Source organism: Loxodonta africana, chromosome 23, assembly GCF_030014295.1.
Source record: "Loxodonta africana isolate mLoxAfr1 chromosome 23, mLoxAfr1.hap2, whole genome shotgun sequence".
NCBI lineage: Eukaryota > Metazoa > Chordata > Mammalia > Proboscidea > Elephantidae > Loxodonta > Loxodonta africana.
This window is the reverse complement of record NC_087364.1, coordinates 4,902,132-6,055,564: the sequence shown is the minus strand read 5'-3', so window position 1 is coordinate 6,055,564 and position 1,153,433 is coordinate 4,902,132. Positions and strand designations below refer to the sequence as shown.

The 1,153,433-nt window shown below is 39.3% G+C and overlaps 4 protein-coding genes and 1 non-coding gene across 6 annotated transcripts; 3 read left to right on the top strand and 2 right to left on the bottom strand.

The window, feature by feature from the left end:
* Nucleotides 1–39,248: 39,248 nt before the first annotated feature.
* LIG4 (DNA ligase 4) lies at nucleotides 39,249–56,261 on the bottom strand. Of its 2 annotated transcripts, XM_010594010.3 has the most exons (3): nucleotides 56,120–56,261; nucleotides 53,205–53,321; nucleotides 39,249–51,379 (listed from the first exon to the last, which is right to left on the bottom strand). In XM_010594010.3, the coding sequence occupies exon 3, from the start codon at nucleotides 51,358–51,360 to the stop codon at nucleotides 48,610–48,612; it is 2,751 nt and encodes a 916-aa protein (XP_010592312.1). In that variant the 5' UTR covers nucleotides 51,361–51,379; nucleotides 53,205–53,321; nucleotides 56,120–56,261; the 3' UTR covers nucleotides 39,249–48,609. The 2 variants fall into 2 exon arrangements, with proteins under 2 accessions (XP_010592312.1, XP_003414085.1); XM_003414037.4 differs by lacking the exon at nucleotides 53,205–53,321.
* A 4,139-nt stretch (nucleotides 56,262–60,400) lies between these two features.
* ABHD13 (abhydrolase domain containing 13) lies at nucleotides 60,401–78,989 on the top strand. Its single transcript, XM_003413976.4, has 2 exons — nucleotides 60,401–60,658; nucleotides 72,086–78,989. Exon 2 carries the CDS (start codon nucleotides 72,121–72,123, stop codon nucleotides 73,132–73,134), a length of 1,014 nt encoding a protein of 337 aa, XP_003414024.1. The 5' UTR covers nucleotides 60,401–60,658; nucleotides 72,086–72,120; the 3' UTR covers nucleotides 73,135–78,989.
* Nucleotides 78,990–106,343: 27,354 nt separating this feature from the next.
* Nucleotides 106,344–141,398, top strand: TNFSF13B (TNF superfamily member 13b). Its single transcript, XM_023553191.2, has 6 exons — nucleotides 106,344–106,990; nucleotides 107,089–107,176; nucleotides 127,079–127,135; nucleotides 137,660–137,772; nucleotides 137,861–138,011; nucleotides 140,795–141,398. Exons 1-6 carry the CDS (start codon nucleotides 106,640–106,642, stop codon nucleotides 140,905–140,907), a joined length of 873 nt encoding a protein of 290 aa, XP_023408959.1. The 5' UTR covers nucleotides 106,344–106,639; the 3' UTR covers nucleotides 140,908–141,398.
* A 379,510-nt stretch (nucleotides 141,399–520,908) lies between these two features.
* MYO16 (myosin XVI) lies at nucleotides 520,909–1,082,233 on the top strand. Its single transcript, XM_023553192.2, has 34 exons — nucleotides 520,909–521,149; nucleotides 567,670–567,740; nucleotides 583,378–583,521; nucleotides 620,682–620,790; nucleotides 629,510–629,634; nucleotides 638,986–639,111; nucleotides 654,691–654,766; nucleotides 658,059–658,206; nucleotides 681,746–681,896; nucleotides 684,493–684,603; nucleotides 697,604–697,669; nucleotides 705,827–705,954; nucleotides 713,676–713,781; nucleotides 723,719–723,836; nucleotides 736,928–737,075; nucleotides 797,460–797,571; nucleotides 801,664–801,781; nucleotides 802,759–802,830; nucleotides 805,460–805,601; nucleotides 841,058–841,130; nucleotides 864,374–864,526; nucleotides 868,855–869,055; nucleotides 885,340–885,415; nucleotides 893,225–893,400; nucleotides 895,969–896,049; nucleotides 896,360–896,565; nucleotides 957,928–958,030; nucleotides 980,493–980,589; nucleotides 986,688–986,934; nucleotides 988,826–989,097; nucleotides 999,963–1,001,141; nucleotides 1,031,825–1,031,983; nucleotides 1,047,954–1,048,045; nucleotides 1,081,551–1,082,233. Exons 1-34 carry the CDS (start codon nucleotides 520,924–520,926, stop codon nucleotides 1,081,776–1,081,778), a joined length of 5,640 nt encoding a protein of 1,879 aa, XP_023408960.2. The 5' UTR covers nucleotides 520,909–520,923; the 3' UTR covers nucleotides 1,081,779–1,082,233.
* On the bottom strand, nucleotides 745,194–745,300 carry LOC111751701 (U6 spliceosomal RNA). Its single transcript, XR_002786799.2, has one exon. It is a non-coding gene; the product is annotated as a U6 spliceosomal RNA (small nuclear RNA).
* Nucleotides 1,082,234–1,153,433: the final 71,200 nt, after the last annotated feature.

Sequence of the window (1,153,433 nt, the reverse complement as noted above, 5' to 3'; positions counted from 1 at the left end):
AGCCCTAAAATGCCACGAATGTCTCTAGTTCTATGGAGTGCAAAGGACTGTGATATACACGAGTTCTATGCCTCCTGCGCGTCACCTCCTTGCAGTGCAGCAGAGCAAAAACAGCATGGCCCTTAAAGTCAGAGACCTTGGGCTTGGGTAGGAGCAAGCAGAGCAATCAACCCTGCAGAGTCACGTGAGAACTCATTGAGACAACGCCTGAAAGTCCCCTGTGTACTACACAGCACACCGTAGGAATTCAACCGAAGTATTTCTTTCCTCTGCAAATTATCTGTCCTTTGCAAAGCCTCTCTTGGTTCTGGTGTTGCCAAGCCAAAGGGTGTCAGCCTGCCTTGCATGTTCTTTGGCTTCACACTCAAGGTTTGCACAATGATACATCCCCTGCTTGCTCTTTAGTCTGTATAATTATGCTTATTATGGGATGCCAAATCAGTGTTTACAGACTAGACTAGAGGCTAAGGGAAAGTTTCCTTAGTTTGAAATTTCAGGGTTTTATTCCTTGATTCATCATCTCTGAGGTAGACTCTAAGCTGGGTTGTTCATAAAGTAGCAGTCTTGCCTTGACTTTTTTAATAAAACCTCTCTAAATTCAGAATTAATAGTACACAATGAAGCTGTGGTCTCCACATATGTAACTATATTCCTTTGTATTTTTCTCCTGTTTCTTCCTTTTTTATATGTGTTAGCTACCCTTCTACAGTCTCATGTCCAAGTAGATAAGCAGAAAAGGGTTAGAGTAAATTAGCAGTTAATAGTCTCGAAAAAATCCTGACCGTCTTACCATGGCTTTCATGATATTAATATTGGGTACATATCATTTGATGGTAAGACATCCAATTCCACTTTACGTAAGAGTAGCACCACAAACTTCCATTTGAGAAAGTTCGATCTTTTTTAAAATTTATCACTGAATATCCCGTTGAGCACATCTTTAGATAGATTTTTCATTAGATAACAATTCTTTAGGTAGTCATTGGAATGTCCATGAACTCTCAGAAATTATGCAAGTTAGACAGCTGATTTCACCCATGTAAAATGACATCTTGGTAGATCCTCAAAGTCTAGTATGAAACATAGCAAACAAATGTTTAGATAGCGTAGTTATGAGGCTAACAGAAGAAACATAGTAATAAAATAAATCGCACTGAAGGTAAAGAATGTCATACCTGTGCACTCCTTTTATTCACTTGTATTACTTCTATTGGCTAGCGTGGGAAAGAAACTCCACAGACATGGCCATAGCCTTCTTAAATGTCCTGGTGAAAGTCTAATCATTAATCTATAAACTATCAATTGCCTCCTTCTTCTGTACCATCTGTCCTCTAGTTTCCAATTTATAACATACTTCCAAGTATTTTTAAACTAATTTTTATATTTTTTCCATTCATTGCAATTATTTTAATTTTATTGCTTAATAAAAATACCCTCAGTTATAAAAGTATTTATTAATCCTAAGCACTACAATTTGAAAGTTAGTGAATCACCCCACAGCACCTACCAGCAGAATCACTGTCGTGTCTAAGCTTTCTCAGAATTCCAAACATTTTCCTATTCTACCAGGTGCTCTGTTATAGCCCTTATCCCATTCTATTGTGATAATGTGTTTTACCCTGTCTCTCCTCTTTCCTTAACTTCTTTGGCCAAACCTTTGTTATAAGGTTCTTCTGGGCAAGGAGCTGGTCTTATTCTTTTTGGTATTCCCCTCTATGCCTAGCATGTATTGGTACATAGCATTGTGCTACTGAGTAAAAGGATAAATTAGTAAATTTATTGGCCATTTACATTTTGGACAAAAAATTGACAAAATGTGAAAACTGAACACTATACCATATTACTCACTGATGCTGAGGGCCAGCCTCAGGTGAGTGTGTGAGTTAGGGAGAGCCCACCTGTGTTGTCCTCACTTGCATCTTGCTCCATCGAGTAGTGTGCCTCCGCAGCAGTGCTTTCATTCCTTTCCAGTTTATTCTATTTTAATTAAGATAGGCTAAACTGAAAGAATAAATAGTTCCAAAAGCACAAAGACCTAATTATTTCCCACTCTGAATTTCTTCTTGAATCCATGTGTTTTCAGTAATGGGAAGCATGCTAAAATCAATGAAAAATAATTTTGAGGAATATGAATTTTGATACATTACCTGGGACACATGTGTACCAAGTTGGATGGGCTTCATTCCATCCAACATAATATCATATTTCTCTCTATCTCCATACTTCCCAAATCTGCCCTGGAAAGCTCATTTTTTAATGGTAGTTTATTGGGTAAGAACAGGACTATGGAGCTGGAGAGATCTGGGTGTGTATCTCAGTATCACTAGCATTTACTGAGCAAGCTTGCTCAAGTTACTTAACTCTTTCTAAGCCTCAGATTTCCCATATGATTGGTGGGATGAGGCCTGTTTATTCAGATTTAGGCAGTTAAACAGGTTCCTACCAGGTGGCAGCACACACTAAAAGTGGGAAATGAGCTTCCCAAGAAACCTCCCAAGGCAAAAAATGGTTGTTGGTTTATGTCCCACAGCACATGAAAGGGTTAACCAAGATGGGTGTTCCCAGTCAGTAGGCATCCTTCCTTCTTGGGGTAATTCCGGACCCAGGCTCTTCCCATTCTGAGGCTCCTCTAGATAGCAGAAGGGAAAAGGTGGTAAAGAGAGAGTGTCTGCTTCTAAAATGTCTTGGTCCAGAAATTCTACACATCACTTCTGCTCACTGTCATTGGACAAGCAGCCACCTGGCCACACCTTCATAGAAAGGGACTGAGAAGTGTAGACCACGGGTAGGCGGCAGCCTTCCAGCTACAACACTCAACTCTGAAAGGGGGGCACGAACTGTCGTACAGCTAGCCATTTCTGCCACACCGTCCACACTTGCTGTTGAGGAAAAGAATAATCCCAGAAACCAGGAAGCTACAAATGATTCCTAAAGCTTTCTGCTTTGCCAGCATACTGGTAGTTTTATTTTTTGTCTGAAACCAGAACTTGGACCCAAAAATTCCTGATGACAGAATTAAATGTATTACCATGCAGGTAGGAAAGAGTGGTCATTGGGAATGTCAGGAAACTCTCTGAAATTATGCAAGAAAGGAAGCTGATTTCCTGTTACGCATCAAGTCATCTTGGTTGAAATACTAGATTCTTAATCTTTGTATGAAGCATTACAAACAGATGTGTACCCTAGAGAGTGAGCATGCTAATAAAACCTACTATGGTTTGCCATCTCAATAATTCTCTATCATAGATTTGCTTTAGTTTCCTACATGAACAACTATTTTATCCACAATATAATACTAACAGAGTATTAACACAGACATGTCAGGTACCAGAGAAAATATCCCCTTTATTACAGCTATGGCTCAGTTCTAACGAGCATGTAATTTCCTGTGATGCCAGTGGGAGGCGAGTGCCATTGCAAGGCTTGAATGTAAAACAAATGTAGCCCTTAGGTTATTTCAGCAGTCAGAACCATGTGCAAATAGCCCAGTTCTGGGGATCAAAGCATCCTGGCCTATATTAAAAAAAAAAGGCAACAGAATAACGGTCTCACTGAAACATTCCCCTTTGAAGTTAATAACAAAAAAAGAACACATTTCATTTGCTTTTGTGTATGTTTTACTTACTTCAATTTGTTGACACGTAAGACAGCAGATGTGGTGATTTAATAGAAATGGAAATTTTTTAAAACACTGACTTTTCCCAATTTGAGTCTAGCATCTGCACGTTATGAAACTCTGTGATTAAAACCTTAAAAAGCCAGGCACACTGTGAATTTGAATGGCCATCACAGCCTTCTCTGATTTTTATATGAATATCTGCAAGTTCTAAAGACCAAGTGGATATTCAAAAGCCTAAAATATTTATCACATGAAAGAACACATGTACTCATGCAATGTATCTGCCTAGAAATATTTTAGAATTTTCTCATCCGCTTGCAACATATCCTTGACATTACATTTTAATGACAATTTAAATGTTTTCAGAAATAAAACTGGACTGTTTTCTAATATTTTACGTAACATTTTAGCTCCAATTACTTCTGTGAGAAAGACAGGTTTATTGGCATATGAATAATAATGTAGAAACTAGCAGGTATCAGAGCTTTCCCTAATCATTAGTGGGCAAACACGGTCACACATCAGGGTTACAGGACAACTTTTCAAAAATACAGAGTTCTAGGTTCTATATCCGGTTTCTCGCTCAGTGTGTCTACTGTGGAGCCTGGTAATGTGCACCTTATTTAATCAGTACATCAGGCCATTCTGGTACAACCGGGTCATAGGTTTGTAAATCACTGACAAGGCTTTTGAAAGACTTAGAACAGTGCTTCTCAAACTTTTATGTGCATGCAAACCACTCGTGATCTTGCTGCAAGGAAGGTTCTCATTCAGAAGCTCTGAGGTGGGGCCTGAGGTTCTGCATTTTTAATAGATCCCAGGTTATGCCAGGGCAATTGGTCTGTGGATCACACTTAGAGTACCAAGGATTGGAATTACTTAAGAAAACAGGGTATGTTTACGTGGTCACGAGTGTTAAAACAATGGTTTCAAGACAAGAACCACTGTGCTATGGTATGTTTGGACATCAGTAAAAAGGTCCCAAACTCTAAATCACCATTTTTTGAGAACTGTTTGTTGGAGGAACTACAGGTATTCCATTAGCAAAGAGCTCTCTCGGCTAACCTACATCTCATCCTTTTGCCACAAATCTTGCAGAAACTCCCAGGATGGACTTGGGGAGAAGCAGATGCTCACTGTTCTATAAAATTAAGGGAAAACTTCCTATCTTGCTTTCCTTAGACTGATTTCACTCCATCCAACACAATATCATATTTCTCTCCATCTCCATACTTCCCAAATCTGTCTTGGAAAGCTTATTTTTTAATGGTAGTTTACTGGGTAAGAACAGGACTATGGAGCTAGAGAGATCTGGGTGTGTATCTCAGTATCACTAGCATTTACTGAGTGAACTTGCTCAAGTTGCTTAACTCTAAGCCTCAGGTTTCCCATCTGAAACATGAAAATAGCATGTACATCAAAGGATTGCTATGAAAATCCAATGAGAACACTCATTACCTTGCTCAATAAACATTACCTATTGCCACCGTGTCTATTCTGACTCAAAGCGACCCTACAGGACAGAGCAGGACTGCCCGCAGGGTTTCCAAGACTGTAAATCTTTACAGAAGCAGATTGCCAGGTCTTTCTCCCATGGAACCACTAGGTGGGTTTGAACAGTCAACCTTTCGGTTAGCTGCCAAGAACTTAACCACTGTACCATCTGCCCTCCTTCCAACAAACATTAAATATTAGTATTTTCAATAAAGTTCAAAGAATTAGAAAAAAAAAATTTTGTCAACAATAATGGTAATTAAAAAAAAAAGTGCTAATGATGGGGGGAAATGCAAATGAATGAAAAGACAGATGGAACTGGAAACCATGGCTTCAAGATCCTAGGATCTGTCCATTTCAATCTCTGAGAGACGGAGAGCAAATCAGGTAAACCTGTTATTGGTGCCATACAGAGTGGTCTCTATCCTTAAAAAAAGGAGAAACAAAAACCTGTTACTTTCCAGTAGATTCCAACTCATGTTGTTGTTGTTGTTAGGTGCCAAAGAGTCAGTTCCAACTCACAGCGACTTCATGCACAACAGAAAGAATCACGGCCTGGTCCTGCGCCATCCTTACAATCATTTCTACGTTTGAGCCCACAGTTTCAGCCACTGTGTCAATCCATCTCGTGAGGGTCTACCTCTTTTTTGCTGACCCTCTACTTCACCAAGCATGATGTCCTTCTCCAGGGACTGGTCCCTCCTGATCTATCCTTACACCTTTCCAAAGTATTCTTCATACTGGAGCCAGGTCAAATTTTCTCACGTGATGATCTGAACGTATCACTCTTCTTTAAAAAACCCTCAATGAATGGACACTGCCCTTAGGGTAAAAATACAAATCCCTTGACTTTATCTGCTAATGCTGAGTCATTCTCTAACATCCTGGGGCCCTCTTTCTCCACCGCAAATCCCATCCTCCTTCCTGCTCACTAATTACCATTTCCCAACTTAAGTATTTCCTCTGAGAAGCCTTTTTCCAACTCCTGCATTTCCCCAATCCAAATATTTCATGTTTTATTGCAATTTCTTTGTTTGTTTTTCTCTGTTCTCTACTAGCCTATAAGCACAATGAAGACAAGCACTCTCTTCTGTCTTGATCACTATTTAATCTCCAGCAGCTACACAGTGCCTGGCACAGCAGGTGCCTGATAAATACTTGTAGAACGTATTTTGTTCACCTTTTATTAACTCTTGTGCAGGAAACCTCTTTTCTGAAACTATCTCCCTTGTGTGTGTCCTACAGATCTTAACACCGCTTAATCCATAGATCAATACCCAGATTTATATAATGTATTTAGGCCACGTGTCTTAGTGCTGCTTTGCTTTCACAGAAACACTACAAGCAGATGGCTTTAACAAACACAAGTTTATTGTCTCACAGTTTTGGAGGCTAGAAGTCAGAATTCAGGGTGCCAGCTCCAGGGGAAGGCTTTTTCTCTCTGTCGGCTCTGGGGAAAGGACATTGTCATCAATCTTCCCTTGGTCTAGGAGCATCTCAGCACAGAAACCTTGGGTCCAAAGGACACGCTGTGCTCCCAGCATTGCTTTCTTGGTGGTATGAGGTCTTCCTGTCTCTCTGCTAGCTTCTCTCTTTTATATCTCAAAAGAAATTGACTTAAGACACAACCTAATATTGTAGATTGAGTCCTGCCTCATTAACATTACTGCCTGTAATCCCACCTCATTAACAGCATAGAGGTAGGGTTTACAGCACATAGGAGAATCACGTCAGTGACAAAACGGTGGACAATCACATAATACTGGGAATCATGGCCCAGCCCAACTGACACATTTTGGGGGGACACAATTCAATCCATAACACCGGGATTTTACAGACTTTAATTATTTTTGTTCTCTGAGTTTCTTTTTACATACAAATGAGAACAGATTATTTCAGCCATCAAAACATGGACGTAGGACAAATGGTAAAGTCCACTCCTTATAAATTAGTGTGTACTCAAAGAGAGAGTAGGCACCAAAGCTGGGCTTAAAAAAGAGATAAAATATAAGAATTCATTTTGTGTGAATACAGATGTCCTTAGAAACAATAACATGCTGCATAACATGATAGAAGCAAAAGTTGGATTGTAACTTGGGCTTTCTCAAGCCATAGCAGCCCTAGAAGAACACCAAAAGAGGGCAAAGCAAATACTATCTCTTCATACCTACTCTCCATGCCCTCAGAAAACAAGCCGAGATGGCTAGTAAACTCCTGATTTCAGCAATTAACATTCTCCTTTCCTCTTTGTGGGCGCCAGTCTCCTCCACTTAGCCTTCAACAGCTTCCTTGTTCCAACGTTGTTCCTGGAGCTAGTGCTGCTCCTGCCTTTGGCCCTGACTTTATTACTAGTCTGTGATGTTGCTCCAGGTTTCAATTTCTTTATTGTTCAGTGAGTCATATTCCTCCTGTCTGTCAGTCAATCACTAAATATTTGGTGCACAGCTAGCTCTCTGTGCCAGTCACAAGGCTGGCTACTGGGAATACAGCGTGTACAAAGTAAGCATGCCCCTTGTTCTCATGGAACCTAGAATGTAGCAGGGATAACATGCTGCTGTCATTGAGGTAGGAATAGACAATATTACAAATCTGTTATTGGTGCCATAGAAAGTGGTCTTAATTATCATCTTTCCTATAGTCCCTTCTCATAAAGAGTTTTCAGCCACCTGGAGCTGGATCAGAAGACCTTCCCGTGGGCCTAACAGAACCATCTCCCCATAGCTAAAGACCAAACTATATTCCAGGGCTTATCCCAGCTTTATTGACTCTCCCCTTCCTCCCACATGGGGAACTTACTGTCCACCGGGAAACTGCATGCAAGACTCTGGGTTGTTTTCATCCTTGGTTCTGGTCAAGATATTTAACCCTGGGGTCTGGCTGTTATTTCTCATGGGTCTCATCATTTTCTATCAAGTCCACTGAACACTCACACAAAAGAAAATGGTGATCTCCACTAAAATATGAGTGTTGCTACCTGGGTGTGTAGATAAGGCAATTCTTCTCAAACCCTCATGACCAGGACTTCAAACCATATAGTAGTATTCAGAATAAACAACTGACCTCCACAGAGAAAACTAATTTCAGGCATTTGTTTTTGTTAGGTGCCATCAAGTTGGTTCCGACTCACAGCGACCCTATGTACAACAGAACAAAACACTGCCAGGTCCTGTGCCATCCTCACAACTATTGTTATACTTGAGCCCATTGTTGCAGCCACTGCGCCAATCCATCTCCTTGAGGGTCTTCCTCTTTTTCAACGATCGTCTACCTCACCAAGCATGATGTCCTTAAGGCAGAGTTTCTAGTAATTCCCCACCTACCCACCTTATTCCCTAAGTCTGAATTTGAATGAGCATAAACTCTCAAAGTTTTAATAAACTCATTTCCAAATGAGAGAAACAACATTGGGTAAACAGGAACGTTCATTCATACCTTAACTACTTTCTGGTGATTAGAAAAGGGTCCAAAAAGTAAAGGCGGCTTCCTCCTTATAATCAGTAGTTCACCCAGGAACCAACAGTAACCCAATAAAATATAAGGTGGGATCAAAGCAAGAAAGATATATGAGTGCTTTAAACAGGCTGACAAGTACTAGGTAAAGTGTATTCTGCAGCTACACGGAGAAGTTGGTGAGCTGTGATAGGACGGGAAAACATGAGGAAATTGGGAGGTATGTAGAGAATGCACGAGTTAGGAACTGAAATAAAAAAAATTAAAACTATTTCTGAACTACAAGGTCTATATCAAGCAATGTGTCATACTTTTTTTAAAAAATAATATCCCAGGGCTAATAGGGTAGGGATATATTTTTTACACTTAATATTACAGAATATATGGGGCAATGCATTACTATTTGTAAACAATAAAGAGGTTCACCCCTTTAAATAAAATACCTGTTACACTAAAAGTTACCCTTGAACAGCTGAGTAAAATATAATGGGCCCAGCAAAGAAAAGGACTGATTGAGGAATTACCCAGACAATGTCCAGAGAAATGGGATACCCAGAAATCTGATAACCTGAAGGAATCTGAGATGAACATTGAGCCTGTGTACAGAGGTGGGAAAGAGAGTGAAAAATACAGCAAAACCAAGGCCTGTTTTCCAAAGACCTGACCTAGAAGAGGAGGCAGCTGGTTTGACAGTAGTAAAGCAGGGAAGGCTGGCCAAAGGAACTAAGGCATCAACCCTGATGAACGTTTCAGCTAGGATTTACTAATCTGCTCAAATACTCTTATACAGTGTGGGAAAACTAGTGGGCATACCTTTAAACTGCTGACCATTTGTGCTCTGAGCCCAGGAAGAATACTATTAAATAAGGTTAAAGTTTAACTTTTTTAAAATCACTTATTACTGACCAGGCACTGTTCTAAGTTCTTTACTTATACTTTCTTTACTCTTCCTCCCAAAAACCCCATGAGGTAGGTATTCCTAATATTCCAATAGTACCAGTGAGCAAACCAAGTCCAAGAGAGGCTAAGCCATTTCCCCCAAAGTACAAAGTGGTTGTCATGGCCTGGTTTTGTCTTTCTTTTCAACAAATCTATGCCCTTTTAGAGTCAAGGAACACATCTTATAGTTGTTCTATCACTCTCGTATAAAACCCACTGCCATCAAGTCAATTCTGACTCATACAGACTCTACAGGGCAGAGTAGAACTGACCCACAGGGTTTCCAAAAAGCAGCTAGTGAATTCGAGCTACTGACCTTTTGGTTAGCAGCCAAGCTCTTAACCACTGCACCACCAGGGCTCCACCTCTCATACGAAAGGCCCTTCATGTGTATTTAATGGAACCCTGGGTGGCACGAACAGTTTGCACTTGTAGCGTTACAGAAGACAGTCCTGGTGAAGTACTTCTGTAAGATTTCTGTTGTTAGTTGTCATTGAGCCAATACTGACTCACGACGACCCCAGGCATGCAGAGTAGGATTTTCAAGGCTGTGGCCTTTGAGAAGCTGATTGCCAGTCTTGTCTTCCATGGCACCCCTGGGTGGGTTCAAACCACCAACCTTTTGGCTAGCAGTCAATCACTTAACCATTGGTGACACCTAGGGATTCCTTCCAAAGACAACAGCCATTTAAATCCCTGAGGAGTATAGTTCTACTCTGCACACGTGGGCCTGCCATGAGTTGGAACTGACTCAATGGCAATGGGATTGGTTTTGGTTTAATATGTACTTACTAAATTATTCCGAGAAAATCACATAAGTCAGCAAAGATTAAAACAGCAAGGCCAGGAGAAGAAATTTTATTCTTAATCACTACGTGGCGACAGTAGAAAGGTGTCAAGGGAATGACCTTTGGGAACCCAGTAACTTTGGTATTGGGAATGCAGCTGGGCGACCAGTTTGGCCAGGGGAAGTCACCTGTTGTATTGATAAATGTAGTCGTTCTTCTCTAAATGTCTTCCAGTTTTGCTACACCTTTTCCAGTGTCACAAACCAGAACTAGTTTAATTTTTCCACATGTAACAATCCTTCTGTTGGGTCTATTTTCCCACTTGCCTAACTTAAAAAATTTATGTTCAAAGAACTGATACACAGGTTTATATATTTTACTCATCTCATTAAGCTATAATTGAAATACGTATATAATACATGCCCAGGTTTGAAAGTCTATTTTCCTATGCTTAAACACGTTTGGCTTGGATAAATTCAGCCTGTAACTACTTGATATTAAAGGAAAACAAAGCTACCCAAAAGTAGAAATCACTACAGGGCAAGGGAGAACAAAATAAATGCTGACAATTTCCCATTTGGATTTAACCACAGACCAAAACATTCTAAAAGAAGGAGCACTTCACAATGAAATGACGAATGTTCCTCCCACATTTATTTACATATTCCCACTCTTTCTAATAAAACTATCCAGACTAGTGCTTCTCAGTAATTACAGGGCACACGCATCACCCGGGGATCTTGTTAAAACGTAGGTCTGATTCAGTGTGCCTGTCATGGGGCCGGAGATCCTGCTTTTCTTGCCAGCTCCCAGGGTAGGCCGATGATGCTGGGCCCTGGGTCGCAATTTTAGCGTCAAGGACTAGAGTACAACTAGTTTCAGGGCATTAAGTATAAGAATAGCCTGTGCGTGTATGAGTTAACAGGAGAATGGTGGCCTCTGCTTGAAAACGAAGGGTATGAGCACTTCTTAATTTTTAGTTTGAATTATTTTTAATATAGTTAGTTTGTTTAATATAGTTAGTATAATTATTTTTAATATAGTTAGATGAGTTTTGTTAAAAACAGTCATTTCCTGAAATTAATGTTACATCTTTTCCTAAATTAACAGAAAGTATTTTTTTTATATAGTGTTTCAGTTACCTGCTGTTCCATACACACTTTCCAAAACTTTGTGACTTTAAACAACAATAGTTTTATTATATCCCACAATTTTGTCAGCCAGGAATTCAGGCAGGGCATTGAGGTAAGTCATCCAGTGGTAGCCAACTAGCAGCTGGACTAATCTAGGGTTCAAGGTGGCTTCATTTAGAGGTCTTGTGCCTTTAAAGCAATAACTGGAAGGCCGAGCCCATTGGGGTCCCTCTGCCACTCCACGCAGTTTTAGAGCCTCTCTAGATGGCCTCTCTTCAGCAGGCCAGTTGACATGTTACATGAAGGTTCAGGCTCCTGGAGACCAAGATGGAAGCTACCAGTCCTCTTCAAGGCTAGGCGTGGAAATGGCATGGTGTTACTTCTGCCATACGCTATAGTCAAAGCCATCACAGGTCAGCCAAGATTCCAGGGCAGGAGAGGGACTGTGCAGCCATTTTAATCAACTAGAGTTGTTAATATTAGAGATTAAATCAACTTTACGGAATTAGTGTATATATGTGCAGTTATGTGGAGGAATAGGAAGAACTGGAATTTTTATATCGACTCCTTTTCCTTTCTACCATCGGTCATATATTCAAAAGCATCCATGAATTTGATTGCCTCTCTCTTAGTTCCGCTTGCCCGTGGTGCTCAGAAGACGGAACACGTTCAGCTTTGTCAATATGTTGTTACTATTAGTAACATGGAAGCAGCAGTCAAGAAACCAAGCAGTCTATTGCCGTTGGCAAATCTGCTGCAAAAGACCTCTTCAAAGTATTAAAAGCAAAGATGTCACTTTGAGGACTAAGGCGCACGTGACCCAAGCCACAGTATTTTCAATTGCCTCATATGCATATGAAAGCTGGACAATGAATAAGGAAGACTGAAGAAGAACTGATGCCTTCGAATTGTGGTGTTGGTGAAGAATATTCCTTGGACTGCCAGAAGAACGAACAAATCTATCTTGGAAGAAATACGGCCAGAATGTTCATTAGAAGCAAGGGTGGAGAGACTTCGTCTCACATACTTTGGACATGTTATCAGGAGGGATCAGTCCCTGGAGAAGGACATAATGCCTGGTAAAGTAGAGGGTCAGGGAAAAAGAGGAAGACCCTCAACAAGATGGATTGACACAGTGGCTGCAACAACGGACTCAAACATAGCAACAATTATGAAGATGGCACAGGACTGGGCAGTGTTTGGTTCTGTGGAACACAGAGTCGTTATGAGTCGGAACCGACTTGAGGGCACCTAACAACAATAACAACAACATATCATCTCTCTAGACCTCAGTTTTCTTATTTATTAAATAAAGTGTGAGAATTCACATGATCGTTGAGCCTCCTTAGAATTCCATGATTCTAAGATATTTAATCTATCCTGTTATCTCATGCATTATATACTTGCAATTTTTTAAAAATATTTAGTACATTTAAAGTCTCAAAAGCATACCAAGTGAAACAAAAAAGTATATATATCATCATCTATTTATACCCTAACTCCCTGTCTCGTCTTTATTTCTGGCAAGTTCTTCAAGAGCTTCTGCATAATTTAGCTACCGCTTATTTAAAGATTTACCACTTTAATTACAGACATTCTCCCTCTCTGAAAATCCTTTAGATGTTTAGGGAAATCTTACAGCTCATTCAAGCCTGTATAATTTATTCATATAACATAATTTTTAAGATTAACTAAAACATTCCTCAGTTCAAATTATTATTGACTGTTTCATATTCTTCCACTTTTTTATGCTCCCTATAAAACATTTTCTTATAGCTATAATTTCCTACAACATAAAACATTTTCTTATAGCTATAATTTCCTACAACATAGGGCATAAGAAAATACTACTCACTATGACCTCTAGCCAACCTAAAAACAGCTGATAGTGAATCTTTGGATTGGAGACCAAGGCCTAGGGTAAAACAGACAAAGGAAGGTGGACAATATCATAAAAACGTAATGGAAATTTTTAGAAGTCTCTTTAGAACTACTGGTACATCTTGACTTTTAAAGGAATAAAAAAGATCTGGTTGCCATTAGCTTGTAGAGATCTCAAAAATGAGAGGGTTTGGATTAGGAGAAAAGAACACCTTCAGATGCATTAGATACAGGCAATACCAAGTGAGCACAAAATACAAAAACGAGAGAGGAGAGGACAAAGAGATAAAAGGCCCAGATGCAAGAGGAAAGGAAAGGAAAAAACATGCAGGTCTGAAGGCTGGAGGGTGAGCAGCCTATATCAGGCAGAGGCTGCAGGTGGCTTCAAGGAAACGTTAAAGCAGGGACTTGCAACTCAATTAAGATTTCACACAGTTAAAACTCCTAAAAGTATTGTCCTTCCCTTTTTTTAATGTAAGATGAAATACTACTTAAGATAGTTCTTAAAAATACATGGTTTAATCCCAAAATTCGAAGTACCCTGGTATAATGCAAAGATCATGAGTCTGAATCCCAATTGCACCATATACTAGCTATGTTCCCTAAGGCAGAAATTTTAAAATAAACTTCTTATTTTAGAATAGTTTTAGTTTTACAGAAAAGGTGTAAAGATAGCCAAGAGAGGTCCCATAAATCTCACACTCAATTTTCCTATCAAAATCTTACATTAGTATGGTATACTCATCACAATTAATGGCCCAGTATTGATGCAGTACTATTAACTAAATTCTATGCTTTGGAGTTCCATGGTTGTGTTGCTGTTGTTTTTGCTTTTGTTTTGTTTACTGGATACCTAATATCACTTTTATGTTCCACGGTCCCATTCAGGATGTCATGTTACATCTAGTTATCACTTCTCCTTAGGTTCCACTGGGCTGTGACAATTTTTCAGATTTCCCCCTTTTTTTTTTTTGATGACCTTGATAGTTTTGAGTACTGGCTAGGCATTTTTGAGAATGTCCATCTTGGGGTTTGTCAGATGCTTTTCTCATGGCTAGATTGGAGCTGTGGGTCTTTAGGAAGTGGTAAAGTGCCATTCTCCTCACATCACATTCAGTAAGTACACTTGCTATCAGCATGACATGCCACTGTTGATGGTACCTTGATCAGCAGGCTGAGGAAGTTATTGTCAGGCTACTCCACTTGTAAAACTACTCTTTGTCCCCTTTCCATACAGTAAGGCAAGATTTTAACTTCTCTGAACCTCAGTTTCTTCTCAGAAAATACGGATAATAACTACCTGAAATCGTTTTGGGAGTAATTCTAGGAAATGTTTTTCTTACACTGATGGCCCTCCAGCAGCATCTGTTCTTGTCCTGCATCTATCTTGAAACAGGTCTCAGTGATTTACCATAAAAAAAGAAACAAAGAAGGAAGGAAGGAGGGAGGGAAGGAGGGAAGGAAAAGGAAGGAAGGAGAGAAAAAGGAAAGGAAAAGGAAGGAAGGAGGGAAGGAAAAGGAAGGAAGGAGGGAAGAAAGGAAGGAATGAGGGAAGAAAGGAAGGAAGGAAAATGACCTATCTACAAAAAAAAACCTCACATGATGATGCAATCAAAGAATTTACAGCCAAAAATGTGGAGAAAAGTGTTAGGGAGGTGTGATGGGCATGTAACAATGTAAAGTGCCATTTTTCTACATTTTGTAATGCTTGTGGTATTTGTCATTTCTCTAAATTTTTAATTTCTTGTGACTTTTTAAATTTTTTGTTGTCATTTCTCAATTTAAATAATATTCACATTGATGTTATTTTCTAACTAAAGCCAAAAAATCTTAGCCTCTGGCAAAGTTGAATTCCAACACATGATTCCTGTGGGGCACTTCTGAAAACAAAATGGATTGAGATATAATTCACAAACAATAAAACTCACTTTCAAAGTGAAGAATTCAGCAGTTTTTGGTATTTTCCCCAAGTTGTGCAAACATCACCAGTATCTAATTCCAGAGTAGTTTCTTCACCCCAGAAGAACCCTTGTGTTCGTTAGCAATCATTCCTCATTATCCCCTTCCACATTGCCTGGCAACCAGGAACCTACTTTCTATCTCTATGGATTTGCTTATTCTGAACATTTCATATTAATGGAATCATACAGTATGTGGTCTATTGCCTAGATTTTTTTCACCTAGCAAAATATACTCAAGATTCATCAATATTGTAGCATATATCAATGCTGCCTTTTTTGGCTGAATAATATTCCATTTTAGGTATATACCACATTTTGTTTATTCATTTATCAGTTGGACATTCGAGTTGTTTCCATTTTTTAGCAATTATGAATATTGCTGTTATGAACGTTTAAGTACAGATTTTTTTTAGATACATGTTTTCAGTTCTCTTGGGTATTAGAATTAGGAGTAGAATTGCAGAGTCACAAGTAACCTATGTTTAACTTTTTAAGGAACTCCAAAATTGTTCTGCAAAACAGCTGCACCATTTTACCTTCACACCAGCAATGTACGATGGCTCCAATTTCTCCACATTCTTGCAACAATTGCTGGGTTTTTTGTTTTTTTATCTTTTTTTTATTATAGCCACCCTAGTGGATGTGAAGTGGTACATAATTGTGGTTTTATTTGCAAAATAAATAAGATACTAATGACTAATGATGTTGAGCATCTTTTCATGTGCTACCTGTGTATTTTCTTTGGAGTAGTGCTTATTCAAATACCTTTACCAATCTTTAAAATTGGGTTATTTGCCTTTTTATTGTTGGGTTGTAAAAGCACTTTATATATTCTGGCTACTAGTCCATTATATACATATATGATTTGGAAATGTTTTCTACTATCTTGTGGGTTGTCTTTTCACTTTCTTGACAGCTTCCTTTGAAGAATAAAAGTTTTCAATTTTGATGAAGTCCAAGTTATCTACTTTGTTGCTGTTGCTTGGGCTTTTGTTGTCATATCTAAGGAAATATTGTCTAAGATCACAAAGACTTATGCCTATGTTTCTATCTAAGAGTTTTATACTTTTACCTCTTACATTTAGGTCTTTGCTCCGTTTTGTGCTAATTTTTACATACAGTGTGCGGTAGGGGACCAGTTCTATTACTTTACATGTGCACATTCATTTGTTGAAAGACTGTTCTTTCCCACTGAACTGACCTGGCACCCTGTGGAACATCAATTGACTGCGAATGTAAAGGGTTATTTCTGGACTTCCAATTCTGTGCCGATGATCTGTATGTCTTTCCTTACGCAAGTACCTCACTGTCTTGATTGTGGTACCTTTGTAGTTCATTTGGAAATCAGGAACTGTGACTCTCCTGAATTTGGTCTCTGTCTCTCGTATTTCCGTACAACTTTTAGGATCAGCTTGTCAATTGCTGCAAAAGAAGTGAACGAGGATATTCATAGGGATTGCAGTGAATCTGCAGATGAACGGAGGGAGTACTGCAGTTTTCACTATGTCAAGTCTTCTGAAACATGAACATGGGATGTCTCTTCATTTCTTCAGGTCTTCTTTAATTTCTTTAAACAATGTTCACAAGTGTTGCTTTTTTTCTTTTTTTCGTCACATTTATCCTAAGTATTTTATTCTATTTGATGCTATTGTAAATAGAATTATTTTCTTAATATCACTTTTTGATTGTTAATTGCAAATATAATAGAATTCAATTGATCTTGTATCTTGCAACATTACCAAACTCCTTTATTATCTCTAATACTTTTTTTGTGGTTCCTTAGGTATAAAAGGTCATGTCATCTGAAAGTAGAGATAGTTTTACTTCTTTCTTTCTAATGTGGATGCCTTTTGTTTCATTTTCTTAACTAACTGCAGTGCCTAGGTCCTTCAGTACAATGTGGAATTGAAATGATAAGAGGGGACACCCTTGTCTTGTTCTTTAACTTAATGGGGAAGTTTTCAGTCTTTCACAATTAAGTAGGATGTTAGCTCTAGATTTTCCACCGATGTCTTTAATCGGATTGAAGAAGTCCAGCTATTCTTAGTTTGTTTAATGTTTTTATCATAAAAGCATGTTGGATTTTGACAGAAGCTTTTTTGGAGGTTATTAAGTCGATTATGTGTTTTTAGTCCTTTATTCTCTAGTAAGATGAGTAATGAATATCTGATTACAATGGGGTGAAATTAGAATTCAATAGCAAAAACAAAGTAGGAAAATTCACAAACATGTGGAAATTAAACAACACATTCCTAAATAATCAATAGGTGAAAGAAGAAATCACAAGGAAAATTAGAAAATACTTTGAGATCAAAAAAAAAAAAAAAGCAAAAATGCAAGACACCAAAACTTATGGAATGCAAACAAACTGATCAGGTAAATTTATAGCTGTTGATTGACTTATTTTGATACATGAAACCTCATTACAGTTGGATAACATACGTTGCATGCTTTTAATTCGTTTTAAATTTATTGAAACGAGTTTAACGGCCTAAAATATGTTCTCTCCTAGACGATGTTCCATGTGCACTTGAGAAGAATGTGTGTTCTGCTGTTATTGTATGCAGCGTTGTGTAGCTTGCTGTTAATCTTATAAAAAAAAGTGCTGTTCAAGTCTTCCGTTTCCTTATTTCTCTCCTGCCTCATCTTTCTAGTCATTAGTGACAGTAGAGTCTTGACGTGTCCAATATTATTGTTCAATCGTCTATTTCTTCCTTTGATTTTGTCAGTTGCTGTTTTGTGCGTTTTGAAGCTCTTTTATTAGGTGTACCTGTGTTTACAATAGTTATATCTTCTAGATGGATTGACGTTTTTATTATAAAACATTGTTTTTTGTCTCTAGTAACAATTTTTGTCTTAGACTCTGTTTTGTTTGATATTAGTATAATCACTCAATTCTTTTGTTGTTTATTGTTTGCATGGTATGTATTTTTCCATTATTTACTTTCAACCTATTCATGTCTTTAACTTAAAGTGTGTCTCCTATAGACATCATAGAGTTGAATCATTTTTATCTTTTAATTATGTTAATGTATTGTTTGATTGGAGGGTTTAATTCATTTACATTTAATGTAATTACTAAGTTAGATTTATAGCTGCCATTTTGCTACTTGTTTTCAATATATTTTATGTCTTTTTTGTGCCTGTATTCCTTCATGACTGCTTTTTTGTGTTAAATGGATACTTTCTATTGTACCATTTAATTCCCTTGTCAATTCTTCTACTATATATTCTTTAGTTGTTTTCTTACTGGTTACCCTGAGAATTCAATTAATACCTAATTTTTTTTTTATAATGACATAGTTTTTATTAACAGTTACTAAATTTTGATATTTATTCTGTCTCCCCTTCTTTGTGCTGCTATTGTAATATAAATTACATTTTTGTACATTGTATGCCTATCAAAACAATTGACAATTATTGTTATTGCCATAATTATTGCTTTATACAACAGTCCTCACATTGGATAGGAGAAAATAAGATTTTCACAAAAAAATACATTTATACTGCTTTTTATATTTATTTATGTAAGTTATGGAGCCCTGGTAGTGTAGTGGTTAACAGGCTTGGCTGCTAACCCAAAGGTCAGCAGTTGGAATCCACCAGCTGCTTCTTGGAAACTCTATGGAGCAGTTCTACTCTGTCCTACAGGGTTGCTATGAGTCAGAATCAACTCGATGGCAAAGGGTTTGGTTATGTAAGTTACATTTACTGGTGCTCTTTCTTTCCTTATGTGGACTCAAGTGACTGTGTCATGTGGATTTGAGGGTCCTTTCATTTCAGCCTGAATGACTCTCTTTAGTATTTCTTGTAGGACAGGTTTGCTAACAAAAAAGTTTTCTTTATTTGTGATTATATGCGAATACCTTAAGGTGTCCTTCATTTCTGAAAGACGCTATTACGAATATAGAATTGTTTGACAATCTTTTTCTTTCAGTGCTTTGAATATGTCATCCCACTGCCTTCTTGCTTTCATGGCTACTGATGAGAAATCAGCGGTTAATCTTATTGAGGACCTCTTTTACGTAACACGTTGCTTCTATCTCTCTGTTTTCAAGATTCTATGACTTTGGCTTTTGATACTTTTATTATGACATGTCAAGTTGTATATTTTGTGTATCTCTTGTAGTTAATTCTACTTGAATTTTATTGAGCATCTTAGATGTGTACATTAAAGTTTTTCATCAAATTTTGGAAATTTTCAGCCATTATTTTTTTCAAACAATCTTTCTGCCCAGTTTCCTCTCTCTTCTCTTTCTGGGATTCCATTATCCATATGATGGTAAGCTAGATGGCATCACACAGTTCTCTGCAGCTCTGTTCATCTTTCTTCATTCTGCTTCTCAGACTTCAGATCACTGATTCTTTCTTCTGACTGCTGACAACAGCCATTAATCTCCTGCAGGAAACTTTTAATTTCACTTATTTTACTTGTCAACTATAGATTATCTATTTTTTTTCCCTAATTTCTATCTGTTTGTTGAGATTCTGTATTCATTGAGACATTGTTTTCGTACTTTCTTTTAGATGTTCAGATATGGACTCTTTTAGTTCTCTGAAAATATTTCATATAAGTGATTTAAAATATTTTTTCTAATAAGTTCAACATCTATGCTTCCTTGGGATAGTTTCAATTGGCTGCCTTTTTCCCCCTGATATTAGATCATACTTCCTTGGTTTTTTGCATGTCTTGTAATTTTGTTGTTGTTTAAAACTGTACATATATAATGTAATATGGCAGCTCTGAAAATGAAATCACCCCTTCATACCGAGTTTGTCGTTGCTCTTTGTTGTTATTCTTGCTTCTGTTGCTGCTGCTTGTTGGTTTAGTGACTGTTGTGAACTAATTCTATAAAGTCTGTATTCTTTGTCATGTGTGCCCACTGAAGTCTCTGTTCAGTCACTTTTGGGGTGAGCTAGTAGTGATTTGCCAGATTTCCTTAAATTCCTTGAAGTGATACATCTCCCAGTCTTTGCCAAGGGGCTTTATGTGCATTTTGGGACACATCTTCAATATTCAGACAGTTTCTAACACTGCCTTAGCCTCACCTATTACCTGTGTAGACCCTTAAAGTCAGCTAGAAGTTAGAACTTCTCAGGTCTTTCCTGAGCATGCACACAGTCCTGGGTACAGACATGGTTTTCTAGGTTCCCACTAATTTTTTGGAGTTTTTCAAAATCTATGGACATATAATTCTGATTTTCCTTTATGTTTTTGGTTGGCTTGATTCTTTGCCCCAACTCTTATCTGTGGCTCAGAGAGCAAGTGATGTTAAACAATTGCCACTGATTATTTTTGACCAATACACCCAGGAAAAAGGCTGCTTGCCCAAGTCAAACTCTGAGTCTAGTAAAATAAAGACTAAACTTAAATTTGGGGTTTTCAGGGGATATTTAGACAGGTAAAATAATGACAACTCATTGAGAATGGGGCTTTGAAAGGCTTCAAACCTGTTCTGACCCATCTAGTAGCTGCTAGGCTGCTGGTCTTCACTGTTATTGCAGGCTGTTTTCACAGCTATCATGACATTAGGGGGAGGGGAATGAGAATAGGGTAAGTTAAAAAACCATAAATCATAAAGTTCCGACCAAAATTCAGTCATCTTTCTTTAACAAATGTACCCTGGAGTATTGCAAACCTTGACCCACTACCAGGGTTCTGAAAAAAATTACCACTTTTTTTGTTGTTGTTGTTGCCAGTGTTCTCGTTGCTTTTAAGGAGGAGAGGATCTTTCAGGTTTTTACTCCACCTTTCCTGATGAAATCACCTGATATTATATCTATTTTTGGATTCTTTTTTTTTTTTTTTTTCCAGTGGAAAGGCCCAAAATTTTTATAAGCTACAGGGCTCCTGGTGACAAGCAGTTATTTTAAGTACTTTACAGGTATTAACTCATTTAATATTCACAGTAACTCCATAAATGAGGTTCTATGGCTTCTCAGTCCCCAGCCTTTTTTTTTTTTTTTTTTTTCCAAATTTATTTCTCCATCTTCTGGTTTGTATTTGTTATCCTTAACAGGCACAGTCTGTGAGCAAGATTTATGACTTACACAGGAGTTAGGAATGCAAAACTATACCTGGTCATTAAGTTCATCCTCAAGGTTCCTGAGAGAACTGAAGAGACCAAGGATCATAATTCTATTACAATCCCTTTGATACATGTTGCTAGCTTCATAATTTACAGTTTCTGTCATTTACCAAAGGACAGTTGGTGAATTTTTACTTCTTATCTTACTTTATACTCATATATTGTGCTATAATATCAGTTTTTGGTTCAAAGGAAATAGGAGAGAAAATATGTGCGTTTGTTCTCATAGAATTCTATTCAGTAGATGGTGCCTACTCATCGGGGTGACATTAGACTTGATAGCATGAAGGACTGAGTGTAGTCCTACGATGTTCCTATTTCTATTCAGCGTCAGCAAGGCTATCAGTGAATTAGAACTAGATTATACTTAACGATTTGTAATTACATTAATGGATAACTTTTGTTTTCTCATTAATAAAAACTTGAAATAAATGAAGAAGGCATCAGAAATAAGCAGATATCTGAAAAAATGAAATTAGTCAAGATGGAAATAGCTTATAAATTCCATTTGAAGAGAAAAATAAGATCTCTTATTTCACTATTCAATTAAATGAAGTACAGTCTCATTTTTAAATTTATACCAATTCCACTTTACCTGAACCTTTCCCTTCAGTACAGAAGCACTGGAAAAACTCAGAAATACACAAAAAGAGCATCCATAATTTCACTTAGATATAATTGGTGTTCACAATTTCATATATGTCCCACAAGGTTTTACTTTATTGCATGCACATGAAACATGCTTTTAAAAAATTGTACTTTATATACCATACTGTATATATCACGTCACTAAATCTTCTTCCTCAATAGTTTAATGGCTGTCTACCAAATGACTGAATGACGTACTCTATTTTATGTAACCATTTAGATTGTTCTCAGCTTATCCCTATTACAAATAATACTGTGATGAACATCCTTGCACATATTTCTTTCCACACTCATAAGGAATTTCATTTTAAAGAAGGATGCTAACTAAGAACTGGATGAGAAAAACTGTAAATCTCTCGTTCTCATTATGTTCAAGAAATGAATATAATTTAAATTATACATCTCATCACCACCTCTCCCATCAGGTATTTGATGATAACTGATAATTAGCAACTGCTCCTACAGTGATCTCATTTACACTAATTAACAAAATCAAATAAGGTTGAAATTTATTGTCCTGTTCAGTGAATCATGAGTGTGGCAGCTGTTACTACCAATGCAGGCACTTGTTCCTGGCTGTTAACAGACTGTCTGAAAAGCATTTTGCTGTTTATCATCTAATAAACTTATTCTTAGGAGACAATATTCTAAGAAACCTATCACTAAATTTGTCTGTTAAAAAAAAGTTCAAATTGATTGAGTTTCCCATAAAAAAAGGGGAACTACTTCCTTTAAGAAGTTTATATCAAAGAAAACCAGGATACTTTGGAGAACATTCATTTTGAGGTAGACTATAGAGGAGGAAAGGAGTCCTGGTTGTGCAATGGTTAAAGTGCTCAGCTGCTAACCAAAAGGTCAGTGATTCGAACCCACCAGCTACTCTGCTCTGTGTGAGAAAGATGTGGTAGTCTGCTTCCATAAAGATTACAGCCTTGGAAACCCTATGGGGCAGTTCTACGCTGTCCTATAGGGTTACTATGAGTCATAATGGACTCAATGGCAATGAATTTGGTTTTTGTATAGAGGAGGAAACTGTATCTCCCCCCACCCCTTCCCAAACGTTTCCTCTGGAAAATGAATCAATTTGTCAATCCTTCTACTCTTTAGTGGAGCCCTGGTGTACAGTGGTTAAGAGCTCGGCTGCTAATCAAAAGGTCAGCAGGTCGAATCCACCAGCCACTCCTCGGAAACCCTATGGGGCAGTCCTATCCTGTCCTATAGGGTTGCTATGAGTTGGAATCAACTCAAGGGCAACAGGTTTGTGCTCTTGAATTTTCTATCCAATCATTAATCTAGAGTATCCACTTTGGACATGTCAGTTCTTACATTTTTACCTGCACTGTCAACACAACGATGAATATTCAAATGTGTTCACTGCCAGCACAATAATAACAAGGAGCCAATACTTAAAAGTATTCTAGTGTTAGATATTCACAAAGTATGAGGTCGCTTTTAGACTGAGTTCTGAGAATTATTCTTTATTCTTGAAAAAGAAACACAGAAAATATTTTGGATTTAGCTTCGCTCTCATGCCAAACATGAATGTCAGGTAAATTTGATCATTATAAAAATCTTTAAAAAAAAATAGTTGAGGCTTTTTAATCTAGGCTATTTCAGTTCAGATGGTGATGTCCCTTAGCTCCAACACAGTTGTTCTGTGATTAAAATGGTATTGTTGTTCACTTGTTTTGTTCTTAATAAATGAAAACATTTTACTTAAAAATATTTTTCATTTCTATTTTTTTCTTATGTATTGAATAATAAAATTTGATGCATTTTTTTCAATCCCAAAATGTACTCAAAAATAACGTTTAAACTTTTCTGCCAGTAAGATGGCCATTCCACAATCACACAAAACCAAAAACCAAACCTATTGCCATCAAGTTGATTCTAACTCTTAGTGACCCTATAGAACAAAGTAGGGTTTCCAAGGAGTGGTGGATTTGACCTGTCAACCTTTTGGTTAGCAGTCTGAGCTCTTAACCACTGTGCTACAATCATGCAGGTACAGGGCAATAACACATCCCTCAGGAGGCAGCATGCCATAAGTATTGGAAAGTGCTAAGGACTGTAGTGAACATGATTTTTATTATAAACAGGTACTTCATTCGTTAATCCTCCCTTCATTTCAACAGAATATACATAAATATGGTGCAAAATTTTAAAGTTACAAATGAGTGTAAAGAAGAGCAGTAAATATCTTCCTCACCCTTATTTAATAGCCCTTCAGCTTCCTTCTCCAGAAGAATCGCTGTGACATTTCCTTATAAATCTGAAGAGACACAATAGATGTACAAGTCCACCAGTATACACCTCCCTTTAAAAAAACACAAGAGGCAGAAGAATCTACACAGTGTGCTGTGCCTCCCTTCCTTTGTTTTGTTCTTCTGTTTAATACATCTAAAAGATAGTTCTATATTGGCATGCATAGAAAATGCCTTGTTCATCTCTGTATGTAGTTGTAGGTGTTATTGATAATCTAACTGATAACCAAAAAAAAAAAACCAACCCGTTGCTGTTGAGTCGATTCTGACTCATAGCAACCCTATAGGACAGCGTAGAACTGCCCCATAGGGTTTCCAAGGAGCGCCTGGTGGATTTGAACTGCCGACCTGCTATGGTTAGCAGCCACAGCTCTTAACCACAGGGCCACCAGGGTTTCCGTGGGAAAGAAGGGACGTAGCAAATACAGTGTTAGAACTATTCTGATGTTCAGAGGCAAAATAAACCTCCCTTTCTTCTGTAATCCCTGCTGTTTAGCTCAAAATATGATTACAATGTCATAAGATGAGGCGGTTATATTTTCCATATTCTGTATTTCAACATTATAAATTAGCAATATGTTAATGGATTTAATATACTTAAAATTCTTTCCTAGGAAACACTTTTTCTGTTGGCTTTAATTAGAGAAAAAATAAATCCATCTTCTCAACCTGTCCAGCACTGGTGTTATCAGGAAAAAAAAAATCTAATAATCTAGCAAATACGACAATTGCCAAACAAGGAGTAAGATCCATATACGGTAATAATGTCTAAAATCACACGTGTGATTCATGCCAAACCATCAATTACCATTGCGGTGGTAGGCACTAAAATATTGACAAAAATAGGGAGAAAGTCCAGGAAGCCAGATTATATCACCCACCTCACTTCTAGATCTGTTACAAACAAAGAACTAATGTGTAATTGACATTCCTGAAATGCTACAGTATTTCTGAGGGCAAGATTTTGTAAACAAAACCTAAGATGACATCCCATCAATATTGCTGTAATTATTAAAAAAAATCTCCATCTTAGAAATTGATCTCATACAGCATAATTATGAGCCTCTATGATGGCACAGTGGTTAAGAGCTCAGGCTGCTAACCAAAAGGTCGGCAGTTCAAATCCACCAGGCGCTCCTTGCAAACCCTATGGGGAAGTTCTACTCTGTCCTATAGGGTCGCTATGAGTCGGAATTGACTCGACAACAATGGGCTTGGTTTTTGTGTGTGTGTATGGCACAAATGGTTAACGTGCTTGCCTGATAACCAAAAGGTCAGAGGTTCAAGGCCACCCAAAGGCACGTCAGAAGAAAGGCCTGGTGATACAAAGTCAGCCATTGAAAATCCTACAAAGCACGGTTCTACTGTGACACACATGGGGTCACCACGAGCTGGAATCAACTCAAAGGCAACTGGTTGGTTAGATACCGTTTAAACTTAGCACTTTGCTAACTATTTGAGAAAGAACAGAAAAAGGTTATTTCTTAAAACATTTTGGAAATATAAGACCAATCTTCCTTTTTCTAGGAAATGGTGAATTTCCAACTCAAGAATAAAACTTTCTTTAATTTAGAAACATTAGAGAACTAATCTGTCAACAGCAAGAATACGAAAGTCTCTCCTGGAAAGTCAAGATGGAAGCAAGTACAGAAAACGTGTGGTTTTAAAACCTTGTCTTCCTTCCTCATGAAGCAGATGGAGTAACTAGGACAGCTAATAAAACAGACAGCAACATGCTCCACAAAACTAGGGAAAACCTATCCCTGTAGACCCCAGAACGCGAGCAGACAGGGTTAAACCAATCACAGTGGTAAGAACTGAGTGGAAATGGCAGCCGTGGTGGACAAAGAGAAGGAAGAAAGGAAGACTTCTGCTGGTCTTAGTAACATGGGAACCCAAAATTACCAACAATTACTAACCTCCAAAAAGAGAAGGACCCACTGAGAGTGTTGTATCTGAAAATGTTTTAAATTGGAAGAAGGCTTTGAAAGCTTCAATTTCTGTGGAGTGCAAGGGGACTGGGCTATAGAAGGCCAGGCCATTAGGGATCTCTGAAATGCCAGTAAAGGACAGAGAAGAGTCTGTGGGAATACAACCTACATTTATCAGGGCAGGAATGGTGGCAGTAATGGAAAAAGAGAGTTCGGATATTATTTTTGGAAGGGACAAGGGGAAGCAGATAGCATAAAGTACTGAAAAGTTGGCTACGTGAAAAAGACAATTTTTAGTACTTTGCAGGAACAACAAAAGATCAAACTCCAGAATTATAAAGCTAACAAAGTTAATCCTAGTTCATCCCCAGCCCTAAATAAGAAATTTTCCTTAAACATACAGGAAATCTATTTTACTTAAATACTAGCAACATAGAAGGGTTTCAGTTAAAAACCCAAAGAAATATAAGAAAAATTGCACCAAAAATCTGAATAACATTTTACAGAAAATGAAGGTACACCTAAAACATATGGCCACAAAAGAGAAAAACCATCATCTAATATTTCAAATCATGGTATAGTAAATTAAGAAAAAATACAGAATCTATTGGGAAAAGCAGTTTACAAAAAAAATTGGAAAACATCAGTATTGGGAGGACTAAACAACAGAAGAATATAAAGAGAGAGCTGAGCATGCTCAGAAAAGAATTTGAAATAAAAGCAAGTGTTATTTTGGAAATTGAGCCTAAACTAAACGAAACGTAAGAGTGAATAGAAAGCATGGAAATTATTTTTAAGAGAATAGAGGACAGATAGGAATATTCCGGAGAAAAAAAATAAACAAAAAGATAGACAGGATTCAAGAAAAAGTAGGAAAAACGACAAAAAATAGCAAACATACATATACATAAAAGGAATCTTGACAAAGTAAACTAAAGCAATGTAACAGAAGTACTTCTATTATATAATCCAAAAGGCGTTTCAGGTAATAAAAGGTTTGAACTGACATTTTGAAAGGACACACTGTACGTGTGAAAGAACTAACTCAGAATGCTCAACACCTGGAATGTTTTTAAAAATGATTCCCTTTGTCATCCAGGCAAAGTCGCTTACGAGTGAAGTATAATGGCCACCAGGCTTTTTGACAGCAGTATTTTATGCCAGAGCAATGGGATAATATTTTTAATATACTTCAGAAAGAAAATGAGAGCCTAGGGTTTTACTTCTACTTAACTAACTAAACTTAGGAGGCCCGGTGATACAGTGGTTAAAGCGCTCAGGTGCTAACTGAAAGGTTGGCGTTTTGAAATCACGATCGGCCCCTCGAGAGAAAGATGCAGCAGTCTGCTTCTGTAAAGACTGACAGCCTTGGAAACCCTACGGGGCAGTCCTACTCTGTCCTATAGCGTCACTGTGAGTCAGAATTGACTAGACGGCAGTGGGTTTTTAAGTAAACTTTATATGTAAAGGTCACAGGAAGCTATTATAAAAGTGAAGGAATTTGGGAATATTATTTCCATAAGTCCTACCTCAAGAATCATGAGGTAACAAGTTTCAAGTCACCAAGAAATGATTGTAGGAGTTTGGCACAATAATGATCATTGAAGCATTACATATTGGTAGATATAATTGAAAGATTAAAAAATGGGAGGAGACAGAGAAGAATATATGGAAAATATAATACGTTCCCTTATTGCTTTTTTGCACAAATGGTTAAGCACTTGACTACCAGCCGAAAGGCTGGCTGTGTGAACCCACCCAGAGGCTCCTTGGGAGACAGGCCTGGCGATGTGCTTCTGAGAGGTGACAGCCTTGAAAACCCTATGAGCAGTTCTACTTTGCACACATGGGGTCACCACGAGTAAGAATTGACTCAATGGCAACAAGATAAAATACCATATCAAAATACAAACTCCAGGAGAGAACATGGTACGGTGGTTGCTAATTTCAATTATCTACAGTAGAGAACAAAATAAATAGTACTTTTGAAGAGAGACAGAACTAAGGGTATTAGGTTCAGTTGTTATATAAACTTAACCATTAGAACAAAAAGTACTGATTTCCCAAATACTAATTTTTTTTTTTTATTTTTTGCGAGGAAGTGAGGATATGCAAAGAAAAAATGAATCATTCTCTATTAGGCTTATATCAACCCTGATGAAAATTTTGAGATGCTCCGACATTGTGGCAAGAGGCTTTTCTCTGGTCTTGTCAAACCAAAACCCATTGCCGTCGAGTCAATTCTGACTCACAGCAACCCTATAGGGCAGAGTAGAACTGCCCACTAAGGTTTCCAAGGAGCAGCTGGTGGATTCGAACTGCTGACCTTTTCGTTAGCAGCCCAACGCTTAACCACTATGGCACCAAGGCTCCCTTCCTTATCAATTCCTCTCTCTATTCAAGGTACTAATTCAAATGCTACTTCCTTCTCTAAAGCATCTCAGTTAGGAACTATCTCTTCGAAATATGAACACTCGTCACATTTTATATTACTCTGATTAGTTTAATATACTACCTACTACTGTAATTGTATTTTTCTTACTAAATTATAGGCATCTTATAGTTCGGAACTTCCCATGTAACCCCCATCGCACTAAGCATCTTGCTTGTGCACACAGAAGGCGTCTAATAAATCTGTGCTGGATTAACACGTGAATGAAAGAGAAATTGCACTGGAACAGTGAAACCATGCGAACAAGCTAAAACCTCACGACTCACTGTCACTGAGTGGACTCCGACCCATAGCGACCCTAGAGGACAGAGTTGACCTGCCCCATACGGTTTCCAAGGCTGTAACCTTTACAGAACCCAAGTTTCATATCTTAAGCCTGCAGAGCAGCTGGTGGGTTTGAACCCTTCGGTTAGCAGCCGAGTGCTTTAGCCACTGAGCCACCAGGGCTCCTTGCAAAGAAGCTAAGGTGATATAATAAAGAACCTGTCAGGGGATCACGGAATTCGCAATTTAAAAAGATTCTACGGTAAGACTCTTATCTTTGGCATGTCAAGAAAATTTGGTTTAATTTTGGATGTGCTAAGAGGGAGTAAAAGAAATCACTGGCCAACTCAACTATAATAGTAAAAATCTCATAGACAGACGTGACCTTAAAGGCCATATGTTCCAACCTCTCATTAATTGCTGACATTCTACAGAATCGAGCACAAATGGTCACCCTTGCTAGGCTTTCAATACAACACAGAACTCAGCTTCGAAGGTAGCTCGTTCCATACTTAGGGTGCTCCTCCTTTCTCCTACTGAGGAGCAATCGGTCACTTTCAAATTCCAGTAATCATATTCTTACCTAAAGCCACGAGGAGAGAACCTTACTACCCCTGTCATGTCAGTTCTTCACAATTTGAAGAGAATTGTCACGCACTCAGGATTTTTTGGTCAAGTTTCAAATCTTCCCTGGTACCTCTTGCCTACCTGCTTTCTATTTCTAAATTTCTCTTTCAAAATAAGGTACCCAGGAGCAACTGTAGTCAGTATGGATGTGACGCTGATTCATAGACGTAGATGTGTTCCCAAGTAATTTGCCAAAGCAAATCACACATCTCTGACTACACCTCAACCAGGATACCCCATCCAGGTTCACCCCAGCATGTCGCCAACAAATAATTTCTCCTAGTAGATGCTGAGGTAAAGGTAGCACTACAGGCATTTTAGCAGAACGCAACTTAATTGTTATATAAATCTTGAAGCTAGACATAAATAGGAAAATGTCACATTAAATAAGATCAAGAGCTATGCTGAAATCTAAGGACATTTATACTGTCAAAGTGTAAAATTACATTCACATGACATGATTTATACTTTGTGTCCAGAGAAAAAAACATATCATTAAGCCCAGTATTGTGTGCTCTCCAAGGTGTTTGCAAATCATTTGTTTTTATCATATGAAACGCAGTCCAAATAACACAGTGACTCACTGGCCAGAGAAAAACAGTTTATAAATATCAATAACAGAAATGTATATTCTATGAATTATTTTTGTTTCTTCATAATTATTTACAGTTGTATTATATATTCCCGCTTCCACCCTTCCATACACGTAGCGTAGTAAAACTGGAAGAAATTTACTTGTATGTAGCACAATATTCCAAAGCAAAATCTATAGTTTCCTTGATCCTAATGAGCCAATTTATGTACAGTCAGATTCCAGTTATCTAAAATTGGCTTGGGTCCCTTGATGCCTATCTTTCTCATTATAAACATTCCAAGTTGTCAAAAATAATTCAGCATCACCACGGTTATTGAGGCTTGGCTCTGCTAGTGAACAACTGGGATCACAACACAGGTCTTCCAGAACAGTAATTAATAATAAATAGCATTTACATAGGACTTTACATCTTCAAAGAGCTTTGTAAACACCAATTAGCCCACATACTAACCTTTTTAATGGAAGCGAGCAGGTAATTAGCATTTGTTTTATGGCTGAAAAAGCTGACTTGCGATAAACCTGTGATTATGCATGATTTGAAGTGGTTACTCAGAAATAATAGTGTTTTTCTTATTACATTTCAGATGGTTCTAGAACAGGTGTACTCAGTCTCAGCAGTATTGACATTTTGGACAGGAAACTACTTTTTGAGAGGGTCTGTTTTGTGCAGTGGTTAAGCACTACGGCTGCTAACCAAAAAGCTGGCAGTTCAAATCCTCCAGACGCTCCTCGGAAACCCTACGGGGCAGTTCCACTCTGTCCGACAGGGTTGCCACGAGCTGCAGTCGACTCAGCAGCAGTGGGTGCGGTTTGACGGGCTTTGGTTCTGGGCATGATGAAATACTTAGCAGCACCCCCAGAGAGTAGTAGTGTCACCCCAGACTTGACAATCAACAAGCCTACAGACATGTCCAAAGGCCCCCCGGGGGGTAAAATTCACTTGCAGTTGTAAACCAATCTCTGAAACAATGAACAAAGAAAGATCAGGAATGCTTGTTGTAAGGTTTTTCTCTGCAAATGCACTTTTTTCCTCCAGTTTACATTCCATTAGTACTGTACATTACAACACTCTGCATCTATTATGTTTTCCTTCTCGAAGCACGTGCAAAATTAGTAACGTGCACGATACACCATTCTAAGCACTCTCTCTCTATATATATTCATATCTATATTCATACATATGTATATACACACACACACACGTATACATATACTAAACCAAAACCAAACCCAGTGCAGTCGAGTCGATTCCGACTCATAGCGACCCTACAGGACAGAGTAGAACTGCCCCATAGAGTTTCCAAGAAGCATCTGGCGGATTTGAACTGCTGACCTTTTGGTTAGCAGGTGTAGCACTTAACCACTACGCCACCAGGGTTTCCATCTATACATAGATATATATATACCGAAAAAAAAAATCAATTCCGACTCATGGTGACCCCATGTGTGTCAGAGTAGAACTGTGCTCCATTAGGGTTTTCAATGGCTAATTTTTTGGAAGTAGATTGCCAGGATTTTTTTCCAAGGTGCCTCTGGGTGGGCTCAAAACACCAACCTTTCTGTTAGCAGCCAAGTGCATTATCCATTTGTCCCACCTAGGGATTATCTATATGTATCTGTATCTACATTGATATCATCTATCTAGATCCATACACTCATTTATATATGCATATACTCTCTCTCTCTCTCTCTATATATATATAAACCCAGTGCCGTTGAGTCGATTCCGACTCACAGCGACCCTACAGGACAGAGTAGAACTGCCCCATAGGGTTTCCAAGGAGCGCCTGGCAAATTCGAACTGCTTTTGACCGCTGAGCTATAAATGTAGAGGATTTTTTTGTTTGTTTCTGCAGAGAGACTTTCAGGTAGAGAAGCAGAGTTGACTTTTCTAATTCCATATGTCCTGATACTAGGTCTCCAAAAAGCAACAGTGGAGCTATGCTTAAAGAAAGAAGAAAATTTTCAAAAACAAAAGGGTTGAGGCACACTTGTTGTTAGGTGCTGTTGAGTTGGTTCTGACTCATAGCAACCCTAGGTACAACAGAACGAAACACTGCCCGGTCCTGAGCCACCCTTACAATTGTTATGCTTGAGCTCATTGTTGCAGCCACTATGTCAATCCACCTCATTAAGGGTCTTCCTCTTTTCCACTGACCCTGTACTTTGCCAAGCGTGATATCCTTCTCCAGAGACTGATCCCTCCTGACAACATGTCCAAAGTATGTAAGACGCAGTCTCGCCATCCTTGCTTCTAAGGAGCATTCTGGTTGTACTTTTTCCAAGACAGGTTTGTTCGTTCTGGCAGTCCATGGTATAGTCAATATTCTTCGCCAACACCACAATTCAAAGGCATCAATTCTTCTTCGGTTTTTCTTATTCATTGTCCAGCTTTCACATGCATATGATGCAATTGAAAATACCATGGCTTGGGTCAGGCGCACTGTATACTCTAAATATATTCATGAAACACTCATTGAACACAGACACCAAAACTAAAACCCAACCAGTTGCTGTCGAGTCAATTCCGACTCATAGCGACCGTATAAGACAGAGTAGAACTGCCGCACAGAGTTTCCAGGGAGCGCCTGGTGGATTCATTCTGCTGACCTTTTGGTTAGCAGCTGTAGCACTTAACCACTACGCCACCAGGGTTTCCGAACACAGACACAGTGAAGGATAAAACGTTCACATAGCACTCTTCGTATCCTCAAAGAGCTAAACTAAAAAATAATCCCAGATAAACAGATTATGAGACAGAAAATCTTAAGAAGCACAAAATAATAAATCTAAACTCCTGAGCGGTAAGGAGAAGTGGATTCATTATCTATAGGGAATTGGGATAGTCCTCATGGCTAAAGACACCATATAGTCTGTGACTTTAGAAGTACCTTCAGGATTTGGAAATTTGGAGATTCGCCCAGCAGATCCCAAAAGAGGCCATTTCAAATAGAGGACAGTTATGGAGTTTGGAAACCCTGGTGGCATAGTGGTTAAGAGCTATGTCTGCTAACCAAAAGGTCAGCAGTTTGAATCCACCAGGTGCTCCTTGGAAACTTAGTGGGGCAGTTCTATTCTGTCCCATGGGGTCACTATAGGCAGAATCAACTCGATGACTACAGGTTATAGGTTTTTTTTTTTTTATTTGTATGGAGGTAGAAAGGCTGAAGCAAGTCATTTCAGCTGGGGTTGGCTAAGGAGAGAGAAAAAAATTAGTTTGAGGTCAAGTTAGAAATGAATGACAATCAATCTCAATTTTTTCCGGTAGGACTTATAGAGCATATGAGAGGGAGAAGGAAGAAATGTTTCAGTGTGTTTTGTACACTTAACACTGCTGAGCACTTTGACAAACATTACCCTCTTTAATCCTTGAAAGGTTTCAGAAAGAGAAGACCATAATTAGAGGTGTGTGTTTGTCATCGACTGCTGAGCTCTCATCTGTAAGCTTACCTGGGAAAACATACACTTCCCTGCTTTCATGGTAGCTGGCAGCATCCAGTTATTTGAGGATACAAGATCCATGACAACTTGCTTACAATAAAACCTACAGACAGAGAGAGAGACTAAGGCAAGTCTGCTAGTAAGACGGAGTTTTATATAATGCAATGTAATCATGGATGTGACGTTCCATCACCTTTGTCATACTGTATTGATAACAAACAAATTACAGGTCCTTCCCACGATCAGGTGGAAGAGATTCTAAACGGGAATGAAAACCAAGAGGTAGAGATCGCAAGGGCCACCTTAAAATCTACCCAACATACTCCCATCCTTGGGCCCCTAGTGATTCATTTCTCTCCCACTTGCAAAATATTTCTGCCCCCTCCCAAGGTTCCCAAGAGTCCCACCCCATTATAAACCAAAAAAAAAAGGCATTGCTGTCGAGTCAGCTCTGACTCATAGTGACCCTATAGGACACAGTAGAACTGCCCCGTAGGGTTTCCAGGGAGTGGCTGATGGATTCAAACTGCCGATCTTTTGGTTAGCAGCAGGTCTCTTAACACCTACACTACCAAAGTACAAAACTCATCATCTAAAGATTCAAGTGAATATGAAGCTCTGGGATGTAAACTGTTGAGTACAGGTGTCCATCTATAGAACTGTGAAACTGATGACAAGATATTTCAACCCAACACATCCAACACACAATGGTGGAACATAGGACAACTGTTATAGACATTCCCCTTCAATAGTTGGCAGTAGAGACGGAAGGTAAAAAGGAGCCTTTGTTTCATAAAACATAGCAGTATTGAAATCCAGTCATCCAAATATTGCAAGTTCCTTACTTAGCTTTCAAAGCTTGGCGATAATTCTCTGTGGCTCTTGGGTCCACCCTCTGGACTCTCAGTTCTACCCTCGGTGTCATTCTTCCTTTTTCACGAAAGCTAGCACATGTTTGCAACTGAGTAGTTTTATGAGTCTGCTTCCCGCCAGCAGAATTTTGGCAGTCCAGCAGCTTCTTACATTCTGTACTCTCTCTGTCTATCCCTTTCAGTCCAAGCTGGCAGCATTTCTGCTGAAATAATTTTCCCAGGATCATTACAGATCTCATGAGGCTTTCAGTGGGGTTGACCTCATTATGTAAAAGCCACACCAACAGGTCTTTGAAAGATAAGACCTTCTCTAGTGTCCTGCTGAGATGGATCAGGAACTACACTCTTAACCTTCCTACAGGCTCTATAGTTCGAGATCTGTGAGGTATATCCTTAATCGTTTGAAAGGACTCTTTGCGAGATTGAATACTTTGATCTGGTATTTCCAAGGCTGGAGCAAATGGCTGCGTGATCACTCCCTCAATCTTTTATCTATGCCATGCTGTTGGAAGACTGCTTAATTTCAGCAGTTCTTGCTATCTGGATAGGCTGAGGGTTTTTGTAATTACCAAGTCATATTTTTTGTTTGTTTAAAAACCAGATTTTGTTTAAATCCTCTCAAATTTTTTATAAGCAGCAAGAAACCAGGTGGTACCATAAACACTTTGCTTGGAAATCTCCTTGGCTACTGTCTTAGTCATCTAATGCTGCTATAACAGAAATACAAGCAGATGGCTTTAACAAAGAGAAATTTATTTCTTCACCGTAAAGCAGGCTAAAAGTCCAAATTCAGGGTATCAGCTCCAGGGCAAGGTTTCTCTCTGTCAGCCTTCTTCTCTATTTTCCTCCAGACTAGGAGCTTCTCTGCACAGGAACCCCAGGCCCAAAGGAGACGCTCTGCTCCCGGCACTGCTCCCAGCACTGCTTTCTTGGTAGTGTAAGGTCCCCTACTGTCTGCTTGCTTCCCTTACCTTTTATCTCTTGTAAAATAAATGATGGTGCAAGCCACACCCCAGGGAAACTCCCTTTATATTGGATCAGGGATGTGGCCTAGTAAGGGTGTTAAAATCCCACCTTAATCCTCATTGACATAAAATTACAATCGCAAAAAGGAGGACAACCACACAAGACTGGGAGTCATGGCCCAGCCAAATTGATACGCACATTTTCGGGGGGACATAATTCAATCCATGAGAGCTATATTTACATAATTATACATATACCCATGGCCGTTGAGTCAATTTCAACTCAATTTTGCAAAGCTTTTTGCTACTACTTAACAAGGGTTCCTTTTCCTTCAGCTTCCAATAATGTTCTTCGGCGGCACAAATGTTCAAGCACTTGACCACTATCAGGTAGGTTGGTTGTTCAAACCCATCCAGAGGTGCCTCAGAAGACAGGCCGGCAAAGGTCACAGCCTTGGAAACCCTATGAAGCACAGGTCTGCTATGACAAACATGGAATCGCCATGAGTCAGAATCAGTTTGAAGGCAACTAACAACAACAACATTTTCTTTTGAGCTCTCACTGGCAGTGTCCTTAGAGTACTGATTTCTGTTAACAGTCTGCTCAAGATGATTTAGGCTTTCTTCATCATGTTCCTCAAATGCTTCCACCCTCTGCCCACTGAAAATTTCCAAAACCACTTTTTAGGTATTTGTTACAGCAGCATCCCACTTCTGATACCAAAATCTCTATTAGTTATGTATTACTATTTTCTCACTTAAGGATTATGTGAGGAACCACCTCTTCCCCATTCCCGTGGTTGTTGGGCAGCATCATCTCCTTGCAGCTGTCGGATCAATGACAGATTACTTCTACAAAGCCAACAAGAGCAGCTAGAGTGAATACAGCAAATCTTCCAGCAAGATGGCATCTTAGATGATGTAACAAATTGCTTACTTAGGTCATATTCTATTTGCTAAAAGCAAGTGACAAGTCTTGACCATGGGGAAGGGGTTATATTATACAAGGGGATGAACACCAGAAGGTGAGGATTATAAGGAACACCTTAAAATCTGTCCACCACAAGAAACAAATTGGGAATTTTGTTTTTTCTTATGTTAGTGTTTAAATACAGTAGGAGGGCAAGAGATCAAAAGCAAGAGTCTATTATAATAATCCATAAGACAGGTAAGGGGGTCTTGTGTGAAGATTTTATACACAGGAATAGATAAGATGCAGGTTAAAAAATCAGAAAGAGCCTAAAGTGACTGATGTAATACAATAAAATAAGAAAAGGTTGAACGTAACTAAAGATTGAAGTCTGGATCTTCATGAAAATGATCCTTGGGAAGAATAGTCATTAATAATGGTCAAGAGAAAGGACAGATTTGGAGAACTGAGGACAAATTGAAGTTCAGTTGTGAATATATTGATATGGAGAATATGTTTTCAAGGAAATATAACTAACTTGAAGGACAAGGAATTGACAATGGGTAGGTAATTCAAGAACAATGGTTCCTGAAAAAAGATATCAATTTGATTACACATATATTTTCCAGAGAACCATATCAGTCAGAATGGGAGAATATAAATTAGATTTCACTTTGTGGAAATGAAAGGGGTTCATAAAATATATACTACAATACCGTTCAAAAAGTATGTTAATGAAATAATCCAAGGACTGGTAGTGGCAGGATGAAGAGTAGGTATAATTGTTTCTGACATGAAAAGCTTGTACCTGGATTGCACAGGTTATTCTATTAAGTCACATAAGGGGAAAAAATGGGAATTTTGCTATTTAGTTCAAGGATTCAAGATATGGATAAAAGCCAAATCTTGAAGTCTTTCTATTTTTTCTATTGCTGCTATTGGAAGAAAGCCTTTTACACACAAGGGTCCACATGTCAGTGATGCTTAATGGTCCTTGTCAAGATGGACAGCAAAAACACGACACAAGGAACGTAATTCATGTCACTGAATTATGCATGCAGAAGAGGTTGAAATGGCAAATGTTTGGTTATATATATACTTGCTGTTAGTTGCTGGCAAGTTGATTCCGACTCATGACGACTCCATGTGTTACACAGTAAAACTGCTCCAGAGGGTTTTCTTGGCTATAATCCTTAGGGATAGATGGCTAGACCTTTTTTTCCCTAGTACTGCCGGGTGGGTTCTAACCGCCAAACTTTGGGTTAGCTGTCGAGGGCAAAACGTTGTGTCACTTAACCACACAAAAATATAAATAAAAAACCCTGTTCCCCTAAAAAAGCCAACTTAAATCTCTAAGTCAGCATTCCTTGACTTATTAATCTCTTCTAATACATAATTTCATGAGTGAATCTAAGACATGTTGAAATGAGTTGTAATAAAGAATAGACGATAAACAAAAAGTTTTATAAATTGCTTTATTCAAATATTAACAATATTTGTAGGAAATTTTTTCCAAGATGGCTGCAACAGTATTATATAAAAATATACTTTCATTTCCTGATTTTTAAGTTTTGCATTTTGTACTTCAAAAATAAAGTGGATTATTCTTTTTTAATGTTTTTTGTTTGTTTGTTTCTTTGTTTCTAAGTGGCTAGAGAAAGAAAATGCTTGGAGTTGCTATTTGCAAGTACCTCTCTACAAATAAATACATTGAGGATGAGACTAGTGCTCTATTACCAATCAATAAAAAGGCGAACTGGATGTGATTGCCAATACAGTTTCTCTTTTGTTCAACAACGTTCTAAGAGATGCTAGAAATACGATATATATGAATTTTGATCAGATGACTATAACTTATTAATCTGGCGATAGTCATCTCAATATGTATTTGTAATATTACTTAAGTGCTCTTCGTTAACAGATTTTAGTTAATGTACCTTATTTTTCCTGCTTTAAGTAATGGCCTATCATGAGAAAAAATTATATTCTATGTGGCTAAAGGATGAAAACAATTTAAAATTGAATAATGGCCTTACCCTCCGTATCAGCAAGTGGTGTTCAGCTGACTGATCGTACGATTCAGTACTGAGTCACACGGCCACTTCGCAGACTCAACTATTACAAGTGCTCACTTAAATTTGTTCTCAGAGGTTTTGAAATTACTCCATCTTAAAGGAAACATTAATTATCTTATTTATCAATTCCTATAAAAGCAATTTTTTTTTTATAAAAGCAAAGATATTAAAACCATTACTAATTTTAGACGGAAACATCTTTGTAGACCCTTGAGGCCCTCAAACTGTCGGTTGAAAAATGATGCTCTCCCTTCATTTAAACACACTACAAATTGCCTGTGTCACTTAGGACTAAATTAAATGACTCACAGCCCCCTCTACGGCTATTAACAATGCTGAATTTCTGGCTGAAAGGAAGTAATTTACAGAATGAAATGGAGGAAGGAAAAATAGCACCATGACTCGTACTTTCCTACTGGGACCTCAGTTTCAGAGCCTGTCCCAAAATTTGCTACAGTAATTGTATAAACCTTTGCTAAAGGATGTAACTTGGCCACTTAAATACATAAAACAGAAAATGTAGGGAAAGCACAGTGCTAAATACTATGATACGCATTTTGTAAGAACTGAAGGGCTGCATTAGTCGCTGATTTCAATTTGCTTTTGTTCCTTGAAAGGGTATGTTATGCTTTAAATTTAGCAAGAACTGCCTGTTATCTTTTCGTTAAGAACCAAGTCGATGGCACCTAACAACAACGATCAGCAAGTAGAAAAATATAAGAAATAATAGTGCTATTCATTAAGACAATCGGGACCTTTGGCAATTTTAGCACCATTAGTTAAACCTTAAAAAAAAAAAAAAAAAAGACTTCAAGGAATTAAGATTTTCATGAATTCATGTGTTTTGGTTAATTTATCTGCCTTATCCCGTAACAAAAAGACATACTAACGCTGATAATAATAAAAGTAGGAGCTTCTATTATTTGAGCACCAGCCCTACGCCAGGGTTAGGTTAAGCTTCTGTTACGAATTGCCGTGCTAGGATGATTTCAATAGGAGACGGTGGAATTCCAGTGGCTGCTCCTGAGTTTCTACGCAGCAATTCCTTCACAGGAGGGGTCACAGGGAAGGCAATCTAGAAGTTTGTGTTGTAAGGAAAGGCCAAGAGGATTTATCGTGAAAGCGTATTGGTATAATAAGCAGTTTGTTCACACTTATATTGATGTTAAAGATCAATAAAAATCTCAAAGCTATGCAAGGTAGTTTTATTTATGTAAGATTAAAAAAGCTCATATATCCAAACCAAAAGGTTGATGGAATGAGAAGCTATTCCTTGGAAAAGCCAGTGCTGCATTCATAATTCATGATCTCCTCATCTCCTCCAAGGCCTTCCAACAGCTGCCCATCCAGTCCCATCTACTAACAAAATCACTGATACTAGCCAAAGAACTCACAATAAAAACAAAACACACACTACTGGACAAACTGCAGCCTAGTGGTCAATGGTTCTTGGATGCACCACGATGTGAAAGTAGGAAAGAACCTTCATGACCAGTTATGTCCTCCTGAATGATCGAGGTGCAGGGTGGTTACGTGACCTTTTAGGTCCGGGACTAGCATGCAGGTTTTCCTACTGAATCCACACAATTTCACACAATGTACATGCTGCTGCTCTTTTTTTCCCCCACCCTCTTCATTTTTCCCTGTTCTATTCCGGTTTTCTTTTCCACACTTCATTTCTCTTATGTTCTCAACCAATCACTGCTTGCAGGTTTCCTTGTTCTTATCTGCCCCTCAAATCTTCTGCGCCTTCATCGTACTGGCTGGATGTAGAGGGGTTTAATTGACCTTCATTAACCTTGCCATTGTGGCAGTATTAGATACAGGTACAATGAACAGAAAGTTACAGTAGCATTGCAGGTTAATGGAATCTGACAGCCATGGTGGTGGCTATAGAAGTACAGATACAATCCTCATTGAATAATAACAACTCACACTTATATAGGGCCTACCATGGGCCAGATCCTTTATGCATTTTAACACATTTATTCCCTCTAAAACAATTTACAAAGACAATGTCTCCATCTTACAAATGAGAGAATTAAGGACCTTGCCCTCAACTAGGGCTTCACACTCTGGCAGTTTTGCTCCAGAAATCTTGCTGTTAGATACCATGCTATAATTCAGAAGTAAACTCAAAAGGACTTGGTAAGAGTCTTAGGCTGGGTTCTCTGGAGAAGCAAAACCAGTAAAGCCTACCAATATATACATAGATTTATATCAAGGAAACGGCTCATGAAATTGTAGAGGCTGGAATGTCCCAAGTCCATGTATCAGGATAGAAGCTTCTCCTGATTCACGCAGCTACAAGCGCTGGAGAACCCAAGATTGGCAGGTCGGTAAGCAGGGCTCTTGTTCACAGGCAGTGGAGATCAATGAATTCCAAGATCGGCAGGTAAGCTGCTAGCTCAAGTTTCAAGGACTGGAGGTCAGACGAACAGGAGGCAGCTGCAGGATTTAGAGCAGGCAAAAGCCAGAACATCCACTGTCCTCATATATTCAGATACAGTCCACACATCCAACGAAACTCCCTTTCAACTGATTGGCTACTCACAGCAGATCCCAGCATGTGGGTGATCACACATAAACACTGGGAATCATGGCCCAGCCAAGTTGACACATAATCTTAACCATCACATAATAAAACATAAAGATAACAAAATCAAATTTTTTGTAGCACCTGGGTAGGCAGTGTTATTGACTGAATTAGGGAATATAAAAGATAGCCTGGTTTCAGGGATTCATATTTTTTAATTAATGGGCCATTTTGTTTTTAAAAAAAAAAGGCTAAGGCTTTCTCAGAAAAATGTAATTTTACACATACATGAAATATTGCATTCAACTTCTCAGAGTTCAGAGACATCTTGGATCTCTGGGAGTCTGTGGATCCCACATTAAGAGCTTGTGGTATAGAAGTATATGAAGCTGGAAGAGTGGATGGAATGTTGAGGAAAGGGAGAGCAGCATGACAAAGACTGAGAATAAAACAACATTTAAGCGATAGAACGATACAAGTATTAAAAAGGAGCAACAAAAGTAAAAGAAGGAAGTCAATGACAGAGTGACGATATAAGGAGGCTATCAAAGTGAAAAGACAAGCTATGGATTGGGAGAAAATTGGGGGGAACCATATATCCAATAAGGGTCTAATATCCAAAATGTATTTAAAAAGTCCACAGCTTAACAACAAAAAGACAAATAACCCGATCAAAAAATGGGCAAAGACTTAACAGATGCTTGACCAAAAAAGCTATTGAAATGGCCAACAAGCACACGCAAAAATGCTCAACATCATTAGTCATTACAAAAAACCCAAACCCACTACCGTCAAGTCAATTCCGACTCATAGAGACCCCATAGGGTTTCTAAGGCTGTAAATCTTTTTTTTTTTTTTTAATTGTGCTTTAAGGGAAAGATTACAAATCGAGTCAGCCTCTCATATAAAATTTTATATATACCTTGCTATGTACTCCTAGTTGCTCTCCCCCAATCAGACAGCACACTCCTTCTCTCCACCCCATATTCCCCATGTCCGTTCAGCCAGCTTCTGTCCCCCTCTGCCTTCTCATCTCCCCTCCAGAGAGGAGCTGCCCACATAGTCTCATGTGTCTGCTTGATCCAAGAAGCTCACTCCTCACCAGCATTATTTGCTATCTTATAGTCCAGTCCAATCCCTGTCTGAAGAGTTGGCACTGGTAATGGTACCAGTCTTGGGCTAACAGAAGGTCTGGGGACCATGACCTCTGGGGCCCTTCTAGTCTCAGTCAGACCATTAAGTCTGGTCTTTTTACGAGAATTTGAAGTCTCCATCCCAATGCTCTCTTGCTCCATACGGATTCTCTGTTGTGTTCCCTGTCAGGGCAGTCATCAGTTGTAGCTGGGCACCATCTAGTTCTTCTGGTCTCAGGCTGATGTAGCCTCTGGTTTATGTGGCCCTTTCTGTCTCTTGGGCTCATAATTACCTTGTGTCTTTTATGGTCTTCATTCTCCTTTGCTCTAGGTGGGTTGAGACCAATTGATGCATCTTAGACGGCCACTTGCTAGTGTTTAAGATCCCAGATGCCACTCACTAAAGTGGGATGCAGAATGTTTTCTTAATACATTTTATTATGCCAATTGACTTAGATGTCCTCTGAAACCATGGTCCCCAAACCCCCAATCCCTGCTACTCTGGCTTTTGAAGCATTCAGTTTATTCAGGAAACATCTTTGCTTTTGGTTTAGTCCAGTTTTGCTGACCGCTCCTGTACTTTGTGTTGTCTTTCCCTTACCTAAAATAGTTCTTGTCTACTATCTAATTAATGAATACCCCTCTCCCTGCCTCCCTCCCTCCCCCCTCATAACCATCAAAGAATATTTTCTTCTGAATTTAAACTATTTCTTGAGTTCTTATAATAGTGGTCTTATACAATATTTGTCCTTTTGCAACTAATTTCCCTCAGCATAATGCCTTCCAGATTCCTCCATGTTATGAAATGTTTCGCGGATCCATCATTGTTCTTTATCGATGCATAGTATTCCATTCTGTGAATATACCATAATTTATGTATCCATTCATCCGTTGATGGGCACCTTGGTTGCTTCCATCTTTTTGCTATTGTGAACAGTGCTGCAATAAACATGGGTGTGCATATATCTATTCTTGTAAAGGCTCTTATTTCCCTAGGATATATTCCAAGGAGTGGGATTGCTGGATCGTATGGTAGTTCTATTTCTAGCTTTTGAAGGAAGTGCCAAATCGATTTCCAAAGTGGTTGTACCATGTTACATCCCCACCAGCAGTGTATAAGTGTTCCAGTCTATGACCTCTCCAACACTTATTATTCTGTGTTTTTTGGATTAATGCCAGCCTTGTTGGAGTGAGATGGAACCTCGTTGTAGTTTTGATTTGCATTTCTCTAATGGCTAATGATCGTGAGGATTTCCTCATGTATCTGTTAGCTACCTGAATGTCATCTTTAGTAAAGTGTCTGTTCATATCCTTTGCCCATTTTTTAATTGGGTTATTTGTCTTGTTGTTGAGTTTTTGTAGTGCCATGTAGATTTTAGAGATCAGATGCTGATCAGAAATGTCATACCAAGGCTGTAAATCTTTACAGAAGCAGACCACCACATCTTTCTCCTGCGGAGTGGCTGGTGGGTTAGAACTGCTGACCTTTTGGTTAGCAGCCAATCTCTTTAACTACTGTACCAGCTGGGCTCCTTCATTAGTCATTAGGGAGATTCAAATCAAAACCACGATGAGATACTGTTTCACCCCCATTAGAAAGGCCAATGATCCAAAAAAAGGGAAAACAACAGGCGCTGGTGAGGTTGTGGAAAAACTGGAACCCTCATCCATTGCTGTTGGGAATGTAAAATGAGTATAGCTACCATGGAAGACAGTTTGGTGGTTCCTCAAAAAGCTGAACCTAGAACTACCATATGACCCAGCAATCCCAATCTTAGGATATACACAGAGTGAAAGCAGGAATGCAAACAGAAACCTGTCACTGCAGCACTTTTCACAATAGCCAAAACGTGGAAACAACCAAACTGCCCATCATCAGATGAATAAACAAAACGTGGTATCTAAATACAATGGAATATTATAAAGCCATAAAGAGATGAAGTTCTGATACATGATATATCATGGATAAACCTTGAGAATTTTATGCTGAGTGAAATAAGTTAGACATAAAAGGACAAATACTGTATGATCTCACTTACATGAAATAAACAAATGTATAAAAACCAAAGATTATTAGTGGTTACCAGAAGTGGGAGGGAAGGAAAGGGAGGAGATTTTGTTTAGGGGCATCGAGTTTGTTAATGCTGATAAAATACTTTGGATAAGGTCATTCAACATGAAGAATGTAATCAGTGTCAATGAATTATACACATAGAAATTGTTGAAACGGTAAACGTGCTTATTTTCACCACAATGAAAAAAATTAAAATCAGTAAGAAATGGCTCCTGGACACCCTTTGGACTCAGTACTGAAGTCACTCCTGAGGTTCATCCTTCAGCCAAAGATTAGACAGGTCTACAGGATCACCAGGAGTTGGAGTCAGCTCCACAGTAACGGGTTTGGTTTGGTTTGGTACAGGAGCCCTGGTGGCACAGTGGTGAAGAGCGTGGCTCCTAACCAAAACGTTGGCCATTCAAATCCACCAGTCACTCCTTAGAAATCTTATGGGGCAGTTCTACTCTGTTCTATAGGATCACTATGAGTGGGAATCGACTCAACAGTAACGGGTTCGGATTTGGGTTTTTTATAGGGCCAACAATAACACACATGAGGGACGTGCTACATAGTCATAGTTCAATCACGTATATATGAGACTAACGGGCATACCAGCCCAAAAGCAAAGACAGGAGCGACAGGAAAACTGGCCGAATGGGAACAGGGAAACTTAGGTGGAGAAAGGGAGAGTGTTGACACATCATGGTATTGACAATCAATGTCACAAAACAATTTGTGTATTAACTGTTTAATAAGAAACTAATTTACTCTATAAAATTTCACCTAAATTACAATAAAAAAACAAACAAAAATATTTAAGAAGACATAAAGGCGGTGTTTCCTGACCATCCCTGTTTCAGTTAGCTGCCTGTCTTTTGCTGACAGAGATTTAATATTTTATGTAGCTTGATGTACCAATTACTTCTATGACTTATGTTTCTAGTCACACACAGAGAAGGTTCTCTCAATTGCAAGATTATGAAAATACTACTTATTTTCTTCCAGGGCTTTTAGTTGTACTTTTGAGATTTAGATCTTCGATCTTTAATTATTTGTAGTTTCTTTTCTGGAATGATAGACAGCAGGGAACTATGTTATATACACATACATTTTTCCATCCTAATAGGACAGCCAATTTTCCCAAAATTATTTACCAATTAACTTTCCCCAGCTGATTTAAAATGCAACCTTTTCATATTAAATAAACATATACAAATAGATCTGTCTCTAGGCCTCTCCAGCTCATTAATCAATTTGTCCCCACCTGGAGGAATCACTTTCCTTTTTGTCACTTTCGAACACATCCTTACGTTTGTGAGAGCACATAACCCCACATTATTCCTCTTTTTCAATTGTTCAGGGCTATTTGTCTTCGCTTACTTTCACCTGAATTGTTTTTCTTGCGTTACAGCACTAAATACAACCTTGAGAAAAATAATTACAGTGCTGAAAGAAAGCAGCCTTCCAATTTGTACCTTTATTGGGATTAATATTTTCACGATTTTACTTGGCTATCCTCTAACCGGAGGCCTAGTGTCACAGTGGTTAAGTGCTCGGCTGCTAACCAAAAGGTCAGCGGTCCCAACCCACAAGGCATTCTGCTGGAGAAAGATGTGGCTGTCTACTTGCATAAAGATTACCGCCTTGGAAACCCTGTGGGGCAGTTCTACTCTGTCCTATAGGGTCACTATGAGTAGGAGTTAGCTCAACGGCAATGGGTTTTGTTTTGTTTTGTATTGTGTAACCACTTTATTGTAAAAATTAAAAATAACCCATATATTTAAAATAACACAAAACATATATATATTATGTATGTACGTAAGGACACACACACACATATATATTAATGAATTATTGTATGGCAAACACGTTTGAGGTCAAGAAATAGAAATTTGTGATCCACCTCAGAAGCTCCTTCACGTGCCCCATGGCAATTACAAAATCCTTTCTTCCCCTCAGAAGAAACCACCACTTTGTCATAGTACTCACTTCCTTGAATTTCATTGTAGTTTTATCACCCGAATATATGTACCTTGACAATCTAGTTCTGGCTGTTTTAAAATGCTTTTTATGTCTCTTTTATCTACAGATTCTTCCCCCATCTCTGTTCTCCTTATAACTTTCCTGCTGCAGAACCAGGGCAGTTTGAGCTGTATAGCTTCCCAGCATCTGGCGCAAATCAACACGATCATATATCCTCTGTATTTCCTGCAAATCGGTATCTAACACAGACTTGATCTGAGGCATGGATGATTCTTTCTTAAAGACTATCGCAGTGTGTTCTGTCATCTTTTCTGTGATGTCAGTATAGATACATTAACCACTGGGGGTTGCAAAATGTTGATATTCTAATCCCACAGAGTCTTTTCATTTAGTAATTATACTACTTGTATATTTATTCCTTCTCCCCAACTATTTGATTAGCCCAACGGTACTGCTTACATGGGAGTCACGTGAAATGCAGGATAAACGCTTGAAACTTTATCCCTTTATCTACTAGCTTTCAGAAAAAACAATGGTTCTCTATCTTCCTATGAGAGTCCCTAGGTGGCACAAATGGTTACGTGCTCAGCTGCTAACTCAAAGTTCGGCTGTTCGAGCCCACCCATAGGTACCTGGGGAGAAAGGCCTGGCGATCTACTTCTGAAAAAATCAGCCACTGAAAACCCAGTGGAGCACAGTTCTACTCTGACACACGTCGAGGTCGCCATGTGTCAGAACTAACTGGAGGGCAACTGGTTATCTTCCCAGGAAGGTTAAAATTTTGTTGTTTAGTATCATTATGAAATCATAGATTTAAACATCTGATAGCTTTCAATCAATTGCAATTATTGTCATTTTCAAAGCTCAAACATTCCCATATTGTTTTGACAGTAGGAACCTCTTCAAATTGGTTCCTGGGTACCTCTGTCCTAAACCTACTAGAGTTGATAGCTTCCTTGCTATCAGTTAAGACCAAAAGTTCCAAGTGGATCTTATACAGCTCTTGCTCCCGAACAGAATCAGCATCTTCCAAGGAGTCCTAGTTCTCTTTTGGGGCTTTGAAAGTTAAGTTTTTTTTTCAGACCTTGGAAAGTAAGAGAATTGGGAATTCGGTGATTTTGACTAGGGGAATAACGTGATGTGAATTCTATCTGTAAAAATAATAATAATTTTGTTCTGGAGAACTGAAAGTAGTGAAAGAAGAGTACACGGAGGAAGACTAGTTAGGAGGCTATAAAGTAATCCAGTGACCATTAGTTGCCTACAGTTGCTGGCCAGAGTGGTGAGAGGTCACATTCTGACTTATTTTGAAGCTCTATCCAACAAAATTTGCTGTATGTTAGAGGTTACGAGAACAAGTGGAGTCAAGGATAATTCCAGGGTTTTTAGTCTGAGCTTGCAGGAAGAGATTAGTGAGAACACTGGAAGGCAATGTAAGTCTGTTTGAGAAATCCAAAGTTCTCTTTGTGTAATATTTCCAAATGAAACATGAGTTAAGATTTACTTTAAAATAATCCAGGGGCTATGTAAATATGTAACAAGATTGGTCACCAATAATTGTAGAAACTGGGTGACTGTGCCTCCACCAGCCTGAGCCCAGAAGAACTAGATGGTGCCTGGCTTCCACCACTGACTGCTCTCACAAATATCACAATGTAGGGTCCCAGACGGAGCAGGAGAAAAATGCAGAATTCAAATTCACACACACCCACAAAAAAAAGACTAGACTACCTGGTCCAACAGAGGATGGAGGAACCACCAAGACTATGGCCCCCGGACACACTGTTAACTCAGAACCAAAGCCACTCTTGAAGTCCACCTTTCAACTAAAGATTAGACAGGACTATGAAACAAACAGTAAGACAGGTGAGGAATGTGCTTCTTAGTTCAGTCAACACTTGCCCAAAAACAAAGAGGAGAGGGGAGGAAGGCACAGGAAATCTGGACAAACAGACACGGGGAACCCGGGTGGAAAGGGAAAGAGTGCTGACACATAGGAGGGAATTGCAACCAATGTCACAAAACAGTTCATGTATGAATTTCTGAATGAGAAACTGATTTGCGCTGTAAACTTTTACCTAAATCATGATAGAAAAAAATACATAATATACAAGTTTAAAATTTTTAACAAAGTTCATTCAGCAGTATGATATACAAAGACTTTTAAGGAATCTGACTTAAAGCAATCAAAAATTACATTGATACAGTAACATCAAGCTGAATTTATATAACTTACAAGTTATTTTAAAAATACAGCAATCATAAGGAATTACTTTATTAGTGTATTAAATATTTTATTAAGAAGTGTAATAAAATCCTTGGCTTTGTGCCCTTGACTGTCTCTACAATCTCAACATTTAAAATTGTTTTCCTATATCTAATGATGCTATATAAATATAATGCTAAAAGAATACAAACAAAATATGGTTTAATAATTTATGATTACTACCTACTGCAGAGTCTACCAGACAATAGAGGCTTTTCCCCACTAGGAAGGCTAACTTTAAATCAAATATTGATTTTCCTCCTGTAATTCACACCTGTCTATTGAGTCAGTTACCCAAGCTTCTTGTAGGATCTTAAACTTTCTTTTAAGGGTTCTCCGAAAAGCTTTAAAATCCGCAACGTGACTATGATCCTCCCCAACGATTACATGAGAAACTCCCTCAGCTAAACAAGAAACTACTTTTGCTCCATGAAACCGAAGCTCCAACGCTTTAGTAGCTAATCTTGCTCCCTCAATTTTGGTACTCAAGTCATTAATAACAGCATACAGGTCCAAATAAACCGTGTGGTGTCGAAACATACTGAGAGGAGAGCTGTCCCAGGAATATCGGTATTCTAGATCAGCAATCGCAGAGGCCATTTCTTCAGGAGTCTGTTCGTTAGAATGTTTAATTACTGAGAACACTTCCCTGAGTTGGTTCAAATCTGTATCAACAAAATAACTATCACCATAGCAGTCGTATTCAAGAGCAAAGTGTTGTTTTGTTGATGGACACATATGAATCATAAAGCGAGGCTGCCACGGCACACAGCTTTTGGTCTTAAAACACTCTAAAAGCCAGTCAGGCTTCACGACATCATGTTTATTTGAAGAAATTATGTTTCTCACTCTGATGTTCTCAGACCCTGCAATTATGCAGGCCGTGTCTGGGCCCGGATTTTGCACTATATAACCACCAAATTCTGCAATTCTGTTTTCCAGATCAGGCTTTGAATGGCCTTCTATTCCATTCATAACACAAAACTCCACATCTTCAAATATATTAGAAACTTTGTTTATGTTAGAAAGATTAGGTGCTTTGAAGTGTTCGATAATTCCAACAGCTTTCTTCAACTTTGGGACAGCAGCTTTCCGCTTTTTTTCTTGCGGTTCATCGTCATCGTCATCTACATGAAGGTGTCTGGATGCGAGCTTTCCAGAGGCTTTCCCCCTAAGCTGCTCTAACTCATCCAGAGTCATGCATTCATGCCACTCTTTGTCTTCTCTTATCTTCTCAATTCGTGGGAAACGCAAAGTGCAATCAGTTTTATACATATCACTGGGGACAATCTCTGCTGCCTTAATCTGAACAATGACAGAACTACAAGGCTCAATGTATACTTCTGGCTTCTCTGTTCCACATAAAATGCTACTGGGGGGAGCTTTTCTATTAAAAGGCTTCCAATGGTTGGCCAATTTCAAACCCAGGTCATATAGTTCTTTCATGGTGTAACCTGAGCCCACGCGACAGACAGTGTGAAACACAGATGGCTTTTCACCGGTAGGTGGCTTCTCTGCCACGGCACACAGAAAATGAGACATCATCCCACCCCGTAAACCTTTACCCCAATAGCCTCCAACAATTAAGATGTCCAGTTCATCCATTAGACCATTCACATACTCGGGCTTAATTTTTAACCATCCTTCACCTCTTTTGCCTGGCTTGTAAATGGACAAAGGGTATTTTATCATGATTCCCTCTTCTCTTTTATCTATCGCTTCGTTCAAAGCATCAATTACTTCTTTCTTAGTATGTGCTTGTGTTTTCTGCACTATTTCTATTCTCCCTGGTATTGGTGTAAAAATACCACTAAGAATTTCATACCTCTTTCTCAGGGTCTCATGTCCTAGCTTTTTATTATTAACCATCAGTACATCAAAAACACAGTAACAAGTTTGCAGATCGGAATCCTCTACCATTCTTTTAATATCAAACTTATTTCCCTTTTGCATAAAACTCTGAGTATTAGGATCGTAGGCCATCATTTCACCATCCAGGATACAGTTTTGCGTATTTGTTTGGAAAGCACCATGAATGAAAGGCGTCAGGGACCCCTGCTGTGAAGAGTCACCAAACTGATCAGTATAGTCATATCCATTTCGGGAGAAGAATTTGTACACATCCCCATCTCGGTGCATTTGCATACGCTCGCCATCTAGCTTGGTCTCAATGTAGAAACTCTGGTGCTTCATGTCCCTCTCAACGTGCCGAATGTCTGCTATAGCAGCTAGCATTGGTCGAAAGGCAGAAAATAAGGTGATGGAGATATCGCTGAGTCCTACTGAAGGGTCATGCAGTTGCCTGCAGACTTTTTCCATATCTGTGGTGACACTATACAACTCAGCAGCATCGTCGTGAAAAAGAGAAAATACAACTTGCTGACTAACACCAAGCTTTAAGTCCTTTAAAATCATTCGTATGAGCCATTTTTGTTCAAGTGCTGAACTCTGAGCTATAAACTGAAGAAGACTCTTCTTTACTAGGTTCTTTTTTTTGGCAGAATTATTGCTGGCAACTGAATCCAAAATGTCATTTACTTGCTGTATGGTTAAGCTTCCTTTCTGTAAACACCTTGGCTTCAACACAAAGTACGCAATCATTGCAAAGTCTCCAGTATCTCCACGAGTTCCCGTGGGTGTTCTGTAATTTAAAAGTTTAAGGGCATCTTTTCCTTCTCTGGGCAAATTAAGCAATTCGATATAAAGCTTAGCAAGCATAGTTTCTTTGATTCCATATGCCATTCTCTCTCTTTCTAGCTGAGGAAGAATGAGTCTCATTGCTGGATAAAAAGAGTCTGTGACATCTTTTTGGTTCTTATGAAGGGCATCGTGGAATTTTCTCCAAGAATCTAAAAACTCCTGGAAGTGTTTGATTTTCTCTGCACGTCCTCTGCTTCTCTGTATTCGTTCTAAAGTTGAACATAAATCTGCAAAAGGAACATGTGACGCAACAGCTGGTGAAGTTTGGGAGGCAGCCACTGAAGCCATGGTGAATCCTCTGGTTTAACTAATAAAGCAAAAGAGAATAACTTTAAGTAAAAAAGAAAATTCAAGCATTTAATATAAAGCCTTAAAGAACAGCACTTGGTTCATAGTACCCAAATCACCAAACCCACTGCTGTTGATTCCAACTCATAGCAACCCTACAGGACAGAGCAGAACTGCCCTATAGGGCTTCCAAGGCTGTAAATCTTCATGGGAGCAGACCGCCACATCTTCACCTCACAGAACAGCTGTCGGGTTTGAACCGCTGACCTCTGGGTTATCAGCCCACGGCTTAACCCCTGTGCCACCAAGGCTCCTCTGGGTTCATAATAAATGCTTATTAATGCTTGCTAAGGGAAAACAGATCAATACTATAAATGTCTCTTTTCAACCTCTACGTTTTATGATAATTAACTATTTCAAGTCTAATCAGTAATTATTATCAAAAGTATCACTGGCCCCACTTCCTATAGTCACAATCCTGAAATTAATTATTTTAATTACCTTTCTCCCTGAATCCCAACGTCCACTGAATTAATCATTCCATCGCAAAATTATTTAGCATATAATGCAAATGCATACTGGTAAAAACGACAGAAAACCAAACTATGTTCAGCTGAGCTCACTTCTGGGCCTCAGGCAAGGTTCCTCCTGCCTGTACATCTCTTCTCTTTCTGTCACTCCACCACACAGCACCAGACACAAACTTATTAGAATGGGCTTTTTTAAAAATCAAATCTCTCTCCCAGTCACTGAATTTAGATTTGGCTTCATAGGAAGACTGAACTTCTCAGCCTAGGGTCCTTCACCAAAAAAAAAAAAAAAAAAAAACCCAAACCTGTTGCCATCAAGTTAATTCCAACTCACAGGGACCCTACAAGACAGGGTAGAAATGTCCCACAGGGTTTCCAAGGAGCAGCTGGTGGATTCGAACTACAAACCTTTTGGTTACCAGCTGAGCTCTTAACCATTGTACCACCAGGGCTCCCCCCCCTAAAAAAAAGTATCCTCTTTTTGTTAGTTTTTAGGAAAAACTCTGTCCCAGCCAGCCAAAGCCTTTGTCTTCATTCCAGTCTCTACTGTTAACTATGCTAAACCCCCACATTCAAAGTCCAACCCAAGATGTTGTTGTTGTTGGCTGCCTTCAAGTTGACTCCAATGCATGAGGACCACAAGTGTTCGGAGTACACAGAACAGAACTGCTCCACAGGGTGTTCAAGGCTATGACCTTCCGAAATGGACTGCCAGGCCTGTCTCCCAAGGCGCCTCTGGGTGGATTCCAACGGCCAACCTTTCAGCTGACAGTAGACCACTTAACCATTTGCATTACCCAGCAACTTCTCCAACTCAAAATACCCTCCCCATAAAATCCTAACTGCACCTACCTCTTTTAACTCTTTTACAGTAGTTTCTTACAGCTTGATAAATTTAAATTCATCAGTATAATTTTTTTTTGTTCATATTCCTATGCCAGTTATTGCTAAGTACCCACTGACTACATAGGAGCCCGGAGCTGTGCTATAGGCAAGTACGATGTTTCTGCCATCAGAGCGTACAGTCTTGTAAGAAAAAGGGACATTTTAAGAACAGATTGTAGTAAAATGCTAAGTGCAGTAACAAAAATAAGGCCAAAGTAAAACATCCCGAGACAGAGCCTTTTCAGTGTATCCTAAAGTCATGGAGGAAATAATGGGTAACTTGCTAGGCTAGCATCTAAAAAATTTCCTAAGGAGGTCACACAGATGTAAAATTTCTTTGAGATTTTAAATATTTGTGTAAGTTTTATTACAATCTATAATATATCGGAGTTATTTTAATACAGTTTAAACTACGTAACATTAACTTACCTTTCCAAAAAACACCTCAAGTAAAATATGGCCTCCAGTGGGTTCAGACAGCTCCTGACACACCACCATGTACCCCAGGCAGCAGAGAGTCAGCGAAGCTTCATGGTGGAAGATCCTCTAATATAGTACAGATACTATGAGATTCCCCGTCTGCCAAGCTCCCATCACAGTAAACAAAACAGAAACACACACACACACACACAATCAGTCCAAAGCTACATTATCTAGTATCTAGCAAAAATGTAATGGCTAACTGGAATACCGCATTTACCAAACTATCAGTCTCTACAAGTCAGTAATCAGGTTGTAATGTATGCCTCTAGTGCCTGACACACGCTGGCTTTGTTTCCTGAATGAATTACTGGATACCTAAAGTTGAGTTCCTGGAATAGCATGCTAGGGAAGGCCACAGACTAGTTACACACAAACACACCAACATGGCTGGTGGGATTCAATTTGGTTAAGAATATTAAGCAGCTCTGACTGTGTTAGCAATGGTTCACAACAGCCATGTGGTGGCCTACGGGAGAAGGTTGAAATTCTCAGGCTAATTCCTGATAAAGGACTCCCAAGACTGAGCCAGTCAGACTAACGGATAAACCATGGGACTATCCTCTTTAATTTTTATTTTTGAATATAGTAATTGCTTCTCCTGTGTCTGGCTTATATGACTGACCACAAATCACCCTGGTTATGCACGAACAATATCTTACCTCTAAAAACACACTTCCTCAATTGGGTGCATGTTTACATTTACTATTTACAATGCAGATAAAATGAAATACGCTACGAAATACTTCTCTGAAAGTCTCAGTATTGGAATACAGTTTCTGATCCATCTATAGATTCTATGTGGTCTCAAAGTCAAAGTTTCCCTCAGCAAGTTCCAGGCAGAGACTCGAAGTATTTGACAAAGAGTGCTGAAATTTAGGTAATGGTGTGGATACACACACATCCTGAAATTGTTATACAGGTATCAAGGATTCCAAAATTAACATAAAGTTAATAGATCTAAATGTTTTTACTTGTTACAATTGCATAAAAAATCCAAGATTAGGGTTTCCATTGTTTTTTGCATGCACTCTAATATTATTTCTTTGAAGTCTGCAGTATTGGGCTAATATTTTCCATTTGTGAAAAGACAAAGCAAAAGAGTCAGATGATTAAGGGAATACAAAAAATCTGAGTTCAAATAAGAACTCAAACATTTCATAGCTGGGTGATTGGGTCAATTACTTAATTTCTCTAACCTTCAGTTTCCTTATGTGTAAAATGGGGTTGACAACTATCTAGAAATTGGAGTGAGGTTGAGAGTTCCTGGTGCTTAACACAGTACCTCGCATTTACTAAATCCTTAACAAACATTACTACTATGATGCTTGATAATCCAAGCAACCTTTAAAATACAGACATTAAAAAATATTACAAATATCAAATGAGGGGCAGGACACTCCAGCTTTTGACAATGTTAGGCAAAGCTTCCACAGGAATGAACACAAGTAATTAGGGCATAACGATTTATCATCCATTCAGATGCTGGTTATACTGTCCTGAAGTGACAAAAAAAACAAAGCACCCAGTTTTATTCCATAAATGTGGGAGAAGATTCAGGGTTATTTAATGGGGAGAAAGGGAAGTTTCATTCGTGTGGCCCTTAATGAGATGAGGGGTCTTTCTATGAGACAAAGGGCTTACAGGAGCCTGCCTTCTACAATCAATAAAATCAACAGAAGCAGCAGACGAGAAATCAAACGGTGTATTACATTGGGCAAATCTGCTGCAAAAGACCTCTTTAAAGTGTTGAAAAGCAAAGACATCACTTTGAGGACGAAGGTGCATCTGAACCAAGCCATGGTATTTTCAATCACCTCATACGCATGTGAAAGTTGGACAAGGAATTATGGTATTGGTGAAGAATATCGAACATAGCATGGATTGCCAAAAGAATTAACAAATCTGTCTTGGAAGAAATGCAGCCAGAGTGCTCCTTAGAAGTGAGGACAGCGAGACTTCCTCTCACGTACTTTGCACATGTTATCAGGAGACACCAGTCCTTGGAGAAGGCCATCATGCCTGTTAAAGCAGAGGGTCAACGAAAAATAGGAAGGCCCTCAAGATGGACTGACATAGTGGCTGCAACAATGGGCTCAAACACAGCAACGATTGTGAGGATGGCACAGGACGGAACAGTGTCTCATTCTGTTGCACATGGGGTCACTATGAGTCAGAACCGACTGGATGGCACCTGACAACAACAACAACTTTCCACATGACAAAGTATAATCAGAGAAATAATGTAATTTCCTCCAAACAAGTTCTTCCACTCCAATGCTACCTTCGCTCTGAGGCAAAATCACACCTCTGAGGTGTACCTATAACTCCTCTACTTACCCCTTCCCCAACCCTCTGGAGATTCCGAATAAATACCTCTCCGCGAACAAATTACGTTATCTCTTTGAGCCTGAGGATTATTTGTGAAATGCAATCATAATTTTTTTTTTGAGAGACTGTCGTGAGAATCAATGTAGGCAATTACAGCACCTAACGGTTTTTGACAGAAAAAAAAATAGGACAAATTATTGTTCCCTCGTCCTCACGTGCCACCCAGCGCGGGTTGGTAAAGACCCCTGAATCAACGATCGCCAACGGCGATGTAAACCTGGCAGCTCCCTAATAACCCGGAGATCCATAGCCCTCGTCTGTCAAGTCGGCTGAGGCGGATGCACTGAAGAATTTTTTAACATCCCAACCAGAAGTAAGAGAAAGAATTTAACTTAGACAAGGCTATGTCCTAGCTCGTCTCTCCCTCACCTCTCACTGTCCACAAACACCTGCTGAACAGGGACGAGAGAGGCAGGAGACGACCACGTCCTGCCTCCGTCACGCTTGCCCAGCCTCCACCTGCCCAACATTACCTTTTGCTTGCTCCGTTGACCAGGAGGCCACTTCTGTCCACACCCCGGACAACATTCGCCGCACAAACGGCTCCCATAACACGAAGCCAGAGGCGACACCACCAAACCGGAACCCAAAGAAGCCGGTTCCGCCAGCTGTTCGCCGCGCAGGCGCAGACGGGACGGCCGGCCTCGGCGGCGTCTGTGACGTCACGGGGGAGAGGTGTGCGCACGCGCGATGACGCCTAAAGGGCGCGCCGGAGTCCCTCCCGCCGGGGTCCCTCCCGCCGGGCTTTGGGCGTCCCCGCGGGAGCGCAGGCTGGCAGGGGCGGGGAGGAGTCGTTTATATTTGATCTTAGCAGATGGCAGTTGTGATTACAGAGACAGCTTCCTCTGGTCTCGGCACCAGGTGCTGTTTGCACAACGGTTGACCCACATGAGTGGGTTTCGTCGTTACGTGAACCCGGTGATAGTGTTGTGGGCTGAATTACTTGGAAATTGACTTTCAAACCCCTAGCTTGAGCCCTCCGCTCGACCTGCTGTTAAGTGACTTAGCCTCTCAGAGTTCCTTTTCCTTTTATGAGAACAGTGATAACAAGTTATTTCGCTGGACTTTTTTTTGTGAGAGCGCCCAGGACAGGACACCCTCTCACAACCTGTGTGGTTTCATTTAGGTTGAAAACCACGCTTTTGCAAAATTATCTTAAGTCTGTGTTTTCCTGTTTGTTTTTCATGATTGTGTGATACAAAAATAAACAATTGCATACCCAGAAATCAACTATGAACTTTCCAATATCTGTTCGAGGATTAAAAACAGTTATTCAGCAAACCTTTATTGAGCACCTACTATAACATGGTAATTGTGTTAAGTACTCAGGATTGAGAAATTGAAAAACACAGTCCCTTGGTTACATAAGCTGTCAATTTCTAACATTTTGTTATGGGCTGCTTTAGTTTCTTGGGGCTGCCATAACAAAATACCACAAAGTAGGCGTTCGAAAGAAGAGAAATTCATTGTCACACAGTTCTGGAGTCTAGAAATCCAAATTCAGGGCTTCAGCAGGGCTATGCTTGCTCTCTGTTGGCTCTAGAGAAGTAGTCTTCTTATGTCTGTCAGTTTCAGGTAGCTCCAGGCGTTCCTTGGCCTTGGGCTTATGGGCAGGTCCTCACATCGTGTCTTCCCTGTGTGCCTGACTCTGTTTCAATGTCTGTTCTTTTTATAAAACACCACTCAGGAGGGATTAGGATGAGGGCCCAGCATACTCCAGTATGATTTAAATACCTTCATAAATCCATTAAAACCAAACCCATCGCTTTCAAGTGGATTCCCAGTCCTAGGGACCCTATAGGACAGAGTAGGACAGCCCTGTAGGGTTTCCAAGGCTGAAATCTTTCTCCTGAGGAGTGGCTAGTAGGTCCAAACAGCCTATCTTTCCGTTAGCAGCCAAATGCTTTACCCACTGCGCCATCAGGGCTCCTCAATAAAAACCAACCAAGCCCATTGACATCAAGCTGATTTCAACTCATAGCAATTCTATAGAACAGAGTAGGACTGCCCCATAGGGTTTCCATAGCGGCTGGTGGATTTGAACTGCCAATCTTTTGGTTAGGAACCATAAGCTCTTAACCACCGCACCACCAGGGCTTGTTACTAGAAAGACTCTAATTTCCCAAACAAGGTCACATGCATAGGTACAGGGGTTAGGACTTCAACATATCTTCTGGGAGAAAAAAATTCAATCCATAATATGGGTGTCCTACCATGGAGAATTGAGAAATCATACATAAAGCTTGTGGGAAACAACTTTTTAGAATTATTTCCTTTTAATTTAAAATATTGTTGCCTTAAGATGAAAGTGAAATTTTGCTGCAGTGGTCTCTGAGTGAACATTTTTGAGCTGTTAACCAAAAAAAAAAAAAAGAAAACAAACTCATTGCCATCAAGTTGATGCTGACTCATGGTGACCCCGTATGTTTCAGATTAGAACTGTGTCTCTTTGGCTTTTCATGCTTATAATCTTGAAGCAGGTTGCCAAGTCTTTCTTCCATAGTACTCGGTGAGCAGGTTTGAACCTCCAACCTTTAGATTAGTAGTCAAGTGCAAACAATTTGCACAACCTAGGGAACTTTTAGAGCCCTGGTGGTACAGTAATTAAGAGCTCAGCTGCTAACCAAAAGGTCAGCAGTTCAAATCCACCAGCTGCTCCTTGGAAACGCTATGGGACAGTTTTACTCTGTCCTACAGGGTCGGAGCCCTGGTGGCACAATGCTTAAGCATTTGCCTGCTAACTGAAAAGTCTGTGGTTCAAACCTACCAGCCACTCCGTGGAAGAAAGACCAGGTGATCTGCTTCTGTAAAGATTTCAGCCTACGAAACCCTATGAGGCAGTTCTACTGTGTCCTATAGGGTTGCTATGAGTCAGAATGGACTCAACAACGATAGAGACCTGATAAGGGCCCTTAACCAAAACAGAAACCAAACCAAACCCGCTGCTGTCCAGTCAAGTCCAACTAATAGTGACCCTACAGGACAGAGTAAAACTGCCAAACAGGATTTCCAAGGAGCAGCTGGTAGCTGACCTTTTGGTTTGCCGCCAAGCTCTTAACCACTGTGCCACCAGAGCCCACAGGGGTTGTCTAAGGTACAAAAACTTTATTTTTCAAAACTTACACTTAGATTCACATCTTGTAGTAGAACTAGTAATAGGGCTCCTTACTTCTAGCCCAACAATCTTCTATGAATTTCTTCATATGTCTAATTCACCTAAATTACCAGAATATTTCTCTGAAATCATCTGTGATGGTATAAAGTCAGATGATACTGTTTTGTGGGTAATTTCTCTACTTATTATTCAATTTAATTATCACTTAATTCACTTTTAAGGATCGTCCAACACAGCGTTAATTAGAGGCTCCTTCACATGCGCACTTTATGAGAGAGCACTTGCTTGTGTAGTCATGCCTTCATTCAACATCTGAGCCTCTTCGCTATGTCAGAGACTACACTATGCTTAACAAGACAAACATGGATTAATGAATCCAACCTCCCATTTACCATGTCACTTTAGCTTAATACTTCAAAGAAAATCAGCGAATCTCACTAAGTATCTTCTAGAGTTCCTGATCCTTTTTTTTTTTTAATGAAAACCATCCACCTTAGTGCCTGACATATAGGAGACATCAACTAGGGGAAACTATTATTGAGAGCCTCTCTTGAACCTCCTGGTGCTCCCAGTGTGGAAGCAGGGTACATATGCATCTAAGTTTGCCCTTTCTTTCTGTGCCTGTGATGTTCTCTGCATATACAGAGTACACAGGGTAAGGAATAACGAAGGGGGGGTGGTCAGACACCTGTAAACAAAATACTCTGTACACTTCAGTATAGTGCACAGGAAGTCCACTACCCAAACCCATTGCCGTCGAGTCGATTCTGACTCATAGCGACCCTATAGGACAGAGTAGAACTGCCCCATAGAGTTTCCAAGGAGCACATGGTGGATTCGAACTGCTGACCTTTTGGTTAGCAGCCGTAGTACTTAGCCACGACGCCATCTGTAAACAAAAAACTGTCTACCATTTGGTGCGCAGGGGGTACTGATAGTAAAACCAAGGAAGCTCAAGCTTCAGGGCCCCATTTTTTTAGTTACTTCCAAGATCCTGGGAGGTGCCCTGGCAATGGGTTCACACGTTGTGCTTCTGTAAAATTTTCAGAACTAAGCAAATTCTGTATTCTCTTCTTTACAAGCACACTCCGAATTGTGCAACGTTCAGGTCCCCGAAAGCCTGCATCTGCCTGTGATAGAGGACTCTGATAGAAGGCTCTCTGATACAGTCTGGGTTGGGAGAAGATAAGAAGGGAAGTATAGTTACAAAGACCTTTAAAGACTGTTATCACTCTGGTTCCCCGAAAAGCCCTACCAGCTCGACACAGCTCCTATAAACGCTGCGTCGCAGCTCGCTCCGGCCAGCTCCCCAAGGTCACCCCGCTCCCGGGTCGTCCCTGCCCCGGATTCGGCTCCTCCTCCGCGCCGGAGTCCAGCGCGGGGCGGGAGGTCGTCCCGAGGGCCCCGGGGACTGCGTGCGGCCGAGAGCAGCACGTCGCGGGGCAGTACCTGTCCCACTGCGAGGACAACCTGACCCGGCCCGGGGGGGCGCAGAGCGTCTCCGACGCTCAGCTGGCCCCCCGCGTTCCCGTTTCCGGGGACGCCGCGGTGTCTTGTCCCTCCGAGCCACCGTCGCGCAGCGGCCCGGACACGCCCCTCGGCCGCGGCTTCTGCGCATGCCCGGGAGGGCAGGCTGGCTTCCACTGCGGGCGGGGAGACGGAGATCCGGTTATGAGGGAGCCGGCGGTGGCGTTTGCCCGAGACACCTGCCCGCGGGCCGGAAGTGGAGGAGCCGAGAGCGGCGGCGCCGGAGCTCCGGAGTAGACGGTGGCGACGGCGGCAGCCCCTCTGCGGGAGAAGGAGGATGAAGAGCGACCGAAGAGGCGCGGGTGGACACTGCTGCGTGGTTCCCGGGTTCGTGCTCGTAGCCGACTGCGCAGCGTACGAGCAAGTCTAAGTAAGTGGGAGTCCCCGGGACGCCGGAGCCCGCGGGGCCGGGCCGGCCGAGGTCTGCGTCCTCACGGGTGTGCGGGGCGGGCGTTCTCCCAGGTGTGCCGGGCGGGCGTCCTCCCAGGTGTGCCGGAGGTACTCCCAGGTGTGCCGGGGTCCTCCCAGGTGTGCCAGGTGTGCGTTCTACCGGGCGCGCCGGGTGGGCGTCCTCCCAGGTGTGCCGGAGGTCCTCCCACGTGTGCCAGAGGTCCTTCCCGGTGTGCCGGGCCGGCGTCCTCCCAGGTGTGCCGGGCGGGCGATCTTCTATGTGTGCCGGAGGTCCTCCCAGGTGTGCCGGGCGGGCGTCCTCCCGGGTGCGCCGGGGTCCTCCCAGGTGTGGCTGGGGTCCTCTCAGGTGTGCCAGGTGGGCGTTCTCCCGGGCGCGCCGGGTGGGCGTTCTCCCAGGTGTGCCGGGGTTCTTCCGGGTGTGCCAGGTGGGCGTCCTCCCGGGTGTGCCAAGGGTCCTCCTGGGTGTGCCGGGCGTTCTCCCAGGTGTGCCTGGGGTCCTCTCAGGTGTGCCAGGTGGGCGTTCTCCCAGGTGCGCCGGGCGGGCGTTCTCCCGGTTGTGCCGAGGGTCCTCCCGGGTGTGCCGGGCGTCCTCCCAGGTGTGCCGGGCGGGCGTCCTCCCAGGTGTTCCAGGCATCCTCACAGGTGTGTCGGGCGGGCGTTCTCCCAGGTGTTCCGGGCATTCTCCCAGGTGTGCCGGGCGGGCGTCCTCCAGGTGTTTCGGGCATCCTCACAGGTGTGCCGGGCGGACGTCCTCCCAGGTGTTCCGGGCATCCTCACAGGTGTGCCGGCCGCACCTGCGCAGCCGGCCGCCTCTCTCCCGCCCCAGAGAGCGGCGCAGTTTTCCCAGAGCGGCAGGGCGACGGGATCCCAAATAGAGGAAGTCAACACACACTGCGCCTTCAGTGTGGAAAGGAGTTCAGTGTCTTGGTGCTTTGGGCGCGACCGTAGAAGCCTGACCAGAACCCTGGCTCCCGGTGCCCCACGTCTTCCAGGGCAGCTGCCTGTGTCACTCCAGAAAGTGTTAGTTCTGTAACCTCGCAGGCAGGAAAAAAAAGAAATAAATAAACACGTATTTGGAAAGTAAGATGTGCTTATTACCTGCTCATGGGTCCTCTGTTGTCATTTTGTAGTCGGAACCTAGAGCAAATTTTAGCATTATATGTCAGGTGCACTTCCAGCGATGTATACAAAACCAGTACTCAGATATCACCCCTTTCCATCCCGATCCCCCTCCCCACACATGCACACAAAAAGCAAAATAGGAAATATCAGCTACTGGGTTTGACGATAGACTAGTTGTGACCTGTTCCTGTAAGTCATAGGTTTAGACCTACTGATATCATGGTAGGAAGTTTGATGTTTTTCTTTTTGAGGAATAGATACCCATACAACAAAGTTGCTTGTAGATACTTTTGTCAAAGTTCATCTTATGCAAAATGCATTACTAGTATTATTGCCTGAAGTGTCATGATCAAAACTAAGTTTTTTATTTCACAGACCTGTCTTAATGTGTGTCTTCTGTGTAATAGTAACCAAATGGAAAAAAACCAAAACCAAACCCGCTGCCGTCAAGTCGATTCCGACTCATAGCCACCGTATTGGACAGAGTAGAACTGCCCCGTAGAGTTTCCAAGGAGCGCCTGGTGGATCTGAACTGCCGACCTTTTGGCTAGCAGCCGTAGCTCTTAACTACTATGCTACCAGGGTTTCCACCAAATGGAACGGCGCGTGTATATTGGCCTTAAGGTTTGATGTTTCAGTCTCTCTGATCCTCCCTTGGTTTCATTTGGCAGGGATGTCATACTTACTTGGGTGCATGTTAATCACCCACTTTTGCTAAATATTAAATTTTCTCCTACTCAGTATGAATTCATGACTGTCTGTCTAGCCTTATGTCATAATTTTCCCTCCTGAGACATGAACTGCACAATTCAGTTATCATTAATAGAGGCCTGCTGTGTGCAAAAAAAAAAAAAAAACTAGTGCCGTGTGCAAGGCACTGCTATATACCAGAAACGCAGAGTTGAATAGGTTGAAGCCACCGCCACCAAGAACTTGTAGTTTAGGTAGGGGAGATAGGCATGTAAGTAGATAAGTTACAGTATACTGAGGGCCACCACGCAAGTTTTTACAAGGTACAGAATAAGGAATGATTGACAGTAGGAGTCACGAAGACTTCCTGGAGAAGCCGTCACCTGAGCTGGGTTTTGAAGGGAAAATAAGGCACTGACCTCATTATTTCCCATGTCCAAATAGTCAAGGTAGCCTCCAGTGAGTCTTGTTGGTTATTTCAGCCAAGCCTAACAGAACTGGTTGTACTTCCTTTCGCTTGCTCTGCTCTAGAAGGTAATAAAGCACGTTAAATTCTGCCTCGTGGAAGTAGCTGCATTTATCAGCACATTATTGGTTGGTCTCTGTATTACATTTGATTTCAGCAGTTTTTCAATTACGCTTTCCATCTTCCTTTTACATATGAGAAAATACGTATCTAGAGAGGCAAAGCAAGTTGGCAAAAACTACCTAGCTCTTAACTGACCTAACCAGAAAACACCGCCCCGTTTTATACTCCATGGAACGGCCTCCCCACTGATAGTTGATTTGGAATGATGACAGCAAACCAGCTTATGAACATTTGTATATTCAGGTGACTGTTGGCACACTGTCTCCATTCTCAGGCACACCGCAGGCCTCTCTGCTGTCAGAATGGTAGGCTTTACTAACCAGGCTGTCCTGAGCCAACGACAGGACGTAGTGGTGGGCACAAGAAACGTTGGACCTAACATTTTTCTCTCCTTCCTGGTCACTTATCTCAGGAGAGTCTATTTCTCTGTTTTCATTGATTAAGAACTCATTTAATTATTACTCCCAGATTCTAAAGCGTTTCTAATTCTTGTTGCATTGCCTCAGGGAAAAAGCCTAAGGCTTAAATTCCCTTTTTAGAGTGGACCTAAAAAAAGCTCTAATTCTTTTAATTCTTCTAATTAAGTTTGTTGTTTCCTCAAATGACAGACTTCATTGAAGGTATCAGTGTGTTTTCTGCTGGTTTAACATAGCTCTTAGCTCCTACAGTTGTACCTTCTACTGGAATCCCTTACAGAGGTATGGTGTTTCCAGGAGGTGAAGTATACGCATTTATGAGCTAGCCTGGGACTCTCACTACTTCTGCAACTCATTCTGTAAGAAAATAAATCCCAAGTTTCATTCACCAATTTATAGATACAGTTTTAGAACATTACCCCTTCTCAAGTTGAAACCTTCCTGAATTTTATCATCAGCCTCAATTCTAACATTACCATTTACATGTTTAGTCTTGTGAATCCTTTTTTCTGCCCCTCTGTTTTCTTTCTTACAGATATTTATAATCTCAGAACAAATTCTGATTGGCTTCCATAGTGACATTAATCTGTTACCTTCCTTCTGTCAGCATTGACTATTTGCCATGTTATCTAATGTTTCAAGTGAGGGGGAAAGTATAAAAATGCAGCTGTGTTGCTGCCTACTGTAATCTGTTTGAGGTATTTGCTTAAGCAGGTTTAAATCCTAGTGTAAAATGCTCTTGGAACTGTCCCATGCCTCCATAGGCAGTTGCTGTTCATGTCTCCCATGGGACTATCAATACACATTTTCTTCTTTATTGATGACGTGCGGGTAAACCATCAGGGAAATGGATAATTCATTCTGTGGTGTCTCCAACACGCTGATAGGAACTATGTGTGTTTCCTTTTCAACGATGCATCTGGCGTGGTTTCTTCCCAGTGCTTAACAGAAGAAGATAAGATATTGATGGGAGAATGTTCAATCTGAGTTTTATACAACTTGAAATGTGATTGGAGAGAGAAGCATTTGGAAGCTGTGAACTCCCTCAGAGGAATTGACGAGCACCGTGGGGCACTCGTTCTCCTGTGATACCAGTGTTAATGATGTATGAACCTGCCTTCGCCTGTCCACAGCCTTCACGTGAACACAGACACCGTTACTCGTGCCTGTGTTTTAAAATGTATGAGCAGTTTTTATTTTTAAACAAGCTGTTCCTAAAATTATCAAATTAAGATACACTCAAGAACCTTTAGAAAATATACCTACTCCTCACTTACTATCTCTGTCCAACATTTCACATTTAAAACAATGGTGAAAAAGCTACCGTCTGACAATTTCATGCATTAACGACACACATCTGGCAGTAATGAACACGGAGGTGTGAGGTGAGAGTAACGCTGGCAGTGATGGCTAGGGTTATGTGTCAGCTTGGCTAGGCCATGATTTTCAGTGGTTTGGCAATTATGTAATGATGTAATCATTCTCCATTTTGTCATCTGATACGTGGACATCCTTCATTTTTGCATAATACTGGCTATTGCATAGCGACCTGGTCTTTGGAACCTAACCACATCAGTAAGTGAGGAGTGGGTGTGATAGCACATTTACGGCTTCAGACTTTTCTTTAAAATTGTATTTATGATTGTATGGCCTTTGGCCAAATTGTTTCTGGTTAATTCATATTTATTCACATGTAAGTAAAACAGCTTAAGTTTTCAAAGATCTTTTACTCTTGACAGAATCAGTAAATCAATATACAGTGTGCAATACAGTGTAAACTTTTGCACTTAAAAACAATGTGAATAATTCAAGCATTTAATTTTTTATGGGGGCACTTCCCACATTTATTGAAAAAGAATTTTATTTATAATCGAAGGAAGAGTAGATTTGTCTCATTATTGGGATTATTATTTGCTGGTTATTGGGGCAGTGATAATTAAAATGTATCCACTCCCGTAGTTTGAGTTTATTCTTATGTTCAGGTTATTCGTTATTTAATTTTTTGGATAAAATGTTGCTGAGTAAAGAACTGAGCCGCACAGGTTACCAACTTCAGTGGAAGACCAGTATTCTTCGGCAGAGGAAGGGGTTGAGGATGGTTGTTTTTCCAGACTTGGAGTTAATCTTGAATGCATTGTTTGCCATCATTTCCCTTACTTTTTACTAGAGTGAATAAACCCAGAGCTCCATTACCAAAGCAGAAAAACTGCAGAGCTCATAGAAACTCATGACAGTTGCCTGTATATTTATTTCCCTGCTTTTCCTCCTTCCGGTATATAATTACTCCTGAAACATACTGTGTCTGTTTTTCTGTGTAAAGATTGTTTGGCCAAAGGCATTTTCAACAATTTTAACTACGTACACCTTAAAAATGTACTGCCTTGATGGTAGTGGTCTGGTAAGGAAACTGAAAATGTATGAAGAATAAAATACTTAACAAATCTTAACTGAAATGCACATCACTACATATGTGCACACCTGAGACTTCTGGAGGTCTGTTTTTAATATGTGCTTACTTGCCTCTCTTACTAACTTTTCAATTACGTATAACAATTGTATAACCAGGACTGCCAACCTTCTACTTTACTAGTTAGGAAACACAATATTATTTATAATCTAGTATCTGTTTTCCAACTCTACCTTTTATTTTTCTGTATCACCTATAAAATGGAGTTTGTGAGACCTTAGGGATTATTCAGTTGACTGATTTCGTTCTACAAATGTGGTAACTCAGACCCAAAGTAAAGGCGTATGCAAGGATGCCCGTTCCTACTGGGTGTATATGAAAACTTGGCTGGTAATGGGAGGCTGTGCCAGGCAACACTAACTGGGCAGAAGTTTTACTCAGGAGCTCTGTCATTCCGCCCTCATCTTGTGGAAGGTACAGAGCCCTAGCCCAAGCTGAACTGTCACCTCTGCAATGCTGCTGTTTGTATTTGTGATTTCTTATGTGACAGTGGAAACCATGGTGACGTAGTGGTTAAGTGCTACGGCCGCTAACCAAAGGGTCGGCAGTTTGAATCCACCAGGCGCTCCTTGGAAACTCTGTGGGGCAGTTCTACTCTGTCCTATAGGGTCGCTATGAGTCGGAATCGACTTGACAGCGCTGGGTTTTGCTTTTTGTGTCACAGTGGCTAAGAGCTTGGCTGCTAACCAAAAGGTCAGCAGTTTGAATCCACCAGCCGTTCCTTGGAAACCCTGTGGGTTTCTGTCCTGGAAACCCTGGTAGCATAGTGGTTAAGTGCTGTGGCTTCTAACCAAAAGATCGGCAGTTCAAACCCACTAGGTGCTCCTTGGAAACTCTATGGGGCAGTTCTACTCTGTCCTATAGGGTCACTATGAGTTGGGATCAACTCAGTGGCAGTGGGTTTGGTTTTTTTTTAATAAGGTCGCTATGAGTTGGAATCGACATGAGTCCAGCGGGTTTGGTTTTTGTTTTTCTTTTTTCATGGCACAAGTGGTTGAGGACTTGGCTGCTAACCAAAAGGCCGGCAGTTCGAGTCAACTAGCCGCTCCTTGGAAACCTTATGAGGCAGTTCTGCTCTGTCGTGTAAGGTCACTATGAGTCGGAATGGACTCAGTGGCGACTGGCTATGGGAACCTGAAAAATGTTAGGTGTGTTTGTTAAAGGTGTTTTCCTTCCAGCATCTAGCAGGCTGTAATTGTATGTATTATAATGCACAAATAATTTAAGTAAACTTAGTACATGACTCTTACTTTGAAGGAAGCAAGTCTGTGGGAAGAAAGGCAATGAAGTGGTGTAGTTAGATGGTGTAGAACAGTGGCTCTCAAACTTTGTGGTCGCAAGACTCCTTCAGACTTCTCAACATCATGGAGGACCCCAGAGAGTTTTTGTGTATGTAGGTTATGTCTATAGATGTTTACCTTATTAGAAATTAAAACTGGGAAGTTTAAAAATATTTAATTAATTAAAAATAATACTAAACCCATTACATATTGACAGAAATGCAATACAGCTACTGTATTTAATGAAAAAAAGTAATGAAAAGTATGACATTAACATTTTCATAAGTATCTTTAATGTCTGCTTAGCAGAAGACAAGGGGATTATCCCATGTGTCTCTGCATTCACTCTTAGGATATGTTGTTCTAGGTATGTAAAGGAAATCAGACCTCACGCAAATTCGTAGTTGGAAAGGGAGGAGTAGTTTAATAATTTTTTCAAATGAGAATATTATCTGATACTACTCCAGCATTCAACAGGTGGTAGTTTCTTAAAGGTTAAATACGTTGTGGAATCTGATATCATTATCAAGGAACTTTCCTTCTCTGTTACATTAAAAACATTGGTTTATCTCGTCCTTTTAATGGATCTTTTGCCCGTGCCTAATCTTGTGCCGTCATTCATTGGTCACTTGGAAAATAATCGGTTTACCGAGTTTTGCAGACCTGTTCAAATGTTGACACATCCCACAGATTATTATGAAAATTCACATTCGTTAATAGAACCACCACCACGATATCATCAGAAAAGTCCCTTAATATGGGGAAGTCCTTCACCATGGCCGCTGCACTTCATTCATTTTGCAGAAAATGTCTGCCAAACACCAGAGTCTGAGTAACCACAGTTCATCATTTGTGCTTTTATGTAAAAATAGTGTCACATGAAAAAAATGGCTAGTTCAGCTCACAACTCAAATGTATTTCAGTACACAGAAGTGTTTTATGGGTACATCCCATTTTGTTACACAAAATATAAAAAAGATACATACTAGGTAGTGGAGACTTTTTTTTTTTTTTTAGTTTCGTTGTTAAGAATATACTCAGCAAAATATACACCAATTCAGTGAAGCATCACACTGTGGGAATCAAAATAAAAGTCAGCTTGCTTTGAAGAATATCAAATGGAAGTCAATTTTAAGAATATGTTATATTGCCTGGGCGGGGAGGGGGGGGCGGTGTGTGTACATGTGTGTCTTATTTTCAGTATGTCCTGGCGTACCGGTGGTTTAGAAAACTGCGAATTTAATCATTATTCCTACCCAGTGATGGGTTCAAACAAATACCAACTTTTCTGATGTTCAATGCTGAACATACATGCCTATCGTTCAGAATATACATAGATTTTTTTTTCTTTTAGAAATCTAATAATTCAGGTACATTACTGGATTATTCATTCAAAAAGCATTTGAGCTTTGAGTATGTGCAGAGTGCTCCAGTAAAGAGTACAGCCCAGAAAACCCTCTGGGGAAGCTCTGCTCTGTCACATGGGGTCGCTATGAGTTGAAATGGACGCCACGGCACCCAACAACATGCTTCCCACTAGGGACGCTGCAGTGAAAGGGAGAAACACACTTCCCGACCTTCTAGATTTGAATTCCGTATTGTGTGCTGAAATTAGAAACTGAGACTACTAGGGAAAAAAGATAACTTCTCAAAGTCTAAATAGTTACACATTTTAACCGTATAGATTTAATCTATACAAATGTTAATATAAGGTTGGAATTTCAAAGTATGCTTTATCCAGGTAGTAGGAGCTTTATACTTTATCTGGTGTTACAATAGTTCTTTATAAGAAGTTTATTTGTTTGATTTGAAAATTGAGTCAGGTAAACCCTGATTATCCAGCTATAGGAATTCTTTGCCATGTCCTTATCAAATTTCTAGGTTTTTTTTTTTTTGTCTTATAAGTGATTGGTAAATTTTTATATTAATTAGAGCTGAACACAATTAAGAAAGTAGTAGTACAATCAGGAATAAACCCAGTGCTGTCAAGTCGATCTCAACTCATAGCGACCCTATAGGACAGTAGAACTGCCCCGTAGAGTTTTCAAGGGGCGCCAATCAGGAATACAGATCACAAAAGCAAATAAAGAAGCGTATCTATGTTGTTAGATGCCACCGAGCGACCCTGTATACAACAGAACGAAACACTGCCCGGTCCTGCGGCACTCGCACAATTGTTATGCTTGAGCCCGTTTGTGCAGCCACTGTGTCATTCCATCTCATCAAGGGTCTTCCTCTTTTTGCTGACCCTGTACCTTTACCAAGCATGATATCCTTCTCCAGGGACGGGTCCCTCCTGAAAAATGTCCAAAGTATGTGAGATGAAGTCTCACCATCCTAGCTCCCAAGGAGCACTCTGGCTGTACTTCTTCCAAGACAGATTTGTTCGTTCTTCTGGCGGTCCGTGGTATATTCGATATTCTTCGCCAACACCATAATTCAAAGGCATCAGTTCTTAGGTCTTCTTATTCATTATCCAGCTTTCACATGCATATGAGGTGATGGAAAATATCATGACTTGGGCCAGGTGCACCTTAGTCCTTCTATATGGCATTTGTAAATCATTTTTTTAAAATTAACTTCACATGGTACAGATAACCAATCTTACAGGAAAATATTTTTTAATTCTCATCATACTGAAAAAGAACTTCAGACTGGAAATAAGTGATAGACCCAAGGTTATTTAATAAGTAAGTGATACAGATAAGATTTGCAGGGTAATGGGATTTTTGAGCGTTGTTTGTAATACATTGCCAAATAAATGAAATTTGAATTACTCATCTCCCTGATATCACTGTTTGTCATAAATGATTGGATTGACTATGACAAAACAGTAAAATTTTGATATTTTTTTCCTGAAAATAAATGGACTCTTATTTACCAAATACTGCAGCTCTCTGGTTATAAAATGTGTGTGTTTTTAGATAACCCACACCTAGTTAATCCTAATGATTATACAAAAACCATTTTATTTTGATGTGTAAAGTTAATACCAATGTGTTTTCAAAAATGCTTAATACGTCTTTGTAGTTCAAACCAAAAGAATTCAGGTATCACTTGTATTTTTTTAAAAATTAAGTAAACGGGAGCTGAGACCCAGTATGTTGTTGGGAATATAAATTAGCCCTATCTTTTAATGCAAAGCTGTTGACAAATAAACACGGCAGACCAGAGAAATCGCTTATTTATGTCAGGTTATCGACCTGAAGCAGTGTAGTATATAATAGACTTACTATTTGCATCCTATAATATAACATTTTTTTTTTTTGTAGTCTACATTTTAGCCAGATTTACACCTACAGGGTTTAGGCATTAGCTATCCAGGTTTTCCAACTTTGGTTTGCGTTTTACCTTACATACATGCCTTTCTTTAGATTGCGTATCGTACTCATTGTAATAAAACTTGCTACAACTGGGTGGCAGTGTTGATTTCTAAGAAACGTCATAAAAAATGCTATACTGTTGGTTTATGTTCAAAGAAAGTCATTTGAACAAGAATTTAAATACGAAAGTATCTTTGTATATAATAGAGAAAAACCAGATTTACTTAAGTCATTCAGCTCATCTTTATAACCAATCTAACTTGATTTTATAATGAATTTGTTGGTGTTTAAATCCGATTTATATATGTTATGTGTCACATTTATTAGTTTATGGCATATAGTAAAATTTTGAAAATCAGCCACTAACAATTATTAAACCATGTCTGCAGTTAAGAATAGCATTTCTTTATGGTGGTTTTATCAGTGAATAAAACAGAATATAGTTTGGTTTTTAACTTAGGCAAATAAGCAGGTAAACACTATGTTAAAAAAAGTTGTAACATATCTCCTTTTTGCCTTTTTAAGACAACACACAAACTTTTTGATTTGATTCATTTTTTAAAATAAAGAAAATTGACTGTGGATAGTTCCCCCCCCCCCGTTTTCTTTATATTAGTTGTATTTTTTAGTTATTTTGTTTTTTTTTAAGTTTTTCTTCAATTTTTTTATTTGTCTCTGGTTCTAAAATACAATAATTCTTTTTCCCACTTATTCTCCGCGTACTTACCCCCTTATTACATCGTAACAACCTGTGTTGACCCCACAGCATGAAACCTGTAAAAAGATTACATGAAAAGTGTTGTGTAGTTCATGACATTAGCAATCTGAAATTTCTTTTTAATCAGATGTGAGAGACATCATTACACTTTTTCTTAAAAGGATGCTAAAATCTGGCAGTTAATTTAAATTATTCTTTAAGTTTAGATGTGAAAACCTCCAGATGGAGGAGGGGACTTTCTTCCTCCTCCTTATCCCAGTGTAATTAGAAAATTTTTCCATAATATAAAAGGAAAAATAACTACATTATATTGCATTGCACTTGATAGGTTAGAATCTGTTATCTACTTTTTTAAGAACAAAATTTGGCCTGAATATACATACTTTAGCAGTAGTGCACTATCAGCTTTGGAATCATGCTTGTTTCCCCCCGGTTCTGCTACCTGCAGACCTGGGACCTTGGCCGATTCACTTATGCCCTTAAATATTAAAAAACTAGGAAATTACCGACTTAATTTTTCTGTCAAATCAGTAAGATCATGTGCAGGAAAGTACCTGGCAGCGAGTAAGCACTCTATAAAAAGAAGAATCTGGCAATGGAGGATACAGGAGAAAGGATACCTTTGTGGACAGAAAGGGGAAGGAGGATTATAGCAACTATATTGTACATAGATTGATGTTGGCTTCTAGGAATTCCCTGTTACCGTCGTTTATTATATCATGGATCTTTTAAACTAGTAGACAAATGTTGAGTCACTGATAACGTCTCTTTCTCTCTTTAGGACACTTATGGAATAATAGTTCACGGAGAGCTACAATGGAAAAGCCATGGATGCTGTGGAACTTTCTGGAAAGATGGCTCATAGCCTTAGCCTCATGGTCTTGGGCTCTCTGCCGTATTTCTCTTTTACCTTTAATAGTGACTTTTCATCTGTATGGAGGCATTATCTTACTTTTGTTAATATTTATATCAATAGCAGGTATTCTATATAAATTTCAAGATGTATTGCTTTATTTTCCAGAACAGCCGTCATCCTCACGCCTTTATGTTCCCATGCCCACTGGTATTCCACATGAAAACATTTTCATCAGAACCAAAGATGGAGTCTGTCTAAATCTTATTTTGATAAGGTACACTGGAGACAATTCACCCTATTCCCCAACTATAATTTATTTTCATGGCAATGCAGGCAACATAGGCCACAGGTTACCAAATGCATTGCTTATGTTGGTTAACCTCAAAGTTAACCTTTTGCTTGTTGATTATCGAGGGTACGGAAAAAGTGAAGGAGAACCGAGTGAAGAAGGACTCTACCTGGATTCTGAAGCCGTGCTAGACTATATGATGACTAGACCTGACCTCGATAAAACAAAAATTTTTCTCTTTGGTCGCTCCTTGGGAGGAGCGGTGGCTATTCATTTGGCTTCTGAGAATTCACACAGGATATCAGCCATTATGGTGGAGAACACGTTTTTAAGCATACCACATATGGCCAGCACTTTATTTTCATTCTTTCCAATGCGTTACCTTCCTTTGTGGTGCTATAAAAATAAGTTTTTGTCCTATAGAAAAATCTCTCAGTGCAGAATGCCTTCTCTCTTCATCTCTGGTCTCTCTGACCAATTAATTCCACCAGTAATGATGAAGCAACTTTATGAGCTTTCCCCATCTCGGACTAAGAGATTGGCCATCTTTCCAGATGGAACTCACAACGACACGTGGCAGTGCCAAGGCTATTTCACCGCACTTGAACAGTTCATCAAAGAAGTAATAAAGAGTCATTCTCCAGAAGAAATGGCAAAAACTTCATCTAATGTAACAATTATATAATGTATCCTTTTTTTTTTGATTAATGCACTGTATTTTAATTTGTGCAGAATGAAAAGAATGTTCCTTTCTAGAAGTGTGTTATATCTGTACTTGTCTAAAGAGTGATATTAAACTTTGAAAGGACTTCAGTACTGCTTTATGATGATCCAAACAGTTTTTTACATTTGAAGAACCATAATTCTTGGGATTATTTCATACATTTTCATCAGAATTTTCAATGCGGTTATGTATCCATGTCTTTAGTTTAATACGCTGATACAGACTACTCAGAAGTTTCTTGTTGCTAAAAAAGGTGTGAGCTGTGCTACGCTTAGACTCGTGACTGGGAGTGGAAGAAGGTAGATAAGAAGCTCTGGGTATTATCGCTTAGGTGAATGTTGGGACAATCATGGAGAGCAAACTTAGTTCTGTAATTGCATTTTTCACATTAAAACTTAATATGAAATGCATGATGGTATTTTCCTTGAATTATGCAATGCAACATTTTTAATGTAAATAGCACTGGTCATATACTGGTGTATATGGTTACCTGGCTTATGTCTATTTTTATGTAAACAGTTTTGTTTTTGGCAAGAAGTGAGATTGAGGCCTGTGTGCAGGCTGCCATTGAATTTTGCTCTGGTGAATGCTGACACCCGGCTTTTTGTTACAAATAAATGGGACCCAATTTTCCAGTATAAATGTACCGTGTTTTTGTTAGGTACAATCTGGACCATGGCATGTGAAAAATAGAAATTTAGAATTTTAGTGCAGCTTTGATGTGCATATTTGAACTTTTTAACATTTGTAATTTTGGTGGCAACGAGAATTTTAGCTTATGTCAATTTTGTAAGTCTATAGCTGAACCAGTAGTAGCAGCCATAGTGAGGATTAGAACTCGTTTAATATTTAAATTAGGAATTCTTATGATTACATGACTGTACATACTATTTTACAAAAATTCCCACATTTGATTTTTAAGTCCCAATACCTAGGTATATGTAACCCATCAAAGCCAAGATATTTATCGGGGTTAGTGAAAATAAAAGTTAAAATAACAAAAACAAAACACAAAAACAGTTTTTTGGTTTAATGTCTTATTTGCTGTGAAATAGAAGAACTCTTGGACCAAAAAGACGGATTGTCTGTAAGAAGTCTTATTTTCTTACATGTAGGAATGTAGAAATGAAGGTAACTTAGAGATTTCTAACACAGAACCTGTTACCACATTTAACTGTTAAATGGCTGTAATTGGTAAACAGCATTTCAATATATAGAAGAATAAGAAAAACCTTACTTAGAAAAAAAAAATTAGCCCCTTAAAAGTTGCAGGATTTACCTTAATAAAAATAAAAGCTGTGAGGCATAATTGTGCTATGTTGTGTCAAGTGATCCTCAAAAATTACATGGAACTGAGCTCTGTACGTTGTGACGTATGCTTTATAGTATATTCTGAATATTTTAGCTATATTTATTGGCTTTTTGCAAGTAGCTAGAGCAGAAAAATAATGAGTCAATAATCTTGACCTTAATTTAAAGCTCTTTCCAAGGAGATAGGGCTGGAAATACTTTTGCCAGATGACATTCTTACTATTCATTTCATGTCAGTATTTAGAAAAAAAAAAGTATAATTTCTAAAGAATATTGTTTTTCTATAAATGATTAATTGTAAAAAGTCTTGCTTTTTTAAGAAAGAGTAACATAGAAGGTGTATTTTGTATGTATAAATTCTCCAAAATTAAAGGCTACTTTTCATCTTGTCAAATCATTGTTACATAGAATGACTATCTTAAATAATAACATATTAAAGAATAATAATACAACACAATGTAGTATATTTAGAAATGAGTTTATCTAGCACACCTTATATCTGTAACATTCTTTGAAGTTTACAAGGTTCCACCTTATCTTTTCCTGTGATCATTTAGTCTACTGCTCAGTGGAAGAATTCAGCAACGTTATTTGTTAATACTATGCTGATGATGCGTAGATCCTTCATCAGCGTTTTGTTTCTACGCTCTTTTGTTTTCTGGGATATGCCAGGTTTAGAAACCATCTTTTTTCCTTTTTCCGCTGGGAGTGAAGTTGTAGAGTTGTTGTGTACGTCCCCGACCTTCAGTCTCACTGAACGGTTAAAGAGCCTTTCTGCAGCAGAGGGAGAAGGCTCTGTCTCCAGTTGTGTTACATCTTTCTGTAGTAGCGTCTGCTTGAGACTCTTTCCATGGATGAAAAGGGGAAGGAAAAGAACCTTCTTACCAGAGGTCCGTGAAGCCCATGGTATCCTTCTTTCAAAGAATTTCTAGTTTCATGACCGAGGCAATTGGTCAAAACCTGAATCCTTCATGAGTCGCTACTTGGTTTGGACCCATCTCTTAGTGATGATGGGAGTGTGGTCATCTCGTGAATTAATTTCTGGCCTGTTCATGCAATAACAGCTGTAGGAGTTTATATATGAATTTTATGTCACTAAACTTCTGTAATGGATTCCTGGTGGCGCAGTGGTTAGTAGCTACCAAAAGGTCAGCAGTTCGAATCCACCAGCTGCTCCTTGGAAACACTGTGGGGCAGTTCTACTCTGTCCTATAGGGTTGCTATGAGTTGGAAGTGACTCAACGGCAATGGGTTTGGTTTGGTTTTTTTGGTTTTACACATTTTTTGGTTTTAAGCTTCTGTAAATTTGGCAAAGAAAGACCTAAGTGCAGCAAGATGCAATTCATTTAGAATGAAATCCAAAATCCATTTTTTAAAGGGGATTGTTGAAAACTTGTGATTTCCCATAAAAAGCATATTGAAAAGATACGGGAAGAAATAACCTGTGACAGGCAAAGGGTAATCATTAGGACTGAAACAACCTAGAAAAGAAAATGTGAGGTGGTTCTTAAATTTAGGTGGAGGAAATGATGAGATGGGTACGAAGGAAACTTAACAGTGCAAAACATTTGTAAAGCACTTCTAGCGGAGTGGCTGGGATATTTCAGTGCAACGATCCCATTTTGCAAATACTTTTACTGTAAAATTGGTATTTGTCATTAAAATGATATTCTAAATCTTGTTAGGAATCCCTGGGTGGTACAGACAGCTCAGTGCTCTACTACTAGGTAAAACGTTGGCCGTCGGAACTCAGCCAGAGGTACCTCAGAAGACCAGCCTGGTGATGTGCTTCCCAGAGGTCACAGCTCTGAAAACCCTGTGAAGCGGTTCCACTGTGAACACGTGGGATCTCCATGAGTCGCAACCAGCTTGATGGCAACTAACAACAACTTTGGTACAGGACGGCTCAGACCAATTTTATCTTGATAAGCTATAGACACTCGAAAATTACACACGTCCCAGCTTCAGTAATCTTTTACTGGAGTAATTACACTGTATTATTTCTTGTTGAGAATTTGTGCCATCTGATGCTTATGTGGACATTTCTTACGTTTGTAAAATTTTGTTCGAGGTGAAATCAAAGAATAAAGGCCATATTCAATTTTATACAAATTACCTTGCAAACTCTGACAGCTTGAGTATAATTTATATTCTTGAGCCACCTCCATCCTTGTGGTCAGGGGTTTAAACTTCGAAGGATGTAATGCAAGTCACTTTGTCATTTAGGCCATGATTGACATACGTGGACATCCTCCACTGATCCCTCTTCCTTTTTCGTATTATGTTCGACAATTATTTAAAAAAACAAAAATGGAAAAATTAGTCATAAATGATGCTTTCAGAGTTATCTGCTTGAAGCTAGGTATTTCCATATCACTCAGGTAAAGTTGAAACGACAGAGCACAGACATCTATTTTTTAAATCAATGGAGTAAAATATATGAAGCACTTGTGTTTATTCATATTACCTTATATATGCACATCAGTGTTTTAGCTAAATCAGAAATAATGTGTGGTGAAGTAGATGCCAACAGTCATCCTAAGTAGTAGTGAACACATTTTTGCCAAATGGCACAAATATACCTCCATTTATATTTTGTATCTTAAAAATGTAGATTTAAAAATAGGACTATGTATAAGAGACTTTTTTTTTTTTTTTTTTACAAAAGTGCCATATATACATACATAACAGGGATGAGTGTGTGTTGTTTAACATAATTTATAAAAATTTCTGTCAGTACAGCATATACTGAAAATTCAAGTTGTTTTCAACATATTCAAATACGTTCGGGGTAAAATAATTCAATTTCAATAAATCATATTTTTGTTATTTGCCATATTTTGTTTGAAGCAGTAATTTTATAACTCAAATGTTATATAGTAAATTATGTGCTAACCATGGCAAGCATTTATGTTTTTTTCTTTTTTACAATTTCTTTTAAAATATATTTTTCTGTACTGACATATGCAATAAATTGATACATTAAAACTTTGAATAATGTCTTAAGATAGTTTGTATTTAGTCTCTTTTCCTTATTCTCTGTTAAATTGTATGGAAGGCATGTCAGTTTCTTTAATGGTTAAATAAAGTCCTGAATTTGTAGTGAAATTAGTAAATGTTTACTCTAGTAAAGGTGTGGATAAAAAGTAGAAACCTGGGTTTATATTCCCTTCCCCCAAGAATATTGTTCTCTTACATACATTAAATTCAGCTATTATTAAAAATACAATTTTTGTATATGAACTGCTGGTAGATGACTTGGCCCCAAAACATATGGTTAGTTAAATGAATCTAGATATGAAAAGAATTTAACTCTTCGTGGTCATGTTACCTCCACATTTCATAAAATGCCTTCTTAAGAAAATCTCAGTTACATTTTTCTGCCACTGGTGTTTACATCAGGGTTATTGTAAAGTTAAATAACAGCCCGATAACCCTCAACCTTCAGGAGCTATAAACCTAACTTCCCCTGTCGAGAAACTTGCCATGCTTGAGTAGTGTCAGAACCAGTTGGCTGGTAGGAAGTATATGACAAACCTTAAATGGTCCACTGGGTGTGGAGATGAATATTCACTTATCAGGGAACATCTATTCATGGGTAGATCTGGTGGGAAATGGGGTCTCGCAAACACTTCCCTGGATAATGGCCAACCTGATTCTCAAGAAGCAGTTTTTACATCACCATTTCTTTCAAAAGAATTTTTCCACATTGCCGTTTCACTTCCCACCTCTTCCTTTACATTCTGTTGTGTCCTAAAGATCATGAGCAGCTGGATCTGGTTGGAGAACATTGTCCTAACTTATTGGGGGTGGGGGGAGCAGGAGGGAGAAGACATTACAAGTATAAGGCCTAGATATTGCACGTGTAATTTCACCGAAACCTCCCAACAAACCTGAGTAATAGTAATGCCATTTTATAGGTAAAGAAACAGTCTCAGAGTGGTTCAGTATCTGGCTCAATATTTCAGAGAATGGAGCAGGGATTTGAATTCAGTCCTCCGATCCTGAATCCATGACAACTTAATTCATGTTGGAATACATTTGAAAGGTTAAAATGGAATTACAAGTAAACAAAGGGGATCACTCCTGAAGAGCTGGCTATGAACTGGGATACCTAGTTAGACAAATCAGATGGTGGTGTTAGGTGCCATGGAGTTGGTTCCCACTTACAGCGACCCTATGCACAACAGAATGAAATACTACCTGGCCCTGCGCTATTCACTGTTACGCTTAAACCTATTGTTGCAGCCACTGTGTCAATCCATCTCCTTGAGGGTCTTCTTTTTCGATGACCTTCTACCAAGCCTGGCGTCTTTCTCCAGGGGCCAGTCTCTCCTGATAAAATGTCCAAAGTATGTGAGACATTGTCTCACATCCCCTGGTTCTGTTCAAATAACTGCTTCTTGATGTATGCACAGGTTCCTCATGAGCACAATTCAGTGTCTGGAATTCCCATTCTTTGGAATGTTATCCATAATTTGTTATGATCCACACAGTCAAATGCCTTTGCATACTCAATAAAACACAGATAAACATCTTTCTGGTATTCTCTGTGTTCAGCCAGGATCCATCTGACATGAGCAATGATACCCCTGGTTCTATGTCCTCTTCTGAATCTGGGTTGAATTCCTGGCAGTTACCTGTCAATATGCTGCTGCAGTCACTTTTGAATGATCTTCAGCAAAATTTTACTTGTGTGTGATACTAATGAAATTGTACAATAATTTTCGCATTTGGTTGGATCACCTTTCTTGGGAATAAGCGTAAATATGGATCTCTTCCAGCCTGTTGACCTGGTAGCTGTCTTCCAAATTTCTTGGCATAGATGAGTGAGTGCTTCCAGCGCTCGACTCTTTGTTGAAATATCTCAATTGGTATTCTGTTGATTCCTGGATAGTTGGTTTTCGCCAACCCCTTCAGTGCAGCTGCACTTCTTTCTTCATTACCGTTGGTTCCCGATCATATGCTACGTCCTGAAATGGTTGAATGGCGACCAGTTCTTTTTGGTACAGGGACTCTGTGTGTTCCTTCCATCTTCTTTTGATGCTTCCTGTGTTGTTTAATATATATTCCCCATAGAACCCTTCAATATTGCAACTTGAGGTTTGAATTTTTCTACAGTTCTTTCAGCTTGAGAAATGCTGAGCATTTTATCTTCCCTTTAGGTTTTCTATATCCACGTCTTTGCACATGTTATTTTAATACTTTGTCTTCTCGACCCACCCTTTGAAATCTTCTGTTCAGCTCTTTTACTTCATTTCTTCCTTTTGCTTTAGCTGTTCGACATTCAAGAGCAAGTTTCAGAGTCTCTTCTGACATCCATTTTGGTCTTTTCTTTCTATCCTGTCCTGACCTCTTGCTTTCTTCACGTATTATGTATGCCTTTGATGTCATTCCACAGCTAATCTGGTCTTCGGTCATTAGTGTTCAACGCGTCAAATCTATTCTTAAGATTAGGACTGTTACGCAATAAATTACATTTTCTTCCAAGTAGTTACATGTGAGTGCCTGCAAGAAAATCTAGAAATTAAGATTCACATAAGACTTCTTAACCTCCTTTCTCAGCCTCTTATAGATAACCAAGGTTCAAAAAATCTGGGAGTCATCTTCCTCCTAAAGCAATTCCTGATACTGTTGAAACTGATCTTGCTATTTCTTTCCAATAAAATTTGCTTTCTCAGCATTTCCACTGCCATCGTACTTGTCCCTGAAAGTATTTTATAATATCTAATCTTTGCCGAGTGCTTATAATGTACTTTTTTTTAATAATGTACCAGTATGGTTCTGACTCTTGTATGTTATTTATTTTTGATAACTGAATAGTATACAAACTAGATCCTAACTTCACTGATCTACCCCTCAAATATCACCTTCATTCTAACTTTACAGAAAAATTGTGATGTCTTTCCCTACCAAAGGGTGTTCAGTGACTGAATTTCTCATTAGATCAAAGCCAGACTTCTCAGTATAGGGTCCGTTACAAACGAAACTTAACCTAGCTGTAAAAGGTACTTGTTCTTTTCTTCCTTGAACCAAGCTAACTTCTCTGCATTTAATCAATGTCCTATGTTTTAAAATAACCCCTGGGTATAATGTCACACGCTCTCTACCTCAGACTCCACCCAATACGTATCCCTGGCCTATCTGTGTTCCCTATCCCAGTGCCTTTGCAGCCCACCCAGGACCTGCTCTGCGGTATCTCTAACAATAGTTGTCTCCCCTTTCTGAACACCCATTGCACTCATTGCATTTTGTGTATTGATACTTAATGATACTCAATTCTTTATAATAGAAGGATCTAGCATAAAAAGCTGAGCAAAGGAAAGAGACAAAGGTAAAAATAAGCCAAGGAAATAGAGGAGCAAAGAACCCAGATGGTGGATATGAAACAGGAGATTAGGTGAGATCAATAAGCCAAACTGTAATTAATAGAAGTGGTCAGATAAGATAAGAAGAACCATAGACCTTCAGGAGAGGTATCAGTGGAAGCCAAAGAACCATTTCCATGGACCTGCTACTCTGGCTGATAGGATTGTGCCTTATCTTTAACTCCTTGCACCAGGTACCTGTGGTTCCTTTTTTAAAAAATCATCATTATGCTTATTTTTTTAAAAACAAATGAGATATGACCAGCACTTGGATTAATGTTACACACTGGCATTTTTCTTGACCTTCATTTCCAGAACATATTCCTTGAAGTGTAAATGAGTTGAGCATTCCTCTATGTCAATGATCATGCAAGTCTCTAAACATAGATTAGGTTAGGAGATGTTGTTAGGTACGTTGGAGTCAATTCTAACTCATAGCAACCTTATGTATAACAGAATAAAATGTTGCCCGTTTCTGCCCCGTCCTTACAATCAAGGATGTTTGAGCCCATTGTTACAGCTACTGTGTCAATCCATCTAATTGAGGGTCTCCCTCTTTTGGCTGACCCTCTACTTTACCAAGAATGATGTCTTTCCCCAGCAATTGGTCTCTCCTGATGACGTGTCCAAAGTAAGCGGGACCAAGTCTCACCACCCTTGCTTCTAAGAAGCATTCTGGCTGTACTTCCTCCAGGACTGACTTGTTCATTCTTCAGGCAGTCTATGGCATACTCAATATTCTTTGCCAACACCGCAGTTCAAAGGCATCCATTCTTCTTCAGCTTCCTTTTTCATTGTGCACTTTTCCTATGTATATAAGGTGATGAAAAAGACCCTGGTCAGGTCCACCTTAGTTACCAAAGTAAGGCATTTGCTTTTTAACGCTTTAAAGAGGTCTTTTGCAGATTTACTCAATGCAATATGGCATTTGATTTCTTGACTACTGCTTCCATGGGCATTGAATGTTGCTGATCCAAGAAAAATGAAATCCTTGATGACTTCAATTTCTTCACATTTATCATGATGTTATTTATTGGTCCAGTGGTGAGGATTTTTATTTTCTTTGTGTTCAGATGTAATCCATACTAAAAGCTGTAGTCTTTTACCTGAAACTTGCTCTTGAATGTAGAGTAGCTAAAGAGAACAGAAGAAATGATGAAGAAAAAGATCTGAACAGATTTCAAAGGGTGGCTCAAGAAGACAAGGTAAAATATTATAATGAATTGTACAAAGACCTAGAGTTAGAAAACCAAAATGGATAAATGCAATTGGCATTTCTCAAGCTGAAAGAACTGAAGAGAAAATTCAAGCCTCGAGTTGCAATATTGAAGAATTCCATGGGCAAACATTTGAATGATGCAGAAAGCATCAGAAGATGGAAGGAATACAGTGTCACTGTACCAAGAAGAATGGGTCAACATTCAACTACTTCAGGAGGTAGCATATGAACAAGAACCACCGGTACTGAAGGAAGAAGTACAAGTCACACTGAAGGGAATGATGATAAACAAGGCTCCGGGAATTGATGGAATACCAAGAAAGATGCTTCAACAGACAGATTCAACTCTGGAGCATTTACGTATCTATTTCAAGAAATTTGGAAGATAGCTATTTGGCCAACCAACTGGAAGAGATCCATATTTGTGCCCAATTCAAAGAAAAGTGACCAAACAGAATGTGGAAATTATTGAATAATATCATTATCATATGCAAGCAAAATTTTGCTGAAGATAATTTAAAAATGACTGCAGTCATACATCGACGGGGAATAGTCAGAAGTTCAAGCAAGATAGTGAGGCAGAACAGAGTATATTAAAAAGAACCTGTGTCCTTGATGTCAACATGATTCACTGTCAACAATGAGTCCTGGCAATTCCCCACTTCAGGAGTTCTTATTAAGTAGTAACTCTTTTATTGTTTGGTCTGCTTTAACTTGAGCCTAAATATCGTATATAAAATAAGCATAATTGTGCTAATCAATTTGCTGCAATTGGCTAACAGATGGATTTGTTTTTTTTTAAAACTGTTAGCAAGACTTCTCCTTTTCAAGACAAAGGGTCTGAGAAAGCTTAATTAAAATGGTACCAGAGTACCAGATTGGTAATGGAGTGAAAATGTTGGGTGGACTTGTTAGTGCAATGAGTTTTCCTGGATATATTTCTGGTCATTAACTTTATAATAACTAAAACATAACTCCTCTTTCTCATTACTCATCCTACTTTAACATTTCGTAGAGACCCTACACCTATAGTTAATCCAGTGACCATATATGACTATCACTGGACAATTTTGTCAAGGGTCCCTACTTCTTTGGTCTCATAAAAGGAAGACAAGCAAAGTATTAAGTTAGATTTCTGACATCAAGAACTATAACTCAGGTTCTGAAATTAAATAATCCTCAGTGTAATCTCTGTTGTTTCACCTGTAAACTCAGAAATTTCAAAAGACAATTTTTTTAAACTTATAAGTATTTTTACTTTATAAGTATTTTTATCCATATTTATTAGTTACTTAATATAATGATGCAATTTATAATTTGAATTCAGTCTATATAAAATATTTCTTTTTCTTTTTTTGCCTACAAATGTGGTTATATTTCTATCAAGAATCACAGTTTCCTCCTAAAAATATATCATTTTATTCAATCATCTTTAAAATATATGTGAGCTGCTATTGAAAATGATTCTTTATTCCACAGTTTAAGGAGTTCTGTGATCTTGGTATGACTTTTCACCTTTCTGGGTCTTGGTTTCCTCATCTTCAAAACGGAGGGGGCGGGAGGTAGACTAGTTGATCTCAAAGTTCTCTTCCACCAAAACTGTTCCATGATTCTAAGTACATAGAAATCTAAAGCCATTGTAAACTTCCATAACGCTGTCCAAAGTACGGAGTACCTTTTTGTAAATATTTTGAATATGAATGCTCATAATTATATTTATGTAAGTTATGGAAAAATGAAAATTCAGCTCCTTTTTCCCCACTATTCTTTATTTGGATCCTGGTGGTGCAGTGGTTAAGAGCTCAACTGCTAACCAAAAGGTTGACAGTGTGAATCCACCAGCCTCTCCTTGGAAACCCTGTGGGGCAGTTCTACTCTGTCCTATAGGGTTGCTATGAGTTGGAATTGACTCAACGGCAAGGGGCTTGGTTTTTCAGTTCTTTATTCAGTCTAACCTACTAGACTGTGAGAGAATAAATTTCTTGTTGTTAAAGCCATCCACTTGTGGTATTTCTGTTATAGCAGCACTAGATGACCAAGACACTGTGGATATCTATTTATACTTTGGCTGAGAGAAACATTTTCCTTGTCACTCTTCTTCTACCTGTGTGACAACTAAGTGTGTGACTACCACTAATCATTTGCTTGTGGAGTCAACTCCATCCAAGTCTTGACGACCTCATGTGTGTCAGGGTAGAGCTGTGCTCCATGGGGTTTTCAATGCCTGGCTTTTCAGAAACAGATCCCCAGAGCTTTCTTCTCTGGCTCTTTTGGGTGGACTCCAACCTTCTGGTTAGCAGCCAAGTGCATTCATTCCTTTATTTCTGCCTTTACTACTTGGATGGTTAGAAGAAAATATAAAAAGCAGGTTTTAAGAAGAGAAAGATCAGGAGTTCAATTTATGTTCATAACAAGTTTGAAGTACTTATGAAACAATGTATCAGGTATTTTTCATTCTTTTAGGCTGCCCAGCACTTGAACCCTCTTCTTTTGCTTAGGCAACTCTCCATCTCATGAGGCAGAGGCCATCTTCCTCTATGGGATGAATGCGAGTTCTATAAGGGATCAGGACTCTGTCAAGGGACACCTTTGCTCCCGACTTTGGAGCTGGTGACGTGGAAAAGCTAGGCCACAAAACATCTCATGTTAACGCAGGTGTCAGCAGTGAGCAACAGCAGCGGATGCATCCAGGGTCCAGGGCCTCCAGAAGCTGTGTTTGTTAGCAGTAAGATCCCAGGTACACTGTTGCAAATGGCAGCCCAAGTGGAAGCATCTAAGTCCAGTGGTAGCAGCAATGGTATCTTTATGGTCCCAATTCTGCATTGTGATTTGGGGAGTTTTTTTCATACTTACGTAGCCTCCAAGCTTGATCCTCCAATCTTTCCCAGAAACTCTGGTTGTTACCCAAAATATTTTTAATAAAATAATCTTCTATTTAAATTAGCCAAAGATGGCTTCTGCTGCTTGCATCTAAGAGAAACTTGAATGATATAATATCCAGTAGGAAATGTTGAATAGGCCATTAGATTTTGGAAGAGATCTCTGGGCTCCAGTAGGCATTTGAGCAGTCATCAATGATACCACAAGAGTGGATGGGAATCTCTAGGGGAAAGCCTAGAAGGAAAAGACAGCCTGAGACCTAGCTTGAGGAATTTGAATATTTAAGAGATAAGAGAACTAGTAGAAGAAATTCCTAAAGGAGAATGAAAATGAAATGTTTTATTCAGCTCTTAGCACAGTAACTGGCAGTTGACAGTTTGATTCAAAGTTTGTAGCTTTGTTCTAAAGTTGAATGAATACATGAGCCTAATTCCGAGCTAGAGAAGTTGCTGAGTTTGTTCAGTTTTAATTGCTTAAGTAATTACACTTGGTTGTAAAATTCGGTACATATTAGCATGGTGAAAAAGATTAGCAACTGGTGTCAAGGCAAAGAACTGCCTCCTTTTATTGGGGCGTGGAGTCCACAGGAAGGGAGGGTGGGGCTTGCTCTCAGCCCAGTTCTTATATACTTTGTATAGAAGAAGCCATTGGACATTTTCTAAAAACAATTTTCTTAAAAGTCTTAACCTTATAATCATGATTCTGACATACACTTTAATCAGATTGTTTCTCAAGTCAGATTTATTTATGCATTTGGGTCACGTTCTGCAGCTATAATCAACAACGTCCATCATTATTGGATAACCTCACCTTTATTTATTTAATAATGTCACCTCCTCCAGGTTAACAATGCAAATAGTGACAAAGTCAATTCTAATATTTCCTTCTTCTCTTTCGCTTGAAACTTAGGGATAATGAAAGTGAACATATTTACATGCAGATAAAGAGGAAAAGGAGATGATGGGATTTACATTTACTTAGATGTTCTGTTACATGGAAAATTCCAGGTTTGGAATTTTAACTATTTAACTATTTTAACCATTCATTGGCCAAGAGTAGAAGGACAAAATAGATTATTAGAGTTAATTTTTCCATCAACTTCATGAAATTTTTCAATCGTTATTTCCTTAAGTATTTTTTCTGCTCTATTCTTCTCTCCTCTCCTTTTGTAATTCCAATTACAAATATGTTGGGCTATTGATATAGCCCAGGAGTCACTGATGTTCTTTTCATTTCTTTTATTCAATTTTTTCCCTCTCTGTGCTTTAGTTTGGATGATTACTATCGAACCTTTCTTCTGATGTTAAACCCAGCCAATTTTTTTTAATTTCACATATCAGCTCTCACATTTTCATCCTGCTATTTCTCAGACTTTCTTTTTCTCTCCTAACATGCTCCCTCTCTCCACTCATTCTACCCATCTTTTTTTGTGAATTCTTTTACATACATATTTATAATATTTATTTTTAAGTTATTTGCTATTTTAATATACAGGTTATCTGTGGTCTGCTTGTTTTGACTTTTTCCTCTTGATTATGGGCTACAATTTTTGCTTTTTTTATGTCTAATAATTTTTATATACATTTTTAATCTTTTTAATGTATAATTTTGTTGATGATGTTGGGAATATACACAGAAAATTTACACAGATTCAACAGTTTCTACATGTACCATTTAGTGGCATTGATTACATTCTTTGAGTTGTATAACCATTCTCATCCTCCTTTTCTGGGTTGTTCCTCCCCAATAAAATAAACTCACCGCCCCCTAAAGATCCTATCTAATCTTTCGAGTTGCTGTTGTCAATTTGATCCCATATAGATAGTTCTTAAATGAACATAATGCTCGAGGCAGACATTCTTTACTTGTTAAGGTAAACTATTCTATGGTTTCAAGAAGACCTCGGGGAATATTTTTGGTTTAAGGTTTAAGGATTATCTCAGGGCGATAGGTTCAGGGGTTCATGCAAAATTAATGGCTCCAGGAAGTCTGGAATCCATGAGTATTTGAAATTCTGTTCTATATTTCCTCCTTTTGATCAGGATTCTTCGATAAAATCTTTGATGAAAATGTTCAGTAATGGTAGCTGGGCACCATCCAGTTTCTTCTTCAAAGGAGGCAGTTGTTCATGGAGGCAATTAGCACTCATTCCATATCCTCCTCCCATTCCTGACACTCCTTCTTTCTCTGTTGTACCAGGTAAATAGAGACCAGTTGTTTTCACGTGGGTGGCCACTTGCAAGCTTTTAAGACCCCAGGTGCTATGCATCAAACTGGATGGTAGAACAGAGGCACTAAGCATGTTATTAGGCCAATTAACTGGGATGTCCCATGAAACCGTGACCCTAAACCTCCAAACCAAGAAACCAAATCCCACGAGGTGTTTGGTTGTACATAATCAGACTTTGCAGCTACTCTTTTTTTTTTTTTTTGGGTCATTGTTGTAAATATATCTATCACACAACTTTTGCCAATTCAACATTTTACAGATATTACAATAATCAGCTGTGCAACCCTATCCTTAATCAATGTAATATTTTCATCACTGTTAACCCTCCATTTCTCCCTCTCTCCCACCCCTGGTAACTACTAATAAACTTTGTTCTCTATACATTTGTCTTTTTTATATAAGTGAGATTGCACAATATTTGTCCTTTTGTAATTGATTTATTTCACTCAGTATAATGTCTTCCATCTCCATCCATATTGTAGCATGCATGAAGACTTTATTTTTCCTATGGGCTGAGTAGTATTCCATTGTCTGTATGTACCACTTTTTGTTCATCCATTCATTGTTGAAGGGCATTTAGGTTATTTCCACTTTCTGGCTATTGCGAATAGTGCTGCAATGAACATTGGTGTTCAGGGCTCTGTTTGAGTCTCTGCTTTCAAGTCTTTTAGGTATATACGGAGGAACGGAATTGCTGGGTCATATGATAGTTCTATTTTTAGTTTTTTCAGGAACCGTCACACTGTTTTCCACAATGGCTGTACCATTTTGCATTCCTGCCACCAATTGGCAAGAGTTTCAATTTCCCCACACGCTTGCCAACATTTGTGGCAGATGTTATATAAAAAGGAAGAGTTGAGATTGAAAGACACACATACATATATACATAGAGAGAATGTTTTTTTCTTGTCTACGGAGGTTAAAATGGGTCAGTTTCCACCAACTCCACATTTCCTGCTGCTGCTGCTGCTACTGTTGCTGCAACTGCGGATTTAATTTTTTTTTTAAATCTTGTCAGGATTTGTCCTAGAAAGTGGTTGGACTCCATCAGGACATTGCCCAAATCTACTTTAACTAATTTGCTTTCCAGTTTCTTCTCCACAGCTGCTTGCTCTGTACGTGTGTGTGCTTGTATGTGTTGAATTGTCAGGTTGGAAAATGGTGGTAGTAGTAGTAATGGTATTGTTAGAACCTCTCGAACTTCAGGGGGAATAAGGAGAATCAAGATGAGCCCAAAGCTGATCCCTATGAGGTAGAGGTCAGACATACCTCTACCCTCCAAACTTTTAACCAATTCTGACACCAGCCATTCCTCCCACAGCACTCTGTACTTCTCTTCTGGGTTCCATAATCCATTGCAATGGCCACACAGAACTCACAGTCCATACTTAAATGATTTATTAAGGAAGCAACAGGGTACAACTTGGGATCAGGATCAGTGTCAGCAAGCATGCAGGCAGTCTTCCTCTTTCAGTGTAGGACAGCTCTCTCGGCTACTTACAGGCAGGCCTTCCCTTGACCCCCTGAGGACAGGCCTTCCTTTGGCCACCTGAGGACAAGCTCCTCTCAGGCCTTGAGGACAGCCTCCTCTTGGCCCTACCATCTGTTGCCACCAGCTCTGCCACTGGGCCCCTTCTGGTCCTCTCACTGTTTTCAGTGTTACAGCCCTTCACCCATGTTACAGCTCTTTTAGGAGGTTCTTTGCCTGTTCTCCCTCTGTTCCTTCTCTCTTCTTTCTTCCTTCTGATTCTTCCTGCTTCTTTCCCTCTGAAAAACCTATGTGGGGTTCGCAGAATATGTATACAACTCCTTGTCAATTTCAAGGCATGGCCCCTCCCAAAAGAGTCACAAATTGACCAATCCCCTCTAGGTAGACCACAGATACTTCATTTGCATAGTAAGCTATAGTCACCTCATTTGCATTGTCTATTGCCCAATCACTGCAAGGTGCATAGCAATCATACGGCAGGCTGCAGCCCAGGACCAGACATAAAGTATGAAACAACGATTATTCACAGCTTACCCAGGAAATATCCATCAACCTGGACAAATGTAACAAATGCTCTGGTGTAAAAACTAAGCTCAGAGTTTAGGGGGAAAATTTCTCAAGCTGTTTTTCCAAAGAATCAAGGCAAAAAACTCATTTTGCCACAGGTTTAAGATTAATTTTTGCTTTTTGGACTCTCCTGGGTCCTAATATATTTTGCCATATGATGTTTTCACTGCTCGCCTGAATGTTCCTTGCTTCTACAAAGGCTTTCTGTGCTTGGTATGCCCCATCCATACACTGATGAAGTACCACACCCCATATACAGAAGCTGGCACACTCTGGGGGCCTGAGGACAGGCTCCTTTAGGAGACATATGGGTATATGTGTGTATATGTATGTGTGTTTACGGTATGTGGGTATATATATATGTATATGGTGTAACGTTTAAGTGCTTAGCTGCTAATCGAAAGGTTGGGTGATTTGAACTGACCACTGGCTCCACGGGACAAAAGATTTGGCGATCTGCTCCTGTAAAGATTACAGCCTAGGAAACCCTAACAGGGCAGTTCTACTTGTCCCATAGGGTCACTGTGAGTCAGAATCAACTCCATGGCATACAGCAACAACTATATATATATATATATGTATATATATATATATATATGTATATTATAAAGTGAAAACTCTGGAGGTGTACTGATTAAGAGCTATGGCTGCTAATCAAAAAGTTGGCAGTTAGAATCCACCAGGCGCTCCTTGGAAATCCTATGGGGCAGTTCTACTCTGTCCTATAAGGTCACTATGAGTCAGAATCGACTTGATGGCAACAGGTTTGGTTTGTTTTTTTTTATATAGAAAAACATACAGACGGAGACAGAGAGAGAGAGGTGGTACCTTGTTTGTATAGAATTTGTATATTATCTGATTGTATATACAGTATATATATATATATATATAAAAAACAAAAAAAAAAACAAAAAACAAAAAAAAACCCATTGTTGTCTAGTCAGTTCTGACTCATAGCAACCCTATGGGACAGAGTAGAACTGCCCCATAGAGTTTCCAAGGAGTGCCTGGTACATTCAAACTGCCGACCTTTTGGTCAGCAGCCATAGCTCTTAACCACTACGGTACCAGGGTTTCATTAAACTCTTGATATTTAGTAACCGGGGGGAAGAGATTGCCACAGGAAGGAAAGATCATTAGCTGGTATACAACTCAACATTGTTCGACTTGTCACAATTAGCACGTATTTTATTGAACTAAAGTATAAGAGGAATAATTTTTTAATAGAAAGGAGCTTTGGACAATATTGTGGGTTTTATTGTACTTAACATTAAAAAAAATTTACTTGCAGAGTTCCTTTTTTGTATATGATTTTAAAAATATTTTTCTTCTCTTCTACTTGACTGCAGAAATCTTTTCTGATGATATGGTGTTAGAAGTCCACGTGTAAATTTGCTTGAAATAAGGAAAATGTATCTAAAATATTTCAGTTGTAAAGAAGCAGACTGAAAGGGCAGCCTGCTTAGAAAATAAGTCTCTTCCTTTCTTTTCTTTCTCTCTTTCATCCATATCCCCACTGACCCCCTTCTTAGATAAATGGTAGCATACTATGCACAACTTTCTCCACCATACATTTTACACTTAATATGTTCAGGAATATTTTAAAAGTGCATTTTATTGAATTGTAAGGATCTGAACTTGATTGAAAAACAAGAAAAATAACATTGAGTTTTACATCACAAGCCCTCAACGAGACTATGATATCTCTTTGCTAGAATGATAGCTGTAGCAAATATCTGTTTATTTTTGTGAGTATCTATATCCTCTGATGATGGAGTTAGAAGAAGACTTTGACACCTACCCTCTCCATCTAACTACCAGGTGGTAGGTTACAAGAAGAGCGAGTCTTAGATAAGGCTCCTCCAATAGCATAGACGTTAGCAATAGTTGTAATAATTTTCTACTGGTGGGAGAAGCCTTTTTCTCTGCCCTAGGGTGCACCTCACCCCTTGTATCAATGGGTCACCCCAATGTGTATTTGATAATTCTTGTCATAATATCAGCATTCTCTGTGGGGCTGTTCAGACAGCAGGATTCCTCTGGAATGAAGAGAGATGAGTTTAACAGGATCCAAACCTGAGGGCTGCACCATGGACTCCTGGCTTGGCCACCTTCTCCTCCTTGTATACGCAAAGACAGCGGATCTGTTTTATCAGTGCCCACTAAGCACATATCCTGAAGTCCCTGATGTTGCTAATTGGGGATCATTTCTGACAGCTTTTATGCTTCTAATACAATCTAAGATATAATACAGACAAGGTAACTGTACAGAATAATTAGCTAACTCCAACTGATTAATTCTGATTAATTAATTCAGGTGCATCACACTTGCCACACTGCATCATAATTAATTAAATTACCATAAGTGCTACATAATAGCAACCTAAGACACGCTGATAAGATTTTGGTACAGAAGGATGCTGAAATAGTGGGAAATGTGAGAAATGACTCTAAACTGTTGTGTGTATAGCTATAAATGGGTAAATGCATATTTAGATAAAGCAGCCTAAATTCTTTTTTATTAAAAAAAATTTTTTTTAGATCAACTAGCCTAAATTCTTGATTTTATATCAGACACGCACATACACACACACACACACAAGTAACACGTAATGGATATTGCATTGATTCGTTCAGTGAATTGAACATCTGTAATACGTCTGGTGGAGCCCTGGTGGTGCAGTGGTTAAGAGACTGGCTGCTAACCAAGACGATAGAAACTGTGGGGTAGTTCTAGTCTGTCCTGTAGGGTTGCTATGAGTTGGAATCTACTCGACACTCGACGGCATTGGGTTTTTTCGGATAACACGTCTAGTACTGTGCTATATTTTAGGTATTCAGGAGTTAAACAGACACAGCTTCTGCTCTCATGGAATTTGGGAAGATGTGGGAAGAAGGACAATAACAAATAAGCAAATAATGCACATGTAATACAAGTAGAAAAAAGCAGTGGCCTAATTGGAAAGAACAGATTGCTATGAAAGAGTTATTCTATTCGCTCAAGAGCAGGACACATCGAGTTTTCTTATTTTTCTAAATCACATTAAATCTGGCTCAGCCCTCACTTACCTGTCTGGCTGGATATTCAGTCTCAGCGATTAGCTGAAGGGTGGTGGTGATCTTGGGCACCCTTATCTTCTTCTGGGATGGCTCAAAAATCATGTGACCTATGCAATGTAAGAAAATTGAAACAGGGCCTCTGCTTTTCAACGTATCATGATAACTGCTGAAGTGCTTGCTATTTAAGTCTTCATTGGGTCATTCTAAAATGGAGTTTATTCTAAGGCAGTAATTACTTCTTCCATACCAGGCTCAGCCATGAGTGTATTTTCCATGGCTTCTGAGCTCAAGGCATTTAACATTTAGACCCTGCGATCCCCACAGACACCTCTATCAGAGGTCCCAGGGTGCTTGATCTAGGTCTTTCCTATTTGAACATAAACCACTCCTTTTGTCTTCTAGTCTCATTGCCGAGTGCCTTTCTGATGGGAAACTGACAGATACTATGTGATTTTAAAAATCCGATATAGACAGAGCATGTGATGGACATAGGCTGTGAAGGAGTACGAGTTGAACATAGCTGGTCTGTCCTCTCTGAGAAAGAGCAGAAGCAAGAAGCAGCATAAAAGCTGGTACAGTTGTTTAGCTAGGTTAGTTTTACACCGTAAGCTCAATTGCAAGTATGGAGCTATAAACGAGAGATAATGTCTAACTCAAAAAGCTACTTTTGAGCCCAATTTTACATCATCATTTTTATTTTTTAGGAAAAGGATGAGATTGTAATGTACATGGACTAAGAGTGAAGATCCATTCTTCAATCTGGGCTTTCTACAAGAACTTGTAGATAGGAAAAGGTGACTGAGCTTTTGTTCCTTTTTTTGGTTATAAAATTTTCCAAGCATATAGAAAAGTTGAAGTAATAGTAAAATGAATAACCGTTTACCCATAGCTTAGATTCAGCATTTGTTTATGTGTTTGTTTGTTTGTTTTCAATATTTGTCTCAACTACATGTCTATCAAACAGTTGTATCTATCTATTCCTTTTCTGTTGGACTATTTCAAAGTAAGTTGCAGGTGTGATGACACTTTATCCCTAAATTGTTCAGCATGTGTTGCCTAAGAAAAAGAACATCCTCCTATGTAATACAATATTATTATTACACTAAGATGACTAACAATAAAAATCGTTGTTGGTTGCTATTGAGCCAGCTCCAGCTCGTGTCAACCTTATGTGTAACAGAGTGAAACATTGCCCAGTCCTGCACCGGCTTCATGATTTTTGTTATGTTTGAGCCCATTGTTGTGGTATTGTGTCAATCCATTACATTGAGGGTTTTCCTCATTTTTGTTGACCCTCTACTTTACCAAACATGATGTTCTTTTCTATGGATTGGCCTTTCCTGATAACTTAGTTACATAGGGCTGCTGTAATAGAACTACCACAAGTGGATGGCTTTAACAAACAGAAATTTATTCTCTCAGAGTCTAGGAGGCTAGAAGTCTGAATTCAGGGTGCAAGTTCCAGGGGAAGGCTTTCTCTCTCTGTCGACTTTGGGGGAAGGTTCTTGTCATCAATCTTCCCCGGTTAAGGAGATTCTCAGTGCAGGGATTCCAAGTCCAAAGAACGTGCTATTCTCCTGGCTCTTGTTTCTTGGTGGTATAGGTTCCCCCTGTCTCTCTGGTCACTTTTCTCTTTTATATCTCAAAAGAGGTTGGCTCAAGATATAACCGAATCTTGTAGATTGAGTCCTGGCTCACTAACATAACTGCTACTAATACCATCTCATCAACATCATAGAGGTAAGATTTTCAACACATAGGAAAATCACATCAGATGACAAAACGGTAGACAATCACACGATACTTGGAATCATGACCCAGCCAAGTTGACAGATATTTTGGGGGGACACAGTTTCAATCCATGAAACCTGATGATAAACCCAGTGCCGTCGAGTCAATTCCGACTCATCTAAAGTAAGCAAGACAAAATTTCATCATCCTTGCTTCTAAGGAGCATTCTGGTTTTATTTCTTCTAAAACTGATTTGTTTGTTCTTCCGGCAGTCTATTCAACAACAATAAAATATCCAATTCATATTAAGCTTTTCATAATCATCCCCCAAAATTCTTTTAAAGCTATTAAAACCCGGATCTTCATCTGCATCCTACATTGCACTTGAGTTTTGTATTTTATATTATAAAACAAAGTATAATGGGTTAAAAGTATGTTTCAGTTAGAGAGATTGGTCAGTAACAGGCCATTAGAAAATGGAGGTCAGGTTGTCGGTAAGTTTCCAGCACGTCCAAGGAAGGGGGTATCCTAGAGAGTATGACTGTCATGGGCAGGCCTGTGATGAAGTGGGTAAGAACCTGGCTACTGTCATGGATTGAATTGTTTCCCCCCAAAATACGCGTCACCTCGGTTAGGCCATGGTTCTCAGTATTGCGTAGTTGTCCTCCATTTTATGATTTTCCTGTGTTATAAATCATAATCTCTGTCTGTAGTTAAAGAGGATTAGGGTGGGATGCAATACCCTTGCTCAGGTTACATCCCTAATCCAATGTAAAGGGAGTTTCCATGGGGTGTCACCTGCACCACCTTTTATCATAGAAGTGATTAAAGGAAAGGGAAGTAAGCAGAGATTTGGGGACCTCATACCACCAAGAAAGCAGTACTGGGAGCAGATCGTGTCCTTTGGACCTGGTGTTCCTGCGTGAAGAAGATCCTAGTCCAGGAGAAGATTGATGAGAAGGACATTCCTCCAGAGCTGACAGAGAGAGAAAGCCTTCCCCTACAGCTGATGCCCCGAATTTGGACTTCCGACCTACTAGACTGCAAGAAAATAAATTTATCTTTGTTAAAGCCATTCACTTGTGGTATTTCTGGGGTAGCAATACCAGATGACTAAGACAGCTGCTAACCAAAAGGTCAGCAGTTTGAATCCACCAGCTGCTCCTTAGAAACCTTATGGGGCAATTCTACTCTGTCCTATAGGGTCACTGTCTTAGGCTGGGTTCTCAAGAGAAGCAAGACCAGTTAAGTGTATAAATACATGTATATATAGAGACATTTATATCAAGGAAACAGCTCATGTGATTGTAGAAGCTGGAACGTCCTAAATCCACGGATTAGGATAGAGACCTCTCCCAATTCACACAGCTACAGGGGCTGGCGAACCCAGGATCACAGCCTGTCAAGGTCAATGGATCCCAAGACTGGCAGGCAAGTCTGAAAGGCTCCTCCTGATTCATGTAGCTGCAGGGGCTGGTGAACTCAAGATCGGCAAGCCAGAGAGGAGGACTCTTTTTCACAGGCTGTCAAGATTGACAAATCCCATTATTGTTCGGTAAGCTGCTAGCTCAAGTCCCAAGAACCAGAGGTCAGACAACAAGAGGCCCCTGTAGGGTCGAGAACCAGCCAAAGGCCTTGGTAAGATGAGCAGGAAGGAAGCAGGCAGTGGAGGGCAGAGAGATGAAGGCTGAGGGGGCAATGAGCCACCACAGGCCCCAGCCCCCGCATATACCACTCAGCAGATTCCATCATGGGGGTGATCACATATCAAATTTCAACAGGGAAGTGATCACAACGTTATACAACTGCCAAAACACTGAGAATCATGGCCTAGCCAAACTGACACACAATCTTAACCATCACACTCACTGTGAGTCAGAATCGACTCGATGGCAACGGGCTTGGATTTTTTTTTTGGTTTACCCTGGTGGACAATGTAGGCTATGTTTCTAGCATGTGTTGATAACAATAACTATTTAATTAATTCAACTAAATACCCTGGTCAAACTTGGCAACTTTGTGCTTCTAATTGTACTTCATTAGTAAATGTGCACGTGGGTCAGTGTATTTTAAAAGAATTTGCTGACCAGTGAATCAGATCTGTATCTATCAATGGCTTTAACATTACAAATAAGAGAACTTTAAAACACAGCTTTGGTTAATGATTTAAGTATAGTATTATGAAATGATGAAGAATTTTAACAGTAGCTAATAGAGTTTATACTTTATTTGATTTGCCTTGTTACCCTTGGTTAATTATTTCTAGTAGACAAGTGATAATGAGAATTTCACATGAATTTTGCACTTTGTCATGATTGTGTCTTCTGTGTGTGGACATATCAATACAGGTCTGGAGTGTGTTACATTTTTTTAATTGCTGGAAGCTCATTATTCAGTTTAAAGTATGTAAATAGCTGTACCCAGGAGATAACAGATTGTGTTATTGGTTAAAATTCTGGAAATCACCTTCTCTTTTTTTTTTAATGGTAATGTTTGAACAAAGAGGCTTACATTCACAGGAACAGACCACACAAATCAGCAAGTTTATTTCGAAGTCAGTAAGTTCAGAAGCACTTCACAGTGAGTTTAATTTATGAATTCCTACTACCTCCTTTATTAGGCACGTTTTAGGACTGCCTAGAATTACCTAACACAAATCAAACCAAACCCACTGCCATGGAGTGGATTCTAACTCATAGAGACCCTACAGGACAAAGTAGAACTGCCCCATAGGGTTTCCAAGGCTGTAAATCTTTAAGGAAGCCCACTGCCACATCTTCCTCCCTTGGAACCGCTGGTGGGTTTGAACTGCTGACACATCAGTAAGCAGCCTAGCACTTTAACCATTGTGCCACCAAGGCTCCTCTACCTAACACAGTTTTTACAAATTTTCAAATAAAATTTATATTTCGGCTGAATAATGAGATTCCATAATAAAACAAATTAAAAACACGGAAGCCCTTAGTTGTATAACCTGAGTAACAAGAAAACCCAAGAAGAGAAGTTTTTCCTTGGAGAGGGCTAAACCTAATGAAATTTAATTTTACTTGAACCTTAACTAAAACAACTAGCAAATATCTCTTGAGCAGCTTTTGAGTCAAAGTGGAAATCCAGAAATATATTAATAATTCATTTCAGAGAATGTTAATAATAAAAACATTACATATAAAATATGGTTGGATACCTCTAAACAGTGCTCACAGTAAACTTAATAGCCTATACGTTTATAGCAACAACTAAGAAAGTAGCTGAATGATTAAGCATTCAACTGAGTAAGTAAGAATCAAGAACAACAAGATAAACTTAAGTGCAGAATAAGGCAAATAATAAAGACAATAAATAAAAATCACGCAATGATTATTTAAACAACAATCCTAGAACAGATACCTTAGCTCTCTTTTCAAGACATAAAGGGAGAAATCAGAAAATCAGAAATAAATGTATACTTTTTTTAAAGAAGAGAAATAACCACGGATGCAAAAGAATTTAAAAACCTGATAAACTATTTTGTGTAAGTCTGTGAAATTAACGTTAAAATTGTTTTAAATAACCATATACAATAGAATTTAAGCTTCATGAATCAGGGGTTTTCAACTTTTTGTTTGTTTTTTTAAAGCACCGGCACCTAGTACATTATTGAAGGAGCGAATGGCAAATGCCATTCTTGCTTTTCCTGTCTTATTGTTTTGTTTTTCTGTGCGTAAGTAAAGTGTGTAAATACTCTTATTTTTCCCTATTTTTGCTGTACAGATTTGTTCATAATATGTTATCATTTTGTTATCTTTAATAGCTCCATTAATGTCCTATTTTTCATCTCTGTTACTGTACATTTGTACCTTCTCTTTTATTGAAATCTGTCTTCCTACAAATTGCTAATTTTATTTGTCATTTCAAATAACCAATTTTTTTATCCTGTGTTGAATTTTTGTTATCTAGTTCTTTAAATTCTTCTTTTCTTTTTCTGTTCCTTATTTCTATCTTTAAGCCTAATTTATTTTTATAATTTTTTTCAACTTTGTGAGCTATAGGCTCAGCTCATTGATTTTTCTTTTCTGAGACACTCAAATTAAAGATACTGTTGTCCTTGTAGAAAGAGCTTTAAGAGAACCTCACGTGTTTTGATAAGCTTTATTTTCAATACAATGCACAAGTTGTGGCCTGTTCAGAAATTTCAATAGGACCTGCCTAATCTGTTTTTCCTCTCAGCATTTCAACCCGAAACTTGTTGAGCAGTGAGTAGAATTTTAGGTCTTTCTTAGATTAAGATTTTTTTTTCTTCCACAAGTTTTTAAATCATTCCTTCTCTTCAGCTCATACCTTTTATTCCCTTTTACACCTCCGCTATGTTTTCAGGTGTTGCTTGCACTTGAGCCTGCAGACCAGGAATTCAGAGCTCATCAATTCATCTATTAGATTACTATATATATACCTATTCTTTCCTGCAATTGAATCATCTTAAGTCTTTTGTTAATTTTTTAAACTCAAGTTGGTATCTGTCTCCTTTATTTTCTGGGGGATGTATTCTGTTTCTTCTTTCTTTCTATACCTTCTTAGTTCCCTTAAGCAGGTTATTACTTTTCTTTAGTGGATCATTCCGGTGCAGGTCTAGTCCCTGGTGGGAGAAAATCAGGTGATCTTTAACCCTGTGAGACCCCATTGAACAAACAGGATAACTTCCTGTCTTTGATGAGGCTTTTGAGGGAGGCTTTCATTTGCTCTGATCTTATAGTCTCCCAACCTCAAAGATAACAATGTTTTACCCTGCCCACTTATTTCCCTGTGGACTCTCCGGGGTCAAGGGAACTTGGCATGATCACTTGGGGTTGATATTGACCACTGCTGGGAGCCCACAGATTTCTGCTCACCCATTCTTCCCAAGATCCACTGAGACTCAGGTCTCAGATGCAGTTCTGAAGAGTCTTACTTTTGGGGAAAAAACCTCACATCATTTTTCTCTATGTCCAAGGCCTCATTAGCATCCAGTTGGTTCTAGGCACCACTGAAGTTTGCCTCTGAAGAGGTAGATGGTTTAATGTTCCTAGTGAGAGAGAAAAAAAGGGCATTCCCATGCATTTTCCCTAGAATTCCCTGGGCCGGCCCTGGTTCTTCTTTAGTTTGAGATGATTCCTATCTTACATGGAGGTGCACAAGCCTGGTTTCACATGTTCCTTTCTGAAAGATGTGACAATTTATTCTGGTTCCTGTGGAAAGGACAGATTCATTAGCAATATCTCAGTTTCACTGATATTTTTTTCTTTAGTTTCCTAACACTATTAAATCAACTTAAGTTATAAAAAAAACTTTAAAACATAACAGTAGAACTGGAAATAAGACACATCTTGATAAATGAATTTGTTTTTCTAGCCTATGAACACTGGCCATGTCTCCTTACATCATAGTTTTATAGGTGTGGACAAATGGAAAAATTCTGAAAGAGCATTGAAAATGGTTTTAGGCAAAGCTCTTTGGCTGTAGGAATATAAATCTCCTCAAACTAGCAAAATTAGTTAGGTTGTCTTTGCCTCAGTTAGCATTCAACCTTACGTCAAAATGACTTAAATAATAAAGAAAACATATTACCTAATATAACCCACTCCGGTTAGCCAGTTGTAGCAGAGTCCATTCTGACTCATGGCAACCTCATGTGCGTCAGAGCAGAGCTGCTCCACAGTTTTCAATGAGTGATTTTTCGGAATAGATTTCCAAGTCCTTCTTCTGACGTGACTCTGGATAGACTTGAACTTCTAACCTTTTGGTTAGCAATTGAGTACATTAACCATTTGTATCACCCAGAACAACTCCACCTAATATAACAAAAAGTCCCCAAAAAGGGAACATGAAGAATTGACTAATTCAGGAGTGTAACAGTGTCACCGAAGACACATATTTCTTCTATGAGTCTGCCGTCCCCTTCTTTACATTTCAGCTTGGGCATCAACAGAGTTGCAAGATGGCAGCTACAGTTCTAGCCTGTCACGTGCAGGTGTTTCATGTCCAGTGGCAGAAGAAGATTGTCTCTTCCTTATGCTTCTCTTTAAAAGCAAGGAACTCTTTCTTAGAAGCGTCCCAAGAGACCACCTCTGACATTTGATCATAAAAAACATTCTGTCATAAGCCCACTCTCAGCAATCAGTCTCAATGTGGATGGAGTCACTGTGGCAGGCTTGCAAAAACTGGGGTTTCCCTTAAGTGTGCAATTAGGTCCACATCCCAGAAAAATAGAGAGTTAAACAGAATCAGTCCAGATTTGGGGCAGGAAAGGATTTGTTAAGATAGTAAAGCAGAATTGGAGATACTGACATGTCTGACTCCAGAGCCCACACTCAAGAGAGGACATGCGGCCCTGGGACCCTCAACACCTACCCGTAACTCTTAATAAGCAAAATTATCATATAAATCATTTAAAAGTTTGTAAACACTGCTTTATTGGTTTTTAAAAACAATGTCATATGTAACATTTCCTTAATGGGTAGAATTAATATTTTATTATTATTATTTTAGGTAAATGAATCCGAGAAGGTGTTATGGGAGTGTTCTGTGTGCCAATGTGTATTCTGTGAGTTTGTGAACACAAAAGAAAAAAAATTCATCCATGTATATTGAATCTCGGAGCCCTGGTTGGCACAGTGGTAAGAGCTCAGGCTGCTAACCAAAAGGTCGGCAGTTCAGATCCGCCAGCTGCTCTTTGGAAACCCTGTGGGGCAGTTCTACTCTGTCTTATGGGGTAGCTATGAGTCAGAATCGACTCCATGGCAACTTTTTTGGGGGAAGAGGAGAATACCAAACAGGTAAATGAGAACATTGACTAACCTGTATTCATCTTAAAATTAATGAAAATATTCTTGGAAGTACTGTAAAGTTAAAGAATAGCAAACTAAATTGCACTATAATTAAAAGGAGAATTGCGGAAAGGTTGGCGGTTCGAGCCCACCAGCCGCTCTGCAGGAAAAAAGATGTGTGCGTCTGCTTCCATAAAGATCACAGCCTTGGAAACTCTATGGGACAGTTCTACTCTCTCCTATATGGTCACTATGAGTCAGAATCCACTCAAAGGCAACTGGCTTGGTTTTTTGGTTTATCGAAGTAGACAAAAATTTCTTAAATTCACACCCTTAACCACTGTGATTTAAGATCATTAAATCTGTAAGTAGTTGAAGAACGAACTGAGAATATATTCACAAATGAAACTGATATGCAAATTATTTGGTTTGGAGTTATTAGAAAAGTGGGTTCCCCCCAACAGTGAAAAAAATTAAGCCTCAGCAAATACACGCACACTTCTCTTGTTGATATAGCTATTAAGAAATATAAGTCAGTATCACAGGTCACCCGATGATTCTCTTGTACAAGAAATGATCAGAGTTGTCTAGTCTTAATAACATATCATTGTTGCACGTGTAAATTATAGAGAACGATTACATTTAACCTTCCAAATGAAGTTTTACCGTAACTAATAATAGTGACTGACTGCATATATACTCCTACGAGAAAACAACATGAGTTTTCTGAAATGTAACAATTATTTGTGTTGAATTATTTTATATGCCCTGAGCTCTCCGGGATGCTTGTTTTACCTAGGTATACTTTTAAGGCGTATCTGCATATCTAGAAGAGCTGCTGTTTCCATACACGAATGGTTCAAATCCTTCCGAAAGGTAACTCTTTCCTCAAAGAAAGGGACGTAGGAGAGGTCCCCCAAGACTGCTAATTTCTCATACTACTATGAAGTCAGAAATAATTAAGTTTCTGAACACTTTTGTGGTTGTCTATGTAAGAAACGGAAACCCTGGTGGCATAATGGTTAAGAGCTACGGCTGCTAACCAAGAGGTCAGCCATTCGAATTCGCCAGGTGCTCCTTGGAAACTTTATGGGGCAATTCCACTCTGTGTTATAGGGTCGCTATAAGTCGGAATCGACTCGACGGCAGTGGGGTTCTTTGGTATGTAAGAAACAAGTACTCCAATAGTTGATGTTTATTTTTTGCTGTGTTCTGTCCCTTGGATAAACTCATAACTGATATTCTTTTTAAATATATTGTTGTTGTTAGGTGCCATTGAGTTGATTCCGACTCATAGTGAACCTATATGACAGAATAGAGCTGCTCCATAGGGTTTCCCAGGCTTAACCTGTATGGGAGGAGATGGCCAGGTCTTTCTCCCACAGATTGGCTGGGTGGGTGTGAACTGCCAAGAGCTTAACCACTACGAAGTGGGACCATCCTTTTCAAATGTACCCTCTAGTTATCCTATCTACCTACTCTTGAGTAGATGGGACAAGCTTGACAATCCTAAGAAGTACAGTATCTTCAATGTGTTTCTTAGATTTGGCACACATATATTACAGGAGAATGCTTACAATTGAGTTGAGAAAAAGAAATATGTAAACAGTAGCTAATTACTGAGAGCAAACCCTGAATATATATATATATATTTTACTCTAAAATATGTAGCTCAGGTATAGTAGCCTTTTCTCTGAGAATAAACTTGCGGTGTGTTATTCAATGAATATGAATATACTGTTGGTTTAACAGAATTTCAGTTAAATTATTATCAAACCATTTCCCCTACAGGAAGCGGTTCCTTGATTCAGGGAGTAATAGCTTCCTTTCGTTTGTCTAATGAGAAATTTAAGAGAGCATGAATGCCCCCTTAGTTTTCTGTCTGCTTTTAGAGAAAATTTAATGGCGTGATCTTTGTAGAGGACATGCAAACTGTAGGGCGAGCTTGCCAGTGTCTGCTTCAGGGGGGAGCTTCACAGCCGTCTTCCCATCAGAGGAGCACTGGCCTATTCTTTGAGCAGAACTGCCCACTGCTTGAACCAAGCACTTGTTTTAAAATGGCCTGAACATACGCCGGCCAATGGCCCTCTCTTGAGTTGGTTTCACAGGAAGATATTTGCCAAATTGAGCAAAAGAGGGCAACATAGTTTTCCAATACAATTAAATTAATTCACTTTCCTTCAGAATTTTACTGGAGAGGATTGGCCAGGCAGAAGTGGGAGAGCACCCACTCACAGAGAAAAACAATGGCTCAATGGCTTATGAGTGGAAAGTAGAGAGTAACTGGTTTCTGTTACTGCCTTGAATCCTGAATTCATTTCTAGTTTTGGTTCTATATGTATCCATCTATATGCGTGTGGATATATATACATACATATATATATATATGTAAATCCAAATCCGTTGCTGTCGAGTCAATTCCAACTCATAGCAAGCTTATAGGACAGTGTAGAACCACCCCATAGAGTTTCCAAGGAGCAGCTGGTGGATCTGAGCTGCTGACCTTTTGGTTAACAGCTAAGTTCTTAACCGCTGTGCCACCAGGGCTTCCGTATGTATATATGTGTATGTGTATATATATATACACACACGTATATATATATACATATATATATATGCATTTATACATATATGGAAAACCCGATAGCGTAGCGGTTAAGAGCTACAACTGCTAACCAAAAGGTCAGCAGTTCAAATCTACCAGGCACTCCTTGGAAACTCTATGGGGCAATTCAACTCCGTCCTATAGGGTCGCCATAAGTCAGAATCCACTAGACGGCAATGAGTTTTATAAATACAACCTGAATGAGTGTCAAGTCAGAAGTGTGTAATAAAATGCTCAAATGAATTCTATTTTTTAATTACAATGTTATCCAATATGCCTCACCCTGATTAACCTAGAAACAAGAACTGTGACAAAAGAATTGTTTTATGTGATGTCTGACTCCAAAAAGTTTACATACTGATAAAAGAAGACTTCCACCTGAACAATTAGAGAACAGCTTATTTGGGGCACCAAGTTAGTAACAAGATCTCTGGAACTTGTGGAAGCCAAGGGAATAAGTAACAATGCCAATAGACAGGTAAAAACTAATAAGTCTGATGACATCGTGCAAGAGTAGGGTAGCTAGGAAATGGGAAAACATTGGAGGGTAACTTGGAGAAAATTGGTAAGACTGAAAGTGTGCTTACCCCACCTGAACCTGACCAAACCCATTGTCGTCCAGTAGTTTCTGACTCATAGGGACCCTATAGGACAGAGTAGAATTGCCCCGTAGGATTTCCAAGGCTGTAATTTTTTTTTTTTATCGTACTTTAGATGAAGGTTTACAGAACAAACTAGTTTCTCATTAAACAGGTAGTACACACATTGTTTTATGACATTGGTTAACAACCCCATGACCTGTCAACACTCTCCCTTCTCAACGTTGGGTTCCCTATTACCAGCTTTTCTGTTCTTTCCTGCCTTCTAGCTCTTGCCTCTGGACTGGTGTGCCCCTTTAGTCTCCTTTTATTTTATGGGCCTGCCCAATCTTTGGCTGAAGGGTGAACCTCAGGAGTGACTTCATTACTGAGCTGAAAGAGTGCCTGGGGACCATACTCTCAGGGCTTCTCCAGTCTCTGTCAGGCCAGCAAGTCTGGTCTTTTCTTACCGAGTTAGAATTTTGTTCTGGATTTTTCTCCACCTCTGTCTGTGACCCTCTATTGTGATCCCCATTAGAGCAGTCAGTGGTGGTAGCCAGGCACCCATCTCGTTGCACTGGACTCAATCTGGTGGAGGCCGTGGTAGATATATGTGGCCCATTAGTCCTTTGGACTAATCTTTCCCTTGTATCTTTAGTTTTCTTCATTATTCCTTGCTCTCGAAGAGGTGAGACCATTGGAGTATCCTAGGTGGCCACACACAGGCTTTTAAGACCCCAGACGCCACTCACCAAGGCAGAATGTAGAACATTTTCTTTATAAACGATGCCATGCCAATTGAGCTAGATGTTCCCTGAGACCATGGTCCCCACGGCCAAGGCTGTAATCTTTATGGGAGCAGACTGACACAACTGTCTCCCACAAAGCAACTGGTGGGCTCAAACCACCAACATTTCAATCAGCAGCTGAGTGCTTTACCACTGCACCACCGGTGCCCTTGTTTCCCCTACATCAGGATTTATTTTGGAAATTCTTTCAAATGTTACAAGGAGACATATATAAAAATGCCTGTTACAGCAGTATTTGTAATAAAAATATTACATTTATATTTTGAAAGTAAGAAGTAAAAATGAATGAAAAGGTTTTTGCATCCTCAATGCTGTCCGTGCCTAAGTTACAATCCCAAGAGAGAGTGACCATTATTATCTGATTTTACAGATGAGGAAGCTTAATCACAAAAAAGTTTAATTTGCCTAAGGTGAATAAGTGGTAGAGCCAAGATTAGAACCCTGGATTCAGGGATCCGAATCCTTCGCTACATTAATTTTCTTTTCTTCACAACAGCATAGAAATGCGAATGAGATAGAGTTAAGGCTTAGCGGTCTTAGCATACAGGGGGGTAGTGCCTACCCCAGGGCTTGGTAAGGGCTCAATGATATTTGTTGAGTGATGAATCAATATTAGGTGCTGAGGGCAGAACAGCCAGAAACTGGGAAATGGACAGGGAACAGAGATCAAGACAAGGCAGGACTGGAATGGGCGCAATAGTCTTGGGCAGCGTCACCATGTCTGACAATAAGGTGAGTTTGAAAGGGAAGTGTCTCTTGTTTGAGTCGGGACCGTTTTCATGTGCTTTAGATTGGGACAGAGTCAATACGACGTGTACCTAGTAGATAATGAGTCGGAATGTGCTCGACAGCAATGGGTTTGGTTTGAGTGTTTTTTTTAGTAGCTAATTTTTTTAGTGTACTTTAAGGAAAGAATTGTAAGGGTGGCATTGAGCTACTGGGAATTGGAGATAAGGCCAGCTTCATCTTAAAACAGTATCAGACTGAGCTGGGACTTGAAACTTGCGAAGCAGAGGTGGAAGGAGACCTATCAGGAGGTCAGATTGCATGGATCATTGATTACCTAGCCAGGGAGCCTTAGAAGGAAAAAATATATATATATATATGTAGGTTTCCTTTAAAAATGCATTCCCCCTCACATCTAATCTAAATCGGTTTCTAAAATTTGTTAGTCACATTCTTTGGATTACATTGTTATAATAAGAAGAACAGAACAATACCCAGCTGGTTTTCTTTCCTCTTTCAAGGGTCCTTCATTTTACTTCGTAGTGGACAACTGTTAATAAATCCATAACCCCATGTAAGGACAAGCCACTGCTCAAGCACTTAGCTTATCTGACCTTCACATTAATTGCTTTTATTACGCCAGCAGGAACAGTTTATGATATTTTTCCTCTTCCTTCCAAAGCCACATGGCCCCAACCAACACAGTTCTCTCATAACGCCCGGGGTGAGCTTCTTAAGCATGTGTATAATCTGACAAGTTATCTCTTGCATATCCCAATCCAAACTCAAAGTTTAGCTGGTAGATTTAGGGGCCCGTTTGTGTATGAGTGTTCTGAGATGCCAATAAAATTCTTACAAAAACTGAAACTGAAATGAGGAAGACTGATTGAGCAATCCATTAGAAGGGTGAATGCCAGTAAAACCTATTGTACCGTAGGGGCAGAGATGCAGAAGGGAAGAAAGAAGAAAACTCAGGAGAACTCTCCTGCTTGGGGGAGTCAAGCTCTGTGATGTGTTAAATGTAGGACATCAACAAACACAGATAACAGGAAATGATCCATTCCCTGTGGTCACTTACTCTGAAGGCCCTAACCTTCAAAGCTCAAGGAGCGAAATGGATGACTCCACAGAGAGGGAGCAGTTACTCCTTTCTTCTTGCCTTGCGAAAAGAGAAGAAATGAAACTTAAGGAGTGTGTTCCCATCCTCCCTCACAAGGAAAGCCCCTCTGCTTGGTTCTCTAAAGACGGAAAGCTCCTGTCAGTGACCTTGCTGCTGACCCTGCTCTCCTCCTGCCTGACAGTGGTGTCTTTCTACCGAGTGGCCACCCTGCAAGCAGAGCTGCTGAGCCTCCGGGCGAAACTGCAGTTCTACCAAGCTGAGCAACTGCCAGCACCCCCCAAAGCAGAAGCAGGAGCCCCCACGGCAGCTTTGAGGGAAACTCCAGCTGACACCCCCGGACTGCAAGTGAGTTACCAGCAGCTGCAGCCCCAAATCTTCCTACACAGCTGCCTCTCCCTGACCTCAGACGTCTTTTCAATAACTTGGGGTTTTTCTGTCAATAGGAGATCTTTGCACCAGCAGCCCCAGGAGACAGCAACTCCAGTCAAAGCAGCAGGAGCAAGCGTGCTGTTCAGACTCCAGAAGAAACAGGTAGGTTTTGGGGACAGATGCGTTTACTGGTTTAGGTGTTAACATCAGATTTGGGGGTACAGGGGTGTGCTTAATCTCTCCAAGCCTCTTAAATAGAGACTATGCAATTTCTGTTAAAACCAGACTCGGCTTGATAGCAAAGCCCTAGCAAGGGCAGATTTAATAGGGTGCACGGCGTGTTCTGTCTTCCGATGAGCAGATTTTTGTCTACAGAAGTATTTATCCGAGCTGTACTTGAAGCACAGAGGAGAAAACAAGGAACGCAGAGTTTCCTCAAACGGACACTACACCCCTATGCCAGAAGCATCGCCCATCCCTCCAAAAATAAAATCTCTCCACTTCATGTCACTTTAGAATTATGTTTTGTTTACCTGAGTCATTCTGTTAAAGGCAAACATTTCCTGAGAGGTACTATTTGAAAGCAGGTGAAGGTTATACAGTGGGGGGCCGTGGATGTCTGTGCTTTAATTTTGTTTCTCATTTTTAAAACATTTATATATATACATGTATACATATTTTTTTATACATATACATTATATGTACCTATATATTGTGTGTGTGGGTATATATATAAACCCACTGCTGTCGAGTCGATTCCAACTCATAGAGACCCTATAGGACAGAGTAGACCTGCTCCATAGAGTTTCCAAGGAGTGCTTGGTGGATTCGAACTGCTGACCTCTTGGTTAGTAGCCATAGCACTTAACCACTATGCCACCAGGGCTTCCATATATGTATATATACACTGATTTTAAAACGTTTTGTTAAGGTATGCCCTTCCGAGAGCATACATTTATACTTTTCTTGTGATAGTTCTTTTGTGATTTTTGTCTTTCTTTATGTTCCACAGGATTTATAGATTTATAAAATCTCAGAGTCAGGAGGGAGTACTAAAGTGATCAGTCCTAGTTCCTTTACTTCCTAGGTTAAGGAAGAGTACTGGATTGTATTAATATTACAATTTAGGAAGTTAACAAATCCTTGATATTACCTCTCTTTGATGTTGAAAGAACGTTTTTTGCGTGTGTGTGTTTGTGTGTGTGTGCACCTAGAATGTGCAGGCATTAGAAGAGGTGTTTTCACCCATACTATTTCATTTAACCCTCGCAGTGACTGTGTGGGGTAAACAAAACACATGTAATTATTTATTTACTTTTTTTTCTTGTGAGGAAATGTGTGTGAGAGACCTAGTCAGTGGTAGACTAGGGAAGGACTCTTTATTACATAGCCATCCACCCACTCACCCACCCACCCACACACACACACACCCACACACCCACACATACACACAGTGCTTTGACTATAAATCTATTTCTTCTTTTACTCTATGACTTGCTCATGAAAAAATTTCTCCCTTATTTTATAAAATCAAAACATTATGTACCTAATTATCATACCTTTGTGCCAATTATTAGTTAACATTTGGATTTAAGCACTTTTAAACTAGGAAACACAGACATTGTTGTGACTTTAACAGGTCAATTATTTTCATATTTTACATTTTATCGTCTATATTTTCTACAAAGTTAAAAATAATAATGTATATATACTGTTTTATGTTTTTTGTTTTCACTTACCATCATACAATAGGACTTTTCCCTATGTCTAAGTGATTCTCATACACGTACATTAATTTATTTTTTATTCTACTATTACTATGGTTGTTTTTATTTTTATTTTTTTAGAGTCAGAATCGACTTAACAGCAGTGGTTTTTTTTTTTTGGTTGTTGTTATGCTGGTTGTTTTTATTTTTTTATTATGACAGAACATGTTAAAATTTTTATGCAGATATATCATGCTTCTGAGAATTATATGTTCAATATAAATTCGGTACCGTGGAATTTCTGAGCTGCAGGGAATGAAGATCTTTATCACCCTTGCAATCTATTGCCACATTGCTTTCAAAAAGAGTCGTAAATGCAAGTAACAGCAAAATAATCCACCGCTTTCTGTACATGCTTTCTAGATTTTTATCTTTTAAAAGTTATTTTCTCTGGTTTAGTGGTTGTACGACAGTATCTGAAATTTGTTTTAACTTGTTTGCTTACTAACAAAAATGAACTTCCTTCCACATATTTTAATTACTTCAAATTTTGTCTTCTGCAGATTTTATAACTTCCCCCATTTGTCTGGCTTAATGTTTTACAGTTTTGAATGAACTATTTATATATTAGACGTATTGTTTATCAAAAATTTGGTGTAAATATTTCCTCTGAGACATTAAAGCTAAAAATATTCTTTTGTGATCTCTTAAATAGTCTGTCCTACTAATATTTTCTCCTCTGGCTTTTTTATTATTTGATTTTTAACTCATTAGCCCTTCTGGCATTTATTTTGGAGTGTCATGCCATTCTGGCTGTTAACTTCTGCATTTCTTCTTTTTACTCCCCCTAAACTGCTGATAAATATCTCAATGAACTCACTCCTCCTAAACTGCTGATAAATATCTCAATGAACTTAATAACTAATTCTTTTTAACCAATTTGTGTTGGAAAGCTTACTGTATTTTATTAAGTTTCTCTTATAAATCAATTCTATTTCCAGACTCTGTGTTTTATTGATTTGTTATTCTGTTTATCTGCATTAATTCTTCTAAGTAATTTCATATTATAATGAGATTCAATATTTTGTAGAGTCAGGGCTCCTCAATCTTCTTCAAACTTCCTGTCTCTAAATATTGGTTTTAAAAATAAATCTTGCCTTGACCTTTCTAAAGGGGATCTAAGGTCCTTATAAGAAGTCTAGAAGAAATCTGCTATAGCATATTGAAGAAGAAAGAATAATAGAGTAAGAAATCAAAAACTTCCAGAGTGTCACCTACCAAAAATATCCTGTTAATATTTTTTAAGTTTTTTCCAATATTTTTGCTGTGCATATTTTATTTACTTATGTTTTGTGGCATGTAAAAATTGCATGCTGATGAAAAATTTTCCCAAAATAATTTTCAGTGTATAGAAAGCTTGGAGAATGACAAAAAATTCTACCAGGAAAAAGGAAATTGTACTCAGATTTGCATAACACAGATGTAACCACAATTGTGATTTTTAAGGTTTACCTTAGATTTTTTTATGAAGCTTTTATGTATTCTCTACATATAAATTAAAGCTAACAATATACTCCTTCATGGTGTTTTTAATAGTCTACTCTATTTTCTGCTTTGGCTTTTTAATTGTTTAGTGTGTTACTTTACTATTTAACTCATTGCCCCTTTTGGCTTTTTTTTTTTTTTTTTTTGGTGCATTGTACCATACACCAAAGCTTTTTATATACTGTATATACACACACCCACACATATATACACATGTGTAAATTTTTATGTACTTTATGTATATATTTGATTTTTGCATTCTTAAGTCCAAGATGGAAGGTTTGAGGATGAGAATCTTAGTGACAGGTAATACCTGTCATGCCCTGTCAATCAAAATGGCTTGAGTGCTAGGCTAGACACTTTCTTTTTGTAGAGCAAAAAATGTGTTTTGTTACTTCTCCAAAATTAATGTTTATGTATTATGTAGTTTGTCTGACCTGTCTGAATTTTGTCTGAAACTTTTTTTTCTGCTTAGTGGGTTTTTTTTTTTTCCTTTGATGATGGGAATTTTTTTTTTTTTTTTTGCCGTTTTCTTTGATTTTTGCTTTCATTCCAATTGTTCTAATTTATGCTTTGTAAGACTCAAAAACCTTTTCCTTTCAAAATGTTCAGCTAATTTATTAATTTTCCAAATATGTTTTAGAGCCATTGGGATTTTCCCTGGAATTGGATAAAAACCAAAAAACCAAACCCTTTGCACTTGAGTTGATTCTGCCTCATAGCCACCTTATAGGACTGAGTAGAACTGCCCCATAGGGTTTCCAAGAGAGGCTGGTGGGGTCAAACCTCGAACCCTTCAGTTAACAGTCAAGCACTGTAACCGCTGCACCACCAGAGCTCCATAAATTGACTCCAAACTAAACAGTGTTTAGTTTACATAACCGGGAATGTGTTTAATAATGTCTCTATTAAATCTGAGTTTAAAATCCCCGATAAGATATTGTCGTTTTCTTCATATAGTTCTCACTATTCTCTCATAATTCATTTAAAAATATTTTAGTTTGGGTTGCTGTTATGGAATCTTACCATTTTCAAATAGCTGCTGAAGTTGCTGAAATAATTTGCAAAGTTTTAAATAAATGATATAACATTTGGTATCAGGCTTATTTTAAAGCCATGTCAACTCATTTAGTGGATTTATACTTAACAGAATAATGATATTATCATAGACTATTTTTTTCTGAAATACCATCCTTTCTACATTTAATCCCCAGTGTCAATATGCCATCAGCTTAGCGCTGTTGTTTGTAGGAACCGTCGGGTCCTGTGCCATCCTCGCAATCGTTGCAGGCACTGCATCAGCCCATCTCACTGAGGGTCTTTCTCTTTTTAGCTGAAACTCTATAAAGCATTATGTCCTTCTCCAGGCACTGGTCTCTCCTGATAATATGTCCAAAGTATGTGAGGTAAAGTCTCGCCATCCTCGCTTTTCTAAGGAGTATTCTATTCTGGTTGTACTTGGTCCAAGACAGATTTGCTTGGCCTGCTGGCAACCCATGGTATATTCAATATTTTTTGCCAACACCATAATTCAAAAACATCAGTTCTTCTTCAGTCTTCATTTATTGTCCAGTTTTCAAATGCAAATGAGGCAATTGAAAACACCATGGCTTGAGTCAGGTGCACCTCGATCCTCAAATTGACGTCTTTGTTTTTTTAACACTTCAAAGAAGTCTTTTGGAACAGATTTGCTCAATGCAATAACATGTTGTTTGATTTCTTCACTGCTGCTTCCATGGCTGTTGATTGTGGATCCAAGTAAAATGAAATCCTTGACAACTTCAATCTTTTCTCCATTTATCATGATGTGGCTTATTGATCCAGTTGTGAGGATTTTTTTCTTTATGTTGAGGTGTAATCCATACTGAAAGCTGTGGTCTTTGATCTTCATCAGTAAGTGCTTCAAGTCCTCTTCACTTTCAGCAAGCAAGGTTGTGTCATCTGCATATGGCAAGTTATTACTATGTCAAAAATAAGCATTTGGTACTTATTAAATACAGTATACTTAGGAAGGTTGTTATCTTTTCATTTGTTTAAGTCCTATCTGTACAACTAAATGTTAGACATTTCCTTTGCTCTGGGTCCTGTTTCTTCTATTATATTCTTCATGGCATCTGTACACTGTTGGTAGCCTACAAATGTCTGTTGATCATATCTGGATTCAGTATGAAGTAAATTAGAATGGTTTGGGGATGATTTGGCACCATTTTTATTCTGAATTTTCCCATATTTCTTCATTTGCCTGGTTTTGATCACAGGCCATCTTATGAAATATTTTCACTTGGTATTTAGAACAACCAGTAAGTCAAAGAATGAGCTCAACCTTACCCAGAGTTTCAGGAAGGCAGGAGAGTTGAGGGGGCAGTGAGCAGTTGTAGGACACCTTCCCTCAGGCCCCCTTGTTTCACCAGGTTGAGGCACGACTTGGGCTCCCTGAAAAGTCATGCAGATGCTTCCATATGCAGAAACCTCTTTAACTTTCTTTCATGGTTTTCTCATTTTATTTAATATTTTAAATTTTAATCAAAGCATTATTTGTATATGGTAAAGTGCACATAGGAACTCTGGTCGTACAATGGTTAAAGCCCTCAGCTGCCAACCAAAAATTTGGCAGTTTGAACTCACCAGCCGCTCTGTGGGAGAAAGATGTGGTAGTCTGCTTTGGTAAAGATTACAGCCTTGGAAATGCTGTGAGGCAGGTCTACTTGGTCCTATAGGGTCCCTATGAGTCACCGTTGACTCAAGAGCAATGGGTTTGGGGTTTTTTTTTTTTTGGTATAAAGAGCACGTGTCTTCAGTGTACAGTTTGATCAGGAGCCACAAACTGAACAGCTGATGATGAAGAGATGATGAAGTAGCGGGTATTACTCTCAGTCCGCATGCCCCCTTCTTACTCCATCCCAGTCCCAATCATCCCAAGGGTAAACATCGCTTTTATTTGAATTTTAAGATTTAGTGCTTTGGCTCCAGTTTTGTTTTTCTTAATTTGTGTTTCAAATTAAATCTTATTAAACTTAATGTAATTCATAAGGTCATTTTTGATTATAATATAACAAACAGAAATTCGGGGAAATCCAGGATCAAAGAATTGCCAAAGAGGCCATATTAGCTAAAACTACTTTTAAGCTCGTAAGTTTGCTTGGCGGTATTACCCAATTTTTAAGAGCAACTAAGGCAATATGACTTCTTAAAAATTACATATTAAAATTTCTTTACAAATGAAATCATGATCATTTATCTTTTAAACACTCACCTAAACATAATTTTATTCATTTTAAGAGTCTAAAGATAAACAATTTAGAGTCTATCGATAGTTAACTCTTTCAAATGGGCTCTACTGAGCAAAAACTGTTTATTAATAAAATCATGTGACTTTTTTTTTTAAATTGTGCTTTAGATGAAGGTTTATAGAGCAAATTACTTTCTCATTAAACAATTTATACACATATTGTTTTGTGACATTGGTTTCCACTCCCATGGCATGTCAACACTCTCCCTTCCCGACCTTGGGCTCTCCATTACCAGCTTTCCTGTCCCCTCCTGCTTTTTCATCCTTGCCCCTGGGCTGGTGTCCCCCTTTAGTCTCGTTTTGTTTTATGGGCCTGTCTAATCCTTGGCTGATGGGTGAACCTCAAGAGTGACTTCAGTACTGAGTTAAAAGGGTGCCTGGGGGCCATACTCTTGGGGTTTCTCCAGTCTCTGTCAGACCAGTAAGTATGGTCTTTAAAATCATGCGACTTTTTATATTTTGTGTAATGCTACTTAATGGGGAATGTAAAAGCTACCTAAAGTCTGTATTTTCTAGTATTTAGGAAGACAAAATTTATTTTTTTGATAATGGTTTTTATGTATGTCTCGATTGTAACAGTAAAACAATGACAAAAATATAAACAATTCAAAGAAATATAAAAAAGGAGTGAAAAGTTGCCCTTATTTTATCTTCCTAATAATTATTGTAAAGATGTTGACCAATCTTCTTCATTTTTCTCCATTATTTTAAATGAATGGTTTATTTTGGAATAATTTCAGAATTACAGGAAAATTACAAAAACAATACAGAGTTCCCGTACACCCCTTCCCCAGTTGCACTTACTATTAGCATCTTCAATTGCCATGATTATATTGTCACGACCAAGAAACCAACCCTGGGGTGTGGCTGTTAACTAAACTCCAGATTTTATTTAGATTTCATCAGTTTTTCTGCTAATGTGCTTTGTCTGTTCCATCCATCTAGGATAACACGTTGCATTTAGCATTTCTTTATTTAGTCATGATTTTGAATTAAAAAAAAAGCCACCCAAACCCATTGCTGTCAAGTGGATTCTGACTCATAGGGACCCTATAAGAGAGAGTAGAAGTTCCCCACAGGGTTTCCAAGGAGCAGCTGGTGGATTCGAACTGCCAACCTTTTGGTTAGCAGCCAAGCTCTTAACCACTGTGCCACCAGGGGCCCATTTTTTTTTTTAATATAGTAGACAGAAATTATCACCTCATAGGATAACACAGTATTTCTCTGAGGTAAACTTTTTTTAAATTCTTAAAAGTAAAAACATCAATACCATTTTTGAGTCTCATTTCTTGAAATCCAGAGTCTAACTCCTTTGCAAGGCAAGATGGGATGTCTGAAAAGAGTGTGGCATCCAAACTTTGCTTCACTGGAATTTTTGGTTCATCTGGGACGTACAAGGCTGTAAAACGAGTGTTGACAGTGTGCAATGTGAACTCAACCACCCAATTTGTATCAAAATTAGGCTTATTTGAGCTTCTTATCCAGTAAGGGTGTGTTCCTTCCTGGAACAGAAATAGCTGGCTTCTGTCATGGTAACCTTTGACCAGAATCTTTCCTGAATGCTATTTTTCCTTTTCCCTACATCACTAGTGGGGAACTCTTGTCAGTGTTGCAAGAGCTGGCTTCTGTTCAATTTTCAATAAAGTATTTAAAGTTGAAGATAATGACCTGGCAATGAAATATTTGAACACTGTTTTTGTTAAGCTTGAAGTTTTGGGAAACTGAACTGCTAGGAAATTAATCAGTCAGTATGGCCCAAAGTGATATTGGGTCTCTTTCATGGCTTCAACAAATTTTTAATGAGCACCTACTGGATTCTAGACATTTTTCTTATTGTTCGGTATTCATCAAAGGACAAAAAAAAAATAAAAATGTCCTGCCCATTCAGAGACTACAGTGTATTTTAGTGAGGTAGGGAGACGCTATGAGTCAGAATCGACTTGAGGGCAACGAGTGTGTGTGGTGTGAGAACCCAGTGGTGTGAGAGAGATGCAGAAAATAAACAATAAACATAATTTAAAAGTAAACTGGTAAATAATTTGAAAAAGTGTAATGTTAGGACAGAGTTAAGACTACCAGGAGCGTGAAGAGTGAGAAATGGAGAAGGACATGGATTTCAATTTTAAATAGGGTGGCAGTTAAGCCTATCTATTCCTTGAATGGATGATAATTATACTTTCAGCTGCTTTCTTTAATTTGCATACATGGGTAGGTAGATAAAAAACAAATTCATAATGTTGGAGAATGTATTGTTCTTATTAATAATTCCCTGTGAGAGGGTAATACAGTATTAATGTTTAATTAGTCTTCTCACAACTCAACTTGTACTTAAAAGAACTGCACTGAGAGTTGGATTTTTGTTGTCATGAAATTTTCTTTCAAAGGGCATTCTCATTTCTGAAGAGTTAAAGAAGAAACAGGGTTTCCATCAAAATAAATTTAACCCCTCTGCATAAAGACCTGTATCACACACAGGGAAGAGGAGAGAGAAACGAACAGTTGTCAGGCTCAGTACCAGCCCTGTGTTAGACCCTGTGGATTTATAATTTTACCTACCCTCTCAACAATCCTTTTAGCTTGGTATTATTATTTCCATTTTAGCTGAGAATTTTGAGGACCAGACATAATTGGTGCCTGTTCTCAACATGTTAAAAATTTAATTGGAGAAATTAAACAATATTGTACAAATTCATAGATTTTTAGACCCTGGTGGCACAGTGATTACGAGCTCGGCTGCTAACCAAAAGGTTGGCAGTTTGAATCCACCAGCGGTTCCTTGGAAACCATGTGGGGTATTCGTACTCTGTTCTACAGAGTTGCTAGGAGTTGGAATTGACTCGGCTGAAACTAGGTGTTTTTTTTTTGCTTTATACAAATTTTATTAACAATCAAATAACATTTCCATAACTCCCAACATTTTACAAAAACTAAACCCGTTGCCTTGGAGTTGATTCCAACTCATAGCGACCCTATAGGGCAGAGGAGAACTGCCCCATAGGGTTTCCAAGGAGCGACTGGCGTATTTGAACTGCTGACCTTTTGGCTAGTAGCCATAGCTCTTAACCGCTGCTTCACCAGGGCTGTAAATTATGACTTCGATTGACACTCACAAGAACCCTATGAAGTAGCTATTGTTATTTCCATTATACAAATAAGAAAATTATTTTGAAATAAAGTGGCAATCTCATGGTTACACAGCTAATTGATGGAAAAACTAAGGTTTGAATTCATTATCCATTGACTATAAATGGTGATTTTTTTTTTCAATTATGCAACTTGTACATGCTTAATTTTCAAGTTAGACTTGATTTGAGAAAAAGTAGTGGGTCATGGACAGGTTCACAGTATTATTATATATAATTATTATTTCCAATGAGTGGGACATCAAGTTATGGCATCACAGAATGTTAGTGGAGATCACAGACTGAAAGATTACCTAGACCATGGCTGAGAAGAGCTGAGCTAGATTTTGAAGAATGAGACCAATTTGGGTAAGAGATTACAGGAACAGCAGTGTAACAGGAAGTGGAAAAATGCATGAAGTGGCCTTGTGTTAGCAGGCGGTAGAACGTGCAAACACCTTTACGTTATCCCTTTAAATTTCTAGATTCACGGATTTTGGCCAGTGCTGTTCGGTTGGAGAGTTTTTCTCAGGGCAGACTTTCCCCTCCTCCTTTTCCTCTTCTTCCCTCTTACGACTGGGCTGAGATAGACAGGGGTTGCATCTGGCAGTAGCAACGAAGCCTCTTGTGTTAGCGCCCAGCCTTTTTCTCTTTTCCCATCTGCTGCACTAAAGTGTCTTCTGGGATTACAGAGTAAGGATTTTAGGGAAATATTACACAACCATTTACTTTAAAAAATGTTATGGAGTATTACAGTTACATGAATGACACTTCAAAAACTTACTAAGGATTATCTGTTATGGAAAATATGTTCTATATATCCATAGGCTCAAAGCTTTATTGTTTGAAGGTCCACAAATCATGGCAATAGTTTTATTTTGTGGAACCACTTCACCCTAAAGCGTTAATTTAATTTGATTTAACGTGTACCACAAAGTTCGATGTAAGGATTGAGGGATTGAGATTTTAAGAATTGTTTGAATAAGTTGAACACTGTTATGATGTCTATTTTCTTTCCTAAATTGTTCCACGAATAAATATTTTTAAGCCAGAATCTATGAAAATTCCTAAATGATGATCCTTAGTGTTAAGTGACTCATAGACGAGGGAGGGAGGCAGTTATATAAACATTTACTGTGTGTTGTGAAATGTATTGGGATAGATGTATGTACAAAGCGTAATGGTTTGAATATTTAGCTAGGGGGCACTGGAAAGAAGTGATAATCTGAGCCCTGAAGGATGAATTGAGCTCCACCAGGTGGAAAGGTGAAGCGTATTTAGCCAGAAGGAATGCAAAATACAAAGTTCTCAAAGCTTAAAGGACATCTCTTGTTCTGAAGTGAGTTTGAATATAATTGGGGGAGGGTGTGTGTGTGGGTAGAGTGTTTGAGTCTTTGAAGGTAGGCAGGAACCAGTGCTTGAAGGATTTTTATTTTTTTTTTTTGCACAAGGGAAACCCATTGAAAGGATTATAGACACTAGAATGAGGCAATCCCATTTGGGTTTTAGGAAGATAATCGTGGGGAAAATACAAATAATGGGCTAGGAACTGTAAAAAGGAGAAGATGGACACCTAGCAGCCTAATGTAATTGTCAAGAACAGTGGAGGTAAAGATCAGAGCTTAGGTCCTCATCTCAACATACTCTGTCCATCTGTCTGCCTCTCCCCTCTCTCCCCTTCCAAAATATTTCTTTTTCCCCATACATGTTGTTATCCCTCTTAGATTTCCAGTTGCCGCTCAGTCAGTTCTAACTAGTGAAGACCCCACTTGTGTCAGAGTGGAACCACTCCTTTCGGACATTTCAGAAGCAGATACCCAGGCCCCTGTTTTGAGGCACTTCTGGGTGGGTTTGAACCACCAACTTCCCAGTTAGTAGTTGAGTGCTCAACAGTTTGTGCCATCCAGGGACATATATACTGATAAGCTGTTAATTTTGTCTGGAATGTTCTTCTCTCCCTTCTGCCTTCTAATTCTAGTTCAGGTGTCAACTTGCAGGGAAGCCTTCCTGATTAGATCAAATGTCTTGTCTAGACTGGCACTCTATCTTTTCCACTGTTGCCATTTTAATTCTTTGTTTTGAGATAGTTGACTAACATCTATTTCTCCTTCTCATTTACAAGCACTGTGGGGGAGGGATTGTGTCTGCCTTGATTGGTATCCCTAGCGCAACATTTCATATAAAGCACATTTGTTGAACGAGACGAATGACGGATGGATCTAAATAGAACAAATTTTTTAAAAAATTCAAATCATTAGAGCTCAGTTATTAGTTGAATTTCAGTATCGAGGAGGAAGAAATTTGGCATGGTTTTAAGGCTCTGGAGCCCTGGTGGCGCAGTAGTTAAGAGCTTGGCTGTTAACCAAATGGAGGCAGTTCGAATCTACCAGCCTCTGGTTGGAAACCCTGTGGGACAGTTCTACTCTGTCCTGTAGGGTGGAGATGAGTCAGAATCGACTCAACGGCAACGGGTTTGGGTTTTTAGGTTTAAGGCTCTAATTTGGGCAACTTATAGTTATACTTCAGCTAAGACAAAATATAGAAGGAGGGGAAGAGTGGTGTATGTAGGGACACACAGAATTAGATTTGGGACTTGTTGAGTTTGAGATATCATCATGGCAATAAGATAGATATGTCCAAGAGGAAGTTCCATATGTAACAGCCAATTGTATGATTTATTTGTAGCTTTCTATAAACATTTAGGTGTACTTTTATTTTGCCTTTACCTTTCCTTGTCTCCAGGGAGGTTTGCATGGGGTGTCATGAAGCTAATGTTCTTCAATAAAGTTATTGATATTCACAAGTGCTTTCTGAGTATATACTATTAATAAATAGAAAGATTCTAAAATAGTGCAACAAAGTCATGGCAAAAAAAAAAAAAAAACCTATCCCTTGAAAATGATGTCTCAATATAAAATTAACAGTTTTAAATTAAAGTATTTGGTTAATGTTGCCATTGTTAGGTGCCGTCGAGTTGGTTTCAACTCATAGCAACCCTGTGTACAACAGGACGAAACACTGCCCAGTCCTGCTCTATCCTCATGATCGTGGCTATGCCTGGGCCCATTGCAGCCACTGTGTCAGTCTGTCCCATTGTGGGTCTTCCTCATTTTAGCTGACACTCTACTTTCCCAAGCATGATGTCCTTCTCCAGGGACTGATCCTATTAATAGTGAAGTGAAGCAAAATTAAGTGAAGATGACACTCTTGTTACTGTTTGTATCTATGAAGCTACGCAAAAGGATATCATTTTATATCTTGTACATTTTCTTAGGTACAGAGCATGACTAATATATTATGGCAGGATACATGAGAATGTCCAATTAATGCTTAAGAATTTTTCTCTATGCCTACACCTACACACACACACACAAAGTCTATAGGACATTTGCATTTCAAAGTTGTTTATTCATATGGGCTATAGTTATTGCTATTTATGTTATCATCATCTAATCTCTGACTCCACCCAGAAAAAACCTAGCGTGCTTTTCCTACTTCCTCATTGCTGTTGTAGTGCTACCATCTTTCTGAATTCCCCAGAATTGAAAACTCATTTTTATTATTACTTTTGAGCTCTCTTTTAGACACATATATTCATCAGTCACAAACTTTTGGATGTTTCTTCACAATTTATCCTTGGGTAATTCAACTCTATTTGGGATCAAACCATTCTTATATTGAGTACCAGCCAAGAGCTGAGATCTTTGCTTCCATTCTTGCCCCGCTGCAACTCGTTCTACACACAGACAGGTGTACAATCTTCCTCACAACATACATCACCAGGCCCCTCTTGAGATCAAGAATCCCTATTTTATTTGTTTTTCTATTTCCTAGTACAGGTATTCTCTGGTTTTCAGAATTCGCTGTACCCCACTTCACTTTTTCAAAAGGCCTACGTTAGTACCTGTGTTCGCTAACCGAAAGAAATCTGAAGAGGATTTTTACTTTTATGAAACAAGCTGCAAGGCAGAAATAGCGTTCCGAGTTTGTTTGCAGCAAGCCTTTAAAGAGGCAGTGCTCACTCGGAGCATTGAGAGTGGCCTCACCAAGCTCCTTCCTTGGAAACTACGCTGAACATTTCTGCTTTTGCTCGATGTTACTGTTATTTTAGGTTTTATGGGTTATTTGGTATGATTTGGTAGATTATTTTTTGGATCTAGGAATGCTCAGAAAAATTTCCCATGTAAATTAAAGGTAATTGCATCTTCGCTTTATACCATTTCAGCTTATGAAAGTTTCATACGAACTCTACTTTTGGATAGCAGGGGGTGGGGGTTGAGGGGTTGGGAGGGAACCTGTAGGCCATATACATGCGTCTCAATCTAGCTGTCTAGAAATTCATTTAAAACTCCAGCCCTCAACTTTTATTGCTTCCATTTGAAACCACTCAAGGCAACCTGCTTATCAAAGATCAAATAAAACTTTTTAAGCCTGGTGGCATAGTGGTTAAGTGCTAGGGCTGCTAACCAAAACGTTGGTAGTTCGAATCCACCTGGCGCTCCTTGGAAACTCTATGGCGCAGTCCTACTCTGTTCTGTAGGATCACTATGACTTGGAATCGACTCGAGGGCAATGGATTTTGGTTTATAGTCCCATTTTAGTGGAAATGCTTATCCTAACTCTAGGCTTTCCCCATTCTTTTCATAAATCTACATCTAGCATTCAGTCAATGTTATGGATTGAGTAGTGTCCCCCAGAAATGTTTGTCAACTTGGCTAGACCACGTTTCTGAGTATAGTGTTACTGTGTACCATTTTGTCATCTGATGTGATTTTCCTATGTGTTATAAATCCTACCTCTATGATATTAATAAGGCAGAATTAAAGGCAGTTATGTTAATGAGACAGGACTCAATCTACAAGAATAGGTTGCATTTTGAGTCAAACTCTTTTGAGATATAAAACAGAGAAGTGAGCAGAGAGATAAGGAACCTCCTACCACCAGGAATGAAGAACTAGGAGGGGAGTATGTCTTTTGGACCCGGGGTCCTTGTGCTGAGAAGCTCCTAGACCAGGGGAAGATTGATGACAAGGACCTTCCCCTAGACCTGACAGAAAGAGAAAGCCTTCCCCTGAAGCTGGCAACCTGAATTTGCATTTCTAGCCTGCTAGATGATGACAGAATAAATTTTTCTTTATTAAAGCCATCCACTTGAGCTATTTCTGTTATGGTAGCACTATAACTAAGACAGTCAATATTTAGATCTTTAAGTGATTTCTCCTAATTAAACCTATCCAGAAGCTTTCATTTATTCAAAACCAGTTCAACAAAAATCAAACTCCTACAATGTGTCATGACTTCCACATACCAAATGATAAAGCATACAGAAATAAAAGTCATTGTCTTCAAAGAAAACCCAGTCTTTGGAAATATGTGGTGTAATAAGTTAGGTGACAGAAGTAAGAACAAAGATATAAGGAAAATACAGGAAGGACATCTCATCCAGACTGAAGCACTTGAAAGAATCTTCACGGATGAGATGAGTGAGAACACTAAGAATCAGTAACTCATTGCCATCAAGTTGATTTTAACTCATAGCGACCCTATAGGACAGAGTAGAACTGCTCAAAGTGTGTCTTCTGAGGCTATAAGTCTTGACAGATGCAGATTGCTACATCTTTCTGCCTCAGAGTGGCTGGTGGGTTCAAACCTCCCACCTTTAGGTTAGTAGCCAAGTGCTTAACCACTTCACCCCCAGGCTCTACTATGAGAACCTGTATGTGCAGGTGATGTGGTTAGGGTAAACGTAATGGATAATCTTTGTGTTTTATGTTTTTCATTGGAGCCATGCATAACCCACAATAATTGCATGATCTATGATAATTAGATTTACCTTTCTTGAAAGTGTGTAATGAACCAGATTCCAATTTGTATTGTTGCAAATAGACAAAAAATACAAAAGGTACGCACCATCTCAAATTTCCACATCTCCATTTCTGATTAAGAAGTATTTGGCTTTTACATTTCAACAGGTGATGACTTTTCAAACTAAAAATAAGTTTTCTGTACGGAAAATAGGAGCCTTTGTGGAGCAGTGGTTAAGAACTTGGCTGCTAACCAAAAGGCTGGCAGTTCAAACCCACCAGCCGCTCCTTGGAAACCCGATGGGGCAATTCTGCTCTGTCCTATGGAGTCAGTATGAGTTGGAATAGACTTGATGGCAACAGGTTTGCTTTTGGTTTACTCTAATTGCAAAATGTGTTGAATTTTCTTATGCCAAATATTGAAGAATAGCAAATTAATGTTGCCATCAAAATTCTTATTTGGGGAGTTCTCTTTTGCAAATTATTTTTATCATCTATTTAATGTTTTGTTTTTAAGAACTATTTTTAACAAAAATCAGTATCATGAGTAAAATTCTTAAACTGTAAAAATATATGTTACTAAGACTAAACGGAGCCCTGGTTATGCAGTGCTTAAGAGCTCAGGCGGCTAATCAAAATGTTGGCCATTCGAATCCACCAGCCACTCCTTGGAAATCCTATAGTCTTCAGAAATATATTCAGAAATTCAAACTCAGGAAGATCTTAATGTATGCTATCACTTTGCTTAGTTAAAAAAATAAGCTATTCTCAACCTCTTGTATAATTCCCTTCAACTGTAGTGGAAGGAAAGATGTGTGAATGACAAAGAAAGCCAAACACAATGAATGAATATTTTTGCAAATGTCATAAATATTGTGCTTCTTACATTAGACTACACATTTTTAAAATGCTTATGGTTGGATAGCTATGCTATTGGAAGATCTTAAAATATAATGTTACCTTGATTTGATCTACACTTTTTGGAGTAGCTCTTTGGCTGAGCAAATATCTGTAACCTAAGGTCAGCTCTATGTTGAATGAGAATGAGATTCTTCAAAGAATGAATCAGAGGAAAGTTGGTAATAAATATCAAATTTCTTAAAAGGAGGAGTTGAAATGTGAAGAAGTAGATAACGCTGACGAGACCTAAGCAGCATTTAAGGAGTAATTGGAAAGTCCTGTTCTTATTTCTGACAGAAACTCTGGAAAGTCCAGTGGCTTTCTCTTGAATGCCTGGGATAAGGGTAATGAATAGCGCAAGCTTCACTGAGTATGATCCAAACCCTATTGCTGAATTTTCATTTTGATATACCATTTTCTTTTCTGAAGAGCAATTTGGGGGTGTTGTTTTCTCTCCCTAGCACATTTTCTTTCAAACGTTAGATTTCTGCTACTCTATGATACGGTGTAGTGGTTAAGAGCTTGGCTGCTAACCAAAAGGTCAGCAGTTTGAATCTACCAGCCTCTTCTTGGAAACCCTACAGGGTAGTTCTACTCTGTCCTGTAGGGTCACTATGAATCGGAATCAACTCGACAGTAACAGATTTGGTCTTTGTTTTTATGATAGAGTAGACCAATGTTCTTCCATGTGTAGTTTCCAGCCATCCTTCAATTGAACTGCAGAGATTAAAATTCAGATATTTTCAAATCAGCTTGGTCGTGACAAATCATCACTCATTAGGTAAACCTTTTTCAATTTAAAAAGACAACTACCAAGGAACACCTACAGGAGTTTTGGGGGAACAGGGAAAGAGTTAATTGAAATAGTAAACAATGTGCTCTAGTGGTGGTGTAGTGGATAAGTACTGGGCTGCTAACCAAAAGAACAGCAGTTCAAACCTGCCGGCCAGCTCTGTGGGAGAAAGATATTGCAGTCTGCTTCCGAAAAGATTCCCAAACCAAACCAAACCCACTGCTGTCCTGTCGATTTTGACTCATATCGACCCCATAGGGTTTCCAAGGCTGTAAACCTCTGCCACATCTTTCTCCTGCAGAGAGGCTGGTGGTTTCAAACAGCTGACTTTTCAGTGAGCAGTTGATTGCTTTAACCACTGTGCCACCAGGGCTCCTTTTCTGGATTTACAGCCTTAGAAGCCTTATGGGGCAGTTCTGCTCTGTCTTATAAGGGTCACTATGAGTCAGACTCCACTCACCAGCAATGGGTTTCGTTTTTGGTTTAGTGTTTATTTGGTGTCTTTATCAGCTTTGGTGATACTCATGCCTTCTCGGCCTGCTTCCATTATGTTTTCCCAGTTTATTTGGCTTGATAATATTAACAACAGTAATGGTAACACTTTAACTATTAGCAATAATGACCAAAATTTATCTTGCAATTATTACGTATCAGATCTGAGTTAGAATCGACTCAACAGCAATGTGCATTGTTTTGTCTTTTTATTTATTTGGTATAGTGTTAAATATTTCATATGTATTATCGCATTTACTCTTTATATACAGGTAAATGGTAACAAAGGAAAAATGGAAAGTCTGTAAAATGGACTCTGAATTTCATCAGCTTCATGTGCTCTGATTAACTTTTTTATCCCTCGCAGAATTTGTTATGGTGCCTTGCGAATAGTAGTTGCTTAGTAAGTGTTCATTGAACAAATAGGAACACATTTTAGAAACAATAGTTTAATATGTCTAATCTAGATACTATGCACTTGGCACCTTAGCTTCTTTGTATATTTTGATATTGTTTTCTTACAAGCTGTCCTTATTCACAACTCTTCTGTCTGTTAGGATTCTTTTCCTCATTTGGTGCTCAGGCAAGAGCACTTCTGAATCCTATCTTCCCTATAGCACAGATGCTGTCTGTGGCCGTTCCCTGTGGCTACTGCCGTCTCATAAGGTCAGTAAGGGAATCCACAATGCGAACGACATGTTAGAAAAGTTTCATGGTCATAAAGAAATTGCACGTTTTTAATGTTATATTTCCATCTTTAAATACCAAGGGAAATTTAACAGATTTTCTTATGTGATCACTCCTTTAAAAGTAGTCTCTTTAAGCCTATGCATTTGCACAGCCTCAGAATATCATTTAGTTATGACTTCTATCATTGCAAGCTTTAAATATTAGTCATATTTCAGTAAACATTAGTCATACTTCAGTGAATTCCTTTGTTCAGTTGGGAGTTTACTACTGTGTCAGTATCTTAAAACATGTTCATTGAGAAACACTTTTTGAAGTATTACATTAACTGTGAACAAAATACTTCTAGACAATAAACAATCTAAATTTTTGTGTAATTTAAAGCATGCCAGCTTAGCTTTATATTTCATTATTTTTCACAGATATTTACACCTTTTTTCTTCCTTCAGATCCAGAAGAAGGTGTACTTACTTTGTTTTACCTGAAGGCATTTGTCTTTATTGAATGCAATTGTTATTTCCTCTCTGGAATAGTCTTTGAAATATTCTACACGTAAAATGTGATGTGAGTTAGCGATGATTCCCAGAAGCTGTACTGATTATGCAGGCTCACTGAAATTTTCCATGTTCTTTTTAAAAGATGCTCTGTCTTTCTTTCTCTCTTTGGTACAAAATACTTTACTGAAAGGTCTGACTTTGGTTCCAGAGTAAAAGAGGGTTGGTTTAAATTTTGCATCTGTCACTCTGTAGCTCTGCGACCCTGAACAAGTTATTTACCTTTTATAAGTCTTAGTTCCCAATGGAGCCCTGGTGGCGTAATGGTTAAGAGCTTGGCTGTTAGCCAGAGGGTTGGCAGTTTGAATCTACCAGCTGCTCCTTGGAAACCCTGTAGGGCAGTTCTACTCTGTCCTATAGAATCCCTATGAGTCAGAATCAACTCTATGGCAACGGGCTTGGCTCGGGTTTCCAATACCAAATATTTATAAATTGTGTGAGGATAAAATGAGATAATGCATACTAAGCCTTAGTCCATTGTCTGGATTTACATCTGCTCGCTAAATGTTAGCAATTATTTTTATTCTCAGTACTGTTTGCAATAGTATTTTCAGTAGTGATGAATCATTATTTAATGCTAGAAATTTTTTAAACAGAAGATTATTTTAAAATTATCTGATAGTTTAATAATTGTCCCATGTACTTGATAGACTTAAAAATAAATGACTAAACTTGCTTTCTATACATGTGTAACATTTTAAATCAAATTAGGTTAAACCGTAAGGCGCCCTGGTGGCACAGTGGTTAAAGTGCTTGGCTGCTAACTGAAAGGTCGGTGGTTCGAAACCACCAGCCGCTCCACCGGGGGAAAGATGTGGCAGTCTGCTCTGTGAAAATTACAACCTTGAAAACCCTGTGGGCAGTTCTACTCTGTCCTATAGGGTCACTATGAGTCAGAATCGCCTCGATGGCAACGAGTGTAGGTTAAACTGTAAGATGACATACTTACTGTTTTACAATAGCATATGGAGTTATTCTTAAAGTATGATGAATTTCAAGTTCATCGTATATTAACGTTTGTGGATACATGTCATAAAGAAACTTTAAGAACGATATCGTGCAAGTATTTTCAAAAGTATAATTAATGCAGTGTTTCAGGAAGAATTGGTATATGGACATCTTAGTTCCCTTATTATATATACTCAAATAACTAAAATATTTTTGCTTTTTAGTCACTCAAGACTGCTTGCAACTGATTGCTGATAATGACACTCCTACTATACGGAAAGGTAAGAAAATGGCCCCAGTCCTTACCCACAGAGGACTCAGTCCAAATACTTGTAAGTATCAAGTCTAAAGACTACATTTGTACTACATTTAAAATCAACTCTCTGCCTCAAAATTTCTTATAATCAAATAGAAATTAGTAAGCTTAAATGTATTCAGAATGATTGGGGAATAAATATTTAGGCTAAAATAATATCCCCATGATCAGGATTCCTGTAGTGATACCATATTACATTTAGAAATTTTCAAATAACTAGAACATGATAAACCACAATACGAAACCCAATTTCATTTTTAATTATTAAAAAATCATTCTGGCTTCTATGGTGACTCAGGATCATCTTCACAAATATTAATTCTTTCATTACATTAAGGAAACCCTGGTGGCGCAGAGATGGCGTAGTGGCTAAGTGCTACGGCAGCTAACCAAGAGGTTGGCAGTTCTGATCCGCCAGGCGCTTCTTGGAAACTCTATGGGGCTGTTCTACTCTGTCCTATAGGGTCGCTGTGAGTCGGAATTGACTCGATGGCAGTGGGTATTATATTAAGCTTTAGAAATGTAGAATTGTATGGAAATGTCAATTTATTTCTTTATAATGTCAAACTACTTCTGTATAATTTACCATTTTTCTCACAGAGAGAATGTTTGAAATTGCTTTGACTATCTGAAGTTTTTGTTAGCTTGGATTCTAGACAGCAGTTTTCTAAATGGCCCAAAACCAGGCCCACGGAGAATAACATTAGCATCATCTCCCAAAACATTTCACGCAGAATGTTAATCCAGAGAAATGGCCCCTGAAGTAGCCTTTTATTGTCAAACAAGTTGGAAACACAATATCCTATGCATTTTTAAGTGTCACAAGTCATATTACATATTGTTGAATCGGAGAAGTCCTACTGTAAAAAAAAAAAAAAAAAAAACTTGTTTAACTTTATTTAATCCAGCTTTTTGCAAATTCATTGGACCGTGCCTCTGTAACAGCTATCAACATCATCTTGGAAGCAAGATACTCTTTGAAATGGCTGCTTGATGGCAGCTACTGCTTATACAAGACAGCTAGCAAAAACCTCCTAGGAAAAGACCAATTCGTTGATTCACTCACACATTGATTTGTTCATTTATGTTACGTATGTTGGTTTGGAACGTACAGTTTTCCAGTTACTGTGTAGGCACTGGGGGATAGCAGTGAATAAGAGAAGCATATTTCCCTACTTTCAATAAGCACACCTTCTGATGAAGGGAAAACAGGAGAAAAAATATCCCGCAAATGGACATGTAAAATACAGAATGGAAGATAGTGATAGATGCTAGAGAAAAATTAAGCAGGGAGGAGAGGAAGGAATTTCTGTGTCGTGAACCACATAGTGGGTTCAGGAGTATCAGGAGGTTAAGCTAGGGAGCCAAGAATGGGGAGACAAGAACCAGTAGAAGGAATGAATTTGAATCAGCCTTTGTAATGGTAACCCTCGGGTGCTCTTTTGCGCCTGTTTCCCAAGTCTTAAGTTGGGTTTCTCTGTCTGACTTTAATTATCCTAAATGCAACACATGTACTAAATTATTTGAAAATCTATCTTATTTATCACTGCATTTTCTAAAAACACATGTTTGCCACTTTTAATAGACAGCAAATTGTTTCCCGAGAGCTCAAACAAAGCCGCAAGAATACCCTAAGGACAAAAGATGAAATAACACAAAACAAAATTTATTTGGAAAAGGTTTGCATTACACATTTGGCAAAAAGGAAAGAAAAAAATGGAGTAAATCACAGAAACAGATAGAGCTGCTGCTTCTTCGTGAGTGAGAACTGTACACAGCGTTATTACCTTCTTTGAGTAGTGCCTGCATTGTGCTGATTCCGGAGGTCTTACCTGAGGCACTTTGATCCTTTGGACCCATGGATTGTCTTTGTGATACCAGCACCCCCCAGGAAACAGTATATAAATGCTGAGCATGGGCATTTTAGGAAACCCTGGCGGCACAGTGATTAAGAGCTAAGGCTTCTAACCAAAAGGTCGGCAGTTCGAACCCACCAGGTGCTCCTTGGAAACTCTATAGGGCAGTTCTACTCTGTCCTATAGGGTCACTATGAGTCAGAATTAACTTTACAGCAACAGGTTTCATTTTTATATAGACTGTAAGAGTTCCTTTATGCAAACATAAATACGTTATAGTTCTGATTTCCTTCCTTCTTATACTAGATAAAAATACCACACATGTGGTACACACAATTTGAAAGTAAGATTATAGATTATAGCTTACTTTCTTAACAACGCATATTGCAGGTATTTCGATGTCTGTACATGGCATCCTCATGATTTTAAATAGCTGCAGAATATTCCACTGTATGGATTTACCATAATTTATTTAACTAACCCCCATCAGTAGACTTGCAGGTGACAATCTTCTGCTACGGCAGGGCCGCTGAGAATAATTCTGTGCATTCTTTATTTCACATATGTCAGCCTATCTGTGGTATCAACAGCCAGAAGATGAATTTTGACAGATATTGCCACGTGGCCTGTATAAACCCAAATACACTAAACCTGTTGCCATTGAGTCCATTAAAAAAAAAAACAAAAAACAAAAAACCAAGCCCGTTGTGGTCAAGTCGATTCCAACTTATAGCAACCCTATAGGTCGGAGTAGAACTGCCCCATAGAGTTTCCAAGGAGCACCTGGTGGATTTGAACTGCTGACCTTTTGGTTAGCAGCCATAGCACTTAACCACTGCGCCACCAGGGTTTCCCATTGAGCCCATAGGTGTTCTAAAACTTTGTACAGTCACTGACAGTGTAAAAGAAGGACCGTGTACGGCTTTGTCAGCAATCAGTGTTGTCAAAATTTGGGGTTTTATCCAATCTGGTGTGTTAAAAATAGTATCTTATTATAACTTAATTTACTTTTCTTTTAATATGAAATTTATTGACTATCTTTTCGTGTGTTTTAAGAATCATTTGTATTTCTGTGAACTGTTTTTACATTCTCCCAATTTTTCTTTTCTATATTTCATTTTCTCTGAGCTGTGTTTAGGTCTGTTCACATCTTTTCTCATTTTTTAGTTAGGTTATTGGTCTTTTTCACATTGATTTCTGTGAGATCTTTATATGTTAAGGACATTAGTTCTTTGTTTTATAAATTGCAAATATTTTCTCCCATATCGTCAGTTGTCTTTTCAATTTTGTTTAAGATTTTTTTTTTAAACTCAGCTTTATCAGTATCTTTTTATGGTTTCTGGATTTTAAGTTGTGGTTAGAAAGGTCTTCAGTACTGTGACGTTATAAAGGAATGCTCCCAAGTTTCTTCTGAGATTTTATGGTTATTTAAGTATTTTATCTGCCCTCTCACATCACTGTGGCCAAGGGCAGGTTGCTCAGTGTCTCTGCTGATGGAATGGGGGTAACCTCAGGCCCACCTTCCCAGAGTTGTCGGGAAAATATTGGGAGATATGGCCAGTCAAAGCCAATAAATAGTAACCTAATAAAAAAAAAGGAAGAGCCCTAGTGGTGCAGTGGTTAAGAACACAGGCTGCTAACTGAAATGTCAGCAGTTCAAATCCACCATCCATTCCTTGGAAACTCTATTCTGGCATAAAATGTGAGCTATAGAATCAACTTACTTCTTTTTCCAGAGGCCTACCCGTTACCCCAACATGTATATCCAACGGACCGTTTTCCCCTCCACTGCTTGGAGAGGCTACCTTTAACAAATGTTAAACTTCTGTATTTATTTGTGTCAGTTTCTTACTTTTCTTCTGTTACATTGATTTGTCTCTTTAATCATATACCCAAAGCATGCCATTTTAGTTATTAAGACTTTACAACATTTTATTATCTGGTAAGCCTTATTTCCCCCCCTTTTTTTTTTCATTTCCATGGTTTTCCTGAGTTTTACTGTTTGTTTATTTTTCCCCTTAGGAACTGTAGAATCAACTTGTCTAGTCAAAAAAAAAAAAAAACTGGGAATCTCACTGGATTCCTGCTATATTTATAAATTCACGTAAAATATCCTCATGATATTGTGTTCCAATTCAATTCAATTCAAAAGCACATGATATATATTTTTACATGTTCAATCTTCTTTTCTGTCTTTTAGTGTGTATTGAAATTTTCTTCATAAAGGTCTTCCATATTTTTTATTAATTTTAATATGAAGTATATTATCATTTCTGGTACTGTAATAAACAAAGATATCTTTTTTCATCGGATCTTCTGGCTGGTTATTGTCCTTCTATGCAAAATTCTTCAATTCCATGGTGTGTCTTCTCCGTATTAAAGTTGAAAAACTTTCTCTCTCTTGGTTTGTATTTGCCTAATATGTTTTGCCCAACATTTTATTTTTAACCTCCCTGAAGTGATTCCTTTTAAGGAATTTACATCTATATGGCGTATTGTTGGGCTTTGATTTTGATCTTATCTTAAAATCATTTTCGTTTATTGCATGATTTAATCACATTTACATTTATTTACTTCAGAGATATGATTGACCTATATTCTATCATATAATGTGCTCTGTTTTACACTTTACTGACATTCGTTCCCTTTTACATTTTTAAAGAAGTGGCTTACTGTATAGACTGTACTTTGCTTTCTATGTGTGTGCATAGCTCCAATATTTGCCTTTATAGTTAAAGCCTCAGACAGTATCTCTTCACTCCCTTCTTGGTCTATGATAAAATTCGTGTTATTCTTCTCTCTTCTCATTATCCTTCCTCTCTCCTACCTTCTAATCTTTAAAAAATTTTTTTTGTTGTACTTTAGATGAAGGTTGACAGAACAAACTAGTTTCTCATTAAACAGCACACACACTACTGTATGACATTGGTTGGCAACCCCATGACCTGTCAACACTGTCCCTTCTCGACCTTGGGTTCCCCATTGTCAGCTTTCCTGTCCCGTCCTGCCTTCTAGTCCTTGCCCCTGGGCTGGTACGCCCCTTTAGTCTTGTTTTGTTCCATGGGCCTGTCCAATCTTTGACTGAAGGGTGAACCTCAGGAGTGACTCCATTACTGAGCTGAAGGGGTGTCCAGGGGCCATACTCTCAGGGTTTTCTCCAGACTCTGTCAGGCCAGTAAATCTGGTCTTTCTTGAGTTAGAATTTTGTTCTACATTTTTCTCCAGCTCTGTCCAGGACCCTCTATTGTAATCCCTGTCAGAGCAGTCAGTGGTGGTAGCCAGGCACCATCTAGTTGGTCTGGACTTCGTCTGGTAGAGGCCGTGGTACATGTGGTCCATTAGTCCTTTGGACTAATCTTTCCCTTGTATGTTTAGTTTTCTTCATTCTTCCTTGCTCCCAAAGGGGTGAGATCAGTGAGCTATCCTAGATGGCCACTCACACCACCTTCTAATTTTTGATCAGTGGCATTGTATTCATTAATGTTTCTCTACATACTGTTAAAATGTTTATATTTCTACTATTTGATAATGTGAACTTTAAATACTTCTTGAGCCTCAGCTGCTACAAATGAGCCAACTGATGAGTTTACTTTAACCCCAGTATTTTATCCCTTCTACCATTGTATGTATTTAGTAAACATTACTGACAATAAGATGTAAAAATAAATAAATAAGTAACAGACTGCCTTAAGCGTGGTTCATCGTAACTCAAATACATCATAAGTCAGGGACTACCTGTATTTCTGCATATTTATTGTGGGTAGTTAAAGTGTTAGGTTCTGGGGAAAAGGTGGTGAACCAAACATAGCCAGTCCTTGACCTCAGAGACTTAGAGTCTGAGATGTGTATTATTTGAAGAAAAAAAGAAAAGGAAAGGAAAAAGAAAACTTTCATCCTTCTTTGATTATGGCATCACATGAGAATAATTAGTATCATGAAAGTAATCACCTTCAATGTTATCAGTTTATATTTTACAACCATGGTAATCATATTAATTCTTCCTTTCAATTTTTTCAACACTCTTGAGTCAAAAAGGTGCTCTGCATGTATGACCTAATTTAAACAGAACTTTAAAATATGTTATCATTTTTTCACTGAAATTATATCACATAAAAAAAAGTGATGGTAATTTTCCTTATGTGATTTGTGATTGAGGTTCACTATTATTACCCAAGACAGTAAAGTAGAGGGTCAGTGAAAAAAAAGAAGACCCTCAACTAGATGGGTTGACACAGTGGCTGCAAGAATGGGCTCAAACGTAGCAAAAACCATGATGGCGCAGGACCGGGCAATGTTTCGCTCTGTTGTACATAGCGTCGCTGTGAGTCACAACCAACTCAACGGTACCTGACAACAACTACATGGCACTGGGAGGTTTTTCATTTAAAAAGAAAAACAATTCCCAGAGCCCTTCTTTGGGTACAAGTAATTGGAGTGACCAGCCTTGCCCCATTTTAGGGGGACATTAACTGTCAGTGAGAGACAATCACTGGGGTAATTCTTGAGAGCATTTAAGAGCAACAGACAAGAGCAGGTGCTAAGGAAAACCTGTGAAGACTCTCCATCCATCCTTGCTCCCATTTTTTTTTCTTCTCTCCTTTCTATCATCCCTCCCTCCTTTCTCTCTAACCTCCTGCACACCATCCCCTCCTCTGTCTGTGGGAGTATTAACTTCAAAAACTGCCTTAAGGAATTGTTCATTTTAACTTGCATCCACAGTGTGATTTCTTTGGTCTTATCACCTAGGTTTCTTAAATTCTTAGAGGTGTTCAGAAAATACAAGGTTCTGGTTTTATATTCTTCTCTCAAATCCTGTTTGGGAAAAAATAAATAAAACATGGTTGATTTGCCTTGGGGCACTCTATGCAGTAGATATGTATACTTATCAATTGTATTTATAAAATGTGGAATACGTTGTCTACCATCACTTCGTACTGTGACACTTTATGACAACCCACAGGAGACATTTTTTTTCTCATCTCGATTCTAGGAAAAGTTGTTTTTCTCTTCAGCTAATGCTATGTTATCTCTTGTGGACCCTGTAAATCTTTTTAATCCTTTTTTTTTTATTGAACTTTACATGAAGGTTTACAGGATAATCTAGTTTCTCGTCAAACAATTACTGCACACATTGTTCTATGACATTGGTTAACAACCCCATGACATGTCAACACACCCCCTTCTCAACCCTGGGTTCCCTGTTACCAGCTTTCCTGTTCCCTCCTGCCTTCCAGTCCCTGCCCCAGGGCTGGTGTGCCCCTTTAGTCTTGTTTTGTTCCATGGAACTGTTCAGTCTTCGGCTGAAGTGTGAACCTCAGGAGTGACCTCATTACTGAGCTGAAAGGGTGGCTGGGGACCATAATCTCAGGGTTTCTTCAGTTTCTGTCAGGCGAGCAAATCTGATCTTTCTTTTTGAGTTAGAATTTTGTTCTACATTTTTCTCCAGCTCTGTCTGGGACCCTCTGTTGTGATCCCTGTCAGAGCAAACAGTGGTGGTAGTCAGGCACCATCTAGATGTACTGGACTCAGTCTGGAGGAGGCCATGGTAGATGTGGTCACACTTTACTTCAATATTCACATAACCTACAGGTGAGACTCCGGTGTGCTTACAATGTGAATTCATGATACATTATCCCGAAGGGTATTGAGGTGCCTGGGTGGTAGAGTGGTTTGCGATCAGCTAGTAATTGTAAGGTAGGCAGTTCAAACCCACCCAGTGACTCTATGGAAGAAAGTCCTGATAAGCTGCTTCTGTGAAGAGAAGAGCCAAGAAAACCCTATGGAGCAGTTCTACTCCATAACACATGCGGTCACCATGAGTCAGGAGATAACTCAACAGCAGCTAACAACAATGGCTTTTGAGAAGTCTCTGTGTGGTGCAAACAGTTACTGTATTTTTAGGCAAATAACACACGCATTACATGTTTTTCAAACCACAAAATCCCCTGTGCATTATTTTCATAAGTGCACTATAGCAATATATTTTCACATATTCTTGACTTCAATTTCATTTTTTTTTTTTGCCTTCTGTCCAACGTATTTAATGTTACCGGGATAAAACTGATCTCATGGAAACTTCATTTAAGGTAGGTATTTTCCCAAACCAAATTCAACCAGTGGTGAACTGAATGGGCTCATTATGGAAATGGGACACCATGTTGAAACCAAAGAGTATGGATGCACAAAGAGCTAGAAATGATTAAGTAAGAAATGATCCTAGGCCTAAAACTACAAAAACAAGATGTTGTTTATATTTTAATGCTTTCATAAGTCTTAAACTGAAACAATTTTTGATAATCGATGTCTTTGAAGTCAACAAATCAAAGTCACCAGAAGAAATTGAGTTTTCTTCTTAAAATAGGCCATTTTAGTTCATTCATTCATCATCAGTGGTTCTCATTCTCATGGAAAGGCTATTCCGTTTCATGAATTTAAAAATCTGGGTGAAAGCCACCTTGAAATCTGAGATTCCTCTTTCATTTGCTAGACACTTGACTTTGATCTGAATTTCGACAGAACAGACAGCTTCATTTTGTTCTTTTTGAGAAATAATTCACTCTTTGAAGTCATTCTCCAACTCAGGCCATTTCACTTTGGGCCCACAATGTGTGCGTTTTCACGGATTTATTTTCCCAGCTCCTTTTTGTCTTTTCTGGATTCGCGAATGCAACCTCCAAGTCTCTCGCTGCGCTCTGTTACTTGTTTCTTCTGCCCTCACAAAGACTTTCAGTTTGAAGTTGGCTGTGTAGGACTTGCATTTACTTCCCCCCAAGATCCTACAGACTTCTAAGATTTAGATTTATAAACTGAAAAAATGTGTACATTGTAAATCAATAACTGGTGAGTTCTAGTAAAGTGATGACAAAATCCAAATGTGAGGTGTGCAAGAAGCAAGGGTCTTTATATATGCTACAAGCATATGACTCAGGTGACTTATTTATGATCATTGATCAAAGACGTTGGCGCTACCAAGACATGATTAGACTATGAAATAAGTAGACCTAGGGAAACCCTGGTGGCGTAGTGGTTAAGTGCTATGGCTGCTAACCAAGAGATCGGCAGTTTGAATCTACCAGGCGCTCCTTGGAAACTCAATTGGGCAGTTCTACTCTGTCCTATAGGGTCGCTATGAGTCGGAATCGACTCGACGGCAGTGGGTTTGGTTTTTTTGGTTTAATGTAGCTTAATGGTTTCATTTAGGATGATCTGACAAGGCTTTCACCTTCAACTGTTGAAACAAGATAAGATTATCTTATATCAGTTTTGCTTTGTTTACACCTACAATTAAAAGCCAGATTTGGAATGTCAATGCAGGTTGAATCGAGATCCCTAATGATAGCTACTCAATACATTTACGCCAGTGCAGGCTTCGCTTTGTTTACGCTTCCAATCCATAGCACATGATTTATGGACAGCCTTCAGTAGGTTCAAGGTTCCAACTGATGACTCAAAAGTGACAGGGATATAATTGTCAAATTAATAGAAACAAATGAAGTTTCAACTGTTTATTTTCCAATTGCTGGGATACTACTAAACTAGACCAATGACTTCTTGACCACAGCTTAGACCTTTAATATACAAACATGACCAAAAGTAACATTTTTGGACTACTGAATGAGGTTGAATAAGGCAGAAATACACTTTTGTCATGGGACATGTGTGGTCTATGAGTGAAAAAAAGCCAGAAATTTTGTTACATAATTTCGTCATTTTCACACATTATATGTGTGCATGTGTTTGTATGTGGACGCACTATTTGTGAAAAAATCCAGTAAGTCACTTGGCTTATTAACCCAAAAGTTGGAGATTCACATTCACCCAGAGCTGCCTCAGAAGAAAGGGCTGGAAATCTACTTCCAAAAAGATCAGGGACCCAATCCTACCTCAATTATTTGATTTTCTTCTTGCCTGCCCACTTCTACCAGCCACTGCCTTCTTTCTGCTCCATGTCATCCTATCCTTGGGCATAGTTGTTTTCATGTGACTTCCCAAGTGAAGTTTAAGAGGTAAACCCATTGCCATGGAGTTAATTCCAACTCGTAGCAACCCTACGAGTCGTAGTAGAACTGTCCCATAGCATTTCCAAAGACCAGCTGGTAGATTCAGACTGCTGACCTTTTGGTTAGCAGCTGAACGCTTAACCACTGTGCCACCAGGGCTCCTTGAGGGATAAAAAAAAAATAAAAAAATTTTTTTTTTTTTAGTGGAGGAGAATTAAACTACTGAAGAGAAAATCTCTTAAACTTGAGTATCACAGAGGCTGTTACAAAGTTCCTTGATTATTTCCTACCAAATACTATGTTTTAGTAACTTTCATTCTCCTTAGGCCCTGCTGCCAAGTTGAGGGGTGGTGGAAGGGTTGCTTCCATCTACATGAGGCCTTATTAAGAAAAGAGCTGAAATAAAAAGGAAGAAACCCAGTCATTCAAATGAAGGATTTGACTCAAGTTCCTGATTCCAGTAGTTGCCTGGGTTAACATGCAAACAATGGCTGAGATGTGATTTGCTTTCTTTTTATTTTCTTTGTCATATGCAATTCTCCTCTAAGCTTCGGATTTAGTTTGGCAACTAAATGGAGGCGAAGAATTGCTTTTCTCCGTTTCTTTTCTTATAAGTCATTCTCTTAATTGTAGGATCTTTCACATTTGTTCCCTGGCTTCTCAGCTTTAAGAGAGGAAGAGCTCTGGAGGAAAAAGAAAATAAAATATTGGTCAAAGAAACCGGTTACTTCTTTATATACGGTCAGGTATGTTCAAATCTGAATTCAGCTTTCACTGTAGAATGCTCCCCTTTTTGTACTCACTTCTGACAAAGCTTTTTGTTTCATTATTCAGGTTTTATACACGGATAATACCTTTGCAATGGGACACTTAATACAGAGGAAAAAAGTCCACGTGTTTGGAGATGAATTGAGTCTGGTCACTTTGTTCCGGTGTATTCAAAACATGCCTGAAACACTACCCAATAATTCCTGTTATTCAGCTGGTAAATAATACATTTCAGACCTGCTTCTTGTGAAATGAAGATGCGCTGTGCTCTTAATCCAAGCTCCCCAATACGAGAGGAAAGGATGGTATACTAAAGGATAAATAGATGAGAAGACATTCCTCCACACTTTTTTTTTTTGAAGGATAAGCTAGCCCCTTTTCATTGAGGCCAATAAAACCATTCCTAATGGTTTTGTTATTAAGCACTTGGCTACTAACAAAAAGGCTGGAGATTTGAGTCCACCCAGAGGTGCCTTGGAAGAAAACCCAGTGATCTACTCTTGAAAAATCAGGCATTAAAAACCAACATAATTCTACCATGACACACATGAGGTTCCCATCAGTCTGAGTTGACTTGATAGCACCTGGTTTGTTTTTTTATTCTTGATTTTAATTTGGGGGTGGGGAGTTAATTTCAAATTAACCAAAGTTGGTCTTAGAAAAACAACAACAAAAAAATCACCTTAAACACATATATTCCTCTGGTGATTTTTACCAAATCTGTCTGGAACCCTGGGGAATGTCTTCGGATCTGGACAGTTATCATGAACAGCAGTGTGAAACACAGGATGGGTGATTTGTCATCTATATCAAGGGTTTTTACAAACAAATGCAGAATAAATTGCTTAGAAAGGAAAGAAAATAGTTCATAAAAATTGAGATGATATCATTTGTGGATCTGCAGTCAAAACAATAGTTTTGAGTGAGTGATGAGGAAGTTTATTGAAGTGAAACTCCCTAATTTACATAAAGAAATGTTTCCCTGGGTCCAGTGGTGACCAGTATTTCAGCACTTCATAATACTTAAACATGGTGAGGCTGGTCCAATATATTATTTATATTCATTACTGCTTAGTGCTTTACAACCAGCTCGTGTTAAAATTGTCTGATGGTCTGTCCCCCTCCCATCTTTGCCTTCTATTAGAGTACCCTGCCAGGTTTCTTAGGTGCTTGCAATTTAAGAATCATTAGCTTGGTTTCAAAGATATTTCTCAATGCTAATAAATGAGCATTATTGATAAGAAGCATTCTCTAGAAAGTTTCCAGTTCTTAATTTTAATTTTTTCTAGGGTGAAATTGTTTAACACCATTTAATTGTACACATTAGTGTATTTGTGCATAAAATACTTCCCTATTAATCTGAAAAAAAAAAAATAATCACGACCATCTTAGGAAACTCAGTATTTTACCAAGGAACCAAGGCAGAATCTTTTTCACTACTTAATTAATAAATCGAATATAACTTTTGTCGGAAAACATATAGCTGACTGCTGCAGTCTGCAAGAATTCAAATACCTGAACGATAATATTATTTAAAGCTCTGTGATCTATATAGCCTTTACCAATATATAAGATCACTTTCAATCACTATGATAGTGATTGGAGCCCTGGTGGCATAGTGGTTAAGAGCTACAGCTGCTAACCAGAAGGTCGGCAGTTCGAATCCACCAGCCACTCCTTGGAAACTTTGTAGGGCAGTTCTGCTCTATCCTACAGGGTTGCTAGGAGTTGGAATTGACTCAATGGCAATGGGTTTTGGGTTTTTATGATAGTGACTAATCTATTCAACAAATTTCAGTCTTTTCTTGCTATTTAAGGTAATTATCAAATGCTTTCACAATTCTTGAAAGTATATGTACAACTGGTAACAATACCTAAAAATACTTTCATTTGCTGCCCGGCTTTGCCCATGAAAAAATAAAACAAAACCTTTGGGGACAGAAACTTTTGCCATTTTTGAGCACTGATCTACCAGTGTTTAGAAGGGTGTTTGGCACATAGTCAAGGGTTCAATAAATAAACACTGACCGGCTGTGGATCAAGGAAATCTGGCTGCTTTAGTTTTGAGGATAGAATAGCTGTTAACATAGATGCGTGTATTCGTGAGAATAAATTTACGAAGTTTGTTAACAAAACCATACAACAATGTTTCAAAATGTCAGAAGTGTTGGTAATTCTGTTACTAGTTTATTGTTAATTTCTTCTTCTCTCCATTCTTCTCTTTCTTCCCCTGCATATTTTTCTTTTAAAATGGGGCCAGGAATTACCTGATATACCATGTATGGTTCCGGAAATTGTATTTTATATTCTGGATTCACTGACTACCTCGCCGTATTCAGGCACAGGCAGATTTATTGGTTATTTCTGAGGACTTAATTACTTTTTACCTATGATTACAAAGACAAACTTAGTCATTTAAGGAAACATAAATATAGAAGGCTATAAAAAAAAATCCAAACGGCTCCTTTTTTCTGTCTGGACTCTAGAGAAAAAGTATATTAAAAAATGTGTTGTGTTAACAATGGTGTTTTGGTTTTTACTTTTTTATATTAGAATATATGCACATTTAAAATTATAACTGGAACTATGCATTACGAGTACTTGTGTGTTTGCATTTTATTTGATATTATTATTAAAAGCTTTCCTTGTCAATAAAATTAAGCCAAAACTGCCTTTAACTCTGTGATATTCCACTAAAGAATGTGTTATGATTTACTTAACTATTTTTTCTTAAAGTTGGGCATCTGAGTTCTTTCCAGATCCTTCATTTTATAAACAGTAGGTGATAAATACATTCACATGTTATAACTCGTTATGCTTATTTCTTGTTATTTTTAGGCTAGGAGAACAGAACTCGTTTGGAAGTTCACTGAATTATTTTGAAGTGTGAATGCCTATGTCTTCTCAGTGTCATTTTTCCAAAACTAAACAGTTTACTTTTTTTTTTTTCCTTTTTCATTCTATAACTGTTTAAAGTTCTCGCGAATCATTCTTTTCCAGGCATTGCAAAGCTGGAAGAAGGAGATGAACTTCAACTGGCAATCCCACGAGAAAATGCTCAAATATCCCAGGATGGAGATGGCACATTTTTTGGTGCATTGAAGCTGCTATGACCTACTTACACCATGTCTGTGGTTATTTTTCTCCCTTTCTCTGTGCCTCTAAGGAGAAAATACTTAACTGGAAATGCCAAAGGAAAAGAAAAAAGAGTACTCATCACAGCCTTTCCTGTGAGCTATTTGGTTTGGTTTTCTGAAGCTAGACCAAAACAGGAAATTTAACAGACAACCACAGCCAGAGTGTCATGTGAATTACAAGAAATAGGACACATTTAAGGAAAGATAGCATTAGAAAAACTTTTCGCTTTGATGACATATTGAACAGTTGAGTCATAGCCTCTTGTCTTGGAAGAAGCAATTGAAATGGGGCAATAACGATTTCTTCAAAAGTGGTAGTCCGTAATTTACTGTACAAGTGCCCACGTCTATAGGATATGAGGACGTTTTTGTAAAATCGCAGTGTTTTCTTCTATTTTTACGTTAGCTACATCCTTGCATTTTTCAGTTAAAATTGTGGAAAGTAAAAAAAAAAAAAAAAAAAAAAATTCTAGAATCTTGCATTAGATGTAAGAAGTAACTAAAAATTTAAATATAAAACTATTGAACCAAAAATAGGATACAAGTGCTATTTAAGTCTTTTAGGTTTATTTCAAATTCACAGTTTTTCTGTCTAATATTATATGTTCCTGATGGGCTTTTCCCAAATACTTTTCACAGGAAGAAAAGAATCACCCTTACGTGTACACATACTCATGTGTGTTTTTATAGTTAATTTCAGTTACTTCGGAAACTTTTCACGTAGGACAATGGCAACTCATACATATATAAAGCAGTAATTGAAAAAAACAACTGTAATTGTTCATATAAAATAAAAATTTCCAATAGAAGTTAAGAGAGACATTTATAATAATGTAATGTTATTTTCTGTTATTTTGTTTCAAACTGCTGCTATTGTAGTTCACATATTCCAGCTTTAAAAAAATACTTATGTTATTAGCTTTACAGAAGTTGAAGCTTAATTAAAGTTCCTGAAACCCTGAACTCTGTTATATGCCACGTGCTGATTATAAAGACTATGGTTTATCAGAAGGTATCGTCTTAGTTTTCACTTTATAAAGAGTTAAACTTGGGAATGCTGTAGTACTTATCTTTTATAACATCAGTTTCCTCTTATTTTGCTTGGCCTTTTTTTTTTTTTTTTTAACTCCATGAATTTAAACAGTAAATGAGAGAATAGTTCCCCCGTCTATATTAAAATATTTTTAAGATGCACTTTTCTAAGCAAACTAAGAAAATGATTTAGATTTTATATCTAAAATAAAACTTGCTTAAAACTTTGATTCCTATTAATCTTTTTTTTTTTTTAAGGAAACATTTGCCATTTATTTTGTCTTATAATTAAAAAAGAAGAAGTGATAGGGCTGGAGGGGGAGTTCAGATACTAGGAGGAGTGGTTAGCGATTTGCTAGGGTGGCTGCTAATTTGAATCGACCAATAAAAAGTCCAGTGCCTTTGCATCATTGCCTGGGTGCATTTGCCTAACTTCACTCATCTTTTTTTTTTTTTTTTTTTAATGTGTAACTAAATGTCAGGTGCATATTTGTGAAACATTACAAAGTAATATGTGTTAGAGTATGACAATAAAATATCAGAGAACATGGATATTTTCCATGCTTAAAAAAGATTTAATATAATTCAACACTATGTAAAGCTATAAATTGAATGCTACTTCTTAGAACATAAGGTAAAAAAAAAATACTGCATTATAATAGTCTCACACACTAAGCTACTGTGATCTGTAGCTTACACTTTTAAATGACAGCATATTTTGTCAGAAGATGTACAATGCAACAACAGAAAATATTCTTAAATCTTAGTTTACTTTCAATTTAAACTAGAATTGCAGTGAGTATCCTATTTTCCTTGTATGTGAAACTGTGAGGAAAATTAGTCTTTGGTTAAGCAAAAGTTCATTTAAATATCAGCAATTAGAATTAAGATTAATTTTTTTTTTTTTTATTAATTTAGAATGAAGATTAGTGGTCAGATATGGCAATCTCCATTGCAGCAGTAGTTGCCAGAGTTCCTTCTCCTTTACCCAATTTATTTTGGGGGAAAAAAAACTGTTATATTGGGATTTCCTACAACAGAACATTTTCTAAGGTTTAAGTGTATGGCCTCAGCTCAGATAATATTTGGTCCTAAATCTCAGATCGAGCACCGTGATTACAGATAACTACTTTTCGCTATTAAATTGTTCACTTGCGGGGGAACTCAATGAGTTGGCAGACCAAATGTGAACTGATATGTGATCCTGCGTGGCTCCTGGAGAAATAAGCTATAGTGTAAAAGTCGTCATGAAAAGAGATTATCTTCAAAGTGTCATTTGTAATGAATATAGCAGTTTACTGTTAGAAGAATTGATCAGTTCCTTTTTTTTTTTTTTGTAATCTGAATTATGAATCATGAAATACTACTCCAAAGACTTCCCTGGCCCAGGAGAGATGTTACAAACCTGTGAACAATCGACCAACTCAGGCAGCGGATACATATATTTTTTATGTTACTTTAAAATTTTTTTGGATTGGTTTCTAACAAAAAAGTCTAGACTCATCACATAAAATAGAACTTTTTAACTTCTTTCAAAAAATATTTTACTTTAAAACATTGAAGAAAAGCATATAATATATCCATATAATAAAATGCAAAATCTTAAGGGTACAGCTTAGTACATTTTTACAAAGTGAACATACTCATGTAATGACCACCCAAATCTAAATACAGAACACTGACAGCATCCAGAAAGGTTCTCCCCAATTTCAACTCCCTGTCTCCCCACCAAAATTTGCATCTGACATCTATCATCAAGGAGTCACTTTGCCCTTTTTTGAACTTTATGTAAATGGTGTCATTTAGGATGCATTCTTTTGTACCTATGCTGTCTGCCTTCCTTTGCTCTCCATTCCGTCTGAGAAATTCTCCATGTTGTTGTGTGGAGTGGAGGTTGATTCTCCCTCATGCTGGCTGGAATTTCATCCTGTCAATACATCACACTGTTTCTACCTACTCTACTCTTGAAGGGCCTTGGCAGTATTTCCAGTGTGTCGCTAGTATGAATAATGCTTCTATGACTAGTCTTTTAAAATACATTGGGGAGAAGGCAGAGCCAAGAGGGCGGAATAGACAGACGCTTCTGGTGAGCCCTCTTTACAACAAAGACCTGAAAAAACAAGTGAAACGAGTATATTTGTGACCAACTGGGAGCCCTGAGCTTCAAAGGCAAGCTTAGAACTGAGGGAAGAGGGAGGAAGAGACTGTTCAGAAGCAGAGAGGAGTTACCGGACCTGAATCACGGGAAGCCCTCAGGCACCATTCCCGGGGTGGCGGCAGCGGGCTGGTACTAGTGATCCAGAAAAGAACGATGCTTTCGGCAAAAGCTGAATACTTGCGTATATTTTAACGAGTCCCCCACCCTCAAGCTGGCTTCAGCGGCTGAGTTCCCTGGGCCCGAGATAGGCACTGTTGAGCACCTAGAGCCATCCTCCTAGTCTTGGGAAAGGAAAAAATTTGCAACTGAGGGAAAAGATAATTTGCTAGCTCCATTAACGGGGGGAACTCAGGACAGAAGCTGCTCCTGCCAAGGCATAAACCATCTGTGGACTTTGAGCACACTTCCCTTCTGCATGGACCTGTGTGGGCCTATTTTGGGAGAATAGGCCCTTGTTGGCAGACTCCAACCGTTTCAGCTGTGTGGTGGAGAGGTGGCTGTTTGAAGTTTGACATTGTTTTGCCTATTAAACAAGGTCCTCACCTACCCACATCAGGGACCTAAGGACTGGCAGCTCCACTCAGGTCACCCAGCCACCCGCAATAGGGGTCCAAAGATAACTGGTACCTCCCAGTCCTTACGACCAAAAACTTTGGGTGCCCATGGTCCATCTGCAGAACCCACCCACCTGTCCGTTCTAAGGAACAGGGACGAACTTTCCTCAGAGGCACTTGGGGGTCAGTTATCCGCCCCCTTCCTTGTTCAGAGTGTGACCCCCTGCTGCAATCAGATACCGGTATACACACCAATCACCCCTGTCCCTCTAAGACTATAGGACAGAGCCTGTAGCACACATTTGATGATCAGCTACCTGGAAACCTGAGCTGAATTCATACAAGAAAACTGAATGGACTCCTAGACTGATATACCTGATTACAGCTCTAGCCAGCTGAGGACAGGACACCAGAGCTCCAAAGGCGAAAATAATCAAGCTAGCTCACTCGAGCAACCCATACGGGTATACCAAAACAAAAAAAGCAAGCAGCTACGACACAGTAAGCAAGCATAAAATAATACGATAACTTATAGATGGCTCAGAGACAACAGTCAATATGAAGTCACATAAAGAAACAGACCATAATCACCTCAACAGGCTCCCATAACAAAGAATCCAGGGATCTTCTAGATGAAAGTGTATTCCTGGAATTACCAGAGCCAGAATACAAAAGTTTAATATACAGAACCCTTCAAGACATCAGAAAGGAAATTAGGGAATATGCAGAACAAGCCAAGGAACACACAGATAAAGCAATTGAGGAAATCAGAAAGATTATTCAGGAACAAAATGAAAAGTTTAAAAAGCTGGAAAAATCCACAGACAGACAGCAATCAGAAATTCAGAAGATTAACAATAAAATTACAGAAGTAGACAACTCAATAGAAAGTCAGAGGAGCAGAATTGAGCAAGTAGAAGCCAGAATTTCCGAACTTGAAGAAAAATCACTTGCCACTAATATATTTGAAGAAAAATCAGATAAAAGAATTTAAAAAAATGAAGAAACCTTAAGACTCACGTGGGACTCTATCAAGAGAAATAACCTACGAGTGATTGGAGTACCACAACAGGGAGGGATAACAGAAAATACAGAGAAAATTGTTGAAGATTTATTGGCAGAAAACTTCCCTGATATCGTGGAAGATGAGATGACATCCATCCAAGATGCTCATCGAACTATACATAAAAAAAAAACACATAAGGCAGATCTAAAAAGAAAGTCACCAAGACATGTTATAATCTCACTTGCCAAAACCAAAGATAAACAGAGAATTATAAGTGCAGCAAGGGATAAATGAAAACTCACCTACAAAGGAGAGCCAATGAGAATAAGCTTGGACTACTCAGCAGAAACCATGCAGGCAAGAAGGCAATGGGATAACATATTTAAAAAATTGAAAGAAAAAAATTGCCTGCCAAGCAAGAATCATATATCCAGCAAAACTATCTCTTAAATATGAAAGTGAAATAAAGACATATCCAGATAAACACAAGTTTAGGGAATTCATAAAAACCAAACCAAAACTACAAGAAATTCTAAAGGGAGTTCTTTGGTTAGAAAATCAATAATATCAGGTATCGACCCAAGACTAGAATACTGGTTAGAGCAACCAGAAGTCAACCCAGACAGGCAAATCCAAAAAAACAAAGCAAGATTATATTTATATATATATATATATATATATATATATATATTAAAAAAAGCCCAAAACAGGGTAACAGTGATGTTATTATATAAGAGAAGACAACATTAAAATAATAAAGAGATACTAAGAAATGTAATCATACACCCTCCATATGGAGAGGAAGATACGGCGACACAAAGAAATAAAAGTTAGTCTTAAATTTAGAAAAACAGGGGTAAAAAAGTAACTACAAAGGAGACAAACTGTCCTACTTATCAAAATAAAATACAAACGAAAAATACAGACTCAGCAGAAACAAAATCAACAACAACAAATATGAGGAAACGACAATATATAAAGATAATCTACTCAGCACATAAAATTAAGCGGGAAGAGAGGCGGGGCCAAGATGGTGGACTAGGGAGATGCTCCCTCGGATCCCTCTTGCAACAAAGACTCGGAAAAACAAGTGAATCGATCAAGTACATAATAATCTACGAACCCTGAACAACAAACACAGATTTAGAGATGGAAAACGAACAAATACGGGGAAGCAGCGATTGTTTTTGGAGCCTGGAGCCAGCGTCCCAGTCAGCGGATTTTCTGGAAAAACTAGTTTCCCAGTGATGGCTTGGAGACAGCAGTCCATATCAAACCACATAAAGAAGCAGACCATGACAGCTTCTACAACCCCCCAAACAAAAGAATCAAAATCTTTCCCAAATGAAGATACAATCCTGGAATTATCAGATACAGAATATAAAAAACTAATTTACAGAATGCTTCAAGACATCACAAACGAAATAAGGCAAACTGCAGAAAAAGCCAAGGAACACACTGATAAAACTGTTGAAGAACTCAAAAAGATTATTCAAGAACGTAGTGGAAAAATTAATAAGTTGCAAGAATCCATAGAGAGACAGCATGTAGAAATCCAAAAGATTAACAATAAAATTACAGAATTAGACAACACAATAGGAAGTCAGAGGAGCAGACTCGAGCAATTAGAATGCAGACGGGGACATCTGGAGGACCAGGGAATTAACACCAACATAGCTGAAAAAAAATCAGATAAAAGAATTAAAAAAAAATGAAGAAACCCTAAGAATCATGTGGGACTCTATCAAGAAGGATAACTTGCGTGTGATTGGAGTCCCAGAACAGGGAAGGAAGACAGAAAACACAGAGAAAATAGTTGAAGAACTCCTGACAGAAAACTTCTCTGACATCATCAAAGACAAAAGGATATCTATCCAAGATGCTCATCGAACCCCATTTAAGATTGATCCAAAAAGAAAAACATCAAGACATATTATCACCAAACTCGCCAAAACCAAAGATAAACAGAAAATTTTAAAAGCAGCCAGGGAGAAAAGAAAGGTTTCCTTCAAGGGAGAATCAATAAGAATACGTTCAGACTACTCAGCAGAAACCATGCAGGCAAGAAGGGAATGGGATGACATATACAGAGCACTGAAGGAGAAAAACTGCCAGCCAAGGATTATATATCCAGCAAAACTCTCTCTGAAATATGAAGGTGAAATTAAGATATTTACAGATAAACACAAGTTTAGAGAATTTGCAAAAACCAAACCAAAGCTACAAGAAATACTAAAGGATATTGTTTGGTCAGAAAACCAATAATATCAGATATCAGCACAACACAAGGTCACAAAACAGAACATCCTGATATCAACTCAAATAGGGAAATCACAAAAACAAATTAAGATTAATTAAAAAAAAATACTCATAACAGGGAATCATTGAAGTCAATATGTAAAAGATCACAATAATCAAAAAGAGGGACTAAATACAGAAGGCATAGCACTGCCATATGGAGAGTGATACAAGGCAATATAGAACAATACAAGTTAGGTTTTTACTTATAAAAATAGGGGTAAATAATAAGGTAACCACAAAGAGGTATAACAACTCCATAACTCAAGATAAAAGCCAAGAAAAACGTAACGACTCAACAAACATAAAGTCAAACACTACGAAAATGAGGATCTCACAATTTACTAAGAAAAACGTCTCAGCACAAAAAAGTATGTGGAAAAATGAAATTGTCAACAACACACATAAAAAGCCATCAAAATGACAACACTAAACACTTATTTATCTATAATTACGCTGAATGTAAATGGACTAAATACACCAATTAAGAGACAGAGAGTCTCAGACTGGATAAAGAAACACGATCCGTCTATATGCTGCCTACAAGAGACACACCTTAGACTTAGAGACACAAACAAACTAAAACTCAAAGGATGGAAAAAAATATATCAAGCAAACAATAAGCAAAAAAGAAGAGGAGTAGCAATATTAATTTCTGACAAAATAGACTTTAGACTTAAATCCACCACAAAGGATAAAGAAGGACACTATATAATGATAAAAGGGACAATTGACCAGGAAGACATAACCATATTAAATATTTATGCACTCAATGACAGGGCTGCAAGATACATAAATCAAATTTTAACAGAATTGAAAAGTGAGATAGACACCTCCACAATTATAGTAGGAGACTTCAACACACCACTTTCGGAGAAGGACAGGACATCCAGTAAGAAACTCAATAGAGACACGGAAGACCTACTTACAACAATCAACCAACTTGACCTCATTGACTTATACAGAACTCTCCACCCAACTGCTGCAAAGTATACTTTTTTTTCTAGTGCACATGGAACATTTTCTAGAATAGACCACATATTAGGTCATAAAACAAATCTTTGCAGAGTCCAAAACATCGAAATATTACAAAGCATCTTCTCAGACCACAAGGCAATAAAACTAGAAATCAATAACAGAAAAACTAGGGAAAAAAAATCAAATACTTGGAAAATGAACAATACCCTCCTGAAAAAAGACTGGGTTATAGAATACATCAAGGAGGGAATAAGGAAATTCATAGAATGCAATGAGAATGAAAATACTTCCTATCAAAACCTCTAGGACACAGCAAAAGCAGTGCTCAGAGGCCAATTTATATTGATAAATGCACACATACAAAAGGAAGAAAGAGCCAAAAGCAGAGAACTGTCCCTACAACCTGAACAAATAGAAAGTGAGCAACAAAAGAACACATCAGGCACCAGAAGAAAACAAATAATAAAAATTAGAGCTGAACTAAATGAATTAGAGAACAGAAAAACAATTGAAAGAATTAACAAAGCCAAAAGCTGGTTCTTTGAAAAAATTAACAAAATTGATAAACCATTGGCTACACTGACTAAAGAAATACAGGAAAGGAAACAAATAATCTGAATAAGAAACGAGAAGGACCACATCACAACAGACCCAACTGAAATTAAAAGAATCATGTCAGATTATTACGAAAAATTGTACTCTAACAAATTTGCAAACCTAGAAGAAATGGATGAATTCCTGGAAAAACACTACCTACCTAAACTAACACATTCAGAAGTAGAACAACTAAATAGACCCATAACAAAAAAAGAGATTGAAAAGGTAAACAAAAAACTCCCAACAAAAAAAAAGCCCTGGCCTGGACAGCTTCACTGCAGAGTTCTACCAAACTTTCAGAGAAGAGTTAACACCACTACTACTGAAGGTATTTCAAAGCCTAGAAAATGACGGAATACTACCCAACTCATTCTATGAAGCCACCATCTCCCTGATACCAAAACCAGGTAAAGACATTACAAAAAAGAAAATTACAGACCTATATCCCTCATGAACATAGATGCAAAAATCCTCAACAAAATTCTAGCCAATAGAATACAACAACATATCAAAAAAATAATTCACCCTGATCAAGTGGGATTTATACCAGGTATGCAAGGCTGGTTTAATATCAGAAAAACCATTAATGTAATCCATCACATGAATAAAACAAAAGATAAAAACCACATGATCTTATCAATTGATGCCGAAAAGGCATTTGACAAAGTCCAACACCCATTTATGATAAAAACTCTCACCAAAATAGGAATTGAAGGAAAATTCCTCAACATAATAAAGGGCATCTATGCAAAGCCAACAGCCAATATCACTCTAAATGGAGAGAACCTGAAAGCATTTCCCTTGAGAACGGGAACCAGACAAGGATGCCCTTTATCACCGCTCTTATTCAACATCGTGCTAGAAGTCCTAGCCAGGGCAATTAGGCTAGACAAAGAAATAAAAGGCATCCGGATTGGCAAGGAGGAAGTAAAATTATCTCTATTTGCAGATGACATGATCTTATACACAGAAAACCCTAAGGACCTCCAGAAAACTACTGAAACTAATAGAAGAGTTTGGAAGAGTCTCAGGTTATAAAATAAACATACAAAAATCACTTGGATTCCTCTACATCAACAAAAAGAACACCGAAGAGGAAATAACCAAATCAATACCATTCACAGTAGCCCCCAAGAAGATAAAATACTTAGGAATAAATCTTACCAAGGATGTAAAAGACCTATACAAAGAAAACTACAAAGCTCTACTACAAGAAATTCAAAAGGACATACTTAAGTGGAAAAACATACTTTGCTCATGGATAGGAAGACTTAACATAGTAAAAATGTCTATTCTACCAAAAGCCATCTATACATTTAACTCACTTCCGATCCAAATTCCAATGTCATTTTTTAAGGTGATAGAGAAACAAATCACCAACTTCATATGGAAGGGAAAGAAGCCTCGGATAAGCAAAGCATTACTGAAAAAGAAGAAGAAAGTGGGAGGCCTCACTCTACCTGATTTCAGAAGCTATTATACAGCCACAGTAGTCAAAACAGCCTGGTACTGGTACAACAACAGGCACATAGACCAATGGAACAGAATTGAGAATCCAGATATAAATCCATCCACGTATGAGCAGCTGATATTTGACAAAGGCCCAGTGTCAGTTAATTGGGGAAAAGATAGCCTTTTTAACAAATGGTGCTGGCATAACTGGATATCCATTTGCAAAAAAATGAAACAGGACCCATACCTCACACCATGCACAAAAACTAACTCCAAGTGGATCAAAGACCTAAACATAAAGACTAAAACGATAAAGATCATGGAAGAAAAAATAGGGACAACTCTAGGAGCCCTAATACAAGGCATAAACAGAATACAAAACATTGCCAAAAACGATGAAGAGAAACCCGATAACTGGGAGCTCCTAAAAATCAAACACCTATGCTCATCTAAGGACTTCACCAAAAGAGTAAAAAGACCACCTACACACTGGGAAAGAATTTTCAGCTATGATATCTCCAACCAGCGCCTGATCTCTAAAATCTACATGATTCTGTCAAAACTCAACCACGAAAAGACAAACAACCCAATCAAGAAGTGGGCAAAGGATATGAACACACACTTCACTAAAGAAGAAATTCAGGCAGCTAACAGATACATGAGAAAATGCTCTCAATCATTAGCCATTAGAGAAATGCAAATTAAAACTACGATGAGATTCCATCTCACTCCAACAAGGCTGGCATTAATCCAAAAAACACAAAACAATAAATGTTGGAGAGGCTGCGGAGAGATTGGAACTCTTATACACTGCTGGTGGGAATGTAAAATGGTACAACCACTTTGGAAATCTATCTGGCGTTATCTTAAACAGTTAGAAATAGAACTACCCTACAACCCAGAAATCCCACTCCTCGGAATATAACCCTAGAGAAACAAGAGCCTTCACACAAACAGATATATGCACACCCATGTTTATTGCAGCTCTGTTTACAATAGCAAAAAGCTGGAAGCAACCAAGGTGTCCGTCAACGGATGAATGGGTAAATAAATTGTGGTATATTCACACAATGGAATACTACGCATCGATAAAGAACAGTGACGAATCTCTGAAACATTTCATAACATGGAGGAACCTGGAAGGCATTATGCTGAGCGAAATCAGTCAGAGGCAAAAGGACAAATATTGTATAAGACCACTATTATAAGATCTTGAGAAATAGTAAAAACTGAGAAGAACAAATACTTTTGTGGTTACGAGGGGGGGAGGTAGGGAGGGAGGGAGAGGGTTTTTTATTGATTAATTAGTAGATAAGAACTGCTTTAGGTGAAGGGAAAGACAACACTCAATACATGGAAGGTCAGCTCAATTGGACTGGACCAAAAGCAAAGAAGTTTCCGGGATAAAATGAATGCTTCAAAGGTCAGCAGAACAAGGGCGGGGGTTTGGGGACCATGGTTTAAGGGGACTTCTAAGTCAATTGGCAAAATAATTCTATTATGAAAACATTCTGCATCCCACTTTGAAATGTGGCGTCTGGGGTCTTAAATGCTAACAAGCAGCCATCTAAGATGCATCAATTGGTCTCAACCCACCTGGAGCAAAGGACAATAAAGAACACCAAGGTCACACGATAACTAAGAGCCCAAGAGATAGAAAGGGCCACATGAACCAGAGACCTACATCATCCTGAGACCAGAAGAACTAGTTGGTGCCCGGCCACAATCGATGACTGCCCTGACAGGGAGCACAACAGAGAACCCCTGAGGGAGCAGGAGATCAGTGGGATGCAGACCCCAAATTCTCATAAAAAGACCATACTTAATGGTCTGACTGAGACTAGAGGAATCCTGGCGGCCATGGTCCCCAGACCTTCTGTTGGCACAGGACAGGAACCATCCCTGGAGACAACTCATCAGACATGAAAGGAACTGGACAGTGGGTGGGAGAGAGATGCTGATGAAGAGTGAGCTAATTATATCAGGTGGACACTTGAGATTGTGTTGGCATCTCCTGTCTGGAGGGGGGATGGGAGGATAGAGAGAGTGGGAAGCTGGCAAAATTGTCCCGAACGGAGAAACTGGAAGGACTGACTCATTAGGGGGAGAGCAAGTGGGAGTACGGAGTAAGATGTATGTAAACTTATATGTGACAGACTGACTTGATTTGTAAACGTTCACTTGAAGCTCAATAAAAAAAAAATTAAGTGGGAAAAAGAAACTGTCAACAACACACAAAAAAAGACATTAAAATGATAGCACTAAATTCATACCTATCCACAACTACCCTGAATGTAAATGGACTAAACGCACCAATAAAGAGACAGAGGGTGGCAGAATGGATTAAAAAACAAGATCCCTCTATATGCTGCTACGAGAGACACACCTTAGACTTAGATACACAAACTAAAACTCAAAGGATGGAAAAAAATATATCAAGCAAAGAACAATCAAAAAAGAGCAGGAGTGGCAATATTAATTTCTGACAAAACAGGCTTTAAAGTTAAATCCATCAGAAAGGATAAGGAAGGGCACTATATAATGATTAAAGGGACAATACACTAAGAAGATATAACCATATTAAATATTTATGCAACCAATGACAGGGCTGCAAGAGACATAAAACAAACTCTATCAGCATTGAAAAGTGAGATAGCTCCACAATCATAGTAGGAGACTTCAACACACCACTTTTGGTGAAGGACGGGACATCCAGAAAGAAGCTCAATAAAGACACGGAAGATCTGAATGCCACATTCAACGAACTTGGCCTCATAGACATATACAGAACACTCCACCCAACAGCAACCAACTATATTTTCTTTTCCGGTGCATATGGAACATTCTCTAGAATAGACCACATATTAGGTCATAAAGCAAGCCTTAGCAGAACCCAAAACATTGAAATATTACAAAGCATCTTCTCTGACCATTAGGCCATAACAGTGGAAATCAATAACAGGAAAAGCAGGGAAAAGAAATCAAACACCTGGAAACTGAACAATACTCTGCTCAAAAAAGACTGGATTATAGAAGACATTAAGGATGGAATGAAGAAATTCATAGAATCCAATGAGAATGAAGACACTTCCTATCAGAAACTTTGGGATACAGCAAAAGCAGTGCTCAGAGGCCAATTTATACCAATAAATGCACACATCCAAAAAGAAGAAAGGGCCAAAATCAAAGAATTATCCCTACAGCTTGAACAAATAGAAAGACAGCAACAAAAGAAACCCACAGGCACCAGAAGAAAACTAATAAAAATTAGAACTGAACTAAATGAAATAGAAAACAGAAAAACAATTGAAAGAATTAACAAGACCCAAAACTGTTTTTTTTAAAATATCAACAAAATTGATAAACCACTGGCCAAACTGACAAAAGAAAAACAGGAGAGGAAGCAAATAACCTGAATAAGAAATGAGATGGGCAATATTACAACAGACCCAACTGAAATTAAAAGAATCATATCAGATTACTATGAAAAATTGTACTCTAGCAAATTTGAAAACCTAGAAGAAATGGATGAATTTCTAGAAATGCACTACCTACCTAAACTAACACAAACAGAGGTAGAACAACTAAATAGACCCATAACAAAAGAAGAGATTAAAAGGTAATCAAAAAACTCCCACTGAAAAAAAGCCCTGGTCCGGACAGCTTCATGGCAGAGTTCTACCAGAGTTAACACCACTACTCCTAAAGGTATTTTGGAGCATAGAAAAGGACAGAATACTACCAAACTCATTCTATGAAGCCACCATCTCCCTGATAGCAAAACCAGGTAAAGACACCACAAGAAAAGAAAATTATGGACCTATATCCCTCATGAATGTAGATGCAAAAATCATCAACAAAATTCTAACCAATAGAATTCAACAACATATCAAAAAAATAATTCACCATGACCAAGTGGGATTCATACCAGGTATGCAGGGATGGTTCAACATCAGAAAAACAATTAACGTAATCCACCACATAAATAAAATAAAAGACAAGAATCACATGATTTTATCAATTGATGCAGAAAAGGCATTTGACAAAGTTCAACACCCATTCATGATAAAAACTCTCAGCAAAATAGGAATTGAAGGTAAATTCCTCAACATAATAAAGGGCATTTATACAAAGCCAACAGCCAACATCATCCTAAATGGAGAGAGCCTGAAAGCATTTCCCTTGAGATCGGGAACCAGACAAGGATGCCCTTTATCACCGCTCTTATTCAACATTGTGTTGGAGGTCCTATCCAGAGCAATTAGGCTCAATAAAGAAATAAAAGGCATCCAGAGCGGCAAGGAAGAAGTAATATTATCTCTATTTGCAGATGACATGATCTATACACAGAAAATCCTAAGGAATCCTCCAGAAAACTACTGAAACTAATAGAAGAGTTCAGCAAAGTATTGGGATGAAAGATAAACATACAAAACTCAGTTGGATTCCTCTACACCAACAAAAAGAACATCAAAGAAGAAATCACCAAATCGATGCCTTTTACAGTAGCCCCCAGGAAGACAAAATACTTAGAAATAAATCTTACCAGAGATGCAAAAGATTTATACAAAGAAAACTACAGTACACTTCTGCACGAAACCAAAAGAGACTTACATAAGTGGAAGAACATACCTTGCTCATGGATAGGAAGACTTAACATTATAAAAATGTCTATTCTACCAAAAGTTATCTATACATTTAATGCAATTCCGATCCAAATCCCAGCTACATTCTTTAATGAAACAGAGAAACAAATCACCAACTTCATATGGAAGGGAAAGACGCCCTGGACAAATAAGGCATTACTGAAAAAGAAGAACAAAGTGGGAGGCCTTACTTTACCTGATTTTAGAACCTTTTGTATATACCGCCACAGTAGTTAAAACAGCCTGGTGCTGGTACAACAACAGATACATAGACCAATGGAACAGAATTGAGAATCCAGACATAAATCCATCCACATATGAGCAGTTGATATTTGACAAAGGCCCCAAAACAGTTAAATGGGGAAAAGACAGTCTTTTTAACAAATGGTGCTGGCATCACTGGATACCCATCTGCAAAAAAATGAAACAAGACCCATACCTCACTCCATGCACAAAAACGAGCTCAAAATGGATCAAAGACCTAAATAGAAAATCTAAAACGATAAAGATCATGGAAGAAAAAATAGGGACAAAGTTAGCAGCCCTAATACATGGCATAAACAGTATACAAAACATTATTAAGAATGCAGAAGAAAAACTAGGTAGCTGGGAGCTCCTAAAAATCAAACACCTATGCTCATCCAAAGACTTCACCCAAAAAGTAAAAAGATTACCTACAGATTGGGAAAAAGTTTTTAGCTATGACATTTCCGATCAGCGCCTGATCTCTAAAATCTACATGATACTGCAAAAACTCACCTGCAAAAAGACAAATAACCCAATTAAAAAATGGGCAAAAGATATGAATAGAGCTTCACTAAAGAAGACATTCAGGTAGCTAACAGATATATGAGGAAATGTTCACGATCATTAGCCATTAGAGAAATGCAGATCAAAACTACAATGAGATTTCCTCTCACTCCAACAAGGCTGGCATTAATCCAAAAAACACAAAATAATAAATGTTGGAGAGGCTGTGGAGAGATTGGAACACTTATACACTGCTGGTGGGAATGTTAAATGGTACAACCACTCTGGAAATCAATTTGGCGCTTCCTTCAAAAGTTAGAAATAGAACTACCATATGATACAGCAATCCCACTCCTCTGAATATATCCTAGAGAAATAAGAGCCTTTACACGAACAGATATGTGCACACCCATGTTTATTGTAGCACTCTTTACAATAGCAAAAAGATGGAAGCAACCAAGGTGTCCATCAGTGGATGAATGGTTAAATAAATTATGGTATAGTCACACAATGGAGTACTGCGCATCGATAAAGTACAGTGAAGAATCTGTGAAACATTTCATAACATGGAGGAACCTGGAAGGCATTATGCTGAGTGAAATTAGTCAGTTGCAAAAGGACAAATATTGTATAAGACCACTATTATAAGAACTTGAGAAATAGTTTAAACTGAGAAGAAAACATTCTTTTGTGGTTACGAGGCGGGGAGGGAGGTAGGGTGGGAGAGGGGTATTCACTAATTAAATAGTAGATAAGGACTACTTTAGGTGAAGGGAAAGACAACACACAATACAGGAGTGGTCAGCACAACCAGACTAAACCAAAACCTAAGAAGTTACCTGAATAAACTGAATGCTTCGAAGTCCAATGTAGCAGGGGCAGGGGTTTCGGGACCATGGTTTCAGGGGACATCTACGTCAATTGGCATAATAAAGTCTATTAAGAAAACATTCTGCATCCCACTTTGAAGAGTGGTGTCTGGGGTCTTAAATGCTAGCAAGCAGCCATCTAAGACGCATCAATTGGTCTCAACCCACCTGGATCAAAGGACAATGAAGAACACCAAGGACACAAGGTAATTACAAGCCCAAGAGACAGAAAGGGCCACATGAACCAGAGACTACATCATCCTGAGACCAGAACTAGATGGTGCCCAGCTACAACTGATGACTGCCCTGACAGGGAACACAACTGAGAACCCCTGAGGGAGCAGGAGATCAGTGGGATGCAGACCCCAAATTCTCATAAAAAGACCAGACTTAATGGTCTGACTGAGACTGGAAGGACCCTGGTGGTCATGGCTCCCAGACCTTTTGTTGGCCCAGGACAGGAACCATTCCCAAAGCCAACTCTTCAGACAGGGATTGGACTGGACAATGGGTTGGAGAGGGATGCTGGTGAGGAGTGAGCTTCTTGGATCAGGTGGACACTTGAGACTATGTTGGCATCTCCTGTCTAGAGGGGAGATGAGAGGGTAGAGGGAGTTAGAAGCTGGCAAAATGGACATGAAAAGAGAGAGTGGAGGGAGAGAGCGGGCTGTGTCATTAGGGAGAGAGTAATTGGGAGTATGTAGTAAGGTGTATATAAGTTTTTGTGTGAGAGACTGACTTGATTTGTAAACTTTCACTTAAAGCACAATAAAAATTATAAAATATATATATATATTGGGGAACCTATGGGGCACAGTGATTAAGAGCCTGGCTGCTAACCATAAAGTTTGGCAGCTCTAATCTACCAGCCGCTCCTTGGAAACCCTGTGGGGCAGTTCTACTTTGTCATATAGAGTTGGCATGAGTCAAAACGGACTAGTCAGCAAAGGGTTTAACAGGTTTTATGCACCTGTTTCTATTAGATCTATACCTAGGAGGGGAAGTGTTGGGTTACAGAAAATGTGTATTTCAGCTTTAGTAGATACTGGCAAAAAGTTTTCCAAATTGTAAACAATTTACAGAAAATACAACAGAGGTGGATCATTCAAAGCAAAGATTGACTGGGCTAACTACTGGCTGTCCACTCCAGTTGGGCAACAGTTCACACCTTTGCTGCAGACCCCCTTGACTGTCTTTGTCCATCTGTGTTACTTGTGTGGTCCCTGTGCTAGCACCTCCTGAGATTAAAAAATACAATTTACTTCTGAATATCTGTGGAAATATTAACTTTTTATAAATTAATCAAGGGTAAAAAAAAAAAACAATTACAAGCCCTCTAGCCTTGCTTATAACAGAGCAGTTTCTCCTTTTGGACTTCTCTTCTCTAGGCAAAGCATTGGAATGAAGCTGTCATGGAGCAGTCAGCAACTCTAAACACAGAGGAAATCCCTGCTAATTCATTTCCAGGAAATTGAGAATTAAATATAAGTTTTGTTTAAGCTTATTTTGAGCTAAATCATGTTTATCTTTGCTTTCCTTACTTTCACCATTCTTATTAACCAAGTAGACAAAGCCTTTCATTATTTAAAAAAAAATGAAAAAATAAAATGAGATTTAAGATTATTTTTAAAGTAAAAATAATATAGTAGTATATTAACAATACAAAATTATTACAGATGTCTTGTTTATTTAAATTTATTTTATAATCTTATGTGAGTGTAGCCCTTATAAATACTTAAGATGATATATTTATAAGGTACAGTATTTTTTCTTCATACTTTATGCTGTACGCTTGAAAAGGCTTTTGGCATATGTTTTGTTTTGTCTTGTTTTCTGGGTCCTGAGTCAATCACACACTGTATTTAAAACTAACCCCAAAGATGGGAACTAGGGGTGAAAACAGAGTGGGTAGGTCTGTGATGAATATTGTTTGATATGGTTTTAAAATATCTGTGATATTATTCAACGGCTAGTAAATTTGTCTAGTTAAAATCAGAAAAGGCGTAAGTCAGGGTTGTATCCTTTCACCATACTTATTCAATCTGTGTGCTGAGCAAATAAGCCAAGAAGCTGGACTATGTGAAGAAAAACATGGCATCAGGATTGGAGGAAGCCTCACAAACAACCTGCGTTATCCAGATGACACAACCTTGCTTGCTGAAGGTGAGGAGGACTTGAAGCACTTACTGATGAAGATCAAAGGTACAGCCTTTGTATGGATTACGCCTCAACATAAAGAAAACAAAAATCCTCACAAATGGACCAAAAACAACATCATGGCAAACAGAGAAAAGATTGAAGTTGTCAAGGATTTTATTTTACTTAGATCCACAACCAATGCCCATAGAAGCAACAATCGAGAAATCAAAGGATGTATTGCATTGGACAGATCTGCTGTGGAAAACCTCTTTAAAGTGTTAAGAAGCGAAGATGTCATTTTAAGGACCAAGGTGCACCTGACCCAGACCATGGTATTTTCAATGGTCTCATATGCAACGTTTTCCATAATTTCTTACGACCCACATAGTTGAATGCCTTTGCATAGTCAATAAAACACAGGTAAACACCTTCCTGGTGTTCTCTGCTTTCAGCCAGGATCCATCTGACATCAGCAATGGTGTCTGTGGTTCCAGGTCCTCTTCTGAAGCCGGCCTTAATTTCTGGCAGTTCCCCGTCAATATACCGCGGCAGCAACTTTTGAATGATCTTCAGCAAAATTTTACTTCTGTGTGATATTAATGATATTGTTCAGTAACAATCCTTTTGATATGTTTCCATCATTTTTTGCCTTGAACACTCCCTTACAACATGGTACCTCACAATGTTGTAGGTTCATATTGTACATTTCTTGCCCAAGCCCTGGAGACAACCATTCTCCAAAGCCCCAGCAACTTTTATGGGAAAATTAGATTCAGAAGCCAAGATTTAGGTGCTAGATGTGCCCCTTTCTACCGGGGCATCATTGTTTCTGGACAATCTCAGCAAACAGAGCTATTAAAATATGAGTCAATATCACACATGTATTTTTTTCTGTGTCATCTATCCACATACATATTTATAACATGAGTTTATACTGATACCTCCCTTAACATGGGTTTAATTGTCAGAATTATACATAAATGTATTCTCAGAGAGCCCTCCCAAACTTAAATGTGCTTTATTGAACACAAAAATCTAAACAGTAGAATAGCACATTCATCGTGAAATTCTGTACTCATAAATTTTAAGGAAAATATTAGGTTATTGGTAGATAAAAAAAGTACTAAAAGTTTAAAAAATAATCCAAGAAGCTGGACTATGTGAAGAAGCACGTGGCATCAGGATTGGAGGAAGATTCATGAACAACCTGTGTTATGCAGATGACACAACCTTGCTTGCTGAAGGAAGAGGACTTGAAGGACTTACTGATGAAGATCAAAGGTACAGCCTTCGGTATGGATTACGCCTCAACATAAAGAAAACAAAAATCCTCATAACTGGACCAATAAGCAACACCATGGCAAACGGAGAAAAGATTGAAGTTGTCAAGAATTTCATCTTACTTGGATCCACAACCAATGGCCATAGACGCAACAGTCAAGGTATATACCTACTCTTTTTTTTTTTTAGCTATGTGGATATTATTTTTGCAATTATTGGTTATGTCAACTGCTGACCTTTTGGTAGCAGCCAAGCTCTTAACCACTGCACCACCAGGGCTCCTTTTCAAACAATAGCCTAAGCATATTGATTTTATATATCTATAAAACTTTATATACACATATATTTTTCAATACACCTAAACTTTTCCTAACATAATATTTCTTCTCCCCTTCTGTATAATTATCATTGAGCATATCAACAGTAGAGTCACTAAGCATGCTTACAATAGGAAAAAAATGAGAACCAGAAGGACACAAAAATATGAAATTATCAGCTAATGAAAAGTAAAATAGAAAAGTAGTGAAAAGTTAATGACTCTGGCCCAAATGCAGTCATATTTAAAAGTCCTAACCAAACCAAGAACCAAACCTACTGCCATCAAGTCGATTCTGACTCGTAGTGACCCTATAGGATGGAGTAAAACTGCCCCATAGAGTTTCCAAGGAGCGCCTGGCAGATTTGAACTGCTTACCTCTTGGTTAGCAACCGGAACACTTAACTACTACACCACCAGGGTTTCCTTAAAAGTCCTAAACCAAAAAAAACCAAACCCACTGCTGTCGAGTCAATTCCAACTCATAGCAACCCTACAGTACAGAGTAGAACTGCCCCATAGAGTTTCCAAGGATCGCCTGGCAGATTCGAACTGCTGACCTCTTGGGTAGCAGCCATAGCACTTAACCACTACGGCACCAGGGTTTCCTTAAAAGTCCTAGGAGGCAGTAAATAGTTCTTAGTTTTGCATTAATGTAACAAAAATTGGCATACAAATATACAATTACATTTTAAAGGAAAAGAAGCAATCAGATGACCTGACAGACTAAGAGCTATTCCAGGAATCTCCTTGTTGGAGGATCAGGCCAAAGCCATTCTCAAATGCTTGGGAGGTCCAAAGCAGGTCACACAAAGTCATTCCATCCTTCTTTCTCAAACCTCCCTCAGGTACACTTCTATAAAGGTAAAGTCTTTTAACAATACTCCTTCTTCATGGTGGGGAAAGTTACGAAAACAATCTTGGGTATTTGGAATTGGGGTCACTTGGCTTTGTTAATGGTGAGAGTGATGATAATCAAAATCCACTGCTATAGCCATTTCTGACTTATGGTGGCTCTACAGGGATGACTATGGAATACAGAGCTTTTGTTTGTTTCACTATTTGTTGATTTTAGCACAAGATTATTTCTACCACCTCTGTGTCATCCCACCTTCACATGTCCGGTGACCTCTGGTATAAAATGTGACATTTAAGACAGTTCCCTTACTTATCACAATTCTGTTTTTTTTTTTTTTTTTTAAGTGATGGTACCTGAGCTTTGGGATAATTCGGATGTAGAAAAGATGATTGTTAAGGGAGATTATAGGATTCCTCAAGCCTTATTTCTTTGATGTAGACATTGAACATCCATAATTAATTTACATGCAGTTAGCATTATTAAAACAGTAAACACAATATAATTTAACTGAAAAAATGTAGAAATAGGTTAATAGAATAAAATCCAGTTGTATACTGTTTTCAAAAGACTCATATTAAACATAAGGACACCAAAGATTGAAAGTAAAAGGATGGTTAAAAAAAAAAAAAGAAAAAAACTAGGCAAATACAGAACAGAAAAGTTGGGTAGCTGTATTAATGTCATACGAAATGGACAAAGGCAAATGGCATGACTGGATACACAGAGCCTCATTACATAATGATAGAAAGTTCAGTTCAGCAGGCTGGTACAAGTAATTCTAAACATGTTCGTTTACTAACACAGCTGCAAAATAGAAAAAGCAAAAAAATTGATAGAACTGCCAGAAATAGACAAATCCATGATTATTGTAAAAATATTTTAGTACATGTCTTTCAATATTGATAGATCAAGCTGACAGAAAATTACTAAGGAAATATAATTAACAAACTTGATTTAACAGACATATATGAAACTGTACCCAACAACTAGAGAATATACTTCTTTTATCAAACATAAACAAAACATTTATGAAAACTGGCCACATGCTGTCATAAAACAAGGTTCAAGAAATTTTAAATAATTGACATCATGCTAATTGTAGTCTCTTCATTATATTCTTTAATAAGAGAAACCAGTAATAAAAATGCAAAAAAAAGCCTACACACGTATATTTGGAAATTAAAGTGGAAAGCTAATGTCTAAATAAATTATGGGTTAAATAAAATACATATGGAAACTAGAAAATGTGATAATACCAAAACAAACAAAACAAAAAGCTTTTGAGGTATGTAAAATCAGTACTTGGATGAAAATTTATAAATTTCAATGTTTGTGTTAGAAAAGAAAAATGGCCAAAAATTATGAACAAAACATCCATAGCAAGAAAAAACAAACACAAAATAAAGAAAGGGAAAGAAACAACAATGTTAAAAAAGTAATTAAAAATAGAAAATGAAGGTAAAATACAGATGATCAACAAAGTCACAGATTGTTTCTCCACAGACAAGTTAATATGATAAAACATTGGCAAGATTTATCAACCAAAAATATAGGAGGGCAACATAGAAAATATTAGAACAGGAATGTGGACAAAACTATAGATGCAAAAGAGATAAAATGACCTAGGAAACTGTTATGAAGAAATTTATGTTAATACGTTTGAAAAATCAGGCAATATAAAGTCTTTAGATTGCCCATTGCTGTTAATTTTCTTTTCTTATCAAGTAACCTGATTTTATCTTGTATCTCACCTGCTTGTCTGAGCTTTGACCTCATTTCGTGCTATCCTTGGACTCTGTGTTCTGTTGACAAGACTCTACTTGATCTGCCCATGCCCTGCACTGTGAATGAGCCAAGTTGCCCATTCTAAACCTTCTCAACATGCCTCACCCTGGGATAGGTGTGAGGATGGTGCTCCCACCTTCTCTCCCCAACCCTTTGACTGCCTCAATAGTCACACATACACACACTCACACACAATATACAATCCCTGAGCTTGTAAAGGAGTATTTGAAGATGGCAAAAACTGCTTGCCATCGGCTGCTAACCTAAGGGTTGGCAGTTGGAACCTACCCAGTAACACCACCAAAGAAAGGCCTGGAATCTGCTTCCTTAAAAATTACAGCCAAGAAAGCCCTACAGCGTGGTCCTTCTCTGCAACATATGGGGTCGCCACGAGATGGAATCGACTCGATGGCAATGGGTTTGGATTTGTGTTTTTTGTTTTTATTTGAAGCTGGAGTTAGCTTCTTGGGCATGCAACCTGTGTAGTTGCTCAAGGTCCCACACCCAGAAGGGCCCTGTGCTTAGTTTAATACTCTGCAGTCTCCATCTTGAAATTCTTAATAATTTTTTAACAAGATGCCCCATGTTTTTGTTTTTCATTGAACCCTGCAAATTACGTAGTAGTGCTGTATGGAAACTCTGAAGATAAGGAGTAGAGGATGGTACTTGAAGAACATTTCTCTAGAACTGTCCCCTTTGCATTCAAAGCCTAGTGCTGTTTTTTACTAGTTTTATAATTTCAGGTATGGGAATAATAAAAAAATAATAATAATAATTTTTTTTTTACCACTAAATTCCTGGAGCTGTTGAGAAGAATAAATAAGTTAATACATATAAAAGCACTGTTATGTGTTGATTTGTGTCCCCCAAAACATCATGTTCAAGTCCTAGTCCCCAGTGCCTGTAAATGTGACCTTGTTTTTTGCAGATGAGGTCAGATTAGAGAAGGGTGAGCCTTAATCCAACATGACTACTGTTATGAAGCTAGAAAAGACTATCCTTTAAAGCCCTTCAGAAGGAACCAACCTTATTGACACTTTGATTTCGGACTTCTGGCCTCCAGTACTTTGAGAGAATAAATTTCTGTTGTATTAAGCTACTCAGTTGGAGGTACTTTGTTAAGGCAGCCTTAGGGAACTAATGCAAACACCTAGAATAATGCCTGGAACGTTGTAAGTGCTAAATGCTTTGGCTTAAAAGACACCTAACAAGAGGGACCAGACCCTGGAGAAGGACATCATGCTTGGTAAAGTAGACGGTCAGCAAAAAAAGAGGAAGACCCTCAACTAGATGTATTGACACAGTGGCTGCAACAATGGGCTCAAACACAGCAATGATTGTGAGAATGGCGCAGGACTGGGGAGTGTTTTGTTCTGTTGTATGTAGGGTCACTATGAATTGGAACTGACTTGACAGCACCTAACAACAGCAAAGGAAACCCTGGCAGCCTAGTGGTTAAGTGCTACAGCTGCTAACCAAAGGGTCGGCAGTTCAAATCCACCAGGCACTCCTTGGAAACTCTATGGGGCAGTTCTACTCTGTCCTACAGGGTTGCTATGAGTCGGAATCGACTCGATGGCACTGGGTTTGGTTTTTTTGGTTAACAAAAACAAAAGACATACATACACAGAATTAATGGGATTTAAGTTGGAATTCAAAAGAAGGAAAGAGGCATACCCTGTTTGGTTCTATTTTAGCATAAGATTTGTTATATACTGAATTGTGTGCCCAAAAATGATTTTAATTACCTGTGAATGTAATTTTGTTTGGAAATAGGGTTTTGTTTTTGTTATGTTAATAAAGTCATACCCACTTAAGGCTGATCCTAAACCTAATCACTCTAAGTTATAAAAAGACCAGAATAGACACAGAGACACAGATGAGGGAAGACAGATGCCGTGTGAGAATCGTCAATAAGCCAAGGGATGCCAAGGAAGCAAGGAATGCCAGGGATACCAGCAACAAAGGAATCAACACAGCCAAGAACCTGTTTGAAGTTTTAGCCTCCAAAACTGTGAGAAAATAAACTTCTGTTCTTTAAAGCCACTCGCTTGTGGTATTTGTGTTATAGCAGCGCTAGGCCACTAAGACAAGATCTAAAAGTTTGTCAGCAAACTGAGGATTAGCTGATTCTTTAATTTGTTTTGATTTAATATATTTTGTCTAGACCAGAAAATGAAAAAGAAAGGAATCCCCTGGAATTGGGGACACCAATCTGGTCTCTTATTCAGATCTAAGGCTGACTCCTCCCTCTTTGCAGCAACACAAACGGAAACTAAATAGATAAATAAAGCTATGATTACGTTCCACCTTAACCAAACCAAACAAAATCCGTTGCCATGGAGTCAATTCTGACCTATAGCAACCCTTTAGGACACAGGGTTGGAAACCATAGGGTTTCCAAGGAGCTTTTGGTGGGTTCAAACTGCTGACCTTTTGGTTAGCAGCCAAGCTCTTAACCACTGACCTTAGAGGTTAAATATTTCCAAGATTTAAGTGGGAGGTAGAGAAGAACTTCAACCTATGAAAGGTTGCTCTGAATTTAATCTAGTAATAGTTCTGGGAAACCAGGATTCAGAAGACCTTACGGCAGCTGCAAGAAAGCATTTAGAATAAGGGCAAATTTGATGAGAAAGAAATTGTCCAGGGGACAGAGTCTTCCTGGGGTGAAAGCATGTCCTTATGGGACTGCTCGGTAAGTGTGGGATGGAGACAATTAAGGTAGACACAGTTGCTTTGTGTGAACGCCTCACCACAGCCTCCTCACAAAAGAAAACAAAAAACCTCATTGTCGTTAAGTCTATTCAACTCTTTCTTGGTGACCCCTCTTTCTAAATAATGAGAAATTGATTGATCCTTCTATGGGGTTTCCACGGGGAAGGAGCATATGATTGGGGTTTCTGATCACCCACAGAAATAGAGTCCACGCTCAGCATGACCAGCAGTGTGTAGATAGAGATGGTACAGAGAGGCGTGTGGGAATGAAAATACAGCCATGTTTTTATTTGCATTTCACATGAGTCTACTGCACAATACACGGAAATTTGATTCTCTTGGAAGGAATTTTTTCTTAAGTGTAAATCTAGAGTTGACATAGCTGCCAGATTAGAGTCCAAAAGCCATAGTATAAATGAATAATCTGTTTCTAAAACATTTTCTTACGTGTTATGGATTGAATTATATCCCCCCAAAAGATATGGTGAAGTTCTAATCCCTGTACCTGTGAATGTGACCTTGATTAGGGAAATAGTCTCTCTTTGAAGGTATTATCAGTTAAGTCATAGAGGAGAAGAGTCGGTGTTAGTCCTAATCCCTTCTCAGTGCTGTTTTATAAAAGGGAAGAACAGACATAGAGAAAGGGAGAGAGAGAAAGGGTAAGAAACCATGTTAAGATATAGCTACAAGCAGACATGGCCCCTGGAATCTCTGTTAGCCCAAAACTAAAACCATTCCCGAAGCCAACTCTTCAGACAAAGATTAGACTGGCCTATAAGACATAAAATGATACTCATGAAGAGTGTGCATCTTAGTTCAAGTACGCACTTGAGACTAAATGGGCAGCTCCTGTCTGCAGGCGAGATGAGAAGGCAGAGAGGGACAGGAGCTGGAATGGACACAGGAAATCCGGGGTTGCAAAAGGGAGTGTGCGGTCACATTATAGAGAGAGCAACTGGGGTCACAGAACAATGTGCGTATAAATTTTTGTATGAGAAACTAACTTGAACTATAAACTTTTACAATTAAAAAAAAAAAAAGCTATAGTTACAAGCAGTGAAGAAATGCGAAGGATTGCCAGCAGCCACTAGAAGCTAGGAGAGAGATAAGGAACAATTCCTCTCTCTGAATCCTCAGGAGGAATTGAAACAATCCATACCCTGGTTTGAACTTCTCCAAACCCATTGCCATGGAGTTGATTCCGACTCATAGTAACCCTAAAGGACAGATAAAACTGCCCTATAGGGTTTCCAAGAGGCACCTAGTGGATTTGAACTGCTGACCTTTGGGTTAGCAGCCTTAGTTCTTAACCACTGCGCCACGGGGATTTCCAAATTCTAGCTGTGGCTTGAGTGCTAATTCTGGGAATGGGTAGTCTACATCTCTCTGAAGTAAGATAGTTGGTCCACCTTTGCATGTGTGCATGATAGAAATTATGAGTTTTCTAGTATGTCAAGGTGCTAGACTTGGTGAAAAAGTGAATTCAACAAATACTTGTTGATCAGCTCCTCTATTTCAAGAAGACTCTGCTCTGTTGAACACAGATGATAGTGATAAATATGAGAAGGTTCCTGCATCCCAAATCCTGCCTGTTCCAGTGAGTATCTGTTCCCCTGTATCATCCATTCATTTAAGCCACTTCTTCCGGCCTTCCTGTTCTCCTACTCTTTTCCAGTCCCTCAGCAAACACCCGAGTCTACCCCTGAAGTGGATTTTTCCCTTTATATAGACAAATTACAGAATTATGGAAGCAATCTAAACACATAGGTGTTGAATAATTTATGCTAGTTTTGTCAAGGTATCAGAACTAAAGTTTAGACAATGATTTTAAAAATTCTATTTAAAAGTAGACAACCAGAATGCTCCTTAGCAAGGATGGCAAGACTTCGTCAAACATAATTTGGACATATTGTGAGGAGGGACCAGTCCTTGGAGAGGCACATCATGCTTGGTAAAGTAGATGGTCAGTGAAAAAGAGCAAAACCTTCAACAAGATGAATTGACACAGTGGCTGCGACGATGGGCTGAAACATAACAATAATTGTGAGGATGGCGCGGGACCAGGCAGGGTTTCATTCTGTTGTAGATAGTGTTGCCATGAGTCAGAACGAACTCCATGGCATCTAACAACAACAACAAACAGAAGTAGACAGTGAATTTTAGATTATAGGAAGACAATTCTTCCTTAATTATGGGCAGAGTGATTCATTTAACATATTGAGGGAAAACAAGCTAAATGTTTGAGATTAGGGTGTTTGTCTTTCTGTTGAATAATACATATATGTGTGTGTGTGTGTATACACACACACATAGATATATATACACATAAATTTTTTTTTTTTTTAATAAAGAGAGAGAGAGACTCTGGGTGGTGAAATGGTTAACGGTCTAGGTTGCTAACTGAAAGGTTGGAAGATCAAATCCACCTAAAGATTCTTCAGAAGATAGGCCTAGAAATCTGCTTCCAAAAAAATCAACCATTGAAAACCTTATGGAGCACTGCCACTACCCTGACACACATGAAGTCTTCAAGAGTCGGGCCAGTTTCCGGCAACTGGTATATGTACATGAATGTATATGTATACGTAGATAGATAGATAAATAGAAAGAGAGGAAGAAAGAAAGAAAAGTTCTAGACATTAAAGCCATGGGTTTAAAACCTATAAATTAGTTTTTTTTTTCTTTTCAGTATTTTGAAGTGAAAATCTCATCCAAATCCTTAATTTTTAAAAATAATGTAATAAGTGAACGTTACAATTTTGAGCCTAAAGGTTAGGCTCACCCGTCCCTATTATATTTCTCCTTCAATTTCTAGCACTGTATTACAGAGAAGGATCAAAATTTTTCTTCCATATTACAAACTTTTATATTCTATAACTGCTGTTACAGAACTTGAAAATAGGACTTTTGGTTTAGAACCAATCAACACATCGCATTCACTCTGAGTTACACAGAGTGTTTCGGAAACTGGGACATGTCGAAGATATAATGACCTGATAGCAAAAAAGATGGCAACTGTCCAACAATGAAGCATTAAGGAACTAGAAATTTCTAAAGAACACCCAAGAGTGGAGCATGTCCTTTGGACCTGAGATCTCTGCACTGAGAAGCTCCTGGAAGTAGGAGGCAGACAGAGAGAGAGAAAGCTATAATACCAAAGATGCTAAGAACCAGCAGCACAGAAACGGCAGTAGCAGAGGCAGGAGACCGGCAGGAGATGATGCAGTGGGCTTCCCAGCCCACGGAGCAAGAAAGCTGAGTACCTTAGGGCAGGAGGCTTGCTGATGGAATAGGGAGCCTCCAGGCCGAGGGGCCGAGGGGCCGAGGGCCAGAGAGAGATCTGCCCGCTGGTACAACTGGGAAAGGGCTGTCCTGATGGAAGAACTGTATCCTGAGTGTTCCCAAGCCTGAATTGTAACTGTTACTTCCCTAATAAACCCCACAACTGTGAGTATAGTCTGTGAGTTCTGTGTGGCCATTGCGATGAATTATCGAACCCAGCAGAGAAGTAGAGAGTGCCATGGGAGGGATGGTTGGTGTCAGAATTGGTAAAAATATTGAAGAGGGGAGTTATGTCTGACCTCCACCTCATAGGAATCAGACCCGGGCAGTTGATCTTGGTTCTCCTTCCCCCTTGTGAAGTTAGAGGAGGTCAGTCATCTCCCCCGTGCCATTTTTACAGTTCTACTCTGCAACCAGGGGCTACCATGAGTTGGAATCTACTTGATGACGTTTTGTTGTTGCTGTCTTATTTCATAATAATTCTAGATTTACAAAAAAGTTACAAAGACTGTTCTGCGTCCCCTGGTCTAGTTTCCCTATTGTTGACATCTTATATCACTGCTGACCTTTGTCACAACTAAGAAACTCACATGGGTGCATTGCTATTAGTTAAACTTCACACTTGATTAAGCCTTTATTAGTTTTCCTCTTCCAGAATCCCGTGCAGCATACCTCATTGCATTTAGTCCTTATGTCTCCTGGCCTATGATTCTCTCTCAGTCTTTCCTTGTTCTTCATGGTTTTGACAGCTATAAGGAGGACTGGTCAAACGTTTTGTAGAATTTCCCTCAGTTTCTGTCTGTCTGATATTTTTCTTGTGGTTAGATTGGGGTTATGAATTTTGGGGAAGAATACCATAAAGGTGAAGTACACTTCTTATCACATCAAATCACGGACATGATCACCTTGTGTCTTAGGCTGGGTTCTCTGGAGAAGCAAGACCAATGAAGCGTATACATATATAAACCAAAACCAAACCAACGCAGTCAAGTCGATTCTTACCCATAGCCACCCTATAGAGAAGAGTAGCACTGCCCCATATGGTTTCCAAGGAGTGGCTGGTGTATTTGAACTGCCAACCTTTTGGTTAGCAGCTGAGTTCTTAACCACTGTGCCACCAGGGCCTCATATATATATATGGGTATATACACACACACACACAGAGAGAGAGAGAGAGAGACAGAGAGATTTATCTCAAGGCAATGACTCGCATTGTGGTGCTGGTGAAGAATATTGAATATACCATGGACAGCCAAAAGAGTGAAAAAATCTGTCTTGGAAGAAGTGCGGCCAGAATGCTCCTTAGAGGCAAGGACGGCGAGACTGCGTCTTATAGATTGGACACGTCATCAGGAGGGATCTGCCCCTGGAGAAGGACATCATGTCTGGCAGAGTAGAGGGTCAGCGGAAAAGAGGAAGACCCTCAACGAGGTGGATTGACACAACAATGAGCTCAAGCATAACAACAATTGTAAGGATGGATCAGGACCGGGCAGTGTTTCGTTCTGTTGTGCATAGGTCGCTATGAGTAGGAACCGACTCGACGGCACCTAACAACAACAATGACTCACGTGGTTGTAGAGACTGGTAAGTCCCAAGTCCATGGGCCAGGCATCAGGCTGGAGGCTTCTCCTGACTCCTATAGCTGCAGAGCTGACGAACCCATGATTGGTATGTCAGACAGCAGGCTGCTGGCTCTGCAGGCTGTGGAGGCTGACGAATCCCGAGAAAGGCAGGCAGTACTTCAGGTTGCTGGTTCAGGTTCCAAGAAGTGGAGATTATATGTTGGTGAACCAGATGCAGGATCCAGAGTGAGTAAAAGGCAGAGAACTTTGCCAAAACCTCCATATGTATTGGATGCAGGCCACACCCCCAAGGAAACCCCCCTTGCAACTGATTGGCTGATCATATCAGATCACATCATGCAGGTGATTACATTATACCACAAAATGGAGGATAATTACATTATTACATAATTGCCAAGTTATATCATTACATAACTGCCAAACCACTGAGCCATCGCAACTGGCAAGGTAGTGTTTGCCAAGTTCCCAAGAAATAATTTTTAAATTCGTATTTTCCTGTAGTCATGAAACTACTTAAAAATACAGGCTACACTAATTCCGAATCAACACAAAATGCTCCTTTGGGCAATGCAGCAGTTTTCTTCCTTCCCCTTGTTGATCGGCTGTATACCTACATAACCACTAGAGGGAAGCACTACAACAACTAAAGTGAACGGCCTGGTGTTAGCAATGCAATCGATGGATATTGAAATACAAAAATTATAAAACCATGCCTTGGAAGGATGTTAGAAGTCCAAATAGAACCTTTTAGTGTTTCCTCAAACAATATTCAACTCATAGTGAAAGTTGGCGATATCAGAGTTTCTACTCTTCGTATTAAATGGAAATTTTGATTCAGTTGAGTTTCACTAAATTAGCTGTGTACCTAGGAACGTGGACATATTTATATTCCCCAAAGCTTCCCAAAACCTGTTGCTGTCGAGGCAGTTCTGACTCTTAGCAACCCTGTAGGACTGAGTAGAACTGCCCCACAGGGTTTCCAAGGCTGTAAATCTTTTCAGAAGCATACTGCCACATCTTTCTCCCACAGGGCAGCTGGTGGGTTTGAACTGCTGACCTTTCTGTTAGCAGCCAAGTGCTTTAACTACTGCGCCACCAAAGCGCCTTCCCCAAAACTTGGGAGCAATGTAAAGAAATGGTCATCAGGTAATGACTGGAGAGGGGACGGCTGGAGGACAAACTCTGTGGTAAGTTCGTCCTGGTATTGAAGGAATGGCATTCCATCTCTGACTTTAAACAGCTCTTGCTCACAACTTGCCTCCGTTTACCAGGAGATGGTTAGGGGGATATTTTCTTGTTCTGACATAGTTTTTCTGGTTCTTCAGTGTCTAGCCTTCCTCATCCGTCTCGATGTGATTCATCCTTTCTTATCTTCGCCCAAAAACATGCATTCCCTTATCAATGTTCAATGAAATATATACCTGACCTTTCATTATCGTGTTTAATGATATATCCTAATATCTATACACAGTGCCTAGTTGTCTACTGCTTATTTTTTTACTATTCATATGTCTACACTAAGCCAATTTACACAATCACCTAATTTAATTTTTGCAGCTACTCAGTGTGGCCCGTATTATTATTAGTTCTAGTTTATAGATGAAGACAAGGAGCCATAACCCAAGAAACCAAACCCACTGCTGTTGAGTCCATTCTGACTCATAGTGACCCTACAGGACAGAGTAGAACTGCCCCATGGAGTTTCCAAGGAGCGCCTGGTGGATTCGAACTGCCGATCCTTTGGTTAGCAGCAGTAGCACTTAACCACTATGCCACCAGAGTTTCCATGAAGAGCCATAGAGAAGTTATATATTTGCCCACGGTCTCAAAACTACTACATGGTGGATCTGAACGTGAACGTTAGCAATCTGAGTTCTCAGTCTGTTGTGCTTACCACTTCTTCACACCTGAGGAGTGTTTTAAAACTGTCAAATGCTAGTCAGATGGAAATTATTATTACATTGGTTCTCAAAAAGTATATTACAAAATAAATACCAAGTAACCATGTTTCAGTGAGACGAACAGCAGCCAGTTCTACAAGTGCTTTTTAACTCTCCATTTTCATCTAATATACCAAACGAGGCACTCATATTGAGAACTGCTAAGAATTTTTGTCCTGCCTACACTATGAGTTATTTAAAATAGGGAGTATTTTTCATGTTGGACTATAGTAGTGGGGTCAGGAATAGAAGAGATATTTGCCAAAGAAATGCGTAACTGGACACAGGAGTATGGGAACATAGAAACAGCAGCTTCTGCACGTCTGGCTCTTTTTTTTTCTTCTCCATAAATCCCTCTGCTTGGCTTCTCCATTGCTTGTCCTTGTTTCTCTGCCAAGTTTCACAGTTTGCTCTGAAGCTTTACCCTTACTACGAGTTCATCTAATTCTTTAACCATTCATCAAGTTGTTTTTAGAACAGCCCTGGTAAGTAAAGCATTTGAGCTAGAGGACATAAAGATGATAAAAACAAGGTCTCCAACTCCAAATATTTGAATGGCAATGTTATGGATTTGAAAAGTGTTCCCCTGTAAAAGATATGTCAAATTCCTAAGCCCTGAATTTGTGAATGTGACTTTGTTTAAAAATGTTTTTGTTGTTGTTCGGTGCCATTGAGTTGGTTCTGACTCATAGCGACCCTATGTACAACAGAACGAAACACTGCCCGCTCCTGCACCATCCTCACAATCATTGTTATGCTTGAGCCCATCATTGCAGCCACTGTGTCAATCCATCTCATTGAGGTTCTTCCTCTTTTTCACTGACCGTCTACTTTACCCAGCATAATGTCCTTCTCCAGGGAGTGGTCCTTTCTGATAACATATCCAAAATATATGAGACAAAGTCTCGCCATCCTCGCTTCTAAGGAGCGCTCTGGCTGTACTTCTTCCAAGGCAGACTTCTTCATTCTTCTGGCAGTCCATGGTATAACCAATATTCTTCACCATCACCATGATTCGAAGGCATCAATTCTTCTTTGATCTTCCTTATTCATTATCTAGCTTTTGCATGCATATGAGGTGATTGAAAATATCATGGATTGGGTCAGGTGCACCAAAATCCTCAAAGTGACATCTTTGCTTTTTGACACTTTAAAACAGTCTTTTACAGCAGATTTAAAAATAGTTTTTTTTCCCCCCTCCCCCGGGTTATCAGTCAAGTCAAGTGAGGTCAAATCAGAGTAAGGCATGTCCCAATCTTAATCCCTTCTCAGTGGCGTCTTGTGAAAAGGGAGTCACACAGAGAGGCATGACAGACCCCCTGTGAGTATACATCTACAAGCAAAAAATACCAAAGATTAGAGGTAGCCACCAGAAGGTGGGAGAGAGGCACTGAAGGGTCCCTCTCTCAAAACCCTCCCCAAAATCGACAAAGTCGATAACTTCATTTGAACATTTATTCTCAAAAGCTGTGAGAAAATTAATTTCTCCCCTTTAAAGCCGCTCATTTTGTGGCGTTTTGCTATGATAGCTCTAGGAAGCTAAGACAGATGTTTCTCACTCACTCTTTGTCTTCTCAATTCTCATTGCAGCAGAAAACTCAATGGAAAGTCATCCTTTCCCCGGGGTTTCCTTCTCCTCCTCCCACTATTTAGACCAACGGGGAAACTTGGGGCCAGAACCTAATGAAACTTCACCTTTAGAAAGATTCATTTGCAGCTTACTACTGAACCTGGTGGCACAGTGATTAAGAGTTCGGCTGCTAACCAAAAGGTCAGCAGTTCGAATCCACCAGCCGATCCTTGGAAACCCTATGGAGCAGTTCTACTCTGTCCTGTAGGGCCACTATGAGTCAGAATAGACTTGGTAGCAATGTTTTTGTTTTGTTTTGTTTTGATTTTTCCTGATGTGTGAGCTCTATCCTAGGAGACCTGTTTTTTTTTTTTTTTTTTAATCAATCCATAATAAGCTCAATTAAAAAAAAAATGCTTTCGTCACAACCATACTTATTGCCTTGGTTATCCCCACTGTGGTGAGTTGTTTTGTGAATGTCAGTTGATAAGAATGTCTTGTTTTTGTGCCCTCTCATATATGATAGATTCATACAGATCTGTGCCCTATGCACCCTAGTGTTCTATTTCTGCCCAGGGGTTTGCTCCCATCACCATGATTTTATTTAGTGACCCATTATGGATTTGGAGCCCTGGTGGTGCAGTGGTTAAGAGCTACACTGCTAACCAAAAATGTCGGTAGTTTGAATCCACCAGCCATTCCTTGGAAACCCTATGGGACAGCTCTACCCTATCCTGTAGGGTCCCCACGAGTTGAAGTCAAAATTGACTCAGTGGCAACAGGTTTGGTTTTGGTTATTATGGATCTGAGAAACCAAACTTGTTGCCATCAAGTGGATTCTGAGTCATGGAAACCCCATATGTTACAGAGTAGAGCTGTTTCATGGAGTTTTCTTGGTGATAATCTTCATGGAAGTGATTGCCAAGCCTTTCTTCTATGGCGGCCCTGGATGGGTTTAAACCACCAATCTTTAGGTTGGTAGTCGAACACAAACTGTTTGCACCACCCCAGGACCTCATTATGATTCTCGTACCCATTAAAACTTTTAATTATTTGAAGATCTTTATATTTTCAGTGAGTGTTTTCTCTTGGGTATTAAGTATGATATATTGGCTTTTTTTCTAAAGGTGATGATTAGGACATTGCGGGATATAAGCCTAAATGCTAGACTAAGATGCTAATTAGTTTGAGAAATTTTAGTCCCCCCCCAAAAAGAGAAAATAAGAAGAAGACTTGGGATGCAGACTAGGAAAGGTCTTGTGGAGGGAGGTATGAGTTACCTTCAAATATTTGAAGTGATGTCTTTAAGAAACAATGTTAGGTTTTTGTCTTTTGGAACTCCAGAAAGTACAACTAGGTCCAATCTGGGGCTTATTTTAATCTCCACCCATGAGATAATTTTTTTCCTAGGTAATTTTTTTTCTAGGAATCAATGCTGCCCCGAAGTGGAATACGCCACCATACTCTCAGCAGAGTTATTCTGGCCAGGTCAGTATTTCCCCAGGATAAATATGCTGCAGAGCAGTAACTATCTAATTTCTCAGCATCAATAGCCAGCAATGAGGAGAGGAGAGAGATGGAAGGGAAGAGCTACCAGCAACCACACTAAGAGTGAAGAAAGAAGTAAGCATAAAAAGGGAGAAAGTTATGAGTGTGGAGTTAGAAGTCAATTTGTAATGAGCTGAGTCACGGGTGAGTTGAGGAAAATAGAAGGCATGTTATTTCAAAAGGTTTGACAGTAAAAGGAAATTTTTTTTTTCAACAGTTTAATAATGAAAGAAATGAGAATGCAGTAGCTTGAAGGGTCTCCCCAAGGCATGAAGGCATGGATCCAAAGAAGCGTAGTTTGAAGACAGAGAAGAAAGAGATAACGAGGATACCAGAAAAAGTGGAAGAGTATAGGATTTGCTATAAATATGGACACAGTGTCTGCAACAATGTGCTCGAAGATAGCAATGATGGTGAGGATGGCGCAGGACTGGGCAGTACTCTGTTCTGTCATACGTAGTAGGGTCACCCTGAGTCAGACAACATCATAAATGTAGAGAGATAGTTTTAGATACCTCCTTCTATTAGGCAAATTAGAATAATCTAAAGATAGGTGATGGAGCAGGCAAGCAGAGAGAAGAAAATGAACATTATGTCTAAGGGACTTTATTTTCTTTGTAAGGTAAGAGATAAGTTTACTGATTGCACAAAGGGGTGCTGAATACAAGCCTAAGGGCACTCATCCTCTTCTGGCCTCTTTGTCATAAAAATTTGCCATCAGATCCCTGTCTCACTCTCAGAACAACACACCCCATGCACCCCCCACTTTCTGTTGTTCCTCTCTGTGCTCTCCATTTCCATTCTCCCATCAGCAACACAGACAGGCCGGGGGTCCATCACTCTGTGTGTCAGGGTAAAACTGTTCTCCACAGGGCCTTCAATGGCTGTGATCTTTCAGAAGTAGATTACCAGGCCTTTCTTCCAAGGTGTCCCTGGGTGGAATCAAACCTCCAACTTTTCAATTAGAAGCCAAGAGTGTCAACCGTTTACACCACCTAGGGACTCTATTCTACTAATAAATAGTGGTAAGTTAAACCAGCACATGGAATATTGGTAGAGGCTCAGTGGAGAAATTCAAGCTAATTTATCCATTGCTGACTATGTGTTGTGTGCCAGACACGCATTTAGTTATCAGGTTTAGGCTGGCAACAAAAACAGACCCGAGTCCTTCCCTTTTGACTCTTAGAATGTGGGCACTTTTATGAATGCTATATTTTTTAATATAGTCTAGGTGAGGGGCAGGGTTTGAATTCTTGTTGCCTTTCCTCTCAGCCCACTTCTCTCGGGAGATCTTCGTGAAAATTCACAGCCCCAGTGACCCTCTTTGCTAATGGCATTAGTGATTGTATTTTTCAAACAGTTTGATAAAAGCAACAATAGATGATACGCCATCTTAAGAAATGATTTAATGAACTGTTTTCAAAAGTGAGCTGAAGAAATTGTGGGATGGCATGTAGACCCTTTCCCCAATTCTCCCCAGACACCCCCAATCTCCCGACTCCCAATCAGCATGCTAGTTTTGAAGACATGGGGTTTTTAGTGCCTCCCTTTTTTCCCCTTGAGGTGGTGACAAAACATTGTCTTTAAGTTGAATACTTGTAGAGCTTATTGAAATTCTCAAATTCGAAGCGCCCTTCTAGCTTAAATTATCATAACGTCCACAGATTCTTAGACCAAACTGCTTTAACTCGTCTCAGAATACATCGGCATCCTTTTTCCCTGTTATTTCTAATTAGCATTTGCGTTTAATAATGAATTAAGTTTAATAGGCCCTGAGCCCAGGAGGCAGCTTTATTGAATTTCACTTGCTTTTGTTTGAACTGGCCTGGCCATGCATCACTGGCAATAAACCGATTCATCTTTATTGCAAATTGTATTAATAATATGCTGTAAAAAGTAGAATTTTAATGATTGTGTTATTAATATCTAGAAATATGATTTCAGTGATTGTGTTATTCATATTCATCTTGAAGTTTAAATTGCCTCTTTTTTTTTTTTCAGTAAGTGCAGCAGACCAAAGAGAATGTGACAATGCAGGGAGTATTGGGTATTTCATGGGCCATACACATTTCACTCTTTAAGAGAAGCCTTCTGAAAATCTTCACCCACACACACACAAGCTATAAATTAATAACTGTGGAAGATCAGGAACACGTCTAAAATGGCAGCTGGTGTGGAATCATGTCTATCTAACTTTAATTCCAGTTGGATACCAGTATGTCTGTCTAGGAACTTTCTTTCTTTGTCATGAAGATTTTGCAGGGCTCTCCATTTGGAATTGCTTAAGCTTTTTTTTTAAATCCTCACAGACCTTTACTTTTACCTATGTGATGACTCTTACAACATGACCCTGAAGAGCAGTAGAGAACAGTGAAATACTTGTAGACCTTATTGAGATCCTCGAATTTCAGGAACACAGGACCTGGAGTCCTACAGAATTGGCTTGAATTCTATCTGTGTCAAAGACAAGCATGCACTCTTGAGCAAGGCTCTTAAATTCCCTGGGTCCAATTTCCTGCTGTGTAAAACAGAGCTACTCATATAAACAGGGTTGCTATGAGAATTAGAGATAAGCTTATATACATGCAGCCTGATATCTGCCCACAGCAGCAGGTAGGACCGTTATCTGTGTCATCACACGTAACGTTGCCACTAGACTGATACTGATGGAGGGTAAATTAGTCAGAGTTCTCCAGAGAAACAGAGCCAATGCGATATGCAACTACCACTTGCCACTGAGTAGACTCCAACTTGCGGTGACTCCATGTGTGTCAGGATAGAACTGCACTCCAGAAGGTTTTCAATGGCTGCTTTTTCAGACATAGATTGCTAGGCCTTTCTTCCAAGACATCTGTGGGTGGACTCAAACCTCCAACCTTTCAGTTAGCAGCCAAGTGGTTTAACAGTTTCATGACATAGGGACTCCACAGGATATGGAGATGGATGGATGGATGGATGGATGGATGGATGGATGGATGGATGGATGGATGGATGGATGGATGGATGGATGGATGGATGGATGGAGGGGTGGGTGGGTGGGTGGGTGAATGGATGGATGGATGGATGGACAGATGGATAGACAGATTTTAGGAATTGACTTAAGCAATTGTGGGGCCCAGCAAATCCAAAATCTGTAGGTGAGGCAGTAAGCTGGAAATTCTGGTGGAATGCCCATTCACAGTTTTGGGGCAGAATCCTTCTTCCCGGGAAAAACTCAATTTTTGCTCTTAAGTTCAACTGATTGGCTGAGGCTCACCCACATTATGGAAGGTAACCTTTTTTTCTTAAAGTCAACATTTTGTAAATGTTAACCCATGAAAATACCTTCTTAGCAACTTTTAGCCTAGTGTTTCACCAAACACCTGGGCACCGTGGCCAAGTTGGCACATGAAATTAACCATCACAGAGGGCAAAGGATGTCTGTATCTTATCCACTTTTCTAGCCCCATTGCTTAGCATGGTGTTTTACATGTAAAATTTATTAGTTAATGTTTATTGATTGAGGAAATTAATTACTAAAGGAATACCACTGAGTCGATTCCAACTCATTGTGACCCCGTGTATGTCAAAGAACTGTACTCTCTAGGGTTTTTCAATGCCTGTGACGTCTCAGAAGTAGGTCACCAGGGCTGTCTTCCAGGCCTTTCTTCCAAGGTGCCACTGGGTGGATTTGAACAGGCAATCTTTGAGTTAGTTGTTCCACCCAGAGACTGCTGAAATCCCCGTTAGAAATTCTAACTTAAAAAAATTGGAAGCTGTGCGATTTCCACTTTCTGGCTCCACATCAATTTATTTCTATATTTTCGGCCAGTTTGTAAGGAAACAGGCTCTTTCTTCAGACGTTATCTAAAGTCTCATCTGGAGGCATAAAAAAAATATTTTTTCCTCTAAAGTAAATAGAAAGGGCTGAAATGACAACAAAGAAAAAAAATTTTTTTAAGTATTCTGTGTCAAGTTTCTTGTACACACAGATTCCAGTGTGTCAACACAGCAGTTAAATGGCACTTGCTGTCAACAGGCTTAGTCATAAAAATGACTCCAGGTAGGTCATAACTCACATAATACAGATTTGATGTAAAGGTGGTAATTTTTACTTCTTATGAACAAATACTCTTGTATTAATACTGCTAATACTGCTGTGAGAAATGATTTCTATTTAAAAACTATTGTGTTTATTTTCCAATATTATGCCTACATAAATTTACTAATGAGAAATATTTATCCAATAAACCATTGCTGCACTTGGATTAAAGAACCGTAGGAAAAGGCTAACTGATAAAATAATGACTGTCCTATGTCTCTGTAATGAAGATATTTAGGGTATATACGCTTTTATTTTTCTATTTGCAGTGTGTCTTAGTTATCTAGTGCCACTATAACAGAAATACCACAAATGGGTGGCTTTAACTAACAGAAATTTATTCTCTCACAGTTTAGGAGGCTAGAAGTCAGAATTCAGGGCACCAGCTCCAGGGCAAGCCTTTCTCTCTCTGTCGGTTCTGGGGAAATGTCCTTGTCATCAATCTTCCCCTGGTCTAGGAGCCACTCAGTGCAGGGACTCTGAGTCCAAAGGACAGGCTCTGCTCCTGGCTCCGCTTGCTTGGTGGTAATGAGTTCCCCCTCCCCTCTCTCTTTTATATCTCAAAAGAGATTGATTCAAGATACAACCTAATACTTTAGATTGTGTCCTGCCTTATTAACATAACTGCCTCTAATTCTGCCTCATTAACATCATAGAGATTAGGATTTACAGTACATAGGTAATTACATCATCAGAGTCCTGGTGGCTCAGTGGTTAAGAGCTCAGCTGCTAAACAAAATGTTGGCAGTTTGAATCCACCAGTTGCTCCTTGGAAACCCTGTGGAGCAGTTCTATTCTGTCCTATCGGGTCACTATGAATTGGAATTGACTTGATGGCAATGGGTTTGGTTTGCCTTTTTTTTTTTTTTTTAGGTAATTACATCAGATCACAAAATGAAAGACAACCACACAATACTGGGAATCATGACCTAACCAAGTTGACACACATTTTTGGGGGACACAATTCAATCCGTAACACAGTATTTATGTTACCTTCTGTGGAGATTTGTAATAAGGATGAGAACGGCCTGTTAAGATGTGACTTGGAGAAGTGCTGCTTACGGAAGTCTGTTCTGAGATGGACTAAGTCTGTGCTGGACAAAACCCCATGAGAAAACATTTAGAAACCCTGGACATATACAAAAGCAACTACCTGAAGGTACTGGAGGGTGAAGAGAAGAAACGTACAAATGTTTGCTTGATGGAGGGGATGTGGGTGCTATATAAGTAATTTTCCCTTGAGGGTCATGGGGCACATGTGGAAATACCCAGAATGTTTTTTCTCTAGGGGACCAGAAAACCACTGAGAAAGTACGAATGTTGAGGAGACCAGGAAATAACAGAAGAGAATGAGCCCAACAATGGATGTCCAAGGCTTAACTACCCTCATCTTTGACTGACCTCCAAAACATGCATGCAAAAAACAGACTCAAAGCACATAAACTAAGGACAAATATCTTAATTAAGGCCAGAACACCTTCCCAAGAAATAGAGTTTGCACTTCAAATCTAGTTTATAACAAAACTGCCTGCTAAAACAAAGGAAATAACACTCATGAGAGAATTTATCAAAGAAAAAATATTGGGAAGAAAAAAAAAAGACTTTCAGAGACGTGTCAGATGATATCATATTGTCCAACACACATGTGGTTGGAATATCAGAATGAGAGAGGAGAGAATATGGAGCGGAAAGAACATTTGAAGAAACAATGGCTGACGTGTTTCCAGATTCAATGAAGGACAGACATTTTCTAATGTAAGATGCTAAACAAACATCAAACAGAATAAGCACAATGAAGCTCAGACTTAGGCAAATCAGTCTGGAGGAAGCCAATGGCAAATCTTAAAAGCAGAAAGAGACAAATGACATTAAATAAAGGAAAGCAATAAATTTAATCAGTAATTTTGATAATGGCTGACCTTGCATCAGAAATCATGGAGGCCAAAAGTGAGTGGAACAACATTCTTAAATTTAAGTGCTCACAGAACACTCAAACCTGTCAACCCAGAATTTTACGTCTAGGGAAAGTATCCTTTAAGAATAACTCAAAATAAAAACATTTTTTAGTTGGAAAAAAAAAGAAAACAGAAAATCCCAGATGATGTTTTTACCAACAGATTTCACTATAAGAAATGTGAAAAATATATATATATATATCATGGAAAACCGAATCATTGAAACAGAATGGAAAACATCAGAAATAATATCTGAACAAAGACAACAGAATGTAATTTTTATGGCATAAAGGATGGAACTAGGCGATAGGACTGATGGCAACCCCCCGTGTGCAGGTTTTCAAGGCTGTAAAAACAGCTTGGGGGAGGTGTCTGACCTCCTCCAACCCCACAAGGAGGAAGGAGAACCAAGATCAAGGGCTCAAGGCTGACTCCCATGAGGCAGAGTTCAAACATGTCTCCTTTCTCTGACATCTTCACCAAGTCTGATGCCAACTGTCTCTCGCGCAGCACTCTTTACTTCTCTGCTGGGTTCGATAATTCATTGCAATGGCGGCATGAACTCACAGACCATTCTCATGATTATGGGGTTTATTAGGGAAGTAACAGTTACAATTCAGGCTCAGGAATGCTCAGGACACAGTTCTTCCATCAAGACAGCCTCCTCCCAACCGTGCTTGAAGGCATGTCTCTCCCTGACCCTGGGCCTCTCCCCAAAGGCACTCGGCTTACTGTCCTTGAGCTGGGAAGCCCACTGCTGCCAGGTCTCTCCTGCCACCGCTTCTCACCGTCTTTGGGGCTACAGCTTGCTCTGGAAACGGGGAATTGGCGTGTGGCAGGGGAGAGTGTTGACACATGGAGAGGATTGCAACCAATGTCACAAAACAATTTGTGTATAAATTGTTGAATGAGAAACTAATCTGCTCTGTAAACTGTCACCGAAAGCATTGTAGTTTGGAAGCAGATGGCTTGTATTCTAGATGTCACAGATGAGAACTTTTTGGATTTTGGACTTGGAGTTACCTTAAGACTTTTGCTGTGATATCCTGGGGTCAATGCGTTTTACATGTGGCAAGGACATGAAATTTGGGGGTCCAAAGTGTGGACTGTCATGAATTGAATTGTGTCCCCCCAAAATATGCACTCACTTGGCTAGGCCATGATTCCCAGCACTGTGTGATTATCCACCATTTTGTCAACTGATATGATTTTCCTGTGTTGTAAATCCTGCCTCTATGATGTTAATGAGGCAAGATTAGAAGCAGTTATATTAGAGATGCAGGGCTCAATCTACAAGATTAGGTCGTGTCTTAAATCAATCTCTTTTGAGATATAAAAGAGAGAAGTGTGCAGAGAGACATGGGGGACCTCATACCACCAAGAAAGAAGAGCCAGGAGAATAGCTCGTCCTTTGGACTCAGGGTCCCTGGGCTGAAAAGCTCCTAGACCAGGGGAAGATTGATGACAAAGACCCTCCCCCAGAGCAGACAGAGAGAAATCCTTTCCCTGGAGCTGGCACCCTGAATTTGGACTTCAGCCTCCTAAACTGTGAGAGAATAAACTTCTGTTTGTTAAAGCCACCCACTTGTGGTATTTCTGTTATAGCAGCAGTAGGAAACTAAGACATTACCTTAATAAACAAGAAACAGTGCTGTTAAATGAGTGACCTAACACCGTAATTTAAGTATAACTGAGAATTTTATTTATTTTGTGGGCTAAGCTATTTTTAATTAATTTTTTTTAAATAAACAGCTTTAAAAGAAAAATTTCCTATCAATTTGTTTTTTTTAGATTTTTATTGCAGTTGTTTGAAGATTCAAAATCTGTGAAACTATCTTGATTTTTATCTGTAGACCAAAAACAAACTAAGCCCTTTGCTGATGAGTGAATTCCAACTCAGGGACACTGTAGAACAGAGTAGAACTGCCCCATACGGTTTCCAAGGAGCACCTGGTGAATTTGAACTGCCCACCTTTTGGTTAGCAGCTGTAGCACTTAACCACTATACCCCCAGGGTTTCCCCTGTGCCACCAGGGGTCCTTTATTTATGTATCTTTATGCTTTTCATTTGTTTGTTATTACTATACTTCTGGAACACATTTAAGCTTTACTTTTTTTTTTTTACCTTCTTAGTTTTCATTGCCTTTGCTGTCCTGTATTGGCATATCTAATTATTAATCTCATGATTTAATGAATTCAACTTTTTTGAAACAGATATATACCTCTTAGAAACTGAAAAAAGTTAATTTATTTGTTCACAATTATAATTTCTTTTTCAGTCCACATCAGTATTTTCCAACAATTAGAGGTAGGCAAAAACTGTAAGAGGGAGTCTCCCCACCACAGCATTTGTCTACCAGGAGGTATGTTGAAAAACCCAATTCCAACTTATAGTGACCTTATAGGACAGTGTAGAACTGACCCATAAGGTTTCAAGGCTGTAAATCTTTACAGAAGCAGACTGCCACATCTTTCTCCTGGAGTGGATAGTGGATTCAAACCACCAACCTTTTGGTTAGCAGCAGAGTGCTTAACTGTTGCCCCACTAGAGCTCCCTGGAGATATGTTACAAAGTGTAAAAGAGTATTGTATCCTGCTGTTATGTCATACAGTCAGTTCTCTGTTGTTAGGTGCCTTGAAGTTGGTTCCAACTCATAGCAACCCCATGAGTAACAGAATGAAAACGTTGCCTGGTCCTGTGCCATCCTTACAATAATAGGTACCTTGAGCCCATTGTTGCAGCCACCATGTCAATCTGTCTTGTCCAGGGTCGTGCTCTTTTTCTCTGACCCTGTACTTTACCAAGCATGATGTTTTTTAGGTGCTGGTGGTGCAGTGGTTCAGAATCAGGCTGCTAACCAAAAGGTCAGCAGTTCGAATCCACCAGCCGCTCCTTGGAAACCCTGTGGAGCAGTTCTACCTCTGTACTATAGGGTCACTATGAGTCAGAACTGGCTCGATGGCAATACGTATAGCAGTTATCTGAGCCTTAATTGCACAGTGGTTAAGAGCTATGGCTGCTAACCAAAAGGTCAGCAGTCCAAGTCCACCAGCTATTCCTTGGAAACCATATGAGGCAGTTCTGCTCTGTTCTATAGGGTTGCGATGAGTCAGAATCAGCTGGATGGCCCCAGGTTTGGTTTTTCGGTTTTGTACATCCGCATGCACCTTTCTGTCTAAATTGAATTATTTAAGAAGAATTTGCAGATAACATAATAGCATCATGAAGTGAAATGGGAGAACAGAAAATTTAAAGGATTTCAAATTTTGTAGAGGCCTGGCAAGGGGCCTTGGTGGTGCAATGGTCAAACACTTGGCTGCTAACTGAAAGGACAGTGGTTCGAACATACCAGGGGTTCTATGGGAGAAAAGATCCGGTGATTTGCTCCTGTAAAGATTACAGCCTAGGAAACCCTCTGGGACAGTTCTGCTCTGTCCTATAGGGTCACTACGGGTTTGAGTCAACTCCATGGCACACAACAAGAGAAGCCTGGCAGCTTGTTTCCAGAGCAATTGAAGAAGAAGAGATGAGGTGACAAGAAAGAACCAAGTGGTAAAGAAGTAATATTGAAAACACAGCTCTCAGGTGAGGAAAAATACCACCAGTGCTGACGAGGCACCGGGGTTGAAGACAGAATGCTGGCAGAGGTCACGGTCCCGCCTTGAGTACAAGTACAAAATGGAGCTAAAGCCCAGCAGTGCTTCTTCATGATTCCTTTGTTATTTTTCTTGTGGAATGAAGACAAGACAGGATCTTAGGACATTTTCTCTTTGTTAATAGAACTATTATTCATTTTCTAGTTGGCGATCATATTGACCCCTCGCCTCTGATAGCATATTGTAATCTCTGCCCCTTTCAATGACTGTTGACATCCCTGATCAATCTTATTTTCTCCCTAGCTGAGCCCTGTGGCTTTTCCAATCCATCTCAATGTGCCCATTGGTGATTCGATCAATAATGTTTAGCCAAGTGTAAACTGCACCCCAGAACAATTTAGTCAAAATGATAATGTGATAATAATTACCATACACATGTGTTTTTTGAACGGCGATACTTGCGTTGCATTGGGATGTTTACAACACTTCATGTGTTTTTGAATATTTTTATCCGATTTTCAGATTTTTTCAGTATCTTTCATTTCCTTTTTAAAATTTTCTAATCGATTTAACTCTGTTTAATAGAGTGAAATAAAAAAAATAAAAAAAAAAGAATAATCCTCCACCCCTTCCAAAGAACACTTACAATCTGAACTACCCGGGGAAAATCTACAAATGCTTCTCCGTTCTCACTGTTTGGGCATTTTTTTGTTTGTTTGTTTTTCCCCTGAGTTTTTGCTACTCCAACGAGAGCAAAGCAGTTGTTGTTGTTAGGTGCCTTTGAGTCGGTTCTGACTCATAGCGACACTATGTACCACAAAACGAAACACTGCCAGATCCTGCACCATCCTCACAATCATTGCTGTGCTTGAGCCCATTGTTGCAGCCACTGTGTCAATCCATCTTGTTGAGGGTCTCCCTCTTTTCTGCTGACCCTATACTTTGCCAAGCATGATGTCCTTTTCCAGGGACTGTTCCTACCTGACAACATGCCCAAAGTATGTAAGGCGCAGTCTCGCCATCCTTCTAAGGAGCATTCTGGCTGTACTTCTTCCAAGACAGATTTGTTCATTCTTTTGGCAGTCCGTGGTATAGTCAATATTCTTTGACAACACCACAATTCTTCTTCAGTCTTCCTTATTCATAAAATTAAAAAAAAGAAATTAAGAGAATAAAGTGGAAATTCTCCCCTTCCCACACAAAAAATATTTAAACAGCTTTTGGCCATTAAAATAAATAAATAAACATCTTAAGAAGCACCTTACATAAAAAACAAGAACATTACAGGAAAAATATTCACTTCAACCAGGCTTTTGTGTTGAACGTCTTACTTTCAGCTCAATTGTAATCAACCAAATAGCTTTGCCTGAATTACTCCCAGCCTAATCATATGCTATCTTTTGACCCATTGCTTTGAGGAGCTGCTACCAATTAACTGGAGTAATCTTAAAGGGTTCTTTTTCATTAGACAGGTTGTTTTCAGGGATAAATCAATGATTTGCTTGGAGCTTAGGAGAAAACAATTGTGGTTGATTTTGAAGTTGCACTACTTTTCCAGGTATCGTGCTGCTCGTTTAAAAGTTGCAAGTATTTAACAACACCTGAAGCTGTTCCACGGCAGAAAGATGTGGCAGTCTGCTTCCAGAGAGATTTACAGCCTTGGAAATCCTGTGGGGTCGCTATGAGTCCGAGTTGATTCAAGGCAGTGGGTTTTAAACCATGGACCATTTGTATGAACACTGGTGATAATAAAAGGTTTAAAAAAAACAAACCAAACCCAGTGCCATCGCGAGGATTCCAATTCATAGCAACCCTGTAGGACAGAGTAGAGCTGCCCCACAGGGTTTTCAAGGCTGTAATCTTTAAGAAAGAAAACTGCCACATCTTTCTCCCCAGGAGCTGCTGGTGGATTGGAACCACCCACCTTCTGTTGAGCAGCCAAGCGCTTTAACCACTGTGCCACCAGGACTCCTCTAATGAAAGGTTACCAACCGGAAAAATCTGACTTCCAATATTAGAAAATATTGAAAAATACATCTTCTGAGAAGAGGAAAAAAAGGTTCAGTGAAAGGAAAGAGGTTGCTGATTTAAGCTAACTGTGCATTTTTAAAAATCTTTCATCTGGTTTTAATATTAGAAGAATTACTTTTCTTCATTAAGTATCACTCTCAAATTTTATTGGCAAATGCTCTTATGGCTTGAAAGGAAATTTTTTTTTTTTTCCAAGTGGCTTAACTTATAACAACAACAACAAAAATCCTGTTGCCTCTAGTCGATTCCTACCCATAGCGACCCTATAGCCGGGAACAGTTAAAGGCATGAGAAAATATGGCTACAATCCCATCTTAGTTATTATTTTTCAACACAAAAGACTGCCTTGTTCCTTCCTAGTGATTACCACTAGATGGGGTAGGACGACAATGGCTGCTTCTCCCAACTATTAAGTGCCTATAGAATAGAAAGCTTTTCTTCTCAGGAACTGCAAAAATTCATGTAATTTATAAATTGTCTCTTTACGATGAGAAATGGATCATTTCATTGGAATTGAGTCTAACCTCGTATTTTCTCTGCTCTGTGTTTTTGGAGACTCCCTGGCTATGTCCCTACACCATCCTTCACTGCGTTGTTTCCTTCTAACAGCCTGGGGGGATGCCTACATGCTGAAATAATGAGGAATGGCATAACATCCGTTAACGGAGAAATGCTGGCAATTTCGGAAATCGAGCAGGGGGGCCCACCCCCTATATCCACCAAAAACCCACTGCCGTCGAGTTGGTTCCAACTCAGTGCGACCCTATAGGACAAAGTAGAACCGTCCCATAGAGTTTCCAAGGAGCGCCTGGCAGATTCAAATTGCTGGCCCATTGGTTAGTAGCCTAGCACTTAACCACTATGCCACCAGGGCTTCAGGAAATCTGGAAAGACCTGTAAACCAATCATTGACAAGACATCCAAAAATCAGAATATTCTGTGGAGATATTTGTATGTTGATGTCAATACCCCGCCATAGACTACTCCTCCTTCCGTTCATGGACCAAACGTCCATACTCCAGTGTCACGGATTGAGCTGTGTGGGAACTCTAACCTCTATACCTACGGATGTAATCCCTTTTGGGAATAGGGGTTTCTTTGTTATGTCTACTCTGTCCTGTAAGGTCGCTATGAGTCGGAATCCACTCAATGGCAGTGGTTTTGGGTTTGTTATGTTAAGGAGGCCTTATTAGTGTAGGGTGTGTCATGAACCTAATGACTTTTGAGATATAAAAAGAGCAGATTAGACACCGAAGCAGGCAAGATGGATGGGGGAAAGACAGGGGCCATGTGGAGACCTCCAAGCAAGGCTGAGAAGAATGCTAGAAAGAAGCTGAGCAGGGATTTTCCTCCAGAGCAGACAGAGCCTTCTGCTACAGCTGGTGCCCTGAATTCGGACTTGTAGTCTCCTAAACTGTGGGAAAATAAATTTCTGTTTGCTAAAACCGCCCACTTGTGGTATTTGTGTTACAGCAGCACTAAAAAATGAAAATGTCCACTGTTTTCACACACCATCAAACTGCGTGCAGCCTGGGTTGTGCACATGCAAACACGTGAAACTTATTTCTGTACCCTTTCCACTTCCATTTCTGTGCTTCCTTCTTATTATGGTGACCCCAGCTTCAAGGCTTCTGTCACTCTGGGACATCTGACCCTGGTCTCTACTTCCAAGGTAAAAATTTTACTTCCTCCCAGCACCAAAATAAAAATTTTAATTCCCTAGTGCCTACAAAAGGTAGCTGTCACCTTGAAGGAAAAAAAAAGAACAAAGAAGGATCTCATTGGATCTAATGTATCAGATTAATGTGCTAGTCATGCCCAAAGCCCGGTGTAAACCAAAAACCCATTGCCACTGAGGCAATTCCAACTCATAGCAATCCTATAGGAGAGCAGAACTGCCTCATAGAGCTTCCATGGAGCAGCTGGTGTATTTGAACTGCCAACCTTTTTGTTAGCAGTCAAGCTATTAATCACCATGGGACATATTTTACATTAACCATTGTTTTACATTAATTATTGTAGGACTTTTTTTTTTTTTTTTTTAAGAGGATTGGAGTTGGTGTTTGGATTTAAGGGATGTCAAGAAAGCAAGACTATTCTAAAATATTTCCTGCACTTCCTTGTTATGAAGGTTAATGTTATGTGTCAACTTGGCTAGCCCATGATTCTCAGTGGTTTGGCAGGTATTATATAATTGTCCTCCAATTTGAGATGTGATGTGAATAGCCAATCAGTTGAAAGGGGACTTTCTTGGGAGGTGTGGCCTGAGTCCAATATATATGGATATTCTGGCAAAGCTCCCTATCTCTTGTTCCTGCACTCATCTTGTGGTCTGACCTCCAGTTCTTGCAGAAGCCTTCAGCCAGCCACCTGACTTGCAGATTTTGGGTTCGTCAGCCCCAGTAACTACTGGACTCAGGAGAAGCCTCCAGCCTGATGCCTGACCCATTAAATTTGGATGTTTCCAGCCTCTGCAATTGTGTGAGCCATTTCCTTGAAATAAACCTCTCTCTCTCTATGTTTTTCTATATGCTTCACTGGTTTTGCTCATCTAGAAAACCTAGCCTGTAACAGTTGGTACCAAGAGTGGTTCTAGAGGAACAAAATCTTAAGGATCAGTTTTCTCAATTGGTTCTCAAGTCTGACTAGTCTTAAAGGCAGCGATGACTTTGTCTCCAGTCATCAAAAGGGTATTCTTTACTTTCCATAGCCTGAGGTAGAAATAGAAATATGCAAAATCTAGGTGGTCCAGTTCCTTTTAAAGTCTGATTCCCTTAAACGTCATTGTTTTCTTTTCTAATAATACAGTTTCTTTTCTTTCCTAAATGGTTCCTCTAACAACATTTTAACATACACACTACATACGAAGGTGTTTGATAAAAAATATATATCTTGCATTCAGAAATAGCACTGAGATCTTCATGTAATACACAGGTTAGGTAGTTTTTTCACTCACCTATTTAGGCAACATCTCCTCTAAGTCTTCTCATTAGTACTTCCAAAAAAAGACACCACAGTCTATAAATCTAATATTTTCAGCGTGATATATTTTGCTAGCCAACCTCCATATCCATTCTCCCCTTCTCTTACAATAACAGAAGTTTTCACTGGGTTAATTGCATCTCAGAATAGAGGTTACATTTCTCAGCATCCCACACAAGAGATAGATGTGGTCATTTAACTCTGCTGTGCCAATAGCCGCTGAGTCGGAATTGACTGCAAAGCAGTGGGTTTGGTTTGGTTTTGGGGGAAGCTTCTTTAAAAAAAACCTTGTTCTCTTTGCTTCTTTCTTGTCTGTTATCACTTCCTGCTACCTCAAATACAGTTATTATATCTGGTGGTAAAACAATAATTTTGGTTCATGAGAAGAAGTAGGAAAAGACAACCATGTCTTGCCAAGAAATAAGAGTTTGCATCCATCCCTGAGGATGTTGTCAACAATAAACCAGCAGTAGACTATTCTTGGATTATATGAGAAAGGAATCAATGACTATCTCGTATAAGTCACTGTCATTTTGGTTCCCAGCATCAACGATGGTCTTAACATGAAAACGGAGCTCACCCTAAGTGTTTAGAATTGGAAAGGATTTGATAGAGACAACTGAGGCTTGTGAAAACTGTTAGAATATCTGCAAGAGTAAATATGGGAAAAAAAAAAAAAAAGATTTTTTTTTCCTGAAATGCTAAATTAAGGAAGTCCAAATCACAGGAATTACAAGAAAACATGACTGGATCTCAGCTGCCTGCAGGACCACATCAGGTGATTTACAGGAAAATACTGCAGCTTCCAAAACCCCACGTCTGTTGACTGTTGAAGCTTACAAATCAATGAGGGCTTGTGGTGTGATAGATTGCTTTTGTGCGCCCTTTCTCACCACTTTTTTTTTTTTTTTTCTCACCATGGTCTTGTAACTCCCACCCAAGTGATTAGGTGGGACTGTGCAAATACAGTAATTGCGACCCACCAAGAGGGTTGGTCAGTTTTGACATCCTGCTAGGCTTAAAAGAAAGGCAATTTTAAAGCAGAAAGAGGATTTCACCACCACCAAGGAAGAAGAGCCAGGAGCAGAGTGCGTCCTTTGGACCCAGGATCAGTGCACTGAGGAGCTCCTGGAACAGGAGACTGAGAGAGAGAAAGAGAGAGAGAGAGCTGTAGCATTGAAGATGGCAAGAAGTGGTGGCAGGGAAACAGCAGCAGGAGTCCGTGCAGTGGGGTCCTGGCCCATGAAATGAGAAAGCTGAGCACCCTCGGGCAGGAGGCTTGCTGGAGGAATGGGGTGCCTTGGAACACTACCGGCAGAGGTAAAAGAGCTTTGAAACACTTGCCCAGGCAGAGCAAAGTCCGAGGCCAGAGACAGATGTGCCTGCAAGCACAGCTGGGAAGAAGCTGTTCTGAGGAAAGAACTGTATCCTGAGCATTCCTGAACCTTAACAGTAACCTGTTACTTCCCTAATAAACACCATAATCATGAATATTGCCTGTGAGTTCTGTGTGGCCATTGCAATGAATCATCAGACTCAGCAGGGAAGTAGAGAGTGCCGTGGGAAGGGTGACTGATGTCAGAATTGGTAAAAATGGTGGAGAGAGGAGACATGCCTGACCTCTGCCCCGTAGGAACCACTGCCCGTGGGCTGTTGGCCTTGATTCTCCTTCCCCCTTGTGAAGTTAGAGGAGGTCAGATGCTGCCCCCACTCCACTTTTACAGGGCTTCTACTTATCATCCTGCTTTCGAATCTTGTGTGAGTGCCTCTTAGTAGTAAAATCTAAGTCAATAGGTTGACGACCCAGGAAACGCAGTTTTCAGACTTCCAGTCCCTGTTATACAAAGGAGAATATGGAAGTGTGCAGGGATGTTTCTGTGATAGTAACCGTATATCCAGCACAGTTTCTATTAATTGCAATTAAAATTAATAAAACTTAATCCACATATTATATCTACTTAAAAATTGAGTGTTTTCTTCCTTACCATGTGTCCTTTTAGCAGTATTTACAAAGCATACAAAGTCAATTTCAATAACCCAGTGCCAATAGTGTGCCACATATTCTTCTATTCAAGGGCAGGCTTTGTAATCCACCAAGTTTGGGCTTGACTACCAGATCCTCTGCTACCTAGGTGGATGACTTGAGGAGTTTACAAATCTTATCTGTCTGCTACCACATCTGTAAAATGCCACTAATAACAATATATACCTTAAAGAGCTGTGAGGATTGAATAAAAGATGTAAAATACCTTACAGCTTGGCTCATACATAAATATACAGATACTATTGCTGCTACTTATTTCATTACCTTGAATTAAAATTAGTTACTTATATATCAGTCTCTCCAGTGAGAATGTCATAAGCTCCTTAGGGTCAGGTCTTATGTTATTTATCTTTGTAAGCTCAGTGAGCAGCATGGTGTCTAACACATACTCAATACTCGATAAATACTATTGTTGTTGAGTTTGTTCTTACAAATTGAAATCTCTAATTCTAAACGTTTCTGAGAGGTCTTAAATTTATTCAACCCACATTGCATTTAATAAATTTAAGGTTAAAACCCACATCTAAACATCTATAATTGACTTGAGCATCAAATTCTGGTATATTTATATTCTTGTATGCAAAGAGCTTTACAGTACAATATGGTGAGATTTTATAAAAAGGATTAAGCGTTGGAATGGGGAGGGGAGCATCAGGTAAGAGGAGTGAGAAGACAAGGACTTTTTAAAAAAAATTTATTGTGCTTTAAATGAAAGTTTACAAATCAAGTCAGTCTCTCATATAAAAATTTGTACACACCTTGCTACATACTCCTGAACACTCCTTCCCTCAACTGTCTATTTTCATGTCCATTCAGCCAGCTTCTGACCCCCTCTGCCCTCTCATCTCCCCTCCAGACAAGAGCTACCCAAATAGTCTCATGTGTCTACTTGATCCAAGAAGCCCACTCTTCACCAGTATCATTTGCTATCTTATACTCCAGTCTAACCCCTGTCTGAAGAGTTGGCTTTGGGAATGGTTCCTGTCTTGGGCTAACAGAAGGTCTGGGGACCAGATCTCCGGGATCCTTCTAGTCTCAGTCAGACCATTAAGTCTGGTCTTTTTATGAGAATTTGAGGTCTGCATCCCACTGCTTTCCTGCTCCCTCAGGGATTCTCTGTTGTGTTCCCTGTCAGAGTAGTCATTGGTTATAGCTGGGCACCATCAGTTCTTCCGTCTCAGGCTGATGTAGTCTCTGGTTTATGTGGCCCTTTCTCTCTCTTGGGCTCTTGTGACAAGGACATTTTTACAGCCTAGGGGTCTTCATGTGACGTATTAAGGAGTTTAACATTCATCTCGGAGGCAATGAGAATTAAATGAATGATTTACTTTTAACAACGAAGTGATATTAGTTTTACTTGTAAGATTACATTGGTGGCAACGTGGTAGATGGTTTAAGGGGGTGAGAATAAAAACAAACAAAAAAAAATAGGTAGAAGGGTCTGAATTTTGCACTCAGGGAGAGAAAGGAGAAGAGCGGATGGACAGAAAATATTCTTAGAAGGTAGAACTGATAGGAATAATATTAATATGAACAATACATTATACGAATATGAATAGTAGGTTACAGCATTCCTTGCCTCAGCTCATCCTATACATATATGTGAAAAGGTAGCAAGTCCTTATTTTGGTTTCTCCGGCTCATGCGGGCTATATTGACCACCAAACTCTACACGTCCCCATGAAGACCTTGAACTTGTTTATATTCTTTTCACAGCTCATTTGCCGGTTCTGTAGGAAAATCAATGAAAACAACCTCACTTCAAGTCTGAGTTGTCAAAAATTGAACCCTGACTGATTCTTGTGGCTTGCTGACAAGCGCTCCATATCATAACATGATTGACTAAGGTAAGCACAGACATTTTCCAACACAAAGGTCATAGGTGATCATGGTGAGAGCAGTTTTAATACCATAGGCTAGAAGCCCTGGTAGCACAGTGGTTAAATGCTCGGCTGCTAACCATAAGGGATGGTGGTTCAAAGCCACCAACCATCCGTGGGAGAAAGATGTGGCAGTCTGGTCCTGTAAAGACTACAGCCTTGGAAACTCTATGGGGCAGTTCTACTCTGTCATATAGGGTCGTTATAGTTTAGCATAATGGTTGAACATAATGCAGATTGCCGTGGATCAAGGAATGGATGAAAGTAAGGAAGTAGGGACATGAGTGTATTCTGTTTCATTCAACAAGCTTGTCTGTGAAAGGAAGGAGGACTTAAGGCAGCAGAGGCAAGAAGACATGCCTTTTCATTTCTTAAATTGAAGTGCCTTTATATATTCAGTTAGATGGCTGGCACTTTATTTTAATGCTTTGCTGTAAAAGTCATTGACGACATGATTACGTACAGAATGCCAGTAAAAATGGCCTTCGATCTGTTGTTTTTAATCATCGAATGGCTCCACAGCCATCAATAATCGTAAGTCTGTACACACCAACAATAACCCAGACCCACACCAACAATATCAGAACATTAATGTAGGCTGTGACCTCTCATGAGCCAGCCCTTTTAAGTAAATGAACAGTTATGTGGTGTGTTCTGAAGTGGTTACTTCAAAATACACCCTATACCTCATCAACCCCGGGTCAAAAAAACTCCCCAAAACAACAAGAAGAAGGAAGCAACTAAAAACCCCAGGTATACAGCAAATCCTGAAAAAACACCTCAATGGAAAATGAGCAATACCACAATGGAATCTGAACACTTCAGTAACTCCAACTGAACTGTTTTTTTTTTTCTTTTTTTGTTTAATAGGCATATTTTTGGAATAGATTTAGATTTAAAGAGAATTTGAGAAGATAGTTCAGAGAGTTCTCATATATACCTTGCACAACTTGGTACAATAAATGAACCAGTATTGACACATTGTTATTAATTAATGTCCATATTTTACTTATATTTTCTTAATTTTTATCTACAGGTAGTCCTTGATTTATGACGGGGTTCTGTTCTCACCACTCCGAGGTAAGTCGGTTCTGACACTAAGTTGAATTCCTCATTTTTTTTTTTAGTTTTCACTACTATTGTCTTTTATTATCAGTATCTTTATAAACCCAAACTTTTTTTGTTTTGGAGGGTTGGCATGAGAATGATAACATCAGCAAATTATACGGTACAACATTGTATGTAGTACGTATTACTAAGGATAAGATAAAAAAAAATGGATGGTCATAAGTGTGGTTTGTCATAACTTGAATACTAGTAAGTCAGGGGCTACCTGTAATGTCCTTTTCCTGTTCCAGGACCCCATCCAAGATACCACATGATGTTTAGTTGTCAACGTCTCCTTAGGCTTCTCTTGGTTTCAGCAGTTTCTCAGACTTTTCTTGTTTTCGATGACCTGTTGAGAAGCTTTGGGAAGTTCTGATCAGGTATTTTATAGGATGCCTGTTATTGGGGATTGTCGGATATTTTTCTCATGATAAGACCGGGGTTGTGGGTTATTAGGAGGAAGAACAAAAAGGTGGAGTGTCATTTTCATCAAGTCATATCAAGAGTACACACTATCAGCATGATTTATGGCTGTTGACGTTGGCCTTCATCACTTGGGTGAGGTAGTGCTTGTCGTGCTTCTCTGCTGTAAAGTCTGTTTTTATTATTATTATTTTTTAACCCTCTCCGTACTCTACACTTTGGAAGCAAGCCACTATGCTTAGCCTGTACCTAAGGAGTAAAGAGTTATACCCCCACTCTTTGAGAGTGGAGTATCTATTCAAATTATTTTGGTATTCTTCTGCAAAGGAGATTTGTCTCTTCTCCACTGATTATTAATTTATTCAATCATTTATTTATATCTGTATGGACTCCTGGATATTTATTTTATATTTTCGGTTATAACACAAAAAAACCAAACCAAACCTAGTGCTTTGACCACTGAGAGCTCTTTCAGGTAGCTCCTATACTTTTTTGACATATCCTCATCAGTGTGAGTTTTTGTTTCTTTGTTTATTTTTTAGGGGGCACTTCCTTAAATTCTTCTCACTGAGTTTTTCTTACAGGTGGAAAGAAGTGCCTGGTTAAGGGCAGGAGATCTGACTAGACTTGCACTTGTTTTCTGGCAAAAGTGAAGGGGTGAAGACATCCTATCTGAAAAAGAAGTATATTTTCAGAAAACATGACCTTGTATATAGAAAATCCTAAGAAATCTACTAAAATGTAATTAGAACTAATAAATAAGTTCATCAAGGTTGCATGATACAAGATCAACATAAAGAAATCAATTGTGTTACTCTACAGTAAGAATGAGCAAATGGAAAATGAAATTAAGAAAACAATTCCATTTACAATAGCATCAAAAAGAAGAAAAATGCACACAAACAGATTCAACTAAAGAAACGTCAAACTTACACTGTGAAAATTGTAAAACATTGTTGAAAGAAATTAGAAAAGACATAAATAAATGGAAGGACACCCTGTGTTAATGGATCAGAAGAGTTACCTTGTTAAGAGGACAATACCCCCAAAACGGATATACAGATTTAATGTAATCCCCATCAAAATGATAAAAATTTATTTCCTAGCAGAAATTGATGGGCTGCTTCTAAAATTCATATGGAAAAGCAAAAGACCCAAAACAATTTTGAAAAAGAACAAAGTTGGACTTCCTGATTTTAAAACTTACTATATGAATTTAAAGTAGTCAACAAAGTGTTGTACTATCACAAAGATATATATATATATATATATATATATATATATATGTCAAGGGACTAGAATTCGAAGTTCATAATTAAACCCATACATTTATGGTTAATTGGTTTTTGACAAAGGTGCCAAGACAATTTAGTCTTTCCAACAAATTTAGTATTTGCAACTAGTGGCTATGTGTCAACTTGATATTCATATGTGAAAAAATAAAGTTGGACCCTGACCGCACACCATATACAAAAATAACTCAAGATGGATAAAAAGCCAAATGTAAACTACAAAACTCTTAAACGAAAATGCAGGTGGACATCACTGTGACCCTCTATTGGCTAATGATATCTTAGATATGACACCAAAAGTACAAACAACAAAAGAAAATCGGATAAACAGGACCTCATCTAAATAAAAAACTTTTGTACTTTCAAAGGATTTTGTCAAGAAAGTGATTTTTGCAAATTATATATCTGATAAGGGGCTTATATCTAAATACACAAAGAACTTCCATAACTCAATGTAAAAAGACAAATGACATAAATTTTAAAAAATGGGCAGAGGATATGACAAAATATTTCTCCAAAGAAGATACACAAACAGCCAAAGAGCACGTGAGAAAATGCTCAACATCATTAGCCATTAGGGAAATGCAATAAAAAACCACAACGAGGTACACTTCCCACCTATCAGGATCACTGTATTAAATATATATATATATAATAACAAGAGTTAGCAAGGATTTGGAAGCATTGAGATTGGCATACATTATTGGTGGGAATGTTAAATGGCAAAGCTGTATTAGAAAACACTTCGGTAGTTCTTCAAAAGATTTAAACCTAGAGTGAGTTACTATCTGACCCAGAAATTCCTTTCCTAGGTATATACACGAGATAAGTGAAAACATACGTCCACAAAAAAATGTGTGAGTGAATGTTCACGGCAGCATTATCAATAACGGTTAAAAAGTGAAAACAATTCAAATGCGTATCAACTGATAAATGGATAAAGAAAATGTGGCATATCATAGAATGGAGTCTTATTTGGCAATAAATGAAATGCTGGTACACACTACAAGGATGACCCTTGAAAACACTATGCTAAATGAAAAAAGCCAATCACAGAAGTCAACATGTTGTATCATTCTATTTACATGAAATGTCCAGAATACGTAAATCCATGGAGACAGAAAGTAGGTGGGTAGTTGCCAGGTTCTGGGGAAGGGGACAATAAGGAGCGACTGCTAATGGGTACAGGATTTTGGGGGAAGGATGATGAAAATGTTCTAGAGCTGTGTCTGGTGATAGTTGCATAACTGTGTGAATACACTAAACAACTTTGAACTGTACACTTTAAAGAGGTGAATTGTATGGTATGTGAATTATCTCAATAAAGTTGATACTTTGAAAAAGAGGAGGGGTGATCGCAGGTAATATTTCTATTTAGTGAAGTTTGCTTTGGGGCCTGTTGACATGCAACACAGCCATTTCATTTCTAGACACTTTTTCACTGTGAAAATGAATAAAGACCACACAAACGGGAAAAAGCAAAGGCTATGTATTAGGAATTTCCTATAGCTAGAGTGTAGCCGCCATCGCTTGTGCTTGGCAGAGCCCCAAGGCAACCAGGTAGCTGGGAAAGTTCTAGAGTAAAAAAAAGGGGGGCGGGAGGGGAGCTTTTCAGGCTTCTAATGTACACTCTGATTACAGATTGTTAGAACAGCGACACTGGAGGCAGGTCAACTAGAAGCAGGCATCCTGTGTGATGGGCTTAGGAACATACTTGGCATTCTCTAGTTGCTCCTGAGTTGGAAACAAAGGCAAATAATAGGACGCTCTTAGTTATCGATCACTCTGGGCTGATTGCTGAAGAGGTGGTGACTTGGCTTCCAAGGCTGACTGCTGCAGAAGGTGTGGGTCAGAGTTTTATTGTCAGATATAGTCTGACCACTGTCCATTTAGATAGTCAGTCTCCGGAATAAAACAAGGATATTTACTATCACTGCTATTGTTTTCTGGAGGCTTTAGCCAATGCAATTAGAAAAGAGAAATCAATTCGAGGCATACAAATTGGAAAAAAAAATAATAAGTAGAACTCTTTGTATTTGCAAATGATTTAATAGTATATGTGGCCATAGGGACTCCATCAATAAAAAAAAAAAAATTCAGTAAGAAAAGAGGTTATAGAATTTGCATACAGAAATCAATAGCCTGCATATATACAAATAATATCCAGGTAGGGATATAGATATTGTAAGATCTACATTATAGATTATGTAGTGTAGATCTTCCATAGCCTTCCTTATTTTTTGTCCACTTGATAACTCTGGTGCTAAGAATGTATTCCTATCTACCTTGTATTTTCCATAGTTTCTGCCTTATGAAAGGGCTGATGTGTTATTTGGTACATAATTACACACAACTTTATATTTTTATATAAAATATTAAAAAAATACTAGTGATGTTCTAATTTGTCCCATTTAATGTTTCTCCTTTGTCTGCTCTTAGGATGACCACCCTACTTTCTCATTGTTTCCACTTGCATGATAGCTTTTACATAACCCTTTAATTTCAGCCTTTCAGACTCACCTTGTTTTAGGCGTGTCTCTCGTACACCATATAGTTTCATTGATTCTTGCTTTGTGAGTCAAATTCAGAAAGTTGATATGACTGTTACATTATTCTTGTTGAACTTGTTGCGTTTCCCATCTTTTAGTGTTGTTGAAGGAATAGTATTCACGTGGTTGTGGTGCAGTGGGTCACTTTTATATGGCCTTTCTAGCCATGGTTTTGTATCTCCACAAAATGATTGGCTGGGACTATGCAATTGAGTGGCTTACGGTCTACTAAGGAAATTGGTCAGTTCCGTGGTCCTGGTGGAAGGACTGCGCCTTGAAATTGACCAAGGGTTTTCTTACATAAGGGCTAATCCCACAGAAGTTGTGGAGACCTCAGCACCACCAGCGTCTGGAGTGGGCTGCATCCGTATCCTCTGGACCAAGGACCCAGGAAGTTTGTGCTGAGAACCTCCTAGACCCAGAAGAAAAAGCAAACACTTGAGAGGGGAGAGGCGGTGTGAGCCGGCTCAGAGAAAGGCAGCAGCAGTCAGAGCGCGGGAGCCCGGAGACCGCAGGGAGCCGGCCTTAGCGCTTTGCTGCCCCGGGCGCAGAGGGCTGAGCAGTTGGGCAGGAGGCTTGCCGGCCGGGCCTACAGAGCCATAGCGCTGATTTGGGCAGGCAGGGGCCTGAGTGCACCCTTGCAGGGGCTGCCTCGGAGAGTCCTGGGCAGGGTCTTCCCGCTGCGGGGCGGAGCGGACACCTCAGGGCAGGAGGCTGGCAGCGGAGCTGGGAGAGCTGGAGCACTTGGCGGCGCCGGCAGAGGCCTGAGGTGCCCTTGCAGGCGCTGCAGCCTCCTCACCTGGGCTGCAGGGGCCAGGCAGCATGGCAGCAGGAAACCCTGCAGGCCCCGGGGCGCAGTGGGAGCCGGCGTGGAGCCTTAGAAGCGCCTAGAAGCAGAGGCTAGAACTCCTGTGCCGGCGTCTTCCGGGGCGAGGCCCAGCTGCACAGGAGAAGCCGCAGGTATGGTGCTGGTAGCCATTGGCAGCGACAACATGAACACAGCGTTTGTCCTGAACCAGGCACCCCTGCCAGCAACGGAAGAGCCTGGACACGGATTATTTGGGGGAAGGTAAGTGTTATCCCTTTGGAAATCTGTTGTTGTTGTTCAGGGACGGATTAACCAGTAAGCATCGCATAGTACGCACCGGCTTGCACTGAAGTACGCAGGGGCTTAACTGTGTTTACTCGCTAATTTGTGGGGAGCAGTTTCACCGGAGCTTCACCACGTCTTCGACAGGGTGGGGGACAGGTGAAACTGCACCCTAGAGTGGAGAAAGGCACAAGTGGGCCCGGGTGTGCCTTGCTTATTGGGTAATGCGGCCCTGTATGTATTGTTTACTGTTTGCCACCTGTGAATGACAGTTAATGGTTTTCACTTTGCCTACTCTGTGTAAGCGCCTCCTGTGTCTGATGAATGAAGCACCCAAAGAACGGTTGCTGCCTGGGAACGTCCAGGCCTTATTCCTAGCACTCCTAGGGCTGCCTGGAGGTTTGAGGCCCAGCCTGTCTGCCTGTGCAATGCAGATAGACCTAGGCACACAGTGGTTTTGTTTGTCCTCCTTGGTGCCATATATAGTGTTTTGGAGGATGTGTAGAGGGATTCAGGTTACAGTGGCTGCCACTCCCTTAGCTACCCAGAAGTTTCTCAGGAATACTTCCTTTTAACATTTTTCTTTTCTGGCTCTGAAAAAAGCTGTAAAAGGCAAATAGCTTTGGGATATACAAAATGGCCGCTATCATTAGTCACGTCCTTTTTGCAAAAGATTCAATAAGGCATTTAATAAATAAAATAAAATATATCTGACATTTTCAAAAAAGCCAGTCATAATGAAGATCATTATGTATACCTCAAGAGTTGATTGTCTCATATCACTATGCAAATTTAATGATATTAAAATTCCAGTAGGATTTATCCATTTTGGAATTGGATGAAATCATCTTAATATTCATATGCAAATGCGAATATTTGGGAATAGCCAAGAAAATTACTTTTAAAACCTATTTACCAGATGTCAGTAAACACTATAAAGCCAGTACAATCAACTCAATATGGTGTTGGCAAAGGGATAGACCAATACATTAGTTTAACCAAATAGATAATCCTGAAATAGAGCCCAATATGCATGAGATTAAATATTACAGAAATGTGGTATTTTAGTTCAATGGGAAAAGGGAGGCTTATTTAACAAATGGTCCTGGCACAACTGCCTGTCCACGTGAAAGAGAATATTTCAAAACACAGGAGCTCAGTGTTACGTGTCTCATCATTGGCCCCATGAGACTGGACGGATATGGCAACAAGGGAATAGTAGGCGACAAGGCTGCCAACTTAGAGGGTTTTTAGGTTGTGAACGTCTTTGCATGTCATGTTCAGGGGTGTAAACTCAACCTTGTAGGGAAAATGGGAAACCGTTTTTCACTATACTGAAGACAGTCATATACACGTTTCAGAAAAGGTGGCAGAAATGTGGAGGATTTATTGGTGGCAGAAATGTGGAGGATTTATTGGAGAGGAGAAAATTAACTTTTGCATGGTAACTAGACTCAGGGGATTTGGGGAGGTAAAAAGTGAAAGACAAGGATTTCAAGAGCCCTGCAAGACGAGGAAGCGAATACCTACGTCCGTTTTGTCCTGCTTGATCATTTTGCCTGAAGCCATTCTCTTCCCCTGGCGTATTCATTTCACGTGTATTCCTGCTCTCTTGGTCTTTTCTCTCCTGGTCCGCAGTTAGAGTGAGCTAAGAAGCGTGGAGTTTGTGTTCGTGCCACCAGCATTTTCTCTTACAGCACCATAATGATGCTCTTTTCAGTCCCTAGAACCAGTTTTTCTTATACTAAACCACCGCCTTCATTGTCGTAACCTGGCTGATAGCTGTCAGCTCTTCAGTAAAGAACTGAAGAGTGGCTGAGAACCTTGTAGCTCAAAACCCAACCCAGAGTGTCACCAAGCAAAAGACTTCCCTAACTGCTTTATATCAACAACTGGCGCCAGTTGGTGGAACTGTGCTTCTTTCTGCAACATGTGCCTTTATCTGTTGATTGTCACAAGTGCCAGGTGAGACACAGCATACTTACAGTTGTTTGACTACGGTGGCCAAGGTATAAATCTTTTTAACATCAAAGGCTAGACTAGATTTAAAGTCTATTCAAACTGCGTGGTGCAAAGTATCACTCCCAGGAAGTGACTTTTAACCCTAGTGTATGTGACTCCAAAGACCGTACTTTTCCCAAGCATTGTATGTCCTCCCTATTAGGTCAAAGCAAGTAATTTAAATAGGATAACATCAAAATCATGTTGGTGATGCAGCCCCAAATAGCCTTTGTGCCTGTAATCTTAATTTAATTGATTGAATCCACCATTTTGACGTGAGCACGGAGTAAGGCTCGGGTGTGATACATTTTCAGCATTCTTCCATGTACCCTCACTGGCCAGCTTTAGAATCATTCGATTATCATTGGATAGTTACTGAGTACATATTACTTCAATTTCATAAACCTCAGTTTACTCGTCTATAAAATGAGTTGTTTCACAGAAGAAATACAAATAGATGTAAACATACCTAGCAAATGATGTCTATTAAACAACTGATAGTTTCCTTTCTTCACTTCATCTTTCCTCCCTCGGATCTATCATGTCCGTAGATCCCCTAGAACTTTGTACTTTATCTTTTAAACAAAGCTTTTTGGGGGATCATATTTAAACTATGGATAAATATCTAGTACCAGAATTGAAGTACTGTGGAAATCAAAGGAGAAAAAAAATTCTGAATGTTAAGGTCTTTAGACATCCTCAGGTATCAGCACATCGGTGTCTATTTCTTTAAAAAGTGCTGCATAAATATAAGTTTTGGTTAGTATTCATTGATATGGCTAGGCATTGCAAAGAAGGAAAAAAGGGTCTGGGAGTAAAAGAATAAGACAGGCGCAGAGAGATGTTAAGACAATTAAAATGTGTGAAATGAAAACATACAAAAATTGGTCAGAAAATGGTGAAAAATTAATGAGAGAAGTCATCAAATAAGCCATCCTGATAGGAAGCTTTGTGTATTGTCAGTATTTAATAGTCATTTTATTCTCTTGAGGTCATCATGTTAGTAATAGCTTTTAAGATCCATTTTATTTGGCTCGAATCCTGTAGTCATTGTGGATTATCTAAGCCAGAGAAGCAAAAGCTGGAGTGAAAATAAATAATGACCTTCAGTACTAAAGCATAGAAGCTGGTGGCTGGCTTCTTTCGCTGTTAAAAGACAAGAGAGCAAGAAGAGGTTCAGAGAATGCAATACTCAGGTTCTATTTTTTCCTCAAAGTGACAGTTGTGCAAGGTGCTTTCCAGCCAAGGGCAACTGTGCAATTCTTTCTCTTGAGATTTTGGCATGGCTCTGCCAGAAAACAATGAATTACCCTACTATCACAGCACCTCTTCTTGCCCTTTGGGGATATAATTCTTTACTTAAGAGCCCACGTTTTCTTTGGTTATTTTTCAAAGAATCTCAAATTCTATGACTACCATAGGAGACAGAACGTCATTGTGCTTCTACAGCTCGTTAGCCTAAAAATAAAACTCAAAGTCTTTGTCAAGTGCACCTCTTTCTTAGATAATCTTCTGAGGGACATTATATTTAAAGTCAAAATGTGGCAATGAATCGATTTAACCTCTCACTGGTGACTCTAAGAGGTCTCTCAACTGAGTGAAGTATGTCCAAAGTGGTGTGCGTAGATGTTCAAAACTATGTAACATCAAAGAAGACGAATTGTTGAAAGTGTTTGACATATTTTGAAATATGATGTACAGGAAACAGAGTGGTAAAAAAAAAAAAGTCCTGTCATTGAAATTAGGTAGTGGAAGGATCACTGAGTTGAAGCCTGAACAGAAAGAAAGACAGGAAGATAAATTTAACTTTTCTCTTCATCAGTATGATACTGACAGAGTAACTAACAACCTAGTTCTTGGATGAAAAGTTGTAAGTAGGGCTGACAGATATACCTGTGAGAAGGTTCACTTGTTTTTTTGCAATAGATTTACTCTGGAGACAAATCAGCTTTTATTTAAAATATAAATGGAAAGTTGGGGTGCAATAATTTATTCTAAAAGCTGAAAGTGTCTCATTCCATCAATAACCATCTCTGGAGTATATACAGTGTATATGTCAGACTCACTGGTAGTCAAAGATGGAAAAGACATGAGTCCTTTCCTTAAAGAACACTAGCTCCTTGGGGTTGTTAGGGTGCTTCATTACAGAATAGGATTTGGTAGGCATTCTGCAATTTCTGCAGTGCTATTTAACTCCCCCACAAGTTTATATTAGATTATGTTGTTCTGCTACAGACGAAACCACGGGAGAGGTCATGTAGACAGGAATATTCATCCAAGGGCGACGTGATGACTCCTTGTTCAGGCAATCAGCTATTCATTGTTAGTATTTAACACATCTCCCGAGCAACGGGCAGTGTAATGTTCACCGGGGAGGCACCAATCACTTTGTTTGGTCATAGCTTTGGGCTCTCAGTAGTGAGGAAGGCCACTGTGCTTTTTATTTGATAAAGACGCCATGTTAGCAGTTAGTCATCAGAGTTGTTGCTGCATGTTCTTACAGCCAGTCTCCATGTGAGGGAGGGTGCTAAGTGTTTTGGCTTCTCTGACCAACCAAATAATTTTGAAGAAACACTCATGGATGGGAAGGAGACTTGGGATACCCTTATACAAGCAAACACATATAGTACTTTGCTCCAGAGACTTTTGATGTAAAACGAGTAACATGACTCTGACGTGAAAAAGGGCACATAACCTATGTCTCCATAGGCTATTGAGTTAATTGAAGTGGATTCATTTATAGGCATCAACTTTTTATTCATTCATGTAAGTGACTGTACTGTCTTGCCTTGGTGTTTTGCTGTTGCATGTATAAAGCCACAATCCTCTGCCTTGCTGCCTAGGCCGTAACCCTTGAAGACTCAGCCCCAAAGCACTGTATGGGAGAATAAAACACATTTTCATTGACAGCATATTATGTGTCAGTGACTTCTAGTTTTGTTAGCCAGACACAAATCTCTGCTCAGGGAACTTGCATTCCAGAGGAGGAGACAGACAATAAACTAGTTGACTAAATAAAGGATGCAGTGTAGTTAATAGTTGTGAGGTGTGGAATCACCTTGCAGAAAGCAATTTGGCATTTGTTCTTGACTCTTTCGAGCTGGACTACACATGAAGCTAATGAATAAGGGGCTGACCAAACCAAAAGGGACCACCTGGGGCCTAATGTTGACTAAGCCTCAGGAGGCGTGATGTACTACTCTGTCATGGACATGCGGGGAGACTGAAAAGAGCCCTGAACCCTAAGATTCAGATGAGCTTCCTGATTGGTGACTGTGCATGGTAGAGGGTAGCACATTCCTCTTTGGGACATGGAAGCTCTGGGCTAGGACTCGTCCTATATGTCTCACCTATGCATCTCTTTGTTTGCATCCTTTTTGGTTGTAATAAATCTGTAACTGCAAGTATGGCACAATCTCTGTGAGATTCTGTGAATAGTTCCAGTGAATTATAGAACGAACCCACAGGGGCATTTAGAGCCAGCTGGGGGTGGTGTCTGCCTATTTGGCGGTCTGAAGGACAGCGTCCTGTTAACTTGCGAGCTCTGACCTGGCTGTGGATGGTGTCTGCCTATTTGGCAGTCTGAAGGACAGTGTCCTGTTAACTTGGGAGCTCTGACCTGGCTGTGGGTGGTGGCTGCCTATTTGGGAGTCTGAAGGACAGTGTCCTGTTAACTTGCGAGCTCTGACCTGGCTGTGGGTGGCAAGGATTAGAGAAATGCTACATGGGGTCAGCTGGTGTGAAAGAAGGTATCCTTCTAACTTGGTAGCTCTGACCCAGCTCTGGGTGGCTAGAGTCAGAGGGAGAGTGCCACTAGGGCAGCTGGCCACACGGATGAAGTAGTGGGAAGGTGAAGGCTGGATCCATCACTAAGCTTTGGGGGTTGGATTCATGCTGATAGGACGCAGTTAGCAATGCAGGTGAGACTTACCCCCTTAGCTCCTTATTTAGTGCAATGGTGATAAGTTCTTAGGAGAAAATATGAAAGCGAGAATGGACATATGACATGTCAGGGTAGGGGGTAAAAAAGAAAAAGGGGGTGAGTGCTGAAATTTTAGATGGTGTGGTCAGAGGAAACCTTACAGAGAGAGTGACTTTTGAAATAAGACTGAAGGAAGAGAGCAAAGTAGTTATATGATTAGAGGAGGAAGAGCAGCACAGGGAGCAGCACAAAGTGAAAAGGAGTTTGAGCAGGATATTGCCCATTGTGTTTGACCAATGGGAAAGAGGCCAGGGCACCTGGAGTGGAGAGAATGAGGAGGGGTTTGAGGGCATAGTGTCAGAGAGGCAATGTGGAGCTAGTTAACGTAGGGTCTTGCAGGTCTACTTTGAGTAAGTTCTATTACTCAGAGATGGGACTCTATGGTAAGTATTGAACAAAGCAGTGAAAAGATATGGCTTACATTTAACAGGTTTATTCTGACTGTTGTTTTGAGAATATACCACATGGAAGCTGTGGCAGAAACGGAGAGAGTTAGAAGGCCTGAGCAATAATTGTGACAAGAGTTGATAACGGTTTTGGCCAGGGAAGTAGTCATGAGGGTAGAAATAAAAGACAACATGGTTTACTGTTGGAAGGAATGTGGGGCATGAGAGGAATGGTCTTTTGAGTATTCCGGAATGAAGGTTGCCATTACCTGAGATTGAGAAGGCTGCAGGAAGAAATAGTGTTGGATAGACATTTGCCTTTGGACATTTTACGTTTTTAATGACTGGCATGATTCCAAATACAAGAGCCAATAGGTAGGTGGACATAGGGTTTCTGGAGTTTGGGGGAAACTCTGAGCTGCAGATATATATTTGGCATTCATCAACAAATAGCATTTGAAACTATGAAACTGAATAATAGCAACTAGCCACATTAGGACAGGCAAGAAGGGAGGAATTAGATAGGTAGATTTTTAAAAGTGATAATATTTTAGATTTATTCTTATATTGAGAAGTTTATGCTATGATGATATTTGACTTTGGTGGAATATTGGTTTTAAGACTTGCCCATTAGGAATTGGACAAAATATAGTTTTGGTGTCTTTTTGTCTCTGTATTATTATTATTATTTTTTGTATAAATTGTCTTTCTGTCTCTGTGTCTATCTTTCAAGCAAATCAAATCTTCTGAACATAACGAGATATCCATCAGCATTCTGGTAACTCACTGATGGACCCATGCCCCACTTGCTTTTAACCCCCAACTCCTAGTTTTCTTATTTTTCCTCATTTCATTTTGTTCTTATTTTATTCATTGTATTCAATATCACTAGTTAGATTGTAAACTGGTTATAGAGAAAGGGTCTTCTTTTCCACAATTTTTTTGCACAAATCATAATGTTAGATGCATAGCAAGCACTCAATATATACTTTGAAGAGATAGTAACTTTATTATCAAACAGTGGAAACAATATAGCATTAATCTTGAAGGTGGCACAGGACGGGGCAACATTGCGTTCTGTTGTACGTAAGGTCTGACGAATCACAGCTGACTCGATGGCAACTAACGACAATAGCAACAATTTTATCATCAGGTTGTCTTTATGCCAGGTATAGACATGACCCTAATTTTACACTATTCTTATAGATTTGAGGAGGGATGGCATTATTGAAGGTACATTCCTAATTCTCATCTTCCAAAATGTGCCTTTGTGATTATTTATTAACTCAACCATAAAAATACTCTTAGTCACTCTATTAGGATTTGCTTATTTGCAGGAAACAAAATAAAAGGATACAAGGGCAAGAAAAAAAGAAAGGAAGGGAGGGAGGGAGAAAGAGAAAAAAAGAATGAGGAAGAGAGAAACCTAACTCCAATTCTGTTCCCAAACTGTATCTACATCGTAATATTACATTTTAACTATATTTTGACTTATGCTTGCTGTATTTAGAGAGTGCAATGCTAAAAATACCATCTGGGACAGCTGGGTTGTAGATTACAGAAACTACAGCTGTTCTGGGGTAAACTTTTGATCAATCTCATCAGAGTACCAGTTGTTAATTACTACCATAGCAGAGGCTTCCTTTCTTTCTTTTTTTTTCTGTTAAAAAACTGAAACGAAAGCCATGACATTAGGCCCTTTATGCTGTGTGGAATACCTTTAGAAACTTGTACAAGGACTGTAATATAATATAATAAAGTATACAAATTTATGTGTATGTACAGAGTACCACTAGGAAAAATGACAGCGGAAAGCCAAATGTATGTAGCATAATTGCATAAACTACTACTTATAGTTAGGAAATCAGTAAAACAGGACACAATCTTGAGTAGACTTATAAATCTCATTTATAATAGGTGGCTGGGTGGTACAGATGGTTAGGTGGTCAACTACCTTGAAAATCCTGTGAAGCAGTTCTACTCTGCACACATGGGGACCCCATGAGTTGGAATTGACTTGACAACAACAACAAAATACATATAGCCAACTGAAATGCCAGTCCTCCCCACCTGTCCTTACTGAATTGAACAGGGTCTTAACTAAGTGCTTTCAAATAACGTTTATTGAACACCTCTCATGGTCCAGGTGTTGTGCTAGGTTCTTTCCTTCACATACTCAGTATTCTTTCACATACATGATCTCAATTACTTCTTGTAACAACTGTTGGGATATTTAATTGTTTCCATATTTTATAGATAATGGGAGTAATACAAAAGACGAAAGACAAATTACTTGCCTCAGATCACCTGTTGGCTCTTGTAGATTCAGAATATAAAATTCAGAGTTGCAATTTAAAAATTGAGTTATGAACGTGAACTAAACAAGGACAAAAGGAAGCCAAGGACATTGACGTAGAGTGATCAGCAAATCTATCCACACTAATGGAGGAGGCTTTCAGGGCATGGCTTCCTAATTGTAGGTCAGTGATGTCATCTTCATACCAGAAAGATAGCACATTAAAATGAAAAGATCATAATTTTAGAATCACAAATGGACTGACACTACTATTTTTGACCTCCCAATGGAGGTGGCAATGACATGCTATGGTACACATCATTAGGAACTGTTTTTGTAAGAGTAAAAGTAGATACTTAGAAGGTATTTCAACAAAAAAAATTAAGAACAATCATAGACTGTCAAAATATATTTGCTCTGAATTAATTCCTGCTCATGCTACTTTGCTGAAATGTTAATGTATTCAGCTAAGGTAGAGCTGAGATGTAGAATAACAGGTGGCAAGGATTTTCTCTGAGAGTTCTCTTACTTCTTTCTCATTGTCCCTAACTTTAATGGCCCTAGTGCTAATGATGACAAACATGAAGAAAAATAAAAGCAAAAACCCACAAAACTGGGTCTTAAACTGAAAAACGAAGCTCATCACTTATATGTAATAGGCAGCTGACCTATAATTAAGGCTGGGTAGATAAGGCCTCCCTTGTTGTCACCCTCCCATACATAGAGCAAGGGGGACATGGTAGGAAATGCAATAAACCTTAGTCCTAAAGACTTGAATTACAGCCCTGCTTTGTACTTATTAGCTGTGTAACTTTGAACTCTCTCAAAGTCTATGCCTGAGTTTCCTACTCTTTTAAAAGGAAGGTAAGATGGCTTGTCATGATTGCTTCTCAAGGTTATTGAGAAAATCAAATGAAGGAGTAAGTGTGTGGAAAGAACTCAGCCAAGTCCCAGTACATGGTATGAGAAGCAGAGGTTCTCCACCTTGGGTGCACCTGGCTGGGGCTATTTTAAATCCCTATGCCCAGTCTATGAGTCAGAATCGACTCGACAACACTGGGTTTGGTTGGTTTTGTATGCCCAGTCTACACTGCACACCAACTCAGTCAGAAACTTTGAGAGTGGGTTCCAAATATTAATGCATTCATACTTTTTTTAAAGCATCCCCAAGGGATTCCAATTTGTAGCCAAATCTGAGAACCACGGGGTTAGCGGATGTCATTCAGAAATGCCTGCCACAGTGACTGACGGCAATCTGTTGAGCCAAAAAAGGCACAGGGTAGACCGGCTCATTACTTCCAGCCAGTGCTGTAGCACCCCCTCTAACAGATTGGCACAGATGAGAAATTATATAAACACTGGACAATTTGAGAGCTGAGGAAATGAGATACTTGACAAGTTTCTCACTCAGGGAGTCTTAGCATGATGTCTTACAGATATTTCACAATTTTTTCCTGGTGGCCAGTTCAAAATACAAATATATGAAGAATACAATGTTTTTTAATCCATGGTTGAAATAGCCTTTATTCAATTGTGTCAAGATTTGATTTTTTAATATGGAGGGTGTTTTTAAAAGATATTCCTAAATTTAGTGAGCAAAGATAATTGTGACATAAATTAACGTGTAGAATTCAGAACTAATATGAATTTACTGATTGTGTGTGTCTTTACACAAGGTAAGTACGTCATTTTTGGATGGACATGGCATGCTATCTTCATTGCGCTAGTGCCTCTAAAATTTTCTGGAAAAAAGCGTTTGTTCACCTAATCCTTTAGGGTCCATATAACGCAAGAAGCTTTTAAAGTCATACCTGAAAGAGATCAATTTATTTCCGTGGAGTCAGCCAGCAGCTACTTACTCATCAATGGAGCAATTAACAGTTACCAGGCACATTTTACATCACGGGCGTTTTAACAATACTATTTCATGGGCCATCTAAATCACCAGGAAAAGTAATTTCAATTCAGATTTGCTTTTCCCCCTGACAGGGTCCATCCATTACAGCAATGATATCCATAGAAAGTATATACACAGCATAAATGTGACCAAAGAACTTTGTCAGTTTTAGGATATGAATCTGGTGGGGTCTATAATTAATCTTTGGTTCTTATTTTTGTGAAGTGCAAATAGCACAGCAATCATGGTAGCAAATGCTGAGTGCCTGAGACTTGTCTTTTGCATATGCCCTATAAAAAAGGCAACGCAGACTTAAAAGTTATTATAAACCTGTCATACGTCTTACACCTACTTTGCATTCACATGGCTGAGAATTCTTCTTTGCCTGGGAATAATGAGATGAAAATACACTAGAAAATTTTTTAGATAATCCAGATTCCCATAATTAAAGAAGACTGCTGAATAGTCCTGAACTTTGTTTATTGTTTATCATCTTCACTGTGAGTAACCTAGCCCTATATAGCATTGACCTTATAGCTTCCAGGCAAGCCCAGAAAAATGAATGCATTGGAATTTCTAGCTTCTCTATATCCTATAGAGCCCTGGTGGTGCAGTGGTTAACAGCTATGGCAGCTAACCAAAAGGTCAGCAGTTCAAATCCACCAGCCGCTCCTTGGAAACCCTATGGGGCAGTTCTACTCTGTCTTGTAGGGTCGCTATAGTTGGAATGTACTAGATGGCACGGGTTTGTTTTGTCTTTATATATCCTATCACGGAGGGGAGGAAGAGTATTGGAGTTTTCTTTAGGAATGAGTTCGAAAATACAAAGTGGATAGAATTTTGGGTTCGGTAATAAAACGATCAGCCACCAAAGTGGGCAAAAATAAAGGCAGAGAAAATCTGAAATAGAGTGAAGGAGACTCCAAGCAGGATCAGAAGCCAGTGATGATGTGGAGACGGAGGCAGGTGGGGAGGCCAGCTGAGAACACATGCAAACTCCCAGAAGCAAGCGTGGGAGTGACTAGGTCAGAGGGTTTGAAGTGTGTAGCGGCTCTGGCACCTGCCAAGCTCACTGTGGGAGACCACACCAGTTGCCTAGGATTAGGGGTGGAAAAGGGCAGGGTAGTGAGTACGAACAAATGCAGGATTGCCCATGACAAGGCTGCGGCAAACAAATGGGTCTGTGGTTTGAACCATCACAAGGCGTCTTTTGTCCTGTTTTGATATACAGGGCACAGCAGGGAATCCAAACTATTTTTTTCTTATTCACTTTACTTCTGTATCCATTGTACTAAAATATTTCCATAAAATGGACTAATGTTTATACACCGATGAATATTTTAGACTATACGCAGTGTTTCATTCTGTTGTGCATAGGGTCGCTATGAGTCGGAACTGACCCGACGGCACCTAACAACAACAACAACATATGCTGATACAACACTAAAATTCCAAAAAGTCCAGAAAAAGGTTTAGTTGAGTAGTCACGTGTCACTGTATTTGGGGTGTCTCAGCTGAAATCCTTGCACTGTCACTTCCCACATGTATGACACATTCCTAAACCCTTCTGTACCTCAGTTTCTTCAGGTGGACAATGCAGATTATGCTACTTCATGGGGTTGTTGTGGTAACTACCTCATAGGGTTGTTATGAGGACTAAATAAACTGTGTTTTCAAAAAAAAAAAAAAAGCAGTGACACAAAACTTAAGGCAGAACAAAGAAAACATAAAAGCAGCTATTATTTCTCATATTATTTTCTTTGAATAAAGTAGATGAAGCATATAGCATCAAGAAATCACTGAATCATTAAGGTTTTTCATTCTAACTGGCTTCATCAGATAAATTTTCTTAGGACCAGAGGTAAGAGCCCTGGTGGCACAATGGTTAAACTCTTGTCTGCTAATCGAAAGGTCTTTGGTTCGAACCTACTGGCAGCTTCATGGAAGAAAAGACCTGGTAATCTGTTTCTGTAAAGACTGTCGTTGCTGGGAACCATCAGGTCAGTTCCTGCTCATACTGCCCTGTGTCTGCAGAATGAAATGCTGCCCGGTCCTGTGCCGTCCTCACAACTGCTGCAGTGTTTGAACGCATAGCTGCAGCCACTGTGTCAATCCATCTTGTTGAAGGTCTTCTTCTTTTTCGCTGACCCTCTAGTTTATCAAGCATGATGTCCTTTTCCAGGGACTGATCCTTCTGATAACATGTCTAAAGTATGTGAGATGAAGTCTTGCCATCCTTGCTTCTAAGGAGCATTCTGGTTGTACTTCTTCTAAGACAGATTTGTTCATTCTTCTGGCAGCCCATCGTATATTCAATATTATCTGCCAACACCGTAATTCAGGGGCATCAATGTTTCTTCAGTCTTCCTTATTCGTTGTGCAGCTTTTTCATGCATATGAGACAATTGAAAATGCCATGGCTTGGGTCAGGGACACCTTAGTTCTCAAAGTGACATCTTTGCTTTTTAACACTTGAAAGAGGTCTTTTGCAGCAGATTTCCCCAATGCAATGTTGTTGCTTGATTTCTGGACTGTTGTTTCCATAGGTGTTGATGGTGGATACAAGTAAAATGAAATCCTCGACAACTTCAGTCTTTTCTCTGTTTATCATGATGTTGGTTATTGCTCCAGTTGCATCCTAGGAAACCCCTGAGGCAGCTCTGCCTTGTCACATCGGGTCGCTGTGAGTTGGAATAGACTGTATGGCACCCAACAACAGCAGGGCCAGAGGTAAGGCTTTCAGAGAAAACTTCAATTAATAGATTGCATCTATCCCGTTACCAGGAATATAGCAGAGGTTTAAAAACCTAAAGTTATTTTTTTTAATATAATTGAGAGAATGGGAAACATCTGTTACATAGGTTTAAGAAACCAAGTTGTGCAGAAGCACTTGAGATAAAAAGAAATAATCTCCCGTCCAAGGTCCGATACAGTAACCCTTGGATACATGTGATTATCTAGTTACAATGTGTCCAATGTGACTGAGGAACTAAATTTTAAATGTTACTTAATTTAAATAAAAAAAACTCATAATCAATACAGTTGTTGGACAACTTTTAAGTATGCTTGGAACAACTTCAATATGTGAATCTACTTTTCTTCTAAAATTTTATAAAATCTAAATATAGATCAAGAATTCCCATTGGCAAATTAGCATCTGAATTCAGGTGGGCTGTAAGCGTAAAATACACAATGATTGCAAAAATTTAGTATAAAAAAATGTAAAATATCTCATTACAAATTTTCATACTGATTTCATGCTGGGTTAAATAAAATATATTGGAATAAAGTATGTCATTGCTTATTTTTACTTTTTTAAAAATGTGGTTACTAAAATTTTTAAATTACATATGTCCCTCTCAGTATTTTTATTTTACACAGTGCTGATCTGGAATGTGATGCCTGCCTTGTGCCCTGTCTTGGTCACCTAGTGCTGCTATAACAGAAATACCACAAGTGGGTGGCTTTAACAAAGAGAAATTTATTTCTTCACAGTAGAGTAGGCTAAAAGTCCAAATTCAGGGTTTCAGCTCTAGGGAAGGCTTTCTCTCTCTGTCGCCCTTCTCATCAACCTTCCTCCTGACTAGGAGCTTCTCCGTGCAGGGACCCCGGGTCCAAAGGATGCGCTGTGCTCCGGGCACAGTACTGCTTTCTTTGTGGTAGGAGGTCCCCCGTCTCGCTTGCTTCCCTTTCCTTTTTATCTCTTGAAAGATAAAAAGTGGTGTAGGCCACGCCCCAGGGAAACTCCCTTTATGTTGGATCAGGGATGTGACCCGGGTAAGAGTGTTATAATCCCACCCTAATCCTCTTTAACATAAAATTACAATCACAAAATGGAGGACAACCACACAATATTGGGAATCATGGCCTAACCAAGTTGACACATATTTTTGGGGGACACAATTCAATCCATGACATACCCTACCCAGCCAGTAAAAACAAACAAACAAAACCTGTTGCCTTCTGGTCAATTCTGACTCATAGTCACCCTATAGGAGAGAACAGAACTGTCCCATAGGGTTTCCAAGGAGCTGCTGGAAAATTCGAACTGCCGACCTTTTGCCTAGCAGCCGAGCTCTTAACCGCTGCGCTGTCAGTAGTAGAAGACTGTTCTCTTTATTGCTGTTTCATATTCCATTGTATGAAAACACCAACACTTATTTATTTATCCATTCTGCTGCGAATGGTCTTTAGATTATTTCCACTTTTTTGTCTTATTTTCTGCTATTTGGTTGTAGAAGCAGTCAGCTTCTCCAACCCTTTATGACCCCAATTTCCTGCACTTTCTCTATTCCTATCATTTCTGCTTGCAGACTGTCCTCTAATTCTTGAGCTCTTTTCTTTCCCGTAAAGTGGTTACATGAAGTTCACAGCAACCAATACACGCTGGAAAACACATTCTGTTTCCCAGCTTTTCCCCAGCTTCCTGGCATCACAGGCAGTACTCTTAAAAATGTTTTGCTACTGTATCCCGTGAACTTCTTGCAGTCCCCCCTGCTAAATGGTTTCCTCACCAGCACCGTCCTAACGCAATGCCAATGCCACATATTTTAGATTTTTATTAGAGCAGCAGCTCAAGCCATGGTACCATATTCTGTTTTAGTCAGAGTTTGTTAGCTGTTGAAATAAAGTCCCCAAATCTCAGCAACTTAGCCTAACAAAGATTTATTTTTTTCTTCACCTTACAACTAATTGGCATTGGCTTAGAAGTGGATGCCACCTTCCTATACGAATACTCCCACCTTTCAACTTTGGAAGCTGTGTCGAATCATTTCTTTAATAACTTAATAGTTTATTTCTCCCCTGCCTTTTTTTTTTCTTTTAGCAGTTGCTGTAAATTGTATGTTGGAGCTCCTTTATTGATATCCTGTGCCTTCTTTTTTTTCCTCATATTTTCATATTCTTTTCTTGAATTTCTGTGCACCTACTATAGTTTTCTTCTTTTAAATGTTAATTTCTGTTCCTTGAGTTGTTGTCCTTTGCCAACACCATAATTCCACCACCACTCGTCTGTCAGTTTGTCATACTGTGATGGCTTGCATGTCGCTGCAATGCTCGAAGCTCTGCCAACATTTTTTCAAATACCGCCAGAGTCACCCATGGTGGACAGATTTTAGCGGAGCTTCTTTTTTTTTTTTTTTCCAGACTAAGACAGACTAGGAAGAAGGACCTGGTGCTCTACTTTTTTTTTTTTAATTGTACTTTAGATGAAGGTTTACAGAACAAACTAGTTTCTCATCAAACTGTTAGTACACACATTGTTCTATGATGTTGGTTAACAACCCCACGACATGTCAACATTCTCCCTTCTCAACCCTGGGTTCTCTGTTACCAGCTTTCCTGTTCCCTCCTGCCTTCTAGTCTCTGCCTCAGGGATGGTGCACCCTTTTAGTCTTGTTTTGTTCCATGGGCATGTTCAATCTTTGGGTGAAGAGTGAACCTCAGGAGTGACCTTGTTACTGAGCTGAAATGGTGTCTGAAGGCCGTACTCTCAGGATTTCTCCAGTCTCTGTCAGGCCAGCACGTCTGTTCTTTCTTTTTGAATTAGAATTTTGTTCTACATTTTTCCCCTGCTCTGTCTGGGACTGCCTATTGTGATCCCTGTCAGAGCAGTCAGTAGTGGTAGCTGGGCACCATCTAGTTGTACTGGGCTCAGTCTGGTGGAGGCCATGGTAGATGTGGTCCATTAGTCCTCTGGACTAATCTTTCCCTTGTATCTTTAGTTTTCTTCATTATTCCTTGCTCCCAAAGGGATGAGACCAGTAGAGTATCCTAGATGGCCACTCACAGGCTTTTAAGACTCTAGGCGCTAATCACCAAAGTAGAATGTAGAACATTTTCTTTATAAACTGTGTTATGCCAGTTGAGGTAGATGTTCCCTGAGACCATGGTACCCACAGTCCTCAGCCCAGCAATTCGGTCCCTCAAGGTGTTTGGATGTGTCTATGAAGCTACTGTGACCTTGCCTTGTACAGGTTGTGGTGGCTTCCCCAGTATCGTGTACTGTCTTACCCTTCACCAAAGTTAACCGCTTGTCTATTGTCTATTAAGTGTTTTTCCATCTCTACCCCTCCCCTCCCTTGTAACCATCAAAGATTGTTTCTTTTTGTATGTAAACCTTTTCATGATTTTTTACATTAGTGGTCTCATACAATATTTGTCCTTTTGTGATTGACTTATTTCACTCAACGTGATGCCCTCCAGATTCGTCCATGTTTTGAGATGCTTCATAGGTTCATCATTGTTCTGAAAAAATTAGCCAGTGAATCCTTATGAATAGCCATGGAACATTACATGATATAGTGCTGGAAGATGAGCCTCTCAGGTTGGAAGCCACTGAATACAATTGGGGAAGAGCTGCCTCCTCAAAATAGAGTCGACCTTAATGACATAGATGGAGTAAAGCTTTCAGGACCTAGATTTGCTAATGTGGCACAACTCAAAATGAGAAGAAACAGCTGTAAACATCCATTAATAATCAGAACATGGAAGTATGAATCTAGGAAAATTGAAATGGAACACATAAGCATTGATACCCTAGGCATTAGTGAGCTGAAATGGACTGATACTGGCCATTTGGAGTCAGAAAATCATTTGGTCTACTATGCTGGGAATGGCAAATTTAAGAGGAATGGCATTGTGCTTATTGTCAAAAAGAACATTTCAAGATCTATCCTCCAGTACAATGCTGTCAGTGACAGGATAATGTCTATATGCCTACAAGGAAGACAGAAACCCTGGTGGCATCGTGGTTAAGAGCTATGGCTGCTAACAAAAAGGTCAGCAGTTCGAATCCATCAGGCACTCCTTGGAAACCCTATGGGGCAGTTCTCCTCTGTCCTGTAGGGTCGCTATGAGTCCAAATGGACTCAACGGCAGCAGGGTTTACAAGGAGTTAATATGACTGTTGTTCAAATTTATGCACCAACCACTAAGGCCAAAGTTGAAGAAGTAAAAGATTTTTAATGACTTCTACAGTCTGAAATTGCTCAAACATGCAATCAGGATGCATTGATAATTACTGGTGATAGAAATTCGAAAGTTGGAAATGAAGAGGAATCAGTAGGTGGAAAATATGGCATTGGTGATAGAAAAGATGCCAGAGATCACATAATAAAATTTTGCAAGACCAACGACTTCTTCACTGCAAATAGTGTTTTTCAACAACATAAATGGTGATTATATATGTGGACCTCACCAGATGGAAAACACTGGAATCAAATTGATCACATCTGTGGAAAAAGGTGATGGAGAAGCTCAATATCATCAGCCAGAACAAGGCCAGGGGCCGACTTCAGAACAGACCATCAATTACTCATTGGCAAGTTCAAGTTGAAACTGAAGAAAATTCGAACAAGTCCACGAGAGCCAAAGTACAACCTTGAGTATATCCCACCTGAATTTAGAGACTATCTCAAGAATAGACTTGACACACTGAATGCTAATGACTGAAGACCAGATGAGTTGTGGAATGCCATCAAGGACATCATACGACTCCGATTTATAGACGATAAAATCCAGTATTGGAGAGGTTAAGTTATTTGGCTAATGTTCCACGGCTAAACAAAAAAACCAAACTCATTGCTGTTGAGTTGTTTCCGACTCAGTGACTCTATAGGACAGAGTAGAACTGCCCCATAGGGTTTCCAAGGAGCAGCTGGTGGATTCCAACTGCTGACCTTTTGGTTAGTGGCCAAGCTCTTTAAAGCCAGGATCTAAAAACAGGAATTCTGACACAACATCCTCATACTCTACTACCATTTGGGCTTTCCTCAGCTTCGGTCATTCCATGCCATCATTCTGATTTCTGCCATATCCAGATCCACCCAATACCACCTCCATGACCTTTTGCCATATTTATGTACACAAGTTTTAGTGCTTACTTCTTGTTGTTGGGTGCCGTTGAGTCGGCTTCTACTCCTAACGACCCTATGTACAGGAGAACGAAACACTGCCCTGTTCTACACCATCCTCACCATCGTTGCTTACTTACCATTTGTCTTTTTTTTTTTTTTTTTTTATAATAACTTTTATTAAGCTTCAAGTGAACGTTTACAAATCCAATCAGTCTGTCACATATAAGTTTACATACATCTCACTCCCTACTCCCACTTACTCTCCCCGTCTTGAGTCAGCCCTTTCAGTCTCTCCTTTCTTGACAATTTTGCCGGCTTCCCTCTCTCTCTATCCTCCCATCCCCCCTCCAGACAAGAGTTGCCAACACAATCTCAAGTGTCCACCTGATATAATTAGCTCACTCTTCATCAGCATCTCTCTCCCACCCGCTGACCAGTCCCTTTCATTTCTGATGAGTTGTCTTCGGGGATGGTTCCTGTCCTGTGTCAACTGAAGGTCTGGGGAGCATGGCCGCCGGGATTCCTCTAGTCTCAGTCAGACCATTAAGTTTGGTCTTCTTATGAGAATTTGGGGTCTGCATCCCACTGATCTCCTGCTCCCTCAGGGGTTCTCTGCTGAGCTCCCTGTCAGGGCAGTCATCAATTGTGGCCGGGCACCAACTAGTTCTTCTGGTCTCAGGATGATGTAGGTCTCTGGTTCATGCGGCCCTTTCTGTCTCTTGGGCTCTTAGTTGTCATGTGGGCTTGGTGTTCTTCATTTTTCTTTGCTCCAGGTGGGTTGAGACCAATTGCTGCATCTTAGATGGCTGCTTGTTAGCATTTAAGACCCCAGACGCCACATTTCAAAGTGGGATGCAGAATGATTTCATAATAGAATTATTTTGCCAATTGACTTAGAAGTCCCCGCAAACCATGCTCCCCAGACCCCCGCGCTTGCTCCGCTGACCTTTGAAGCATTCATTTTATCCCGGAAACTTCTTTGCTTTTGGTCCAGTCCAATTGAGCTGACCTTCCATGTATTGAGTGTTGTCTTTCCCTTCACCTAAAGCAGTTCTTATCTACTGATTAATCAATAAAAAAACCCTCTCCCACCCTCCCTCCCTCCCCCCCTCGTAACCACCAAAGTATGTGTTCTTCTCAGGTTTACTGTTTCTCAAGATCTTATAATAGTGGTCTTATACAATATTTGTCCTTTTGCCTCTGACTAATTTCGCTCAGCATAATGCCTTCCAGGTTCCTCCATGTTATGAAATGTTTCAGAGACTCGTCACTGTTCTTTATCGATGCGTAGTATTCCATTGTGTGAATATACCACAATTTATTTAACCATTCATCCATTGATGGACACCTTGGTTGCTTCCAACTTTTTGCTATTGTAAACAGAGCTGCAATAAACATGGGTGTGCATATATCTGTTTGTATGAAGGCTCTTGTATCTCTAGGGTATATTCCTAGGAGTGGGATTTCTGGGTTGTATGGTAGTTCTATTTCTAACTGTTTAAGATAACGCCAGATAGATTTCCAAAGTGGTTGTACCATTTTACATTCCCACCAGCAGTGTATGAGAGTTCCAATCTCTCCGCAGCCTCTCCAACATTTATTATTTTGTGTTTTTGGGATTAATGCCAGCCTTGCTGGTGTGAGATGGAATCTCATCGTGGTTTTAATTTGCATTTCTCTAATGGCTAATGATCGAGAGCATTTTCTCATGTATCTGTTGGCTGCCTGAATATCTTCTTTAGAGAAATGTGTGTTCATATCCTTTGCCCACTTCTTGATTGGGTGGTTTGTCTTTTTGTGGTTGAGTTTTGACAGAATCATGTAGATTTTAGAGATCAGGCGCTGGTCGGAGATGTCATAGCTGAAAATTCTTTCCCAATCTGTAGGTGGTCTTTTTACTCTTTTGGTGAAGTCTTTAGATGAGCATAGGTGTTTGATTTTTAGGAGCTCCCAGTTATCGGGTTTCTCTTCATCATTTTTGGTAATGTTTTGTATTCTGTTTATACCTTGTATTAGGGCTTCTAGGGTTGTCCCAATTTTTTCTTCCATGATCTTTATCGTTTTAGTCTTTATGTTTAGGTCTTTGATCCACTTGGAGTTAGTTTTTGTGCATGGTGTGAGGTATGGGTCCTGTTTCATTTTTTTGCAAATGGATATCCAGTTATGCCAGCACCATTTGTTAAAAAGGCTGTCTTTTCCCCAGTTAATTGACACAGGTCCTTTGTCAAATATCAGCTGCTCATACGTGGATGGATCTATGTCTGGGTTCTCAATTCTGTTCCATTGGTCTATGTGTCTGTTGTTGTACCAATACCAGGCTGTTTTGACTACTGTGGCTGTATAATAGGTTCTGAAGTCAGGTAAGGTGAGGCCTCCCACTTTCTTCTTCTTTTTCAGTAGTGCTTTGCTTATCCGGGGCTTCTTTCCCTTCCATATGAAATTGGTGATTTGTTTCTCTATCCCCTTAAAATATGACATTGGAATTTGGATTGGAAGTGCGTTAAATGTATAGATGGCTTTTGGTAGAATAGACATTTTTACTATGTTAAGTCTTCCTATCCATGAGCAAGGTATGTTTTTCCACTTAAGTATGTCCTTTTGAATTTCTTGTAGTAGAGCTTTGTAGTTTTCTTTGTATAGGTCTTTTACATCCTTGGTAAGATTTATTCCTAAGTGTCTTATCTTCTTGGGGGCTACTGTGAATGGTATTGATTTGGTTATTTCCTCTTCGGTGTTCTTTTTGTTGATGTAGAGGAATCCAAGTGATTTTTGTATGTTTATTTTATAACCTGAGACTCTGCCAAACTCTTCTATTAGTTTCAGTAGTTTTCTGGAGGATTCCTTAGGGTTTTCTGTGTATATAATCATGTCATCTGCAAATAGTGATAACTTTACTTCTTCCTTGCCAATCCGGATACCTTTTATTTCTTTGTCTAGCCTGATTGCCCTGGCTAAGACTTCCAACACGATGTTGAATAAGAGTGGTGATAAAGGGCATCCTTGTCTGGTTCCCGTTCTCAAGGGAAATGCTTTCAGGTTCTCTCCATTTAGAGTGATATTGGCTGTTGGCTTTGCATAGATGCCCTTTATTATGTTGAGGAATTTTCCTTCAATTCCTATTTTGGTAAGAGTTTTTATCATGAATGGGTGTTGGACTTTGTCAAATGCCTTTTCTGCATCAATTGATAAGATCATGTGGTTTTTGTCTTTTGTTTTATTTATGTGATGGATTACATTAATGGTTTTTCTGATATTAAACCAGCCTTGCATACCTGGTATAAATCCCACTTGATCAGGGTGAATTATTTTTTTGATGTGTCGTTGGATTCTATTGGCTAGAATTTTGTTGAGGATTTTTGCATCAATGTTCATGAGGGATATAGGTCTATAATTTTCTTTTTTTGTAATGTCTTTACCTGGTTTTGGTATCAGGGAGATGGTGGCTTCATAGAATGAGTTGGGTAGTATTCCGTCATTTTCTATGCTTTGGAATACCTTTAGTAGTAGTGGTGTTAACTCTTCTCTGAAAATTTGGTAGAACTCTGCAGTGAAGCCGTCCGGGCCAGGACTTTTTTTTGTTGGGAGTTTTTTGATTACCGTTTCAATCTCTTTTTTTGTTATGGGTCTATTTAGTTGTTCTACTTCTGAATGTGTTAGTTTAGGTAGGTAGTGTTTTTCCAGGAATTCATCCATTTCTTCTAGGTTTTCAAATTTGTTAGAGTACAATTTTTCATAATAATCTGATATGATTCTTTTAATTTCATTTGGTTCTGTTGTGATGTGGTCCTTCTCATTTCTTATTTGGGTTATTTGTTTCCTTTCCTGTATTTCTTTAGTCAGTGTAGCCAATGGTTTATCAATTTTGTTAATTTTTTCAAAGAACCAGCTTTTGGCTTTGTTAATTCTTTCGATTGTTTTTCTGTTCTCTAATTCATTTAGTTCAGCTCTAATTTTTATTATTTGTTTTCTTCTGGAGCCTGATGGATTCTTTTGTTGCTCACTTTCTATTTGTTCAAGTTGTAGGGACAGTTCTCTGATTTTGGCTCTTTCTTCTTTTTGTATGTGTGCATTTATTGATATAAATTGGCCTCTGAGCACTGCTTTTGCTGTGTCCCAGAGGTTTTGATAGGAAGTATTTTCATTCTCGTTGCTTTCTATGAATTTCCTTATTCCCTCCTTGATGTCTTCTATAACCCAGTCTTTTTTCAGGAGGGTATTGTTCATTTTCCAAGTATTTGATTTCTTTTCCCTCGTTTTTCTGTTATTGATCTCTAGTTTTATTGCCTTGTGCTCTGAGAAGATGCTTTGTAATATTTCGATGTTTTGGACTCTGCAAAGGTTTGTTTTATGACCTAATATGTGGTCTATTCTAGAGAATGTTCCATGTGCGCTGGAAGAAAAAGTATATTTTGCAGCAGTTGGGTGGAGAGTTCTGTATAAGTCAATGAGGTCAAGTTGGTTGATTGTTGTAATTAGATCTTCCGTGTCTCTGTTGAGCTTCTTACTGGATGTCCTGTCCTTCTCCGAAAGTGGTGTGTTGAAGTCTCCTACTATAATTGTGGAGGTATCTATCTCGCTTTTCAGTTCTGTTAAAATTTGATTTATGTATCTTGCAGCCCTGTCATTGGGTGCGTAAATATTTAATATGGTTATGTCTTCCTGATCAATTGTCCCTTTTATCATTATATAGTGTCCTTCTTTATCCTTTGTGGTGGATTTAAGTCTAAAGTCTATTTTGTCAGAAATTAATATTGCTGCTCCTCTTCTTTTTTGCTTATTGTTTGCTTGATATACTTTTTTCCATCCTTTGAGTTTTAGTTTGTTTGTGTCTCTAAGTCTAAGGTGTGTCTCTTGTAGGCAGCATATAGATGGATCGTGTTTCTTTATCCAGTCTGTGACTCTCTGTCTCTTTATTGGTGCATTTAGTCCATTTACATTCAGGGTAATTATAGATAAATAAGTTTTTAGTGCAGTCATTTTGATGCCTTTTTATGTGTGTTGTTGACAATTTCATTTTTCCACACACTTTTTTGTGCTGAGGCGTTTTTCTTAGTAAATTGTGAGATCCTCATTTTCATAGTGTTTGACTTTATGTTAGTTGAGTCGTTACGTTTTTCTTGGTTTCTGTCTTGAGTTATAGAGTTGTTATGCCTTTTTGTGGTTACCTCATTATATACCCCTATTTTTCTAAGTAAAAACCTAACTTGTATTGTTCTATATCGCCTTGTATCACTCTCCATATGGCAGTTCAATGCCTCCTGTATTTAGTCCCTCTTTTTATTATTGTGATCTTTTACCTATTGACTTCCATAATTCCCTGTTATGTGTATTTTTTTTTTTAATTAATCTTAATTTGTTTGTTTTTGTGATTTCCCTATTTGAGTTGATATCAGGACGTTCTGTTTTGTGACCTTGTGTTGTGCTGATATCTGATATTATTGGTTCTGTGACCAAACAATATCCTTTAGTATTTCTTGTAGCTTTGGTTTGGTTTTTGCAAATTCTCTAAACTTGTGTTTGTCTGTAAATATCTCAATTTCGCCTTCATATTTCAGAGAGAGTTTTGCTGGATATATGATCCTTGGTTGGCAGTTTTTCTCCTTCAGTGTTCTGTATATGTCGTCCCATTCCCTTCTTGCCTGCATGGTTTCTGCTGAGTAGTCAGAACATATTCTTATTGATTCTCCCTTGAAGGAAACCTTTCTTTTCTCCCTGGCTGCTTTTAAAATTTTCTGTTTATCTTTGGTTTTGGTGAGTTTGATGATAATATGTCTTGGTGTTTTTCTTTTTGTATCAATCTTAAATGGGGTTCGATGAGCATCTTGGATAGATATCCTTTCGTCTTTCATGATGTCAGGGAAGTTTTCTGTCAGAAGTTCTTCAACTATTTTCTCTGTGTTTTCTGTCCCCCCTCCCTGTTCTGGGACTCCAATCACCCGCAGGTTATCCTTCTTGATAGAGTCCCACATAATTCTTAGGGTTTCTTCATTTTTTTTAATTCTTTTATCTGATTTTTTTTCAGCTATGTTGGTGTTGATTCCCTGGTCCTCCAGATGTCCCAGTCTGCATTCTAATTGCTCGAGTCTGCTCCTCTGACTTCCTAGTGTGTTGTCTAATTCTGTTATTTTATTGTTAATCTTTTGGATTTCTACATGTTGTCTCTCTATGGATTCTTGCAACTTATTAATTTTTCCAGTATGTTCTTGAATAATCTTTTTGAGTTCTTCAACAGTTTTATCAGTGTGTTCCTTGGCTTTTTCTGCAGATATCCTAATTTCATTTGTGATATCATTAAGCATTCTGTAAATTAGTTTTTTATATTCTGTATCTGATAATTCCAAAATTGTATCTTCATTTGGGAAAGATTTTGATTCTTTTGTTTGGGGGGTTGGAGAAGCTGTCACGGTCTGCTTCTTTAAGTGGTTTGATATGGATTGTTGTCTCCGAGCCATCACTGGGAAACTAGTTTTTCCAGAAAATCCGCTAAAAAAAAAACTGCAGTCAGATCCCTATCAGAGTTCTCCCTCTGGCTCAGGCTATTCAGATGTTAATGAAGCCGCCTGGAGAGGGTGGGGGAGGGAACAGAGAGATAGGAGAGTAGCACCTCAGAATATAGCCAGAGTTGCTTGTCTTGCTTGGAATGACTGTTATAGCTGAGATTCCCGCGGGCGCGTCGCCTATGTGTGCTGGCTGTGTGGAGATTGCCCCCAGGGGGTCTGGCCCGCTGGAGTCACGGTCAGATCCTCCGCTTCCAGCCCCACGCCCAGCGTCAAGGCTCCCCTACTGGGACGGTGCACTCTCAACTCCAAAATCAGTCGCTGCCTCCCGGGGACTTCTTGTCCCTCCAGCCGCGTGGCCGTGCCGCCTCCATGAACCAGGTGGGCCCCCTCCCGGGGTTAGTTCAGATGGGTGGAGTAGCTCCCCGTGCTTGTGCCGCGACCAAGTGTCCCGGCTGGAACGCTGTTCTCCCCACTCCAATGCCAGTCGCTGCCTCCCGGGGACTTCTCCTACCGGCTGCGTCCCACGCCGCCCACGCGACCCGGCTGGGCCCCTTCCCGGGGTTAGTTCAAGGGGTGGAGCAACTCTCCGTGTTTATGGCGTACCTGCGAGCAGTCCAAATCCCTGCGGGACGGTTCCCCGGCTCGGATGCTGCTCTTTCTGCTCCAAGATCAGTCACTGCCTCCCGGGGACTTCTCCTACCGGCTGTGTCCCACACCGCCCGTGGAACCGGCTGGTCCCCCTCCCGGGGTTAGTTCGGGGGGGTGGAGCAGGTCTCTGTGCTTGTGCCGTACCTGACTGGTACGCTGGCTCCAGGCTCTGGAAACTATCGCTGCTTCCCCGTATTAGTTCGTTCTCCGTCTCTAAATCCGTGTTTGTTGTTCAGGGTTCGTAGATTGTTATGTATGTGATCGATTCACTTGTTTTTCCGTGTCTTTGTTGTAAGAGGGATCCGAGGTAACGTCTGCCTAGTCCGCCATCTTGGCTCCGCCCCCCACCATTTGTCTTTTAATGGATTCACTTTTCTATTTTACTTACATGCATTTATTTAAAAAATAAACTGTGAAAGGAAAGCCGTCGTTGTTTGCCATGTTGTTACCAGGGTGACGATTGGTGTGACTGACAGAAAGACACTGAGAGACACACTGAAAGGGCTAAAATCTTGTTTGTTGGCCAAGGATTTGGAAAGGTGTGCAGGGCGTTAAGCAAAGCAAAAGACAGCTGCTCAGCGTATTCACCGATAGACAGGTATGGGCTTGCCCGGTCTCATGAAATTTCCCACGGGGCACTCAGCTGCTTTTGAGAATTCTGTCAGATGGGAGAGGCTCAGATATTCTATCCTGAAGGATTCTTATTATTTTTAAATACCATCCTGGTTAGTCCAACTACAACTGTTCTGAAGACCATAAATATATTCCTTCCGGCACATCAGCTGCAAATAACTTGTACGAGAAAACTCAGTGCATGCCAGGTGTTTACTGTGTGAGCGGGTGAACTCAAGGTGAGCTTCCAGGTATCATCTGTTGGCAAACCCAAGCTTCAGGCTTGCCTGCAGCCGCTTCCCACACACATGATAAGCTGAAGACAATCACACAGGAAGTGCTTACTCGATCTTAACTGGGTGCTGTCACCAAGCATGCTGCTCCCTCTCTTTTACAGAAAAGGAGATTAGGATTCTAAAAAATTCTAATATCCAATTTAGGTGTAGTCCTTGACAATATTTCATGATTTTAAAGAGAGCTGAAATGAGGGGTAGAAAAAAAAACCGTTTTCACTGTGTAATTCAATGCTATTGACTGCCTCATTTGGATATCGCTTAAAATGAGCCACAGTCCGGTCTGTCTTTCATGTCTTTTACACCAAGAAACTCTGCTCAGATATCCTGCCCCCCAGATCAGCCAAGCCATTGGCCCATGCAGTGAGATACTCTGGCAGACTGATTTATTTACCAAGTGCTTCTTTTTAAAATTTATTTATTTGTATAAAGTACAATTAACTTATTTTGTGTGTCCAATTCTGTGTTAACACACATGTACATTTGTGTAACCACCATCACAATCAGGATATAAAACAGTTTCCTCTGTAGACAAACTTTTTTCCCTACCCATAATGCATGGGGAAACCCTGGCGGCACAGTGGTTAAGAGTTCGGCTGCTGACCAAAAGGTCAGCAGTTTGAATCCACCAGCCACTCCTTGGAAACCCTATGGGGCAGTTCTGCTCTGTACAATAGGGTTGCTATGAGTTGGAATCCACTCAATGGCAAAGGTTTTTTGGTTTTTTTGGTATAGGACACCACTCAGATTGGATCAGGACCCACCCTACTCCAGTGTGACCTTAACTGGTAACATCTTCAAAGACTCTGTTTCCAAAGAAGGCCACGTTCACAGGTTCCGGGGGTTAGAACTTAAACATACATTTTGGGGGGACACAATTCAATTCATAGCAGCTACTTTAGTTCCTTGGCCTTTTTTGTATGAATTTTAGAATCACCATGTCAGTACCTACAAACTTGACTCAAGAGTGTAGGTCTTCGTTCTTGTTTTGACCTGCAATGATTTTTTTCTCAACACCAACCATCTTATTATCTTGAGTTCCCAAATGGTTATTATCTTGAGTTCCCAGATGGAGAGTTCAGCTTAAATTACTATCCTGCTTTGGTTTTATCTTGCTGTCCTTTATGTTGCACTGAAAAATCTCTAATTCTTTTCCCCTAGAAATATCTTAATGACTATATTGTAGCAAGTTCTGTCCGAGAAGAGAGACAGTCTCCAAAAGTCACTCCGTGTTTGTCATCCACGTATCAGAGTACGGCTCTTCAACTTTAGGTCTGTTTGTTTTCTAAAAGGTTTAGAGAGAGAGGGAGTTGAAACTATTAGTATAAATCAAGTCTTAAATTTACTGTGGATTTTAGTTATCTATGGTATCGATATCTAGCTTAAAACCAAAAGCCAAACCCATTGCTTTCGACACATAGCGACCCTATAGGACAGAGTAGAACTGCCCCATAGGGTTTCTAAGGAGTGGCTTGTGGATTCAAACTGCTGAGCTTTTGGTTAGCAGCCGTAGCTCTTAACCACTACACACCCAGGGTTTCCACTGCACCAACAGGGCTCCATATCTAGTTTACCAAAAAAGAAACCCATTGCGGTTGAATTGATTCTGACTCATAGTGACCCTATAGGGCAGAGTAGAACTGCCCCACAGGGTTTCCAAGGAGTGGCTGGTGGATCCAAACTGCCAACCTTTCAGTTGGCAGCCTGAGCTCTTAACCACTGTACCACCAGGGCTCCATATCTAGCTTAAAAAAACCCAAAACCAAACCTGCACTTGGTAATTATTAGTTAATCATTGAGTCATTAATAAATTCATTAAGTTAAAATATCAATGTTGAGGCCTTTTGTGGGTTTTCAAATTTGTTTGTTTTTGGAAAAGGCGGGGTGAGGTAGCTATCATTGACACACATCAAAGATGGGAAATGGATATTTTGACCAGGAATGTCATTCATGCTTGTAGGTATGGGAGTTAGAATTTCAACAAGCAATGTAACCTTATTTAAAGAAATAAAATATGATGTATATGTTTTCCATGTATAATTTTTTGTTTGTTTTGGCTTTTTTGTGCATTGATCAGCTTTGATGGTTAATAAGTCCCTCTGTGTTTTAATTTTAGTACATACTCTACATTTACAACACATACGTGATGGAAAAAAATTATTAACATGATAACCAAAATTTGTAAATATGTCATATTCACACACTCTAAAGTAGGCTGGAGAACATGTGGACCTCTGTTTTCAGTTAAACAGATTAGTGCACCAAAGACTATTGTCAAATGCTCCAGCATTTCTGAAAAGCTCCACAGTTTAGAAAATCCACATGGATCCACTACGTCTCACATACTTCGGATATACTACGAGGAGGGATCAGTCCCTGGAGAAGGACATCATGCTTAGCAGAGGGTCAACGAAAAAGAGGAAGACCCTCAGCGAGAAGGACTGACACAGTGGCTGCAACAATGGGCTCAAGCATAACAATGATTGTGAGGATGGCAAGAACAGGGAGTGTTTCATTCTGTTGTACGTAGGGTTGCTATGAGTCAGAACTGATTCAACAGCACCTAACAACAACAACATGGATAATATGGCTGCCCTATTCTTCAAGCTTGAATACAGAACCACATTTGCTTAGAAAAAGTAAAGCCAATACCGGAATCACTTGTCTGTGGATCTCCTCTGAAGCTAGCCTCTTCAAGGCTCTGGGGTGTGATACCTCCTGGGCTGAGTTGCTAAGGTTAAAAGCAAAAGTGTCCTTTTCTGTTGTTCAGCTAAATTGTTCCTACAATAATTGCTTTAATGGGAGAAGAATTTTACTTCTTGTGAACTGCAAAGGCTAGATAATAACCAGTCAGAGAATTGGAGGTAAAATGCATACAATTTTATTTCCCAACTTGTATCCTCCTCTAAAATTTTCTCCCTTGAAATCTTTACAGTCTAATTTGCTAAGGCGTTTAGAGACTATTTTAAGTAAGTCTTAGACTATTAGGTATTTAGAGAACTAGTTTGTATTTTAAGGATTTAGTATTGCAATCCAGTTAGATCAGGGTTTCTCAGCCATTAACATTTTGGGCCGGTAATTCATTGTTGTGGAGGCTGTCCCCTGCAGACACGGCTTGACTGTTGTGGAGGCTGTCCCATGTTGTGGAGGCTGTCCCCTGCAGACACAGCTTCGCTGTGGTGGAGGCTGTCCCATGTTGTGGAAGCTTTCCCGGGCAGATGCGGCTGCATTGTTGTGGATGCTGTCCCCTGCAGACACGGCTTGACTGTTGTGGAGGCTGTCCCATGTTGTGGAGGCTGTCCCCTGCAGACACAGCTTCGCTGTTGTGGAGGCTGTCCCCTGCAGACACGGCTTGACTGTTGTGGAGGCTGTCCTGTATGTTGTAGGATGCTTTAGCAACATCCCTGGTATGCCACTACCATCCTCCACCTCCAAGTCACGACCATCAAAAATGTCTCCAAACGTTCCTAAATGTCCTTTGGAGTGCGGGTCAACATCACGCCCAGTAGAGACTCACTAAGTTACATAATGATAGAACTATGTAGTTACCTTCTGTATTTGTACAGTATTAATTACTTTGATTTAGGAATAAAGTTAGTTAAACCAAAACAAACATACTAAAATCAGTACAATGAAGGTTAGTTAAAATGCATTCACATTTGTATGAAATGATGTCTTGAAATATTCCAATGGCATATACTGCATCTCCCAATATCTCTTTACAAGCATAGATTACATATATCCCAAGGTTCACATAAATGTCAAATTTATTGATTTCTGTGGTTTATTTTGCCATAAAATATTGACTTTTCCTGCATAGACAAGTTTATTCTTCCAGTCGTTGGATATTTTTATTTTATGCTGAACTCAATAGGCTATTATAGAGTAAGTATTCGTGGAACTGGGTGAAAACGTTTGAGTTATTTTATTTTAGAATCACACATGTTCGTAGTTGGTGTTGCAATTTTATGCAATTCGTTTATGAAATGAATCCATTCTTCTGGTTATTTTAAACTCACTTATTTTCTTCTAAATACATGAGCAGGAGGTCTTTACTAATTGTAGTATTCTGTTTATCTGTTTTACCTTGTCCATTTTTCTACCAGGAACTAGTGTCTAGTAATTTAATTCTACACCTTCCTCTCTGCTGTGCATTATGAGAAGTTAGACTGGATTTCATTAGACTTTAAAATGGGAATAGAATTATTTGCTTGAGACAGTAACTCAGAAAATGCTTCATTGATATTGGAGCTATTTAAAATTCAGGGGTGTAATTTTATAATATGCACTAGGATGACTTATTTCACGATAATATTTTGATTAGGAGGTAAAACATTTTCAACAATATCATTTAAATTACATATTTTAATATTTCACTCCCAGATAAATCCTGTAATAGGGAATGTTTTTGTAATTTCAAAGAGTGTTCACCATTGCAGTACACTTCAATTGTACTCCAAATTTAAAGATTTAATCAGTCCTTTTTAAAAACAGACCATTGAAACAGTATGGGAGATCTGGTCTTAAAACATTTAGTATACTGAGTCTCCAGCTTAAAATGCTTACTTCCTCCCTTTAGAAATCGCTGTTAACAGAATTGTAGATAATAGCGGCCTGAAATAGCCTTTGTCACTGGGAAAATAATTCATCTTCTCCCCTGTCTTTGTGAGGGTGACTTTCTCCACCTTCTTAAAGTAACTTGCCAGCGACCACAAACAATTGTACTAAATAGTTTCCAGATTTTTAAACCAAAACAAAGCAAGTATCCAAGAAAAGAATATCATTGCTAGTTCCTCTTTAGCTTAAAACCCTCCAAAAAGCCCAACCAGTTGTCATCAAGACTATTCCGACCATGGCAACCCCATGTGTCTCAGAGTAGAACTGTATTTTATAGAGTTTTCAATAACTGATTTTTCAGAAGTAGATCACTAGACTTTTCTTCCAAGGTGCCTCTGGGTGGGTTTGAAGCGCCAACCTTTTGGTTAATAGTGTAGTGTGTTAACTACTTGCACCAGGGACTCCCATTCTGGCATAAAAGAGTAATGCTAATTTTATTATTTCTTTATGGGTAGAAAACTCACCAAAGGAGTTTGTATTAGCGCCTAGGAATGATGATATGTTATGGTCAGACTGCTAAACTTTGAAACCAGTGGCCCAGGGGAAGTATAAAACCACACGGAGGTTATGAATCAGATGTTTTTTTGCAAAGCATCGTGGTGCGGTGGAAGCCACTTATGCCTGGAAGTAGGAGGGGTCTGGCTGCCCCAATGCTTCTATGTATTTTGGCACACTTTGAAATACTGCACATTTTGGTGGTATATCTAAAGGGATAAACAGACTTGAACGAAACTAAACTAGTCCCAGTGTTGACAACATGTTCATTGACAATAACAATAGACCCTTCTCTGTTTTGCCTTCCAGCGCTTATTACCCATTTATGTAGAACTGTTACTGGCCTCCCAGTCTCTCCCATGTATGCTTAAGGCAAAATGCATACCTGTTCCAGGAAACAGGAGACCTTTCTTTGCAGATAGCCAGGCACTGCACAATGCTTCCTGCCCCTTAGTGCACAGCCAGTTGTATTTAACTCTGTATATGTATGAATTAATCAGTGAAATAGTCTGACATTTTCCTGGACTCCGTGTAACCGGTAAAATGTGTATTGTGATTACATTAAGCAGCACACGTGTGAAGGAGTTATGGCATACCACTGGGCCATGTTAAAAGACTACGGCCTCCTCATCTTACCAAAGACTAGTGGACATGTCAGAGCCATCCCTTCTCCCTCCCTCACACATGGCAGACTCTACCAATCAATCACAGCACGCGTGTCCTGTGGGCAGTCAGACTCAGGGTCCTTCATGGAACAGCCTCTCATGCAGCCATTGCTAATCGAGAGTAGAGTTGAAACTGCTGTCATCTTTATTCTAATTCTCTCTCTACTACTGACAAGTCGTGTGACCTTGAGCCACGGTGCTTCTCAGTCTTGACTTCTTCATCGATAAAATTAGAAAGGGCTCATTTTTCAGTTCCACCGTCACTGGACTGACTGGAGGAAGGAAGGTGGAATATATAGAAATCTGAGATTTCTTCCAATTCATAATTTTATCTTGAAAAAATATAGTATTAGATTTTCCGTAAGAATTTGAATGAATCATTTGCTTATTATGACTTATACGTGAGCAGATTACATTAATTCAGAGTGTTATAGCTCTTGAAAAGCATTTATAACAATTCTGTTTATAAAGCAAAACTTGTTGATTCCAACTCATAGCGACCCCAAAGGACAGAGAACTGCCCTGTAGGGTCTCCAGGGAGCAGCTAGTGGACTTGAACTGCTGATCTTTTGGTTAGCAGTGGAGCTCTTAACCACTGTGCCACCAGGGCTCCAAACTTAGATTCTTACAGAGAAATTATTCGTGCTGCTCATTAGGAATTCTGTGTGTTAAAGCTACAGTAGCTAATTAGGAATTCTGTGTGTTAAAGCTACAGTAGCTAACAATTAACATAGTGTCTTTTTTAAAGAACACAACATTTTCCCAGCATCCCTTTCTACAGATTTTCAAGTCTTGGTAATTAATTCAAGGTTCCAGTTGCACTGTTTTTAGCAATTGATGTTCATGTGAGAGCAAATTCTATTGAAATTCGCTTAACACATGGAGCTGCAGCTGTTACATAAAAATGAACTAGAGAATGCTTTCCTGTCAGCTCAGAAGTCCCAGGTACAATAACTAAAACACCAAATGAAGGGATGCAGGCAGTTTTCAGTTACCCAGTATTAAAAAAAAAAAAATACCATTGCTAGGACTTTAATTACTTGATACACACCTTCTTTAGTGATTGCTAGACTTGGGCAGAGATGGACAGAACTGGAGTTTTGGGGTCTGATGGCATGGTGGTGGATATACAATGTCTGGAATCACACCCCTTGGTGCAGGGGCAGTTCTGCCACGGGTTTGTGTGACCGTGGGCAAGTTGTGAAACACATTTGTGCCTTGATTTCCACAATGCGAAATAGGATTAATAGCACTTATCGCTTAGGGCTTTTGAGTGGTGAACTTGGGTAATATATGTACAATATTTACAACATTGTCAACCAGTAATCATCTAATAAGCATTGGTAATTACTTATTAACAAAGAAAAATGTTCCAGGTTGTTAGGTGTCCCCTGCTGTGGGACCAGAGCCGTAGACCATTGTATAATTTTATAGCTTCAGGTTTCTCCAATGTCACCTATTAAATTTTGACATCCACTTCAGTGAGCTCAGGCTGTGCACATGTGGATTATTTCAGGGGCCCATGAAGCAACCTCAGGATTCAGAGCTTTTACCTATAGGATACTGTGATGCCTTAAGCCAGCTGGTCAACAGCTACCACAGAGTCAGCCTGGTAGGCTGTGTTGTTGGAGATCCTGACTTGGAGATCAGCAGGTCAATGCTGAGAAATGCCATGGATGGACTATTTCCCTTGTGGATGTTAAGCTCTCGGTTGCAGCAGATATCACAGGGCTCATAATGAGGAGCTGAAGAGATGCCCTCTTCCTGAGACCTGCTCCAGCTGCTTCCTGGGCTCTTTCCGGTGAGGCCACCTCTTCTGCCCCCACCAATTAGGAGCGCTGCGCAATGACCCTATCCTGTCTTTACACAATAGGACTAAAGACCTTCTCCAAAAGAACCACTGTGTTCTGATTCACTATTATTAGGCACAACACAGGAGTGTTTAAATAACGTCTGGTCTCTGGGTAAAGTTCTTAACTGTTGCGGTTGTCTTCAAGGGTCAGGCCTGCTTTCATTCTGGATCATGGTGAGAAGAGAGAAAACCTCAATTTACAAACAGTGGATCGGAACCTTTTCTCCCAATATTCAGACTGGACACTAGACTAATTAAAACCAGAATTTATGGGAATAAACCAGGGCGTGGGGATTAGTTTAACTCCTCCAGGTGTATCCCATGAGCACAGTTTAAACTCTTGTTGCTCCAAACGTGTTGCTGGCAGCACCTGTCACCTGGGAGCTTGTTAGAAATGCAAGTTCTCAGGCCTGCCCAAGTTCTACTGAGTCAGAATCTGCATTTTAATGAGGGCCCCTGGTGATTCCTACTTGTATTAGGGTTTGTGAAGCTCTGGTTTGGAAACTGTACTATAATTTAGCAGTTGTCACCTTGCCCTCATGTTAAATCACTTAAAAACCAAACAAACCCGTTGCTGTCGAGTTGGTTACAACTCACAGCAACCCTATAGGGCAGAGTAGAACTGCCCCATAGGGTTTCCAAGGCTGTAAATCTTTACAGAAGCAGACTGCCACATCCTTCTCCCACAGAACGGGTGGTGGATTCGAACTGCTGACCTTTTGGTTAGCAGCCAAGCGCTTAACCTCTGCACCACCAGAGTTCCTTGTTAAATTATGTATACAGCATTAAAATTGCAAATTTCTGGCTTTTTCACAGCATTTCTGATTTAATGGTTCTTGAGGAGGTACAAGGAGCCTATAAATAAACCGTGCTGCATTTTTTTTTATTATTTTACACATCATTATGAACAGTTGCTATTAGAAAGGTTGAATTTAGAAATTCAGCAGGTTGTAAAAGAAACTTTAAAAACACCAAGAAACAGCATTTTCCCTCCTTGAACTTCAGTCAAGCGCTCAATTCCAAGCCTTTCAGTTTTCCCTCCTAAAATTCTAAAGGCAATTAAACAACTATTTCACTCAGCAATTTCTGTGAGATAATAATTAATAATAATTAGTTTTGCCCTTTAGGCACAATATTTTTAGTAAAAAGTATCATAACGAAAGAGAAGGAGAACCAAGAATAACAGCCTAAGGCTGATTCTTATGAGGCAGAGGTCAGACACGCCTCCTCTCTCTGCCATCTTTACTAATTCAGACACCAACCGTCCCTCACGCAGCACTCTCTACTTCTCTGCTGGGTTCCATAATTCATTGCAATGGCCGCACAGAACTCACAGACCATACTCACAATTACGGGGTTTATTACGGGAGTTAACGGGTTACAGTTTAGGCTCAGGAACACTCAAGGATACAGTTCTTCCATCAGGACAGCCACTTCCCAGCTATGCTTGCAGGCACACCTCTCCCTAGCCCTAGGCCTCTGCTCAAAGGCACTCAGCTTTCTCTCTCTCCGGGCTGGGAAGCCCACCATACTATCTTCTGCTGCTGGGTCTCTCCTTTGACTCCTTCTCACCATCTTCAGGGTTAGAGCTTGCTCTCTCTCTGTCTGCTGGTACCAGGAGCCTCCCAGTACAGGGATCCCAGGTCCAAGGGATGTGCAGACTCCTGGCTGTTCTTCCCTGGCGGTGGTAGGATTCTCCTCCCTGCTCTGGAATTGGCTCTCTTTTAAGGCAAACCTGACCAATCCCCTTCGTGGGCCACAATTACTCTATCACACGGTCCCGCCCAATCACCTGGATGGGAGTTATAAGACCACGGCTAGAAAGGCCACACACAAAAGTCATTAATTGAACCACAGCGACCTTGTAGGACAGAGTAGAACTACTCCATAGGGTTTCCAAGGCTGTAATCTTTATGGAAGCAGACTGTCACATCTTTCTCCTGCAGAGTGATTGGTGGTTTTGAACCCGCTGACATTTCAGTTAGTAGGTGAGCCTTAAGCACTGCACAGCCAGGGCTGGTCCAGGGACTCCTAGAGGGCATTAAATAAAAAACCAAACCCATTGCTATGGACTGGATTTTGACTCGTAACGACCGCATGCGTTACCGAGTAGCAATTGAATCCTATAGGATTTTCTTGGCTATAATCTTTACAAAAGAAGATCTCCAGGCCTTTCTGCCATGGTGCTGCTGGGTGGTTTCCAAATACCAACCTTTTGATTAGTAGTTGAATGCAAATTGTTCGTGCCACCCATGGAAATATTATGGGATATTAGCAAAGCTGTATTCTGCAGACAGTAAATAGAATAGTCTGACTAAAAGTAGGCAAGTAATGAGACATGAGAATTAAAAAGCTGGTTGCATCCAGATTGCTTATAACCTTGAAGGTATTTGGCCTTTATTAGGAGAGACAGTGACTAGAGATAGAGACTGATCTAATGAGACCAAAACTTGAGGAGGGTTAAGGTTCTAAAGAGAATTGGGACACAGAGTCCTCAAACTAAGGTTACGTCTTCTGTTGTCACAAATGTTGAACCAACCTGTCTTTTGTCATCCACTGTCAAGCATCCTGACTACAGACAAACCTGGGATCCACTTCCAAGGGGGAAGGTGCCCTGACCTCCTTCTATAACCTTCCCATTGCAAAGGCGAAGACGGTGATGACATCCTATTCTAACCTTCCACTTCTCATTCAAGCCACTGAGAGGATTTTTCTCTTCTAATAGAAACTGTAAAAAGTGGCAAGCAAGTACAATTTACTTTCCATTTTCCAGCTTACTCCCCACACCTGTCTTACAGATCAAAATGTATAGAACACTCCAAGCTTCCATTTTCAGCCCTCATTGCAACATGTATATATTATCTCTTGGATGGAATAGAGCCTTATAGTGCTATGCTCAGTAAACACCAGGGACAGTATGTCAAATTCATTTCTTCTTAGAAGATGGAAGAATTGCCCCATGGGCAATGGTTAAAAAAAAAAAAATTGGCCTATGTGATGCTTAATATTATGTGTCAACTTGGCTAGACCATGGTTCCCAGTATTGTGTAACTGTCCTCCATTTTGTGGTATTGTGTAATTATGTGTTGTAAACCCTAATCCTCCATATGTTAATGAGGTTGGATTAGTGTGGGGTGTATCTTGAGCCATGCCCTTACTCAACTCACATCCTACTCAAGTCACCACCTTGCTCAAGAAAGAGGAGTATCCTTGAGCGTGTGGCCTTCGTCCAATATATGATTGATCTGGCAAAGCTCTCTCTTACTCTGAACCCAGCCTCAGGCAGTTTACAAGCAGAGCTTTGCCAAGGTCACCTGAAATAGAGGGATCGATTGAGCACACAGGTGAAGAAATTAGGTTTCTCATGGAGAAAGACCACTTCATTTTCTAAGACATGGGGGAAAAAAAAAGAAAATGGATAAAAATATGATTTAGGTAATTTTTGTTTGATTACTTTAATCGCCTAAAGTAGATCGAGTTTATTTGAAAATGAAGGATTTCAGATTGGTTTTGAGGACTTAAAAACAGTCGAAGATATTTTAACTTAAAAAGAAACTCACAAGAAAGGAAAGAATTGCTAGACAGCATGATTTTCAGGTAGAGATATTTACCTGTCTGTCCAGCCACACTCCCTTCTTGCTGAAGCAAACTGATGGCGGGACTGGTCTGGAGTTAGCATGGAATTAACAAGGATCAGCATGACTTCATTCCAACATCTCTTTCTTCTGCCATAGCTGCTCATGTACCACACCTGATCTCCTGCTTCTTGACCTTTCTATAGTCTCTGAGGTTATCAGCCTTCTGGCTTCACTTCTTTCTTCATTCCTGACCCCATGGGTGCATCACCACATTCTCATCCACCCTCTGGCCAAAGCTCCCTGATTACTTTAGACCGCTGTCCTTCTAACAGACATTCGTTAAAATCCCAAACGTGGATTAATTCAAATATTCACATCCTGTCTTCCTTCATGAAACCTGATAATCTCTAAAGGAAGAAAATCTTCTGTTTTAAGCTCGCCTGGGTTGAGAAGTCAGTCTCCAGGACACTGAATTGTGGCACTAGTCACTAGTAGTTGGGCTTGGTGTAGGTGAAAATGTCATGCCTGTGTGAGTGGATTGGTCTTTCAGCATTTTTTTGGTGGTGGTTGTTGTTGCTGTTGAATCAGTAAGGAATCAGGTCTAGGGCTTCAGTCTCCACAGTAGATTTGGCATCCTTCTTGTCTTTGTCTTCTTTTTCACAAGAGAACTCATGGGAATCCTTGGCTCTTTGGTACTTTGGTGACAGGCTGAATATAAAGTTCAGATTGGGTTTAGCAGACAGAAGAGACTGTGCAGGTCTTAAAAGTAAATCACATCTTCCACTTTATTTATATTCAGTCTAAGTATGAGGAACTTGCTTAATGAATATTAAAGAGGGACTTTGATTTCCCATTTTTCTTTTTGTGTGTATCTCTTATTGATATCTTTCTTCACAGAAAAAAAGATGATTCTTAGGAAGGAACTCTCACATTGCTGGCCATAAATCTATTATTTAATAACTCAAATACTACATTTACTACTTAACAAACACTACCAAGAAAAATCTCATCATCACGCCTAATGATGTCACTAAGATCTTATTGTATCTTTTCTCAGCTGCACTCTTGATGCTGCTTTAAAATAGGGTTGTGTGTTGTGAGTCAGTTGTGCATCTCATTCCTCCAGTTCCCAAACCCTGAAATATCTTCTCTATTTCCTTCCATCTCAAAACAACTCTTTGATTAGAGAACCTTGTTTCGTCTTTTTCAAAGTAATTCATGCTAATGTTCGTTGACACAACTGCCTGTTTTCATACCCACACATTTATCTTCATTTGTAATTCAGAGTATTTCCATTCTTCATCTCCTCACCAGCAGCACACTGGGAATAAGAGGAGACTCTCACGTCTCTCCAGAGAAATTCATTTGCTTTTGCTCTGAATCATTTCTTTTTTCTCATCCATAGACACTTATAATTTATTAATTAAAAAAAATAGTTGCTGTCAAGCCATCAACTCGTAGAGACCCCATGCGTCTTAGCGCAGAACTGTGCTCCACAGGGTTTTCAGTGGCTGATTTTTCAGAAGTAGATCATTGGGCCTTTCTTCTGAGGCACCTCTGGGTGGACTTGAACCATCTATTTTTTTGGTTACAACTGAGCATATTAACTGTTTGCACCACCCGAGGGCTTCAATTTATTAATTAGTCCTTTAGTGTTCTATGACTTTGATGGCTCACTCTCCGTTGGATAATTCTTTTGTGCAGACAGGATGTTTCTCCAGTTTTAAAACCAAGACAAACAAACTCCAAAGAACCTCCCCTCTGCGCTCCCGACGTTAGTTCTTCCATTCTGTATCTCTTTCTCAGACAAGCTTCTGAGAAGAGGCTGCACTCACTGTGGCCGATTCCTTACTTAACCTCATTCATGCTTCAGCTCATTGAAACCTGGCTTCTCCGTCATTGTCTGCTAACTTTTCTTGCTAAGGACGCCGTGACTTTTGTTTAAAATATTTAATCATAATTATCAGTGACTTTACTTCACTTACTGGGACTTGATACTGTTGAACAGCCTGCTACTCCTTGTCTATATTTTAATGAATCATCCACACAGCTTCAAGGATGGTCCCAAGCTGATTTAAAGGCTTCATCTTTAAAACTTTATAGCAATTTCTACGTACCTCTATTTAAGTAAATGCCTTATGTGATGGTTAAGGTTGTGTGTCAACTTGGCTGGGCCATGATTCTCAGTGGTTTGGCAGTTTGGCAGTTATGATGTAGTTTGGCAGTCATATGATGATGTGATCACTTCCATGATGAGATTTGATATAATGTGATCACCTCCATGATGGGATCTGCTGTGAGTAGTCGATCAGTTGAAAGGCAGTTTCCTTGAGCGTATGGCCTCATCCCATATAAGTGGACATTCTGGCAAGTCTCGTGGGCTTTTGCTTGCTCTGGATCCTGCAGCTGGCTCCTGTTCACCTGATCTCTGGTTCTTGGGACTTGAACTAACAGCTTACCTGTGGTCTTGCCTGTCGATCTTGGGATTCGTCGATCTTTGCAGCCTGTGAGCAAGAGCTTTGCTGCCTGACTGGGTGATCTTGGGTTCTCCAGCACGTGTGGGTACGTGAATCTGAAGAAGCCTCAAGCCTGACCCACAGACTTGGAACATTTCAGCTTCTATACCTGAGTGAGCCATTTGCTGGTTTTTCTTCTCTAGAGAACGCAGCCTAAGACACCTTACTATATGATAACTTTTTTTTTTATCTTTTCCCACTCTTTTAGACCTTAGGCCCCCAGTGAACATGGTTGGTATTCATATGTCTCTCTATTTCTAGTAGCTGAGACAAAACAGAACTCAATAAATATTTGTTAAGTGAGTGCATGAATCCTTCCTTGCTTTGATTGACAGGTTTAATTTAAGATGTATCCATCTTCCAAAATGTCACTGAGATATTCATTATGATGTTTCTAATGTTTCTTGTCTGCTCTGAAAATTATTTGAAAGTTTATGAAAATGAATAATCTCTTGTGCTTAAAATAAAAACTTACTGCTGATAAAAAATTGAATAAAATATTGTAATTCAGATCATCTTATGTGTTCTAGATTCTTAAGTCCTATAAATCAATAAGAAGCTGATTAAATCATTTTCCACAGGTGTTTGATTGGAAAGGGTGAAAACTATTTCCTTTAGAGTTCCCATTTTTCATTTAACTTGAAGATTTTTATATAGACTGTATAAACCAAAATACTAGTAGGCTGGCAAGAGTTCGCAATACAAATGTTGAGAGTTAAATAAAAAATAAATAGCTCAACAGTAGTTATGCAAATTACCTTAAAAAGATAAAGTGATTTTCACTATGGATGAAAAATGTCATAGCACATAAATGTAAATGTCTACTTAGTGACATAGAGTGGAGATGATATAGTGCCTTATCATAGCATGATGACTGTGTTAGTTACCTAATGCTACTGTAACAAAAAATACAAGTGGGTGGCTTTAAAAACCAGAAATTTATTTTCTCATAGTTCAGGGGGCTAAAAGTCCAAATCAGGGTCTCAGCTGTGTTGATTAGTTCCTTGCCAGTAGCCCCAGTTATTCCTTGGTTCCTTGGCTTGTATCTGATCCTTAGGTGGCATCTGTCTTGCCCCGTGTGTGGGTGTCTTTGTTTATTCTGATCTTTTTATAACTCAGAAGTGATTAGGATCTACTCTACAATGGTGTGACTACATTAGCATAAAAAAAGGGAAAACTCCTATTTCCAATCAAGGCTGTCTTTATGGGTATCCATAACCCATTGCCACTGAGTCAATTCGGATTCATAGGAACCCTATACGACAGAGTAGAACTGCCCACAGAGTTTCCTAGGAGCACCTGGTGAATTCTAACTGCCGACTTTTTGGTTAGCAGCCATAGTAGCACTTAAGCACTACGCTACTAAGGTTTCCTTTATGGGTACAGGCAGTAGGATTTCAACACATATTTGGGAGAGGGTAAGTCAATCCATGACAATGGTCAAGGCCAATAAGATCATCAAATAACTCCTTTTGCTGAATTTGGCCGCCACAAGGTCTCATCAAAGGGGAAAGACTGTGCTAATTGGAGAATACAAGTATCTCATCCACTTGGTAGAGATGTTTTTTATGTAAGTTAAAAGAATGAGAATTTCAGTGATGTCTGATATGGGAACATGATAACATCTGGGTGCACTAACAATCAAATTTCTGAGCCTACAAAAAAGGGAACCAGACCTGGAATTTGGTGACCGTGCTAAGGTAATACCATCCTGAGTCCCTTCCTTTCTGTGTAACCCACAAAGGTGTCACACATGAAGATTATTATCATAATCGGTAATTAAAAATAAATATAAATGTAATGCCTACTTTTTTTTTAAGCATTCAAGTAATTTCTTGCAGGATGTGTCTGAGTGAAAATCAATTTGCTACATTCTTATATGAGAGTAATTTAATATAGACTTAAAATTATTGGAGAATGTTATTTGAAAAAAAAGAATCAACTTCTTTGAGGACAGGGGCACATGTATATTTTTGAAAGATGCTAGGTTGACAAGACTTCATGAAATTTTGTTTAATGGAAGAGCTTATTAAGTGCGTATACTATATGTCTAACACACACACACACATCGTGTGTTACATCAAATCCAATAAAGAAAGTTGAGTAGATGGTGCTAAGTTTTGAATAATTAGAATAGTCAATGATCTGAAAAATTAGAGTAGATCGTTGTTAGCTGTGCTAGACGTTTTCGCTTGCATGCAAGTGAAAAGAAAATCTGGGAAAAAATGGCTCTCGAAATATCCTGGGAGTGGATTTTGGGAGCTTGGTGTTCTGAATTAGATGGAGGAGTTATTAAAATAGCAAAAAAAATTTTAAATTGCTACCCAAATTTTCAAAAGGAAAAGAGAAAGTGGGTAATTGTAAACTAAGCATAATATATATATTTTTTATTGTGACTTAGGTGAAAGCTTACAAAGCAAGTTAGTTTCTCATTAAACAGTTAATACACAAATTGTTTTTGCGACATTGGCTGCCAACCCCACAATGTGTCAACGTTCTCGTCTTCTCCATCCCAGGTTCCGTTTCCATTCATCCAGTTTTCCTGTCCCTTCCTGCCTTCTCATCTTTGCTTTTGGGCTGGTGTGCCCATCGTCTCATATACATGATTGAACCATAAATCATGATCCTCATGTGTGTTATTGTTGGCCCCATAGACCTGTTTAATCTTTGGCTGAATGGTGAGCCTCAGGAGTGACTTCAGTACTGAGTTAAAATGGTGTCTGGGGGCCGTACTCTTGGGGTTTCTCCAGTCTCTGTCAGACTAGCAAGCCTAGTCTTTTTTTTTTTTTTGATGAATTTGAATTGTTCTACATTTTTCTCCCACTCTTCCCAGGACTATCTATTGTGATCCCTGCCAGTGTAGTCGATGGTGGTAACTGGGCACCATCTAGTTGTCCTGGGCTCAGTCGAGTGGAGGTTGTGGTAGTTGTGGTCAAACCATTAGTCATTTGAACTTATCTTTCCCTTGTGTCTTTGGTCTTCTTCATTCTCCTTTGCTCCAGCCAGGATGGGACCAGTAGATGTATCTCAGATGGCCACTCTCAGGCTTTTAATACCCCTTACCACAGTCAGATGTAGAACATTTTCTTTACAGACTATGTTATGCCAATTGAGCTAGATGTCCCCCAAGACCGTAAACATAAGATTTATTCCTTCATATCTCTGTGGCTTTTACCAAGTTCTTTAACTATTCTGAATCAATTTCTTCATCTTCAAAATGGGGTAACCAAACTTCAACACCTGAAAGAGACATTTCTCTCACGGGAGCCCTCCTTAACCCCTAAAGATAGAAAAAATTCCTCTATCTTGTGCTGTATAAGTTGAAGATTTCTATTGTTGCCCTTAAGTTTCATTAAAGGATTTGTTACCTTATCTATCCTGCATGAACACTTGTACATACACGTGTACGCACACACACACACACACACACACAAAGAAATAAAGTGTTTTGAGGGAAAAGTAAATACTTTATTGCATTCCCTGCATTAAACAAAGAGACTCGATGTGTTTTTAATACGTGGAATTAAATGAAAAATACTGGTTCCTCAGAGAAGTTATGTGAATTAAATAAAATCGTTAATGCGAATGCATACAGTATGCTTGACATTATCGCATTATCCAACATTTAGCATTTACGACGATAGTAAAAAATCTATATGACTATTTTGCAAATTAACGATGTACGTCTGACAGTAACGATCCCCTAGGTGCAAGGTGAGAGTAATGTTGTCTGTGATGGTTAAGGTTATGTGTCAACTTGGCTGGGCCATGATTCTCAGTGGTTTGGCAGTTATGTAAAGATGTAATTTGGCAGTTTTATATAATAATGTAGTCAGCCTCCATTTTGTGATCAGATGTGGTCATCTTCAATTTTCGAATAATACTGATTTTTTAAAAAATAATTTTTATTGTGCTTTAAGTGAAAGTTTACAAATCAAGTCAGTCTCTCACACAAAAACCCATATACACCTTGCTAAAATACTCCCAATTACTCTCCCCCTAATGAGACAGCCCGCTCCCTCCCTCCATTCTCTCTTTTTGTGTCCATTTCATCAGCTTCTAACCCCTTATACCCTCTCATCTCTGCTCCAGGCAGGAGATGCCAACATAGTCTCAAGTGTCCACCTGATCCAAGAAGCTCACTCCTCACCAGCATCCCTCTCCAACCCATTGTCCAGTCCAATCCCTGTCTGAAGAGTTGGCTTCGGGAATGGTTCCTGTTCTGCGCCAACAGAAGGTCTGGGGGCCATGACCACCGGGGTCCTTCTAGTCTCAGTCAGACCATTAAGTCTGGTCTTTTTACGAGAATTTGGGGTCTACATCCAACTGCTCTCCTGCTGCCTCAGGGGTTCTCCGATGTGTTCCCTGTCAGGGCAGTCATCGGTTGTAGCCAGGCACCATCTAGTTCTTCTGGTCTCAGGATGATGTAGTCTCTGGTTCATGTGGCCCTTTCTGTCTCTTGGGCTTGTAATTACCTTGTGTCCTTGGTGTTCTTCGTTCTCCTTTGATCCAGGTGGGTTGAGACCAATTGATGCATCTTAGATGGCTGCTTGCTAGCATTTAAGACCTCAGATGCCACTCTACAAAGGAATAACGCTGATTTTTGCATAACGACTTGGTCTTTGGAACCTGAACATGTCAATAAGTGAGGAGCAGGAGAGTTATGAACATCATCACCACCGTCACCACTACCCTCATCATCCTCACTTTTGTGTGGTCTGTAAGTTCTTCCAACTTGCCAATAATTATTTATGAGAGACAGAAAAAGTAAATATATATATATATATATATACAGAAAGAGAGACAGAGAGAGAGATATCTATGTCTGTATTTATGTATATATTACCATTGAGAACTGAAGGTGACTATCAACTCAGTGACAGGATTTGGGAAGAACTAATTCTAATTCTAAGGTATATGGTGGGGAATTGAGAAAAGCCTACTCAGCTCATGTAAGATTTTGGCTTCTCTTCAGGAAACAGAGAAAACCTGAGAAAAAGTAGGAAGGTACTTCCTGTTATTTCCAACATCTCATCTATGACTCAGAGACCTGACTCATTGTCCATTCCAAGAAATAATTAAGTTCTACTCAGGCCCAGCCTCTGAGTCAGTGATAATGTAAATCTTTAAAAACAGATGCATAGAAAATAGAGTTAAATGCACAGCAGTGCGGTGTATTCCGAGGGGTCAGGTATATACAAGTAAACAACACTTGTAAGGGGCAGAGAGGCAGAAACCCGGTAGCGCGCAGGGAAAGCTGTAAATCTGCTTGCTTTTTGTGCTGCAATCTGTTTTCAGTGCCAGAAATGGTGGGGTGGAGCTTGGGGGGCTTGCTGGGTCTCTGCGGGTGGTGGAGCAAGAAGAAACAAATATAGAAAATCAAAGCCACTCCCTGTTGGATCTGTGAAGTAGCCTGAGAAGTTTACACACTGTCGTGGTTAGAATTGTGTCCCCCCCAAAATATCTGTCAACTTGGCTAGGTCATGATTCCCAGTATTGTATGATCGTCTACCATTTTGTCATCTGATGTGATTTCCCTACGTGTTGTAAATACTATCACTATGAGGTAATGAGATGGATTGAGGGCAGTTATATTGATGAGGTCTACAAGGTTAGTGTCTTAAGCCAATCTCTTTTGAGATATAAAAGAGAGAAGTGAGCAGAGAGACATGGGGACCTGACAGCACCAAGAAAGCAGCACTGGGGGTGGAGTACATCCTTGGGACCTGGGGTCCCTGTGCTGAGAAGCTCCTTGACCTGGGGAAGATTGATGACAAGGACCTTCCTCCAGAGCTTGACAGAGAGAGCCTTCCGTTGGAGCTGATGTCCTAAATTTGGACTTGTCGCCTACTAGACTGTGAGAAAATAAATTTCTCTTTGTTAAAACCATCCACTTGTGTTTCTGTTATAGCAGCACTAGATGACTAGGACACACACCTACCAATCTGGTTTCCAGAAGCAGATTTGTGACCATTCAACTATGTCTGGATACAGACAGGGCCAAAAACCGATCTTTTGTCTTAACATGAGCCAAACACTGTACCTTGTTCAAGGATGAGTAAAGAAAAAAGACACAGACACACACCCCGAGCAAATAGGATCTAACAAGAAGTACAGTATAGTATATAAGGACAGGCAAGATAGAAGGGTAAATTGACAAGAAAGATATGTGTTCTATTACTCCAGAGATGACAAACTCAGATCTGCAGGGGTTAGGAAGATAACATCAATGAATGAATCAGGGAAGTGGTATGAAGATCAGAAGTAGAGGAGATTGTAGCAAACTGGGGCTCACATGACTTGTCCCAAAGGCAAACTAGAAACCAGCCCCGGCTAACTACAGGTGGCTGGGGAGTGAGCCCACCGTCACCCCAGTCCGATTTTTCAAGTGAAGCTGAATCTCCAAGTTTTTATGTAAGTTGTCCCAATGCTCATAGCATTGTGTGTGCTGAACAAGGCTTGTCTGTTGGCCCTAAGTGACCCAGGAGAACCAATATGTAACCTTTCTCCTGCAATGAATAATAATGAATTAAATATTTAAATCTGAAAAGGTTAAATGTTTTCAAATTAGGAAACCACGCCCGCCCTAAGCCTACCATCTGTCCCCCACCTCCTCTCCTGTCTCTACCTCCATGCTTGAAAAACCTGAGATCTGATGACCCGTAAACCCATTACTCATGGAGATCCTATAGGACAGAGTCAAACTGCCCCTTAGGGTTTTCAAGGAGCAGCTAGTGGATTCAAACTGCTGACCTTTTGGTTAGCAGCCAAGCATTTAACCAATGCATCACCATATTCCTACTTTGAGGCAGTAGGCTGGGATCCAGTGAGCCACACGGCAGCCATAGGCCACGGTAAAGGCCTGTGTTCTCCAGCTTGTTATCACTTTCACTCCCTTTGGCCTGTTACCGAGCCCATGCCACTGATTAATATGACTTGCTTTGTAATACCTTTTTTGTTTGTCCTTAAGAGAAAGTACTATAAATTCATATCGTGAGTACTAAAGACACATTTGTTGGAAACCCTGGTGGCGTAGTGGTTAAGTGCTACAGCTGCTAACCAAAGGGTCGGCAGTTCGAATCCACCAGGCGCCCCTTGGAAACTCTATGGGGCAGTTCTACTCCATCCTATAGGGCCACTATGAGTCGGAATCGACTTGAGGGCACTGGGTAAAGACACATTTATCTGAAGTTCAATAACTTCTTTAGTTTAACGTGTTTCTTTTTCTTCTGTTAAATCCAAGTTATATTAAATTTTTTAACTTTTAATAAGAAAACATTGTTATTAATGAATTTATTAATAAAAATCCTAATTGAGTAAATTTGGATTTTGAATTCCACAACGGAGGAATTTTTATGTAGAAATGTTACTTACAACTTCATAATGTCATTCAATTTACTCAGCGCTTTCATGTCACATGGTTTATTTCTAAAGTTAACGTAGGTAGCTGTCATCAGCCAGAAGGCATGAGACTCAATTACAGAATGTGAGCAGCAAGATACTTTTTGACTAAAAAGAGAAAGTGATTGGTTTTTCTTTGGTTTTATATTAATTATCTTTCCAGATGATGGAAAAGTGTAGTCCATCACGTACCTGTTTGATTTTCATGACGTCCTCATATGAGACCCATTTTTTTTTTTCCCTCTGGCTTTTCTCCTGGATAGATCAGTGGATAAAGCAGTGTGAAAACACAAGCTTCTGGATCATGGTATTCATAAAACTTCAGTCATATAATGAAGACCAAAAAACCAAACCTATTGCCTTCAAGAGGATTCCAGCTTACAGCGACCCTAGAGGACAGAGTAGAACTGTCCCGTAGGGTTCCAAGGAGTGGCTGGCGGGTTTGAACTGCCGACCTTTTGGTTAGCAGCCAAATGCTTAACCACTGCACCACCAGGGCTCCATATAATGAAAAGTCTTGTTTTAAAATATTGGTTACTACTTTGATTAATCTTACATAACAGAAATGCAGACCATCGGCTTGGTTAGTTCAACAGACAATGGCAGATCTGACTTCAAACAAAATCACATAGTTAGATTGCTTGGCATTGTGAGGAGGAAAAACGCAATTGTTTTACTGATTTTCTAGTTTTAAATTTGTTACATTAATGTCATCTTTTCTCAGTTATAGGAAAATTTTGCATTGATTGAACTCTACATTTAGAATGTATTGATAAGATGAAGAGTTATGATACTTCAGAGATCTTCAATACAAATTTTAATAACTAAGGAGTTGAGCTTTTTAATAATCAAAATGCACAAGGTGAAATTTATCCAACTGGTAACCATTTATTCACACTTGTGAAAAATTTGGAGATATAAATTGCTGTGCATTAAAGCCAAGGAGAAATTAAGGCTAAGATAAATGATAATAACCAGCTATGCTCCTTACCTCTCTCTTCCTGGTTTATTTTATCTGAAAGAGTTGTAGGCAGAAACACTGAATATTAAACTCCATTTAAGTAAATGATCCTTTCCCCTAAGGAAGAGTGACTGAGGTGTAAAAAGTGGAAGTTAGGAGTAAAATAATATATATGTGTGTGTGTGTGTCGATTGCAGAAATGAACAGAATTCCACATCTTTTGTAAATGCAGCTGATGTCAATCTCAATCTACAGACTCAAGTCATCAAAATATATTAATTTTTAAAAAAAAAGTTTCTTTAAACCAGTAGTTTGGCCTTCAGTCCTCCAGAGAAGTCAACTTCATTTATTTTCAGACCCCAGAGTGGTGAAAACATGCAGGATTTTATTTAACATCAAAGGAATGGGGAAGCCTTTCTGCTCATCTGTCCGACCGAGCCATGCCAACACACACCTCATCCTGGCCCGTATGATCGCAGTGGGTCTGCTTGGTGTTGCTGGGAACCGAGACTCCTACCTCTGTAGGTATCAGGACACGATTTCCCATCTGAGTCTTGCCAGCTGCAGGGGCTTCAAGCAAGCAGACCATGGAAGCAGCATAGCCACTTGGCCAGGAGCCCCTGCCCGCAGAACCCATAGACCTTGCTGCCCTTCTGGGTCTAAGGGTATCTCCTTGCCCCACCCTTGGCTGGTTCCAAAGGCATTCTGTCAGCCCAGAACACTCCAGAAAACTCAGAATATTTCTTCAATGGGTTTACGTTTTTACAAAAGACAGGAAGAGACAGACTACCTTTCCTTCCTTCCCAGCTAAGATCCATGGGGTAAGGATTTATAAAAGAATTACAAATCCTGTCTACTTGCTTGAAATGAGGAGAAAGAGAAAATTACAGCAAGTAGAAAAACAATTTACTATTTCAATAACTTATCCTGCCACATAAAGAAAGAAGATTAAAGCATGTCAAATTGAACCCACAGTGAAAATGCTAATGGAAAGAAAGAATTGGGGAAAACAGAGACACTTGTTGTCTAATTTAAAAGAAAAGTTTAAGTAAAATCATAACATCAAATTGAAAGAGAAAGGCAAACAAGCCTTCTTGCAGTGAGGACAACAACTAGCATAGACAATTTAAACCTGCAGTTGAGCAATGTTACTACTTCGAACAGAGGTGTCTGACACGTGATCCTGGTTCTGAAGGGTCTGGCCATAAAGCATCTTCCATGCCCTGCTTGGGAAATGAAACCTCCAAAAAAGGAATATGGCTCAAGGCTGCAGTCTGTGCTCATTTGACGCTGGGAGAATTTGTTCTAGTTGCAAATAGAGATGTCCTTGCTCTCAGACTGAGGCCATTTGCCCAAGAACATGAAGTTCACCGAGATACTGCTGCCTGCAAATAGATACCGTTCCCTTCAGGATCCTGCAAACATGGAGAGCAGGTGTTGCTAGTTATCGCCTCCTCAATCAAGTTAATTTTCAAGAAGGGCAATCACGTTTATCCTCGTATTTTCCTCACATTGCAAAATGTCAACTGGAATAAATAAGATGACTTTCTTTAACATTTCACCCTCCTGATTCAAAATGAAGGTAAACAAGCACACACATATACACATACACGCACACACACACACACACAAAACTCATAAATACATTATTGGTGATAGTGAATGTCAAATGTTCCCAGGGGTTTTGCTGTAAGGAGAGGCAGAAAACTGGGGAGGGAGTTGAGAGTCATAAGACAGACAAATAGAGGGATTTTTATTTGTTTTGCTTTTGCCCCATTAATAACCAAAAAACACAACCCATTGCCAGTGAGTGGATTCCAACTCATATAGGGCAGAGTAGAACTGCCCCATAAGGTTTGCAAGGAACAGCTGGTGGGTTTGAACTGCCGACCTTTTGATTAGCAACCGAGCTGTTAACCACTGTGCTACCTGGGCTCCTTTACGCTAGTAGGAGAATTAAAAGCACATTGGCTCAATGCCATAAAGGGGGATAACTGATGACGTGGAAGAGGGAGGAAAGAATTACTAGGGTGGTATTTTTGAGAAGGTGAAAGGGAATGATTTCTGGTACACTAGTGGAGTAGCTAAGGAGACCTGGTGGCACAGCGGTTAAAGTGATTGGCTGCTAACCAGAAGGGAGAAAGATGTGGCAGTCTGCTTCCATAGAGATTTACAACCTTGGAAACCCTATGGAGTTGCTATGAGTTGGAATCGACTCAGTGGCAGTGGATTTGGTTTTTCGGGTTTAGTGGAGTAATTGGTCTTAGCTAGAATCATGGTCGTTTCGTCCTTGGTAACAAGAGGCTACAGACATACTCACACTAATGCCAGGCACTGAGAGCTGTGGTGATGGGAGCTTGAGGAAGGTCTCTTCCAGCTATTTCTCTTTTCTCTGTGAAACGGGAAGTGAGGGCAGCAGATGCAAATAAGAAAGTGAGAGCTATAAACTTACCAGCAGTTCCTTAGATGCTGCGAGCCTCCTATGTCCTATGGACCTTGATCCCTTCAAAGACTCCTCTTTCCCCTACATGTTTGTGATGTTTAATCTTGACTGTCAACTTGACTAGGCTGTGGTACTCAGCTGTTTCCTCAAAAACTAGTCTAGATGTGATTGTGAGGGTATTATGCAGATGGGATTGAAATTTATTATCAGCTGACTTTAAGTAAAGGAGATTATCCTTGATAATCTGGGTGGACCTCATACAATCCCTTGGAGGTCTTAGAGCAAAAACTGAGGTTTCCCAAAGAAGAAGGAATTATGCCTCAAGACTGTAACAGAGATCTTGCCTGAGTTTCCATCCTGCCAGCCTGCCATCCCCCAAAGTCTTGGGAGCCAATACTTTAAAATAAATCCGTCTCTTTCTCTCTTTCCTTCAAATAGCCTATTTTGTTTCTCTGGAGAAACCCTCGCTAACACAGTCCTTAACCACTTCTTCTCCATTGACTCCTCCTTTTTTTATATTATGGCATGTTTGCTTCTTAAACAACAACAACAGTTCTCCAAATTATACCCACTCTGGCTACTATCCTTCAACAGCTGCTCTTTGCCAGATTCCAAGGTTTTCTAAGGATTTGCAGAAACACATGCTTCTCTTTCTTGGGGACATTTACCATCCAGTAAGCAATTTTCTTCATGGATGAGCATCATGGGATAATTCTTTACATTTATGGTCTCCACTTCCTCATTTCCAATTCTCTCTTCCCCTCACTGCAATTTGTCTCCTGCATGCAACCATTTACTGAAATTCGCCTTGCTAATGGGTCCAGTGATCTCCTAATGACGAATTAATCCACTGGGTCCTTTTCAGGCCTAATTGAATGTTGTGGACAGACCCTAAGGAAATCCTCAATAATTCCTGTCTCCGGGTTTTCATGCCTTGGAGTAATCCCCTCCCCTTGAATGTGGACAGCACCTGTGACTTGCTTCCAACCAGTAGAATATGGGAAAGGCGATGCGATGTCACTTCTGTGATTATATAACAGCATGTAATAATCAGTTTTAGCAAACCAGAGTGAGAGATTCTGGCTTAATGAAGTAAGCAGCCACATGGCAAGGAATAGTGGGTAGCCTTTATGAACTGCAGGTGACTTCAAGACCCTGAGAGTGGCTTCCAGACAAAAGCCAACAAAAGAAAATAAAAATAAAGATAAAAAAGCCCCTGAATCATATTGGCACCAGGAAATAAAATTTGCCAACAACCAAATGAACTTGGAAGTGGATCCTTCTCCAGCCAAATCTCCAGATAGCTAGATAGCCTGGCTGATCCCTTGATTGCAGCTTTGTGAGATCCTAGGCAGGGAGCCCAGCCAGGCTGTGCCCAAACTCCTGACCCACAAAAACTGGGAGATAATAAATGTAAGTCGTTTTAAGCTGCTGTATTTGTGATAATTTGTTATTCATCAGTAGACTACCAAGGCCTTATACATGCATTAAGGAACACTGGTGACTGTTTACTATTTTCTCCTTGAGATTTTCTCCATCCTTTTCTCCTGTGACACTATTCCTTCCTGGTTTTCCCACTACTTCTGCAAAAAAATCACTCTTAGTCTGGTGTGCCAGCTACTCTCCTCTTCAAGACCACCACACCCATTGCATCAAGTGGATTCCGACTCATAGAGACGGTATAAAACAGAGTAGAACTGCCCCATAGGGTTTCCAAGGAGTGGCTGATGGATTTGAACTGTTGACCTTTTGGTTAGCGGCCAAGCTCTTAATCACTGCACCACTGGGCCACCACTGCTCCTCTTACACTCCCCTTGATGTTTGTAATCCTTAGGGTTCCATCCCCTTCCTGCCCTCTCCATGTATGATGGCAGCTTTCACATGTGTATGTCTAACTCTGATCTTTTGCAAGCCAAAGAGCCGTATTTGTGATTTCTTACTAAGCCTTGTAAATCCGCCTGATCCAGACCCTGATATCCCTCCTGTAAAACCTATCTCAAAATTTGGCACCATCAACTTGTCCATTCTCCAAGCCAAAATTCCATAAGCAACCTTTTCGATCACTTCCTCTCTCTAGCAAATCTCATGCAGAACATCTGATTGGCCGTGTGCTAGTTGATTCTGAGTCATAAGTATCTCCCTATCCTTCCTTCCTCTCTATTCCCACTGTCGATGCTTTGGTTTGGAAAGTCATCATCACTTGTCACTCCACTCTAGATTTGTTTCCATTCGTTGATTAACAAAACACTTCTCTAGCACCTACCATGTGGTGCGTTTTGCGTAGAGTAGGATACAGAATACCAACTGAGCAAGACACCACTGATGATGTCTTTATGGAACTCATTTACATATCATTCAGAGAGCTTGTTGCTCAGATGGGGAATTGTAGCCTAACTTCTAAACAGTGCTACCCAAGTGTCAGCCTATAAAGAGATAAAGAGCTTGAGCCAGAATGTAAATCAATGCATTGCTTTCTTCATCAAGGAAGTCTTTCAAAAAAAAAAAAAAGTAAGCTGAATTAAATAGTGCACTTAATAGAATTGTTGATTTATATACTGGAGCAAGGTTCTTATCATGTCTTGAATCACTTCACAGACTGACAACCAATAGGCAGAAACACCTAGGGTAGGATTGTTCTACTGGATCCTTCTCACAGTAGTTTCTGTAAGGGCAAACCAGATTGTAATGCCTTTCGCTATAAACTCGCTGCTGTCAAGTCAATTCCGACTCATAGCGACCCTACAGGACACAGTAGAACTGCCCTAAGGGTTTCCAAAGCTGTAATCTTTATGGAAGCAGATCGCCACATTTTTCTCCCAAGGAGTGCCTGGTGGGCTCAAACTGCCGACCTTTGGGTTAGCAGCCGAATGCGTAACCATTGCACCACTTGGACTCCTCTTTTCTCTATAAATTACTCCAATGGTTTTCTTTTGCTTATTAGATAATCTACAAACTCCTTTGGTTAGGATAAAGAAAAAATGACCGTAATGAACTAGCCCTCGCCTGCCTCTATTCTCAGTTTTCAGCATGCTGAAAATTTTGTATTTCTCTGATCTTGGTGTTTTCACTCTGTTCCATTGTGATTCCCTGTATCTAGAAAGTAGTTCACATTCTTGTCTCCTTGCTAAATGCTAACTCATTTCACTCAGGACCTGTTGTCACCATACCTACGAATTTAACTAAGCCCCTGTACCATCACTTGTCTGTCAGTTTGTTGTACTGTGGGGGTTTGGGTGTTGTTGAATTACTGGAAGTTATACCACCGGTATTCAAATACCAGTAGGGTTACCTACCCATAGCAATCAGGTTTCAGCAAAGCTTCCAGTCTAAGACAGACCAGGAAGAAGGACCTGGCAGTCTACTTCTAAAAAAAATTGGCCAATGAAACTTTGTGAATAGCAGCAGAACATTGCCTGATACAGTGCTGGAAGATAAGCCCCTCGGTTTGGAAGGCATTCAAAATATGACTGGGGGAGTGCAGCCTCTGCAAAGTAGAGTCAACTTTAATGATGTAGATGGAGTCAAGCTTTTGGGACCTTCATTTACTAATGTGGCATGACTCAAAATGAGAAGAAGCAGCTGTAAACATTCACTAATAATCAGAATATGAAATATACCAAGTATGAATCAAGAAAAATTGCAAGTTGTCAAAAATGAAATTGAATGCATAAAGATCGATATTCTAAACACTAGTGAGCTGAAATGGACTGGTACTGGCCATTCTGAATTGGACAATAATCTGATCTACTATTCCGAGAATGACAAAGTGAAGAGGAATGACGTTGCATTCATTGTCAAAAAGAACATATTCAAGATCTATCCTAAAGTACAATGCTGCCAGTGATAGGATAATATCCATACGCTTACAAGGAAGACCAGTTAATACGGTTATTATTCAAATTTACACACCAGTCACTAGGGCCAAAGATAAAGATAATGAAGATTTTTACCAATTTCTGCAGTCTGAAATTGATCAAACATACAATCAAGATGGAATGCAAAAGTTGGAAACAAAGAAGAAGGAAGGACCAGCAGTTGGAAAATATGGCCTCGGTGATAGAAACGATGCCGGAGATCGCATGATAGAATTTTGCAAAACTTATTCATTGCAAATACATTTTTTCAACAACATAAACAGTAACTATACTTGTGGGCTTCACGGATAGATTATACAGGAATCAAAACAACTACATCTGTGGAAAGAGAAGATAGAAAAGCTGAATATCAGTCAGAACAAGGCCAAGGGCTGACTATGGAACAGACCATAGATTGCTCTATACAAGTTCAAGTTGATACTTGAGAAAACTAAAACAAGCTCACAAGAGCCAAAGTAAGACCTTGAGTATATGTCACATGAATTTAGAGACCATTTCACGAATAGATTTGACACACTGAATACTAATGACTGAAGAAGACCAGATAAGTTTTGGGCCGACATCAAGGGCCTCATACATGAAGAAAGGAAAAGGTCATTAAAAAGACAAGAAAGAAAGAAAAGACCAAAATGAATGTCAGAAGAAATTCTGAAACTTGCTCTTGAACATAGATTAGGTAAAGAAAAGTAAGAAATGATAATGTAAAAGAGATGAACAGAAGATTTCAAAGGGCAGCTCAAGAAGACAAAGTAAAGTATTATAATGAAATATGCAAAAAGAAGTAGAGTTAGAAAACCAAAAGGGAAGAACACACTTGGCATTTCTCAAGCTGAAAGAAGTGTAGAAAAAATCTGAGCCTCTAGTTGCAATATTGAAGGATTCTTTGGGCAAAATATTAAATGAAGCAGGAAACATCAAAGGAAGATGGAAGGAATAGAGTTACTGTACCAAAAAAGAATCAGCTGACATTCAACCATTTCTGAAGGTAGCATACAAGAACCGATGGTACTGAAGGAAGAAGTCCGAGCTGCACTGAAGGCACTGGCAAAAAACAAGGCTTCAGGAATTGATGGAATACCAATTGAGATGTTTCAACAAACACTGGAAGTGCTCTCTTAGCTATACTAAGAAATTTGGAAGACAGCTTACCTCATCAACAGACTGGAAGGGATCCATATTTGTGCCCATTCCAAAGAAAGGTGATCCAACAGAATGTGGAAGTTATTGAACAATATCATTAAGATCACACACAAGTAAAATTTTGCTAAAGATAATTCAAAGAGTTGCAGCAGTATATCGACAGGGAACTGCCAGAAATTCAAGCCAGATTCAGAGGAGGCATGGAACAATGGATATCATTGCTGATGTCAGATGGATCTTGACTGAAAAGTAGAGAATACCAGAAAGATTTTTGTCTGTGTTTTATTGACTATGCAAAGACACTCAACTGTGTGGATCATAACAAATAATGGATAACATTGTGAAGAATGGGAATTCCAGAACACTTAATTGTGCTCATGGGGGACATGTACATAAACTGAGAGACAGTTGTTTGAACTGAGCAAGGTGATGCTGTGTGGTTTAAAAGCAGGAAAGGTGTGCATTATGGTTGTATCCTTTTACCATATTTATTCAGTCTGTATACTAAGCAAATAATCTGAGAAGCTGGACTATATGAAAAAGAACATGGCATTAGGGTTGGAGGAAGACTCATTAACAGCTTGTGATATGCAGATAACACAGGCTTGCTTGCTGAAAGAGAAGAGGATTTGAAGCCCTTCCTGACGAAGATCAAAGACTACAGCCTTCAGTATGGATTACAACCTCAACATAAAGAAAACAAAAATCCTCAAAACTGGACCAATAAGCAACATCATGATAAACGGAGAGAAGATTGAAGTTATCAAGGATTTCATTTTACTTGCAATCCACAATCAACACCCATGGAAGCAGCAGTCAAGAAATCAAATGACGTATTGCATTGGGCACATCTGCTGCAAAGGACCTCTTTAAAGTGTTAAAAAGTGAAGATGTGACGTTGAGGACTAAGATGCATCTAACCCAAGCCATGGTATTTTCTATTGCCTCATGTACACATAAGAGGTGGACAATGAATAAGGAAGATCTAAGAATTGATGCTTTTGAATTATGGTGTTGGCGAAGAATGTTGAATATACCATGGACTGCCAGAAGAACAAACAAATCTGTCTTGGAAGAAGTACAGACAAGAATGCTCCTTAGAAGGGAAGGGGACAAAGCTTCATCTCATGTACTTTGTACATGTGATCAGAAGGGATCAAATTTGGAGAAAGACATCATGCTTAGTAAAGCAGAGGGTCAGAGGAAAAAAAAAGACCCCCAAGGAGACGGTTTGACACTGTGGCTGCAACAGTGCACTCAAACATACCAATGATCGTGAGGATGGCATGGGACCGGGCCATGTTTCGTTCTGTTGTACCTAGGGTTGCTGTGAGTTGGAACCGACTTGATGGCACCTAACAACAACAACAAACCCTTGTAATATTTTGTATATATCTGTATTTTATATTTTGTACTTTTGGGGTGGGGGGGTAGGGTGAGGTGGTGTGTGTAATTGTCACCATTCCCTAAATCAAGTTGTTCGAAGGCAATGGTTTTTTCTTAGTTATCTCTGTATGTCCAGAGCAAAGCACAATTTCTGAAATTGAAATATGTGTGTGAAACAAGTTAAATTAGTCTTCATACATTGATATCGTTGCTCTTGGGTCTGTCCTTCTTTCTAGGCATCCAGTGCTCTTACAAAGCATCCCACTTAAATCTGTTTTGAGTGATTTATTTGTCTTATAGAGCAGCAATACATTAATGTTCTAAAAAAGCTAACGATGGAAATTCAGCAAACGGTTAAGTACTTGACTACTAGCCCAAAGGTTGGTGGTTCAAACCCACCCAGATGTGCCTGGGAAGATGAGCCTTGTGATCTGCTTCCGATAGGTCATAGCCTTGAAAACACTGTGGAGTAGTTCTGCCCTACAAACACAGTCACCATGAGTTGGAAATGACTCAAAAGCTACTAACAAGAACAAGCATACAGCTAAGATAGACGTCTTTGCAGTTGGTAGAATCTCGTAAATAACTGAAGCCGCTGACTTAAACCTACTCTGCCCACCTTGACTGTAGGGTAAAGTTTACTTAGTGCTAGAAAGGGTGAAGAAAAGAGAAAGAGAGGGACTGAGGCAGACATGAAGACTCATTTGTTTCTCTAGTTTTTTTATTGTAATTTACTTATCTTTTTTTCTGCAAGAGACACTACTTTTGTGTTCTGTTTATGTCAGTAGGTTCTAGGTTGAAGAGTCTGAACTTTCCCAGACAGTGTAGACAACACTTCTGGTGAGGAGATAATTCTCTAGAGGAAGGTATTTGTTCCCACCTTTATTACAGAGGACTACCGCTACCCGGGATTTTTTTTTTTTTTTAATCAATACCATACTAAACTCTATGGCACTTCCTATGACCGGATGTCTTTTGTTCTCCGGATTAGTCTAACATTTTGCAATAACTGCTGTTCATATCGTTGTCTAATTCTCCTCTTTGTACTGAGAGATTTTCATTGTTCTTGTATATAATCCTCCCACTGTACCAGATAGAAGAAATTACTTTCTTCTAATAGTTGGTCCTCGTGAAGACAGGATGCATTGCAGGCTAGTATTTGTTAGGGATTTTCTTTTAGTGATTTTTGATTACCTAGGCATTCTATGTGAATCAATCAATTTGATGGGAAAAAAATTAGTTAACTTAATTTTTATTTGACCTTGATTCACTAGTACTGCGATTGCATGGCTTTTGATTACTTAGTTTTAAAAGAAAGGAATGAAATAAGAGGGCCGATGTGTGTCCAGATAGCCTTTTCCTTATATGAAATGTAAAAGACTGCCGCCATCCCGATGTCTGCTTGTAGCCGATTGATCCAAACGTCTCGTATTGACACACTAATATATAACGTAAAATTTTAAAAGAAAAATATTACTGTGGAAGTTAATCAAAGCAAAATGGTACTATTCCTCTACTCGGAATTAAGTCTGCATGAAAATATAAAATCCGCAGCGTCCTTTCAGGGACCGTAATGGCTACACAGGTGTATGGAGCTCACAATCTTGAAGGATTTAATAGATGGGAAAATATTTAAACTGCAGTGCAGTTCAAGAAAAATGTCAGGATTTTTACCAACTCTATCTTGAACATTTAATATTATTGCCATTTTTGGATTTCTTATATTCATAAACCCACCTTTTAAGAGAATTATGATTTGCCTAACAAAACAATGAGGTGATGGGAGTCATAACCCAGAAAACAGAAGTGTTTTTAGTAGTCTTCTAATGGTTTTATTTGCGGAAATATCCGTCACCTCCTATACCTTCAGCTGTCACTTGGAAAGAGCCTGTATCTAAAAAGAATGTGAAATAGACTTGCTTGATTTTGATTCAGTTTTTTTTTTTTTTAATTTCTGGAGTGAGAGTTATTAGAGTAGAATTTCATTTTTAATGCAAGAACAATAGTGAACGTTAATTTTCATTTAAAATGCTTTAAACCAAACCTATGTTGTAAAATGTGTGGTTAAGAATTCTGTCTCTTTTTCATATTTCAAAAGAGATTGACTGAAGACAAAGCCTAATCTTATAGATTGAGTCCTGCCTCATTAACATAGCTGCCGCTAATCCCACCTCATTAACATCATAGAGGTAGGATTTACAACGCAGGGGAAAATCACATCCGATGACAAAATAGTGGATAATCACGCAATGCTGGGAATCATGGACTAGCCAAGTTGACAGATATTTTGGGGGGACACAATTCAATGCATAAGAGATGAGATAGATAGGTAGGTAGATAGTAAGGAAATGGTCATTGTGTCTCTGCAGAATAATTTTTCTTTCAATTCAGAGAAAGTCATAAGGAGAATAAAGGAGTAAATCTGTGCACAAATATAAAAGAGTGTTTAATGTTTACTAACAATATCATTGGTGTTAACACTGAAATAAATGTAAAGGTTCTTGAATAAAGAAGGTGTGTATTTTAGAATTTTTACAGATTTAGGATGCTACGTGTGCTTTTCTTTCTTAAGAGTTAAGCTAAAATTAGCTTCCTCCCCACGCGGAATCTGAACACATTATAAAAATAGAAGAATAATCTTTCATGGGATAAATCAAATTTATGTTTCTTTTTACTTTCTTTTCTTTTCTAATCAGACAAGAAAATATATGCTACGTTCTGGATCTAGCTTTATAAAAAAAATGAACTATAGCCAGTACAAAGATGAAGATAAGCTCCTCTCTTTTTTTTTTTTTTCCTGCAGCTCATACAGTGCTTAACAAAAATTGAATTCTCGTAAGACAGCGGAACAGCCAATTTTGGCAGAAGCCTTATCGGTCTCTGTATAAAAGGGAGCTGATTTTGTGGCAGCAGTTAGATCTTGATGTGTGAATGTCTTATACACATTTTAGAGCTTCTGTTTGTTTAAATCCAAATGAACAGGAAACCAGAAATACCTAGTAGTGGAAACATGCCTGTTTTTAAAGTGCCTCTCTCTTTCCTTTTTTTAAAAGATTATTTTTAGTGAATATTTCAAATATCTTACTTGTTACAGGACTTAAATGTGAGAATTATGCAATTTTTGGTGCCATGTTCTCTAAATAGTTTATAATCAAGATATGTATTAATAACAGTCAAAACAAGCTCCTTGATTCTTTTTATTTTGCTTTCCGGATCTCTGAGGAACGCAAAGGTGCCCATGAACACGTGCCTCTTACTCTTTCTCAACACCATCCACTTGTACGAACCTGCTGGACTTGAGTCTCTGTTCTGGAGTCTACTCCCTGGTCACTCACCACACGTTTTGGTAGACTGATTTCAAAAAAGAGCCAATAAGTACGGATAAATCCCTGTTAAATATCGTTTTAAAGAAAACGTCGAAATCATAGTTCAAGAGTAGTTCATTGATCTGAAAAAATGCTAAAAATGGGTGAGTTGTGTAGTTAGTTTGGGCTTGAAATTCTTTGCACAGCATAAAAATGCTCCTTATTTCCAGTATATACGCCATGTGAGAAGGCTTCCTTTACATTAGGATGAAGAGTTTACGTGATGTAGATGGTAAATCATGCAAAAACAGCACAATAAAAACAATGCCGAAAGTTATTTTATTTTTTAATTTATTTAACTGTTGTTAAGACTGAGGAAAGTTGTTTGACAGCGGATTTGTGGACTACGGAAGGAGCGGTAGGCTCTGAATAAGCAGTAGGTGAAATACCAGAGGCGCACCATCGCTTTAGATAAGCACCCACAAACGAGGTAAGTCATAGGCTCAGATTACCTTCCAAAGAGTGGAAGTTTTTATGAGGGTTCGTTACTGTCTGTCTCATCTACCACAGCAGCCTCAGTGCCTAAAAAAGCCGTGGAACATATTGTATGTTCAGTAAATAGTTGCTGAATGAGTACCTATTTGGGCAAGCTAGATTTAAAAAATGATTAGAATTATTTTTGGCTTTCTGTAATGGAATCATAGAATCATTTGATAGAGAACTGCTATGCACATTCCCTGTGCTGGAATTGTTGACCGAGACTCTGCTTTTCTTTATGAGCTCTCTTTTCTTAATCATTGAAAACTATTCATCATTCTTTGCGTGGTTTAAAAATTGCTAAAACTCTCAAGAAAAAGCAGTTGTCTCATGTGTCCACCATTTTTCTTGGGTTCAGGGCCGTTGTTACTGAAATTGGGTTGTTTTGAGATGTTCTCAACCTAGTCATTAAAAAGAAAAACAAACTCCAGGTGTACCAATACCTAGTTTTATTTGTGTCCATGAGAAGTAAAAAGGAAATCAAAACCCCTTCTGCGCCAGTATATCTTTTTGCATTTTGGAACACTGAATAAAATTTTTCTACTCATTTAAAAATAAACAGATGACTAACACTGTAGAAGATAAATCTGATTGCAGAAACACATTAAAGATGTATGTTGTTGTTAGGTGCCATCAAGTCGGTTTTGACTCATATCGACTGTATGTACCATAGAACGAAACACTGCCCAGTCCTGCGCCTTCCTCACAATCATTGTTATACTTGAGCCCATTGCTGCAGCCACTGTGCTAATCTGACTTGTTGAGGGTCTTCCTCTTTTTCTCTGATCCTCCACTATACTAAGCATGACATCCTTCTCTAGGGAATGGTTCCTCCTGATCACATGCCCAAATTATATGAGACTTAGTCTCACCATCCTTGCATCTAAGGAGCTTTCTGGTTATACGTCTTCCAAGACAGATTTGTTCATTCTTTTGGCAGTCCATGGTATATTCAGTATTCTTTGCCAACACCACAATTCAAAGGCGTCGATTATCCTTCGGTGTTCCTTATTCTTTGTCCAGCTTTTGAGCGCATGTAAGGAGACTGAAAACACCATGATTGCTTGGGTCAGGTGTGCCTTAGTCTTCAAGGTGACATCCTTTGCAGCAGATTTGCCCAATTCAATGTGTCTTTTGATTTCTTGACTACTGCTGCGATGGGTGCTGACCGTGGAGCCAAGTAAAAGGCAATCTTTGACAACTTCAATCTTTTCTCCCTTTATCACGATATTCCTTCTTGGTCCAGTTGTGAGGATTTTTGTTTTCTTTATATTGAGGTGTAATCCATACTGAAGGCTGTGGTCTTTGATCTTCATTAGTGAGTGCTTCAAGTCCTCTTCACTTTCAGCAAGTGAAGTCGTGTCATCTGCATAGCGCAGGTTGTTAATGAGTCATCTGCAATCCTGACGCCCCATTCTTCTTCATATAGTCCAGCTTCTCAGATTATTTGCTCAGCGTACAGATTGAATAGGTATGGTGAAAGAATACAACCCTGATGCACCCCTTTCCTGACTTTAAACCACTCAGTATCCCCTTGCTCTGTTCGAATGACTACCTCTTGATGTATGCACAGGTTCTTCATGAGCACAATTAAGTGTTGGGTAATCCCCATTCTTGCTGATGTTATCCATAGCTTGTTATGATTCACACAGTCCAATGCTTTTGCATAGTCAATAAAACACAGGTAAACATCTTCCTGTTATTCCCTGCTTTCAGCCAGGCTCCATCAGACATCAGCAATGATATCCCTGGTTCCACGTCCTGTTCTGAATCTGGCTAGAATTTCCAGCAGTTCCCTGTTGATATATTGCTACAGCCTCTTTGAATGATCTTCAGCAAAATTTTACTTGCGTATGATATTAATGATGTTGTTTGATAATTTCCACATTTGGTTGGATTACTTTTCTTGGGAATAGGCATAAATATGGACCCCTTCCAGTCAGTTGGCCAGGTAGCTGTCTTCCAAATTTCGTGGCATAGATGAGTGAGCACTTCCAGCGCTGCATCCATTTGTTGAAACATCTCAATTGTTATTCTGTCAATTCCTGTAGCCTTGTTTTTTTGCCAATGCCTTCAGTGCAGCTTGGACTTCTTCCTTCAGTACCATTGGTTCCTGATCATATGCTACCTCCTGAAATGGTTGAACATCGACCAATTCTTTTAGGTATAGTTATTCTCTGTATTCCTTCCATCTTCTTTGGATGCTTCCTGCATTGTTTAATATTTTTCCCATAGAATCCTTTAATATTACAACTCAAGGCTTAATTTTTTTCTTCAGTGCTTTCAGCTTGAGAAATGCTGAACGTGCTCTTCCCTTCTGTCTTTCTATCTCCAGGTCTGTGCACGTGTCATTATAACACTTTACTTGTTTTCTTGAGCTGCCCTTTGAAATCTTCTGTTCAGTTCTTTTACTTCATCATTTCTTCCTTATGCTTTAGCTACTTGACGTTCAAGAGCAAGTTTCAGAGTCTCTTCTGACATCCATTTTGGTCTTTTCTTTTTTTTCCTGTCTTTTTAATGACCCTTGCTTTCTTCATGGATGATGTCCTTGATGTCATTCCACAACTCACCTGGTCTTCGGTCATTAGTGTTCAATGGGCCAAATTTATTCAACCAAATAAATTTAGGTGGGATATACTCAGGGTCATACTATGGCTTTTGTGGATTTTAAAAAAATTTTCTTAAGCTTCAACTTGATCTTGTGTATGAGCAATTAATGATGTGTTCTGCAGTCAACCCCTGGCCTTGTTCTGACTGATGATATTGGTCTTTTCCATGGTTTCTTTCCACAGATGTAGTCGATTTGCTTCCTGTGTATTCCCTCTGGCAAGGTCCACGTGCATAATCACAGTTTATGTTGTGAAAAAAATGTATTTGCAATGAAGGAGTCTTTGGTCTTGCAGAATGCTGTCATGTGTACAGCTTGATATATTTAATACTAGTTACATTCAAATGGCCGTTCCATTTTTGGAAATGAATATTTTGTTTTTGGTTTTTTTTAACAGTGCTGACTTTTAGTATTTCCTAATTCAGCTTTAGTGCAAGCCTTGAGTACATCTAGTTGATGGAACCAAATTAACATGCAGGACATAGCTGCAGGAGATTCTCAAAAATGTGATTTTAGCTTTCTAACCTTTATAAGTATAAAAAGTTTGGAATGGGGTTCCTGAGAGTCAATCCAGGTATCAAACACATTTGCAATTGTTGATTGAAAGATGGCTACTTCCAATTCAAGGCATCACATTTATATCCAAGGCAAGATGAAAGGGCAAGGGCCAGTCAAGACTTGTTTGTCTTTTATTCCCAGAACTAAAGCTTTTCCTAATACCACAACGCTCCTCTCAGCAATGTGTTGCTTACACCTCGTTGTTCATAGAAGTGTCACAGGGCCATATCTGGCTGTAATGGAGGCGAAGAGCTCTCAAACACTTTGATAAACCGATCATAGTATCTGCTACATCTGCTGAAGTGTCATTCCAGAATAAGAGCAATAAAACATGCTTCAAATATTCATGCATTTAGGGACTATTCACTCTTCTTACAAGAAAAACTTGAAAAAAAAAATCATCCAACCAAGAGAGGAATGAAGAATCGTTAAAAAGGAAATTAAAAAAAAAATATATATATATATATGAAAGTTGACAAAACTGAGATTAAACTTGCCTGTCATACAAGTAAACATAGATGGGGTAAGACAACCTGATTAAAGGAAAATTCTGTCCAATGGAATCAAAAAGAGAACTGAACTCTGAGTACACAGAGAAATGCATTTTAAAAGATACTTCCAAAGAAATGTTGGGCATAAAAGGAAAAGAAAAGGATTGCCAGAGAAATGTACACAAAAACAAACAACAACAAAAAACCCTCGAGGATCATTAGATTGTATTACCAAGATTGATTCAAGGCAAAACATAGAAAGACATACACAGCCACTCGATGATGATATAGGATAAAGGTCTAGAACCATCATGGATCCAAGGCCATTACATACAGTGTATATTGAACATTGTGCTCCAGGCAAATGACTGATTCATCCAAGAGCTGTGCCATGTCCTCTTATATATGTGATATTTCATTTTGATGACTACATAGAATGAGGGAGATGGAGCCAGGAGATGGAGCCAGGAGAGGTAGCCTAGCAGCCATCCTGGGTGGGAAGTCTAATAGGAAACCTCTTCATAAAGATGACTCCAAAGGGTTACTCTCCTCACTGTAAAAGAAAACAAAAAATAGATATTCTGCCCCAAAGGGATAGGAAGAAAACTTGGTTGACATAACCTTAGTATTGGGTAACCACGTAAGTTGTCTTCCCCACTGGAACACTTTTTATAAGTAGGCTACATCGGCAGGTTTTTACTGGGATCTGTAGTCACTATGAGTTGGAATCGACTCAACTTCATGGCGACTAACAACAACAACATAGTTGTCTTCGTGGTTGCATGTGTTACAGAGTAGAACTGTTCCATAAGGTCTTCTTGGCAGTAAACTTTACAGAAGCAGATTGCCAGGCCTTTCTTCCATGATGCCACCGGATGGATTCGAACCATCAACCTTTAGGTTAGTAGTCTAGCACAAACTCTTTGGGCCACCCAAGAATGTCATGAATCAGAAATCAACTAGATGGCATGAGTTTGTTCTGCTTTGTTTTTTGGGGTTTTTTAAAAATATTTATATTGGAGTCCCTGGGTGGTGAAAAGGATTAACACACTCGTCTGTCAACCTAAAGATTGAAGGCTCTAGTCTACCTAGGGGCACCTCGGAAGAAAGGGCTGGTGATCTACTTAAAAAGCAGCCTTTGAAAACCCTATTGTGCACAGTTCTACTCTGACACACATGGGGTCACCAGGAACTGGAGTCGACGTGACAGGCAACTGACTTTTTATAGTTACCTTAGGTGGAAGGGAACAGAAATTCCCTGAGACTTTGTAACCACAGTCCGGTTCTTAAACAAGTTTTCAGCATGAACTCACCTACCTGTTGGACTGTAAAAGAACCCTGGCAAATGGTTAAACTTGAAGCAGTCTCGGGGTGGCAGTGACTCCAAGAGCCTGTCGAAAAACAAATACAATTAATTGTTCTTTGGAGGAATATCACTTTAAATCAGGTCCCAAATAATTTTCACAGATAAAATGGAATATAGGCTTAAGGGCAAACATCACGAGACACACAAGGAGTAAAGGAACTTTGAATGAAAGCCAGCAGAAACAACCAACTCGAATAATTTTTTAAAATTCTCTTTTTTAAAGCAAGACAAGGAGAAAAAAAAAAAATCAATTAATTACACCAGAAATTCTATAACTAATGTATGTGTTCAAGAATTGGCCATTTGCATAAAAGCAATGAACTAATTAGCTTAATCAAGGAAAAGAGACAAAATAACATAAAAATAAGAAGGAAGATACAAAACAAATGAGCTATGTATGATTACAGTGCTAAATTCGAGGATAATAAGTTAAAAATTCGATTAAGTTATGATTTTCTATTAAAAAAATGAAATATTTAAGGCTGATCTCAGAAAATATTTAAAATTTTAGTAAGAAATTACCAAGAAAAATTTGGCAAATAGCTTCATATTAGAAATAAATGCATTATAACATTAATGTCTCAAAGGAGAAAGAAGCACAAATCTAGTAGATAAAATTCTGTATCATTCCCTATAAAAGCTAGTAAACTAGGAATTTACCAGTCTATATCTGAAATCAAAATCTGACATGAATATTAATGCTAAAATACAAGAAGCTTTTTTTTTTAAGTCAGAAAAACGTCAAGCACACCACTACCACCATTGTTCTTTATTGTAGTTTGGGAGAACTAGCTAAAGCCATCTATTCAAAAGGATGAAAAGAAGTGCAATAATATTTTAAAGCAGGAAGCACACAGTATCGTGTGCAAATGGTAGGAGGAAATTCAAGAGAACGAACTGAATGTATTTGATGAAACAATAAGATAAGAAAACTCATTGAGCTGAATGGTTGGAAAATTAATACGTAAGATCTATAGGCTAATATTTGAAAACAGCATCCATTTAGAAAATCTAATGGGTTGAAGGCTTGATCTCCAAAAACAATATTAAAAATAGAAGAACAGGAAAGCAGCAGTTCTCCTTTTTAGTCAGTGTTGGGCAGATAAGTAAGTTTAACAGCCTCTCAGACAACAGAAATACGCAGCTGAAGGACTGATCACGGTGTAGAATCTCTCATCTCTATCACGCCAGAGACAAAATCTGCCCATTAATAGGGCTTTGGGGAGGAAATGAGTGCGTGTGTCTATTGAAACAATGTGTAAAAACATTCACTGCTGGAAGGAACCCAAGCGTGCACGGACAGGAGAGTGGATAAGTGGATAAAAATCGTGGGAGTTCACACAATGTATATGACACAGTGACTAAAAGAAAGTAACAACTGCTGCACGTAACGTAAATGGATCTCACCGAGGTAATGAAGAGAGCGGAGCTAGACATAAAAGAGGGAATACTATAAAATTCCATTTATAGGAAGTTCAGGATCAGGCAAAACCAATGTATAGTGATGGAAATTGGAAGAGTGATTGCCCCTAAGGTCTAGGTATTAGCTAGGAAGGAGTATAAGGGAGTCTTCTGGGTTCTGGAAATGATTTATATCTTGATTTGGGCGGTGGACAAATAAATATGAATATCTACATATAATCCATGCCCTTGGATTATAGTGTTGGTGAAGAATATTGAATGTACCAGAGACTGCCAGAAGAATGAACAAATCTCTCTTGGAAGAAGTACAGCCAGAATGCCCCTTAGAAGCAAGGATGGCAAGACTGGCTCACATTCTTTGGACATGTTATCAGGAGGGACCAGTCCCTGGAGGACATCATGCTTGCTGAGAATTAGGGCCTGAGAAAAAGAGGAAGACCCTCAATGAGATGGATCGACACAGTGGCTGCAACAGTGGGCTCGAGTATAACAACAATTGTGAGGATGGCACGGGACTGGGCACTGTTTCGTTCGGTTGCACATAGGGTTGCTGTGAGTTGGAACCAATTCGACAACACCTAACAATGACAATATATATCTACATATGTGTATATGCATGTATACACACACATATACACACACATATTAAGCTGAACATTTAAGGGTCCCTGTTTGGCTGCCAAACTCCCTTGCCTCTTTAACCCATATCTGGTCTAAATAAGCTCCCACAATTTGCCCTCGGACCCATTCCCCCTGGGCTGCAAATAAATGACTTTGTGTTTTTGAACTCCTAATATTGGAGCGTATACCTTGCAAGCTTCTCCTGAAATCTGCGTCTTGATAGTTCTCCTTGCTGCCTCTTGAACCTCGGCTTGTTCAATGTCCGCTGTTTTGGGTAACAGTGAGGCTTTATTTTATTTACTTGTTTGTTTATTTGTCTTTGTGTGTGTGTATTTACTTATTTATTTTTCTATGCCTGGAGATTTCAGCTAGCTCATTGCTTAGCTAAAGATGAAACTTTTATTTCTGCTTTGTGATTCAAAAGCAAAAGGGGAAAATGTCAGGGTGGCACAGCCAGTCACCGTATCGGAATGTACTCTAAGATAGGAAAGTGTCATTTTAAATCAGTGGGGAAGATATGGATTACTCAATAAAATGAGATAAAAATGAAGCTGGACCTTTACCTGACCTCTTGCTCCAAAATAAATTGAAAATGGATCACACTCTTAGGGTACAAGCTAAATCCTTAGGGCACTGGATGAAACGTGAACAATTACAAAAATTATTTGAAAAGAAAATCCTTTTTTGAAAGCAGAATCAAGCATCAGAATTTATAAAGAACAATCCTGATAAATTTTACTACGTGAAACTTAAAAGAATATGAATATCACAAGCACCCATTAAAGTAAAAAAAAAAAATACATGTTTACCTCAGTAAAATATCCGCAGCATGAACGACAATGGATTAATTCCTTTAATATAAAATTAGTTCTTATAAATCAGTAAGAAAAAGACCAACAAACCAAGAGAAATTGGTATAGTCCATGAAAAACTTCTCACAGAAAAAAATAAGTGTCCTAAAAACCACAAGACTTAAAAACATTTGCACATATTCTCAATAAAACTTATAATTAGTGACATGCAAATTAAAACAAGTGTTTTAACAGTTTCCAACTATCATAATTCATAGTGATGGCAAAATTGAGTGAAAGAGACAATTTTGCAACTTTTTGGAGCGGAGCCATGCAATATTTATCAAAATTTAAAATGCACATGCTCTCAATTTCACCTTTAGAAATTTGGCCTCAAATATAATCACATATGTATAAAAAATTCTATGCACAAGGATATTCATTACGTCATTGTTTGTAATTACGAAAGTTGCTGTCGCAACCTTACGTGCCTATCACTGAAGAAACAAAATATATAAATTATTGTGCAGCCACGCAACAGAATAGCATGTTAAACAAAACAAACAAACAAACAAACCCAGTGGCATCGAGTCGATTCTGACTCATAGTGACCCTATAGGACAGAGTAGAACTGCCCCATTGAGTTTCCAACGAGCACCTGGCGGATTCAAACTGCCGACACTTTGGTTAGCAGCCGTAGTGCTTAACCACTACGCCACCAGGGTTTCCAAATAGCATGTAGGTTGTTTAAAAAAAAAAAAAAGAGGTTTGTGCTGACATGAAGAGTTTTCCCAGATGGGTTGTAAAAGCAAGGCACAGGTTATAGTGCATGTAGTATGGTATGCATAGTACCATTTATGACAATAAAAATGTGCCATTTTAAAAGTCATATTAATGCTTGTATATGAGGTATATTTGCATGTGTGTGTGTAAAATATCTGAAATGACGGTTTCAGGGGATTGGAATGGAATTGGGGCTCCAGTGAGATTTCACTTTTTTTTTAAGTCTCCTGGCTGTACCTGCTTTGGGAAACCCTGCTACCTAGTCTGGATTTTCTCTCATGAGCACCACTGCTGGAGTGCATCCCTGAGAGCTGACATGCGGAGGGACATTCTTCTCATGTTCCCATCATTATTTAAGCTCTTATCATCCCCCCCCCCGCCCCCGCCAATTCTTCTCACCAGCTGGCCTCTGGGCTGGGACGACTGGCCTTATATCATCACACAATCTTTCCTCTTACTGTCTGTACCATAGCATATATGGTTTTTATCTTCCAGGTCCTGGTTCCCTAAAACCTACGAATTATTTTCTTCATTAACAGTCACGTAGCTTCCGAATCAGAAGTGTTCTGACGTTCAAGATTATCTTATATATCTATATTTCGTCAGCATACATTTTGAATTTCAAAGTCAAGAATTTGTTATCCCTAAGAGCTCGGCTGCTAACCACAAGGTCGGCAGTTCGAATCCACCAGCCACTCCTTGGAAACCCTGTGGGGGCAGTTCTACTCTGTCCTGCAGGGTTGCTATGAGTCAGAATCGACTCAATGGCAATGAGTTTTTGTGTGTGTATGTGTGTGTCTGAGAAACCCTCAAGTTATCTAAATGGCCGGGGTGGTGGAGGGAGGTGAAAAACTGAGAAGGTACACTGAAAATTATAAAAAATGTACATATATACATTGCTGTGAAAAAGTAATTATTTTGTGATACTTTTAAAAATAAGTCAAAGGGTGGATCCAAGTTCTTTATTTACAGATTAAACCCTTAAATTACCAGAAGAAAAAATGAGAGCAAGTATAAAACATGGTTCGAAGGAAAAGTTGTCTTTAGATTCTGCCTTGATGTCCTTTAAGGAATATGTTTCCATGGGTGTGTTTGGTAAACTCGGAAAGTTTCAGCTTATGTTTTCTCATAAACAGGCAAAATCGCTTCCGTGACTTTTTCTTTTACTCATAAAAGCGCTCACAACACAACAAAACAACATTGTCATCGTTGATGAGACTGAAGATTGTGATTCTTCTGATCTTAATTTTAACCACACATTTGAATAGCACCTAAGTACTTTGTGTCTTTTAAACTGAATTTTACTTTAAAGCTTTGCGAATGAGTAGAATTTTATGAAGAGTTACTATGCAGTTTAACCATATATCACTCCTTTTATTGTAATCACACCTCTAAAATGTTAAAAAATGCTCAGTGTGTGATTTACTATGTCCATGGTGGAGACATGCATATACATAATATCAAATGGTACAGTGTATACGTACATACTAAGAAAGGAATCCTTTCATATTTGGCTTTGACTTTTTTTGTCTTTCACTGATCTTTAGATATGTTTTTAGGCCATTAAAAAAAAAAAACTCTTAAAGAATTAGAAACTTGTTTGTGCCATATATTTTCCATTTACTCCTGCAGGCCCTCTTTGCCCCTTCTCCACCCTGCCCTGTGCCCTAGGAGGTCAATGCGTATGGACTGAATTAACAAGTTTTCTCAGAGCCCTGGTGGCACAGTGCTTAAGAGCTTGGATGCTAACCAAAAAATGGTAGTTCGAATCCACCAGCTGTTCCTTGGAAACCCTGTGGGGTAGTTCTTCTCTCAGTTGGAATTGACGCAATGGCAACAGGTTTGGTTTTTTTGTTCTCGTTCTCAGGCTTGCAATTGGCTTAGGCCAATAGGTCTTAATATCATGAGAATGGAGAGAGGGACGAAAGTAAGGTTATACTATTTATTCTGCAGGCTTTTCCCTCCTTGCTAGTTGCTGCAGGTCGGTGTATTACTCTACCCAAGACATGACTCTTGTCCACTGGGACTCTCCAGACAGCCCACCTCTCAGGATTCCAGTAGCTGCTCCTTCCACTTACTCCTTCAGGCCAAGAAATAACCCCTACCCAGTGGTGCTAACCCTAGCTTCCTGAACCATCATCCTTTGTTGGTTTTCTTATATCTTGTACACACCTTTGTAAATAGCTCCAACTAAACTTTCCTCAGTTACTCAACTTGAGAGTACCGTCTGTTTCCTTCTGGAACCCTAAACGATACACTGTCAAAAATGCATATGCAAAGATTTTAATTGTATGTCGAAATCAGTTTTAAAGGATTGCTCTATTGATGTAGTTAGTAGTATTTCTTAAGCTGGGTGAGTAATAAGAGTTGGTGGTAGTGCACATGAACAAAAAGAAAATAATTTGTCATAAAAATATCTTCTTTGGAATTAGCCTCCATAGATAGACGGGTAACAATCGAATCTAATGTTCCTGACAGTTATAATCACTTGATGGTCATCTGAATGACGTGGTAATATACAACATGCTGTATACAGAATATACACCGAGCCTGACCTCACTAAGTGGAACTTGAAAGAATTTGACTTCAGAAACACAGGAACTCAGCATTAAGCCAACTGTGCCACTTTTCCTGCTCTGATTTTGAATCTGGACTTCTTGACTTATTCGTATACCCTGCATCTCTTGCCCTACCCCCAGTCTCCAACGTTGTTTCCTCTTTCCTGGGCTTTAGTGTTTTCCAGGTGGGAGATGATATGCTCAAACCAGTTTTCCCTAATATGGCTAATAAAATCACATTTGTACCTGTGGTCATCCAGGCAGCCTATTCACTAGTACACACATTTAATATTTTCTGAGTGTCTGTGCTAGGCATCATCCTGATGCAATAGTGATATAATAATGAAGAAGATAGGATGTCTACCCATGATAAACTTACAAGAAAATGAGAAAGACAGCTAAGTATGTAACTAAAATGTAGTAGAATAAATCTTATAAAGAGAGAAATGGAGGGATTATATGGGAGAGTGCAGGGGGAGAGTTAGGGAGAATGGAAGAAGAGTTCCTAAATTTCTTGGTCTCTAGGATGAGACATGAAGAACCTAAAGGATGAGTACAATTTAGCTAGGACAAAAGGAATGGGGATAGAGTGTTTACAGAGTCTTCCAGACAAAGGGAAAAGCAGGGGTAAGGATAGAGAAGGAGTATCAGATTGGGGAACTGATGACAGCTAACAAAACAGAGTAGAGGGCTGTCGGCAAGGAGTAGAGAAAAAAAGTTAAATATAAAAAAAAAATAGGGGCTTGTAATTCAGGCCGGTTTCAGAAGGGGACGTGGAAGCAGGGATATCATTGCTGATGTGAGATGGATCCTGGCTGAAAGCAGAGAATACCAGAAGGATGTTTACCTGTGTTTTATTGACTATGCAAAGGCATTCGACTTTCATAACAAACTATGGATAACACTGCGAAGAATGGGAATTCCAGAACACTTAATTGTGCTCATGAGGAACCTTTACATAGATCAAGAGGCAATGGTTTGGACAGAACAAGGGGCACTGATTGGTTTAAAGTCAGGAAAGGTGTGCGTCAGGGTTGTATTCTTCCACCATACCTATTTAATCTGTATGCTGAACAAATAATACAAGAAGCTGGACTATATGAAGAAGAACGGGGCATCAGGACTGGAGGAAGACTCATTAACAACCTGTGTTGTGCAGATGACACAACCTTGCTTGCTGAAAATGAAGAGGACTTAAAGCACTTACTAATGAAGATCAAAGACCACAACCTTTGGTGTGGATTACACATCAACATAAAGAAAACAAAAATCCTCACAACTGGACCAATGGGCAACATCATGATAAACAGAGAAAAGATTGAAGTTGTCAAGGATTTCATTTTACTTGGATCCACAATCAACAGCCATGGAAGCAGCAGTCAAGAAATCAAAAGACGCATTGCATTGGGCAAATCTGCTGCAAAGGACCTCTTCAAAGTGTTGAAAAGCAAAGATGTCACCCTGAAGACTAAGGTGTGCCTGACCTAAGCCATGGTATTTTCAATCACATCATACGTATGTGAAAGCTGGACAATGAATAAAGAAGACTGAAGAAGAGTTGACACCCTTGGATTGTGGTGTTGGGGAAGAATATTGAATATACCAGGGACTGCCAAAAGAACGAACAAATCTGTCTTGGAAGAAGTGCGGCCAGAATGCTCCTTCAAGGCAAGGATGGCGAGACCGTGTCTTACATACTTTGGACATTGTTGTCAGGAGGGATCAGTCCCTGGAGAAGGACATGATGCTTGGCAGAGTACAGGGTCAGTGGAAAAGAGGAAGACCCTCAATGAGGTGGATTGGCACAGTGGCTGCAACAATGAGCTCAAGTATAACAACGATTGTAAGGATGGCACAGGACCGGGCATTGTTTTGTTCTGTTGCGCATAGGGTCACTATGAGTCGGAACCGACTCGACGGCACCTAACAACAACAACAACAAGGGACCTTCGAAGGCAATTTTTAAAGCTTAGATTTTATTCTGGGATCGTTGTTGTTAGGTATCATCGAATCGGTTCAGACTCATAGCAACCCTGTGTACAACAGAACGAAACACTGACTGGTCCTGCACCATCCTCACAATCGTCGTTATGCTTGAGCCTATTGTGGTCACCCTGTCAATACATCTCACTGAGGGTCTACCTCTTTTTCACTGACTCTCTACCTTACCAAGCATCATATTCTGGGATTAGGAAGCCAAGAAAGTGATTTTTTTTTTTTTTGATCTTGTCAGTTTTTAACGGTGCTTTTGTTAGGTGCCACCGAGTTGCTTTTCAACTCACAGTGACGCATATGACAAAGTAGAACTGCCCCATAGGGTTTTCTAGGCTGTAAGCTTTAAGGAAGCAGATCATCAGGTTTTGCTCCCATGGACCCACTGGATGGATTAGAACTATCAACTTTTAGGTTAGCAGCCAAGTGCTTGATTGTTGTGCCACCAGGCTACTATTATTAATAATCCCTTTGCCTTCGAGTCAATTCTAAGTCATAGGGATCCTACAGGACAGAGTAGAACTGCCCCATAGGGTTTCCAAGGAGCCCCTGGTGGATTTGGACTACCGACCTTTTTGGTTAGCAGCCGTAGCTTTTAAGCACTATGCCACCAGGATTCCCCCTATTATTACAATAGAGTAATTTAACCATGTGTACGTGTGTGTTGGGGGGTGGGGGTAGTGACTGTGGTTGAATATATAACGATGGTCTGCAATAGCGCATTTGTAGTGGAGATTAGAGAGCATTGGATGGTTCTGAAAGATGATTAAATGTTAAAACAGTAGAACTTGGTGACCATTTGGTTATAGGGGGTTGAGGTAAAAGAGAAATCAGGAATGATATGGAGCTTCCTGGTATAGACAACAATGTTGATGGCAGTACCATTCATTGAGACAGAAACACAAGAGTTGGAAGAGTTTTCGTGGAAGAGATGTTGGATTTTGTTTGAGGCTTTCAGATTTTAAAGTTGTTATGGGATGTTCAAGTGGAGAAACAGAATATTTAGATCTGGAACTGAGGGGATAAAATCACTCCACAAATCATTTGGCAACTATTCTTTTAAGAGCCTACAGTGTGCTGGACTTTGTTCTCGGAACTGGCAATGGATAAGAGAATATATAAGAGAGATGAGCTGGATATAGAAATTTTGATGCTCTCAACTTATAAATGGTAATTAATGCAATGGGAATGTATGAGATTGTCTAGAAAGAGAATATAGAGGAAGAAGAAAAGAAAGATTTGAACAGTATCTCAGAGAAACCCAGCTGTAGGGATTGGGTAAAAAAAAAAAATATATATGATTGACATTAAATTGATAGGATGACATCAACAATACTGGGAGTATTTACGCCACAGAAATTGACAAACACAGCCAAGCAGGGCTTGCCTCCTCCCAAGAGCCAGCTTTAAACATTTATCAGCCAACAATTTTTCTCTACTCTTCCCAGTCTGTTGTCTCTTGTCCCCAAGAGAGCACACCCTCTAATAAAATGCTACCCAAGCCCCAAAACCAAACCCTTTGCCATCGAGTCAGTTTGAACTCATAGCAACCCTATAGAGTTCATAAAAATCTTAAACAGCAGCAAATTAGGGAGGAAGGCTGAAAAGTGGTCAGAGATATAAGGAAAATTAAACAGCGAATAAAGTCAAGAGAAAACAGTATTTTTAAAAGGAGGGCATGACTACGAGTCCAGTGGTACAGAAAGCATGGGAAAGAATCCATTGAATTTAATGACCAGGTCGTAATAGGGAACCTCACTGAGGGATGAAAGGCAGAAGCCAAGAATCCTGTATATTATTCGTTTTCGTATCCCCAGTCCTTGGAACACTGTAGGCAATCAATACGTTTGTTGAATTAAGGAATGTGTATTGGCAAACGAATCAATCTGAGCAGAGAGAAAGATTGAGACAGATTAACTTATTAAACAAAATTATTGAGAGGCCCTCTATGTGGTAGGCACTATCCTAGGCGCTGTTGTTGTAGCAGTGAAGGCAAGAGAAAAAGTTCCTCCTCTCAGGGAACCCAGTTCTAATGGTGGGAAGTCAGACGATAAATAGCTATGTGATACGTCTGGGAGGGGGAAATACTATCAAGTTGAGGAGGGAGAGGGAGTCTTGGAGATATAGATATTTTATATAAACGTCCAGGGGAGGACTCTCTGATAAAATATCATTTGAGCAGAAAATAAAAAAGTGAGGGTGTGATCCATGCAGATGACTGGGGAAATAACATTCTAGGCAGCAGAAACTGCAAGGCAAAGGCCAGGAGATGAGAGACGAGACTGACTGGAGTGTTTGAAGAACAGGAAGTAAGGCAAGAACTAGCGCAAAGTTGATGAGGAAGAGAACGTGGCAGGCAAATAGGCAGGTATCCCGATAATAAAAAGCCTTGAGGATCATGGTAATCGTGTCTCCCAGAAGCAGAGGTTCTAGAGGTGTAGTAGAAAGGCTTTGGGGAAGGACAGGAACTATGCAAACTTGCGCTAGGAGACATGTAGCTCAGTAATGTTGTTGTTGTGTGCTGTCCAGTTGATCCCAACTCGTAACGACCCTGTAGGACAGAGTAGAAGTGCCCCATAGGATTTCCAAAGAGCAGATGGTAGATTCTAACTGCCTCTTTGGAGCAGACCCAAGGAATCTAGGTTGATTTAACACAGCTCAACTGTCCAAGATGGAGTCACAGGAATTAAGTTTAGGAGTCCCTGCTGGGTGGAGGAGGTGATGGTTTATTGAATCAGAAGGAACATGCCGCAGCAGAAGGGATGGACAGCTTCTGAGCGAGATCTGGGCAAGATGAACAGGCTGGTGATGGATCATTTGATTCTTCGGACTTGCAGTCTCTGATGCCTGGAACATGCAGAAAAAAAAAAAAAAAATTGGCATAGCGATGTTTGTGAAAATACCTTGTGGGGTGTGGACACGATTGGCAAACAGACGTTGAAGGCACACATTAAGTAAAAATACGGTATTTCTCTTGGTTCCACGGAGAACTTTGTTCCTGAAACTTCAGAATTTTGGTTTCCCTTGATCAGCTCTGAGTCCTTCTCTTCATTCATTACTTGCTGATACATGCTGGTATTCAGTGATGACTTTTTTTTTTTTTAAATCTAGAATTAAGATGATTATTTTATTTTACTCCTTCTCCTCCCAGTGCCTGTCCAACTACCTGAATACAGCCAGTTCTGCCATAGTGTGACGTACGCAATCCTGAGAAACATTGCTCTCTGCAAAATTGAGCAGTAAAAACCACAGGGCTATGGAAAAATGAGGCTAGGGGCACAAACCCCAAACATTTTGTTGGTGACACGTGAGAAATAACCTAATAAAAATGGTAGCACTCTTTCCACATACTAAATTGCTAGAAAATATAAAATACTACAACAAAGATGGAACTTAACTTTGAGTAAAGACCCAAAGTTTGTTTGTGGAAGTATGTGTGGAGAGCCTTGCAGCTTGTGAGTTACAGTGACGTAGTGGTAGGAAGGTTATTTGAAATTGGAGGAGAAGTTGTATCACAGCTGTGGCTAGGTGTGTCTCAGGTGAGTGAATGGAGGTAGCTGGTTGATGTTTGCAGTGCCTGTTGTATATTCCCACCTGGCTCGATTCCTTTGGTTGCAGTTTTCCACGTTCTTCCAACAAAATCACACATACACAAAACATAAAATTCACGTTACTCTCAAATTGTTCTCTAACATATCAATTCTGTTGGAACAAATTTGAGTTTTCAAAATGTGTTATAACAGAACTGGTTGTATTTAATCAGCTTTGCATATCTTTGCATATATATTGCATGCATTTATTTAGTCTGGTGGCTCTCTCTACCTGTATATCATAATCACTGAGGGACCTTAAAAAAATAAAAATCAATGACTGGGTCTCATTCCAGATGAATTAAAGTTGTTTCTCCACGTGTAAGTCTGGGTACTTTGTTTTGCATCTGGATGATTTTAATGTGTGACCAGGTTTGAGAACTGCTGACTTAGATACTGTGTAAGCTAGACGAATACATACAGTTACATGTGTTTATATTTATAATTTACCTCAACAGTTTTGCACTATAAATTTCATTGTGTTTTTTTCCCTTCCATTATATACTTTTGAGGGCTTCCCAGGCTAGCATCTGTGGATCTAGGTAATTACTCATGAATGTTTTATTTATAGTATTCCGTTATATGTATTTCCTGCATTTTACTTATCCATTCCCTTATTTATCTTGAGTAAGGGTCACTCCTCTTTATTCTCGTCAAGTCTCTGGGATATAACCCCAGGACTGAGGTTCCTGGATCACATAGAATAGAAACTCAATCTCACAAAGTGTTTTAGATCATACTGGAGGAAGGCTGTACTAGTTTACACGCCTACGTATTAAAAAATGCCCAAAGTGTGGCTTCACCTATGGGATCAGTTTAGGACTTCGGTATCTCGTCTCCTTTTTATTTTTTCACCTCTGGAGATTTTAATCACTTTCTTTGGAGCCTAGTTCTGTATTTAAAAGACAGCTTATTTCAATATATCCAGCATTTACAGTTAGATAGATTGATATTTAGGATATCCAGATTGTCATCTTGCTGGCATTAACATTTAGAAACATTGCGTTCAGTTCCTTTGAAACTTTTGCTGGGATTTGTTCTGCATTGACAGCAATTAATTTTGAGACGAGTGGCTTCTTTACAATGCAAGCCATCCCAACTGTGAAGCTGGAAATTTCTTCGTATGTTCAGCTTTTATTTTATGTCCTTTAGTATAATTTTAGGGTCGTATTCATAGAGGACTTCATCAGTCTTTGAAAGATTAATTCCTAGACATTTTCAAGTTTCTGAAGTTATTGTAAATATGATTTTACTTCCTGTTTTATTTCCCGAATGGTTATTGCTGCTTAGTGCAAGGCACTTGATTTTGAATGTTGCTCACGCACCCAGCAGTCTTGCTAAAGCCTGTTAATATTCCCAGAGGTTTGTTCACTAATGCACCTGGATGTTCCAGGTAAATATTTGTATAATACTATTTGCATACACGAAGACAATTTAATCTCTTTCCTTCAAGGGCTTCAACCTCCTCCTTTCCTTCCCAGTAGCTGGTTGGACACTGTTCATTTGCAGAAGGAGTTATTTGCCTTTTCTTCTACCACAGAGGACTCTTTATCCAGTTTTTCCATTCAATATGATAGATGTTTGCTTTACATTTTAAAAATCTTTATATAGCCTTAACCAAGTTCAGAAAGAGTACTCATATATCTGACATTCTAAAATACTTTATTTTCCACTATAATTATGAAGGAAAGATTATCAAATGCCCCTTCGGCAACGTTAAGATGAGACAAAGCGTGACTACCCACTGCCAACAAGGCGATTCTGACTCTTAGCGACCCCAGGGGGTTTCTAAGGCTCTAAATCTTTACAGAAGCAGACTGTCGCGGAGCTACTGGTGGTTTCAAACTGCCAACCTTCCAGTTAGCAGTCAAGCACCTTAACCACTGTGCCACCAGGGCTCCTTATAGTATGGTTAGGCTACCATATTAGTAGTCATATTCACCCAAGCAAAATAATTTTCTAGAGAAAATTTTATGATGCCATCAAGTATACTGATAATGTTGAATTTTACCTGAAACCGGTGATACTAAAAAACAGTGATGGTTAGAGAAATATCACCATTCTCTGTTTTCAGGAAAACAGCTTACTACGAATTACCACTCTTCCCATGTGACTTTACATAAGACTCAAGGATGCTCCCCAGTTCACCTATGCTAAGGCCAAACACAGATTCTCCAAATTCCTGTTCCTTGCCTCACAAATGAGTAACTGAATTAATTATCCTTATTGATCAATTGGAAACCCTGGTGGCGTAGTGGTAAAGACCTACAGTTGCTAATGAAAAGGTCGGCACTTTGAATCCGCCAGGCATACCTTGGAAACCCTACTGGGCAGTTCTACTCTGTCCTGTAGGGTTGCTATGAGTTGGAATCAACTTGATGGCAACGCGTTTGGTTTTTTTGGTTTACTAATCAATTGGAGGCCTGGTTCCCAGTGGTTATAACACTTGTTCACCAAATTTGGTTTAAGCTTTTCTCCTTCCTCCAAGTCCTTGGACTTTGGTCCACCCTCAGCATGACCAACATAGTTCCTCTCTTTAAAGGCCCCTCCCAGAGACTAGGCTGGCTTCAGCAGAAAGCATCCTGTGATTTACTGTTGGATGATGTCACCCTTTCATCCCACTTCCCCACACCTGGGTATTTTTTAGCTTTTTTTTTTTGCTCTTTTTCTTTATTTAAAAAAAATAAGACAAACAACAACAACAACAAAAAAAAAACACCTTTTCCCTAACTCCTGAGACATTTGCTGATTGTATCATCAGGGTGGTCCACCTATTGTAGGAGCCTGCTCCCCCCACTATTGCAAAGGCCCCTATCGCTTTCCCTCTTTTCTTTGAATAAGGTCTCTCCCTATCAAAGTCTGTACTTGGTGTTGCAAATGGTTAAAGTGCTCGGCTGCTAACCATAACACTGGAGATTCAAGTCCACCCAGAGGCACCGTGGAAGAACGGCCTGCGATCTACTTCTGGGGAGGAAATAAGGTCAGCTACTGAAAACCCTGAGGAGCACAGTTCTGCTCTGACACAGATGGGTCTCCGTGAGACAGACTCAGCGAAACAGCAACAGGTTTTATCAGAGTCTGGATTTTTTTTTTTAATTTGACAGTGTATTCTATAATGCCACATTTAGTCAACAATTAAACTGATTCCTACAGTTAAGGGATTGTTCTAACTCGGCGATTTACAGGTCATTTCATTTCCCTTTGATTTAAAAAAATATATATTATATTTTTTGATTTCGGGTCATTTTGTTTCCCTTTGATTTCAGTTAAAGGACATTTTGCAGATGAGTTTCCTAACTTACCAATAATTGTCTTGTTTTTATATCAGCTTATCTTTAATGTACTATTTCATAGACCAGATTAAAAATAAAAACAGAATAAACAATGTTAGGTACTAAGCAAAATTCTAATTGTGAACTTTGGTTGGTAATCTTAACGTTGCAAGTTAAATCTATTGAATTACTACTTTTCTGATGACTTTTTTGCCATTTTTGATTCACTTGATCATCCTTTGGTTAAATGATGAAATATCGTGTGTGTTCATGTACGTTAGGCATTGCCACGGTTAGGATACCCATCATCTAGGTTGTTGTCTAACTAACTCCCAGCTGGAAGGGACATTCAATGGATAACATCAACAGGATGTCCTGAGACCTTCTAAGAAAAGTCATAAAAGCATTACATATGATTATGATTGTTCCCAAAGAAGTTTAAAAAGCCAGCATCTTTAAAACTCTATGAAAATACTTAAAACAAACATGCAAGCAAACAAGAAAGGTGAAGACAAGTCAAACGAACAGAAGAGGCAGCCTGAAGGGGTTCCTACTGGCCAAATATAGGATTGGATCCTTTGCTGAAGGAAAAAAAAAAAAAATGAAGAAGAAGAATGTCTTAGTTATCTAGTGCTGCTATAACAGAAATACCATAAGTGAATGGTTTTAGCAAAGAGAAATTTATTTTCTCACAATCTAGTAGGCTACAAGTCCAAATTCAGGGCATCAGCTCCAGGGGAAGGCTTTCTCTCTCTGTTGGCACTGGAGGAAAGTCCTTCTCATCAGTCTTCCCCTGGACTAGGAGTTTCTCTGCACAGGAACCCCGGGTCCAAAGGAGGCACTCTGCTCCTGCACTGCTTTCTTGGTGGTATGAGGTCCCCCTGTCTCTTTGCTTGCTTCCCTTTCTTTTATATCTCCAGAGATTGCCTCAAGACACAATCCAATCTTGGAGATTGAGCCCTGCCTCACTAACACAACTTCAGCCCATCCTCCTTCATTAACATCATGGAGGATTTACAGCCTACAGGAAAATCACAGGATACCCAGACGCATGGCCCACCCAAATTGATGCACACATTTTTGGGGGACTAAGTAATTCAACCCATGACAAAGAAGAAAAGGAAAGATTCTCTGAAGGACATTATTGCAATGTCTGACAAATTTGGAATAGGATGGTGAATTGGATGAAGGTATTGCTTCAAAGTTAACTTTCCTGTATTTGGTAACTGGATTGTGTTTACATAAGAGAGTGTCCTGTTCTTAGCAAATACATATCAAAGTATTAACTAGCATGATCTCTGTATGCAACTACTCTGGAGTAGCACTGAAATGAAATAATTTGTAGCAAAGTTTAAAAATTGGTGAATCACGGCACTGGGTATCTGGGGTAAATATTATCTGAGAGTTCTTTACAGTGTTCTCCCATATGTCTAAACGCCTGAGATTATTTCAAAATAAAAACTAGAGGAAGAATCTCTTTGCCTTCTTTTTCCGTGCTATGGAAAGAAATTACAGAATCCCCACTTCTGGAGCCGAATTCACAGTTTGCTGAGTCAACCTGTGAGTTTCCCGAACATAAACACATTTGTCCTTGCACAGGAGGAGAGAGAGAGAAGTTGGGAAGTGGCAACTGCTGCAGATGTGGAGGTAAGCTTTCTTTATGCTCTATGTAGTATTTTACCGGAGTCACATTGTTCTGCTGACAGACACAACCTTTCTTTAGTTCTTGCATGTCTACTGAAATTGATCAAAAAGCCTGTATGTTTTAAATCAAGGAGAGTTAAAATAGTGTATAGCTCCAGTACACAAAAAGTGTGTAAAATGCTGTTTCTCTCTCTTTCCTGGTGAGCACTTGCTGAATGTTCACTTAAACTTCTGAACATTTCACTTGCTGTCATGGATTGAATCACGTCGCCCCAAAAATGTGTGTATCGGCTTGGTTAGACCATGATTCCCAGTATTCTGTGGTTTCCCTCCATTTTGTGATTGTAATTTTATGTTAACAGGATTAGGGTTGGATTTTAACACCACCCGTACCCAGGTCACATCCCTGATCCAAGGTAAAGGGAGTTTCCCTGGGGTGTGGCCTGCACCACCTTTTATCTCATGAGAGGAAAGGGAAGCCAGCAGAGTGTTGGGGACCTCGTACCACCAAGAAAGAAGCACCGGGAGCAGAGCGCGTCTTTTAGTCCTGGGGTTCCTGCACAGAGAACTCCTAGTCCAGGGGAAGATTGACAAGAAAGACCTTCCTCCAGAGGCGACAGAGAGACAGAAAGCCTTCCCCTCAAGCTGACGCCCTGAATTTGGACTTGTAGCCTACTTTACTGGGAGAAAATAAACTTCTTTTTGTTAAAACCATCCACTTGTATTTCTGTTATAGTGGCACTAGATGACTAAGACACTTGACCTGATTAACAGTCAATGATCACCTGATGGCAGCTAACCAGAGATAAAGACAGTAATGAAAGGAGTTTAATCAACCTCTGTAGTACCTCCAGACAGATGCTAACCCTCCAGCTATCACAGATAGGCCACAATGAGTTCTCAGACCAAGCATTTTGTTTTGAGCCATTAGCCCCTAACTCTCTGTTTCTATCCCCGGTTAGGATACTTGGAACAGGATGTTTCAAGGTTTTGGCATAGATTCTGAAGTCCAAGCATAATACAACAAGAACAGTCCCCAGAACACAAACATCCTAACAGCAATGCTTAGGGTTATAAAACTTTTCTGCCAGCCCATCACCCACCTTGTAGATAAGAAGTTTGTTTTAGTCTGGATTCTCTAGAGGAGTAAAACCAGTGAAATGTATGTGTGAATATACGCAGAGATTTACTTCAAGAAAATGGCCACACAGTTGTAGGGAAATGGCTCATGCAATTGTAGGGGCTGACGAGCCCCAAATCCATGGGTCACGTGTAGGCTAGAGACCTCTTCTGGTTCACAGGGGTTCAGGGGCTGATGAATCCCAAATCTGCAGGTCAAGCAGCAGGCTGGAGACTTCAGAAGACTTAGGTCCTAAGAACCAGGAGATGAGAAGAGTGCAGGGTTGAAAGAGAGAGCACAGCATCCACTTGTGTACTGGAGACAGACCACCCCCCGCCCAGTGAAACTCCCCTTTCAACTGATTGGCTCATCACATCAGGTCACGTCGTGGAAGGTAATTACGTTGTATTACATTGTGGAAGAACACCCAGTCCAGTGTCTGCCAAACCTCTCAGAATCACAGCCTAGTCAAGCTGACACATAACATCAACAATCATAGAGTTGCTGTTTGTTGAATAGATGAATGTAAGATGAATGATTTTACTAAAGCAGTAAATTATTAAGCTCAGTAATGCTTTGTAGTTTGCCAAGTGTTTTCATACACAGTACCCTTTTTTCCACCTTACTTTATCTTGTACAAAAGGAGAAAAGTTAAGAGAGTTTAAAGAACTTTCCCAAGTTATGAAGGAGTTCTGGTGATGTAAACAGTTAAGTGCTCAGCTGCTAACAGAAATGTTGGCTGTTTGAACGCACCCAGCAGTTCCAGAAAGACCTGGCAGTCTGCTTCCATAGAGATTACAGCCACGAAAATCCTATGAGGCAATTCCACTCTGTCACATGGGGTTACTAGGAGTTGAAATTGACTCGATGGCACCTAATGATTACTTGAGTGTTTAAACAAAAAACAAAGCAATTCATAGCCATCAAAATCAGGAGATTAATACTGACATATCAAACTCAAAAACCCATTGCTTTCGAGTCGATACCGACTCACAAAGACCTTATAGAACAAAGTAGAACTGCCCCATAGGATTTCCAATGCTGTAATCTTTAAGGAAGCAGACTGCCACGTCTTTCTACTGCAGAGTGGCTGGTGGGTTCAAACTGCTGATCTTTTGGTTAGCAGCTGAGTGCTTAGCCACTGCGCCACCAGGGCTCCTTATTGATACATTACTACCTTATAATCTTAGAACCCATGCAAGTTTTGCCAATTATACCAATAATGTCATTCATAACAAAAGGTTTAGAAGCATGTGCTGCAGCTGGTTGTCATGTCTCTTTAGTCTTCTTCAGTCTGAAAGAGTTCCTCACTGTGTGGAAATCAAATCCCACTTCTCTGATACCAAACAGTAAACATCCGTGCAATCTATTCTACTCCATTTGGATTCAATTCTGCTCCACTTCCGATATAACTGTACATACAGTACTTCTTCCTTTGACCCTGATCACCTGGAGCTAGGTCAGACTTCATAAGGTAAAGGACACAGTCCTCCAGAGATGCTAAGTCTGCCCAAGACCTCAGATGCCAGTCACAATGTTGAGTCCCTACAAGCATCCTCACTTTTGACCTGCTGGCTACAAATTTGGAGGTTTCCCACTACCCCTCAGGATGTGGGCTATAAGCTCAGGTGTCTCCAGGGCCCCTTACTGTCATGTCCCAAGAACAGATACACTACCCTTCTGTGTACATCAGTGCCTTTCACCAACCAGGAAGCCCATGAAGCTTCCATGTCCAGAACCTTTATTGGGGCATCATTTTTTTAGGCATGATTGCTTGAACTGAACCTTCAGCCCCTTCCCTTGAGGTTGAGCTGATAAGTAGTGGGTCTTTCTGGTCTGGCCAGCCCCCACCTAAGAGGCACCTCATTACAGTAAACCCTCAGATGTGGTCTGGAGCCCTTATTAAAGGCACTTCAATTCCAAGATTTTAGAGGTTATCTGTCAGGAACCAAGGACAAAGACCAAATTCTTTGGGTAGAGTTAAATTCCTTACCCCACTCTCTGTCTTCCCTTGACGTTCATGACCATGATGTTTTTCAGGATTACAGACTGGTAGAATGTTTCTCTACTTGGATGTGTCCAGTGCTCCTCATGATTCAGTGCAGGCTATGAGCCTTGGGCAGGAATGTCACAGAAGTGACGCTGTGTTCTTCTCATTGCATCCTTCAAGATGCTGGTTTGTCCACTACTGATGATGTCCACTTTGAGCATGGGGTTAGAGTGGTATCTTGCAGGATTTTTCACTCTTTTGGAGCCTCGGTCGTGCAGTGGTTAAGAGCTACAGCTGCTCACCAAAAGGTTGGCAGTTCAAATTTACCAGATGCTCCTTGGAAACCCAATGAGCAGTTATACTCTATCCTTTAGGGTCATTATGGGCTGGAATTAACTCAGTGGCAAATAGGTCTTTTTTTTGGTTTAAGTTACTCTTTTATCCTTTAAAATTAATATGAATTTTTGTAAGGATATGCTTTGAAAATATATATATATATTCGGTTCCTCATCAAACTTTCAAATTATTAATTAACTTGTTTTTATCTGTATGAGCTTAGAGTTTTATTCAACGGGTTATAATCTGCCTCTCTCATTATTTATTTTGATGTTCAAATTGTCCTTGAACTGGCCAGTATAGCCCCCTCAAACTGGCTTCTGTATCCTTATGGCACATTTTCATCATACTTTGAGCACTTCTTTGACTTCTGGTAGAACAAGATTTTCCGGGCCCAACGTGTAGTTTTTCTCTTCCAGCTATGAGATCAACAATTTCTCCAAAGACCCCTGACTCTTTTTTGAGGACAATGGTGTTTGAAAAGCCAAGACCTGAGCACACAGTGTGCCATTCCTCTTGGGGTGTCACTACTTGCAGTTGCTCTCTGTGAAGAGAACTAGGAAAAACACACACAAGCATTTCCGTCAATTTCTGTATCTATTTATATCAATTGAAAACCATGAGTTTACAGCAAAACACCCGATCCCAATCCAACACCACAAGAGGTTTATTCTAGTCTTCTCCCTTAACATTTTTGTAACGCCTTTCTCTGGCAATAAAAAACCTATCTAATCATCCTTAAGATATTTACTTTTTTTTTATCACTCCCCTGATACAAGCAATTTCCTATCCCCACTGCCTCCCTCTCCACTGAACACCCTTCTCAACCTGCTTAGGCTTCAATGCCCCAGGCCAGCCCCAGTCCATCTCAGTGTTGACACTATCCTCACACTGCTTGGGCCCTGACAGTCTATGCCAAACATCTCCCTCCCATTCGAACCGTGTGTCTCACCGTACTCCAGCTCTGACACCCCTCTCTTCTCCTGTTGGTACAGATGCTCCTCTTGCTTTAACCAACATAATGGCATTAGACTGAAATTGTTCGGAATGGGAAGGGAAAGAAGTAAGAAAAGGAAGAGGAAGATAAATAGTAATTAAGCAGTTTTAAGTATCAGAATAAGTAAAAAAATGCAGGGCTTTCAGTCTTAATTTGATTGCCCTTTGTGATGGCTAAGGTTATGTGTCATCTTAGCTTGGCCATGATACTCAGAGGTTTGGCAGTTATGTAATGATGCAGTTTGGCAATTATGTAATACTGTAGTTTGGCAGTTATGGAATGATGTAGTTACCCCATTTCATGATATAATCACCTCCATGATGTGATCTGATGTGATCAGCCAATCAGTTGTAAAAGGAGTTACCTTGGGGGTGTGGCCTCCATACAATATATAGATGTTCTGGCAAAGCTTGCTGGCATTTGCTCTGATTCGTCATCATTTGACCTTTGGTTCTTGGGACTGGAGCCAGCAGTCTGCTTTTTTGCCTGCAGATCTTGGGATTTATTGACATCTACAGCCCACGAGCCAGGGGCCTGTCGTCTGACCTGCTGATCTTAAGTTTGTCAGCCTCTGCAGCTCTGTGAGTCCGGAACAGCCTCCAGCCTTTCACCTGACACAAGGACTTGGGACTTGACAGCTTCTTCAGCTGTGTGAGCCATTTTCTGGAGCTAAATCTCTCTCTTTCTCCCCCTCCCTCCCTCCTTTCCTCTCTCTGCCTATATATACACATTTATATATATACATATATTTTTTAATATATATATATAAACAGTTTTATATATATATAAAATGCTTCACTGGTTTTGCTTCTCTAGAGGACCCATCCTAAGAAACCCTTCAAACAACTCCCTGGTATTTCTGCTTTTTATAGAAGCTAACGGGTCTCAGTTGGCTTAACCTAGTGAAGCATGAAATAGCCGTATGCCTTAATGGCTTTAATGGCTAATTTCAAGAGCGACAAAATACTATTTAGGTTTTTCTTAAAGGGGTGTTCAAATATAAGAGAATCAAAGCATTAGTTACTTAAGTTGTTTCCAATTTTTTTTCATGTTGAGTAATGCCTCAACAGACATTCTTGTAAGAACATCCTGATAATTTCCCTAGGATAAACGTCTAGAAATGAAATAAACTGCTTGCTCAAAGATTGAACATTTTTAAAGATTCATAAACATGTATTTTATTACCATAAAAATAAACTAGTCATACTGCAGAATACGTAGGAGAACAAACTGAAGCAAGTTAAGAAAATAGAGGAGAATCATATACCTCTGTATCTACTTAATTTATGATCTCTGTATGAGTAGGGGAAACCCTGGTGGCGTAGTGGTTAAGTGCTACCGCTGCTAACCAAAGGGTCGGCAGTTCAAATCCGCCAGGCGCTCCTTGGAAGCTCTGTGGTGCAGTTGTACTCTGTCCTATAGAGTCATTATGAGTTGGAATCGACTCTGTGGCACTGGGTTTGGTTTTTGGTTTATATGAGTAGGTTTCAATTCATAGCAACCCCGTATACAACAGAATGAAACTGCCCGGTCCTGAGTCATCCTCAATCATTGGTATGTTTGAGCACATTGTTGCCCAAAAGCTTTACTCCATCCACATCATTAAGATCAGCTCTACCTTGAGGAGGCAGCTCTTCCCCAGCCACATTTTGATTGCCTTCTAGCCTGAGGGGCTCATCTTGCAGCACTATATTCGACAATATTCCACTGCTATCCATAAGGCTTTCACTGGTCAATTTTTTTTTCAGAAGTAGATTTCCAGGTCCTTCTTCCCAGTCTGCCTTAGTCTAGAAGCTCCACTGAAACTTGTGCACCAGAAGTAACCCTGCTGGTATTTGAAATACTGGAGGCATAGCTTCCAGCATCATAGCAACACGCAAGCCACCAGAGTACAACAAATTGATAGACAAGTGGTGGCTATATATCGTACTTAAATATATTTACTCAGAACATCTGGAAATATACCTGACAAAGAGTAGGCTACCTATACATTCTTTGATCAGTGTTTTCACATGTAACACATTATATATGTGTATATATATATATACATATACACATATTTTATATACATCACATATGAATTATATATCAATAAATATATACTCAAATATACATAAAAAAAGATTATACATAAAGAAATCAAAATCCTCACAATTGGACCAATAAACAACATCATGATAAATGGAGAAAATATTGAAGTTGTCAAGGATTTCATTTTACTTGGATCCACAATCAACAACCATGGAAGCAGCAGTCAAGAAATCAAAGGACATATTGCATTGGACAAATCTGCTGCAAAAGACCTCTTTCAAGTGTTAAAAAGCAACAATATCACTTTGAGGACGAAGATGTGCACCTGACCCAAGTCACGGCATTTTCAATTGCCTCTTACGCATGTAAAAGCTGGACAATAAAGGAGGAAGATGAAAGAAGAATTGATGCCTTTGAACTATGGTGTTGGCAAAGAATACTGAATATACCATGGACCACCAGAAGAATGAACAAATCTGTCTTGCAAGAAATACTGTCAGAAAACTCCTTAGAAGTGAGGAAGGCAAGACATTGATTCACATACTTTGGACTTGAGGAGGGAGCAGTCCCTGGAGAAGGACATCATGCTTGGTAAAGTAAGGAGTCAGTAAAAGAGAGGAAGACCCTCAGTGGGATGGATTGACACAGTGGCTGCAACAATAGGATCAAACAGCAATGATGGCGTGGATGGTGCAAGACCAGGTAGTGTTCCATTTTGTTGTGTATAGGGTCGTGATGAGTTGGAACTGACTTGATGGCATCTAACAACAACAACAACAACATGTATTGCTTTACAGACTCTTTTAATGTTTGATCCATCATGGCCAAGGATCTCTTTGCTGTTTTTTTTTTTTGCTTATTGGCTCACAATGTACCTTTAATGCCAACAGCAAGCATCTTCTTTCTGCAATAGGACTGCTCTCAAGATACTAAAATCCACTCACTTGTATGCAAGGAAGACACAAGTGCCTGTAGATTAACAGTCCACCTCAATACAGCCTTTAATTAATGATTGATGGGAGCAGAGGTATAAATATCCCAACTTCCTTATCTCCCAACTGTGACAACTCTGAGGCAATTTGCTTTGTCTCTAGAACTCCTCTGCCAGATTGACCTAAAGTTACCTTCTGGGATCCTTTGCTTTATAAAGCACCCTTGGCTGGCCTTCTTCCCTTCCCAGCCCCAATTCTTCACCTACTACTGTTTTTTCCTTGGGAACACTTCCTAAAAAGTCACTGTCACATAAATCTTTTTTTTTTTTTTTTAATTGTGCTTTAAGTGAAAGTTTACAAATCAAGTCAGTCTCTCATATAAAAATTTATATACAGCTTGCTATGTACTCCTAGTTACTCTTAATGAGACAGCCTGTATTCCCCTTGTCCATGCACCCAGCTCCTGTCCCCCTCTGCCTTCTCATCTTGCCTCCAGACAGGAGCTACCCACAGTCTCATGTGTCTACTTGACCCAGGAAGCTCACTCCTCATCAGTATCATTTTCTGTCTTACAGTCCAGTCCAATCCCTGTCTGAAGAGTTGTCCTTGGGAATGGTTCCAGTTTTGGGCTAACAGAAGGAAGGCCCAGGGACCGTGACCTCTGTGGTCCTTCTAGTCTCAGTCAGACCATTAAGTCTGATCTTTTTACAAGAATTTGAGGTCTGCATCCCACTGTTCTGCTGCTCCATCAGGGATTCTCTGTTGTGTTCCCTGTCAGAGCAGTCATCGGTTGTAGCTGGGCACCATCTAGTTCTTCTGGTCTCAGGCTGATATAGTCTCTGGTTTATGTGCCCCTTTCTGTCTCTTGGGCTCATAATTACCTTATGTCTTTGGCATTCTTCTTTCTTTTTTGCTCCAGGTGGGTTGAGACCAATTGATGCATCTTAGATGGTGGCTTCCTAGCGTTCAAGACCCCAGACACCACTCACCAAACTGGAATGCAGAACTTTCACATAAGTCTTTATCTCAGTCTGCTTGCATGGGATTTGTTATAAGACTGCCTAGATATATCTAGTTTTTCCCCATAGACAGATTATTAAGAATGTTCACTTGCAAATATACAAAGATACTATTTTAACGCTACTAACTATCCTATCATGGGAATGTAACGTATCCTAAATTTCCCAATTATTAGTCATTAATTTTATTTCTATTTTTTTAACCTTTACAAGCAAAGTTTGAAGTGAACATCCTTATAGCCAGACCTTTGTGGACAGGTTTTATTATTTCTTTAGCATACCTTCCTAGAAACGGAATTTTGAAGCAATGGAGCATACTACTCAATTATTTTTTATGTATATTGTCTTGCATTAATATAATACTAAATTTCCAGCTTTGTGTAAGGATACCAGTTTCTTCACACTGTCATGACAATTAGTGCTCTTATATTTTAAAATATTCACATTTTGTGAGTATGAAATAGCACCTTATTATTAGACTTTGATTATGAGAGATTTTATTATTTTTTTCTATTTACCTGTTTTCCTCAGGTAATTGGCTATTCATAATTGTTGCTCATCTTGTATCTTTTTTAGTTGATTGGAAATAGCTTTAAACATATTAAAGGTATTCATTCATTGTCTCTATGTGTGGTGTGGAGCCTTGGTGGTGCGGTGGTTAAGAGCTCAGCTGCTCACCAAAGGGGGGCACTTCAGACCTACCAGCCACTCTTTGGAAACGCTAAGGGGCAGGTCTGCTCTATCCTATAGGGTTGCTATGGGTAGGAATCAACTCAATGGCAACAGGTTTGGTTTTTCTTTTTTTTGTATATATATGGTGTGAATGTTTTTTATTTGATTCTTAATGTTTTGTTTTGCAATGAGAGACATATGTAAATGAGTTTGAATTTTGAAGTCTTAAAGTCTGTCCACCTTGGGTGATGTTCAGTGGTACATAGGCTGTCCTTTTCCCACTAAAGCGGTATATAAATATTTCTGTATCTATTTTTCAGAGGCTTTTACAATGAAATAATTTCTCTATCTGGAATTTCTTTTGGAATGTTCATGATGCAGATATCTTATTTTCCCCCCAAAGTGACAGTTTTTCCAACAGTGTTTATAAACAAGCCATTCTTTACTTACTGGTTTGAAATAACACTTTTATATACTATATATACTAAATTCTTAAATATACTTAACACTGTTTCTAAATTTCTTCTCTGTTCCAGTAATCCAGTGTTTTACCTACTTCAGATTTTTATTTCTATCTTTATAACATCTTGTAGGACTTGCGTCTTTTTCTCATTTTCCTTTGGAGGAACTTTAGAATCATATCACACACACGCATACCCAATATCACACACACATACAGATACACATTTATTTTTTTATCTCGCTGGTAATTTTATTGGAATTGAGGGTAAGCATGAGGGGGAATGGATGCCTTTATATATTTAATATTCTTCTTTTATGCTACTAAATAAATCCTCCTACTGGAAAAACTTGTCATGCAATGTCAGACTTAAACATTTTTATGTTAAAATTATTTCTAGTTCATTTTCATTTTTGTTCTGCTTTAAGTTAGACACTTGGGGAGACTATTTTATGCATATTTTTGACTTGTAGAAAAAGAATTGATTTTATGTGTATGAGTTTGTAACCAGTCCCCTTACTGAACTCAAACATTATTTGTAATGGTTTTTAATTTGATTCACTTGGGTTTTGCGTGTATCAGTTATTTCTACATGAAATGTAACTTTGTCTCTGTCTTTCACATATTATACCTTGAGGTAACCACTGCTGGTAGACTGGTTACTATCCATTCCCTTCCTCACTTCCTTTAGGAGTGCAACACTCATGGTTTGTTAGGGACAAGTCTAAAACGTTCAGGTCCCGAGCATGCCTTTGAGCTAGGGGTGGCTAAGTTACACAGTTTTGGAAAATCAAATACAAAGGCATTTTCTGGTGACCGCATTGGCTTTATTAACCCAGAAAAACCAAGTGCCGTCGAGTCAATTCCAACTCATAGAGACCCTACAGGACAGAATAGAACTGTCCCATAGAGTTTCCAAGGAGCGCCTGGCGAATTCGAACTGTTCCAAGGAGCGCCTGGCGAATTCGAACTGCCGACCCTTTGGTTAGCAGCCGTAGCACTTAACCACTTCGCCTATTAGTGACGGGAAATTTAGCCAGTAGCTAACAATTCCTGAGGAATGCCTAGGGGCATCAGATGTATCATAAAAGCCAAAAAAGGAGCCACAGAGAACCTGGTCTTAGGCAGGTGCCTTCTTTTAGGAAGACAGAAGGGATTTAAAGAGAGAGAATGCTTGTCAGTTCTAACAGTGCAACGCTTGACGTGTAGCTCTGTGTTTGTCACCTCATAATGAGGTTTTGTGAGGCAGAGGTTTGAGGAGGTGTTTGTTTACTATCAAAACAACTCTTAAGAACTAGAGGTGTTCTGTAATGGGGCTGGCTGCTGCCTAAACTAAAAAAAAAAATCACCTGAAACCTTGGTAGAGTTCAAACTGGAGCTTCTGAGGAGATGCTATGCTAAAGGTTTCTACATCAGTGAGTAAATAAAAAAGCGACCTCTAAGTCAGAAGGGTTGGTCCTGCTTCTTAATATATGCCTACTTGCACTTCAAATTATAACTTTATGCATTTCATTATTGACAAAATATAAAAACTATGTATATAGGAACATAGAAACAGACATTTTTAACCAACATAACTGCAACAAAAATGGGAAATTTGGCCTAGACGTAGATGGATCGTACCATTTGATGTTCAAAATAAACCAAGTAAAGGGCCTAACAACACTAAAATGTATGCTTAGGTTTTTGCCATTGCTCAAACTGACAGTTCGGCTCAGTTGTAGCTGAGTGACTATGATATTTTTCTTACAACACATGAAGAGCAAAGTATATAATTTAAACAGTGTGCACTCTATCTGGATAAGCATCTCTCAATACCTTCTGTTGAAAGACAGAGTCAACTCCTGAAATAATATTCCCCTTTCTATCTCACCCACCCCCCTGCATTGTGTAGCTTCTCAAAACAACAAAATGTCCACATTTGAATTATCAGGAAAATGCGTGCGTTTCTATGGCGCCTTAAGCCAAAGTAGAGCAGATGCATGAAATTTAAGAATATAATAAGTGCCAATAAATACTGATATGAATTTAGAAAAGCTAAGCTGGAACTAAATTAATAAGGGTTTATCTCGATCAGGCTGTTTTATGATTGGAAATGGGATATTTACTTACCTTGAACTTCTGCCATTGGTAGAGAAAACTGGGATCTTTTGAAGTAGAATTGTTTTGACTTGGGCCTAAATTGCCCCTGAATAAATTGTCTGCAAGTGGATTCAGTTCCTGTCATCATTCTGAAGCTTTGATGGGCTACACTCATTTATCAGTGTATGAGTGACTTGTTCTATTCAACTTTCAGCTGTATCACGAGTCTCTCTATACCCCTTGTATATGCTATCTACTCTATATTTTTTGTCAAGTTTCTACTTTTTTCTTTACTCAGAGCATTTTATTTTGTGAATATAACTCTGTGTTATATAGATCTTGTTAATTATTAATTTCTGTCATTCTGTATTGGAATCAGAGATGGAAGAAGAAGCCACGGGCCTAGAAATAGGTGCCTTTCAGGATAGACCAGCTCCTTGCTGACATTTCTATTAAAACCAAATAAGATTAAGCCCACATTGAATTTGTATTTAGATAACCTTGTCTCTTTTCATTACCTAATTCTACAACAGTTAGGAGTAAGTGAAAGCTCCCGCTATCCTTACTCAGATTATACCAGTGCCAGGGAAATAAACAGCCCCGAGGCTCAATCGTGCAATTATCACATTGCCTTAAGCGGTTACAGATTCTGTTAAAAGAAGGTTGATAAGGTATTCTCAGATTTTCTGTGGGATCAAAAATTACCCTCGAGGTCTCTTTGGTGTCTTACGGTTCCACTCCTCTAGCTCATCTGGGCTTTGCAAATTTGAAATTTCAATTCTCCCGATTTAGACTGTGCTTTTTTGTTAACTGCACAGCTCAGGTGCTTGCAGTCAATTCACAGCTTGTAGGAGGCAGTTGGAAGACAGACAGGAATAATATTCATTTAGGCTGTAAATGAAAGGCTAAAGCTGATAGCATAGTTACAGACCCGAAAGGAGCCATAGAAATGTCAAACCTGCCCATTACACAGAAAGAGAGAATAAGCTTCCAAAGAAGTTCAATGATCTGCCCAGACTTAATGGAAAGTCAAGACATGAACTGAATTTTTCTTTGTTTGTTTTTTTAAATAAAGCCGATGTCCTTGCAGACTGTAACTGATCGTACAAGAGCAATTAAAACAGCCATTCACAGCCATCTTCATTAAGCCCTGTGGATATGCCCTGTATAAATCACATTTCCAGTAGCACACACAATGAATATCATAGTCACCACAAATATTAACTCTGAATACTGGTAATGTCCTATTATATCCAAAAAAAGTATTTAAAAATAGACAGCTGTTTCCTAACATATCAAATCAGGAGTCAGCAAACTATAGCCACAAGCCAAATCCCAGTGGCTGTTTTTGCATGGCCTGCAAGCTATGAATGGATTTTACCTTTTTAAATAGTTGGAAAAAGTCAAAAGAAGGAGAATATTTTGTGAGACAAGAAAATGATATGGAATTCCAATTTAACTATCCATATCTAAAGTTTTTCTGTCACACTGCCATGCTCATTCATTCAAGTCTTGCCTGTGGTTGCTTTCAGGCTGCGGAGGCAGAGCTGAGTAGTTGCTAAAGAGACCTAAGGGCTCCCAAAGCTGAAGACACTTGCTATCCCACCTTTCACAGAAAAAGCTTGCCAACAGTTGAACTAGATTATCACAGGCCCAGACTAGGTAACCGAATAAGTCTAAACATCGAATAAACTCTCTGAGGTTGTCCTTCTCTGTGCTTGGCCAAAAGGCGTGTCTCACAGGCATTGTTTTTGTGTCTCCTTGATGAATTGAGCTCCAGGCACGCTCCAGCTGGGTGGCTAATTAATTACAAGGGTCCCATTGTGTTCTGACAACTTGGAAAATGTCACCAGGTGCTCCCACCCGCATGACCCACACATCCATCACATGTCCCTCAGAGGGATCCAGCTCAGTAGGGTAGGAGTTCGAAGTGGCTCTCAGGATCAGAAGCTGTCTTTAAACGCTTTTTCTTAAAGGCACATCATTTCTTTTTTTTTAATGATCTGATGAACCGTATATAAAATCAAAATCCAAATTCACGTCTTTAGAAAGTAGTTATACCTGACTCATTAATCTTTTTTTAGAGTTGTAAATATGTTATAAGCATACATCTGCACCAAGCCCATTGCTGTCAAGTCGATTCCGACTCACAGTGACCCTATAGGACACAGTAGAACTGCTCCATAGGGTTTCCAAGGAACGGCTGGTGGGTTCAAACTGCCGACCCTTTGGTTAGAAACCGAGCTCTTAACCCCTGCGCCACCAAGGCCTCATACATCTGCACAGTCTTGTATAATTTGCACTACCCTACCTACTCCTTGGTGGTGCAGTGGTTAAGTGTTCTGCTACATTATATTGTATAAGCATTTACACCCAAGCTAAGCGTCGCCATTTCACTCAGCTCTTCCTTGTACGGCACCATTTTCAGAGCCTTTGGCAGCCTGACTACCCTCCTTTGGGCACATTTCCAAACCTGTCGAGTCAATTCTGACTCATAGTGTGACCCTATAGGGCAGAGTAGAACTGCCCCATAGGCTTTCCGAGGCTGTAAATCTTTACCAAAGCGGACTGCCACCTCTTTCTCCCCAAGAGTGGCTGGTGGGTTTGAACCGCCAGCCTTCCGGTTAGCAGCCAAGAGCTTAGCAACCGCACTACCAGGGCTCCTTTTCGACATATTACAGCTTGTCAGATTTAGTGTGAAATAGTTCATATCAGAAATCCCTTTTATAATCCTTATGCTAGGACTTGTTAGATAGACCAAAGAGTAATTTGCTTAATTGTGCTCCTTCTCAGCACCTGTTTTCCTGGCAAACCACTCAACAGCGTAAAGAGGAATCAAGTCGGTGCCTTCTTGGCACAGAACTCATGAACTCTTAATTTATGGAGGAATTTATAAACACATTCAAATCACTATCGCACTATTTTACAAAAACATGGTGGAAACTACAGTTCAAGGGGAAAAATATTTTCAAAATACCTCATCAATGTGTGGCATAGTATGAAATTAAGAAAATAGGTTAAAGAAATGAAATTACCTCGCAGTTACTTAGTATCGAAGAGTCAGAAAACTGAAAAATTCAACTCAATTATGATGTACTACTGATTTCATGCTAAGTTACTTTTGAAGGCCTACGGGGACTAACATGAAACTGAATTTATGATGCCTCTCTATTTTTGGCTTGGAAAATGAGGACAAACAGCAATTCTTTAGTTATTTTGGAACTGGTCCCTCCTTGAAAAGTGTTGCAAATACCACCAAGGAAAGGAACATAGTATCTAAAAACGGAACAAGAAAAGTTAAAAATACACTTGGGAAATAACAAGGCAACGTTAGCCTGAATATTTCATGTTGATAGGTCTAGGGAGTAGTAATCCAGACCACAGTCAGTCCCGCAGGGGAAATGCTTAGAAAGCCATGAGGATAAATGCTAGAAAAGACCTTTAGATTGTAAAATAGATCAGAGTTTGCAATTGGAGAGTAGACAAATCCAGTGTGACTTCAGCTATAACCAGGGAGTCATTGTAGCCTGAGGTATAATCCTTCCATCTGACATTCCAATGAAGCTAGAGAATTCTAAGTAGACAGAATAAACTCCATGCCTTTCAGTGTACCTCAGTGACATAAAAAGAAAAGTAAAATTTGGTGGGGTACAGGAAAGTGAATATCAGAGGAAGAGAAGAATGAACTTAGAAAACACTTCTAAAGGGAGTCTGCGTGAATTACTCCAGTCTCATGCTTTATGTGTGATGGCAGAAATATTGACGATGTTTTTCAGGAAATGTTTTTCCGAGGGCATAATCGTATGTTAGTTATTTAGTTGCATGCAGACCGTAGAGTCAGTCAGACTCGGAGCATATGCAGTTTCAGTTCCTATCACTAGATGAGAGGTTTGCACTTGAAAATCTTGGAAAGACATAAACGTGAAGGAACAAGATGAGTTGATTCTAAGGCCGTGCGACTGAATCAGAGCCTGAAATTCAAAAATGGCATCATATTGAGAATGTCTGTGTTTCAAGATAAGTGCTTTACACGTTTCGCCTTATTTCAAATATATAGCAGCTTGTCCCTGTTTCTTTTAATATCAATGGGAGCATTGTGTGGGAAGACAGATGGCCTTCATGGCCTGCAATGCCAGTATTCGAAAGTCCCTGCCCAACTGTAACAGTAATGCCCTTTCAGATTTTAATAACACCTGTCACCCAAGGGACTCATGACCCGCCTCAAATTTCATTATATACAGCATTTCTGTTAGGTTGGTTGTCTGTTTTGTTATCCTCTTCCAGGGAAGAATCAAATGACGGTTGTGCAAATTGCCTGTTATTATGATTCCAGTTGGTTAAAAATTTAAAAAAAAAAAAAATCTTGTGTAATAATTGGACTCACAATTGCCTACATGTTGGTTCATAATGTATCTAATTACGTTATGAATTTTCACTGAACTGCACCTTGGCAATTAATGAGTTTAAAGAAGGTCCACTCAAAATGTGGTTTACTCTTCAAACATAAGCAAAAAGTCGTGTCTTTTGAATGTACACTTATCTCTGTGAAATTGAGAGTCAACAGACACAGGGCTACCCAGATTACTCTCAGGTGAAAAAAACTAATGGGATAGTTGGTCCAAGGATTCATTGAACTAGAAGATTAAGAACAAAAGGATACAGATGGTAATCTCTTTTTCACACTCCCATATGTCATGTATGTCATTTACCAGTTGTTCTATTTCTATATCCCTGTCACCTCCTCTTGCCTACCTCACCCTTACTCCAAAGACCACAGTGTTTGTTCCTTCATATCTTCGGGATAGCCTCTAATTGGATAATGACTATATTATTAAATGATTAGTATTTGGTTTGAACAGAACAAACAGCTATCTGCATTTTACTGGTATGACTAATTTTAAGTTCTGACTGCCTTAAGGATTCATGTGTATATATATATATAATTTATCTAAGAGGTATTTAACCAATTGGACGAATCAGTCATTTGAGTAAAAATTAAAAAAGTGACCTCAAGTCTTTCATTGATTGATTTTGCTACTTTTAAGCATAATTGTTGGTTACAGGCATGTTGGCAACCTTGACTGGAATATTTTTTCTTAGTGATTCAACATCAGCAACAACAAGCTGACATTTACAGGAGGCTTACCATGTTCCAGGCACTATGATAAGTGCTCTGCGTATATCAGTTTATGGGGCTTCTATGAAGTAGGTCCTAGCATTATTCCCACTTGGAAGGTGATGAGACAGAAGCACAGAGAGGTTCAGGAACTTGCTCAAGACACCGAGGCGCTAAGTGGCGGAGACAGTGGAGCCCTTAACATTTATGTCGCGTCAGCCATCGAAAAAATATTAACCCAGGGTCTTGTCCTTATTTTATCACAAAGTAGGGAAAGAGCTTTAACAAATCACTCAATCCCGATAAGCAGAACTGGCTGCATAATTTGCAGGGCCCAGTACGACATGAAAATGAGAGACCCCTTGTTCGAAAGTTATTAAGAACTTCACGACAGTGACAACAGTGCATTAAACCAAAAAAGTAGGGCCCATTTAAGTTTGTGTCCCTTTGCAGCCTCTCGGGCCACACACACCACTATGAAGACCACCTGCCTATAAGCCTCAGTTTCCACAGCAGAATATCAAAGTGTTGACCTTGAGCAAGGTCCCCTTACATTCCTGGGTCTGTGATGGAAAGCACTCTCTTACTCCATCTGCATTTCTGTCATTAACAGAGGGGAAAGGAGCATCTGAATTTCCTAAATCATTAAGTACTTGACTGGTTTTATTCATTCTGATAAAATTTGGCTTCAGATTCCGGGATATCCTGTATGTCTATGCAACCCTGAAATTGCATTGGTTGATATTTCATTGCACGCACGCACGTTTTTTTCTTGAATGCATACTGCCGTGACTACAGCGGGTCTGAGGCTTCTTCCCCTAAGAATGGAGATTTGCGTGATTGTAAAGCAGACAGCACTAACGTGTCACCCACGCTGGTAGATAATTTATGAGAGCTTACTTTTTTTTTTTTTTTACAAATCATTTGTGCTGGGGCCTCCAACAGTTTATTTTTTTCAGGAACACTGGTGACAGAGAACGGATGGTTTTATGTTCATATTTATTTCTTAATTTTCACAAATCAGAAAAAAACTTTAGATTTCTTCTGTCCTAGTTTTATATAATTCGAGAAATGTAGTTTATAGTTTTTCTCATGGAAATATTCAGTTTCTTTATATTGGATAGTGCTGTTTGTGCCTAATATCCAATTCAGATAACACATCCAAGAAGTTAAAAGTGACAATTGCTCCAGTTCCTTGCTTTCCACTTCATTTCACAGAATCATGAATCCTCCATCTGTCTGCTTCAACGAAGATTTCAGGACACCTCCTACCAGTATAACCCCAAACACTTACTGTTCAGTGTAATTGCTCGTGTCCTCACGGATAGAAATAATACATTCACTTGCATTACAAGGAGTGTTTTTTTATGCTTAAATTTCCGTAGACGTTTTGTCTAGTTTGTGTGCTAAATAGTACTTAGAGAATGTTTTATATCTTAATTTATTAAAGTAGAAAATTATTAACTATTTTATTAATACTTTCTTCATCTGCCCCTACCCTAATAGAATGCTAAACTGAATTCTCTTCTATTTATGATTTTAATCCCTGTGTCTATGCGAATCTACTTTTCATACTTATTCTATACTTGAAACTTAGAGAATAATAAAAGTAGCTAATTGTGGTTGATGAACTTCAAGATAATGCAAATGCTTGAATTAAAATTAATTCCACAAAAGAAGCTGTTTAAATCACAAAGCAAAACTTCAAAATGACTTTAAACTTGAGTTATTTTTATAATGAAAAGAAACAGGTGAAAAGTCTTTTCACTTTGATAATATAAAGGACGTTTTGATGTAGTATTGATGAAAGCTAGTATTTTTTTTTTTTTTTTTTAAAGCAATGTAAAGTTCATCCAGTGAGGAAGGAGTAGTCTCTTTAAAAAATGGTTCCAGACAACTGGATCTCCACATGCAGAAGAAAGAAGGTGGACCCATACGTTACACAATACACCAAAATTAACTCAAAAGGGATCAAAGAACGAAAACCGTAAAACTCTTAGAACAAAACATGAGTCATGCTTCATAGTTTTCAACAATTAATTTTTACATATTACATCAAAAGCATGAGCAGCAAAAGACAAAAATAGATAAGTCATCAAAATTGAAAAATTTGGGGCATCAAATGACTTTGTCAATAAAATTAAGAGACAACCTATGGAATGGGATAAAATATTTGGTAATCATATATCTGATAAGGGTTTAATATCCTGAATATATTTTTAAAAAACTCATATAATTCAACAACAAAAAGACCCAATCAAAAAATGGGCAAAGGACTTGAGTAGACATTTCACCAAAGAAGATATACAGGTGGTCAATAAGCAAATGAAGGAGGCTCAACATCACTAGTCATTATGGAAATTCGAATCAAAACCACAGTGAGATACAACTTCAGCCCATTGGGATGGCTTTTATCAGAAAAATGTAAATAACAGATATGACAAGGTTGTGGAGAAATTGGAACCTGCTAATAATCCCCTAAGCCTTACTGTCCCCCTCCAGAGCGAAGGGCAGGTATTCTTCCTGTTCCCTGAGGAACCGAAATGCTGGGCTGAGCGCTGTGAGGATCATGGTCTTGGGAAATATTTAGCTCAATTGGCGTAACATAGTTTATAAAGAAAATGTTCTACATTCTACTTTGGTGAGTAGTGTCTGGGGTCCTAAAAATCTGTGAACGGCCATCTGGGACACTCTACTGGTCTTACCCCTTTTAGCTCAGTATTGAAGTCACTTCTGAGGTCCACCCTTCAGCTAAGATTAGACAGGCCTGTAAAACAAAATGAGATTAAAGGGGCACACCAGCCTAGTGCTGGGTTACCAGCCTAGAATCAAGGACTAGAGGGCAGGAGGGAACAGGAAGGCTGGTGATTGGGAACCCAAAGTCAAGAAAGTACAACATATGTACCACTTTTTTAATGAGAGACTAGTTTGTTCTGTAAACCTTCATCTAAAGTACAATAATAAAGAAAATACCATGGCTTGAGGTCAAGTGCACCTTTGTCTTCAAGGTGACATCTTTACTTTTCAACACTTTAAAGAGGTCTTTTGAAGCAGATTTGCCCAATGCAGTGTGTCTTTTGATATCTTGACTGTTGCTGCCATGGGTGTTGATTGTGGAAACAGGAAATTTTTAAGGAAATCTTTGCCACAAAGGTATTCTCAGTTGTGTCAATTACCTATGCCATAATGATGCTGAGTAATAGTGACTTAATAAGCACGCATTTAGCTCATTATACTGCATGTTGGTGATTTAATCTGGCCTCAGCTGGGTGGTTGCTCTCATCTTACGCTTACCTGTCTGGAGCCAAATGGCTGTGCCTGATCCAGGATGGCTTTAGCTGGATCAACCCTGTTCGGCTCCACATCTCTTTTATCCTCCAGTGGGCTAGCCTTGCCATATTCTCATGATGGTGGCAGAAGACCCAGTGCCCAGAAGCTTGCTTCCATTTGTTAAACACCATTCCCCGGAGCAAATCACATGGCCAAACCAAGATATAGAGTGGAAGGGTGCTACAAATTTTACAGCAAAGGGCTGAATTATGAAAGCCATTAAAACAATCAAATACTGCACCACGCTAAACCAAACCCATCGCCTTGTAGTCAAATTCTGATCCTGGCGACGCTATAGGTCAGAGTAGAACTGGGTCATAAGGTTTCCAAGGCTGTAATCTTTATGGAAGCTGCTCCCGCTGAGCAGCTGGTGGGTTCAAACCGCCAACCTTTCGGCTAGCAGCTGAATGCCTTAACCACTGTGCCACAGGGCTCATAGCCACACCACTCTAGTGGAAAACAAACAGTCCAAAATCATGTTTCTCTCATAAAATCATAGAGAGGATTGTCATTCATATTATCAGTGAATACGGTATTTTTCTAATATCCCAACAAAATAGGCGCAAACCTAGGAAGTTGGCGTGTTCACATTTTATTCAGGGGAATCTAGGGTGTATCTTTTAAACTGTAACAACTCCCTAAGAATCTAGTGTTTTGTGCTGATTTCCTCTTTGCCACACACACCCTTCCCCCAACATTGGACTTGCCACTCAGCTGCACACCATATCAGAATGAGCTTGTATCGTGCAGGAGCGGGTGGGGACCATGGGCAGCTGGGGTCTGCCACAGCTCCCAGGATGCTCCCTTCACTGACGCATGCTATAGAGTCTTCAGATCAGGCATAGTAGTGATAAGACACAGATCCTCTGCTAACCTGGGAAAATGTAACAAAATGACAAGCACTTCTCTGTAACCAAGAAAAGAACACTGCCATGACAACCCCAAACTAAATGGGATTCCTAGAATCGAAGGAGCCCCTTGGATTTCTGTCTGAAGAGACCTAATTAGCTCAAAGGAGATAGAAAATGAGGGGTTTTAAGAATTCATCAGAATAGCAGATGAGTCTTTTGTCATACAGGGAGAGGTTAAGCAGCCTAATTATCTCTAAAGAGAGAGAAAAGGTAACTCCGTGCTCCCTACTAGAATCAAAACCACTTCAGTGAAAGGAAATAAGGATTTCAAAGAATGTTACAACTATTCAGTAGGTATAATTTTCCATCTAAGAAGCATTACATATTTGGGATCCCTGAGAGGAATTTAGTTTTGTTTCACAGAGCTAACTATCCAGCACAGATCTTTTGTCTATCTATCTGCCTGCCTGTCTGTCTGTCCATCTATCCATCCATCCATCCATCATCTATTTACCTATCTACTTATCCATCCATCTGTTTATCTACCTACTTATCTATATTCAGTCAGATTAAAAACATCTTTTGATACTTGGGTATAATAAACTGAACTGAAGTACCTGAAGAAAAATACAAGTTTTGTTTTATTGTGTTTTTTGCTTGTTTATTTTGTTTAAGAAGTTAGTGCAATCAAGAAATTATATAACCGCCAAGTATGGCCCCCAAGCACCCTTTTAGCTCAGTAATGAAGTCACTCCTGAGGTTCACCTTCAGCCAAAGATTAGACAGGCCCATAAAACAAAATGAGACTAAAGGGGTCCACCTGCCCAGGGGCAAGAACTAGAAGTCAGGAGGGGAAAGGAAAGCTGGTAATAGGGAACCCAAGATCAAGAAGGGAGAGTGTAGACATGTCGCGGGGTTGTTAACCAATGTCATAAAACTGTATGTGTACTAACTGTTTAATGAGAAGCTAGTTTATTCCACAAACCTTGTAAAGTGCAATTAAAAAAAAGATAAAAAATAAACTATATAACTGCCATAAGTACATAGCATAGTGGTTAAGATCACACCATTTATCAGTTTTATAGACTTTGGCAAGTTACTTCTGCAATCCTCAAGTGAGGATCTACAAAATGATATCACTTATAATTATCATATGGTTGTTGCAAGAATTAAATGAGTTAACGCATGTAAAATACTTACCCGGTTCTGAGACATTGCAAGCAGTCAAGAAAAGCACTGTTATAATTAAGAATTTATTAACTCAGTGGTTTTGAGGTTGACAGCACCAATATTTAATTTAAATAACATTCATTAAGCATCTATTCTGTGTAAATAATCCTATCAGACTATGAGGAGTATAAAAAGCCCTGGTGGCACAGTGGTTGAGAGCTCAGCTGCTAACTCAAAGGTTGCTGGTTCAAATCCAGCAGCCGCTCCACTTGAGAAAGATGTGGGAGTCTGCTTCTGTGAAGATTTACAGCCTTAGAAACCCCATGGAGCAGTTCTACTCTGTCCTACAGGACTGCTGTGAGTCGGAATCAACTCGACAGCAACTAGAGAGAGAACACAGAGAGTTTGCCATTATATATATGAAAAAAATATATATATAATGACATAAAAGTTAGGGGGGAAAGACAAAATTTATGGATCCAGAAAGAAAGGAGACTACTTCTAACTACAGAAATTCAGGTAGACATCAAAGAGAAAGTGAAACTTTAGGGTTCCCTGTAGGGAAGGAGGAATTCTGAATAGTAACAAGGAAGAGAGAATTCCAGGCAGAGAAAGACGCTGAGCAAATTTGAGGTAGGTGGAAAACTCAGGACATCTTTATGTTTCAATAAAACAACAAAAAAAAACATTGCTGTTGAGTGGACAGAGTAGACCTGCTCTGTGTGGCTTCCAAGAAGTAGCTGGTAAATTCGAACTGCCGACGTTTTGGTTAGCAGCCAACCTCTTTATCATTGTGCCACCAAGGCTCAGATAATTAAAAAAAAAAAAATTTTTTTAATAGCCCCACTAAAATGTCAGAAAAATGAGCTGTATGACTTTATTATAATTTGCAACAAAGATTATTTACAGAATTATCAAGCACTTCTAAGATTGCATATTTTATTTAATAATCTTGAATATTTATAGGAGTAATTGAGTCCCCCAAATTATTCATCCATTTATCATTTATTAATTCAGGGGACATACGTGTTGTACCTACCAGGTACCAGCCACTGTGAAGGGAAGACACACAATTTATTCTGAAGAAGTATGCAGTGCAGCAAGAAAGAGAGAGACAAGTTAACAGTCTATTACAATGCATTGAGATAAGTCCTATAGTATTGGGATGCTGGGACAACTCACAGGTGGGCAGGGTAGCTCAGACACATGGACAAGGAAACATGGAAGGCAGAAAAGAGTTTCTGGAAGAGGGGCCCCAGGGGCCTAATTTTGCAAAATAATCAGGAATTAGGAAGGAGGGGATACTTCTAGCAGACAGTAGAACGTGCGAATTGAGAGGTATGAGAATGGCCAGTCCAGGGTCTTTTAAATCGTTCTGGACAATGTATGTACAGAATCACTGGCTGGCAAGACTTAAGGCTAAGTAGATAAGCAATCAACAGATAGTTTAGGACCTTATTCACTGTGCTAAGAAGTTAGAATTTTGTCCTAAAGGCATGGGAAGTGAACAAGTGATTTAGAGAACATGGAGGAAAATTTGCATTTAGAAAGACCTGTTTCACTGCTGCATGGAACCTGTTTGGCAGGTCAACTCTAGAGGTGGAATGGCAGGGTGTTTACAGTGAAGAGGAACCCTGGTAGCTTAGTGGATAAGTGCTACAGCTGCTAACCAAAAGGTCAGCAGTTTGAATCCATCAGGTGCTCCTTGGAAATTCTATGGGGTAGTTCTACTCCGTTCTAAAGCGTCACTATGAGTTGGAATTGACTCGGTGGCAGTGGGTTTGGGTTTTTTGTTGTTGTTGTTGCACAGTAATGAGACAAAGAATTAACAATTGCTTGAGCTGGAGGGAGCTTTGGGGATGAAGGGCAGTAAAGGACTCAATACTAATTGGGTATGGTGGTAAGTGGAGAAGTTGAGGGTGGCTCTCAGCTTCTTTTTAGCTTGGTGTTTGTACTATTCAAGGGAATTAGCCAAAGCTTCTGTAAGAAACAAATCCAAGAGCAGGGTGGTCAATGAATAACATTTTATTTAGCACTCCTCTGATTAACACACTGTCTAGTCTGAGTGGAGCAAGTCTCCACCTATCAGTGCCTTTTACCTTGCAGTGAGCCCTTATATGGTTCTCTGGCTCTGTGGAAAAGAGTGTGAGAGAAGTGGAAGGCCTTAGGATCACACGTGCAAGGGACCTACGAAACTGTTACCTACGTCCTGGGGCTAGAATTCTCCTAGCTGGAGAATATGGTATCTGTGAAGTAAATGAAATGGTTTAACACATAGCATCGTCTACACCGCGGCATTGTTTATTGAGATAGGAACCACTGGAGGGGGAGCAAGCTTGGGCATTAAACTTAAGTTCACTTTAAGCGTTGGAGGAGGAAGCTAGATTTCAGTAATGGAGGAAGGACTGGACGGTAAAGGAGTAGGAAGACTGAGAGTAGACCAATCTTCCAAGTTTACCTGCTGTGTAGACTGGGAAGCAGGAGGACTAAAGAGGAACTTTTTTTATGTTTTTCTTGTAAGATAAAGTTGTTGTTGTTGTTAGTTGCCTGTGAGTCAGTTCCTACTAATGATGACTTTGTGTGTGCAGAGAAGAGCTACTCCATAGGGTTTTCAGGGCTGCGACCTTTCAGAAGCAGATCCAGGCCTGTCTTCCTTGGTGCCTGTGGGTGGGTTTGAACCACCAACCTTTTGGCTAGTAGTCAAGCGCTTAACCATTTGCACACACAGGATCTGTTTTTATCACCCCTCCCCCGCCTTTATAATTTCCATGTTCTAATTTACTACTTTTCATTTTTATATCTACTGCTTATTTCCCTATGTTCTCTTTTGTTTTATTTTGATACACATTTACTAAATTATCAAGGGGTGAGTGCCTTCCAACCTGAGGGGCTCACCTTCCTGCACTACATCAGACAATGTTCCGCTGCTATTCATAAGGTTTTCACTGGCTAAGTCTTTTCAGAGGTAGGCCACTGGGTCCTTCTTCCTAGTCCATCTTAGCCTGGAAGCTCAGCTGAAACCTGTCCTCCATGGGTGACCCTGCTGATATTCAAGTACCAGTGGCATAGATTCCAGCATCACAGCAACACGCAGACTGACAGATGCATGGGGGCTGGACTGTCTTAGTGAAATCTTCAAATTTTTGCAATATAGCCAAATATATCTAGATCTTTATCGCCATCCATAAATACGGAATGTCTTTCAAATTTCAGTATATTAAAACCAACTCCTGGAAGAAGACATGATGGCAAGTGTTTTCATTTCATGCCAGCGGAAGTGTGAGTTAGTACAACCCTCTTTGAAAAATATGCCTGTACAAATAGAATGCAATAAAAAAGACGTATTTTAATTCAATAACTAAATTTCCAATTTACATTAAGGGTATCATTGTAGTTGTGTGATAACGAGTCGATTCCGACCCATTGCGACCTTATATGACCGGGTAGAACTGCCTATATTGGGTTTCCTAGGCTGTAATCCTCGTGGGAGCAGATCACCAGGTCTTTTCTCCCACAGAGCGTCTGGTGGGTTTAAACCCCTGACCTTTTGGTTCACAGTCAAGTGCTTAACCATTGTGCCACCAGGGTTCCTAAGGGGATCATTAGAGATACATGATGAGCTTCATGGACAAGGATGTCAATCTGAGTTTTATGAACAAAATTTGGAAATTACAAAAATGTTAAATAATAGGTTCATGGTTAAATATAAGTGGTGGTACATTTATGCAAGGGAATATTCTTCAGCCAAGTTTTCCCTCTAAAAATATATGTTAAACCCACTGCTGTCGAGTCAGTTCAGACTCAGTAGTGGCTCTGTAAGACAGGGTAGAACTGCCCCATAGAGTTTCCAAGGAGTGCCTGTTGGATTTGAACTGCTGACGTTTTGGTTAGCAGCCGTAGCTCTCAACCACTATACCACCAGGGTTTATGTTAAGCCATTAAAAATTATTTCCTCGTAGAATATTTAAAGGCATCAGAAAATTATCATGATATGTTTTAAAGTGAAGAAAATGTAGGTGCCATATGTATCCACTTTTGTGAGAATAATTTGCAAAATACATGCCAATACATTTATAATGGTAATTCCAGGTAGTGGAGATATAGGTAATTTGTATTTTAAGCTCTCTCTCTCTCTTTTTTTCTTTTCCCAAAATCTTCCACATTATCCATGCATAGCTTTTGTGACCATACAGAAAAAGTAATAAATATTTTCTTATAGTATGTTTTTTTTTTTTTTTTTATGTAAGGGATAAATAGATCCAGTTTAGACACAACCTCAACATGGATCTTGCCATACAAACATGCCTGGAAAACAGCCTGGTGCTACATTTTTTTTCTAGAACAGAAAAGCTTTGTATCTTCTGGATCTCCAACAGAGTTCAAATATTTAATGTCAGAATTATTCCTGAACATGCACATTTAATTATTAACTGAGAGAGAATATGCCAAATAAATAGAAGCTTTTGGACTCAAGTTTTAAAAGATCTACTCAAAGACTGTGTGTTCTCTTAGCTAAGTTCTGTAACATAGCCACCGGTACGGAGGAGGGGGAGCCCTGGTGGTGCAGTGGTTAAGAACTCGGCTGCTAACCACAAGATCAGCAGTTCGATTTCACCAGTCACTCCTTGAAAACCCTATGGGGCAGTTCTACTCTGTCGTATGGGGTCACTGTAAGTGGGGATCAGCTCCACCGCAACAGGTTTGGTTTTGGCTTTGGAAGGGGGAGGGAAATATAAGAAAGAAAGAACAGATACATATGTTTAGGATTAGGAAAAATGGAGCTACCATTCCTACTTTGTCACTAATGTTTTCAAGTTTCTCTAAAATATTTATAGACACCTTTCAGAGAACCGAATCACTGATACTTAAAGTTAAATTATTTGGCCTAAATTAAGAGAAAGACACTCTTCATTAGGTAGAAAATTGTGATCACCAGTTTTGTTTTTGTTGTTAGGTGCCCTTGAGTTGGTTTGGACCATAGTGACCCTGTGTACAACAGAATGAAACACTGCCCGGTCCTGCATCATCCTTACAATCGTTGTTAACGCTTGAGCCCATTGTTGCAGCTACTGTGTCAATTCATCACGTTGAGGGTCTTCCTCTTTTCTGCCAACCCTGTACTTTACCAAGCATGATGCCCTTCTCCAGGGCTTGATCCCTCCTGACAACATGTCCAAAGTATGTGAGACGAAGTCTTGCCATCCTGGCTTCTAAGGAGCATTCTGGTTGTACTTCTTCCAAGACAGATTTGTTTGCTCTTTTGGCAATCCATGGTATATTCAATATTCTTCGCCAACACCAGAATTCAAAGGCATCAATTCTTCTTCAGTCTTCCTTATTCATTGTTCAGCTTTCACATGCATATGGTGCGACTGAAAACACCATGACTTGGGTCAGGCGCACCATAGTCTTCAAGGTGACATTTTTTCTTTTCAACGCTTTAAAGAGGTCCTTTCCAACAGGTTGCAAACCCTGGTGGCGTAGTGGTTAAGTGCTACAGCTGCTAACCAAAAGGTCAGCAGTTCAAATCCACCAAGCACTCCTTGGAAACTCTATGGGGCAGTTCTACTCTGTCCTATAGGGTTGCTATGAGTCGGAGTCGGCTCAATGGCACTGGTGGGTTGCAACAGGTTTGCCCAATGCAATACATCTTTTGATTTCTTGACTGCTGCTTTCGTGGGTGTTGATTGTGGATCCAAATAAAATGAAACTCTTGACAACTTCAATCTTTTCTCCATTTATCATGATGTTGCTCATTGGTCCAGTTGTGAGGATTTTTGTTTTCTTTATGTTGAGATGCAATCCATACTGAAGGCTGTAGTCCTTGCTCTTCATTGGTAAGTGCTTCAAGTCCTCTTCACTTTCAGTAAGCAAGGTTGTGTCATCTGCATAATGAGTCTTCCTCCAATCCTGATACCCCATTCTTCTCAGATTATTTGCTCAGCATACAGATTGAATAGGTACGGTAAAAGGATACAACCCTGGTGCACACCTTTCCTGACTTTAAACCAATCAGTATCCCCTTGTTCTGTCTGAACAACTTCCTCTTGATCTATGTAAAGGTTCCTCATGAGCACAATTGAGTGTTCTGGAATTCCCATTCTTCGCAGTGTTGTCCATAATTTGTTATGATCCTCACAGTCGAATGCCTTTGCACAGTCAATAAAACACAGGTAAACAACCCTCTGGTATTCTCTGCTTTCAGCCAGGATCCATCTGACATCAGCAATGATATCCCTGGTTCCACATCCTCTTCTGAAACCAGCCTGAATTTCTGGCAGTTTCCTGTCGATATACTGCTACAGCCGCTTTTGAATGGTCTTCAACAAAATTTTGCTTGTGTGTGATATTAATGATATTGCTCTACAGTTTCTGGATTTGGTTGGATCACCTTTCTTGGGAATAGGCATAAATGTGGATCTCTTCCAGTCAGTTGACCAAGAAGCTGTCTTCCATAGTTCTTGGCGTAGATGAGTGAGTACTTCCAGCTCTGCATCCATTTGTTGAAACATCTCAATTGATATTCCATCAATTCTTGGAGCCTTGTTTTTTGCCAATCCCGTCAGTGCAGCTTGGACTTTTTCCTTCAGTACCATTGGTTCCTGATCATATGCTACCTCTGGAAATGGTTGAACGTCGACCAATTTTTTTGGGTATAATGACTCCGTGTATTCCTTCCATCTTCTTTTGATGCCCCGTGCGTTGTTTAATATTTTCCCCATAGAATCCTTTGCTATTGCAACTTGAGGCTTGAATTTTTTCTTCAGTTCTGTAAACTTGAGAAACACCAAGCTTGCTCTTCCCTTTTGGTTTTCTATCTCCAGCTCTTTGCACATGTTATTATAATACTTTACTTTGTCTTCTCGAGCTGCCCTTTGAAATCTTCTGTTCCGTTCTTTTACTTCATTGTTTCTTCCTTTTGCTTTAGCTGCTTGACATTCGAGAACAAGTTTTAGAGTCTCCTCTGACATCCATCTTGGTCTTTTCTTTCCTGTCTTTTCAATGACCTCTTGCTTTCTTCATGTATGATGTCCTTGATGTCATTCCACAACTCCTGGTCTTCGGCCAAATCTACTCTTGAGATGGTCTCTAAATTCAGGTGGGATATGCTAAAGGTTGTATTTTGGCTCCTGTGGTCTTGCTCTGATTCTCTTCAGTTTCAGCTTGAACTTGTGTATGAGTAGTTGATGGTCTGTTCCACAGTCGGCCCCTGGCCTTGTTCTGACTGATGATATTGAGCTTTTCCATTATCTCTTTCCACAGATGTAGTCAATTTGATTGCTGTGTATTCCATCTGGTGAGGTCCATGTGATAGTCGCTGTTTATTTTGGTGAAAAAAGGTATTTGCAATGAAGAAGTCGTTGGTCTTGCAAAATTCTATCGTTTGATCTCCAGCATTGTTTCTATCACTAAGGCCATGTTTTCCAACTACTGATCCTTCTTTGTTTCCAACTTTTGCATTCCAGTCACCAGTGATTATCAATGCATCTTGATTGCATGTTAGATGAATTTCAGGCTGCAGAAGCTGATAAAAATCTTCCATTTCTTCGTCTTTGGACCTAGTGGTTGGTGTGTAAATTTGAAAAATAGTCGTATTAACTGGTCTTCCTTGTAGGCGTATGGATATTATCCTATCGCTGACAGCGTTGTACTTCAGGATAGATCTTGAAATGTTCTTTTTGATGATGAATGCAATACCATTCCTCTTCAAATTGTCATTCCTGGCATAGTAGACTATATATATGATTGCCCAATTCAAAATGGCCAATACCAGTCCATTTGAGCTCACTAATGCCTAGGATATCAATGTTTATGTGCTCCATTTCATTTTTGAAGATTTCCAATTTTCCTAGATTCATACTACATACATTGCAGGTTCTGATTATTAATGGATGTTTGCAGCTGTTTCTTCTCATTTTGAGTTGTACCACATCAGCAAATGAAGGTCCCGAAAGCTTTACTCTATCCATGTCATTAAGGCTGACTCTACTTTGAGGAGGCAGCTCTTCCCCAGTCATCTTTTGAGTGCCTTCCAAACTAGGGGGCTCATCTTCCATCACTATATCAGACAATGTTCCCCTGTTATTCATAAGATTTTCACTGGCTCATTCTTTTCAGAAGTAGACTGCCGGGTCCTTCTTCCTAATCTGTCTTAGCCTGGAAGCTCAGCTGAAACCATGGGTGACCCTGCTGGTTTCTGAATACTGGTGGCATAGCTCCCAGAATCACAGCAACATGCAAGCCCCCACAGTATGACAAACTGACAGACACGTGGGGAATTACCAGTTTTAGGTTGTCATATTTTTATTTTCAAACCCCAGTTCAAAATATTTTTAAAAAGTTTTATTCAAAGAAAAGAGGCCAGAGAAGTTTTTAAAGTTGAACCAAAGCTGTTTTCGTAAATACTATGCACAGCACACCACCAAAGAAGAGTAAGCTAGTGCTTCTTTAGTATCTGACTGAGTGGATAGGTTTTCTTTCAGAATGCTTGTAATGAACAATTCTGAGCAGAAAAGGCCAAACAAAAAGCATATTTTAGAGTTTGTTGGAATGCTATATTTAGAGATAATCTGGAAATTATTGATGTTTGGAAAGTATTTTTATAAATTAAAATCAAACACGTGAACGAAATTTCTTATTTTTTTTCGTTGAGAAACACGAACATTATTCCACAATCCGATTCACAAGTAGAGGTGGCCTCCTGTAACCCACCTGTCCAGAGTAGTTCTGTGTAGACAATCTCTATCGCCAGCTGACTAGCTACTGTCTAGTCAATTCCTGCTCATGGCAACCCAGGTGTCAGAGTAGAACTGTGCTCCACAGTTTGCAGTGGCTGGTTTTTCAGAAGCAGATTGCCAGGCCTTTCTTTTGACGTGCCGCTGGGTGGATTCGAGCCAGCAAGCTTTCAGTTAGCAGCCAACCATGTTAACCATTTGGCCCACCCTGAGACTTCAGCCTCTCTCACAGCGACCTTTTTTTTTTTCCACAGCCCTAACAAAGATGTCAACGTTCTTATTTATTTATTTATTTATATTATTTCTTTTCTACAACAATATTTGTTAAGTCAAAGTAGGTTGTTTATCTCGTAGGCACTCACTATATATTTAAAGAACTAAGAATTGAATGAATAATAATGTTATTCAGTTAGTGATATTTAAAATCTTTTCATAGGTGTAACTGGATTTTTTAGCTTTCTTAATGAAAAATTAATTTCAATAACAAGAAAATGGAAACTGATTTCAAAGACGATAATTTGGACAGTATAAACTGTATTTCATTTTCGCCACTGTGGAAATAGTCTGATGCAAAAGAACTTGTATTCATCTGTTAGTAAAATTATGAATTAAGTCCTTGGAGATTGTTTGTGAGCCAGAAATTAACACCTTCTCATAGGCTACTGAAAGTAATAATAATTTTTATAATATATTTTAAGAATGATAGTTATAGAGAGTACAAAGCAGTGTAAAAATTGTATTATTCTTGTTTTAAAACATAAAGTCCGTTATGAATTTCTCTGATAGTAACTTTTGTCTCTTTTTATGAAATAAGAACTAAAGTATGGCGGTAAAGGAATTGCTTCTAAATAAGACTAAGATACTTTTAAATCATATCTTGATTAGAAGGGTAAGTAATGTTTACAGAAACACTGTAGTTTTTTTTTTTTTTTTTCAGTGACTCTAGGATTTCTGTGCCTCTCGATTCCAGGTAATTACTGGGAATCAGGTTTAAGAACATGGGCTTGATGTCTGACTCCTTGAGTTTGAAGCTGTGTGACCTTGGGCAAGTGACATCTTTGTGTTTCAGCTTTTATTATGAAATGCAATGGCAATAGTGCCGACTAGTGTGAGGAGGAGCCCTGGTTGCAGAGTGGCTAAAAGTTCAGCTGCTAACCAAAAGGTAGGCAGTTCGAATCCACCAGCTGCTCCTTGGAAACCCTATGGGGCAGTTCTACTCTGTCCTTTAGGGTCGCTATGAGTCAGAATCGACTCGAAGGCACCGCGTCAAAGGGTAGTGTGAGAAGTCAACGTGAAGTTCACTTGTCTGCTACTGTAGAACGGTATGTGGAACAGGGAAATGCTGCTGCTGCCATGGTTCCTGTTCTTATTTAATAGTTTTGGAAATCTGTCATTGACCTTAGTTGTTAACAAGATGACTAAGGAGCAGATGAACTGAGGTACTTTTGTGGGCATTTGTACAAATAACTTCAACTCTAAGAATCATCACAAAGGCTGTCATGAATTGAACTCCTGGAGCTGGTGGCCTGAGTTTGCACTTCCAGCCTACTAGACTGTGAGAAAATAAATTTCTCTTTGTAAAGCCATCCACTTGTGGTATTTCCATTATAGCAGCGCTAGATGCCTAAGACAAAGCCAGTTCCTATGTGGTAGAGGTCAAAAGTATCCCAGAGTTCCGTATTCTCCAAGCTGCAGCACCACTGGCCACGCCCTCTCCCCTCAGCATTCTTCCCTCCCCTGTTTGGGTTTGGCAATTCGCTGCAACGTCTCACAAAATTTATGAACTGTACTTACAGTTAAGTGGTTTATTAAGGAAGTAAAAATGTACAACTTGGGATCAGGATCCACAGGCTACAACTCTCAGGATCAGGATCAGGATGAGGAAGCATGTAGGCAAAGTTTTCCCTCTCCAGTGAAGGGTAGTCCTCCCATCTCCTCTTGAGTGTGCAGGGCTTCTCTCAGCTCCCTCAGAACAGCCTCCTCTCAGCCCCCTCAGTTCAGGCTCCTCTCGGCCCTGCTGCCTGTCACTACCAGCTCTGCTGCTGGGCACCTTCTTGTCTCTGACTGTCTTCAGTGTTACAGCTCTTTTAGGAGATCCCTCGCTTCCTCTCCCTCTCTGCTTCTTCTGTCTTCTTTCTGGTTCTTCTTGCTGCTTCTGTTCCTGCTTTCTCTCTGAAAAGACGCTGTGGGGCTAGCTGCTTATATACATACCTTCTTGTCATTTCAAAGCATGGCCCCTCCCGGGGGGTAGGGGACACAAACTGACTGATCCCCTCTTGTTAGGCCACAGATACTTCATTTGCATAGTAGGATATAGTCATGTAATTTGCATACTCCATAGTCACGTAATTTGCATACTCCATAGTCACTTCATTTGCATGAGTATATTGACCAATCCCTGCAAGGTATATACCAATGACAGTGCAGCCTGCAGCACAGGTCCAGGCAAAAAATCAGGTTGTTCACAGCTTACCCAGGAAATGTCAGTCAACCTGGGGTAGAAAACTAAGGCAAAGGTAACTTCTCAGGATTTAGGGGGGGAATCTCTCAAGTGGTTTTTCCAAAGCACCAAGCCGAAAGCCATGTAAAGGAACTCATTTCACCAAGCATTCCTTAGCACTCTGCTTTCAGGAGTTCCCATCTCATTTCTGGTTTCCATCCTCTCACTTCACAAAGTTCCCAAACCTCACCTACCCAGGAATTTAAGTCTTCTACCAGTGGAGACTGCAGCAGCCAGGAGTCATAGTAAAGAAATCACACAGTCTTTTTTAATCTAGAGTACATTTTAGAAAGGAAGACCTAATAAAAGTAACACTTCTCTAGTGAACATAAAAAAAAATTTCGGTAACCAATAAATGGGTATAAGTGGAATTTAACCTGAATTTATAGAGGCCAAGGGATCATTTTATAGAGTCCAGGTATCCTGCAGTGATCATGATACACAACGATAGATTAACCAGTAAGCATTGTACCCACCATTGACAGTAACCAAGGCACACATGGGCTTGATTGTGTTGACTAATCTTTGATGTTTAAAAAAAAAAAAACAGGTGAAATTGTGATCAACAAATTAATAGAAACAAGCACACAGTTTCAATTGTTTATTTTCTAATTACTGGGACTACCAAACTCGACCCACGACTTCTTTAGCATGGCTCATACCTTTATTATACGATTATGATCAAAAGTAACGTTTTACAGCTGATTTTATACACACAAGGAGGAGATTAAAGAAAACGAGCAGAACAATACGATTTACCTGTGATATGGGAGGATGGGTGGATGGGGCCAAAATTCACTTCTGGAAACGTCATGAGGCAAGTGCAATATATGCATGGGCACCCTCTGCCAGATGTGTTTTACTTAATTTCATCATTTCTGCACGTTCTCTGTGTAGGTGCGTTATTTAAGTGGTCGCTTTTTTTGCGGAAAATGCAGTATAGTATAAAATGAAAGTAACCAGAGCCAAATTTGTGTTGTTGTTCTTGTCAGCCCTTGAACTAATATTATACCTTTGCTCTGATATTAACGGATATTAAACCTTTGGTTTGGCCTTGCTCAGGGGCACTGCTACCTATTTTTACTCTCAGTGAATATAGTTAAGTGTCTGAAACAAACAAAAAAGGGGTGTGCCTTTAATATAAATTATTGATCATATCTTTAAAATATTAATCTACATTTGCTTTTGTCTTTAAGTAAAATAAATTTCAAATTCACAAATTGATGTCTGCATGTGAATGTGGGATATCATTGTGAAATTAAATTACAAACATCATTGTGAATATTATGTGAAATTAAAATCATAGACATTGGCTTATGGGATACCAAGGCTCTCTTACATTGTTCCACATTAAAGTTAAATGATTAATAAAAGTAGAACCTAAGCTGTGCGTGTATCAACCAGAGAGAAGGAGCCTGACTATGTAGCCAGGTGCTTCAATACTTTCAAAGTCATCACATTTTGGTACAAAAAAATTTTTGATAAGTTCAAATACACAATTGTATGAACCCTTATATGAAATTTATTTGTGTGTGTGTGTGTGTGTGTGTGTGTGTGTGTGTGTGTGACTGAAACCCAAAGTCTATGGTCCTTCTTCATCCCTGGTAAAAAATGTTTAAATTGGTTAATTGCAAACTAAAATTTCTAAGACAAAAATTGATTGCTGTGGCCTCATCTAATCCAATTCTACCTCAATAGGAATATTTCCAAGTCTGCTCAGCAGTGTTCATTTTGGTGTTTTCTAGATTCATCTCCTTTACTAAATTCATTAGCTAGAGTGTGGTAGGAAAACCAAATAATTTATGTCCTCCCAGGTTTTCAATAATTGCCAACTTCAAAGAAGTGAGATGGGGTATTTAATGACGTATTTATGGCAGACACCTGAGCATTTGAGAATAATTGGTAAATCCTGGAATATCTGGCTCTCAAGACCTGCCTGTCTGAAGCCCTCTGTCAAGTATTGGCAGGTATGATAGCCAGGTATTTCTAGTATCACCAGGCATTATCGATTTCTTAGTCCTCTTACTGGAGATCCAGTAAGAAATATGTTCACTAGACCTCCCAAAACTTTGCTTCTTCCTGCTGTAAATGTTACAGAGCTAGAAATTTGTACCAGTGTTAGCATTTCTACCCAGATAGGACACTGTTCTCGAGGTGTCTTATCCACAAAAATAATGGGAGATTAGTAATGTTTCACTTAACATCAAAATACACTGTGGGGTTTTGGGCTGCATTGTCAGTATAAATAATATCACTAAGAGAGGAGATAATGTCAGTTTGGCATACCTTGGTTTCAGAGATCTTGTTTTGGCTTTGGTTCCTGATTCTCTTAGTCGTCTCGTGCTGCTCTACAACAAATGAGTGGCTTTAGCAAACAGAGATTTATTCTCTCACAGTTAAGGAGGCTAAAATTCTGAATACAGAGCGCCAGGTCCAGGGGAAGACTTTCTTTCTCTTTTACCTCTGGAGGAAAGTCCTTGTCATCAATCTTCTCCTGGGTCTAGCAGTCTCTCTGCACGGGGACCTTGGGTCCAAAGGACATACTTCACTTCCAGTTCTCCTTTCTTGGTAGTGGGAGGTCCCTCTTCTCTCTGCTCACTTCTCTCTTTTATATGTCAGAAGAGACTGACTCAAGACACAACCTAATCCTATAGATTGAGTTCTGTCTCATTAATGTAACTCCTCTAATCCTGCCTCATTAGTATCATAGAGGTTAGGATTTACAATATGTAGGATAATCACATCAGAACACAAAATGGTAGACAACTGCACAATACTGGTAATCGTGGCCTAGCCAAGTTGACACACATTTCTGGGGTACACAATTCAATCCACTACACTGATGATTACTTCCTTTTTCAAATAACCCACCTGTTCTCATTTGGAAGGACTTGATCTTTTTCTACATATTGAAATAAAGTGTATACCTCACTATATGAGACCAGATTCGTCACTGTATTTATAATAGTCTTTCTTTCTGTTTTGTCTTTTTTTTTTTCTTTCTTTTTTACAGCTTTTTAAAAACAGAGGAATTTAAGAGTAATTAATAGGAGTCAGGAAGTTAAAATCTTAAGGAAATATGTTCAGAAAGTGGCAATGTAATAAAATACAGTGCTAGGAAAGGCCAAATAACAACAACAATACAAACCAATTTCTAAATGAGTAGAAAGAAAAAACGCTGCTGATTTTGCAGTGAAAAGTGGAGTTGAGCCCAAGGAGAGAACTTTCACTTTGGAATTTGGATTAGAATCTCTGTGAACCTGCTGAAAATATGGGTTCCAAGAAATAAAGAATGAAAGAAAAAAAAAACCCACAGAAAAACTAGACTCTGAAAATGAGTGTTACCACTTTTGTAAATCTGCCAAGGTTCTCAATTCAGCTGCCAAAGTTTTGATGTTCAGAAAAACACAGCGGAATCACTAACATGCGTGCTGCATAAATGACTATTCATTAAGTGAATGCTGTAGCTTATATGTGACTGCTTTCTTTGGCTGACTAATATATCAAGCGTGGTACTTGTTTTGTGCTCTGAAAAACTTTCTCCATTACCATAGTAACCTCTTACATGTTGGCGGAAGCTGATGTCATTCAAGGTATTATTCATTCCTAGTGAATTGATACTCAGAGTGCTAACACGTCTCAGGAAGATAGAAAGAACTAAGTATACATACTGGTTAAACATTACTTAACCCTTTCACCCCACACAGCCCTCAAATAACCACTAAGGATATTACTGAGGAAAGTTTAGAATGCCATCTGAACTCAGCATGATTAAACAGCAAGGATCATCTTTAAATTCTAGCTTACTTTGCTCAGTGGGTTTATATTGTCCCAATTCTGTCAGCTTGTCGTACTATGAGGTCTTGCATGTTGCTATGATATTGGAAGCTAAGCCATTGGTATTCAAACACCAGCAGGGTCACTCATGGAGGACAGGTTTCAGCTTACTTTCCAGACTGACACAGACTAGGAAGAAGGACCCACAGTCTACTTCTGAAAAGACTTAGCCAGTGAAAACCTTGTGAATAGCAGCAGAACATCGTCTGATATAGTGCTGGGAGATGAGCCCCTCAGGTTGGAAGGTGCTCAAAATACGACTGGGGAAGAGCTGCCTCCTCAAAGTAGAGTCAACCCTGATGACATGAATGGAGTCAAGCTTTCAGGACCTTCATTTGCTGATGTGGCATGACTCAAAATGAAAAGAAACAGCTGCAAACATCCATTAATAATTGCAATGTGGAATGTACAAAGTATGAATCTAGGAAAACTGGAAATCATCAAAAATGAAATGGAAGGGATAAACATTGATATCTTAGGCATTAGTGAGCTGAAATGGTCTGGTATTGGCCATTTTGAATTGGACAATCATATGGTCTATTATGCCAAGAATGACAACTTGAAGAGGAATGGTGTTGCATTTATTGTCAAAAAATAACATTTGTTCAAAAAGAACATTGGTGAAAAGCAAGTCTCCAGGAATTGATGGAATACCAATTGAAATGTTTCAACAAATGGATGCAGTGCTGGAAGTACTCACAAGTCTATGCCAAGAAATTTGTAAGACAGCTGACTGACCAACCAACTGGAGGAGAGCCATATTTATGCCTATTCCCAAGAAAGGTGATCCAAATGAATGTTGAAATTATTGAACAAGATCATTAATATCACAGGCAAGTAAAATTTTGCTGAAGATCATTCAAAAAGCGGCTGCAGCAGTACATTGACAGGGAACTGCCAGAAATACAATTCGGATTCAGAAGAGGATGTGCAAAAAGGGCTATCATTGCTGATGTCAGGTGGATCCCGGCTGAAAGCAGAGAATACCAGAAGGATGTTTACCTGTGTTTTATTGACTATGCAAAGGTATTTGACTGTGTGGATCATAACAAACTGTGGATAACATTGCAAAGAATGGGAATTCCAGAACACTTAATTGTGCCCATGAGGAGCCTGTATGTAGATCAAGAGACAGTCGTTCGAACAGAACAAGTAGATACTGTGTGGTTTAAAGTCAGGAACAGTGTTAGTCAGGGTTGTATCCTTTCACCATTCTTATTCAGTCTGTATGCTGAGCAAATAATACAAGAAGCTGGAGTCTGTGAAGAAGAATGGGGCATCAGGATTGGGGGAAGACTTATTAACAACCTGCATCATGCAGATGACACAACCTTGCATGATGAAAGTGAAGAGATTTGAAGCACTTACTGATGAAGACCAAAGACCACAGCCTTCAGTATGGATTACACCTCAACACTGAGAAAACAAAAATCCTTGCACCTGGACCAATAAGCAACACCATGATAAACAGAGAAAAGATTGAAGTTGTCAAGGATTTCATTTTACTTGGATCCACAATCAACACCTATGGAAGCAGCAGTCAAGAAATCAAAAGACACGTTGCTTTGGGCAAATCTGTTTCAAAAAACCTCTTTAAAGTGTTGAAAAGTGGAGATGTTACGTTGAAGGCTAGGGTGTGCCTGACCCAAGCTGTAGTGTTTTCAGTCACCTCATATACATGCAAAAGCTGGATGATGAGTAAGGAAGAGCAAAGAAGAATTGATGCTTTTGAATTATGGTGTTTGTGAAGAATATTGGATATGCCATGAACTGCCAAGAGAACAAACAAATCTGTCTTGGGAAAAGTACAGCCAGAAGGCTCCTTAGAAGCAATGGTATCGAGACTGTGTCTCACATACTTTGGACGTGTTATGAGGAGCGATCAGTCCCCGGAGAAGGACATCATGCTTGGTAAAGTAGAGGGTCAGCAAAAAAGAGGAAGACTCTTAATGAGATGGAGTGACATAGTGGCTGCAATAATGGGTTCAAGCATAACAAGGATTGTGAACGGCACAGGATGTGGCAGTATTTCGTTGTGTTGTACACAGAGTCACTATGAGTCAGAATCGACTGGACAGCACCTAAGAACAATTCTTATATTCTTATATGTCCAAAAATAACAACCTAAAGACTAAATTTCCAGTATGGCTTTAATTCTATTGTTTAATCAGAAAAACAAGACTCATGCATAATGTTAGTATCTATTTTAAACATCTATGCATGCAGATATAATTGTGCATATGTAAACAACAGCTTGGGTTAAATTTATTGGAATGTAGTTGAATTATAAGAGCAAAAGGAAAGATTAAATTATATTTTGTTTTCTCTAGTAATGTACATTCAAACGTTCTCCTGTATGAGTATCAACTTAATTTTACACTTGAATTTGTCTTCATATTAGACATGTTCATTGTAGTTTTCACAGGAACTCTAGTAGTCAGAAGCTGAATTATATCTCCACTAAGAATGAACAAAACCCATATAACTTAGGTGATGGAGACTTGTCCCTAAAGTATGCAATGGCAGGGTGTGAAGTAATCAGTAATATGCAACCATAGTGATTCCTCACTTCACTGAGTCATTTAACATACATTTATTAAGTAGGACCCAGCTATCTTGCAATGACTTTCTAAGAAGAGGAAGAGCATATGTGAAAAAAAGAGGTAATAATTAGGGTTGTATTTTAGGAATAGCAAGAAAAGAACAAGCTTTAGAGATAAATGGAAAACAAGGCCAGTGAGGCTGGCAGGAATGAGAACTAAAAGGCTTCGTATGATAAAATAGAAGCTTGACAATTACCTAGATCAGGAAGTCAACATATGAAGAGTTTTATGTTGATCGGTGTGGCATGATAAAATTTTATTTAAGAAAAATAACTATGACTGAAGGTTAAAGGTCCTTTGCCCTTTTTCTTCTACTTTTCTTCATCTGGCTGATCCCGTCATGCTATTTAGAGCTTACCTTAAATAGCATCTTCTAGGGAGGCTTTCCTTCACCATCCATTCTAAAGTAGTCTCCCTATCACATCACCCTTTTTTATCTCTATTTAATTCTTTCAACCAAACTTTACCTGTTGGTTGTTAATTTTTTTTTTTTTTTGGTTTGTTTTGTGGTCTCCCTACTAAAATTAAACTTCCATGAAAGCTGGAACTATGTCACTGAGAATGAAGTTTGGCACATACTAGGCAGGCATAAATTTCTGTTGAATGAAGGAATGCATGAATATGGGCAAGACTGGAGCCAGATCAATTAAAAGCTTTTGCCATAATCTAAACAAAGTGAAAAGAAGTTTGAATTAAGTTGATACAAAAACAAACAAACAAACAAACAAACGAAACCTACTGACTTCAAGTCAATTCTGACTCACAGTGACCTATAGGATGGAATAGAACTGCCCCATAGGGTTTCCAAGGAGTGGCTGGTGGATTTGAACTGCCGACCTTTTGGTTAGAAGCTGAAATCTTAATCACTGCGCCACCTGGGCTCCAAGTTAGTATTAGGGAAGGTTGGTTGAAACAGATTGTAAAGATTTGAGAACCATTTAAGATACAAAATCAACTGGATTTGTGGGTTTGAATACCAATTAAGTACAGTGACCCTTGAGAGATGGTAAATGAGGTGAACCCTATGACTGTTACAGCCTCTACCTTGAGAGAGAATTTCCAAGCTGTTGGGCAGGGAGGAGGAGCTAGGCAGAGTTCTATTGGCTAGGTAGGAGGAGCTGGGCAGAGCCTGGAAGACTCCTTGAGATAGTGAGACAGAGTTGAGAGTCAGGGTTAATGAAGGCATCTAGAGCTGTCAGGGGAGAGTGCTACAGAAGAGAAGAGCAAATGGAGAGTTTTGGAAATATTTAGATGGTTCCAGTCAAATATTTCAAATATTCAGAAAAGTACTGAAAAGCACATGAGTGTCAGGAAACTACCAGGCTAGGGAAAGAACTAAAAGCATTAGTGGGAACAGTACTTGAACCTTACAAGGGCTGGGAATAGTGCCTACTCCCATGAGTCAGACTAGACAATCTCATTATTCGTGGGGCATTGAGTAGAATACTCAGTAATGGAGAATATCAAGCTCTAGACTAAATGTTGCTCTGTCTTCAGCCAACAAATGTTAAAAGTAAGACTAAAAGAATCAAACCGTTTCTAAGTAACACCACTGCATCCTAGAACAAATATTAAGAATATTTATAGGTATACAAAAATATCCAGCAAGCAAAAAGGTAGAATTCACAATATCTGGTATTTAATCAAAAATCACTATGTATGCAAAGAAATAGAAAAGCTCTACCCATAACAAGGAGAAAAACCTATCATTGATACCAACCGAGGATGGACACAGATGTTAAAATTAGAAAACAGGATTGTTCAAAGAATTATTATAACTGCATTCTATGTGTTCAAGAAATTGTAGAGAAGACTGGACATGTGAAGTAGAAACATGGACAATATTAAAAAAAAAAAAATACAACCTAAGCTTCCATAATGAAAACTGCAATGTCTGACATGAAAAATATACCAAGTGGCTTTAACAACAGATTAGGAATTACAGGAGAAAAGATGATTGAAGTTGCAGATAGAATAATAGAAACAATCTAAAATAAAATACGGAGAGAGAAAAAAAAAAGACTCAGAACAATGAAGAACGGATCAGTGAACTGTGAGACAATGTCAAATGGCCTTTTGTTGTCAGTGGCCATTGAGTTGACTCTTACTCATGGTGACCTTATGTATAATAGAACAAAACATTTCCTGGTCCTGTGCCATCTTCATAAACCTTGGTATGCTTAAGTCCATCGTTGTAGCTTTGTGTTAACCCATCTCATTGAAGGTTTCTCTTGTTTTCACTAACCCTCCGTTTTACCAAACATGATGTCCTTTTCTAGCAATGGGTCTTTCCTGATGACGTTTCCAAAGTAAGCAATATTAAGTTTTACCATTCTCGCTTATAAGGAGCATCCTGGTTGTATATCTTCAAAGACTGATTTGTTAATTCTCTGGCTGTCCAGGGTATATTCCCTATTCTTTGCCAATGCCACAATTTGAATGCATCGATTTTTCTTTTGTTTTCCTTTTTCATTATCCAGCTTTTGCATGCGTATGAGGCCATTTGGAAACCCTGGTGGCATAGTGGTTAAGTGCTACAGCTGCTAACCAAGAGGTTGGCAGTTCAAATCCACCAGGCGCTCCTTGGAAACTCTATGGGGCAGTTCTACGCTGTCCTATAGTGTCTCTATGAGTCGGAATCGACTCGATGGCAGTGAGTTTGGTTTTGGTTTGGGTTTATGAGGCCATTGAAAAGGCCATGGCCTGGGTCAGATGTAACTAGTCACCAAGCTTTTATGGACTTTGCGTTCTTTCTATTCAAGGGAGATGGAAAGCCAAGAAGTTAATACGGAATGTGCCAGGTGAGGATACTCACCTTGAAAAAATGAGGCAGGGGAAGAGGAGAAAGACTGAACATGGCATGTTATTTTGTTTAGTGCCTGCAGGGAATGACTCTCAGTTAAGGTAACATTTGAAAGGGGACCCGAAGGAAGTGCGAAGATGAGTCATATGTATATGGGACATGAACAGAGGAAAGAGTGTGTGCAAAATCTAGGGACAGGAGCATGCTTGAAGTTCTCAGGGGATAGGAAGGAGGCCAGTGTCTGGAGTAAAGTAAAAGGGAGGAAGAGTGGTAGGAGATGAGAATAAAGAGGTATAGCAACATTCATTTAGGACTTCGAAATGGAGGGGAAGCCTTTGGAGGGTTTGAGCACAGGAGACACAAGACCTGACTTGGATGTTAAAAAAAAAAGTCGTAGCTATGGTGTGGAGAACAGAGCATGATGAGGGTAAAAGTAGCAGAGATCAGAAGGCTGATCCGATAGCCCAAGCCAGAGGTGATGATGGCTTGAATGAGCATGGTGGCAATGGAAATGAGGAAAAGTGATTGGCTTCTGGCCATAATTTGAAGATAAATCTGACAGAATTTCCTCTTGGATTGTATGTGCAAAAAAAAAGAGAAAGCTCACAGATGACTGTATGTTTTTTGGCTGAGGCAAGTAGAAAAATAGATTTGCTCTGTACTTTGATAGGTAAGACTAGAGGACAGTGTAAACAAGCCTTGGACAAATGCGTAGATTCGAGACAATTACCACCAAAGAAAAAATAGACTTATGATATTTTAATTCTTTTGGAAAAAATACTAGTCCATTTTGGCCCTTATTAAACATAGTATCAGATTACCCAGGGAATTCTCTTTACAGCATTGGGTCACAGAGATCATTGAACAGAGCCAAGTCCTAAAGAATTCCTAACCCCTTCTTTTTTTTTTTTTCACTATGGCTTTAAATTACCTTTCACAGGAAAAAAAAAAAAAAAATTCCAACACAGTTTGAACCAAGCTTGAGTATACACTTAAATTTAAATTAAACCCTCCAACTTTGGGTTTGAACAGCTTTGTAAGAATTAGTTTTAAATGGAAGAGGGGAGTCTTGTCATATGCCTAAGATACCTGACTGTTCTTGCTTTAACCTTTTCACCTGCCCTGTACTGATTGCTTCCTTCGGGAGTCCCTGGACAGCACAAATGGTTAACACCTGGCTACTTACTGAAAGGTTGTTGGTTCAGGTCAGCTCAGAGGCACGTCAAATTATCAGCTGTTGAAAACCCTGTGGAGCACAGTTCTACTCTGACTCAGGGGGCTGCAGCGAGTCTGGATCAACTCCATGGCCAACTCGTTTTTACACTGCTTACCTTATTCCCTTCTGTTGAGAGCAATAAATCACTTAAACAAGGATCCCTAGTTTCTGGGAAACCTGACCTAAGACACACACAGTCTTACCAAGGGTTCATACATCTGATGGCCGTAGAAAGAAACTCCTGCATTTTTTTTTATTTTATAAAATGCCGATGAATAAATAAGAAAAATCACCTCTAACCCCCCATAGCTCACAGATATCCACTATGAACATTTTTATATGTACTCTAAGTATCCTTTTCTCCATAAAATGTGATTTGATTAAATTTCAATGATATCTAAGCTATTCTTCCCTTGCTTGTTCACTAAACAATTTAAGCTTGAGCGTGCTTCTCCGTCATTTCACGTTCCTCTAAAGCTTATTTATAATGGCTCTGTAGAATTCTGTGATTTGGACAATCCAAATAGCTGTTGGGGTCAAACTACTTCCTAAGCTAGAGATAGATAAGATTAGCTCAAAATCCCCGTCTAATAGATTGTGGAAAGTTCAATGCCCTCTCCAGGATTTCTGTGAATTACCAAGGGTGTTACTTTCTCACGATCAGCCCTGGCTCTATGTAAGACTTCCATTAAATTATTTCTCTCATAGAATCTTCTTCCTGCCTCACATAAGATTTCCTTGTCTGTACCTCAGTGACCCAGATATGAATGTCATGTATTTTCTTGAATGGAAAAAAAAAAAAAAAATCACAGGAGGCATGTATATGTGTGACTAATTGAAGTTTTGGGGAAAATGGATGGCTTCATGCAGCTGCAATGTGAATGCCCTAAAAACTCACGTTAGACATTACTGTTCTTAATACATTTCTAAGTTGAGGGATTTTATTTAAGGCTCCAGTTTCACACTTCGTTTTTCAGCTTTATCTCTCTTGCCTTCTCATTTCTTCTCCTTTATTGCATGTTCACACACTTTTCTGCCCCTTCTCCAGAGGAAAACAGAATTTCTCCCTTTTTTTTTGGAAAACAGTTCAGTTCTTGATGGTGTCTAGCCATGAGCTAAATACTGGCCTTTTTTTTTTTTTTTTTGGCATATTCTCTGACTTAAAGGAGAATCTTTCTGTTTTTACTTCTTATTTAGATGCCATGGGGTGGGAGGTATAGAAATACCATTTTTTTTTTTTCATTTACAGGGGAATCTTTGGCGTCCTGATGGTGCAGTGGTTAAGAACTCAGCTGCTAACCAAAAGGTTGGCAGTTTGAATCCACCAGCCACTCCCTGGAAACCCTATGGGGCAATTGTGTTCTGTCCTGTAGGGTCGCTATGAGTGGGAATCGATTCAGCAATAGGTTTGGCTTTTTTTTTTTTTTAATACTGTAATTCTACTAATGATAGATTTAAAATTATTTTTCTACTTCTATGCCTATGATACAATGTCTTTGTCACTAAGTCTGCGTGTATGTTTTCTTATTCTAAATGCCTAGAATGAGAATTTCTATATATAGTACATGAAAATTTTTTAAAAGCTTGCCACACTTACTGACAACTTGCTTTCTAGAAAAGCTATACCAATGCATACTCCCTTTAGCGATGGATGTGAGGATTCAGATCCCTGACCTGTTTTCTCAGGATATTACAATTCCTTTCAATTTTAGTGTCATCTCACTTTTCATTTTGTATTTAATTGCTTGTATGGTTGAATTTGGAAACCCTGGTGGGGTAGTGGCTAAGTGCTATGGCTGCTAACCAAAGGGTCGGCAGCTTGAATTCACCAGGTGCTCCTTGGAAACTCTATGGGGCAGTTCTACTCTGTCCTATAGGGTCGCTATGAGTCGGGATCGACTTGATGGCACTGGGTTTGGTTTGGTTTTATGGTTGAATGTTTTTTTTTTTTTTCCATCTGCTTGGTGGAAATGCAAATTTCTTTCTTTGCCTCCTAAGTTGTTTTCATTTTACTTTTTTTCTTATTGATTTTTAAGAGCTCTTTGCGTAATTGGAGCCCTGGTGGTGCAGTGGTTAAGAGATCAGCTGCTAACCAAAAGGTCGGCTGTTCGAATCCACCAGCTGCCTCTTGGAAACCCCATGGAGCAGTTCTACTCTGTCTTAAAGGGTCTTTATGAGCTGGAATTAACAGCAATGAGTTTTTGCATAATTAGACCACTAATACATTATTTATAAAATGTTCTATTTTTTAAAGCGTATTGTGTGTCTTACATTTTTCAAGCTTCCAGATTTTTAACAGTTTTAGATAGTATTTGACCAGTCATCTTTTCCTTTATGCTTTCTGCCTTTGTGGTGGGTTTGGCAGCTTCTAAGATGGTTCCGGTGATCCCTGCTTCCTGGTGCTTTTGTAGCCAACTCCCCTTGAGTGTGGACTGGGCTTCTTGACTCATTTCTAATGCGTAGAATATCGCACAAGCGAGGGGCTCTCATTTCCAAGATTACGTTAGAAGACTTGAGATGGCTTCTGTCTTGAGGTCTCTCTTACTCTTAAAAAAAAACTCTGTCGTAATTTGTCCACTCTGCGGGGCAACCAGAAGGCAGCTCTGTGGGAGGACCCACTGTGAGTGAAACTGGAAGCTTATTTTCCTCAGTCTTGAGATGAATGAAGCCTCAGTTGATTCCTGGATTGCAAATTCCTGAGATATTATGAGTCAGAACCACCAAGGCAAGCCACTCTCAGATTCCCGATCCACGGAAATTGAAATAATTTGTCACACAGCAATAGATAACTAAGGCAACAGTTATCCTAAGAGGTCCCCAAACCAAATGTTAAATAAATGTTATTGTATGCTATCGAGTCAATTCCTACTCATAAACCAAAAAAAAAAAAAAGCAAACCCTTTGCCGTCATGTCAATTTCAACTCATAGCGGCCCTATAGGACAGAGAAGAACTGCCCTATAGGGTTTCCAAGGAGCATCTGGTGAATTAGAACTGCCAACCTTTTGGTTAGCAGCCAAGCTCTTAACCACCGTGCCACCAGGGCTCCAACAGTGACTCTATAAAACAAAGTAGAACTGTCCGTAGGGTTTCCTAAGCTGTAATCTTTACGGGAGCATTACACCACCAGGGCTCCTTATTGTGTGAATAACCAAAACCAAACCCATTGCTGTCGAGTCAATTCCGGTCCATAACAACCTGATAGCACAGAGTAGAACTGCCCCACAAGATTTCCAGGGAGTGCCTGGTGGATTGGAACTGCCAACCTTTTGGTTAGCAGCCATAGCTCTTAACCACTATGCCACCAGGGTTTCCATTATATATGAATACTCACCTATATTTTCTCTTAATTATGTTATGACTTCATTTAAATAGTTAAATGTTTAATCAGCCCATCTGCCATGTATTTTTGACCAGGGGGATTATATCTTAAAGAACAGTAGATTATATTTCTTCTGTAAAATGAGGATAACACTCTACATTCATTGGAGGATTTTGTGTAAATTGAGGGAGAAACTATATGTGGAAATGTTTTATAAGTAGTATGTAACATTTTTTATTGTGGTCATATATGATGAAATACAGAATGTCTTACAGAAGTGTTTTATTTTGTTGTATATATTTGTGTAAGTATTTGTATACACACATACACATGTAATGTATACAGTTGATCTTACTTTTAATAGAGTTACTCTGTTACTCTGAGGAATTGTATCATTTTATTGTATCCTCAGTGTCAGTTGTACCAACAGATTGGATGAACAAACTGTTGTTGTTAGGTGCCCTTGAATCAGTTCCGACCCTTCGTGACCCTATGCACAACAGAACAAAATGGCCCGGTCCTGCGCCATCCTCATAATCATTGCTGTTTGAGCCCCTTGTTGCAGCCACTGTGTCAGTCCATATCGTTGAGGGTCTTTCTCTACTTTGCTGACCCTCTACTTTAAGAAGCATGATGCCCCTCTTGATAACATGTCCAAAGTATGTGAGATGAAGTCTTGCCGTCCTTGCTTCTAATGAGCATTCTGGCTGGAAAAAAAAAAAAAAAAAGACAATTTTGTAGTATACAGTATTACCTTCTCTGTCTTCTTTGGTGACAACAGACCTCATCTGTAAATTGTATTTCTTTTAATCACATTGCTATGGACTTCAAAAGACACCAGATTCACAGTGTGGACATTCAAGAAGAGACTTCCTACTTTTGACTGGAGTACCACCTTAGTATAATTAAACACCATCGCAGTTTTTCTCACTGAGATTTATAGTATTTCTTCACTAGCAGTTGCTAGTCACAATGTTTAGTTCACCGTGAAATGATACATTCACAATCATTACCATCATTCAACATTTATGGACTGTGCAGTGTTTAAATATGCCTTAGGTATAGACCTTGGTTCAAAAGAGTACATCAGCCAGATAAAATGATGAGGGCAATTTCCTAAGAAAATAACTTAGGTGGTAAAATCTAAAATAGGAGAATAAAAACACACAAAAAAGCCTAACATATTAGATTTTTTCTCTAAAAGCACATAAGAATTTATAAATTTTTGTCCACTTTGCTATCCACACAGGAAATTCTCCTCTTATACATTGTTATCCATTGTTGTTGTTAGGTGCTGCCAAGTCGGTTCTGACCCATGGTGACAAAACACTGCCCGGTCCTGCGCCATCCTCACAGTTGTTGTCATGCTTGAGCCCACTGTTGCAGCCACTGTGTCAATCCATCTCGTTGAGGGTCTTCCTCTTTTTCCATAATTCTTTACTTTATTCAGCATGATGCCCTTCTCGAAGGACTGATCCTCCTGATAACATGTCCAAAGTACGTGAGATGAGGTCTCGCCATCCTTGCTTCCAAGGAGCATTCTGGCTGTACTTCTACCAAGACAGATTTGTTTCTTCTTCTGGCAGTCCATGGTATATTCAATATTCTTTACCCACACCGTAATTCAAAGGCATCAATTCTTCTTCAGTCTTCCTTATTTGTTGCCTAGCTTCTCTTAGTGGTTTTACATAAAGGCAAAAGGGAGGTGAAATCAAAGTTAGATAAGAGATAACAAAGGCCTGAGATTATATTTAAATGATGGTGAGGAAAGAGATGATGTTGAACAAAGGCTAATGAAGAGTGACAGAAGAGAGAAATGAAAGCGATAAATTGGAGCCAATGCTCAGGGCATAGACTGGAAAGTGAGTTAGGAGCAATGAGGGGGAATGTATCTGTCAGTCAGTACAATTCTATTCAAGTCTTGGCTCAGAGGGGAGATGAAAATGCAATCAAGTGGTAGCTTTGCAGGATAGTCGTGTAAGTGGACGGAAACAGGAGCTTCTGCAGAAGAGGCATGGCAGCTCTCAGAGTTTCTGGGCTCAAGCTCTGCACAGCTTTGCCAGTGACTAAATTTGCTGCTTTTTGGTGTCCTAGTATGAAGTATCACAGTACTTTTTCTGAGGCTTTGGTGCCATGGTAGAAAGAGCTTTGGAATCAGAAAACCAGCTTTCATCATGACTTTATAATTGAATTTTTAGCCAGCTGAATGGTTTTGAGCACCCAGTGACCTCTTGGAAGGACTCAATTTTATTGGTAAAATAAGATCGATAATAGCAATTCATATCCTGCACATTAAACAAGGTGGTTGTGAAATCATCAAAGGAGACACTTTGTACTACAGCCTGTAAGTGGATAAGAACCACACACACCTGGAGAAAGGAGCTCCAGAGACTTGCTGGCATGATGGAAAATGCTGGTGGTAGAGCCTCAGGCAGGCATTTTTCAGCTGTGTGTACCTACACGTGCCATTTAACTTTGCTGAGGTCTGGGGTCTTCCTGGGTAAAGCGGCTCTAGAATAACCTAATGTGTAGGTTTTTTTTCTTTTTTTGAAGATTGAAAATAAGATCATTGCTTTCTTGGATACTCAGAGTGTGGTCTGCTGGCCAGCAGCATCGTCAACTGAGAACTTGTTAGAAATTCAGAATCGCTGACCCCACCCTAAATCTACTTACTCAGAACCTGCGTTTTGTCAAAGTTACCAACTGATTTAATATGCACAGTAAAGTTTGAGAAACACTTACATCGCCTTGGCAGATAGCACTCAACTTACTTTTCAAACGTAAGAGAATTTCTTGATAAGTGTTATTGCTAATGAAATTCGTTTTAATGCCTTAAGACATTTTTACCTCTGATCAAAATTCAAAGTTAAAATTTTTTGATGTAAGCTAAAAATATAAATTATAAGTTGAGAATAAAAAGTATAACTTTTGGCTTCACATTTCCAAAGAGGTAAATGAAAACACCCTAAAATTTGGAATCACGGAACCTGGCTTGGGGCCCTAAATCTTTACCTCACTCAGTTAGGTAAATTGTTTGAAAGCTCTGAGCTCAGTTCTCTCATATACAAAATGAGTGTAATTATAATCATTACTTCGTAAGCATGTTAAAATGAGAAGAGCTACTACGCAGAAGTGATTTGTAAACTACATAGAGTTAGACAAATGCCAGTTGTTATTTGCATTGCTCCTGCCTTGAAAAGCTTCACATGTTTCAAACCTGCGTATCACGATGGGTAGGACCAGCTGTAATCATTCCTGCAACACTGCCTCTTAGGTAACCTGTTGTTATGTTTCTGATGTGTTCCCATGAATAAAACGTCCCAGGGGAGACATTTTTCTCAGACCAAAACAACATGAAAAGAAGGCTTGGTTTCTCTGTAGCAACGAGGTCTTTCGCTCTCCTGTGAAAGAAACAAATGTTGAGATAGGTCACGTTTACATCCACTTTTACTGTTTAGACTCTCAGAACCAACTTTCAGGTCCAATTTTAGTTGCCATTCATGTTCACTGTGTTATGAGTCTATTATTTATTACAGATTTCTTAGTCAAATTATCTTATTAATTGGTTGATGCCTTAGAGATGCCATTTCTCACAGACGTTGTTGTGTACCAGTTGCTTCATTTTTCTCCTCTTACAGCTCTACCTCTGGTTGCCTTCTGACTTTATTGCAAATCTGTTTGTCTCTTTCTAAATTATTGTATTTCTCCTTGTAAGATGTCTTAGTGTCCTTTTGGAAATAGAAAAATAAATAGAAATTCACGTTGCTGTTGTTAGGTGGCCCTGGTGGTACAGTGGTTGAGAACTCGGCTGCTAACCAAAAGGTCAGCAATTCAAATCTACCAGCTGCTCTTTGGAAACCCTATGGGGCAGTTCTCCTCTGTCCTGTAGTGTCACTATGAGTCGCAATCAACTGGAGAGCAACGGGTCAACGGGTCAGTTGTTGTTAGGTGCTGTGGAGCCAATTTCGACTCATAGCAACTCCAGGTGACAGAGTAGAACTGCCTCATGGGGTTTTCCAGGCTGTAATCTTTACCAAAGCATATTGCTGGACCTTTCTCCTGTGGGGCTGTTGGGTGTATTCAAAGCTTTAACCATTGCACCACTAGGGCTCCTTAAAAAATACATAGATGCCCCAAAATATTGTTCATAAGCAAATTATCTTCAACACAGGTGTATCTCAATACATTATATAGACTTGAAAATGGATTTTTATGATGGAACCACTCTTAAGAATGGTGAGTTAACTAATAATCACACATCGCAATTATACTTTGTATTGTTAAAAAGACAAAATATAATTGCTAAAATGCAAGTTTTGAACATTGTGCTTTAAAAGACCTGTAATATTTTAACTTCTCTTCTTAACAATTTTCTATTAACACAAGAATAAAAAACAACATGAAAATCTAGTGGGTAACTACTATGATCTCTAGAAATTTTTTTGAGACGATTACTCATTTTTGCTGGAAAATGTATTCGGCTACAAAGAAATTTCTAAAATGCCCAGAGGTGATAGCATTTAGACAGTTGATTTGAAACAAAGCAAAAAGATTGATTACAGAGATTTCAACATGGAAACAAATGGGTTCTCCATGGCAAACTGGCATCCACATTTAAGATTTAAGCACAGTTAAGAGAGGCCTGACCTTGCTAGGGAATCAAGCTGACCTCTGGCGTATCAGACCTCAGGCAGGAGATGCTTTTCTGAGAGTCAAGGGTATGTGAAGTGCTTTTACAAGGAGCTTGTATCTGCCCTGTTTTGTTGCTTAAGAAGAAACAGGTAAATTAGAATTAGGAAACCTAGCTTTGGGAATCTCCAGTCTTCCTTTAGCTTCCGTATCCTTCAGTGGCATGCTTTCTCTTCCACCTTTCCTTAAGGACATCTCATGAATTTCTAACATATAAAAAGGACACCGTGTCACCATTTTCACTGAAGAAAAATGCACTCCCTGTGTGTCACGTCAGCTCCAGCCCTCTCACACATTTTTTTGCAAAATATTTTCTCTTTATTTTTTGAAGGAGATATTTTGTTGCTGAGAAATTTCTGCTACTGTAAAAGATTCTTTTTCTAGTAGGAGGAGGACTGTATTCTTATTGGAGATTGTATCATACTTAAGACCAGGTCTGGCGCTGAACCTACTACTTATTTTCATGGCTCCATATAAACAGGAGGGAGGAGGGCAGGGTGACAAAGATGAGCAAATTAAGCAACCAAGACAGTCTGATTGCTTCTTTTTACTTTTCCTTCTTTTTCTACTTTCTGAATATAATCCCCCGTCTCACTTTTCCACATCTCCACCTAGAGATATTTAAATGCAGAGCTAATTCTTAGAATGGTCTCGCCTCTAGCTGGTGCCTTTGCTTTCTATTGCTGTGAAGTAGTAATTATACTGTCATTCCCGGACATGCAGCTCCTACCATCTGAGCTTCAGCCATTTCGAGGATAGTGCTTGGCACAACCACAGAAAGCACAAACGATAGTTAAGTGCCTGACTAGTGGGCATTTGGGGGACCTGGAAGACGCTGGGATACACACTCGTGGATGAGCTTTAGGCATCTGACTCAGTGATCATGCTAAATTATTGGAGAACCCAAGATGTTGCTGAGCAAATATCTAAAACATTTGTCTTTTGAAGTCCAGAAAAGAAAATTTTAAATCTAAGATAGCAACTCTCAACTATATGCGATGTACACTAATGAACCCAGTTATAATGCTGTAAGATTAAAAAAAAAAAGTACAAGAGAAACATTAAAAACTGCTTTGGCTATTAGAAAGTAATATTAATTACAGCAATTTAAAAAAAATAGCTAACCTTCCTTGTCCAGTTAGCATGAAGCATAATAATAATTATTTAAATCATTATCTAGGTCAGATTTAGCTGCTGAAAGTGTTTATTGTAATAATAAAGCCAAGAAACACACATCGATCTTCAAGTGTTGTTGATATTGTAATAGGGTCATCTGCTCAGTCAACCTGGTCATCTAATCTTGTCTTTAAAAATATGTAGATAACACTAATGAGAAATGGAAAAGAGCAATGCCAGTTACTATGAATTAGCAATATAATTAAAAGCAAAATAATAGTGTCAGGGCAGAAATCAATCACATGGTTATAATTTAAGCAGACTGCATAAAGTCGGAGACAGAATGAATTTCAACATAACAGCATTGATCTAGAAATGAAATTTTACTACAAATGAAGACAAGAATCAGAGTCTTAGGTTTGGGGAATACATTTCATTTCAGGTCAGGGTGTAAAAATCCTATTTATATGAAAAGATAGGGGTAACTTGGGGCGTAATTAAACTGGAATCAGAACGCTAAAGCCATAAAGCCTGAGTGGGATGAAGCCTAAGGTAATAAGACCCAGGAGACTAGTATGTAGGGCAAAAAAGGATCCTGGGAGGAAAAAGAGCCAGTGTGTTGCTTTATGAGACGTATCCTAACTTCAGAGCTCATGTAATAAAATACACTCCTGGTGTATCACAGCTCTAAAAGTGTGATGTCCACACTAGAAGACAAACTTACGTTTGTTAGATTATGTGAAAAGTTGCTCATTCTTGTTGTTAGGCACTGTCGAGCCTATTTTGACTCACGCAACCCCATGTGTTACAGGATAGGTTTCCCATGAGCAGCCGGTGGATTCCAGCTGCCGACTTTTTGGTTAGCAGCTGACCTCTTAACCACTGTGCCACCAGGGCTCCACTGTGGGACAGTCCTATTCTTTATGCGTTTCATTCTATTCTGTAAGATACGAGACATAACGTCAGAGCTCGTGTATCATGAGCTCGGAATCAACTCGACGGCCGTGGGTTAATCTTTACAAGGGCAGAACCACTCGTGTAGAACCACTGAGTGGGTTCAAACTATCCAAGCTTAAGTTAGTAGCCGAGTGCTTAACCCTTGCACCATCAGGGGTCCTTTGCTCATTCTTAGAGCCTTTGATGTTATTGAAAGAGTTTTGGTGTAAACTGTACTGTGTACTCTGTCGCACTGCTGAACATTCCGGCAGTAGGAGAATTTAGCAGGGCTGCCTTTCTGTCTTCTTCACCTGAGAAGTTTTCAGAACCATTGGCCATCATTCCGTGCTCACTGCTGGGAGCTGAAGGGAGTGAGGAGACGATCACTGGTAGTTACAAATTAAAAAATTAAATATTAAACACAATTATGCTCTAGAAATTAATAACATTAAAAAAATAAAAATCAAGAGTGTTTTTATGTTTATGGAATTGTAAATACTTTCATGAACAACTGATAGATTTGTAAATAAATATCACACCGCATATATGGTCTTGATATCCTCTATAGAAAATTGGAAGTTTTCTAAACCACATCTTACGGGTCCATAAACTCTGCATATACGTATGTAACATTCATGTTTCCATGGTAACTAATGTACATGCATGGCAAAAGAGGTAAGTAGTTTAAAATGAGAATGAAATTGAAGTGGTAGAAAGGTGTACCTAGCTATAAAGCTTTCTGTACAGTTGTACCCAGTACCTTTTGGGGAGAAAACCGAAGTAAATTCTTAATTTAAGGACAGTTGAAAGCTTTTGAATCGTGAAGGTCAGATACCACTTCACTTTCATCTTTGGGAGCCAATGCATCTAGTCTTAACAGTTACGAGGTAGATATGCTGAGGAAAGTAGTCTTCACACTACAACAAATGTAGATGAATTCAGTAGCTGCTTGGTCTTAAGAAACTTTGGTATCCAGTGTTGTTTCCAGCACACCAACTGTGGAAAATCCAACAGTCTATAATTCTATTGACTGACTGTTGTACAGGAGCCCTGGTTGTGCAGTGGTTAAAGCACTCAGCTGCTAACCAAAAGGTCAGCGGTTCATACCCACCAGCTGTTCCTCAGGGGAAAGATGTGGCAGTCTGCTTCCGTAAAGATTTACAGCCCTGGAAACCCTGAGGGGCAGCTCTACTCTGTTCTATAGGGTCTCTATAAGTTGGAATCAACTCCACAGCAATGGGCTTAGCTTGGTCTTTTGATTGTTGTACATAGCCAGTCGCTAAAAAACTGCTAAACATAAAATTATATAGTAAATGTTCTCCACACTGGAAATCTCCTACCTTTAAGCACTCTTTCTTACTGGAAAATAACAACAACAAAAAGAAAACCCGGTGCCATCAAGTCGATTCCAACTCAGAGTGAGCCTATAGGACAGGGTAGAACTGCCCCACAGAGTTTCCAAGGAGTGTCTGATGGATTTGAACTGCTGACCCTTTGGCTAGCAGCCATAGCACTTAATCACTGCTCCACCAGGGTTTTACTGGAAAATACCTGATACTAATTTTGTTAGCCACTGAATTTGGCCACTTAGTATAGGGCTTAAGAAAACTTGAATAAAGAAGCAAGTCTGGAAATTCTGCTTTTATATTTTTACAATTCTCTAAGGATCATGGTAAAATACAAAATGAATAACAAATGTTACTGCTTCCTGGCAGGCCAATACATGTGAATTTTTTGCCAATTTGTTTAACCCCTATGGCCCTCAGCCTCTTCAATGAAAGAGTTTACCTTTAAGATCCCTTTCAGAACTATTATTCCGTATTTTCTTTACAAATGAAAAAGTTTCACGAGATGTAAAATTAAAACCTTCGTAATTTGAAGCTCAAAGTTAAAATATATGCCCTCTTATCACAGAAATAAAGAAGTATATTTGGATGTAAGCTTCGAAATGGTGTTTTTAAACATTGGTAAGATTTTCAGGGCTCTAAATGTTTTGTTTTTGTATTATTTTCACCTCAAAGTTGTATAAGTTCACTTTATTCTAGAATATAAGTATTGGACAGCTTAGACAGGCTCCGTTACAGCCCTAAAGATGCATAGAGGCGTCAGGAACACTCTGCTGCAGGTAACTTTTAAAACTTTTAGGAATGGGGAAGGGCCACTGTCTATGCACATCTGGGGTAAATGTGCAGAACCATACTTGCGGCACAGACATTTCAAAGTAAGAGCTGCTGTAGGTCTACGCAGGTGAAAGATCTGTTTTTTTTTTTATCCCATATACCTTTATGCTTTGACTATCTGTGTCCTCATATTTCATGCAGAAAACCCAAGCAAAGTTGGATTTCATTTTGCAGATTGATACGCATTGGCATTCCAATTACTAATTTAAAATACGTAAAATATTTAATATCTAGTCCTGGTTTAAAAAAAAAACTGGGCTTTTATACTGTGGCATTTGTAATTTTAAAAACGTATCTCACTGAGTTTCTCTTGATGAAAATGAGCAAACTGTTAGACAGGTAACGAGTGTTTTCTGGACTTTAAAGCTAAAATAAATATACTGCCACAGTGTAGCTAGAATCTTTCCGTGGGTGTGTGAATCTTTAATCTTTTAGTACTTTATAAACAGTGTTGACAAGGAGAATCTGGCTTCTTATGCTAGCAGCTCTCTTTGTGAGAACTTTGTCCTGTGATTTGTTGAACTCATAGCCTTTGCCTTTGGCTTATGCTTGCTTTTTTTTTTTTTTGGTAGTAAGATGTATGTAATATAAATTTTGCCATTTTATCCATGTTTAAATGTCCAATACAGTCACATTATTTATATTCACAATATTGTGCAACCGTGGCTAATAGTTATTTCCAAAACTTTTTCATCACCCCAAACAGAAACTCCATACCCCTTAATTATGCTTGCTTTTTTTAGCTAGTAGAATTTTAACTTACCTCCTTATTATATTTGACTCATTTGTATAACTTTTATACTGTGTACGATATTGTCTAACCAAATACCTAACCAAAGTTAAATTTAAAATAAGAGGTAATGAATTTTAAGCGTATGAACCATTAGCATTTGTCACGTGTATACGGGTGTTTAGTTAAAAAAAGAATGTTAAATGAAAAGTTACAGTAAGCGTATGTTCAAGACTGATTATTTTAATCACTTATGTTTCTTTACTGGAGAAAGGTTGGCTTTTTTAACACCTTATTCTTAACATTATAGTGATTGGTACCTCGAAGTGTTTCTCCTAATGACAAAGCAGTATTTAAAGTGAAGATTGTTTGAATGTACATACTTGCACCTATTTATTATTCTCAAGTGTTGGATTTCCTTACTTAGTTTACTTAGCAGTCTCTGCTGTTCTAGTCCAGGAGGTACATATGAGCCTATGTTTCTAACAACTGGCTTAACTATTCACAAAGGAGGGTGACATTTCTATGCCAAGGGCTTTATTTAAGTAAACATTATTTAAATGAATTGTGTCCCTGAAAAAGATGCTGAAGTTATATGCCCCCCCCCCATACCTGTAAATGGACCTTGTTTGGAAATAGGGTCTTTGAAGATGTGATCAGTAACTTAACACGAGATCATCATACTGGAGGAGAATGAGTCCAGTCTTATTTGACTGGTGTCCTTACAGAAGAGAAGAGACAAGAAGCAGCAGTACCTATTACCTTGTGAAGACACACCTGCAAGCTGAGGAGTGCCTTGGGCTACCAGAAGCTGAGAGAAACCAGAAAGGATCTTCTCCCAGAGCCTTCAGAGAGAACATGGTCCTGTTGACACTCTGAATTTGTACTCATAGCCTCTGGAGCCATAAGACAATAAATTTCTCTTTTTATAAGCCGCCCAGTTGGTATTTTGTTACAGCAGTTCTAGGGAACTAGTAAAATAACCAAGTGAACAAACAAATAAATATTTCCACTTTGAGAATTGGTTCCCATCATTTTCTGCCATTTGTACACTAATCATCAATCACGTTTATCTTTGTGAAAGTGTTTGATGACTTAAAGATGCCATTGAGAAATTTCTATGGCTTTGATATTATTAGATAGATGGACTGAAGCAAATAAAAGTCCATTTAGCAACTTGATTAAAATTTTTTTCTAAGGAAAGACCCTTTTATGTAGCAATGGTACAATTCTTTGAGAAAGTCAGTAAAATTGATAAAGTTCTACCCAGACTGTTCAGATCAGAGAGAGAGGAAAAAAAAAGAACATGCAAATCCCCAATATTGGGAATGAGAGCGGTCATATCACAACAGATACTAAAGAAGTTAAAAGAGTGAGGATAGGAATATTCTGAACAACTTTAGGACAGCAGATTCTGTTTCGTAGACAAAATGTATAACTTCCTTGAAGAACACAAACAAACCACCAAAGCGCTTCCACAAAGAAGTAGGTAACCTGAATAGCCCTCTGCAGTGCAATGGTTTCTCTTTATATATGGCCTTCCTGGCCCTGGATTTGTAGTCCTGCCAAGATGATTTGCTAGATCACAGTCTTGCAAAGGGATTGGACAGCTTACTATGCAAATCAGGTGACTGTGGCCTATGGAGGGGATTGGTCAGTCTGTGCTCTTGGTGGAAGGAGTAGGCTTATAAAGGAGCCAGTCCCACAGAGGTTGACAGGGACCTCACTGCCGTCAAGTAGAAGAACCTGGAGCTGAGTGCGTCCTTTGGACACAGAATCCCTGACTGGAGAATCTCCTAGACCCAGGAGAGAGAGAGCTGTGACACAAGAGACTGAGTAGCCATGGCTGAGCAACTGCAGCACCAGACTGCTGCAGTGGCCTTCCCAGCCCACAAAGTGAGGTGGCTGTGGAGCTAGACTTGCCGACCCATAGAGAGAGAGCTGAGCATCTTTGAGCAGGAGGGTTGCTGGTGAAGTGGGATGCCTCTGGGCACTTGTTGGCAGAGCTAAAAGAGCTGTAACACCTTGTTGAAGCATGGCAGAGGCCAGGCCGAGTGGGGCCCAGAGGCAGTGGCCCGAGCACAGCGTGCCGCGTAGCATGGTCAAGAAGGAGCGGAGAGCTGTCCTGGTTGGAAGCTGTCCTGATTGACAAACTGTATCCTAAGTTATATCCTGTAAGCTCCAAGTTGATCCCGATCCCAACTCATAGCCTGTTACTTCCTGAATAAACCACATAATTGAGTATGATCTGCTGGTGTCAGAATTGGTAAAAAAGTTGGAGAGTGGAGGTAGGTCTGACCTCCACCTCAAGGGAATCAACTTTGGGCTAATGCTGACTCTCATGCCCCCTCCTGACTCTGAGAACATTTTGGGCTACTAGCTTACACCCTCTGCCTATTAAAATAAATTCAAGTCATAGTAAAAATTTCACTCAAAGGAAACTTTAGTCCAACTTGATGAATTCTACCAAACATTTAAAGAAGTAGTTCCAATTCTATACAAATTACTACAGAAAATTGAAGAAAAGGGAATACTTTCCAATGTTTTATTTGAGGCCATCTTACTCTGATACCAAAACCAGACAAAGCCATGAGAGTAAAAGACAAGTGTTGTCTGATACTCTCGTGAACATACATGCAATAACTCTTTATAAAATTTAAGAGAGTTGAAGTCAACAATGCATAAGAAGGATAATAGGATCAAATGGGGTTTAGAACCAGAATCCAAGGTTGGTTTAATATTCAAAAATTAATCAGTGTAGTTCACCATATTAACAGACCAAAATAAAATAAAATAAAATAACATAGACCATGCGGTCATCTCAATAGATGCGAAAAGATATTTGACAAAATCCAGCATCAATTATAAAAACTCTCAGCAAATTAGATATAGGATAAAACATCCTCGGCCTCATAAAAGGCGCCTACAGAAAAGCTACAGTTAACATCAAACTTAATGGCGAAAGGTTGGATGCTTTCCCTTTAAGATCAAGAACATGGAAGAATGTTTACTCCCACCGGTGTATTCAGTATATTCTAAAGGTTCTAAATAGTGCACATGGCCAGGAAAAGAAAGAAAATGCACTTGGATTGGAAAGAAAGAGGGAAAACTTTCTTTATTTGCAGACATAATCCTTTATGTAAACCAAAAAAAATCCTACAGAATGTACAAAAAAAAAAAAAAAAACTACTAGCAATAATAATTTAGTTTACCAAGTGTGCAGATTATAAGATCTATGTGAAAAATATATATTAGCAGTAAACATTCAGAAATGGAAATTTAGAAAAGAATATCATTTAAAATAGCATAAAAAATGTGAACTACGTAGATACAAATATCACAAAAGATGTAATAACGGTATGCTAATAACTAAAGCACATTACTGAAAGAAATTAAAGTAGACCTGAATAAATGGAGATATATACTTTATTCAGGAATTGGAAGATTCAATAATGTTAAGATGACATTATGCACACATGGATCTATAGATTCAATGTAATTTCATTCAAAATATCAGCAGGCATTTTTAAAGAAATCAAAAAGCTAATTCTAAAGTTCATATGGAAATGCAAGGAACCAAGGATAGCAAAAAACAATTTTGAAAAAGCAAAACAATACTGGAAGACTTATACTACCCAACTTTAAAATTTGCTATAAAACTACAGTAAATTGGGCAGTATATTATTGGTGTAAATATAGACAAGAAGATCAGTGGAATAGAATGTAGAGTTCAGAAATAGACCCACACAGATATGATCAATTTATTTTTAAAAATGGTAAAGCAATTCAATACAGAAAGAGACAATTGGATTCCCATATTTCATAAACAATGAACTTCAATCAGTACCTCATACCACATATAAAATTAACTCTAAATGAACCATAGATCTAAAAGTAAAACCTAAAACTATAAAACTTCTAGAAGAAAATATAGGAGAAAACCTTTGAAACATTGGTTACAGAAAGATTTCTGAGATACGGCACCAAAAGCACAAACATTAAAAAAAAAAATGGATAAGTTTGATTTCATCAAAATTAAGAACTGCTCTTTGAAATCTACTGTTCAAAGCATAGAAAAGATATGCTACAGATTGGGAGAAGATATTTTTAAATTTCTTTTCCAGTAAAGGATTTGTATCCACAATATATAAAGAACTCTCAAAACTCAATAATAAGAAATCAAACTACGCAATACAAAGTCGGTAGTAGATTTGAATAGTAACTTAATAAAAGAATATATATGAATGAAAATTAAGCATATGAATATTTGGTCAACGTCATTCCTCATGAGTAAAATATGAATTAAAAGTAAAATGGATGCCACTATACATTTATTAGAATTTCTAATATTCTAAAGACTTTACATACCAAGCTTTGGCAAGGGTGTGTAGAAACTAGAATTTTCATGCGCTGCTGGTGGGGATGTGAAATGGTTCTACTATTTTGGAAAACTGACAGTGACTTAGATTATTAAACATATTTATGTTATCTGACATAGCCATTCTACTCCTAGGTATTTACGCAAGAGATATGAAAGTACACGTCCTTGCAGAATTGTGTATACGAATGTTGAGAGTAGCTTTGTTTATTTCTAATAGCTGAAGAAACGACTCAAACATTCATCAACAGGAGAATGGATAAACAGTTGTAAGCTATCGCACAGTGGCCTGTGCCTGTCAGCCAGCAGTTTATCTTCTCTGGTGTAGCCATTTTTGGATAGTGACTTTTGTGCAGTTATTTGGCTATTTTAAACAAAAACAAACAAAAATTAAATGTATGTACAAGTGATAAGAAATGTGCCTTTAAAATGCATTTCTTAGTTTCTAGTGCAGCTATAACACAAATACCACAGGTGGATGGCTTTAACAAACACAAATTTATTTTCTCAGTTAAAAAAACCCACTGCCGTCGCGTCGATTCCAACTCATAGCGACGCTGTAGGACAGTTAAGGAGGCTAAAAATCTGAATTCCGAGCACTGGCTCTTTGGTAAGGCTTTCCCTCTCTGTTGGCTTTGGAGGAAGATCCATGTCTCTTCAGCTTCTGCTTCCTGGTTCCTTGGAGATTTCCATGGGTCTTGGTATCTATCTTACCCCATCTCCCCTCTGCTGGCTTATTTAATTTCTCTTATATCTCATAAGAGCTTGCTTCATGATACACCCTACACCAATCCTGCCTCATTAACGTAAGAAAGACAACTCATTCCCAAATGGAATTATAACCACGGGCATATCCGTTGCTGTCCAGTCGATTCCGACTCATAGCGACCCTAGAAATTAGGATTTACAACACATATTTTTGGGGTCACAGTTCAATCTATAACACATATAGTCAAGACAAAGTGAGAAAGTATTTGATATGCAAAAAATGGTATGTTCCTTACTTAAGCCAATAATCGGGTCATTCAGTTATAATGGAAAACAGCAAATTAAAAACAGGTCAAAATCCTTGAAATCATATAAGAAATGTTTGCATCAGAAAAAGATAGGCACATTAAGATTTAATAACTTTACATAATTCTCTAGAAATAGAAAATCTTTAAATATTGAATCCTACAGTTCTTTTTTTAACATTGAGCTTTCACACAGGATTTCAATGATGGCTCCAGTAGTAGGCCAAAATGTCAAAATATTTGCTCTATTGAATTTAACTCCCACTTATTTAGCCCCATTTATAACTCTGCTTTTACTCTATATATAAAGGGGTATAAAACCGAGACTATGTCTTCAAGAGACTTAAAATCGAATTGGAGAAACTAGACTTTTATACAAATTGTGATGTAGAACTTATAACCATACAGATGAAAAATGACATTTTCTTGTAAAAAATAGACTTGAAATAAATGCTCCCTTTTGTGGCACATGCCAATACTTTCAAAACCAAAAGAACCCACTGCCATCAATTCCAACTCATAACAACCCTACAGGACAGAGTAGAACAGCCCCATAGGGTTTCCAAGGAGTGGCTGGTGGATTCGAACTGCTGACGTTTTGGTTAGCAACGGAGCTCTTAACCACTGTGCCCCAGGGCTCCAATCTAGGTGCAGTGTTTTATGGAGTAGTGAATGACTCTTTCCCAGTAACTCTAAGGAATTAGGAAATTGTTTTATTACCATGTTTAAATTGCCAGTCCATTTGAGAAAGAAAAAAAAAATGAGAAAGATACGTGATAAAGAGGTGCAGTGGATTGTGAATATAATGTAAAGAGTTAACTTTAAACACATTATTATAAGACGACGCTAATAATTTCTGTTCTGAAAAGTGACACAAACTTTAATTCAGAACTTAGGAGCCATGGTCTTTGGGGACTCTATTTAAGGTATCTTTTACTACCGTGTACCGCATGCTTTAATTACCTCATGGGGCAACCAAAGCTGGATAATGCATGCTTCTGTGCTAGGAAGAGAATTACTATTTCTGAATGGGGTGTCTGTATGTACACAGAATTATCACCCATGGCAAGCTAGCTTTGATATCCTACTTTAAAGAGAAAAATTACCTTTGGGAACTGAACCAATATTGACACTCTTAGTAATACATTGTGTATATGTTTGATAGCATAATCTTTTTTTTAAACCTTATCAAACCACTGTGGTTACTACAAGGAGCCCTGGTGGCACAGTGGTTATAGCACTCAGCTGTTAACAGAAGGGTGCACGAATTGAACCCACCAGCCGCTCCGCAGCAGAAAGACGTGCAGTCTGCTTCCGTAAAGATTCATAGCCTTGGAAACCCTGCGGGGCGGAAACCCTGTGGGGCAGAAACCCTGTGGGGCAGAAACCCTGTGGGGCATTTCTGCTCTGTCCTGTAGGGTCGCTAGGAGTTGGAATTGACTCAGTGGCAGTGTTGGTGGTTACTAATGTTATAGATTGATTCAGGTCCCCCCAAAATACGTATTGTAAATCCCAACCCTATACCAGTAATTATAATCTCATTTGGGAATGGGTTTTCTTTGTTAGGTTAATGGTACAGGATTAGAAAATCAGTCCCTTCTGAGATCTAAAAAAGAGCAGATTAAGTGAGGAAGCAAGGGCACGGAGATGGGGGAAGACGGATGCCATACCACACGAAGGTCACCAAGAGAGAAGGAACAGAAGCTGAAGGGACAAGGACCTTCCCCTAGAGCTGGCACCCTGATTTCGGACTTCTAGCCTCCTAAGCTGTGAGAAAATAAATTTGTTTGTTAAAGCCACTCCCTCGTGGTATTTGTTATAGCAGCACGGGGTAACCAAGATACTTCGTAATCAGAATGCCATGGGAACAGTAAGAATCCAAACATGATATGTATTTATGGTTAATTATTATTATTTTTTTATATAGGCTTCGTGGCAAAATGTGGACAGCAAAATATATTTATAAAGCCAGACATGTAGAAAATTGTCGGCGGGGGTGGGGGTGGGAGACTTCTATTTTGTTACGGTGAATACATTACAAGTCTGAAAACTGAAACAGAGAGCAGAGTTCCATAGAGAAAGGCTTCTCCTAGCAAATGTTCCGCTAGCCCAAACCTAAATTCCTATTTTGGAGTGGGTTTCAGGACTCTGAAAGACTCTCGAATACTAAAAAGGACTATTATTGGCCTCTGTATCGGGTTTTTGGGTTATCTTTAATAAGGGCCGCTTCATCATCTCATCTGGTGACAAGTGCCACAGTCCCCGCAATGGCCTTTGTTCTGGCTGGTCTGCTTAGGGGCACCCCCGGTTCCAGGTCCCAGCTTTCAGGGCACTGCGCGGGGGACTGCGCCTCCGGCCCACCCTCTTCCCGGTCAGGCTCCCTCCTTTCTTGGTGAAGTCAGGAAGTAAAAGTTTGAAGAGTGAGCCCGGCTCGTGGATTCTCAGCAGAGCGTGAAGCGGATGAATCGGCAAGACCCAGGCTCTCGTACTAGAGGACGCGTGAGAGAGTGGGAGAGAGGGAGGAGGCAGGGCACGTGGAGGGGCGAGCGAAGCGCGAATAAAAAGAAAGACGGATTTAGCCCCCTGGGCGAGGCAGGAAAGTAAAACCCGGAGCAGCGGAAGGCGAGGGCGAGGGGCTACCACGGGAGCCCCAGCACAGCCGGCGAGCGCAGCGGCGGCCGGGCGGGAGCTGCGGGCGCCTCGCGAGGGCTGTGCGCCGAGAGGGGGCGAGGCGGGGCCGCGCGCACGCCCACCCAGCCAGCCAGCCCCCCACCCACCCAGCCGGGAGCCGCGGCGGCTGCGGTCCGGAGGCGAGGGAGCGCGCAGCAGCCGACCGAGGTGGCCGAGCCGCGGTCGTTCGTCTCCAGCCGGCGCAGCCTGCGCGCCCCCGCTCCGTGCGCCACGGCCGGGCGCACAGGGACTCCGCCCGCTTGGCCGCGCGGCTTTGGGGTCTGATCGGAGCCGAGGGATCCGGCGCGTGGTCTGCCCCGGGACTGCCTCGGACCCTTCCCAAGCAGGTAGGGGCGTCCGCCGCGGCGGGAGCGCCTGGCGAGCTTCCATGGCGCGGGGGACCTTGGCCGAGCAGCCTTGTCCTGGTCTGGAGGTTGGCAGGGCGTAGATGCTTCTCTGCCCGGGGAGCTGGCGACTCAGAGTGTGAGTGCTTGGACCTGTTTCGCTGGCTTCCCAGCAGGATGTCCAGCACAGTGGGTGCTGAACACGCCTAGGTGGCATTGAGAGTAGGTTTCCTACGTAGTCCCTTCCGCGGAAAGGGCCAGCGGGAACCCTGTAACCTTAGGGATCTGTGAAGGGGAAGTGAGGGCAGAAACCCTCAGAACTCTGGATCTAGTCCAGAGACGAGGCGAAACAGGCAGTTTGGAGAGAGGTGAAAGCCTCTTGTTGCTAAGGTTACCGGATGGGATAAGCAAAGCGAACACCTATACTACCACTCCTGGAGGCGGGCGGCGGGGGGTGGGAGCGGTGTTCGTCCTGTTTGCCTTTTTCTTTGGGAATGAAAAAGAGCGACTTCTTCAGAGAACAAAGATGTGGGGGTGCGAGAGAGCTTCCTGGCTGTTGCCTCTTCCGCTGATTTACTGACCCCCCTCACCGCGACCCCCCTGGGGAGTGTCAGCTTCATTGTCTTAGAGGCACGACAACTAAGTGACGGGCAAACTCGCCGCGGTGGTACCGCAGGCACAAAGCCTCAGCTCTTCATTCGTCGCCCCCCACCCCACCCTGGCACCCTCGCCCCATCTTCCCAGCTGTGTGAAATCAAGTAGGTCAATGGAAGTGCTTGGTTTAATTAGTACCTTGTATGCCCCCAAAGGTAATGCGGCCAATTTTCATTAAGTTCTCTTAGTATATCCGTCATTTATGTTAAAAAAAAAAAAAATACCAGTACTCATTTGTGGCATTTGATCTGTTTTTGGGGTACGAGAGCATAAATTTAAATTATGTATTTATCTTCCACCACCTGGAGGAATTATTTAGCGCGTGAGGAGGAGGGGTTGTCTTTTGCTAAACGGGGCTAAGTAAAACTTAGCTGCTCAGAAACTGGCCAGAGCAGTGAGTGAGCAGAAAGGCACGAGTGACCGGCATTCTTTATCCTCCCAAGTGCAGTGGTTCCTAAGCTCTTTTAGGTCGTGGCTTTCTTTAAGAATCTCATGGAATCTTTGGACTCTGTTCCAATGAAGGTTGAAACATTCATGCACACGTTTGCCATGCGTTCTTGGGGATATTTATGAAGCCCCTGGAGCCTATCCGTGCGTACCTTAGTGTTTTTCCCTTAAAATCAAGAGGGAGAACAAGAACCCCAAAGTCATGGAATGAGATCCTGAATGTAAAGCCACATGGCTGGGAAGGGAGCAGCCACACACCCACCTGGACCACCAAGCTTTGTCCTTGAGGAGTTATTGCACAGCTGACAGAATAAAATAAATTTTGCTGTTGGTATTTTTTAAAAAATTGAAGGTAATTTGTCATCTTTAGGTTTAGAGTGTTTTAAAGCACAGATTTTTTGGTCTGGTTGACGTTGTTTTAGTTTAAATACGAATGTATGTGTTCTCTGTATACTTAACATGAACAGATAAAGTCCCTTATCAGATGTCATCAACCTGTGTGAGTATGTGGGGTTTATGTTTGATGGCCTTTTGGGAAACCAGATATATGGCATTTCTTCAGAGACAGTATTAATATGCCCAAGAGACCATAGTACTTGCTATCATGTATCATTTAAAGAGTGTGATATTTACTTACTAGAGGAAAAATTAGTTTAATCAATAGAATTTCATCTAGAGGGAGTAGTGTGATGGTTGAGTTGAGTCGTGATGATGAGAATTGGGGGAGAGGGGCTTAATAAAGTCAAATAGTTTGTTCACTAAACACTAAAATTGTGAAAGTATTTTGTATATGCAGATACTACTTTAAATGCCCCCCCCCCACCATATTGGTCTGGGGCTGCTTGAATATACAAGCTCCAGTAGGCACTGTGCCAAGCTTTTGATAGGAACTGCCGGTAAGTCGGTACTCCTTCAGTTAAAGGAAAATGTCTGCTAACTATTAGCCTATTGCAGAACCTGGCTGTTCTTGAATTAGATTAAATAAAAATAGAAATGTTTTCGCCATAAAAAAAAATCAATAAATAAGATCTGTTGGATAAAACCATAATCATCATACATGTGATATATATGGACTCATAAATGTGCATATGTATATATATATATTGATATATATAAACAGACATATATATGTATGTATCTATACCTATCTGTAATTTGCAGATAGTTAAATGTGTCAAAGCATTTGCATAAGAGGAAAAATACTGCCTTGGTACTGGAATCCTGGAAAATAATACTTCTTTGTATTTGAATCTGTGGTAAGCTGAACACCTCAAAAGTGTGGCTGTCTTTTTGAGATCTTATTGTCAAAGCAAATCTGGGACATTGACAATGCATGTTCATGGAATTACAACATATCAGAGTAGAAGTAAACTTTAAGCTTCATTTGCTTCATCTCCCAAGTACTACAAATGAAGTAAATGAAGCCCAGATGACTTAGGTAATTGTTTCCAATCACACAGCAAGATATTGACACAAGGTTACTGGGTCTTGCTTTTTCCACCAAACTGGAGTGTTAGGTGTGTGGGAAGGTATGATGGCTTCATTACTTTATCCTGAGAGAAGGGTAGACCAGTGAAACAGTTCATAGGTAGCACGTTTTTTTCTCTCTTCTCTCCCTCTACCCTTTTGGGCGTGGCTCTCCTTTGCTGTGGCCAACCTCTCTTCTGGTCCCTCCTTTGTTCTAAATTCTACTCCACTTGGATGGTGTACTCTAAATAACACATCTTTGTTAAGAAAGATTGCCAGAGAGCAAAGACGAGCATGTCAAGAGAACAAGGACACTTTATAGTAAAAACTACTTATTTAGATTAAAAATGCATATAATTTACTTATGTTTTTTTAAAAAAAATAACCAGGCAACGAAGAAGATGGTTTTCTTTGGAAGTGTATTGCAGTGAGGATGCGGTCATAGAGACCTAGAAACTAATGGTAAGGACACTTTACCATTTAGGAAGTAGTTTTTTAAATCTGATAACTCATTTGATCCTCACAACTGCCGTGTTAGAGATGAAAGGCAGGAGATACGGTCATTCCTTCCATGGTTGCCATTCCTTCTCCCTCTAGAGACACATCCAGGCAAAATTAGGTGCTCTTCCCAGGCTCTAACCGCATGTGGGCAGTTACCACATTGCCTGTTGTCTGTCCTCAAGTCGATTTTCACCTTCATACCCATTGGCCTGCACTGGATGTGGCACTTTGTAAAAACTCAGTATCGTTGGAATGTAATGAACTCATAGGTTATTTTAAATCAAGCACTGATACTCAATTTGTCTCTTTTAAGCATGGATTTTTTTTTTTCCAAGGGAACAAGCCAAACAACTTTTAAACAGTGTGAAGTGACAACAAAATATTAACAGTTCTGCCCTGACATTTCTTGAAATTGGGCAGTCATTCAAAGTGCACTGTAACTTGACTTTGAAAAGAAGATTCTAGCTCTCTAAGGACTAAGGCAGTATTTCTCAAAGTATCCTCTCCTGACTGCCAACTCTAGCATGCCTGGAGGTGCCTAATGACAAGATGATTTGCGCAACCCATGACAGGTCTCCAGAATCAGAGTTTAAGGTTGGCACACAGGTATCTGCCTTGAATAAGCCCCCAGGGTGACTTTCAGGAACACTGAATTTGAGAACTACAGTACTGCGGCCATTTAAGAACGAACATTTAGCTCACTCAGTCTAACTAGAATTGCCTCTCTTTTCTATCTTGTATAAAACCAAAACCAAACCCCTTGCCACAGACTCAATTTTAACTCATAGCAACCCTATAGGATAGAGTAGAACTGCCCCATAGGGTTTCCATGGAGCGGCTGGTGGATTCAAACTGCCAGTCCTTGGTTAACTCTTAACCACTGCGCCACCGGGACTCCTATCTTATATAACAAAAAAAAAAAACCAAACCCATTGCTCTGGAGTCGATTATGACTCAAAGCAACCCTATAGGACAGAGGAGAACTGCCACATATGGTTTCCAAGGAGCGCCTGGTGGATTTGAACCGCTGACCTTTTGGTTAGCAGCCATGGCTCTTAACTGCTACGCCACCAGGGTAAAGATCTGTAAAAAACTTCTTACTTGGTTATTCTTATCTTTAAGTAACTAGACAAACTTGGCAACAAACCAGACCATTAACCCTGAGGAGGTTTAGATTCACGTTATCTAACTATTGCCTTATGAGTGTACATTGACAAAACGTTGGTATCTTCAAATAGATTGTAAACTTTAAGTAGGCAGAACCATATCAACTGATTTCTTTTGTATTCCATACAAGATTATAATACTTTGTACACAATGGTTTTAAAAAGCTATTCTAAATGACCTTGTTTTTATAATTTCTATAATGTGTTTATTTCTGTCGATATGAAAGAATCTGGGGCAGCACTGTCTACATTTACTCTGTCCGCTTTCTTCAAGTACTTAGAAGATGCTTGTGAGACTGGTTTTTCTTAAGATCACCAGTTTGCCTCTCCTCACTAAATTTTATGGGAACTCTGCCTTTTTTACTAAGCAGCATTTGACATCAGACGCCTTGCTTTTTAGCTCCTCTTTGTTCCTCTTTGACTCCTTCTTTGGCTTTGCTCCCTTTGTGCAGCTCCCCTAGTTTGTCTTCACTCTCTGCTCTTCCTACGTTACATATCACACTTGGTTCCTCCTGCGCTCTTCTGCTCTCAGCTCTCACAGGAGGTAGCCGCGTTCCAAATCTGCATCTCCAGGCCTGACTTCTTGTACGTTTACATTTGTATCGGGCTGTCGTACCTACACGTTCCATACCGTGTTCCACTTCATGTGTCTAAACTGGAATTTATAACGTCTCATCTTCTTTCCAGAGCCCTTGTGGCACAACGGTTAAGGTCTCAGCTGCTAAACGAAAGGTCTGCACTTCAAATCTACCAGCCGCTCCTTGGAAACCCTCTGGGGCAGTTCGGCTCGATGGCAGTGGGCTTAGTTTTTGGTGTAATCCTCTTTCCAAGTTTGCCTCTGTTATTTCTGTTTTGGTTTGCTTGTTTGTTGTTTCCTGTCTTAGTGGTGGAAGAGTGGTCCATCGTCTCCTAATTCATTCACTCTTCCCTTTCTCTCCCTCAGGTTCCATTTTTAATCAGTCATCAAGTCTTTACAATTTATCTTATAAATAGTGCTCAGATTAGGCTTCCCTGACCTTTTAAGACTGCTTTTGATCAAACATTCATCCTCTTCCACCAGGACTAAGGGACAGGTTCTAATTCATCTTCCTACTCTAATCGGTCCCCCCCAGATTCATTCTCACAGTTGCCAGAGTGATTTATCTGAAATGCAAATTTGACCATAGGTCTTCCTGCTTAAAAAAAACTTCAGAGGTTTCCTGTTAGCCACAGCATACAGCATGTGTTCAGCGTGACGTGCATTGCCGACCTTGACCTCATCTTGCCCACCCTCCAGGCTCATCTTTCGACTCTCACATCCTCTAGCTTTCACAACGCTGCGTCACTTGTGTCTCTCCACTCAGAACTTACCATTTCTCAGTGTGTCGACTTGATTCATTGTTCCTGTGTCCTGGGAATTTGGTTCTTCTTACTCTGTTTGGCTGGAATCAAATCCAGAACATCTTTTCCTAAACTCCTCACACCCTCGTAGAAGCCCTTCTTTTGAACACTTATTAAAAAAACCAAACCTGTTGCCCTCGAGTCAATTCCAACTGCATGCATATTGTTGTGCCTAGCTCTGAGCATTGTTAAGTCTGTTTAAGTGTGTGACTTTCCCCCTGTAGTGCTATTACTACTTTCTTATTCATCTCTGTGTAGTTGCCTAGATTTAGTAGGTGTTGAAGATGGCACAGTACTGGACAACATTTTCTTTCTGTTATAGGTAAGGTCACCATGAGTCAGAGTTGACTGGATGACTCAATAGCAAATAACAACAACATATGAATGGTTACCAGAATCCCAAGAGGCTAAGGGAAAGCACTTGGTAAAGTACAGCGTCAACAAAAAAGAAGAAGACCCTCAACGAGGTGGATTGACACAGTGGCTGCAACAATGGGCTCAAGCATAGCAATGATTGTGGGCATGGCACAGGACCAGGCAGTGTTTCATTCTGTTGTACACAGGGTCACCATGAATCAGAACCAACTTGAAGGCACCTAACAACAACAAAGGGAAAGGAGCCTTAGCAGCCTAAAAATGTCCTTTGGAGGAGAAAGAATGTCCTTTGGAGATCCTAGCTCCCATAGCTCTCTACCCCCTGACCACACGAAGCTCCTGGCTCACTGTCATTGCATCTCTCCTCCCCCACATTCGTCTCGCATCCCACCCTGTTGATGCCTCTGACACCGTGTCCATGTCCTTCCCCCTTCCATGAAACTTCTCTTCCTCAGCCAGTTTTCTTCCACCTTGCGTACCGAATCCACTGGTATTTATGTTCTTTGGTTAATTCAATCACCTCTGTGGCTGCCTTTCCAGGCAGAAGAACCCAAGCCACCAAGTATCAAAAACGCTATTTTATAGCATTTGAACAGCATCTTACACATTCACTAGAATGCATTTCTTAAAGAATACAGTGATCAACTAAAATAATAGTGGTACACTATGAGGTGGTGTTCTCCAAAGAAACTGGAAGGTTTGTGGTTTCTCTCTCAACTTTTTGCATTTTACTAAGGTTAATTGCTATCAGAATAGCCCTCAATAGTGGAGAAAAACCTGGTCCGTAATCATGTTTATTATGTGCTAGAAATTTTCACATACAACTTAATCACAAAGCAAAGCCAGAAGGTAGGAAATAGCCTGCTCATTTTACAGATAAGGAAAACGAAAGCTCAGAGAGAGTGAGTAATTTATTAAAAGTGATACTGCTCACTCGTGGAAGATTAGGACTGGAATCCAGATCCAATTATTAATCTCGTGCTCTTCTCACTAAGCAAAAATCCAGCTTCTTTCTAAGAGAAAAAGACAATGGTGTTACTTCAACAAACACTACCTGGGAAACTGTCAGCAGCAGTGGGCAATAAACTATAGCCAGGCACCACATCTGGCCTGTGACCTGCTTCTGTGCAGCCCTTGAGCTAAGAATGTTGTTTATGTATATATATGGGCTTTAGGTGAAAGCTTAGGAAACCCTGGTGGTGTAGTGGTTAAGTGCTACAGCTGCTAACCAAAGGGTTGGCAGTTCAAATCCGCCAGGCGCTCCTTGGTAACTCTATGGAACAGTTCTACTCTATCCTAAAGGAGTCGGAATCAACTCAATGGCACTGGGTAGGTGAAAGTTTACAGCTCAAGTTAGTTTCTCGTATAAAAATTTATACACACATTGTTACGTGACCCTAGTTGCTCTCTCTGTAATGTGACAGCACACTCCCCCCTTTCTTTCCTGGATTTCCCGTATCCATTCAAACAGCTCCTGTCCCTTTCTGCCTTCTTATCTTGCCTCTGGACAGGAGCTGCCCATTTAGTCCCATGTATCTACTTGAACTAAGAAGCACACTCTTCACGAGTATCATTTTATGTCTTACAGTCCAATCTAATCTTTGTCTCAAGAGTTGACTTCAGGAATGGTTTCAGTTCTGGGTTAACAGGGGGTCTGGGGGCCATGTCCTCTGAGGTTCCTCTAATCTCCATCAGACCATTAAGTCTGGTCTTTTTATGCGAATTGGAGTTCTGCATCCCAGTTTTCTCCTGCTCTGTCAGGGACTCTCTGCTGTGTTCCCTGTCAGGGTGGTCACTGGTGTTAGCTGGGCACCATCTAGTTCTTCTGGTCTCAGGCGGATGAGTCTCTGGTTGATGTGGCCCTTGTGTCTTTAGTGTCCTTTAGAATGTTGTTTACATTTTTAAGTGTTAAAAACTGAACAGACAAAAAAAAAGAAGAATATGTGACTGAGATGCTATGGCCACTACAGTCTAAAATATTTACTCTCTGACCTTTTACAGGAAATGCTTACTGGCCTCTAATCTATAAGAGGAGCTCTGGTGGTGCAGTGGTTAAGCACTTGGCTGCTAACCAAAAGGTTGGCAGTTACATCCACTGGCTGCAACTTGGAAATACTTTGGGGAAGTTCTGTTCTGTCCTATAGGGTGGCTATGAGTTGGAATTGAGCTGATGGAAGTGGGTTTGGTTTTTTTGGTTTTAATCTATAAGAACCATATGACCTTAAGGTCATGTTTAGGGTAATTTATGTGGGTAATTGACTTTGGTTAATAAAATATATATATATGTATACACACACACACACACACACACGACATGTGAAAAATAAGTTGAAGATTTATAGAATTTTAACTAAAAAAAATGAAGGCATAACCATGTTGATATGGTTGATGATTTATCCACAAATAATTACTATGATAGACATCTTTGTTTTTAGTTGTGTAAGTCCTCATAGAAAGCATTCTGAGCATTTTTGGTTAAAAAATATGCTTTAAGGTATGGGTGATGATGAGTTCATGTTCAAATTTTCGTAAGCTGAATTGTGCACAAAATTGACATTTGAATATCTTTTTGTTTTAAAACAAAAATGTTGAATGCATTATTTTTTCCCTTTTATTCCTGGAAATGGTGTTTTAAAAATAAATTTGGGGTATTAAAACCCCTAACATGTGATCCTTACACGTCTTTGATGAACAAATGTGAAGTATTAAATAATCTCTTTAAGAATGATAAAGTATTATTCAGGTTTGCTCATTTTCTTTCTAATTTAGATTCTTGGTTATAAGCGGCTCAGTAATATGTGGTTTGGGAATCTCTGGGTAGAAATCATTTCATGAACTCCCAAACCTTCTTTTGAAAAGCCTATTAATATGCCTTTTATCTTTATTATATAGAACAGTAAGCCATTAACTTTACGTTTATTTCAGTGATTTGAAACTAAATGCAGAAGTAAAAAAAAAAAATTTTGGCTTAGGAAATAAAGACAATAGAGTAGAATACTGAGAAGATCCTTTTATAAAGCTCGTAGCTTATTATTTTTACTTTGTGTGGAGACTGGTAACATTTTTTGGAATGAACCTAAAATATGTTATTTCTCAAGCGGGGTTGCTGAAGCTACAGATACCTAAGGAGTCAGAGAAGGATGATAAATGGGGTTTTCCTAACATAGATTGTGAGACAGGGACTGAGGCAGGTGATTGGGGTCTAGTATAATACAGTCATTAATAGGATGAACTTGAGGACAAGCTTTGGTGGGAGTCCCCATTCTGCCTCTTACTGCTTAAAATAGAGACCATAAAAACATGAAATTATGTCTTAGGTCTCATCAGTGTCGTGGGGGTACTCAGAGTTACCTGTCTTGTAAGGTGAAATGTAAGATCAAATGATACTCGTTTTTCTGTATCTGTTCAGCCCAGGGATTATCAGTGAATAGGAGCGCTGTAAACTTCAGTTATTGTGTCCTGCAGTGACAGCAGAAGACTTCAGTGTACTGAGACTTTCACTGAACGCTTTATTCTGCAAGAGCCTGGACCACCTAAAAAACTTTGAGTTGCTTTCTAACAAGCTTGTCACTGAAACTGAAAAATCAAAAATAACGAGAGGAAATGCTATGCTGGGCTTAATTCCAGTCAATAAATAAGAACTTGTTGGTGACTTATATGCATATATGTGATTAAAAAAAAAAAATTTGAAAAACAGTGACCCTGCTTTCTTAGTTTGTATCACGTTGAAACAGTCTGGCATGGAGTAGGTCACAGGAGAGTGGATTTTCAAAGTTAGGAGAAAAGAGAAGTGTAACCCAGTGGACATAAATTGTAAAATCAGATCCGGTATGGAAAAAAAAAGAAAAGAATGGGAGACTCTAAAAAGGAAAACAATGGCTTTGCAGTCACTTATTTTGAAGAAACAAAAGAAGAAGGCACATAAAAATGTTGTGCCCTTTCCTTGGTCCACTTGTGAGATGACATTTGACCAGGGCATGCAGGTAAGGTGCTTACTGGGACATGTGCTCAACCAAAAAAAAAAAAAAAGTGGGGGGGGCGGTGATACGAACCCATAAGAAGAATCTCAGGACTAACTCTTATTATGACTGGAGATTTGGAAAAAAAAAAAAAATGCTGCAATCAATAAGCTACCTAATTTTTGTAATGGTTAGAGTAAGAACAGCAAGGCAGTAATCAAGTTCTACTTGGGTTTGTAAATATAAAGATAAAAGATGATAAAAAAGTGAAATTATTGGTCACATTTTGGGCTCCCATTCTCTTTCATCAAAAAGTATGAGATTAGAAAAGGAAAAAATAAATGAGACTCTTGGATTCAATTCCAAAATAGGTAAGGAAATTAAAAACCATGTCATCAACAACAACAAACCATCTAGCTCTCTTAAATGAATTAAAATTTCTAGGCTCATGTTAATGCTGTGCCAGAATACTGAAAACTCTGTAAATGTGATTTGAGAGTGCCCTTGATAATCTTTGGGACATCCTGGAGAATAGTAGAAATGCCAGAGAACTGGGGAAAGGGCAGTGTTCATAAACAGTGGCCTCAGAAGGTATACATTGGTAAGTTCCTTCATATGGATCTCCATCAAAAAGTAAGTTATATATCTTATGTACACAAACACACACAAACACACGACTAATGATTTTTAAAACTGTAGAATAACAAGAGGAGTGAAAATAGTTCACAACAGTATATCTTTGAAAATTAACCTACTTATTCAAATAAAGCTATCGAAATTTAATGCTACAGTTTCCTCTTTTACAAAACTAGGTATCTAGGGTAAGTAATTTCTAAGGTATGTGTGAATGCTAACATTCTAAGAATCTACCGTAGAGTTTATTTTGATTTCAACAAGACGTTCAACAAACTTTCTTGGATTTGCCAGCAGTCACTATTGCCTTCGTCAGCTGTGATATGGCAAAGGTTTAGTCCAGCCAGGCCGTGGTTGCTTTAGAAAAAAATATTTAATGGACTAGTGTCAGGCTTAGACAATCAACGATCAATTTTATAAGGATGCAATTGACCAAAAAAACATAGAGATATGAGAATTGTAGGAAAGAATATCGGTAGAGGTTGGTTGCAAAGGACCAACAGAGACTGAAATAGAATCCCAGGTGAAGATTAAGATGGGTAAGATACACACACACACACAGAGTAGAAGTCACACTCATGCAGAAACTAGAGGAAGGGTAAGTGGTTATTAGAGAAACATACGAGAGTACAGCTAAACCAAAAGAAAAAATAATTCATAATCCCACCACTCTATGAATGTGTCTACTCTTTGAACTTTGGTGTATGACCACTATAACATTGTCCGTATGTGTAGGTGTGAATGAGTATGTATACGTGTGTGTGCACGTGAATGTATACAGATCTCCCCCATTCATCTCACTATTTTATCCACTACATAGTAACCAAATGCTTTGGGTAAAATTTTCTCAATTTAAGTTCCGGGAGTGGACCATGATTGGTTTAAATTGATCAGCATAATAGCATCCTGCCAGCTCTGGTGATTTTTCAGGGTTAAGAATGTGACCCAACCAAGTGTGGCCCAGGAGTTTTCTTCCATTATTAGGGCACCCGAAGCATTTACTCTGTCTCTGTCTGTCCCTCTCTGAGCACTGTCCTGTTGCAGCCATGTTGCTAACATGACAGATGCCAGCCTTAGAATAAAGCTATCACAAGGTAGAGCAGAAGTTGAGTGAGAAAGGAAAGGGGCAAAGACCTTGATCAGACAGTACCTGAAACCCTGTATCACCTCTGAACTGGAATATTTGTGGATTACAGAAGAATTGTCATGATGACTAATTCTTTTAATTTACTCTTAATCTTTGTATTGCAAACTGTAACACCCAGAGAGGTAAATGCATGTAAGTGCACACCGAACAAATAATTATAAAGTAAACAGCTGTGTGAACAGCACTCAGATCAAGAAAATATTGTGAGCAAATCCCTCCCCCGACCCCATCCTTACTTTTATGGTATTTATTTTACTGCTTCTCCTTAGAGTTTTATCATCTAAGTATGCATCCCTGAACAGTATGGTTTTCAGCCTGTGTGAACTTCATGTAAATAGAATCATCCATATTGTTGTATAAAGCCATAAGTTATTCAGGTTCATTGCTTTATATATGTCTTTTTGTCAGTATGTTGTTTTGTGCTATTGAGTAGATTCTGACTCATATCAACCATATAGGACAAAATAGAATTGCCCCATGAGGTTTCCTAGGCTGTAATCTTTATGGGAGCAGATTGCCAGGTTTTTTCTCTCGAAGAGCCACTGGGGAGGGTTTGAACCACCGACTTTTTAGTTCACAGACAAGTGTTTAACTGTTGCGCCCCCAGGGATCCTTCTTGTAGTATGCCAGGACGTATTTATCCATTCTGTAATATTTAGGGTTGTTTCCAGTTTGGGTGCTTCTCTGTAGAATCCTGTCTTGTCTGCTGGCTTCAAATACATATGTTTATCTCTAAGGTGAATACCAAGGAAGGGAAGGGCCAGGTCATGTTAAGGAATACTTTTGATGATGAATCAGCATTTAAATGGATCTTGACAGGTTGACCCTTCAGCACTAGGATAAGAAGAGGGAATTTATTGGACAGAAATGTAAACCTGTTGGTGATCTCAAAGTATCAGTTGCGTGAGTTCAGAATGGGAAAGATCTGCCTGGACAACAGAACACTTGAAGTGAATTATATGGGTGTTAGTTGACTAATGCTCAACAAATCAAGTCCAGAGGCACCAGGATGTAGAAATACTACTGAGCCCGAAGCAGAGTGTCTGTTATCCTTAGCTGGTGAGTTCACATTTAGACTAGCACATTCATTTTGGGGATCATTTATGTAATTAAGGATTTGGTAAACTGGAATAGAGACAGAAGAAATAAAGTAGAATGGTTAAATCCCAGAAAGAGCAATGTGGGGAGTTCATCCTGGGCAGGTCTATCCTGGAAAAGGGTCGAGAGGAGGCGATATCTTCCATGTAGAAAAAAACTGTCATGTCTGTTTTGTTATCTTTATGTAGTCAACCTAGGGCCGGCCGATGGGTGGGATGAAAGACAGTTATAGCAGGGTGTACTTACTCTGCCTCATAATATAATATAGACATGGGCTCTAATAAGTCCATAGAAAGGAAAAGGAGATCTAACAATGTAGGGAGCTCACTGTCAAAGAAGGGTTCAATCAGAAACAACAACAGCATTGGCCCGATATGTTTAGGCTATGCTGAGTTTAGGTAATGACTTCTCAGTATATCACTTTCAGGAGAGGCAGAAAGGACTCACAGCCCAAACGGGGGAAATTCGACGGGACTGTTAATGTATCCCACTCAAAGCATTCTCCATTTCCTGAGCAGAGAAGTATTTTTTAGTCCTAAATTATAGCGTGCATTCGTCATGTGTCATGTAAATTAGACACCTGTTTTCCGTACTAGTAATTACTACTTGAAAAAGGAGTAAAATCAAAGCAAAGGAAACAGAAGCCCCAAAGGACAGATACTTAAAAAAAAAAAAAAAAAGTTGGGCAAGAAACATGCCGTAAACAATATGTGTATCAATTTCTGAATGAGAAATTTACTTGAGCTGTAAACTTTCAGCGAAAGCACAATAAGAAACCAAAACAAACAACAACAACAAAAACATGCCGTAGTGAGTAACCCTTAATGTGGCCTACTTTATTGATCTAGATTATGCTACGTTCAGAATAAATTTGATTGATAGAAGCAGGAAATACAGGGGTAGGGGGATTCTTAGTGAGAAAAAAAATTGAATTCAAGATGCTTTAGAAAGGCAATACTTACTTTGAGTTTCTAAGACAATGTTATAGAATTAAAAATCTCTATCAGGCCAAAGACTGCAGATAAATTTAGGGACATGACCTCACAGTGATACACTTCAAAACAAAACAAAACAGGCCTAAACCAAACTCAGATCTGTTGCTGTCAAGTAGCCTCCAACTCATAGCGACCCTATAAAAAAAAAAATAGGACAGAGTAAAACTGCCCCATAGAGTTTCCAGAGAGTGGCTGGTGGATTCGAACTGCCGACCTTTTGGTTAGCAGCCGAAGTCTTAACCACTGTGCCGCAGGGCTCCAGAACAGGCCTAAGCATCTTAAAATAAATGCTGTTTTAAAAGTGTAGAAGAAAAAACACCTACTCTTTGGATATTTTCAAGAGATTGTTAGCATAATACATTTCTTAAATCTGTGTCATGGTCATTTTCCCAGAGGCAAGAAGTCCAGATTTCACACAGGTGAGCACAGAGTAGTTTAATCCTGTGTAGCAGATGGCTGCAGGTTAGTGGCCAATAACGATTTGTAACATGCCAATAACAATGTAAGGAAGCCAGCTCTCTCCACAGAGTGCAACCTGGTTTATAAAGATGAAACAGGCTGGTGACTTTCTCCGTAAGATAGAATTGCTTCTTTCTTTCCCTCCCCTCACCCTCTAACCAGCTATGGATTTAGCTGCATTTAGTAGTTGTTCTCTTGCTTGAATCAAAGTAGTGCTAGTACACCTACTCTTTAATCATCGACTCTCGTTATCTGACGTTTCGCATTATGACAATAGCAAAAAATCCACTGTCCAACTATTTTGCACATTAGCAACATACATCTGGCAGTAATGAACACGAAGATGTGAGCCGAAAGTAACGCTGGCTGTGATGGTTAAGACCGTGTCAGTTTGGCTGGGCCGGGATTCTCAGTGGTTTGGCAGTTATGTAATAATGTAATTTGGCAGTTTTGTAGTGATGTAGTCATCCTCCATTTTGTGATCTGATGTGGTCATCCTCCATTTTCATGTAATGCTGATTTTTACATAATGACCTGGTCTTTGGAACCTAACCGTGTCGATAAGCAAGGAGTGGGTGTATAAGCAAATTGGGCACCCAAATGGGTATCCTATATTTGGGTGTTTGAATTTGAACAATGTAAATATGAGCAATATAAATAGTGGAAAAAGATTATTTGGCCAAAATAAATGATATGCAGAAAATCACGCATAAATATATTTAAAAATCAGATTGTTACCAAAGGTCAAACATTTTCTTAAGAGTTTACAAAAGCAATCTTATAAACTGACATTATATAAAAATAACAATGAGTGGAAAAAATTTGTGGGATTCAAAGTAAAATGCCAGGGAGTAGTTATTTTATCTTCCATTTAACCTTAAAAGAAGGAACCAAAGTTACTGACATTATGTAAATGAACTTTAGAAAACACAAGTTTTGAAAGTTGAGCACATGCTTGTACATTTTAATACTGTGTCTGTTTTAATGAAGAGTTTGAGTTAATAACCACATCGAAAGGAAGCCTGCTTTTTTACCTTGAGAGTGTAACTTTGGCACCGTAAGTTTACAAGATAGCAACATACTAGAATTTCAAATATATTGTCACTGAGGAAATAAGAAAACTGAGGATAAAACTTTTAACATATTCATTTTCTCTAAATTTACATTATTTTCTCCTTTCTTCTTTCCTTTTCTCCTCTTCCCTTTGTGTGACCTGGGACAAGTCGTTTAATGTCATGTGTCACAATGTTCTAACTTATAAGGCATGTATCATTAAAATCCACCTTGTTTTCCTCAGTTTTAGTGACAATCAAGTGATGCATGTAAAAATCGTTTATAAAACGTTGATATGCACGGTATATGCACCCACACATTACTATTATATACTGTCAGTAAAAACATATAGTTACAACCATAATGAAACCACAAGTCATTTTACAGGGAAAAAAAAATCCAATTTGTTTATCTGAATGAAGATATAATCAGATTATATCTGTTATCCATATATTAGGGATTTTTTTTTACATCTGTGTTGTGAATTTGTTTTTTTATATATTTTTTGAAGCACCTTGGAAATAACTACTCATTGAGGGGGGGAGCCGATTATTTTGATTACATGAATAATCAAATATGACACATTGAATAAAACTGGTATTTGTCAAGGAAAGGGTTGGCTAATAAAATTTCTATTGATAACCTGATACAGTTCTATAATTAATGAAGTTACACATTGAAATTCTCTTCAGTCTTAGATGCATTTAAGAGAACAAACTTTTAACATACTCTATATATGTAGTCAAGGAGCCCTGGTGGTGCAGTGGTTAAATGCTCGGCTGCTAACTGATAGGTTGGGTGTTCGAACACACCAGCCACTCCTTGGAAACCCTCTGGGGCAGTTCTACTCTGACCTATAGTTCGATGGCAATGGGCTGTATATGGGGTGGCCATGAATCAGAACAACAACAGTAATATAGTATAAAGGAGTCTGTGGGTGTTATAGACAGTCAAGTGCTTGACTGCTAATCCAAAGGTGGCAGCTGGAACTCACCCAAAGCAACCTTTGAAGAGAGTTCCGGTGACCTGCTTCCAAAAGGTCTCACACGGCCTTGAAAACCCTATGCAACGTAGTTCTACCATGAGTCAGAACTGGATGACAACTGGTTTTATAGCAGTGATACACATGATGGGAAGACCAGTGAGATTTCAACAGAATCGAAGTGTGAATTATCAGAAGTGACGATATTGCAGTGATTATGTTGAGCAAAATTACATGTTTGGTAATTTAATAGTAGACAGTAGAAGAATTTGGGCCAGTGGACTCAGATTACAAATGGGTAATTGCCATCTTGCATATGTTTCTGCAGCCCATCCCTCCTGTTCTTCCTTCTTCCTTTCCTTCCTCTATTTTCTTTCCCTTCTTCTTTTTATCCAAAGTGTATATGGTTCTCTTGTGTTAGAGGTTAGATAGAAGCAACATGAGATACATTCTCTGACCTTCTGGAATTCACAACGTAAATGAAGAGAAGAGAAATGAATGTATGAAACAGATAAAGCAGAGTGCAAACCAATGAATGATGAAATGTTCAAGTGAGAGTAGAATTGACAGTGTTAGAGAAATTCAGAAAAAGGGGCAGATTAATGCAGGCTAGAGTAAAAAAAAAAAAAATATGGATCACTTCCAGTCAGTTGGCGAGGTGAGTGAGCATTTCCAGGGCTGCACTGGTTGGTTGAAACTTCTCAATTGGTATTCTGTCAATTCCTGGAGCCTTGTTTTTCACCAGTATCTTCAGTGCAGTTTGGACTTCTTCCTTCAGTACCATCGGTTCCTGATCATACGCTACCTCCTGAAATGGTTGACAGTTGACCAATTCTTTCTGGTGCAGTGACTCTGTATATTCCTTCTAAGAATAGATAGGGGAAACCAGAGAGCTCTTGTCTTAAGAGATGCGTAAAGGATAGATGTAATTAAGCTATACAAATAATAAAGATTATATGATAAGATTTTATTGTTTTTTATTAACTATTTTTTTGCAAGTCAGTTTTGAGTGGCATGTAGAGAAAACAATTGAAAATTTTAAAGAAGGATTCCAACTCGTTTAAGTTATCTACAAAGTCTATTCCTAATCCAGATATCTGATAGGGAAGGCCAGTTGTATTTTGATTTATTCTGACTCATAGTGACTCTACAGGACAGAGTAGAACTGCCCCATATGGTTTTCAAGGAGCACCTGGTGGTTTCAAACTGCCGACCTTTTGTTTAGCAGCCGAACTCTTAACCACTACGCCATCAGGGTTTCCTCAAACATAGTAGACTGTAATATAAATGTAATAGGTGTCTGTGTGTTAGTCCTGCCACCTTTTGTGCAGCTGCCTGGTAAATAGCTCCATTCAAACAGATAACTGTCCTCTTTGTGTCTGATAATATGCCTCTGAGCTTGGCATTTGAGACCTTCAGTAGTTTTGCTTGTAGGTGTAATTATATTTAATGATCTGCTTTGTAAATACGATGGCTTTTCCTTTGTGAGGGTAGTGAGCTGAATCTGAATATGGAAAATAAATTAAAAAATGTGAGCATTATCCATTGCAGAAAATTTTCCCATTACTATGTCTGTTTTACACTTTGTTCCATATTTACACTGAGTGCAATTTCATTATTATTAATCTGAAGCAATAGAAATTTGAGTTATATTTATGTAAACCACTCCTTGGAAATACTGAATCTTTTTACTTTGCAGTTATCCCAGTCATCGTTCTCCTCCTCAATAGACCCTTTCCAGTGTTGCATACTAAGGATACTCAGTATATAGTTATTATTTTACGTAGATAAAAGCAAAATCAAAGTCATGTAGAAAAAACAAACCTAAGTACAGTGACTACTTTGCATACCACTGATGATACATTTGTAGTTGTTAGGTGCTGTCAAGTCAGTTCCGACTCATAGCAACACTATGTACAACAAAAAGAAGCACTGCCCAGTCCTGCGCCATCCTCACAATCGTTGTTATGCTTAAGCCCACTTTTGGCAGCCACTGTGTCAGTCCATCTCATTGAGGGTCTTCCTCTTTTTTCACTGACCCTCTGCTTTACCAAGCATGACATCCTTCTCCAGGGACTGGTCCCTCCTGATAATATGTCAAAATATGTGAGATGAAGTCTTGGCATCCTTGCTTCTAAGGAGCATTCTGGTTGTACTTCTTCCAAGACAGATTTGTTTGTTCTTTTGGCAGTCCATGATATATTCAACATTCTCCGTCAACAGATGATGTACTAGAAAGGATAAAACCAAATAACCAAACCCGTTGCTGTCCAGTTGATTCTGACTCATAGTAACCCTATAGGACAGAGTAGAACTGCCCCATAGGGTTTCCAGGGAACAACTGGTGGATTGAAACTGCTGACCTTTTGGTTAGAAGCCGAGTTCTTAACCACTATGTCACCAGGGCTCCATACTAGAGAAGATAGTCTTTTTAGTATGTGCTTATGTAGTCCAGAACTGGGTCAGAATTTTGGAGACCCTTAAATGCATTCCTATTCAGAAAATAATGACTTCTGTAGATTGTGTGGTCCAAATAATGTGCTAGAAAACGAGATAAAAGTGTCTCCCTTTTTTTTCACTGAATAAACAAACAAATGAATATATAAATGAATACATTTAATATGTTACTTCTTTTCCTTATGGATTTGAAAATGTGTTTCAGGAAACGGTCTAGGTTTTGAATCTTATAATCTCTAAGTACATATTAGTATCAAAGTTTTCATGAATGTCAAAAAAAGTGTCAAAGAAAGTGGGGCCCTGGTGGCTCAGTGGTTAAAGAGCCTGGCTGCTAACCAAAAGGTCGGCCATTTGAACCCACCAGTTGCTCCTTGAAAACCCTATGGTGCAGTTCTGCTCTGTCCTAGAGGGTTGCTGTGAGTCAGAATTGATGCGACGGCGATGGGTTTGGTGATGGTTTTTGATCAAAGAAAAGTGCCAACCCGTTCTTCTCAGGAATTAACTAGACAGAACAGTATGTTATATAAGGAACATGGGACAACAGAGGTATAATAAGATGAATACTGGAATGAAAAGAGGTCTTAAGTGCAGTGGTGGTAAAGACAAAGACGCCATCAAGTCTGACTGAGGCAAACCAGGGAAGTCTTCATAGAGGAGATAGTTTCCGAGTTGAAGAATGTGTAGGAATTTGTCCCGTGAACAGGAACCTTCAATTCAACGTATCTAAAAGCAAACTCAGAATTCTAACTAAACGTGTAACTTTTCCCGAATTCTGTAATTACTCTGAGGGAGCCCATTGAATCTGAATCATCCATCTCCTCTCTCCTCCTTTAAGTCCAGGAAGACTATGAATCTCATCTATTCTCTCATCACAGAATCACACCTTCTTTTCCTCTTACGCATTTTCACAGCCAATGTCACGTTTCAGGTCCTAACTCTATGCCAATGTGTATGGAGGTTAGCCTCCTGTGATATCCCCGGATTTGTCATTGTCCTTTCATAATCATGGAAACCCTAGTGGCGTAGTGGTTAAGAGCTACAGCTGTTAACCAAAAGGACGGCAGTTTGAATCCACCAGGTGCTCCTTGGAAACCCTATGGGGCAGCTCTGTTCCGTCCTTTAGGTTTGCTATAGGTTGGAATCGACTTGACGGCAACAGGTTTGTTTTGTTTTTTTTTTCCATCATCCACCCTCCATATCACTAACGCGATTCATTTTCTAATGGCACCAATTTGGTCATTACCCTGCAAACCAAAACTTTTCAATATCTTCCTAAACCAAACCAAACCTATTGCCGTCAAGTCGATTCCAATTTATAGCAACCCTATAGGACAGAGAAGAATCGTCCCATAGGGTTTCCAAGGATTGTCTGGTGGATTCAAACTGCTGACCTTTTGGTTAGTAGCCAAGCTCTTAACCACTGTGCCTTCAGGGTTCCTCCCCCCACAAAAAAAAAACAAACCAAACCTGGTGCCGTCAAGTCAATTCTGACTCACAGCGACCCTATAGGACAGGGTAGAACTGCCCCCGTAGGGTTTCCAAGGAGCGCTTGGTGGATTCGAACTACTGACCTTTTGGTTAGCAGCCGTAGCTCTTAACCACTACGCCACCAGGGTTTCCTCAGGGTTCCTACTACCTACCAAATTTATTCAAGCTCTTTACCCCAGTAATCGTATCTTTTCACGATGTGACCTCAGTCTGCTGCTCCCGTGTAAATGTTCAGTAGGGTTAAAGAATCTCAGCTTTGGAAATGACTGTAGAGGTCATCTGGCTTAACTCTCCACCATATGCGTGAACCCTTTACCGACACCCAACTGTGTGGGCGTGTCTTACTCCTGTCCACAGTTCCAGGGACCGCACCTGGTTGCACAGCTGACCTGGCTTCATGACCATTTCAAGTACATGAACGTGCTTTCTAACGTCTGTGTATTCGGTTATTATTTCTGCACCATTGTCTTCTTCTGAGCTGAGCCGCCCTCCCACTTGCCCACATTGTCGAGTTGCTCTTACTCCACCAGTTAAGACTCAGCTCAAATGCTACTTCCGCAATTAAAAAATGATTTTAGCCCTCAGATTATAACATCTGCACCAAGGCTTTTGCTGGCATGACAGGGATAAATGACAAATATGAGAAAAGGTGTGAAATAAAAAGTGAGATAGTAATCAAATATGGGAGAAAAAAATGTAAGTGGAATTCTGATGTACAGATTTTTGTTGAAGGGGTAATGGCTATTTTGCAGAATCTGTTTTTGAAAAACGGACGATTTTAAAAATCAGCTTAACTAAAGAATGTTATTTTTGATCTCTGGTTAAATGATTTTCCTGTAGTTTGTATGGAGCCCCGGCGACTCAGTGGCTAAGAGCTGTGGCTGCTAACCAGAAGGCTGGCAGTTCTGATGCACCAGGGTTTCTTAACCTCGTTACTATTGACGTCTTGGGCCAAGTAATTCTTTCTTAAGGCGAGGCCTTTCCTGTGCATTGTAGGATGTTAGCATCCTGGTCTCTACCCACTAGATCCCAGTAGCACTCCCAGCTGTGACAAGTAAAAATGTCTCTCGTCATTGCCAAGTGTCCTCCCTCCCCCTTGGAGCAGGGGTGAGGGGTGCAAATTTGCCCCAGCTCAACACCAGCGATCTGGATGTCAGCACCAGCATCATAATCATGTTTTTCATCACACTGAGAGGCCAAATACATTGTGGAGAACACCTACTCAATTTATCATTGCTTGATTGCTTAGCATGGCGTATAGACTGATTAACGTGTTAAAGTCTTTAATGAGAATTCTCATAATAAAATCCATAAATTTATGATTCCTTTAATGAGTGTATTTCACGTAAATGATCTAAAAGTAACTACTTATTACTCATTTTACGTGTTTTCATTTATTGCTTGAGCAAATGCTGCCAACTGTTTTTTTTTTTTTTCCTTCTTTTTTAAAGTCTGCCAACAGCCACAGCTCTTCATCTCCCTAGATTGGATTTTTTTTTTCTTTTTTTGTGGAGGATGGCTGAAGTGACACCAGCTGGTGAATGCAGAATTAATTAGATTGTTTCCTTAAAAAAACACATACAAGGATAACCAACCCCTAATGATTTTGGCAGCTGTTCCTTCCCTTTTAAGATTACCAGTAACTGGACAGATATTTTTCTTGGAAGCATATGTTGCAATTTTGGGGGAGATTTGGAGACTAGAAGCTTTGTTACACTTCCCACATCTGATAAAAATTTCAAATTTCAGAGTATACGTACTAAAAAAAAAAAATCTGATAAAAATTTCAGAGTTTACATACTATTGTCTTGGAAATCCATTATAAAGTTTACTAACTTTTTGTAGCACTTGATATTTGTTAAGTACAAATGAATAAATAAATTTCCGAAAGTCATAGCTTAGAATTAAAGCATATACAAAAAAAAATTCAATAGGCAAAGAATAATCTTCATATATTGAATTTTAAAAAAGAATGATCTCAACAATATGTCATCAAGTAATCCTTACAAATATACTGTGTTCATGGCAGCAGCTTTGTTGGGTTACCTTCTTAAAGCCCAGAGTCTGAAATGCTCATGGTTTGATTGCATTGAGATAGAGCCTTTCAAAAAATGAAGGTGGGTAAAACAAATAGCATCATTGCTGAATAATATTCCTATATTAATAATTTTTATAAATGAAATAATTTTAATTTAAACTATAGTGTTGAAAGGATCTTCAGTAATCTTAAAAAGTGCAGTCTATGTATTGTTTCCAGTTTCTCACTCCCCATTTACTCCTCAACCCACTAAATTTTAACCTAACTGGCCTAGTCGTTGTTGTTAGGTGCCATTGAGTCAGTTCTGACTCATAGCACCTGTGTGTACAATAGAACGAAACATTGCCCTGTCCTGCACCATCCTCATAATTGTTGTTATGTTTATGCCCATTGTTGCAGCCACTGTGTCAATCCATCTAGTTGAGGGTCTTCCTCATTTTCACTCACCCTCTACCAAGCATGATGTCCTACTCCAGGGACTGATCTCTCCTGGCAACATGTCCAAAGCATGTGCGACATAGTCTCGCCATTCTTGATTCTGAGGAGCATTCTGGTTGTACTTCCTCCAAGACAGATTAGTTTGTTCTTTTGGCAGTCCATGGTATAGTCAGTAGTCTTCTCCAGCACCACAGTTCAGATACATCAGTTACATCAGTTCTTCTTCTGTCTTTTTTGTTCATCGTCCTGCTTTCACACGCATAGGTTGTTGTTGCTGTTAGGTGTCCTTGAGTTGGTTCCAACTCATAGCAACCCTATGCACAACAAAACGAAACACTGCCTGGTCATGCGCCATCCTTAGAATCATTGTTATGCTTGAGCTCATTGTTGAAACGTCGAAAACATGCATAGGAGGCAATTGAAAACATCATGGCTTGGGGCAGGCACGCCTTAGTTTTCAAGGTGATGTCTTTGCTTTTCAACACTTTAAAGAGGGCTTTCGCAGCAGATTTGCCCAATGCAATGTGTCTTTTGATTTCTTGACTGCTGCTTTCATGGCTGTTGATTGTGGATCCAAGTAAAATGAAATCCTTGACAACTTCAATCTTTTCTCTGTTTATCATGATGTTGCTCATTGGTCCAGTTGTGAGGATTTTTGTTTCTTTATTTTTTTTTATGTTGAGGTGTTATCCATACTGAAGGCTGTGGTCTTTGATCTTCATTAGTAAGTGCTTCAAGTCCTCTTCACTTTCAGCAAGCAAGGTTGTGTCATCTGCATAACACAGGTCGTTAATGAGTCTTCCTCCAGTTCTCATGCCCTGTTCTTCTTCATATAGTCCAGCTTCTTGGATTATTTGCTCATCATACAGATTGAATAGGTATGGTGAAAGGACACAACCCTGATGCACACCTTTCCTGACTTTAAACCATGCAGTATCCCCTTGTTCTATCCAAACAACTGCCTCTTGATGTACAGGTTCCTCACGAGCACCATTAAGTGTTTTGGAATTCCCGCTTTGCAATATTATCCATAATTTGTTATGAATCCACACAGTCTGATACCTTTGCATAGTCAATAAAACACAGGTAAACGTCTTTCTGGCATTCTCTGGTTTCAGTCAGAATCCATCTGAAATCAGCAATGAGATCCCTGGTTCCAGGTCCTCTTGTGCGTCCAGCTTGAATTTGTGGCAGTTCCCTGTTGATATACTACTGCAGCTGCTTTTGAATGATCTTCAGCAAAATTTTACTTGTGTGTGATATTAATGATATTGTTTGATAATTTCCGAATTTGGTGGGATCACCTTACTTGGGAACACGCATAAATATAGACCTCTTCCAGCCATTTGGCCGGGTAGCTGTCTGCCAAATTTCTTGGCATAAAGGAGTATTTCCAGTGCTGCATCTGTTTGTTGAAACATCTCAATTTATATTCCATCAATTCCTGGAGCCTTGTTTTTCCCCGGAGCCTTGTTTTTCCCCAGTGCCTCAGTGCAGCTTGGACTTCCTTCAGTACCGTTGGTTCCTGCTCATATGGTACCTCCTGAAATGTTTGAACATTGACCAATTTTTGGTATAGTGACTCTGTGTATTCCTTCCAATTTCTTTTGATGCTTCCTGAGTTGTTTAGTATTTTCCCCTTAGACTCCTTCAATATTGCAACTGGAGGCTTGAATTTTTTCTTCAGTTCCTTCAGCTTGAGAAGTGCAGAGAGCGTTCTTCCCTTTTGGTTATCCACGTCCAGGTCTTTGCACATATCATTATAATACTTTACTTTGTCTTCTCGAGCCACCCTTTGAAATCTTTGGTTCAGCTCTTTTACTTCACCATTTCTTTGTTTTGCTTTAGCTACTTGACGTTCAAGAGCAACTTTCAGAGTCTCTTCTGACTTCCATTTAGGTCTTTCCTTTTTTTCCTGTCTTTTTAATGACCTCTTGCTTTCTTCGTTATGATATCCTTGATGTCATTCCACAATTCGTCTGGTCTTCAGTCATTAGCGTTCAGTGCATCAAATCTGCTCTTGAGATGGTCTCTAAATTCAGGTGGGATATACTCAAGGTCATGCTTTGGTTCTTATAGACTTGTTCTAATTTTCTTCACTTTCAACTTGAACTTGCATATGAGTGATTGATGGTCTGTTCTGCAGTCCGCCCCTGGCCTAGTTCTGACTGATGATATAGAGCTTTTCCATAGTCTCTTTCCACAGATGTAGTCAATTTGATTCCTGTGTATTCCATCTGGCGAGGCTCATGTATATAGTCACCATTTATGTTGGGGAAAAAAGGTATTTGCAAAAAAAAAAAAAAAAAAAATCATTGGTCTTGCAAAATTCTATCATGCGATGTCCAGCATCGTTTCTATCAAGGACGTATTTTCTAACTACTGATCCTTCTTCTTTGTTTCTAACTTTTGTGTTCCAATCTCCAGTATCAATTTCAGATTGCAGAAGTTAGTAAAAACCTTCAATTTCTTCATTTTTGGCCTTAGTGGTTGGTGCATAAATTTGAATAAGGGTTGTATTAACTGGTCTTCCTTTTAGGGGTATGGATATTATTCTATCACTGACAGCGTTGTACTTCAGGATAGATCTTGAAATGTTCTTTTTGACGATGAATGCAACACCATTTCTCTTCAAGTTGTCATTCCCAGCATAGTAGACCATATGATTGTCTAATTCAAGCCCCACAGTACGACAAACTGACAGATACGTGGAGATAACTGGTCTAAATCTCTCTTTAATTAGTCTATTGGATATGTCTGTGAATATTCCTGTGGGTATTCTGTTTCCTTCACAGTCACCAAATGCTCCTGACTCTATTACTAAAATTCCTCTCTAATATATCATTTCCGCCTTACGTAAAGACAGTGCAGTATAGGGGTTAAAAGGACAGACTCAGGGTCAAATTGCCTGTGTTCAAATCTTCGTTCAGCAATAGGTCAATCTTAAGAAAAACCCCATATAAGCTGTCTCCTTGTTCCCTAACACCTGAGGTCAAGTCATTATAATTTGGACGAAGTTATAAAATACTGTGAGATTACACATGGTGAGTTAATTATCATGAGGTTGGTGGATAAAGTCACCCTTCTGTGACAAAATGGCTCATAACTTTAAGTGAGCAAGCACAGCTTTCTAAGAAAAATTTCTAACAAATGTAGTTTCTTATAACAAGCAATGATAAACAGTTGTTGTGACTCATATTATTAAAACAGATCTTTCAATATTTATAGAAACTTTTTTTTTTTCTCCTTAGCAAAAAAACTGAGTTTCTCTAAAAACTTAAGATTTATTGACAGGATACAAATTAAGTGTAGAGTCAACTTAAGTTTGTTGGTAACTCATAAGTAAATACTTGCTAAATTTTCCTTATTTTCTAAAAGATGTAATGGGTGGGTACTTGCTTTGATTCATCAAATTCCTTACGTTACTAGTCTCCCAGTTCTTTTCACACTTCCTTATTAAGCTGTCAGTTAAGGCTTGCAGCCTTTGGCTTCAGTGAAGGATACGTCAAAGCATATTTTATATTTCTACACACACGCATTAGAACAGTCATTTAGCACAGATTCCAGTAGATGTTCTGGAGTGTTTGCCGATTTGAGTTACATGGATGTCTTATTGATGAGACTGTGCAGAGTGGCCGTTGTCACATCTCTTTGGAAATCACGTGTGCCAATAAAACGATTCTTTGGAAGCGAGACGTTTATTTTATAAGTTACTTGTTTCATTTGTGAGGATCATTAATACAGGAATTTTTGTTCAGTGATAATGCTCTGTGCTTTGCCTACCTTCGCTTTAAAATCCTCTTTTTTCACTTGACCTTTTTTACATCTCTGTGTTAGATGCCAATGAAAAGATTCTCTGAAAGTGAGGGTGTTTCTCACGTACTCATGGGTTCCCAAAACATGCTCCCTGTTTTATGATCCCCTAGTTTCTGTGTGTCTCTGCAGTAAGCAGCTCACTGCCAGACTTGTTGGCTAAAAACAAAAATATTCTTGACCATATCCTGTTTTAGACAGCCCACCTAAAACACTTCCTGGGACTTGATTCCATCAAGTTTGACACATGGGAAATTGATCGCTGTAGGATCAGCGCTGGGTTTTTTTAGGATGCCTAAACATCTACTAAAAGGTGAGCAAGTGAGATTCCAGTAAAGAAGACAAGTAGGAAAAAAAGGGTAAGTATGTACAAAAAAAAGATTTAGGTAAGTAATTGGAAGAGATGCTTCATGGAAATAAATTAGCATACCTGTTTACCATATCTGACAGTTTTTTACTTATATGGTACTTTATTTTAATTGTGAATAAGTTGAAGGGCAAATCCCATAAAGGGACAGATCCTACATAGCAGTTAAACTTTGGCCAGGTGACACAGCTTGAGGCTACTTATTAAGGTCAGAGAATAGAATTTGGGACAAGAAATACTAAATCCAATGCCAGCAATGAGACAAGTATCTAAGATATGAAGAAGACATGGCATTACCTCATTTGAATGGCTATAAAAGCCAGCTGCCATTGAGCCTCCTCTAACTCATGGTGGCCCCACGTGTGTCACAGTGGAACTGTGCTCCATTGGGTTTTCAGTGGCTGACTTTTTGGAAGTAGGTCATCAGGCCTTTCTTCCGAGGTTCCTCTGAGTGAGTGTAAACCTCTAATTCTTAACTACAGGTGGTCCCAGACTTACAGCGGGGTACCTTCCCAACGACCGTGTCTCTAAGTCGGTTCTGACATTAAGTCAAATACCTCATTTTGTCTGTTCGCCCTGTAAGTAATAGTTTAGGAACTGACGTATCTTGGTGATGAACTGTACTTTTTATCATTGTGTAGTAATCCTCTCCATCTCTAATAATTTTTTGTTAGTCTGTTTTATCTAATATTAATACAGCTATGCAAGCTTTCTTTTAAAGAGCCCTGGTGGTGCAGTGGGTAAGTGCTCAGCTGATAACCAAAAGGTCGGTGCTTCAAATCTACCAGCTGCTCCTTGGAAGAAAGATGCAGCAGTCTGTTTCCATGAAGGCTACTCATATCCCTGGAGTGGATTCTGGCTCATAGCAACCCTACAGGACAGAGTAGAACTGCCCCATAGGCTTTCCAAGGCTATAGTCTTTAAAAAAAAAAAAAATTTTTTTTTTTTTTTTTTACTATAGATAAAAACCAAAAACCCGTTGCCCTTGAGTCATTTCCAACTCACAGTGACTCCATAGGACAAAGTAGAACTGCACCACAGGGTTTCTGAGCAGCAGCTGGTGGATTCGAACTGCTGACTTTTTGATTAGCAGCCAAATTCTTAGTTATAAGATGTACCAAAAAAAAAAAAAAAAAAGCAAAACATACGTTCTTAAGTGGGGTTCAGTGTAACTCAAATATGTTGTAAGTTGGGAACTACCTGTACTAATTGTTTGCACCACCCAGGGACTCTTAAATAACTGTAGCAAGATTTCAATTTCAAATTCTTGTGCTAACTAGAAATATTCATTCCCTAAATTATACTCCAAAGCTGGAAGGGGGGGAGCTGAATGCGTATGGGAGTCAAAGAAGAAGTTAGGTTTTAGAGACAGTATAGATTCTTTCCTTTCTCCCTCTTTCTCTTCCGTCTCCTTTTTTAGTTTGGTTTCATTTCATTCTGTTTTGTTTCATTTCTCTTCTGTTCTCACCCCTTCTCTTTCTTCCATTTCTTCTCTACAACCACCCCCAACCCTGCCCCCGCCTTTTGTTTTTATTTAAGCTAATGAAGTTTTCAGCTTCTGGCTTTCTACTAAGAGGAGGTTAGCGGAAAAGAAACCTATAAATAACTTAATCAAAGAAAAAGTGAGAAATAGCCAAGTCAAGTCTCTTTCCATAGTAGGGTGCAAGAATATTCTGAGACCAGTCAGAAGATTAGCAGAGCAGAAGTAGAGAATTGCCAGTTAGACACGGGCTAGGCCAGCCTTCCTTTGGAGTATCGTGGTGGAATGGAGAAAGCGTTTGTCTGGAGGTCAGACTTTAATTCCACATGGGTACTAGCTGTGCAAGCAATGCTTTTGCCTTCTCTCCGTTGATTTTTTCTTAATTAAAAAACAACGTGTTGGACTAATTCAGTAAGCCACAGTTAGTTGAATGTGCTCCATATATGTAAGCTGCTGTATACAAATTTTTGTTTTTATAATTCTCAAGGAGGCTGCCATATTTTTTAATCTCCTTACATTTTTCTCTGGCTTTCTGAATCCTTCAAAATATAACTTAGATTATCAGTTTCTTTAGAAAGCCTTTCTTACTTATCCACCTTTTCTTGAAATAATCTCCCAAATTCCAAACCCCAATACCAATCACCAGTTGTCCATAAAATATGACTGTCAATACATATTGCATTGTATTCCCTTTATTGTTATCATAAATATTTTGTCCTGGTGTTTGATTCTCATCTAACTTGATCACCAGGGTTACTAGGGTGTTTAGAACAGGCAGAGGCTTATGTACCTTTTTATCATTGCAGCACCTAGCATGATCTTTGAAGAGAGTATGTTATCAATTAAACACTTTGCTTTCTTCATTTATTGAGCTGTCAGTCTGGAAATTGTATCCGTTTCCACTTTAAACCTATTTTTACAACTTTATTAAAGTGCCGTCTTCTGCGAACACATAGATGGCCAAGTGGGAGACGAAAAATAATGGCACTGGGTTTTATATTTATTCTGGATTTATATTTCATTTATTCACACCCCCCGGGGCTCAGCTCCTTGCTGCACTAGAGTCAGCAATGTTCTCTGTGCACATGGGCTAGAGGTGCTGGGTAAAACCAGAAGGATCCTCTCATCTAGAACAGATCCGGCATCCCAGTCAGGGTCATCTTCAAGGTCTCTTATCCTTGAACCTGACTCTTACTGTGGGATGCGTACCTAGATTGGCAGAGTCAGTTACAATTCTGAGGAAAAAAATCACATCCTCGTCTTGAATAATGTTTATTTAATTAATGCTGATTTGATTCACTGCGTAGGTTCCCGTTTATAACTGCGGGAATACCAAACACCTCTTTTGATTGTCCCCGATACAACAGGACTAGTCTTACTAATATTCTAGCTAAGCTGAGCATTCTCGTAACCCACTTACGGCTCAGCTTGTATCTCCTCAGGTCCCTTGGGTTAGAGCACAGCGACAGAGCCGTAACTTTCATTGGAGCATATTCCTTTGCTTTATCTCTCAGCAGGATTTCCTGAAACCCCAGAATCTTTCCCAGAATTTTTCTGGTGTCCCAAGTTGGTCTCCTAACTGGCTGCGTGGGATCCATACTCCCAGTTGCCCGTTGCTCCCAAAGTAAGCTCGGTGAGTGGGTCTCTTCATTTCCTGCAGCGCATCCCCAGGTACGGCTGCACATTCTTCTCTCAGTGCTGATTCCAAGCCACTTCCCCGTTTTGGAGAGGGAGATATCCTAGAGAGAAAGGAGCCAGGAGAAGAACTCGCACTTACAGAGGCGTGAGTAGGAGGGAAAACGGCCAGGGAAGGAAAGAAAAACAGAGAAGTAGCATGAATGGAGCTGAAGAAAGGATATTTAAAAGGAAAGTGAGTGATAGTACTACAAGCTGCAGAGAGGAACAAGGCAAAGAGTATTTAACTGGATGGTGTGATGCGCTTGTGGGACCAGGTCCTTGTTTGTAGCATTATGTTTTTAAGAGACAGTAGATTTGAAGTGAGCAAATTTCTGGCTGTGTTAGTTACTTTAATAATAGGTCCCTGTTTTAAAAAAGTTGACTTTTGGGCTCATTCATGTTGTGAACATATTAATTATACATGGTTTCTGGTTTCATAGGTCTCTGCTTTGCTAGAATTTAGATTCTCTGGAGGGAAGGATTTATATTTATCTTGACGACTTGCAGTATTCTCAACATTTAACTAAGTCTGGCACATGGTAAAAACTTCAGTTTTAGTATCCTGAGGTAATTATCAAAAAATGCATCATATATATTTGTTATATTGCATCTCTAGTTGGTAATGAGGCTCCACATTTTCAATGGGTGTTAATCATTATATTTTCAGTGGGTGTTAATCATTGTATTTTTAATGGGTATTAATCATTATATTTTCAATGGGTATTAATCATTATAAATGGATGAACTTATCTTTATCCATTTGTAATCTGAGATCTTAACATTTTTATTGATTCACAGCATGCCATTAAATGTCGGGAATCCTTGGGTGGTACAAATGGCTAAGCACTCGACCACTAACTGAAAGGTTGGTGGTTCAGGTCCACGCAGAGTCACCTCAGAAGGAAGGCCTGGTGATACACTTACGAAAAATCAGCCATTGGAAACCCCAGGGAACAGGATTCTACTCGGACACACCCGTGAGGCCTCCATGAGTTGGAATCTATTCAGTGGCAACTGGTTTGGTGTTTTTTTGTTGTTGTTGTTGTTATTTTTGTCTTTTTTTTTTTTTTTTTTTTAATTTTGTACCTATGGGAAACCCTGGTGGTGTAGTGGTTAAGAGTTCGGCTGCTAACCAAGAGGTCAGCAGTTCGAATCCACTAGGTGTTCCTTGGAAACACTACGAGGCAGTTCTACTCTGTCTGATAGGGTTGTAATGAGTCGGAATTGACTTGATGGGAATGGGTTTGGTGGTTTGTGTTTACCTCTGAGAAGTTTTGTCCATATTTTCCAGGTTTTTGTTATTTTTGTTTATGCTGCCTTTTTGAAATAGAGAAATTTAAATTTGATTGCTTTCATAGTTAGGGGTCTTCTTTAGTGATCTTTTTCACTGCATTGAGAGTTAGAAAGTGCCTGGACATACAGAACTCAATCTTGCTGGCAGAGGGAATAGCATTTGTACAGACCTGGAGTGGGTCCCGTGAGAAGCTTTTGGAGATGTGAAAGAAAGCCAGTGAGACTGAAATTTAGAGGGAGGGAGGAGAGAGGATAGTCTAAGATGAAGTTAGAAACAGTGAGAGGCCATTTGAGGCTGTACTAAGGACCTGTGTCTTTGTCCTGAGAGAAATGTGTGGCCATTGAAGGATTTTAAACAGGGGAATGATACGATCAATTTAAAGATCATGCTGAAGGCAGTAAGGAGAATGTTGGAAGGAGGCAGAAGGGCAAGTACAGTAGGTAGTTGGGATGTTCTTAGTAGCTAAGCAAAACATGAGATTTCCTTGGACCCTTGTGGCAGAAATGGAGAGAAGTGGAAGGAAGCGATAAGATAATTGATAACAGATTTGAAGCAGGGTTTGGAGGAAGAGGAAGACATGAGGGAAGATGATGGTGTCTGACCTGAGCAACTGGTGGATGGAGGCCCTGCTTCTTGAGATGGGAACCATGAAAGAAACAGCAGATCAATTTGACTCATGTTTATTTTAAGATGCATGCGAGATATGTAAGTGAAAATGTGAGTCAGACAGTAGATATTTGCTTCATGTTGTTTGGAGCAGCTGTTGAGTTGAACACTGATTCATGGCGACTTTATGTACAACAGAACGAAACGTTGCCCAATCTTGCATCATCTTCTCAATTGCCAGCCTGTCCGAGTCCATAGTTGCAGCTATTATGCCAATCCATCTCACTGAGAGTCTCTCAGGCCCTGATTGGCCTTGGACTTCACCAAACATGATGTGCTCCTCTAGTAACTGATCCCGCCTCATGGCATGTCCAAAGCAAGTGAGTTGGACAGTGTTCTGTTATGATCCATAAGGTTGTCATTGGCTAATTTTCAGAAAAAAGATTGCCAGGCATTTCTTCCTAGTCTTATTTCTGGAAGCTCTGATGAAACGTGTCCGACGCAAATGACCCTGCTGGTATCTGAAATACTGGTGGCATAGCTTCCAACATCACAGCAGCACACAACCCACCACAGTATGACAAACTGGCATGCAAGTAGTGCATATGCTACATAAAGGTCACAAAAGAGGCTTGGTGGGAGATAAAATATTAGAAATCGTTGGCTAATAATTAGTTAATATTGGTGTGATTGAGCTCACTTAGGTATAGAGAAGATTGACAACAAAAAGGCTGGTTCTAGACTTTGAGGAACTCTTACATTTAGAAATTGGGCCGAGAAGTTTTAAGCCAGAGAAAGAAAATTTTAAAGAGTGTAGGGTCATCAAAACTCAAAGAAGGAATTATTTCAAAAAAGGGAAATAATGAAAATGGTATAAAATCCTGCTAAGTTGTCAAGTGGGGACTAGCATTAATGATCTTCAGCAGAGCTGCTTGGTGATAGCAAGATAAAGACTGGAATATATCGGAGAGTGATGGGAAGTGAGAAAGTAGGAAGTCAGTGTTTGCTTGTGAGAAGAGAGAAAGTGGCAACTGAAAGAGAAGGGGGAAATGATTGTTTCCAAAACAAAAGCTTCTAGAGCATATTTGGATGCAAGGAGAAGGATCCAATGGGAAGCAATAGATGGAAGATGCAAAAGAGAGAATATAGTTTAGAAAGTGGCGTCCCTGGAAGAATGGAAGAAAATGACATCCAGAGCAGTAGATAACAGCAGGTTTTGATATGAGAGGAGATATTTTCTTCATTATAACTGGAAGGGAAAGGAAGAAAACGGGTACCAATGCAAGTTGGTTTGCAGATTTGTTGGTGGAAAGGTGAGGAGATTCCATGTGATGGCTTCCATTCTCCTTTTAAATCATGAAGCATGGGTATCTGCTACAAATGATTAGGAGTGGTGGTGAGAGGGAAATCAAGTTGTGTAGTGGAGAAGCCATTCACATCAGGCTAAGAGGGTTTACTAGTTGCCTCTGAGTTGGCTCCAACTCATGGTAATCCCATGTACAAAAGAACAAAACGTTGCCTGCTCCTGTACATCCTTATGGTCCTTGATATGCTTGAGTTCATTGTGTAGCCACTGTGAATTCTGAGTGCCCTCCAACCTAGGGGGCTCATTTTCCAGCACTATAGTGGACTATATTCTGTTGTTATCCATAGGATTTTCATTGACTGACTTTTGGAAGTAGGTTGCTTGGCCTTTCTTCCTAGTCTGTCTCAGTCTGGAAGCTCCACTGAAACCTGTCCACCATGAGTGTCCATCTTGCAATTTGAAATATCAGTGGTACAACTTCCAATATCATAGCAATATGCATGGAAGCCACCACAGCCTGACAAACTGACAGATGGTTGGTGGATTTAGATATTAGAAATCCAGTAGATATTTTGGGATATTTCAGCTTGACATGACATTAGCTATGCCTTGAGAAATAGTGATGGCAGTCATGTGTAAGGTGAATGGTGGGGTCTGGAGATTACTGGAATCAAGGACAATGGGTACACCGCTATTACAATGGTTCCCTCATTGTGCTACTTGTGTAGTATGAGTGGCAATAAAAAAGAGGGATCCAGATATAGATTTCAGAGACAACACTGACAAAGCTTAAGAACTGATTTTTCCACTGTGGTTTGTGATTTATATTTTATTTCAAGAATACCTGAGGCAGAAAGCAAACTGCCATCAGTAACAGCAGCTCACTTCTAAAATGATTATCGTGTGTCTGTCAGAGTCAAGAGTGAGGTGGGAATGGTGGCAGGGTGCGGGTGTGCAGTCATGTGCATCGGAATAGCTAGGAGGTAGGGTATCCATGGACAAAGCCCAATAAGGTATCCATGGACAAAGCCCAATAAGGTATCCATGGACAAAGCCCAATAGGTGATGCTTATTTGCCTTCCTAGGGAGATGTGTCTCTCTCTCCCATAATATTGAAAGCAAGTGGTTTAGGAAACAATTTCAGTAAACAGAATTTATATGAAAGAAAACTTTCTGTGATATAAGACTCTGATAAATGAAACAGCCATCTAAGCAGATGTTTCTCTTATGTAGGTACAAAGCCTCTTGAATGCAGTCACAGGCAACCTCATCTAGCCTTGAGGTCTTTGCCGTGGTTGATGGTTGTATAGATGAGCATACAGCCCATGACCAAAAACTACATTTTCTGCCGAATAGCAATTAATCTGAAAACGCAAAGATTTCCATTTGGGGTGATGCACTATTTCCCGTAGAAATGAGTCCATATTGCCTTGAATTAAAAGATGCCTAGAATAAAAAATGCAGTTGTTCTTTTGCAGTGATGTTAACTGCAGATCTTCAGTTGAATATATATAAAAATCAAACCCAGTGCCGTCGAGTCGGTTCCGACTCATAGCGACCCTGTATGTAGTACCCCACAAATGACTGTCTTGAGTTTACTGCTGTGGCTTTGCTCCTTGTTGGAGATTTCACGTGACTTTCCTCCACCCCCTTATTTCTATACAGTTTTGGAAATAGGTTTTATTTGTATTTGCTCAGATAGGCTGGATGTAACTGAAAGTGTTAGAACTGAAACTAATTACTATAATCATTGTGCAAGAATTGAAAATGCTGCTTTTTCTGATTTTCTGATTTTAAGGGGTCAGTTAGTTTTTGCCTTTAAGTCCTAATTTTGCATTTCAGTTGTTCACAGATTGTACTCGTGTCTCATAATGGTACTTATTGATTCAAGGGCGCTAATGGGAAATTCAAGAGAGAGCCTTCAAGCAAGAATACTATTTTGGTGTAACCTGTAGGGTCATTGCCAGCAACATTTATCTCCCTTAGGCCCCCGTTTCTAAATACTTTGATTGAAATAGAAGGCTTCACCTTGACTACTCTAAAGTTTCTGAAGAAAGAGATCTCTGTTGTGAATGTGAAGAAGGATACCTTTCTTGGTAGGCCATCTTAGTCTGGAAGCTCTACTGAAACTTGTTCAGCATCACAGCAATACGCACCCTCTACTGACAGTTGGGTGGTGGCTGCATGTGGGGTGCATTGGGCGCGATTTGAACCTAGGTCTCTTGCGTGGAAGGTGAGAATTCTACCGTTGAACCACCAATGCTCCATGATAGTTCTTAACCTTCCCCAATTTCTTTAGCAAAGAGGGAAGGGGATGAGTGAGAAAAGAGCTCTTCCAAGCATCAACAGATCTCAGTTCCCTTCATTTGTGTTAGTTTTATGTTTAGACTTGGCTAAGGTGGCAGAAACGTCCAAAATAATAGCGGTTTAAGTAATTTAGATTTTTATCTATGTTGCTGTCTCAGAGCTGCAGTAACAAAATACCACATAGTCAAAAAAAAAAAAAAAGTAGTAGGTGGCTTTAAAGAACAGGAATTTATATTCTCACAGTTCTGGAGGCTGGAAGTCTGAATTCAGGAGGTCAGCAAGGATGTCTTCCTTCCTTCCTTCCTTCCCTCCTTCCCTCCTTCCCTCCTTCCCTCCTTCCCTCCTTCCCTCCTTCCCTCCTTCCCTCCTTCCCTCCTTCCCTCCTTCCCTCCCTCCCTCCCTCCCTCCCTCCCTCCCTCCCTCCCTCCCTCCCTCCCTCCCTCCCTCCCTCTCTCTTTCTCGGTTGCTTGCTCTCTTGCTCACTATTGGCTCTATGGGAAAACCTTTCCTTGTCTCTTTCAGCTCTGGCAGCTCCAGGCCTTTCTTGACCTTCCATGGCTTGCAGACAGATCCTCACATGGTATTAGGCTCCTCGGACTCTGTCTTCTTTTATAAGACACCAGTCAAGTAGGATTAGGACCCACCCTACTCTGGTATGACCTAACTAAGAATATCTTCAAAGAGAGCCCTTATTTCTCCAAACAAGGTCACATTCACAGGTACAGGGGTTAGGATTTCTATGTATCTTTTGGGGGCACAATTCAGTCCATAACCCTTGCCTATTAATTTGTGCAGCTTGCAGCTGCCATGGGCTAGGATCCTTCTATCTGGTTGCTTCCCATCGTCCAAGATGGTAGCTACATCTCACATTTTAGCTGTAAAGTCAGGGGAGAAGGACAGGAAAAGTGCACACCACTTGTCTTTCAGGGCGTTTCCTGAAAATTGCATTCACCACCGTCCCTTATGTCCCACTGGGTGGAATCTGGTCTGTGGCTTCACTTCAGTATGTAAAGATGCCAGGATATATAGTCTCGTTCTAGGTGACCACGTGCCACGCCAATATTTAAGAGTTGTATTACTTCATTAGAATTTTGGTTTTTGTAGACTAGTACCATACCTGCCTTATGCTTTCTCCACGTGTCCCGTTACTCCTAACGGAATACTATGTACACTCTCTGATATTACTTAATGCTGGAATAATTGATAAATTTTCTGTGGTACCCTTCCTCCAGAAAAATTGAAATAGAAATCTTTTTAGAGATGAAACTGATGTAAGAAAGCTTCCCTTTTGTGGAACTCAGCATGTTTATTGTGTATGTGTGTGTGTGGGTGTGTGCATGTGGGTGTGGGTATACTTACTTTTGTTGAGTACAGGAACATTGGTAGAAGCAGGAATTTTTAAGAACCAAAGGCATCAGAATATATGGTGTAGGTCAAGCGAGAATAGCCATTTTTTAAGTTCTTAGCAATCCACTTCAGCTCAGCCTCAACAGGGTCACCAGGAGAGAAACAATTTCAGTCTTAAAGTAATCTCTCCGGGACCAGTAATCAAAAATTACGGGTTTACAACTAACTTGTTATAGCTCAGGGATTTAGTTTTTCAGCTTCCACACTGGACTTTCACAGCAGTTTGGATTTATTAAATTATTGAGGCTGGTGAGGAGACAGGTTTTGCAAATAATGTTCTGAGAGACAGTAGAAAGCTTAGACTATAAAATTTTTGTTGAGTCCCTTTGTTTCTGGAAGCTGCTTCACATGAATTCTGGAGTTGAGGTAGAGCTTGAATCTCAACAGTAACAGTAAGAAGCTGTGTAACCTTGAACAAACTGTGTGACCTCTAGACCTTAGTTTTCTCATCCATGTGTGGGAATGATGAGTGTGTTATACAGGGCCTTGGCTTTTAATGAAGGTCTGGGATACACATCATCTAATTTTGCTAGCTGGCAATAACCTTGGAAGAGATGTTAGTGAAGGGAAATCTAAAAATTTTAATATGAACTTGATTTTGGGACTTTCTTAATTCTCATTTTTTTTTTTTCTGCCATGTTTGTCAATGATTGAATGTCTTAATGCAGAATATAAGAACTTAACGAAGTAACAAATACTTAATATCTAAACCTGTCATTTTACTGATAAGGAAACTGAGAGGGATTGAGTTGAATGGGACTCCAGATAAATTCAACCCTAAGACCATAATCATATTATTGTTGAGAGACTTGGAACTAAAACCCAGGGTTTCTGATATTAGGTCTTATGCCTTTTCTCTTTCCAACAGCTCAAAATACCATTATATTTAGGAGATAATTTAATCCATCAAGGTAGTTAGATTAATATAGGGAGCACCACAGAAAAAAAGGGTCAAGGTAGGACCAGAAGAAATTACAATATTTAAAATGTGTAGAGAGTAAAAACTGATAAGGATGGTAAGTACTCAAAAGATAAAGAACCAGGTAAGTATAGTATTGTGGGACAACCAATCAGTGTAAACATTGATAAATCATGCTTGATGAGAGGCAAACGTGATCCTTTAACAAGTAATCGATTATTGGTGACTTTCACAAGAGACAGTTCAGTGATGGTGTGTATTGGTGCAGGATGAGGAAGGGGGTCAAGTCAGAACATAGTAGATCAAAGGGCAAATGCCGGAGTAATAAAGTGGAGACAGCAAATACTGATTATTCTTCACCAAAGCTTAGCTATGAATGAAAGAAAATGTTAGGAGCTAAAAGAGAGTGAGGTGATTTTTCTCCAGGGAAACCGAACATTCTGGGTTTGAGAGTTAGCTAGATAGCTGTTAAGATTGGTCCAGATTGGTGTACTTGCCTGTCTACTCTGAGATCTTAAAAGATAGGTGCTCCTTTTTATTTATCTCTTTGTCGCTGGTGTGTAGCACAGTGACAAGAATACTCAAAATATATTTGTGGAATGAATAAAAAGGCCTTGGATGGCACTCCAATATAAAACTGATTTTTGTTTTGCCCCAGGAACCAGTCAAAAAACATACTTCTGGCCATCTAGTATCTTTAAGAATATTTGTCTAGATCCCAGAAAGAATGGAGGTAAGTTTTAAGTTGACATTTATTAGTTCTCTCAACTGAAAAGTGCATGCTATTGTCAAATGCACTTTTCTTGCCCATACCCTGCACTACCCTGCCTTTACCCTGGTGGCTTCCCGGCATACATGCATCACCTTCAGTACCCTTGCTACGCTCAGATTAAAACTTATACTGGACCAGAGTTGCCATTTATCAGGGAAATTGCTTTCCAGTGTTTCATGTTCTGTACTTAAGAGAAATTGATGTCATTGCTACTTGTCAGAGACTCGGTCTTTCTAAGACAAATTAAGAAAAGCCTTCTTAATATTAATAATTTCACATGGAACACAGACAAGTAATATTCAGTACCTGTTTTGCAGAAGAGGAAGCTATTTTTTCAAGCTCTCACCAATGCTCCAGTGCATGACAGGACCCGTGGTTCACTGACGTTGGTCAAATAGCAATCAGCATGGACCCATTCCCTTTCACTTTTAGTTCTTAGAGAGCTGGCATTTTATCCTTTGAGCAAATGAGTGATAAAAACCAAAAAAAAAAAAAACACATCCAACTTCATGGTTTGTCCAGGAAACGAGGTCAGGGGATTATAAACTGATGATCTGTGTCCCCGTGGGTCAAATAACTTACGATCTGTCAAATAGTCAATGAAATACTGTGGTTAAGAAAGAATATTACAGTAAAAAAAGAAAAAAAATTTTTTTTTTTTTTAAGCACAGGTGTTTCTTACGTTGAAGAATGGGTTTATGAGTGGTATGCATATGAAGAAACTTCTAATCTGGGATTCTCTTACCGTATTTAATTAACCAGTCAACCGTTAAATATCCATGAAGCTGTGGTCTAGAAGTGAGCGATAATCAGTTTTGGGGTTCTTTCTGTCCACAGCTAAGAAGAGGGTGGTTGCAAACCTCAGAAATCTCGGTTAAAAGGGTAGATCAATATTTCATTTTGTCTTTAGTCACCGAGAACCTAGGGGAAGGAAGTGCACCTGTGTTCTACTGGCTTTTACTTTGGCCCCACGCTTGCATACTTCTCGAGGGATGAAGAGGAAGTGCAGTGTGGAAATGGCATTAGATCATGTGTGTCATTATAAGGTTATAGTTACATGCCAAGACTATACAACCAGTGTGTATCAATAAAGCCCAAAGGCATGGCACTGGAACAGGGGAAATATTTGTCATCAGCAGAGTCTTCTTAGGAAAAAGATTCAAGAATTTAGGGAAAACAATAAATTATGATTTCTGTAATTATCTGACTAGCCCGCCCTCTTTTCTGATGCAACTTTTAAATGAGATCCTAAACAAACTATATTTTAATTCAGGACACAAGGGGAGAATATTTGATATCATATTCATATATGCATAGTCCTACAGTGGTCAACATAAATGATTAAAATACCAAGGAGTATGGAAACCCTGGTGGCATAGTGGTTAAGAGCTACAGCTGCTAACCAAAAGATCGGTGGTTTGAATTACTAGGTGCTCCTTGGAAACCTTATGGGGCAGTTCTACTCTGTTCTTTAGGGTTACTTTGAGTCGGAATCGACTCGATGGCAGTGAGTTGTTTTTTTTTTTTTTTTTGATGCAGTATGAATTTTGAGTGACTTTTTTAAAATGGGTTTTACTCTGGGGCAAAGTTAGTATTTTGGAAAATAATAAAAGAAGCTCTTGTATAAAATGAGACTGAAAAATTATTTTTGATCTGTTTGGAAAAAAACTTTTACCAAAAAAAAAATAAATAATTTTTTTTTTTTTTTTTTAACTAAAAGTGGGACTTAAAAATGCCATCCAAAAGAACCTAAAGTGGCATGACTCGGGAACACCTTGAAGGATCCATGTGTGTGATATAACTGATAGTTCATCTCCACAGGAAAAATTTCAGTCTTTAGAACTTTTGTGGTTCTGAACAGTTATTTTCAAAGTTTCAGTTCTGTTAAAGTTTTTGCCACTCAGAAAAAAAACAAAACAAAAAACCAAATATATAATAATTTTGTGTTGGAGTGTAATGTCTTCAGGTAGGAATATACCATCCGTTAATCTTCACCTGTCTCCATATTCTCTGTAACAGAAATGCTGTTAGGGTCTTTTTCAAGGAGCCACTCTTAGAAAGTAAAGTGAAAATAGGTTAGTTGGATCAGAAGTTGAAAGCTTAGTGTTTTTCCATAAGCAGAACTATTCCAAAACAATAATCTAAAAGTCAATTAGCCAAGAAAGGGAAGGCCCTGACTTACTCACAAAGCTGTAGCAAAATGATTTAGTTTTCCACGTTAAAAAGTTGTAAGCTTAATTATATTAATCAGGATACAGAGTCTAAGTGAAAACTGAAAAATTATGAAAGAACTTTCAGTGAGATCAATATGGCGATAGAGTCAATGCTTGTTCCCATTGACGTGGCCTGAGATTTTACTTGCCAGGAAGACCACAAGGTTTCCAAAGCAGAGTTGGCTGTTACTGAATACCTGTTACTCAAAATTCACAATAGCCTTGGATGACCCCTTAGCATTGGCTCTCTGGCACAATGTGGCTAATCAAAACTGGGAGACTGAAATACAAATTTACACATTTTCTACAAGTGACTTTAAAGACCGTTATGCTATGTATGTATATACAGTATAATCTATACATTGATATATGTGCATAACTATAAACCCACTGCCGTTGAGTCGATTCCGACTCATAGCGACCCTTTAGGACAGAGTAGAACTGCCCCGTAGAGTTTCCAAGGAGCGCCTGGCAGATTTGTACTGCCAACCTCTTGGTTAGCAGCCGTAGCACTTAACCACTACACCACTAGGGTTTCCCTTGCATAACTATAAAAAGTAAATATATGTGTATACAAAATATTCTATATGGAATATTCCTTTGAATGTGCTGTAATATTCGATAGACAGTTGATTTAGTGACCAGGCTTTTTTTGTTGTTGTTGTCGTTGTTGCACACTTTAGAAAAGGCTAAATCACATCCTTGTTAATTCCACAGGAGATGTAAGATTGCGTTGGGAATGTGAACGTGGGAGTTAATGCGCGTGTGTTTGTGTATGTATGTGTGTACACGCTTACACACATACACGTTATCAACAATGATTCGATTCATTTAGGAGAAAATGGTAAAGAGGGTCATCAATCAAAATAACCGTTCGGCCATGGCAGTACATCCAATGCCAAGTCCACCCCTTAACAGAAACCAAGGTTTTGAATGGTTGTTTTTGTGGGCTGGGAATGGAGAAGAATATCTGTCTTCTTTCAAAGATTAAATGATAAGGTATGATGATTACTTATTGGTTCCAATTTATTTTCTGTCAGCTGGTTTTTGTTTGGCCAGAGTTTACATTCCCCTCACGCAGATCTGCAGTTTGCTGGTGGAGTCAGAGCTCATTTTGAGAGACGAGTATTGCCAGACATATATGGTTGTAATTCTGATCTGTGTTTCTGGGGCCATGTTTCAACCGGAAATTCTATAGCTATGAACAAGAAAGTAAGTGCTATATATTCTAATTAAGAATTTTAGCTCATCTGCTTAGCTTAAAAATATTTAGTATGCAAAGAAACACTTCCCTTGACCTAGAAGACCTCAGCTTTTAAGGTTCCTTAATTTTATTTTGAGCCATAAGATACCTCATGGTGAATATATTTTGTGTAGTACAATTTTTCAGTATAATATTATTTTATCTTCTAGCACATAATTTAGAATATATATGTAAGCCTATACTTTTATGCTTATTTAAATATCATTTTACTACTATGGAGAGTTTATGGTACTAAAATTCCCAGAACATGGTGTACATTTCCATTTGCTTAAGTTTACTTCTGTATCTCAAGAATGTTTTACAGTTTCCCTCATACAGCTTTTGGAAATTTATAGTTAGGTTTCAACATATTCATCTTCACACCTTTGTGAAAGATTTTTTTTTTCTGTAACACTGAAGCATAATACATCTATTTGTCTGTTGTTATCTCCATAAAATTTTTAATTCTGAGTACCATAGTGGAGCCCTAGTGGTGAAGTGGTTAACACCTTGGCTGCTAACCAGAAGGTCGACAGCTGGAATTCACCAGTCACTCCTTGGAAACCCTATGGGGCAGTCCTGCTCTGTCGTCTAAGGTCGCTATGAGTCAGAATCAACTCGAGGGCAACAGGTTTGGGTTTTTGTTATTTGTCTATATATTTGCCAATTACATTATCATCTCTATTTGTCAGAAAAAGCACAAAACAAAAACAAGAAAAACCAAACCCAGATTGACTTCTAGAGCCTATATATACCCTTTATATACTGTTGTTCTTGTTAAGTGCCGTCCAGTCGGTTCTGACTCATAGCAGCCCTGTGTAAAAACGCTGTCCAGTCCTGGGCCATCCTCACAATCATGCTATGTTTTAGCCCATTGTTGCAGCCACTGTGTCAGTCCATCTCATTGAGGGTTTTCATCTTTTTTGATGACCTTATACTTTACCAAGCATGATGTCTTTCCCCAGGGACTGGTTCCTACTGATAACATGTCCAGAGTATGTGAGATGAAGTCTCACCCTACTCGCTTCTAAGGGGCATTCTGGCTGTACTTCTTCCAAGACAGATTTGTTTGTCCTTCTGGCAGTCCATGGTATATTCGATATTCTTTGCCAACACCTTAATTCAAAGGCATCGATTTCTCTTTGGTCTTCTTTATTCACTGTCCAGCTTTCGCATTCATATGAGATGATTGAAGATACCATGGCTTGGATCAGGGACACACCTTAGTCCTCAAAGTGACATCTCTGCTTTTTAACACTTTAAAGAGGTCTTTTGCAGCAGATTTTCCCAATGCAATATGTCGCTTGATTTCCTGAGGATTTTTGTTTTCTTTTTTGTTGAGGTGTAACCAAACTGAAAGCTATGGTCTTTGATCTTCATCAGTAAGTGCTTCAAGTCCTCTTCACTTTCAGCAAGCAAGGTTGTGTCATCTGCATATTGCAGGTTGCTAATGAGTCTTCCTCCAATCCTGATGCCGCGTTCTTTTTCTTGTAGTACAGCTTCTCAGATTATTTGCTCAGCATAGATACCCTAGTAGTTTAACATTTAATTTAGTGCAGAAATGTCATTACTTATAAAATTAGTGCAATTTCTTACCCTCTAAAATCCTTGTAGTTGAAGGCTAGAATATTATTAATCCTATAAATATTCATTTCTTTTGGCCCCTTTTATTCTTAGAACCCATCTCAGCTCTATGTTGTATCCACTCAATAGAGAGTTATTGGTACTAATACTATGACAGGAGTGGCAGATTTGTGAAGTATTTTAATTCTGGAAAAGGCAATAAATTAGAGTAAATATGTGGGTCAGATCTTGATTAAGTTGTTAATTACATGGAACCTTTTGAGAAACAAGAATTGTATGAACATAGAGAAGATGCAGCCACAACCTTCGCGGAAAAACGAGGAGAGACAGTTTGATTTTCTTGCATCAGCTTAATCTAGTTTCTTTTAAGAATCTAGCCTTCAAAAAAAGAGTCTGGTAAATTTCTCATGAAGTCAGATCTTGTCTTGGTATCCAGGATAAGGGACTCGGAGTGCAAATGGATTTTGAATTGTGTGGAAGCATCTATGAACTTGGGAGCAGAGAGTCCCAGTGAGGGCCATGCATTTAGCGCTGCAGAATAGAAGCCAGAGAGTCAGGGGATATTCATAAAATATCTTTTTAAAGCAAGTATCATTGTCTTTAATTGTTTGCTACCAGCTTAGTCTTCTTGCTATTGACTGATGTAATGGCATGATTTCTACAAGTTATTCACACTCAAATGTTAGAAATCCCACTCATTAACTTCTACCTTGGACCACCTTCCACTCTTGTATACTCTTGCTTATTACTAGACTTGTGACGGTTAACATTTCATGTCGGATTAATTAGGGGTCTCTTAAGTGGCCAAACACTAGTCTAGACTCTGTTATAAAATACATGTGATTAAATCTGTTGACCTTAAGTAAAGCAGATTCCTCTCCATAATGTGGGTGGGCCTCATCTAGTCAGTTGAAGGTCTCAAAAACAAAGAGTTTTCTCTAGGGTGTGTTCTACTTCAAACTATAAATGAACACTTTGCCAGAACTACCTCACTCTTTGCTCTTCCTGCCATATGATCTATGAATTTGGGGGCATAAGACTGCAGGAATCTTCACCTAATCTAACCTACAGATTTTGGACTGGCAGCCCACACAGTCACAAGTCAGTTCTTTAAAACAATTCTCTCTCTCTCTCTCGATAGGTAGAGGTATAGGTTCCTATGAGTTGAAGTCAACCCAATGGCACCCAACAACAACAGCATAGACAGAGATATGACACTGGTTCTGTTTCTCTAAAATGCCATGATTAAGGTGACACTTAATAGCAAAAAATTATCAAATGTGACTCTTTCATTTTTTCCTCTATGTCTAGTCCCCATGTGAAGCCTTTTTTAAAAAATATACCTAGACACAGCAAGTTTGCCAACTAGTTTTTCTCTCTAGTTTCAAATCCATAAACTATTTAGCTGTCATAGCAATTTATTTTAAAGGAAAACCACTCACCTGATTTAAAGCCTGCCATAACTCTGTTTCCTAAAAAATAAATCTCAGATTACTTAGTGAGCACTGAGAAGAACCAGCATCTAGGCACTGCCCAGACTTCTCTCCGGCTTCTCTTCACCACATGCTGTGTATACCATCAAGCATGAACTGCTTCTAGTTACCCAAACCAACCCTTGGACCTACAGCTCATCCCTTCCCCCTACCCTTTATGCAATTCATTCTTGTTCATCCATCGAGAATCAAATCTTTTGTTTTTTATCTCATCATCCAGTAAGATCTGCCCACTGTACCTGCCAGCACTCTTTCCAACTTGGATTATGTGTTTAATTTCATGATTCTTAGGAACCCCAACTTCCTCTGTGTATGTGTGTGTGAAACAGCACTGTTGTATAATTGGGTTTCATTGCCTATTTCCCAACTGGACTGCCAAATTACTGAGGGCAGGAATTTGAATTTGCTTTATTGATTTTTAGATTCTCTTGTATGGTAGAAAAATAATGGCTTCACAAAGATGTCCATGTCCCAAGTCCTGGAAATTTCCAACTATGCAGCTTTACGTGGCAGAAGGGACTTTGCATAAATGATTAAGTTAAGGATCTTGAGATGGGGAGAGTATCTTGGTTTATCCAGGTGGGCCCAGTGTAATCACAGGGATTCTTATAAAGAGGCAGGAATGTCAGGGTTAGAGAGAGAGAGATTGGAAGAAACTACACTGCTAGCTTTGAAGCTGGAGGAAGGGGCCATAAGTTAAGGATGCACCAAAAAACCCCCAAACCCATTGCCGTTGAGTCGATTCCAACTCATAGTGACCCTGTAGGACAATGTAGAACTGCCCCATATGGTTTCCAAGGAGCGCCTGGTAGATTAAATTGCCGACCTTTTGGTTAGCAGCCGTAGCTCTTAACCACTCACTATGTCACCAAGGTTTCCAAGCTAAGGATGTAAGTGGCCTTAAAAGTTGGAAAAGGGGAGGGGATTGATTCTCTGAGAGAGCCCACAGAAGGAATACAGCCCTAAGGACACCTTGATTTTAGCTCAGAAAACCTACTTAGGGTTTCTGACCTGTGGAACCGTAACATAATAAATTTATGTTCTTTTTAGGCATTAAGTTTTTGGTAGCTTGTCACAGCAGCAATAGGAAACATATACATCATATATAAAGAAGACTTGCAGTGTAAGTAAGTGAATGATTTGTTGTTGTAAGTTGACATCCAGTCAGTTCCACCTCATGGCGACCCCGTGTGTGCAGAGTCAAATAGTGCTCCATAGGGTTTTCGAGGCAGATCACTGGGCCTATTTTCTGACAAGCCTCTGGGTGGGTTTGAACCACCCACCTTTTGGCTAGTTGCCAAGCACTTAATCATTTGTGCCACCCAGGACCTTGTAAATGAATGATAGGATCGAGTATAATAGATTTTATATTAAATGCAAGAGTGAAAGTTAGTCCTTAGGGAATAGAAGAAAGAAAATGATATTTGGTGGGGTGATGGGTGTGTGGAAAGAGGGAGGAGGACTGGTGCTGATAGAAGTCAGAGACTGAGAACTTCCAGAATATGTAAATAATATAATGTAAAAAATGGCAAAAAAAAACACAAACAATTCTCGCTCTACTAAAAGACATTAGAAAATGATTAAAGGTAAACCATTTCTAACAGATTTGACTTAAAATAGAAGCTATTTTCGGCCATAGTACAAAGGTGACGGGAATAATCCGGAGCCCAGATTTCCTGATGTGAACTTTGGTGCAGACTCTGCGGCCCCTCCGTGGGTGAGATACCTTGAATTTCTGTCTTAGATCATCTCCTGTGTAACTGGAACAGAGTCTACCTCTGTTTCGTCTCTGTAATGTTGATCAGGCCAGCTGGCTAGCAGATCATCTAACTGCCTTTGTGGGCCCACAGCCTAGATTGCTGGTGGGCCAGAAGAAATGAAACATCTGAGCAATTGGGAGAGACAGTGGGCCTTGGAGACGCATCCAGCCACTGGCGACACTATTCCTCACCCCATCAGCCATTTGACATAGCTGCTAGTGGTGCCCCTTCCCGCTGTGTCAGCCTTTTGGCAGCTGTGCACAGGGTCTTGGAAAGAACCACTGTATTTGCAACTGCCTGGTAGTCCAAGCCACTGCATACTCTTGGACTTTAAGCTAGAGTGTCACTCATGGATAAAGACACAGAGCATATGCTCAAAGAACATAATAAAATTATCCCAAGATGATGTTGATGCTTCGGTTAGGTATAACACCTTGATCTGAAACTAGAGTCTTTTGTTCTTTCCAGAAAGTATTAAAATAGTTTTTCTTTCACTTGCTAGCGTACGAACAAAATTAAAAATAGAAAAGCAAGCTGGTGATGTTAGATCTGTCGTTTGTATCTGTCGTTTAAGCTAAGGCAAATAATACCGAATTATTTATAGCACATTGAGATTTATATGTTGTATTGTCTATGGGTGGGTAATAGAATAAACTATACTGAAAGAGGAAAGCAGTGATTACCATTTGTCTTTATTTTTGCTGTGCTTACCAAAGCTATTCCCCTCTTTTAAATTTGCTTTTTCTCAATTAAACGATGCTTCGAAAATGAGTTATTGCATTTGAGAGAAAAGCATTGCATTGTTTTTCTTGGCCAGAAATGTGAACTTGCTCTTGAGAGTGACCTTAAGGAGAAGTATTTTATCCACGGGAATAACACGTGATTAAAAATGCACCTAATATTTTGTGCATTTCATAAATATCTGCATCAGGATATCTGTGATTTGTAGCCCTTGGCATTGACCCTCTTGGCTGTTTTGTTGAATATCTCCCTTGAGTTTGGTAATACCATAAAAAAATTGTTACCTGGTGTCTTAGTTCCTAAGTGCTGCTGTAACAGAAATACCACAAGTGGGTGGCTTTAATGAACAGAATTTTACTTCCTCTTAGTTGAGGAGGCTAGAAATCTGAATTCAGGGCACTGGCTCTAGGGGGAGGTTTTCTCTCTGCTGCCTCTGGGCAAGGTCTTTTATCTCTTTTCAGCTTTTGTTCCTTGAAGATCTTCATGAGGCATGGTGTGTATCTTTCCCCCTTAGTGCTTATTTGCTTCCATGCCTAATATGTTCTTTTTTTTTTTTTTTTAATAATACTTAATTGTGTTTTCAATGAGAGTTTACACAACAAAATAGGCTCCTATTTAACAATTTCTACACAGATTATTCAATGACATTGATTACATTTTTTACAATGTGTCAACATTCTTCCTAATTTCGTTCTGGTTGTCACACGGGTTCTTTTTCTCTTTCTAGATTTTATTTATTTTGTTGTTGCTGTTGAAAATATACACAGCAAAACATAACCAATTCTATAGTTTCTACATGTATGTTTAGTGACATTGGTTACATTCTTTGAGTTGTGCAAACATTCTCACCCTCTTTTTCTGAGTTATTCCTCCCGCATTAACATAAGCTCGCTGCCTCCCAAGGTTCCTATCTGATCTTTTGAGTTCCTGTTGTCAGTTTGATCCCACATAGATAGTTCTTAAAAAAGTATAATGCTCAAGAGAGGATTTTTTTTTTTTTTACTGATTAAGCTAACCTATTTTTTATTATTTAGTTTTAAGTTGACTTCAGGGGATATTTTTGGTTGAAGGTTTAAAGATATTCGCAGGACAGTAGTTTCGGGAGTTGATCCACCCTCCATGGCTTCAGAAAGTCTAGAATCTGTAAGAATTTGAAATTCTGTTCTGCATTTTCCCCCTTTTGATCAGGATTCCGCTATGTGATCAGAATGTCCTGTAATGGTAGTCGGGCACCATCCAGTTCTTCTGGTCTCATGGCAAAGGAGGCAGCTGTTCATGGAGGCAATTAGCTACACATTCTGTGTCCTCCTTGTCTTCCTGACCCTCCTTCTACCTCTGTTGTTCCAGGTGAATAGAGACCAAGTGTTGTGCCTTGGATGGCCGCTTGCAAGCTTTTAAGACTCCAGATACTATGCAACAAAATAGGAAGTAGAATGGAAGCACTAAACATGTTATTAAGCCAATTAAGTGGGATGTCCCACGAAACCATGACCCTAAACTTACAAGTGAAGGAACCAAACCCCACGAAGGGTTTGGTTGTACCTAAGCAGCCCCAACAGCTACTCCTAATATGTTCTATTTCAAAACTGATTTTTTGGGGGGTTTTATTTCAAAACTGATTAGCTTAAAACACACCCTACAATGATAATGGCCTTATTAACATAACAAAGAAAAATCTATACCCAAATGGAATTGTATCCACAGGTGTTTTGTTGTGTGCCATCCAGTTGATTCTGATTCACAGTGACCCTATAGGACAGAGTAGATGTAGAGTTTCATAGGCTGTAATCTTTATGGGAGCAGATCGCCAGGTCTTTTCTCCAGAGGAGCGACTGATGGGTTCGATACTTCGATCCTCTGACCTTTATGTTAGTAGTCAAGCCCTGAACCGCTACGCCACCAGGGCTCCTTCCCACAAGTATAGGGGTTAGGATTTACTACACATATTTTTTGGAGGTCACAATTCAAACCATAATACCTGGTTTATAGCAGCGCCTCGTTTTCCTCCGTGTATTCATTTTTTATCCATACTTTTTTAAAATTTGGAGTTCTAAGAACCCCATCAGCTCCATCCACATCTATTTTCATACTACGTAATATCCTTGGGTAATTCCATCTATTCCTTTGGCATCATCTTGTAACAGAGCCTGAAAACTTTCTTATCTGCATCTTCAGTTCAGATCTGTCTCCTGAGTTTCAGACTCGTAGAACCAGTAGCCAGTGGACATCTTCATGTGGACATCTCACAAGTACTTCTGATTTGCTCCAGGTCTGAAATGGAACTCATCATGTACTCCCTGTTATTGCTGTTAGGTGCCTTCGAGCCCAATAACAACTCATGGAATCCTGTGTGCCAAAGTAGAACTATCTCATAGGGTTTCCTAGGCTGTAATCTTTACGGGAGAAGATTGTCGGGTCTTTTTCACTTAGGGCTGCTGGGTGGGTTTGAAGCACTGACTTTATGGTTAGCAGATGAGTCCTGATCTGTTGCTCCACCAGGGCTCTTGGGTAGATGCTCTACCTTCTAGCACCCCCAATATGCTCCTGCTTCTTTGTTCCACATAGGAGTGACTGGTGCTGCCTATCACTTTTTTTTTTAACTTTTAAAAATTTGTTATTGAAAATATACAGAGCAAAGCATATACCAATTTAACAAGTTCATCATGTACAATTCAGTGACATTGATTACTTCTTCAAGTTGTACAGCCATTCCCACCCTCCTTTTCCAAATTGTTCTTCCTCCATTAACATAAACTTACTGCCCACTAAGCTTACTCTCTGACCTTCTGAGTTGGTGCTGTCATTCTGATCCAATATAGATAGTTCTTTAGAAGAGCACAGTGCTCAAGGCAGGCATTCTTTACTAGCTAAGCTAAACTAAAGAAGACTTCAGTGGGGTGTATTTTTGGTTTAAGATTTAAAGATTATCTCAGGGCAGTAGTTCTGGGGTTCATCCAACCTCCATTGCCCCAAGTCTGGATTCCAAGAGAACGTAAAATTCTGTTCCAGGTTTCTCCCCTTTTGATCAAGATTCTACTATACATCGTTTGTTCAAAATGTTCAGTAATGCTAGCCAGGCATCGTCCAGTTCTTCTGGTCTCATGACAAGGGAGGCAGTTGTTCATGGAGGCAATTAACCGTGCATTCCATTTCCTTCTATTCTTGACTCTCCTTCCTCTGTTGCTCCAGGTGAATAGAGACCAATTAATGTACCTTGGATGGCTGCATATAGGCTTTTAAGACCCCAAATGCTATGAACTAGGAGGTGTAACAGAAACACTAAAACCAACTATTAGGCCAGTTAACTGGGATGTCCTATGAAACCATGGCTGTTACTCTTAATACCTCATTCTTAATGTTTCACTTTACTTTGTCTTACTCCCTCGACAGCTCTTGAATCTGTTTCCTTCTCTATAGTCCCACAGTTTAGACTCTCTCTTAGTCTTTGTTGTCTCTTACTGGAATTGTGGGGTTCCATCTCAACTGTCCTTTCTATCTCCAGTTGTCTTAGTTATCTAGTGCTGCTATAACAAAAGTACCACAAGTGGATGGCTTTAATAAAGAGAAATGTATTTTCTCACAGTGTAGTAGAGTAGAAGTCCAAATTCAGAGTGTCGGCTCCAAGGGAAGACTTTCTCTGTCAGCTCTGATGGAAGGTCCTTGTCATCAATCTCCCCCTGGAGTAGGAGCTTCTCCTTGCAGGAACCCTGGGTCCAAAGGATGCACTCTGCTCCCAGCACTGCATTCTTGGTGGTGTCTCTCTGCTCACCTCTTTCTTTTATATTCCAAGAGAAATTGGCTGAGGACACAATCCAGTCCTGTAGGTTGAATCCTGCTTCATCAACACAACTGCCACCCATCCCCCCTCATTAACATCATAGAGGCAGGATTTACAACACATAGGAAAATGACATCAGATGACAAAATGATGGATGATCACACAATACTGGGAATCATGGTGTAGCCAAACTGGTACACATATTTTTGGGGGACACTATTCAATCCATGACACCAGTCTTGTTCATCTCCAGTTCTTTCTCCACAATCATTCTAGAACTATTCCAAACATTATCATCCTTTAATAATTAAAAGATTAACCTGTAAATCTTTTAATAATTCTTTATTTCTTAGGGGATAAATTCTTTACTCCTAAGGCAACTCTCAGCTGCTAACCAAGAGGTTGGCAGTTCAAATCTGCCAGGCGCTCCTTAGAAACTCTGTGGGGCAGTTCTACTCTGTCCTGTAGGGTCACTATGAGTAGGAATCGACTCGACAGCAGTGGGTTTGGTTTTGGTTTTTTTTTTTTAAGGCAACTCTGAGTAGTGCAAACAGTTAAATGCTCAACTACTAACTGAAAGGTTGGTGGTTTGAAACCACCCAGAGGCTCCTCAGAAGACAGGCGATCTGGTGATCTGTTTCTGAAAGGCCACAGCCTTGAAAACCCCGTAGAGCAGTTCTACTCTGCACACTTGGAGTCACCATGAGTTGGAATTGACTCGATGGCAACTAACAACAATAAGCTTTGTAGGGAAAGGCCTTTTATGATTTGATTCCTCTCTATTTTTCTTATCACTCCACAAACCCTGGTGGCACAGTGGTTAAGCGCTTGGTTGCTAACCGAGAGGTTGGTGGTTTGAACCCACCGGTGGCTCAGTGCTAGAAAGATGAGGTGGTCTGCTTCCCTAAAGATGACAGCTTTGGACACCTTACGGGGCAGTTCTCCTCTGTCCTGTAGGACCGCTATGAGTTGGATTCGACTCCACCGCAGCGGGTTTGGTTTTTGGTTTGTGTGAAAATAGGTAAATATTGTATTCAAAATAAAGAAGTGGAAATGCTTACTGAATCAGCACCAGCTCTTCTAATGGCAAAAGTGGTTATGCAGACAAAAATGTGAGTACTACACGGGAATTTTATTTCTAATTTAACTTAATGTTGTTGTGACCTGGCAATAAAAAAACAAAAAAAAGCATACATATAACTATAAACATAAATATATAAAAATAGTGTTATGTATGCTTTCTATATGCTCTCAAATCACATCTGATTTTGTAATGTTCTTAAAAAATACACATGTGTAAGTCACTATTATGTATGTTTCCACAATACTTTTTACGCTGTTACAATTTTTTAAAATATTTTTTATTTTTATAATGCTTTTACACATCTATGTATGAATTGGAAATCCTGGTGGCGTAGTGGTTAAGTGCTGTGGCTGCTAACCAAAAAGCTCGGCAGTTCAAATCCACCAGACACTCCTTGGAAACTCTATGGGGCAGTTTTACCCTGTGATATATAGGGCGAGTTCTACTCTGTCCTATAGGGTTGGTATGAGTCGGAATCGACTCGACGGCACTGGATTGTTTTTTTTTTTTTTTTTATAGGGTCACTATGAGTCAGAATCAACTCGATGGCAACGGTTATGTGTAAATCACTTATAATGTTATAATGTGATGGATCATTTTTATATGGCCTTTCTTGCCATGATCTTATAACTTCCACCAAATGATTGGGTGGGCCTATGCAAATAAGGTGCTTGTGACCCTCCAAGAGAATTGGACAGCTTGCCAATAATGTAGATAAGGGGCATGGCATCTTTGTGGGAGTGGGGCCATGCATTTCAGATGTAAAGAATGCTAATGAGGGAATTGGTCAGTTTTACCATCCCGCTGTGCTTAAAATGAGCCATCCAGAGGCAGAAAGTGGGGACCTCACTGCCATCAAGAAGAAGAGCTGGGAGTGGAGTGTCTCCTTTGGACCTGGGGTCCCTGCACTGAGAGTCTCCTAGACCCAGGAGACAGAGAGAGAGCTGTAACACTGGATAAGGCGCCAGATGGCCAGAAGTGGTTGCAGAAAAATGGTGGCAGCAGAACCAGGAGACCAGAGCCAGACAGTGCAGTGGGCTTTCTGGCTCACAGAGCGAGGCGGTTACAGTGGGTGTGCCAACCCATGGAGCAGTGAGAGAGCCTAGCGCTTTCAGGCAGGAGGCCTCATGATGGAGTGTGGTGCCCCTGGGCACATGTTGACAGAGCTAAAGAGTTTTATAAAGGCTTGCCCAAGCAGAGCAGAGGCTGGGCTGGCCCAAGAGGCTCAAGGTGCTGAGGGCCAAGGGCCCAGAGGCTGAGGGCCAGGGAGAGGCCTGCCTGTCCGCATGGCTGAGATGCTGTCCCGGCCGAAGAACTGTATCCTGAGCATTCCTGAGCCTGAATTGTAACCTGTTAGTTTCCTAACACACCCCATAATGGTGAGCATGGTCTGTGAGTTCTGCGTGGCCATTGCAATGAATTATCGAACCCAGCAGAGAAGCAGAGCATGCCATGGGGAGGATGGTTGGTGTCAGAATCGGGAAAGGTTGGAGAGAGGAGTTACGTCTGACCTCTACCTCTTAGGAATCAGTCTTGGGCTGTTGATTTTGATCCTCCTTCCACTTTGTGAAGTAGAGTAGGTAACACGCCCCCACTACGCCATTTTTACAAATGTGAAGTTTCTAAATAGAGAACTTCTGAACTTAGAAACATGTATATTCCTATAATGCTCTTTAACCATTAACTATAAGTCATTGGAAAGTTGTTCTAACTTTGAAAATGAGATAACAGAAGTATGTGAAGTGGGCTGTAAATAACTTCCCTACATTGAGCTGTAAACCTGCATTCTGTAATAATGGAATGTAACTGTTATGGACTAAATTGTGTCCCTCAAAAATGTGCGTCAACTTGGCTAAGCTGTGATTCCCAGTATTGTGTGGTTGTCTACCATTTTGTCATCTGATGTAATTTTCCTATGTGTTGTAAATCCTAACCTTTGTGATGTTGATAGGAAACCCTGATGGCATAGTGGTTATGAGTTTGGCTGCAGATTAGAGGCAGTTATGTTAATGAGGAAGGACTTAATCTATAGGATTAGGTTGCATTTTGAGGCAATCTCTTTTGAGATGTAAAGGAGAGAAGTGAGCAGAGAGGAGAGGGACCTCATACCACCAAGAAAGAAGCGCTGGGAGCAGAGTGTGGCCTTTTGACCTGGGGACCCTGCACTGAGAATCTCCCAGACCATGGGAAGATTGATGACAAGGACTTTCCCCCAGAACTGACACAGAGAGAAAGCCTTTCCCTGGACTTGGCACCCTGAATTCAGACTTCAAGCCTCCTAGACTGTGAGAGAATAAACTCCTGTTTGTTAAAGCCATCTACTTGTGGTAGTTCTGTTATAGCAGCACTAGATACCTAAAACAGTAGGATTAAGCAAATCTCTATAAATTAATGAAACATACATATATCACTAAACAATTCCCATAATTTTTCATTAATTGACTTTGCCTTGAAGCATGTAGTAAACAAGAATAAAAATATGTCAGACAGCAATTCCCTAACTGGCAATAAATTATAGTATAAATTAAGAAAACACAAATATGTCATGACAATTCTACTCTGTCCTGTAGGGTCGCTATGAGTCGGAACTGACTTGATGGCAGCAGGTTTGGTTTTTGGTTTTGGTCATGCAATAATCCCTTACCTAGTAATAAAACATACCAGTTACAGTTGAACATGACAACATACAGGTGTATAAATCCACGGATTTCAGTTCATTTTTGGAGAAGAAGACAGAAGCAAAAGGTCTCCCTGGCCCTCTGTCTAAAGACTGAGAAGCTTGCTGAGATACTGCTCACCACGGCCCACCTCGGACCCTAGCTACAGGAGACCTCCTTGGAGTTCGAGGGGTGGTCAAGTCTTATCCCCAAGACCACTCATTAAAAGCAAAAGCCTGACTTCTAAAGATCTGGACTCTGATACTTAAACTCCTGTTGTAGTTGGTAATTGATTGCAATGCTAAGTGAATGTCTTGAGGTCCTATTGCATGTCTCATGGTGACTACCTTACGATATACTGAACAAGTTTATGCATGACAACCTTGAACATTTCTTTATTCTTAAGATAAAATCCTCCAGGAGAGATAATCGATCCCTAGATACCCACACACATACACACATATATGTTATCACATAGTGGGGCTATCTGATAAATAATTGGATTGAGTCAAGTAACCAAGATTATGCAGCCCTGGAGAATAATTAAAGTACTCTTTTATTAAAAGTTTATTTTCGGTTTTCTAAAAGAAGGAATCCAAACATTTAGCAGGCTTGCAGTAAAATGAAAAAATTAATATTTAGATTTCGATTTTCCACAAACAGAGCTTGAATTATTCTCCTAGCAAAGATAATTATGCCAGTTTCATATGCATGCGGATCCTTTCCTTTCTTAGACAGTGTTCGCTGTGCAAAGTTCACGTCTTTTAAGTTTAGGTTAAATTGGCTTTGGTGATTCCTGCTGGTTTCCTGACTCTTTCCCATTGAATTTTGGCTAAGAAAAAGTCTCCCCATTCTTGGCCCTCTCACGTGAGGAAGGTGAGTGAGCACGTGCGGAGACACCATCTTTGTTAAGCTTCCTTTTTCCACTGGGAACAAAGAACACACCTGTTTATTGATCTTTGAGGATCCTGAGGTGTGGAAACCTCAACAGGATCTTTTCACAGGAGATTTGCAGCTTTGGGGAGAAAAAATATAGTGGAGGCCTCTATAAATTGTCCGCAGATGAAGTCCGTTCAAAATGGAATGGTCGCAAGCACGCTGAGGGAAGGAAAAAGGAGAGAGGGGCATTGTCATCCAGCAGGGAGGGTATCCCTCCACTCTGCCCCACTTCCAATGATTGATTATAAAGCCTCATAGTGGTTAAGTGCTACGGCTGCTAACCAGAAAGGTCAGCAGTTCAAATCCATTAGGAGCTCTGTGGAAACTCTGTGGGGCAGTTTTACTCTGTCTACAGGGTCTCTGTGAGTCGGAATCAACTTGACAGCAACGGGTTTGGTTTTATAAGTCCCTTAGGAAGATTTTTTTAACACTTGCTTGGAAAGGTGCCACTTCTTTTTGCTCCACACGTGTGGACCAGCTACAGAAGACCCGGGGTTATAACCGTGCATACATGATCTAGCAGACAGCAACATTCTAACTCCAAGACATATTTAATATCCTGTCCCAGGATGAGTACAAAAATCCTTCCTTTTTTTCACGTGTTGGTGTATTAGTGAGCACGTTTAGTACTTGTGGCTGCCCCTCCTTGCAGATGAATGAAACAGTTAACTGGTGAGATGTTTGATGGTTTTCCAGTCTGTATTAACCTTTCCTCAGTAGCACATAATTGCTATACCAGTGGAGCCCTGGTGGCTCAGTGGTTAAGAGCTAGGCTGCTACTCAAAAGGTCTGCAGTTCAAATCCACCAGTCGCACCTTGGAAACCCTATGGGGCCAGTTCTACTCTGTGTCGTACAGTCACTATGAGTCAGAATTGACTCCACAGCAGCAGATGTCTTTTTTTTTGTTTTTTTTTTAACTACACCGGTAAGATTATAAAAAAAAAAACAAGGTGCAGTACCACCAACATTTCTGTGATTAGCAATCATAAGCTTTAATTTTACAGAACTGCCTTTTATTTGAAAGTATAATTTTGTGGCCAGATAGCCTACCTGGAAATTAAAAATATGTTAAGTTCAGCTGAAGGCCCTCGAATGCTTACAGTAATGGTAATATAATTTAACTCATGTTCTTTTCATTAAGTCTTCCAGAAAATTTTAGATATGCACCTGTAATGTACTCTCCAACATAACTGAATTATCATTAGTTGGAAATTAAAATATTAACCCTAAAACATCAGACTTAGAGCATAAAAAAACACCAGTGTCTATGAAGGCAGCGGGCTGTGTGTTCACATGGCAGCTGTTCACCACGTACTGGGGCATGAACAGCGGAGCTTGGCTGGCGGGTTACTATGCTGCACAGTTGCTATGGCAATATCAAACCAATGAATGGACCACCTCCGAGAGACGGGGAGGTGAGTGAGTGTGAAATTGATTCCGTTGTACACAGGCATACGTTCAAGCCAAATTTGTCAGGATAACATTTCTGGTAGGAAACTGCATTTTTAATTACATAGATGCAATGAATATGATATTATGTATTTATGTTAGGTATTCTAGTAAAATGGTGCTTTAAAATTAAGTGTATTATGCTAATTTTATGCTTTTTTATGTAATATAACTTTATACTTATTTCAAGTAACAGATTTTGTTTCTATGCATTTAAATTTAGAGAGCTAAAGGATAATTTTAAATTTAAGATTAACATTTTCAGCTATGTATCTTTGAAGTTGTACTGCTTTTGTTTGCTTATTTTAGATTAATGTGCTTAGAGAAATGACTTTTAGGGAATATAAGTGAAAGTTGTAATGTACTGAATAGCATTCTTGCAAGGTCCGACCGTATATACATCCGTGGTCCCATAGAGCATAATAAAAAAAAAATATATAGAGTTCAGAAATCCTGATAGGAGGATAGGATGGGATGTAGGGGACATAACTTCAAAAACAAAGGAAAAATTTTCCAAGCCGTTAAAGGGTCACACAAAAGCAATCCGTTTCAGCACGGGCCTAAGAACGGAAAATAGCACCCAGGGCAATTAGTGTTAAATTGCTGAACAGTCTCTAGAGCTGGTGATGGAAACTGCAACGGCCCACAGACACTGCTCACTTGGTACCCCACCTCACACGGTGCCCAGGGCACGCACGCAGTGCCCAGGTATGGCATCCTGTCTGCCACCTCCCTCTCCCCCGGTTAGGCCTCTGCCTCCCAGCAGGTTGATGATCCCTGCTAAGGCAGGAAGCTTGTTGGAGATGCTGAAAGAGGTGGGTTTGCCTGTGCAGAAGTGAAGGCAGCAGCAGAATTTTTTGAAACTTTAGATAAACTAGGTGTTCGCACAACGTCCGAATCACTTAGCGTCCAGAACTTATTGTGGACGTTAAGCGAGGCATGAGAAAACATTTGGAGATTACCTTTTGTCCTGAATACTATAAAATAACGTAAGTAATCCAAATCAGTCAAAAATCCAAGTTTAAATATTTTTGTGTTTAAGGACCCTACGGCCAGACTTTATAAAAATAATTTATGCACATGGTATATTATTTAATTGTGATTAATTATTTAAATGAGTTTAGAACTCATTTGCAGTCACTTATTCTACAAAGGGGAAACCCTGGTGGCGTAGTGGTTAAGCGCTAAGGCTACAGAAGTTTATCTTGATCTTGCTCAGTGCGTCCTTTATGATAAGTTGATTATTTTGAGGAATCTGATAAAATGGATGTAGATTGTTTCTTTTCTTCCTCATAAATATATTGTAGGACTTTGCCTACACCGTAAGTTTTCTGAAAATACTACAGAACAAGGAAAGATCTATCGGCGATGTGTTAATTACGGGAATGCATTTATCTGATATCAAGTACGGTTCATACTAAGGGAATATATTTATCAGGGATAATCGGTTTGAAATTAGAACATGTCCAGTCATGAGGGACCGTACATACTGAGGACTGTCTACTTTCCTATTTGATCAACTTGTAGACCAGAAGAGCATGACTTGTTTACATAACAGAAACCAATATTTGCTCTCTTTTATTCCTTTGGCATAGACTTCCAAGGGCAGTGTTTGCCAGATTCTGGCAAAACCCTTGCTGACAATGCATTTCTATTTGGACAATAAAATGAAACTCTCTAAATGAAAACAGTGCTGCCTGAATATTTTCAAGACTTCCTAGTAGTTACGTGTGAAACCCTTGAAAAGGCACATTTGTTTGCAACTAAAACTGAGGTGAAATGTTGTAAAATGTTTTTCCTTTTGTTTCATGGCCCAGAACTGTGGATTGTATACTGGTATTTATTTGAAGGCATTAGCACGTTAAAATAATGCTGTCTACTGTTTTGTGCTTTGTACTGAATCATGCAGGAATCCATTTGTATGTGAGTGCTATTATCTGTGTCTCATATGCACACCCATTTGGAGCTTTCAATACCTATACTTAGGGAAAATGCGTATTCAAAATACTAAACAAGACATGCTGCTCAAGTGAGTAAATAAAATAAACCCTCTTGTTGCAAATTTACTTTTGGAATAATGCTGTATTTTCTACTAGGAACTTAGGAAGACAATTCAAAATGGAATCCCTGGAGACAAAGAAAATATTTCTAAATACAGCAACACTCCATCAATACCTTTGTGACGTTTCTAGGTTAGGTTTATTCTGGACTCTAATCACCTGTTGTTGTTGTTGTTGTTAGGTGCTGTTGAGTTGGTTCCAACTCATAGTGACCCTATGCACAACAGAACGAAACACTGCCCGGTCCTGAGCCATCCTTACAATTCTTGTTATGCTTGAGCTCATTGTTGCAGCCACTGTGTCAATCCACCTCATGGAGGGTCTTCCTCTTTTCCGCTGACCCTGTACTCTGCCAAGCATGATGTCCTTCTCCAGGGACTGATCCCTCCTGACAACATGTCCAAAGTATGTAAGACGCAGTCTTGCCATCCTTGCCTTGAAGGAGCATTCTGGCCGCACTTCTTCCAAGACAGATTTGTTGATTCTTTTGGCAGTCCATGGTGTATTAAATATTCTTCACCAACACCACAATTCAAAGGCGTCAACTCTTCTTCGGTCTTCCTTATGCACTGTCCAGCTTTCACATGCATATGATGCGATTGAAAATACCATGGCTTTGGTCAGGCGCACCTTAGCCTTCAGGGTGACATCTTTGCTCTTCAACACTCTGAATAGGTCCTTTGCAGCAGATTTGCCCAATGCAATGCGTCTTTTGATTTCTTGACTGCTGCTTCCATGGCTGTTGATTGTGGATCCAAGTAAAATGAAATCCTTGACAACTTCAATCTTTTCTCCATTTATCATGATGTTTGTTGCTCATTGGTCCAGTTGTGAGGATTTTTGTTTTCTTTATGTTGAGGTGTTATCCATACTGAAGGCTGTGGTCTTTGATCTTCATCAGTAAGTGCTTCAAGTCCTCTTCACTTTCAGCAAGCAAGGTTGTGTCATCTGCATAACGCAGGTTGTTAATGAGTCTTCCTCTGATCCTGATGCCCCGTTCTTCTTCACATAGTCCAGCTTCTCATCTTATTTGTTCAGCATACAGATTAAATAGGTATGGTGAAAGGATACAACCCTGCCACACACCTTTCCTGACTTTAAACCAGTCTGTATCCCCTTGTTCTGTCCGAACAACTGCCTCTTGATCTATGTAAAGGTTCCTCATGAGCACAATTAAGTGTCCTGGAATTCCCATTCTTCGCAGTGTTATCCATAGTTTGTTATGATCCACACAGTCGAATGCCTTTGCATAGTCAATAAAACACAGGTAAACATCCTTCTGGTATTCTCTGCTTTCAGCCAGGATCCATCTGACATCAGCAATGATATCTCTGGTTCCACATCCTCTTCTGAAACCAGCCTGAATTTCTGGCAGTTGCCTGTCGATATGCTGCTGCAGCCGTTTTTGAATGATCTTCAGCAAAATTTTGCTTGTATGTGATATTAATGATATTGTTCTAAAATTTCCACATTCACTTGGATCACCTTTCTTGGGAATAGGCATAGATACGGATCTCTTCCAGTCAGTTGACCAGGAAGCTGTCTTCCATATGTCTTGGCATAGACAAGTGAGTACCTCCAGTGCTGCATCTGTTTGTTGAAACATCTCAATTGATATTCCATCAATTCCTGGAGCCCTGTTTTTTACCAATACCTTCAGAGCAGCTTGGACTTCTTCCTTCAGTACCATCAGTTCCTGATCATATGCCACCTCTTAAAATGGTTGAACATCGAGAGGCGGGGCCAAGATGGCGGACTAGGGGGACGCTACCGCGGATCCCTCTTGCAACAAAGACTTGGAAAAACAAGTGAATCGATCACATACATAACAATCTACGAACCCTGAACAACAAACACAGATTTAGAGACGGAAAATGAACAAATACGGAGAGGCAGCGATTGTTTTCAGAGCCTGGAGCCAGCGTACCAGTCAGCGGATTTTCTGGAAAAACTAGTTTCCCAGTGATGGCTCGGAGACAGCAATCCATATCAAACCACATAAAGAAGCAGACCATGACAGCTTCTCCAACCCCCCAAATAAAAGAATCAAAATCTTTCCCAAATGAAGATACAATCCTGGAATTATCAGATACAGAATATAAAAAACTAATTTACAGAATGCTTCAAGACATCACAAACGAAATAAGGCAAACTGCAGAAAAAGCCAAGGAACACACTGATAAAACTGTTGAAGAACTCAAAAAGATTATTCAAGAACATAGTGGAAAAATTAATAAGTTGCAAGAATCCATAGAGAGACAGCATGTAGAAATCCAAAAGATTAACAATAAAATTACAGAATTAGACAACGCAATAGGAAGTCAGAGGAGCAGACTCGAGCAATTATAATGTAGACTGGGACATCTGGAGGACCAGGGAATCAACACCAACATAGCTGAAAAAAAATCAGATAAAAGAATTTAAAAAAATGAAGAAACCCTAAAAATCATGTGGAACTCTATCAAGAAGGATAACTTGCGAGTGATTGGAGTCCCAGAACAGGGAGGGGGGACAGAAAACACAGAGAAAATAGTTGAAGAACTCCTGACACAAAACTTCCCTGACATCATCAAAGACGAAAGGATATCTATCCAAGATGCTCATCGAACCCCATTTAAGATTGATCCAAAAAGAAAAACACCAAGACATATTATCATCAAACTCGCCCAAACCAAAGATAAACAGAAAATTTTAAAAGCAGCCAGGGAGAAAAGAAAGGTTTCCTTCAAGGGAGAATCAATAAGAATAAGTTCAGACTACTCAGCAGAAACCATGCAGGCAAGAAGGGAATGGGACGACGTATACAGAGCACTGAAAGAGAAAAACTGCCAACCAAGGATCATATATCCAGCAAAACTCTCTCTGAAATATGAAGGCAAAATTAAGATATTTACAGATAAACACAAGTTTAGAGAATTTGCAAAAACCAAACCAAAGCTACAAGAAATACTAAAGGATATTGTTTGGTCAGAAAACCAATAATATCAGATACCAGCACAATACAAGGTCACAAAACAGAATGTCCTGATATCAACTCAAATAGGGAAATCACAAAAGCAAACAAATTAAGATTAATTAAAAAATAATAACAATACACATAACAGGGAATCATGGAAGTCAATAGGTAAAAGATCACAATAATCAAAAAGAGGGACTAAATACAGGAGGCATTGAACTGCCAGATGGAGAGTGATACAAGGCGATATAGAACGATACAAGTTAGGTTTTTACTTAGAAAAATAGGGGTAAATAATAAGGTAACCACAAAAAGGTATAACAACTCCATAACTCAAGAAAAACGTTAACGACTCAACTAACATAAAGTCAAACACTATGAAAATGAGGATCTCAAAATTTACTAAGAAAAACATCTCAGCACAAAAAAGTATGTGGAAAAAGGAAATTGCCAACAACACACATAAAAAGGCATCAAAATGACAACACTAAAAACTTATTTATCTATAATTACGCTGAATGTAAATGGACTAAATGCACCAATAAAGAGACAGAGAGTCACGGACTGGATAAAGAAACACGATCCATCTATATGCTGCCTACAAGAGACACACCTTAGACTTAGAGACACAAACAAACTAAAACTCAAAGGATGGAAAAAAATATATCAAGCAAACAATAAACAAAAAAGAAGAGTAGCAATATTAATTTCTGACAAAATAGACTTTAGACTTAAATCCACCACAAAGGATAAAGAAGGACACTATATAATGATAAAAGGGACAATTGATCAGGAAGACATAACCATATTAAATATTTATGCACCCAATGACAGGGCTGCAAGATACATAAATCAAATTTTAACAGAATTGAAAAGTGAGATAGACACCTCCACAATTATAGTAGGAGACTTCAACACACCACTTTCGGAGAAGGACAGGACATCCAGTAAGAAGCTCAATAGAGACACGGAAGACCTACTTACAACAGTCAACCTACTTGACCTCATTGACTTATACAGAACTCTCCACCCAACTGCTGCAAAGTATACTTTTTTCTCTAGCGCACATGGAACATTCTCTAGAATAGACCACATATTAGGTCATAAAACAAACCTTTGCAGAGTCCAAAACATCGAAATATTACAAAGCATCTTCTCAGACCACAAGGCAAGAAAACTAGAAATCAATAACAGAAAAACTAGGGAAAAGAAATCGAATACTTGGAAACTGAACAATACCCTCCTGAAAAAAGACTGGGTTATAGAAGACATCAAGGAGGGAATAAGGAAATTCATGGAATGCAACGAGAATGAAAATACTTCCTATCAAAACCTCTGGGACACAGCAAAAGCAGTGCTTGGAGGCCAATTTATATCGATAAATGCACACATACAAAAAGAAGAAAGAGCCAAAATCAGAGAACTGTCCCTACAACCTGAACAAATAGAAAGTGAGCAACAAAAGAACCCATCAGGCACCAGAGGAAAACAAATAATAAAAATTAGAGCTGAACTAAATGAATTAGAGAACAGAAAAACAATTGAAAGAATTAACAAAGCCAAAAGCTGGTTCTTTGGAAAAATTAATAAAATTGATAAACCATTGGCTAGACTGACTAAAGAAATACAGGAAAGGAAACAAATAACCCGAATAAGAAACGAGAAGGACCACATCACAACAGAGCCAAATGAAATTAAAAGAATCATTTCAGATTACTGCGAAAAATTGTACTCTAACAAATTTGAAAACCTAGAAGAAATGGATGAATTCTTGGAAAAACACTACCTACCTAAACTAACACATTCAGAAGTAGAACAACTAAATAGACCCATAACAAAAAAAGAGATTGAAACGGTAATCAAAAAACTCCCAAGAAAAAAAAGCCCTGGCCCGGACGGCTTCACTGCAGAGTTCTACCAAACTTTCAGAGAAGAGTTAACACCACTACTACTGAAGGTATTTCAAAGCATAGAAAAGGACGGAATACTACCTAACTCATTCTATGAAGCCACCATCTCCCTGATACCAAAACCAGGTAAAGACATTACAAAAAAAGAAAATTACAGACCTATATCCCTCATGAACATGGATGCAAAAATCCTCAAGAAAATTCTAGCCAATAGAATCCAACAACACATCAAAAAAATAATTCACCCTGATCAAGTGGGATTTATACCAGGTATGCAAGGCTGGTTTAATATCAGAAAAACCATTAATGTAATCCATCACATAAATAAAACAAAAGATAAAAACCACATGATCTTATCAATTGATGCAGAAAAGGCATTTGACAAAGTCCAACATCCATTTGTGATAAAAACTCTTACCAAAATAGGAATTGAAGGAAAATTCCTCAACATAATAAAGGGCATCTATGCAAAGCCAACAGCCAATATCACTCTAAATGGAGAGAACCTGAAAGCATTTCCCTTGAGAACGGGAACCAGACAAGGATGCCCTTTATCACCGCCCTTATTCAACATCGTACTTGAAGTCCTAGCCAGGGCAATTAGGCTAGACAAAGACTTAAAGGGTATCCGGATTGGCAAGGAGGAAGTAAAGTTATCAGTATTTGCAGATGACATGATCTTATACACAGAAAACCCTAAGGAATCCTCCAGAAAACTACTGAAACTAATAGAAGAGTTTGGCAGAGTCTCAGGTTATAAAATAAACATACAAAAATCACTTGGATTCCTCTACATCAACAAAAAGAACATCGAAGAGGAAATAACCAAATCAATACCATTCACAGTAGCCCCCAAGAAGATAAAATACTTAGGAATAAATCTTATCAACGATGTAAAAGACCTATACAAAGAAAACTACAAAGCTCTACTACAAGAAATTCAAAAGGACATACTTAAGTGGAAAAACATAGCTTGCTCATGGATAGGAAGACTTAACATAGTAAAAATGTCTATTCTACCAAAAGCCATCTATACATGTAACGCACTTCCGATCCAAATTCCAATGTCATATTTTAAGGGGATAGAGAAACAAATCACCAATTTCATATGGAAGGGAAAGAAGCCCCAGATAAGCAAAACATTACTGAAAAAGAAGAAGAAAGTGGGAGGCCTCACTCTACCTGATTTCAGAAGTTATTATACAGCCACAGTAGTCAAAACAGCCTGGTACTGGTACAACAACAGGCACATAGACCAATGGAACAGAATTGAGAATCCAGATATAAATCCATCCACGTATGAGCAGCTGATATTTGACAAAGGACCAGTGTCAGTAAATTGGGGAAAAGATAGTCTTTTTAACAAATGGTGCTGGCATAACTGGATATCCATTTGCAAAAAAATGAAACAGGCCCATACCTCACACCATGCACAAAAACTAACTCCAAGTGGATCAAAGACCTAAACATAAAGACTAAAACGATAAAGATCATGGAAGAAAAAATAGGGACAACCCTAGGAGCCCTAATACAGGGCATAAACAGAATACAAAACATTACCAAAAATGATGAAGAGAAACCCGATAACTGGGAGCTCCTAAAAATCAAACACCTATGCTCATCTAAAGACTTCACCGAAAGAGTAAAAAGACCACCTACAGACTGGGAAAGAATTTTCAACTATGACATCTCAGACCAGCGCCTGATCTCTAAAATCTACATGATTCTGTCAAAATGCAACCACAAAAAGACAAACAACCCAATCAAGAAGTGGGCAAAGGATATGAACACACATTTCACTAAAGAAGATATTCAGGCAGCCAACAGATACATGAGAAAATGCTCTTTATCATTAGCCATTAGAGAAATGCAAATTAAAACTACGATGAGATTCCATCTCACACCAGCAAGGCTGGCATTAATCCAAAAAACACAAAACAATGAATGTTGGAGAGGCTGCGAAGAGATTGGAACTCTTATACACTGCTGGTGGGAATGTAAAATGGTACAACCACTTTGGAAATCTATCTGGCATTATCTTAAACAGAAATAGAACTACCATACAACCCAGAAATCCCACTCCTCGGAATATACCCTAGAGATACAAGAGCCTTCACACAAACAGATATATGCACACCCATGTTTATTGCAGCTCTGTTTACAATAGCAAAAAGCTGGAAGCAACCAAGGTGTCCGTCAATGGATGAATGGGTAAATAAATTGTGGTATATTCACACAATGGAATACTACGCATCGATAAAGAACAGTGACGAATCTCTGAAACATTTCATAACATGGAGGAACCTGTAAGACATTATGCTGAGCGAAATGAGTCAGAGGCAAAAGGACAAATTTTGTATAAGACCACTATTATAAGATCTTGAGAAATAGTAAAAACTGAGAAGAACACATACTTTTGTGGTTACGAAGGGGGGAGGGAGGGAGGGAGGGAGGGAGAGGGTTTTTCATTGATTAATCAGTAGATAAGAACTGCTTTGGGTGAAGGGAAAGACAACACTCAATACATGGAAGGTCAGCTCAATTGGACTGGACCAAAAGCAAAGAAGTTTCCGGGATAAAATGAATGCTTCAAAGGTCAGCGGAGCAGGGGTGGGGGTCTGGGGAACATGGTTTGAGGGGACTTCTAAGTGAATTGGCAAAATAATTCTATTATGAAAACATTCTGCATCCCACTTTGAAATGTGGCGTCTGGGGTCTTAAATGCTAACAAGCGGCCATCTAAGATGCATCAATTGGTCTCAACCCACCTGGAGCAAAGGAAAATGAAGAACACCAAGATCACACGACAACTAAGAGCCCAAGAGACAGAAAGGGCCACATGAACCAGAGACCTACATCATCCTGAGACCAGAAGAACTAGTTGGTGCCCGGCCACAATCGATGACTGCCCTGTCAGGGAGCACAACAGAGAACCCCTGACGGAGCAGGAGATCAGTGGGATGCAGACCCCAAATTCTCATAAAAAGACCATACTTAATGGTTTGACTGAGACTAGAGGAATCCCGGGGCCATGCTCCCCAGAACTTCTGTCGGCACAGGACAGGAGCCATCCCCGAAGACAACTCATCAGACATGAAAGGGACTGGTCAGCGGGTGGGAGAGAGATGCTGATGAAGAGTGAGCTAATTATATCAGGTGGACACTTGAGAGTGTGTTGAAAATTGTCACGAAAGGAGAGACTGAAAGGGCTGACTCAATAGGGGAAGAGCAGGTGGGAGTGCGGAGTAAGATGTATGTAAACTTGTATGTGACAGACTGATTGGATTTGTAAACGTTCACTTGAAGCTTAATAAAAGTTAATTAAAAAAAAAAGAAAATGTAGGGGCAGAATTGCCTGCCCTCTAATGCCAGAATTATCAATCATGAATAAGGTAATAGAAAATGGACAGAAACGTTGAAAACTGAAATCCTTAAACAAATTCCAGATTTTTTTTTTAGCTGTACTTTAAAATTGTATATAATGATCACATCTTATTCAGCAATCAACAGTGAAATACAAAATGAAAAAGCCTGCAGAGTTAAATATCAAAACAGGTATTCTCAAATACTTGAGTGTCTGTGTAGATGATGGACTTAATGAAACACCTGCACACATATGTGTGTCTGTGTGTATAATTCTCAATAATAACTGGCTTAAAGACAAAAAAAAAAAGGTTGAACATTGACTAATTCTTTTTAGTATAATGACTCTGTGTATTCCTTCCATCTTCTTTTCATGCTTCCTGCATCGTTTAATATTTTCCCCATGGAATCCTTCGCTATTGCAGCTCAAGGCTTGAATTTTTTCTTCAGTTCTTTCAGCTTGAGAAATGCTGAGGGAGTTTTACCTTTTTGGTTTTCCATCTCCAGCTCTTTGCACATGTCGTTATAATACTTTACTTTGTCTTCTCGAGAGGCCCTTTGAAATCTTCTGTTCAGTTCTTTTACTTCATCAGTTCTTCCTTTTGGTTTAGCTGCTCGACGTTCGAGAGCAAGTTTCAGAGTCTCCTCTGACATCCATCTTGGTCTTTTCTTTCTTTCCTGTCTTTTCAATGACCTCTTGCTTTCTTCATGGATTATGTCCTTGATGTCATTCTACAACTCATCTGGTCTTCGGTCACCAGTGTTCAATGTGTAAAATCTATTCTTGAGATGGTCTCTAAATTCAGATGTGATATAAAAAAAAAAAAAACTCAAAGTCATATTTTGGCTCTTGTGGACTTGCTCTGATTTTCTTCAGTTTCAGCTTGAACTTGCATATAAGCAAGTGATGGTCTGTTCCACAGTCGGCCCCTGGCCTTGTTCTGACTGATGATATTGAGCTTTTCCATCGTCTCTTTCCACAGGTGTAGTCAATTTGATTTCACACAGAAATCTAATCACCTAGACCTTCTAATTTTAGTTGCTCAGGTAAGCTTTTTCACAGAAGGTGTTCCAACTCTAGTAGAGCGTTAGGGAAGATAGGAAGAGTAGAAAAAGGGGTTATTCATTTTAAAATCGTTGTCATAATACACACTGGCATTTCATTTGACACAGATTACAAGGGTGTCACAATTTATTAGTGATGAGCTCCATTTCTAGGACGCTTACTATGCAAACTACTTAGGCTATTTGCGTTTGAAATGGCTTTGTACAATTTGATAGTATTTTGGTTTACTTACAAGGATGGGTGCCTATCCCTGAATTGGTGTTCGTTCTCTGTGATAAGGACAGGCATTGGTGGTATGTATTTAGAAATATTTACACCAATGCAGCATTGCTGTAACAACTGACTTCTTGATCAGTGGACTAGTTTCATTAAAGAGGATATTGGACATGTTGGGTGTTGTCAGGCGTGTCTGATGAGTTTCAAGTGCTGTGATCTGCATACTACTCATAATTGTTTTTGTGAGCTGCCATGATGGGCCCCAACTCATGGTAACACCATGCACAACAGAACATGATGCTGCCTGGCCCTCATGATTAGGAAGACAGAGGAGAACTGTGCAGAGTGCCACATCTTTCTCCCTTGGAGTAACTGGTGGGTTTGAGCCGCCGACTTTCCGCTTAGCAGCCTCGCACTTAACCATCGCACCACCAGGGCTCCTTTTCATGTATTAGTAATGAAATGAAAATAAACACAAACCTCTTCACACAGCTCGAGAAGCGTTTTAGACAAGGGCTTATTTCTGTCAGAAGATTCAATGTCTTAATTTTATAGATAAGGACTGTACCATATTTAATCCCAAATGTTTATATTTAGGATATATATTATTATTTAGATAATAATTCTGATTCTGATGATCATGATAACAACAATAACAAAAAATAACTGCGACCTTTTGTAGTACCAAGTATATTTGGGGTTCTCCGCTGGGTTCTTCACCTACATTATGTTATTTAGTTCTTAAAACAACCCTATAAAGTAGGTGATATTTTGCCATTTTAGAATGAGGAAATAAAAATTTTGTAGCTTCCAAGACAGAACCATAGTACTAATATATGGTGGGTCTGGGGTTCAGGCATTAATCCAAATCTTATGCGCTTGTCGCTGTGCTGGTAAGAAATCAATATGTGTGTAGATGTTTAAACTGAGATAAAATGGATGGGTGGAGACAAAGAAAGAGGAACTTTCGAGTGGAAGCTAAATGTTATCTATAGATATGGGGTTGGGAGACCTTAGATGTGTTTCAGGATTGGGAGTACAGCAAATTTGACTAGCGTAGAAACTAATTCATAGTGACCGTATAGGGCAGAGTAGGACTGACCCATAGGGTTGCCGTTGAGCGGCTGGTGGATTCGAACTGCTGACATTTTAGTTAGCAGCCAAGCGCTTAATCACTGTGCCACCAGGGATCCAGAGACTAATGAGTGTGGAGTACTAGAAAATAATACAGGAAAAGGTAGAGATGTGGCCATATATGGAGATCTTTAAATGCCAGAGAATTTGAACTTAACCTAATAGACAATAGGAACTGTTGAATGGTTTAGAGTTGAAAATTTCCACAGAGAAAGACAGATATCAGGAATTTATCTTTTATTTTATTTTAGTGTGAGATGAAGTGAGAAAGAGTAATGGGGAAAACTGGAGGCAGGGGAATAGGTAAGAAGGATACAGAAATAAACTAGACTTGATGTAACTAAGTATCGGGACAATGAAGTAGAAATAGAAAAAGAAGGGCAGATAAGAGAGGTATCAAAAGACTTGACAAGACTGATGACTGGGTACGAAGGGAGAGGAAAATATAGCATTGACTTCAGAGTTTCAAGCTTGTAACTGAGCAGAAAAAAAGAATTCCTTGACTTATAATGGGATTTGATTAGGGATAGCAACTTGAACAGCTAAGGTGAGAAGGTGGATTTGTTGCCTGCATTGAGATACAGCAAAAGCTGCAGATGAAAATGGACAGTAGACACTGGAAAACATGAAGATAAAATCTGGGAGTGGGAAAGGCTATAAAGATATTTTGTGATTACCTGTAAACTACCAAGCGAAACACAGAGAAAGGAGAACTACATCATAGAGATTTATGTAGTAAGTGTATTTCAGGACGGGTAAGTACAGCATTTGACTCCCATAGAAGCTAATGGGCAAAAAATTGAATGACTCAGGAAGCGTCAAAAGAAGATGGAAGGAATACACAGTCATTGTGTGGCACCATGATTAAACCTTTGAGGGCTAACCAAAAGGCCAGTGGTTTGAATCCACCAACTACTCGTTGGAAACCCTATAGGGCAGTTCTGCTTTCTCCTGTAGGGTTGCTATGAGTCAGAATCAATTCTAGGGCAATGAGTTTGGATTTTTGGTTTTGGTACCAAAAAGAATCGATCGGCATTCAACCATTTCAGGAGGTAGCATGTGATCAAGAACTGATGGTACTGAAGGAAGGAATCCAAGCTGCACTAAAGGCACTGGTGAAAAGCAGGGCTTCAGGAATTGATGCAATATCAATTGAGATATTTAAACAAACAGATGTAACTCTAGAAGCGCTTACCTGTCTATGCCAAGAAATTTGGAAGATAGCTACCTAGGCAACCGACTGGAAGAGATCCATATACATGCCTATCCCAAAAAAAGGTGATACAACGTGATGCGGAAATTATAGGAACAATGTTGTTAGTATCACATGCAAATAAAAATTTGCTGAAGATAATTAAAAAATGGCTGCAGTAGTATATTAACAGGGGACTTCCAGAAATACAAGCTTGGTTCAGAAGAGGATGTGAAATGAAGAGTATCATTGCTAATGCCAAATGAATCTTGGCTGAAAGCAGAGAATACCAGCAGGATGTTTTCCTGTGTGTTATTGACTACGCAAAACATTCAGCTGTGTAGGTCGTAACAAATTATGGAAAAAGAGATGTTGACAGCTTTATGTGATAAAATGAAGGGAAATTGGTGAATGAAATAATGTTTTCAAAATTATATCATGGAGGATATTAGAACATGAATGCATATGGTTAAATCAACGTTTAAAAAATCTTTATTGAGGTATAATTCACAAACGATAAAACTCACCCATGTAAAAGGAATAATTTAATGGTTATAGTATATTCGCAGAGTTTTGTAATAATCACCACCATCTAAGTTTAGAATATTTTCATCACTTCCCCAAAAAGAAGCCCTAGTCCCGTAGCAGTCACTTTCCAAACCACCCTTCCAACCACCGCCCTCCTCCCCCTGCCCTAGGCAACCAGGAATCTACTTTTTGTTGCTAGAGATTTGCCTGTTCTATGCATTTCATGGAAACCCAGGTGGCATAGTGGTTAAGAGCTACACCTGTTAACTAAAAAGTCTGCAGTTCGAATCTACCAGGTGCTTCTTGGAAACCCTATGGGGCAATTCCACTCTGTCCTGTAGGGTTGCTATGAGTTGGAATCGACTTGATGGCAACGGGTTTGGTTTTTTGGTTTGCTCCCTTCTAAGGAAAGGAGCTGCTAACCAAAAGGTCAATGGTTCAAACCCACCAGCCACTCCTAGGGGACAAGGAGCTGCTAACCAAAAGGTCGGTGGTTCAAACCCACCAGCCACTACTAGGAAAAAGTTGACCTGCTTCCTTAAAGATTTACAGCCTTGGAAACCCAAAGCGGGTAGTTCTACTCTGTCCTATAGGATCACTATGAGTTGGAATTGACTAGATGGCTTTTTTTTTTTTTTTTTTTAAACGGGTCCCTCCTTAACTCTTCTTTAAATATTTGATGTAATTCACTAGTGAATCCATCTGGGCTTGGGAATTTGCTAACTCTGGGCGTAAAAAAACCCCCAAACCTGTTGCTGTCGAGTCAATTCCGATTCATAGCAACCCTATAGGACAGAGTAGAACTGCCCCGTAGTTTCCAAGGAGCACCTGGTGCATTGAAACTGCCGACCTTTTCGTTAGCACCCATAGCTCTTAACCACCATGCTGCCAGGGTTTCCGACTCTGGGCATAAGAGTCTTAAATATTCGGTAGGTTCCAACAAGCCCATGTATATATCTAAGATAAAACGTGGAGGGTGTCTTTAACTCTAGACTCTACAAAATTAAAAAAAAGAAAATAGATTAAGCCTAACCGAACTAATTTATGCTTCTAAGTGACATGGCTGTAGCTAAGAGCTTGCCTCTTTATTGTCAGAACTCCTGTTACTTTGTTTTCCACCTCATGCTCTTGAGTGAGTGTGTACTGAGATTAGTGCTTCCTTTGAGAGGGCCGTTCTTCTGAATTAAAACATCTCTTGGGTTTTTTAAGCCGTTGCTGAAAATTAGCTTTAAGAACCAAGTATTTATCAAAAGCATTCTAAATGGGTCTAAGATGGCGTGCTGGCAGGCTACGGTAATTTGGGGATTAGTAAATTTCAGTAAATCTAGACCATTATTTATTTTTGTTTTACTAATTACCAGATGCTCCCCTTCACCCCACCAGACCCCTTAAAAAAAATAAAAAAGCAAATAGTTTGTATTGCATTTTCTTTTATTTTCTTCTTCTGGCTCTGAGAAAATACTACTTTGATGACTGCATCTCTGTGAATCCTGGAAGTCTAAGAATTGGTTCACTGGTCAAGGATAAGAAGAGCAAGTGAGGATGAAAGGGAAGGGGTTAGAGGATGGCTGAGATTGAGGACTAGCCTTGGGAACCAAGAAAAGACAAAATTGGGCAAGATTTTTGAACTGTTGAGGGTAGAAAAAATAAAAAAAAAAAGTGGTGCCAAAGCCGGAAGCTCTGAAAGTGTTTATATTCCAACATTGAAACTGATTTTAATAATTTCTGAAGTAACGATAGACTAGTTTTAAGTGTTGAGGAGGAATTGTAATTTACATTTTCATTAGCTGGATACTGGGAACATTTCTAAAATACTCTAACAATATTCCTAAAAGCATCAAACCTGCAGGACATGGAAGAATGAATGGAGGTTCACCGTTTGTAAGTTCGTGGCTTTGATTTTTGTTTGTGCACCTGTGTGTTTGTGTGTTTGTATGTGCACGTGTGTATGCTCATACTTCACAACAAAACCAAGTAGTGAATCTAATGAGGATGATTTTTTTATGTTCTGGAAATCAGATTTGACTAATGGCTAGCTCCTCTGTGTATTCTGTACATAAATCTTCATGGAATTGAGTGGACTAGAGAGAAGTTTGAGTAGAAAGCGTCAAGGACACAAGTCCTTAGGTATTTTTCCACCTTTTCCTTCATGCTGACTCTGAGCTTCCTGAACAGAGAAGTTTCTCTATCTCCATAGTATACTCTCGTTCCTTGCCGTTCATGAATGAACCCCAGCAATATCATTCTTGAAAAGTGGTCATCGAGCCCCAATTTGAACACTTCATTTAGGTAGATCACTATCTAATGAGACCTCATATTATATTTCTGCAGTTCTAGTTGTACATTTTTCTGTTATTGCCCTCAAATACTCCTGTAACCTCTGTTTGTCATCGTTCTGCTTTCTGGAGCAGTAGTGACCCCCCCATTATTTTGCGGTGAGTAAGTGGAAGAACCAGAGTTTGAACCCAGACAGTCCGACGGTACAGTGCATGCTGTTCCCCTAGACCCTTGCCCTAGTGTCCCCTCACCCCTCCACACATCACCATCACCAGTACCAAGTTCCTTTATATTCTTTTTATGATAGTTTCTGAAAAGTCAGGCCCAATGACTTTTCTCTTATTAGTAAGAATTACATTCCTCAAGATTTGAATTTGCCATCTTCTACTTCAACTGTGTGCATTAAATATCAGAACTAAAATTACATTTGAAACAATGTTAAGTGAAATTGAGAGTGAGAGGGCTGGAAGGATGTTAATAAGGGTTTATTAGCCAGATTTTGCTGTGACAACAAACACTACCAAACCTTGTGTTTGAACACAACAAATCTTTATTTCTTGATCATATTACATGAGGGTTGTGGGTGTCTATTACAGGTCAACTGAGCTCGCTTCAGTTCCGTGAGCCTTTAATTCTGAGACCCAGACTGAAGAATCAGTCACTTTCTGGAGCTGGCTCTTCTCCTGACATGAAGCTTAAGCCAGCAGGCAGCAACTCTTAAGGCTTCTCAAGTCGTATGACTGTAACTGACATGCTGTCACTTTGCCCACATTCCATCTGGAGCAGCAGTTTATATGATCCAGCTCAGAGTGCCCCTGCCTCCTGGGAATACTATGGATGCCTGTGGGAAGGGATGTGGATGGGTACTCCTGTTACTGGGAGGGAGCAACTGTTGGGAGATTACATCCCCTCTACCACAGTGGTTATCTTGAAGTAGAATTATGGATGCATTTTGTTTTCTCACTTTTCTAACCATTTTTCTTGTAATAAATATGTGTTACTTTAATAGTTGCAAAAGAATATATTTTTAAATTAACCTTTAAACCTTAAGACAGATTTTAATACACTTATTCTAAAGCTCAGAAACTCATTCATGTATTTTTTAAATGTTTAATTGAGGTGTAATTCGCATATGTGACATTTATACTATATTTTTATAGCTTATTTTACCTATCAAGGTTATCATGGTAATACCTGGAAGCCAAAAGACCAGAGTCAACTGGTGATAGATTCTGAACAAGAAGTAAATAGATCAAGATGGTCAAAATGTCTTAATTGCTATTGTGCAAAACGAGGAGGTTGGAGGTGAAATTAAGAAGGATTTTGTTCTCTACATCCCACTTCAAGGGCTCAGAGGTAGAGTAGCAGCCCCTCATATTTTCATATTCTGTTCTTCATGCAAACTCATTATTTTTCCATTAAAAAAAAAAATCAAACTAAATACAGAGTCACCAACGGTCTTGGAAGGTCAGATTCTATAGTTCTCATGTTGTTGTTAGGTGCCATCGAGTTGGTTCCGATTCATAGTGACCCTGTGGACAACAGAATGAAACACTGCCCTGTCCTGTACCATCCTCACAATAGTTGTTATGATTGAACCCATTGTTGCAGCCACTGTGTTAGTCCATCTCCTTGAGGGTCTTCCTCTTTTTTGCTGACTATCTACTTTACCAAGCATGATGTCCTTCTCCGGGGAGTGGTCCCTCCTGATAACATGTACAAAATGTGTGAGATGAAGTCTCACCATCCTTGCTTCTAAGGAGCATTCTGGCTGTACTTCTTCCAAGACAGATTTGTTCGTTCTTTTGGCAGTCCGTGGTATATTCAATATTCTTTGTCAACACCACAATTCGAAGGCATCAGTTCTTCAGGCTTCCTTATTCATTGCCCAGCTTTCACATGCATATGAGGCAATTGAAAACACCATGGCTTGGGTCAGGCGCACCTTAGTCTTCAAGGTGACATCTTTGCTTTTCAACACTTTAAAGAGGTCTTTTGTAGCAGATTTTCCCAATGCAATATGTCCTTTCATTTCTTGCCTGCTGCTTCCATGAGTATTGATTGTGGAGCCAAGTAAAATGAAATCAAATGATTTCATGGGCCCTGTCAATCTACTGTGACCACTGTGGATGGCTTGTGTTTCTGCTTGGGTTTCTTATGTCTGGATTTCTTCTGAACATGTCAGTAGCTCAGCTTGTTAAAGATCCCTCCGTGGCTTGTGTTTTTGTTCGACAACTGACTTCTCTGTAGTCCCAGGGGAACTCAGGAAACTCTTGAAACTCCGTGATTAGAGGAAAAGAGGAAATTCTCAGTAAACTGGAGAATTTTCTAGCTGTAAAAGCTGAATATCCGTATAGTATCTGGTGTCTATTGTGTGTCCAGGCTCCTTGATGGAAATCATAAACTTATGCTCAGTGAAGACAGTGTTTGCTCTGCCACTTGAAAATTCCAGTAGGCCCCTTGAATTTTCTGCTAACTCTTAAGTAACAGAAAGTCCTACTGTATCACTTGAATTCTCACTACAGTTTTAGTTCAGCAACTTAAAATGTCCAGCATCAGAGAATCATCAATATTTCTAAGCTGATTGAAAGTTAAAGTATTCTTTCTTCCTATAGTTGGGCTCTGGTAAATGTTGTCCACTTATTGTGAGTGTGTGTGTGAGAGAGAGAAGCAAGATTCTGATTCTTTTCCTGTCAGGCATTTCTCTTCCCCCAGTTGTTGACCACCACGTGTCTGTCAGTTTGTCATACTGTAGTGGCTTTGTGTTGCTATGATGCTGAAAGCTATGCCACCGGTATTTCAAATATCAGCAGGTTCACCTGTGATGGACAGGTTTCAGTGGAGCTTCTAGACTCAGAGTAGTAAGAAGAACCTGGCGGTCTACTTCTGAAAAAAATTGACCAGTGAAAACCTTATGAATAGCAGCGGAACATTGTCTGATGTCGTGCCGGAAGATGAGCCCCCCAGGTTGGATGGCATTCAAAATATGAATTGGTAAGAGCTGCTGCCTGAAAGTAGGGTGTATGTGTGAGAGAGAAGCAAGATTCTGATGCTTTCTTTTCCTATTAAGTGTTTCTTCTTCCTAAAGATAGTCTTTAGTCACGACAGATTTAAAGTGGAATTGGAAAAAAAAGAAAGAAAGAGGATAGAAAAGTTCCCAGTTGACTAATTTTATCATAAGGTGTATTCACACACACCTGTGCTTAGAGCTAATTCTGTCACATAGGAAATGCTCATGAGCTCATCAGACACTATCTACTCTGCCTGAGGTGGTCTCTCACCTTCAGAATCCTTTATTTGGGTGAAGAACCTGTGTTCCAGGGGTCACTTCTGCAGCTCCCAAGAATCTGGTCATCCATTTCTAGCTTCTCATCTACTCAGTTTGTTACCTCTCTAGAGCAACACGATTGAGTGAGAAATGAGATGACCCGCTTACCAGCTGTCTCTCCTACACGACCCACGTTTGGTCGTGGACAGCACCAGAGATTCTTTGCCCGCACAATCCAGCAGTGCAGACAGACCTTAGTGCGGTGCCATTTCCGCTCTCCTTTGCTGCCCATGCAACTAACCAGCCTTTTCTCACCCTCTACATGCCTGAGGGAACAAATGCAAACCCACAGCACCCCCGTAACTGCAGAGCATATACCAAGCTCTCTAAGTGGTCCTAGAAGCCCCTGGAACCTTTCTCCGTTGAGAGAGGGAGGCACAGACACAGAACACACCAGTAGGTCTCTCCAAAACAATGCTCTTCTGACGTCATCTCTCCTCCTTGCCATCCTGGGACTGTTCATGCCTTTGATGTGGATTTTAGAATTATCTAAAATTAGCTATTAGCCATCCTGCCTTCACATCTGGTTAAAAAATAAAATAACCATTGACGTGGAATCGATTCCAACTCATAGTGACCCTGTGGGACAGCGTAGAACTGCCCCATAGGGTTGCCGAGGAGTGGCTGGTGGGTTCCAACTGCTGACTTTTTGGTTAGCAGCCGAGGTCTTAACCACTGCTCCGCATCTTCTTACAAATGTATAAAATGAGATCACTAGTATAGACTTTTTCCTTTCTCCGTCCACTCTTTCTGGCCATGGAGGTGTGTTCCCTCTGCTTTGCTTGATTCGTTTTTTTCCAGCAGTGCACCCAGAAAGGCTCACAGTACTGTTGGAAGTGTAGGCATTGCAAACAGATTGCCATCCTCCTTTCCAGCAACTGAGTTGCCTTAAATCCTTCAAGCCAAAATCTTTCGAGTCCCAGGAACTAAGGGCCTGTACGATAATATCTATCACCCAACCCCAACTGGGGCTACCTGGGTAGAAGGAGGCAAGGTCAAAAAGTGATTGTCCAGTGGTTCTTGCTAGTATAGAGAAGAGACAAGTCTGGATATTGCATTTGAACCCACAGGTCAGAGTTCAGAGAAGTGGATAAATCCGGGTGCCAAACTTCGGGAAGGAGATAAGCAGATTGGAGTGGAGGATGATGAAGAAGGTATCAGCTGTAGCACTACAAATAGATCAGGACATGCAGGTGGTATAGATTGTTTCTGGAATGAACGCTGGGTCCTAGAATGTGAATTCTCATTTTAGCCACTGCATTCTTTTTAATGTAGCTTGATATGTCCCTTCAAGGATGGGGTGGAACCTGCAAGTATAAGGTTCCCCTGAAGAGTAGCCACAGTAATAATGAGGGACATAGCTAGTCAGTATCATTCTGTTGTTATACCATAAACTCTCACATCTGCGAGAATAAGATGAGGGCTGGAAAACGATAGTAAATTTATAAAGAAGCACTGCCTTTTATTAGACTAGTGAAATGAAAGACTCAATCCGGTCTGAATGATAGCTTATTCTGTAGCCGTTGTTCTTAATTTACAAAATGATTACCCTCAGATATAAGAGATTTTTCAATGGTGTTATAATATTCAAAGAATCAAAATTGAATTTTAAATATACAAAGTTATTACCTTCTTGGCAAAACTGATTATAACTTATATTTTAATTTTAGGAGCACTTAACTTTTAATTGGAGCCCTGGTGGCACAGTGGCTAAGAGCTCAGCTGCTAACCAAAAGGTCAGCAGTTCTAATCCACAGGCCACTCCACGGAAACCCTTTGGGGCAGTTCTACTCTGTCCTGTAGGGTCACTATGTCAGAATCAACGTGACAGCAATGGGTTTGGGTTGGCATAACTTTTAATTAAAATTTCCAGTGAGCTTGGCAATATTCTTTCATTTGAATCAGGTTTTCTCAAAGCTGCTGATCGTGTAATTTTCTAGAACTATCCTTCCTACCCAGGCTTTTTGTTATTTTTTTGGTTCATTGTGATGAAAAATCCCACTGCCTCTTGAAAAAACCCGAAACCCACTGCTGTTGAGTTGATTCTGATTCACAGCAACCCCATGGGGTTTCCAAGGCCGTAAATCTCTAGGGAAGCAGACTGCCACGTCTTTATCCCGTGGAGCCACTGGTGGATTCGAACCACCAACCTTGTGGTTAGCAGTCGATAACTTTAACCACTGTGCCACCAGGGCTCTTTGAAGTCTATACAAAAATAAAAAATTCCATTTTGGCAAAGATCACCCATTCCTTGACGTCTCCCTCAGTCAGAGTAGTGGGATTAGGAGAGGGAGTGGTTAATGGTTGGGGTCTGGAGGCAGAAGCAAGGATTCAAAGCTGGACCCTACATCTGGTTAGACTTGGGTCATTGTCACGTCACTTAAACTGTCTATGCCCCCATTTTCTCATATGTAGGATGGGGATAATAACAGAGCCTCCCTCACAGCATTGCTGTGAAAATTAAATGAGGTGATTTGTGTAAAGCTCTCAGACAACAGCTGGTGCAGGGTGCTGGCTCCTCAGTGCAGTCTAGTTTATTGTCCACCCACCTTCATGCCTTTAATTGCTGCAGCTTCTCCAATTTAGAACGTCTTTGTGTGTGTGTGTGTGTGTGTGTGTGCTTTAGGTGAAAGCTTATAGAGCAAATGAGTTCCTCACTAAACAGTTTATACACAAATTGTTTTGTGACATTGGTTTCCCACCCCATGATGTAGAACGTCATTTCTGACTCTTCCTCCTGTGTAAATCCTGGGCCATTCTTCAAGGTCTTACTCATGCCCCATTTACTCTGGGAACCTGCGAACCGACTATATGCTATTGGCACCCTTATAACACTTGTTCCTAAAATATGATTTTCTCTTCATCATGAACAGGTGGTGCTAGAGGTTGTTAGATATCTTTAATCTGCTGTTAAACTACCTGTAATCCTGCCTCATTAACATCACAGAGCTGAAGATTTACAACACATAGGATAATCACATTGGATCACAAAATGGTGGGCAGCCACACAATACTGGGAATCATGGCCTAGCCAAGTTGACACACATTTTTGGGGCACACAATTCAAGCCATAACAAAGGGTGTAGTCTTATTTTCCTTGGACTCTTCCTTGGTACAAATGACTGACCCAGAGATGGTATGTAACAAATAATAAAACCAGGATCTGAAAAAAACCAAAACCAAACCTGTTATTGAGTTGATTCCCACTCATAGCAACCATATAGGGCAGAGTAGAACAGCCCCATAGAGTTTCTTCATGTATGATGCTTTCTTCATGTATGATGTCCTTCCAAAACTTGTCTTGGTTATTAATGTTCAGTGTGTCAAATCTGTTCTTGAGATGGTCACTAAATTCAGGTGGGATATATTCAAGACCGTACTTGGTCTGTCATGGACTTGTCTTGAATTTCTTCGATTTCAGGAGTGATGACTTAGAACTGGCCAAAAGAAGGATGCGAGTGTGTACGGTGGAGGTGAGGGACATGGGGTGGAGATGAAGATCCTTTCATACAAAAGGAAGACAAAGATATACCCCAGGCAATATTACTGTGTATGTGGTCATTGTGAGCAGTGTGGATTTTTTTGGACCTAAAAGTTTATAAATGACCCTTGCCAGTGGAGAATGGTGAAAATTTTTCTTCTCTGCTGATCTCCCAAGGTTAGGAGGTTATCTATCCCACATGGGGTTATGTATAGAAAACCATTTTGGAAAACACAAAATTGTAATATTATAATATTCATCTTCAAAATCTGTATTCCCCCTGGATATATCCTGTTTTATTCCTTTTGATTTTTTTTATTGTACTTTAGATGAAGGTTTACAGAGAAAACTAGTTTCTTATTAGACAGTTAATACATGTATTGTTTTGTGACATTGGTTGACAACCCTGCTACACGTCAGCACTCCCCCCTTCTCAACCTTGAGTTCCCCATAACCAGCTTTCCTGTTCCTTCTTGCCTCCTCGTTCCTGCCTCTGGGCTGGTGTGCCAATTTAATCTCATTTGGTTTTATGGGCCTGTTTAATATTTGGCTGAAGGGTGAACTTCAGGAGTGACACCGTTACTGAGCTATAAGGATATCCAGGGGCCATAGTCTCAGGGTTTCTCCAGTCTCTTCCAGAACAGTAAGTCTGGTCTTTTTTGTGTGTGTGTGTGAGTTAGAGTTTTGTTCTACATTTTTCTCAAGCTCTGTTTGGGGCTTCTGTTGTGATCCCTAACGTCGGTATTTTAGATTAAGTAAATGCTGTAGTCCAAGTTTAAAAGTAAGTATTGGAATATTAATGAATACATCCAGAGAAAAATAATATTTGAAGATTTATAAAATTAAATGGCATTTGAGTGTTAACATATTAAATAAAATGATGGGTGCAATGGTGATTTTCTTATTTCCTTTCTGTTTATTTTCAAGACTGTGTATAGTAGTTTTCTCTTCTACGCATTTGTTTTCTTCATACTTTGGATAAAGGAAAGTACATCAGGATGTAATACGAGACTTACCTTTTGGAGCACATCTGTAAATCATCCCGGTGGTGGAAAAAAGGCCCATGTGTCAAGTTGACAGTAGCATTTAGTAGGAATCCCTGTGTTGGGATGTGAAGGGTTCTGTGAGAAAGTTTCCTTAGTCAGAAATGTTTCCCTGATATGTGATTACAAAACTATTTTGGGCTGCTGCAAATTTTTTTAAATTTTAGTCCATTTCAGATTTAATTCTCGTATTTTAGAGTATCAATGCCGTAAGCATGCATGTTGGACTTAAAATATGGAAGTCTGATGATATGTCATTACTTTTCTTAGTAGCTTGGAAAGTGGGAAATTTTACTTTTGTACAGAGAGTAATTTTATAATTACTCTATATAAAATGACACCCTGCATTATTTCATTTACATGGATGAATATGTAAATATGATGAAATGAAAATGGATCATTTGACAAAGTTGTGTATATTCTTTGACAAAGCTATAGAATGAGGATTGATAATTTACTCATTTTCAGATTTTGTATTTCTCTAATTTTTTAAAAATTATAAAACTGATACTGGCACATTGTAATACATTTGGAAAACAAAGATAAGAAAAATAAAGGAATTAAAACCAACTTCTTTTCAGTATACCATGCAGAAGATAATAGCGGCTAAGGTTTGTTGCCTATGCATCTGGTCTTTACAAAAAAAAAAAAAAAATCATGTATAAAGAAAATACAATATTTTATGTAAAAATGGAATCACAGTTTTTGGTAACTTGGCTTTTACTTCATTTACTGTACTGTTTGTATTTTAATTAAAAAAAATTAAAAACTCTATTGAGAAAACACTTTCAAAGGATTAAAAATTAAGGATTCAGAGTAAGGAATAAATATTTGAGACTTACTCTCCATAAAAATTATTTTTGATCTAATAATAATATATTCAATTGGTTAAAGCTCTTTCTATTTTTTATTTTTATGATCAAATATTATTTGAAATTGGACATGTTTATTAGAACAATTGGACAATTTTTTTTGTTGCAAGTATAACAATTATAACCATTACTTATGACTTACATTTAACCTTTTTGAAGTTATAGTTTTAAAAATTAATAATAAATTGAATTCTGATTTTAGAGTTTTCCCAGTAGGGATATAGTTTAACAGTATAATCAAGGGGATATCTGTAGATTCAAGGGTTTTCCCCACCTTGAACCCATAACAAATTTTTTATTTATTTAATGTGTAAGAACATAATAATTTTCTCTTGTAGTTTATGTCTGAACTGAGGCTAATAGCGAGACATCAGGAAGATTTTACAATGGTAGTCATTAGTTTGGTTTATTTGAGCTTAGATTTATATTTAAACAAAAAAATCTGAATAACTATATTCTAAAATTGTACTAAAGTAAAAGATGAAACAGTAATTCATCTGTTATTTACAGTAATGCTAATCTTTAACAAATTATCTCATCTCCCTGAGGCAGCTTATACACTGAGATTGATAGACTGTTTGAGGATTCAATAGTAAATATACGAAATGTTTTTTAGAATTCATCCTGGCACAAAGTAAGCACTCAAGTAGTGCTAATTATTTTAAATAATATTATATTTATAAAATGTAAGATGTTACCTACTTATATAATGTAAGAAGGTGTATATATATATATATATAAATGTAAAACACACATACACCATAAAACTAACTTACAATAGATAAATACAAGATCGATGCATACATTTAGACTAAGTTAAAATTAACAAAAAGAAAAAAGTTTATAAATGAATTTTACACTGAATGTGAAGAAATAAACTTTTATTTTGAAATCTCCTTCCTTAGCTTTTTTTCTTTACATTTCTCTTTAGAAAATATTACTGTCCTTATAATGTTAAAAAATAATACGTTTTTGAAATGGGCTCAGTACTTTAATAGATCTATTTAGAAATGCTGAGGATCAGAGAGATGAAGTAATTTACCAAACAAAACACAGTTAGCAAGTAGAGATTTGGATTCATGCGATTTGTTTCTTAGTACCCTCTCCCCTAGAAATGAATGCAAAATTATAAACATTCTTTCTTTTTTTTTATTGTTGTAAACATACAGATAACAGTACATTTGCTAATTCTTTGTTTTTCACATGTAGAATTCAGTCAGACCAACTACAGCAATCATGTTGTGTAACACAATATTCTGTTCTAATAGAGCAGTAGTGGTCACAGACACCATCCAGTTCTTCTGCTCTCGTGGGCAAGGAGGCAGTAATTCATGGAGGCAATTACCCCTGCAGCCAGGTTTCTTCTCCGATTCTGGGTCTGCTTCCTCCTCTGCTGCTCCAGGCAAATAGAGACCAGTTGTATCTTGGATGGACTGACAAGCTTTTAAGACCACAGACCTCACCAGACTAGGGATTGGAACAGTAACACTAAAAACAGCATTAGGCCAGTTGACTGGACAGTCCCACAGATCCGTGGCTCTGAACCTTGAATCCAGCAGAAGTAATTCCATGAGGTATTTCAGTGTTCTTAAGTAATCTCAGCAACTTTAGCATCTTTGTTGTTGTTGTTGTAACATTATATATAACAGAGTATTTGCCATTTTGCCCTTTTTCTGGTGTACAATTTAGTGATAACAGTTACACTCATCGAGTTGTGCAATCTTTACCCTAAAACATAAACCCATTACTTTCCATTTGGCTATAATCTTAACAGAAGTAGATCAACAGGCCTTTTCTTCTGCTGAACCACAAAGTGGGTCCTGCTTAAGGCTTTCCATGTTGTCAGGGCGTATATGATGTTTTACCACCTTAAATTAGCATATAATGTTATGTTATAAAGGCTACAAATGTTTTAAAATATTACACGTTTTGATCGAACAGCAGGTTTCGCAGCGTCTTTAGATACTATATTCTGTAGATTAGGAATAAGGTCTTAATTAAGATTTAAAATGTGTCCTTCATGAAGGAGTATCAAATGAGGTTAAAAAGAAAAAGTTAGCATTTGCTAATTTTTTGCTACCACTGAGAACAATGGTTTGTAAGTAATCTTTGTCCACCACGCAATGCCCTACATCTATCACCAATATTTCATATTAATATTCTCTTTAAAAATGGGAATGACCTCCCACCTCTCCAAACTCCACTTTCAACACACTAGCTCACTATCGCAATACCATCAAATGGTGGTGTAAAAACAGCCAAAAGCTGTAACGTACCTGTGAACCGAGATTAACATCTGGACCATTGGTCAGCCTTCTCAGAGAAAGACGATTACATCTGAATATTGCCAGATTCTGAAGCACTCAATTCCTTTTTCTCTAAAATAACATTTTATGTCTGTTTATAAATGTAATCCAAGTCTATTGCAGAGTAACTGGAAAACAACGAAAATATCCAAAGAAGGGAATACTTTTTAAAAATGACCTGTGTATTAGGCTGGGCTCTCTAGAGGAGCAAAACCTGTGGAATATATATATATATGTACATACACACACACACACACATATACATATACGTACACACATACATACATACATACAACGGGAGAGATTTAATTCAAGGAAATGGCTCACGCAGTTATGGAGGCTGGCAAGTCCCAAATCCATGGGTCAGACATCGGGAGGCTTCTCCTGACTCATGTTGTTGCAGGGGCTGGGGCTGATGAAGCCGAAATTGGCAGGTCAGATGGCAGACTGCTGGCTCATGTCCCAAGAACTGGAGGTCAGATGATGATGAGTTGGATGCAGGATCCAGAGGAAGCTTTGCCAGAACATTCCTGTATATTGGGTTCCAGCCGCACCACCAGTGAAACTGATTGGCTCTCAACTGATGGGCCTTTCAAGTAATGGGCTGCTCACATCGAATCACAAAATGGAGGATGATTACATACTATCTGCCACACCACTGAGAATCATGGACTGTCCAAGTTGACATATAACCATCACAGCCTGCATTGCTATCACTCAGGAATAATAAACTTTAAAATGTTAGTGTATTCTCATCTTTCTTCAGAGCTGAGATGTTATACACATATATTTACTCAGTAGGGCTCATCATATGTATGGAACTTTTCATGTGCCCTCTGCCTCTCAGAAAATTAAATGCAAACTACTCAAATCCCCATGACTTGAAAGGAGCACTGACTTGTGTGTGGCCTTTGCAGGAAAGAGAAGTTTTCCTTATTCATACTTTGACAAATTTGACTTGTTTTCAAGGCTCTGCTCATCACAGAGACTGTGCGACAGCATGCATCACTGTTTGCTAAATGTTAAGAAGAAGAAGTAGCACAGAAAATGGCAAAGTCAAATATGATTATACAGCATTTTGTAGCAGGAGCAAAACTTACATCCTGTTTTTAGAAAGTTATCTAAACAATACAAAGCAAGACAAAAATCAGAGAGGGAAAAAAAACATATGGAAGAACAAAGAAAAAGATAGACTGCACCACTTAAAACAAACCAAACAAGAAAAGTCTTTATAACGAGAGCAAAGCTCAAGAAGACATTGAGTTACAATGATATTTTTACAGTAGTCATTAATTGTATTTGCAGATATTTCCACTTGACCCCATTCCAGACACAAGGTAAAATTGCACTTCCTGCTTCCTCTGTGGTTGGGTTGTGCCATGTGATTAATTCCTGCCAATGACACGTGAGAGCAAAGGCTATATGTCGTTCGAAGGGCATGGCACCTCATTGTAGGTGCGGGACCTCTGATACCCCTGCTTTTTCCTCTCGCACTGTGACCATCAGCGTTCAAAGCTGTGATGGACTGGGGCCTGTTGCTCAGTTGTGGTTGACATGTCACGTGAGAGACAAATGTTTGTTGTTTTCAGCCACTGAGTTATTTTTTATTTTTGTATTTGTTTGACCACAGGGTAATTTCACCTATTCTTACTGATGGAATGATTTCGTGTTAATAGGTTTTATGTTACAAAACATTGGAATAGTTATTGAGGAAATACTTTCATTTTCCATCACGGGAGATACTTTAGGAAGGCTTTTCAAGAGCTCAGGCAGGAACACAGGCAAAGTTGAGCCAAAAACAGGAGAGTGGAAAAAAACCAGAATCACCATACATCTTAGTTTTAGAGTTGGTCCCTCTTGATAGCTGTCGTCGTTTTATAGTTATTAATACTGTCTTCCCTCCCTCTCAAAGGTCCTGGTTTGATTGATAAATTTTATCAAATTTCCACTTAACCACATGTTGACTTCTTTATTCTTACCTTTTCCTACTTGACAGGTTTTATGATTTGTTTATTATTATTAACCTGATTAATAAGTTTTAGTATATTACCATACTAGTATCTTACTTTCCACATTTTATTATGCTATAATCCTCAATTTATTATCTCCTGTTGTTTTCATTAATGCTCTGTTTGTTTTCCTCTGTGTTATAATATACCAGTATTTCTTTAGCGTCTTTATGCCATTTTGTAATAAACACATTGAAATTAATTATAAATTTTATTTTCGAAAACTGTAATTACTGTTTAAAAAAAAGACAAATGCAGTAAAACCTGTGAAAGCCAGAACCTGTGTATGGTGGAAACCTGTCAGAGAAGGAAAACTCAAATATTTTCTGCAAATCGAGAACAATAGAAAAGTGGTAAGAGTGCACCCTATCAAAGGCAGAAAACTGGCGAGACCTGGAAAAACAAGGCAATCCCGTTGAGCTCTCCTTTCACGGATTTCACTGTACAGATACGGAATTATGTTTACTAACAAAAGTGATGCCTAATATTGCTCATTTAACCTTTTTTTCTAAGATATCGTAAACCTTCCTTTTAAAATCTTTCTTTCTGAAGTGTTTTCTAAGTATCCAGGCCTGACTGTGTACATTGGATACCTGCGTCTTGTCTTTTTTCTTTCTTTCTCCCTCCTTCCTTTTTTTTTTTTAACAATATTTCCCTACCAAGCAATTACATTTCTCTGTTTGAAAAAATTAAGAAACATTCTCCAGTTTTTTTTTTTTTTAAATCATGACTGTGGAAAATTGGGGACATTCTGAGAAAATAGTCCCTGAAACAGTCCTAGATTCTGGACCCTATGGAGCGAGATTAGAGAGACAACAACACCATGAGCGAGCGAGACTGGAAAAAGTTGTTGAGATATCATGAATTTATTCAGATAACTTTGCTAGTTTAATTTCTTTAGTTTTATTTTCTCTTATGCCCTTTCTTCCTTAATCCATGACATTTGTTAATTTTAAATGTTTATAAATTATATAGGTGCAAATATTTCATAATCCGTATATGCCTATTTCTTTTTAATTATTAAATACTTAGAGTCAAACAGATGAGAAACTTTTGAGTTCTTGAAGGCCATTACCAAAAGGTCAATTTTCTAAACAGCACGTTTTCAGTATAGACTGCATTATCAGCATAATATTTTTCCCAATCCATTAAAAAAAAAAAAATCCATAGTAACTAAAAAAATACAAACATGCTGTTTAAAAATATTACACTTTTTCACCAAGATTCCTGTAACATTTGAATTCTATGCTGTGGTTCTCAGTCTTTGCTATGCTCTAGAATTACCTAAGAAGCTTTCAAAGGATAGTGAGAATCTGATTTGATTAGTCTGGTTGGAGCCTAGAATTGGTGCAGTTTTGAAGGTTTTCTATGTGATGTCAGACGGATCATGGCTGAAAGCAAAGAATACCAGAAAGATGTTTACCTGTGTAACTATTGACTATGCAAAGGCATTTAACTGTGTGAATCATAATAAATTATGGATAACACTGTGAGAAATGGGAATTCCAGAAGACTTAATTGTGCTTATGAGGAACCTGTACATAGATCAGGAGGCAGTCGTTTGAACAGAACAAGGGGATACTGCGTGGCTTAAAGTCAGGAAAGGTTGCATGAGGGTTGTATCCTTTCACCATACCTATTCAATCTGTGTGCTGAGCAAAGAATCCGAGAATCTGGACCATATGAAGAATGGGGCACTGGGATTGGAGAAAGACTCATTAACAACCTGCAGTATGGAAATGACACAACCTTGCATACTGAAGGTGAAGAGGACTTGAAGCACTTATTGATGAAGATCAAAGACTACAGCCTTCAGTATGGATTACGCCTCAAGAAAACAAAAATCCTTACAACTGAACCAATAAGCAACTACATCATGATAAACGGAGAAAAGGTAGAAGTTGTCAAGGATTTCCTTTTACTTGTATCCACAATCAACACCCATGGAAGCAGCAGCGAAGAAATCAAAGAATGCCTTGCACTGGGCAAGAGATCTCTTTAAAGTGTTAAAAAACAAAGCTGTCATCTTGAAGACTAAGGTGCACCTAACTCAAGCCATGGTGTTTTCAATTGCCTCATATGCATGGGAAAGCTGGACGGTGAATAAGGAAGACCGAAGAAGAATTGATGCCTTTGAGTTATGGTATTGACAAAGAATGTTGAAGATACCATAGACTGCCAGAAGAACCAACAAATCTGTCTTGGAAGAAGTACAAACAGCCAGAATGCTCCTTAGAAGCAAGGGTGGTGAGACTACGTCTCACATACTGTGTGCGTGTTATCAGGAGGGATTAGTCCCTGGAGAAGGACATTACGCTTGGTAAGGTGGAGAGTCATCGAAAAAGAGAAAGACCCTTGGCAGGATGGATTGACACAGTGGCCGAAACAATGGGCATAACAACGGTCATGAGGAAGGTGCGGGACCTGGCAGTATTTTGTTCTGTTGTACATAGGGTGGCTCTGAGTCGAAAGTGACTAGGTGGCACCTAACAATAACAACCATGTGATTCTAATGTTCAACTAGTGTGGAGAACCACTGCCTAAATAGATGCCAGACAGTGGTGTGCATCATGGTTGTTTGATGACTTTGTTAAATATAAGGAGGCTCCATTCCTACTACGCACATAATCACACCTCTGGGTATGGGTCATAAGTTGCTGAATTTTGCTTAGCTCTCTAGGATTTTGCAATCCAAGGGCCAGCAGCATTGGCATCACCTGGGAACTTGTCAGAAAAGCGGAGTCTTAGGTCCTGCCTCAGATCTCCTGAAGCTGAAGCTGAATTTGAGCAAGGTCCCTAAGTGATCCCTGTGCAAATTAGGGTTTTAGAAACCCTTCTCTACGGGACAGTGAGGCACACCAAAGCTTGAGCTTTGCAGCCGTAGCCAAGAAGATAATTTTTAAGATGAATAAGGAGCTTCAGCCTTCCAGAAAATGGAGGTTGTTTTTAGTAACAGAAGTCTGTCCTCAACATAAAGGGACGGCAGCATATACAGTGTTTCTTTGGAAACATGATTGAACATTGAGTTCAACAGAAAATAGTAATGTGCTTTTTTTTTTTTTTGTAGTTGGTGTTTGTTTATTTGTTTTTAATTATCTGGTTTTCAGGTTCATAAGCGGTTAATGTCTCAGTCCTTTCATTTTCAGTGCTAGGCTTCCCCCCCCCCCCACTTTTCTATAACAGTCAATGGCCTTTAAACATAACAAAAACCCATTTCATGACTTATTTTTCCCGACAATACTAAACAATGTGGTTTAGAAACAAAAAAAGAGTGTTTTGATGTGGCCTTTACTGTTGAACCTTCGTTTTTAACGTTAACTGCTTTCTCTTTCTTATTCCTTGTCCTTTTCATGGTGTAAATGACCTACTTTGAAGTTTCCAATAAAAAGAAGTTAAATAGGCTTTTATTTTGGCTCTTGATTCTGTCTTTTTCTAGCAAATTTGGATAAGGTCCTGACTGAGTATAACACGGCTGAGAGTAGAGAATAAAAGAAAGGGCTTATCCTGTCTTCTAACTTTTTCTGGTTACTCACTGGAACGTTTGTAGTTCTCAGGGAAAGCAATGAGCCTGCCAGTATTTGTGCTCTGTAAATACACACATTTGAGTAAAGAAATGAAAATAAAAAGATGTTTACCCAGTATTTAAGACATAGGAGAAGACATTTTTATGGGAGCACACTGTGTGTGTGTGTTGTTGTTGTTGCTAGGTGCCATTGAGGTGGTTCCAACTCATAGCGACCCCACGTACAACTGAACGAATCACTGCCCGGACCTGCGCCATCCTCACAATTGTTGCTGTGCTTGAGCCCATACCTAAGGGGTCACCTTCCGGCACTATATCAGACTATGTTCTGCTGCCAGTCATAATGTTTTCACCGGCCGATGATTTTTTAGAAGTAGATTGCCAAGTTCTTCTTTCTAGTCTGTCTTAGTCCAGAAGCTCTGCTGGAACCTGTCCACTATGGGTGACTCTGCTGGTATTTGAAATACCCATGGCATAGCTTCCAGCATCACAGCAACACACAAGTCACCGTGATATGACAGACTGACAGACGAGCGGGGTGTGTGTGTGTGTGTGTGTACTATATGCATAATTACCTAAGATTCCTAGCTATCTTGGATGTCTCAGTACCAGGGTGGGGTCATTCTCACAGGATTTGAGAGCAAAAGGTTGCTTCCTAATAAAGAAGTAAATTATACTGATTAAAACCAAAAAACAACCTGTTACCGTCGGGTCAATTCCGAACTCGTAGTGACCCTATAGGACAGAGTAGAGCTGCCCCCCAGGGTTTCCAAGGAGCAGCTGGTGGATTTGAACTGCCGACCTTTTGGTTAACAACTATGGCTCTCAACCACTGCACCACCAGGGCTCCATGCTGATAATACAAAGGACATTTCTATGTAATTATTGTTCTTGGAATTTGTAGGCTGTAGTACTCTTTTCTCTTGAAGACAATAAGCATAGTTTTTTTGTTTTAATGAAATATCCCTCTGTCCATACACCTATGCTTACACTAAACAAGTTTGATGATACCTTTGTTGTTAGTTTCATTGGGTGAAGATGGGGATAAAATATAACATCTTTCACCTTATAAAGAAGTTTACACTTAACGCTATCAATTTAATATTTTTTAAGAAGGTTATATTTTTTCTCTTGTAACCTATGAGCAATGAAGGCTCATTCAGTAGAGGCGGAATGAATTGACAGCTCCTCATGGTGTTTTTTTTCATGGTGAGGAAAAATTTGTTTGCAGATATTTGATATGAACATCACTGTCTTAGTCTGGGTTCTCTAGAGGAGCAAAACCAGTGAAACGTATATATAAATATACATAGAGAGATTTACTTCAGGGAAATGGCTCACCCAAGTCCCAAATCCATGGGTCTGGTGGCAGGCTGGGGACCCCTGCTGGCTTACAGGGTTGCAGAGGCTGGAGAATCCAAGATCTGTCTGTCAGGCAACAGGCTTAAGACTTCTGTAGACTTATATCTCATGAACTGGAGGTCAGGTGACTAGGAGACTGCAGGGCTGATAGAGATACCAAGTGTTGTGGGAACATCCATTTATATACTAGAAGGAGGCTATACCCCCAAGGAAACTCCCCTTTCAAATGCTTGGCAGCTCTCATCAGATCACAAAACCGAAGGTAATTACATTATGGAAGAGCACTTGCCAAACCGCAAAAAATCATAGCCTAGTCAAGTTGGCATACAACATGATGCCCTCCAGTTGATTCCAACTCATAGTGACCCTATGTACAACAGAACAAAACATTTCTTGGTCCCAGGTCATCCTTACAATTGTTGCTGTGTTTGAGCCCATTTTTGCAGCCACTGTGTCAGTCCGTCCTGTTGAGAGCCTTTCTTTTTTTTGCTGACTCTCTAATTTACCAAGCATGATGTCCTTCTCCGGGGTCTGGTCACTCCTGTTAACGTGTCCAAATTACATGAGACGAAGACTTGTCATCCTCACTTCTAAGGAGCATTCTGACTGTACTTCCAAAACAGATTTGTTTGTTCTTCTGGAAGTCCATGGTATATTCAATATTTTTTTTGTTAACACCATAATTCAAAGGCATCAATTCTTCTTCAGTCTTCCTTATTCATTGTCCTGCTTTCACATTCATATGAGGTGATTGAAAATACTATGGCTTGGGTTAGGTGCACCTTAGTCCTCAAACTGACATCTTTGCTTTTTAACTTTTTAAGGAGGTCTTTGCAGTAGATGTGCCCAGTGCAATGTGTCCTTTGATTTCTTGACTTCTACTTCTATGGGTGTTGATTGTGAAGCCAAATAAAATGAAATCCTTGACAACTTCAGTCTTTTCACTGTTTATCATGATGTTGATTATTGGTCCAGTTGTGAGGATTTTTGTTTTGCTTATTTTGAGGTGTAATCCGTACTGAAGCCTGTAGTCTCTGATCTTCATCACTGAGTGATTCAAGTCCTCTTAGCTTTCAGCAAGCAAGGTTGTGTCATTTGCATATTGTAGGTTGTCAATGAGTCTTCCTCTAATCCTGATGCCATGTTGTTCTTCATTTAGTCTAGTTTATCAGATTAGTTGCTCAGCATACTGATTGAATAAGTATGGTGAAAGGACACAACCCTGACACACACCTTTCCTGGTTTTAAACCACACTTGTGCTTTTTGAACGACTGCCTCTTGGCCTGTGTACAGGTTCCACACAAGCACAATTAAATGTTCTGGAATTCCCATTCTTTGCAATGTCATCTGTAATTTGTTGTGATCCACAGTCAAATGGCTCTCTTAGAGGCATTAAAATGAACCAAAATACTCAAAGAATATTTCTAGAGGCATTTATGATCTAATTGTGGGTTTCGGCACTCATCTGATTAAAACTTTATAAAATGTGCAGGAATGCTGGAGTTTTTTTTTTTGTTTTTTTTTTTTAAGAAGAGAGAGTTCTAGCAAAGGATTCTGGGAATAAATGACCTGGTTGACAGCAGCAGGGGAGGGCACTATGCTGTTACTGAGACTGCAGAACTCCCTTGACCTGATGTACCCTAAACCAAAAAACCATTGCCATCGAGTTGATTCCAACTCACAGCAATCCTATAGGACTGAGTAGAAATGTCCTATAGGGTTTTCAAAGAGCAGCTAGTGAAGTTGAACTGCCAACCTTTTGGTTAGTAGTTGGGCTCTTAACCTCTGTGCCACCAGAGCTCCTGGCTGCACTGTAAAACCCGTAAACCCCTTGCCATTGAGTCAATTACGACTCACAGCAACCCTGTAGGACAGAGTAGAACTGCCCCATAGGGTTTCCCAGTAGTGGCTGAGGAATTCAAACTGCTGACCTTTTGGTTAGTAGCTGAACTGTTAGCCACTGCACCCCCAGGACTCCTGGAGTCACTCTAGATAATCTGTTCTTTACAAAGAGATCTCTGGGTGGCGCAGTCTGTACTCGACTGCTATCCTAAAGGTTAGTGGTTAGAACCCATCCAGCAGTAACACAGAAGAAAAGGCCTGGTGATCTGCTTCTGTTAAGATTACAGCCAAGAAAATCCTATGGTGCAGTTCTGCTCTGTAATACACGGGGTCACCATGAGTCAGAGGCTGAATCAACAGCAGCTAACAACGACAACATTCTTTGCAATGGGCAGCCTTGCAGAAAAATACTTTTCCTGTGCATTTCAGTAGTCAGGAATTAAGATCATGGATTACCTAGAGGCTTTTTGACTTATAATTCTAAAAAGTTGTTATATAAAACTGGATAACAGTGGACTTTAGTTGCTAGTGAGAAAGTTGAGAAGTCTGGCCCCAACTCTTTGCTCGCTTCGCTTTCCTTTCATCTCTTGTAAGATAAAAGGTGGTGCAGGCCACACCCCAGGGAAACACCGGTTACATTGAATCAGGGATGTGACCTTAGTAAGGGTGTTACAATCCCACCGTAATCCTCTTTAAAATAAAATTATAATCACAAAACGGAGAATAACCACACAATACTGGGAATCATGGCCTAGCCAAGTTGACACATATTTTTTGGGGACACAATTCAATCCATGACACCATGCAAGGAGGCACTATCCCAAACTTGTTCAACTTCAGGAGTCCCTGAGTGGTGTAAACAGTTTATGTGCTCGGCTTTAACGAACAGGCTGGAGATCTGAGTCTACTCAGTAGCACCTCGGATGAAAGACCTAGCAATCTACTTCAAAAAATCAGCCATTGAGAACCCTGTGGGCACAGTTCTACTCTGACATGCATGGGGTTGCCATGACTCAGAGTTGACTCAGCTGCAGCTGGTCAACGGGTCCAACTTCAGGTGTGTACCTGACTGTCTGTTGGGGGACTGGGTTCAACTTATCTATACTTGAATTCCCTGTTACCTGTCCTCCTGATAGGACATCCTGGCATTGAATACTTTCTAACAGGATTCTGGAACCCCAAGCTGGGAGAACTTAGTTGCACCCTTTGGAGAAATTTCTGCAGCTGTATTAGCTCTCTGAGGACCCACCAGCCCTGTGTGGCTGAGCAAATATGTACCAAAGCCTCTCTGATGTGTGACAGATGTGAGCTCTGTAGAAATTTTCAGGCATAGGCTGTATAGAATTCCTGTTTTGGGGCAAAAGTTGAACCCGGAGTTAGTGAGCACTGTTCGAAAATGAAATTTCTGTGATGTTTTGATTCACAGCAGTTGAGAGAGAATTCTTTCTCACTTCTTTAAGGTCAGCTGTGGACTGCTTTTGCTGAAGGGTAAGCCACAGTGATTCTGGGATGTATATATGAAAAAAATTAATTTATTCCTTTCCTGACTTTGAACTCTTTGAAGTATATTCAATCTTTATATTTCATGGGTATTTGACAGCCTGAATAATTCCAAACTAAAAATGTTGAAATGTTGATTTTCCTTGGGAATCTGTCCTTCCTTTACATTTCACTTCTGTTTTTTAAAATAGCTCTAATTATTTTGCACATGGGTATTTTTTTATTTATTACCCTCAGAGACCAGATCTAAAATTCATAGCCCGCATTTTTTTGTTTTGTTTTGCTTTGACTCCTGTTTTTGATAGTAGCATTACTACTTCTTCTACTCATTGCCATTGACTCGATTTTGACTTATAGTGGCCCTGTAAGACAGAGTAGAATGGCCCCATAGGGTTTCCAAGGCAGTACATTGACAGGGAACTGCCAGAAATTCAAGCTGGATTTAGAAGAGGACGAGGAACAAAGGATATCATTGCTGATATCAGATGGATCTTGGCTGAAAGCAGAAAAAATGTTTGCCTGTGTTTTACTGACTATGCAAAGGCATTCGACTGTGTGGATCATAACAAGTATGGATAATATTGCAAAGAATGGGAATCCCAGAATACTTAACTGTGCTCATGAGGAACCTTTACATAGATCAAGAGGCAGTTGTTCGGACAGAACAAGGGGATACTTGGTGGTTTAAAGTCAGGAAAGGTGTGCATCAGGGTTGTTTCCTTTCACCATACTTAAGTCTATATGAAGACAAAGGTGGCATCAGGATTGGATGAAGACTCATTAACAACCTGTGATATGCAGATGACACAACCTTGCTTGCTGGAAGTGAAGAGGACTTGAAGCACTTACTAATGAAGATCAAGGACCACAGCCTTCAGCATGATTACACTTCAAGATAACGAAAACAAAAACTTTCACAACTGGACCAATAAACCAGATAGCACCTAACAACATCAGTCTTTTTACAGAAGCTGACCTCCACATCTTTCTAGCATGAAGCAGATAGTATGTTCAAAGTATTGACCTTTCAGTTAGCAGCCGAGCCCTTAACCACTGCGCCACCAGAGTTCCTTATAGTAGTATTGTTGTTAGATGCCTTTGAGTTAGTTCCAACTCATACCAACTCTATATACAATTGAACGAAGCACTGCCTGGTCCTGCGCCATCCTCACAATTGTTGCTGTGTTTGAGCTCATTTTTGCAGCCACTGTGTCAGTCCGTCTTGTCGAGAGTCTTCCTCTTTTTTTGCTGATCCTCCACTTTACTAAGCATGATGTCTTTCTCCAGGGACTGGTGTCTTCTAGTAACATGTCCAAAGTACTTGAGATGAAGTCTCGCCATCCTTGCTTATAAGGAGCATTCTGACTGTACTTCTGCCAAGACATACTTGGTTCTTCTGGCAGTCCATGGTATATTCATATTCTTTGCCAACACCATAACTCAAATTGATGCATTTGAATAGTAGTGTTAACTTTATTAATTCACTCAACAGAACTGATTGAATTAGTGGAATCAGGTCAAATCACCCCACCCCCACCATGACTCTGAAAAAGTCTGAATCTGATTATGTGTGATAAGGAGCCTAACTCAGAGCTTTCTCTTGAGTTTAAAAAAAGAGAAGATTTCTTCAAAAACAGTTTAGAATATTATATATGTTTACATTCCTGACCAATTAACATAAGAAATGCAGTTGGGGTGGTGATATTGTTTTAGTAGAAGGCTAATCCTGGCTCTAATAGCCCCAAGTGGCTGCTCCCTTGCAGCTGCTCAACCAGCCTCCCAGGCCCTCTAATCACTGTGCCTTCAAACCCCCTCTCCACCTGCTGGGGGATGTTTTGACACAAAACAGGGATTTGGCCCTAAGCAGCCTCTAACTCCTCAAATAAATAAAGCTGCTGATTGTCACACCTCCTCCCTCCTCCCCTCCCATCCGCGTTTATGTTGTATGGCATCGCTGACTTCCTGGTAAACTTTTAACTTTATTTATTGTATTGATTTTGATGTTCATCACCCTGGCCGCGTGGAGTGTTCCAGAGAGAAAAAGTAGCTCACTAGTCAGTTCTTAACAAATTCAAGTCTTTCATTTTTCCCTCATCTTCAGACTTCCCTTCTTGCTAACTAAAGATCTCAAATACAGTCACAAAGGAACAGTGACCAACTGCTGGGTAGCTGAATTTGGGGCTGCCTTCAGGTCAACCTGAGCTGCTTTGCTTTCTGGAGTGACTTTTTTTTTTTATAAAGCCAGCCTTTGACTTACAGGAATTGGCCCCCATCAGCTGTGTGTGCTGGGGGTGGCAGTGGGGTGGGGAGGGGGGGAGACGTGGAAGACCTTCTCAGGCTACCAGATCTGCATGCCAGAGACTTGCCGGAAAAGCCGGAGGAGAAATTTCCAAAGGTTGTATTTCCCTTCTGGTCGGATCCTCTCATCCACTTTGTGGTAAGTGGGTCAGCTCCAGTTCAGGCTTTCTCTGAGAACAGGAAGGAAAACCTGAGCAGAATTAACCCTGTGTTTTTTTTTTATTCCCTAGTTTTTTTTTTTTTATTCCCCAAGGGAGTTTTAATTTCCCTATTTCAGCTTTAAAATGTACATATTTCAGTAGAAAATGTTTTTCTTTCTTGGAGTTTTTTTTTCCTTTTTTGGCTTTTCGATTATTAGATTCAGCATTCTCTTTAAATAAAATGTTATTTCCCAGTAGAGCTAAAAAAATCTGAATTCTGAAATTCTTCTGAGTAAATAGTATATTTAAAAAAAGGACAAAGAGGGTGATTTTCTAAGTTGTAATACTTTAGCAAATTCTTGCGTTAAAAGTCAAAACTCACAGTGGAAAATAGTTTTTTTTTTTCTGTAGCGCATAAACATACGTTTTTTTTATGCCTCTGCAGTGAATATAATCCAGTTCGAGACCACAAACGTTTTTCTTTGTTTTCATGCAACACGATGCATTTTTATAGGATCAGTATATCTATGAAAATCTTTTTGAAAAGTAGATTGCCCAGACTTCTCCACCTTAACAATGACTTAAAGTAATACAGAAACCCATTGCTGTTGAGTTGATTCCGACTTGTTAACACCTCCTATATGCTAGATGGAAAACCTGGTGGCATAGTGGCTAAGAGCTGTGGCTACTAACCAAAAGTTCGGCAGTTCAAATCTACCAGCCACTCCTTGGAAACCTTCTGGGGCAGTTCTACTCTGGTATATAGTGTTATGGGTAGGAATCAACGGGAAGACAATGTGTTTGTTTGTTTGTTTGTGGTATATGCTAGACACTATGTTAGTCCTTTATATACAATAAATATCTCATTAGATACTTAATATAAACTCATGAATCAGGCATTTTTGTTACATTTATATCAAAGTGATACATAAACATGGTTCAAATCAAATGGTTCTGAAGGCTTCATAATGAAAACCTACAAGCCTTTGCCCCAGGGCTGTCCGCCCTAGCTTTGTACCCCAGACACAACCATATTTAATTATGTTCTTGTTTGGTTACTTTGGGAGTCACCTCCATCCCTAAATAATACGCTCGTATTGCAATCAGTGGAAACCCTGGTGGCATAGTGGTTAAGTGCTACGGCTGCTAACCGAAGGGTCAGTAGTTCGAATCCACCAGGTGCTCCTTGGAAACTCTATGGGGCAGTTCTGCTCTGTCCTACAGGGTCGCTATGAGTCGGAATCAACTCGATGGCACTGGTTTTTTGTTTGTTTGTTTGTTTGTTTATTGCAGTTATTTAGTTCGGGCATTGCCTGTTGGTATCCTGCCACGGTGGGTGAGGATTTACTTCATCCTGCACCTTCGTTTACGCCACCCTCATCTCCCTTTCACCTCTTCATATGGACATACGTGTGTTGTTATTTGTAGTTTCTCTACTGGTCAGTCACTGCTATAACTTCAAAAAGTATTCTTGAGTCTCCATTTCTTGTTGATCCAACCACAAACGGTATTTCTTAACTCTTCATTTTGTAAAACACAGTTGTTATTTCTGTCACCCTTTCCTGCCCTGTCGTTTCCCCCCTCTACCTTCCAAACTCTATCACCTATACCTTTATTTTAATTAAGTTCGGGTAGATAAAATGTTTGATTATTTTGACCAACAGCACTGGTAGTTTCATATGGTTATGATCGAGGTTGATAATATTACACTGTATCACATAAACGTTAAGCTTCCATGTCTGTGGGTTGGTTTTTACAATGGAAAACCAATCAATGTTATTCATATTCTTCCATCTGTGTAAATGGGAACAGGGTCACAGTGAAAAAGATTACTTCTTCTTTACTACTGTTCCATCACAAACTAGAAGTCACCTTAGAATGGATTCTCCTTTTGAACAGATCACAATTTCCTTTATCCGGGGACAGAGCTTCTCCGATTTTCTTTTTTTTTTAATAATTTTTATTGTGCCTTAAGTGAAAGTTTACAAATCAAGTCAGTCTCTCACATATAAACTTATATACACCTTACTACATACTCCCACTTACTCTCCCCCTAATGAATCAGTCCTCTCCCTCCTTCCAGTCTCTCCTTTCGTGACCGTTTTGCCAGCTTCTAACCCCCTCTACCCTTCCATCTCCCCTCCAGACAGGAGACGCCAACATAGTCTCAAGTGTCCACCTGATGTAGGTAGAGCTCCTCCGATTTTGAAAGACCATACATTTATTAATACTGCTTTAGTACTGGCAAGGCAAGTTTTTAGAACTTTGGAGATAGCTGTGTAGTGAGAAAAAGGAAGAAAGTGGACAGTTATCAAAATGCAAGTATTTATTGAGCAACAATCATGAACACCTATCATGTGCTAGGAGCCCTGGTGGCACAGTGGTTAAGGGCTCAGCTGCTCGCCAAAAGGTCGGTGGTTTGAATCCACCAACTGTTCTTGGAAACCCTGTGGGACAGTCCCACTCTGTGCCGGACACTGTATGATTGTGTAAAGAATAAATCAGACAAAAATCCTTGTCTTAAAGAGCTGATATTCTATTGGCATATTGTGTGGCTCGTCCGAAAATAAACATCGGAGTAACTGTGTGTCTGTGTGTATTAAAGTCAGACTGGATTCTGCCCACATTCACTGACATTTTAGAGCTATTGATAGCCTCCTGTGAACGTTGACATTTTTTACTGAATGCCGATAAAATGTAAATAACTTTGTTTCTCATCTCTAACACAAGAACAATAATATTCCTATCTGTTACTTGGTGTGAAAAGATTAGTTATGTATACTTCTGGCAATTCCCCAAAATTTTTATTAAATTCCAATTTTATGTAACAGCCCAAAAGTAAATTATCTTTCCAAGGTTGGAAAATTTTTTTCTTCTTACTTTTTTTAGGTCGCCATTTAAGTGTTAGTTTGACAGCTTTTTTAATATTATTTGGTGTTTAGCTGCCACTCCCACATGTGAGGTCAAAGTGTCAACCTTGCGTTGCTAGGTTTGCAGTTTCTTAGGGAGAGAATGGGTTTAAAGGTGAAATAAGTGAGAATAGACAAGCCACATGGTGATTTTCTTCCATGACTTCAAGACACACTGTGTCAACACACACTGGTGTTACCCATTGGAACATAAAACAATGTTGCTTGCTTGATTTACGTGCAGATTTGAGATTGAGTGCTGAAAATCAGTGTATGTGGCCAAATGGAAACTTGAACAAAATTTTCGGTCGTTTATTTGCTCCTCCTGTAGGAGTTTCCTTTTCATAAAATGCCTTGGGAATACAAGGGTTTTGCTCACTTAAGGCTTATTTATTTGTAACCCAAGTGTCAGCTGGAAGCCATAATCCAAGGGGGAAAAAAAAACTGTTGCCATTAAGTCAATTCCGACTCATACTGACCCTATAGGATAGAGCAGAACTGCCCCACTGGGTTTCCAAGGCTGTAATCGTTACAAAAGCAAACTGCCATATCTTTCTCCTGTGGAGCAGCTGGTGGGTTCCGATTGCCGGCCTTTTGGTTAGCAGCTGAGCACTTCACCACTGAGCCACCTAGGTTCCTTTTGAATGCCGCAGTGCCCCTTATCGCTAAGATGTCGGTATTAACCTCTAGAAGATTGTCTCACACGTAGTCAATACTCAGTAAACATGTTTGGACTCAGCGGATGAACAAAATTAACTCAAGCTCACTCATGACATAAAAAAAATAAATCAAATGCCTTTGAAATTTATGTGAATTATCTCTGGGGCTAAAATGTCTGGTTCTAGACTATTCCTTCCAGGGATTAGTGCCAAGTTACTGACTGTATCCCAAAGCACCCATGCCTCCAGGTTCGTATTAGGAGATTTCAGAGGTGAAATGAGGCCCTTTCTTTTATTTTCAAACGCTCTTACCCACTTGAAAATAAAAAAAAAAAAGAAAAGCCATTCAAACAACGCATTGGTGATAGAAGCAGACCTTATTCAAAATTGGAAGAAATTTTATTAATTTTTATGCACCGGAAGTTGGCCATCCATTTGCATAGTCTTCTCGATCTAGACAGACTCCTGGAAGCTTTTTTACAAACAAAATAATTCAACTGAACAAAGTCAGCGGCTTTCTCACCACACCTGTTTACTCTCATTCTTGACTTTTTAAGATTTTATTTTATTTTGCTCTGATTCTGATGCAGGTGTGTTTTAGCAACATTGCCATAGAAGAGTATGGAGTGGGGAAAATTGATGAACAGATGTTGTTCAAGGGCTGGTTATCATGTCAGTCAGAGTGGCTATTGTATTTGCCTCTGATATTTACTGATGGTTGGAATTGCTGAATTTACTGATCCTCTTTAAACTTTAGCCTCCTTATCATGAAATATGATCAATTGTAATATATCATGTACCTCTTAGAGTTGTGAACATCAAATAACATAATGCCTTTAAAATTCATAGAATAGTGTCTAGCACCTAGTTTGGTGACAAAAGGTTTCTTTTGTCAATATGGTGTTATTATTAGAACTACTAGTGACCCTTATGCTTTCAGAAGACTTTGTGATTGTTGACATCCCATCGGTCATCTTCAGAAATTTTGCTCCTATAGAATTTACTGCATTTAGAAGACGTTCTCTCGGAGGGAATTAAGTAGCAGAACTGAAAAAGCTGAACGTGCATGGTGGAGAAAAATGGTACATTAAACATGGTGTCAGGACTAAACTATTTGATTCTCCCTTAGAAATTCTAGTGCTTTGAAGTGGAAATACTTTGAAATTTAGCAACCACAGTACCAGTTGTGACACCTTAAAAAAATTTTTTTTTTTTTAATTTTATGTTCTAGTTGCTTTGGGTAATTTAGTGGTATCAGTCTTACATTAAAATCTGATCACTTATTTAATTTTGCTTTTTTTTTTAAATAAGTAAACTAGCTTTCTCAAATTTCTATTCTCTAGCAGGTCTTTTTATAAAAGAATAGGTATTTTTTGATGGCTGGGAAGCTATCTGTGACACATTTTCACCATGACATTTTTTTTTCTGCTTTACAGAAAGAAATATGGAGAGGGGAAAAAAAGGAAAAAGGCCCTTTTTACTTGAGTGGTTCTTGTATGACTTTGAACTCAGTGTGTCGGGTGGTTTGACCCATATAAAACCTTACAAAAAGGAACGACTTTTCTGGCAGTCAGGTCAGTGATAACTGTAAATGTGAGCTTCTATTCAACGCATCTTTTCCCTTTGGAAGTGTGTATCCCATGGAGTGCTGCAACTGAGTTATAACTTTTTAAAAATTGGGCTGTGTTGTGAGAGAGTAGAAAATCAGCTCCCTAAAGCCAAGCTTAGAGACATTTCTGCTGTTTATTGTAGCTATATACCATGGTAAGAGAAAATTATTTAAACTTAAAAAGGCCCCACTGAGATGGCCTTTTTTTTTTTTTAATTATAAGAGACAAAGTATTTTGTCACATAGAGGGAAATTACTTGGAATAGGAAACAAAAGGGAAAAATAAACAATCCATCCCTATTAAGAGAACTGTAAATCTTATTGTTGTTGTTAGGTGCCATGAAGTCAGTTCCAACTCACAGCGACCCTATGTACAAGAGAACGAAGCACTGTCTGGTTCTGTACCATCTTCACAGTCATTGTTATGCTTGAGCCCATTCCCATTGTTGCAGCCACTGTGTCAATCCATCTCGTTGAGGGTCTTCTTCCTTTTTGATGATCCTCTACCTTCCCAAGCATGATGTTCTTCTCCAGGAGCTGACTGGTCTCTCCTGTTAACACGTCCAAAGAACGTGAGACGAGATCTCTCCATCCTTGCTTCCAAGGAGCCCTCTAGCTGTACTTCTTCCAAGACAGATTTGTTCATTCTTCTGGCAGTCGATGTTATCTTCAGTGTCCTTTGCCAACACCATAATTCAAAGGCATCAGCTCTCTTCGGTCTTCCTTAATTCATTGTTCAGCTTTTGCACGCATATGAGGCAGTTGAAAACACCATGGCTTGGGGCAGGCGCACCTTAGTCCTCAAGGTGACATCCTTGCTTTTCCACATTTTAAAGAGGCCTTCTGCAGCAGATTGGCCTATTTCTTGATGGCTGCTTGCTTGCACTGATTGTGGATCCAAGTAAAATGAAATCCTTGACAACTTCAGTCTTTTCTCACTGCATTAGTTTTCTGTGGCTACATAACAAATTACTGGAAATCTAGTGGCTTAAAATAACACACACTTATTTTCTCAAAATTGCTGTGAATCAGGAATCTGGGTCTGACTAAGCTGGGCTCTCTGCTGAGGAGGCTGCAGTCAAGGTGTGTTCTCTGGAGCACAGTATCCTCTTCTCAGATCATGTGGTTGCTGGCAGAATTCAGGTGCTTGCGGTTGTAGGACTGAGTTCCCTGCTGCGTGGCCTTCTCCATGGGCAGCTCACGTCACAGTAGTGAATGCTAACAGGGTGGAGCCAAATACATATGTATGTATGTGTGTGCATACACGTGTGTAACACACACATGTTTATAAAATCTTGTATCATCTCAAGAATGACATCCCATCCTGGTTACCATATTCTTTTGGTTAAAAGGAGTCACAGGTCTTTGTACATTCGAGGAGCGAAGATTTTACAAGGGTATGAACGTGGTCTCCTAGGGTCTGTCTGCCATAGGCGCCGAGTTGGGTAAGTGAACTATAATGCATTTATGGAACCATAACCTATAAAATCTTGTAGACTAATGAGCACTGTCTTCGTTATCTAGTACTACCGTAACAAAAAAATACCAAAGTGGGTGTCTTAAAAGAGCAGGAATTTATTTTCTTATTGTTGTGAATTCCAAAAGCCCAAATCAGGGTCTCGTCTGTGGCGGTTCTTTCTGAGAGCCTTTTTCCTAGTTTCTGGTGTCTACTGGCAGCCCTCGAGATTCCTTTGTTTGTAGCTGGGTTCTCACATGGTATCTGTCTTCCTCCTGTGTGTGTGTCTTTGTGTGTGTGTGTCTGGGCTCCTCTTTATCAGTCATCATGCAGAAATTAAGTTTAGGACCCACCATGATACTCAGGTCCAACCTAATTAACATAACAAAAGAAACCCCTATTTCTAAACAAGGTCATATTTATAGGTGTAGGGATTAGGGCTTCCCCATTTCTTCTAAACCAAACACAAAAAGTAAACTCACTGCCGTCAAGTCAATTTTGACTCATAACAACCCTACAGAAGAGAACTGCCCCATAGGGTTTTCAAGGAGCAGCTGGTGGATCGAACTGCTGACCTTTTGGTTAGTAACTGTAACTTTTAGCCACTGTGCCACCAAGGCTCTTCATTTCTTCCAAGGGGGGACACAATCCAGTTCATAACAGACTCTGAGTACTTGTCATCTGGGGAAAAAAAAAATATATATATATCTATCTCTCTTTCTATACATATCTGTGTCCATGTCTGGATCTACTTTCTCCTGCATCCCAGCACATTCTTCTCTCCCCCTGCCCTGCCCTGGTTCTCTTATTTTGTATTTCTCACACCATTTACAGTAATGCAAAGTAGGTGTTTTTGTTAGTTACCCTCTAGTTCATTGAGTTCTAAATAAGTGTTTGGTGACTTGGCCTTTAAATCATTTTTAGGCAATTTACCAAAAGCTTCACTAGTCCCTAATATTTTATCAGGCCTCTCACATTTGGGCAAGTGTGATCTTTTAATTAGTGGTCTTGATACTTCCTACCCACCCAACAGAGCCCTGGTGGCGCAGTGGTTATTAGCTCAGCTGCGAACCAAAAGGTCTCCAGTTCGAATCCACTAGTCGCTCCTTGGAAACCCTATGGGGGTGGTTCTGCTCTGTCCTATAGGGTTGCAATGAGTCGGAGTCAACTCGATGACACCTACAACAACTAACAGTAACAACCCACACGAGCATAAAACATTCTGTCAGTGTCATTAAGATATCTAAATACCCTTTGGTTCTTTCTAACTTATTTATCTTTTCACTAACTCTCACTGTTTTGATGTGTTTTTTGATGCTCATTTTATCCATAATTGCAATCTTGAAACAATATTCAGATTTTAGGATATTTGCATAAGTTTTGAATGTGTTTTGGAAAAAATTGAAGTTCTCTAAACCAAGAGCATTTTTTGAAAATTAAAATAGTCACTACACATGTCACTGATTGAAACATTAAAATTATAAATATGACATCAAATATGGGAAAAAATATATGTTATATTATTACCTAGACCTAGAGTCTAGCTGTTGAAAAATTCTTCTTTCCTGGTTTTGAAATACTAAGTGAAGGCCAAGTAATAAATGGGTTATTTAGTGCTATAATATTCTGGAAATACTGAAGGATATGTATTCCAGGAAATTATTCAGTATTTTTAGAAAATCTTTCTTTGTTAAACCACTAATCGAACCCAGTTTCCACTGCTGCTCCTGCAGTCTTCTTTTACTGACTAAGATGTCTTATCTGAATTTGGAGGCAAACCTAGAGAGAATTTATCACTTGGTGCTAGGTGTCATGTGAGAGCCGGACAATGAGTAATAAGACAGAAGAAGAATTGATGCCTTTGAAGTACGATGCTGGTGAAGAATACTGAATATACCATGGATTTCCATAAGAACAAACAAATCTGTCTTGGAAGAAGTACAGTCAGAATGATCCTTGGAAGCAAGGATAGCAATACTTCGTCTTATGTACTTTGGACATGTTATCAGGAGGTACCAGCCCCTGGAGGAGGACGTCGTGCTTGGAGAAGGACATCATGCTTGGTAAAGTACAGAGTCAGTGAAAAAGAGGAAGACCCCCAATGGGACGGATTGACACAGTGGCTGCAATAATGGGCTCAAGCATACAACCATTGTGAGGCTGGTGCAGGACCAGGCAGTGTTTCATTCTGTTGTCCACAGGGTCACAATGACTTGGAATCGACTCAGTGACACCTAACAACAATACTAGGTGGGGGTACTGGGTGTAGGAAAACATATCCCCAATTGAGGGAACAGTGCTAGAGAAGCAACCTGGAATAATCTCCAGTTTATATATTTTTCTGCATTCCAAACGGCAAGTAAAGGCACTTGCTTTGAAAGTGAAAATCAGTTGGAGTGGACTTCCCGTGTGTGTCAGAGTAGAACTGAGCTTCATATGGTTTTTTGGAAGTGGATTATCAGGGCTTTCTTCCAAGTTTCCTCTGGGTGGATTGGAACCTCCAGCCTTCTGGTTAGCGGTGGAGTGTGTCAGCCGCACCCGCCAGGGATTAATTTGAAAATGAAGGAAAGCCCCTATTAGGAAGCATCTGTAAATAACCATTTAGGCTAAGGATCTAAAATAATTTACAAAGATTTTGCTGTTGATTTTGCAAGATATATTCTAAAAGGATACTGTGAAATATCATAAAACACTTATCCTCCGTTATAATAGAAAATCTGATGCGGTGTGTCATGACTGTGCTGGTGTGAAGGGGTGAGGGGAGCAGCCAGTTTTGCTGATTATAGAAAGTCCTGGACATACTTACATCATCTGAAAATGTTGCAAACATTCTGTGAAGGATTAAATCCTTTTCTAAAAGGGGTCGCACATATTTTTGAATTGCTAATTGGCTCCGAGATTTGTTATACTGTTACTTTTCTATTTAACACACAACTTTTGGGGTGGTTTTTCATGATTTCTCACGCTGAGTCTTTGATTTAAAAAATTCCAATTATCTGGCTGTTGCAACTTCTATTGATATGTTAAAAATTGAACCAGCTTATCATTCCTCAGTTTTAAATCATTCCATTAACTTCTTCGGATTAATTAATTTCCCTACTGCCAGTTCATTTAAATGGCTAATTTGTCCCTGTAAATGGCTGGGTTGAGCTATATTTAGCGTTTCACTATGATTTTACCATGTTAAAGAGACAAAAGCAGTTACCAACCACTAGATTAAATTTAACATATGTGCTTATGTTATTTTCTTATCTTTAAGCCAAACATTAATAGAGTCCCCTTTTGCAATTTTTAAAAAAGTCAGTAGTGATCCTTGATTGGTACAACAAGTACTGTCCATGAATGAGCCGAGCGCCTACGCTGTGTGTAGCCTTATGCTGGTTACTAGGGATATTTGGTGAAAAACATAGTCCTGTTCAAGGAGCTAAAACTCTGAGGTCCCTCCAGATTTTTGTTTGTTTTTGACCAGGGAAGGATTAAAATAATAACTTGTAACATTTAGGGGAAGACTCCAGTAATAAGACTGAGGAAATGAAGATAACATTTAGAGAAATACAGACAAATAAAACGGGAAGTGTACAGCAACATTCAGTGGGGTGGTCATAGCACAAAAGATGGACTAGGAGAATAAGGAGACTAAAGCTGAGCTCCTGCTCCGAGTAGAGTTGGCACTGCTGGCCCAAATACTAGTATAATATAGACTCATGAGCATTTGAATTATTGAAGCCGGCTTTAGTTTTAACATATGAATTTTGGTCCAGAATTCCTAAGTTTTATTCTAGAAATTTTTGCTTAATGGCTGGATTTCACTGATATGTGATGCCTCTCCCATTAATTGAATCTTTTTTTTTTATTGTAAGATTTTAAATAAGCACTTACTATACCAAACCCATGGGCACCGAACTGATGTCAACTCATAGTGACCCTATAGGACAGAGTAGCACTGCCCCATAGGGTTTCCAGGGAGCAGCTGGTGGATTCGAACTGCAGACCTTTTGATTGGCAGTGGAGCTCTTAACTAAACTGTAATTGTGTTTCAGTCTTCCTTACTGCATGGTCACGCTCTGAGGGCAGGTACAATATCTGCTTTCCACTTCTTACGTCTTAGCCCACAGCGCCTGGCAGCTATACGGTATTAGCGAATAAATGGATGGATGGATTGGTTGATGTCTAGAGGGATGAATAGATTAGGAATGTCCCAACGGGACCATGCCCTTTTTAAAATCCTTATTCTAGTGATATGCATACAATAAAACATACAGTGTTTCCTCAGTTTCTACATGTACTCCTCGGTGTCATTGATTACATTCTTCAAGTTGTGTGACTTTTCTTGCTATCTTTTCGAAATTGCCTCAACACCATTAACATATGCTCAATGCATTCTAAGCAAAAATTTCCACTTTCCACTTCCTTCCAGCCCCTGGCAACCACTAATTACTTAGGGTTTCTATATATTTTTATATTTCATATAAACATATGAAATCTTTATTTCATGTAAGTTTTTGCCCTTACGTGTCTGACTTATTTCGCTCGGCGTAATGTCCTCTAGGTTTGTTCCTGTTGTGGTATGCATCAAGACTTTCTTCCTCTTCCTAGCTGAGTAATATTCCATGGTAGGTACGTATATACCACATATTGCCTAACCATTCATGTTGATGGGCATTTCGGTTGTTTCCATCTTTTGGCTATGGTGAATAGTGCTGCAGTCAATGAACACTGTGTACTTAAGACATAAGTCTTAAACAGACAGTTTGTCTCGCTGCTTTCAGGTCCTTTGGGTTCTATTCTTAAAAGGGGAACTAATGACATTTTGGTTAGCAGCCGAGCACTTATTCCTGTGCCATCAGGACTATCTTCTAATAATACTCCAGGATGTTCTAATACCTGTGTGATGGAGGGCAGGTCCCCAGACTCTGAGAGGGGTGATGTTAGTGTGGAAAGAAGGGGATACTCTACCCCCATCCACCATGAAACATTCAGAAATGAATTCACTGTGCTTAATCTCTCTACAAAGCCAGGTGATTAAGGCCACGTTACTGCACACCTTGTTACCATCCTCTTCTGTTCTTCATGTGCTCTGTGCTCCTGCCAGACTTCAACCACTTGCTCTTCTCTATGGGTTTCACCTTTTCTTCCCACCCAGGCCTTTCCCCACACTTCCCTGATCTTGAAGTGCTCTTCTTCAGCTCAATCTCGGAATGTCTAGAGACTACTCATTTTTTTAGATAGCCAGTGTAAACACCGTCAGGATTTCTTTGATTTTCTCAGTGAGTTGAACTCTCTTTCCCATGGCCCTTAGTAATTCTAACGAGCTATAATTATCACGTTCAGTTTTGCAGATTACTGGGAACTCTGATTTTTGTTTCCATCACTGGTTTGAAAAGTTAACATTAACATTTTCGACATGTAAGGTAGCCTGGGGCAGTGTTTAAATGTTACTTTGCCTTTACTGAAATATGTTAGAAACCTAGTATCTAGTTGTTTATAGTTCCTGCGTGATTTGGCCTCTTTACCCTTACCCTATCCCTGCACTCACGCTCACCACTGCAGCCACATTGGTGTTTTGTCAACTCAACCATTAACAATTTGCCAGTAGCCTTCCTACCTCTTGGACACGATCAGCCCATGCTGTATGCTCTACCTAGGAATTCTTCCCCTGGCTAACTCCCATTCGTCATACACATAGCATCTTAAATTCTGCTTCTGCATCATAACCTAGCCAAACCAAACCAAACCTATGGCCATTGAGACAATTCCAACTCATAGCGATCCTATGTGACAGAGTAGAACTGCCCTGTAGGGTTTCCAAGGAACTGCTGGTGCAGTCGAACTGCTGATCTTTTGGTTAGCGGCTGAGTTCTTAACCACTGTGTCACCAGGGCTCCTTCACCCTAGCCAAAACCCCTAATTAAGTTACGCCTTTCTTGTTTTTCTCCTTCATATCATCTTATTCTTGACTTTCATACTATTTTCTACGAATTTTGTCTATACACATACTTGTGTGTTAATGTGTTAAAGAAATCTCATGTCCTGTTTGCCTACTTTATGCAAGGAATGACCTTAAAATGTTACACACTTGTCACAAAAATCAGTTGAAAAGGAATTCTTTATCTCCATTCATTGAAGAACACTGTAAGATGTCTAGTTCATAACCTAAGGCGATCCTTACTGTCTTTTCCTTACTGCCTTCTCGTTCCACAAAGCAGGGGATCACCTCTTGCTTGGAATGGCCCAGTCCGCAGAGCATTGCAGTATCTCTGCCTCCACAGTTCTTAAATATAAACTAAATTGCCTTTCAGGTTTTTATTTCATTTTCTTCTCCTTTGCTTTGCCTAGCCTACTGGAATTTCCCCCAGCAAAGGGCTCGGGAACCTCTCAGAAAGGCTTCTTCTTCCTCGTGTGTGTCCTGGTCCAGGTGCTTTGGGACTTGTTCTCTCTGCTCATGCTTCAGATTCTGCAGCAAATCCAGCTGGGGCCATGGGCTCCGAAAGACTTTTACTGGAGAGGAAGTGCCATAGATGGGATGCAGAGACAGACAGGGGTGGCAGACAAACGAAGATGGCTGGCACGCTTTCAGGTCATTCCCGATTCCTTAATTGCCAATCATTGCCGCTACACTGTGATCTCCACGAGGCAGGGAACATGTCTGTTTTGTTCTCCAGTACATACCTTAGTGGAGCCTTGGTGGCACAGTGGTTAAGAGCTCAGCTGCTAACCAGAAAGTCAGTAGTTCGAATCCACTGGCCATTCCTTGGAAACCCTATGGGGTAGTTCTGCTCTGTCCTGTAGGGTTGCTATGAGTCGGAATCGACTCAGTGGCAATGGGTTTAGTGTTTTTTTCTTTTTTATATACCCTAGCACAGTGCTTGGCTCATAGTAGGTGCTCAGTGTTCTCCGTTGAGTGAATAAAGGAAAGAATAATCCTGAAGAGTGCCTGATGACCAAGTGTAGTACTAAACTGAAGACACTAGAGGGAGATCGGAGAAGGACTAACAAAAATCAGGAATCGGCTGTTTTCTAGGATGGAAGTTAAATTTTACTTCTCTCTCTCTCGTCTTAAATTAAAAATATACATGTCATGTGAAACCTGAATTGAATCTGACACAAAAGCTTTCTCTGTTTTTAATGTAGGTCGTGACGGTGCCTACCGTCGGCCGAAAAATGGGTAAGACTTGATAGACGTTCTAAGAAGATACATATCTATTTGGCAAGAAAGCTCCTGAAATTTCCCTACATCATTAATCGGATTGGATAGAATTAACACTGCTAATAGTAATCTGAAATGGCAAATGATAGGTAGAGGAAGGAAGGCTGGAAGAAAAACATTTTGTTTGAAAGAAATTGTAGAGCATGTAAGAAAGTGGTGTATATTCAATGAAAGTTTCCATGTGTGTGTTCTTTCAAATAGTCATGAATTTAGTTTATGACATCTGTAGGAGAAGTAAGAGATTATTCATTTATAAGCAGAATGAAGTTAAAAGTGAAGCTCTGGGACAGACTGCTTATGCCGGAAACCAGATATCCAGGGCTTACTATCCGCTTGACCTTGAACAATAACCTCTCTAGGCCTTGCTGTGCCATCTGTAAAATGGGAATAATAATAGCATGTATGGCATTGGAGTTTGGTGAGGATTAAATGAAAGAATGCATATAAAATACCTAACTCAGGGACTGGCACGTACACAGTAAGAATTCAACGCGCATGTTAGTTCTGACGTGAATTAGGTAAAGGTGTGTATGTTAATATGCCCAGGTTACTAACATTTGCTTGCTTTAGCCATTTCCTCTTTTTGGGCTCCCTTTTTATGAATGTTATGCTAGAAATTTTTTCTTAGGTTGTTACTCAAAATATTTGAGGCCTTGAGTGTTTTCTGTGGAGGAGAGCTCTTCTGTTATTTAAGTCATCCCACAGGGAGCTGGTTCACCTGGTGAAATAGAAAGATAAGGCTCCAGCAGTGGTTTATAGAGCAGCCCTGGACTGAGAATTATTTCAAATTTGTATGGAAAGATGCTGATGGAAGTGCTCTGTATTGAAAGTGTCCGAGCATTTTAAGTTTCAGCTGCGTTCACACTGCAGTTCTTAGCAAATCCTTTTTTATGTTGGCTTTTTTTTTTTTTTAACTCTTGGCTTCAGTATTGTGGGATCTGGCAGAGGCTGTGATAAGCAAATGGCCAGGAGCTATCCTGACAGAGCCTGATGACCTTGAGCCAGAAGTAAGGAAAAAGCTGAGAGAACAAGTTACACAGGATTGGAGGACGGCTTAAAAAAAAAGAAAAGCTTTTTCTTTTTTTTCTCACCTTGCCTGAATTAGAGTATTCTCTTTCCTCCAGATAAATAGAGGACTGCTGGAAGTGCATTTTCAGACGCCGGAATAAAAAATTAGGTTGACTCTTATAAAAGATGATAGGAAAGTCCTCAGTGGGCACAAAAGCCTTAATGTTTTAAAAAATGAATTCTTATATGAACTTTAAAAATTAAAGATATCCATTAGATATGCATATATCATTTTGAAAAGAATGTCATGTTTTCTGTCTAAATTTGAAAAGAAGTATTACTTCAAAGATCGAGGAATCCATATAGTAATTAAGAGTAAGTCAGCCTAGAAATAGACTCTAGTGCCTTAACAGGAGCCCTGGTGGTCCAGTGGTTAAGTGATACGGCTGCTAACCAAAAGGTCAGCAGTTCTAATCCACCAGCCACTCCTTGGAAACCCCGTGGGGCAGTTTTACTCTGTCCTATAGGGTCACTATAAGTCAGAATAGGCTCAAAGGCAGCGGGTTTGTTTTTGGTTTCAGTGCCTTAATGTCTTCTAACCTAGCTACAAAGAACACGGTGATGGACCTTGTCTATTGTTTCCACTTACATTAAATCACAGTAAAGAAAAAAAAAAAAAAGGACCTACAAAAGCACCTATTCAATGAATCAAATTAATCATTTAACAATTTCTAAGTTGGAAGTCACGCTGAAACAAATGAGAAAGGAATTAATTTGGAACTACTAGAAAAATGACATGTAGCCAGTATTGGATTCAGTCCAATTTAAAATCAGAACAACTTTTATGTTACACCATCTGCCTCACAAAGAGTCTTAAAGAACTTGAATACAACAGTCTTTAGAGATTCATAAATGAGGAAAGCTGTTTAATTATGTTGGTTCTTATCCAGGGATAGAATTAGTAGTTAGTAATTGTTGAAAAGATAAATGTGCCATGTTATGTACTCAAGTTTATCCATCTAAACTGCTCTCCTCTACAGAATTTCACAGTAGCCCTGCAACTTGTCTTTTATGCCCGTTTAATAGATGAGCAAATTGAGGCTCAGAGAACACAAGCAACTGGGCCATACTCATACTCATCCAATAAAAAGAACGGAGCTGGGGTTGAAACCCATGATTCTCAACTGTTGATTTTAGGTATCACATCACCTTAACAAACAGAATAGGTAAGAAACATGAAACAGAAATAATCCCGGTGTGCCAAATTTTCATATTCCGCTTACAAGTTAAGGTGAGGGAGATATAAGGTAGATAACATACCCTGATGAAAGTGGCTCATACATGTACAGTCATCTTTGTAGAGTTTCTAACCTTTTTTTTTTTTAGTTTACGGATAAGATATGCACATTTTCATATTTTAATTGTCCATTCACTTTATTCTTCTGAAGCTCCTCTGTTTACAGACTGTAACTTATTCATCTTGGTAGACCCAGGTCTTACACACTGCCTACTCAATGAATGAATGATTTACCTAAGGGGGAAAAAGGAATCTTTAAAGAGAAAACAAATTTAAAAAAAAAAAAGAAGCCAAGGCCCTGGTGCCAGAAAAATAGTAGCGATATACTTGCATAAAGATTTTATTGGAGCTGATCATTTTAAGAAAAAAGAAGGTTCTACAAGAGATGGCATAGTTCAGTGATAAGACATTATTGAGATATATCTAGCTGTTGGCTGCATAATCTTGAGGGATGAAAACCTTCACTTTGTAGAACATTCATTAATTTGTTAACTCTTTAACATGTGCAAAACACTATGACTGGTGTAAAATGCCAAATTAGACATCATCCTTGATGGTATGAGGCTACAGGAGACACCCAAGCAGATGAATGAATGAATACAAGTATTAAGTGTTAAGGTAACCTTTACACTAGGTACAGAAGGAGCACAATCTATCATGGGCTAGCCAGTGGCTTGACTGGTTTCCGGGGGTAGGGGTAGGGCAATGGAAAGAATAAGGATTGGAGCTGATCTCTCCTATATCCTCAATTCTTCCATTCAACTGTGAGACAAGTAGCCTAGATTGTCAAAAATGATAGCTGTTTCATGTTTTTGTTCTGCTGTTAGTATTCTCTGTCTCTACTTCTGAATAAGAAAAGAAGCCATGAAAAGTTAGTTCCTATATGCACTGTTGTTAGGTGCCATTGAGTCAGTTCTGACTTCTAGCAACCCTACGTACAACGGAATGAAACACTGCCTGGTCCTGCGCCATCCTCACAATCATTGCTATGTTTGAGCCCATTGTTGTAGCCACTGTGTCAGTCTATCTCGTTGAGGGTTTTCCTCTTTTTTGCTGACCCTCTAGTTGACCAAGCATGATGTCCTTCTCCAGGGACTGGTCCCTCCTGATAACGTGTCTAAAGTATGTGAGATGAAGTCTTGCCATCTTTGCTTCTAAGGAGCACTATGGCTGTACTTCTTCCAAGTCAGGTTTGTTCATTCTTCTGGCATAATATGAACTACCCTGTAATATAAACTAGGTCTTGAAATTAAGCCAGCATGTAGCTTGTAGAAAAGCATCTAAAGGGAGGGAAGGGGATCATTCTGAGACAAAGAATCAGAAGCAAGAAAGAACACTACACATTTGAAGGAGATGTAGTACTTAGTAGAGCTGAGATGAAAGGGACAACAGGTAAACCCGATTGAAGTTGTGAAATAATGTTTATGGCTTGCAAGGGTGGGCTTGATTTTTACATGCTCTTAATGGTCAAGATGGCGATTAGGACGCATTTTAGGAAATTGCTAATATTTGAATTTGGTAAAAATGTGAAAATAATTGTTTTCAGCTTATTCTGAATATAGCAGAGCACATTTGTATGTCTGGATAAATCTGCATACTCTTTCTGGATTTGACATTTTGCTTGTAAAAACATTGAAATCTATGTAAATGAGTGATCACATCAAAATGTGCTCTCACTTCTGGATATGCTTGAGACATTCTAAAATTCGCCTTCAGTTTTTTCTCTTTCTTTTACTCTTGACACTCAATTTGTTAACAACCCTGCAGATCATGCTTGTACAAGTTCGTGAGGAAACGATCTTCAAAACGTGGCATAATAGAGGAGGAAATACTTCCCAGCTCATTCTAAAACGCCGGTATTTGCTGAAACCAAAGTCAGACAAAGGCATTGCAAGAAAAGTAATCTAAAATCTAACATCTCTTATGAATATACACATTAAAATATTCAACAAAATACTAGCAAACCAAATCCAGAAACATATAAAAAGGATTGTATACCATGACCAAGTGGGGTTTCTCCCAGTGATGAAAAGTTGGTTCCACAAATGAAAATAAATTAATATTATGCATCATATTATTTGAATAAATTGAATTAATAGAATAGAATAATAGAATTAATGCAGAGAAGATATTTAACAAAATCCAACACCCTTTTGTGATAAAAACTCTTAACAAACTAGGAAGAGAAGGGATCTTCCTCAACATGATAAAGGGCATCTATGAAAAACCCACAGAAAACATTATATTTCGTGGTGAAATACAGAAAACTTTCAAGGTCAAGAACAAGGCAAGGATATATACTCTCACCACTTCTCTTCAACATTGCTCTTGAGGTTGTACCCAGGGCAATTAGGCAAGAAAATGTAATAAAAGGCTTTGTTATTAGAAATAAAAAAGTAAAACTATCTCTATTCTCAGATGACAGTTATCTTGTATATAGAAATTTCTGCAGGACACATACACACACATATACACACAAAGACATAGAACTAATAAATAGATTCAGAAAATTTATGGGATACGAGATTAGGATGCAAAAATCAATGGCATTTCTCTAAACTACCAATGAACAATCCAAAAATAAATGTAAGAGAACAATTACATTCACAGTAGTGTCAAAAAGAAAATAATCAGGCGTAGATTTAACAAAAGAAATCTGAGATCTGTACACTGAAACTACCAACAATGATTGAAAGAAATTTAAGACCTACATGTATAGAAAAAATATTAATGGATTGTAAGACTTAATATTGTTTAAGTTGGGAATCCTCTTTATAGAGGATTATAGATACAAGGCAACTGGTATCTAAATGCCAGATGACTTTTCTGCATAGATTGACAAAATGATTCTAAAATTCATACGATTTCTCAAAGGACCTAAAATAGCCGAAACAATCTTGAAAAAGAATAAAATTGGAGTACTCATACTTACAGTTTCAAAATTACTGCAAAGTTAATCAAGAGAGCCTAGGCCTGGCATTAGTGTAGACATATGGATCTACAGAATGGAATTGAGAGTACAGAAATAAACCCTTACAATAACGGTCAATGTTTTTTCAGCAAGGGTGCCAAGACAATGAGGAAACAATAGTGTTTTCAACAAGTGGTCCTGGGAAAAATAAATATCAACATGCAAAAAAGTGAAGTTGGACCTATGCCTCCTTCCGTACACAAAAATTAACTCAAAACGGATCATGGACCTAAATGTAACATCTAAAATGTTAAAGCTCTTAGAGGAAAATGTAGAAGTAAACCTTCATCACCTTGAATAGGTAATGGTCTTTAGATATAAGACCAAGATCACAAGTGACAAAAGAAGAAGTAGATAAACTGTACTACATCCAAATTAAAAGCTGTGCTTCAAAGGACGTCATCAAGAAAGTGAAAAGACAGCGCACAGAATGGAAGACAATATTTGCAAGTCATCTATTTAATAAAGAACTCTTCTCCAGAATATATTAAGTATTCTTACAACTGGACAAGAAGAAGGCATACCTTTATTTATAAAATAAGCAAAGGGGTTGAATGGACAGTTCTCCAAAGAAACTATACAAATGGCGTATAAGCACGTTGAAGATGCTCATCGTCATTACTCATTAAGGAAATGCAAATCAAAACTACAACAAGATACCACCTTACACCCACTGTTGTTGTTTTGGAACCCTGGTGGAGCAGTGGAGAAGAACTCAGCTGCTAACCAAAAGGTCAGCAGTTAAATTCACCAGCCGCTCCTTGGAAACTCAGCAGCAGTTCTACTCTGTCCTACAGAGCTGCCGTGCATCGGAACTGACTTGAGGGAACCTAACAACAACAATGCTGTCGTTGTTAGGTGCTGTTGAGTCAGTTCCGATTCACAGCGATTCTGCACACAACAGATGGAAACACTATCTGGACCTGCGATATCCTCACAAATATTAGACCCACTAAAACAAAACAAAACAAAACAAAACAAAAAAACCCAAACATGTTGTCGTAGATCCTGACCCATAGTGACCCAATAGAACAGAGTAGAACTGTCCCATAGGGCTTCCAAGGAGCAGCTGGTGGATTCAAACTGCTGACCTCTTGGTTAGCAGCCATAGCTCTTAGCCACTGCACCACCAAAGCTCCGTTAAAGGCTAAAATCAAAAAGTCAGGGAAGGTTCAATCATAAAAAGAAATGGAGTTCTGACAGATGCCCTGAGAAGAATGACCCTTGAAAACATGCTGAGTGAAATAATTTAGACACAGAAGGACAAACATTGTATAATCCCACTTACGTGAAATATCTAGGATAAGTAAATGCATACAGACAAATGTTTATTAGTAGTTTGCAGGAACTGAGGGAAGGAAGAAATGAGGAGTTATGGCTTAAGGGATCTGAGTTTCCGTTCGAGGTGATGAAAAACATCTGGAAATGGATAGTGGCGATGGTTCTACGTACAACACGGTGAGCATAGTTAATGTCACTGAATTAGGTACCTCAAAATGGTTGAAACAGCAAATGTTTTGTCATTATGTCTTACCCCGATATTTCTTATATCAATAACAACTGTTTGCAAGAATACTGAGGAATTGGAGACCTCATATGTTGCTAAGGAGCCCTGGTGGCACAGGGGTTTAAGCACTGGCTGCCAACCAAAAGATCTGCGGTTAGAACCTACCAGGTGCTCCATGGGAGAAAGATTTGGCAGCCAGGTAAAGATTATAGTCTTGGAAACCCTATGGGGCAGCTCTCCTCTGTCCTATAGGGTCGCTATGAATTGGAATTGACTCGAAGGCCTACCATTGCTGGTGGAAATTGGAAAATAGTTCAGCCACTTTAGAAAACAGGTTAGGAGCTCCTCAAAAAATTAAACATGTCATTACTACCACTCTTCTCCTAAGTATTTAGCCAAGACAATTGAAAAGACATGCCCACACAAAAATCTTGATACGTTCATAGCAGCATATTTATAATAGCTAAAAATACCAATTGAGATGTTTCAACAAACAGATTCAGTGCTGGAAGTGCTCACTTGTCTATGCCAAAAAATTTGGAAGACGGCTGCATGGCCAACCGACTGGAAGAGATCCATGTTTATGCCTATTCCAAAGAAAGGTGATCTAACTGAATGCATAAATTATCAGGCAATATCATTGATATCACATGCAAGTAAACTTTTGCTGAAGATCATTCAAAAGCAGGTGCAGCAATACATAGGGAACTGCAGAAATTCAAGCTGGATTCAGAAAAGGATTTGGAACCAGGGATATCATTGCTGATGTCAGATGGATCCTCGCTGAAAGCAGAGAATACCAGAAAGATGTCTACCTGTGTTTTATTGACTATGCAAAGGCATTCGACTGTGTGGATCATAACAAATTATGGATAACACTGTGAAGAATGGGAATTCCAGAACATTTAATTATGCTCACGAGGAGTCTACATAGATCAAGAGGCAGTTGTTTGAACGGAACAAGGGAATACTGTGTGGTTTAAAGTCAGGGAAGATGTGTGTCAGGGTTGTATCCTTTCACCATACTTATTCAGTCTGTATGCTGAACAAATAATCTGAGAAGCTGCACTATATGAAGAAGAACGGGGCATCAGGATTGGAGGAAGACTCATTAACAGCCTGCGATATGGAGATGACACAACCTTGGTTGCTGAAAGTGAAGGGGACTTGAAGAACTTACTGATGAAGGTCGAAGACCACAGCCTTCAGTATGGATTACACCGCAACATAAAGAGAACAAAAATCCTCACAACTGGACCAATGAGCAACATCATGCTAAATGGAGAAAAGATTGAAGTTGTCAAGGATTTCATATTACTTGGGTCCACAGTCACACCCATGGAAGCAGCAGACAGGAAATCAACAGATGCATTGCACTGGCAAATCTGCTGCAAGAGACTTCTTTAAAGTGTTCAAAAGCAAAGATGTTACCTTGAGGACTAAGGTGCGCCTGACCCAAGCCATGGTGTTTTTAATTGCCTCATACGCATGTGAAAGCTGGAGAATGAATAGGGAACACTGAAGCAGAATTGATGCCTTTGAATTTTGGTGCTAGTGAAGAATATCGACTATACCATGGACTGCCAAAGGATTGAGGAAATCTATCTTCTGGAAGAAGTATGGCCAGAATGTGTCTTAGAAGTGAGGATGACAAGATTTCGTCTCACATGCTTTGGGCGTGTTATCAAGAGAGACCAGTCCCTGGAGAAGGACATCATGCTTGGCAAAGCAGAGGGTCCCGTGAAAATGAGGAAGCCCCTCCATGAGATGGATTAACACAGTGGCTGCAGTAATGGACTCAAGCATAACAATGTTTATGAAGATGGCGCTGGACTGGGCAGTGTTTCATTCTGTTGTACATAGAGTTGCTATGAGTCGGAACCGACCTGACGGCACCTAACAACAGCAGCAACAGAAAGGGAATCACACAGCAGTCCATGGTCTGATGAATCGATAAACAAGATGTAATTTATAAGCACAATGGAATGTTATTTGGCCGTTAAAAGGAATGAAGTATGGCTAAGTTCTGCAACATAGATGGATCGTGGAAACATTATGCGAAGTGAGAGAAGGCAGACACCTGCATGATTCCACGTGTATGAAATGTCCGGAATAGGCAAAGTCACTGAGAATAAAGTACATCAGCGGTTCGACTTGACGGTATTGGTTTTTCTTGGGTGGTTGCTGGAGGCATTCAGATTGTCCAGGGTTTCCAGACAACTTCATCTACCACTATTTGCTTCCATACTGAACAATCTATCATTTTAAAAATAAAACATGTACTTTTCCTCTTTTCTGACCGGTTTATAACGTTCTACAGTTTGTCCTCCCTTATCCATGTCCCTTGCTCAATTCAAAGATAGTCCTTTATATTTCTAATTTGGTTGAATTGCACCATCTTTAGTGCTCCCCTAGCACTACGTAAAGATCCCTGGTGGTGCAACGGTTAAGCCCTCGGCCGCTAACTGAAAGGTTGGCAGTTCGAACTCACCAGCAGCTCTGTGGGAGAAAGATTTGGCGTTCTGCTTCCATAAAGATTACAGCCAAGAAAACCTTATGAGTCAGTTCTACTCTGTCACATGGGGCTGAAATGAGTTGAAATTAACTCGGCGGCACCTAACAACAACGTCATGAACAGTTGTGTTTTGTATTTAGCGGATGGTTTTCGTGTTTGTCTCACTTCCCCCAGGAAAGTGTAAGTTACCTGAAGGTGAGATCCATGCCTTTTTACTCTTTTTCCTATTCAGGTTATCCTTTAAAAAAGGTCCTGCCCAGAGCTACGGCTGCTAACCAAAAGGTCGGCAGTTCAAATCCACCAGGCGTTCCTTGGAAACTCTATGGGGCAGTTCTCTGTCCTAGAGTTTCGCTATGAGTCGAACTCGACACGACAGCAATGAGTTGGTTTTTGGTTTTTTATTAAATTGAGTATTTGAGTAGTAACATTTTCTTTTCTTTTTTAGATGAAGGTTTACAGGGTGAACTAGCTTCTCACTAAACAATTAGTACACATATTGTTTTGTCACATTGGTTACCAACCCTATAACATGTCAACGCTCTCCCTTCTTGACCTTGGGTTACCTACTACCAGCATTCCTGTCCCCTATCTACCTTCTAGTCCCTGCCTCTGGGCTGGTGTGCCCCTTTAGTCTCGTTTTGTTTTATGGGCCTGTCTAATCTTTGCCTGAAGGGTGAGCCTCAGGAGTGACTTCATTACTGAGCTAAAAGGGTGTCCGGGGCCATACTCTTGGGGTTTCTCCAGTTTTGAATAGTAACGTTTTCAAGTAAACATTGAATGTGGAATAGACGTTAAGAAGAAAACCTGTACACTTTGTCAACATTTTATGTCGAAGGAACAAAATGAGGCAGCAGTCATTCAGAAACAACGTGGAAGGTTGTGAAGTAGGTGCAGCCAGCCTTTGTCATGAAGATTCTCATTTCCTGACTCTTACAACGTAAGCTTTTTATACTTGGAAAAGCAGTGCGTGGCATCACCTTCATTTTCTCTTTGAACCCAGTCTTAGGCATTTGGTGATGGGTCATGTAATGGCTTAGAACATGAAGCTTGGGTAGCTCTCCCTTTTTCCATTGTTCTTCCATCAACCAGCCTCTCAGTAAGTTAAACTGGAGATTTTCCTCAGGGCCTCTGCAGCTCTGTGTAGCTCCAGGGAGCTATGAAGTTCCCTGTGTGGGGTTTGAATTCCTTCCTTACTACTCTAGGCAGATTAATTGTTGTATTATTTTGGGAATTATTTATTGTTTTGAGAGGATTATCAGAATCCACCAGTAACACAATGCAAGGAAAAATGGAGAAAGAAAGAGCCGTTAGGACCTAGTCATTTGTTACCTTACACCGTAATAGGATACGGAAGGACAAGAAAATGTCAGCATAAAGATGAAGTATTATTTTAAAGTGAGTTTATTATTGATAGAAACGTTACTACTGTTGTATCTTAATTGTACATAATATATAAACAATTTTATCAATGTGTTGATTAGATAACCATGTGCTAGGCATGAGGATTCAAAGATAAATAAGACTAAACATGTGCTCATAGTTTGTAGTTCAGTGGAGTTAAGAAATCTAAAACTTGCAATACACAAAAGGGATATTACAATACAATGTAATAGACTGAATTAATTGAGTGCGCACGCACACACACACACACACACACAAAACTAAACCCATTGCCGTTGAGTGGATTCTGAATTATAGCGACCCTATAGGACACAGTAGAACTGCCCCATAGGGTTTCGAAGGTGTGGCTGGTAGACTCAAGCTGCTGACCTTTTTGGTTTGCAGTCAAATTCTTAGCCATTGCGAAGTCTTATCTCCCTCTTTCAAACTTTCTTGGCGTATATTTTTTTTCTTCCTTTGCGTACATGTGGTACCTTCGCTTTTAGGATTTAGGTCTAGGGCACTGTTTCTCTGATTGGCACACCATTCATCATGCCCTTATTCACACCCATGGTTAATATCTTTAAATTATTGATTCCAGATGTCCATTGTCAATTCAGATGTCCCTTCTAAGAGCTACATGAATCCAAATAACCCACTGCCTACTGGAACACTTCCATGAAAGTTCAAGAGACAACTAAAACTGACCACCTCTGAAAATGAGCACATCCTGATGTCAGCAGCCCTTTATCAGTTTCCCAAATTGTACAAGGCAGACGATGCATTCTTGTCTTTTTCAGTCCCTCGAGCCCACCCACAGCCCCAATAAATCAATTCAAATTTTTTTTTAATATCCATCTCCTAAATAGATTATGAAACTACCTAATTTTCTCCTTTTTATTTTATTTATTAAATTTGAAATAGAACACATACATAAAAGTGTAAAGTTTAGTTTTCTCTTGAAATTCTTATTAATTTTTATTACATTAATGTGCTCTTCTTTGTGTTGTCTTTCATTATTACATTTTTGAGATTTATCCATTATTGTGTAGCTCCATTTCACTAACTTTTATTGTTGAACAGTATACATTTGCTTAACATATCAGAATGTAGCCATTCCACTTGCAGGGGGCATTTGTGTTGTTTCCCACTTGAAGTTATTACAAAAATGACACTTACGAACATTCTTTTATAGATGTTCTGATCTCTTTAGGCATACATTTCTCTGAAGCAGAATTTCTGGATCAGAAGTTCTGCATATTTTCAGCTTTAATGGTAATTTCAAACCGACGTTATCTAATTTTTTCATCCCAGTGTTGCACCCAGGATATCATCTTTTGTCCACAAGATTATTGCTACAACCCTCCTCTTAAGTGGTCTTCCTATCTCCAGTGTGCTTTCCTCTGCCATATATTCTTCACACCACGGCCAGTGCCATCTGTCTAAAATGTAATTCTCTTCATTAAGTACCGATGCTTAATACCTGCGAATGGCTTCCCATCATCCCCCAAACAAAATACAAATTTCTACAAGTCATTTCATGATCTAGCTTCTGACTGTATTTTCAGCCTCATCTTTTATCAGTGCACTCACCCCATACTCTGCTAAACTCTGCTACTGCCGTTCCTCAGTTTCTTCATTTATTGGAAGGAAACCCGTCTTATGTTCTCTCTTACAACACTTCGAGTGTGCTATTGATCTTTTGTTCTCTATTTGCCCAGTGCAGTGGTTCATCAGACTCACATGTGGGCCTGTTAGAATGCAGCTTGCTGGACCCACTTCCAAAGTGTTTGATTCAGCGGACCTGGGTGAGGATGGAGAATTTGCATTTCTTACTAGTTCCCAGGGATGCTGATGCTGTTGGTTCAGAGGCCACATATGGAGAACCACTGGGCTGAATCATTTTTTTCTACCCTTTCATGCCCTCATTAAGCTCAGATTTCAGCTTAGATGACTCTTTTCAGCATCTTCTCTGACCTCTAATTGTTCCGAAGCCTTTCATGTGTGCACCTACGAACTTCCTGCACCTCCCCACTGAAATACTTCCAGCTATCTTTGTAAATACCCAAACACCCTCAAGTAAACTGTAAGCACTCATGGTCATGGACTGTTGCCTGTTTTAGTTTGTATTAAGAGCCTAGCACCCAGCCTGCTAGCAGAGATATCATAAAAGTAGTTATTAAGGGTTAAATAAAGGAAGAAACGAATGGAGACTAGAATCCAGAATCTATGTCTGATTCAGCCTGTGTTCTCTACAGCACCTAGCACAGTGCCTGTGCATAGCAAAAACCCTGTAAATATTTGTTGAATTAACAAATGACAGTTTTACAGGAATTCGAGGGCAAGATTTTTAATGTGACTACTGTGGGTTCTCTTTCCTTTTCTTCTCTCTTACTGCATCTCACTTCCCAATCCTGCCAATCCCAGAGTCGTTACTTTCTAAGAACGTATCCAGTCTGCTCCATCCCCACTACCACGACTCTTCCAAGCCCTCATCATCTCCAGCTTGGACTGTCACAGGAGTTTTAAATTGATTTCCCTGCTTACCGTCTTGTCTCCCTCAAATCTGTCCTTCACACGGTCTCAAGATTTAATTCCCCTGTTTAAAGCCCGCTAACCACTCCCCATTTGCCACAGCACAGGTCTTAATTTCTTAATTTGTTGGGTCAGGGGCCCCTTTGAAAAGCTATGGACCCTTTCCCAAGAGTCAGTAGGGGAGAGGGGGCTGTGGGATTACAAATTAAGTAAACCTGGCCAAGGCAATAAACTGTTTTAATACCATATACAGTGTTCCTTGTAATTTGCTCCTGTCTGTCTCTATGTATTCTTCTGTAGCCACCTCCTATCTGCAGCACAAATGTTCCAGAATACCCAAAGCCTTATGGCAGCAGTAAACACAGGATGCCTTTGTTGGAGGTGTCCCCTGCTGGAAGCAGTCTTTTTCTGCTCTTTGCAGTCACTCTTCTTCTGTACGATTACACGCACCTCTTCTATGCTCCCATGATGCCCTGTTTCTAGCTTAGCTTGAATTTACCATATTGAACAGGGAAATCAATTTAAAACTCTTGTAATTGCCTATTTACCATGCTGGAGAATCACTTGAAGTACAGCGACTGCTCCGTAGTTATATGTATGCACTTGCGTAACTATAGTAGCCTGTCGGTTACTGGTTGTTGAATGAATAAATATAGAAGAACCTTAATTTTGTACATTTGGAAATCTTTCTTTTGCTATATCTTTTGCTGCGTTAGGGACTATGTCACTTTTTACAACACTGAAAAAATTAGATAAAATTTGCATATGGTAAAATGTACACATCTTAAGAGTGCAACTCAACACATTTTTACGTATTTTTTTATATAAATATATGTATTTATATATCTATATATACCTGTGTAACCACAACCCAGATAAAATATCAAGCATTTCCATTCTTTAAGAAAGTACCCTTGAGCTTCATTTCTATCAGTCGTCAACTTTTTTTGATTTCTACCATTATAAACTCGTTTTACCTGTTCCTACACTTCATGTAAATGAACAGAATCATATATTTTGACACCCACAAAAAAATCCCTCAGTAAGTTTATGTGAGGATTTTATTTCGTTTTTTTTTTTTTTTTTTTTAATGCTTGTGTTGTTTGTAGTTGCTGTCAGTCGATTCTAACTCACGGCAACCCCATGTGTACGGAGTAGAACTGCTCCATGGGGTTTCCTAGGCTTCAGCCTTTCAGAAGCAGATTGCCAGGCCCGTCTTCCAAGGTGCCTCTGCATGGATTGGAACTGCCAACCTTTCAGGTAGGAGTTGATCACATAACCGTTTGCGCCATGATTATCACCTCCTTACTGGGGTCTGTGGAGTCCTGGTGGCGTAGTGGTTAAATGTTTGGCTGCTAACCAAAAGGTCAGCAGTTTGAATCCACCAGCCACTCCTTGGAAGCCGTAGGGGGCAGTTCTACTCTGTCCTATAGAGTTACTATGAGTTGGAACTGACTTGACAGTGAAGGATTTTGGTTTACTGGGGTCTAGATGTCACCATCCTCTGTGCTCTGGGATTAATTTTGTTAATAATGTTAACAGTTTAGGTATGATTGCTAGTAAGATTTTGTTAAAAATTGAAAAAAATATTAAAATTGCTATAGTTACTTCCTGAGAATCTACAGTCTCATTCTTGTCTACCCCCTTAGATCTCAGAGATAAAAATGTATCCCTCTTCCATCTGTAAAATCTTACTTCCCATCTGTAAATCTTTAACACTTTTTATGTCTTTTAACACTAATTATGTTAATTAATTAGTAGTGTCTTTTAACACTAATTATGTCTCCCCAAAAATGTGTATATCAATTTCGCTGGGCGATGATTCCCAGTATTGTGGGTTTGTCCTCCATTTTGTGATTGTAATTTTATGTTAAAGAGCATTAGAATGGGATTGTAATACCCTTACTAAGGTCACATCCCTGATCTAATGTAAAGGGAGTTTCCCTGGGATGTGGCTTACACCGCCTTACGTGTCCTAAGAGATAACAGGAAAGGGAAGCAAGCAGAGAGTTGGGGACCTCATACCACCAAGGAAGCAGCACTGGGAGCAGAGAGCATCCTTTGGACCTGGGATCCCTGCACCCGGTCCAAAGCTCCTCAGCCAGGAGAAGATTGAGGACAAGGACCTTCCTCTAGGGCTGACAGGGAGAGAAAGTCTTCCCCTGGAGCCAACTGAATTTAGACTTTTAGCCTACTTTACTGGGAGGAAATACATTTCTCTTTGTTAAAGCCATCGACTTGTGATATTTCTGTTATAGCAGCACTAGATGACTAAGACAACTCCCCTTCTCTTTACATTTATGGTTTCAGGCTCTGCATGTTGCAGTGTCTGCCATGATGGATACTTTTGGGTGTAAAAGTAAACATCATTGTATTAGCATCATATTAGCATTTTGAGAGAAAGCCCACCTAAAACATAAATAAACCATAATAGGGTGCAGAATCAGGAGATGTCATAAAAATAAATCAGTGCAGCTAAAGTTAAAACCATACTAAACAAATAAGAAAGGGAGAGAAGGATGGGGGCTAGAGAAAGGGAGGCCGTTCACCCACCCTTGACTGTTAATTTTTATTTCCCTGCCTTGCTTTTAGCACCCTTTTACCTTCTTCATCTTTTCCTCTTGGAGTAATCTTTTTTGTAGCTGCATTCACCGTTTTTCTCTCTGTATATAGACGTACTGTGTAGGGTTGAAAGTCATCAGGCAAAGGAGGTTGGTGGCGGGTGAAGAAGGCAGTAAAGAATGTTTCAGAGGGAGGAAAAGGAAAAAACATGGGCTGAGTCCCAAAGGTAACGTGGTGTGCTGGAATATTTAAATAAAACAAAAAGAGGAAGTACCTTGGCTGTGGAACAGGAGTCAGAGATGCCCCGTGATTAAGAAGGTGGACTCTGGCCTGAATGACTTGGTATCAATCAAGTCTTGTTCGTTTATGTCTTGTGATCTTGGACCTTCTACTTAATCTGTGTGCCTCACTTTTCTTATCTGTTAGAAAAAGACAATAGTACCTCCTGCACAGATCTGTGATGGGGATTAAACGAGCTGCTGTAAACTGATTAGAATAGAGTCGGGCACTTAAGCACTTCTGAATTGTTTGCGATTGTTTGCTCGAGCTTTAAGAAAAAAATAGAAATCACTTCCTAGATCTATTCATTTAGAAGCTTGGTCATTTTCTCATTTTTTTTATAACGTACCTGGATATTTATCCTGGAAGTGCTAAAGGGAACGACACTACTTACGTCTGTTTTTGACCACCTGAGTTACAGGGATGGTCTGATGTTTGGAGGTGAAGTCACACCGAGGAGGAGATGGAGTGATGAAAAATACCAATGCAGATTCCTGTGAATTACTTTTTCTGACATCTCAGACTCGTTTTTTGGATGCGATTCTATGGGGGGAACTTTCGGAGACTGGGCTTCTAGGGGTGAGCTATTTCAAGGATTGGTGGCTTTTTATACATTTAAAAAGCACCGTGTTAGCTCAGACCAAGTCCACCCTCGTGAGGACATTGTGGAAAAGGTTGAGTGGAAGATCTGAAGAGAGAGGCATCTGAAGAAGACAGAGACAAAGGGAGGGTATTTTAAAGATAGTTAATAGAAAACCAAAAAAAAAAAAAAGCCAAACCCATTGCTGTCGAGTCAATTCTGATTCCCAGCGACCCTGTAGGACAGAGAAGAACTTCCCTGTAGGGTTTCCAAGAAGCAGCTGGTGAATTTGAACTCTGCTGACCTTTCGGCTAGCAGCCGTAGCTCTTAACCATTGTGCCACCAGGGCTCCATAGTTAATAGAGGAACTTATATTTTGCTTGAAGATAGGGGATGGTATCTGCACTCCCCACTTACATTATTTTAATCATGTTGTCATTTTAAAGAAGCTTTTGTTGAGAATATTAGAAAGCCAAATAAACGGAGCCTACCTGTATTAAAATACATACCCACCTGAAAAAGGAGTTATCTTGCTTTCTGTCTCTCTTCTCTTCTCCTTCTCCCCAAGTAGAGTGAATTCTGTTTTCCCCCGTGTTCAGTAATCCTGCCTTTAATAAGATAGTTCTCTAACCATTCTGCGTTAGTCCCAGTAAGATGCTGTACAACTGCTCTGATTCTCTGCCTCTTCATTTGTTGATTCTTGAGTATCCACTGATGTTTTCAGTTTCATAGGCCACAGGAAAAGTAAAAAGGACTAATTACTTAACTAGAAAGAGGTTTTACACATGATACAGTTAGATAAAAATACAAAGTATTGCCTTATCCAATGCTGGATAGACTGGTACATGGAAAAGTGAATATAGGGTTCAGTGACTAATTTAAGCCAACATAAATGTAGAGGAGTTTGTTGGTTAAATGGCCTTGAAGTGAAATATGAAGAATGCAAAAAAGTTGAATAAATTAGTGTGTATGCATATAAGGGATTGGGCTGTTCAATTATAAATCAGGACATAATTCAACTAAAGAGGCATTTTTTCAAAAAAGGAGATTATGTCAGTTGGGGAATGATGAAAGAGAGGCTCTACATTTAATTGTCTGAAAATTTTCACCCCTTCCAGGAAAATTCAGGTAGCCTTTTAGATTATGAAAATGACTTTGGATATTGTCTTCCAGGTGACAATTGAGTGTGTCTCAACTCTGCTTCATAGTTAGGCCATCACTGATCACTGTACTTACCTTCAGCGTCAATGAAAGTTTATTTGCCCATCTCACTAGCTGTTTACTGCCTCAAGTTGGTTGAAGAGTAAGACAGCTAATCCTTAAACGTATGCACACGTATGTCCATAATACGCACACACACAAACCTAGGTTCAATCTTACACACCTGAACAAACACTGTCCATTTCTTCTTCACGGGAAAGATATGCGAACTCTTGTTCAAGGTCAAACTTTGGCAAACTGAAAATGGGAAATCCTCCCACATAGTTGTGACATATATTCTGGAGAGATTCCCAAGTGAATGTTAACATTCAAGTGAAAAAATTTACAAATGCCTTGCAAATTCTCTTTTCTAGACACCCAATTTAGTTGGTATTCAACATATATCATTTCAATCAGGGAAAAACATTGCAAGGGGAATATGGATAACCAGATGTCCTTAGGAACAAACAGCCAGAACATCCCATATAGCGTGTGTGCTTATATATAGATCCGTGTATCCATATCAAACCACATATATGCTTATGTTGTTATATTACTCTATATTGCATTACAGAAACAGTAATTTTCAGTCTTCTGTGGGGCAGTTTTAATAAGGATGTCCTTTATATTGGAGCCCTCGTGACATAGCGGTTAAGAGTTCAGCCCCTAATCAAAAGGTTGGCAGTTCAGATCCACCAGCCACTCCTTGGGAACCTTATGGGGCAATTGTGCTCTGTCCTATAGAGTCTCTATGAGTCGGAATCCATTCAACAGCAATGGGTTTTACAGGTCACCTTATATTGCTCTTCTGTGGAACCATTAATATAAATGAGGATGTATATCTCCACACTCTCATCTTAGATTTCATATCTGGGGACTAAGGTATTGCCCGGGTGGCACCCTCACTACACTGTTGTCTCAGACAGGAGGGTCCACATTAGTCACTACCCTGTGTCCACCCATGCATTATATGTTCCCGTTTGCCCCAGGATTAAAGTTGCCGTGAAGTCTAGTGTAACTGACGGTAACCCCATGTGTGACAGAGTAGAACTGTGCTCCATAGGGTTTTCAATGGCTGATTTCTCAGAAGTAGACAGCCAGGCCTTTCTTCCAAAGTGCCTCTGGGTGGACTTGAACATCAAACCTTCAGTTAGCAGCCAAGTGTATTAATTGTGTGCAACTCCCAGGGACTCTGCCCCACAATCACTCACATCTGTTCTATTAAGTGGAGAGCCCTGGTGGCACAGTGGTTGAGAGCTATGGCCGCTAATCAAAAGGTCGGCAGTTTGAATCCACCAGCCACTCCTTGGAAACCCCGTGGAGCAGTTCTATTCTGTCCTGTTGGGTTTCTATGAGTCAGAATCATCTTGAGGGCAACGAGTACTATATTAAGCGTCCATTTGGTCTCAGGAGACTTCTAAAGCTGGTTAAAGGCACAGGGAAAGCCGAGGTCCTGGAAGTCCTGGAGCTAGGAGCCAGTGGTTTATCAGGCTGGACCTTTTAATCAAGATCTGCCTCCAGTGTACGCAGGCTGAGGAATAAAATTAGATCAGAGAGACAAGGATCTATCAGTCAGGCCAGGCAGGCTTGATCCTGGTCTTAGGGGCACCTCAGATATGACCAGTTGAAATAATTTTATAGGCAGGAGCTGAGGTTATTAATGCCTTTTCCTTCTTGACAACTCAGAATTTTCCTGATCTGAAGCCTTCAAAAAATGAATGCTTAAGCCTTGTTTTTGTTATTAGCTGCCACTGAGGCACCCTTGACGTGCCAAGCCCATGCACAACAGGATAAGACTATTGTGATCTATAAGGTTTTTATTGGTTGATTTTTCAGAAATATATCACCAGGCCTTTCTTCCTAGTTTGTCATAGCCTGGAAGTGTTGTTGAAATCTGTTCAGCATCGTAGAAACGTACCACCCTCACTGACAGACAGGTGGTGGCTGAGCTTGAAGTGTATTGGCTGAGAATCAAACCCGGGTCTCCTTCCTGGAAGGTGAGGATTCTACCACTGAACTTCCTCTGCCCCCACCGTAAGCCTTAAACTGCCCTGAATTATTAGAAAAGAACCTTGTCCCGAGAGAAATTTTGACACCGCCTGTCCAGAAGCATTCAGTGTTTGCAACTGGTTCTAATGTAAATTTTGTTCCCAGATATTGGGTGTTGGTCACCTGTTGTTTGAGGTGTGTGATTTACTCCATCAAAGTCTAATATTTATGAGCCCCAGCCTATTCCCAGAGCAGAGGCAAGGATGTCCTTGACACAAATCTTGAATCTGCACTACGAAATGTTTGGGGTGTGATTTATATCCTAGTTTGGAATTATCATCCTAACCTACTATAAATATGCACCCTACCTAATCTGGTGGTGTTGGAAATTTTGAGTTTTAATTCTGTCATTTAATAAAGTGTGAAGAAAATGTGGGTTCTGTTAGATCTAGGAATTACCTATGAAGAACCTGCCATGAAAGACCTGTGGGCTGTACACTCTCCAAATAGGAGCCTAATGGATCTTTGAAGAAGTATCTCACCTGGACCGTTTCACTGGAATGACTCTTTTGAGGCTGTGTGTCACATTTTAAAAGGTGTTTAGTACGAGGCAAGGCTGTCATTTATAAATGCATGCCTTTCACTAGCACCATTACAGGTTCGTATTATTTTTGTTGGCTGGGAAATAAGTTAGCCTTCTTTTTAAAAATCTGGTGTATAATGATGTTAACATTTCAAAGAGAAGAATCATGGGTTTTTATCAGAAATTGTGTGAATAGTGAGCAGCTGTTTGGTGTTTAAAAGAGAAAAAGAAGTTTCTTCGTTATTCAGTATTGCTTTCAGGATACTGTGTGTGTCACATATTCAGTAAGACAATAGTTCATTGTAGCAATTCTGAAAAATAATGAAGGACGTGTGCTTTATTAGTATGTAAGCTTTCCAGCAATGACAAGCAACCCCTTCTTCCAAGCATGTGGATTTAATGATCATATATTGCAAAATGAATAAATTGCTACCAATATATATAAAATGTATATATAAAAATATATATATATAAATGGAAACCCTGGTGGTGTAGTGGTTAAGTGCTACGGCTGCTAACCAAAGGGTCGGCAGTTCAAATCTGCCAGGCGCTCCTTGGAAGCTCTATGGGGCAGTTCTACTCTGTCCTATAGGGTCTGGGTTTTAATATATATAATCCATTCTAGGTCTTTGCTTACATCTCTCATGACCAACTCTGGATGTTATATTTAGCATGTAAGATTGAAAACTCATTGCTGTTGATTTCGACTCATAGCAATCCTATAAAAAAAATATAGGACAGAGTAAAACTGTTCCACAGGGTTTCCAAGGAGCAGCTGGTAGATTCGAACTGCAGACCTTTTGGTTAGCAGCCGAGCTCTTAACCACTGTGCTGCCAGGGCTCCTATAAGATTGAAAGGACTACAAAATGATTGACATCCTGAGCCACGTGATGCCATAACACTAAGTTGATTTTTTTAGCGACAGCCATAGATTGAGAAATTTTAATCAATTCTAAGAACCATTTTCCCCCTATTTTATAAAAGGGCAAAGCCAATGGAGCTAATGGAGCTGAAATTATTTTCCCTAAATATTAATGCCTGAATTAGAAATTAATTTTTGTTTGATAATGATGAGAAGGGAAACCCTGGTGGCGTAGTGGTTAAGTGCAACGGCTGCTAACCAAAGGGTCGGCAGTTCAAGTCCACCAGGCGCTCCTTGGAAACTCTATGGGGCAGTTCTACTCTGTCCTATAGGGTCGCTATGAGTCGGAATCGACTCTATGGCGCTGGGTTTGGTTTTTGGTTTTTTTAATGATGAGAAGTATAACGATGTATTTCCATGTTGTTAAATATAGTTTTACCAGTGTTGTGAGCACAGATGTATGTGGTATCCTTAGAAGAAAAGTTGGGAGGGCCTCATAATGTGGTAGGGAAAATTATATGTACATATACCTCATGCATATGAAGAAGGTTCTAAATCTTTTAATAACGCTGTTTTGATCATCTAATGCTGCTATAACAGACATACCACAAATGGGTGGCTTTAACAAAGAGAAGTTTATTTCTTCACAGTAGAGTAGGCAAAAAGTCCAAATACAGGGTATTTCAGCTCCAAGGGAAGGCCTTCTCTTTCTGTAGGCCTTTTCATCAGTGTTCCCCCAGACTAGGAGCTTCTCTGTGTAGGGAACCTGGGTCCGAAGGACGCGCTGTGCTCCCAGCACTGCTTTCTTGGTGGTATGAGGTCCCCAACTCTCTGCTTGTTTCCCTTTCCTTTATATCTCAAGAGATTGCCTCAAGACACAATCCAATCCTGTAGACTGAGTCCTGCCTCACTAACACAACTGCCGCCCATCCTCCCTCATTAACTTCATGGAGGCAGGATTTACAACATATAGGAAAATCATACAATACCAGGAATCATGGCCCAGCCAAACTGATACACACATTTTTGGGGGGACATAATTCAGTCCATGACAAAAGCTAATTATTTTTCAGGATCGCATTTTTTCAACCTTTAAACTTGGTTAGGTGTTGTTCCTAAATGCTGTTTTTAGAGGTCTACGTCTTTCCTGCCTTGTAATTCTTAGCACATCACACGTGTTAACTTCATTAATCATCCACATTTCACCAGATTATAAGCACTTTGAGGACAGGGATGAAGTCATACTTCCCATTTTATCCTTAGAAATACAAAACAATGACTTACCAGATAGGTACAGAATAAAAGAGTAGATGAATGATAAACAGATTTGATAATGAGCCCCTAGAGTATAGGGAAATATATTAGTTCTCACAGTAAACTTTGGTAAGGGTTTTTATAAGAGATAAGCGTAAATTATTTAATAAAAACAGGACTGGAATCAATAGTATTTTTAACAACATGTTTTCCTTGTCAAATTCCCACTGTAGTTCTCTGAGTCTTACCCATTTTACTTTTCTTTTCTAAGAGTGAATGATGTTGTTAAACTCAATTGTCGTCTTAAGATTTTTGTTGAGTCTGTACTTTGCATAGGCATAAAATTTGCACAAAAACTAAGAAATTCAGATATTTAGTGAAAGTACACAGACAGCATGCCCTTTATCTGCCATCATGTTAAGAGGAGTGGGTGGATATAGCTTGATGGATAGTGCTTTCCCAAATAGACCCTGGACAACATACATAAACCCATAATTACGGAGTGCATATATGAAGAATTTTGTTGAGGGTGTGAGAGCCTTGCTCTCTACTGGGTAATAGATATAGATAGTTGTCTCTTAACAGTTTTATTGGAATATTACAAAACAAACAAGGAAAGCTTAAATAATAGACTATGTATTCCTTATATATAAAGCCTGTAACTTAAATATATTTTTATTCCAGAGAGCACTTAAAACAGTGACTTGCATGACAGTAGTTCTCAATAAATAATTGTGCAACAGATGAATGAGTGAAAAACCAGTATTCCTACTGAAGGTGCAAATTCTCATTCTAATTCTTAGGAAAACAAGTATTTACAGCAATCATTTGATATATAGGTATATATATATTTTTTTCCTTGTTAATGCTAATGGCTACTTTTTTTTATCACCTAAAATATAAACTAGAATTTTTGTACAAATATTTTAAAATATTAAAATATATATTTAGTGATGAATCAATTTATAAATGTATACATTTTCAGAGATAACGTATATAAACTGAGGCTCTGGCAGGTGAAATGACTTGCTCCAGTTAGCACTGTGGCAACTGGTGGAACCTGGATTTGAACTTAGACGAGTTTGATGCAGACTTTGAACTTGCTCTCTTACGTCACACTACTAAAATGGCTAGTGATTATTCAGCGAAAATTTGAGAGTCATGACCCTTTGTTGCATAGATTTGAGTTTTGTAATCTTGTCCAGCAAAAGCGCCACTCTTAGAAATTTTACTTGGCCAGGGAATCCAAGACCCAGGCTTCCCCAGTACACGGATGTGCACGTTTCAATCTTTGTTCGTGCCTGCCTTTCCAGGGCCCTCGAAATCTGAAACGCAAATTCTAGACTGAAAAAACAAAAAAACAAAACCCGTTGCCACCGAGTAGATTCCGACTCATAGTGACCCTACAGGACGGAGTAGAACTGCCCAGGGTTTCCAAGGAGCGGCTGGTGGATTCGAACTGCCAACCTTTCGGTTAGCAGCTGAGCTCTTAACCACTGCTCCTCAACTCGATATCAAGAAAAGATCATCATCAAAAAGTATCAATTAGAAAAAAAAATACCAATTAGCGTTTGCAAGTGACTTAAATATGTCCTTTTTCTTTGGCTCACGTGGCTATTGCTTTCAGAGTATGATACACATTTTTATTGCAATAAACCCTTACCGACCATATATTTCTTTTCGATTCCATGTCACTAGGACTTCCTTCACACAGTTTTACAGCTGAATTAATTGCAGTCTGCAGAGACAGATTTCTAAATTTGTAAAACTGCACAAACCAAAGGCTTTTTGTGGATAATTTCACATCACAGTCTGCATAGAAAACCAAAGAAATATGAAGCCTGATATAACATAATTTCTTCATTAATAGAGGCAGATCAAACAATCTCTGATGTCAAAAGGTGGTTATTTTGAGCTTCTCCTGTCAATTTCCTGTTCACACACAGCAACTGGTGGCAACTAAAAATAATCAGCTTTACCATGGGCGAAGAATATGGTCACATTTGGCTCATGGACAATGTGCACAAAAAGATTTAGGATCCCTTGTGCAGTTTCTTTCCTCCAGCCCACTTCTCAGCTTAGTTTGCTGCCGTTTGGAAGCTATCGAAAAGCTATTTATTAACAGGCAGAAGCCCGGAGCCGCAGTGCAGCACACCTCAGCGGTGCCGGTGCCGGCAGAACGTGGCTGCAAGTGCACACCAATTAGATCTTACTGTTGCCGGGACTGTGGCATTAGCAACCCTGTCAATCAAGGGTGCTACAATAGCACGTGCGGCAGTGGGTGGCTCAGGACCCACGGAGAGGTCTCTCTGCACTCCAGCTGCTGAATGAAAATGAGTTTGAGGCTTTTTGCAAGATCGTGGAATAGAAGCTCGGTTCAGTAATGCATCCCAAGGTTAACTGTTACCTGAGCCAGGACTGTAAATAATGCATTTCCTGGAGACAACCTTTGTAGAAGAAGAGAATGCTGGAACCGGTAGGAAGACTCCTGTCTGAGATGGAAAGATGTCTCACTATCATTTTATCAAGTGCTGTAAGTAAGCTTGATATTTTGCTCATGCGGTTATCTTTCTTGCCGAAATAGTATTCTATGCAGATGCCAAAATTCAGGCAGGTCTTGTAGCATGCCACATCTAGGTGAGTGACACAGACCGGTGACTTTGATGTTTCATATGCTGAATGTATTTCCTGCTAATTTCAGGCTCTGAAGTAATTCCATGGTGATCCAAACGCTTATAGTAAAGAAATCATCCAAACTTTAGCATCCTGAAGAAAAGGTACATAGACAAAAAAAAAAAAAAAAAAACGCAGCTTGTAGAAAGGAATTTCCTAAGGGTACATCTGAGTGAGTGTATCAGCTCGTATTAATAAAATATTAACATACAAAGTAGTTAATTGGTATATAGGTGAGGTTGTTCAGTTACTGTGTTAGTATTCAATTTTACTGCTTAATCCACCATTCAGGGCTTACCTTGCAAGCTTGGTCTTTAGGGTTATCCTTGACTGTAAACTTTTGTCCTTGCGTCGTTCACCTTGAAGTGTTAAGGGACTCAAGTGACATTAGTACCAAATGCTCTACACTGATGCTCATATGGCTTTTCTCGTGGGTTCATCAAGGATTTCTTTAATGTCAAATATTCTGAGCTCAGTAACGGTTGTATGTAAACCTTCTCTGGTTGGTAATAACGAAGAGGAAGACATTATTTATAGCAAAAATGGCTTGCCTGGACATCCATTTCTCTCCTGTAGCACTTCTGAAAACTTCTGTACATTTATGGCAGGGTCTTAAGGCGACAGAGGACATTTGTTGAAAATGGTTTATTCTGAAGATTAGGGTTGTGTTAGCCAAGGACATCACCGTACTAAATTTAAGGAAAATATTGTTGAGGGAACATGTGTTTTGAATGGATCTTGAGTTTTGCACTTCAACGGACTGAAAAAATAATGCTAATTTAGAAGGCTGCAATATTTACCTTTCTTTTGTCTTTGAGAAAGTGTGTAGGAGTTACAACTCCAGGATTAATGAAAATTAAAATGCTTTACTCGTCAGTGTCCTCAGAGGAGCCATGCTTTTAGCATGCAGAACAGTTTTAACTCCTAAATGAGTCCACTGATCAGCTTGTAAGCTTGAAACCTAGCTCTTGAATAAATAAAAATTGGGGGTCTGCAGCATATTTAAGAATGATGGGAATAGTCTTTTGTTAACCCCTTAAGTCTCAGGGCTATTATCTTGGTAAGATGTACATGGGACAATACTCTGGGTTGGACTCGTATTGCCCCTGATGCTTTACTGGGCTAGCAGAATGTCATTATTTTCTCCTGTCCGTGCCTCTGCAGAGGAAATTCCGGAAACCCTCTGCACCACTCCTACCGGGAACCTGGGTGCTCCTTAAGCAGAGTGAGCTCACCTGGTACAAGGCAGGCAGGGAGCCTGAGCCAAAGCAAAAAGGTGCCGGTGACATTGACTTTGGATATTCAGTGAGCAGCTGGTTGTCAAATATAACATGAGGCTGCCCTTCCACACCTATGTTTTATCTAAATTCTTTACTCTTTTATCTAAACTCTTTCCTTTGAATTTAGAATTCTGGAAAATTAAATTCAAAGAAGGGGTACCGTCTAAGAAATGGAAGCATCTAAATAAGTCTTATAATCCACCAGCATAAGAGATGGGATCTAAAAGGAATGAATAGTGAAACGTTCCAACAACATCCCTGAGCAGTGGCTCAATGTAGTTAGCAAATACACATTAATGATCTGACTGCGTTCTAAGCTCTGCGTCTGAAGATGTGTATAAAATGGAGAGGAAGCATGGATACTATTAGATGTTAACTTCTGTGGCAAGATGGTATGATGTGATAGAAGAGTCTGAAATTATATTTCATTGATTCTGTGCTGAACTAGTCAAGGGATGTTTCATAGAAAGAATAGGCCTGGAGTTGGATCTTGAGGGATGAAAAGAATTCTGAAGGATAAATGAGGATACTTATTGTATCACAGGAGCCCTGGTTGCACAGTGGTTAAAAGCTCGGCTGTTAACCAAAAAGTTGGCAGTTTGAATCCACCAGCTGCCCCTTGAAAACCTTATGGGGCAGCTATACTCTGTCCTATTGGGTCACTATGAGCTAGAATCAACTTGACAGTAACTGGTTTGGTTTTGGTATGGTATCACAAGGTTTATTGATAAGGTCGTAATTCATAGTTGTTCCTGGTAGATAAGATTTTCCCATATTTTGGTGCCTTGTCTCTTATTCTGTAGTCATCTATTGGTAAGGTTAATTGACCCATGTTCTTCTCACCTCATTCCTTTCTCTCGGAGGCTCAGTGGTGAGCTTCATTTCTAGCACATGCCCATCTTTTCATTCTGACACTAGCTTATCACCATACCATGAAGACTTCCAAGCCGAGCAACAATGCAGGAATTGATTAAATCCCAGGGCAGGAGTGAGCGCTTCTGAAAATATGCAACATGTGTTTGAAATCATGAATTACAGATGATCCTGGTGAGACTGAGGAAGCTCTGTGGTGAAATGTTGGGTGGCCAATAAGTAATACAAGAAACTTTTAGTCACCTGGGGAATATTCATGATTTAATGATAAAGAGCAGGTGACTAACCTGTGCATTCGGTGCAACTCGAATTATGTGTGTGGTGTATGTACTGGAAAGCCTAAACCCAAATTCAGCAGACAATTTCATAGGCCAAAATCTCTGGTTTATAGGATGATCAGTTACTTTTCTTCTGTTTTATAAGCCATTCTGTATTTTCAAAATTGTCTACAATGGGTATGCTTTACTTTTATAATCAGAAAGACAAACAAACAAAAACAAACATTTAAGGCAGTGTAGGAGGATATGCAGAGAAAAGAAAAGCTTAGCTGCGTATCTTCGGGCAGATTAACCAGTAAGCACGGTATGCACTGGCTTGCAGTAAGTGAGTACACACAGGCATCATTGTACTTGCATACTAATCTGTAGTGCACATTTTCACCTGGGTTTCATTAGTAAGTAAATGCAATTAACCCCCTGCGTACTTTGCTTATTGGGTAATCTGTCTCTGTCCTATCACCACATTCCTTCCTGACCCCATGGTCACTGAACTAATTCTGGATGCTCCATATATTTTCTATAGAAATGTTAAAAACCAGTGTATAAAAATTTATTGTGGATAAAGGAAAGTGTAGTAATACCACAAAGAAAAGTGCTGATGTTTCAATTATCTTTGCAATCACCAAGTCCCTTTGAATGGATCTGTAGTAAGGTTCTCTCTCTGATCCCTGTGCCTGGTAAGAGGTATTATGGAATTTGGCCAGATGCCATTAATGAGGTGCAAACAGAAGGAGAAATGGAGCCTGGAGGAGTCATGGGCTCACAGACTTTTAGTGCTATGTGAGACTTGGCACTATAGACTTGCTTTGCCCTTATCAACCTGGAGCAGGAGCATAAGACTTGCCCTGTCAGGTTTTCTTTGCTCAGTCTCCTGTAATCAAAGTCTTGCTATTTCCACTCTTGGACTGTTCTCCTTCTCAGTCAGCCCGTCTCTAAGCATTGGGATTGGGACAGGAGTTTGCGGTAGGAAGAAGGTCAAAGTTATTAAAGTGAGTACTCTCCAAAACTGCAGTTCATTTTAACTAAGAATGAATTATACCGCAAATCCTGCTATTTTACCTATTAAACCATGTTTAAAATACCAGGAAGCCCTGGTGATACAGTGGTTAAGCGCCCAGCTACTAACCAAAAGGTTGGCAGTTCTAATCTACCAGCCATTCCTTGGAAACGCAATGGGGCAGTTCTACTCTGTCCTATGGGGCCACTATGAGTCGGAATCAACTCAACGGCAATGGGTTTGGTTTTGGGTTTTGGTACAATACAAAGGTCATCTGTCGTTTTTGTTTTCGTCAGTCTACTCTTTCTCATAATGCTACCTCCATCAGAATGCCTTCCCCAATCTACCACTTATTGCATGTTGTTCACTTGCTCGAGAATCCCCGTGGCAGAAATTCTACAAAAGCCATTGCAACTTTAACACATTGATCCCATCATTGTCTCATTTGCCATTAACTTCCGTTTTTTTTCCCCAATCTGCATTCCATAGTCAGTAATTGTAACCAGTCCCTGAAAAAGATTCTCAGCATCTTCATCCTACTTCCCTGCTGCTCCACTCACCTGGCAGATGCCTAAACCAGTTTGAACTTAACTTTCCAACTTGTCCATCTTTGCATCAGAGCAGTCAGATGATCACTGAAGGAAAACATCAGCCTAAATCAGACTATAATTCATTTTCATTTCATGATCATAAGCCTCAACCAGACAATACTCTCCCATGCTCCTACCATGTTTCTCAAGTGGGCACAATTTTTCATACCTAGACACCTCCGTTGCTTTCCTTAACCCTTTAATCATCATTGTATATACAGTAGCCCACCCACATTTTCCACCTCTCAGGTTTCTTGGAAGGCTACATTTTCCGGGAAAAGTATTTGCTGCCCTCCAGTCGGGACTTGTGTAGCAGTGAAAGATGAAAGAAACACTCATTGGCACAAAATAGCTTGGGTAGAGGGCTTACGTATGAGGCAGTGGATCCAGGAAGTGTGTTTGGGTCAAACTTTTGTCTCTTTTGGCTTTTGTACAGCTGGATAAGCTTCGTAAGCATGTTTGTGGTTTCCTGTATGATAGTTAGGGAGCCTGGTGGCCTTGGTTTTTATTTTTTGTGTGTTATATTTGGAAAACCAGTGGCTCCGAATGTAATAGAATGGGAGGCACCCACAATAAATTGTGCCTCCCAGGATCATTGGGACAAGTTTAGTACAACAAATCATGATGCCATAGTGCCACCAGGAACCGATGGGAACATGTATTCCCACATAATATTTCTCAATATTCATATTACTGACCAAAAAATTTAAAAACAGTTCATTAATCTGCATGCATTCCACTACTGAAAACAGAAAATTCACAACACTAAGAAATTCAGTTATGATTAAATATCCCACACAGAAAACAGTTGCCATTAGGTATAGACTCCTTCATTTTCCTACCAGTAAATCTGCAAAGGTATCTGCATCTCAATCCATCTTTTCACAGTTCTGTTTTGTACTAATAAATCGTCCCTGTTTGTATCCAAAGCCAGTGTCCTCCAGATTCTACCCCTTTTGCCTCCTCAAAAGCTTCACTCTTTCAATTATCCTCTTTCTCTCCTGTTTAATCATTCTCTTTGACAATGCAGCATGTCTATCAGTGCAAGTATATAGCCTGATAAACACATTTTCAAATGATCAAATAGTTTCCCTTGTCCTCATATTCTGGCCACCACCAAATTTCTTTGCTCTTCATGGTCACCCTTCTTGAAATAATTGTCTGTAGACAGAGTCTCTGACCTTCATCTCCCTTCTTACTCTTCACATTGCTCCGTTCTACTTCTCCTTTCACCACTCCACTTTAGTTAAACCGTGCTTGTGTGGCAAAATTCAATGGACACAAGTCCTTCGTCATGTCAGTTTAAATTCTCACTTGCCTGCTTTATAGCTCTTTGGGTTTTTCTCCTACTTTTGTGGCAGCTTTTCCTCAGCCTCTGTTGCTAGCTTCTTCTCTTTAGCGATTTTACAAAATCTCTGGGTGACTTCATCCATTCCTATGGTTTTAAACATCATCTGTATTTTCCCAAATATTTTTGCCATTAGCCCAGATGCCCCTTTGTACATCGCTACCTTTTCTGTCTTAACAACATGGACACATCATTCCTGGGAAGTACAGAGATGTCTAAGTTATTTTTTTCTTAACAAGCAGTATCTCATAGCACTTAGTAAATTTGTTTAACTTTCCTTTAAAAGGCATTAAAACACTACGTTTAAGTATTTTGGCTTTTATTTCTAGAGTACTGATTCACAAAAGCAGTACACCCACTCTTCAGTTATCAACCTGGTTAAGTTCCAAAGACCAGATCATTATGCAAAAACTGGGATTATGTGAAAATAGAGGATGACCAAATCAGATCACAAAATGGAAGATGACTGCATCGTTACCATCTTAGTCATCTAGTGCTGCTATAACAGAAATACCACAAGTGGATGCCTTAACAAAGAGAAGTTTATTTCCTCACAGTAAAGTAGGCTATAAGTCCAAATTCAGGGGGTCAGCTTCAGGGGAAGGCTTTCTCTCTCTGTTGGACTTCTTGTCAATGTTCTCCAGACTAGGAGCTTCTCTGCATAGGACCCCTGGGTCCAAAGGATGTGCTCTGCTCCCGGCACTGCTTTCTTGGTTGTATGAGGTCCTTCTGTCTCTCTGCTCGCTTCTCTCTTTTGTATCTCAAGAGATTGCCTCAAGACACAGGTTGAGTCCTACCTCACTAACACAGCCGTCACCCATCCTCCCTCATTAACATCACAGAGGCAGGATTTACAACATATAGGAAAATCAGGCAATACCGGGAATCATGGCCCAGCCCAATTGATATACACATTTTTGGGGGGACATAATTCAATCCATGACAATTACATAACTGCCAAATTACATCATTACATAACTGCCAAAGCACTGAGAATCATGGCCCAGCCCAGTTGACACATAACCTTAACCATCACAACTAGCATTAGTCTCACTTTGGCATTCATTACTGCCTGACATTATGTCGTTAATTTGCAAAATAGTTGGATAGTAGACTTTTTACTATTGTCATAAGTGCAAAATGCTGGATAACGAGATAGTCGATAAGTTAAAAGTAGGTGTGTTGCTGAATCGAACAGCATGTGTAGGTTTAGATTTTGTAGAAGTTTCCGGATTCCTTTCCAAAAAGCTGGAGTGATCAATTCCCACCACCAGCAAGGACTGCATACCCCCTACATCTTTGCCAGCCTGGGATGCTGTCTCTCTTTTCAAATGTTGCCAGGTTGGTAGTTGAAATATAGTTTTTTGCTGGTCTTTTATTTTTATTTTGCTAACAGATAAGTATGTTTTTTTTCCTATTTTTAAGTTGGTTCTATCTGTTCTCATTTTTTTCTATTAGATTGCCATTTTTGTACCATTTTGTAATAGGAAATATTAATGTTTCTCTGCATATTAACAGCATTTCCTAGTCTATTTTTACCTTTGGATTTTGTTTTGGATGTTTGTTGGCATCTAGTTTTATGTTAATTGTGAAGAAAACTATGCCCTTTTTCCTTTTGTGGATCTTGCTTGTATTCATTCCTCTGAATGGTCTGTTTTTCCTAATGCTAAATGATTAGTCTTTTACATCTTATTCTAAACCCTATTTTTACATTTTAAATGCTGATCCTTATAAAATTGAAGTGTATCTATGATGTGAGTTGGGGGTCACTTTTTCCCTCCTTCCTATTCTACATACAAGATTTCCACTAAATTGAGATTTAGCTTTATTTACATTTTAAAGTCTCATGTGTACTTTGATCTATTTCAGGTTTCTGTTAAGTTACACTTCTCCATATGTCTAGCCCAGGACCATATTGTTTTGATTACTGTGTTTTTATAGTAAGCTTTATTATGTGATAAGGCTAATCCCCTTTGATTAATATTTTCTTAGATAGCCTGAAACTCCTGTCCATTTAATATTAAAATTATTTCAACTAGTTTTAAATGAAAAAAACCACAAATACATTTTTTAAAGAATTTACCGAAAAATTTAAATTTTAACAGTATAGTAGAGTACTGTCCTTAGTACCTATATTCTACAAAATAAATTAGCAATAATACATAGCAGAACTGCACCAAATTGATATTTATCTTGATAACAGTGCATCTACAATTTTAGGAATATTTTATTCTCTTATCATCACTATTTTATTGAATATTATTAAGATAAGACGAAATAAACGAAGCTGTCATACCAGTGGTAAGTCTAGGACTCAAGAAAAAAGATATGTCACTGTGTATGCTGCTAAAGATAAATCTTTCATCTCAGATATCTGTGTATACATCTATAGCCATATCCATACCCAAATCTGTACCTATTTGTATAACTGTATTTACATATATTTTATACCTATATATTTATACCGATGTCTGTATCACTTATGATTTTATCTATACCTATGTCCTTCTGTCAACCATTGTGAAGTAAAAGAACAGAATGGAAGAATATATATGAAATGATAAAATTATACATATTATTCATATACGTATTCCATATAAAGACATTGTCTTCGAGTCAATTCCAACTCATAGCAACCCTATAGATCAGAATAGAACTGCCTCAGGGAGTTTCCAGGGAGCTGCTGGTGTATTTGAACTGCTGACCTTTTGGTTAGCAGCCAAGTTCTTAACCACTGTACCACCAGGGCTCCCTATTACATATAATACATGTCTGTTGTTAAGCTTTCCTACACTTGGCTTTTGTCCAGACTTTCAGGAAAGCCATGGACCACTTAGGTCCTGTTGGTCTAACGAGGGAGCTTTGTATACTGCCCCAGTGTTAGCATTGCATTATTAAAGACTCTGAAGGGCTTCACATCCCTGTCCTTACTTGACAGCTGTTATTCTGATGTACTATGGGATACCCTGTCTTTCTGCAGGTTGTATGGTGAATAAAACGGGACTCCTTATGTTTCCAATGGTTGGCTTACACTCAGTGTCACTGTAGGAACAACAACCACAAAATGCCATGATAACTTAGCCAAGCTGAATAGATTACGTGACTTTAATTTTACTTTATTTCATGTGCTCATGTATTTATTCATCATTTTAAGAAATATTATTGAGCTTCTATTCGTTTTTAAGTACTGGGCTGAAGGCTAGGGATGCAAGGATAAATTATGCCTGTAAAAGTTCCTGCCCTCTTGAAATTTCCTTGCAAATGGGGGGTGACAATGAGTCAACAGGTAAACGAGCTGGTTGGTAGTTGATAGCACTAAGTCCTGTGAAGAAATATAAAGGAGGTCTAAGAGCTAATATTAGAGTGACCTGGGAGCTGAATGGCATAAGGGGCAATTTTAAATAGTTTGTTAAGAAGTGGCCTCTGAGTGTTGGAAGTAAGTGCAGGGGCCAGCTATGAGGATCTGCGGGAAGCGTGTGCCAAGTAGATGGAACAACAAGTGCAAAGTCCCCAGGACAGAGATGAAGAGGTTTCAAATTGTTAATTCAACGAATATCGGCTCTTTTTCTTGTTTAGTATTTAATATTTCTCACACTGATGGCTAAAATGCTGCTTGTTTTCTTTTCAATTTTCTTAGCTACTCATGCAAATATCCCATAGCCCTACTTACCTTTACTTACAAATGTCTCTGAAAAGTAGCCTATGCACGCTCTCTCAAATGCCTTAGCACACAATGACGGGCACGTTACCTCCCAGCCCCAGTAGTCCACAAAGATCAAAAGCTCTTTGCTGTTCCCCACTCTCCTCAGATTATTTACACTGTCTGACTCAGCAATCATGTCTAACTTCTTAGCCGCCCCCCTTGTCCCCGAAAAAGTGTCCTGTTAACTTTGACTCCAACTACACTTCTAGACACCTGTTTCAGTCTTCTCGCCTAAACGTGGTTTCAAAAGTTTCAGTTATTCACTCAAGCCAGGCATTCTGCTCTGCACTAAGTTTATACGATCAATGAATAGATTTCTTTTGCAGAAGAAACTCATAGTGTAGAGGGGAGGTTGAACAGCAAATAGCAATTTCAATACATTCCCCCGTATGCCAGTGTTAGGAGGCAGAGGAAGGTGCCCGATTCTGCCATATGGCAGGTCTGAGAGGAGGCAGACCAGCCTTCTCAGCGTGAGTGGGAAGGCATTGGAGGAGGAAGAGGCATTTACTGATGATCCATGGGTCCATGGGCGAAGAACCCAGGGAGAGGAGAAGACGTGTATGAAACAACCGTACTGCAAGTGCGTGGTGAGTTTGAAGAACAAACAAAAAGAATTCCGTGTGGTGGAGAATGGGGTACAAATGCACAGTTTTTGGAGAGGTATGATAAGCTTCGTATTTGATTATGTGAAGCAGTTCACTGAGTGATTTTAAAGAATGAGGGATGTGGTTAAATTTGTGCTTTCATTCTGTTAACACTCTGGAGGATGGATTAAAGAAGATGGAGACTGGAAAGGGGAGCAACCAGTAAAATAGTTCCGATGACAGCTTAAATCCAGATGGTGGCCATGGGGACCATGGGGCATGGTCAGATTTGGGAGATATTTATAAAGTAGAACTAACAATTTATTGTCTTATCAGGGAGAAATTCCGTGCTTTGCTCCCTTTTCCTTCTGCATATCCTATTTAGATTAATTATTTCACCTCCAACATCTTTGTGGGCAGATTCCAGGAAAATATCTCTGGCCATGTTCTTTGTCAAAATCTCTAGATACACATTATCAAAACCTGAGTGGACAAGTATATCCTATCAATCTTTCGAACTTGAAATGTACAAACTGAATCTATGTTCTTTCTCCCTAAACTCGAATTTCCAGATCAATAAGGTTTTCATGTGCAGTGTAGATTTGGGGGAGCCTTGTCATAAAGAAACATTTGGTTTTCCCTAATTGTCATAAATTAATCAATGCTATACTATAACATAGAGCCCTAGTGGTGCAGTGGTTAAGAGCTTGGCTGCTAACCAAAAGGTCAGCAGTTCGAATCCACTAGCTGCTCCTTAGAAAACTTACGGGACAATTCTACTTTGTCCTATAGGGTTGTTATGAGTCAGAATTGGGTTTAGACTGGGACATATCATGCTTTAAGAGTGATTGTTTTATAGAATAACTCTTTTTGTGCCTTGCTGTGAAAACTCTTTCTCCAAACTACAATTGAATTATGTTTTCTTTCTGAGCACAAAGCATTATATATGAGGGGACACCATTTAAATGATTCTTAAGCTGTTGAGTTTTTAATTGACGTGTTCACTCAGAAAACTATCTACAGGTCATTGTGTACCATTCAATGAATAGGTTATCCCCTCACATAGTTGTGGTTTAAAGAAAGAAAAGCTAATTAGAAGCTGTTCTACCCTTTAAAACAAGGTAATAAAACGAACAAGGAAAATTATGATGACCTGATATTAATCACTCGTGCATTCTAAGTACTGTGCCCAGTTTTCACTTCAGGAAAGATATTTCGCTAATAGAAGGTGGTTGAGGGAAGGATAACTAAAAGGCAAAAAGCTTCAGGGTCTTGTGAATAAGGAAATGTTAAAGAGGTTTGGATTATTTATTATCCGGAAATAGGATTGACAGGAGAGACAGATACAAATTAATGAATGGTTTATGGACATCAATTGGCCATTCTTCATTCAGGCTCTTAACAAAAGAAGAGGAAGACACTCGTCGAAGTGGACGGACAGCAAATATGAGATTGATGAAGGATTTGCCTCTCAGTGCCTCATATTTTAAGAATGTAAAAGTTATTGCTATGGAGTATCTCTGAGGGAAGAAAAGTCCTTCAAAGGTTGAATCGTTTCAGACTTTCTAGTTCATTATTCTTTACTCTGAACAACTGTATTACGATTTGCTGTGGAGGACTGAGTTTAAACCTTTTCCACAGTGAGCTCGTGGACTGAATCTGTATAGGACCACACACTGCTTTACATTTTATATTCTTAAGGATCCTAAACGAGTCTGAATACCTCCTTTTCCATCTCACCGGTGATCCTTAAAATACATTACAGCTACACAACAAATCCAGTTTGAGATATGCCTAGGCAGGTGGGACATGGTATTCTTTACCTATGGGAGCTCTGGTTATACACATAGTCAGTGCAATTGGTGGAGGCCAGTACAAGCTCTCCGCAATCACTTGGGAAGCCTCACCTCTTGCTTCTGGTAACACTGGGGCTAATTCTAGGGTGTCTCAGCAAGTTTCTAGTATTGTGCTATTAAGTGTATCACTTAATTCCTCTAGGGCTTGGTACTCGATTTCCTTCCTTGAAAAATGTGGCTAAAAATACCACTCCTACCCCCTTCATGAATGTTTGTGAAGGTTAGTCAGTCTATTAAGTGTTCCGCTCTCCCTCCATTCCTCCCTCTCTCTTTTCCTATTTCCCTTCATTCCTTTATCCATCACCCATCTGTCATTCATCTATCCAAAAACCCGTCGCCGTTAAGTCAGTTGTGACTCACAGCTACTCTGTGCCGTGGTGTTTCCAAGGCTGTAAATCTTTATGGAAGCCAACTGCCACATCTGCCTCCCATTCATTCATCTATGCAGACAGTATGATACAGTACAATACTTTCTGACAGTGTAATACAGTCAGTACTTTTTGAGCCACTGCTACATACAGCTCCAGTGCAGGCAGGCACTGCCCTGGGTACTGAGAATTTCTCTCATCTATCTTGCTATCTGAAGTTTTCTAACCCATGTGCAAAAATAATACAGTTTATTACTTTTTTGCTCTCTTATCACAATGAAAAGGCTTTCCTGTTTAAATAATTAGTAGAGATGTTTATTTTAATGGAAAATCCATAGTATAATTATAATTCAAACTCTATAAAAATAGATTTGTAATGAAATATCAAACTCCTATTTAGAGTCAACGTTCACATACATGGAAACCCTGGTGATGTAAAGGTTAAGTGCGATGGCTGCTAACCAAAAGATCAGCAGTTCGAATCTGCCAGCCGCTCCTTGGAAACCCTGTGGGGCAGTCCTACACTGTCCCGTAGGGTCGCTATGAGTCAGAATTGACTCTATGGCAATGGGTTTTATACATCTGTCTATATCTCTGTCTGTCTGTCTGTCTCTATCTTATCTACCTACCTACCTGTCTATCAGTCAATCAAACCCACTGCTGTTGAGTTGATTCTGACTTATAATGACCCCATAGGACAGAGCAGAACTGCCCCATAGGGTTTCCAAGGAGCTGCTGGTTGATCCAGACTGCTGACCTTTTGATTAGCAGCTGAGCTCTTAACCACTGCGCAACCAGGGCTAAATATATCACACTTACTGTCCTTCTTTTCCATCTTTTTTTTGGCGTGGTGTTAGTTCTGCCTTCATCTGTTTATTCTGGCACAGATGAAATTTTTGGAAGTATGTCATAATTATGGATTTTCAGTACAACCGTTATAGTTATAGCAAGAGAAATCTGTGCATCACACTCTAAAAGAAATTGTTAGTTTAAAAATTTGTCTGTAGTTCAGTTTTGTAAAAACTTTTTCAGGGTGTTTGGTTAATAATTTTTAATGGAGTTGATAGCAGAAGTTTTAGTCCAAGATTTTAAATATAATAATAAAAATATTAGTAGCATTTTTACCAGTTGTCTGATACTTTAGGAGTTTCCAAGTATTGTTTTGGTCTACAGTTTCAAAGTAGTTTTGTGAACTCTCTCCATAGTCCCCAGAAGATGGAAAGCATAAGGAGACCAGTATTAATTAAAGCACACTTTTAATTGTGAAACTAATTATACAGTGAGATAACTGCTTCACATAGACTAATCAGACACACCCAAATGAAAAAATTAAAATGCAAAAATTGGGTCCAATAGACTCTACTGGTCTAATGAGGGTTAAGTTGAAATTTCGTATTCCAGGAACGTTATTTCTGGTCTTTACACAGCTTTGGCACTCTCTGAGAATGGTCCGTGATACTGGCATATGCCAGTTTGAAAAATACAGAATACTAACTTTTGTTGCATCTTAACTTTTTCTTATGTGTGTGAATTCTCAACCCTATGATTATATCTTTAAACCAGGGACTTCTAGCTTTCTGTATTTTAGGGCATAGCCATGTACCCATCAGGCATTTAAGGAATATTTGATTTACTAAGAACTGAGTGACTGCAGGGCTTTTTTGTTCCCTGTGTAAAGCGCAGCATATATGAAATACATACTATGAAGCTTTCTGAAATCTGAAAATGTATTACTTAAAAATAAATACTGTATAATAAATATTAAAAATAATATAAAATTTAAACTTTTGCTCTACTTGTAACAATAAGCTGTACATTCATAGCAAAATAGAACAGAACTAGATGTCATAAAGGAATGTATTCTTTAGGAGGAAAAAGGAAAAAGCCATCATGGATTTTTGATTATATGAGTCCCTTGGTTGCCATTGATGGAAAATCGACTCATAATGGTTTAACCACAAAAGGAAATTCATTGACTCTCATACCTGGGAAAATGGCCCTTATATGTAGAAAGCCTGCATTTGTTTTGGCTTCAGATGCTACTGAACCAGGGATTTAACTCATCGCTCTCTCTTTCTCTGTCTCCAAAGAGATGGGTCTTGATAGCACATGTCTACATCCTAAAGGCTTGATACTAAACAGGAGAGTGGGCCTTGTTTACCTCCCAGTGCCCAATTATCAGATCTCGTGGATGAATCTTTAATTGTCCACAGTAGGATCTATCCCCTGAGTAGGCCAGTCACTGATTCTTGGTATTACAGGCAGTATGATGGATTCAGCCTAGGTTGTATTTCCATTCCTTCAGGCGGTTGAGTTGAGCAGACATTTTAATAGCCTTACTAGGACGATGTGGAGTGAAAGAGCAGTGCTAGTTCTGTAGGAGATGGTGCTTCCAGAAAAAATAATGGGTTCACTCTAGGTAATTAATAAAAATGACAGATTTCCTAAAATGGAGTAGCAGGAAGCTAGGCATGAAGAATGAGGTTGCAAAGGGCTGGTTTGCTTGTGAGGGGCACTAATTATTGATAATCTTCAATAAGCAAGGTGGACCCTATTGAATGGTAGACACTCAAATTTCAACCAGTTTTACTTGTTATGCTATTATTCCGGGTTAGTAGAAAGACAATGTATTTTTGAAACATCGATCTAGTAGTGTTTTGAAAAACATACCCCTCTATGTTTATCTACCTATCTAATGTTTAATAAAATCTATCTGTGTTTTAGGAAACCCTGGTGGCGTAGTGGTTAAATGCTACAACTGCTAATCAAAGGGTTGGCAGTTCGAATCCACCACGCACTCCTTGGAAACTCTGTGGGGCAGTTCTACTCTGCCCTATAGGGTCGCTATGAGTCGGAATCGACTAGGTGGCACTGGACTTGGTTTGTTTTTAATCAGTGTTTAATCTATCTACCTATGCTTAGTGACAAATAAGGAAGACCGAAGAAGAACTGATGCCTTCGAATTATGGTGTTGGTGAAGAATATTGAATATACCATGGACTGCCAAAAGAACAAACATCTGGGGGCGGGCCCAAGATGGCGGACTAGGTGGATGCTACCGCAGATCCCTCTTGCAACAAAGACTCAGAAAAACAAGTGAATCGATCACATACATAACAATCTACGAACTCTGAACAACAAACACAGATTTAGAGACGGAGAACGAACAAATACGGGGAGACAGCGATTGTTTTCAGAGCCAGGAGCCAGCGTACCAGTCAGGTGACCTTCAGAGCCCGATTTGGGGCAGAGCCCAGGGGGGCAGACGGCACAGAAAAGGGGCCCAGCCCTAGCCCCCGAACTCATCCCGGGAGGGAGCCCAGCAGGTTGGCGCAGGCGGCGTGGCGGCGCAGCTGGTGGGAGAAGTCCCCGGGAGGCAGTGACTGGTCTTGGAGCAGGGAGAGCAGCGTCCCAGCCGGGGAGCCGTCCCGCCGAGATTTTGGCGGGGAACGGGCATGGCGCGAGCACAGGGACAAGCTACATTCCCCTGAATTGACCCCGGGGGGGCCCAGCCATTTGCATGGGCAGCGCCCACCCAGTTAGCGCGAGCGGTGCGGCGCGCTGGAGGGAGAAGTCCCTGGGAGGCAGTGACTGGTCTTGGAGCGGGGAGAGCAGCGTCCTAGCCGGGGAGCCATCCCGCCGGGATTTTGGCGGGCGCGGGCGGGGCGTGAGCACGGGGTGCAGCTCCATCCCCCTGAATTGACCCCGGGGCGGTCCCAACCAGTTCGCGCGGGCCCAGCCGGTTTGCGCGGGCGGCGTGGCAGTGCAGCCGGTGGAAGAAGTCCCCGGGAGGCAGTGGCTGGCCTTGGGGCGGGGAGAGCGGCATCCCAGCCGGGACGCACAGTCGCAGCTCAGGCGCGGGGAGCTGCTCCGCTCTCCTGAGCTGACCCTGGGGGGAGGAGCCCACCTGGTTCGCGGGAGCGGCACGCGACGTGGCTGGCGGGATGGGGAGTCCCCGGGAGGCAGCAACTGATTTTGGAGTCGGGAGTGCACCGTCCCAGTAGGGGAGCCTTAACCTTGGGGGTGGGGCTGAAAGTGGAGGATCTGACCGTGACGCCAGCAGGCCAGACCCCCCGGGGGACAATCTCCACCCAGCCAGTACGTATAGGTGACGCGCCCTGCGGAAGTCTCAGATATAAGAGTCATTCCAAGTAAGACAAACAACTCTGGCTATACCCTGAGGTGCTACACTCCTAGCTCTCTGATCCCTCCCCCACCCTCCCCAGGCGGCTCCATTAACATCCGAATAGTCTGAGCCAGAGGAAGAACTCTTAATAGCGATCTGACTGCATTTTTTTTTTTAGCGGATTTTCTGGAAAAACTAGCTTCCCAGTGATGGCTTGGAGACAGCAGTCCATATCAAACCACATAAAGAAGCAGACCATGACAGCTTCTCCAACCCCCCAAACAAAAGAATCAAAATCTTTCCCAAATGAAGATACAATCCTGGAATTATCAGATACAGAATATAAAAAACTAATTTACAGAATGCTTCAAGACATCACAAACGAAATAAAGCAAACTGCAGAAAAAGCCAAGGAACACACTGATAAAACTGTTGAAGAACTCAAAAAGATTATTCAAGAACATAGTGGAAAAATTAATAAGTTGCAAGAATCCATAGAGAGACCGCATGTAGAAATCCAAAAGATTAACAATAAAATTACAGAATTAGACAACGCAATAGGAAGTTAGAGGAGCAGACTCGAGCAATTAGAATGCAGACGGGGACATCTGGAGGACCAGGGAATCAACACCAACATAGCTGAAAAAAAAATCAGATAAAAGAATTAAAAAAAATGAAGAAACCCTAAGAATCATGTGGGACTCTATCAAGAAGGATAACCTGCGGGTGATTGGAGTCCCAGAACAGGGAGGGGGGACAGAAAACACAGAGAAAATAGTTGAAGAACTCCTGACACAAAACTTCCCTGACATCATGAAAGACGAAAGGATATCTATCCAAGATGCTCATCGAACCCCATTTAAGATTGATCCAAAAAGAAAAACACCAAGACATATTATCATCAAACTCGCCAAAACCAAAGATAAACAGAAAATTTTAAAAGCAGGCAGGGAGAAAAGAAAGGTTTCCTTCAAGGGAGAATCAATAAGAATAAGTTCAGACTACTCAGCAGAAACCATGCAGGCAAGAAGGGAATGGGACGACGTATACAGAGCACTGAAGGAGAAAAACTGCCAACCAAGGATCATATATCCAGCAAAACTCTCTCTGAAATATGAAGGCGAAATTAAGATATTTACAGATAAACACAAGTTTAGAGAATTTGCAAAAACCAAACCAAGGCTACAAGAAATGCTAAAGGGGATTGTTTGGTCAGATGACCAATAATATCAGGTACCAGCACAATACAAGGTCACAAAACAGAACGTCCTGATATCAACTCAAATAGGGAAAGCACAAAAACAAACAAATTAAGATTAATTCTAAATAAATAAATAAAATAATACACATAACAGGGAATCATGGAAATCAATAGGTAAAAGATCACAATAATCAAAAAGAGGGACTAAATATAGGAGGCATTGAACTGCCAGATGGAGAGTGATACAAGGCAATATAGAACGATACAAGTTAGGTTTTTACTTAGAAAAATAGGGGTAAATAATAAGGTAACCACAAAAAGGTATAACAACTCCATAACTCAAGAAAAACGTTAACGACTCAACTAACATAAAGTCAAACACTATGAAAATGAGGATCTCAAAATTTACTAAGAAAAACATCTCAGCACAAAAAAGTATGTGGAAAAATGAAATTGCCAACAACACACATAAAAAGGCATCAAAATGACAACACTAAAAACTTATTTATCTATAATTACGCTGAATGTAAATGGACTAAATGCACCAATAAAGAGACAGAGAGTCACGGACTGGATAAAGAAACACGATCCATCTATATGCTGCCTACAAGAGACACACCTTAGACTTAGAGACACAAACAAACTAAAACTCAAAGGATGGAAAAAAATATATCAAGCAAACAATAAGCAAAAAAGAAGAGGAGTAGCAATATTAATTTCTGACAAAATAGACTTTAGACTTAAATCCACCAAAAAGGATAAAGAAGGACACTATATAATGATAAAAGGGACAATTGATCAGGAAGATATAACCATATTAAATATTTATGCACCCAATGACAGGGCTGCAAGATACATAAATCAAATTTTAACAGAATTGAAAAGTGAGATAGACACCTCCACATTTATAGTAGGGGACTTCAACACACCACTTTCGGAGAAGGACACGACATCCAGTAAGAAGCTCAATAGAGACACGGAAGACCTACTTACAACAATCAACCAACTTGACCTCATTGACTTATACAGAACTCTCCACCCAACTGCTGCAAAGTGTACTTTTTTTTTCTAGTGCACATGGAACATTCTCTAGAATAGACCACATATTAGGTCATAAAACAAATCTTTGCAGAGTCCAAAACATCGAAATATTAACAAAGCATCTTCTCAGACCACAAGGCAATGAAACTAGAAATCAATAACAGAAAAACTAGGGAAAAGAAATCAAATTCTTGGAAACTGAACAATACCCTCCTGAAAAAGGACTGGGTTATAGAAGACATCAAGGAGGGAATAAGGAAATTCATAGAATGCAATGAGAATGAAAATACTTCCTATCAAAATCTCTGGGACACAGCAAAAGCAGTGCTCGGAGGCCAATTTATATCGATAAATGCACACATACAAAAAGAAGAAAGAGCCAAAATCAGAGAACTGTCCCTACAACCTGAACAAATAGAAAGTGAGCAACCAAAGAATCCATCAGGCACCAGAAGAAAACAAATAATAAAAATTAGAGCTGAACTAAATGAATTAGAGAACAGAAAAACAATTGAAAGAATTAACAAAGCCAAAAGCTGGTTCTTTGAAAAAATTAACAAAATTGATAAACCATTGGCTAGACTGACTAAAGAAAAACAGGAAAGGAAACAAATAACCCGAATAAGAAACGAGAGGGACCACATCACAACAGAACCAAATGAAATTAAAAGAATCATTTCAGATTACTATGAAAAATTGTACTCTAACAAATTTGAAAACCTAGAAGAAATGGATAAATTCTTGGAAAAACACTACCTACCTAAACTAACACATTCAGAAGTAGAACAACTAAATAGACCCATAACAAAAAAAGAGATTGAAACGGTAATCAAAAAACTCCCAACAAAAAAAAGCCCTGGCCCGGACGGCTTCACTGCAGAGTTCTACCAAACCTTCAGAGAAGACTTAACACCACTACTACTGAAGGTATTTCAAAGCATAGAAAATGACGGAATACTACCCAACTCATTCTATGAAGCTACCATCTCTCTGATACCAAAACCAGGTAAAGACATTACAAAAAAAAGAAAATTATAGACCTATATCCCTCATGAACATAGATGCAAAAATCCTCAACAAAATTCTAGCCAATAGAATCCAACAATACATCAAAAAAATAATTCACCCTGATCAAGTGGGATTTATACCAGGTATGCAAGACTGGTTTAATATCAGAAAAACCATTAATGTAATCCATCACATAAATAAAACAAAAGATAAAAACCACATGATCTTATCAATAGATGCAGAAAAGGCATTTGACACAGTTCGACACCCATTTGTGATAAAAACTCTCACCAAAATAGGAATTGAAGGAAAATTCCTCAACATAATAAAGGGCATCTATGCAAAGCCAACAGCCAATATCACTCTAAATGGAGAGAACCTGAAAGCATTTCCCTTGAGAACGGGAACCAGACAAGGATGCCCTTTATCACTGCTCTTATTCAACATCATACTTGAAGTCCTAGCCAGGGCAATTAGGCTAGACAAAGAAATAAAGGGTATCCGGATTGGCAAGGAGGAAGTAAAGCTATCACTGTTTGTAGATGACAGGATCGTATACATGGAAAACCCTAAGGAATCCTCCAGAAAACTACTGAAACTAATAGAAGAGTTTGGCAGAGTCTCAGGTTATAAAATAAACATACAAAAATCACTTGGATTCCTCTACATGAACAAAAAGAACATCGAAGAGGAAATAACCAAATCAATACCATTCACAGTAGCCCCCAAGAAGATAAAATACTTAGGAATAAATCTTGCGAAGGATGTAAAAGACCTATACAAAGAAAACTACAAAGCTCTACTACAAGAAATTCAAAAGGACATACTTAAGTGGAAAAACATACTTTGCTCATGGATAGGAAGACTTAACATAGTAAAAATGTCTATTCTACCAAAAGTCATCTATATATATAACGCACTTCCGATCCAAATTCCAATGTCATATTTTAAGGGGATAGAGAAACAAATCACCAATTTCATATGGAAGGGAAAGAACCCCCGGATAAGCAAAGCACTACTGAAAAAGAAGAGGAAAGTGGGAGGCCTCACTCTACCTGATTTCAGAACCTATTTTACAGCTACGGTAGTCAAAACAGCCTGGTACTGGTACAACAACAGGCACATAGACCAATGGAACAGAATTGAGAATCCAGATATAAATCCATCCACGTATGAGCAGCTGATATTTGACAAAGGCCCAGTGTCAGTTAATTGGGGAAAAGATAGTCTTTTTAACAAATGGTGCTGGCATAACTGGATATCCATTTGCAAAAGAATGAAACAGGACCCATACCTCACACCATGCACAAAAACTAACTCCAAGTGGATCAAAGACCTAAACATAAAGACTAAAATGATAAAGATCATGGAAGAAAAAATAGGGACAACCCTAGGAGCCCTAATACAGGGCATAAACAGAATACAAAACATTACCAAAAATGATGAAGAGAAACCCGATAACTGGTAGCTCCTAAAAATCAAACACCTATGCTGATCTAAAGACTTCACCAAAAGAGTAAAAAGACCACCTACAGACTGGGAAAGAATTTTCAGCTATGACATCTCCGACCAGCGCCTGATCTCTAAAATCTACATGATTCTGTCAAAACTCAACCACAAAAAGACAAACAACCCAATCAAGAAGTGGGCAAAGGATATGAACACACATTTCACTAAAGAAGATATTCAGGCAGCCAATAGATACATGATAAAATGCTCCCGATCATTAGCCATTAGAGAAATGCAAATTAAAACTACGATGAGATTCCATCTCACACCAACTAGACTGGCATTCATCCAAAAAACACAAAATAATAAATGTTGGAGAGGCTGCAGAGAGATTGGAACTCTCATACACTGCTGGTGGGAATGTAAAATGGTACAACCACTTTGGAAATCCATCTGGCGTTACCTTAAACAGTTAGAAATAGAACTACCCTACAACCCAGAAATCCCACTCCTCGGAATATACCCTAGAGAGATACAAGAGCCTTCACACAAACAGATATATGCACACCCATGTTTATTGCAGCTCTGTTCACAATAGCAAAAAGCTGGAAGCAACCAAGGTGTCTGTCAACGGATGAATGGTTAAATAAATTGTGGTATATTCACACAATGGAATACTACGCATCGATAAAGAACAGTGACGAATCTCTGAAACATTTCATAACATGGAGGAATCTGGAAGGCATTATGCTGAGCGAAATGAGTCAGAGGCAAAAGGACAAATATTGTATAAGACCACTATTATAAGATCTTGAGAAATAGAAAAAACGGAGAAGAGCACATACTTTTGTGGTTACGAAGTGGGGAGGGAGGGAGGGAGGGAGAGCGTGTTTTATTGATCAATCAGTAGATAAGAACTGCTTTGGGTGAAGGGAAAGACAACACTCAATACAAGGAAGGTCAGCCCAATTGGACTGGACTAAAAGCAAAGAGGTTTCTGGGATAAAATGAATGCTTCAAAGGTCAGCGGAGCAGGGGCGGGGGTCTGGGGAACATGGTTTGAGGGGACTTCTAAGTCAATTGGCAAAATAATTCTATTATGGAAACATTCTGCATCCCACTTTGAAATGTGGCGTCTGGGGTCCTAAATGCTAACAAGCGGCCATCTAAGATGCATCAATTGGTCTCAACCCACCTGGAGCAAAGGAAAATGAAGAACACCAAGGTCACACGACAACTAAGAACCCAAGAGACAGAAAGGGCCACATGAACCAGAGACCTACATCATCCTGAGACCAGGAGAACTAGTTGGTGCCCGGCCACAGTCGATGACTGCCCTGTAAGGGAGCACAACAGAGAACTCCTGAGGGAGCAGGAGATCAGTGGGATGCAGACCCCAAATTCTCATAAAAAGACCATACTTAATGGTCTGACTGCGACTTGAGGAATCCCGGCGGCCATGGTCCCCCAGACCTTCTGTTGGCACAGGACAGGAACCATCCCTGAAGACAACTCATCAGACATGAAAGGGACTGGTCAGCGGGGGGGAGAGAGATGCTGATGAAGAGTGAGCTAATTAAATCAGATGGACACTGGAGAGTGTGTTGGCAACTCTTGACTGGAGGGGGGATGGGAAGATAGAGAGGGAAGATGGCAAAATTGGCACGAAACGAGAGACTGAAAGGGCTGACTCAGTGGGGAGAGCAAGTGGGAGAAGGGAGTAAGATGTATGTAAACTTACATGTGACAGACTGATTGGACTTGTAAAGGTTCACTTGAAGCTTAATAAAAGTTAATTAAAAAAAAAAAAAAAGAACAAACATCTGTCTTAGAAGAAGTTCAACCAGAATGCTTCTTAGAAGCAAAGATGGCAGGACTGTGTTTCACGTACTTTGCACATGTTATCAGGAGGGATCAGTCCCTGGAGAAGGACATCATGTTTGGTAGATTGGAGGGGTTGGCGAAAAAGGGGAAGACCCTCAACGAGATGGATTGACACAGTGGCTGCAACAGCGGGCTTAAGCATAACAATGATTGTAAGGATGGCGCAGGACTGGGCACTGTTTCATTCTGTTGTCATAGTGTCCCTGTGAGTATGAACTGACTCAACAGCACCTAACAACAACAACAATAACGTTTAATGCAATGGTCAAGACATGAGCTATGGAGGGTCAGTTGGACTTTTATGTTGGGCATAAGGATAAAAAAGGATGCATGCCTATAAATTAAACTCTTTGTTCTAAGGAGCCCTGGTGGTGCAGTGGTTAAGCGCTTGGCTGCTAACCAAAAGGTTGGCAGATTCAACCCACCAGCTGCTCCATGGGAGAAAGAAGTGGCAGTCTGCTTCTGTGAAGATTACAGCCTTGGAAACCCTATGGGGCAGTTCTGCTCTGTCTATAGGGTTGCCATGAGTTGGAATCACTCAAAGGCAATGGGGTGGAGAGGAGATCTTTATGGAAGCAGACTGCCACATCTTTCTCCCTGGGAGAAGCTGATGGGGTGGGACCCCCAACCTTCTGGTTAGCAGCTGAGCATTTAACTGCTGTACGATCAGAACTCCTTCATCACACATTCAGGCTTTAGGATTTAAAAAAAAAGGGGTGGGGGAGTGATTAGAGAACAGTTATGATCCCTGGGTGGTGCAGGTGTTTATGCTTGACTACTAACCTAAAGTTTGGTAGGTGGAACACATCCAGTAGCATTGTGGAAGAAAGGCCTGGCAATATGCTTCCATAAAGATTACAGGCAAGAAGACCCTATGGAGCAGTTCTTCTCGGTAGCACGTGGTGTCCCCATGAGTAGGAATTGATTCCGTGTTAACTTTTTTTAAAGAAAAGAGCTGGTAACGTAAAGCATATGTTAGTTGGTCTTGTGCTTGGATAACCAATGTTTTACAACTTTCCTTCAGAACTCAGGCTATTGGCATCTAGGAAACTGCATGACTGGTGAACCTGGACCAGTGTTTTGAACCTGGTAGATTTCTTCTGAGACAATCTAAACATGAGGGAACTTGTGTATTAAAGTCCTTCTTGGGTAGGAATAGAAGGAGCTGATTCTCCTCCAACCAGAATTGAAGACAGTAACTAAGGATGACTAAGGATGATGTATGTAGATTTGGATTCATAGTAGAAGATTATTTAAAGTTTGAGGGATCAGAAATGTATATTTGAGGTAGAGGGCCCAAATTTGTTTTATTGCATGTGAACCCCAAGAGAATTTCTCTCTCGAGCTACAGACATGTTGCAGATGGGAATCAAAGCTTGTTTGAGACTTGGGTGGGATGGGGCAGCAATCCACAATTCAAATCTTGAAGACACCAGTAGTGGAAGCATGGTGTTTAGAAAGACAGGGACCTTTAGGAAGAGGCAGGAATCTGATGTCAGCGATACGGTGTGCGATCTGAAGACACCTGAGAACCACCAACAGTAGAGAGTTTTGATTTTAAAGGGGCTGGACTTCCCCAGTGTAGACCTCACCGCATGTATATCTGATAAAAGAATAGGTAAGGAAGGTGTGCCAGACCCTCTACTGAGCACTTCGCATACACTTTATCATTTGATGCTTCCTGTAAGGTAGATATGAGGCCCAGAGAGGAAGAGTCATGCAGTCAGAAGTTGAGTGAGGGCTTGGCACCATGCCGTTGGTGTGCGGAGGAGGTGCTCCGGACCACCAGGTTGTATGGCTCTGGATGTATCTGGGTTGACTCTGGGAACCTAGTCAGTCGGTGTTACCGATATCAGGGCATGTCATTACACTGTGGCAATAAGGTACCGTTGTTCTGGAAACACCCATGACAAGGGCAGAGCACTCAGGGCATTCAATACAAAGAATTGCGGAGTCCCTAGGTGGAGCCCTAGTGGCATAGTGGTTAAGGCTTGGCTGCTAACCAAAAGCTTGGCAGTTCAAATCTACTGGCTGATCCTTGGAAACCCTGTGGGACAGTTGTGCTCTGTCCTGTAGGTCGTTATGAATCGGAATTGACTTGATGGCAATGGATTGTTTTTAGGTGGTGCGAATGGTTAAGCACTTGGCTACTAACAGAAAGGTTGGTGGTTTGAACCCACTCAGAGGTGCCTCGGAAGAAAAGCCCTGGTGATCTGCTTCTGAGAAGTCACAGCAATGAAAACCCTATGGAGAAGTTCTACTTTGCACATATGGGATCTCCATGAGTTGGAATCGAGTTGACATCAACTGGTTGCCCTGGTTGAGCACAGATTCTGTTAGACATCTGAGTCCGTGGGATAATGAACTAGGAACGTCACCTCATGGTGATTCCTCGGTTTCATGGTTACCTTGAAACAAATTCTGGAAGAAACTGTGCTTTTGTCCTCATCAAATTACTTGTTTTGAAAGAAATTAAAAAAAAAAAAAAAGCATTGTTGAATTGATTGCAATTCACAGCAACCTACAAGGAAAAGAACAAATATACCAAAGCATAGATTGCTGTGTTGAAAAATAAATATACTTCAGAGTGTGCAGTAATATATTTATATCATGTGTATTTATTTTATTTATATTTTAATATGCATAGAAAATACTTCTTACATTCCCTCACCAGAATAACATGCTCTAATAATTGGATTAAAAAAAAAATTTTTTTATAGAAACCAAGAAATGGCCTCTTCTTGTTACAAAAATAATTAAAAAAAAATGGGTAAAGTAATGAGATGAAACAAATATTGTGGATTTTCTTGAGAGGAATTTAAATGATTTAAGTTTATTTAAATTCCTTAAGGTTATTTCTCCATCTTTCAGAGAAGTTTCTCCACGTACGATTGCATGAGATTGGCATTGTATACCTAAACCCTAAAATGTTGTAGTGTATGGCACCTGTGTCTTGCCTAAATATAATTTCTTTGTATTATTTTTTTCACTGTAGAATGGGAGATCAGCCTACAGATTGAATTACGAGAATGTTAAAATCGAGCTCCTTTTAAAGATTATAATGCTTAAGGACTTTTTTTTACGTCTCTGGGGGAGTAGCTTGAAATTGATTATTCAGTTTGAAAATCTTTGTTGTTCCTTTGTTTCATTGCTATTGTCATGCAGTAAAAGTATCTCAGGGAGCACGTTGTAATAATTGATCCTGAGAATAAAAGTTCCGCTAGGAGAGAGGTTGAGTACGTAGATGTAAATGTGTGTGTGTAGTGTGTGTGTGTTCACAACACATGTGTGTAAACATTCTAACTTCCCTCCTGGACAACTATATTCTCGGCTCTCAGAGTTTATACCAGGTATTTTTAATAAAATGGGATAACAATAGGCTTTCCACTATATTTTTTGTGAAATACCTAAGTTATAAATATATGTTTACAAAAACCTGTGATGCAGCCCCTTGTGTCTCATTGTATTATTTCTTGTGCTGTTTCATTATTACATTCCATTTTAGAAAAATCTACGTCATTCTGTCTATTCAGTCTACAAAGATTTTGCACTTAGAAAAAAATTTCATGCCCTTGGTGCAAACCATGGAAAGTAGTAGCAGATTGAAGTGTGTGTGTTTATATATGTCTTAATCTTATACATCTTAGATTATCTTCCCTAGAAGCAGAGTTTGGGAAGGGGATGCCAGTGCACGTGGTAATACATTGAGGGAGTGAGGAAAGCAGGGTGTAGAATGGGTAACAGCAGATGAAACCAAGTAGTCTTGGTAAAGTCTAGAACTGATCCAGTTCACTTTGTTCTGGCCTGTGAATTACACCACTGAGTTTTCTCCCCTTGAGTCATGCTTGAGCCCGCTGTTGCAACCACTGTGTCAATCCATCTCATCGAGGGTCTTCCTCTTTTTCACTGACCCTCTACTCTATGAAACATGATGTCCTTCTCCAGGGACTGATCCCTCCTGATAACATGTCCAAACTATGTCAAGGGGACATGTTCCTGGACTTCTGTGCTGCTTGGTCCTTGGTTATGGGATTATGCAGGAGCAGTTTTACAGCGTAGGCTGGATTTAGGAGTGTGTCCAGGATACACGGCATCTGGGTATCCTGGCCTTATGTTCCCATTCACCAATTTCTGTTTCTTCAACTTGAGAGAGAAATATCTCTATGACGATGATGATGACGATGATGATGTGGTGTTTTATCCGATTAGAGAGGAACTTGTCTGCAGTTTCTTAGGCATCTCTGTTTTTATTTAGAGAGTGAAGGTGGCAAAATATGGAAGAGAATTGTCTGTTTTTACTTTTATTTTGAAATGATTATAGATTCATGAGAGGTTGCAAAAACAGTTCAGAGAGGTCCCAGATTCTCTTAGTGGTTGCGTCTTACATAAATATAGTACAATATCAAAACCGGGAAATTGACATTAGTACAAGGTGTGTGTGCTTTTCTGTCATTTTATGAGATGTGGAGGTTTGTGTAACCACCACCGTCAACAAGATGCAGACCGTTGCATCACTGTAGAAAATCTCCATTGTACTACCCCTTTACGGTCACACCCACCCTTTTCCCCTCCATCACCCCTAACTTCTGGCAATCATTAATCTGTTTTCCACATCTACAGTTTTGTTGTTCTGAAATGTTATGCAAATAGAATCAAATACTCATAGCCATCGAGTTGATTAGACTCATAGTGACCCTACAGGACAGCGTAGAAGTGCCTCGTGGGGTTTCCAAGGCTGTAAGTCATTACAGAAGCAGACTGCCACATCTTTCTCCTGTGGAAGGGCCGGGGAGTTTGAAACGCTGACCTTTTGGTTCCCAGCTGAGCGCTTAATTTCTGCACCACCAGGACTCCTCAGAATCATACAGCGCATGATATTTTGAGATTGGCTTTTTTCTTTCGGTATAGTGGTTAAGATCTCAGCTGCTAACCAAAAAGTCAGCAGTTTGAATTCACTAGCCAGTCCTTGAAATCCCTGTGGGGCAGTTCTGTGTAATATAGATAGGGTCGCTATGAGTTGGAATTGACTCGAAGGCAATGGGTTTGGTTTTGATTTGGTATAATACTCTTGAGATCCGTCCAAGGTGTTGTGTCTGCCAATAGTTTCCTCCTTGTTAATGCTCATTAGTATTTCATCATACAGATGCACCATAATGTGCTTAGCCATTCCCTTATTATTATTTTATTATTAGGTTCCCTCAAGTCAGTTCCGACTCATAGCCACCCTACCTGTGTACAACAGAAAGAAACCCTGGCCAATCCTGCGCCATCCTCACAATCTTTGTTATGCTTGAGCCCGCTGTTGCAGCCACTGTGTCAATCCATCTCATCGAGGGTCTTCCTCTTTTTCACTGACCCTCTACTCTATGAAACATGATGTCCTTCTCCAGGGACTGATCCCTCCTGATAACATGTCCAAACTATGTAAGACATAACCATTCACTTAACGAGGGACAATTTTGTTTCTTTCCAGTTTGGGACTATTACCAAAAAAAAAAAAAAAATCGCTGTCAAGTCAATTCCGACTCATAGCGACGCTATAGGAGAGTAGAACTGCCCCCTAGGGTTTCCAAGGAGCGGCTGGTGGATTCTAACTGCTGACCTTTTGGTTAGCAGCCATAGCTCTTAAAGCTACTATGAAAACTGTGTATAGGTTTCTATGTGGACATAGGTTTTCATTTCTCAGAGATAAATGTCCAGGAGTGCAATTGCTGGGTCAAATGGTAAATGTTAAAAAAAAATGCCTGTGTAATTTCAGTTCTTCGGTATTTGCTGAGATTTGCTCTGCTTTGTGGTTGAGGACATAATCAGTTTAACAAATCGCACATGCATTCTGGGAAAAAATGTTCATTTTTTGGACATTAATGGCTAGGTACTATAAATATCCTTTAGGTCAAATTATCTATGCCCTTACTAATTTTTTTGCCTGTTGAGCTAGCAGTCATGGAGAGATCTGTGCACAGATCTCCCATGTTGTGCCACGGCTACAGGAAGATTTTGTGTGTGATTGAGATTCAGGCATTCCTGGTAGGTGGATAGAAGAATCACTTCAGGAGTTTGCTTTGCTAGTTCTCTTTATTTTTATATATCTGGTTCACTACAGCGTAAAATTCTCATAGCCTGACACAATACATTGGGTTCGCCAAACCAAGGAGCAGGGCCATTTTATTTTTTAGGCTGGATGTCACATTTTTATTTCTGAATATAGACTTTTGCTTTTCCCGTTCTGTGTTTCACTTGCTGGCTTTCAGTTGTTCTCACACAGAGGTGTGGATTTGTTGAACAGGAACTTCTGGCCGTGGTAAGCCAAAAACCAAACCCGTTGCCGTCGAGTCAATTCCAACTCATAGTGACCCTATAGGACAGAGTAGAACTGCCCCATAGGGTTTCCAAGGAGCGACTGGTGGATTCTAACTGCTGACCTTTTGGTTGGCAGCCGAGCTGTTAACGACTGTGCCACTAGTCTTGGTAGATACATAAAAATGTCTGTACGTTTTTATCTGGAACACACACACAAAGTAGCCTGCCTCTGTGGACTTTGCATTCTGGTGGGTGAGATGGATAAATAAAAAGATATGGTATAAGTGTTATAGTAAACAGCATTGCTATATGTGTAATAAATGGTATAAGAATAGTAATTGACATAGTAGATGGATAAGTCAGGGTGATAAATACCAAGGAGAATAATAAAGCAGAGATTGGGACTGAGAAATATTGTCAGGGAACATTTGCAAATATAGATAAAGTGGCCTGTGAGAACTTCATTCAGAAAGGGATTTTGAGTAAAGACCTGGAGGAAAAGAGGATGCTTGTTGCACAGACTTCAGCTCTCCAAGGGGTGACCATTCCAGACAGAGGAAATAGCCAGGGAATTTGTGGCTGGACCGTCCCTGGCACATCAGAGAGCCAAAAAAAAAGAAAAAACAATGATGGTTTTCTTGATAAATTCCCTACGTTACTATGCAATAATTGGAATGCACAGATCTTCAAAATATGTTTCTGATAATAAAATCAGTTGCCATCGAGTTGATTCCAACTCATGGCGACCCAATGTGTGTCACAGTTGACGTGTACTCCGTAGGGTTCTCAATGGCTGATTTTTCAGAAGTAGATTGCCAGGCCTTTCTTCCAAGGAGCCTCTGGATGGACTCGAACTTGCAACCTTTCTTTTAGTAGCTGAGCACCTTAGCCATTTACACCAGCCAGGGACACCTTCTATAGGTTGTTGTTGTTAGCTGACTCTGACTCATAGTGACCTTATGTACAAGAGAATAAAACGTTGTCTAGTCCTGCATCATCCTCACAATTGCCAACAATTATGTTCAAGTCCATCATTACGGCTATTGTGTCAGTCCATCTCTGAGCATCTGCCTTGCCCTCGATGGTGCTCAACTCCACCCAACATGATGTCTTCTTCTAGCAGTTGATCCCTCCTGAGGACGTGTCCAAAGCAAGAAAGTTGAACAGTGTTCTATTGTGAGTCATAGGGTTTTCAGTGGCTGATTTTCAGATGTAGATTGCCAGGCCTTTCTTCCTAGTCTTAGTCTGGAATCTCTGCTGAAACCTGCTCACCATGGGTGACTCTGCTGTTATATGAAGTACCAGTGGCATAGCTTCCAGCATCATAGCAGCATGCAAGCCCCCTCAATGCAACAAACTGACAGATGGGTTGTGGTCACCTATAATTCACACCAAACCAGTTACCGCGGAATTGACTGTGACTCATGATGAACCCTCTATGGGCAGGTTTCCGTTAATTGTTTCAACAAAAGAAACTCAAAACATCAGTGGCTATAGACAATGGAAGTTAATTTCTTTGCTCAGATAAAGTTATAACAAGGGCTGATTCATCGCTGGCTGTTACCCAAGCAGTGACTGAAAAACAGAGGCTCCATCCATTGTGTGGCTATCATGGTAGCTTCCAAAGCCGCCCTTCTTGTCCACATCAAACTGGCAGAAGGGGAAGGAGCGTGGTGAAACACACATGGATGGTTTTTATGAGCCAGGCCCGGGAAGCTGGAAAATACTATCTGCTTAAGTGTCTAGGAAGAGAAAACAGGTTTCCTGGACAGCTAAGTCAGTTTCTGTCACAACAATGGAAATATGGTCCGTTTTGCTATAATGTGTGCTTTGATAATACCAGTTAACTCATAGATGGTTGTGAGATTGTTAAGTAAGTTAATATGTGTTCTTTTCCTAGATGAAATGCCAGAAGACTGATAGTAGAAACATAATCTGTTTCAGGAAAAGAAAGATCCCACAGTTTGGGTGCTGGACAGGTGGCACCCTTTTAACTCCATCATAAGACAATTAGAACGAAGTACCTGTTCCAGGACCTTCCTTCCCAGTGAGGTGCATACAACCTTGCTTGGCTCCAGGCTCCTCTCCTTCCTCTTGTGGCCACCTTAACTGCCTGCCTGAGCCACTCATATATCTGCTGAGGTATTAATTATGGTTATTTTCAGTGCACTGTTCACAAGTTTCCATTGGTTTTAAATAAGCTGCCCTGAACCCGTTTTTCCCTTAGTTCTATTATTTTTCATGTATATTATAGAATGACGGAGGCACGTATGCATGACACCTGTAATTAAACAAAAGGAAAATCACAATACCCAATAATTTTTCAGACTACAAAGTAAATCAACTTTTAGACCACTTAATGTCAAAGCATAGAGAGTTGTTGAACAAGGAAATACATTTTTTAAAAATCAATATTTTATACACATATGGATTTGAATTTTAACAGCCTTGGCCTTTGGATTTTCCAAATCATAAAAGGTAATCAGGAAATTAATTTATGAACAACTCCCTGTTTGACAGGCAGAGAGAGATTGCTCAATGAATCATAAGCTGTCACAGCAGACTCCTTGATAGTTAATTGAAAATTTCACCATGAGATCCTTCTTAAGAGTTAGAAGCTGGAGGACTGCTGTGTTTATTAGATTATCCTCACCCTTCAACTGCATACTAATCAGCACATAACACTCTATTACTTATTTATTTCTTATTTCTTTGGGTTTTTCAATGGCCCTGATGATTCCCTGGGCACCTACTGACAAGTCAGAAAGTCGAGGGAGTCAAAGTGTCCTGAGCGTCGAAGTCAATACATCAAACCTGGTGCAGGTTTCCAAACAGACTTGCAAGCAGAAGCTATTTCCTGCTCATTATTAATGAGCTTTCTCAGACAATCTGTTTGTGGCCGTGACCATGGCCTTTATCCAAGGCACAGACTCCATAGCAATTTGTCGTTATTTCAGAACCATTGATGTCGCTTTGTGTCTGGCTCAATGGAAAGGGAAGGCTTCACGTGCAGCTATTTGATATATCTCACATCACAAATACTTAAGGATAGTTTTATGCAAAAATATGATCCTAAAAGGTTGTTAAATGCAAACAAGCAACCAAGACAAAATTCACCAACCCTGCTTACCTTCCCTTTTTCTCTTTTACGTAAAAGTATTTGTATATTAAATATGTGGCGTAAGAGAATCACTGTTTTTGTTTATTCTTGAGCTTTTGTGAAGCATTTATGAGGCTGTCATATCATCATGTCTTCCGTCTCAGACGGGGGCGGATGAGCCAGTAAGCACAGTATGCACTGCCTTGCCTTAAGCACGGTATGCACTGGCTTGCCTTAAGCAAGGTGGCCGTGGGCTTAATTGTATTTACTTGCTAGTCTGTGGTGAGCAATTTCACATGGGTTTGACCACATTTTTGACATGGTGGGGGACCAGTGAAACTGTGCACTGCATGCATATTGGTGGGAAGATACAGCTGGGCCCCTGAGTACCTTGCTTGTTGGGAAATGGGGCCTTGGTTTTAGACAAGTCGCAGCCTCTCTCAACTTAGTTTTCTTCACTTGCAGACCAGGATTGGCCGTGTCTGTGAATCAGGTGGTTGTGAGAATAAGGCTTTGCAAAGTGTCAAGTGCATTAGAAGTGGAAATACCATTGTTATGACGTGTTGTCCTTTCAAAGGAATAGCACACCTATTCAAAGATGAAGTAGACCTCCACTGTGTGATCTTCCCAAACATGGCATATGATCAGCCATATTTGGTGCACACATAGTTACTTGTTACTTCCTTGGGTCTTATAAACATCTAAGGCAAAGAACATGTAACATTTATCGGAATCTGTATTTATGGGCCAGACTCTAGAATTTTCATTGATTTAACATTTGTTTTTCTGAAAATGGTAAAATTTTAACCTAGCAGTAGATAGAGAAGTTTGTAAAATTCTACTACAGGTGTTTTGAGTGGTCTTTTTTTTTTTTTTTTTTATAGGCATTAGCATCTTAAAAGAAAGTGAGTTTTCATTTCCAGGCCCAAGAACTCAAGTTTATTAGTCAATATATTAATGAGACAAAGACCACAAATACAAGGATGTCAGCCTTCATTCGCAGTTGAGTTGCTGAAAGAAAAAAAAAATTCTGTTTTGTCTCTTTATCCTTAACCATGTTGTCGTTGTTATAGTTAGGTGCCGTCAAGTTGGTTCCGACTCATAGCGACACTGTGTACAACAGAACGAAACACCGCCTGGGCTTGCGCCATTCTCACAATTGTTGTTACGCCTGAGCCCATTGTTGCAGCCACTGTGTCAGTCGCTCTTGTTGAGGGCCTTCCTCTTTTTCGCTGATCCTCTACTTTACCAAGTACGGTGTCTTTCTCCAGGGGCTGATCCCTCCTGATAACATGTCTAAAGTACATGAGACGAAGTCTTGCTATCCTTGCTTCTGAGGAGCATTCTGGCTGCACTTCTTCCAAGACAGATTTGTTCATTCTTACGGTCCATGGTGTATTCAGTATTTCTTCGTCAACACCATTAATTCAAAGGCATCAATTCTTCGGTCTTCTTTATTCATTATCCGACTTTCACATGCATATGAGGCTGTTGAAAATTCTTAGCTATATTTAGGTCCAAGTTGATTCCAACTCATAGCGACCCTGGAGAAAGACATCATGCTTGGTAAGGTAGAGGATTAGTGAAAAAGAGGAAGACCATCAGTGAGACAGATTGACACAGTGGCTGCAACAATGGCAATGGGCTCAAACATAACAATTGTGAGGATGGTGCAGGACGGGGAAGTGTTTTTGTTCTGATGTACACAGGGTCACTGTGAGTCAGAAGCAACCGAATAGTGCCTAAGAGCAATAATAGTTAGGTCTCTCAGAAATGCATGTCATCGATCATCAGGAAAAGGGTTCAGCAATAAATTAATCATTGTATCATACAAAGAGTTGCAAGGATGTTTTCTTACCTTAGATTGGCAGAGTCATCATGGTATGTAAAACCAACTTTATTAGGGTCTTCTCAAGACTGGAGTGGCTTTCTGCCAAACTCAACATAGGAAGTTTACTCAGCATTATTCAGTTATATGAAGGAGCTAAGCATAGTGGTAAAACATTTAGGCTTGGGGCAGTTCTCTTCTGTCTTATAGGGTCGTGATAAAATAGACTTGTTGGCAACGGGTTTGGTTTATGTGTGTGTGGATTTAAAGAAATAGAAAGGATGCATTGTTCATAATTGTGTTGAGCAATACTACGTATCTAAGTCTCTTATTCATTTTATTACCATGTAATCGTGAATAAGATATCAACTCTCTGCTTTTCACAGTCTGTAAAATGGGCTTTGTACTTCCATATCACGCACAGAGAGGATGGAATGATTTTATGACTTGTGTAATATTATAATCGTGTAATAGGTAATCTAAAATCAAGTGTGATTTCTAGGACTATATGATATTCGTTGTAATAAAAGGTGTAATGATATTTCCTGTTGCTTTTCTTTTAGGTTGCTTTCAGCTATGTAATATTTTTCGATCTCATGAAATGGAAATTGACCAGTGCTTGCTGGAGTCCCTTCCCCTAGGCCAGCGGCAGCGACTGGTGAAGCGCATGCGCTGTGAACAAGTCAAAGCCTACTATGAGCGGGAGAAGGCTTTTCAGAAGCAGGAAGGGTTCTTCAAGAGGCTGAAGCATGGAAAGAATCAGAAAGTTCATTTTAACCTTGCTGACATGCTGCAGGATGCAATTATCCATCACAATGACAAAGAAGGTACTTGACAGAAAAGTAAAAAAAATGTTAGAAGGTGGTTTTCCATGCTTTTTTGTTTGTTCTTTGTTGAGAAGGAGGTGGGCGATAAAATTTCTTTTAAATACTGGAAGCTGCTTGCTTTTAACTGTCTGAAACATTCAAGAAAAGAAAATATTCTACCCAATTAACATTGTTAAAAAGATTGGGTTGCAAAATTCGTTAATCGTTGACTCATGTTGTTAGCTACTGCTGAGTCAGTTCTGAATCATAGTGACCCATATGAGCAGAGTAGAACTGCTCCATAGGGTTTTTAAGGTGTGAACTTTTGGAAGCAGATTGCCAGGCCTGTTTTCCAAGGTGCATCTGAGTAGTTTTGAACTGCCAGTCTTTTGGCTAATAGTCAGTTGCTTAACTTTTTGTGCTACCCAGGGGCTCATTAACTCATACATGGCTAGATATAGTAGTAAAGTCAGTTCTCCCCAAAACTCAGTACAGAAGAGTGAATTTGTTTATCCATTAAAGTACGTTGGTTTACAGTATCAAATTTTTCTAAGCACCTGAAATCCAAATCTTAATTTTCTTCACAAGACTATTAAGCATCTCGTGTTTCATGTATTCTTGTTCACGGATATTTTTGCTGTTGTTTTTGGAATCTGTTTTAGGATTTACTTTCCAAAGTTCTACCAAGAGAAACACTTCCCAGCTATAGGTATATATGTAGAACCAGTGGTTGAATTTATCAGAAAAAAGCATGCTAATAAAACAGGTTCACTATCCCTTGATCACAATTCAAAGTCCAAAAAGCTCAGAATACAAAAAAAAGTTTTTTTTTTTTTTTTTTTTTGGTAACTCATTAGGTGATAAAACCTTCCCTGACTTAGTTGTATATTTTAACTTGTTAAATCGTAAAAATCCTAAATTTAGTAACATGGTTGGCTCCAAGGTTTTCAAACCAGGCTTATGAATCTGTATATGGGAAAAATGACAGCACATTATGTAAAATAGTAGCTATAATAAGAAGACGAAAGTAGTTCTTTTGATGGCTTTGTGTGGGCTTGCTAAACTGGAATATTCTGAGACGTTTTCAGGTTCTCTTGCAATGACGGTGACAGAATCTCTGCGTGGAAAAGTACCTGAGAGATCATCTAATCCACCCTCTTTATTCTACGTGTGTAGCATCTGAGATTCAACAATGTATCACATTCTCTGGCAAGCAATCCCATAGTACTCTTTACTTCCCTTTTTTTTTTTTTTTAATAATTTTTATTGTGCTTTAAGTGAAAGTTTACAAATCAAGTCAGTCTGTCACATATAAGCTTATATACACCTTACTCCATACTCCCACTTACTCTCCCCCTAATGAGTCAGCCCGCTCCCTCCTTCCAGCCTCTCCTTTCATGACGGTTTTGCCAGTATCTAGCCCTCTCTAACCTCCCATCTCCCCTCCAGACAGGAGATGCCAACACAACCTCAAGTGTCCACCTGATACAAGTAGCTCACTCTTCATTAGCATCTCTCTCCAACCCATTGTCCAGTCCCTTCCATGTCTGATGAGTTGTCTTTGGGAATGGTTCCTGTCCTGGGCCAACAGAAGATTTGGGGACTGTGACCGCCAGGATTCTTCTAGTCTCAGTCAGACCATTAAGTCTGGTCTTTTTATGAGAATTTGGGTTCTGTATCCCACTATTCTCCTGCTCCCTCAGGGATTCTCTGTTGTGCTCCCTGTCAGGGCAGTCATCGGTTATGGCCGGGCACCATCTAGTTCTTCTGGTCTCAGGATGATGTAAGTCTCTGGTTCATGTGGCCCTTTCTGTCTCTCGGGCTCATAGTTATCGTGTGACCTTGGTGTTCTTCATTCTCCTTTGCTCCAGGTGGGTTGAGACCAATTGATGAATCTTAGATGGCTGCTTATTATCATTTAAGACCCTAGACGCCACACTTTAAAGTGGGATGCAGAATGTTTTCATAATAGAATTATTTTGCCAATTGACTTAGAAGTCCCCTTAAGTCATAAGGGAATTGACACCAATATAGCTGAAAAAAAATCAGATAAAAGAATTAAAAAAAGTGAAGAAACCCTAAGAATCATGTGGGACTCTATCAAGAAGAATAACTTGCGTGTGATTGGAGTTCCAGAACAGGGAGGGATAACAGAAAATACAGAGAGAATAGTTGAAGATCCGTTGGCAGAAAACTTCCCTGACATCATGAAAGATGAAGGGATATCTATCCAAGGTGCTTATCGAACTCCGTATAAGATTGACCCAAAAAGAAAATCACCAAGACATATTATCATCATACTTCCTATTTTATTATTCTCTCTCACTTGTCGTGGCACAGTGGTTAAACGCTTGGATGCAAACCAAAAGGTCGACAGTTTAAATCCACTAGCCACTCCTTGGAAACCCAATGGGGTAGTTCTATTCTGTCCTACAGGATTGCTATCGAGTCAAAATCGACTCGACAGCAACAATTTGGTTTTTTTCTTACTTGCAGCAGTGTACTTAATGGAGGTCTTCTCTGTGAATCTCGAAGTGCAAGAGACATTGTCTATCACGTTACTGGTTCCCTCTGCCCATCTCAGCACCCTCCAGTGCTGTTGATGAGACTGAGGCTATTTGTCCTAGTTCACCAGGCAGTAGTTGTCAGAGCAAACCTAAAGTAGAATGCAGGCCTTTAAATTTATGCTGTATATTGATTTAAAAGTAATGACAAGAAAACATGTATTTGCATATCTATAAAGTCTATTGTTCCTCAAAAGATTGGAGATGATAGGTAAAATATCTACAGTACAAAATAAGACCTAAGTCAGGGCTAAAAAGAAATTAAAAGTAGCAAAATATTAAACCCAGAGACCAAGCAGCAATTATCGTTATTATAAAGTTTTGGAAAAAAGTCATACAATCCAGATTAAAAATTTCTGAGCGCTTGCTGTAGACATGGAGCTATATTGAACTGTGGAAATCAGAGAGCAGGAAAAAATAGGGATCCATTCCTCAAAAATGTCCGCTCTAAGTAAAGAGAAAAAAAAAAAAAAAACTCATAAATAAGATAGAAAGCAATTAATGAATAAAGGTGAAGTCTGGTAGAGCTGGAATAGTTGAGCAAAGTTTCTTGGAGAACAGGATTTTTGAGAGACTCTGAACTTGCAGGTTGCTTAGAGCTTAGATATTTGCAGGAAAGAAAGGAGAACAGTGTACATATGGCCAACATCTTGGGTAAACTGTTACACAGGAAGTGGAGTCCCCAGACATGGAATCTATGGGACAGGAGCCAAAATCAAGGAGAGTGGCAGCTGAATTGGTTTTAAGTAAAATAAGAGTAAGACACTTAAAGGTCTGGTCTTGAAGCAGAAAGCAGTGGGGGACATTGTTATTTCCTAAGAAGGAAAATGATGTGCTATGTCTTAGTCATCTAGTGCTGCTATAACAGAAATACCACAAGTGGATGGCTTTAACAAAGAGAAGTTTATTCTTTCACAGTCCCCTAGGCTAAAAGTCCGAATTCAGGGTGCCAGCTCCAGGGGAAGGCTTTCTCTCTGTTGGCTCTGGTGGAAGGTCACAGTGATGTATCAGTCTTCCCTTGGTCTGGGAACATCTCAGTGCAGGAACCTCAGGACCAAAGGTCGTGCTTTGCTCCCGGCACTGCTTTCTTGGTGGTATGAGGTCCCCTGTGTCTCTCTGCTCACATTTTTCTTTTATATCTCAAAAGAGATTGGCTTAAGACACCATCTAATCTTGTAGCTCGCATCTATATAACTGCCGCTAATCCATCTTATTACCTCATAGTGATAGGATTTACAACACATAGGGAAATCACATCAGACGAAAAAATGGAAGACAATCAATCATACAAGGGAATCATGACCTAGCCAAGTTGACAGATATTTTGAGGGGACACAGTTCAATCCATGACACGCTATAAAGGTTTTCTTTTTAGCAAAGATTAATCAGGGATATTTACCTGTAGAATGAATTGAAGCGTGAGAATAAGAGCTGGGAGCAGTGATACAAAGAACTTGTTGACTTAATTTCAGTGTATGTAGATGGAACTGGACTGGGATAGCTGCAGTGAGAGTAGGAACAAAATAACAAACCTGAGAGGCACATTCCGTGGAAACTGGATTAATTCATGAGATATTTATTGATTCTGTATTATGTGCCAGATAGCTATGAAATAAACAGACAAAATCTCTCCCTCTATGATGCCCAACTGTCTCTTAAGAATGACCATCAATACCAAAATAAACCAAACCAAATCCAATGCCATCGAGTCGATTCCAACTCATAGCGACCCTATAGCACAGAGTGGAACTGCCCCACAGGGTTTCCAAGGAGTGCCTGGTGGATTCAAACAGCTGGCCTTTTGGTTAGCAGCCGTAGCTCTTAACCACTATGCCACCAGGGTTTCCATATAGTAAGATAGATGATACATGTTGAGAGGAAAGCCTCCTGAAAGAAGTGAGGAGTTGATGTACGGATACCTGGGGAGTGAGCATTGCAGGAGAAGAAATGGTGGATACAGAGTGCTTAGGGGAGAGCATCCAGCCAGTCAGAGGAACATCAAGGCAACCAGCATGGCGGGACAGAGTGAATACATGAGAAGAGTAGAAGGAGACAAGGCTGGAGAATATGAACGGCCAGATGATGTGATGTCTGAGAGGGCCAGGGAACGGGCTTTGGCTGTCATGCTGAGTGAGCTTGGAAGGCATTAGAGGGCTTTGAGGAGAAGGGAGACCTGGTATCACTGGTAAGGTAACAGGATCAGCCTAACTGCTCTGCTCTGAATTAACTGGAGAACTGTAAGCATTGAAGCAGGGAAACAAGTGAGGAGACTGGTAAGCTGGGCAAGAGATGCTGGTGGCTTGGACCAAAGTGGAAAAAGGGTATGGTGAGAAACAGTCAAACGGATATAATTTTGGGATTAAGCTGATAGGAAATGCTGATGAACTGGCTATAGAGAATATATTCCTTTTATATTGCTGCTTTAAAAAATGACCACAAATGTAGTGGTTTAAAACAACGCAGTTTTTTAAATCTTACATTTCTCTAGGTTAGAAGTCCAATATGGGCTTCACAGGGCTAAAATTAAGATGTCAGTAGACCGCATTCCTTTTAGGCTCTAGAGGAGAGTCCATTTCCTTGTCTTTTTCATTTTCTAGAGGCCTTCTGGAAACGCTGGTGGTGTAGTGGTTAAGTGCTACTGCTGCTAACCAAAGGGTCGACAGTTTGAATCTGCCATGCGCTACTTGGAAACTCTGTGGGGCAGTTCTACTCTGTCCTATAGGGTCGCTGTGAGTCAAAATCGACTCGATGGCAGTGGGTTTGGTTAGAGGCCTTCTACATCCCTGGCTCCTGGCCTCCTTCCTCCATCTTCAAAGCTAGCAACTGTGGGCCACGTCCCTCTCCGGCTTCAGATTTATCCAACCTCTTCTTTCATCCTTGCAGCTCTCTGGTAGACTCTTTTCCTTCTTCTTCCACTTTTAAGGGTCCATATGATTACACTGAGCCCAGCTGAGTAATCTAGGATAATTTTCCTACTTTAATGCTAGCTGATTAGCAACCTTAATTCATCTGCAGTCTGAATTTCTGTGGTGTGGTGTAGTGGATTTTTCTTTTTTCTTCTTTTTTTAATCTGGCTGTTGTAGGCCTGGATTTGTAATTCTCCCAAAATGATTGATTGAGCTACAGTTTGTCAGGTGATTGGTTGGTTTGCTAGCTGCCTTAAAGGCTTTTAATCCTCCCACTAGGATTGAGCGGTTTATGAACTACCTAGAGAATCGACTTGATGGCACTGGGTTGGGTTAGAGGATTGGTTGGTTTATGAAATCATGCTTTGAAATTGACAGGTTTTCCTATAAGAGCAGCCAATCTTATGAGATTTTATGGGGACTTCCTGATCTACAAGAGAGGAGAGGAGCACATCCTTTGGACTTGGGTTCCCTGTGCTGGGGACCTCCTAGACTCAAAAAAAGAGCAGTAACATGAGTCAGCCCTGACTGAGCTATTAATGAAGACCAAGAGAATGGCAGTGGCAAGAGGTCCAGAAGGGGCTAGCAGCAGTGAGAGAGGGTAGTCAGGGTGATGACGGTGAGCAGGGTTGGCCCACGGACCAGATGGTAGCCTGGGTGGGCCAGCCTACCTTTGATGACAGCAGGCCCCTGAGTAGAGCAAGAATCAGTGCAAGACCGCACTTTTGGCAGCAGCAGGTACCCTGGCTAGTTGAGAGCTGTAGCCCTAAGGGTAGAGAGGGGGCTGGTTTTGAGCAGGGGTTGCCAGCAGAGAATCGGAAAAGCCTGCGCAGGGGTCTTCCTATAGCAGGGCAGAACTGGTAACAGGAAGCCCAGAGGCAGAGCAGAGGGTGGCGGGAGCTGTGGGTAGACCGGGCAGTGAGCAACGTCAGTACCTGAACCCCGAGCACGTGCTGACATCTGGACCACATCATGCCTGCCCAGTGACATAAGAATGGACACCAGTTTTTGGGGAAGGGTAGGCGGGTCCTCTTTGAAATGTAAGCGGGTCCCTGTCTTACAAAGTGGGTCACGTGTAGTGGGACAGGACCGGTTCACCATAAGTGATCTGTTCCTGTTGTTTACCATTTGTTTTCTGTAAATAATAATAATGGTTTTCATTTTGTCAACACTGTGTCCATGTCTCCTGTGTAGGGCTTGATCATATGAATGAACATAGAAGTCGTGGAGTGGTTGATGCTGCTGGGCAAAGTCTTATCCCTAGTAGTCTTATTCCTGCTTGTAGTATGAAATGTATTCACAAACATAACACCAGGGGCAAAGACAGGGCTGGGTTAAAGCCACTCTCTTACTTGTGCATTTGTTATTTATGGGGTCTGCAGATGTGACTATTTCAGATTTTGAAATAGTTGCACTCTCTACACCATTATTAATTTTTTTTTACTACAGCAAGGGATGGATGCAGAATTTGGAACAAATTCTGTTACATTCGTAATGCTTTTAGTAATTTAAGCACTAGCAATACTAGTACAATGATTTGCACCCATTAAACAGAGGAAGTCTCTTCCAATTTAGTACATTTTAAAAAGAAGGTTAATTTTGGATTTGTCTTTAGTGATTCACAAATCCTTTTTATGAGCTTTAGTTTTTGTGCTCTGCTTAGTTGTAGCCATTTCGTTTTACCTGGGTATAAAATTATATCACTTTTTAAATTTGGTTCTACCCTAGCAACATGGAGCCCTGGTGGTGTAGTGGTTCAGAGCTACAGCTGCTAATCAAAAGGTGGGTGGGTTGAATCCAGCGGCCACTCCTTGAAAACCCTATTGGGCAGTTCTACTATGTCCCATCGGGTTGCTATGGGAGGTAACTGAGTGTCTACCTTAGCAGATAAATTGGAGTAATTGAAAATAAATAAAATTTATGAAACCAGTAAAATTTATAAAATAAAATTTACATTCAAATTTAGACATTAGCAGAAAAATTTATATTTGAAAATCAGTAACTAAAAGAAATTGATTTGGAACATGTAATTTTGTTCTTCCAGCCTGAGACAGTCAAAAGAAATAGTACTTAAAAGGCAGTTAGAAGTAATCTCATGCGTTTGTTGTATGATGTTTGTTGGTGGGCCCTTTCTGGATCTCTAGGAGTGTTTTTGTCTTGAAATACTATTTAAAAACTTGCAACTCACTTTCTGTCCTTTGATGCTGAGTCTTCACAGTTCATTGGACTACTGCTGATACCTGACGGGGGTGAGAGCAATCGCAAAGAGTGTGTTACAAATACAAATACAAGGGAATGCTCAATCTGGAGGTGTGTTTTCATTCACTTTGTGCAGGACAGGGCCAGATTCCTCACGAATCGTGATTATAGTGCTGCTGGCGTGTTCTTAAGTGGTCGATGAGAGAGAACTGAATGAGAGGTTATACCCAATTGATCCAAAATAAAAAAAAAAGGTATAATTATTATCATATGCAAAACTCCAGTGTTCAGAGATACGTACATAATTGGTGTAACAACACCTCTTCTCAAAGAGCAAGTTTGTTTTCTGAGTCATAATAATATCAATTTCTTAAAAGAAAGTCTGAAGGGAAATGGAAAATAAAATACATTCACATATTTTTTATTTGCTAAATATTCATTTCCTCCAGGAATGGTTCAATTTCCTTACATGGAAATGCGTAAATATTCTGATCAAATATAAATGTATTGTTCTGATAAATGTCGTTAGTGACTTTTTTGGAAGCTGAATTTAGAAACACACTCATTGCCGCAAAGCAGAAACATACTTTGAACGGTAAATAAATATTAAATTTTGTGTCCTCTTAATGTACCTAATGCCTTGTTAGCATAGATACAGTAATCTCAAATGCTGTGCCCTAAGCAACACACAATAAAAAATGAAACTCACTTGATATGTAAATTAAAACTTTTCCTGTAAGATAAATATTAATATTTCTATTATCTTTTGGATGTTTGCTATGTTAGTATTATATTAAATTATTACCCATGTTATCATTATATTAAATATATGCTAGGTTGCATCCGTGTGTATGCCAAACATATTTTAAAGTTCAAGTTATAAACATTATTGGTTACAAAACTTAGGACGTAGCTCTGTATTTAAATGCTATGCAGCTGAAAAGTAACTTGACTGAATTCATTGCATTGGTCAACTTACTTGAGTTGCCTCGCTTTTGTGTGTCATCTGGGACTGGAGTTCCCATTGGTTGTTTACCAGGATGTGTATAAGAGCATACCTTTGTGTTTGTATCATGGCAAAGAGCATTGCAGGCCCTCCTGGCTGGAGTTACTGGGTCAGCATATGTGGATGTCCAAGATGGTTCTCTCAGATGGATCAGAGACCTGTTATCTATTAATATAATCTGTCCTTTCTCAGTAACTACTCATGTTGGATCCAGTTGCGTACTGAGTGAATGTAGCAAGACTTAGATCCAACAGCCCACCCCTACCTCTTGTTTATTAGAAAGAAATGGAATATTCCTGAGAGACCCAACAAAGTAAGGAGCTTCAATGAGATGGGAAGGGACTGTAGGAGACGGGTGTCAACGAAGGTGTTGAAGTGGTAGGGGCCTCATAGCTTCAACAACCTTGCACTTGGGTGCCCTGGTGACCCTGTGTGAACTTTATTTCCAGCTGGCACATTCTCATGCATTGGAGTATCAGTTTCATTTAGTGCCCTGCCAGTTCATTTCCACTGTGGTGCTCACTTTCCTTGTGTCCTGTGTGCTTGGTATCTATGAGTCTTCACTTTGGACGGCTGTTACCCCTATTTTGTTGATGCCCTAATCATGTGCTTACCTTGCTTATTGGATAATCCATCCCTGGACAAAAACCATGGGGGCCAGAATTCTGTCTACCACAAGAAATGAGAGAAAGATTCAATAACATCAAGTTTTGTGGCTGAACAAGTAGAATGACATGTCATTAACTGAGTTAGGGACACATCTAGAAGGAGTCAATTTAGGGGTAAAGGTGAGGACAAACAAGGGAGTATTTTGCTTGTGGGAGATATAAATTTGAGGCTCATGGGCATATAGATGGTAACTATACATACCCACTGCCCTAGAGTCAATTCCCACTCATAGCAACACTATAGCACAGAGTAGAACTGCCCCATATGGCTTCCAAGGAGTGCCTGGTGGATTTGAACTGCTGACCTTTTGGTTAGCACCCATGGCTTTTAACCACTACACCACCAGGGTTTCTATATACGTGGTATCAAAAGCTCAAAAACTGGATGAGATCGCTTAGGGAATGAGGTAGAAAAATCTTAGGACTGATACCTGAGGAATCCCAATATTAAGAGTTCAGAAAAATGAGGTAGAATAGCCAGCAACAACCAGGAATGAGAGAGGAAAATGAGGGGAGTGTGCTCTCTTCAAGGAGGAGAGAGTGATCAACTATGCAAAATGCTCCACTGGGTCTAGAAGGTGGAATTGCATTAAAAATATGCATGTTATTAGTTTTGGTGAATCACTGGAGCAAAGTCCCTGAGAGTGCAGAAGGGAATGAGACCTGGTGCCCAAGGGGAGAGTTTGGCTTTACCTAGGAGTGTCTATAGCAGTAGTTCCCAACTCTGCCTGCACCCTAGGACCACCTGGGAAGACCTTTTTTTTTTTCCTTTAATTCCAATATCTAGGCCCTGTCAATAGAGATTCTGATTTAGTCTCTCTGAAGTGGCACCAGAATATTTTTCAAAGATCCATAGGAGATTGTAATGTACGGGGAGGTTTGAAAATACTCAATCTAGAGTAACAGGAGAGAAAATGAAATTAAGTGGGTATGTGTGGTGAAGGCAGCTTATGGTAGATATCTTAATGTGTTAACATACTTATTGACATTAGAACTATGGCTGTCAGCTAAGAGTGAGGATGGGGAAGAGGGATTGCAGATTAAGGACAGAGGAGAAGGTTTGAGAGTGGGAAAATGAACAGTTCAGAGAAGCACAAAAAACAGTATGAAAAAAATAATGGGAATTACAGGGAAAATAAGAAATAAAAGAAAAAGCTCAAATACGACTCAACGTTTTCAGAAATACGTTGGCATGTCATCTCTACTTTTTTGTTCTTTTTCTTAACTATTTGATTTCCTGTTCAAAAATTTTCTGTAATTTTGAATCCTCAGTTTGCCTTCACAGAAATTATTTCACATGTATACTCAGATAACATTTTAGTTGAATATATTACAATGTTATAGATTAAAAAAAATAAATACCCATACCAATTGCCATTGAGTTGATTCTGACTCATGGAGACCTTATAGAGCGGAGTACAACTGCTCCATAGGATTTCCAAGGAGCAGCTGGTAGATTTGAACTGTTGACCTTTTGGTTAGCACTCAGTATTTCTTGCCTAATGAAAATATTTCTATAACCACCAATGCCTGGCAAATACTAGTTTTTTCATGTGTATTCTAAGTGTATTAAATGCATAAGCCTGATGGATAGCAGGTTGTTCATGCATAAATGTTAATGTAAAGACACTGAAATCTAAGCAAGTAGACTTGTTTTTTCGATTCAAAAGAAGCAAGAAGAATATTTTGTTTGAATAATCCATGATAACATTGGATGGGATTTTATTGAAGAAATTATTGTCTATGGGTTTGTGTGTGTGTGTTTCAGATGGCTATGGTGAGAAAGAACTGGATAATAAATCACCACAATTTGCTTATTGTAGTGGCTAAGCCTAGGTATTCAAAGTAATAGGAATTATGAGAAGCAGAAAAAAAATAACTCACAAACGTACAATGTTTATTGCATGCATGCTATGTACAACAAACTGAAGTGAATTCTTCTGTACAGCATCTTGTTGATTCCTCACAACAGAGATACAACAAAAGAAATGTCTCAAGTGTGGTGAAGGAGAATATCTGCAGAAAGTAAAACCATGTAAGTTTATGACTCTTGGGAAATAGTTTCTATTGCTAATAGAAGACAAGATGATGGAAGATAAATAAGGCCAGCATTACATCAGACGCTGAAAAAAGAGCTGAATGACTCTTAGACGTCAACAAGAGAATTTAAATTTCTAATCAGGTATTGACATTTTAGATATATTTTTCTATGAAGAATCAAAATACTCAGCTACAGAGGATATTTGGAGCTGATCCAAGTATAAAATAATGATTATATCTATTGCTTCTTTTGAGAGTCTCATCTACCTTGAATAACCCCACTTAAGTATCTGTCTGGAGGCAAACCATGAATTTCTTGCAAATTCAAGAAAATAAATTACGTCACAAAGGCAAGCATTGTCTTCTGAGGCGTTATAATTTCCCTTGCGATATTTTACTTCTCTCAGGAAGGTACCCAGAAAAAAGTTTTCATTGTATTCATGGCAGTGATATTTTCATTTAACTTTAAGATACTAAAGTATTCAAACGTACGCTTTTGTGCCATTGAAAAAGTAAAAAAATACTTCCCTGAGGAAAAATCTTTCCTATTTAAATTATTGTTTAAAACTACAGATTGTGTGTGTATTTGCATTTTATGTTTTATCTAAGAGTTACAAGTACCTTTATGGGCTTTAAGAAAAAAAAAAAAAATTTTCCTGTTGACTCATAGCAACTCATCGCATAGGACAGAGCAGACCTGCTCCATAGGGTTTCCAAGGCTTCTGTCTTTATGGAAGCAGACTGTCATATCTTTGTCCTGCGGAGGAGCTGGTGAGTTCCAACTGCTAACTTTTTGTTACCAGCTAGCACTTTAACCACAGTGCCATCAGGGCTCCTTTTTACTGGCTTACTGAATATAAAGAATCATATACACCTTTTTAAAGAAAAACGTGCCTATGGTCTTACTTATACTAAGATTTGTAGCATGTCATTTAAAAGCAATTCAGGATTTTCATTTGACTTTTAAAAGTTGCATTTTTCTAAGCATAAATTTAGTGTCTTTGATGTTTTAATGTTCTCCTCTGGTAGTTGGTGACATTTTAGTGAGTAATTTTTCATTTTAATATACTGTACTGTTGTAAAATGTAGTTTAACAACTTTTTTCCTTCTAAAAGGAAACTTTGTTGTAAATTTTCTTTTTAGAGCTTTAATTACACCACACAAAAGAAAGAGGCAGAGAGATAGAGGAAAAATTTGTGTGTGTAGGAAAAATTTAAGTGGAAATGTATTTTGCTACACTAGGGTTGATAATCTCAAATCTTAGTCAGTTTTTACTAATCAGTCCACAATGTTTTTTTCTAAAAGTAATGGTAATGTTATTGTTTGGCAAGTAGTGAGCATATTCAGCATTATCAGAGCTTTAAACGACTTTACTCACTTAATTCGCCTAGTAACAATATACGGTAGGTGCTCCCATTTTACTGGTGAAGAAAGTGAGCCTTAGAAGAAAAATAACTCTCAGGTCTGAGTATAGAGAACACGCTTTTGTCTGCAACACTGTTGTCTCTCAAGCTGATTTCTGATGGTAAAAGTGAGCTAAACCAGTAACCCCACAGGTTGATTTGCTTCCATTGCTATCTGGAATCACTTCCTCTGGTCAGCTAGTGGAGCTTTTTACCCACTGACAAGGGAATGGCCAAAGGCAAGAACAAGTTTTCTTTATACTCTGGGGTTTTACCCCTTCTTTTCCTGATCAACCTTGCGAATTATTTACTTCCTTCTCCTTTTTTTTTTTTTAAAATAAGTTAAGAAGATTTATTTATGAATTTATAATTATTGGAGCCCCTTTTTATTCCAGTTGCACAAAGAGCTTGTAGGTGTAGTTACAGATGTGTAATTTCACACTTCATTTATGCCTCTATTTTAACACAAAAATCTAAACTTTTAGACCAAAAAGGAAAATATAAAATTATAGAAGTATGATAACACTGTTTCCCGGCCTTCCTCCTATCTCTCAGGATCTTTGTCCCCAGTTTTATTGGCGGGTTCTTCTTCCTTCTGCCCATTGTCTAAGGCTCTGATCCTAACTCTTTTCTTTTTCTACTTTTTTTTTCCTGAATGGCTTCACTTATGCCCATTGCATCCGCCACTCACTCTAATGATTCCCAAGTCGGTATCTAGATCTGTTTCCTGAGCTCCAGACTCATATTTCTGACGGCCTTAGATTTCTAACTTAGCATGTTCAAAATTGAACTCTACCCCCATCTCTACCCCAAACCAAGTTTTCTTCTTCTATTTTCAATTTTAATGAATATTGCCATCATTCCCCCAGTCTTCTAAGCCAGAATTCTTGAGGTCACTTTAGATTTCTTCAGATGCAAATTTTTAAAATGTGGATGGTTTCACTTCCTCTGAATAACTTATAACTGGGCTTATGTTATTCAGGGTCCTCTAAGAATGTGCCTAGAATATAAAAAACTCATTGCCGTCGAGTCGATTCCGACTCATAACGACCCAATAAGACAAAGTAGAACTGCTTTGTAGAGTTTCAAAGGAGTGGTTGGTGGATTTGAACTCCCAACCTTTTGGTTGACAGCTGAGCTCTTAACCACTGTGCCACCAAACCCATTGCTGGGTTTCCAAGAAGCGGCTGGTGGATTTCAGCCGCCGACCCCATGGTTAACCACCATACCACCAAGGTTCTACTGTGCCACCAGGGTTCCCTTTTTAGTGTAGGTGTAGAAAATTAAGAGCCAATTTTTTTTTTTTTTTCCACCACTGTTATTTAATGAATGCTGTCTGTAGGAAGGAAACCCTGGTGGCATAGTGGTTAAGAGCTATGGCTGCTAACCAAAAGGCCGGTGGTTTGAGTCCACCAGATTCTCCTTGGAAACCCTATGGGGCAGTTCTACTCTATCATGAATTGGAATCAACTCCATGGCAATGGGCTTGCGCTTGTCTGTATGAAGATGACGCATGGGCACTGGCATTCTTTCCTTGGTGGTGACACGGATTTATACTGAATGCAGCCAGGTTCTCTCTCCCTGGCCTCCCTGTGGGATCTCAGGGTGGCATAAACCATTGAGCTCTCAAGTACAAGTTGAAAGGTTGGTGGTTCGGACCTACCCAGGGGCGCCGTGGAAGACAGGCCTGTTGACCTGCTTCGGAAAGGTCACAGCCTTGAAAAGCTTATGGAGCACAGTTCTACTCTGACACACATGGGGTCACCATGAGTTAGAATTGACTCCATAGCAGCAACAACGATAAGAAAAATCTCCCTATAACCAGCTTTGCAAATGGGGCATTTAGTGAATGTGGCGGTCACTAAGTACATTAAAGGTGGCCTCACAGAGGCACAGTGGTTAAGAGCTCAGCTCCTAACCAAAAGGTTAGCAGTTTGAATCCACCAGGCACTCCTTGGAAACCTTACAGGGTAGTTCTGTTCTGTCCTATGGGTCGCTATGAGTTGGAATAGACTCGACAGCAACACGGTTTTCACAGGTGTTGAAACCATGGCCCTGCCACCTCTAAAATGGTAGCCAAATTGACTGAATGGGTAACCAACTCTAGTGTCATCTATGCATTTATTATGAATATAATTGTGTATGATGTGAGTTAAGTACTTAAAAAGACAAATATTTCTGGAAGTCAAAATGAAACACCCCTTCCACTGGCATTGGTTTTCAGAGGAGGCATTGAATGTTATGAGGGTCTTGAGATTAGGAGGGTGTGAGAGAGGGACTATTGGTCTGACTCAAAGTTTTTCAGTTATAGGGAGATGAGCATTTTGGATATTTATGAATCTGCACATTTACAATATGTGAACATTGTCACGCCCTTTCCTCCCTAGCCAATCACTATGGCAACCAAACCAAAAACCAAACCTGTTGCCGTCGAGTCGATTCTGACTCATAGAGACCCTGTAGGACAGAGTAGAACTGCCCCACAGAGTTTCCAAGGAGTGCCTGGTGGATTTCAACTGCCAACCTTTTGTTTAGCAGCCGTAGCACTTAACCACTCTGCCACCAGGGTTTCCATCCCTATGGCACCTTCTAGTTATATCAGAAGTAATAACCATGTGGAGGCAATGATGCAAAGGTAGAAAATACCGTTTTAGGTGCCATTCCTTGCTCTCGTCTCAATTTTGTTACATTTATGGGCATGAGAAAAGTATGGAAAGGCGACATTGGATTGGAAAGTAGCTTTTCATTTGTTTGTTTAAAATCTTATATCCAGTAGTTTTATTATTTTAGGAAAAGGGAAAGGAGGTAGTGAGATCTGGTATGTACAATAAAATATTGTCTTATTATTTTTGTTACACTTCTCTGTGTCAGTTCTTGTTCAATATATTACTTCTTAAAGTTGTTCCCTTTGAATAAAGTACACGTCTAATATGAATTAACAACAGAACACAAATTGTACAATTTCTAAGTCTGCGCACACTCAGGCTTTGATTAAATTGAAACTCAAAAAAAATCAAACATTTTTGTTCCCTGAATTAATGCTGCAGCTAAGTTCTGTGATCCATCAAATTCCAGACAGTATTGCCATTGCTGACATGAACCAAGAGTTCTCTGATTCCTTGTGCTCACAACAGTCTGAAAAAAAGAAAAAAAAAAAATGACTTGTAATTTTCCCAGGAAAAAGGAACAATCTGTCAGTCTTAGAATGCTGTTTAGTGCGTAAGTTCAGCAGCAGAATAACCTGTGTATCATCCTTGCCTTTGACAGTAAGCTGTAGTACACTTCGAAGTAAAATGTTGTACAGGGAAAATGTAGATGTACGATTTATAAAATGAATGCATGCAAGGACGGACCGAACAGAATGTATTATCAGACTTTGTTCTGAGCTTTTTCCATACTCAAAGAATTTCTAGGAAATGTCGTTGTTGTTATGTTGTTAGGTGCTGTTGAGTTGGTTCCGGCTCATAGTGACTCTGTGTACAGCAGAAGGAAGCACTGCCTGGTGCTGCGCCATCTTCACAATCATTGTTATGCTTGAGCCCATTGTTGCAGCCACTGTGTCAGTCCATCTCGTTGGGGCTCTTCCTCTTTCTCGCTGACCCTCTACTTTACCAGACATGACATCCTTCTCCAGGGACTGGTCCTTCTTGATACCATGTCCAAAGTATGTGAGACGTAGTCTTGCCGTCTTTGCTTCTGACAAGCATTCTGGTTGTACTTCTTCCAAAACAGGTTTGTCCGTTCTTATGGCAGTCCACGGTATACTCAATATTCTCGGGAATAGAAGTTTATAAAAGCTGCTTTGTAAGGCGGCATATTGGCAACACCGTGAAACTCACCCCCTGGTTCCCAATCTCTAAGGCCTTCGCGAAGTTGTTATTTTTCCAGTTGGTCCCTCATAATCCACAGCACGGGATCATTTCCACGGCATAAAAATGTGCTGAAATATTTTTCAAAGTAAAACTAGCTTGTCTTCCAAACAATTGCCTCCAATTCTACTGAGGCTTGTTGAGTTCCTCAAACGTCTCATACTCCCTCGTATCTGGAACTTAATATGTTTCTAGTTCCAACGTTTTCCCCAGCCCTTTCTGTCTGCACAATTCCTATTCATCCAGTAGGTCTTTGCTTCCCTCTAAGATTGGAGCCTCGGATCATTTTTTCAGAGAAGCCTTCTCTACTTCTCAGGTTGGCTCCCATAATATCTCAAATGGCTCCTATCACTGCGAACGTCACAGCGAAGTGTTACTGCACGTTTACTTTCTAGATCCAGAACTCACGGTAAGTTCAGTGAAAATGTTGCTGGGTTCTCAGTGCGTAACACAGAGTAAACCCAGAGCCAAACCAAACTTGTTGCCCATCAGTCGATTCTGACTCATAGTAACCCTACAGGACAGAGTAGAACTCCCCCATAGGGTTTCCAAGGAGCGGCTGGTAGATTTGAACTGTTGACCTTTTGTTTAGCAGCAGAGCTCTTAACCACTGTGCCACCAGCCCTCCTAGCACAGAGTTGTTGTTGTTAGGTGTCATCAAGTCAGTTCTGACTCATAGCTACCCTGTGTTCAACAGAACAAAACACTGTCAGGTCCTGGCCATTCCCACGATTGTTGCTATGTTTGAGCCCATTGTTGCAGGCGCTGTGTCAGTTCATCTTACCAAGGGTCTTCCTCTTTTTCATTGACCCTCTATTTTACCACGCATGATGCCCTTCTCCAGGGATTGATCCCTCCTAACAATATGTCCAGAGTATGTGAGATGTAGTCTTACCATCCTCACTTCTAAGGAGCACTCTGGCTGTACTTCCAAGACAGATTTGTCCCTTCTTTTGGCAGTCCATGGTATATTCAGTATTCTTTGCCAGCACCATAATTCAAAGGCATCAATATTTCTTTGGTCTTCCTTATTCATTGTCCAGCTTTCACATGCATATGAGGTGATTGAAAACACCATGGCGTGAGTGAGTTGTACCTTATTCCTCAACCCAGAGTAGTTGTGCAGCTACTATGAATGATTGAATCACATACCCATGTTATTGTTTTGCGTACTTATTTTGCAAATTAACTTGTCATCTCCAGACAGATATAACTTGTTTCTGCAATGCAAAGGAATCGGTCTTTTCTACTCATCTTATTGAGTATTAAGTTGTCGTCTGTCTAGCCTCATTATTTGCTCAAATAGCCAAGATCAATATCTGGTTTCTGGATTGTTGTTTTTGTTGTTAGGTGCCATCGAGTCAATTCTGACTCATAGTAACCCTATGCAGAATGGAACAAAACACTGCCCGGTCCTACACAATCCTCATAATTGTTATACTTGAGCCCATTGTTGTAGCCATTGTGTCTTATCTGTCTCGTTGAGGGTCTTCGTCTTTTTCACTGACCCTCTACTTCACCTGGATTAGCCTCTCCAAAATTTTTGAATTCAGGCTGTGCAGAAAGTTTGACATTGTTTTTGTTTTATCATGGGAGCCCAGAAAAACCAAAATTAGCTGTTATGAGCAGAATCAAAATTACAATTTTTTTTCTTTTATACTTTGAAGCTCTAAATCCAACTCTTATATTTCCAGTTTCTATACACATATAGGGTATTTGGTGTCACTGTGCTGACACATGAGGAGAAGCCATATGTTGAGGGAAAAAAAACAAAACGCCTCCGTTATGCCTCTCCTGCCCACCATCGTGGATCTCCAGTGGATTCACCCTACAGGCGGTAATTTGAATGATTGCCTGGGCAAGTTCACAACTTCCTAGACTTTAGGTATGAACAGTGGTGTTGTAGCATAATTTTGTAATTATGTAGCGCTATGCTTACAGAGGTTTCACCGAAATATCCAAGGCTGTTGCCAGATTGTAACGGGAAGAGTATTTGTCAGTGTGACTTTTGATACAAACATGTCAGGTCTCTGACTTTGGGTCTGTTTCTTGGGGACAGTTTTTATATTTGTCTTCCCAAATGCTGACCACTACCGTGATTTTTTTGCCCTTGGCATTTTAAATAAAAAGTCCCCTAATCACTAAAAACTACTTATGCTTAAAGCTAACCTCTTTTTCTACGCCTTCACTCTATTTTCCATACAGACATTTACTTCTCCCCATCTGTGCATTTTGTCAATAATATGGTCCTTTTTTTTCCCCCACACACTCCATCTTGAAGCCTTGAAACCTGCATCTTTGATAATTTCTGTCTAAAGCAACCAGGAGACTTTAATGGCTTCCTTCTGGCTCAACCACAGTTTCAGTAGAAGGCTCTGTACCTCGACCTGAAAATTGTTTGGTTGCCTGAAAAAATATTTAAAACTTCTACACCTCTTGCTCCTTCCTTGTCTGCTTTTTCAAGTCTGATATTGTATTCTCATTCATTCATTCCTCCATGAAATATATTGTTTTCAGTGCATTTGTGCTCCCAGGATATGCTAGGAATGTAATAACGAGCAGGCGCAGGTGAGACCCTGGACCTCACGGAGCTGTAGTCCACAGACTCCCTTGGTCTTGACTTTAAATCGTTCTCAGCTTTCTCCTTTGCTTTCACCAAAAATGAGAACATGAGCTTGTGGTTATTCCTGTACTGCTAAAGGTAATGCTGTTCCATAGTAAAAGGACATAGTTTTTTTCCTCCTTATAAGAGAATTCCTAAAGCTGTTTAGCTGTTTTATGTTTCTTTCTCTTTAAGTCTTGAATGTCATGGGAGAAATGTAGTTTGGTATTTGACTTCACACTACGTTGCCATTCATGACCCTCCGTAATTTTATTATTCCAGCATTACTTTCCATGTCTCTGTTTTGTGTATGGTAGACAGTGTTGCTCAGAGTGGTCCTCAGACCCACAGCCTCACACTTACCTGGGGACTTGTAAATGCAAATTAAGGGGCTCCCCCCCAGACCTACGGAATCCGGGGGTCGGGCCAGGAATCTGTTTTTACAAGTCATTCCAGGTGGTTCTGATGCTCACAGAAGTTTGAGTTAGACACCAGTGGTTCTCAGTTGGGCATGTTTGTCACAGTGACCATTGGGTCCACTAGAATTCTCTCAACAGGGCATCCCACTAAACCCACTGCCATTAGGTTGATCCCAACTCATAAGGACGCTGTAGGTAAAAGTAGAACTGCCATATAGGGTTGCCAAGGCTGTAAATCATTACAGAAGCAGCCGGCTACATCTTTCTCCCACAGAGTGGCGGATGGGCTCAAACTGCCGAACTTTCGGTTAGCAGCTGAGTGCATAACCACTGCTGTATCGGGGCTCCTGGACAGGGGATATGGGTGCTAAATGTACTACAGTCTATGGAACTTTGGCACATGCAAGTAATTGTCCTGTGCCAAATGCCCAAACTCTCTCTCTTTTGAACCGTGATGAATCTGGTCTAATGGAAATGTTGCCATTCCTTGAATTTAGTGGTTGATTTCTTGTCTCTGTGTGTTTCCTCACTATGCCTCTTAGCCTTCTTTCCATCTCAAAATAAATCTAAATTCTACTCACATTTCAAGGTCTGAATTAAATATTACTTCCTTCAGGAATCTTCCCCGATTTCCTCAGCTGAAAGAGTAATATTTATACCTCTTACTCTCACAGGTATTTTACCCACAGATCTAGAGTTCACTTATTTATATCTGTTTTATAATACAATTCTTCCTATAGATGTTTTATTTTCTCTGCTCTAAGCAGGATTACGTATATCTTCAATCACTTTCTGTCCCAAGCGGAGTTGCTGGCTGTGATAGCCTTGTAATAAACCAAACTCAAACCTGTTGCTGTCGAGTTGATTCCGGTTCATAGCAACCCTATAGGACAGAGTAGAACTGCCCCATAAGGTTTCCAAGGAGTGGCTGGTGGATTCGAACTACCTACCTTTTGGTTAGCAGCCGAACTTTTAACCACTGCGCCACCAGGGCTCCAGCCTCATAATAGGGGCCTCCTTTTCCTGCTTTCCCCTTGCACTACAGTAGCCCTTGAGCACAAGAGACACAGAGTACTCCTGATTGGTTTAGCAATTTGTGGAGACAAGAAAGTAACAAAAAAGGAAATACCCGCACAGTGAGAATCCATGACCAGCCTCTCACAGGAAGCATCTATGAGCCAGAAATCTGTGTCTGATAAATGAGCCACTTCTTATGGAATTGGCACATGATATAAGAAGCATTTTTTATAAAAAGCTGTAATTCCAGCTAACTACAGCTGTATAGCTCTGGAAGCCATTTTTTAATACCCGAGGGCAACGTAGACTTGCAATTTCCTCTGTTTCCTTCTCAATTGAAAATGATTTTATAAGAAAACAAGATTACCTTCTTGTCCTAATAAAATGAAGTGCAAAAAAAAACCAAAAAAATTTCATGTCCAATTTGAATTTTAAAAAGAGGAGACTTGAAATTGAACTTGAGAATCTGGGCTCTCGATGTTTATCCTCTGATCTATTTACTTAAGCAGGGCGAATGGAAGGGAGAAACATACTTTGTGCCTTTGGAAACCACGGAGAAGTTATGATGGATTGTCTTCTTGGGAAACCAGGACGTGTATGTGAGCTGGATGACGATTAAATGGAACTTGAGGGATTTTTTTTTTTTTCCCTTTCTTCTTTTTTACTTGTGAGGTTGTCTTAAGCAGGAAAGGTATGGTTTGATTGGTTTCTCATTTTAAGAAGCCAAAATTTGGGTTCCCTGGTAAGCAGATACCAAGATGAGATTCAATATGCAAGATTATTGAGGGAAAGGCCAGCAAGGGTGAAAGGGAAAGGAGCTAGAGAAGGCTGGAGGAGCCTTCAGAGCAAGGTACTGGTCTGACCCCTGGGGATGGGCAGGAAGTGAGAGGGAAGGAAGCAGAGGGTTTGCTAGGAAGGGTTCCAGGTTGCAGCCGTGTTGTAAGAAAGTTCTGAACGCGGCCGTCACATAGTTGTCCTGCCAAAGCTGGCTGTCAGAGGAGACCCACATCTTGCAGAATGAACCTGCGTCAGCATCCTTTCTGCGCCGTGTCATTTTGGCTGAGCTTGTGGAAAGCATGACCTTGACATGCAGATGGCGGTGGGTTTGGAACAAAGCATGTTTCCTGGTGCGGGAGAGCTGAGGGCATTTTTATGGACACTGCAAAGCCTTTTTGTTGTACTGTAATATGTTAAAGAAAATCAAAACGGCCTTTTCTGAGATAAAAGTCTATAAGACTAGGATCAAGAATCCAGATGCAGGCAGGAATATAAGGGAAGAATGAACACATGAGACAGATTAACTGAGATGATAATATTGTTCCAAAATGCGGTTAAGATCTGAGCCAAGAATATGGAGTTAAATCTCATATTCTAGATACTGTCACTCAAATTCAGAAAGACAAGCTTGGCAGTTATTATTACTAATACAAGTTGGGTTTCAAAACCATACTCCGGACTGCAATGAGTATACTATCTGTTTTTTTAATTTATATAATTTGCCAAATTTTAATATTCACTTAGGTAAAGTCCTAACCTCCTGAAATGTTATAAAATCAATGCTGGAAATTATCAAGGATAGAATGAACAACAGTTTGTCCTGGGTGGTTTGGAGATTCAGCTGACTGAGGTTAATGGCAGTGGGGGGAGGTGTGATATATAATGGGGGCTGGAATTTCTTCTTAGGATGGGTTTAATTTGTTGTGAAATTCATCGAAGATATATCTAGTAGGTGGGTCATCTAGACAGGAGCAGCCAAGACCTGGTACTGCCCTGTAAAGATGGTTGCTTTCTCCATCCGCATGCTTGGGTCCCTACACTCTGACTTATCGAAATCAGTGCTGGCTACTTCGATAGATTGAATCTTATGAAGTTGCAATAGTCAACCATTATCAACAAAGAAAAATGGCTAATTCATGTGGTTCCACCTTGGTTTAGGTACTTATTGTCAATTATTAAAGAGAGTTGAATCACTTCAAGCTTTGTCAGATAATGAGAAGATAATATGGCGGATCCCATACTATGGAAGAATACTATGCAGTTAACTAAGGAATTACATTAAGCGAAGATATGTACACCACAAAATGGAATTGTTACATAAATCTAACTACTATGTAGATTAGTAAACTGGCTAGTCCCTTCTTCCTGGGCTTTGGTAAACAGCCTTGGCAGACTGGTTAAGGACAAGCCCTTGCCTGCCTCTTGCTTTGTATTTTTGGTCATCATAGTCACGCAGCCATTTATGTGTGGTTCATGCTGTTTTCCTCACACTGAACACACTAGACTGGCCATTTCTTCTTTTGGAGTGGATCTGAGAACTGCAGAAATAAATCACCTTCTCTCTGCCCGGTACAAAGTCTCTGCTTTAAGATATAGAATGGCTGCAGCTCCCTGGGGTCTTGCTTTTTTGTCCATTTTAAAGTGCTTATTTCTGGGCTGCCTACATTTCCTGTATTTGTATCTGGAAAGAGAACACATTGAATGTGGAATCATAATTTCAAAAATTTGATGGATTTGAACATTATACTTAATGCAGCAGTATGAAAATTAATAAGAGTGAGTGTAAATTCCAAACTCTTGATTACTTAAGTAGAGAATTTTGGAGGTGTGGTTTTTGTTAACAGCATGATGTGGGTACTCCCACTCTGCAGTTAATACAATTGAAAACAGCATTAAAAAAGTACAGTATTCAGAACAAAGGAGGCTGACAGCCTAGGGCAATATTTAATGTAGGAAAGAGATTCTAGAACAAAAACCCATCAGGACAGTGAGAACAGTGAGGAACCTTAAAGCATTTTTTACAGAAGTAAGAGGCAGGGGGCAGTTAGGATGTTTGGATCAGAGGAAGCTCACATAGGGTATAACAGCTTTCAGTATTGGAAGTATTACCATGTAAGATTTCTTCTTCTTTTTTTACTTTTGTAAAAATATAACATTTGCCAATTCAGTATTTTTCAGGGGTACAATTTAGTGGTATTAATTTCATCAATCATATTGTGCAACTATTACATGTAATCGTTATGAAATTTCCATCACCATAAACAAAAACGCATTGCTTCCTAAACATTTTTTTATGGATTGAATTGTGTCCACTCAAAATATGTGTTGCAAATCCTAAACTCTATGGCTGTGGTTATAATCCCATTTAAGGATGGGTTGCCTTTCTTACATTAATGAGGTAGGATTAGTGTAAACTGTGCCTTGAGTCAATCTTTTCTGAGATATAAAAGAGATTAAACAAGCAGGCCAGCAAGCAGAGATGGGGGAAGCTAGATGCCAGGCCACATAGAGATCTTCCAGGAACCAAGAAATAGAAGCTGAAGGGACAAGGACCTTCCCCCAGAGCCGACAGAGAACAAAAGCCTTCCTCTAGGGCCAGCACGCTAAATGGAGACTCCTGGCCACCTAAACTGAAAGTAAATTTCTGTTTGATAAAGCCCTTCACTTATGGTATTTCTGTTACAGTATCACTAGATAACAAGGACACAGTTACTTCTCCTCTCCCCCTTCTTCTCAACCCCTGTTACCACTAGTAAACGTTGATCTCTGTACATTTGCCTGTTCTTGTTGTTTCATGTAAGTGAGGTCATACAGCATTTATCCTTTGGTGGTTGACTTGTTTAATGCAGCACAATGCTTTCAAAGTTCATCTGTGTATCAGGACATCATTTCTCTTTACGATTGAGTAATATTCCATGGTATGCATGTGCCATATTTTGTTGATGTGTTTATCCCTTGAATGGACATTTAGCTTGTGTCCATCTTTTGGCTATTGCGAATAGTACAGCAATGAACACTGGTGTACATGTGTCAGTTTACCTCAGTTCTTTCAAGTCTCTTGGGCATATACCTAGGAGTGGAATTGCTGGGTCATATGGTTCACCACATGGTTCTAAGGAGCCCTGGTGGCACAGTGGTTAAAGTTATCGACTGCTAACTGAAAGGTTGGTGGTTCGAACCCATTAGCCACTTCATGGGAGAAGATGGGGCGGTCTGCTCCCGTAAAGATTACAGCCTTGGAAACTCTATGGGGGCAGTTCTTCTGTGTTCTTTAGGGTCACTATGAGTTCCAGTCTATTCCATGGCAATGGGTTTATGGTAGTTCTATGCTTAACTCTTCAAAGAACTGCCAAATGTGCCCTACAGTGGCTGTATCCTTTTACATTCCCACAAGCAGTGGATAGAATTCCAACTTCCCCACATCCTTCCCCTGGAGCTGGCACCCTGAATTCAGACTTCTAGCCTACGAGACAGTGAGAGAGTAAACTATGTGTAAAAGTCATCCGCTTGAGGTATTTCTGTTATAGCAGCACTACATGACTGAGACAGCCATCCTAGTGGGAGTGAAGTGGTGTCTCGTTGTGGTTTTGGTTTGATCTCCCTAATGGATAATTATATTGAGCGTCTTTTCGTGTGCTTGTTCACCATTTGTACATCTTCTTTCATGAAATGTCTCTTCAAGTCCTTTGCCCATTTTTTGACTGGATTGTCTTTTTGTTGTTAATGTAAGACTTATAGCTTATTCTAGTGGCTTAAACTTGTTCAATGTGGGATCTGATGGGTAAGATAAGACCAGAGGCTTCATATGACAGAGAAACAGAATTTACCTTCATTTAAGGAAGTAATTTCAGTCTTTCAGAACAGGATGCCCTGAGAGATTGTGAATAAGTTGGACAGGTTAAATTTTCAATGCCTCAGTTTCCTTAACTACCATAAAACCAAAAAAAAAAAAAAACTCCATTGCTGTCGAGTAGATTCCAACTCATAAGCACTCAAAAGGACACAGTAGAATTGCCACATAGCGTTTCCAAGGAGAAGCTGGTGGATTCAAATTGCTGACCCTTTGGTTAGCAGCCATAGTTCTCAACCACTGTGCCAACAGGGCTCCTTCAACTACCATAGGGAGATAATAATATTAACTCTATCATAGAGTGATTTTGAGGACTAAATGAGCCATGAAGTTATTAAAATCATCCTTTTCATAGTAAGTGTTTTGGAAGTATGAGTCACAATTCTTATTATTATTTTGTACATTTTTGGATTGCTTGACCTTTAAAATTTCTCTCAGTATAATCACAACGTGTTTCTCCAAGTTCTTTATATCAAAATGATTGCATACTTGAAACTGAATTGTAGGCTGGACTAGAACTGCTCCACATTTTCTGAGAATCTCAGAATCAAAACCTTCATGAGCTTTACCTTCAAATATCAATTATTTTCAGTGTAGAAATTGATCTAGGTAGAGAAAAGTCTCTTAATAAATTCCGTCCTGCTTTCTTCCAGCCTTTCCATGTAGGTTGCCACTGTGGGTTGAACTACTATGGGAGAAGGGATGGAAACTTGTATGACTTTATTAAAGTGCTTAATGGAAATATATTTAATAAAAAAATGGGTTTTGGAATTAGCTATGTATAACTTTTGAATCTTGCACTGAGAATGTATCTAAACGGGTGGCATCATGCAAGTCAACTCAATTTCTTTGAATTTCGGTTTCCTTACTGGTTAAGAGTAGAAATTAGGAAAATATTTACTTAATGATAGTTTTCTTATTAATCAATTATGAAAAGATGACTGTGTGTGTAGCCATTATATTTATTACAAGGAAGATATTATCAAATATCTTCATTAAATGCTTGTGACAGTTTTAAAACTTTAGATTATAAGCTTTAAGAACATAGGTTGTTGAGATGAAATTCAAAGTCAAATTGAATTTTCTATTCATGGTTCTTATGGACTTCAGAACTGCTGATAATATGTAAGAGTTGATGTTTTGGTTCTGTAATTTAGGGGCATGCCACCATTTTTATCACAAAATAACGTTTAGAAATCCGTGGTGGGTCATCCTAAATTTAATTATATGAATGTTCCATTCTCTTTTTAATTAACTGTCAATGCTTATAAAATGAATGAATGTAAACATTCAGAGTCTCTGAAATATGAAAGATAAAAACATAAAGGCAGCAAAGTAGATAAAGTGGAAAGGCACATGCAATACCAAACTGGACTTTGAAACACACTACAGTCAGTGTATTTCTAGTTACTTCACTTCTAGCAAAAAACAACCAATGGAATTGAGGACCAGAGAGAATAATATGTTGCAGACATAGTATTCAAAAAGACATTCTATATCTAACAACTAGCTGTGGGGACTGAGAATGTCATGTGCATTTTCACATAAAGTAATGAATTATGTATGTGCCAAAGTTAATTTTCCAAGTCTGTATATGAATCAGTTGTCAGCTGACTTCTCACTACTTTCTTCAAATACGATTTAAAAACCCAGTTTCTCAAATGGCAAGTCCAAAGCTTTCCCAGCATGAACTCAAGTTCCATTAATATAACATTGAACTCAACACCTTGTTAGACTGGTGCAGTGTAAAACAAACAAACAGAATACACTTGTTTAAGGTTTATGTGAATGCTTCAGACTCTAGTGGGAAGAGTTGGGAAGTGGAGTGAGCCAGCAATTGCTCAGCAGTCCCATTTTTTTTCTCTCTCCTCTTTTGCACATGATTAAAATAATGATTCCTGCTGTTTACTTTTAGATCTTTCTTTCCTGCTGCCAAACTTGTTTTCTGCCCACAAACTGGGACAGCTACATGAAGACGGCTCGTTCATTTTTCAGCCCAGGTCCATTCCTTTTCAACGGTCTCTGGTGGAAATTTACTTTTCCAGGTGTATATGCAATCCCAGTGTTGTTTTATGCTTCTCAATTAACTCCTTCATTTTCAAAGTCCTAACTTAACAAATCTCAAGGAAGAGTTGAGGAAATAACCTAGGAGCCACAACCATATTGTCATAATTTTGATACTTAAAAAAAAAAAAAAAACCTGTTGCTGTTAAGTCAATTCCGACTCATAGTGACCCTATAGGACAGAGTAGAACTGCCCCATAGAGTTTCCAAGGAGTGCTTGGTGGATTTGAACTGCTGACCTTGAGGTCAGCAGCTGTAACACTTAACCACTATGCCACTAAGGGTTTCCTTTTGATGCTTGGATTGAGTTGGCCAGGCTAGAGTTTCCACCGACCAGGAATATTCTTGAGTTATTGTAATTATCTTCTACCTGGTATATTATCTTCTGTGTTTCATTTGTCAATCTGTCACGCACACCAATATATTAAAAACACTCCTAAAAGATTATTTTAACCGTGTCATTTCTGTTCTCAGAGATCTACCTTCTTTATCACAGGAAGATAAAGCTCCTTTTCCATGTTTCTTTTCTTTTTTATTATGCTTTTAGGTGAAGGTTTAATTCATTAGTTTCTCATTAAACAATTAATACACATATTGTTTTGTGACATTGTTGCCACCCTGTAGGGTGTCAACGCTCTCCCCTTCTTGACCTTGGGTTCTCCATTTCCATTCATCCAGCTTTTCTGTCTGCTCCTGCCTTCTTGTACTTGCCCCTGGGCTGGTGTGCCCATAGTCTCGTATACATGGTTGAGCTGTGCGTATTATTGTTTGTTTTATGGGCCTGTTTAATGTTTGGCTGAAGGGTAAACCTCAGGAGTGACTTGAGTACTGAGTTAAAAGAGTGTCCGAGGGCCATACTCTCAGCGTTTCTCCAATCTCTGTCAGACCAGCGAGTCTGGTCTTTTTTTTTGAGTTAGAGTTTTGTTCTACATTTTTCTTTAGCTCTGTCTGAGATGCTCTATTGTGACCCCTGTCAGAGCAGTCAGTGGTGGTAGCCAGGCACCATCTAGTTATTCTGGGCTCATTCTAGTGGAGGCTGTGGTCATTGTTGTCCATTAGGCCTTTGGACTAATCTTTCCCTTGTGTCTTTGGTTTTCTTCGTTCTCCCTTGCTCCAGATAGAGTAGGACCAGTGGAGTATCTTTGTTGGCCATTCACAAGCTTGTAAGACCCCAGATTCTATTCACCAAAGTAGGATGTAGAACATTTCCCTCATAAACTGTGTTATGACAATTGAGCTAGGTGTCACCCAAGACCCTGGTCCCCAGCCCTGAGCCCAGTAACTCGATCCCTATGGGAGTTTGGATGTGTCTGTGAAGCTTCTATGACTACTTTGGTCAAGTTGTGCTGGTTTCCCCAGTGTTGTGTACTGTCTTAGTTTCACAATTTGCACAAATTGACCTTACCCTGTTTTCAGTATCTTTAATTTCTCTATAATGCAAGCCTCCTGCTCTAGCTCTTCTCTACGTGGTTCTTCAGAATCATCTTGCATTTTCTTGTCTCTACAACTTTCTTCATCGTTTTGGTTCCATGCAAAAGGTTTTATTCTATTCTCTCAACATGTACTATGTTTTCCCTGCTAAATAAAATTTCTGTAGCTGAAAATCTTCCAGGAATGTCTTGATTCTTTCTCCCTGTCTCTTCCCCATCCATAGTCAATAAAAATTGCTCTACAGATACTCAATAATTGTGGAATTATTTTTTTTTTTACTGATTCATGTACTTATTTCTATGGATTGCTTTAGACATGCTTTATTAGTTTTCTTTGCTCTGTACCAAATTACGACAAACTTAGTGCCCTAAAACCACATTGTGTTGTCTCACAGTTTCTGTGGGTCAGGCATCTGGCCATGACTGAGCTGAGTCTTCTGCTTACTGTCTTCTGCTTAGGACTTAATCAAAGTGTGCACAGGCTTAGTTTCCAGTTTGGAGGCTTGGCTGGGGAAGAATCTGCTTCCAAATTGACTCAGTTGTTGACAGAATTCATTTATTTTTGTCTGTAGAGCTGAAATCTCAGTATTCTTGCTCTTGGCTGTGTGGCATCCTCAGCTCCTAGAAACCAGCATGGTCATCCCAACATGACTGCTTATTTCTTCAAAGTCAGATTAGAACAGAGGGTATCCAGAATGAGTCTGCTAACCAGATGGAATCTTATATAATATAATGGAATAACACCAGTGGCATCCACCACATTTGCCTTATTCAGTGGTTAAGAGCCCAGATGCTAACCAAAAGGTTGGCAGTTTGAACCCACCAGCTGCTCCTTGGAAACGCTATGGGGCAGTTCAACTCTGTCCTATTGGGTCGCTATGAGTTGGAATCGACTCGACAGCAATGGGTTTGGTCGTAGGCTTTATTGGATAGATGAAGATCACACGTTCTGCCCATGTTCAAGAGGAGATTATACAAGGGTATGGACAGCAGGAGGTGGGAGATACGGGGTGCAACCTAGAGTATATTGACTATACATACTACAGTGTCTCCTCTATGACTGAGTCCTGGTAATAAGTATCTGTATTTATATCTATCTCCCTTTCTCTCTCCATTTCTATCACACACATATGCATACATGTGTGCACACAAACACGTTGATCTCTGTTGATAATTTGATTCCACATCCCTAATGAGATTAATTAAAAAATCAATTATTTCATTAATCTAAACCTTCTTTTTAAAATAAAGTTTCTTAAATGTGTTTTATATTACATAGCCTCAACTCCTAAATAATTTTAAAAGAGCTCTTTAGAATTAACTACTGTTAGCAGCATTTTAACTGTGATTATAAAATGCTTAGAGTGTCAACTTCGAAGAAAAGTTCTGCTGCCAATATAGACCATTCCCAGTGAGCAAAATTGTATTCTTGGCTGCATACGTTTTTAATCTTATTTCAATGGTGAGGTATAATTTGAAAAATTAAAAGTAGGCAATTAACTCAGTTTATCACAAAGGATTTACAATTATGCTTTTGTTTTTTTTCTATGTTATGGGTTGTGTTTTTGTCTTAAAAATAAATTTAAGTAAATAGGACCTGGAATATGGATTCTCAAGCTTAGTTTTAATTTTTAGATCTTTTTTAATTTTTGATCTTTTATTTTTTGTAATCTTTTAATTATAAGATCAGTAGAAAAAGTTCTATTGAAAATAAGTATTAGGAGATACTTTGTGCATGCTCAAGATAGAAGATTAAACAAAAAAACTCCTTTGGAAGGAAAACGAAATTGTTTTAAGATATTTTTTAAAGAATAGGCAAGTTAGATGAAACTGAAATATTACACATGTGTGCCAAGGATCACCTTAGCGTAAACAAACTCGGATTTGAAACCTGTATAATAGAAGACAATCTATCTGTTGTTCTGCATAACTTTTTCTGCATAATTTCTATAAACTTTATTCTACATAATTACACAAATTTTCTAATTAAGCTACTTAAACTCATTGCTCTAATAAGAGTGATTGTAATCAGTGAAATTAGGATAATCGTATCAGCAGAAAGTACTGAACACACACGCACAGAAATGTAATCATTTTATAGAATACCATGTAAGTTCGTGCTTTTGTGCCTCGGAAGGTTTATATTGGGAGCCTTCTTCCATTGCTGTCTGTCGTCATCTTCAGTTGGACTTGTTGATGGAAGTGTCTATTTCTGCGTCTTCCCCATGATCTAATTTGTTTGTTCTATGACTTGGCTCACCTCCCATGCTATTTTATGTTTTCCTCTGTCTCTCTATCTCATTGCTTCCCTGATAGTTGCCATCTCAGTCCCTTAATTGTGCAGGGATGTCACTTGTCTGGTTTTCTTTCAACTCACTCTTTAATTCCTTTATTTTCTAACTAGCTGCGTATTGTGACTGTAACTTCCAATGTATTAAATGCTTTGAAGTTGCTAAGTCTTTTTGATCCAATAAAGTAAAAAAAAACAAAAATGAATCTTTTTGTTAGCTTTGGACTTTGAAGTTTTATTACACATATAGAAACTCTAGGGAAAATTTTGATTATAAATCCTTTTTTCATAAGCTTGAATATGTTATTGTAAATATTTTCCATGATTTAAAAATGAAGATTCTAGTCTAGTAAAAAAATAAAACTTAAAACCTCGGGAGCTAAACTACTGCAGTAGGGTGGAAAAAAAAAAAAAAAAGAAAGAAAAAACTGAACCACTCGTGAGCAACATTTATATCAGGGAAAAATTCTGACCAGTATTAAAATAAGTCTTATAAAGTGCTGTTTGTTTGAACTGAATATATTATAAGGAAATTACAAGGCAGGAAAATTGAGAAGGGATTATTTTATAAATGGTGCTGGATAATGGGCTATTTGGAAAAACTCAGTCGATTTGTATCAGTAAGTTTTGATGATGTAGGAGAGATGGAAATATTTGTATCAGAATTTCTTGCAGATCTTTTTCAAAGTACAGGTGCCCCCCACGTATGGATTTGTGTGAGTTACCCTGTGGGGGTGTGACACCCAGGTTGCCGCTAAGACGCGCCCATGATGGGAGTGCTTTGGAGAAGGCTACACATTGTCATTCAGAGAATTCACTTCATGCAGGGCCTTGAATTAAGTTGCAGCTGGATTAATGTTTCCTGTAAAACAATAAATCTTGAAAATACATTTAAATATACTTCAATATTAACTGATTTCCCGGAGAGCAAAGTCTTCCTAAATAAAATGGAACGAATGTTATTTTGATAGACGTCTAGAGAAATTTTATCTTAAAAACTTCTCTCCGTGTCAACGCAGTGCAGTTAAAACTGTTATTAATCACAAAGGTGGACAAACAATTAGAGTGGGGAGGCCGTTGGGATTCTTTATAGGGCCTGACAGTCTCATCTGCTGCAGGTTTGAATTCCTCCGTGTCCCATAGGCGACTCTGTACAACAAGGCCCCACCCAGCTCCAGCCTCATCTCTTGCTCCCTTTATCATGTGCCCTCAATACCAGTCACGCTCACAGATTTACAATTTTGGGAACCCATGTGCCTTTGCACAAATTACAGAAACTCTCTAAGCTTCACTTTTATTATCTTAAAATCCGAGTGATGATGGTTTGTACCTTATGTAAATACTGGGACGATTGAAAAAGGTAACATATGTCAAGTACATTGCACACGGCCTAGCAGAGTGAAGAGCTCAAAATCTGTTCGTATTGACTCGGTAGAACCCTTCCCCAGAGTATATTCCCTTTTCGTCATTATTTTCCCTATAATCTACTTTTAATATTCGAAATGGATGTTCTAAAAGGGAATAGTGAATTTCAGAGCACTAGTATTTGTACAGTCTAAGAAGAATTGATGCTTCGAATTATGGTGTTGACAAAGAACGTTGAATATACCACAGACGGCCAGAAGAACGAACAAACCTGTCTTGGAAGGAGTACAGCCAGAACGCTTCTTAGAAGCAGGATGGTGAGACTTCTCACGTACTTTGAACACGTTGTTAGGAGGGATCAGTCCCTAGAGGAGAACGTCAAGCTTGATAAAGTGGAGGGTCAGAGAAAAAGAGGAAGACATTCAGTGAGATGGATTGACATGGGGGCTGCAACAGTGGGCTTAAACATAACAAAGATTATGAGGATGGTGCAGGACTGGGTAGTGTTTTAGTCTGCTGTACATAGGGTTGCTGAGTCAGAACTGATGTGATGGCATTTGACAACAACAACAAGTATTTGTTTTTGTTGTTTTTATTTTACACTCACAGTCTCTCTTTTCCTCTCTCTGACTTATTCATGGACACACACAGATATACATACCACCCCTCCCATTCAGAGGTACACAAACGATCAAACAAAAAAAACCAAACCCAGTGCCATCGAGTGGATTCCGACTCATAGCGACAAACGATACTGAAGTTAAATTAAAAACTTTAAACTACAAGTTGAGTACTCAATACTAATAAGTTAATCATGGAAGAGTAACTTGATTACATAATTTCAAAATGAACAGGATTAATTTAAAAAAAACCCGTTAAATCAAAAAACATTATAGCTGGGCAATGGTGGCACTCCAGTATTGGGCATGTGGAAACCAAGGCGCATGGAAGGTGGACTGTAATAGCTCATGCGGTGTTTTCAGTAATTTTGAAATGGTGACAAGTGGATCTCAGTTGCTAATAGAGTCACCTTTTACACGTCTGAAATGGAGTCAAGCTTTAAGGTTGACAACATCTAACTGGAAAGTCTTTGACATTGTTCTGTTTAATATATATTTTTGGATAGCAGGATGGATTCTTCTGTCCCCTAAATAAGTATGAAGCTCATGAATGTGTCTTGATTCTACTTCATCACTTCTTTACAGAAAGGATCCTCTTTGTTAGTGGCCTGCCGGAGTTTTGCCTCTTAGATTATCTTTTAAATAACGGAATGAAAACCAGGGTAGTCTGAGTAGTCTTTGTAGAGGAGAGAGTGAGAAAGAGAGAGATTGAGAAACCGATAGACAGACACTTTTGTGCTAGTAATAATCAGCCCTGGTGGCACAGTGACAAAGAGCTTGGCTGCTAACCAAAATGTCACAGGTTCAAATCTACCAGCTGCTTTGGAAACCCGATAGAGCAACTCTGCTCTGCCGTGTGGGTCACTATGAGTTGGAATCAACTTGATGGCAACAGGTTTAATATAAACGATAAACCGTTAGAACATTTGATCATGTCTTAAACTAAAGATTTGTTTAATCTTGAATCCAGAAAGGATGGGCAGTATTCTTATTCAGTATTTCTTGTCAGTTGCTTGGTAACTCCAATTCCTGGTTAACCAGCCCTTTTGGGCCTGACATGGGGTGACTTTGCAGTCCACACCAATAGTTGATGATATAGTTGATGGACAGAAATAGGCCAGAAAAAGATCAGAGATTATTACCACTCTCACATTTTCTGACTTTTAGGAAATCACGCTGGACATGGGACAAGATCTTGATTTAGGTTGACTAGGTGGGACGTATGCCCTTTTAGGACAAAAACATTTATTTTTAGTGTCTTTAAATTGACCAAAAAACATCACTTCCAATAACAACATTTTGAAACATTCCTGCAGTTTGACTCATTTTACCTTTGTTTCTGACCTTTTTGACTTTGTTTTCACAATTAGTAATGAAATTTTCAGTAAAGAACATGACAAAGTAAATGTAAACGAGTGATCTACATTTAAGTCAAGTCAGACTTGTCCACCAGGAAGACATTCCTTTTCAGAATCTACTTGAAGAGTGATATCCATCACGCATGCCTTATATTTCCTTGATTTTTCATGAAACAGAGGTGTCCTCAGCATTTTGGAGACTAACTAACGCATTTAGGATTCAACAGCGTAACTTAGCTGGTGTGTACAACATTGAGAAAAAAATGTTTAGGACACAAACTGAAAATGAGCTGATTAAAATACAGTATTCGACATGCGAGGGCATTCAGTAACGTTGATTTTGCCTTTGTAGGGAAGTTCTTTCACGTAAAGACCTAACACTGATAGATTTTTCTAGTAGCTCCCAGCTTCTGTCATCATGAGTCTCCTGTGAAGGAGCTGGCTCACTTGATTTTGTTGAATGCCGAAGCCTCTGGCAAGTGTTAAAATTGGAATTGATAATTTCCTAAGGGCAACATTTATCTCTTTTCCTTAATGTGTCACATGGCACGTATTTTTCTACATGAGTATCTTTGGGGACACCAGTTATAAATTTTTAATGGGGCATATGTCTGAGCATAAAAAAAAAATGTGCTCATTAATGAGAGGCAAAAAGAAACATGGTGGTTGAAATCGGAACCTGGGAAATAACAGGGTCAAATAATACGTGGTTTTCATGATGCAAAATTAAAGACCATGAGAACTGGGCTCCGTAGTACTGTTAGGAGGTGAATTAGCTCCAGCTCTGATGAGTCTTTTTAATGTGATAGAAATTATACCTACGAATTCAAAGGTATTCTCGTTGGTCATTTTAGGGGATAAACATACATATTTTTAGTACACTGGAAAAAAATCAGTTTCCAAATGAATGTCTACAGATAAAATTTAATTTTTCCCTAAAGTTGTTTGCTGTCTGTCTCAGAATTATTAAAAAATACAAACAGGATATATGCAACTGAAATTATTTGAAATTAGACTTTCTGTAAATATAGTTTTAAAAAACAATTATAATAAAGTGCATATGGTTTGAGAAGTTTATAAAGTTTAATTAAAGATCATGTGGGGTACTAAGGCTTTTTTTATGGTGGTAAAATATGTATTACATAAAAACCAGTTTAAACTACACGTATAAACCTTAACACATGGTGGGAAAGACTGCCTTTCATATCACATGGCAGGTACTGACTTAAAAGGTATTGATTGCTTCATCAGTTGATTACAGCCTGTTGTTGTTAGATGGTATTCAGTCAGTTCCAACTTGCAGCGACCCTGTGTACCACAGAACGAAACACTGTCTAGCCCTGTGTCATGCTCACAGTCGTCGTTATGCTTGAGCCCATGGTTTGCAGCCACCATATCAATCCATTTTGTCGAGGGTCTTCCTTTTTTTTTTTTTTGCTGACCTTCTCCTTTACCAAGCATGATGTCCTTCTCCAGGAACTGGTCCGTCCTAATAACATGTCCAAAGTATGTGTGATGAAGTCTCGCCATCCTTGCTTCTAAGGAGCATTGTGGCTGTACTTCTTCCAAGACAGATTTGCTTGTTCTTCTAGCAGTCTGTGGTATATTCAGTATTCTTCACCAACAGCATGATTCAAGGGCATGAATTCTTCAGTCTTCTTATTCATTGGCCAGCTTTCACATGCGTATGAGGCAATTGAAAATGCCATAGCTTGGTTCAGGGGCACCTCAGTCCTCAAAGTGACATCTTTGCTTTTGAACTCTTTAAAGAGGTCTTTTGCAGTAGATTTGTCCTTGCAGGATGTCGTTTATTTGATTATAGCCTAAATGTACTTTTTTTTTCTAAAAAAAGAAAAGTCTTACTGGTTGAGTTAAAAGCCACTGACAATAACCTGAGAAAAATTTGAAGGGTGTATATGACTCTTTCTTTTCAGAGTGGAAATTACAGCGCTGCATTCACTCATGAGGCTAGCTGTGAGTGTATGCTGGGGGCCCAGGGAGAAGAGAGGAATTGGAGAAATGTATGCAGCTCATAACACTAGACATGATAACCAGTAATAATAGCAAACACTTATATAGCATTTACTATGTTCCAGGGGCAGTTCTGCTCTGTCCTATAGGGCCACTGTAAGTTTGGAACCAACTCGACAACAACAGCAACGTGTTCCAGACATTTTCCTAAATGCTTCCGTGTCTTAACTCGTTTACTCCTCAGAACAAACCCTGTGGGTCACGTACATTTGTTATCTCAGTTTTGCAGATGAGAGTGAAGGGATGGGGTAGTCAGGCAACTTGCCCAGTGTTACACAAAACCTGGCAACATCATTGGAAAATCTATACTCTTACCCACTTTTTCAATTTGCGTATTCAATCAACTTGGATTCAATAAACCTGGCAATGGGGGCCTTGTACCTCAGGCTTCGTATTTCTAAGATTTAGTCAGATCCACTGTAAAGCAGAAATCTTAAACCCATTACCAAAATAATCTGAAATTTATCTTAACCATCCTAAGCATGGTAGGGCAATATGGATGATGTGGTGTAGGGGCTGATAACGAAGAGGGGAAAAAAAATGGTTGAGAAGTACTTAACTGGGAAGATTTATTGTAAAGAAATCACTCAATTTTTGTTGTTCATTGCCATCAAGTCAGTTCCTACTGCTTCCAAACCAAACCCATTGCCCTTGTGTCGATTCTAATTCATAGCGATCCTATAACAACCATATAGGACAGAGCAGAGCTGTTGCATAAGGTTTCCAAGGAGCAACTGGTGGATTCAAACTGTGAACCCTTCCATTAACATCGGAGCTCTTAACCAATGTGCCGGCAGGGCTTCTTTCCAAGGCTGTAATCTTTATGGAAGCAGACTGCCACATCTTTCTCTCATGGAGAGCAGCTGGTGTGTTCGAACCTCTGACTTTTTGGTTAGCAGCCGAGTGCCTTGTGCCTTAAGCACTGTACTGTCAGGTCTCCTGTCCTACTCCTTTAAAAAAACAAAACAAAAGCAAACAAATCCATCGCCATCAACTCAAGTAGAACTACCCCATACATTTTCCAAGGGGTGACTGATGGATTTGAACTGTTGACTTTTTGATTAGTATCCAAGCCTTTAACCACTAGGTCACCAGAGTTCCCTCCTACTTCTTGCTGAAAAACCAAACCCACTGCCTTCAAGTCAATTCTGACTCCTAGCAACCCTATAAGACAGAGTAGAACTGCCCCATAGAGTTTATATCAAAACCAAACTCACTGCTGTTGAGTGGATTCTAGCTCATAGTGACGCTATAGGACAGAGTAGAGCTGCCTCAGAGTTTCCAAGTAGCAGCTGGTGGATTTGAACTGCTGACCTTTTTGGTTAGCAGCCAAGCTTTTAACTACTGCCCCACCAGGACTCCCCGTAGAATTTACACATTGCCATTAAGTTGATTCCTACTCATAGCGGTTTAGGCATCCCACAATGAGTCGTACGTCTGGCAGGGAATTTATATGTTAAGCAGCATTACTGTGCAAGTAGACATTTCTGTGGTGTTTATAACATAATAACATAATTTCTGTCTTCCTGCCTTCTGCTTCCCTTCTTTATTAACCTGTAGATGAGATAAGATGAAATTTAAAACATTCCTTAGATGACTATCAATTGTTATGGAGATTCTTACATCTGTATTTTTAGACATCTTCAGATTGATTTTGTTACCATTTCAGGGGAAAAAAAGACCCTGGCTTGATTTTTTTTTTTTTTTTTGGTTGTAATTTTTTATTTAGAAACAAAATCAAACTTACAAAAAGCAGCTGAGCAAGTAATACAAAGAATTCTCGTTTACTAGTTGCTAACATCTTATCACATGATTCATCACTCTCTGTCTTTAAAAAATGTCTTTTGCAGCACCTATGTCTAGGACAGAATTTAAAACCCACGGTTACAATTTGTTTTACTCTCCCTTCCTCAGCGTTTTTTTTTTGTTTTTTAACAACGGTGTCATTTATTTGAATTGTTTACTCCAAGCAGTTTGAATCCACCAGGTGCTCCTTGGAAACCCTATGCGGCAGCTCTACTCTGTCCTATAGGGTGGCCATGAGTTGGAATAGACTCAACGGCAGTGGGTTTTTTTTTTTTTTTTTTGGGTTTATATATATGTATATAAAAGACAGTTACAGCACTGAACCAACTCCTACACCAGTCACAGCCTCTTCGATTCCCCTTTACTCTAAGCCTCTTTGTTCATATTTTCCTTCCTGAGCTGTGGACATGCCAGACACCCAAAGGCTCTGCCACAAACAAAGCCCCCCAAGGGGGTGGTGCAAACAATTAAATGCTGAACTACTAGCCAAAAAGTTAGTGATTGGAACGCATCCAGAGGTACCTCAGAGGACAGACCGGGCATTCTACTTCTGAAAACCCTAGGGAGCAGTTCTACGGTGTAACACAAGGGGTTGCCATGAGTTTGAATCGACTCCACACCAACTAACAACAACAAGACACATTGTTCTTGTGAGAATAGACATAGATTGCTTTTCAGTGAAATGCCCATGCTGGTTAATTTCATCTCCAAACAATTTAAAATGCTGTATATATATGCTATATATAATATATATATATTATATATATATGCTATATATAATATATATATATTATATATATATATATATATCAGCAGCAGCCCAAATAAATCATGGTAATAGCTAGAGACTTACAAATAAGTGCTAATTTCAATGTGGACTTTTTTGTTCTTGGTGGTGGTAACGGTGGGGATGTTCACATAGCCTATTAAAGTTCCTTAGCAAATTTTATGATGGATTTGAGTCCATTTTGTACCCCAGTAGCTAAGGATTTAGAGGTTACATAAGTTGTTTTAAATATCAAACCATGTCTTACACACAGACATCTCGATGGAGCTCTGCTGCGCCTTGTCGATGGAGCTACAGGTACACGATAAATACTGAATCAGTTCCAAGTGGCAACACTAATAAAAGGCAGCCTAAACTTCATTATTCTGTTCAGTCTCCAGATGGTTGTTTTTCCTCAGGCTGTTTCCTTGCAGGTTTTATTGTAACAGAAGAATTCTGAGCTGTGGTGCTATTTCACTTGCTGGCAATTCCAATCATGTTCTTACAACGTTGCTATGAACCTGTACCTTCTCGGAGAAAGTATTTTCATCTAAATTTAGGCAATTTCATGCAAAATTAGTGATTATGAGGGCATTAAAATGGATTTTGATTCTTGTTGTAATCTTTAGATTTCTCCAACCTGCTGCTGTTTTTTGGTTATAAGAACACGGGCTTTGGAGTCAGACCAACTGCCCTTGAATTCTAAATCTGCCCTGTGTTACCTATGTGGTTTGGGAACATCCCATAATATATCAGAGCCCGTTTCCTTGTTAGTAAAACAGTAATAGTATCTGTATCATATACTTGTAGAGAGAATTAACACTTATATCTAAAATACTTAGAGCAGTGCCAGAGGAGGTACTGAGAAAATGTGTGTTAGTGTTAAAGATGGATCCACTTGTTTTCAGAATTCTTTATCTGTTACACACTAATTTTTATGTGTGTGACATTTTCTTCCTTATAGCTTTGTATGTGAGCCCTTCCAGTGCCCATTTTTTTTTAACCCTTACAGAGTCATAGAACTTAGCTTCCACAATCATTTACACACGCAAAGAATATGCCATCTCTTTATTTTGTCAATAATTGACCTCTTCCACTTGAGTCCCCACCCTTGGTGATGGGGGAGGAAGGGAACTAGCTAAGATCCAGTCTCGTTCTAATTTAGGTCAGTATGATCTTGTAAACAATTCCTTCAGAAGACAGTCCTACTGTCTAGGAAAAGGAGCTGTGATGGTGCAGTGGTTAAGTGATATGACTGCCAACCAAAAAGTTGTCAGTTCAAATCCACCAGCCGTTCTTTGGAAACTGTATGGTGCAGCTATGCTTTGTCCTCTAGGATCGCTGTGGGTTGGAATTTACTCCATGACAACATTTTTTTTGTTGTTGTTGTTTAAATCTAGGAAAAACAAAATGCTGTCTTTCGGATTGCCCCATCACTTTTCTCTTTAGAATGATGCCTGAGTGGATGAAGGACAAGATGTTGCTTGCTCATCTCTATCGGTGTTGCAAGAAGGAAGGTCTGGAGCTCTTGAGCTTAGTACTGTTTTTGTTTCTGAGCACTCAGGCCATGCTCCTTACCACCCCATGGCTCCTCCCAGCGGTGTGCTAGGTGGGCGCCTACATTTGTTGAGATTTCAGGAATTTGAGAGACAGTAGTTAAACAAAGCATTTATTAAACATTTAAATTTGCAAACCTACAATTAATCATATCGAAAACAAGTTCAGAGACATTCAAAATGTATCACTTCCTAATTATATGAGCACATTTTATTATCACCTGTACTCTTGAGATTATTCACAACTGTTGTATCTATCTAGACGGTGAAAATACTATCTAATGGTGCTCTTCTGTGCCTCTTTTTCCCGATGCTGTGTTCAGAGACGTCACATGGACAGCTTGCAATCAACCAGTGCTGGAGGGTTACACAGTGGAAATTTCCAAATGCTGCAAAGGAGGGCTTGATTGTCTAGACTCAAAAAAGCGACAGAGAAAATATTGAGGGTGCAGATTTTATTGAAACGCATGTCATGTCATAGCCATTTTATTGTAAATAGCACAAAAATTTTGATGAAATATTATTATGGTATTCCAGTACTATTTTCTGACTCAGCAGAGAAGCCACCCATGTTATTGTTGAATGAGTGAAATTATGACATCCTTACTTTGTTTCTAGGATGGATTAACCATTAAACAAGGTATAAAAAATATACATGGGCTTAATTGTGTTTACTTATTAATCTGTAGTGCACAATTTCACATTGGTTTTATGTGGTGAAAACAGGTGAAATTGCGTACTATGGATTAGTAAATCAGCACAAGTAAACACGCTTACCTTGCTTATTGGGTAATCCGTCCCTCATTGTTTTACTTTAATCTTACTTGGGGGTCAGCATACTTTTACTATAAAGGGCCGGATAGTAAATATTGCAAGCTTTATGGACTACATAGAGGCTCTGCTGCATTTGTTTTGCTTTTTACTTTTTTAAATAAAATCCTTTGAAAAACTAAAATCACTTTTAAACCTTGTATAGCTCAGGAGTTGTACAAAATCATGGGCCAGGTTTGCCTGCCAACCGTAGTTTTCCAATCCCCGGGTCTTACTCATTCGTGTAAGTAAAAATATCAGCCAAAGTATCAAGGTTGCATTCATCATTTGCAGCCATAGTTTGGCTGTGCAGACAAGAGTTTGGTAAAAATCAAGAAAAAAATGTTTTGGTAGAATCAACTGGCTATATGGAATTTACAACTACAAGTTTTATGGTACATAGCATTTGTATTAGTAAAATTTATACAAACTTCTAAATATCTGTCTGTCCGTCCATCCATCTATTCGTCTACCCATCCACCCACCCACCTACCCATCCATCCATCCATCTATCTATCTGTCATCTATCTTTCTACCCCTAGTTAGCTGGTCTCTACTGGCCTGGTGACTGAGCCTTTCCTTGGCTATTGGCCACACCTTGTAACTCTCCCTCTGAGGTGTGGCTGTGATTCCCATCATGCCCCAGGCTAGGCAGTCCATTCTGCATCCTCCAGGATAGGGTCATGGGCCCTTATTAAGATGAGGCTCTGACCTGAGCCTCAACTTCCAGTCAAAATTTAAGCAGAGGGGGAGCTAGTCTTTGTGTTGCCCTGTCTTATCTAAGGAATCTCTTTCTCCCAGAGACACCATTCTCCTCACCTGCTTCAAATCCTGTGGCCTCTTCTAGTTGCCCACGCTGTGATGTCCAAATCCTTTAACATAATGTGCAGCATCCTCCATGACAGGTTCTTCCAAAATAAACTCATTCCACAGTCATAAGAGAGTATTCATGTCACCCACACTCATCGTTTTCCTTTGCCTTGGTTCATTTTCTCTTCAAAGATCTGTCCCCCTTTTCCTGTTTGGTAAATTGCACACTAATCCTTCAAAAGGATATTGCTAAAATTGCATTGCTTGTATTCTAAATTTAAATGCAACAGTTAATAATCAGAGTTTTTTTTTTTTAATTTTTATCGTGCATTAGGTAAAAGCTTAGAAAATTAGTTTCCCATTCGATAGTTTGTGCATAAAGTGTTCTACGACCTTGGTTTTATTCCCCACAATGTGTCATCACTCTCCCCATTTCCATCCTAGGTTCCCCGTTTTCTTTTGTCCTGGTTTTCTATCCCTTCCTGCCTTCTCATCTTTGCTTTTGGGCAAATGTTGCCCTTTCGATCTCATATAATTGATTGTTCTAAGGAGCACGTTCCTCTCAGGTGTTTTTGTTTATTTTCTGGGCCTGTCTGTTGTTTGGCTGGAAATCGGTCTCTGGGAATGGCTTCAGTTCCAGCTCAGAAGGGTGTCTTAGGGCCATAGTCTTAGGGGAATCAGAGAGTTTGAGAAGTTTAGAGTTAGCCTTAAATTATGGATTCTATGATTACAATATCATGAGTTTTTATTAATTATAGCAATCGGGACCCAGTGGTTAAGTGCTATGGCTGTTCACCAAAAGGTCAGGAGTTCGAATCCATCAGCCACTCCTTGAAACCCTATGGGTCAGTTCTGCTCTGTCCTGTACAGTAGCTATGAGTTGGAATCGGCTTGATGGCAATGGGCTTGGTTTTCTTTTTTTATAGCAGTTTTGCTAATGGAAAACATTTAGTGATACTTACAGAGTGCCAGGAAGCACGGTAAGCTGCTACATAAGCTATCTCATTTAACTCTGACAATAATCCTGTGAGGTGGGACTGATAATTGCCCATTATTTTACTGACAAAACTGAAGGGTAGAGAGGTGTAGAAGCTTTACCGGCATACACATGTTGCAATCAGTGGAGCCAGGCCTTGGACTATAGCTAACATTTACTGATTCATAGCATGTAAAACTCCCTGACCCAACCCAATGCCATCGAGTCGATTCTGACTCATAGTGACCCTATAGGCCAGAGTAGAACCGCCCCATAGAGTTTCCAAGGAGCGCCTGGTGGATTTGAACTGCCGACCCTTTGGTTAGCAGCCATAGCATTTAACCACTACGCCTACGTATAGTGAATTCTGCCTAAGACCCTGACGGTATTTTATTTAATATTTAACTAATGTAATGCAATCTACCTTACACTATATTTATACATTTGTAGTGAGATGACACTTGTGCAAAAGATTTGGAGACTGTAAAACACTGTGTAGCTATTATTATACTTTTATGCAAATAACACACACCTTCTGTGTTTGTTTGCCAACCGCTCCCTTTCCTCGTGGTATTTTCACAAGTGCCACTATGCCAATTTTCTTTTTTTTTACAATTTGCTCTAAAAAAATTAGCATAGCATCCCAGCATGCTTATGAAAATACCTTGAAGGGGGAGAGGGAGGAAGTGGTTCACAAACCAACATAGCTGGCACACTTTATTTGTGTGAAAATATGAGTAGTTAGTTCAAGATGAATCATTTCATTTGCTAAAACTATGTATGTTAGGGTAAAAGTGCCGTTTATTTTCTGAATAAACCATTGGTAAACATATTTTTAAACTTTCTGTTGACTTGAATGGGCTTTAAATTTTAAGGGTGAAAAATAAGTGAGGAATCAAGAGATGTGTTAATTTATTACAGACAGATGATGGATGGATGGATGGATGATGGATGGATGGGTGAATAGGTGGGTAGGTAGACAGATAGACAGTAAATGGATGGATAGTTAGGAAGAGAGAAGCATCTACAGACCACACCACAGAATGGTTCCTAGAAATACAGAGAAGAACAAGAAAGAAAGAACAACACAGATTTTTTTCCTAATGAGAGAAAGATGTAACCAGCAAGCAGACAAATGCGGGACATGATGTCAGATTGCAGTTTATCGTGAAAGGTTGCCACCACTGATAAATTCTTGTAACAAACTACCAAACATGAGCAGATGTTAGTTTATGAAAAAGAATTAAATCCTTCATTGAAGAAAAAGCCTTGCCAAATGGAAGTCATTGGTAAATGAATAGATGTGGAAATGCCTCCGTTCAGGAACTTCTGCTTAGGAGAGACCTAAAGAGAATAGGTTGTAAGATCCAAGGAGTTAGGCCAAGTGTTCTTGCTCAAAGAGAACAGAAATGTGTCTGATTTCTCTGGGAAGAGGGATTTGAACAAAGGGACGCTGTGGATAAAGAAAAGCTGTGAAGAGAGCACTCTGGGCTGGATGTAGGGTTGTGGCTGCTTTCACCATATTGGCCCACAGCATGGGTTTAACTGGCCTGACTGACACAATGGAAGACCTGTCTCCCTGTCAAACCCACGGCACCCATCGTGAAAGAGGGTGGCCCTCTTGGAGAGAAAGCTTTGCAGGAATAACAGTGTCCACCCAGACCATTAATCTCTTCTGTGACATAAAGTTAGAGTTGGAGAAGATGGTGGGACACTAGATATTGTAACACATAAAAGAATCAGGGTGCCACTAAAAAAAAAAAAAAAAAGGTCTATTCAAGTGACGTGACATTTCAGGTTAAGGAGACATTTAGGAAAAAAGACAACATGTCTCCATGAACTAATCATTTGAATCTGTGACCATCTGTGTAGCTGTGTTTTATAATGAAATAAAAGTGTTGATTTGATTGTATTTTTGAGTGGAAAATGCATTAGTGGCTTTTTATTAAAACTATGATATGTGATTAACACAGTGGAAACAACGATAGTGCCTCGCGGAACCATGAACCTTTCTGTCAGGGCTTGTCTGATGTTTCCTCTTTGAGGAGCAGGGGATGTAACACCATCAATTGCTTCATGCCCTGTGGCATTCCATTTCCTACGGAATTCACCTTTGCTGTTCAAGCGGAAACAGAGGTCACCTGCCGACTGTGCATTTATTCTGATGATTGGTATAGATGTTGATTCATTTGACATTGCTAATTTAGACGTAAACGACTTTGTCCCATAGTGTTTCATGAGAGTGGTGGAAACACTGCCAAGGGGTAGCCTGCCTACGGACACAGGTTTAATTTGCAAAATGTAAACTTTAGTTGTTTTAAACCAATGCTTCCTAAGGAGCCTAAAACATAAAAATCTAGTGACCTAATTACCACATCAACCCAGTACTTTATTTTTTCTTTCTTTGTTCCGTGAAGGGTGTACGAACTGGACCTGTAGAAACAAAAAAACTAAAAACTTGCTCTGCTTTTTTAATAATCTGTGTGACTGTAGTAAGTGATCATAGTTCCAAACTGAGGAGCAAGTTTGGTACAAAGGGAAAGGTTACTAAATGTCCATTCATTAAAAAAACGGAAACCCATGCAGACCCCAGATTCTCCTAAAAGACCAGACTTAATGGCCTGACTGAAACTAGAAGGATCCTGGTGGTCATGGGTGGCCCCCAGGCCTCTGTTAGCCCAGGGCAGGAACCGTGCCCAAAGCCAACTCTTCAGACAAGGATCGGACTAGACGATGGGATAGAAAAAGATGCTGGTGAAGAATGAGCTTCTTGGATCAAGTAGACACTTGAGACTATGTTGGCATCTCCTGTCTGGAGGGGAGATGAGAGGGCAGAGGGGGTTAGAAGCTGGTGGAATGGACACGAAAAGAGAGTGTGGAGGGAAGGAGCAGGCTATCATTAGGAGGAGGGCAATTAGGAGTATATAGCAAGGTGTATATAAATTTTTATATGAGAGACTGACTTAATTTGTAAACTTCACTTAAAGCACGATAAAAATTGAAAAAAAAAACCAAAAATCCAAACCTGTGCGATTGAGTCGATTCTGACTCATAGCGACCCCCTAGGACAGAGTAGAACTGTCCCATAAGGTGTCCAAAGAGCAGCGGTGGATTCGAACTGTCGACCTCTTGGTTAACAGCCAAACTCTTAACTGCTGCACCTCCAGGGCTCCAGATCATTCATTAACACATGAAATAATGTCACAAGCTAATTATTACTTTCTCTTTGGCTTTCATGGGTCGTTTGCATTTTATGAATGAATGAAATGCTACAACTTTTAGTTCAGGCTGTGGAGTAAAGGTTTGCTGTAACTCCTTTATTGTCTTTCATTCTTACAGTCCTTCGTCTACTGAAGGAGGGGGCCGATCCTCACACTCCTGTGTCCTCGGGAGGATCCTTACTCCATCTGGTAAGAAGTGGGGTGATCAATGCGAAAGTGTGGTGTCACCAAGGAAAAGGGCGTTAAATTACAGACTCAGAACTCTGTAGCAAAATGTACATCTGACAGATGATGGATAGAAAAACGATGTGTTTCAAATGAGCAAGCATGGCTAATGAGCTGCCATATTTATTAATTACTGCACCAAAGTTTGTAAACAGTCTTTAACAAATGGGGTTACAGTCCCTGCCCTATAGCAAAGGCTTTTGGAAATGACTAGTGTTCAATAAGTAAGTAAAATAATATTTTATCAATTATACAGTATTAGGCAGCCATCCTTTCTTTTACTTGTATGAGTTGTCCTTTTTTGTTCCAGTCAACTTCGACTCAACTCCACTGGTGGCCTGGCTCATATAAATGTGAATTAAGCCTACCTTATATTCTTTTGGAAGTTAAGCAGGGAATAAGGGAATAGGAAAAAAAAAAAAAAAAAAGAAGCCATTGCTGTGAAGTTGATTCCAACTCATAGTAACCCTATAGGACAGAGTGAAACTGCCCCATAGAGTTTCCAAGGAGCACCTGGGTGGATTTGAACTGCTGACCTTTTGGTTAGCAGCTGTAGCTCTTAACCACTACACCACTAGGGTTTCCAAGGGAATAGACAAATAAGTATATAAAGAGATAAAGCAATATTATATTAGTTTCATGTGCAAACTTTTTTTTTCTGGTTCGCTTACCTGGAAAAACTAAGTATAAGAAAAAGTCAACAGAGAATCAATTTAGTGGTCTTTAGGATTAATGTAAAGATTAGAATTTAACTTTAATGAATACCAAAATTTACATAACATAAAAACCTAATTTAACTTGACGGCAGTGGGTTGGACCTGTTCCCTGGGTAGCACAAATAATTTGCATTCGACTGCTAATCTAAAGGTTGGTGGTTCCAACCTACCCAGTGGCTCCATGGAAAAAAGGCCCGGTGATTTGCTTCCATAAAGATTAAAGCCAAGAAAACACTATGGAGTAGTTGTCAGAACTGACTTGATGCAATGGGTTTGTTTTGTTTCTTTGGTAAGCAAGGTCAAAAAAAAAAAAAATGATTGATTTCTTCTCATTATGACAGATTACAGTCATGCACTCAGTTAATCAGAACCTACTTAATATTGACTGGTTTTCAACCTCTGCTGACATTAAATTCACCTGGGGTGCTATAACAGTACTGACGTCTGAGTCACAACCTAAGTTCCAACCAAGAAATTCTGATTTAATTTTTCTAGGCTGTAGTCTAAACACTGAGATTTAAAAATATTTCCAGTAATTCTAATTTGCCGGCTTCGAACAACTGAATGTTGAGAACTGAGTACCTTCCAAAGGCCCAGGAGCCCTGGTGGTGCAGTGGTTAAGTGATTAGCTGCTAAACAGAAGGTCGGCAGTTCAAATCTACCCGCTGCTCCTTGGAAACCCTAAGGGCAGTTCTACTCTGTCCTATGGAGTCGCTGTGAGTCAGAATCAGCTTGATGGCAACTGGTTTGATACCAAAGACCCAAGTGACCTGTCAGACAAGGATATGGAGACATGACTGTTTGTCAAAGAATGTAGGCAATTATTCCTCAGCATTGATGGAGATAAAAATAAATAAAAGAGAGATTTCCAGAGTAACTTTTCCCTCTCTGGAACTTTTTCATTATCAAACCTTTCCATTTTAAACTCAGATCATTATAGGGCTTACATTATGTTTTCCAAGGAACCATGCTTCATCAATACCTAGATCATAGGTTTGCTCATGACAAACGATCTTAGGTCAGGGACATGCTGATAAGTGCCTTCCAAAGATAAGCATTCACTTCATGGACAATATTATTAGTCTGTTTACAAGGAAGTGAATTTACAAGGAATTTACAAGGAGTTCAGGCCAGACCATCTGCCTTCTTTCCTTGGGAATGTCCACCTCTCTCCTTCTTCCCCCACTCGGAAGGCAGTTGGGAGAGAATCAGACCACATGACAGTTGCTTTCACCCTTTCCTTTTCATGTGTATACATAATATACACTTACCTTTTTCTGTATGTCTGAAGGAGCGTTTAAGGTCACTGAGGCTCATTTTTTTCCATCTGTGAAATGGAGGTTATCTGGGCTATCATCCTCAAATTATTTACTGTAATGAACACTATGTCAAAGTATTCATTGTGATGATATACATACGAAAATAACGTTTAAACCATATGACGTGCTTTAGGTGCGTTAGATATTGATCAGAACAGTATATAATGCATTCCATTATATATGTTATATTGCCTAAAATGCATTTTCATACAACTTTTTATGCTCATAGTAACTCTTGTGTGGTCAAGAATGTGCCTGTTATTTTCCTAGTTAGGGAACTGAGATTCAGAAGGATTAATCAACTCAGCCAATTCGTATATCTATATGTACCATATAGATATCATATAGCATTGGAGCATGAACTCTGGTCTTCTGGCCATAAATACTGTCTTCTTTCCACCATAAATCCTTCAGTAATACCAGCAAAGTGTTAAGTTCTTCAGAGAACAAATGATCACTTCAGTTTCATTGGTCAAAGACAGATGTTTTCTGCGAACAAATCAGGTTCATTCTTTTGGATTCTATCAGGGATGCATATTACTGGGTCTTTACATGTGTATATGTTTCAGAGAGAAAAAGGAGAGAGCGAGAGAAAGGGAGAAAGAGAGTGAGAGAGAAGACACTTAATCTATATAATGCGTCCTTGCTCTTGTGACCTTCAAAACACAGCCAGAAAGCCACTGCCTGTCATCTCTCAATAGCTACCACCCTGTCCTAAACCATAATCTCTTTTCCCCTGGGTAAATAGCTTCATCAGTAGTCCCCCAGGCCCCATAGTTACCTACCCTATAATCTTTTTCCCACACAGCAGCCAGATCACATCACTCCTGTATCTAAAAATAACTTCCCAAATGTTCTAATACTCTTCTTACTCAGATCAATATCCAAAGTCCTGCCTACCGCCCTACATGACCTTTGCCAGCCCACTCACCTCATTGCCTCTGTCATCTGCCTTGGCTACTCCCCCTCTTGCTCTCTCTGCACCAGCCACACTGGCTGCTTGCAGTTTCCTAGACATGCTGACCATGGTCCTGCCATGTGGGCTCTTGCTGTTATTTCCACCTGGAACATTCCTGCCCCCATAGCCACATGGCTCATTCCTTTGCTTGCTTTGGATCTCAGCTCACTATCATCTCAACAGAACAGACTTCCCTGGCTTACGCTATGTGATACAGTAATCCATCACCGCCACCTCACAGCCAACCCAACTTTCATCCCATTATTTGTTTTTCTTCTTTCTTGTCATTCTCTATAGCACTTACTGTCATCACCCGATTATTTCCTGTGGCTCACTACTAGAATATCAACTTCACTAGAGATTTCAGTGATTATAGCAGACCTGGGAGAGATATAAGCAGATGATACTCGAGGAGGAAAATGATGAGACCGCTCAGCTGCCTTCAGGGATCAGTTTTGAAATCTTCACTGATCCTCCTGGGCACATGTACTCTTTTATCCAAGCTCTCATAGCACATGATCCTTGCTTCTGCCAGAGAACTTGTCAGGAAGGATTATAATTAATGGATTACGTGCTTTTTCTCTCTGCTAGACTGAATTTAGGAGCTCTGGTGGGACATCGGTTAAGCTCCCAGGTGCTAACCGAAATGTCGATGGTTTGAACCCACCAGCCGCTCCATGGGAGAAAAGTGTAGCAGTCTGCTTCTGAGAAGATTACAGCCTTGGACACCCTATGGGGCAGTTCTGCTCTGGCCTGTAGTGTCTATGAGGTGGAATCGACTTGACAGCAAATGGGTTAGACTGAATTTTCAAGATTAGTGACTGTCTCGGATAGCTTTATATTTTTAGCACCTGATGCTTAGTAAATACATGCTATACAGTGAATGAATGAATGAGATCTAAGGATATAAGGAACTCTTTGGTAATTCAGTTCCAGGTAACAGTGTAAAGATTCAGAAATAGTAGAGTCAGGAGAACAAAACAATGAGAAGATTAAAGTTATAAGGAAGATGTGAAACACTTAAACTCTCAAGTACGGTGCAGATACGTTGCATTTTTTATTGCTATACGTAGGTTGTGAAGATCAGATATAAGGGACTGTGGACCTGTAATGTATACAGGAAAGCCTGGGTACAGCTGAAGGACTGTTTGCTCAGTGCCAATGTCTTCTCTTTCCTGGGCTTACAGAGTAAATAAAAATAAATGAAAAATTACAGGTTGCCAGAGAGACAAAATTGCAGGGTTTTAAAATGACTTAGGTACTGAAAAAGGCAATTTAGCCATCTAAAATGTCAAGTGCGAGTAGCTTTGCTCTTCCCCCACCTTTTGGGCATCCATGTTATGAGGCCTGATGTTTTCGCAGCGCTCAAGCTCTAATTATATATTCTTAGATGCATGCCTTTGAGCAAAAGGCAGCATTGTTTGTGGGGCATCAAGAATAAGCTATGGAAATTGCTGAGATTTCCCAGAATTTTGTTTAACTCAGTTATTATCCATTGAGTACATCACTCCAAGTATGGCTTTCTGTAAGGCATCTCTCTTAGAAGTACCACAAGAACTTTTATGTTGGAAATTAAAAATTGCCATAGTTTCATAGGTAGATATTTTAGAAACAGGATTTAATATTTTTGGCCAGATAAAATCTTCTGTTCTGTCTTCTTTCTAATAAATTTTTGACAACGACATTTAATTTGTCTGTTTACTTTCCATTCATTACAGAATTTGTGCCTCCCTACAGGGTTACTGTGGGTCGGAATCGACTTGAAGGCAACAGGTTTTTTTTGTTTTTTGTTTTAGTGGGAGGTACTGTGATAGGTTGTTGTTGTTAGGTGCCGTGGATTTGATTTTTGACTCATAGTGACCCCATGTGACAGAACAGGATTATCCCATAGGCTGTAATCTTTACAGAAACAGGTTGCTTGGTCTTCTTTCCCCTGGAACTGGTAGGAGGCAGTTGGAATTGCCAACCTTTCGGTTATCAGTCAAGTGCTTAACCTTTGTGCCACCAGGGCTCCTTACTGTGGCAGGTAGAGAGGTAAAATGACAGAAAGGAAACAACGCTGCAACCAAGGATTTAGTCTCTTGAGGCTAATATAGAAGTAAACTCAGATTTAGCTCTTTGGAAGATTTAACTCTTTGGAAGAAATGATGATGTGTATGGAGTCCACATGAGCTGAGCTAAATTGTCATCACAGGTTTTATGTTATGATCTTTTACAGATGAGCAGTTGGCAAGGAGCTTCTAATGGTAACGCAACCCTCTTGAATGGGGCATGAAATACGGCCTCTATTAATTATGAGCTATGACAGCAACAGACCAGAGTGAAGCTTAAGTGAAATACATTGAAAGGAAGAAATACTCTTTCACCAAGTAGATAGTAATTTTAAATGGAGTTAGCCATTTCGACAGTGGACTTCGAAAAAACTGTTAAAAATAGTGAGCTACAACAGATAGAGGGTCAGCGAAAAAGAAGAAGCCCCTCAATGAGATGGACTGACACAGTGGCTGCAACAATGGGCTCAAACGTGACAACAATTTTGAGAACGGTGCAAGACCAGGCAGTGTTTGTTTCTGTTGTGCACAGGGTCACTGTGAGTGAGGACTGACTCCAGGGCACCTAACAACAACAACAGATGTGAAAATTTGTCCGAGACATACAGGGTCGCTATGAGTCGGAATCGACTCGATGGAATGGGTTTGGTTTTTTGGTTTTATGTTAGTAAATGACAAAAGTATGTTAGAAAATAGTACATATAGTATAATTAAACAAATAGATATAGACAGACAGAAAGGTAGAGAGATAGCAATAGCAAAGAAAATATCTTAAGGGCTGCAGAAGAAATTTTTAACAGTGCCTCACATTGGGGGATGGACACAGGGCTTTTTAATTTTTACCTTTTTTTTGAGTGATGCTTGAATGATTTAAATAATAATCATGTATATTTCATAAAATAAACTAATTTAAAAATCCTACTTTTTTAAGAATATTGAATTTTAAGTGTTTTAATGTCTTTTCAACTTTTATAAGAAAATATGGTGCTGTATATTTGGCTTCTTTTTGAACTTCAGTATAAACTTCTTTAAAATCTCAGGAGCTATATTAAAGAGATAATTAGCTACTTACTACAGTAAAGGTGGTTCAACAGCTTAGTATCTTGGAAATCAAGCAGAGAATATTATATTTTGAACAGAGGCAGAATATTAGGACTCTAGAGAAAATGTCTAAAGAAATGCCTTATGTCAAACATTGTATAGGTGTGAGGAATAAACAAACAAACCAAAATCAATATATGAAAGTTGACCACTGACCTTCCCGCCTGTGCCAGAACATCTGGGCTCTTTACCTTTTCCCTCTTCTTTCTTTCTTCAAAGAGAAAGGGCAGTTTCTGTAAGGGTAAAGTCCAGCAAGGAAATAAGTCAATGAGGAAGAAGCGACACCTTCCCCAGGGGCTGTTCCTGCTTAGGGCATATGATGTGGGTGATGTCTGTAGAGGAAGGTGCAGCGGGAGGCAGGGAGACAAGGGAAGGAGCAAGATGGAGGAGGTAGGAGGATGTGAATGAGAGAGAGAAAGAGTGTTGGGGACTTCTCCTGATGTCTGAGGGTCAGAGATTGCAGCAAGTTGCAGTCCACTGGAAAGAAGGACCTGGAGTTGCCATGAACTACAAATAATGGGCTCCTTGAAGTCTTTTCAAGGATGTAATTTAAGATTCAAATTTCTGACTGGACTTTGCATTTTTATATCCAACATTTCTCTGGACTGATCCGTGAGGACCATGGCATTTGTAACTTGGGAGTCTGCATTTGAGGATTTTACATCATTGTTGTAATATCCAACTGAATATCACGTGATAACCGGGGCACTAGATCAGCACTAAGAGCACATTTTAATTTTGTCTGCCCACATGCGTGACTTATGGGGTAAAAGGGTAATAGAAGAGCAAATTGTCAAAATTCTTAGAATACCACCAGAAACCAGAGATCAGGATTTCAGTTTCTGAGAGAATACACCATACAGGGCTGTTTCATGCAATATCAAATTATAGAAATTTCCCTAGTGAATTTACCAGGTAGTTTTTTTTTTTTTTTATATCTCTGCAACAATGGGACAAAATTGGTTTATTAAACTATCAGACCCTTTGTTGACTACTAACCAAAAGGTTGGCACTTTGATTCCACCCAGCGGTGTTGTAAAACAAAGGCCTGGCAATCTACTTCCATAAGCTTGTTGTTGTTGCAGTGTCTTCGAGTTGATTCTGACTCATAGTGACCCTATAGCACAAGACAGAACTGCCCCATATGGTTTCCTAGGCTGAAGTGTTTGTGGGAGCAGATTGCCAGGTCTTTCTTCCTGCGGAGTAGCTGGTGGGTTTGACCACTGATGTTTCTGTTAGCAGTCGAGTGCTTTATCATTGTGCCACCAGGATTCATTTCCTTAAGATGACAGCCACTGAAGATCTTATAGAGTGCATTTCTTCTCTGAAACACGTGGGGTTGTCTGAGTCAGAATCAACCTGAGGGCAGCGGGTTTAGTTTTTGGTTTATCGACAGAGTAAGTGGCAGATGGGTGAGGAATATATCACAGCCTCTCCTTGTGGAACTTTGCCCCTTAGCAGCTTTGAACACCTGGCACAATCATTTCTGGGAGAATCTGGAATGTTGTGCCAAGAAAGATTGTCCGTTAGGTCTCAGCTGAAAGTCGTCTGCTTAAAAAATGCCTCCCTTAAGCAATTACAATTATTTATTTTACTCTGTTGACATGCCAAATGACTTACAATTCCTCAAATGGCTATTTCATTCCTCAGTATTATTTATGCTGTTCCCTGTTTTTTGGGTGCTCCTTCAAGATGGCCCCATAGCCTGTGGTAGCCCCATGCTTCCCATTTCAGCTCTCTTTCGACTTGAAAGTAAGCTCACTTGAATGTGAGCTGTTAGTGTAGGGGTAATATCTAGATCAGAGCACCAGCCCTCTGGCTTACTGCAGTGCTGGCCACATAGTAGGTCCTCAGTGAGTAGTTATGTAATTATTGGATGTATGAATGTCTCATACCCTTCCATCTGCTTACCTCCTACCCTCCAGACTTGGCTCCTATGTTTGTTGTTGTTGTTGTTAGCTGCCCTTAAGCTGGCCTCTTGACTTACACTAGGGAATGAAACGCTGTCCAGACTTGTGCCATCCCCATGATTGTTTGGTGATCCATAGGGTTTTCACTAGCCTGTTTTCAGAAGTAGGTTGCCAGTTCTTTGTTCCTGGTCCTTTGTAGTCCATCTTAGTCTGAAAGCTTCCCTGAAACCTCTTCAGCATCATAGCATGGAGCAAGCTTCCACTGACAGATGGGTGGTGATTGCCCTTGCATCAAACCCGAGCCTCCTGCATGGATGGCAAGAATTCTATCACAGCTCCTATGTTACCATCTCTTGTCCAATTCTTAACAGGCTGTGTTAGGTACCCTTTCCTGTGACTCCACAGAATACTGTGAATATTCTCAGTCACAGAACCTGGCACACTGAGTTGAAATGATCTGTTTCCAGACAGTTCTTCCTCCTCCTTTTGTATATTTTTCAAGAGTAGTTACTGTGTCACTCAACTTTATATACAGAGTGCCTGGGATGTAGAGTTACTTAGTAAAATTTTGGTCATTTAGAATTATGCAAACCAGCCTCAGCTGAAGGGCAGTTGACATTCCTTTGGAAGGACAACCATTATTATTAAGATTTTAAAATTCCTGGATGTGCATCAGAGGTGCACATCTGGATTTCTCTAGAATGTCTTATCTTAGAGTCTGGTTCAGTTGGCAGGAAGGTACTGCTGTTTGAGATGCAGGTGGAAATAGTAAATATGATTCAATTCAGAGTATTTTAGGTCTTTTATCTGTGGCAAGATAACTGGAGTGTATTTACTAGACAGCAGATACTTGAAAAGCAGGAATGATGAGAAGCACATTCAAGATGGCACTATGATAAATATGACCTGCCAATATGAGACAGTGACAAAGAAGCTGAAGTAATTTTGCACAGATCAAAGCACCGGCTGAAAGGGTGGCCCATGGCATTGGTGGTGAATACAAAGAACCATATAGAAGTTCCTGATTTCTTTGATATCAGAGCGATGTCAAAAATTCGGGGAAATTTCAACAAATTTAAATTAATTTTGCTACTGATATACATCTCTCTTTCTCTTTCTGTATGGTTGTAGAAATGTTTTCTGAATCCCTGAGAATTCATATACGTAGGCCAAAAAAACGCACTGTGGCTAATCCAAATTGCCATTGGACATCATATTGCTTCCTTTTATGTCCTTAGCTTGCCTGCTAACCAAAAGATCAGGGGTTTGATTCCACTAGCCTCTCCTTGGAAACCCTAAGGGGCAGCTCTACTCTGTCCTGTAGGGTCACTATGAGTTGGAATTGACTTGATGGCAACGGGTTTGGTTTTGGTTTTTGACTTAGCCCCAAAGCTGCTGGAAAGTTCAGAGACACTTTGTTGTTGTTCAGTAGTAGAATTTTTTAAGATTAAGTTTCCAAGAAAAAAAATATTGCCCCACATCTCTGTTTCTTACTTTTGTTCAATGGGGTTATTTCTATTCCTAGTAATTTTTATTATCTGCACTTAAAATTGTCAGATCCTATTTTATGTTCAGCACTTTTCACCAAACATCTCATTTAGTTTTCACAACATTCATATGAGGTTATATTTTAATATTACCTTTTTATGGATGAAGAAGCTAAGACATTTGCAAATAGGGATAGTTGTATAGCTTCCACAGGGATATAACTGGTTATTGCAGAATTAGATCATGCATCCAGGTCCATGTGACATCAGAGCTTTACCTCCTAATTTTAGATCAATATTCTACTTCCAAAGAACTTAAAATATGTTGATTAGCTTGAAGGGGATAAGGGAGTGGTGTTTGTTATTATTTTTTGTTTGTTTTCTTTGTAGAAAATTAGAGATAGGATCCTAAGCCATGTGGTAGACAGACAGGCAGACAGACAGAAAGACAGGTAGAGAGGTAAGTTTAAAAAAAAATTTGAAAACCTCTTGCGGTTGAGTCGATTCCAACTCATGGCCACCCCCATGTATTACAGAGTAGAACTGCTCCATGAGGTTTTCTCAACCATAATACTTATGGAAGCAGATTACTAGGACTATTTTCTGTGTTGTCTTTGGATCTCTGGATGAACCAGAGTTCAAACCACCAACCTTCAGGTTAGTCTGATTCAAGCCGCTTGCATATCCAGGGACCTGCATAGATAATTAGACAGAGAGGCTTTGTAAACTGCTTTCAAAATGAAGTGTATATACATTATCTTTTCTGTCTCCTCCTTTCTGCACAAATGGCCACCTCTCCAGGATAACACTTAAACCGTATGTCCAACTACCTTCACTATGTCGTCATGAGCCTCCCAGGTGATAGCCTTTATCCCATCTCTCTTCATTCTTCCCCAAACCACACCATAGCAGTATATGATTAAATTTCCTGGGAACATAGCTTTGGTTACATTATAATCCATGGAACGCCCTTAACAGAAGCTGTAATTGAGTCTTTATAGTGTGGGCTATTGAACGTCTTTTCGTTGTTTTGCCGGACTACCTTACGTGGCTTCCAAACTAGTCAGTTAACTTACTCAACAATGACATTCCTCAATGGCCTGCCATGGCTGGACCTTCAGTACTTAGGCTCAGAATGTGCTGTTCTCCTGGAGATCCTCACTTCCTCACCTCCACTCTCTGACTCGTCCCTCTCTGTCAAGGAATATCTTCAATGGAACTTCTAACAGGAGACTTACCCGTTTTCTTTCAAACAGGAGCTATCACCACCATCTTGTAATTCCTTAAACTCACCATTCGAATTCCTCATTTCTTTTATTCTTTCCTTTTTTATTTTATTTTTTAGAGTGAGGGAAGTGTGCTGTACAGTTATTCACATGTTTCCTCTTCTAGCGTGTATGTGATACACCTTTTCCTTAACAATTTTCAATGCCTACTATGTGAACGTGGTAAGGACCAGACATGGAGAAGATGCATCTGTACCTGGCACATGATATTCACTCAATAATTGGCTTCTGGATCAAGTTGGATGCTGTCCTAGTAACCCTTAGCAAGTCTACTCTGCCGCAGTGGTTCTTGAATCATTGCAGAGAAGTGAACAGGGAAGTTTCCAGTATAATATATGCAGATTTTAAGAGAACTCCTAATAAAGTTGGAGTATACCCAATCCCATTAAAAATAAAACAAACAGAAAAACCTGGCAAAAGGGAACTTTCATATATGAACAGTGGAATTTGATATGTGAACACTAAATGCGTATACTGAATTTTTTATTTTTTGAGTGAAAGATTTCAGGGTTGTTCATGACATGCTCATTAGCCAACCAGAAGAATTAAAACTTATGGAATATTCTTGATGCCAACAAGTAGGGAAAATAGAACAGATTTTAAGTTTTACCTTGCTTTTGTTTGCCATTCGCTTTCTGTGTTTTCCAAAGTCTTTTGTGCTAAATCAGTAATGCACATTTTACTGACTTTGTGCATCGAGAATTATAACTTTTGCTTGGTAACAATTAAAAGTGAGTGAAAGAATGCATTACCACAGAAGCTGTAAACTCCTGATTTAGTGTCAGAAGTGTTCATTGTCATTTCCTAATTATATGCTCAATTCTCTGAATAGGCTTAAAGGAAGGAGTAGTTTGTGATGGTACTTTTTTTTTTTAGAAAGTAGAATGGAAGATTTTGGTCATAGATCAAACAAACAAACAAAAAACCAAACCCGTTGCCATCGAGTTGATTCAGACTCATAGTGACCCTATAGAGGACAGAGTAGAACTATAGGATTTCCAAGGAGCACCTGGTGGATTCTAACTGCCGACCTTTTGGTTAGCAGCCAGTGCCTTAACCTTTGCGCCACCATAGGTCAGGTTATGAGAAGTTAATATTTCAGAGAAATATTTGGTCTTGCAAATCAGGAGGACTGCATAGCTGAAGCAAAATGTAGATGAAACTCACTGGAGTCCAGGAGGGAAGACATTTTGAGCTCCAGTATAGAAAGGGAGGAAACCCTGGCGGCATAGTGGTTAAGTGCAACAGCTGCTAACCAAAGGGTCAGCAGTTCAGATCCACCAGGCGCTCCTTGGAAACTCTTGGGGGCTGTTCTATTCTGTCCTGTAGGGTCGCTAGGAGTTGTAATCGACTCGACAGCCATGGGTATAGGAAGGGAAATTCAAAGTTAGTGGTGCTTAGTATATTCATGGCACTCAGATGGAAGTGAAAGCTGTAAACATTGACCCCATGTCTTTGATGAATGAGGGGAGTGACTAGATTGGAAGAAAAGGGTAGCATATTAAGTGAATCCTAAAAAGATGCTCATGAAGTTGAAAGTGCAGTGCTTCTAGAAGAATCCAGACTGACCTCAGAAAATGTCAAAGCTTTTTCACAGTTATTAAGAGCTCAGCTGCCAACCAAAACGTCAGCAGTTTGAATCCACCAGCCACTCCTTGGAAACCCTGTGGGGCAGTCCTTCTTTTTCCTATGGGAAATGGCAATGAGTTTTTTGGTTTTCGGGTGGGAGAATAATTTAGCCTACACTGGATAAGGCTGCAAGAGAGGTGGTATTTTCAGGGAGATAGATTTCCACATAGTTTCTCTGAACATTTTCACATGAGGAGAGTTTATTTAAAATGAACTGGATTCCAGTGGAGGAAGAGTAATGTGTGTGAATGAGGAAACGTGGGACGCTGTCCAATCAAAGAAACTTGGCAATTCAGGGCTGACTTCATGGGTATATGGCCCCATGTAGTGCTTAGAAGGTCCCATGCTTGGTTTAATGCTCTGCTGTCACCATCTTGAAATTCTTAGTAGTTTTTGAATAAGGGGATCCACGTATTCACTTTGCACTAAAACCACAAGAAACCAAACCCAATTCTGACTCATAGCAACCCTATAGGACAGAGTAGAACTGCCCCATAGTGTTTCCAAGGAGCGCCTGGTGGATTCCAACTGCTGACCTTTTGGTTAGCAGCCATAGCACTTAGCCATTATGCCACCAGAGTTGCCCACTTTGCACTGGGCCCCACAAATTATGAAACTGGTCCTCCGTGGCATTTTGAGATGGAGACTATGGTGACAAGAAAAAACTAGGAGATTGAATGACTATAGGCTGCAGATGGCACTGGGCCTGGGTAGGCTGCATGTGGACATCACTGGTGGTGTCAGATTTCTGCTGAGGGGCATAGGGCGGGGGCTCAGTATTTTTTTTTTTTTGGTGCTGTAAAGTCTCACCAGAAATTGGTTGCAGCGCAGAAGAACAATCTGAATTGGGAGAAGAATTTGTCGACGTGAAGAAAATTCTTTCTGCGGAGAATTAGCAGTTTACTACCTAATAATAATATTGTAAGAACTTTGTAACAGGAATCTCGGCCATTATAATCTTCTCCGACAAGTGTGATTAGAAGGTGTTTATTGCTGTCAAATTATTATTCATAATCCTCTGACATGTGATTCTGAAAATTACATCACTTGAGAGGGCTTGATTTCACTAGAACCACTTTCAACCCTGTGTCTAATTAACTCAGGTTTTGTGAAAGACACTGAAAAGCCAAATCTCTTTGAATTGTAAATGTGGATTCCTGAGGTGCAGGTTGATGACATCTTGACAGGCACCAAAGGAGGAGGTCGCATTATTGTTGATTGTGCAGTGAACTATCAAAAAGATAAAGAGAGTAGCATAAGGCATCATTTGCGTATGGATTTCCTAAAAGAAATTGGATCTAGGCCCTAAATTGTAGTCAACGTACATTTGAGGCTTTTTTTTTTTAACGTATTCTGACATTCTCTTTCAGTGTATTTAGACCATTCACATTTAAAGTGATCATTGATATAGATTCTTTTTTTTTGATATAGATTAGTATCTACCATATTCTTAACTGTTTTCTATTTGTTGCTCTCGTCTTTGTTTCCTTTCTTTGTTTTTCACTCTTTTTTTGTCATCTGTGGTTTTAATTGAGAAATGCTGGTAACACAGTGGTTAAGAGCTCTGCTGCTAACCAAAAGATTGGCAGTTCAAACCCAGCAGGTGCTCCTTGGAAACCTTATGGGGCCATTCTATTCTGTCCTATAGGGTCTCTATGAGTTGGAATTGACTCACATGGGTTTGGTTTGGTTTTTGGTTTTAATTGAGCATTATTTATGATTCCATTTTCTCTCATCTCTAAGCATAGCAATTATACTTCTTTTAATAATTTAAAAAATGATTTCCCTAGAGTTTACAAAGTACATTTTTAACTAATCTCAGTCCACCTTCAAATAACATATGACCTCATGGGTTGTGCAGGTTCTCTTTAACAGAGTATTCCAGGTCCCTCCTTTCCCTCCTTATGACATAGCTATCGTTCATCTCACATATTTGCATGTCGTAATCATCCAATAGTGGGTGAATAAATTTGTATGATAGTATTTCTGGTAGAATTATTGATTGGTACTTCTTTTTGGTAGGGCCATCTCTTCTATGCATCTAAATTCTATAAAACAAACATACTTTACAACCCAGAAATTTTACCTGCAGGCATTTGACCTAAGGTAGTGTATTCCAAAAAACCCGTTGCCATCAAGTTGATTTCGACTCGTAGTGACCCGATGGGACAGTTCTTTTGCCCCATATAGGGTTTCCAAGGAGCAGCTGGTGGAACTGAACTGGCAGCCGAGCTCTTAAAACACTGCGCCACCCGGGCATAGTAATATAAAAAAGACTTATATAAGGACTGGCTACATAATTTGCAGGGCACAGTACAAAGTTAATGCAGCACCTTTTCAAATATTATTAAAATTTAAGGCAGCCATAGCAGAGCATTAAACTGAATTGTGGAGCTCTTCCAAGCATGGTTGCATGGGTCCTATGTCCATGAAGCCAGCACTGACTTATACACATGACATTTATCCAAGTTTTAACCATCAATAGTATATTAGAAATAGGGACAAAATAAGTTCCTGGGGAGTTTGATTTGGTAGATTAAGGAATGTTTATAAAATACAGTGTAAGTGATCATTGAGTTCTGTGTTAGGAGATTCTTTAATTATAATTGTTAGCATTCACAATATAGCATGCTGTGGAATGCTTGGTAGGCTTACACCAGTGGGGTGAAATCTCCACATGAGAATGATGAGAGATGAAGGCAGAAAGGTTGTGAAGGGTCTTTCTTAGAGGCAATAAAATGGTTGAATTTATTCTTTTGACTAATATACCGTGTTGTTTGAGAGCAGGAAAATAATATGTTCAAATCTCTATTCTGAAAATCTAATTCTGGTGAAAAGTCCAAGATGTTCTAATACTTCTATGTACAGATAAAGAGGACCCACGGAGTGGAATGCCTGTTTCCCTTTATTAAAATCTGAGCCTAATCTCCTCTATGTCTTTCCACTGTTCCTGGACTCAATTTCCTGGCAGGTCTCACTTTGACCCTTTCCTTAAAGGTTAGTTGGAAACATGAATACATTTTTGCCATTTAAGTTCCATCTTTTATTTTTCAAGAGTGTCATCTGAAATTGCTAGCCCTGGAAATTTGGAATAAACCATATTGTAATTTATATTTTCTATTTGTTTCTTTTTTCTTTTTTTAGTGTGCTCGGTATGATAACGCCTTCATTACGGAGGTCCTGATTGACAGAGGGGTCAACGTAAACCAGCAGGATGAAGATTTTTGGACACCAATGCACATTGCCTGTGCATGTGATAACCCTGATATTGTTCTGCTGCTTGTATTAGTAAGTAATTTAGTTCAGCCTGTTTACTGTTAAAATATTCGATGGCATATGTTATGGATTGAATCGTGCCCCACCCCACACCAAAATGTGTTGTAAATCCTAAACTCTATGCCTGTGGTTCTAATCCCACTTGGGAATGGGTTGTCTTTGTTACATTAATGAGACTGGATTAGTGTAGAGTATGTCTTAAATTAATCTCTTCTAAGATATGAAAGAGGTTAAACAAGCAAGATAGCGAAGCAGAGATGGTGGAAGAGAGATGCATCCAAGCCACATGAAGATCACCCAGGAGCAGAAACTCAAAGAGACAAGGACCTTCCTCCAGAGCCAACAGGGAGAGAAAGTCTTCCCCTAGAGCTGGCCCCCTGCATTCAGACTTCTAGCCTCCTAAACTGTGAGAAAATAAATTTCTGTTTGTTAAATCCACCGACTTGGGATATTTCTGTTATAGCAGCACTAGATGACTAAGACAGCATATAAAAGGTTAATACTTAGCTATAATATTTCCCTACTTAGAACAGTTTGAGGCAAATTATGTGCATGTGTCTTGGTAATTTGCCTGGAGTGCAAGATAATTCAAGTCAAGGTTGTAGGTCTCATAGTTTATAAAACAAATTGTGTAGATGGCACACCAGGCTGTATACCTTCTGCCTTTCCTTAGAAAGTGTGTGCTGTGATAATCGGCAAGTCAGTCCTAAGAAGAAAGGTTTGATCTTTTTTTTTTCAATTTACTGTCACATCCTAGTTTTTAGATGAATAAAAATACAGTTACGTGGCAATAGAGTTTATATTGAATTGTCTTCTTTTGGTATGTCTAGTAAAGAAAAGTCTACAATATTTGATTACATAAAAATGAAAATTTTAAATGAAAAGGCATTGTACTTGTCTTATTTTTAACTCTCAATTATAACTTAAACCATTGGCAATGACCCTCGCATACACTTGGAATTATTTTGGAACTGGAATTTTTTGTCTAGTTAATTTGTCCTCAGAAATGTTAAGAAATTATGTGGGATTTTTAGAAAACATGTAGGAATCTAAGAGTAATAATAAATAATTTGATATTTTTTCTTTATGAGTAAAAATAATCTAATTCCTTAATGATTTCCTCTGATGTGCCTGGCATTTTCTATGCGTTATTTCACATAGCCCTCAAGATTTGACAAAGGAACTGATGCTCAACAATATGAAACAGCTTGCTACCAGCCAAAAAAAACTCTAGATTTGAACTCAAGATCACTATCCCCGAAGTTCATCCTTTTACCTCTGGGCCATGCTGCTTGCATTGGAGCTCTGGTGGCACAGGCTTGGCTGCTAACCAAATGGTGGGCAGTTCGAACCCACTAGCCACTCCACGGAAGAAAGATGGATGTGGCACTATGCTCCTGTAAAGATTGCAGCTCTGGAAACCCTCTGGGGTAGTTCTGTTTTGTCTTATGTCATCACTATGAGTCGAAAGGAGCCCTGGTGGTACAGTGGGTAAGAGCTACAACTGCAAACCAAAAAATTGGCAGTTCGAATCCACCAGCTGCACCTTGGAAACCCTCTGGGAGCAGTTCTACACTTTCCTATGGAGTCTATAAGTGGGAACGGACTTGATGGCAATGGATATTGTATGAGTCAGAATCAACTTGACAGCAATGGGTTTGGTTTGGTTTTGCTGTAACATTACCACTAACTTGGTAGCTGAAAACAACAGGAATTTATTCTCTCACAGTTCTGGAGGCTAGAAGTCAGAAATCAAGGTGGCAGCAGGATCCTGCTCCCTTTGAAGCCTTTAAGGAAGAACTCTACCTTGCCTTTCCTGCTTCTTGTCGCTCCCTACAGGCCTTGGTTTGTAGCTGAATCACTGCAGTCTCTTCCTCCATCGTCACATGGCCTCTCTACCTGTTTTCTGCGTCTAAATCTCCCCCTCCTTTCTCTTATGAAGACATCAGTCATTGGATTTAAGGTCCATGCTGTCAGTATGGCCTCATTTTAACTTGATTATATCTGCCAATACCCTGTTTTCAAATAAATCCACCTGCTCAGGTACTGGGGTTTAGGACTTACACCCATCTTTTGGGGGGACACAATTCTACCTGCTACATTGCCTGTCACCCTCGTTTTTAAGATTACAAGCAGGAGCATCAGGGTGAAAAACTTAGGAATTTGGACTTTCTTAATCTTGTAACAGGTTTCATTTGTTCTAATTTTTCTCTCAGGAATATTTGTAGTTTTTTTTTTTTTTTCCTCCCACAGTAGAAATATATATCACTAAAAAATGTTTCTTCAAATCCAGGAGGATGAAGTCTATGTTCACTGAATAAGGAAAGACAAAAGAAACAAAGATTATTTAGCTTGGAATAGCAACTTTTGAAGGGCTTGTACTCTACATGAAAAGACATGAAAAGCTTCTTAACTCATATAAGAACAAAGTAATCGTTTCATAGAAATGGAGTCTAGGAGGAACTGAACTGACAATTCGGCAGAAAGGCTATGGGATTTCTTTTTTAGTATTAAAGGAAAGTATAAAGATAAAACAGAAAGAAACTTTAAGCTCCTTGATGACCTTGTGAGTGATACTGTGAAATGATAGACTTTGGAACTCTTTAGAATGCTTGGAAATCTTACAGCCCCAATCTCAGTTACTTAGGAAGGGGCTTTGGCCATAGTCCTTGTTTGACGCATTTGTCGTTTATTTAAATAATTAAACCACTCTGGCTTGGCGGAAGATGCTGCTTTTATTGAGAGCAAAGTTAGATTTATGGCTTTTAGAGTTTTCCATGTCATGATTTCTTTTTTCTTGATATCGGTTGGAAGGTTCAACAGTTTTTTTCAAGTCCTATCTCATTTATTTTGTTTGATTAATTATCATTAACTACACCGGGCCTTTGCCAAAACAGGCTATTTTTGATTCCTGTGTGCAAAATGGCCATATTAATACTAAAAAAAAAAAACAAAAAAAAACCCAAACACATTGCCGTGGAGTCAGTTCCAACTCATAGCGACTCTATAGGACAGGGTAGAACTGCCCTAGGTTTCCAAGGAGCAGCTGGTGGATTTGAACTGCTGACCTTTTGGTTAGCAGCGATAGCTGTTAACCACAGCACCACCAGGGCTCCTGTTAATACTTGGAAAACAGTATGCATGTGGTTTTGCTTATAATTTTAAAATCCCTTTTATAGTTCCTTGATGCAAATTTCTAGACTACAGTTAACCTTTTTGAGTTCTGACAGGGTTTGTTAGCGATTAGTTCCCCTGCCAGCCAGCATTTTCTTCCTGCATTCTAGAATGTCTCAGTTTCTTATTTCTAATGGAACAGGGCAAGATGTGCTACCTTTTTTATATGGTCTCCAAAGAGTCAAAGACTAGGAGTCTCAGATGATAAAGCCTCCAAAACAAACCCACTGTCTTCCAGTTGTTTCCGACTCATAGCGATCTTATAGGACAGAGTAGAACGGTCTCATAGAGTTACCAAGGCTGTAATCTTTCCAGAAGCAGACTGCCATATCTTTCTACCAAGGAGTAGCTGGCGAATTCAAACCACCAACCTCTGGTTAGCAGCTGAGCACTTAACTATTGTGCCTCCAGGGTTCCTTCCCATATGATACTCAAAAGTACAGTGTCATATGATACTCATAAGTACAATTTGAATGTACTTATACTGGTAGATTACACCTCAATGTAAAGGAAACAGAAATCTTCACAATTGGACCAATAAGCAGCATCATGATAAATGGAGAAAATATTTAAATTGTCAAGGATTTAATTTTACTTGGATCCACAATCAACACCCATGAAGCTGCAGTCAAGAAATCGAATGATGCATTGCATTGGGCAAATCTGCTGCCAAAGACCCCTTTAAAGTGTTAAAAAATAAAAAACAAAGATGTCGCTTTAAGGACTAAGGTGCACCTGAGCCAAGCCATGTTGTTTTCAGTTGCCTCATATGCATGCGAAAGTCTGACAGTGAATAAAGAAGACCAAAGAAGAATTGATGCCTTTGAATTATGGTGTTTTTGAAGAATATTGAATATACCATGGACTGCCAGAAAAACAAACAAATTTGTCTTGGAAGAAGCACCTCTAGAATGTTCCTTAGAAGCAAGAATGATGAGATATCTCAATACTTTGGATATGTTATCAGGAGGGGCCAGTCCCAGGAAAGGGCATCATGCTTGATAAAGTAGAGGGTCAGTGAAAAAGCGGAAGACCCTCAACGAGATGGATTGACACAGTGGCTACAGCAATGGGCTCAAGCATAACAATGATTGTGAGAATGGTGCGGGACTGGGCAGTGTTTCTTTTTGTTGTACATAGGGTCACTTTGAGTCGGAACCAACTCGATGGTAATAACCTAATAACAACATACTCGTGGTGCAGTGGTTAAGCACTCAGCTGCTAACTGAAAGGTTGGCTGTTCCAACCCATCAGTTGCTCTGAGGGAGAAAGATGCGCAGTCTGCTTCTGGAAGGATTATAGCCTTGGAAACCCTATGGGACAATTCTTCTCTGTCGCATAGGGTTACTATGAGTTATAATCGACTCGATGGCAGTGGGTTTGGATACCTGTTGCACCTTAGAGTCACTCTGCTGTCATATCGTGAGCTCTCCTACTTGAGATTTAACACCATTACTTTGTCGTGATTTGATGCGTCATTTCTCAATTGTTGTAATATATGAGTACCATGTAAGATTCAAATTGACTCTTTCCATCATATATAGACTGTTATCATATGTATTAGAGGTATCAGAGATATCATTGTTGGATTGGTGGTCAGTGATCCTGAAGATGAGGAGGGAGCATGTTTATAACAAGAGTTAGGATTAGGGACATGCTACCAGGACTGGTACTTGGGATGTCAATCTGCAAGGTACGCTGTAATTAACAGAGTAAATTATACACATAGTGGCAAATTACTTAGGTCCCCTCTGTGACTCCTTGCATATCTGAAGAGGTGTACATTAGCCTTGTTCCTGCTGAGGTTAAACAGAGTCTTCCAAGGGAAGTCGGTAAATACTGGCAGCAATCCAATCTCATTCCCCAAAATAGATGCTAAGAGAAAGGATAACAATTTGAAGATGTTCCAAATTATGGTCCAATTTGGGATACCCCCATTTCTTTGACAGATTCAGTGGTAGCTTCATTATGATGTAGGAAGGGACTTCTCTACAATCCTTTTTATGGTCCCATTCTTGAATATTTTTCCCTGTCTACTGCTGGGGTTGCCAGCACATTTTATGTGTTCCTTGATTTTTCACATTATCATGTGCGTTGTCCTTGTTTTCAATAATGATTTGTTTTTCTCTTTGTTCTCATGTGATACAATTTCCATGGCTTCTATTTATTTCCATGGTGACAACTCAATCTAGTGTACTAACTGCTACTCGCCTTTATAATAATCATCTCTGCCGCCTGGAATGACATGGTTTATATTCAATAATCCTTTCTCTAAATTATACCAGCGGTGTTCATTAAGGAGCATCATAATGGGCACTGAGTTAATAAACATCCAATAAGCCACAGAAGGAGCTTTGGTGGCCCAGTGGTTAAGAGCTCAGGCTGCTGAACAAAAATGTCATAGTTCGAATCCACCAGATGCTCCCTGGAAACTCTTTGGGGCAGTTCTGCTCTGTCCTGTAGGTTCATTATGTGTCAGAATCAACTCAATGACAATGGGTTTGGTTTTGGTTTTAAGTCACAGAAGTAGCTAGCTAGTGCATGTGTGGCTTCTTGTTAAAAGTGTCCAGCATGTTATCAACACTTAGTATATATTTGCTGAACACGTGAATGGACAAGTGAAGGAAAACTCAGAGAACAATTTTGAAAGTCAGCCTGAGTTTAGCATTGCCATTCCTTACCCTCATTATAGCTAATAAAATCTGCGTTATAACCACATTCAGTTTTCCCCATATTATAGAATTCCTTATCCTACTCTTTCTACACTTCGAATTTCTCAATGTCTGATAATATTGCTTTTCTTTATTAGACAGAATAAGAAGTAGAAACTGGCATACTTTCATGCATGATTATAGAATTAAATATATAATTTTCAAACCATAAAGCACGTTTTCATTGTTTTGCAACATCCTGTTTCTCACAGCATAAAATAATCCAACTAGTTAGATTATGAAGTGATATATTTGGTAGTTGTCATTTGGTCCTGTTCATTGACTGATCAGATACTTATATTCATTTAACTAATATTTATTGATCATTAACTTTGTTTTAACGTACTCCCTGCCTTCATGAAGAATGAAGTTTATTCATTCATTCGTTCATCAAATTTATATTGATTGAGTACTGTGAGCTAGTTGCTACATAGTGAACAAGAAGACATTTTGCATTTTAGAGTAATGGCAAAAATAAACAAACGGAAGCAATATAAGTGTACCACTGAGAAATTTAATGAATGGATTAAGCAACACTGGGTACCCTCATTGTCATCACATCATAGCCAACCCAACCATCCATCCAGACAAAGAATTTTCTTTTAAATAAGTGTTGACAAAATATATTGTTATGAAGTTCTGATTACTGTCATATGTGTTTCTGTCAACAACCTTAAAAAACAGATTTATTTTACACATAAAATTAAATGCTATTATAAATTATATAATACTACATGTCCAGTGTTCTTTACATTTTCAAAAGCTTATTGATGGATAAGAGAAACTGCAATTTTATTCATCAATAAATACTTGAGTACCTTTCCTTGTAGACAAGGGGAGTTGGCAGTGAACAAAGAAGCAAGAAGAATCTATGCCTTTTTGGAGCTTGCAGTCTATTGGGAGGAAGCATGAATAAACACATGAGTGAAATATATAGCATGCTAAGTAGGAGGAAGTTCCGGAAGGGGCAAGAAGAAAGGAAGAGAATATTAAGGGAAGGTGACATCTGAGCAAAGAACTGAGACTCTGAGCAGTGTGGACATGTGAATACAAAATGTGCCAAGCAGAGGGGCATCCTGTGCAAAGCCCTGTAGCAGTTATCTTGCGTGTTTGAAAACAGCAAGGAGACCGTGTAGCTCTCATGGAGTTAATGAGGGGGAGATCACCATCAGAGAGACAGTGGAGCTAGATCAAGCCCATTGTAAACACTGTAGAATCTACTTTGACCTAAAGTGGTTAGGGAGGCCTCTCGAGGGCCTTGAGAAGAGAAGTGACAGCCTCATTTAAGTTTGAAAGAATCATCCTGGCTGCTGTGTTGAAAATTGACAAGAGGGATTAGGTAGGGGAGGACATTGAGGAAACTTCTGCCGTTATCCAGGCAAGAGATGATGGAGGTGGCTAGAGGTGGTTGACATCTGGATATATTTTGAAGGTAGAGTTGTCAGTATTTGGTGTGGGATTGGATTTAGAGTCTGAGAAAAGGGAAGAGGTCAAAGATGATTTCTCGTTTTTTTGGCTTGAGAACTGAAAGGTGAGGACTGGAATTTTTGTTTACTAAGATGGAGAAATTTCTAAGAGTGTGCGGGGCATGGAATTCGGATTGAAAAATATATTTGAAGGACATTTTTGAAGTTACTCAGGAAATCATTATCTTTATGAATGACTTCATCGATTCGTGAAATAAATATTTGTACATTTTTGTAAATATTTTTGTAAATATAAACGTGTGTGTGTTCCTGTCATATACTTGACAGCATTAGAACATTGCTATTTAACTGAATCAAAACTGTTTAATGTTTTGGAGTAAGCTTATTTTTTTAGCTACTGTAAATGTTGTCAGTTCTTTTCCCAAATGATCTGCAAAACTCTAACAGATACTAATAATTAACGTTTTCCCAGCCTTCACACTGTGCTGTGCATTTTCCTATATGCTTTACATTTATTACCTCACTTCCTTCTCATGAACTCCAAACTCCGTTACGTAGGTGCTAGCTTTTTCTGCTTTTTATGGGTGAGGTGGTTGAAGCACAGAGATGCTAATCCACGTCCCCAAGGCCAGATAGGATGTGGGAGACTCAGGATTTGAACCCATAGAAGGCTAGTTTCAGAAACTGAACCTCCGACCATTCTGCTCTGCTGTCATATTGCTTACGAGTTAATTCATGCAGAGCTCAAAGTTCCCAAGAGTCCTGCTGGCACAGTGGCTAAAGTGTTTGGCTGCTAACCAAAAGGTTGGTGGTTCGAACCCACCAGCCACTACACAGGAGAAAGATGTGGCAGTTTGCTGGACTAATAACATGGTTCCCATTGCAGTATCATACAATACCCTTTTAAATACAGTTCCTAACTTGGTTATTTAGAATTTGGTAGGCAAAGTAAGAAACATACGTAAATATTACTAAATAAAAGGATTCAATACATATTTTCTCTTTGGAATTTTAGCATTTTACATGTGCAATAGAAATCATCTGTACTTTGTATGTTTAGGAATTGGGGAGGGTCAAGAAATGATTGGGGAAGGTTTCTTCAATATGTTTTCAATACTTAAATAAGGGAGTGTCTTATTGTAACTATTTCTGGCATATAGTTCAGTAGAGTTTTGCAGTTGCTCAGCAGTTTTACCCCTCACCCTGTCTGACTGTTTCTTGCTCTCAAGTGGCTTGTGTGTTGCTATGATGCTGGAAGCTATGCCACCAGTATTTCAAATACCAGCAGGGTCACCCATGGTGGACAGATTTTAGTGGCGTTTCCAGACACTAAGACAGACTAAAAAGAAAGGCCTCTAAAAATTAGCCAGTGAAAACTCTAGGGATCACAGTAGAGCAATGTCTGATATAGTGCTCCAACATGAGATGCCTAGGTTGGAGAGAGCTACACAGTGGCCACAACAATGGACTCAAACATGCCAAGGATCTTGAATATAGCACAGGACTGGTCAGGGTTTCATTTGGTTGCACTCAGCGTTGCCAATTCAATGGCAGTTAACAAAGCAGTTTTACTTATATTATCTCACTGGATACTTAGCACATTTCTATGAGGTAGGCAATGATTTAATGCATAATCCTTACTTTTTTTAAATACATCAAATAGCAGAGAAGTTAGACAGTAGAATAAACTCCCAAAATCAAATCTGTTACTTTCCCATAAAATGATATTTTTAACATATTACATTATAGTTTTTATATTTATCACATATAATTATTTACAGTTTGTCCACTGAGACTTTTCATACTGTTACCTTCTTTTATTATCTGAGCATCTTACGTACATGATTTCTAATTTTCCATTCTACATAATCCAATTTTCAATATGTTTTCTAATTCGGACCGTATTCAGGCTCAATATTCTATAACTCAAAGTGATTTTTCTGGTTTGTAAATAACTTCAAGATAATTTGCTGCTTCCCAGGTTTTGAGAAGGCTTTTTTGTTATTGAGGAATAAAATCAGAATTGCTGAAAAATCACCAACTCATACCATTTCATGTTTTATATTTTTGAAAATCTTGACTTCAAATTTATATATATATCTTGCGTGTTTGTGTGGAGAAAGGGCACAAAACATATAAGTAGCAAAGAAAATCTATGCAGAAGTTTTGATCAACGTATCTATGCCCTGAATAAATGCTTGTAAAATATCCTCAGAACCAACCACTTGCCTGCTGAGAGAGGAGCAGTAGATGCTTCTTTGCTATTTTGCACCATGCAGTTTTTTAGTTTCATAGGAAATGAAATGATCTCTGAATAGCAGTGCTCATTTCTCACTTATTTTGCTGATTTGACTTTGGACTAAGGATTTGCCTTTATCTGCAGGGTGCTAGATCTGAATTTCCACATTTCACTTTGATTTGTGGCCATAGTTGCTAAGTTACCTTGTACTCTTAGCAGTTCTAAAGCTGTGACAAATATGCACATTTAAAGAGTTCATTGCATTTTGAGCCATAAGAAACAAATTGCTTTTATTTTGGTGTTAATTACTTTGAAAGGGAAATATTCAAATAGAGGGAAACTACTGTCTGATGCTTATTTTTGAGAAAACAATGACCTGTGTTGCTAGCTGTGTGTTGAATTACACTTTTCCTGTTTGCTGTTGATGAATTTTAAGAGAGAATGGTTTGGTACCTAATATGTCCTGAAACCATTTAATAGATCTTACTCTATCTATTATATATAATTTTTTGACTTGGACAATAGGGAACACAAAGAAAAGATGTTATTTTAATTTATTTTTCTAAAGGATGACAGGTAATAGCAAATCTCTGAATTATTACTGTTACATACTACCAGGAGATCTCTTAAGACTTTCATTCCTTGAATTCAGAGAACGTAGGAGGAAAGACCAGCAAATGAATAGCCATTTGCTAAGTGAAGCTTAACAATGTCTTTATCACTATTTCACTTCAGCAACAATGAAATCATTACTGGAAATTGCAGCGAAGGTCTTCCTGATCCTTGGCCTTGGTGTTTGAACATCTGATGTTAGTAATTTGTCTGCTTGTAGGCTGGAGTGTGTCATGGACTGCATCTGACAGGCAATGTGCAATTAGATCATATTAACGGATGCCGGAGGCAACTTCTGGAACCCAAAAAATTCTGTCGTAGCTGAAATAGTAAATGATATTTTATAAACGTATTGCATCTGTGTGTGAAGTGGCTTAAGTTGATATATCAAAATTAAATAATCGCAAAACACTACTCATTAGATATTTGACTATTCTGGATTAAATATTACTATATAAAACATTATTGTTGGGTAGTAAATTACCCTTTCCATTACTTCGATTTGTTGAATATCAGGATACAGGCTGCCTTTGCTCTTTCAGAAGGTTATATTCCTAGAAAATGAGGTATAAGTTGAAATGGTTCTAAGTCAGTCTGATTTTCCAGTAAGAACTGTGGTAAAAGATCCAGGCCAAGGGTCTGATTATCGACTTTTTATGTAAATGACCACACATACAATATTTAATCTCTCAGGAGTTGAGCTTGCCTTCCACTTCACTGAGAAAATTGAAGCCTTCAGGCTTGAATGCCTTCAGCTTCCTACAAACAAAATAACTATTGATTTTCTCCTCCTATTTCTTCAGCTGCCTTTCATGCTTAAAAAGGCATTTGTTCTCATTCTAGAAGCTAAATTCTTTATATCATCTCTGGATTCTACTCATTGCCCTGTTTCCAAAGATTGCTCCCTAATCTTTTATTTCTCTTTCCCATACTTTTATAGCCATTCTATCAGCCGTTTCCCTTAAATAGATGGTTATGTACCAGTCTCTTATGTTAACCACCAAACAAACAAGAACACCTTATCAAACTACCGCCTCTAATTGCTGCTCTGTTGTTCTCATTTTCATATCCAAGTTACTTTGCAGGACAGTGGGATTGACTGCCTCTGATTCATTGCTCCCTGCAGTTTTTCAGTCCAGAAACCCTGGTTCAATCCACTGAAACCCCTCAAAATGGCTTTGCCCCAGAGTACTTTTGACATCATTTTGATGAGTTTGGTGCACACATTTTATTGTTTATCCTACTTAATTTACCTCACTTACCTAATGGCAAGTTTCCCAAAGCAGAAAGTTAGGTAAACACCCAGTTTCCTACCCAAGGTTGTATTTTTTTTGGCATATCAGAGCAAATATCTGAAGCCAAGGCATTCTGGCTCCCAAAACCTCTTAGTGGCCATTGCAAATGAGAGCATCCCCTATCCTGTGCTGTGTTCTTGTAAATTTAATGCTACCCAAGCCTTTTCATCACTAAGCATACCTATCTGTGGTGAAAATTCTTGCTTAATATTCACAGTGATCAAGACCATAATATTAGAATTCTGAGTACAAGCAATAAAATGTCATTTTAAGAACAAGCCTGGAGAACGTCCAATTTCAGTTCCACCTTGTGCAGAGCTTAGACGTTTTCACTCCCATTCTTATACCAAGAGAAAGCTGAACGACCTGGAAATCACAGGCTCTTCTTGGACTCATTAGAGAACTGATGTTGCAAGGCAGACCACCACTCTGAAAACTGGAGAGGCAGATGAATCCAGAGTCACAGCTGAGATCTACTTACCTAGAGCAGAAGCCATAGGAGCCATAAACTGGTACCAAAAATCAGTTGCCTTTGAGTTGATGCCACCTCATGGAGATTCCATCTATGCCAGAGTAGAACTGTGCTTTGTAAGGTTTTCAATGGCTAATTATTTGGAGGTATATCATAAGGCCTTTCATACACAGGAGGAACACTTTGATAGTAATTTTGATGTTATGGTGGAGGCTGAGCACCCACTAGCATGAGAGTGAGAAAGATGACCCTTTGCTTTCTTCACATTTGAAGTCTTTGATGTCATGCCACAACGCACCTGGTCTTCAGTCCTTGGTGTTCAGTGTGTGAAATCTATTCTTGAGATGGTCTCTAAATTCAGGTGGAATATACTCAAGGTTATACTTGGGCTCTTGTGGACTTGTTTTAATTTTCTTCAGCTTCAACTTGAACTTGTGTGTGAGCAATTTATGGTCTGTTCTGCAGTCAGTCCCTGGCCTTGTCCTTACTGATGATATTGAGCTTCTCTATTGTCTCTTTCTGCAGATGTAGTCAACTTGATTCCTGTGTATTCCATCTGGCAAGGTCCACATGTATAGTCACTGTTTGTTGAAAAAAGTTACTGTCAGTGAAGAAGTCACTGGTCTTGCAAAATTCTGTCATGTGATCTCCAATGTCCTTTCTGCCAGCAAGGCCATATTTTCCAACTATTGGTCCTTCTTTTTCCAACTTTTGCATTCCAATCACCAGTAATTACCAATACATCCTGATCGCATGTTTGATCAATTTCAAATTGCAGAAGTTTGTAAATATCTTCAGTTTCTTCATCTTTGGCATTAGTGGTTGGTGTGTAAGTTGGAAAAATAATCTTATTAACTGGTCTTTCTTATAGGCATATGGATGTTATCCTGTCACTGACAGCATTATACTTCAGGATAGATCTTGAAATGTTCCTTTTGATGATGAATGCAACACCATTAGTCTTTAATTTGTTATTCCCAGCATATTAGACGATATGATTGTCTGATTCCAATTGGCCATTGCCAGTCCATTTCAGGTCACTAATGCCTAGGATATTGATCTTCATGTGTTTCACTTCATTTTTGATGACTTCCAATTTTCCTAGATTCATACTTCATACATTCCACAGTCCGATTATTAATAGATGTTTACAGCTATTTCTGCTCGTTTTGATTCCATCCACGTGATTAACATCCACTTTGCTTTGGGGAGGCAGCTCTTCCCCGGTCATATTTTGAGTGCCTTCCAACCTGAGGGGCTCTTCTTCTGGCACTATATCAGACAGTGTTCTGCTGCTATCCATAATGTTTTCACTAGGCAACTTTTTTAGAAGTACATTGTCAGGTCCTTCTTCCTAGTTTGTCTTAGTCTAGAAGCTCTGCTGAAACCTGTCCACCATGGGTGACCCTGCAGGTATTTGAAATACTGATGGCATAGTTCCAAGCATCACAGCAACACGTAAGCCATCATAGTACAAAAAACTGACAGATGATTGGTGGAAATCAGCTATACCACTAGAAAAAGATTTGTTAAGTTCACAACTGAGAGACACAGGCCCACTAAAAGACTGAGATTTAATCATAAGATTATACAATGCTTCACCTACCCCACACCTTACCACCGTACCTAAAGGGCTCCATATCATAACAGTGGGTTATAACTGACGCAGCTCCAAGTTACCAAGTCTCAGAGGAGGAGTAGTTAGGAAATCTCAAAATCAAGAGAGTAAACAAAAGCAAGGACATTGGAAAAAGTTGAAGTCTTTTGCAGCTATAGTTGTGAAAAACAGGAAACACAGCCCTACTGCTAACCAGATTAGCATAAATTCTCACACTAATGGCTTATTTTTCTCAGTTTGTATTACCCAGTATAATGTGTCTAGCCTTCAACAAAAAATTACAAGGCATGCCAAAAGGGAAAAAAAAAGTACAAAAGAAAAAGTTGTAAGTCAATGCAATCAGAACAATGCTCAGATATGACACAGATGTTAAAATTAATGCATATGTTTAACAATATAAATAATTGCCTGATGGAAGACTACTTTGAAAGACCCAGCATCATTCTGAGTGAATGAGACAAGTGAGACTTTGATAAAGTACTTTCTTACAAATAAACTTCAAAAAAAACAAGGAACTTCATCTTTTTCATGGTTTTGTTCCAAGCACCTCCAGCAGCACCTGACGTAGTAGGCAGTAAATGAATACTGTATTTGTAGAATACATAAACGATAGCACATGACATGGCGTGTGATTGTAGAGATATTGAGCAAAGATTTGTTACATACTTGTTAGGAATAACAAATATTCTGAGAATATTTGTTAATGGTAAAGATAATTTACTGTAACTTCCATTAGGTTGGAGACTTTTGTGTCATTCAGCTTTCTACGTTCAGTTACCAGTGCCTAGCACATACTAGAAAATCTGTATTTATTGAAAATATTAATACATAAAATACTTATAACCATTCCTGGCACATAGTAAGCACTCAATAAGTGTTAGAATTTATCACTAGTGTAGTCCTGACCATGATCCTTTTGCCCTTAACTCATCACTACTTCTCTTTACTTTGTTCTCCTAATCTAATCACAACCATTCTCATTAAGTTTTATAAAATCAGAGAGAGAGAAAAATTAGAGTTCATAGATAGTAAAGAGGGAAAAATGGAAAATCAGAAGTAAGGAAAAAATGATAAGTGTGAGGACTAGATAGAAAAATGTCTTGGAAGTGACTTAAACTTGCTTATGAGTAGGAAAGTTAGAGAACCATTTAATTTAATTTAATTTGTGAAGCTTCACAAATAAATAGACGGTGGCATATAAGAGGTACAACTGGGGTGAAAAATACATAGATATATGTCATGGATTGAATAGTGTCCCCCCAAAATATCTGTCAGCTTGGCTAGATCATGATTCCCAGTACTGTATGATTGTCTACCATTTTGTCCTCTGCTGTGATTTCCCTCTGTGTTGTAAGTCCTATCGCTATGATGTTAATGAATTAGCGGCAGTTATGTTGATGAGATCTGCAGGATTAGATAGTGTTTTAAGCTGTTCTCTTTTGAGATATAAAAGAGAGAAGCGAGCAGAGAGATGAGGGGATCTCATACCACCAAGGAGCAAGAGCCAGGAGAATAATGCATTTTTTGGACCGAGGGTCCTTGTGCTGAGAAGCTCCTAGTCCAGGGGAAGATTGATGACAAGGACCTTCCTCCAGAGCCGACAGAGAGAGAAAGCCTTCCCCTGGAGCCGGCACCCTGAATTTGGACTTATAGCCTACTGGACTGTGAGAGAATAAATTTCTCTTTGTTAAAGCCGTCCACTTGCGGTATTTCTGTTATAACAGCACTAGATGACCAAGACAATATATAAATACATACATAGGTATTTTTATGTTTATTATATATTTTTATATTACATGTAACTACGGATCACTTCGATTTCAATTCATATTGTATATAAGGCTATTGCTAATTTAAAATTGAAATGGAAGAGGCAATCAAAAGAGATAAGTCAGGAAAAGTACAATATGGAATATCTTCAGGAAATGGCTCAGAGGATTGTAGAGACTGGAGAGTCCCAAGTCAGTGGGTCAGCATTAGGCTGGAGGCTTCTCCTGATTCACATAGAAACAAGGGCTGATGTATCCAAGATTGGCAAGTCAGATAGCAGGCTGCTGGTTCACAGGCTGCAGAGGCTGATGAAACAAAGATCAGCAGGTAAGACGGCAGGCTTCTGGCTCAGGTCCCAAGGACCAGAGGTCATATGATGAGGAACCAAATGCAGCATCCAGAACAGAGGAAACACCACCAAGCTTTGCCAGAAAATCCATATATATTGGATACAGGCCACACCCTGAAGGAAACTCCCGTCAACTGATTGGCTGCTCACAGCAGACCTTATCATGGAATAATTACATTATATCACTTTATCGTGGAGGTGATTACATCATTATATAACCTCGAACTACATCGTAACTGCCACAACACTGAGAATCATGGCCCAGCTGAGTTGACACACAACCTTAACCATCACAAATACTATGGGGAAACAAATTTAAAATCATCTGTTCTGTAAAGTGATAGATAGATAGATAGATGATATATAAGATAGATAGGTTAAGAAATTTACCTAATCGTGGATGTTAATGTTAGAATATTAATATATTTGGAAGTGATTCATTTAATTTTTTGTTATATTTATGGTACAAATCTTAACACTATATTCACTGTCACTTGAAATGAAATTTGTCTTCTTTTGAGCATAATTTATGTTCTTGGGTTCTCTGATTTCACTTTTTTGAGCAATATGAATTGTTAATGCTTGAAGATGAAAGACGTGGCGTTTGTACATAACGTAGGTAGTCACTTGATTTATTGTGACCTCCGGCATAGTCATTAGTCAACATTTTCAAGGGCTTCCACTGTTGATGATTAAGATTTTCCCTTTTTTAGCTTATTTTTTGGCAGAAGAAAAAATTTACTCTTTAAATTCAAATGCATTAAATAAAAAATGTGTGCTTCATGATATTTGTATCTATTTACATCAAATTCTTTGAAAAACAGAGAAAGACGTAGACTGCAAACATTTTGAAAACATCAGATAGAATCACGGACGAATTAGGCTGATTCCTGGGCTTAATAACTTTGGGAAATTCGGTTCTCAGCCATCTATGTCCAGGGTTTCAGGAGAGCTTCCTTAGGTTTGCTCTTTTGGTTTATTTTTGGTAAACTATATCCCCTCTTCAAAAGTATTTTTCTTGAAAAATAATTCTTTTCATCTCTATTAAGGATATTAACAACAACCTAATAATTTCCATGAACATTTTATTTATTTGATTTCTGAATGTGCTGGTAATAGATTTATTTTTAATTACAAAATAATTGTATTTATTTTAGAAGAATTGGAAAATGCAGAAAAAGCAAAATAAAAGTCACACCTACTCTCACAAACTAGAGATAATCAGTGTTAACATTTTAATTGATATACTCCCAGTTCTTTTTGTGTGTGTGTTTGTATGTCGTGTGTGTTTAAAACATATATGCAAGCACATAAAATGAGGATTCATATTATATTTTATTACTTCTTTTAAATATCATTAAATGATATGCTTTTCCATGCTTTTAAATATTCTGCTGAAATCTGAATTTAGTGTCCGTATGATCTTCTACAGTTTAGGTGCAATTATATGTTTACTGCTTTGTAAAAGTTAAACTGTTTCTAAGTCTTCCCATTTATAAATAATGAGAAGTTTATAATTTAAGAGATTTGGCTTTCCAGTAACACACACCAGTCTTCCTCCCTTTATGAGTGAAATGAATTCAAATAGGGAATGCTGTGAGCATTTGCGTGGAAGCTGATAAATCTGAATCTTTCTACACACGTACATGAAGCAAACCTGTTGCTGTTGAGTTGATTCCAGCTCATGGGGACCCCATGTATCATAGAGTAGAACTGCTCCACAGAGTTTTTCTGGCTGTGATCTTTACAGGAGCAGGTCTCAAGGCCTTTCTCCCATGGCACTGCTCGGTGGGTTCAAACCACCAACCTTTAGGTTAGTAGCCATTTGTGCCACCCAGAAGTTCTAAACTGAGAGACTTTTCCAGCTATTGCCAGCTGGATTTCAGCTACAGAATTAAGCCTCTATGCTCTAAGACACCATCATATGAAATCAATGGACTATTCCCCTGTACTTCTAGAATGGTGCTAGTTAGGCAGTGTCTTTGAGAGAACTGAGAAAATAGTCAAGTCTTGATCCCTGGTTGGGAAAAGTTGTGCCATTTTTCCTGGCAATAATATAGCAGGGTACCTGGGCTATTACTGCTGGGTCAAATATACTTGGAATATTTACTTTAAAGGAGAAAAATCATTTAGCATTTTGTTATGCTTTGTTTCCTCTCTGACCTTCCTTCTATCAGTATAACTCAAGAACAGCCATATTTTGATGAACTGTGTCCCCCATATGTTTATCATGGCGCCCTGGTGGTGCAGTGGTTAAGAGCTCGGCTGCTAACCAGAAGGTTGGCAGTTCCAATCCATTAGCTGCTTCTTGAAAACCCTATGGGGCAGTTCTACTCTGTCCTAATGGTCGCTGTGAGTCGGAATCAACTGGACAGCAGTGGGTGTACCAGAGCTGTGAAGGAAAAGAAATAGAAGTTTGCTGCTCGTTGCCCTGGGGTGGGCTCCAACTCAGGGTGACTTCGTGTATAACGGAATGAAGGTTCCTTGGTTCTGCACCATCTTCATGATCGTTGTTACGCTTGAGTCCGTTGTCAGAGCTGTTGTGTCAATCCATCTCATTGAGGGTTTCCTTCATTTTTTGATGGCTCTCTTCTTTGTCAAACATAATGTCCTGTTCTAGCAATTGGTTTTTCCTGATGATGTGTCCAAAGTAAGTGAGACAAAGTCTTACCTTGCTTCTGAGGAATATGCTGGTTGTATTTCTTCTCAGACTGATTTCTTCGTTCTTTCGGAGGTCCACGGTATATTCGATATTCTTCACCAGCACCACCACCTACCTGTCAGTTTGTCCTACTGTAGTGGCTTCTGTGTTGTTATGATTCTGGAAGCTACGCCACCAGTATTTCAGATACAGGAAGAAAGGTCTGGTGATCTACTTCCAAAAATCAGCTGCTGAAAATCCCGTGTGTAACGACCGAAATAGAAAGGGTCCCTCTTGCTTGTAATGCGGTGAAGGTGAAGCACATTTTAATGAGACTGAAACAGGGTTGTATGAAAATATGTAATTATAAAGTAATAACGACGGTAGGAGTGTCAGTTTTGTGCAGGTAAGGCTAACATTCCTAAATATCAAAGTAAGTCAATCACTTAAATGCTGTGGTGTTCAGAGGCGGAAGCTTCTCACTGCAACCTGGAAAAACCCAGTTTGGACTGGTAACACAGGTGGAAAGTAAACTTTATGACATTGATAAGTGGGTTGATGTCTTTCATATTCAGTGACAGCATGAATAAGACTTGCAGTAAAGAATGATGAGTTTTAGAAACGATTGGAGTTCTCCTGGCCGAGTAGCTAAATGTAGAATCCCAGGAGAAGAGTAAGTAGCATCCAAATCAGTAGTACTTTGAATGGAATTCAGTGTCATGAACTTGCTATCAGTGTGATTGTCTCTGTGGAATACAGGCTCAAGTGAAAGAAGAGTTGCAAGGCTTTGTTCAAACCCTGGCCTGGGGAGATGAGGGGCATGAGGTGGACAGACATGGTGCTTCCCAGACATTCCTGAAGAGCTAATCTCTGGGATGAGATGGGAAGGATGAGGTGTTGTTACCCAGGTGGAAGGTGAAATAAGAGCATTCGAAGCAGCTGAACAGCTGGTGCAGGGACTCCTTGATACAAAGAAGCAGGTCTGAGAGAAGGCCATCATGATGTGATTGGAATGGAGAGAACAGGGAGAGCGTGATGAGAAATGAGAATGAGAAGTAAGTAGGACCCAGTCAGACACAAAAGGAAGCTGCACTGGACACAGGAAGAGTGCTGAGTGAGGCTCGGTGGGGTGCATGATCAGATTGTCACCTGGAAATGATCTCCCTGGATGTGGAGGAGAGAAAGGCCTGGAGGGACCTGGAGGTTATTACTGCAGCTTAGTTCAAGGGCACTGGAAGCCTGGGCCAAAGTGATGATGGTGGCCCCGTGATGGAACAAATCAGGCAGATTGCATGGTTGTTCAGGACATATGATTAACAGATAATATGGCCCTGTTTTATAGAAAATAGCAGTACAGTCATAAAACCATACATATATATTTGTAGTTTTATATAATTGACATCAAATAGTTATCATGCATAGTATAGACACCTATGTTCCGTGGTAGAATTCTAGCCTTTCATGCTGGAGACTTGGGTTCGATTCCCCGCCAGTCCACCTCATGCAGAGCCACCATCCACCTGTCACTGGAGGCTTTCGAGTTGCTATGATGCTGAACAGGTTTCAGCCGAGCTTCCAGACTAAGATGGATGAGGAAGAAAGGCCTCACGATCTACTTCTGAAAATCAGTCAATGAAAACCCCGTGGATCATAACAGTCCAGTCGACAGTCAACATGGTAATAGCACAAGACAGGGACGCCTTTAGTTCTGTTGTTTATGGGGTTGCCATGAGTTGGGGCCAACTCAGCAGCAACTGTCAACAATAAGAACAGCAACACACCGTAGGTATTTTTTATAAAACTGATACCATGGTGTCCATACTGTTCTGCAATCCAAAGTTGCAAAATGAATTGTATATAGCTTTCCATGTGATTAAATATAGACCTGTATCACTATACGTGATGGCCTAATATTACAACTTGTGAGAATATATGAAATTAAAAATTATGTTACAGCCCTTTGGTTATTTATCCTTTAAATTGTGATGAATATGTTGAAATAGAATACCAAAACATTTGCTTTACAGATTCTTGCAAATTCCTAAGACCGTGATCATCATAAATAAATCTGAGAATAAATTTAACTTTTAATATTAACTTCAGAATTTCCTAGGAGCTTGTAGTTTAAAAAATGATTCTACCTATGGGGAAAAATACTGTATGTTAGCATAAGATAGCCCATAAAATGAAAACACCTTAGTGAGATTATCAGCAAGAAATTCTGAGAGAAATATATTTTCATGCAAGTGATATTAATTAAATGCCTGCTCACTTCCAAGCACCTTACATCTGTGATAAATTCAGCATAATAGTAGTACGTTGAAATTTTAATCTCTGAGCGTCTACTAAATATTCTATCCGTTAAGCAGGAAAATAATGTTTCCCACACGTTATTGATGGCTTGAAGGTACAGATCAGATTTAAAAAAATTGTCATTTAGGGCCGTAAAGTCACACTTAAAGTTATATTCATGATAAAATCAGTCCTAAAGTATGCTATAGTTAACTCGGTGTTACCTACGTATGCACGCTGTCATCAAAACTCGGCCACATCCCAGGTTCCTGCTAATATATCGGAACTTAGACATTTTGATTTTCAGTTCATCATACTGTATTTTCCTCAGTTTTTATTACCTGTGATTGGATGACCTGTGCCTCATGCAGGTTTATCCCACATCTGTGTTCCCTAGGTAGAAGGTTTTTTTAATTATTATTTTTTTTTTATCATGCTTTAGATGAAGGTTTACAGGGCAAACTAGTTTCTCACTAAACAATGAATACACATATTGTTTTGTGACATTGGTTGCCACCCCACGATGTGTCATCATTCTCCCTTCTTGACCTTGGGTGCCCATTACCAGCTTTGCTGTCCCCTCCTGCCTTCTCGTTCTTGTCGCTGGGCTGGTGTGCCCCTTTAGTCTTGTTTTGTTTTATGGGCCTGTCTAATTTTTAGATGAAGGGTGAACCTCAGGAGTGACTTCAGTACTGAGTTAAAAAGGGCGTCCAAGCGCCATACTCTCAGGGTTTCTCTAGTCTCTCTCAGGCCAGTAAGTCTGGTCTTTTTTTGTGAGTTAGAATTTTGTTGTACATTTTTCTCCAGCTCTGTCTGGGACCCTCTATCGTGATCCCTGTCAGAGCAGTCAGTGCTTGTAGCCAGGCACCATCTAGTTGTGCTGGACTCAGTCTGGTGCAGGCTGTGGTCGTTGTGGTCCATTAGTTCTTTGGACTAATCTTTCCCTTGTGTCTTTGTTTTCTTCAGTCTCCTTTGCTCCAGATAGGGTGGGACCAGTGGAATATCTTAGACGGCCGTCTAGAGGGGCTTTTAATGCGTATTTTACTGCCAATGATTTTATTAAAACATTTGCGTAAGAGATCGCTGATACCAGGGCTGTTTATTTCTAATATTGTTTGCTTTTCGTGTAATCACTTCAGGCAAAAAGAAGAGAAAAGGATCAATTTATCCCTACCCAGCATCAGCAGATGGAGAAATGTTGATCTTTAGATTTCAGTCATCGGTGCTCCTTCTTTTCTCTTTGGACTCGATTAGAAGAACAGACCTGGCTGTCAGACCAGCTTTGAGATGCGGGTGACAGCATGTTTTTTAATTCAATTCAGAGCTCATCTTGACTGAGCTGAGTGATCTGTTTGTTAATAAATCAAACTCCACAAAATTAGAAATTCTTCCTATTTAAATTTAAAGAAACATTCCATCTTCTAACTATATTTGAAAAATGCTTTATTGCATGAGGAGCCTTGTTGGCGTAATGGTTAAGAGCTCGGCTACTAACCAAAAGGGTGGCAGTTCAAATCCACTAACCACTCCTTGGAAACCCTATAGGGCAGTTCTACTCTCTCCTAGAGGGTCACTATGAGTTGGAATCGACTTGATGGAAACTTTTTTTTTTTAATATGAGGAACCCTGGTGGCCCAGTGGTTAAGTGCTTGACCGCTAATCAAAAGGCTGGTAGTTTGAACTCACCAGCCACTCCACAGGAGAAAGATGGAGCAGTTTGCTTCCATAAATATTTACAGCCTTGGAAACACTATGGGGCTGTTCTGCTCTGTCCTATAGGGTCGTTATGAGTCAGAACTGACTCAATGGCAGGGCGTTCGGTTTGGTTTTTTATATGAGAGTATTGCAAACTAAGCACTTATATTTCTGGGACTCAAATATCAGACCGCAAATACTACACATTTCTGAGTTATTCTTTAGTATAATATCTTTTTCTCCACTCAGGACTATAGACACCCCTGCTTCTTTTTCAATATTGTATCTTTTTCAGCTGCCCGATATTAATATTTTAGTATTCATAGAAATGTATAATTATGTATTATATTATAGGCCATGAACACCTTATAAATTCTGTACTTAAAGAAAAAAAAATTATTTTTGAAAACTTGAGCCAGGACTTGCCAAATGAAAATAACTCTTCAACAGATTTGTGGATTGTGTTCTTTTAATGACTGTAGTCAAAAAAAAAAAAAAATAGTAACAGCTAAGCCTTCTGAAGAATTCTACTTTAAGAACTGAGTAACTAGAGCAGATGTTAGAACAGAATTTCAGAATTCTATGTTCAGCGGTGACTAGTTATTAGTTGCTTTCGTGTAGATGGACAGGAAATAGTTTTTTTATAAAATGCACACAGTATAACCTTGTACATACCACCATGCCCCTGGTTTTGATATTTTATCTCTTAGGCACATGTTGCCCTGTAGCATTGGTTAAACACCAGCAAGGTAAGGGAGAAATGCAATAATACACATGAACAGCAGACTTGTGTACAAAATCAGGGCATGTCGTATGAAGGGGATCATGGGAACAAAGTGTGATAAGGCATATTTGAATTTAATCCAGTTTGATGGACCTAAACAAACAGAATATATTAGAACTTAGTTTGGGGTCAACTTGGCAGAAAAAAATGCTTATACTTCTTTCTGTAACAATTGAAGACTTTTAGTAAATACTTTGGGTTAAAACTTTAGAGACTAAACCCAAACCAAACCCATTGCCATCGAGTCAATTTTGACTCATAGTGACCCTATAGGACAGAGTAGAACTGCCCCATAGAGTTTCCAAGGAGTGGTTGGTGGATTTGAACTGCTGATCTTTTGGTAGCAGCCAAGCTCTTAATCATTGTGCCACCTCCTGTATGAAAGAGAAACTACAAAAATCTGGATAACACTAAATAATTATTAGTATATAACCATGTATGTGTTTATATAAATATTTATATGCATGCCACACATAAAATCTTAGCTTTTAGTCAGTATTGTAAAAGCATAAGCAAATGGTATTAATTTAGCTCAAATAAGGGAGCGCTTGACCTGGTCTAACAGGTTCTGTGGCAGTATTGTGGGATAAGCTTGAACCTAATTGGACCCAGGGGCACTGCAGTTGAGAGAATGTTGCATAAAATCCAAGTAAATGAGATCCATTAGTCCTTTGGATTAATTGCTCTCTTGAATCCCTAGTATTTTTCACTCTCTTTTGCTCTGGACAAGAGACCGATAGTTATATCCTCGATGGCTACTTCCAAGCTTTTAAGATTCCAGATTCTACTCACCAAAGTAGGATGTAGAACATTGCCTATAGACAAAACAATAACACACATGAGGAATCTGCTTCTTCGATCAACCGAGTATACAAGATCAAAGGGGCAACACCTTCCCAGGAACAAAGACTAGAAGGTGGGAGTGGACGGACGAATAGACACGGGGGAACCCAGGGTGGAAAGGGAAAGGGGGAGAGTGCTGACACAATGTGGGATTGCACCTAATGCCATAAAACAATTTGTGTATAAGTTTTTGAGTGAGATCTCACTTAAATTTCACCTAAACCACAACTTAAGGAAAAAAAAAAAATCAAGTAAATGATTATGTTGTTTAAAGCGGTAGCAATGGAAGTGGAGAAAATATCGATGACACATTTTGAAAGCAAAATCAGTAGTAATGCTGATTTTTTTTTTTTTTAATATAAGTGTTAAAGAAGTAAACCAATACAGCTTCCTGTTTTCAGGAAATTGGGGACGAAGGTCCAGTTTACCAAGAAAGCAAACACTAGTGGAGAAGCATGTTTGTGTGAGAGGGTGATGAGTTTCATTTTAGACACATGAAGCTCATGGGTCCTAGAAAACAGCCAATTGGAGATGTCTGTTGGGCAGCTGGTACTAGAACTCAGGAGAGAGAGAAGTCACATTTGTATGGAAATGACAACAGAAGCCATGAAATGGGATCAAGTCAACCCATGAAGATGTGAAGACTGAAAGAAGAAAGAACATTTGAAAGAGAACCTGAAGGAAAACTAACTAAGAGACTTAGAGAACACAAGAGGCCACAAAGAAGACTGAGAAAGAGAAGCCAGGTTGAGAAGAAAACCAGAAGTTTATATTATCATGAAAGTCAAGGGGAAAAAAATGCTTGGAGAATTTCCCTGTGGCAATTGGAGCATTAAAATTTACAGGAGAAGTTACTTCTTGAGCATAAAAACATGGAAAAGCAAACTGAGAAAGTTGCGTGTCACATCCGTACCTCAGGTGTAAAAAAAAAAAAAAAAATTTTTTTTTTGAAATTTTCTGTGGTTTACCATCACGTGTGTCTAAATATCACAGTGTGAAACACTAACATTGTAATAACATAAACTAGACTAAAGAAAGAAAAAAGCATATGGGGGATGGCCCCGTGAGGCTTTTGAGATAAATTATACATTAGGGCGATTAACACAAGGTATGAGACCAGAAAATAACAACTGCCATTATTTCCAGCTGGTCAGCAGACCAGGAAATGGCTGCATTTTCTCAGAGCAGATACGGGATGTTCAGGTTAGCAAAATATGCTTTTTTGTAAAAGCAGGGTAAACAGACTAGTATTGGAGAATAATCAAGTGAATGATTAATGAGGAGGGTACTGGCTTTTTTCCTTCAGGGTTTTAGTCAATAAATATTTACTAAGTACTGTATCTGCATGGTTGGGTACTGTCAAAGGTGTTCAGTATGTAATATGTTACACATTTAACCGTAATGCCAGGGGAAATTAGGGGCTTCGTAGGAAATGTAATATAAGTGACTTTTACGATAACTTTTGGCTGCTGACCAAAAAGGTCAGCCATTCAAATCCACCAGCCTTTCCTTGGAAAACCCTATGGGGCAGTTCTATTCTGTCCTATAGGGTCTTTATGAGTCAGAATCCACTTGATGGCAGTGGATGGGTCTTCTAACCATGGGTCCCTGAGTGGTGCAGATGGCTAACGACTCGACTACCAGCCCAAAGTTTTGAGGTTCGAACTTACCTAGAGGCGTCTATGAAGACAGGCTTGGCGATCTGCTTCCATAACCTTGAAAACCCTGTGGAGCACAGTTCTACTTTGCACACACAGGATCACCATGAGTTGGAATTGACTAGAAGACAACTAAGAACAACTCTAACCACATGGAGCTCTTCCCTGACCCTGGAACCCATGCTTTCTGTTCTTAGCTCTTTTTCAGAAACACACAATAGGCTTGCTTATGAGATTGTACCCTTTAATTATATCCTGGCCATTAACTGACACAAGTTCTCGGGTGAGCTCTTCAGACAGTCCTTACATTGTCTAAAGATTTATTCCTCACCTTTAAATTTAGTAGATTTGAAACTTATTGTGGACCCAAAAGACTGGTCATGTGTTTTCAGCTTGTTTCATAGTTTTGTTCATTTCTTATCAAAACAAAATGTTTTTCTTAACTTAAATATAATAAATGTTTATTGTAGAAAATTGATAACATACCCAAAAATATAAAGAAGAAAATTAAAAATTACTAGTAAACCCACATTTAGAGGGAATCACTGAATATTTTTATGTATTTATTAATTCAATCAATACCTCTCCCCTCTCCCTCTCTCCACACACATATAAAAATCATATAAAACTTACTAATACCATAAATACAGCTTGATAGTCAGCATTTTACTTTCCTTTTCAGAATTTATCCAGTCCCTAAAATTTTCTTCTACAGCATGGTTTTTAATTATGAACAGTTACATTACATGTTGTTGTTGTTAGGTGCTGTCGAGTCAGTTCCGACTCATAGCGACCCTATGCACAACAGAATGAAATACTGCCCGGTCCTGTGCCATCCTTACAATCGTTGTTCTGCTTGAGCTCATTGTTGCAGCCACTGTGTCAATCCATCTTGTTGAGGGTCTTCCTCTTTTCCGCTGACCCTGTACTCTGCCAAGCATGATGTCCTTCTCCAGGGACTCATCCCTCCTGACAACATGTCCAAAGTATGTAAGACACAGTCTCACCATCCTTGCCTCAAAGGAGCATTCTGGCCACACTTATTCCAAGACAGATTTGTTCATTCTTTTGGCAGTCCATGGTATATTCAATATTCTTCACCAACACCACAATTCAAAGGCGTCAACTGTTCTTCGGTCTTCCTTATTTATTCTCCAGCTTTCACATGCATATGATATGATTGAAAATACCATGGCTTGGGTCAGGCACACCTTAGTCTTCAGGGTGACATCTTTGCTCTTCAACACTTTGAAGAGGTCCTTTGCTGCAGATTTACCCAATGCAATGTGTCTTTTGATTTCTTGACTGCTGCTTCCATGGCTGTTGATTGTGGATCCAAGTAAAATGAAATCCTTGACAACTTCAATCTTTTCTCCGTTTATCATGATGTTGCTCATTGCTCCAGTTTCGAGGATTTTTGTTTTCTTTATGTTGAGGTGTAATCCATGCTAAAGGCTGTGGTCTTTGATCTTCATTAGTAAGTGCTTCAAGTCCTCTTCACTTTCAGCAAGCAAGGTTGTGTTATCTGCATAACGCAGGTTAATGAGTCTTCCTCCAATCCTGATGCCCCGTTCTTCTTCATATAGTTTGGCTTCTCGGATTATTTGTTCATCATACAGATTAAATAGGTATGGTGAAAGAATACAACCCTGACGCACACCTTTCCTGACTTTAAACCAGTCAGTATCCCCTTGTTCTGTCTGAACAACTGCCTCTTGATCTATGTAAAGCTTCCTCATGAGCACAATTAAGTGTTCTGGAATTCCCATTCTTCGCAGTGTTATCCAGTTTGTTATGATCCACACAGTCGAATGCCTTTGTATAGCCAGTGAAACACAGGTAAACATCCTTCTGGTATTCTCTGCTTTCAGCCAGGATCCATCTGACATCGACAATGATATCACTGGTTCACGTCCTCTTCTGAAACCGTCCTGAATTTCTTGCAGTTCCCTGTCGATATACTGCTGCAGCTGTTTTTGAATGATCTTCAGCAAAATTTTGCTTGTGTGTGATATTAACGATATTGTTGTATAATTTCCACATTTAGTTGGATCACCTTTCCTGGGAATAGGCATAAATATGGATCTCTTCCAGTCAGTTGGCCAGGAAGCTGTCTTCCATATTTCTTGGCATAGACGAGTGAGCACCTCCAGTGCTGCATCTGTTTGTTGAAACATCTCAATTGATATTCCATCAGTTCCTGGAGCCTTGTTTTTCACCAATGCCTTCAGAGCAGCTTGGATTTCTTCCTTCAGTACCATTGGTTCCCGATCATATGCCACCTCTTGAAATGGTTGAATATTGACTAATTCTTTTTGGTATAATGACTCTGTGTATTTCTTCCATCTTCTTTTGATGCTTCCTGCATCGTTTAATATTTTCCCCATGGAATCCTTCGCTATTGCAACTCGAGGCTTGAATTTTTTTCTTCAGTTCTTTCAGCTTGAGAAACACCGAGCGTGTTCTTCCCTTTTGGTTTTCTATCTCCAGCTCTTTGCACATGTCATTATAATACTTTACTTTGTCTTCTCTAGAGGCCCTTTGAAATCATCTGTTCAGTTCTTTTACTTCATCAATTCTTCCTTTTGCTTTAGCTGCTCGACATTCAAGAGCAAGTTTCAGAGTCTCCTCTGACATCCCTCTTGGTCTTTTCTTTCTTTCCTGTCTTTTCAGTGACCTCTTGCTTTCTTCATGGATGATGTCCTTGATGTCATTCCACAACTCGTCTAGTCTTCGGTCACTAGGGTTCAGTGTGTCAAATCTATTCTTGAGATGGTCTCTAAATTCAGTTGGGATATACTCAAGGTCATATTTTGGCTCTCGCGGACTTGCTCTGATTTTCTTCATTTTCAGCTTGAACTTGCATACAAGCAAGTGATGATCTGTTCCACAGTTGGCCCCTGGCCTTGTTCTGACTGATGATATTGAGCTTTTCCATCGTCTCTTTCCACAGATGTAGTCAGTTTGATTTCTCTGTGTTCCATCTGGTGAGGCCCATGTGTATGGTCACCGTTTATGTTGGTGAAAGAAGGTATTTGCAATGAAGAAGTCGTTGGTCTTGCAAAATTCCATCATTCGATCTCCGGCGTTGTTTCTGTCACAAAGGCCATATTTTCCAACTACCGATCCTTCTTTGTTTCCAACTTTTGCATTCCAATCGCCAGTAATTGTCAATGCATCTTGATCACATGTTCAATCAATTTCAGACTGTAGCAGCTGATAAAAATCTTCTACTTCTTCATCTTTGGCCCTGGTGGTTGGTGCATAAATTTGAATAATAGTCGTATTAACTGGTCTTCCTTGTAGGCGTATGGATATTATCCTATCACTGACAGCGTTGTACTTCAGGATAGATCTTGAAACCTTCTTTTTGACGACGAATGCAACACCATTCCTCTTCAAGTTGTCATTCCCAGCATAGTAGACTATATGTTTGTCTGATTCAAAATGGCCAATACCAGTCCTTTTCAGCTCACTAATGCCTAGGATATCGATGTTTATGCATTCCATTTCATTTTTGACAATCTCTAATTTTCCTAGATTCATACTTTGTACATTCCAGGTTCCGATTATTAATGGATGTTTGCAGCTGTTTCTTCTCATTTTGAGTTGTGCCACATCAGCAAATGAAGGTCCCAGAAGCTTTACTCCATCCACATCATTAAGGTCGACTACTCTGAGGAGGCAGCTCTTCCCCAGTCATCTTTTGAGTCCCTTCCAACCTGGGGGGCTCATCTTCCAGCACTATATCAGACAGTGTTCCGCTGCTATTCATAAGGTTTTCCCCTCGCTAATGCTTTTCAGAAGTAGATTCCTGGGCCCTTCTTCCTAGTCTGTCTTAGTCTGGAAGCTCAGCTGAAACCTGTCCTCCATGGGTGACCCTGCTGGTATCTGAATACTGGTGGCATAGCTTCCAGCATCACAGCAACACACAAGCCCCCATAGTACGACAAACTGAGAGACACGTGGGGGTTACATTACATAAATATCATTAAGTATAGTCTTGTTTTAGACATTTATACAGATTTTCATTATTTTATTCCAGTATTTGCTATATCATTTCATTATAATGACAATAAATATTTTACTTCATAAATATTTTATGTGTACCATTTACCTATCTGTATGTCTTTCTATCATCTATCTATCTATCATCTGTCTGTCTGTCTGTCTATCTATCATCTAATCTATCTTTTACACTTTAGACTTAGGAGTCGTGTATATCTGTGTCTTAAAAAAAGATAATTTTACTAGGCTTGTTGGGAATGAATAGTATTCTTCTCAGCTCCTGGCTACCAATTTCTCTTCCCAGATACAACCACTTGCAACTGTTTTAGATGGTTCTTCTGGTTTTTATATTCACATCATGCTAAATAACAGTGCTTAAATTGCTACACTTGACATTTCATCATCAGTATGAAAGATGCAGATTAGGACTCTATTCACAAACTGCCAGCACCCATTAGAAGCCCACACTCTATCCATATGCCTGTTCTCCCTGTACCATCATATCACATTTTTATCAAATCAATATGTAGTGATTTTGTTAGCATGGCTCAGGAAATGCGATTCACACCTGAGTCACTTGAATTCTGATTATTTTTTCTTTCTTACATGTTTTGTTTTCTTAACTTGTTTTATTATTTAGCATGGCAGCAGTGCTACACATAAACATTTATGTGCTCCCAAAGTAGTAATTACTGACCTCAAGAAGTTTACAGAGGGAGCTGTAAAAATGTGTCCAAATATATCTTCAACTGCTGTAAAATTTTAAATGATTGTAATGAAGGTTTTAAATTTTTTATTGCCATGAAAATTTACAGTCATTAAAATCTCACAGTAGACTTAATCATAACAACGGCTTAACACATAGTCCCTTAAAGAATAAATGGTTTCCCCAACTCTATTGCCTCTTCTGTTATCTGCCAAGGATCTAGAATCCATAGAAAAATCATGTGCTGTTGGTTTTCTTGTTCTGCTAAAACAATGGAGGCATTGTTTTAGAGTACTTGACCAGAGACACGTGAATTTTCTGCTCCAGCTCTTAAAGTTCTCATGATAGCTGGCGGTAACACTCAGCAGTCTTCTGGTTGGGCTGATTCAACTATTAAAAGAGAGAGCCCTGGGTCAAGATGCTGATTCCTGCCTCCTCAGCACCTTTTTCCGGTGCTTGTCAAGGACCATTCACCCTTACTGGTGTTCGCCCATACAACCCTATCTGACTGACTCTCTTCCTGACTCCCAGGGGCTTTCAACTGTCTCATCTCACCCGAGCTCTGGGAAAAGAGGTCAAGATTCAGAAGTCGGGGTAGTGACATTTAGGATTTTTTTTTTATCAGTTTCTTCAGGTGGCTTAAATACATTTCAGAATGAGGGGGAAGTTGGTTTGTAGATAATTCTTATAAGCTAACATTCCTGTCAGGTGCCTATTTCAACAACAATAAAAAGTATAAAAACAGATGTTGGGCAGAAGGGTAGAGGTTCTACAAAACCCCATGTGGGTCTGTTATTTCTGACTGCATTCGGTTGTCCTTTGTGCTATTATGTACTATCCTTTTTCTTCAGCTATTTTTCTTTTTTAGGACTTTGACCGGTTTACTTGTCTTTTTATGAAATCAGTTAGCTGTCATTGGTCTGATTTATTTTAACGTTTAGCAGTTCTTTGGGGTATGCCCTTGAAGATACAATATGGCATTGTATTAAAAAAAAAAAAAAAAAGGTTCCTTTTCATTCTCATATATTGGTTGTAAGCAACAGAAACATATCTGTAGAACTTCTCTGGGTCACTGGCTGGAGTGCGGTCTTTTCAAAAATCTAAGTAGTAAACTGGCTGCAAATAAATGAGTTGGATACATGTTTTTGGAGATGCCATTCAGAGGTACCTGCAGGTTCCCACTTAAACTTATTAAATGCTTTTTGTTGTATTGTGTTGTTTTTGAGGAGCAGATTTATTGAGGGTTCGCTGCTACATCTCAGGGTGGGTTGCATTTTATTTTCAAAAAAGGTAACAATTGAGGACATTCTAGCATTTGTTCTGTTGTATTACACTTTTGTATTACAACTTTTAAACAGTTTTGTCCCTTAGTATTCTGAGAATGACATTTTATAAATAATTCTTACCGTTAACAGAAATTCTTTTATTTCCTCATTGCCGGTTTTGTCCAATGTATTATGAGAGTGAAGTGAAGAAGGGAGGAAATCAAGTCAAATATACCACCTTTTGTATTTCGGACCTTTTGGCTGAATTTTCCTCTACTTTCTCTCTTCCTAACTATTCCATTCTGTCCAGCATGTGAATTCTTAGCCTAGCCAGAAACTGTGCTAGGAGAGAAGGATGAGTGGTTTTGTATACTACAGGTCGTGGTTGTCTTTGCCAATAATGTATTTGAATATGGTACTCTTTCTCCGCTAACTGGTTTTACAAGTAAACAAACCTACGGTCAGTTGAGCACCTATTATATGCCAAGCAGTGATATTTTGTAGGCTTATACTGAAGATTTATAGAAATATACACTAAATACTCATAGTTAGCTCCACTTTGCAAACTGAAGAGCAGAAATAGGCCTCTGTAAAGTATTAAAGAGCAAAAATATCACTTTGAGGACTAAGGTGCACCTGATCCAAGCCATGGTATTTTCAGTTGCCTCATCCATGTGAGAAAGCTGGACATTGAATAAGGAAGACCAAAGAAGAATTGATACCTTTGAATTATGGTGTTGGTGAAGGATATTGAATATACCATGGACTGTCAGAAGAATGAACAAATCTGTCTTGAAAGAAGTACAGCCAGAATGCTCTTTAGAAGTAAGGATGGTGAGACTTTGTCTCACACACTTTGGAAATGTTATCCGGAGATACCAGTCCCTGGAGAAGGACATCATGCTTGGTAAAAGTAGAGGGTCAGCAAAAAAGAGGAACACCTTCAAGCGGTTGAATTGATACAGTGGTTGCAGTGATGGGCTCGAGCATAGCAATGAGTCAGAATGAACAGCAACAACTCTGCTCAAACACGTCCTTGACCTTTGTGTCCCTGTTGTGCAGCTTTCTGAGTCCTCATATTCCATTTTCTATTCTGTAGTAGTTTCATCACACGTGCCTTACTGAATGCAAGAGAGGGAAATGTAATTCATTAAAAATTAGGTACTTCTGCGTAAGAAGCCCCAGTTAGACCGCTTGTTCTGATCTAAGTATCTGTTTCTTTCTTTTGTGTGCTTGTTTCTTTTAGGAAAGGAACTTTTCCTTTTTTATTAATACAAGCCACCATGGATACCTGAGCAGCAAATATTGTTGCATTTCCCTACACAGGGTATTTTTGGTCACGTTAATTTGAAAAATTTGGGTATGATCTTAATATGATGTTTCTATTTAGGACTTTTCAGAGACTTCAGTATGCTAATATACCCCAAGTCTATACGATAGAGATGTAGTGCAAAATATTTTACAATATAATTTTTGAAACAAATTTAGGTAAAGCAATTTATGTGACTTATTTGATAGCTGTATTTGAGGAAAACATAATGAAACCAAGTTAAGCTGTATTAATCTTCTAGGGTTTATCATGGTCGAACACTTAGCCATTCCAAATAGGTTGGGTTTTAGAATTTCTCCTTTTCTCTCCAAAGAGTTTGTGTTAAACAATGACATCTTTTTTTTTTTTTTAACTATTAACAGAGAACATAACCTCGGTTTTAAAATAGCCAAAGCACTTGAATAGATAATTTACAAAAAAAAAGAAACACAAATGACCATAAACATGTTAAGAAATACATAGCTTTTCCAGTAATTAAAACTGTAAATCGAAACAGGTTCTAACATACGAAATTGTCAGTGATAAAATGTATGTTTTTTAATATTGTTACTAATTTGTTCATTTATTCACTATTTTCTGAGCAGTGCATGGTAGCGTACACTGTGTTAGATTGTAGGGTTATAGCGGTATCACAGTGTTTCGTCTCGAGGAGCTTAGGTGTCAGTGAGTAAATATGTGTGTGTTTAAAACATTGGGTAGTAATGATCACTATAAGGAAATTAAATCAGAGTAAGATAATGTAAAGTGATGAACTATGGAGGAATGAGGACTTTTAAAAGACGATTGTAAAGGAGCAAGCCTTTTCAGGATGTCCACAAGGGAAAAATGTTCCAGGTAGTTGGAAGAGCAGGTGCAAAGTCAGTGGGCGCTGGTATGTTTGAGGAGAAGCACAAAGGCTCCCATGGCTAGAGCAGAGTGAACTAGAGGTAAGTGTAGACTGGCGTATTTGGAGAGACGGCGGGTCCAGATGATGTGGCTACTTGGAAGCCATGGGCAAGAGTTCAGCTTTTATTTTGAGGGTGAGAAGAATTCACTGGGAATTTTGAGCAAGGGAGTGAGGCAATGTGAAATGTATATTAAAAAAAAAAAAAAAAGAGATTCTGAAAGAATTGACTGTGTATGAGGGTTTGATGTCAGGTGATGGTTGTGATAAATAGCAATCAAGTCAACCAGTAGATAGGGCTGAAGGGGTACTGAGTTTCTGTTTCTAGAATTTTCAGAAATGGACAATGGTGACGGCAGCCTGACAAGCTGAGTGAATTAATGTCACTGAGTTGTGCAATCAATGCCAATGAATTTTACACTTAGAAATTGTTCAAATGACAAAATTTTGTTACATATATTAACTGCTAATTATATTAACCACGGAAACCCTGGTGGCGTAGTAGTTAAGTGCTACAGCTGCTAACCAAGAGGTCGGCAGTTCAAATCCGCCAGGAGCTCCTTGGAAACTCTACGGGGCAGTTCTACTCTGTCCTATAGGGTCGCTAGGAGTCGGAATCGACTCAACAGCAGTGGGTTTTTTGGTTTTCTAGGAATATGGTTTAGGACAGATTGGGAGTTCGATGGCCTTCTAGTTTGGAATATTAGCAAATGTACTGAGGACTCCCAGGGAGAATTGTTCGGTCTTCAGCTGCAGGATGTATCGGAGCTTTTGATTTTGCACGTATATCATCTCTGAGTCAGAATTGACTGGACAGCAAGATTTTTTGTTTTTTTTTTTAACATTGATTAAGTACGTATCCCTGATAAAAACCATTCATGATATGACTGACTAATTTTCTTGGGGCAAAACGAATTTGTCTTTCAGTTTGTATTATACAAAGACAACTAACATTTGTGTTGTGCTGTTCTTACTATTGGAAGTTTTTCTTAATTTGGAATTTTGTCTTTCCATGGAGACAAAGGATAATAACCACTGTCGGTACAAGAAGTTTGACATCTGGTGATTAGGTGTAGGAATGTAAAATTAGGAAGATATTTCACACACACGCATCCTTAGGGCTTAGGGCATTAATGAAACAACAACAAGAAAAAAAAAACCCAAACCCATTGCTATCGAGTCAATTCTGACTCGTACTGACACTATAAGACAGAGTAGAACTGCCCCATAGAGTTTCCAAGGAGTGCCTGGCAGATTTGAACTGCCGACTTTTTGGTTAGCAGCCATAGCACTTAACCACTAAGCCACCAGGGTTTTCTTATAGGGAATGATGCCTGGTAATTTAGCAGCACAGAAGAGTAAGAGTTTAATAGGTTGAAATTTCAGTGAAAGAGCCCAGCTAAAATATTCAGGCACCACGTTTCAGGTCCAGGCTTTCTTTGAAAAGTGCCTTATTACTTCCTGAAGAATAGAGATATTCTTTCCAAGTACACTGCCCCCCTCCACTCCAAGGTGCTTTCCTGTTTATTTGTGTTGTGACTGATAATATGTGACCCTTAATTATATTTATTGGTACCTCGTGCCCAGGTGTTTGGCATAGATAGGATTCTATTTGAAACATTTATTAATTGGGGAAAATAACTTAACTCCTACCTATTAGTGGGGTGGGGTAGATTTTATAATTAACATTGGCATCAGTAATGGTACCCTGTGGTCCTGTCTCTTGTTAATTGATTCTTTAACAATTGGTACATGGGGAGTTTGCAATATCTTATTCTTGTGGTTGGAGACCAAAGAGGGTAAAAATCATTAGCAAAGTCTGCTTAAGAATACGGCTAAAGTAATTTCAAGCTCTGAATCACTAAAACGAAATTAAAGGCATTAAGGTAATTAGAAGTTTTTAAGGTCTTAAAATGATATACTTTCTCTGCGGAAGTGGAAATCTGAACTGCATGACTTGCTTTCCTCAAGTAAAGGAGTATCTGTAATATGCTACACTCAACATGGTGAGTAAGCAACACAACTTATCTTTAGGGCAAATATTAAAATATTGGATATTTTACCACTTTAACTTACTTTTTTTTGTTTTCTTTTTTACAGCGTATTTAGAGTGGTTCTTTGGCAAGTCTGTATAGACTAGCTTATATATAGAAAAGCTACTTTTATATTTAAAATAACAAAAGACAGAACTTTAAATTTTAATATATATAAGCATGAATATGACTCACCATTTTATGTAAAGGTATGAATTTTAATATTAGATGGACTGTGTTCACATTGGACGCCTGGTGATGCAGTGGTTAAGGGCTTGGCTGCTAATCAAAAGGTTGGCAGTTCAGATCCACAAGCTGCTCCTTAGAAACCTTATGGAACAGTTCTACTCTGTTCTAAAGGGTTGCTATGAGTCAGAATCAGCTCCACTGCAGTGGTTTTGTTTTTTGTATGTTAACATTACAACACAGAACGCCATTCAGTAAAAGAAATAGGAAGAACGTTTCATTTGCTTGAGCTGAGTTCAGTGGTGTGGTATTGGGAGGTGTATGGTAAACCTTGGACAGTGGGTACATGTTCATGCCAGAACCTTGGAAAAAAAGTATTAGGCATGCCTGATAAATTTTATAGGGCTCATTAAAGAATGTAGGACAACGGTGACGGACTTTTTAGGAGTGACAGCATATCTATCCTTGTGTTTAAACTGAGACTGGGCAATGAGGGCAGTAATGAGGCATGGTCAGAGATGTTGTGCTGGTGAAGGGCTTGTTGAAGCTAAAAGATATGGAATAGCCATATTTGATATAGTTAATCCATTAATGCCTGCAGATTGTGATTTTTGTTAGAAAACAGCTTCAGAAAAGAGAAAAACAACCAAAAGGCATTGGCCCAAGCCTTTATTAAAATATTGTAGTATGATAATGGCTCAGAGATGAGTTTCTGTGGAGATCAAGGATTTTATAGTATAGGTTGGACAACATGAGTAAAAGTTTAGCTTGTTCAGAGATATATTCACCATCCAAACTGGGAAGGTATAAGACACCTTTGTTGTGTTAGAAAGAAGCCAGGAGGATATACGGGCAGCCAACACAGAGACGGTGTGGCTTAGCGTTGATTAGATATTTTGGGTTTAGCAAGATGAGTGGGGAGAAATAGTTGGGACAAAAGACTTGCAAGAGTTAGTGGAGCATTTGTAGTCCTTCAGAGAGAGTCTTTCCCAAATTATTTACTACATTTGTCTTAAAAAATAATTCTAGCTCCCTACGTGATTCTCTGAGATTGTATCTAACATAAACTTTTTGTGGCTCTGTTTCCAGACTAAATGAAGTGAAACTTTTAATGTGCTTTCTCTTTTTTTTTTTTAACAGTATATAATTGTTTTTTTTTTTTTTTCCTTTTCCACATATAGGCAGGAGCCAATGTCCTTCTTCAAGATGTCAATGGGAATATCCCGTTAGATTATGCCGTAGAAGGCACAGAATCAAGCTGTATCCTGTTGACCTATCTGGATGAAAATGGTAGGCAGAAGCTTTGAAAAACTGTAGAAAAAAATGGATTGAAAGATAGACTGGGAGAAGTATAAATATACATTTAGGTTTATATGCATTCTTACATCCTGTCAGATTGATGGCGTTTCCAAAGATGATGTAAAATAAGGCATTTTTCTGTTCAACTTTTCAGTGCTTTCTCTGCAGTTCATTGCTGGTTTATGCAATGCAATCCTGCAAGCCAGCAGAAATCTAGAGGGCAACAGTGAAGGAACATTTTAACAAGCATTTAAAGTCCATAATTAGTGGGACTGGGGTTGTAATTATAATCTCTTCTCCACTGGGAGGGGAAAGGAAGTGAACCAGGACAATTGAATTTTGAGCTAATGAGAGCAAGGTCGTATGAAGTGTGTTCTCTTCCGAGCTGATGGTTCTAGTAATGAGTGTACACAAACAAGTTAGGGTTAGGAGCCTTGGTGGTGCAGGGGTTAAGCACTCAGCTGCTAATCAAAAGGTGACCAGTTGAAACCCACTAGCAGCTCCGAGAGAGAAAGATATGACAGCCTGCTTCTGTAAAGACTACCACCTCGGAAAACCTATGGGGCAGCTCTACTCTGTCCTGTAGGGTCACTATAACCCAGTGCCATCGAGTCAGTTCTGACTCATAGGGTCGATATAAGTGCTATGAATCGGAATTGACTCAATGGCAACAGGCTTTGAAAGTCAGGATTTAAAGTCAAGGACAGTTTGTGCGGCAGCATCACCAAATCTCACGCCTTAGAAACGCAAACGTCAGAAGAAAGCCCTGTGATCATGGTGCTAGTCTGTAAAGATGAGACTGAGCCCCCAAATGCATTCACTGACTAAAGAGTGTTTAATTACACGAAACCCAGCATATAATTTCATGAGCAAGTTCAGCATTGGGAAAGCGGGTGGTGTTTGAATTCCTGAGCTAGATATGGTATTAAACTAGAGAAGTATGCCCTTCTTTTTTTTTTTAGGTTTAGGTTTAGGTATAAATAACAACACTGAAATTCCAATCCTTTCAAGTATGATTCTTCATCAGAGAAAAAGTTTAATTTTTTTTTTAAGAGCCATGTAGTGCTGATGACTCTTACCTTTTCGGCTCCAAGAAAAGTCCTTCCATCTGCTTCTTTGTTCCCTTGTGCTCCTCACCTCCTCCAGATCGTTTTTTTTTTTTTTTCAAAAGATTTATTCTGAGAGTGGCTTAGAATAATAATTAGTACTTAGCAGCCGTGTTCTTAAAAAAATAGTCTCACTAATTCTGAGAGCAAGGTAAGTATCGTTATCTTCATTAGGATAATGAGAAAGCTGTAGGGCTGGTTGTGCTACTGAAGGTCATTTAGTCAGGTCCTTGGGGATAGAAGCAGGCATTAGATGCAGACTGGGTGGTGTTGGGTGCAGTCTGGGTGGTGTATTCAATCGTCTACTCAACATCCCCCTCATTTTCTGATATCCCCTCCTACATAAGAGGTGACAAGACTTTCTTCAAGTCTTGTTAACTGTGACCTGTTGGTGAGAGATCACATTACTTCAAAGGGAATGAAGCTATGCAGATGTCACTGTTGGGATGTTTATTATTTGGACCTTTGCAAAGCTTCACAGGTAGTGTACAATTCTGAATTTGCAGGGAGAACTTGGCCATATTGTATTTAGTTATGCCAATTCTGTATGGGAGCCCTGGTGGTGCCTTAGTTAAGTGCTTAACTGTTAACCAAAAGGTCTGCAGTTCGAATCCACCAGTCACTCCTTGGAAACACTTTGGGGCAGTTCTATGCTGTTCTAGTCAGTTCTACTTCTGTAGGGCAGCTATGAGTTGAAATTGACTTGATGGCAACAGGTTTGTTTTTTTTGGGGGGGGGGGGGTTAGTTCTATATGGTTAACGTTTCTGCTTTTCGTATTATTTGAATTTCTAAAAACTGCAGTAATAAGTATATTTTTTAAAAAATTAAAGGCTATTAGTCCCTGGGTGGCTCAGATGGTTAAGTGCTCAACTGCTAACCAAAAGGATGGCAGTTCGAGTCTACCCAGCGTCACCTTCTAAGAGAGGCCTGGTGATCTACTTCCAAAAAAAAAGCCACTAAAAATCCTGTAGAGCACAGTTCTGCTCTGGAACACATGGGGTTGCTGTGAGTCAGATTTGACTTGGCAGCAATTGGTTCGTAATTTTTTTTTTTGCAATGAAATTAACATTATTTTTAAACCGTTCCAACTCAATAAATAATTTTATTTGATAAGAAATTGTAGTATTAGCAAAACCAGTATACCAAAACCGAATTCATTGCCATTTTGCTGATTCTCACTCATAGCAACCCTATAGGATAGAGTAGAACAGCCCGATAGCGTTTCCAAGGAGTGTATGGTAGATTCGAACTGCCAGCCTTTTGGTTAGCAGCCAAGCTCTTAACTACTGTGCCACCAGGGCTCCTAAATTCAGTATATCTTATATAAATAACAAAAAAACAGTTGCGTTCATTTGGAAGGGTGATTAAAAAAATTAAGGAAAAAACAAAAACAAGAGAAAGTATCTGGCTGAAGGTTGAGGAGAAAATCTGTCACCAGGATGGCTGTCATGATCGGTTTGCAACATACACATTTGCTGGAACAAATTCAATTTAGTATCTCTTAAATTTTTAATTTTGTTTTCCATTTGTCACCACTGTTGGCCTGGCCTCTGCTTTCCCATCCATCTGCTTCTTCCTTCACCTCATTCCCAGTCTGGTTCTGTTTCTGTCGGTCCCCTTCCTACTTACCTGTATCATCTGTCATAGTTCCTAGTAAATAGTGTCTAATTTGACTTATTCTCTGTCGCTCTTGTTGATACCCTTTACAGTTATCTGCTGTGACACTATGCACTGATGTCATTAGAAATTTCTAATATTCCAGGATGAGATTTCTATTATTATTGGGCTCTTGGTATTTCAGCACTCCATTATCGTAACTATGAGTTTGCAGTCCTTGAATTTTCAGTAGGAGTTGTACAGTTTCGAATCAGAATACTTATCGCTTTCTCACATCAGGATGCATGTGGCAGGAGGCAGGCAAGGTCGGGAACAAGTTGATTGCATGGAAAAGTGCTGGTCACAGGTTCTAATTGTACTGTCACCGCCAACTTACAGTGTAAACTTGAGCACAGCAATTAACCTTGCTCACTGCCTGAGCTTCCCAGCCTATTAAATGAGACAGCCAGGAATGGCTGATTGAACATTCAATATTAGATCTCTGGTGCAAGGCTAACCAGCTAGCATTCAAGGAAAGCAATTGATTATAAAATGAACTAGCAAGAAAAGAAAGCACTTCTGTGAGGGCTCAAAGTGGCCCAGGACCAGTACTTAGCATGAAAAAAAGAAATACCCAAGCCCCTGAAAACAAAACAAAAAAAAAACTAAATTAAAAAAAAAAAAAAAGAGCATGTGGGTCCACATGTATCATCACCTACTGTACTTTGTCCTTCCTTTTAGAAAAAGTTGTAGTTATACTTAGATGCCATCAAGTTGCCCCTGACTCATGGCACCCCATGCACGACGGAACAAAATGCTTCCCCTGTGCTATCCCCTTGATGGGTTGCAGAGCTGACTGTTGTGATCCATTGGGTTTTTGTTGGCTGATTTCTAGAAGTAAGCCTTTCTTCTTTTAGAGATAGTGGTGGTGGTGTTGCTAGGTGCCATCAAGTTGCTGCCAATATAATGACCCTGTGTACAACAGAACGAAACACTGCCTGGTCCTGTGCCATCCCCATATTTATTATCCCACCAAACTACTTGACCCACCAAACTACATCTTTGCCCCTCACGATCCTCTGAACTGCCCCTACAGTTACCTTCCTTAGCTTTCTGTCCTTTGATCACCTTTCTGTTCTAATTTATTTCCTTATCTCTCTGATTACCTTGATCACACTGTTCTATTGAAAATTCTCTCTCTTGATATGATCTTTTGATAGCTTTCTTCTCCTCTTTTGGGGCTTCTATTTCATTTCCTTGGGATGTTCCACTTATTTATACTCCCAGCAGCCTATAAAACCCATTGCTGTCGAGTTGATTCTGACTCATAGCTACCCTATGTGTATGAGTCCCAACACTCTAAATGTTGGTAATTTCCAAGGATTTGTCTCTGATTATCTTCTTTGATTATTCTACACACCATTCCTGGATTATCTCACCTTCTTCCTTGAATTCAGTTACTATCTGCTTGTTCCGAAGAGTATACCTGTAGCTTGGGTGTCTTTCAGGACATTCAGTCCACTACCTGCAATTTGATTGATATTCACTTGGGTCAGACAACAGCATATTCGATATGGTATTTTTATTATCCTTTTATACTCAATCAGTATTCCATATATTCTGCTACGACATTCGGGAATCCAGGTACCTGAAAATCACTTTTCTTCTTTCTCCTAAATCCCTCACAACTAATTGTCACCAAATCTCACAGATTCTACTTCCTTGACATTTCTCTCACACGCGCACCTTTCTCACCAACCATGCTGCTAATGCCTTAGTTAAAATGCTGGCCTTTTTCTGTTTGGATTATTGCGGCAGCATCCTAAACTGCCCTCCTTACCTCCAGTCTTAGTCCTCCCCATCCATTCTTCAGATTACTCCCAGATTAATCATTCCACAAATGTCACTGTATCTTGCTTCTGCTCAAAGTGCTATCTCAGAACCAACTTCTTCAGAATCACCCGTGGCTAGAGTAACAGTGCACCCTAGTTTAACTGAGACAGTCTCAAGCTATGCCTGTTGTCAGGGTTGGGGGAAGGGATTGGATGGAGGGCAACAATACCCTTCATACTTCAATGTGCTGATTTCTCTTTGCTAGCAAACCCTTTGCCGTTGAGTCAATTCTGACTCATAACAACCCTATAGGACCAAGTAGAAATGACCCTAGGGTTTGCAAGGAGCAGCTGGTGGATTCAAACTGCTGACCTTTTTGTTAGCAGCTGAGCTCTTAACCACTGCACCACCAGGGCTCCACTGTTTGCTAAAACCACCATTATTTATTTGCCTGTTCAGTACTTTTGTTTCCTTAAAGCGTTGCATCTTTCGGAAAGCTTACCTTAGAGACAAACTTTTGGCCTAGCTGCTATTCCTTTGAGCTTTAGAAAATTCAACTGTAAGACCCATTGCCGACAAGTCGATTCTGACTCATAGCACCCCGATAGGACAGCGTAGAACTGCTCCATAGGGTTTCCAAGGAGCAGCTGATAGATTTGAACTGCCTACCTTTTTGGTTAGCAGCCTGCACTCTTAGCCACTGTGCCACCATGACAGCTGCAGTATTTTCTCATGATATTATATGTTGCTTATTGGTCCAGTTGTAAGAGTTTTTGTTTTCTTTATGTTGAGGTGTAGTCCGTACTGAAGGCTTTGATCGTCATCAGTAAGTGCTTCAAGTCCTCTCCACTTTCAGCAAGCAAGGTTGTATCATCTGCGTTATGCAGGTTGTTAATTAGTCTGACTCCGATCTTGATGCCCCATTCTTCCTCATATTGTCCAGCTTCTTGAATTGTTTGTTCAGCATACAGATTGAATAAGCATGGTGAAAGGATGCAACCTTGACACACATCTTTTCCAATTTTAAACCATGCAGTATTTCCTTGTTCTGTTCAAACAACTGCCTCCTGGTCTATGACTTTTTGTGGGCTACAGCCATCTCGGTTAGCTTTATCCAGGACCAGTGTAACAAAGTTGTTCGACCAAGAAAAGAAGGAATTTCTATTGCGCTATATTACTAAAATAAGACTGTGTTTCTTTCCTGCATGTACAACAAAAATCTAAAAATCACATTTTTTTTGGCATAACATTTTGATTCAAAATAAATTTTTTAAAAATAATCATGTACGATGGTATCTTCACAACAGGGACCAGAAATAGATTGGTTTTCCCTAACATGGTGTATTGTAAATGTGTCTGCAATGAATGATATCTTTATTTAATATCAGTGTCTTTCATCTTTGGGCCCAATTTTGTTATTATTCAATCTTAATTTCTTGTTTAAATACGTCTCTAAAAGATGCATATGAGTTCAGTAAAAAAAATAAAAGTGGTATCCCATGAATAATTTACTTTCCCAACATTCTAAAAAGTAACAGAATCGTGTAACCTTAGGTGAGGGTAACCATCAGCTTTGTCTGCCACTTTCACTACAAAATTAAATGTTGATGTATGAGAAGTAATATTTTCCAAAATTCTAAAAATAAGCATACAGTTTCAGTGGGCTTGTAACAGACCTCCGACACCCTATTCGGGAAATCTTTTTGTTCTTCTGCAATTGCACGTGGTGGTTCAGAGGATGAAGTGTGGTAAATCCAGGTTGCCATGGAGTTAATTCCAACTCATGGCAGCAACCCCATATGTGTCACCCAGGGACTTCTCTGAGCTATGGCTAAGGATGCTCCTATTTCATGCTTCTTCTGTAATTGGTTAGCTTTGAACGGGGTATTTGAAATAAGCTACATTATCTGAATGTTGCATTTTCCTTTATTCTTTTTGGTTACCCACTGTCTCAATATTTCCAAGAAAAATACATCTAAATCAATGATGTATAATCCAAGTGCCAGAAGGCTGATTAATAACGACATCTCACTTTTGTTGGGTGCTTACCCCAAGTTAAATACTGTTTTATATGCATTAGGTATTTTAACTCATTCTCTTAACCACCCAGGAAGCAAGAACTATTACGTCCATTTTGCAAATGAAGACACTGAGGCACAGGATAAATTACTTGCTGAGATTAGCACAAATAGTAAGCAGTAGGCACAGCGTTAAAACCCCACCATGGCTCCATATATTGTATTACCCACCTATATTGTATTTTTTAATATTTATTTATTTATTTTTATAGCAATGATAAATGCTACTCTGCTCTGTTGCTGTTACAAGTTCAGAGGATAAGCTATGGAGCATGGCAGACTTGGTGTGCTGCTTTGTAAGGGAGGAAAAAAATGACGCCATCTATGCGACACCCCTACTGTGTGTCTGCAGTATAGACTGATCTGAATAAATGTTTGCTATAGTCTCACCCCTTTAGGGCAGGTATTATTATCTGAGCAATTGAGGAAATTGGAGCCAAACAGGGTAAATAACAGCTCCAAGGTAAGCATCTGGGGAGGTAAAACACAGACGTGTCACAGACAAGAGAATCGCTCCACGTGTGTGCTTGAGCCCACCGTTCCATGCTTTGTGGAAGGACCAAATCAGATAAGAGAGAGAGTGCTCCACAGAGTGGCTGGTTCATAGCAAACACTTGTTTACAAAAAAAAAAAAAAAAAAATCCCATTGCTGTTGAGTCGATTCTGACTCATAGCGACCATATAGGTCAGAGTAGAACTGCCCCATAGGGTTCCAAAAGGAGCACCTGGTGGATTCGAACTGCTCACCTTTTGGTTAGCAGCCATAGCTTTTAACCACTATAACCACCAGAGTTCCCAACACTTGCTTAGATGGAAACGTTATCCTTATCATCATTATTATTATTTTCACTTGGAAGAAAATAGATTTAGGAGTAAACATCTGTTATGTCAAGGAACCAAAGCTAACATGGGAGATGCGTAAAGAGATGTCAGCCACCATGGAGGTTATCCTCTCATATAAGTTCAGGCTGACTTCAGTGCTGAATGGAGGTACAAACAGGAGGTGAGCAGACTTGAGCCCTCTATACACCCACTTCTGTCAATTCAGACTGTGGATTTTTTTACTCACTTAGTTTACTTATTTCTATTAACATTAATAATGTTGAATTGAAACACCCTTTTTAAGGAATGTGTTTTATTTTGAAATAATTCTGACGCACGGAAAAGTTGCAAAGATAATACCAAGAGTTACTATACAGCCTTCACTAAACTTCGTCTCATCTTAACAGTTCACATCACCATGGTATATTTATAATAACTAAGAAACATTGCTACAATACCATTTAGTAAAATTAACTACAGACTTTATTAGAATTTCCTTCTAATAATGTCCTTTTTCTATTCTAGGATACTACAGTTCATTTAAAAAACCAAAAAAAAAAAAAAAAACCATTGCCGTCGAGTTAATTCTGACTCATGGGCAGTGGGTAGTGACCCTATAAGACAGAGTAGAACTGCCCCATAGGGTTTGCAAGGAGCGGCTGGTTGATTCGAACTGCTGACCTTTTGGCCACTGTGCCACCAGGTTTCCACACTTCATTTAGAAGCAATGCTTTTGGCCAGAGAATGGTAGAGAACAGATATTATAACTTTATAACTTGCTTTAAAATACCTTGGGTAGTGTGTGTTCTCAATATTCATTGAGAGCCTGCCATGTATAAAGCCCATGTATATAGAGTCTTTGGGATAGAACAAGAGAAGATACGTACTTCCTTTAAAGACTAAACTCTAGTCGGAAATAAAACACATTCAAACAGAATTACAGATGTTTTGAGTGAGCATTCGCAGTAATAGTTGAAGAGTCAAAAAAACTAAACCCGTTGCCATTGAGTTGATTCTGACTCATAGTGACCCTACCGGACAGAGAAGAACTGCCCCTTGGGTTTCCAAAGAGTGGCTGGTGGATTTGAACTGCCGACCTTTTGGTTAGCAGCCATAGCTCTTAACCACTACGCCACCAGGGCCCCATAGTTGAAGAGCGAGGCCATAAAACAGGAATATGTTAAAAGAATGCATAAAAAACTGCATACGTTTTTGATCCCCAGCAGCTGAAAGCATCTCTACAGTTCTGCTTGAAAGGCTCTCTCTCCCCCTAGGAGTGGACCTGACCTCACTGCGCCAGATGAAGCTTCAGAGACCCATGAGCATGTTAACAGATGTCAAACACTTCTTATCGTCTGGAGGAAATGTTAATGAGAAAAATGATGAAGGAGTAACACTGGTAAGTTCGTAGATTTGACTCAAATATTGTCTAAATAGAACATTTAAGTTGATTACTAAAATACAGAATTTACCATGAGCTTTTAAGTATTTTTTTTTCATTTTTCTGATCCTAACAATAACACCTACTCATTGTAGAAATTCTAGAAAACACATAAACATGCAAGAAGGGAAATACAAGTCACTTATGTGCCAACACCCAGAGAAAGCCAACATTTATGTATTGATGTAGTTTCTTCAAGTCTTCTTTCTGTGTGTTTTTTTTTTTTAAACTACAAAATAAGGATAATTTTCTATACACTGCCTTGTCAGTGTGACTTTTGAAATGGAGTAGTAGGAGAATGCTTTTAATTTTAAGGTAAAAAAAGCTGTGGATTACTCTACTGAGTGAATGTCTAAATTTTATTGGTATCAGACACAGTTGCAGTAAATTAAAAAAATTGAATAAACAAACAAAACAAACAAAAAACCCCGTTGCCATCGAGTCGATTCCAACTCATAGCAACCCTATAGGACAGAGTAGAACTTCCCCATAGGGTTTCCAAGGAGCAGCTGGTGGATTTCAACTGCTAACCTTTTGCTTTTAACCACTGTGCATCAGGGTCCCAGAATGAATAAGTTTGTGTAATTTCAATATAAGTACAATGTTTAATCCTTAAAATATGAATATTTTGTCCTGTTCACCTGACCCATAAATTTTACCCGGAGTGGGCATGCTTGGGTTGAAATAAATTATGGCAGAAAGAAATGTATTAAGGCCCAAGAGTTGGGGGGATTTTTGAGAGAAAGTAAACTAGGTAGGAAAAGGGATGAAGGTATGGAGCTCTGAAGTGTGCAATGCATAGAATTGGTGGGAACCAGTAATACGCTTTCTGCTATGGAAAAACATTCTGGGAAGTTGAAGACAGAAAAGTAAGAAAGTGACTTAACTGCATGAATAATGGTTTGTTGTTAGAAAGTTAAATGAGGCCTGATGTATTTAAAAGTTTATTAAATGCAGATCAAATGTCTTGAGACCTCTCGATGGAATTCTTTCCCTGGATATTGATTTTGATCTTTTGAAAGTACATTTTAGAAGCTTATCAAAACAGGAACTCTATGCTATAAATTAAGAAAACAGAACATGTTCAGAGTTTCTTGAAAAATATTATATATTGAAATGGTAAAATATTCTAGTCATTTTATTTAAGTTACATCTGTTGGCCACCTACTGTGAAGAAAGTAATAAAGGACAAAATTACACTTTTCAGTGGGGAAGACAGGAAATGTATACAATATAAATAACCTAAATACGTAGTATATTAAACCTGTTGCCATCGAGTTGATTCCAACTCATAGTGACTGTATAGGCCAGAGTAGAATTGCCCCACAAGGTCTCCAAGGAGCAGCTGGTAGATTTGAACTGCCGAACTTTTGGTTAGTAGCTGAGCTCTTACCCACTGAGCCACCATGGCTCCATATATTGTATTAGCAATGATAAACGCAAAGAAAGAGGGTAAAAGACGACAGGGAAATGTTGGGGGATTGTTGACATTTTGAATAGGGTGGGCAGATAAGATCTCATTGGGATGGCGATTTTTGAGTAACGACCTGAAAGAAGTGAGAGTACTAACCGTGCAGATGTCTGCAGGAAGAGCCTTCCAAACAGAGCAGTGGTAAGTGCAAAGGCCCCGAATAGGCAACATGTGCAGCAGGATTGAGAGGTCAGCATGGCGGTAGTGGAATTGAGAGGTCAGCATGGCTGTAGTGGAATTGAGAGGTCAGCATGGCGGTAGTGGAATTGAGAGGTCAGCATGGCTGTAGTGGAATTGAGAGGTCAGCATGGCTGTAGTAGGATGGAGAGGTCAGCATGGCTGTAGTGGAACTGAGAGGTCAGCATGGCTGTAGTGGGATGGAGAGGTCAGCATGGCTGTAGTGGGATGGAGAGGTCAGCATGGCTGTAGTGGAACTGAGAGGTCAGCATGGCTGTAGTGGGATGGAGAGGTCAGCATGGCTGTAGTGGAACTGAGAGGTCAACATGGCTGTAGTGGGATGGAGAGGTCAGCATGGCTGTAGTGGGACGGAGAGGTCAGCATGGCTGTAGTGGAATGGAGGGGTCAGCATGGCTAAAGCTGAGTAGACACAGCGAGAGAGGTAACAGGACATACTCGCGCCTATAAGCAGAATCTGGCTGTTACTCTGGCTGAGGTGGGAAGACATTGGGCAATTCTGAAGAAAGGAGGAACATGACTCTACTTCAGTTTTAAAAGAATCACTCAGTCTGGCTGCTGCATTAAGAACAGACTGTGAACAGGCAAAGTGTGAAGCTAGAAGATCAGTTAGGAGGCTTTTCCAATAATCCAGGCCAGCATCAATGTTGTTCAGACATTGGTGGTAGAGTTGAAGTTGTGAGTAGTTGTCAAATACAGGCTATAATAAAGGTGGAGCCAGTGGGATTCCCTAACAAACATATAGTGTAAGAGCAGAAGGCTTCAGAGTGACTAATTGTTTTGAGCCTCAACAACTGCTGTGATGAAGTTGACATCAGATGAGATAGAGAAAAAGGCTGAGGGAAAAAGAGGCTTGGTGCAGGGAAGATCGGGATGGATTTTGGAAATGTTAAGTTTGTAGCGCCTCTTAGAAATCTCCATGGAGATGTCAATTTGGAGGTTGAGTATTGAAGTCTGGAATTCAGGAGAAGCAGTGTTGGGAACGTGGGCATATGCATGATATTTAAACTGTGACACTGGACGAAATCAACAGATTGATACAGAAGGGAAGAGGATTTAGGACTGAGCCATGGAAATTAGAAAGAAGAGGAACCAGAAGGGAGCTGAGAAGGAGCAACCACTGAGATGGGGAAAACACCAGGAGGCTGGTGTCCTAGAAGCCAAGTGAGGAGAGGGTAAGAAAGGGAAGAGGATGGTCAACTATTAAATATTACTGACAGGTCAAGTGAGACGGCAGCTGAGCACTGGATTTTTGATTTAGTATGTGGGTGGAGGGCGTTGGTTTTCTGGTCAAGAACCGTTTCGGTGGGGTGATAGGGTTAAAAGCCAGATGGAGTGACCTATCAATAATGCATTTAATGCATGCAGTGCACAAATGTCTAGGACATCTTGAACACAATGCGACCTGTGTTTGTTTGGTAGAAGATATTATAACATTTTTGTTTGTTTAAATCTCCGCGAAGTAAAAACAGCGTACATGTTTCACTGGAGATGCTACTGAAAGAATCAATATGGAGCGATAAATTGCTGTCATTTTCAGCCAGGTTCAATTTTGTTATTCTTTGTGACCATTTTTTTATTGAACAGGGAGCATTAATGTTGCAAATAATTATTTGTAATAACTAACAGTTGTGGGAAGTAACCGTGAACTGAAGGCTAAGAAATTGCCACTGGAAGATGGCAGCATTTAGCCAGCAGCAGTTTAGTCTGATTCTTATTTCTAAATCAGTTAGTCTATTTATGCGAACTGCTGTCCTTCCCTGGCATTTTCCTTTCTGTCAGGTGCATAATGCACTGTGCCTTCCTGTCTATTGTTGGAGATAACGATAAAAAAAGACACTTCTGTCCACAGGGTGATTTCTGTATCTTCAGTTGGAATGCCAGTTGTGATTTAAAATTAGGTATAATTTCTCACAATGTTAAATTGTGTGTGCAGATGAGATGAAGCAATCAACAAAAGGCTAAATTGGAATAAACTTCTTGGACAGTGATTTTTATGTTTTTTCCTTCCTCCTTTTTTTAGAATGGGCAATAAAATAACTAAACATTGCTTTTTTTGTAAGATATTTTATTTGAATCTAATGCTCTGCTTTAAAAGAAAATAAAAAAGTCTTGGAAAAGAATAAACATTTTTAAAAAGCCATGTTGCAGATCATATGAAAATGAGTACCTGAGTTTGAGTGTATAAATATTCTTTGAAAATACTGCTGTGTTATTGTAATTGGAAAATAATACTGTAAAATTCTTTATTTCGAATAAATATATATTCGGAAGCCTCTGGTTCTTTGCTAACTTATCACAGCATGTGATACATCACATCTGGTTTTGAGATAAGTACTTGGTTTATTGGAACAGAGTTATTCATGAGGGGCAAATATAAAGCATTTTTATTTTCACCTCCCTTTTTAATTTCAGTAGGGCTAGTTGATCCCTTAGTTTTGGATGAAGACTGAATCAGCGCTATCAGTTTTCTCAGCACTGTTAGGAAATACAATTTTTTTAATGCTCACTTTATATCAGAAAAGGTAGTCTCAGTTTAGAGATTAGAATGTCCAGTTCCTTATAATGAAAGACAGCGTTCCACTGGCTAATTCATTTCAGAAGCGGACCACCAGGCCCTTCTTCCTAGTCTGTCTCAGTCTGGAAGCTCAGCTGAAACCTGTCCGCCATGGGTAGCCCTGCTGGTATTTGAATACCGGTAGCATAGCTTCCAGCATCTCAGCAACATGCAAGCCCCAACAGTATGACAAACTGACAGACACATGTGAAAGCCAGGCAATGAATAAGTAAGAATGAAGAAGAATTGATGCCTTTGAATTACGGTGTTGGTGAAGAGTATTGAGTATACCCTGGACTGCCAAAAGAACAAACAAATCTGTCTTGGAAGAAGTACAGCCAGAGTGCTCCTTAGAAGCAAGGATGGGGAGACTACATCTCACATACTTTGGACATGTTATCAGGAGGGATCAATCCCTGGAGAAGGATATCATGCTTGATAAAGGGTCAACGGAAAAGAGGAAGACCCTCAATGAGCTGGACTGACATGGTGGCTGCAACAATGGACTCAAGCCTAACAGTGATTGTGAGGATGGCTCAGGACCAGACAGTATTTTGTTCTATTGTACATAGGGTTGCTATGAGCTGGCACTGACTCTGTGGCACCTAACAACAGCAACAATAATGAAAACTTCAAACTTGCATTGCATTAGAGGTTTTTGAACTTTTTGTGCCATAGACCCTTTTGACCAGTGAAGACCATGGGCCCGTTGTCAGAATGATGCTTTAAAATGTACCATCTCCTTAAAGATCGTCAGGGATTGAGGAGATGCTTCTTCACACGCGGCCTTCTTTATAAGCACCCAAGTTCTTATTAAATAGGCAAGTTCTTGGCTGCTTCATCCTACCCACCCTTCAAGGTTTTGCTGCCGAGGCAGCGGAGTGAATTGATTAGTAGCTTGAACTCTGGAGTCAGAACACCTAGTTTTGTGTGGTACCGAAGGAGCCCTGGTGGTGCAACTGCTCAGCGTTCAGCTGCTAACTGAGAGGCTGGCGATTTGGACCCACCCAGCGGCTCTGTGGGAGAAAGATCTGGCGATCTGATTCCATAAAGATTAAAGAAAATAGAAAATCCTATGGGGTAGTTTTGCTCTGTCACATGGGGGTCACTAGGAGCCAAAATTAACTCGACAGCACCTAAAAACAGCAACCACAAAAGAGGTGGTGGGTAAAGCCTGTCTCTCTTGACTCGAATTGAGGAACACACCCTGGGGAGTGGGAAATGGACTCTTAGGACGTTGACTGTTCTCTGTAAAAATTGTATAACGTTTTTATTCTCACTTTCTCTCCAAATTCTGACCTCTTCTGCCCTCAGTCTAGAGGCAGGTTTTGAAAGTCATCTAAGCAGTTTTTTTAAGCTTATTTTGAAATTTCTATCTGTGGTCTCACTTTGGGATGTGATATATATTATCTTCATAACTCATTTAAAACTGAGACGGGAAAAATTCTATTTTAACATTTTGTTACAAATATGGATCCTATTGATTTTTCCTCAAATTAGGACATTTTCCTCTCACAGTGATCTTTCAGCTTTAGAGTGGCAGGGGTCCAAAAGCATAAAAAATAAAGAATCAATGAAGAATATATTTTAAATTCTACACAAAGATTTTTTAAAAATCAAATGCCCGAATACAAGAGCAAGTAAGTGACAGCAATTAACACATTTTTTTTTCACATTATGTAAAAGAGACTTTTAGGTGGCAAAGACTCCTCCAATATAAAAATAGAAGGAGAAAACAGAAGGGAAAATATTAATAACATAAACTGCAAGAGAAATTAAAATTAAAACTCATGCATCAAAATATGAGAGAATTAAACAGTAGGTTATACCAGGACTAGTATTTGCAACAGGTTTTTCAAATATGCGGAATTTATAGAAATTGATAAAAGATGACCATTTCACAAAAAATTAAATAATAAATCAATTCAGAAAATAAAAAAAAATACAAACCTATAAATACATGAAAAGAGACCCGTTTTTTTGAATTCAGTAAATGCAAATTCATTTCTAAAATAATAATTTTAGGAATAATTAATAATGAGGATGAGAAGTGCTAAGGGTCTACAAATACAGGTTCTCTCATACACAACATGTACAAGTTGTATTAACAACATGTAAATTTGTTATTGGAAACCCTGTTGGTGTAGTGGTTAAGTGCTACAGCTGCTAACCAAAGGTTCGGCAGTTCAAATCCTCCAGGTGCTCCTTGGAAACTCTGTGGGGGAGTTCTACTCTGTCCTATAGGGTCGCTATGAGTCGGAATCGACTTGACGGCACTTGGTTTGGTTTGAAATTTGTTACTATTTCAGAGTTGGTAATTCCATTTCTAGAAATGCGCCAGAAGGAAATAATCAGGGAGATACATATGAGGATTAACAACAAAACATTATTTATAATAGCAAAAATATTGCAATCTACATGAATGCCTAACAAATAGGAAATGGTCGCCATGCTTCCCTAAAAGTTTAGAGAAAGGAAAAGACCTTGGTGAAGACTCTCACAGCCCTCAGTGCTCATCCTGGAGTCCATTGCTTACTGGCTATGACTTAGACTGATTGCTTAAACTTTCTGAGTCATAATTTTGTCATCTTTTAAATTCAGGTAATAGTAATCCCCACATTGTAGGATCCAAAAAAAGCCAAATCTGTTGCCATCGAGTTGATTCTGACTCATAGTAATCCTATAGAACAGAGTAGATGTGCCTCATAGGAGCACCTGATGGATTCAAACTGTTGACTTTTTGGTTAGCTGCTGTAGCTCTTAACCACTACACCACCAGGGTTTCCCATGATAGGATAAGCAGATTCAAAGAAGCAATATATGTAAATCACTTAGCGTGTTATTAGTAAGCCCTCAATCAATGTTTGCCATTATGTGATCAAAATATTTAACAGTATGGAAGATGTCCAATATATGTTTAAATAAAATAAGTTTTATATTAGTAGGTACGTAATAATCCTAGTATTTAAAAAATTAGTGGCTTCTATCTGCATAGTTAAATAGGGATAAATACACCATAATGTGAAAGACCGAAGAAGAATTGACGCCTTTGAATTGTGGTATTGGAGAAGAATATTGAATATACCGTGGACTGCCAAAAGAACGAACCAATCTGTCTTGGAAGAAGTACAAGCAGAATGCTCCTTCAAAGTGAGGATGGCAAGACTACGTCTCACATACTTTGGACATGTTATGAGGAGGGATCAATTCCTGGTGAAGGACATCGCGCTTGGTAAAGTAGAGGGTCATCCAAGAAGAGGAAGACGCTCAATGGTATAGATTGCAACAATGGGCTCAAACATAGCAATGATTGTGAGGACGGCTCAGGACTGGACAGTGTTTCATTCAGTTGTACTTAGGGGTTGCTCTGAGTTGGAACTGACTAGACGGCACCTAACAAGGATAACAACAAAGATAGTGCTGCCCTGCTCCAGTCTCCTTGTTAGCAGTTCATGAGGTGACTGGCTGAGAGTTGGGCTAAGTTCTAAAAGGAGGAACCCAATTTTTGCTGTGTAAAAGGCAAACCTGCTCATACAAAGGTTTGCCCCGTGAACTTGACATCATCAGCATCAGGCAGTTAACCAAATGATGGGCCACTTGTTGATCAGTTTATACCTAAAATGAAAATCTGAGATTCAGTGTTCAGTGCATATGACTTGTAGTAACCTGCCAGTCATTTACTGATCACTTAAATAATGTAAAAATAATTTTAGAGGCAGATGAAATACTTTTTCTTGAAGAGCAAGTGTTTAACATTACTTTTTCTAAAATATCTGTGGTTATATAATTCTTCAGACTGTTTGCTAGAGTATTATTGAGATAAGTCTTCTATGTAACGAACTATGGGAAGATTTTAAGTCAAACTTAATGCCTAATGTCTATGCTATAAATTAGATGAATACATGTCTTCGCGTCTATTCTATAAATGAGATGAATACATTTGGTGTTCTCGTATAGTTGAAAGTAGAAGAAATAAACTTAAATGTACACTATAGACGAAAGAGCATAGTTAAACCCAAAGGAAGAAAAACAAATATTTCTGCTCAATTTTATGAAAATCCATACATTTAGTAAGCCTTTTTATTTTACTCAAAATTTGTCTTGGTAATACAAACAGAAAGAACGAGAGCTACGAATTCCATGTTATAAGTTCTATGAGAAGTCATTGCTACTTTTAAATTATTTTTTTCCTCCCTTGCCTCATAGTTCATTCATCTTAATTATGGTGTCTATGAAATAAATTATGTACCTAGTTAACACCCTAATTTAAATTGAGTTCAGTGATATTAACTTAGACAACAAGGATTCCCCCATCTGGAAAATTTGAAAAAGGTCTTTAACCCCTGATCTCATCATCACAGATCCTAAAGTCTCTTTTAAAGTTTCCAAACTTCAGATTGCATTAAGAAAATACACTGGGAGGACCGGAAAGTGATAGCTACAAAATCATTTTAAAGCCTGTCAGGATTAATTATTCCTTCCTGGTGTTGCTGTCCTTTTTAGCTGTGTCTAAACATAGCAGTTATCACAGTTCTTATTTTGCCTTTGGGTCCCCTACAGTGTCAATGTTTGACTTTTGGTCAAGAACGTGTAAGGAGGATTCGGGCATTGATACATGTTGTGTTTAGAAATATTCAAGCTACAGCACAAAGGGCACTGAGGAGGTAGGAACTACATGAAAAAGCATATATTATCAGAGTTAGAAGGAAAATAATACTGCACCGTGGTTAAGAGCTCAGCTGCTAACCAAGAGGCCGGCAATTCGAATCCACCAGCCACTCTTTGGAAGCCTTATGAGGCAGATCTACTCTGTCTTATAGGGTCACTGTGAGTCAGAATCAACTCGATGGCAATGGGTTTAGATTTTTTTTGGCTTAACATACGTAAAGAGCCCTGAGATTTTTTTTAAAGAATGGTAACGACGTCAACTTATATCAAAGAAATCAGACTACACTTATGTTGCTTTATGATTTCTGCAATTTTAATTCTGGTATTTTATTAAATAGCTTTCTTTAAACCACTGAATAACGTGTATTGACATCACAGTTTATTTGCAAGGAAAATAACAAGGTCTCTCCTACCACAGCTGCATATGGCATGTGCAAGTGGCTACAAGGAGGTGGTGTCTCTTATCTTGGAACATGGCGGAGACCTCAACATAGCAGATAATCAGTATTGGACCCCACTCCATTTGGCTGCAAAATATGGCCAGGTAAAGTGATTTTCTGAGTTATTTTAAAACTCGTTTTATACTCAACATATCGTTTGAGATGTAATTCTGTTTTTCATTAAAAAGTGTATACTAAGCAGCATGGAATTTTAGTTTTTAATGGCGTCATCTTACTAAGCAACTCTTTCTATGGGTAAAGGAATAGTAAATATTTACTTTTAGAATGGTACCTAAAAGCATACATTCCTCAGGACTCTGCATATTGTAGTCAAGATCACTGTAGAAATAATCCAAATGTGTAAACATTCTTCATGGAATAAACTTAATACTGTTTCGCTAATATGATACATTCCTTATAGCCTTATAATTCATGACCCTGTAATAATTCTGGGTGTTTTCTGCAGTTTGTAGATGTAAAGCAAAATTATATTTTATTTTTTTCTAAAAATTATATTATATTTTAACTAATACAGAATAAGTAGGAGATATGTTTCCCTGATTTGATTTTTTTTTTTTCTTTTTTGGCTGTAGTTAATAGATCTTGATCTACTACTCATAAATGAATTTTTCATTAGTTACTGTTATGTCATGGAGAAGAAGCAAACTCTAACTTTTTAATAATTTACGTGTGTGAATGTGACAGGTCAGTGTTCATATAATTCATTAATATCAAAATCTGTTTATAAGAATATGGACAATATTTTGCATCAAAGAAATTCTCGGTAGTAATAGGATGAAAAATAACTCATTTTGCATATACATGAACATTTAAATTAAACTTGTTTATTTCCATATATTATCTTGGAGTAAAAATCAGAGCCACTAAATTTATTGTCACTAAGTTAGATCTCTTTGATATTAATCAGTCTGCAAAATATCTATCATAAAACGCGACTAGTGCAATTGGTGAAAGGGTTGAAAGTATTTGGCCTTTGAGCATTTTAGAAACAGCGCATCTCTTGGGGAAGGTTGTGCAGCTAAGAAGAACATCATTTGCTTTGATGTTTTCTATTGAACACGTTTCGTTCATTCAATAAATACACTTCAAAAAAAATTGCAGTGCAGTCGATTCCAACTCATGGTGACCCATTAGGACAGAGTAGAACTGTCCCATAGGGTTTTCAAGGAGTGGTTGCTGGATTTGAACTGCAGACCTTTTGGTTAGCAGCTGAGCTCCTAATCACTGCACCACCAGGGCTGCACAGTGCCAGTTAGAGGCTATGAAATACTCCCAAATGGTGCTACTACCCAGTAAATATATGTGTAAGTAATGAATGGGTTCATGGATAAGATTTTAGGTAGCTGAAGCAACTGGCTTCAGGACTTCAGGGGCTCTAGGTCCCACTAGACTACAAAACCAAACCCACTGCTGTCCAGCTGATTCTGACTCATAGCAACCCTACAGGACAGTGTAGAACTGCCCCATGAGGCTTCCAATGCTATAAATCTTTACAGAAGCAGACCGGCATATCTTTCTCCCACGGAGTGGCTGGTGGGTTTGAATGGCTGACCTTTTCATCAGCAGCTGAGCACTTAACCACTGCCCCGCCAGGGTACCTTACCAGACCACAGGAGAATTGGAACATCAATACCTCATTACACCGTCAATACATTAGTAAGCGATTTCTAGCACACTAGCATACTGGGACAGTGAGTGAGGAGTTTTGTTATGACTAAACAATGAAGAAGTATAAATATCCCTAAGTACTGGGTATTAGAACACAATGTGTTTTTCTGCGCTGAGAAAATGCGGACCGTGGATTTTCAAAATGCTTGTTGAAGGAGCTAAATCTTGAAGTGAGTGATGGGCTGATAAAATATAGCAGGAAGCTACCCGACCTGGGCTCAATGAAGCCCCAGTTAAGACTTTCATTATACTCGAGGCTCACTTTTTTCTCATTGGACTTTTGTATTTTATATTGGTTATTGTTTCGAAATGATAGCAAACAAGTTCCTTTTAACCACTTTCATAACATGGTGTGCTCTGGGGAAATGGGACTAGATACAACAGCATTTTTTTTTAAGTACAATTTGGGCAAAAATGATACTTTTCTTATAGATATTTGAATAATTTTTATCAGATCCCACTGTGTGGGTTTCCTTTTATTTGGTTGTAGGCCAAATGAAATATTTGGTATGAGTGCCTATATTTTATTTCCGTCATTGTATTTTTCAGCTATATAGTTTCCATTTGGCTCTTTTTTTAATGTACAACTTCTCTCTTTTTATTTATTTCCAGAGAATTTACAGTTGCTGGTTGGAGCATTTTTATGATGACTGCTTTAAAATCATTGTCAGATAACTCCAGCATCTGATGGCTGGGCTGGGATTCATCTTGGTTTTGGTGTCAGTTGATTTTCTTTTCTCATCTAAGTTGTGATTTTTCTGACCTTAGTATGACGGGTTATTGTGATGGTATTTGGACATTTTAGGTTTTAACTTAGAAGACTCTTGGTCCTATTTAAATCTTCTGTTTTAGAAGGCAATCACCCTGTTTAAGTTTACACCCAGATCTTGGTCTACTCTTGTGGCATGTGGTTCCAATGACCGTTTAGTTTTCAGAGTCTTTGCTGTATACTTTTGGTGTGTTTGGTTTATGTGGTACCCCTGGGGTTCTTAGTGGTCCTTGCTGGTGGTGGTCGAGAGGGTGGAAAGGCTTTCCCCAGGCTTGGCCACCCAGTGTCTCTAATTAGGGGAAGAAATCTCTGCAGGGACAAAGAGGCATTCTGGGCTGGGTCCCTGTGTGGAGAGTTCTTTTTGCTGGTACTGCGCCAGCCACCTCTTGTGTTTGGGTGCTGAAGAGGCTTAGTCAGAAGAGGAAAGAGAGCATGCCCTGGTGCTTCTTGTTCAAGGCTTTTTCCTATCAAACCCCACAACCTGATGGTGCTTGGCCCACCTGATATTGTCATAGAGGCTTCTGTTTGATCCTGGGGAGGAATGAGTCTACCTGACCTGAGGTCAGGGGGACTGGGTCTGGGGTCATCTTCTGTTGGGTGGGGGGACGTAAATTGCCATACAACTCTGTTGTTTCTGAGCCAATTTGCTGTCCTCTTTCCACCTTTCAGAGTTCTTCATCGATTGCTTCTTACCTTATCTCAAGGGTTTATAGTTGTATTTAGCAGGGAGGATCTGGGAGAAACGAGTCTGAGTTGGTGTATTTTAAAACAACTTCTTTGGCTTCTAAAAATAATGTATTTCTTAAAGCCTTGTAAAGCTTGAAAAAGAGTGATAAAGAGAAATTAATTTATGATCAATTTCTGTCCCCCACAGAGGCAGGAAGTGAAATGAATATGCAAATATCTAAGGGTTCCATATATAGCATCTACTGTTGTCTTTCTTTCTACATGTTGAACTTGTGTTAATATGACTGGTTTTGACTTGCATTTTGGAGGGACATATGGATGTTTCTGGTCTACTTTCTGGAAGCTGTTCTGATTAATAAGGCAGCAAGAATTAATGGCTGTGGAAATTTTATCCCTCAAACAATCTGATGAAGGTACTGACCCTATTCCTAAAAATGCACAGACACATGAGAGCAGGCCTACAGTTTCACAGGTCCAGAGTCCTTCATAAAAAAAAAAAAAAAAAAAGATTATCTAGGGGTCCCTAAACCCTGGTGGCGTAGTTGTTAAGTGCTATGGCTGCTAACCAAAGGGTCGGCAGTTCGAATCTGCCAGGCGCTCCTTGGAAACTGTGGGGCAGTTCTACTCTGTCCTATAGGGTCGCTATGAGTTGGAATCGACTCAACGGCACTGGGTTTGGTTTTGGTTGTTTAGGGGTGCCTGAGAGTGTATGTGCAAGAAACCCAACTCTGCAGAAAATAGAGACTTATACCCAGAAAAAGACATTTTTAAAATGCCTATACTGCAGCGTTATTATATGGTAAGTGTTAACAAACAAGATAAAATTTGTGTCACGTGGGAAGATGTGCTTGTACAGCCATGACAGAAAAATTAGTGATCAAGTTAAACTAACAGTGCAGGTTGGTTATATGGTTAAAAGAAATTGGTTTGAGGGATACAAATAGATTTAGAATTTGTTCAGTTAAATATTTAACTGAAAATATTTACATGTTTTTAGAATATTTAAACAATTAAGGAACCATTCAAGAATTAACATATATGCCAGTCATCCTACAGGCCATGCCTAACCCACAAATATAAGTCCAATACAATTACTACTTCCTCCATAGAGCTTTTTGGAAAATGACTGTCACCAATTAGAGAAAGTACTGAATGAGAAAGCAGAGAGAATTAGTGGCTACCAGTACTTTTATACTTTTACCTGTCACATGACTGACAAGAATTCCCCAAATTTTTGTCTTTCTGAATCTGTACTTTTAATCTAGAGAAGCAGTTGTGAACTTAAAAGAGAAGTGTGACTCAGAGCCCGTATTCACTTTTTGAGATACAAAGTAATTAAGATTGATGTTTTTATTACTACTTCCCCAGTGTACCAGTGACATTTCCAGCATTCATCTTTTATTTGATGATAAGTGAATTAAGAAACTTCCTAATCACTCCATTTTTTTAAAAAAAAGCTCAAAATGTTTAACCCTAAATTAAGAAAAAAGAAAAAAAGTTAGTTCTCATTGATTTCATTTACGTTTCCTATTCTTTCCTCTATTTCCCACAACTCCTACCCACTACTCTCTCATTCACTCTTTCTCTCTCTCACACACACATCTGCAGTTCGTTCTGTTTAACTAAGTGGTTGAGACAGCTTTGTTTTGAGGACTTCCATGGGCTCCTCAGTGGACTAGGAATGGCCTAGCTCTGAGTACCAGCTCTACCTAACACTGCTGTATGAACTTGACCAAGACCCTTTGATTCTGGTTGCACAGTGCCAAGCCCCACCCCAGGCCCTTCTGCCAGTGAGAAACATCAGCATCTGTTAAAGGGGGGCAGGGTTTACATGGCTCAGAAGATTTTAAGAGCGAAGGCGGAACCAGTAGATGTGTGCTGGACATCAGTCGGTGTGCATACGTCCTGGGCAGTTGATTCAGTTGCTAGGTTTGCATAAATAGATGTCCAACCAAGTGTTTTCTGGGCATGGTCATTGTTAATGTGTCGATGAGGCCAGTTTTTAAAGTAACAGGGTTATCTTTATGCTCTGCTTCTCTAGAAAATAACTAAACATTAATTTAGTGTTTTCTGAATTCTTACACCTCTGGGTATTAAGGTTAGTGCTTGAAGATCATATGTGTCTTTTTCATTTAAACCGCTTGAATAGAATCTCAGCTAGAATGTAAGTTCCACCAAGACAAAGCACTTATTTATTTTGTTCACCATGCTAGCCTAGTACCTAGCAGAGTGACTGAATGAATAAATGAAAGTGATCACGCAAGAGCGAGAAGCAAAACTCTAAATACTGAAGGGTATACTTGAGGCTTTTTTCTCTTAGAATGTATTCACCCAAAAAACCCAAAAACCAAACCCGTTGCCATCCAGCCAATTCTGACTCATAGTGACCCTATAGGACAGAGTAGAACTACCCCATATGGTTTCCAAGGAGCAGCTGGTGGATTCGAACTGCTGACCTTTTGGTTAGCAACCATAGCTTTTAACAACTATGCCACCAGAGTTTCCAAAACATATGACACAAAGACCAAAATATTATTTCCTGATTAAAATTTTTAGAAAAATGAGATTTACATTAAAGAATGTTTTAAGTGAATTGTGTCTCAGTTATATTGTCAAAAGAAGGCCACATGGCATCTAGAATTATTTTTTAAAAATATTCATCCATAAAGATATCCATTAATTTCCTATTATAATGATATTTTTGAAATAGGCTTTATTTGAATATCAGTGTATATGCATGGAAGATTTACGACTCCCTCTGAAGAAATTTACTGTAAATAAATGTATCTCTGTTCAGAAAAAAAAAAAAGCAATTCTAACATTTTAGAGAGACTAATGGCATTTTTAGAGACATTCATAGAAGTTTCACTTGCTTATAAATATTGTACAAATATAAATACTTTCATAGGGAAGGTAGTTCATGATTTATAGCGGGATATATTATTTGCACTTAAACCAGGGGGGTGTATATATTTTAAAATTGTGCTTTAGTGAGAATAAAAAAATGCCTGTTCTTGTCTAAAAGTGAGAACCAAAAAGTTCTGTGAGCAATAAGTCTTTTGGCTTTACATTCTTCCATAAATTGTAAGTAAAATAAAGTTTGCTCATATTTGCTGATACTAATATTTACAATAGGATCAGTGATGCTATACCAAAAGATAAGAAAAAGATTGTACAAATGTTAAAATCTAAGTATCTTTCCCTTCAAAAAGTATTTTATATCCTATATCCCACATATCTTTTTTAAAAAGTTTTTTTTTATTGTACTTTAGGTGAAGATTTACAGAGCAGTTTCTTACTAAACAATTAATACAAATATAGTTTTGTGACATTGGTTGCTAACCCCACGACATGTCAACACTCTCTCCTTATCGACCTTGGGACAGCTTACCTGTCTCCTCCTGCCTTCTAGTCCTTGCCCCTGGGCTGGTGTGCCCCTTTAGTCTCATTTTGTTTTATGGGCCTGTCTCATCTTTGGCTGAAGGGTGAGCTTCAGAAGTGACTTCATTACTGAGCTGAAAGCATTTCTGGGGGCCATACTCTCGGGGCTTCTTCAGTCTGTCAGAATAGTAAGCCTGGTCTTTTTTTTTTTTTTTTTGTAACCCACATATCTTGATGTTCAAAAGAGTTGTATTTTGTTCTCAAATATATTGTTACACAAGTACATAAGAATTAAGAACTGAGCCTAGGTTTCCTTCTCTTCTCAATGTTTGCCATGTCTTTGGGGAATCTCATTCATCCCTCCAGCTTCAAATACCCTACATGCTGATGACTCCCAAAGCCTCATGTCTGTTTTTCTCCCAAGTTCCAGACCCATGTATACCACCGGCAGGTACCGTTGACTGGTGGGCAGTCTTTGTCACCATGTCCCCACGATCAACTTGTGTGAATAGGAAATGATCTTCTTGTCCCCATCTCCTATCTGTTGCATTTCCTGTTTCATCATTTATTCACCACAAACTGAAGCTTTATCCTCACTCCTGTCTGCCATCTCTCCCATATCTAATGAGTCCTTGAGCCCACTCACTTCTGCTAGGCTTTGATCTATTTCAGCTAAAATCATTGTCAGTCAATCTGTGTATCTTCATGATTCTAAGCTAATCAAGGGTATCAGCATCTCTATGTTAAGATTAACCCATCAGACTCCTTACAAATTCTCTACCCTTCCCCCAATCCATTCTCAACAATGCAGTTGCAGTAATCCTTCTAAATCCAGCGATGCAACACAAAGTCCTTTCCATTCCTTTTGAAATAAACTACCCATGCCATAGCACGATTCACAGGTCCCCACGTGCCTTGGTCCCTGCTTCATTCTCCAGCTTTATTTCGCCTGCCTCCTCTACCATGTTTGATGATATGGCCATATTGGACTTTTTTCAATTTCTTGACTATGCCATTGTGTACATCTTTTCCATGTTTCTCTCTCCCTCCTGAAATTCAAAAGTGATTAACTCTTACCTACCTTGCAGGTGTACATGAAGATGTAGTGTCAATGGTGAATGTTCTAACTTCCTGAATTTGAATGTGTACCTTGTATCCAGAAAATCAAACCTGCTGCTGTCACATTGCTTCTGACTTGTAGCAGAGCCCTTGTGGTGCAGTGGGTAAGAGGTTGGCTGCTAACCAATAGGTCGGCGGCTTGAATCCTCCAGCTGCTCCTTGGAAACCCAACGGGGCAGTTCTACTCTGTCTTGTAAGGTCACTATGAGTAACTTGTATTGCACCATATATTTCATGTATCATAGCAATTATCACAAGTTGGTGTAATCGCTTATTTACCAATCTCTTTTTTAGTTTTATCACCCTTTTAGTCTATAGGACAGTTATAACGTCTGTTTTGTTTCTCCATATACCATCATGCTTAGCATGGGCTCCAACATGAATACTCAGTGAGTATCAGCATCACCAGATGCTGCTTTGCTGCACCAAGTCTGAGATGCAATATGGCAAATCTGCAATATACTCTCAGGTAAAGCCAGGAGGCCATTAGAAAAAGGGAACTAATAACTAATTTGTATTGCTCCGTAAACATCACATACTTCTGAACAGAGCCTGAGCACGTTAGCACGTGAGAAGTAGCTTTTATTACTTACAATAAGCGGTGGACCGTGTACAGCAGATGAGCAGTCCCTGGGCTTAAATGCTGTCTGACCAGAGATGATGACATCCATGCACACCCTGCACTGTGTCATGGGTGACTTAAATGGGACAGTTTCTGACACATCCTCCCTCCCCACCTGGTTTCTGGAAACTGTCCTCACTGGATGTAGATTTTTCCATGCTTTCCCTCCACCTGGCATCATGGCTGAAGGACACAGTAGGATATTACCTACTGCCGATCTCTCCCTGGCCAGGTAGGTCTACTAAAGTGAGCTATAAGCTTAATGCTGCGTGTGCCCCATTGGCCCATACCTGAGGAGATAAAGAAAGTTGCCTCTCCCAGCTATTTATACACCCAGCTGAAGGGATTAATTGTGTCTTTTGAACCTTGCTAACAAACATCCTGGAGCCCTGGTGGGACAGTGGTTAAGAGCTCGGCTGCTAACCAAAAGGCCGGCAGTTCAAATCCACCAGCTGCTCCTTGGAAACCCTACGGGGTAGTTCTGCTCTGTACTGTAGGCTCACTATGAGTCAGAACCAACTCAATGGCACCTAACAACAACAACAAACATCCTACTGCATCAAACCCTCTTGACTTCTTGAGGTGGGGGTTGAAGTTGTTAGTGCAAACTTCTTAATCCTGATAACAAATATCAGGCCTCAGTGAGGGGAATGGCTCGTTCTGAGGCTCAAAGAAGCCAGCAGGGAGATGGATGGAGAAATCCATGATTGCCTGGCTTGTCCAAAAGATTGCTTCCTCACACTTGGTATATATTTAAGGAGAGAATGAATGAGTGTCCTGTCTTAGAAGATGTTGGCTTTCTCAGTGGATGACTGAGTAAATATAGGAAGAGTGGGTGAGTGAGCACACCTCATGGGACTTGGTGGAAATACTCATGGAGATATCCAGGAGAGAGTTGGGAGTGTGCAGGTATCAGTTAGGGCTGGAAATAGAGATTTGTGATAGATTACTCAAAGAAATTGTATACCGGGGAAAAAGAATCCAACCAAGGGGAAAACATTATGGGAAACACGGTATTTAATAGCGTTAACAGAGAAAGTTCCATAAAAGGAGTTGGGAGAAGGAATGGTCACAGACATAGGAGAATGAGGTCTGCTAGAGGTAAGAAAGAAAGGAGTGTATCAAGAAAGAAATATGAGGACAGTCATTGTAGGATACTGGTGTGATTAGGAAGCATTTATCTTGTGAAAAATTATTTATTAAATGATAAACTGTAGTTGAATCAGAAATAGAGTTAATGATTCATTAAACACCTTTGACTCTTAGGTCTGAAGTCCTCCACGTAGTTCTCAGAGACATTTCCTTGTGACAGTGTAGGGTGTGTGATAATGAGCATGCTGTGTAACTCAAGAAATAGGAATTCTGAATTCCTGGGTACCTTTAACATTATAATTTTCTCTTATTTAAATCAAATTAAATTAAACAATCTCTTTTAGCTTCTGAATCAGGAATGAAACTTTCTCCCAACACCTATTGCTATTTTCCAGCCTTTTAAAGCAGTAATTTAAATGATCTTCAACGAATTAATTTTGCTAAATTCAATCAAATTGAAATAACCAAAACCAAACCCACCGTGGTCAAGTCAATTCTAACTCTTAGCGGCCATGTAAGACAAAGTAGAAGTGCTCCCGTAGGGTTTCCAAGGCTATAAATCTTTATGGAAGCAGGCCGTCACACCTTTCTCCCAAGGAGAGGCTGGTGGGTTCGAACTGTCAACATTTCTGCTAGCAGCAGAGCGCTTTAACTACTGAGCTACCATCTATATCCAGTAGCTTGAGTGAATTTAAACTTAAATACAGTTTTATCAGCCATTTAGTATTTTCTCTTATACACACATACACATAGTGTGAATATAGGTTTTCTAAACCAACGATAACTTTGCTGGTAATAAAATTCCCTGAATACTGCAGATGACTCATTCCTAGGGCACACAGTCTGCCTACTTACCTTTTAAGTAATTTTGCTAAAGATCTTTTGTGAGGTTAAAAAACAAATGATCCGGAGTAGAGAAAATGAAATTAGCATTGGCCTGCTTAATTTATTTCTGCGACAGGACTTACTGATTTCCAATTGGAAGCACATGGAAAATATTGACCTTACAAAAAGGAAAGGAATTCCGCGTGGCCAAATTCCCCAAATGGGAGAAGTTTTCTTATTCCATACGTAAACGTTTATGTTTACAGCCTTAAAATAAAATGGAATGACTCTTATTGTTAAAGAGTGCCATGTAGAAAACAGTTTCCTTGTATTACTTTGATACTTTTTGTAATTATGATTGAAGGTGTAGAGAGGGAGTTTGTCGAGAGAACGCATAAGCTTCTCTTTGGAGTTCTACTGTAAAGAGTGAATTGGATTTAGAAGTGCAAAATAATTATTACAGTGTCTGTTAATTATCATATCTGATGTTTTTACACAGATATAAAACATTTTGTTTTACTGCTGTTCTTTCAAATTTATTAAAAAACAGAGGCAATCTTACCTAATTCTTGACTTCCTTTTCTTTTTTTTCTTTCTTTCCCTCTTCCTTTACCTTTCTCCTTCCCTCTCTTTTTTCCTCTTTCTTCCACCATTCTTCCCTTTATTTTTTCTTTTCCCCTTCCTCAATTTCTGCCCCATGGCCTAGAGGCAAGCAGACTTCTCAGATCTTTAATATAAAACAAGGCAGGTTAGAATCATCTTTTGCCTCCATAGTTCTATGATAGCTTAAAGAAAATGGTGTGTTGGTGTTTGTTATATCTCAGTTCTTTTGTCTTCCTAATTATATTCACCTTCTCGAAGTGTGTTGGAATACTTAATTTCAAAGAACACTATCCTCACAATGACTATCCCTTTCCTGTATTTGTGTTCAGTGCCTGGGAACCTGTTCTTTAAGTTTTTATCTTTCAGACTTCAGTAGAACTTCTCTTTCTTTAGTAAACTCTATTTATATAAAATAAAAACAAGCTGCTAAATACTAGCACTCTGTTTCGCGTGTTACTGATATAACGTGTGTTCTGCAAAATCATGCGCTAATTATTGATGGGCTTGTGGGAAGGTGAGTGACGGGGCAGAGTATGCAAAACATAATTAATTTTATACTGAGAGCACTGACAAGAACAGCAATTAACACTTGGGGAGATAACTTGGAATTCCTGGACAAGAACCTTAACATCACAGCAAATGTTACAAATGCAAAAAAAAAAAAAAAAAAATTTTTTTTTTTTTTTAAACCAGTTCTGTTCAAGACAGTATAATAAAACAAGGTAGGGACTGAAAGATATACAATTAGGAAAGGAGAAAGTAAAACTTCTCTTATATAAATGACAACATGATTGTGTACATAAAAATTTTAAAGGAATCTCTCTCTCTCTCACACACACACACATAAACTGCTAGAACTATTAAGTGAATTTATCAAGAATGTTTACAGTTGTATTAAAAACATAAAATGTACAGGAATGCACCTAAGAAATGATGTGCAAGATTTCTAACCTGGAAACTACAAAACTTTTCAGTGAGAGACTAAATAGGTATTGCATTCATGGGTTGGAACAGTAAATATTATTAAGATACCTGTCATAGCAGAATATAGCCCCCCAAAGATGACCACACCTCATCCCCAGAGCCTGCACATATATACTATTACATGGGAAAAGCATTTTCTGGATCTGATTACATTGAAGACCCAGAGATGGGAGAGATTATCTTGGATTATCTAGATGGACACAGTCTACTCACATGGGTCTTTAAAAGCAGAGGAACTTTTCTGGCTCAGTGTCAAAGAGAAATGAGACGGGTGAAGAATAGTCAGGCAGTGGTAACATTGCTGGCTTTGAGATGAAGGAAGGAGGGGACGAACAGGCCAAGGAATATGGACAACTACTAGAAGCTAGAAAAGGCAAAGGAATGGATTCCCCTCCGAGAGACACCCAACAGAAATACAGCCCTGACAATGCATGAACTTTAGCATGTAAACCAAAACCTAAATCTGTTGCCTTCAAGTGGGTTCTGACTCATAGCAACCCTATAGGACACAGTAGATCAGCCCCATAGTGTTTCCAAGGAGTGGCTGGTGGATTCGAACTGCCGGTCTTTTGGTTAGCAGCCAAGATCTGAAACACTGTGCCACCAGTGCTCCAATAAGAAGATAATCCAGTAATAAGTGGGCAAAAAAAAAAAAAAAAAAAAAAACCTTGAGTAGAAACTTCAGAAAAGAAAATATGAAAATGACCATTAAGCATATGAAAAGATGTCCAACATCATCAGTTACCACACTGAGGTACTGTATTTTTATGCAAATAGTATATAACTTCTACTACATTTGTTTGCCAACTGTTTCCACTCCCCATAAGGTATTTTCATAAGCTCACTATGCTAAATTTCTTTTTTTTACACCAGCATGTTAAAAAAATTGGCATAGTGGCACTTGTGAAAATAGCTCATAGGGGAAAGGACCAGTGGGCAAACTAACATGGAAGGCACACGTTATTTGCATAAAAATATGGTACTGCTTCACACTCAGTATAATAGCTTAAAAAAAAAAGACAATATCAAGTGTTTGGAGAGGATGTGACATAAAATTGCTAGTGAGGATGCAATATGGTAAAACCCTTGAGAAAACTGGCCGTTTCTTATGTAGTTAAATATGCACCAAGTAATATCACTCCTAGGAATTTTCAAAAGAGCAATGAAACATATCTCCACGAAAAGGATTATGTCCATAGCAGCTTTATTCAAAAGAGCCATAAACTAGGAAAAACCCAATTGTCCATTAGAAGCAAAATGGATGAAGAAATTATACCATATTTATGCAATGAACTATAGATCAGAGATAAAAGTGACAAGGTCCTAATAACGCAAAAATGTGGATGAATCTCAAAAATAATGAGTAAATCAAGCCAGACACACAGGAATATGTATTTCTGGATTCTGTGTATATGAAGTTCAAAAACAGTAGCAAAATGAGTCTCAGGTGATATAGATCATAATATGTTTTTTTGTGAGGGGGTGAGAATGATTGGTGAGGGGCAGGAAGGAACTTTTTGAGATGACAGCAATATTTTATACCTTGATTGTGATGGTGTTTACATTGCATATACATTTGCCTAAACTCTTATTATCTGTGCATTTTAGTGTGTTTAAATTATCCTTCAATAATAATAAATAAAAAAGTATTAGAAAAAAAAATACAGCTCAGAGCTTTACTGTTTCCAGTGCAACAATTTAGTTGAGGATTTTTAATTTTATTGTTTGACTTCCATTATTGTGGCTCCTCTTGCCTAGGAAATATTTATCAAATATAAACAAATATTTATCAACTGAGCAAGAGTTATTTAGCATTACGGAAGCATGTTATCTCAGAAAATACTGCGCTATGTAAGTCAAAGTAGAAATAAAAATGTTAAAGATATTTAAAACAGAATTATAATATAAACAAAATGTATGGCAACCTGTGAAATAAATAAAAAGTACTGCCTTGGTAAAAATGTACATCCTTTAAGTTTGTAAATCATATAATATGTACTTATATTAAAAACGAAGAGAGGCTGAAAATGAATGAGTTTAATGGTCGACTTAAGAAGTTTGAAAAAAAGTTAATAAAACAAACACAAATGATATAGAACTAGGATATACAGGAAGTTGAGAGCATAAACTATATAACTACAAAGCAAAAATGAAATAAAAAGGACCAACAGTACCCAGCCTTGGTTCTATTAAAGATTAATAAAATGAACCCAAATTTCTGGAGATATTTAGAGAGACAGAGAGAGAACACAAATAAATGATACTGTTTATACAAAAGAAAGCCTAACTATATAGATAGTACATATAGTAAAAAGACAATAAGAGAGAAAAAAAAAGAAGGAAATATAACCAACAGTTTTTGCAATAAATTTGAAAACATAAGCAAAAATGGCAAATTCCTAGAACAACATAACTTAAAAAAGTCTTGAGAATAAACAGAAGGAAGAAGAGTCTGGTAACATTTATATATCTCCATTTTCAAAGCAACCCATCTTAAAACCACAACAATTTCTTCTTCTACACCCAGCAATTTGGCAATATTTAGATGTTTGATAAAATTGGTAGAAAGAGTATGGAGCAAAGGGAACTCTTGTTGGAAGTGGAAGTATGAATTTGAATGAACTCTTTGGAAACAAAAAAAGCAACGTCCTGATCAGTTGGAAGAGGTTCAAGCCTGTGCCCCAACAATTCCATTCTCCTGTCTTAAAAACAAAACTCTTGCAAAACATGTGCATCAAGAGATAGAAACAAGACTATTTATAGCAGCATTACTTGTAAAAATAAGTAAATGATTATAAATGGCTTGAATGTTTACCAGCAGGAAGGTAGGTAAGTTGTGCTATTTTATTTATTTGTCAATGCAGTTCTATGCAGCCATGGAAATGAACGATCCTTGGTTAAAACCATCAACTCGGATGACGTTCAGAAATGTAATGTTAAACCATGAAAGCAAGGCACAAAAAAGTGTATACGTTATGACTCAGTTTCTCTAAATGTCCAATAACAGGTGAAACTAAATAGTAGGTTGTTTAAGGATATTTCCACACGTAAGTGGTTAAGTGTGTAAAGTGGTTGACTCTAGGAAATAGAGAAAAGAATAATTTTGGGGAGGAACACAGAAAGATACCATTAATGATGCATTTTTTAAACCTGGGTTTCCTGGGGTTTAGTTCATTACTGCTCGTTCATTAGCATGTATACATTAGATATACCGTATATTTCTCAAATAATGCACCTGTGTAAATAACACGCCCACACATATAACACACACAGCATACCTAGGAAAATAATGCATGAAGGGGTTGTATGGTTGGTAAAAACATGTATAACACGTGTTATTTGCATAAAAATATGGTACTTTGCACGTGTGATATATTTTATAATAGAAAATTTAAAATACATTCATATCTTACCAAGTCCCTTCATTCTTAGAACTTGAGATTGAGTTTTCAAATTTTCCAATGTCGTTCTAAGATCATATTGACCATGGTGTTGTCATGGATGAACAGCGCCAACAATTGAGATTTTAGTGAATTCCTAAAGTAAAACAAAAAGCAAAACATGCTATAAAATATAATTTCTCCAATAAAATGCTCTAAAGTCAACCTGAAAGATGAAGTGAAACGTTTCAGATCCTCCATGGTATCTCATTTGATAAGTAATTTTTTGTTCTGAGTGCATTAATTCCTGAAATAGTTTAACAGATCATTTTTTAAAAATACAAGTATCTGTTATTTTCTGAAAAGGAACTGGGAATAGGATAGTTTGAAATATTTAGTGCAGTAGGTTAAGCTAATACCTTGTCATTGCAGTAGACTCTAAGTCTCCCTTTTGGGCGCCGTGTATGATTCACTGATACTTTTTCAGTGTCTTACCCAGTATTTTCTGTTTCAATTATCTTTAACGTTTCAGACAACCCTGGTGAAACTTCTTTTGATGCATCAGGCAAACCCAAACCTCCTGAACTGCAATGAAGAAAAACCTTCAGGTAGGTTATGAGCATCCTGGGACCACTGGGCAGTTCCTGTTTACTTCCATCGTGTTGAAGTTGTTCACCCATAATGATTGTGGTCACAAAATGAAGCCAGATTATCCCCTGAAGCTATGTATAAATAAGCCATGCCAGTTCAAGTGCAATTCAGAAAATCATATGCACTGTGCCATTAAAATAGCCTATTAGAGAGCAGCTAAGTTCATAGGATATTGCTGTACTTCGTTGCATTTTGTTTTTCATGCTTTAAACTTCAGGGCAGTGATTTCTTCAAAGATCACCTTAAAATTTGTTTTTACTGTTATTTAGTTGTTTTATTATCATACCAAATATGTACATATTCATTAGGGTTTTAAAACAATAATACTAAGTTTTTCTGCATAGCTATGCTTACTACAACAAATATATAGACTGACATTTTTAAGCTAATTTGTAAGTTTTAAAACCTTGGCTTAGTGTTTCTTATGTTTAATAAACGTCTTTTTGGAGATTTTTAGAGCTCTTTTTTTACCACTATTATTTTACGTATTTATGTACTTATTTTACAGATGACTGCCACATTAATTTTTGAGCTTTTAAAATTTAACAATAAAGTTATTACTCAAAAAAATTTTTTGAAGGGCTATATTAAAAATAAAAGAAAATTTTAAATAGTAAAAGAGAAGTCTGGCATAAGTAACAAAATAATTTAAACATTTTAAGGTAATAATTTATCTGAATAACTCAATAAATCTATTCATTCTTGTTGTTGCTGTGCGTCTACTAATAAAAGCACTTATGCCTGATATTTCTTACTTGATGTAACTCTAGAAGCCTGATTATCTGATAAACTGCTTGCTTAAGTCAGGACAGAGATTTGCTCTATTTCTTTTTTTACTGAAATTAAGTATCATTGATTAATGTTTATTACTTGATCTTTTCCATGGAAGTAATCTGAAGATTTAAGACACAGAACTATGAGATAGCTTAATAGTCACAAATTTTAGACTCAAGCTAATATTAGTGATAAACCCATTGCCGCTGAGTCAACTGTGACTCATAGCAACTCTGTAGGACAGAGTAAAACTGCCCTGTACGATTTCCAAGGAGCACCTGGTGGATTTGAACTGCTTACCCTTTGTTTAGCAGCCGTAGCTGTTAAACATTGTGCCATCAGGGTTTCCAAAATATTAATGGTAGCCTAGTAATATTAACGCTAACAAAAGTATGCTTAAGGGTAAGTATTAAAAAATGCAAATAGACATTTGCAGATCTCTTCTATTTTTGAAATATACTGGGCCCATGGTGGTACAGTGGTTAAGTGTTTATCTGCTAACCAAAAGTTGGCAGTTCAAATTCACCAGCCACTCCTTGGAAACCCTATGGGGCACTTTTACTCTGTCCTATAGTCTCTATGAGTCTCTATGGCAATGGGTTTGGTTTGTTTAAAAAATATGTATACACACACATATACATATATACATATTTGTGAAATATAAGTCACATTCTATGTTTACTCTGATGAACAAACTCACACTTCTCAAGTTCATGTCCCCAGCTTCTTTCCCAGTAAGGAAAGAAATGATTGACTCTTGACCACAAGGATGTCTGCCTGTCACCCTTTTCACATTTTGGGCCTCCTGTCAGCTGTGCCAATATTGGTATCTAAGCAATGGCAATTGATGGCTGCAGAGCCTCAGTGAATAACTAAATGTCTTCTAATCTAAACTTTGCTCTGCCCACCTGAGGTGTGGTGTATGATGAGTCTCTTAGACACTTTGTCCGTTTGTGTCGTGCAAAGTCCGTCAACAATGTAATACCTTTGTCATGCTACATTTTCAATCAGAAAAGCAATGATAGAGCCATACCTGACTCTCACTAAGTATTTCTTGATTAAATGAAAATACTCTGTCACATACAAGGAGCAAAAGGCCATAATGCAGTGAGAGGTTTCAAGAAAATGAAGCATATACCATTGTCTAATCCATCAGCCTGGTGGTGCAGTGGTTAAACGCTCGGCTGCTAACTGAAAGGTTAGTGGCAGTCTGCTTCTGTAAAGATTATAGCTTTGGAAACCTTATGGAACAGTTCTACTCTGTCTTACAGGGTTGTTATGAGTTGGAATTGACCACAACAGGTTTGGTTTGGTTATCAGCAAGAAGAATGAAGCAGATAAAATAACAGTACACAGAAGAGCAGTGAACTGTACGCCCGCGTAATGACTGAGCAAAGAAAAACTGTCATGAGTACTGTATTATATTAGCATTATTTTGTGTTTCCTTGCTTGAATTTGGAATAGGCATATAAAAAAAAAATCTGTATTAAAAGCAGCTTGAGGTTTAGCTATTAGATGGAACAGAAACTAAATGTGCCAAAGTACGGAAGCCAAGCTATCTCCTCTTCCTTATGCATGTATTTCCCTGAGGGAAACAATGATTAAACTCCTGCCATAGATATCTGCTTCAAGGTGGCTGAGCTGTGTCATCAGGGCCATAAAGCCAAATAACTCAAATTGATAGATAATGGTGGGTGTGCAGTTCAGTCACGAGGATTGAAAAGGATCGGTTGCCTTTACTAGGTTCTTTTCTTCAGGATCTATCAGTTTCCAATTTCAGTTATCACGAAATGTAAACTTAATGGATACATACCTATATTTCAGCCCAGACATGTTCAGACTTTAGTGTTAAAGTGTAATCTGTAAGGAATTAATTATTGATGGTTGTATGTAATTATCAATGTTACTGATATGTAAATGCATATACACACAAACACATACACACACAACTATTTGATTTTTCTGATAAAAAAAAAAGATCAAAGAGGCAGGTCAGACCCATTGCTTTAATAATACAGGCGAGAATATTTATTTATCTACACATTTAGTAGCATGCTTATAGAATGCTTGCTGTGTGTTTTCTATTAATCAGCATTTTGGTAGGTATAACTGTTTTCATCATTTTCATTTCTATTCATGAAGATGCAGGGAGAGCTTTATGGACAATGAAATGACATTAAGTTCTTTCCAGCTTCGCTTCTCTATTATTTCTCATTTTACTTATCACCATTGAACAACTATCATTTTTATATTTAGTTGTCGTTTGTAATCAAATGTGTCACTCATGTAAAACAAGACAGTCTTTTAAAATGAGAGCAATGCAATTTTATCCCTGCAGTAACCTTTTAGTGTTTTTCATTTTGCTTTATGCCTTGATGAATTTTAGCATTTTAAGCGTGTTGGAATTATTCAAAGCGAATAGTTTTCTGCGATAGCACCACCCACTTTTTCTGATTTTCTTATTGTTTCCTGTAGATATTGCTGCGTCTGAGTTTATTGAGGAAATGCTGCTAAAAGCTGAAATTGCCTGGGAAGAAAAAATGAAAGAGCCTTTATCTGTTGCTGCCTTAGCCCAAGAGGAGCCCTATGAAGAGATCACTCTTCCAGAGCTTTCTAGTAAGCTGTAAGTGTCTTCATTATCGCACGGTGAAGTCATAGGTCCTGCTGATCGTGGCTGATTCTTCTCACGTGCCGTCCTTTCTAGCCATCAGGCCTTTTACAGTCAGTATTAAGTCTGTGTCTCAACTAAATGAGTGAGAAAACTGAAGCTGCATATGAGCATATTTACCAAAAAATTTGCTGACAACGACGAGTTCGCATAACTTTACGAAAATCCTTTGATTTTCTAAACATTTCTCTTTCATTTATTAGATCAACTTTGACTGCTGTGAGGCTAAAGCCAGTATTTTATACAACTCCAAGATTGTAGCTAAACTGCTTTGTGAGGCTCCCAGTGGCCATCAAAATGACTAAGTTACCTAAAGGAGGAAATACAAATAGGCGTATTTTTTTTTTTTGAAGTATAGTATGAAGTTTCTCTCTAAAGTAAAAAAAAAAAAAAAGAAAGAAAATCAAATTATTGAATATTGTCTGAAATATCTCCTGAAAAAGGCAGCTTTCCTATTGTTTGAACATGTCAGATGCTGAGATGGAGCACTGCCTTATTTTCAAGGTCTGAAACAAATGATACGTGTGACCACTAAGAGTGACTAATAATAAGTAACATTCCAATTAGTGTTAAATTTATGGGAGAATAAATAAATAAGACAATACTCACTCTTCCAGAGCTTCACTTTGCCACAATGTATTTATGGACATAATCTGTATATATAACATGGATGCGTTACGTACATGTTGTTGTTGTTAGGTATTGTCGAGTCAGTTCCAACTCATAGCGACTCTGTGCACAACAGAACGAAACACTGCCCAGTCCTGAGCCATCCTTACAATCGTTGTTACGTTTGAGCTCATTGTTGCAGCCACTGTGTCAATCCACCTCATTGAGGGTTTTCCTCTTTTCCGCTGACCCTGTACTCTGCCAAGCATGATGTCCTTCTGCAGGGACTGATCCCTCCTGACAACATGTCCAAAGTATGTGAGACGCAGTTTCGCCATCCTTGCTTCTAAGGAGCATTCTGGTTGTACTTCTTCTAAGACAGATTTGTTCGTTCTTTTGGCAATCCATGGTATATTCAATATTCTTCACCAACGCCACAATTCAAAGGAGTAAACTCTTCTTCCGTCTTCCTTATTCATTGTCCAGCTTTCACATGCATATGATACGATTGAAAATACCATGGCTTGGGTCAGGTGCACCTTAGTCTTCAGGGTGACATCTTTGCTCTTCAACTCTTTGAAGAGGTCCTTTGCAGCAGATTTGCCCAGTGCAATGCGTCTTTTGATTTCTTGACTGCTGCTTCCATGGGTGTTGATTGTGGATCCAAGTAAAATGAAATCCTTGACAACTTCAATCTTTTCTCTGTTTATCATGATGTTGCACATTGGTCCAGTTGTGAGGATTTTTGTTTTCTTTATATTGAGGTGCAATCCATACTGAAGACTGTGGTCTCTGATCTTCATTAGTAAGTGCTTCAAGTCCTCTCACTTTCAGCAAGCAAGGTTGTGTCATCTGTATAACGCAGGTTAATGAGTCTTCCTCCAATCCTGATGCCCCGTTCTTCTTCATATAGTTCGGCTTCTTGGATTATTTGTTCAGCATACAGGTTAAATAGGTATGGTGAAGTAACACAACCCTGCCACACATCTTTCCTGACTTTAAACCAATCAGTATCCCCTTGTTCTGTCCGAACAACTGCCTACTGATCTATGTAAAGCTTCCTCATGAGCACAATTAAGTGTTCTGGAATTCCCATTCTTCGCAGTGTTATCCATAGTTTGTTATGATCCACATAGTCAAATTGATGCAGTCTGAAATTGATCGAACATGCAGTCAAGATGCATTGATAATTACTGGCAATTGGAATGTGAAAGTTGGAAACAAAGAAGAAGGATCAGTAGTTGGAAAATATGGCCTTGGTGATAGAAACAATGCCAGAGATCGAATGATAGAATTTTGCAAGACCAACGACTTCTTCATTGCAAATATCTTCCTTCACCAACATAAACAGCGACTATACACATGAACCTCGCCAGATGGAACACACAGAAATCAAATTGACTACATCTGTGGAAAGAGACGATGGAGAAGCTCAATATCATCAGTCAGAACAAGGCCACGGGCTGACTGTGGAACCGACCATCCATTGCTCATATGCAAGTTCAAGCTGAAACTGAAGAAAATCAGAGCAGGTCCGTGAGAGCCAAAATATGACCTTGAGTATATCCCACCTGAATTTAGAGACCATCTGAAGAATAGATTTGATGCACTGAACACTAGTGACCGAAGTTATGTATATAACTTAGATTATAACCAAAACCCGGTGCCGTTGACTCGATTCCAACTCATAGCAATTCTGACTCATAACGACTCTATAGGACAGAGTAGAACTGCCCCATAGAGTTTCCAAGGAGTGCCTGGTGGATTTGAACTGCCGACCCTTTGGTTAGCAGCCATAGCACTTAACCACTATGCCACCAGAGTTTCCAACTACCCATTAATTCATTTAAAAATATTTATTCAGCCTACTGACCTGGGTGCCTGAGATATATTACAGAACAGACAACAAATATAATCTGGTGGGGCTGGGCAATGAGTAGCTAAATAAATTAACCAAAAACCAAAGCAAACGTGTTGCTGTCGAGTCGATTTTGACTCATAGTGACCCCAAGGAACTTTGCAAGTAGTTTCTGGGACCTAGTTTTAAAGTCCTTTAGATCATTTTAAAAGACTCTTTAAGTACAAAATCTTCCTTCATTAACAGCAACTCAGTAAAGAAATTATACATTTGGAGCAATATTATATTGAAAAAAAAAAGTCCTTATAAAATTAGTGACAAAGAGGTCAAACAACTGGTAGCATATTACCTCCAGGGCTTTCCCATTTTAATATGCGTTAGGAAGAGTAAGGAAGACATGAACAACTTACAAGGGGTTATCAATGAGATATAAATGTCCAATTTTATGTACAACAACCTAGGATGAAAATGAGCAAAATGCAAATGTATGACAATCTGGAAATTTTAATACAATACCTCTAAAATAATTCTCTATGTGGTCACCTATAATTAGTCATGGGTCTCTGCATATTTGTTCAGTGGTCCTGCTGTGGTTACCAGAAAAAGTTTGAGTAGTTGGAGAGTTGGATGCCCCACTTTGAATAATAGGTAGAACAACTAGATAAAAGATAAACAAGGAGATAGAAGACTTGAAGAACAATTACAAACCAACTAGACCTAACAAACATATATAGAATACTCCACCCAACAACAGTAAGATACATATTCTTCTCAAGTGCACGTGAAACTTTCTGTAAGATAGACCATATTCTAGGCCATAAAATACACCTCAATAAATTTTGTTGTTGTTGTTAGTTGTCATCAATAAGCTTCCACTTATGGCACCCTCATGTACAAAAGATTAAACTGTTGTCCGGTCCTACACCATCTTCACAACTATTGCTCTACCTGAGTCCATTTTTGATCCATAGGGCATTTTGTGACAAATTTTTAGAAGTAGGTCACCAGACCTTCCTTCCTAGTCTATCCTACTCTGGAAGCTCTGCTCAAACCTGTCCACCATGGATATTAGAGATACTGGTGACGTAGCTGGTATTTGAAATACTGGTGGCATAGCTTCCAGTATCATAGCAATATGCAAACCGCCACAGTATGATAAACTGACAGATGGGTAGTGGCCAATATATTTTAAAAAGATTGAAATCATACAAAGTATGTTCTCTGACCACATGGAATGAATTTAGATTTTGTTTTTAAAAAAAGGAAATTTGGGAATTAACAAATATGTGGAGATTAAACAACACACTCCTAAATAATCAATGGGTCAAAGATGAAATCACAAGAGAAATTAGAAAATACTTTGAGATGATTGAAAATGGAAAACACACACACACACTGAACTTAAGCTGCTAATGACTTTATTCCCGGTAGTCAAGAGAGCCCATGAAATGATGTGGCAATAGAGATATGCAAAATATCACCAGTGGATAGTCCTAATCAAATACTTACAAGAGACAAGCAATTTATCACCATTGGATAGTACTAATCAAATACTTATAAGAGACAAAGTTCTGGATAATCATGAATTTGATATCTTAGAACATTTTTTTCAAACTGGCAAGTATAATGTCATTGGCTCGTTGCTGCTAATATTGATGGACAAAGTGGAAAAGAAAAAGATGAGCTCAAGATATCAAATTCTCAGCTCAAGTGCTGTATAAATGACCTGAAAGTCCCTACGTGTGCCTTGAGAGAAAATGCAGTGTCTTACACCCACAGAGCCGAAATTACTGAAAACCAAAGCAAGAGTCTCATCCTAGGAGTGGCTGAATTGAAACGTAAATTGAATTTCAAATCTTGCAGGTTGTCTGATGTTAAAGTGAGTGAATTGATTGGGAAGGAGTAGGATCCTGAAAATTGGAATACCAACATATAGGCAGATAGTGATGAAGCTGGGAACGTTGAGCCCATAAATTATCTGAATCTTCTAATAAAAATCTTCTTTGCCAGCCCTTCTACCACATCTAAACAGATTAACTCTTAGCAGCCTATAATGACCTCCCCTGAGGTAGTTGCCCTGAAAGACACTGCTTACTCTCCTCAGGGTACCCCTCCCCTCTAACCTTCTTTGCTTCTAGATCCTTAACTATATTCAAGACCCAAACCAAAAACCAAACCTGCTACCATTGGATTCTGACTCATAGGGACTTTGTAAGGCAGAGTAGAACTGCCCCAGAGGGTTTCCAAGGAGTATCTGATAGATTCAAACTGCCAACGTTCTGGTTAGCAGTTGAGCTGTTAACCACTGCGCCACCAGGGCTCCACTCAAGACCCAGCAAGCCCCAAAAGTTGAGGTACAAAGTGTGACCCATGAGGAGGCATGCTACTCTCAAAAAGGACTACATGCTTTTTAAAAAAACTTTATATGAACAGAAGTCTGGGGAATGTGTGTAGGAATGGATATTAAAGGTATGAGATAATGGACAGAGGAACATAAAGGTGGACCACACCAACTCACCAACATGGTGATGAAGGAGCATCCTTCCTGCGGGCAGAACTCCAAGCAGTGCACCTGGTTGTTCATTTCCTCGGAAGGAGAAGTGGCCAGATGTGTGATTGTATACCTGTTCATGGGCTGTGACCTGTGGTTTTGCTGGATGGTCTTGGACTTGAAAGGAACATGATTGGAAAGTTGGTGACAAGGAGGTCTTGGGAAGAAGTGTCTGGATAGATCTCTGCATAAAGTAAGGGGCAAACCACACCTTTGTCACCAATTGCGTGCTAAAGATCCATATGAATCCAATCCTCAAAAGGTGGAAATTGATCCAGTCCTCATCTTCCCACTTGTCTATCCATGTCTCCACCACCCATGCATCACTCTCTTTCCAACTCGAGCCACCCAGAGCTGGGTCAGAAGTCAAAAGTGAGAGGGACATCGTCCTTCAGACTGCCAAATAGGTGAAACTAGCTACAAGTTTGGGGGGTCCACACAACACCCCCACCTTCTGCCCTGGTGCCTCCTACTGTCTCTTTGGGTTTTATAATTCTCTGGAACAACTCAGAATCCCGCAGAGAGTATATCATACTTGTAAGTACAGATTTATTATGCCCAAAAAGGATACAAATGAAGAGACACATAGGGTAAGGGCTAGCAGGAGGTGCCAGCATGGAGCTTCCATGTCCCAAAGGACACACTACCCACCTGAGAGCAGATGCTCTTGCCAAGCAGAAAGCCCTCTGAGCCTCCGTGCTCAGGGTTTTTATCAGCCTCACCATGTGGTCATGATAGATTATATCATGCCTCCTGAGGCTAGTCAACATTGGGTTCCCAGGTGGTCCCTCTTGGTCTGGTCAGACCCCATTCGTTAGTCTCAGCTGTGGTCCAGCTCTCAGGACCCAAGAACAAAGGCCAGATTGCTTTCTGTACCTCACAGTCTCTCTGAATGGGTGAAAAGCATGAAGATATCTGTGTCCTATGTGAATGTTCAACAAAGAGGGGCATCAGTTGAAGTGGATTTTAATAGACAAGTGGATAGCATGATTTATTTTGTGGATACTAGTCAGCATTTCCTCAGCGACTCCTGTCGTTGCTCACTGGGCTTAGGAACCAAGTAGCCATGGTGACATGCATGGAGATTATACATGGGCTCAGCAAGATGGACTTATACTCACCAAAGCCATCTGTGTGACTGCAGATACTGCTGAGCGCCCAGTCTTCCAGCAGCAGAGACCAACGCTGAGTTCCTAGTATGACACTATTTCCCAAGCAGATTAGCTACCTGGCAGCAGGTTGATTACGTTAGACCATTAGGCAGTGTTTTGTTCTTACTTGAATAGATACTCACTCTGGATATGAATTTGCCTTCATTTGCCTTCTTTGCATGCAATGCTTCTTCCAAAACTACCATCCGTGGATTCACAGAATACCTTATCCACCATCATGGTGTTCCACCTAGCAGTGTTTTTTGCATCAAGAAGTTCAGCTTAAAGCCAATCAAGTGTGGTAGTGGGCCCATGTCTGTAGAATTCACTGGTCTTACCACATTTCCTATCATCTTAATATAGTTGGATTCAAAGAACAGTGGAATAGCCTTTTGGACACTCAGTTATGGTGCCAGCTAGGTGGCAATACCTGGGGCAAGGCGGGGGCAATATTTTTTAAATTAGCATCACCATTAAGTAAAAGAGATTACCCTTGGTAATGTGGGTGTGCCCAATCCAGTCAATTGAAGACCTTAAAACCCAGTTTTATGAGAGAAGGATTTTGTCTTAAGACTTCAATATAGATATCCTGCCAGAATTTCCAGTATGGATTTTGAACTTGCCAGCCCCCAATTCCTTAAAAATCAATCAATATCAATCTGTCTGTCTATCTATCTGTCTTTATCTTCTATTGATTATGTTTCTCTGGAGAATCCTGCCTAATATATCAGGGAATTTCCTCAACCTGATTAAGGGTATCTACAAAAAAAACCCACAACAAACATTATACTTAATGGTGAGAGGCTAGATGCATTCCCCTTTAGATCAGGAACAAGACAGAGATGTCCTCTGTAACCACTGCCACTCAACATTGTACTGGAGGCTCTAGCCAGGACAATTAGACAAGGAAATAATGAAGAGGTATCCAGATTAGAAACGAAGAAGTAGAACTCTCTCTGTTTGCAAATGATATGATCTTGTATATGGAAAATCCTCAGGAACCCACTAAAAAAAACCTATTTGAACTAATAAATGAGTTCAGCAAAGTTGCAGGAAGCAAAATCAATGTTGAAAAATCAATTGTATTTCAATAGTCTGGAAATTAACAATCTGAAAATGAAATTAAAAAAAATTTAATTTATGATAGCTTCAAGAAGAATGAAATACAGGTACATTTCACAAAAGAAGTGCAAGACTTGTATACTGAAAACGGCAAAACATCCTTGAATAGTCTAAATACATGGAGAGATTCCCCATGTTCAGAGATTGGAAGACAATGTTGTTAAAATAGCAAGACCTCCATAGTTGATCTCCATGTTCAACACAATCTGTATCAGAATACCAGCTGCCTTGTTTGTAGAAATTGACAAGCAGGTCCAAAATCCATATGGAAACTGAAGGGTCCCAGAGTCACAAACAGTCACGTAGTAGAAAACTCACAATAGGGTGGGTGAGGAAAACGCATGCTATCTGCAGAATGGCTCACTTCAAGAGAAAGAAGAAAGGAACTAAATGGGCACTCTTCCCATCAACCTATTCCTCAGAGAAGCCAGTTCACTTCCCCATGTGTAAGGATGCTCTTCCCATCAACCTGTCCATCAGAGAAGCCATTCACTTCCCCGTGTGTAAGGAAGCTCTTCCCATCAACCTGTCCATCAGAGAAGCCATTCACTTCCCCGTGTGTAAGGAAGCTCTTCCCATCAACCTATTCATCAGAGAAGCCAGTTCACTTCCCCGTGTGTAAGGAAGCTCTTCCCATCAACCTATTCATCAGAGAAGCCAGTTCACTTCCCCGTGTGTAAGGAAGCTCTTCCCATCAACCTATTCATCAGAGAAGCCAGTTCACTTCCCCGTGTGTAAGGAAGCTCTTCCCATCAACCTATTCATCAGAGAAGCCAGTTCACTTCCCCGTGTGTAAGGAAGCTCTTCCCATCAACCTGTCCATCAGAGAAGCCATTCACTTCCCCGTGTGTAAGGAAGCTCTTCCCATCAACCTATTCATCAGAGAAGCCAGTTCCCTTCCCCGTGTGTAAGGAAGCTCTTGCCATCAGTTTGTCCATCAGAAAAGCCGGTTTATTTCCCCGTGTGTAGAAAGAGGCTCTTCCTATCAACCTTATCTATCAGAGAAGCCAGTTCACCTCCCCGTGTGTAGAGAGAGGCCCAGAATTAGTATGACTTGATTTCCCATTCAGGGAAGGAGAAGAGGTGCTTCCAATTAACATTTCGCAGTGCTGTTGTGATGAGTCTTGATGAGTCAGAATTGACTCCATGGCAGTGGGTTTGGTTTTGGTTTGCTATTGTGATGAGTAAGTGAACTCAGTGGGGGAAAAATAATCTTATTTCAGAGCCTGTAACATCACAGGCATTCAGAAACACTGCTAATATAAAACTCTGTCTAGATGATTTAGAGGCTACCGGAATACATAAATGCATTGACCTCTACGTAACGCTAAAGTATTTTCATTATTGGGTTTGATTTTTAATTGTTCTATAAAGGCGCTTGGCTTTAATATCACAGTATGCTAAGAACTTCAGTAGATTATTTTATTTCATTTTTATAGCCCTATTGATCTTCTTTTATTTTTCCCAAGATCACAGAGCTAGGAAACAGTGGACCAAGATTCATATCATGGCAATCAGACCCCAGGCCCTTAACCACCATACCACAGTATCCCCCCTTCTAGTTTTAATGGTGTGTGTGGGGGGGGGGGTGATATCACATTTATGTGGGCGAAAAAAGAAGAAAACCATAAAACAAAAGTTGATGTCAAGTCAGGACGTGGTTGATCAGTAAGATATATTCCAAGTGGCCTGAAATTAATGGTTTGAATATTTTGACATCTTTGATTTATGTTTCCTGAGTCATTAGAAACAGAAGTTTGCAGGCACCTCAGTGGGTCTGTTGCTTTTTTAGAAAGTTTGAATCATTGTTCACTGAAGTATGCTATGGTCTATGGACCAGTAACAGCTTCCTCGCCTGGGAGCATTTTAGAAATACTAAAAATCTCAGGCCTCACCCCAGACCTGCTATATCAGAGACTGCATTGTAACAAGCTGCCTGGATGATTTATAATGCTTGAGATGCACCTTTCCAAATGATTATCAAATGATGGCATGTTCTCTACATATTAAATTAAATATGCTTTTTTGGCAATTTGGTCATTGGCCTCTTGGAGCAACACCCTAAGGCCTGGGGCTCAGAGGCAAGAAAACAGTCCATGAAAAACTTGACAAAAGAAAGACAAACTAAACTTTTAAATAAAATGGACTACCAGAATGGGACAACGATAGGGGCTTAGATACAACAGGAAAAAGACAGGAATTCTAGTCTTACTGAACACTCCTAGAATTATAATTTAGGGATTATTACTTGAAAGGAGTTTACTCCTTCATTTTTTTTTTCTCATAATTATAAAATAAAAAGCAATATATGAGAAGCGGGAGCCCTGGTGGCACAGTGTTTAAGAGCTTGGCTGCCAAACAAAAGGTCAGCAGTTTGAGTCTACCAGCCGCTCCTTTGGAAACCCTGTGGGGCAGTTCTACTCTGTCCTGTAGAGTCAAATCGACTCGACATCAATAGGTTTTTATATGAGATGAGAGAAAAACAAAATAAATACAGCTGTATTTTGAGCTGGCAAAGGTATATTAATGTGGGTCCCCTCTGAATCCAAGTCCTAGGAAGGGTCTGAAGACAAGGTCTCACCCGATACAGTGGAGATGGATGACAAGGGAATTAAGATTTAGAAGGGAATCGGGGAGAGGATTGGGAAAATAGTAATAGGAGTTATTCTCTTACTCCTTAATATTCTGCTATCCTTCTTTGCTCTTTTTTTCCTCAGTAATGCTTTGCGCTTCACCTTTTGTCTCGAGCCCTCATTCTGAGGACTTCACCCTGAATTTCCTCATCTGAATTTCCCGTATTTCTTCATCAGGTCGAACTCCAACTTCCTATTTCTTTGCATTATCAAGTTGGTTTGTTTCTTTTATATTTTCTCAAAATATCTTTTCCTTAATATTTTAAGAATTAAACACTTTGCTTTTCTGTTACTTAGCCTGCAAGTAAAATTTCCTTTCTACTCTCAACTCATATGTATTGTTCTCTGAGCCTTTTGTTCAGTAAATTTAAGTTATCCAGCATTCGAGCTTCACTTCCATTTTACCCATTATCAAAAGCAACTGTCTATCACTGGTTAGGACCCCTGGTGCCTCAGTGGTTAAGAGCTCAGCTGCTAACCAAAAGTTTGACAGTTCGAATCCACCAGCCACTCCTTGGAACCATATGGGGCAGTTTTACTCTGTCCTATAGGGTCATTTTGAGTTGGAATCGACTCGACAGCAACGGGTTTGGTTTAATCTTTATTTCATCTATAGTTCATGTTTTTTAAGATTTCTCCCATCTCAATGATATTGATAAGGTCTCTATTTGTTCGTGACCTTCAAGTTCATGTATAAAAAGGAGCAAGTTAGATTTAACTCCAAAGGTCCTAACAACTGTAAAAATCTGTATCTGTAAACCCAAATCCTTTTAGCCTGCCCTTTTCTCCTTTAAATCTACAATTATTTCCATACTTGACTCTTATTTCCACTCTATCTTTTCCTTTGTTCTGACTGGGTGCCTCCTCTCTTTGCTGTGTTTTCCATCCTTGTCCTTAAATGGATCCCAGTGCCTCATTTACTTTTATTGCTGCTAATGAAACAGCTGATGCTGTGTATGGCCTTTGGTGTCTGAACATGGAAATGGTCTCCTAAGGTTTTTAATAGCTGAGCAATTTTGATAGGTGCCAAAATGTGTTCTTAACATTCCGTTTCATGGAACCCTTGATATGGAATCCGCAGATTCTGGATAATATTAAGTAGTACAGTTCACTTCAGAATTACGGAATTTTGTTTATTAATAATAATAACGATGATAATAGCTGGTGTTCGTTGTGCGGTTACCAGTGTCAGATGCTGTGTAATGTGGTTTACACCGGTATTTCGTTTAATCCTTGAATCATTTAATCCTCAAAACAACGCCTTTGAAGAACTTTCTATCGGGGCTTCAAACAGGTTTATGCCAGTTTGACCCCCTACTGAGAATTTGCATTTCCGCCCCAGATACACTGAGTCAGAATCTACAGTTTAACAAGATTTGCAGATGATTCCTATGTTAAAAAGTAGATGTATACATAGGGATTACGTGGGCATCTTGCCAAAAGATAGATGTACACATAAGAATCACCCAGGGATGTTGTTAAAATGTAGCTGTATACATAAGAATCACCGGAGGCTTTTCTTAAAATGTAGGTTCTGATTCAGTGTATCTGGGGTGGAAATGCAAATCCTAATCAGTGGCGCTTGAACCAGGAATGAAGGGTTCAAAGCCTTGCTTTCTATGACTATTGTTGTTGTTAGGTGCCATCAAGTCAGTTATGTCTCATATCCACCTATATACTGTAGCGTAAAACACTGCCTGGTCCTGTACCATCCTCACAATCATTGCTGTGTTTGAGCCCATTGTTCCAGCCACTGTGTCAATCCATCTCATTGAGGGTATTCCTCCTTTTCACTGACCTTCTACTTTGCCAAGCATGATATCCTTCTCCAGGGACCAGTCCTTTCTGACAACACATCCAAAGCATGTGAGATGATGTCTCGCCATCCTTGCCTCCGAGAACCACTTTGCGCGTCCTCCAACACAAGTCTGCTTGTTCTTCTGGCGGTCGTTGGCTCACTCAACATTCTTCACCAACACTGTAATTCAAATGCATCAATCCCTCTCCTATCCTCCCCACTCTGTGACTATCTCCATTTTATACTTACCTTCAGAGGTTGAGGACTTGAGTAACCTGACTTAGGTTCCATACCTACGTTCAATCTTACATGGTTTTCACTAAGAGGTCATTTTAATTTGTAATTCTAAATAATTTGGCTTTAGAGAAGCAACTGTTGATTTGAGTTTCCCTTTCTGTTTGGGTAGCTTTAAGTGTGGAGCATTATCAGTTTAACTGCCTATTTCCTTCCAGCCAAATTAGGATAATTATTTTAATAGAGCTTGGGAAGAGAGTCTGTCATCAGGAAAAAAGATGTCTCTTCTTCAGAAATGATAAGCATCAAGGTTACTTTGCATTAGAACCTACTCTACTGCTGAGCTGCTTTTCAACTAGAGCTTCGAGTCCAAGGAAACAATTTGGAGTCATTATTTGCCATAGGTCAGGCCATGCATGGAACCCGTTGATCTTGCTCGCTGTGAGGGTCTGGACTCACTCCCAGAGTGTTCCTGTGTGCAGTGTGGTGTGGCGCTTATGGACATAGACCGAGAGCCACACTGTCCTGATTTGGCTCTGCCATTTATTTATTGGCTCTGTGACCTTGAGAAGTGTAGTCAACCTCTCTGACACTTTTCCTCAAGTATAAAATGAGAGTGATGATGATAATAATAACTGTCTCTTGAGGTTGTTGTTTTTGAGTCTGAATTAATATTTATAAAGCACTTAGGGCAGGATCTGGCTTGTTGTAAGTGCTTGAGAAATGAAAAAAAAATATTCCTTGTTTATCTGTGAACTATCAGCAAAAAATCTTCTAAAGACTAAAGACCTTCTGCCCATAAGCTAAGACAAAAATAGAATTAAGTCTTCAACTTGGTGCTTTTAAACTGGTTATAACCATATGGAGAAAATCTTATTTTCTAAGCAGCTGGAGAGAAAATCCAATCTCAGTTAAGACTAGCTTTGGTTGGGTGAATCCTTTGATTGGGTTGCTCTGGAGCTGGGTCTCTAGGGCTTCCTAGTTATCTTGCACTTAAGATGGAGAGAAGATGCTGTCTGCATGGAACAGGAATGGAAGGGTAGGAGGCAGAACTTATCAGGGCTGAAGGCAGTAAAATGCACAAAAAGGCTAGGAGGGGCAGATCGAAGGGTGGCTTCAGCCAAGTGGTTATTAGTGAGACGAAATAACTCATGGGGATTTCTAAGTGAAATGAGTTATGCAATGTGCCTTCCCCCTTGACCTCAATAGAACCACACAGAACTCACAGAAAGCTTAGAGGGATTGGATTTTGTGGCAGGTCATGAAGATGCCACCTTTTATGAAACAAGCTCAACTGAATTCATGAAACATAGCCAACTTATGGGGACACGAAAATTTCTTCTGACGCTTCAATCACTCCGATTGAAAATAAATGTGATTTGTCTATTCAAAGCAATTTAATATAATCATTTCCTCCAATCAGCATTTCAAATCCATGGTTTAGGATAGATAGACATAATTATCCACATTTTACTTATGGAAAAACAGACACCCAGGGTTTTGAGTGATCCAAGGGAAGAGCTAGTAGGTAGAAGACTTTGGACTCATTTTCTCATGCTTTCTAACCTAAGGCAGGAACAGGCTCTGGGAGATTGGGCATGTGCCCTGCTTCACAGTACACACGGTTTTACCATAAAGTTTATATTAAAAACAACAATAACAACAACAAAAAAACTTCTTACATATGAAGGAGATAACCTTTGACCTATGCCTAAACACTATACCTGAAGACATTCTTTATGGAAATCCCTCGCTGTAATTTAAACAAGGACATTTAGCTAAGCAATACTGAAGCACTTATTTTTACTTTAAGACCCTTGGGTACAATTGTGCTGCAACCATTGATTTTCATGCTTTAGTCAGTTAGTTTAACACAAGCCCCTCTTGTTATTCCTGTGAGGCAGTTGTTCTTGTAAATTCACTGCTGATTCTGAGCGACCTTAGTGTTTTCCGAATCAGCACAGCTTTAGTCACCACTGTGTGGTAAAATCGCATTGGCTGGGATCGAGTCCGCCCAGCTATCTGGCCCTGGAGTCTGCAGTCTTTGGAAGCCCTTGAGCTGCTGTTGTAATTGTCAAAGAAGCTGCGGCTGGCTGTGAGCAGCTCTGGATTTTATGAGCATGTTGCCCAGAGGGATTTGTGAAAATAAACACTGAGAGATACAAACATACAAAGCACTTCCATCATAGCGCTGTGTTTATATATTGAACTTTATTACTACTGTTGAATAAATGAGTTTCAGGGCTCAGAAGCATTAATCATCTTAAACTAGCTTCATTTATGAAATAAACAAATAACATATGAGTCCGTTTCGAAATGGCTGGTGCTTATCTTTAAAAAAAGGAAACTGCGTCTTATTTAGAGACTTTTCCCCCTAAGAGTGAGAATGGGATTTGGAGTGAAAACTCATTATCTGAGCTTCATTTGAAGAAGAAGAAAAAAAAAAACCCGCTACCATCAAGTCGATTTCAACTCATAGCGAGCCTATAGGGCAGGGTAGAACTGTCCCATAGAGTTTCCAAGGAGAGTCTGGCAGATTCGAACTGTTGACCTTTTGGTTAGCAGCCATAGCACTTAGCCATTATGCCCCCAGGGTTTCCTCATTTGAAGAAAGCAGTTTTAATTACACCTTACATCTTTGATGATTAGCTCAAAGCATCTTCCTTTGTCACTGCACCTTAGGGTGCTTGACAAGTCCATTGTTTATGTTTTTTGTTCAACTGACAGTCTTACGATAATACAAGAAAAAAAATGAAACATTTCTAATTGAAGATCGTTCTCAAAGTTTATCCTTGATCAGTTGTTGTTGATCTGAAGTGGTAAATCTTCAGAAGAAGAGACAGCATGAGGCAAATGTAAAACTTCTGTGTCAGAGAGGAAGCCCTTGCATGAGATCTGATCCTTAGAAGAAAGGCAGGTGATGTACTGGCCACACCCAAACCAAACCAAATCAAGCCCACTACGTCCAACTCACAGTGACCCCATGAGGTCTCCGGGCGGTAAATCTCTGCAGGAGCAGACTGCCACATCTTCTTTCTCCCGCAGAGCCACTGGTGGTTTCAAACCGCCGACCTTTTGCTTGGCAGTCAGTTACTTCAATGACTGCGCCACCAGGGCTCCTTGATGTACTTACTGTCCACTTCTTATAAAAAACATTGAGAACAAAGGCACAAGAAGTTAGTGCATATTACTGAGACTAGAGGAATCCCGGCGGTCATGGTCCCCAAACCTTCTGTTGGCCCAGGACAGGAACCATTCCCGAAGACAACTCATCAGACATGGAAGGGACTGGACAATGGGTTGGAGAGAGATGCTGACGAAGAGTGAGCTACTTGTATCAGGTGGACACTTGAGACTGTGTTGGCATCTCCTGTCTGGAGGGGAGATAGGAGGGTAGAGAGGGTTAGAAACTGGCAAAATTTTCATGAAAGGAGAGACTGAAAGGAGAGAGCGGGCTGACTCATTAGGGGGAGAGTAAGTGGGAGTATGGAGTAAGGTGTATATAAGCTTATATGTGACAGACTGACTTGATTTGTAAACTTTGACTTAAAGCACAATAAAAATCATTAAAAAAAAAAAAAGAAGAAGTTAGTGCATTTTTAGTCTGGGCACCTTCCCCTGTAGACATAACTGAGAGCTAATCATGCCGTGAACAGCTTTGAACTGATTTAGTACAATCCAATTTTTGCTCCTCGCCTCTGTTGTTATGAAGCTTTGGGAAATTCCTCAATCCAGTGCTGATAACTTTTAGCTTAACCCAGAAATTTATTATGATGTTAAATAGAAATATTCTAGACACTTCTCTGCCAAGGAGCCATTTTTAATTCCTCAAAGAAGAGCGGAATTGTAGGTACTCTACCCCAACTCTATGAAATGAGTCTACCAGAAGTGAATGAGACACATGGAAGCCCTTCTGAATATTATTTAAATTGCACTCAGCAGTCTTTTAATGGCAAAATCTAGCACTGTTTGGGAGAAGGTCCACAAGAAAGAGTGCTAGAGACTGTGCAGGTTCCTTGTTATCCAGAGTCATTCATTCCAGCACCAAATTTGTAAATGCTACTCAGCAAAGCAAGAGCCCTATAGTACTAGGGACCCCTCAACCAAACAGAAGTTCTGTGATCAGTTGGATAACTCAGACAAACAAAAGCAGTCTTTAATTGGACTCACTTTCCTTGGAAAGCAGGTTCAAATGCTTCTATTGTTATGTGTGGGAATTATGCCAGTTGCATACATATTACCCAGTCTTCCCTTTAACTTCACTACTAACCCATTGCCTTTGAGACAATTCTGACTCATAGTGGCCCTGTAGGACAAAGTAGAACTGCCCCATAAGGTTTCCAAGGAGCGGCTGGAGGATTTGAATTGCCAACCTTTTGGTTAGCAGCTGAGCTCTTAAGCACTGTCCCACCAGGGCCCCTAACCTTACTACTAGAACCACAATTTTGTGGGAAGTGCTTGGTTAAACGTACTCAGCTACTTAGATTCTTTTGAAGCAGAGACTGGCCAAGTAATACAATCCTGATCACTGAATTATAAGTGGCAGTCTACTGGATGTATAGGATTGTAAGATAAAATACAAACATCAAGGTAAATTTGTATTTCAGGTAAACAATAATTTGTTGAATATAATTAGGCCTCTAATAGTGGTTAAGAGCTTGGCTGCTAACCAAAAAGTTGGCAGTTCGAATCCCCCAACCACTCCTTGGAAACTCTGTGGGGCAGTTCTACTCTATGATTTGCTATGAGTTGGAATTGACTTAACAGCAACGAGTTTGGTTTCGGTTTAACAACCCTCAGGTTTGGTTTTGGTTCAACAGTCCTAACTGGGTACAGCTTCCTAGGAAAGCGATTGTTCTCTTGATTCAAAGGGACAGATTCACCTGGCAGTGCTTTTGTTTCATGTCCTTACAGTATCTTCCTGCCTGGTACATACATGTGCAGCCTGGAGATTCAGAAGCTATCGTGCAGCCAAAGAATAAAAGTCATATGCTAAGAATAACAGAATAGGAAGTTAGAGAGAACCAGGTCCTTGAAGAGTGAGTTGAATGGCTTACCATTTCCGGGCTGCGTATTTCTGGCCTTTTTGTTATGAAAGAAGAATGAACTTCCACTTTGTTAAGATCCTGTAGTGCCTTTTCTGATCCTTGCAGCCCAATGCAGTGCTGACTGGTACTACAGATACCCTACCAAATCACCACCATGGGTTGTCTCACTCCTTGCCCCAAAGTTTTAAGACGCTTCCTAAGAGAAGTTGTGGTCACGATGATATTCTGACTCTCGGTGTTTTAATGTCCCACCTGAATCACCCTTTCATCCAAACCAAAAAGAAAAAGAAAAAAAAAACAAACCTGTTGCCATTGAGTCGACTCGGACACATAACCCAGTAAACCCAGTGCTGTCGAGTCGATTCCGACTCCTAGCCACCCTATGGAACAGAGTCGAGCTGTTGCGTATGGTTCCCAAGGAGCGCTGGTGGAGTCCAACTGCCGACCTTTTGGTTAGCAGCCAAGTTCTTAACCATTTTGCCACCAGATTAATATCTTAAAGAAAATAATCAAACAGCTAGTTATTTCAGTAATAACAATTCATATTTGTATATTGCACTGGGTTTTTTTTTTATATATTGCTGTTGAGATAACAATGGGCCTTTTCACATAATACCTTATTTGATATACATAAAATTCTTTCTTGTGTAATAAATCTTAAAAGACATTCAGCCTGGTTACTAATCAAATATTATGACCACGTTGCTAAAAATCTGTAGAATGCAATCATGAAGGCTTAACAAAGGCGTCGGTGTATTCCGTAAGAATTTGCATGTAGAAAGGAATTCTGTAGTCCAGTAGGGGACTGAGAGAAATGCCATGGAATATAGAGACTGAATGAGACTTGAATACTGTTTAATCTGGTTACCAATTTTTAAACCATTTACACTATTCCTCATGTTGATGAACGTCTAGTTGGCCTTGTAGGACTCGATTAAGAAATAGATTTGCAGAGAATAAAGATGGAGGGAAAGGACAGGCATTTCTTTTTCTAAGTCTGAACATCTCCAGAAGTTGGAACTTACTACATTTCTGTGCAGTTCGTTTCATCCATCACCAGATACATGCATCATTTTCTTCTAATAGATGGTATGTATGTGTGTGCACACACGTGTGCTCTGGCGATTGATCTGGTAGTTTAAGTAACCTTTATCAGATTCTAGATAATTCACAGTAGATAATCAAACACCTTTGATGTAAATGGATGATGATAATGTTGTTTCATATTAATGCCATTCTTTAAATTCCTATTCAGCAAAATAGATACATACTAGGGATAGACTTCTAGTAAATTTAAGGCTTGACTCTTTCAGAAACTTGCTGCACATATGCATGTTGTTGTTAGGTGCCAACAAGTCGGCTCTGACTTATCACGACCCTGTATACAACAGGACTAACTGCTGCCTGGTCCTGCGCCATCCTCACAACCATCACTATGTCTGAGCCCACTGACGCAGCCACTGTGTCAGTCCATGTCATTGAGGGTCTTTCTCTTTTTCGCTGACCCTCTTTTCTACCAAGCATGATATCCTTCCCCAGGGACTGGTCTCTTCTGATAACATGCCCAAAGGACATTAGACGAAGTCTCTCCGTGCTTGCTTCTAAGGAGCATTCTGGCTATACTTCTTCCAAGACAGATTTGTTCATTTTTCTGGCAGTCCATGGTATATTCAATATTCTTTGTTGTGTCCCCCCAAAATGTGTGTCAGTGGCTAGGCCATGATTCTCAGTATTGTGTGGTAGTCCTCTATTTTGTGATCTATGGAATTATCCTATGTGTTGTAAATCCTAACCTGTATGGTGTTAATGAGGCTGGATTAGAGGCAGTTATGTTACTGAGGCAGGACACAATCTACAGCATTAGGTTGTATCTTAAGTCAATCTCTTTTGAGATATAAAAGAAGTAAGCAGAGAGGAGAAGGACGTCATTACCAGCAAGCAAGAAGAACCAGGAGTGGAGCATGTCTTTTGCATCCGGGGACCCTGCACTGAGAAGCTTCTAGACCAGGTGAAGATTGATGACAGGGACCTTCCCCCAGAACTAACAGAGAGAGAAGGCCTTCTCCTGGACCTGGGAGCCCTGAATTCAGACTTCTAGCCTCCTAAACTGAGAAAATAAATTTCTGTTTGTCAAAGCCATCCACTTGTGATATTTCTTTTGTAGCAGACTAGGTAACTAAGACATTTGTCAACACTGTAATTCAAAGGCACCAGTTCTTCTTTGGTCTTCCTTATTTATTGTCCAGCTTCCACGTGCATATGAGATGATTGAAAATAACATGGCCTGGATAAGGCACAACTTAGTCTTCAAAGTGACATCTTTCATTTTTAACACTTGAAAGAGGTCTTTTGCAGCAGATTTCCCCAATGCAAGACACTGTTTGATTTCTTGATTGCTGATTCCATGGGCATTGATTGTGAATCCCAGTAAAATGAAACCTTTGACAACTTCAGTCTTTTCTCCATTTATCGTGATGTTGCTTATTGGTCCAGTTGTGAGGATTTTTGTTTTCTTTCTGTTGAGGTATAATCCATATTGAAGCCTGTAGTCTTTGACCGTCATTGGTAAATGCTTCAAGTCCTCTTTGCTTTCAGCAAGCAAAGTTGTGTCACCTGCATATCACAGGTTGTTAATGAGCCTTCCTCCAATCCTGATGCCATGTTCTGTTCATATAGTGTGGCTTCAAGGATTATTTGCTCAGCATACTGATTGAATAAGTATAGTGAAAGGATACAACCTTGATGCACAAATTTTCTGATTTTAAGCCATTCGGTATCCCCTTGTTCTGCTTGAATGACTGTCTCTTGGTCTATGTACAGTTTCTGCGTGAGCATAATTAAGTGTTCTGGAATTCCCATTCTTTGCAATGTTATTCATAATTTGTTGTGATTCACACAATTGATTGTCATCGTGTAGTCCACAAAACACAAGTACACATGTTTTTGGTATTTTCTGCATTCAGTCAAGATCCATCTGACATCAGCACATAATTCAAATGATATCCTTCATTCCACTGTATTCAACTTTCTTTAATTTAGTTATGTAGTGCCAAAGTAAGCTGTGTACATAATACATATATACGTATATATTTATATATATACACATATATGCTTTAAAAAAGTTTCTTGTCAGATATCTGTCATGAAATGTTAAGATGAATGTAAAATATCATAAAAACAATATAATTACCAATTCAGGCACAGATGTTGCATTGAAAAATGTGTTTTTTAAAAGACACTAGTAATGTTTTACCAAAATTGTTTTTAAACTGTTAACTCTTTTTTGTCTTATAAAAACTGAAGTGTTTTTTTTTTTTTGGCAAATAATAGCAATTAATTCAAAACTCCCCAAGAATTGTAACATTTAGCGTTAATCTTTGGATTATTGTCCTTTTTTATAGATGCAGAAAAACACAAAACATTAATTGAATTCATTTGGTAAAAAAAAAAATATGTGTCTGTGTTTCTAAGACTAAAACTTGAACTATCTATTCGGACCATTACTTTAATCATCAAAACAACTAATTCACATATGTCATTTTCTCACATTTGTTGCTATTAATTTTTTTCTTTGTTGGCCTAATGTATTTCAATATAAAACCAAAAACCAAACCCTTTGCCATTGTGTCAATTCTGACTCGTAGCGACTCTATAGGACAGAGTGGCACTGTTCCACAGGGTTTCCGAGGAGCAAGCAGCTGGTGGATCTGAGCTGTCAAGTTTATCCTTCTCTATAGTTTTCTGAGATTGCTGTAGTTATAATGGGCAATAACTGCTGCCTTTGTTAGTTTCATTTTGACACATCTCTGTTTTCATTTTCAGGAGTAAAATCCTGGTAGCTACAGGCACATTTGCTCTGCATGAGATGCCTTTTATGTTTATAAAAATAAGTAAGTCTTGAACAAACCCAGTAGAGTACAGAAATTGGTTGTCATCTGGTGTATTCCCATCACGTTTTCCCCGCTGCTGGAGTTAAAGCTGTTTCTCCTATATTAATCGCTATTACTGTTGGATGAGAGTTGTTTCATTTTCTTCACATTTATAGAGTATGTCTTACCAAGGCCTTTGGTCTTCTTTTAGAAAACATATTATGTCATTCGTATTTTTTCACTGAATTAAATTTCTACTACTAATAATTTTTTTCTTGTAATCAAAATACTACTTGCCCATTGAAGAAAATTTGAAAAGTGAAAAACAAAATATATAGAAGCATAAAAAAAATCATTCATTAGTTTACCTTTTGATGAAACTAATATTAATCTGGCATATTTTGTCTTCTCCTTTGTATGTTTCTTTTTTTAGTTTATGTCTTGCTCTATATATGAGATTACATCTTATTGTAAAATTAATCTTATATAAAAATATTTTGCTGTGATGGATAAACATTTAATGAGTATTAAAATACATATCACTGATTGGTTAAATCATTCATCTTTCTAGAAAATAGAATTTTAGTGTATGCCTCTCAATTCCACAAATGGTGAACGTGTGAAAATCTAAATATACAGAACTGAACTGATATGACAGTTATTGCTAATCACAATGATTATGGATAAAATACATTTTATTTTAAAAGTGGAGTAAGTAAGCTAAAGCAAAAGTGTTCCTTAGAAGTGGAAAATACACCATCTGTCCAGGTGAATGTTTTGCGTTTTCTTGTAGAAAACAAGTGCATGATTCGTTAATATGTTGCCATTCAATACGATTGCCTTTTTTAGGTTCGTATTCACTTATATTAAATAAGAGTACTTTTGCCTAACTACTTGCAATTGTTAGTAATAGATCTTAGATCATATAGTTTATGATATAATAATATCACACACAAGTAAAATTTTGCAGAAAATCATTTAAAAGCAGTTGCAGGAGTACATCAACAGGGAACAGCCAGGAACTCCAGCCAGATTCAGAAGAGGACATGGAACCAATGGTATCGTTGCTGATGTCAGATCGATCCTGGCTGAAAGCAGAGAATACCAGAAGGATGTTTACCTGTGTTTTATTGACTATGCAAAGGCATTTGACAGTGTGGATCATAACAAATCGTGGATAACAGTGCAAAGAATGGAAATTCAGAACACTAAATTGTGCTCGTGAGGAACCTATACATAGACCAAGAGACAGTCATTCAAGCAGAACAAGGGGATGCTGAGTGGTTTAAATCAGAAAAGTTGTGCATCCAGGTTGTGTCCTTTCACCATACCTATGCAATCTGTATGCTGAGCAAATATAATCCTTGAAGCCGCACTATATGAAGAAGAACATGGCATCAAGATTGGAGGAAGACTCATTAACAACCTGTGATATGCAGATGATACAACCTTGCTTGCTGAAAGTGAAGAAGACTTGGAGCACTTACTAATGAAGATCAAAGACTACAGTCTTCAGTATGGATTACAGCTCAACATCAAGAAAACAAAAATCCTCACAACTGGTCCAGTAAGCTACATCATGATAAATGGAGAAAAGATTGAAGTTGTCAAGGATTTCATTTTACTTGGGTCCACAATCAACACCCATAGAAGCAGCGGTCAAGAAATCAAATGACATATTGTGTTGGACAAATCTGCTGCAAAAGACCTCTTTCAAGTATTAAAAAAGCAAAGATGTCCCTTAGAAGACTAAGGTGTGTCTGACCCAAGCCATGGATTTTCAGTGGCTTCATATGCCTGTGAAAGTTGGGCAGTGAATAAGGAAGACCAAAGAAGAATTGATGCGTTTGAATGATGGTGTTGGTGAAGAATATTGAATATACCATGGACTGCCAGAAGAATGAAAAAGTCTGTCTTGGAAACAGTACAGCCAGAATGCTTCTTAGAGGGAAGATGGCAAAACTTCATCTCAAGTATTTTGGACATGTTATCAGAAGGACCAGTCCCTGGAGAAGGACGTCATGCTTGGTAGAGAGTCAGTGAAAAGGAGGAAGACCCTCAAGGAGGTGGATTGACACAGTGGCTGCAACAAATGGGCTCAAGTTAGCAAAGTTTGTGATGATGGTGCAGGACCCAGCAGTGTTTCGTTCTGTTGTGCATGGGGTCTTTGTGAGTCAGAACTGAACCAATTGCATCTAACAACAACAGCAGCAACAAAGTGAATAATATTTTAGTTAATTGTATAATTTTGGTTTTTATCACTTGTTTGCAATCCATTTTCGCATTTAAGTATCTTGCTTAGTTCAGCCATGCCTTTCAACCATTGGTTTTAAATTGCTTTTTGGTTTGTCTACCTATTATAGTCAGATATACATTTGTAATTATTTTCTTTTACAGTTGAAATGCATATTTTTTCTTTTTATGGTGAAATTGAATGAAATTTGGAGTTAATAGAACAATTTGCAGATTTTCCACTGATTTTTACTCCTGCAGTTTAGAGAAAAAGTTTCTTATCTGAATAAAATAACCCTCTATAGCCCAGCTATCCTGTTGTAGTGATTCTTTTATTGATATGGCAACATCAAAAGGAAACTAATTATAGTGTTCATTATTTCCTGCAGCAGTCCCCTGGCATTACCAATCGCCAAACAAGACAGTTTGCTGGAAAAAGACATTATGTTCAAAGATGCAACAAAAGGTCTATGTAAGCAACAGTCTCAGGACAGTGTTCCTGAAAACACCACAATGAATGGTTCCACCAAGCCCGAGCAGGTAATTGCATACGTACTGAATTTCTACCAGCTGTTTCATATAACCAAAACCAAAACATTGGGGTTTTTTCTGGGTTTCTTATAAAGTCATGTTTTTAAATCAACATGTCCATTTAAAATATACACACTAATGTTGATTACAAAGAAGGATTCATGAGTGCATAGGGTATCCTTTTATTTATAATCCCCATAAGTCAGTTGTCTCAACATTGTGCTAATGATTAAGAAACAGGTTTTACAAGGATTTGAATTTTTCAGTCTTGACTTATGTACCAGGAATGTAAATTCAGTCAGTACTTTAATTCTTGAATATTTCAAGTTCACACATTGATCATCACTCTGAAAGCCTATCATACAGTCTGTGCTTTTATTTCTTTCAGATGTCCAGATATTTTACAGGAAGAAGAAGTCTAAACCATTCACTGGGAATCTTTTGTTTTTAAAAGTAACTGTGATTCTGCATTGTGTGTGTGTGTGTGTGTCTGTGCGTGTGTGACTCAGTGACCAAATCATAGAAGATCACTTTGGAGTTGGGGGAGGTGATGAGCTGGGGGTCTTATAAGAGAATTGAAAGAGGCTGGGTGATGTTAAGAAAAATAGTCACGGCCTCACAGCTAGGAAGCTAACCAACTGATACTCGATCACGTCTTAGATGTGTTTATATTTTCTAGTATTTAAAGTGTGGAACAGTGAAATTCAAATAATTAATGATATAAGAATTAATAAATATAAAGATGAATAAATGTAATATTAGTTGCATTCAAATAAAGTCTAAGATTTTTCCTTGAATCGGCATCACGGATGAAATGCAGAAATAAAACTGCGTAGGTTCAAGAAGACCACTGGTTGTTTCACCGAAGCCTAGGTCCGGGGCACTTTTGACTACTCTGATCTTAGTACTTCTGCAGTACTTCTCTGGCCTTAGTACTTGTCCAGCTGTCAGTCTGGACAGCATCTTGTCCTATGAAACTTGCTCACGTAGAACAAAATGTATAGTGTTAAAAAATTGATGACACCCAATCCCAAAATTGTTTTATATAACTCAGGAGATGGTAGAAGAACTGAAACATGACAACTTCTATTTTTATCACCAAAATGGACCGCTTTCTTGGGTACCATCCTTAAACCATTCTAGTTGATATACCCACGTATCCAACTGTTAAAATGCTAAAGTCGCACCTCTAGCCCAAACTCAAATGATAACTGATTTTAATAAGACAATGGTATCTGTTCTTTATAGGTTCATGCCGGAAGGTATTTTGAAATACATTTGTCTTAAAAGCTGCTAAAGCAGAGACAATCATAGGGAAGGGCTTGTTCTTAACATTTCTGAGGTCTGGAATATTTTAAAAATTACTTTTTAAATAAACATTCTTATTACAACATTGTATTTTCCATTTATAGAAATTGTTTTCTCTCCGACACCAGAGACCCACTGCCGTGACACCCTACCAACTGGAATACATAATAAACCGCTCTTCCGATGTTTTGAGATTCCCAATAAAGAACTTGAGTTTTACCTATCAATGTACTAGATCTGGAAACAGTCTGGGGACAGCAATGGACTGACTTCATGAACCCATGGGAAAAATTACATATTGTGAAATATTCACTAATATCGGAGAAATGATTCTAAATTTAATGTATTTAGTTTCTTAAAATATGTAATATTTTTCACTCCATAAGCATTTGAATGATAAACAGTAATATTTAAATTCAAATTATTTAGCAATTAATACATTAATACATACAATTGATAAATCAACTTGCTGTTAATAAAAATTTACTATGAACATCAATTAACTCACAGGGGCATTGATAAGAATATTCAGTTTTTTTTTTCCCTCAACATTTGTCATAAGAAAACCAATACTGTCATTATAAAATATCAAATGTATATTTTTTAGAGCATATCCTGTGTATATGAAATTAAAGACTGTACCTTCCTAACCTGAAAATGATCATATAATTGAATAATCTATAATGCTTCTTTTTTAATTTGAAATATTACCAGTTTTTAAACTGTTACTCTGTATTAAATTGAGTAGCAAAGCATTTTTTTTCCTTAAGGAGCCATTATGTTAATCTCACAGTTACCTTAATCTTAAGTGCAATGTAGAGCAAAATAAAAAAGACATAAACCAATGATCTAGAGTCTGCTTTTAATAAAATCTGGTCTCACCCCATGTGTATTCACAACTAAATTCCATTCACATTGCTTCCTTACCATGCCAACAATGGTAACGTGAGAACTTCAGCTTTAGCTGTGGATACACTACAATTAAGGGCCAACATGCTGAAATGCTCTTGAAAAACTTAGACTTTGGAGGACATACAGTGACCTTCAGGGCATGTGTGCTTGTGTGAATGCCTGTGCACACTGGCAGGTACAGAATAGAAATTCTAATCTGGATACAGCTTTCTGTGGGCTGTTGAATTCTTTTCCTTCTAAATGAACCATTCATCTTTTAATAAGAGAGTTTCAGGCTCGCGTGGTCTTTAAACTTTGAACAAGTCACTGGAAATGGAACATCTGACTGTGAAAAAGCTGATTGGATAACAATGAGAATTGGTCACACTTATTTTTTTTTCCTCAGGTCAAGCTAATGCCTCCTGCTCCAAACGATGACCTAGCCACTCTCAGTGAGCTCACTGATGGCAGCCTGCTTTATGAAATTCAGAAGCGCTTTGGGAACAATCAGATATACGTGAGTGCCTTTGCAGTTGCCTTTTGCAGGGCTTTGTCTTGCTGCATATTTTTGTCACCCTTCAGTGCTGCGAATATTAGAAGTAAAGGACTTTTCAGTGGTTCTGGTCATGACGATGGCTTAAGGTGGATTCCTCAGAATTTTCTTCAGGTTCAGTTATAGGGTGAGTGCAGCAAAGATCCAAATTTCAGTTGTTAAGTGAAAGTTCATACCATAGGGATAGATCTGAGTACTCACTGCTAGTAAACTGTCCTATGTCAGGACTAAGCAAGAAGGTCTTGCTAGAGCCGCCATTAAAGAAACCATTGCCGTTGAGTCAATTCCAACTCATAGCGGCCCTATAGGACAGAGTAGAACTGCCCCATAGAGTTTCCAAGGAGCCCCTGGTGGATTCCAACTGCCAGCCTTTTACTTAGCAGCCGTAGCACTTAACCACTACGCCACCAAGGTTTCCTAGAGCCACCTGGATCTGCAAATCACTTACAGCATGCTGTTTATCTCAGCTACTTCATTTAGTTTGCTAGACCCAGTACGAGTCAACTAACCTCTCTCTTTGAGTGGAAAGACACTGTTGCTCTAAATTATCAGAAACGGTCTTTGTAAGATAAATAATTTACACAGAGATCTCCGATAAGAAGACTCAGTAAGATTTAGGTGACAGACTCACCACAGATAATCAATTTGCTGTGGCTCTGGTCCCTTTTAGGTTTGTTATTTCTTTCAGAACTAGTAATGATTTAGGTACCCTGGAACTTCTCCCTTTGGCTGTCTCTCTTCATCCCTCCATTCCTCTCTCTCTTCCTGCCTCTCTCTCTCTCTCTCTGATTTTGCTGTATTCAACACAGAGAAGTTCAATCAGAATATCTATAAATATTATGCACACCGTTACCTGTTTCTTTGATAACATCCATTTTTTCTGAGTCTGCTGAGAAATTAAGTAATTTTCACGTAAATGTGAAGCCTGAGATTTCCCTACAAGTAATAAATTGTCAGATGCTGATTAGCCTAGGAAAAGGCAATGCAGTGTCTTAATGCTTGGATGAATTGTCTGCCACTGTAAACACACTGAAAATTAAATATGCTTCTATCAGAATTAGTGGAATTGTATCCTTGGCATACAGTGAGGAAACCTGATCCCTTAGGTCTCTGCTAACCCCTGATTACTTTGTAAAGTATGAATTATTTTTACTCTGTTGTCTTTGCCAGCGTTGTGTTGATTCTTTTATTTTATTTTTTTACTTCTTAATTAAAATACTGTCAGGCTGCAGCTTGAAATGCCTTGTTTTTCTTTTTTTTGTGTGCGCTTTAGGTGAAAGTTCACAGCTCAAGTTAATTTCTCATTCAAAAATTTATAGACGTATTGTTTTGTGACATTGGTTGCAATCCCCACAATGTGATAGCACACTCCCCCTTTCCACCCCAGGTTCCCTGTGTCCATTTGACCAGTTCCTGTCCCTTTTTGTCTTCTCATCCTACTTTTGGACAAGAGCTGCCCATTTGGTCTTGTATATCTGATTGAACTAAGAAGCACATTCCTCATGTGTATTACTTTTTATTTTATAGTGCTGTCTAATCTTTGTTTGAAGAGTGAGGTTCAGGACTGGTTTTAGTTCTCTGTTAAAAGAGCACCGGGGACCATAGTTTTGGGGATTCCCTTGTATTTCTTTATCTTGCTTTTCAAGTGGCTTTACCTCCTAAATATCCATAAATCTACTTCTCTCTGTCTTGACAATCTCTATCCTCATCAAAGCCATCAACATCCTCTCTCTGGACTTCTCCGGTGGCCCCCTGACTTTCAAGGGAAATCATCATTCTCTTCCAATCCAATCTTCACAATGAGGAAGAGTAATTTTTGTAAGGTATAAATGTCATCTTGGTGTTCCCAGTCTTAAAACTCACTCATGGCTTATCGTTTTTCGGGAAAAGAAGACCACAATTGTTCTAGAGTCTAGAATGTAGATTGAGAGTCCTCGTGATCTGACAGCTGAACACTGTCGCTGACAACTCTTAAACACTTATATGGAAATTATTGATCATTGCCCTCCCTTCTTGCAACAGGGACTTTTTAAAACTGCTTTTCTTTCCCTTAAAGTTCTGCTTCTACCTCCATAAAACACTTAACTTCATCAACTCTCATTCAAATGTGCTTCAGCTCTTTAAGTAAACCTTTCTTCTTTAGCACCCTTATCACAGTTTGTGATTGTAGACCTCAGTGGTGATTTAATTCAGGTCTGGAATCTTAATTGGTAAATGCTGCCTACTAACTTGCTTATCTGAGTCATGGATCTAACTTCTGCTCTGTTCTCTATTTCACTTTCTGGATAATCAGGATTAATATACCCTTCTTTGTTAAAGTTCATGTAAAATATAAATTGGCCACTGTGGGAAGCATGGTTTTCCTCTTCTTTGTGCCTGAAATATTAGAGCCCTGGTAGCACAGTGGTTAAGAGCTCAACTGCTAATCAAAAGGTTGGCAGTTTGAATCTACTAGCCCCTCCTTGGAAACCCTACAGGGCAGTTCTACTCTGTCCTCTAGGGTCGCTATGAGTCAGAATTGGCTCGATGGTGACGCGTTTGAGTTTTCTTTTGTTTTTCGGTATGCGTGAAACATTACAGCTAAATAATTAATTTTTTTTAAGGATTATTCTAAATTATGGTACCTGAATTTGCTTCTAATGGATAAATAAGCAAGTTAAACATTACTGATCGAGTGATAATAGGTGCTTCTCAAAGTGTAGTTTGTAGACCAATAGATAAACTTTTTATTAGCAGTCTACAATGAGAAACATTTACAAAATTTTATAGCAATTTGATGGTTTAATTTCAATCTGTTGAATCCATTACAAACTGGTGCTTGTATTTTGTATGTCCTTGTCAATTTCATATTTCTAGAAATTCATTTTTATTTTACAAAAGTATCAGCCCATGAGGAGCTGGAAATAAAAGGTGCTATTTTCTTTTTCCAAAAGTAGAAAAAGACTAATCTAATAGATGTATCAAGTTAAAAATATCCAAATTCAATCATCTGAATTCAACACCTACCCTTCCAACCTGCTGCTTGTGTGGCCATTCCATCCTAGTTAACGGCAACTCCGTTTTTCCTGTGCCTCAAACTAATGAACTTGGGAAGAGTGTTGTTGCTTGCTTTCCTTCCATACCCTACATCTGATTTGTCTGTAAGCCTCATCAGCCTTACCTTTAAATGATATGCACCATAGACATCCACTGTTTCCTCCAGGGCCCAAGCCATCATATCTGACTTACTGATTGCATTTTTTGCTGCTGGACTTCAAAGAAGCATATATGCTTCTCTTGTCCTCCCCCTTCAGTCTATTCTCGACACAGGAACCAGAGCAGTTCTGTTGAAACACACATTATATCATGTCATTTCTCTGCTCAAAGTATTTCTGTGGCCTTCCATTTCAATCAGAGTAAAGCCGAAGTCATAACAATGGCCCACAGTACCTGAACTCTTTGTCCCTTCTCCCTCTTCCTCTTACCTTCTGAACTCATGTGTTCTAACACCCCACTTGACTCACCCTACTGTGGCCACACTGCTATCCTTGCTTTCCTTTGAACATACCAAGCATACTTCTGTCCACGCCTGGATCACTTGACTGCCAGCTATGCCCAGTGCTTCCTCACTCTCCTCACATCTTCATGCCAAAGTCTTTGCTCATTCGGGCCTTCCCCATGAGCCTGATTAGATAGCACCATGCACTTCCTATGTCCCTGCCTTACTTAATTTTTCTCCACAAACTTATCACCACCTAACATATTTTATATTTTATTTATTTAAATTCTTCATTGTCTGTCTTTTCCCTTATACATATTCGTGTGCTTGCGTGTGCACACGCACACACATACTAGAATGCAAGTTCCTTGAGGGCAGGGAATTTTGTTTCGTTCACTGCTGTATATTGCATGTAGTAGGTGCTCAGTGGAGCCCTGGTGGTGCAGTGGTTAAGAGCTCGGCTGCTAACCAAAAGGTTGGCAGTTCAATTCCACCACTGGCTCCTTGGAAATCCTGTGGGCCAATTGTACTCTGTCTTGTAGTCATTAAGAGTTGGAATTGACTCAGTGGCAACGGGTTTGGTTTGGATTAGGTCCTCGGTAAATATTGAACAAATGACTAGACCTCTTAGAACATGCACATTTTTAGAACGAGAGAAATTAATATTTGTTTATCCAGGAAAATCAGCTGAGGCTGGGTTGAGCAGTAACTTTAATCAGAGTCAAGATAAACTATTTCAGTGGTATGAATTGTTTGATGGTAATTTCATCTTTTCTTGCTGCAGTCTGATTTGTTATACAATACGATCCTTCAAAGAACAAACAAACGAAAACTCTGGATTGTTCTTTTACTAAGTGTATAGCATCCCATTTGGACAGTAGGGTGGGAAGTTCCCATATAGTCTGTAGCAGTAAAAAGTTCCCAAATCTCCAAACAGAAAACGAATTGCAGGTGATGAGACATATGGTTGCCGGGAAATGTACAGAAGTAAAAGCATTCTGTTGCCTGAACAATTCCTGCTGACAAGAACAGAGAGAACAGAATATGTAATCACATTCCGTTATGGACAGCGGATAAACATGGAGGCAGTTTTTCCTTTAGAAACACACCACCGGGACTTGAGACACAAAGAAAAAAAAAACCCATGAAACAAACACAGGAGCTCCAGTAGCATCTGGTTAGCCAAGACAGTTAAAAAAAACATACTTAATTGGCACTAAGCAAACCAGAGTAAATAAAATATTGCATGACAGCTACTAGTACAAGCATGGTTTATCTCAGACACTTAAAAACTGTTTATATTCCCCTCCGGGAGCCCTGGTGACACAGTGGTTAAACATTCAGCTGCTAACCAAAAGGTTGGTGGTTTGAACCCCTCAGCTGCTCCATGGGTAGAGATGTGTTAGTCAGCTTCTGTAAAGATTAAAACCTTGGAAACCCGATGGGGACAGTTGTACTCTGTCCTATAGGGTCACTATCAGTAGGAACCAACCTGATGGCAAGGGGTTTTGAGGATTCCCCTCAGGGTGACCCATTTGGACATAACAACCGCTAGGTAATTAGGCGTTCTTTTTAAGAGCAGTTCAAGAGACTAAAGCTGACAAGCTGATTTTAAATTTGAAGTTTCTCTTACTTCAAGGACATTTTAAATTATGTAGATGGACTCTTTTTTTTTTTATTAACTTTTATTGAGCTTCAAGTGAATGTTTACAAATCAAGTCAGACTGTCACATATAAGTTTATATACACCTTACTCCGTACTCCCACTTGCTCTCCCCCTAATGAGTCAGCCCTTCCAGACTCTCCTTTCGTGACAATTTTGCCAGCTTCCAACCCTCTCTACCCTCCTATCTCCCCTCCAGACAGGAGATGCCAACACAGCCTCAAGTGTCCACCTGATACAAGTAGCTCACTCTTCATCAGCATCTCTCTCCAACCCACTGTCCAGTCCCTTCCATGTCTGATGAGTTGTCTTTGGGAGTGGTTCCTGTCCTGGGCCAACAGAAGGTTTGGGGACCATGACCGCCGGGATTCCTCTATTCTCAGTCAGACCATTAAGTATGGTCTTTTTGTGAGAATTTGGGGTCTGCATCCCACTGATCTGCTCCCTCAGGGATTCTCTGTTGTGCTCCCTGTCAGGGCAGTCATCGGTTGTGGCCGGGCACCAACTAGTTCTTCTGGTCTCAGGATGATGTAGGTCTCTGGTTCATGTGGCCCTTTCTGTCTCTTGGGCTTTTAGTTATTGTGTGACCTTGGTGTTCTTCATAGGACTCATTTTTCCTAAACTAATACTGCCTTCTAGCCTAGGGTCGCTATGAGTCGGAATCGACTCGATGGCACTGGGTTTCTGGGTTAGCTCAGTTATCTAAAGCCTCATCTGTGAAATACTGGAGCCCTGGTGGTGCAGTGGTTAAGAGCTCAGCTGTTATCCAAAAGGTTAGCAGTTGGATCCACCAGCCACTCCTTGGAAACCCTGTGGGGCAGTTGTCCTCTGCCCTGTAGGGTTGCTGTGAGTCTAAATCAACTCGACAGCAGTGGGTTCGGTTTGATTTGGTTTTACAATATATTAAGGGATGCTGTGCAATACTGGCCATATACAGGCATACCTCATTTTATTGTGCCTCACTTTCTTGCCCTTCCCGGATATTGTATGTTTTACAAGTTGAAGGTTTGTGGCAACCCTGTATCAAGCTCGTCTGTTGGCATCATTTTTCCAACAGCACGTGCTCACTTCGTGTCTCTGTGTCACATTTTGGTAAATCTTGCAATATTTCAAACTGTTCCATTATTACTATCTCTGTCATGGTGATCTGTGATCAGTGATCTTTGACGTTACTACTGTAATTGTTTTCGGGCACCACAAACAGCACTCATATCAGATGGTGAGCTTCATTGATAAATGCTGTGTGTTCTGACTGCTCCACTGACTGGCCATTCCCCCATCTCTTTTTCGCTCCTCGGCCTCCCTATTCCGTGAGACACCACGATATTGAGATTAGGCCAATTAATAACCATACAATGGCCCATAAGTGTTCAAGTGAAAGGAAGAACTGCATGTCTCCCATTTTAGATCAAAAGCTAGAAATGATTAAGCTTAGTGAGGAAGGCATGTCAAAACCTGAGAGAGGCTGAAAGCTAGGCCTCTTGCGACAGTTAGCCAAGTTGTGAATGCAAAGGAAAAGTTCTTGAAGAAAATTAAAAGTGCTACTCCAGTGAACACACAGATGATAAGAAAGTGAAAGAGCCTTACTGCTGTTATGGAGAAAGTCTTACTGGTCTGGATAGAAGATCAAACCACCACAACATTCCCTTAAGCCAAAGCCTAATCTAGACCAGGGCCCTAACTCTCTTCAATTCTGTGAAGGCTGGGAGAGGTAAGGAGGCTACAGAAGAAAAGCTTGAAGCTAGCAGAGGTTGGTTCATGAGGTTTAAGGAAAGAAGGCATCTCTGTAATGTAAAAGTGCATGGTGAAGCAACAAGCGCTGATGTAGAGCTGCAGGGAGTTATCTAGAAGATCTAGCTAAGATAATGGATGAAGGTGGCTACACTAAACAACAGATTTTCAGTGTAGACGAAACAGCCTGATATTGGAAGAAGATGCCATCTAGGACTTTCGTAGCTAGAGAGGAGAAGTCAACGCCTGGCTTCAGAGCTTCAAAGGACAGGTTGACTCTCTTTTTAGGGGCTAAAGCAGTTGGTGACTTTAAGTTGAAGCCAATGCTCATTTACCATTCCAAAGATCCTAGGGCCCTTAAGAGTGATGCTAAATCTACCCTGCCTGTGGTATATAAATGGAACAACAAAGCCTGGATGACAGCACATCTGTTTACAACATGGTTTACTGAATATTTTAAGCCCACTGTTGAGACCTATTGCTTAGAAAAAGGATTCCTTTCAAAATATTCCTGCTCTTTGACAATGCGCCTGGTCGTCCAAGAGCTCCGATGGAGATGTACAAGGAGATTAATGCTGTTTTCATGCTTCCTAAAACAGCATCCTGGTGGCATAGTGGTTAAGTGCTACAGGTGCTAACCAAAAGGTTGGCAGTTTGAATCCACCAAGCACTCCTTGGAAGCTCGATGGGGCAGTTCTACTCTGTCCTGTAGGGTCGCTATGAGTCGGAATTGACTTGATGGCAATGCGTTTGTTTTTTTGTTTTTAGCACAACATCCATTCTGCAGCCCATGGATCAAGGTGTAATTTTGATTTTCTCAAGTCTGATTATTTAAGAAATATATTTTGTACGGTTATAGCTGCCATAGATAGCGATTCCTCTGATGGGTCTGGGCAAAGTAAATTGAAAACCTTCCTGAGAAGATTTGCCATTCTAGATGCCATTAAGAACATTTGTGATACAGAGGAGGAGGTCAAAATATCAACATTAACAGGAGTTTGGGAGAAGTTGATTCCAACCCTCATGGATGACTTTGAGGGGTTCAAGCCTTCAGTGCAGGAAGTAACTGCAGATGTGGTGGAAACAGCAAGAGGTTGTACCAGATTGCACTCCCTTCAGCAGTGTGTGAGAATTGATGCTCTCTACATCCTCATCTACACTTAGTATCATCAGTATTTTTTGTTTTCTTTATTTATTTTTTAATTCTGGCTCTTCTGTCATTGTGTGGCAGTATCTCATTGTGGTTTTAATTTTATTTCTGCCATGATCAGTGATGTTGACAATATGCTTATTTGGTTTTCTTCTTTGTGAATTGTCTGTTAAATTATTTTGTAAAATTTTTAAAAACTTGAGTTGTCTTTTTTTTTCTTCTTGATGTCTAGGTGTTTTTATATATTCAGGACATCCTCCCCTTTTTGTGTGTATCAGATATACATATTTCAAGTATCTTCTCCGAGTTTTTGGCTTGCATTTTACCCTTCTAATAGTGTTCTTATGGCTGCTAACCAAAAGGTCGACAGTTCAAATCCACCAGGCGCTCCTTGGAAACTCTGTGGGGCAGTTCTACTCTGTCCTTTAGGGTCACTATGAGTTAGAATTGACTGGATGGCAATGGGTTCTTTTTTTTTTTAATAGCATTCTTAGATTAAGAGAAACTTGTAATTATTATCAGGTTCTCTAGGGTTAATACTTTTTGTGTCCAGTTTAAGAAATCTTGGCCTTGGTCGTGAAAATATTCTCCAATATTTTCTTCTTGAAGTGATTGTTTTGACTTTCACATTTATGATATATGACCCATGTAGATATGATCTCACATGGCATAAGGAGACCATCAAGATTAACGGTTTCTCCCACACAAATATTCATGATGTATTAAAAAGACAAAACTTTATCCACTGTTTTTTAATGGTATCCTTATGATAAATTAGGTGACCATTGGGTGTAGTTTGTTTCTGGAATGTGACTTCTGTTGCATGGGTCTGTTAGCCTGTCTGGAAATAAATTCTGAAATATCTTAATTATTATAGCAATATAGTGAATCTTGATATGATAGACTAAGTTCCCTAACTTTATTCTTCAGAAACTGTTTTGGTTAATCTTGACCCTTGGATTTCCATATACATTTTAAAGTCAATTTATCAGTTTCAGTTGAATTTTTATTGGTATTATACCAGATCAGTTGGGAATGATTGAGATTTTTACAATATTCGGTTTTCCAATTCATGAAATAATATATCCTTCTTTTGGTCATCTTTAGGCTCTTTTAGGAATAATTTTTAGCTTTTATTTATTTTTTTTTTTAAGTCTTGCCACTCTGATAGATTTATCACTAGGCATTTGTAATATTTTAATGGTACACGTAATAAAAAAAAATAGTACCTTCTAAATTTCATTTTCTAATTGTTAATGGCAAATGTAAAGAAACAATTTTGACTTTTTATATTCATCTTTTATCCATTGAACTTACTGAATTCATATGTAAATATTATTAATTTATCTGGAAATTATTTTGAATTAATTTTTTTTTATATATATTGTTAGAAGGAAACCCTGGTGGCGTAGTGGTTAAGTGCTACGGCTGCTAACCAAAGGGTCGGCAGTTCAAATCCGCCAGGTGCTCCTTGGAAACTCTATGGGGCAGTTCTACTCTGTCCTATAGGGTCGCTATGAGTCAGAATTGACTCAATGGCACTGGTTTTTGTTTTGTTTTGTTTTTTTTATTGTTAGATAGTCTATAAATAACAAAGCTTTTATCTCACCCTTTGAAATCCTTACATCTTTTACTTTGTTTTCCTGCCTTAACTCCCAGAGTAGGGCTGCCAAGATGGCTGGAAACAGCAATAATAGCCATCCTTGTCTCATTTTCAATCTCAGGGAAGAACTTTCATCACTTTTGAAGCACATCGTAGTAAAAGATTAGGGAAGGCCTATTGTATTAATGGTTCTCTAAGTTTTTATTTTTTAATCAAGAATGGGCACTCAATTTTATAAAAAAAGATTTTTTTTGTAATTACTGAGATTATCATACGGTTTTTCTTCTTTTTTAACATTGTAAATTACATTTGTTGACTTTCAAATATGAAGTCAACCTTGCGTTTCTAGAGTAAAACCTATTTGGTCATGATATATTATGCTTTTAGTAAATTGTTGGATTCAATTTGTCAATATTTTGTTTATGCTTTGTGCATGTATTTTTATAAGAAGATTAGTTTTTAATCTTCCTTTCTGGCGATATAGGAATTAGGTTTTTATATCAAGTGTATGCTGACCTCGTAAATAATTTGTGTTTTAACATTTGTTTTGTATGTCAGTGATGAGAGTAGCTCACCAGTGAGACCTCAAGTTTTACTTGTGGAAAGGGTTTTATACCTAGATCCAATTTAATTACAGACAAAGAACTCATTTCTTTTTTTCTATTCTCACTGTGTTAGTTTTGGTAAGTTGAGTTTTTCAAGGATTGTTTTCCACCTTATCTAAATATCCAAATTTAGTGGCTTCAAAATTGTTCATAACATCCTCTCACATCTGTTTTCATGTCTGTGGGATTAATAGTGATGTCATTTTTTTATATTAGTAGTTTATACCTTTTCTTGTGTTTCCTCAATCTTCTTAGGGTTTTATCAATTTTATTAGATTTTTAAAGGCTTTTAGTTTTCATTTCCTATTTCATTAATTTCTTCTCTTATATTTAATTTCTTTATTGTACTTTTTTGTTCTGTATAATTTGATATACTTTTACTAGCTCCTTGAAGTGAATACTTGGGTGACCAATTATCAGCCTTTCTTCTTTTCTAATATATGCATTTTAGGCTATAATTTTCAAACCAAGTACACCTTTATTTGCTTCCCACAAGTTTTGATATGTTGTAATTTTATTATCACTCAATACAAAATATTTTATTTGCATTGTGACTTCTTTTTTGAGTCATGGGTAAATAAAGGTACTGTATAATTTCTAAATATTTGTTGACTTTCTAGGAATTCTTATTGACTTCCTAACTTAATTGTACAATGATCAGAAAACAGACTCTACGTGACCCAGTTTCTTTAAGCTTCGTAGATATTGGTCAATACTCAATCTAAAAGAATGTATAGTTTGCAGTGCTGGTAACAGTGTTCAATATGCCCGTTGGTCAATTTGTTATTTACTTCAAAACTTTTCTACTTATGCCATGCGTCAGTAAGAACACATTGTCAAAATTCCCCAACATCACTGTGAATTTGTGTTTTTCTCCTTTTTGCTGTCAGAGTTTCTTCATCTACTTGACGTTAGATTTTAGTTGCATAGAAAATTGGAATCGCTGCACCTTCCTGATTGATTTATCCTCTTGTGATTGTGAAATGCTTTTTATCTCTGGTACTGCTGCTTCTGGTGGGCCACGAGTCCAACCAGGAGGGTCTCCAGGAGTCCAGCATACAGACGTGCAGGGGCAGTGCATTCTGTTTGTAATTAGGTGTCAGGTTCTGGTGGTGCTTCTGGGGGCGTTTCTCTGCCAACTTGCTCAACTCAGACATGCCCACCTCCGTGAAAGCTTCCTGGGCCTCATCCGTTTCTTGGTTTTCCCCATGGACTGCCCAGAGTAGTCCGTGCCTGGCACAGAGTACATGCTTGATTAAATATTTGTTGAATGAATATAATGAGCCCTTGCGTGGTGGAAGGAAACTGAAGACTATTTTTTTTATTAGTTTGCCTGCACAGCCTCTCAATTTATTGAGCACTTACTGTATGCTCTCCCATGCAGAATGCTTGACTTGTGAACTCCCTCCTAGCGACTGTTCCTTCTTAGAGGAGTGCTGTCATCTCAACTGTACAGAAAAGTGAAATCCTGTAGGGAGAGGGAGGCACAGTGGGGAAGTGATGGAATGGGAACAAGTCAGGCTCCACGCCATTGGAGGGAGCCCTTTCCCTGTACACCCTCCCTCCCAAGCACACACACACCAGAGGCGCTCACTGTAGCGCCATACCCTCTTTTCCACACCGTCTGGTTGATTTATACATAGCTTTGAAGCCTTTAGCTAATTTGATCCTTAACACTGTCTGGGAAGTGGTAGCCTGGGCCCTTTTATTATTCACATGAATCAATAGAAATGGTAAATCTGATGGGGTGTGGTGGAATGTGGCAAGTAGTGTCTTGAAGACTGCCTAGAATTCAGATCATCTGTACTAAGCCAGGAAACCTTGGTGGTGTAGTGGTTAAGTGCTGTGGCTGCTAACCAAAAGGTCAGCAGTTCGGATCCACCAGGTCCTCGTTGGAAACTCTTTGGGGCAATTCTATTCTGTCCTGTAGGTTCACCATGAGTCCGAATTGACGGCAGTGGGTTTGTTTTTTTTTTGGTACTAATCTAGGGTTTGGCTGCCTTCATGGCTATTTTTGGAGTCTTTGGGTGTCACAAACAGTTTGCTGTCAGCTACTACCCAAAATGCTGGCAGTTGAAAGCCACTCAGAGGGACCTCTGAAGACAGATCTGGCAATCTACTTCCGAAATATCTGCCATTGAAAACCCTGTGGGGTGCGGTTCCTCTCTTACACACATGGGGTCCCGTAGCCGTGAGTCAGAATCATCTCCTCGCAAACTAACAACTGCTTCTTATGTTAAAGTATAAACTTCCTGTGAAATGAGTATTGCTATATCACCTTTGTTGTTTTAGTTATTATTGTTTGTATGTGTAACTAGTTTTTTTCTCATACTCTATGGGGCAGTTCTACTCTGTCCTGTAGGGTCACTATGAGTCGGAATCGACTTGATGGCAGTGGGTTTGTTTGGTTTTACGTATGTTGTCATGTGTTTTAACTCTATGTTTTTTATTCAGTCTGGTCCTCACAAAACCCGTTAGGATCAGAAGTTCTTAGAACCCAACCATTTCACTTGTTATGTGTTCCTTGGAACAGACATTAGTAGTTTTATTTCATTTGAATTTGACTTTTCTGTTCCTTTAATTACAAGCTTTTAAAACAATGTGCAGAATCTTAAGATGTGATTTATACATATTCCCTATATTGTACACAATAATTTTAAATTATATAATTTCTAATATCTAAAGGTGCTTCTGATATAGGTCATGAACTCTTTATGTCTTTTTTATCCAACAGACTTTTATTGGAGACATTCTCTTGCTTGTTAACCCATTCAAGGAGCTTCCAATTTATTCTACCATGGTGGGTATAAAATTTGTACTATCTTTGAATAATATAGAGTCACACTTACTAAACATACTTGTTTATATTAAATAACTGATTAAGAAAGGAAAATCAAAAGAACAGTTAAATTATACTTCTCAGAAATAGAGCTAAAACCTAAATGGAATTGTTGCATGATATTAACGATAATTTGTTCTGAGGCAACTGAATATTAGATTTATTTTATCAAAAGTTTCCTCTGTACTTATAATGTGTAGCTCTTACATGATTGTAGTCATGAGACAGAAATCTAAAATCAAATAATTTAATTACAATTCTGTATTTTCCATACTTCTTGACTAATTCAAGACCAGTTGGTTGAGAGTTCTTATTTGAACATCATGAGTTGTTGCTAAAGAGGTTCTGTGATATTAGAGCCGTGAGCAAAAGAAGAGGAAATATTGCATTTGTACATTTCCCCAAACGACTTATGAGAAATTATGAGAAATTCTTTAAATTACTCTTGGAAAGTTATTCCAGCTAGCTGAAAGCAGTGTGATATTTAGTTGCAATGGAAGGCTCTGTTTTTCGTGTAACAGAACAAAACACCAAAAAACTAAAACCAGTTGCCATCAAGTCAATTCCAACTCATAGTGACCCTATAGGACAGAGTAAAGCTGCCCCATAGGGCTTTCAAGGAGTGGCTGGTGGATTCGAACTGCTGACCTTTTGGTTAGCAGCCAAACTCTTAACACTGCACCACTGGGGCTCCAGAGGCCTGGTGGTGCTTGACTACTAACCTAAATTTTATTGGTTCAAATGCATCCAGTGGCAACATGGGAGAAAGGCCTGGCGACCTGCTTCCATAAAGGTTACATCCAAGAAAACCCTGTGGAGCGGTTCTGCTGTGTAACACGTGAAGTCTTCATGCGTCAGAATTTACTCAAAGGCAGTGGGTTTGGTTGGGTTTTCTATACCCAGGATGATCTCATCATGATGTTCTTAACATAATTACATCTCCAAAGACTCTATTTTCAAGTAAGGTCCCGCTTACTGATACTGGCGTTTAGGATTTTGAAATATCTTTTTGGAGGGCCAGTCAGTACAATTCAATCTTATAGTGCCAGAAGATTGTTGCCTTCAGATACCTAAGTTTGCTGTGGGACTTCATGCCCATTATTATTTAACACTGTACGCATCATTTAGAGAGTGAAAACCTGGTATCTAAAGCAAGAATTAGTGTTTTGTTCTTGGCTTATATTTATGGTGTCCCAGTTGATTGTAGATTTAACAAGAATCTTACAGGGAGACAAGTCAGTTTTGAATAACTGAATAAAATAATCAGTAAATATAAAGGGAATACATAAAAAACAAAAAGCAACCCATTGCTGTCGAGTCGATCCCAACTCATAGTGACCCTATAGGACAGAGTAGAACTGCCCCATAGAGTTTCCAAGGAGCCCTGGCAGATTTGAACTGCCGACCTTTTAGGTTAGCAGCCGTGGCACTTAACCACTACACCACCAGGGTAACTATTCAATACTTCTGTGGATCTAGAGGTCAAATTCTAAGTATTAGTCAAAATATAACATAATACATTATTCTAGTAAGATGTGACTTTTGATTGTATCTTGTGATGGAAAAAATATTTTATTTTGTGGTTCGTTTTTTAGGGCATCTAAGTATGGCAGTTTCATGGCTTCAAATAGTGTGTAGCACTTGCAGGTCTTTCAGAAACACTTGTTAGTGGAGAAGAGACACATTAGGAGAGACATTTCATTATTAATTTAGAAAGAAGATCTAACACATTGAGGGTACTGTCAGATAGTTCATTAAAACTTAAAATGGCCGATGCAACGTGTAAAATATGTATTAACCTTTATACCCAGCATTTCCAACTGACTGTGACATAGAATGTAACGGGGAAAAAAATGAAAAGGAAAATATATTAGATAAAAGTACTGATACAAAAAGTTTACAACAAAAGTATCCCCTTTTTGCGAGTCATAATGAAATTTCAAAATGTCTAGTACTTTTGGATTTCACATCCATTATGTAAAATCAAATAATTTATACTTCCCTAGTATATAAGTAATAAGCCATAAAATGATAAGTAATAAGCCATAAAATGATAGATACTAGTTAGATACAAGGATTTAATTTTAATGATGAATTGGTGGGTGTTCTCTGTACCAATATTACCACTTAATGATCTAGTATCACCTACTGGTGTACTGAATCACGTTAAAAGTGTCATTGACCTATGGACAAACAAAACGAATTTCCATTTCTTTTTGTGTCTGTTTTGATTATAATTGCATAGATATAACTGTTATTAAATTGTCATTTAAGATAAATTGTGTACAGATAGTTTGGTTTCTTCCCTGTGTTGATTAGTTTAACAAAAGAAGAAAGTGAAAAAATTGAGTGTGATCGTAGCTAAAGAGATAAACACCAGGAGAATGGTTTCTGAATTTCATTCTGAAAACAAAACAAAAGGCAAAACAAAAAAGCCCATGTAACATCTGTGTTTTTTATTTTGTTACAAATAGCTGTATTACATTAAGACTCTGCAAGATATTCGTTTCTTATTTCTAGCAAGTCTTTAATCCTGAGTGTGGAATACTCTATTGTGGTAGACTTTGTTCTGAGACACAGGGCGGCAAGTAGCCCAATCCATTGGATTGCTTGCTGCCATAAGCAATTTTGATTTGATGGTAACAGTCACTGAAGAGAAGTGGCCTTTGGCAGGCAAGTAAGCAGATATTTGTAAATGAGGTTTAGCCAAGAGCGAGCAGGGTTCATTATTGTGCTGCTGGTTTATGTTGAAGACAAGTAACATAACTCATTTTAAACACATAAGAGGTAGGGGAAAAGAGAAGATTTAAAAACAAAAAAAATAGCCAGATCTTTCTAAATTGGCTTTAAAAAAAAAAAAAAAAAGCCTTAAAAACAAGAAAGAGAATGTTTTACCAAACCAACAAACATTTATTGAGGCTATTAAATGTAACGCATTGTGTTATGTATCTTGGGGGTGTTCAGTAAATTAGTTTCTTTGTACTTAAGAACTACATAGATGTGTCCTAGAGACAAAACACAAATAACGTAAAAATAGAGACTTGTAGTTGCATTTTACTAAAGCAGCTGTAATGGGGGAGGTATCCTATTAATTGACAAGTCAAGTTGACAGAGGAGTTTCATGGAAAGGAAATGAATTTGTGTCAAATCTTGAAAAATGAGTAAGATTCCAAAAAACAGAATATATTTTAGGCAAGAGAAGGAGAAAGAACCACATTACAAAGATGAAGAAATGTAAGGCCATTTGGAGGAATGCAAAGAACAATTTGATAAGAGTAAAACATTTTTTAAAAAATTGAATATTGAAAATCTAGTATGGGCCTGGGTTGTAAAAGCTGTTAGAGACTTTGTGTTTTATTTTGCAGAAAGTAAAGAATCTTTGAAAAAAGCAATCTGATATAAATAGTTCTTAAAAGTCAGACAGAAGAGACATTAAGATAGGAAGGCTAATTAGGGGATCCTGAAATAATCCACAAGTAAGATTATTAGTGCCTAGCATGGGGACTTTGTTGTGGTGTGCTGTCAAGTCCATTCTGACTCATAGCTCCCTACAGGACAGAGTAGAACTGCTCATAGGGTTTCCAAGGAGCAGATGGTGGATTCGAACGGACGACCTCTTGGTTAGCAACCGTAGCTCTTAGCCACCGCGCCAGCAGGGCTCTGAAATTAACTGCACATACATATAAATTCATGTATGCTGTGGGGTCCCTCTTGTGTTTACCTTTGTTTATAACATCAAATGAAATCTTTAGCAGTCTACAGAATAGTTTGAATTTAAAATTGTCTTGGATGCTGTCAAAATTAGATGGAGTCCATGTTGGACTTCAGGAGAAGTGAAATAGTGTTGATGCTGGCTTTGGAAGAAAACAGAAATTTGTCCTGCAAAAAAAGGACTTTGGGCTAAAACACCCTAGTTGCTTCATGAATTACAATGTAGACATCAGTATTGTTCAATTGTTTTTAATATTTATTTAAAATTAGAGCATAATTGAAAATACAAAAAGCTCAAGCATGACATGGTAGCCATCTGTGTACCCACTACCCATTTTTGTTTCAAATCTCTTTTATAAATTATTTTTGATAAAAAGTAACATTTTTCAGATATAGTCTTGGGACTCAGATGCAACTTTAAACATGTGGTAAGGAAACATGGTGTCCTAGTTTAATTCCAATGTTTATTTTCTGAGTAGGACAGAAAACGAAGACACGTTTTAATTTTACATTGTCTTAGATTAGATGGCAGGTTTTGCTATCTACAGAGGGAAGCACTCCTCCAGCCCTGTCCTTCTCATCAGCTGTGATAACCACTATCCTGAGATTATTATCCTTTCATCCAGTCTGTCATATGTGACATTTTATATATAAGCATTCAGAAACTATATATACTTTCGATTTTTTAACTCACTTAGAGAGGGTGTTAACTATATCCTTTTACAAAAATATCTTTATTAAGCATTGTATTTTTTAAAAAATTTCCTTGTTGAAAATTTCAGCTCTAGTTAATTTATGAGGGAGCCCTGGTGGTATGGTGGTTAAGCATTTGGCTGCTAACCTGAAGGTCAGCGATTCGAACCCACCAGCTGCTGTGCAGGAGAGAGATGTGGCAGTCTGCTTCCGTAAAGGTTTACATACAGTCTTGGAAACACTGTGGGCGGTTTTACTCTGTCCGATAGGGTTGCTATGAGTTGAAATCAACTTGACAACCCTTGATGTTGTTTTGTTTTTTAGTTAATTTATTCCAAATTTCTTATAGTATTTTATTAACCCTTCAGACAGACTTTTAAGTTATTTCTGTATTTTCTGTTCTTACAAAGAGAGTTTCTGCAGACATATGCCCAGTCAAATATACGTCCCACTTTTAGATGGCATTGCCAAATTATTCTTATATTTGGTTAAAAAAATAACCTTGTAAACAAAATGTTTCCATTTTCCCACATGCCTGACAACACTTGGCATTATCAAATTTACTTTTGCCCGCCATACAGACAGAAAACTTTGCTTTGAAGTCAGACTGCACTAAACCAGCTTTCTGACCTCGGGCAAGTCATGCACTTCTCTTTGCAGCCATTTCCTCATCTGTAAAAATAAAGATAATTTTAATACCCAAGTCATAGGTTTCTTGGGAGGATTGAATGAGCGAGCTTACATAAAATGCTGAGAACAGTACCACGAGCGTAATAAATTTAAGCTGTTATTATAATTATTATTAAATAATTTTTAGTTCATTTTGTCAGGAATTAATTTTGTCAGTATTATTTGAAATGACATTCCCCTGGTTACCAGAGTATTTGTGCGTTTTTTCTTATATTTATTTGTCATTCTTGTCAGTTTATATTCTTTGCCCAATTTTCTGTTGTATTTCTAGATTTTCTCACTGATCTGCAGGCAATATTTATAAATTCTTGATTATATGTTGATTATATGCACAGCTAATTCTCTTCTCTCAGTCTTTTTCTTTTATTATATTTACAGTGTTTACGATGGACCAGGAGTTGTTTTACTTAATGTAGTGAAACTGATCCATGTTTTGCAATATAATTTTTTTGTACTCTGTTTTCTTAACACCAGATTTTGACAGCACAATCTTTTGTATTTGTCCAAATGTTTGAAAATTTGCCATTGACATGTGTGACTTAAATTCATCTACAATTCGTGTCTACATATGGTGTGAGATAGGGATCAGTGTCTACTTTCTTTACAAATAGATGATCAATTTTCTCAGCTCCATTCTTTTCTACTGATAAGTGATCCTACTTCTGTCATGTACCAAACTCCCACCTATATGAGGGCTTGAGCTGAGTTCTCTAGTCTGTTCCAGTTGTCTGTTTTTTGCTTGTTGTTTGTTTTAGTCTCTGCACCAACACACTTTTAATGATGTTGGCATTTTAAGCTTTTATGGAGGCATGATGCATATGGTAACCCTGGTAGTGTAGTGGTTAAGTGCTACGGCTGTTAACCAAGAGATCGGCAGTTCAAATCCACCAAATGCTCCTTGGGAACTCTATGGGGCAGTTCTACTCTGTCCTTTAGGGTCGATATGAGTCGGAATCGACTCGACGGCAGTGGGTTTTAATGCATATGGAAATGTGCTTGTGTTTTAAGTGTACAGAGGGCTGAATTTTTGCAAGCCCTGAGATCCCGAATATTAGCAGTGCTCCAGAAATCTAACTCTCACTCACTTCTAGTACCTAACACCTTGCCTAATCTACCACACTCCTGACTTCTGGTAGCATAGGTTAGTTTTAGCTGTTTTCATACTTTATATAAATGGAATCCTATAGTATGTTCTAGAATCCTGGTGGCTGCAAACCAAGAGGTTGGCAGTTCGAATCCACCAGGTGCTCCTTGCTATGGGGCAGTTCTGTTCTGTCCTATAGGGTCGCTATGAGTCGGGATCAACTCGATGGAAATAGGCTTGATTTTTTTTTTTCAATAGTATGTTTTGTAATGCCTCTCACTAATCCTAGTCAACATTATATTTGTAAGATTCATCCAGTTGTTTCTCCTAGTTGTAGATCATTTTTTCTATTTTTTAAACCTTTTATTCCTCTTTAAATTTTAAATAATTTCAAATTTATGGGAAGTCTGCAAATAAAACCTACAAATAGCCCCCACCCCTCAACTATTATAACATAAATCCCTGGATTTTTATCCCATTAATCTTGAATACTTTCACTGTATATTTCCTACAAACAAGGCCATTCTTCCGTATAACTTCGTTAAACCAAGAGACCAAACCGAACCTGTTGCTGTTGAGTCGATTCTGACTCATAGCGACCCTTGGTAGTGCAGTGGTTAAGAGCTCAGGCTGCTAACCAAGCAGTTTGAATCCAACAGCTACTCCTTGGAAATTTTATGGGGCCATTCTGTTCTGTCCTATAGGGTCTCCATGCTTCACTATAACCTCGTTACAAACATCAAAATGAGGAAATCCTAATTGGTACACTGCTATCATCTAATTCAATTCCAGATGTCCAATCCAGAGCAGTTCCTCAGTCTTTTCTTGACTTTAACAACCTTGATATCCTTGAAGATTGTTGTTAGCTACCGTGAATTGGCCCCCGACTCATGTTGACCCCATATACAACAGAATGAAACGCTACCTAGCCCTACAGTATCCCCATAATTGGTTTCAGATTGGGTCATTGTGATCCATAGCATTTTTATTGGCTGATTTTCGGAACTGTCACCACACCTTTCTTCCTCTTTAAAGATACAAACAAACAACTAAAAAACGCTTGCCATCAAGCCAGTTTCATCTCATGGCAACTCCACGTATGTCAGAGTAGAACTGCGCTCCATAGGGTTTTCAGTTGCTGTGGTTGTTGGGAAGTAGATTGCCAAGACTTTGTTCCAAAGCGCCTTTGGGTGGATTCAAACTGCTATCCTTTCAGTTAGTAACTGAGCACTTACTCATTTGTGTCACCCAGGGACCCCTGTTTGAAGATATAGACCAGTTATTGTGTAATATAAAAATTAAGTTTGTCTGCTATTTCTTGGTGACTCAGAAGTCTTCCTATTATGTAGTTTTTAATCTAAAGTAACCTATTTCATTAGAAACACAGAAGGAATAGAGTTACTATCCCTGAATCGCTATGTCCTTGGTAATCATAATAAATCACCTTTTCACTGAAACTAAGTTAATTAAATTTTCGTTTTTCTGAGAAATTTGTACGTTTATATGCATGCCAGTTGTAATTGCCTTTTCACATTCAAATTAGAAATCCCTGCTGCATTATGCTGTTGAAATTAGATGTTGCCGAGAAAAGTCGTATTTGATGTATTTTAGTGTACTTCATGGTTATCTACTAAACTGAGTTTTTGTGGTCTGCCCCTTTTTAAAGGCAGCAGAATCATTCAAAGCCTGTGAACCCAGTAATTAAAGATCAAATATAAGCCCCCCCGTTTGTCATAACAAATGCTTAAAATGTGCTGAGGACGGTGTGATTTTACAAAGGCTAGTAGTTTTTTTTTTTTTTTTTTGTAGTTACAAGTGATATTCCAAATTAGAGATTTATTCACTTTTGTATATCAGAAATAAGTCAGTCATGTCATGAGGTGAGGCTATCCTGAATCCTTTTCACAAGAAGATTTCTGTCTTTTCTGAACTATTTTCAGGTCTCACAGCTTTACTCCAGCAGCTCGGGGAGACTGTCTTCCTCTTTGCCTCCTCACATCTTCTCCTGTGCTGAGAGAGCCTTTCACCAGCTTTTCCTGGAGCAGAGACCTCAGTGTTTCATCCTCAGGTAAATCTGCCCCGGCCTCCCATCCGTGACGCACGGCGTTTCCCTCTGGGCTCGGCAGCAAAAGTGCTCTCGTTTCTTCCTGTTTTACGTTATCTACTCCTGAGCAGCCTGAGGGTCAGCATATCTTTCAATAAGTACGTTTGCCTGGTTACAAAAGGGAAGCAGCCTTGTTACTAGAAACACTTGTAGGTGTAGTTGAATCAATATCAACAAACTTAACTTGAAACTCATTTCATTCTGAAGATTTAAGACTTTGGGCTGGAGTGTTCTTGAGTTTAAACCTCAAAAAACATGAGGAAAGAAAAGCACCTACCATGAGTGAACCAATACCACGGTTCTCCACAACTCAGTCCTGCCCAATATGTACTTGTATTTACTTTGTAAAAGTTTGCGTTTCTACCCCGCTTCTGGTTTTTTTTTTTTTTTTAACCATTGCTCGAGGGCACTGGGTGGGTTTATATTTCACTGAAATTATGTACCTAAAATTATTTAAAATGTAAAGGTAATTTTAGCTCATAATTATCAAGATGCTAAGGAGGACCTTTTATGTGGGAGCATAAATCCTCTACATAAAAAAAAAAAATGTTTTCTATCAAGTCAATGCCATAGAGTTTCCAAGGCGCAGCTGGTAGATTTGAACTGCCAACCTTTTGATTAGCAGCTGTGGCTCTTAACCACTATGCCACCAGGGTTTCTGTCACAGAAAAGGTCAGTGCGAAATATGATTATAATATGTAATGATACTTAATAGAGGATTGAAGAAATATTTAGGGATTGAAATAAGGCCTTTTTCAGAGAATTGTGTTTTGTGTTAGGTAGAAACTCTACAAGAGGGGACATCTATCGATGCTCATGGATTTGCCTTAGTTATTAGCAGTTGTGTGGGTTGAAAATTGAACATGTAAATCAAGTAGCACACACCTCAAGTCAAAGTGAAATAAAATGAGTGTAAAGATGGGCATCTGGATAGAATCCAACAGACGTATTTAAATATTTAAGCACTTATTTACATACCTTTACATTATTGATTCAATAAAGCATTTCATAGAGTGTCAGACTGATGGGCTGCAAAAATTAATGTTCTGGTTTTCAAAATAGCCTGTAAGCAGTGCCTTAAAAAAGTTGTGTTCTGAAATGTCCCAGGGAAGAGTGAGGGGGTGAAGGGTGGCGTCTCAGCCATGCTGAATCAGGCAACTCCATTTTGAGCTGTTTGCCTGTTGGGCTTTCTGGTCTTCCTTTGATAAAAAGAGAAACACTTGAAATGCATTGTAAATTGGTGAAATTTAAGGAAGCATATAATAGTGTTGACAATAATTGTAACTACTATTTATCTAGCACTGAAATAAATATATGTGCCAAATCCTCAACTATCTCCTTTATTTCCTTAGCAACCTTATACGATAGGTATTATTATTATTGTTGTCACCACCATTTTATGTATCAGGTGACTGAGTGTTTTTAGGGCCATCGACTTGATTCCAACTCATGACAACCCCATGCAACAGAGTAGAACCCCTCCATCTGGGTTTTCCTAGGCTGGAATCTTTATGGAAGCAGATTGCCAGGTCTTTTCTCTTGTGGAGCAGCTGGTGGGTTTGCACCATCCACCTTTTGATTAGCAGCTGACCACTTAACCACCACACTACCAGGGCTCCTCTGAGTGTGTATTTAAACAAACCAACCCATTGCCATCAAGTCAATCCCGACTCATAGTGACCCTATAGGATAGGGTAGAATGGCCCCATAAGGTTTTCAAGGAGCGGCTGGTGGATTCGAACTGCTGACCTTTTGGTTAGCAGCTGAGCTCTTAACCACCGTGTCACCAGGACTCTAAGCGTGTATTAGAGAAGTTAATTTGTCCAGGGTCTCACGATCAGTAAATGGTCAATCTGGGATTTGGACCCAATAGTCAGAGCCTGAATGATCCTTAAGTACTGTACCCACCCCAGTGCATGATGAGCCTTTTGCTACTAACTTACCTGGCGTATCCAGGCCCCTACACCAAACTTCCCTAAAAATGCTTGCCACATATACATGCATTTGCCAGAATTCTTATTGAATTCATTTAATTCTAACGCGGAACACTCTCACTGTTGCTCAGGTAAAGACTTCATCTTCAGGAATAGTTTTTAATAATTTTTGGATTATTTCCTGGGCCGTAACTGAGAGTTTGGACTCCACCATCATGTATTCTACTTTTTAATTTCCTGAGAGCCTTGGTACCAAAATTTCAAAAAAACCAAACCCATACCCATTGAGTCAACCCTGACTCATAGCGACCCTGTAGCACAGAGTAGAACTGCCCCATAGGGTTTCCAAGGAGAGGCTGGTGGATTTGAACTGCCCACCTTTTGGTTAGCAGCGAAGCTCTTAACCACTGCACCACCAGGGCTCCTTGATAGAATGTTATAATTTATTGTTGGAAAATATGTGTCAAATACCCATCACCCTAACTGTATGCCGAAAAACTCTAAAGTTATACTACCAAGCACATTAAGTAGTTTATGACATTAGCACTGTGGAGTCTGCCTCTGCCAAGGACAAATTTACTAGGCAAAGCTGTTCAAACAACTTCCAGAATTCTTATGGGTCCATGATGGCACAGCCCAAAGTCCACGGTTGATGTCTAATTTGTATAACAGATCCAGATTTTCAGATACGGAGTGTTTCTTGTACAAGTTGAACTAGAATTTTTAGTTTTAATGTGGTAGTCTTATGGAGTCAAGCTTATCATACGCCATTTTTCTTTCTTTTTTTTTAGATTTCCTTTCATTTTACTCAATGTTTAAATTAAATGTGGCCATTTTAAGTTTTTATGAGCTGGTTAAGATTAATGTGACTTTTAGCTAAAAATTGATCATTTCTTCTAACCCTGTATCTAGTATGTTCTGAGTGCGATGGTAGAGAGGAGAGAGGGATTCATGTACACCCCAGATTAGCTCCACCCCCTCCCATGCCTCTCCCTGCATATTTGCAGAGGCCCTGTTTGTCTTACTCACTGCTATATCCGTACCACCCAATAGAATTTGCTTAATAGCTTGTCTCTAAATATTTGCTGGAAGTTTCCCGTTGCCATCAAGTAGATTCTGACTCATAGTGACCCTAAAGGATAGAGTAGAACTACCCCCCATAGGGTTTCCAAGGAGGGCCTGGTAGATTTGAACTGCTGACCTTTTGGTTAGCAGCCATAGCTCTGAATCTCTATGCTCCAGGGCTTCCTGCTGCAAGTTTAATGATGGTTAATGCTACCCAGTCTTTAAGAATCAGCTCAACTCTCACCTCCTCCAGAAGTCTTTCTGGCTTCCTCCAAGAGATGGAGCTGCTTCTTTACATGGACAACTATGGCTTGATGTGCCCCCTCCGTTATAATTACACATTAATTATGTATTTAATCTATAATTATAATGTGGCTATTAGTGTTTCCTTGGCAGTGTCCCCAGTAGATGGAAAACTCCTTGAGGGAGGAGTATCTTAACACAGACTCTAGCATGTGGTAGACCCTCAGTTAATTTCATTTGAAAGGATGAGCGATTTTAAAGCAGGAAAATGGTGTTTTGACGATAGATCCTTGTGTTAAAATAAGCAAAATCTCTATAAAAACAATTGAGTCTATAAAACCTCTACAAAAACAAGATTCATGAATAGCTATTTTGCTGGGTAAGAGAACTTTTTAATAAAATGAATATAATTGCAGAAATTAAATCTTTGCTCTGAAATTAGAAGGTTAAAGTAAAAGGTCCTTGAACTCAGAAAAGGAGCCACTTATCTTGCTCAAGTCATCCTGACCTGTCTTCTTCTGTAGCCACTGCAGTTATTTATGATAAGTAGTTACATGTTTGAGGTCAGCAGAGATGGCGGGAGTAGAAGTGCTCATTAAAAACTTGAGACTTGAATAAAATAATTGTTCAAATAATAATTAGTTCTCTTCTTATATACACTCCTTAAGCAAATTCATGAGGAAAGTTGTTGCAAGGACAGAAACCTAAGGAAATATCAGTAAAAGGACTTTATGTATTCCGGAGCCCTGGTGGCACAATGGTTAAGAGCTATGGGTGCCAATTGAAAGTGTTACCGCAAATTGCGGGTTCGAGCCGCCTGCCGCAAAGCCAATACTGAGACAGGAGGAGGTGAGCAGTAAGAAGGCTTTATTGAGTACCAGTATTCAAGAGACAGAGGGGGTTAAATTCCTCCCAAATTCTGTCTGCCCTAAAGGGTTGATGGGAGGGTTTTATATGGGAAAGATCAGGGTTACCTAATGTTTTGAGCACGTAGTCCACAGATGGTCTTATACGTCACAAAACAACTACAAAAAACTCTTTATTAAACTAAAGATAAACATGTCAGGCATTTGGACTCTAATCAATATATTTATTACAGGCTGAAAAACTCTCATAAGAATCTCTCGGCTAGTGGAGCTGTTTTGCCAAGTCCACTGTGGCCAAGATAGGGAGCAAAAAAGAAAACCTTCTTGTCGGTTTGCAGGCTGAAGGCCATTTCTCAAGAGAACAAAGAAAGAACAAGGAAGACCAAGGCCACAGGAACTGAGATAGCTCCGCACCCTTTTGGAAGAGACCGGTGCAGCTGCTGCAATTAAAAAATGTTTAGAGATTACTTAGAGCATCATTATGGCATTAGTCATGTCAGGCTCTCAAACGCCTATTTTGAATAGGGGAAAACATGTTGTGAAGCACTAGGGTATTTGTTAGGTTTAAGAGTGGAACAGGCTGCTCAGCTATGTTTTGAACAGAGCCTGCACCACTTTCCAAGGACTAGAGATTAATCACAGTTTACATGGCTATACTAAAACAAATGAGAAACTATATTCTCTCTAATACTAACGCTAAAGAAAATTCATTTTCGCTACTTCAAAAGGTTGGCAGTTTGGTCCACCAGCCACTCCTTGGAAACCCTATGGGGCAGTTCTGCGCTGTCCTGTAGGGTCACTATGAGTCGGAATTGGCTCCAGGGCAACTGGTTTGGTTTTTTTGGTAAGTGCCAGACACTTGGCTCACTTTGTCACATCTGACAACTGTACTGAATGAGTTTTAGTAGCTCTACACCTTAGGTCCATTTTGAAGACAAGAGAAGGAAAGCCCAGGAAGATTTAACAGCTTTCCCAAGGTCAAGACCATTTGACTCCCACACCCTCACACTTTCACTGAATAATGCCCTCGCTGCTTGGACCACCTCACTCACTCACTTTCCAGAAATAATGCCCTCGTTGCTTGGACCACCTCACTCACTCACTTTCCAGAATAATGCCCTCGCTGCTTGGACTCCCTCACTCACTCACTTTCCAGAAATAATGCCCTCGCTGCTTGGACCACCTCACTCACTCACTTTCCAGAAATAATGCCCTCGTTGCTTGGACCACCTCACTCACTCACTTTCCAGAAATAATGCCCTCGCTGCTTGGACCACCTCACTCACTCACTTTCCAGAAATAATGCCCTCGTTGCTTGGACCACCTCACTCACTCACTTTCCAGAATAATGCCCTCGCTGCTTGGACTCCCTCACTCACTCACTTTCCAGAAATAATGCCCTCGCTGCTTGGACCACCTCACTCACTCACTTTCCAGAATAATGCCCTCGCTGCTTGGACTCCCTTACTCACTCACTTTCCAGAAATAATGCCCTCGCTGCTTGGACCACCTCACTCACTCACTTTCCAGAATAATGCCCTCGCTGCTTGGACTCCCTCACTCACTCACTTTCCAGAAATAATGCCCTCGCTGCTTGGACCACCTCACTCACTCACTTTCCAGAAATAATGCCCTCGCTGCTTGGACCACCTCACTCACTCACTTTCAACAAATAATGCCCTCGTTGCTTGGATCACCTCACCCACTCACTTTCTAGAAATAATGCCCTTGCTGTTTGGACCACCTCACCCACTCACTTTCCAGAAATAATGCCCTCGCGGCTTGGACCACCTCACTCACTCACTTTCTAGAAATAATGCCCTCACTGCTTGGACCACCTCACTCACTCACTTTCCAGAAAAAATGCCCTCGCTGCTTGGACCACCTCACTCACTCACTTTCCAGAAAAAATGCCCTCGCTGTTTGGACCACCTCACCCACTCACTTTCCAGAAATAATGCCCTCGCTGTTTGGACTACCTCACCCACTCACTTTCCAGAAATAATGCCCTCGCTGCTTGGACCACCTCACTCACTCACTTTCCAGAAATAATGCCCTCGCTGTTTGGACCACCTCACCCACTCACTTTCCAAAAATAATGCCCTCGCGGCTTGGACCACCTCACTCACTCACTTTCTAGAAATAATGCCCTCGCTGTTTGGACCACCTCACCCACTCACTTTCCAGAAATAATGCCCTCGCGGCTTGGACCACCTCACTTACTCACTTTGTAGAAATAATGCCCTCGCTGTTTGGACCACCTCACCCACTCACTTTCCAGAAATAATGCCCTCGCTTCTTGGACCACCTCACTCACTCACTTTCCAGAAATAATGCCCTCGTTGCTTGGACCACCTCACTCACTCACTTTCCAGAAATAATGCCCTCGTGGCTTGGATCACCTCACCCACTCACTTTCTAGAAATAATGCCCTCGCTGTTTGGACCACCTCACCCACTCACTTTCCAGAAATAATGCCTCGCTGCTTGGATCACCTCACTCACTCACTCACTTTCCAGAAATAATGCCCTCGCTGTCTGTACTACCTCACCCACTCACTTTCCAGAAATAATGCCCTCACTGCTTGGACCACCTCACTCACTCACTTTCTAGAAATAATGCCCTCGCTGTTTGGACCACCTCACCCACTCACTTTCCAGAAATAATGCCCTCGCTGCTTGGACCACCTCACTCACTCACTTCCCAGAAATAATGCCCTCGCTGCTTGGACTCCCTCATTCACTCACTTTCCAGAAATAATGCCCGCTGCTTGGACCACCTCACTCACTCACTTTCAACAAATAATGCCCTTGCTGCTTGGACCACCTCACTCACTCACTTTCCAGAAATAATGCCCTCACTGCTTGGACCACCTCACTTACTCACTTTCCAGAAATAATGCCCTCGCTGCTTGGACCACCTCACCCACTCACTTTCCAGAAATAATGCCCTTGCTGCTTGGACCACCTCACTCACTGGCTTTCCAGAAATAATGCCCTCGCTGCTTGGACTCCCTCACTCACTCACTTTCCAGAAATAATGCCCTCGCTGCTTGGACCACCTCACTCACTCACTTTCCAGAAATGATGCCCTCGCTGCTTGGACTCCCTCACACACTCGCTTTCCAGAAATGATGCTCTTGTTGCTTGGACCACCTCACTCACTCACTTTCCAGAAATAATGCCCTCTCTGCTTGGACCACCACACTCACTCACTTTCCAGAATCTGAGGACAAGTTGGTGTCGTTCTTTTCAGTCCAGCATCATTCTGCTATGATGAGCCCATGTTATATAGTTCTACCCTGTGAGATATTTTATGGCAGAAGGCGAACCGTATTCATATGCAGTCCCAACACCTGAAACACTAAATAGCCCAGGATGTAGTACATGTTTACTAATTTTTTTTTTTTTGACAAACGAACCAAACATATCAGTGAAATTATCCCATAAGCTCATTTACAGTTGTCCTGCTGCCCTTCCTTCTTCATCTCTGTGTCTGAGAATCATCGCTGGTAATTTCCCGTTTTATTACTTTTCCAAACCAGTAAACGTGTGTTTTCCCATCTGTTTTCTATTAGTGGCGAGAGAGGATCTGGGAAGTCTGAAGCCAGCAAACAAATAATGAGACACCTATCCTGTAGACCTGGATCCAGCAGGGGTGTGTTGGATTCCAAATTCAAACACGTAAGTTTTTTGTTTGGGTTGGCAGATCCGTGAATGAAAATGTTGAGCCAAGAAAATACCATTTATAAATAGAGAGGAGCGTCTTAGTAGCCACAAATCGTGATCAAAAAAGGTTGAGGCCTCCGAAGGGCACTATGCTGAGTAAAACAAGTCAACCACAAAAGGGCAAATATTGTATGAGACCACTACTATAAAAACTCGTGAAAAGGGTTACACACAAAAAGAAACAATCTTTGATGGTTACGAGGGAGGGGAAGGGTAAGGAAAACACTAAACAGACAGTAATAGGTAAGTGGTAACGTTACAGTCGCTATGAGTCAGAATCGATTCGATTGCAATGGGTTTGTATTGGTTTGGTTTGGTTTGAAGTGGTAACTTTGGTAAAAGGGAAGACAGTATGCAATACTGGGGAAACCAGCAGAACTTGTCCAAGGCAAGGTACTAATTGTTTAACGAGAAAAGGGTTGAGGCCTGGTACAAATTAATATCGTTCGAGTGAACTTTAATTTTCTTTTATATCCTTAAAAATTATCTTGAACACACTCTCTCCTTGTATTTGCTCTGAATAGATAAATTATGGTGCATACACACAATGGAATACTATGCAATGATAAAGAACAATGATGAATCCACAAAACATCTCACAACATGGATGACTCTGGAGGGCATTATGATGAGTGAAATAAGTCAATCACAAAGGACAAATACTGTAGGAGACCAATATTATAAAAACTCAAGAAAAGGCTTACACACGGAAAGAAACAATCTTTGATAGCTATGAGAGGGGTGAAGGGAAATCACTAACTAGATTGTGTATGTGCTCTGACTGGTTGGATCAGAAAAATGTAATGTAGTTAGAGATGGCTATTGTTCACATGGACTGTTAGCACATTTCGGGGAGATTGGGCCTGATAACCAATTTTTATGATTTTTTGTTGTTGTTGTTGAGTTGATGGTATCATTTCAATGTATTTAAAATAATTGACAGTCCCTAATGACAATTTTTTTTTTTTTTAATGACATTGATGGGCAGGTAGTAAAACTTTCAATCCCGAAACTGATTTTAAACTATAGTAACACTTGATTTTTTTGAAGACACCTTACCCTGCTACTTAATCTACCTAAAATATAACCAGATATCAAGGAGGAAGCAAAAAGTCCTATTAACAGCTAAGATACTGACCAGAAATTTCGAACAATAAAACTCACAAACCCATAGGTGCCTGTCCACAGATGGATACTCTTGTTTTTACATAGTTCTTAGAAGTTTTGTTACAGGTTTTTCAGATTACAGCTGATTGGAAGAAGAAACTAAAGGGAAGTGATGAGCCTTCTGAAGTTAGGCAAAGAGGCACGCCCACCAGTAGCCAACTGGACAGAAAAAACACTTGATAACAAACAACCAAAAAATGACCAGAATTCAGAAGTGTGTTGTTCTGGGGCCTTTTCTTATTGATTTAACCCTCCACGTTTCAGTATCCCCTTAGGAAATCACTGCAGAGTAATTGAAGTTCATGGTGATTGTCCTAAGCTTTAAATGAAATGAGACACTCGATATGAACCCTGTTATGTTAGAGAACAGGAGCCCTGGTAACGCAGTGGTTAAAGCAGTCAACCGTTAACTGAAAGGTTGGTGGTTTGAAACCACCAGCAACTCCAGGAGAGAAAGATGTGGCAGTGTGCTTCTGTAGAGATTCACAGCCTTGGAAACCCTGCAGGATCGCTAGGAGTTGGAATCTACTTGATGGCAGTGGGTATGTTAGAGGACTGGGGAGTTCAAATAACTGCGTTTCCTTGTGCTCAGTGGCCTCGTGAATTCAGTCCCATCTGTGTGCTAACAGCTGTCAACCTCTCTTTCTTAAGATGCCTTAGCAGCCTGCCTGGCTGTCCCACAATGCGCTTTCTTCGAACACATGTCAGAATTTACCTCATTATCGTCCTTCTCCGCAACACCTTCTCCCTTGTTACCCAGGATGATAGATAGGTTGCACCATCGTTTCATCTTTTCCACAAGCTGGAAACTTTGAAATCACTCTGACTCCAGACTCTCGTTCTACCTCCAACACAATCACGATATCCAGTCAAGCTCAGCACTTCAGTCCACCCACTTTTCCTCAGGTACGCAGCCATCACTGTTGTTGAGACCACCGTCTGCTGTCATTGGGTATCATCCAGCATCTCCTGGTGTATTTCCTTTCTTCCTGCCTTCTTCACCAGCTTTTAGTATGTGTACTTCTGGCTGGTCTTGACTGACAGGGTGGCTCTGCTCCACGGGGTCATTCAGGACCCAGGATCCTTTCCCTTTTCACCCTACCACTTTGTCATTTCCCAGGGCTTTGTCCTCACATGCCTGGGTTGCAGGCTTCTGCATTCAGGAAGGGAAAAGAAAACACTAGTCTGAGGACTTATAAGTTGGAGATAACTTGGAAATTCTATATATCACTTCTACTCACAGTTACAGGCTTGAACTTAGCCATATAGCTAAGGAGCTGGGAATTATCATCTCTTAACTAGGCAGCCATGTGCTTAGCTTCAACTATTAAGTGGAAGAATGAAGAAATTGATTTTGGTGGACTGTTAGTGCCCTGTATCTTAACCCTCTTGTTTAAAACCCTTGAATGACTCACTGTTACCTTTGGATCAAGTCCACGTTCCTCAGCATGACCCAGTGTTCCTTACTGTAGTACCATTTTCTTCATTAGCCTTATAAAAATATTTCCCTGTTGTGTTATTCTATGGCGAAGCAACTCCTAACATGCATCCCTCTCTAACTGGCTGTGCTTCCTCATTCATTCATTCATTCATTCATTCATTCATTCAACAAGTATCTCTTGACTCAGAGACTCTGTTTCAGTTTCTTAGTGTCTGCTGCTTCCTAGGAAATCAGTTCAGATGAGGTGAATGAAACATTTTAAAGTGTTTAAGGCACCTCGACTCCTACCAACCCCATAGGACAGGGTAGAACTGCCCTATAGGGTTTCCAGGGAGCGCCTGGTGGATTCAAACTGCTGACCTTTTGGTCTGGACTGCTAATGCCACCAGGGTTTCCTTAACACACCTAGGAAACATTTAATTATCCAAGCGAGTTGCCTAAGTGCACTTCTAGTGTTATCAAATGAATTTAGTGTAGATAAACATTTACATATAATCAAGGTCCTGTAAATTTTGTTATGTGTGTGTGCATGAGACTATACAACAAAGTCATCATTTTCTTGTATATATTTCAGCTGCTTTTAGCTAGATAGTGGACATTTTCTCTCTCTTTTTATTTTTAATAGTCGTGATTTTGGGGAGGAGAGGGCATAAATAAGGCACATTGATAAAAATGTAATTATTATCTACTCAGGCCAAGAAACAAACGTCTACATCCAAACTTACTTTCAGTACCTAACACACACAACAAGAATATAAGCTTTGCTAAAAATAAACCAACATAGTGTATATAACATTCAAGAAAATGATGTGCATATATACTGTATCATTTTTATTGACATATATACACATATATATGCACGTTTATACAACAACAGTTATAAAATTGACTCAAGTTAACTAATAGACATAACCGGATTTATGAATTAAATTGTAATGGCAAGGGATTATAGCCTGCCCTCTAAATTACAAAGACAATCATTTATTAAAATGATCATTTGAAAGAGCACAGGTTGTATAATTTCTAAAGTGGATTCTAGATTACTTTATGTAAATTAGCCTTCCATGTCAGCTTCAGTGAAGGCATTCTAAGTGGTTTTTCTTTGGATAAGATATAACTTTTAAATCAGTTAGCACCTGGGAGTCAATACTCTCGTATGCAATGCAAATTTCAAGTAATACCATTTATGATTCACTTTTTGCTTTTTTGTTTCTTGTAACAAATTATTAAATTTCGTAAATAATGACTTCTAGTCTTGTGAAGTAATATACCAAGGCTTAAGTACGGCGTAAGCTTTTTGTCAATTATGCTTTCTTGTTTCCGTTTAAGTTATCATCTATGTAAATATCTCTCAGTGTCCACAATGGTCACGAAAATTCTCCAGACGGTTTTTGCAGAGTGTTCAAGCATATATAAAGAATTAAATACAGCCATCAAATGCATTTATAAATTGACTGTAAATCTTAATGACAATTCAAGAGTTCAGTGTAGTTAAATACATTGAACAGATGAAAGAAAAATCTGATTAGGGAAATGAGTCCAAAGGAGCACTCTTGATATATAGAGTCGTTTAGTAAAAGGTTTGAAGTTTAGGGCAAGATAAAATGGAATGAATTTTCATTAGGTGACCTTGAAAGAAACTAAGGAGACGGGCTGAATTAGAATGAGGGTTTGGCCATATTTGATTCTGAGTTATCATACAGGCAGAGATGAGCCCAAGGCTGGGGGCCAGGGATTAATAAACCTGCACTTGGTGTACTCCACCGGGAAATGCTAATGTAATCTAGAGTAGGCCACTTTGCCCTGGATTCTTGTATACTATGACAGTCGTTAAGGGCTGGTACTGAAATATGCAAAGGAATGATGGAGAAATACAAGTGAGCACATGCTGGGATATCTTCAATGCAGAATTATACAAAGGCTGAGGAGTAGAGAAGAATATTCCTTGTAGTTTTCATGAGTGGCATCATTATCAAAATTAAAAATCATGATGTCAGCTGGAGTGTGGGGGGCAGAAGAAGAAAATGAAGAGTTTGGGGGAGTTGATCACTTTTAAGTTTCTCACTGTCAGGGCAAGCAGTTCTCTTCATGAAAGGGGTGGAGACTGTGAGGGAAGAGAAAGAGTTTCAACTGGTGTCTGGAAGGAGAGTCTGGAGGTCCAGAGGTGATTTGGGGTGAATATATGTGGGTGATACATGTATTTTCAAGGAGCTCTTGCTGTGATATTTTCAAATTTTTATCTAATAGTTCAGTTTTCCTGTCTTATGAAGCCTACATGGTTTATATTCTGACTCTGGAATGTGCTTCACAGTGTGCTTTATAAAATTGGGGTGATGGATTTCAATTCTGTCCCCACAGATTTTGTTATCCTAGCCACTCCTCAGGAGAAAGACTTGGCAGCCTGCTTCTGTAAAGACTTACAGCCTTGGAAGCCCTATGGGGGCAGTTCTCCGTCCTACAGGGTGGCTGTGAGTTGGAATAGACTCAGCGCAGTGGGTGGCTTACATGGTTTCAGGACAGCTTACTCAGATCATTTAAAAGGGCTGTTGTTTCTAATCATATATTTGAATTTTGAACTTTGGAAGCAGGGGATTTTCCTTGATCATGGATTTTTTGGAACAGAAAAGTCATGTTTTTGAAAGAAACTGACTAGAATTTCTCACTTCTGGTCCAGATGAGTTCCAACTTTAAGAAACATTCAGTTCTCTTCAAATTACTTAAATAAACACGTAGATTAACTACTGCCTCGATAATTGTTGTTGTTAGGTGCCGTCCAGTCAGTTCTGACTCATAGCGACCCTGTGTACAACAGAACGAAACACTGCCTGGTCCTTTGCCATCCTCACAATCGTTGCTATGTCTGCACCCATTGTTGCAGCCACTGTGTCAGTCCATCTTGTTGCGGGTCTTCCTCTCTTTTGCTGACCCTCTGCTTTACCAAGCATGATGTCCTTCTCCAGGGACTGGTCTCTCCTGATAACATGTCCAAAGTACGTGAGACGTAGCCTCACCATCCTTGCTTCTTGATAATAGTGCATAACTTTTAGTGGCATAACTACTGAAATTTTACCAAAAAAATAATATATATATATATATATAAATACAGAAAATTATGCAATAAAGTTTTGAGTAAGTATTGAGAATACATGTATGAATTTCCTTCTTCTACATTTAAGGAGTCCTGGTGGTGCAGTGGTTAAGCAGCTCAGCTGCTAACCACAAGGTTGGCAGTTTTAACATGTCAGCGGCTGTGATGGAGAAAGATGTGGCAGCCTGCTTTCGTAAAGACGACAACCTTGGAAACCCTATGGGGCAGATCTACCCTGTCCTATCAAGTCACTATGAGTTGGAATCAGCTCCGTGGCAGCGGGGTTTGGTTTGTCTGTAATACCATAGGAGTCCTGGTGGTGCAATGGTTAAGGGCTCTGCTGCTAACCTAGTGGTCTGCGGTTCAAACCCATCAATTCCACTGAGAAAGATGTGGCAGCCTGCTCCCACAAAGATTTGAACTACTGACCTTTTGGTTAGCAGCCATAGCTCTTAACCACTGTGCTGCCAGAGCTCCCCATAAAGATTGTTCTTGTTAGGTACCGTCCAGTCGGTTCCAACTCATAACCACCCTACAACAGAACGAAACACTGCCCGGTCCTGTGCCATGCCCACAATCATTGTTATGCTCGAGCCCATAAAGATTACAGCCTTGCAGACTGTATGGGGAAGTTCTACTCTGTCCTATAGGGTCTCTACAAGTCAGAATTGACTCCACAGCACCTAACAAAGACAATATATTTATATTTAACATTTTATTACTTTACAACGTTCTTGTTGTTTTGTTTCAAAGTCAAGGTGAGAAAAAAAAAAAACCCCATTGTTGTCAAATCAATGCTGACTCTTAGCGACCCTATAAGGCAGAGCAGAATTGTCCCATAGAGTTTCCAAGGAGCGCCTGGTGGATTTGAACTGCCAACCTTTTGGGTAGTAGCCATAGCACTCAGCCATTATGCCACCAGGGTTTCCAAGTCAAGGTGAGTGGGGGCATGATCTCAGTTTTATCTTTTCTCGGCATGTCCCATAACACACTTGTTTAGTGCCACCTACTGGTGCCTTTAGATGAAAACCCCCTTGGTTATTTCAGAATTCAACCAGTACTTAGGGGCTGGCAGTGCAAAACGGAAGACTGCCATTTGGGAATTTATGTTTTGCCAACCGTTTTAGTTTTATATTACCCTTATGCCTTATATGTCTTTATAGCAGGAAAAGTCATATGATGTAGCCATCAAGCAGCCAGATTGCCTGGGCTCAAATCCCAGTTTCATCGTTTAGAGGCTGTTGGCCTTGGGAAAGTTATTTAACTGGAAAGTTATTTATATTTCTTGTTGTTGTTGTTAGGTGCCGTCCAGTCTGTTCCAACTCATAGAGATCCTATGCACAACAGAACAAAACACTGCCCGGTCCTGTGCCATTCTTACAGTCGTTGTTATGCTTGAGCCCATTGTTGCAGCCGCTGTATCAACCCATCTTGTTGAGGGTCTTCCTCTTTTCCACTAACCCAGTACTTTACCAAGCATGATGTCCTTCTCCAGGGACCAATCCCTCCTGACAACATGTCCAATTCAAAATGGCCAATACTGGTCCATTTCAGCTCACTAATGCCTAGGATATCGATGTTGATGTGTTCCATTTCATTTTTGACGATTTCCAATTTTCCTAGATTCATGCTTAGTACATTCCAGGTTCCGATTATTAATGGATGTTTACAGCTGTTTCTTCTCATTTTGAGTCATGCCACATCAGCAAATGAAGGTCCCAAAAGCTTTACTCCATACGCACCATTAAGGTCGACGCTACTTTGAGGAGGCAGCTCTTCCCCAGTCATCTTTTGAGTGCCTTCCAACCTGGGGGACTTATCTTCCAGCACTGTATCAGACAATGTTCTGCTGCTATTCGTAAGGTTTTTGCTGGCAGTACTTTTCAGAAGTAGACTGCTGGGTCCTTCTTCCTAGTCTGTCTTAGTCTGGAAGCTCAGCTGAAACCTGTCCTCCGTGGGTGATGCTGCTGGTATCTGAATACCGGTGGCATAGCTTCCAGCATCACAGCAACACGCAAGCCCCCCCAGTACGACAAACTGACAGACGCGTAGGGAATTTATATCTCTACTTCTCTGTAAAATGGAGATATTGGTTGTGAGCATTAGAGGAAAAAAAATGCATATATGTATGTATGTGTGTATATATCTATTCTTTAAAATGATGCCTGGCACATAGTAAGCACAATATAAATGTTTCCTATTATTATTTAACAATAATAAAAGAATAATTATTGTTATTCGTTGAATGGTTACTTTGTGTGCTAGGCAGCAACTGAGTGATTTATACACCTGACAATAACAACCATGGAGGGAGTTATTCCTGTTAGAATAAAGGAAAATAAAGTTTGGGGAACTTAAGAAACTTGTTCAAAGTTATGTAACTTCCCATTAGCGGAGCCTGGATGTAGAACCAGCTACTTCTTACTCTATCCGTTATCCTGTACTTCATATTTCCGGTACATGTCATTAATTATCTTTTATGTTCTTTTTCTACAGTAACAAAAATCACTGTATTATCAGCTACAGCAACCAAATAACTAGAAGCAAAAATGTTTTAAAAATATATCCTAATCATTGTTAAGCATTTTAAACAATCGATTAATGTAATAGTATAAATGGTTAAAATTTACTATCATTACATTGTATTTATATAGAGAGAGAGATTAAAAAAATAGAGAGAGATTACTATATATTTAATATTAAATTATTGGAAAAGAAGCAAAAATAAGAGCTTCATAAATACCATTTCAAATTATTTTTCGGAAAATAGTCTTATCACTGCTATCAATTCAGTTTATTATTTTTTAAAATAGGTTATTTTAAAGAAATCTAACCCATAAGGCTTTTGTAAAGATTCAACATATATTTCTCCCCAAATTTCAAACTTCAAACAGTGATGTTTTAACGTATTTATCTATTGTTACAACTTTTAGCACTTTTGATTTGTGGTTGTCATCCAAGTGTGGTTTTACAGTCTTTCACAACCTAAAATACTTCTGCGTGAATTGAATGCCTTATTATACAAGTTGCCAGAAGATTCAAAAGTAGGATCAATTTTCTTTTTTGTATTTTAGAATAAAATTCTCAAAACATACTCTCACCAGAAATGATAAGCGACAAGTAAAAACCTAGTGTACACAAAATTATTATTGTACTCCCCCTTGTGGCTGACACAGAAGCTGCGTTTAACTTACATGTGTCTTGAAAGAAAAAACTCTGATGCATATTTTCACACATTTTGGAGAATTACTTAGTCACCGTCATTATCACAAGAGCAGTAAACTGATAGAGAAGAAATGGCTTTTTTTTAGATAGTGAAAAAGAAACATGGTAGGAAATAATTTCAGATTCCCGGGTTGATCTGAGGAGTTTTCTTAGTGATATTTTCAAAACCTTGAACAAAACACGCTACAGCAAGAAACACTGGGATAAATCAGCTTCAGCTAGAATTTTTGCTCTTATTTTTGTGGGCGAGAAATGGTAGCATAAGACCAATAACAGGGTAGAGGGAAGGTTAAGAAGAGACCTATGGTCTGAAAGAATTTGTATAGAATGTCAATTAGTGCTTAAGAAGAAGGTTTTAAGCCAGTGTTACAGTGAATTAATTATTTTTTTAGAAGTATTGACTGTTGCATGTAGTAATTCTTTATGCCTCCCCTCTAAAACAGCAAAAGTACTTCTAGAGTTCTATTAAAGTTTCACAGCACAAATAACATTTGTTCAGCTGGGTTTTGTTGTTATTAGTACAGTGACCTTCATCATTCAAACACACTGAATTACACTGAAGTGAAAAGACTGTATATCACTGTTTTATTAACATTAGCCAAAATGTGAGACATAGGCTGTTAGTAGTTTGCCGTTGAGGAAAGAGTAACCTTAAAAATTCAACATGATATTCTATCAATAGTATAGCCGTATTGGGAGGCCTGGTGGCTCAGTGGTTAAGAGCTCAGCTGCTAACCAAAATGTCTGCAGTTCGAATCCACCAGCCACCCCTTGGAAACCCTATGGGGCAGCTTTACTCTGTCTTATAGGGTCACTATGAGTTGGAATCAACTTGATGGCAATGGGTTTGGTTTGGGTTTTGTATAGCCCTTTTAGATAATGGAATGTTCCCTGCATGTTTGCTGCCAATTGTTTCCCAATTTTACTTACAAAAAGAAGTTCAGTATATTTTCTTTTCTCTTCCATTACAGGTCATGTGCATTTTAGAAGCCTTTGGACATGCCAAGACAACTCTTAATGATGTATCCAGCTGCTTCATAAAGTATTTTGAACTGCAATTCTGTGAGAGGAAGAAGTATTTAACTGGAGGTAAGTATATAATTAACATAGGTGGAGCTCTCACGTGGCGCCGCAAGAGGGCAGAGAAGCTCCAATGAAGTATGGGAATGACAGTAAAACCCATGTTCACTTCCTACCACCTTCTAAGTAGACACACTATAGAGAGAAACCAAATATAAACCAAAGCAGGAAATAAAAAGTCGATTTCTTCTTCATGGATGTGTTAATAATCTTCCGGTGATGATTCTTTAAAGTTGTCTCTGTTAGAATAACATACTTGCCTCTGATAACAAGGATCAAGACTCAGACACATACCTGTGTGTGTGTGTGTGTTTCACCTGTGTGTGTGTATGTTTGTACCTGAGATGTCACGTTATGAATTCTAAAACGATTGATAACTGAAATATATCCTGAAATGCAAAGTGAACCTTTCCATGATTATTATTACGTAACTATACAATATTGGGAAATGGCATAGTGGTTAAGTGCTACGGCTGCTAACCAAAGGGTCGGCAGTTCAAATCTGCCAGGCGCTCCTTGGAAACTCTATGGGGCAGTTCTACTCTGTCCTATAGGGTCGCTATGAGTCGAAATCGACTCGATGGCACTGGGTTTGTTTTTATATATATATACAATATTGAACCAAACTAAAACCAAAATAGCTGAAATGAACCATACTTGCTGACCCTACAAGCTAACTTAAACACTCAATTTTAGCAAATTGTAACTTGAGGGTGTAATTGTTTCATACAACATACATCAAAATTTATTTGAAATAAAACCGTATGTATATATTTTAAATGATTAAATTGAAACAAATAGAAAAATCAGGATAACCACCAAACTCAAACAGAACCCGTTCCTCACTTGATTTAAATATTTAATGTGCATTTTATGAAAACTTCTTATTGGAAATTCAGCTAATTGAGAATCCACATAGAATTTTACATTTTTCCAATCACAACAAATTACCCAGGCAAATTATTAATATAAATACTATTTTAGGTGGAATGTGTAACCCACTTGGAGGAATCAACTACTTTAAAACCTTTGTACTAGGTTTCAGCACACAAACAAATACTAATTATACATGGTTTTTAAATTTGCAAAAGTATGAAAAGCAAATTTGAAAGAGCTCAATTTTATTTGGCTTCTACCCATCTTCCCTCAGGAAAAAGAAATGGATTTAACTATAATCTAGAAACAAGAAACATGTATATTGCAGCAAGTTTACGTCAAATATGAGTTGATTCCAACTCATAGAGACCCTATGGGACAGAGTAGAACTGCCCCATAGGGTTTCCAAGGCTGTAACTCTTCACTGAAGCAGAGTGCCACGTCTTCCTCCCGCAGAGCAGCTGGTGGATTCAAACCACAGACCTTTTGGTTAGCAGCCAAGCATTTAACCATTATACCACGAGGGCTCCTCTGTGTCAAAATGAAATTTTACTAAATGGAATTTGACAAAAGAAACGGAAAAAAAAAAGTCATGAGTAAAGATAAGAATTTTTGGTTTTAATGTCAGAGGCTTAAATCCTTTTTTTTTTTTAAATCCACTGCCTAGAGCTCTAGTTCAAGCTCTGCCCTTTCACAAAGACCTCTGAGTAGAGATGTCTTGAGCCCTAAACTTTGGTTTTCAAGTGTTGGTTTTATAGGCCACACCTTACAGAGCATAGAGTAAAAATGCTCTATCAGGAAGGTGTATGGTGCAGCCCTACAGCTTTGATTATGGGCACAGTTTTCTCTCTGAGCTCTTAGTGACTGTTGGGCTGTCACCATGGTAGCTAGGTGGGCAGGAAGCTTACACATTAATGAGCTGAGCGTTCCAGCCCTTTGCCATTCATGGAGTGTCTCAAAGGGGTAGTACTGATCACATAATATAAGAGCTTGTTAGAAAGGCAGAATGTCAGGCCCCACCCCAGGCCTCTTGGTTGAGATTGTGTTTTAACAAGATTTCTGGGTCCTTGGCATGTACACTGACCTTGATGAGTGCTGTTATAGCCCAATGCCAGGAAAAGCAGACCACTCCCATTTATGGACACTTGGTACAGAGGAGAAATTTCTTATCTGGTGTATAGCTAGCATGACTTACTTTTTTCTGGTTCGATGTCCCGTTTACAACACGTTAACTGACTTCTGAAGGTGTTGTCTTTTACTAATTATAACTGTCCCATAGGGTTTCCAAGGAGTGGCTGGTGGATTTGAACTGCTGACCTTTTGGTTAGCAGCCAAACTCTTAACCACTACACCACCAGGGCTCCTCAGTTTAACATATACATGCTCTCTTCCTCAGAAATGTTCATTTGGAGATGATTGTAGACACGTAGAAAAAGGGACTGGAAAATGCCATGGTAAACACTTACTTGTGGTGTTCTGTCAATCAGAAATCTCTATTAGCACGCAGCCCCACGCATCTTCAGCCTAATGAAATCCACAAATACTGTTCCTGCAGCCTCTGTGGACAACACACTGTGACACACTGATAATAAGTATGCATAAAGATGAACCTGGAGCACTTCAAGGTCTTGAAATGCTGTCTGAATCATTAAGGAGCTATCAACATAAGCTCTTAGAATTTCAGTATTGTGTGTAACTTTGTTTATTCTCCTTCATTCTTCTCTTAAGATAATGGCAACCCAAGCGTCAATATAGTCAGTCTCCACCTTTTCTCCACTTTGTATATTGCTGTTCTATCCATTCTGTTCTCCTAATTAAACCAAAAAACAAAACCAGAATCCGTTGACGTTGGGTTGATTCTGACTCACAGCAACCCTATAGGACAGAGTGGAACTTCCCCATGGGGTTTCCAAGGAGTAGCTGGTGGATTTGAACTGCCAACCTTTTGGCTAGCAGCCTTGAACTCATAACCACTACACCACTGGGGCTCCGTTCCCCTAATTAGCACCCTTAATTCAGTAACCGTTGCCTACATTCGTTTGGTAGCTTCGTACTTAAAAAAAAAACTTAGTTGCTTTAAAAATCTGGCCAAATGAGTTGGTGTGTTTTATGGATTTTAAAATGAAGAGTAATACAACTGCTTAAAAATAAGAAACTCTAGTACTATTTTAGGCTGCATTAGTAGAAGCGTAAAGCCTAGAACATGGGTGGTGAGAGCCCATTGTACTTTGAAGAGGTTGGAGTAGGGAGCTCTGCTCTTTGTTTCCTATATTTTAGAGGAAAAATAAAAGGCATGCATTCAGAGGATGTTGTCAGGAGACTGAAGCTCCAAGCCCCATGTCCTCTGAGTATACGCTGTTTAAATGGAAGAAGAAAAGACTCAGGAAAATCAACAAGTTTCTTCAAGTTTCTTCAGATAATTGCTACCACGTGGCTGAGGTCTTGAGAACAAAGATGTGTTTTGCATACTGTAGTGGTTAATAGCTTGGCTGCTAACCAAAGGGTCGGCAAGTTCAAATCCACCAGCTGCTCCTTGGAAACCCTGTGGGGCAGTTCTACTCTGTCCTATAGGGTCGCTGTGAGTCGGGATTGACTCTATGGCAACGGGTTCTTTTTTTTTGTTTGTATAGTTGATAGACATTTTAGAGAAGAAATACCTTCACTTAATCACAAGAAACTTCCGTCTTACTCTCTGGTGTCTGCAACGTGCTATTTCACCCCTAAGCTGAATATGGATGGTGCAGGACCGGGCAGTGTTTCACTTTGTTGTGCATGGGGTCGCTATGAGTCGGAACTGACTTGACAGCACCTAACAACAACTGAATGGAGTGTTAAAAATATTCCTACTTAAGGTAGGACATTAGGCTAGATGGCTTTAAAGGTGTCTAAGGACAGCTGGAAAGCCTGGTGGTGTAGTGGTTAAGAGCTATGGCTGCTAACCAAAAGGTTGGCAGTTCAAATCCACCAGGTGTTCCTTGGAAACTCTATGGGGCAGTTCTGCTCTGTCCTGTAGGCTCGCTATGAGTCAGAATTGACTCTATGGCAACAGGTTTGGTTTGCACTTTTTTAAAATGACAGTGCTATCACCATGCAGGTGTGGGAGGTGTGGACTGCACTGGGTGACACTGTCAGAAGGGGCAGCACAAAAATTACTGTCTATAAAATTTTTGTGCAGTGTTTCAGCAGAAATTTACTATTGTTTATAAAAATATTCCTGTAATGAGCTTCTTGGATCAGGTGGACACTTGAGACTGTGTTGGCATCTCCTGCCTGGAGGGGAGATGAGAGGGTGGAGGGGGTTAGAAGCTGGCAAAGTGGACACGAAAAGAGACAGTGGAGGGAGAGAGCGGGCTGTCTCATTAGGGGGAGAGTAATTGGGAGTGTGTAGCAAGTTGCATATGGGTTTATGTGTGAGAGACTGACTTGATTTGTAAACTTTCACTTAAAGCACAATAAAGATTATAAAAAAATATATATTCCTGTTGTTAGTCACCACAACAAAAAAAATTTTTATAAACCCAGCTTACGTGTGTCAATATACCCACAAGGCTAAAACTCGATGCTAATTTACTTTCCAACCTTTCTAACGCTCTCTGGTCAGAGCTATCATTATGACACAATTAAAACAACACCTTGAATCACGGTGGTGTCGTCTGCAAACACTACAAGCACAGGGTGTTGTTTTCTTTGCTCCTGCTGTTTTTATAGTGACTGATTTTGTCGAATTTCCTAGTGTTTTAGCTACAGTGTTGTAATTAGCATGGGGGTGACACCATGAGTTACCACACTGGGTGACGCCCACCCTAGTGACACCGCTGCTAATGGTTATCATTCCCTGAATCCAAACGTGAGGTGCTGAGTTGACCTGATGTTCAGATGGCTAGCGAGGTGCTGAGTTGACCTGATGTTCAGATGGCTAGCGAGGTGCTGAGTTGATGTGATGTTCAGATGGCTAGCGAGGTGCTGAGTTGACCTGATGTTCAGATGGCTAGCGAGGTGCTGAGTTGATCTGATGTTCAGATGGCTAGTGAGGTGCTGAGTTGATGTGATGTTCAGATGGCTAGCGAGGTGCTGAGTTGACCTGATGTTCAGATGGCTAGCGAGGTGCTGAGTTGACCTGATGTTCAGATGGCTAGCGAGGTGCTGAGTTGATGTGATGTTCAGATGGCTAGCGAGGTGCTGAGTTGACCTGATGTTCAGATGGCTAGCGAGGTGCTGAGTTGATCTGATGTTCAGATGGCTAGCGAGGTGCTGAGTTGATGTGATGTTCAGATGGCTAGCGAGGTGCTGAGTTGACCTGATGTTCAGATGGCTAGCGGAGCGGCTTCATAACATTTGCTTGTCTCCTGGTGGCTTTATCACAGAACAAACAGAGGCAACATGAAGGTAAGGTGAACTGTCGTGTCAGGCTTTACTTTTCCAAGATATTTTCAGTTTAAAGAAAGATTATCATCAGTTACCCCAAAAAATCAGGCATTGAGAACTTTAAGAAACTATACGACAATGGGATACTTTTGAATAATATCATCACCAAGACTGTTTTTTTTTTTTTTGAAGGAAAGGTAAAAGAAATACTATGTAAATGACATTACATAATTCTCAAAGAGAGCCGAGTCATTCAAATCAGTCCGCAGTGAAAACCATCTGTATTTTTACTCTTCACCAAAATAGTTAATCAAATTGGAGTATGGTTATTATGTCTCAAAATAGGTCAAATATAGATTCCAGGTCGATTTTATACTTGGTGGCAACCTAAATTTCCATAAATTATCAACACTTATAGAATACTTGTAGCTATTTTACTGGACAGGGAGTATTATCTCACTAATTTTAAATTAGCGTGGAGGTTGCTGGAGCCCTGGTGGCACAGTGGTTAAGAGCTTGGCTGCTAACCGAAAGGTCATCAGCTCAAATCATGGAAAACCTATGGGGCAGTTCTGCCCTGTCCTATAGGGGCGCTATGAGTCAGAATCGACTCGACGGCAACAAGTTATAGAGGTTAACACTATATCTTTCCTTTCTTGACACTGTTATGTTTTTATCATTTAATGTCAGGTTTTTTAATTGAGAAACGCAGTCACAAATTACAGCATAAAAAATACATGGCTCAGTTTTATGAACTATAAGGTAGATATTCATTATATAGAGAAGTAGGCATTGTTTCTTATTTTGCAGAAAATTAATATATACCATTCTATTCTGGCTGTCAGGCCAGTATTTCCCCCCTCTGATTATTTGTTTAACTATATAATCATTTTAACTTTCGAGGTATATATAACAGCATCCTGCAAGATTGACTGACGTATAATCACCCCGCAGCTAATTTTTTGGAAGTTAACATATACATATAATGAACGCTTTGCCAGCCATAATATATTTTTATTCATACGGTACCTTTCATTTGGTACTTGAGGTAATTTGCAAATATCATTGTCTGAATCCTTAATGATTTCTATTTTGCATGTTAAGCATACAAAGAGATTTATATAACATGACATATAAATCACTTATAAAGCTAATGGCAGAGAGTGTAGTAGATACTGTATTTCCAATTCTTTATCTTATGCTCAAGATCATACTTTTAAGGGAATGAATATATATAAGATTGTTCCTTTGCTTTAGAGTATATGCAATTTATGGGTATAGGACACAAAACAGTGTCATACAGAACACACCAAAAGGAAAAAAAAATTGCTGTGATGTTTTTTCCTTTTCATGCACTTTATAATAAAGTTCATTTGTGAAGGTTTAGTAGAGATAGAGACCTTATAAGGCTCTGCTTTCATGGGCTCCAGAATGTATAGGCTGCCACACCCATCACTGTCCGCAATGCATTTGACTAGGTCAAAATAAAAACCTCTGTGTATTTTTAAGTGCTAGATCTCCCTGTGTGATGGATGCTTGCACAATCTCTGGAGCCAGACTGCCAGGGTCTATTTCTTTCTAGCTCTATTTCTTTCTAGCTCTGCAGCCTTGGACATGTCACTTGAGTTTTCTATGCCTTATTTTCCTCTTCTGTACAATGGGTACAGTTATTGACCCCAACTCTTAGGGTCTGGAGAGTATTGGATGTGTTAGTATTGCCCTTTGAAACACTTATCTTTTTATTTTACTTGGACTTTCATTTCAAAACTTAGATTCTCTCTTTCCAATATCTTAGAAAATCAGCTCTTTCTTGAAACTTGAAGAATGTCTCTATAATGGAAGTTTCGAAAGGTTTCTTCTTAGAAATAACATGAATGGTGAGGCTAGTTGACATTTCTTATGCTTTTCCTAACCAGTTTAATGAATTGTAGAGTTTTAATAATAATACGTAGTACAGATATGTGAAGAGTATCAGACCCTCTAATATGAGGGATGTTTGATAAACGTTAGAAATGGGAAACTTCTTCTCCGATGTCTTTGGAGACTAAAATATACTTCCTGTAGTTTTGCCAGTAATAATTGTCTGCTTTGCTTGTCATGTTGTTTGATAAGTTATAACTTCAGTGTAAACAAATCATATTATTTGCGTGTTTTAGTTCATTCAGGCTCTCCCAGGACTCGCTAATCTGGGGTTTCAGATGAGTCACTGTAAGGGCAATTAAATATATGGGATCATTTCTGCTCAGTCCGATTTTGGCCACTCCCAGTATTCCTGGCAGTCCCTCCCATCTGGGCGTTGCTGTTGTTACCCTGCAGGGTGTTGATCCTAGCTTTCTGAACCCCTTGGGGTGCCTACCTACTGTGCAGTAACCTGTTTAAATGCATGTGAGAGCGTGGCCTCTCTTCTGTGGCTTCTGTTTTGCTAGAGATGTCTCAGTGAAGTTCTCTTTGTGTTCCTACAAGTTATGAATTTAGCCTAATTCCTAAGACCCCACCCTCCAAGTAAAGATGTCACTTTGAAAACTAAGGTGCACTTGACCCAAGCCGTGGTGTTTTCAATTGCCTCATGTGCATGGGAAAGCTGGACAATGAATAATGAAGACTGAAGAAGAATTGACACCTTTCTGTTGTGGTGTTGGCGAAGAATATTGAATATACCATGGACTGCCAAAAGAACAAACAAGTCTGTCTTGGAAGAAGTGCAGCCAGAATGCTCCTTAGAAGCCAGGATGACGAGACTTTGTCTCACATACTTTGGACATGTTATCAGGTGGGATCAGTCCCTGGAGAAGGGCATCATACTTGGTGAAGTGGAGGGCCAGCGAAGAAGAGGAAAACCATCAACGAGATGGATTGACACAGTGGCTGCAGCGTGAGCTCAAGCACGGCAACCATCATGGGGATGGCAAAGGACTGGGCAGTGTTTCATTCTGTTGTACATAGGGTTGCTATGAGTGGGAACCAACTCAACGGCACCTAACAGCAACAACACCACCACCCTCTGAAGCACACAGACCCAGTCCTCTTGGTCTGTTATTTCACAACCGCTTGGTACCTGGGTCTAGTTGATGTGGTTCCATCTTCGGTTAGGCCAACTTCTTTCCTGGGAGAATTCTAGGCACCCTGTAAATAGGATTCTCCTGAGGCCCTTTAATCAGTTCATGAGAAATGCCAAGTTAAATTGAACTGTAGCTGAGGATATAGTTTGATTTTTCTCCCAGAAACTTGCCTAGAAGCCCAGTGATATGGCTTTGACAGGCGAATATTGCAAAAATCTCTCTTGAATTCAAGCTTGAAGCCCTACAGAGTTGTAGTGTTCTGCAGCTACTTTAAAGTAGATTATAAATAGCTTTACAACTCTTTTAATGTAAAATAGACAAGAAAGACTTTTTAGAAATTTTTTTGAGGAAACTTTTCAAAGGAGCAGAAGTTAGATCAGTAGATATTACTAGGCACCTATACTAAAATAATGATTCCTATTTCTCTTAAAATTTGGCTTAAAAAATAGAGGTCATTGTCATTTGACTAGTCTCATTTCAAACATCACTTCTTCAGAGATACCTTTCCAAAACCCCTCCTTTTAAAGTGCCCTTACAGTCCAAACTCCGTTACCCTATTACACCTCCTTGCTTATTTCTTCCATGGCACTTACCACAAATTGAAATTATCTTTTGCTTGTTTGTCCTGTTGTTTGTTGTCTCTTTCTCCTGTTATTGTGTTATTGTATGTTATTGACAGTAGAGATGTTCTCAGCTCTTGCGTATATAGTGGGTACTCATTAAATATTTCTTGAAGTAACAACATGTTGTTGTTAGGTACCATCGAGTTGATTTTAACTCACAGTGACTTCATTAACACAATATAACTGCCCCATAGGGTTTTCTTGGCTGTGATCTTAATGAAAACAGACTGCCAGCTCTTTTCTTCCCTGGGATCTCTGGGTGGGCTCGAACCCTAACCTTTCTGTTAATAACTGGGTGCTTAACCCTTGAACCACCAGGGGTCCTTGTAATGAACATAAGGAATGACTTTATAAAGTACCAACAAAGCGAAGCAGTAGTTACTCAGTTTAGGAAGGAAATTGTATAAAACCATCAGGCACTCTCATGCTAACGAAGAACCCATTACTGAGAGTGTGGAATACGGGAAAAGGAAACATTATCAATATTTAATTGTGGGCTATTTTTAAGAGCCAACTTCTCTTCATAATTACAATTAATTTATGCTAATAATAGAGCTATTTTCTACTTTCTCAGAACAGGCTATCTAAGTGTGGGGATGGGCAAACTAGAAGTGCCCTGAGGGAGGATGAAGGGAAGAGGGACTCAGAGAAAACATGTGGGAAGCAGGGAATATTTGGTTCTTTGTCTTTTCCATACCCTAAAGTCTCCTAAATCTGTTCTAATGGAAAATGAAACTTAAGAACAATCAAGACATCTTCCAGTAAATATGTCAATGTTGTGTTTACTACCTAGGAGACTTCAATCTTAGAGTTAACGCAAATGAAATGGAAACCACATTAGGGCTTTTTGCCCTATGTTTTTTCAAATCTTCATTTTAAATAAACAAGTTGGAACACAGTCCTCATCTTTATTATTACCACCTATTATCTTTAGTATTATATTCTTAATTGGACATTCTTTTAATAGTTCGGGGTGCCTCGATTGATCTTCTCTCCATTGAAGGGTGACATCTCTTAGTGAAAATACACTGGGCTTTGGTGATAAGCCAGTTTGATTTAAATGTGGAAAAAAAAAAATGCCTGCAACAGAATTTAAATGAGGCAGTGTCTGAAAATTATGTAGCGCCATGCCTAGTGCACAGTAGATACTTTATAATGGTAGCGACCTTCTTCCTGGAGCCCAGGAGAAGCCTGGGACATTTGTATTTTTTTGTACTCGTACAACAGTTGGGGAGAGATTTATGAAAGATGTGAAGATCGACAGTCCCAGTGTTTCACTACTTTTGAATACCAGATTCAAGAATAGGACCTGTACTTTTGATGCCTAGTTGAGACTTCTTTTACTAACACTGCACCATCCTTAACGTTAATGATCATGGCTAATGAAGTAAAAAGAAATGGCGTAGGTGTGAAAAAAAAAGAACATTTGACCCTGTTAATTAATGATGGCATGATTTTGCTGATTGTCACTTGAAAGCATGTTAGGGCTTTCGGGAAAGAGGCCCTAACTTGTCATATATTGTTAAGTGGATGGAATGGAGCAGGGTGAAGTAGATGTTGGAAGTTTCTGGATATCAATGGGAAAGCCAGTGAGGGTAGATATTTGTATTTCTTGAGGGAGAGGGAAGTTTAATTTCTTCCAGTATCTTTCATAGTGAATAAGAATTGGCGTTGCGCTACTAAATATTTTACCGCATTTATTGTTATAAATAATCTGTAAAGTAAACGGTCAGCGAAAAAGAGGAAGACCCTCAACAAGATGGATTGACACAGTGGCTGCCACAGTGGGCTCAAGCATAATAACGATTGTGAGGATGGTGCAGGACCGGGCATTGTGTCTTTCTGTTGTACATAGGGCCACTGTGAGTCAGAACTGACTCTATGGCACCTAACAATATAATCTGTAAACATTTTTAATAGCATGAAACTCTTTGAGAAGCATTCATATAAAGTATTTGGATAAATAGATGATTCCAGGTATATTTCTAGTCAAAAATATTTCTTATAATAAAAGATCTTTTAAAACATACAAATCTTGAGAAGTCAAGAAATCAGTAAGTAGAAAGTTACTTTCCAACTATGGACACTTACATCAATGAGTCCAGAACCTCTTTAACTTGTTAGTTGTTGTTGTTAGGTGTTGTTGAGTCGGTTCTGACTCATAGCGACCCTGTGCACAACAGAACGAAACACTGCCCGGTCCTGAGCCATCCTTACAACCGTTGTTAGGCTTGAGCTCATTGTTGCAGCCACTGTGTCAATCCACCTCGTTGAGGGTCTTCCTCTTTTCCTCTGACCCTGTACTCTGCCAAGAATGATGTCCTTCTCCAGGGAATGATCCCTCCTGACAACACGTCCAAAGTATGCAAGATGCAGTCTCACCATCCTCTTTAACTTAGGAACCCATCATTATTATTATTTCCATGATCACACTTTCATTTCAGCCACAACAAAAAGGTCTGTGTTTTCTCTCCATGGAAGAATATTGGAGTCCTATGCCGGTTTGAACTTTTAGTTGTTTTGTGTTTTCTCCCATAAACTGGCTTCTTTAAGACATGTTTTTAAAACCCTACTGATCCAAATCTTGCTAGTATATGGCAATCTTACTCACTGCTGGAGACAGGCTCACTAGGATGATGACTAAGTCTACTGTTTTTGACTTTAGAAGAAAGGTTTTGAAGTCATTCTATGGTGTGGAATTTGATTAGGTTTGAATACTTCTTTCAATAAATAAGCCTCTCTGTTGGCTGGGACAAGTGAGTACAAGTACCAACTCTTTGAGTACAGAGTTATAATTACAATCAGGGTCACCCAGTCAGCCCTCCATTCTCACCTGGTGTTTCTTTAATTGATGACTAAAGGAAAAAAAGAAAACATACGAGAGAACAATTACGGCAGTTCATTTCATATGTGCGTAGATTAAAAAATCATGTTCTCTTGAGTAGTAAATTACTTCAGGATAAATGTTGTTATTGCAACAACAACACGATGAAGTATCTCAGCAAAGAATTTGTTTGAAAAGTTTTAAAAAAGAAAAGAAAATGTAGCAACTAAGATTTTGACTTGAAATTACCACCCAATTAAATATAGATGGAGAAATGGAAAGCAAACTACATGAGTGCACACACACACACACACACACACACACACGTCCATACTGAAGTTTATTACCAACTCAGAATCCAGCATTTCTTCTCTCCTTATCTTTATTTTAACATCACCTTTGGTCTTTACGATCACTATGTAGAGGGATATTTTGAAAGACCTTTTGTTTACATACTCATAATGACTTTCCTGGAGACCCTGGTGGTGTAGTGGCTAAGTGCTATGGCTGCTAACCAAGAAGTTGGCAGTTTGAATCCACCAGGTGCTCCCTGGGAACTCTGTGGGGCAGTTCTACTCTGTCCTATAGGGTCGCTATGAGTCGGAATCAACTCGACGGCAGTGGGTTTTTTGGGGTTAATGACTTTTCTAATTACTTACTAAATTAACAAGAAGCAAACACATTGTGAATAGTGGTTTCAGTTGTTCAAGTAGATTTGATATATAAAATCCAAATTGGGTGAATGAAAGTGGATGGAGAAACTTCTTTTTTTTTTTTCCTTTTGGTGTCCGGACTCTAGAGTAATGATTAGCAGATCTTTTTGTTTTCTTTTCTTTGTTTGTTTTAAATAGTGTGTTCGTATTTAATTCTGACCTGGCCCCTTAGAAAGCTTGTCGTGTCTACAGAACAGTTCTTTATTTTCAGTATTATAAATATAGCATAGCAACAAGGCCGTTACTTTGAAATTGTGAGTCCTTCAAACCAAAAAAACCAAACCCATTGCCGTCAATTCTGTCTCATAGTAACCCTATAGGACAGAGTAGAACTGCCCCATAGGGTTTCCAAGGAGCGCCTGGCAGATTTGAACTGCCGACCATTTGGTTAGCAGCCGTAGCACTTACCCACTACGCTACCAGAGTCATTACTGAAGAAAATTCTAATACTTCTTTCAGAGCCTTAGTTAAGGGGCAAGGGTAGGTCTCGTTCAGATTACATCTGTGTGCAGAAGTTCTGTGTTGGAAAGGAAGCTGTATGATTATTTCCTGTTACTAATTAATATGTGTAAATTTATGGAAATGGTGAAAGTAATAATGCCATTTACAGAATCATTCTTTTTTTTTTTTCTTAAACCAGCCAGAATTTATACATATATGCTAGAGAAATCTCGACTTGTTTCACAACCTCTTGGCCAGAGTAATTTTCTCATCTTCTACTTATTGATGGATGGATTATCTGCTGAGGAAAAATACGGACTCCACCTTAATAATTTATCTACGCACCGGTAAGTGACTAAGCATTTTCCATCTAACAGGTGTGCCCTCAAATCGTGATTGCAATTTACTGGCCTCAAATTTTCCTCCTATTTTCAGAGACAGAATGGTGACTAAAAAAGAATAATTGGATACTGTTAGGTTAGAACCACCTATAAAACTGTGTTGCTCGTTACTGGTTGTATTGGTGAAGTTTTGAGTGTGTATATAAGCTTGTTTCCACTTGTGTAGTTTTCAAGTCAGAACTTTTCTATTCCTTTTGGCTTTTTTGGATTTAATATTAGTCATACGTTCCCCATCTTTGGTAGTTTACTATAATAATGGGAACTATCATTTGAGTCATTATTATTCACTGGTAACAGACGAAGGTGCATAATGGATTAATACTAGCAACACACGTAAACTGAAGGGGCTGAAAGCATTTGTGTTAGGATACATTGGTCATAGGATATTGGCGGAGGTGTGCAAACAGAAAGACAATGAGCTAAAGAGTTTTTGTTTTTTCCTTGTGTGCGTTTTCTCCAACTACCTGATCCAATGGGTCCCTTCACAAGAATTGGCCCAGATTTGGATTTGGGTGAAAACCACAAGCATTAGGGGGATAAATCTCTCTCAGAATAAAGTCACAGGGGAGAAGGAAGGAAGAGAGAAATGGACAGGCTTATCCAGACTCACTAATGAATTGAATGGCAGGGGGTTAGGGGGAAAATTATACTCTAAATTTAGAGAGTATGAATTTACTTCATGTATCTATGAATACTTAATATAGTTCATTGGGGTTTTATTATTGGATTCAAAAAGAATGGTATGAGTTTGTGTACTTTTGGGAGAGAAATTAAAGGGTACTATGGAAGGGGAAAAAACACGTAGGAAGGTTATTTTACTCACCTACTTGTAGCCAACATAATATCTAAGCCCTAAGGTAATAGTTGGAAACCCTGGTGGCATAATAGTTAAGTGCTATGGCTGCTAACCAAAAGGACGGTAGTTCAGATCTACCAGGTGCCCCTTGGAAACTCTATGGGGCAGTTCTACTCTGTCCTATAGGATGGTTGAGGGCTTTACCAATGATCTACCCCTGTTGCACACACACAGGCTTCCTCTAGGCCTACAGAAGATTTAGCCAGATCCCTTCTCACATGTTGTGTTGATTTGAAAGAAGAGATTATATTCCGGTGGAGGAGGCATAAATAGGCCAATAGTAGTAAAAAATGATATGACAAAAAATAAATCAGAGTTACGAAATGGAGGTGGTAGTAGATATTCTGCTTTGAACAGGTTAATCTGGGAGGGCTTCTCCCAAGTGGTGACTGGTAAGCAGGACCTGCCTTGCTGTACCTGATCTGCAGTAGAGGGCCCTGGGCAGATGGAACACCAGAGGCACTGAGAAAACACATGTGGCGTTTAAGAAATGAATGGTGAGAAGTCCAGTCAGTGTGCCTAGGGTTTCACAAGCAAGAGGAAGAATACCAGGGATAAAATGAAAGGGAGAGCCATGGTCGGACACCCAGATTATAATCCCAGTGTGAGTAGAAGCCCGTGGAGGCTTCTGGTATGGGGAGGGCATGAACTGATTTTCACCTCAATGGCGACTCTAAGTCTGGTGATGTCAGTATAATGGCCAAAAATGTCAGGAGGGTTAAGCAGGTAGAACAGTCACCTAGAGTGGTGACACTCTTGGTAAGGGTATCGCAGTGGAAAGGTGAGGGACGGTAACATTCAGGCTGTGCTCTGAAGGTAGGGAGTCTAGGATTTGCAGCTGCTTTGAACCCAGATGTGAGGAAAAGACGTCCATCCACAAAGATACCTATGAGCGTAGGCCGGGCAGCACCATGTTTCGTTTACGGAGATGGGGAGTCTAGGAGGAAAGCAGGGTGCTTGGAGAGGAGCAGCGTGGCTGGAGAATCAAGTGCTCTGTGTTTTGCCAAGTTAAGGTTGAAAAACGTATTAGATAACCAAGTGGTGATGTCAAGTAGGGAGATGGAGAGATGACGGTTTTATCCAGGGGAGACAGGGTTTACGTCATGCTGAGGTCTGAGAAGTGGTTGAATAAGCAACAGAACAACGTCTGTTCTCGCCGTGTCTCTGAGGTTGAATGGTGGTCGGAGAGAGGGCAAAGAGTCGGCGGTGTCATGATTAATCACTGCACTGTTTCGTTGTCATGTGCAGTTGAGTTGATTCCGACTCGTAGAGTAGAACTGCCCCATAGAGTTTCCAAGGGCATCTGATGGATTTCAACTGCCAACCTTTTGGTTAGCAGCCTGAGCTCTTAACCACTGTGCCGCCAGGGCTCCATCATTACACTAGTAATCACTATTACCAAATTTCAGTGAAAATATTACATTCAGGGGTAGAGATAGTTTGTCACATTGAGGAGAAAAGAAGTCTGAAAAGATATCAAAATTGTCTTCTATTTAAAGTTAAAAACTATTTTGGAGTTTACTCTCCCCCAAATACATCATACATTCATAAGAAAAAAAGCACCCTAATATCAAAGTATGGTAGCCCCAAACCAAAACCAAACCCACTGCCATCTAATCAATTCCAATTCATAGCGACCCTGTGGGACAGAGTAGAACTGCCCCGTAGGGTTTCCAAGGCTGTAATCTTTACAGAAGCAGGCTGCCACGTCTTTCTCCCTCAGAGCAGCCGGTGGGTCCCAACCGCTGACCTTTCAGTTAGCAGCCAAGCGCTTTAACCACTGCACCACCAGGTAACCCAAGGAAAGGCAATAGAAAAATGGGAAAAAATGCAAATTTACCAGGAAATTAGAATTTTTTTTTTTTTAAATCAAATCCCCTCAACTAATAAAGGAGGGAATCAAAAGCAGAGCCATAAAGAAGCTTGTTTTGAAGGGCATATATTACATAGCAACAGGATTGATAAAAGCCATCACAAGAAACTTAAATTTTTCTTTTCCTACATAGAGCATCTCTAATTGCATAGTAACATGCCATTCTTAGGAGAAAAACAATCAGACTGAATACAACAGGCTGGGTGTTGAGGGGCAACCAGTAGGGAAGAGAAGTCGATTGGTATTTCTACGTTCCCAGCCTTCTTCCTTACAAAGGAAAGTCCAGAGCTTTTAACAGATAATTGGTTTAGAGGGAGTGTGTGTGTATGTGCTTAGCATGGCTGACATAGAGTCACTGAAGAATAAATGTCAATATTCTAGTCTACCATTCAAAGAAACAATTCATCATCTTGGTCCTTGGTTTGGACAAGTCTTTTGAAGTCTGTGGGAGAAAACAAGGATTTCTTTATTGTGCTCCGGTTCTAGCATTGATTTTGCTTCTTACAAAAGAGAGTTTGGAATAACTTAGGAAATTTAGAAAGTCAACCAGTAAGAGCTTGCTTTGTCAGAAGCTCCAGCGGGAAACAATTCAGCAAAATCATGAATAATTCAAATCCCTTGAACAAAGCAGTTATTTTATTAAAAAAGTATTATAAATATCTAATGAGTGAAAAACAATCTTTTCCAACAAAAAGATACACTGCCACTCCAGATTCATAAAAATATCAGCCAGAACACTTGTACAATGGCCATTCCGCTGGCAAATTTGTCTTTAATAATAAAAACAAGCTGTTTTGTTTGTTATATTGTTGTTGTTGTTAGGTTCCAACTCAGAATGACCCCATGTGACAGGGTAGAACTGCCCACAGGGTTTTCTAGGCTGTAATCTTCATGGGAGCAGATTGCTCTGTCATCTCCTGGAGCCACTGGGTAGATTTGAAACGTCAGCATGTCAGTTACCAGCCGAGTGCTCAACTGTTGTGCCACCCTATTGTGATTTGTGTTCTGTGGGTCTTCTCACATTCATAGTATTGATGGGTGTCCTGACTTTTAAAATGTTGGTGAGCGTTGAGGAGCTCATGTTACCATGATAGTTGATTTTGGGCTGGTGTCTAGTCTTTGTTCGTCCCCGCATGTATTAAGTACCATAATTTTGGAGATTGTTTGGCTTCTTAGCTGTCAGAAGTATTGTCCTACATTATCTCTGTCCTGAACTTGCTAGCTTTCTAATCTTTCACAAAGGAATGATTTCTCTAAGACTCCTTCTTAAAATCAGTACTCAAAGGTAAAGGATTGCTGTTTGTAAAATGCTTAATACCATGTGTCTTAGTTACCTGGTGCTACTACAACAGAAATACCACAAGTGGATGGCTTTAACAAAGAAATTTATTCTTTCACAGTTTAGGAGGCTGGAAGTCCAAATCCAGAATGCCAGCTCCAGGCTTTCTCTCTTTTCAGCCCTGGGGAAGGTCCTTGTCTCCTTTCAACATCTGTGGGCCAGGTGTCCCTTGGAGATATCCATGTGTCTTGGTATCAATATTTCCCAAGGTCTAGGAGGTTCTCAGCACAGGGACCCTGGGTCCAAAGGACATGCCCCACTCCTGGCTCTTCTTTCTTGATGGTACTGAGGTCCCTCTCTTCTCTGCTTGCTTCTGTCTCCTTTTATCTCTTATAAGACAAAAGCTGATACAGGCCACGCCCCAGGGAAACCCCCCTTACATTGGATAAGGGCTGTGACCTGAGTAAGGGTATTGCATTCCACTGTAATCCCCATTAACATGACTTAATCCCATCTCATTAACATAATGGACAGCTCACTCCCAAATGGGACTGTAACCACAGGCATCAAGGCTAGGATTTACAACACATCACAAAGTGGAGGATAATTATGTCAGAACACAAAATGGCAGACATGTACACAATACTGGAAATCAATCATGACCCAGCCAAGTTGCCCATATTTGGGGGGGACACAATTCAATCCATGACAGCACACCTAGCATAGATATTCCAATAAGAGTTAGCTATTATTATTATCATTATATCTACTTATTTGATTTTCTTTAAAAAGATGTTTAACTACATACCTACTAAGTAGAACAAACAGCCCTATACCATACCATGTGAAGATGCCTTTCTTTATTGGCTCAGCCCACAGAGCAGTTTGTGGTGAAATTTTGAAGTATGTTGACTTAAAGCAAAGCCTCCAAAAAATTGCAAGCCTGCTTCCTTTAAATGCATCCCTCTCTTCTTTGTTTACAACAAATTCACTACCTACTTGAAACAAAATAAAATACACGTGTAAGAACTGTGAGCCCAGGGCTTCATCAGTGTTGATCACGTGTTCTCCTGTGCTTAAAACTCCAAAGAAAAGAACAAATTGCTCTAACTGTGCTTTTATAATTAAGGCTTAAAAAGTGGTTTTTAACTTTGACTCTGTGTTTGGAAGTAAAATTTTCAAAGCATCACATGAAAATTTAAAGAGACTTATTTCAGCATTAAATCCTGGAGGCGTAGCGGTTAAGAGTTCAGCTGCTAGCCGAAAGGCCGCTGTTCGAATCCACCAGTCACTCCTTGGAAACCCTACGGGGCGGTTCTACTCTGTCCTATAGGGTCATTATGAGTCCTAATCAACTCAATGGCAACGGATTTGGGTTTTTTTTTTTTTTTTTTGGTATTTCAGCATTAAAATGCACCGGCAATTCTAACATACATTCCTAGACTTTTCTGCCAAGAGCAGGTAGCACTCTTGCACAACTCTTGTAACTATAAAAGGCACGTCGTATAGATACAGGCATCACCCCCTGTAACGTAAGTACATGAAGACAATATTGACAACATCTTCACAGGCAGCTTCCTGAAAAACTTCTTAAAACAACAAGAAGAAAAAGTCTCTTCGTCTTGTGGAGCTGCAGCAATAGGGCTGCACTTATCTAGGATTGCCACAAGATGGCACCCTCTCCACAACATCAGACTTGCGGGGGGTGGGAAACAACAAGCTACCATGAAGGTTTCCTTTTTACTTAGGGTTCTCCCTGTGATTTAGGTATATATTTTTTCTGGCAGTTTATTTCTGAAGCGCTAGTCTAATTTTTTTTTCTTTTTGTGTGTAATATTAGCCTTACGTCTAGGAAGTAAACAGAGCTTATGTTTGTGGGACTCAAGATTTAATGAAAAGACATTGTTGTCATTTGCTTATCTTCCTCCTCTTTAAACAGCTTTTGTGGGTTCAGGCCCAGAACGGGCAGGCTCTTAAATCCAAAGAAATGATTCCTGATCTCCCTCCTTATTGATCAGTGATGGAAATAATTGTGGTGCAGCGTAATAACATGTTTCAGTAAAGGTCAGATTTTGAATTACAAACTGAAAGCAAGCCATGCTTTGACTCAGAGTGCACGCCCTGCACCTACCCTTGCACGTTAGTGAAAGGAAACCGTGACTCACCGGGCCTTTGAACTTGTGCTCTCTGCCTGAATACACCTGTCACAGTGGAAGCCTGCGGCCACTAACCCAGCTCTCCTTCACCTCCTGCTCAGGGCTTATTAGGAACACCGAACTTCCTCTGAGAAAACTTCACACCATAAAAAGACGGTATTTAAGGATAAATGTAAATATGAAGCTGAGGCTTAGTCTCCCTAATGTTGTGATATTATAAAATGTTTACTTGGCCACGCCTTTTAGGCGAGCAAAGCCTGAAGCCAAACTCGAGATTGAAGACAGGAGTTGCTTTATTCAGTTTCCAACCAACTCTTGTTGATCATGTAAATACAATGACAGTCGTGATAAGTACAGTCTGTGGAGCATCTATCAGATGGCAAGCCCTGTCTTTGTGCTCAGGTCTTTCATCCCGTTAATCGTCACCCAGCCCTAAGCAGAGGGCATGTGGTGTTCTCTGCAGTGTGCTCCAAGGGAAGCCAGACCGCGAGGGGGTCAAGCTGGAGCCAAGGTTTGAATCCAAAGGTTTGAATCCAGGTTCTGCAGCCTCTTAACCTTGACCCTACATTGTCTCCACAACAATGCTGTCCATAAAATGGCAATTGCTGTCTTTCTGTCATTGGGCCGATGAGACTTTAAAAGAAATGAAAGGAAAAGTACAAGGTCAAAGTGTGCATGTGTGTATTTAAAATGTAATTAAGCAAAAACTAATACCACACTCTGGAGTTTGTCACCTCTAACTCCCATAAAAAGCAATTCTGGGTCATTTCCTTATCTGGTAGGATAATAAAAAAAAAAAAAAAAAGGAAACTAAAAAAAGACTTTTACTACTTCAGCTGAAGGTTATAATGTTGAAATTATGGAAATGTTGATGAATTACCACTATAAAAGGAGCCAGGTAAATTTCATTTATGGGAAGTGGTCAGAGTGTCTGGGTTTTTTTCTTCCTTATATCCTTGAGGAAACCCTGGTGGTGCAGTGGTTAAGAGCTATGGTTGCTAACCAAAAGGTCAGCAGTTCGAATCTACCAGGTGTGCCTTGGAAACCCTATGGGGAAGGTTTTTTTTCCCCCCACATCCTTGAACCACCAGTCTAACCCTGTCCCATAGTGTCACTAGGAGTCAGAATCGACACAACAGCAATGGGTTTTACATTCTTGAACTTGTGCTCCCAAAAGAAGAGAAAGAGAAAAAAAGACATGCGTATCAGACACTGTCCTCTGCTTCTTTAAATGTCATTTTAGTTAATTTTCAAAGCCCCACTGAAACATACAAGGTGATATTACCCAACTGTAAGGAGAAATGAAATCCTGATGCATACCACAGCATAGGTGAGCCTGGAAGGCATTATGCTGAGTGAAATAAGTCAATCACAAAAAACTAAATACTGTATGATCTCACTGGTATAAAATCGGCAACTATATGGAAACTAAAGCTTATCGGTGGTTCCCAGGGATGGGAAGGAGGAGAGGGGGAAAGAGGAATCACCGTTTAGGGGACACAGATTTTATGTTCAATGATGGTAGAGTAATTCCGGAAAAGGTCATGACAATGGTTGCGCAACACGAAGAATGTCATCAGTGGCCCTGAATTATGTTGTTGTTGTTGTTGTTAGGTGCTGTTGAGTCAGTTCTGACTCATAGTGACCCTACATACAGCAGAACCAAACACTGCCTGGTCCTGTACCATTCTCACAGTCATTGCTGTATTTCAGCCCATTGTTGCAGCCACTGTATCAATCCATCTCCTTGAGGGTCTTCCTCTTTTTCACTGAATTATACATATAATTTTTTTTTATTGTGCCTTAAGTGAAAGTTTACAGCTCAAGGTAGTTTCTCATAGAAAAACTTATACACATGTTGTTATCTGACCCAACCGCTATCCCTATAATGTGACCACACAAAAATATGTAACGCTTCACGAATTTGCCTGTCATCCTTGCTTAGGGGCCATGCTAATTTTCTCTGTATCGTTCCAATTTTGGTATGTGTGCTGCCGAAGCGAGCACTGTGCGTATAAAAAAATTTGAATCGTCAAGAAGGTTCCTATGTATATTTGTACCACAATTTTAAAATAGCCTGCAGAAGAGTTATCAGTATTCTAAGTTACATTTATAATAAACCTGAAATACAGGTAGGTAACTCACTCAAGGTATTTAGATAGTAAATTTAGTAAATGAAAGAGGCAGATTCCAAACCCATGTTTGGCTTCAAATTTTCTGTCCATTGGTTCTGGTGTCAGAGACTGAACTCTGATAAGCTTAAGATAAAGCCCACGGGGCAAGAAGGAAGGAAGAGGACATACTGAATGGATCACATAAGTTGGCGAGGCACGGTAACCCAAATGCCACCATTCTGTCTGCCTTTCTCTCTGCCACACACACACACACACACACGCACACACACACGCACCCTGTTTTACTTTGCGTGTTTTTTTTAACCTGAAGAACAACTTGACCACAAATAGCAATAGGCTTCCACAGTTTAGGAGTTTTAGAGAGAAAGCAAAGCCTTTCTCTCCCAAGAAGGTCATTTGTGGTGGAGGCCCATCCTGGTGTCTGTGTCAAGCAGCGCTTTAGTGAGGAATGGGAGCTACTTAATAGGAGGAAGGAAAGGGGAGCCAGGCACACACAGACAGGTAGCCATATAAAGCTGTGTTTTTTCCTATTATTAGTTGTCATCAAGTCAATTCCAACTCATGGTGACCCCATATGTGCAGAGCAGAACTGCTTTCTGAAGGCAGATCACCAGGCCTCTCTTCTGAGGCATCTCTGTGTGGGTTCAAGCTACCAGTCCTTTGGTTAGTAGTCCAGCTCTTTTCACAAGCTTATGCTTCAAAGGCCGATCTAATTCCTAGCTGCCCTGAGGGCGTGTTAACTCCTGTCAGTATGCCCATAAAAACGGAGGTCAGAAAACCCCAGGTATTACTAGACACAGTTCTGCCACCTTCTAGTAAGTGATTTTCGCCAAGCTTCCAACCTTGATTTTCTAACTTCCTGGGTCAAGAGCTGTCCATATACAGTTCCATGAATAGTGTAAAAGTATTTTGTGAGGCCTGTAAATGAAAACTGTAATATGTTTTCATAGAAATGTCTGCATTTCCAAAAAAATATTTTGTGGGGCTAAAACAACACTATGATGAACACAACCCACAATGTCATTCAATACCTAGTGTGGGAGAATTTCGACCAGAGACCCTGTATTTGTTATCTGAATGCACCTCAAAAATTCAGATTTCTATACTATCTTAAAATGGTGGGCATTTATTACGTGGCAACATGTATTGTCTTATAGTTGTTTTCGTTGTTACTACCATGAGACTTTTGAATATAACGATCACTGTCATTTATTGGGGGGTCCTGGTGGTGCAGAGGTTAAGAGCTACGACTGCTAACCAAAAGGTCGGCAGTTCAAATCCACCAGCCACTCCTTGGAAACCCTATGGGGCAGTTCTACTCTGTCCTATAGGGTCACTATCTATGAATCAGAATTGACTCCATGACAACAGGTTTTTGGTTTTATCATTTATTGAGCATTTTCCACAGATTTTCTCTTTGTTAATTCATGATATTTGTGGAAAATTCTAATTGTTCTCCCCATGTTGGATATGAGGTAACTGAGACCTTTGGTCACTTCATTAACTATCCAGCATCTGGCAGGGGTGAGATTTGAACTCCAGTCTGTTCAATTCTCAATTATTTGTGTGAATATTTAGTACTTTGTTCCATATAGTAAATGAATTACACCATAGGTAAATTTTATAGCCTCTACTACATAAGGGAGTTTGTTTGCTAAAATACACTTCCTATCTCTTCTCCTTTCTTTAAATTCGTGATACTAGTAGCATCATTTAAATTTTGAGGGTGCATTCACACACACACTTGCTTCCTGTGTGACCTTGAGCAAATTATTTAACCTCTAGATCCCAGTTTCCTCATCTGTAAAACATATAATTTTAGTATCTATCTCATAGGGCTATCAAAATAATTACTGTACTTAGTGTAGTGCTAGCACTCAATAAATATTAGTGAAACATTTAATAAAGTGCTAAAGATAGTTTCTTGCCAATTTGTATTTGAGAAGTTGGACTATATGAAGAAGAATGGGGCATCAGGATTGGAAGGAGACTTATTAATAACCAGCGATATGCAGATAACACAGCCTTGCTTGCTGAAAGGGAAGAGGACTTGAAGTACTTACTGATGACGATCAAAGACCACAGCCTTCAGTATAGATTACACCTCAACATAAAGAAAACAAAAATCCTCACAACTGGACCAATAAGCAACATCATGATAAATGCCGAAAAGATTGAGGTTGTCAAGGATTTCGTTTTACGTGGATCCACAGTCAACACTTATGGAAGCAGCAGTCGAGAAATCAAAAGACATTGCATTGGGCAAATCTGCTGCAAAGGACCTTTTTAAAATGTTGAAAAGCAAAGATTTCACTTTGAGGACTAGGGTGCACCTGACCCAGGCCATGGTGTTTTCAGTCGCCTCATATTCATGCAGAAGCTGACAATGGATAAGGAAGATAGAAAAGAATTGGTGCCTTTGAATGGTGGTTTTGGCGAAGAATATTGAATATACCGTGAAATGCCAAAAGAACGAATAAATCTGTCTTGGAAGAAGTAAAACCAGAATGGTCTTTAGAAGCAAGGATGGCGAGACTACGTGTCACGCACTTTGGCCCTGTTATCAAGAGGGATCAGTCCCTGAAGAAGGACATCATGCTTGGTAAAGTAGAGGGTCAGCGAAAAAAAGGACGACCCTCAACCAGATGGATTGACACAGTGGCTGTAACAGTGGGCTCAAGCATAGCAATGATTGTGAGGATGGTGCAGGACTGGGCAGTGTTTTGTTCTGTTGTGCACGGGGTCGCCAGGAGTAGGAACCGGCTTGATGGCGCCTAACAACAACATTTACACACACGAACATACACACATATGCACAAACACATACCAATTAGCAAGAGACTATTTTCAGGACTTTGTTAAATGTTCACTAATATTTACTGAGTGCTATTTTTTTTTTTAGCACTATTAGCACTACACTAAGTACAGTAATTATTTTGATAGCCTTTTTTTTTTATGAGATAAATACTAATATTATATACTTTATGGACAAGGAATCTGGGATCCAGAGGTTAAATAATTTGCTCAAGGTCACACAGGAAGCAAGTGAGGATGAAATGATTCCAAGCCCAGGTGGTCTGTCTGCAGATCCCAAGTGCTTAGTCTCCCTAATACTGAATGCTAAATTTGTCCATTCGCAAAGAATAACAAACAGCCCCGTAGTATGGAAACTATCTCTGTTCAGACATCTAAACTTCAGGACCAACATAGGTAAGGACAGTCATCATTTGGGAAAAACAGATTAAAATATACCTTTTCTCAATATATCCAGACTATTACATTATTTTCAGAGTTTTGTTTCTAATCCTTGATATTCTAATTTGATTTTGTTCATTTTCCCCATCACCCATGTAAAAAAAGAGATATCACAATCTTCAACCTTTCTCACATATTTGTCCTTTCAATGCAGTTATGTACCAAGTGCTGACCCTTTGGATGTCAAATCTCCCTTCACTTCACTCTTCCCAGGCTCGACTCTTCCTACTTCAGTTCTTTATTACTGTAACATCTTAGCTGTTCGACTCTTCAGTCTCACTCTTCAGCTCACATCAGATAAGCGTGTGATGAATTCCAGTGTAACTACGAAGCCTCCCAGCTTAGAAACCTTCAATGTGTCCTAGTTTTCTGTCACATCAAATAAAATCTCCTTGGTGGTACAAGAGAGATGGCTAGACCTTAAAGAGTTTCGGGGAGTGATCTGTTGACATGCTCTGACTTCATCGTCATCAGTTATCTCAACAGTGCCTTTAGTTGGAGTTGGAGATCAGTCATGGGAGAAGTAAGTTTCTTCATTAAATGCTGATTTTCAGTGTGGGTCAATGAGGAAGATAATTCATTTGACACTAGATGATCAAGCAGCACGTTTGGCATTCAGTTATGAACAGAGAACATCATTTTACTATCACAAGAGAGCTTGGTGAAGTGGTAAGACTGTGGGTTTGGGGCTGACATAGACCTGCATTTGAATCCCCCATCACTTATTTTCTGTGTAACCTTCAGCAAGTTACTTAAACTCTTTGAGCTTCAATTGCCTAGTCAGTAGAATTAGATATTGTCTTAATCTGGGTTATCTAGAGGAGCAAAACCAGTGATGTATATGTGCGTGTTTATACATATATATGTGTGTGCGTGTGTGTGTGTAAAAACCCATTGCCGTCGAGTCAATTTCAAATTATAGCGACCCTATAAGACAGAGTAGAACTGCCCCATAGAGTTTCTAAAGAGTGCCTGGAGGATTCGAACTGCCAGCCTTTTGGTTAGCAGCTGTAGCTCTTAACCACTGTGCCACCAGGGTTTCCGTGTGTGTGTGTATGAATACATGAATACACAGAGATTTACAAATTTTCTTCAAGGAAATGGTTCACAAAATTGTAGGGGCTGGCGAGTCCCAAATCTGTGGGTCGGGGGACAGGCTGGAGACTCCTGCTGGCTCACGGGATCGTGGGGGCTGGCAAGTCCCAAATCTGTGGGTCAGGCAGCAAACCAGAGAGACTTCTGCAGGCTTCCGTCCCAGTAAAACTGCCCCCTAGGGTGTTCAAGCTTGTAGTCTTTATAGGAGCAGATTGCCAGGTCTCTGTCCTGCGGAGATGCTGGGTGGGTTCAAACTGCCCGCTTTTCGGTTAGCAGCGGAGTGCTTAACTGTTACTCCACCCGGGCTCTTTCCTTTATAAAGAAGGATTGTTTTATTTTATCCTAATTGATGAAGAACTGTTACAAGATGCTAAACAGGAGTAGATTCAGAGTGCAATTAGTTAACTCTGCCAGTGTTTTTGATATAATTTGTAAATGGAATCCTGACTCTCAGAAATTAATGAAGGTTGTTGAAGAGGGTGGCAGACCACAGCTCAAATATTTGCTTGATAACTCTATTGTCATTTCAAAGGGACATGTTTACAATTCCATGTGTGCGTATGTGTGTATGTGTCTTCTTCTCTCCAAAACCTGCCTTTGTGGTTGCAACAAATAACATCGTGTTATTTGTGGTACAAACTTCTACAGGTCCCTTCTACCCATTGATTTTAAGCTGATTTAGTTGGGGTTCTTTTCTCTCCTAGCCCTACTTACCAGTTTCTTCCTGTCCCACTGGGACACCCTGTCCCTTGCCCTCAGTAGCACCATGCCCCTGTGTCTGCTGGGTCTTCTTCTGGGCCGGGAGTGAATTCCTATCTCCCTCTGACACATGCCGTCTCTTGGAGCCCTGCCATCTGTGTCTGCCTGAGCTCCTTAGAGGAGGATTAACAGTCGCCCACCGTCCCAGCTCTGGTCTCTTCCAGCCTGGCCTCGTCCCTTTACTGGTTCCAGTGGCCATGCATCATTTTACCTGGACTTGACACAAAAATATCTCCTATCAGTGCTTTCCATATGGACACAAAAATATCTCCTATCAGTGCTTTCCATATGGACTTTCCCCAACGTTCTCCCAAGTTTCCTTTGCAGTATGCCGGAACTATTTCAAGAAAAATATTTAGGAGCCCTGGAGCCATAATGGTTAAAATGCTCAGCTGCTGACCAAAAGGCTGATGGTTCAAACCCAAAAGCTGCTCCATGGGAGAAGGATGTGGCAGTCTGCTTCCATAAAGATTTACTGTCTTGGAGACCCTATGGGGCAGTTTTACTCTGTCCTACAGGGTCCCTATGAGTCTGAATTGACTCAAAGGCAACAGGTTTGGTTTGGTTTATGACACAGTTGAGTGTTAGATGCTTTTCTTTGTAAAATCAATGTAACCACATTGTGAAAAAATCAAGATATGTGAGCCGTCGTTAACAAAATCACACATATGCAGGCCTGTAAGATCAAAAAGCCTCTGCTACTGCTGGCATTTAGAGGGATTATGCCTTGCTAGTACAGTGGTTAAGTGATATGACTGCTAACCAAAAGGTCGGCAGTTCAAATCCGCCAGCTGCTCCTTGGAAACTCTATGGGGCAGTGTTCTACTCTATCCTATAAGGGCTCTATGAGTCGGAATCGACTCGATGGCAACAGGTTTGGTTTTATGTCTGCATAACTTGGCTGTTTCTTACATTTCATGAATATTCAATGTGGAATACGTGCTCACCGCTAGACGCAGCACAGCTCATTAACCAAAAGCACACATTTTAAACCAGGCTCCGTTTCTTTCTGGCTGTGTGATTTTTGCAGGTCATAGAACCTCTCTGTGCTTCACTTTCATCATCCGTGAAGCAGGGCCAGCTTCACTGGGCTGTTAGAGGATGGTATGGGTTACCACGTGGGCCCTGAGAAAAGTGCCTGGCCCATAGTAAGCACTATGGACGTATGACCTCGTATTATTACTAATATCCTAGAAGACGTTCCCATTGAAGTCACCTGAGAAGAACCAAAATAATAGTTCTAATGGTGGCACAGTGGTTAAGAACTCAGCTGCTAACCAAAAGATCGGCAGTTTGAACCCACCAGATGCTCCTTGGAGCAGTTCTAGTCCATCCTCTAGGGTCGGTATGACTTGAATTGACCCTATAGCAGTGTTTTGGTTTTTTTTTTTTAAATGCAAAAGAATAAGAGTTAAGAGTATTAAAATACACAGAAAAATTGGAAGCGAATGCAATCTTTCTCCTGGTTTCTTAATGTCTCCACCTCAGCTCAGCTCTGCCAAGGAATCTCCCCAGCCTCTGCTGTTTTGCATAAAGTTGCCTCTGGACTTTGATCCATGGCATAACCGTAATGAATTAATTAAACTTACATTATTTAAATTAAATTGTTTAAGTTTATTTGTGTCTTTGATGAAAAGCGATGCAGTCCTGTGAAGAAGTAGGTAACTGAGAATAGATGTGAAAAGGAAAGCGAATGGGACCAGAGATGGCAGCAGGGGCTGATGTATTGAGAAATCACAGCCCATTTTCTCATCCGGCCCCACTGCTTAGCTTCCCGGCATATCCTTTGTAGAATGGGAATAGATAGCATCGTGTTACTGAAAGATAAAAAAGAAAAGTACAACGTAAGGCCAAACTTGGACCCTTCTAGAAAGCTTCTTGTTTCACATCTTCCTTGGGGCAAAAAATCAACTGTTGCAGCTTAAAATGCTTCCTCTTTCTGTAAGAACTAGAGTAGGAAAAAATAAAGATTTTCTTTAAGTCTACAAATGTACACTCATTTCGTCGCAAAAGATGATGGTATCAAAAACGATTTTGGAACGCATGATTTGCTACTGATCCGAGTCTTAAAGTGGACTCCTTTAGGTTCAGACAAGACATTGTAAAAGTGAAAGAGGGTATGTTTTGAAATCAGTTCTGTGATGTGGATATTTATATAGAATTACATGATAAAATAGATGTGTTTGTGTGTGTGTGTGTACACAGATCTAAAGTTACATCTACACTATGGTAAGAATCAGCACTTTGAAGCTAATGCTATTTGTACTTGTAATTCTACAGCTGAAAATAAGGGAAGTATAATTAAACTCATAATAACCAACGTTTCCTCCACACTTAGTTTTTGAAAGGAGTTGTGTTCGTGTTTGACATATGCCACCTCCTTTTATCCATACCAGGATCTTAGAAACAGATTCCGCCCCATGCCGTAGATCAAAAAAAGATGAAATATGGAAAGGTTAAATGGATTATCTGAAGTCACAGGCCACGACGCTATGGCCATGATTTGGCTAAGGCTTCCTTTACATGCCTCACTTTTCTGCCCTCCAAACCCTGATTTCTGAATAACATGGGAAAGGTTTTGTGGACATATTTGAAAAGGAGCAAAATGGAAATGTTGGCACCTAGAGAAAGGACATTTCAGGCACAAGGAGAAGTTTGAGCCCCCTACCCCTTCCCACGGAGTCGATCCTGACTCATAGCGACCATATAGGATAGAGTACAACTGCCCCGTAGGGTTTCCAAGGAGCGGCTGGTGGATTTGAACTGCCGGAGCTCTTAACCACTGCACTACCAGGGCTCTGAGCCCCAGAAGCACAGATTGCATTTTATTTGTCTCTGTGTCTATGCCTGGAAGGCGTTAGACGACCATAGAATATAGTTGAATGCTGTTGTTATTGTTGGGTGCCATCGAAAAAAAAAATTTTTTTTTTTTTTTAATCAAGTCTGCTCTGATTCAGGGAGACCTTATATATAACAAAACGGAACATTGCCAGTCCCGCATCATCTTCATGACCGTTGTTATGTTTGAGTCCATTACTGCGGCCATGGCATCCATTAATTTCATTGAGGGTTTCCCTTGCCTTGCCTGGCCTTCCGCTTTACCGTACATGATGTCCTTCCCCAACATTCAGACCCGCCTGGATGATGCGTTCAAAGTAAGTGAGTGGAAGCCTTGGATGATATTCTGTGATCCACAGGGTTTTCAATGGCTAATTTTTAGAAGTAGATCTCCAGGCCTTTCTCCATAGTCTGTCTTGGTCTGAAAGCTTCATTGAAACCTGTCCACCATGGGTGACCCTGCTGGTATTTGAAATACCAGTGGCATAATTTCTACCATTATAGTGACACGCAAGCCACCAGAGACAACAAACGGACAGGCGGGTGGTGGTGACTATAGTCATGAATAGGAAATTGCTAGACAGAGAAAAGAGAATAGTTACATGACCTGGTCATAAAATAACTTTTCTTAAATTTTGCTAATTAAGTTATATTATATGCTAAATTGCTAAGTAATTAGCACTGCTAAGAATCACTGACTCTAGGAGAATTATTTGGGGACAGACAGCTGGTAGAACAAATGCAGTGGCTATGGCACAGGATGGGATTCACAGAACACAGGACAACCCTTTAGCAAAAAACAAAAAACCCACTGCCACTGTGTAAATGCATATATGGCGTGATAAGTTTTAGTGCTGCTGGAATAGAAGTACCTCAAATGGGTGGCCTTAGAGAACAGAAATTTATTTTCTCACAGTTAGGAGACTAGAGGTCCAAATTCAGGGCACTGGCTTTAGGAGAAGGCTCTCTCTGTCAGCTCCGGGGAGGATCCGTGTCTCAGCTTCCCTAGCCTGGTATTCTTTGGTTCCCTGGCCATCTCTACATGTCATCTGTCTTTCCCCGATTTGTGCTCCCTTCTCCCTGCCTGATCTTCTCTTTTTATATCCCAAAATGATTGTGTTTAAGACACACCCTGCACTGATACGGCCTCATTTAATGTAACAAAGAAAACCCTGTGCCCAAATGGAATTAATGACGTCCACAGTTATCCAAACCAAACCCATTGCCTTTCAATCAATTCACACTCCTAGCGACCCTATAGGACAGAGTAGAACTGCCTATGCGGTTTCCAAGGCTGTGATCTTCACAGAAGCAGACTGCCACATCTCTCCACTGCGGAGTGACTGGTGGGTTCAGACAGAACTTTAGGTTAGCAATCGAGGGCTTTAAAACCACTGCCCCACCAGGGCTCCTTTCCCCAGGTATAGGGGTTGGAATTCCAACATATACTTTAGGGGGATACATAACAGACAGTGAGGACGGAGGAGGTAAGAGAACTTCTCTTGAACCTAGGCCGCTTGTAGTCTGATCCGCACCACCAGCCACTTGTCTACCTGCCCCTGGCCGGTGGGCTCCGTGTTCCTGGTTCACTCCCTCAGACCTGTCCTGCTGCTGGTCACAAGCCCTCTTTTCTTCACCGTTGGCTGCTTATATCCTCTATTTCTTTGGAAATGCAGAATTCTCAGAACTCAAACCAAGTAATTTTTTTTTTGTGTGTGCTTGTTTGTAGAATTCTGCCATGCCAGGACTCTCATTAACCTTAAAATCAATTTAAAAAAAAAGTAGATTTTATAATTTGCATGAATTATTTTTAAGCTAGATCTTCCCCAACCAGCATTTTCGTACATTTTTTGGGAAGCTGGGTATGGACTTTGGTATGTGTCTTAGTTACCTAGTGCAGCCATAACAGAAATATTCTTTAAAAAAATAAGAATATATTGCCCCATTTTTTGGAGACAAGGACTGAAATCAGGGCATCAGCTCCAAGGAAGAGTCTTTTCCTTGTCAGTAGCCCACTGGGAGCTCATTGGCATTCCTTGGTACCTATCTTGTCCCTGTGTGCCTGTTTCTGCCCCTAGTCTGCTCTTTGTCTAAGACGTGACTTAGAAATGATTAGGTTTGACTCAGCTGTGACCTCATTAACACATCAAAGGAAAACCTCTGTTTCCAAACAGGGTCACGTTTACAAATACAGTGGTCAGGAAGGACTTCAGCACATACTTTGGGGAGGACATAATTCAGTCGATAACATGAAGCTAAGCTGCTCAATTTCATTTTGTCACTTTTGTCTGTTTTAATGCCGGCGTCTCTTTTGTTATTGAACTCTTTCAGTTACAGAATCACGCAGGAAGCAAAGCATTTCTGCTAATCAGAAGGTCAGCAGTTCGAATCTACCAGCTGCTCTTGGAAACCCTATGAGGCAGTTCTACTCTGTGTGTCGCTATGAGTCAGTATCAACTCACTGGCAACGTGTTTGGTTTTTTGGGTTAAGGTCCCTGGGAGGTGCAAACATTTGCACTCGGCTGCTAAAAGAAAACTTGATGGTCCTAATCCACCCAGCATTGCCATGGAAGAAAGCCCTGGGGATCTACTTCCATAAGCTCACAGCCACTGAAATCCCTGTGGAGGACAGTTTTAGTCTGATATGCAGGGGTCGCTGTGAGTCAGAATTGACTCCAAGGCACAGGGTTTGGTTGGGTTTTTTAAGCACTTGGCATATCTAAGAGATATCTCTAATCCATTCAGGCTAGAAGTCAGAATTTAGGGCGCCATCTCATGGGGGAGGCTTTCTCTCCCTCTCGATTCTGGGGGAAGGTCCTGGTCATCAATCTCCCCCTGGTCTAGGGGGATTCAAAGAACAAACCAAACCCATTGCTGTCAAGTCAATTCCGACTCAGAGCGACCTTATAGGGCAGAGTAGAGCTGCCCCATAGGGCTTCCAGGGAGCAGCTGGTGGATTACAAATGCCAACCTTTTGGTTAGCAGCCAAACACTTACCCACTGTGCAACCAGGGATCCTCAGGGGGATTAGTAGGAACTAATCTCATCCCGCCCAATCCTGCTCCACCCTCAGCCTTACCCACCCATCTCAAGAGATAACAACTCCATCCTCCCAGTTGCTAAAACCAAAAATCACTGGAGTCATCCTTGACTTCTTTTTCCTCACAGCCCACCATCAATTCATCAAGCTAATTTTCAAAATAGGTATAGAGTTTGTCCCCTTCCTCTTTACACAACGACCGCCCAGGATCACCGCAAAAGTCTCCTCACAGGTCTGCCTTGTCCTGTGTTATCTATTCTCGGTACAACAGCCTGAGCGACTCTTTGAAAACACTTTGTTGCTCCCAGCCGTGTGGTTTTTCCTTATTTCCCTTAGCATAAAAAGCAACCAGAGGCCTCTAAAGCTTTCTGTGATCTGGTCCCTCATTACTGCTCTGACTTTACTGCTTTTTCTCCCACTGGCTCTCTCCACCCCAGCTGCACTGAACATCCCAGGCTCATCCCTCCTCTAGACCTTGACTCTAGCTGTCCCTTCTTCCTGGAATACTTTTCCTCTAAATACCAGCTTGACTGACTCCCTCACCTCCTCCAGACTTTGCTCAAATCTTCTCTTCTCAGTGAGTATCCAATAAAAACTACAGCCTCCATTCCTAACCCCACATTCTCAAGCCCTCTTCTCCTCTACTTCTTTCTATAGCATTCAGCATCTTTAACATGTTGTATAATTTACTAGTTCATTATGTGTATTGTGCATTGTCTGTTTCCCTCTGTGGAAATTTAAACTCCATGAGGCTATGGATATGTGTTGGTTTGGATCGTTGATCAATTGCAAGTGCCTAAAACTTAAAACAGTTCGTGTCGTAGAATAGGTTCTATCTTAGCTAGTGCTGCTGTAACAGCAATGCAAGTGGATGGGTTTAACAAAGAGAAATTTATTGTCTCACAGTCTAGGAGGCTAGAAGGCAAAATGCAGGGTGTCAGGCTTTCGCTCTCTGTTGGCACTAGGGCAAGGTCCTGGCCATCAGTCTTCCCCGGTCTAGATGCTTCTCAACTAAGGGACCCAGGCCCAAAGGACGCCCTGCACTCCCAGCTCTTCTGTCTTAGTGGTATGAGGTTCCCCTCTTCTCTACTCGTGCCTCTCTTTTACATCCCAAAAGAGATTGACTCAAAATACAACCTAATCATGTAGATTGTGTCCTGCCTCATTAACATAACTACTGTAATCCTGTCTCATTAATATCATACCAAAAACCAAACCCCTTGCCATTGAGTTGATTCTGACTCATAGCCACCCTATAGGACAGAGTAGAGCTGCCCTATAGGGTTTCCAAGGAGCAGCTGGTAGATTTAAACTACTGACATTTTGGTTAGCAGCTTTACCTCTTAACCACTGCACCACCAGGGCTCCATTAACATCATAAAGGTTAGGATTTACAACACATAGGATAATTAGATCACAAAATGGTGGACAACCATATAGTACTGGGAATCATGGCCTAACCAAGTTGATACACATTTTGGGGAGACACAGTTCAATCCATAACAGGTTCTGAGTAAATACTTTTTGTCTGTTATGTACAAGAGCCCCTGTGTGGTGCAGAAGGGTAAGTGCTTGGCTGCTAAGTGATTGTATGTTTGAGTTCACCCAGAGGTACCTCGGCAAAAAGGCTTGGCAGTCTACTTCTGAAAAATCAGCCATTGAAAACCCTACGTAGCACAGTTCTGTTCTGACACACGTGAGTTCTCCATGAGTTGGAATCGACTTGATGACAGCTGGCTTTGGTTATGTACGAAAGTACTTAACTACAGTTGCTGAGGCTACCTTATTCTCATCTCCCAAATTATTACTTGTGCTTAAGATAAAAATGTCTTTAAATACATTTCACGACTCTCCTCATTTGAACTATTATTTACCATAACCTGGGACTGCTAGTTTTTTTTTCAGATTTTGTCAGTTTTGTCAGTTCTGACACTGGCATCCCTCTTATTATTCAACCCTTTCAGCTACATAAAGCTCCCTCACAGAATCTTGGAGGAAGCAAAAGGTGCCTGCTGTCTTCCACCATGAGTTTAGGGCCCTTTTAGAGTCAAAAGATACATAAAATATACCAAATAATCTCTATGCTTATATATATATATATATAAATACAGTTGGATATGATGCTTGGCCCATTGATTTGTCCAGCAGGACACCCCACGTAAGATGTGTGAAGCACATAGAGAAATCATAGGGGCATAAATCCGACTCCCTTGCCTGGGAGGCTGTGGTCTGTGGATGGTATCTCCTTCATTGTTGCGGGTACTTTCTAGTCACACAGACCTAAATGGACCTCCCAACACGGCAGGGCCTTGCCCACGCTTTTCTGAGTCATGGGAAAAATTGTTAATTGTACTTCCACCTCCCAGTTCAACAAAGTATCCTCCTCTTTGCAAAAATAAGCTGCTGAGTGATCATGACTAATAAAGTGCTTCAAAGAGTCACCCGTCACCTCATTGTGGTCTAAATGGTTGGTGATGCCTTGAACTTCAGTAGGGCATTCTTATTATTCAAGCCAGTTTTATTCTGTCTGAATCACTTATAGTTCAGATTTAGTGGAGCAATACTTGCAAAACGTCGTCACTTTTTGAGTTGTAAGTGTTGTGGCTCACTGTATTGTAGAACTGATGGCTTTCCTTGTTCCATGTAAGAAGGGTAGTGGAGATCGCATGGGTGTACTTCAGTTTGGTTTCTTCAGCGACACAGCATAGCTCGCGCAAGGCGCTCCTGGTTTCACGTGTTCTGCTATCCATGAGGGGCGTTGCAGCTTTTGCAGGACCTCAGCTCTATTTTAATCGGTTTGTCACACTCCGAGGGATTCAACTTAGCCTTTTGATGTTAATGGGTATCAGCAAATGAATGACATATGAATTATGTGGCATCCCTTTTCTTGATTATTTCTTGGTGTCCAAAGAAAACTCACTCACAGCCTGTCTTTTCTGGAAACAGAAGATTTAGGTTCATTTACTTGTGCGTTTTTCTTCCCCTATGTTGTTCATAATTAAGTGACCAGTGTCCTCTGTGGAATTACCTGAGCACCAGCTACAAGCATCGCAGAGTTCAAGGAGGTTTAACAGAATGACCCATTCGGGGCCCTTGACCCTGAAATGACAGTGCTGTCACTAGTACCAGCTTTTCTGCTGCCGTCTTTTAAGATGTTTTGCTCATCTTTTGAAACAATGATGTTATTATGCTGTTTGCTTTCAAGAGTGGCAATAGGGTAATGGGGAGATATAATGAAGAGATGAACCTAAGGTTAAACTCTAGCTCCACCATCCACTACCCATGCGATACTGGGCAACGTACTTAATTTATGTGAGTATCACCTTTTATTCACTTATAAACAGAGTTAATACCGATGATCTTGAATCATTGTTGATGGGACTCATGATAACATATATACAGGGTGATGTAACTTAGAGTAGTAAACACAGTAGTGTAATTTTACTTGTGAGTTTTTAATAGCTTTAGGGAAATGGTTTTGATCCCCTCCCAACAAATCCAGTTCCCCCACCAACTTTTCCCTATCTCAGTAAATGTCATCGCCACTCACATCAAAATCTGAAATATTATTCTTAACTCCTCTCTCTCTGTCTCACTCCAATCCTACACCAAGTCATGTTGGCTATGCTTCCTGAATAATTAACAAACCTGGCTACCTCTCACCATCTCTCCTGCTATAATCCTGGTCTTTGTTGCCATCATTCCATATGTAAAATTCTTCAAGCCTTCTTACCGGATCTTCCTACACACCAAGTGGTCTTCATTAAAATCCATACTCCACTCAGCAGTCAGGGTAATCTTTCTAAAGTAGAAGGCAGATCCTGTCCCTGCTCCCCTTCTGCCCCCGTTAGAACCTTCTAGTGTTTTCCCTCGGCTAAAGGAACAGGATTCAAACTCTTAACTTCAGCGCACAAGGCTTCCCTTTCCTGTCTCGTGTCTCTCTGCGCTCTGCCACATTCCCTGGCCCCAATGCAGTGGCTTTCTTCTGGCCTTCCCAACCCAGAGCCATCCACTTGGTCTGCTGGTCCCCCAGACATTCGTTTAGATACCTCCGTCTCATCGTTCAGGTCTTGGCTCAAGTGCTTCACATTCAAAGAAGCCTTTCCAAAATGAAATAAGTTGACACACCTTACAAGTCAGGCATACTGAGTAGACAGAAGACCAGTCATCCATAGTCAGTGAGCTAACAAGTACCAACAAGTCACCTTTCTTTCCTGGATTCAAAAAGTGTGTGTATTCTTTTCTATTACGTGAACAGGGCTAGTTTCTGAGGATTCAAAAATAAGGGATGATCACTGCTCAAAAGTTGTTCAAAGTCAAACAGTTCAAAGTCTAAACAATTATCCTGTAAATATCAAAATTGTCCTGTGAAAAACGTTCTGTTGTTAGGGGCCATCAAGTTAGTTTCGACTCATAGCAACCCCATGTACAACAGAACCAAACAATGCCTGGCCCTGCCCCATCCTCACAATCGTTGGTATGTTTGAGCACATTGTTGCAGCCACTGTGTCAATCCATCTCATTGAACGTCTTCCTCTTTTTCATTGACCCTCTACTTTACCAAGCGTGATGTCCTTCTCTAGGGACTACTCCCTCCTGATAACATGTCCAAAGTACATGAGACAAAGTCTTGCCATCCTCGCTTCTAAGGAGCACTCTGGCTGTATAGCTTTCAAAACAGATTTGTTCATTCACCTAGCAGTCCATGGTATATTTAATACACCATGGAAAAAAATATCCTAACCGTACAAAAAAAAGAGTTTCAGGAACATGAGGAAGCATTGTGCCCCTAGTTGTGTGACAAGTGACAAGCAGAGGGTGAACATGGCTAACATGACATGACTCCACAGAGAGTAAAGTCATGGGGAAATAGAGCAGGGAAGAATACTGGCCACGTCCAAAGGTCCATAGAGACAGGAGGGCACGTGAGGACACCAATCTAGTGAGCCACGGCCTTACATGGCCTCAGAAAAGCACGAGTGGTGTTTTCTAAGTCAGTTTCTAGGAATAAGCAACAGCAATGCCTTAAATGAATGCTCATAAATGGTGGGCTCATTCAAATATACTCTGTCCTTACTCTAAGATTAAATCCTTAACAATGAAAAATGCTGACGAATTACATCCAACTTATATTCAGTGTTGTTGTTGCTAGTAGGTGCTGTTGAACCATATTTGACTCCTAGTGACCTGATGTGACAGGGCAGATCTTCCCCATAGGGTTTCCTGGGGTGTAAGCTTTGTGGAAGTGGATTGCCAGGTGTTTCTCCCACAGAGCTGCTGGGTGAGTTCAAACTGCCAACCTTTTGGTTAGCTGCCAAGTGCTTAACCATTGCACCTCCAGGGCTCCTTTTATATCCAGTACTACTTCTGAATTGCTCTTGCTAATTGGTATACAATAAATAACAATACAGAAATAATTTATTTAAGATTGTGAGTCTTTTTTAGGTTTCAGGCACTGGGTGAGACACTGAGAATACTGAGATTTAAAATAACCTGTGCCTGCATTTCCAGAGGTCTAGTGAGAAAAAGAAAGACCCCAAAATGCACAGATACCATAGTGTGTGATATAGCAGTAGTGGTCCACCTGCACGCATCGCCCAGGAAAAATGTCTTGGACAACATGATGCCTTAGCTAACGAGAGACTTGAGTCCACCAGATAAAGGAAGAGGAGGGTGTCCCCGAGCAAAGGTATAACACAAAAAAAAGATACTTGGAGAAAATGAGTGTGCCATATCTAAATACCAATTACTTTCCCAGTGAGGCCATAGGAGAAATGAATTATATTTGCTTTTCCAGCATTTAGCATCTGTTTTCCCTTTCGTCTTTCTCCACAAAGCAGTGAGAGTGATCTCTCTAAAGCAGTGATTTTGAACTGTGCCTGGAGAGTTTTAAATATATTAGTATCTGACACATCCCAGGAGATACTCTGGGTGATGCTAACGATTAAGCCATTGACTACTAACTGAAAGATTGGTGGTTCGAACCCACCTACAGGCATCTTGAAAGAAGGGCCTGGCGATCTGCATCCAAAGGGTCACAGCCGGGAAAACCCTGTGGGACGACGTTCTACTCTGCGTATATGGGGCCCCCATGAGTCAGAATTGACTCAGCTGCATCTGGTTGGTTCGCTGGCCACTCCCCAGAGATTCTAATATGATTGGTCTCAGGTGTGATGTGGGTATTAGGACTTGGCACATGATTTTCATGTGTCTGATGAGTACACCCTTCTAAGGATAAATCCGGTGCTGTCGTTCCACAGGTGTAGTCCTTCCATGGGTTCCCAGTGAAGTCTAGATAAAATCCAAGTGTGTTGGCTTGGTTCTCCAGTAAGGCCTTCTGACCTGGAGCATATTTATATTTACAAGATTTTGTACATTTCATAAATATGAGATGAAGCAAAGTCAGGCACAGCAAAATAAACTGTTAGGTGTGAAAACATACCCAAAGGATGACATAACATTTCTCTGGTGCCTGTAGCAGGGAAGCATTAAGTACTTCATAGAAATTTCAACTAACCTGAATTCTCACAACAGTCCCATAAGGCAGGCCTTTTTCTTCCATTCCCTTCATAAGGAGATAAAATGCAGAGAGCCCTAAGATCTGGACTGTCCAAAGTCTAACGGCCAAGACAGCAATCAGATCCCAACCGTGTACTTGTTCTCAATGCATCACGGCTCTTGCCGCCATATTGCTTCCTTCAGACGCATATTTAGTAATGCAGCCAGGAATCAACTCTTCAAGGGCTTTGTCTGAAAAATCTCTGTGAGATTTGTTGAGCTTTCTATTTTCCCAAATCTGTCGTTTTAAAAATTCCCACTGCCACTTATCCCCGCCCTACTAATAGCTCTGCTCAGTGAGCTTCTTCACCTCAAAGCAAACCTGGGCTTGCCTTTAAGGGCCAGAAAGCGGGAGGTTCTTGAGACTCCTCTGATTCCCAGTCCTAAATGTGGGGAATACCAAAGACAGAGGTATGATGTGAGAAGCTTTTTAAGAAGAGAGGAAGCTAGGATGCGTTCCTGAGGCTTTCAGGAAAAGAAATGAGGAGAGCATGGGACCAGCCTGGAGATGAGAAAAGACGCAGAGGATTGAAGGGCAGAAAGGCCTAGGCAAGCGCCCAGAAAGTCACACATTATATTAGTAAATGCATTAATATATGTCATGGATTGAATTATGTCCCCTCAAAATATGTGTCAACTTGGTTAGGCCATGGTTCTCAGTATTGTGTGATTTTCCTCCATTTTGTGATTGTAATTTTATGAGATAGAGGATTAGGGTGGGATGTAACACCCTTACTAAGGTCACATCCCTGATCCAATGTAAAGGGAGTTTCTCTGGAGTGTGGCCTGCACCACCTTTTATCTTACAAAGGGAAGCAAGCAGAATTTGGGGACCTCATACCACCAAGAAGACAGTGCAGGGAGCAAAGCATGACCTTTGGACCCGGACTTCCTGTGCAGAGAAGCTCCTAGGTCAGGGGAAGATTGATGACAAAGACCTTCCTCCAGCGCTGACAGAGAAGGCATTCCCCGAGAGCTGACACCCTGAATTTGGACTTGTAGCCTATTAGACTGTGAGAAAATAAATTTCTCTTTATTAAAGCTATCCATTTGTGGTATTTCTGCTAAAGCAGCACTAGATGACTAAGACAATATGGTTAGTAATATATCTTATATTTTTTTTTTATGTGTTTATCTAAAAACCAATTTGGCACTCACCTGAAAATATGAATGCTGGCATTTGGATAAGTCATGTTGAAGTGGATGTTAACATATAAGGAAGAATAGCTTATGGTACCTATAAAAAACTGTACGTGTGAATAATTGAAAGAGGAAGAATGGAGTCCTTTGGTGTGGCAGATGTGTGGGTTTATAATTTTTGTCAGGTACCACAAAAGTCTTAGTTGTTGTTGCTGTGTGCTGTCGAGTCTGTTCCAACTTATAGAGACCCTATAGGACAAAGTAGAACTGCCTCATAGGGTTTCCTAGGCTGTAATCTTTATAGGGGAAACCCTGGTGGCGTAGTGGTTAAGTGCTACTGCTGCTAACCAGTTGAAATCCATCAGGTGCTCCTTGGAAACTCTGTGGAGCAGTTCTACTCTGTCCTGTAGGGTCACTATGAGTCATAACCAACTCGAAGGCAACTGTTTGTTTTTTTTTTTAATTTAACCTCTACGGGAGCTTACTACAGGTCTTTTCTGCCTTGGAGCTGCTAGTGGGTTCAAACTGCTGACCTTTGGGTTAGCAGCTGAGTGCTTAACCATTGCACCACCAGGGCTGCTTACACACGTAGTAGTACTGTAAAAAAAAAAATTAACAGAAAGCAAATGGACCTAAAGCTGCATTTGCTTTTGAAGTTAAATTGCCTAAAAGTGAAATAACAGGCCAAGATGTATCAGGTAAGAAATGATAGCTTCATTCCAAAATTGGTACTTTTCATGTCAATCTGTATTTCTGTCACTCATGGTATATATTTATGTTAAAAACTAATCATGTCTTAGAGCATAGAGTGAAGTTTAGTAAATTCCCGAATCCAGAAATTGTACAGGGCACGTGCTTTGTCAACAATGCAATAGAACCAGAAACGAAACGCAGATGTTAAAAGGAAATAAACAAAAAGTCACTTAAAAAAAAAAACAAAAAACTGTTGCCATGAAGTTGATTCTGACTCATAGTGACCCTATAGGGCAGAATAGAACTGTTCCATAGCATTTCCTAGGCTGTGGAAAGCAGACTGCTACATCTTTCTCCCATGGAATGGTTGGTGAGTTCTAACTGCTGATCTTTTGGTTAGCAACTGAGCGCTTGACCACTGTATCACATCAGGACTCCTTACAAAGTCACTAGAAAATGAAATATTGATGACTGGCAATAAGAAAAAAGATGATATAACTACATGCCTAGCGAGCTTAAGTAAGTTAGAATCCTCTGTACAAATCTAAACTTGACTATAAAAGAGCTAAAAAAGCCAGCTAGATGAGTAGGAATCCCCCGCATGAACCAAGCTGGGGATGTTCTCAGCTTGTTCTTTGAAACCTTCAAAGAATAGAAAATTGTATAAACTATTCCATAATTAAAAAAAAAAAAAATTAAGGAAAGCATTCATTCCTTTTTTCAAAAGGCAGCAGAAATAGAAGAGAAAACCCAGAGTTCCAATAGATTTATGAAAAGATTTGTATTCTCACAAATAATCAAGGAAATGCAGATTAAAAGAAAAAATAGATGCCTTTTCACAACGTGAACATTTGCAATCATAATGAGAGTCTAATTGCATGAGGAGATTGGCACTCTCACACAGTCCTGATGATCATTTAAATTTGTGCAACAAATCTGAAGACCAACTTGGCAATATTTTGTGAAGCTGAAAATATGTATAACGTGTCATCGTATAGGCCTTAGGGAAGTCGTCCTCAGCTGGGGTCAAGTTTGACCTTTGACTAGACAAATGCCTGGAGACATTTTTGATTGTCACAACTCAGGGGAGGAGGGAATACTGGCATCTAGTGGGTAGAGCTGTCAGGGTTGCTTGAAACATCTTAAGATACATGATAACCCCACAAAGAAGAGGTGTCAGGCCCCCCATGTCAGTAGTGACAATACTAAGAAACTCATGCTTGTGCACAAGAAAATGTGTACACGGATCTTCACTAAACCGTGAATTTAAACATGCAAGTAAACTGAAAGAAAAATAAACTACCATAATTAGGGGAATGAATAAATTAATTCGATTATGTTATACAATAGAGTATTGTAAAACATTTAAATAAGTGAACCTGAAGTGTATGTGTTAACAAGAATAGATCTTTTAAACCTGAAGTTGAGTCAAGAAAAATAAATTTGCTAAATGATGCATACACTATTAATATCATTTAGTTTTAAAACACACAGAATAAGGGTTTGGGGGCATACACTATTAATAACATTTAGTTTTAAAATGCACAGAATAATAGGTACATTCATGTAAATTTTAAATTTTTAAACCACACACACAGGCTGGAAGAATAGACACAAAGCTGATTATACTTATTTTACCTGGTGATGGAGGAAAGGAATGCACAAATGGAAATGTTGACTGTATCCGTGAAGTTTATTTGTAAAACACAAAGATTTGAGGTAAATACATCACAGTGCTGCTCTTTTCACATTGCTAGAAGATAATGCATTAACTATTGTATTGTATTCTATGTCTCTCTGAATTTGAAAAAAAAAAAACTCAGTCTCAAAATTGAAAAATTAAAACAGAATTTTGTAAACTATAACAGCAACTCAGAAAAGGATATACCAATAAAAGAAGAGACAGTCTTCTAACTTATAAATACAGATCCATAAATAAAAACATTAGCAAATAGAATCTCACAGTCTGTTAAAGTCCAATAACATGCAATATGCAAAGGCATTGGACTGTGTGGGTCATAACAAATTATGGATAACATTGCGAGGAATGAAAATTCCAGAACACTTAATCGTGCTCATGAAGAACCTGTTCATAGGTCAAGAGGCAGTTGTTTGAACAGAACAAGGGGATACTATTTGGTTGAAATGTAGGAAAGGTGTGTGTCAGGGTTGTATCCTTTCACTATACTTATTCAGTTTGTATGCTGAGCAAATAGTCTGAGAAGCTGGACTATGTGAAGAAGAACATGGCATCAGGGTTGGATGAAGACTCATTAGCAACCTGCAATATGCAGATGACACAACCTTCCTTGCTGAAAGTGAAGAGGACTTGAAGCACTTACTGATGAAGATCAAAGACTACAGCCTTCAGTATGGATTACCTCTCAACATAAAGAAGACAAAAATCCTTGAAACTGGACCAATAAGTAATATGATAAATGGAGAAAAGATTGAAGTTGTCAAGGATTTCATTTTACTTGAAAACACAATCCACACCCACGGAAGCAGCAGTCAAGAAATCAAACAATGCATTTCATTGGGCAAATCTGCTGCAAAAGACCTCTTTAAAGTGTTGAAAAGCAAAGATGTCACCTTGAAGGCTAAGGTGCAAGTGACCCGAGCCATGGTGTTTTCAATCACCTCAAATGCATGCAAAAGGTGGACAACGAATGAGGAAGACTGAGGAAGAATTGATGCCTTTGAATTACGGTGTTGGTGAAGAATATTGAATATAACCTTGGCTGCCAAAAGAACGAACAGATCTGTTTTGGAAGAAGTACAACCAGAATGTTCCTTAGAAGCAAGGATGGCAAGACTACATCTCACATATTTTCAACGTGTTATCTGTAGGAGCCAGCCCCTGGAGAAGGATGTCATGCTTAGTAAAGTAGAAGATCAGGGAAAAAGAGGAAGACTCTCAAGGAGATGGATTGGCACAGTGGCTGCTACAATGGGCTCCTGCATAACAACGATTGTGAGGATGGTGCAGGACTGGTCAGTGTTTTGTTCTTTTGTACATAGGGTCACTATGAGTTGGAACTGGCTCGATGGCACCTAATTACAACAACAGCTGACAACATTCAATATTTAGAAATTTTATTGTTAGTATGGAGTCCTGGGTGGCTCAGTCAAGTGCTTGACTACTAGTGGAAAGGTTGGTGGTTTGAACTCACTCAGAGGTGCCTCAGAAAACAGGCCTGGAGATTTGCTTCTGAAAGGTCATAGCCTTGAAGACCCTATGGAGCAGTTCTACTGTGCACACATGAGTTTGCCAAGAGTCACAGTTGACTCAGTGACAACTGACTGCTAACAAACCATTAGAATGGATTGCATAAGTAAAAAGGGAGAAAATTAATTGGCCATTTCAGAAGTTGTCAAAAAGAGAATAAAAGTCAACTCATTTTTTTTCCAATTAGAAATAATTGAATCTTTCACAAAAAAAGAATCTATGTGTTTCAAGTCCTCAGTAGACATTACATTTATGAAATAGCCTATGCTCTTTTGGCATTGGTTCTGAATTCATGACCCATGTGATAAGAGAAGAAAATAAAAAGAATGATAATTACCAATAAGAATAAGAGAAAATTAACATTATTTATGCATGATATGATTGTCAACCTAGAAAATCCAGTAAACCATGGCAAATCATTTGCTTTAATAAGCTATTTCAGTAGAGTTTTGAGTTAGAAAAACATCTACAAAAATGAAAAGATCACATACACACCAACCATAACCATTTAGACATATGCAACATAGTTCTTTGAAGGGTTCTGCTAAGCTATGAAATATCTGTGAATGAGAATGACCCTAATACAGGCATCATCAAATAAAATGCAGTGATGAAGGATGGGGGGAGGGATTTCTAACTCACGGGGGCTCAACTCTGAGCACATAGACACTTGTCTGCACACATACCGTTACAGACCTCTGATCTTAAATCTGAGCAGCTGTGCTTTTACCTGTTTTATGTATTGAAATGCCTTAAGATTCTGATCTGAAATTTACACTGTGGAAAACGCTCTAAAGCCATTGCCCTAAGACACTCTTGTCTGCCTAAAAATTATTTCCCCACATCTCCGTCTGTTCCTATGCAAATTAATCCCTTATTCTCGGTAGGTGTGCAATAAAATGGATGAATTAATAAATAAATGTATCTGTGCATGTGTATACGTACATATGTGTGCATGCGTGTGCACATATAGATTGATAGTTTTACTCCAGTATGTCTAGCGATGAGTATTGGAGTACAGTTTATTCTGTTTGAGACTTGTGATTTTCAAATCTGCAGATGGACTTATTTTATCAGGTTTAAAAAAAATATTGGCCATCATCCCTGTGAATGTTTCCTCTTCCCTATGTTCTTTGCTTCTTCTCTTCTACAATTCCTTTTAGATAAATACATGCTGTAATTTCTCATCCTATCTTTCCTCTCCTACCTCTCTTTCTTATTTTCTATCTCTCACTGCTTCTTCCTGGCTTATTTCTCCAGTGCTTTCTCAGAGTTTACTCATCCCATCTTGAGCAGGGATTTATTTGATGTTTAATTGATGCACTGAATGTATTTATTTCAATGACTTTTTAAATTTCTAAGTTCAGATATATTTTGTTCTCTTCATATCTGCTTTTTAAAAACTATTTTTCTTGTTTTTTTCATATTACATCTTCAGTTCGTTTTTACATTCTTAATTGTTTTAAACATGCTAATTTTAGCCTGTAAGCAATAATTATATTTTCTGAAGTTTTGAGTTCTAATATGGCTGTTTATTATGCCACTGATATAGTGGGAGCCCCGGTGGCACAGTGGTAAAGAGCTCAACTGCCAACCAAAAGCTCGACAGTTGGAATCCACCAGCTGCTCCTTGGAAACCCCATGGGGCATTTCTACTCTGTCCTGTAGAGTCGCTTTTAGTCAGAATGCAGGCTTTTTGTTGTTGTTGTTATGTTGCTGATGGTTTCTCCAGGAGGAATATTTTATTCTGTGTTTTATAGTTTGAGGTGTGGGTTTATGTTCCTTGGTTGTTTGGCAAAGAGATTCCTGAGAGGCCTGAGTCAAGGGTTAGTCCTCAGAGGGGCTATTCCTTTGCTTTGGTCAAATGTTCCAGAAGGTTTATCAGCCTGAGACCCTTTATTTTGTTAATTCCTTAATTAAAGTCTCCTAATGGGTAAATCAAAGACCACAGCCTTCCGTATGAACTACACCTCAGCATAAAGAAAACAAAAATCCTCACAACTGGATCAATAAACAACATCATGAAAGATAGAGAAAAGATTGAAGTTGTCAAGGATTTCATTTCACTTGGATCCGTAATCAATGCCCATGGAAGCAACAGTCAAGAAATCAAAAGACGCATTGCATTGGACAAATCTGCTACAAAAGACTTCTTTAAAATATCAAAAAGCAAAGATACTACTTTGATGAATAAGATGTGCCTGACTCAAGCCATGGTATTTTCAATATCACATCATATGTGTGGGAAAGCTGAACGATGAGTACGAAAGACGAAAGAAGAATTGTCGCCATTGAATTGTGGTGCTAGTGAAGAATATTGAATATACCATGGACTGCCAAAAGAATGAACAAATCTGTCTTGGAAGAGGTATAGCCAGAATGCTCCTTAGAAGCAAGGATGGCAAGACTTTGTCTCACATACTTTGGGGATGTTATCAGGAGGGACTAGTTCCTAGAGAAGAACGTCATGCTTGGTACAGTAGAGGGTCAGAGAAAAAGAGGAAGACCCTCAAGGAGATGGATTGACACAGTGGCTGCAACAATAAGCTCAAGCATAACAAGGATTGTGAGGATCGTGGAGGACTGGGCAGCAGTGTTCCATTCTGTTGTACATGGGGTCACTGTTAGTTGTAAATGACTCTATGGCACCTAAGAACAACAACAAATCACACGGGTAGTATAAGTTGAGACCCTTAAAGCCAAGAGAATGTTGGCTGTGGTTACGATTTCTCTGTGGGAGACATTCGTCAACCTAGAAACCATCTGAGGTAAGTTCCCTGTTGTCTGTCTGTATCTGTGAGAAGATATTACCTGGTATATCCTTTCACTGAGGTAGTAACCTTTCAACTGTCCTGCTTTAGGTAGCTTCTAGGGCCGAGGACATCCTTTCTTTCGCCATCTGGCCCTTCAAAACACAGCCCCTTGGTTAAAAGAGTAAATCAGTGTTCCCAGGAAGTCTAACGATCAAGTCGCAATTTCCTCTGTGGAACCCTGGGGTTTTCCCTTACCTCTCAGATGTCAATTCTCCTTTTGAAAGAATGGTTTCTAGTTTATCTGACCCACAGTAGCCCCAGAAGTAGACTAAGCTGTCTTTAGTTAATGATGTATCTCCTATTTGAAGAAATGAAGAGATTCTTAATTATAAATTCAGAGTGAATAGTGATTTTAGGTTTTTTTAAGATACATGATTTGTACTTGACTATCAACCCAGAAATCAGCAGTTCGAATTCACCCAGTGCTACTTCTGGAGAAAGGCCTGGTGATCGGCTCCTGTAAAGATCACAGCCAAGAAAATTCTGTGGAGCATAGTTCCACTCTGTAACACACGGGGTTGCCATGAGTCAGATTTGACTCTATGGCAATAGGTTTGGTTTGCACTATCTATTTATTTAGGGTGTGTGTGTATGTATCATTGTAAACATTTTTATATCAGCACACAAAAAAAAAATCCTACTAAATCTTGTTGCAACTAGATATTTTCATGAATTCTAAACAGCCTGTACTTCCATACTTATTTTTCAGGAATCTCATTAGAAATAGATAATCCAGAGATTTTAGCTTTCAGATAAATTAACCTCATTCTTTCACCTGAAATAAGTGTACTTGAAACATCTGTATCAATGAAAAGGCACTAAATGGCCTTATGCATAGTGTTATCATGCAATCTTTGATGACCTGTTGTGTTTGTGTGTGTGTGTGAGTGTGTGTGTACGTACACATATGCATACGTATTTATCTAGGTACAGAATGATTTGTCCCAGACATGTTGAAATATCACACCTGTTTAAATATTTCATGGTAAACAGAACATCATGCAATGATGGGTCGTTGTGTTTCTCAGTGTTCTTTTACATAAAATGCACCAGTTGGGTTAGACAATCCAAACGTTGTACCAGTAAATGCTCACCGTGAGGTTGCTTGTTTGCTGATGACTTTTGTAAACTAAATCAATAATAAAAAGAGACCTGAAATACCACATTAGGGTATTAAGAACAATAGGAAACACGAAGCGTTGAGAAATTCAAGCGACATGATTCTGATATCACACTGAGTAGCTCTTCACAGTGAATCTTAAAAGAATAAAGTAAAATTCAGGAATTTTTGCCTGTGTTGCTCAATTGACCATTTCTACTGATTTTTCATAAGCAAGATTGTTTGGAGTATTGTTCTGCAAAACTTGGGCAACCTTCCTGTTGCCTTTCTTTGACTGGGAGCTGCCGCCAAAGTCCTCAGTGTGTCCTGTGGGCTGGACAAAGGACAGGGATGCACAGCTTGCCAGGGAAAACAGACTTCGGACAAGGCCTGACTGTCTGTGTTCGATTCGCCTGGTGGATGGTGTGGGTGGAATCTGAATTTCTCAAATCAAGAGCAACCAAATGAGACCCAATGTAAATCAGGCCACAAGAAGAAAGGAGAGATCTTGGGGTTCAACAGAAGGAGACGGGGACCTGCGGAAGGACAGCCATGACACTAGCTCACTATTCCAGCCCCTGCTGCCTGCCCTCCTTGCCTATGGAAAGTGCCCTAGAGTGAAGAAGGGTCCCAGGTGTGATAAAATCACCATGAAAAGAGAAAGCTAGGAAAATGCATGAAGGACCCAAGAAACAGACAAGTCTGTCCACTTGCTCTTTTGTTTACTTAAAGATGTTCCCCCAAACAATGATTTGGAAAATGTCCTTTCTTGTTTGGTATTGGTATAAAATGCTAACTGCAGCAGTAGAAGTTCAAATTAATTCAAAATTAACATGTCATCTTTTATGGCTTTTGATACTCCAAACACATTATCCTTCTTGTCTCGAAGAAAACCAATTTTGTTTTGTTTAATTGACTTTGAATTTTCTTAAATACCTAGAAGTCAATTTAATTATGCATACGTACGGTAGTCTATCTTGTGGATTAATTAGCTTAAACATCCAGTGTTTGGAGTATGTAGTACACACAATCTCGCCCTTCCAAAGAATACCAGAGAGGCCAACAATTCTCTATTTCGGGGTTTACGGCTGTAGCACTGCTGTTACATTTTTTTTTTAATCTCTTCTGTCATTAGAGATTTGTTTTGTAATCCTTCCTTTATTGTTTCAAAATAGTAACTATTATTTGGCTATTTTTTCTTCCTCTTGCATATGTAGTTATTATTACAAAGACATTTCCTCTAAGTACCTGTGTGACTTCGCTAAATTCACCTTTCTTAGAAAAGGGATTTTTATAACGTTTGGAGAATTTACAAGATTCCAAGGCCTCTTACAATGTGCCAGCAAAAGTAAGTGCTTTTATAGAATCATTAACATACCCTATCACTAACTGAAATGTAAGGAGCTCTGGTGGCTTACACAGTTAAGCGCTGGGCTACTAACAGAAAGGTTGGCGGTTCGAACCCATCCAGTGTCTGTGCGGGAGAAAGACCTGCTTCTGTAAACATTATAGTCAAGAAAACCCTGTGGGGCAGTTCTGCTCTGTCACAGGGGGTTGTTATGACTTCAAATAACTTGACAGTGCGAACAACAGCAAATGAAATGAGTGTTTGGTATTTCTGATCAGTTCAGCATTTTATCAGAATATGCAGCAGCTTTTCAATATCAACAAACAAACAAACAAACAACAAAACTCACCATTCTAAATTTGTTTGCCTCGTAGGTCTTAATAATCAAAGAATAATTATTATTATTATTCCGTATATAATATACTTCATAGATAGATAGATGAGAGACAGGATTATAATTTTTGTAATTTCATGTTTTGTTTTTTTCTGTCCCCTCTGCTGACTTAATCTCTGTCTCTGGACATAGACTGCATTTCCTTCATCTTTGCATCACCAGGAATCACAGTTCTTGGCACAATTCAAAGCTCAGTGGTTTTTTTTTTTTTTTTACTCCACTGAAGTCTTACTCTCTTAAATTAGGAGTTTATAATAACAAATTCATGGAACACAGCATTTCCCCAGCATAATATCTGTTGAAGTCTGTCTTTACAAAGCACCTCTGATTTTTCCAAGGAACATAGACTCACCACAACACATTCACTTTCTATTGGAGCAATGTTCACAGGGTAAGTTTTTGTTGAAAATCTTCCCTTTTAGAGTGAGCAACCCGAGAGTGAAAACCATGCCGTGTCCAGCTCTGTGGCTCCAGTGCACAGGCATAATTATCATTAAACATCTGAAGATTAAATGAATAAATTGATGAATGAACAAAACTGTGCAAACTCGAGTTGTTTACTGTTATAAGAATGTCCATCTGATGAAAGGAATGAATATGCTGGCCCCAAAGAGGTAACAGATTGAAACCACTTTGGGAGTACTAAAAACATAAACATTGTGTTTTTAGTATCTCACACTGAGGGAACGAATTAATGGTTGATAACAATATGGCAACTTTAAGTTCGTATTAATTACAAGAATATTGTTTACGGGGTACTACATCCCCACATGTCTGTCACTTTGTTGTAGTGCGGTGGCTTTAAAGCTGGAACAAGGGATATCATTGCTGATGTCACATGGATCTTGACTGAAAGGAAAGACTACCAGAAAAATGTTTACCTGTGTTTTATTGACTATGCAAAGGCATTCGACTGTGTGGCTCATAGCAAATTATGGATAACATTGTGAAGAATGGACATTCCCGAGCACTTAATTGTGTACATAAACAAAGAGGTAGTCATTCCAACAGAACAAGGGGATACTGTGTGGTTTAAAGTCAGGAAAGGTGTGTGTCAGGGTGTATACTTTCACCGTACTTACTCAGTCTGTATGCTGAGCAAGTAATCCGAGAAGCTGAGGCTGTATGAAGAAGAACAGGGCATCAGGATTGAAGGAGGACTCATTAACAATCTGTGATATGTAGATGACACAACCTTGCTTGCTTAAAGTGAAGAGGACCTGAAGCACTTGTTGAGGGGGATAAAAGACTGCACCCTTCGGTATTAATTATACCTCAACATAAAGAAAACAGAAATTCTCACAACTGGACCAATAAGCCAAATCATGAAAGATGGAGAAAAGATTGCAGTTGTCAAGGATTTCATTTTACTTGAATCCACAATCAACACCCCTGGAAACAGCAGTCAAGAAATCAAAAGATGCATTGCACTGGGCATATGTGTTGCAAAAGACCTCTTTCAAGTGTTAAAAAGCAAAGATGTCACTTTGAGGACTGTGGTGCACCTGACCCAAGCCGTGGAGTTTTCAGTCACCTCAAATGCATTCAAAAGCTGGACAATAATAAGGAAGACTGAAGCATTGATACCTTTGAATTATGGTGTTGGCAAAGAATATTGGATGTACCATGAACTTCCCGAAGAACGAACAAATCTGTCTTGAAGAAGTACAGCCAGAATGCTCCATAGAAATGAGAATGGTTAGACTTTGTCTCACATACTTTGGACATGTTGTCAGGAGAGACCAGTTTCTGGGGAAGGACCCCATGCTTGATGCAGTAGAGGGTCATTGAAAAAGAGGAAAGCCCTCAAGGAGATGGACTGACACAGTGGCTACAATGGGATCGAGCATAAAAACAACTGTGAGGATGGCAAAGGACCGCGTAGTGTTTCATACTGTTGTATGTAGAGTTGCTATGGGTCAGAACCGACTTGAGAGCACCTAACAACAGGAAACAAGGACCACATCATTATATATTGATAAAATGCAAAATAACTTAGTGACATATCGTTAAATTCTACAGCAATTTCCTTGTCTAGATCATTACATAGATGTGGTACAGTTGTTTAAATATCAACATTTTAAATGCCCTACATTTTCTGACGTTTAAAAATGGATTCTGTCTTCTCTTTGGCTAAAATATATGATTCACTCCATTTAATGATAATTTCTACTTCAGCAGGAAGTTGAAATTCTGAGAATGGAAATCAGTGGGAATTGAGTAGGAAATTTAGAGTAGCTGATGGGAGTTGTATATGTATTCTTAAAATCTGTCAGAGAAAGGTCAGCTGAACTGAGCGTTTGTTTTCTTGCTAATGTTCAGACATGCATGTTACAATATTTTTATGATGACTTTATTGTTGATTATGGATGAATCAGCTAAGTAAGGTACTAAGCCCAAGTAATTAATAAAAACAAACATGAGAAATGATGCAATATTACATTGGGTGTTTTTCTTCTGGTACTTTTTTGTATTCTGCCTCATCTAGATTTCTTTTCCCTTTCTTACTCCCACTTTGGGTTCCTAGTTTTAGCAATGCTTGTGATGGGAGTATCATCCTGGGAGAGGAGATGAAATAGAACTGGGCAAGAGGCCAGCACGCCTTATTGTTAAATAAACTTTCCTAAAGTCACCATCTCTTTACGCCCGAGAGGAAAGGGGAAATAGGGATGAGCGCCCTCATCGTTTTTGATAATAAAGACTGTTTTTCACTGTATTAGTTCATTTGTGTAATTTATTTCTTGTCCTCCCAACTTCAAGTTTTATATTCCTTAACAAATTGAAAATTAATATCTACTGATTTTAATCTTGCTAATCATAAAAACTTTCTTTTTCACAGGAATTGAGATTTAGAATTAACTCTTTGAGATTTTTGATGCCTTAAGTACAAATATTGAAGTTGTTAGAAGCAGAATATCTGCCTGAAATAAGCTACTAGAGGGATTTCTATAATGTTTAAAGAATCCACAGTATTACGAACCCATTTAAATTTATTTCTAAGGAAGTACACATTTAAACATTTGAAAATTAAAGATAAGTTTGATCTTGACAGTGCATTTGAGCGTAATCATGTTTCCTTATAATATGGTTTTATTTACATTTTTGTTAAGGAGAATCGGTTTGTGTGTGTGTGTTAGGTGCCTTTAAGTCAGTTCCAACTCACAGCGACCCTGTGTACAACAGAACGAAACACTGCCTGGTCCTATACCATCCTTACAATCCTTGCTATGCATGAGCCCATTGTTGTAGTCACTGTGTCAACCCGTCTCATTGAGGATCTTCCTCTTTTTTACTGACCCTATTTTTTATCAAGTACGATGTCCCTCTCCAGGGGCGGATCCGTCCTGATAACATGTCCAAAGTATGTGAGACCCAGCCTCACCATCCTTGCTTCTAAGGAGCATTCTGATTGTACTTCTTCCAAGACAGATTTGTTTGCTCTTTCGGCAGTCCATGGTATATTCGATATTCTTGACCAACAGCACAATTCAAAGGTGTCAGTTCTTCTGCCTTTCTCATTCATTTGTCCACCTTTCTTTCGAGTGCATATGAGGTGATTGAAAGCACCATGACTTGGATCAGGTGCACCTTACCCTTGGCTGAGAAGACTATAAAGATTTTTCTCTAAATAATGATATTCAGAAATTAGTATTAGTAATAGTAAAAGGAGGACCCAAATTCTGCTATGTCAGAATATCATTTTATTCACTCAGCATATGAAGGAAAACTTAAAACAGAATATTAATTATTCCTCTGAGCTGAGAAACATTTTAAACCCAGAAAAGTCATGCCTAGCCGGTCTTGAAGATTCCCTCTCCATCATTTGAAAACCTGGTCTTAAACTTTTTGTTGATTCAGTACCTTTCCAAGTAACTGATTGCTGCTTAATATTCTTATAAAACTTGCTGGAATTTCTCATATTAACGTCTCAGAATTAAAAGGACATCACATCTTAAGGTGAAGAGCATTGATTTGACCTTTAGTGATAATAACTTTACAGACTCTTCTATTTTTAGCTAATTTTTAATGTAAACACATAATGCCATTTGGACAACATGCTTTTCAGCAAATTTTCCTTTGCGTAGAAGTGATTTTGACCTAAAGGAATATACAAAATGGCCAGAGACCATTTATTTGGAGCATTAACCCATTATATGATCTCTATTTATTATGACAAAATATATAGCTACTCTTTCTTGAATAGTGTTTTGGTTTTACTGATATGTATTTTAATTTAGCAATCAGGCAGAGATATTGGAATACCACAAACCAAACCCATTGCCATGGAGTCGATTCCGACTCAAAGCAACCCTCTAAGACAGAGTAGAACTGCCCCACAGGGTTTCCTAGGAGCAGCTGGTAGGTTGAAACTGCCACCTTCAAATATTGGAGCAGTTCAAATAAATTTAAAACTGAATTTAGAATAAATGAAGAGCTTAATTTTAGTGCTTAAATACTTCCAATCTTCTTTCTTTTGGATTATCTTGGCTCTATTTTTCAAAAAAATTTTGCATTAACTTATTATATGTGAATTATGTTTTTATGTGACTCAATTTTATTGAAAATATAGAGCATGTAAGTAATCACAACAAGCCCAGCAGACGTGCTTTACTTATTGTTAGTTCCCACTCATAGCGACCCTATGTACAACAGAATGAAACACTGCCCGGTCCTGTGCCATCCTTACAATCGTTATAAGGTGCCCGTTGGTGCAGCTGCTGTGTTGGTCCATCTCATTGAGGGTCTTCCTCTCTTTTGCTCACCCTCTACTTTACCAAGCATGATATCCTTCTGCAGGGACTGATCCCCCCGATAACATGTCCAAAGTCTGTGAGACGAAGTCTTGCCATCCTCGCTTTCAAGGAGCATTCTGATTGTGCTTCCTCCAAGACAGATTTGTTTGTTCTTCTGGCAGTCCATGGTGTATTTAATATTCTTCACCAACACCGTAACTCGACTGCATCGTCTTCTTTATTTGTTGTGCAGCTTTCACATGCATGTGAGGTGATTGAAAATACCATGGCTCGGGTCAGGCGCACACTTCACTAGAAGATATTAGAAAATAGGAGCAAAGAGAGGTACTGTAGAATAGTAGGTTCTGGACTGGAACCGGTGCTTGTCGTGCCTTTTATCCTAACTTCATTAGGATGAATTATGAGCAGAGGTATTTTGTGTGTGTGTGACACAATCATGTTTACTCAGCTTTTAAATGAAAATTGATATTTCGCAGAAAGAAAAATTGAGTTGCTTAGTTTAACTTGGTTTATGAATTGATCAGGAAATAACCAGTGTTAATATGCCATTTCTGGCATCATCTAGTTGCACAGAGAATCTTAGGCAAGATTTTTTTACTAGGTAAAATCTACATTTATTGACACATTATGGTTTAGGAGATTTTCCTCAATTTTATTTTTTTTTAAGTATTTAAAATTATAGGTATACAGTATATTTTGTTTTATACACTTTTAAGCTCCTTATAAAAATCCAATTTTGTCAAATATTTACCGTAAAATAGCAGTGCTGATGCTTCTTATTAACATAACAGCAAAGTTTTCAGAGTAATTTTTGAGTTTCTATAATGATGTCATGGCCTTGAGCTTTCTGCATGTGGAATGTGTATTTTTGTGCAAGTTTGTGGACTTTTTTTTATGAAGATTAAATTTGCTGTTTGTCTAATTTTCTTATCAGGAAGGATCATAAAATTATTAAGTGGAACTATTTATATTTCTGTTTCCAACTGCTTTATTACTTCCTCCTTCCCTCTCTTCCATTTTTGCCATGCCGCTTCACTGCCATTCTTAAAGGATTTATGGCAGATTTATCCTCTCTGATCGTTTATTTGCATGTTTGTTTCTTATCCCATACCTCCTTCAGTAGATAACGTTTCCCAATAAATTCTTCATTGTAGTGTTTGGGGGTTTCTGCCTGTTTGCTTTGATTTGATTTTGGCCAAAGAATTATTGACTTTTCCAACACTGATTTTTCATTTCCTCTTGCCAATTTTTGAATATAGGCAAAGAACAGACCTGTGTTTACCACTTATTTATCAACCAGGCATAAATGGAACCTATTAGGCATGTTTGGAACCTGTTGTGTTGTTGATTGGCGCCATTGAGTCAGTTCCTAGTCATAGCAACCTATGAACAACAAAATGAAACACTGCCCAGTCCTTGGAAACTTTAAGGTATATAGGGAGCCTTTCAGGTGTATATGAAGCCTGCTCTTCACCTAATACTGACTTAGACTTCCTCAAGATCATCCAGGAATATAAAAAATCAAGTCAGTGAAATTTCATTATTTAAATGTTAATCGACAACAACAATGAAAACTCAAACCAGTTGCCCTCAAGTTGATTCTGACTCATGGCAACCCCATGTGTGTCAGAGTAGAGCTGTGCTCCATAGAATACTCAATGGCTGGTTTTTCAGGAGTAGATCCTCAGAATTTTCTTCCTATATGTTCAATAGGTACTATTCATTAGATATTTAAATAAGTGAAATGGGGAAAACAGAGTATAGCTAAAATTGTCAGAGAATGTTTTAGCGTGTGTGGTTTGATCTGGCCTTGATGAATGGGCAGGGTCTGGGTAGGAAGAAAGAGAATCCTGGTAAGATAGCAGTAAAAAAGCTAAGTGTTGGTTAAAACTAAGTAATATGGTGGCCAGTGGAGTGAAAGGAGAGTTCAGAACACAGAGTATTAAACATAAGAATGGCCTGAAGGGGACAGAGTTATATGATGGGGAGTCTTGAAAAATATATAGGAAAATTTATTATTTTGTGAAATGTTCATGGGTATGAGTAGAGAATTTGCATGATGAAAGTAAAACTTTAAGAAAATCATTCTGGTGTCAGGGCTTGTGATGGAATGAATTGTGTCCCCCCAAAATACATGTCAGCTTGGCCAGGCTGTGATTCCCAGTATTGTGTGATTGCCCACCATTTTATCATCTGATGCAATTTTCCTGTGTGTTGTTAATGAGGCAGGATGGGAGGCAGTTATGTTAATGAGGCAGGACTCAATCTACAAGATTAGATTGTGTTTTAAGTCAACCTCTTTTGAGGTATAAAAGACAGAAGGGGTGGACCTCATACCACCAAGAAATAAGAGCCAGGAGAATAGCCTGCCCTTTGGACCTGTGCTCCCTGCACTGAGAAGCTCCTCAGCTGGGGAAAATTGATGACAAGGACATTCCCCCAGTGCCTACAGAGAGAGAAAGGCTTCCCCTGGAGCTGGCACCCTGAATTCAAGCTTCTAACCTCCTAGATTGTGAGAGAATAAATTACTCTTTATTAAAGCCATTCACTTGTGGTATTTCTGTTATAGCGGCACTAGGTAACTAAGACCAGATTTGTGCATACATTCATTCTAGCCAGTAAGATATGGGTTTTCAAAGGCTGGAGCCCTGGTAGCACAGTGGTTAACCTATTGACTGGTAACTGAAAGGTCTACGGTTGGAACCCACCAGCTCCTTCTCTGAAGAAAGGTGTAGCATTTGGCTTCCATAAAGATGTACAGCCTTGGAAGCCTTATGGGGCAGTTCTACTGTGTCCTATGGGTTTGCTATGAGTTGGAATCAACTTGGAGACAATGGGTTTGGTTTTATAAGTTTCTCAAAGAAATTTATCCTGGTGGGGATATATTTCCAGACAGTATGATAAAATGCTATTGTTCAGGAAGTACAGAATTTTGGGGTACTCATGGGAATGATATCTAACCTAGAAGACTTCTTAGAGAAAGCAGTATATGAAAACAATGAGATTAGCCCAGGTCGTTCGGTGGATCTTAGGCGTGCGTGTATTATGTTTTCTGGTGGGAGAACAAACTGAGTGAGGGCATAGAGGTGAACCAGAGTGGGGCTTGTTTGAGGAAGAAGAGCTCCAAGGACATGGCAGGAGTGATTTTGTAAGTAAGAGTTCAGGGAGGTGTGCAGGGCCCTGCTGATGGAAAATAGCACCTATGGCAATTAGTTTTAAATTGCTGAGTGATCTCTCACAGCTGGCAATGGACACTGTGATGGCCAGTAGACCTGCTCACTAGCAGCCCAGGGCACATGCCCTACCTGCTATGCCTTAGTTATGTTTCTGGAAGGATGTAGAAGCCAGCTGATCTAGGACCTTGCAAGCTGTATTGATGAGTTTGTATTTGAAGGGCATTGGGACGCCATTTAAGGGATTTGATTTGGGAAGTAAACTTACATTATAGAAACACAACTTTGGCTGCAATGTGAAAAATGGGTTGTAGGAGTGCAGGACTGGTTATAGGGAGACAGAGCATCATACAGTCTTTGGATGGAGTTGAATGGACAGAGATGGAAGGTAGGAAGAAACTTTGGAATCCTGTAGTCCCTGGACACTAGACTCAGATAGGTTTAGCCCTAGATGCTGGTGTCTGTGAGGAATATGGAAAGAAAGGGCACCTCTATGATACATTGGGAATGAGAATCAGCCCAGTTAGGTAAATACCCACGTAGTACAGGAGCAGAAAGTAATTTGGACATTGATTCTGAATATTCTAAACCAGTGAAATTAAAAAAAAAAAAAGAGACAGAACTAGGACAAATAATAGAAAACAATCACTTGGGAGGAAAATAAAATTGTATTTTAAGAACTGCCAAGTTGAAGGGGGCAATGAGTTTATGTTAATGGTGGTAGAATGGTTTCAAAAGGATAGGAAGAATGGTTACACCAACCTGAAGGATATAATCAGTGTCACTGAATCATACATGTGGAGATTGTTGAGAAAGCCTGTCTGTTATGTATATTTTCACAACAATTAAAAGAACTGCCACGTTGGAAGAGGATGCTTGATATATTTATGGTTACAATTAGCATAGTGCCTTTTACATAGTCAGCACTCCATAAACATGCAATGGAAGTTCATGACTAAACTGTGAAACAATACATCAGTTAGTAGTTGTTGTTGTTAGGTGCCATCAAGTCCATTCCGACTCGTAGCCACCCTATGCACAAATGAACGAAACACTGCCCAGCCCTGTGCCATCCTCACAGTTGTTGTTATGATTAAGCCCATGTTGCAGCCTCTGTGTTAGTCCGTCTCACTGAGGGTCTTCCTCTTTTTTGATCATCCTCTACTTTATCAAGCGTAATGTCCTTCTCCAGGGACCGATCTCTCCTGACGACATGTCCAAAGTATGTAAGACACAGTCTCGCCATCCTTGCTTCTAAGGAGCATTCTTGTTGTACCTCTTCCGAGACAGATTTGTTCATTCTTTTGGCAGTTCACGGTATATTCAATATACTTCTCCAATACCACAATTCAAAGGTGTCAGTTCTTCTTCGGTCTTCTCTATTCATCGTCCAGTTCTCACATGTATAGAACACAATTGAAAACACCACGGTTTGATCAGGCGCACCTTAGTCTTCAAGGTGACATCTTTGCTTTTCAACACTGTTAAAGAGGTCTTTTGCAGCAGATTTCCCCAATGCAATGCATCTTTTGATTTCTTGACAGCTGCTTCCATGGGCGTTGATTGTGGATCCAAGTAAAATGAAATCCTTGACAACTTCAATCTTTTCTCTGTTTATCATGATGTTGCTTATTGGTCCAGTTGTGAAAATTTTTATTTTATGTTGAGGTATAATCCATACTGAAGGCTGTGGTCTTTGACCTTCATCAGTAAGTGCTTCGAGTCCTCTTCACTTAGTAGTTAGTTAGTAGTAACTGTCAGTAAATAATCAGGTGTGTAAACTACTATATTATGGTTATGTATTACAGAACTTTTAATGCAGGGACTCTGCCTCAGAATTTAACACCAGGGTTTTTTTTTTTAAGCTCATCCTTCATAATAGTGTTGTATATATGACTGTATGTAATGTTTTTTGGTAACTTTTCCCCCAGGGAGGACCTTAGCACCTCTTCAACCTTTGCTGTAGCACAGTTACATACATACCACACCTGCTCCTGTGCAAAGCCCAAGCTACCCTGGGCAATGACTTTGTGTGAATTAGAGCAACCCACCTGCTCTGAGCAGGCATTGAAATCCTTGGATAGAACAAGTGGCTAAGCACTCAGCTACCAAGTGAGAGGCCTGTAGTTGTAACCCACCCAGAGGCACCTCAGAAGTTCTGGAAATCTGCTTCCAAAAGGTCACAGCCATGAAAACCCTATGGAGCACTGCTCTACTCTGACATACATGGGGTTTCCATGAGTTGGAATCAGCTCAATTTTTGTTCGTTTGTTTATTTCTGGGCAGACACATCCCCTCCAGCCAGGAACCTGTCTTCAGAAAATAATGCCTATAACAATTAGTATGAAATTGCTGAATGATACCTCACAACTGGTGATGGAAACTGCAGTGGCCAGTAGGACTGTTGGTTAGCGGCCCTCCTCACAGCGCCCAGAGCACCACCCTACCTGCTGTGCCTTAGTTAGGCCTCTGCCTCCAGCCTGAGGCTTGTTGAACAGACCTCAGGCGTTCATCAAAGCCAGACCAAGAGCACATTTTGAGCATAAGCTTCTCTGATTATTTAGCTATATCTCTGTCTCCATGGAGCCCTGGTGGTGCAGTGGTTTAGTGTTCAGCTGCTAACTGAAAGGTCAGCAGTTCAAATCCACCAGCCGCTCCTTGGAAACCCTATGTAATAGTTCTACTCTGTCTTTGAGGGTCACTGTGAGTCAGAATCGACTCGCAGGCAATGGCTTTGGTTTTGTGTGTGTGTCTCCACATTTCTCTCATTTAAATCTTAATAATTCCCTGTGAATGCCTCTGTGAGACAAGAAGAGTGGGTTTCTTCCCCCACCACAAAGGGTCAGTGCCAGGCGTGGGCTCAGGGGTCTGGGTACAGGCTGGTTTCTGCCCCACCAGCCCCTACCCGGGGTCCTTTGTGCGGTACTCGGCAGCCTCTGCCGGTGCCTACACCCCTAGCTCTCCCAATGAGACGTTTTTCTCCAGAAACAAGTTAATTTACCATTTTTTTTTTTTTTTTTTTGTTTTCATAGTAGCATTCACTATTTAAAAGATGTTAAGAGTTTGGAATTTGTTTCACCAGATGTTTTGAAGAAAGATTCTGACTGATTAGAAAAATATGGACAAACTATTCTGGGAATGTCACAAGATCCCAAGTCTTTCTGCATGTGTAATTTAATAAGGAGATTCTGTTCTTTTCCCGAATTTGTTAAATAGATTCTGTTCTTTGCCCAAGACCCCTAACAGGGTTTTCTATTTCCAAACAAAACAGTTTGAGGCGAACATACTAATATTTTCATTGGTAGAGATTTATGTACCTGAATCTGTGGTTAATAAAAGTTTTATTCATATTCTGTTGGGGGGGGGATTTAAAATTAGTTAATACTTTCCAGATAGTTTGAAAACAATAAAGAAAAGAATTTTCTTTTTAGGAGCAAGGGGGTTGGGCAAGAGGCAGCAGCTTGCCATCTCTATTAAAAAATAGCCTTGTCTTTGTGGAGGCCAATTGTTTAATTTTGCCTTATCTGGTTTCTGTTTACATATTAAACATCACCAAGTCAAAGGCAGCTTTCCCCACAATAGAGAAGACATTGTTCTTTTGTATTCGCCAGGCAGATAAAAAAACTGAGCAAAACATTGTGCTTGTAGTCTACAAGCCTTTGACTTGGTAAATGTGCCAGGCAAGTTTGTTTTTAACTAGTAATATCCTTTATTCATATTTGAGCCACATTCCCAGCGTGGCTTGAGTACACACACAGGCACACACAAAAGAATCGTTCCTTGTACATTCAGCAATGGGGGCCTGCTGAGCGTGGGCACCGGCAGCTCCTTTAATGTGCCCAGGACCACGGAGACACAATAGGTTAGGGGATGGGGAGGAGGACGTAGGCCCTTGAAATTTGATGATGACTTTTTTTTTTTTTTGCAAACGATTGTTGTTTGTATTTGATATTCCGATCATAACACTGCCCTCTGAATTTCCAATCTTCATGACAGAGTGATGCCACAGCCTGGGGGGTTAGCGTTTTTAATTTGCCATTCTACATAGCAAATACTGAAAGAGAAGCCTAGCATGGATGCCTCTGTTAGCAAATGGAAATCCTCCTGTGCGGTAGTTGCACGATTTACTTTATCCGCATGTTCTCAGGTGGCATAAAAAGTGTATTCCAAAGTCTGTTTTCTTTGCCATGAAACAAAAGTATCAACACACACACTCACACGCCCACACCACACAAATGACTGTGGCAATAAAGTTGACCTACCTTGAATGTTCTGTCATCAGCATGCTATTTGTTGTCAGGACATTCTGCAGGTAGGAATAACAGAACAGTTGATTACCAATAGCACACAGTCAGCAATTGTTGTTACTGTTACTGATTGTTATGGATTGAATTATGTCCCCCCAAAATAAGTGTTGTAAATCCTTACTTCTATGCCTGTGGTTACAAACCCACTTGGGAATGAGTTGTCTTTGTTACAGTAATAAAGCAGGATTAGGGCAGGGTGTCTCTTGAGACAATCCCTTTTGAGATACAAAGAGATTAAATGAGGGAGCGAAACAGATGAGCGAAGATTGATGCCAATCCGCATAAAGATCACCCGGAAACAGAAGCTAAAAGAGACAAGGACTTTCTCCCAGAGCCAACAGAGAGAGAAAGCCTTCCCCTGGAGCCAGCACCCTGAATTCATACTTCCAGCCTTTTAAACTGTGAGAAAATAAATTTGTTTGTCATAGCCACCCGCTTGTGATATTTCTGTTATAGCAGCACTAGATAACTAAGACATAATTTGTCTCTAGAAGAGTAGGGTTCTGCTCTGATAGATATTTAAACTATGGAAGTGGTTTTGGAATTGGGTAATGGATAAAGGCTGGAAAAGTTTTAAGTTGCCTAAGAGTAAAAGCCTAGATTGCCTTGAAGAGGCTGTTGTCAGAGTTTTGGATGTCGAATGCAATTCTGGTAGGGTTCAGAAGGAAGTGAAGAGAACTATAGAGAAAGTCTTTATCATCTTAGAGAATACATATGGCACCAGCAACAGAGTATTGCTGGAAATGTGAACGTTAACTGTGCTCCTAGTGAGGGATTAAAAGAAAATGATGGACATGTGATAGGACGATGGAGGAAGGGCAGTGCTTTTTATGCAGTGGCAAAGAACTTGTCTCAGTTATGTTCAAATCTTTGGTGGAAAGTATAACTTGTAAGTAATGAACTTGGATATCTGGCTGAGAAGATTTCTAAGTAAGAGCTAAAAGGGCTACATAGTTTCTCTTTGCCGCTTATAGTAAAATGTGATAGGAAAGCGATGGACTTAAAAATGAACTATGCAAAATGAAACAAAACAAAGATGTGGAAAATTTTGTTGTACATACTAAGGATACTCATCCTGGAATGTTGATCAAGGACATGGCTACACAACCTTTTGTTAAAGAGATTAAGCATGTGACTGATGGATCTAAGCAACTACCACAGCAGAAAACTCATTAGCTTAGACTGAAGAGATCAGAGACTGTCTGCTTCATGAAATTCTACAGGTAGAAAACAGGCCAAAGAGCTACATTGTTTGTCCTCCAAGAAAAGAAAAGAACCATCCCTGGAGTGGCTCAGAGATCATCAGAACTGTTGGAAGGGGCCCGGGAAGCAGGGCCTTCTCAGCTTCAGTGGGTGGGGCAGTGGTCTCCTGGATCTCCAAGGACTGGGCCACAGCCTCCTAGGTTTCAAAGAGTCATATCTTCGCCAACTCGGTTCCAGAGTATGGGGCTGCTGGATGTGCCAGGGATGGGGTCGCTACCAAAAGCTGAGGGGGCAGGACTTTCATGTCTACCGGGCAGAAGAACAGGGCCTCCACAAACCAAGTGATGGGGTCACCACTAAGATGGACTGGGAGAATGGGGCTGCTTAAAGCCAAGGGGGCAGAGTTGCCATCCCAGAGGGCCTGGAAGGCTGAGCTGAAGCCCAGGGCTGAGAGATCTCAGCCCAGAATCCAAAGAGCATGGCCAGCACCCAGAGTCTGGAAGGCAGGGCCATCGCCCAGATGGTCTCAGAGAACAGAGGATTATTTTCAAGCCTTGAGAACTCAAAAACTAATGTAAATTGTTCTGCTGGGTTTTTGGACCTGCTGGGTGCTTTTATCCCTTCTTTCCCTCTAATTTCTTTAATTTGTAATGGAAATGTCTACCTTGTACCTGTTCCATCACTGTACTTTGGAAACAGATAACTTGTAGTCTAGATGTCACAGATTCGCAGATGAAGAGGAATTTTGCTCCAGGATGGAATATGCCTGAAGTCTCACCTGTATTTTATTTAGATGATTCAGAAGATAAGATTTTGGACTTGGAGTTGGCTTAAAACTTTTGGGATAATGTGATAGGATGAATGTGTTTCGCATATGGCAAGGACATGAATTTCAAGGGAAGAAATTCCAAAGCCTGGAATGTTGTGTGTTGTAAATCTTTATCTCTATGCCTGTGGTTATAGTTCCATCTGGGAATGGGTTGTCTTTGTTATGTTAATGATGCAGGATTAGTGAAGCCTGTATCTTGTCTCGATCTCATTTGAGATATAAAAGAGATTAAGCAAGAGCAGAGCAGAGATGGGGGAAGACTGATACCAAGCCACACGGAGGTTTCTGAGGAACCAGGAAACAAGCTGAAGAGACAAGGACCTTCTCCCAGAACCGACAGAGAGAGAAAGCTTTTCTTTAGAGCCAGCACCCTGAATTCAGACTTCTAGTATCCTAAATTATGATAAAATAAATTTCTGTTTGTTAAAGCCACCCACTTGTGGTATTGTGGTATTTCTATTGTAGCAGTGCTAGATAACTAAGACACTGATTTATTTTAAAGAAAATTAACTTGTAACTTTTTCTTGTCCAAAGCCCAAATAGAATTTTTGCCTATTCAACATTATTCGTCTGTTTATTTTTTTTTTCCCCTGAAAATGAAAGCAAAGATATTTGTATGTTTGGTGTAAATGTGCTTTTTTCATATTGATCTATAAAAATGAGCTTTATAAATTTGATCAGGCAAGAGAAATCATCATCATGTTTTGTGAAGAAGGAAGTGTGAAATTTCAAGGAATCTTATTTTAAAAAAGAAAAAACTCCTAGAACTAATAAACGAGTCCAGCAGTGTCATGAGATACAAAATCCAATGAACAAAAATCGAACTTCTGTATATTAGCAATAATCACGTGGAAATGGAAATTAAAATCATAATACCATTTCCAGTTACTCAACAAAATGAAATACTTAGATATACCCTTAAAACATGTACAGGGTCTGTAAGCTGAAAATTACAAAATATTGATGAAAGAAATTGAAGAGACATACAATATCCATGGATTGGTGACTCAACATAGTAGAGATCTCCTGAAGTTATTTATAGGCATAATGTAATTTCTATTAAAATATTAACAATGTTATGTGGACACATAGACAAGCTTATTAAAAAATTAATATGGACAGCCACAGACCCTAGAATAGATAAAAAAAAAAAAAATCTTAAAAAGGAAGAATAAAATGACAAGAATCACTGTACCCAATATTAAAACTTGCTATATAGTTACAATAATGAAGACATTATGGTACTGGTGGATCTTGGCTGAAAGCAGAGAACACCAGAAAGATGTTTACCTGTGTTGTATTGACTATACAAACACATTCAACTGTATGGAATACAACAAGTTATGCATAGCATTGTGAAGAAGGGAATTTCAGAACACTTAATTGTGCTCATGAGGAACCTGTGCATAGACCAAGAGGCAGTCTTCAGACAGAACGAGGGGATATTGCGTGGCTCAAAGGCAGGAAAGGTGTGTGTCAGGGTTGTATCCTTTCATCATACTTATTCAATCTGTATGCTGGGCAAATAATCTCAGAAGCTGGACTATATGAAGAAGAGCGTGGCATCAAGATTGTAGGAAGACTCATTAACAACCTGAGTTGTGCAGATGACAGAACCTTGCTTGCTGGAAGTGAAGAGGACTTGAAGCACTTACTGATGAATATCAAAGACTACAGCCTTCAGTATGGATTACACCTCAACGTAAAGAATACAAAAATCCTCGCAACTGGACCGATAAGCAACATCATTATAAATGGAGAAAAGATTGAAGTTGTCAAGAATCTCAATTTACTTCAATCCTCAATCAACATCCATGGAAGCAGCAGTGAAGAAATAAAACAGCATATTGCACTGAACAAATCAGCAAAATATCTCTTTAAAGTGTTAAAAAAAAAAAGTAGAAGATGTCACTTTGAGGACACCAAGCCATGGTATTATCAATCGCCTCATATGCATGTGAAAGCTGGATGATGAATAAGAAAGACTAAAGAAGAATTAATGCCTTTGAATTATGATGTTCTAAAGAATATTGATTATACCATGGACTGCCAGAAGAAAGAACAGGTCTGTCTTGGAAGAAGTATCACCAGAATGTTCCTTAGAAGCAAGAATGGTGAGACTTCATCTCATGTACTTTGGACAGGTTATCAGAGGGACCAGTCCCTGGAGAAAGACATCATGCTTGATAAAGTAGTAGTGGGTCACCAAAAGAAAGGAAGATCCTCAATGAGGTGGATTGACACAGTGGCTGCAATGTTGGGCTCAAGCATAACAAGGATTGTGAGGGTGGTGCAGGACCAGGCAATGACAACTTCTTTGGGTTGTACATAGGATCGTTATGAGTCAGAACTGACTCAAGGGCACCTAACAACAGCAGTAACAGGGCTAGGCAGGAGATTCCTGTGTTGCACAAAAGGTTAAGTGCCTTGGCTAGTCACTGAAAGGTTGACAGTTCAAACCCACCTAGAGCCACCCCCAAAAAAGCCCTGGCGATCTACTTCCAAAAAGTCGAAACCAAGAAAACCCTACAGAGTTCAATTCTACTCTGCTACACGTGGGATCACCATGAATTGGAATAGACTTTTCAGCAACTGTTTTTTGCTTGTTTTGTATTTTAGGTTAGCCAAAGAGTTCTTAGGCTTGACACCAAAAGCACAATCCGTTAAACAAAAAATTGATAAATTGGATCTGATGAAAATTTAAAATTTTATTCTGCACAAAGGCCTTATTGAGAGAACCATAAAACAAGCTACTAACTGGGAGAAAATATTTACAAACCACATATCCAACAAAAAAAAATAAAAAAGGACTGATGAATAGGACTGTCTAGAATCCATAAACAACTCTCAACTTCAGCAGTTAAAAAAAAAACAAACATTTAGAAAATGGACAAAAGACATGAAGAGATGTTTCACCAAAGGGGATATATTATAGATGGCAAATAAGCACGTGGAAAGATGTCCAACGTTGTTCACCATTAGGGAAATGCGCATCAAAGCCACGATGAGATACCACCATACACCCATCGGAATGGCTGATGTAAAACATGTAGAACAGCAAATGCCAGCAAGCACGTGGAGAAACTGCATTGCCCGAGTGAGATGGTACAGCTACTCTGGAAAACAGGCAGTTTCTTGTAAAACCAGACATGTGCCTACCGTACAGCTAGCAACTGCACTCCTGAGCGTTTATGCTAGGAAAATGAAAAGTTATATTCACATAAAAGCCGGGTCATGGATGATTATAACAGCTTTGATAGTAATGGCCCGAAACTGGAAACAACCCAGGTGTCCTTCAGTGGTCCAGCAAACTGTGGTACATGCATACAGTGGAATGTTGTTCTTCGGTGCTATGGAATTGATTTTCAACTCATATCAACTCTACGTGACAGAGTAGAACTAGCCCATAAGGTTTCCTAAGCTATAATCTTTATGGGAGGCCCTGGTAGTGCAGTGATGAAGAGCTGTGGCTGCTAATCAAAAGGTTGGCAGTTCAAATCCACCAGCTGCTCCTTGGAAACACTATGGGGCAGTTCTGCTCCCTCCATGGGGTGCCTATGAGTTGGAATTGACTACTTGCAACGGGGTTTTTTTTTTTTTTTGAATTTTTGTGGGAGCACATCGCCAAGTCTTTCTCTCGTGGAGTCCTGGCTGGATTCAAACCGCCAGCCTTTCCCTTACTATGGAATACTACTCAACAATGAAATAGAAAAAAATTGTTGATGCGTGCAACAACTTAGATGAATTCCCAGGAATTTATGGTGAGTGAAAAAAAAAAAAAAAGCCAATCTCAAAAGGTTACACATTGTATGATCCATTTATGTCACATTTTTAAAATGCAAGCTTATAGAAATGGAGAAGAAATTAATCGTTGCCAGGGGCTAAGGGGGTAGTGGGTTCTGGATGGAAGGTGAATTGGCTATAAAAGGGCAACATGAGGGTTCTCGTGGTGATGCAGTTGTTTTGTATCTTGACCGTATCAATGTCAGCATTTCCCATGTGATAGTGCAAGATGGGACCACTGGTGGCACAGTGGTTAAGAGCAGTGTCTGCTAACCAAAATATTGGCAGTTCAGATCCACCAGCCGCTCCTTGGAAACCCTTTGGGGCAGTTCTGCTCTGTCCTGTGGGGTCACTTGTCTTGGTCATCTAGTGCTGCTATAACAGAAATACCACAAGTGGATGGCTTTAACAAATAGAAGTTTATTTTCTCACAGGCTAGTAGGCTAGAAGTCTGCATTCAGGGTGCCAGCTCCAGGGGAAGGCTTTCTGTCTGTGTCCACTCCAGAGGAAGGTCCTTGTGATGCATTAGTCTTCTCTTAGTCTGGGAGCATCTCTGCTCCCAGCACTGTTTTCTTGGTGATGTGAGGTCTTGGTGTCTCTCAGCTCCCTTCTCTCTTTTATATCTCAAAAGAGATTGACTTAAGACACTATCTAATCCTGTAGATCTCATCAATATAACTGCCACTAATCCATCTCATGGAAACCCTGGTGGTGTAGTGGTTAAATGCTGCGGCTGCTAACCAAAGAGTCGGCGGTTCAAATCTGCCGGGCGCTCCTTGGAAGCTCAATGGGGCAGTTCTTCTCGGTCTCTATGAGTCGGAATCAACTCGACGGCACTGGGTTTGGTGTTTTTTGGTTTTAATCCATCTCATTACATCATAGTAATAGGATTTACAACACATAGGGATATCATATCATACAACAAATGGTAGCCAACCATACAATACTGGGAATCATGACCAAGCCAAGTGGACAGACATTTCTGGGGGACACAATTCAATCCATGACAGTCCCTGTGAGAAGAAATTGACTCGATGGCAATGGCTTTAGGTTAATTGCAAGAAGTTACCTAGGGGAAACTGGGTAGAGGGTTCACAGAATCTCTCTGTATTACTTCTCACAGCTGCATGTGAATCTACAATTATATCAAAACAGTAATTTATTTATTTATTTTTTAATTAGAGAAGTGTTTTTGATGGTAAGATAGTTTCAGAAAATCTTTTGCAGTAAGTGAGGTAAAAAAAAAAAAGAAAGATCTCATTTTTCAGTGGCAAATTGCTGGTAAGGAATTTGTCCAAGTACTGCCTATTTGTAGAAGCCTGGAGAATGCCAAATGTTTCCTTGTAATGACAAAATGAGAAGCATGTAATCATGTATGTGTGTGTGTGTGTATACACACATATATACATATATTTATATATATACACACACACACATATATATTCTCTTTTGGTTATTTGTATTAGAATATACACAATTTCGGTTTCCAAGATTAGTTATAGGTATTTCATAGCAGCAATTCACTGATTTCTAACATTCACAAGGAAAGTTATATTGAGTACCTACTCTGTTCTATACAGTCTTCCAGATCCTGACTAATCAGATTTAAACTTATTAAAATACATTTGGAAATCCATTACATCTGTTGCACTAGCCACATTTCAGGTACTCAGCAGCCACGTAAGCCTGGTGCCTATCACATTGGAGAGCACAGATGTAGAACATTTCCATCATCTTAGGAAGTTCTACTGGACAGTGCTGTTCTAGAGACTAGGAATAGAGAAGTGAACAAAAAAAAAAGGAATTCCCTGCTTAATGGAAGTTATACTTAGATAATAGGGAGCTTACAGGGCAGGGGAGACAGGTAATAAACATATGCTCAGAAAAAAATAAAAGCGTAGACAGCATCTGGCATGGGAGAAGGAGAACGCCATGTTAGACCTGTCTTCCTGAGAAAGGGTTATGGTGAATAGAGAGGTAAGTGAAATGAGAGAGCCATAAGCTAACGTGGGGGTGGGCGATAGCATATCAGATAGAGGAAGCAACATTTCCAAATACCCTGATGCAGAAAATGTTTTCACAAGAAAAAGCAAGGTCTCTGCACCTGGAATGAAGTACATTGGGGGGAGATGGTAGGAGTTAAGTTTGGGTGAAAAAGTCGATCCTAAAGGACATTGTGCATACCATCGTCCATCTGATTGCAGGCTACAAGGGGATGTATTGTCTGTAGAAATTTAAAATTAATGATAAAAGTCTAAACCCCATGTGGCTTTTCATTATCACCAACCAAAGCAAAACGAAACCCATTGCCATCAAGTCAATTTCCAACTCATAGCAATCCACAGGACAGAGTAGAACTGTCCCATAGGGTTTCCAAGGAGCAGCTGTTGGATTCAAACTGCCAGCCTCTTGGTTAGCAGCCATATCCCTTAACCACTAAGCCAGTGATTGGAAAACATTGTGAATTCAGTAAATACCACTGTTGTTGTTAGGTGCCGTCAACAGTTCGAACTCATAGAGACCGTATGTAGGACACAATAAACAAATGCTTGGTCCTGCACCATCCTCACAGTTTTGCTATGTGTGAGCCCATTGTTGCAGCCACTGTGTCAGCCCATCTCATTAAGGGTCTTCCTCTTTTTTGCTGATCCTCTACCTTACCAAGCATGATGTCTGTCTCCAGGGACTGGACCCTCCTGATAACATGTCCAAAGTATTTGAGGTGAAATCTTACCATCCTCACTTCCAAAGAGCACCCTGGCTGTACTTCTAAGACAGGTAGACCTTTTGGTTCTTCTGGCTAGTCCATGGTATATTCAGTATTCTTCATCAACCCCGTAGTTCAAAGGCATTAATTCTTCTTTGGTCTTCCTTATTCATTGTACAGCTTTTACAAGCATATGAAGTGATTGAAAATATCATTGCTTGGGCCAGGTGCACCTTAGTCCTCAAAGTGACATCTCTGCTTTTTAATACTTTGAAGAGGTCTTTTGTAGCAGATTTGCCCAGTGCAGTATGTGGTTTGATTTCTTGACTGCTACTTCATGGCTGTTGATTGTGGATCCAAGCAATGAGCATGACCATAATTAAGTGTTCTGGAATTCCCATTCTTTACAATATTATGCATAATTTGTTGTGACCCACTCAGTCCAATGCCTTTGCATAGTCAATAAAACACAGGTAAACATCTTTCTGGTACTCTCTGCTTTCAGCCAGGATCCATCTGACATCAGCAACGATATCCTTTGTTCCACATCGTCTTCTGAATGTGGCTTGAATTTCTGGCAGTTCCCTGTCGATATACTGCTGCAGCTGCATTTCATTTCTCTTCAGCAAAATTTTACTTATGTTTGATATATATATTTTTTTATATTAGTGGAATTGTTTGATAATTTCTGCATTCTGTTGGATCACCTTTCTGTGGCGTGGGCACAAATGTGGATCTTTTCCAGTCGGTTGGCCAGGTAGCTGTCTTCCAAATTTCTTGGCATAGACAAGTGAGCATCTCCAACGCCACATCCATTTGTTGAAACATCTCAGTTGGTATTCTGTCAATTCCTGGAGCCTTGTTTTTCGCTGTTTTCAGTGAAGCTTAGACTTCTTCCTTCAATATTATCAGTTTTTGATCATATTCTATCTCCTGAAATGGTTGAACGTCAACCAATTCTTTTTGGTACAGTGACTCTCCATATTCCTTCCGTCTTCTTTCAGTGCTTCCTACATCATTCAGTGTTTCGTCCATAGAATCCTTCAATATTGCAACTCAAGGCTTAAATTTTTTCTTCAGTTCTTTTGACTTGAGGAATGCCAAGCGTGTTCTTCCCTTTTGGTTTTCTAACTCCAGGTCTCACAAGTTTTCCATGCATCTTCCTAATGTCATCCTTTCTTCCTACTTTCTGTTAATTATTTTATATGTTATACCCCACTGCCATCAAGGCAATTCTAACTCATAATGACCGTATAGGACAGAATATAGTTGCCCCGTGGGGTTTCCAAGGCTGTAAGCCTTTACGGAAGCATACTGCCACATCTTTGTCCCACAGAACAGCTGGTAGGTTACAACTGCTGACCTTTTGTTTAGCAGCCAAGTGCTTTAACTACTACACGACGAAGGCTGTTTGTATACCTGCATTCTAACCAAAAAACCAAAAGTATTGCCAGCAAGTCAATTCTGATTCATGGAGATCACATGTGTTACAGAGTAGAACTATTCTATAAGGTTTTTCTGGCTGTAATCTTTATGGAAAGGAGCCCTAGTGGTGCAAATGGCAAAGTGTTCAGCTGCTAACTGAACGGTTGGTGATTTGAACCCATCCGGTGGCCCCATAAGAAAAAGACCTGGCCATCTGCTACCATAAAGATTACAGCCAGGAAAATGGTATGGGGCAGTTCTAATCAGTCATATGGGGCCACTATAAGTTGAAATTGACTCAATGGCACCTAACAACAATGACAACAATCTTTATGAAAGCAGATCACCAGACCTGTCTTCTGTAGAAACTCTGGGTGGCTTCAAACTGCCAACTCTTAGGTTAGTACTTGAGCACAAACTGTCTGTGCTACCCGGGGACTTACTCACCTATCCATATATAACCTGTTTATATAAAAGACTGCTTTAAGGTGTTGAAAAGCAAAGATGTCACTTTGAGGACTAAGGTGCACCTGACCCAAGTCATGGTATTTTCGGTCACCTCATATGCACACGAAAGCTGGACAATAAATAAGACCAAGGAAGAATTGATGCCTTTGAATTATGGTGTTGGTGAAGAATGTTGAATATACCATGGACTGTCAGAAGAACAAACAAATCTGTCTTGGAAGAAGTACAGCCAGAATGCTCCTTAGAAGCAAGGATGGTGAGACTTTGTCTCAGGTGCTTGGGATATGTTATCAGAGGGACCAGTGCCTGGAGAAAGACATCATACTTCATAAAGTAGAGGGTCAGTGAAAAAGAGGAAGACCGCCAGCGAGGTGGATTGACACAGTGGCTGAAACAATGGGCTCAAACATAGCTAGGACTGTGAGGACGGCCCAGGACTGGGCAGTGTTTCCTTCTGTCGTACATAGGGTCCTCATGAGTTGGAACCAACTGGATGGCACCTAACAACAACAACATTTATGTGTATTTTTCTGCTTCTGCACCATATTGTAGCTATCTCTTGTCTCTGTCCCTGGAGGCATTACTTTGTTTGTTCAGGTTCTAGGGATGGGCCCTTTATCTTTATATCCTCAGTTACTTATTACTGCCTGTGTTTGGTAAGTGATTAATACGTGTTTGGTGAATGAAAGGAATAAATCAATAAATTAATGAACCATACCATACTTAAAAGATATTGACAGGAGGGAATAATAAATTTCTCTAAATAAGCATCCTTAATGCAAATATAAACTAGAAAGGCATATTATAGGACTTGCCAGGTTTTTATATGAAAGACATAAAACAATTGTGTCCTTGTCCTTTCATCAGGAAAGGTGAAGCTAAGGTAAGACCCAAGTTAAATGGTATAAATCTATTCTGGTACAGCAAGAACTCTTTATTGTTTGTTTGTTTCCTGAAACACCGTGTGCCTTTATGGACCAGAAGTCTTGCAAACACGTGGGTCCATGTTGTTCAGGTGATTTCCTTTATTCTGGAGACTGAATATGGTCGAGGTGACTTTTCCGCGCTGGAGTCTGACTATAAGCCAAGCCATAATGCTGTGTGCTTTTCATCCTGAGTAGGTATTTGGACCAGAACATCTGGGAAGACCTATCAACAGCAGAACATTCTCTGAACAGAGAGAAATTAGCTGCTTTGAAACAAGCCCTAAATGTAATTGGCTTCAGTGCTTTGGTAAGTTACATCGTAAATACTTCACTGAGAAAACCAAGCTTCTACCCATTTATAAGTTACTTCTTCAAAAATATTTCTGTTGTTGGAAGCACTGATGATTTATTGGGGAATAATACACAGCCCCTGCCCTTATAGAGCTTACATCCTAATGGAGGAGATACCTATAAGCAAAAAAGTAATATGCTGCTGAGATAGGAAACAGAGAGAGTGACCAGAGGAAAGAGATGCTATTTTTCAAGAAGACCATTTCATAAAAGGGCCACCCCATGAGCAAAACCAATCAAAAGACCTTTACGTTGATACCTCAGAGAGAAACTGGTAGATTTGAAGTAAATGATCAGGAACGGGGGAATAAAATAGAGTTCAGAATCACTTGGAAAATTAATGTGATCACTGTATTAAAAATACCTTCTCAGATAATACAAAGCTTCTTTTCATTCTTAAATAATTACCAAGTACCTGGAAATAGCAAGGTGAAAATCAAGATTGAAAATGTTTGGATCACTGCTGTGCAGTAGAAGTTTCTGTGATAATGAAAATATTTGATATCCATGGTGAACAATACGGTAGCCACTTGCCATGTGTGATGCTGGGCACTTGAAATGTGGCTCATGTGATTGGGGAAATACATTTTAATTTTACTTAAGTTTGGCTAGCGGCTACCATCTTGTACAGCTCAAGTCTAAGTACTAAGAAATATGAAATAATCTAAGCCTTGAGAGACACCTTTCAGAATTCCCACACTTCTCTAGTTCCTGTAAGGATTATCTCTGTTTTTGCCTCATTTAGCATGGCTGCGTTTTGAAGTGCAGCTGACTCATTACTAAAAATTAATGTCAGATTGCATGGGTAACTCTGGTACACCAGTAGCTCAAGAACTGAAATTGTCCATATTTAACTGTTATTTTTATATTTCTTAACTAAATGAGCTGATTAGTTTGGGGTCTTCGTTCCCTGCGAGAAGTGAGAGAAGGGCAAAAAGGGGGAAGGGTGAGGAGATGGGGAACCTGTTGCTATCGAGTCTATTCCTGCTCACAGAGACCCTACTGGACAGAGCAGAACTGCCCCATAGGGTTTCCAAGGCAGTAATCGTTACAGCAGCAGACTGCCACATCTTTCTCCTGCGGAGAGACTAGTGGGTTTGAACCGCCAACCTTTTGGTTAGCAGCCAAGCAGGTAAGCACCGTACAACCAAGGCTCCTTTTGAGGAGACGGAGAACTCACCCTAAGTGAATCATCTCTGGGGAAGTTTGCCTCACCCTGTCCTCACACCATTCAGAGAATGAAATTCTGGGAACTTGAAGTCATATGTGACCTTACCCCATGTTGTTCTCGTTGTCCACTCTCTTCCCACACTAATGCCTGTCCATTTGTGCGGTGCTGGCCTTCACACTTGCTGGTGTTTTTTAAAAGGGCCGTATGAGCAAAACAGAGCAACCCCCACCGTTTTTTTTTTTTTTTACCCCCACCCCAGATTGAAATTTCTGCTTCTTTATAAGAAATTTGAGCATAAAGTTTGGTAAGGAACATTTCAACCAAAATACCCGCTGCTTAAAGACAGGGGTTTAAAAATCCACGATTGAGTCTCAAAGGCAAGGGAAGAAAAATATACCTTTTACCTAAGGAAAAAATAGAATCTAATAGCCTTTTTGGTAAAAAGAAATATGTACATTTTAACAAATGACGTAGAGAGAATCTTTTCATCTCTGTACTTTGAAATGACTAGAATGGAGACAGCTTTCATCTACATAAGAAGGGTAGTTTATGTCCAAGAAGATTTCAAGGACGGTGTTTTGGGGCTGACAGAGCCCTTGAATCAAAATCTGCAAGGTGTTTTTATGGTCTTGTGTAGATGGTCGCTATGAGTCGGAATCAACTTGATGGCAGTGGGTTTTGTTTTGTTTTTTGGTGTGGACAGTGTCTTTATAAAGTAGCTGTACTCACAGCCTGTCACCAGCATGGTAGCGTGCCCCAAAGACAGAGGAGAAGTATTGCTCGCTACAAACAGACGCTTAGAATAACAGCCCCAGCTCTGTGCTCACGGTCATTTAATTTTACTTCTAGTATAGAATTTACCACATTGTAATCTATATTAGGAAACCCTGGTGGCGTAGTGGTTAAGTGCTACAGCTGCTAACCAGAAGGTCAGCAGTTCAAATCCACCAGGTGCTCCTTGGAAACTCTATGGGGCAGTTCTACTTTGACCTGTAGGGTCGCTATGAGTCGGAATTGACTCAATGGCAACAGGTTTTTTTTTTTTTTTTAATCTATATTATAGTTAGTTTCTGCAGTTCTGTCCCTGCCACTAAATCACATGATTTTTAAGGGCAGAACAAATTCCGTTTCCTGCCAGTGTAACCGGAAGTGCCTGTCTGGGACAGCACCAGAATATTGAATGAAGAATTACAGGAACTTTAAAAAGTGTCCAGGTAGCTTACAAGGTTAGGAAGATGCTCTTCTATCAAGTATGAATGAATAGAAATTGAAACACTAGTATCTGAGTCGGGAGTTTCCAGAAACATTTTGGAATAACACCGAAATCATGGAGTTTTATAGCTGGAAATTACATAGAGCTTTTCCTTTTCAACGCTCTCATTTTCCAGATGATAAAACCGACCCTTATGATGAAATTAGAAGTTCTAGAGAGAACGTGTGGCAGTCCCCAGGACTTGAACACTGTATTTCTACAGCTATAGGCGTGGTTCTTAGAACAGCCATCCTCCGTAATCCTGGCAGGGTTTTAGACATCCCGGATTTACAGATTAGGAAACTGAGAGTTTAAAAGGTTATGTGCCTTGCCGTATAAATGCGATGCTGTTGATAGCATTGGCATTACACTAAGTATTTATTGCTTCAGGGAAGCATGTTTTAAATGAAAGCTATTTTGTGATTTTTTTCATTCTTGCCACAAAATGACTGCCCCGAACCAAGTTTGACGCCTGACTTCTTTCTTTAAGCAGATTCTGAGATATTCTTTCAGCAAACATTCTCTTACTTCCTGCTACCTTCTGTTCAAAGATAGCTCCTGCCAACATCCTTTTTTCTTTTTACCGAGTTTTCCTTAAAATACCTTAAGAACCAACTACCATTTTGTTTCTCTAGGCATAGATGCTGGCATTAGGTCTCCCTTAGTTTTTTCAGAAAAGAAAAAAAAAAATCCTAACAGTCATCAGTTTATCTCACAAAAGAGAGAACTAAGAGGTGAACTTCATGATATATGTTCAGCCAGGGGCGGATTAGGCAGTGTGCACTGGCTTGCACTGAGCAAAGTACTTACTCAGGGGCTTGATTGTGTTTCCTTGCTAATCTGTGATGAGCAGTTTCACCTGTGTTCCACCACGTCTTTGATGAAGCAGGGGACAGGTGAGCTTGCAGAGTCGTGGGAAGGCAGGATTGGGCCTATGTGTACCTCGCTTATTGGGTAATCTCGCTCTGGACCAAACCAAACCAAACCTGTTGCCATCGAGTGGATTCCAACTCATAGCGACCCTATAGGACAGAGTAGAACGGCCCCATAGAGTTTCCAGGGAGCACCTGGTGGATTCGAACTGCTGACCTTTTGGTTAGCAGCCATAGCACTCAACCACTACGCCACCAGGGTTTCCGGCCTCATCACCAGCGTTTCTAGCCTAGACAGCTACTGCAAATTCTGATTGGACTCCCTTGACAGTTCCACCTCAGTCTGAGAGGAAACGGGTGAAGTCTGATCTTACAGGTGACATCCAGCCAGTCACGTATGGTTTGCATCGTCATTAGTTTTGCATGATGACAGTTGTGTAGAAACTGTTAACTTGTATGGGAATATCACTTCCTTGCTCTCCTTTGTTTAAGGAGCAGGAACACTGATTTCGAAGAACTGTGCATAGAATTATGAAATTTTAGAGTTGGAATCGACTCGATGGCAATGGGTTTTTTTTGGTTTTGAATATTGTTCAGAGATCGATGGTTCTCTTATCAAATATCCAGGCTCCGAAAAAGTCACAGCTTGTGGACCTGTCCTACTGTCTTCACCTACTTTTATGTAAAGGATTTATCCTTTCTATCTTTCTTCTAAGCAATTCTGTCTATTCTCTCTGTTCGTAAAATGTGTAGGAGGTGGAGAATCTGTTTGTGATCCTAGCAGCCATACTGCACATTGGAGACATTCGGTTCACTGCTCTGACAGACGCTGACTCAGCATTTGTGTCTGACCTCCAGGTCCTGGAACAAGGTCAGTGGAACCAGACCTTCTGACATGAACCTCAAGGATGTGCAGTTTGTAAAACTGCCAGTAGATGGAGACATACTACAGAAAAGTCAGATGGGCTAAACCGTCCTCTGGGGAGAGATCAAGGAGGGGGAAAAAAAAAACAAAAAGAGAACACCTGTATCCAGTTTGTTCTTCTTATAAATATGAGAATAAAGAAGATGTTTCATTTACCGTATCATATTGTAAACCACATTGACAGTATCGGTTTATCAACATATAAAAAAAAAACATATACTTGGGTTTATTTAAATTATTCTAAATGTGCCCCACCCCATCCCTGCAACCCAGTATATTTTGGGGGACACATTATTAACAAAACATTTCGAACAAAATACAGTTACCCCTCATCAAAGATCTTGCCAAAAATCTCTCTTTCCTTTGACGTTTCCTTGTTAGCCCCTCCCAGATTTCTTCAAAATTCCTTAAAACCACAAACTGTCAATAAACGTTATCTCTACCTGATATCAAAGAAATCTAACCACGAATTGAGAGAAACATTTTGTACAAGGACAAAGAAGAAAAGAACTGTTGTGATTGAATCCAAAGACCTATAAGAGCTCATTAATGTTTTGATTACTGTAAGCTGTTTCTCTAGTTGAATCTGACAATTATATTAAAAAAAAAAAAAAACTGCTGGTGAGTCGATTCTGGCTCGTAGCAACCCCATAGCACAGAGTAGAACTGCCCCGTAGGGTTTCCAGGTTGCCACTGGTGAATTTGAACTGCCGGCCTTTCAGTTAGCAGCCGAGCTCTTAACCACTGTGCCACCAGGGCTGTTTGACAATTGTAACCCAGAACTCGTAGTGGTAGTTTATTTTTCTTTAATACATACATTTTCTAATGCACCTATGTAAAAGTTATAAATTATAATCACTAAGCACAACGTTCTTGCTGTCAAAAAGTATGCTAACTTTACGTTTTCAATTCTGTAATTTTAGTAGCTGGGATGTTACAAGTATCAACAGATGAGTTGGCGTCTGCTTTAACAACTGATATTCAATATTTTAAAGGTAAGTTTTTCTGTACTCTGATTTTCACCTTTGTGGAACTTGTGATCGCCTCTGAAATATGGAAATGAAATACAACTTTGCCCATTGAAATTATTTCTATGAATTGAATGTTAAATGTTAAATGAGAAAAACCTCATAAGCCCGCTTGATATGACCGTATGTTGTAAACTATGTCCTTGAGAAATCATTTTGATAAACTGGTCACTTTCATCTGTCATTTTAGAGAAAGAGTCTTCAATCCAAGAGAATTAGTTCAGTTGGAGGTTGGTTCCATTGGTATGTGTGGTTCCACGCTTCCCTCATTAGTAAGGAACCAACCTTCTCCCTCTACCTCATTGATCCTAGTCACAGCTGGGATTTCGGAAATTTTTGACATAATGGGCCTTGTGCCAAATGCTGTACATGTTATAATTTTTACTTCTCACAAATCACTATGAAAACCAAACCAAAACCAAACCTGTTGACATCCAGTTGTTTCTAACACATAGGACAGAGTAGAACTGCCCCATAGAGCTTCCAAGGAGCGGCAGGTGGATTCGACGTGCTGACCTTTTGGTTCGCAGCCAAACTCTTAACCACTGTCCCTATGAACTGGGCATAATTATTTGCATTTTAACAGAATGAGGAAGCTAAGATTCAAAGAGTTTAAATAAACTGTGAATATCAAGTCATTGGTGAATGGCGTGCTTGGAATTAGAATCTAATGCTACCTGATTCCCAAGCTCACATGCTTATCACTGGCTATATGCTTCTCTACTCAGTGGGCAAGGAGAATGTTTCTCCTACATGTTCATCAAGTATTCATCACAAATCATTGCCGTACCACCTTTCTGTTTATCATAACTTTGAGGTCTTACCATACAGCCAACCATTTTTTCTCTAAATCAGTCACCACCACTCTTACCATCTGTCCCTGCTGGACTCACCTATGTGTGCTTATACATTCTACCTCATCCCTACTCTCATAATTCCCTTTCTGGGGTTCCTAAGTTAATGAATCTCTTCATTATCTACTCATTTGCCCAAGAGTCATTCTTAATACCTCTTCTATTAGTAGGTCAGACACACACCAGTTCTACTCCATAAGTATCTCTCAAACCTACTACCGTCTCTTCATTTCAATAGTCATTGCTTAACCATTCGTTCCCTGGACCATAGCAAGAGCCCCCTGGATAGTCTTCTCTCTGGTCTTACCCGTTTTGCCTTCCTTTCACACTGCTTCAGGAATGATCTTTCTGAATTGCTAATTTAATTTTTATCCCTGGATATCAGTCTTTCAAAGATATTCCATTCCTTTAGAGTGAAGCTCATCACGTTATGATGGCATAGTATGTCCTTTAGTTGCCCCCGGGTGGAGCAAACAGTTAAGCACTCGGCTGCTACCTAAAAGGTTGGTGGTCTGAACCCACCCAGAGATGTCTCCAAAGACCGGCCTGGCAATCTGCTTCCAAAAAGTCACAGCCATGAAAACCCTATGGAGCAGTTCTGCTCTGTACACCTAGGGTCTCTTATGAGTCAGAATTGACGTGTCAGCAACTAACGGAGACAGTATGTCCTTTATTATCTGAGCCACACGTAATGTTTAGGTTTCCTCTGTAGCCGTTTCTCCACCAGCAGCCTTGTGTCTAACCATACCGAGCTTCATGAAGTTCTCCAAATATATTATTTTCTCGTGCCTTTTCTGAGAAAATTTTAACTCACCGTCAATATGAATAACTTAATATATGCTGAACCTCCTGCTTAGACTGTCCCTTGCGCCCTTACTGGCGCACAATATTGATGTGTTTATGACCCATTAGAACCTCTCAGTCGTCTTGAGTCTAGGGACTTGATTCTTCTATAAGCCTGTTTTAACTGATGCATTATGTTGATCCACCTTGATGGACTTGTAGCTCCCTCACTCATCTTTACTTTCTTGTTTTGACCTCAGCTGCTCTCAGAAGCCATTCTTCTTCCTCGACCCGATTGACAATGGACTCCATTTTCATGTCACGCAGTCGTTATCCTACCACTTGATTCCTGGCTCAGACTGAGATGCAGTGGTTAGCCAGTTTAGCCAAGGCCTCACTCATATCTAGGCTCCCGTTCTCTCTCAAAATTCTTACTGCGATACACCCAATTCTAAACCATCCTCATTTTTTTTTCTTGGTTTCTTCTCTCAAGGTTCTTATCACTCAAGATCTCAATTACCATCTCTTTGAGAATGACATGAGAAGTTCCACCTCTGGGCCCAATCTTGATTCCAACCTCCAACCCACATTTTGGTCATTAGATGACCAACCACTTTTCTAAATGATTTCCAGTTTTTCAATATTCAAACCAGTCAATTGTTATCAGAAAACTTGCTAAGAGTTTACCAAGCTGAGAGGAAATTAAACAACTTACATAGAAGTAAAGGCTATGGTCAACATTTGTAACAAATTAGAGTGTAACATATATGATACTTTTTCTAGGGGAATATTTTTACATGAAGATGGACAGAAAAATTCACATTTGTTAGGATCATACTAAAATTATTTTTTACATCATTTGAGAGTATGGGCATGTGTGAAAAATAAATAGTTTTATTTGCTTCTAAATGAGGGGAACTTTTAATCTGATACCTCTTCTTCTTTCTCTGCTATTTTAGGAGATATGATCATACGGCGACATACTATAGAGATTGCTGAATTTTACCGGGATCTCTTGGCCAAGTCCTTGTACAGTCGTTTGTTTAGCTTTTTGGTGAATACCATGAATGGTTACCTTCAACGTCAAGATGAGCAAAGCAGGTAGGAAATGTTTGGATGCTGGCCCCTGTGGTAATCCTTGTCAGAGCCAACTTAAAAGTTCAGTTCTTAAAGATACTTCATAATGCAGTGTGAGCCATAAATTAAGCTATCATTAAAACATTTGCTTTTAACAGGTGATTTTATTTGAAGGGCTTATTCAGTTATTCTTTAGGAACTTAAGCCTCATTCCAATACCAGACACACAACTGATGAATGAGTCAAATCATTTTTCATGTGTAAATACGCAAACATAGTCTCCCTGGACTGAAGGTATGCATGGCTATCTGTACACTAAGAGACATCAAAAATGTATAAAACTGCAGACAGTCCAAGAATATCTAAAGTACTCAAATTTGATGAGTGTCCTGTGTTTCGTCCTGAACTTTTTTGATGATGTATTTCAGATCAGTATTACTTCCTCTTGTTTTTTTCACTCATTTTGTGGATTATTTGACAAAGGATTGCTGTGGTAATCAGTTTGGCTCATTGCCTTAATGGTCTTTAAGCAGTAGCTTTTCAGGGTGTTTGATCATCTAGGAGTTATAGATCTCCATGGCATTTTGTCAATGGAAAACTTTGTTAACATCCTTGACACTAAGAATGACCTTGGAGCAGACCACTGAAAGGAAAATTGTATCCAGAAGCCTTCACACATATGCTCGCCTTTGAATAAAAGCTTTTCAGAATTTCTTTGATATCCATAAAGATTTTTCATCGAATTCCTGAAAATTGCTGCCATTGGAGGTTTCCTGGAAAACATTAAAACTAACTAGCATGAATTCTTAAATAAATGTAGACATCTCAGAAGATTTCAAGGGCAAAAGGGACGTTAAAATTCTCATTAAAATGTCCATATATAAAATCCCATTGCGTATTGATCAGCATATTCAATATACTCTCTGATTTGAGCGTAGGTATGAAATTTTCTATATTTAAGCAGAAATACCTTACTGTGTGGGATACTGAGGACTCTTGACTTTGTGATTATTTCTTGTATCAATTAATTTTTTGATTTTCCTGTAGGTATGAATATGATTCACAAAATGGTACTAATATGCTAAGCCTACCAGATTAACCTTGTATAAAATTATTGGTAGCTCTGCTGAAATTGACATTGGAAAAAATAATATATAAACTCAGATGCAACATATAAGTTTTTAAAAAATTTTCATTTGGGATTTAAGTCTTACAAAGTCCTTAAGTTTATACAATTGGAAATACTTATATGTGGTCTATATTTATTTATTAATAAATAAAACTATAAATATAAAAAATATATAAATATAAATAAGGTATTATAAATATAAACCTTGGAAAACAAGTTAGTTTCTTTTCAGTGGGTTATCTAGGTCAATAATTAAATTTATAAGAATTACAAGATGGTAGCCTTATGTTTTAAAATTATTTATTAAGCAAATGGATGAGAACTTGGATTGTTATTGTTGTTGTTAGGTGCCGTCAAGTTGGTTCTGACTCATAGCGACTCTGTGCACAACAGAATGAAACACTGCCTGGTCCTGCAACATCCTTAGAATCTTTGTTATGCTTGAGCTCATTGTTGCAGCCACTGTGTCAATCCACCTCGTTGAGGGTCTTCCTCTCTTCCGCTGACCCTGTACTCTGCCAAGCATGATGTCCTTCTCCAGGGACTGATCCCTCCTGACAACATGTCCAAAGTATGTAAGACGCAGTCTCGCCATCCTTGCCTCTAAGGAGCACTCTGGCCGCACTTCTTCTAAAACAAATTTGTTCGTTCTTTTGGCAGTCCATGGTGTATTCGACATTCTTCGCCAACACCACAATTCAAAGGCATCAACTCTTCTTCCGTCTTCCTTATTCATTGTCCAGCTTTCACATGCATAAGATGCGATTGAAAATACCATGGCTTGGGTCAGGCTCACCTTAGCCTTCAGGGTGACATCTTTGCTCTTCAACACTTTGAAGAGGTCCTTTGAAGCAGATTTGCCCAATGCATGGATTAGTGGGAAATTAAAATTGAATTAATATAAATTCAACTTGTAAGACATGGTATTCTCATTGTAGTCATAGCTCTCACTCCCCCCTCCGCCCCCATTTCTCCCATAGATCACCCAAACAGGAATTTAGATTCCCAAATAATGCTGGGAAAGGTTATATTTGCAGTATTCCTGACTCACTGAAATTCACAGAAAGCTTATAGCTTTTCCAGATTTACAGACCAATTTCTGAAGTCACAGAAAGGTCTCAAAAATCTGGACAACCTTAGAATGGGCTTTTTGTTGTTTAGTGACCCCCATTTTTTTTATTTGAGCTTGTAAAATTATATCAGAAAAGATTATTTTTTAAAATAAAAATCCCTGTGGTTAAAGTCAGCAAACAACTGTGATGTTGATGGAATAGGAATATCCTTTACACTAAACTTTTCTGCAAATTTTGCTGGAGAGAATAAATATAGATAAGATACGGTCTAACCGTTTACAAAGGGAAGACAAGTGAAGTGGAAGCTGGTGAAATGTTTGCATTTTGAATGCTGGGTTCATTACCCAGACTAGAGCAGAATCAATAAAATAGCGATAATATTAATAAAGACATTGAATGTGAAAAAATTCTAATTTCTATGCCTACATTTCAAATAGAGTTGTTTCTACATGAAAACCCTGAGGTGAGTGTATGTGAAGCTGATGATTAGTTCACGATGATGAGCAGAAGTCACCGTGTTTGTCTTGACCCTAATTAAGTTAGTAGGATTAACGTGCTGACATCTACATGGCTGTTGCCTGTTCTGGTCTTGACGCTTGTGTGGCTATCCAAGTGAGAACTGCAAGCTGGAGGACCAAGTGGGGAAGAGCTGCTCTTTGTTCAAAGGCTTCTCTTAATGGTCAGAGGGTTTAAAAAGTTGAAACGCACTAAAACTTCATTTATCTTGCTCAGATTGAAAAGGATTTGCTCCAAGGAGATGAAAAGGAACAATGATAATAATGTCTTAAATATGTTTAAAACTTTATTGTTCACAAACTATGGGCATATAATTTATCTCCTGAAGAAAGCCCAAAACCAAACCCAGTGCCACTGAGTCGATTCCGACTCATAGCGACCCTATAGGACAGAGTAGAATTGCCGCATAGAGTTTCCAAGGAGCACCTGGTGGATTCGAACTGCCGACTCTTTGGTTAGCAGCCATAGTGCTTAACCACTATGCCACCAGGGTTCCATCTTCTGAAGAAACCCTGTTAAATAGCTAAAAAGTGGCCCATTTCATTGTTGAAGAAACAAAGACTAGGAGATTATGTAACTCGGACCACGGCAGGTTTCCTCAGTTCCCCTTTCTATGCTCTTACATTCCCCAAACCAGAGTTTTATTATTTTAACCATTTTGTTTCAAGAGGCATTTTTCCTAAAATATAAATTTCTGACTTCTAAAATAATCTCGTGTATCATTCAACCTTGTATGCAAATATCATCACCATATAACTCATTATTATAATCTACTGTAATTCGGGCATCATTGTGCTCTTTTTGACATTATTTGATCTCATGGCACACTGACAGATTGTCAGCTGACACGTAGCAGTGCTTTTGGTGTGTGTTCCCTAATGATTTCTCCACCTCTAGATAGATAGATAGGGTCTCTATAGGGTCGCCATGATGGAATCAACTCAACAGCAATGAATTGGTTGGTTGGTAGATGGATGGATGGAGGGAGGGAGAGAGGAAGGAAGGAAAGTAGGAAGGTAAGTAGGTAGGTAGGTAGGTAGGCAGGTGCCATCAAAGTCTGCTCCAACTCATGGTGACCCGAGGTTCAGTAGAACAAATTGTCGCTCGGTCTGAAATCAACCACACAATAGCCAGCATGTTCGAGCCCATCATTGTAGCCGCTGTGCCAGTCCCCCTCATGGAGTGTCTCCCTCGCCGTTGCCGGCCCTCTACTTCACCAAACTTGATGTCCTCATCCAGCGATTTATCCCTCCTGATGATATGTCTAAAGCAAGGAAGATGGGCAATAGTCCGTAGGTTTTTCATTGGCTAATTTTCGGAATTAGATTATCAGGCTTTTCTTTCTAATCTGTCTTAGTCTGGAAGCTCTGCTGAAATCTGTCCTCCATGGGTGACTCTGACGGTATTTGAAATACCGAGGGAACACCTTCCAGTATCAAAGCAACGTGCAAGCTGCCACAGTGTGACAAAGTGACAGACGGGTGTCCTCAACTCTGGTTTTCTGCTTTGAACTTCCTGCAGTTTTGGAAATCCACATGTTCAAGTGTGCTTAATGTTATCATGGTCTTGTAGGAGGATTACCTAACAGCACCCATTTTTATTTCTGATGCTGTGTCAGTTGAGAATTAAGACAACACAATAATGTGCATGGGACTTAAAATATCAACTTGATGAGTGAAACAGCAGACACTGGAGGACACAGCTCATATTTTGAGCAAACTGCTTCTGATTACTGTACCCCAGAGGTAGATGGAACTGCCCACATGGTCCCAGTTGGCACTGAAATGGGCAAACACCTACAGATCAGAGGTCACAAGCTCTTTGAGGGCGTAGGAGAAGACAGGGCTGAGCTAGTCTTGTTCATTCCTTCCAAACTCTCCAGTCAAGAGAGTTACAGCTAATGGAGCTTCCTCGTCTTGAAGCATGGAGAGATTAACTAGTAAGCAAGGAACACACGGGCTTACAGTGAGCAAGGTACGCCAAGGCTTAATTGTGCTTGCTTACTCATCTGCAGTGAACAACTTCACATGAGTTTCATCAAATCTTGGATGAGATTGTCAACTCTTTTGTGTCAAAGCACCTTTCTATTGCTCTAAGATGTATTTCTTCTCAGGTTTTAACCACTGCAATTTAGATCATCACCTTAAGGACAAGCCTTGTGATATAAAAAAGATTCTGTGTAGGTTTTCCTTAGTGTCTCTACTTTCTTATGGTATTATTTTGCCTTTCCAGTTTCTTAATATTTGGTAACTATTTTTTGATGTAATATTGAATGTAGTATTCAAAATGGAAAAGTTTCCTCTTACGTATTTGCTGATCTATGTAATAGTATTTAACTTAATAGATTTTAATAAATACTATTAAGTATTTGTTAAACCTGTTATTGAATTTCTTTGGGTCAAGGGTAGAGAGGGATTGGAAATGGGATGGTGCATTGAGGAGCTGTAGACATTTCAATCCTTTGCTTTTCATATTTGTTAAATAAAGGACAGGATCTAAACTGTATTTCACTTTTATAAAAGTTATTGCCCACGTGATTCTGAAACGAGGTAAATGTTTGGAGATTCTTATTCAAGTGTAATGAATAATAACTTTTTTTAAAAAATTATAAATTTTTGAAACTCCTCAAATTAGACCTGTTTTTAATTCGACACCTATATTCTCAAGATAGAATTATCAATACTAACTTTAAATTTTTGATTTTTCTTAACCTGGAGCCTTCATCAGAGTTTTGGTGCAGACTTGATGGTTGTAGAGACCCATGCACACATAGAGGCTTGAGCAGGCACAGGGGAGGTATAAACTGTGGAAGACTTGGAAGATTTCTTCGGGCACCAAAATCTATTGATAATTTCAGATCGTTTCAGTCATGAGTTCTGAATACGGTGCTTTTGTATATTGGAATACTCGAGAAATATAATTTGTGGAACATTTCCCTTTTTTACTGTAAAAAAAAAAAAACCCTAAGAATAATACGTAGACTGAAAGGTAGAAATACATGAGGTTTAAGAAGTCACCTATTCCACCACCAAACCAAACCCACCACCGTGAACTCAACTCTGACTCATAGCTACCCTATAGGAGAGGGTAGACCTGCCTGAAAGGGTTTCCGAGGCTGTAAATCTTGAAGGAAGCAGACTGCCACATCTTTCTCCTGTGGAGCACCTGGTGGGTTTGAACCACTGACCTTTGGTTTAGCGGCCAAGTGCTTTAACCGCTGTACCACAGGGACATACTGATAACCCATTAGATAAGTATTAAAAATACCTATTATTATTATTTTTTATTTATTTCTTAAACTATCCATTCATTCCTTCACTTATTTATTTATGTGCACATGACCTGAAACCCATGTGTTTGGGCAGTACGTTTGGCATGTAAATACAGTATAGTAAATAGAGTTTCAAACATACACATGAAGATATTTTTGTTTCTCACTAAGCCTTCAGTTTCTTATATTCTCATTTATAACATTATATACTATGTTACTCAAACTAATCATACTTATTTTAAAATTTTATGATTAATTACATTCAGCTTCAATGAGTTTCTTATTTATCCACCTGGTTGCAAGACCTTCAGTTGGTTTCCAAGGTTATTAGAAGGTTAAATGAGAAGATGCACATGAAGCCACTAGCTTTGTACTTGACACAATGGATATAGTTGCTATAAAAATAATAATGGTTGCTGTGGCTGTTAAAAAGGACTTCTTAGTTTATCTAGGGGAGAAGAAGGGTTGTAAAAAATGCAGAATGACCACATGTTAGAATCCAAGGTATAGTACAGTCCCTTCCATTTAGAATTAAAATCAAGTATTTTGACTCAGTGACCCTGTTTGTTTTAAGAGAGCAGAAAATAAAGGAAATATTTTGCTCTTCAAAAATAGAAATGCTCCTTCTCACTTAACACCACTAGGAAGTGTAGGGGTATTTTTATATGTTTTGCTCAGCTTTGCTTTGTCCTAAGCGATAATAATGGATTTGCATTGGCCAATTCCTGTGCTCACTTGACATATTTGCAGTGTGCTTGACTAGGCTCCAGAGAACAATTTGGGGTCTTTGGCTATTGCAAAAAATAAGGTCTGTAAGAGTTAGAAACAGTGTATTCCCCAAACAGTGTGGGCTGCTTGAGGAAACATAGCACAGAAGGACACTAGGCTTTAACACTGGACAGGTGATAAAGCCATGCACTAGCTAAGGTACTGGACTCATGAGGTAGACGAGGCATTGGATGACTACAAATTTAGGTAAACAGTGGAAATAGAGACCCTGTGGGGCATCAGAGAGCAGGTCGGAAAATGAGGTGAAAGAAGGATGAAGGCTGAAGTGATAATCTCTTTTATTGGTAGGCATGGAGGTGACCATCCCAAGAACTGTCAAGAATTTTGCCCTTGGATCCATTTGTTGAGGCTAATTATGGAGATAGGAAAGAAGGCTGTTGAAGAAAGAACATCAGTTGTGAATTTTCTCAAACTATAAAACCCCCCTCCCACCAAGTGTGACTGTAATATGAGTTTAAATTACAGAAGAAAATGTTAAGAAAATATGATACCAGTGAGAAAGGGAAAATATTTTAAAGAGAGGTTGAATTTCTTTCTTTAAAAATTTTTTGTTTTTTATTCACACATAAACTCCTTTATTTAATTCCTGAAATAATCACATTTTTTTTTTATTGGCACTCACCCAGCTTCTAAATCCACATACTTTGACCATTAGGGAAAATGACTTTGTAAGTCAGTATGGAATGTTCTGTAGGTTCAGAAAGATTTTCATCAGCACATTTACCAGATGACCTGGTGTTCTCCAATAGCCTGATTGAGGTGATTTGTAAAAGTTGACCGTGTTAACAATGGGAAGCAGCTTCCAGGCAAGTCACAACTGACTCACTCTGATATTAGACAAAAAGAACACATCCAGTATGGATGAAAATTTAGGACCCTCTCAGTGTATCCGGTGAGTATAATCATCCTTGGCACCTGACAACACTTAAGAGACTGTTAGCCTCTAAATGAACGTAGAGTATCTACACTAATAAGATTGTAACAAGGAATTTAGTGTTCATCTTCAGAAAAGTTGTGCTCCTTCATTAGGTGAGTTGTGCTATGCTTTGTTAATTAGAGGGTACAAATATTTCATATACCCCCTCCACCACTGCCGTCAAGTCAATTCCAACTCATAGTGACCCTAAAAGATAGAGTAGAATTGCTCAATAGGGTTTCCAAGGAGTGCCTGGTGGATTCAAACTGCCAGCCCTTTAGTTAGCCGCTGTAGCTCTTAACCACTACGCTGCCAGGGTTTCCATATTTCATATAGGGAAAAATCATTATAGCCTTGAAGAGTGTTGCTGGCTGGTTTAAAAAAGCAACCTCACATTAGCACTTTGCACAATCTGTTCTTGGTCTGATGGTCTTCTTACTGAGTGACATAGAGGTCTGATCTTTACCTTGGTACTCTGGAATGAAAAAAAGGTGAGTTCAGTGGGTTAAGTGAATATGTGCCTTACATTGTCCTCAGCAATTCCACTCCTTAGTTGTGTTCTACTAAGAATTCAGGTTGTATGCCATTGGTTTTGAGTATGTATTGGTGTGTATACATGTGTTTTGTTGAATTTACCAGGATTGTGAGTGTTAAGAAAATAGCTTTGCTGCTTTATATTGAAGTGATGGTCAAATTACCTGTGATTTCCATGGGTTTCCAACTGATACAACTAGGTAGCACTTTATTTGTGTACGCAGTGTTATTTCTCAATCTTTTTTATTTTCTGTTGCACTTTAGGTGTAAGTTTACAGAGCAAATTGTTTTGTACATAAAGTGCTCCGTGACGTTGGTTTCGTTCCCCCACAATGTGTCAGCACTCTCCCCATTTCCATCCTGGGTTCCCCATTTCCTTTCCTCTGGATTTTCTACCCCTTCCTGCCTTCTCACCTTTGCTTTCAGGCAAATATTGTCCCTTTGATCTTGTGTAATTGATTGTTCTAAGGAACACGTTCCCTTCGGGTGTTACTTTTTTTTTTTTGCGGACCTGTCTATTTGGCTGAAAGGTGATCTCTGGGAATGGATTCAGTTCCAGGTTAGAAGGGTATCTTTATATCTCATTCCTTTTTAGGTCAAAGTCCATTTTGAGTAGCCAGTGAATGGTATAAACATACATACACACAAACACAGCTTTGCTTTTAATTTGTGGGATTACCCAAATTACCCATGCACCCAAACTAATAACTTCTGAATTTGTTGATTAGAAAATTAATAAATTCTGAATTACTATTGCCACTTGGTACAGAGTCTTCTGGAAGTTCTTGAGGGTTTTTAAGTCAGTGGTTTTGTGTGTGTGTGTGTGTGATTATTTCGTTGTTGATTTTTTTTTAAGAATTCTCTTTTTAAATTTTAGATAAAATCTATGTTTTTTTTTAAGTACACTGAGATACTTCCTAATAGGTGAGTAACATTATTTTAAAAACACTATTATGACAGTAAACATGTTAATCTATTTTGTAAGATTCTTTTTAGTAGAGGCTAGGTTTCTGACTGTAACCAGCTATTTGTCAAGGACCTCTGGCATGAGCAACAGATTGTCAGTAACTTCATTCATAAAATGCTCGGGGGGTGGGGGGGGTCTGAAAATGGAGCTACTGAGAGAACATGGCTCTGCTGTACTGCAGTCAAGCCATTCAAAATACAGTTTATACTTACACTATTTTGACAGATCACTAATAAGGATTTTACCTGGCTTGGCAGTTCTCAAATTTCATCTAATAGGTTCTCTGCTTCCCATTTATAACCAGGGGGACCTTGCTATTAGTTTTGCTGCAAAGGTTGCCCATCTTTAACTATGTGTCTTAGTCATCTAGTGCTACTATATCAGAATTTCCACAAGTGGATGGCTTTAACAAAGAGAAATTTATTCTCTTACTGTCTAGTAGGCTACAAGTCCAAATTCAGCACATCAGCTCCAGGGGAAGGCTTTCTCTCTCTGTCGGCTCTGGAAGAAGGTCCCTATCATTTGTCTTCCCTTGGTCTGGGAGCATCTCAGCTCAGGAACCTCAGGCCCAAAAGACGTGCTCTGCTCCCAGCACTGCTTTCTTGGTGGTATAAGGTCCTCCATGTCTCTCTGCTCACTTCTCTCTCTCTTTTATATCTCAAAAGAGATTGGCTTAAGACACTACCTAATCTTGTAGACCTCATCAGTGTGATTGCCGCTAATCCATTTTATTACATCATAGTGATAGGATTCAAAACATATAGGAAAATCACATCAGAAGATAAAGCGGTAGAAAATCGTACAATTATACAAGGGAATCATGACCTAACCAAGTTGACAGATATTTTGGGGGTTCACAGTTCAATCCATGACACTATGAAATCCTTGTTATGCTTACTAAGAACAGTAGCAATGAGGAAGCATCAATGTGCTTTCAGATTTGGTATACTATTCTTTTTTTTAATCGAAGTATAATCAATATTGAACAATGCATTGTGTATCTGGTCTCTAGGAATTCATAGAGACTCACAGTACTGTTGCAGTTTGCCAGAGATTTACAATCTCATATTTCACAGGATCCATAAGTCTAAAATTCAAATCAAGATTTTTCTGTGTATGTGTGTGGCGTGTGATTAATTTGTTGTTGAATTGTTTAATCAAGACATTATTTTTAATGCCAGATGCAACTTAAGACTATTTTAAAGAACTGAAATGAGGCCAGAATTGTAATAAGTTGTTTTTATAAAACCATATATATATATATACACACACACACACACATATATATGCTTTTATAAATTTTGAAGTTTAATACCCTAAGGGCGGCAACGATTAGGAGCATCCCAGTTATCAGAATTGCCTATTACTGGGATTTGACAATCTCAAAAGCACAGAAATGATGAATTACCTGCCTCCTGTGCTTCCTTGTGGAAACCCTGGTGGCATAGTGGTTAAGAGCTACGACTGCTGACAGGTCGGCAGTTCGAATCCACTAGGCAGTCCTTGGAAACTCTGTGGGGCAGTTTTGCTCTATCCTATAGGGTCTCTATGAGTTGGAATGACTCAGTGGCAATGGGTTTGGTTTTTTGTTCTGGTGCTTCCTTAAGTATGTGGAAACCCTGGTGGCATAGTGGTTAAGAGCTATAGCTTCTAACTAAAAGGTCAGCAGTTAGAATCCACCAGCTGCTCCTTGGAAACTCTATAGGGCAGTTCTACTCTGTCCTGTAGGGTCACTATGAGTCGGGATGAACTCGATGGCAATGGGTTTGGGTTTGGTTTTTTGGTGCTTCCTTGCAGGTAGGTCCTTTAGACTAGGGCTTGTCATCATCTCCTACAACACAAAGGGTTAAATTGGATAGGATTCCTCTTCTTCCCATGTTAGATTGTGAGGTAGGATCTTACTGGAAAGAAGTAACAGGATTGCACATGGCTCTGCATACACAGTGGGACTTGCGTGAGCCTCTCAAACTCCAGATGTAAGTGATTTCTGCTCTTTGGGACTATCCACACCATTGACCAGATGAACTGTAGTGGCTCTCCGCAGTGTGTGGGGTGGGGTGGGGCTCTCAGCAGTGTGGGGTGGGGTTGGGTAGTGGCCATCCTCAAAGCACCGTGTGTTAAAATTAACTTGCCACCCTTTGCCAAGCCACACATGCCTCCCCCATAACACTGCAGCTATCATTGTGAGAAGGAGTTTGCCATGACCCTCAAGGAGTTCGCCATGGCTCTCAAGAGTGAAAAATTAAGAAATTAATATAAGTGGTAGACTAGGTGATACACAAGCTAGGGAAGAAGATCATTTCTAGAAATTGAGTGTTTTTTCACTTATTTGGATAGCAAAATTGGAGATCAGTTTTCCCAAGAAACACCTGACCGTACGGTATATTTAACATGACTTGAGGATCCTAAGCTTCATTCTCTCTCTGTCACTTTCCTTCCCTCTCATTTGATATGTATTTTTTGAATTGCTGTTAAAAGTTTAGAAAAGAGATAAGAGGTCATCAGTCCCCATTTAATAAATATAAAACGGGGAACAAAGTTCAACTGGCTTCCGTAGCAGGGAATAAATATGTAAATAGATACGATTAAAAACCAAAAGTTTTACTTATTAGTTTCAATTTCGCCACTTAAACCGTCTGGACATACTTAAAGCCACCTATTGAGACGGTTGTGAAGATTTAAACCATCTGATGGAAATTACAAATCAAAAGGGTAGCTGCCAGAAAGATAAAAATCTAAAAATCCAGACCATCAGTTCGTTAATAATTAAGTGTTGGTCAAAAAGGCATTTTGTACATTATCTTATTAATTGTAATGCAGAGTACTTAATTCTTTATCAGTAGGTTTCTGTGATTAATTTTCAAATGCCTCATAAAGATCCTAAAAACCTGCTGTGTATTTTTTGAGAAAATGAAAATAGAATTACGCAGTGTTATCTTTTTCCAATAATGTATCATGTCTTTCTTCATTATGTGTCTTCTTTATGGGAAAAGGCTTAACAACCCAGAAAAGTACAAAGAGGTGTAGGCAAACCACTCATTCCCTCTTACTTAGAATTAACAACTATTAGTGTTTTGACACTCTGGCTTCCGATTTCCATTCATGTAAAAGAACTAGACAAAGCTCACGGTTACAGTTCTCTTTATTTTTTGGTCTAGGTCTATTCATCTCCTCCCCTCCCCAGAGACAACCAGTAATATATAATATATCCTGTGTAAATTTTTCACTATTTGTTTTTTATATTTCTCTAGATAATAGATTTCAGAATGAATATATGATATTGTTTGTGAGTCTTTACAAGAGTGCTGTCATGTGGTACCTTTTATTCAGTACTTTCCATTTGAGTGTTGCCTGTTTTTGAGATTTAAATATTTGATACATAAAGAGAGAATTAGCTCTTTCTAACTGCTGCATTAGTTCCCGGAGATGAAGAAAGTACAATATCTTTATCTATTTCCCTATTAATGGGCACTTAAGTCTCTTTTGGAAACCCTGGTGGCGTAGTGGTTAAGTGCTGCGGCTGCTAACCAAAGGGTCGGCAGTTCTAATCCACCAGGCGCTCCTTGGAAACTCTATGGGGCAGTTCTACTCTGTCCTATAGGGTCTCTATGAGTCGGAACCGACTTGACGGCACTGGGTTTGGTTTTTTTGTTTTGTAGGTCTCTTTTGGAAACCCCGGTGGTGTAGTGGTTGAGAGCTATGGCTGGTAACCAAAAGGTCGGGGGTTCGAATCCCCCAAACCCTGGTTGGAAGCCATATGGGGCAGTTCTACTCTGTCCTTTAGGGTCTCTGAGTCAGAATCAACTAGACGGCAAAGGTTTTTTTGTTTTTGTTTTTTAGGTCTCTTTTAGTTTGTTCTTAATTACAAATAGGAATGCATCTTATATCCTGGGGTATATGTTTAAAATTTTCCCTAGGGTGTATAAACGCAGTGGCAAAATTTCGAGGAGCGCTCTTACTTGCATTTCCTGGATTCTGAGTGAGGCTGAACATCTTTTGGCAGGTTATACACCACAAGAGCACCCTGCCCATAAGGGTCCTGGGAGACTGACTGGTACCTCCTGCACTTGGTCTGTCCTTTGTACAATCCCATACAACAATCTGATTTTAGGCTCTTATCTTAGACCATCTTTTGCCTACTCCAAGCCCCCTACATTTCTTCCTAAAAGGTTTAGATTTTCAATACATCAAGAATTTATTTTTGCATGAGAAATGGATGTAATTATTTTTGTATGAGGAATGGATGTAATTTTCTATATTTTAATTGGATATTCAGTTGTCCCAACACCATTTATTAGTAATGCTTCTCCATCCCTTCCTGATTTTTCATCTACTTGACTAAAACAGTATCAACAATATATTGCTTTAATAAGTAAATTCAGATAATAAGTTCCAATTTTTCTTATTTCTTTTGCTTATCCCTGGACCTTTATCCATATGGATTTTATAATCACTTTAACTCAATCCATTAAAAAAAAAAAATTCTGTGATTTTGACTAGGATTTATCAATTAGTTTGGGAGAGAATGGACCTTTTTAGTATATTGATTCTTTGTGTCCACAAAAATGATCTATATTTCCATTTATTTCTATATTTTTTATTCCATAAATAATGTTTTTTTTTTTTTTTCACCAAAGTCTTCCACATTTTATTTGTTTTTTTTTCTAGGTACTTTGTAATTTTGTTGTTATCCTGGGAGTTATTTTTCTATTACATTTTAATTTTTTTATTGGAATTCTGAATCTTCAGTTTCATATGTTGATCTTATATCTAGAAGCCCTGCTGATCTTTCTTATTAGTTCTAATAATTTTGCTATATAATCTCTTACTATTTTTTTAATGTATATAATCATAATTATTTTTTTTCTCTTGTGTCTCTTATTTCTTACTTTATTGCAGTAGCTAGCACTGTTGAAAAATAGTGGTGATAGTGGATATCTTTGTCTTGTTTCCAAATGAATGGCAACACTTCTAAATATTTGCCGTTAAGTATTCCGATTACTTAGGAGGCTGGAGGATACTCTTTGCTAATTTTTTATTCATGGATGGATGCAAAATTTTATCAAATGTTTTTCTGTATCTATTGAGATTATTATAGAAATTATCTCCTTTACTTTGCTCCCGTAGCAGATGGCACTGATGTATATTTTTTGATGTTGAATAATTCTCCATTTATAATGTAAACCCTACTTGGTCATGATGTATTAGATTGAGTTTTCTAGTCTTAGGACTTTTGCAATATTTCATTAATGAGATGAGACCCCATTTATACAGCCCTTTGGTATCAAGTCGACATCAAAGAGTAAACTGGTAGCTTTCTCTGTTTTTCTCTTCTCTAAAACAGTTTGTATTGAGCGAGCATGGTATTTTACTAGAATTTCTAGTGAAACTCTTTAAAATCTACAGGGGAGATGGAAGGATCAATGAGTTTTGAATATCAATAATTATTTTTAGGTTTATAAGTCTAACCTGATTATTTCATTTCTTCTCTGTATACACACACACACATTATATAATATGTATATATACATATACACACACATGGAGCCCTGGTGGCACAGTGGTTAAGTATTTGACTGCTAACCTAAAGGTCAGCAGTTCGTATCCACTAGCTGCCCCTTGGAAACCCTGTGGGGCAGCTCTACTCTGTCCTGTAGGGTGGCTATGAGTTGGAAGTGACTCAACGGAAACGAGTTTGGTTTGGTTTTATATTTGTACGTATATATACACAGATACACACACACATACAGGAAAATTTTTCACTTTATCTAAGATTGCAGATTTATTCACCTACTAAGTCATCACATTGTTTCATAATCTTACAGTCTCTCCCGTAGCTGTAGGTTGACAACTTTTCATTTCTATGCCTTTTTATAATTTCATTGATCAGTCATGCTTGTAATTTGCCTATAAATACTATTTATTTTCAAAAATGAGTTTTTGCTGTTGTGGCCATTTCCAATGTGTTTGTTATGTTATTTTACTACTTTTTGCAGTTTTATTATATCTACGCTTTTTTTGGAAAGTTTTTTTTTTTTTTTTTTTGCTTCTCTGTTCTTTTTCTGACTTACTGAGTTAAACGTTTTTTTCATATTTTCCAGTGATTTCTTTGACCCTGAGTCTATAATGTAACTCCTGAGGACTGCTTTAGTTCATTCCAGAAATTTTATATGTAGTGCTTCCTTTGTGGTTTAGTTCTAAATATTTTGTCTTTCAGTTGTTTCAGAGATAAAATACCAGGCAGTTTGTCAGAAAAACATTTGACATACCATGCTTTTCTTTCCTTCTTCCAAACTGGGGATTTTTCTTTTTCATTAAATAATGAGATTTCCTTGATTCTTATGAATATAGTGTTAGAAATTTCTATTTCTGCATAAAACACCGGACTTATTTAAATCATGGTGCTTATTACCATGACAACCAAAACTATACAATTTAGAAAAATATCTGAGATGGAACCTACTTCCCAAATAATTCCCCTTCTGCTCCATTTCCTACCAAAACACCCATTTGTATAACAATTTCCTAAAGAGCTAAAAACCTTTTCTCTCTAATTGTGCGTTTGTTTTTCCATTATATTGAAATATCAATTTTTTTCCCCTGAATAGAAGAATTCAAAGGAATAAACAGGCATTAGGGTTCTACCAAAGCATACACATTAAAATGCTCAAAAAAATAATTTTAAATTACAACCTAATAAATATAAAAATAATGGTTCAAATGTACCATACATAATACCAAAATTACCATAGACTATGGATCAAGACAGTGGTTAAAATTAAATATTAATCATTATATTTGGGATAAACTGTTTCAAGACAAGTGCAGTTTACTGAATCAGTAAAAAGCCTTAAGTACATGTTTTCAGGGGTGGGGAGAAAAAAAACAGATTTGTCAAATCTATGAGACTGTGACGTTTTTAGGATCAAACACTAGTTGTTTTTCCTTTTGGATAATGACTATTATGTTATTTGCAAAAAAAATTCTTATGTATCTTTATTTTTTTATTTTCAAAATTTTACTTATTTTGCTGTTGTTGAGATGTACATAGCAGAACATAAACCAGTTCAACAGTTTCTACGTGTACAGTTCAGCGACATTGATGACATTCTTTGAGTTGTTCCTCCCCATTGACGTAAACACACAGCCTCCGATGCTGCCTATCTAATCTTTTGAGTTACTCTTGTCAGTTTTATCCCATATAGATAGATCTAGAAAGAACATAATGCTCAAGGCAGATATTCTTTACTAAAAAAAAAAAATTTTTTTTTTTAGTAGTTAAGCTAAACTATTGTTTGGCTTTAAGAAGAATTCAGGAGATAATTTTTGGCTTAAGGTTTAAATACTATTTTAGGGCAATAGTTTCAGGGGTTCACCTGGCCTCCATGGTTCCAGAAAGTCTGCAGTCCATGAGAATTTGAAAGTCTGTTCTGCACTTTCCCCCTTTTGATCAGGAATTTCTATAAAATCTTTTATCAAAGCGTTCAGTAATGGTAGCCAGGCACCATCCAGTTCTTATGGTCTCATGGCAAAGGAGGCAGTTGTTCATGGAGGCAATTAGCCACACATTGCATGTCCTCCTCCTATTCCTGACTCTCCTTGTTCCTCTGTGGCTCCAGGCATACATCTTTTTTTTTTTCTTTTCTTTTTTTAAATTATACTTTAGATGAAAGTTTACAGAGCAAATTAGTTTCTCATTAAACAATCAATACACGTAATTATTTTGTGACATTGGTTGCCAACCCCACAACATGTCAACTCTCTCCCCTTCTTGATCTTGGGTTCCCTGTTACCAGCTTTCCCGTCCCCTCCTGCCTTCTGCAAAAATTATCTCAACACCAAATAGGTTCAGTGAAATGTTTTAGGAAGTTCCAGGATTTATAAGGCTAATAAAAATCTTCTAGCTTTCTACTTTTCTAGCTCTTTCTTGAGCCAAAAGTGCAGAGGCTAAAGATTGTATATTTTATACAAAGGATAAGATTCATTGCATTACTAGCCATGTCTGTGCTTTCATTTCATTTCTAACTGGGGAAATGTGTTTGGCTTCTTCTCAACCCCATGATAACCTGTCCTGCTCAATAGAGTTAACCAAATCTATATTTATTATGCTCTTCTCTGCCTGTCATTTCAGCAGAGTGACAGTTCCACCAAAATAAATAGTGCCGCAGTACTGTTCAGAAATGAGAGCAGAATGTCCCATTCTGGTTCTTGGTGACCTGTCTCTCCCTGAAGTAAATACCAAGAAGGAAATGTCAGTTCCACGATTTAAATATTAAGTTAGCCTTTTTTTAATATAATTTTCAAATTGCAGAGTACAGGACATTTTGTCTTTTTATCAGCTCTGGACTCTGGACTTTTCCCATTTCACAGACTGCCCAACTTTCCTATGTTTGCAGGTGTAATAAGGCATGAATGTACAGTTGTTTGCGGTTATCATTCTTTGGATATTACCTATAAATGAGTCAGACTTTGAGTAGGGGTTATTTCAGTTAATACAGACATTAGCCATGAGGTAAGTATTAGTGTCTCCTCTTTCCAGAAGAGGAAACTGGGATTCAAAGAGGTTAAGTAAATGGTTCAATGTCACGCAGCCAGGAAATGATGAACTTGGGGTATGAATCCTATGTGTCTGATTTAAAGCCTGAGTTTTAAAAAAAAATGCTTCCCACCTCAAAGGCTGTCAGAAGAATGGGGGTGGGGGGAGGAGAGGGAGAGGAGAAAGGCATAGTTGGAAAGCTCTAAAATGTTTAGAATTAATCTTTTAAAATGCAGAAGATTCTATTTCATCAAGGAAATTATTATTTAAAGATAAAAAAGTAAAAATACATGGAAATGGCTCTGAGAGCTGAATTGTGCTTTGTTCCCTTGTGTCTTCCCCTCTGGCAGTCAGTCCAGTACTTTTTAAAACATAGGTACTCAATAAATACTTATTGAAAAGATGAATAAAATAATAAATGACTCAAATAAAACCTAGCTTTAAAACCATCGTGAAGAAAAGAGGCATGTTGTAGATTGCAAAAATGGTCTCCATCCTGAATTCCTCCCTGCATCCCTGCCCCATGGGATGTGACTTACCCACTTCTCCCATTAAGATGTTGTTGTTTTTGTTAGGTGCCGGGGCATTGGTTCTGACTCCTAGCCACCCTATGTACAAGAGAATGCTAAGTCTATTCAAATTCGCGCGCGCGCACACACACACACACACACACACACACACACACACACACAGAAAAGACCAGACTTACTGCTCTGATAGAGACTGGAGGAATCCCCAAGACTATGGCCCCGGAAATCCTGCTAACTCAGAACTGAAGCCACTCCTGATGTCCAACTTTCAGTCAAAGATTAGACAGGCCTATAAAACAAACAATAACACACCTGAGGAATGTGCTTTTTAGTTCCATCAAGTGTACGAGACCAAATGGGCAACACCTGAGCAAAAGCAAAGACGAGAATCAGGAAGGGACAAGGAACCTGGGGTGGAAAGGGAAAGGAGGAGAGTGTGACACATGGCAGGGATTGCAACCAATGTCACAAAACAATCTGTGTACAAATTTTTGAATGAAAAGCTGATTTACGCTGTAAGCTGTCACCTAAAACAAAAGCTGATTTATGCTGTGAACTATCACCTAAAACACAATTAAAAAAAAAAAAATGTTAAGTCTATTTTCTCCCCCTTTGTATCCAAGCTGGTCTTGTGACTTGCTTTGGCCAAGAGAATACAGCCCAAATTAGTGTGCCATTTCTGAGGCTTCAGGTGCGTCCACCTTCAACCAATATCCAGCCAACCAGCATGCGTTTGGATAAGCTGTACTAGACCAGCCAGCCCTCAGCCCTGCCACCAGCTGACACACAGACTCATAAACAATAACCAATTCTTACTGTTTTCCGTCACTGAGTTTTGGGATGATTGATTATCCAGAACACTCAATTGCTACAAATTACGAACTAAATAAATTTTCATAGCTTCTACTACAAACAACAAATACTTAGGTTTGAAGGTGACTTTTAGAAAGACAGCTATTTCTCAAGTAAGCTGAGACATTCTCAAAAAATCCCCCCCTTCCCAATATTTTTCAATTGCAAGGCCTGTTATCTTCTGTGCCCTTAAAATTACAATCCTTTGGATAATGAAGACACTTGTTTTCAATACCTACTATTAGATTGCCCAAAACATCAGGAAGTACTTTTAACCAAAACTCATAGTAGCCAGAACAACATAAAACTAATGATTTGAGTTGGAAGAAGGGAAGTCTATTAAGAAAAGTGTGATGAGAAAAAAATGGAATAATACATTTACCTTAATCTGTAGCTAATTAGTTGAAATTTTAAATAGATTTCATATTTTTATATGTGTATGTCAATGTATTATCAATACAGAAATTTTAACTGTGTTTTCATTTTTGTAAAAGGATCGTAGGAAGCAAGACATCTGATTTTTATTTCAGCCTGTCATGTAACATTAATGAAATCTTTAGTAAAGTATTTATGTCTTTTGAATCTTAATTTTTCCAGTCCCTACAATCATGAGAATCACACTTCATGTGCCTACAAGTGGTAGCCCAGGCTGCATACCTCTTTGCCTTGTTTTTGGTCTCAAGATATCAGTCTGTGATTTCATGTCAGGGCAAGGTGGAAAATGTCAGTGAAGACCAAATATCTGATGCTCTTGAACTACACTTTATTTGATAGATCAAACTAACTGATAGTTTTTAGCACCCCAGGACACAAGCCATTTTTCTGATGTGAGAGGCTAAAGTTATGATGATCTAATGTCAAATTTTCCTCAATTTTTATTAAAAAATAAAGAAAACTGTTTTCCATACATATTCTCCTCCAGGCTGCCAGTAATACATAAATTTCTTAATTGAAAATATACTGATTAAAATAAGTGTAGTTACCTTGAGGCCAAAGACTAAATCAGAACAATAAAGATAAATTACAATTATCTAAATTGGTTTGAAGTATGGGACTGAGTACACTGTGCAGACTAATATTGATACGCTTTTTTATTTCAGAAATAAATACCAAATGTACCATTAGTTTGATCTCTCCATTCTCTCCTCCTGTCTCCCCTCCTTCTTTTTTCCTTCTCTTACCAATGTATTCCTCCATCAGATTCTCAGATCAGAACCACAAAGGGATGAGGCAATTTACACTAGATCAGTGCTTCCCAGAGAGTATTCCATGGGCTAGTAGTTCTTCAAGATGTTCATAAAACAAACTAAAAAAATAATAGAGGATTATGGTCAAAAAAAGATTTGTGCATTCTCTGGTTTAAACACAAAGCACAATGCGCTGAAAACCTTGCAATAAAGGGATCCTGATTTAGTTGACCACAGGGCTAAACGTACACTTGAGAAACTCTTCAATTGGCAGTTTAAAAAACAGAATTATCACCGGACCTAAAAGAACTATATGCCTTAACACACTGGTGAACATTTTTCAAGTGTTAACATGCAACCAACTGACTCACATTAAAATTGAGGAAGACTTCTTCTATGCATCGCTGCTCAAATATACTGCAAGTTGCTTGACGATCTTGGAGTTCTCCTTGCTAACAGTTATGCTTCTAATTGCTGACAGACTGAAGGGCATAGTGAGGCTTTACTATACTTCACTGATAGACTGAAATAGTGAACTTCTACTATCCATAGGCTATGGACTTCTCCTTCTAGTTACAAAACAGTTATTATGAGTCCTTTGTCAGTTCTCATTGCCAAGAGTTGAAACATCTATAGTGTTCTTACCACATTGATCTAACACTAGGAAAATGCATAATGTGAGTAATCAGGGCAGGCAAGTTTCCATGACGGGACAGAGTTAGTTGTTCTAAGAATTCTCCTAAATATTTGCAGATCGAATCACCCACCTTAAGACTCAGCAGCACCACCGTGTCTTTACTTGCTTTGTTATGGTAACTCTCCGGCCCTGAAAATACAGTGTCAGTACTTAATGCCTTCCTGGATTAACTCTGAATGAAACCTCTCCTAGAGAAATCGTGCTTCAAAATGCGTCAAATTCAATGGATACATGAGTCAGAACTGGCGGTACCACAACAAACAGATGAGTTTGGAAGGTTGAAGATTAGAAGATTACTCCTAAAATTCCTCCTAACCATGTTGTTGTTGTTGTTAGGTGCCTTCCAGTGAGTTTCAACCCCATGTATAACAGAATGAAACATTGCCCAGTCCTGTGCCATCTTCACAATTATTGCTATGTTTGAGCCCATTGTTATAGCCAGTGAGTCAATCCAACTCATTCAGGGTCTTCCTTTTTTTTGGCTGACCCTCAACTTTACCAATATAATGTCCTTCTCCAGGAGTTGGTCTTTGTAACATGTCCAAAGTTCGTGAGACAAAGTCTCACCATCCTACCTTCTAAGGAACATTCTGGCTGCATTTCTTCCAGGACAGATTTGTTTATTCTTCTGGAAATCCATGGAATATTCAATATTCTTCACTAATACTGTAATTCAGGAAGTAACATATGATCAAGAACTGATGAAACTGAAGGAAGAAGTCCAAGCTACACTGAAGGTGTTGGAAAACACTAAGCTCCAGAAATTGATGGAATACCAATTGAGGCACTTCAGCAAAAGGGTGCAATGCTGGAAGCGTTCACTAGTCTATGCCAAGAAATTTGGAAGACAGCTTCCTGGTGAGTCAACTGGAAGGGATCCATGTTCATGCCCATTCCCAAAAATGGAATGTGGAAATTATCAAACGATATCATAAATATCAAACACAAGCAAAATTTTGCTGAAGATAATTAAAAATGCCTGCAGCCATACATCAGCAGGAAACTGCCAGAAATTCAAGCCAGATTCAGAAGAGGACGTGGAGCACTGGATATCATTGCTGATGTCAGATGGATCTTTGCGGAAAGCAGAGAATACCAGAAAGATGTTTTATTTGTTACACAAAGGCATTTGGCTGTGTGGATCATAACAAACTGTGGATAACATTGTGAAGAGTGGGAATTCTGGAACACTTAATTGTGCTCATGTGGAACCATACATAGACCAAGAGGCAGTCATTAGAACAGAACAAGGGGATATTGTGTGGTTTTAAACCAGGAAACGTATGTGTTCGTGTTGTATCCTTTCAGCATACTTACTCAATTCATATGCTGAGTAAGTAATTCAAGGAGCTGGACTATATGAAGAAGAATGATGGATCAGGATTGGAGGAAGACTCATTACAACCTCCTATATGCAGATGACACACCCTTGCGTGCTGAAATCAAAGAGGACTTGAAGCACTTACTGATGAAGATGAAAGACTACAGCCTTCAGCATGGATTACATTTCAACAGAAAGAAAACAAAAATTCTTCCAACTGGACTTCATAACCATCACCTGGTTAGCTTACCTTTCCCAGCCATTCTACCCTGACATGTTAAAGCTCCAAAGAGGAGTTAGAACTCCATGGAGAGAGAGACTGGATTTCTGCCTTTTGCAATCACCAACCACAAGAATTTGCCGTAGCTGGTTTTCTTGTATAGAGTAACATGTGCCTGCTAGCCCTTGTCTACCCATTCAAATGGGCAGGGCATTTGCAGATAGGGGAAACTCCCTGTCCCATGACTAGCAATCATACCTCATCATCGGAGCTCATGGAAAATTACAGATGAAGTGTTTTGATGACACTCAAAGAACTGCTCCCAGCCAACCTGACTGGGTTGTACACCCCTGTTGGAATCCTGCCTCTGCCTTCTTGAATTTCTGGCCACCAAACCAGACTGACTTAATTCGGTTTCACATCTTTCAAGTTTCCCTGCATTCTGTTCTGAGCATTCCCTGATTATCCTCAGGCTATATGCCCTGGCTCACCATCTTCTCTGTTAAGCTCAGCCTTGTCAAAAGCCAAAATATTAACTGGAAATACACCTTCAAGTTCATCATCCTCTCGAGGCTCTCCCCTGTTTTGATGTGCATCGGTCCTTTTCTGGCACACTGTCTCCCAGGCATCATTTGATTAACCTGATTGCAGTCCTAAAGAGTGCTCCTGAGCTCTGTCCTTCAGCCACCTATAAATTAACACAGACCTGATGGAAAGGGAATCGTCTCAATATAAGACTAAAATTATTATTATTATTTTTTAAAACAAAAATGTTGTCAGCTGCTGTGGAGTTGGCCCCTGACTCTTGGCAATCCCATGCACAATGAGTTCACTGGATTGTTGTGATCCATAGGGTTTTCATTGGCTGATTTTTCCAAAGTAGATCTCCAGACTTTTCTTCCTAGTTGGTCTTAGTCTGGAAGCACCACTGAAACATGTCCGACATCGTGGCAATACAGAAGGCTCCACTGACAGACGGGTGGTAGCAGTGTGCGAGGTGCATTGGCCGGGAATTGAACTTGGGTCCTCTCATGGAAGGGGAGAATCCTGCCACTGAACCTAAAGGATGACTAAGCTACAGAATTTCTATATCTTCATATAGAATTTAATTTTGACAGTTACTGCTTTACAAAGATAGTCCAAATACAGTCATACAGGGTCTTAGTTTGGAGGCATATTTTGGTTGGCAGCTGTAATTCTTAACCACTGCACCACGAGGGGTCCTGACCCTTTTGGGCACTACCTACTGCTTTTTAAATTTAAACCTCTGTTTCTTGGGGATTCCTTCATATCGTTGACTTTAGTCCTACCAACAAAAACCACCACAAGTCATTTCTTGTGATTAACCAGTTACGTGGATATCTGAGTCAGAGAGAGAAGCTGAGGGGAGAGTCCTCGTTGATGTATTTTGGCCTAAAGAGGAGGATGGGTTTCGTGCCAGAGTGCAAATCGACCAAAGAATGACACCAGGAGTGAAAGCTTTTTGAAAACAAAAAAGCAACAGAATATAAAATGAATTCAGACAGATGCTATTTGTGAATTTTCCTTGATGTCTCAAAGGAAGTGACCAGCTACATTATTTTACCAAAAATAAACAAACCCATTGCTATTGAGTCAATTCCAACTCATAGCGACCCTATAGGACAGAGTAGAACCATCTCATAGGGTTTCCAAAGTGCTCCTGGTGGATTGGAATTGTTAACCTTTCAGTTAACAGCCAGCTCTTACCCACTGCCCCACCAGGGCTCCGTGTTACTCTACATGGCGCATTGGTTAACAGCTACAGCAGCTAACCAAAAGGTCGGCAGTATGAATCCACCAGGCGCTCCTTGGAAACCCTATGGGGCAGTTCTGCTGTGTCCTGTAGGGTCGCTATGAGTCAGAGTCGACTGTACAACAATGGGTTTGGTTTGGTTTGGTTTTTTAAGTTGGTGGAGGAAAACAGACAATGCCAAACTTGCTAAGATCAGAAAGGGGAAAAGGAAGTCCAGCAGAGACGTATGGGAAGGGGGTGTCTGTTTTTGTCAGTGTCTCAAGGTGCAGCAGGGACACTTGTAGTCTGGAGAAAGCAGGGCTTTCTCTCCTGAAGGTTATGGTTGGTGTCAAGCCTGTGGATGTATCCTCTGTCAATGTTTATCAGGATTTCTCTCTCTGCTTGCTATACCTGACTTCCTACGTAATTGCCAGCTCACCTTGACAGCAAAGAAACAAACCACAAAAAACAAACAGTTGCCAATGAGTCGGTTCTGACTCATGGTGGCCCTGTACGTGCGCAGGGTAGAACTGTTCCATAGGCTTTACGGGACTGTGACTTTTGGAAACAGATTGCCAAGCCTTTCTTCCTAGGCACCTCTGGGTGGGTTTGAACTTCTAATTTTTTCAGTTAGTAGCCAGCACTTAACGGTTTGCATCACCTAGGCACTCCTTCCTTGGCAGTAATGGTCCTAAATTATGGCATCTCGTATTGATAGAACTTAGGGAAAAGGGTAGTAGATTTCAGTGATACAATGACCATACATACCTACGCCCCTTCTTAGGTGTTGGCAAGCGGAGAAAGGATGCTGAGCTTAGTAAGGCATGTGTGGGTGAGCAAAATAACATTAAAAGACTCTGGTTAACATTGCAGAAGGTAAATTATGAATTTGTGATTTAGAGTGGCATACATCTTGCTGAAAGAGCACTCTTTTAATTGATTTTTTTTCCCACACTTTATAAATGCTGGATTCCAAAACTGTGTTTGGTTATGAAACAGCAGTGCTATTAAAAAAGATACGGTAAGGAAAAAGCATTGTCAGGAGAAAAATTAAATGCAAGTGTAAAGCATTTTGAGCGTTGCTTTTGCAACTACTGACAGATATTAACGTTCATTTTTTTAAACAATCTACTTTATCATTTATGATTGAATGAAATATGTGTCTGTGGTTGCAAGAGCAACCTTGCCAGGACGGTTACAGAAACCTTTAGCCAGCAAAATGCCCATGCTCTGTAGCAGTCAGCCTTACTGTCATTCCTGTTATTGATATCTTGACTCCTATTACCCAGGCATTTAACGCATCCAATTTCTGGCATAAAGTGCCGAGAGGTCTTCCTGTCAGATGGGTTTCAATCCTATAGGCAAAATTAACATATTAATGAGATGGTCTGTTGCAGTTCAAATTCTGCCTTAGAATTCTCCTGAGAGCTTTTCTGATCCTTAACAAAGCTGCCTAATTTGCATTAGGTTATTAGTAAAAAAAAATTTCTCTAATGCCTTCAGCGCAGCTTGGACTTCTTCCTTCAGTACCATTAGGATTGATCATATGCTACCTCCTGAAATGGTTGAACGTAGACCAGTTCTTCTTGGAACAGTAACTGTGTGTATTCCTTCCATCTTTTGATGCTTCTTGCATCATTATTTTCCCCATAAACCAAAAACCCATTGCTGTCAAGTTGATTAGGACTCAGAGCGGTCCTATAGGGCAGAGTGGAACTGCCCCATAGAGTTTCCAAAGACTGCCTGGTGGATTTGAACTGCCGACCTTTTGGTTAGCAGCCATAGCACTTAACCACTATGCCACTAGGGTTTCCATTTTCCCCATAGAATTCTCTAATGTTGCAACTCTAGGCTTTCAGTTCGAGAAATGCCGAGTGTGCCCTTTTCCTTTTGATTTTCTAACTCCAAGTCTTTGCACCTTTCCTTATAATATGTTACTTTGTCTTCTCAACCCACCCTTTGAAATCTTTGTTCAGCTCTTTTACTTCATCATTTCTTCCATTCCCTTTAGGAACTCTATATTCAAGAGCAAGTTTCAAGGTCTCTTCTGACATCCATTTTGTTCTTTTTTTTCTCTCCTGTCTTTTTAATGACCTTTTTTTTTTTTCACATGTGATGTCAGCCCATAACTCCTCTGGTCTTTGATCATTGTGTTCAGTGCATCACATCTGTTCTTCAGATGGTCTCCAAATTCAGGTGGGATATACTCAAGTTTATACTTTGGCTCTCGTGGACTTGTTTTAGTTTTCTTCAGCTTCAACTTGAATTTGCATATGAGCAATTGATGGTCTGTTCCACAGTCAGCCCCTGGCCTTGTTCTGACTGATGATATCAAGCTTCTCTATCATCTCTTTGTTAGCCACAGATGTAGTTGATTTCTGAGTGTTCCAGTTGGCGAGGCCCATGTGTAGAGTCATCATTTACGTTGTCGAAAAAAGGTATTTGTAATGAATAGGTCATTGGTCTTGCAAAATTCCAAGGCTGCAGGAATTGATGAAATACCAATTTAGATGTTTCAACAAGTGGATGTAACGCTGGAAGTGCTTACTCGTCTATGCCAAGATATTTGGAAGATAGCTACGTGGCCAACCATCTGGAAGAGATCCATATTTGTAACCATTTCATAGAAAGGTGATCCAACAGAATGCAGAAATTATTGAACAGTATCATTAATATATCACATGCAAATAAAATTCTGCTGAGGGTAATTCAGAAAAGGCTGCAGCAGTATATTGACAGGGAACTGCCAAGAATTCAAGCTGGATTCAGAAGAGAATGTGGAACACGGTTTATCGTTGCTGATGTCAGATGGATCTTGGCTGAAAGCAGAGAAGATCAGAAAGATATTTACCTGTGTTTTATTGACTATACAAAGGCATTCAACTGTGAGGATCATAACAATGCAAGGAGTGAAAATTCCAGAACACTTAATTTTGCTCATGAAGAACCTATGCATAGACCAGGAAGCAGACGTTTGAACAGAACAAAGGGATACTGCATGGTTTAAAATCAGGAAAGATGTGCATCAGGGTTGTATCCTTTCACCATACTAATTCAATCTGTATGCTGAGTAATAATCTGAGAAGCTGGACTATATGAAGAAGAATGCAACATCAGAATTGGAGGAAGACTCATTAACAATCTGCGTTACACAGATGACACAGCCTTGTTTCCTGAAAGTGAAGAGGACTTGAAGCGCTTTCTGATGAAGATAAGACTAGAGCCTTCAGGATGGCTTACACCTCAATATAAAGAAAACAAAAATCCTCACAACTAGATCACTAATGGAAACCCTGGGGTGTAGTGGTTAAGTGCTACGGCTGCTAACCAAAGGGTCGGCAGTTCAAATCCACCAGGTGCTCCTTGGAAACTCTACGGGGCAGTTCTACCCTGTCCTATACGGCCGCTAAGAGTCGGAATCGACTCAGCGGCACTGGGTTTTTGTACTGGGTAAATCAGTAAGGAACATCATGATAAACAGAAATACTGAAACTGTCAAGGATTTCATTTTACTCAGATGTACATTCAATGGCCATGGAAGCAGCAGTCAAGAAATTAAACGACATATTATATTGAGTAAATCTGCTACAAGAGACCTCTTTAAAGTGTTAAAAAGCAAAGCTGTCACTTTGAGGACTAAGGTGCACCTTACCCAAGCCATGGTATTTTCAGTCACCTCATAGGCATGTGAAAGCTGGACAGTGAAGAAGAAAGACCAAAGAAGAATTGATACCTTTGAATTACGGTTTTGGCAAAGAATATTGAATATACCATGGACTTCCAGAAGAACAAATAAATCTGTCTTGGAAGAAGTACAGCCAGAATGCTGTTTAAAAGGGAGGATATGAAACTTTGTCTTATCTGCTTTGGACATGTTATTAGGAGGGACTAGTCCCTGGAGAAGGACATCATGCTTGGTTAAGTAGAGTGTAAGCGAAAAAGAGGAATGAGGGCCTCAGTGGCTGCAACAATGGGCTCAAGCATAACGATTGTGAGGATAGCGCTGGACCAGGCAGTGTTTCGTTCTGTTGTACATAGGGTTGTTATCAGTCAGAACCAACTCGATGGTAGCTAAGAACAACATTAGTAAAATACAATACCTTTCATAGCAGACAAAGCGTTAAATTCCATGATATCTGTCTGATTTTGATCTTGCCTTCCATGCTTGTAGGTATGGGGAAGGAAAACATCTGAATTACAGGGCATATTTTTTTATCTACTTTAGAACATGGATTAACTAATTTCATTTTGGATAAGAGATCTAGTGGTGTATAGAGATCAGGTTTTTTTCTCAATCATGCCAAGAGAGTTACCAAAGTATTTCAGTCAGTTTAAGAGGCAGCTTAATCCTGCCTGGCCCAAAACTCTTCGATTGAGCCAGACTTGAGTCAGCATTTTAGGACCATAGAGTGGCAGTGCCCCAGACTGGTTAAGAATCACATATAAAATGTGCCAGACTTAAGCAACCCTGTTGTCCAGACATACTGCCCTGGGGATCAGCTGGACTTACAAAAATATTGATGGTGGAACATCCCTGGAGATGTTGGGCTATGCTGGGACATTGTTTTAGTTTCCTGGGGCTCCCATAACAAAATAGCACAAAGCACCTAGCATAAAAAAAACCAGAAACTTATTCTTCCATAGTTCTGGAGCTTAGAAGTCCAAATTCAGGGCATTGACGGTGTTGATTCTTTCTGAGGGCTCTGAGGGAAAATTTCTTCCATGCCTTTCCCCTACCTTCTGATGATAAGCAGCAGTGCTTGGTATTCCCTGGCTTGTGCCATCATAACACCAGTCTCTGTCCTTTTTTTTTTTTTTTTAGTAATTTTTATTAGTGCTTTAAGTGAAAGTTTACAAATCAAGTCAGTCTCTCACACAAAAACCCATATACAACTTCCTGCACACTCCCAATTACTCTCCTCCTAATGAGACAGCATGCTCTCTCCCTCCACTCTCTCTTTTCATGTCCATTTTGCCAGCTTCTAACCCCATCCACCCTCTCATCTCCCCTCCAGGCAGGAGATGCCAACATACTCTCAAGTGTCCACCTGATCCAAGAAGCTCACTCCTCACCAGCATCCCTCTCCAACCCATTGTCCAGTCCAATCCATGTCTGAAGAGTTGCCTTCGGGAATGGTTCCTGTCCTGGGCCAACAGAAGGTCTGGGGGCCATGACCACCCGGGTCCTTGCAGTCTCAGTCAGAACATTAAGTCTGGCCCACTGCTCTCCTGCTCCCTCAGGGGTTCTCTGTTGTGTTCCCTGTCAGGGCAGCCATTGGTTGTAGCTGGGCAGCCATTGCTTGTAGCTGGGCACTGTCTAGTTCTTCTGGTCTATGATTTAGTCTCTGGTTCATGTGGTCCTTTCTGTCTCTTGGGCTCGTAATCACCCTGTGTCCTTGGTGTTCTTCATTGTCCTTTGATCCAGGTGGGTTGAGACCAATTGATGCATCTTAGATGGCTGCTTGCTAGCATTTAAGACCCCACACGCCACTCTTCAAAGTGGGATGCAGAATGTTTTGTTAATAGATTTTATTATGCCAATTGACTTAGATGACCCCTGAAACCACGCTCCCCAGACCCGTGCCCCTGCTACGCTGGCCTTTGAAGCATTCAGTTTATTCAGGAAACTTCTTTGCTTTTGGTTTAGTCCAATTGTGCTGCCTCTGTCTTTTTTTATAAGGACGTCAACCATATTGGATGAGAGCCCACCCTACTCCACTCTGACCGCCATGCTAACTAATTACATCTGCAAAGAATCTACTTCCAAATAAGGTCAAATTCATAGGTACCAGGGGTCAGCACTTGAACATACAATTTTAGGGGACATAAATCAACCCATAGCAGGTGTTCACCAAATTACGCTAGCAGTAAGCTGATTAATTAATTAAAACAAGGTTTTCTTTTTTTCTGATTGGCAAGATGCACTCATTATGAAGGCTAACTTTGACAATTCCTTGTTGTTGTTAGTTGTTGTTAGATGCTGTCGAGTCAGTTCTGACTCATAGTGACCCTATGCACAACAGAACAAAACACTGTCTGGTCCTGCGCCATCCTTACAATCATTGTTATGCTTGAGCTCATTGTCGCAGCCACTGTGTCAATCCACCTTGTTGAGGTTCTTCCTCTTTTCCGCTGACCCTGTACTCTGCCAAGCATGGTGTCCTTCTCCAGGGACTGATCTCTCCTGACAACATGTCCGAAGTACGTAAGACGCAGTCTCGCCATCCTTGCCTCTAAGGAGCATTCTGGCCGCACTTCTTCCAAGACAGATTTGTTCGTTCTTTTGGCAGTCCATTGTATATTCAATATTCTCCACAAACACCACAATTCAAAGGCGTCAACTCTTCTTCGGTCTTCCTTATTCATTGTCCAGCTTTCACATGCATATGATGTGATTGAAAATACCATGGCTTGGGTCAGGCGCACCTTAGTCTTCAGGGTGACATCTTTGCTCGTCAGCAGTTTGAAGAGGTCCTTTGCAGCAGATTTGCCCAATGCAATGCGTCTTTTGATTTCTTGACTGCTGCTTCCATGGCTGTTGATTGTGGATCCAAGTAAAATGAAATCCTTGACAACTTCAGTCTTTTCTCCGTTTATCACGATGTTGCTCATTGGTCCAGTTGTGAGGATTTTTGTTTTCTTTATGTTGAAGTGTAATCCATACTGAAGGCTGTGGTCTTTGATCTTCATCAGTAAATGCTTCAAGTCCTCTTCACTTTCAGCAAGCAAGGTTGTGTCATATGCATAACGCAGGTTGTTAATAAGTCTTCCCCCAATCCTGATGCCCCATTCTTCTTCATATAGTCCAGCTTCTCATATTATTTGTTCAGCATACAGATTAAATAGGTATGGTGAAAGAATATAACCCTGCCGCACACCTTTGCTGACTTTAAACCAATCAGTATCCCCTTGTTCTGTCCAAACAACTGCTTCTTGATCTATGTAAAGCTTCCTCATGAGCATTAAGTGTTCTGGAATTCCCATTCTTCGCAGTGTTATCCACAGTTTGTTATGATCCACACAGTCGAATGCCTTTGCATAATCAATAAAACACAGGTAAACATCCTTTTGGTATTCTCTGCTTTCAGCCAGGATCCATCTGACATCAGCAATGATATCCCTCGTTCCACGTCCTCTTCTGAAACCGGCCTGAATTTCTGGCAGTTCCCTGTCGATATACTGCTGCAGCCGTTTTTGAATGATCTTCAGCAGAATTTTGCTTGCAAGTGATATTAATGATATTGTTCTATAATTGCCACATTCACTTGGATCACCTTTCTTGGAAATAGGCATAAATATGGATCTTTTCCAGTCAGTTGGCCAGGACGCTGTCTTCCGTATTTCTTGGCGTACACGAGTGAGCACCTCCAGCACTGCATCTGTTTGTTGAAACATCTCAGTTGATATTCCATCAATTCCTGGAGCCTCGTTTTTTACCAATGCCTTCAGAGCAGCTTGGATTTCTTCCTTCAGTACCATCAGTTCCTAATTGTATGCCACCTCTTGAAATGGTTGAATATTGACTAATTCTTTTTGGTATAATGACTCTGTATTCCTTCCATCTTCTTTTGATGCTTCCTGTGTTGTTTAATATTTTCCCCATGGAATCCTTCACTATTGCAACTCAAGGCTTGAGTTTTTTCTTCAGTTCTTTCAGCTTGAGAAACACAGAGCACGTTTTTCCCTTTTGGTTTTCCATCTCCAGCTCTTTGCACATGTCATTATAATACTTTACTTTGTCTTCTCTAGAGGCCCTTTGAAATCTTCTGTTCAGGTCTTTTACTTCATCAATTCTTCCTTTTGCTTTAGCTGCTCGACACTCATGAGCAAGTTTCAGAGTCTCTTCTGACATCCATCTTGGTCTTTTCTTTCTCTCTTGTCTTTTCAGTGACCTCTTGCCTTCTTCATGGATGATGTCCTTGATGTCATTCCACAACTCCTCTGGTCTTCAGTCACTAGTGTTCAATGTGTCAAATCTATTCTTGAGATGGTCTCTAAATTCAGGTGGGATATACTCAATGTCATATTTTGGCTTTTGTGGACTTGCTCTGATTTTCTTCAGTTTCATCTTGAACTTGCATATGAGCAAGTGATGGTCTGTTCCACAGTCAGCCCCTGGCCTTTTTCTGACTGATGATATTGAGCTTTTCTATCGTCTCTTTCCACAGATGGAGTCAATTTGATTTCTCTGTGTTCCATCTGGCAAGATCCATGTGTATAGTCACTGTTTATGTTGGTGAAAGAAGGTATTTGCAATGAAGAAGTCATTGGTCTTGCAAAATTCTATCGTTCGGTCTCCAGCATTGTTTCCGTCAATAAGGCCATATTTTCCAACTACTGATCCTTCTTCTTTGTTTCCAACTTTTGCATTCCAATCACCAGTAATTATCAATGCATCTTGATTGCGTGTTCGATCAATTTCAGACTGCAGCAGCTGATAAAAAATCTTCTATTTCTTCATCTTTGGCCCTAGTGGTTGGTGGGTAAATTTGAATAATAGCTGTATTAACTGGTCTTCCTTGTAGGCATATGGATATTATGATGTCACTGACAATGTTGTACTTCAGGATAGATCTTGAAGTGTTCTTTTTGACGATGAATGCAACACCATTCCTCTTCGAGTTGTCATTCCCAGCATAGTACACTACATGATTGTTTGATTCAAAATGGCCAATAGCAGTCCATTTTAGCCCACTAATGCCTAGGATATCAATGTTTATGTGTTCCATTTCATTTTCGACGATTTCCAATTTTCCTAGATTCATACTTCGTACATTCCAGGTTCCTATTATCAATGGATGTTTGCAGCTGTTTCTTCTCATTTTGAGTCGTGCCACATCAGCAAATGAAGGTCCCAAAAGCTTTACTCCATCCGCATCATCAAGTTTGACTCCACTTTGAGGAGGCAGCTCTTCCCCAGTCATCTTTTGAGTCCCTTCCAACCTGGGGGTCTCATCTTCCAGCACTATATCAGACAATGTTCCGCTGCTATTCATAAGGTTTTCACTGGCTAATGCTTTTCAGAAGTAGACTGTCGGGTTCTTCTTCCTAGTCTGTCTTAGCCTGGAAGCTCAGCTGAAACCTTTCCTCCACGGGTGACCCTGCTGGTATCTGAATACCGGTGGCATAGCTTCCAGCATCACAGGAACACACAACCCCCACAGTATGACAAACTGACAGACACGTGACAGACACTCAGCTTATGCAAATCTCCCAGGGTTGTCTCTAGCCTACAAGAGGAACTGGGGATGGAGAGGTGTGATACCAGTATGGCACATACAGATGGGAGTCCCTACCTTTTATTCATTGACCTAAAAGAGTATCTGAGGCTTATCATTTTCTGAAAATAGTTCAGAAATTAGGGAAAGAATTTGCAATTGCTGGCAAATTGAGCCAGAAACTGGGTGATGGGAGGGGTGGTGAGCAGAACACATGGGTAGACAGCCATCTGGCTTGTTCTCTCCTTTATAGTATTGTGTATATACCAACATCTTTCATGCATAGAGTCTTTCCTTTTACTTCTTCTCCATTGGAAGTACATGTTAAACCCATTGCCTTTGAGTTGATTCCAACTCGCAGTGACCCAGTAGGACAGAGCAGAACTGCCCCTTAGGGTTTTCGACAGCAACTGGTGGATTTCAACTGCTAACCCTTTGGTTAGCAGCCGAGCTCTTAATCACTATGCCTCCAGGGCTCCAGAAATACACATTAGAAGGTTAAAAACAGAGTTTTTCATTCATGTGAAAATTGCAGTTAATTGGCCCTGATACATAAGAAAATACAGTGATGAGAATGGAAACTAGAGCTAACATTTTATTGAGGGCTGTGTATGAAGTGTTAGAAACATTTTTAAAATGATATCTCATTGAACATCTACAACGCCCCTATGAGATATCTTTCTTATCCTAATTTTCAAAATTTCATTTCGTTGCTGGTTTAACTAGATTGAAATTTTAATGTCTGTTTGCTGTTTATAGTCCTAACCATCATCTTCAATTATATAGTAAGTTCTAAAAAAACTTAAAAAAAAAAAAAAGACAACGTCCACTTATTGGAGACTCACTGTGTACCAGCTATTATCCTGGTGCTTTCTTTACATCACCTAGAGTTCTAACAACGTGGAGGTGGAAGAGGTGGGCTACATGCCTCTTGGTGGCCAGCATTTCAAAATCATCCATCATCTGGAATTTTCTGTGCACAGAACAGCCCCTTGCATTCTTGCCCATCACAGCCCTCTCACCCCCAAAACACACATAGAATCACCATTTTTAGGGCCACTGTCACTGACTCAGGATTTTCTTATTCCTTATCTCACTCACCACGTGGATTCAGAAGCCTGTGATTTTATCATTCAAGCTTGTGGTAAATTCCAACGGTGGTAGTCTCCATTGAAGAAAGTATTATAAGTTACTCAGTTTGATTTCCTTAAATTTTGCTCCAATGTTTCATTTTCCTTTGTCTTTATAAGCGTGTATGAAGATCATAATATAATTTTTCAAGTGGTTGAATTGGATATAGCAAAGAACAGGCCTGTGACTTAGTTATGATTTACTGTATAGTGTACTTAAGTGATGGAAACCCTGGTGGCGTAGTGGTTAAGTGCTACTGCTGCTAACCAAGAGGTCGGCAGTTCGAATCCACCAGGTACTCCTTGGAAACTCTATCAGGCAGTTCTACTCTGTCCTATAGGGTCTCTATGAGTCGGAATCGACTTGATGGTGGTGGGTTTTGGTTTGGGTACTTACATGTGATGAGAAATTTCTTGCTTTCCTGTTTGTGTTGCCTAAAAAGATGCAGGTATTGACTGGCGAGAGCCACTTGAAATGCAGTCTCAAGTTCCTTAAGGAAAAGCAAGCCAGTCTGAGACAAACACATGGGTTGTTTCAGAGATGCCAATATTAAACCACCCATATAGTTACATTTTTAATTTATAAATTAATGTATATTTATTGACATAAAAAAATTGATATACCTATGTTTAAATCAAAACATTATTATTTTTTTATTTTTTGCTAAGTTTCAGAGTTTTTCAGCAGTTTCTAAGGTAACTACTTGCATATTTTTAGTTCAAATTGACAGTGACTTGCTAAGTGGCTGGATTTCCCTAACGTGGAGTAGCAATGAGCAGGAGAAGGTCATGTAAGAGCTTTGAGGATACCCACTCATTCTGTTTTATTGTTTCATTTAAGCATACAGACATTGGAGATTGGAATACTGGACATCTTTGGTTTTGAAGAATTTCAAAAGAATGAATTTGAACAAGTAAGTAGGCTTTCTTTTGAAATTTTATGAACTTTCATTTTTTTATTTAAAATTGCAAGTTAATTTTTTATTCAACAAAAATTATTAATGTAATTAATTGCTAATATGGAATTAAAATGAGTACTTTATACTTGTGCTTTTAAACAATTATCTCTGAATTGTTGGCACGTTCATCCTTTGTATGTGTTCCTATAAACAAACGGCATAATCATTTTTTTTTTAAACAGAAGTACTTGTTTTAAAAGACAATGTTAGTTGAAAACCTGGGTTGTGCTTTAAAATGAAAAACCGAGCCCATTGCTGTTGAGTCAATTCTGACTGCTAGCGATCCTACAAGACAGAGTAGAGCTGCCCCCCTGGGTTTCCAAGGAGCAGCTGGCGAATTTGAACTGCCGACCTTTTGGTTAGCAGCCATAGCCCTTACCTACTGTGCCATCAGGGCTCTGAGTTGTGTTTGTGGAAGTGCTCTTTCAACTAGGTCAGACAGTGGGAGGATGCCTTGATTTGAAATCGGAACAAAGGTCCTCAAAAGCCTTGGCTGAAAATCATAGGAGGAAACACTCTACTATGCCAAATGCTGTTATTTGTATATTTACTTCTATGGAACATCCACACATATGACTACTGGAGTTTCCTAAAAATGCATTTAAGATGCATTGATTATTTTTATGTCATTTATAATTTGAGACATTTTGAAAAGCACCAAATTCTCTAGGTATTTTAATTGCATCTCATGAATGGCTTTGTCAACTTCGGCATACCTAAAAATTAAGGGTTAAGTGAGAGATTAGAAACAGAACGTGCTTTAGCAAGCAAAGAAGGAAAATGAACTAGTAGAAGGGTGCGGGGAAAAGGTAAAAAACAAAGCCATATTGTTGGAACATGAAGAATCAGAAATATGTAGCATTTAGGAAAACTTTTATTAATTATGTAACATGTTTAGATTTATTTCTTTTAAGGGAGATATCATGGTGGTTAGGACCTGGATAAAGAATTACCTGGAATTGTGACTTCTGCTGGCAGAGTAGTTTTTGCAAAGGTGAAGAACCGATAGGAGCATTGGTTTCCTCGTCTTTGAAATGGGAAGAATAATATTCTTCTAGAGTTGTGAGATTAAATAAGATTATGATCATAGGCTTCCTGGTGTAGTTAACTAGCACACTGTACATATTTAGGAAAAGTTGGAGAGCTGCTGTTAGAAATGGAAACACTTCAGAACCTGTTAAAACTCAGCCAGTTTTATTTCTAGCAAAGTAGTGCATCATGCTGTGGGTAGATCGTAAATCACGTTGACTAATCCGCAGTGAGTCAGCACTAACCACGCTCTTTACAAAACCTCACAAAAAGCCCAGTTTTAAATAAGACCAGGGAGGCTATCTTTATTTTCCTCTCATACTTTTCATGCCCGTGGATTAATGGAAAAAAGGATGGCTTGACATTTTTATTGATTTATTTTTTACTACAAGAAAAATAGTGACAAACATAAGGAAGAGGTCAGCTAAAGGCTGGCCGATAGAACACACAATGGTGTATGCAGGTTTGCAGCTCAAGTGTTTGGACGCTGCACAGTACTGGTATTCATTCCTTACATTTTTCCCTTAGCAATAAGCAAGTTTTCACGTCTGTAATGTGATCCACTTGTTTGTCTAACTTCGACAAGTGACGTGGAGTGATGGTATGCCAAGTCCTCTGCTAGGGAACATACCTCCCAACCCCCTTCTCCACACAGGAACACAATTACTTACTGAGTCTGTATTAACAACTAATATGCCCCCCCCAAAAACTTTATTTAACTTAGGCCAGGTTTGTTTTAGAGGAGATTTTTATTCTTTCCCCAGTTTCTGTATAGTGTTAAGCCCCCAGAAATTGAACTAGTGTGTCTACTAACAATTATTAGCCCTGTGAAGCCAGACACGCCTTTATATTTTACCCACTTTTCTTCCCTCACTTATGGTAAAATACCAGGGTTGTCATAGTGATCTCAAAGGCTGTCCTGTTTTTTTAAGACCATGCCCTGTGACAGACATTGATGCTAGGGACTGTGCAGAATATTTATATGATTTTGTTATTAAAACATACTTATTTCATTATAATTATGTAAATCCCTTATTATTCTCTCTTTCTGTTCCATGTTTTAATTATATATTTTAGAATATACTTACAGCCTGAGATTTTTATGAAACAAGGAATAGCATTTTTTCAAAACCTAAAGAATAAGTCTCTGTTAAGTACCAAAACTACTTTTAGGCATTTATTAGTAAAAATCACAAGCCCAATTCTTAGAATCATTATTAACAAAATAAAAAAAAAAATTTTTTTTTTCTCTTAAGTCTTTTTCTTAGCATGTGAAATAAAATTATTTTCTTTGTGATGAATACGAATCCCATCTTACACTGGATTTAGCAAATCCCTAAATTTCCTTGTGACCCAGACTTAGTAACAGAATTTGAACTTTTTTTTTTTTGATTCCATTGGAAACTTTCAATAAAATATCTGACAAAGCAAATGCTGTATTCCGAATCAAATCCAGAAAATACTAGTGCTTTTATAAATATTGATTTTATTGTCATATGGGCTTATTGACCCATCTATCACTCTTGACAAGAATGTCAGCTTCTGTGAAGTTGAAACTGTGCCTGGTTTTGTAGATGTTACAAGTTTAATGAATATGCTTTTAATTGTAATTTTAAAGAACGAAACCTCAAGATAGAAATCTTCATAGTGAATCTCCTAGTGATTCTCTTGCTACAGTAAGAAACGTATGCACTTTTCACGATCGAGCCTCCATGACAGCTTCCCCAATTTAGAATCGAGAGACATTTGAGCAGATATTAAGAAATATTCCGAAACAGCAGCATCACTAACCTAGTTACCCCTAAGTTACTATAAAATATTAGATGTATGCTTGTGACCCTCTTAAATGAAAATTTGTTTTACATAACAAAATATGCTAATCTGGTTTTATTTGACTTTCTAAAGAATCATTTCTATTTAAAACTATTTCCTATGTAATTGAGATAATTTTTCAAGTAAAAGATATAAAAGGTATAACTTGGTACTAGTTCAGTGTTTTCAATTGCCTCATATACATGAGAAAGCCGGACAATGGATAAGGAAAACTGAAGAAGAATCGATGCCTCTGAATTACGCTGTTGGAGAAGAATATTGAATATATAATGGACTTCCAGAAGAATGAACGAGTTTGTCTTGGAAGATGTATAGCCAGAGTGCTCCTTGTAAGGGAGGATGTGAGACTTCATCTCACATACTTTGGACATGTTAACAGGAAGACTAGTCCTTGGAGAAGGATGTCATGCTTGGTAAGGTACAGGGTCAGCAAAAAAAAGGAAGATCCTTGACAAGGTGGGTTGACACAGTGGCTGCAACAGTGGCCTCAAACACAGTAATGAGGTCAGTGAAAAAGAGGAAGACCCTCTATGAAATGGATTGACACAGTGGCCGCAACAGTGGGCTCAGACATAGCAACGATTGTGAGGATGGTACAGGATAGGGCAGTGTTTCATTCTATTGTGCATAGGGTCACTATGAGTTGGAACTGACTCAATGGGACGTAACAACAACAACAAAAACAGTTCCATATATCAATGGAGAGAGGCATACTAAATAATTTGAGGTCCAAGGTACAATATGGTAGGCTCTGAATTTATAACCCTGATTAATTAAATATTATAAATGTTATATTATCATCACATCAGTCTCTGTTATGCAACAGTTAAATCTCATAAATTTATATCCTTTATTATGTAGAGTTTATTTCTAGCACTGTAAAAATATTTTCTAAAACACTGAAGGAAATGCTGCTAAAGGCTACTCTCCAGCGTTAACCAATCCGTGAATTTCAAGTATATTATGCCCGATAAATAGAATGATAGTAAACAAGACAAAGATACCCTCTTACACAATGCAATGCCAAAGAGAAAACAGAAGCACAAGAAATGGAAAGGCAAGGCAAAAATATTTGTCTCCAAATCTGATTATATATCTAGAAACTCCAGAAGAGTTAGTGAGAAAATTCCTACACAGAATGAGAAAACTTGGTAAAGTAGTAGATAATAAAATAGATAGACAAAAGCTAATAACTTTTATATGTTTTAAATATAGCTTATTAGAAATAATGAACAAGAACAAAGCAGTTACATTAGCCGAAATACATAAATGCCTGCCTTAGTTATCTAGTGCTGAGACACCACAAGTGGGTGGCTTTAACAGACAGAGGTTTCTTCGCTCACAGTGTAGTAGTCTAGAAGTCGGAATTCAGGGCACCAGCTCTAGGAGAAGTCTTTCTCCCTCTGTCATCCCTGGAGGAAGGACCTTGTCACCAATCTTCCCCTGGTGTAAGAGCAACTCTGCACTAGGACCCAGGGTCCAGAGAATGCACACTCCTAGCTTTTCCTGCTTGGTGGTAATGATATCCGTCCCCCTGAGCCTCTGCTCCCTTCTCTCTTTTATATCTCAAAAGAGATTGGCTTAAGACACAGCCTAATCTTGAAGACTAAATCCTGCCTCTTTAACATAACTCCTGCTAATCCTGCCTTGTTAACATCATAGAGGTAGAATTTACAACACAGAAAAATCATATCAGATGACAAAATGGTGGACAATCACACAATACTGGGAGTCATGGCCTAGCCGAGTTGACAAACACTTTTGAGGGATGCAGTTCAATCCATGACATGGCATATGTGAGGGAAACTATAAAACGCCCCTTCAGGCCATAAAAATAGACTTAAGTTGAAAAACAGAATGCATTCTTGGATAGAAAGGCTTAATATTGTAAAGATGCCAGTTAACTTAATAATTTAGTATAATGCAATCCTAATACAAATAAATGAAAAAGGAATGATAAAATTAGAACAACTCATGTTTGCAGCCCCTCTTAAATAACCGATCTAGACAATGACTGTCAATGACAGCTAACATTACAAAAAGAAAGAACATACACAAAAACCTATCAAGTATTCCTGCCAAAGAAGAAAGAACAATAAGAATGAAAGGGGAAGAGGGAGGGAGGAAGGAAACCTGCATATAATGAGATTTCTTGATCTAACTACTCATCAACAGAATGGGAGGATAGAAGAACATAATAACATAAACCATGGAGATGCACTCTGCAAATTTCCAAACGGTGGGAGACTGTACTACATAAACCAATTTCTTCAACGTATCAAATGCAAAGAAAAAAATTTGAAAAAAGATGGGGAACTTAAAAGACTTCTAAGAGATATGTAAACAGATTAAATCAGTGAACAGTATCTGGATTCTAATTTGTACGACTAAGTATAAAAATTGTGAGATAATTGATGTAATATGAAATCTGGATATTTAATAAAATTAAGAAATTGTTTTTTACTCTTATATGTGTGATAAAGGCACTGCAATGTTGTTTTTTTTTTAAGTTCTTTTATCTTAAAGAATTATACTAAATATTTGTTAATGAAATGACTTTTTGTTTGGGACTTGCTTCAAGTGCATCTACTTTTGAGGCTGATAGGGAAATGGATATAGCTAGACAGGAAGCCAAAAGAATGACAAATCTGTCTTGGAAGAAGTACAACCAGAAAACTCTTTAGAAGCAAAGACGACAAGAGTACTTCTCACATTCTTTGGACATGTTATCAGGAGGGATCAGTCCCTGGAAAAGGACATCATACTTGGTAGAGGGTTATTGAAAAAGAGAAAGACGCTCAACGAGATGGATTGACAAAGTTGCTGCAACAATGGGCTTGAGCATAACAACGACTGTGCAGATGGCACAGGATTGAACAGCGTTCCCTTCTGTTGTACACAGGGTTGCAATGAGTTGGAACTAACTCTACGGCACCTAACAACAACAAGACATGAAGCAGAATCGGCCATGAGTTGATAATTGTTAATAACCATTGAAGTTGATTGTTCATTATATGGGTTCATTATAGTATTCCCTTCACTTCTGAATATGTTTTAAAGTAACCATAATAAAAAAAAAAATGTTGTTTTAAATAAATGAGAAAACTTTGAGATTATATAAATATTATTTGAATGAGCACTGAAACTTTTCTTCTCCAAACATGTAATTGCAAGGCTCTGCATGCTACAGCTTTACCCCAAAGGTGCAAAGAACTAATGTGGAAACTAGCAAACAGTAACCACCCCCCCGCCCCCCCCACACACACGCAGTTCCCGCTAGACAGGAGTCGTGAATCTATATAATAAAACCCTTGAAGCTGTGGAGTATAATAAAATTACATATGAACAATCTGCTGCAAGAATTTAGATAATTTGGAGAAAGAATAAATTTGTCACAACAAAATCTTCTCTCATAGAAGACAAACTTGAGATACATAATCAATCATCAAGCCAGACTTCATTTAAGCTGATTTTGGGAGAGTTGTCAAGAATTCAGAACATTTTCCTGCTTGAGATTGTTTTCTGAAACATGAGATTTACTGGAAAATCCAGGTTGAAAATAATTTAGTCAGGCTAGAGCTAGGTGTTCAAAGTGTGTGGAAGAATGTAGGTACCTTGAGTTCGAAAGTTTTATGAAATCAGTTTGTATAATTTGACAATCTCCACCTTAAAAAAAAAAAAAAAAAGCTATGTCTTAATTGTGAAATCACTAGCCTAGAAGCTACAAAAAGATGAATCAAATAATGATATTAACCACCATTAACTGAACTCTTACCATGTACTTCCCCCATGGATTATCGCATTTTACAAACAAGAAAACAGAGTGCTGCAGCCTCTACTTTGTAAGGACGGTGCATTAGCAGTACCTAAAACAAAACAAAACAAAACTTGCCTTTAAGTTGTTCCTGATTGATGACAACTCCATGTTTTCCAGAGTAGAACCATGCTGCATAGAGTTTTAAAAAAATGTGAAGGGGGGAGGGGAAGGAGGGTAGGTGAAAATATACACAGCAAAATATACTCCATTTTAACAATTTCTGCATGTACAATCCAGTGACATTGATTACATTCTTCAAGTTGTGCAACCATTCTCACTGTCTTTTCCTGAATTTTTCTACCACCCTCAAAACTTACTGCCACCAAGCATCTTATCTAACCTTCCAAGTTGCTGTTATCAGTTTTATCCCACACAGATAATTCTTTAAAAGAGCATAATGCTCAAGTCAGACATAATTTACTAATTAAGCTAAATTATTATTATTATTTTTTATTGTTTGGTTCAGAGAAGATTTCAAGGGATAGTTCTGGTTTGAAGTTTAAAGTTTAAAGATGATCTGAGGCAGTAGCTTTGGGGGTTTATTCAGCCTCACTGGCTCCAGAAAGTCTGGATTCCATTGGGAATTTGAAATTGTGTTCTGCTTTTTCCCTCCTTTTGATCAGGATTCTTCTATAGAATCTTTATTGAAAATGTTCAGTAGTGATAGCTGGGCACCATCCAATTCTTCTGGTCTCCTAACATAGGAAGTAGTTGTTCATGGAGGCAACCAGACAAACATTCCATTTCTTCCTCATATTCCTTGCTCTCCTTCCCTTGCTACTCTAGCTGAATGCAGACCAGTTGTACCTTGGATGGCCATGTGTAAGCTTTGGAGACCCTATGCACTATGCAATGAACTAGGAGGAAGAACAGAAGTGCTGAAACACAGTATTAGGACAATTGACTCAGATAACCCATGAAATGATCATGAAAGCATGCTCAACTTCTTTAGCCACCAGACAGATACCCATCAAAACCACGATGAGATACCAGTTCATTCCCGCTAGGATAAGAAAATACAAAATAAAAAATTTAAAAAATACAGAAAATAATAAATGTTGGTGAGGATGTGGGGAATTGGGACCCTTACCGATTATTGGTGGGAATGCAGAATGGTACAAAAAGAGAGAATGTATACAAAAACCTATCAAGTGTTTTTGTGGAAAACAGTGTGGCAGTTTTCTCAAAAAACTAAAAACAACTACCATATGCCTCTGCCATCCCACACCATGGGATTTTTAACAGCAGTGATCTTTCAGAAGTAGATCAACAGGCCTTTCTTCAGAGGTGCTTCTGGGTGGATTCGAACCTCAACCTTTCATTTATTAAGTAGCCGAATGCTTAGCCCGTGGTATCTAGAAGGATACATTTTATGCTTCAATTGCATCTGGGTTTTTGGGTAATGTGTGGTTTATTCATTCAACAAACATTTATTGTGTATCTTGATGTTAGTTGTTATTGAATTGATTTTGACTCATGGCGACCCTGTGTGTGCAGAATAGAACTGATCCATAGGGTTTCCAAAACTGTGACCTTTTGGAAGCAGATCGCCAGGCTTGACTATCCAGATGCCTTTGGACGATTTGAACCCACAGCCTTTCGGCTAGGAGTCAAGCACCGAACCATTTGTGTCTTCCAGGGATTCCTACTGTGTATGTACCAAGTGCCAAACACTGTAGTAGATGCTTAGGGACATACAGACATAGTCTGATGTGTGTATGTGTAAATAAATCAACTGACCTATAAATATAATAAAAACCATTTTAATTGCTATTTTAAGTTGTTTCGCATATAGATTCTAAAATCATACATACATAAAATATCTAGCTCTTATTATATAGGGTCGCTATGAGTCGGAATCGACTCGATGGCAATGGTTTTTTTTAATGGGTATTATAAAACATTTTCTACTCTGCGTATTTCCTTTTTTACAATGATATTAAGTCATTTTAGGAAGTAACCAAATTGTTGTTAAAGAATGAGTTGCTATTTTTAGGTGCCATCGAGTTGGTTCCAACTCATAGCGACCCTGTGTACAACAGAACAGAACACTGCCCAGTCCTGCGCCATCCTCACAATCCTTGTTATGCTTGAGCCCATTGTTGTAGCCACTGTGTCAATGCACCTCGTTATAGATGTACTCATTTTCTTTGCGTAGAAGAATCCTAGGACAGTTTTACCTGTGTTTTATAAAATTAAATAGAATGCTTAGATAATGAGATGCTGTTTTAATGTACATCCTACGGTAATGTGGGATTCTATGTTAAAAACATTTTATGATTATAAGACTTCTTTTAGGTAATCTATGTGCTGTGCTACTTCTTCTCCTTGCTATTTTGTGATCCCCACGCTAGCCAGTCACCTAGTTACTCAGGATCTCTAGACATTGCATGGGATTCTAGACGACAGCAGTTATTTTGAAAACGACAACTTTTTCAGTAGAAATTATACATTAATCTTTGTTTTTAAGCCCATAGCCATACCCAGACATTAACATTAAATTGCTAAAAAAAATACAAACCCCTTTTTCTCTGAAAAGCTAGGAGCAGTATGATGTATTGAGTGAACTTTTCAAATAGGGGTATTAATGTTTTGACCAAATGTTATGTTTCCATCTCCTAGGAGTGGTTTCTGTTTAAACTCAAGGGTGTATTATCATATGTGCATGCTAGCATAGAGAATCACTAATGATATTTTTTATCTTTTAATTTATATTTTTCAAGGCTGATGTTAGCATATTACAGTGAAACCTATGAAAGCCTGAACTCAACTGGACTGTCTTGCTCTTCCAGGTCCTGAAAACTTTCCACCTTTGACAGGATGGAGTCTTACCACTTTTCTGTCGCTCATTTTAGCGTACAATGCTTGAGTTTTCCTTCTCTGACGGGTTTCCACCTTACACAGGTTCCCACTTTTGCAGGTTTTACTGTATTATATAGAATTTGGCAATCTGTTTTGCCAGTAGGCATGCTATTAGCTGACTACTTTGGTCAATCCCTCAAATCCTAAAGTAATTATTATTTACTGTAAAAGAGGATATCAGCTTGAATTAAATCCATTACAAATTAGATGTATTTTATGAGCCTGTGTTGCTCTGAGGAACAGATTAACAAAGAAGAAATATAGTAGAGAATGAAATGCTTTTGGTCTGTATAAAAGTTATGCCTTTTTTCATGTGAAATAATTACTGTTTGTATTTTCTTAAAATCTGTTAAATATACTTTGATTTTAAAATGTTGTTGTTGTGTGCCCTTGAGTCAATTCCAACTCATAGCAACCCTATAGGACAGAGTAGAACTGCCCCATAGGGTTTCCTAGCTTAATCTTTAAGGAAGGCTGGTAGTGCAATGGTTATACACCCAGCTGTTAACCTAAAGGTGGGCAGTTTAAACCCAACAGTTGCTTCACAGGGTAAAAGACCTGCCTATCTGCTCCTGTAAAGATAACAGCCTAGGAATCAATTCAATGGCACACAACAACAGCAACCATCTTTGCGAGAGCAGGTCACTCGGCCTCTTCTTTCATGGGACAGCTGGTGGGTTCAAACTGCCAACCTTTCGGTTAGCAGCTGAGTACTTAACAATTGGGAAAACCAGCAAAGGAAAGGTTGTAGGTGGGAGAAAAAAAAAAAAAACCATTGCCATTGAGCCAATTCTGTTGATCCTATATGTCAGAGTAGAACTGCCTCATAGAGTTTCCAAGGAGTGGCTGGTGGATTCAAACTGCTGACCTTTTGGTTAGCAGCCAGCTCTTAACCATTGCACCACCAGGGCCCCAGGTGGGAGGAGGATGGATGGAAAACAAAACAAAAATGAATTGGTAAATAAAAAAAAAATCAAAACAGAAGATCAGAGTATAGGTAGTAAGCAAAGGACACAGTACACAGTAGGTGCTCAGTATATACTTGCTGACTGAAGGTTCTGATGTAGGACACAGGTTAAGGAAGAAACTACCACACTATGACTGCAAAACACAGAAGTTCGCTATTTTTTTTTTTAATTTTTATTGTGCTTTAAGTAAAAGTTTACAAATCAAGTCAGTCTCTCATACAAAAATTTTTATACACCTTGCTATATACTCCTAGTTGCTCTCCTGCAATGAGACAGTGCACTCTTTCTCTGCACCCTGTGTTCCCCTGTCCTTTCAGCCAGCTTCTGTTCCCCTTTACCTTCTCATCTCCCCTCCAGACAAGAGCTGCCCACTTTGTCTCATGTGTCTACTTGAGCCAAGAAGCTCACTCCTCACCAGTATCATTTTCTATCTTATACTCCAGTCCAATCCCTATCTGAAGAGTTGGCTTTGGGCATGGTTCCTGTCTTGGGCTAACAGAAGGTCTGGAGACCATGAACTATGGGATCCCTCTAGTTTCAGTCCGACCATTAAGTCTGGTCTTTTTAGGAGAATTTGGAGTCTGCATTCCACTGCTCTGAGGCTCCTTCGGGGGTTCTCTGTTGTGTTCCCTGTCAGAGCAGTCATCGGCTGTAGCTGGGCACCATCTAGTTCTTCTGGTCCCAGGCTGATGTAGTCTCTGATTTATGTGGCCCTTTCTGTCTCTTGGGCTCATAATTACCTTGTGTCTTTGGTGTTCTTTATTCTCCTTTGTTCCAGGTGGGTTGAGACCAATTGATGCATCTTAAATGGCTGCTTCTTAGCGTTTAAGACCCCAGATGCCAGTCACGAAAGTGGGATGCAGAATGTTTTCTTAATAGATTTTTTTTATTTTATTGTGCTCTAAGGGAAAGTTTACAAATCAAGTCAGTCTCTCACACAAAAATTTATATATACCTTGCTACATACTCCCAGTTGCTCTCCCCGTGATGAGACAGCTCGCTTCCTCCCTCCACTCTTTGTTTTCATGTCTATTCTGACAGCTTCTAACCCCCTCTACCCTCTCATCTTCCCTCCAGACAGGAGATGCCAACATACTCTCAAGTGTCTACCTGATCCAAGAGGCTCACTCCTCACCAGCATCCCTCTCCATCCCATTGTCCAGCCCAATTCCTGTCTGAAGAGTTGGCTTTGGAAATGGTTCCTGTCCTGGGCCAAAAGATGGTCTGGGGGCCATGTCCACCAGGGTCCTTCTAGTCTCAATCAGACCATTAAGTCTGGTCTTTTTATGAGAATTTGGGGTCTGCATCCCACTGCTCTCCTGCTCCCTCAGGGGTTCTCTGTTGTGTTCCCTGTCAGGACAGTCATCAGTTGTAGCCGGGCACCATCTAGTTCTTCTGCCCTCAGGCTGATGTAGTCTCTGGTATATGTGGCCCTTTCTGTCTCTTGGGCTTATAATTACCCTGTGTCCTTAGTGTTCTTCATTCTCCTTTGCTTCAGATGGGTTGAGAACAATTGATGCATCTTAGATGGCTGCTTGCTAGTGTTTAAGACCCCAGATGCCAGTCTCCAAAGTGGGATGCAGAATGTTTTCTTAATAGATTTTATTATGCCAGTTGACTTAGGTGTCCCCTAAAACCATGGTCCCCAAACCCCTGCCCCTGCTACGCTGGCCTTCATAGCATTCAGTTTATTCAGGAAGCTTCTTTGCTTTTGGTTTAGTCCAGTTGTGCTGACCTCCCCTGTATTGTGTGTTGTCTTTCCCTAAAGTAGTTCTTATCTGCTATCTAATTAGTGGATACCCCTTTCCCTCCCTCCCTCCCTTCCTCCTCCCGTAACCATCAAAGAATATTTTCTTCTCAGTTTAAACTGTTTCTCGAGTTTTTATAATAGTGATCTTATACAATATTTGTCCTTTTGCAACTGACTGATTTCACTCAGCAAAATGCCTTCCAGATTCCTCCATGTTATGAAATGTTTCACAGATTCCTCACTGTTCTTTATTGATGCATAGTATTCCATTGTGTGAATATACCATAGTTTACTTATCCATTCATCCATTGATGGGTACCTTAGTTGCTTCCATTTTTTGCTGTTGTAAATAGTGCTCCAATGAACATGGGTGTGCCCATAACTGTTCGTGTAATGGCTATTATTTCTCTAGGATATATTCCAAGGAGTGGGATTGCTGGATGGTCTGGTAGTTCTATTTCTAGCTTTTTAAGGAAGCACCAAATCAATTTACAAAGTGGTTGTACCATTTTACATTCCCACCAGCAGTGTATAAGTGTTCCAGTCTCTCCACAACCTCTCCAACATTTATTATTTTGTGTTTTTTGGATTAATGCCAGCCTTGTTGGAGATGGAATCTCATTGTAGTTTTGATTTGCATTTCTCTAATGGCTAATGATCGTGAGCATTTCCTCATGTTAGCTGCCTGAATGTCTTCTTTAGTGAAGTGCCTGTTCATATCCTTTGTCATTTTTAATTGGGTTATTTGTCTTTTTGTTGTTGAGTTTTTTCAGTATCATGTAGATTTTAGAGATCAGACGCTGATCAGAAATGTCATAGCTAAAAACTTTTTCCCACTCTGTAGGTAGTCTTTTTACTCTTTTGGTGAAGTCTTTGAATGAGCATAGGTGTTTGATTTTTAGGAGCTCCCAGTTATTTAGTTTTTCTTCTGCACTGTTAGTAATCTTTTGTATACTGTTTATGCCATGCATTAGGGCTTCTAGCGTTGTCTCTGTGTTTTTCATTATCTTTATTGTTTTAGATTTTATATTTAGGTCTTTGATCCATTTTGAGTTCGTTTTTGTGCATGATGTGAGGTATGGGTCTTGTTTCATTTTTTTGCAGATGGATCCAGTTATGCCAGCACCGTTTGTTAAAGACACCGTCTTTTCCCCATTTAACTGACTTTGGGCCTTTGTCAAATATCAGCTGCTCATATGTGGACGGATTTATGTCTGGATTCTCAATTCTGTTCCATTGGTCTAGGCATCTATTGTTGTACCAGTACCAGGCTGTTTTGACTACTAGGCTGTTTTGACTACTGGGCGGTATAATATGTGCTAAAATCACATAGTGTGAAGCCTCCCACTTTGTTCTTCTTTTTCAGTAATGCTTTACTTATCCAGGGCCTCTTTCCCTTCCATGTGAAGCTGGTGATTTGTTTCTCCATTTCATTAAAAAATGTCATTGGAATTTGGGTTGGAATTGCATTATATTTGTAGATTGCTTTGGGTAGAGTAGATTTTTTTATAATGTTGAGTTTTCCTATCCATGAGCAAGGTATGTTTTTCCACTTACATAGAACTTTTTTGGTTTCTTGCAGTAGAATCTTGTAGTTTTCTTTGTGTAGATCTTCTACCTCTCTGGTTAGATTTATTCATAAGCGTTTTATCTTCTTGGGAGCTACTGTAAATGGTATTGATTTGGTGATTTCCTCTTCGATGTTCTCTTTGTTGGTGTAGAGGAATCCAACTGATTTTTGTATGTTTATCTTGTATCCTGATGCTCTGCTGAACTCTTCTATTAGTTTCAGTAGTTTTCTCAAGGATTCTTCAGGGTTTTCTGTGTATAAGATCATGTTATCTGCAAATAGAGATATTTTTAAGAAGTCCTCTGTGTTTAACAAAAGCAGAATATTGGCAGAGGTGATGTTCTCTAATCATCAGGCTAAGACAGATGGTGCTAGGAAAAAATAAACATGACCTTTCCCAAACAAGGTAGGCAAAGGAGAATGTCCTTTGCAATAATGGGAATGTTCAGTCTAAAACAAACAGGAGACACTCTCCTTTCTCCAAACCCCCAGCACCACTTTGCAGATAATATATCAAAATTAGGATTAATTGAATTGTTGGGGAAAGCACAAATAGCTAGCAGGTAGCAGTCTGGTGAGCCCTGAGACATTCTTCAAAAAAGTAAATTAGAAGTTTACAGTACACATTTGCACTTTAAAGGCCCTGAAAACTTCTGCAGAAGAGAATTCCATTAACTTAGGCTACCCCAATGTTTCTCCAGTAGACTTTTGTTTGTTTAATGTTTTTTTAGACAAGATCTATTGACATATCTTGGAACCCTGGTGGCACAGTGGTTAAGAGCTTGGCTGCTAACCAAAAGATCGGCAGTTCAAATCTACCATCTGCTCCTTGGAAACCCTATGGGGCAGTTCTACTCTGTCTTATGGGGTCGCTATGTGTCAGAATCAACTCAATGGCAATGGGTTTGGCTTTAGTTTATTGACATGTCATAAAATGAGTGTTCTGATGAACATAATTGAGAAATAATGGATTGTCTGAAATATAGCATAGTTCCTGTTCTAGATGGATACCTATTAATTGATGAGTGAATCAGTGAGTGGATTGTGTTCTCTGTTCCATCACTTGCCTTGGTGTGGTCAATGATGTCTACATATTAGAATCATCTGGAAAGCTTTTGAAATATATCAATGCCTGAGCCCCACTCTGATTTAATTGGTTTGGGTTAGGCCCAGACATGAGCCATTTAAAAAAGCTCCCCAGTTAATTCTAACACACGACAGGCTTGAGAATCACTGTCTAACGCCTGGGGCTCTGCCTTCAGCTGGAGTCAGCTTTAATTAACCTCCTGCTTTACTGATGTGTTGCATATGTCATGCTCTGTTTTATTTTTGTTTCAGCTATTTCTCTGAGCAATAAGAAGAAAGTGAGAACAGTTGGTGGCAATTTACTTAAGAAATTAGATTCGTCATTAATACAAACGATAGACATCTGGATAAGCAATAATATTCTGTTACTAAAGAGTGCTTTCAAGGGGTGCATAATTTTTATTATTAAACAGGTTAGCAATGGCCCTTAATGTACAAAGCACGCATTTTAATTAAAGGAGTGTGCATACTAATTAAGCACTTACTTAATAATTATTCATTAGCATTTATGAATACTCACCTTTCACCCACACTGAGGGATAGCTGGAGGTATTGTGGGACCCTAAACACAATTCTGGGTTTTTTTTTAAAACACAATTCTGAAGGACAGAGTTGAAAAGCAGAAATGATGATTACTTTGCATTGAAGTCAATGATATTCTCAATTATTGATGCAGATGTGTGTTTCTGTATCATAAACTCACTTGTAAAACTCTTCATTCTAGCTTTCTCTGTGTTTAACTCACACCCTCATACACAACTCTGGCTGGCTCACTGGATATAAGTCAAGAGTCGACAAGTTTGGACCGTGATTTTGGCCACTATTTCATTGGCAGGATACATTTTTCCAGTTTTCAACTACAAATAACGTGTCTGTATTATTCCTCTGAGCTACATTTATTAGTGGTTTTGAAGTTCATGCTACAGTATTTCTCCCATATTTTATGTCTGGTTCAGTGAGTGCTTTTAACAATTTAGAAGAGGGGAAAGAAAGGAAAGCCTTTTGGTAAAAATAATAAATATACTCATAACATCAAAATGATTTTGAAGAACATTCTACTTTAAATGCGTATGTTCCCCGTGATTCACTTTACCACTCAGTCTTGCTCACCCCTGTTAGATATACAGATATATGTTTAGTTCTAGAAAACACTAATGTAATAAAGCTACAAGTTGGAAATCCGTCCACAGGCTGCTTGGTTTTACACATCAAGCAGGAATTTTCCCTATGGGATTTGAATAAATTACTTCAAGATTTTTTTCCTCCAGAATACAAAAAAACATGATATACTCTGAAAGGTTCAGTAGTACCCATGTCACAAAAACTAACTACCATAAGGCATCATGGTTTAAAAATGTTAGAAATTTGGTAGACAAACTATATGTTTTACGAATCATTTTGACCAAGAGAGTAAAAAAGTGGGTTGCCCTGAGACTGGAAGAACTAGGTGGTGCCTGGCTGCCAGTGATGACTGCCCTGACAGGGAACGCAACAGAGAATCCCTGATGGACCAGGAAAACAGTGGGATGCAGATCTCAAATTCTTGTAAAAAGACCAGACTTAATTGTCTGACTGAGACTAGAGGGATCCTGGAGGTCGTGGTCCCCAGATCCTTTGTTAGCCCAAGACTGGAACCATTCCCGAAGCCAACTCTTCAGACGGGTTGGACTGGATGATGAGACAGAAAATGATACTGGTGAGGAGTGAGCTTCTTGGCTCAAGCAGACACATGAGACTCTGTGGACAGCTCCTTTCTGGAGGGGAGATAAGAAGGCACAGAGGGACAGAAGCTGGCTGAATGGAACCGAGGAATACAGGGTGGAGTGAAGGAGCTTGTTGTCTCATTAGAGAGACAGCAACTAGGAATATATAAAAAAAAATAAAATAAAAAAAAATTTTTTTTTTAGGTGTATATAAATTTTTATATGAGAGACTGACTTCATTTGTAAACTTTCACTTCAAGCACAATAAATTAAAAAAAAAAAAAGTGGGTTGCTCTATCCACAGACATAGTCCCTAGTCAGTGTGAATGGTAATGCACTTAGCTGCTAAATGAAAGGTTGGAGGTTCGAGTCCACTCAGAGGTGCCTTCAAAGAAAGGACTAGTGATCTACCTCTGAAAAATAAGCCATAGATAACCCTGTGGAGCACAGTTCTACTCAGGCACACATGGGGTCGCTGTGAGTTGGAATCAAATTTACAGCAGCTGGTGGTGGTTGATGGAAAGGCACAGGCTGAATGAATACCTTTTCTGTTACCCCAAGCTTGGCAGATTGCTTTAGCTTCATGGAAAAAAAAAAAAAAGGGCAGTGGTTAAGAGCTACAGCTGCTAACCAAAATGTCAGCACTTCTAATCCACCGCCACTCCTTGGAAACCCTATGGGTTTCTATTCTGTCCTATAGGGTCACTATGGGTCAGAATCCACTCGATGACAAGGGGTTTGGTTTATGATTTGGTACCCTGACTCAGTCCAGCTCTTTCTATTTACCATGACATCGCCTACAAGCACAGTTGGTTTCACCATTTTGCCTAAGCTGGATGATCAATTTTCTGAAACCACTATTCAAGTCAATCAACTGAAATGTCCATTTTGTATAATAAAAATGCTCTGATCAGTCAAAACACTGCAATCGTTTTTATATACAGAGTTAGTCTGTAATAAGACAGTTAAGAGCAAGGGGATGTAGTCAGATTTTCATCAAAAGCTTTTTTTTTTTTTTTTAAGTACAGAGATGCAGTCTTTTCTGAATGCAGAATGATGGGAAGGAAATAGAATTAAGTATGTCTGAGGCCTGTAGGTCCATCTAAGCATTTTCAGTTAGAGAATCTCAGAATAAGGGGAAGGATGATGCCATATGAATGTGTATTTCTTATACAGTTGAGAATCAGGCATTAGTTTTAATTTTGGAATTCTTTATCGGGCTTCTTTTTACTGGCTCATGCATTAACAAGCCTCACCTTATATTTCATGTCTTCAACATTTGTTTCATGAGTAATCCATTTCCTAAAATAGATTACATTTAAGTACACTACCTATAAGCACTTTCAAACCAAGCTGCTGAGGTTTAGGATCTATTTGTATTTTCTTAAATGACTCAATATATTTTATAACATCAAAAACTTCAGAAGTTACAGTTGTATATGTTATATAATCAAGAGAATTTTTTCCAATAGTTTTATTTCATAACCAAAACCAAAAAACCAACCCCATTGCCATCGAGTTGGTTCTGACTCACAGCAGCCCTCTTTATAGGGTTTCCAAGGCTGTAATCTTTACGGGAGCAGACCGCCACATCTTTCTCCCTTGGACCGGCTAATGCTTTGAACCACTAGCTTTTTGATTAGCAGCCAAGTGCTTTAACCACTGCGCCACCAGGGCTCCTTTTCATTCCATAACAGACTCATTTATTTTCGGTACATTTACCGTAAACAGTTAACCCCAAATTTTGACCGATATTACCTGTGTTTATTATTCTTTAGTAACAAAATTACAAAGTATTAAAAGGGTTTCACGAATTATCAAATTTGGGGACATATTCTCAAAACATTCTTTTTTGGGGGGGCCAAAGTGAAGTAATTTTTTAAGTTTTAATCTTTCTTTTATAACTACAATTTTTATACATTTTTATGACTAATCTATGTTTTTTTTTTTTATGACAAAATTAAGAGGAACAAGTAAACATATCCCTTTCAGACTTTGAATATTATTCTATGGGGATTCTAGATAATTTTATAGAAATTGGGTTTTTTTCCCCCTCCAAAACTAATGCTGCATATTTAAGCGTATAGAATAAGATGAAGACAGAAGCTTGGCATGAAGAGATGAACCCACTCGTACCACTTACTAGTTTCAAGGAGCAGTAAAACGAAATGAATGAGCTAGACTATTTTAGTTAAACGCTGTCCCCTCCCTTTACCAGCTACTAAGTGCAGAATTTATAGGTCTGCTTTCCAAGTGCTGGAACCAACTTGAGGGAAACTAGTTTGGTGTCCCTGGGTGGTACCGTTAACGTGCTAGGCTGCTAACCAAAAGGTTGGGGATTCGAGTCCACCTAGAGGTGTTTCAGAATAAAGCCCTCTCGATTTACTTCCAAAAAATCAACCACTGAAAACTCTGTTGACCTTAAGTGCATTCCAGCTCTAGTGCTGCCACTCACCAAAGAAAGTCACTTCAATTCTTTGATCATAAATTCCCTGTCTGTAGAGAAGAGTTGAAGTAATACCATGGAGATGATATAGTATAGGTTGAACCTCTCTGTGAACTGAATGAAATAAATCAGTAGATGAAAGATTAGAAAACTGTACCCAAATTGCTACCTCCAAATCCGCCTTGTTGTTGTTACATGCTGTTGAGTCGGTTCCAATTCACAGTGACCCCACGTACAAAAGTATGAAATACTGCCCAATCCTGCGCCATCCTCACAATCCTTGTTATGCTTGAGCCCCTTGTTGCAGCCACTGTGCAGTCCATCTCCTTGACGGTCTCCCTCTTTTTCACTGACCCTGTGCTCTACCAAGCATGATGTCCATCTCCAGAGACTGGTACCTCCTGATAATATGTCCAAAGCATGTGAGATAAAGTTTCACCGTCCTTGCGTCTAAGGAGCATTTTGGCTGTACTTCTTCCAGGACAGATTTGTTCATTCTTCTGGCATTCCATATTATATTCAATATTCTTCACCAACACCGTAATTCATAGGCATTGAAGTGTGCCTGGTGTCTATGAATCAGTGCTGGGCTTTCAGCTGGTGTTTTACATCAGTACTGTCCAGTATGGTACCCAGCAGTCAGTGCCGGGATTTCAGATGGTGTTTTACATCAGCACTGTCCAATATGGTAGCCAACAGCCAGTGCTGGGTTTTCAGCTGGTGTTTTACATCGTTACTGTCCAGTGTGGTACCCAGCAGCCAGTGTCGGGCTTTCAGCTGGTGTTTTACATCAGTACTGTCCAGTATGTTAGCCAGCAGCCAGTGCCGGGCTTTCAGCTGGTGTTTTACATCAGTACTGTCCAGTGTGGTAGCCCGCAGCCACATGTGCCTGTTAAGCATATGAGATGTGGATAACGTGACTAAGGAACTGAATTTCTTACTTTATTTTAATTAAAATACAAATAACCATATATGGCTAGAAGGTAGCCATTTTGGACAACATAGTTCTATACAGTAAAGAGGGCGATTGAAATTGTAAAAATACACATTTTAGCCCATGGGACAACAAAGAAATGAGTTTATATTTGAATGAGAAAAATGTAGCTTGTGATTTTTATTTTTCAAGCAGTAATCCTACATAAGACAGTTTGCTCTCACAGTTACAAGTAATTTTTAGAATTTCAAGAATAGTTTTTGATTGATACTTTTAGTTTTTTTTAAAAAAGGGCATACACATGTTTTATATGTGTTTCACCAGCCAATAACATCTCTAAAAGTAGAATGGATGCAAATGGTAATCCCTCTTGATTTTTGCCCACAGCTAGGATTCTCTTCTGCCAGTTTATACTATATAATCAGGATTTTGGCAACAACTGCCTTATCATGCGATTTAGATGAAATTCACTCTGTTATTTTTCCAACAAATGTATCTCACACTATTCTAATACCTGGGAATGTATCAGTGAACACAAAAAAGATTGTTGTTCTCCTGGATCTTACATTCTAGTAGGGGAAGAGGAGTAATAAACAAAATGTGTATGTTAATTATATCATGTCTTACAGTATAATTCAGGCTGTGGAGATACATAAAGCACAGAAAGGGATGATGATGATGGGGGGTGCCATTGTAAATAGGACAACCATGAAGACTTTTTTGCAAAAGCCATATTAAGACACTGAGTTGAAAAGGTGAAGGAATAAGCCTTTTGGAATATTCGGGGGACTTGGGAGCATTTCAGGCAGAGAGAATAACAAAAGAAGGATCTCTAAGCCAGGACAGTGGCTGGTGCAAAGAAGAGACAGATGTAGCTGGAGTAGAGTGAGAGAGAGCAAGAAGCGTAGAAGAGTAGGTCAGAGTAGGACCTCACAAAGGTCCTTGTAGGCCATTAAAAAAAAAAAAAAAAAAAAGCCTTTGCCGTCAAGTCCATTGTGGCTCATAGCGACCCTATACGACAGAGTAGAACTGCCCCATAGGATTTCCAACGAGCAGCTGGTGGATTTGGACTGCCGACATTTTAGTTAGCAGCCAAGCTCTTAACCACTATGCCACCAGGGTTCCACTTGTAAGAATTTCCTCTTATTTGGAGTGAGATAAAAATTTTTCAGTGCCTTTTGAGCAGAGTGATATAGTCTACAATTCCAGGATCTTTCTGGCTATTTGGCACAGGGGTTAAAAGCTCAACTGCTAACCAAAAGGTCGACAGTTCAAATCTACTAGCCACTTCTTGGGAACCCTATGGGGCAGTTCTACTCTGTGTTATGGGATTGCTATGAGTCAGAATCAACTAGACAACGTTGGTTTTCTCTGGCTATTGTGTTAAGAACAGATCCTGTGACTATAGAAGCAGAAAGAACAGTAAGAAGGCTGTTGCAGTAATCCAGGCAACGGACAACGGTGTCTTAAGAAGTGAAGTGTAGTCAGAATCTGGATCTATTTGAAGATAGAGCCATCAGCACCTGTGGATGAATCAGGAAGAAAGAACTGACGTGACTCAGGCTTTACTTCAAGCTTTTGGCCTGAGCACATGGAAAGATCAAGCTGCCATCGAGTGAGATGGAGTAATTGCAGGAAGAGCCGGTTAGACTAGGGTCCTGGGCAAGATAAGAACTTTGGTTCTGTAAACCTGAAGGTTGAGATGCTTAGTAGCCATCCAAACATTGACATAAGATGCCCTCTGTGTTTGAATGGGTAGTTAAGTCCTATTCAAGGGAGGGAGACCCTATTGGCGCAGTGGCTAAGTGCTACAGCTGCTAACCAAAAGGTTGGTGGTTTGAATCCACCAGGGTGCTCCTTGTAAACTCTATAGGGCAGTTCCACTCTGTCGTAGAGGGTCACTAGGAGTTGGAATCAACTCAACAGCAAAAGTTTATTCAAGGGAGAGGTCTGAGGTGGAGAAATAAGGTGATGTTGCCAGAACTGAGATAGATTTACAAACTTAGGCTGGATGAGATGGTGAAGGAAATGGTGTCAAATATGCTTTCACCCATGCACCTCTAGAGTTCATGGACGGGATCTGGGTGGAGATTGACAGTTGGATTTCATCAGCACAGAGATGGAAGTATTCCAAGGAAGCCCGAAGAATCATCAGCTCTGTCAGATATCCCTGGGAGGCCAAGGAAAACAAAAAAAAAAAGATGAGCATTGGATTTAGAAATGTACAAATCACCGGTGACTACCATGGGATGCATTTTGGTGGGACAGTGGGGCAAGAGTTTTATTGGAGTGGTTTCAGGAGACGATGAGAGGAAAGGAACTTGAGATAGGAAGTACAGAAAACTTTTTTGAGATTTTTGATATGAAAGGAAGCCGAAAAATAGAGGAGTCGCTAAAGGAGAAAGTAAGGTCCAGAGAGATTTCGTTTTGGTTAGATTTGGGTTATTTTATTTTAATTTTTACGATTTTAAGTTTATCTATAAAGGTATTTTTATTTTATTTTCCAAGATTCAGAGTTTCAGATTTTAAGGTTAAAAAAAAATATGGGAATATCAATACTGGTATTGCTAACAAAGGTCTCTCCAAGTGTACAGTACCTTAGGAAATTAGCCCAGGTGGGTGAGTTTGCATTTTGCAGGGAAGAGAAAGGTAGGAAGAGAAAAATAGATGGTTGGAGGAATTTAGAAAATTATCTGAGAAAGAAAATAATTTCTGCAATAAAATGCTTAGACCAGTTATTCTTCCCATAAGAAACCCCATGTTTACTCTTCTCGTCACCGATATGCAACGAGAAATGAGGAAAGCATGAAAGCCTTCTCTTCGGAATCTCCTGGTAAAGCCAGCTTTGATCTTCATTTGCCGACTAGAAAAAAAAAAACGCCAGGATATAATTTCCCATAGAAATATTTCCAAATGCTCAAATATATTCTAGACTTAAACATTTTAAAGATAGTGCTGTAATTTTACTTTCTGTTATTTTTAACATGCTCACTTTAAAGTGGGTCATCAGAAAAGTCAAACAATGTGAGGTGAAACTCTTTGACTTAGCAGACAATACAAAAACACTTCATCTTGATGGACTATTTGGTTTTGAACATTCTGGAGTCAATATTTCACCAATCTGAAACTGTGTCATAGAACCAGTGGATCTTCGCTGCGGAATTATCTTGTCAATTGTTTTCTTTTTTTCCTCACAATAGCTTTGTGTCAACATGACCAATGAGAAGATACACCACTATATCAATGAAGTACTTTATCTGCAAGAGCAAACAGAATGTGTACAAGAAGGAGTTACCATGGAAACAACATATTCTCCTGGTAACCAGGCTGGAGTTTTGGATTTTTTCTTCCAGGTATTCATACAGTATAATTGGATACTTTACAAGATGTATGCATTTAAATATACTAGAGAAAAAGAATATGCTTTCAAGTGGCCTTACTTTGAGATATCTTTATATGTGAGACCTGCAGTGTATTTGTAATCTTTCAAAATCTACGGAGGATCACAAGTTATCTCTTTCAGAAGGGGCATTGGAAGGATCACCAGTTCATGGAAAGGACAATAAATATTGGATCACTTTGTTTTAAAAATATTCAGCATTGGTTCTGTCCCTAAAACTCTTCTTTTGGCACGGATACAAATGTTCAGTATACAAAATTAATATTTTATGAAGTAATACCCAAAACTAAAAATCATAACACACATTAATAGGAATCTTTTATTTATCATTAAAGTTTTTAAAATTTAAATATAGAAAAATTACAAAAAATAAATCAATAGATATATACAAACATATACAATATTTTGTTAAAAACTAAGAGTCTTAGGATATCTTCCAGGTATTTATACTTACCTTTTTCTACCTTAATGAAAGAGTCTTTGCGTCCATGTCTGTATCACATAAATTACCATCTATTATATAAACAGCAACCACTATCTACAATATAAGAAGACATTATATGGATTTACACGTAATACCTCTAAAACAATTCAACAATGTTTAAAATGGATAGCATTCACCTATTTGGAAGACACAGTATTTCATTTTCTACCCTTTACTTCTATTTTGGAGCCCTGGTGGTGCGCTGGTTAAGAGCTTAGCTGCTAACCAAAAGGTTGGCAGTTTGAATCCACCAGCCGCTCCTTGGAAACCCTATGGAGCAGTCTACTCTGCCTTATAGAGTTGCTATGAATCAAAATCAACTCAGTGGCAAGGAGTTTGGTTTGCTTTGGTTATTTCTATAAATTTAGACTTAAAAGCCACTTCCTTTTTATGCTTTTTCCTAATGCTATGAAGTAACTGCTTCCTGTTACCAAAGTGTCAACATTCTCTCTTTATAGTAGAAGCCCTTTTCCTCCAGCAAAGCCTCCTTCATGATGATATAAACAGTGTGGAGTTTACCTATTTAAAGTTAAAGAAATGTCTTCAAACTAACAGCAGTGTATAGTTAAGTGTATATATAGAAAGCCTCAGATACCTACTAACCTTTTCTCACTTGATGTATCCCCTTGACGGCTGAAGAGCAGTCCCCAGAAATGAAGTTACTTCTATCTCTTTGGTTAAGATTGACTATTGGGATGACTATTCAACAGTACTACCCCAGTCAATATTGATTGAAAACAGGTCTCTTTGGCAATCATAAAAATAGGATTAAAAGACATGTCTAGTAAAACTTGCATTTTTATCCATAAAAATGTAGGTCTATCTACAAGGCAGAAGGAAGGCCTGATCATCTGCTTCTGAAAAATCAACCATTGAAAACCCTATGGAGCACAGTCCTGCTCTGACACACATGAGTCCCCATGAGTTAGAATCAACTTGACAGCAACAGAGTTTATATACCAGCCAGGTATACAGTCTACAACACAAGGGAGAGTTATTGCTTCCTTTCTAGCAACCCGTAATCCTCCACTACTCACCAGCATTTATAATTTCTGCATAGACTGTATTTATATTTCAATATATTACGTATTTGACTTACGTCCCTGAGAGGAGGAGCCAAACCAGATTCTCACCAGGTCCTCCAAGTGTCTAGTACGCTTTGCACTCTTCAGGACTTGACACTTTTTGATTCCTGAAGTGAAACTGTGTTTGATAACCTTTCCCACTCAGTAGAGCAATTCAATCACGTCTAAGACGTTAATTCTGAAGAAACCAAATGTCATCAGTCCTTTGCTTATTACTTCTTCTCCCAAGTTCTGTTTTCTTCTTCAGGCACTTCCCGGAAACTTTTATACATTTAGAATGCTTGATTATCACCATTCTTTCATGACTTTACTTCACGCATCCAGAAAACATAACACATGAGAATTTTAAAAATTTTTGGAGACCAATTATGATAATTAAAAAAAAAAAATCTTGTTAGTAACTAACCACTGAATCCTTGGAAAATTGCATCTTGGTTTTTGAAGCAGAGTGGTTTAGTTCTCTTTCAGTCAACCCCATTCCTTACACTAAGTTGTCTTTGCATTATTGAAACACATTTAAGGGCTTTAGAAAACAAAATAAAAATTACCCCCCCCATAAAGAAGAGGTCTGTCACTACCTCTGAAGTATGGGTACGCTTTACAAACAGCCTTTAACTAGCCCGTTTGTCCTTCCATAGTGTGTCTGTGTGTGCATGTTTATATGTTTGCATGTGGGTGTGTATTTGCTAATAATAGCATAGAGGGAAGAGGTGTCATGGCAAGATAGTCAAATTGATACAAATAGAGAAAAATTCGTGATATTATAATGTCAGCATTTTACTTACTCTTCATAAGATAGGTTGTTAAAAGTTGAAATAAGGAATTGACAAGACTAGCTCTCAGCAAAGTCCTTATGTAGACCATTTTCTCTCAGGGTCCCTCCCCCATCCATTTTGGATACCTGTGTTTTTTAATCGATTCCCTCTTATATGGGCTCTTCATGAGGACTTTTTATGGGGTCCCTGCCCACTCTAACTTTCTTACAGTGTACTATAGAGAATAGTTAGAGTATTCCTTGTAGTATAACATCCTTCTCCAAATTTCCTCATCAAAGAACATACTGGTATTGACAACAAAGGTCTCTCCAAGTATACAATACCTTAAGAAATTAGCCCAGGTGGGTGAGTTTGCATTTTGAAGGCATTCCTAATTCCTTCTTCATGTCAGCCTCCACCTCATTCACTCTTCTTTTCCGTCTCCCTCCCAGAGAGGCTATTTGGTTTTGCATCCTAGAACAAAGTTATCAGATGGCTGTCACTGTTGCAAATTATCTCCAAAAGAATGGCCTCTGGTATGCAGCCCGACCAGGGATGTTTTCTTTCCCAATACCAGCTATATTTAACCTTTCCTCCTGATGGGTTTAGTTTTTTTTTTCCTGATGGGTAGCTCCTGAATGATCTCACTGAAGACAACTGTATATAGTCTTTTTATTTTCTTTAATATGAGCATGACACTCTGAAAGGTTATAGGAAAGCTGGTAACAGGGAACTCAAGGTAGAGAAGAGTGTTGACAGGTAGTGGGATTGGCAACCAATGTCACAAAATAATATACATATTAATTGTTTAATGAGAAACTAATTTGCTCTTTAAACCTTCATCTAATGCACAATAAAAATAAAAACAGCTAAAACAGTTAAGACACAAAGAAACGATCTTCTGTTGGCTGAAAACATGACATTGCTGAATGCCTGTGGTGGTATGGCTTGGTGACCTCAGATCAAAATGCCAGCAGAAATCGCTGCAGGAGTTACCATAGACCCCTTCACTTCTTGTGAATATCTATTTTTTATGCCATTCATATTTTAAAAGTTGGTGTGAAGAATCAAGGTATGTGACAGAATAAAGTAAAGAAGTAGTATAATTGCTTTATTTCAAAAGGTAGATCTGATTTGTCAATTAAAAAAAAAAAAAAACTTACCTAGAGACCTAAGAGAATGAACAGAGATAAACAGCAGTAGGTAAAAGGTAATCCAACCAATGCCTCAACTATATGTGAGGAGAATAACATTCTAACTATGGGGAAATAAAATATTGACGGCTGTGAAGTTCTCTCAAGCAGCATTTTCCTTCAAGTGAGGTTAAATTTTAAATTTACTTATTGTGTGACGTTAGTTCCCTTGTTGGGCAGCTATAAGCTATAAGACTTCTAATTTGAAATTATAAATTATTGCTTCAGCTTTTTTTATCTGTCTCTAAATATTGGAATATCATCTAGTCATTGCTCCTTCCTGTTGAGTGGGGTTTTGACACTTTTTTTTTTTTTAAATAACTTACCTCATGTGTGTTTTATTTTTTTTTGGTAAGTTACTTGTTCCTTCGTACTCCAAGTAGGAAGTGCTCAATATGGGTTATGTGTCAAGAATAAATTGCAACTTTCCTGTAGTCTGAAATTTTGTTTTTCTTAGTTAAATAAGAATGTACTTTTTTAGTAATTCCCGTGTTTTGATGACCTTAAAATACATTTTTTCATTTATTTATTCATTCATCTACCTAATAAATAAGGTTGTGGGTCTACTCTGAATGTGAGCTATGCTGGGTTTTGGGGATACAACAGTGAGCAAAAAGAAATGATATTAAAAGTAAAAACTAATTCATTTTCTGAGTAGGCATATGAATATAACGAAAATATAAATGAGCATGCATGTAAAATTGCAGTAGGAAAAATACCAAACTGAGTGACAGAAGAAAAAACTACCTCTTCTTAATCTCCAGAAACCATCTGGATTTCTCTCTTTGTTGGATGAAGAATGTCAAATGATTTGGTCAATGGAAACAAACCTTCCAAAAAAGCTACAAAGTCTCCTGGAGTCCTCAAACACAAATGCAGTCTATTCCCCCATTAAGGATGGGAATGGGAATGTCGCCTTCAGAGATCAAGGCACGGCATTCACTATCATGCACTACGCGGGAAGGGTAAGTTGAAAGAGCTGAGTCATTTATCACATGTAGTAACAAACAATAGGTGGTACAATGGTTCAGCGCTCAGGTGCTAACTGAAGGGTAGGCATTTTGAACCCCCCAGCAGCTCCATGGGGAGAAAAGACCTGACAATCTGTTCCCATAAGGATTACAGCCTAGGAGACCCTATGGGGGCAGTTCTACTCTGTCTCATGGGGTTGCTATAAGTCAGAATCAACTCAACAACACCCAGCAACAGCAGTAATAGACAAAAGGCCTAGGGATAAGCTTTAGAGCTTTTAAATTTTAGGGAGTATTCATTTGACAAAATTTTATTTTTGTAAACGATTTTCTTTCAGCCTGATAAAGAATGAGTGTCTTCAGCATGTGGATGGTGAAGCCTGCAGTATGACTCTCCTCCTGCCACTCCTAGTGTTATAACTTAGTATGAGCAAACGAGCTCTGGGTTTAATCCAAAGCCCTCTACCATGAACTTTTCCAAACAAACATTGGACATCTGAGTTTGTTTGCCCCGAACATAGTTTTTAGTGCTAAAATATTTTTCTTAAGGCGTGCCAACCTAAGTAGAAATGCTTCTTCAAGACCTCGCCCTGATTCTCTAACCAGCTTTGTAAAATGTGCTTCTGCCTCCAAAACCTTCAAGGATTTCCTCTTGCCTCTAGTAAAAATTCTGGACTCTTTAGGCTAGACTAGCATCAGGCCTCTCCAAAATGACCCCAATCCTTTCTTCCATGAATTATCTGTCAAAATTCCCCTATACAAGCCCTGTTTCCAGATACGTTTTTCTAATCCACTCACTCTTTCCCTGCATCTCCCTCTCCCCACCAAATACCCTCACCCTCTCCTTGTCTTCTTTACAAGATCAAATTCTATTCATCTTTTAATACTTAGTCATGGGCCATTCATTCTTAATTCAATTCTCATGTATAGCTAATATCTTCTACCTTTGAATTTTAAGCCATCTGTTTTCTTCTCCCCCTTTGGTCTCCTTGGTAAAAATTACATACTAGAAGGTAAAACCTCTCATCACTGTCTTACACTCAGTCTGTTTTATTTCACTTCAACCAATGTTTACTGAGACCCTACTATAAGCAAACACACAGCTTTAGAGAAGCAAAGATGAGTAAAACATATTCCTTGGCCTGAAATATCTCACAGTCAAGTAAGGGAAGTGATAAGGTAAGAGTAAATTAACTAATAATTATGATATAATTTTCTTATTATAATGCTAACAAAGTTGTAAATTACCAGAGAAAAGGAAGCAATTATGTAGATCATAAAAAGTGTAGAAGCATTTTCCAGAGGTGGTAAAATATAACCTAAGCCTTCAAAAGGCATAGAATTTTGAAAGTGTATGACCTGTATCTTCAAGATTCAGTTGCATAGGACAGAATCCACTCTAACTATCTGAGCATAAGATAATTCATCAAGAAAATAATTACTGGGTGACTCTAGGTTGAACTTTCAGGACTGACTTTTAAAATCATACCACACTACAGACCTGCCAAAGTACTTACCTCTTTTTTTTTTTTTAATAATTTCTCTAATGTATTTTTTGTTGTTGAAAATACATACAGCAAAAGATACACCAAAAATTCAACAGTTCCTGCATGTACAATTCAGTGACGTTGATTACATTCTACAAACTGTGCAACCGTTCTCATCTTCCTTTTCCAAACATTCCTCCACCTTTAACGTAAACTCACTGCTCCCCTAAGCTTCCTGTCTAACTTTTCCAGTAGCTGTTTCAGTTTCCTTCCATAGAGATAGTTCTTTAAAAGGGCTCAGTTCTCAAGGCAGACATTCTTTACTAATTAAGTGAAACTATGTTTGGTTCGGAAACCCTGGTGGCTTAGTGGTTAAGTGCCACAGCTGCTAACCAAAGGTTCGGAGTTCAAATCTGCCAGGCGCTCCTCGGAAACTCTATGGGGCAGTTCTACCCTGTCCTATAGGGTTGCTATGAGTCGGAATCGACTCGACGGCACTAGGTTCTAAGTTTATGTTTGGCGCAGGGGATATTTTAGGTTTAAGGTTTAAAAATTAGCTTCCAGCTAAAATGAGAAGCTGTTGCTACTATTGCTCATCCTCAGTTACTGCTACTTAGCAACACCAGTAAAATGCCACACCCTGGCCCTGGACAGCAAAGAAGCTCATTACTAGACCTTGAGATCTCCACTGCCAGAGACGTAACAAACGTCTCCTTGACGGTTCCTACCGGGCGAAACAGCAGAAATAACAGAGATGTGGCCTCCACCACTGCAAACCTTCTTAATATTGTGCAATAAATAGTGTCCGACTCTTAGAAGCTAGAGTGTAATCAAAAGCAGAGCTGCAGAGGACTCCAGTAAAGAGAACTTTCTGGTTTTCCAAACTCTGCAGTACAGGAAGGCAAATTAGGACGGATGTCATGTGCCAGTCCACCTGAGCTACCCACATCCTATCTGGAAAACGGTGTAAGAACGTCAAATAAGTGCATAAAGAATGATGGGGAAAAGTGTAAAAGGTTGTTTTTGGCCAAACCTAAGTAAATATGCATGTTCTACTGAGGACTTTGTCCTCTCAACAGTGTTAAGTCATCAAACATTTTTTAACAGGGTGGGGAAATGAGGCAGAAAGAAAAATAGAGGACAAGATAAAGGATGGCTTGGGAAAAAAGTAAGAGAAACTATGGAATTTCTCAGGGTGAGTCTGGATGTGAGCAACAGCAGCAGAGTGAAGAGGAGGGAATTAAAAGGAAGAGGGCACTGGGAATGGGAACTGACTAGATGTGCAAAGCAAGGGAGGAGAGACACACAAAAATGACACTGAGTTTCACCGTTGGGTGATCAATGTGTGATTACAATGTGTCCACCCAAAGAGGATATCTTGGAGAATGAGGCAGTTTGGAATGAAAAATACTCAGCTCTAGATATTTTGAATTTAAGGTTTTAATGGAAATCCCATTGGTAATGTTCAGTAGGATGCTGAAAATACTTGATACTGGAATGAAAGAGTTTGGTTGGCTCTAGAACCATAGTCATATTCTTGGAAATGTGTGTCTTGATAATTTCAACCAGAAAGAGCATAGATAATAGGGAAAACATAAGTTAGTAAAAAAGGGCGGTTATCACAGAAACCAAGAAAAAAGAAGGAATAGGGAATCACAGGACATGCACCAGGCCATGGCAGTTAGAAGACCATTGATGACCTTTATGAGAGTAGTCTTAAAAAATAGTTTCATATGTTGGTCTGAGAGGTAAATGGAATGTGGGAAAGGAGCCAGTGATAATATACATGCATATAAGCCCTGGTGGTGCAACAGTTAAGCACTTGGCTGCTAACCAAAAGGTTGGAGGTTCAAACCCACCCAGCCACTCTGCTGGAGAAAGACCAGGCAATTTGCTTCCATAAAGATTACACCCAAGAAAAACCTGTGGGGCAATTCTACTCTGTCCCATGAGGTCACTAGGAGTTGGAATCGACTTGACGGCACGCAACAATGACAACAGAAATGTATTGAATGTCTTTTATATTTGAGAGTCTTAGCATCATTTTATGTTTTTAAAAAATATTTTACGGGCAGATACTAAAATTCAAGTTCAATTTGAATTGTTCTTATAAAATTTGGGCAAAAACCAATAATAGGATGAATTAATATAATTACTTCACTGAATTTTGGTAGATACAAAGCAAAAAAGACAAAACAAATTGATTAGTTAGTACAGAGCCAAAAATCTTCTGGAATCATGAATTTTCTTGTAAAAACATCTTTATTTTTTAATCCTTTCAGGACTGGCTGCATATATAGCTACCACTTCTTGTACCTCTGGGGTTCATTGTGAAGTTGCCATCCCACTGACAGTACATGCTACTGGCAGGCAGGGCTCTATGTAACTGACTGAAATGGCAAAAAAGCAGGAGTGTGCTGCAAATTGCTGTTTTTACAGAGTATTATAAGAGGTGGTACAAAACCATTGATTTTTTGGGAGGAAAAACATGAATTTTGAAAATTTCTATTTGGTACATATATGTGCCTCTGGACTCTGGAGATAGAATTTGTGTTCGCAGAGGGTGCACATATGTACCTCTGGACTCTGAGGGTACGATTTGTGGAATGAGACATAAAACAAAAACCATATTATGTACCAAAAATTCAGACACACTCAATGATTCAGCATGCCCTCCATTTCTGAAAGCACATAGTATCAAAAAGTTAAAAGGAAAAAATAATTGGATCATGGGAAGGGTTTTAAGCAAGAATTTCCGTATGTAGTGGCAAGTTTTGTAGTTTTAAAAGAAGCTTTCGTTTCGCTGAGATATACTAATGAGTCTTAGCCCAAGGACTCCCTGAGGACTCATTCACATATTGCAGTATAGATTATATGTAATTTGTAACAATATGTCAATCCATATGCCTTTTAAGTCATCAAATGTAGCCACATGTATATAAATTTTGAACCATCGCATTCTCAAAAAAAAGCACATTCCGCATTTCAGTAAGAATAAAGATGCTATTGCTGAATACAAAAAAGAGTATTTACTTGTCACCAAAAAAAAGTGAAACATTTTGTAAAAATATCTGCCTCTTTGTTGCCATGTCTTTCCTGAAGATTGAAGCTACCAGAGCTCATTTTATAAATCAACAGATGTAGCAGATAGTTATAAAATCAACGTGCAGGATTTATTTTGAACAGTGGGATGAACATTCTGGAATAGATCTATGACAATGAAGTTGACCTCAGGGGAGAGCTAAGAGGTTTGTTGGGTGTGTTGGTAGTTTCTTCTTTGCCGGATGGATGGGCTAGAGCGTGTCTTTCATCAACACTTATTCCTCCGTGACTGGTTTACCCGGTCTTTTCAGTAAAAATGGACCACCTCTCCTAGGAAGCGTAATTATTACTGCTGGTGAAAATATTGACATTCAGCCGCCACCAGCATGGACTCACCCACCATAACTCTCTGCCTAGAAGACCCTGACATGCATCTGAGTCTTACTTGGAGCAGAAACTCAGAGGTCCTTTTAGAAATGCTTAAGCAACATCATTTCAATGATAGCTGAAGAGCTTTCTAAACACATTTGAATTTTTCATTACTCTTAGGAGCGTAGTGTATTTTCCAATCTCTGTTGCAGAAATATTTTAAAGTAAATGGAAACAGGCTGTACATGAAATATTAACAGAGTCTCGTTAATGAGCAAGAATCTGAATCAAAGAAGGCTTTATTTAATTATTTATTTAGGCTGATTGTTTTAATGAATTTAACATCATTTCTGTGATTACCTGTTTTAGGGGTGGCTCTTAAGCTTCTATTGGTGATTAAAATGGTAGATAAGCACTAAATCAAGGATTGTGTCTAATTTTATTGGCTATTAGAATCAGGAAGGAAAGAAGAAATTACAGTTTGACAAAAGACATCGTCTCTTAGTAGAATTGAGTTTCCATTAAGATGATTCTGAGCTAACGCTTATAGGAAATAGTATTTCCATATAAAGGTCCTAAATTTTTGATGTGAGAAAAGGGAGTAAATTAGGAGATAGTATAGCAATCTGAAATAATAAAAATGTAAAGGTCCTAAATTTTTGATGTGAGAAAAGGGAGTAAATTAGGAGATAGTATAGCAATCTGAAATAATAAAAATGTAATTAATATAGATATAGGTAAATAATAATAATAATTATGATATATCTGACCCTAGTCTGTTGTTTCTGGTGGCATAGTGGTTAAGAGTAACAGCTGCTAACCAAAAGGTCGGCAGTTTGAATCCACCAGGTGCTCCATGGAAACTCTATGGGGCAGTTCTACTCTGTTCTATAGGGTCGCTATGAGTCGGAATCGACTCAACAACAATGGTTTTTTTTTTGTTTGTTTCTCTTTTCTGGGTTAGTCTGTTGTCTAGTTATAAGGTGTTTGAAAGTTGTTAATCATGATCATTTCTTTTAAGGTGAAATGATTCTCTTTGAATCTTGGATGAGTGTCACATTGTATAACTGGCTTGGTTGGTTTACCCAAATCAAGTTAGTGATTGTTCTCACGTTAAAAACACACTATGATGAAGTGTTTGGGTGTCAGCCTCCTTTTCTGTCAAACATGTAAGTGTTGTAGTGGATCGAATTGTGGCCCCCAGGAAGATATGTCCACATCCTAATCCCTGGGAACCGTGAATGTTTCCTATTTGGAAAAAGGATCTTTGCGATACATAGTTAAGGATTAGGAGATGAGCAGCTTACCCGGGATTATCTGAGGAGGTCTTCAGTCCAAGAACACGTATCCTTATAAGAGAAAGGCAAAGGGAGATTTGAGATAGAAGAAAAAAATCAAAACCAAACCCACTGCTGTCAAGTTGATTCCCACTCATAGTGACCCCACAGGACAGAGTAGAACTCCATAGGGTTTCTAAGGAGTGGCCGATGGATTCCAACTGCCAACCTTTTGGTTAGCAGCTGGGCACCTAACTGCTGCTCTTAACCAGGGCTCCGTAGACAGAAGAGGAGGTAGCAGTGTGGCCATGGATCAGAGATTGAAGTAACAACAAGTCCAGGTCTGCTGACAGCCAGCAGAGGCTGGAAGAGGCAAAAAGCGGATTCTCCCCTATAGCGCGAGTGTGAGAGTGACCCTGCCAAATTACAGACCTCTGGAAAGGAGTCCCTGGGTGTCTTAAACAGTTAAGAGCTCAGGCACTCAAATAGTAGCCTAAAGGTTGGCAGTTGGGACCCACCAGAGGCATCTCAGAAGAGAGGCCTGACGTTCTGCTTCCGAAAGGTCACAGCCTTGAAAACCATGTGGGGCATTCTACTCTGCACAGGTGGGGTCACCCTGAACTGGAATGGACTAAAGAGCAACTAACTAACAACAATAGCCTCCAGAACTTCGAAAGAATACATTTTTGTTGTTTTAAGTAACCAAATTTATAGTTATTTGTAACACCAGCCCTACGAAACTTAAGCAAATATTCCAGGCTCCAACAATTACTGATTATAAGAGAAGTGAGTCATTTTAGCTCCTAACACTACAGAATCTGTTTATTGTATTTGATACCTTTGGAAATGACCACATATTTCTCCATCTCTGTTTTTGCTCATATGATTTTCCTCACCTGGAATGCTCTTCTTTCCTTCCAAATCATATCCATCTTCCCAAGGATCAACTTCTTGGCCTAATCCAGATTTCATTGATCTTGTCTTCTCTGATCAGTAATAATGCCAGAAGCTTACATAGCACTTTCCAATTTACAGAGTCCTTCTTCAGACATTTTCCCCATGCCCTTGTGTAAAAGTATTGGAAGTTCAGTTTTCAGTTAAGTAAGCCTCAGCAAAGTCCCATAATTCACTGGAGATTGTACAGCTAGTAGGTTGCAACACCAGCTCCCATTTCCCTCAAGCATGTTTTTCTCTCTCCACCATGGCCCAGGGCTAAATCTTAAAGTGTTGATTGTGCTTATAGAATCCTTGTGAAACAGGGAAAGAAAAGAGGCTTTGGGGCCCACCAGACCTGGGTTTGCGTTTCTGCTCCATTGTTCTGTGACTTTGAGGAGCACATTGACCCTCGTTTGCTGTACTCATGAAATTCTTGATTGAGAAAAATATATTTGTGAACCTCAAGAGCTTATTCTGAGGGTTAAGTGGTGGACAAGCAGGAAATGCAGATAGGATGACTTTTAGTTTTTCTTGCTTCGGATATATGAGTCATATTTCCCCAACAATAGTTGAAGGCCTTTTGATATAGGAACACCACGTTATTTTTTGCAAGATTTTGAATTCATAGAGCATAGAAATTGTAGACCAGTAAATATTTTGAGGACAATCTAATCAACATGTTATACTTTCAAATAAGAATATGGGGGGGGAGGGACAGGGATGTTCAATTGATTTCCTCTAATTAAATTAATTAATTAATTAATGGTAAAATCTCCTTTCTTAAACACTTGTTAATTCTTGTTTCTTAAAAAAGTGTCCATATGCCATAAAACCATGGTTTATAAGTCAGAATGAGATGTTGACTTTGATTTATCACAATGTTCTCAGCGTCATTTCACCAGATGATAAAGAAGAGGTACCCGTGAAGGCTTTATTAGGGTATTTTCTTGCTCTTCACATCACGCTTGAAAGACTACAATGGATAATGGATATATATATAAAAAAAAAAAAAAACCCAGACCCAGTGCTGTTCGAGTCGGATATATATAGATGTATCTATATATATATTTTTTATATATATAGACATTTCTTTATAGAAATGATAGTATTAAAAGAAAAAAGAACATTTAGATAAAAGTTTTAATTTATGTTAATGTGACATTAACTGTTTTTCACTGAATACGTGAGTTGTTTTCAGGATGGGTAGCTCTACTTTGATTAAAGAATTTTTTTTTAATAATTTTTTTACCATTTAGCTTTATGGCTAATAGTATAATTGAACATACAGGTGTATGAAATTTTATTGCACATTTTAACAGATCTTTTTGATATTATTTCCCTTAAAATTAAAGCATTCTTTACAATTTGTGTATGCACGTAGACTTGTGATTCTATGACAATAAAAATGTATAGCCCTTTTACAGGTGTGTCTTTCTGTGGGTAGATTTTGATTGTGTCCATCAGGATTCCTTCCTCATCCCCACAAATCGCATCCATAAATAAAAAATACAGTTGTAATTCCACACACGAAGACGCAATCATTATTGTTCATGTCGCTGTCTTCCATTTTCCTTTACAAAATTGTATTACTAAAGTGTTAGCCTTGCTGATGAAAGTGATGTGGGAAAAAGAATAGTGTTTTATTACTGATTTGCAGCCAGTCTGTAAAATACCTGAATTTTTTTTCCCTCTCTTTGAAAAGGACCTACTTCTGGCTCTTATTAAATGAAGTTTGAAATTCATCCCTTTAGATCTAGCTGTTAGCCATATTGCTGAGAGATAGCAATCTTTACATTGATACTGTACTAGATTCTAGGTGACAGGCTGATCAAATCCAGCCTCTTTAACCTTAAACATATTGACTTAATATGTGTACGGGGAAAATATTGGCCTGCTCGGTTTCTGAGTTCCACCTGTGTCAGGAACACCTTCTATAGCTTGTCCACTTACCTTCACCCCCGGAGATTTGTGGAAGACACAACATATCCCAAGAAGACTCTGAAAGTGAACCTTTAAACCAAAAAACAAAGGAGAAGGATTGATCAATAGGGAAGCCACCGTTTATTTCTCTCTTTTCTCCAGGTGGAATCCCCAGATGCAATCAAATCAGGCTGGCCTAAGCTAAACTGATAGTATTACAGGTTATTTGACAAAGACTTTCTGACCCACTATAAAGGCTTAATTCACGTGTGCATTTGTTCACCTCTTGGGCAGACTTTTAGAAGAATAAAAATTAGCTCCACCAGGCTGCTTGCGGTCTGTTGTTGGTATTAATTTCACCCATGGCATACATCATCACAGGTGGCATGATAAATGCTTCCAGATTTTTGTTAGAACAACGAAATACATAATCTAATTTAGAGCACCTTACTGTTTCTTTCATACAGTTCTACTCTGCCCTGTGGGGTCACTATGAGTCAGAATCGAATCAATGGCAATGGGTTTAGTTTTTGTTTGGTTTTATTGTCTTCAGGGACTGACAGAAAAGTTAGAAATAAGAAACTTTAGATTTCCTAGATTAATTCTATTTTTTTGTTATTGATTGGTTTTTTCCCCCTTAAAATGAACCAATGAGGCATAATCATGAATGTCAAAGTTGTCAATTTCAAAGATCTAGATCCAGATGTCTAGCTAGCTGGATCTTGACATCTAGATATCTAGATAAGGACTTCTTCTGAAAGATCATAAAAAATTCAAAATCCAAACCCATTGCCATTGAGTCGATTCCAACTCATAGTGACCACGTAGGACAGGGTAGAACTGCCCCATAGGATTTCCAAGGAGCAGCTGGTGGATTCGAACCGCCAATCTTTTGGTCAGCAGTTGAGTTTTTAACCTCTGGGCTACCAGGACTTGGCTGAAAGATCATAGCCATTGAAAACTCTATGATTGCAGTTCCACTCTCAAACAGATGGGGTTGCCATGAGTTGTAACTGACTCAACAGCGGCTGGTTAATATCATTATGTGTTTCTAATAATCCTCCTCCATTAATTAGTAATTATCGATTTAATGAACCAAAAGGAAACCAGGCAAAGCTATTCAATAGATTCATTTAATGGAAAAATAAAGAATAGAAGCCTCTACTTTTAAAATCTTGATGATATATAGACATCAACAAAACACTACACAAAAAATGAAGACCCTTTTCAGTAAACATCAGATAGAAAGCTGAAACCAAGCATGAAAAAATAATCAGAATCATTTGTATTTGCTGAAAATGACCATTTTTCTTTCTAAAATCCAATCATCATATACATTCTGATGTGATATATTGAATTCAAGAGTGGATCTTAAAAGTTTTGCATTTTTATTGTGTGTTAATCCCAACCACTTCTTTTCCAGGGATGATATTTTACATCGTGTTTGTAAATAACGTGGCAGAATAGGGATTGCAAACTGATGTTGCTCAGGGTGATATTTTAGCCTTCTCTCCTGAGAGGTTATCAATTCTCATATTTCAATTACTGTATGTGAGATGACTACCAAATATTCCATCCAGCTGTTTCTTCTGTGGGCTACAGTCCTTCATATTTAACTATTCAACTAATATTTCCACTTGGGCAACATCATGATTTCAACATATCCAGAAGCTAACTGAACTAAATTCCCTAGTCCCTTCGCCAACACTCTCTCTCAACCTACCTCAAAAAAACACATTAACCGAAAACCAAATCTGTCATTGTTGAGTCAATTGCAATTTGTAGTGATCCTATAGGACAGAGCAGACTGCCCCATACAGTTTCCAAGGAGCGGCTGATGGATTCAAACTGCTGACCTTTTGATCAGCAGCCAAGCTCTTAACCGCTGCTCCACCAGGGCCCTCCAGCAGAACAATGGGTTTAAAATTGAAAAAGGTGTATATCGGGGTTGTATCCTTTCACCTTATTCAATGTGTAAGCTGGACTACATGAAGAAGAGGGCAGCATCAGAATTGGAGGAAGACCCATTAACAACCTGCCATACGCAGGTGACACAACCTTGCTTGCTAAAAATGAAGACAATTTGAAGCACTTATGGGTGAAAATCAAAGACTATAGCCTTCAGTATGGATTATGCCTGAACATGAAGAAAACAAAAATCCTTAGAACCAGATCGCTAAAAATCATCATGATAAGTGGACGGCAATGAGTTTGGTTTTCAGGTTCTGCTGGAAGGACTGCCCCTAGATCCATGTACAGCTGCCTCTATTTCACTTATTTTTTGCCTGTCTGGTAACACTGTCAAAATTATATATGACTATTTTGATTTGATTTGTTAATAATAGACTTAAACTAGTAGTGATAATGGCTGCTTTTTTTTTTTTTTCCCGATTGTTCTTAAAACATCCTTTTAAACATTTTCATCTTTAAGGCTTTCTCTCCTTAGTAAAAGAGTACATTTTGCTTCTTCTTTCAAAAATCTTATTCCAGATTTTGTTAACACTCTTACTCTTTATGTACCTGTTGTTTGAAAATGTAAAGCTTGAAGGATTGTAATCAGGATTTGGATTTATTTTTGGATCACACCGCCTGTTAAAATATCTTCAGCAGAGAGAGCCCTTCCGTTAAAACTGGATAAAACTCAGGCAGTTCCAGTTCCAGTGATTTTTCTGATCTTTAATTGGCATTCACAGACTCAATTCAATCATCATGAATTTCTGGTCCTGCATAATAATCAAGACTACAAACTGAAGTCCTCTCATCTTTCAGGTACAGACTAAGCCCCGTGGCCTAGAGAGTCCTTTTTTTTTTTTCTATTCATGTTGAACTTTGTCTTCTCTTGCAGGTTAACATGGATAGGAAGGGTCTTACTTGTCTCGTATGGTCATAATATGGTTCCAGACAAAAATAGCCTTTAGATGTTTAAAGCTAACTCCCACGTGTTGTTTAAATACTCTTCCACTGGAAACATTTGACTGCCCTTCCCACGACCTGTGCGATGCATGTTTTTCTGGAGAAGGTCATTCAACACCCTCTGCCCCCAGGAACCCCATTATTTCCACCCTCCCCAGGTGGTTCTGGAGTACTCGAGTGGTTCAAACGGTTAGCAGGCTTGGCTGCTACTTGAATGGTTAGAGGCTTCGGTCTACCCAGAGCAACCTCAGGAGAAACATGTGGGTATCTGCTCCCGAAAAAATCAGCCATTGGAAACCCTACGGAGCACAGTTCTACTCTGACACACATGGGGTTGCCATGAGTTGGAACAGGTGGTCTTCTTGGGCAGGATTTAAAATAGCTTTAGGCTATGTTCTCTTTTGTGGAACAGGCAAGGGAACTTTCACAAGGTCCTTTGTGGTTTATAAAAAACATAGTATGTTTTGTTATCTCCAGTTTTATACACTCACAAAGTGCAGACTGATCCCAAGGAACCTTTCCTTTATTCCTGTGGTCCTGCTCATTTCCGCTCTTTGTGTGCTTTTTAGTGGGAGTCAAATACCAGTCTGCTGTGTCTGCCTAACTGGTAGGGACAATATCAAACTATAAGCATGATCCCATGAAGTCTCCTTTCTCTTGACTTGAAAAGATGGGGGAATAACTGTGTAAAAGTTCTTAGTCACTTTGTACTCAAAATTGGGTGTGAGATAGATGATAGATACATAGAGACATGGAAACAGCGATACAGATAGATATAGATACAGTAATAGATATAAATCATATACAGGATATATATATTATATGTAATATGTATAAAATATTTATATATGATATATAAATATATATATATTGGCCTTGTCAGTGATACTTTGAAAATCTAAGTAGATGATACGCACTCATGCCCATTTACTATGGCCGTATATAGCCAATTCTCATCTCCTTAAAAGAGTTGTATTTATTGATGAGCTAAGCTAATAAAATCATTAAACGTCATTGTGAACTGATTGTAGTTCAACAGTAAATTTTATAGCTATGAAGCTGAGGGGCAGAAAAGCTGTCAACCTCATCTTCCCACAATTAGTTCCTGACATCAAGTGCAAGTTCCTTATGTGTCTTTTTAGGCTGATATGATAGGTGGAAACTAGGACAAGATCCTCGTTTTCCTAACCCGTCATCCCTCGCTTCTTTTGCAGTATCACACTTTTACTCATTTTCCTTGAACTTTTCAGCACTATGTATGGCTAATATAATGCACCACTATGATCAGGATTGTTGGAAAGATAGAGTTGTGTTGCTACTGACTTAACTAAAAGTACTTGAAAATTCTTTCTCGTCGGCTTTGCAAAGAAATGTTAATATGTCTGAGGAAAAAAATTAACTCTGAATAGAATTATGGTGGTGGTTTATAGTCTAGTTTAATTTTAAATATCTCAACAGCTTTTAAAATATGCCGATATCGGCTCTAATAATTGTTCTAGTAGTGGGTGTGTGCCTATATCTAAGATGTACTGCTGAACACTTGTTTCTGAAAATACTTCTTTTCAGAAAATACCAATTTCTATACTCCGTTATGGGACCCTGGGGGCTCAGTGGTTAATAGCTTGGGTGCTAACTCAAAGGTGGCAATTCGAATTCACCAGCCACTCCTTGGAAATCCTATAGGGTCACTATGATGTTACCATCATATTAAGAGGACAGGGTTAAAGAAGTACCATAAATCACTAAAGCCTAGAGCCTTGTTTCTCAAACGTGAATATGCAAGTTAAAAATAGTTTCCTCAACTCCGGAAACCCTGGTGGCATAGTGGTTAAGTGCTACAGCTGCTAAGCAAAAGACCAGCAGTTTGAATCCGCCAGGCGCTCCTTGGAAACCCTATGGGGCAGTTCTACTCTGTCCTATAGGGTTGCTGTGAGTCGGAATCGACTCGACGGCAGTGGGTTTGGTTTTTTTGGCTAAGCTCAGCTCTGGCCAGCCTCTGCACCTCCTTTAAGTAGGTAGAGGAAGCCAAATGTTCTTGCTTTCAACTCAGGGAGTTGAAATCCAGTGTTGGTAGAAAGAGCTATTTCCATGGGGCTCTCTCGCCTTTGGATTTCTGTTTCCTTGGTGATTAGCCAAGCGTGAGCCTGACAGTCTTCAGTGAAGAAGAGAATGTATGTGCTTTGGTGTCCTGTAACCTTTTTTTTTCTTTTTCTTTGTGGATCCAGGCAACTGGGTAGGTTGATGAATTGTGATTCACAGCCATGGTGCAAATTTTGTACCACCTTTTTTTTTCATATACAGCTGACATAATTCATCTTTTGATTGCATTTTTTGTTTGTAGTGCTGGAGTGTTACAGCAAGTACTTTCAAATAAGCAGCACACTGCCACCACTCTGTAGTTTATATTGCAGTCTGCATTGGCATCCACACAGCGGCATTCAGACGAGGATTGCCAAATACTGAAACATAAGCAAAATGCTTGATTTTCTTCTGAGTCCTTTTACTGAGCAGAGCCGTTCCAAAGAAGATTTCTGAGTACACGACAGTCTCCTTAGATGTTTGTATTGGGCTATAGGAATATAAATTTCTATATTACATGCATGAGGGATGCTGTCAAATCCTATTTTCCAGTCCTTAAGAGGGAAAAAATTAAGGTTTGAGGTTCAGTTATGTAAAGAGAGAGGAAAAAAAAGGAAAGCGTTTAATCTAGGCTCTGTCTTTTTCTACTTTCTGTTAGGTCTTCTTTCATCCCCCGCATAATAAACCCGCAAGAACTGGGGGAGGGTAGGACTGGGAGCAGAGCAACTGCCCTAAATGACATAGGTGCTCCTGCTACCTAGAACCTACTCCCAGCTCCAGCAATCCCTGTCCTGCTTGCTAGAGGCACATCTGAGGGCATAGACCTTTATCTGCTCTGACAGTATTCCACACTCACGGAGCTAGAGGTGATTTCTTGGTGTTCTCCACTTCATGGAAGTTCTCACTACCTTTTGAATTGCCCAGGAACCACAGTGGCCTTGTGCTATCAAATTGTACGGCTTCTTTTTGTTTCTTTTCTATTCAAAGTCATTGCCTTCTACTCATCCTGACACACATCAAGCTTTTCAGCCATCTGTATTCCAGTAACTCTGGAATTTCCTGAGAGCAGTGGCCTCCAGGGTGAGCAGGACGGCAGCAGAGTTGTTCTGGGGAGGTACAATTCAATCCATAACAGAAACTCTTGTGACAGCAAAGAATGAACATTTAATAAAGCTTTTAAGGTAAGGATTGACATGGCCAGAAACTGGAATTTGAAAGCCATTTAGGAAGCAAGGACTTTTAGGAAATATCTGGCCTTTTGTCTAGGTTCCTCTAACAGACCCAGGGAGCCTCCTTCTCGTAGCTTCTTTCTCTGTCTGCACTAGTTCCCTCTTGTTGCTGTTGAGTAGACCCTCTCCAGGCTACTTGGTGGGTGTGATTGTCCTGCTTATTGGTCAGAACGATTACCGTTCATAGAACCTTGTAGTCCATGAGGCATGGAGAGGTGTCATCGGTCAGCTGCACCCCTGGTTCATCCTGGTCCACCCCAGAGCAAAGGACAGCCTGGCACTCATTCCTGACCATGGTGCTGTGTACGAAGATGTTCCTGCAAAAAGCAGTTCTTGGAAATGATAAACTCTATGGTGGATGTGTGGCCAACCAATATGGCTTCTCATCACTACATTGCGAGTTCACACTTAGCTAAGATGGAGGGGAGCAATAAAACCATTTCTCCTTTCAAAGATTAAGTCTTAAGGCATTTACTAGAATATCGGTAATACCAAACAATAAAGTCATGTAAAGTAAACCAGGGTGAGGAAAATTTCCCTTTGGATAATCTGGAATTGTTTTATTTAATTTCTCAATTTTAAAAACTTCAGGTAAACTCATTCTGTGGGTAATCCAACAGAACTCTTTTAATAAGAGATGACTGACTGTCTCTCACTGAAGTTGCACTTCAGTTCCAAGGTGTCACGGAGTCTTTCTTCTGAGTTTTCGAAGACGTTTAGAGTCCTTAAGAATAAAAGGATAAAAGGAACTATGTGAATTTGAGTCATCATTACTCGTGCTTAAACTCATGGATCAGAGGAGGGCTCCACAAATTAAAACAGAAAAGGTGTCTCTTGTTTAATGTGCAAAATGAGAACATGCTGATGAGCAGCTTTGAACTTGTACGTAATATGAACTCTAAAAGCTGGAGACTCTTCTTTTATGAATAATTAAAAACTGCAGCTGAGTCAAGGTACTCTTTAAAGGAAATTATTTTCATGGTCGTGTTTAATCATTAGTAATTATGCTATTTCCTTTTATTGTAGGTCATGTATGAAATTGTTGGAGCAGTTGAAAAAAATAAGGACTCCCTTTCACAGAATCTTCTATTTGTAATGAAAAGTAAGTTTTTCTTCCTCCTTGTACTGGTGAAAATGCCACACATTCCTTATTTCTCTGTCTGGACATCGTCCTATAAAATATGCCAAATACTAAAGGGTAATAGAAATATTTTTCCCACTTGAATGTGCAGAATAATAATGAATGGATCTTGCCACACTATACATTGGTTACGATTTAATTTGGAGTCCTATAGAAACCATAATTTAACTAAGCTTTTAGGGGATAGAAATGTCAAACACCTTTACAGCTTTAGTGGTTTGAATATAAAAAAGCTTTTCTGTGAAGATTAATGAAGATGGATATGGCTTCCAAAGTTATTTAGGCTATAAAAAAAAAACGAATTTCATTACTTAAAATGACCCTGGCACACAACTAAGAGTGGTATTTAATTCTTTTGTATCTTTCTGTTATAAAGTACTAAGGCTCACTCAGTAGAAGGAGAATATAAATTTATTATATTTTTTTCATTATACATTTATATGTAACTTATATTCTCCTACTTAGTGAATCTTAATATATATGTATATACACACACACATATAAGTACATATATGTAGTATAATTCTATTATATATAGTAGATATGCATTTACTTATAAGTGTGCCCTGGTGACACAGTAGGTAAAGCACTCCCTGCTAACCAAAAGGTCAGCGGTTCGAACCCACCAGCCACTCTGCAGAAAGAAGTGGCAGTCTCCTTCCATAAATATTTACAGCCTTGGAAACCCTATGGGGCAGTTCTACTCTGTCCTATAGGACTGCTATGAGTCAGAATCGACGTGATGGCAGTGAGTTTGGTTTTAATATTTACATGTATATGTGTGTGTATTTTATATATAATTTTTTTTTATATATATATAATATATAAAATCATGTCTCCTCTAGCGATTATTCATTAATAGCAGTTTTGCAGTGATTCGCATTTTTCTAATAACCTTTTCAGATGTATCCTCTTTTGTGCTTTAAGTTGTTCCAAGTGAAATAGAGTCATTGATCTTTTCTGGTCAAAGGAGCGTATGATAGCGTTTCCTGAACTAGTTGGATGCTTTTAGCTGGAAATAAGACATCTGTATCAGACTTCCGCCTTGAGGAACACATTCGCCTTAAATCACAGCAGCACAGTTACCATATATTGTCATTCACGGGAGATCATGTGGCGAGCCTCTGAGAATTTATGGTTATTGTGACTTCTCTTACTAAAACTAAGGATAAAAACATGAAGTTAGGACAGTATTATGTAGCAACGAAGAAATGAAAAAATGGATGCTATCAATTATCATTGAAGATCTCTTCCCTCTAATTTTCAAGTTTTTGAAATTTCCACTTATAATGCACCTCTCTTTAAGCCATAATCTTTTTTTTTTTTTAACCCAATCTCTACGTCTTGATTTCAAGATGACAAAATTTAAAAGACCGCGTTAACAACAACAAAAAAGTTCAACTTACATTTGCAGGGAACGTTAACTTCCTTTTACAGTCATCCCATTTTTTAAATTAGTTTACCACTTGTAAGTTTGCAGTTTGGTGAAATTAATTATATTCCCTAAGTCATAATATTTTATGAAGATCTAATATATGCTATGTTTTAGAAGTTTAAGCAATACGTTTTTTCTCCATATTTGTGTTTCACGGTGATAAAATATATATAGGATAAGAATATTGAGTTGGAATCGACTCGACGGCAGTGGGTTTTTTTTAGGATGAGAACATGATGGCTGGTAATATTGCAACTCTGCTTATCTTAACACAGCTCTGTATTGGTTTCTAGGGCTGTTGTCACAACAGCCTTAGAAGAACAGAAATTCATTGTCTCAGTGTCCTGGGGGCTGGGAGTTTAAGACCAGGGTGTTAGCTGTGTTGATTCCTTCCGAGGTTCTGAGGGAGGATGTCTGTCATTGCATTCTCCTGGCTTCTGGTAGCTCCAGGTGTTCTTGAAGTACAGCTGCAGTATCACGTGGTGTCCTTCCTCTGTCCCTTGTCTCTCTGTACCTTTTCCTCTTGCATAAGGACACCAGTCATATACGATTAGGACCCACCCTGTTTCAGTATGACCTCGTGTTCACCTAATTGATAACAACTTTAAAGACCCTATTTCCAAACGAGGTCACGTTCACAGGTCCCCAAGGGTTAGCAGTTTGACATATCTTTTTGGGGGACACAATTTAACCACAAAAGCCCCGTATTTTAAAGTCATTCTTTTGTGTGCACTTGCTAATGAGTTACTAGGAAACAACAATTAAAAAAAAAAACTGTTTTATTCTAAATACTTTAGGATATAGGTATATCTGACCAAGAGGGAAAAATTTAAAATTTGCCCTTATATATTTGCATTCCATTAGAAGAGGTAGCGAACTTTTTTTGTAAAGGGCCTATGGATACATATTTCAGGCTTTGCGAGCCATAGGTCTCTATTGCCATTACTTCACTGATATACATGAAAGCAAGTTTGCTAGGTGCCATCAAGTCGCCTGACTCTTAGCGATGAGCCGTGTGTCAGAGTAGAACTGTGCACCATACGGTTTTCAGTGGCTGATTTCTTTAGAACTAGGTCACCAGGCCTTTCTTCTGACATGCCTCTGGGTGGACTCAAACCCCCAACCTTTCAGTTAGCAGCAAAACACATTAAGCATTTGCGCTACCCAGGGACTCCAAAAGCAAACATAGACAATACAAATGAGTGTGACTGAGTTCCAGTAAAGCTTTATTTACAAAAACAGGAGGTGGGTCAGATTTGGCCTGTGGTCTGCAGCCTGCTCCCTCCTGTTCTATCATAGAAGCAAAAGATGAATGGTTGTGATAGTATTTTTATGAAGCTGTGAAATGTTTTGCCACTGTAAATAGTTATTGACAGCAAGAATAATTTATTAATTTGGCATCTTCTCTCTGAAGGGGAGATGAGAAGGTAGAAGGGGTCAGAAGCTGGCCGAATGGGCAATTTTTGTATGAAAATCCAATTTGACTTGTAAACTTTCACTTAAAGCACAATAAAAAAATTTTTTTTTAAAGAATAATTTATTATTAATAGCATTTTATATTTCCAGATAATTTGCTAAGTACTTTGCTTAAAAAATCCTTTTCCATCAAGTCGATTCCAACTCATAGTGACTGTATAGGACAGAGTATAACTGCCCCATAGTGTTTCCAAGGAGCTGCTGGTGGATTCAGACGGCTGACCTTTTGGTTAGCAGCCGAGCTCTTAACCACTGCATCACCAGGGAACTGTCCTTTGCTTACAGTACCCAATTCAGTCCTCAAGTCATCAAGAAGCAACCAGTTGTGGAAGGTGCCAGGGTCTGTTCTAGGGCATGTACAATCATAGCTGTGTTTATGAGACACCTAACCAAGTACAGTGGTTAAGTGCTATGGCTGCTAACTAAAAGGCCAGTAGTTCGAATCCACCGGGTACTCCTTGGAAACTGTATGGGGCTATTCTAATCTAGCGCATGGGGTCACCGTGAGTCACAATCAGCTCAAGGCAATGGGTTTGGTTTTTTTCTTTTTGGTTTTAACCAAGTAAAGTCAGGCAGCATGGAGAAATAGCTCCTGGAAAAATGCGCCAAACGCTCTTGTTTGTGCCTGAGATGACAAAGTCTACGTGACTCAGAAAGAGTAAAAAATTGAGTAAACTCTGGACGATTAATCCTGAGCATGAGACTATAAAAATTTTAAATTTATTGCAAATCATGCTGTTAAAAAGTATCGAGTCCTTTGTTCCTGTGCCTCTCTACATACCTGCTTGTAATTCTGGGGCACCCAAGTTGGATTTTTCTACTTTACAGGCAGAAGAGTGCCTTATATAATGTGTATAGAACCCTTGAGGGATACTTGCCATTTCAGTGTATATAGAGAGTGCCGTGAAGAAAACATCCCATGTTGAGGGACACCTTATAATCGGAAGGAAAGGAAAGATCCCGTCTTTTGTCTTGGGGTATCTCTCTTTCTCTGGTTCTGAGAAGCAGGAAAAAAAAAAAAAAAAAAGCGGAATTTCTCTTCTTGTAGCATGAAGACACCTGTTCTGTCCTGTCCTGGCTTCCCCTGTGGTTTGGGCTTCTGTTAATCTTCATGCAGCCTGCCCATAGGACTCAGAGGAAAGACAGGAATGGGTTGTTCACAGGTTTTGGTCCATGTTTATGTCCAAAGTTTGTAGATTTATTTAGGATGGATTTTTTTTTTTTTTTTCGCTTTTTCAATGTCAGGAGTAATGTGTTCTGTTATTTCCCTGGGGTCCATCTATACGTAGAATTACTATAAATATAAATGAGAAAATTTTTATTTTTGTTTATTTAAATGGACCACATTATTGTAATTTATTGTTTAACTGTTTCTTTTGAAATAATTTCACATTTCATGAAAAGTTGCAGTATTAGTACAAAGAACTTCCATATGCTCCTTTCCAGGATTCATTTTTTTCAACACCTTTCTTTTACTGTTTTTATCTTTCTCTCTCTCTCCCTTTGTCTTTCTCCTTCCCTCTCTCCTTCCTTCCCTCTATGTGTATACATTTACTTTCTGAACAATTTGAGAGTAAGTTGAATGCTTCTTTATGCACAAATACTTCTGTGTATGTCCTAAGATCAAGGATATTATCTCACACAACTTCAGTAAATTACCAGAATTTTTAACATTACTCTTCATATCTAATCCAGAGTCCAAGGAGTCCTGGTGGCATGGTGGTTAAAGCACTGAACTGCTAACCTAAAGGTCAGTGGTTTGAAACCACCAGTGGCTCTGTGGGAGAGCATGTGGCAGTGTGCTTCTGTAGAGATTTACAGCCTTGGAAACCCTATGGGATCACTAAGAGTCGGAATTGACTGGATGGCCGTAGGTTTGGTTTTGATTTTTAATGCAGAGTCCACTAATATATATTCCAGAGTCCATATCAAATTCTAGCAAAAAAAAAGAAAAAGATCCTGTTGCCAACGTTGTGAGTCTATGAATTTTACCAAATGTTACTTTTATAATAATCCCCCATTCAGGATTATCCACTGCATTTAGTTGTCATTTCTCTTCAACTATTTTTTTGTAATCTGGGATAGTTCTTTATTTTTCTTTGTTCTTATGACACTGACATTTTTAAAAATTATAGGTTGGTTGTTTGTAGGATGCACCCCCCTCAATTTGGGTTTATCTGGTATTTCCTCATCGTTAGAATCAGATTATGCGTTTTGGCAGGAATGCTTGTGAGGTGTGGTGTGTCCTCCCCAGCGCGTTATATGAGAGGCACGTGACGATCATTTGACACACCCTTTATTAAGATGGAGTTCAGGGAACCAGGCTTCTCTAACCTAAAATTGCTATTTTCCCTTTGTAATTAATAAGTAATTTATGAGGAAAGGCTTTGGGACTATATGAATGTTTTCTTCCTCACCAAATTTGTACCCACTAGTGTTGCATGTATTCACGATTTCACCTAAATCAGTTCTTTCTCTCTTGGCTGCAAAGTTGTGACTGTCTGACCCCATCATTTCATCTACAGTGGCATGTCAGGGTTCTCCCTTCTCCTTTATTACATAATTAATTTTTCATCAGCATGGACTCCTGGATTCTTATTTTAGTTGATGAATTATAATCCATGACTGTCATGATTGGTGCTAATACTATTCACTGTTTGGCCAGTAGTAACTCCACCAAGCTAGTTCCTATGTCCTTTTGACATGTTCTCACAATTCTTGGAGCCCAGGCAGCACTCCAAGAAAACCTATGAGGCAGTTTTACTCTGTCCTACAGGATTGCTATGAGTCGGAATTGACTCCACGGCAATGGGTTTTCCTTATTTGCTAGCCGTAAAAAATATTCCGTGATCATCTACCCTGCTTTGGATTTAGAATTATCTCTTTGTTCAAAAATCCCAGATTTATCTTGGTGGAGAATGGCATTAAGAAATACTGTTAAGATCTGGCAACTATGAAAAAAAGCAATGAAACCCCTGTAGCAATGAGCTTTCATAGTTAAAAAAAAAAAAAAATTACTATGAAAGCTCATTGCTACAGGGGTTTCATTGCTTCTAGACTCTTTCAGAACTAGGAAATTATAGATATAGATGATATATACATATCTATTAAAACCAAAAAACCAAATCAAGCCCACTGCAGTCAAGTCGATTCCAACTCTTAACAACCCTATAGGGTTTCCAAGGCTGTAAATCTTTATGGAAGCAGACTGCTGTATCTTTCTACCTCATGGCCACTGGTAGTTTTGAAACACCAACATTTCAGTTAGCAGTCAATTGATTTAACCACTGCACCACCAGGCCTCCTCTCATATATATTAAAACTCATTAATTTATTGTGACTTCTCTAATTTTAATTCAACACAGCAGGGTTTTTTTTTTAGTCTCCCTATATTTCATAATTATATCTACCCTCTCTGAGAGTTCTTTGTAGTTTCCTATTTATTTTTTACTGTAGTGATTTTTTTTTAATTATAAGCATTACAAAAAAGTATACTTTTTCTGCCCTGTTTTGCACCTGGGCAGGCAAAATAAATATGACTGCGAAAAAGGTAAGAACTAAAGTGTTCTGCTCCTAAACATTGATAGCCCTCGATGGGCTAAGCATGATCCTAAGTGATTTGCGTACTTTATTTTACATTTTAACCTTGCAGTAATCCTCAAGGTAGATATTGTAATCCTCATTTTACAGAAGAGGAAACCAAGGCTTAAACACTGTCCACATCCGGATATAAATAACACAGGAAATGTTTATTCCAGCTCTTTAACTACCATGTGTATTGCTTTCAAAGAAGCCCTGGTGGCGCATGGTTAAGTGCTCAGCTGCCAACTGAAAGATGAATGGGATGGTTGGAACCCACCAGAGGCTCCACGGGAGAGACGCCCTGGCCATCCACTCCCTTAAAGATTTCAGCCGGGGGAAACCATGTGGGGCAGTTCCACTCTGTCACATAGGCCCTTTGGAGTCGGAGTGGACTCAATGGCACACAACAATATTACTTTCATTGTGCTGTTTGTACTTGTGAACAGAAACACACTCGCCCACACTCTAATTCTCCCTGAGGGGTTGAGAGTAGACCTTAGAATTATTAGAATTTGTATAACCTGATTTCTAAAATACATCAGCTTGCTTTTTATGTTTACAGCTTAACTGGATCAGAAAAACACCTGCTTCTTTTTCCTTTCTTTAACCTTAACAACCAAATGAGATAGGGTCTCCCAAGGATATTTACGTACTACTCTGAGACAGGGTAGGTCCTGGGGAACTATTTTCCTGGGTACTTATTTTCAGGGAATTGGGGGGTGGCTGACAGGAACCACACATCTCCATGACTTGATCAAACGCAAGAAAGCCCCTTAGGTATGAACAGGTAAGACTCAGTTCAGATAACTAGGATAAAAGTAAATGCCATACAACTAGAAGATGAAGGGCCAAGCACTCAGGTAGAGGATGGGGAAATACATGATCAGGACTCTTGACAATGAAAAGCAGCGAAGGTCAAGTAGAGCAAGTAACATAGTTGTTTCTAGTTGCCATTGAGTTGGTTCCGACTCATAGCAACCCCATGTACAAGAGAACGAAACACTGCCCGGTCCTGCACCATACTCACAATGGTTGGTACGCTTGAGCCCATTGTTGCGGCCACTGTTTCTATCCATCTCCTTGAGAGTCTTACTCTTTTTTGCTGACGGAGTAATGGGGACGTAGGGAAAGATAAACATCTCAGCGCGCCATTGCTATGCCAATTACTTCTCCTACTCACGGTGTTTTAGTGGTTAAAGTATCTGGGTGAGGAATAAGTTTAATACTCTTGTAAATAACCATTTTAATGCCACTTAAAATATTCATTTATTTCCTAGCTAGTGAAAATGTTGTGATCAATCACTTGTTCCAGTCGAAGCTGTCACAAACGGGATCACTCGTGTCTTCCTGTCCTTCCTTCAAATTTCGAGGACACAAATCTGCCCTGCTCAGTAAGAAAATGACAGCTTCTTCAATTATTGGAGAAAACAAGAATTATCTAGAGCTTAGTAAGGTAAGGTAGGAATTCTTGTGATTCTTGTTCCATGGTTTTTTTTTAATTGGCTTTTAGTACATTTGCTTCCCCTTTGGAATATTGAATGAAAGTTGATATTCTTATTGACAGAAGAAAAAAAGAAGGATGGCCATCTACAGTACAACCATTAGAGAAGAGAGCCGTGTAAGGTGGTACAGTATAGCGAAAAGTCAATAGCGGATACGGTAGTAGTCATTTTATTGGTTGTGCAACATCCTATTCATGTTTCATCTAGTTTGATGAATGGGAAGTAACCTCGGGGACAGTAAGCTTGGAGGGAATAAACTTAGCTTTCTTATTCTATAGATATTAATCACTTCAGAGGTTTAGATCTCTAAACAATCAATTGTAGTCGTTATTATTATTTTTTTTTTCATAACCCTGGTGGCATAGTGGTTAAGAGCTATGGCTGCTAACCAAAAAGTCTGGAGTTCAAATCCACCAGGCAGTCCTTGGAAGCCCTATGGGGCAGTTCTACTCTGTCCGATAGGGTCACTATGAGTCGGAATGGACTCGATGGCAACAGGCTTTTTTTAAATAGATATAATATGTTTTTAGATATTAGAATGTTTTTACTGTGCATTTTGTAGATTTTTAAGTTATTTTTGTGATATACTAACTTTAATGTGTATTTGTCCCATGCAGATTTGGTTATATATACAATCTAATGGTTTTGGCTATTTGTAAAATAGAACTAAATACTCAGTAAAGAGTTGATTCAAACTGATAGCAAATGTCTGAAGTGCTTTCGGTTTCTTAAGAATTTATTGTCTGATTGTCTCACCGCTTGCTTTGCTCGCCTCTGCCAAAATTATAAAGGATGAGAAATATGATAGGGAAGGCGTCCAGGACAATCAATTTTAGAAATTCAGTAGCTGTACCTTGCTGGAATGCATTTTAGCTTACCAATTAAAATAAAAGCGTAATTTAAATCAGCTCTAATTTTTGAAAAGTTGCAGAAATTTTTATAACGTATAAGCAGTGTGTGTGTGTGTGTGTGTGTAATTAATCGTCAGATCCAAGAATTCGGGATCCTTTGACGTCATAGTACCAGAACAGGATCATCACTGGAACTCAATCTCACTGCATAGACAGCAGCACCTTTTACATAAAAAAGACAAAGGATTACCTTTTGTAAGGAAAACCTTTATTCCTGGGGGTTTCTCTGAACCTCCTGGCCCTTCCTTTCTCAATCTTTCTGGCAATGCAGAGCAAGAAAATCACCCTACACCTCTAAACCGTAATTTTTAACCTTAATTATTAAACATAATGAGACATAGATGCCATTAGTCTTTTCCCAAAAGGACCGCAAAAGGGAGATAATTCACAGTTGTCACTCCTCCCAGAAAGGGAACTTGAGTGTTCACTTTCAAGTGATGGGGATTTATTTATCATGATTATTTCTTAAGTGTTTGATTGCTCATTTCCCTTTTTTCTTCCCTTCTTTCTCAGCTTCAACTTGTGACCCAGAAAGTATTAGGGTTTTACTCACTCTTTTTTTTTTTATCTGAGCATCACGGTTTGCATTTTGTTGATAGGAAACAGGTTATCTTGCACCATTCCCTTCATTTTACATTCCCTCATCAGTTACAATTAATCAGTTCAGCTTGACACTTAGTCTAAATGGAAGGAAATGAGCTATTGTCATGCTAGCAAGGGCACCAAATTGACAAGACTGCTTTATCAGATTTTTTTTTTTCTTATAGTAAGATGTTTTTATTTTAAGATAAATGATTTTAGATCAATTAATATGTTGATCTAAGTCTGTGTGATTTTGTGAAATGCAATATCACATTAGTGGCCAAGGTTCATTGTCACCATTGGTAGGATTTAATTAATTACCTTTTGCCCTTTATTTCTTTACCCAGTGTCCTTACTTCCATTGACTTATTTCCATTATTATTTGGTCTTTTTCTTGAATGGAATTTCTTTTAAGAACTGTATATAATTACTTATCAAGAAAACACAGTCTCTTGTCAGTTTTTACAGACAAGAAATTTACTAACCCTTTTTAGTAGTTTAAGAAAAGGAAAATAAAAGAAAAGAAAAACGTAAGAAAGCATCAAATCGTATATCCCCCCAATTACTGATTGTAGTTAACCTCAAGGCAAACAATGATCTTTAAAGCATCAAATCTTTGTAACATAACGTAGTGTCACTTTGCTACAGAGTAAACTGTATTTCGTGACAAATGTGGACCATTAGTAATATAACCAGCATGCTATAGCAAGCTTATTGTACCACAGAGCAAATGAGAATCTATGTGTCTGTTTATTATCAAATTGAAATAAGTGCAGGATGCTGGTGGATCTGATTTATACAACAGGAAACTTGAACTTGAAAGGATAACAAGTAATAGCTTTTTCACATGTTCTTGGCTATTTCCCCAAATTACCATACCATCACACAAACTCATCTGGTACTGATTTGTAAAATCTATATTATCAGTCCGTATTTGCCTGTTAGTGACTTTATATGGATGGGAGGGTTAAAAGCGGAAATTTAATAAACTTGCTCGCTTTTTCTTTCTTTTTGTTTTCATTGCAGTTATTAAAAAAGAAAGGAACACCTACGTTTCTTCAAAAACTGGAACGGGGCAGTCCAGTCTCCATAGCGTCGCAGCTCAGGGTTTGTGATGTTTTCAGATTTCACAGACTTGGATTATGATCATATACACTGTGAAGGATTTATACAGAATCGTAATTCCCAATTTTTAACTCACACAAGTACCTTTCCGGTCTTGGGAAGTCCCCTAGTCTCAACAGGTCCAGTCAGCCTGGACTTTTTAAGAATCTGAGTTCGGTTCCACGTTTTTCTCCCATTCTATCAGAACTAAAGAGTCATGTATTGAAGATAAAGCTTTTTATTGAGACAGTGGTTTGTATTTGTAGTCATTGTCTCCTTTGGAGAATCACATGGCCTTTATTTCTTTCTCTAGAAATCTCTAACGGATATTATTGGAAAACTTCAGAAGTGCACTCCACACTTGGTTCATTGCATCAAGCCCAATAACTCAAAGCTGCCAGACAGTTTTGATAATTTTTATGTGTCTGCTCAGCTGCAATATATTGGGGTCCTGGAGATGGTGAAGGTCATTCGGTATGGATATCCTGTCCGCCTTTCCTTCACAGAGTTCTTGTCAAGGTAAATCCTTCTGCTCTTGAAAACATTGTTGTATCCACTGTTCAGTGTAGTCTACTGGTGGTTTAGCAAAAATCTTCAGTTTTCTTTCGGGGGAGTTGTTGCTATTGTTTATATTCTGCTATCTCAAGTAAATAAAAGACTCTGGGGAAGAATAAGAAGCACTGACAAAGCTTATCTAAAAAGGTACTAAACTGTACTTAAGATGATGCCTTGGAAACCACGTTCATACTGTTACCAGAATAAGGTTCTTGCCTCTCACTGGTCAGGTATGATCAGGGAAGTCACGTAGTTTTCCACACGAGCAAAGCTTTATCAAAGAGGCTTGCAAGCGGAGATGAGGAGGGCCTAGAACAACGCTTACCCTCATCTCATAGAACAAAAGATGGGCCCAGTTTTTAGAAGTTCTTGGGCGGGAGAAGATTCATGTTTACTCATAGACACAGGCGGGGATATGTTAACTAAGGTGCGCCCAGCAGCTTTCCAAGATGGCTCCTGTCCCAGAGGCCTCTGGGATTCCTAGCAGGACTTATTATGGGGTGTCGTACCTATGCAGTCTCTCGCTCCCTGGGTTCAATTCCCCGGCTGGGACTGTAGCCCCTCACTGCTCCTGGTGGAGGGTCACACAGTGGTCACAGGTGGATGTTCTGTGCGTGTCTCTGGGCCTGGTTTTCTCCAACTGCTCCTGAAAGGCAACTTTAAAGAAGTTTGTGGGCCATTTTTAGATACCCTGCCCAATTGTTCTGGGGAATGGCTTTATTTCTGTGCCCTGGCGCATTTCTTGTTATTTTGTTTGCAGATTTGGGGGCCTGTCTGTTCCTTGTCTTACTAAGTCTCTAGGTACCACACTCAACCCTCTATTATCTCCCTTATAAAAAAAAATATATATATCCTATTTCTCTTTTACTTGCTTCTCCACTAACCACATCAGTCTCCTCGCTATTTCTCAAACAAGCACCCTCCGATCTCAGCACCTTTGCTCCCTGTCTTACTCTCTCCATAAATGTGTGGATTCCTTGGATTTAAAGGTTTTAAACACTGTCGTATTTACTTAAAATTTATTATCTAAAGGAAGGATTTATACATATGATTATTTTCTCCTATGTATCCATGAACAAATGAACAAATTATTATTTAGGTTAGGGATCAGCAAACTACACTTGGCTAAACCAACCCACGGCTTGTTTTTGTAAATAAAACGTTATTGGGACATAGTCAGGATCATTCCTTTGCATTTTGGCCTGTGGTTGGTTTTACACCACAATGATGGGTGACAGAGACTGCATGGCCTGTAAAGCCTAACTTATTTATTGTCTGGCACTTACAAAAAAAAGTTTGTTGACCCCTGTTTCTATAAATTCAGCTCAGATCCACTGTGCACAAGACAGTGAGCTAATTACTGGGAGAAATTAATCGGTGTGTACTCATCTTTGTGTGCATATTAGCCTTTTTCCTGCTGTAGCTTTATCCCACTCATTGGCAAGGAGTCATTTACACTCAAAAACCCATAAAACTTGTTGCTCTCAAGGCAATTCCAACATGTAACGACCCAATAGGACAAAATAGAACTGCTGCATAGGGTTTCCAAAGCTATAATCTTTACAGAAGCTAACTGCCACATCTTTCTCCTGCAGAATGGCTAGTGGTTTCGAACCACTGACCTGTTGGATAGCAGTCGAATGCTTTAATCGCTGCACCACCAGGGCTCCTTTTTGCACCCAAACTCACCCCTAAATAATGTCATCTTTTCAGGCCTCGTGGTTGTCCATATGTATTTTCATTTAACCAAAAACCTTAGCCTGGTTTTAAGCAAATTTAAGATAATCACTGATCAATCCATTTTAAAGAAATTAATTGTTGGGTATTAGCTTAGATAACAAATGTATGTTAAACCACACTATTCTAGACCAGAACTTCAGTTTCCGTCCTGTGGCTCTACGCTCTTTAACAGTTTAATAGGAAGATGAACAAGTATATGAACAATAGCCATGCTGTGTTATTGATGCTTAGAATATGCACAAAGTGTTATAGAAGCACAGAAAGGATTCCATTTGGGATCAGAGAAGACTTTTAGTGAAGTTAGTATTGAGCTTTGAAAGACAGCTTAGGAGGTAACTTGGTGTAAGTAGTGAGAAGGTCTAGTGATGCAACGATTAAGCGATCGGAGGCTAACCAATGAGCTGGTGATTCCAACTCACCCAGAGGCTCTTTGGAAAACAGACCTGGCAGTGTGCTCCCATAAAAATTGCAACCTGGAAAACCCTATGGGACAGTTCTATTCTGTTACATGGGGTCACTAAGAGTCGAAATTGACTTGACAGCACCCAACAACAACATACTTAATCATTAAAAATATAAAATGGGGGATTGAGCAAAAAGAAAACCAGAAAATATTTGGTAACCCTATGTAAAGACATGAGTTTTAAAAAATAATATAGATGGGTATTTCTCAAAAGGCCAAGTAACAGAAGAATAACATAGTGTAAAACTATTTTGAAATATTTTATTAGTTTTTTCTAAAATATTAGACCATCCCTCTATTTCACAGCAGGTCACCCTACTCCACTAAGACTTCATGTAAGCTAATAACGTCTTCTAAGGCTCTACGTCCAAATACGGTCACATTCACAAGCACTAGGAATTAAGACATCAACATATCTTTTTTTTTTTTTTTTTGCAGAGGAGGAGTATAATCAATCCAAAACAGTAGGGCTTTAGGGGATCCATGTATCTCTAAAATTGAATTCATTTGGGTGTGTTCCTAGCAAGAAAGTCCATTATTTTTGTTGAAATCTTGGAGAGATCCCTGAAAGTTTAATACACACTAACTTATTAAATCAACATGCATAAGAACTCTTATATTTGAAGATAATATAAAATTGAAGACAGAATACTAGTATTGTAGAATAGAATCAAGATTTTAAATGATTTTGATAGGGTTATAAATGTGAGCCCAAATTATTGAGATACAATTCAACATCAGTGTAGAATCTAGTATTTATGGTTAAAAATTAATTCAACAGTTATGGTATGGGAAAATCTGGTTGCCTAATCATTCATCTACCAAAAAAGAATTAAGGCTTTTGTTGACTAGAAATTTTATGTGAGGCACTAGTGTGAAGAAGCTGCTAAACAAAAACAAAACAAATTTAAAAAAAAAAATCCGGAGCAGTCGTTTTTGAGATATTTAGTCTCAAAGGGTATAATAATAACTGAAATTCTGTGTTTGATTTTTATAAAAAAATTTTTCAGAAGAATGAAGCATTATTATTTGTTCATTATGCAATTTAGTAAGTTTCACAAACAAAGAGGAAAGTAAAGGTCTTAGGGGTTCAGCTTGTGCTGCCCATTAGATGGGGCCAATTGGAATGACTTCAGAAGGGAGAAGATAAAATCAACCACACGACATGATAAGTGGTTTGGGGACAGATATGTTTGACCTGGAGCCCTGGTGGCATAGTGGTTTAAGAGCTTGGCTGCTAATCAAAAGTTCCCCGGTTCAAATCCACCAGCTGCTCCTTGGAGACCCTATGGGACAGTTCTACTCTGTCCAGTAGGGTCACTGTGAGTTGAAATCAACTTGACAGCAAGTTTTTTTTTTATGTTTAACCTACAAAATAGGATAAATAAGATATTTGTGCGTAAGAACTTAAAATATGCTTATGAGTGACATAAGAGATACCTTGCCTCTTGTAAGGATATTATATACAGATAAATTTGAACCTGAATATAAGAATTAATTTTGTACTTATGTTGACCTGGCGTGATGTTGCCATATCACTGATAATTATACATTGAGGCATGGAGATGTCTATGAGGAAATCAATTAATATTTTTTAAAAATGGCTGGCCTGTTGATGGCTATGTATTTCCCATACCTTATACTTTGGATATTAAAAATCAGTCCACCCATCCCTTAAGTACAAGGAGCCTCTAGAGCAATGAGTTTAAAACTTGCTCATATGTAAATTTAAAATAATAGACTTCCAAGTTTTGCCCCAGACCCTTTGGAAGAGAATTAGCAGTGGTTGGGGTCCAAGGAATCCCGGATTTGAAGCTCCATCTATGATTCAATGATTCAATAGGAAACAGAATTAAGAATTTCTGTCCAATGGTTAAGAGCTTGGCTGCTAACCAGAAGGTCAGCAGTTCAAATTCACCAGCCACTCCTTTAAAACCCCATGGAGCAGCTCTACTCTGTCCTATAGGGTCACTGTGAGTCGGAATTGACAGCAACAGATTTGGCTATTTTTTTTTTTTTTTTTGGTCCTACATATGACTGGAGTTCCTGGGTGGTGTGAGTGGTTAACGCCATAGGCTGTCAAATGAAAGGCTGGCTGTTCTAATCCACTCAGAGATGCCTAGGGTAGACTTGTTGGAAATCCAAAATCTCAGGGCCCACCCCAAATTTACTGAGTCAAAATATGCAAATGTGTCAAGAAAGCCCTGGCAATCTATTTCCAAAATATCAGGCATTAAAAACCCTATGAAGTGCAATTCTACTCTGACACGCATGGGTGGCCATGAGTTGGAATTGACCGGACAGCATCTGGTCAACTGGTCAGATGATTATGGGTGACTGCTAGAAGGCATACAGTCTCATAGGTTCACTGGCTTTGGTAAATTGTAGTATTGTTTTCAGTAGTAACTCCCTTTCTAAGCTGTACCTAGAATGGTAATTGTCCAGCTTTAGTGGGTATCAGAATGATGCAGAAGGTTGGTTAAAACACTGCTTGCTGGACATCACCCCCAGAGTTTCAAATTCATTAAGTCTAGGTGAAGTCTGGAAGCCCTTCCGGTGCAGTGGTTAAGAGCACAGCTACTAACCAAGAGGTCTGGCAGTTCAAATCCACCAGCAACTGCTTGGAAACCCTATGGAGCAGTTCTTCTCGGTCCTATAGGGTCACTAGGATTCATAATCACCTCAAGGCAATGGGTTTGCTTTTTGGCTGGTTGGGTAGATTTGTGAATTAGCATTTCTAACAACTTCCGTGGTGATGTTGATGTTCCTGGCCTGGGGACATCCCTTTAAGAATCACTGGCCAAGAATATCTAGTCACTTGGAAACAATGGCATTTGTTGTCTCCTGCTATACCCCCACCTGTTAAAGGGTTGAAAGTATGCTAATACCTTGCTAAACAAAGGGAACTTGTTGGAAATGCAAAATCTTGGCCCCACCTCAGATTCACTGAATCAAAATCTGCAAATTTGTTAATATTCCCATGCCGTCTGTATGCACTTGAAATTTCACAAGCAATATTCATAGATCCCTGAATTGGGTATGAAATAGGATTTGTTTCACTCTGTGAGTAATGAGTAGATTTTCTTCTGTCTCTATTTTTTAGAGTGTCTTAGAGATGGAATCCAAGAAGCTTTGCATTAAAGGGTTCTTTAGTGATTCTCTAGAGCATCCCTTTACTAGCCGCATGAATCTTCCTAACCACTACTCAAACAAATGGTTATCTGAATTGCTCTAATCCCCTCAGAAGTGGGTAGGGAACACAACTGTGTATAATATACATAGATATATATCTGTAGCTATGGAGCCCTGGTTGTGCAGTGGTTAAGAGCTTGGCTGCTAACCAAAAGGCCTGCTGTTCAAATCCACCAGCCACACCTTGGAAACCCTTTGGGGCAATGCCTTTCTGTCCTGTAGGATTCCTCTAGGTCAGAATGGACTAGACAGCAACACGTTTGGTTTTTTGGGTTTTTTATGTAGATATACACATATGTATGTGTGTGTGTCTATATATATTTGTATATAATGATTAAAACTTCTTTTTACCTTTTTTGTATTTTACCAAGTTTAGTTTGAAATATGGAGCCCTGGTGGCACAGTCGTTGAGTGCTATAGCTATTAATTGAAAGGTCAGCAGTCCGAATCCACCAGCCGCTCCTTAGAAACCTTATGGGACAGTTCTGCTCTGTCCTATAGAGTTGCTGTGAGTCAGAATCGACCCAGTGGCAATGGGTTAATCAATCAGACATAACCCTGTTAAAACAGTGTATGTAATAATGTCTTTTAAAATTCAGTAATTGTGTATGTATAGCATCTTATGATAGACTTCTGGGCAGGGACCACTTATTCAATCACAATTCCTGTGTATAGTAGGTGTTCAGAATGAACCTGGTATTGGAGATTAATGACATTCAATTAAAAAAACAGAAGGAAGGGTGGGAAATTATACTTTTTAGTAAATCTCGTCATTTCTTAAATGGGTTCCTTATTTTAAAGGAGATGTGATTTCTTCTCATTATTCCTACCTGGAATAGCATAACAGTAGGAATGATATTATTAATTTATTTTCGTGGAAATTTTTTACTATCTCTTAAATGAAGAATCCCAGTCTGAAAATAATATCACAAAAAACATCAATCCATAGCAAGATTATCAACTTTTGTAGAACTTGAACAAAATATAATCTACAAACTTTTATATCTAGAGAGAACATAATTGAATATTTCTTGAGCATTCAGAAAGCTCATTCGGGCTTTGAAATGTCCCCAGGCAATCAAGCATCATTATATAAACAAAGCCTGGAGGTACAATTTAATCAAGATTTTTGGCTGCCAAAATATCAGATAACAGAATTTATCGTTCCTATGTAAAATATTTATTTTCTATTCATATCACCTTGCCTTAACTGTTAGAGAATAAAATCTGTCAAAGCAACTGACTGTTAATTGTACAGAATGGAATATGATTATCACAAAAAGCTTGGAGAAAAAAATAGATGTCCAGTCTTAAAGCAAGCACCTACTTATTTGAACAGTTTTTATTATTTCTGAAATCCAGTGTGACAATAAATGTAGGTGTGTATTCTCCAGAGAAACAAAATGAGTGAAGCACATATTTAAATACTTATCTCAAAAATGGCTCACGCAGTTGTAGAGGCTAGCAAGCCTCAAATCCAGTGGGCAGGCGTCAGGCTGTTGGTTTCTCCTGACTAATGTATTTGCAGAGGCTGATGAATCCCAAATCAGCAGGTCAGACAACAGCCTGCTTACTCACATGGCTGCAGAAGCTGACAAATCCAAGAATCCGTAGATCAGATGGCAGGCTGCTAGCTCAAATCCCAAAAACTGGCGGTCAGATGATGATGAGCCAGATGCAGGATCCAGAGCAAGAGGGAGTTTGCCAGAGTGTCCATATATATTAGATGCAGGTCACTCCCTCAAGGAAACTCCCCTTATATCAGATACCTGAATAAGGCGGTGCCTTGAGTAAAGATGTGACTTGAGTAAGGCTGTGACTTGATTCACAGCCTTTAGTAAGGGTATGGCTCAAGGTACACCCTACACTAATCCTTCCTTGTTTAACATAAAGAGGTTTAGGATTTACAACACATAAAATGAGGATAATTACACAATACTGGGAATCATGATGTAGCCAAGTTGACACATAACATTAACTATCACAGTTCAACCCTTGTTATCTTAGCATCTATGCATATGTACTTACACCAGACATATTCCCCACATATTCCCCACGTTTCTGTTTGTATATATTAGAAAAACCAAGCAGTGCTTTTGGAGTGTGACGTACCTACTTCTGGGTCACACTCTGTACTTTACCTTTTGGGGCTTGCTAGGTCCTAAGACTAATTACAGGTCTAGAAGCAAAAACCAGTGCGTCTTGGGAACATTCAGTCATACCTTCTAAGGCATCTGCCCCAGGCACCTCCCCAGGTGGTATCTCAGTTCAGGCACAGCCGGGTCAATTTCCTCAAGTGGGGGTGGAAAGGATAATGGTTTCCCTGGGGGAGAGTGGGCAGTATTTTGTTCTGTTGTACATAGGATCGCTATGAGTCGGAACTGACTCTATGGTACCTAACAACAACAACACAACAGCCTCAATTTTGCCTCTTGGCAGGTAAATCCTAAACTATTTAGCCAGTGGCCCATTACAGAAAAAGTTTGCCGACCCTTGCACTAAACAGCTCCTCAACGGTGGATCAGTTGTCCCATGCTGGCCTCCAGCAGAATGTCTCTCACACATTATGTTTGTGGAACAGAACTCTGTGAAACTGAACTAAAAAGATCTGATATACCTTCCATCTCAACCACTTTCTCTCATGTTGGTCAGATTCTTCTGTTTGTAAGATTCTTTTCTGATGACATTGTAAAAGTCAGCTTCTTGTTCTGTAGAACAAAACCCCCAAATATCAGTGGGTTGCAACAGGCGCTGTCTCACATTGCATTTGATGGTGGTTTAGCAGCAGCTGCTGTCAGCCCTAATCAGCTTTGATCTGAGTACCATTTTCATTCTAGGGTCAGGCTTAAGGAATAGCCCAGATCTAGGACAGGTCCTTTCTGTGTCAGAGGGAAAAGAAATGGTCGAACCATTCAATGGCTGTTACAGCTTCTACTGAGATGTGGCTTATGTCACTTCCTTACACTGAATTGGTTAAAGTCAGTCACATGGCCAACCCCAACATCAGTCGGATAGGGAAGTATTCTCTTTCATAGAGATTACTGCAAAACACATAGCAAAGAGTGGAATGTATAATCTTCTGGTTCCCTTATCTGTTGTTGTGTAGAAGACCATCTAACGCTTAGAGACTTAAAACAGACATTTATTATTATTTCTCACAGTTCTAGTTGGGAAGTTCTTGCTTTAGTTCTCTCCTAAAGTTGCAGCCATAGAATAGCTGAGGCTGCAGTTAACTGATGCCCCACCTGGGCTGGATATCCGTGATGGCTTCTTCACTCATACATCTGGTACGTGAGTGTTCTTCCATGTGACTTGTTTCTCTAGCAGAAAACCCTGGACTTCTTATAAGTTCCGGCTCCAAGAGGCAAGAGAGAACATTGTCAGTCCTTTTAAAACCTAGACCTGGAGCTGTTACAACATCAGGTCCATTATATTCTACTCGTCAAAGCAGTTCCAGAACCATCCCAGATTTAAGGGAGAGGAGTACTTGTCCTCATATCTTCAGTGAAAAGGAAGGAATTGATGGTGGCCGACTTTAGAAACACGCTACCACATTCTCTTAAATACAGAGGGTAAATTAGGAACAATAAAAGTCTTCCCCATTGGTGCTAATAACTATGAGTTGCTATTATTTCCATCTCTCCCCAACAGGTGTATATTAATTCTAAGTGTTGAATAAGGTAACACTATCTCTTTTTTTCTAAATTGTAAATTGGAGGAGATAATGGGAGGCAGTGAGGAAAAAAAAAGCAGGGCTTTGAACCCGTTTGTTCCAGTTGGAACCCCTGATGCTAATGCTGCTGGTTAGGGACCAGTTCTGAGAACCACAAGTAGAGCAGTGGTTCTCAAAATTTACTATACATAAGGATCACCTGGGGATCTTGTTAAAATGTAGATTCCCGTTCAGTATATCTTGGGTGGAAATGCAGTTCTTAGCAGAGGCTCACACTAGAACAAACCGGTTCGAAGCCCTGAAAAAAAGGTTTTGAGAAGTCCCTCAAGGACCTGTCTTTTATGGTACTATGCCATCTTTTTTCCAAAGCTTTCTCTAATATCCTGCGTGCCTGTGACAGTATAATTAATACGCTTTTTCAGTGGCAGTCCGGGACTTTGTCAGCTTTTAATCATATCTTCTCAGAGTGCTAATCCTCTAAGTTTTCATCTTTTCCAGATTTAAGAGAGAAACCTTTTGGAGTCTAACTCTAGATCTTGGGTGGCAAGTTTCTGTGGGCCATACCATGCTCATCATTCATTTAAGGGCTTATTTATGGTTGGCAGGAGAAATCAGAACAGCATAGCTAAAAGGAGAGGTTTACCATTTAATGAGGCGAGCTTATTTGGAAAAGACCGAATGCCTTGTCTAGTAACAGCTCTGCAGTGTTTGGTATTATGCTTGGCATGGCGAGGGATCATGATCTGTGTTTTTAGATTGTCGCTGGATGAAATCCCTATTAGAAATAGTCTGAATCATTTAGCTTGTTTAAATGGCACAGTTGTTGCTGAAAGGTCAAGCCATGAAAGAACACAGCGACGATATTAAATTGGGTGTGGGGAGAGGGATGAAAGAAGACACGCTTCAGCTTATTGGATTAAAACTAATGGGTAGCAGCTACCCAGCGAGGCAGACACTCACCAGAGTCACAGGTTTATGTTGAACTCTTCTAAAAGTCTTGGTTGTTACATGGAAGCAATGCCAGTTACTGTCAATACATCTTTAATAAAAATGTGAATTAATAAGGTTGAAACCTTGTAAATATTCTAAAAGTTTTAATTGGCAACTGGTAAATTTTATTCAGGGCACTTTTGCCAAATCTAACCCTATTCTTTCCACTAAGACTATCCCGCAGGTTTGGCTGATTTTCTGAGACTTAATGAAGTTTGGGAGGAAATGTCTCAGTGAAATATAAAATAGGAAAGAGAAGGCCCCCCATAACCTGGTCCAAGTGTCCACAAACTTTTTCAGGGACAGGCCAGAGAGTAAGTAATTTAGGCTTTGTAGGCTGTAAGGTCTCTGATGCAACGACTCAACCCTGCCTCTGTAACAGAAAACCGCTGTAGAAAGACAATATATAGATACATAAATACAATATATAAATGAGTGAGTGTGGTGTTCCAATAAAATTTTATGGGCATAAATAGGCAGTGATGGGTGGTCTGGGCTCAAGGGCAGCCAACCCTCAGTCTAGACTCATTCACCCTATTTCTGATAAAGACAGAGAGGAAGAATCATACAGAAAAAGGGGCAGATAAGAAGAGGTGATTTTGATATTTACATTCATAATCTGGCTGAGATCCTAATGGTGTTCCCTCAAAATAACGTGTTGGAGTCCTGACTCTTATCCCTGGGAATGCAATCCCGTTTGAGAATAGGTTGTTGTTGTTGTTGTTACATTAATGAGGCTATAGTAGTGTAGGTTGTGTGTAAAATCTAATCATTTTCGAGATACAAAAAGAACAGCGTAGACTCACAGACAAGGAAGCACAGTCGAGGGATTAATAGATGCCACGTGAGGATCACCAAAGAACTGGGGAACACTGACAGTTACAGAAGCTGAGCCCAGGATTTTCCCCAGAGCAGACAGAACCTTCCCCTAGAGTTGGTGCCCTGAATCCAGACACTTAGCCTCCTGAACTGTGAGAAAATAAATTTCTCTTCTTTAAAACCATCCATTTGTGGTATTTCTCTTATAGCAGCACCGCCAAACAATATGATCCCCCATAACAGCATTCATTTTTTTCATTATTTATTTAGTCACTCGTATTTTATACAAGCATTTCACCAAATCCAGATGTCAGTAGGACGTGGGAAGTCACCATTGGCAGGAGTATGGTCATAATCTTCATCATTGTCTATCATCATGCACCCACTGTGAGGCAGTCTCTAACCTCTGCAGTTTATCCTTCTTCTCACAGTAACCGTTGTAGGTAACTACTCTCATCATACATATTAGTTTTTATGCAACTGTTAATTGTCGAAGCTTTGATTTGATATTACTTTAACATTTATCAGCACTTACTAATCACTGAGCACTGTGCTAAATACTTTATACGTCATCTCGGTTAATCTTCGCAACACTGCCATGGATTGTATTATTATTATTTCTCTTTTTTAATCGAGGAAACTGAGATTTCAAGGAGTTATGTTGGCCCAGTCTTGTCACTGAGGTGTGCTTAAACCCTGTAGGATGTTAAGATCTGACTTGATACTGGTCCAGCTTCACTGCAGTTGCTCTTTCTACTTTCTTGCCCTGTTTTGCTACCTCTCTGTGTTTGAGTGCCCTTAGTGTCCACAGGAAAAAGTACAGGATTGCCAGAACAGCAACTGATATCAAAAGGGGAAAGAGATCTCTGGAGATTTATAAAAGTCAGTGGCGGTTCTTTCACTCTGGATTATTATTCCTTTGTTTCCTAAAAAAAAAGACCAGTAATTTTACAGTTTCATGAACAGCTTTCATTCCCATACTCATCACCAGCCATCTTGCACATCCATGCAATGAAGGTCAGGCAACTTGGTGATGGAATACGGCTGAATCACTTGCGACCTCCGGAAGATTAGCTCAAAAGTGAGTAAGAAAAGCGATCCATTGAATATGAAGAACTGCATGTTTTCATTGAAAGCAGTGTGAAAGTGAAAATTAAAAATCTTTAGTAACTTCCTAACAACCTTGTAAAAATACCTAAGCCTTGCCAGCCCATCTGATGTAAATTAATATACAATTCCACTTGACTAAAGATTCAAGACAAACAAATAAAATCAGGTTGATTTTTGCTATTCCAGGAAAATAGACAAGAAGCTGTTTTCAACATGGATTCAATATTTTGACAGATGCATTGAATTGGTGATACATTTTTGTGGAAGCATAAAACCTTCAGTCCCAGATTCTGAGTCTTATTGTTCGTTATTTGATTTTTCTGGGCTTCCCCACCCCTTCCAGAAATGTATTTTAATGTTTGTGATTATAAGATATACCAAGCAAACCATCATCACAAAATTTACCTCGCTTTTAAGGCTAAATAAGTATTTAACAAATTATCTACAAATTGCTTGTTTCATCACTTCTAAATTATTTAATGCTGTTTACAGGAACAACAATTTTATCTACTATGGCTGTTAGCATGGGATAGTTTTAGTTCATTATATCTAAATGATCTTGAAAATCCAGGGTCCTACATAAAATCTCAGGTCATCATTGGGATCTTTGAGGGGATCTAAAAATATTATTTCTTATACAATTTCTGAACAAAGTGAGTAATAAGGCAAATGAGAGATCAAAATGTCACCTTTCTTACAGGCAAAGTCTAGGAAGAAGGGCATTTCTTGATATAAGAGACCTAAGTGCCTACTCCAAAAAAAAAAAAATGAAACAAACCTGTTGCCATCGAGTCGATTACCACTCATAGCAACCCTATAAGACAGAGTAGAACTGCCCCGTAGAGTTTCCTAGGAGCAGCTGGTACGTTGGAACTGCCACTTTCGGTTAGCAGCCAAGCTCTTAAGCGCTTCCCACCAGGGCTCCAAGTGCCTGCTAATGGAAGCCAAATTAGGCATACTTAACCCCCACCCTCCCAGTTATAGACATCTGTGATGCAAGCAGTCCTCCCATGCAGAATGCTGTGAAGTAAGACTCAGAGCTTAGAGAGCACAGGACAACAACTCTCTTTCTAGGCTGTACATAGGAGGCGAAGCAATGCCACCATTATCTCAAATACCAGCAAGGTCACCCATGGTGGACAGGTTTCAGCAGCACTTCCAGACTAAGACAGACTAGGAAGAAGAATCTGACAGGCAACTTCTGGAAAAGATTAGTCAGTGAAAACTTTATGAATAGTAGTGGAACATTGTCTGATATAGTGCTGGAAGTTGAGCCCCTTAGGTTAGAAGGCACTCAAAATACAACTGTGGAAGAGCCAGCTCCTCAAAGTACAGTTGCCTTTAATGATGTGGAGTCAAGCTTTCGGGACCTTCATTTGCTGATGTGGCATGACTGAAAATGAGAAGAAGCAACTGCAGACATCCACTAACAATCAGTAAGTAGAATGTACGAAGTATGAATCTAGGAGATTGGAAGTCGTCAGAAATGAAATGGAATCTGTAAAGATTGATATCCTAAGCATCTGTGAGCTGAAACAGACTGGCACTGGCCATTTCGAATCAGACAATCATGTGGACTACTTTACAGGGAAGGACAAATTGAAGAGGAATGGCATTGCATTCATCATCAAAAAGAACATTTCAAGATCTAACCTGAAGTACACTGTCAGTGATAGAATAATACTCATACACCTACAAGGAAGACAGGTTAATACGACTGTTATCCAGATTTACACACCAACCACTGATGCCAAAGTTGGAGAAATTGAATATTTTTACCAAGGTCTACAGTCTGAAATTGATCAAGTATGCAGTCAAGATGCTTTGATACCTACTGGTGATTGGGATGTGAAAGTTAGAAACAAAGACAAAGGATTAGTAGTTGGAAAATATGGCCTTGGTTATAGAAACCACACCAAAGATGGCATGATAGAATTTTGCAAGAGCAACACCCTGTTTATTGGAAAGATCTTTTTGAACAACCTAAACAGCAACTATACACATCGACCTCTGTGAATGGGGTACACAGGAATCAAATTGACTACATCTGTGGAAAGAGATGATGGAGAAGCTCAATACCATCAGTCAGAAGAAGGCTCAGGGGCTGACTGTGGAACAGACCATCAGTTGTTCATATGCGAGTTCAATTTGAAGCTGAAGAAAATTAAAACAAGTCCATGAGAGTCAAAGTAAGACCTTGAATGTATCCTACTTGAATTTAGAGGCCGTCTCAAGAAATCAAGGGTTTCATTGTAGTTGGATCCAGAATCAATGCCCTTGGAAGCAGTTGTCAAGAAAACAAATGACAGATTGCATTGGGCAAATCTGCTACAAAAGACCTCTTTAAAGTATTAAAAAACAAAGATATAACTTTGAGTACTAAGACGCACCTGACCCAAGCCATGGTATTTTCAGTCGCCTCATATGCGTGCGAAATCTGGGCAATGAATAAGAAAGACCAAAGAAGAACTGATAACTTGGATTATGGTGTTGGTGAAGAATATTGAATATACCGTGGACTGCTAGAAGAACAAACAGATCTGTCTTGGAAGAAGTAAGCCAGAATGCTTCTTAGAGGCAAGTATGTCAGACGTTGTCGTATTTACTCTGCACATGTTATCAAGAGGGACCAGCCCCTGGAGGAGAACAATATGCTTGGTAAAGTAGAGGGTCAGCAAAAAAGAAGAAGACCCTCAACAAGATGGATTGACACGGTGGTTGTAACAATGGGCTCAAACATCGCAATGATTGTGAGAATGGCACAGACCTAAGCAGTGTTTCCTTCTGTTGTACAAAGGGTTGCTATGAGTTGGAAGTGACTCAGTGGCACCTAACAACAATAACTAATGGTGATTTGAGTCTGCCTAGAGGCTCCTTGAAAGAATGGCCTGGCAATCTGCTTCCCAAAGATTACAGCCATTGAAAACCCTGTGGAGTGGTTCTACTCTTACACACATAAGCCTATTAAAACAAGAAACCAGGGGTGTGACACTACTCCTCAGGGAGATGTCATCAACCTTTCAGAATATTCATTCTCTGCTATTCATGAGCACCCCACTGCTTCTTTATGTATCTATTTGGAACCACTGGTAAGCAATATATATCTTGCACCCAATATGTTCTACAGTGGGTCAACAATGTGTTACTTTAATCCATCCCAAGGCCACTCTGTTTTCAAGGCTATAGATGCATTTCCTACTCTATTTGCCATCCCAAACCCTGTCCTGCCACATTGTCCAATATAGTCTATCAGGGGTTCTACAACAAGAATAAATTAAAATGTTAAAAGAGCGACTTGAAATAAAATCTTAATAAACTACATATTCCCCCAGATTTCACTATGAAGTTCCATTATTAAGTTCCCAGTGAGAAATGAAAGTTCAGAGATTAACTACCCTTGTAAATTAAAGCCCAGAGATATTCAGTCCAAAGAAATTGAAACCCAAATCTGATTATCTCTTCTTTGTGAGTTAAAAGTCGAGAATTCCATATACTCAGGTTAAATTACATGTCTCAAATCATAGTTTCCACTTTCTAATTTTTCTCAGTATTAGCTAAAGAGGTTCCAGACATTTTGGTAGAGTTAGGGCTCTTCAATAGCTACAGTCTGAGCTGTTAATCATCTTAATAAAAAAAATAGATGTGGTTAATTCACGGGCTCAGAAGTCCTATTAATTCAATGCTAAGTTTCTGATGATTCTCACTTTAAGAGTCTAGTGAGTAAATGGTAGATAAAGAGTTATGTGAGCACTGACCCCATACACACTAAATGTTGAAATCCATTCCTAGTCTTTAGATAATTTCCAGACCAAATTATCATCCTGGAATCCACTACTTTATGTTGCCAAAGACAGGGATGACCATGTAATACACTGGCCAAACCAGGACACTTTCAATAGTAAAATGAGGCACTACTAATGATTGTTCCAGGAAAAAAGGTAGTAACTGAGATGTCCTGGGGAAACAGAGCATATGGTCATCAAAGCTACCTCTTCTCTGCACGCGTCTTCTTGGAACTCTCATCCATTTCATTACTAGACTTCTTTACTGTCTGTCATTCCCAATAGACCATAAGCTCTGTTAAGGAAAGGATTATAATATATCTCCATTGACTGGCAGATAATACGTGCCAGCAGATACCTGTTGAATGCACAAAGACATGAATAAATAATGTTACAGATTTCTTTTTTTTTTTAATTTTTATCGTGCTTTAAGTGAAAGTTTACAAATCAAGTTAGTCTCTCATAGAAAAATTTATATACACCTTGCTGTATACTCCTAATTGCTCTCCCCATAATGAGACAGCACATTTCTTCACTCTTTTCTTGTCCATTTGCCAACCTGCTAACCCCCTCTGCCCTCTCATCTCCCCTCCAGACAGGAGATGCCAACATAGTCTCATGTGTCTACTTGATCCAAGAAGCTCATTCTTCACTGGTATCATTGTTTATGCCATTGTCCACTCCAGTCCCTGTCTGGAGAGCTGACTTTGGGAATGGCTCCTGTCTTGGGCTAACAGAAGGTCTGGGGACCATGACCACCAGGGTCCTTCTAGTCTCAGTCAGACCATTAAGTCTGGTCTTTTTATGAGAGTTTGGGGTCTGCATCCCACTACTCTCTTTCTCCCTCAGGGGTTCTCTGTTCTGTTCCCTGTCAGGGCAGTCATCAGTTGTAGCAGAGCACCACCTAGTTTTCCTGGTCTCACGCTGGCGTAGTCTCTGGTTTATGTGGCCCTTTCTGTCTCTTGGGCTCGTAATTACTTTGTGCCTTTGGTGTTCTTCATTCTCCTTTGCTCCAGGTGGGCTAGACCAATTGATGCATCTTAGATGGCCGCTTGCTAGCGTTTAAGACCCCAGATGCCACTCTGCAAAGTGGGATGCACAATGTTTTCTTAATAGATTTTATTATGCCAATTGACTTAGATGTCCCCTGAAACCATGATTTATTCTGTTTATTCAGGAAACTTCTTTCTTTTAATTTAGTCCAGTTGTGCTGACCTCTCCTGTATTGTGTGTTCTCTTTCCCTTCTCATAAAATACTTCTTATCTACTACCTAATTAGTGAAAACCGGTCTACCCTCCCTTTCTCCCTCTGCCCCTCTTAACCATCAAAGAATATTTTCTTCTCTGTTTAAACTATTTCTCTAGTTCTTATAATAGTGGTCTTATACAGTATTTGTCCTTTTGCAACTGACTAATTTCACTCAGCATAATGCCTTCCAGATTCCTCCATGTTATGAAATGATTCACATTTTCATCATTGTTCATTATGGATGTGTAGTATTCCATTGTGTGAATTTACCATAATTTATTTATCCATTCATCCGTTGATAGGCACCTTGGTTGCTTCCATCTTTTTGCTATTGTAAACAGTGCTACAGTGAACATGGGTGTTCATATATTTGTTCGTGTAAGGGCTCTTATTTCTTTAGGATATATTCCAAGGAGTGGGATTGCTGGATCATATGGTAGTTCTTTTTCTAGCTTGTTAAGGAAGTTCCAAATCCATTTCCAAAATGGTTGTACCTTTTTACATTCCCACCAGCAGTGTATAAGTGTTCCAGTCTCTCCACAACCTCTCCAACATTTATTATTTTGTGTTTTTTTGGATTAATGCCAGCCTTGTTGGAGTGAGATGGCATCTCATTGTAGTTTTGATTTGCATTTCTCTAGTGGCTAATGATCTTGAGCATTTCCTCATGTATCTGTTAGCTACCTGAATGTCTTCTTTAGTGAAGTGTCTGTTCATATATTTTGCCCATTTTTTAATTGGGTTGTTTGTCTTTTTGTAGTTGAGTTTTTGAAGTATCATGTAGATTTTAGAGATCAGGCGCTCATCAGAAATGTCATAGCTAAAAACTTTTTCCCAATCTGTAGGTAATCTTTTTACTTTTTTGGTGAAGTCTTTGGATGAGCATAGGTGTTTGATTTTTAGGAGCTCCCAGTTATCTAGTTTCTTTTCTGCATTATTGGTAATGTTTTGTGTACTGTTTATGCCATGTATTAGGGCTCCTAACGTTGTCCCTATTTTTTCTTCCAGATCTTTATTGTTTTAGATTTTATATTTACGTCTTTCATCCATTTTCAGTTTGTTTTTGTGCATGGTGTGAGATATGGGTCTTGTTTCTTTTTTTTTTTTTTTGCAGATGGATATCCAGTTATGCCAGCACCATTTGTTAAAAAGACTGTCTCTTCCCCATTTAACTGACTTCGGGCCTTTGTCAAATATCAACTGCTCTTTTGTGGATGGATTTATGTCTGGATTCTTAATTCTGTTCCATTGGTCTATGTATCTGTTGTTATACCAGTACTAGGCTGTTTCAACTACTGTGGCGGTATAATAGGTTCTAAAATCAGGTAGAGTGAGGCCTCCCACTTTGTTCTTCCTTTTAAGTAATGCTTTACTTATCTGGGGCCTCTTTCCCTTCCATATGAAGTTGGTGGTTTGTTTCTCCATCTCATTAAAAGATGTCTTTGGAATTTGGATTGGAATTGCATTGTAGCTATAGATTCCTTTTGGTAGAATAGACATTTTTACAATGTTAAGTTTTCCTATCCATGAGCAAGGTGTGTTCTCCCTTTTGGTTTCTTACAGTAGTGTCTTGTAGTTTTCTATGTATAGGTCTTTTACATCTCTGGTAAGATTTATTCCTAAGTATTTTATCTTCTGGGGGGCTACTGTGAATGGTATTGATTTGTTGATTTTCTCTTTGATATTCTGTTTGTTGGTGTGGAGGAACCCAGCTTATTTTAGTACGTTTATCTTGTATCCTGATACTCTGCTGAACTCTTCTATTAGTTTTAGTAGTTTTCTTGAGAATTCTTTATGGTTTTCAGATCATGTCATCTGCAAATAGAGATACTTTTACTTCTTCCTTGCCAGTCTAGATGCCCTTCATTTCTTTATCTAGCCTAATTGCTCTGGCTAGGACCTCCTGCACTATGTTGAATAAGAGTGGTGATAAAGGGCATCTTTGTCTGGTTCCCGATCTCAAGGGAAATGCTTTCAGACTCCCTCCATTTTGGATGATGTTGGCTGTTGGCTTTGTATGAATGCCCTTTGTTATGTTGAGGAATTTTCCTTCTATCTCTATTTTGCTGAGAGTTTTTATCATGACTGGGTGTTGAACTTCGTCAAATACCTTTTCTGCATCAATTGATAAAATCATGTGATTCTTGTCTTTTATTTATACAATGGATTATTTTAATCATTTTTCTAATGTTGAACCATCCCTGCATACCTGGTATGAATCCCACTTGGTCATGGTGAATTATTTTTTTTGATATGTTATTGAATTCTATTGCCTAGAATTTTGTTGAGGATTTTTGCATCTAAGTTCATGAGGGATATAGGTCTGTAATTTTCTTTTATTGAGGTGCCTTTACCTGGTATTGGTATCAGGGATATGGTGGCTTCATAGAATGAGTTTGGGAGTATTCCGCCCTTTTCTATGCTCTGAAGTACCTTTAGTAGTAGTGGTTTTAATTCTTCTCTGAAAAGTTTGCTAGAACTCTGCAATGAAGCCGTCTGGGTCAGGGCTTTTTTTATTGTTGTTGGGAGTTTTTTGATTACCTTTTCAATATCTTTATTGTTATGGGTCTGTTTAGTTTTTCTACCCATTTGTGTTAGTTTAGGTAGGCAGTGTGTTTCTAGAAATTCATCCATTTCTTCTAGGTTTTCAAATTTGTACAATTTTTCATAGTAATCTGATATGATTCTTTTAATTTCAGTTGGGTTTGTTGTAATATTGCCCATCTCATTTCTTATTCCGGTTATTTGCTTCCTCTCCTGTTTTTCTTTTGTCAGTTTTGCCAGTGGTTTATCAATTTTGTTAATTTTTTCAAAGAACCAGCTTTTGGCTTTGTTAATTCTTTCAATTGTTTTTCTGTTTTCTATTTCCTTTAATTCTGCTCTAATTTTTATTATTTGCATTCTTCTAATGTCTGAAGGTTTCTTTTGTTGCTCTCTATTTGTTCAAGTTGTAGGGATAATTATTTGATTTTGGCCCTTTCTTCTTTCCATATGTGTTGCATTTATTGATGTAAATTGACCTCTGAGAACTGCTTTCCCTGTGTCCCAAAGGTTCTGATGGGAAGTGTTTTCATTGTCATTGGATTCTATGAATTTCTTTATTCCATCTTTAATGTCTTCTATAATCCAGTCTTTTTTGAGCAGGGTATTGTTAAGTTTCCAAGTATTTGATTTCTTTTTCCTGCTTTTTCTGTTACTGATTTCTACTTTTGCATCCTGACGGTCAGAAAAGATGCTTTGTAGTATTTCAGTGTTTTGGATTCTGCTAAGGCTTGCTTTATGACCTAATATGTGGTCTATTCTAGAGAATGTTCCATGTGCACTAGAAAACAAAGTATACTTGGCTGTCGTTGGGTGGAGTGTTCTGTATTTGTCTATAAGGTCAGGTTGGTTGATTGTGTCATTTATATCTTCCATGTCTTTATTGAGCTTCTTTCTGGATGTCCTACCCTTCACCAAAAGTGGTTTGTTGAAGCCTCCTACTATAATTATGGAACTGTCTATCTCACTTTTCAATGCTGTTAGAGTTTATGTATCTTGCAGCCCTGTCATTTGGCACTTAAGTATTTAATATGGTTATAGTCTCCTGGTATATTATCCCTTTAATCATTATGTAGTGTCCTTCCTTATCCTTTGTGGAGGATTTAACTTGTCAGAAATTAATATTGCCACTCCTGCTCTTTTTTGATTGTTGTTTGGTTGATATATATTTTTCCATCCTTTAAGTTTTAGTTTGTTTGTGTCTCTAAGGCTAAGGTGTGTCTCTTGTAGGCAACATATAGATGGATGGTGTTTTTTAATCCATTTTGCCACCTTCTGCCTCTTTATTGGTGCATTTAGTCCATTTACGTTCAGCATAATTATGAATAGGTATGAATTTAGTGCTGTCATTTTGATGTCTTTTTTTGTGTGTTGTTGACGGTTTCTTTTTCCCACTTAATTTTTTGTGCTGAATAGTTTATCTTTATATATTGTCTTTTCTTATTCATTATTGTTGATTTTGTTTCTGCTGAGTCTCTATTTTTTTCTTGTATTTTATTTTGATGAGTAGGATTGGTCGTCTCCTTTGTGGTTACCTTAATATATACTCCTATTTTTCTAAGTTTAACCCTAACTTTTATTTCTTCATATCACCTTGTCTTCCTCGATCTATGACTACATTTATTAGTCCCTCTTTGTTTTATTGTTGTCTTCTTTTACATAATAACATCACTGTTGCCCTGTTTTTGAGCGTTACTTTATCTTGATTTGTTTTTGTGATTCCCCTGTCTGAGTTGACATCTGATAGCTCTGTCCAGTGTTCTAGTCGAGTTGATACCTGATATTATTGATTTTCTAACCAAAGAACTCCTTTTAGTATTTGTTGAGTTTTGGTTTGGTTTTTATGAATTCCCAAATCTTCTGTTTATCTGGAAATGTCCTAATTTCACCTTCATGTTTGAGAGACAGTTTTGCTGGATATATGATTCTTGGCTGGCAATTTTTTTTTCCTTCAATGCTTTATATAAGTTATCCCATTGCTTTCTTGGCTTCATGGTTTCTGTCAAGTAGTCTGAGCTTATTCTCATTGACTCTCCTTTGTAGGTGACTTTTTGTTTATCCCTATCTGCTCTTAAAATTCTCTCTTTATCTTTGGTTTTGCCAAGTTATTATAATATGTCTTGGCAACTTTTTAAAAATCTACCTTATATCGAGTTCACTGAGCATCTTGGATAGATATCTTCTCATCTTTCACGATATCAGGGAAGTTTTCTGCCAAAAAATCTTCAACAATTCTCTCCGTATTTTCTGTTATCCCTCCCTGTTCTGGTACTCCAATCACTCGTGGGTTATTTCTCTTGACAGAGTCCCACATGATTCTTAAGTTTTCTTCATTTTTTTAAATTCTTTTGTATGATTTTTCTTCAAATATATTAGTGCCAAGTGCTTTATCGACTCGATGGCACCGGGTAAGTGTTTTATCTTCAAGCTCCCCAGTTCTGCCTTCCACTTGCTCAATTCTACTCCTCTTACTTTCTATTGAGTCGTCTAATTCTGTAATTTTATTGTTAATCTTCTGAATTTTTGATTGCTGTCTCTGTATGGATTTTTCCAGCTCATTAAATTTTTCGTTATGTTCTTGAAGAATCTTTTTAATTTCTTAAACTGCTTTATCTGTGTGTTCCTTGGCTGCTTCTGCGTATTGCCTGATCTCCTTTCTGATGTCTTGAAGGGTTCTGTATATTAATCTCTTATATTCTGCCTCTGGTAATCCAGGAAGTCACTTTCATCCAGAATATCCCTTGATTCTTTGTTCTGAGAGCTTGTTGAGGCAATTGTGGTCTGTTTCTTTATGTGACTTGATATTGGCTGTTGTCTCTGAGCCATCTATAAGTTATTATATTAGTTTATTTTATGTTTGCTTATGGTATCCTAGCTTCTTGCTTTTTTTGTTTTGATATGCCCAAATGGGTCGCTTGAGTGAGCTGTCTTGATTATTTTCACTTTTGAAGCTCTGGCTTCCTGTCACCAGGTGTCTAGAGCTGTTACCAGATATCAGTCTAGGAGTCCATTCACTTTTCTTGTACTGATTCAGCTCGGGTGTCCAGGTAGCTGGTCATCAAGTGTGTGGTACAGGCTCTGTCTAACAGTCTTAGAGGGGCAGGGGTGATTGTTGTAGGTACCAGTATCAGGTTGCAGCAGGGGGTGACACTCTGAACAAGGCACTGGGCTGACAATTGTCCCCCAAGTGTCTCTGAGGAAAGTGTGTCCCTCTTCCCTAGAGCACACAGGTGGGTGGGTTCTGCAAACGGACCATGGGCACCCAATGCTTTTGGTTGTAAGGACTGGAAGGTACCAGTTATCCTTGGACCCGTGTCACAGATGTGTGGAGCCTCCAGTCCTTAGATCCCTAATGTGGGTACATGAGGACCCTGTGTAATAGGCAAAGTGGTGTCAAACATCAAACACCCACGTCTCCACTGCACAGCTGAAATAGTTGCAGCCTGCCAACAAAGGCCTATTCTTCTGAAATAGGCCCACACAGGTCCATGCAGAGGGGAAAAGCATTCAAAGTCCACGGACTGTTTATGCCTGGGCAAGAGCTGCTTCTGTCTGGAGCTCCCCAGGTTAACGGAGCCGGCAAATTATCTTTTCCCCTAATTGTGAATTTATTCCTTCTCCAAGGCTGGGAGAATGGTTCCTGGTGCTCAGCAGGACCTATCTCAGGCCCAGGGAAATCAACAGCCTCTGAAGCCTGCTTGGTGGCAGGGGCACGGTAAAATATATGGAATTACTTTGCTTTTACCAAAAGCTCCATTATTCTCTGGTTCTGAAGGTCTGAGTAGGCTGTGTGACTGGCTCTTTTCCCTGTGGAAACTGCGACAGAACACTGCTACCAGACTGCTGCATCCGCCCCTGGGAATGGTTCCTGAGGGATTCCGGTGATTCAGGTCCAGCAACTCCTCTCCACTTCTGAACCATCTCTCCCTCCCCCTGCTGCTCAGTCCATTATCTAACTTTTCCTTTGATGTTCAGAGCTCCTAGCTTGTCATATAATCATTTCACTTGTTTTTTCGGGTCTTTGTTGTAAGAGGGATCTCCAGAAGCGTCTGGCTATTCTGCCGTCTTGGCCCTGCCTCTCTGTTCTAGCTTTCTTGACAGTTTTATAGTTAAGCTGAAAAATTTATGTCCAGGATGTTCTATTTGTTGATAGCCTCTACAAGATGCATTCTGTTGTACACTAGGTCACTATGAGTTGGAACCAACTTGACAGCACCTAGCAACAACAACATAAGATGCTTTAGTAAGCCAAAATAACTGCTGTCATTACCTTTCCAGCTCGAAGTGTTTCATTTAGTTGTGCCTAGATTTTCAATATTAGGTGGTAGCCACTTGTACTTTAGTATAAGATCATGATCCCAGGTCTTGTCTTCATCACAATTTATTGACATAATATTCTAATTCCCAACAACTGTGGACCATTGCTGAAATTTTACTCATGTGATAACTCTGTAGCAACCCATGAATTAGTATTTCTATTTTATATTGGGAAAAAAAAAAAAAAAAACAGTGGCTCAATTTGAGGTTTCTTTATTTTACTACCAATCCTCTACTCTGAGGTCTGACCTTCTTTGTGATGGTTTATTGACTATAAAGCATTATCTGTCATATTGCAAAGATGGATGACCAATTTATGCAGCAGAAATACTTTTAGGACTAAAATATTAAATAATCATACACACTGTATTTGATGATCACAAGTCTAGCGAAGAAGCTATTTTTAATTACAGGTAATTCACAGAGCAGACTAACTTTATAGTATTTCCACAATATATTAATAGAACCCTCTAGAACCAACTACATCATTGTAAGACCCAAGTATTTAAACTTCAAAATTTTGTGACTATTTAGTAAATATTTTTATTACATGAAATAAAGATGTCTGCCTTTAAAACATAATTTACTTTTGTGATAAATGTAAGTTGTTTTTTGTCAAGAAATTCATAGTTCTTCAAAAGAAACATTTGTAAAAGACTGAAAATGGTGATGACAAGATATTTTGAAACTTTTCTTAAAAAAAATTTTTTGCAAACCATTATCTATTTATGACAAAAGAACCCAACATATTTCTATATAGGAACTGAAGTACAAAATAGAATAACTTATGTTACAAAGGAGATTTTAATATATTTTTTTAAAAATAAAGTTTACAGAAGAATGAATGTTACAGAGTGGCCTTAAAATTATCCCTGCATTTTTTTTTTTATAGTGAGGGATCAACAGGACAATACTTTAATTGGAATAATTTGAGCAATCTTAACAATTGACAGATGGTTAGATTGGGGCAAAGTGAACTTTTTTCCAGCTCTGATCACCATGACACTGAAAAATCAGAGCCCCATTTGCTAACTACAATACAAAATGTGGCATTTATCAAAATCATGTCTCATCTTTTTTGAAGGAACTTCTATTGTATCTCTACAAAACTAATAAATGGAAATAACTATTTATCATTAGATTTAGTAAACCAAACTGATGAAACCCATTGCCATCGAGTTGATCCGACTCATAGCGACCTTCTAAGACAGAGTAGAACTGCTCCACAGGGTTTTGAAGGAGCAGCTGATGGATTCGAAGTGCCAGCCTTTTGGTTAGTGCCAAACCCTTAACCATTGTGCCATCAGGGCTTCAGATTTAGCAAAGCAATGATTGTTTAACAGTATAATAAAGTCTAGTAAATTATAACTGCAAACTTCTTCAATAGAGGTGACCTGCACACCATTTCAAGACTGGCTTTTATAGAATTATCAGGAGAAGATTTTAAAAAAGGAATCATCGCATGGACTATTCAAAAATATACTGTCCCTGAGGAAAGGTGTGTTTGGTGCAGGACAATCCATTTTTTAATACCCCATGTTCAGGACAAATATTAATATCATATTCACCTTCCTGCACTTGAGTGAAACAGTTCAAAACTTAATTACATGCTTTCATATACTGAATTCTAATTCTTTATTGTGCTTCAACCATTACTCCGAGTAAAACACACATATTCTGATAATGCAAAGTACATTTTCCCCAATACCTATCCCAGTATATTTATTCATGGTTATTGACTCAAGCTCTCACTTCAGAGCATCTTCTGTGCACTAGTCATCTTTCTTGTTTTGCAGGCTGAGCAGTTTAAGAATTAACAGTGCTGGTTGGATCTTGCCTTCATAAATACTCTCATGGTGCACATTTACTGAGAATGGTTAATTTCTACATTGCATGATGTAATATACCTTAGAAATGCAACTTAGAGGTGTCTTTTCCCAATTCAGCTCTTTATTATTGGAAAGGAAGAGAAAATACTTGGAATAAGGTAAGAGTTTGCTCTTCCCACTACATGGTAGTATCTTCTCACAACCTTGTTTAGATACAACCTTAGGGAAGTACACAAGTCCAATAGTTTAGGCTGTGTTCCCAAGACCTTACGTAGTACCCAGTACAATTTTGGTGCCTAATACTTACATTGCTGTTCTTGAAATGATAAAATTTCAAATCATCATTGGGCATTTTCCAGTGAATGCTCTTCTTTCTTGTGCCCCTGCTGTTTGATCCAGTGGGTATAAATCCGTTTTATTAAACACACAGACGCACACACACAAAGCATTCTTTAGAACCAATTCTTTAAATCAGTGGTTTTTAACCCTGACTTCTCGTTAGACTCACCAGGGTTTTTTAAAATATATGGACAGCCGGTTGTTGTTATTGGGTGCCGTTGAGTTGATTCTAACTTAGAGCCATTCCATGTGACAGAGTAGAACTACCCCAAGATTACCAAGTCTTTCTCCTGTGAAACCACTGTAAGGGTTCCAGCCACCAAACTTTCGGTTAGCAGTTGAGCGCTTAACAGTTAACTCACCAGAACTCCTTAGCAGGCAGGGTTGCAAAACAAAATACTGTTGGCCAGTTATATTTGAATTTCCAGTAAATAACTGATGTAAAATTTTTGATATTCCCAGTGTCAAAAATTTTAACATTGCTATCCTCTCCCCCTTCCGTTCCCTTCCCTTTCTTGCTCTCACTATCATTCCTTTCCTTCTTCCACAAATATTAAATGATTTTCTACTATGGAATTTTTAGTTATTGTAGCTAATCAAGTGTTCCTGTAATTCTTGTAGACTGCACTAAAGTATCCAAATCCACTTTTTTTATAAGATACATTTCAATCTTCTATGTGACTCACATTAATGGTTGCTAAATATTGAGTAAGAGAATTGGGGAAAAGAATGGAGCATTTTTATATCATAGTATAAAGTCAAAAGTTGATGATCTAGCCATAATTTATTCAAAAATTTTTTGAAAAAGGATTAAATTCTTTTCTGTCATTTAGTGTACATATTTACCTTTGCCCCATTATTTAGAAATAAGGAGTATCTATTAAGCCTGGTGGCCTAGTGGTAAAAGCAACTGACTGCTAATCGAAAGGTAGGTCGTTCAAAACCACCAGCAGCTCCACAGGAGAAAGATGTGGCCGTCTGCATCCACAGAGCTTTACAGCCTTGGAAACTCTATAGGATTGCTCTGAGTTGGAACTGACTTGACAGCGGTGAGTTTGGCTTTTGTTTGGAGTAAGCCTGGAGAAAAAATAGATGTGTATTTTCATACATTATGTATCAATACACCACTGCAGGTGTATATAGAAATGTGGCAATTTGGGATGTGAATCCATCATTGGGACACTAACTAACTGAACTATTTGTGATGATGCAGTTTTGCTGTAAAAAGCTAGAGAACATTGACCAAATAACAGGTGTTATTTTATCTACTCTTTAGTGTATCCTATGAGAATAACCCTTACCCACTGAATACATTCATAACTCTCACATCAAAAATGTGACAGTTATAAAATATGAATGACTAATATTTAATCATTTTTACTGTTGACCAAACCCTGTCAAAACACATATTATGTGATTTTATTATCTCGCTAGCAGTTATGTGAGGTACACTGTTTCTCCTGTCAAGGTCTCAGACTCAGGTGATCTGATTCCAGTTCCTTGATCTCCTTCCAGTACATGGGGATGCTCCTTTGGTGTTCACCGCATGCAAATTAAACATCAGAGAAAACAAGAATTTTAGTTTCAGTTATAGGTATGCAGAACACCTTTTTTTTTTTTTTAGGTTTCTCTGAGTTCTTTTTGTGGATGTGAATTCAGTTATTTATTCATTGTTTAAAATCGTAACCTTTTTATTGAGGTATAATTGGCATACATTAAATGGCACACGTTGCAGGTAAAAAATTAGATACGGTTTGACAAATATACACCCATGGAACTATTACTACAATCGAGACAGTGAACATATCAAAACCAAGAAGTTGCTGTCCAGTTATGTCTGACTCATGGTAACCACTCGTGTGGCAGAGTAGTAGTGCTCCATAGGATTTTTAAGGCTGTGATCTTTCGGAAGCAGATCATCGTTCCTTTCTTCTGACTTGCCTCTGGGTAGATTTGAACCACCAACCTTTTGGTTAAGAGTTGAGACTTAACCATTTGTGTTCCCCCAGGGAAGCCTAGTGGACACATGCATCCCCCTAAAAAAATTTCCTCTCGCTCCCGTGTAATTTCACCGTCCGACCTCTCCTTGCTTCTCTGTCTCCAAGCAAACATTGATATGCTTTTGGTTACTATAAAGCAGTTTACATTTGCTAAAAATTTGTATAAATGAAATCATAAACTATATTCTTTCTTTATCTGGCATAATAATTTTGAAGTTCATCCATATTGTGTGTATCAATAGTTCATTTATTTTTATAAATGAGGGTATCCTTTTTTTTTTATTAACTTTTATTGAGCTTCAAGTGAATGTTTACAAATCAAGTCAGACTGTCACATATAAGTTTATATACATCTTACTCCGTACTCCCACTTGCTCTCCCCCTAATGAATCAGCCCTTCCAGTCTCTCCTTTAGTGACAATTTTGCCAGCTTCCAACTCTCTCTATCCTCCCATCCCCCCTCCAGACAGGAGATGCCAACACAGTCTCAAGTGTCCACCTGATACAAGTAGCTCACTCTTCATCAGCGTCTCTCTCCTACTCACTGTCCAGTCCCTTCCATGTCCGACGAGTTGTCTTAGGGGATGGTTCCCGTCCTGTGCCAACAGAAGGTTTGGGGACCATGACCACCGGGATTCCTCCAGTCTCAGTCAGACCATTAAGTATGGTCTTTTTATGAGAATTTGGGGTCTGAGGGTATCCTTTTGTGTTTTCATTTTCCTGTTGATAAACACTTGGAGTGTCCCCAGCTTGTGGTGTAGTAATAAAGTTGCTATGAACATTTGCATACAGGTCTTTGTAGGGACATATGCTTACATTTCTTTTGGGTCAGTAGATGGGAGTTGGATGGTTGAGGAGTATGGTAAGAGTATGTTCAATTTTTTTTTGAAACTACCTGTTTTCCAAAATGATCATACCATTTTGTATTACCATCAACAGGATATGAGAGTTCCAGTTGCTCGCATCCTCTCCAACACTTAATTTGGTCAGTCTTTTTCATTTTTGACATTTTTTTTTAATGAATATGTACTAGTATCTCGTTGTGATTTTACTTTGCATTTCCCGAATGACTAACAATGTTCGGTGTCTTTCCATGTGCTTCTTTCTGTTCAAGTATCTTGCCTAATTTTTTTCTTACTAAGTTGATTGTTTATGTATTCTGGAGACACATCCTTTATTAGATATTTAATTGGCAAACAGTTTCTCCAAGACTGTGTCCTGTCTCCTGTGTTGTGGAAGGGATTATGTAGAATTGGTGTTAATTCTTCTTTAAATGTTTGTACAGCTTTCCGGTGAAATCATTTGGGCCTGGAGATTTATTTCTTGGAGGGATTTTAAGTACAAATTCAATTTCTTTACTAGTTTTAAAAATATTCAGGGTATCTATTTAATCTTGGTTGTGTTTCGGTTATCGTTGTTGGTATCAAGTTGATTCCAACTCATGGAGACCTCATGTGAGTTTTGATAGTTTGTGGTGTTTGAGATATTGACCTGTTTCATCTAAGTTGTTGGCTTCACGTGTGTAGACTTGTTGTAGTATTCCATTAATCTTATTTTAATTTCTGAAGGGTCGGTAATGGTAGCTTCCCTTCATTCCTAATATCGATAGTTTTATCTTCTGTCTTTTTTTCTCTGTCAGTCTTGCTAAGATTTTATCAATTTTATTTATTTATTCAAAGAACCAGCTTTTGATTTCATTGAATTTCTCTATTGTTTTCTGTTTTTTATTTCATTGATTTTTGCTCTTATTTTTATTATTTCCCTTCTTCTGGTTACTTTAGCTGTATTTAGTGCTTTTTCTAGTCTTAATGTGGATGTTTAGATGAGTGATAAAACCTTCTTTCTTTCCTAATATGAGAATTTAATGCTATAAATTGCCTTCAAATTTTTAAGCAGCACCATTGAACCAGTGGTGAGCTCACCATTTTTTTTCCAAGTACCTCTTAGCCAGGAATCCACACAGCTCTAAACCCAGAGGCGGACATTGGTGCAAACAGAAGTAACTCTCTACCTCAGGCTCAAATAGCAGATTGATTCAAGAGTATGAAATATACTGCCCTCCATTGGCTCCCCATTCTCTGGTGCCCATCCCCAAGCATTCCTGTCATAGAAATACTGGTAGCAGACAGTCTGCAGATACCTAATCCTCTAAGGGAGTGGAACCTTCCTCTCTGGTGGGAAGAGTGGTCCCAAGAGGGCTGGGTGAACGCCTATTGTTTTTTTTCTCTTTCTGTCTTCCTGCTGCTTGGGAGTGCACAGTAAAGACAAGTAAATAAAGCCCCCGAGTTCTGGGTGAAGGACAGAAACGGGAGATGCAGGGAACAAGAAACCACTATTGAGACTCTGAAGGTGGAACTCACCTCCAAGCTGTGCATGTATGAATCTTACACTTATTTCACCTTCGTATTTGACATGTGTATTTACTTGGTAAAGAATTTTCAGTCGATGTATTTTTCCTTCAGTATTTTAACGGTGTTGCTCTTCTGTCTTGCATTTTTTCCAAGAGATCTGCCATTGTCCTTACGTTACATTTTTGTGTCCTTTTTTAATTTTTTTCTTTTCAGCGTGCTTTTAAGATTGTCTCTGGTTCACTGATTTTGACTAGTTTGAGTTTGATGCACCTTGGTGTATTTTCCTTCATGTTTCATGTGTCAGGATTCATTTAGTTTCTTGGATCTAGGAGCTTCTTGGATTTGTAAGTTTAGCATAGTTTTGATTGCTGTGTCTTCAAGTGCATTAATCTTTTCTTCTGCAATACCTATTCAGCTGATAATTCAACTCATGTATTTTTCTTGTTATTGTAGTTTTCATCTCCAGAAGTTCAATTTGGATCTTTAAAAATCCTTAATATCTTTACTTAATGTATTTTATCTTTTTTTTTTTCTATTACCTGTTATCCTTTACTAATTCCATAATCTGTGTCCTTCTTGGGTCAGTGATGATTGATTAATCTTTCTCCTTACTGTATACCATATGTGTCTGTTTCTTTGAATGCTTTGTGATTTTTGACTGGTTACTAGACACAGTGAATTTTACTTTGTCAGGTACTAGTATATATTTTTGTATTTCTATAAATATTAGTGAGTTTGAACTGGGACACAAACTTCGTGGAAGTAGTTTGTTGTTTGGGTATTTTGCTGATAAGTTTTGTTAGGTGGAACCAAAGCAGTGGTTAATCCAGGGCTAATTCCTCCATACTATGGAAGCAAAATAATTCTGTGTTTACTCAGTGTCCTATGAATTATGAGGGTTTTTTACTCTGACTAATGGGAAAGACATTGTTCCCTTCTCCCTTAGCCCTGAGGAATGATCCATAGAACTCGCTTGGGTGGTTATTTTCTAGGCCTTCGGTAGTTTATTCACATGCATGTGTTGCATAGTATTTTGCTGAAGACTCGAGAGGGATGCTCTAAAGATCTCTGGAACCCACACCCTCTGTGAAGCTTTCACCTCTCTGGTTTACTGTCCTGTGAAATCTAGCTGCATTGGTATCCCTAGTGTCCCACTTCAAACTCCTCAACTCAGGGAGACCAGCAGGCTTCATTTGGATCTCACTCCCTGTGCCACAATCAGAAAACTACTTCTCTGAAATAAACTGGGGCAGTGTAGGGCTTATATTAACTCTCTTGCATTGTATGATGGCCAGTGTCATGAGAATCATTGCTTTATATATTTCCTTCAGTTTTTTAATTGTTTCTAGAGAGAGAGTAGATCCAGTCATCATTGCTCCATATTGGCTGGAAGCAGAAATCCATGAATTTGTTTTTTGATATTGAATTCCTACTAGATGAGAACTTTATATATTACCTTGTCCTTGGGCTATCTTGTAAACTTCTAGAATCTATTCTTAAAATTCAAAATTTCCTAAAATAAGGATATTATTTAAACTCTTTTTTTTTTAAAGAAAATTTTTAATAGCATGACAATGGTATACTTTTCTGCTTTGATTATTCAGATTATGTATACCAACTTTTCTTAAACAGACTGAATCTCTGTACAAAAATTAACATAGAGCAGCTGGTATTTTATGAAACTATGATGCTAGACATGAGTTTTGGATAGGAAGTGGAGGCGAATACTATATTTGTTTGAATGTGCATGGGATTTTAATTAAGCTAAAATTAAGCACACTAGAACTTGTCCAGGAAGCTGATGACTTTTATTCTTAGGGAACTCTAGAGTTGAACACTTCTGTGACCAAAATGGTCAGAAATACACTTTTATGTGCAGATCTCTGAATAAATTCTGAACACTTTGCTAGCCCCCTAAGCAACAACAATTTAAAAAGTGCTTTAGCTCAGGAAAAATGTATAACCCGCTTTTTCTACAGTGGAATTTTAAGAGTTAGCAGGAAATCTTCCAGCCTCCTATTGATGATCTCCACCAGGGCTTTAACCCAGGTGAAACTTAAGACATTAAAAAAAAAAAAAAAAATCCTAAAATATTTAAAAAAATAGTGACCAACATAAAGATATGCTTTTTAAAACATACCTTTCACTTAGATTTCTCATATATTATCTCAGAAATCTTTTCAACAATTGTTACCAGAGAATATTGGCATAACCATTTATCAGATCAAGAATAAGGCTCCAAAAATTAAGTAAAATTTAAGCAAATGCCTCTGATCCTAAACGTGCTATTGTCATCTCATTTCAGTGGTTCAGGGAAATCATACAGGTACTTCCTAGCTCACCACATACTCGAAGAATGACAGCCTGCACTTAGTTTGGGTACATCTCGTTAGTAATAAGTACTACATACAATTTTGCAATGCGTAATTTGCTAACATTATCATTCTCTCTTCTCTGTTCTCAAGCCATGTTTTCCACCACCGGTTTCCCTCTTTTCAGTTCTGTTCTGCCTGTTCTCTTAATTCAGACAATCATAAATAGTTGCACTGGTGTTTGAACAATTTAGATTGTAAACTGCAGGCATTATCCTATAATAATTTTCCATAAATATTTTAGACATCATCTTAGATGCAAAGAACAATGTCATGATGATAAAATCTGTAGATTGACATTATTAAATGCGGATACAGTGAATACCCACATGACTGAATAATGCTTACCCAAGAAAAGTTCGAGAAAGATAAGCCAAAGCCAAGGAAGTGAAATTAAATAAGAATGAATATAAAACTTAGAATTTAAGTAAAAAATGAAATGTATAATGTATAAAGTTTCCAACCCCCAAAAGCAAATAAAGATCGGATTTATAAAGATACTGATAATAAAAGGCAATGATAATGAAAACAAAAAACGGTATTTGACTTACTTATTAACCAATTTACTGTGGAGTCTTTGGAACAGAACCCAGTCATAAGTCAGGAACTACCTGTATTTTACATATATACATACATATGTCGTTGTTCTTAGGTGCCGTAGAGTCGGTTTCAACTCGTAGTGACCTTATCTATGCACAACAGAAACACTGCCCAGCCCTGCGCCATCCTCACAATCACTGTTATGCTGGAGCCCATTGTTGGCAGCCTCTGTGTCAATCCATCACCTTGAGTGTCTTCCTCTTTTTCTCTGACCCTCTACTTTATCAAGCATGATATCCTTCTCCAGGGACTGATTCCTCCTGATAACATGTCCAAAGTATGTGAGACATAGCCTCGCCATCCTTGCTTCTAAAAGGAGAATTGTGGTTGTACTTTTTCCAAGACAGATTTGTTAGTTCTTTTGGCAGTCCATGGTATATTCAATATTCTTCACCAACACCACAATTCGAAGCCATCAATTCTTCTTCGGTCTTCCTTGTTCGTTGTCCAGGAGGCAATTGAAAACACCATGGCTTGGGTCAGGCACACCTTAGACCTGAAGGTGACATCTTTGCTTTTCAACACATTAAAGAGGCCTTTTGCAGCTGATTTTCCCAGTGCAATGCATCTTTTGACATGGGTGTTGATTTTGGATCTGAGTAAAATGAAATCCTTGACAACTTCAATCTTTTCCCCATCAATTAGGATGTTGCTTATTGGTCCATTTGTGAGGATTTTTGTTTTCTTTATGGTGAGGTGTAATCCATACTGAAGGCTGTGGTCTTTGACCTTCATCAGCAAGTGCTTCAAGTCCTCTTCACTTTTAGTAAGCAAGATTGTGTCATCTGCATAATGCAGGTTGATGAGTCGTCCTCCAATCCTGATGCTGTTTTTCTTCACATAGTCCATGTATATGTACGTATATATGTATATATATTAGCAATAGTTGTTACGTATATACTGTGTACTAGCAGTTATATATATAAGTGTGTGTGTATATATATATATTAGAAATTACTCATCTGTTTCAAAGAAACAAACAACAGGATTAAAACAGGCCTTAAAAGGTGTAAGCTACATATCTGAGTCTTGTACATTTTCTCCTTAGGATTCTCATACATTTTTTATTCATTTGGTTAAAAATATGAAGCCTTCCTACAAAGTTGCAGATGCACTTTTGCGCATCATTCATTGAAATACTTAAAATTAAGAAAAGTGGCCATCATCAATGAAACCTAATGAAGTGCAATGTTATACTATGCTTTATTTTATTTTCCTCCGAAGGTTATTATTATTTCCTGCCCTAGATCTTACCCAAGTTTTCTCTGAAGATCTAAAAGCTTGAAAGCTCAAAGAAGTCTCCATAAAAGTTATTCATTAGAATGAATACCAGGTTTCTAAGAATTACCGGACGCTAAGTAAAGTGAAATCCTTGACAACTTCAGTCTTTTCTCTGTTTATCACAATGTTGCTTCTTGGTCCAGTTGTGAGGGTTTTTGTTTTCTTTATGTTGAGGTGTAATCCATACTGAAGGCTGTGGTCTTTGATTTTCATCAGTAAGTGCTTCAAGTCCTCTTCACTTTCAGCAAGCAAGGTGACTGTGGAGCCCTGGTGGTAGAGTGGTTAAAAGCTCTGGTAGTTTGAATCCACCAGCCACTCCTTGGAAACCCTATGAGGCAGTTCTACTCTGTCCTGGAGGGTCACTGTGAGTCAGAGTTGACTCTACAGCAACGGGTTTGGTTTTGGTTTGGTTTATTCTGTCGTTAAGCATTTGGCTGCTAACCAAAAGGTCATTGGTTCAAACCCAACAGCCACTCCTCGGGAGAAAGATGTGGCACTCTGCTTCCATAAAGATTTACAGCATTAAAAACCCTGTGGGGCAGTTCTAATCTGTCCTATAGGGTTGCTATGAGTCAGAATCGACTCAACAGCAATGGGTGTTTACTAAGTATAGCGAATACGAAGATGAATAGGTGTTGCCCAACCCTAAAGTACTTCGGAGTTAAGTTGTGGGGTTAGACTCATAAGATAGTGCTGTGAGGTGTCATCTGAGCCTAGAAGTAAAGAGCATTACCTTGCCAGATGGAGCTGCTCATGAGGAATTCCTGGAGGAGTTATGAGCAATGATGAGCAATAAGCTCATCAGAGGAGATGATGGAGCAAATCCCAGATGTAGAATTGGACTTAAGGCTGAGTTTAATTAAGGTTACCATTCACAATGGGAAGGAGGTTAGAAGTATCATAAGGTGGATGGGAAAGATTCTCATGGCAGAAGCATCAGGACAAGAACAGAAAATGAGAGTGGAGAGAAAGGCAGGACCTACGTATTTTAGGGTAGACAACTTGGACCTTATCCTGTAGTGAATAGGCATTAAAGGTTGTTGTTTTATTTGTTTTAGTTTTTGCTTTAGGTGGAAGTTTACAGAGCAAATTAGTTTCTCATTAACCAGTTAATACACAAATTGTTTTGTGACATTGGTTACCAACACTGCTATGTGTCAGCACTCTCTCCCTCTCCACCCTGGGTTGCCTGTTTCTGTTTGTCTAGTTTTCCTATCATTTACTGCCTTCTCGTCTTTGCTTTTGGGCTGGTGTGCCCATTAGTCTCCTGTACATGATTGAACTATGAAGCACATTCCTCATGTGTGTTATTGTTGACCCTATAAAACAAAAAAACCCACTGCTGTCGGGTCAATTCCAACTCATAGTGAACCTACAGGACAGAGTAGAATTGCTTCATAGTGTTTTCAAGGAGTGCCTGGTGGATTTAAACTCCTGACCTTTTGGTTAGGAGCCATAGCCCTTAACCACTACGCCACCAGGGTATCCATTGGCCCTATAGACCTGTCTAATCTTTGGCTGAAGGGCGAGCCTTGGGAGTGACTTTGGTACTGAGTTAAAAGGGGGTCCAGGGGCCATACCCTCAGGGTTTCTCCAGTCTCTCTCAGACCAACCAGCCTGGTCTTGTGTGTATGTGTGTGTGCGTGTGTATGAAGGCATTAAAGATTTTAAACAGTGTAATAATGTGATCATATTTTCCTTTAAGCTAGATCAGGGGTCAGCAAATTCAGCAGCATGGGGCAAATTCACCAGCAGCCTGTTTTTGTAAATAAAGTTTTATTGAAACATTGCTATTCTCTTTTGTTTACATATCGTCTATGGCTGCTTTCATACCATAAAAGCAGAGTTAAATAGTGTCACTTAGACCCTTGGTCTGCTGAGACTAAAATATTTACTATCTAATTCTTTACAGAAAATATTTGGTGAGCCCTGAGCCAGTTCCTTCTAGCACAGGATATCTCAACCTTGAAATTATCTACATTTCGGGACCAAATAATTCTTTCTCGTAGTGTACTTCCTGTGCATTGTAGAATATTTAGGAGCATCCCTGGATTTTATTCACTGGATGCCAGGAGCACCCCCTTGAAAATCAATCAAGTCTCCAGGAATTGCCGCATGTACCCTAAACCTGCTGCCCTTGAGTCGATTTCGACTCAAGTGTACCCTAGGAGGGTAGAATCACCCCTTGTAGATAACCTCTTCTAGCTGCCAGGTGGAGTTTTGTTTTGAGTGGACACAATAGTAGCTGAAATTACAAGAGTAGTAATTTCAATGGACTGAGGGGGACAGTTGTGACAAATGATATTTTGAATATAAAAATAGAGTCACTTGGTGATCATAAATGCAGGGCTTTTTTTTTTTTCAGACAAATGAAAATGAAGATAACTTCTAGAGGCTGAGCTTAGAGGACACCTTGGGCAATGGTGTCCTTAACTGAGATAAATAATAGGTGAGGAGAAGCAGGTGTCAAGAGGAGGATAATGAGCTCAATTTGGGACAACTTGAGCTTAAAGCATCTCTAAAATACAAGGCAGAGAAGGCCAATAAGCAATTAAATATAAGAAAAGTCTGGCAGGAGAAGAATATTGAATGTCACTGGAACAAGGCTAAGAGTCCCTATGCCATGCAAAGGGTCAGCACTCGGCTGCTAATCGAAAGGTTGGCAGTTTGAATCCACCCAGAGGCACCTCAGAAGATAGGCCTGATAATCTACTTCCAAAAAATCAGCCACTGAAAACCCTGTGGATTGTAGTTCTACTCTGCAATACATGGGATCGCCATGAGTCAGAATCAGCTTGATGGAAACTGGTTTTTCAGAACATGGCTAGTATTTAAAACCAGGGTGTCTTAGGTATCTAGTGCTGCTATCACAAAAATACCACAAGTAGATGGCTTTAAAAAACAGAAATTTATTCTCTGTCAGTTTAGGAGGCTAGAAGTTCGAATTCAGGGCCCCAGTTCCAAGGGAAGGCTCTCTCTCTCTCTCTCGGCTCTGGGGAAGGTCTTTGTCATTAATCTTTCCCTGATCTAGGAGCTTCTCAACTCAGGGATCCCAGGTCCAAAGGACACGCTCCCCTCCTGGTGCTTCTTTCTTGATGGTATGAGGTCCCCCTGACTCTCTGCTTTCTTCTGTCTTTTATATCTCAAAAGAGATTAACTCAAGATACAACCTGTTCATATAGATTGAGTCCTACTTCATTAACATAAGTGCCTCTAATCCTGCCTCGTTAACATCATTAGAATTTATAACACATAGGATAATCACATCATATCAAAAAATGATGGACAACCACATAGTCCTGGGAACGATGGCCTAGCCAAGTTGACACATATTTTGGGGGGACACAACTCAATCCATAACACAGAGTAAGAGATGAAAACCAAAAAATGCAGTATCAGAAAAACCTAGGGAATATAACTTATAGAAACTTTGAGCAAAAGGGTTTTTGCAGCAGAGAGAACTAAAAGATAAGGACTAAATAGTGCCTACTGCATCTCTCAATCGGAGTCCCTGGTGGTGTCAAGGGTTAATGTGGTTGGCTGCTAACCAAAAAATTGGTGGTTCAAGTCCACCCTCTGGATCTTCAGAAGGGAGACCTGGTTATCTACTTCTGAAAGGTCAGCCATTCAAAACCCCATGGAGCACAGTTCTACTCTGACACACATGGGGTTGCCATGACTCAAAATTGACTCAATGGAAACTAGTTTTTGTATCTCCCAATTTGGGGAATGATTTGCCGAGGGAGCTGATTAGAAGGGAAATTCTGTATATTGAGAATTGAGTGAACAGTCAAGAACGCCTGAAACACGGTAAGAGGACAAAAAGTAAAAGGTCAAGGGTTGGGAAATCCACAAGCTCTCGGGAAGATCGTTAGCGGGAGTCACCATTTAATGCTGGTCCAGTAAATTTGCGTGAATAGTGGAGATGAGCAATAAGCTTTACTTAAATGTTTTGTAAGGGCAGGTTCCTTATAAACGTCTAATAAGTACAGACATTGCACTTGGTAGGCGGTAATTATGACAGCATAAAAAGGTTTTCAAGGCCATCGGTATCACACCAAGTATTTACAATAGTTTGTGAAAGAGATGGAGTGGCTGGGGTGAAGATACTGTGATGCCATAGCTTACGTCTTTATTTCCATAATGTAGATCTGTGGTCATAAGCAGAATATATCTTTTGGTAGCAACACATATATTATACATTACATGTAAACATAGGTTTAAAGTTTACCTGTTTTGTCATTTTCCATGAACTTGATCCCTTCAACAGTCATTGCTTTTAGTGAAAATGGTTTTAAGCAAATTGGCCACACACTTGTTTTAAAGTGTAGAGAAGATACATCTGAAAAAAAAAAAAAAAGAATGGACAAATTTATCTTGGAAGAAGTACAACCAGGATGCTCCTTAGAAGCAAGGATGGTAAGACTTCGTTTCACATACTTTGGACATGGGGGACCAATCCCTGGAGAAGGACATCATGCTTGGTAAAGTAGAGGGTCAGTGAAAGAGAGGAAGACCCTCAATGAGGTGGATTGACACAGTGGCTGCAACAATGGGCTCAAACACAGCAATGATTGTGAAGAGGGCACAGGGCTGGATAGTGTTTCCTTCTGTTGTACATAGGGTCACTATGAGTCTGAACTGATTCTACGACACCTAATAACAACAAAAAAATATTCATCAAACAATCCAGATGAATAAGAGGAAAAGAGAGCTATTAGGTCACAATTTTGTGGGGCACAGCAGCCTGAAGAAGAAAAGATAGCTTTGCCAATCTCTCCAGATAACTGCAGTTATTCCTTTTACCTAGGGGTTGATGGCACTAACACAACTCTCCACTCTTCACTGATACAAGGAAGGACAGTGAGAAACTTTGCGAAGACTTTGACCTCGCTCATGGTGATCGTGTCAATTACATGAAAATGGTCAATACCCCTTAAAAAATTAAATAAAAGAAAAATAAGCAAAGAAGGGCTATGAAGAATTGCTGCACTTTTACACTGATAACTAATAAAATATGCTACATGGTGGTACAATCATGAGTTTTTATATATTTGTCATCACCAGCAAAACCAGCATGCATGAGTTATTATTAAAATAATCATTAAATTTTTGTTTTTTTCCCATCTTCTCTCATTCTTTCCTGTCTTCAGTTCTCCTTTCTCTCTTCCTCATTCAACGAGATGTTTGTTGAATGTTTTCAATATGCCAGATAGTATGGGACACTTTAGGGATAGAAATATGAAATTCATAGAACATTCTCTGCCTCACATGTCAAGGAAGATAGAAAATGGCAAAATAGAGTGATGAGATAGAAGACTTCTAAGAAAGGGGTATGAGACCAGGCAATGCAGATGTACCTAAAAAGCCAAATCCATTGCCGTTAAGTCAATTCCGACTCATAGCAACCTTACAGGGACAGAGTGGAACTGCCCCTTTGGGTTTCCAAGGCTGTAAATCTTTACACAAGCAGACTGCCACATCTTTCTCCTGTGGTGTGGCTGGTAGGTTCAGACCGCCAACCTTTTGATTAGCAGCTGAGCGCTTTAACCACTGCACCACCAGGGTTCCTTTTCTAGGTGTGAGGGGAGGGATTAATAATGTTTCCTGGAGTAGATGCCATTGAGCTGAGTCTTGATAAGCACTTAGAGTTAGCTAGTAAAGAAATCAAAGAAAGGTTGCCCACACAAGCAAGAGCAGAAGCGCAATCATGACAGGGAAAGGTGAATTCAGTAAATTTCCACATGGTAGGAGTGCATGATACTGAATGATTCCCCCATTACCATCAAGTCAATTTCGACTCATAGCGATCTTAAAGAATAGGGTAGAACTGCCTGATAAGGTTTCCAAGGAGTGACTGGTGGATTTGAACTGCTGACCTTTTGGTCAGCAGCTGAGCTCTTAACTACTGAGCCACAAGGGCTCCCTTAAATGATTAGGCAGGTGTTTAACTAGGAAAAAGCAAAGCAGGGACTTCATCATGAAGGACCCTCTATGCCATGCCAAAGAGCTAGAATTACATGAAGAAGAAAAAGAGTTGCTGAAGGATGTTTGGCAAAACAGTGTGAAAAAGTAACTAGCTAGAACAAGATAAGTGGATTTAGGAGACTATTGCAACAATCTAGAAAAAAAGTGATCGGGGCTTTATGAAGAGAACATATATTGAGATAAAGAAAAAGGGATAAACTTCAGAAATGTTTCTGATGTAAAATAACACTCGTTGATGAGCCAGTCTTGACAACCTCCCAGGTTTCCAGTTAGGGAGGTGAACGGATGTTGGATCCCATGGAGTAGCATCATGGTCAACCGTGAGCAGGGGAAGGGGAATGAGACTTGTCGAGATGTCCATGGGATATCTAAGGCACCACGTCCAGTAGGCAATTTAATATATTGGTCTGAAGTTCCGGAAAGTGATGGTTGTGTTTTACATACATAAAATTTTAAGCCATTAACATATAAATGATTGTGATAGCCTTGAATGTGTTTGAGATTGCCCAGGAGGGCCAAAAAGCAAATGCTGAGAGCACACACACTTAGCTGAAGGATGGAGGACATGGCATCTCTAAAGGAGACTGAGAAGTTGTGAGACAGGTAAGAGGAAAACAAAAAAGTGGGAGGATAACCAGGGAGAAGACTGTGTCAAGGAGGTGGAGGTCATTAGGTTCATATGTTACAGAAAGACTGAATTATGTGAAACTGAAGAGTGTGGTGGGGGGAAAGTCCCTGAAATGTTGTCACTGGATTTGACATATAGTGTTGTTAGCTGTCTTGACTTAAGGTGTTTTGATGAAGTGGTGTGCACATTAAACCACATTAAATAGAAACCCGATTGCAGAGACTTGGAGAATATATTGAAGATCAAATGAACAGCATTTGATTATTAATAGAAAATGAGCCCTTCACTTGCTGAGCCTTGGTTACCACACCATATTGTGTTAAAGTATAATTTTCAAAAAGGTAAAAACAAGATTGTTACAAAAATATAGAATGAATACTGTCTTAGGCTGGGTTCTCTAGAGAAGCAAAACCAGTGAATCTTGTGTGTGTGTGTGTGTGTGTGTACTTTTTATCAAGGAAATGGCTCATGTGGTTGTAGAGGCTGGAAGGTCCCAAGTCCGTGGGTCAGGCATCAAGCTAGAGGCTTCTCCTGGCTCGCGTAACTGCAGGGGTGACAAACCCAAGCTCAGCAGGTCGGAGGGCAGGCTGCTGGCTCAAGTTCCAAGAACCAGAGTTCAGAAGATGATGAGACAAATGCAGGATCCAGAGCAGAGCAAAAGCCAGAAAGTTCATATATATTGGATGCAAGCCATACCTCCAAGGAAACTCCCTTTTGACTCATAGCAGATCTCATAATGGAGGAGATTACACTATATCAGATCTCATCATGGAGGTAATTACATCATTACATAATTGCCAAACTACATCATAACTGCCAAACCACTGAGAATCATGGCCCAGCCAAGTTGACACACAACCTTAACCATCACAAACACATATCAAAGAGTTTATTTAGCTTATTATGTGAGAGAACAGATGAGATGTTAAAAGCATTCAAATGGGTAATTTATAGGGATTTGTATTCTCAATGAACAGAATTTGTGCTTTCAAAACAGATATCATTTCTGTTGCTATGGACAGGAAATATTTGCACTGTTATCAGTTATCTGCAGCTTCAGCTTTATCGCTATAGAGCTATTAAACTAGCCTAGTCAGAAACAATCAAGAAATGGGTAATTCCCAGAGGGCTCACTAGACAACACTCAGCATTCCACTGAAAGGACACCCAAAGGCAGAGCTGTGTCTTGTTCAAAATTTTTTTCCTCCAGTACCAAGTACAGGTTTTACATGTCATCTTAGTCTCAGTGGACAATTATCAAAAGAAGTCATGTAAGGCATAACAACAATAGATAGGAACAAGAACCTTTAAGTGTGTGGCATGTTGAATGTGTGGGGTATGTAAATGGCACTAAAAAACCAGAATATTTTGCATATTATTAACTCCTTAGGGTTTTAACTGGTGTTGACTTTATTCATTCCTTCCTTTGAGTTAAGACTTTCTTTGCAAATACTGGTGCCTCTAAGTAATCATAAACTTGAATCTTCAAGATATCTTAAATATCATGAATCTTTTGTTATTTAGAGTTATTCAGTAAATACTTTCATATGATGGTAATACACAATCAAAATTTAATACTACAATTATTAGCATCTGTGGTTTTCCTTCAACTATAAGTGTACTAGATTCTAATTCTTAGTGTTGCTAGACCCCTTACATTTAGCAAAACATCTCTGTTATATCACTAAAAAGAATCATCTGTATTTAAATTGTCACTGAAGAGAAATAGAAATTTTACTTTTTTTTTTAAATTGTAAATATGTGTAACAAAACATTTGCTATTTCTGCAATTTTCACATGTACAGTTCAGTGGTGCTTATTAGCTCATCATGTTGCTCAACCATCACCTTTACAAAATTCCATTCTTTATGCTTAAATTTATCATTCTGATCGTGTGACCTTAAAACGTACACGTCTGTTGCATGACATATAGCAGTCAACTGCCATTAGAATTTACTATGGTTTCCAATGTTTAATATCCATCACCACTCTCAGTTTATCATACTGGGGTGGCTTGCATGTTGCTATGATGCTGGAAGCTATGCCACTGGTATTTCAAATACTAGCAGGTTCACCCATGGTGGACAGGTAGCAGCTGAGCTTCCAGACTAAAATAGACTAGGAAGAAGGACCTGGAGATCTAATTCTTAAAAATTTGGCTGGTGAAAACTTTAAGAATAGCAGCAGAACATTGTCTGATATCATACGAGAAGATGAGCCCCTCAGGTTGGAAGGCACCCAAAATACAAGCTTTTGGGACTTATGTTTGCTGATGTGGCATGACTTAAAATGAGAAGAAACAACTGCAAACATCCATTAGTAATCAGAGTATGGAATATATGAAATATGAATCTAAAAAATTGGAAGTCATCAAAAATGAAATGGAATACAGAAAGATTGATAACCTAGGCATTAGTGAGCTGAAATGGACTGGTATTGGCCATATTGAATCAGACAATCATATTGTTTGCTCTGCCGAGAACAACAAATTGAAGAGAAATGGTGTTGCATTCATCACCAGAAACAGCATTTCAAGATCTATCCTGAAATACAACAGTGTCAATGATAGGATAATATCTATATGCCTACAAGGAAGACCAGTTAATACCACTATTATTCAAATTTACGCACCAACAACTAAGGCAAAAGATGAAGAAATTGATGATTTCTACCAATTTCTGTAGTCTGAAATTGATCAAAACTGCAATCAAGATGCATCGATAATTACTAGTGAATGGAACGCAAAAGTTGGAAACAGAGAAGGATCAGTAGTTGGAAAATACGGCCTTGGTGATAGAAACAACACTGGAGATCACATGATAGAATTTTTTAAGAGCAATGATCTATTCATTGGAAATACTTTTTTTCAACAATGTAACTGGCGACTATACACAGGACCTCGCCAGGTGGTATACACAGGAATCAAATTGCCTATGTCTGTGGAAGGAGATGAAGGAGAAGCTCAATGTCATCAGTCAGAACAAGGCCAGGGGCCAACTGCGGAACAGATCATCAGTTGATGATAAGCAAGTTCAAGTTGAAGCTGAAGAAAATTAAAACAAGTCCGCAAGAGCCAAAGTATGACCTTGAGTGTATTCTACCTGAATTTGGAGACCATCTCAAGAATAGATTTGACACATTGAACACTAACGATCGAAGACCAGAGGAATTGTGGGATGACATCAAGAACATCATACATGAAGAAACAAAAGGTCATTAAAAAGACAGGAAAGAAAGAAAAGACCAAAATGGAGATCAAAAGAAGCTTTGAAACTTGCTAAAGAGAGTGAAAGAAATAATGAAGTAAAAGAGCTGAACAGAAGATTTCAAAGGATGGCTCGAGAAGAGAAAGTAAAGTATTATAATGAAATGTGCAAAGACCTGGAGTTAGAACACCATAAGGAAAAAACACACTTGGCGTTTCTCAAGCTGAAAACAGTCGAAGAAAATATTCAAGCTTTGAATTGTAATATTGAAGGATTCAATGGGCAAAATATTGAATGACACAGGAAGCATCAAAAGAAGATGGGAGGAATTCAGAGTCACTGTACCAAAAAGGAATCAATTGATATTCATCCATTTCAGGAGGTAACATGTGACTAAGAACTGAGGGCACCGAAGGAAGAAGTCCAAGCTGTAGTGAAGGCAATGGTGAAAAATAAGCCTCCAGGAATGACAAAATACCAATTGAGGTATTTCAACAAACAGATCCAGTGCTGGAAGCACTCATTCATCTATGCCAAGAAATTTCAAAGACAGCTACTTTGCCAACCAACTGAAAGAGATCCATATTAGTGCCCGTTCCAAAGAAAGCTATTCCAACAGAATGAGGAAGTTATTGAACAATATCGTTAATGTCACAAGCAAGTAAGATTTTTCTGAAGAAAATTCAAAAATGGCTGCAGCAGTACATCGACAGGGAAATGCCTGAAATTCAAGCTGGATAGAGAAGAGGGTGTGGAATGAGGAATATCATTGCTTAAGTCAGGTGGATCCTGGCTAAAAGCAGAGAATACTAGAAAGATGTTTACCTGTATTTTATTAACTATGCTAATGAATTCAACTGTGTGGATTGTATCATTGTGAAGAATGAGAATTCCAGAACACGTAATTGTGCTCAGGTGGAACCTGTGCATAGATCAAGAAGTAGTCGTTCGAACAGAACAAGGGGATGCTGCATGCTTTAAAAACAGGAAAGCTGTGCGTCGGGGTTGCATCCTTTCACCATACTTATTTGATCTATATGCTGAGCAAGCCTGAGAAGCTGGACTATATGAAGAAGAACTTGGCATCAAGATTGGAAGAAGACTCATTAACAACCTGCAATAGGCAGATGACACAACCTTGCTTGCTGAAAGTGAAGAGGACTTGAAGCACTTACCGATGAAGATCAAAGACTACAGTCTTCAGTATGGATTACACCTCAACATAAAGATAACAAAAGTTCTTACAACTGGACCAATAAGCAATGTCATGATAAATGGAGGAAAGACTGAAGTTGTCAAGAATTTCTTTTTACTTGGATCCACAATCAACGTCCAAGCAGCAATCAAAAAAATCAAAGTACATATTGCATTGGGCAAATCCGCTGAAAAAGACCTCTTTAAAGTGTTAAAAAGTGAAGATGTCACTTTGAGGACTAAGGTGTACCTCACCCAAACTATGGTGATTTCAGTTGCCTCATATGCATGCAAAAGCTGGAGAATGACTATAGAAGACTAAAAAAGAATTGATGCATTTGAATTATGGTGTTGTTGAAGAATATTGAAGGTACCGTGGACTGCCAGAAGAACGAACAAGTGTGTCTTGGAAGAAGTACAGCCAGAATGCTTCCTACAAGCGAGGATGGTGAGATCTCATATACTTTGGACATGTTATCAGGAGGGATCAGTCCCTGGAGAAGGACATCATTCTTGGTAAAGTAGAGGATCAGCAAAAAAAGAGGAAGACCCTCAATGAGATGGATTGACACAGTGGCTGCAATAATGGGCTCAAACATAGCAGTGGTTGTGAGGATGGTGTAGGACCAGGCAGTGTTTCATTCTGTCATACATAGGGTCTCTATGAGTCAGAACTGACTCAATGGCACCTTACAACAACAATAACTGTGTTTAATGTATTACAAATGTTCATTTTATCTTTATATGCATTTGTCATTGGCTATATTTTAAAATTAATACTCTCCAAAATTAATAAACATAATTCCGTTCAGATGCCAAACCCAAAGTCTTGATTCAGCCCTTGTCACACACTTTAAAAAGCAGATGTTCAAAAGAAAGTCCCATTACTGTTTAAGTAGTTTATCTAATTTCAGCACCAGGCTGTTCCTTTCAAGATAATTTAAATTTAATTTTATTCATGATTTGTAACCAATTGTAATGGCAATGGTGTCCTGAACAGGATGTTCATAAGATAGTAAGTAGCTCAGTGAAATGTCTGAAAAGACATATATGCTTTTTAAAATAATAGCATACGCGTAATTAATCAACAGCATTCATAAAACTTTTTAGATATTTTCAAGGGGAAGAATAGCCTCCTGTATTTAGTAGGGAGAAGAAACACTGCAAAAACATAACACATATCTTCAACAAATAAGTCTATCTGTGTTAGCTTCCTGTCCTTCCTGAAAGATTGGAGGTCAGACTGACCCTGGTGGATATTTGATTAGGGAACAGATTGTTTTAGAAATGGCATAATTTTACTTAAACCACATAGTTTAAATAGATCTCTTTTTCAGGCCTAGACAACAAAAGAACATCTGTTCTTTCCAGTTCCTCTAAACAAGTTGTTCTTGTACCTGATAAATACAAGCTATGGCTCAGCCAGTAAACTGTGAAATGCGTGGAAGATGAAGGAATAAAGCCCATCAATTTGAATGTACGGGACTGACTGTGCTTAGCTGCCTCCTAGGTGTGTGCAGCTAGATCAGAAAGCAGTGTGATTGGTCCCTTTGCCTGCAGCCATTATTTCAGCTCCATCACATATTCAGCCCTCCATGAGGGCACAGGTTTAAATGTTCCCTGTAGTACTTGGCCCCGGAGTTTTGCACATGTACAGATGGGGTATCTGTGTACAATAAAATAAAACATAACCTAGAACTCTTAGAAGTAACGAAAAACCTAGCTAAAATAAAGATTACCATTTTGCAAAGGCTGCTCAGGAAATGGAACATGTTAAGTTGGTAATTTAGTGTTTTACTTTAATCCATTTACTGTATAATAGAATGTTGTTGTATTGCACAATTAAAATGAAACAGTGGGACCAGCTTTGAGTAAGGGAACTTGAGAGCATTCTCATGTAAATTCTTAGCAGATGCTCTGATTTCATTTTTTATCTGCATAGTGGTGTTGGATAATCCCAGGAGCTGAAATAAAATTCAGCATTTTTTTTTCTTTAACTTCCATATTGTCTGCGATGCGAGACTCCCCTGCTTAGTTACATGGAGCACATGAACGAACACTGCGGGACTAAGACTATGTCTCCTGGCTGTTTGCTTTGCTACAGGGTTTGGAATTGAGATGCTTTAGAAAAAGTCTCTATGGGGGAAGTGAAAGCATCCTACACTGGGGTCATTCATACCCATTATCTTCATTATTCTGGATTTTCACACATTACGGCTAGTTAGGATGTTTGTAGATATCACAAAACACACACACACACCACACCGTCAGATAGAATTCATACAAAGTGAGAACTGGAAAACCATCCTGATGATTTTCAGATGAAGGGTAATGAACTCTTCCAAGGCCTTGCAGGTTCAATAATTACTCAGGGATTCTCTTCCCTCCCTCTAGTTGGTTCCTTTACCTTCCTCTGGGTCTTTGCCAGCAGTGATGTGAAAGTCAGAGTCTACAATTTTGGATGCTGTGGTTTGGAGTCTTAACAGATAAATGCCTAATAAATATGATTAGATATTAAAATAATAACATAATAATATCATAAGAATAATAGTAAAAAATAACAACCATTACAATAAGAGAAAATGACCCTGATTCACAAGACTCAGAATTTAAGGGAAAAGCAGCCTATAGAATGAAGTCTTGCTCTTTTTATTTTATTACTTATAATATTTCTCATTTATACATTATCTTCTCAAGCCCAAAAACAAAATGGACAACTGCCTGTTTTTTACCCCATCTCCTGTATTGATTTAGTAGAAGCCACACGTAACTTAAAATCCTACAGCCTGGAATAGGATCCCAGCTCTTCTGTAAACTAACTCTTTGAACATTCATTCTGAGGTGTGTGAGAATTCAGTGATTGATAAGGAATAATCTATCGCAGTATCTGGAATTCAGAGTACTTTATAAATCTTCTTTTTGCTTTCTTCCCATCCTTTAGCTCCCCTTCCCTCTTTTCCTCTCACTTTCCTCCCTTCTACCCGTTTTCCTTCCTTCTTCATTTTTCAATTCCAGTGAATTGAACTTGGGTGTTAGGGGAGTCCCTAATCTCAAGAGACCTGGCATTGAGATGAGGGGATGTCAACAGGAGCCGATCTCCTGCCACTGCCTCCCTTCTCTTCCCAAGGCCACTGCTCCTACAGGTCTCTGAAACCAGGGAGTACATGGGGTAGACATTATGACAATTTGAAATGCTGCAAGGTCTTTGTTTAAATGGCCGACCCATACTTCTCAAAATTGACAGCAGCCTATTCTCCTAAATTGGAATGAGAAGGAGAATTAGTTTTGACCAGCAGCGTAAGCGGTAAGTCTGGGATTGTCCTGAAAATATAAATATGTCCTAGAGTCATCTGTAAATCATGTGAGCATAGCTATGCCTAAGATAGGCCCCAATGGATGTAAACATAAACTCAAGACCAAATTCTAAGTCCTAAACGCTCCAGCAGGCCCAAAGGCTGTTGCCAAATGCAGCGGATGCACCCTTTCTGTCCTTTCTGCAGTTATCAGGAAGAAACCATTGGTATTAGAAAGAGAAATGAAATGGAATGAATACCAGGCTGACAAGGGGGCGGTGATGGTTCAGTGGTAGATTTCTCGCCTTCTGAGCGGGATACCTGGGTTTGATTCCCAGCCAATCCACCTCAAGTCCAGCCACTACCCATCTGCTATTTGAGGCTGGTGTGTTGCTGTGACGCTGAACAGGTTTCGGCAGAGATTCCAGACTGAGACCTGGTTTGATTTGACTTCAGTGCAGAGGGCCTATGGGAAAGTGGTAGAAGATGAAGCAGAAACCATGGGCAGACACCACATGATAAAAGATTTTCTATGCTATGCTGAGCAGTATGGGTTTTATCCTGCATTGTGAGTATGGGAATCTTGTACTATTCAAAGGAGACCCACAGCGTAATGGACAGTTCAGACAGTAAAAGCTTGAACTCACCCTGCAGTAAAGAGCCCTGGTGTCTCGGTGGTTAAGTGGGGGGCTGCTAATGAGAGAAAGGTGTAGAATCTGCTTCCATAAAGATTTGTCGCTGTTGCTGTTGTTAGGTGCCAGCAAGCTGGTTCCGACTGATAGCCACCCCATGTGGTACAGAAGGAAACACTGCCCAGTCCTTTGCCATTCTCCCAGCCATTGTTATGCTTGAGCCCATTGTTGCAGCCATTGTGTCAATCCATCTCGTTGAGGGTCTTCCTCTTTTTCACCGACCCTCTACTTTACTAATCATGATGCCCTTCTTCAAGGACTGATCCCTCCTGATATAACATTTCCAAAGTATGTGGGACACAGCTTCGCCATCCTCACTTCTAAGGAGCACTCTGGCTGTTCTTCTTCCAAGAGAGATTTCTTTGTTCTTCTGACCATCCATGGTATATTCAGTATACCTTGGAAACCCTCTAGAGCAGTTCTACTCTGGCCTATAAGGTCAGTCGAGTCAGAATCGACTTGATGGCAACAGGTTTAAAGCTGCAATGGTAGATGGCTTTTTTTTTTTTTTACACCAAGAGTCATGAGTTGAAGGGAAAGAATAAGAATGTTTAGAGAATGCAATAGATCTTTGTGTGAGCTAGATGATTTTTGAAAACTTTGTCTCTTTACTTCCACATTCTTTTCCTTGAAGAAAAAAAAAGCTCTCTTCTCTAGTTAAAAATCACTCCGCAAATCCTATCTTTCTCTCTCTCTGTTTTGTTTCTCTTTCTCATTCTCCCCCACCTGCCACTTGGAGATAGGTTTTATTTCTCTCTCAAGCCCACTTCCTCTCCTCTTTCTGCATACCTCTCACTATTTTCATGATGTATGTCAGTCCTGTTGCTAGGCAGCCGTAAAGCTCAGCCCACTGCTCAGGCTTCTGAATGCTGGAAATTAGCCCCAAATAGCTAGAAAATCACCCTTCTGCACCTGCACCATGTTTACTGTGAGAGCATGAATATGAGGAGCAAAATGAACAATCCAGGCAAGTTCATAAAATGGGTAAAATGAGTCCCTATTTAACCGTAGCCAGCCAGCTACATTTGTGGTGTACACTAGGTACAAAAAACCAGCCAGTGCCCTGTGGGAATATATCAAGGAAATAGTTAAGGAGGAAAGTACCTTCTTGTTCTATCTGAACTAAAAATTAGTAAAGGAAATAATCTGGAGAAAAACAGAAATATACAAAAATACACAGGAACAGAATGTAGCCTTTGTATAGTTGCACAAATGCTGCTGGTTGCAAGCTTTATCAGCTCTTCCTTGTCTCTTAAAAAGCAAAACACCCAAAATCTTTCATTGACTGTATTTTGCCCTGAATCTCTTGACCTTTTCTTTCTTTATGTCATGAATTACCTGAGCTAAGAGCTTCTACTACTTCACCATCTGCTGCTCCTGGGTGCCTCAGCAGTCTGACCTCTACCATGTTTCTCTAGCGTTGCCCTTGGTTCCCCAGTCACCAGAGTGTGCAGCTTCTTCTCAGTCCTGGTATTCTTTCATGTCTCTGCAGCATTTAGCACCACTGACCAAATTTTCAAATTCTCTTGTCCATTGGCTGCTCTGAAATTGCCCAATTCCAGTCCTTTTTCCACTCCCCCCCCCCGCCCCTTTCCTATGCCTTCTTTTCTCTCTCCTTCACTCCTTGACTGGCTGCCTTCTCTTTTAATCCTCCTATTGGATCTCAAAGTCACAGAGAGGGGAGACTGAGAAAGAGAAATGAAACAGAGAGAGAGAAGAACAGGCTTTGCCGGCATGGTTTCTGACTAGAGCGGAGGACTTTTATAACTCCTACAACATTCTGTTTTTCTCCTTCCTGTGATTATCCGGTCCATTCCTGGGGGATAAGGAAGTTAATGGTCCTCCCCAAATATTATTTTGTTATTCACAATAAAGTGATTGAAATTTTCCCATAATATGGGAAAATTCATAAGGTCTTGAAATAAGAAAACCACATCATTTCTGAGATACGATTTTGGCAAAAAAGTCATGCTTTATATTTGAGCATGTGCAGTGAAGTTAAAACTCTGTTTTACACATTATTTGTAACCTCTGTATTGCTTAAATTTGTTAAGGGTTATAGGACTGACACGTTCACCAGAGAATTCACTGAGAATGAAGAGACGAAGTCAATGTTTAGCAAACAGAAACAATCTCAAAGGATCTGAGGGGAAAGACATTAGCTTGATAATACATATGATTCTAGAATTTTCTTGTTGCTCTTTTTAAAGAATTAAAAGTCACTTATTTTTAATCTGGGAGATTTGGTGGCGCAGCGGTTAAGAGCCTGGCTGCTAAACAAAAGGTTGACAGTTCGAATCTACCAGCTGCTCGTTGGAAACTCTATGGGGCAGTTCTACGCTGTCCTGTAGGGTCACTATGAGTCAGAGGGGACTCAACGGCAACAGGTTTTGTTTTGTTTTTTATGTTTAATGTGATTTTTAAGTTTGCTGCATAAGCTCTTTTTTATCTTTAGATCCATGAGAGACAGAATGTCAACATTCTTAAAACGAAAAGGAACAGTCATTTTAAGGAAAGAAACATTTATCTCTTTTATGTGTTTCAACTCCCTTAGACTCTACACCTCCTGTACACTTCGCAATTGCTGTTAGCCTTTCTCTCCTGCTTCTTCAATTTCAACTTGTCTTTCTTAAAATATAAAGCCAAAAGCCGAACGCATTGCTGTTGAGTGGATTCCAAATCATGATGACTCCACCTGTGCAGAGGAGAACGGCTTCGTAGGGTTTTCAAGGCTGTGACCTTTCGGACGCAGATCTCCAAGCCTTTGTTCCAAGGCACCTCTGGGTGGCTTCAAACTGCCAACCTTTCGGTTAGTAGTCTAGCAGAGTGCTTGGCCATTTGCAGCACTCAGGGACTTAAAATGTAACCCATTGCGGTCAAGTCAATTCCAACCCATAGTGACCCTACAGGACAGAGTAGATCTGTCCCCGTGGGGTTTCCAAGGCTGTAAATCTTTACGGAAGCAGTTTGCCACATCTTTCAGAGCATCTGTTGAGTTGGAACCACCAACCTTCCCATTAACAGCCAAGCACTTAACTGCTGCACCACCAGGGCTCTTTCTTAAAATATATATGTGTGTATATATATATTTGTGTGTGTGTGTACGTGTATGTGTATATATATACACATATATATATATATATATATATATATATATATGTAATGTCTTGGAAGAAGTACAGCCAGAATGCAAGGATGGCGAGACTGTGTCCTACATACTTTGCACAGGTTGTCAGGAGGGATCAATCCCTGGAGAAGGACATTATGCTTGGCAAATTACAGAGTCAGTGGAAAAGAAGAAGACCCTCAATGAGGTGGATTGACACAGTGACTGCAGCAATGAGCTCAAGCATAACAACAATTGTGAGGATGGCGCAGGACCGGGCCGTGTTTTGTTCTGTTATGCGTGGGGTCCCTGTGAGTTGGAACCAATTTGAAAGCACCTAACAACAACATATGTATATAAAGCAAACCCGTTGCCATCAACTCACATTGACCCTATATGACAGAATAGAACAGCCCTGTAGAATTTCCAAAGAGCACCTGGTGGATTGGAACTGCCAACCTTTTAATTAGCAGCCAAGCTCTTAACCTCTGTGCCACCAGGGACCCCAAAATTAATATGACCTCAATGCTGCTCTTTCACTTATAATTTTGTATGAGTATTCCCTAGTATCATGGTGTCTGCTCTACTGGTAATGTTTCACTTCAGTGTTCTGTTGTCTTAGTCATCTAGTGCTGCTGTAACAGAAATACCACAAGTGGATGGCTTTAACTAAGAGAATTTTATTCTTCCACAGTCCAGTAGGCTAGAAGTCAGGCACCAGCTCCAGCTCCAGGGGATGGCTTTCTCTCTCTTTCGACTCTGGAGAAAGGTCCTTGTCATCAGTCTGAGAGCATCTCAGTGCAGGATCCTCAGGTCCAAAGGACATGCTCTGCTCCCAGTGCTGCTTTCTTGTTGGTATGAGGTTCCCATGTCTCTCTGCTCACTTCTCTCTTTTGTATATCGAAAGAGATTGGCTTAGGGCACTGTCTAATCTTTTAGACCTCGTCAGTATAACTGCCACTAATCCATCTTATTATGTCATAGTGATAGGATGTACAACACATAAGGAAATCACGTTAGAAGATAGAATGATAGACTATCATACAGTCTTACAAGGGAATCATGACCTAGCCAAGTTGACAGCTATTTTGGGGAGATGCAGTTCAATCCATGACATCCGTCCTCATTCCAAAGAAAGGTGATCCAACAGAATGTGGAAATTATTGAATATCATTGATATCACAGGCAAGTAAAATTTTGCTTGAAGATCATTCAAAAGCAGTTGCAGCAGTACATCAACAAGGAACTGCCGTAAGTTCAAACCGGGTTCAGACGAGGACATGGAAGGAGGGATAGCGTTGCTGATGTTAGATGGGTCTTGGCTGAAAGCGGAGAATACCAGAAAGATGTTTACCTGTGTTTTATTGACTGTACAAAGGCATTCGACTGTGTGGAGACTTAAAAATTATGGGTAACATTGCAAAGAATGGGAATTCTGGAACACTTAATTGTGCTCGTGCAAAACCTGTACGTAGACTAAGAGGCAGTCATTCTAACAGATCAAGGGGATACTACATGGTTTAAAATCAAGAAAGGAGTATGTCAAAGTTATATCCTTTCACCATACTTACTCAATCTGTACGCTGAGCAAATAACCCGAGAAACTAGACTATATGAAGACTATATGGCATCAGGATTGGTAGAAGACACATTAATAACCTGATGACACAACCATGCTTGCAGAAAGCAATGAGGACTTGAAGCACTTACTGATGAAGATCAAAGACTACAGTCTTCAGTATGGATTACACGTCAACATAACCTCAGCATAAATCCTCACAACTGGACCAATAAGCAATATCATGATAAATGGAGAAAAGATTGAAGTTGGCAAGGATTTCATTTTACTTGGATCCACAATCAGCACCCGTGAAAGTAGCTGTCAGGAAACCAAAGGACATTTTGTAGCGGGTATGTTTGCTGCAAAAGACCTCTTTAAAGTGTTAAAAAGCAAAGATGTCACTTTGAGGACTGAGGCACACCTAACCCAAGCCATGATATTTTCAATTGCCTCATATGCATGCAGAAGTTGGGCAATGAATAAGAAGACCAAAGTAGAATTAATGCCTTTGAATTATGGTGTTGGTGAAGAATATTGAATGGACTTCCAGAAGAACAAACAAGTCTATCTCAAAAGAAATACAGTCAGAGGAAGTGAGGATGGCAAGACTTCTTCTCAGCTGCTTTGGACCTGTTTTCAGGAGGGACCAGTCCCAGGAGAAGGACATCATGCTTGGTGAAGTAGAGGGTCAGTGAAAAAGAGGAAGACCCTCAACAAGATGGATTGACACAGTGGCTGCAACAATGGGCTCAAGCATGACGACAATTATGAGGATGGCACAGGACTAGGCAATGTTTCACTCTGTTCTACATAGGGTTGCTATGAGTCAAGCCAACTCGATGGCACCTAACAACAAACATCAGTTCCTTTCTACTGAAGGTGTATTGAAGACAGTTTTCATTTTTTAATCTTTGATTTGGAGAAAGTGCTTAATGAATAGTGCTTATGTTTAAAATTTTTCCAGTAACTGTGATAGAACTTACCTTGAAACCCCACACTTATTATGTATTGGCAATTTAGGATTCATACTGGCAAGAAGAAGGGTGAGCTGAAATTGGCCAGAGACACATTCAGAAGAAAAGTGAGAAAGATGAAAGCATCTGACATAGTTTTAGGGTTGGAATCCAAAGAGAGTACTGAGTTTCTCACATCATAACAGTAGTAGGCCGTTTTCATAAATGGTCAGTACTGCTGTATCCAGACAGGCAAACCACGATGGCAATGAAGAAACCAACCACAGTCAAGTATTTGGCTGCTATGGAGGCAATAAATCTGGCTCAGGATTATTGGCTAACATTTAGTCCATATCTCCTTCCTGGTTTCCATCTGAATCCTTTCTTTTTGGTTTTCATTAGTGGCATAGACTATTTCTCTTTATGCAGCATTAGTCTGGGGAAATAACTGCGCTTTCCAGCGTCCACTTCATCTTCAGTAAATGTCAGCTCGATCGGCCAAAAAATACTCTTTCTCCCGGATCTACATAAGTGTGTCAGAGAATGTTACTGGTTCAACCTCCAAATATATACACAACCCAACCAATTCCTACCATCTCCACTGCTATCATCCTGGTCTAATATCTCCTAGGTGAAATATGGGAATAGTCTCCAGATAGTCTCCCTGTCTCTTCTTTTACCCCACCACAGTCCACTCTCAACCTAATACTTTCAATGATTCTTTTAAAGTCAATTGATACAACTCCTCTGTTCAAACCCTTCTGATGGTTTCCTAGAGCTTTCTTAAAATCACCCTCTTGTGTTTACCTGTCTGAACTCATCTTCTACACCTTTCCTCTCACTTACTCTGCTGCAGCTGCACTTGCCTCCTTGAAATTCTTAAACAGACCAACCACTATCCCCACCCTGGCCTTTTGGACCTGCTGTTCTGTCAACCTGAGTTACTGTTCCCCTAGAGAACCCCATGGTGCACGCACTGGGTGAGAGCTACAGCTGCTGACCAAAAGATGGGTAGTTTGAATCCACCAGCCGCTCCTTGGAAACCATATGGGGCAATTTTTCTTTGTCCTGTAGGGTCACTACAAGTCGGAATTGACTCTATGGCAACAGGTTTGGATTTTGGTTTAGAGAACCCCATGGCTTCCTTCCTAATCTTCTGCTATTTGCTCATAATGAAGCCTTTCCTGCCTTTTTTTTTTTTTTAATTTTTTTTAGGATTATATCTCACATACTTCCTCATTTCCTTGTTTATTATCTCTCTCTCTTTCCATTGTAGAATACAAGGAGTTTTGTCCATTTGTTCTCTGCTGTTTTTCTCAGTATGTAGAAGAGTACCTGCTTTGGGCTCAGTAAATACTCATTGACTGATTGAATGAGCTTGAATCAATGAGCCGTGAGACCCTGTTTCTGGGCATGGAACTAAATTCCAATCATTCCAAACCAGGGCAAGACGAGTAGACCAGATTAGGTTTACAATCAGTTGGCTTATGACAGACACAGGGCAGATTTAACTCTGCACACAGGTAACTTCGATGGATCAAGACAGACAACAGAAGCTAGAAGGATGTGGGAAGTGAGAGCTCATAAATTCCATCTCCTATCACGCCTGTGCTCCAGACCCATTTATAGGCCAACCCCATTATTACCATTTGGTCCCATATTGAAGTTATTGTTAAAACATGTTTTAGTCTAGCGATAGAATGTGATCATGGTGTTCTATACCAGTGACACCACCTATGTATGACATTTACATTTCAAAGGACAAGATTTTTTTTTAATTGCACTAAAATACAAGTATCTCACCCTAAGACATCATTTTGTCTTTTTAGTTGAAATGTCAGAATTATACCATTTTAGTTGTCAAAAGAACAATATAAAATGAGGGGAAAAAAAGGTTCCAGGTATAGGACTTTAGTTCTGACTTGTTAATACTGTATTCAGATACATGAATTATGTCAATTAAATTCTTGCTTAGAATTAACAAAGTTCCAGAATGAGATAATTATAAGGCAAAAAGAAAAAAAAAAAGAAGAGAAGAAAAGATGATTTGAATGGTTTTGTTTCATTGTGTAACTCTGGCTAGATGGTACAAACACATTGATTTTCCGGAGGACATGAATGAATCTGTTTTTCGTTATGAGGTCTAGTTTGCCGTTAAAGAAGAGACCCAGTTGCCCAAAGGGCAGAGTACCCAGATTCCTATCTCCACATCTCTCCAGCATGTTTGGTACATGGAGGATTGCTGACGATTTCTCCCGCTTTCAGAGTCACTCTCTACCTTTTTCCCTCCAGAATCATCCACAGTCAGGGACTTGTTAGTTCTCAGCTAGGCTAGAGCAAAGGCCTCTGGTGGTGGAAAGAGGTTGGCTCTGGAGTCGGATTAGCCTGGGTTTAAATTCCAGCTTTGCTACTTTTATCATTTTTGTGAGCATAGGCAAGCAACTTAGTATCTGTGAGCACCTTTTTCTCACCATGAGAAGAGGAAGGTCATACAGGCCTCCGACATCTGTGAGAAGTAGGGAAAGTGGCATATGAAGAGGCACATTCAATGCTCTAGAAACATTACTTCCCTCCCCTCATTTCCGCCTCTGAGATTCCTTGGCCTCCCACCATTCGTACATGCCGTATGCAAAGGGAGCCCTGGTGGCGTGGTGGTTAAGTGCTACAGCTGCTAACCAGAAGGTCAGCAGTTCAGATCCACCAGGTGCTCATTGGAAACTCCATGGGGCAGTTCTACTCTGTCCTATAGGGCTGCTATGAGTCGGAATCAACTCTACGGCAACAGGTTTGGTTTAGTTTTTTTTTTTATGCAAAAGGAGCCCTGATGGTGCAGTGGTTAAGCTACTGGCTGCTAACCAAAAGGCCACAAGTTTCAATCCACCAGCCACTCCTTGGAGACCCTATGGGGCAGTTCTGCTCTGTCCTATAGAGTCGCTGTGAGTTGGTATTGACTTGACGGCACCAGGTTTACATCCAAAGGCAGTCCAGTAGACACTAAAATGTACAAATCTGGCCCCTTGCCCTGAGGAAGCTCACATACTTTGAGGACAGATAGGAATTAAAATGTTGGGCAATACAAAATAGAGTTTGTGAAGAAACTGTGAGAAGCATACACACGCAGTGCTGTGAGGGGCGAGAATTACTTGATAAGTGGTCTGCCAAAGGCTTCATAGTGAATTAGTAACAAAGTTGGAACCCAAAGCTCAGATTTCACATCCCCAATCCAGTCCCTTTCCTATTATAACACATTGTACAATTATATTACTTGTCACCTTCAGCCGTTCAAACGTCATAAAACATCCATGTTTTCTTAGAGCATACACTGATGTCACTTGCAGCATCTTTGGGGGATGTCCGTAACCTTTTAAGTGGTCTATACACAGTGTCTTTGCACAGTTTGCTCCAATTTCCGGACCCTACACACACACACACACACACACACACATGCGCACACGCACGCTCCATTTCCTCACTTTGCTCTGTTATACCCTGGAAATTCCCTTTTCTCTTCTGCAGCAACAAAAGAATGGCCAGTTTAAAAAAAAAATCATACCTGCTTCGGTGTCTCACATGTAGGAAATCACATCTGTGTAATCTATCCAAGAAAAAAATATCACTGGATGTTTCAGCCATCCACAGATGATTCCGGCGCATTTGGCCTGATAAAAGTAATGCACATGAATTTTATATCCTCGCCTCTGGACTACAATTTCAGAGTTCAGTCTCTATTGCTTATTATTTTTGCTATTTTTATACCCACAGTGTTGGATACATGAGCAAAAATCTATACATGAGAAGGGAGGGTTGTTGTTGATGATGTATTTATTTTGGCTGACTCGTGGTTAGCAAGATTATGAAGATTTTCAATCCAGGGAAAAATAATACGCTGGGTTTTGACCATGGCGATGAGAAGGAGTTAAGAAAGAGATAAGAAACGTCTTCTCTTGAAAAAGTCAAATAGTTTTATTTTTCCTACGTTATACCCCAGACTTGTAGTCACAGCTGCACTGTCCCACGTCCCAGGGATCTCATTTATCTGCAGTACTTGCAGAAATAGAGACATGGATATAAATTTTGTGGGGCTGTCAGTGGGACATATACCATAATACTCTCTCTGCACCATTAGAGGCGGTATCGTAATAAAGGTATGTAGCAATGCAGTTCCTTCCTTAATTGCCCTAAAGAAACAGAAAGAACTGATTTTTAGAAGATGCCATATATGCTGCAGTGAACTCTAGATGAAACGTTAAGGCATTCTAGAGAAAACGAGAGTAAACGTGTGATAAACAGTATATGTTCCCCCTTAAGTTTTGGTTTTGATTTCACGTCTGCTTCCAGTGCCCCCCAAGAAAGTGCAACCCAACGTAAAAGGGATAAACGTATAATACAAGGAGATATGGTTACCTGGATCTTTGCTCTTTAATTTTTTTCTCTTTTTTCAATGTTGGCTTATATATCAGGTTAAGTACTATGATGTAAAGGACCTGGTTTTACCCTAAGTAAGGTGGTTCTTGTCTTTGGGTTTGGAGAAATAACCCTTGGTGTAACTGGGGTGTCTTTGTCTGAGACTTCCAGGCCACACCTGAGGATTTGTGCTAGTGAGTGGGGGATGGCCACATGAGAAAACACTCCATCGGGAGGCTGATATCAACTAGCTTCAGGAGGCCTGATGCAGGACTGGCAAATAAAAGTCCTGAACACAGAGGCAGAGAGAGCTTCCTGGTTGACAACAATAGACGTTCTCAAGAGGGTAGCTGGTCCCTTGGGATATGGAAGCTGTGTTTTGGGAACCCTTCTGAACCTCACCCTGTGTGTCTCCCCTTTTATATCCTTTTCGGCTACAATAAACCTGGAGTCATATGTATGGTATACTCCTGTAAGTCATTCCAGTGAATTAGAGTGGTTAAGAGCTTGGCTGTTAACCAAAAAGTTGGCAGTTCAAATCCACCAGCTGATCCTTGGAAACCCTATGGGGCAATTCTACTCTGTCTTGTAGGGTTGCTATGAGTCAGAATTAACTCCACAGTGGTGGGTTAAAGGGGTCGTAAGAGCAGCTTAGACAGTAAGGATATCATGTGGACTCCCAGGCTTGCTGCTGGCATCCAGAAAGGTAGTGGGAAACCAGCCCTAAATTGGTGGCTATAAGGTCAGAAGGTTGGAGTGTCTTCTGGACTCCCCAAACGTAAGGCTGACGTTTGTCTATTTGGCAGTCTGAAGGACGATGTCCTTTAAACTTCTGAACTGTGACCTAGCTCCAGGTGGCGAGGATCAGAGACAGTGCTGCGGGTGGAGCTGGTGACAAGGATGGAGAAGTGGGGCTGTGAGGACTGGATCAATCCCCCCATTTTGGGGATTGGATTCCTGCCAATCCTTACCCCACAAATACCATAAGGGCAAAAGAAATGTTACAAAGATTCCTTAAGTTGACTGATGTAATTTCGAAAGTAACTTTTCTCAAAATCCATAGTAAATTGTTATCTTGACATGAATTTCAGCTAGGGAATAAAAATGTATCACTCAGAGGAGCTTTCCAAAATGAGAATGTCCGTCTAGAGTATTTAAAATACTCAGTACCTAATCTAGGTGGAGAACGCTACCCCTTCCTCTCATGTATGTGAAACCTCTGGATGTTTCTAGATTTTTTCAGTACAGATTCTAACTACATCTAGATTGACTCTAAGGTGATAACAGAGAATGCTTGAATTTCTTAAAAGGAGTGTATTTTTAAGAGCATATCAAGTATTTCAATGACAACTAATAGGAAATACTTTTTCTCTTCAGATTTTATTTTGATAAGTGATTTGTGTTACTGCATAATAACGTTAAACATGTGTTAAGCCTCTGACTCACTTTTTAAATCATTTTTCATTTAAAAGGTAAGGATTATCCACAATCACCCGTTAAATGCACAATGGATGGGGTAACCTGGGGGTTATCGGAATAAAGTCAGGATGCGGAAAAGTTTGAGAAACGCTGTAACAAAGACTGTTCTGTTGAACATAATCATTTGCTTGACAAACTCAGTCACTGGTTTCATGTCTCTGGTGCTTTTCACAGGTTTAAGCCATTGGCTGATACGTTCCTGGGTGAGAAAAGGAAACCGTCTGCTGAGGAGAAATGTCGGCTTATTCTCCAACAGTGTAAATTACAAGGCTGGCAGGTTGGTAACCCTCGAGGCCCTGAAATGTCAGGTTAGGATGTTAAGGAAGTTAGCTGAGTCTCTGTGAGAAGCCACCAGAGTATTACTGGCAAAAACAGAGTCTTTTGATGTGTTTGGCCAGGCAAGGCATGAAATGGATCCCCTGGAAATGCCTCCGTCTTTATGATTTACTGATTTTAGCAGCGTGTAGCAAACACAAGAAGGAAACCCAGTGTCTCTTTTGCAGGTGATGAGAAGTTTGTGGCACTCTAAGTTTGCCTATGTCTCCAGCTTTCTCACTAGAGCTTTTCAAAGGGTCCAAAAGGAAGCAGAAGTCAGAGGAACCAAAATATGAGAAACTCAGGTTGATGGCTTTTCGCAGAGTTGCTACCTCACAAGTGCTCTTTAGACCAGGACTTAGCACTCTCGTTCAAGTTTTGTGTAGGTCCCCCTTTTTTCTGTTGCCTGCTTCTCACCTCTTACACACTGAGAACCTCACTGCCCTTTGTACCTCCTTTGTGGCCCAAAGCTTCATAATTGCAAACGGTAAATTGTGTTCTGTGATCCTTTCGAATGGAACAGCTACTCTGCCACCTCTGGAGTTACAGCTGGCCGTTCTAGAAGGAGGAAGTTACAGGAGACAAAATAATATGGAGAAATACCAAAAAAAGCAAGGGACAGTTCTGGACTTTGTTGAAGATCTTAAACCACACCAGAATGCCCTTTTTGGCTAGTATTAAGGAGAGGAGAATCGAAATTTAAGAGAATAGATTAGGTGGTGTTAGAGAATGAAGAATGGGGAAGAGAACGAAGCCCACGACACCAGGAATTACTTGGAAGCGCCTAGCTATAAAACGACTGAAAGTGCATAGGTGGCAAATAGCATGGTAGTTAATAGCTTTGGCAATACATAACAATTAATGGAAAGCAGGCATAAATCTTATTAAAATAAAGATAGAGGCATCTTCTAAAAGGGAAAATGTATGATAATTGATAAAGCCAAAAACGAGGACTTTGCTTCACAAATGACATGGACAGATGGTTCAGAATTGCTGACTGTGCCTGAAAGTGGTCCAATTTAGGTAAAATCGGTAGAGGAAGCTGGATTGACACTCGTGCAGTCATCTGTCTGTGACAAGGAACAAAGAATCCTTGGCCTTGATGAGTAATGGTTTAATTGTACCACCCAGTCTCTTTTTTCATTTTCTTTTTTCTTTCCTTTTTTCTTAACTAATAATGGAAGTTGAACTTTAAATAGCAGTCTGAAGGAGGAAGCTTACACAGTCTGTAGTTGTCATGGATGCGCATCAGCGCTAAAAGATTGGATAAAAAAGGAAGGAGAAAGGAGGAATTACTAACAAAGAGTGCTGTCAGCTAACCAAGCGCGGGTCAGTGACAGAAGATGTGTGATTCACATATAGGAAGGATTATTTAACCAGCGTGTGGGTAACTAAACTTATCTCAACGGAATCATTGCTGGAACTTTTAGATAAGTAACTGGGTAGTAATGGTTCATGAATAAAATAATGCTAAGATTATCTTTTATCTGTTTGCTATCAAGAGTTATTGTTAGCTGCTGTCTGAGTTGGTCCCCACTCACAGCGACCCCATGTACAATGTGATCAGACCATTCTGACCCATAGAGTTTTCACTGGTTGATTTTTTGGAAGTTGATCTCCAGGCCTTTCTTCCTAGTCTGTCTTATTCTGGAAGCACCATTGAAACCTGTTCAGCATGAGAGTAACACGCAATCTGCCACTGACAGATGGGTGGAAGCTGCACTTGAGGTGCGTTGGCCAAGAACTGAACTCGGGTCTCCCACATGGAAGGCAAGAATTCTATCACTGAACCACCATTGCCCCCCTTTTTTGAAGAGTTCTCAGGTGGTACTCAGAAGTAGTATTTTTTTTAATTAATTTTGAAAAGGAAGCTTGACTTGTACAAGTGAGGGAAATCTGATGTAACTCTTCCTCTATGAAAGTGAGTGCAAGTAATGACCGTGTCTGACCAGCCGTCAGTCATTCCGATAAACTGCTGGAAAGCGTGAGAATGCCACGTAGGAGGGGTACCAGAATTTCCTTCTGCTTCAGATCAGCATGGAGACATCCTCTCTTCATTACCGTCCTGTTTGGACATGCCGTTTATTGATGTATTCATGGGTGTGGAGTCAGTATAAGGCATGAGAATTTTTTAATATTATTAAATAATCGTTCCTCTCTTCTCTATAGCTCTGCTTATGATGGTTGTTCTTCTGTGCCGTCAAGTCGATTCCAACTCTTGTCAACTCTACATGATAGGCAGAATTGCCCCATAGCGTTTCTTAGGTTGTAACCTTAACGGAAGCAGACCACCAGGTCTTGTCACCCATGGAGCCGCTAGTACTTTCTAACCGCGTACCTTCTGGTTAGCAGACAAACACTTAACCATTGCACCACCAGGGTTCCATCTGCTTGGGCTGCCAAACCTGTTGCCAAACCCTATAGGACAGAGTAGAACTGCCTCATAGGATTTCCAGTGAGTGACTGGTGGATTTGAACTGCTGACCTTTTGGTTAGCAGCGGAGTTCTTAACCACTGCGCCACCAGGGCTCCAAGACTGGAATTGCAGCTGAGGATGATTTTAAACGTACATTGGGACTTTGAAAAAGAGCATAGAAATAAAACATGAGAAAAGCCTCCCATTCCATTGGCCTAGTCAGTCTTATCCTCATATTTTAATTCCTCCAAAGGAGATTGAAAGTATGGGTGAAAAAAAGAAGCGTATTTGCTTTGCATGTTTGCTTGTGTACTCAGTGTTATCTAGTTAGGAAAGACTGCTTTCCTTCAGCTTTTCCCTTTCATATGCTTTATACCGTAAGACAAATAATTGACTTCGCAGAAACAAAAGCTTATTCATATTTCACTTCATGCTAGTCAGACGGCAAAAGAATTTTTTCAAAACATCATTTATTCTTGACCTGGAATGTGAGACTCTTCAGTTTCAAAAGCAAAGCATTGATTTGAAATGTGTTGATAGTTCCATGTAGAGCCGCTATTAATTCCATTCCAGGTTGTTAATCAGTACAACGATTAAATAAGGAGCTGTTTCCTGAAGCGACAGTAAAGTGTGTAATGGATGGTTAGGATGTCTGCAGCTCTGTTCCCAAATTGCCAAGAGTTATAATGTGTGTTTTTATTAAGCAGTCAGTTTTCATCCTTTGGCCCTGAATGGTTAGCATGAAATTAATAGTTATTCTTTTTCATTTTTTTTTTAAAGCTATACAGGAGGGTAGAAGGGGCTGGAGACATCTTTTGCTGTTTAAAGCTACATGGAGTGTCAGCTAGAAAATCTATTCTCTTAACTAAAAATGTGACCCTTTCATTGTCATTCTAATGGATGCTGGAGACCTTGTGAGGTTTTTCCGTCTCTCATTGCCTGTTATCAACTCTATGGGGCAGTTCTACTCTGTCCTATAGGGTCGCTATGAGTTGGTATCGACTTGACGGCACTGGGTTTGGTTTTGGTTTGGTTACCTGTAATCAAACCCTGTAAAGCCTTTGAATCAGCAGTATGGGGACCCTCAATCTGTGGTTCGAATGCTCTTAAACCTTGTAGCACTTCAATAGGCTCTCGTGGACCCCAGAATTTCCTATTGCTTCAGACGAGGATGGAGACATCCTCTCTTTGCTGCTGTCCTGTTTGGTACCAACTCACGCATGGTACATATTGTTGATGTAGTCATAGATTTGGAATCAGTATGAGAGGCACGAGAATTTTTTAGTATTTAATAAATAATGACCCAGTGCCATCAAGTCAATTCTGACTTATAGTGACCCTACAGGACAGAGTAGAACTTCACTGTAGGGTTTCCAAGGAGCACCTGATTGGTTAGAACTGCCGACATCTTGGTTAGCAGCTGTAGCCCTTAACCACTACGCCACCAGGGTTTCCTTAATAAATATTCGTTCCTCTCATCTGTAAGGTGTGTTATGACTATTCAGAGTTTTGTACTCGTTTTGTTTCATTTAAGCCTAATAACAACTCCATGCAGAAAAATGAAAGTAGGCTGGGTAAACATTAATGACTTCTTCCTATTTTATTTTTATTGTGCTTTAGGTGAAATTTACCGTGCAAATTAGTTTCTCTTTCAAAAATTTATATGTAGATTGTTTTATGATGTTGGTTGCAATCCTTGCAATACATCAGCACTCTCCCCCTTTCGCTTTCCACCCTGGGTTCCCCGTGTTCATTCGTCCAGGTTTCCAGTCCCCTTCTTGCCTTCCCACCTTTGGTTTGGGGCAGGTATTGCCCATTTGGTCTCGATACTTAATTGAACTAAGAAGCACTTAGCTCACATTTGTTCTTGTTTATTCCATAGGCCTGTCTAATCTTTGGCTGAAAGGTAGACTTTTGAAGTGGCTTCGGTTCTGAGTTGGCAGGGTGTCTGGGGACCATAGTCTCAGGGTTTCCTCCAGTCACAGTCAGACCAGTAAGTCTGGTCTTTTTTTAGTGACCTCATGTTAGATATGCGGAAATTGAGCCTCAGAGACAGCCTCTTGTCTTAGAGATCAGTGTACTGATTGGAATATTTGGTGCAGTTAATATTTAGTTTTAGTGGGAAGGCCACCACGCAGAGACCAGCATCTAGTTCTTCCTCCGCACTGTTCTTTCCACTGCATTTAACTCGATGTGTATCTTTTAATATAGCTATATAAAGTCCTTTTTTTTCCAGATTACAAAACTTGAAAGGGATAGATTATGCATCACAGAACTAGCTTTGATCAAAGGACTTATATATTCCTTTATTAGTCTTAGCAAATTATGCCTTGTAGTTAGTGTCTTTTTTATGTTTATAATTCAGCTGGTAAATGAAGGAAAAACAAGCTGACCACTTTCCGTAGTCCACCAATTCTCATCAGAATCTTTCTTACCCAAACTGTCAGCCAAAACCAAGTGACCCTTAAATAGCATGGTACCTCTAAACTCTAGTTCCTCACTGTGTCTCAGAAAAAGAGAAGGGAAGAAGGGAGAGAAAGAAAAGGATGAGAGAGAGAAGAGCCAGCATCAAGTAAAGATTCTCAGGACGTCTGACTTTGTGCAGTGTTTAATGTCATCAGTTCTCATTCTGAATGCTGAGCCCTGCGTGTTACTCAGGCGTCCAGAGAAAATTTACAGGGGCTGAGGGATGTGATGGAAATGTGAATCAGAGTAGCACTCGCCTCATGTGCCCTGCTTGAGCAAAGCGGTTTGTAAACAGTCTTATGAGACGGTTTTGGTAAACTCACCTAGTTTGCAGCAGGCCAGTCTTTGTTCTGGCCACGTTCTCAGCAAGGCTCTCCCTGGCTGCCTTATTTAAAATTTCCAACCTCTCCCACCTCCCTGCAGTGCCCTCTCCCTCTTCTCTGCTGTATCCTTCTCCATGGTACCTGTCACCTTCTCTGGCACCTCTTCTAGCTAGCTGTTAACTGGCTGTCTGTCCTCTGCTAACGTGCCAGCTCCTTCAGAAGGGATTTTGTCTGTGGGGTTTACAGCAGTATTTCCAGCACCAACGCCCCAAGTCCTGTTGCCGTGGAGCTGAACCACCCCATAGAGTTTCCAAGGAGCAGCTAGTGGATCCAAACTGCTGACCTTTTGGTTAGCAGCCTGAGCTCTTAACCACTGTGCCACCAGGGCTCCATCTCCATCACAAGGGGCAGCAAATGGCACATGGCTGACACACCCTACATACATGCTGATCTAGTAAATGAGGTATTGTAAATAAGGAACCACCAAAACTATACAATTTCTTTTATGTAGAGAGACATGCAAAAATTTCTAAATCTGTAATAACTCGCTGCAGAACATAATGGTGGCAATATCTAAGGAATTGTTTTCAGATGAGACTCAAACAGAATTTTAGCTTTTATCTACATGTTCTTAAGAGAATGTATACATGCGTTACATAAGTAATTAAAATGATTTTCTTTCAAATTTGTAATTGCTATATAGATGCGATATTATGTGTAGAATGTTGTATAGCATTAAAGTCATGATTTTAAACCTTTGTGAAAAAACTGCAAATCACGCTAACCGTGTTTTGCTCCAGCGCATTTTTGTTTCACTCATGTTTTTTACATCACTAGCCCTTACTTCTCGAAGAAATCTTGGTTCTCTTTTATGTGATTTTAGCTGACAGTGCAAAGATTTGGGAACCTACGTATGTTACTATTCCTTTAACCAGTTCCCTTGAGTCAGTCCCAGCTCGTGGCAACCCTTTGTATGTCAAAGTAGAACTGTGCTCTATAGGGTTGTCAGTGGCTGATTTTTCGGAAGTAAATCACCAGGCTTACTTTTGAGGCTCCTCTGGGTGAATTCAAACAGCCAGCCTTTCAGCTAGCAGCCTGATATTCCCTGAACATACTAAAAAATTACTGCTTTTACATAATGTGGTTTATTTTGAAGAAAAGTCAGGGATGTTGTGGTGACTGGAAGAGAATCCTACTTGGTGGTGGTTTCTTGTCCATTACTGTTTACAATGAAGCAGAATATTTTAAAGACATTATGAACTAGTTGGAGCCCTGGTGGCACAGTGGTTAAGATCTTGGCTGCTAACGAAAAGGTCGGCAGTTCCAATCCACCAGCCACTCCTTGGAAAGCCTGTGTTGTAGTTCTGCTCTGTCCTGTAGGGTCTCTATGATTTGGAATCGACTTGCCAGCAACAGGTTTTTTTTTTTTTTTTAATAGACTAGTTGAGGCTTTGTCTTTGTTCTCAAGGCAGAATTTGAATAACTTAATTTTAAAAGAATGGAAGCTTCTTGAGATGGTTTGAGTAGAATTTTACACTACTGTTTACTGTCTCTCCATTATATATTTTTTCTCCATGAAACAGAGTCCGCAGATAACTTCCTTTATGAAAAAAATACAAAATATTTAGCATTAAGTCATCATTTGAAAACAAGTTAAATTAAGCCACTAGCTATGAACCATCTGCTCTTCAGAATTTTTAAAAATCTTCAGGTATTTTATTTATCTGAATACATACATTTTTAATATAACTGTACTTTCAGGTGTCGTTAAATATAATCCCTTCAGAATTGTGTACATTTAATCAAAAAACGTTCTGCCGTGATTACCCCAAGCCAAGAAAAATGACTGGCAGGCATTTAGGCCTATGTTGAACACACTTGTTTTACATGTTATGTCATTTATGTAAAAATGAAAATCTTTGAAACTAATTCTGAGTGGAAAAAATAAGTGCTATAATCTGATTTTCACACATTTTATATGAATCAACGGGTTATAGGATGATTTGTACTGTGTAGTTACTTGAATGCTATATTCATTTTAAAGCCATCTGGAGGGAAGTCTAATGGGGAAACAAATCTGTCAGAGAGCCGATTCATAGCATGCCAGGGGTGTTGCTTAAGAACACAGAAGCCCACAGAGTGCAGGAATGAGTCGGGATTTGGAAATGGTCTTGACCCCATTTAAGAGAGCTTTCAAAGTGATAAGTTTAACTGACGTTTCAAACAGCGATTTATAAAACTTTGAGTCGGGGAAGTCTTTAGGACAGGCAAAGAATTATGTTCTATTTTTGAAGGAGGGGTTCATGCTATATGTTCCTGGAAATTGTGGAACATGAAGCGTTGATATAGTCTTAGTTACTTTACATGTCATCTATCACTTTTAGTATAAGGAATTGGACAGGGGACACTTCCGGTGACTTGCTCAGGATTATAAGGACAAGAAGCAAGCAAGGGAAGAAATGAAAACTTCCATTCCAGCTACCCACTTGTTATGTACCAGGGTGTGTGTGTGTGTGTGTAGGGTGGGGAGTCTTTGGAAGACATAATAAAGGACATTCACAAAAGACAAACCCCAAACTAAAATAAAATATGTTTTTCCCATTTGTGTTTATTCATTAGCCAAAGAATAAAAAAATATATATAATTAACACCTCCTTTTTTTTTTTTTTTTAAATCAGCTTCTAGAGTAATTTTCAAGGAATGGCCTAGATTTCATTATGTGTCTTTATAAAATATATGATCTCTAAAGGATGCTCTCTTAAGGTGCTGAGAACTGCAAGATTAACATTTTACCATAACATTAAATAAAATCAGTGGGATGAAGGATTTATCATTTCATTAGTCTAAACTACTACAGTGGGGAAAAGATAATAAAAGTGAGAGCAAGAAACTGTTAAAGTTTTAAGCATACCCCCCCCTTTTTTTTTTTTTACATCTTCTAAGATGAAACAGTTGTATTAAGCCCATTGGCTCTTATTAGTGCAATAAATTAATAGTTTATAACCTTTGTTTTATTACTTGAGGGGCACTTCATAAATCAACTGTAAGTACAAGCCAGAAAAGAGCCTATATAATTATTCCTTTGCTTCTATTGGTTTTCTTTCTCTGGAACTATCCATGTTGAGAATAATAAATGTTAAGGATCAAAGAGTGCCTTTTGACACTATGTGCATTCTAAACTTGGAATTGAAGTATATAGATATATTTGTATGTGTAGGTGTATGCACATATATATATTTTTTCTTTTTTTCTCTTTTACTAAATACACACACCTCATACACGCATAAATTTTGCACATTTTTGCTATAGTGGAACGTGCATTTTTGAAAACAAATTTGGAAAACAGAGAAAATAAAAGCAGAAAATTAAAACGACCCATAACTGAACTACCTAGAGATAACTACTCTTACTGTTTGGTGTGTATTCGCTCAGTTTTTGAAAATAGTATTGCATGGGTTTGATCTTGGTCAGTGTGGCTATCTCCCTTTTCTCTGTGAGCTTCATAAGGACAGATATCATGTCTTTTTTTCTTATGTATTTGTATGTGTGTGTGTGTTTCATTATTACATTCCCCACAGTCCAGGATCTGGCACACAGTAGATACTCAAGCATTATTTGGCAAATGAATGAATGAATGAATCTCCTACCTGATATCACATTTCCCCGTTGGAAATGAAGGTATCTTCAATCCAGTCTTACCGATATGTGCGATAGCTTCTGCCTTGAAATGGAGTTTATATTTTTCCATTCAGCTTCATTAATATCATACTGGCTTAGTATAATATCTGGTGTTTAATAGTTGCTAAATAAGTAGTGGCTGTACCTATTTGTGGAGCCCTGGTGGTGCAATGGTTAAAAGCTTGGCTGCTAGCCAAAGGTCGGCAGTTCAAATCCACCAGCCACTCCTTGGAAACCCTAATGGGGCAGTTCTACTCTGTCCTACAGGGTTGCTATGAGTCAGAATCGACTCCCCAGCAATGAGTTTAGTTTTTGGTTTTTTGGTATACCTATTTGTAATCCAACTTTCCTCTCTTAGAAATCAACCTAATTTTCCTAACTCCATGTTTACTTATTTGCTTATTCAACAAGCATTTATTGAGCATCTTTTTATATTCCTGGAGTTATGGAAGGCAATTGTGATGTGCAAGTGAAAAAAAAGAAAAGAAAAAGAATTACATGTTCCTCTTCTCACAGGGTTTACTGTCTAGTGGGAGAGAGAAGTACAAAAACAGTAAGCTAACAGATGTTTATGGATTAGGATCCGTGCTGGGAAGGACTAACAAGAATACTGCAAATGCAAATAAAAAAGGAAGTCCTTGGGTCAAGCAAGTGGTTAAGTGCTTCACTGGTAGCCAAAAGGTTGGCAGTTTGAATCCACCCAGAGAGGCCAGGGAGGACAGTCCTGGTGATCTGCTTCTGAAAGTCCCCAGCCTTGAAAACCCTATCGAGCAGGTCAGTTCTGCACACATGGGGTCGCCAAGAGTTGGAATCCACTCGACGGCAACTAACAACCACAATTCAGATAGCACTGTGGTCATGAAAAGCATCTCCAAGACGTCCCATTTAGGCTGAGGCCTGAAGAGTGAGGAGGACCCTGTCATGTGACAAAGTGAGGAAGAGGGGTTTAGGGAGAGGGAAGTGTGTGTCAAAGCCCGGGTATAGAAAACAGCCTGATGGAACTGAGAGACGGCCGCCAGGTTAGAGCACGGTGAGCACGGTAGACAGTGGGAGAAAATAATGCCGTATAACAGCCTTTCTCAACCTTTTTTATGTATTGTTATTATCTTTCCTCTAAGGAAGAAAATTAATGAGATTAAAGAATTTAGTATTTGAGGAGGGGGAAAAAAGCTTACTATAATGGATTGTGGCCATTCATAGATCAACCCTGCATGATGACATCCAGCTCGAAGTAGAGGGTCAGTGAAAAAGAGAAAGACCCTCAACGAGATGGATTGACAAAATATCTGCAACAGTGGGCTCAAACAACAATTGTGAGGATGAGGCAGGACCAGGAAGTGTTTTGTTCTGTTGTACATAGGGTCACTATGAGTCAGAACTGACTTGAGAGCACCTAACAACAACAACTGCTAAAAAAATGGTCACTGTGCCTGTTTCAAGGAGCCTTCGTGGCACAATGGTTAAGCACCCAGCTGCTAACCAAAATGTTGGCCGTTGGAACACACCTATCAGCTATGCAGGAGAAAGACCTGGCAATCGACCCCGTAAAGAGTAGAGCCTAGGAAACCCCATGGGGCACTTTTGCTCTGTCACATGGGGTCACTATGAGTCAGAATCAAGTGGACAGCACACAACAACATACCGGTTCCTAATCCAGTTTCATTTCCTATAATTCAGTCTGATTTACCCTGATTCCAAGTTTATGCATTTACCAAGTGCTTGCTGAGTACTTATTCTATGCCACAAACCTTGTACAGGAAAGCCTGTGAAAGCCAGAGCCTGTGTAAGGCAGAAACCTGTCTGAGAAGGAAGACTCAGATATTTTCCACTAATAGGGAGCGATAGAAAAGTGGTGAGACTGCACCCTGTTAAAGGTAGAAAACTTGGGAGACCTGGAAAACAAGGCAGTCCTGCCCAGTTCCTGCTCTCACAGGTTTCACTGTAATGCCTAAGATTTCTGTGTTGTGTGTGTATGTGTGTGTGTGTCTCCATCAAGAACCAGTTTCACCCCCTGGGGGCAGTATCACCACAATGAGAATGCATGCTTAGAGGTAAGGGGTAAGCAGGGGCCAGACTGGGTGGGACCTCTAGAAGTACAGCGTGCTACTTAAAGTTCAATGTGAAGCCACTGATAAGCTTTAAAGAGGGTGGTAGCAGGATCTTATTTATGTTTTCACTCTACTTTCTAAGTGAAGAAAGTTTCATTGGAGAGGAAGGATGGAGCTAGGATACCAGTGAGCAACCTCCTGTAGTGGCCCAAGCAAGGCAGAGCAATGGCCATCGGAAAAAGGTGGCATCTAAGAAAACGGAGGGATGAGAGAGGACCGTGTGTCCTTCAGTAACTGCTTATTAAATTTTATTTAAGAGTGCAATCTCTTTTGTTGACTGGAAGCATGTAATCATTTTTATAACCAAAATACTCATTCAAGTCTGGAATATGTTCAAGCCGTTAATAACAAATAGGAATTTGCAGCACAAAATACATGTGGATCTATGAAGGATGGAGGAGATACAGCCTTTAAGAGTTGAAAGCAGAAGACAGTTCACAAAAATACATACAGATGAGTCTCAAAGCAAACATGGACACACCATGGTACCAGTATTTGAAAAACGAGAAAGCTATGTAAGTATTCGTGAATGTCTAACACTACCTTTAAGAGGTGCTATATAAGATCAGGTGCTCAGGTTGTAATGCCGTGAATATTAATATCCTTGGAAGTAAAGCAAACATCAGAATACTTACATGCCAGCAACTTGGCAGATACTGATGGCAGGAACGCTCTCTGTACACGTGTGTCCACGCATACCAGTAAGTACAGTGGGTGTGACAATGTTTATACTCTTGTTAAGTATTTATAGTGCATACAGTCCATGGACCACGTAGTTATTATTGCCATTATTTAGGCCAATTTGTTTAAAAAAAAAAAAAGATTAAATGTATTCCTTAGATAAGTCTATTAACTTATCAAATGCACTCTTCTCCGTGATTTGCAAGATAACCAGTCTTGTTTGGGTTTGGATTTGGTTTGCTTTTTACAATATGGTCACTTTGGAGGAAAGCGTATATTTTTTAGGTGCTCTTGACCATATAGATATGATTTCTGTAATGAAATAATGTACATGATCACATAGTGAATAATTCACTAGTAAGCTCAAAATAGAAGTTTTTATTCATCACTGCTTGCTGTGCAGGTCATACTGTTCTAGGTGCGAGTAATTCATTTTTCTTAACCTATAATTATATGTAATTTGAACCAAACCACCTTCTTCAAATGCCAGAAGATACAGTACTCTCTTAGATGCATGGGTCTGTAATTATCTTTTTCTGCATTGCGGTTAAACTTCAAGAATACTCTATTTATAAGGAAGATAACTTATATTTTAGTATAAATTTATCTTTTGGGAATGTTTAAAAGTACGTTCAGAGCCAGGCTGAGCATTAGAATATGTCGATTTAGAAGTTTTTCAAAGCTACCCTGAAAATGTAAAATGTTGAAATAAAACCCAGTGCCATCAAGTCGATTCCGACTCATAGCGACCCTATAGGATGGAGTAGAACGGCGCCATAGAGTTTCCAAGGAGCACCTGGTGGATTCGAACTGCCGACCCTTTGGTTAGCAGCCGTAGCACTTAACCACTACGCCACCAGGGCTTGCAGTGTTGAAATATTAATAGTAAGATATACCCACAATAGAAATGATGGCTGTCCTTCAGAAACCTACTGAATCCAAGCAGCAAATGGTGGGAAACGGATGGATTCAGCCTGGAAAGGATGAGTTTTAGTTTCTTTGGTTTTTTTCTTGAGCTTCTTGAAAGAACAGGTTGTATTTTTCTGTCCATCAGGGTGGCCTCAGAGGTTGGCTTCTTGGAGAATATCAGATGATGAATGACTGATGAGTGACTAGACGGACAGGGCAGAGAGGAGGTAGGAAGGTGGATAAATCAATGCAACATAAGGAAAACCAGGGAAAATAGAAGATACAGGGCACCTGAGTGCTGTGTGAAAATAAAATTGAACAAGGAGTGAGTGTGGGTGAAGGACTATTTCGAGAGCACACGTGGCAATGGTGAGTTTGTTGGCGATGTTCTTTTTGGAAGAGATGACAGGGTGAGTACAGAAACTGCTCGGCACAGTAACACACAAGAGAACAGTGTTTTAAAGGAACACGATGACATTCTCAGATCAGTCTGAAAGGAACCAAGTCTGGTGGGAGAACTGTATAGATATTCAAAAGTAACAGACCACATTGTTCACATCATTGTCAGTAATGCTACTAAAGAAAAAAAAACTGGAAATAGGTTTACATTGGTAAGGGACTATAAGAAATACCAGGGCATTTTTCAGGAATGCTTGTATTACAGTGAAAGAAGATGACTGCTTTTAATGTAACTGTGACATACTACACGTTGTCTTTAAGCTTTAACTTTATCAGAAAAATGTTAATACAATATAATAAAGCCAAGGAGATTAAAAATTTTTAAAGATTCATTTCTTATCAGTGATAATGAAAATAAAATACTTTCTTTGCAGCAAATAAACTAGCATTCATAATAAAACATTCTTATTAAAACATAATCTGTGATAATTATTAATAAAAATATTCCAGTGTTTATTGACATAGATACAAAGGAATAATATCTAAGGTAGCACTCACAACAGTACTGATATCATTCAATAAGAACTCTATGTAAAAACGGTATAGGAACTTGATAGTATATACAGAAGTCTCAGATTGCTTTTCTGCTCTGAGGAGGTAAGTGGGAAGTTAAAATAGCAGTACATAGCACCTCCTTCAGAGCACACTGTGTTAACTCTTCGGAGATAAATAAGATCACATGATGGAGGACTTTGAATGCCCAACCCAAAAGTGTGCATTTAGCTTATAAAAATAGGCAGTCGTTTAAGGTATCTGGAAGATTAATAAATTGGAGGCAGTGAGGAAGGTGAATGAAAGAGCCAGTAAAAAATTAAAGGATAAGTTCTAGATTTTGATCTGCAATAATTCAATACTGGCACTTGAAATGGTAAAGAAGGAATCAAGGCCAGAAAGAATAGGAAGAATTGACAAGCCAGGATGGCAGTTTGGATACGGGGGAGGAATAAGCATGGTTTAATATTTTAGGTTTCCTCATTTGGGTACTCCTGAAATTCAACATGTTTCTTCAACCATGTTAACTGCATTTTTATAAAAGAATGAATTGCAATGATTTAATCTGACTCTAATTTTTTACAGATGAATTAAGTTTCTAATACCTGAGTTCGTGTTACTACTAATATACATCAAAACAACTTTCTTTGACATTCTGTCTTCTCCATTTTCATATTCTTTTTACTTTTGTTTATTTTACCTTAAAATATATAAATTATCCTCTTTGTATTTCTCCAACATTATTCCAGCCCTCAGATATCTCACAGTCAAGTTGAATAGCCAGACAGGTATACAAATAATGACAGAAGCAGAAATACAGTATCATTATAGAAATGTGTACAAAATATATCAGTGACATTGATGTCCTAATGTAATGCATTTATTATTATTATAAGGTACCATGCATGCCGTGTGGGTTTTAAATGATAAATAGGAGCTTACCCAGTAGAAGATTATACAGAAAGATATTACAGAAAAGTAAATAAATAAGTGTTAAGCCTATGAAAAAATGAACAAGTTCTCATTTTTGGAAATGCAAGCAATAATCAATTTGAAAATAGGTAGTCCTGAATATATTGAGAAATGCCAGACCATATAAAGTCTAATAAGCATTTCAAAAGTGTTTGAATGTTATCCTGAAAATTATGACCTGCTGTTAAATAACTTAAAGCACAAGAGTAATATAAGAAGATTGATGTTTAGAAAGATCACTCCAAAGATAGTTTAGAAAATGGGTACATGTGGGCCTGAGACGACTCAGGGAGGCTACTGAAATTATTCAGAAAAGAGAAGAGGAAGTGGATTCTAGAGGTATCAGTAGGCCTGTGACTAAAGAGATCAGGAGGAGAAAGGGTAGACTTGGATAATTTGAAATTCTTGCTTGGATGATAAGGTTGATGATGGCGCCACTAGCATAAAAAAAAATTTTTTTTTTTTTTTATAGAAAAGGAATATAGGGTGAGGATGAATGGACAATTTGGTGGGAGAAATTATAGTTGAAAATATCTTGGGACTGAGGTACTCATGGGACATTCAGACGGATGTTGCCCTGATTCATCAAGATGGGGAATACAGGTTGAGAATCCTGTTTCCAAGAAGAGGACATTGACGCTGAGGTGCCTGTGAATCCTCTCAGTAAACATTTCCACTAGGATATGGGTTTTGCAGTTCGAGACTCAGGAATTAGATGTTATCATTGTTAACTGTCATCAGGTCAGCTCCAACTCATGGTGACTCCATTTACAAGAGAACAAAACTTTGTCAGGTCCTGTGGTCTTCACAACCACTGATATGCTTCAGTTCATTGTTTAGGCCGTTGTGTATTTCGAGTGCCTTCCAGCCTAAGGGGCTCATCTTCCGGCACTGCATGTGACAACATTCTATTGTGATCCTTAAGGTCTTCTTTGTCTAAATTTCAGAAGTAGATCACCAGGCCTTTTTCTACCTCTACTATCTTAGTCTAGAAGCTCCAGTGAAACCTGTCCATAACAGGTGACTCTGCTGGCACTTGAAATACGTCGTAGCAACATGCAAGCCACTATAGCACAGCAAACTGGTGGTCAGAATTAGATGAAGATTTGAGAAGGAGCCCTGGTGGCCCAAGGGTTAAGTGCTTGGCTGCTGACTGTAAGGTTGGCAGTTCAAACCCACCCAGTGGCTCTGTAAGAAAAAGACCTGGCAGTCTGTTCACGTAAAGATTACAGTCAAGAAAACCCTATGGGGCCTTTCTACTCTGTCACAAGGGGTAGCTACGAGTCAGAATTGATTTGACGACACCCAGCGACAGTTACATAGATTTGAGAGGATTCTGTAGAAAAAGCTTTGGGAATAATGAGTTTACCAGAGAGACTGTAGACAGTGAGAAGTGCATTTAGCAGAGAACTCTGAGGATGTGTTTAAGTCGCGTGTGCCATCAAGTCGATTCCGACTCATAGCGACCCTGTAGGACAGAGTAGAACTGTCCCATAAGGTTTCCAAGGAGTGGCTGGTGGATCTGAACTGCCGGCCTTTTGGTTAGTAGCCTGAGCTCTTAACTGCTACACTATCAGGGCAAAGCAGAAAAATGGGAGCCTTGAAAAACACTGAAAAAGAGCAAACAGACATAGAGGAGGTGACCAAGTGAGCAGTGTCACAGAAGTCAAGGAGAGAAGAAAGCTTCAAGAAGGAGAGAGTGACCTAGAAGCCAGCTTCTTAAACTGTGGACCAGCATCACTGGCATCGTGACCTGAGAGCTTGTTAAAAATGCAGAATCACAGGCCTCATTCCTGACCTGTTGAATCAGAATCTACATTTTAGCAAAGTCCCCAGATGATTAACATGCATATTGTTGTTGTTATTTGCCCTCGAGTCCGTTCTGACTCATGGAGACCCCACACCTGCAGAGCAGAACTGCTCTGTAGGGTTTTCAAGGCTATGATCTTTCAGAACCAGATCAAGAGGCCTGTTTTCTGAGGTGCTTCTGGGTAGGTTCAAACTGTCAACCTTTAGTAGCCCAGTGCTTAACACTTTCCACCACGCAGGGACTCCAATGTGCACGTTACAAATTGGGAATGTATAGTGTCAAGAGTATCTGTTGATTTTAGTACTAAATAGGCCGCATATGACTTATGGTCTATCATCATACATACATGCCTGCATGCATACATACATATATCCATGCATGCATATATGCATGTGTGTCTGTGTGTATCACAATAGACCAATGTTAAATGCTGAAAGCAGAAAGTCCCACAGCAAACCCATAAAGGTGTTTCATGTATACACCTGCTCGTTTTTCTGTCTGCTGAGATCTGACATTCTCACAGGCTTGCCTCTGGAAGGTTCATAGTAATCTTATCTCCGACACTAACCGTCTGTATGTCTGTGTCAGTATCCTAGAATGTCTTTAAAACTTACCTTCTCTTGTGAAATGAAGAGGTTGAGCTAGTCGATTTCTGATATCTAAGTAAAACTGCCTCTTTGCTTTGCTCTTTAGATGATGGAACCTATTAGTCTAGTCTTCCATAGATCTCATGAGGACACATTTCCTTGGGGAAAATTGTACTATCATTTGAAAATAAGTTTTAGTCATTTTTCTCTGTCACCCATGAGTAACTAAAAAGCTTCGTGTCATTTTAATTGACGTGTATTTTTTTTTTCAAAGCAGAGCAGTGTGACCTGAGCTTTCTACACGGGAAACAGTCACTCACTGTATTATGGAATAGCAGTTCATGAGTGAACTAAAGTAGCTTACAGCTCCTACAAATAACATGTGTCTTCTTCAAATCTATAAGAATACGTGTATGCCATAAGAAGATGGCTGTCACTATTTTTCTGTAGTATCAATATGTGACATCATCTTCACATTAGTCATATTTTCTGAATTTCATTAATACAGAGCAAAAATGAGTGTCATAAAATACCGAGTGATAATAGCAATATTTTTTTTCTTTGTGTAAAGCTACTTCGAAGGTACTGTGGGAAACACACAGCACTCCCTTCAAATGTCTTTTAAAAAAAAGAAAAGAAAGAGGAAAAGAACTACCTGACTGGGTCCCATGATGTCTCTCTACTAATACCGCTGCCACGCCTCCTACACACATCACAACCGCTGTTTCAGCATTTTCTATATTTCCACAGCCTACACCTTTAAAAAAAAAAAAGTCCCTGAAAAACTGTAGCAGTGATTGAAGCTCTAGAAGTCATCAATGACAATTTTGTTTGATCTTTTAAAATCTGTCACTTTGAAAATGAAAAAAAAAAAGCCTAATGGTTTTCTAATAAAAATAGCGATGACTGTAAGTCACAGATGGTTTACTTTTACAGAAGTCGGAATGACATGAACATTTTAATCTCAGGCAAGAACACTCTGTCGTGTTGGGAGCGCCGGGGGAGAGGACTCAGGAGGGGAGTGTTTTCACCTCCTCTTCTCTGGGTAGCAAGAAGCATCCTTTGATTAGAGAATCCTACCAAAATCAAGAATGTAGGTTAACTGGAAATTTGGCCTGATTCTGATGAATCCTAATTATTGGACTTGATCCGGAGCAGGAAGGCACTGATTACACGGTGACTTTACATGAATTCATTCCGTAGAAAAAACAAAAATGGTCAAGGCTTTTCTTCCAGCCAGTGCCATCAATAAACGGTGTAAATATTTGGAATTCAGATGACCTTGTTTGGGTTTCTCTGAAGAAGAACGATTCTTAGGTCGGTTTTCCCGTTAATCCCTAGCATTAGTGATAGCAGAGGACTGTTGAGGACTAAAATGCCTTGTTTAAACTGTTTCCTGAGGTAAAACTCTGAAATACTGCTAAAATCTTAATTTCATTCTTCTAGGGTAAAAGAAACATTTACTGCCAATATGACATAAAGAGCCAAGTTAAACAAATGTTAACATTTCCGCTGTCTCCAGACATTGACAAATTATATCGTAAAAAAAAAATTCCACGAATAAATTTTATAGTAAAAATAATAATAACTGTAAATGTTTGCCACAATAGCTGAATGAAGAATTTTTTTAAAAATCATTGAAATGAAGTGGTACCACAATATCCATCCATTTATATTGTAGCTTCTGACGTCGGACTAGCCCACCCTGTTTTCCTCCCACTGAAGAAGCCCAGAAGCTCCCATCACCAGCAGAGCCCCTTGTTTCTCCACAGAGAGGATTTACACAAGAAGAACTACACAAAAATTCACCAGGAGCTTTGAGACCATGACCATTCTACTAACTCCAACTGATAAATGTGTCTGCCTCTTTAGCGCTCTGCGTTCCCTTATAGATACCCGTGCTCACATCCTCACCCTGCCTTCTTTTTGTCACCATCCCACCCCTGGCTCCCAGCAGCAACTCTTTTTCCACCTCCTAATCTGGCCAGACATCCAGATCTGCCCTGTGAAACCCTCAGTGCACCTCTCAACTACTCATCATCGGCTTCTGTGAAACCACCAATACTTCGAGAAGAATCCACTTCATCTCCCAGATTTATTCCCCTCCTACCTTAGCCTCTATGTCTGAACCCAAAATTGGCTATCCGCTGAAAATACTCTACTATGAGGTTTCACTTTTTCTCACTTCCTTCATCTCGGTGGGGAAGAAGGGCTCAGCGGAATTCTTGCTCCCCAAACTGATATCTACAGCACTGGTGAACCATTTTCATTCCACGTCCCTTTATTCTTTTATTCCCAGCATCGTTTATTCTATGACCTACTGCCTGCCATGAGCTCTTCCTAACTTGCTGAATGACTTCAGGGTCTAGATTATGTTTCCGTTTTCCATCAGACCTTATTTTCACCCAAGACCACATCGTCATCTGTCTCTATGACTCATCTTATACCAGGATTTCACAATTCCTCGTGTTCTGTATTTTTCAATCTGAATCTGTCTTCCTCACTCTCACTTATGAAATTCAATAATATGTCTCCATATTCTTGAAGATCTGTAAATATACGTAATGGCAAATATGCAAGGCAATGTAGTAAGAAAGATAACCGTTCATAAGGTACTCTGGAACAAAACCGATAGATGTCAGACCTCTACTGAAAGTGGTGATATGGGTATCAAAAATCTCTCAGTGCAGCTGAGGCTTAATTTTATTCTTAAAGGATAAATCAGAGTTGGCCAACAAACAAGAGGCAATTGCAAAATCTTCCAAATCCGAATTAATCTTTGATTGCATTATACTGGCTTACCTTGCCAACCACCTAGCAAAGCCCAGCCCAATAATCCATTCTCCAGACAGTTCTCAAAGGGAACTTCATAAAATCCAAATCAAATTCCAAAAACTATTTTTTATAAAATTAACATCAGAGCCTGTTTAAATCCTTCAGTGCATCCCCATTGCTCACAGGAATCTGTCCATGTTTTTCCTGGAATTCCCTTCATGATATGGCCATGAGTTACTTCGCCTCTTCCGCCATCGCTTTCTGCACAGCTATCCTCCCAGATGGTTTGTATTTTCCTCCTTCTTGCCTTTCACATAATAGTTTCTCTATCACAAATCTACCTTCTCCTATCCCTAGACTGCATGGAAAATTCCTGCTTATCCTTCAAGCCTAAAGGACATAAATTTTGTGCTTCTCAGTGAAGCCTACCTGGTCCCATTAGCCTTACTCAATTACTCCCTCCTTTCTGCTGCTATAGTCCTTGAACTAACTCTACCATTGCACTGAGCATGTGCTATTGTGATAATTTGCTTACCACTTATCTTCCCTACTAAACTATGAGCTCCTCGAAGACAGGGATCTCTTTTGTTTCCTGAAAATCTAGCACAATGCCCAAGGCAAATCTACTTAGACTTTCTGAATGGCTGTTAGAAATGTCACTATAAAGAGATCGTACTCATCCAGCCCAACTCCCTTCTTGCCCAGGGTCTCCATTTAATTAAGGGAGTGGAACTAGAATCCAGGTGGCCTATTTCCATTTCATGGGTCTTCTTTGCATGTTGTGCTCCTTTTATATATTGCGTTCCCCAGTGTTCATTATTGACTTCGTCCATTGTGTAGCATTACTAGCCATCGCTATTTTTGAGTTTTATTTTGGATCGCGGAGTTGTATGAATTTTGCCTTCGGGCTTTAGTTTCTCACAATGAATGGCATACCACATTTAGTGATGAACAGATAGTTGACATGCTCCCTGCTTTCCAGTGCCTGTCTCACAGATTTGTTCTGCAGTGCTCACAGATAGTACCAACTGTTCTTCCTGTTGACTGCCAAAATAAGTCAGCAGTTGGAAGGAAAATAAAAAGACTATGAATTATGGAAAATAACTAGGGAAAGAGAATGGCAATACAATAAAAAAAAGTAACAGCTTCCAGTAGCCACCCACCCATGGGACTGCTTCAAATTTCAACCAAAGAAGAGAAAACTAAAGGAAGAAGAACGTCTAATCAAGCAGAGATCCCTGAAACAGGCCAGTTGTTGAAAGTTCTCCCTGTTCTTGTAGCCTGACTGTCATGACACAAAGTTCAGGTCACAAGTCTCTGACAGAACCGTGTGCCTCATTAAGACAACCTCAGATCAAAGGCTAAAGGGTGAGTCGAATGGGAAAACGAGAAGTGACAAAATATGTTTGGAGTCAACTTAATTTCCATATAAAAATGTTCATAAAACATCTCTGACCAAACACTCTGAAGACAAGACACCTCTGACCTACAAACCATTCCAGTACCTAATGGTGCGTATATATTTGCAAGCTTCTGGAGACAGTACGATGTATGACATTGGCTGTGGGTTGTTATTATTTTAGTGTCCACAGCTTATGCTTAGGAGCACACATGTTAGTCTTCCTCTCACTTTAACAGTGTTTGTCTCAAGTGCTAAGAATATGACTGTGAACATATGAGATTTGCCTAAGCAGTAGTCTTCCTCCGTCTAACACAATATCACCTTGAAGTGCCCTCAGCACTCCACATTGGGATTTACCAGTCTTTTTTTTTTTTCCTGTAATTATTATGTGACAGTTTGTGTCCGTAGAGATTTATAACCTTGGAAATGCTATGGGGTCGCTATGAGTTGGAATTGACTTGACGGCAGTGAGTTTTCTGTGATTATTGATGTCTGCTTCCTTTATGAGGCTATGAGCGATTACTATGGGAAGGGCATCCCTTACACCTATCATGCTTCTGCGACTTCTTAGAAAATAAACACAACACGCAAGAAAAGTATTAAAAATGTACAGATGTGGCTTATTGTTATGGGGTTTTAAGGACTTTTTTGGGCAGCTATCTTCATTAATAGCTTACGACTAGAGTTTTGCATAGAAACAGATTTGGTAGCATCCTGAAATTTACACATTCCAGAGAAGTATGTTCACTGTATAGCTGGTGTCTATGTGAGCATATAGAAGATTATTGCTCAGAGATGATTTGTTGAGGCTCTTAAATTTTCTGCTTCAGTTCTGTCATTGCAGTTCTATAAACATTCAATTTATAATAATATAGGGTGTCGTGGGAAAATAGTTGACAGTTCCATATGTCTGCTTTATGTTTTGTTTTGTTTCCATTTTTAAAACCCAACCACCCTGCTTTGAGTCGATGAAAGAAAAGGAAAAATTGGGACCTAGCTAGAGAATGGGAGGATTCATTCATGGGGATGGCTTCAACTTCTGATAAATGCCAAGACCAGTGTTTCTCTTTGCACTACAGGGTGCAGCCACCACAACTGAGGTGTGTGGGCATTTGCAAATGTTGGTGACAATGTGTACACACAGCAAATGTGTTTATTAGAAAGAAGCCTTTGATGTTTTGATTAAATGCAATAAGGTTAAAAAATAAGAGAGATGCGCTGGAGTTAATTGTGTTAGCCTTGTTTCTGCTAATCCTCTTCTCCAAAAATCTCTTGCCTGATTACTTTCCCTTCATCATTTTGCCATCTTCATGCTATTAAATGTTTCCCTGTTGTTTGTATTTTAGATGGGAGTCCGAAAAGTGTTTTTAAAATACTGGCAAGCTGACCAGCTCAATGATTTGTGCCTACGGTTGCAGAGAAAAATTATAACCTGCCAAAAAGGTAACAGTTACATACCAACATCTGTGACCTTTTTTTTTTTTTAATTGTGCTTTAGGTGAAAGTTTACAGCTTAATTTCTCATACAAAAATTTATACACATATGGTTATGTGACACTAGTTGCAATCCCTGTAATGTGACAACACACTCCTCCTTTCCACCCGGGTTTCCCGTGTCCATCCAACCAGCTCCTGTCCCTTCCTGTCTTCTCATCCTGCCTCCAGACAGGAGCTGTCCATGTGGGCTCGTGTATCTGTTTGAACTAAGAACCACACTCTTCACTAGAGTTATTTTATGTTTTATAGTCCAGTCTAATCTTTGTCTGAAGAATGGGCATTGGGAATTGTTTTAGTTCAGGGTTAACAGAGTGTCTAGGGGCCATGGTTTCTGGGGTTCCTCCAGTGTCAGTTAGACCATTAAGTCTGGTCTTTTTATGTGAATTTGAGTTCTGCACCCCACTTTTCTCCTGCTCCATCAGGGACTCTGTTGTGTTCCCTGTCAGGGCAGTTATTGGTGGTAGCCAGGCACCGTCTAGTTCTTCTGGTCTCAGGCTGATGGAGTCTCTGGTTTATGTGAACGTTTTGTCTCTTGGGCTAATATTTTCCTTGTGTCTTTGGTTTTCATCATTCTTCTTTGCTCCAAACAGGAATTCACTAACTAGATAGCAGACAAGAATCACCATCGGTGAGGGAAAGGACAACACACAATAAAGTGGAAGTTAGCACGTGACCTTTTTTGAGTTGTTAAATACAAAATAATTTAGCGTACCCCCAAGTTTAAACCTTAGCGGTATCTACCTTATACGGGACCTCTCTATTCATTTCTTGATGCTACATTTGTTTAAATAGTTGACTGAAGTTTAGAAAGGATCACAGCTTTGTTACCCATTTATCTGTTTTAGACCAATTTTGCAGGCACTGCTTATGTTTTATTTGGTAGTTAGTCCGTGTGAATTTTATATCAAATTTTCACCTAAGTCAGAATTTGAAAGAGGGAATATACATATCTTATTATTTATGCATCCCCTACCTTGACAATAAAGAGCCGTGTGTGGCATAATGGCTAAGCACTCAGGAGCTAAATGGAAGGTTGGTGGTTCAAACCCACCCAGAAGCTCTGAGAGAGAAAGATCTGGCAGTCTGCTCCCATAAAGATTACAGCCTAGTAAACCCTATGGGGCAGTTCTGCGGTGTCGCATGGTGTTGCTGTGAGTTGAGATCAAGTCAGCGGCACCTACCAACACCAACACCTGGACAAGATTCATGCTTTTTGACCCTTTCAAATAGCACAGGTCAATACTGTGCCTTTGAATCTACAGTGGGAAAACTCCCTATCTGGTGCTTAGACACAACTATAACACCAAATCCCATGACATTTCAGTCAGCTTTACTGGTACACCACAGTTTGGAGAGAAAGAACAAGTCAGTCATCCAGTCATCACTTTAAGTAATTCTACATATGCTTTGGAAAAATCCTCCACTTTATTTTTCCTTCACGAAGTGATGATATTTGGAGGGCTGTGTTTGATAGCAGATACCCTGGTGGTATAATGATTAAGAACTATGGCTGCTAACCAAAAAGTCAGCAGTTCAAATCCAACAGGCACTCCTTGGAAACTCTATGGGGCAGTTCTACTCTGTCCTATAGGGTCGCTATGAGTTGGAATTGACTTGATGGCAACTATCCATTTTAACCTTGGGAGAGATTCCATTTAAATTTCTTTTTTTTCTATTAAAACTCACGTGAACGTGAAAAATGGAGACATTTTAGGAATAATTGTGCCTCCCATAAAATTTATAGGCTGATTATTTAGTTGTATTATTTATAGCATAAATATAATCTTTAAAGAAAAATAAAAGAGGGAGAAATTAATCTGTATGCTAGTTTTCAGTGGGACTAGTTGTAATGAACTTAGCTCTCTGATATATGTGTAACTGTTGATCGAAGAAACAAACCTCATAGGATGCAGAAATCAGTTTTATTCTATTCAAGCCTCTGCCCACTTGGAGCTCTGTGGGATTAATTTCGGCACGCCCCTGATGAAATCTACAGCAGGTTCCATGACATTTCCAGTCATTCTCTGGTAATAAAAAATCCTACTACAGTCTAGACTTAAACAGCATCAGCTTAGAAATCACTCTGTCCATTTCAAGCAACGACCACAATTTAGAATCTCATTTTAAGTTCAAACTTCCCTCCTAGCTAGGCCTGCTTCAGTCTGGAATATTCCCTGGGGGAGCGGGCATGGCACTCTTTTATTTGCTAGTCCTGAGCTCTATCCCTTCCCTACTCATTTAGGGTGTCTCTGGCTCCGCCAGGATTGAAGAGGAGGTAGAAGCAAGCAGGGAGACAGGCCTTCCTGACTGGCACCAGAGTAATTTGGCATTGGTTTCCTCTGGCTGGGGCAGATTTTCAGTGACTCCGCTCATATTCAGGGGCATTTCAGGAATTCCCTTCTCTAACGATCTTAGATCTGGGAAGACCTCTCCTTTGCTGGTCACTTGAAATTGCCCCTTCTTGGGCATCAGGTTATCCACCCCATATAGACACTCTCTGTTGGGATCTCATTACTCTTTAAGGAGAACTCTTGGAATGACTCCAAGCAGTCATCTCTTTCCTGAGGAACCATGACTGGTGCCCAGGAGACAGACTTGTGGGCCCTTCAGCGTGCAGCCTCTCTCCGGCAGAGCCCACACTCCACTCAACAGTATGGCAGAGTCCGCCAGCTGCTACTTCTTGCCTTTTCAGGCCTTGTAGTCCACGGTGTCCGCCAAGCTTCAGGAGTCTCATTAAGGCATTCTAGGTGGTCTCTTGAAGCCATATTCACCTCACTGGTAGGAGGGAGAAAGGAAAAGAGGCAGGGATCTTTGGGCAATGGAAGTGGACTCACCACCAACTCTTGGTAAAGAATATCTCTTTGTGGTTTATAATAACCTGGCCGCTTTATCTTCACCCTGTTACATCCTCAGTGTGAGCGAGAGGCTTGGGTCACAGGTCTGTGTGGACCACCGCCTTTGTCATTCCTGTTTGTGGGGTTAGTATCACATCATCAGCATGAGATCCAAACACCTGCAGCGTGAGCATCCTGTCAGAGCTGGTTAGAAATGCCTCTTAGACTCCACCCCAGACCTCATGAATCAGAATCTGTATTTGCAGCCTCAGCTGAAATTGGGACAGAGTCCCATTTGATGTAATGTTATTATAGATAAGAGAACACGGTATCACAAATTCTCGTGGACATTTTTCTTAAATATAATTAGAAGAATTTACATCCCATCATCCATCAAGGGTGCTTTCTGGAGACTTTTATTCTATTTAGTTACAAAGACTGAGTTGCTCTGCCCTACTGACCTGGTACAGAAGAAAAGAACAGAAATTTAATTACTTACTCACCTCTAAAGAAAAAAAAATTGGGAATGGTTAAAAAAAAATGGTATCAAGATAAAAACCATAATTTCATGTTGTGTAAATGAAATGTTGGATATAAAACTTATTTAAAATTGCAGGCCCTTAAATGCAAAGCAAGAATTATTGATTCTTATTTTTACATCTCTTGGAACCCTTCCTTTCATGCTTTGATATGAAATGTACTCAACATGTATATAATCCAGAGCCATTTCCAGTTTTGAAGTGTTCTCATTTTTTTTTTCTTTGTAAATTTTTGGGTAAAAAAAAAAAAGCTGGAACTTTTAGTAGGCATTCAAATTATGTCTACTAGAGGCTTCCTCCCTTGACGATAGAGGTTCATTTTATCCTAGGTGAAAAATGACAGTAAGTTAAGGTTTTAACACTGTAGGAGTCAGGGTCACATTGAAATAGGCAGGAAGAAAACAAACATCAATGTCGCTTTGTGACAAATTGGTTTTTATTAGCCGTCCCTTAGAAGGAGGTCAATTTTTAGCAAGTGGTATAAAATTTTAAAGAATTTAAAGGCTGCTAGTATGAAGTGTGAGAAAATGGAGTTCTTTGGGTTTGGGACAATAGATTTCCCTGGGTGAATGTGAAGTCCATGAATAGCTTTGCTGTGGTAGGGGGTCAGGAGAAGGCTGGCATATCCACATTAATCTTCCTTTTATTCCGAGAGATTAAACATCTTGAATATACCCTCACCTTCACCCTTCCAAAAGTCAATGTCTCTCTTTTTTTTTTTTTAATGTAACAAGAATGAGAGAGCGAACAGGCCAATTTAAGGTTTTCTGCTTCTCTCTCTCAACATGCCTCTCAGAGGGTTAACACGTCTGTATTTTATTCCACACTTTATATTCCTGAAAGTCTGATTGTACCTTTTACCATTTTTTTCCTCATTAGATTAGTTCAGCATGACTGTTTTGCAGTTAACTTAATACAACTGTGCATTCCAAAGTAACTAAACATTTGGCATTGCCGCCTGAAAAAAGCCTTAAACGTTTTAGATGTCGACATATTATTTTCCTCTGAAGGCATAATTGTAGAAAGTTGTGTTCAGCTTTCCACTTTTAATCAAGTAGACATCAAAATGGGCTTTACAGAGAGCCCACATGTTTGTTCTTCTGTAACCGTGGAATATTTTAAAGCACTTAGTACTCTACAGGCTTTTTTTCTTCCCCTAAAGACAAGAATAAAATGTATTTGCTACGCACGTTGGTTTTCCCTGAAATTATGCATCTTATAATCTTAATACCTTCTTATAAATTAGACACTGGAAATTGCAAGGGACCACATCATGGATATCATAAAAAGTCCAAATCAGAATTTCACAGATTGATGAGGGGAGGCCACAGGGGCTGGGGGATGACTCCCTTCCTCAGAAGGCAGCCTGATCCATTTTCATCCTGTGCTAATTGCTAGAAAGTTCTTCCTCTTATTGATCACAAATATGCTTCCCTATTACATCCCCTGTCGGTCGCAGTGCTCTCTGGGGACCTACAGGTCACATCTGCTTAGTTAAGGGATCAGAATTTGGCATCACAAGGACAGAGAGATTTGAATCCTGGCTCTGTCACCGAAAGCTTGTGTCTGTTTGGGGGAACTTTCTTAGCCCCACTAAGCTTCTCTTTCTTTGTATACAAAGTGGAGACAATGGTATATTATACCAAAAACAAAACCAAACCTGTTGCCGTCAAGTCGATTCCAACTCAAAGCGACCCTAAAGGACAGAGTAGAACTGCCCCATAGGTTTCCAAGGAGTGTCTGGTAGATTCGAACTGCCGACCTCTTGGTTAGCAGCTGTAGCTCTTATCCACTACACCACCAGGGTTTCCAATATTATACCATTATGTGTATGTGTGTATATATATAATGACATGGTATGATATCATTTATTATATTATATAATATTATAATTATTATGTATTATATTGTGTTATATGCTAGCATATCCTATTATAACATAGCATATCACCTTATATTACATAATAGAGTGTCTGACACATAAATGTGCCTTTAAATGGTGGTCATTTTTATTTTTGCTTTAGGGCCTCACGTCTGTTACTGATGCATCTCTCATTTCACAGCATTTTCACTCGTGTTCCTCCCCCAATTCTCACACATTTTTCCAGCTCTGCTTCCTCAGGGAGAAGGAAGGATGCCCTACATTTCTACATAAAACATTGCCGGAGTCTTAAATGCAATGTTAGTTTTTCTAGAAATTAAATCATCTTAGAAACACAACATGTGTGATGTTTTCAAAGACTACTGCCATGGGGCCTTAGCCATTTCTGTTATAATCTGATATAATGGAAGATCAGTCCATCCCAAAATGATCCAGTTGGAGTCACACCCCAAAATTCCCTGAGGTCTTGGACCTCGCTCTTTCTACTGATTTTAGCCCAGTTCATCATTTTCGAATCTGTGTTAGCAGAAGAGGGGTGGAAACCTTATTATAAATACTACCTGCGGGACCTCATTTAGGGCCGGGGTTTTTGCCTGTAGGGTTGTCATTAATGAATTTACATATCCTTCTTAATACGAGGATAGAATGTTTTTGTAAATTTTTATAATGTGTTGAATTTACCTTACTTTATAACTGCGCAGATATGTATGCGTGATGATTTTTGTTTGTGGGTGTCTGTGTTTCACTTTGCTCCTCTCACTGGTCCATGGTTGTGTTCCTTTATAAAAGTTGTAAGAGGATTTCTAGCACGCCAGCACCTGCTTCAGAAAATAAGCATCCAACAGCAAGAGGTCACATCCATCAATAGCTTTCTACAGAACACAGAGGACATGGGGCTGAAAACCTATGATGCCCTGGTCGTTCAAAATGCTTCAGACATTGCCCGGGAAAATGACCGGCTTCGGAATGAAATGAATGCCACTTACCATAAAGAAAAGTTAGAGGCCAGGAGCAAACAAGAAGAAGGAACCAAAAGGTAACCATAGATAATAAGTAACTTTAATTACTTTTGTAATTGATCCAATGGAGTCAGGAGAATTCCAATAGCTCTTAATGCAAAGTTCAATCAAGTATGACAGCAGTTACGGGAACAGGCATTCATGCATGGTTTGTTATTTGAAACCTCCTTGTAGTCTAAAAAGATGCTTTTCTTAAATGAAATACCTGTTATATTTGCTGTTTTAGTCCTTTGAAATGGTTATTGTTTCAACTACAATGTTTGTGTCACTTATTGACTACCTCAAGCACACTCAAAGTTTTAAAGAATCTAATATTCCTGCATTAGCAAAAGCATATAACTGGGCTTTTGACATTTTTATACAAGTGTGATGTATATAACGCTGACTTATAGAAGCTTCTGGAAATAGGACAAAAAATCAAGAACGCAGTATGGAAACCTAAACGTAGTGAAATCCACAATAAACTGTATCTATTATATTCCGCTTCTTCAACTGTCACATTGTCTTTGCCAATAACGAAAACTTTCGGAAAAAGCTTTTTATGTGAAAGTTCACTTCGAATGCTGAAATAGAAATGGGAAGCCAAATGGGTCCTTCTCCATTCTACCATGCCTCCCCCTTCGTGAATGAGGACACCTGTGCAGAACAAGTACCCTCCCAGGGATGGCAACAACCTGTTCCTATGTATCTCAATCACTTGCCAGGGAGGTGTTTATTTTTCCATAGGAACTTGATAGTGTCTCGTTGTGGCTCCCTGGAAATGACTCCCCTTTGCCTTTAATGCCTATGTCAACAGATTTTTTATTAAAGTGAAAATGGCAATGTGTCTCCAGTTAATTAGCTTCAAATATCTCGGTGATTAAATACTGGGAAAAAAAATCCCCTTTGTACGGAAAACTGTAATTAAACATTACAAGGAAAACAAATTACCCATTGAGCTCCATGCTTTCATCTTCAGCTATTTCATTTACTACATGGGCATCTGGCTCTGGCTTGGGGTAGATTCCAGCTCTGTTGGTGTTTTGTCACACAAATATATATAATTATAAAAACAAATACTCTGGAAACTCCTTGTAAAATGAATGAACTGGCATCTAGTTAATACGTGATTACATTGACATGTAACGCGAGAAGAAATTTTTAAACCAGATAACTATTAATTTTATACAACTTCCAGAATTATATTTATTATTTTCTCTGCTGGAACTAAACAACCACCCTGATTTCTCCATTTGATTATGTATTCATTGGCCTGATATAAAATTAAGTAAAGAATTATTTGTCTATTTATCTATTGAGCACCAGCAGTGCACTTGGCGTTGGGCAAACATATATAGTAACAGGCAAAAAAAAAGAAATTAATTCTGTACATAATTAAATAATTGCTGATAGAATCGAAAAGGAAAAGTAAAAAAAATGTAAATCTTCGATAGTTTTAAGTAGCGTCTGTGCTCCTTTGCAGGGGAAGTTTTGATGAACTCCCTGCATCTGCTGCATCAGTGACTCTCTATGAAGATGGATTTCTCAGAAATTATCATTCAGATTGAAATTCTGGTTTTTCGATTTGCTTAATAATTCGAGTGTGAAAAATTCATCCAGTGAAGGCCTGATAGAAAATCTGAAACTACTTAAGAAATGTTTGCATGAGGGTTTTTAAGAGTAACCAGCATGAAGGCCCAGTGTCCTCATTTATCATGAAGCAGGTACCAGGAGAATAGGGCGGCTTTCTCTGGGTGCGCTCATCGCCAGAGAACCGCACACACATCCTCTGGCTACAGCAGGGGTGTGGAGAGACTGTTTACCAAAAAGCTGTTGTTATGTTTGCTTGAGCAGGTTCATTGTTGTCCTTTGAATAATCCATCTGAGCATTTCTTGTGTGGTGCTCTGTGTCTGTTGTTTCCCTTTAAGAGCTGAGGACAAGTGTGGACCCAGGCATTTTCATTCCAGCTCCGTCCCAGTGCCGATAGCAGTGGACAACCTGGTCCAGTCTCTGGCTGGCTCTTCTACCAGGTCTCCATCCCTTCACTCTGTGTTCAGCATGGATGACAGCAGTGGCCTGCCGTCGCCACGGAAACAGCCTCCGCCCAAGCCAAAGAGAGACCCCAACACCCGGCTGAGTGCCTCTTATGAGGCTGTGAGTGCCTGCTTGTCAGCAGCAGCTAAGGAAACAGCTCATGAAGGTTAGATAAAGGGAATAAGAAAATAGCATTGCTGGAGTTTATTGATGTTCTGACTTCCGGTCTTTAAGTGCCCCAAAGCAGTATTGTTGCTCTAATATATTTTTAATAGAAATAAATCCAATTGTTGGCTTGCCAGCGGCTCTTTAATCATTAAATATAAATAACATTTATTCAAATTTCTAAGCCTCTTAGGGAAAAGCTACTTATATATCATTTCCTTAACTTCCATTGCCACCTCACTATTGAATGAGCAGCCTCCAACCAGAGCAATTCAAAAACTTAGTCGCTATTACATGTAAATTTTCACTGATGAAAACATCAAAAATTTCATCAGGTTTTCCTGTTATCACGATCTAATTAAAAATTAAACCGCTGTATCGTATGGGAAGTGAAATTACACACCCAGAGGAAAACCATTGTGCAGCAACATGCAGTTAGTGAAACTTTTAGTACTAGATAACAAAGTTCAGCATTTGTAGTCCAGAAATATTTATTTTAAAAAGAAGAAATGCAATTTATTCTCAATAACATCTCTCATACATTAGAACATGTGGCAATTATCGACTAGCTATTAATTTTTTTTTAATTAATAATGAAGTGCTTCTTTGTGGAGCATGAATTCTGTCACTCATTCAACAGATTTTATTAATCACCTGCTGTGTTAGACCCTATTCTAGGACCAGGGGATACAATAGTGAACAAAACAACAAAAATATTTTTGCTTCATAGAGTTTATATTCCAAAGGGAGAAGACAGATGGTAAACAAAATAAGGAAGGAAATAAATGTAGTATTTTAGAAGAAGATACTGTGGAAAGAAATAAAAGATGGTAGCATAGGGTGGGAAGTTGAAATTCTAAGTGAAATGGCTGGATAGGCTTCACTAGAAAATAATATTTGAGCATAGGATTGAGCAAAATTGTTTTGGAGCATAAATGAACACAAAATACAAATGCACAGCAAAACAATAAGATCATCTGTGGGGAAGGGTGGCTAACACAAGGAAGCTGATGGAAAGCCCCTGAAATGGAAGACTAAAGATTCAGTACATTCTAGATTAGAGCCTCGAGTCCACTCACAGACACTTCAGAAGAAGTCCTGGTGATGTGCTTCAGAAAAATCAACCATGGAAAACCCAATGGGGCACAGCTGTACTCTGACACACATGAGGTCATCATGAGTCAGAATCAACTCCATCTTTTTTTAGTTATTTTTTTAATTTATTTTCAAAAATGTTTTTGATGAGTTTCTTTAAGAAGAAATAGATCATGAGGAGAATATTTACTGAAAGAAGTTGCTGTGAAGATGAGTTGTGTTACAATAATACTTACATGAAGATGTAAAAGGTCATAAAACTTATTGGGAGGAGAGTCCAACTGTATGTTCTTTAGATCACGGTTTTAAGGACAAAAAGAAAGATTAAAAAATGACTTTGAAGTTTTCAAAGTAGATATAGATATGAAATTAGAATGACATCTCCAAAGAAACAAGATGTTCTAAGAACGTACTATACAAACCAGAGGCTTATACATCAAAAGAGATCACAAACACGCTCCTTGAGAAAGTGGGATAAGTCATATTTTCGCTAATATTTCTTTCTGACCTCAGAGTTGGGCTTATGATACAGATCTCAAAAAGGTGTGATTGGAATAAGAACAAAGACTTTTATTTGGCAGATTAGAAGAGAAAGAATAGTATCTAAAATGCTAAGATTAATGAGATGAGAGTGTGAAAGACTCAAAATAGTATCAGATATCGAAAAACAGTACCAAACGAGCTTGAAAAAGGCCGCGTGTACAAAATGGAGCCTCATCCAAATTTGAAAACCGCAAACAAGCTCTATGCATTTGGATAAGTAGGCCTCAGGATAGCTTGTAAAGTCTTTAAAAGCTTCCTGTTTTTGAATATGTCGGTTTGTTCTATTGGAGAGTCAGAGACGATTAATGGAGAGGCTTAGTCACTCAATTCCTTCATGCTCTGAATTTTGAATCCATAATGGCAAAGGAAGCTCTGCCTATATGTGATAATTCAGCCATTAGCATGGTCTTAGTTCTGTTCATACAGTTGTGAAAGGTGCCAAAGGTAGCAGAGTAGGAGAATAATTAAATGGACCACAGCATCTTAGACATCTCTCTCAGGACTACACAATTCTAGTATAATCTAAACCTGTGCTGTCCAACACACTAGCCACTAGGCACAGAACCAAAAACCAAACCTTTGTCTTTGAGTCGATTCTGATTCATGGCGACCTGTGTGTTACAGAATAGAGCTGCTCTGTAGGGTTTTCTTGGCTGTAATCTTAAGAGAAGCAAATCACCAGGCTTTTATTCTGAGTAGCCATTGGGTATGTTCCCACCACTAACCTTTTGATTAGTATACAAGGCAAATCATTTGCACCACCCAGGAACTTTTGATAGGCACATGGAGCTATTTAAATTAAATTAAAAATCCAGCTATTTTGTCACACTGATCACATTTTAAGTACTCAATAGCCACACGTGGCTACACTATATAGAATTTTCCATCTTCACTGAAAGGTCTATTAAAGAGCACTATTTTAATCCTTTCATATTTCACCGCAGAAGCAATATTGAGTTTTTTGCACCTAGTAACACTTCAAAAAGTATCCTCTTCTTATCAAAAGATAGGAAGAAAATTTGAAATGATTTGTGGACCCAGGTTTCATAAGAACAAGAACTAAAACTGAAATTAGTTTATTATCTGAGTCATTCTTTTTGGTGTGTTAAAAAATCAAAATCAAGTTCTTTTCCTTTACAAATAAACCAAGAAGACTGTCGCCATTGAGTTGATTTAGACTCATGGTGACCTTATAGGACAGAGTAGGAACTGCCCCATAGGGCTTCCAAGGAGCAGCTAGTGGATTTGAACTGCCCATCTTTTGGTTAGCAGCTGAGCTCTTACCCACTGGGCCATCAGAGCTCCTTACAAATAAATCAGCTAACTAATCTGATTGGAGAATGAAGGCCACGAATTGTACAGTGACCGATAATTAGATCACGTTAAACTTGTTATTTTTGTTCAGCCTTGTTCTTAAAACAGTTCATTAACCACAAACCTTTTCCTGTAGGTTCTCATCCGGTAAACGCGGTTAAAGTAAAGAATGACAGCAACGAGAGCTGATATTTTTTTTCGCCGGTACCTTTGTGCCTGAAAAGCATGAAACAGTTTTTTGGGCCAGTAAATTTTAACACTTGTTTGCAAGCTATTAACAAGCTAGAGCTAATTATTTAAAAGTACCATTTTTTCAAAGTCTGGGGTTGCTATTTGAAAACAGTGGCTAGGAAAGGAAAGACAAGGACCTACTATTCACTTTCTCTTTGGTAGGGATTTTCCAACTACAGTGATCTTCTGGAGATTTGATTCTCCCTATCCAAGGTGCAGACTTTCTCCCAAACACAGTGAAAATTTTCCATGCATTGTCTCCTGATTTGAAGTTAAATATGTCTGCATTTCACGTGGGTTCAAGTCCCAGCCCTGCCATTTACTATCCGTGAGTCTTTGCACAAGTGGCTCAATCTTTCTACGTCCATGTGCATCAGGTACGAATGGCAGTAGAATCTCTACCAAGGGCTATTTGTGAGGAATAAATAAGGCAATGCTTATAAAGCGTTATTGCCTGGGACGGAACAAGCTGCAAAGTTATATGGCTAGGTATATACCTGTTGTAACTTGAACCTTTAAGCCTAGGTTTCCTCATCTCTGACACAGATACTGAAGCCTACTGTGCAGATTTGGGATTAAATAACAATGTATGGGGCCCAGGGTCTGGATCAGAGTGACTGCTGCTTGAGGTGAAATCACGAGAGGTAATTTTTGCTTGGGAAGCTCTGGCCTCTATGACATGACTTCCACACTCACCCTCCCTCTAGACTTCAGCAGCCCACTCCCTTGAAAATAACACATGAATGAGATGATAATTTTTTTTTCTTGAAGTTTGCTACATAACTCCACTCTCCATACAATACAATGTACATATATAGACTGTAGAATGGTTGAGCTTGGTGGCTTAATTTAGAAACAGTGCTCTGTTTTTGTTGTTGTTGTTTACTGTCTTGTTTATATCTTTATCCCAGAACAGTGATTAACACATAGAAAGCCCTCAAAAAAAAAAAATTTATTGAATGAATAAATAAATGTTATAGAAATATACTTATTTTTGCTGCTTTCATTAAAACAAAAGTAGCTTCCTATCCATCAATCAAAATGACCACAATTGGCAAGGTTCAAAATGTACCAGAGATTTGCAGAATCAATTTGGTCAGCATATTTTGAGCACAGTCCTTTAAATTTTTTTTTCTGTGTTACCTGCAATTTGACAGAAATTAGGTCTTCTGTAAGCCTTGCTCTGAGAAATTTGTTGAAGAACGTTACTGCAGAGTTTCACAACCCATGACACGTTTGTTCATTCAGCAAATATGATTTTCCAGGAGCCTGGCACATTCACAGCGATCTAAGAGAGCAGTGGGGGAGATAAAGGCTTCCCACAGGATGCTGTGGGACAGGGCAGAAAATAGTGACTGGGAAAACTGGGGAAGGGTCAGAAGGGATATTTGAACGCATCATGAATGTGGAAGGCAGCCTGATAGATAAAGATGGGGTGAGAGAAACGGTAATGATATTGCCCAGAAAGCTCTCCTCCCACCAAGAAAAAATTTTTTTTTTTTTTTAGGGACAGTCCACTATGTTACAGCTTAGTAGAAGCCATTTTCACCCAAATTATAGCTGGTTTTAAATCCACACTCACTTATTCACATAGTTGGCTGGCCAGCCAGCTAGCCAGCATTTATTTAAACATCTCTTAAGCACTTTTTTTTTAAGCACTGGTCCTGTGCTGGGTGCTAGCTTGCTCTGCAAAATCACACCTGACGAATTGGAGTGTGGGAGACCCTTGCGTACTTATCTTCCTGATGAAAACGCTTCTCCTTCCTTTTTTTTTTTGGTCATAGATTAGATATGTAGGTGTCTTATTCTCTGTGGGAATAACAGGTGTACCAGAACAGAGATTATAAGGGATAGACTTGAAATTGATCTGATATGATTTAGCAGAAAATTCAAAAGGAAGGTGTCATTCTTCTGCGAGAAAATACTTTTTTTAATCTCTTAACAGAGCTTAAAAATGACACGAACCTGTTTTATTCCATGATAACTCACGTAAGAATCAAGCTTATGAAATAATGATAAGGTTGAACACGTAAGGGTCTAACTCTGACGTTGCTCTGTGACACTAGAAGGTATCCTCTGATCGTGAAATGTCTTCCTGACGCAATTTCAGTGAAATTATCAACTAGTTACATTGTTTTACCCATAAATCTTAGCGCTAAGAAAAAAATTATGAAAACTTCCAATGTAAATTCATTTCAATAACTTTTCAACTTAAACCCATGTTGGTTTATGAACTTTTAACACACAGAGATATCATAAAAACAAGTTAGATTTTAATGCTCTAACTGTAACTGTCTGAGATTTCCCATTCCCACTACAAGAGATTCTAATTTAATAGGTAGGGATACCAAAAATAAAAGCCATCGAATCAATTCTGACTCATAGGGACCCTAGAGCGCAGCGTAGAACTGCCCTGCAGGATTTCCAAGGAGCACCCCGTGGATTCAAACTGCCGACCTTTTGGTTAGCAGCCGTAGCGTTTAACCACTATGCCACCAGGGTTTTAGGACAGGAAAATGAGTTACCTGCATTATTAATAAAGGACCCCAGGTGATCTAATATTGCTGAACCTCAGGCCACACTTTAAGGAACCCAGCTGTATCACCCATGATTCATTTCTGGTTGTGTAGTAATGATGATGATGACGATGATGATGGCAGCTGAGACATATTGAGTGTTCATTATGTGTCTGCCCTTGTGCTGAGTATCTATCCATCTGTCCAACAACCCAATGAAATAGTACTGTCATTGTGACCATCAAATAGACGAGGACATTGAGTCACAGAGAGGCAAGGCAGCTTCTACAAGGTTACACAGCCAAGCTAGGACCAAGGCAGTCAGGTTCTAGACACCACTCCTCCTGACTGCTTCCTAACAAGCCGTGTGCTTTCATTTACAGTGCGGTAATACAAAAGGGCTTTTCCTACATCTAAAGCAAACCTCGAAGTAATACTGTATCAGTTATCTATTGTCACTTAACAAACTGCTCCAAAATTTAGTGGCTTAAACAACAATCATTCTATTACTGTCTTACAAGTTCTAGCAGTTAACGGGGCTCAGGTAGGCGGCTTGTGCTCACAGTTTTTATGAAGCTGACACTAGATGATGGCCGAAGCTGTAATCATTTGACATCTGAGGAATGGGATTCCGTGGCATCTGTCTGTGGCCTCGCCTCATAGTTTGTAGAAAGTGGCAATTTCAGGGTTGTTGTTGTTAGGTGCCCTCGAGTCTGTTCAATTCACAGCGACCCTATGCACAAAAGAGCAGAACACTGCCCAGTCCTGCGCCATCCTCACAATCATTGCTATGCCTGAGCCCAATGTTGCAGCCACTGTGTCAGTCCATCTCATCAAGGGTCTTCCTCTTTTTCACTGACCCTCTACTTTACCAAGCATGATGTCCTTCTCCAGGAACTAGTCCTTCCTGATACCATGTCCAAAGTAGGTAAGATGAAGTCCTCCCATCCTTGCTCCTAAGAAGCGTTCTGGCTGTAGTTCTTCCAAGACAGATTTGTTTGTTCTTCTGGCAGTCCCTGGTAGCTTCAGAATAGGTAGCTGGGATTCTTACATGAAGCATCAAAGCTTCAGCAATGCTTGCTCTAATAGAGGAAAAGCCAAGTGGTGGAGGCTATGGCATATTTTATAACCCAGCCTTAGAAACCACACTGTATTACTTCTGCCACATGTTATTCATCAAGGCAGTCACAAAGGCCCATCCAATTTTTAGGAAAGGAGAAATAGACTTCACCTCTTGATGGGGCTGGAAATATTCTTGTGGCCAGTTTTGGAAAATACAATCTGTTGTAGTCTCCCTCTGGACAAAATAATTCATATGCCTTCCACATACAAAATGCCTTCACCCCTTTCCAAGGCCCCCCAAAGCCTCGTCCCGTTATCACATCAGGCTTAAGCTCATGATCTAGGATTTCACCATGTCAGCAATGCCCTGGTCTACAGAACTGTCGGGTACAGCTCCTTAGGTATATGCCATGCCAGTTGCCATGGAGTCCCCTTCAACTCATGGCAACCCATATGGCTAAGAGTAGAATATACTCCACAGGATTTTCAATTCTGATTTTTCTTAAGTAGATTGCCAGACCTTTCTTCCAAGGTGCCAGAGCAAACTGCCAACCTTTTGGTTAGTGGCCTGATACTTAAATGTTTGTGCCACCCACGAGCTCTCCTTAGACGACAGCTCCTCAATTATGACTCTTTCCAGTTGAAGACTATAAACTAAAAACACATGTTACCTATTCCCCATACAACCAACATATAATAAAGGCCCAGGTATAGGATTACTTTTATGCACGCTCCAGTCCAAAATGGGGGCAATCAGGTAGCACACGGCAGTCACTGGGATATAACAATACTGAGAAACACCTGGACACCTGTGGCTAGTACCTTGGTTAGGGCTTAGTCCTAATGCCTGGAAATTATTTTCCAAGACTTGTCCTCGTCTTCTGGAATCCTGGCTTCACTCTTTGAATTATACTTCCTAATCTAATTTGAATATTGAATATACCATGAACTTCCAGAAGAACAAACAAGTCTGTCTTGGAAGAAGTACAGTCAGAATGCTCCTTGGAAGCAAGGACGGTGAGACTTCCTCTCACATACTTCGGACATGTCATTAGGAGGGACCAGTCCCTGGAGAAGGACATCATGCTTGGTAAAGTACAGGGTCAGCGAAAAAGAGGAAGACCCTCGATGAGACAGGATTGCCACAGTGGCCGCAACCATGGGCTCAAGCATAAAAATGATTGTGAGGATGGTGCAGGATCCGAGAGTGTTTCATTTTCTTGTACATAGGGTCACTATGCGTCGGAACTGACTCAATGGCACCCAACAACAGCAGTTGAATTAGGGCAGTCACAAAATCCTATCTAGGTTCAAAGGAAGGGGTTATAGACTCTTTTTTTATGGGAGAGGACCAAGGTAATGGAAGAGTATTTGGGACTAAAAATATTGTTGAAGTCATTTTCAGAAAAGACAATCTGCCACAAATCCTTTAAATTATTCAAACCTTCAGACCAACTTTACAATGCTAATATTAAAATTTGCTTGGATAGTTAACTTTCTGGGAGAAGCTTAGGAGCTGCTGTTTTAGCACATTGAAAGCCTTTTGAATACTGTAATGCCTATTAATTACAGAATTGCAAAGTTTTGGTCTTTTCTGCTCTTAAAAGTTGGCTGCTTTTGGTAAACCTGTTTAATACTGGCTGACAAAGATGTCCATTGAGTTGGAAAATTAACTTTGTTCTTTTCCATTCGTATTTGTGTGTTTACCATTTATTTCATGTCTACAGTGCGTCAGGAACTGAGCTAGGCATTTTACATGCGTTGTTAGTCCTCTGAGATAGTTACTAATATCACTATTTTTATGCATGTTACACGAAGACTGAAAGAGATTTACCTCAGATCTCACTTAAAATTGCAATTCTCTACCTCCTCCAACATACACACACACACACACAATTCTGTAACCCCTTATCCTGATCTGTTATTTCTCATTTTCATAACGTGTCATTTTCTAATATGCTATAGAATTTACCCATTCGTTAAATTTGCTTTTCTATTAGCTGACTCCGCTCACTAGGGTGGAAGAAGGCCAGAAATTATTTATCTTATTCATTGATGTATCTTAGTAGATATTGGTTGAACTCATGAATACATTAATGACTGACGAATAAGTGAGGGTGTGAGATTTGAACCTACATCTGACTCCAAAGCCCTTTTACTTCCTTATGCCCTCAAAACCTGGGACAGAGAATGCTGTCATAACGGGCAGTCCTAGTGAGAGGGAAAAAATAGTGCTCTAGTTAAATAAGGAGTTCCTGCATGGTTGGTACAACTGATTTAGCGCTCAACTACTAGCCAAAAGGTTGGCCATTTGAACCCATCCAAAGCACCTCAGAAGACAGACCTGCCTCCAAAAGGTCACAGCCTTGAGAACCCTATGGGGCAGTTCTACTCTGCACACATTGGGTCGCCACGAGTCGGAATGGCTTCAATGGCAACTAACAACAACAATAACAACAATTAGTAAAATAATTCGACAAAATTAGATGTTCTTATATCAAGTACTCCATATTACAGGTTAGTAAAATACCAAATTAGTAAAAGTAATCCAAGATTTTGGCAAGCTTTTATATTTCAATAAAAGTTTACATAGTTTTTCTAAAATAATTTCCCAGTTTCTAGAGAAATTATGTTTATTTATGAAAAACACCATTACAGTTTATAGTAAAAATACATTTGGATAAAAAACTTTTTAAGGAAACTCCTTTTCTCTCATGGCCTTTAATAAATGTTTTAGACTCACATATTTAAGTAGTGCTTCCATCTCTTTTAAATTAGCGTCTACAAATAATATCCTGCCTATTGATTTTTCTAAAATTTCCCCTTCAACTTAATAAGTTTCCGCTTAAGAAGTTTTTACTTAAGTGTTAACACTCTTATTTCATGGTTAGATATGTGTTTCTGTTAAGATTTCAGATATATTGATTATTGTATAACCCACCCTTGACATCATTTTAACAAATTTCATCTTTTTTCTAATTATCTCTATCCACTTAGATATTTTTGTTGCTTTGTTCGTTTTAGAGAATCTCAGTGTTCAAGTTCACTCATTTACTCATATGCCACCAATTCATTTGTCTGCTCTTCCTAGATTTCTGTTTTCTCACCTCTAAAATTATTAGGATCAGTTCAACCAAATTTATTGCATTATGAGATCCTAAGCCTAATAATTAGGTATAAGAACGCAAATATAACAGATGATCTCTAATTGTTTTTACTCCTACTAAATCACAAGGTCGTTTAGCTTTATCAACCCAAAATAAATGAACCAGGTGCTGTCCAGTTGATTCTAACTCACGGCAACCCCGTGTTTTACAGGGTAGAACTGAGCTTTCCTTGGCTGTAATCTTTATGGAAGCCCATGGCCGCGTCTTTCTTCTGTGGTGCCACTGGGTGGGTTCAAACCAACCTTTCAGTTAGTTGTCAAGCACAACCACTTATGTTACTCAGGGACCTTTAGCTTTATAGGTGGCTGATTAAAAAGATAAATAAAACCCAAACCCGTTGCTATAGAGTTGATTACAACTCATAGCAACCCTGCCAAGAAAAAAAAAACCAAACCCAGTGCCGTCGAGTCAATTCCGACTCATAGCGACCCTATAGGGCAGAGTAGAACTGCCCCATAGAGTTTCCAAGGAGTGCCTGGCGGATTCGAACTGCTGACCCTTTGGTTAGCAGCCGTAGCACTTAACCACTAGCCACCAGCGACCCTGTAGGACAGAGTAAAACTGCCCCACAGGGTTTCCAGGAGCGGCTGGTGGATTTGAACTGCTGACCTTTTGGTTAGCAGCCACAAGGACTCCAGGTGGCTGATATTCTTGGTGGATGTTTACTTTCCCTTTGACATCTTCCACAACGGGTGGAAGTTGCCCTCCAGTTCTAAAAAATCTAAAATCATTTTTCTTCTTACAAGTCCTCTGAAGCTTAGGCTTATCGGGGGCCCTAGAGGGTGGACTGAGATGCAAGCCTGGGTCCTCCATAGTTCAGATCTCACAGGAGCTGTGGTATTAAAGCCTGGGAAAAGCTGAACTCCAGGCAAGCAATCGTTTCATTGTGGAATCTTATTAACACTCCCCCACGGCTTCCTTTTTTTCCCCTTCTTCAGTTCTGACCCGGCCCAGACCACACAGCGATGACTACAGCACCATGAAAAAGATTCCTCCTCGAAAGCCAAAGCGAAGCCCCAACACGAAGCTCAGTGGCTCCTATGAAGAGATAGCAGCCCCGAAGCCAGGAGAAGGGAAGCCAGCGCAGGCCGCAGGTAAAGCTCCCCACCAGCCCCTGATGGCCACACACAGGGCTGCGTCCACCGATGGGCCGCACCAGGGCGCTCCGAATCTGACCATGTCACAGGAGGAGGACGACGAGACAGAACCAGTGTACATTGAGATGGTAGGGAATGCCATCAAGGCTGGCGGCATCGAGGCAGACAGCCCAGACCAAGGGGAGTCCGTGTATGAAGAGATGAAATACTTTTTGCCGGAGGACAGCAACAGCAGCAGCCCGGGCCTGGTCTCCTTGGTGGCTGCATCGCCCTCTCTGTTTTTTGAGAGTCGAAAACCTATCACCTTCGAGGATGGTGACATCAGCTGCCAAGCAACTGGGACCTTCAAAGATACGTGTGACATTCCTCCCCCTTTCCCGAATCTGCTCCCTCATCGCCCTCCCCTTCTCGTGTTTCCCCCAACCCCGGTGACATGCTCTCCTGCGTCTGATGAATCACCTTTAACTCCGCTGGAAGTGAAAAAACTGCCGGTCCTGGAAACCAACCTCAAATACCCTGTCCAGCCGGAAAGTTCAAGTCCCTTGTCTCCACAGTATTCCAAAAGCCAAAAAGCGGACAGCGACAGGCCTGCCTCCCCTGGCTTAACTGTATTTAATGGGTTGAACAAAACGTCTCCTCCTTCCACGCCTCCGCCTCCTCCCTTGCCTCCTCCTGCTTCTTACCGGCCCTCCACCCATTTCGCTTTCCCACCAGAGAAGTTGGTGGTTAATGCAGGAAAACCAACAGCAGGTTCTGATTTGCCCAAAGCCCACCAGAATCCAAACTCTGCCCCAGTGAGTGGTGCCTGCAGCCCTTTCTCCAAGCTTCCTTACTCTCCAGTCAAGGCCTCGAGAGCTGACCACAGGAAGTGCAACTCTAATTCCTCCTCGCCGGTTCCCTACAGCCCTCCAAACTCAAGACCTCTCACTAGCCCTCTGGATGAGTTAACTAGCCTTTTTAACTCGGGAAGGAGTGTGCTTCGGAGGTCCGCAGCTGGAAGAAAAATCAGAGAACCTGAAGGTAAGCAGCACAGAAATGTCTCCCTTTTTTCATGTTCACATATTTATGTCCGTGTGTATGTGTGTGGCATAGTGGTTAAGAGCTACAGCTGCTGATCAAAAGGTCAGCGGTTCGAATCCGCCAGGTGCTCCTTGGAAACCCAATGGGACAGTTCCACTCTGTCCTTTAGGGTTGCTATGAGTCAGAATCAAGTCAATGGCAATGGTTTTTTTTTTTTGTGGTTTGTATGTGTGCAAAAAATGCAGAAAGCAAGCTAAATAAGTGAAAAGTAGGTCAAGGCGAAGAACACTTACCAAATGAATGAGTAACCTACACCCTGTTTATTCTTCAGACAAAATAAGCTAATTGTTTGTTGAGCTAATGATTTCTTCTTAATTATAGGCCATTAATAAATGAAATTGTACTCTCAAGTAGCAGAATGTTTGAATTTCACAAGTCATATGGTTTCATTCCAAGGAACAAAATGCAATCTAAGAGAAAAGCATTAAATGAACAAATTAACGTTTGCTTTTATAACTAAAAGCTTATTAAAACCTCATAAACCTCATTTTACTATGGATCAGAATTTGTTGACTTTTTCTTGGCACTATTCAAGGAAGTGAAGTTAATGAATTTCTAGAAAGATCTCGTTGTTTGGAAATACCAAAGTCTGGGACCCAGAGAATAGTGAGACGTACAGTGAGGCCTCCAGGCGTGGTGTGTGCCTTCACTGGTTATAGCCCCCAATGGTGGCTTTAAGCAGTATTCTGCAACACATACCAAAATCTCAACTACAACATTCTTAGTTTTAACACTAATATTATAAAACATCTGTTTTCCTACAGTGGGCTTTTACAAAACACTTTTCTAATTTGAAAAGATTAGTTTGAGCTGCTTATGACTTTTTCATAAATACATAAATTGGCAGCTTCTACCATTTGCAAAGTAGGTGTGGTAACAGAAAATCTAGCAATATGAGACTGGGTCGTCCCTATGCACCAGATTACGAGATTTCCAACTATGCCGTTGAGATTTGCAGAATTCTTGATCGTCTGAAACTGGAAAATAAGGTTACAGGTGGGCTTGGCATGTTCTGATGGGATAATTCTAGCTGCTTTCATGATTTTTACAGGTGTACAAAACTCGATACTAAGTTCAGCAATCTGCTTCTTAAAGAATTGAATGCCTGTTATTAATGATTTATGATTTCCTTGAGATTTCTTCTTTTTAAAATTTTAGATTATCCACTTTGACCTCTGTATACTTAAGGACATTTTTTAATCTCACCTGAAATAACTTTCCTACCGAATAATCCAGTGGGTGGCCCGCTCACCCTCAAGGAAACTAAATGAATTACAGTTCACTTTGGGTACAGTTTTGATATGGAAAAATTATGCTGGGGGTTTTGCAGAAGGGTTCAAAATATGCCCCTTGCCTCTTGGGAACAATGACCTTGAGCAGATTAAATTGCTCATTAATTCCTGTTGTAGGTGTTCATAGTTAAGATGTCCTGTGTGGTGAGCTGTGTATAGAAAATAAGAGTGTAATTCTACACTATCACTATTCCATAGACCTGTGCGCAGTATGTTATGAATATTCATTTCTTTAACAGGGACTCTTGGATATGCAATTTGAACCATACAAAATTAAACAACTTCCAAGAGTTCAGGGTGCACATATAGGCAAACTTTTATTCTGTAGATAATAGATGGTGACGGCCATCTCAGAGGAATAATATTAGCATAAGTAATTGTATACCGCCTACTGTGTGTTGCAGGCATCATTTAATAACCTGTTTGATTCTCACAGGGCTGTGGGGTCTTTATCCCTATTTTGCACATGGGAAAACTGAGATACAGAGAGATTAATCAATTTGCTTAAAGTCTCCCTGCTCAAGAACCACGTCTTGAGTCCCCTAATTTTGTCTCCGGAAGCTATTCTCTTAACAAACTCCATGATGCTAATTCAGACAGCAAAAAAAAAAATGCAGATATACATTGAGTAGAAAAGTGGTTTGAAAAATTCACATTTGTTCACCTGAGAGCAAGAAGTAAGAGCCATACAGTTCAGATGTAGAAAATTGTTTCATAAATTCAAAAAAAAAGCTGACCATGTACTTCACAGCTTATGGATATATATAAAATTTTGGAATACAGTATGCAGGCTGCTTGGCACCTAAAATTAAGAATGACTAATGTTTAATTGTCTGTGACTTTCTAGGTACAATTATCCCATTAATGAAAAAAAATGTTTTTCATCTGCTGCTGTAATATGACTAATATTATTATGCTAATTACTTCTAGTTGCTTAGTTTCAAAAAACATGAGACCTAATTCAAATGATGAAGAGGCCCGTCATTGGCTTCTTCAGACCACTAGGGTGCCCCGTTGCTCTAAATGGCGTCTCAGCGTCTGGTTAAATTTATCCAGAAAAACATGGGAAAATAAAAAAAAGAGCGTGTTATTCTCCACTCACTGAAAAAGATCAGAATGTTAGGGTGTTGACAAAAATGCACTATACTTTCTGAAATCTGGATAAGGAAAATGAGGGAGAGCCATGTTGAATCAATGAAAAGCCTCATTCACAGACTATTTGCTTAAAACATTCAGTTTCATTACTTCTTGATACTGTGCATCCTTAGGTTATAAGATACAAAGAAGTACTTAAAAATTATGTCAACAAAAATTTATAATGTATAATATTTCTTTGCATATAATAACCAAACCAAAAACCAAACCCATTGCCGTTGAGTTGATTCCAACCCATAGCGACCCTGTAGGACAGAATAGAACTGCCCTGTAGGGTTTCCGAGAAGCGCCTGGTGGATTCCAGCTGCCAATCTTTTGGTTAGCAGCCATAGCACTTAACCACTGCACCACCAGGGCTCCTGAATGTAGTAGATGGGTATTAAATCCTTGTTTAATGACAAAACCACCTAGAGTTTGGCAAGTAAATAAATATGTTTGATAGATCTAGTTCTTATGGTGTTTTTACCTTAATAAGAATCACTTAAGCCAAATGTAAAAAATACTGTAAATTTTAAATATTTTATTTTATTATATAAACATTTCAAATAAGAATATTTTATATTTTGAAATCAGAATATTATATGAACAATTTTTTTCAGTATTACATTTTTATTCTGTGGGGCCATTTGTATAAAAATGAACTTTTTGTAAAAATTTTCCTTATGGAAAATTTTAAACGTATTCAAAAGTAGAGAAAATGGGTTCATAAACACTCTCCATGGCCAATACCCTTTCATCTCTACCTCCACCTGTTACCTTCCCCCAGCCCTGAATTATTCTGAACTACATCCCAAAAGTCTTATTGTTTTATTAGTAACATTAGGAAAAAATAGATTTTTTTTTTCTTAAGTCACTTTGATACAGGAAGTCGACGCATTTAAATCCTCACCTACATCAGATGCCGCTTAGGACAGAAGCCTGACTCTGGCAGCCCTGATATCATTTTTCAAGATACAAACAAAATAATTCTCAGGGGTTAGATTTCCACCAGAACAAAACTAGCCTGTAAGGTCTTCCGTATAAGCTTTGATGACAGTCCTGAGCTGGACAGCTGGTACGGTCAGCCCATTCTACTGTCTTCTCCAACTTCTGTCATTCTGTCTTTTGAGTGGGGGAAATCAGTGTGGATGTTTAAATGCTATATCCAAGCAAAACAAAGCATGAAAGATCAGTGTTTCAAAAAGACGTATAATAACATTTAAAATCATTATTTTATGATAATGAGAAGTATTGGCAGTTTGAATCCACCAGCCATTCCTTGAAAACTCTATGGGACAGTTCTACTCTGTCCTATAGACTTGCTGACTCAATGGCAACCAGTTTTTGTTTTTGTTTTTTTAATGCCAGATTAAGCTCAGTTACCTATATACATCATTCAAAAACATGAAGCAGAATCCCATAAAACCAGTGAACTATCATTGAATTTCTAACAGGAACCTGTGACTTGCTCAAGGACGGTGTGTGTAAATCGCCATTCCCTGTGTTTGAAACGGAAGTATTGGCATTATCTTCATTTAATGTCTGGTGCATTCTAATGAGATTGCAGCCTTTTTTTTTTTTTTTTTTTTTTTTGATTAACTAACACAAAGCTTGACATTCCATAGTAAGATGCAAAGCTTGACATCCTGTAGGCTTCTTGTCTATGCCCAGGCTCTTTTAGTGTGTTATCCCATCCAAAGCAGTTCATCTTTTTTACTCCCCCAGATGCTTTCCCTTGGGGGTGATTTATTTGTGATGGGTGGAAATATGAGGGGTCATGAAAATTATAAAGGGTGTGAACAGAATGAGCACATAGCTTAGCAGTGTGTGATTGTTCTTAGTGATTGGATGATGTCTGCATTCCTGTCTAAAATAAAAGTCCCCCTCCTGTAGGAGGGAGGCATTCCTCTGCATCATGGCGCCATCTTGAATCAACATTAAGTTTTCCAAATGAGTAAATCCTCTGGGGAGACCAGATTAACATGCCTAGAGAAGGAAGATCTTCATTTATCAAAGTAGGTATCAGGCAAGAGGAAGCAATGTAAAACTTTCTTCCTTCACCCTGTCAACGAAACTGAACTTTTTTTGACATGGGGGAGAATACGTCTAGTGAGATATGTTTTTTTTTTTTCTCTAAATTCTAGGCTCTTCTGCGTAATGGAGAACATTTATGCCTGATACTTGCAGCTATACGTTAGAATGTTTCTAATTCTCTAAATGTCTGATGGAAGTAATATTTAGTTCATCTACTCTTAGAAATAAACTTCCGATTTTACTAAACTGGTCAGTAACAAGCTTATATATGTTAAGAGCACAAAGCTTTCAGTCCTTCTATTAATTGGAAAGACAGTTGAAAAAAATATATATATGCTGTGAATGTATGTGACATTTTCTCACAATTTACAGCACCTTGCCTCTATAAATGCCCAAGAATTCACAAAGGAAAATTTTGCAACCAGAGGCCTGTAAATTGGACTTATAGTTAACTTGTAGAGATAATTCCCTTAGAGTAACCCATTGCCATTGAGTCAATTCCTACTCACATTGATTCTATAAGACAGAGTAGAACTGCCCCATAAGGCTCCCAAGGAGAAACTGGTGGGTTCATACTGCCCACTCTTTGGTTAGCAGTCGAGCACTTAATTAATGAGCCACCAGGGCTCCCGTAGTTATCCAGCAAGTGTTTATTAAATGTAAAAGCATGACTTGCTGATAGGAATACCAGAAATAAGTAGATAAGACCACAGTGTCCCTTCCCTCTCCCAAACAGTCAAGAAGGCAGATGAGTACACACAATTCCAATGAGTGGGATTATAGTAGTGGGGAGAATTTTTAACCTGAGGGCCGTGAACCACTTGTGGGTCCACAGTTGAACTTCGAGTGGTCCACAAAGCCCAGCAGCATAGCATGTACATTTTTATGGGGAGGGGCTTCATCAATTTCATCAGATTCTCCAAAAACGTTAGTGACGTGAAGAAGGTTAAGGACCACCGTAACAGAAGTGTACACGTGGTATTTTTAGAGTCCAGGAAACGGAGTGAGTCGCTGCTTTGGGGAATCTAGGAGAGCCTCACAGGAGAATTGGCACGTGAGCAGAGAGGAACGATGGAGTGGAACGATGGGTGAATGGATTTCTCCAGGTGCAGAAACTAGAAAACAGGCATTCCAGGTAGAAGAAGGATATGGTGTATATATATATATATTTATATATATATATGTATATATATATTTTTTATATATATATGGTAAGACAGGCAAGTGAAGGACACGTGGTCTTTTTAGAATACAGCCATGAGTTTTGAGCAAGAGATAGGGAGGGCAAAAGGAGCTGTTTGCCTTGCGTGGAATGAAAGCAGGGAAACCTTTCCACTTAGAAGCTCCATCTCTGCTTCATAACAAGGTTCTGAATTACTTTCATCATTTCCTCTCTGTTTCATGAGAACTCAGCAATAACTATTAGGTTCTCTCCCACAGGGAATGCAAAAGGCCAGAGGAGGAAAATCAATAAAAATGGTAGTAGCAATTCTAGGTATATGCATGTGACCACAGTAACTGGGAATACTTAGAAATACCCTGTGTTAAGGGTGCTCTGTTAATAATAAACCAAAAAACAAACCCGTTGCAGTAGAGTCGATTCCAACCCATAGCGACCCTGTAGGGCAGAGTAGAACTGCCCCATAGAGTTTCCAAGGAGCTCCTGGCGGATTCAAACTGCCAGCCTTTTGGTTAGCAGCCATAGCTCTTAGCCACTATGCCACCAGGGTTTCCCTGTTAATAATACTAATAGCTGATATTTGTAAGTGGCTCTTTACTGTTGGCCCAGCACTTGGACGTTTCTTTTCTTCCTGGATCACCGCCTTTCTGTGAAGCAGTGAAGCAGGTGTTAGCATCTCCGTTTACTAATGAGCAACCTGAGACTTCGAGGGATTAGGTGAATTCTCCATAATCAAAAAAACTAATAGGTCTCAGATCACAGATCAAACACAAGCCCCCTCTCTCCCAAACGCTGGACTCTTTATTGTACCTTTCTTACTCTCTGACAACAATTAAAATTATGACACCAAGTCCCTGTCTGAGAAAGTAATTCCCTTCTAAAGCGAAACACAAACTCATTACTGGTAAAAGATGTTGGGAAGAGGACAGATAAAACTCTTTTTTTTCCCCCTATCGTGCAGTTGTTCGTGTCCCTGAGAAACATTCATGCAGTTTTTAAACTGAGAGAATATTCTTTTTTGGTACCTTCTGCCAACTCCTCTTCTCCTCACCTTCTCTGCAAAACCCTCTCACTCAACTGCCCCACAAAGTGTCCTCTTATCATCAGGAACCCACAAGCACACAGAGTTGACCCAAGGTAATTTCTCAAATTCAGACCTATTGTTTTCCCATTCTCTAACCCCCATCGTCTCAGCCTTTATGAGGTTTTGCTTGGGAACTGACTTCCTACTTACTGAAAAACCAGCTCCCTGAAGTGGTATTCACAGGCAGTGCCCTTACCAAGCATCTTTCCTTAGGAAGCATTGGACTCCTAGAGAATGTGGGCTTCCATCTACAGGGTCTTTTAGTGGAGACTCAGACGCTTGCTCAGGATCAGCTAGAAATGAAACCTGTGGTGATACCTCACCACACACAAGAAACCCTGCTAAGACCTGTACAGAGGACAGGCACTGATTTTCAACAACCACCGTGATTGAGACATGGAGAAGACAGGAACCCTCACCATCTGTCTCTACAGCAACTTACTGGGAAAGGCTGAAATTATATTATGTTTCTAAATTACCTGATTATTTTGCTGTTGTTGCTAGTTGCCATCAAAGCAACTCCAACTCAGAAGGAAACATTGTCCAGTCCTTCATGATCGTTGGTGTGTTTGAGTCCATTATTGTAGCTGTTGCGTGCTATAGACATGGAGATAATGATAATGACACAGTTAGAAATCTGGCTGAATAAAGAGCAAGTGTCAGGCTTCTACTAAATATTTAGCCCCTCAATAAATATCTGTCGGGAGCGTGTTAAACTCGAAGGTCTCGTTACTATAGTATTTCCACTAGGGTATGCTGCCTTCTCATCCTTTGAAACCCAGGAGCAAAATGAAGCAGAGGGTTGTGATAATTAAATATTCAGATCAATCTGATCCCAAAGGTACCCTTTGGATAGTATAAATAATCTTGGGAAATTACCTTAAGGTATTGCCTGTAAATCTACAGCCACTAGCGTGCCAGTCTGACCAGAGATACGTAGCTTTCATAAACAGTTCATCATTTTTTGAGATGAGCCAAGTATGGCAAAGAGATTACCACTGTGATGTTCTATAACGCGCCATCCGCTGGAGAAAAATCTATTGCACCAGATATTCTGAAAAAAAGACAGTCTTTTCAGAAGTGGATTATCTTTCATAACCAGTAAATATTTTTCATACTATCAACCCATTAAAGCAAGCATCTATTGTGTGTTACACGTCTCTACGCTGGGTTGCAAATGAAACTCCCACTGGGGTCTTCGAAGAGAAATCCAGTGCTTTATCCTCTAAGCCATTCAGCCTCTCTCCTTAAGCAAGTTAATAAACACCTTCCTGAATATCTGCATCTCATTATTGCTGCGTAATACAATGTCCTGGGGTTTCCTTCCTTTTGTGAAGAAATGCTCAGAAGTGGCATAATGGGAGGAATGTTTTCCTGAAGATAGGCTGGATTTGTGCCATGGCCTCTCTCTCTCCTTAACAGTATTGGAAGAGAAAAAACCTATTTCTTAATTGTCTATCAGTCTTTGGGCCCTTTATGCCCAACTGGAAACATTTTTTATGATTAATCCTGAGATTAGCCTGGAAAAATTCACACGACCTGAGAGCTGGCTGTATTCACTATTGTTCTATCCATTCTTCATTCCATGAGTCGGTGACACTCATCCAGCATTCAGTGTGTACAAAGCTGCTTAGGCATTTTTCTACTTTTGCCTGTTTTTTTTTTTTCCCCCCTGAAATCTGTAATTTTCATACATAGAACCTGTACTTTTACAATTACTAGCCAATTGCAGTTTAATAATAGATATTAATTATAATAGGTAGCCCTGGTGGCACAGTACATGTCCAGCTGTTAAAGGCTGGTGTTCAAACCCACACAGCCACTTCATGGGAGGAAGACCTGACAATCTGCTCCTGGTAAAGATGGTTGTTGTTGCTGTTGTTGTGTGCTGTTGACTTGATTTTGACTCATAGCAACCCTATATGACACAGTAGAAGAGCCTAGAAAACCACATGGGACAGTTCTTCTGTGTTTGATGGGTTCTGTATGAGTCAAAGTCAACTTGACGGCACACAGCAACAACAATTAATTGTAATAATACCATCAACAACAATATCATTCACTTTTTTACTCTATATAGATGACTAACTAAAAAACCACACAGGTTGCTGTCAAGTCAATTCTGACTTACAGCAAACCTATATGACAGAGTAGAACTTCCCCACAGGTTTCTAAGGAGCTACTGGTAGATTTATACTGCCTGCCTTTTTGCTCCCCCATGTGTCTGTCAGTTTGTCGTACTGTGGGGGCTTGTGTGTTGCTGTGATGCTGGAAGCTATGCCACTGGTATTCAGATACCGGCAGGGTCACCCATGGAGGACGGGTTTCAGCTGAGCTCCAGACTAAGACAGATTAGGAAGAAGCACCCGCACTCTACTTCTACCCGCACTCACTTTCACTTAGCCAGTGAAAACCTTATGAATAGCAGCGGAACATTGTCTGATATAGTGCTGGATTATTAGCCCCCCAGATTGGAAGGCACTCAAAAGATGACTGGGGAAGAGCTGCCTCCTCAAAGTAGAGTCGACCTTAATGACATGGATGGAGTAAAGCTTTTGGGACCTTCATTTGCTGATGTGGCACAACTCAAAATGACAAGAAACAGCTGCAAACATCCATTAATAATCGGAACCTGGAATGTACGAAGTATGAATCTAGGAAAATTGGAAATCATCAAAAATGAAATGGAACGCATAAACATCGATATCCTAGGCATTAGTGAGCTGAAATGGACTGGTATTGGCCATTTCGAATCAGACAATCATGTAGTCTACTATGCTGGGAATGACAACTCGAAGAGGAATGGTGTTGCATTCATCATCAAAAAGAAGGTTTCAAGATCTATCCTGAAGTACAATGCTGTCAGTGATAAGATAATATCCATACGCCTACAAAGAAGACCAGTTAATACGACTATTATTCAAATTTACGCACTAACCACTAGGGCCAAAGATGAAGAAATAGAAGATTTTTATCAGCTGCTGCAATCTGAAATTGATCGAACATCCAATCAAGATGCATTGATAATTACTGGCAAGTTAGAAACAAAGAAGAAGGATCAGTAGTTGGAAAATATGGCCTTGGTAATACAAACAATGATGGAGATCGAATGATAGAATGTTGCAAGACCAATGACTTCTTCATTGCAAATACCTTCTTTCACCAACATAAACAGCAACCTGGACCTCACCAGATGGAACACACAGAAATCAAATTGACTACACCTGTGGAAAGAGACGATGGAAAAGCTCAATATCATCAGTCAGAACAAGGCCAGGGGTCGACCTTGGAACAGACCATCCATTGCTCATATGCAAGTTCAAGCTGAAACTGAAGAAAATCAGAGCAAGTCCACGAGAGCCAAAATATGACATTGAGTATATCCCACCTGAATTTAGAGACCATCTCAAGAATAGATTTGACACATTGAACACTAGTGACTGAAGACCAGAGGAGTTGTGGAATGACATCAAGGACATCATCCATGAAGAAAGCAAGAGGTCACTGAAAAGACAGGAAAGAAAGAAAAGACCAAGATGGATGTCAGGAGAGACTGAAACTTGCTCTTGAGCGTCGAGCGGCTAAAGTAAAAGGAAGAATTGATGAAGTGAAAGAACTGAACAGAAGATTTCAAAGGGCCTCTCCAGAAGAAAAAATAAAGTATTGTAATGACATGTGCAAAGAGCAGGAGATGGAAAACCAAAAGGGAAGAACACTCTCGGCGTTTCTCAAGCTGAAAGGACTGAAGAAAAATTTCAAGCCTCGAGTTGCAGTAGTGGAGGATTCCATGGGGAAAATATAAAACAACGCAGGAAGCATCAAAAGAAGATGGAAGGAATACACAGAGCCATTATCACAAAAAGAATTAGTCGATATTCAACCATTTCAAGAGGTGGCATATGATCAGGAACCCAAGGTACTGAAGGAAGAAGTCGAAGCTCCTCTGAAGGCATTGATGAAAAACAAGGCTCCAGGAATTGATGGAATATCAATTGAGATGTTTCAACAAACAGAAGCAGCGCTGGAGGTGCTCACTCGTCTATGCCAAGAAATATGGAAGACAGCTTCCTGGCCAACTGACTAGAAGAGATCCATATTTATGCCTATTCCTAAGAAAGGTGATCCAAATAAATGTGGAAATTATAGAACAGTATCATTAATATCACACACAAGCAAAATCTTCCTGAAGATCATTCAAGAATGGCTGCACCAGCATATCAACTGGGAACTGCCAGAAATTCAGGCCAGTTTCAGAAGAGGACATGGAACCAGGGATATCATTGCTGATGCCAGATGGATTCTGGCTGAAAGCAGAGACTACGAGAAGTATGTTTAAAAGAAGTATGTTTACCTGTGTTTTATTGACTATGCAAAGGCATCCGACTGTGTGGCTCATAACAAACTGTGGATAACATTGTGAAGAATGGGAATTCCAGAACACTTAATTGTGCTCATGAGGAACCTTTACATAGATCAAGAGGCAATTGTTCAGACAGAACAAGGGGATACTGACTGGTTTAAAGTCAGGAAAGGTGTGTATCAGGGTTGTATTCTTTCACCATACCTATTTAATCTGTATGCTGAAATAATAATACGAGAAGCTGGACTATATGAAGAAGAATGGGGTATCAGGATTGGGGGAAGACTCATTAACAACCTGTCTTACGCAGATGACACAACCTTGCTTGCTGAAAGTGAAGAGGACTTGAAGCACTTACTAATGAAGATCAAAGACCACAGCCTTCAGTGTGGACTGCACCTCAACATAAAGAAAACAAAAATCGTCACAACTGGACCAATGAGCAACATCATGATAAATGGAGAAAAGATTGAAGTTGTCAAGGATTTCATTTTCCTTGGATCCACAATCAACACCCATGGAAGCAGCAGTCAAGAAATCAAAAGACACATTGCATTGGGCAAATCGGCTGCAAAGGACCTCTTCAAAGTGTTGAAGAGCAAAGATGTCACCCTGAAGACTAAGGTGTGCCTGACCCAAGCCATGGTATTTTCAATCACATCATATGCATGTGAAAGCTGGACAATGAATAAAGAAGACCAAAGAAAAACTGACGCCTTTGAATTGCGGTGTTGGCGAAGAATATTGAATATACCATGGACTGCCAAAAGAACAAACAAATCTGTCTTGGAATAAGTGCGGCCAGAATGCTCCTTAGAGGCAAGGATGGTGAGACTGCGTCTTACATACTTTGGATATGTTGTCAGGAGGGATCAGTCCCTGGAGAAGGACATTGTGCTTGGCAGAGTACACAGTTAGCGGAAAAGAGGAAGACCTTCAAGGAGAAGTATTGACACAGTGGCTGCAACAATGAGCTCAAGCATAACAAGGATTGTAAGGATGGCTCAGGACTGGGCAGTGTCTCATTCTGTTGTGCAGAGGGTCGCTATGAGTCGGAACTGACTCGACGGCACCTGACAATAACAACCTTTTTGGTTAGCAGCAGAGCTGTTAATCACTGTGCCACCAGGGCTCCAGGAGATGACTAGAATCTGAAATCTGCAGGGCCCAAACAATGACGAGCATAAACTAGATCCTAGATTTATACTAATTTATCATAGAACACTAACAGTCATCATGGTACCCGAGGATTTTTGCATGACCCAACGTCCCTAAAAAACCTACAAAAGCATTCCTCGTACCCAAAACTCTATCTCAAAATCAAACATAATATTCTTGCTAAAAGAAACTCAAAGTTTCAGAGTTGACATGTACACAATTGGTATCTAAGGGTATGTCATGGAGTGAATTGTGGCACCCAAAAATCTGCATATCAATTTGGCTAGATCATGATTCCCTGTACTGTGTGATTGTCCACCATTTTGTCATCTGATTTGATTTTCCTATGTGTTGTAAATCCTATCTCTATGTTGTTCAAGAGATGGGATTAGTAGCAGTTACGTTAATGAGACAAGACTCAATCGACAAGATTGTATTGTGTCTTGAGCCAGTCTCTTTTGAGTTTTAAAAGAGAGAATAGAGCAGAGAGACAGGGGGACCTCATATCACCAAGAAAGCAGCACTGGGAATTCCTTTGGAACTGGGATCCCTGTGCAGAGACGCTCCTAGTCCAGGGGAAGATAGATGACAAAGACCTTCCTCCAGAGCTGACAGAGAGAGAAAGCCTTCCTCTGGAGCTGGTGCCCTGAGTTCAAACCTCTAGCCTGCTGAGTAAATGTCTCTTTGTTAAAGCCATCCACTTGTGGTATTTCTGCTGTAGCAGCACTAGATGACTAAGACAGGGTATAAAAAAAAAAACAAAACCCACCCGTGCTGTCGAGTTGGTTCTGATTCATATAGTGACCCTATAGTCGGAATCAACTTGACAGCAACAGTTTTTTTTTTTTTTTTTAAATACCTGTAGGTACCAATTGTGTACATGTCAGTTCTGAAATTTCAAGTACCTAGGGGGTATATACAAGGAAAATACCATGTTTTGGATTTTAATTTTATCATTCTCCTTTTATGTGTAAAGATGGATGACCCAGGAAGGAGTAGGTGAGAAAGAGAAAGTGCCTGCTATCGGTGAAAACTACCTCTAAGCAGGTGTTTCTATGGTACCAGAAGGCACACCAGCCATTAAGTTTACTTGCTGAAAGTCACATATGATGGAATTATGTTTGCTTCACTCCATTTCTCAGGTGAGATCACCAAGTGCCTGGGGTCCAGGCTAGTTTAAACAACAGGATCGAGGGGACACATAAAACCAACCAAACCAAACCCATTGCCACTGAGTCGATTCTGACACATAGCGACCCTACAGGACAGGGTAGAACTGCCCCACAGAGTGTCCAGGGAGCGCCTGGTGGATTTGAACTGCCGACCTTTAGGTTAGCAGCTGTAGCACTTAACCACTATGCCACAGCATTTCCTAGGAATATAAAAAAAACTACTTTATAGTAATGCACAACGATTAAATAATTAAACAGTCATTAAGTAATTAAAGTAATACATAATACTTCCCCCAGTCCACACATCCTTTTTTAAGGCAACAGTGGAGGCCCCTCGGCAGCATTCCCTAGAGGGCAGCATAGTATGTGTGTTTATTTTCCTGTGAATCGTATCAGCTCTAGTATGCCCTGGGTATTTGTTGTTGTTGGGTGCAATCAAGTCAACTTTCAACTCATAGCAACCGCATGTGACAGAGTAGAACTGCCCCATAGGTTTCTCTCGGCTCTGATCTTTACGGGAGCAGATCACCAGGTCTTCCTCCTGAAGATCCACTGGGCGGGTTTGAACCGACAACATTTCAATTAGCAGGTGAGCGCTTAACCGTCGTGCCGCCGACTACCTTTGTATCCCTGGGTGGAGTCTGTAGGTAGTGCAGCCGGTGAAGGGCTGGACTACTGGCCGAAAGGTTGGCAGTTTGAACCCAACCAGAGGCGCCTCAGAAGACAGGTTTGGTGACCTGCTTCTCAAAGGTTACAGCCTTGAAAACCCTGTGGGGTGTCCTTCTACTCTGACACATAGGGGGTCGGTCTGAGTCAGAACCGACTCCAGGGCAACTAATAACAACCTGCAAGGAGCCCAGGTGGTGTAAGCAGCTTGCAGTCAGCTAAAGTTTGGCAATTCTAACCCAACCACAGGCACCACGGAAGTGAGACCTGGCGATCTGCGGTCGCCATGACTCCATGGCAGCTAACAAGGGTAACAACATGTCTTGCTAAGAATAAAGTCTGGGATTCCTAACAGATACTCTGCCTTAAAAATAACTAAGTAGACGGGCCTTATAAATCAAACAATAACACACATGAGAAACATGCTTCTTAGTTTGATCAGGTATATGAGACCAAATGGGTAACACTTGCCCCAAAGCAAAGTCAAGGAGGCAGGAAGGAACGGGAAAACTGGACGAATGGACACGGGGAACCTGGGGTGGACAGGGAAGGGGGGAGATAGCTGACACTTTGCGGGGATTGCAGCCAACGTCACAAAACAATTTGTGTGTGAATTTTTCGAATGAGAGACTGATTTGTGCTGTAAACTTTCACCTAAAGCACAATAAAATTTTTAAAAAATAATAAAATAACTACTTTGGTCCCTAAGAAAAATATAGTCTGTGGTTGCTCCATTTGGGAGGCATTGGCTTGAGCTCCGGTTGTAGCGTGCTGTGCTAGAGTCTTCTGGTTCTACTGTATTTCCACCACATAAACCTTAGCACAACTAAAGATCTGGTTGAATCCCTTCCATGTCACACAAGACAGTAAAACTCTAATTGTTAACATGAATTTCACGGTGCAGTTGCAGCATAGCAGGGGGTCTCCTCCGTGCACTTAGCCGGGCTTGAAATCAGCTCTAATTTATGGAGGCTGGGATTGTGACTCGGTAAAGAACCACTGTGCTTTGTATCTAGTGATGGGGAATCATAAAAATGTCTTTTTAATCTGATAATCATTAGAAAACCCAGTAAAGTGGTGGTCCAGCTGCTAATCAGAATGCATTTCCATTTCTGTAGGGATTTTGTACATCTTAGAAGCACTCTGTAATGATTAAAAAAAAAAAGTTTCCATTAAAAAAAAAAAAAAAGAGCCTGCGACGACATGGCCCCAACACATGCAGCTCTTTTCAAGACATAAAAAATCAGACGTTAACTTCAGGCAAGATGATTCAACCAGCAATAATAGTTTGTAGTACCATTTGCTATTTTTCTTGTTTTCAAAGAGGTTTGCAAAATCATTACATAAGATGGGTGAGCTTCATTAATTTGTACATTTATTCAAATATGTGCTGAGGATTTATTTTAGGCCAGACAATGTACTAAATTGTGCAGACTTTAAAAGTAAAAAGGAGATTTCTACCCATAAGAAGCCCACAGCCAATGTACTTGCAACAGCGAGGAATACATTTTACATTGCAGCAATATGCATGTTTCACAGAACACTCCTTACCCTAAGTTTTTTACTCAATTTATTCTCATCTATTTCATTTTTAAATGCTTGTTGTGAACCACTAAATTGATTTCACGATTCACAAGTATGTTCTTTGAAAAGCATTGGTCTAGTGGGTAGGATTTATATGGAAGGGTAGAGAGACATGAGACCCAACTGGCAAGACAGAAAGTTCCAAGATATGAGGACTCTGTTTCTCCCACTAGAGAGATCAATTTTTGTTTTATCCGCATGAGAAACCAAAACCAAACACACTGCCATTGAGTTGACTCCAACTCACAGTTGCCAACACGGCGATTTGAACCCACCAGCTGCTCTAGGACAGAAAGATGTGGCAGTCAGCTTCCATAAAGATTTACAGCCTCGGAGACCCTGTGGGAAAGCTCTACTCTGTCCTACAGGGTCCCTATGAGTCCTGCACATAATAACCAAAACCCATTCCTGTGAGTCGATTCAGACTCATAGCGACCCTATAGGACAGAGTAGAACTGCCCCATAGAGTTTCCAAGGAGTGGCTGGTGGATTCGAACTGCTGACCCTGTGGTTAGCAGCCGAGCTCTTAACCACTGTGCCACCAGGGCTCCAGTCCTGCATGTAACAGGGGACATTAAAAGACTTGAAACAGGCACATGACATGGTCAAATTATGTTTCGAGTTAACTATTCCAGGGTATATGGAAAGGGTAGATTTTTTTCCCCTTGATTTTTCTGTGTCCATTTACATGTAACATATACATTTAAAAAAAAATGACTGTAGGGCACATGATAAGGGCAATCACACCACTGACCAGCCATTTTATCATATTTTCTCTGATACTGGGTTAAATGAGAATCCATTTTAGCCTTAAGTATAGCTTTTCTTAGCAGTGCCCCCATTGCTCATTCTTTCTAGGGTGATTGGCATCTAGTCAGTCATATGTCACTTGGACAAGTCAAGGGAAATTTAGTCACAGGAACCTATGATATAGAGAGACAAGGAGTTAGTTACACCATCCGATCTACCATCAGGAAAAGGCACAATACAACACGAATCAAAGAGATAGTCCATGCAGCGTGCCAAGGATTTCCAAAAGAATTGAGATCTAAGTATAGAATTTTAACTTATTATCTGAGGCCTGAGATCTGCAGTGTCATAGCTAGCCAGTGGGGACAGGTGGGGCTGTTATCCAGCTGGTGGGTCCTGTTGTTGTTGTTAGGTGCCATTGAGTCCATTTTCCACTCCTGGCAACCCCATGTGACAGAGAAGAACTGCCCCATAAAGCTCCCTAGGCTGTAATCTTTTCAGAAGCAGATTTTCAGGTCTTTTCTCCCATGGAGAAACATTTGGATGGGTTCGAATTGCCAACCTTTCAGTTATCAGCTGACCATGTAATTGTTGGGCCCTGGTACCACCATTTAAAAAAAAAAAAAAATGTTGCTTCAAGTCAAGTCTGACTCATGGTGACCCAGTGTGTGTCAGAGTAGACCTGTACTTCACAGAGTTTTCAATGGTTGAGGTTTGGAAGTAGATCACCAGGTCGTTCTTCCCAGGTGCCGCTAGGTCGACTGGAACCTCCACCCTTTTGGTTAACAGCTAAGCCCATTAACCATTTGTACCATCCAGGGACAAAAAACATACTGGTTGTTAAAATACAGAAATATTACCATACAGGTTGGTAAATGGTTGGTGTCCTGTGCCCTCCACAATCCCTGTCCCCACCCCCCAACCCCACTACCTTGGTCACCCTGGACCGTGGCTTGCCAAATCTCATCTCAGTTAAATGTGGACCCAACAAGTGACCACAACCCCTATGACTTCCATCTGTTCCGATTGCTCTGGGCCTGTGCCCGTTTGGTTGGTAAATACTTAGATAGATAAATTATGCAAAGATAAATAAATAAATAAAAGTTCTGGACAAGGAATTCGAGAAGACCCCATCATATGGCCCCACGATAACTTTTTCTCTTGCTGTTTTTACTAGTTTCTCATCCCCTGCTTTGTTTTCTTCCGATGGTGGGCCCTCCTAGTTTATGATCAGACTACAGGCATCGCACACACTCAGTGCTTCCCACAGGAGGGCAGGAATGCTATCCTCTCCACCTTTGCTTTCTGGGGAAAGGAATGAAGAACCATTTACTTAAACTAAAGCACGCCCTGTTGAGACTAACAGTGCTGTTTTGCCATGCATTGCCTTCCCGGACTCCTGGATTTACATTACCACCTGGCATTTAGGAAATGTAAAAATAACAGCAATATAAATAACCTCATGACCTATGAAATTATACGTGAGGAATGGGGCTCTGAGCCAGGCAAGCTTATTGTTTAGGTGTTGCAAGTTCAGCTAATTATAGGAAAGGCAAGCTCCCCAAGCAGAAGGAAGGGAAAGGAATTGAAGCAATTTTTTTTTTTTTTCCATTATGGCAAGGACAAAATAAATGTCCATGAAAGGATCCAGTTAGTTACATTTAAAAAGGAAATTGGCACCATTTAATTTTCAGCTTTACTATTGGCACATGCCTCTCCTGCTGAGCACCTATGTTTTCGAAGATACCACTGTTTCCTACTTCACCTGGGGTTTTCTAGTGCAGACCCTCCTTGGATTTGGCAGGAGAGCAGGAAGCAAGAGCTAAGAGTTAAGGGGACAAGCAAGCATTTCCATGCTATGCTACTTAACCCAGAGGAGAGGTATTTGTGGTACTTTCTGCCACAGAAGAATGCTTAAAACACACGTTCAAGAGGCGTTTTGATCTACTGGAGAGTGATGATTTCATAAGGGGTCAGTAAAAACTGGGAAGGAATGTTGAGTGCCCAACTGTAGCCTTTTAAGGTTTGCAGCGTGTGGAGCAATTATAGTTTCTTAACCCATCCAGCCTTCCCAATGACCCCACTCTGTGTTCTGAAGCAATCGATTGTTACAGAAATGTAACTAGTCAACATATTATGGGGCAGGCTGTGTCACAAGAGTTATGACATGAGGACCTGGTGTTCTGTTCCCAGGTTCACCATTATTATTGGACTTTGAAGCCCTATCTTGATACATTGATGCAACTGTTAACAAAAGGGTGATAAAATCTGTTTCACATAGTTTCGGGTCAATTCATTAGAATGGTGCCATTCAAAACATACACCAATTTAGTGCGTACTCTGCGCAAATTTACGTATCTCCCCCTTCGTATAGCACTGTATTCACATCTAGGTATCTACTCACGCCACCCTACATGAGAAATCTCTCTGTTTACTTGAGTTTAGGATCAGTCACTGTGTCTTCATAGTTCCTAACCCTTGACATGTACCTTTCTGGGAAGCAATAAGTCAAATGTTTGGATTATGTTATCACATAAAAGAAAAAAAATTCCATTCACGTTCTAAAAGTTTGTTATAGCAGAATGCTGATATACCTGTAAGTGATTTCTAAGTCCTCCTTAGTATTTATTCTTTATGGTCAGTAATAGAAGATTTTAGAGAAATCAGAGATAAAAGGGATTTCTCTCTTGAAACATTCAGTTGAACACAAACTCCATGCTGATTTCAGATATAAACGAGACTCTTGAAATGTAGTTAAGCGTATTCTCCCTGTATCTGTGCACGGCCGAGCTGTAACTTCTAAATTTTAAAAACAAAACCTTGAGAAGTAGCAAACCCACGTCAGGCCCCTCTGCATTTCTGCTTTTCCTTCATGCCAAGAAGGAAAAACCAATCCCTTCACGTGGTAGCCTTTCTGAAGAGGAATTTCCCTATAGAGTTGCAGCATGAGTTATAGTCAGCATGAGTAATGACTTGAAAATGTATTTTCACATTTTTTATGCCTTACATAGCACCCTCAGTATTAAATCCGTCAAACAGCTACGGTTTGTTTTTCTCCTGCGTTACTGAAACCTGGATTCTCTCTCGTACAATTCCAAAATACACTCTAAAATTATCTCGACTTAAGGTAACTAAGAGAGGAATTGTTTTTTTAAGCTTTCTTCTTAAAGAAACATTCCGTGGCACATTCAGTGTTCTCTCTCCTTGACCTTTCGGTGGCATTTGGTATGTCAGGCTCCCTCTCCGCTGCAAAGCCCTTCCCTTCTGACCGCCTTCTGCGGAATCGTCCAGCCCCGTGGCCTCCCTCCTCCAATCCCACACCTGCTTTTTTGTATCCATTATCAGCTCTGCTTCCCCAGTCCGCTTCATCACCCTCAGGAACGTGTCTTCTAGATGAAAGCCTCCTTGCTGAGAGACTTTTAAATCTCTCCTAGACATTTTCAGCCCTCGTAAATATTGTCCGAAAAAATTGCTGTCCTAGTCATCTAGTGCTGCGAAATACCACAAGTGGGTGACTTTAACAAACAGACATGTATTTTCTCACAGTTTAGGTGACTACAAGACTGAATTCAGGGGCAGACTCTGGGAAAAAGGCTCTCTCTCTCTCTCTCTCTCTGTTCTTGGGGAGGCCCTGGTCCCTTTTCAGATTCTTTTCCATGGTTCCTTGGTGATTATGTGGCGTGTGTCTTAAACCCTCTGTTTGTGCTTTCTTGGTTGCTTGCTTATCTGCTCTTTTGTATCTAAGAGACTGACTGAAAACATGCCCTATACTAATACTGCCTCACTACAAAAAACCCATTGCCACAGAGTGGATTCCGACTCAAAGCGACCCGATAGGACAGCGTAGAACTGCCCCATATGGTTAGCATTTACAATGCATATTTTGGGGAGACACAACTCAGCTGCTATCTAATTTAACTGCTTAGATATGTGTTTGTCACTTGAAAGTCAACATCCATGACCCCAAACTCATCATCAGGGCCCAGCCAACAACTCCTCCTCTAACCCCCTCCCTTGTTAATGTCCCTGATGTCCTCCCAGGTCCCCCAGCTCAAAGGAATGTTTACCTCAGGCCTCCCCCTTGGCCTTCCGTTTTTTAGCCACTCCTCTTATCCAAATTTTCACTCTTTTTTCTGTTCCTGATTTCCCCACCAAGCTAACCCATCCCATACACTGTTTTTGGCTAGGTTAATAATCTTTTCAGGATACTTTCTTCTTCACGTCACACCCTTGCTACAACCTCCTATGATGCCACACAAGCTCTAAGCTCATTTTCTCCCACTTCCCAGAGCAGAGCTGTGGGCAGATCCAGCCTCCGCCATCTTGAATGCCGTCGTTTCTGACTCTTGTTGCTTTATGCTTTTCCTCCCCCTCTCCACATTCTCCCCATAGTTCAAAATCTCGTTTTATTTTTCCTCCCACGCCACAAAGTCTTACCTGGCGACCCCGGCCTATCCTGATTTCTCCTATGAATTCCTAGAGCATTTGGGATAGAGTTTATTTCAGCCCCTGGTCATTTGTTGCCTTCCAGCCTGCCTTGAGTACGCCTTGAAGGCACTCACCCTTTGACCTGAGTCACCACCCAGGAACCTGAGAAAAGACACCCTTTAGAGAGCACCCTGGTTGTCCTTCCAACACTCATTGGTATTTTAATTGTCAAAGGCTTTAACAAGCAAAAACGACAACATTAGCTCAGCTGAGTAGGATGAGAATCCCACAATGACAATTCCAGGTTATTCTTCACTAAATCCCCCCCCTGCCCCAAGCTATCTGTACTTTGTTGTTGTTGTCCTTAATCCATCATCCATCGTGGATTCCTGCCAAGTATGATGTCTTACCCCTCCATCCAGAATCAGCATTTGAGGAATCACTGATTTTGTATGTTTCCTAAAACTCTGAGCTAAATCTTAGCATGAAGTGCTGACCTTGCAGGACTTGACAAATTAACGACGAGCTCTCTCCCAGAGTGTAAGAGGTTGTTCTGTGCTCACCACTCTTCCTAGTAAATTCAGCTCTCAGGTGTCCCCAGAGGAACCACCAACCTCAAGGTCATCTCACTGCTTCCCCAGGAATGGACCAAATGCTATGCCTCTTGCCAGAGTTCTTCTAGCAATGATTTGAAGTGAATACTTCTCTCAGTTGCGGGGGCAGTTGTAGTTCAGTGGTAGCATTCTCACCTTCCATGCAAGAGACCAGGTTTGATTCTTGGCCGATGTGCCTCTTGCGCAGCCGTCACTCGTTTGTCAGCAGAGGCTTGCCTGTTGCTAGGACACTGAACGGGTTTCAGCAGAGCTTCCAGACTAAGACAGACTAAGAAGAAAGACCTGGTGACCTGTTTCTGAAAATCAGACAGTGAAAACCCTGTGACTCACAAGGGTTCAACCCCCAGTCGGTGGGTTGGCTCAGGACCAGTCAGTGTTTACTTCCATTACGCATGGGATCTCCATGAGGCAGGGGCTGACTCTAAGGCAGCAAACGACAACAAGTTCTCTCAGTCACACATTTCACTTATTATGTTTCTCTGATTCATCCAGATTTAGTCAAGGCCACTTCTCTCTCCCCAGTGAGAAACTTCTCTCCTCCCCTGCAGAATTGTTGCCTTCCTTCCCCCGAAAAAAGTTTCTCTTCTTAGCCTGCATCTTACCACACCACTCCCCCAGCAAAATCCTAGCGTTTCTTCTCCCAGAATACATCTCCTTATCGTTAACTTATCCCCACCTCTATTATCAGGGTAAATTTGTACCGCAGTCCCAGTTCTCCCTGAGGAGTGAAGCTTTGCCCACTTGGCCTCTGCTCTTGTGCAGGTCTGTAAAACAGCAGCAAGAGTTAAAATATCATCAGTAATAACTAGAAGTAATGTTGCCTTGTAATCTTATTCAGTCATTTCACACATGTTCTTCTCCCTAGTAACTGTAAGTTCATCAAGGGTAAGGATCTCATCATATAAATTACTTCCAGGGCTCTCTATCCCTGGAACAGATTCTGTCTTCCCAGAGGCTACAGCTTATACAATGTGGGGGACCTTCTTTAAGAAAAAGAATAGAAATAACAAATAGAAATTAGGGTAGGGAAGTGAACATGTAATAAAAATGAGAAAATAAAGCAAATTATATGTTTACAAAAGCTGCCAGGTGTACAGACATCAACTGTGCACACACTGAGTCCCTCTCAAGGCCGTGGAAAAGGCCTGTGCAAGTGAGGCACCAGAATCTGACACTCCTTAGACTACTGGTCCACCCGCCTCCGCCCAGCCCCTGCTGTTAAGTATCCGGAACAGCACACACTACCAAAATAAAGCATGTAGCACTTACCGAATTTAACTTAATTTCCTGATATTAGAGATTATAAGGTAAGATTTTAAAATATTAAAAATGTCCAGATCTGTCATTTTGCTGTTTGATAGGACCTTGGTGAAAACACACGAATCCTTAGCTGTGAGTCCAGAATAGGTTTTCAGTAGTCCTAGGTCATTTCTTTCACAAGTTCACACTCTTACACAGAAAGCAAGCAGTTCTGACCCTTGGAATAAGTAGAAAATGTTTGCCTCAGACAGTGAGATATTATCCTTATGTTATAATTTTAAATAAGTGAAGATTGGAACTTGTGACACATAATTAACTGTGGAAATCCTTTCATATTTTTCAAATAATCTCCTGTGAATTGGGAGAACTTATCACTGTGAGGAAGGCCCTCAACAAGATGGATTGACACACTGGCTGCACCGATGGGCTCAAGCATAACAACGATTGTGACGATGGTTCAGGATCAGGCAGTTATTTCCTTCTCTTGTATGTGGGGTTGCTATGCATCAGAATTGACTCGACAGCACCTAACAGCCCTAACATTACTGTGATGTACAATTTTGTCTTAATCATTTGCATGCATTTTTCTTTTAGAAAACTTGCCAACTATTTTGGAGTTGTAAAAAAAAGAAGTCTTTTTAGCAAACAAAATTTCTATAGCAGTGTTGTTTTATAGTTCATTTATTATCCATTCATTATCTCTTTTGACAAATATTCATTGAGCACCAGTTATGTCCCAGGCACTGCTGTAGGAGCTAAGAATACAACAATGAACAAGAGAGACATTGTGTTTGAACTCATGGAGCCAACATTCTAGAGGGAAGAGACAGAAAGTGAACAAAAAAATTGAACTGTAATTTATCCTGTGGATTAATGAAGGAGGGAATGTAGACAGACCCGGGGTGAGGAGAGGGTACTATTTTCTAGAAGATGGTCTGGAAGGGTCTTTCTGCTCTAGTGAGATTTGAACAGAGCCCTGAATGATGTGGGAAATGAAAGACAGGTTGGAGGAACGCAGAGAATAATGGGGTAGGGGCAGAGGGCAACATGAAGAATGGTTGGAGATAAGGTCCCAGATGAGCAGGGAGTCAGATCATGGAGCTCTCTCTAGGCCTCTCTAAGTCCTCACCTAAATGAAAGAAGAAACCAGGGGAGTGATTGATTCAAATGGGGCAATGACACAATCTGACTTAATTTTTTGTTAGTTTTTTAAAAAATAATATTGTATCATTTTTAGTGAAAGTTTACGCAACAAATTAGGTTCCCATTTAACAGTTACCACACACTTTTTTCAGTGACTTGGTTACATTTTTCACAATGGGTCAACATTCTCATTAATTCCTTTCGAAATGTTTTCATTTCCAAGAATCTGATTTCCCTGCCCTCTTACCCTTTCATCTTTAGAATAATTATTGGCCATTTGGTCTCATATAGATGATTTTTTTTAAAGGCATAAGGTACTCATGGGTGGTATTCTTTATTTTATAAGCCAATATGCTATTTAGCTAAAAGGTGACCTCAGGGGAGAGTTTTGGTTCATAATTTAAAGACTATTTGAGGACAATAGTCTCAGGGAATCCTCTACTCTAGACCAGCCCAGTATGTCTGTACATTTTAAGAATTTGAGTTCTATTCCACATTTTTTTCCATTCTGTCAGGATCCATTTATTGTGGTCCTCATCAGAATGGCCATTTTAGTGGTAGCTGGGCACCCTCTAGTCCTTCTAGTCTCAGGGTAGATGAGGCCAGGTTTGCGTAAACTATTAGTTCTATAGATTAGTTTCTTCTCTTAGTCTTTGGTTTCCTTCTCTCGCTTTTGCTCCCCACAAGTAGAGACTGATAATGGTATCTTACTGACCTAAGTGTGAAAACAAGTTGACATTTTGGGCCGGATTCTTCTTCATTGTGGAGGGCTGTCCTGTACATTGTAGGATGTTCTGCAACATCCCTAATCTCTACCTATGAGACACCAGGAACATTCTCCCCCAAGTAGTGACAACCAAAAATGTCAGCCAGTCGCCATAAAGTCAGTTCCAACTCGTAACGACTCCCTGTGTATCAGAGTAGATCTGTGGTACATGGGTTTTCAATGGCTATGACCTTTCAGAAGTAGATTGGCAGCCTTTCTTCCAAGGCACCTCTGGGTGGATTCAAACCACCAGCCTTTCAATTAGTACCTAAGCGCTTAGCTGTTTGCACCACCCAGGCATTGCCAAATGTCCCCAGAAGGCAAATCATCCCCTATTGGCAACCACTGTTTTCAAAGGATCACACACGTGCCCAGAATCATATTTTAGTTACAGAAAAGCTAACAAGTGACAACTGAGTTTTTCTGTGTACTAACATTCAGACATGCGTTAGAAGGCTCCCATTTGATCAAAATTCAACTTAAACGTGTCTTCGGTGCACACTTGTGTTTAATAATCACATCCTAATGGAATGGCTTTTTAATGTAATGGCCAAGACTTTAATCTTTGATTAATTCATTTCTTTCCTACCTGTTAAAAGAACGCCAGGCTAGGGTCACAGAGAAATCCCATTTACAGGCGAGAAGAAAATACCATAGGTTTTCTAACCAACCAGAGCTACGATGCAATAAACATTCAACAAAGGATGTCACTAAACTACACAAACCACTTATTTCACAAGATGCAGAGTTACAAAGATGACTCAAACACACCTTTAAATCATTAGATAGGATTTTACAGTACTTGCTTCTCTCTGTGTTTACTTAGATTCATTGAGAGTCTCAAATAGTTTCTTTTTGTGTGACCAACTTTTCTCCAACTTCAAAACCCTGATGGTCACTGCTTCTAGGCATGAAGAGGCTTGCTGACTTCGTATGCTCTATATTGTTCCTTTTAAAGATTTCCGTATAGTACGGATCTTTTATATGTACTTCTATAGCAAGGACTCCTTCAAACTTAGTTCCAGTTTCCTCTTTACCGGTTCTTGTCATACTTCTTTTCCTACTGAAGAACAGGGTAAAGGGAGGACCTTTGACAAGGAGGATTGCAACTCTTGTTGTACTTTGCTTCCACTTTATGTCGTGCAAAAGCCAATGGGTGAGAGTTTCTGTGTTTGACCCTCATTATTGTTGAATCCAGAAATTAACAAGTTGGGGCCTACAAGCTTCTACGTGTTTGGATTTAGCTTGGAGTCAGGCTTTTTATGAGCAGGAGCTGACACAGAATTTAGTAAGCTAGGAATCCCCAGTTAAAGCCTTGAGATCACCTCAAAGTAAGGACATCTACCTTGATGTTGCAACTCTATTTGTGTTACTAGGATGCAGTGTTTTCAATGTACACGTTACCAGTTCATTACCATTATGACATGTGTGATAAAGTTGCAGAAAAGAAACCATCTTATTCTTTATATCAGCAAATGAAATAATGAGGGTAGACCTTACGCAGGAAAATGAGCATGGGTGGACTCCAGACCTGCATACCTGAGTCTGAATCCACTGCAGAGCTGGCTCGCTGTGAAACTGTGAAACGTTTGCAAGTCAATTGGCCTCTCCAAGCCTCAGTGACTTCATCTCTAAAACAGGCATGATAGTAACAATTTTTAGGAATTGTTTTGAAATGGAAAGCTAAACCAAGTACAGCATCTAGCAGGGGAATTGGCACACAACAAACCCTAAGGCATGATAATTACTGTAAGGGCAATGTGAATAATGATCTTTATATTGACCATATGTTCTTACATCTTGCTAAGAAAGACCCATTCCCTTATTCCAATCCAGAGGCATCACTGAATAGAAGAAAATGTTGAGGTAAAAGGGTAAAGAAAACTTTACGAGATAATATAAGGATCACATCCTAACTTGTATGACAAATTTTAAAACATTTCTTGGCCTGTACTTTACACTGCTGATTAGAATATGAAAATATTTTTAAGACATTAATAGCAAAAAATGAAGTTTGATTTATAATTACCAAGTCAACTCAGTGTGCCTCTGTGGAGGGAGCCTATTATCGCTAGATAAAATAAGACTGAGGAGCCCTCATGGTGCTGTGGGTTAGTCTTCAACTGCTAAACAAAATGTTGGTGATTCAAACCCACCAGCCACTCTGTGGAGGAGGACCTGGCAATCTGCTTCCATAAAGATTACAGCCTAGAAAACCCTACCTAAGGGGCAGTTCAGCTCTGTCACATGGAATCACTATGAGTTGAAAACAACAGCAACAGCATCCCGTGTATCAAGCAGGTTGTGCCTTGCTTCAAATCCTTACGTAACCTTCCACTGTCCTGAGAATATAATCTAGACTCCTTATCGTGGTGGCCTCTGAGGTTTTCTGTCCTTTTTCTCACCCTTTGCTTCTGCTTATCCAAATCATTAGAATACCACTGACCTTGGTTCCTTGAGAAAGTCAAGCTCTATCCTGCTTCAAGGGGCCCTGATGGTGCAGTGGTTAAGCATTTTGCTGCTAACCAAGAGGCTGGTGGTTTGAACCCTCTCAGTGGTTCTATGGGAGAAAGAACTGGTCATATGCTTCCATAAAGATTACTGCCAAGAAGTCCCTATGGGGTGGTTCCACTCTGTCACACCTGACCACACCTAACAACAACATCCCACTTCGGGGACTTCACAAACGTGTGGAGAGGTTGCCCTTCCTCACCACACCTGGCTTGTTGTAGCCACTGTGTCAATCCATCTCGTTGAGGCCTTGTTCTTTTTAGCTGACCCTCCACTTTACCAAGCATGATGTCCTTCTCCAGGGGCTGGTCACTCCTGGTAACATGTCCAAAGTACATGAGACAAAGTCTCTCCATCCTCACTTCTAAGCAGCATTCTGGTTATACGTCTTCCAAGACATATTTGTTCCTTCTTCTGGCAGTCCATGGTATATTTAATATTCTTTGCCAACACCATAATTCAAAGACACTAATTCTTCTTCACTCTTCCTCTTTCTTCAACCAAAAAACCAAACCCAGTGCCGTCAAGTCGATTCTGACTCATAGCGACCCTATAGGACAGAGTAGAATTGCCCCATAGAGTTCCCAAGGAGAGCCTGGGGAATTCAAACTGCCAGCCCTTTGGTTAGCAGCTGTAGCACTTAACCACTGCGCCACCAGGGTTTCCTCTTTCTTAGCTGAGCTTAAATGTTACCTCCTAGAGAAGTTTCCCTGACCAACCTGCTTAAGAACATCTGATGCCCACCCCTCATAGCCCATTATGCTCTCCACCCAGTTGGAGGTCCATCAGTTGTAATTATTTTCTTGTGTTTATTGTCAGCCACCTCTCCACAAGGTAAGCTCCAAGCTATCAAAAAAAAAAAAAAAAAAAAGTTGATTCCAACTCATAGTGACTGTGTAGGACAGAGGAGAAAGATCTGTCATATTCATCATTGTATCTTCAGCACCTAGAGAGCTTCAGGCACATAATAGATATTCAACAAATATCCGAATTAAAAAATATATAAACATAGTTTAAAGAGAAATAAAAGCAGGTAAATGTGCCTTAAGACAACTTTCAAACCATATCTGTTCTACTGATTTCCAGAAGATTAAAAATAAAAAGGCAAAAAAAAAAAAAAATAGTTTACCAAGTTGAATAGATATTCTTCCCGTTACAGCATGTTCAATAATTGCTCATTGTCAAGTTAAGTTCAGCCTGACTTTTCATTTTTGTCACTGTTCTTATGCAAGTCAGCTTGACTGAAGGTCTTTGTTTAAGTGAAGGCAGTCAGGAGCCACAATGGCTCATTGGATCATTTAAACACAAGCTCTTCTGCCTGGTTTTCAAAGCCCTGAAAATTTTGCCTGCGTTCTACTTATCCAGCATTTATCACCTCTGTCTTAACACTCCTTCCTTTCTGGCAGACCCTGCTTCTCACTGTGTTTGTATGTAATTTGTAAATGAGGCGTCACTGAGGAGGTGCTGTGCACAAGTCCCCAACGAGGGAGCAGGACAGTGCGGGTTGATAAACAGGAGAGGATATTTCAGGCAGGCGGAATGCATATACCGAAGCACTAAAACATGAACCGATACAGAGCATTTGGATGAATGCCCATTGATTGTAGAGTTATTTGTGTATGTGTGTCAAGGGTCAAGAGAAAATAATGTCAAGGAGAGAGAGCTAGGAAGGATTAAATCAAGAAGGGCCTTGAAGAGCAAACTTTCTTTTTCTCATTCTTTTTTTCTTTCTCTCTTTTTTTTTTTTTCTCTTTTTCTCTTTCTTCCTTTTTGGTAGAAAACAGCAATTCATTTAAGAGTTTAAAGCAGGGAATTGACATAATCTATTTTGTCTTCTAGTTAAAAAAAAAATCCAACTTACTATCAGAATATAAAGTTTCATTCTACCTTCTGCCAGCTGCATGACTGTATAACCTTAATTTCCTTTTCAGCAAAAATAGGGATAATGTCTCTCCCAGTTGGAATCAGGTAAAATATTGGGATCAGGTGAGATAACAAAGTTAATTCTGCCACATGAAAGTTATAATAGAGCAAGTAATGCTTATCATCCCTTTTGAACAATTTGTTAATCTAAAACTTCAGAAAAGCCCACCTTTAGACACAGCCAGAATCTATTTTGTATCAACAGACACAGAAACAAAAAAAAAGAAAAGGAAAGAGTATACATATCCCTAATGTTGACTCAAATATCTCCCAGTAGGTTGGAGCTTTTATGAGGTTCCTGGGACACAGGAGCCAATCCCAGGTCTGCTGCCCAGTCTGAAGAGGGCGAGCTGGCTCAGGTAGAGGGTAAGATAGAATGGGACCTGGGAGAGGACAGGCTTGTCACTGTGATGGACAGGCGTGCGTGGTTTGCAAACTCTGGTAAGCTTTCCGCCTTGCCTAAAGATAATGTAATAATTATGTTAAAATTTAACTCGGACATTACTTCAAAGCCCTAGTACTATAGTTATATTTTAGTTTATTAACACTACACAATTATTATTATTATTATTTAAAAGACCTTATTGATTTCATTTTAACCTGGCCAGTGGCTTCTAATGTGTCCACTTAGAGCAGTTCATGCAGAGCACACATTAGGTACCAAGTAAGTATGATAGTGACAAATAGAGAAGCGAGGTTTTGAACTTTAGTTTTCCTAAGTGGCTAGTTGTTGTTGTTGTTGTGTGCTGTCAGTCACTTCACAGCGAACCTATAGGGCAGAGTAAAACTGCCCCATAGGATTTCCAAGGCTGGAATGTTTATGGAAGCAGACTGCCACATCTTTAGCTCAAAGAGCAGCTGGTGAGTTTGAACTGCCCATCTTTCGGTTAGCAGCCCCGCACTTAGCCACTGTGCCATTAGGGCTCCTTATAAATAGATAGTAACAATTTTTTATAGTAATGTTGAAATTTTTTTTTCCAATGCTATAAGCTTGCCCCCACTCTATTTAAATTTAATAATTCAGAAAACTTATTAAACACAAACTTATTACCATAATTCTTCTAGAAAATAGGTCTCTCAAGATGACCAATTAGTGATTAGTTATTTGACCTATGTCATCAAGAATTCTGTATAAGTATAAGTGAAAACCACAAAGTGCAAAATTAATTATCACCATTTAACATTTTCTGTTATGTTTAACAGTGCTGTGGCAAAATTTGGTAAATATTTTATAGGCCATAAATTTGATTAACCAAAACTCAACCAAACCCATTTTCATTGAGTCAATTCCAATTCATAGTGACCTTGTGGGACAGGGTAGAACTGCCTCCTAGGGTTTCCGAGGAGCAGCTGGTGGATTCGAACTGTTGACCTTCTGGTTAGTAGGCAAACTCTTAACCCCTGTAACACCAGGGCTCAAGGATTGTTAATAATTTAAAATTTCAACTTTAATTCACATTCGATTTGATACATTTTATTATTTTGTATTGTTTCCAGTATTTTACTCAGTTGGCTCATTACATTTTATCAGAAAAAGCATAATCTTTTCTAAAATTTATTTTAGGTTTTGAAACTAACATGAACTTAACAAGCCGGGATGATCCTAGTACGTCAGAAATTGCATCAGAGGCTCAAGATAGAAATGCAAATAACCATGGAATTCAGTTATCTAATTCACTATCTAGTTGTATAACTGCTGAAAATGGAAATCCCGTCACAAATGGTAAGCATTTTTTCAACTCCTCGGAAATAAATAGATAAAAGTTGTAAGCCACATCAACTTTCTACAAGAATGGATATAAAATTTAAAAATAAAGTAGGCCTAAGAACTAGAAAATAGAATATAAACTGTCAAACTTCACTCTAGGGATTATCGTCAATCTATTATTGCTGAGGATAAAGAATTAGTATTAGTTTTCTTTTCAGAGATTTTTGTGGAGTATTTGTCTATGAGAATCAGTATAAAATTAGTCTGATACTGTACAGAAAGAGGAGATGGACGCTGTAACTATGTATTTAATTTTAAAATGCATTTTGCTTTTTATAAACTAAGAAATGCAAAGGAAAAATAATATTGAAGGAATGGTAAATGCCAGCCTTGCTTTCAGTATTTAATTTGAGAATATCAACAAATATATCATTTAGAACTAGATTTGGTTGCATGAATCCAAAAGTTGTCTACTAGTAGCTAAAACAAATATTTTATCTCTCACAGCAAAGTCCAAGCTTTAAAAAAAAAAAAAAAAAAACCTTGTGACTCCATGTGTACTGAGTAGAAATGAGATCCGCAGGGTTTCCTTGGCTGTAATCTTTTGCTGACAAAGATCTCCAGGCCTTTCTTCTGCAGCACCAGTGGGTGGGTTCAAACCTCAAACCCTTCTATTAGTAGCTGAGTAAAAACTATTTGTGTCACCCAGGGGTTCTAATTAATTAATCCAGTAATTGCTGACTGGAAAATTCAGATCAACCTTTCTTCTGAGAACAACAGAAAAACTAAACAAAGCTTTTTTTTTTTTTTTTTAATCTGATCTAAGATGCTAGAGAACTATCCAGACAGAGAAATACTGAGAAAGAATTGAAGCAAGTAAGGTTATGTTCTAGGCTTTTCTCCCAGGGGCACTAGGAGCTGTCCTGATTCAGAGGAGGCAGCTGAGGAGGTATCTGTGTTTCCGACTCCATCAGAGGGTTATTGGGTCAGAGACTAGAGTCCAGGACCTGCCAAGGCCTTGCATGGGGCCTTGAAGTGTCCATCCTGAGAGTAGTTATTAGCCAGAATCAGAAACTGCAGCTCAGCTGTGAATTACCTCAACCCTGGAATGTAATTGAGGTATTCTAGGATTGAGAGGGCCCACTGGGAAAAGCAAATGTAAATCTACCCTGAAAGACAAGAGCAGAACTCTAGGCTTCAAAATGTATTTACAAGACACTTTTTTAAAAATAAACAAGCACATAAAGGACACAAAATAAGATGAAAAAGTACAAGAAGAAATAGTACTCAAAATATTGGAAACACCAAAGACACGAGGTAATTATGAGCCCAAGAGGCAGAAGGGGCCACATAAAGCAGAGACTACATTAGCCTGAGGCCAGAAGAACTAGATGGTGCCCAGCTACAACTGATGACTGTCCTGACAGGGAACACAACAGACAACACCTGAGGAAGCAGGAGAGCAGTGGGATGCAGACCCCAAATTCTCTTAAGAAGACCAGACTTAATGGTCTGACTGAGACTAGAATGACCCCAGAGGTCAGGGTCCCCAGACCTTCTGTTAGCCCAAGGCAGGAACCATTCCCAAAGCCAACTCTTCAGGCAGGAATTCAACTGGACTGTGGGTTATGGGATAGAAAATGATACTGGTGAAGAATCAGCTTCTTGGATCAAGTAGACACCTGAGACTACGTGGGCATCTCCTGTCTGAAGGGAAGATGACAGGGTAGAAAGGGTCAGAACCTGGTCAAATGGACATGAAAAGAGAGAGTGGAGGGAAGGAGTGTGCTGTCTCGTTAAAGACCAAACCCACTGCCGTCGAGTTGATTCGAACTCATAGCAACCCTATAGGACAGAGTAGAACTGCCCCATACAGTTTCCAAGGAGTGCCTGGTGGATTTGAACTGTTGACCCTTTGGTTAGCAGCTGTAGCACTTAACCACTACGCCACCAGACTGTCTCATTAGGGGGAGAGCAACTAGGAGTATACAGCAAGGTGTTTAGGAAACCCTGGTGGCGTAGTCGTTACGTGCTACGTCTGCTAACCAAAGGGTCTGCAGTTCGAATCTACCAGGTGCTCCTTGGAAACTCTGGGGCAGTTCTACTCTGTCCTATAGGGTCACTACGAGTCGGAATCGACTTGATGGCACTGGGTTTGTTAGCAAGGTGTTTATAAATTTTTGTGAAAGAGCCTGACTTGATTTGTAAACTTTCACTTAAAGTGGAGCTCAAAGACAGATGCCCTAAAATAAGTATAGATACCCAAGAGGATAAAAGAAAACATTGAGAATTTCAGCAAAGGATGAAAACATTAAAAAAAAAGCTTCTAAAGGAAATTCTAAAATTGAAAACTACATTAGTCCAAATTAAGTAGAACACGGGGTGAATTTAAGAGTTAATTAAGCACCCAAACCAAAACCAAACCCGTTGCCCTCGAGTCACTTCCGACTCGTAGCAACCCTGTGGTTTCCAAGGAGTGGCTGGTAGATTCGAACTGCCGGCCTTTTGGTTAGCAGCCAAAAAAAATAGAAAAGCTGATCTAATAGAATGTAAGCCAGAAAACCTCCAGAATGAAACATAGAGAAGCAAAGGGATGAATAGTCTAGAAAATTATTTATAGATATAACATTTTTGAATCCTAGGAAAGGAAGAGTGTGCACAGACAGAAAAAATATTTGGTGAGAATTCTTAGAGAATTTTTCAAAACTGATGAAAGTATCAACACATGAATTTAAGAAGCTGTGAAAATGGTAACACACTTTGGAAAACAGTTTGGCGGTTTCCTGTAAAGTTCAACATGTACTTGCCATAACCCAGAAAAAACCAAACCCACTGCCGTCGAGTCAATTCTGACTCACAGCGACCCAACAGGACAGAGTAGAACTGCCCCGTAGCGTTTCCAAGGAGCACCTGGTGGATTCGAGCTGCAGACCCTTTGGTTAGCAGCCATAGCACTTAACCACCACACCACCAGGGTTTCCATATGTGCTTGCCATATAACCCCGCAATTCTACTCCTAGGTATTTAACCAAGAAAAGAGAAAATATATGTCCACACAAACACCTGTACACAAATGCTTATGGTAGCTTTATTTATAACCATCTCATTCTGGTAATACCCAAATGCCATTGACTGTTGAATGGATAGTATTAGTTATCTATTGCTGTGTAACACCTTAGCCCCAAAACTTTAGAGGCTAAAAACAACAAATGTTTATTATCTCGTTGCTAAGATCCCTCATGACATAGCAGTCAAGTTGTCAGCCAAAACCAGTTATCTCAAAGCTTGATTTGAGGGAGGACCCAGTTTCAAGGTCACTCATAAGGTATTGGCAGGTGTCAGAAACCCCCTTCTTGGGCTCACTGTTGTAGCTATTGACAGGCCTCAGAAAAATGCTCACCCAAGCTAGCTCTTTTGGGCTTCTCCATAGAGCTGCCTGAAAACATGGCGGCTGGATTCCTCCAGAGCGAGCAACCCAAGAGACAAATCTGTAAGTTTAGATGACAAAAATACATTCCTTAAAAAAAACTAAATAAAACTGAGAAAAGCAGTAGGAAAGCTGAACCATCCTGTAAATATCAATGGATTCACTTTGTAATTGAAGACCTTTTTACAATGAAAACCCCAAACCCATGTGGCTTCTCTGGTTAATTCCCCAAAAATGCTCAGGAAGAAACAGTGCAAATCTTACATAAACTCTTCCAGAGAATAGGAAAAAAGAAAACTCTCCCCACTTGTTTACAAGCTGAGTACTACCTAGATACAAAAACCAAGCAAAAATATTGCGAGAAAGGAAATATACAAGCCAGTCTCACTCGTAAACAGAGATTAACAATTCTACCCTAAGCATCAACAATCTAATTCCAGCATTGCATAAAAAGGATAGTACGTCATGTTCAATTTGGGTTTATTTCTAAATTGTAGTTTTAGATTAACATCATAAAATCAATAAAAGCTTTGTCCTCTCAATAGACACAGGAAAAACAGTTAATAAAATGTAACATCTGTTTATAATTAAAAAAAAAATCTGAGAACACTAGGAATAAAAGGGAAACTCCACAAGCTGATAAAAGGTATCTATTAAAAAATTAAAAACCTATAGCAAGCATCATACATAATGGTGAAACGCTAAAAGCTCACCTTTTAAGACCAGGAGAAATCTGCCTGCTACCACCAGTTCAATATTGTCCTGGAGGCCCTAACCAGCACAGTTAGGAAAAAAAGAAAAGGTATAAGAACTGGGGAAAAAAAAAATAATAATATTGTCATTACTCACAGATGATGTGATTTTTTTGTAAAAACTCAAGAGGAACCTATAATTACCTTAGTAGATCTGGTAATTAAGTCTGGAAGATTATAGATCTAGATGTCAAAAATAAATAAATGAATAAAATTTATGCAAGAAAATATAAATCCCTTTTACCTCAGAGGAAGTAAAAGAAAGAAGGACTTAGTAAATAGCACACAAAAAAGTGCTAACCGTAAAGAAAAAAAAAACACATAAATAGGGAGAAAATATTTTAATGCATTTAACCAACAACAGGTTATATTCAGAAGACTTAAAGAACTCCTATAAATTAAAAACTAAAAGACAAAATAATAGAAAATTGGATGGGAGACATGAATAAGCACTTAAATAAATATTTAGTAGAAGTCTACCAGAGAAATAAAAATTACCCTACAGTGTGATAGAGCTGCAGGCTCAACAGAATGGCAGAACTGACTGGCAAGGAGGAGGGTCTGCCCAGCAGTGACCACAAAAGTCGTTTCTTCTGGAGCAGAAAGAGCCAGCAGTGAATTCAGAACGTCAGGGACATCTTGGCAGCTTACTGTGTTCTACTTCTTGGCTTGGGTGGTAGTTGTGATTCCACAATTAAAAAAAATAATAATAATAACTGATGGAAGGTGGTGTGAAGAAAATTTTGAGTTGTATGCTAGATGGTCCAGGGCTGTGAGAACTTCATAGTCAGCAGAGATGCAGGCTTCGCCGTCCTATCCCTGGCCTCCGTTTCCAAGGACCAAGTTAGCCTGGGGAATGTAGTTCTTACTGAGCACATTGCTGACCCAAATATATTCCGTGTTGATTTACCAAGGAAGGAGAGGAGAATGGATTTTGCATAAAAACCAACAGTGACAATTTGGGATGAGTCCAGAGGTGGGTAGTGGGTTGGGGCAGGTTTTATTCGCACTTAGCATGAAGGTCTCTGGAATAATACAGGAATGTTCTATTGCCCTCAGAACAAAGATTGTTTTAATACACACACAGGCACACACACACGCGGGTAGGGGGGTGGAGGAAGAGACACAGAGAATGGGGAAGCAGAGGGACTGAGAGAGAAACCCATAACTGTTTATGAACCCAATCCTGCCATACAAAGTGGAGTATCATCCATAATGATTTTGCAAGTGTTCAGCTCACAAGATGGAGGCTTTTGGATGTGACGGGGAAAAAATGAGACTGAAAAGATACAGAAAGATTTTTATACTAGCAATGAAGACTTTTGTTACCATTAAGAACATATGAAAGTTTGGCAAAGAATGGTATAGCCTCCTAGGATTCCGCAGCCATCCTTCTTTCTTCACATTTTTCACTTACTGACTCAGAAGTTTTCTTAAAATTATATGTAATTATTATTACATTTTTCATTTTACTCAAGTTATGAGAGAAAGCTGTTGAAACAGAACAAGAGGATGCTGCGTGGTTGAAAATTAGGAAAAGCTTACATCAGGGTTGTATCCTTTCACCATACTTACTCAGTCTGTATGCTGAGGAAATAATCTGAGAAGCTGGACTATATGAAGAAGACCTTGGCATAAACACTGGAGGAAGACTCATTAACAACCTGCAATATGCAGATAACTTTGCTTGCAGAAATCAAAAAGGACTTGAAATATTGATAAAGATCAAAGACTACAGCCTTGAGTATGGGTTACACCTCAACATAAAGAAAACAAAAATCCTCACAATGGACCAATAAACAGCATCATGATAAATGGAGAAATTACTAAAGTTGTCAAGGATTTCATTTTATTTGAATCCACAATCAACACCTATGGAAGCAGCAGTCAAGAAATCAAATGACATATTGCACTGGGCAAATCTGCTGCAAAAGATCTCTTCAAAGTGTTCAAAAGCCAAGATGCCATTTTTAGGACTGAGGTGCACCTGACCCAAGCCATGGTATTTTCAGCTGTCTCATATGCATGTGAAAGTTGGATAAAGACTAAGGAAGACGGAACAAGAATTGATGCCTTTGAATTATGGTGTTGGTGAAGAATATTGAATACACCATGATCTGCCAGAAAAATGAACAAATCTGTCTTGGAAGAAGTTCAACCAGAATGCTCCTTAGAAGTAAAGATGGTGAGACTATGTCTCACATACTTTGGGTATGCTATCTGGAGGGATCAGCCCCTGGAGAAGAACATCATGCTTAGTAAAGTAGAGGGTCAGCAAAAAAGAGGAAGACCTTAACAAGACGGATTGACACAGTGGCTGCAACAATGGGCTCAAGCATAACAACAATTGTGAGGATGGTGCAGGACGAGGCAGTGTTTCATTCAGTTGTACACAGGGTGGCTATGAGTCGAAGCTGACTCAATGACACCTAACAACAACAAAAAACCAACAACAACATAAAAATTTCACATGTTGGAAGATACAGAAAGAAAAAAAACTACCAACGATTCTGTAACTTAGGAATATCTAAATATTTCTAAGAATAGAATTTCATTCTTTTTCATATAAATATACATATATATGTATAGTATGTGTAGTTTTTATAAAACTTGTGTTCTACTGTATATATTGTTTTAATAATCTGCTCTTTTCCGCTTAGCAACATCATGTAGTATATCTGTGTCAACAAACATGATCTGCACTGTATACAGCAATTATTTTTATTAGCTACTAAACATTCCATTATATGGGAGTATGTCTGTCAGTTTGTCGTACTATGGGGGCTTGCATGTTGCTGTGATGCTGGAAGCTATGCCTCGGTATTCAAATACCAGCAGGGTGACTCATGGCAGCCAGGTTCTAGCTGACCTTCCAGACTAACACAGACTAGAAAGAAGGACCTGGCAGTCTACTTCTGAAAAGAATTAGCCAGTGAAAAACCTTATGAATAGCAGCGGAACATTGTCTGATATAGTGCCGGTTGAGCCCCCCAGCTTGGAAGGCACTCAAAATACAACTGGGGAAAAGCTGCCTCCTCAAAGTAGAGTTGACCTTAATGACGTGGCTGGAGTCAAACTTCTGGAATCTTCATTTGTTGATGTGGCACGACTCAAAATGAGAAGAAACAACTGCAAACATCCATTAAGAGTCAGAACCTGGAATGTATGAAGTATGAAATTAGGAGAATTGGAAATCATCAAAAATGAAATGGAACACATAAAGATCGATATTCTAGGCATTAGTGAGCTGAAATGGACTGGTATTGGTCATTTTGAATTGGACAATCATATGGTCTACTATGGCAAGAACAACAACTTGGAGAGGAATGGCATTGTAGTCATCATCAAAAAGAACATTTCAAGATCTATTCTGAAGTATAACGCTGTCAGTGATAGGATAATATCCATATGCCTACAAGGAAGACTGGTTAATATGACTGTTGTTCAAATTTATGCACCAACCACTAAGGCCACAGATGAAGAAATTGAAGATTTTTACCAACTTCTGCAGTCTGAAATTGATCGAACACGCAATCAGGATGAATTGATAATTACTGGCGATTGGAATGCAAAAGTTGGAAACAAAGAAGAAGGATTGGTAGTTAGAAAATATGGCCTTGGTGACAGAAACAATGCCAGAGATCACGTGATTGAATTTTGCAAGACCAAGGACTTGTTCATTACAAATACCTTTTTTCACCAACATAAACAGCAACTATACATGTGGACCTAGCCAGATGGAATACTGTAATCAAGTCAACTACATCTGTGGAAAGAGACAATGGAAAAGCCCAGTACCATCAGTTAGAACAGGCCAGGGGCTGACTGTGGATCAGACCATTCATTACTCATATGCAAGTTAGCGTTGAAACTGAAGAAAATTAGAACAACTCCTTGAGAGCCAAAGTACGACCTTGAGTAACCCACCTGAATTTAGAGACCATCTCAAGAATAGATTTGACTCATTGAACACAATGACCTAAGACCAGACGAATTGTGGAATGACATCAAGGACATCAACCATGAAGAAAGCAAGGTGTCATTAAAAAGACAGGAGAGAAAGAAAAGACCTAAATGGATGTCAGAAGAGACTGAAACTTGCTCTTGAAGGTCGAGTAGCTAAAGTAAAAACTGATGAAGTAAAAGAGCTGAACAGAAGATTTCAAAGGACATCATGCTTGATAAAGTAGAGGGTCAGTGAAAATGAGGAGGACCCTCAACGAGATGGACTGACACAGTGGCTGCAGTGATTGGCTCAAGCATAGCAACAATTGTGAGGATGGTGCAGGATGGGGCAGTGTTTCGTTCTGTTGTACATGAGGTCGCTATGAGTGGGAACCAACTTGATGGCACCTCATATGGGAATATCATAATTTCAAATAACTAAGGCCTTTTGTTGGGCATTACACTTCACAAAGGTTGCATGTATCTAGTAGAAAGGATTTTAATTTCCTTGTTTACTTTTAGTTTTGAAGTACTCAATGATAGCCAGTAAACAAAAAAGAAAACTTTGAATATGTTAGGATGATCAAAAATGAGTAAATAGATATTTAGCCAAGGTGACCTCATAGCCACTCATTTTCTCTGAAGTCTCACTGTGTAACAGTCTCCCTGGCCCACTTCGAATGATGCTTAAAGAAAGAGAAAATAAAAACTTCTCTTCACCAAAGTATCTGATCTGCCTGTGTTTTGAATCAAAAAGGGCAAAACTACAAATGAATCAACCAAACAGAAAACCCTGTAGACAAACATGGAAATGCCTTGTGAAATGTATTACATGTAAAATTAAGTCTTTAGGAATATTGGACATGGAACAAGCCGTAAATTCCAAACCCAGAAACACAGATTTATGCATTTTCACTTAAGTGATTACCCAGGCCAGATTTTAAAATAAAACTCATTCTGTGCTGTCGCTAATTGGAGACACTTGAAAACCTTGTGTTATGACACAAAAGGAAAATGATTTCAGTTGGGATTTCGATCTTTCAGAACAACTTGGCATGTTTATATTCATCTGCTTTTGTGAACACAGTTCATTTCTGGGTGCCTGAAACCTCCTCCATGATTTAAAAAAAAAAAAAAAAATTTTTTTTTTTTAGAGCACAGTGCCCTGTACCATTAGGTCCTCAGTAGGTATTTACTGATTGAAGCAATAATGCATACTACATATGACCAGTAAATCCTTTAAAGGGGGTCCAGTTGCCTTCGAATCAATTCCAATTCATGGTGACCCCATGTGTGTCAGAGGAGAACTGGGCTCCATAGGGTTTTCAATGGCTGATTTTTCAAAAGTAGATTGCCAGGCCTTTCTTCTGAGGCACCTTTAGGAGTACTCAAATGCAACCAAGCGTGTTAACTGTTCGCACCACCCAGAACCAGGTTCCTTCTGGGTGGTGCATTGGGCTTGTGATTGGTTACTAACCCAAAGGTTGGTAGTTCAAACCCACCCAGCAGCTCCTCAGAAGAAAAGGCCTGGCCATCTGTTTCCATAAAGACTACAATCAAGAAATCTCTACGGAGCAGTTCTACCGCATACCACATGGGGTCAGCATAAGTCGTGGGCTGACTCCATGACCGCTGACAACAACAGGGATTCCTTACAGGAGGTAGAGCGGGAATTACAGTCAATATGATAACAAATGAACAAATATTATACTTTTGCAATACATGGTATATACTTGATCATGATAACTCTTAAAACAATTATTAGAACTGATTCATAATTCACAAAGTACAGTGCAATGCGCTTTCTAAATAAAGCCACAAAATGAAAATAAATTTGTAGAATAACTTGAAGTTCCAGCAGACTCAGATATAGTTTTATTTTCTAGGAAATGATTTCTCTTTTGAATATCAGTATCTGCATGCTACTCTGCCTCCCAGAAATAATTATCTGTTCCTTTGCTGAAATATAGTTATGCGTGGGTAATTACAGCTATCGCTTATTTTAATTGCCATCCTTTTACTGATGTGAACACAGACTTAGATCTTTTTGTGTGTACCTAATTATTCCCAGGACTTGGGGTTATTTATCATTATATTAGAGAACAGTTTTTAGTGTTAGACCATTTTAGTTATATCAAACAAAATATTGTGAATATAAAGATGTTTGTTTTGTTGGGAAATAGAGATATAAAAAATTCCAACCAGGCCATTTTATGTTTGGTATGATTTTCTTTATTGTGGCTCAATGAATATACATTTTATTCCTAGGCATAAAGAAAAAAAAATCACAATTAAAAAGTATAGTCACTGCATTTGATTTTACGTTTATCATTTCTGGGAAGGCTGTCTTTTTTTTTTTTTAATTTATATTATGGTTATCTTCCGTGCACTGTGAGGATTATGTGAGGTGCACAGAGTTTTCCAAGAGGAAGGGATGGGTGAGATCATTTGCCAGGCCAGGAGCCTACATGCTTTGCATAGATTCCAGAGAATAGCGACGTGAGAGGACCAAAACCCCACTGATTCTGGGAATATGGAAGAAAGACTTCCATCAGCAATGCCTCAAGATAGATCTAGACCACAGGCAAAAACAGCTCCTGGTTGGAGTCCCTAAAACACGTGCAGATATATATTTTACAACATCGCTTTGTTTGTGTGAATTGTACAGATTTCTTTGGAACTCATACTGTTGTCTGACTGAAAAGCAAGCTTTCAGAGAAAAGGACACAGGCCTCCACTTGACTATCTGGTGTGCTTTGCAGTTGCCTATTTGAGCAACAGAAGGTGCCTATACAGACAGAGCTCCTGGGGGCATTCACAAAGCCCTGCCCTGTTCCTTCTCTGAGTTAAAAGCACTTTAATTCATACTAAATAATTTCTATTTGAGGCCTTTAATTAAGTTTCTCGATTTCTCGATTCTAGTTGAGAAGTCAGGTAAATTTCTCCAGAAGAGCAGATAGCACGCCCTCAAACTACCCTCAAACCAAGGACAAAATGGATATATTGAGGTGCTAATTTCCCATTTCCTAGCCCGGTGCTGAAGGAGCTATTCTTCTTGGGTTCAAAACCCAACTCTGATCCTTATTAACTCTTACATTAAAAACGAGGACACTCACAAAACCTGCCTCATGGGGTTGTCTTGAGGACTTAGCCTCGTGATGCCTATAAAGCGCATTACCTAGCAGAAAGTCAGCAGGACCCGTTGCTGTCGAGTTGATTCTGACTCATGGTGACCCCATGAATGTCAGAGTAGAACCGTGCTCCATAGGGCTTTCGGTGGCTGGGTTTTGGGAAGCAGATCACCTGGACTTTCTTCCAAAGAGCCCCTAGGTGGACTGGACTCCACCCTTTTGTTAGCAGCTGAGCACCACCCAGGGACTCAAAGCACAAAGTTATTAATGCCATTGCCATCAAGTCTATTCAGACTCAGGAAGCCTATAGGACACAGTAGAACTGCCTCATAGGGTTTCCAGGGAGCAGCTGGTAGATTTGAACTGCAGACTTTTTGGTTAACAGCTGAGCTCTTAACCGCTGTGCCACCGGCGCTCCCAAGCACAGAGTTACTGCTCAGTAAATATCGCCTAAACGCAGCTATGATAAAATCGTGGCTGTTTTAAAGCTTGAAGATCCAATAAACGCAAAAATTTTACGTATGAAGTGCATGAGCTCCAGTGCAATGAACTGAGTGCTCCAAGGTTAGATCCCTGGTGGCGCAGTGGTTAAGAGTTCAGCTGCTAACTGAAAGATCAGCGGTTCGAATCCACCAGCCACTCCTTGGAAACCCTATGGGACAGTTCTCCCGTGTCCTGTAGGGTCGCTGTGAGTGGAAATCAACTCAACGGCAACGGATTTGGGTTGGTTTTAGTTATATTAGAGTTAATGCCTCATGACTTATTTACATATAGATCCAGATATACATATGTGTATATTCAAACATGCTTATCATTCTGAGATTTGTGTTCACTGATACTGGTATTCAAGGCAGTGGCAGCCATTTCCATGTGGAGCCTATGAGATTAATGGATGTCAGGATATATGGATGGTGTTTGTGGGCATGATCTGTGTTATTCCTGGGTTGGAGGGTTGAAAATATGAGAGCAGTATGGCAACAGGCAATCTAGAGAAGAGATAGATTCATATAAGTCAATAAAAGCATTTATTAAATACCGGTGGTGCAGTGGTTAAGAGCTTGGCTGCTAACGAAAAGGTCAGCAGTATGAATCCATCAGCGGCTCCATGGAAACCCTATGGGGCAGTGTTACTCTGTCCTGTGGGGTCACACCATGGGTTGATTGACTCGATGGCAACAAGTTTGGTTTTTTTGAATTGCACTCAAGTCCCTGGGTGGCATGAACATTTAAGTACTAGAACTACTAGCTGAAAGGTTGGTGGTTCAAACCCACCCGGGGCACCTAGAAAGACAGGCCTGGAGATCTGCTTTTGAAAAGTCACAAACTGAAAACCCTATGGAGCAGGTCTACTCTGCACATATGGGGTCGCCATGAGTTGGAATGGACTTCATGGCAACTGACAACAACAGATGAGGTAAGATTGAAATGTTCACACTTCTGAAGCCTGATGACAGTTACCTGGAGGTTTATTGCACTATTTCCTCTACTTTTATATAGTATGAAAATATCTGTAATTTTTAAAAATTATTCCATCATGGTAGGTAAAATGGATAAGTTACTATACTGATATGTGCATTTCTTTGAATATTTAGTAAAAATCAATGTATTTATTTATTGGCCATTTATATTGTTTCTCTTTAATTTTCTATACATACCCATTTTGGGGGGAGTAGGCCTTATACTTTGATTTATCGGGCATCTTAAGAAAAATAAAGCATTTTGTTTAATGTAGTTAAATGTTGTAGGTTTTTCTTTTTTGCATTTATACTTTATTTTGTACAGTATTTTAACATATTTATTTGTAATATTTGTATGCAGGCATTAATACATTCTTTTTTCTTCATGGTTTGTGCCTTCTTAGATTGTCTACCTTAAAAAAAAAAAAAGCACTGCTTCTATACTGCTTTTAATATGGCAACAAAATAAAATGTTTTATTGGTCATAATGCCCACTAACTGGTTTCTCTAGAAGTGGACATCTTTCTTGCTTGTCAATCAAGCCTTTGTCCCTCTCACCCACCCTTGACACTCATATCAGAGAGAGTCCTTTCTTGTGCCCTGGAAACAGATACATTGCCAACGTTCTACTTACCTCTTTGCCTGAATTTCCAAAGTTTACCTGATCTGCACCTGTTTAAATTCCAGCTCACTCTGATACTAGCTGCTGATTAGACTCTTTCCTGTACTCTCCTGCTACAGTGTCTGAAAGCAATATTCCCGCGAGCTAACTGAAGACATTGACAATGCTTATGGCTGGGATCCATTCTCCAACACGTTCCTGCCCATCTGTTCCTGCCCCTTTTCAGGCCCTAGTCAGTCCAGTCTCAATGAAGTTAACCTTTCTATGCCAAAGCCAAAACCAAACTTGTTGCTGTTGAGTCAATTCAAACTTACAGTGACCCTATAGGACAGAGTAGAACTGCCCCAATGGGTTTCCAAACAGCAGCTGGTGGATCTGAACTGCCAGCCTTTTGGTTAGCAGCCAAACGCTTAACCACTGCACCACCTCTTTTCTATGCCAAGGTGTGTATATATACATATATAACAAGATCAATTAGGAAGCCTTCTTACGTGTAGAATAGGATTTTGTGGACTTCCCTGAGGAAGTAACTCTCTCATATAATTGGAAAAATGTGCTGTGAGTTTCTAATGCTTTTTAATTTAGGAATTGTGTATATGTTTAATCAATTACATCGTACTAGTTAATTATGCTTTCAGATGAGAGTAGCAATCACTTCTGCATTTAAAGTCCTCCGTGGTTCGGTGTGGAATTCCTTCCACTGGGGAGATACTTCTTTTTTATCTATTCATTTTTATTAATCAAGTAACTCGTAGTGATGCAGGATACCAGATTTTGCCCCCAGGAATATTTGGCAATGTTTGGAGGCATTTCTCGTTTTCACAACTGGGGAGGTACTACTGATACTAAGTGGGTAGAGGCCAGGATTTCTAAACATCTTACTACACACAGGACAGCCCACCACAACAAAGGGTTATATGGCCCAAAATGGGAAGAGTGCCGAAGTTGAGAAACCTTGCTTCTCTCATGAGGGATAATTAATAAGATGCGTCCATGCCTTTCCCCCTTGTTAGATACTTCAGTATTATTTGGGGGGACATGCGTCTTTCCTCAGGCCCACAACATATCTCATATGGTTGGTTATGAAGTGGTCTCTTGTGAAGGAGAGGCTACCCTGACCTTTTCTTCATGCAGTTCGTACAACCGAAGAAATGTTGCCAGGTCCTGCGCCATCTTCATGATCCTTGTCACGTTTGAGTCCGTTGTTGTGACCATCGTGTAGTGCCTTCCAATCTAGGAGGCTCATCTTCCAGCACTATACCAGACAATGTTCTTTTGTGACAATAGGGTTTTCCTTGGCTAATTTTCAGAAGTAGATTGCCAGGCCTTTTTTGCTAGTCTGTCTTAGTCTGGAAGGTGCGCTGAAACCTGTCTGCCATGGAAGACCCTGCTGATATTTGAAATACTGGTGTCATAGCTTCCAGCATCATAGCAATATGCACACCATCACAGTATGACAAACTGGCAAACGGGGTGTGGAAATAAGCTGTAGTCAATGGAATTCATCAGGCACATAAACTTGGTTGGTTATATCTTATGTATCTTTTAACCTCTTCTTTGGCTCCCTGTTACCCTACAAATTGTCTTCTGTAGCAAACCCAGCTAATTGTTTTACTCTCCTTTCTCCATGTGCTTCTCCTGCCCCATCTATGCTTCACCAGAGGAGCCCTGATGGCACGGTAGTTAAGCACTGAGCTGCTAACCCAAAGGTGGGCAGTTTGAACCAACAGCTGCTCCGTGGAAGGAAGATGTGGCAGTCTGCTTCTGTGAAGGCTACAGACTTGGACATGCTATGGGGCAGCTCTACTCTGTCCTATAGGGTTGCTGTGAGTTGGGATTGACTCAACTGCGATAGGCTTTGGTTTATGCTTCATCAACCTATTTTCAGTCTCTAGAAAAGTTTTCTTTCTCCCCTCTGACACTTCTTGCCTCACTTATGTGCTATTATGATGCTCTTCTTTATTAGCATTTTATCTCCCTTGTCTAGTCTCTTTCCTTTTTTACTAAAAAAGAATCACAATACTCGTATTCTCTGTCTTTCATTGGAAAATGTCTTATTCAATTAATGTTTATTCTGTGAAATATAACAACTTTAGTTTATGAAATAAGACTCATTGCCATCGAGTCAATTCCAACTCCTAGTGACCCTATAGGACAGAGTAGAACTGCCCCATAGTGTTTCCAAGGAGCACCTGGTGGTATTCCAACTGTTGACCTTTTGGTTAGCAGTCGAACACTGAACCACAATGCCACCAGGGCTCCAAGAACCAAACCTGTTGCTGTTGAGTCTATTCCTGTTCATAGCAACTCTATAGGACAGACTAGAACTTCCCCATAGGGTTTCCAAGGAGCGGCTAGTAGATGCAAACTTCTGACCTTTCGGTTACCAGCCATAGCTCTTCACCATTGCACCACCAGAGCTAATAGAACTGAGTCAGAAGTGGAATTTGAATCCATACCTCCATTTGGATACCAGAAACCTTGAGCACAGGAAGCGAAATCTTGAGTCTGCTGCCTTAGACCCCTCGGCCATCCTGACAGTACCCTAGAGTTGGCAGCAGTGAGATTAAATCATTAAAATACATACACAATGATTTTACTTAGGGGAAGGAGGCAACACCTTAACTAGCCCTCTGGTGCTGTCCTTACAGGTTTGCCTGGAGAAGACGGATACTCAAGGCTGTCAGTGAGTGGCACAGCGACTTCATCATTTCAGGGACATCGGGAGAGTCACGCCTCACAGGTAAATGGCCCCAGATACTCACGTCATTCATAATAACTGGAAAATTAATTTATGGTCAAGAGAGTCATTAACTATGACCAAGAACATATTTTCTTAGTGGACTAGAGAACTCAGTTGTTCTCACCTCCTCCCTAAATTGCTTTAACTTACCCTTTTGCTCTTTCTGCTATCACAGCTTACTCCAATTTTCTACTTGTTTCAAAAAAGAACAGTCCCAAAACACTAAAATTTGCAAGTAATTTTATATGTGATTTTATTTGTTGTAGACATAATGTATGTGGTGGTATTTTTAAAGTCAGTCAGGTGAAGATGATCTTAAATCTGTTTAATGATGTTGCTATGTTTTCCATTTTCAACCTCAGCTCAAATGAGACTTTAAATGACAACATAGAAAATAAATCCTTGAAGCACCTATGGTTTTATGGCATGTCTTTATATCCCAGTTAAATGAAACCCACCACTGACTCATAGCGACCCCTTAGGACAGAGTAGAACTGCCCCATAGGGTTTCCAAGGCTGAAATCTTTATGGAAGCAGACTGCCACATCTTTCTCCCATGGAGCAGCTGGTGGATTTGAACTGTTGATTTTTCAGTTAGTAGCCAAGTGCTTATCCACTTTGCCACCAGGGTGCCTTTCTTACCTCCAAATTCCATATAAACTACCCACTGCTGTAAAGTTTGACTCACAGCAGCCCTGTAAGACAGAGTAGAACTCCCCCATAGGGTTTCCAAGGCTCTAATCTTGAAGAAAGCAGGCTGCCACATCTTTCTCCCGTGTTGTGCCTGGTGGGTTCCAACCACTGACCTCTCAGTTAGCAGATGAGTGCTTTAACCGTTGCACCAGCAGGGCTCCTCAAATTCCATATAATCCAAATTAATTTAAAGTATAATGCAGTGAAACGTGTGAGAGCCAGAATTCTGTGGGACTGCCTTGTTTGTCCCGGTGTTGTAAGGTTTCCACCTTTTACAGGGCGGAAAACTTTCCTGTCGCTCGTTTTACTGGAAAATATTTCTTTTCCTTCTCTGACAGATTTCCGCCTTCCACAGGTTCTAGCTTTTGCAGGTTTTACTACATATGGTAAGAATGTTGTACAATCACAATAAGTACAGAGTTCACAAAACTGGGTGTGTTTCAGTGATTTCATGTATGTTTTTTTATGTATTTGGCCTTAAATATCTCTCCAAAATAAAGAAGATTATCACTAAAAGAAAAAAAAAGAATGTATTTTTAAAAAGAAAAAGGGTGTATATCATAGAGTTTAATGCTTTTCTATTTTTATTTTGAATTTTAAAATACTGTTTTTAAAAAATCGTCTTAAAAAGATATAAGACTTTGTATTCAAGGTGGCATTCTTTTTGCAATAAAACACACAAACCAATGATATTATAGATGTGATTATCGATATCCATATAGCCAAAGATTATGGCTTTACCAGGAAGGTTCTTATTTTATATGAAGTTAGGTTATAACTGTATTACGTCATACATTGATGTAAAAATTTTTTTTAAATCTCAGCCAAGGATTCAGATGTTTCCATGAAATCAACCACCCAGCTAATTGTCAGCTTTAATCTGAATATTTGACATGATATAGGTATGGCCATATTATCAACTGAGATTTGTCTAAATAATGCTGATTGAGATAGTGAGAAATATCCATAATTTTAACGTTAAAAGTAAATCTTAAAATATGTGACCTGCTGAAGTCACTTACACTGATATATGGCACTGAAATAGAAAAAAGGGATTAGTTGTAATAATAAATTATCCAGAGCTCCCATCTGTTCCTTAGAGATGCACGGACTTTACTGTTTAAGCATTACAGACACTTTCCATAAGATAACCCACAGGAGGACTTGCCCGTAATGAATGCTGGCTTGACTTTTATTACAAGGTTGGCTCCTGCACTTTATAACGTGATAGGCCAGCTGACATCCTTTCCAGGACTTCCACTACGACGTGGTCCACAGAGAACGGAGAAGAAGGTGCGAAAAATAGGCACTTTTCCTCTGATCTTTCGTGGATTTGGCTAAGAAGCCAAGAGAGCTGGGAAAAGTCATCAGGAATAATAGTCCAATGTTTGAAGAGATGTGATCGCCTGCCTGTTTCTGACAATGAATTTACCTTTATCTCATAAATCCAACTTTCTATTAAAATTTGAAGAGCTTTTGATTCAAGGTAAAAGTCTAAGTAAGTGTAGTGGTCATTTGGAATGGGGAACTTTTGGCTACCTGTCATACATTTCGCTATGAGTCGGAATTGACTCGACAGCAATGGGTTTTTTTTTTTTGTTGTTGTTGTTGTTGTTTTGCAGGGCGGGGGGGGGTCATACGTTTAAACGTCTCCTCTCCCACAATGAAAACATAACAGTAGAGGTCCCTTCTTTCCCCCTCCCTTTGACAGCTAGACAAATGCGTGTGAGTTGCATTGTTGTTGTGTGGCGTCCAGTCAATTCCCACTCATAGCGACCCTGTAGGACAGGGCAGAACTGCCCCATAGGGATTCCAAGGAGCAGCTGATGGATTCCAACTGCTGACCTTGTGGTTAGCAGCCTGAACTCTTAACCACTCACCACCAGGGCTCCTTACATGTGAGATGTTGTTGTTGTTGTGTGCCATCGAGTCAATTCTGACTCCTAGCAACCCTGTAGGACAGAGTAGAACTGCCCCATAGGGTTTCCAAGGAGCAGCTGGTGGATTCGAACTGTGGACCTTTTGGTTAGCAGCTGAGCTCTTAACCACTGCGCCACCAGGGCTCCTATATGTGAGACAGTCTCAGTCAGTCAGCTATATCAACTGTGAATTCTGAAGTAAGAGACACCCTAATAGAAGGGGTGAGAAGAATGGACGCGTTGCAGTATCGGCAGCTTCTGGCAGTCGCACCAGCCTTCAGCAGCAGCCGTGGTGTAACAGCAAAGGAATATTAATTAGGTTATGTCTGCTGCCCAGCCCCTGGATTCACCTCAGTTCCTGCCCATTTTCCAAAGCTTTCCCTCTAACTTCATGCTCCCCTTTCAGCTTTCCAATAAATCCTCTGCCTACTTAAGATGGCCAGAGTTACTTTCCGTTTTTTGCAAATAAGAATTTTACGAACGCACTAACGTTATTTTTGTTAACCATAAATCCTACTTTATATGCAAATGATCCTCTTTTTTTTTTTAATTAAGCGTACAAACTCCTAATTTTTCTCAATATAGATGCAAAACATTTTCTGTCTAACAAGGTGAGTCTCAACACTTAGCCATTGTTCATTTCCTCAGGATACGGCATACACACAACATACTTGTAGTCGATCATCACTTTTTTATTAATTTTCAAAATATGATATCTTTCCATAAAAGTAATAACATCAATTTCACTTAAAATAATGTGGAAACAGTGAAAACTGGGACATTAGCCGAATCCTGACTCTTGCTGCTTTCATTTGTGCTTCTTACACAGAAGACTCAGTGGACCCATGCTGTGAACCAGGATAAAACGTGCATGAGCTTCCTTAGCACTGAGCATAAATAAAACCCGCAGCGAATCTATGGCATCATGAGATTCCACATACTTGTCCTTGAGTGAGCCTTTGTGGCACTCTAATGACTCAAATCTGGAATTTCCTGGGCTATTTATGATTTCAAATTGGTTTTGGAATTAGACAGTATCTATGAAAAATAATAGGCCTTTTATCTACTTGTCATTGATGAGATTTAAAACAATTTAAAAAACAAAACAAACAATTCTATGCCATTTTTCACGTGGAAGAAGTTACTCAGTGGTGAAAGGCTTGGCAGTGAATTGAAATACTGAGGATACCTTTTAACCCAGAATGGCTTCTTAGCAATTTTTTGCTTTGATTGCAACTCTCTGCTGACTCAGACACGGGCCAGGTAACCTGACACAGGATCGTCCATGGGTTATAAATAGAGGACAAGCGTGAAATACACAGGAGAGGGAGTCCTAATGGCAGGCTGGTCGCAGAAGGGGATGGATAAAATGCTTAGTTCTAGCCTTTGGCACAAAAATTACTAGTTACACACCTGTTTAGGAGTCCACATTTGACATTGAAAAATGAGATGTTTTCATTTTTCATTTGAGCACAGCTTATTTATATTTTCATTACACTTTAAGCCTCAACTCCTGTGCCATTTTATTCCTCTCTGCAGTCAATTTTCCACAGGAATATTGGTGTGTTTTACGATCTTTTCTTTTCATTTGAGGCATTCATCGTGTTTCTTTCCAAACTTTTTTTTTATGTTCTTTTTGTTTTTTTTAAGTACATAAAAGTTTATTATTAGTATCTGGAATAGCCAAGTATTCATCATAAAATATCATGGATGGTCTCTGATTTTAGAAGGATGGCAATCAAGCCTTCAAGGCAATGATACCTTGCTCCATGCCAGGCAGAACGGCCAATGAAAGCCGTAATATAATCAATAAACAATGGGTCAACATCGAGAAACAGATTGTTACGTGGTTTGTTTTGCTGAACCATCCCAGAAACCTTGTTTGTAATGTCCCATATCAACAAAATTAAGAGTTGTAGGGCACTAATTAAATCCAAAGCCTTCTTTCTATTTTCATTAAAATTCTCATGTAAATACAGCAGAGCATGGAAAAGAAGCAAACTGTGTGTTAGATGAAATCATGGACTGTAGACATGGCAAGTTCAGTCATTAAGGGTTAAGGCTAAAACACGTGGCAAGAAATCAAAATTAGATAACCCGTTCAGAAGAAGAAAAAAAAAGAGAAGGTTTCCTATGTGGTCTACAAACAGAAGGAGACCAGGCATAAAAAAGCTCTTCCACACAAATGAAGTCTCAGGGAATCCGTATTCATTCACTACTCTCGACTTACATATTGTGTGCAAGAAATGAAGGCGGTAAATTAATTTTATCGCATAAGTTAAATTGCAGCATTTTCAAATGTAAGGAGCCATGTTCTGTATAAATAAAAATTTGAAAAAAGTCCTCATTTTTGCATTTTTCCTTTATAAAATTGCACCATATGTGTATCATAGGCAGCCCTGGTGATGCAGTGATTAAAGTACTCGGCTGCTAACCAAAAGGATGTTGGTTTGAACACGCCGGCCAATCCCCAGGAGAAAGATGTGGCAGTCTGCTTCTGGAAAGATTCACAGCCTTGGAAACCCTGTGGGGCAGTGCTGCTCGGTCTTACAGGGTCGCTAGGAGTCAGAATTGACTCGACGGCAGTGGGCTGGTTTATGTTTATGTATATCTTAAATATATTCAGATGCATAGTATTTTTCCTAGTTAAGGCATCCACTATTTAATTTCAACCAGGAGAATTCTGTTATGAGAAATTGTAAAAGAATGAGAAAGTGAATAGTGACTATGTATTTGAAGAGAAAAAGATTTTGTGATATCTCTTCACATACCCGGTCTAGATGGGAAATGCACAATTAGGCAACCCTTTCTGCATAAGCAACAGAGAAAAAGTGGTTAATTATGGATTCTCATCGACTTTAGAATTTCAATATTAATTTAATGAAATTTTAAAAATTGAAGAAAGAAAAGAACTACCTATGAGTCCAAGATACGTTATTTCACACTTGAGTTTTTTTAATTTCAACCATAATTTGAAGAGAGTAATAATTCTTTTTCTGGGTTGATTAAAGAAAATATGTGTAAAGTGCCCAGAACGCTGCCTACAATAATATATGTGACCCCCCAAAACAATGCTTGCTATTATTATCGTATTCCTGTTTTTCAGAGCCAATATTCTAACCAGCAATTCTGACTCTAATATTGTAGGTGTTATCTAAAATATGGAGAAGGTTTGGTTGACTCATCAGGACTTAACACTTATTTGGGATTTTGAAGAAATCTCTCATATATGTGATTTTCAAAAATGTCTTATTATGGAATATTATAAACTTAGAAAAAAGCAGAGTGGTTAACAAAACACCCAAACTTACCAGTTCTTAACATTTTGCCATATTTGGGTTAGAGCCATTATTTTTAGAGAAATGCCCATTCCATTTCTTGATTCCATTCCTACCTGCCATCCCAGCTGTGTTTGTACTTTACCGCATGTGTTTGCATCCATAAATAGAATCAGTGCTTTGCATGTTTGTTAAAATATAAATAAATGTGTCCTTCCATGTAGATCATTCTGCAAATTGTTTTCTTGTTCTCATAAAGAATTTTTTTTTCTCCATTTTGATACATGTAGCTTTTATTCCTTGTTTTATTCTGAGTGCCGGTTCAAGGTTAACCCTTTCATGGGTGATTTTTTTTTTTAATTTATTGGTGATGGCATTTTTTTTTTCACTAATGGAATGGATGCTGATTCATTGTTTGTTGGTGTTTTTGGTTGTGTGTGTGTGTGTGTGTGTGTATTCGAAAAAATGGTGTCCCTCTTGCAAGCGGGCCATATCAGTACCATGTTCCGTAAGTATATTGCAAACATGGTACATATTGGTACCATGCCCCTGGAAATGCATCACACTTCCTGGTTACACTTGAGCCATAAACTATATTACTGAACTCTCAAAAAATACACAGGAAATACTAAATAAACATTGCACTTCCTGCACATAAAATTGTTACCAGTTTGATTTAGGGTGGGCCGTATTGGTACCATGCTTCATGAAGCATATCACATACACTGTACATATAGGTGCTATGGCCCAGGAAGTGTGAAAAATGTGAGTGGTGAGTTTGTCTACTGGTAGCACTTGGCTGCTAACCAGAAGTTCGGCAGTTCGAACCCACCTGCTGCTCTGCAGAAGAAAGATGTGACAATCTGTTTCCATTAAGATTTACAGCCTTGGAAACCCTATAAGGTAGTTCTACTCTGTCCTATGAGTCAGAATCGACTCGATGGCTGTGATTTTTTTTTTTTTTTTTTTAACCATGAAATGGTTAAATAAGGCCCATAGGTCCAGGATGTCCTGGTAGGGCAGGCAATACTTAGAGAAATTGCTGATCATACTACCTGCACCCTTGGTTAGCGCAATATTGTATTCAAGCACCTTTAATCAGCTAAGCAGAGAGCAAGGTAATGGGGACGGGAGGGCAATAGGGACACACAACTCCATCCTGGAAGGGTGGGCTTCACACTGCCTCAACTGCCTGTGGCCCCAATATGTGGCAGCCACCTCTGTAGCTAGATTGTAGTCCTCCAAGTCTACACAAGGTAGTTAGAGTACCTTGAGGCCCGTGTGTCGTGGTCCGCAGATTCCTGACCTCCATGAGAGGTGCAGGTAGATGGATGCTCAATGCTCAATGACAATATGGCAAGTGGGATTATTTTGCTAAAATATTTACTAGAGGACTGGAGATTACAGCCACCTGGGGTATCATCATAGATTCTTGTCGGTGCCTCTATTTCAGTGCCCCCCCCAAAAAGTATTTACATATTTACATTACTCTATTTTTAGGTATAAACACACCCAGCCCTCTTTTTAGCTTTTCTCAAAAAAGAGTTCAAAAAAATTTTTACATAAATACATTTATGACATTTCTTAAGAACAACATGTTTACAGTTCAACAACCAACAACCAAGCCAAACCCGTTGCCATGGAGTCGATTCCAACTCATAGTGACCTCATAGGACAGGGTAGAGCTGCGCCATAGGGTTTGCAAAGTGCAGCTGGTGGATTCCAACTGCTGAGCCTTGGTCAGCAGCCATAGCTCTTAACCACTGTGCCACCAGGGCTCCACAGTTTAACAAAGTAGGATGAAAAAGTTCTTTCAAAAAATAAAATTTCCAAGTCATCTCTTTTACAAGCAATGCTGCAGTTAGCATCGCTGAACCTGCCCCTAAGGTTTAATTGCCAAAAAATTTGCCAGCAGTGACATCTAGAAATGAAAGTGCTGAGTTTTGGGGTATGGACATTTGCAACCATATCAGCTATTGCCAAATTACTCTCCAAAATGCTGGAATCAATTTATACACTTCTGGAAGGGGAGTGGGGCCCTGGTGGCACAGTGGATAAGAGCTTAGGCTGCTAACCAAAAGGTTGGCAGTTCAAATCTACCAGCCACTCCGTGGAAACCCTATGGGACAGTTCTGCTGTGCCCTATAGGGTTGCTATGAGTTGGAATTGACTCTATGGCAACGAGTTTAGAAGAGAATCAGGTGCAGTGGTGACACAGTGGTTAAGCTCTTGGCTGCTAACCAAAAGATGCACAGTTGGAACCCACCAGCGGCTCTATGGATGAAAGATGTGGCAGTCTCCTTCCATGAAGAATTACACCCTTCACAATGTTTGTTTACTTTTCAGGGTCTTCAGATAGATTTTTTTAATGTTTTTTTTCAAAGTTTTAATTATAATCAGTGAGAGAAATAGGCTATAGTAGGCTTACTCTATCTTGGCCAAACTTAAGGTGATTTTATCTAACAGAAACTTATAATTTTAATAGAGTCAAATTAATTAATCCCTACTAAGGCTTTTAAGGCATGTCTCCCCCACGTGTCTGTCAATTTGTCATACTGTGGGGGCTTGTGTGTTCCTGTGATGCTGGAAGATATGTCACCAGTATTAAAAATGCCAGCAGGGTCACCCATGGAGGACAGGTTTCAGCTGAGCTTCCAGACTAAGACAGACTAGGAAGAAGGACCCGGCAGTCTACTTCTGAAAAGCATTAGCCAGTGAAAACCTTACGAATAGCAGCGGACATTGTCTGATATAGTGCTGGAATATTAGCCCCCCAGGTTGGAAGGCACTCAAAAGATGACTGGGGAAGAGCTGCCTCCTCAAAGTAGAGCTGACCTGAATGACATGGATGCAGTAAAACTTTTGGGACCTTCATTTGCTGATGTGGCACGACTCAAAATGAGAAGAAACAGCTGCAAACATCCATTAATAATCGGAACCTGGAATGTATGCAGTATGAATCTAGGAAAATTGGAAATCGTCAAAAATGAAATGGAACACATAAACATCGATATCCTAGGCATTAGTGAGCTGAAATGGACTGGTATTGGCCATTTCGAATCAGACAATCATATAGTCTACTATGCTGGGAATGATAACTCGAAGAGGAATGGTGTTACATTCATCATCAAAAAGAACGTTTCAAGATCCATCCTGAAGTACAAGGCTGTCAGTGATAGGATAATATCCATACACCCACAAGGAAGACCAGTTAATAGACTATTATTCAAATTTATACACCAACCACTAGGGCCAAAGATGAAGAAATAGATTTTTATCAGCTGCTGCAGTCTGAAATTGATCAAACATGCAATCAAGATGCATTGATAATTACTGGCGATTGGAATGCAAAAGTTGGAAACAAAGAATAAGGATCAGTAGTTGGAAAATATGGCCTTGGCGATAGAAACAATGCCGGAGATCGAATGATAGAATTTTGCAAGGCCAACGACTTCTTCATTGCAAATTCCTTCTTTCACCAACATAAACGGCTACTGTACACCTGGACCTCGCCAGATGGAACACACAGAAATCAAATTGACTACATCTGTGGAAAGAGATGATGGAAAAGCTCAATATCATCAGTCAGAACAAGGCCAGGGGCCGACTGTGGAACAGACCATCAATTGCTCATATGCAAGTTCAAGCTGAAACTGAAGAAAATCAGAGCAAGACCACAAGAGCCAAAATATGACCTTGAGTATATCCCACCTGAATTTAGAGACCATCTCAAGAATAGATTTGACACATTGAACACTAGTGACTGAAGACCAGACGAGTTGTGGAATGCCATCAAGGACATCATCCGTGAAGAGTTGAGCAAGAGGTCACTGAAAAGACAGGAAAGAAAGAAAAGACCAAGATGGATGTCAGAGGAGACTCTGAAACTTGCTCTTGAGCATCAAGCATCTAAAGCAAAAGGAAGAATTGGTGAAGTAAAAGAACTGAACAGAAGATTTCAAAGGGCCTCTCGAGAAGACAAAGTAAAGTATTATAATGACATGTGCAAAGAGCTGGTGATGGAAAGCCAAAAGGGAAGAACACGCTCGGAGTTTCTCAAGCTGAAAGAACTGAAGAAAAAATTCAAGCCTTGAGTTGCAATAGTGAAGGATTCCGTGGGGAAAATATTAAACAACGCAGGAAGCATCACAAGAAGACGGAAGGAATACACAGAGTCATTATCCCAAAAAGAATTAGTCGATATTCAACCATTTCAAGAGGTGGCATATGATCAGGAACCGATGGTACTGAAGGAAGAAGTCCAAGCTGCTCTGAAGGCACTGGCAAAAAACAAGGCTCCAGGAATTGATGGAATATCAATTGAGATGTTTCAACAAACAGATGCAGCGCTGGAGTTGCTCACTCATCTATGCCAAGAAATATGGAAGACAGCCTCCTGGCCAACTGACTAGAAGAGATCCATATTTATGTCTATTCCCAGGAAAGGTGATCCAACTGAATGTGGAAATTATATAACAATATCATTAATACCACATGCAAGCAAATTTTTGCTGAAGATCATTCAAGAACGGCTGCAGCAGTATATCAACAGGGAACTGCCAGAAATTCAGGTCGGTTTCAGAAGAGGACGTGGAACCAGGGATATCATTGCTGATGTCAGCTGCATCCTGGGTGAAAGCAGAGAATACCAGAAGGGTATTTACCTGTGTTTTATTGACTATGCAAAGGCATTCGACTGTGTGAATCATAACGAGCTATGGATAACACTGCGAAGAATGAGAATTCCAGAACACTTAATTGTGCTCATGAGGAACCTTTACATAGATCAAGGGGCAGTTGTTCGGACAGAACAAGGGGATACTGATTGGTTTAAAGTCAAGAAAGTTGTGTGTCAGGGTTGTATTCTTTCACCATACCTGTTTAATCTGTATGCTGAACAAATAATACAAGAAGCTGGACTATATGAAGAAGAACGGAGCATCAGGATTGGAGCAAGACTCATTAATAACCTGTGTTATGCGGATGACACAACCTTGCTTGCTGAAAGTGAAGAGGATTTGAAGCACTTACTAATGAAGATCAAAGACCACAGCCTTCAGCATGGATAACACCTCAACATAAAGAAAACAAAAATCCTCACAACTGGACCAATGAGCAACATCACGCTAAATGGAGAAAAGATTGAAGTTGTCAAGGATTTCATTTTACTTGGATCCACAATCAACACCCATGGAAGCAGCAGTCAAGAAACCAAAAGACGCATTGCATTGGGCAAATCGGCTGCAAAGGACCTCTTCAAAGTGTTGAAGAGCAAAGATGTCACCCTAAAGACTAAGGTGCACCTGACCCAAGCCATGGTATTTTCAATCGCATCATATGCATGTGAAAGCTGGACAATGAATAAGGAAGACCAAAGAAGAGTTGACGCCTTTGAATTGTGGTGTTGGGAAGGAATGTTGAATATACCATGGACTGCCAAAAGAATGAGCAAATCTGTCTTGGAAAAAGTGCGGCCAGAATGCTCCCTAGAGGCAAGGATGGCGAAACTGTGTCTTACATACTTTGGACATGTTGTCAGGAGGGATGAGCCCCTGGAGAAGGACATCATGCTTGGCAGAGTACAGGGTCAGGGGAAAAGAGGAAGACCCTCAACGAGGTGGATTGACAAGGTGGCTGCAACAATGAGCTCAAGCATAACAAGGATTGTAAGGATGGCTCAGGACCGGGCAGTGTTTTGTTCTGTTGTGCATAGGGTCACTATGAGTTGGAACGGACTCGACGGAACCTAACAACAACAAAGGCATGTCTGTGTGTCTCCTGACACCAACTCTAAATACATTCTCAGACACCAACTACAAATGCAGTTCTTCTGACTTTAACCACCCGAAGTTAAGGTGACACGTTAAGGGGCACAGTTCTTCAGGCTTCCATGTCTGCCCAAAACTTCTGACACTGCCTGCAAGCTCAGAGGTCCTCTGGACACCCTCAGATCTGACCTGCTGGCTACAAATTTGGGGGTTCCCACTAACTCCTCAGGTTTGATAATTCATTAGAATGACTCATAGAAAAGGGAAGTGCTATCCGTATGATCACAGCTTTATTATAGCAAAAAGGATACATATCAGGACAGCATGAAGTAGATACACATAGGGTGAGCTCTGGGAGGGTCTCCAACAAGGAGCTTCCAAATCCTGAAGGATGCATTAGCATCTCGTATGTCAATGTCTGTCTTCTACAAAGAAGGTCACATGAGCTTCAGTGTGCAAAATTTTATTGGAGTACCTATAGGGTCACTATGAGTCAGAATCGACTTGAGGGCACTGGGTTTTTTGGGATCATAATGTAGGAATAATTGATTTATTAATGGAGATTAAATTCAATCTGCAGCCCCCTCCCCACTTTGTACGTTGAGTTAATGTCATGCAGTTGGTCTTCTGAGACCCATACACTGAGTCACCTGTTAGGGTAACATAACCACAGTGCCACCAGGGCTCCAAGTTCATGTAAGATCATGTAAGTCTGCTGTAAAAGCTTTAATTTTACTGAGTGAAACAGAACTATTGCATAGTTTGGATTTTTTTTTTGCATAGTTTTGAAGAGTTAACATAATCTCACAGTAAATTAAAAGGATTACTCTGACGTGTTGAGGGTAGACTGTAAGGTAGGCTGTAAGTGGAGAGACAGGTGAGGCTATTGCAGTAATCCAGGTGGGTAATAGTGGCTTAGACAAGGCAGCAATGAAGTGGTAATGAGAAGTGGTCAAACACTGGATATATTTCAAAAGCAGAGCCAATAGCCAACAGGATTTCCTGATTGTGGGATGTGAGGAAGACAAGAATTAGGGATCATTCCAAGATTCCTAGCCTTAGCAACTGGAGAAATGCGATTCCCATAAAACAAAATGAGAACAATCATGGAGAGAGTCACATAGGAGGGAAGATCAAAAGTTGAATTTCAGACATGCTAGGTTTTAGATTTCTCTTAGGTCTCCAAGTAGAAAGGTTGAGTAGGCATTTAATGTCTGTGAGTGTGGATTTCAGGGGATAGGTCTGGATTGGAGACACAAAGTTGGGAATCATAAGCCTTGGTGTTTAAAACCTTGAAATTGGATGAGAACTACAGGGATGTGGATGAAGACAGAGAAAAATAAGTTACAAGGATTAAGCCTTGAGGCCCTCCTCCATTAAGAGGTAAGGGAAATAAAGACTGAAAAAAAGTACTGGAGATGAAAAACCAAAAAATACAGTCTCCTTACTGACAAGTGAGTGAAGTACACTAAGGGAGAGGGAGGGATCAGATGCTTAAATGCTCTTGATAAATCATTAAAATGATTACTGAGGAATTTGATCATTGGCTTTAACAAATGGAGGTTATTGATAACTCAAACTAAAGCAATTTTATTGGATTGGAGGAGAGTGGAGTCTGACTGGAATTTATGATTTTCAAAATTTGCTCTTAAAGCTGACAATAAGAAGAAAAACTGATGAACAAAAATAAAAAGTGAGCATTTGTTTACATGTTTGCTTTTTTAATTCATCATTTATGTCAGATAAAGAAGGTGAATAGCACCTGGGATGAAGGTATAGCTGTACCTGAGGCTGGTGTCTTGGAGAAGTCTTCCGAAGCAAACAAAATGAAATTCTAGAAGTACTTAGGAACGATGACAGGCACCAAAGCTATGAAAATTTTTCATGAGTTGTTGCAAATGAACTTGAGTTAATGATGGACTGTGAGAATGTAAAGTGCAGCTTCCCATGATTAGGAGAACACAGAACATCAGTGGTGGCTTTGGTAGTAAAAAAGCCAATCAGATTATAGACTAGGGTTTATATGGCCATGTATGCCTTTCATAGCTTAATATTGCTTCACATTTTAAAATGTAATACAAAATAATTTTTATTCAAAAATGTGCATCTGTGAGACATTCACACACAAAAAAAAGACGAAAACAAAAATAAAATGACCTCTAAGTTACCTTTCCTAAATATTTATACCTGAAGGGATTTTTGTTTGTTATGGAGTTTATTGTTTTCGATGATGATTTTTGGTTTTTCTCTTTGGTTTCGAGCAGTATTAAATACAACTGTGGAATAAATATAACAAGTATAATCCGATTGATAAATGTAACAAAATATAATACTGAATCAGATTTAGATAAAGGAGCTGTTGAAAATATCTGAAGCCATCTTTTACTTTCCCTAGCTACGTATTTATTTGCATACAGTTTCATAGCGGATTCTAATAGGCATTTTATCAAACAATGCAAAACAACTTGCTTCATTAAGAAAAATGTAGAATTATGACCAGATTCTAATAGGATATAGTTGTTCTCCAACCGTTATATCAATGTTTCAAGTTTCAAATTGTGATAATTGTAATGAACGGAATTTGGACTGAGGACAATAATCTCCAGCTTGCTATGTTTAGCAGACAACTAGGTCAAGAAGAAAACATTCGAAATAGTTGGAGACAGGAAAAGCCCAAAAGGGGAAATGCACAGTATTTCCATGGGCTGAACATACCCAAAGAACAGTTTATTTATGGGGCAAGATGAAAGCCCCCCAAAAGATCACATGCATCACTTATATAGTCTATCTTCTTAAGTTTTCAGTAGTATAACTACTATGAGTTAATTATGGGAGGTCAATTCATAGGACAGTCTTACAATTTTAAAGACAAGCTGAAAGCTTTACAAAGCAGAGCCATGGTAAACAGACTAGGGACTCATTCACAAGTAAACAGTTTTCATAAATATATACAGGCAAAACAATACTAAAAAACCTCGCTGCTGTGGAGTCAATTCCGACTCGTAGCGACCCTATATGATAGAGTAGAGCTGCCCCATAGAATTTCCAATACTAGCTAAGTAAAATTGAAAATTCTTAGCAGAAATAAAGCAAATTGCTTTATTGGTGTTGTAAATGGTTATCAAACTTAGTTGAAGCCATTTGTATTTAATCCACAAAACCAAATAAATTATGAGGGTTACTCCAGCTTCTATATAATGATTGGAAAATTAAGTCAAGGTGCACGATATGTCAGGAAAATTTTAATCCACACCCCTCCCCCCAAAAAGGTCCATTTTTCAAGTTTAGTACATTTGATTACAAGTTTAGTAAAATTGATCGCATAGCAACATGTGAACAAAAACAACTAAAACAAACAAGACGTTTGAGTGAATGTAAAAAAGAATAACCAAACCTGTTGCCATCTAGTCAATTCTCACTCATAACAACCCTATAGGACAGAGTAGAACTGCCCCACATGGTTTCCAAGGAGCAGCTGGTGGATTCAAACTGCTGACCTTTTGGTTAGCAGCCCAGCTCTTAACCACTGTGCCTCTAGGGCTCCTAAGATATAAGATCTTGAATTTAGTTTTTCAAAGTTTAGTTTGTATAAATGGATTATAAATTGATTTCAGTTCCACTATCTGATTTTCAGCTAAAATGTTGAGAACTTTATTAACATACCAGGGGCATGTATATTAACGCTTAATTTTATCACCCTAAAGTTATGGATTTAGGTTGCAAAAAATAAATAAGTTAAAATTTTTCCAGAAAAACTTAGTATGATATGTATAACCTAAATGTTGAAGTACAGAACTATGTGCTAACTTCATGATAGCTCAAGAATATTAAAGCAATAGCCAATATGAAGGAATGAAAGCAACTCTACAGTATTATTAGATGTTTAAATGGAAAAAAAAAGTGAAAATTACCATTATTTACACTTTCCTTTTTTTTTTTCTAGTTAAGAGAAAGTTTTAAGTTATAAACTATGGGAACAGGCTAAGTATAAAATATGTACTCCACTGTATTATGTCTTTCTTTAAAGTTTGGAAACTTCGATCGGCATAGAGGATAAAGAATAAAAACATGCCTTTTCTGTAAGTGAAGATTATTAGACATTAACGATGTTCTGCTCATTCCAGAATTAGAAGAGAGACACCTGGGGACCTGGGGCTCAGATTTTCTGATGTAGAAAGTACGGTGCTTTGTGTGCTAAACAAAATGTTACCTGAAAATCTTCTGTCTGTGTGTGTGTGTGTGCATGCGCGCTTCAGATGAAAGTTTACAGCACAAGTTTGTTTCTCATACAAAAATTTATACACACATTGTTATGTGACCCTGGTTGCTATCCCTATAATGTGACAGCACACTCCGCCTTTCCACCTCAGATCTTGTGTATCCATTCAGCTGGCTCCTATCCCTTTCTGCCTTCTCACCTCACCTCTGATCAGAAGCTGCTCATTTACGCTGCTCATTTAGTCTTGTGTATCTTTGTCTGAAGAGTTGGCTTCGGGAATGGTTTTAGTTCTGGGCTAACAGACATTCCAGGGTCCATGTCTTCTGGGGTTCCTGTAGTCTCCGTCAAACCATTAAGTCTGATTTTTTATGTGAATTTGAGTTCTGCACCCCACTTTTCTCCTGCTCTCTCAGGGACTCTCTGTCGTGTTCCCTGTAGGGTGGTCATTGGTTGTAGCCGGGCACCATCTAGTTCTTCTGGTCCCAGGCTGATGGAGTCTCTGGTTTAAGTGGCTGATATTTTCGGCTTGCCAATCTTGATATTAAAATTCAGGGTGACGTGAATAGAAAGTTTTCCACTCTTGCTGAAACATCGTCAGTTAATATTGGTGAAGGAATTTATTTTATGACCTTATTAGACCTGATTCTTCCCTGATTTCTATGAGTCCATTATTATTTGAAACTGTCATTTTGTACTTCTAACTCTGACTCAGAAATAGGTTCTAAAGCAGGTGAATTGAGATATTGGAAAGAAGTGCCATGAGGTCGATGATATAAAAAGCCTAGATTTTGAAACCCAAATAGAGCTTAATTAAATTTTAGACTCTTCCAGGTGATTTTTATTGTCTATTTTGGAAAAATGTTCTTGATTAAAAAGACTTGCTCTCATTAGACCTTGCCTACTTTAGCGAAATCTTATCTAGTGTTGTTAATCCCTACTGACATCCTTTTCCCTTTTCCTTACTTCGTCCAGCAGATCAGCATGGTTTGCCATGGCTCTGTCTTAAAGACACTTTAATTGACCCCATGATCAAAGTGACACTCTGTGGTCACCAAATCAATTTCTTCTAGACTGCATTTCCCAGCTCCTTTTTTGTAGTTAGGAGTCGCCGTGTGACTGAGATCTAGCCAATGGAATGGAAGCCATAGTGATGCGCTTGGCCCACACAATTCTCCCTTGCTTGATCTTGTATGCCTTTTCCCATCTCAAATTTGCATACAGAATACTCCAAGACCCTAGAAGAGGTAAAGTATGTACAAGGCAACATGGAAGGCCAACCTCTGATCAAAAACATCCATTTTGACCTTAATATGAGCAAGAAATATACTTCTTTGCTGCCCAGTCACTGTGTTTGGGATTTGTCTGTGAACATCTTGAGTAGCCCTAGCTAATACTTTTCTTCATTTGTTTGGCTTCATGGCTCACATGTTGTCACTGAGCATCATTATTTATAGTACCTAAAAAAAAAAAATTTTTTTTTTTTTAATTAACTAAATTTAGCTCCCGTTATTTACCAATCTATATTCTGTTAAGAATGAGGAAGACAGAAGAAGAATTGATGCCTTTGAATTATGATGTTGGTGAAGAATTTTTAATATACCATGGACTGCCAGAAGAACGAACAAATTTACCTTAGAAGAAGTACAGCCAGAATGCTCCTTAGAAATGAGGATGACAAGACTTTGTCTCACATACTTTGGACATATTATCAGGTGGGACCAGTCCCTGGAGAAGGACATCATGCTTGGTAAACTAGAGGGTTAGCAAAAAAGAGGAGGATCCTCAATGAGATGGATTGATACAGTGACTGCAACAATGGGCTCAAACATAGCAATGACTGTGAGGATGGTGCAGGACCGGGCAGTGTTTCATTCTGTTGTACATGTGGTCATTATGAATTGGAACTGACTTCAATGCATCTAACAATTCTTTAAGATAACAAAAATCATACCTGTCCCTATCTTCTGACAACAGAATTATTGGAATATTTATCAGACATTTTAATACAAGATAGTGATCAAGGTGCTCCCAAGCCACCCTTCCTTGGCATTAAAAAAAAAAATCTACCAAATATTTCTAACTCTTAACAACAGGTCTTTCAGAAATTCCTCAAAATCAATGGCCTTAATTTTTCTCAAGGACAAAATCCCCAATAACAAGTTGGACATCAGAGAAATGTTCTAATACTTCCGAACCTTTTTGGTCCATTTAGTAATTATAAAGAAGTGCCTCTTACTGCCAGCCCTCAAGCTGGTGACTCTAACCCATAATTAAATTTTGGAGAAGAACCCATGTTGATAATGTTTCCCTGTGCTGTAAATTCCACGACCAGCATCTTTGCTTAATTTTTTAATCTACTTGGATTATGTTAATAGCTCCATTAACACCCAGTTTCATAAAATGCTTTTTCTCATTCTTATTTAATTATAATTTAATACTGTAACCCATAGACTGTGGTGTTTCCAGAAGAAAAAAAAATTGAGATTTTAACAGGTTAACTGTGTCCTACAAAATGCTGCAGATTAAAGCACTGACTAATTTAACAGTTGGAGAAAAGTATTCTTTGACTTGGATCCTCTGTCCTCTGAAGGCTATGGAGTAGATGGCTACCATGATTTGGATTTTGATTCCCTCACTTTCATACCTTTGCCATAACTCCTTTTGCATTTGTTCGTGATTCTATTGCTATTTCAAATCCAACTCTAAAGTTCTACCACATCTCACAAAGCATTTCTTTCCCTAGAGTCCTTGGGAATTATTTAAATGCAGCCTCGAATAGAAGTATAAATGCCATTCCTTAAAACACTTTCTCCAAATTGAACTTTCCTCTTTTTGTGTCCTACTCATCCATTTAATCCCGACCTAATCCTGTATACCGATATGAATTTCTTGGCCATATTGCCTTGAAACGAGTTGTCTGCCCTCTGTGTTCCACCAGGAGTAATTACCTTCATAATGTATTAGTCAATTACTGCTGTCCTGCTAGTGACTTTTTAATATTCATGTCTGTCTAAGCATCTTTATTCATTTAATTTTTTATGCATTTATGCATTGTTGCCTAATTTGAATGGAAGCCCTTTGAGGGGCCAGGTCATATTTTGTGCATCTTTACAAGTCTTTTAAACCCGTCACGGTATCTTCCCTTTCACGATTATTTAAAGCACATTTGCTAATTGGTTAATAAACAAGGAAAGCTTATTGGAAGGCAATATAATTAGTATGCAAGAAGATACACTATACTCAATATACTGGAATTTGCATTCTGACTATACCACTGACTAACCACGGGACTTTGGAATTTAAAGATGATTTTTTGCATTTACAAAATGAGGTTAATAATACTTAGTATACTTATTTCATTGGTTGTATCAAGTAGGATGATAACATGTGAATATACTTTAAAATTATAAAATGGTATCATGAAGATGATATTAAAGATGAACCTCAAAAAAGTTATAGGATTGTTCATGCAGAGAACTTCTATATTCAGGCACACAAACTGTTGTAGAATTAAGGGTATGTTCTTGGTACATCTGGTTGGACTGAAGGGGTCTATGTGAGAATGGATGATGATGAAGATGGAGTATTCGTTGTGGTCAGAATATGTAGGACTTTTGATAACATACCAAGACATATGGACTTGATTTTTTAAGCTGGGAGAAAGAAGTGGCATTAAGATTTTTGTACAAGCAAATGTTATGAATGGTTTAATCTTTGGAGAGATAAAATCCAGTAGATTGATTGCCCTCAACCAAAAAACAAAAACCCACTGCCGTTAAGTCGATTCCAACTCATAGAGACCCATATGCTCACAGCAACCCTCAACAGGGCTGAATTAAAGAATGAGGCTCCCTAAACACTGATAATCTGTGGCATCCCCTCTTCTGCTCACTCACGCATTGGAACGGCATATGTGAGTTAGATATATACATGCATATGATTTGAACTGCCAACATTTTGATTAGCAGCCAAGCTCTTAACCAATGTGCCACGAAGGTTCCATATACATGTGTGCGTGTGTGTCTTAGCCATCCGTGATTTAATTTCTTTTTAAATGTGACTGAAATATTAGTGATTGAACACAAAAGTGACATGCCATTTTAGTGGAATGAGATGAACTGTATTATAAAGTCTTTAGCAGATGCAGGGTACTAAGATTTTTACTATATACCACATTTTCTGCAAGAAAATATTTCACATATTATACAATGAAGAAGATGAGTCAGTGAACTTAATTGTTTCAACAATCTACTTAAAATTCTGTTGATTTCCCACAAAGAGAAATTTATTTTCACCAGTTTTGCTTTAAACAGCTCATACTTCAGTTTTGCTGCTTGTTTTGTAATAACTATAACCCAAATAAGTGCTATAATTATAAAAATAATTATATTATAAATTATAAAAATAAGTGCTATAATTATAAATGAACAAATGAAAAGATGTCGTAAAAGAAAATTTTGTGATCAGAAAACAAATGTTACAATAAATTACTATATTTTATTATTACATAGATCTTTCATTCGTAATATGTTACAATTAAAAACATTTCTATTGTTCATTCTCAGAAATTCTTCAATGATTTCATCACAATTAAGCTACCAAACAATATCTACTTCCATACATAATAAGGATAATGAATCGAGTCTTTCTTAAATCATTGTTGTAAGCTGAGGGTTTTTGAGTCTCTTTAGGGATGAAAACGAGCATTCTTTTGTACAGTTTGTGAGCATAAAAGTTAGGAATATGTGCAATGCAATTTCAGCATTGGGAAATACACATGGTATTTCATCGTCTGTTATGGAATCATACATGTCTACAGGAGTAAAATTGTCTTTTCTGAATCTATAAACTTAGTTCTCATGTAAGAATGAAATTGTCGCACTCCTCCGTAAAGGTTTGTGTTTAAGTCATCTTGGTAAGCCTACACTGATTTCTTATATGCCTTCACGCATTCTTCATCAGGTATATTCACATTGTTTAAGAAGGTAAATGTATCTGAAAGAAGTTCATACACTTCCACCCTTATGTTCACGCATGATTCAAGTATGTCAATGATGGTGTAGTATATGGTTAAGCACAACTGATTTCTGACACTCAATACTTCTGGAGCACTTCTGTCATTTACTTCTCTCTTTCTAAATGCTTCTGCAAGATGGTAAACCGCTTGATAATCAGTACTTGATAATATTTGTTTTATTGTGTTTTCAAAATCTTCTCTTAAATTATCTAAAAACCACGTTAATGACTGGTAGAAATCTGTGAATGTCTTTAAATTTACTTCTGAATCTTGGAGAGCTTGAGTAGCCCAAGGAAACTGCTGCAATATGTTATTCCACATAACCAACATAAATACATACTCTAGTGTTTGCATTTTGTTGGTGATGTTTTCAGCTTCTCTTTTGGTATCTCCTTTTTGTGTCTGGTCTTCAGCATTATTTTCTAAGGCATCTAGAATCTGAGTGTACGATTCCAGGATTGCACTCATTGCTACAGCATGTGCTTCCCAACATGTATTAGAAAGACATTTTAATAATCAATCATTGCCTAAATATGTTTTAAGAACTGCATCCCAGTAAGTAGAGGCAGCAAAAAATGTGTAGAATGGCTGAACAGTAGAAAAAAATCAGCTGCTTCTCAACAACAATCTACTGTGCTGCATCCTACAAGATTAAGTGAATGAGAAGCACATGATATGAAAATGGCATATTCATTGCCTTCTAAAATTTTCTATCCCATGTCCTTATAACACCCTGACATATTGGCCACATTTTCATAGGACTGGCATTTGCACTTAGAAAAATCAATTTTGCAAACTTCACATAAATAGTGAAGTACTTGATTTGTAATTTCTTCACTGGTATGACTTTTTAAGCTAATCATGTGATAAAAGGAGTCCTGGGTGTGCAGTGGTTAAGCACTCAGCTGCTAACTGAAAGATTGGTAGTTTGAACCCACCAGCCACTCTGCAGAAGAAAGATGTGGCAGTCTGCTTCTGTAAAGATTATACGCTTGGAAACCCTATGGGGCAGTTCCCTATCCTACAGGGCCACTATGAGTGAAAATTGACTCAAGGACAGTGGGTTTGGAAATGTGATAAATCACTCAACAAGTTTTCCATCTGTTGGAGATACGTATCTTCAAACAATACTTAGCTGATCTATATAAGAAAGATGAGTGGAATCTACAGACAAATTGAAATATAGAGCTGTACTTATTTCACTGAAAATAGTTAATAGAACTTTATCACTTAATAAGTTTTTTAATTCTTCACATGTTATTTTAGATATATACGATGGGTTGCCTTTTCCTGTGTTACCATATATTGAGATGTGACCTGTTAAAAATCGATCAAACTGAGCAACAAGTTCAAGTAAACCTCAGAAGTTTTCATTTTATGGGGACCCAAACACTTCATTTCTTTCTCTAAAAGATAGTCCACATTCAGCAATTTTTATAACGACAATGCCTTGCAAAATGGCTTTCCAATACTGAAGTTCTTCATTAGTTTGTTTACCACTTCAGGAGTTAAGCCAAAACCATGCCTTCAGTTTAAATACGACAACATACAATCTCTGTGAATTGAACTGTTTTCATGTTTATCAGTCATATTCCAGTTGCACCAATTGCTAAATCCATCATTAGCAAATCGAGAATTAAATGATTTAGGTCTGAATAGTTTGCAAACAAAGCAATATACAGAGCCAACTGATGGAGAACACAGTAGCCACACCCTCTTATAATTTTCATCATTAGCTTTGCACCCTAGAAATATATTCTGGCTACAGAACCTTGCTTGTTTACCATCCAGAAATTTTTAACATGAATTTTCAAATGGTACACTTAGATGCTGACAATCACTTGGCCCTCTTTTGATCAAGTAGCTTACATCATTAGAAGAAAAATTATTCTGCAAAGCAAGATCTGTATTTCTGTTTTTAAGGGGTCTGCAGATTTGACAATTTCAGATTCAAAAATAGGTTCACTTTCTACACCATTATTAGTATTTTATTTTTACTACAGCAAGGAATGGGGGCAGACTTTGGCACAAATTTTGTTATATTCGTATTGCTACTAGTAATTTAAGCACTAGCAGTGCTGGTACAACAATTTGCAGCCATTAAACTCAAAGGAAGAAGTCTCTTCTGATTCATTATGTTTTAAAAAGGAAGTTAATTTTGAATTTGTCTTTAGGGATTCACAAATCCTTTTCTTTTTATCTTCTGTGAGTTTTCATTTTTGTGCCTCACTTAGTTGCTGCCTTTTCATTTTACCTGGATCTAAAATTATGTCACTTTTTAAATTTGGTTCTACCGTAGCAAATAAATTTGAATAATTGAAACTGAAATTCATAAAACATGTAAAATTTATAAAATAAAATTTACATTCAAATTTGGATGTTAACATAAAAATTTATGTTTGAAAATTAGTAAGTAAAAAAAATTGGTTTAGAACATGTAATTTTGTTCTTCTGATCTGAGATAGTCAAAAGATATAGCACTTACAAGGCAGCCAGAAATAATTTCATTCATTTGCCATAGTGTTTGTTGGCGGGCCTTTCACAGATCTCCAAGAGTGTTTTTCACCTTGAAGTAATACTTAAAACCTATACACTCACTTTTCGTTCTTTGAGACTGCGTCTTTGCAGTTCGTTGGATTACTGCTGATCCCAGTGGGGAGAGCGATCAAGAAGATGTAAATACAAGAGTATGCTCAATCTGAAGACACATTTTGGTACACTTTGGGCAGGGCCAAGATGCATACGAGTCATGTTATTCTAGTGTGCTGGCTCTTTCTTATGTGGTTGATGAGAGAGAACTGAATGTGATGTTATACCCAATTGGTCCGAAATGAAAAGGAAAATAAAATTATCATATACAACATTTATAAAATGATATCAATTTCATTTAGCACCCTGCCAGTTCACTTCCACTGTGGCGCTCGCTTTTCCTTGTGTCCTGTCTCCTCGGCATTATCTTTGGGTCTTTTCTTTAGGTAACTGATGCCTCTGCTTTGTTGATGCCCAAAGCACGTGCTTACCTTGCTTATTGGGTAATCCATTCCTGGTCCTCAATTATACCTTTAGATATTTTGCAATAAGCCTCGCATATCATTGCAAGAAAAAAATTTAAAGGAAATTTTAGCATTCCTACTTTCTATGTTCCCCATATAACGTTTCTGTTTTTCCACGTAGTCCTTGGATTTGAATCTTATTTACTCTAAATATGTGCTATCAATTTTTGCTACAATCTGCTAGCCACTTAAACAGCTATGTTTTTTAAATGTGTTGAGGTGAGAGAACAGTGCTTATGTAAAATCCATATTCTGAATGCCACAAAATAATTACGTTGTATGATATATGGCCCAATTGCAAATTTCTATTTTATAACTTCGAATTAATATAAACAAGCATGTACATTTCACTCATCATAGTCCATTTTTATTCATAGTTATGAACTTGTAAGGCTAAAATCAGCAGCAAAATAAATACGTCTATTTAAATTCTATTCAGTGGGTGCCAATATAATGTTACTTATTATAAAAGTAATGAATAGTTTTTGATTAAAAAAAAGATCAAAGCATACGAAGGAGGTAAAAATTAAAATCTTTCTCCCCTCCCTCACAGCCTGCTATTCTCTTGTGGCTCACAGTAGAACTTCTAACATACCTTTAAGGGATTTTTTTTTTCCTTTAATTCTTAAGTGAACAAAAGACAAGGGAAAAAAAAAAAAAAACCAAAAACTAAAACCCCAAGAATGAACTTAATAGGATTGTTGTATAAATGCCTAGTTCTACATGAGGAGGGTTCAACCCTTTTCTGCCCAAACCACAAATGTTTTTGTTTTCAGATAATTTTCTTGATTTTTAGCCAAGTAATAGACAACCCTTTAATCAAAGACTTTCCTGCATCCCATTATTTTATCTTATGCGGCATCTTTAAGAGCTATTTAGTTTGCCTTTGTTATTACAGATTGTGTTTTTAAAATATCATTTTCTTACCCTTTTTTTCCCCAACATCGTGTTAGCAATGGGTGGTTACGGGATTTGCATTTGAAACACTAATATTCACTATATTCAGTCTGCCAAGACACTTCGTTCTTTTAATTTCCATAAATGTCACGAAATGCCTTTTTTCACCTCTGGGTGAATAGTCAATAGAAAAATCAATTCTGTGACAAATGAACGGCAACATGATTTTGCATATGAATTATTTAACAAAGGCTATTTTTATCCTAGAAGGAAAAGACCATGTAAAAATCAGCAGTGAGTGATTATATTTATTAATACTATTCATGGAAAGGAAACCCTGGTGGCATAGTGGTTAAGAGCTACAGCTGCTAAACAAAAGGTCGGCAGTTGAAATCCGCCAGGCGCTCCTTGGAAACCCTATGGGACAGTTCTACTCTGTCCTATAGCGTCGCTATGAGTCAGAATTGACTCGATGGCAAGGGGAACAGGTAATTCATGGAAATGCATTTTCATGGGAAGTGAAGACAATTTATGTTTTATTTTTTAAATTAGTTCACCTCTTACGACTCTACTAATGACACGATGGGAAGCTATTGAAAATTAGTAAATAGATACATAAGTAATAAACGGTCACTAAGCCTTTAAGCCTTTAGATAATGTTGTGTTTCCTCTCTGTTGTGAAAGATTTAGTAATTTTTGACCCTTGAAAATAAGTGAACTAAATACTCATGTCCCACTCTGGATACAGGACTTCCATGAGCTGGTTCTTTATATGTCTTTATAAAAATCTGTCTTCATACTAATTTTGGACATTGAGTTGGAATCGACTCGACGGCAGTGGGTTTGGTTTGGTTTTGGTTTAGACATTGAATGACACGAGATAGCTCCAAATGGAGTAGGAAAATGGGAACAAGATTTATGTCTTGAGCTTCTAAATATCAAATCCACAAGATTTTATCAGTTACAGGATAAAACCTTTTTTATTTTTATTTTTTGTAATTAACCCATCATCTACTGAGTTATCAAGGCAATCATCAACAATGCCTTGAGTAGCACTGTTATTTCCTAAGGATTACTATATCTGTGACAGGAATTTTCTTGTTAAAAGCCTGCTGAAAGAAAGGATTTTGCTCAAGGATGAGTATCCCAGGCCATAGGGAAATGGGATTGGATCATAACCATTTATATATCTGGTCACGCTTGCTGGGAGCTGGAAATCTGGTGTTCAGTGTCGTCCATATTTATTGAATGTAAATGGCTTAGCCTTTTCCTTATGTAATCCTTTCTTGGGATCAGAAAGAAGAATGTGATGCTGTAGGGTGCAAATAAGGCAATACTTTAGGTTCTCTGTGAGAGGAAGTTGTGCATTAAAACTGCTGACCAAGCCTTAAGCACAGCCCACGTGGTGGTGACTCTCTGATGATATTGCCTTGGCCTCTGACGGTTGTGAAATGGAAACATTTGTCAGTTGCTTTGAGGGGACAGATTGTCCCAGCTGACTGTAAGCTGTGACTTTCTGCTTTCTCATTACTGAATCGTAAGTGGCCTTCAAAGCTTGAAGCTTTCAAATCTCTTTTGAATGTCAAATTTAAAAATAAAAATCACAGAATAATTTCCAAGTATCCTACTAGATCCTCTCTCACATGATATTATTTTCAAAGACGGTTAAACTGGCAGACTTTTCTAGGAGCCTAAGTTTTGTACCTGTTATAGGTAGTACCATTTTTTCCCATGCCATCCAAAAATGGTCATTCTGGGCGTGGGATAAACTTATTTGTGTTTATGTAGGGCCATTAATTTCCCACAGTGCTTTCATTTCACATTACCTGATGTGATCATCAAGACAAACATAATTCAGCAAAGTTTAGGAATTTTCTCAAGTCATAGAGCTAACAATGATGAACAACCCACATTTATAAGGAGCCCTGGTGGCCCAGTAGTCAAGAGTTCGGCTGCTAACCAAAAAGTCGGCAGTTCAAATCCACCAGCCACTCCTTGGAAACCCTATGGGGCAGATCTACTCTGTCCTGTAGGGTCACTGGGAGTTGAAATTGACTCAAAGGCAACAGGCTTGGTTTTTTGTTTGGTTTTGGAGCCCTAGTGATAGAGTGGTTAAGAGCCCGGCTGCTAACCAAAAGGTCAGAATTCAAATCCACCAGCCGCTTCTTGGAAACCGTATGGGGCAGTTCTACTCTGTCCGCTGGGGTCACTGTGATTTGGAATAGGCTCAAAGGCAACAGGTTTGCTTTGTTTGCTTCTTTTTTTTTTTTTTTTGGCTACTGTTTTAAGGCATTCTTTAAGTGACTTGCAAGTATTACCCCATATAATCCTCACCAAATCGTTATGAGGTAAATTATTGCTATCAGCCCACTTTGCAGATGAGGAAGCTGATGGAGGAGAAGCTAAGTTCCTTGATTAATATTATACAACAGTTAGTGGCAAATTTAAGATTCCAATCCAGACAATCCAAGTCCAGAGCCTGGGCTCTTGAACTGTCATGTTTGCTCCATGATCAGCTTACAACAGTGATTTCTGTTTCCCTGTAATGAAGTCCAGTGTTGTTACTGGCACTTGTCTACATTTCTAATCAAGTCGCTTGGAAACGACCCTGCTGGTCTGTTCTTCTCCCTTTTCCAATTGTTGACCATCTTATTCCTCAAATTTCGGATCAAAGGTTAAGCCTTTCATTACTCTAGCCCATAAAGCCCCCTTTCCCAAGAATCAAGACCACTCCTCTTTTCACCCCACTCATGCTCATGCCATGTTTTAAGGCACTTATTATGTGTTTTGCATGTCTAAAAGCTACTTTAAAAGCAGAAAGTTTTTCTTCTAGCACAGAGTAGAGACTGGTACAACATAGGCACCAAAATGTTTGTAGAGTATGCGACATTTTCTTCCCCAGTTACAACACTATCCTTCTGGCTCTGAAAGCTAATAATTTTGTGTATGAAGACTATTATATAAAAGATTCCAGAAAAGCCAATGAATAAATGAATAGTTGCCTGGAATGGTGACACCGGGCAGGGATATATGTTCTCAAACAGTGGAAAACATAGTTAAAGGAGACCAATATGGTGCCCCCCCCCTTTTTTTTTCTTCCTAAAAACATCAGCATAAATTGTAGTGGTTAAGTGCTACAGCTGCTAACAAAAGCTCAGCAGTTCGAATCCACCAGGCGCTCCTTGGAAACTATGGGGCAGTTCTACTCTGTCCTATAGGGTCACTATGAGTCGAATTCGACTCGACGGCAGTGGGTGATTTTCTATGAAACCAGGTGACTCCAAGCTCATATTGCTAGCAGTATCCCTAATCCCCAGGCCATTTCTTCTTTTGTTGGAAAAGATACGGTTCTCTTTCAATATCAAAACTAATTTTTTTCTTACAAAATTATTATTGCACTGAACTCTTTTTACCGACAATATTTAATTTATTGTGAAATATCAATCATGGCAAGGAAGCTGTGAGGATTTTTGTTAATACTTATCTAAACAAACAAAGTTGTTGCCTTTAAGTTGAATTCAAATCATAGTGACCCTATGGGACAAAGTGGAACTGCCCCATAGAGTTTCCAAAGCTGTAAACCTTTATGGAAGCAGACTGCCACGTCTTTCTCCTGCAGAACTGCTGGTAGGTTCCAACCGCTGACCTTTCAGTTGGCAGCCAAGCGCTTAACCAGTGAACCACAAGGGCTCCTCTTACTTATTATCAGGACATGAAATGTCAAGGGTGGAGAAACTCTGTTTTAAATGCTTTTTTCAGTGTTCGAGAATATTTTTAAATAGTTTTTATCGCTTCAGTATTATTTGACCTCCATTTAAATATTCATAGTTGCATTTGTTTGCTGTTGTTAAATACTGAGACTCTTTCAGCATCAATGATAGATAGGATTTTGTGCTTCAGAAATTTAAATAAAGCAGATTAGACATTATTCTTCAGGGATACTGTCCTCACTCGAACCGCCAACCTTTTGGTAAACAGCCATAGCACTTAACCACTACACCACCAGGGTTTCCCTTCTAATCTTACTTCTACTTATTATCTCAAAGGTAATAAATTTAAACTCTCCTCTGACTTCCACTTTGTAAAGGTAGTGGTCTATCGTATATCTTTACACATTTCAGACATCTGTGAAATTTCAGATTTTTTTAAAGATCAATAACAGAAATATTTTAGCATCTCATTTATGCCACTCAGGCATCTATTCTTGAAAACTAAGGTGCATCTGACCCAAGCCATGGTGTTTTCAATTGCATCATATGCCTGCGAAAGCTGGACAATGAATAAGGGAGACCGAATAATTAATACCTTTGAATTGTGGTGTTGGCAAAGAATATTGCACTGTCAAAAGAATGAACCAATCTGTATTGGAAGTACAAGCATCGTTTCCCCTGTCAAGTCTTTGCTTTCAAAGCTCCTCCAACATTGTAGGAGATTTACTCTGCTTTTGGCCTAAGACACTGACTTCTTACACAGTTGAAGAACTCAGCAAATGTCCCGTAGAGAAAAAGAGCCATGCATTTGAGCGTCTTCACATTTCCAATTTGTTCCTCTAGTCCTGTTCAACTAGAAAATGGTTTCTAGTTATTCTTTTTCGTATAAGAGGCTCTCTAGGCCCAAAAAACAGCCTAGAATTTGCAAATCCTCCCAGAGAGTCTTTAAAAAAAAAAGTCTGCTAATTTCAGTTCACCTTGGAAAAATTCTCCCGTGTCTGGAATTTTAGTTCCTCTGCTTCTTTTCCAGAGCCTTCTAATGCTTTAAAAATACAAAGTTTTGCAATTCATGCATTGTTTTTAGTTTTTACAGTGGGAGCACTCACCTACCATGACCTATTGCATCTTATCCAGAAATAGAAGTTCCTTGTTTTAGTCTCTAAACAGATCAAGATAAAGTTGCATTACTGAAGAAAGTATCTCAAGAAAGTTGTGGGAAAATAATCAGCTGAGATGGTGGAGATATTCTTACATCAATCAAGCATTCTCTCATAAGAATAACTGTGGGGACAGTAGATTTCACGGACAGTGACTACCTGCTATGTGCCAAGGAGCCTATCTACACATACTCTACATTCATAGACTGAAGCTAAATGTAATCACTACCAGCATACACTAATATATATTTGTGTTGCTGATGAGTTGATTGCAACTCATAGGGACCCTATAGGGCAGAGTAGATCTGCCCCATAGGGTTTCCAAGGAGCAGCTCGTGAATTTGAACTGCCAACCTTTTGGTCAACAGCTTAAACTCTTAAGCACTGTACTACCATGGCTCCTAGGATGTATTAATGGAGGAAAAATATAACTATCACTAAAATCCCATTTAGAAAAATAAGGACAGGAAATAGAAGCATGATATTAAGGACGCTGGTCCTTACCATATATTGGATCTTTCTGGGCAGCAACTATAAAATAAATAAGCAATGTATGGTAATGGTTAATAATACAGACTCTGGAGCTGGACTGTCTAAGCTAAAATCCTGGTTCTACCATTTTCTACATGGATTTGGGCAAGTTATCTAATCTCTCTGTGCCTCCGTTTTTTAAAAGGCAATACCTACTTCATAGGGTTCTTAGGAGGCTTAGCCAACTCCATGTTTGTAAACTGATTGTAAAGTTCCAGACACGTATTTAGCATACACATTTCCCGCTCTACTTTGTTGTGGCTCTTCCCTGATTTCCCTGACAATAGAGACAATCTGGAACCCTGGAGGCACAGTGGTTAACAGCTCAGTTACTAGCAAAAAGGTCTCCAGTTCAAATCTACCAGCTGCTCCTTGGAAACCCATGGGGGGCAGCTCTACTCTGTCCTATAGGGTCCTTATGAGTCAGAATCGACTCAATGACAAAGGTTTTGTTTTTGTTTTTTGGTTTAAAGACAATTTGACTTCCATAGCATCTGCCCATCAGAAGAATTGATTTCCAATATCATTCTGGTACAGTCTGGGAAATTAGAAACAATCAAAAATAAATAAATTACAACGGTGACGACAACAACCACCTGTTAATGGGGCGGTACTGTTTTAGGTGTGACATACCACCTTGGATTGACACCTGGGGATAACTTTAGGAAGTGAGCAGTCACAGTCCCGTTTTCCAAACTTTGTCTCTCTCTTTTTTCCTGGTTGCCTATAAATTCAATTTGGGGCACTCTTTTAACTAATAACCAACCCGAGAAATCTAATTATGCACTCTGTATATAGAGCCCTGGGGTGGCACCAAAGGTTAAGCACTCAGCTACTAAACAAAGTTGGTGGTTCGAACCCACCCAGAGGCACCTCAGAAGAAAGGTGCCTGGCACTCTGCTTTTGTAAGATTACAGCCACTGAAAACCCTATGGAGCACAGTTCTACTCTGACACACCTGAGGTCGCCATGAGTCAGAATCAACTCAATGGCAACTGGAAAGAAAAAAAAAACTCTAGATATGGATTTGACTTTCATGGCTCTGTCATTTAACACCATAATGAGGCCTCTGTCCATCCTTTTTAGGCTCTCGAGTCCTCTTTTTGTCCCATACTCTTGGGGTAAACTATAGGCTTGGGCAGCAAGGCTGATGCTGACCATTTTAGAATTGGACCTAGAACACTGACTACTTTTCTGCATTCAACTGCCTCTTCCCTACACCGGAGATGAAACCATTTACATCTTTCTTTGTTTTATTTTCTTTTGTTTTAATTGAGAGGGTTCTGACCGTGGAAGTGGCACTGGCAAAAGTAATAGATGCTTTGGAGTGGGATTAGCCATCGTGTCTCCTCTGAGTTCTTCCCAGGATCCCCACTCTGATGTCCAGAATCTCATACTTTTGTAGTCGGCATGTGACTTTAGGACCGACAGAAAAATTAGATTCTACAATGTTCTGCAGTCCCAGACTGCTGGCTGCTGGCAGAAAGGGATGGGCACAGCATCCCTTGTCACGTCCTTCTGTTCATTTCTAGCTGACTTCTGTGAGTGAGCACAGACTTAAGGGTACCCTACTGAAGCAAGGTTTTCACTGGCTAATTCTTTTCAGAAGTGGACTGCTGGGCCTTTCTTCCTAGCCTGTCTTAGTCTGGAAGCTCAGCTGAAACCTGTCTACTGTGGGTAACCCTGCTGGTATCTGAATACTGGTGGCATAGCTTCCAGCATCACAGGAACAAGCAAGCCCCCATAGTACGACAAACTAGCAGAAGAGAAGCTGGACTATATGAAGAAGAACAGGGCATCAGAGTATTGAATATACCCTGGACTGCCAAAAGAATGCACAAATCTGTCTTGGAAGAAGTACAACCAGAATGCTCCTTAGAAGCAAGGATGGCAAGACTGCATCTTACATACTTTGGACATGTTGTCAGGAGGGATCAGTCCCTGGAGAAGGACATCGTGCTTGGTAAAGTACAGGGTCAGCGGAAAAGAGGAAGACCCTCAACAAGATGGATTGACACAGTGGCTGCAACAACGGGCTCAAGCATAACACCGATTTTGAGATTGGCACAGGACTGGGCAGTGTTTCATTCTCTTCTATATAGGGTCGCTATGAGTTGGAACTGACTCATCAGCACCTAACAACAACAACAACTGAAGGAAGAAGTAGCCAACGCAATTATGTGTTCTGATGCTCTGCTGCCAAGGCTCCTAAATCTCCAGTATTTGAAGGCTCAGGGTCTGAGAGAAAACATACAGGCACTAGTTTAGCCCACTGCTTAGCTTTACTACCACAAAATAAAGCTTGGGGCCAGATACCACCAACTAAAAAAAAAAAAAATTTTTTTTTTTTTTTTTTTTTTTTAGGGTGGAGGAATTCTCCAGCACAGCTACCCTGCCTCCATTGAGCTGGGTTTATGTTTCGTGCCTGTCGCTTGCAGCACCTAACTCTTGGAGGCAGTCTCTATGTTGGCATGGTACTACATATTGCATAGGAGTGGCTGGTGGATTAGAACTGCTGACCTTTTGGTTAGCAGCCAGAGCTCACCGGAGCTCGCCATAGCTTTTAACCACTGCGCCTTGGGTTAATGTATTTGGGGTCAGGAGTGGGGTCATATTGCCTTAAATGACATTTGATTAGTAACTGTGTAGCTAGATGGAGGAGCACTTCCTAGAATGGGGTGAAGCTTGAGAAATCCAGAATTATGTGTTACGGGCAGAATTAAAATTGCGATAAATGCAAGAAAGTACAAGATGTGGTAAGAATGTACATCATAGAAGGCAAAGGGAAAACAGACATTTGATTCTTTCTTGCATAATCTAAAGGCACATCACATTGTAAGGACCCTGGATGGGGCAAACAATTTGAGTTCAGTGATCAACCAAAAGAGCAGTTTGAAATCTAGTGGTGCCTTGGGAGAAAAGCCTGGTGATCTACTTCCAGAAACTCAGCCATTGAACACCCTGTGGAATGCAGCTCTCCTTTGACACATGAGGTTGCCATGAGTCGGAGTCAATGGATTAACACATGCTAAACAGTGTACCTCCTTCCTGAGTGTTTTTTTATGTTAATCATTTTAATTCTGCAGTTAACAGCGAAACTAGTTTGATGCCATTTCCAGAGGCAGTAATGCCAGGAGGTTTGAGAGTAAATGCTATTCTTTTTAGCCCCAGCTCAGCCCCTTTACATCCAGGTATTGCTGTCACGTCTCAAGCTCACTCACAATATTTGCTGTTACTCCCTCTCTCTCTCTTTCCTCCAACAGGTAATCCATCAGCTGAGGCTTTCCGAGAATGAAAGTGTGGCCCTGAAAGAGCTCTTGGACTGGAGGCGAAAGCTCTGTGAAGAAGGGGAAGACTGGCAGCAAATCGTTCACCACCCTGAAGCCAGGGGCCCTCCCCCGCCTCCTTGCAAGAAGCCCACTCTTCTGAAGAAGCCGGAAGGGGCATCCTGCAATAGGCTTCCTTCAGAGCTCTGGGACACCACCATCTGATGTGGCCTGGATCGCAGACTCACAAAATAAAACTGCCTAGTGGTTCCAGGCTGCGCCAACAGCGGGCTCCCTTCTGATACATGCTGGGTCCTCCCTCCATGCATTTACACAAAAAAAAAGCACAGGACACAGAAGTCAAATATACAAGATTCCCTGTGTGTATATGTGTGTGTGTGTGTGTGTTCTTTCTTATCCATTTTGTGATGATACACTCTGATATCCAGGCTCCATGTTTATAGGGCCGTGCTGCTTATAGGTGGCAAGAGAAAAGGCTGGCAAATGTGCATGAGACCAGAGAGGGCAACGGAGCGTGCAGGAAAGCAGTCAGGTCTGTACACATGTACAGTTGTTTTTATAGAGTTCAACAATGTGTTTCTTGTACTTCCAGCAGGTTTATTGTAATAGGCTATATGAGTACCTATTATTTTGTTCCTTTGTAGATGTTTGTGTTTTATCAGAATTACAAATCTCATCATTATTCACATGTTTATTACTGTATTTTATAACTTTATGCAATCAGTGGTGCTCCCTTTCTTCAAAATACAGATTAAAAAAAAAAATCATTTCTAGAATTTTTTTTTTCTCCATGTTTTTTTTTTTAACAGAAGGTACCTGACGATCTCCAAGCTATGTTGCAGTTTAGCTTCGTCATTGTCAGCCCTTGCAGATGTGTGGATTGTATCCAATGCTGACTATCCGATGCTAGCTCTTTCTTAGGCTCTGTATTTCTGGATAAGTGGACTGTGAACTGTTTCAGTAAATTTCATCTCCGGATTTCAGCACAGGCTACGGGGCATTTGGAGGCACTCAGTCAAACGTGTATAGCTTCACATTCATAGCTGTTTGTGTAGAAGGGTCGTATTCGTTCAAAGGTATAAACAATACAAATAATAAGCTGCAACTTACTGGTTTGAGCAATAATGGTTGCAGCACAAGACGGCTGTCCTCCCAGAGCCACACTGCATGATTCGCTTGCTGTATTCTCAGCCCTGCTGTAATGCAATGGCCTGTCTTATTGATGTGCTCCCGTTGGCTGCCAGGAAGCTCCGAGCACTGACATCCATTGCATTGTGTCTTGCTACTTGGAACGTTTTCTTCATACCAGCCTTTAAAAAGTTACTGTGCCAATAAAAGGGTACAACAACTTTCTTCAACTGTTTTGTTCATTTTTTTATTGGTGCTGTTGTCTTTCACGAACGCTTTTGTTTTCTGATCAGATAAACAGGGGCAATGAAGTGACCTCACCAAGCCTCCCTGAATATGTTCTTCTTCACAGCATTCTGAAACCTTCAGACTCTAGTGGCAAAGGGGCAACTTGACTGACACCACCTAACAATCACAAAAGAAGGTGTTCTGCCCTGCCTCCAGCTTGGCAACATCAGAAACTCCCTCCCTGACTGTTTCTCTCCTATCTCCCTGATTTTTGGAGTCCCTGGGTGGTGCCAACAGTTAAGGGCTGAGCTGTTATCCAAAAGGTTGGCATGCTTGGGTCCACCCAGAGGTGCCTTGGAAGAAAGGCCTGGTGATCTACTTTTGAAAAATCAGCCATCAAAAACCCTATCATGCGTAATTCTACTCTGACACACATGGGGTCACTGTGAGTCCGAATCGACTCGATGGCAACTGGTTTTTTTTAACCCCCAGCCAAGAAGAAATAGAAGAAGCCAACTTTCCATTGACACACGGCTTCCTTGGTTATACCTGGTACAGCTCTCTGCATATTTAGCCCCTTAAGGGCCTTGATGGAGCCCTGGTAGTGCAGTGGTTAAGAACTCAGCTGCTAACCAAAAGTGGGCAGTTCGAATCCCCCACCTACTCCTCGGAAACATATGGGGTAGTTCTACTCTGTCCTATAGGGTTGCTATGAGTCGGACTCGACTCAATGGCAACGAATTTTTTTTTTAATGGCCTCAATTAAACATTTGAATTTCTTTTCCCTGCAATATATTAATTTATACCAGAGTAAAAAGGAAACCGTTAAAGCATTGCACCGTGTGAAAACGTGTTTCAAATATCCAGAGGCAGTAATATGGAAAGTTTTGTGGTGAATACTATCCGTCCACCCCAGCACAGCACCTTTGCATCCAGGTGAAGCTACAACATTCCAGGCTCATGCTGGGTATTTGTCGTTGCTCCGTAACTTGCTGCAGGCTTGCTACAACTGTTCTAAGTGCTTTGAACATACTGTTCTAAAACTCACCTATTCCTACCAGGTAATCGTTATCATCATTTACTGATGATAAAATTGAAGCTCAGAGCCTTAACTAAAACCGTTTTTATGTTTTCAGAGAGCACAACACTCTTAACTATGACACCAAACCCAAAATTTTTAACTATGACATAGAAAATTCCAATTTATTATATCAAAATATATCTTTAAAGACTTCAAATTAAGTTTCCTTTTTTGGGTACATAATAACAAACCAAACCCACTGTCCTTGAGTTGATGCTGTGTGAAACTCTGATGAAGGACTCTGACAGGGAGACCTTACGTGAAGTATGGGATCCCAAGCCCCATGTAAGTACAAATACACTACTATTAACTCAGTCATATTGTTAAGGCCTGCATAGTTGTTGGCTGAACATAACATCTTGCCTGCTAGAGACACTACGAGCGCCATGAAATATTAAATGTTTTCTCTCTCTTGTGATCACTCTCTCATTGAACCTTCATTGACCTCTAGGAACTAGAAGCCAATCTTTGTATGTTCTTTAAAACACAGTCTCCTAAGTAATTAAGGTTTCGTGTTCAGGAGTCCCTGGGTTGTGCAAATGGTTGACTGAAAGGTTGGAATTCAAGTCCACCCAGAAGACTTAGTGGTCTACTTCCAAAAAACCAGTCACTGAAAATCTTGTGTCAGTTCTGTTCTGACGTACATACATGGAGTTGCTGCGAGGTAGGAGAATCTTTTCAACGGCAAGAGGTTAACTGTTATTTTCTGTTTAGTAGTTCATTTACTCTTCTGTGGAAAGAAATTCAGGTACGTGCTCATCCCTGCTTTAGGACTATCTGTATCTATTCTACTCGCATGATAAGGAAATCGGCAGAGACCCGAAAGCATCCTGTGGCAGTAGTAGTAGGATTGATAGCTGTACTGATACAGGGTAGAGCCCAAGCCTGTGTGTGTAATAAAAGTCTTCTCAGAATGGTTTTCAATGATTACATCATCCCTAAGAAAATAAACATAGCCGCTATTCAGCAAGATAAAGCACTGGAGTGCCAGTCCACATAAACAAGATACCAACATTATGCGTGCATGCAAAATATTAGTGTTATTTTAATTGCCAGCGGGCCAGAAGGTATGAATTAAGATACAATATTGGGCCTTCATCCTTATGCTTTACAATATAATTGGCAGGAATTATTACCCTATGTTCAAATACTGCCCAATGCTATTGCATTTTTTTAAAAATGCTTTAGGCGAGACCACTAAAAACTACTATTGAAGTGTTTACAGTGGCTTGCAATGATTTAAAATGTATTTTCTGGGGTGGAGAAATTTGTAATTACCATTCGTAAATAAGCAGTATCTAGCCTAGTAGAATCATACTTACATAAATCTACCTAATAAATGCAACAACCAATTAAAAGCTTAGATTTGTAAATGGACTTCACATAACAGCTTTACACAACTTGAACAAAAAGTGTGAGTCCCAAAATCCAAAGGGATAGACAGGCTTCTGTCAAAGATCTACTGCTGTCAATTTCTAACCAGACATCGAGCTCATATCCCTAGAAAAGACATGAGGTTGTAAATAATAACACCTCCATAGTGGAGCACATTTCACTCACTGGCTATAATTCTATCCTGCTATACTTTTCAAATTTTGAAATTTATATTTTTGGTGGGATGTAAACAAAACTGATTTCTGTTTAAATCCTTATCAGAAAAGTTTTGATATACAACATTCTCAAAATAGCTTACAAAGAAAAAATAAGCTGTGTTCCAAGTAGAAGTTGAGTGTAATTTCATTACATTTTTCAAATTGTTTTGGGCTGCATGTAAAAAAAATCCGTATTCTGGAGATGAAAGCATTGTCTATACATTTATCACGAAATCAGAACTTCTGTATTATGCTCATGGCGGTCCCAAAACAGTAACATTACTTTCAAAAAATGAAAGGTGTAATCTTCACCCCCTTTCCACTACCTTTACATCTTATTCATAAGCAATGGCTTTAAAAAACACATTCTATTACAAAAAAAGGTCCTACCCTGCAAGGTGCTCACGTGTGCTACAAAGATTCCCATTAGATAGCAAACAGTGTGTGGCGTGCTGAGTTACAGACCAGAAAGAATCACCTTTGTAGTTTTTTTCACTTTCCCTAAGTATTGCAGCTCCCTGAATGTTCTATTATCCTGGTTCCAGTAAGTTCCTTTAAAATCCAGGATGCTTTGAAAAGCTTTAAAGCTGGTTTTTTTTTTCAAAGAATAAGCCTTATGAGATGCCTTTATCACCTGTTCTAATTTCACAGGTCGTTACGCAGATTTTTAAAAATGTATTTATACTTTAAATATCATGTTCTGATGTTTTGACATCAGAATTTTGTGTAATTTACAACATCATCACAATAGCAAAAGGAAATGACGTTTTCTCATACGAGAAGGAAATTAAAGGTGAATAAATCTATGCATTCATTTCAAATGTCGTTTTGTAATCGCTATACATCAAATGTGCCTTTCCTTCTCTTTGAATTAGTCATTGACAGACACCCTGCCATATCTGCTAGCTTGCCTTTTTCTATAGCCCCGGGGAGCATGTGCGGCTTCAAAGGAAGGCCAAGCCAGCTGGCTCAGATGACATTTCCCTGAAGTCACCATTTGGTTTCTAAAATCTAAAGAAAATGGAAGAGAATGAAACTATTGATAAAGTCCAAGGAAAGATCAAAGCTATAAAGAAAAAATGGAATAAAACCAAATTCAACTTGAAAGTTTCAACCTCTTGAGATTTCAACCAACAAAGGGTTTGGGGGTCCCTGATCTCAAACAATTGGTTGAAAAGCGTATAAATTCTGTCACATGCTGAAGGGAGTTTTCTTACTGAACACCGTTTTTTAGGGATCTATTAAACTGAATTCAATCAGACTGGCTTTCTGTATGATAACGTGAAGAACAGTCCCACCCAACCGTGTCTCTATTGTTGCTAATCAATATTATTGCCAAATTAAACAATTACCTTAAAAATTACAAAAGTAACTACTTGGCCTTTTTTTTTACATTAATTATACAGATATATACATTTTGGGGAAAATAGTTCTTTTTTAGACAATTACACCTGCATTTTGCAGTTGGAGGATTGTATTAAGAACTTCTGTCATTCCCTTGAGTTTAGCAACTTTTATAAAAGGATGACATTCTGTATTTTAGAATGCAAGAAAAGATCCCTAGCAAAGGAGAAAAGAAGCCACAAAAAATCCACATTGTAGTGCCCTCAAATCCTGAAGAGTGTTGAGGACAGGGAATTAGAGGTGACATTGTCTCATTATTAATGTGTCTTTACTTTGTCACTAGGAACGCTTACCTTGCAGCCTCAGATGGAAAGGCAAACGCACCAAAGACAGCATATTTGGTGCTCAGAATACTTAAAAACCAAAAGCTTGCCCACAGTGACTCAGAGAGAAAAAAAAAAAAAAAACTTATTAAGGGCACCATTTGCTATGTTTTTCAATTTTACTCCTGACCGCTGCCATTCGGCACTAGTGAACAGGTTCTTTATTCTTCCAGGGTCTCCAGCCCTACCATTGTTTATTACTCAAAGTAGGTAAACTGCACTAGTGAACAACCCCAGAATCTAGTGGCTTAACACAATAAGTATGTATTTCTGTTTTACTTTTCTCATTTAAGTCACAACCCTGGGCACAATGACTCTAAACAATCGTCCTGAGACCTTGGGTCTTTCCAGCTTGTGATTCTAGGTCTTCAGGATCCTATTTAGCCAGGAGATAAGAGAGTAGAGAAAAGCATGTGAGAAGCATTCCTGTGTAGGCTGGAAGTAGCTCATCACTTTTGATCATATTCTATTGGCCAAAATTCAGTCGCATGATTGCACCAAACTGGAAGGGAAGCTAAGAACCATGACCCCCCCTCCATGGCCAAGAGGAAAGCAGCACCATCTGGTGATCAATTAGCCCGTATTCTGTCACACTATGTGAGGTAGGAAACTCCTAGATATAAATATTTAAAAATCATTTTATATTTCTTTCTGGGCTTCAAAAGGTATCCAAACACAAAGACCTTCTACCTACCTCTTTTCCAGTGTCCCATGGTAAGTATTGCTTAGGGCAATGAATAAGGAAGGCTGAAGAAGAACTGATGCCCTAGAATTATGATGCTGGTGAAGAATATTGAATATACCATGGACTCCTGGAAAAATGAACAAATCCATCCTGGACGAAGTACAGCCAGAATGTTCTTTAGATGCAAGGATGGTGAGACTTTGTCTCATATACTTTGTACATGTTATCAAGAGGAACCAGTCCCTGGAGAAGGACATCATGCTTGGTAAATAGTCAGCAAAAAAGAGGAAGACCCTCAAAAAGGTGGATTGACACAGCGACTGCAACAATGGGCTGAAACATAGCAACAATTTTGAGGATGGCTCAGACCAGGCAGTGTTTTGTTCTGTTGTACATAGCTATGAGTCAGAATCAACTTGATGGCACTAACAACAACAACAAGGTCCAGTCCTACATGCTGATGAAGTGAGGATGGGTGGGAGGAGGGATAAGGGATAAGAGTTCTCCCTTGACTGGGTAGATTCCCACTACCTAGGACGGGCAGATGGTTCAAGCAGAGGTCCTGGGTGGACCTGGCTTTGGAACAAAGCTCTTTCTCTTGAGGGAGATTTAATGAGCTCTTTGGAGTTTCCCTGCTGGGTCCTCTGTCTTGTACCCCAGCCCTGGGCTGATAAATGCATCACTGTTCCCACTACTGTTTGTGACTCCTTCCCAAGCTGTGGGCATCAGGAAGAATGTCTCCATCCTCTGTTTCCGTCATGTCTCCCGAATCTCTTTGGGAAACTCCATTGGACAGTTCTCTTTTCCACTCCAAGTGTGGTCAAAGAACCAGCAGCAATGACATCAACTGGGAACCTTTTAGAAATACAGAATCTTAGTCTCTCCACCCCAACCCCAGACTCCTTGAGTCAGAATTTCCATTTTAGTAGGAACTGCAGGTAATTCGTGTGCACACTGGAGTTCATGAAGTACTGCTCCAATGGCCCCATGCTGGCTGCTCCAGATGGCCCCATGCTGGCTCTCTAGTGTGGCCAACATCTGGTTCTTGAAGAAAACCTCATACATCACTTGTCCCAGCAGGGTAGGCTGATCCTAGGGCAATCAGTTGCCATGGAGTCGATTACAATCCCATGCGTGTCAGAGTAGAACTATGCTCCATAGGGTTTTCAATAGCTGATTTGTTAGAAGTAAATTGTCAGGCCTTTCTTCGGAGGCACCTCTGGGTGGACTTGAACCTCCAACCTTTCAGTTAGCGGAGGGCATTAACCATTTATACTACCTAAGGATTCTGATCCTAGTGCAGGAAAACTCTTTTGGCCCCACCTCCAAATCAAGCGGTCAGTTGCCTCTAGCCCTCAAAGTTTCTCTGGAGGAGTCACACCTGCAAGTTGAAATCCCATCAACTTTCTTAGGCATGGGCCAGGCACTAGTCTTCTATGTCTCCCCAGTGCAGTAACCACATTTCACAAGGCTCTCTGGGTTCCTCTTGAAGCCCCTCTCACCAGGCTTTGCATTAATATGGAACATGTTCCAAACCCCCCTAAAGATGGAGACCAGGAACTCTTTGTGTGGCCAAAACTTCTCATAAGAAATCTTTTCATCAATCTTTCCCAACTGTCATGGATGGAATTGTGTTCCCCTAGAAATATGTGTCAACTTGGCTAGGCCATGATTCTCAGTATTGTGTGATTTCCACCATTTTGTCATCTGACGTGATTTTCCTGTGTGTTGTAAATCTTACTTCCATGATGTTAATGAGGCGGGATTAGCGGCAGTTATGTTAATGAGGCAGGAATCAATCTACAAGATTAGATTGTATCTTAAGCCAGTCTCTTTTGAGTTTTAAAAGGGAGAATCGAGCAAAGAGACATGGGGGCCTCAAACCACCAAGAAAGCAGTGCCTGGAGCAGAGTGCACCCTTTAGACCAGGGGTCCCTGCGCAGAGAAACTCCTAGACCAGGGGAATATTGATGACAAGGACCTTCCTCCAGAGCTGACAGAGAGAGAAAAACTTCCCCTGGAGCTGGCACCCTGTTTTTGGACTTCCTAGACAGTGTATATATAGGCAGTGAGAGAGAAACTTTTGCTTGTTAAAGCCATCTAGTTGTGGTCTTTCTGTTATAGCAGCACTGGATAACTAGAACAATGACCCTCTCTCAGAACACATTTTGTATCTTTAGTCTTGCTGAGGGGCCCAAGAGGCATGAAGCAGGTTTCCCTTCTTTCCCCGTGAAGCCTGAGTATGCTATGAAGAGGGTCACCTGTCAAACACACACCTTGGAATTCTGATCACTGTCATTTGGTTATTTCAGTGGAAACTGAGACAGAATGAGTCCTAATCTAACATCTTATTGCACGTACGCCCTTAAAAGGATATAAAAGGTGAAGTTTCCTTAAACATGTTGTAAGTTTCCACTAATTCAGACCAGTCTCCTGTTAATTACACTGCTTAAAATTTTTGCTGCTAATTGCAGTCTGCATGCCCCCTTAAAGGAGCCCTAGAGGTGCAATGGTTAAAGCACTCGGTTGCTAACCAGAAGGTTGGACGTTTGAACCCACCCAGCAACTCCATGGGAGAAAGACAGGATGAACTACTCCTATAAAGATTTCTGCCTAGAAAACCCTGTGAGGCAGTTCTACTCTGTCATATGGCGTCGCTATGAGTTGAGAATCACTCGATGGCACCTAACAACAACAACATGGCCCCTTCAGGTTTTCTCCATTTTTTATTACCCTACAGCTAAAGAAATCCTGACTCAGAAGAATCAAAGCAACTTCTACACTTCCCTGGCATAATTTTTCTACCACAGTGAAAGCTTACTGATTTGGAGGACTTCTCCTTTTGAGTCACAAGTCTAGTACTGGGCCAACAACTTGGGCCAACACCTTCCTAGAGAAAAAGTTTGTAAGTTAGGAATTGACCCTGGTGCAATCAGAGCGAAAGGGTGAGTCTGATACATTGGAAGCCATCACCACAATGATTAGAGAGGAGAGGAGTTAGCACAAAGGTGGTGATGTCCTGACAAGATAGTTCTCACTCTCAGTTCCATCTCCCTGAAAACCTACCATCAGAGAGCACAGAATGAGTTATCAGGAGACTTGAGTTTTAATTCAAGCTTTGTCTCGTTTGAACTGTGTGTCGAGGGTTGATTCCTCTCAGCCTGCCTCTCTGTGGTTGACATATGTCATGGATTGAATTGTGTCCCTCCAAAATATGTATCAACTTGGTGAGTCCATGATTCCCTGTATCGTATGATTGTCCACCATTTTGTCACCTGATGTGATATTCCTGTGTTGGAAATCCTACCTCTATGATGTTAATGAGGTGGGATTAGAGACAGTTAGGTAAATGAGGCAGAACTCAATCTATAAGATGTTTGCATCTGAAGCCAACCTCTTTTGAGATATAAAAGAGAGAAGCAAACAGAGAGACAGGGGGACTTTATACCACCAAGACACAAGAGCCAGGAGCACAGCATGTCTTTTGGACCTGAGATCTCTGTGCTGAGAAGCTCCCAGTCCAGGGGAAGATTGAGGACAAGGGCCTTCCTCCAGAGCTGACACAGAGAGAAAGCCTTCCCCCAGAGCTGACTTTCTGAATTTGGACTTCTAGCCTACCAGACTGTGAGAACAAATATCCATTTGTTGAAGCCATCCTTTTGTGATATTTCTGTTGCAGGAGCACTAGATGACTAAAACAACATGCAACAACATTACCTGTGCTGCCAATCTCACTGGGTGGTTAGGAATATCAAAATGAAATTAAACTTGGGAAAACTTAGAAATCTATGCAGGGCTAAACACATTACCCATTGCCGTCGAGTTAATTCCAACTCACAGCGACCTTATAAGACAGAGTAGAACTGCCCCATAGTGTTTCCAAGAAGAGGCTTATGGATTGAACTGCTGACTTTTTGGTTAGCAGCCGAAGGCTTAACCACTGTGTTTTTATTCTTGCCGGAAAAGGAGACAAGAATAATGATGATAAGAAGATCATTGAAGCATAGCATGAGCTATCACCTCCCGTCTGTCATTTGGTTGTTCTCTGGTGCCTTGTGTGTTACCATGATGCTAGAAGTTATGCCACTTGTACTTCAGATATCACAAGGTTACCCATCATGGACAGGTTTCAGCAGAGCTTCCAGACTAAGTCAGACTAGGAAGAAAGACCTGGAGATCTACTTCCAAAATTTAGCCAGTGAAACCCTACAGATCACAACAGGATACTATTCAATATAAGGCTGGAAGATGAGCTGCCTAGGTTGGAAGACACTCAAAATGCACATTGGCTATGACAATGAACTCCAATATACCAAGGATTGTGAAGATGGCACAGCGCTGGACAATGTTTGTTCTCTTGTACATGAGTCACCATGAGTCAGAGCTGACAAGATGGCGACTAACAACAACATAAGCTAAAGGAGCATAGGAGGAGACCATTCAGACCAATCCACCCAGGACAGCACAAGAGCAGGCTCTGGGACCCTCACCACCTCCTCCTGCTCACAGTGGCAGTGTGTACTTATAGAGGAGCCTGGAGCCATGTTTCTTTCCATACTGGTAAAAGAGAGATCAGATTTCCAGCTCACTGCCTTCCTTTCCTGGGAAGAAATGGACTCTAGGACATGTCTGGGCCCAGAGCAAAATAGCAGCATGTCTCTTACTGTGATTCAGGATCTCCTTCACTTGTCTAGCCTTCAGGGTGTGCCTCTATCACAAACACCATTAAAATGGCAAGTGTTTCAGGTTCTTTATATTTATTCTATTTAATTCATTGTTGATATTTCTTAAAATACAACGTGCAGTATTCTTTTCATTGTGCTGCCTTACACACACACACACACACACACACACAAAGATTTAGTTAAATCCCATGGCAAAAGCACCAATTGATATTTAAGTCAAGTACTTGCTATAACTAGTAAATGTGAACCTACTATAACAGAGTTTGTGGGAGAGAAATAATACTTTCCTGAATTTTGCAAACCTATAAATTGAATATATTACTCCTCTAATATCCAGTGAAGTCAAAGGTTTATGTCATCCCCCATCTTAGTCTGCAAAGTTAGAAGCAGCCGGGAAACCCCACAGGAACCCAGGACCAGCCACATTATCTCAAAGACAAAAACAATTTCCTAAAGACAGTATACTCTCTATACGATTCCTACCACTGCTGCTGATTTTGTTCCTGCCAATAGTAATGATGTCATTGATGAAAATACTAGCCAAAAACTACTCAGTGCTTACAGTAGGCCAAGAATTTTGCAAGAAGTTTTGCACATATTTACATCGTTAGGGTTTAACTCATTTAACCTCTAAGCAAGTGTATGAGACAAATTATTATCATTCCTCTAGGTGATGGTTTAAAAACATAGATGCTAGAGGATGCAATTATCGTCCCTGAATTGTACACTTAAAAAAAAAAAACAGGTTTGTTATATACATTTTACCACAATAAAATTTAAAAATGACATACACAAACCAGTTGCCACTGAGTCCATTCCAACTCATAGTGACCCTGTAAGACAAAGTATAACTGCCCTATAGGGTTTCCAAGGAGCAGCTGATGGATTTGAACTGCTGACCTTTTGGTTAGCTGCCGAGCTTTTAATCCCTGGGCCACCAGGGCTCCTTCTTTGACATATCTCCTGTTAAAAGATGGAGTAGAATGCCCCTCACCTTTGTGATTTGCTTCTAATGTATAGAATACAGTGCAAGTGATGTGGCCGGGCTCCTGAGGCTACATCATAAAAGGTAATACAGCCTCCATCTGGCCCTCTTTAATGACATGTTCATCCTTGGAACAGAGGTGCCATGGGGTGAGCAACCCCTGGCCATACAGAGATGCTACATGAAGGTGTTTTTGCCAATTGCCCCCACTTAGGTCCCCCAAAAAACCCTTTGCCGTCAAATTGATTCCAGGTCATAGTGACCCCATAGGACAGAGTAGAATTGCCCCGTAGGGTTTCCAGTGAGTGGCTGGTGGATTCGAACTGCTGACCTTTTGGTTAGCAGCCAAGTCTAAGTCAACATCAACTGCCAGGCAGGTGTGCAAGGAAGCTCTGAGCCTATACCAGCCTCTGCCACCATCTGACTGCAACAACAGAAGAAATCAGAAGAAAGAAATACTTATCTGATGCTAGTCATCTCCCAGAGCTGAGTGAGTTGATGGTGATGAATGTCTGTTGTTTTACACCAGTGAGGTTGAAGTTGCTTGTTTTGCAGTGATAGATAAGTGGAACACTATGCTGTTTGTTGCCCTCAAGTTATAGATGAGTAAAATATTATGTGGGGGAGGGGGGACACAATTCAATCCATAACAATCCCTACAAGGCGGAGCCGTGAACAGCATTCCCAGTTAGTACCTGAATATTAGAGGATAGTAGTGGGGTGAAGAGGACCTAGAAAACCTAAATAGCGGGAAGATTCCTGAAAAAGGGTCACCTAACAGGTCACCTGTCTTCTTCGCTGAAGGAGATCTGCCTATTCCCATATGTATACGGCAACCCTGAAGGAGATCTGCCTATTTCCACATGTATTTCCATATATATGGAAACCCTGGTGGTGCAGTGGTTAAGTGCTATGGCTGGTAACAAAAAGGTCGGTAGTTCAAATCCACCAGGCGCTCCTTGGAAACTCTACGGAGCGGTTCTTCTCTGCCCTATAGGGTTGCTATAAATCAGAATCAACTTGACGGCAACAGGATTGGTGTATATATACATATATATAGAAAATACATATATAGAAATTTCATGAAAGCCAATTTAATGTATGTAAAAATACTTTCATAACATACCATTCTACAAAAAAACTCAGAGTTTAAAAACCTTTTTCTAATTATTGAGTGAAGAACAGCTGATATCATGACTTGAAGGATTTGAAAAGATGACCTTGTAATTGCGCATGTAAAGGGAGCATCTTGTGTGCTTTTTTGTTTAGGACACAGATTTTTTCAGAAGAAAGTACTGTCTCAGTTCCCGAGGGCTTCTGTAACAAACTGCCACAAACAGGGTGACCCTGAAGAACAAAAATTTATTTTCTCACAGTCCTGGAGGCTAGGAGTTCACAGTTAGGATGTCAGCAGGGCCACGCTCTCTTTGTTCCTTCTATGGAAGGTCCTTCTCTTCTACTCTGGTAGCCCGGGAGTTTCTTGGTGTACTTTCACTTTTAGCTGCGTTTTCTCCTGTGGGTGTCTCCTCCTGGATGACACTGTCTCTTTGTGTTCCCTTCTTTTATAAGATGCCGCTCAGAAGGGATTAGAACAGTCTTACTCTGGTATCACCTCGTTAACTTTTCTGACCACACTTTCAGAAAAAGACCCTCTATCAAAACAAGGTCATGTCCACTGGCACAGGGGTCGAAACTGGTACATATCTTTTAAGGGATCACAGTTCGGTCAAAAACAGGCACCAACATGGCAATCTACAGATAGTTTCCATTTATGTAACTAAGACAAACAAACACACACAAAAACAACAAAGGGCTCAAACATAGAAGTCAGGAGGTCGAGCTTCAAATGTAACTTGTCACCAATAATTGTTGGCCCTGTTTTTGTTGTTAAAAAAAAAAAAAAATTTTTTTTTTTTTTGTTGTTAGGTGCCTTTAAATCAATTTTTGACTCATAGCGATTCCATGTGACAGAGTAGAACTGCCCCATAGGGTTTCCTGGGCTGTAGTCTTTAAGGGAGCAAATTGCCAGGTCTTTATCTAGCACAGCTCTAAGTGGGTTTGAACTGCCAACCTTTCAGTTAGGAGCCGAGCACTTATCCTTTGCACCACTAGGGCTCCTAGACAAGCCTTTGGGCATACTTTCTTACCTTAAAAAAAAAAAAAAAAAGTTTTATTACTTCAGTATTTCTTTTAGCTTTAAGTATTCTAACCAGCAATTAACGTTATTTAAACTTCCCCAGCCTTAACAAAAACTATAGAATAGAATAAATAAACCCTTCTGCCCTTCTAAGTTATGGAATTCTGTGATGTGCTTAACAAGTGGTTTGGAGGGGGCATTAAAGGCAGTCAGGTTTGAAACTCAATGAGTAGGAGGAACTGTTTGTAAAAATTGCAACCTGTGACCTCCTCGCCTTTTGCAATGTGCTAACACTTTTAACCCCAGAATGCATTTGGCTGGTCAACAGAGCTAAAGCAAAAGAGCTTTGCATTCAGTTTGTCACCTCATTTCAACCCCAAAGCCTCCTGCTTTTATCCCTGTGCTCCATATGAGGCTTAGAAAGGATGAGGAATTGATCCGATTCTCTCAGCAAGAATATGGGCCCAGGGCTCTCTGTTTCCAGTCTTCGTACCCTTTCCACTTCTCTGTCATGAAGACCAGCACCAGTCCTCACTCCACAAACAGAACTTGTACCCTTTCCACTTCTCTGCCTTAAAGACCAGCACAAGTCCTCACTCCACAAACAGAACTTGTACCCTTTTCACTTCTCTGCCTTAAAGACCAGCACAAGTCCTCACTCCACAGACAGAACTCGTACTCTTTCCACTTCTCTGCCTTAAAGACAGGCACCAGTCCTCACTCCGCAGACAGAACTCATACCCTTTCCACTTCTCTGTCATGAAGACTAGCACCAGTCCTCCACTCCACAGACAGAACTCACAGCACGTGCCTTGTCCACAGAGGTACAACTGCCTCTCTGAAAACCACACATTTCCATGACTTTTATGATTCCTAAAACCGAAAGACCAAACCTGTTGCCATCGAGTTGATTCCTACTCATAGCAACCTACAGGATGGAGTAGACCTGCCCCATAATGGTTCCAGGGAGCGCCTGGTGGATTCAAACTGCGGATCTTTTGCTTAGCAGCTGAGCTCTTAATCAGTGTGCCAGGAGGGCTCCTTCCGATTCCTAAATAAGTAATATTTGGTGAATTTCAGTCATGGAAGGGAAACCCAGGTGGTTAAGAGCTATGGCTGCTAACTAAAAGGTCGGCAGTTTGAATCCACCAGGCACTCCTTGGAATCCTTCTGGGGCAGTTCTACTCTGTCCTATAGGGTCACTATGAGTCGGAATTGACTCGACAGCGGTGGGTTAGTGATGGACAGAAGACGGTTATAGACTATCCCTGGAAAAAGTCAAGTTACCAAAGTCGGAAACTCGCGGGGCTTTGCTCATTCCAGAAGGTGAGACCAAACAGCTGTGAAATGAGACATCAAAGACATCCTGAAGATGGCCCTATGTGGTTTCTAACTAATAGGCAACTAATTTTAATACAAAACTTTAGACAGGATGCATATTAAAATGGATTTCTAAGCATTGTTTTGGTAATTACCCCAATATATCTTAACGTTAGAGCTGAATATCATCAGCTTTAAATGGTTTGGAGTAGCCCCTCCCTAGAGAAAAAATGATCTCTCAAATTCTCATCCAGTTCAAAGACATTTAGAGGTATTTTTGTTGTTTTAACTTTAGTTTTTTGTCTTTTCAGGGAAATCTATTTGCAAAAACAAATTAAACCTATGCTACAAAGAATGCTGTGAATTTCTAATGGTTATTGTTTTATGTCTCACTGTACTCGTTTTTTTAATTATAATTTTTGGGGTTGTGATACTCTTACATTTATAAGTTTTTTATTGTAAAATATAGTTGTATATATTTATATATATACCAATCCAAAATCAAACCTGCTGCCATTGAGTCGATGCCAACCCATAACAACTCTATAGGACAGAGTAGAACTGCCCCATAGGGTTCCCAAGGAGCCACTGTTGGGTTTGAACTGATGACTTTTTGGTTAGTAGCCAAGCTCTTAACCACTGTGCCACCAGGGCTCCATTTATATGTATAGTTATATGTAAATATTTCACTAGTTTTTGGTTTCTAGCACAGCTTTGAGTATTTAAATAGTAGTTTTATTTATGCTACTCTCAAGCCATACTGGCATGATTGTGTATAACTATTTCTGAATCAAACTTTCTGTTTAAAATTTGTTTATAGGTTTTATGTTATACCTTACATTAAATTGGTTTGAATAGCCATCTGTTAATCAAAAATAAACTTTCCCATGGCTCCTGTCAAGCCATCAATGCCAGGTGAAATGATGTGCAAACAAATTTGCTCTTGATGAATTCAATTGACATGTGTTCTATGCTTTCATTACAAAATCTAAATAAGAAAACATAATGGTTTCACCAAAAACATAATAATTTTTTTTTTTAATTCAAGGGAAAAAATTATAATGGATTCTCTTACCCTAAGAAGAATTCCACTAGAAAACAAAGCAATGTGAAAAGAATTCAAAAATTAAAAACCACTCTTCCAACTATCAGACCAATATTTACCTCATGAATACTTGTTTCCTATGTTTATTTTTTAATTTTACCTCTCCAGTGTATTTTTTATATGTTGTTGTTGTCAGATGCCACTGAGTCAGTTGCAACTCCTAGTGACCCCCTAGGTACAACAGAATGGAACACTGCCTTGTCCCGCGCCATTCTCGTGATCATTGTTATGCTTGAGTCCATTTTTGCAGCCACTGTGTCAATCCATCTCATTGAGGGTCTTCCTCTTTTTCCCTGACCCTCTACTTTACCAAGCATGATGTCCTTCTCCAGGCACTGACCCCTCCTGATAACATGTCCAAAGTAGATGAGATAAAGCCTCTCCATCTTTGCTTCTAAGGAACATTCTGGCTGTACTTCTTCCAAGACAGATTTATTCGTTCTTTTCCTCTTAATAGTTTTTACATGAGTATAGTTCACACATTCACAAATTTTTTGCACCTTCAAAACTGCAAACTGGATAAACTCACTTGATAAGAAGCGATACCATAGTATCACTTAGCACGGTGGTAATGTGTGAGTGAGTAACTTTCATCTCCCACCTTGCTGAATGGCTGTCTATAGACTTGCTTAGAGTATGTAGAGCTGAGGAAGAGCTGAGACCACTTGTTCTTTTATTCAAACAGATGGAGGGAGGCAAGGAAGGAGCAGTGAAAAGAAAGTATAATTTCACTCTCATCTTTGATTAGTGGTGATGGTGAAAATAAACCTAAGTTAGTTACTGCACTCTACTTCCATTTTCAATTGAGAAATAGAACTTATTCACTTTGTTTTATTTTTTTAAGTCAAATTCACAGAAAAGTACACTGAAATTTTTGCTGTGAATACACTCTTATTTTATGTATGGAAAAAAACAATTAAAGCAAGTTCATTGGCTTAATATTTAACACGTATCTGTCAAGTTCCTCCTCTGCATATTGGGCACTGGGTATACAGTCTTCTTCAAACAGATATAATTCCTGTTTCTAAGCAGTTACATAGACCTAGAGGCAGCCGTTCTAACAGAACAAGGGGATACTGCATGGTTTAAAATCAGGGAAGGTGTGCATCAAGGTCGTATCCTTTCCCCATGCTTATTCAATCTGTATGCTGAGCAGATAATCTGAGAAGCTGGACTATATAAGAAAAAGAACACAGCATCGGAATTGGAGGACAACTCATTAACAACCTGTGATATGCAGATGACACAACCTTGCTTGCTGAAACTGAAGAGGACTTAAAGCACTTACTGATGAAGATCAAAGACTACAGCCTTTAGTGTGGATTACAATGCAACATAAAGAAAACAAAAATCTTCACAACTCAACCAATAAACAACATCATAATAGATGGAGAAAAGATTGAAGTTGTCAAGGATTTCATTTTACTTGGGTCCACGATCAACGCCCATGGAAGCAGCACTCAAGAAATCAAAAGATCTATTGGATTGGGCAAATCTGCTGAAAAAGACCTCTTGAAAGTATTAAAAAGCAAAACTGTCATTATGAGGACTAACGTGTGTCTGACCTAAGCCATGGTGTTTTCAATCGCCTCATATGCATGCAAAATCTGGCCAGTGAATAAGGCAGACCAAAGAAGAATTCATGCCTTTGAATTATAATGTTGATGATGAATATTGACAACACTGTGGACTTCCAGAAGAAGGAACAAATCTGTCTTGGAAGAACTACAGCCAGAATGCTCCTTTGAAACAAAGATGGAGCGACTTTGTCTCACATACTTTGGACATGTTATCAGGAGAGACAAGTCCCTGGAGAAAGACATCATGCTTTATAAAGTAGAGGGTCAGCAAAAGAGAGGAAGGCATGCAATAAGATGGGTTGACATAGTGGCGGCAACAATGGGTTCAAGCATAGCAACGATTGTGAGTATGGTGTAGGACTGGGCAGTGTTTCATGCTATTGTACAAAGTGTCGTTATGAGTCAGAACCAACTTAATGGCACCTAACAACAACATGCAGCAGCTACAGTTTACTGGGAAGAAAAGAAACAAAAATTCCAAGTATAACTGTTTAAGAATAAATGCCTCAAGTGCTATGCAAGTGAAATACAAGGCATTACAAGAATCTAAAGAAAAGTCTAATTTAAATAAAAAATCCATCACCGCTGAGTCAATTCTGATTCATAGTGACCCAACAGGACAGAGGAGAACTGCTCCATAGGGTTTCCAAGGAGCACCTGGTGGATTCTAACTGCTGACTTTTTGTTTAGCAGCCAAGCTCTTAACCACCGCACCACCAGAGCTCCAATTTAAATAAAAGGGTCGTGAATGTCCTTTCTAATAAAATGACGTTTATACATGAGACATAAGGGTAATATGGACAGATATTGATGAGAAAAAGTATATAACTCAATTGCCATGTAGAATGTAGAAAACTCCATAAATGGTAAAGAAACTTAGGTGTACAATATTCTCTGAATGACTCTACTCTTGCAAGTTCTCAAAGCCCTCTGCATATACATAAATTAGTTGGTATTGTGGATACCTCCATTGATGTTATCATTTCTGCCACTTCCATTCAACTGTGGGGACATAGGTGATTGTGGTATTCATCAGACTCAAATATAATCCTTGATGAACCAGAGAATAGCAAACTATTTTTAATGGACCAATACGGTAAAGAATGAATGAAGGCCAATTGAAGGGTATATGATGGTTTCCCATTCTAATCTCCCAAAACTATATTAGATAATATTTTTTTAAAAAAATGTTTCCATAGGACTTTTGGTGGACCAGAAAATGTGAAAGATCCCTGAAACGTAGAACATAGTGGCAATGGAATTACAGAAGGGAACCGCCACTAAAAATGTATGCAGGGGAGCATTGCTGCCCATGGTGGGAGCGGATCTCAGATCACTGGCACTCTGCGGATTCACAAGGAGTTCTAGGACAACGTGGAAGGTGTTTAACTGGTATACCTCAGTAGGAAAAACCAGGCAGGGCAATGCCAGACATCTGCCTTTGTTCCATTATTGGCCAAGTGGCTTTACGTAATCAGTGGATGTAAAGTTTGATTCAGAGAACAGAATTTCAAATTCTCAATAGAATTCAGACTTTCTGGAGCCATGGAGGCTGGATGAGCCCTGAATCTATTGCCCTGAGATAAACTTTAACACTTAAATAGAAAGTATTCGGTTCAGTCTTCTCTAAACTAAAATAAAAATAAAATAAATTATAGCTTACTTAAATTAGTAACATACGTCTGCTTTGAGCATTTTGTTCTTTTAAAGAACTATCTATGTGAGATCAAATTGACAAAACCAACTCAAGAGGTTGGATGGGAAGCTTAGGGGGAAGTGAGTTTAAGATATTGGTGGTGGAAGAATGTGGAAAAAGAGAGAGAGAATGGTAGCATCGCTTGAAGAATGTAACCAATGTCACTGAATTGTACATGTAGAAATTGTTGAAATGGTCTATCTTTGTGTATATTTTCACCAAAATGAGGAAAAAAAGGTTAAAAAAAAAAAAGCTTGTTTCAGAACAAAAGGCAGTACCCCAGGTATCAGAGCCACTCTGGCCGCTGATACTAGACAAGAAGTAACAGCCCCCATCATGCCTTCTGTCCTCACCATGTCTCACTGAAAACAACCTTAAATGGAAACCACAGCTGCACTTTTGGCCCCTTCCCAAAGGTGGCAGCACAAACAGATTCCGCAGAAAATCTAATGGTCTCCGTGTAAAAGATGAAAGCACTATCGAGAATCACCAAATTTTGGAGAAAAGAAAGACAGTAATTTCAACAAAGGAAAGACATTATGCCCAAAGAAAGAGTCTGTAGAGCAAGCAGACCGCTCTGTTGAAATAGGTGTGTAGTAGATAATTCTGGTGGCGGCTTTCCCATTTGGCAGGCAAGGAGCTTGCTTTCTGCTTCTGCAAGCATCTTCCTGATTTTGTTCAATTCAGAATTGCCCTTGGCAGCCCGGTTTTATAGAACAAGTATCTGCCTTTCAAGCTCAGTCTGAAGTCTGTTCTTCAGCCCTCCCAAAGATTCTGTAAGCCATTTCATATCATTTAAAAAACTTCTGGGTAAACTTGCTAGCATTGACTGTTCTTCACCTGAACCCTCTTCAACACGGTAATTGGTATCAGAAATACCTGCAGACCACAGACTCTCAGGGAAATGGGCAAATGAAATTTATTATCTGGTCTGGTTGTACTCGAAGGCAGCAAAGATTTTGCTAGCATCCAATGGTATCCAATGGCGAAAGAGATACTTAAATTATCCCCTGTGGTTACAGGGATGAAGTGCCTATTGAAGGAAAGGCTTTGGTGGGCTCCATGGCTTCTGTCATAGACAAGCATGAAAAGAATGAGAATACGAAAACCATGGAGTGTGTTTGGTTGTTTTCAACTGGTTAAAGATCTCACTGATAGAAAATGAAAAGCCCAGGGTTTTTAATTCCCTGCTCACAGCATAGTCAGAAGACCACAGAGTTTCTGTCTCTTGCCCCCGAAATTATCATGTATCTTGTAGCTGAGACAAGTGTTTTTAAAATAAAAAAATCAGCATTTCATCCTAATGGTGGACTTTGCAGAGTCACTGGAGCATTTAAGTAAAGATTAAGGCATTAGTTGTAAACATACGGGACTCAAAGAATTGGAACAGGGACTAAAGGATAAATTAATAACTCTGAATACACAAAGACCCCTCTCCACTCCCAGGCCCTTGCTCTTCCCCTGGCAGCAGAAAGCACATTTTCTCACCTTTCTCATGAGATTATTCTTCCTTTACCTAAACACTGTAGAATAAACTTACCTCAAGGGGACTCTTCGAAGATGGGATTTTAAGACTGGGCAGCATATTAAGGTCACCTGGAGATCTTTAAAAATCCTATTGTCCAGGCTGTGTCTCAAAAAACCCAAACCAAACCCATTGCTGTCAAGTCAATTCCGACTCATAGCGACGAATCAAATCAGAATATCTGAAGGTGGAACACAGGTATCAGTGTTTTTATGACCGTGAAGTTATTACGAGGTGAAGCCAAGATGGAGACACGCTGCTATAGGAGGATTCCAGTTGTTCTTAACCCCTTCCCCACCAAATTGCATTTTCTGCTACCATCTCTGGGTGGTCTGCTCTGACCAAATGAAACATAATTGCAATCTTCCCACACTCCACACTGCCCTTTTATGTTTTATTTTTCTCCATAACATTTATCGCCATCTGACATATGTTTCATTGTGCTTACTTATCCAGTTTCTCTTCTGTCTCTCCCTAGTAGAATATAAGCCAGAAGGGCACAGGGTCTAATGAAATCATCCTACTGGCCAGACAAATTTAGGGTACTTTCCTAGAAGGTGAGATAGCCACAGGCGCGGATGCACACGAAGTCATGGGCAGAAGCTAATGTTTTGGCTCAATAGTCTGGAATTTGGGAAGAACACAACTGGAAGGTTGTTGACAAGGAGGTTTGTAGAAGAATTATGAGACTGAAAACTCTGGAATTGAATGGCATGTGAACATTTAACAAAAGACCTCACTATGGAAGATGTTGCACAAACAGCCCCATGTGAATCTCAATCTTATTTTGCAGATACTCCAAAGACTTGCTTAAAAGACTCCTGAACAAAGTGGCAATGGTGATGCAGAATAAAAGCAGATTTGAGATATGGCCTTCCCCTCTCCAGGACTTATATGACCACTAAAAGTCCTGAACGCCCAACCTTCCAGAAGGAGATACAAATACCGAGCATCCATTAGGACACTGTAACCCATGGACACCAGTCAGCTACCTATGACAGGTCAATTACAAGAGACCTCTTATATCATGAAGGAGGGACGATATATCCTCACTGGCATTGACACTTATTCTGGCTATGGATTTGCAGCTTGCCCTATTGCCTGCTGACATTGGGATTCGTCAGCCTCCATAGCCTGTGAGCCAGAGTAAAACAAACAACATTCTCGGCTTTAACCGCTAAAAGTATCTAGAAGGGATAAACCCTACTAGCCATGAGTACACCTAGCACACAGATCTAAATTTCTAAATAGCACATTCCATTTCTGCAGAGAATATGTGAAATAATCCTGGGATATCCTATTGGATTAGAAAGCAAGCGTATGTTCCTGTCAACAGGAAAAGGAGCTGTCTTTCAAGGGCTCCATTGACCAAATTTGGAACTCTTTGTATTAAAATTTTAAGAGGAACACAGTAAGAACTGATACATATAGTTTATCTTTCAAATAAATAAAGAACAATTTTAAAAATTGAAAGAGAAAACTACTCAGACTAAATAGCAAAGATGGAAGAAATTAAACATCAGTAAATAACTAGGAATATAATAAACTAAAAACATAAATTAAGGATATGAGGATGTTTTTAAACATGGAAGAAATCACAATAAATGTAAATAGGTGAATTTTTTTACGAAAAAGATGGTAAACTCAAATTATATTTAAAAATAAGATAATGAAGAAAGAGAAAGAGTAAAGAAGGAAGGGAAGGGAAGAAAAGTCATCCAGTTAGCTGAAATAGAATTCGGTGTCAGAATACCTTGCCTTCCTCACGTATTATATGTTTGAGCATGAAAACCTCATGTGTTTGAGCATGAAAACCTTATACTGATGATCAGTGCTCAACAGTAAGCGGGGGGTTGTAGTTACTTCTACCACACAGATTTGAAATTAATACTAAATGAGATGGTAGATGTGCAAGTATTTTGGAAATTGTGTAAACATAAGCTACCATCATTATTTTATGTCCATTACTGCTTTGCCACTTAACTGTGGCTTTTTAAAAGCAAAAGAATACTTAGCTCTTGCTTTTCTTCACTAATCTCAAGATAGAAAAAGAGCAAATATGTGCTCCTACTTGATATTCTTTTTGACCTCCTGAGAGAGAAAATTAATGGGCCAGTCATCATGATATGCAAAGTGTATAACTCCATTCCTTGGTAATGAGCAGTGGACTAGAACTATAGGAACCTGGATTCTAGTCCCAGCTTGTCTTTTTTGTAACGTGTGTGTGTGTTGGGGATTGCGAGGTGAGAGGATATATACTGAATTCATAAATCGTAGCTCAGTTTTGAAAGAATGAGAGAGAATAGCCAAAAGATTGTTTCACCTCAGCCAGAAAGTATAAAAGTAATGGTAGATCTCAAAGGAGGAGAAGAAGTGTCTCTAATCAGAAAGGATGCAATTCATTCATGGTAACATAGTAAATCTGAAGACTGTATATGTAAGCTTACATTGAAACAAACAAACCAACGAAAGACAGAAAGGTTGACTTCAAGGATTAAATGTCAGAGAAACATTAGCCCACCATCTTCAAAGTATGAATGCATTGACTCCTATAACCAAGAGATAGTATTTCTTTTTAAATGATAAAAATAAAAATGATTTGAAATTGGAAATAAAGCCCTCCTCCTAATGAATTGACAGTGTTAGACCTTGCCTAGGGCAAGCCCAAGGAAAAAAAAACAAAGAAACCCAAGGAACTCAGAGTGTCAGAGCTTATAAAAGTCAAGATCGTATCTTTTTAAAAAAAAAATGCAAGTAAGGTTTGAAACGTTATGTAATAGAAAAGAACCTCTCACCTGACCAAGTGGGAAACTTAAGAAGAAGAACAAAGGCTCTGAAAAGCACATTTCCTCCAGGATGAAGCCACACCTGGGATACGCGACGCCAAACAGGTACTGTCTTAGTCATTTAGTGCCGCTATAACAGAAATACCACAAGTGGATGGCTTAAACAAACAGATGTTTATTCTCTCACAGTTGAGTAGGCTACAAGTCCAAATTCAGGGCAACAGCTCCAAGGGAAGTCTTTCTTTCTCTGTCGGCTCTGGAAGAAGGTCCTTGGGATGCATCAGTCTTCCCTTGGTCTGGGAGCATCTCAGCACAGGAACCTCAGGTCCAAAGGATGTGCTCTGCTCCTGGCACTGCTTTCGTGGTGGTATGAGGTCCCCCTGTCTCTCTGCTCGCTTCTCTTTTTTATATCTCAAAGATACTGGCTTAAGACACTATTTAATCTTGTATATCTCATCAATATAACTGCCACCAATCCATCATTTCATTACAGTGATAGGATTTACAACACATAGGGAAATCACATAAAATGGTGGACAATCACACAATACTGGGACTCATGGTCCCGCTAAGCTGACAGATGTTTTGGGGGACACAACTCAATCCATGACAGGTACTGTGGAATTTAACATTGTGGCAACAACTGTAAAATAAAAATTAAAAGAATTAGTACGTGAGTCTCTATAAAATCTGAAACGATCATGAAATCAAAGCAATCAAAAAGGCCCTAAACTACTGTCCTATCACATCTTAAATACATAAGCTATCTTTGAAACTGAAATTTAGCTAGACATATAACTATTTTTTTCCAGATTAACTTATGTATTTGCTTTTATCTATAATGATCTTTTATTTCCTGATTATTCTGAGAGAGAAAAAAAAATCCCAAAGTAGATGAATAATAAGTTCCAAATAGAATATCTTAGCTTATTGATGCCATCAATTAATATTTTGAGCACTTACTAAGTGCTAAGCTTAACCTAAGAATATTGAATATTCCAGGAACTGAGAGAAGGACAAACAAATCTGTCTTGGAAGAAGTACAGCCAGAATGCTCATCAGAAGCAAGGATGGAGAGACTCCCTCTCATATACTTTGGATGTGTTATCAGGAAGGACCAGTCCCTGGAGAAGGACATCATGCTTGGTAAAGTAGAGGGTCCGCGAAAAAGAGGAAGACCCTCAATGAGATGGATTGAGACAGGGGCTGTAACAATGGGCTCAAGCATAACAACGATTGTCAGGATGGCACAGGACCAGGCAATGTTTCTGTTGTACCTAGAGTCACCACCAGCCAGAGCTGACCGGATGGCACCTAACAACAACAGCAAGCTTACAGACGTTCCAGTGTTTACAAAAACAAAAAAAATCACAATGCTTATAGCATCAAAACCTAATACATTATGAGAATAGATTGCCTGGAGATGAGATTAAATTAATTATAAAACAGGCAGGAGGAGGAAGGATGTCCTCCTAGCTTTTATTTTGCCATTTAAAATTTCTAAGAAGTAGAAATAAATTAATATGTGACACACCTTAATGTGAAAAACATCGTAAAAATGCCAGTAAAAATTCTTAAACTGTATATGCTTGATGCAAAAAGTAATGCCCCTTGGAATAAACAACTGAAGAAATGCATTAGTAACTAAGGGATGAGCAAATATTTTATTCTATCTTGGATTAAAAAAAAAAAAAAACTGCAATGGTACTGTCATGGATTGCATTGTGTCCCACCAAAACATGTATCAACCTGGCTAGGCCATGATTCCCAGTATTGTGTGGTTGTCTTCCTTTTTTGTGGTTTGATGTAATCTTCCTATGTGTGATAAATCCTAATCTCTGCCTGTGATTAATGAGACAAAGTTAGGTTATGTTAAAGAGGATTAGGGTGGGATGCAACACCCTTACTCAGGTCACAACCCTGATCCAATGTAGCGGGGGTTTCCCTGGGGTGTGGTCTGCATCACCTTTTATTTTACAAGGAATGACAGGAGAAAGAAGCAAGCAGAGGGAGAGGGACCACAAACCACCAAGAAATAAGAGCTGGGAGCAGAGTGTGTCCTTTGGACCTGGGGTCCCTGTGCTGAGAAGCTCCTAGACCAGGGAAAGATTGATGACAAGGACATTCCCCCAGAACCGACAGAGAGAGAAAGCCTTCCCCTGGAGCTGGCACTCTGAATTCAGACTTCTAGCCTCCTAGACTATGAGAGAATAAATTTCTGTTTGTCAAAGCATGTCTTGTGGTATTTCTGTTATAGCAGCACTAGGTAACTAAGACAGGTACCTTGGTGATTTTCATTCATGTCTTCATTTGATCCTGCCCCGGGGCACTCAGTGTATCTCTGTATTCCTGAGCTGACTTTCATGTGAGGCGCTGGGTTGAGCCTGGGATCATCCCAGATCTGTGTTTCCCTTATGAGTTAATCCCAGCCTCAGTAGCAACAAATAGTCTTTTTTTGACCTAATGGAAATCTGAGGCCAGCCTAACACATCACAGACATTTCAATCCAATGATTCAGGGAGAGAGGTACAGATTTTTTTTCTTCAGTGGATCCCTTATTATTCATTTCTGTGTACATTGGGAGGGTGATGATCAAAACGTGCATACCTTATTATAAATCCCTTGTGGGTCACCACGAGACAGCCACTCAACTGTTTCCATGAGGTCATTTTCTTCTTCATCAGTCACTAAGATGTTCGTCCACAAACAGTGGTAAAAAGTACAAAGGACAGAAAGCCCTCAAAAGAAAAAAAAAAAAAAACACAGCCAACTCACATAGTTTCCAAGTCACAGTCCCCACAGCCTAACATTCTGTTCTGGTCAATGAGGAAGCAATATAATGTACAATCGTGTCACCATAGCTATTAATAACTTGGATGACTTCCAGACCCACATGGGTACACGGGAATATTCTGTTCTTAGTAATCACATCGACGTTTAGATATTTTCTTTATGAGATCGTACCTCCATGTCTCTTGTTTGCCATGTGTGAAGGTTCTAATTTTCCAGTCACGCATAAGCCCTGATTATTTGTTGATAAGGCATTAAGTAGGACTGACTTTTTAAAAAAGACTTAGGAAACCACAAAGAACCCTTAAGTTCCAAAACACTCTGTTAGCACTTTCCAGTCCTATTTTAGAAAACCAATAGGAAAAATGGAAAATGGAGTTGGTTGGAATTTTTTTTTTCCCCCATCAAAGAACAGTTGTAATTTTAAGTGGGAGTTTTGTATTTAAATCCCTTAATGGCAGTCATGATTAAGAGAACCTGGGCTTCACTGTTTATAGCAAACCTTGATTAAATACAAACAAGCAAATATGACCAAAAAGAAAAAGAGGAAAGGGCAAATGAAAAGTCCCTTCCAGGGTCTCCTGGGATTCTTTCCCAGGAGAATAATCTTGGAAGAAAAAAAAAAAAAAAAGATTCATACAGCCAGCCACTTGTCCCTTCCTTTTTTTTTTTTTCCACTGCTTTTATCCATCTCTGTGATTTCCCTACCAGTTTTGTCTTTCCATTTTCAGCTTTTCAAAAACCAGAAGCCACACCAGCTTATTTCATGGTCAGCCTCTCTCACTGCTGGTTTTATCAAATGTTTAGAAATAATGAGGCCTATGATTTTTTTTTTTTATGATTGCATTATTATTGCATTTTTTTATTACTATTATTGCATTGTTACTCCCTGAGGATTTTGCTTTTGTTTGTTTGTTTTGTTTTTACCTAAATAAGACTCAGTGCCATGTGTCTACATTTTCCTGTGGACTCAAGATGCCAGGAGACCAGGAGCATTAAATGATGAAGGGACAGCCGGGAAGGGTAACAGGTTATTATACACTCGTTGGAGGTTTCTTTCCTACAACACTTTCCCCCAGCTCGCCTCTGTTTCTGCTTCTATAAAAGGAGTCAGCACACAGCAGACATTATATAAACCAGTATTAGAAAAGCAAAAGGAATTCATTTGCTAAGAGGAAATAGATAATCTATTATGTTTGAGAAAGATTATAGCAAGGTAGGTAAGGAGGAGAATGTTAGCCGTAAATGGGATCTCATCTTAGTTCAGGGGTCCAACTCTGCTAAGGGAAAAGCTGCAGTCTTTAAGAAGCAGAACCAAACTGGGAATAATGTGAAACACTTGGCTGACAGAACAACCCAGGCGGCATTTTGGAGATAAGATAATCCTGTAGACAGGCAAAGCTAAGGGGAGCAAACTCATAATGTCTTGGTGAAGATTCTGAGGGAAACCCATATCTTATGGAAAAAAACTCACATATTTAAAAAATAGTTTCATTAGCTTAATCTAAATTAAGCTGCAATTCCACCTCCTCTCCCTTCTATCTCTTTCTCCTCTTCTCCCACTTTTTTTCCTTCCCTTTCTTCTTCTTCCTACTATACGAACTAAGGGGTTAAGTGGTTATCATCTTCAGCAAAATATTAACTCAAAAAGAAACTTTCTAATTTCAAGAATTGGAAAGACCACTGATTTAATGTTAACACTTCCTTTTTACCTGACAAAGATGCCAGAGCATACATGACTGTTTATTTTCTTACATTCTGTTGTACAGTAAATTCTGAGTGTTTTCTCACTTAAAACATGAGCCCTTGGAGGCATCAACAGGTTTTCCTTAGAGTTCCTCTCGGCCTCTAATTTTCTCTTTCTTGCTCATCTTTGGAGCCCTTGTGTTACAGTGGTTAAGAGCTCAGCTAATAACCAGAAGGTCAGCAGTTCAAATCGACCAGCCACTCCTTAGAAACCCTATGGGGCAGTTCTCCTCTGTCCTATAGGGTTGCTATGGGTTGGAATTGACTTGATAGCAATGGCTTTTGCTCATCTTTACTCTTATTTTCTTTTTAGAACCAGTTTAAGTATTACCTTCTCTCAGAACACTTTCCCAACACCATGCTCCCATCACTCCCTTTCAGACAGCAGGAAATGCTATTCTTTGTGCTCTCAAAATATGCATTTAGCATTGCATTTACCACGTAAATTATAATCTACTCATTTGTTTTGTAGGGGTTTTTTGGGGGCAGAGGGAGGGGATTGTGGGCCTGGGGGCTTATACAATTTGGATGGAGGAGACTTTTACAAAAATGAATACAAAATTAGAAATATAAAACTAAATACATGACAAGAGCCTCAGATTCTTTCCAAGATGGAGTAACAGGCACTGGCTAGGAACTCCTGCCTGAAACAACTTAAAAAACATTAAAAAAAAAAAAAGATTTTCAAGACACAGAGTATCAAGCAGTGAAAGACAGTGATTCCCCAAAGATGGGAAACAGATGAGGTAAGCACTAAAGATTGCCCCTGTTTACAGCCTTGAGAGAGTTTCCAAACCACCCCTGAGGAATGGGGAGCTGAGGGGGATCCTGGTGGGCTCTCTGGGTTGAGGAGATGGAGCTAGGAAACCAACATGACTACAGTTAATAGGACTGATTATCAGAGAGAAGAAAGAGACAGGAAGAGAGAAAACACTGGAGATCTGAAGAGGAATCTCAAGTATTCATCTGAATGTCAAGTACACGTGTATAAGAAAACCACCCAATGCTGGGAAAAATCTCCCAAAGGATGATAACTGTGTCTGTCACTCACAAAAGACCAAGAATGATACCTATTCCCACCAGCTAGGTTAGAAAAACCTCATGATTCTCTGTGCATCGGGTGGAGTACACAGATGGATCTTGCCTGAGTAGAGGGAAATAATGAGCCTAGGCTGAGTGTTAATTAAATCCTGCCTAACAAATCTTAAAAGGAAGGATCAAAAGAGCTTCAAAAAATTTAACTGTATCCCAGAACTATGCTCGAGAAAATTTATAGAAATTCCATAATGTACGACACCCAACAAGATTACACTCACAATATCTGGCATCCAATCAAAAATACTAGTCAAAAAAATATGATCCCTAATAAGGAGAAAAATCAATCAACTGAAACTGACCCAGAAATGACACAAACATAAGTAGCAGACGGGAACATTAATACAACTGTTATAACTGCATTAAATATATGTGTAGAAAGTTGAGTGGAGATAAGGAAGATATGAAAAAATCCAAATGCAAATTTTAGGAGGGAGAGAACAGTGTGTGAGATAAAAAATACCCTAGATGGAATTCATGTCAGATTAGACTCTGGAAGAAAATGTTAATAAATTTAAGACACAAAGTGAAAAACCATCTACAATGAAACATAAGGAGAAAAGAGTATCCATGAGCTGTCAGACAATGTCGAGTAGCCTAAAACACATGTAATCATTGTTCCTGAAGGACAGAAGGAATGGGAAGAAAAAATATTTGAAGATAAAATTGTTGAAAATTTTCCAAATTTGGTGAAAACCAAACACCCACGGATACGAGAAGCTCGACATACCCAAAGCATAGGAAACATAATGAAAACTATACGAAAGCACTTCATAATTAAATTGCACATAAATGGTAACAAAAAAATGAATAGCAAGCAGAAAAAAAGATGCATTACAAAAAGAAAAACAACTATGATGATAGCATAAAATTTATGAGTTAGTAGTTTCACAGGAAATCTTTCTCTTTGCCTGTCTTTCTCACCAGAGTTCCTTAAAACTTCATTTCTGCATCCACTGAGACTAGCTGAGTAATGTGAACAGTTTATTCTCAGCTGCTAACTGAAAGTTTGGCAGTTTGAATCCACCCAGTGGAGCCATGGAAGAAAGGGCCGGTGGTGGACTTCTGTTAAGATCACAGCCATCGACAATCTATGGAGCACAGTTTCACTCTGAAACATGTGGGGTCGCCATGAGTCAGAATCAATTTAACAACAGGATTAGAGATGTCTCTTGGAGTGACTGTCATATGACAGCTGCTCAGTTAGTTCTTCTAATCACAAATTGGCCGAATAAATTAAAGCTTACTCTCTGGATGGTATCCATGGTCATGAGACAATTCCAGACAGAGAGTGACTGCATGGTTGTAAAGGAGACTCCTGAAAATCGAGTGAGTCAAGTTTTGAGTAAAGAAGTAAAGCCACTAGGATACCATCAGCCACTCTATGTAACAAAAGATTTGTTTTAGATATTTATTGTGTATAATTATTCAAAAATATATGTTGAAGTTCTAACTGATATGCGGTGGCATAGTGGTTAAGTGCTATGGTTGCTAACCAAAGGGTCAGCAGTTCGAATCCGCCAGGGACTCCTTGGAAACCCTATGGGGCAGTTCTACTCTGTCCTATAGGGTCGCTATGAGTCCGAATAGACTCAACGGCACTGGGTTTGGTTTTTTGGTTTTATGACCCTGTTTGGAAATATGGGTTTTCTTTTATTACGTTAATGAGGTCATACTGCAGTTGGGTGGGTCCCAAACCTAATCCCTTCTGAGTGGTGTCTTATAAAAAGAGCAGAGTAGATGCACAGACACACACACGGGAAGAGACACCATGTGAAGATGGAGGTAAATAGATTTGCAAGGCCAGGAACACCAAGGATTGCTGGCAGCAACTAGGAGCTGAAAGAGACAGAGAAGAAACTTCCTTTTGAGGTGGCACCCAGAATTCAGACTTTCAGCCTCCAGAAATGTGAGCAAATAAAATTCTACTCTTTAAAGTCACCTATTTGTGGTGGTATTATTATTATTTTAAATGATAACACTAACAAACCAAAACAGAATTCAACGGTGCGCAATTGTGTTGATTGGTTAACCATTTTAGGGAAACCATATCTTTGAGTTCTGGTGCTGCATCCTCATGCCAACAGAGCAGTCAGGAAGGAAAACGGAGGTAGAGTGAACAAAGACAGGCAAATTGGAACCTGCGAGAGTGAGTGGAATCCATAATGATGGACTGAATCTTTTGATTTCGTACTGCCTTTCATCCTCCACATTTAATGATTCAGGTATCCTGCAAGAGAAGCTGCCCCTTGTGGAAGTACACATACACCCCACCCGGGAGTCAAAGAAGCTGAAGGAAGACACGGATGAGCTGGAGTTGCTGTCAGCCTAGTTCCTGCGTTATGCAGATGACACAACCTTGCTTGTTGAAAGTGAAAAGGGCTTGAAGCACTTACTGAAGAAGATCAAAGGCCATACCTTCAGTATGGACTATATCTCAATATAAAGGAAACAAAAATCCTTACAATTGGGCCAATTAGCAGCATCACGATAAAGAGAGAAAAGGTTGAAGTTGTCAAGAATTTCATTTTATTTGGATCCACAATCAACACCCATGGAAGCAGCAGTCAAGAAATCAAATGACCCTTTGCGTTGGGCAAATCTGCTGCAAAAAAACCTCTTTAAAGTATTAAAAAGCAAAGATGTCACCTTAAAGTGTGCCTCATCCAAGGCACAGTGTTTTCAATTGCCTCATATGCATGTAAAACCTGGACAATGAATAAGGAAGATGGAAGAAGAATTGATGCCTTTCAATTACGGTGCTGGTGAAGAATATTGAATATACCATGAACTGCCAGAAGAATAAACAAATCTTTTTTGGAAGAAGTACAGCCAGAATGCTCCTTAGAAGCAAGGAAGGTAAGACTTCATCTCACATAATTTGGACATGTTATCAGGAGGCACCAGTCCCTGGAGAAGGACATCATGCTTGATGAAGTAGAGAGCCAGCAAAAGAGAGGAAGACCCTCAACAAGATGAATTGACACAGTGGCTGCAACAAGGGGCTCGAGCATAACAATGGTTGCGAGGATGGTGCAGGACTTTGCAGTGTTTCATTCTATTGTATATAGGGTCAAAATGAGTCAGAACCGACTAGACAGCACCTAAGAACAAGACATGAAATAAGTGCAACACAGTAGAGGTCTTTTAAATAAGTGGTGAGATATAACAAGAAAAGCCTTGAAACTCAGAATGACCTGATCATTAAGGGTTTTCTTCTCTGACAGCCAGTTTATAAAGAAAAACAAATCATATTGAAGATACAATAGAAATTCAATTGGAAAGGATCACAGAATATTGAAAGAAAGTCTTCCTTCTAGGAAATGTCTTCCAAATTGTTTTCTTCCTGTTAAAAATATAGCCTGTGGTTCAATTAAAGGGCCTGATCTGCAGTGCAACGATCAGTTACTACCTATTAGGAACCTGACCAGCTATTTAAAAAAAGAAAATGAGAGAGAGGCCAGTTTAGTTTTGAAAGAAAAACAGGTAGCATTTGGTCTCATTAAATCTATGAACTGTAACTTTATAAATCTTCTTCCTCTTTCTCCTTAAGGGCCAAAAGTAAAGCTTTACTCCTTTTGGTAAAAAATGCTAGAGACCAAATAGCAATGTTGTTTCTTTAGAAAGTCAATAAAACTCACTGCCAACTCATAGTGACACAACAGGGTTTCCAAGTCTGTAAATCTTACAGAAGGAGACTGCCACGTCTTTCTCCAGGAGCCCCTGGTGGTTTTGAACCACTGACCTTTCAGCTAGTAGTAGATCGCTTTAGCCACTGGGCCACCAGGGCTCCATAAAAAAAAAACCCCACTGCCGTCGAGTTGATTCTGATTCATAACAACCCTATAGGACAGAGTAGAACTGTCCCGTAAGGTTTCCAAGGAGCAGCTGAATTTGAACTGCTGAAATTTTGGTTATCAGCTGAGCTCTTAACCACTGCACCACCAGGGCTCCAGGCCACCATAGTTTCTCCTAATTAAGTTTACTCTCAATGAAGCCACTGAAACTCTGTATTGAGAATTTTCAAGGTAATCTTCAGTGCTTAACTCTCAAGAGCTTCAGGACTGGGAGCAAGAGCCCAAGCATCCTGAGAGGAATGTCTCCCATCATAACTGGATGGACACAATTTGGTAGATCGGTAATAAAAGGAATCTGCCCCCTGCTCCCATCCCCATACCCTTGGAATGGAGGTTCTCTGAAGTTGCTAAGCTGAATAGCTTTAGTACTCTTCAACAAAAAAGAAAATTTTAAAAGGCCCTCTGCTATTAGGGTACTTTATCTTCTTCCAGCAAGCAGGAAAATTCTAAGGCAATGTCTAGGAAGTGATACAAGAGGGAAGTTGGTATAGCTGGCCACTTCTACTTTATCTATCCTGGTAGTCAATTAGCAGATTATTTTCATACCTTTCACAGATTCTTGGGACAGCACTTATTTTCCCCATTGTCTAGATGTAAGTTGGGTAAAAGCTCTATGTTGTTTTGCTACACGTTCATTTTCAAACAGCATCTTTTTCTTGGTCTAGACCCAAATAATTAAGGATGAGCCTGATTTAAAAAAAACATAGTCAATGTGAAAAAGATTTAAACATTTGTTTAAAGGCCAAATTACGTAGAAAGAGAAATACAGATTTAAAAAAAAAAAAGAAACAACAAATCCAGAGTAAAAAATAAATCCACTGGTAATAAAATAGCACTGTTTTTTGTCCAATTTTATTTTTTATCATGGAAAATACTAACCATGTACAAAGTAGACAGAACTGTAAAACAAATACACATGTACCCATAACCCAACTTTTAAAAATTACCAACTCACAGCCAATCTGGTTTCCTCTCCACCCCACTCATTCTCTTTCTTCATTATTTTGAAGAAAATCCTAGTCATCCTATCATTTCCAAATAATTTAGTGTGTGTCTCTAAAATACATGGAAAAAAAAACATATTCCTTGTTAAAAAGAAAGAAATCATCACAGTATCATTATTACATCTAAAAATTAATGATAATTCCATCACATCATTAAATATTCATTAGTGTTCAAATTTGTAATTGTCTCATAAATGTCATATTGCTTATGGTTTATTCGAATCAGAATCCATATAAGGTCCACAACTGTGATTGGTTGATACACCTCTTAAATCTTAAATGATGGCAATGTTCTCCGTCCATCTGTTTGTTCTCTTACAAATTATATTTTGCAGAGACCAAGTTATTTGCCCTTGAAAATTTTCCTCAGTCTGGAAAATGACTTTTTTTTTTTTTAAGTAGTACACCCAAAGATAAATGAATGTTAGTGCGTACTGTCTAATTCCTGGTGCCAGTTTCTTCTGAGTTCACTAAACACAAATTTTAAGTGGAATTTTCCTTGCTACTAAACAATTTTTTTTTTTTTTTTTTACAACACGCTTGCCATCTTGTTATACAATTTCAATTCTTTTGTTTTTCTTTGGTTTGTTGACCATGAAGAAGGTCATATAGTTTCTATTTACTCTTGAGAGTCACTGACAAGGAGATCATACTAAATTTGAATAAAGAATTGTAGCAAAGATGTGTTTCACCATGTCCCAGCTCATTGTCCACTCCCTAAGGGTACAGAAAAAAAAGAAAAAAACACTACCCTACCCTGCCTCCCTTATAGTTTGATGCCTTATGGCTGGATTCCGGACCAGACACGATGATATCACTTCCTAGTCTGGCCATAAAAACCCCTGTGCATTACTCTCTGTTCTCTCTTTCCCACACATATAAGATGGCAGGATCCTGCATCCCTAATATACATGCTTAAAACATAGCTCTCTGACCCACTTCAAACTGGTATACAACTGAGAAACAAACCTTTGTGTTACGCCAACTGAGATGTTGGTGTTTGTTACCATAGCAGAGTGTAATCTAGTCTATTCTGCCCAATCCTGGAATCCTTGGATTGAAATGTAAATACATTTTTCAAAGTCTGGTTGACAGCATCACAAAAATTCTACTTGAGTAAGAGTCCTATTTTTACTTAAAAAATGCATCGAAAAGGATTTTGAAATAAAACAAGACATATAAGCTTCAGAATTAGTAGTATTATTTTTTTAATAGTAAAATACTTAAACGTTTTCATCACATTTCTTTTAAAATTTACATATTTCTTGGCATGAATATGTTGAAAAGTAATAAAATGGGTTCTGGAAATTGGGGCTATAGTTTCTTCAGGGTGACACCAGGTCAATATGGAACACTTTAGCTAAATGTTTGCTGTTTGATTTAAAAGCAGTTATTTTTCAGTATTGAAGAGAGTTTTCAGCCAAATATTCTATTACTTTGAAATAGACAGCCAAAAACCTATTTTTCATTATATGTGTTCTTCCAGAAATCAGAAAGAAGAAAAAGTGCAGGCGTGGTCCGTGGTGCAACAGTTTTAGAAGCACTGAGAAGACACCCCTGTGGCCCAGGGCAAGTCTGTCATCCCTGAAGGGGATCCTCTGGGATACTTGGAGTTCCCTTTGGGGTCAGCCCTTAAAAATCAGTTCTTAGGCCCACCGGAAGTCAATCCTCTTAGCTCACCCTATATTATTGAGCCAAAACCTGTGCCTGTTCCTTCCGGCTGATTGTCATGTAGACAAGCAATAAAGCTGGAAAGAGAATACGCATTTTAGCCAAATGACCCAACATAAAATGACAGAAAGTTAACAGTAGAAGACCATAAATATTATTTTCCTAATTTCTTTATTACACAAATGAAGAAACTGTGTCACAAACAACCCTAAGTGGCATATACAAGGATAGAACACAGACAGCAATGACCCAGGCAGTGATACCCAATTTTCTGACTCCTTGTTCTGAGCCCTTTTTTTATTCCTTTGAATAGAACATCATTTTAACACAGCTTGCACATGCTAGATAAATTGAATTACTACATACTTGATTTACAGATTCAGAATATTTAGAATAAGTATGCAAGTTAGAATAACATTATTTCGATTAATGGACACAGGAAAACTTTTTGAGAAAACTATATAAACCGCTGGCATTGAGTTGATTCCAACTCCCAGCGACGCTATAGGAGAGAGTAGAACTGCCCCATAGGGATTTCAAGGAGTGGCTAGTGGATTCAAACTGCTGACGTTTGACTAGCAGCCGTATCTCGCCATAGCTCTTAATATACATATGGCACCCTGGTGGTGCAGTGGTTAAGAGCTGGGCTGCTAACCAAAAGGTCAGCAGTTTGAATCCACCAGCTGCTCCTGGCAAACCTTATGGGGCAGTTTTTCTCTGTCCTATAGGGTTGCTAGGAGTCAGAACAAGCCCGACTGCACCTAACAACAACTATATATGTATACGTATACATATACATATACGTATGTTATATAAAAAAAAGTTATATATATTATAAATATAGAAAGTTTTACGTAGAAAGAAAAATGTAAACTTACAAAATCCTATTCCATCTCCACTACAATAAACACTATATAGAAAGGGCACCAATGCATAAATTACACAGCATTTTTAAAGTACTAACATCTATAAATACAAAGTTTATTTCTCCTTTGAAAGCAATACAAGCTTAATTTGGTGATTTTGTGGTAGAATTTAGGCACGTAATCATGTGGTCTACACTGAAGAGTATAAAAGATGTGTGTTAGTATCACAAATAGGACACAGGGTATAATTTAAAGTACTGTTAGTAGATTAAAATAAGGCTTGCCTTAATATTTTAAATTGTCAACGATAAAATAGATCTTTACAGAAAAGAGCTTCAATGATGTTTTCTCAAGGTGTTTTTTTGCTTGTTTGCTTATCCATGTGTTTGCTTACATGTCAGTTTTTGTTGTTGATTGTGTATGGGTGTGAGTAGAGGAATACTTGTTTCTTGAGGAGCGCTGGGTTTGTCTGACCTCATATTTGAATGTGTTAAGGCGAAATGAGAAGTCAAAATTGCATGCAGCCACTTGACTCCCCAGGTCAGACACCAAAACAAACACCATGGGATTACGTCAAAAAGCATATTAGAGATTCCTGGGTTAAGGGAAGAAAATGTGTGCACCATTTTAACTAGAGTGATGGGCCATGGACTATATAAGGAATCCATCACCACCACTGGGAAATATTTATTATATAAGGCACTGGGCTTCCCATAAAGGAAGTGAATTCCAACGAATTAAAAATGTCAGCAACCCCAGGCCTGGTATTGTAGTTACCCTGGACTTTTCTGCCTGTTTCCACACGGATAAGAATCCCGGTCTATAAGGAAACTGAACCTCCACGTTGGCACACAACTCCGTGATAGGACATGTAAGCACAAATAGTTCACATTGCTCAGAGGGAGAAAGTCAAAAGCACATCGTGCAATCTGACTCTCTGGAATGTCAATATGATATGAGTCACCTGACAGGCTTTGCCTCAGTCCATGTAAAGACATTATTCAAAGAAACCCTGTCTACGTATCACTGCCCAAAAAGGAGACTTTTCTCTCCTAAAATGAAATGAACTCCTCAGTCAATCCCGTAGCAGCAGGTGTCACAACTGTTGAATGTGGTCAGTCCTCGAGGGTTAGAAAGGAAGGACTATAGCAAACTATAGACCTGGAAAGATCACGGTACTCAGTGAAAGTCAGAAATCCTCTATTCTAGAACGTGACAAGCCACTTCCCATACAGATGACCTGATGCAAGTACCTTAATCTCACTGAGATTTCATTTCTTTCTCTGTTAAAAATAGTAAAAATGGTGTTTTCATTTTCTATCACACAGCATATATGTAAGAATCAAAGGAAATCAAGTCTATGATAATGCTTAATAAAGTCTAGTGCATATTGTCATTACAGTAATTATAATTGCATTCGTATTTTCATTATTATAGAAGCAGAAGCTTCTGAAAAAGAAAACTTTGGGCTGAAGCCATAAAAAATAATGAAATTGTCCAAGAGAAATTGTAATCTGAGTCAGAAAGAGGCAAAAACAAAAAAGAAAGAAAAAAATCCATGAGGAGCATCAATACTTAAGAATAAAGCAGAACCAGCAGCCAGCAAAGAGTAAGAAGAAGTGGTGACATAAATTGTGGGTAACTAGGGATGTCTAGTAATATCGAACCCAAAGGAGAAGAGTAGCTATCGGCCTCATGCAACACAGATGGGTTAAGTAGAAAGATCATAACTAAACTGAAATCATTAAAAAAAAAAAAAATCATTAGGTTTAGTAAATTAGGAGGTCACTTCTTTCTATTGATTGATTTTTTTTTTTTTCTGGTCATGGGTCACATTTTTCTGCTTCTCCACATGTCTAAAAAACCAGAAAAACAAACCCACCACCATGGAGTCAATTCCAACTTATGTTGACCTTATAGGACAGAGCAGAACTGCCCCAGAGGGTTTCCAAGGCTGTAACCTTTACAGAAGCAGACTGCCATATCTTTCTCCTGAAGAGCAGCTGGTGGGTTCAGTCTACTGACCTTTTGGTTAGCAGCGGAGTGCTTAACCACTTCCACTCCAAATGTCTAGTAATTTTAATTAGATGCTTGACATCATGTGTTGTTCAGTATCTGAATTCCTGTATTCCTTTAAAGAGCATGGAGCTTTGTTCCAAAAGGCAGTTAATTTATTTGAGGATCAGCTTGACCCTTCAAGTCTTTGTGAGGGTGTTTTTAAGCTTTGTTAGAGTGTATCTAGAGTACCTTTTTCCAGAGCTAGTTTAGCTCTACTTGTAAGGTGTGGACTTTTTCATGTCTCTACCGAATGCCCTGGGTGTTCAACTGGTCTTTCCATTTGATGTAGGAACTCAAATGTTTCCCAACTCTATGTGAAATCTGGCAATTAATCTTCAGTTCCCTGAGAGTTACTATTTCCTCGATAGTTGTTTTTTACCCTATGTAAGCTCATGCTGGTATTCAGCCAAAGACTCAAGGGAAATTAAGTGTAGATTTCTGGAGCTCTTTCTCTGCATAGCTCCTTAATCTCCAGTACTCTGCCCCACAAATTCCAACTGTGTATTATCTATGCCGTTACCTTTGAACCAGCAGTCTCAGCCTTCCCGAACTCTGATCTCTATCACCTCATCTCAGTGAAGCCTCATGTTCTGTTTGAGCTCCCACTTCCAGGGCCAGGGTCCAGAAAAACCATTCAGACATAAAGTCAAGGTGTCATAGAGGATACCTCATTAATTTCTTTCCCGTCATGGATTTCAGCCTTATGCTGCCTTTTTTCCTGATATCTGAAGGCATATTATTTTGTCTAGTTTCTCCAGCTGTTTATGGCTGAAGAGCTAATTCAGTACCAGTTATTACAGTTTGGCTGAAATCAGAAGTCCTTTAGGGATCCTTGGAAAAGCATTTGCAGTAATAGCAGAGGAAGCAGAAATGAGTTGGCAGTGGGTTTGGTCATGAATGGAAGAAAGCAATAAATAAGCAGGTATAAGCTAGACTTCGAAAAAAGGGACAGTGATAGAATAGTGACTTGAGTAGAGATCTAAATCCCAAGTATTGCTGTTTGGTTATTTATACTTAATTTAGACAGCATTTCTTAGGTTTAATGTTTGTAAAGTACTTAGAACAGTGCCTGGCTCATAGTAACTGCTGAAGCATATTTACTTAATATATATCGAATACAGACACTAGAAGATTCACAATAGTAATAAAATCATTGGGTATTTTTTGTTTAGTTGCTGTCTCTCCACTCAGACCATAAGCTCTGTGTGGGTAAGAACTGCTCCTACTCTGTTCACCCCCAAAAATTAGCCCAATCCCTGGCTGTAATAGGGACTCAGAAAATACTTCCCAAGCAAATGAATGAAAATGGTAGAACAGTCCCTATTATCCATACAATAAGAAATCTAGTCCAATAATGTGAACATAACTTTGTCATCATATGACACAGAATTCTTATTTCTATGTGAAATCCCATTTAAAAGTGATTTTATTTATTTATTTGTCTCTTAGTGGATTGAGTCCTGAACACGATTCCTTTGAGAAATCTTTTGTCATAATGTAAACTCTGAGGAACACAAACCAGGAATGTACAGTTTATGTCATGAGAAATTTGAGTAGACACGCCAAACATATGACAACCTTACTTCAGAAACCTGTCTTAAAAGAAATGAGCAGCCCACTCAACTAAATACAACCACAACACAAGCTTTATCCAGGCACGTTAACAGCATACGTGCGTGGGAAAGCATGAATTTGGACTCATCAGAAAACACTGGAATGTTCTTCTTACCTGAAAAATATATTTTGTAGGCAAAGGCAGATGGTTTCTTCCTCTGCTAGATGGTAATAGATTTACCATTTCATTGCTGTGAAACACTGCTGCCTCAAGCTTCTGAGGGATGATTTTCAGAATATGATCAGTGGAAGAGTTAAAACATTGAATGCTACTCTCTGTAGTATTGTCTTCTTGACAACGGATAATTGAGGAGTTCTAGACTTTGTTGGAGTCCCTGCATGGCACAAAGTGTTAAGTGCTCAACTACTAGCTGAAAGGTTGGCTGCTAGAACCCATCCAGAAGCACCACAGTAGACAGGGCTGGCAATTGGCTTCTGAGAGGTCACAGCCTTGAAAACCCTGTGGAGCAGTTCTGCTCTGCACACATCAGGTCGCCATGAGGCGAAATCCACTCTACAGGAACTAACAACATTCTTTGTTACAATGAGAATTTTTTCTTCAATTTAACATGTTTAGTCTTGCTCATACTTGTTGTACCTAATTTCCTACTGCCATACCCCTGCCCCAAAGGAGCCCAGGTGATGCAATAGTTAAGCACTCAGCTGCTAACTGAAAGGTTGGCAGTTCGACTCCACCAGCTGCTCCTTGGAAGTAAAGGCCTGGCCATCTGTTTCCATAAAAACTACAGCCTAGAAAACCCTATGAGGGTAGCTCTACTCTGTCACATTGGGTTGCTATGAATAAGAGTTGACTCGATGGCACCCAACAACAACAATATACCCCTCCTCCAACTCACCAAAATTACAGGAAAATGAAGCACTCAACTTAAGGGAGCTTGGAGGATGGAGGACGGCTATTTCATTAATGGAATAATACATTTTAACTCGTGGTCCATGTTTGAAATTTTTAACTCTCCAGCTGTGTTTAGCAACGAAGCACATTAATTTATAAGTTAAATTGACATTGACTGCAGGGAATATCTCTGGTTATACATTTACTCTGAACACACTGAGAAGTTAAGTATAAGCTGGTCATCTCTATATGGCAGTTAAACACACCAGATTCTTCATAGAAAGCATCTTTAGTTTGATTTAAAAAGAAATGTCCTTGCTAACAATGATACACAAAGTAAATCTCATTGGTCATATTTGGAGGAAGCAAGGAAAACAGCCTCATTGGTGAGGCTGGAGGAAAACAGAAAATTTCAAACATTGGTGGAAATGCAAAATGGCATTAGCCCAACAAAAGGAAATCTGGAAATATTTAGCAAAATTATCTGTGCATTTACTTTTGATCCAGTGATCTCATTTCTAGAAATCTACTCCAAAATTTACTGACAAATAATAGAAGTTTATACATGTAAGCCTATTTCTTGCATTATTATGACGAATAGGGAAAGATGGAAAAAACACAATTGTTCTCCAGTAGGGGGCTAATTGAACGTTATGGTATATCCTATATGTCTATTAAAAAAAAAAAAGAGAGAGAGAGAGAGAGAGATACCTGTTTATGCTTCAGTGAAGTGATCTCCAGAATATACGTTAAGAGAAAAAAGCTGGATGAAGACAGGTGTGCATAGTATACTTACCTAAGAAGGATATGTGTATATGTGTTTATACATACATGTATATCTATATGTAAATGTGTTTGCTTATAATAACTTTTAAAAAATAGTACCAACTCATAGTGACCCTGCAGGACAGAGTAGAACTGCCCTGTAGGGTTTCCAAGGAGTGGCTGGTGTATTCAAACTGCCAACCTTTTGGTTAGCAGCTGAACTCTTAACCACTGTACCATCAGGACTCCTGTTTTTGTTTTCTTAATAGAGGGGTGGAAGGAATAGCAGAAGAGACAGGAATAGAAGCTAGTCTTCCCTGAATATATCTCATTTTGTGAATTTGAACAAAAACCCATGTAAATATATAATCATAAGCAAAATTAAATTTAGAAAGGCAATTCTTAAAGACCAACAGCAAAATGAAAAAGATAAACCTAACTATCATATTGGTGGCATACCCACACAGAGGAACTATCCTAAGTAGTTTTAAAGCCTATTAACTGCCTCTTATCTCCCTAGTGGATTATACTCTAAGGCCAAAAGGAACTGGATAAAAATTCTTTTCAATAATCATATTGTTACTGATAGCATTGTTACACTTATTCTGACATAGTGTTATTGTGTAGTGTGTGTAATAAGCAATTACTGTGAGACAAATCAAGTGAGCAATTATGTTGTTGTCATTAAGAACTGGGATTTTCAGCATGGAAGAAAGGAGACACAGATATAAGGTTGATGAGATGAATAAGAACATGTAGTCCTGAATTTGATTTGAAATTATCAGTGTATACTCACAGAGTATTTCATCTTTTGGATACGTGTGTGTGTATGTGTGTATTTCTTAGCTATGACCACTGCAACAGCCTAGAAATATGACTAACCCAGTAGCAACTAACAACCCTAGCACCAAGACTATGGTTTCTAAATACTATTTCCCACTAAAATAATCGGGACTCCTTCATGAAATGGTTGCTTCTAGGTTGAGGAAGAAATGTTCAAGATATGTCTAAAATATCTGGTCATTCCAGAAAACAAGATGCTTGCAAAGATAAAGGATCATGACAAAAGAAACCAGGAGCTACCTTGGAGGGGCCATGTTGATTTCTTGAGACTTTGAGGTAGTATTTTTTTCTATGCATCTCACCTAGTTTCTGGTACCTTCAGGCATTCCTTGGCTTACAGGTGCAGTGTTACAAGGTATAACTCCTCTGTCTCCCTGTCTCTGGATCTTCTCCTCTTTTGTAAGGACACCAGTCACATAGGATTAGGACTCACAGTGTTCCAGTATGACCTCATGGTAATCTAACTGATAACACCTTCAAAGACCCTATTTCCAAATAGGGTCACATTCATAGACACAGGAATTAGGACTTCAGAATATCTTTTTGAAGGACACAATTCAATACATAACAGAAGGGTATTATAAAAACCGCAAACTTTTAGAGAACTTGTCACAGGGAAGCAGATGGGACTTAGGGGGCCTTTGTTCAAATTTTAAAAAGGCAGTAGTTCATGGCATTTTATGATTTTGTTAGATGACACTGCACTGAGTGATGCTGGAAAATGTGGTAATGGATATTTTGACCTATACTGTTAGGATCCCAACCATCTGGGAAATTAGTACACACTTGATTTTTAAGAATAGAGATTTTGGAATCTCAAAGACGGGGGTCTGGATAACCACTAGTTAGCTACCTGACATGACCTTTGGCAAATTAACATTTTGGAACCTTAGTGCCCTCATTTTTTTTAAAAAAAAAAAAAGGTAAAATATCTACTTTATAGAGATTTTTGTCAGGATTCAACAAGATAACAAATATAAAATGTTAAATTTTAAACTTTTTCTCTCTATTTTGTGCTTTGTGAAGTTTTATGGCTTGGCTGTTCACATGGGTTAATGAACTGCTTTTTAAAATATATCCCAAGAATAAAACTCATTGCTCTCAAGTTGACTCTGATTTATAGCAAGAGTAAAACTGCCCCATAGGGTTTCCAAGGTTTTAACCTTTATGGAAGCAGATTGCCACATCTTTCTTCTGAAGGGTGGCTGGTGAGTTCGAATGGCCAACCTTTCAGTTAGCAGCCAAGCACTTTAACCACTGTGCCATTAGGGCTCCTATTTATATAATGGAGAAAAATATCACTTGGCTTGGTCATTGGAGGCCATATGAACTGTGAGGCTTTGGACAACTTATTCAAACTTCCTGGTTCTCAATTTGCCCTATTGTTAAAGAAGGATCTGATCCCTGGCTTGCCTTCTTTTTAAAAATATTATAATGAAGAAATGAGATACTATTAACTATGAAGTACTATCAATACGCACAAGGCTGAGGTTAGAGGGAGGGAGGAGAATGCTGAGGTGTTCGGTTACTATTTAACGAATATGTTTGATAACGACTAGCGTTACTGAGCAATTACTGTGGCAGGTATTATTACAAGGGTTTTATGTATATTGACTCTTATAATGCTCAAACAACCCCACCAGGCAAGCAGGAACATCTTTTTGAAGATGAGTAAATGGAAGCCATGAAAGTTTAGTTAAATTGCCTTTACTTGTGCCATCAGTATTACTGGAAAGTGATAGAGTCAGGATCACACCCAGGCTGCCTGCTGTCTTATGTACCACCTGCTACTGCATATTATTTGATGTATCATCACTAACAATTTGGTTTCTGGATCTAAAAACATTTGTCAAACACATATTAAGAGGAGAAGCCAAGCAGTGAATGAGGAAGAGCAGAAATGGGAGATGAGAAGAAGACCGTCAGCTAGCACTTCTCTCACCTTTACTGTCCCAAGCACTTGATGTCTAAACCCACGCCTGGGAGCCCACTTAGCACAGCAAGAGCCCTGCCGTTAGGAGACTGTTTGACTGCTAAGTATTATTATTCACGCAAGGGTATCCCTCCCATAAACAACTCAATGAGTTTATCAAGATATTATTTCCAAACATGGAGAATAATTGTTTGAAGAGAAGTTAAGCATAGTGTCTCCATCTCAGTACTTTCCAGTGATGTTTTGACAGTCCTTGTAAATTGACATCATAGGCAACTACTTACTGGATGTGCCCCTTGATGTGGTTTGGAAGACTCAGTTCCTGCAAATGGAGAGGTTCCAGTCCAGCTAGGGAAAGAGCTATAAAGACCTAACTAATATCTCATTTCCCAGATCTTCCTGTTATCCATCAGACTCTCCTTTTGGTTATCATTTTCGTAAACATGTTGATATAGTCTTCCACCTTGTCCCCTACATCTAATTAGTTCCTAGTGTATACCCACCCTTATAATCTGTCACCCTTTCTTCCTTCTTTTCCATTCCCAATACCACTAAATTTGTTTGGATCTTCACAATGGACATAGTAAGGTGTTCTTCAATCCTCAACACCCAAGGAATTGGTCTAAGGATGACCTTAAAAAACATAACCAGTATAGCCACTATGACGGAGATTTGCTCTATTTGATAATAAATCAAGAAATTAGCTGCTAAGAAGTAACTGGAATGTTTAATAAATACCTGTGGTAGTCTGATGACCAACCAACCACGTTTCTAGTTCCAAAAAAATAAATAAATGAAACATTGCCATCAAGTCAATTCTGACCCCTAGGAACCCTATAGGACGGAGTAGAACTGCTCCATAGGGTTTCCAAGGAGCAGATGGTGAATTCCAACTGCCAACCTTTTGGTTAGCAGCCACGCTCTTAACTATTGCACCACCAGGGCTCCTTCTAGTCCCAGTGGGGAGTAAAAAATAGGCTTTCTTCTCTATATAGAGGGTTCTTTAAACAGAGTCACAAACTTAGTGTCTGAATGAAAACATAAGTAATTTTTAATTCTGGTTTGTGTTCTTCTGTGACCCAAGGAGAAAGAAGAGAAAGCAGGGTGTAGAGATAAACAGAGCATCTCTCCAGTCCAGGCAGGCCACAGTGCAAGCTGACAACAGAGAAGGTTTTGGTATTATCCCAGCAGCCAGGGGGCCTGGGAGAGCTGAGTTCACTGTTAACAAGACACAGAGTGACAGCATTTTAGTCAGCTGTTCGCCACAGCACACTGGCAGTATCATGAACTGACACCTCAGGATTTTGAGAAGAGTGAGCCATCACACCCTCTTCTTGAACGATGTGGCCAAACAAATAGGACAGGGAATGTCTTCGGGATGCCCTTATCAAGTGATTCCTTCAAAACGAAGAATTAAAATATGAATAAAATCCAGTCACATGAAACCAAATCCATTTTACTGAACTCTATCCAGAAGCTGTGCAAAAATCACCCTGCCTTACTGATAAATGAAGTTCAGAAAGACAGAATTTAGCCATACTGTGAAGAGAGACAGTGATACCATTAGTCTTTAATTCACCGCTAAAGCCATGCTCCTTGTGGTAAAATAGGGATGACTAGATGTAACTCCCCCCAAGACCGTCTTTTTTCCCACTCACCTAACAACCTTCCAATTTATTTACTCTGCTTCTCGGGAATTCTGATACAAGGATGGGAGTGCCCTATGAAGAAGACACGAAGAATCACAGCATTTTCTTTTATAAATTAACATTTTGATGTTTATATACGTTCATCTGAATCCGAATAACCAAGAGAATGCAGATTAATTTCCCAGGATTTCAAATCTAGGGCAAGATCCTGGACCCTGGTGATTTTACCTGGGTAGTGCCACACTGATATCAGCTGGGTTGCGTAGGTGACAACTTCCCAGCTCACTATTGCCATCCCTCAAACATCAACAAGTAGTATTGAGTCTTTTTGTTTTTAATTTAGCTGTGCAATCTTGGCAGAGTTTATCACCTCTGAGCTTAAGCTTCCTCACATGTAAAATGATAGATTGTCCTTGATATTCTCTGTGAATTTTTTATCTCTCTGCATCTCTCCATGGAAAATATTATTGACTTTCTTTTCTTTCCTTTTTTTAAAATATTTACAATTGTGCATAAAAACCAAACCCAAACCCACTACAGTCAAGTCGATTAGAGTTTCCATAGGGTTTCCAAGGAGCAGCCAGTGGATTCAAATTGCCAACCTTTTGATTAGCAGTTGATCTTTTAACCACTGCACTATCCGGGCTCCTCATAAGAGTGCAAACCCATTGCTGTCGAGTCAATTCTGACTTATAGCTACCCATAAGAGTGCAGTCTCCTGTAAAACTTAAATCTCAGGGCTGGACATGATAAACAAATTAAAGAATTGTTTTCATATGATTAATCATGTCCTTCTTCAGTTCCCATGGGAATATGGGATAGTTATGCTGAAGAAAGTCTGCCAATTTTGACATAAGGGTGTTTCGGGGTGAGTAAGCCACCTGTGATGAAGTGATACACTGAAGGAAGCCCGTCACCTTGGTGCATCAATACATGCCTGAAGATCACATGTAAGCCGCCATGGAAGTACTTCCTGAACGCAATTTCGCTGAAGTGACGTGGCATCATTGTTCACTTTTCTGTCTATTTGTGCAACTCTATTGTTTGAAATAATCAATTAATTCATCAAAGAAGACAACCTACTTGGGGGGAGGGAAAAACAGTGCTTTCTTAGCATTAATGAGAGAAATGACATTTCTATTTACCATTTGTCAGCTTTCAACAGTCAATAAATGCTTGTAATGATTTCCAAACTTCGAGATGTGATTTGCTTGCAATTTTTAGGATTGATGGAGAGGGTGTTTTCTTCCGTAAACATTCAGCTTTTGCAATTATCAGTTGAACTATTCATTACATCTAAAAGTTAAATGCATAATAAATGAAATGCCTCTTATTGGTTGCAATTTTCTAAATGTAAAGAAAGTCTATTTCTTTGATAATCAGCTCAAATGCATTAATAACAATTGTAAAACTTTTCAGTGCTGCAGACTGATCACAAGCCTAAAAGTATAGAATAATCTAATCTCTAGATGAAACTTATTTTTATTCTTGAAGCGGAAATAACAAAGGTCAGAATTATGTTAGTGCTTCCAACCACCCTACTGGCACCTAGTTCTCTGATTGATGACTGCTAATAGGGGTCAAATATGCCCTCCTGCCATCAGCTCCATCTCTCCTCTCACTCTGCCATGCAGAAACCCAGCTGGAAACTGGAATCCAAAGAATGTGTTTGTACCATCAGAGAACTCTCACTTTACCAAAGGGTCCACCCTGGGATTCCATTCCAGTGACTTTCCAAAAAGCATCTAATTACTCATCAGTGAATGACCATAATCTGCTTAAGAACTTGTTTACTAGTTAACAGAGAGGGCCAGGGGCCAAGCTTCAGACGTCTGTGTCCATGGAACATCAAAAATAAGATAAACGTATCTGGAGTGATCACAGAGTCCCTGAATATTTGAGCTAGAGGGAATCAAGAGGTCATCACCTGTTGGTTTTCCCAATGTGCTCGCAGAAGGGGTCACCCAGGAGTCACCCAGGGAAACTTACCTGGCCTACGATTCCATTCACAGCTCTTCGCACGGACCTGTCATTAGATAGTGTTCAGTGAATGCTGTTCCAGTTGAATTGTTACCACTTTGGTATTTCTTTTGCTGTCAAATTATCTTGTTCTAAAAAGATAGACGTGTACTTCAGCCCAAACCAAACTCATTGCCGTTAAGTCGATTCCAACTCATAGTGACCCTATAGGACGGAGTAGAACTACCTTATAGGGTTTCCAAGGGGTGGCTGGGGGATTTGAACTGCCAACCTTTTGGTTAGCAGCCAAATGCTTAACCACTGTGCCACCAGGACTCTGTACTTCAGCTGGTATGATGTTATTATGTTTCCCACTGGAATGTGGGAAAAGTTGTCTCTTGCCATAATATAACCATTAACCCCCACTAAGAAAGAGAGAAAATACACACACACACACACACACACACACACACACACACACACACAAAGAAAAACCACAAGCAGGTAATCTCATTTGCAATCATAGGAGCACGCAGGGAGTTCAAACTATTCCTCACACACTTTATTAGCAATCAACCACCTGAGGGACTATGTGTTACCCTGGTCCTGGCACAGGAATGGTCCTGTCAGGTGATTTGTGTAAATGGCACTGCTTTAATGGAAATGGCTTCGAGCATGTGGTCCAAAAGCCATTCTGTAAGATATTCTCCAGAAACAAACATGTGTCAGTGCCCTTTGAGACTGTGCATTTTAACAAGTCTGCCAGGCAGCGCCAGGCCACTGGTACAGAGCAGTAGTTCATGACAACATAATAAGATCCCCTGAGCTTACTAATTTTATACAACAAGGATGAAACGACGTAGTCTAGAGAAGGAGGATAAGAGGAGAAGGGTCCAGGAACTCAGAAGTTTATTCTGGCTTGGATGCTAATATCTCCATCACCTTAGCCAAGTCCTATAAATTGTTACTATCTGGAAAGTGAAGATAATGGACACAGGGTAGTCCCGGGGTCTAATTAGACAGCTTATTGAGATTCAAAGTGCTTTGAGCTCACAAGAGATGTGCTAGAGAAGAACAAAGAGTGGCTCCGACTTCACTTTAGCTGATCCTGGGCCACACCAAAGATGCTCAGGAATCCATTTGGTGGCTAACCAGTGTTTGTTAATTAACTAGTATTAGGGAATCATTATGGCTACCGGGGTTAATGAAATGATTGAACTTGTTAAAACTGGCCTTGAGAGGTGTAAATAGACAGCTCCTTTTCTCCCAAAGAGGATTTCAGCCTTAAGCAATAAATCTACCCTGTGTGCACTTCCTGCCTTTCAAATATCTTTTAGAAACCTGAAACACATAGTTTGGAGCCTTTATAATGTTTTATTTTAATGAAAAGTGAAATCTGTTTTTTACTATGTCAGAAACAAAAGTTCTTAAAAGAAAGGAAGAAAGAAAATGGAAGAGAATAAGTGAATCAGTACGTCTTCAGTAATCCTTTGATGGAAGAGTTCCACACCTTGAATGGATGTTGTGTGAATGCGTATGCGCACTGAGCCACATCAGGAGTCTCTCTCTCTCTCACACACACACACACACACACACAAACAGAACAAACAGAATAACATTCAGAGGAGGGTCCCAGGGGGTCCTTGGACAACCACAGGAGGAATCCATGTGAAATACACCAAGTTGAATGAACTAGATCTCTTGCAAATTTCAGGGAAAGTACAGAAGGAAGTGTGATAAAGTGTTCTTTTTATTAAAGGTATCTTTTGAGAGCAAATTTTGAGAGGGCTATAAGAGGGAGCGGAAACCCTGGTGGAGTAGTAAGTTAAGTGCTAGGCTGCTTACCAAAAGGTTGGCAGTTCATATCCACCAGGCAGTCCTTGGAAACTCTATGGGGCAGTTCTACTCTGTCCTGTAAGGCTGCTATGAGCTGGAATCGACTCCATGGCAATGGGTTCTTTTTTTTTTTTTAATAACAGGAAGCTATCCCTGGTAGTGTAGTGATTAAGAGCTGGCTACTAGCCAGAAGGTGGGCATTTTGAATTCACCAGCCACTCCTTGGAAACCCTATGAGGCAGTTCTACTCTGTCCTCTAGGATCTCTATGTCAGAATGACTCCAAGGCAGTTTTGTTTTGTTTTAATAAGAAGGATTGAGGGGTATTGATAAAAATCCAAGATGGAGCATTCCAGAGGCTGCCTTTCACTTCCCAACCCCAGCTCCAATCCCTAGAGGAGCCCAAAGTTTGTAATTTAGCAGGTATTTGATAAGCTGGATCAAAAACTGGATATCTCCAACCATTTTCAGCTAGCCTGTTTGAACATAACTCTGTCTTTGTTAGGGAAAGAAGGAAAAGAGAGTGAGAGAAAGGCAAGATCAAACTGTGAATGCAGAAACACTAGCAAATGGACAGAATGAAGTCCCTTGGCAAAGCATACCAGCTACACTTTCTATCCATTTAAATGGCATATATAAGGAGTCATAGGTCACGTGAAGCAAGGGAGCCTTGTTTTACCTTTTTTTTTTTTTCCACTTAAGAATTATCAAAGTATGGTGTTCTAGTAACAGGACAGCAGCTTCCTTTTAGAGTGAGCATCATTTTTTATCATTCTCAAGTCTCAAGATAAACGATGTCGCCTCTTAATGGATTAATCTTGGGCAAATCCAGTGGTTTGGGCACTTTTTTCTCCTCTAAATCGATTTTCTGGATTTACACTGATGGCCCTCTGGAGAAACTGGAACTCAGGATTAGGTATAACTCGCATTAAAAACATTTTTAATGTTTTAATGGTTTTAAGATGTTTGCTCTTTGGTCTTAGAATTTCTGTGCCCTAGGCTGCCAAACCCAGCCAAGGTGTTTTATTGTTAGTTGTTGGGTGGCGGGATGTGGGAGAGTGCACCTCCCTACTTAAGGTAATTGAGGCCTTGCCCTGACCAGCTTTGAAGGAGTCTTCTATTTTCTCGGGATGTAAAGCACCCTGGGGCCAGGTGACTTTCCAAGGGAAGATCAGAAGCCACATTTAACCTGTCCTCTCCCTCTTTCCTGCTAATAAGACCAGAGTTAGAAAATGCAAATGCTGGGGCTGGGGGGAACCACTTAAAGGGAAAGGTAGGGGCAGAGGGAAGGAGTGTCAAGGGAACAAATGTTGCAAGACAAACACAACAATATTCTAGCCTTGAAAACATCTTCAGACTCCCCAAGTTTTTTTGAGATTCAATTCTTCTCTCTCATTGTCTCTCCTCAGCATCCTTCCTGAGTCCCTTTCCATTTTCCTTTCCCTTCCCTCCTTCTCATTCACCCTTTCTCTGTTCACTTAGCTCTCTGTGTCTTGTAATTTTTTTCTTCTCATTCATCACCTGCCTCTTCTAGTTTTTTTCCTTCTTGCTTATCACCGGCCTGTTGCTGAGCCACAACAATGGAAAAGGCAAATGGAAAGTTACTCACACACGTGGAAGCACCAAACCAGTCACTCCTTTTATGAGATATAATTTGTGTGAGTCAATTCCTGTCATGATTCACAAGCTCCCAAAATTGGGAGATTGGGGCTATTCGGCAACCTCTTTCTGGCTGGCATCCTGAGCGCAGGCGGCCCCCATTTAGTCCACCCCCAGCCTTGCCTTTCTTAAATAGCAATCAAATGGGTCACTTATAATCCTTCAACAAGTTTACTGTGTCCTACCACAACAAGCCTATACTCATTTGTTTGGCTTCGAGATTTTTCATAATCTAGCTCCACCCTACCTATTCAAAAGTATTTTCCAAAACACACCCTCCTCTTGGGCACCTCCTTGTTTTGCTGTGATCACATGGTGAGCCCCACAGCCTACATTTCTCTGAACTTGTGGCTTGCCCTTCCTGAGTTGATCAGACCGGTCCTGTTGGTCCAGCTAAGCCCTTCCCTGAAAACCATCTCCGACTTTTCCATGACTCTTGGAAACCCCTTGGCACAGGATCTCTGGACCACTTATACTTCCGGTCAGACGGTTTAGCTCTAAGTCACAGTCTTTCCTAACTACTTTTTCTAAAGTACATCCTTGCCGGTCACCCTCTATACCTCCTTCTTGTTTATTTGTCTTTAAATAAAGGCATTTGTCATCACCTAGAATTGTATTACAATTCATTTGTCATTGCCTAGAATTGCATTATGTGTATATTTGTTTAAGCACCTACCTATTTCTCCTAGCAAAATAAAAGTTCCATAATGGCATGAACCTTGTTCATATTGTAAACAAGGTTTGCACGGTATTATAACCACCACTACAGTCATCAGCATTCCCAAGGAATTTACTAGGGATCAGACACTTCACGTATCTTAAATATTTTAATCTTCACAATAACCCAATTATAGGTAAATATAATTATTACCTCCATTTTTACAGATGAGGAAACTGAGTCACGGAGAGGTTTAAACAACTTGCCTAGGGTTCCACTGCTAGTAGGCGGCAGAGCTGAGTTTCAAACACAAGACAGATCCAGGGTCCGTGACTTTTACTGGCATACTCTACATCTACTTCTGATTGACCAAATGAATGAAATTATTTTTCCATCCACTATAGACTATTCAAAGAGCCCTGGTGGTGCAGTGGTTAAACGCTGGGCTGCTAACCAAAAGGTCGGCGGTTGGAACTCACCAGCTGCTCTGCGGAAGAAAGATGCGGCAGTCGGCTTCCGTAAAGATTTATAGGCTTGGAAAGCCTATGGGGCAGTTTTACTCTGTCTTATAGGGCCTCTGCGTCAGATTCTTCTGGAGAGCATCCAACAATATCAACATAGAAAATGTAAATGTAATTGGGCATTCCGTATTTGCATTTGCTTAACTTGGCATCCCTAGCCAGGCTATCTAGACAGCAGTGGTGGTCCAGTGGTAGAATTCTCACCTTCCATGAGGGGGACAAAGGTTAGAGTACCAGTTGGTGCATCTCATGGACAGCCAGCACCTGCCAGGGAGGCTATGATGCTGAGCTGGTGTCGGCTGAGCTTCCAGACTAAGACAAACTAGGAAGAAACATCTGGAGATCAATGTTCACAAATCAGTCAATGAAAACTCTATGGTTCACAGTAATTGTGAATGGGATCACCACGAGTCAGGAGCTGACTGGAAAGCAGCTAAAAAAGACAATCAATCAGAATATCTACCTTAGTCTTTAAAGTAAGAAGAAAACAGTGGTAGACCATGGGCTGGTAGGGAAGGCAGCGGGCTGGGTAACACTATTCTTCCGAAGCTGGTGAATTCGAAGCCATTTAAAAGTTCTTCCCGGGAAATTCATCCCAGAAGTATGTGGTGAGTCATAAAGAAAATCAGCAAACATGTATGCTGCAACAATAAGAAGTGTAGACATATGCCTAGCTAATGGGGAATCTTCTCCTTTTTTTTAAACTGGTTGCCTAGAGATGTTTTGTTTTCCTTTGCAAAAAATAAAAATATCGATCCTCTCAGATGAAAGTAGCAAGGTTACCATTTGTTTATCTCCTATACACAGCAGAATGGATGCGAGAGAAATAGTGAATTTGAAAGGGCGTACCTTTCTGAAGTGTATCAGTCAGAATCGACTCAACAGAAGGAGGTTTTTTCTCCCCTAGATCAGTGTAGACAAAACAAATCCGATAACCAAGTCTTACTCATTTGGTTACATAGGATCTTGCTCAGCTTTCCATCCAGGGCTAAATTTAGCAGAAGGACTCTGAGCAGACTGCACTGTTTGAAGGTGATAGCTCTCAAGGCCTGCCTGGGTCCGCGCTGGTCTTGATTTCCTGGTTCACTGCAAGTGATTCCTCGCTGAAAGCATCTAATTTGTTACCATTTTGAAAGTTTAAAGTCTGGTAAACCTCTCAACGTGCAAAGGAGAACCTTTCCACAGATAATATCTCACTTTGGGATGAGAGAGAGGGAAGGGAAGGGCTGGGCCGGTGATTAAGCAGTTTGGCTTCCCGAGGTCTCCCCTTCAGTCCTCTACCCATACCCTGTTACCTCACAGGCCTGCATGATTTCCTAGAACTGTGCCCATTTTAAAGTAATTCAATTCTGGAAAATAGAATCAGAAACCAAAAATTAAAGCCTCTTTCTCTGAATTTGCTCCTCGAAGAGGAAGTAAGAGGTGTGAACAATATCACAAGCATTTAGTGCTTCTGCCACACCCCAAGTTTTGCTTCATTAGCCTTGTTCATAGATTTAGGAAAACATCCTTCTTAGTCTCTACCTATATTTGATGAGTCCATCCTGACTCCTAGCGACCCCATAGGACAGAGTAGAATTGACTCATACGGGTTTCCAAGGCCATTATCTTTATGGAAGCAGACGGCCACATCTTTCTCCTGTGGAGGGGCTGGTGGGTTCGAAATGCTGACCTTTTGGTTAGCAGCCAAGTGCTTAACCACTACAGCACTAAGGCTCCTTTTCTTATTCTGCAGAGGGTGAAAAACAGAGCCTTATTTCCCTGAGGCATAAGAAGGAAATGGATGATTTTGAACTCTAATTTGAATTGACTCTCAGAAAATTCACCATGTGGCTGAGATCTGCTTCTTCCCAAATAACCCAATTGAGGAAATTTCCTCCATCAGACCTTGTTTCTCGTTGCTTTTAATCAACAAGACTTTATACTGCTGACACTCAACAGCTATATTCTTACCTAATTCACAGATTCATACAAGACTAGCAATGAACATGATAAAAAAATATTTTATTCTCATTTATTGAGTACTTAGTATGTTTCCGATACTGTCTTAAGCAATTTATAAGTTGCCTTAGTTATCTAGTGCTGCTATGACAGAAAAACCATAAGTGAATGGCTTTAACAAATAGAACTTATTCTCTCACAGTCCAAGAGCATAGAAGTCCAATTCAGGGCACCAGTTCCAGGGGAAGCCTTTCTTTCTCTGTTGGCTCTGGAGGAAGGTCCCTGTCATTAATCTTCCCCTGGTCTAGGAGCTTCTTCAACCAGGGACCCCAGATTCAAAGGACACACTCTACTCCTGGCACTATTTTCTTGGTGGTATGAGATCCCTCTGTCTCTCTGCTCACTTCTCTTTTTTATATCTCAAAAGAGATTAATTTAAGACACAACCTAATCTTGTAGATTGGGTCCTGCCTCATTAACATAACTACCTCTAATCTTGCCTCACTAACATCATAGAGGTAGGATTTACAACACATCAGAAAATCACACATCAGATGACAAAATGGTGAGCAATCACATAATACTGGGAACCATGGCCTAGCCAAGTTGACACACGCTTTTGGGGGACACATTTCAATTCATGACAAAAGTATTAATTTCTTTAATCCTTACAACAGTCCTATGAGGCAGGTTCTAAAAATGATATCTGGCTTTAGAGAGAGCTCTATTTCTCATGGGAAAGCGTTTCTTGGTATTTCAAAATTATGACAATTGACATACCAAAAAGTCATATCAAGCTTTAAAAAGAGTTTTTACAGAACTCATCTTATTCTGCTTCATTACTACCCGTGAGATAAAGTATTAGTTTTATTACCATCCTCACCCTCTCCATTGGAAGAGTGAGGGAGATTAGGCTTAGCAAGGTTGAGGGATTTGCCTGACCTTTTTTATTCTGGCCTCACCTGTATCTACAGGTAATTTATCCAACTCTGTATCAGGTGTTCTGTCTGCCGGGACAGAGGTCTCCCCTGTCTGCAGTCCTTCAAGGCAAGGTCGGAAATCAAGTTCCCAGCTCAATGTCACAGTTTTCCTAAACTCAACCAAGCCACAAAGAAGCTCATCATCTTCCCTCCATTACTCCCAATTCTCCTACACTTGTTGGGGAGTACCACCTGTCTTCTGGTCACCCAGTTTCAAAACCTCAGTATTGTGTTGATAATCTTTCTCCTTCTTCCTTTCATATTAAGATCAGACAGTTTCAAAACCTCAGTATTGTCTTGATAATGTCTCTCCTTCTTCCTTTCACATGAAGATCAGACTCTCACCTTGTCCTTGAAATGTTCAATTTGTTAAAAAAGTGTTAACCCAGTAACAGTACCACATAGTGCTGCCATCAGCGGGGTACACAGTGGGAGAATAGATGCCCCCAGAGACAACAGTTTAATAATCTGATGAAGAAGACGAAACTAGAATAAGATTGTTATACTTCAAGATAGGATATGATAAGGACACAGGAGAAGTACCATAAAACATATTTGTTTACTTACAAAGTGAAGGACCTTAGAAAAGAAAGAGGACCTCAGAGGAAGCCAGGGATCTCAGGGGAGGAGACAGTCACTTCTAAGTGATGGAAACAGAGAAGTCAAGCAGCATTTGAGCTGACGCTTGGAGGACTTGAACCTACAAAAAAAAAAAAAACTCCCATGAGGGCTGGGGCTCTGGAGTAGGAGAGGAAGCAGAAAGCAATGAATATTTCATTCTTAGAAGGATTGGAGGAGATATGAAGGAACTAGGTCAGAAAGTTAAAATTGTTTAAGAGTGCATTCTTCTTCGTCATTTGCGCCATGATCACCTTGGTACAGACCTTTATCATCTGATGCCTGGGGTGATGTCGTGGCCTCCCAGTCAATCTCAAAACTACAGACTCTCCTCCTTACGCATAATGCTATAGGCCCTGTTCATGTCTTCCCTTCCAAACTGGTGCATCATCAAGGACATTTATAATTGTATTATTTATTAATAAATACTGCTGTAAGCATTGGAGCCCTGTTGGAGCAGCGGTTAAGAGCTCAGGTGTTAACCAAAAGGTCGGCAGTTCGAATCCACAAGCCACTCCCTGGAAACCCTATAGGGCAGTTCTATTCTGTCCTATAAGGTCTTCACTATGAGTCAGAATTGCGGGCAATGAGTTTGGTTTTGGTTGTAAATACCACAACCGCCGTCTCTCCCTTCTGTCTTTTTACACAGAAAAACTGGTTTACTGAATTTAAGGCCAAGCCTTTTCCCTGTGCTTTGGATTGCATTTCATCTCATGTTGTAAGGGTCACAGAGTAGGATTATTAGCTCTTTCTCCTGTGTATTCAGTCTTTTCCTTATTCTTGGATCCTTTCTATCTTCGTTAAAATATTCTCAAGTCTCTCACTTAAAAAAAAAAAAAATTCCCCCAAAGCTCATCTGACCCACTCCTTCCCCTCCTACTTCTCTTTGGAAGTCCTTTCCATTAACAAGTAATCTCTATTGCCTCATTTGCAACTCACTTTTAAATCTACCAAAATCAGCTTTACCCAGTCACACCATCAAAACAGTTCTCATTCAATTTACTATGTCGCTCTGAGTGGTATAGAACTGAGCATGGCAGAAAACTAGAGTATATAGTGGCCTAGACAAAATTTCATTTTTTATTGATTTATTTGTGTGTGACAGCAGTCTAGGGTCGCTATTGGGGCTTCATGATGCCATCAGGGACCCCTGATACCTCCATCTTGTTTCTATGCCATTCTTAGCATGTCATCTGATGTTTCCAAGATTGCTATTCCACTGTCAGCCGGTCAACTGCCTTCCAGGTAGGAACAAGAGGAGAGCAAAGAGCAAAAGCTGCGTGTGGTCTTTTAAACTCCCTAGAAAATTCTGCCCAGCCACTGAGGCTTACTGACCAGGACTGTGTCACATGGCCACCTCCAGCTGTAAGAGGAGCGTAATGCCTACCCAAATAACAGCAGGTTCTGTTAGGAAAAAAAGGAGAGGATGAATACTGGATAGGCTGATTTCAACAGTTACGAAATTCTCTATACTTCCAAAACTAATGAACTCAAATGTCATCTATCTCGGCTTTTTAGAAGCACAGGAAGCAGTTGGCCTTCTCCCTTTTTCTTGAAATAGTCTCTTCCCATAGCTTCCATGGCAGAACACTCTTCTGGGTTGTCTTCTACCCACCTCTATCTGACCATTCTCTGCTGAAGTTCCCTGAACATTTTGTACTTTTTTCAATTGGCAACTTCACTCTTCAAATATGTCTACCCTCAGAACTCCACGCATCCAGTTGTTACTCCATATTGTATCTCAAAGGCATTTCAAAGTCAATGTGTCTGAGGTCTTTTCTCAGCCCACAACCTGATACTTTTCTCAGTGTTCCTTCTATGAGTGACTGCCACTAGCATCCATTCAGTTCTCCAAGCCAAACAGCTGGGGCAGTTGGCAGTTCAGCATGCAGAGTTCATGGGTCAATACAGCGTTAGTAGTTCCACCAAACTGTGAAGCAGTTTACAGATAGGTAGTTCCTGACATTAGTTTTTTAGCTCAGAGGTATTTGAGGTGAGATGCCTTCAATTTTCTTGGCCTTCAGTAACACATTCATTTTGCAGCTGTAGAGGGGGATGAGAAATGTCTAAACTCCTCTGCTTGGATTTTAAAGTCCTCTATATTTGCCTTCGTTGTTTGGAGTCAATCTTTCTCCCACTACTCATCATTACATACTCCCCTGTCCTGATCACTGAATTATTGTGTCTTTCATTGAGTATACCTCTATCTTCACAGTTCTAGGAAAACAGTAGCCTCCTTACTGCTTTGCTCATGTCCATCCTATTTCCCTTCCACTTACTTCTCCAACACCACGTGGTGGAAATGATTGCCCTTTTCAAAAGCAAATCTGATTATTCCACCCTCAAGTTTTAATCACCTTCCTATTTTCTCAGGCTCCCACATGTCTGTCAGTTTGTTGTACTGGGGAGGGGGGGCTTGCATGTTGCTGTGATGCTGGAAGCTATGCCACCAGTATTCAGATACCAGCAGGGTAATCCATGGAGGACAGGTTTCAGCTGAGCTTCCAGACTAAGACAGACTAGGAAGAAGGATCTGGCAGTTTGCTTCTGAAAAGAAGTCTACTTTCATTCTCTGGTACTTAGGGTCACTATGAGTTGGAACCCATTCAATGGCAGCTAACAAGAACAACAAATTTTCTCAAGATATGACTTTATGAATTAAAATTTGAATGTCAATATCTTTTGACCCAACAAGTCCACTGGTAGAAATTGAGCTGAAGAAATAAAAGGACAAATGTACAGATACATGTTTAAGAATGTTCACAGCAATCCTTTTAAATAAGAGATCTCAAAAACCAAATTGGTCATCAGTACAGGTGTTATTAAATAAAATTATTGTATATACATAAAAGGACGATTATGTGTGAGTTAAAAATGATGACACACATCTGTATTTACTGACATGGAAAACAATTAAAAGCAGTTATTTATTTTTACTTTTTTTATAGTTTAACCTTAAAAAAAAAGCTCACAAACTTACAAACAAAGAGAAAACTCTGGAAAAAAATATCCAATTGTTAGTAATGGTTATCTCTAAGAGGTTATTAGTGATTCTGCCACCTTTATAGTTTATGCTGTTGTTGTTGTTGTTAGGTGCCCTCGAGTCAGTTCCAACTCATAGAGACCCTATATACAACAGAATGAAACACTGCCCAGTCCTGAGCCACCCTCACAATCGTTGTTATGCTTGAGCTTATCGTTGCAGCCACTGTGTCAGTCCATCTCATTGAGGGTCTTCCTCTTTTTTATCGACCGTCTACTTGCCAAGCATGATGTCCTTCTCCAGGGGCTATTCCCTCCTGATAATGTGTCTAAAGTATGTAAGATGAAGCCTTGCTATCCTTGCTTCTAAGGAGCATTCTGGCTGTGTCCTTCTTCCAAGACAGGTTTGTTTGTTCTTCTGGCAGTCCATGATATATTCAATATTCTTCTCCAACACCACAATTCAAAGGTGTCAATTCTTCTTCGGTCTTCCTTATTCATTGTCCAGCTTTCACATGCATATGAGACGATTGAAAACACCATGCCTTGGGTCAGGTGCACCTTAGTCCTTAAAGTGACATCTTTGTAATTTATGGTATTGTCTGATTTTTTTACAATAGTTATGTCATCACTTTTATAACATAATAAGTTACTTTAATTTTGGAAAGCTTAGGGTCTGGATTCACTATGTCTTCACTTTTCATAAGTCGTTACCTCAGTTTTGTGTGGTCCAAATAGGTTTTTAGCCTCAGGCCCCAAAGCAGTAGTTCCCCATATTATCTCCCCAACCTTGGTCATCCTGTTATTTGGAACTTCTGTGTCCTAAGAGAGGGTAACTGTGCCATCACTAGAAAGGAAAGATGGATGGAGAGAGAGATGAAGAGGACGAGAAGAAAGGTAAAGAGAAAGAAGAAAGGAAATAATGTGCAACCAAGGGCAGGAATCCTATATTCTCATCAGATTCAGCCCATTTATTTCTCTTTTAAATTATTTGAATTTAAAATTATTGATTTATGTTACCGGTGTTACGTGTGGAAATTCTTAATGATAAGTATTATGAAATATTGTTGTGAGTTGCCGTTGATTCTGACTCATAGTGACGATACGTGTAACAGAACGAATCATTACCCAGTTACGCCAGGTCTTTTTCCTAACCTGTCTTAGTCTGGAAGCTCCACTGAAAGCTGTCCACCACTGATAACCCTGCTGGTATTTGAAATACCGGTGCCATAGCTTCCAGCATCACAGCAACACATAAGCCACCACAGTACAACAAACTGACAGATGGGCGGTGGATTATGAAACAGTATATATGAAAACAATGGGAACATATTGTAGTTTACAATTGCCAGATATTATTGTTGTCTTTCTATATAATTGAAGGCGATAGATGATTTCCTCAATGCACGTAACTTAAGACAAGGGTCATTATCCTAATATAACGTAGGGTCATCTTAGTCGTTAATGTTATAATAAGGCAAGATTGTGTGTGTTACTCTTTTCTACTTAGGTGGAAGGGGGTGGTTGATTTCTTATAGATGCTTTCATACTGCCTCTAAAATCTATTCTTAATTGGTTTCTGTATTTGCTTGGTTTCAGAAGTTGTTACTATCATTTAAAGAAAGAACATTCAAATAAAAAAGCCTTGTAGGATCCAATATATGGGACAATTCTGGCAGATGCTTCCTGCTTGTGTCTCACATGGCTGATAGGCCACCAAAGGCCACTGTGGTTCAGAGAAAAATGGTTATACCCCCAAATATATAACAGCCAGAGGAGGAACCCACTGTGAACTATATTCCAACATGTAATAATGACAGCACCCTGACAGCTTCCTAATAAAAGCTAGAGAGCCTAAAATCTGGAGATATTTTCAACAGGGTCCCTCCTCAGCATTTGGTTATTTGTTTATTTTTGTTAGAAAGACCGACTTGTTCTCTTGCCACGGAATTTTCTAACATCCTGCCACCAACATCTGCACAGAATAGAATGCTTTGGAGGGTCAGATGAAAAAAAGCTTCCCTCTGAAAGGGGGTGAGAAAGATAGTAGTGTTTCTGTTTGAAGCAAGAGAATACGTAAAAGAAAACGCCAATTAAACCATATCAACAAACCATTGTGATGGGCCAACATTTCAGCATAAGGGGGACTCTGAGGCCATGTAACAAAGGTGAATGAATATATAATATGACTTTCATCTCCTGTGTTATCACCATCTGCCACAGAACACAGCGCCATTCTTTTGACATTCTATGTTCTCCTTCTGTGTAATAAAATATATATATATAGATGTTTTTAAATTTTGTTTATTTTTGTCTCCTCCACGAGACTACACACCCTACAAAAGCAGAGGCTATGTGTGGTATATTTGACAATATACACTCAGTATTTGCCACAACGGGGCCCTGGTGGCGCAATGGTTAAGGGCTACAGCTGCTCACTGAAAGGACTGAAGTTCGAGTCCACCAGCCACTCCTTGGAAACCCTGTGGGGCAGTTCTACTCTGTCTTATAGGGTCACTATGAGTAAGAATCAACTTGATGGCAATGGGTTTTGGTTTTGTTTTTTATTTGCCACACAGTAAATATTAAACAAAGAGTGAAAGGAAAGAAGGAGGGAAGTAAGTAAGGAGGGAGGGAGGGAAAGGAGGAAGGAAAGAATCTGTGTGCTTATTTCATTCCACTTCCCCACCACTCTCACTAGTTTGCCGTTGAAGCCTCATGCATTTCTGTGCAGCACCTAGCAGAGCACCCGGCAGACAGTCAAGTAATCAATACATGTCTGCTGAATTGAGTATGCTCTTCAGTGCTCATCGGATTAACAACAGATTAAAATTGATACCATAGTGGAAAAGAAAGTGAGTGTAGACACACTCATAAATAAGTACTTTTTGAATTGGTTTTATAAAAAGGAAGTTTTCAACTCCATTCTGAGAGCTAATTATTTTTGTCAAGAAATCTTCTAGAGTCCAGGCACATTTCTACGGCGTAAGCAAGGGGCTGTGGGAACGCTGGGAACAGCCAGTTTTGCATGCTGCAGGCAGCCTTCTTGTTTCAACCTGATACACTGCAGGTTGCAACCTGATACACTGCAGGTTGCAACCTGATACACCGGATGGATGCACACTAATTCTGTGGCAATGTGGAGAGCTAGTCACGGTGGCCCAGAAAGGACAATTTCACTCAACGGTTGCTTTTCTACATTAAGATTAGCCTGTTGTCACAGATGCAGTGACAGATCACATACCCTGTAGGGGTAGACAGCACATACTAAAATGTCTTGAAAGAGGGAAGATGGAAAATCAGTATTTTATTCTCTCCTTTCCTCAAAACTAGCTTTGACTACTCAGGTCTAACCCTAGAAAACTCTGGGGGTTTGAATCCCAGCTTTGTACCTTGGTTGGGTGACTTGAGCAAACCACAGAATCTTCCTAAGTTTTCCAGTCTGTAAAATTGGAATACATAACAACTGTCTTGAGAATAGCCACTGGAATGATTAAATAAAAGCAAGTTTGACATTAGTTTGTAAAGCATAAATTGCTACATAAATATATTGCTACTACTAATAGTTATTAAGTGAGTGTTGTATGCCAAGTATCTTGCTAAGCACTGTAAGTGCATTTAAAACTCAACAATCCCAGGAAAGAGGTAGTAGTCCAGTAGGAGTAATAGTAGTCTTATCAGTAGTAGAAGTAGTATCGGTAGTATAGTTTTACATTTTATATGTGTGGAAACTTATACATAGATGTGAAAGGTGAAATGCACCAGACAATAAAGATGATTTTATTCAGTCTACTTGGAGGAAGACTGATTAACAACCTGTGTTATGCAGATAAAACCACTTTGCTTGCTGAAAGTGAGGAGGACTTGAAGCACTTACTGATGAAGATCAAAGACCACAGCCTTCAGTATGGATTACTCCTCAACATTAAAAAAAAAAAACATCCTCACAACTGGCCCAATAAGTAACATCATGATAAACAGAGAAAAGATTGAGGTTGTCAAAGATTTCATTTTACTTGGATCTACTATCTACACCCATGGAAGCCAAAGGTTGAGAAATGAGAAGACACATTGCACTGGGCAAATCAGGTGCAAAAGACCTCTTTAAAGTATTGAAAAGCAAAGATGTGACCTTGAGGACTTAGGTGTGCCTGACTCAAGCTGTGGTGTTTTCAATCACCTCATATGGATGTGAAAGCCAGACAATGAATAAGGAAGACCAAAGGAGAATTGACTCCTTTGAATTATGGTGTTGGCAAAGAATATTGACTATACTATGGACTGCCTGCCAAAAGAACAAACAAATCTGTATTGGAGGAAGTACAACCAGAATGCTCCTTAGAAGCAAGGATGGCAAGACTGGTCTCACTTGCCTTAGACATGTTATCAGGAGGGACCAGTCCCTGGAGAAGGGCATCATGCTTGGTAAAGTAGAGGGTCAGTGAAAAAGAGGAAGATCTTCAATGACATGGACTGACACAGTGGCTGCAGCAGTGGGCTCAAGCATAGCAACAATTGCGAGGATGGTGCAGGACTAGACAGAGTTTTGTTCTGTCGTGCATAAGGTTGCTATGAGTCGGAGCTGACTCAAAGGCACCTAACACCAACAACAATTGTAATGGGAAGAACTTTTGTTATTGGTTAACATCTCAAAAAAAGAAGGGTCTTGGGGTAGAGGCAGGTAGTAGGTAAGGGCATCGTTCACAAGTCTTATAAGAATCATGAGAAATGATGGAGAGGGGTCATATCGAAGTCACAGAGAAAAGGTGGAGCTGGGTCGTATCTTGGAATATGCAAGAACAGAGTGGCTCTTTGTGATTACTGTTTTCCGGAACACAAAAAGGTAGGAGCCTTTCTTAATTATCATGCTATCTGGAGAGCAGAGTGTTAAGATAATATTCAACATTGTCATAGGTTAAAAAATTTGCCCAAGAACACAAAGTTAGCATTAGTAGTAATAATAACAATAATGGCAGCAACAACTATAAACATTTATTGATGATTTACTCAGTGCCAGGTCTTGCACACACCAAATATTTTACATGCATAAAAGTCAGCAATTCGAACCCACCAGCTGCTCCTTGGAAACCTTATCGGGCAGTTCTGCTCTGTCCTATGGGGTCACTATGAGTTGGAATCGACCTGAGGACATGCGACAACAACGACGGTTAAATTCTAGGCTGCTAACCAAAAGGTTGGCAGTTGAAACTCACACAGTGGCTTCAAGGGAGAAAGACCTAGCGATCTGCTCCCATAAAGATTACAGCCTAGAAAACCCCATGGGAAAATTCTACGCTGTCACATGGGGTCGCTGTGAGTCAAAATCAACTCAACTACACCTAACAACAACAACACTGAAACAAAAACATATAACATAAAAAATTATAGTAAATTGAATTGTTTAATGTTGCAAAATATTCCTCTGCCAAAATCTACAACTGTTTTGAGTACTGGAATGTTATGTGAGCACCCTCAGAACTACAAAACGGCCTGGGAGAAAAGCAAGGAAATGGATGGTCGGCACTGCGGGAAAGGGCATGTTGCTACCCAGGGATCTATTGTACCCACGATCTCAGAAAGGACAGGTTAATTTGTATTTTCTGTTACCTAAGTGCTTCATTGGTGCCCTGGTGGTGCAGTGGTTAAGAGCTTGGCTAACCAAAAGGTCAGCAGTTCGAATCTACCAACTGCTCCTTGGAAATTCTACAAGGCAGTTCTACTCTGTCCTATAGGGTAGTGATGAGTTGGAATCAGCAATGAGTATGGTTTGGGTTGGTTTAAGTGCTTCAGTTACTGAAGCCCTCCTGTGAACCTAAGCTGTGCCCGTCTCTGACATGATAATGTCTCAGTGCAGCCTCTTCTTTGTGTTTGGATGCAGTAGGTTTTTGTTTTGTTTTGTTTTGTTTTGGGGACATTAGGGCAAGAGATGTGAAAAATATTTCTTTTGGCCTGACCATTGTACTCATGAGAACAAATGTTTAAGGTAATGAGCAATGCTTTGCTGATACCAGTGCCCATGTGCTCTTAAATAACCGTGTGTGTGTGCGCACACGCGTGGCCTCTGTAATATTGGGTCTTCTAAAGTGCAGGACACAAGGCTGGGGACCCCTCTTGCATGGGTCTAAGAGTGATACTGCTACCTGAGGATTCTTATAATATTTCCTGATTCAGTGAACATTTGTCCTCTGGGTCCTGAAACAACTTATTACATTAAGCGCAGGAGAAGTACTTTACCACAAATGTGGTCTTATGGGCAAAGTCAGCCTAGGGGCTGCTTTGGAGGTGGAATGCTGTCTTAATAAACTCCTTATAATCATAAAAACTGTCTAGTTAAAGTTGGATTTACAACAAAATTTTAAATATAGCAGTTAATGTTGTTGTTGTTGTTGTTAGGTACTGTCCAGTAGGTTCTGACTCATAGTGACCCTGGGTACAACAGAGCAAAACACTGCCCGGTCCTGTGCCATCCTCACAATCGTTGTTATTCTTGAGCCCATTGTTGCAGTCACTGTGTCAGTCCATCTCTTTGAGGGTCTTCCTCTCTTTTGCTGACTCTCTACTTTACCAAGCATGATGTCCTTCTCCAGGGAATGATCCCTCCTGACAACATGTCCAAAGTATGTGAGACATAGTCTTGCTATCCTGGCTTCTAGGGAGCATGCTGGTTGCCCTTCTTCCAAGACGGATTTGTTTATTCTTCTGGCAGTCCATGGTATATTCAATATTTGTCACCAACATCATAATTCAAAGGCATCAATTCTTTGGTCTTCCTTATTCATTGTCCAGCTTTTGAAAGCAGTTAATAGTTTCACATAAACAGTTTAATCTAACCCTTAATGCATTTTTTTCTACTTATTGCATCCACAAAGAATAAAAGAAATAAGAACAGAAGCTATGAATGCATGTTCCACAGTAAAGGAATTAGACCCTCATGTGGTCTCCCAATGATGCAGCTACTTTAATGAATTCACTTCAGTCCGGGAACTGCTGCTCAGTTGCTCAAGGGGCTCTGGAATTTTAATTTGGCAGCAAACCAAGGCACAAAAGCTGATAACAATGGTTTTTTGGTGGGTGGGAGGACTTGGTGCCTGGGAGACAAAAAGGAAAGAAAAATTACTCACTTTTTTATTTTGAAATTTTGAACGATCTATTTTATTAGTAAATAAACTAATGGATGAATAAGAATGAGTCCACAAACAAGACTGATGTACAAGCAAGAAGGCAATTTCATGTCTCAACAGGAGAAGCATAGCAAACCACATATCCTTTTCACAAGGACCAGTGCATTTTCTTCTTCTGGTTGTTAGGTCCAGCTTGTTCCAAAACATAGTGACCCTATGCACAACAGAAGGAAACACTGCCCTGTCCTGCACCATCTTCACAACCATTGTTTTGCTTGACCCCATTGTTGCAGCCACCGTGTCAATCCATCTCCTTGAGGGTCTTCCTCTCTTTTGCTGACCTTCTACTTTACTAAGCATGTTCTCCAGGGACTGATCCCTCCTAATAACATGTCCAAAGTAAGTGAGATGAAGGCTCGTCATCCTTGTCTCTAAGGAGCATTCTGGCTGTACTTTTTCCAAGACAGATTTGTTCATTCTTCTGGAAGTCCATGGTATATTCAATATTCTTTGCCAATACCACAATTCAAAGGCATCAGTTCTTCTTTGGTCTTCCTTGTTCATTGTCTAGCTTTCCCGTGCGTATTAGGTGATTGAAAACATCACAGCTTGACTCAGAAGCATCTTAGTCCTTAAAGGGACATCTTTGCTCTTTTCCGCGTAGTGACAGCTAAATGGGAAACTAAATAATAGTACAAACTCTCTTTAGCAACTCCACCTAGTAGGTGCTCCTTTCTGCTTTAATCATACTGCCACCCAAAAAGAAATGCTAAGACAAATTCTCAGTGCCAGTTGACTACTCTCTAGTGTGTGCACTCAGGCACTTTTGCTTCCACCAGCTGATTTGCAAGCTTACCAAGAGTCAGGTACTTTTCTGCCTGCAACTTTTTCTGTCAGCTGTACTTGTATTGTAATTATGTAATCTAATTAAATGTTATAAAATTAAATCCAATAAAATAGAAATGTAAATACAGTTGTTTTTAGAAAAGACTAAATGAAATTATTTCAGAGATTTGATAAACGTAAGTTTTTTGTGTTTTTTTTAGACTTTTCTAAATTGGTGTAAATGAGGCAATTGTAAGTCATAAGGAGAAAAATCTAGAACTAAATTAACTGGATAAAATGCCTTCCTAGGGGTTAATAAGGTCTTCTGCCTTAAAGAAAAAGAAACAAGAAATAATAGACAGCCATTATTTACTTGTGTGCATTAATGCAAGGAATATGCTGGCAAGTTCCAGTTAGTAGAACCATTAGCAAAAACATTCATGTGGGTGAATGTACATTTGCATGTTTTAATAAATTAAAAGAAAATATTTAAAGTACGTATTTGCATAATTCTCTGCCTTAACCTTTTTTGTTTCTTTCAGTTAACCAGCCACCATTGACATTCAAAGGCTGAGACCAGGACTTCTATTGTGTCATCTTGATTTTGCATAGGGAGTATATAATTTGAAAAATAAGGTATAATTAGATGTTGAAGGGTATCAGCTTTCATCTCTGCAACAGGTACCCACATACTTTCCCCAAATGAGGCTTGAATGAAATTGGACAAGATAAGCTTTAGTCTTCTCACTTTTCTTTAATACTTCCCCACTTCTCTCTCTTTTTAAAAGATGTATTCTTTCTTTAGATAAACTAATTCCTTCACTTATGTTGGAAACCCTGGTGGCATAGTGGTTAAGTGCTACAGCTGCTAGCCAAGAGGTCAGCAGTTCCAGTCCACCAGGCGCTCCTTGGAAACTGAATCGGGCAGCTCTACTCTGTCCTATAGGGTCGCGGCAATGGATTCACTTATGTCTACTCTGGCCAGGAACACGTCCATGTTCTTAAAGTCACGTTGTATTGACTCAGGTCTGATCTGTTAAGTTGGCTTCTAGTTTCCCTCTCAAATGGTAATCTTTATTGAATTCATTTACTGAATTCTTGGAGACACCTCAGTGTAACCCTTTTGTGCATTCTATATGTGTCAGTGCATTCCATGATATGGAAACATCAGTATTGGTTATTGTTAGGTGGCTTCAAGTTAATTTCAACTCATAATGACCCCATGGGACAGAGCAGAACTGCTCCATAGGGTTTTCTAGGCTATAATCTTTGCTGGAGCAGAACAATGGGTCTTTCTCTCATGGAGCTGCTGGGTGAGTTCCAACCTCCAACCTTTTGGGTAGTAGTCGAGTGCTTAACTGTCACACTACCAGGGCTCCTTAAAGTATTAGTAGCTCAGTATAAAGATTTTCTTCACATTGACTTACCCATGTATTTGACCGTTCTTTTCCTAGCCCATTTTTTTCTGTTAATATCATAATCATCTCAGTCTTAAAAATCATTGATATTTCTTTTTTTTCCATCACCAGATATCTGGAAATAATTAGTAACCTCCTGTGACACTCATAGCTTATTTTAAAAAGTAGGAAAGAAAAGAAACCAAACAACAACAAAATTATTCTCTTATTATCATCACTAGGGCAGAATCTTTCACATTACAAAGACTTCTCATAATATTGAAAATTTTTATATGTTGAACTGCAATTTGGACCTGGAACCCAGGGTTCAGGTTCAAAGCCAACTCTTCTGAGTATCAGTGTGACTATGGATGAGTTATTTGATCTCTGTTAATGTTGCCATTCTGACCTGTAAAATAAAAAGAATTTCCCAGTATGATTATTGCGCGTATAAACCAAAACCAAACCCATTGCCATCAAGTTGATTCTGACTCACAGTGACCCTATAGGACAGAGGAGAACTGCCCCATAGTGTTTCCAAGGAGTGGTTGCTGGGTTTCCAAAGCTGTAGTCTTTACGGAAACAGACTGCCACATCTTCCTCCCGCTGAGTGGCTGGTAGGTTCAAACCACTGACCTTTCAGAGTGCTTAACCACTGCACCACCAGGGCTCCCTTCCTCTAAATATTACTGTCCAGGAAGAGAACACTCAGGCTTTCACAACACTAATTAAACTATTTCATCTTTCATAGATTGCTGGCTTTCTATCACTAAAATCCTAAAAACACAAACCCGTTCCTATTGATTCTGACTCTTGGCGAGCCCTTGTGTTACAGAGTAGAACTACTCCATAGGGTTTTCTTAGCTGTAATCTTTATGGATGCAGATCACTAGGCCTTTCTTCTGTGGTATCACTGGCTGGATTCAAATCCCCACCCTTTATGTTATTTAAAAAAAAAAAAAAACCCGTTGCCATCGAATCAATTCCAACTCATATTGACCCTACAGGACAGAGTAGAACTGCCCCATAGAGTTTCCAAGGAGCTCCTGGTGAATTTGAACCGCTGACCTTTTGGTTAGTACCCATAGCTCTTAACCACTATGCCACAAGTGCAAACCATTTGCATCACCCAGGGACCTTATTGAAATCTTGGAATTGTGCATATTGTTTACTTTGTCATTATGTAGATATATTTGTGAAGGAAGGAGGCTAGAGTTTTTTTTATTTAATGTAATTTTGACACGTAAATTGAAAATATTTAGGCATATAGTAGGTGGGCCTCCACAGGTACTTTTGCCTGGGATCAGCAAGCAGATCTATTTTACAATATTAAGCAATTTGATTTACTATAATTCTTTATATGTTTCTGTTTCATTATTGTTTTTGTTAGGTAGTAAAGCAGTAAAGTATATAAATGCTTACAGTTTTTGCTGTTAGAACTCCCAACTCTCTTACTATCAAGATCTTTGCTGAGGCTGACTCTATTAGCCTTCCCAAGGTCATTTTCGTTGTAATTAGTATAAGATTCCTAAAACTTCAGCAGCCTCCAAAGAGCTAAAACAGAGATTATAAGTACAACACCATTGGGCCGGATGCAACTGGTAGATATATTATGTTTGGTTTTTTTCCATGTGGAGAGGAAAAAAAAAGGATAATTTTTGATATTTACAAATTGGATATTTTCACGCCAGTACTAAAAAATTAGATCTGAAAATCCAGGGCTTCATCTTTTCAAGGCAACAACTGGCGCAAGCTGAGTAGCTGTTTCCTCTATTGGCACATGAAGTCAGCAGTTTGTACACTGCTCTGTTTTATCTGGACTCTGAAGCGGTTGCCACTCATCACCATTCTAAATGGCTGTTCAGCGAATGCCAGGTCTGTTCCCCTCAGTTATATCCTTGCCTAACCCAGGGAAATTTGAGTTTGCAATCACAATTGATGGACTTTAAACATGGAACAAGCTCGTGGGAAAGTCATTTGGAAACGGCCTGGTCTAGCCTGGCCTTCCTTCCAACTGGAATTCTATGATCCTGGGGAGATTACAATTACCACATGTACAAAATCTGTGCAGTTAATCTGGGATGTAGACCAATTCCAGTGTAGTCCATCAAGTTGAAAGAAAAGCAGGTTGAAAACTACAAAGCATTTATTTTTGAAACCTGAACCTGAACTTAGCTCCCATCAATTCAGAGTCAATTCCAAGAAAATGAATACAGTAACATAGGGGAAAAAATGAAATGCCTGCACTGGTTTATTGTAAAACCTAGCTGATCTGATCTTAACATAGAACTTACTTAAATATAGGTGGCTGGGTTCCCAAGCGTATCTGCTATGAACTTTTGATTTTCATTCATTTTTA

What these genes read in the sequence shown, in the direction of transcription:
- MYO16 (XM_023553192.2), top strand. Translation starts at nt 520,924, where the DNA reads ATGGAAATTGACCAGTGCTTGCTGGAGTCCCTTCCCCTAGGCCAGCGG. An exon ending in TTTTGGATTTTTTCTTCCAG is followed by an intron (nt 864,527 to 868,854) that starts GTATTCATACAG and finishes CTTAATCTCCAG; the next exon opens with AAACCATCTGGATTTCTCTC. An exon ending in AATTATAACCTGCCAAAAAG is followed by an intron (nt 980,590 to 986,687) that starts GTAACAGTTACA and finishes CCTTTATAAAAG; the next exon opens with TTGTAAGAGGATTTCTAGCA.
- ABHD13 (XM_003413976.4), top strand. Translation starts at nt 72,121, where the DNA reads ATGGAAAAGCCATGGATGCTGTGGAACTTTCTGGAAAGATGGCTCATA.
- TNFSF13B (XM_023553191.2), top strand. Translation starts at nt 106,640, where the DNA reads ATGGATGACTCCACAGAGAGGGAGCAGTTACTCCTTTCTTCTTGCCTT. An exon ending in CTGACACCCCCGGACTGCAA is followed by an intron (nt 106,991 to 107,088) that starts GTGAGTTACCAG and finishes TTCTGTCAATAG; the next exon opens with GAGATCTTTGCACCAGCAGC. An exon ending in TCAGACTCCAGAAGAAACAG is followed by an intron (nt 107,177 to 127,078) that starts GTAGGTTTTGGG and finishes TTTGCTTTTTAG; the next exon opens with TCACTCAAGACTGCTTGCAA.
- LIG4 (XM_010594010.3), bottom strand. Translation starts at nt 51,360, where the DNA reads ATGGCTTCAGTGGCTGCCTCCCAAACTTCACCAGCTGTTGCGTCACAT.